This window comes from Eubalaena glacialis, chromosome 2, assembly GCF_028564815.1.
Source record: "Eubalaena glacialis isolate mEubGla1 chromosome 2, mEubGla1.1.hap2.+ XY, whole genome shotgun sequence".
Classification (NCBI taxonomy): domain Eukaryota; kingdom Metazoa; phylum Chordata; class Mammalia; order Artiodactyla; family Balaenidae; genus Eubalaena; species Eubalaena glacialis.
In genome coordinates, this window is record NC_083717.1 from 13,512,609 (window position 1) to 14,589,276 (window position 1,076,668).

At 39.2% G+C, this 1,076,668-nt stretch overlaps 9 protein-coding genes, 1 long non-coding RNA gene and 2 other non-coding genes across 29 annotated transcripts; 7 read left to right on the forward strand and 5 right to left on the reverse strand.

Annotated features, from left to right (window-relative positions):
- Positions 1 to 522: 522 nt before the first annotated feature.
- SPAG6 (sperm associated antigen 6) lies at positions 523 to 72,790 on the reverse strand. The gene is made up of 11 exons (XM_061181593.1): positions 72,766 to 72,790; positions 72,591 to 72,686; positions 55,006 to 55,172; positions 51,158 to 51,341; positions 37,489 to 37,694; positions 36,429 to 36,602; positions 34,884 to 35,036; positions 24,800 to 24,991; positions 17,906 to 18,022; positions 13,880 to 14,025; positions 523 to 592 (listed from the first exon to the last, which is right to left on the reverse strand). Exons 1-11 carry the CDS (start codon positions 72,788 to 72,790, stop codon positions 523 to 525), a joined length of 1,530 nt encoding a protein of 509 aa, XP_061037576.1.
- A 14,144-nt stretch (positions 72,791 to 86,934) lies between these two features.
- Positions 86,935 to 97,129, reverse strand: BMI1 (BMI1 proto-oncogene, polycomb ring finger). Of its 5 annotated transcripts, none has more exons than XM_061178801.1 (10): positions 92,775 to 92,839; positions 91,888 to 92,018; positions 91,446 to 91,542; positions 90,779 to 90,834; positions 90,641 to 90,691; positions 90,374 to 90,482; positions 90,248 to 90,293; positions 89,717 to 89,815; positions 89,264 to 89,344; positions 86,935 to 89,173 (listed from the first exon to the last, which is right to left on the reverse strand). In XM_061178801.1, exons 2-10 carry the CDS (start codon positions 91,997 to 91,999, stop codon positions 88,844 to 88,846), a joined length of 981 nt encoding a protein of 326 aa, XP_061034784.1. In that variant the 5' UTR covers positions 92,000 to 92,018; positions 92,775 to 92,839; the 3' UTR covers positions 86,935 to 88,843. The 5 variants fall into 5 exon arrangements, with proteins under 5 accessions (XP_061034784.1, XP_061034773.1, XP_061034765.1 ...); XM_061178790.1 differs by having other exon boundaries at positions 92,769 to 92,831; XM_061178782.1 differs by lacking the exon at positions 92,775 to 92,839 and adding an exon at positions 92,389 to 92,473.
- A 1,235-nt stretch (positions 97,130 to 98,364) lies between these two features.
- On the reverse strand, positions 98,365 to 102,354 carry COMMD3 (COMM domain containing 3). Its single transcript, XM_061178813.1, has 8 exons — positions 102,172 to 102,354; positions 100,727 to 100,838; positions 100,558 to 100,621; positions 100,430 to 100,464; positions 100,006 to 100,066; positions 99,854 to 99,910; positions 99,702 to 99,761; positions 98,365 to 98,721 (listed from the first exon to the last, which is right to left on the reverse strand). The coding sequence occupies exons 1-8, from the start codon at positions 102,308 to 102,310 to the stop codon at positions 98,662 to 98,664; spliced, it is 588 nt and encodes a 195-aa protein (XP_061034796.1). The 5' UTR covers positions 102,311 to 102,354; the 3' UTR covers positions 98,365 to 98,661.
- Positions 102,355 to 145,085: 42,731 nt separating this feature from the next.
- Positions 145,086 to 145,815, reverse strand: LOC133084828 (chromobox protein homolog 3-like). Its single transcript, XM_061181594.1, has one exon. It carries the CDS (start codon positions 145,715 to 145,717, stop codon positions 145,166 to 145,168), a length of 552 nt encoding a protein of 183 aa, XP_061037577.1. The 5' UTR covers positions 145,718 to 145,815; the 3' UTR covers positions 145,086 to 145,165.
- A 7,718-nt stretch (positions 145,816 to 153,533) lies between these two features.
- LOC133084829 (uncharacterized) lies at positions 153,534 to 168,917 on the forward strand. Of its 4 annotated transcripts, none has more exons than XR_009699473.1 (3): positions 153,534 to 153,617; positions 157,214 to 157,544; positions 168,382 to 168,917. It is a non-coding gene; the product is annotated as an uncharacterized LOC133084829 (long non-coding RNA). The 4 variants fall into 4 exon arrangements; XR_009699472.1 differs by lacking the exon at positions 168,382 to 168,917 and adding an exon at positions 157,628 to 157,902; XR_009699474.1 differs by lacking the exons at positions 153,534 to 153,617; positions 168,382 to 168,917 and adding exons at positions 154,946 to 154,968; positions 157,628 to 157,902.
- A 4,233-nt stretch (positions 168,918 to 173,150) lies between these two features.
- On the forward strand, positions 173,151 to 173,224 carry TRNAN-GUU (transfer RNA asparagine (anticodon GUU)). Its single transcript has one exon. It is a non-coding gene; the product is annotated as a tRNA-Asn (tRNA).
- A 43-nt stretch (positions 173,225 to 173,267) lies between these two features.
- LOC133084566 (uncharacterized) lies at positions 173,268 to 316,057 on the forward strand. Its single transcript, XM_061181403.1, has 4 exons — positions 173,268 to 173,443; positions 173,551 to 173,728; positions 310,912 to 311,053; positions 315,905 to 316,057. Exons 1-4 carry the CDS (start codon positions 173,268 to 173,270, stop codon positions 316,036 to 316,038), a joined length of 630 nt encoding a protein of 209 aa, XP_061037386.1. The 3' UTR covers positions 316,039 to 316,057.
- Positions 316,058 to 327,060: 11,003 nt separating this feature from the next.
- DNAJC1 (DnaJ heat shock protein family (Hsp40) member C1) lies at positions 327,061 to 527,969 on the forward strand. 2 transcript variants are annotated; one of them, XM_061181597.1, is made up of 12 exons: positions 327,061 to 327,532; positions 400,017 to 400,118; positions 400,617 to 400,663; positions 407,253 to 407,418; positions 408,298 to 408,395; positions 409,373 to 409,466; positions 425,633 to 425,723; positions 439,568 to 439,731; positions 497,919 to 498,038; positions 523,163 to 523,211; positions 524,865 to 525,313; positions 527,765 to 527,969. In XM_061181597.1, exons 1-12 carry the CDS (start codon positions 327,335 to 327,337, stop codon positions 527,831 to 527,833), a joined length of 1,647 nt encoding a protein of 548 aa, XP_061037580.1. In that variant the 5' UTR covers positions 327,061 to 327,334; the 3' UTR covers positions 527,834 to 527,969. The 2 variants fall into 2 exon arrangements, with proteins under 2 accessions (XP_061037580.1, XP_061037578.1); XM_061181595.1 differs by having other exon boundaries at positions 527,769 to 527,969.
- A 14,596-nt stretch (positions 527,970 to 542,565) lies between these two features.
- On the reverse strand, positions 542,566 to 789,457 carry MLLT10 (MLLT10 histone lysine methyltransferase DOT1L cofactor). Of its 10 annotated transcripts, XR_009699476.1 has the most exons (24): positions 789,299 to 789,457; positions 788,882 to 789,041; positions 786,266 to 786,345; positions 737,943 to 737,997; positions 698,280 to 698,389; positions 684,403 to 684,506; positions 681,030 to 681,123; positions 679,005 to 679,100; positions 650,412 to 650,507; positions 618,211 to 618,463; positions 614,051 to 614,620; positions 606,761 to 606,805; positions 605,880 to 605,912; positions 570,549 to 570,727; positions 557,638 to 557,755; positions 556,214 to 556,286; positions 553,018 to 553,172; positions 550,897 to 551,085; positions 550,191 to 550,279; positions 549,699 to 550,060; positions 548,550 to 548,646; positions 544,707 to 544,895; positions 543,900 to 544,026; positions 542,566 to 542,965 (listed from the first exon to the last, which is right to left on the reverse strand). XR_009699476.1 is itself a non-coding variant. In XM_061181601.1 (23 exons), exons 2-23 carry the CDS (start codon positions 789,039 to 789,041, stop codon positions 542,921 to 542,923), a joined length of 3,192 nt encoding a protein of 1,063 aa, XP_061037584.1. In that variant the 5' UTR covers positions 789,299 to 789,457; the 3' UTR covers positions 542,566 to 542,920. The 10 variants fall into 10 exon arrangements, 9 of the variants coding, with proteins under 9 accessions (XP_061037584.1, XP_061037581.1, XP_061037582.1 ...); XM_061181601.1 differs by lacking the exon at positions 543,900 to 544,026; XM_061181598.1 differs by lacking the exon at positions 543,900 to 544,026 and having other exon boundaries at positions 544,701 to 544,895.
- Positions 789,458 to 805,868: 16,411 nt separating this feature from the next.
- SKIDA1 (SKI/DACH domain containing 1) lies at positions 805,869 to 808,800 on the forward strand. The gene has a single exon (XM_061181608.1). It carries the CDS (start codon positions 805,884 to 805,886, stop codon positions 808,644 to 808,646), a length of 2,763 nt encoding a protein of 920 aa, XP_061037591.1. The 5' UTR covers positions 805,869 to 805,883; the 3' UTR covers positions 808,647 to 808,800.
- A 24,996-nt stretch (positions 808,801 to 833,796) lies between these two features.
- On the forward strand, positions 833,797 to 833,903 carry LOC133086492 (U6 spliceosomal RNA). Its single transcript, XR_009700246.1, has one exon. It is a non-coding gene; the product is annotated as a U6 spliceosomal RNA (small nuclear RNA).
- Positions 833,904 to 894,642: 60,739 nt separating this feature from the next.
- Positions 894,643 to 895,071, forward strand: LOC133084833 (2-iminobutanoate/2-iminopropanoate deaminase-like). Its single transcript, XM_061181609.1, has one exon. The coding sequence runs from the start codon at positions 894,658 to 894,660 to the stop codon at positions 895,069 to 895,071; it is 414 nt and encodes a 137-aa protein (XP_061037592.1). The 5' UTR covers positions 894,643 to 894,657.
- Positions 895,072 to 1,076,668: the final 181,597 nt, after the last annotated feature.

The following is a 1,076,668-nucleotide window of genomic DNA, read 5'->3' on the forward strand; positions in this document are numbered from 1 at the left end:
TTCCATGTGTTCGGCTAACACATTTATGTAACCAGCATCAGTATGTCTTTCAAATGCCCTGTACTTTGTCATCAGTGTCCTCTTTCAGCTAGTACTTCCCTTGGATAGCCTACTGTGGAATTTGCAAGGCCAGCCTTCCTTGCCTGTGCCTGTGAGGAATTGGCAAAATAATTAAGAGTTTTTGAACACCATCTTTCATCTGTATCTAGTTGGAAGGGTGTGTGTGTGTGTGTGTGTGCGTGTGCGTGTGGTCTTTAATGGAACAATAACTAATGCCTTAGATCCTTTAATGTCTTTTAAAAATTTACCTTTAGAGCATATCCTATGCAAATGAACATGAATAGTTCCTCATACATTCAAGCCACTAATTTTTAAAGTATTCCATAAATTTAGAAAATATTCAAAGGTTTTTCACAGTGAATAAAGCTAGAATGTATTTAGTTCAAATATTTAGAAAGAGCTTTAACAACTGTCATTCATAAATACTCTGCTGTGAATTCCAGTATAAAAATGTAACTTTGCTCAGTTAGTAAGTGGTTGATAGCTGTCCACTCTCTGCAGAAGTATATCTGAATATCCAGGGGAATAATACCTGAAAAAGAAAATTTTCTATTAGATCTTTGTGAAAAGATTCGGCACAGTAGGCAAAAAAGATTTAATATAAGATATTTATCTGAAATAATTCTCTGAGTGAAACCTCTAATACACTGACCAGTTATGCTCCAGGAATGCTTTGTGCACGAGGGTAGAGATGATCAAGGAAGAGAACAACAGCTCACAAGACTGTGCCAGAGAAACAGCAAACATTTAAGGGATATCAATGCAATGGCAAAGAAGGGGTATTTTCAAAGCCAGAAACTTGGATCCAGTAACAGTATTTTATTACAGAGACTTTGTTTTCATTATGTCAAGTGACTGATGTTGCTTTCACGATCACAGCAATGGGTTTTTTTGTAAGTTAGACAACACAGTCTATCATTACTAATCAACTTCCGCATTCTGACTACCCTACAGATTATTCTCAACATATGTTTTTTTTTAAATTAATTAATTTATTTATTTATTTTTGGCTGCGTTGGGTCTTCGTTGCTGCACGTGGACTTTCTCTAGTTGCGGCGAGCGGAGGCTACTCTTCGTTTTGGTGCACGGGCTTCTCATTGCGGAGGCTTCTCTTGTTTCGGACCATGGGCTCTAGGTGCATGGGCTTCAGTAGTTGTGGCACAAGGGCTCAGTAGTTGTGGCTCGCGGGCTCAGTAGTTGTGGCTCGCGGGCTCAGTAGTTGTGGCGCATGGGCTTAGTTGCTCTGCGGCATGTGGGATCTTCCTGGACCAGAGCTCAAACCCAAGTCCCCTGCATTGGCAGACGGATTCTCAACCACTGTGCCATCAGGGAAGCCCTCAACGTATGTTTTAATCAGACCTGGCTACCCATAAAAACAAAAATTTCTGGGAGTATAATTCACATTAAACAGCTATTCAATAAATAGTTTACAAATACTTCATCATACTAACCTAGGAAATAATCCTTTTCGTTGGTTTTGGGCATCTATAGTACTATAAATTTACATTTATAAATTTATCATTTTATAAAATATACAGTATAAAAGTATTATATATATTGATTAATGCATTGTGAGATGCTTCATATACCATGAAAAGAATTTATATGCATATAAAAGTATGTCAAATAAAATTTGGCATTCTAGAATACACTAAATGGATAAAAAAATCTAGTAAGTGTAATTTAAAATTTTCTAAAACATTCAAAATAATTAAACCTCCTAAGGTGTTTTCTCCAAATAAAACCTGATATTCAAGACTTGCTTTATCCTTTGTTAATAATCTTTATCTATCCTCAGATGCTTGACTTAAAAACTCATAATTTATATTACATTAATTTCTTCCACAATTTGTCAAGTTAACGTGGATAAAACTGTGTTTTCTCAACAGTGTGCTTATAGGCAGTCATAGATAAACAGATAGATACATGCATAAATAAAGAGCTACCTTAAAGAATGTATCTCCACCAAAGGCCTCCTATCCTTGAAAAAAATTGTCCCTCAACAGTGAGTCTCTTCAAAGTATTCCTAAACCAAGGAAGTTACAACTGTTTCTCTCTGAGTTAGTCACAAATTTTAAGCAGGCCTCACCTTCCTGGGTCTTATAAATGTGTTAGACACAAGATAGGTACTTTTATAGAAATGGTAGAAAGTGGATTTAGAAAAACCAAAACTTTAAAAATTGTGCTGCTTCATATGGTAGCCACTAGCTACATGTGGTTCTCGAGCCCTAGAAATATGACTGAGGAACTGAATTTTTATATTTAATTTTGATTAAAAATATTAATAACTCATATTCAATTAGTTATTAGAAAAATTTTAGGTGTGCTTGGAACAACTTGTGAATCTACTTTTTTAACTGTAAACTTTATATAATCTAAATACAGATCATGTATTTCCAATGAAATTTAATATCTGAATTGAGATGCACTAGAAGTGATAAAATACACACCAGATTTCAAAAACTTAGTATAAAAAATGTAAAATAGCTGATTGATAATTTTTATACTGATTACAAATTGAAATTATAAAGCTTAGATATATTGGGCTAACAAAAATATATCATTAATATTTATTTACCCTGTTTCATTTTACTTTTTAAAATGTGGCTACTAGAATATTTTAAATGACATATGTGCCTCATATTATATTTCTGTTGGACAGTATTGCTTTAAAATAAATGTCCCCAATAAATAAATTAGGACCTACCTATAATTCTTGAGGTTTTACCTGGCTAATTGCCAAGCTAATTGCCACTGTATACCTGTCTCCCCAGGGACCTCAGCGATGCCACAATCTCCAGGATTCCCCACAGGGAAGGAAATGTGCTCAGGACTTATACTTCTCACCCCCTCAGCAGGGTGTACATTTATCACTACCTAACTTCTCATAAATGCATACAGATCACGTATGTATCTCAGTGTATGGACCCATAAATAAGTACATCAAGTTACCCATTAACTGTCAGAAATCCCATTCCAGCTAGAACCTGTCTGATGCTAAGGAATTCTTTTTTTTTCTTTTTGGCCTATTTTTATTTAAGGAAACTTCATACTGTTTTCCATAGTGGCTCCACCAATTTACATCCCCACCAACAATACACGAGGGTTCCCTTTTCTCTACACCATCTGTAGCATTTATTATCTGTAGACTTTTTTTTTTGATTCTTTGTACATTTGTCTTCAGAATGTACTCCAAAAATGGATTTATATTTAAAATATTGTGTTCTTAAGTCACTTAAGATAATTACTTTTACAAACAATAAGAAATTAGTAAAATTGGCTTCTGTTTCTAAATTCTCAGGAATTGTTGGGATTTTTTTTCTATTTGATTTAATTTTATTTTTAATTTTTAAATTTTATTTTTTTATACAGCAGGTTCTTATTAGTCATCAATTTAATACACATCAGTGTATACATGTCAATCCCAATCACCCAATTCATCACACCACCACCACCACCACCACCACCACCACCACCCTGCCCCACCCCCCTGTTGCTTTCCCCGCTTGGTGTCCATACGTTTGTTCTCTACATCTATGTCTCAATTTCTGCCCTGCAAACTGGTTCACCTATACCATTACTCTAGGTTCCACATATATGCATTAATATACGATAGTTGTTTTTCTCTTTCTGACTTAACTTCACTCTGTATGACAGTCTCTAGATCCATCCACATCTCAACAAATGACACAATTTCATTCCTTTTTATGGCTAAGTAATATTCCACTGTATATATGTACCATATCTTCTTTATCCATTCATCTGTCGATGGGCATTTAGGTTGCTTCCATGACCTGGCTATTGTAAATAGTGCTGCAATGAACATTGGGGTGCATGTGTCTTTTTGAATTATGGTTTTCTCTGGGTATATGGCCAGTAGTGGGATTGCTGGATCATATGGTAATTCTATTTTTAGTTTTTTAAGGAACTTCCAGACTGTTCTCCACAGTGGCCGTATCAATTTACATTCCCACCAACAGTGCAGAAGGGTTCCCTTTTCTCCACACCCTCTCCAGCATTTGTTGTTTGTAGATTTTCTGATGATGCCCATTCTAACTGGTATGAGGTGATACCTCATTGTAGTTTTGATTTGCATTTCTCTAATAATTAGTGATGTTGAGCAGCTTTTCATGTGCTTCTTGGCCATCTGTATGTCTTCTTTGGAGAAATGTCTATTTAGGTCTTCTGCCCATTTTTGGACTGGGTTGTTTGGTTTTTTAATATTGAACTGCATGAGCTGTTTATATATTTTGGAGATTAATCCTCTGTCCGTTGATTCGTTTGCAAATATTTTCTCCCATTCTGAGGGTTGTCTTTTCGTCTTGTTTATGGTTTCCTTTGCTGTGCAAAAGCTTTGAAGTTTCATTAGGTCCCATTTGTTTATTTTTGTGTTTATTTCCATTACTTACTCTAGGAGCTGGATCAAAAAAGATCTTGCTGTGATTTATGTCAAAGAATGTTCTTCCTATGTTTTCCTCTAAGAGTTTTATAGTGTCTGGTCTTACATTTAGGTCTCTAATCCATTTTGACTTTATTTTTGTGTATGGTGTTAGGGAGTGTTCTAATTTCATTCTTTTAAATGTACCTGTCCAGTTTTCCCAGCACCACTTATTGAAGAGACTGTCTTTTCTCCATTGTATATCCTTGTCTCCTTTATCATAGATTAGTTGACCATAGGTGCGTGGGTTTATCTCTGGGCTTTCTATCTTGTTCCATTGATCTATGTTTCTGTTTTTGTGCCAGTACCATATTGTCTTCATTACTGTAGCTTTATAGTATAGTCTGAAGTCAGGGAGTCTGATTCCTCCAGCTCCGTTTTTTTCCCTCAAGACTGCTTTGGCTATTCGGGGTCTTTTCTGTCTCCATATAAATTTTAAGATTTTTTTGTTCTAGTTCCGTAAAAAATGCCATTGGTAATTTGATAGGGATTGCATTGAATCTGTAGATTGCTGTGGGTAGTATAGTCATTTTCACAATATTGATTCTTCCAATCCAAGAACATGGTATATCTCTCCATCTGTTGGTATCATCTTTAATTTCTTTCATCAGTGTCTTATAGTTTTCTGCATACAGGTCTTTTGTCTCCCTAGGTAGGTCTATTCCTAGGTATTTTATTCTTTTTGTTGCAATGGTAAATGGGAGTGTTTCCTTAATTTCTCTTTCAGATTTTTCATCATTAGTGTATAGGAATGCAAGAGATTTCTGTGCATTAATTTTGTATCCTGCAACTTTACCAAATTCATTGATTAGCTCTAGTAGTTTTCTGGTGGCATCTTTCGGATTCTCTATGTATAGTATCATGTCATCTGCAAACAATGACAGTTTTACTTCTTCTTTTCCAATTTGTATTCCTTTTATTTCTTTTTCTTCTCTGATTGCCGTGGCTAGGACTTCCAAAACTATGTTGAATAACAGTGGTGAGAGTGGACATCCTTGTCTTGTTCCTGATCTTAGAGGAAATGCTTTCAGTTTTTCACCATTGAGAATGATGTTTGCTGTGGGTTTGTCATATATGGCCTTTATTATGTTGAGGTAGGTTCCCTCTATGCCCAGTTTCTGGAGAGTTTTTATCATAAATGGGTGTCGAATTTTGTCAAAAGCTTCTTCTGCATCTATTGAGATGATCATATGGTTTTTATTCTTCAATTTGTCAATATGGTGTATCACATTGATTGATTTACATACATTGAAGAATGCTTGCATCCCTGGGATAAATCCCACTTGATCATGGTGTATGATCCTTTTAACGTGCTGTTGGATTCTGTTTGCTAGTATTTTGTTGAGGATTTTTGCATCTATATTCATCAGTGATATTGGTCTGTAATTTTCTTTTTTTGTAGTATCTTTGTCTGGTTTTGGTATCAGGGTGATGGTGGTCTCATAGAATGAGTTTGGGAGTGTTCCTTTCTCTGCAATTTTTTGGAAGAGTTTGAGAAGGATGGGTGTTAGCTCTTCTCTGAATGTTTGATAGAATTCACCTGTGAAGCCATCTGGTCCTGGACTTTTGTTTGTTGGAAGATTTTTAATCACAGTTTCAACTCCATTACTTGTGATTGGTCTGTTCATATTTTCTATTTCCTCCTGGTTCAGTCTTGGAAGGCTATACCTTTCTAAGAATTTGTCCACATCTTCCAGGTTGTCCATTTTATTGGCATAGAGTTGCTTGCAGTAGTCTCTTAGGATGCTTTGTATTTCCACGGTGTCTGTTGTAACTTCTCCTTTTTCATTTCCAATTTTATTGATTTGAGTCCTCTCCCTCTTTTTCTTGATGAGTCTGGCTAATGGTTTATCAATTTTGTTTATCTTCTCAAAGAACAAGCTTTTAGTTTTATTGATCTTTGCTATCATTTTCTTTGTTTCTATTTCATTTATTTCTGCTCTGATCTTTATGATTTCTTTCCTTCTGCTAACTTTGGGTTTTGTTTGTTCTTCTTTCTCTAGTTCCTTTAGGTGTAAGGTGAGATTGTTTATTTGAGATTTTTCTTGTTTCTTGAGGTAGGCTTGTATAGCTATAAACTTCCCTCTTAGAACTGCTTTTGCTGCATCCCATGGGTTTTGGATCATCGTGTTTTCATTGTCATTTGTCTCTAGGTATTTTTTGATTTCCTCTTTGATTTCTTCAGTGATCTCTTGGTTATTTAGTAACGTATTGTTTAGCTTCCATGTGTTTGTTTTTTACGTTTTTTTCCCTGTAATTCATTTCTAATCTCATAGTATCGTGGTCAGAAAAGATGCTTGATATGATTTCAATTTTCTTAAATTTACTGAGGCTTGATTTGTGAACCAAGATGTGATCTATTGTGGAGAATGTTCCGTGCGCACTTGAGAAGAAAGTGTAATCTGCTGTTTTTGGATGGAATGTCCTATAAATATCAATTAAATCTATCTGGTCTATTGTGTCATTTAAAGCTTCTGTTTCCTTATTTATTTTCATTTTGGATGATCTGTCCATTGGTGTAAGTGAGATGTTAAAGTCCCCCACTAGTATTGTGTTACTGTCAATTTCCTCTTTTAGAGCTCTTAGCATTTGCCTTCTGTATTGAGGTGCTCCTATGTTGTGTGCATATATATTTATAATTGTTATATCTTCTTCTCGGATTGATCCCTTGATCATTATATGGTGTCCTTCCTTGTCTCTTGTAACATTCTTTATTTTAAAGTCTATTTTATCTGATGTGAGTATTGCTACTCCAGCTTTCTTTTGATTCCCATTTGCATGGAATATCTTTTTCCATCCCCTCACTTTCAGTCTGAATGTGTCCCTAGGTCTGAAGTGCGTGTCTTGTAGGCAGCATATATATGGGTCTTGTTTTTGTATCCATTCAGCGAGCCTGTGTCTTTTGGTTGGAGCATTTAATCCATTCATGTTTAAGGTAATTATCGATATGTACACGTTCCTATGACCATTTTCTTAATTGTTTTGGGTTTGTTTTTGTAGGTTCTTTTCTTCCCTTGTGTTTCCCACTTAGAGAAGTTCCTTTAGCATTTGTTGTAGAGCTGGTTTGGTGGTGCTGAATTCTCTTAGCTTTTGCTTGTCTGTAAAGCTTTTGATTTCTCCATCAAATCTGAATGAGATCCTTGTCGGGTAGAGTAATCTTGGTTGTAGGTTCTTCCCTTTCGTCACTTTAAGTATATCATGCCACTCCCTTCTGGCTTGTAGAGTTTCTGCTAGAAATCAGCTGTTAACCTTATGGGAGTTCCCTTGTATGTTATTTGTCGTTTTTCCCTTGCTGCTTTCAATAATTTTTCTTTGTCTTTAATTTTTGCCAATTTGATTACTATGTGTCTTGGCGTGTTTCTCCTTGGGTTTATCCTGTATGGGACTCTCTGCACTTCCTGGACTTGGGTGGCTATTTCCTTTCCCATGTTAGGGAAGTTTTCGACTATAGTCTCTTCAAATATTTTCTTGGGTCCTTTCTCTCTCTCTTCTCCTTCTGCGACCCCTGTAATGCGAATGTTGTTGCGTTTAATGTTGTCCCAGAGGTCTCTTAGGCTGTCTTCATTTCTTTTCATTCTTTTTTCTTTATTCTGTTCCGCTGCAGTGAATTCCACCATTCTGTCTTCCAGGTCATTTATCTGTTCTTCTGCCTCAGTTATTCTGCTATTGATTCCTTCTAGTGTAGTTTTCATTTCAGTTATTGTATTGTTCACCTCTGTTTGTTTGTTCTTTAATTCTTCTAGGTCTTTGTTAAACATTTCTTGCATCTTCTCGATCTTTGCCTCCATTCTTTTTCCGAGGTCCTGGATCATCTTCACTATCATTATTCTGAATTCTTTTTCTGGAAGGTTGGCTATCTCCACTTCATTTAGTTGTTTTTCTGGGGTTTTATCTTGTTCCTTCTTCTGGTACATAGCCCTCTGCATTTTCATCTTGTCTATCTTTCTGTGAATGTGGTTTTTGTTCCACAGGCTGCAGGATTGTAGTTCTTCTTGCTTCTGCTGTCTGCCCTCTGGTCGCTAAGGAATTCAAAAGTAGCTTCTCATCAGGAAAGAGTTTGGAATCCCTACCTTAGCAATTAAAAGCAATTTAAATCTAATCAGAACAATCTGTATTTATGTCTTTTATACTTGCAGAAATGAAACAAATATTTGCTTGCTATGCATTTATCATCAAAACAAATAGTGAAAAAATGATAAGTGGCCAAGTGCTGCTACATAAGTTTCTCCAGTATTATTATAATGTTAAATTTGATCTAGCTAATAATGTGACTTAACATGGATAGAAAAAAGAACAAGAATAATATGCCTTGGTGTAGGTCTGTTTGGGACCCTCCTGTACCTGAATATCTGTTTCTTTGGTGTTGGGAAAGCTGGACAGCCACATGTAAATCAATGAAGTTAGAACACTCCCTCACACCATACATAAAAATAAACTGGAAATGGCTCAAAGACTTAAATATAAGACATGGCACCATAAAACTCCTAGAAGAGAACACAGGCAAAACATTTTCTGACATAAATTGTAGCAATGTTTTCTAAGGTCAGTCTCCCAAGGCAATAGAAATAAAAGCAACAATAAACAAATGGGACCTAATCAAACTTACAAGGTTCTGTAAGCAAAGGAAACGGTAAACAAAATGAAAAGTCTATGGACTGGGAGAAAATATTTGAAAATGATGCGACCAACAAGGGCTTAATTTCCAAAATATACAAACAGCTCATATAACTCAATAACAGAAAAACAAAAAACCCAATCAAAAAATGGGTAGAACACCTCAATAGACATTTCTCCAACGATGACACACAGATGTCCAACAGGCACATGAAAAGATGTTCAACATTGCTAATTATTAGAGAAATGCAAATAAAAACTACAATGAGATATCACCTCACACTGGTCAGAATGGCCATCATTAAAAAGTCTACAAATAACAAATGCTGGAGAGAGTGTGGAGAAATAATCCTCCTACATTGTTGATGGGAATGTAAGTTGGTGCAGCCACTGTGGAAAACAGCATGGAGGTTCCTTAAAAACTAAAAATAGAGTTGCCATACGATCCAGCAATAACACTCCTGGGCATATATCCAGACAAAACTATAATTTGAAAAGATACATACACCCCAATATTCACAGAGGCACTATTTACAGTAGCCAAGACATGGAAGCAACCTAAATGTCCATCGACAGATGAATGGATAAAGATTTAGTATACATACATACACATACACACACACGCACACACACACACACAATGGAATACTACTCAACCATATAAAAGAATGAAATGATGGCATTTGCAGCAACATGGATGGACCTAGAGATTATCATAGTAAGTGAAGTAAGCCAGAAAGAGAAAGACAAATACCATATCATATCACTTACATGTGGAATCTAAAATGTGATACAAATGAACTTATTTACAAAACAGAAACAGACTCACAGACATAGAAAACAAACTTATGGTTACCAGAGAGGGCAGGGGATGGGGAAGGGATAAATTCAGAGTTCGAGATTAGCAGATACAAACTACTATATATCAAATAGATAAACAACAAGGTCCTACTGTATAGCACAGGGTACTATATTCAATATCCTGTAATAAACCATAATGGAAAAGAATATGAAAAAGAATATATGAATATATCTGAATATATATATATGAATCACTTTGCTGTACACCAGAAACTAACACAACATTGTAAATCAACAGTATTTCAACTTAAAAAAAAAAGAAAAAGAAAAAAAGAACAAGAAGAGGGGTGCCCACAGAGGACCATAACACAGATATTTACTGAATTGAATTCTTCCTATCTGTAAACCCTGTGGCTAATCCTAATAGCCTCTCACTTAATCCTAATAGCAACTCTGTGAAGTAGGTAATTATTCACATTTTACAGATGAGGAAACTGGCTAAGAGGGTTAAGTAATATCTTCAAAGTCACAGTTAGCAAGTCGTTTGGACTGAGATAGGAACTTAGATCTGTTTGATACCTAAGTCCGAGCTTTTAGCCATACTCCTCATGAAAGAACCAAAACGAACTTCCAAAAAAGAACTGGAAATGCCTTTCCTCTGGCTATCACCCTACTTCTTCCTGGCCTTTAAGAATATAGGGGAGTTAACTCATCCTAGACCCATGTAGAATTTGGGTTACTGTAATAGCTGTTATCACACCAGAAATGTGCTGAATGGAAGACTATATGCATGCCTCGCACCCCAGTTTAGGCAGAGATCCAGAAGACAACAGCTGTGGAGTGGCCCAGGATTAGAACTTAGGTCTTCTAACATCTCATCCTGGGCGCCTTCCCTCTCATACCAACCACCTTTATTAAACATTTTTAAAGATTACTAAAATTAGAAGGCAATGTGAAATAAATGTTTAGGCTAAAAACAGCTGAGAGAATGTATCCACTGATAATCTGTCTTATAAAGAATAATTCTAAAATAGTCACCAAGTCATTTTTGAGAATTATGATAGCAAAAATTAAACAATTTTGATATTATATTTGTCTGCTTTCATAGAAAGGCAAATTTTCAGAGATTTCTATAAAACTCCTCTAAGTTCTATAGAGCCCAATGCTTTAAAAAATATATGTCAGAAACTTGAAAAAGTTAGCCAGCTAACCAAAATTCTTCATGATAATTAGCCAGTTTTTAAAATGAAATCCCAGATCCCAGAATATGAGAAGTGGAAATTTTACAATGGTATTTTGACAAAGAACCAGGTCAAATTCTAACATGACAGAGTTTTTTATTTCCCCTGGTGTCCTGTAAAACAATCCTAGAAATTAGTGGAAAGAAGACTTCTATTCAAGAAAGCATCTTACCATTGGTTAATTCTAATAGGTCAATCCATTTGGGGGACCAGTTAGTTTGCTTTTTCCATTTTTCTATAATTCTGTTTATGTTAGAAAATTGCATAGAAAGTTATTTTAAACTTATATAAAATAGCATTCTTCCTGAAGGGACATACATTCCATGCACAAAAATTAACTTAATTTTCTTCATAAAAGATTTTCATATTTCCTTCATTTAGTGGGTTCACACATATTTATATGTTATACAACCTTTCTGGTATATTATTTTATTTATATATTATACATAGTATATACATACATGTTATGATATACTACTCCTTTGATGTATTTTATATATATTAATATTTTCAAAGCTAATTTATTGGAACTCTTTTGGTCAAGAAGTTCTCATAAACCTCCCCAAAGTGAATGAACTTGTACACCTCTGGAAAGAATTTACTGGCAGAGTATATGTGAATATAAAACAAATTTCAATCTTAAAATTATTTTTGTGCTTTTAAAATCAATGTTACCATATGTATTAAAAACCACTGATATTAAATAGGAAGAATACTCCCAGAGTAATGGAAATAAAAACGAAAATAAACAAATGGGACCTAATTAAACTCAAAAGCTTTTGCACATCAAAGGAAACCATAAACAAAATGAAAAGACAACCCGCAGATTGGGAGAAAATATTTGCAAATGATGTGACTGACAAAGGATTAGTCTCCAAAACTTATAAACAGCTCATGCGGCTTAATATCATCAAAACAAACAACCCCAGTCAAAAAATGGGCAGAAGACCTAAATAGACATTTCTCCAGAGATGACATACAGATGGCCAAGAAGCACATGAAAAGATGTTCAACATCACTAATTATTAGAGAAATGTAAATCAAAACTACAATGAGATATCACCTCACACCAGTCAAAATGGCTATCATCAAAAAATCCACAAACAATAAATGCTGTAGAGGGTGTGGAGAAGAGGGAACCCTCCTACACTGTTGGTGGGAATGTAAATTGGTACAGCCACTATGGAGAACAGTCTGGAAGTTCCTTAAAAAACTAAAAATAGAGCTACCATATGATCCTGCAATCTCACTCCTGACCATATATCCAGAGAAAAACGTGGTCCAAAAGGATATATGCACCCCAGTGTTCACTGCAGCACTGTTTACAATAGCCAAGACATGGAAGCAACCTAAATGTCCATCAACAGAGGAATGGATAAAGAAGATGTGGTACATGTATACAGTGGAATATTACTCAGCCATTAAAAAGAATGAAATAATGCCATTTGCAGCAACATGGACCGACCTAGAGATTGTCATACTGAGTGAAGTTAAGTCAGACAGAGAAAGAGAAATATCGTATGATATCACTTATATGCGGAATCTAAAAAGAAATGATACAAATGAACTTATTTACAAAACAGAAACAGACTCACAGACTTAGAGAATGAACTTATGGTTACCAGGGGGGAAGGGTGAGTGGAAGGGATAGTTAGGGAGTTTGTGACTGACATGTAAACACTGCTGTATTTAAAATGGATAACCAACAAGGACCTACTGTATAGCACAGGGAACTCTGCTTAATATTATGTAACAACCTAAATGGGAAAAGAATTTGAAGAATAGATACATGTATATGTATAACTGAATCACTTTGCTGTACACCTGAAACTATCACAACACTGTTAATCAACTATATGCCAATAAAAAAAAGTTTAAAAAATAAATAAATAAATTGAAGAAAAATAAATAGGAAGAATAGTTTATATAACACATAAATTATAACAAAGTTTAAAAATTGGAATTTGTAATCTCTAATATTAAGAGAAAATAAGAAATGAGTGTAGTATTAGAAAAATATAGTTAAATATAGCCTTTAATTCTGCATGTTTTGTGGACATTTTTCAAGATTCAGTTGCTTAATAATTCTATCTGTACTTGGTAACTTTGCTTTTACTTATTTGGGGTTTAGTGGTATAGTTCTCTTTTAGGTTTACAGGGACTGAGGCTTAGGTTTAATGCTCTGCAAACCAACATCATTAAAAAAATTAATCTTGAAAAAAAGCTTCCTGCTACATTACTATGAAGCATCTGCATTTCATAAAAAACATTATTTATTTAATTTTTTCAAATATAGATAGTAACTTTCTCTTTGCCATTCAACATCTCTTTTTTATTTGTAATACTCTCACTGATATGAATGGAGCTTAAGGTAGAGAAATAATATGCAGGGAACTATGAAAATCAGACTCTTTCTAAATCAGGTTCATATTAAAGATTGTTAATTTACTTTGAACTCTGTATTTGAGCACTCTTTAGTAAAGCATGTATTAAATTAGTACAGAAATATCTCAAATGGCATTCCAGTTTGATGTGGAAATGTATGTGTCAATCAGAACATCATTTAATTTGAGGGATAAAAGAGATCAAGAGAGTAGTAGAAGTATACACTGGTCTTATGTGCTATTTCAAAGTCCACATTTTGACACAGTAGATATAAAATCTAGGTTTGAGAACAGAAAAACTACATTATAACTTTGACCTTCTCAAAGTCCATTTTTCCCACCTTACTATTTCTTCTGGGTAACAGTTGTTAATACTGTTGATGTATTCTTGAAGGAGAGATCCAGGTTCTGCTTTTATTTCTTGAATCTTTTTAAGTCCACCACTTGTTACAAAAAGTCGTCGAGCTTTGCTATCATGTGGCAGCACCTTGAAAAGTGAAGCACATAAAAATGTCAGCTTTTCTTTTCCAAGTTGGATTTTTACTACTGAAAAGCAATAATATATCTGAGGAAATGTATAAGAGAATTTATGTCCAATATACCTGTAACGTAATGAGCCTAAATTTGCTGATCATTGGAAGTAAAATGCAGCCTTTTTAGAAATGTGTTAACTTTTTATGTTGCGGAGATGGAATAAAGGCAATGAACAGGAGTAAAGATAATGGAGAGCCACTCATATACATACAAGGTAAAGCAGTATCTGTTCTTGTCTTATACAAAATGGAGGTCTCTCCAAGCTCCTTAACAAGGCACAGAGGGCCTTCTGTGACTCAGGTCCTAAATACCTCTCCAGCGCCCTTCCCTACCAACCTCTATGCTAAATTTTATTTCAATAATCTCAAAGGATGTGTCCAAACCATTTCTTGCCTTTGCCTGTGCTGTTTCCTCTTCCTAGAATACCTTTCCACCCTCCACACACCTCCCCCATTACTTGGCTCACTCTTTTTTTTTTTTTTTAAAGATTTATTGATTGATTGATTGATTGCTATGTTGGGTCTTCGTTTCTGTGCTAGGGCTTTCTCTAGTTGCGGCGAGCGGGGGCCACTCTTCATCGAGGTGCGCGGGTCTCTCACTGTCGTGGCCTCTCTTGTTACGGAGCACAGGCTCCAGACGCGCAGGCTCAGTAGTTGTGGCTCACGGGCCTAGTTGCTCCGCAGCATGTGGGATCTTCCCAGACCAGGGCTCGAACCCGTGTCCCCTGCATTGGCAGGCAGACTCTCAACCACTGTGCCACCAGGGAAGCCCTTGGCTCACTCTTATCTTTTTTATTTTTTATTTTTTGGCCACGCCACGTGGCATGCAGGATCTTAGTTCCCCAACCAGGGGTCGAATCAGTGCCCCCCTGCAGTGGAAACTGGACCATCAGGAAATTCCCACTCTTGCTTATGTTTTAAGACTCAGCTCAGATGTCACCTCCTTTAAGAAACTTTCTCTGGGATACCCCTATTCTCTTTTCCCAGGATGAGTTGGGTACTTTTCTTCTCTCATGGAATTCTGTTAAACCCCTATCAGTGCACTTGCCACATAATATTTTAATTATTAGTTTATATGTCTGTCACACATAAATGGCATTGAAGGTAGAAACCATTCATTCATTCATTCATTTCTCTAGTGCCTAATAGATGCTCAATAAATGTTTAGGAAATGAAAGAACATACTAAGGAGTAGGCAGAGAAACGAAATTGAGGAGGTTAACGTTAGAGACAGAAGAAAAACCAGGGAAGTAAAGAATCAACAAATGCGAGAGAAGACTTTAAGAAGCGACTAATGAGAACTAAACAAAGTCACTGGGTTTGACAATGGATGTTAGTGTGTTGAAAGGAAAGAGCCAGTGGAGATGAAGAGGTTAATCATGCAAGACAACACGACCACCAGACAAGGAACAGATAAGGAAGGTCCTGGGGGCTGGGGATGCGGTTCCTGCTTTGTTCCTTCCGTGGCCATTGCTACCATTCCCTCTGACAGAAACACCCTTTCTTCCTCCATTCTTCCTCTTTCTTTAAAGACCAGCTTTTTTTTCACTTGTACTTCTTCCGCTGAAGTCCTCCCTGAATATCTCAGGCTGCATTCACTCATTCCTTCTCAATTTTTTTTTTTTTAAAGTTTATCATGAAGTCTAGCATATTGAAGTGTTTTCTGATTGTTCCATCTGGTCCCCCAGCTCGATTATAAAATTCCTTGAAAAAGAACTTGGTCTTATTCATTTTTTGCCTATCCCTTAATGCTTAACAGAGTGCTGGGTACATGTAGGAACTTTAATACTTAAAACTACAAAAGGATCTTGCTAATAGAATGATAATACGCATCAACTGGACAGTAAAAGATGGCACTAGTGTGTATATCTAAAAATGGAAAAGCCTATAGATGTGTCGGTTTTAAATATTTTGTTTGGCCTGGAGGGTTTTTATTACCTCCTATCTGTCTGCAGCCACGTTAAATTCATACCTTTTTACCTTCTGCCTTGCTTTCCCATCTCTCTTCTAGTGCTCTGGATCCTTAGATTAAGAAAATGCAAAATTCTGCCTGAAGAAATATTCCCAAAGGCACATTTATAAGAGTATGTGATATGCAGTATTGTCTTTATTTTACCTTGGCTGTCTAACTTCCACAAATCCCACTGATTTACTTTACAAGGTGACTTATTTTGAACTCAGTTCAAGCTAGTGTTCATTTTCATAAAGTTCAGTAAAGTTCAAGTTCAAGTTCAATAAAACCAGAATATCTCACTTCCTGTAGCCGAAAAGATTAGACGATAAAATGAAGCTTTCAGAGATCATGTCAACTACTCACTTTCAAGAGCTGATGACTGTGAATGATCCACTCATCTCCTTACACCTCCCTCCCTCTTAGCTGATCGAATTAGCTGGTCACTTTCTTACTTAGCACCAAGAAAACAAAGTTCGATTATTTACTTAGAAGGAGGAACACAGAGCATAGGTGTTTGACACACAGAATTGTATCCTGAGGGGCCTTCAGCAACTTACAACCTTCTACCATCCAGTGACTATGGTGCTTGAGGGGCAACCAAGCTGTTGGAGATCATGGAAAGGATTCAGAGAACTGAGGGCTGTTAGCAGACAGTATGATCTTTCAGATGAGTACCTAAAACTAGACCTATTCAGCTGTAGGGCCTAACCTAAACATTACAGCAATATATAGTTTTTGTTCATTATTTGTAGAAATGCAATATACAAACAGTAGTACCTCCTTTATATAGCGTTATAACTGACTATTCAAATGAATTTGGCCCACCACTCATTTTTATTATTTTTTAAAAATCAGCCTTAACCACATCCATGTTTTATTTCTTAAAAACAACTTTCTGGGATTTTGTGGGTTTTTTTTTTTTTTTTTGAGTGCTTAGTATATGCCTGGGATTAAGCTAAACTCTTTATATATAACATCTCATTAACCTTTACAATGACCCTATAAATAGGTTGTTTTATTAAGCCCATTTATGGGTAATCACACTAAGGTTTAGAGAGGTCAAGACTTGCTAAAGGCATTGCTGCTGGTAAATGGGGAATCCAGGCACCCCAGCTCCAGAGCCTGGGCTCACAGCCACAGTGGGATACTAATTCCAAAGACCCTGCTTTCTTAAACCCAACCTCCTGAACACAGTTGTTGATAGCTTAGGGTCCCCCTCCTGGCCATCCACAGCTGTGAGAACGCACTCACTCTCTCTCAGCCTATGCTTTCAGCAGTCAGTCCCACTGGCTGAGCCCCTTCCAGCAGCTTGACCTTTCTACCTTACTACCTTGAAATCTGCAGTGGTCTAAGAAATACGACAGCCACGTTTGTTAAAACTGTTCACAGAATAAGTCAATACACTCCAAGTGACTGTCTCAAAGCATCTCCGGTAAAGTGCATGCATGTTGCAAAAAATATTTCAGTGACTCAGAGACCTTTTTCCTTTCCTTTATAAGATCTTTGCAGTGTTCCCAGATGAGTGAAACTAACAGACACTGGGAAAATTACCAAAAGTTACTTCTCAGTATAAATTATCTGCGCTATGAGGTTTTTATATGTTGACTCTTTACTCTCCAAGAACATAAAAAAGACAGTACAGAGGCTGTGAGGAAAATGTGAGGAAGAAGAAAGTGTGAATTATTTATGTGTGAATTTTAGTAGCTTATGTTAATTTTATTAACCTGTATTACCTTCCGTGTCAATATGATAGGTGAAAGTTAAGTAGCAAAACCCTGCCCCCATCTTACACAAGAAAACATTGACCCAGCAGAAGAAACAAGTTAATACCCCATTTCAATTTTCTTCCCCCACTTCTAGGCTAAGAGAGCATGTCTTACCTTACTGAACTGTCCAACCACATACTTCAGAATATTGGGAGGAGCATCATGAAGAAGTGGCTCGAGAGCTGGTAAATGGGTGCATTTTTGTAGGATATTTTTTATGGCTTTTTTACTCTATTGAAATACAAAGCAAAATACATACCAAAGTAAGTAATCGATGAAAGCTTGACAAGAATTCATGTCTTGTGTTCCTGGAATTTGAAAATGAAGTGAAGAGCTTGTGATGAACTTAACTGCTGTTGGTGACAAGGTCTACCAGCGGGACAGCGGCAATCACATCCACTGTACCATGCAGAGAGCCTTACTCCAATTCTAACAGTTCCAAGTTGGTGATAGACTGCCAACTTATTAATCAAGAACTCTAATGACACTAGAAATCCACTGAGCTTCACTATCCTTCATCAAGAAATATACTTGATTTTTGACTATAAACTTCTAGATCAGGATGTATATCATGATTAATAATCAGTTGTGGCCTTCCCTGGTGGCGCAGTGGTTGAGAATCTGCCTGCTAATGCAGGGGACACGAGTTCGAGCCCTGGTCTGGGAAGATCCCACATGCCGCGGAGCAACTAGGCCCGTGAGCCACAACTACTGAGCCTGCGCGTCTGGAGCCTGTGCTCCGCAACAAGAGAGGCCGCGATAGTGAGAGACCCGCGCATCGCGATGAAGAGTGGCCCTCACTTGCCGCAACTAGAGAAAGCCCTCGCACAGATATGAAGACCCAACACAGCCAAAAATAAATAATAAATAAATAATAAATAAATTAAAAAAAAAATCAGTTGTATTATCCAGCATGAAAGAAATATTAGTATATTAGTTAATTAAGATTCTGTTTACTTGTCAATTTCTGGGTTTAAGACTTTTTTAACAACATTATTGAGATATAATTTACATACCATAAATTCACTCATTTTAAAATCCATGGATTTATAGTAAATTTACAGAGCTGTGCAACCATCACCACAATCTAATTTTAGAACATTTTCATCATCCCCAAAGAAACCTCGTGCCCGTTTATAGTTACATTCTTGTGGGTGTAAAGTAATATCTCATTATGGTTTTGATTTGCATTTCTATAGTCACTAATGATGTTGAACATCTTTTCATGTGCTGATTGATCATTTGTTGGTGAAATGTCTATTCAAATCTTTTGCCCATTTTTTAGTTGGGTTGTCCTCTTATTATTGAGTTGTAAGAGCTCTTTATATATTTTGAATACAAGTCCTTGCTTGAATATATGATTTGCAAGTAATTTTTCCAAGTCTGCGGTTTGCCATTTCATTTTCTCAGTGATGTCTTCTGAAGCATACAAGTTTTTCATTTTGATGAAACCTAATTTACCAATGTTTTCTTTTATTACTTGTGCTTTAAGTGTCATTTCTAAGAAATCAATGCCTAATCCAAGGTTAAAAAGATTTACTTCTATGTTTGCTTCTAAGAGTTTTATAGTCTTAATTCTTATATTTAGACCTATTATCCATTTTTAGTTAATTCTGGCATATGGTATGAGACAAGGGTCCAAATTAATATTTTTGTCTGAGGATATAATAATTATCCTAGTACTGTTTGCTGAAAAGACTATCCTTTTAACATTAAATTGCCTTGGCACCTTTGTGAAAAATCAATTGACCATAAAAGGGTCTATTTCAGATTTTCAATTCAATTACTACATTGATATATATGTCTTTCTGTAAGCAAGTAGCACACTATCTTGATTCCTGTAGCTTTATAATAAATTTTGAAGTTGGGCAGTATAAGGCTTTCTTTTTCAAGATTGTTTTGGTTAGTCTGAGTCCTTTGCATTTCCATATGAATTTTAGGATCAGCTTCTCAAGTTCTGGGGGGAAAAAAGCCAGCTGGGATTTTGACAGGAATTGTATTGAATATGTAGATGGTTTTCACAATATTGAATTGCCATTTTAACAATATTGAATCTTACAATCTGTGAACATGGAATGTCTCTTCATTTATTCAGATCTTCTTTAATTTTTTTCAGCAATGTTTTATAGTTTTCAGTGTACAAGTCTTATACTTCTTTTGTTAAATTTATTCCTAAATATTTTATTCTTTTTGATGCTATTGTGAATGAAACTATTTTCTTAACTTCATATTTGAATTACTCATTACTAAGATATGGAAATACAATTGATGTTTATATTGATCTTATACCTAGTGATTTTGTTGAACTCTTATTAGTTCTAGTATTTGTGTATGTGTGTGTCTGTGTGTATTCCTTAGGATTTTCTACATATAAGATCACATCATATTTTGGATTTAAAATGTATAAGCCTTTAGAAAATGTGCCTTATATTTGGTTATTTATGGCTGTGAGTGAAATAAAATTGTTCCTACAACTTCATTCTGTGAATTGTACATAAATTACATGGGGTCAACAAACCCTTTTATTTACCTAATTCAGGAAATCAAGTAATGTGTTACTTTGAAATAATGAATAAGAGATTATGAATTTTGCTAAATGTCACAGCATTTAGTAGCTAGTGCTTATCCTTAGACATATATAATACATGATGATGTGAGGGAAGGAGTCATGGGCTATCTATTTAGGGCAACTTGAATTTGAGCCTGGTTTTCCTATGAACTAGCATAGCATCTACACTTCTACATTCACTAATTTTTCTGATATTTCTAAGAACTGACTTTAGCCACACTGATCAAAGCTATTGTAAAAACCACAGTAAATGACTAGCATACTATTTTTTTTTTTTTACCTCAACAACACACATAAGCGTAGTAATTAACAAAATAAAATTGTCAATTCTAGGCAAACACTTGGTGCCACTTCACTTGTTTTTCACAGAAAATGAAAGGAGTAACAAAAAATTATTCACTGTTGCTTTCCTTAATGAATGATCTCTAATGAAAACTGCTTAAAATGAAAAATGTTTCTTATTCAAAAGTTAATTTTATTCTGAAAGCATTCTGACCCAAAGAGCTATAGTTATTTAAATGAGGGGGGCACATAGGAGTAAATCTTCATGACCTTGTGTTAGGCAAAGTCTTCTCAGATATAGCTCCAAAAGCACAAGCAGCAAAAGAAGAAAAATAGACTGAACTTCATTAAAACTTTTTTTAAAATGTGCTCTAAACAATACCATCAATAAATTGATAAGACAATCCACAGAATGGGAGAAAATATTTGTAAATCATACATCTCATAAGGATTTGTATCCAGAAATATATAAAGAACCCTTACAACTCAATAATAAAAAGATAAATAGCCCAATTTAAAAATGGGCAAAGGCTCTGATTAGACATTTCTCCAAAGACGATATACAAATGGCCAATAAGCACATGAAAAGATTTTCAGCATCATTAGCCATCAAGGAAATGCAAATCTAAACAAGAATGTGATACCAATTCACACCCACTAGGATGGCTATAATAAAAAACAAAGACAATAACAAGTGATGGCAAAGATGTGGAAAAATTAGAACCCTCATACATTGCTGGTGGGAATGTAAAATGGTACAGTCACATTGGAAAACAGTTCGGCAGTTCCTCAAAATGTCAAAAAGAGTTATCATATGACCTAGCAAATTCCATTCCTAGGTACATACCCAAGAGAAATGAAAACATACCTCCACACAAAACTTGCACAATAATGTTCATAGCAGCATTATTTATAATAGTCAAAGAGTGGAAGCAACCCAATGTCTAAGCAGTGAACAGAAAAATAAAATGTGGTGTATCAATACAATGGAATATTATTTGGCAATTAAAAGGAACAAAATATTGATATATGCTACGACATGGATGAACCTTGAAACTTTAAGTGAGAGAAGCCAGGCACAAAAGGCCACGTATATTGTATAGTTCCATTTAAATGAAATGTCCAGAAGAGGCAAATCCCCAAAGACAGATAGTAAATTAATGGTTGCCTGGGGCTAAACAGGAAGGATATGGAGTGACTGCTAATGGAAGAATGAAAATGTTCTAAAATTAGACTGTGGTGATGTTTGCACCTGTGAAGATACTAAAACCATTGAATTGTATAGTTTAAATGGGTAAATTATATGGTATATGAGTTATATTTCAATAAAGCTGCTAAAAATAAAGGGGAACAACCAAGACAATAAGAATACAATAATTAAATCAAATAATTATCTTAGAAGTAGTTTTATAACTATTTGAACAGTTTTATAACCATTCAAATGCCAAACTAAGATGATACATTTCGATATGATACCTCTGAATCAAAACAAATGTAAATGTAGTTGCCTGAATATTATCAAAATATATGTAGGTAAGCTGATTATATAAAAGATATATATTTTTTTCAGTTTTTATAAGGTATTTGAAATTACATAGGTGTATAGACAGTAAGGCTATGTGAAAATGTGCAAGAAATTCCAAGGGGCTGCTCCTTGGCTCTCTCTCATGGATCAGAACCAATTAGAGAATGCTTACAGAAGCTGACATGCCTTTGGGACAAAATGAACTTCAACATGGCCTTATAATTTGAAAGCTGCTACAGAGTAACAAATGAGAAACACCATTAGACAGTTCCTAAAGCTCTTGGATACATTTTCCCTACTGAGATAGTGTCACATCAAACAGATTTGGACTTTCACTCTAAAGCCTTTAAAACAACAGCTGATAGAATCCAAGAGACCTTGGGGAAGAAAAAAAAAGGAATGATTAAGTCCCTACAATAAGAAAATATCTGGATGGATTTAAAGCCTTGGAAAGATTGTTGACAGGATAATGATTGATAAATCACTTTTAATTTAATACCCACTGTATTTCCTGAAAGTAAATATTATATTAAATAAAGGCAGAAGGAACCTTCTATTAGTAAACCTAAATGTTTTAATAAAACCACCTTTATTAAACTAATACAAGATAAAAGTTATCTGACTTCAAAAAGTAAAGTTATCAAACTTATTTTACTCTGGTGATATTTATACAATATAATATCATAATAACTCATTAAAAACCAAGTTATATAAACTTGGTAGCATGTAAATAGTATATAGTGCTCCCTCAGAGACTATTTGCAAGGGTTTCTCAAACTATAATTACTATTGACTCCACTATTAATTCTTCATGCTCTAGCTGATGTATTCTTTTATCTCCCTGGATTACTAGAGGTAAGTGTGGGAAGAATGAGAAGTGAGGAGGAGGGAGGAGGGAAGAGGAGGAAGTGGGGAAGGGAAGAGGGAAGAGGGAGGAAGAAAGACAATTATGATAATGGGTTAAAGAAATATGCCGCAAAAAGAGAACTACATACATAGGTTAAAATTATATGTAGGGCTTCCGTGGTGGCGCAGTGGTTAAGAATCCACCTGCCAATGCAGGGGACATGGGTTCGAGCCCTGGTCCAGGAAGATCCCACATGCTGCGGAGCAACTAAGCCCGTGGGCCACAAGTACTGAGCCTGTGCTCTAGAGCCCATGAGCCACAACTATTGAGCCCTCATGCCATAACTACTGAAGCCCGTGCACCTAGAGCCCATGCTCCACAACAAAGAGAAGCCACCATAGTGAGAAGCCCACCCACCGCAATGAAGAGTAGCCCCCGCTCACAGCAACTAGAGAAAGCCCGTGCACAGCAACGAAGACCCAATGCAGCCAAAAATAAAATAAATACATTTAAAAAATAAAATAAAATAAAATTATATGTATGTAAATCAGATGTACTTGGACAACTCAAAACTGGAAACGGAGTTGTAGTTTCTCACCAGAAAGTCAAAGAATCACACAATTGTTAAACAGGAAAAGACCTTAGCACATTGTCAATCTTACTCTCTACCAAGCATTGCCAAGGAATGGAGTCAACACTGGAGACAAGTAAGGGAAAAGCCCTAAATCTATTAAATCATTGCTTTGATCTAGAAAGTCTTATAAAAATGGAAAAAGCGTTAATCTTAGAAATCAACTTCCCCCAATGAATCTGTAGAGAAAAAAACATGTAAACATAACCAAATCAACATAAACTCACTTCTATAAAATTTATAAACCAAATAAATGACTCACTACATCGCTTTCAGAGTCTCTCAACTGTAAGTTCGAGCAGACTTCCTGCCTCGTTATACTATCTAAAGTTGTTCCAGCAAATGCGTTTTCCTATTTGTTACTTTAGTGTTTTAATTAAAATTTAAAAGTAATTTAATTTACTGTTATTTTGAATTATTGCCTTTTCTATGTATTTCCCTCAACCCAAGTCAATTCTGAAAGCTGCTTTCAAAAAGTTACATGTTTTCCTAATAGGGAGTATGCTGGAAAACATTTTTCTTTCTTTGAAATTCTAAAATTATTTTACAAACTCATCCTACTTTATATTCATGTTTTATGAATCATTTCAGTAGCTAGTAAGACTTTTTTTTAGAAATCTTGATTTTTTTTTAAAATGCATGATTTAAAAATGTTTAGTGAATCTTACAGTCATTTTTCCTTTAAGGAACAAATATAAGACATAATTAAAAGATCAGGCAGACTTGGAGTTAGGAGAGGTAGCTCATGCTTCAGGAATACTTTGGGAAAGCAGCTTAAATTTCTTTAGACTCAATTTTTTAATGTAAAATGGACTAAGGTACTCTCTGGTCAATTCCACCTCCAAAATCCTATTATTCAATAACCTATCTCATAAGAAAAGTCAATAGAAATGTAAAAGGCAACAACCAGACATTCATTTTACAAACAACTTTGTACCTATAGAAAACTTTCTTTAAAATATATCACTGATTTTTAGAGACAAGCGTAACTCACTTTCAAAGAGTCACCTCACTTCTTCTGATAAATTTATTTCTTGACTCAGAAAAGCGATATTGTCCATGATGAAAATTAAAACATTTTAAATTACGCATTTTAAAGAATGAGTCAAAATCTAACAAATCTTCATTAAAACAGTCAAGAATTAAGCACTTACTTTCACTTGAAGATCCTCAGAACTTTCGGTCGACATGTACAAAGAAAGCAGGACAGGCAAAGTGTTTGTGACCGCGACAGCCCATGCGTGCTCCGGAGTGTGCCTCCCAATCTGCCCCAAGGCCCAGGCAGCAGCAGCCTTAATATGATCTTCTGGCTCTTCTGACAAGCAGACTGACAGCTGGGGCACACCCTGCAGCGTTGATCAGAAGAACAAGAGTTATGAATCCAGAGCAGGATTAAACAGTCTTCCCTGTCTCTCAAACATTAGAAGGAATCATTTTGGTCTTGATCCTTTTCTTAAACGGTTCAATAAATGAGCACCTCACAGGGGCTGTCATTTTTCAAGTCAATAAAATGACTATAACTAATTTACCTTAATTATCTGTAACAATCCAACTAAACTAAATATCTCTGCTAGCGTTTACTCCCCAAACAGAGGCGTTTAACCAAAAAACAGATGCCACAGACTAGTATTTAGGCAAAACCAGATTCCACTGTGACAAATTCAAAATGCGTAGGATTTTAAAACCTTTTGTTTGAGGGGAGGCCGGCTGGGGCCGGTGACTCGGCTGCAGGTGGCGCCCCAGAGTCCAGGGAAGCGGCGCGGGGCGCAGGACTCAATCCGAGGTCGCCCCCGGGGCAAAGGATTTCCAGATCTGATCAGGGAGCTGGACTCCTCTGTGTCACCACTTAGAACACACATCCTTTCTTTGTTATCAACATCACTGATCATCAACCACCCCAGACATCTGCATGTGTGACTTTAAAAAGCCAGTGCAGCAGCATTTTGGTTGAAGGATGAGACCTTCAAGATGGCGGAAGAGTAAGACGTGGAGATCACCTTCCTCCCCACAAATACATCAGAAATACATCTACATGTGGAACAACTCCTACAGAACACCTACTGAATGCTGGCAGAAGACCTCAGACCTCCCAAAAGGCAAGAAACTCCCCACATACCTGGGTAGGGCAAAAGAAAAAAGAAAAAACAGATACAAAAGAATAGGGACGGGACCTGAACCTCGGGGAGGGAGCTGGGAAGGAGGAAAAGTTTCCACACACTAGGAAGCCCCTTCACTGGTGGAGACGAGGGGTGGTGGTGGGGAAGCTTGGGAGCCACGGAGGAGAGCGCAGCAACAGGGGTGCGGAGGGCAAAGCGGAGAGATTCCCGCACAGAGGATCGGTGCCGACCAGCACTCACCAGCCCGAGAGGCTTGTCTGCTCACCCGCCAGGGCGGGCAGGGGCTGGGAGCTGAGGCTCCGGCTTCGGAGGTCAGATCCCAGGGAGAGGACTGGGGTTGGCTGTGTGAACACAGCCTGCAGGGGGCTAGTGCGCCACAGCTAGCCGGGAGGGAGTCCGGGAAAAGGTCTGGAGCTGCCAAAGAGGCAAGAGACCATTGTTTCAGGGTGCATGAGGAGAGGGGATTCAGAGCGCCGCTTAAAGGAGCTCCAGAGATGGGCACGAGCCGCGGCTATCAGCGCGGACCCCAGAGACGGGCATGAGACGCTAAGGCTGCTGTTGCCGCCACCAAGAAGCCTGTGTGCGAGCACAGGTCACTATCCACACCGCCCCTCCCGGGAGCCTGTGCAGCCCACCACTGCCAGGGTCCCGTGATCCAGGGACAACTTCCCCGGGAGAACGCACGGCGCGCCTCAGGCTGGTGCAACGTCCCGCCGGCCTCTGCCGCCGCAGGCTCGCCCCGCCTCCTCCGTACCACTCCCTCCCCCCGGCCTGACTGAGCCAGAGCCCCCGAATCAGCTGCTCCTTTAACCCCGTCCTGTCTGAGCGAAGAACAGGCGCCCTCAGGCGACCTACACACAGAAGGGGGTCCAAATGCAAAGCTGAACCCCGGGAGCTGTGCGAACAAAGAAGAGAAAGGGAAATTTCTCCCAGCAGCCTCAGAAGCAGCGGATTAAATCTCCACAATCAACTCGATGTACCCTGCATCTGTGGAATACCTGAATAGACAACGAATCATCCCACATTGAGGCAGTGGACTTTGGGAGCAATGATATATATATATCTTTCCTTTTTCTCTTTTTGTGAGTGTGTATGTGTATGCTTCTTTGTGTGATTTTGTCTGTATAGCTTTGTTTTTACCATTTGTCCTAGGGTTCTGTCTGTTTTTGTTTCTTTGTTTTTAAGTATAGTTTTTAGCGCTTATCATTGGTGGATTTGTTTTTCCCTTCGGTTGCTCTCTTCTTTCTTTCTTTTTTTTTATTACTTTTTAATTTTTTAATTTTTAATAATTATTTTTTATTTTAATAACTTTATTTTATTCCCTCCCTCCCTCTCTCTCTCTCTTTTTCTTTCTTTCTTTCTTTCTTTCTCCCTTTTCTTCTGAGCCGTGTGGCTGACAGGGTCTTGGTCCTCCGGCCGGGTGTCAGGCCTGTGCCTCTGAGGTGGGAAAGCCGAGTTCAGGACACTGGTCCACCAGAGATCTCCCGGCTCCACATAATATCAAACGGCGAAAGCTCTCCCAGAGATCTCCATCTCAACGCTAAGACCCAGCCCCACTCAATGACCAGCAAGCTACAGTGCTGGATACCCCATGCCAAACAACTAGCAAGACAGGAACACAACCCCACCCATTAGCAGAGAGCCTGCCTAAAATCATAATAAGGTCACAGACACCCCAAAACACACCACCGGACACGGTCCTGCCCACCAGAAAGACAAGATCCAGCCTCATCCACCAGAACACAGGCACTAGTCCCCTCCACCAGGAAGCCTGCACAGCCCACTGAACCAGCCTTAGCCACTGGGGGCAGACGCCAAAAACAATGGGAACTACGAACCTGCAGGCTGTGAAAAGGAGACCTCAAACACAGTAAGTTAAGCAAAATGAGAAGACAGAGAAACACACAGCAGATGAAGGAGCAAGGTAAAAACCCACCAGACCAAACAAATGAAGAGGAAATAGGCAGTCTACCTGAAAAAGGATTCAGAGTACTGATAGTAAAGATGATCCAAAATCTTGGAAATAGAATGGAGAAAATACAAGAAATGTTTAACAAGGACCTAGAAGAACTAAAGAGCAAACAAACAATGATGAACAACACAACAAATGAAATTAAAAATTCTCTAGAAGGAGTCAATAGCAGAATAACTGAAGCAGAACAACGGATAAGTGACCTGGAAGATAAAATAGTGGAAATAACTACTGCAGAGCAGAATAAAGAAAAAAGAATGAAAAGAATTGAGGACAGTCTCAGAGACCTCTGGGACAACATTAAACGCACAAACATTCAAATTATAGGGGTCCCAGAAGAAAAGAAAAAGAAAGGGACTGAGAAAATATTTGAAGAGATTATAGTTGAAAACTTCCCTAATATGGGAAAGGAAATAGTCAATCAAGCCCAGGAAGCGCAGAGAGTCCCATACAGGATAACTCCAAGGAGACACACGCCAAGACACATAGTAATCAAACTATCAAAAATTAAATACAAAGAAAAAATATTAAAAGCAGCAAGGGAAAAGCAACAAATAACATACAAGGGAATTCCCATAAGGTTAACAGCTGATCTTTCAGCAGAAACTCTGCAAGCCAGAAGGGAGTGGCAGGACATATTTAAAGTGATGAAAGGGAAAAACCTACAACCAAGATTACTCTACCCAGCAAGGATCGCATTCAGATTTGACAGAGAAATTAAAAACTTTACAGACAAGCAAAAGCTAAGAGAACTCAGCACCACCAAACCAGCTTTACAACAAATGATAAAGGAACTTCTCTAGGCAGGAAACACAAGAGAAGGAAAAGACCTACAATAACAAACCCAAAACAATTAAGAAAATAGTCATTGGAACATACATATCAATAATTACCTTAAATGTAAATGATTAAATGCTCCAACCAAACGACACAGACTGCCTTAATGGATACAAAAACAAGACCCATATATATGCTGCCTACAAGAGACCCACTTCAGACCTAGGGACACATACAGACTGAAAGTGAGGGGATGGAAAAAGATATTCCATGCAAATGGAAATCAAAAGAAAGCTGGAGTAGCAATTCTCATATCAGACAAAATAGACTTTAAAATAAAGACTATTACAACAGACAAAGAAGGACACTCCCTAATGATCAAAGGACCAATCCAAGAAGAAGATATAACAATTGTAAATATTTGTGCACCCAACATAGAAGCACCTCAATACATACGGCAAATGCTAACCGTCATAAATGGGGAAATCGACAGTAACACAATCATAGTAGGGGACTTTAAGACCCCACTTTCACCAAAGGACATATCATCCAAAATGAAAATAAATAAGGAAACACAAGCTTTAAATGATACATTAAACAAGATGGACTTAATATTTATAGGACATTCCATCCAAAAACAACAGAATACACTTTCTTCTCAAGTGCTCATGGAACATTCTCCAGGATAGATCATATCTTGGGTCACAATCAAGCCTTGGTAAATTTAAGGAAATTTAAATCGTATCAAGTGTCTTTTCTGACCACAACGCTATGAGACTAGATATCAATTACAGGAAAAAGTCTGTAAAAAAGACAAACACATGGAGGCTAAACAATACACTACTAAATAACCAAGAGATCACTGAAGAAACCAAAGAGGAAAAAATACCTAGAAACACATGACAATGAAAACACAACGACCTAAAACCTATGGGATGCAGCAAAAGCAGTTCTAAGAGGGAAGTTTATAGCAATACAATCCTACCTCAAGAAACAAGAAGCATCTCAAATAAACCACCTAATCTTTCACCTAAAGCAATTAGAGAAAGAAGAACAAAAAAACCCCGAAGTTAGCAGAAGGAAAGAAATCATAAAGATCAGATCAGAAATAAATGAAAAAGAAATGAAGGAAACAATAGCAAAAATCAATAAAACTAAAAGCTGGTTCTTTGAGGAGATAAACAAAATTGATAAACCATTAGCCAGACTCATCAAGAAAAAAAGGGAGAAGACTCAAATCAATAGAATTAGAAATGAAAAAGGAGAAGTAACAACTGACACTGCAGAAATACAAAGGATCACAAGAGATTAATACAAGCAACTCTATGCCAATAAAATGGACAACCTGGAAGAAATGGACAAATTCTTAGAAAAGCACAACCTCCCGAGACTGAACCAGGAAGAAATAGAAAATATAAACAGACCAATCACAAGCACTGAAAGTGAGACTGTGATTAAAAATCTTCCAACAAACGAAAGCCCAGGACCAGATGGCTTCACAGGAGAATTCTATCAAACATTTAGAGAAGAGCTAACACCTACCCTTCTCAAACTCTTCCAAAATATAGCAGAGGGAGGAACACTCCCAAACTCATTCTACGAGGCCACCATCACCCTGATACCAAAACCAGACAAAGATGTCACAAAGAAAGAAAACTACAGGCCAACATCACTGATGAACATAGATGCAAAAATCCAACAAAATACTAGCAAACAGAATCCAACAGCACATTAAAAGGTTCATACACCATGATCAAGTGGGGTTTATCCCAGGAATACAAGGATTCTTCAATATATGCAAATCAAACAATGTGATAACGCCATATTAACAAATTGAAGGATAAAAACCATATGATCATCTCAACAGATGCAGAAAAAGCTTTCGACAAAATTCAACACCCATTTATAATAAAAATCCTCCAGAAAGTAGGCATAGAGGGAACTTACCTCAACATAATAAAGGCCATATATGACAAACCCACAGCCAACATCGTTCTCAATGGTGAAAAACCGAAACCATTTCCACTAAGATCAGGAACAAGACAAGGTTGCCCACTCTCACTGCTATTATTCAACACAGTTTTGGAAGTTTTAGCCACAGCACTCAGAGAAGAAAAAGAAATAAAAGGAATCCAAATAGGAAAAGAAGAAGTAAAACTGTCACTGTTTGCAGATGACATGATACTATACATAGAGAATCCTAAAGACTCTACCAGAAAACTGCTAGAGCTAATCAATGAATTTGGCAAAGTAGCAGCATACAATATTAATGCACAGAAATCTCTTGCATTCCTATACACTAATGATGAAAAATCTGAAAGAAATTAAGGAAACACTCCCATTTACCATCGCAACAAAAAGAATAAAATACCTAGGAATAAACCTACCTAAGAAGACAAAAGACCTGTATGCCGAAAACTATAAGACACTGATGAAAGAAATTAAAGATGATACAAAGAGATGGAGAGATAAACCATGTTCCTGGATTGGAGGAATCAACATTGTGAAAATGACTATACTACCCAAAGCAATCTACAGATGCAATGCAATCTCTATCAAACTATCAATGGCATTTTTCACAGAACTAGGACAAAAAATTTCACAATTTGTATGGAAACACAAAAGACCCCGAACAGCCAAAGCAATCTTGAGAAAGAAAAATGGAGCTGGAGGAATCAGGCTCCTGAACTTCAGACTAAACTACAAAGCTACAGTAATCAAGACAGTATGGTACTGGCACAAAAACAGAAATATAGATCAATGGAACAGGATAGAAAGCCAAGAGATAAACCCATGCACATATGGTCACCTTATTTTTGATAAAGGAGGCAAGAATATACAATGGAGAAAAGACAGCCTCTTCAATAACTGGTGCTGGAAAAACTGGCCAGCTACATGTAAAAGAATGAAATTAGAGCACTCCCTAACACCATACACAAAAATAAACTCAAAATGGATTAAAGACCTAAATGTAAGGCCAGACACTATAAAACTCTTAGAGGAAAACATAGGCAGAACACTCTGTGACATAAATCACAGCAAGATCCTTTTTGACCCAGCTCCTAGAGAAGTGGAAATAAAAACAAACAAATGGGACCTAATGAAACTTAAAAGCTTTTGCACAGCAAAGGAAACCATAAACAAGACGAAAAGACAACCCTCAGAATGGGAGAAAATATTTGCAAATGAAGCAACTGACAAAGGATTAACCTCCAAAATTTACAAGCAGCTCATGCAGCTCAATATCAAAAAAACAAACAACCCAATCCAAAAATGGGCAGAAGACCTAAATAGACATTTCTCCAAAGAAGATATACAGATTGCCAACAAACACATGAAAGAATGCTCAAGATCACTAATCATTAGAGAAATGCAAATCAAAACTACAATGAGGTATCACCTCACACCAGTCAGAATGGCCATCACCAAAAAATCTACAAACAATAAATGCTGGAGAGGGTGTGGAGAAAAGGGAACCCTCTTGCACTGTTGGTGGGAATGTAAATTGATACAGCCACTATGGAGAACAGTATGGAGGTTTCTTAAAAAACTAAAAATAGAATTACCATATGACCCAGCAATCCCTCTACTGGGCATATACCCTGAGAAAACCATAATTCAAAAAGAGTCATGTACCACAATGTTCATTGCAGCTCTATTTACAATAGCCAGGACATGGAAGCAACCTAAGTGTCCTTCGACAGATGAATGGATAAAGAAGATGTGGCACATATATACAATGGAATGTTACTCAGCCATAAAAAGAAACAAAATTGAGTTATTTGTAGCGAGGTGGATGGACCAAGAGTTTGTCATACAGAGTGAAGTAAGTCAGAAAGAGAAAAACAAATATCGTATGCTAACACATATATATATGGAAACTAAAAAAAAAAAAAAAAAAGGTTATGAAGAACCTAGGGGCAGGACAGGAATAAAGACGGAGATGTACAGAATGGACTTGAGGACACAGGGAGGGGGAAGGGTAAGCTGGGACGAAGAAAGAGATTGGCATGGACTTATATATACTACCAAATGTAAAACAGATAGCTAGTGGGAAGCAGCCGCATAGCACAGGGAGATCAGCTCAGTGCTTTGTGACCACCTAGAGGGGTGGGATAGGGAGGGTGGGAGGGAGACGCAAGAGGGAGGAGATATGGGGATACATGTATATGTATAGCTGATTCACTTTGTTATAAAGCAGAAACATACCATTGTAAAGCAATTATACTCCAATGAAGATGTTAAAAAAATAAAAATAAAAGCTTTTGCTTTCCATTGTTAAAAAAGTTAATTTAGAATCCTTTTAAAAATTGACTTTTCACCAAGTATAACAGATCTGAGAACAAAATACCTACTATAGATCCAAAATCAAATGAATAATATGAGCAAGAATCCTATTTAAGTAAATTTTAGGTGAAATATATTCACTAAAACCTTTTCTGAAATAGTAAATTTCCATTAATTTTGGTCAACATTTAAATGATAGTTTTGCCCATTTTAACATGATTGAATGTCAAAGTAGGGATGAGTACTTTTGTTACACAGATGGCATATGCTTATATCTTGCACTTCAAACTTCAATTTTATCTAAATAATCAAAACAGAATTAACTAAAGGGCCTCAAATGCATCACAGTTTATATACCCAAGGAAGAGTCAAATAACCAAATCAAATTATAATTCATTCTGTATAGGCATAATTTTCTAACTAACTTGAGACTAGAAGAATTATCACCTTAAATTTAGTACCACAAAAGCCACTATCACATGGGTCATGCTACCACAGCAAAGGCCAAATGATCATATATACTTTTTTTCCCTCCACCTTTGAATTAGGTTTTTAAGACCAATTTCTTAAAGAAGAGATCCGCCATAGTTCTTTGACTTCTTTCTTACGACTAAAAAGGTGTCTGCCCATACAAAAAAAAAAAAAAAGGTCAGAATCTTTCTATCTTCAGAATGAGGCAACTCTCCAGAAAGTCCATACTTCTGAGACATACCAAGACTGAAGAAGCAGGAGGAAAAGAAGACAGCCCCCTTTACCCCATGCCCAACACTCTGACTTACTGGCCTCGGTTGTTTTGAACAGCAAATGAGACAAGGAGCGTTGAGTGTGCTTTGGACATTAGGAAGTACTATTTAGATTGGAGGTGTTGTCAGTCCTGACAGTACCACACGGAATGGGAAAGGATGAGGCAGTGTGGCGTGGTCTGCCTCAAACCGCTGCTGCTCCCACCTTGATCTTCAATTAAATGCAAGACAGACCAGATGGGAGAGGCCAGAAGCAGCCCCAGTCCAAAGGCAGGGAGCACCTCCTGGCTAGTCTGGGGAAGAAACACAGGAAGCAAAAGCAATTGCTGCTTCCTTCCTCATCCTTCCTACAGCAGGCTTTCTGACTATCCACAGAAGCACCGAGAATCAAGAACCCTGATCACATCCCCACGGTGACCCTTCAGGAAGCAGCACTACTGCTCTAGTCACTATCAGAGTCTTTGGTAATAGAAGAACAAAAGGAAAAGTTAGAGATAAAAAGGGAGTGAAGTAAAGAATTATCAAGGAATAGGCAGAAAGTAAAGATCTGAGGCTCATTTTTATTCTGAAGATTAGCAAAGGATAAAAAAAAAAAAAATCCACACTTCTGTTTAACATACAGCAGCAGGTTTTCCATGCTGATAAGAAACCCACATCCTAGAGGGTTGCCAGAGACACTGGGAGCACACAGCCTTTGAAGCATGCTTCAGGAGATCAATATTTATTCATTCAACAAATATTTTTTGAGCACCTACTATGAGCCAGGGCTACGTGATCTGGTGGGTTAATTCCAAGTTGTAAATTGAGATAAGGCCAGATCCCTGGAGCAAGGAGACAGCATGTCAGAAACATGCTATCCAACATGTGCTCTGAATTGCCCATGTCTAAGAAGAGAAATTAGCTCATGGAAGCTGAAGGAGAGAGAGCCATCCATTGTCATCTCCTGCCCAAATGGCAGGAAGGGGGAGAATGTACGGATAATAAAAATGACCACTGAGCATGTCATTTATGATAGCTGTCTTTAATCAAAGTATGCTTAACATATTTGTAAAGCCAATCCTTCAAGATACAAATACATGGTATTTAGATATAGGTGATACTAACACTCAGAGGTGTTGACATTTTATTGATATTAAACACTGAGTAAAACTTTAAACTTCCTGCCAAGTAAACTTTACTTCAAGCACTGCTTTGGGAAACTTACTAATAAGGCTTGAAGAAAGCTGGTAATTCTTTGACTCTGGTCAGCTATATTTTACACTCTGTGGGATAGTATTAATCTGCGGTTCTGTCTTAGAGTATCTCACTGCAATAACTAGAGGAAAAGGAAGCAAGAACAAACCTTGGAAATGATGACCGCCATTGCCAGGTTCTCAGAATGAGCTGCCACGTAGCCAAGCATCATGATGCCCGGCAGCCTTATGTTTCCTTTGCAGGACCCAATGCAATCGATCATGGCAGCAACTCCCCCCGTGTTCACTATCAGCTGAGAAAGCTAAGAGAAAAGAAGGAGAGCTAGATAACCATGGCCCTAAAGTGTAAGATGATCTTTAAATATTACTTTAGCATTGCCAAATTTTAAAATTTAGGACCTAAAAAATATCTGGTAAAATCTGAAATATCATTTAGTGAAATTATTATATTTATCAAAGAAATGTACAAGGGTAACAATCCTGCTATTTCTAACGTACAGAATATGCTCACTGTGAGGAGCCTCTCTGTGGTTCAATTTTTCTTGCACGACTCTATCCTTATCATAATGGATGTCAAAATTCCTCACCTAAACACTAAGCCTAGGGCTAGTTCATAACTAGCTAACTGCTGAAACCCCCCATCACAATGCGTGAGTATGAATTGGATTAATCACGGAATGCTGAAAGGTGAGATCAGACTTGAAATAGTCTAGCCTCATTATCCCTCCTTTGCTAGCAATGATCTCTAGCTGACTGCACTCCAGTCTTGAAAAATCTCAACCAGATAAAGATGTTGGGTGAAATAAAGAATGAGGACTTGGGACTTCCCTGGTGGTCCAGTGGCTAAGACTCCAAGCTCCCAATGCAGGGGGCCCGGGTTCGATCCCTGGTCAGGGAACTAGATCCCACGTGCCGCAACTAAAGATTCCCCACGCCACAACGAAGATCCTGTGTGCTGCAACTAAGACCCGGCGCATCCAAATAAATAAATAAATATTAAAAAAAAAAAAAAAAGAATAAGGACTTAAAAGTTTAGTGAAATGAAACTGATTAGTGAAAATATACACAGAAAAAGACATAACTTCAGAATCTACCCAGGTTCGCTTCGTCTCTATTCCTTTCCCACCTCACACCTCAGAGCAGGAACCACTGTGCAAGAGCAGCTGTTAGAGCGGTTACGCCAGGTCAGGGGGCCTGATGGTCTCTCCCAACCTGGAGGGGCACCATCTCTCACTACGCGCAGCTGACCTAGAGTGACAGGACAACAAAGGTCCACGGTCCCTACAATCTAGAAATGGAAAGCAGAAAATTATTAAAAACTGAGATTTCAGACTCAAACTCCACTGATGTAACCCAGTGGTTCTCAACTGGGGGCACTCTTGTCCCCCTATGAAACATTTAGTAATACGTGGGGACATTTTTGATCGTCACAACTTGGGGGAGGGGTGCTACTGGCATCTAGTGGGCAGAGGCCAGGGATGCTGCTAAACATCCATCCTACAGTGTACAGGACAGCCCCTCACAACAGAGAATGATCTGGTCCAAAATGTCAACCGTGCTGAGGATGAGAAACCCTCAGAACATGTGACACCGCCCCTGAGCCCTGTGAACAAATTGATGTTTTACTTAAAAACTAAAACTAACTGCATACTGTTGTATTTTGAAGCTGTTTTTTTTTTTTTTCCTTGTTTTACCTCAGGTGTATGTTTTGCAATCTCTCTAATTAAAGTGGAAGCATTTTTCTTCACGTATTCATCTTTGTCCTTCAGACAGGTAAGTACAGCTGGAAAAATCTCTGCTTCAACCACCATTTCTGCTAGATCCACAGAATGTTTCGCAATCTGACTGAGAGCTGAAAGGACCTGACGCTGTTGAGCAAAAACCAAACCCAAATGTTACACAGAGTCCACTGTGGAGTTCAGACATAATTTAAACAGCTTCGTACACATTCAAATTCCTTTATAAAGAGGAAAAAACAATCACACATCCAACATAATCTAGGAGTCTCGAGGCATTCACATCCTAGTCTTCTTATACCTAAATACTCAATTTCTTAAATTCCCTAATTTCCAAGTTAAACATCTTAGTTCACACTATTGACTATTTAAATCTCTTATCAATTGAGGCTGGTCAAAGAATATGACCCTGGGATGAATACTATTTCTTAATTATGCAATACTTAAATTGTTAATTTATGATAAACCCAGTAATGTAATACAGTAACAATCAAGCAGAACTAACATTTTGGGATATTGCCAATATCATTTTTAGAAACTTTACATTGCTTAATTAACATTAACAATTTTTAAATCTTATAGAATATGACTACTAGAATATAAAAGTATAATTGGTGACTATTAACTGAAAATTAATTTTAGAAAGCTATAAAAAAGACTAATATAAATATGGCAAATTTTACAGGAAACTTAAATATAACAGTGGGCTAGAAAACCTTTAGGTCCCTTCTAACCCTGAGATTTAATCATTACGTGATTCCTTATTTTAATTATTAGTACTAATTCTGATGCTACTTCTAGTTTTCAGCGTTGCACATACTTTTTCCCAGTCACATCTTTATTGTCTAATCCTTACAGCATAGTTTTCACATATTAAAGGACCAAATACATAATATATTCATATCTGTTTTCCATGATAATTTACTAATTATTTAAAAATGTATAATATTAATGCACACATTTCCATCTTCTTAGATTATCGGAATCCTGGTTTGTTTGTTTCTTTATTTTTAAATACCTTCAACTTAGCATCAGGGTTCAGGATCATCTGGGCTAAGTGAGCAATTGCTCCTGCGTCCACCACTGTCTGTGCTAACTCTGGAGAATGCTTTGCAATATCACTGAGGGCCGAAGCAGCAATCCTTTTCAAAGCAATTTCTGGCTCTTGGATACAGAGCACTAAAAGAGGAATGGCTCCCGCGTCCACCACAGCTTGTGACAGCTCTGTGGGTCCAAGAAAAGTAATTAAGTGAGTATGGGTGACTGACCCTTGTACAAGCCACTTTTCACCCTGACAGATACAGCAAAGGGAAAAGGGGAGGGTGTACTTCACTGTCTCGACATCTGCATTTCAAATCAGGCTTCCTGGTTTCATGAACCATGTGGACCAATACTGAGCTGAAAAGAATACAGGTCATTAGATGGACCTCCATTTACATGAACACATTTGAGGTAGATTAAGCTGAAATGGCTTCCTATTCTTTTTTTTTTTTTTTTTAAGAGAGTAAGCAGATGTCAGCTGTTTAAGCTCTGACAATTCTGCACTTCTCAATAGGCAAGCATTTTATGCACGGTTTACAATAACAGAGAAAATTAAAGTACCAAAAATTTACCAACCACACTAATTAGGCAGTATTTTGTGCTATTTACATGAGTAAACATTAACATGAATCTTGTGCCAATAATGTTGATTTTTAAATTCCTTTCATCGTATTGTACTTTTAAAAGATTTTTTTAAAAACTTCGTACAATATTAAAAGGTGTATTTTCATTGTACATATAAAAACACTTTCAAAAATGAGAACTACAACTGAACAGGCTTTAATATATATAAATGTTAATGTAAGATAAAGAAATAAATTTATCTTAAGCATTTTACATGTCAGAAATAGTATCTTTTGTATATACATGTTGATTCACTTGTGTGCCCAAAAATAACAGCTATAAAAAATAACACATTTTAAAATTATAGAGAACAGGAGACAAGCAGGCAGACCCATATAATATACGTGTAAAAACTGTCTGTTGAGAAGCATAAAACAGTGCATAGTTACAGATTCTACTCTCATTGCACTCATGGCCTTTCTTGCTGAATCACATATACCCATTTCTATAATCTCTTCCTTTCAAATTATGCTCTCATTTTCTCAGATTTATAGCGCCTTGGCAATTTATGTCTTAATAGCCAAGCTATCAATTGAGCATATCTCTTAGTCTTTAAAGAAAATAGTCTTTAATTTTTCAAAAGATTGGTAATATCACATTTTCTAAAAGGAAATAATGTTAGAAAATACAGGTTAGTGTCCAACACTTGTTTTCCTTCACTTATTATAATTATCTTAGAAGTCCCGATATTGCATAAACGATTCATTCATTCTTTCATTAAACAAGTATTAATGGAAGGTTATTATGTGTCAGACTCATTCAACACGGGTGCAGATGACACACTTCTACAAATTAACACTGCACTGATTAGCAAATATGTTTCAATTAAAAAACCCAAGTGTGAAATATGAAATACAACGGGAAGTTCATCTATTTATGTATTTTCACTTTTATACAGTTTCTAAGAGTAAAGGATCTGCAGTAAACAACTGTTTAAAAAACAGTTAATATGGGCTTCCCTGGTGGCACAGTGGTTAAGAATCCACCTGCCAATGCAGGGGACACGGGTTCGAGCCCTGGTCCGGGAAGATCCCACATGCCGCGGAGCAACGAAGCCCATGCGCCACAACTACTGAGCCTGTGCTCTACAGCCTGTGAGCCACAACTACTGAGCCTGTGCTCTAGAGCCTGTGCTCCGCAACAAGAGAAGCCACCAGAATGAGAAGCCCGCGCACGGCAACAAAGAGTAGCCCCCGCTCTCCACAACTAGAGAAAGCCTGCGCACAGCAACGAAGACCCAATGCAGCCAAAAATAAATAAAATAAATAAAATTTTAAAAAAGTTAATAAACTATTAATAAACAGTTAATAATTAATAAAAACAAAGTGTTAATAAAAACAAAGTTCTTTTAAACAAAATTTATCATCTTTGTAATTCCCATACATTTTATTCTATCCTTGAGTAACTGAGTACTGTACCCTCCTTTTCCTGAACTCTATAATGCTAATAATAAAGCAAACTCAGTTCTTCTGACTTGTTACCCATTCCCATCCAAAGCTGTTTTCCACTCTTTCTGGATCAGTGATGCTAAATGAGGGGAAGGCGGGGGAGGGTACCAAAGAAAGGTTTGCCTGAAGGTAATGAAGCTTCCAGGGACCTGGATGGGGCCTAGCAATTTTGTACTTGCAGTTTCATATACCTTACATCTCCAATTTATATGGTCCTACAAAACCCAGCTCTGTTCTTGGGTGGCACACATTGTAATTCATAAATGATACTGTTCTACCACTTTCATTCATATATTGGGTATAAGACAGTGTATATAAAGGTAAGAGTATAATAGGCCTAAATAATGCACACCATACTATATTACACATTCCACAGGCTATTTCATCCTGCCTCTGTCACTACTCTTTTTCCTGTGGTATATCCTTCTCCTCTTCCCTACCGTTGCTTCCTCTGGTATTTCTGTGCCAGTCGCTGTTGACGTCTACCCCATAGCCTTTGTCGGTCAGGGCGTGGGCTTGTGAATCAATCCTGGTGAATGGGACCTGAGTAGAAGTCATCTAGAAGCATCTCTGAGCGGTCTTCCTCTTTAATAAACAGAAATACACAGGAGGAAACACCGCCTCTTCTTTGCTGGACATGGGCACATCTGCCTGCAAATGACATCTGGAACTCCTACAGCCATCTTGCAACTATAACAGAAGAAATTGCCAATATGCTGAGGATGGCCGAGTACAAAAATGAAAAACAGCTGGGTCCTCCAAAACACTGTTCAGCTGCATAACCAACCTTGGAACTGCCCTGACTCTGCACTTTGTGTCATGTGAAATAAAAAAATGTCCTCACTGCTTAAGCCACCTGTAGTTGATATTCTGTAACTTACAGCCCCAAACATATTGATACAATTCTGTCCTCTCTCAGGCTTGGTGTATGTACTTATTTTCCTCTCTTTTCTGGTCATTGAGTGTTCATTACGTGCTTACTATGTGCTAGAAACTTGGCTAGATCTTGGGGAAGCAGAATAGAGTAAAAACATCATTCTGTTCTAGCAGACTCTGCTCAGGGTGAATACGTGAACAGACCACAGCACAGAGTGGAGCTGGGAGTCGGGTGCGTGGAGAGTTTGGGGAAACACACATGGGGTGCCGTTTCAGGCAGTGCTTCCCATCCTCCTTCCTGCTCCCCTTTTCTTCTTCTCTCTACTTTTCTACTCTAAAAAACAGCGGTAGTAACCAAAACACATACAAAAATCTGGTACACTTAAAAGTTACTCCCTATAGGAGAAATCTCAAAGAATTCATTTTTAACTCTAATTTGGAAATGAGTCTGGGTTGTTTAATTAATTATTAAACTTAGGAAATCAAAGATTGATATGTACAGATGCTCATAAAAGGTTTGATCAAGAAAAAAAAAGAGCCAATTAATTTATCTTCAGTGCCAGAAAATATCTTAACCTCATTTTTTTCCTTAACCTCATTTTAAATTTTAAATGAATCTTCAAAAAACAAATTTTTTAAAACCACATCTTCTTTTATGCAAGAACATGTGACATAATTATATACTGTTAGGTAACCATCAAAATTAGAAGTAGTTATGCAAAAAAAAAAAATTCAGAGAAAGAAGGCTTTATGTTATACTAACATACTAACAAGATTTAGATGGGGTTGATGGTACTATAGGTGATATATTTTCTTCTCTATTTGACAAATTTTCTTCAATGTGATTGTTTTTAAAAAATAAAAGAAATATGAACATGTCCTTTGACCATACATATAGCTACTGCTGGGGCTAACTATACTAACATTACTATTCTAAAGAAAAATAAACACTTTAGCTTATTTCTCAATATGGAAGAAAGTTTCTTATTTTTAAAAATGGTGGGAATATATGTCTCCTTAAAACAAAATATTAGGAAAGAATGCATAATTATTCTTTGAAGAATTACTAATATATACTAGAAATATTATCCATTTACTTTTTCACACTTTCCCTCATCTTAATTCATGCCTTTATCACAGTTAAAATATTACATTTTTTAAATGTTAAGGCTTATTCATTTTTAACAGTTTTTTAGGCTTCAAATTGTCAGTAGAAATAAAACTATCCAATAGCACCTTCCTTATTCATAAATAATAATTAAAGCCATTGATTGCATGCATGTAGACAACTGGTATACAGTCCTCAAATCCGATGGTCAGCTGTTTTCAGTAAAGGAATAACTAGTTCTCTTTGGCTTCCTGAATACCTCACTGCTGAGTGAAGGAATTGAGGCAGCCACCTCTATTGGACCATGACAAGCTCAGTACAACTTTAGATTTAATTTTTAAAACAAAAGGAGACACAGATAAAAGGGAGGACATTTAAGATCAACAACATTCATAAAATTACTAGTATCTAAAGCTGGATGAATGGAATATTTAGGGATGACTTTATGTTGACCAGAAGGGAAGAGCACAGAAAGGAAAGTCCGTCAGCGTATAATAGGCACGGCTGTAACACGTAAAACTAGGTGCGTCAGGCAAAAGTGATTTTGCTTTAACAGTGCTCACAATGGCCTTAACCCCCTCCTCTTAATTGTTATGGCTAGTGGTTTGTTTAGGTCAGGAGTGGTAAACACAGGGCCCAGGCAAGTAATTAAAATAAGTGAAGCCAGAAGGTGTAAGAAAAATAACTGAGTGGGAAGCACAGTAAACTGGAAAAGTATATGCACCAGCTACAAGGAGCAGCAACTACCCAGCTTCAGCCCAGCGCTGCCACATAGGAATATAGGCCAACCATTGTCAGATCCTTGGATTTTTCAAGAGAAGCCAGACATCTGATTTTTAATGTGAAATTGCCTGGTTTTTAAGTGTTGGAAACTTAAAAACACACTGTGTAAGACAACATAGTGCAGGCTAAATAAAACACGTCCATCATTTTACAACCCTAGGCTTAAACCTTACACCTTCTAAAACGAGCTGTGGGGATTTTCTGGATGTAGAAAGGTGACGTTCTTTCTACATTTGATTCTTGAAGACACATTCTAGAGTCATAAAGGAAGAACCACTATAGTGGTTACATAAGAAAATTCAGAGGTGAATTCCAAGAAATTGATGAAAACCTAAAAATTGGCCTGCAAAAAAAGGATTAATCTAAACATATATTATGATACTCCACTAATTTTTCTGCTCATAATGGAGATGTAAGAGGGAAGAATGTGAGCAAAATTAAGTGATCCATCATGAGAACTCATAAAAAGGACTCAAAGTGAAGAGGTTCTCTGAAAGGAAAAAAGGAAAGGGAAAAAAAAAAAAAAAATATATATATATATATATATATATTTACCATACTAATTCAAAAATAATTAGGCAAATCAAACACCTCAAAAACTCTAATTCCTTTTAACTTTATTGCTTTTTAATTTCATTTTCCAAACACTGCTTTTAACTCACTGGTTTTAAGCCCTACAAAAATTTATATTCTATTTTTTCATTAAAAATAAAATAAAGTTATGAATCATCATTTCTTTGCATTTAGGTGGCCCTATTTATTAGTTTAAAGATAGGCTGGTTTTGCATCTGGCTGTAAAACACAACTATATCACTTCAAAACCTTTGTGAAATAAAGCGGGTTAAAAAATACATTTAAGATTTGGCTATCACTTATGATGTCAATCTTATGTTATATAATCATCCCATTCAACCAAATTTTTCATGATTTGGTGAAATTACAGTAAAAACAAATATGGAGGTGTAATCGCCAAAACTGGTTATATACTGACCATACGCCAGTATGATTTTAGGAATGTCACTTTTAAAGTGGAAGAAATTTGTCTAGAAATTTGTCTAACTCAGCTGTTTACAACTGGTTTAGTTACCTACTGCTACACCAAACTTAGCTGCTTAAAACAGGAAACGTTTATAATCTTACAGTTTCTGTAGGTCAGGAATCTGGGAGCGGCTCAGCTGGATGGTTCAGGCTGTGACCTCTCACTAGGCTGCAATCAAGCCATCAGCCAGGGCTGCAGTTATCTGAGGCTTGACTGGGATACACTGGGTCTACAGGATCTTCTTCCCAGCATACCCACGGGAGTTGGAAGAAGGCATCAGTTCCTCCCCATTTCTGGGCTCTTTCATAGGCTGCTCATGATGAGACTTCCCCCAGAGTGAGTAATCCAGAGGAGAGAACCCAAGACAAAAGCCATAGTCTTTTATAATCTAACCCCAGAAGTGACATGCCATCACTTCTGCTCTATTTCATTGGTGCAACATGGGCGGAGACTACACAGGGATGTGACTAAGAAGAGGCAGGCATGGAAGCCAGCTACCAAAAAACCTTTATTCTACACCAACACATCTGAGAGAGGCAATATCCTTCTATAGGTAACAATGGCTCACTAGAGCTATAAATCTGAGCTGAGAAACTGATATTTCCAATCGCATGTCGGAGTGAGAAAAGGTGGCGGGAATTTGCATATTATTATGAAAAAATCTAATGTATGATTTTTATTTATCCCTCGCTCCCACAAATGTCATTTTTCCTACCCATTATCTCCATGCCACTTCTTTCCACCCCATCTCCAGAGCCTTCGGTCTAACCCTTACATATGGATTGAGTGTCTGAGAGATTAAGGGTTAACACACATACATACATATGCTTTGAAGGTTAAATAATTCTAGCTTCTTTAAAAAGTCAAGTGAGTCAAATAAGCCATTGATCTGGAGTTAACGGGGCCTTAGTAAGAAATTACAATCAGCTGGATGGGTGGCGCACTTATACAAGGCTCAAGTATAAAAAACAGCTTCAAAATACGGAAAGGAAAAGTCAAGAAGTGGAGACAAGAGAAAGAGAAGGTGGGAAAAGGTAGAGTTGGGTACGGCCTTGGAAGATCATAGGTAGCATAAGATACAAAGCCATTTTTAAAACCCCGATTTTAGCAACTTTTAGTTTTATACTTTACTCAACAGCTGAGACTAAGCTGAATTGGAAAAGGCAAAGTTACAGAGAGGGTCTGGAGTGCTCTTGTAATGAAGAAAACAATAAATTACTTGGAATTAGCTTTTTACAAAATACGCTTTTTGTATCTAGACATGTTTCCATTCATTTCTACTTGCTTTATATAATATTGCAACAATCACTGTAGTTTCGTTCCACCTACAATCCGCACTCTGCTGGGGGAAAAAAAAAAATCCTTAGATGGAAAATGCAGATTTTATTATTCAACCTTTCGAACTTCACTGGCATTTGTTCTTTCTTCCAGCCCAGTTTTAGGCAAGTCCCTGCCTTCGAGGAGCTCAGGCTGACGAAGGAGGCTAAACAGTAAAGGGTTAGCAGTGCCCCAGTGGAATTCTCTACAAGAACACACAAAGGACAGAGGAAACAGAAATGAAACACTGGATGGTTAGAAAGTTTACAGGGTGTTTTCATACAAGTGGTCCCCGGTCAGCAGTTCTTGGGGTGACTGCCTCTGGGTGGTTAATGAAGCTACCTGTGGGCCTCCACTGTCCACTTTTATTCCTGAGGATGAGCCAGCCCAACATTGTTAATAACTGCATGATATCCCACTGAGTAAATATTCCATAATTTACTTAACCTCCCCCCCCCCCACCCCAGCTACTCAGGACACTTAATTGTTTTTTTTGCTTCGGGGCTTTGCCATTCTTAAGTTCAGTACAGTGAACTTCTCTGTGCATTAAGATTACATTTATTTATTAGTTATCCATTGCTACATACAAAATGACCCAAACTCAGCAGCTTAAAGCATCATTCCTTATCTCATATTTTCTGTGGGTCAGGAATCCACGAGCAGCCTAGCTGGGGGGTTCAGGCTTGGAGTTTCTCATGAAGTTGCTGTCACACTGTCTGCAGGGGCTGCAGTCGTCTGAAGGCACAACTGGGGTAGGATCTGCTTCCAAGCTCACTCATGTAGTTCTAGGAAGCTCCGGTTTCTTGCTGGTTGTCTAAGACCTTAGCTCCTCATGACATGGGCCTTTCCACAGGCTGCCTGAGTGTCCTCATGTCACAGCACCTGGCTTCCCTCAGAGCGAGTGATGAGAGAACCCCACCACAGAAGCCTCGATCCTGCAGAGCTGGTCACCTACTCTCAGAAGTGACAGACCATCACTTCTGCAGCATTCTGGTGGTGACACAGACCAATCCTGGTACGATGTGGGAGGGGACTATACAAGGGTGAGAATGCCAGGACATGGGATCTCTGAGGGGCATTTGGGAGGCTGGCTACCACGGGTCCTACATTGATACATATATACTCTACAGGTTAGACAAACACACACATTCACACATATGTGTGTGCATGTATGTGTTTACTTAAGATAGAGGCTCAGAGGTGAAGGTCCTGAGGGGAAGAATGTTGACATTTTTTGAGGTTCTTGATATTTTTAGATTAAACCACATGAAACTGCTGTTTTTGTTAAGTCAAAACCAATCAAATATAGGTAATTTCATAAAGTCAACCTAATATGACTGCAATATTGTTTTCCAAAGGGGATTATCAGTATGTGGCCCCATCAACAATGTGCGAGTCTGGTAGTTTGGCCTCTTATAAAGTACATTTCAGCCCTTACATCAGTAAGTGATTGCTCGAAGTTGACTCATCATTTACTTCTCCTCAAATGGTAAGTTTAGTTCCACATTCCTTAACTTACTACACATATTACTGTTCAGTTATACTGATTAATAAGCATAAATATTAAGTGTGACTTTTTGAGACCACAGCATCACCACTACGTTGCCTTTTAACAACAAAACCCCCCCCCCCACACACAAAACACAGAGTGCAGGCACAGGAACTCTAAGTCAGTGCTGTGAGATGGGAATGTGAGCCACGTATAAAATTTAAAATTTTCTAGGGACTTCCCTGGTGGCGCAGTGGTTAAGAATCCACCTGCCAATGCAGTGGACACGGGTTCAAGCCCTGGTCCGGGAAGATCCCACACGCCGCGGAGCAGCTAAGCCCGTGCGCCACAACTACTGAGCCTCCGCTCTAGCCCGCAAGCCGTAACTACTGAAGCCCGCATGCCCTAGAGCCTACGTGCCACAACTGCTGAGCCTGCGTACTGCAACTACTGACATATGACACAGAAAAGAATCAGGCCAGCCAGCTCTGTCTGGATTCCTTCCTTACATTATCTATTTGGTAAACAGCATGTAATCTACTCGATGTTTCTGTAGTATCAGAATGAGCCAATTCCTGCAAGCACCGCTCATCTGTGGCTGCAGCAATCTCCTCTCCTGACTGCTACTGAGCTGGAAGGGAAATTTCTCATTTGATTTAGGATATAAATGATATCCCTGGGAGAAAGAATAGTCACACATGTAGAAACCAGTCATCAGGGATTAAAAACAGAGGTATCTGGCAAGACTATCAGATACTACAAGGAGCTTAAAATGAAGAATGATGAGCTTTGATACACTTGCCTTTCTCACATTATAAAAAGGAAGACTCTTTGAAGGGTTTTGAGTAATTGCCAAGCAGTTCTGCCATAAATTGCTGTCTGATCAGAATAAATCATTTAACCTCTCTATTTCAGTTTCTTCACCTATAATGTGTTAATATTATATATATATATATAATATAATGTGTTAATAATTAAAATGTTTTAGAACACCTAATCAAACGTATTCCTCTTTGCCAGGACTGAGAACAGCCAAAGTTTATTCTGAGACAGCAAAGGTTTACAGGAGACAAAGTTTACAAGAGACAGAATATTTAGCTAACGCTCCTAAACAAACACTGAAAACTTAAGTTTTCAGCCCAAATGTGGAAGATCATTCCTACAAAACACGTACATGGCTCCTCCTTCCTCAGGCTGCAGCCAGGCCGCTGCTCTCACCTCTGTCCCAAGTACTCTGATGACTGCCATGTGCTGCACACAAGTTGACTGGCGGCGCTCCTCCACGAAGCTGCTGTGCCACCGATGGGCGCGAGGCCAGAGCCAGGCTGCCAGGCGGAGCGAGGAAGGAGGGCCCTGAGCGCGAGGAAGCCCCTGCCTGGGCCCTACCGGTGGGAGCACCGAGGCCGCAGAGCCCACCGCCCCTCCTGCCTCGCCCCCTGTAGCTCCAAAAGCAAGACTAGTCCTTGGAAATAGTGAGAGATTTGACATCGATTAGGTAAATATGTAACCAGAGTAATTCTGCTGAGTGGGAGAATGTAGCAAGACGGAGTTAAGAGGGACAACCAGTCTGAGAAGAATTCTACCTCAACCTTTATTAAGGAGCCCAGAGTAGAAAGAAGTAGCTTATTTATGTTCCGAGTAAGAGGTACGTATTATCAGTTGTATTCCGTACCTGGTGAGTCAATCGTGGAAATTTAATGAGACCATTTGCCCAGGGTTAAAACCACTACCGCCACCATTTCTGGTGGATAGCCCCCAGTTTCCCTTGGTTATCTGTAAAATGCTTTAAAATCTATACATAGAAGTAACTTTTAGAAATTGCATTTTTCAAATAAGGAAAAGTCAGATGATGCCCATAGATTTCCCTCTTCTACTAATTGTATGCTTACTTTATTTTTGTTTCCTATGCACAAAACGTTTTTCTTTAAAGGTTCCTTTCTTATTGCCCTTAAAGGTACATTTCTTTTGCACCTCCTTTAAGGTTTATATTTCTTAAACTATCTAATCAAACAACTTACCATGAACACCCAGAAGAAAACACTGAATGAATCCCTTTAATCTCAATATATTCCATTTTTAAGAGATCATCAAGAAAGAAATCAGGTTATTTGGAGGTAAATCTTCTATTTTCACTGATATTCAGGATGTGAATGATGACTTAACTGCTTACTAGATAACAATTCCCTTTCCTTCTGAGAAATCTATGCAGTAATCTCTTCTGGGAGCTTCTGGGTCCCAAGCCCCTAACTACTGTGAAATATTGAAATTACACTGGGAATTCCATGTGGGAGCCAGATTATAGCAAAAAATTGGAATAGAATCCCGAAAACAGAGCCTATTTATGAACTATAATCATTTAGCCTCAGATTCAACAAAAGGGAGGTATGGAAAGGTTACCTATGGGCACCTGCCTCAGCGTATCTGTATGGTTGTCCTCAAAGCTCTCTCGCACCACTCTTTAAAATACTCATGTTACAATCTGTTTGCCGTAAAGTCTTCTGACATTAAAAAAAAAAAAAAAATTACTAAATATACTCAGGTAGTTTCCCCATGATAACCAGCTTCTAATTTAAAACATTGCTTTAGTTTTCTCAATCAACATGTGTTAAACAATAGTCCTAGGGTGAAGCTACTTGGAAAACCAAAATCCAGATATTAAAGAAATAATTTTCATATACCAATTCTGAATCATTCTAAGCATAACAATAGTTTTCTTTCTCAATTTACTTTTATATCATTTTATTATTTTGTTTCTAATAGTGTCACCATTTAAAAACCAAATTAAACATAACCATGGGACAGCCACTTCCTGTTTCTGTTCTGAGTTTCTTCTTCAAAACTCTTTCAAGGAGTACTTAATGAAACTGTATGGTACAGGGGTTGACATACGGCTTTGGAGTCAAGACAGATTTAGATTCAAATTTTGGTTCCACCATTAACATGACTTCAGGTATCCTAAGTTCCACTTTCTTCCTCTTTTTAACAGGGAGAGTAATACCTGCCCTAAGTGTATCTGTAGCCAAAATGAGATAATATCCTAAAGCATACTGCACAGAGCCAGGCACACGGTAATTACTTGATAAACGGTAGCTATTATTTTATACATGCACACACACTGAAAAATCTGGAAAACAAATTAAAAACATCCTTAATTCTATCACCCTAGTAACACAAACATGTACGTCCTTGTAATTTACATCCACATAAAAATTTATTTTTATATTATTATAATTGTAACACGCAACTTTGTCTTTTTTTCACATTATAATCACTTTTCCATGTTATCATGTAGGATTCATAATTACCTTTTATTTGTTGAGTGAGATTCCATTAAGTAAACTAACCACTAAATTCCTGCCAAATATTTGAGGGGTTTTGGTATTAGAAATAATACTATAATAACATTTGCATGAATGCAGCTTCTTCATTCTGTGGGATTCTTTCCTTAGGATGAATTCCCAAATCAGGCTTTCTAGAGTAACCATGAACTCTTTCATGGCTTAGATTAGTTTTGCCAAATGCCTTTGCACAAGTTTATACAATTTGTAGTGCCTCCATCAGTGGACAGATATATCTTCATGCCCTCTCAAACCTTCAGTATTAATACAGTATTCATACCTTACATTTATTGATTCTTTACCATGTACCAAGCATTGGTCTATCTCATCATCCTCACAACAAATCTCTGAAGCAGTACTTCCTCTCTTGCAGATGAGGAAGTTAAGTTTCAGAAAGTTTAAAAGCCATGTCCAAGGTTACACAGCAACTAAGTAGTAGAACTTGGACTCAAACTCAGATCCTGTCCTAAGGCCACAATGCTCTTAACCACTTGGTTTTATTTCTGCTTTACTCTTTTTTTCCCCCAAATAATAATAGGTAGGAAAAGATACTTTCACTGATGTTTTAATATGCAGTTCTTTGATTATCAGCAAAGTTTACACTTTTACATATGTTTGTTTTAAAACTGTTATTTTCTTGTTGTGCTATTTGTTCATACTATTTAGCAACTTCTGTAAAGTGGTGGGGGCAATTTTGTTCCCTATGTATTTTTTACAGATCAGGTGTGTCAGCACAGCCTTCACACAAGAGACCCAGGCCCCTTCTTGATGGCTTCATTGAGCTCAGTTTATAAGAAAAGGTGCTCCTCTTTCTCCTCCTTCCTGACGATTATGGGCTGAATACAAATATGTTCTAGCAAGTTACCACGTCCATATCTTTTCAACATTGTTCACTCATACAACATGGCTCCTGGCTGGCTTGGAACACCCTACCATAAGTGAGAATGAAGACCCAATGTCCCCTGAGGGGTGACAAACTCAAACAATTTTGTAACGGAACCAATTTACCAAGGTCCTTGAAGCTAATCAATATCTCATTCTCCCCACATCCCCCTGATTCCCCTTCTGACTTCAAATTTTTCTTTTGCTAACTAACATAAAGACTGAAATGGATACGTTTTTTGGTGAATTTGTGATCCAAACAACTTGGCCATCATTCAAAACTTATCTCCCATAATGTATAGAAACATCATTAACACGTCATATCTGGGACTTCCCTGGTGGCACAGTGGTTGGGAATCTGCCTGCCAATGCAGGGGACACGGGTTCGAGCCCTGGTCCGGGAAGATCCCACATGCCGCGGAGCAACTAAGCCCGTGCGCCACAACTACTGAGCCCGTGCTCTAGAGCCCGCGAGCCACAACTACTGATGCCCGCGCGCCTAGAGCCCGTGCCCCGCAACAAGAGAAGCCACCGCGATGAGAAGCCCGTGCACCACAATGAAGAGTAGCTCCCGCTCGCCACAACTACAGAAAGCCCGTGCACCACCACAAAGACCCAATGCAGCCAAAAATTAAAAATTAAAAAAAAAAAGACCTCTCATATCTATGGTTTACTAAGCAAAACCAGATTTACCTAATTAATCTAAACTTTAACAATCCTATTTTATAGTAAGGCCCATTACCTGCATTATGTCTTGCAATATAGCCAAGTGCCCAGGCTGCAGCCTCTTTGACTCCAGGGTCAAAATCTTCCAAGCATATCACCAGCGTATCCAGTGCTCCACAATCCACTATCGCCTGAGCTAGCTGGGGAGAATGTTTACCAACTGCTCGTAACACAAAGGCAGCTGCTTTCTTGTAAAAACGCTACAAGGATAAATAGACAAAACTCAAAGTGAATTGAGCTAAAAGTTAAAATAGACCAAAACCAACATTAAAATGACATTGATATATTAAAAAAAAAAGCTCAAAAAATAATAAAATAAAAAATAAAACTAAGAAAAAAAGCTCAACAGCTATTAAATATAAGAGATGAAAAACATCCTGCAATATCATTTTGATTTTTTGATGTTTCCCCCATTGCTTTTGTTCAGTAACTGAACTGAAAGGATTTAAGTCTTAAAATACATTTCAAATGTTTTACTCTGAAACATGCATTTGGAAATTGTATAAAATGAAATATAAACATTATAGTTCCTACAAATTCATAAAATAATGAGATTTCATGTTTGTGCATTACAGTGAAAGGTATTTGTTTGCCCTATGGGAACTCTTAGATTGTTAGCGCATGCAACTAAACTGTCACCTAACAAATTCGTTTCCTTTACTTGCCCTCAGTCTCTAAGCATGACCTCAACTAACCTTTCTGGTGTCCCACGTTATCCTGAAATAACAACTATGTTCTGAGGCTCACTTAGCAATCATCAGATAAACATAAAGGCAAAATATTCATGATACATTTTAAAACTCCTCCTGGCAAATAAACCAGCCCAACAGTGGGTTATGTTATTTATCCCTTCTTAGAAATGCTTTTTTACAAAGATATAAATGACTTACCATTATGTGAATTTCAAGTAATGCTTCATATTTATAATATGTTCTATATGTAAATATTATCAGATTAAGAAATAAAACTGAAACACAAGACTAACCTGTTTTTCTTCATATTGCTAAAAAAAAAATAGATGTAGAGGAAGTATTCGGCTATAACACTCACTGTTTCATGGTTAGCATAATGACACAGTAATAGTCTCCTAACTCTATCTTTCATTAATAGAGCCCAATTAATGCCCTATTTTAGATTCTAAGTTTCTATTTCTTTACAGTGACTACAAAAAAAAGCGACTAGGTGACTAGAGCATCTGTTTTGAAAGCATTCTATTTATGCAGGCTGAAATATTAAGATTCAATAAAAAATTATGTGAGAGAAAATACATCAAGTATAATTTAACATATTATATCTCCAAAATCAGTATATATTGACAAGATAAGAAATATGCTATGTTAGTAATGATGTTTTGATTTATTTCTTTAGTTTCTTAAACGTCAACATATAGAGGCATTAAGATATTTGTTATAAAGTCTAATTTTACATATCAGTAACCAAAAATCTCCTACTTTATTATAAAAATTAGAATAGTTTTAGAGTAGCTTCCCATAGATTATTTTCTCAAAATTGTGGAAAAATAACGGTGACACATTTCTTGTCATTACCTTAAGCTAATTTGACTTTTTATATTGCAGAATTTTCAAATTCACACTTTACTGGGCATCAATAGTCAGTACTAACTACAGTGCCTAGAATATCACTCTCTGATCTCATTCCAAATCCCTAACTCTCTTCTCTCCCGGAATTCCTCACCAAAAGAATTACCCTTTTAAAAAAAAAAAAAAAGGAAGGAAAAGCAAAACCAGAGGACTTTGTACCTCATAAAGAAGAGATTAAATCTCCTGTGAGAAATGGGCTAAAGGCCTGGTAGGGGAAGGAGACAGAAGCCTGTGAATGATGCTTCACATTGTCACTTTCTCCTCACTTCTGCCCTAGTACTTTTTGTCTCTTTACAGCTAATGGGTACTCATTCACACTTAGAAAACTTCTGTTGAGAACCTTCTATGTGAGACACCAAACACAGACCCTGCCCTCAGAGAAGGAGCTAAGAGTCCAAGCATTTGATGATAGAAGGAATGCCTACAAGAAAAATAAAATTTCTGTAACTCCTCCTAGGGATAAGACAGTTATTAGCAAATTACTCTCCAATCTAAAAAAATAAGGCACATTTTTAAACAATTAGGATTTTTTTTTGGTAAATACACATAACATAAAATTTACTATTTTAATCATGTTAAAGTGTACAATTCAGTGGCATTTAGTGCATTCACAATGTTGTGGAACCATACCTATCTAGTTCTAGAATATTTTCATCACTCCAACAAGAAACCTCCTACATGCTAAGCAGCCACTTCTCACTCCCTCCTCCCCCCAGCCTCTGGTAACCATTCATTTGCTTCCATCTCTATGGATCTGCATATTCTGGATATTTCATATAAATGGAATCATACAATATGTAGCTTTGTCTGGCTTCTTTCTGTTAGCATAAAGTTTTCAAGGTTCACCCATGTTGTAGAATGTATCATGATTTCATCCCTTGTTATGACTGATAATATTCCATTGTATGGATACATAACATTTTGTTTATCTAGTCATTCTTTTGGCTATTGTGGATAATGCTGCTATGAACATTTGTGCACAAGTTTTGTTTGAACACCTGTTTTCAACTCCTTCAGAAACATAACTAGGAGTAGAACTGCTGGGTCATATGGTAATTATGTTTAACTTGCTGAGGAAGTGCCAAACTGTTTTCCATAGCAGCTGCACGATTTTACGTAACTTCTCCACATCTTCACTAACACTTTTATTATTATTTTCCTTTTTTTCTTTCTCTTATTTTTTATGGCCATCCTAGTAGGTAGAGTGCTATCTCATTATGTTTGGTTTTTTTTTTTAAGATTTGATTTTATTTATTTTTGGCTGCATTGGGTCTTCATCGCTGCACGCGGGCTTCCTCTAGTTGTGGCGAGCAGGGGCTACTCTTCGTTGCGGTGCACGGGCTTCTCATTGCAGTGGCTTCTCTTGTTGCAGAGCACGGGCTCTAGGCGCACAGGCTCAGTAGTTGTGGCTCGCGGGCTCTAGAGCGCAGGCTCAGTAGTTGTGGCGCACAGGCTTAGTTGCTCCGTGGCATGTGGGATCTTCCCGGACCAGGGCTCGAACCCGTGTCCCCTGCATTGGCAGGCGGATTCTTAACCACTGCACCACCAGGGAAGTCCCCCCATTTTTTAAATTGTATTTTTTGTCCTTTGGTTACAACAAATAGGAATTTAATCTTAAAGACACGTCAAGAAAGATACATCCCTAGGTTATGATAAACTAGCAGGATGGAATGAACAGTCCAAGACCCTATGTAGAGGAAGATCCTTAACTATTGTTAGAAACATAGAGGGAACCAGACAGGATGAAAAAAACAATGGCGGCACTCTTATATGGCCCTTAAAAGGGCTGACATGCTTGCATACTTGGAAAAAAATGCTTTGTCAAACCTTCCGTTAAATGCATTCTCCTTCCTTTTGGATGCTTCTCTCCCCCTTGCTTCAGAGCTGTCTCTTACGTTGTCCATTAACCAGATTTCACCATTGTATATAACTTATTTGCCCAGGGCTCCATACACCTTTCTAAGACTGATCCTATAACTTGAATAAACCCATGTTGAGAAATACTGCTTTATGTATAATTCCATTAAAAATTGTAATATGTTTTCTCCTTATATTAACAGTAATGGAGAAAAGCTGCCTATCAGCCCCAAAGTAAAATACCCTAAAAGTATTATTACATGCAGTTCAAAGAATTGAAGGTTGTATTAACATCCTAATAATTCTATGCCTACAAACTTGCAACTGTACCCAAACTATCAATTTTTTTAAAAATCCAAAACAAACAAACAAAAAAACATATAACTTAGTTTTTAAAAATTCTTACATTCTGTTCTGCCAATGAATAAACAAGCTGTGGAAGAATGTTGCCCTTCACGACTGCTTCTGCTAGGTCATCATTATAATTAGCCAGTCTCCCCAGAGCCAAAGCAGCAGTCTGTTGAATTGTTGGGACCACATCCAGAAGAAGAGGCCTCAGCAAAGACATTACACCTAAGTTATGAGAAAACAGAAGTCAGCAAATTTTAAATTACAAGGCAAGCATACCATTCAGCATATACGCAGATAGGAAAATTCAGGGGAATATATCAGTAAAACAACAACAACAAAATCATCCACTAAAAACTAATGGGATATTAAGCAGCATCTAACTGGCTAAGGCACAGAATAATACAACCTGTAATTATCAAAGTAGCAGCTTAGCATGGAAATAAGAAAGGCTTTGGAGAACCAGAGTTTAAATCCCTGATTTGGCAAACACTAGCTGCGTGACGTCATGAACGCAGAGAGAGGTTGTAAAGCACAGAGTAGAATGCCTACCTAGCACGTGGCAAGGAGGCAGGTGTTGGGGAGCTGGGTCCCTCCCACACAGCCTTTGCACATCCTATCTTTCAGGGCTCAGTTCAGTCCTTTCCTCTCAATCAAGTCTTCCGATGGTTTTTTCTCTGATTCCAACTGAACTTTACTTCAGGGCTAGGTGAGCTAGGAGGGCCATTTGGCTAGGGCCTCCCATTCATAAAGGGCTGCAAATTCAGATTTCTGACATTATCTCCAAATAAATAAATCACAATACTAGCTCTCATAATGTTCATTCTAGGCTTGAATACATAGTAGGAATACCATCATAACAACAACAATAATAAAAGTAGCTTATATTATATATTATTTTGTGCATGCATTGTTTTAAGAACTTATTTTCCATATTAATTCACTGAACTCTCATAACAAACCTAGGAAGTAAGCCCTATTATCATGTCTATTTTACAGATGTGTAAATGGAGGCTGAGAAAGGTTAGGGAAATCCTCACACAAGGGTGGAGCAAGGTTAGAAATTCAGACATTCTTTATTGATACTTACTAAATAAGTAATATGTATGGAAAATTGAGGAGGTGGGGACAAATGATTGCATTTGGGCCATTTTACTGGATACTTCCAACTCTGTATTAACTTTGCCTTACTATAAAATATGCAAAATAGTCAACTGCTATTTGTGCTTTAATGATGGTGTTTTAGTCTAAGATTACAAAAAAGGTAATGACAGAGAGTTCAAACTAGAACAAGTTTAGAAACTTGACTTTCTAAACTTAATTTACAGCAGGCTATTCAACTTGATGTTATTACATCTTTTCTTTAAAAACATACCCCAGTGACCTATAAAAGCAAATACATATTACCAATATTCTTTTATAATGTTATATCCAGAAACATGTGAAATAGAAATAAAAGGAAAACATTTACAATAACATTTAGGATTAGACCAAAATAAGATAAATAGTACTACCAAATAACATAAGCGGAGAATAATGATGCTTATCACAGAAACATTTAATGATGAGACCTGTGGCTTTTCGCAGTTCCCAATTTCCTTTAGTGATCATTTTTACGTCTAAGTTGGTTTGGTTAGATCATTTTACAGAAGGCCACCGTTGCAAGTCTGCATCCCACTCAGGCTGGTTAACTTTGCAGGCACACACAGTGTGCCTAGGCCCCTCATCAGGCCTAGGCCACAGCTCATGTTAAACAAATCAGCATGTCCATGTGCATAAGTGTTGTTTATATTATTCTCTATACTTTTTTATAGAGATAATTTCTGTAATATATCACAACAAAAAGTTTAATGCACAGAATAAGGTATTAGAATGACTACCAAACATTAACATGGGTTCCTTCTAGAAAGTTGAATCTAAAACAATTTGTTGATCTCTTCTTTGTAGTTGCTTTATTACTCAATTTAAGTTTTTTAACAGTGGTAAAATATACATAACATAAAAATTACCATTTTTACCATTTTGGGGTGTACAATTCAGAGGCATTAAATACATTTACAATGGTGTGCAATCATCACCACTAGCTATGAACCATTAAACTGCTTTCCACAGAGGCTACCTCATTTTACACTCCCACCATCAAAGTACAAGTGTTTAAATTTCTCCCCATCCTCACCAACGTTTGTTATTTTTTTTTAGAATAACCATCCTAATAGGTTTGAAGTGGTATGTCCTTGTGGTTTGATTTTTATTTCCCTATCACTAGTGATGGCGAATGTGCTTATTGGTCATTTTGTACATCTTCTTTGTTGAACTGTCCATTTAAGTCCTTTGCCCATTTTTTAACTGGGTTGGTTTTTTGTTTTTGTTCTTGAGTATAACTTGATATTTTTTATAATGAATATGCACCATTTTAAATAAAACAAGTCAATACTCTAAAAAAGAAAAGCTAAATTTGTTAACATATATTTAAAGTTTCATAATAAATACATTAATGAGGATGCTCAGAATGGTTTTAAGAGAATCACAAATATGTTTCATGTTATTTTTCCCTGATGATTCGGGTATTTCCTTTTCTCCTCACTTGATATAATTATGTGAAGGCAGTGGCTTATTGTCGTTTGAAATATAAATGGAAAATCAATCCATATTGGGTTATTCAACCTAGAATTTTGAATTAGACTGCAAGAACTCTGAACTTTTATGTTATGAATTTGAAGAATTAATTTATCTGTCTGAGTTTATAATATTTCTTATTATATTATTATTTATTATTAGTTACTACATTTAGCTAACACACCACAATTCTCCCAATGTTGGATATTTTCAGTTTGCCGTTTTAGCAATAAGATATTTTACCCCCAAAGATGTATTTCACTTGTCCATATACTCAAAGGAATTTTCTGCTTTGTATATCTTCTCCTCCCTTTTTCTACTGCATCTGGCCCAGGAAAAATAAGGTCAATAAAATGACACACAATTCCTTTCCTTCTACTCCAGTATTCAAAATCAAAGTTAGACTTCTATGCAGATGCTTCTGCTCTATCATATTCCTTTGTTCAGAGTGTAAGAATTTTGAAAAATTTTAAATCTCTGAATCTATACAAGTAAAAGCTAAAGTTTCCGTTTAAAATATCTGTTTAAATAAGGTCATTCTGGGGCTTCCCTGGCGGTCCAGTGGTTAAGACTTTGCCTTCCAATGCAGGGGGTGCAGGATTGATCTCTGGTCGGGGAGCTAAGATCCCACGTGCCTCGCAGCCAAAAACCCAAAACAAAACATAATATTGTAACAAATTCAATAAAGACTTTAAAAATGGTCCACGTCAGCAACTAAGGCTGTGCGCCACAACTACTGAAGCCCGTGCGCCTAGAGCCCGTGCTCTGCAACAAGAGAAGCCACCGCAATGAGAAGCCCGTACACCACAACGAAGAGGAGCCCCTGCTCACTGCAACTAGAGAAAGCCCACACCCAGCAACGAAGACCCAATGCAGCCAAAAATAAATAAATAAATAAATAAATTTATTTCAAAAAATAAACAAAATAAGAATGGTCCACATCAAAAAAAATCTTTAAAAAAAAAAATAATAAGGTCATTCTTACTAGAGAAAATATTGCCCCAAATTTCTAGTTCTTGAATTGCCTCTTAGTGCTTCATAGTCCTCAATCCCCAGGGACATGTTTTTATCTCTTACATAGACTAAGCATACTTTGTTATTCTAATTGCAGGTTTGTCCTAGATATACAGATAATGATGCAAAAGGAACTGAGGAAGGAAGAAAGGAAAGGAGGGAGGGAGGGAGGGAAGGAGGGAAAGAGAAGCATATATAACATAAAAAGAAAATTTTCCTTACTTATCTGTCCATTAGGAATTCATGGTGATTGATCCTTGGTGAGTGAATGCATGAAAATGTAGAGTCCATAAGTTACAACAGTCTGAATTACCGCTACAATATCTGATAGACAAGGTCTCTAGTGAGCAGCTAATGACTCATTAGGGTCTCCACTGAAGGAGCCAACACGTACTAGCTAATATTGGGTTGGCCAAAAAGTTCGTTTGGGTTTTTCCATAACATCTTACAGAAAAACCCAAACAAACTTTTTGGCCAACCCAATATTATGTCTAATAGTAAAAATTATTCCTGTATTATACTCTAATATCTATAAAACAATTCTGTTTTCTCTATATAAATTGATTAAATGGTGTGAAAATGTTTCTGAAATTTAACCTACAGGCTAAATCTTTACAATCTTCCCCACCCCCAACTTTATAGCTTTGAGTTTCTTTTCTGTATTTCTTGTTCCAGTGCCATACTGGAGACACTGCTTCTAATACTTACATTGTAATCCAGTTTTGCAAAAAACAAAAATAAAAACAACCTCGCTAATCCTACCCACCATCATTCATTCAAAAAATAGATCAAGGTTTACCGAGTGGCAAGAAATAGGACCTCATACATGAGTAGAGGCAGTTCATGCTCTCAAAAAACTAATAATCTAGTGGAAGAGATTATAGAATAGCCTCAAAATAATCACAACTCTTTCCCTTAATTCCTTTTAATACAACATAGGCCTAATCACTTTAATTTTGCATGCCAATTGCATATGTAAGTCAGGAAAAAAAGGTCAAACATTTCTAAAGACAAAAAAAAACCCCACTCATTCTCATATTACATGTGTATAATTTATATAGATATTACTTCAATCTGAGGTGTTTTATAAAGATATTTAACATCTCAACTTTGTTCCACTAAAAACAATTCTTTGGGTTCATTTAAGTCATAGTAAAGATTTCTGGTTGCCCTGGTTACTTTTTTGTTTTGTTTTGTTTTGTTTTAATTGTGGTAAAATATACATAGCATTAAATTGATCACTTTAACCATTTAAAGTGTACAATTCAGTGGCATTAAGTACAGTCATAATGTTGTGCAACCATCACTACTGTCATTTCCAGAACTTATTCATCATTCCTAACAGACACTCTATACCAATTAAACAATAACTCCCCATTTCCCCCTACCCCCAGCCTGTGATAGTTTCTATTCTGTTTTCTCTCTATTATTTTGCCTATTTTAGATACTTCATATAAGTGGAATCATACAACATTTATCCTTTTTCATCTGGCTTCTTTCACTTAGCAAAATGTTTTTAAGGGTCATCTGTATTGCAGCATGTATCAAAATTTCATTCCTTTTTAAGACAGAATAATATTCCATTGTATATATATACATTTTGTTTGTCTATTCATGTGTTGATGGACATTTGGGTTGTTTCCACCTTTAGGTTATTGTGAATAATGCTGCTGTGAACAGTGGTGTACACGAATCCATTTGAGTCCCTGCTTTCAATTCTTTTGAGTATATACCTGGGAGTGGAATTGCTGGACTAAATGATAATTCTATGCTTAACTTTTTGAGGAACCACCAAACTGTTTCCACAGTGATGGCACCCTTTTACATTCCCACCAGCAAATTACAAGAGTTCCAATTTCCCCACATCCTCACCAATATTTTGTTGTTGTTTATAACAGCCATCCTGAAGGGGTGTGAAGGGGTATCTCACTATGGTTTGATTTGCATTTTCCAATGACTAGTGATATTGAGCTACTTTTCACGTGTTTATTGTCTATTTGTTTATCTTCTTTGAAGAAATATAATTGATTTAAATCTTCTGCACATCTTTGAAGTGGATATTTCGTTGGTGGTGGTTATAGTTCTTTATATATTCTAAATATTAAGCTCTTATCAAATATATGCTTTGCAAACATTTTCTCCCATTCTGTGAGCTGTCTTTTCACTCTCTTGATAGTGTACTTTGAGGGCCCTCCTTGTTTTTTTAGACTTAAAATGAATATTTTTTACTTTCCAATTTTATTCAAAATTATCACAAACATAAAATATGTTAAATATTTGTTACAAATTTTACAAAGCTTTAAAATTTTAAACTCAAACAATATGTTTTATTTTAATCTAAAACTACTTTCCATGTATCCATTTACTATGAAACTGCTACTACAGTTCATTCAAGTTTTGGAAGAAGTGATTTCTGCATACAGTTAACCAATACTCAGCAAAGGATTCACCCTTAACCATCAACATTACTCAGGCATTCTGTTGGGGCCCAATTAAAATATGAAAGAAACTTCGTGCTTTAGAAATAGAAGGAACCTTGCCCTACTTGGTACATGACTGCCTATGCTGAGAGACAACAGACTGAGGCGGTTAATAGCATGTATCTGGAGGGAGATTGTTTGGGTTCAAATCTGGGCTCTGCCACTTCCTGGCTGTGGGGCCTCAGCAAGATTACTTAACCATCTGTGTCTCAGTTTCCTCATTCGTAAAATGGTGACAAATTCTAGGACCACCTTATAAAGCTGTTGTGAGAATTAAAATGAGCTAAAATTTCTAAAGTGCTAGGAAGATTAGCTAGGACAAAATAAACACCAGTTGGATGCTTGATAAATAAAAGTGCTCTAAAGGAATCAATTCCCTATGTTGACCATATTTTTCATCAACATTTTATTATTATTAACAAAGATGACTCATTAATCAATCAGTACCTTACACTGTAATGGAGAAATATTTAAGGTCGCACGGCCCCACAAATTGAGCCTTTTCTATGATGTATTTTAGAAACACTATGGAATGAATAGCTCATTCACCATTCATTTAAGAAATATTAAGAATCTACAAGGTGTTAAAACACAATTGTCCCTGACCTCAAGGAACTCATAAAGGGGTCATGAGAGATAAACAACACATTATGATGTGTGCAACTAAAGGAGTAGAGGATGCCTTGCAAAAACACAGTAGAGCATCTAACCCAGGCTTTGAGGGACAGAGGGAAGGTGCAAAGGCTAACTGACATCTAAATTGAGATCTGAAGGCTCTCAGGCAGATTGTCTGCTGAAAAAATTGAAGGTGTAGGGACTGGAGAGAACTCCAACCAGAAGAAACTGTATAAATGAAGCTCAGAACCAAAAAGAGTTTGATATGATGACAAAACTGAGAATACAGTTTGACTTTAGTACAAGAGAGGAGAGAGGAGTTGGAGAAAGAAGGCTGAGATTAACAGAGACAAAAGTCCTGAAGGGTCCAATGAACTGTTTTAAGTATTCTAAATTTAATCTGAGCATTAATGTCAGTGCAGTGACAGATCAGATTTGCACTTTGTAAAGAAGGACCACTCTGATTACACTGGGGAGAAAGGATGAAAAGAGAGAAGACCACTTAGGAAGCTATTATAGGAACCTAGGCCAGATGTGAAGATAGCCTGGAGTATAGTAATGGCAAAAGGGAAAGAGAAAAGTGAAAGGTCTAAGGAGATATTTAAAAGACAAACTGATTATTGTGAAGAAGACGGAGGAATCACCGATACTTCCCAGTTTCTGGCTTGGACAAGGGATGCATGATTGTTGCAGACTGTTGAAGAAGCCATGATAAATCTATACTGGTCTGAAATGTAAAGTGGGAGGGGTGACGCGGCAAGGGGTAAAGCTGGAGACGTTGGTTGGGGCCAGATAAATTTAGCTATAGGTTAAATGAAGATTTCTGTGATGTTGTTCTAAGAGAAATGGGAAGCTATGGGGAGCTTTATTGTTTGCACTACTCATTCTCAGGGAAGTAAATAAATGAAAATGAAGACTCTGAATAATTCCCAGGCCCACCATGTATGGCTGGGCTGGCTGCATACTGCACAAATCCAGGGGATGCCATTCACATAGATCATGATATAAATGGCACTCCCGAAGTTGTGCAAAGCACAGTAGCCATCCTTGATATTTACGTGGTTCTCTATTTTATGTGAATAAATATCTTACCTCCTCAGTATAATAATGAACATCTCTAGAGCAGTGCTTATGTTTTACACTTTTCTTCTATTTCTCAAATTACCTAGCACAGTTCTGAACGCACATCTAACTCTTACTGAAACACTTTGTGGTCTTGACTCTAGAGACCACTATCCACTTGGATTTTTACTATTACAAGCACTACCTACTCTCCTATCACAGAGTAATTCCAATTACACTCATCAGCTTTACTCTGATTTTAGTTTTTTTATTTCTATAACAAGTTATTACATTTACATGTCTATATTTTTACTGAAGCAAGTTTTATGACACTGATGAGTTTTAAAGCATGTTCTCGTTTTCCTTCACTGGTCATTTTTCACTTGAAAATATTTGTGTTCCTCCCTTGCTTTTCTTTAGAGAAGAATTTTCAGGCCTTGATTTGATTTCTTTCATCCTCTATGATTATATACCTCTGGCCACTATCCCTTCATTTGATTAAGAATTAGTAAATTTTGGTATCACATATCTATTTGTCTTGCTTTCTGTGAAACACTTTTTCACTGCCATAACTATAAAGTCAATTATGATTTTAGGTGTTATATCCCTTACAACACACAAAGAGCCTTATAATTTATTTAAATGGTCAGAATGAATCACAAAATGTATATATAGTCTTTTTTACATACAATTCAATTGTAATCATAAATGATTCAAGAAACTCTTATGATCAAGAGTAATATATTTTCTCCTTTTAAATTTATTCTCATTAACTGTAGTATCCTCTGAATTTTGTTTGGTGATTCACTGTCAATTCAGTCATTTGTGAGTGAAGGACTACCACACCTGACATGTCACTGTTGAGTGGGGAGGGGTGAGAGGAAGATGAGACAGAGATCACTGACCCTCTCACTGGCAGCCAGCAACTCTTCTAAGAGGGCAAGGAAGCACAGTATGTATTCACTTATTTAACATATACTTCTAGAGCATCACCAGGCACTCCTCTAAAAAAATCTACAAATATTAACCCATTAATCCTCATTACAATCCTAGTAGGTAGATGCTATTTATAGCTCGGGAGTCTATGCCCTCCTATTTCTCCAATGTCAGTCAGCCCATTTACCAATGAAAACTGGCTTCTGTGCTAGGTTTAGAATGCATACCATCTGTTGAATTCACATGATTCTGCCATTAACATTACTGTGTCTCTTCCATGATTACTGTATTAAACCTAAATTCCATTGATTTGTCCAGTGCAACTGTGACTCTTGACTAGGTCACTGCCACCACCGTCTATATGTGAGATTTATACTGAGTGAGGATGTAGAGCATAAAAGTTATGGCAAGTTCAATTTACATGACACTTCAGATAAAAATCATTAGAACTTACGTGTTTATAGTTACGTGAAGAAATATAAAATGGGCTTTTAACATAGTTTTCAAATGAACATGTAAGTTCCACATATCCAAGCCTTTATTTTCATTTCAGATGTCTCTCCTGAGCCCCAGAGCCCTATCTATCCAAACTGCTTACCAGAGTCACTGGCACATAGATCTCCCAGACACACTTCAACCTCAGCACTGTTACAGAGTGAAATCTCCATTTCCCTGTGCTGTTTGTATCCCTTCTCCATTAATGAAGAGTGCTAATTTGCCTAAGTAACCAGAAGCCTTGGCATTATTTTGTTTGTTTCTTTGTTGCTTTCTAAAAGTCATTTTATTGTGAAAGCATGAAGGACTGCCTTTCATCAGGCAATAAGTTTGCCATTCCAAAGCTGTTTCAACATTTATTGAGTGCCTATGTTGTACTGGACCCTCTGCCAGTTGAAGGGCTGTAACAATTTTTAAAAACAATTTTATTGAACTATACTTAATTTATAATGTCGTGTTAGTTTCTAGTATACAGCAAAGTGATTCAGATATGTGTTTGTGTGTGTGTGTGTGTGTGTATCCCCGTGCTATACAGTAGGACCTTGTTGTTTATCTATTTTATATATAGTAGTTTGTATCTGTTAATCCCAAACTCCTAATTTATCCCTCCTCCACCCTCTTTCCTCTTTGGTAACCATAAATTTGTTTCCTATGTCTGTGAGTCTGTTTCTGTTTTGTAGTTTGGTAAATGAGTTCATTTGTATCATATTTTAGATTCCACATATAAGTGGTATCATATGGTATTTGTCTTTCTGTCTGGCTTACTTCACTTAGTATGATAATCTCCAGGTCCATCCATGTTGCTGCAAATGGCATTATTTCATTCTTTTTTTATGCCTGAGTAATATTCCATTGTATATATATACCACATCTTCTTTATCCATTCATCTGTCTATGGACATTTAGGTTGCTTCTATGTGTTGGCTATTGTGAATAATGCTGCTATGAACACTAGGGTACATGTATCTTTTCAAATTAGAGTTTTCCTTGGAGTCATTTTGAACTCCTCTCTCCCCTCACCTGCCCCTGCCAGCCCCCTTCTACTAAGTCACAAGTCCGGCAGATCTCTTATCCAGCATGACTGCTATAGCAAAAATGGATACCTGGTCTTCCCAATCCTGTTTCCATCCCCTCCAATCTATTCTCCACACTGCTGTGAAAATCATCTCCCTAGAACACAAATGAATCCCTCCATCCCTCTAGTTAAAACTTTTCAATGGCTTTCTATCAATTTTAGGATAAATCCAAACTTCAGATGAGGTCCTTCATAATTAGGGCTGTTTTCCTCTCCAGCCACTGACTTGCCTCTCTCTTGTCCTATTAACCCAAGAAGTTCCAGCCATACCTAAACATCTGCCTTTTCTATCAAGTACCATCTTTTCTCTTGCCTATTTGCCTTTACACATAATGTTCCCTCTACCCAAATGCAGTTCTCCTCTCCCATTTCTTCGTCTAGCTAACTCCTAAGAAATTCAGCACAGATAACACCTCCTCCTAAAAGCCTCCCATGACCAGCACCCCTCATTCCTAAAACTTGGTTATGTTACCCTTCATATGTGTTCCATATGTCTATATATCAGACACTTATCAAAAAGTATGTATTTATATATCTCTCCATTAGCAAATAAGCTCCTTAAGGGCAGAGTCTATGCCTTCTATTTTTGCATGATCAGCATCTAAGCATGCATCTGGCACTTGGACACTCAGTAAATGTTTGTTGAATGATGAACGAACAAACTCTGAAAATTAATGTGCAATTTTCTCCTTTTAGGTAAATTTTAGTTAAAATACCAAAATGGATAACATGTGTTCATAGTTCTTTTTTTAGGTACACGCAGGTACATAAGTGTCATTATTATAAATTCATAAAGTTTTAAGGAACTTAAATGGGTAATTTAAACTATCCCCTCACCTAAAACCACCCCACATACATATAATTCTATTTTAATTTAAAGTCTTCTAGAGAGCTGCAAATTTTAAATTAGTTCTGTCTTCTTCTGTCAATGTGTTTTCTCTTTTACAATATATACCTATTACACCCATCCTCCTGGAGAAGATTGGAATGTTTAGGAATGGGGTCAGTATAGAGAATAAAGAGGACAGTTCTAAAAGGACTGTCTGCTCCAAGAGGTTTCATGGGTAATATTTGAAGAAGAAACTTTTGAAAGGCAATCAGCTCAAAAATCTATCTTCAGATGAAATTCTTTGCTTTAATCATACTCTACCTAGTTTACTTTTTTTTGAGATAGTTTACTCTAAAAGATATGGATACAAAGATAATAATTAAGAGCCATGGAGTGGAGACGGGGGCTGGTTATTTTTTAAATCAGAAATATAGTGATAGTTGCTACAGCTGAACTCTGAACATAGCACTGAGTTTTGTGGCAGCAAAAGTAGAACGAGAACCACTTTGTGAAATAAAAGGAAGCAGGAACAAATTTTTTTTTCCTGAAATCATACCTAGGCCTGGCTTGAAACATAATAGTTAATAAAAGATTGGTTGAATAAAAGAGTATATCTTTGTATTAAAAAATTTAGCAGCAAAATGGACATCTTCAATGATAGGTTTTTAAAGTTATGGGAAAGTCTAAGTAACTATTTTTAAATAAGCCCTCAAAAAAAAAAAAAGAGGGACTTTTAGAATTATTAGACTAATTCTACAAAGACATTTTTATAGAAAACTAATGTAATCTAGTTTACTTACATAATATAATAGTGATTCTAACTTGACACAGAGATACAACTTAGAATATATGGAAAAGTGGAGAGAGATCATTTCCTTTGGAGACACATGCACACATACACAAGCACAAATATCATTTGTTTTCACCTAGATTTTTTAACAGAACTTGAATAAACAATAAATTTAAAATTGAGCCACCCTTATAATAGAAAACTGGGGTGTATGGCAAAACCAATACTTCACTTTGAAAATTAGGGAAGTCTGACTTGTGTTCGAATGGGCCATTCCACCCACTACAAGACAAGGCCAATTTGTTTTCTCAAGGTATGGCCCTGGATTTCTCCTAGGGCCAGTAAATCTACTCAGTAGAAATCCCAAAGTTCTGCCCCCAATGAACATGGAAGAAAAGCCCTTCACACCAAGTGTGATTAAATAAAGAACAAAGGGAAGTGTTGAGTATACACTCACATCAACCAACCAACAAATATCAAGGGCCTCCCTCTTCACTGTACTCTACCTCAAATGTTCTCAAAAAACCCAGGAGAGCAGGCAGTCAATCACAGGGCAGCTGGCCTCCCTGGGCCCTGAGGAAGTCTCCTGGGCACTCTTCCTGATAACAGGAGGTCTCAATCCAACAACTCTCTCAAGTACTCTATTGGTTCTCAACTTCCAGTGGATTACACACTTTCCCCAGGTGATTTTAAAGAGCTTCCGGTTTGATAAGACTTTCCTTAGAAGCCAGAGGAAACCAAAAAGTCTTCTAGAGCTCTGAGGCCAGTTTAAGCCCTAAATACAACTTCCACTCCCTCAAACCTCCAGGTATTTACCAATTAAAGTTAGTCCTCTGCATTTGGGCCTCCACTCAAGATCCCATAATGGTCCTCAACGAGACCTCAAAAGCAGTTATGCACAATTACTGGACAGTCATTGGTACCTAAAGGCCTAAATAGATGACTTGTTTTAACAGTTAACACTGAGGTTTATCTGGAACTCCTAGAACATCTAGGAATAGTTTCCTGATACCTCTGAGGTAACACAGAGCACAAGGTCAGACAGCAATTAAGAAAAAGGTCCTAGTCCCAGTTTGGCCACTAACTCACTTTGTGATGAGGGCAATTATCCAATCTTTGGGCTTTAACCACAGTGAAGAAGATACCTACTCTACTTACCTGAGCTGTTATAAGAATCTAATCTTCTAAGAGATGTGAAAACACTTAGAAAAATAATTACTCCTTCCTTCATTCTATTTAAACATGTTGAACATCTGCTCTATGCTAAGCATTATGCTAGGCATGAAATTTACATCTGGTAGAGAAAGCAGAAACTAAACCATTACAGTTGTGATAAGGACTATGAAAGAGAAACATTAGAAGCAGGGAAAGATAAATCAATAAACTCAACCTGCTGGGAGGGCTCAAGGAAGGTTTTCCTGAGGAATCAACATCTAAACAGAGCCATAAAGAATGAGTAGGAATTAATCAGGCAAAGAAGTGTAGGAAAAGGTTCTAGTAGTCAGAGGAGCAAAGGTCTTGAAAAAACATTCAACAAATGTAAAGTGCTTTTAGGAAACACTTAAATAACTTTTCAAAAACATTTAATCTGTGACATTAAAATGTAACCCCACAATCTGCCATTTCAAAAACCCACTCTTACAGGTTTATCTACAGCTTGGATTTTTCTTTTTAGTCATCAAACTTTTCCTAAGAAAACAGTGAGATCCCAGCCCTGGTTGCATTATTTTCTACTTATGTACCAATGCTTAGATAACAAAACAGATAAATGTCCATGTAGGAACAACGATTTGGGACACAGAATAAAATTCTGAAAAATCTTGTTTTTAGGACATATTGGTAGGTGCATAAAAATTCAGAATTTTTATAGTTCCCTGGAACATTTTCCACTTAAGTATATGAAAAAGAAAGAAAGAAAGAAAAAAAAAGCCCTCTATCCCTACCCTATCCTTAAAAAAAAAAGTCAGTGCTTTGAGTTAATTATCGTACATTCAGAACTATAAGACTCCTTTTATATTGGCAAATACATCAAATTTAAAGGGCATAATTGGTTAAGTTTTCTGAAGTTGCTTTACTAATTATCTTTTCAGTTCTAATATCCTTTGGAACAACAGTTTTTGTAGGAGAATCATGGTATTGTACATGTACCTCCCAGGATGTGATTTAAATACATTATAAATGTTTACTACAGGCTTTTCCTTCTCATAGCAAATTGAAGTTCTAGATCATTAATATGAAGATTTTCCCCCTGCCCAAGACACATGCAATTTAAAATCATTTTATGTCAACATATATTACTTATTTTCTTGAATTATGAACCAAATAAATTGCCTCAATTTGCAAATTAGCTTCATACAGGTGCATATTTAAAGAGATAGGCAAACTTTTCTATTCTTACTCTTCTGAAAATGTGCATAACTATGATTTGCCATGTTTACTGTTTGCCTATATATAGGTTACAAGCAAAATATTACAAAGTATTATTTTAAACTTTACCCCCACTTTTCTTATATAAATAGCTGCTTCAGAAGAAGTTTATTTCGTGCAGCTAAGCAGTTTAAAAGTCATGTTCTTCGGGCTTTTATTGGCTTATTTTAAAAGACCTTCTAAACAACCAAAGAGTGGCCTGGTACTCCAATATACCACAAAACACCTTTCTTATATTTTATAATTAAACAACCACCACCAATTGCTGAAATTCCACAATTGGTACAACGATGTATTATCACTACCATTGAAGTCATGTGTTATTATTCAAAGAGGGGAAGTATCCAAATTCATTTTTAAATAGCTGCAAGATGTAATGGCCCAAACATACAGGGTTTGAGGGAGCATAAAGAGATTTTATAACAAACATTAAACTTTTTAATCTTTTCATGTATGTCCTTTTGATTTAGAAGGAACAAAATCTCAATGAGGAAAAAAAAAAACTCTAGGTTATAGACACATTGTACACAGTTCTTTCTAGTAACAATTTTGATTGGAACTCAAACTTATTTTTGTCCAAATACTCTGAAGAAGATATCTTGCAACACTGTTTTATAATTACTTTGGACATATTTAATAGAGCAGATTCTCTCATTAGCACATCAAAAACACAATGAGAAAGATCAGAGATTTTAAATGAAATAAAACTTCATTGATAACTTTTACCTTTAAGATTCCTTTCACACTGAATGAATTTAAAAATTCTAAACCAGTGAACTACTGATTTATCATGATACCTATATGGAAACTTTTTTTCACATTATTTTGGATCCATGATACATATTTATTTAAACAGTTTATTAGGGGAGACAAGTGGGAAAATAAAACAAAACCCTCCCAGGTATGCAGACAGTATGTCAAAGTCAGGAATAAAATGCACTGGTATCTTATGCTACCAAAATGAAGTCACTTGACTGAAAAAAAAAAAAAAAAAAAGCTTGATCAAAATATATACTTTATGTACAAATATTGTGGCTCATTCAAAAGCATTTTTAAATCCATGGTGATGTTTTAAAAATAAATCATTTAAATGGTTGACTATTAAGAGAAGTTTTCATAACAAAGCTTACAGGGTTTTTTTAAATTAAAAGAATAAATATATTGGAATACTCATCTGTCCCTATTTAAAGTTATTAAAGGGGTGCTTAAGTTGAATTTAGATAACGTGAAATACATTAAAATAAGTTCCTCAGGGGAAAGAAAAATCTTACCATTCCATCAAGATATTAGTCAAGTGCAGATAACTTCAAAACATTAAGTTATATTCCTTTTGTATTCCATTCCTTCATAAGCCAGACCGTAAGTGGAAATAGGTTGCTATTTAAGAATGCCGTATCTAAGTCACTTATACTTTGGTGATGACTTAGCCTGTTTGGATTGATTAAATTCCACAATATATTCTACATTGTATACTTATGGGAAGAGATAATCTGTCACTATTACACTAAAACATGATATTCTGTATCTTAAGTTATCTGTACATCCATATTTCAGTATCAAATTTATAAAAGAATGTCAATCATTTTCCCTTTTTAAGAAATCATGTTTTAGTTTAGCTGTATACATACTGTCCAGAAAATTAAATATTTGTAAATAGCAAGTGTCCATTCACGAAGGCCACTGAGTAGGACTGAAAGGGAAAAAAAATCCAAAAATAAGCGCATTCAAAAAATGTAATATGCTCTAATGAAGTTAACATGGTCAGTACATATGAAACACTGTGTGTCCAGCACTGTTCTGGGCACTTCGAGGAGTATATGTGCATGCACACAAGCACACACACACGTGCAGAAGAAAGAAGACGAATTCACATGAAACAACTGTAGAGCAAAAGACTATCAACTTTGAAATTTTCAAAATGGAGAACAGATTAGTGGTTGCCCAGGGTTAGGAACAAGAGGGAGGTAGGTGTGGCTATAAAAAGGCATCACAAGGGATCCTTGTGGTGATGAAAGTAGTATCTTGACAACAGTGGTGATGGATACACACGGTATAAAATTGTATAGAACTAAACACACACATACACTTAAAGTACAAGGAAAACTGAAAAAGAAACTGATGATTTTTATCAATGTCAATATTCTGGTTGTGATATACTACAGTTTTGAGGTACATTAGCTCTCTATATTATTTCTTACCACAGCATGTAAATCTACAATTATCTCAAAATTAAGTTTTTTAAAATGATTACAAAATACACTTTCCCTATTCTAAATACATCCGCCTCCCAAAATAAAAACATGCAATAATAAACACCAGAATCCCTCCCAGTGACAAAAGAAATTGCCAGCTAGGTGCAGTAGTAATTCCCCTCAAAGAAACCCAGAGTAAACATTATGTCTAAACATTCTAGCCCTGAAAATATGTTCTGAATTTTCTTCAAATCCGTGTTAATTTAATGAGTTTTAAAGATCACATCCCATAAATTGAAGATTTCTCATGACACAGCAGCAATAAAATTCTACCTTCAGATGGTGGTGGAATCATCCTTAATCAGAGACAGAGACAGAGACAGAGACAAAGACGGGGGGGGGTGTACCACCATTTTCTTCTCTGTTTATGTTAAAAGATAAGAAGCAAATCACACACACAGGCACACACTCTTCCTCTCCCTGTAGAGTCTACATGAGTTCGGATCGAGACGTGTAATAAGAGCACCATAAGGATTTCTCAAAGCTAGGTCTTTGCCTACTTGGAATCTCTCGGAAAATATTCAAGCATATCTTTGCTCTTTCGCTAATGCAAGACAAGAAATAACGGGTCAACTGCTCTGGAATTCTTTTGGTGTGAGAAAGTCAAGTCGAAGGTGATCAAAGGCAGGGCATCCGGATAAAATGGGTCTGATTAGGGTAGACTCAGACAACCTGACATGTGCTTGGTTGCGATAAAGATGGAAATAGGGACGTCGGGTCCCTCTCACACAAATCTGGAAACCTGACCCGCTGAAGAGACCGAACGCTTCTACAGCCTCCGCGGTGGGTTGGAGGAGTTTAGGGACGCTGTCCTCCCGTCCCCATCCTGCCGCTCCCCAACAGCTCAGCCGGCTGGGGAGCGGGGCGACGGGGACCCGGGGCGAGGCGAAGCCAGGGGACACTGGGCGACGAGGGGCCAGGGATACGGGGTGAGGGGCGAGGCAGGGCCAAGGACCCAGGGAGACTAGGAATGGAGGTGCGGGGCGAAGCCGGGGCAGCAAGGGACGCGGGGCCGGGGCGCGGGGCGACGCGAGTGCGAGGTGAGGGCTCACCCGCGTTTTGCAGCGTCTCGATGTTCTGCGGTCTGGTCGCCAGCTCCGCCACCATCTGCACGAATTGGGTCCGGGCTTTCTGGTACTGCTCGAACACTGCGGGGAGAGACACGCTGGAGCGCGCCGCCCGCGGCCCCCGGGCCCCGCCGTCCCCCGTCGGGGCGCCCGGACCTACCTTGCAGCACCTGCCTCTGACTCATGGCGTCCTCGCCACCAGCTCGGCGGCGCCCGGCTCGTCCGCGCCCGGCCTGCGAGTCCGCGGAGGGGGCGACCGCGGCGACCGCTCGGACTCCGACGGGAGCCAGGTCTCTCTGTGTACCCGCGTCTCCCGGGCAACCGACCGGAACCGGAACGCGGCCCTCTCGCGGCAACGGCGGTCCCGGGCGTGACGTCAGGGCGCGGTGCTCGGGCGCTCCGTGCGCGGTTGGCGTCCACCAGGGAGCTCAGCCTGCGCGACTCCCCCGACGTGCGGAGCTCGCCCGGCGGCCGGGGGAGCCGTGCGCCGTCGAGGGTCACACCCTATGGGCACAGGCGTCCGCCAGGAGGTCAGGGAGTTTCACAGACCGAACCCGGAGGGAGCCCCACGCACCCAGGAACCCGGTCCAAGTGCGGCGAGACAAGCAAAGTGCTGCGATGGAGTCGCCTGGGCTTCGACGGTCGAGAAAAATCTCACATAGGACACTGTGTAATCTGATAAATACATTACTGTCAGTACAACCTTAAAGTCAGATGTTTTCCCCTTTAGTCCAGCTTTTATATACCCGGCATTTCAGGTTTCAGGATTCCTGGAGGGTCAAGACAACTATGTTCATACACTTAATTATACTGTATTGAAAACATTTAATAAGCACTCCTAGAGATTCAGTGAGAAAAGCAGACGAGGAAACAATATGATAAACGTCCTGTCTTCCTTGACTTTCTCCAAATTACTACCAACTTTGCTGTTTCCTCACTTTTATGTGATTTTTAAACATGTTGTCTTTGTCTTTTAAATTTAGGCTTCATTCTGTTGAAGGACATTTCCAAAAGAAACTGAGAGAATCTTTACCTGGAAAGTCTTGATTTAAATTATCTTAACCAGACTTCCCTTGCTGACATAACTTTAATTCTTTACCCGGTTTCATTTGACAAAAGTTCGGTAGTCTATCACTGGTTTCTAGTTTGTCTGAAAACTGTATACCAAATGTTTCAGTGACAGGTGTCAACTTTAAATGTTCCTCCATCAGAAACTACAATTTCGCCAGATGTCAAGTGAGCAGATAGTCACAGCTGCTGCTGAGTAGTGCCAAGACAGGAAACCTCTTGATATCTCTTCTTTAATAGAAGGGATCATGCAAACTTAGCTGGGGTGAGTCCTATATAATAATCTTTCAAATCTCACTCTGACTTGAGCTCTCTGATAAAGTCCTGGTATTTTGTGAAGCCCCAAATAGTTGTGGAATGGACTAGCAATCAGAGAGAGGAGTAAGTATGTTAAATACTTACAGCCGGGTCCCTACCACCCCCAGAACAGGTGCATGTCTTTTGCTCCGGAGTTCAGAAGCCAATGATACCCACAATCCCTTTACTTAACTCTGAGGCATAAAGTTTAACAGTGATCTCCACATTTCCCTAAGGAAACAGGTCCTTTAGAATTAAAGTTTGTGTGTGTACTAATTTAGAGATTGGGGGGGAGGGACAAGTTGAACAAATAATTAAAATGGCAAATACACCTTCACTGTAATTTTATTTTCAGTTCCTTGTTGCATTGTGAAAAAAGAAATCCCCTTAAAACTAAAAGGGTCCATATTTGGTTTCAGTCCTTTAACAATTCAAACTCCGAAGTGACTACAGCTGCCATTTTTAGTAATTCTTTTTACTATGTATTTTCTACTTGAAACGTGTTGAGGTAAGAGCTCAATAGTGAAAAAAAGGCTAAACCTATAAACATAACAGTCTACTTACGGAACCTTGCAAAGTTTGAAAACTTAAGTTCAAGTGGTATATAAATTATTTTTAACTATAGATTCTGAGTATTTGTCATTAACAGTGTCTGTGGGTTAAACTGTATTGTTCCTGATGAAACACAATATAGAATTCCTACTTTATATCTGAAACTGGACATACTAAAGAAACTAGATCTTTGCTCTTTATTCTAGCTTTCTTTTTTAAAATCCTTAAAATTTAATGGAGAACTGTAACAGATTAATTGTAAAACATAAATGAATTGTTAGTAATTCAAATATAAGATATGCCAAAACTGAAAGATTACTTTTACTGACAAAGCCAATCTATATTTTCTGACTCACTTTTCAACTTACTAACTATAAAATAAAATACCATTCTGTTTTACAAAGCTAGTTGAATACCCCAAGATGACGTACACACCTCTAACAGTTAAGCAGTGAGAAAGAAAACTATTCAAAGGGATATGTCAATTAAAAACAAAAAAGGAAGAAAAGGTGCTATTTAAGATTACTCTTCTTAAAGTACCAGCTGACTCTAATAGATATACAGTGTACTTGACACATTAAACTATACATTTGATTGAGAATGAAACTTATTATCTGAGTAACTTGCAAAAATGTTTCCAAGAAAGATTTGTGTGGAAGCCTTTGTCCCCTTTTGTATAAAGCTAATCACATGTAATTTCAAACTCATTTTTGCATTTATCTTTTTATGAAAATGAGACTCAAAAAAGACAACATTATAAAGCCAGTTTAAAAATCCTGTTCTGTTTCTCTTTAAAAATCTGCTCTGGGAATTCAGAAAAACCCATTATCATGGGAATATATTCTGCACATGCCTAAAAGAAATTTTACTAATTTTAACAAACATGTTTTCTTTCCCTTCAGCTTCTAGAAGAATTTTAAAAGTTAAAGCTTTATATGTTCTAAGTAGATATTAATATCCACATTTTAAAACTGCTGTTGAATGAATCAAGTGTATATATATTCCTCTCCCAAGCCAAAAACATTAAATATCAGTGTGTGCCAGACACTACTACAAACAGAATGTGCTTGTCTTCTAGGACATGAAACCTAGTGGGAGATCGACATCTAAAGAAAGTTTAATTCATTAAATAAGCATATACTGCAGCCTGCCCTGTTTTAAGGGCTACTACTGCACTCAGCACTTTAAGTGCCTTGGGAACAAAGAAGAGGGACTTAGGATAACCTAGGGGAAGAGGTGAGAATATCTAAAACATCACTTAACTAATAAAAGGTGTCTTGTTTTTAAGAAAAATTAGCTTTTACCTAGATATGAAATCTCCTTCCCTCCTCCCCCAAAGAATTAAAACATAATGGTAGTATTTAAATATGCATTCATTTGGCAACTGCATGTAATTATGCAAGTCATAAGAATACAGTAATCATTTTGCCAACATCAAATCTAAAATTAATATTTACATAGTTGAATGAAAAATAAAGGTATTACATACCCCATAACCAAGTTAGTGGACTCAAAATATTACCTATAATGATGAAAGCAAACATATGACATCTTAAATGTTGCTCTGCTCCTCTTTTGAGTAAAAGCCTCAGGAGTTTACATTTGGGTTTTAGCAGACCAACCGGTTGTGCCATCAAGTTTGTCAGCAGAGCAGAAAAGACTCGGACACTTCCATCCAGAAAGAGAAGATTAACATTTCTATGCTGATGTTGTGTTTGTGTCTTGTTTCCTATTCTTTGCTTTTCAAGCCTTTTAGAGTCAACTTATATTTTAGACTTTAAAGTTTTTACGTTTCTTTGTGTTAAGGCCAATAAAATGTTTAAATGACAGTGATTTTGCTGGCCCCAAAGTTCTAAAGATACACCTGTACATGGCTTCCTTTTCCAGTAATTCAGTGGATGCATAGATTGAACTCATCCTTTCCACTTCCAAAGACTGATACTAAAAATTGATGATTCTAATGTCTGAAATACAGCATAACATTTTCGAAGGCAATGGGACATGCATAAAGACCAATTTATTGCTGCCTGGTGTGCGTGTGTGTTATGTGAGTATCTTCTTTTTAAAGACTTATGTGAATTTTCCTTTAAGACTGTACCCAAACCCCGCACCACCAGATACCCTCTAGGCACCCTGCCATATAAGTCGGTCAGCCACTCCTCAGCGCTCCCCAGGGCCCCCACCCCTTTAAAATCTTGGCCTTGTTGGACTTCTCTGAGACAAGGTCGGTGCTATTCCTTTCCCACGTTTTTATTACTACAGGACGCAAGAGACAAAAGATGGAAGGTGCCACATAGGAAAAAAAACCCGGAGCCCACCAAGCGCGCATCTAGGCCAAGACCCAGGAGGACGCGGCTCACGCATCCTCCATGTGCGGGTCCCGCCAGGGCTGCGCTGCGACTCCGCCCGCCGCAAGCGGAAGGTTCTGGGCCGACGCCGCGAAGCTAGACGTAGGCGGGTCTCCGCGCGCGCAATGGGCACGGGGTCCCCGCCTCGACGGCGCTGGCCTCGGGCAGGCAACTGCGTTCAATGTGGACGGGGTGTCGGGGCCCCAGGAAAAGGGAAGAACGCGATGCTCCTCCAATGTCCTCGGCTTTTCCTTTAGGCCAGAGTTTCTCAAACTCCAGCGGGCACCTCCGCGGACTCCGCGTAGTTCTCACCGGGGAGGGGGCGCGGGAATCTGTTGGGGTTGGGGTCAGGCCGTCGTTCGAATCAGAAACCCGCGAGGCACCCGCCGTGGGTCACTGGGCTGGGCCGAAAAGGAGGCGCGGGGGCGGCAGCGCCGGCGGGAGGAAGAGGCGGGGGTGCGCGGCCCGAGGGGTAGAGTGCGGAAGCGTGGCGCAGGCTACGCGCGGGCGGCCCCCCTCTAGCGGGGCCTCCGGGGGCGGCCGCGGGCCTGCGGGTGTGAGCGAAGGGGGAGGTCCAGCTTCGGCTTGCTCGTAGCCCTGCGGGTCGCCGGCCTGGGGATCAGGAGGGAAGGGGCCGCAGATGCCGCAAGCCGGCGTCTGCTGGGGGCGGGTTGCAAGATGAAGAAGGCCTCTGTCCTTTCGCTTTGCTTCCCCCGGCCAGGCCTCCAGCAAGCACCGCACCGCCGCGCGGGCTCTAGCGGACGGGTCGCGCCCCGAGCCTCCCCGCGGCGCGGCTGACCCGTGGGCCCGGGAATGGTGTGGCCAACTCGCAGGGGCGAGCCCGGAGCGGGCGGAAGCTGGAACCCCGGGAGCAAAGGCCCCGCAGCGTTGCGCAGCCAGAAAAGCTCGCGGCGGCCGCTCCGTTCGGCCCTGCTTCCCCTGACTTGCTTCTCCCGAGACTTAAAAAAAAGAGAGCCCCGTTGGCAGGGGAGTGGGATCAGACTCTTTTGGTCGGGAGTGGGGTGGGGGAATCCTACACCACCTTACATCACCCAGCTCCCTAGACCCCGGTGGCGCAGGCCGGATCCCAAAAGCTGAGTGAGGAGCCCAAAGCTTACTTTAAAAAAAGGAAAGAAAAAAAAAGCTGCATGTCACTGCGCATGTGCGAGCCTCGTGTTTTTGGTTTGTTTTTTTTTTTTAATTTTTGACGTCATTTCGCTACATCAAATCTCAAGCCAAAACTTCTTGCTCATTGATTACTCTGAAAAATAATTGACTGTATGCTCTGACTCGTAGGAAATACTGCAAAAGTACAGAGAGACGGTGTTCAAGGTTTCTGCTTTCACAAAAATAGCACAGGCTGACTATCCACCCTGCACGTCGGTTCCCCCCACAGATTATCAGAGCCGAGAGAGAGCTCCGCTAAAACGTAGGCTAGACTTGGAAGACTCAGTGGCACAGCTTCCCATTTTTTAAGTGGAGATAACTTGCGCTATGATTTGCATCGTCCTTAGTGCAAGTAAGCTATACAACACAACTCCTGCCTTTTTTTTTTTCTTTTGGTATTTCTGAGGAAACATCTGAATATTGCTAAAGCTGAACTACTTTACGTCCTACTCCAGTGTTACCTCATATTTATTTTTTAAAGCGAAGAATAAAGGCTTTCATATGGACAACATAAGAAAAGATTAATGACTACCAATATGAAGAAAATACTAATGCCTTTCCCATTAATAAGACAGGAAATGAATAGTAAAGAAATGCTTTTTATTCTAGGAGTGCTTTCCCCCCCCCCCCCGGTTAAATAATACGTAATTGCTTATCATTTTGATTATAAGTCAAGGGTAAAGGTCTTGGAAGTTTACAGATAAAATTAGATGTATACAAGTAATGTCAGTATATTTATAGTCAAATCCCAGAGAACCAAACTTACAAACTTTTGGCTTAAAGATTACCTTGCAATACTAAGGACACCAAATGGGGACAATTAAGATAGAGACTTCTGGTAGCACAACTGGATAGAAAAACCTTGATTTTTTTTTTTAATATGATGCTTATGCATAATGCTTTAAACGTATGGCAAACATCTAAGACTGATACCAATTAAGATATCAGTTACCTTTCTTGGAAAGTGTATTCTCAGAACCCATTGCAGACCATGATAATATAATAGACTTGGTTGCACTAAGGTCTGTCTTTAAGTTTAGAGAGCCTATACGAATTGTGTATATTAAGTTCATGAAAAAGGATTTCCTTAAGCCTATTTTAAAGGTTGCTTATATCATTCTGTTGTAAACTTACTTTATTCTAATGAATTTCCTTAGAAGTGGTCTCCAAAGTGATAATTTTAACTGGTGAATAATTTGAGCAGAATGATTATTTAGTAAAAGTGAGTGGAGTCCTTCAGATCTCGTAACCTCTTTCTCATTAGAAAATGATGGCATAGTTTGAAGAGAACCCAAATGAATATATTTTAAGATAATTGTCATGAGGCATATTTAGAAAGAAACAGCTGGTAAACACATTTTCCCAAGCTTACCCTGACTGACTTCTTCAGTTACACTAGAAAACAAACTGTAATATATCATGTTCAAAGGAAAAACACTCTTCTGAGTTAATTACTGGTAACATTAATTTTCTGATTCATGAACGGCTAGATGCTTTCTAAACAGCACTCCATTTTCCCAGTATCATTTATACTCAAGTATTTTGGATGAGTGTTTATTGAACTTAGGAGTTTTGTTCAGAAGGTTGGAAAGGAGTCAAAAATTGCATGGTAAGATTCTATAGAAATGTAACCAATTCCAATAAAAAGTCCTCTGTATGGAAGTACATTATGGAAATGACGTGGTTGTCAGACCTAATTGCTTGGCTTTTGGGTCCTCAGAAGAAATTCTACAGCCTTAGGGGTGTAGACTCAAAAGCAGCAGCATTTCTGGTTTCAGTTTAAATAAAACAATGAAATCCATCATTATTCAAGTCAATAGCGATAATTCACATGAATATGAATGCACTTTGATCTTATCCTTCAATTCATTGAAAGACACAGTCGTAAAGAAAAAGAGAGATAATCTCTTTAACTTGGTCCAAAGCAAGTTGTTGGAGCTTTTCTTTCCTGAAAGACCATAGAAAGGAACTTTTCACTAAAGCCTTGCTTTCGTGTTTTTCAGGTGGAGGTGGGGAGTGTTGGGCAAGCTACAGGTCATTATGTTGCCCCCAGGAACCAAGTAGTGCTAACTTTCTTCTTTGAGGTAAACTGTCTTATTTAATGAACTTGACGTTTTGTGAAGCTTAAAGGTGAACCCCTTTCATAACATCATACCTAAGAAGCATTCTAGGAGGCATGTTGATTTGAGTTTACCATCAGATATGATTAAGACTATTAACTGTTTTCAGTATGTTTTAAAGATTAAATTAAATAGGATATTTCAAGCTGCATTGTCTTAGATTTGCAGTATCCAATAGTAGCTCCTTAAGAATTCCTGTTGAACTGTGAAGACAGTTAACACCTTGCCTGTGCTGTATGAAAGTAACTTTAAAATATCATCTTATGCCTATTTAACCAATTTCCAGACACCTTTGGTGGGAAAACAACAAAGTTACAAGTTCTTATTCTTAGAATTCTGGAAACATCTGTCAGATATTTTTTACTACAGTCACCACATTCGAAATATAATTAGGTAAAAATATGCATGAATGAGGATATCTGATTAGTGCCACTGGCTTGGAAAATCTTTACCTTTTCATTGAGTTCATTAAAGATATCCAAGCTTTATAGTAGTTATTAGTAAGTTTTATTTCTCATAAGGGTTGTTGAACTTCTGGAATCCTCTGGAAATTCAACAAATATTTGTTGAGGGACAACAATATATGTTAAAGGGACTCCGGAGCATACAAAGATAAATAAGACAGGTGCTTGTCCTCAAGGAGCTTTAAACTTAAAAATTTCAGCACATCTGTGATTTACATTAAATGTCAATCTAGGAAGAACACTCCACTAACTTAATAGCTGTTTAAAACCGGGTCATTTGTTAAGAGCGATGAAATTTGGCAATGCATTTATTTCCCAGGGTTATCCTACTAGCTAATCAAAATATTTTGCTGGATACTTTGAAGATTTTTCTTCAATAAAAACTTGTTTAAAACATTAACAAGAGTTCTGTTAAAAATTAAATCAACGTCCTAGAGCCACAGACATTAGAAAAGGCAGAAAGATTCCTAAGGGTTAATGTCAATCATTTTCTTTATGCATCCCCACTGCTGAGGTCTGGTGTGGTTCATCACATGAGATGAGGGAGAAAAAAGTGCTCCATCCACTTATGTATAAGAACAAGTATCTGGAGGTAATGTTTGAGCTACACAAGCAGTTATATTATGAATTTCATGCAAAATATTCGTGGTAGACAAAGAAGAGAGAAGACTGTAGCGTTTGCCTGTGGTTATTACCCAGAGGAAAGCCACCTTTACCAAGGGCAGACACAACCCTAAGCTCTTTGTGTCGATGTTACTAGAGAGGGAGTGGGCATCTTGACTTCCTTCTTTACCACCATCCTTATTGCTGATATCTAGAAAAGCTTTTTAATGGACTGGCCATTGACAAAGAAATTCGGCTCAAGTTGGAGACGAGGGCACCTGGGGCTGGGACGAAGCCGAGCGCCGGGATCTCGGGGGCTCAGGTGCCTGCGCGGCAGCGTGCGCTTGGAGCCTATTTATCTATTGTCTGCCATGGGGGCAGGGCCGAGCCGAGCGAACTAGCTTTTGAGTGGAGCTGAGGGTCTTGGAGGATGAGGACCCGGAGGGGTGGGGGCGAGAGATGTCAACGAGGGCAACCTCTAGAGTTCTAAATGCTAGACACCGAGATGTACGAGGCGGCGGCGGTACCCGCGGCTGCAGCCCTGGCTGCAAATCGCCGTCGTGTGGTTGCTACTGGCAACCGAGCCTTTGCCGAGCGCGCAGCCCCGCAGCCCCTAGAAGGAAGGTGGCGAGGGGAAGCGGCGGCGCCGCGGCCGCCCTGGCTCGGCCGCCCGCAGGGCTCGCGCTCCCGCCCGCGCCCCGCGGTCCCTTCGGGCTGTGACCACTGCTGTGCGGCACGTAGGGCCCCGAAAGGCTCTCGGGTTGGGGGTGTCACTGCCTCGGGAGCGTCAAATTACTGGCGTCCTCCGCGAATGCAACATGGCAGCTCTGGCTCAAAGACTGGGCTCTTTCAGTCCGCCGGGGAGGCGGGGGCTGCGGACTCCGCTGCGCGCCCGCCGCCTCCCTTCCCAGCCGCGAGTCGGCCTTCCTGGCGCCCCCGCCTCCGAGCCGGGCCCAGCCAAGGGCAGCCGCGCGCGCCGACTCGCCTTGCGCTCGCCCCTCGGCCCTTTGTTCTCCACTCGATAGGCAGGCACCTCGCTCTTCGGGGGCTTTTAATGGAGACCGTGGAAGACAGGGTGACCCCGGGTGGGACGCCGACGTCCTGGCACTCCCCAGAGGTGTGTAGCTCCCCGGGTCTCCCGAGGGCTCCGGAGCGAGCTGAAAGCGCGAGTCCGGGATGCTAACTCGACACTACCCGAGAAGCCGCGTCTCGTCGGGTGGGTCCCTTTCTGCCAGGCCTGGCCCGCCTTTCTCTTCCTTGCTTCCAAGAGGTGTGAGGCGGGAGGCCAGGGCTGGCACGCGACCCCCGCAAAAAGACAATGCCCGTCACCGCCCCAAGGAAATGAGATTCTCCGCAGGGGAGAGGAAAGCTGCGGGCTCGCAATCTGGGAAAAAGGGGGAGAAAAACACCCGTTAGTCCTGCGCTGGGCTCCACGCCGCATCACACTAGCCCTTGGGCGCGGGTGGAGCCCGGTGCAGCCCCGAGGTCCCCGCCCCGGGTCGAGGGGGAGCCGAGCCGCGGCGCCCTCCACCGCGAGTGGGGGAGGGGTCGGTGCTCCGGGGAAGGGGGGAGGCCAGGGGGAAATTTGCATTTTTAAAAACGGCGGTTCCGAAACGACCTTGCCACGTAGACAAGCCAGTTGTGACGTTCAGCACAACGTGCTACTGAAATACCGAAATCCGCCACCAAATGGCGGCTCCTGCAGTCTGCCGCGCCGATAAAGAGGACTCGCCGGGCGTCGCCCATTTTAGGCCGCTTTCATTTCTCTGCTGTTACCCCGGTCCCCCTCCCCAAGCCGTCCCTTCCTCTCCCCGTTTTTGGGCGCACGTGGGACTCCTGGGTCAGAGAAGCGTTTCTGCCCCGGGGATCAGGCAGGCGCGGACTCTGCTGGAAACCGCTGCGTCCCGGCGGCTTTTCAGAGGCGATACCCCAACCTCCGACCGCCCGATCCTCTGCCCCGCCGGGGTCTCAATGGCGCCGGAGTGCGAGAGCACCGGACCTTCCAGGTTCGCCCTGCCCGGAGACCCAGGCTTCGCATTTGGGTCCCAAAGTGTGGTCCTTCGCCCAGATCTTAAGATTCCTATCGCGCAGCCACCCCTTCCTCGACACTGTAACCTGGTCAGGTTTTCTTCCCAGGGGATTAGAGCTCGTTCTACCCATTAAACAAGTTCAACTGGAGGACCCTTCGGGAAGGCTGAGGCTCAGCCTTCGGGAACCCTCAAATGGCGGTTTTATATTCTGTTAATAATTTGGCTTACAGTCTTTCCAACAAAACGCTAAACTCCAAGGACACCTTGTTATTGAAGGAGAAAGGGCATAGGGTTTGAAGCAGCCGGAGGGAGGAGGGCAAAGCGAGGCGATAATCTGGAATGGCCCCGCAAGGAATCGCTTCTGAGGGCTTTGCAGGCGACGCCGCCGCCTCCCGGGACGTGGGACACTTTCCTGCCCACGCTGAGCTCGCGGCCCAGGGGCCAGTTGCCGCGCCTCGGTGTCCCGCCCGGTGGAGAGGCCTTCGGCAGGACGGGGGCCGCCTTGTGAGATCACGCGCACCCGGCTGTCGCCGCCGCTCGCCACCGGGTCCGGCCGTGGAGACACGACTTCGTTTTCCCGCCTCCCCAGCCTGCCAGGGCCTGGGAATCTCGCTTTCAAAATTGGCGGGATCCGAGTCCGCCGAGCCGAGGGTGGCGCGCGGCGCACGCGCAAAATGGCCTCCCGGTGCCCCGCGGCCTGGGCTCGAGCGTTGGGCCGGGTCGAACCCCGCGGCGCAATCGGGGGCGGAGGTCTGGGCTGTCGCTCTTTGCGGTTCTCGGAGAGCTGCTAGTTAAAAAATAAAACAGGGAGAAGGGCCGTTTTCTCTGTAACCGGTCCTTTTGGTAAAGGCTCCCTAATCGGGAAGGCAGCGCTGCCGGGAAACGAAGGTCATTTTCTCCAGCCGGGCGTCCTGTGCCCTTTCCACCGGGCACCCGAACATAGGAAGCCTTTCTTTCTCTTTTTTTTTTTTAAGCCGTTGCTCTTTCCACCCTAATTACCCTCGCCCCCGCTTTATCTTGCAAGCAGCGCACTGCGCTCCTGTCTTCGGCTTTCTTTGACTATTTCCACTCGTGGGGGCACTTAGACTTAAGACTGGAGCTCCTGGACAGGCTTCGCTGTCTCCAGTAACTTCTTTATCCATCTCTGTAACGTTCTCATTCCTTCCATCCCAATTTTCGACGCCTTTCCCGAGTACCCTAGTCCGCAGCCTTCCGAGGGTCTGTTGGGTTCTAGCTAACTTAGAAGGACAGAGTTGAAGAGCGCCGAATCCGCACCGAACTTGAAATCACGATCATTTTGAAGCTTGGAGTTGATGACCACCCAACAATCAGAGCAAGAAGTAACTTTTTTTTTTTTTTTTTAACTGAAATGTAGGTGACTCTGAGGGAACATCACTTGCTATTTTGGGAAATTCCCTTCTAATAGCCTCTGGGAGGGATATTTTAAGAAAACAGAAGAATGGGGGTAATTTAACTCATCCATTGGAAGTTTTATTGAGTGCTTACTATTCATTTAGGGGGTTAAATGAGACTTCGGGTGAGTTTTCCACAGGCACTTGAACTTCTTCAGAAAACTCATAAGGATCCTGGAGTAGCCTTTCCAGTGATAAATGACTGTTGATGTCGTCGACTTGATGAAGACAAAAAGTTGATGGTGAAGTCTTCATGTGAGACCTCTAGAAATTGCACATTCAGAAAAAGAAACTGGTGCAAATAAAGGAAATCCGTTTCAAGAACCAAAAGAAGAAAAAACGTTAAAAAAAAATTAAGTGCGGAAACAGGAAACACTAGACTGTGTAAACATTTTCGGAGACTTTCATAATCAAAACTGGGCGATCTTGAGATTTGTAAGGAGATGGACAGGCTTCGCGGTGCTATTTCCCAAGTCTGATCTACTGGGAAGCTCTAATATGTGATACTTTCTCTTCCTTGTAAAGAACCCATCTATCTGAATTCTGTGGACCCAGTTTAATTCAAGGTTTTATTTTGGAGGAATCCGGATTTTTTTTTTAAGCGACCTTAGAAATAATCACCTGTTGTACTGTTCATTTTATACTTGAAGAAACATCCTCAAGCGAAGTGACCTTATCTAACCCAAGAGCCTTATGTTGGAGCTGCGTTCTGTGCTCTTTGAAACTTAGATGTCTTAAAGGTATATATATATATATTTTTAAGGGTCCTTTAAAATGTAATTTCATCAAGACCTTTTGTTTTGGATAAAAGGCGAGTAAAACTGTATGGAAGAAACAATCATTGTATTTCAAAATAACATGAAGCCTCCATTTCATGGAGCACCAAACTGAATCAGAATTTCCAACTGTCATTCCAGGGTAATGTCAGAAGGAAAAGATGTATTTTTAAAACCTTTAAAATATAAAGAGAAATGAACAACAATAACACTTCCTTCACCTCAGGATTCTAAAGGAGACTAGGTTCCATGTGCAAATTGTTTCTAAAATTAAAATCCCATCTTCTCCAAAGACTACCATAAGCTATTTTTCAAAAACCAAACATTTTCATTTCTTCTTGGCCAGTGCAAGTAGGATTTCACATGGATTCCTTTTACATTGCTATTAAGGTTTCGTAACAAAACTTTTTGATAGGCCTATACAACGAGTGTACCGAAAAGACTTCACAAATGAACTGCAACTCCAATATTGGGAAAAGAATAAGAGGAAAGGATGAAGGAAAGCCCCTATCAGCTTACTCTGCCTGTTGCATTGTACCTCCAAAGGTCCTAACATTTGCACATATGGATAAGGAAACAAAGCAATATGGTTGGTAGGTTAAGTCAACTGAAGGGCAACTTTTTTTTTCAACTCAGAGCAATTAACGGCCGGCAATTTTAAAAGCAAAAAGGTACTTGTAAAGTGGTATGCATGTGTAAAGCAAGATAGATCACTATTTATACAACAGGAACCAGCCTCATTCTTTTTTTGCATTTAAGCTAAAATCTGTGAAATCAATTTAGGCATTTTCTGTGGAATATTTTTAGCTCTAACTTTGTGGTACAGAATCCCAGAACTGTTCAGAAGCAAAAGCCAAACCTAAAGCCGACTTTTCACGCGTTCTGCCTTGATTGCTAAGAGTTAAAAAGTTAGCAGCTTTGATATGGGTTTTTGTTAACATTGAAATTTTAAGTGGTAGTTTAGCAAAAGTTTTAAAGCCTAATTGTCAAACCCATGATGGCTGCTTATAGAATACAAAACATTATACTCTCTTCTGTTTTATTAAGAGACAAATTTTAGCTGAAATAGCCTTTAAAGCTTAAGCAATTTTCAAATTGAGTAGGGGGGAAATTCCTCTTTCAAACAAAATAAATGGACATGTTTTCAAGTATGGTGAAATAGTGTTAGGTAAGCCATAAATGCAATATCTGATATTTTACTAAGTAATTTCAAAAATAAGTCCATAAAAAGGTTGAGATGTAAAATCTTTGAGTTCTGTGTTGATCCTATGACTTGGTTTTGTGTAAGTCAAATGACAATCCACTAGCACTTTAAGTTTTTAGCCTTTGAAAAATATTTTTGCATTTTTTATATACACAGTCATATCCAAAGTAAAAACATCACTTGAAACTTAACTTTTTTTTTTGTCTTGGATAACATCATGAACAACTTAAGAAGAAAAGCCTAGAAAAATGAGTTAAATTCACCAAAATTGGCAAACATGGGTAACTTTTACTTCAAAGATTGTAGAGTAAATAAACAGATACATCTTTCAATTGGGCTTTCAAGCAATTATACAACAAAGCATGTACTCTCAGCAACATCACTAAGACAGCAATGGATGTTCTTCAGCTTTTACCTGTTGTAATCCACAATAGGGTTTCCAAAACTTCTGCACATTGTGCTTTTCATATCAAATTTTTATTAAAGTCTTAGCTATTTTCTAAATGAATATCCTTTTTATTGGATTTTTTCCAATTACAAATGAAATTTAATTTTACATCTATCATTAGAAACAACACTTACAATGGGACTGTACAAATTTAGGTCAAAATAAAAATATATGTATTTTGTGGTTTCATAAAACTTCATTTACTGTATCTTTAAAGAAAGCAGAAGTAACAGCAATATATGTAAAAGTAATGATTTAATGACTATAAGCAAGACAGAGCAATAGAATTGTGCTTCTTTTGCAGACGGGGGACAATGAAATGTTTAACTACAATTTCCCCATACAAACATGAAACAATATTCATAGAGAATAAACACCCTCACAAATAACTGATGGGTGATGAACAAGTTCGACCAAAGCAAAACACAAACTGAAAATTGTTGGGGATATTCATACTTTAAATTCAACATGCTCACTCTATTTAAAAACTAATACCTGTAGAAGCTCACGATAAATTGCTTCTATTTCCAGACATTACAGAGAGGGCATATTCCACTGTTTATAACTGTAAAAGCAATTCTTAAATTTGAAATTTCCACTATGCCACATATTAAAATAATTTTAGATAAAATGCCTTCTTCCAGCAATTTGCTGGTTTATTTAAAATACTTGTTTTAGAATTACAGCGATCAATATGCATTTTAAAAACATATTAATTCCATCATAAGCAATGGGAAATGAAGAAAGCATTTCCAATTTCCTTAGTGAAAAGTTTTTCTTTAATGCAACTATTAATTTTAAAAGTAAACAGGTATTACTAGAGAAAAGTCAGTATTACGATATGCCAATCGCTTCCAATGGAACAAAATTTAGAATTAGATATCCGCATTAAAAATATTCTATGGTGATAAGGCTCAAACATAGGTATCTGCAAAGGTCGAACCAGTTGGGAGAATTTTAACAACCATCTCTGAATGCATGAAACACAATATTTTCTTTATAGTATTTATAAATATATCATACAATACTGTTTCCTGTTATGTCGTATACCAATATGGCATTGTACAATAAGCATAATGCCATCTGATTCATACAAAAGCGAATCATTTAAACAAGTCAGTAAAATAAACGGTAGTACCCGCTTTTACGCTTACAGATTGTAAAACTGAAGTTTACTTTCCTTTGATCGGTTTCGCGCAGCAACAGAGAAGTAAAAATCAAACAGGAATCAAAATGGCTAAATATGCAAGAAATTGTTATTCACAGTGACATGGCTACATAGAATGCATTATTCTATGCATATTCTTTCCATTTGTTGAATTTCAAGATAAAAAGCACTTGTTTTCTACAGGTTCACAAAACAGCATAATAACAAGAACAATCAGGGAGGATGTAATGTAGGTGTTAGTTGAGATTAACAAACTATGGCCCAATGTTTATATCCACTGCAGAAGATTTTCAAATCCAAACAATGGTTACAGAAACCATTTCACATCTGTCCTAACACACAGAAAAACATCTTGCCTGCTTTCTCAGAAACCAATTCTTTCGAGAAATAATCTTTCTTTTCAATTAACGTCCATATGAATATCACATCTAGTCCATCTTTTATAGCCAAATTTAACGTCACTACAAAAGAAAGCAAATTGGACGATAGTCACATGTATTAGCATCTATAAAGCTGTAATGGCATGAAGATATCTATATAAATCAGGGGTTTAAAATTTTTTTCCTCAACAGTCTCAGGTATCAACCAGATGAAGTTGCTGACGACCCATTTACTGACGATTTTCGAGGTCTATTGGCAAAGGAAGATTGGTGGTTACCGCTGGGGCTGCTGCTGGTTCCATTCATAGTGCTGGAAATGTGAGGAAACTGAGGATGAGGAGACTGGACTGGAGTGCCGGGGCTGGGCAAACAAGAAGAGGTGGAGGGAATACCTCCTGCTGGGCTGTTGGCCTTGTCACTCCCAGAGTCACTTTCCAGTTCTCCAGCATTTGTCAGTCCATCTCTCTGATGACTGATCTTCATTCTTTTACAAGTAGGTCGAACTCTGTATTTCAAAGGAAGCGGACCATTCTATAAAGTTAAGAGGAAAAAAAAAATCAGTCTTAGATCTTTAAGTACAGTCTATCAAAGTAACCTGCGAGCATCAGGTAGGCTACTTACCCTTCTCCAGGTATAAATGTAGGCAATATCCATTAGTGTATAGTAATCCTTTAAAGGTTCCTCTTCATACATGACATCAATCTGTTGAAAAACAACACTTCAATTATTAAGCATCACAAAGTATGATGGTAAATCTAGATTTTTTTTGCCATCTAAATAGAATCCAAAAATGCTTTAAAAAAACATTTTCTCCAAACATTTGGACAAAGAAAGAATCCCTCTGGAAACTTCAAATGAGGGAAAACATTTCTTGAAATTATTAAGGGATTTGTTTTCATAGCATAAAACAGAATCCATACCAAATATTTTACGAGCTATTTCCAAATAAAGTACTAAATTAAAAAAAAAAAAATTCCATTGCTTTTTTGGGTTTAGAATCCAAGAAGAAAAATGTCATTGAAATTTTTTAAAAAAAGATTTACATAAAATGCATGAAGACTATAAAGTAGATACCTGGAAAGTATTAGGTATGTCCATTTTACTTCTGAGAAACTTTCTTAGGTGCATCACAGTCATTGCTGCTGGGCATCGTAAATATCTTTTATCATTCACCTAAGAGCATATTTAAGAAAAATAATTTTTTAAAATTCCTAACTTTAAGATTTTTTTTAAAAGTCAAAAAAAATAGAGAGATGTCTGAGTATGATAAAAGGTACGAATACCAAAGCTGAGATTTGACTAAGTTCTCAGCTATACTTTGAGTTTGCTATTATTATAAATACTAAATGAACAGATTCCTTCAGTACATCAAAGCATTAAACATTAATTACTGAAAATATTTTGTAAAAATAGTAATCATATATAAGATAAATTCTATCTAGTAACTATCAAATATAGATCACTCTTAAACATCAAACATGATGACTTTCTTCTATTTGATAGCAACATCTGACTCTAGGATATTCTAAAGGGCAACATACACCCTCATAAAATCTAGAATCCAAACAATGCACCTTCTATGTGTTTTTGTATCATGGAACATACCTCCTCCTTAGATTTCTCCTTGTCTTTATTTACTTTCCGATCCAATCTAAGAAACAGATAATTTATTAGGCAAACAATGTATCTAATAAATATATTAGCATAAAACACATTTCCTTAAGAATTTACCTGTTCTGGTCAAAGAATTCAATGGATAAACTTATTATTTCATCATCAGTTATAATTCTCTTATCTTCATCTGCAACTTCTCCTCTATCTTCATTAGAGCCATTGGCAGCTATAAAGACATTTTTAAATTCAATTTTTAAGAATTAAATATTTAATTAAATATTATACATATAGAAAAATGGAATTGGTACTTTAAACTTAATTTTAATAAATTACTGGATAAGTTCTCCCTCCAAATAAAATGTCTTTCCCCCTCTAAAGAGTTACCATCAGCTGAAGGATGAGCTGCATAAAAGTCCCTTCTTCTCTTCATTTCATCTAAAGAGGAGGAAAAAAAAGACTTAAACATAGCAGGTAAAACTGATAAATACTTTTTAAAAATTCATTTTTAAGCAAGTTACTCACTTTTGAAAAGCCCTGGAACTAATTTGTATACAATATCTTGAAGAGTTTTATCTGACCTGAAAAAGAATAAATTAGAAAATAAACTATCAACTAATATGACAAACACTAAAAATGTTCATAAGTTTTTAAACATTCTTTGTTTTCTCTGTTATAGTATATTACTTGATTGTAACACTGTCTATAACTACATCAACATGATAATTATGAGGATAAAATTTCTTTATGTAGTAGCACTGTTTTTAAATTAGAAGAATACTCTATTTTATATTCACTAATAAATTCTTCACATTTCACTAAGTCAAGAAAAGTGTGCCTTCCAAATTACTGAATTAGCTAATATGAAAGAGAACAAAGAGGAGAGAATGGAAGCAGTTTAAACACATGCACTCTTGCCTGTCACAAGGTCAATAAAGCAATGCAAAAATGGAGAACTAATTCCATTTTTAAAAATGATTTTAAAAAATCTTAAAATCCCTTGAATATTGACCTCTGTTTAAAGTTAGTCATCATTAAAATGGCCAAGAAATTAAGGGCTATCCTCCTCCACAAAGTACACGCAGTAGACAGGGACTGAAGGGTAAATTTTGTGTGAAGAAATAAACACTAAATTCAATAATTATGCAATTCCAATAACAATTACAAACAATGTTTTTAAACATTTTCCTACCTTATATTCAGTAGTGGTCTGGTCTTGTGAACTTGGACATCACAGATAGGACAATACTTGCTGGTCTCCAGGTAACGCACAATACACGTTTTACAGACTAGAAATAAAAACAAATTTTTTAAAGTTCAGGAGGTAGATGCTAAGCAATAAAATTAGTGTCATAAATACAGAACTAGTAGTAACAAAATGGTAAATACCAAAAGGTATTTCTAATTAAATAAACAAACTCAGTTAACATCCTGAGAACACTTATACAATTTATATTTATACAAATATTTTTATTAAATATGCATTAACAAAAAGTCACTAAATGCAAGAGCAAAAACCGACTTCTTCATTTTGTACCAACATTCTCAAGGACAGTGGGAATTGTTAGTTTTCAAATTTCAGGACAAGATGTTAAATATACACGACACAAGAAAAGGTCTAAAAGTGTACTTACAGGAATGTAGACATTCTATTATGGTTGTGGCATCAATGAAGTACCCTCCACAAAGCACACACATTAGGTGGGGATTTAGCTCAGTGATCTTGATTCTGGTTGTTCGATGCATTTCTGCTTGATAAAAGATCCTGCAAGACAAAGAAATACTGACCATAATTCACAGAAAGAGAATCGAGATTATCTCCAACTCCCAGTAACTATATGCTCTGAAATGCTGAAGGAGTTCATAAAACTCGTTTAACACTGTGCAGCTGGACTGTCCCAACGTCTTCTACAGAAGGAATTCACTGATCAGACCTCAATTAATTCTACTGAAAAGGTGAAAAAGGATCCAAGAAGAGTAATCTCTGGTCCCTCAGGTCATTCCAGGAGGGAGAAGAAAAGGTCTGGGGTGGGGGCTGGGAGCTGAGAGCATTCGGGTCTCTTTCTTCCATTTGTCCTCCAGCCCAGCAGCCCCACGGCTGCTGCAGACGCTAGACGCTCCCCGCAGATATTTACCAACCGCTAGGGCTTGTTCCAGGACTCCAAATTTAGGGTAAAACTTCCTTATGGATCTTCGATCGAAAATCCAGGAGCATTCCCTGGCTTCCCAGGGGTTCTGGTTGTTTTAAGCGGTTCCGGCAACCAGAACCTGGCACGTTTTGACGCGATACAAAGGGAAAGCAAATTCTGCTCTATCTGCATCCCTGGCATTTCCGGAGCTGGGTGCTGGGGCCGCAGGAGAAGCACCTCGAGTCGGCCTCGGGCTGGGGCCTGAGCGCGCGGACGCCCGGGGGCCGGGGGGCCGGGATGCGGAGGGGCGGATCCGGCGGCGCCCGGGGCTCCGTCTCGCTCCGGATTCGGAACTCGCCTCTGTCGGGGTTTCCATAGCAACTTACACTTACACTTGGCATCCGGCCACCGCTGCAACTTCGCGCGGAGCCGGGCCGAGCCCGTAGCTTCGGCGGGCGTGCGGGGCTGCCGGGCGGCGGCAGCGGCGGGCGCGGGGGAGGGGCCGGCACGGCGCGGGGGCGGGGCCGCGCGGGGGCGGGGTGGGGTGCGGGCGCGCAGCGCGGGGGTGGGGCGGCCCCACGAGGCCCGCGGCGCAGGGGAGCAGGATCCTGGCCCGAGGCGACCCGGCAGACAGCCTGGGGGACCCCGGAGCGTGCAGTGGTAAAGGAAAATGCAAACCGCACTCCGGCCATTTCGGACACTCTCGGGGGCCTCTTTCCACGTCGACTCGGCGCGAAGAGCTTCTTTCAGATCTTTACTCTTTCGGTCTCTCCTGTTAGCAATCACTAGGTCAAAAATTTCATGAAGGGATCTTTTGAGAATTGCCAACTGTGCACTTAGCCCGAAACCGTCAGGGCTCAAATTGCAGAGATGTTTATTGAACTGAAACTCTTTAAAGCTTTCTTCTCTAATAGGAAGTTCTCCTGTAGATTAGGATGAGCGATACAAAGTTTTGGAAAGGCTGAAAACTGAAATCTGTTTCACAGCAGACGAGGAGTGGGCAAAGCCTTGTGTTTTACCTGAACTATGCTGGATAGAGGCAAGAAAAACTACCTGAATCGACGACAGTGACAATAAGTAAAGGACCATGTGACCAGCCCATTCCCAACGCTAAATCAACACCTTGTCAACCCAGAGCACCGATAGCAGAGAAAAACAAATGTCATTTTCTCAGCCTCACCTCCATGCAAACCCCACACAATGAAATGCTATTCCCAACAGATATCATATGTTACAGAAAAGTCACGGTGGGGAACTGGCAGCAACAATACAACAGCGGACAATCAGGGAAGTCAATTACTTCGTGCAGTATGCTTGAAAAATGCATTTCTCACTCCCACTTCATTCATTTCAGAATCTGAAATAAGACTAAGCTTCCAGACTTATCTGAAGCACATTCTCAAAGCTGCCTCGAATAGAAATCTAGGAGCTTGTGAAACTTGAAGATGCATCTGAGGTTTTAATTCTCAGGGAATTTTAATGCAGAAGAGGGAAATACTAATCAACACAGCTCAATGGCTGAAACTAAAAGCTTTAGAGTACTAAAAACACACACACACAAAACAAAAAAAAAAAAAACGGTAAAAACAAAACAAAGCCTCTTTTATGAAAAGTGACCACAGTGGCAACCAGTGACTTCAACAGAAAACGTCATGTGTGACTCCTCAGTTATCTTTGGATGACTTGTTTAGAGGAATATTGTCAACATATTGTTAATATAAATCTAAGTGGGATTTATATATTTATATTAGAGGAGTTGTGGATGGAGCAGTGTCCCTAAAGAGTAGCAATATTTAATTCTATTGTACTTGGTGATTAAAGACAAGCCTTCTTGGTTCTCAAAGAAAACTCTCCTTATGAAACAGCAGGACCTTTACTAGAAAGATAGTTAGCAAGGTGATACTTCTGTCCCCTTGCAAAAACACATCACACTAATGCCACCGATCATGAAGTTCAGGAAGGGGCATCAATAAAAACAGCTGCCTTTATTTCTCCTCTACTTTACATAAAATCAACACCAGACAAACACAAATATTAACACACAGAACAATCAGACCTCAGTGAAAGGTTATCTACTGGTTGGCTTTGAACGTTTAAGTCTCATGTACTTGACCAAAACCCTTTCAAATTCATCTTAAGTGTTAATTCACACAACTCCTCTACTTCAATTCACAAGAATTTGACCACAACCCTATAACCATTTACAATGCTAGTAAATACCACTTTGTTACTTGTATAAGAATCAGTTCTTTATCTTTTTATACCACTTGAAAGTACTGGGAACCTAATGAAGACTTCCAAAACATCTGACATGCTTGATAAGGCTTCAGAAACAATCTCTTGCACCTTAGAAAGGAAAACCTTCTAGGTTCCACCACAGAAACTGCCAGTTAAGCAAGCAAAAATGCATCAAACATACAATGGAAAAAATACTCAATAGTTTAAACTTACCATTACAACATACTCAGTTGGGGCTGTCACTTTAGTTGGAGGCCTAACACCAGTAATGTCAAAATGAAGGAAAACAGAAGCAAGTTCTTATGTTAACAATCAGCTTGACTATTGCAATCTAACAAATGCAGATGAACTCCATAACCCCAGTTGGGGCTCCCAGCCCAATACAAGTATGGGTAAAGTTGGGGTTAACTTGACTTCTAGGGAGAATTTTACCTTTTGGGGCACTTAATGCACACCCAAGAACTTGATGGTAGAACATTAATGGATTTTTCAAGTATAACTAAATGCTCACTTTTCTTACAGAAGTGTGTGTATATGTGTGTGTATACATACACACATGCATACACAGTGACTTATATGGCTTTAAAGATACTAGGTGTAAATTTACACAAGTAGGTTATTTCAAACACCTTTGCACTTTGGGGCAGATGTATGGGAATGAACTCAAATATTTAAAAAAAATATGTGTGCCCACAAAATCAACCTCTAAGGGATTCTACTTAAAATAAAACTCAAATGTTAATACAGTCTCATAAGTTAGCATATGCTGTTAACAATTGGCATCCTTAAGTTTCAAGACTTTAGCGTGGCATATAATATGTTTCCAGAACTTGGGGGTTAAAAGCTTCCTATAAAATATAGGTTGAACTACTCATAACATTCTAGGCATCACCAACCTACACTTGGATTTGAATAAATATGCCCAGAATTTTGCCTACTTTAAGGGAAGGGGTTAATACATGCTTGTATTTCAAATACTGAACCGTGACCACTAAGCCCACTAAATCCTTTTATTGCAATTGGGAATGATCAAAGTCTCTATACTTGTTTACTTCCAATTATTAACTGTAAATCTCTGGGGAAAAGATCATGCTATATGGCTGTCAAACCCAAGACTGCGTAAACATATGCCATCAACTTTTTAGTGCTCGTTTTCCAAAGCATCTCCTCACCACATGACCTAAGCTGACATTTAGCAAAACCTGTAAAACGTTGTGGACTTAAGTCATGGTTCTAAGTGCATCCCATACTAGAGGCTGAGAGAAAAACTGTAGTCTCTGAGAGAGAAAAAAACAAAAAGAGGAAAAAAGAAAGAAAGAGAGGAAACCTCTTGCAAGACTAACGTCCACTCACCATCATCACTCCAAAAAAAGCTCCAAATTTGAAATGCCCACTTCCCAGTGAGCACGTCCCAAGTAATGTTTGAAGAACTTATCCAAGACTCCCAACAAATAACACCTTGAAAACTTTACCATTTTAAACACAAACGCAGGAGACCTTGGAAACAACTGGGAACCGCCATCTTACAAGCCATCCAATTTCTCACAAGTGTCCCTCCAAGTTAAGTTAATAACATTTTTGTTCGGGCTCTCACCAGCCTAACATCCACCTTGGCGGGATCGCTGCCCCCCACGCAACCCGTCCCTATAAAATGGGGGCGTTCTCTGGCTGTTTAAACCCCTCCAAAGCCCTTTCTTCGGGAGAGGAGGGAAGCCACTTGACCCAAGCAGCTCCCGATTTCAGGCACCCGTCCCCGTTTCATCAAAATCTACCTCTCAACAAAAGGCGCCGTGGCCGGGAGAGCCGCAGAAGCTGCAAATAGAAGTGTTCTTCTCGGGGGCCATGTGCGTCGCGAGGGTGTAGAGGGGCGCTCGGGGGAGAAAGGAACTAAAACGTGGGGCCGCGCGCGGCGCGTCCGGGCTGGAGCGGGCGGCGGCTGGAGCGGCGCCGAGGCCGGCTGGCGGCGGCGGCGCGGGCTGCGGGTCGGTCCCGGCGCCGCGGGAGTCGGCGGGCGGCGGCGGGCGCGCGCTCGCGGGCGCGGGCGGGCGCGGGCGGCGCGCGGGGCCGGGCGGCGCGCGGGGCCGGCGGGCGGCGGGCGGCGGCGGCGCGGGGCTCGGCGCCCACGCTGTCAGCGCCCTCCCGGCCGGCGCGGGCGAGGCGCGGGGGGGGCCGCTCCCAGTCCACCAGCGGCCGGCCCGAGCCCGGCGCGACCCCCACCGCCCCCAGGCCCCGTCCCGGAGGCGCCTCGCCTCCTACGTACCCGGAAAAAGCAGCCGGCGAGAAGCGATCGCAGCGGGCGGAAAAGACAATGAAAGTTAAAAGTCGTTCAGTAGAAAATGAATGTGAGCCAAGCGGCCATCTTGAAGCGAGCTGCAGACGCTGCTGTCAATGGGCAACGAGCGCAGCCGAGAGGAGCCGCGGCCGCCGCGCTCGGCTCATGCTGCCTCCCGAGCCCGGCCTCCTCCTCCTCCTCCGCCTCGGCCTCCTCCTCTGCGGCCTCCTCCTCCTCCTCCTCGGCCTCCAACGCCTCCTCCTCCTGGGCCTCCTCCTCCTCCTCCTCGGCCGCCGCCGCCTCCTCCCGCTCCGCACTCGGGGGAGGGAGCGCGCGGAGGGGGCGCGATCAGTATTATTCTGCGGGGCTGGGAGGTGTTTCTAATCCGGATCGGGGCTCCCTCGCCAACATCCCCATTGTCTCGCCCCGATCTCTGCCTTTAATACTACGATTATTATTTCATAGTTGCCGTGGGGGGAGGAGGGGGGTGGGGGGCGCCGTGTGTGTGCGTGCGGAGAGGCGGGGGGAGGGGAGGAAGGCTGAGGAGGGGGGAGGGGAGGGTGGAAAAAAAAAAAAGCACCGCTGAAGGCAGAGTGGAAACTGACACCGGCTCCAAAATGGCTCAGAGTCTGCCCGCCCCCTCCCCCCGCCGCCCCCCCACCGGGTCACGTGCTCCCCTCATTCCTTAAGGGCGGCCTGGGAATTAGTGTCGGTGTAGTCGGGCCCGCGGCCGCCCCCTCCCCTCGGAGCAGCGCGACCCGGCCCCCTCCCCCTCGCTCGGCGCGGCGGCGGCGCTGGCGCGGCTGCAGAGACATTTCTCCACAGCGCCACACGCGCCACCCTGCTCTCGGCGCGGGCATCGCTCCGGCCCCGCAAGCAGTTCAGCCCACCCCACCCCCCGTTATTTCTTTCTTTCCGCCGCCCGCCTCCGCCCGCGGTGCACACGTCCGCGGGCTCCCGCCGAGGAGAACGCCCGGCCGCCGCCCCCCGCTCGGCCCCACGGGCTGCGGCCCAGACTCCGGCGCCGCGGCGCGGAACCTGCGACCGAGTTGGGCTCGCGGAAACAACAGCGCCCGCCCCAGTCTTCCCGCGGCCGCGCCGGCCCCCTTCCCCGCCCGCCAGTGGCCGAGGCGGGGCGCGCGCGGGCAGCCGCTCGCTCCGGGCAGGGGCTCCGCGCGGGGTCGGCCGGGCCGGGCCTCCGGAGCCCAGCGGGCGAGGGTCGGGCTGCGGGCGAGCCCTCAGGCACAGGTAACGGGACGGGCCGGCTCCCGGCGCGGGGCGACCGCGCCCTTTCCCCACGTCCCGAAGCTGCGGTCTTCAGGCAACCCCGAAGATCGCATCCTTTCCCACTACGCTTAACTTTAATCCTGAGAAGAGGCGATCGTTCAAAGTTAACGCCAATCGTGCCTGTGTTTTCAAAGTAATAATTAACAAACTCAAATCCAAACAAACTCTCAGCACTCTTTAGTGGGAACAACTTATTTATTCAGAATATAATACTGTCTGCTTCCTTTTGGAAGACTTGGAAAAGATCAAATATCAGTGTACGGATAATACTAAAGATGATTCAAATACTTAGGCAGACTTTCCCTCTTAACCCTTTCACAAGTGTAAAAAAATAAAGTGTCAAAATTGATGAGTGACAGAAATCCAAAAGAAAAAATTTGTTCTGAAAAGGAAGACATCCAGATCGCAGAAACGATGGTTTGGCGGACGGCAAGGCGTTCCTGGTCTTCCTCTAGACCGGGGCAGATCGTTAACTTCCCAAGTTACAACTGAGTTGCTCTTTCCAGGCTTTTCGAAGCATCTTTAAGTTTCCCTACTAAGTCCTGAAAGACGTATATGATGGATCGTTTTTAGGATAAAACAAGAAAGAAGTATCCAACTTTGAGAAAGATGCAAGAAAAGAGTCAGGGGACACTTTCTAAACAAGTTTAAAATTCACAAAGATTTTAAACCTTTGACAAACCACTATCAAAAGAAGGTTTTCCTCTAAAATATAAAAGATATAAAAAATTAAAGAAGGTCAATAGAAGGTTTTCCTCTAAAATATCTCATCTTCAAATGGGCTGCTTGCCCTCAGATGTGAGATATAGTTTCTAACTGAATCCTCTGAACAGGCAAAGTATATCAAAATTAAATTTCTCAAGTTATCTAACAAAGATTATGCTGTATTCACATCTTCTGAAAGTTTAAAGTTTGATTAATGGTTACATTAAAACGACTCTGCAGGAGATCCCTTTTGAAAAATTCAATCTCATCAAAATTTCAAGCAATGACCTTCATTTTTTTAAGTGGTAAGAAATAAATTCGTTGTCATGTCCATTAATCAATGTAATTTTGAATTTCCCCAGTCTTACACTGGCAATATAAACAGTTTTAGAATTTTTGTATACTTGCTCCTTTATAAAAAGTCATTTACAACTACTGTTTAAAAATCATGTTTTGAGAGTTTAATTCAATTTCTGAAAGCAAAGAAGACATTTTCAAAGCCAAGCTCTTCTTTTTGCTTTGTCCTATTGGCTCACACTTATCACAAATAGAAGGAATTTACACTCAACACTACACAAGTTTATTTTAATTGGAGGGAACAGCAAATGCAGACCAATTCTCTATTAGTAACACTGTAATTTCAAAAGCGAAGCCTATGTTAAAATATTGCTTTTGAAGGCCCCTCACCATTAAATCCTTAACCAACCTTCATTATCTACTGACAGATGGTTAATTTTCTTTTGAACTTTCCATAGGCATAATTCTCAATTAAAAATCTGTAAAAAGATAGGCATATTCACAGATCCTAATACTGTACCTGTAATTGTTCCATGTTGCAACTAAAACTAATCTCTGGGTGGGATCGGGAATCAGTGTTCTAGGGAAGAAAAAAATGCTGTTTATTTAAATCAAGGAAATTTTAAATTTCATTACACATTTAATTTTTAGACAGGGCTTATGTATAAATACCTCTACATTTAAGGTCACCAAATATGCAGGTCTGTACATCTTATCAAGTTGATTGGTCTAAAACAACACAACACATTGATTTCAGTCTTTAACTATTATTTTTTTTAAAAAGTTCCCTAAGTTCCCCTAGAGAACAGTTCGTTAAACTTTACCTTTATCTGATATTCCAAATGCCAAGAAACATCAGTTATATGAGGGAAAGATCTGCCTATACTGAAAGATACAATGATAATTTTGTACATAATAGCTACAGGAAAACTTTCAGTATTTATCTTCACCAACAATGGTGTCTACCACCTCCCCACCACACACACACAATTTTAATCCATTCTGAATTTAAAACATTGTTAAACTTTATTTTCAAGTTCTGAGGAGTAAAAGAGCATTTTAAAAATTATCTCCATAAACTTTATCTTTAAAAACATTAGCTTAACTGCAATTGTTTCACTTGCCCTTTAGCCCCTTTTCTTTTGGTCTAGATCCCGTTTTTTTGTCCTGTTTTGTTTCACACCAACACTCTCCATTCATACCTGCAAGTAAAAAGTGGCTCAGCTTGACACCTTATACAGGACCTACCTTCCCAGTAGGATTTCTAGGGAATTCTTATTATTCTGGGAGGAAAAAAAAGAAAGAAAATACATCTTTGCAAACAGAGTAGAAGAAAAATAGTAATTGTTAATTTTTTAAAAATTTAAGTAAGTAACCTGATATTCCGTGCAAAATAATTCTATTCTCTCGCTATCAAATTTACAGTCTTCTAGATAAGTGCTAAAGAAAAAAAAAAGCCTAAGTTTAGTCTCCATTTTAAAAACTGAAATTGGAATCATAAAGGTACTATTTGAAAACAAATGGATATTTAAATAAATCCTGTACCTTAGAGTTGATTTGTCAGCTCTTTGCTTTCCAGCCTCCAGTATGTAAGTTGCAGCTGCTGCATGACAATGTTTTAAAACCACTGGATCGATATGTTTCAAGTCTGGGTGATCTAAAATAAATTAATTGCCAGTGATGCCTGTGATAAATTCTCTATAGTCCTGTTTCTAAAAAGGAATTTTAATTTGGGTAAAGAACCCTCTTTAACAAAATAACAAGAAGAATTCAACTATAAGGACTGGAAATTATAAGTAAATGAGATGTGCAACATGGTCAATGGCAAAACAATAAAGATCACACATCAATAATTATGCAATTACCTGGTCAAATTACCTTCTTTTACTTTACCTTAATACTCTTATTTATTTTTTAAAAAACATAGTCCTAGAGTAAAATATACACTGGTCACTCTAAAGATGGATGGAGTAAATTCCGAGGAAAATAAGATAAATATTTTATATGGTGTAAATTTAAGAATGAATAAACTTTCCTTCTAAAGATTGATTAATTTTATGCTAACTGGCTCCGTGGACATTAACACATGGAGGTGGGGGAGAGGGAACGAGTTCAGAATATAAAATACAATTTTCAAAATATTTTCAGGTTTCGACAGCCATCCTTTTTTTTTTTTGAGATTAACCAGGTGGTGGTTACTATTTTCGTTTAAAGAACTTCCACTTTCATACTTTTTGTACACGTGTTTAGCTCGTGAAACTACAGGAAAAAAACACAAAAATTTGAATTGTTGAGATATTTATATTTAAGAAAATCATGTAATAGCGATCTGTCTTAAAATATGCCTCCATCCATACTGACACCGCACTCCGCAATCACTGACCCGACCACTTATAAGAGACTCCCCTCCTGATAAACTAGTGCAGAACAAAACATTATGCACCATATTTTAAGGGTCTAGGCGTGGAACCTGTGCAAAACATATTGAACTAGAGTGTTGGAATGATCAGAGGAACTTGAGGTATTCTCTAAGCTGAAAAATGTCAACACTATTTGACGTAGTAATTACTTTGGAAGCAGACCCTTTAAAACCTTCGCCAACCTAGCACTGAAAGCTTGAATTGCAGGGAGCTGCCCTGATGAAGTCCAAGTGTCAAACAGCCTTTGCCCCAGACCAGGCTGAAAACCTTAGATGTTTAGGCCACAAACAAGACTTGAACACCGGCTTTACAAAGAAACAAAGAGCCTGGGAGAGGAAATCAGGCCAGGAACGTGTAGCTGGCTGTGTGCAGGTGCCAACTGGGGAGAGAACAATGCTCGGGGTCCGATGTGGGTTCTGGCAGAGCCACATCCCCACACTCCGTCCGGAGCGAAGGGCAAACCCCGGAGACTTCCTCTTCCCGGGGCTTTCCCCTTCTCGCTCCATCTCGCTCCTCTTCTCCGAGCGCCCCTCCACCCAGGCCGATCCAGCTCAGAGCCGAGCGGCTTACCTAACACGGCCTCGTCCGCCTGGGCGTCCAGCAGGCTCTGGAAAGCCGCCCGGAGGAGAAGCGTGAAGGCGTTGGAGTCGAAGGAGCCGGGATCGGCCAGCATCTGGAAGCCTTTCTGCACATACTCCGAGAGCTCCATTGTGAGCGCGCCGTGACCTTCGACACGCGCACCACGTGACACGCGCCGCGCGCTCAGCTGATGCGGCCGCGCGCGCACGCGGCTGGGGCGGCGGCGGCGGCGGCGGCGGCGCGGCGCGGGCGGCGCGGGCGGCGGCGCGGACTGCGGGCCTCCCAAGCCGTGGGCTCCCCGCCGGCCTCCCGGGCCGCGCCCCGGCCCGCGACCCCGGCCACCCGCCTGCCGCCGCCGCTTCCGTCCAGTCCTTCCTTGTGCGCCCGCCGCTAGGGCCGCCGTGCCTTAGCGCGAGGGGCGGCCCGGGCGCTTTGTGGACGCGCTCGGCGCTTTCTCTGCTCTCGGCGCTCACCTAGGACTGTCACCGGCTCCTGCGGGGCCCGCGGGAGCGCTCCCGAAAGACCCCTCGGGAGGTGGTGACGGTGACGGGATCCCGGCCCCCACCAGCCCCGAGAACTACGCCTTCCCCGCTCCTCGCTCAGCGCGAAAGCCTGCGGGAAGCTCCAGTCGGAGGCAACTGGTTGGTTTTTGGTTGGGGGCTTTTTCTTAACTCAACAGCTTAACCCCCAAGCACTGCCCTTATGTGAATGAGACTGTAGACGTCTAATTATAATTCTTGCTTATTTTTCCTCTTTCATTGTCATTTCTGGAATACGGCAGTTGATTCCTTCCTGCGTGGGGGGGGGTGTGTGTGTGTGTGTATACACATAGTGCGCGCGTGTAGGTGCTGTACTTCGACAATTGAGGGATTAATATCTTATTCATGAACATATTGGACAGAATTATTAAAAATTTTAGATGCAGTTGCAAATAAACACCTTTCAAAAGCAAACTGATACAAATTTTGTGCTACTGTGCTCACAGCATCTATGGGTCCTGTTTTAGTCAAGCTATCCTCATATTTTTATCAAATAGTTATCTTAGTAAAATATAGTTAAGAATGGCAAAATCTTTATCAGAAGTGAATACCCATAATTTTAAAGGTTCAAATATTGTATAAAGTTTAACTTCCCCTTCATAGTTACACGAATTTGGAGAACAAGAGTGATTCTTAAAACAAAACAAAACAAAAACTGCATCAAAGTAGATTATGCATTTTTTGATCAAAAGAATTTAAAAAGGAAAGTCAAAGTGCAAGTTCTTTCCGGGTGGAGGGGAGGAATAAAGAACGAGAAAGATGTTTTAGTCTTTCACATAATGCCTCTTAGGAGGCATTATTTGAAACAGACTCACCATGAAACACTTTTTGAGGCATAATTTAGGTGTTTATTTGAAAAAAAAAGTTTCTAATGAATACAGTCAACATTTAACCTTACACCAATGCATAAAGAGCACCTGATTTCACAACAACAGGACGCAAATGGAATAATTTAGCATCAGTAAAGATTGAGTAACTACTCAGTTCTCCTTTGAAGGCTTTGAAAGACATGTGAACTAGCTCTCCACTTCGGTGAGCATATAGGAGCAGTGAAGGATTTAAAAGTCTCCCTAGAGTCTTTATGAAACAAACACCTATTAATCATGTTCATCTTTTCTTCCCATCTCTCATTTTCTTTCTAAACTCCTTGTGTCTCCTCAGTAGTAAAATGTCAGTTGAAAAATGTCCAGATATCTGATTTGCATAAGGGATATTTTACAGGGCAGAGTTGTGTAAAAGTTAAACAATATTAACAACACCCAAGCTCATTACATTTGTTACATATTTTATGACCTTGCATAACATTGATTGTTAATACTCTTAATAGAATTTGAGTTGATAACTGTAATCATACTCAATTTAGTGTCAAAAAAGAAAGCAATAATGCTTGAGCATAGATTTTTAAATGCTGTTTTAGAAGAGGAAAGTAAATACAATTAAATGTGAGTTTGCGGGCATAAAAGTTAGGAAATTCACAAGAATTGTTTCTGTAATAGCTGTCATGTTACTCTCCTGTACATATGTAAGTCCTTTCTCTTACAAGGCATTTGCCGTCTTCTACCTAAATGTGTTTATGTGTTAGGCCCAAGTGATGGGTATATTTCCAGCTCACACAAAAATTTTCACCATAATGTTTTCTGATACTAGAAAAACTGAATTTTTCTCCTCTAGCTACATTTATTTCAGCTCCCTTTGAAGGAGGCACAGGATTAAGTATTTGTTCAGATGTAGATAATACATGTGTATCTTTGACAAGTAAGCCATTGAAATACATTGAAGTATAATTATTAAAAGGCATGATTACACAGATGTAGACTGTTGCAGCAATAAAATCAATATATTCTATATTATTAGAAAAACTATGTATGAAAACATTCTGAAACTATGGGGGAAAAACTATTTAAAATTTTTGCTTTGATCACTGAAAACAGCATTGGAACTTTCACTAGACTTAAAACAATTCTGCAGCCTTAAAGCCAATCGACTAAATTTGCCCTGAAAGAGCCTTTTAAAATAACAATTATGTGCAGCTGAAAACAGCAAAATAGATGTTCAAAGGTCTTCGTGTTAATGTATTTTTCCTTTTAAACTGCAAATTTAAGATAGATAATGCTGCTAAATTTGTTTTTCTTTTTGAGAATGTACAAATTATTCAAAGAATGAGAAAGTATTTTTAAATGTTTTTACAATGTTTTAAAATATATTGTATCCTTTGAGCTGATTAGTTAATTTTTTTTTTTTTAGAAACCAATTTCATATTGGCCTCTGCACCATGAGTACAATTTAAATGTGCTGGGGCATTTACAGGATCTATGTGGTCAGCTTTTCCCAAAGGCCTCATTGGTACATTTGTTGGTTGCAAAAAACAATTTCTAGTATTTATTTTTTAGACTGTATAAATACTTTTGCTTTTGTGCCGAGGAAGCTGAGGGAAAGTATTCCTTTAGATTGAAGAGTTCCTTGAATATCCATGGGGAGGAAAAAAAAAAGCCAACATGCTTAAATGCCCATGCATCCAAAAGTTTTTACTGGCATACATACTATGTTCTAGCGGGGTTCTATTCTACCCCTGCACATGGAATACCCGCTCATTTTCCATAAAGAAGAAAGTTTAAAATGCTTAAATATTACCTAAACACAAGAAACATCTTCTCTCTGCCCCCTCATACGGATTCTTTGGTGGTTAGTGATCTTAAAGCCTTGAGATAAATATTAATAAAAATAGAATTTATTATTTTAAAGCTACTTTAACCACAAATGGACAGTTGGGAGGAATGCTTAACTGAGTTACATACGGTATTTGAAAGTATAGGTCAAAACTATTTCAGTGAAGTTTATAAAATCTATACACATTCTTTTATTAAATATTTTAACTTGGCAAGGCATAGATTGGGTCTTGGAATTTGAATGGTCAAGTTTTTGCACATTTATGACTACAGAGTTCAGTGGTTTCAAATTGAGTCTTGTGTCACATGTTTTCAAAAGACCACATCAAGCATTCAGAGGGAACAACAAAGGTTTAATTTTCAAATTAAGCATTTAGTCCAATCTCTAATAATTTATAAATGGTCATTGCTACAGTAATTAATATAGGCAAATACAACCTTTTCCCTCCCTTATTCATATAGCCTATCTTGTATATGAGGATTTTTAGATAAAACTCAAATTTATTTCAATGGAGCTAGTGCCTTAATATGTGAGAGAAAGTGAAATGCTAGTCACACTAAAGAAATTGGAACCATAGGAATGAAAATCAGTGATACAATGTTCTCTAAAATACTACAAAATTCGCTTATGGTTTTGCACAAGCGTTTTGAATTTTTCCCCCAAAACTTTTATTCAAAACATTTAGACTAATTAGCACAACTGCTATTTAAGTAATAGTTTCATCATTTAGTACTATTTTTTAAATTTCTTTTTTCAGATAGTTGCATCAGGAAAATATCAAATATAAAACTTCAAAATGTGGTATAATGGTAAATATTTCAAATCTAAGTTGTAACAGGTTAAATTATCACACTACTAAGAAACTGAGTTTCTTAAAAAGATAAATATCAAAGCATTTCCTTTGAAATTAAGAAACTATAATTTTGTCAAACTTTGCAAATAGGAAGTTCTATAGTCAAGATGTTTAAAAAGGAGAATACTCTTGAATTTCTAAAGTGAGATTTGGGAGCTATCATCAAGAGTGTCCTGCCTTGATTTTGTTAGCTACTTGAGTCAGAATGAAATAATTCTGTAATATTAAAAGAATGTACATAAGTATCAAATGATCATTTTTAATATTAAATCTTTGTATCTAACCAGTCTATGGGTTTGAAAGGATTTTCTGCATATTGGAAAAGTCATGTCTGCCCTTCAGGGCTTCCTTTAGGAAGTTTGATCCCTTATTTTGAAGCCAAGCAACTAATGTCACATGGGAATATCTGAGTAGTACTGACTAAAACTGTGAAGTCTTCAGCTAGGAAGAAATGAGGAATTGGTTTCTTAAAAGGAAATGAAATTTTTAAAATGCAGTTTGGCAAGAGATGAAGGCAAATTTTAATTTAAAGGTAAAGAAATTAGAAACAAGGAAGGCAATCATACTCCACAGTATATTTAATGAGAAAAGAACAGGTTGAATTGTGTGTCTTAGAATTTCTCTACATAGACAAATAAAAACTATTTATTTACTTTTAAATTCTTACAACGTACTTATCTTTTGTATGGATTATAAAAAGTAAGTTTACTCCTTAAGTCACCAGTGAAGTGATATGAAAATTAGGAGCTGGCCAACCATCCAATAAAGTCTGTCAAATAGATAATTTAGATAATAAACACAGTTTCCCCCTCAACAACAGGTTGGTTTTATTCTCTACTTCACTTATAAAGATCACCGCTTCGATTTCCTACTTCATTGATCTGGGATCAGCCAGAATGACCCATGGGTTAGCTAGAAGAGAATGAAAGTGAAGCATGGACATGTTGAAACAAGTTTACTTTGATGAATATATCTGACTAATTCTTCCATATGCATGCAGACTGTCCTTTAAATTGTTATTTTACATTTTTAGAGAGAGAGGGAGAGAGAGAGATTGAATATTTTTTGAAGGAAGGAAGGAAAGGAGGGAGGGAGGAAGGAAAATTTTTCCCTTCCAGAGAAGAAGTGTTACAGAAAACTTATTTACTGTTTATTTTCTCTGACACAGTCCATTATACCAAGATTCTCTTAGCTCCACTGAATTTAACTAAGCCTCCCAGTCATGCTCAAAATGGACTAGGAGATCATCTGTCATGTCCAGAACCTAACCAGTTTTAAGATGGCTTACATTTAGACTATAACAACAGAAAATATCTAAGAGATTCCCTTCCTTTTTGGTCCTGGTTTTGGAACCTCTAACACTGTATTTTCTCATACCTTAGAAACTGAAGTTTTGACCAGATCCATGAATTCCAACAACAACAAAAAGGAACAAATGGGCCTAGTCAATGGACTATTATTGTCTAAAGCCAACATTTTTTAAAAGTTTGTATTTTGAGAGCATGCTTTTTATATATTAAAATTTGAAATTTAAGTAATGTATAAGTATTCATATTTATTTTGTTTAAAGGAGTATAATTTTAAAAAAAGAGGAAACAAAATAAATAAAAGGAGTATTTTATAGACTAAACTCAGGTAACAATAATCTATACTTGCTTATAAAATGAAAGATTTGACCATCGTTTATCAAATGAATTATTTCAGAAGAGAAGTTATATATATAAGAATGCGTGATCTGAATTAAATACATTGCAAACACTAAAGAAACTATACAAAATGTGCTTTTAACTCATTTAAAGTAAACATTTAAACCAAAATTAATATATTAAGAGAGATTACTTTGTAAAGAAAGGCTTGGGTGAAAGTTTTAATATTTTGAAACATGATATTTTAAATAATACTGGTTAAGAATTTAACATTTTAATTATGGTTGTTTTGAATGGTATTTTCAAGAGAATACATATTTTTATGTCCCTTGTCAAAATAAAACATAGACTTGAAACAATTTTATGCAAAGTTCAGTCTAACAATACTTTAAAAAAATCCTTAGAATAATTGTGTTCAATTCTCTCACTTATATTTTTTGCATATATAGAACTATTCAGAAAATACTTTATTAATTTATTTTTAATTAAAGTATAATTGACTTACAATATTATATTAGTTTCAGGTGTACAGCATAGTGATTCGATATTTTTATACATTATAAAATGATCACCATGATAACTCTTGTTACCATCTGTCCCCATACAAAGTTATTACAATATTATTGACTATTTTTCCTATGCTATACCTTACATCCTGGTGATTCGTTTATTTTATAACTGGCAGTTTGTATCTCTTAATCTCCCTCACCTATTTCATTCATCCCCCTACAACCCCCTCGCCTCTGGTAAGAAAATAAATGGTTTATACATAACTGATTTTTACACCATGGTAAATGCTCAGAAAGTAATTTTATAGACTGTTGTGAAAACAAGTGCCTATGAAATAGATGAAAATTTCCATTTTTTTCTCCCTAAGTATTTGATTATTTTCATTAAGGTTAAAACATAAATAACCACAGTTCTAACTCTTTCAAGTGTAATTTTCAAAATTACATTCCTTTTTGTAAGCATTCTAATCTGTATTTTATGGAAAGGAATGGGGAGCAAGATTTATAAAATCATTTTAATGTCATAAAATACCAAGAAAATAATGACTGGCAACAGGGTGAAAGGGAGAGTTGTATTAATATGGACAATTTAGTCCATGTTATTAGAAACTTGGACTTGAGTTACTAGTGTCTGGGTAATTACTCAACTTTTTATTTTGTGCTAAAGTAAATAGTCCTGGATCATTTGGAGCAACAGTATTCTAAATCAAAATTAATCAGATAATTGGCAACTTTTATTTGACTTGCAGTGCTCTATAAATTATAGACTGAGAAATGAGGAGAAATTTGGTAAAGAATAATAATGTAGATGGTAATACATGGGCAAATGAGGCCTAAGGAAACTCTGAATTTTCATATGCTTTTCTTAAAATCTGAAGGTGACAGAAGATTTTTAATGAGGCCCAACTACAATATATAGGTGAGTAGTAGACAGAGAGTTAAGAAAACTTGTTTTTGTTAAAAATAGTAATTGAATTAAAATATTTGTGAATTGAAAGGAAGAATTGTTTTATAAGACCAGTGGTATCAATAAAGAGATACATATTTTGTTTTATAAATTTCTATAGAGAATATTCACTCTACAAAGGACTCTTTCTTTCAACAGTATAAAATGGAAATATTGATTTTACATTTACCAATTATAATAGAAGGAAAATAATATTCTACTATGTATGTTATGGTTTTGAAGGTTGCCTTAAATTAATTTTGTAACAAGGTGGACATTAATAAAAATCTAAAGTACAGAGGCTTGTGAGATATTTTAACCAATGATTAATGTGTTTTTAGAAACCTAAAAGCATTTTCAAACTAATACTTTTTAATTCATTTAAATTTCATTTTGCTTTTATTCTGTTTCTAAAAGTTGCTATGATCAATATTTGTCTGTTTGTAGAGACTATGACATTCCATGATGACTAATCTTCAAGTTGAGTCATAATGATAGTCTGTTATATTAAAATCAAGAGTGAGTATAGGAAAATAGTCATTTTGCAAGCAAACATCCTGTCAAGTAATGGCCAGGGTAGCAGGGAGCATATGTCATAAAGTAACAGACTTAAACCTTTAGCTATGCCTTAAGTATCTGTCCATTGACATAAATGACATAAAGACAATCTAATTGTGTTTGTCTTAAGCTTTTTCTCTTAGCTGCCCTTTATTTTATTAAAGTTTTAGAAAATAGTGTAAAGAGAAAGACTTGGTTAGATTTGAACACACTTGACATAATTCCTAAGATGATAAAGGAAAAAAAAAACCTTTCACTGAGATGTTATCAGAATCTCAGACACAGTTTTACATTATGCAAAAAGTTTAAATAATCATTTGATCATTCCAGCTAAATACAATAATTGAAGAGTAGATAATGCTACTTTGTGTATTAGAATAATATTGTGCCATTCTTTGAATGAAAATAGTTGTTACTCTTTTTTTCCTTTAGGATATCTGAATAATTATATGAATAATATTTTGGAAATGTAAGAGTTTAAATGGCAAATTTAGGATTAGAATTTATCTCCAGTTTCAAGTGGAATGTCAATTTTTCAAATAATATACTTGATTAGGATAACAAGATTTATTGAAAAAAATCTTTTGCGGAGTACTTATCCAGAGATATATTCTGGATAAATAGGGAGATTTTCATAACTCTGCTTTAAAAGTTTATTTTTATCTTAATTGTAAAGATCACTATAAAATTATATAAATAAGTTACAATGCCTTCTTAAAGTATACTGAAGCTCATGGAATTTAAACCTTTATGGTTGTTACTTCTTTACTTTTTTATTTTGCTGTCCTTAAAAAGAGTCCTTTTATTAGATGAGTACCGGGTACATAACAGACAGTCAAGAATATTTATTGAATGAATGAAGGCAGTACAGAACATGGAGTCAGAGAAAATCGGGTTCAAATCCCTTTCCTACCTGCTTCTAGTTCTTAACCTTATTTTCTCTGCTCATTTTTCTCAAATGTATGATGGAAGTAATAATGGCATCTCTTTCATATGGCTCTTGAAAAGCGTTCAGAGCCTAAGTATGTGCAAAGCATTCAGAGCCCAGCCTTAGCATGTGCTCCATGCATGCAATTATAACCAAACAATGTGATTATGTAATTTTGAATTTTGTTTTCACTGGCATCGATTTTTTCCATTCAGATTTACAGCTGTTGTGCACATGATACAACCATCTGAGGACCCCAAGCACATAAGCCCCTACTTAGAAAATTAAATAAAAACCTTCTGGGCTGCCTAGCACTTCTTTACAGTGAGTCTGACAGAGCTCTCTTTTAATAGCAACAGTCATAAGATACCCTCACAGACCTTGATGACAATAATTATCTTACCCTTCATCTCTTGGTCCCCCAGGAATCTCAGAATCCAGGCCAGTGTCTGTTATGGTCAGCCATCCTGTAAACACGTCCCTCTTATGAAGGCCTAGTGGGCCATTCCTTCTCTTTCCACTGGTTCTTACCCTAGTTTTTCTTGAACCATTTCCTTTGGTTAGCAACTCGTTAGAAAGTATCCAGGAGCAAAATCAAGACATCTTCACGTTTTCCTCTGGAACATCTCTTAGTTATTTTTATCTTAACTGTAAGGATCATTATAAAGTTATATAAGTTACAATGCCTTCATAAAGTATATCAAAGCTCATGGGATCTAAACCTTTCTGGTTGTTATAGCAACTGTCAGTGAGTTGCTGTCTCATCCTCTAGTTAGAGTAATGCATAACTTGTGGTCCTTTTGGCTCTGCTTGGAACATCTTTGCAATGCCACATGTTTCATAAGGCATTGAGAAGATAAAGTAAATTTAAAACAATAAGGAAGGACTTCCCTGGTGGCACAGTTGTTAAGAATCCGCCTGCCAATGCAGGGGACACTGGTTCTATCCCTGGTCCGGGAAGATCCCACATGCCGCGGAGCAACTAAGCCCGTGAGCCACAACAACTGAGCCTGTGCTCTAGAGCCCGTGAGTCACAACTATTGAAGCCCGCACACCTAGAGCCCGTGCTCTGCAACAAGAGAAGCCACCGCAATGAGAAGCCCGCCCACCGCAACAAAGAGTAGCCCCCTCTCGCCACAACTAGAGAAAGCCCATGAGCAGCAACGAAGACCCAATGCAGCCATAAATAAATAAATATATTAAAAAAGAAAAAAAGAACCCTTACCTACCATGGAATGGAGGACACATGGTTTAGAATATGGAGGTTTAAACTCTACAGTTCCGAAGTGTTGAACAATTCAATGGGTTTTGTCAAATGTATGCAGTCATGTAACCACACCACACTGAAGAAGCAGAGCATTGCCTTGATCCCAAGTTTTCCGTCTTCCCCTTTGCAGTCATTATACTTGCCCCACCCCTGATCCCAGGCAACCATTGATTTACTTTGTCTCACTATAATTTTGTCTTCCTGGAATGTCTCACAAATAGAATCATTCAGTTTGCAGTTTTTGCATCTGTCTTCTCTTACCAAGTATAATATTTTTGGATTCACCTATGTTGATGCATGTATCAGTAGATCATTCCTTCTTATCGTCGAATAGTATTCCATTGTACAGATATACCAGAGTTTGTTTATTCATTCACCAGTTGGTGGACATTCAGATTGTTTCTAGTTTTTGGAGATTATGAATAAAGACATTTTAACAGGTGTGTAGTAGTATATCACTGTGGTTTTAATTTGCATTTCCCTAATGTCTAATGATATTAAGCATCTTATCATGTGCTATCTGCCATCTGTATATCTTTATTAGTGAAGTGTGAATTCAAATCTTTTGCCCATTTTTTATAGGGTTATTTTCTCATTGAGTTTTGAGAGTTCTTTATATATTCTGTATACATGTCCTTGATCAGATATGTTTTTGCAAATATTTCTGTGTATATTTTATGTATTGTCTTTTCATTTTCTTTTTTTTTTTTAATTTATTTTTATTTATTTATTTTTGGCTGCATTGGGTCTTCGTTGCTATGTGCGGGCTTTCTCCAGTTGTGGCGAGCGGGGGTTGCTCAGCAGCTGTGGCGCAGGGGCTTAGCTGCTCCGCAGCATGTGGGATCTTCCCGGGCCAGGGCTTGAACCTGTGTCCCCCGCATTGACAGGCTGATTCTCAACCACTGCGCCACCAGGGAAGTCCCTCATTTTCTTAACAGTGTCTTTCAAAGAGCAGAAGATTTAATTTTTGATTAAGTCCCATTTTTTTCTTTTATGGATTGTACTTTTGGTGTTGTGGCTAAGAAACCTTTCCTTAACCAAGGTCACAAAGATTTTTCACCTAGGTTTTCTTCTAGAAGTTTTACAGTTTTAGATGTCACATTTAGGAGTTTGTGATCCATTTTGAGTCAATTTTTATATATTGTGTGATATATGAATTAAGTTGGGGTATTCTTGCATGTGGATATTCAATTATTTTGTCCTATTTGTTGAAAAATTATCCGGTCTTCGTTGAATTGCCTTTCCACTCTTGTCAAAATTCAGTTGACTATATATATGTGGGTCTATTTCTGTATTTTCTGACACATTGATCTGTATGTCTATCCTTTTGCCAATACTGACACAGTCTTAATTACTGTAGCTTTATGTAAGTCTTAAAATCAGGTAGTGTGAGTCTTCCAACTTCTTTTTTTTTTTCAAAATTGTTTTGGCAGTTCTATTTTGTTTGCTTTCTCCACATAAATTTTAGAATCTGCTTGTTGACTTCTACAAAAAGGACTGCTGGGATTTTGGTTGGGATCACATCGAACGTGTAGATCAATTTAGAGAAGAAATGATAATATTGAGTTTTCCAATCCATGATAATGGTATGTCTCTACTTTTATATATATGTCTTCTTTGATTTCTCTCATCAGTGCTTCATAGTTGAGCATGCAGATTTTGTACATATTTTGTTAGATTAATACCTAAATATTTTATGCTTTTGGTGCTATTTTAAATGATACCTTTTAAAATTTCATTTTCTAAGTATCCATTGCAAGTATATAAAAATACAATTGGTTTTGTATGTTGACCTTATAGCCTATGACCTTGCTAAACTCACTTATTAGTACTAGTAGCTTTTTATAGATTCCATTTGGGATTTTTTTCTGTGTAGACAAGCCTGTCTTCTGTTAATAGAGATAATTTTTTTTCTTCCTTCCCAATCTGTATGTCTTTAATTTATTTTCATGCCTTATGCACTGACTAGGACCTCCAGTATGATGTTGAATAGGAGTGGTGAAAGTGGACATCCTTCCCTTGCTCTTCATCTTTAAGGAAAACCTTTGGTCTTTCATCATTAACTATGATGTTAGTTGTAATTTTTTTATAGATATATTTTCTTAGGTTGAGGAACATAAGAACATCCCTTATAAACCAAGTTTGCTGAGAGTTTTTTTTTTAAATCATGAATAGATGCTGAATTTTTTCAAAGCCTTTTTCTGTGTCTGTTGAGATAACCATACAGTCTTTCTTCTCTAGTCTTAATATGGTAAATTACATTGATTGATTTTTAAGATTTGAAACTAACTTTCATTTGTGGGGTAAAGCCTACTTGGTCTTGTTGTATTATCCCTTTTATATTATTGCTGGGTATGATTTGCTAATATTTTGTTGAGGATTTTGTGTGTATGTTCATGAGACATATTGGTCTTTAGTTTTCTTTTTTTCTAATATCTTAATCTCCTTTTGGTATCAGGGTAATACTGACTTTCATCCTCTTTTATTTCCTGGAAAAGTTTGTGTAGAATTAGTATTATTTTTTCCATAAATATGTAGTAGAATTCACCAGGGAAGCCATCTGGGCCTGCAGTTTTCTTTGTTTTAAGGTCTTTAGCTATACATTTATTTTTTAAGGTGATGTAATACTATTTAGTTTACCTATTTTTTTCTTGAGAGAATTGCCACTTGTCTTTGTATTTTCTTAACATTGTTCTTCAAAGAGCAAAAGATTTTACATTAGTTACAGTACTTAATACAATAGACAAGAGCAAGCAGCTGTAGTTCTTGAGCAGCAGAGAAGAGTGAGACAGCAGCGTTTTAGGAAGATGAGTAGGATTCAGACAGGATCAAAGAAGGAGACTGGGCTTAAGGTGACTATCTAGCAGATGACAGTCAGGGGAGGGGTGGTGGCAGTAAAAAGGAGGAGGAAAGGAGCACTTGGAAGTCACTTTAAAGAAGGAATTGACAGAACTTAGTCATGTCTGGAAGTAGGTAAAGATGGAGAGGGGCACTCAAAAATGAACCCAAGATTCTATCTGAAGAGATGAGAAGAATGTCAAGAGTGCAGACAGACGTGATATGATGGAAAAGGCAGCCCTTTTAGAGGTTAAGGTCTTGCTTCATCTTGGGATATGTTGAGTGTGAAGTGAGTTGCTATGGGAATTGACAGCAAAAATAGTATGAGAAGGTAGGACAGTAGAAGAGATTTTTGGATTAGTGAGATCAGGGTTCCTTAGAAGAATGGAGAATCAGAGAGGGTTGCCATATAAAATATAGGATGCTCAGTTAAATGAGAATTTCTGATGAATAAGGAATTTGTTGTTGTTGTTGTTGTTGTTTTTTGGTATAAGTTTGTCCCAACAGCCTGGTCTTCAACCTATACTAATTGGAATTTATAGATCAGAGAGGATCACAATTATTTTTGGAGGGATCTAAAAATTCTTATCAGTATAGGTGGAAGACCAGGCTGTTGGTGGCTAAATCATATACTTATTTTCAAGTTTGGGGCCATAAATATAAATGTTAACTGCATATGAGTTTTACTCTCAGTAAAATTAAAAATCATTTCTATCCAAAGGAAAATGACATACAATATTGAAATATATTTCAAGAAAATTAAATGTAATTTCTTTTAAAAATAACAAATCATCGTGGCAATTTCATCAAAAGAGGGTAATTTGAAATATAGAGGGAAATACTATAAAACTGGCATTAAGGGCCTTAAAATAATGTTTCATACTATAAATCATTGACTACATACTTGATACTATGAACTATGCCTTGAGATAGGCAGCCTCACAACAACTCTCCCAGGTAAGTTGTTACACTATCCTGAATTATTTCCTTTTCCCAAATGAGGAAACCGAGGCTAAGGTGGTTTTACTTGAGGTAACATAGAATGGTGGCTTGATACTGTGTCAGTTTAGCTAAACTGGAATTAGGTTTCTCCAAATTCCTTGACTTGTACGGTTCCTGTCTAAAGTTGGCCCCAGGAGAAATCTGTGCAACATTTGAAATGTAGGATGAAGCGGCAGCATTACCCTCAAAGCAGGCTGTTGCTGATGTCCTTGTTGGCTCACCTTGTTGGCTTGAGGCAGCAGCTCCCTCAGCACTGGCCCATCTCCTCCTTCAGGTGCTCTGGATCTTGGGCCAGATTAGATGCAGCGAGAGACGTGTATAAAGCCAACACGCTGTGTTACTACAAGCAGGTGTGCTTGTCTCCCACCGCTTTGCATCCAGCTTTCCTTCCCCACAGCCTGCCTTGCCACCCTGCAGGCAGGTGACTTCGGGGCCAGCAGCAGAGGAGTTAGCCTTCAGGAGAGCCCTTGATAGGCTCCCGTTCATGTTCACAGGTTAGTGACTTTATCTATCCTCCACTTACCCCGTCCTTCACAGACCTCTGCTATCACATCTTCTCCCACAGCTGTATAACGTCTAATCCCTGTGACTAACCCCTTAGTCCCTATCACTCCTAGTGGTTCTGCTTCCCCGATTGAACTATTAACTGGTACATAGAGCAAGCAAATCGCCGAGGAGCTTCTCAAGCCCAGGTCTGTTCGGCTCTTTCCTCTCACATTGAAAAAAACAATTAAGACTTTTATTTGGATGACACATTATCAAGCTTGGCTTATTGTTATAGACGGTACGATTGCTTAGTTGTTATCTTGCTGAAATTAGGTTTCACAGAAATTTGAACCCCTTTTATGTCTCCTAACATTTCATTTTGAATTACAGCCGTTGCGTATGTGTCATCTCTAGTACTGAATGATAAAGTTCTTCAAGGACCACACGAAACTTTTCTTTATTCTTCAACAGCTGCTGCCACAGTATTTTGTAAGTAGTAGGTACTCAATAAATGTTTGTGACTTTTAATAGAGTAGCTAAATTCCTCAAAAATATGTGAAATAGTCCTACATCAAAATATAAACTTGCGTTTGGGGACACTAGGTGTATGTTATAAGATGTGGAAGAGATGTTGCCGCTAAATTGGGATGTATAGAAAGATGAACAGTTTTAAATAGGAATTGAACTACTGTTCAAAGGATTGGAATGTTCTTGTTACAAGCTGAGGCTTAGCTTCAGAATGAAAGGCAGAGTCCTGCCTTCCCTTGAACACTGTAGGCTCATGGTAGAGATTTTTGTTACATGCTACTGAAAAGATACTATCCTGTTACAGATAGTGTATTCATCAGTTTTCTTAGTCTCTAGAAACATACTCTGATTTCTTCAGAAAAAGATTTTTTTTAAAGGATAGTAGATTGCTCTCAGAATCTCTGGGAAGATCAGAGAATGAGGCTTTTGGGGAGTGAAACCAGCTCTCTGGGAAAAAACATGTTTTCTTAATTTCTCTGTTATTTACAAGTAATGGTTATAAACATGACACACTTTTGATTTGTATTAACATTTTTCCATCACTAAAATTCTAGACAATCAAATTCTAGACAACAAAATAACAAATCAAGCCTTGATTTCTGGTGTTTGCCAGTTTCCATAGTGTAAATACTCCCAAGATGGCTGATGTCCAAGCTCCCAGTGTGATGTCAGTGAACATGGAATCGGGAAGAAATGTATGATACAGATGCAATAGATGTAAATAAGCTTAAAGTCCATAGATAACAGTAAAATATAGTAAAATAATTAGAAAAGGATGAGTTTTGAGTTTATTATCTTTTTAATATAGAATTTATTTAATTGTAAGTTTATATAATTTAATATTTAATATTACATTTAATGACTGGCTCACAAAATTCCTGAAAATTTAGCAATCACCTTTTACAAGTGGGGAAAGCTGGCTCCAGCACACCACTGCTTGGTGGCCACCCAGCCAGGAAACAGCACCCCAAATCACCCACAGCACTGCTCCATGGAAGATAGCACTGCACACAGGATAGCTGATGGCACACAGGATAGCTGGGTGCAGATCCTGTCACTGACTGGGCACAGGAGGGTCCTGCTGGAACTAGTGCCCTTTGTTGGTTCAGGAAACAGCCACCGTTGGCATCTGTCACCAGAGCGCCATGACCCTTGTGTCTTTTGTGTTGCTGTTTCCCAAGACTTTGAACTGGTAGATGCATCTGACTGATAGCTCTCACTTAGGTGCACAGAATCTGAAAAAAAGAAGTGTTTCACAGTTTCAGCTTAAAAGGTGGTCATAAAGTGAAGGGTTCTACAAATACAGAGTTCAGATATTGAGTAGCAAAAAGGAGTAACAAGCATCTGCCCAGTTGTGTATTTCACCCCTTTGGTTGTGGGAGAATTGGTTGCTGGTTAAGAACATTTGCTGCATCCCATAAGAGAGCACACCAATCTATCAAGAACACGTATCATTATTCCACCATTCCATAAGGCCAGCTACTTCTGAGTGATGCATAAGTGAATCCCATAGATATCAGTTCACTGTCTACTTCTCCAAATTTTTGATTGAATTAAATTTTTGATTATATGCTGTCTTTTTCAAACGTCTATCAGCTTCACTGACTGCACAGGTGACTTAAATGGTGATGTGAAAAGAATCATATCCCTGCATTTGTTAGGTTTGTTATGACGACCTTTACCTCCGTGACCCCTCAGGTATGGGGAATTGCTCTTTGGTGACTTGTTGGTGTAGAGGGACAAACAGGGAATGCTCCAAGGGATCTGAATGTGGCCCTTCCTGCTTGCTATGAAAAGGAGTCACTCTTTCAGTCTTTCAGTTCATCTATTCCTTTATGCACTTAGCAACAGATGAATGAAATCAGGGTCCTACTGGGCTTATGTGAGACAAACACAGATCAAAACTTTATTTCTCATTTTAATTTATTCAATAACTGCATTGTGGGTGTCGATTCTATGCAAGGCATTGTTCTAGCTGCATGGGACACAGTAAGGAACAAAACAGACAAAAATCCTTGCCTTCATGGAGCTTATGTTCTAAAAGGAAGTAACAGACAATAAACTAACTAAATAATATAGTACCTTAGAAGGCAACAAATTCTATGGAGCAAAATATAAGTCAAGGAAGGGGGATAAGGAGTTCTAGATGGGGAGGTGTTTGCACTCTTAAGTAGGGTGGTCAGGGAAGGCTGTATTCCAGCTAAGATTAAAGGAAGTAAGGGAACAATCTCTTTCTATCCTGTAAACCACAGTTTCATTCAGGAATTAGAGTTAGTTCTGAGCCAGTTTCCAATAATCCCCCAAACATCTAGGTATTTGCCTTTACAGTGTACTCTTCCCCTGATCAATGACCCGCAGGTACTTTTGGGAAAGTCCAGGAGGAAGATTCACAGTACATATGTGTGTCGTTGTGGCACGTTTTTCCTCCATGGGTCCTCACTTCCCTTTCAGTGCAGACACTCTGGGTCACTGAACCAACTCAGGTTCAGGAATCAGGTGAGTGGCTCTGAAACCCCACCACCAAGGCTCAGAGCATGTCTCTTACACCAGACTCAGAAGACGTTTGTTACTTAGATCAAATAGGCCCTTCATGGGCTGACTACCTATTTTGGTTCTAGGGACTAGATACTGAAATAGCCACTAACAAAAATCCTTGTAGGGTTCACTCTATTTACCACTCCCATTCTGCTGCCACACACACCTTGCCCTGGTGATACTACACTGGGACCTTGGGACTCTCATTGTGAGTTCATCGGGGAATGAAATCAGGAGCCCATTTCAACCAACACATGCCCAGGCTACATCAAACAGCCAGTACAATGTTCATTCACTTGTTCTTCGATGTTGGTACCCCCCTCACCAAGGTGTATCTCTGGACCCTCTAAGGGGACACAGTTAGGTGTTAGGAGAGCAGCCTCTGCATGATTAATCCACTCCAACATTTTTATCTCTCTGCTATTCATTTTTTTTTTTTTTTTTGCTGTTCATATTTTTCCTTGACATTATATCAAGGAATTTCTGGTATCTCAACTTTACTTAGCCAGGTTTCAGTCAACCAACTGGGCAAACCATTAGACCCATTCCCAGCTGCTGGTGTCAATACACCCAATAAATTCAGTCTGACCTAAAATTCTGTCCCTTAGTCTTAGCCTAACACCCTCAGAATCCATTTCCAAAGTTTACCAATATAAATTAGCATAATCCTACAATTCTTTTGATGTATAGTTGGTATTTCTTTTATTGGATTTTGTTATTATAGCCTATCTCCTCCAAGGCATGATAGGATGTATATAATACATGTTATTACGTACTATATATATTCTATATACTAATATATGTATTTCATATATGACATATATAGTTACTTATGTATATATGTGTATATAATTATATATGTTTACATAACTACATATAGTTACATATGTATATATGTGTGTAGTTATATATGTATGTGTAACTATATATAGTTATATATACACACCCATAAGCACACATACATATATATGTAACCATATAGCTAGATAGACATAGAGACAGACACAATGATGGGTGGAGGAGGTAAGATATGAAGAAAATATTTCTCAAGTCAGGTCTTTTCAGAGTCTTCAAGCAAGGCAAGAAGAGTCATCCACTTTGGTCGGCAAGGGAAGCTCCGTGGGGTTGGAGTTTCAGTTTATTCTGAGTTTTTCTAATCCTCCCATGTATTCATACTTCAGTTCTCAAGTCCTACACTTTCTTACTCAGCACCTTAACTTGAACATGAGGGATCTGGTGAGGCTGGTACTTCACCTGGTACTGAAATTAGACAACTCACAAGATCTAAGTGGATGTTCGATTTTCAGTAGTCTCAGCATTTGTTTTGAGGTCTATCAGCCCTGCTGCACAATAGATAAGAGATTCTTTAAGAAAAATCATAGAAAGTCCCTAGTTGGAGTCCTTGATAAAATCCATTTTCTTTCTTTAAGCTCTCCAATACCATTAGAAGCACCTATTCTGCCCTGCAGTCTTTGAATTCTTCACATCTTTTATGCTGTTTATTGCGAATAGGCCTTGGGTTTCTCAGTGCCTTGTATGAAACAGCACTTTATGCCAGGTGACCATAGTTACCTGCACCATGTAATACCAATGTCTCATCCTTCAAAACTGCTTGGATTTTTACTCCATTCAGCCCCAACCTGGCCAGATAACTGATCCTAGTTTCCCTATCACTCTGGATAGTTTGTCTCCCCCTACCCACCCCCCACCCCCCAAAGCACTGTAGAAACACCAACAAATTCATATATGTCTATCTTTGTTGAAGACTCTGTTCATATCATGGCTCTTCTGTTATAACATTGCACATGCAGATCTGCTGCAAGGAATTAAATCATAGGGATAAGTCATTTTATATCATTTCTATTTTTGATTTATAGTGGTTAAGAGCACTGGCTTTGGAATCAGGAAGATCTGGGTTTCACCCCTAGATCTGTAATATACTTGTTGTATGATCTTGGGCAAAGTACTCAACCTCTTTAAGACTCAATTTCTTCATCTGTAAAAGTGGGGATAATAATATTTACCTCATTGTTGGGTGATGTTATCATGAGAATTAAATAAAATCTGTAAGATACTTAGTGGCACATATTAAGAATTCAGTAAACTCTGAGCTTCTATTTCCTAAGTGAACCTCATGAGGACTTGGAAAGCACCCAGTTTCATCAGGAAGACATTTACAAATGATCATAAAATGCCTCAGCAGGTGTCTGATCTCACCCATTATAAAACTGTCGTGATTAAAAAGCAACACACAGACTGCATCAATTCTATGGAGAGTCTCAGTGCGGAATTCAGAGATCCACTAGAATGCCCCTTAAGTGTAGGTAGTGTCTTGTTTATCAGTGTCTCTCCACACACTACCACACCTCACAGAGGGCATGGCCAAAATCAGGCACTGAACAAATATTAACTGAATACATAATGTTTTCTCTGATCTTCTTCCTAAATTCTAGATGTGTCCTTTCTTTTTCTTCAGCTTCCAAAGCCCTATGAACAGCACACTCCCAATCAAAATCCCAGTTAGCTTTGACTTTTTGCTTTGTAGAAATTGAGAAGCTGATTCTAAAATTAATATGGAAATGCAAAGGGTGAGCAATACCCAAGGCAATCTTAAAGAACAAGGTTAGAGGAGGAACAAGGTTTCACTTTCAAATACTAGGATTTATATTACAAAGCTATAGTAATTAAGACAATGTGGTATTCCTGCATAGATAGACAAACCACCACATAGAACAGAATGAAGAATCCAGAAAAAGACCCATACATGTACGATTACCTAATTTTTGACCAAGGTGGACACTGCAGGCCAGTAGGAAAAGGATTGGTGCTGGGTCAATTGGAGATCTAAATGGAAAAAAAAATATCTTAACCCTTGTCTCAAACCTTACACAAAAATAAGGTACAGGTAGATTGCATGTTAAAGGTAAAATTACAGAGCTTTCAGAAGAAAGCACAGGAGAAATAATCATGACATTGGAGTAGGCAAAGATGGCTTAACCACAACACAAATAGGGCTAACCACAAAAGAAAAAAATGACAAGACTATATTAAAATTAAGAATTTTTTTCACCAAAAGATACCCTTAAGAGAATGAGAAGACAAACTATAGAATGGGAGAAGATATAACAATACACATATTGACAAAGGACTCATCCAGAACATATAAAAACTTCTACAAATCAAGAAAAGGACAGGGACTTCCCTGGTGGCACAGTGGTTAAGAATCCGCCTGCCAGTACAGGGGACACGGGTTCGATCCCTAGTCCAGGAAGATTCCCACATGCCGCGGAGCAACTAAGCCTGTGCACCACAACTACTGAGCCTGCACTCTGGAGCCTACGAGCCACAACTACTGAAGCCTGCATGCCACAGCTACTGAAGCCCACGTGCCTAGAGCCCATGCTCCGCAATGAGAAGCCCGCGCACCACAACGAAGAGTAACCCCCCTCTCGCCTCAACTAGAGAAAGCCCACGTGCAGCAACGAAGACCCAATGCAGCCAAAAATTAATTAATTAATTAATTAATAAAAGAAAAGGACAGAATACCAACAGGAAAATGGACAAAAACCTTGAACAGACTTTCACGAAAGATGATGTAAAAATGGCCAATAAACCTATGAAAAGATGTTCAACATCTTTAAACAATAGGGAAATACAATTAAAACCACATTGGTTCTACCACACATTTAAAGAAGAAATAATACCAATTGTTTTCAAACTCTTCTGAAAAATAGAAGAGGAAACATTTACTAACTCATACACTAAGCAAGTATTACTCTGATACTAAAGCCGGACAAAGATACCACAAAGAAAACTACAGACCAATATTCCTTATAAATATAGATTCAAAAATCCTCAACAAAATACTAGCAAACCAAATCCAACAGCTTATTAAAAGGATTATACACTATGACAATGTGGGAAGTATCCCAATAATGCAAGGGTGGTTCAACATAAGAAAATGAATCAACAAAACATACCACATTAATAAGATGAAGGTGAAACTCTACATGATCATCTCAATTGATACAGAGAAGGCATTTGGCAAAATCTAAAACCCTTTCATGATAAAAATACTCAAAAAACTAGGAACAGAGGGGAACTTCCTCAACATGATAAAGGGCATTTGTGAAGAACCCATTGCTAGCATCGTATTCAATGGTGAAAGACTGAAAACTTTCCCCAGAAGATCAGTAACAAAATGAGGATGACTGGGTTTTTTTTTTAAATAAATTTATTTATTTATTTGAGGATGACTGTTTTAACCACTACTATTCAACAATGTGCTGGAAGTTCTAGCCAGAGCAATTAGGCAAGAAAAAGGAAAAAAAGGCATCCAAGTTGGAAAGGAAGAAGTAAAACTACCTCTATTTACAATGACATGATCCTATATATAAAAAATCTCAAAGACTGTACCAAAAAGAAAAAAAAAAAACTAGAGCCAATAGACAAATTTCAGAAAAGTTGTAAAAGTGTGAGATCAACACACACACACGTGCACACACACACATACGAACACTTGTGTTTCTATACATCAGCAATGAACAACTGGACAAGGAAATTAAGAAAACAGTTCCATTCTCAAGAGCATCCAAAAGGATAAAGTATTTAGAATAAACTTAACTAAGGAGGTGAAAGACTTGTACACTGAAAACTACAGAACATTGCTTAAAGAAGTTAAAGAAGTTGTAAATAAATGGAAAGACAACCTATGTTCATTGAATGGAAGACTTAATATTGTTAAGATGGCAACACTGCCCAAAGTGATCTACAGATTCAATGCAATCTCTATCAACATTCCAATGATAATTTTTGCAGAAATGCGAAAGCTGGTTCTCAAACTCATATGGAATTGCAAGGGGCTGTTAAAAGACAAAAAAATATAGATATATACACATATAAAAGAACAGAGTTGAAGGACTCACACATCCCAATTTCAAAACTTACTACAAAGCTACAGTAACCAAAACAATGTGGTACTGACATAAGGATAGACATATAAACCAATGTAATAAAATTGAGAAATAAACCCATACATCTATGGTCAATTGACTTTTAACAAGGGTGCTAAGACCATTCAATGGGGAAAGGACACTTTCTTCAACAAATGGCATAACTTCAACAAATGGCATATTCTTCTGGCATAACTGGTCCACATGCAAAGAAATAAAGCTGGATCCCTACTTCACATCATATATAAAAATTAATTCAAAATAGATCAATAATATAAATATAGAGCTAAGATCATAAAACTCTTAGAATAAAACATAATGGTAAATCTCTATGGCCTTAGATTTGCAATAGATTCTTAGATATGACATGAAAAGTACAAGCAACAAAAGAAAAAAATAAATTGGACTTCATCAAAATTAAAAGCTTTTGTGCTAATGTCCAAGGACACTGTCAAGAAAGTGAAAAGATAACCTATAGAATTGGAGAAAATTTCACAACTCATATATCTGATAAGGGCCTAATATCCAGAATATATAAAGAACTCTTACAACTCAACAACAAAAAGACAAAAAAATCCAATTAAAATATGGGCAAAGGGCTTGAATAGACACTTCTCCAAAGAAGATGTGTAAATGGCAATGGAGCACATGAAAAGATGCTCAACATCATTAATCATTAGGGAAATGTAAATCAAAACCACAATGAGGTACCACTTTATACCCACTAGGATGGCTATGGCTATAATAATAATTATTTTAAAAATCCAGAAAATAAGAAGTGCTATTTTTCTGCTGAGGATGTGGAAAAATTGGAGCCCTGGTACATTGCTGGTAGGAATCTAAAATGGAAAGTTTGGCAGTCCCCTAATAAGCTAAACAGAATTACCACGTGACACAGAAATTCCACTCCTAGGTATTATATATACCTGTCCAAAGTAACTGAAAAGTGGTATTCAACCAAATATATGTACATACCTATTCATAGCAGCACTATTCACAATTTGGGAAAAAACCCAAATGTCCATCAATGGATGCATGGATAAATTGTGGTATATATATACAATGGAATATTATCACACTATAGAAAGAATGAAGTACTCATACGAACCTTGAAAACATTATGCTAAGTGAAAGAAGCCAGAAGAAAAAGGTCACATATGGTATGACTCAATTTATATGAAGTATTCAGGATATGTAAATCCGTAGAGACAGGATGCAGATTGGTGGTTGTCATGGACGGGTGGGGAGGAATCAGGGAATAAGGAGTGAATATTTAATGGGTACAGAATTTTCTTTTGGGGTAATGAAATGTTTTAGAGCTAGATAGAAATGGTGATTGCAGAACATTGTGAATGTACTAAATGCTAATTAATTGTTCACTTTTAAAAGGTTAATTTTATGTTATGTGAAGTTCACCTTAATTTAAAAAAATGTTAAACACACACACGTTAGTATAACCACCAGAAGAGCAAAACTGAAAAAGACATAAGTGCTAAGTCCTGTCAGGGATGTGGAGCAACAGGAACTCTCATAGAATGGTGGATATATACACTGGTTGCAATTATTTGAGAAAATTGGTGATACCTGCTAGAGCTGAACCATCTGCACACCCTATGACCCAGCAAATCTTCCTTTCAGTATATACCTCAAAGAAATGCATACACATGTTCATTAAAAGACACGCATTCAAATATCCATAGGAATACTATTTGTAATAGCCCAAATCTGGAAACTAGCCAAATGCCTATCAACAGTCATATAGATAAATGGATTACTCTACAGCAGTGAGAATGCACATTCTAAAACTACATGCAGGGACTTCCCTGGTGGCACAGTGGTTAAGAATCCACCTGCCATTGCAGGGGACACGGGTTCGAGCCCTGGTCCGGAAAGATCCCACATGCCACAGAGCAACTAAGCCCGTGCACCACAACTACTGAGCCTGCGCTCTAGAGCCTGCAAGCCACAACTACTGAGCCTGCACGCCACAATTACTGAAGCCCACGCACCTAGGGCCTGTGCTCCGCAACAAGAGAAGCCACTGCAATGAGAAGCCTGCGCACCGCAACCAAGAGTAGCCCCTGCTCGCCACAACTAGAGAAAGCCCATGTGCAGCAACGAAGACCCAACACAGCCAAAAATAAATTAATAAAAAATAAATTTACATAAATAAAACTACCTTCAATAATATGGATGGATCTCATGGACATAATATTGAGTGAAAGAAGCCAGACACAAAAAGAGTGCTGTATGATTCCATTTAAATAAAGTTCAAAAGACAGTCAAAGCTAACCTATGTTGATAGAATTCCTCACAGTGGTTGGGGATGAGGAGGTAGTGACTGGAAGAGAGTGGTGCCTCATGGGCTGTGAGGATGTTCTGTTTCTTGATCTGTGGCTGTTTTCACTGGTGTATTCAGTTCATGACGAAAGTTCATGAACCATACTTTTATGATATGTGGCCTTTTCTGTTACATTATTCCTCAATACAAAATTTTAAAATATTTTTTACAGATATAGGAGTGTAATTTATTAAGAAATGTCCAGTGCATGCCAATCATTCAAACTTAATTTCTTAAGAATTGTTTTAAAAAATTTTTTTTTAATTTTTTTTTTTTTTTTTTTAAATTTTTGGCTGAGTAGTTGTGGTGCACGGGCTTAGTTGCTCCACGGCATGTGGGATCTTTCCGGACTGTGGATTGAACCCGTGTCCCCTGCAATGGCAGGTGGATTCTTAACCACTGTGCCACCAGGGAAGTCCCTAAAATAATTTTAATGGAATGCATAAAGAAAAAAATAGTTTACAAGGTTATGTTTTGTTGAGTTCTTACTAATTGATGACCAGTTGATTCGATAAGTGCTTTGTAACCTACAGCTGGTATTATTTAACACCCTGCTTGCAAACTGTGCCTCACTGAATCAGAGGTGTTTTCAGAGATTCTAAAACCATATAAGTATGCTGTCTCAAACAACAACATTTATTTTTATGGAGAAGTTTTGGATGATCAGGGAAACCTGTTTCTGAGGGTCTTTGAAAGAGTGAGGATGAATCTAGACTTCCTTGCCTCTAAAATGCTTAGAAATCCAGGGCAACTTGTGTTGTGTAGGGAAATCATCGTGCCCTCTTTTTGGGGTCATAACAGCCACGAGGAGAAACTTCTACTCAAAATTTTGATTCCTGTTTTGAAAGAACAGCACCATTTTATTTGTTCCTATTAGAAATACAGAATTTTGTAGCTGGAGAGGACCTGAGAGATGGTCTAGTCCGATTCCCTAATTTTATTACTTAGGAAAAAGCATAGAGAAGTAATACAGGCCACATGTTCCCTTCTCTGCTCATGTGAGCCATCTAAGGGATTCTGACTCTCCTCTCCTCCCATTTATGATTCGAATCATATAATTTTAGGATTTAAGATTTTGAAATTAGTTTTAGAAAGAAAAACTTAAAACACCAAGAAAGTACCCCCTCTGAATGATCTTTCCTATGTCAAAAACAAAGTAGAGTAGATCTCAGGCATTTTTGAGGTTTAACAGATGATTAAATTAGGAAATTCAATTTCATTGATCTGTTAGGATAAATTTCCTAAAGGATTATATGTGACATTGAAATTACAGAGCTGAATGCACTTAAAGAGTTTAATAGTATATGAGAAACTAATGAGCTTCTTCTATAAAAGGGTCCAATTCTATATTTCTTTAAGAGAAACTTTAAAAATCATGAAAACTTCTGGAGAAGTTGAAACGTTTTCTGCTCACAAAATGCCACCAAACCATTTCCGGAAGTATCCAAGTGATTTTTATATTTATATTTTTACAAAAAAATAAAAATAAATGGAAGCTTTCCTCAAAATCTGTCAATTCTCTGGAATTCCAGTCCATTTATATTAAACAAGGCATGAATTGACAAGCTCTTAACCATAAGCTTGGGGCAGGGAGTCATTTTGATCTTCTCAGTTGGAATTCCTGTTCTCAACACCTATACTTGATGCACATACATAGTCCCTTGGCTGTCATCCCTGGGCCCATCTGTTGGCATGGCTCTCTGCCCATTCACAAGTTTGGACTCTCGCCCTAGTGTGTAGGTGCCAGAGAATAACAGTTTACACGAGCAGCCTGTACCACGATGTAAATGTACTCTCTGCCCAATGTTTAGACATGGTGTCCACTAAACGTGGACACTGGGTGTGCCCCCTCCTTTATTGGATCACGTTTTTCATCCTATGTTCTTGATGGAGGTCAGGGAGAAGAGGCTGAGGAAAGTGGCCTTCCTGGTTTTTAATGTTTTAAAACCTGCTGGTTAATTTCACTGGGGCAGCTCCCTCTACGAGGCATGATCATCATAGGAGTGTCAGCAAGGCTGTAGCACAACCAGAGGAAATATCTCCACCCCTTTGGCGAGATCAACCACAGCAGACAAGTGACTCACAAAAGATTGTACTTGCTCCTTTAAATTATCCAAAGGGCCAAAAGGCTAAATTTCTTTTGTTTACTTTTTTCCCCCGAAAGTTTTTGTTTGTGATGCCTCTTCATATCAGGCTTAGAAAAGCAAGAGATTCTCTGGGTGTTTCTAAGCTTTAGAGAAGCTACTTCTTGGTGTGGCTGAAATAGAAAAGATAAAAATCTACAGTATGTGCCAAATTCTTCGAAGGCTGTTGTTCATAGCTCAGTTAGAAACGTGATTATTTTCAAACATAAGGTCTTGAATATAAATATCATACTCTTTCCTATATTTTTATAGTTTGTAGTTTCTATATGCTACCTAGAAAATGTTAGGAGTAGCAATGGAATGTTAAAGCATAAGATTTTAAACTCCTTTGTAAGCCAGTTTAAAGTCAAATCTCTCTGACCCTTCAAATACAGAAGAGGGGCTGGAATAGTATATACAGAAGGAAACACAGATTTTATAAGATCTGATGATTTATTCTTTGGTTCAAAAGAAAATGACTCAGGTCATAAAATCCAAGCAATAATCTTGCAGAACTCCTGGGAGATTGATCAGGTGTCTTCCTGTTAGAAAGACAAATAGTAAATATGAATATCGTTAGAAATCATGGGCCCATTACAATAGCTTTTGTACCTTAGAAAAGTACTAAAACAATTTTTATAAAAGTTAGCAAGATTTGGGGGTTTGTTTACTTTCTGCTAAATGGTATGAATTATCTTTTTTCTATGACAGTTCTGGTAAGTTGGAGCAAAAGAATAAATATATATATTTTTTACCTTAAGCAATTAGTAAATATGGATTAAACACCTATCATATACCTAGCATGTGCTAAACACTAGAAGGGATACAAAACTCACTCATTAAATTCAGTGTTTATCAATAGAAGGTTGTGGTGAAAGCAATCCTGAATTCAGTATCAGGGGATTCAGTTTGCTAGTCCTGGTTACACCAATTGCCAGCTATGAAACCTCAAACAAATCACTTTTTCTCTTTAAATCTTACTTTCCTTATCTCCAAAATGAAGATAATAATGCCTGTCTCGGTTTCTTTTTTAATGTGGCCGTGGTTATAAACAAGTCAGCTATGTAAAAGCTCTTTGAAAATCACATAGTGCTATAAAAATAGGAGGCATTATTTATCATCATACATTTCTGAAAAATTCCTTACCTTGTTCTTTGAAAAAAAATCTTTTTGACTTTCAAGTTAAATCTTGGATACAAATTGTAAGCCTTGAATGCTAGAAGTTTGGATTTTATCATGGAGGTTGTAGTAGTTATTTATGGATTTTTCAGTTGGGGAGTGACATGCTATAATTTGCTTATTTGATCAAATTCATGTAACTTTTTTACATTTAAAAAGCTTAGGTGGTTTTAGCTTATTCGGAATATTCTTATTTCATTATGAGTTTCATAGGACCACCATCACCATCTTCATCTAATGGTTACTATGCTTTAAAAATATTTACTCATTTAATCCCATATATAATTACAGGCATATCTCACTTTACTGTGCTTCACTTTATTGCACTTAGTGAATATTGTGTTTTTCACAAAGTGAAGATTTGTGACAACCCCGTCTCAAGAAAGTCTATTGGCACCATTTTTCCAACAACATTTGCTCACTTCATGTCTCTGTGTCACATTTTGGTAATTCTCACAATATTTCAAACTTTTTCATTATTATTACATTTGTTATGGTGATCTGTCATCAGTGATCTTTGATGTTACTGCTATGACTTGCTTAAGGCTCAGATGATGGTTAGCCTTTTTTAGCCTTAAATTAAGGCTTATAGTTTTAAATTAAGGCATGTACATTTTTTTAGACATAATGCTATTGCACACAATAGATTACAGTATAGTGTAAACATAACTTTTATAGGCACTGGGAAACCAAAAAATTCATGTGACTCACTTTATTTTTTTTTAAGAAAGGTTGTGGTTTTCTTTTTTTTTAATTAATTTATTTTTGGCTGCATTGGGTCTTCGTTGCTGCGCGCAGGCTTTCTCTAGCTGCGGTGAGGGGGGGCTACTCTTCGTTGAGGTGCACGGGCTTCTCACTGCGGTGGCTTCTCTTGTTGCAGAGCATGGGCTCTAGGTGCATGGGTTTCAGTACTTGTGGCACACGGGTTCAGTAGTTGTGGCTCATGGGCTCTAGAGCGCAGGCTCAGTAGTTGTGGTGCATGGGCTTAGTTGCTCTGGGGCATGTGAGATCTTCCCGGACCAGGGATTGAACCCATGTCCCCTGCATTGGCAGGTGGATTCTTAACCACTGTGCCACTAGGGAAGTCCCTCATGTGACTCACTTTATATTTGCTTTATTGCAGTGGTCTGGGACTAAACTTGCAATATCTCTGAGATATGCCTGTACTATTATACTTATTATTCTTATTTTATGAAGATACTAAGCACAGAGAAGTTAAATGCTTTTCCCTTGGTTACAGAGCTGGTAAGTTGAAGAGCTGGGATTTGAACACAGGCAATCCAGCTTCAGCCTGTGCTCTCTAATAAATATTCAGGTAGTATTTATGGAATACCTTTAATATAACAGACACTCTGTAAAGATGCTGGGACCACAAAGAGGGGAAAGGCATGGTGGCCTCTCTTGAGTCTATCCTTCGTGAAAGCATCCTTGTTAATTATGCTTTTGCCCTAGTTAGCCATAAATGCTCAGTGTTTACTTATTTATTCATTCAACTTTTATCTATTGAACACTTACTAGATACTAGGCGTGGGGTACATCAACATTTAGAGCTCAAGGAGGTAAGGAGGAAGCGATGGAGGAGACTGAGAAAAGCATCAGGAGGAAATTCAGTGGAAAATCACTGCCATTGTTTGGAAGAGGCACAAGAAAATCTTATTTTGCTATAAATGAGATTCATGTGTTTCTCAAGACCATATTATACTGGTTTATCAAAACTTTGACAGCAGTGTATAAAGTGGCATTGTTTCTTTTTACAAACAAATAGCCCATTTAGTACCCTGTTTGAGTGCTATTAAATATTTAGAAAATCAGTTGCAAAACGAAATGACTTTTAGGGAAGTCTTTGTAGCCCACTCTAGAAGGTCGAGTGTTTTTTAATAATAATAAATTGTTGCTTGAGAGTATGCAAATTAAACTCTCAACCCAATGAATTAGATGTTAATGTTTTGTTAAGTAAATATGCATAAAGTGAGATTGCTCTGCGGTCTGTTTTAGTGAGAAACCAACTGATATTTGGGGACAGGGAAGGTCTTTACTGAAGGAATAATGTGAATCAAGGGAAATGTCTGTGGTTTGTATCGTTTAAGGGTTGTCTGTTCTCTTTGCGTTGAAGTTTTCCAGCTAGTTGAGTTTGTTACTTGTCACATAAAGGAGATTAAGTATGTCAACACTGCAGCTGGATAATAGGAGGTTTGGAGCAAAAGTATGGCCAAGCCTGAAGTTTGAGTTTTAATTTCTGGGAAAGAAGATATAAAGATAGCAAAGGGAATGAGGAGATGAGGATTATAGCATTCAGGTCTGAATATGAAAAGAGGATGGGTACCCAAAAGGGCAAAGCCAAGAATGGAAAATGTTGGGGTGTGCTCACACAATATGTTCTGCTCTTCTTCAGAAGATAAATTGTTCTTCTCGTCTCTCCCCGTCTTGGTAACCTCATAACTCATCCATCATACTCTCCCACTTGAGCAACTTCTTTAATACGTTAGCCAGAACACTCCTGCTAAGGAATCACGTACTCCAAACCAGTTTGGGCAGCAGGACACACATATATTCTGGGTATTAGCCAGATGTCATCTTCCTGCTACAGTCTCTATACAAACCATGTATTGGCTCCAAAATCCATTCTCCCTGCTTTTCTACAGTAACTCCTGATTTTTAGCAGACACAAGACCACCCAGGAAAAACATTGTCTTTCTGAGCCTCTCTTGCCATTCCTTCTGACAACATACTCATTTTGAGATTTACAACACATGTGGCCTCTTTTCATGAAAGCCACTCTGACTCATGTACCTGACAGGTGAATTCACCCTTCTGTGAACGTTCACGGGATTTATCTGCACCTCTGACTGTTATGACATTTATTAAACTGTCTATGTACATTCCTTAACACTTCTACTATCTTGTAAACTTTTTGGTCACATGAATTGGATCTTACTGATGTTTGGCTGCTTCATATCAAGTATTTTGCAAGTAGGAGGCACTCAATTACTATATCTTTTTTGTGTTAAATTGTGAAAGTAGCTGCTTCCTACTCTCTTCCCACCTGTTTTGGACTCACTCTCCTAATGTTTTCTTTCTAATTTTTATTCTTTCTGGTGGAGTAAAGACAGTATAACTGAACCTCAGCAAATGGAATTTAAGAGGTTCTTGCTTCCTTTCTGTCATCTTTTAACATCATCTTTGCAAAGGAAGAGGCTCATACTGATTTAATTAATTATATTTTGATTTAAGTCATTGATGAAAAGCTTCCTAAAAATATACTCTTATCCCTAGTCTTTTGTTCAGGAACCTGTAGTGGGCTCCTACTTTTTGTGTGTCAAATCTGAATTCCTGACTTGTTTTTCAGTAGATTCCCTCATTTGGATAACCAATGTATCAATAGTTTAACGAAATGTAATTTTCACTGCTCCCAAAATGAGCCTGCACTCCTCCCAGGTTAAACTCTTTAATGCCGGTGAAACAAACCCTGTGAACTTCCACTTCTGTTATTTTGTTTATTCTCTTCCTCCAGCTGAGACCACCTGCTACTCTTAAGTCTCTTGCTGAAATCCTGTTCATCTCCTAACTGGCTGCTTAAAGTTTGCCCTCTCCTTTTAATTTTACTTGAATACACCAGCACCTATTAACTGCTTTCTTTTCTCAACCTCCGTTGCATTTATAATGTACAGTTTTTCTTTTAATTTCATTTAAAATTTTGTCTGCTGTTTAGATCTTATATCCTCAACTGAATTATAAGCTCTTTGAATGCAGGAATACATATATTTAATTATGGTTGGTTATAGTTATATAATCACCAAATAGCAACTAGCCCAGGGCAGGGTACATAGTAGATATTCAATAAGTACTTATTGCTTGATGAATTGATTGAATATAGAATTATATTCTATAACTTTGAATTGAATAGAAACTAATTCTTTCTTATTTAAAAAAAATTTATTTACATATGTCCAGCTATACATCTAATTTTATTTTTGTATCACTTTGAAATGAACTGAATGTATATCTACTTTTATCACTCCATTTTAAAGTGATTTCTGGAGAATGCTCTCTCTGCAATGAAAATAAAAGCATATATTGATAATTCTCTTGAAAATTCAGTTAATATACAAAATTATTTGGAATTAAAGAAACTTTTACAATTTGAGAAACTTTTAATTTTATGCTATTTAGAAAAGCCGAGCAATCCACTTTTGTCTGACATGGAGACTTTTTCAAATTCCAGATTCTATTGTTGGTATATTACATTGAATAATAAAGTACCCTCAAATTTTCAAAAAATAAAACCAAATAAGTGGAATTCATCGTGAGAAAGACTGAATTAGTGGGAAGACAAAATTCAAATGTAAAAAAAAAGCATCTTCACTAAGATAAGTTTCTTTTAGCGCTATGCTAATAACTATTGACGATAGCAATCCTTTAGAGACTGCTATAATGATGCAATAATACTGATTATTAAGTACTCCTGAATAAAATACTTCTAAGGTCCTACAAAGTTTATTATCTTAAGTATGAAAACACTCTCTTGTGGGATCTAATTTACACTTCAGAGACAGTTATAAACCCTTTTAATAAAGCATACGAAGGTAGAAATATGTTGATAATCAAATAAGAGTAACAAACTCAGAATTCACACGATATACATTAATTAGGCTTCACTCTACTGGCTATTAAAAACAGTCAAGGGACTTCCCTGGTGGTTCAGTGGTTAAGAATCCGCCTGCCAGTGCAGTGCAGGGAACACGGGTTTGAGCCCTGGTCCAGGAAGATCCACATGCCGCGGAGCTACTGAGCCTGCGCTCTAGAGCCTGCAAGCCACAACTACTGAGCCCACGTGCCACAACTACTGAAGTCCACACACCTAGAGCCTGTGCTCCACAACAAGAGAAGACACTGCAATGAGAAGCCCACACACCGCAACGAAGAGTAGCCCCCGCTCGTCGCAACTAGAGAAAGCCTGCGTGTAGCAATGAAGACCCAACGCAGACGAAAATAAAAATAAATAACTAAATAAATTTATTTTAAAAAATTCATGTTATCATTATGAAAGAACATTATTATAAAAATGGCAAATTTGTACTATCAGCCTGGAAAAATCTTAGTTCAGGTTTGACCTCTGCAGGTCACAGATCAAGTCTAAAAGGCAATCCACACAGCTACTGCGTTCTAGTTGCTGCCCTGGAGTTGCAAAGTGTATATAACATGTACAGTGCAGTTAAGAATTTCACTGTTGGGAAAAAAAGTATACTAACATATGACACAAATTTTCAGCAACCCGAAGAAGAAGAAAAGAATTATTCTTTGATTTTTGCATTCATGGATCAAACTTACATGTTTGATTAACTGGGAAAAATTCAGAAGCATGTATAATTTTCATCTTATAATAAGTCAAGGGCAAATATCTCATAGTCCTTCATATGACTATACAGCACCATTTATGATTAAGATTCATGCCATTTCAGATCAGAATTTAAGGTTTTTGGTCATGGTCATTAACAATATTGCAGAACAAATGATTACTTACTCTGATAATGACACTGTAAGGTGTTAATTTAAAACAATGTAAAGGTTAAGTTTCCAAGCATGAAAATATGTAACATTCCAAATGGATTTAAAATTTGGAAATATCACCATTTCATTTTAACCATTAGATCTAAAGTGTATATTTCTCTTATCTTTTAAAACAACTGATTTAAAAGATTCTAAAAATAATTAATTGCACTGTATAAAGCAGTAACATACCTTTTCTCAAATTGATCTTAAACATGTGTTCCTCAGCTTTCCCCAAGGAGTCTCCGGTATGATACCTGTCACAGCAATTTCAGAAATTAGTCAGCCATAAAGGGGAGGTAATGGAGACATACAATTGTTTTCAGGAATCAATACTCTACAGTATTTTTAAATGCTCTTTGCTTATTTATGTGGTCTTTTATTCGGGACCCATTATAGCTTGGACCTACATTTGAACTAGGTTAGGAGAGAATGTGATATATGCAAAGAAATTTATTAGCAATTGGATGTAATTGTGAATTAAAGACATTTAGAATTTTACTTCGTCTTTCCAACCTTGTCTTCTAGTGAAAGTGTTTTTTGGTAAGCTGAGATTTGTCATTTGAGTCTAATGATCTAATTTCTTTTCAATTGAATAAAAAGAAAAAGCCCACACTCGCACCTGGAAACCTAGCACTTAGGCATGAAATCAAGATGCCCGTACCTTTGTTGCATATTAAAGCAGGTATGGAATACAGCGTCGGGATGGCTCCCAGTGACCCCCATCTGTGGTTGTCATGTCCTCGTGTAACCCCCTGAGCTTGGCAGAACTCTGGGACTCATTTGTAATGCAGAGAATCCAACAGAAGTGATGGTGTGCCTCTTCCCAGGTTAGGTTATAAGAGACTGCTGCTTTCCTCGTGGCTCACCTGTCTCTGACTCTCTCTTAGACTCTTTGCTCTGAGGAAAGCCAGCTTCTGTGCTGTGAGCTGCCCTGTCGCCAGGTCTGTGTGGTGAGGAACTGTGGGAGGCCTTTAGTCAACAGCCAGGGAGGAACTGGGGCCCTCAGCCCAACATCTTGGGTCCTTCAGCCCCAGTCGAACCTTGAAATGGCTGCAGCCTCATGAAAGACCCTGAGCCAGAACCAGAACTCCTGACTCTCAGAAACTATGAGAGAATAAATGTTTGATGTTTGAACCTGCCCCGGTTGGGGTAATTTGTTATGAAGCAATAGAAAGTTAGCACAGAATGTAACTTCTGACACTTCCATTGGACAGAGCCCAGAAGAACCAGTTTTAAGCCACATTCTACTCCATTACTAGTAACATTACATAATATATGGAGTAGGAGTCCAGCCAGACTCAAAGATAGCATCCTGTATTCCGTAAGGTGAGATTTCATTTTCCAAAGTCAGGAAAGAGCCTCAGCGCCGGTGTCAGACTGCCTGGGCTTCAGTCTCGACTCTACTGGTTATTAGGTGTGTAAATCTGGACCAGCCATTCAACGTACCTAAAACTCACTTCTCCATTTTTAAATGGAGGTAATGATAGTACTGTTGTGAGAACTGAATGAAGGAATTCATTTAAAGGACCTGGCACCCAGTACACATTTAACATGGTAAATTACTATGATTATCATCATCATCATCAGGTCAGAGAAAAGACAGTAGTAGCTTTTATTCCGAATACTTTTTCTTCACAGCTTGAAAAACAGCCACTTACTCTTTATAAAATAAGAACATGACTAGGTTCCTCTTCTTCAGAGGACTATTGCTAATATCTGTTTCAAACTGCCAGCTCTATTTAGAGAGTATTTCCATCCTTAGTATGACCTTGATTAAAATATCTTTTTTAATCCTTAAAATATTTTGATTTATAAATGCCTTGTTTATGCTGTGATGAAGTTTTCATAAGTTTAACATGGGATAAAAAATGCAAGTAATAGAATTATCAGATTGATGACAACACTTTTTTTGAGTACTTATTAGGAAACATCAATGTCGCTACAACACGAATTATGTCCGTAAGATGAGTGATTTTTTTTTTCAAACAGGTGAAACTATCCACTCAGATGAATTGTTTCCTTCAGAATAATAACTTTCATTCATTCCACAAACATGTGTTAGCACCTCCTATGTCCCAGGCACTATTCCAGGTGCTAGGGGTGCAATGGTAAAGCACAGTCTGTGCCTTCAAGGAATTTGCAGTTGGAGACAAAAGAGTTTCAAGCAACTTTGTGTCAGTTTAAGGGGTACAATGAGGTAGGCACTTGCCGTAAAAAATGGGTGTGGGAGAAGGCTCCAGTGGTTGAGGTGAATATTGAGACAGGTCCTGAAAGGTTAGCCAGAGTCATTAGGCAGGGAAAACGGACAAGGAGGGTGGGTTAATGCTCCAGGCTGGGCAGGAGCCTGGAGGTAGGAGAGCATGTGGCATATTTAGGAGGCAATAGGTATTCAGTATGGCTGGATCTTGTCAGGCCACAAGGAGGGGAGTGACAGAGGTGAAGCTGGGGAGGAAAGCAGTGTTTCCATCATGAAGAATCTTGGATGCCATTACAAGGATTTTGGACTTTACTGGGAATGCCTTGGTGAGCCAAGGAATGATTTTAAGAAGGAAGTGTTCCCACGGGTTACACACTTATTCGATAATGCTCCTTTGCTCAAAACTTTATAGAGCGCCTTTTAAATTGCTTTCAGCTCATTCTTTTGAATATGCTCAATGCTGAGAATGCTTTTGAGGGTGGATTGGATTTGGGGGCAGGATGTGGGGTGCGGGATGGGAAAGAAACCAGTGAGAGGAATTGTGCTCCGTCAACAAAGTTGATGACGAAGCAGGTTAATATTATTGGGGGGGTCAAAAATTTGCTCTGATTATAAAGCCATGAGGCTGAATCTTTGCTTCTGATTGCATTTCATGAAAAACACATTTGTACACTTTAGAATGTATTTATTGGATGGCCACTCATGTTTTTAACTGACTTGGCAGCAACAAAATCACCCAGATGCTTTGAAGGAATGTTATCTCCCAGCTTTGGAAATGGCACCCTGTGAAGCTTCCGGTCTGGGTCAGGGATCTGCAGTCAGAGCAGGGCTTCAGGGCAAACTCTCCTCACCATCCATACTTTGCCACCATCTGTGCTGTGGTCCTATTTTAAATCATCTCAGACAACACCACTGGCATTTGTGTATGGGTTTCTCACCTTGCTATACTGTCTATCAGTGTTTAAAACATTTTTATGCACACTTAGCTTCTCTAAAGTGTTGGGGACAAACACTTCCAGCTCAGTTCTATGATGTGTGCAGTCCGTATCACTGTAGTAAGATGTTTAAGGCCGATACTGAGCATCTTTCACATTCATCCTATTCACAAGTTTATGGCATATAGAGGAAAGTCAGCATTTTTTCTAAGGACAGCATATAGAGTATTTTTTCCAAGGAACAAAGCAGAGACTCATATTTGGGACCAATTTGAAATATTCCACTAAAGTCACCTTATAGCTATGAAATGCTTAACCCCAATGTTTACTTTTGATATCTAGTATGTTGATAGCTTTTTGTTTTTTGTTTTTTTGCTGCATCACGTGGTTTGTGGGATCTTAGTTCCCCAACCAGGGATTGAACCCGGGGCCACGGCAGTGAAAGCACTGAGTCCTAACCACTGGACCACCAGGGAAGTCCCTGTAGATAGTATTTCTAATTTGGGAGATCAAATATCTTCATAGTTTTTCTTCTTTAGCAGCCATACTCTTATAACCCAATTTTCAAGAAGATTCTGCCATGAGGAAAAAAGATGCAACAGAATGAAATAACAAAAATAAGTAAGGGAATCAAGAAAAAAGAGTAGGAAAGATAGGATCAGGAGTGTATATATTTAGCACACAAAATATATACAGTGAAGACAGTACTTTCAGGGAGAAGGACACCCATTTGCCTTAAAGCTTTTTAATAGTCAAGAGGGAAAAGTCAACACCACTGGTCACAATTCCCAGGATCCAGATGACTTAGAAAAATCACATCACCATCAAAATCACCACCACCACCAGCAGCCAGTGCCTTTGGAGAAGCCTAGCAATTTGTGGTTGTGAGACCAAAGAAATTTATTATACTCTAAGTACAGCTCTTCAACTGTGAGGAAACCAAACAGGCTATAAAGTGCTTTATTGTGGGTTACCTAACTTGGTAATATTTTGTATTGAAACAGCTGGAGACAAAAACCAAAAAGGGACAAACCCAAGTGGAGTTAATAATGATTTAAATCGTTTTATAAAGAAGGGGCAATCAAGGAAGTTCCTATTTAATCACTCCAGGTCCAAGCTACCTCTGCTAATGGACACCAGCGAAATGGCCAGCTTGTATCTGCCTCTCTTCACTTCACTCCGTTTCCCTAGCTGCAACGGAATCTGGGAAATGTAGTTTTTAGCTTTCCAGTCTCAGCTGTACAGGAAGACACAGTAGAAGGAGGTTAAAAGAGATACTGTGTAAATAAGTCCACAATATCTACCTCAGCAATTTTAATCCTTTGGATACGGATTAGTCTGAGAATAGGTATGGGATCCTCTTCTGGCTGATGAAAGGTGCAACGGCTTCCCTTTCCTTTTTTTCTTTTTCTTTTTAAAATTTTATTGGATTACAGTTGATTTACAATGTTGTGTTAGTTTCAGGTATACAGCCAAGTGATTCAGTTATACATATACATGTATTCATTCTTTTTCAGATTCTTTTCTCATATAGGTTATCACAGAATATTGAGTAACGTTCCCTGTGCTATACAGTAGGTCCTTGTTGATTATCTCTCTTATATATAGTAGTGTGTGTATGTTAATCCCAGCTCCTGATTTATCCCTCCCCTCTGCGTTTCTGCTTTGGTAACCATAAGTTTGTTTTTGATACCTGTAAGTCTGTTTCTGTTTTGTAAACAAGTTCATTTGTATCACTTTTTAAAATTAGATTCCACATATGAGTGATATTATATGATATTTGCCTTTCTCTGTCTGACTTACTTCACTTAGTATGACAATGTCTAGCTCCAAGGGGCTTCCCTTTCTGAATAAAAAGACAAAACTTCTGAAGGAAATCATTCTCCACCCATACCCTTCTTCCTGTCTGGAACAATGCAATGGCTGGCAATGTAGCAGCTATATGGAGAACATGAGGTAACAAGCATGAGAATGAAAGCCAATACACTAAGGATGATAGACAAGAAAGGTAGAGCTGGGTCCTCAATGGCATTGTTGAGCTGTTGCACCAGACCTGGATTGCCTACCCTTGGACTACATTTACGAGAGACAAGTAAAGCTCTCTTTGTCAAAGCTACCATAGTTGAGTTTTCTGTTGTTTACTGCTGAATGCCTTCCTAATACAGAACTTATTACAGTATTTCAGGCAGAGACAAGAGTGGTAGGTGTGAAAGTGGAGAGAAGCAGTCAGACTCAGGATATATTTTGGAAGTAGAACCACCAGGACTTGATGATGGGTTGGCTGGAAACAGGGGGTAAGGGATGGAAGAAATCAAGGATGATTTCTAGATTTTTGTCTAGATATGACGGATGGAAATGTAAGATCTTGTTTTCATTCAGGACATGGGAAAATTCTCCCACCACTACAGAAATAGCTAAGGAAGATAAAAACATCTTTGTGTTGCTCCCTTGACACCTGTATTCCATTGAGCCTAAGGGAAAATTGGGTTAAGCTCATGTTAAATAATGCTGAAAAGGGTTGGAAATTCCTAACATCTATTATGAATACTGTAGCTGGAACATACACATTTTCTCCAAAGCCTTCTCATCATCAAAGCTTTCTTTTCCATTGAGGTCCAGGTACACAAAACTAAACCCTGACATCAACCATTATGTTCTGGTTTTCATTGCTTGCAGGAATAGACTAGCATAATATCAATACCAATACTTCTAAAGAATATATTAATTTTTTGAATCAGTAGGATAATGTTCCACAGCTGAGTCAAATAAACATTCCAAACCAGAGCTTTTTTAAAAGAATGCATTCTTTAAAAACATCTACATCATTATATACATATATTTCAACATCAGGTGAAAAAAAGAAAGATGACTTTGTATGTTTTCTGCCAATTACTTGCATCACGAAGGCTTTTCTTTTGCTGATGAGAGTATCCTAGGAATGCCAAACACATCGCCTGCTGCAACCAGTTGCTTCTAAGGAAGATGGATCACCCCCCACTCCTCCTAAGAGGGCAGATTTGAGGTACACGGATCGCATGACCCCTTCAACTCCCGTTTCAGCCCCAGCTGAAAGGACAGTAAATTCATAGGCGTGACACGGCACGACTAGGCTTGAAAGGGTGAACGGACCATTTAGATTCTCTCCCTGTCAGGAATTTGAAATGAAAAACTTAAAGTGAATAAAGCAATCTGCCCGGGAAGGTGAAACTTAAAAGTTATGAGGTAGAGCAATGCCCTGAGAGCAGACCGGAGGGCCTGAGAGGGAAATTAAGACTCATGTTGCTGGTCTGAGACAAAAAAGCCAGGCCTCGGTCCCTGGAGGTGGAACATTCCTCCAGCCCTCCTCCTTCCCCTGCCCACCCTTTGGAAGCAGCAGGAGGAAAGCTGGCTGCAGCCCTGACAAGACAATGCTCAGTACTGACACCAGAGACACCCAGGAAGTGAGCAAAGCCCTCTAGGTGACCCCAGAGCAGGGCTGCTTGCTGCACACCCTCCACCCACAGGCCCCATACCTCAGTGAGCTGAGGTAACTTGAGTCAGGCTCTGTCTTTTGAAATAGCCCAACTAAACCCGAAACAGTAACCAAAGTCTAATATCTCTTATAGTATACTTAATAATTATTAACAAAAATTAATTATAATGATAGAATTATTGTTGTAAACAAATAATTACACCTTTGTGTTCTCTCCAGGCCCATGCTCCCAGACAGCAAGCATTTGGGAGCATAGAATGCTTTCATACGAATGACCCTGGACAATATTTTAGCCAAGGTGAACCCAAACCCTACAGGAGGCATTTCATTCAAACTGGAACATTTCTGTGAAACAGAGGAGTGATGTCCAGGGAATATATCTGTGCAGGCTTACTCCACAGGCCTGGGCCGGGAGTTGCGTATGCTGGGAGGGAGCAGACGGGGACCTGCCTAACAGCCCTCAGGACAGCGTGGGATTGTGGCCCCCGTGGAGGACCACTTTGTATCAGTTTCCCCAAGGATAGGTGTTGTTTTTCACTGGATCGTGTCCTCGGGCCCACTCCCCATCCGCCTTCTTCTCTCCTCTTCCTTTCCCCCCAGATGTTGGTTTCATCAGCCCAAAGGCAGCCTTTTATAGTGTGAAAGTATTTGCTGACCACAGGAGGAAGCTTGAGAGAATAAGGTAAAGTGGAATTGCAAGAAATCCAGATTGAGATGTACATACTTAATACAGATTGATGAGTGTTTCCACTTATACAGGACACCGTTTCCACCAGGTATCTGCCACCTGGGTCCTGGGGGAAATGGCCCAATACGCAGGAATCCTTACTTCTCTCCCCGCACCCTTCTCTGCCTGCCAGGTACCCGGTTAGTCACAGACTGATTGACTCCTTATTTGCATTTTAAAGGAAAAGGCTGTAGTCCTTCCTCTCCCCAACAATTAATCTAAAACAGGCGATAAGGGAGCTGCTTTATTTAGCTTCCTGGAAGACAGCAACGCAGGTCTTTCAGATGCTGCCATCTCTGTTTGACACTCTTTTTCTGATTCCTCCAGCTTCCTTTTAAACCAAATTTAACCAATTCAAATACCCCCATATATTGTACGTGTGCACGGCCACTAAAGCAAACAAAGATAAAATTTTCTTATGCCTCTTTTGTCTGCCAAGCAAGAGACTCTGAATCATTCCTGACACACGCCAGCCTTCAGGAACCTCGTCCTACAGTGGCCATGGGAAGTTTCTCTCGCGAAGTGATGCTTAAGTGAGAACTTAGGGGTGAGAAGAAACCAACCATGCTGGAACCAGCAAACTAGCAGGGGAAGCGGCATATGCAAAGGCCCTGAGTCAAGGCAAGAGCTTGACATATTTAAGGAATTAATACAAGACCAAATGAGCTGTAGCATATTGAGCAAATGGGAAATGGCAGGACTTGATCTTGGGGAAATACGTAGAGGACAGATTGTGTTGGGACTTGCAGGCCACAGTAATAGGTTTGTATTTTAGTCCAAGTATAAAGGAAGCCTTTGAGGAGTTTAGGCTGTAGTGTCATAATATGTTTTATGTTTCAAACATGTTGATACCGGTTATATAATGTTCAGAAATGAGCAAAACTAATTTATGGCAATAGAAGTCAGGATAGTGGTTACCTTTGAGAGGTAATGACTGGGAAGAATTATGAGGGGAGTTTTGGGGATACTGATAACATTCTATTTCTTTTTTTTTTTTTTTTTTAAAGGAATATAAAACTATTTATTGACCACTGTTCACCAGTATTTACAATAAAGTAAACAATATACAGTTGAATAACATTCTGATTACTACAAAGTTATTGTTTTTCCTGGCTTCTGCTGAACCAGTAACCCAAAATACTGAGAAGATTGAGCCTACATGTAAGGAGCGGGTTGGGGTAAAGTTTGAAAAAACATGCAGGTCAAGTTTAGATTAGAAAACTTTGTTCACTCATTTATTCCTGCAGATCCTAAACTGCCAACATCTCTAACCATCTGATTAGGTTTCCATTAACAAGTCTGAGACATTCCATGTATCACAGTCTTTCAGTAAATACAGCACACGGATTTCAACTTCTTATAAAGAATGGTTTGCCAAAAGGAGGCTTTAAATGTCCACTTAACTAAGTCTTGCTTGGCTAATTAAAACATACCAGAATTTTTCCATTTTTTTCATTTGGGTTGACAGAGATAAAATTTTCCTTCAGGGGGGTTTTACATATAAAACTGCATTTATATGATGGTAGATATGGATGCAGATTCTGATAGGGCTGTTTTAAAAAATTATCCAATTTAAATTGTTTAATTTGTCTCATTAATTACAAAATTATTTAATTTGAAAGGTTAAGACTTAAATTTTCAATTTAAGTTGAAGTGATTTCTTATATTGCTCAAAATGATAGAATCCCAGAAACATGGGCTCATCCATGGTTGTGAAAGGCTGTTTTTGTTTTGGTAAATGTGTTTAAACAATAACCAAAAAACCCCCAAACCATTTACATATGTATTTTATGTATACACATACAGAAAACCCAGAATGGTCCTTAGGCATATATGAGTTAAATGCAAATTCTAAATTCTGATTGAGTAATGACTATGGAGATTTCCCCCAACATTTAGAAAAGCTGTTCTCTAATGCAGAGGAAATAATATACCATAGTATCAAATGTTCTTTTCTGCTAAAGGAAGCAACTACAGAAAGCTTTTATTTGTTCAAAGTAACCAGTGCTACAGATGCAAAAAAAACAAAAACAAAACCCCCAAAAAACCCCCCCAAACCCAACAACTTCCCCAATACTACTTCAAAACGAACATATCAAACGTGATTTTCATTAGAATGTAGTTATTTCTTCACACTAATAAATCAAAAGACCAAGACCCAGATTTTATATATATATATAAATATATATAAAAAGCAATGCAAACAATTATTGAGCTTCATCTTCTGGACAAGAATGCCAAGTTAGTCTCTCTTCATAAAAAGCAATTACAATTTGAGGACACTTCATATTTGCCTCCTTTGCCAGCACCAAGTCCGCCTCATCTGAATCTTTCCATTTCATGAGAAACATTAATTCTCCACTGCTGTCTGTGGCACCAATTATTCGCTCTGGGTCAAGACCTCTGGCAAAACCTCTTGGTTTATCAGCAGCATCTCTTTTCTTCTTTGATTTGCTATCATCAGATTCACTGTCAGATAAAGATTTTCTTTTTGTTCCATCTTTTTCTTTACCAGCTTTTTGAGAATTAAGAAATGCTTCAATTAACTCTGGACAATCTAAATTTTCTTCGGGTTCCCAAGCATTGTCTGCATCTGTAAATCCCTTCCACTTCAGGAAATACTCCACCTTCCCATTCACTACACGTCGGTCCAGTACTTTTTCTACCACAAATTCTTCAGGTTCTGCCTCTTCGACTTTTTTACTCTTTCCATTCTGTTTCTTTCCCATTTTTTGCAATGTAGTTTTATTGGACGCCATTTTTTATTGCAGACTTGAAGAGCTATTATTCACCGCCTCCGAGCTGCTCGGGGTCCCGGGTCTGCAGCGTCTCCGGCCCTGCGCGCCTCAAGCTCCAGCCACATCCGAACAACATTCTATTTCTTGACTCAGGTGTTGGTTATCCAGGTCTGTTCAGGCTGGGAAAATTCGAGTTGAACATTTATGATTTGTGCATTCTTCTGTAAACATTTTACTAAAAAAAGTATATATAAAGGATTACAATGTCTGGATGGAGAACATATTTCAGGGGAAATATGCAGAGGGGAGACCCCATAGGAAGTTATTACAGTAACACAGAGTGTATGGTGGCTTGAGCTGATATGGTGGCCTTCAAGATAGAGAAGAAGAGAAAGACAGGACACATTTTGGAGTGAAATTGATAGAACCTGACGATGAAGTGGATATAGAAATTTTAAGAAAAGAATGACTTCCAGGTCTCTGACTTGAGCAGTTAGGTAAAAGGTGATGCCATTCACTGAGAATGGGGAGGAGCAGATTTGTAGGCAAAAGGTCAAGGATTTAGCTTTAGATGTATTATGTGATTTTAGATACCCATGGAACATCCAAATGGTGATATCAGGTAGGTTGTTAGGTAGATAAATTAGTGCTCAGAGAAGAGGTCTCTGATAGAGGTATAAATGCTGTAATTGCACAGATTACGATAGAGTTATAAGAATGTTTGGGATCATTTAGGGAAAGAGAGTAGAGACAGTAAAGGAGAGGGACAGGACCCTGTCTTAAGGAACTTCATCGCTGAGAGTTAAGGTAAAGAAGGAAGAGCCAGCCAAGGAGATCAGTAAGGTGGGGAAAAGAGCCAGCAATCATCATGTCTACCTAAGAGGGTTGACTGGTGTTATGTGGTTGAAAAAGATGACAAAAAAAGGATCCACTGGATTTGACAGCATGGAAGGCTGTTAGCAACAGTGGTAAGAATCTCCATCACTTTACTAAGTATTCTAAGGCTTCTTTCCTCAGTAAAATGTCATAATAATTGTACCCACTTCTCAGAGCCTTTATGTGTAAAGCACTTCATACACTTATATAAGGTTTGGTTAAATGTGAGTTGTTATATGAGCTAAGAAAATATGCTTGCATTTCTGTAAAATAAGTTTAATAATACTGTCCTCATAAACTTACTATGAGGAATAATGAAATAACATGTTAGAAAAGTAGATTTAAAAAAAACAAAACTACAGGTAGGTTCACAATCCCTATACTTGAGTTAATTATAACTAAGTACATCTGGGAATAAGACGACCAAAGCAACTCTTCAAGGAAGTAAAAGACTCAGTAGTAGGGTTAGACCCTACCATCCATTTGTTTACGTCAGAATCCTAGAGAGTGGTAGTTGGGTGTCAGTAAAAACGGAAAGAGCTGTGTTGCAGAAAACGTGATAAATTAAAGCACCAACATTTATTTCATTTTCTACAAGAACACTATCTGGCTTTGGCTCCCTATGGTTACGTTGCTGGTGTAGATGCTTCGCAGATGTGCTGGGATTTGGCCAAAATTGTCACAGGGCAGAACAAAGGCAACGGCCCAGGATGAGGGGATCCAATACCAGGACAGACAGAGCCATGGTGTTGTCCACAGGCTTTCAGCATGAAGGCCAAGATGAGGCCAGGAACACAAGGCCTTGCTCAAGGCCTTCATATTCTCCATCTTCCATACCTGGAGGTCTAGTTCTAAGAAGACAAGTATCCAGTCACTGCTGGGGCTGGCCCAGCACTGAGCCAATGTGGGTACTGGGGATAGTTCCTTTATTCCTTTTAACTGAAGATGGGCTAATTGGCCAGGTTTTCAGATAAACCTGGTGGAAGGTCATCTTTGGCAACCAACAAACAAAAAATACTACTCACTGATCTAGTTGATAGAAGAAATGGAAAGAAACCCTAGAACAACTCTGGGAGCACACAGTTCCTCATTCCTGGACCATTGGACATCAGGCATAGCTGAGAGGGAAGCCCAGTCCACAGATGACAGGTCCCTCTTCTTTGTGAAGGGCAGGTGGTGGGGTGGTCAGGCTACCAGGACAAAGAGCACTGACTGCTTGCGCAGCCACTGTGTTCGTGTTACCCATTCGCTGGGATGGGTAGGCTGGGATCGGAGAAACAGATCAAGATCTTTTCAAAAACAAACACTAAGAAAGTAGGCTCAAAACACAGTTTACTTGTCAAGTCCAAGTTAGGAATATGGGAGTGAAAAATATTCAGCTTGCAATCACAAAATAGGAAACCAAAATCAAGTCAGGTTGGGGAGGAGACACTCACCGGCTATTCAAATTGGTCTCAGGAAGCAGATAACCAGCTAGGAAAAAAGTCTGGGGTCTGCAATGCCTGCATGTGTCTGAAAGTGTGTCTCCCTTCATCACCAGGGTACAAGCTAAACAATTCCCTCATGAATCAGCACATATCAGCTTCCAATATCAGCAACATGTCTCCAAGTCTCTTGAATTAATATTAAGAAAGGCTGCACCATTGAGAAATGGTTTCCAGTTGTTTAAACTTAAAGAAGAGTTAGTTTGTTGAAACACATCTTTGATCACGGATAAGTTATTGAATTTCAATAGTTTTTGGTGTTGGCTAATTCAGTGATTAGTTGATATTTGTTCAATATTTAAGAACAAGGGATATACATGAATTTCACTTTTATGTCATTAGCATTTTGACCAACAATTCATGTTTTACTTTAAATTAGGAAGCGAAACTTAATTACTGATGATTCGTTAATCTTCATTTGTTTGGAAATTGTCTGAAAACTGCAAAATACTGCTTTTAGGATAGAATCTTGAATGATTGGAACCAGTTTGTTAGGGAAAAAAAAAAAAATCTGAGTCTGGTTTATGTATGAAATAACCAAACCATTACATGATTGTTTGGCTTTCTTAACAATTGATTTTGAATTGTCATATGTTCTAATTTCTACACACTATGGAAATCGTCATTAATATAACCAATACAAAGAAAAAATCTAAAACTTACAAAAATGATTTGAGACTGTATTTTGTCATGATATATATGAATACAGCTCACAGTAAAGCTGAAATTTAGCAATCGTCTAGTTAATTTAGGTGGACAGATAAATTATCTGGTTGTCAAATACATAACCCAACCAATATTTCACTTTCTATTTTATACACGTGACTTTAATGATCTGAGCATTTTACATTCAAGTCGTTTGCACCTGAAGTCGCTAATTAATTCATTTTTCCCCATTATACCTTACACTGATAACTTAATTGCTGAGATATACGGAATGGTATAAAATGGATTCTAGATCATTAATTGCTCATTTTAAATGGGTCTTTATCACGTCAGTTAGTTTTGACCAGGCAAAACTGTGCACAAAAAAGTTTGTCTCTGTTCCTCAACAATTTCCCATCCTTAGCCCTCTCTCTGCCCCTTCCACCTCCTCAAGTTCTTTCCATTCATATTAATTACTCAATGTCATGAAATTTTCTCTTCCTTCCACCAACATTAGCTCTGACACCTATTCAAAGGTATTTATTATCATAAATTACTGATAACAGCTGAGAATGTGAGTTTTCTCTGTAGTACTTGAATTTTACATACGTTCTAACATTTAAGCTAAAAATTTGAAGGCATCAATAAAGGGTAACGGAAGTATTTAGGGAGGATACACTCCTTGCAATTGCCCTTGAAATTGTACCAAGTAGCAAGTTGCCTACTCCACCTGTGATTAAGGCAGGCAGGAATTCTGCACAAACCCCTTCTTCGCATAAAACTCTCCTTTGTTTTACACAACCAGAAACTGTTTATTTTAATCATTTATATATTTGTTTCTATTTTTCCTTCGTTCTTGTAAGGGAGAGCATGGCACAAGGTACACATAACTCTTTTATGCAAAATCACAATCTCTAGATGCCATTTCAAATGATTAATTTTATTTCACAGCGTTCATAAGAATAATACCTTACTTTCGGAGTTTTTTTTCACCAAGTTAGTTAGTTAAAAAAATAATTAGGTAATCACTAGTTCCTCAGTGGAAAATAAATTATGTAAGAGGCAAAATATCATTAGAAAAACAATTGGGTAGCCCCACTCTAAATTGTCTACAGTACAATGTACAGTATGCAAATGTTCATTCATTTGTGAATTTTAGAGGACAGCATTTCATTGGAATAATTGAAAACAGCTCATAGCCTGATCTGTGAAGAAACAAAACATTGTTTGTGTTAGTGTCAAGTAAGTTAATTATGTTTTGTAATCTTCAAATGGAGCATATAATTGATTTATGAAATTCTGTTATCATTGCATTTATCATCGTTAGTAACCAAGAATTCTAGTAGTTTCTTATTATTCCCAATGTATGAAATCAGCTGGGTATTCTATATGTTTAAAAACAATTCTATTCAGAAGACTTGTACTATAATAAAGTGCAGAATTTAAAACAATATATTAAAATGTGTTAAAACCACTGAAAAGATGACTGACTTTTATAAAATATTCCATTTATTGTAGTAATAATTTTTAATTCAGTAACACAACTACACAACTTTTCTGTATTATTTGTAGAATTTTCATTAATACCACTTAAGATCAATGGCTTACATGCAATTTTTATTTGTGGCATGAAAACTATAGCATTTTAGCTGATCAACATTCTTTTACTGTTATTTTTAGGTCTTTATAATTATTTGAGAAATTTTCTGAGGCATCGAACCTATTGCCAAATATTTAGCTGAAAACAAAAATGTTTTCAAACAAATGTAGATTTTAAAAAAGCAGTAAGATTACCTCAATAACTCCCACCACCAGCCCTCCAACCACCACCAGCACTACACACACTTTTCTTAGGATATTCTGTATCATATACAGCCCTCCTAAAGCAAGACATATTAAATAAAAAGAACACTATTCCTAAATTTCCAGTTAATGTAAAGAATTATAACTTTTGAACTTCCTGTATTTCAATATTTATTTTCAACACATTCATTGCTCAGATGACCTTGGACTTCAATAAATTCTGTATATTTGATAAATGAGTGCAAGTGTTTATCTTAATTTTAGGTTTAAAATTGTTAAAATCTTTTAACTGTATCTATTTCTCATAAAACAATTAAGAAACAATATCAGACTTTTAAAAGGGAAATTTTAAAATTTCATTTCATTATCTAAGTGTTTGATCATGCTTGGTATCCAGTAGACATAATCAGAAGAGTAGTTAATAAAGCAATGGATTGGGAAGGGATTGCTAGAGAATATAAACTGTATTACTTTTTAATATTTTAGTACAAAAATAAGGTCTTAGCAAACTTTTAAAAATTCTACTACAAAAATAAGGTCTTAGCAAATAACTTACTTTATGTTTTTAATTGAATGTTCTTAAAATGACAATAGAATTATAGTAAAATGAGGTTATTTGCTTTGCTGCTTCCTGTGATTGTACATGCCTTATTTTAGGCATTCACATTTTTAACCTATTAGAATGAAATACTTGAATGTATTCCACGTGCTAACATATAACAATTCTAGCACTAAAAAAATGTACCTCAAAATGTAAAAATTGCAGATATTTGAAACTTGAGGTATTCATAAAACAAATAAGGAACATTTAAAATACACTTATTTCAGTGGGTTGAAGCACTTATGATGTAACACAGCAGGCAATTCTAAACATAAAGAAGTGCCTTAAAAGTCTTCAATAAATTACCAATATTAAGATTTTGAAAGACAAAGAGATCAATAGGTAATGTTAAAAATAATAATGTAGTTTTGTAAAAATTGTATAAGTTGACTACCATATATTGGACATTTCTGATTTAGTTTTTTGCATTCCTAAGAACTATCTTGCCAAAAATTTGCTCTGAAGGTAATTATCTTTCTAAATGGATTTTGAATCAAACATAAGAGTTCTACTTAAAATTTGCCTCTTCTTTTAATTCTAAGACAGTGATTGTATGCCTTCTTTTACAGGGTAAATCTATCAAACAGAGATGCTTTTCTTTTTGAATTGCATACTGCTTTGCACTATTTAACACATGAAATGCTGGAAGTAGGGTACCTTAACACAGTGATCTTTATTCTACACTGAAAATTAATCAGTTCATGGACTTGGGAAAAGAAACCCAAGTTTCTCTTAAGAGTTTAATAAATGCTTTGCAATGTTAAAAAAAAAAAAAAAAGTAGGCCTTAATACCTAATCATTTGCATTCAGTGGCTAGATTTAAGAGTGGATAGAGTACCTACCAAACAACAACTTCCAACTTTTATTTCTGAAGAAAGTGATCCTTGAGAGATGAGAAAGTTACTTATTTTAAGTTTTATTTGCCCTTGTATTTGTCTGTCATAAAATATCCTTTTCTAAATGGCTTTTGAGTTTGCACTTAAAAAGAGAAAAATTATGATTAAATTAAAAGAAACATGGTGCATTATATGTAAGCTTTCCCACAAAAGAGGGAAGCACAAAAGACTTGAGTAAATCCAAGAAACATAATATAAGCATGAGACTTATGGACAATGCTCAATTTAAATTTCATATATTGTCAAATGACAAATGTCTATACCAGACTGTGAATACTTTAATTTTTTAAATCTCCTGCGGTCCTTTTTATCTGTTTCAGAACGGAAGCTTCAGTGTTATTTATGAACTAGGCCTTACAGCTTGTTAATATTCTTTACTTCTTAATTTTGTGGAATATTCTAAAACCATCATAGATAGCCCTCTGAATTTGAATTTTTGACTTTAGCATCGATCTCCTTGTGTTTCAAAATCACAAAAAACAAGGAGAAGATCACCATAACTAAAGATGTCAAGATTAAAGTTTGAGGTTAGCCATCGAGCTTTCTCTTTGGGAAAAGAGTTTAACCCTGAAGTAATTCGAAATCTGCATTTTAATGCAACTTTTCTAACTGAAGAATACAAGAAACTGGGTGGTTCCCCCCCTCCCCCGTTTGGGAAAGACATGTTTTCCTTGTGGAAATCTGTAATCTGAAGAACTATTTATATAAAGGATCAACTGTTGGAAATAACCTAAATGTTACTTCAAAATTTAAAGGCCAATTAATGTAGTGGTGGCGATAAAAGAGCCGAGTTACGAGATCCAAGGCAGAGCGGCAGGTGGGCCTGCGCGTGCGTGGATGGCGGAGCGAGTGGATTCCAGGACCCCGCCGCCCGCACGGGAAGATTTTCGAAGGCGCCAAGTTTGGGTGGCGCGTCTGATTTACTGCGGGGTCTGAGTTATCCGAGCACTCCAGGGGCCGGTGGCACGCACAGTGCTGTGTTGTTAGAGTTGACCACGAAAGGAGGACGCAGTGAGCCGGGGCGTACAGGAGTGAAGACGTTTCTTTTCTAGGTGCAAAGCCAAGGAAGCGCTGACCGAAACGCCCCGGGACACTGCGGTGATCCCAAGTCCACACCTTTACGGGCTCCGCTGCACCGGCCTTTAGAAGCGCTGGCTTCCAGCCTCAAGCCACCACATCCCTGCACCAGGAAGGAAGGAGGGCCCGGGAAGCAGGAGGCGGCGGTGCTGGCTCGCCGCGCAGCGCGGCGCGGAACCCGACGGCGGGTCTGGCCGCTGTGCCTCCTTGGCCGCGGCCGCCCTTGCACGGGTCCGCGCGGGGAGCTGGGCCGAGACCGGCCGCAGCCCCCTACGCACGGCCTCCTTGCCGGCGTCTCCCCCCGACTCGTCCCTAGAGGCTCGGGGGCGGCGAGTGCCGCGGACCTAGCGGTGGGGTGCGGGCGCCGGGGAGCCGGGGGCTCCTCTAGCGCCGGCGAGGACGTCACTTTGAGCGAAAGACAATGTCAAGTGCAAGTGAAGGAAAAAAGGAGAGGAGTACGAAGTAAATGTACCCAGGGCGCGTTGGACACTCTTACAACGGACACTCAGTCGACGGAAACCATCAGTTGAGGGTCGGGGGTGAGAAAACCTGATTTTCTGTTTCCTGAACCGCCTCCCATTGCTCCAGAATTTAACCCCGAAGGAGCTTCGAGACACCGCCCGCACCGTAAATCCCTGGGACTCGCACCCCGCAGACCGGCGTCCCGTGCCGCCTCCCAGACGGGCGCCCCGAGGCTGGCGCTGGCCCGTCTTTCCCTCCGGGCCCGCCTGAGGTTCCCGGCCGAGCCCGACCTTGGCCGTTCTTCCGGCTGCGCCCGGGAGAGGCCTGGAGGCCTGGGCCCGGCGCCGCTTCGGGCAGCAGGGCTCCGGGTTGGCCGGGGACGCAGCCCGGGCGCGAGCGCGCGAACGAGGCCGCGCCACCCCTGCCGCCGGGCGCAGGTGGAGGTGCTCTGTGGGCCGCTCACCCCGGGGCCGAAGGCGGGCGGGGCCCCCAGTTAGCTGGGAAAGGTCTATTTTCGGGCCCCCCTCCCCCGCCCAGCGTGCGCCCTCCCCTCCTCCCCTCCTCCCCTCCGGTACAGTTTGTCTTTTTCGGTTTCTTTCCTCGACGCTTCTCGATTCCTCCATCCCTTTGCGGCACGCGCCCACCACCAACCCCGCGGGCGAATTGGAGGGCTCTGCGTGGCCCGGGGCCGCCTCCCCTACGGGCCGGGGACCGAGGGGGGAGGCCGCCTTGCCGCCGGGAGCAGCGCGGGCGGGAGATGCGCGGAACGTCCAGGACGGGGAGGGGGCCGCGCCAGCGCCCGGGCCCTGCGTCCCTCCCCATCTGTCGGACCAAAGCTGCTGAAGCTGCAGAATTGCGCTGGCGCCCGTCCACCGGCTGCAAACAAAACCAAACAAAACGCGGCGAAAGGAAAAGCGAAATGGCGCTGCTGAAAATGGAGCCTCGGCCTCTAGGACGTCTTTCTTTCCTCCTCTGTCTCTTACTTCGTCTACTTTGTGTTTCTAGTCCTTCAACGCCCCCCTCCTCGGCTCTCCTCCCCGTAATCTCTACCCCATCGCCTCTTTGCTTTTCTGATTAACAATCTCCTTCCCCCGCTTTTCCTTCTTTTCTTTCCCCTCTCGGTTCCTCCTTCTCCATTTTGTGTCACAGGCGCTTCTCTTCTCAGTTCCCTTTCTGGGCTCGCGCTCCCCCGCCCGTCGCACTTGGTGTTTTCTGCGTGTTGGGGAGCGGGGGTGGTAGGGACGGTGAGGCTAGGTAGCCAGTGGGTTCGGTAGAGACAGGTTTTACTTGGAACCCAAACAGCTCCTTTAATTAGTCGTGCGCTCGCCCTGCGCCCCCGTCCCCCGCGGCTCTGCGCCCGGACTCGCGCGGCGCCGTCCCACCAGCCGGGCGTCACCGCCCAGGAGGAGGCTCAGGGCTTACGCAGAAGTGAATACCTTTTTATATATTTTAAGCTTAGATTATCATTTTTTGCAGTGTTCGTGAGCATGGCATACTTTGGATAGGTGGATCTCATTTTCCCAAGGGACTTCCAAAGACCGTTTTAAGAGAAGCGTGCAGAGAAGACGGCAATATTAATCATTTTTTCTTGTTTTCTTTTGAGCAGAGGGAACCCCAAGCACTAAGATACTTACGTTTTTAAGGCCAGACTTTTTTGAAAATGACTTCTTCTTTTACACTCATAGTTGACTTTGATCCTTTAAAAAAAGAGGGTGAACTCTTTCAAAAGAGACCGATGCTTTTGAATACATAACACCCCCCAATTGTGGTTCTCGGATAGTTTCTCTAGACGCATTATGATTTTGAGGTTCAAGGTCTCTAAGCCCTCTTCAGTGAAACAGTGGGAAATATGTTGCTACGTTAAAGATAAAGCAGAAGGTGATATTTCCTGGTTGTGCTCTATCTTAGTAGTAGAGAGTGTCGGGTTTGTTTTTGCTTTTTTTGGGGGGGGGGTAAGGGGGGGGTTGGGCAGAATTTGCCTTGGTTCTGTTAAAGAACCAGCTGATAGAAGCTATTTCAAGTGAAGAGCTTCAGTCAATACAAATCTGAAAGCAGTGACATCATTTTCTGACCTGAGTGCGTCCTTTAGTCATGGTAGAAAGGTTAGTCTCCGTACAATATTTGAAAATAAAATGATTTTGCTTCCCAGTATATATATTACCAACTACATTTCACTTTATTCCCAAATCTTCTGGCCAGTTTCACCTCCTCTAGTGGTCTGTCAGACCATATCCTCCAGAAAAAAATACAAGTGCTCCTCCCTTACGTGATTCTAATGCTCTTGGAATTATTTGAAAAGATTTCAAAATTTTACAAGGAGAATCTTTTTAAAAATGTCTCAGGGTAGTATTCTTTGAAGGAATCTTAGAATGGTTCTTTTTAAAAATGACCTTCCTTGGTTTTCATTTATTGCTTTGATTAAAGTTAGGCTATGTTCATATCTTACTTTCAGACTATTTCTTTATGAAAGAAAGGAGAAAGGAAGTAGGTCTTGGCAAGAACTAAACCAATGGAGCTAGGCCTTATTAAGAGCCTAAATCTGTGAATTGCTATCCTCATGTTTATCAAATTGAGTTTTGCACGTGTTTTTCTCTGACTCAAATAGTTGATTTTATGTCTTTTAAAAATAAGTTTTAATCCAGGCTCCTGCTTCTTTGTTACGCTTTTCTCCTGGTAGAGGAACAAATAAAATGAGTCTCACTGGAAGGGTAGGTAGATTTTTTTTTTCCAGACAAGATTTCTAAAAATAGGCAAAGTTAGAAAGTTATTATTACCCTTCATTTTAATTGGAATGATTCAGTACTTAATACCAAGTTAATCCTATTAAGATGTTATTTCCTGCTCAAAGGAGATAAATTAAGGCACAACTCAGTTTATTTTAGATGGACAACTTTGTATATAAGCAAGTGGGGCTAGAAAAAAGTATCATATATTTAGATATCTAGATATATAGTACTAGTAATGTTCAAAGCCCATTGAGGCAGTGTATTGGGGAGGAGGGTATAAATCAGACATGGTATCTGATGTTGAAGAGTTTACAGTTTATAAGGAGGGATTAATTCCTTCTTTATTTTTTCTCATTTAAAAACAAACATTCATATGGACAAAAATAAAATTAGATCCCTACCTTACTCTACACATAAATTAAATTTCAGATAGACTAAAAACCTAAATAAGAAAAACAAAACTTTAAAAATATTAGAAGGAAATATAGGAGAATATCTTTATGACCTTGGTGTAGAGAAGGATTTCTTAAAACATTAAAAATGCACAATCCATAGAGGAAAGGATAAATTAAATTATGTTAAAATAAATCATATATATATGACAAAAGACATCATAAAAGGACAAATGGAGACAATATTTCCAAGACATGTACTTGACAAAGGATTAATATTCAGAATGTGTAAATAGCATATAAAGAATTTAATAATTTACATATGAATAATTAAATAAGTAAAGGATACGGGTGAGGATACACACATGTGAAGTAAAAGTATAGTGCTATTACCAGGAAGGATATATATCGACTTCAAAAAAAGTGATTTCCTTTTGGAGAAAAGGAAGGAGGGGAATAGGAAGGAATCCAAAGGGGTTGTCAATTCTTTATAAAAAGATCAGAGCCACCTATGGCAAGATATTAACATTTTTGTTGTTTGTACTTTATCATAAGATTATTATAATTGGACTTCCCTGGTGGCGCAGTGGTTAAGAATCTGCCGGCCAATGCAGGGGACACGGGTTCGAGCCCTGGTCCGGGAAGATCCCACGTGCCGCGGAGCAACTAAGCCGTGTGCCACAACTACTGAGCCTGCGCTCTAGAACTCGCGAGTCACAACTACTGAAGCCCGTGCACCTAGAGCCCGTGCTCTGCAACAAGAGAAGCCACTGCAATGAGAGGCCTGCGCACAGCAATGAAAAGTAGCCCCTGCTCGCTGCAACTAAAACAAACAAAAAAAGAAAGCCCGCGAGGAGCAACAAAGACTCAACGCGGCCAATAATAAGTAAGTAAATAAATAAATGTATTTTAAAAAAAAAGATTGTTATAATTTATTTAAAAATCTCTGGGACTTTCCTGATGGCGCAGTGGTTAAGAATCCGCCTGCCAATGCGGGGGGCACGGGTTCGATCCCTGGTCCAGGAAGGTCCCACATGTTGCAGAGCAACTAAGCCCGTGCGCCACAACTACTGAAGCCCGCGCACCTAGAGCCCGTGTTCCGCAACAAGAGAAGCCACCGCAATGAGAAGCCCGCGCACCACAACGAGGAGTAGCCCCTGCTCGCGCAACTAGAGAAAGCCCGCGCGCAGCAACAAAGACCCAACACAGCCAAAAATAAATAAATGAATTATTTTTTAAAAAATCTCTAACATCAATTCCTAGTGCAAAAAACAAACAATGACACTTTTCTTTTTCTTAGTTAGTAATAATCTTTGTAGGATGGTGTTCACATATATGATGACAAAGTAAACACCATTCCTCAGTATTTTTCCTCTACCGTGTTTGTTGTATGATGTTCACATCACAGAGCTTTCCCTAGTTTGGTGTTTCTCTGTTGTAGGCTTATTTGTTTTCTGAGTACATTCAGTGAGAAGAGAGAAACATGTTTGAAACTATGAATAAGCATAAGAGCATTTATTCTTATATGATGTAATCATTAAAAATGCTTTTAAAAGGAAGTAAATTAAAAACCTTCCACACCATTATAGAAACACTTTTGAAAAATCAGTCTCAGGCCTAGCATGCAAGATGTTATTTTGGCATGTCTAATTTTTTTGGTGCAGATTGAGTATCAGGAATTGGTATTTTGGAAGTATATATGTGGTCTCATGTTCTCATTTTACATGGCAGGAGTTCATACAATGTACATTTCTACCATTGCTACTTTTCATTAACAGAAGTTTTGTTTGCTTGTAACTTTCCCAGGGACTATTCATATCATGGCAGCACTGAAATGATGTAATATTTCATTTGCTTTGAGACTTTATGTTAGTATTAGGCCAACAAGCATGGGGAAGCAACATAGTTATTGTTTCGCTTACTCATGTGGAGCTGAGTGCGGGGTGTTCCCACATTGTATGAACTCCTGCCATATGCATTGGTGGGCGATGCCAATACAGTCATGTCAAATGAAAGTGCCATGAGATGCATTACTCTTTGGGCACATATGGATCCTGCTAATTATGCTAAAGTAACCTTCTGGAAGTTCTAAAACTTTACTCAAAAACCTTTTATGACTCCCTATTGCCAACAGAATTACAGCCCAAATCTCTTCTCTGGCATTAGAGGCCCCTGTACCCTCATTACATTTGCATTTCCAGCCTCATTTCCAAAGACTACTGAAAAAAACTGTCTTTTAGCTGCTAATCTGTATTATTTGTACTATGTTTATTAAAAAGAGGGGTTTATACTCACTTGTCTCTCTTTTCTTTCTTCCTGTATAAATTAGAATGTAATAGAAAACCCAGCTAAAACAGAAGGTTGTTTTTTTTGTTGTTGTTGTTTTTAACGTGACAAGAAGTCCGTAGGTAAAGAGTTGCTAATATTTTCTCAGGGGTTCAGTGATGTCACAGCTCTGAAATTCGCTTGACCTTTACCTCATGGTTGTAGAATGGCTGCTACACTTTAAGTATCACATCTTCACCATGGGTGCAAAGGTGGGAAGGCAGGCAGAAAGTTTATTCTTCATCAGCCTTAGCCTTGTCAAGGAGGTAAAATATTTTCCAAAAACACCCCACCAAAGGATTTCCTCTTACATCTCATCAGTCAGAATTTTGATATAGTTTAGGAACTGGGCCCATTTTTCCACATCAAAGGGAATCTTCTCAACGCCTAAATAAAACTGAAGTTCTGTATAGCGAGGAGGAAATGCGGGAGTGGTTTTTACTTAGTAAGCGCTGCCACATCTCCTAGTTTGCACCTCAGCATGTGCAAACCAGTTTGTCCCTGTAACTCTCCTGAAACATCTTTAACTGCTATCATCAGTGACTTTTGGACTTTTTAGTCTAATGGATACTGTTTATTTTCTAACTTGCTTGAGCTTCTTGTGGGGCTCACCCACACCCTCCTTAAAATTCATTCATCAACTATCCACTCATCACTTACTATGTATCAGGCACTCTGCTAGGTGAGGAGAATACAGAACCAAATCAGGCATAGTCTTGGCCCTCCACAAGTTTATAGTCAAGTGGAGAAGACAGGTGAACAGATAAGTACAAAAATATTAGAGGTGCTGTGATAAAATGAGATAAAGTGGGGCACAGAGAAAAGAGCAGTCATTTATATAACTCAGGTGCTAGGCCTCTTTTCGGGGAAGGAAGGGGTGGTACAGCCATTAACAAAGACAGTCTTACTGTTGCTTTGTTGGTTGCCTCTTTGCCTTTTGCCCTAGAAATACAGACCTCTATAGAGAAGGGGGAGAAGATGAGGACCAGGGGGCTGGTCTCTCCCCTTTCCTTGGCCTGACAAATACATGTGAAATTCCAAAGAATAGTCAACCAATTTTTTTTTTAACTTCAGATTATCCAACTCATACAGAGTCCACCCAGTGTAGGGGTTGTGGAGTGACTTCCTTGGTTTGTTTACTTCATCTTGTGTTCTCTTAAGGGTATCCGGTCTCACCCCTAAACCCTGGGTAGACCATGTCTCTACTCTCTTAGAGCCAGAGTCTAACCACTCAGGATGGCAGAAAGGACATGTCTGGGGAGATGCAAGTTTGTCTGCTGGATTGAGGAGTAGGACTAGGGAAAAAGACAAGGCATGATGAGGAGAGAGATGGGGCTGGAGAGGTGGGTACCAGTTTATGTCATGCTAGAGGGTTTGAAGACATTTGGTAGGTCATAGGTTCCCAAACTTTCTCAGTTCACTGCACCCTTAGTGTCTCTCTAATTTTTTCATGATGCCCTAGGCCAAGAGAAATAACAGTTCCATTCATTAAGTAGTTAGTTCCAAATGCCATAATAGTGGTAGTTTGTGTGGTGTCTGATAGATGTTGCTGAGTTTCCCTCAAAAAAATTAAATAGCCTACAGCAAATCTGAGTTCACTGTGGTGCCCAAGGGTGACTTGTGCATAGTGTGGGAACCGTGGTATAGGTTATTTAAACTTTTTCATTTAGTAAATTAAATGTTCAGTTTTGTGTTTTAGAAAGATCACTCTTTCAGTGAATTGGAGGCATGGATAGAGTAAAGGCGTGATGGGAGGTAGGGAGACCATGAGTTAATGGCAGCAGTTTACGGAAGAAGTGATTAGGATGTAACATGTGGCATACTAATGAGAATGCTATTAGATCTAAAATACCTTATGGAGGTAGAATGGATAGGATTACCTTATCAATTGGTTTTGGGAGAGAGAAAGAGATAGGATGATTCCTAGATTGCAGGTTGGGTTAAAGGGTACATGATAATAGAAATGTAGGAAAAATATGTCTTGGGAGAAAGAGTTCCTTTTCTTGGCATGTTGAATTTGAGAGGTTTCTTAAGGACAAGATGGATATATGGTGTTGGACCTCAGGAGCAGGTCTGGAAGAGAAATGTAAATTGATAAGTTGTTTATATAGAGATTGGGGTTGGCAACATGAGACTAGGGAGGAAGCATGCCAGTGTTTAGACAGTCAACGGAGGAAGAGGATCCTGCAAAGGGGATAGGACCAGGAGAGGGGTCACGAAACTTGTACAAGGCAGTGTGTTTGGATGAAGCCAGGACTCTACTCTTACCATTCTGTTCTATGGACATCTGGGTCTAACTGTTTCCTGTGGTGGGATCCCCTGGGTAGAGCTTCATAGGGGCAGCATCACAAAGAACTCTGATTGATCTTCGTGCTGCAGTGGAGACGGTGGAGTTGGCAGGGTGAGGGGCTTGGGAGAGGTGAATGGCACACATCCAAGGAGGGTTCTCTGCAGCACCAACTCAGCCTTATGTCCAAGGAGCTGCCCATTCTGGACCCCCAGGAGAGGAGCACCATTTTTATGCCCACATTTTAAGAAAAAATAAGGTAATGGTCTGTTTACGGTATCAAATACAATACAGTGATAAAGTAAGAAGGAGTGGTGAAAGTCCATGGAGTCTGACAATTCGGAGGGTCTTGGTGACTTATCGAAATACTTTTCTGCAGTAGAGGGAGGCAGAAACCCAAAGAGCTCGGGGAACAGCAAGGGAGACAGTCGTGTAAACAGATAATAACAATGTAATGTGATAAGATACAAGGTTTCCTATCAGGTAGGGTAGCTTTCTCCTGCCTCTGTCATTCACTAACCACTTCTTATCAGTGCCTGTCACTAGCAGGCTGATCTCTGACGGCTCTGAAACATCTGTTCCCTGGGTTCCGTTCTAGTTCCTCTCTTCTCTGCTTGCTCTTCCCCAGCAATTTCATCCCATCTTAGGACTTTAACCAGCACCACCAGACGCTTGATTTCTCAATCTATATCTCTAATTCCCTGACTTTCTGACCTTGAGTTCTGCATTTCCAAAAACGTGCATGGGACTGGGCATGTGCAAGGTTTTCAGTCAATGTGTACTGATTTAAAATTTGATCCTAAATAAACTGATAATACAGAGGTAGATTTAGATATCAAGCCACTGCATTTTACAGAGTGAGTAGGTAAGGAAATGTTTCCTGCCAGATTTGTCATCAAATTTCAGTAATTAACCGGAAACCAGGTGACAGTTTCAACATGGGAGTTGGGTTAGATCCCGCTTGTCACAGTGAACAGTAGATTAGAATACACAGATTTACAAATCAGAATGCAGGTTCCACTGCTAACTTTGGGCAATTTTGCTAATTCTCTGTGCCTTCATTTCTACACTAGTAAACAATTCAAAGGCACAGTTATGTTTCCTGTTTTTATTTATTTTAATTGAGATATAATTTGCATACCATAAAATTCACTCCTTTAAAGTGTACAATTAAGGGTATTTACAGAGTGTGCAACCATCATCACTATCTAATCCCAGAATATTTTAATCATTCCCCAAAGAAACCCCATGCCCATTAGCAGTCATCCTCCAATGCCCCATTCTCCAGTCCTTGGCTTCTGCTTTCTCTGTAGATTTGCTCATTCTGGACATTTCATACAAATGGAACCATACAATATGTGGTCTTTGAGTCTGGCTTCTTTACCTTTGCATGAAAAAACAAATCAAAACAAAACAAAAAAACAAAAAACAGTATGAAGTTTTCAAGGTTCATTCATCTCATAGCATGTGTCAATACTTTATTCCTTTTTATGGTTAAATCATATTCCATTAATTGGACATAGCACATTTTGCTTGTCAAATCATCAGTTAATGGATTAGGTTGTTTCCATCTTGAGCTATTGTGAGTAATGCTGCTGTGAGCATTATTGTATGAGTTTTTGTGCGGTCCTGTGTTTTCAACTGCTTAGGAGTAAAATTGCTGGGTCATATGGTGACTCTATGTTTAACATTTTGAGGACCCATCAAACTCTTTTCCAAAGTAGCGGTATCACTCTACATTCTCGCCAGCAACGTAGAAGTGTTCCAATTTCTGCACCTCCTGGTCGACGCTTGTTTTTGTCCATCTTTTTTTATTATTGCATCCTTGCAGATGTGAAGTGATATCTCATTGTGGTTTGATTTACATTTCCCTAATGACTAATGATATTGAGCAGTTTTTCATGTGTCTGTTGGCCATTTGTATATCTTCTTCCAAGGTATGTCTACAAATCCTTTGCCCATTTTTAAATTGGGTTAATTTTCTTTTCATTATTTTATGAGTTTTTATATTGTAAAAGAGTTTTTATATTGATATATTCTGGATGTTAGACTCTTATCTGATATATAATTTGCAAATATTTTCTCTCATTCTGTGGGGTTTTTTTTCCCCTCACTTTCTTGACAGGGAACTTTAAAGCACAAAATTTTTCAATTTTGATGACGTCCAATTTATTTTTTTCTTTTTTTACTTGTGCTTGTATTTTTTTTTTAAAAGAAATTGTTGCCCAATCCAAGGTCATGAAAATTAAGGCCTACGGTTTTTTCTAGTAGTTTTATGATTTTAGTTCTTACATCTAGGTCTTTGATCCATTTTGAGTTAAGTTTTGTATATGGCGTGAGTTAGGGATCCAACTTCATTCTTTTGCATGTGGATATGTTGTTTTCCCAGAACCATTTGTTGAAGACTGTTCTTTCCCTGTTGAATTGTCTTGGCACACTTGTTGAGAATCAGTTGGTTACAGATATCTGGGCTTTCAATTCTATTCCATGATCTCTATGTCTATCCTCATGCCAGTACCGCAACTGCAATTCCAGAACTGTAAAGTGAATTACATTGAAGACATTCTTATTCTCAAATTACTTGATAATTCAAGAGACTTGTCAGTTTGGATTTTCTTTCATACCTTATTGAAAAAGAAGCCTTTGCATCAAAGTCTCCCATCTAAAATAACTAAATTATATGCATAAATCTAAATTTAAATGCTCATCTGATGAACCTTTTATATAATTCTACTTTTACGTTGATGATATGGGCTTTGGCAATTTCTCTGTGTATTCTATGAAGCAGTTAAAAAGTCAATTATGAACTGAGACCTTCAATTTCTTGTTAGAATGCTTAATGTTAATTTAGAACCTAGTGTACAACTTCCAGCAAAAGCCTTCAAATTATTAATTTTAAAGAAATATGTATTTGTTATGCCTTGTGAACTTAGGCAAACGATTTTAAATGTCTCTATTCTAAATGTAAGAATTCTCAGAAATGAAAAATCTCTTCACTCGGGCAATAGAATCTCTTGATTCAATTTTAGTCTTTGTATTTCTGTTACTGGCAATCTAAATAGGAAAAAAAAGTTTAAAAAACATTCCCTAGGTAAAAAAATATGGTAGTAAGGTGAAGCTCACATGATGGGGAAAGAATTCTCTTGAACTGCCATAGACAGTTGTATTTGGTTCTTTAGCTCATAAAGAAAGTTGGATTTTTTCCCTCTAAGTAAACAGATCACAAACTCTTTCCTGGTCTTGACAAAGGGGAACCCTTGGCACAATGTTTCTGTTGAGATCCCTTGTTGAATTGTGCATAGATCCCCTATTAACTCTGAAAGGATTTTTGTGATTATTTAGACAGTGCTAAATCTTTGAAAAATCTCTGCTCCCTATGTTTTATTGGTCATGCGTAAGAACTGTGTGATGGTTAATTTTATGTGTCAACTTGACTGGGCTAAAGGATGCCCAAAATGCTGGTAAAACATTATTTCTGGATGTGTCTGTGAGGGTGTTTCTAGAGGAGATTAGCATTTGAATCAGTAGACTGAGTAAAGAAGATCCCCCTCACCAGTGTGGGTGGGCATCATCCAATCCATTGGGGGCCTGACTAAAACAAAAGGCAGAGGAAGGACCTTTCTCTTTGAACTGGGACATCCATCTTCTTCTGCCCTCAGACTTTGGTGCTCCTTTTCTTGGGCGGGACTGGGACTTACATCATTGGTTCCCCTGGTTCTCAGCCCTTTGGGTGTGGACTGGGCCTCCAGCTTCTAGATGGCAGATCGTGGTTCTTCTTAGCTTCCATAACCTCAGGAGGCAACACTTCAGAATAAATCTCTTTCTGTGTATGTATATATGTCCTATTGGTTCTGTGCCCCAACTAATACAAACTGTTTTGTGGCAGCCAATCCAGGACAAGAGGCACAATTGTCCAAACTCTGATAAACCCCAGCAGCTCCCTGTGAGTCTTAGTTCAGTTTCAGAAATTCAAATGTATCTGTTCACCAAGAGGTTAACAGGTGAGGTAGACTTGATTCTTCATAACCAAGTGATAAAGGATTTTATTTTTGAACCACAAAACTCAATGACCGTTCACTGAGAGCTTCATCCCACCCAAAAATCATAGGCAGCGGTTGTTCCCCTTTCTGGTAGCTATTTCTCAGGAGATGAAGTGTCAGGTCAGAGTGATTCAGTGAACATATAACTGAAACAAACAAAGAAGAGGTACAGTTAGGGGATTTTAAAATAAAATTTAAATTATTATTTCAAGAATATTTCTGTTTAAATAGTTGAGACTCTACATATGATGTTGAGGAATCCTGAGAAGTTGTTTCTGCCAAACTCATGATCGACATCACTCATCTCTCTGTGCTTGTTCTAGCCTCATTTTTTTTTTTTTCATTTTACCATTATTTCAGATTGATGTTACAGTATCCAGTTTACTAAATGTGTTAGAGGGAGCAAAAGCACCTAACCTGAATCTAGTTATGAGGAAACACCAGACAACCTGACATTTAAGGACATTTTACAACATAACTGGCCTGTACTCTGCTGAAATGTCCAAGTTATGGTATGTAAGAGACAGAAAGAGACAGACTCAGGAGCTGTTACAGATTAAAGAAAACTGAAAGACAGGACAATGACATGCAAATTACGATCTTGAATTTTCTTTTGCAATAAAGGACCTTATTGGAACAACTGGTGAAATTGGAATAAGATCTACAGATTAAGTCCTAATCCTAATAGTGCTGTGTCAATGTTAACGTCCTGGTTTTGATCATTGTTCTGTGGTTATGTAATAGAATTCCTTAACTTTAGGAAACACACTGAAGTATTTAGGGGCTATGACATCTGCAATTTACTCTTAAACAGATCAGAAAAAATTAAATATTGAGAGAAAGAAAGAGAAAAGGATAAAGTCAGTGTAGTAAGATACTGACACTTGGGAAATTTGGTTGAATTCTTTGTACTATTCTTGCAACTTTTAAGTCTGAAATCTTGTTTAAAAAACCTTTAAGCTAGTGGAAGGTTTTTAAAGTCTCCAAATTATTTTAAAAAATGTCTAATGTACAGTACTCAAGAATTACTGTGCACTTAAAAAAAAAAGAGGCAGGATAGACTAGCGGTTAAGTGAGTTGTCTGGAGAAGGATGTCTGGATTTGAACTCTCCCTGTCACTTACTAGCTGTGTGATTTTGGGTAAGTTACTTAACTTCTTAGTTTCTCTACCTGTAAAACAGGGATGATAATGATGGAACCTACTTCACAAGGTTGTTATAAAATTTGAATGAGTAAATATTTGCAAAGGCCTTGGAACAGTGCCTGAAACAAAGTCTTATATATGTGTTTGTTAAATGAATAAATCTAGAAAAGCACTTCAGCCTTAATGGTACCAAAATCACCTTTAGAAATAGCAGTATTTTAAACTTTAAAAAAATGTTAAAGTCTTTCTAGAAACAGTTGATTTGGATTCTTATTAGTCTCTTCTTTGATCAGCTTGGGATTCCTGTTGCTTCCTTTGATAATCTCTAGTACTAATTTTTTAGTCAGCTTCATATTAGGAACCTGTAAACTCCACTAGTATTTTAGAACAAATATTGAATATAGATAGCTCTTTCACTTTCATTATTATTTCAATTATTCAATACATTTATTTAGCATGACTAAGTCAAGTGCTGTGGGAGGTATAAAGATGGATAACATTTCTGACCTCAAGGAGTATACAGGTTAGAATGGAGATTAAATAGGTGCAAACATGGCCACAATATGATGTGAGGTTTGGCCAAGGAAAAAGTGCTAGATGGTTTACAAGAGGGCAAGATTTTATCTAGTTGGAGGGATCAAGAACGGTTTCATAGGATGAGGCCACTATATGAGCTTGAAGGAGAAATAAGGCTTTAATAGGCAAGATGACGAAGGAAGGATATTCTAAGTACAGGGATGAGTGGGAAAAAAAAAAGGTACAGCAACAAGGAACAGCAGGTGGTACCTTGGGCAAGTTATTTAAAGTTTAAATAGGCTTGGGGTTTAAATTTTAAACTATTATAAGCCTTAGTTTCTTTATCCATAAAATGGGTATAACAATAGTATCCATCTTACAGAATACATGAAAGATAAATATAATGCACGTATCTGACAGTAAATGCTCATTAAATGTTATTATTTTTGGTACACATTTATTGAAGCTTACATTTTATGTAGGGAAATTGGAACATGGAATGTATTGGATTAATATTAAGTAGTGAAGGGACTTCCTTGGTGGCGGAGTGGTTAAGAATACGCCTGCCAATTCAGGGGACACGGGTTCGAGCCTTGGTCCAGGAACATCCCACATGCTGCAGAGCAAATACGCCCGTGCGCCACAACTACTGAGCCTGAGCTCTAGAGCCCACCAGCTACAAATACTGAGCCCGCATGCCACAACTAATGAAGCCTGCACACCTAGAGTCCGTGCTGTGCAACGAGAAGCCGGCGCACCGCAACGAAGAGTAGCCCCCCCCCTCGCCGCAACTAGAGAAAGCCCCTGCACAGCAACGAAGACCCAGCGCAGCCAAAAATAAAAATAAATAAATAAAAAATTTAAAAAGTGTTTAGTGGAAAGGAGGAGACAAAGTCAAAGTTTAGAGATGTTGCAAAGGTAGAATCTATGACTTTGTGACTGACCCAATATAAGAAAAGGTAAGGAACCTGCGATGATGTCAGGATTTCAACTCGGGCTGCTAGAAGAGTGATAGTGTCCTTAAAGGGCCACAGGCAAAAGAAACTAGCTTTTACTCTACATCATAAACACTGGGCACTGGGCTAGTGCTTTATTCGTGATCTCTCATATTTGAAGAACATCCGTTGGTGGGATCATACTTTATACAAGAGCACTTGTTATTTACAATGTTCTAGGATGAATCTTTTTGTAATACTACCAAACCTTTCAAATATGGATTTATTTGAGCTTGCTTTAATTTTTTTTATTAAAAAATTACCTAAGGTAATGTTTATATGCCTTCAAAAATTCTAACGATGCTATGGTTAACTATTCATTGAGTGAACAGTTCATTGACTACCAGCTCTTTACCAGGTACCGTCTTCTCAGTGATTTGGTTGACTTTAATTCAAGGTTTCCTATCCATTTATAGGAAGTAGCTGCAAGGAGGAGGCTATTCCCAGGGCTTTGGCCTGTACGCATCCCCCAGACCTGAAATTTTATTGGAACTGTGGAAATGGAGCAGTGGTTTCACTTTTCACTCTGCCTTCATTGGGACTCCCTGGAAGAAGTGCTGTGCCAGTGACTGGTGTTTCTCCTGAATAAAGCATCTTGGCCTTAATGACCGGAGGTTTGGATCCTCTGGTTTCATCTAAATTATACCCTCTGATTGATTTAAGATGTTATTTTTTCTTTCATTTCTTTTAAACAGAACTACTGATCTTTGAAAAATTTAAATAGCATCTGTACGACAATTTGGAAGCGAAAGAAATATAATGTGTTATTTTCCAATAGGGTCTATGACTAAGGCAGGGCAGATATCATTAATTCTATAGAGGAGGAAACAGAGGAACACGTCCTCCACACCTGGTAATATTTAGTGCCCTTCCCGCTCTATCTGCCGGCTTTGCCGGACTCATCCCACACCGATTTTCTCCTGGTCTCTCTCTCTGAGTCCCTCCACTGACTGACTCTTCCCCCCCCCCCCCCCCCCCCCCCCCCCCCCGGCAATCCACAGCCGAGGAATGGAATCTCCCTTTGCTGTCTGCTCATCTCTTTATTCTTTTGAAGTAAATGGAAAGAGGATATCTGTTGTGACTTTTTTAATGTTAATTTATAATGGGTGAGTTCAGAAAGATAGGCAGGACTGAGAATTTGTCAGTGCCTTCACTGTATAGACGGGATAGCAAAAAACTTGCCTCCAACTGCTCCTGTGAACACGAACACATCATGGAAAATAAAAGGCTGTGGCTACCTCATGGATGGTGGTGTGGTCAAGAGGCGGACTGAGAGGTAGAACCCATCAAAGTTTCTGAGATACCCATAGGGTCCTCCTGGAGCGGTTTTCCCATGCTACTGGAGAACGTGGAAACCTGTGCTGCTCCCCGACCCTCCTCTCCCCACCATTTCTAGCTGGATCAAGGATTCTATTCATCTGGACACAGTTGAAATCATCGATATTGTTAGCGAATCATACTTTTTCACTACTGAGATAAGCAATAATTAATATTTTCATTCTGGATTATTTGGTAAAACCATCGAAAATGATTTCTACCTCCAAAAGAGAGGTTCATGAAGAAAAAACTACATTTTTAAATAATTTTGATTGAACCCATTAGAATAGAATATCAGTATATTATTTCTGCCTCATGTTGCCTTTTCTCGTATACCATGTCTGTTTAATTAAAAATAAAATGGAGATTATTGTCTGAATAATTTCACAAATTTTCCAGCTGACACAATTTTTAAAATGATGGAAAAAAAGATATGATATTCTAATATACCTTTCTCAATTTTCTTATTTTATGTGTAGACCCAATTTAATGGTCAACTATGGGAGAAGTATGCTCTATGAATACTGTTCTGTGTCATGCTGCTACTGGCCTGCTAAATTGATAACTGACCCTTAGTCAACAATTTTGAATGAGAATGATACTTTTAGCGAGTAGGAAATATCATTTAAGCTTGAGCCTGGTTGGAAGGATTTGACTCCCCTTTACTATACATCAGTTTTAAAATGCGACTTCAGTTAGTTTTGAAAATTGGTCTCATAGTTCTTCTCTTGCTCTTAGAGACTCCGGGTTCAGCATTCTCTCTCTTTTTAAAATTAATTAATTAATTAATATTGGCTGCGCCAGGTCTTAGCTGCGGCATGTGGGATCTTAATTGCCGCATGTGGGATCTTTAGTTGCAGCATGTGGACTCTTAGTTGCGGCATGCACACAGGATCTAGTTCCCTGACCAGGGATTGAGCCTGAGTCCCCTGCATTGGGAGTGCGGAATCTTACCCACTGGACCACCAGGGAAGTCCCTAGCATTCTCTTTTAACTGATTTCCTGGTGCCACAATCTTCCATTTATTGAGATGATTTCTCTAACTCACTGATTTCTTTTTACGTTCTAACTAACTGGATTTTTCATTTTTAACAACTCAGTCCTTTTGAAATACAGGAATTGAAAAGAATTAAGGTCATGCACAATTGTGTTAATGGAAATCCTGTGAGTTGCCTCTTCTGCTGGTTTGAAGCTGGAGGCACATCTTCTGAGAGCCTTGGATTCATGCTTCCAGGAAGGTCTATAAATCAGTGTAGTCCATCTTGCCTTGGATGTCAAGACAGGTGGATCCCATTTGCAAGATGTTCTCTCTTTTTTTCCTCTCTAAGAAGGAAATAAAATATACAGGCCCATTAATCTGCAGAGGTCAGCTTCTTTGATAGGGCACATTCTTGGAAAAGTTAAAGTTGCAGTTCATTGTGTATGATATACAAAAAAGGGGCAAGATGCCCAGTCCTTTTCACTTTTAGTAATTATAAAGACCTAAGTATTAATGAAGCCTTAAGAATCATTTGTTGTGGGTTACCCTGAAATTTCAGGAAAAATGATGTATGTTTCTAAAGTTAATCCAGGGCTTCCCTGGTGGCGCGGTGGTTAAGAATCCACCTGCCAATGCAGGGCACACGGGTTCTATCCCTGCTCCAGGAAGATCCTACATGCCGGCGGGGCAACTAAGCTTGTGCACCACAACTACTGAGCCTGCGCTCTAGAGCCCGCGAGCCACAACTACTGAAGCCCGTGTGCCTAGAGCCCGTGCTCCGCAACAAAGAGAAGCCACCATAGTAAGAAGCCTGGGCACCACAACGAAGAGGAGCCCCTGCTTGCTGCAACTAGAGAAAGCCCACAACGAAGACCCAACACAGCCAAAAATAAATAAATAAATAAATATAAATAAAGTTAATCCAGTGGGCTTAATTTGTCTCTAAAAACTGGGCATAGATATTAAGGCCTAAAATGAGACAATCACAAAGATTTAGATGACAACACATGCTTTTATTTTTGTAAATGGGCATTTTGCATAAAAGCTGCATTTGATATACATAATTGGAGTGAAATGTTGATATTCCATTCAATATGTTTAATATTTATATGTTCTTTTGAAGTATTTACAAATGGAGAGACCAAAAGGCAAAGCTAATGAACCGTGGACATAGCAATTTATTTTCTTAAAAATATTAACAACTACAGAACCAGGCTGAATTTTAAACAAACAATGATCCTCACATAGAAAAAAAATTTTAGCATACAATGAGCTAATTATTTCTTTCTGAATTATTTTTTTCTCATCAACTGTTTCTCAACATCTCTCTTTTTTAGAAGTTAAAATGTTAGTATGATGACTGAAGTGAGGAAAAGAGATTGGAGCTTAAGATAGTCACATGAGTAGAACTGTTCCTAATATTCTAAGCGGCAGAGTAAATATTGAATGAAGAGGTGGTGAGGTACTAGCTGCAGTCTGTTCTAACTGAATAGTCACAAGCACAGTAGCAGAGGAGAGAATACTCATTTTGGTATTCAGAGAAGAAAAACCAGTGCCTAATAGTTTTAGCTCACATTAACAGGTACATAAAACATAAAGTATGAAGGTAGCATCATATAATGAAATCAGACTCATTATATATTCTTTATAAGTGCTTCCTGGATTTTTTTTTTTTCAAATTTAAAATTTTCAAGTGCACTTCTGAAAGTTTTTTGAGACCAGAGTGGTACAGCTTGGTATGAATTCACAGCTGTTTGATATCTCAGAGCTTTCAAGGAACTCCACTAATTGGTTCCAAAGCCAATTTAAGTTGTCTTAACAAGCCACAGGAACTCAAAATGTTGACTGGACTAAGGCAGGTCGCATACAACTTCTATAAATCATGATACGAATTCTTAAGGGATTCTGGACAGAGCAATTTAGTAACTGTTAAAAGTTTAAGTACAGAGTTGTCAAGTGGAAACTAGCAGTTTTCTGAGGTGGGAATAGGGGAAAAAAGTGCCTGGAGTTTTGAAGAGTACCTCAAAAGGCATCAGGAAATAGTCACACAAAGGGTAAGATTTTCATGTAGGGTATTTACAGGGATGTAACTTTTGCCCGAGGTGTGTCTGTGTTAGGGATTTTCAGGTGTTAGTCATAAATCATACTTTTTTTCTTCTCTAACTTCTCTCTCCTCAAATTGGGTTATATATATCCCATGAAATGTACGTTTTAAGTGGCATGGTTCAAATGTGGGTGTACAGGCTAATTCCAAGGAGAAATCAAGAGCGGATTTAGCAATGAACTACAGCGTACAGGGATGAAAGAATGTTACTGTAGCTTTTCCCCCAGTGTCCTTTTCCAGTAACAAAATGTTAGTGACAAGTAATTGTACTATAGGTTAGTACACAACAAACAAATAGGAATTGCATATACATATTTAATAATACCTGAAAATAAAAATAAAGAAGGCAAATACAATTCAGATGACCTTGGGAATGCTACACAAGTAAATTATGAAGATGAGTGAGCAAAGTACTGGACAAAGAGTTTGAAATAAAAGGAAAGTTTCTCAACTCATAAGATTAAAATTTTTATTTCCCTATAAAACAAATATAATAAATAGTTATCTCCCAGAAACAAAACGTTCCAAACGGGAGGGGGTGGGAGGTGGGGGAACAGCAGTATTTTAATACACGTTGCAATCTGAAATTCTGCTTGATCTTGCTGTATTTTATAGTTTTCCAATATGCTTTAAAGGTGGAAAATAGAGTTAAAGGGTTAGAAATGTTAAGTGGAAAAATCTGATTTTAATGATAGGCATCAGGGAGCAGAAAAGAAACGACCAGTCACGCGCTGCCTTTATTGTTCTTCAGAAAGGTTATGGCTGGAGAGCGCCGCCCCATTAGAGTCTCTGTGGCGCAATCGGTTAGCGCGTTCGGCTGTTAACCGAAAGGTTGGTGGTTCGAGCCCACCCAGGGACGCTTAGTCCTTTTACAGGCGGTCCCCGGTAGTTTTGCACAAATCATGGAGTTGAGGCCTCCGGGCAACGCAGGCGTGGATTTCGAGGGTCCGGAGAAGAGAAACCGCGGATCTCACTTCGCGGTCCAGCAGGGGGTGGCTCTCCAGCTTCCGGACGCGCTGGGGCCCCTCCTCCAACCCCGGCGGCCAGGTGGGCGCTTCCTGCCGCCCCGAACAGGCGTGTGGGTCCAGCTCCTTAAGGCCCCCGCATCCTTTCGTTTCCACTCCCTCGGTTCCTAAACTCCGGCCCTCTTCCCCCTCGCTCTTTCCCGAAACCCCCGCCTCACAGCTCCCAGCCCCGCCTGGCCGGGCTCCCGCGGGCCCCGGTCGGGCAGCGGCGCCCAGAGCGCGCAGAGGCTGGGCGGCCGCCGCGTTCCGGCCTCGAACCCGCCGCCCCGGCTCCAGGCGCGGCCCGAGCTGGCCTGGTTCTGCTTCAGGACCCCTGCGATGTCAGAGGTCGACTGAATGTATGTATTTAGCGTCAAGTTCAAGCTGTACATTGACTTAAAACGCTCCAGGTTTTTGTTTGTTTGTTTTTGTTTTTTTGTTGTTTTTTAAACTAATGTTGAATCGTGCAGCATTTCGTCTGTTCCCCGTCAGCGTAAACAAATATTCCCATAATTTAACTTAAGACTGACTAACCCTCGCATTGGTAAACTCAGAAATGTTTGTCATAAAGCCTTTGTGTGGACACTATTGTAAGAGCATTTGTATGTTATAGTTTACTTTTTCTACTAAAGTTTTAGAATTTAATAGAGAATAGAGTAAACCTGCAAAATGTCCCATATATTCAGAAAGGGAGAAAACGTTTTTTTACAACTGTATCATTGTTACACTTAAAAAAAACCCAAATTATGAGAAAGATTAAAGTGAAACTGCTAACATATTTTGCTTCGATATTCTATAAGCATATTACCATTTATTTCACAAAGAATGCAAAGCTCTCCAAAATCGTTACCTTGTACTTTGTTCTCTAAATATATGCTGCCTTGGTGACGTAATCAGTTTCACCATAATAATTACTGTCTTGGGCATAGATTAATTTGAAAGACGGTTCTGGAGAAAAGTGGTATGTCTTATTCCTGCAAGTATGTAGTTATGCTCTGCTTTATGTTTTCCCCCACGTTAGCATATTAATAAAGGCTAACATTTTTTGAGTGCTTACTACTTGCCAGGCACGCTTCTAAGTGCTTTCCTGGATGAAAGTGTGAGATCCGTGCAACAACTCTCCCAGGTAGGTCCTATTGTTTCCATTGTACAGGTGAGCCAACTGAGGCTCCGTGCAACTGAGTGATTTGCCTGAAGTCACAGTTAGTGCCTAGCACAGTGCAGATTTAAACTCGAGTTGTCAGGCTTCAGAGCCCATGCTTCTCACTCCTGTACTACCTACCCAGAAGTTCTCTCCTCTAAAATAGAGCTACTTGATTGATTCGTTAATTTAAAACCAAAGGTGATACTTTAATTGGTTTTTCTGAAGTTTCATTAATATTTTGTTCGAAATCTCACGAAGGAAAGAAAAAACCCCACTGAACATTCATGGAATACTAAAGGGCATTAAGTCATGTGCTCATGGTGCTGCTTCATTTTATTGAAATGAAAACTGTGTGGGAACATGAAATCTTCGTGTGAAACATGTCTTTGGAAAACAATTTGATAGCATTTGTGTAGAGAAGACAAGGTTAGAAATAAAGGCAGGTTGGAATAGCCCAGAGAAAATATGGAAGAGGAAGAGAAAGAAGAACAGGTTCAAGCCAAGCAATGGGGGCTAATCTGGTGTCTAGGGATTCTTGGACCCCAGGCTGGTGTTTGGCAGTTGGGGAGCCCAGACAGACCCCTATTTTAGGACACCTTTGTGAGAGAATACCAGGATCTGCACTTGACAGATGCCTAGGTGGTAGTTTTAAACTTGATCCTAAATTTCTAAGTATGTTCTACTTCACCCTATTTGGGAGATTAATGGGATTTAGAGGCCAGAAAATAGAGAGGATTACATGAGAATGGAGGTGGGATGAGGACTGCAAAACCGCCCTCTAATGTAAGTAGTTGATTTTATTGTGTGGGCAGGTACTTAGTGAATTTCTTTGTGCTAGGCTGTTGCATACAGATAAGATAGGTGAGAAACATTGTTTTTTTAATTGCTTAATTATTTATGGATGTGTTGGCTTTGTACAATGTGTATTGGGTATAGATGTTGTAATAAATGCTATTTCTGGGGAGCGTTATTTTGTTCCTAGTTTCTTGGGTCTGTAATACCAACCAAGCCCAGAATATGTTGAGATCATTTAGGACATTAGTTAAAGGCTGAAGAGCATTTAGAAGGCTTTGCTGAGCATCTGAGCATGTAAATATGTTCCTGATAAACAGTTGTATACTTAAACTTCACTGTGGTTTATACAAACTTGTTAGAGAAGGTCATAGTCATGTGATTTAAAATAATTAACAATTTAAAGTTTTTTGTATTGTAGCATTTCTTTAGATAATGGAGGATGGTAGGAGACCACATGGCTAATATGTTTCTGTGTTCATTTGTTAACACCTGTATCTGATGTCATATGATACAAGGTTTAGGGGGAATAAGACGTTAAGCTGCCAGAGAAACACAACTACCTTTTTTCTGCATTCATAATACATCCTAATGAGTAATGCCAACATGAATTTTAATTTTATTTCTCTGAATTTTGGTGGATGTGACGCCTGAAATGTTCAACTTATTGCTACAACCAGCAGAGCAGGGATAAATTGGTGGTAGAAGAAACCATAATGCATTTAACTAGAAAATAGTTTAAGAAGTTGAAACCTTTTAAATAATTAAGAATGTTAATTTTATCAGCTGCAGCACTTCATTTAAAGTGCTTCATGTTGAGCCCCTTTGGTGGTGTCCATGCAGTCTGTTTTTGCATATTGAAAACAACTGTGTGTGTGTTATTTTACATGTATTTGTGGTTTTTTAAATTAATTTTTATTGGAGTATAGTTGATTTAAAATGTGTTTCTGCTGTACAGCAAAGTGAGTCAGTTATACATAACATATATCCACTCTTTTGAAAATAATTGTTGAACTTACAAGAATGATGTGAGAATAAATTATATCTGTAAAATTGTAGTACACAGCTCAGTTTTAAATTGTTTTCAAAGCTTAAATTTTTAAGGGAAGCCACTCGAATTTTCACTGTTCAGTATTTAAACTACAAAATGTAGAGACTCATATCCTTAAGAAAACTCTTAAAATATAATTTTAAAAGAAACTCTTTATTAAGCTTAAATACATACCAAAATGTGCACAAATCAGTAGGAGTACAACTGAAGAAATTTTTACAAAATAAACACACACCTTTGTAATCAATATCTTGGTCAATATGTAAAACAATGTTAGCATCCCAGAAACCTCCTCTTGTGTTTATCCCAGTCACCAAAATGTAACTTTTAAACTGTAAACATATGGATTATTAGGTTGAAATGTGAATTTTAAGTTGTCATAGATCAGGACTCAAAAATAAATTTGCTACCAAACCCTATCAGCTAAGTATTTACACATAAAGATTGGGAAAAATAATGGAAATTAGAAATCAGTTTTCCATGCCTACTCACTTTTGACTTAATCATCTATTATAAACTTGGTAAGAATAAATTTGTGCTGTTAAGCCAGAAAATATGAGAAATTTACTATTTATTTGAAGTGTTTGATTTTGTCTATAAGCAAATAAAATGCGCTTCTACCCCCACCCATTAAAAAACATTAAACAAAAACAACCTTCTAGAAATTTTGGCATTAAAATTAATTTTTTATTTTTGAAAATACATTTTAAATTTATTTATTTATTGGCTGTGTTGGGTCTTCGTTTCTGTGTGAGGGCTTTCTCTAGTTGCGGCAAGCAGGGGCCACTCTTCATCGCGGTGCGCGGGCCTCTCACTATCGCGGCCTCTCTTGTTGCGGAGCACAGGCTCCAGATGCACAGGCTCAGTAGTTGTGGCTCACGGACCCAGTTAATCCGCGGCATGTGGGATCTTCCCCGACCAGGGCTCGAACCCGTGTCCCCTGCATTGGCAGGCAGACTCTCAACCACTGCACCACCAGGGAAGCCCTGAAAATACATTTTAAACTTTAAAACCAAGTTGAGATTTGAGATCAAAACGTACAGTAAGAGATGATGACTCCTTGGTTTCCCAAATAATATATTCTAAAATCTTAAGAATTTTAATCTGGAGTCCACCATTGAAGGAACACAAATATTGGTCCTGTTATTTTGAAAGTATGTATAACTATAAAGGAAAATCTAATCTCTGTGATAAAAAGCTATGTTTAAAGTTGTGGAAAGTCAGTTTTGAATACCACTGAGGAAAGCCATTCTAGAAAGAGTCAGCATATAAGAATCTAGAGCAAAGTTTTACTTTCTTCTAGCAAAATTCTTCATTGTTATTATTAAAGTAATGTATGCCTAAGGTTATAATAATAAGTATCTGTACAAATTTAAATGCAATGATGTTTACTGCAACATTATTTATAATAGTGAGAAATTACAAACGAGATAAAATATGCAACACTAGTGGAAATGATGAAATAAATTATGGTATATTATTTGAACATTGGAATACTATACAGCCATTTACAAAATGTGTTTCAGGAAAAAAAAGCCTTTGGACAATGTTAAAATACTGTATTAGGTATAAGAAGCTAGATTCAAAACTATCAAAAAACATGATCCCAATTTTGTAATGAGACTGAATTACTTACATAGATGATCTACATATATTTCTTGATGGTGAATACCATCAAGAGATATTTATAGATCTATACCAAAATAAGATTACACCAAAATAAGAATACACCAAAATAAGATTATCAGTGATTTTTTTCTTTTTTATACTTTACTTTCTATAAGTAAGTTCTTTATTATCTGTAATGAACATGTATTATTTTTATTTGTTAAGTAATATTTTTTGTAACATAAAAATAATACCTGAACTCATACTGTATATAAAATTTTGAAAATTTTTTCTCTTTTAAAATTAACATTGAGGGAGAATAGGAAACTCAGATACAAGCCTTTGTGGGTATGGTCAATGATTCTCAACGAGTGCCCAGACCATTTAACGTGGAAAAGACAGTCTTTTCAATAAATGCTGTGAGGAAAACTGAATATCCACATGCAAAAGAATGAAGTTGGGCCCTTACTTTATACCACATATAAAAATCAACTCAAAGTAAATCAAATACCTAAGTGTAAGATCTAAAATTATACAACTCTTAGAAGAACACATAGGGGGAAAGCTTCATGACATTGGATTTGGTTATATTTCTTGGATGTGACACCAAAACACAAACAACAAGAATGAAAATAGATAAATTGAACTACATCAGAATTAAAACCTTCTTTGCAAACAAAGGGCACTGTCAGTAGAGTGAAAAGGCAGCCCACAGAGTGGAACAAGATATTTGCAAATAATATATCTGATAAAGATTTAACATCAGATATATATATATATATATATATATATATATATATATATATATATATATATATATATATATATATAAAATATATACAGAACTCCTACGCCTCAACAACTACAAAAAAAAACACCCCAATTTAAAAATGGACAAAAGATTTGAGTAGAAATTTCTCTAAAGAAGATATACAAATAGCCAATAAGTGCATGAGAAAAAGCTCAACATCACTAACCATTTGGGAAATGCAAATCAAAACCACAATAGATATTACCTCATATACATGAGGATGGCTATCCTGAAAGACAACAACAACAACAAGCAGAAAATAACAAGTGTTGGTGAGGATGTGGAGAAATTGGAAGCTTTGTGCATTGCTGGTGGGAACATAAGATGGTACAGCCACTATGGAAAATAGTATGGTGGTTCCTCAAAAAATTAAAAATAGAATTACTATAAAATTCAACAATTCTGCTTCTGGGTACATACCCAAAAGGATTGAAAGCAGGGTGTCAAAGAGATATTTGTACACCCATGTTCATAGTAGAATTATTCACAGTAGCTAAAATGTGGAAGCAACTCAAATGTCCATTGACGGATGAATGGATAAGCAAAACGTGGAACATACATACAATGGAATATTATTTTGCCTTGAAAAGGAAGGCCACTCTGACATACACTACAACATGGATGAACCTCGATGACATTATGTTAAGTGAAATAAGCTTGTCACAAAAATACAAATACTGTATGATGGCACTCATATGGGGTACCTAGAGTAGTCAAATTCAGAAACAGAAAGTAGGATGGATGGTGGCTGCCAGAGGCTGGGGGAAGCAGGGGAATGTAGAACTGTTGTTTAATGGGTATAGAGTTTCGGTTTTGCAAGATGAAAAGAGTTCTGGAGATTGGTTGCACAACAGTCTGAATGTACTTAACACTATGAACTGTACACTTAAAAGGATTAAGATGGTAAAATTTATGTAATGTATATTTTTACCAGAATCTTAGAAATTATATTTAGGGGATTTGTTTCCCCTTGTTATATAAAACCTATTATAAAACATATAAGAAGATAGGATATTGATGCAATTGTTCCCAGTGGCCTACTTATTTAAGAAACATACTTAAGGACATTTAATTTTTTAAGAAGGTAGGCGCTCAGGGAGGGGTGGCGGGGGGAGCGTAACTCCCCACTCTTTAAGTGTGTGCTGTGCATAGTGATTTCCTTCCAAAGAGTACAGTATGGAAAGTTCCCCGGGGGTGGGGGTGAGGAAAGAATAGCATTATAGTGGAGAAACCCAACAAACACTGCCTCAGCCAGGGGAACAAGGACCTCAGTAGTGATAAGTCACATTGATAGTTGGTACCCTTATATAATGGCACTTTACCTCTGTGCTCTTCCTCTTCCAAACCCATAATCCCAGTCTATTCGTGATGAAAACATCAGATCAATGTCAATGGAAGGTCATCCTACAGAATACTTGACCAGTACTCCTTAAAACTGTCAACATCCTCAAAAACGAGAGATGTTTGAGAAATCGTCACAGCCAAGAGGAGTCTAAGGAGACAAGACAAGTAAATGTGATGTGGTATGCTGGATGGGATAAAGACATTAGGCAAAAACTAAGGAAATCTGAATAACCTGTGGACTTTAGTAATAATAATGTGCCGATGTTGGTTTATGAATTGTAACAAATGTACTATATTAATGTAAGGTGTTAATAACGGGATACTGAATGTGGGGTATGTGAGTACTCTGCATTATCTTCTCAGTTTTTTTACAAATATAAAACTGTTCTAAAAAATAAAGTCTATTTAAAAAAATAAGGTATCCCTGTAGAACAGTGGGGAAAGGACTGCATTTTCAATATATGGTATGGGAACAATTGGTTATCTATATGGAAAGAATGAAAATTGGATCCTTACCTCACACCACACAAAAAAAAGTCAATTCCAAGTGAATCACAGACTTAAGTGTGAAAAATGAAACAATAATGCTTTTAGAAGATAATACAGATAAATATCTTCACGACCTCATGATAGGGACTATCTTAAGCAAGATAAAAAAAAGAAAAAAAGTCCCACTCATTACAAAGGTAAAGGTTGATAAATTTGATTATATCAAAATTAAGAGGTTATATTCATCCAAAGACACTCTTAAAGAAATTAAATGGAAAGCCAAGAGTTGTAATTCATAAAACCGACACTGGATCATACATAGATTATTTTTAAAAAGAAGGAGGAAGTGGAGGAAGAAGAGGAGGAGAAAAATACCTAATAGAAAAATGGGCAGTAGATGTGAACAGAAAATCCAAGTGGCCTCTAAGCAAATGAAAAGATGCTAAATTTCATTAGTAATCAGGAGAATGTAAATTATATATGGAATGACTTACCACTACGCAGGCACCAGATTGGCAAAAATTTTAGGCTAACACTTGCAAGAGTTGGGGAAGACCCAAAATAATGTGTACTCTTGAACTTGGCTGGATTTTGGTGGAAAACAAAAACGTGGAATTATCTGGTAGAGATGACTATCTACATTAATACAAACTTGGATTTATTTAGCAAGTTGCAGCAAATCAGGTTCCCAGAGAAACATACTGAGATGCTGAGATTTGGGTACAAGAGGTGAAGTGCTCTAAGGAAAAATGAGACTGGGCTGAGGGAAGAGTTAAAATGAGATTCAGTTACAGCAGAGACCCTAACCAATACCATAGGGAACTCTGGAGCTGAGAAGGCCTTTCAGAGATATCCCAAATCAATACAAAGGCCTCTGTGTCTCCATATCTAGCAGTCACTGGATGTGGACAATCCATGGGGAGGGGTCAGAGCCTTGGGCAAAGCATCTTTCTTTGGCCACGGGCAATTCCTGAAGAGTGATGAAGCTATGAGTTGTCAACAGCCAACACTACCAGCAACAGAAGAAATATGTCCTTGGTCCTGAGGGTCCACTATAGTTGACCCCTTCTACTGATTGGATTCACTTGCTTCGTATAGTAAGTTCATCCCATCTGGGAACATCTTCTCCACGATGCTGGATAGTCTCTTTTTCTGGGAAATTCACAAGAGGAAGGTTAGTGGGATGAATTATGGCTCTGGCCATTACAGCTGGTCTTGAGGCTGTAATTGACCCTCATCATCTCCGTCTTTACCCACTGCTGGCATCTCTTCTGGTCTTGGAAGCTTATCTGATGGATTGATCTTGACTCTCACCCTTGAGGGGTCTGAACTCGTGCTCATCATGCCCTTCATTGGCTGTCAATTCTGCACTTCTCTATTTACCATCAAAATTAGAGAGAGGCGTCCCAAGAAACACCACAGTGAGTCACCGGGCTGTCAGTGTATTCTTTCCTGTCCTCACAGGGAAGGAGCAATCCTTTCACCCCCTGATGAGTACTCTTTACAGATTGATAATTACTTTCCTTGCCTGCTGGTCTCTTGGCAAAAAGAGCCGGAAGTGACTTGGAGGCAGCCATGCTTTAAGCTTATGGACAATCTTGCTGTGTCCCTTGGTGGAAGCATTCTGCCTAGAATTGTGGATATAAATTTCTTAAGTAGGTTACTGGAAGTGATGGTAACATGTTCCATGCCTACATCCAAACCTTGGTTCCCATGTATTCTATGTACTGTTGACACAGTACCATATAATGGTCATTGATTTCGGGTGTATACCATGTCCCAAGGAGCAGCTATCCAGGGTATCACCTCCAAGCTGGCTTTGACTTTGGCTCAGTTATGTTTTTAAGTGGCCGTCTCACTGCTCTATCAGGCCAGCAGCTTCTGAGTGATGCAGTAAGTGAAAGGATAAGTTGATCCCGTGGTCATATGCCCATTGCTGCACCTTCTTTAAAGAAAAGTGACTTGATGTAATGTTATGTGTGGCCCCAAGTCACTGATGAAGCACCAGTCCTTCGATAGTGGTGTAGTTTAGGTTCTATGGGTGCCAAAGGGAAGTCTGTACCTGGAGCATGTATCAGAGTCAGGAGTCACTGCCCCAGTCAGGGTGCAAGGGGTCCATCCTGCCATCAGGTGACCAGATGGTGTCCTTGACCGGTTGCCATATTGAGGGCTGCTTGGTGTTAGTCTCTGTTTTTTGGCAGAATGAACATTCACCAGTGGCAGCAACTGTCTCAGCCTTGGTGAATGGCGGCCCATGCTGTTGGGCCCTTCCATAGCCTCATCCCTAGCACCACAGCTGTTCCATTCAAGAGCTCACTGAATCACCACTGGGATGGTGGATGATAGTTGCTGGCTGATGTGAACTGGCTGAGGTGTTCTGTGAGCGTCTCTTCCTTGGTGGTTGCTCTCTTGTGGGAACTAACATACAGTACAAAGAACTTCACATTTCACGTCCACTACCACTGGCTCATCCACATCCCTCTTCCCCAGGCCTCCTTACCCTGACTGTTTTGTTATCTGTCTCTGCATAACAAACTACCCCCAAACTTAGTTATTATAATTTAGTTATAGCTCATATTTTGTGGTTTGCCTGCGCTCCTCTGGGGGTCTCCTCTACTGGTGCTGTGTGGAATCTTTTGCAGTCAGATGGGGCTGGGCTGGATGTCCAGATGCCTCAGTGCTCCTCCATGTGGCCACTCCATCCAGCAAGATAGCCAGAACTTCTTACATGTTGTCTTAAGGGTCAAAGAGGGAAGAACTGGAAGCTGCTTGGCCTTCTTAATGCTTAGGTTTCAAAGTCCCAGAATATCACCTCCTTGCATTCTGTTAATCAAAGCAGTCACAGGCCCCAACCCAGATCAATGGGACATAAGCTTTGTCTCAGATGGGAGTAGCAGTAGGCACATGCAGGGAGGGGCAGAATTATTCAGGGTTGTCCTTGAACAATAGCTGCCACTGTCCACCCTCTGGCCACAATTCACATTCCTCCCTCACACAAAATGCAACTCGTCCCTTTTCCCAAGACCACAAGTCTCATCCTATAATGGCATCAACTTGAATCTAGGATCTCATCATCTAAATCAGGTGTAGGCATTGATGGATCTTCTCAAGTGTGTTTCCTTGGATGTAGCTCCTTAGTAGGTTCTTCTTGCTCTAAAGAACTGTAAATTAAAGAGAGAAGTTACTTGCTCAACATTCACCCAACAATGATGAGGCAGGAACAGGAAAACTGGAATAGCCACAAGGGGGAAACGGTAGGCGCATTGCAGCCATGAGTCATAGTGCTTCTGAAATCCAGCAGGGCACACGTTCCCAGTCCTTCATTGTAGACCAGTCCTGATCTGTAGGAATAGTTCCCAAGCCTCTTGGCTCTGCCCTGAACCATCCTTCCTTTTCCATAGTAAATGGCCCCTCTTAGAAGCTAAGCAGCTTTCTTAGCCTGCTTACTGCCTGTAGAAGTTTGAGGGTCCCGAGACCTCTTTTCATTATGAACTGACTCTATCCCTTTCAGTCCAAATGGATTCAGTTCATTTAAAACATTGTGCATTTTTTTTTTTTTTTTTGTATCAAATCACAATCAACTCCATTGGGTACAAGCCACAGCTACACTTCTTTCTGAAACTGGCATGTGAAGTTCCTCTGGGACAACTTCCTTAGGATTCATTCTTAGAAGCCCTGTTGTCTGGGTGAGAGGCCGTATGAGGCACGCCCAGAGGATTCTTAGAAGGCTCTTTGTTCAGCTGAAAGGCTTTCTGACGCATCGACTAAAATCTTCCTGAGGTTTCCACAAAGTGTCTCACAGTCCCACCCTTAATCTGAACTTGACACTGAGGCATATTTTACTTTCCATGTCCTAGAGTTGATTTTTTCCCTCCTCTGAGTCCATTTCTTACCTTGAGCATTGCTTTAAAACCCAATATATCCTGGTTGCTTTATATTTTCTCTAAATCTGCTCAAAAACTATATACTTCCTTTTTTTTTTTTTTAAATCTTACTTCCCATGTACTTTTCATAGGCAGCTAAAAACAAAAACAAAACAAAACAAAAACAGTTGGTGCTTTCAACAGTCTGCCTGTAAGTAGCCTAAGCCAGACTCATGAGTTCCTTAGGTACCTTTTCTATTTCCCACCTGACTGCAGGTGACAGTTTCACCACGGTGTGTGTCATGCATGTGTTTGCACAACATGCTGTTATGATGTAACAATACTGAGGTTCCCCTTTCCTTCAGTCTCCAATAGCAATTTCATCGCTGTTTTTCAAGCCTTCACTTTGATCTCTTCAAGGAGCTCCATCTTGGTCCCAAAGCTAATGCCACATGTTTTAGTGTTTCGTCAAGGCAGACACCATTTTCAGGTACTAAGTTCTTGTTTTAGTTCTCTATTGTTGTGTAATAAACCACTCTAAAACTCAGTGGCTTAAAACAGTCCTTTTATTGTCTCTCTTGACTCCATGGACTCAGCTGAGCAATGCCTTGATGTCAGGGTCTCATGTGGTTGCAGTCAGATTGAGAGAGAGGCCCCATGGAGAGGCCCTGAATGATGAGATAACATTTGGAGAAAGAGGCCACGTGGAGGAGCACCGAAGTGCCAGGCATCTGGTCCCAGCCCCACCACATTGGTGAAGTTATAAGGAATCCTGGGGTTGGGAGCATCCCTTCCAAAAGTAATTGGCAAAGTATTGCATCTCACACTTCCCATCACTAAGAAAATAGCCAGTGCCTGCTAGCACTCTTCAGGTTCCACACCCACTGTACTGGAGTAAATGATTATATGTCCCTTTGAGGGAAGGACTGGGAGAATCTTCATCATAAATACCGTGAGTGTCAGGATTCTTCCTCCTGGGACCCAGCCAGTCTTCAATCAGTGGGTTCCCAGCCTGAGGACTGGCTCAGATCCAGGAACTAGGCAGAGTGTGGTGATTCTTCATCGGGGTGACTGCTCTCAGTCCCTGAGGATCTCATCCTTGATGTCTTTTGATTGTGTAGTTTGAGCGCTATGCCTATTGGCTGTGTACCCATCTTGTCTCTAAGGATGTTATGTTCTGTGAAGTACCTCCATATCTCAGTGGGCCAGACACCCACCCTCCCCCACACCTTCAATCTAACCTTGCCAGTGATTACAGTAATTGCCCACAACCTGCCCTCCATCACGCCGAGACTCTACCATCCCGATTGCTATCATGGAGCCCAGTTCTGTAAGAGCATTCCCAATGTCAGCCCAGCCCACAGAAGACAGCCACACTGACCTTGACCTTGATTGTGATATTGGTGCCTCTCATCCCAGTGCTTTCCCTGTTTATTAAGGAGTGTCCCCTGGGTGAGTTTGCTGACCTGACATAGTATATCCTCTCTAGAATGTTCCTCTGAACCTTTGGGAGCTTTATTTTCCTGTCTGCTGTGGCAGTTCTGGCATTCCCTCTTCACTGAGTGCAGACATCTTTCCTACAAGCTTCTCAGAGCCATCCCGGCATGGGTTGACATTATCTTCCAGGATGCTTGTAAGGGTTAAATCCTGTGTCATAGGGTTGTCCATACTGATCACCTTTCCTTTATTCTTTTCCTTTGTCTTCCACTCACTTTGATCCAACACCCTTTGAGCCAAACACTCTCTTGGCTTCTGATGGTACATGCTAGCTTGGTCCTGAGGCTCCTTTGAGGGGCATAATCTCTTCTCTCCCTTAGCAGGCTGGGCTATGTAGGTTAAGTAGACTTAACCCTACTTATTTGTCTGAGGGCCAGAAGGGAGGTGGGGTTGGGTCTGAGGGAAATGCCTTTGTTCTTGCAAGGCAAAGGACTCTGCATCATCTTCAAGCAAGGAGGGAGTGCTGGCCTTTCACAGGGTGAAGTGGGCCACTTCTGCAGGCCCAGGGGCTGGGGAGAATGTGGGAGTCAAGGTGTCCCCATCACATGCCTTAGGGTCAACTCCTTCCTAATGGGCCCTGTTCTTAAGTAGCAGATGGGCCAAGCCTGTGCATTTAGCCTCTTCTGAAGCTTGGCTACTCAATTGAGTCCTGGGCTTGAGCCTCAGCCTTTTCTGGTCTCCACTCATAGGAGATGAGAGTCTCTAAATGGTGCCAAAGAGGCTGTCTAACTTCACACTCACCTCTAATTGATGATTAATTAACCTCAGTCTTTCAGTGACTTTGTCTGGTGCATCCATTGTCCTCAGCAACGGCCTTTTTTTTTTTTGGCCACACCGCTTGAGGGATCTTAGTTCCCTGACCAGGGATCAAACCCGTGCCCCCTGCAGTGGAAGCACGGAGTCCTAACCACTGAACCACCAGGGAATTCCCAGCAACAGCCTTCTAATGACTACTCTCTCGTCTCTCAAACCCCTGAGATACCGCACTCACCAGTGCATTCCCTCTCACCAGTATGCAACCCCCCTTCATGCCATGCACATTTTAATAATTGTACCACCACCTTATGCCAGAGGCTATCCGTGCCCCATCCTCCACCAGTGATGTGTCTTCAGTGCCACCTGGCCAGTGGGTGATCCAGCTCCAGAATCGCATGTTAAAGCCTCCTTCCCAGGACCACTTCCAGCACCAGCTGTTGCCGATTGATCGGATGACCTTAGGAACAGAGACTGTGAGATGTGCATGTAGGAGTTATTGAGGATTCCTCTCAGGAACAACTCCTTTGTGAGGCAAGGGAAATAGCTTTAAGCAGAGGGAGAAGTTGAACTGTGCTTGCAATGGCAGCCTCAGCTGCTTCCACGCAGAGCACTGAGGCTGCAATAGCCTTTCATGGATGTGCCAGATCAAGGCACAGGGCTAGGCATTTGTATCCTTGCGCTGACCAGTCATTGTATGTGGGCCTCCCTTGATGAAGGGACATAACTTATGCGAGGCAACTTCCTTTGGCTGTGGGTAATTCCAGAGGATGGATTCAGCTGTGAGCCGGCAGCAGCCAATATTCTCAGCAATAGCCTTGGATCTGAAGGGGGCCTTGGGAGGAGGGGGCACAACAGCCAGTATGTAAGTCCAGGGTTTCTTGTTTGTTTGTTTTGTTTTTCTAATTTTCCCTTTTATATTTATTATTTCTTATTTCTTATCTTCCTTAAGTCATTTCTGGTTTTGTTCTTTTTCTTTTCTCCTCTTTTAGTTACAGGCTGGTTTGTATATTTTTATTTTTTAAAAAATAATGAAATCAATTAGAGCCATACTTACCAAACAGAGAAGTGTTCTTATTTTCATTATTTTATAGGTAATCTGTAATTATGGTTTGCTTTTTGACTTAAAAGTTATATAGGAGAGGTTACATTTTTTTCAAGTGTTTTTTTTTCCAAAATTAATTTTATTAATTTGTGTTTCTAGTGCTGTAGTCAGAGAATATGGCCAATATAGTGTCTACTTTTGTAATTCATTGCAGTTTTCTTCTTATCCAGTTAAAGGTTTTGTTTCTAAAATTTTCCTCACATACACCAAGGATGATACAAAATAACTAAATGTAATTGAATCTAACAAACACATTTGTGTGTGATGAAATGAAATATACGGTATGCAGTATACACAGACAAAATCAGACTATATACATTTTCTCTCTTTATATTTTCAAAGTTTTTGGCAAACAAGAAATGGATATAAGAATAGGGTGAAATGGTTCTCTTAATCTCGTAGAGTCCTCATATAATGATTAGGGGAAAGCAACCCAGATAATAAATTTTAGTGTTCTTGTTGTTGTTGTTCTCTGAAATGTTGACTGTTTATCAATAGATTTTTAAATGATTTCTAAGTAGATATTTAATGCTTTAAGAATCGAGCAACAGAGTTATTTTGCTAATAAGCATGAGGGTTTCCAAGGCAACATTGGGTTCTGATTGGCTGAGCCAAGGTAGAATAAAGCAGCTCACAAGTTTTGTTTTCTTAAATTTGAAGCTCAAGTGTATTCACTTAGTTTTTGACTTCAATAAAATAAGTAGTCTTGAGGAAAGTTGTACAGCATTTTGATGATATTGATTTTTGTCAGGAAGGAGATGAGTGGATGGAGGAAAGTGGATGGAGGGCAAGAGGTACTTCATAGATAGTATTGATTCCTGATTAAACGTTCAGTGTTTCAAAACTCAAAATTTCTGAAGGCTTGTACTCTGTTTAATTATATTATTACAATTTATAAATTGCAACTTTTTATTAAAATCCTGTCCTCCTTCCTCCTTTACTTTATTATCCATAATCTACCTTTTGGGGGAAGAGTTTTGTGTGCCAAATTACCAATGATGAAAATTATGTGAATGCTTCATTTTCTGTTTCAAAGAAATATTCCAAGTTTCTGAAATTAAATAACATGAAATTACCTACTGTATACAGAATGTTGCCACCTGGATATTCTTTTAAAGAATAAAATGTATTCTATTTTGATTGTGAGTAGTTTTCCTTAAAGATGTTGCCATATTTGATTCTATTTGTGGCAATTTAAAGCAGGTTATATACTATCTTTTCTTTAAAAACGTATTTAACAAATCTAGATTGGAAGTAGTTTGAGTGAATGTTTATTGTAAATATAGTTGTAGAGCAGAGTTAGGACTGAAGGGAAAATAATCATATCTCATAAAATGGATTGAGGTGTACATTATCCCGTATTTATTGGTTTTTGGTTGTACATGCCAGGGCCGAGGGGTCTATAAATGAGTTCATTGAGTGATTTTGTTGAAGAAAAGCCTTGAAACTCAAAGTCACCTGCAGATGAAACATTGAAACGTTGAGTTTGAAACTCTTCTCTGAATTTCTGGTGCTCATTATAGCATCCATAAGCCAAGCATCATGTAGTCCCTTGCATTGTAGTTATTGTTGCTGTTTTATCTTTTCTTTTTGATATTTGTTAAAATTTATAAATATGCTTTATTAAAGATAATTTAAAAATACCAAAAAAGGAGAAAAAGTTTAGCTTAGTTGTAATCATATTGTATATACATTTTTGTGCTGTCACTTTTCTCTTGATGTCATATAATAATAATTTTCCCAGACAAGTATGTGATATATTTTTAGTGGCTGCATAATATTCCATTTAGTGTGTATACCACAAACACTTAACTATTTCACTATTACCGAACATTTAAGATGTTTCATTTCTTCACTGTCATACATAATACAGAAATGTGAATCTTTGTATATAATGATTTCCCCCCTCATATAGAAGATGAATTTTGTAGGTGTTTTTATAATCAACACTGCTAAGGCAGAGTATTACTATATTTGGAGTTCTTGATATATATTGCTAAACTACCTTTAAAAAGAGCTGTGCTGGACTTCCCTGGTGGTGCAGTGGTTAAGACTCCACCTGCCAATGCAGGGGACACGGGTTCGATCCCTGGTCTGGGAAGATCCCACATGCCGCGGAGCAACTAAGCCCATGTGCCACAACTACTGAGCCTGTGCTCTAGAGCCCGCGAGCCACAAGTACTGAGCCCACGTGCTACAACTACTGAAGCCCGCGTGCCTAGAGCCCGTGCTCCGCAACAAGAGAAGCCACCGCAATGAGAAGCCCGCGCACCACAACGAAGAGTAGCCCCCACTCACCGCAACTAGAGAAAGCCCAAACCCGCACACAGCAATGAAGACCCAACACAGCCAAAAATAAATAAATAAATAAAATTTTTAAAAAAGGCTGTGCCACTTTGCACTCTCACTAACAATATATGAGAATATCTCTTTTGCCATCCTTCTGGCAGCAGTGAGAATTATCATTTAAAAACTATCCCCCTATTATTTTTATTGCTAAGAATAGTGTCTCCTTATTGCTTTGATTTGTATTTCTTTGATTACTAGGGATGTTGGTAATTTCCTCATGTTTGTGAACTTGCTCTCTCTTCTGTGATTTGACTGTGCTTGCTTTTAAAAAATAACAGATTGTTATAATAAAGCTATTTGTAATATTGTATATTGCTATAGTATATAGTATAGTGATAGAATATACTATCTATATTGCATATTGAATAAATGTACTGTATATTGATATAATTCACATACCATACAATTAACCTAATTATAGTGTATAGTTCAATGATTTTTAGTATATTCACAGAGCTGTGCAGTCATCACCATAGCTAATTTTAGAGCATTTTCATGACTCCAGCGAGGAACCTGGTACCCATTAGCGGTCACTTCTCACCTCCCCTGAAATCTGCCCCAGGCCTGGGCAACCACTCATCTCTACTTTCTATCTCCCTATGTCTGCTTGTTCTGGATATTTCATAGAATCACATGAACATTTCATAGAATACGGTATTTCATATAATCACACATTGGTCTTTTGTGGCTGGCTTCTTTCTCTTAGCATAAGTTTTCAAACTTCAACCATGTTGCAGCAGGTACTTCATTCTTTCTCATTGCCCAATAATATTCTATCATATGGATTTCACACATTTTATTCCCATTCATCAGTTGATGGTTATTTGGGTTATTTCTACTTTTTGATTGTCATGACTAATGCTTCTTTGAACATTAATGTACAAGTTTTTGTGTGGATATATATTCTCACTCCTCTTGGGCATATACCGAGGCATGCAATTGCCAGGTCATATGGTCACTCCATGTTTGAACTTTTAAGGAACTGCCAGACTGTTTGTGCATGAGTTTTGTATATTTATCTTTTGGGATCTTGGTGCTTTTCTTATAGATTTGTATGAGCTCTTTATATACAGTTGATATTAATCTTGCATACTTGCTGACACTATTTTATCCCCATAGCTTGCTTGCCTTTCATTTGTAATGTTTTGTGTGTGTGTGCAGATTTTTTTTTTTAACATATTTGTTTATTTATTTATGGCTGTGTTGGGTCTTCGTTTCTGTGCGAGGGCTTTCTCTAGTTGTGGCAAGCGGGGGCCACTCTTCATCGCGATGCGCGGGCCTCTCACTGTCGCGGCCTCTCTTGTTGTGGAGCACAGGCTCCAGATGCGCAGGCTCAGTAGTTGTGGCTCACGGGCTCAGTTGCTCCGCGGCATGTGGGATCTTCCCAGACCAGGGCTCAAACCCGTGTCCCCTGCATTGGCAGGCAGATTCTCAACCACTGCGCCACCAGGGAAGCCCCCTAATTTGATCTTTTAAAAAATATTTCATTACTTCATCTATTTAGTTTATCTGAGAGAATGGTATAAGATTAAGATCTAAATGGATTTTCACTCCCAAAGATCTAACCAATTGTACCATCACCATTTTCCTAACACTTCTTCCCTCTCCTATTGAATTTGTGTACCTCTTTTATCATTTATTAATTTTTTAGACGTCCTAACGTTTGTTTTGTTCAGTGTGTACATTTTTTACAGTAGTACCACGTGGTTTAAATTGTTGAGGGTTTATAATATGTTTTGTATCTGGAAAAGCAGTCATTTTCCCCTCAACTCTGCATCTCACATTCAATTGTCTTTTCCAAAAATTTCTTGGTGATTCTTATTTTTTTCCAGATGTTTCCCAGATTTTCCCAAAGTCTTGTTATGCTTTCTAAATGCTGTTGGAATATTTATTGCACTTGCATTAAATGCTCAATTTGATTTTGAGAGACTTGACATTTTAATAGGATTGAGTTCTATCATCCAGGAACCTGTTCTATCTCTCTGGTTACAGTGTTTTGAAATTATCTCAGCCAAGTATCCTACTCACATGGAAATCACATATTGTTTATTCTCTCACTGGGGCAGATCCAGATTTTGTGGGGTCTGCAGTTTATGCGGTTTCAGAGGCTTTTTTTTTTTTTTTTAACATCTTTATTGGAGTATAATCGCTTTACAATGTTGTGTTAGTTTCTGCTGTATAACAAAGTGAATCAGCTATACATATACATATATCCCCATATCTCCTCCCTCTTGCGTCTCCCTCCCATCCTCCCTATCCCACCCCTCTAGGTGGTCAGAAAGCACCGAGCTGATCTCCCTGTGCTATGTGGCTGCTTCCCACTAGCTATCTATTTTACATTTGGTAGTGTATATATGTCAGTGCTACTCTCTCACTTTGTCCCAGCTTACCCTTCCCCCTCCCCATGTCCTCAAGTCCACTAAAGGAGAAGAATACAAAATTACGAATATAAAATTGGTTACTGTATCTTGGAAGGAGCCCACGTAAGTGAAGGGCTCTGAGGCGGCCTTAGTTTCCGAGTCAGATGACCTCTTCTCACAGGTGTGTCTTTGCTGCTCTGTGGATGATGCCTCATTATTTTGTATTTTTAGTATGTTCTGTAATGCCTGAAGGAATGCAAGAAGCCATTTACCGAACTTAGAAAATATTTTAAATACTTTTCTAGTTTTCCATTTTGGAATTTCTGTACAAATGTTCACACTATAGCAATGGCTTTATATCATCTTCTATACTTTTACCCATATCTTAAACTTCTTGAGGGAAAGGACTGTATTTTGAAGATAGTTAATAAATGTTAGTGATGGCTTATAAACAAAGGAGTGTATTCACGGAGGACACAGCAAGATGAATTTGGTACTCACCAAATTTCATGCTTTAGATGAAACATAATTTTGACTATACTGCAGGATGGAGGCTACAGTCCTGTAAATTTGCCTTAAAGACATATATTTTATTGGAGCGTATAATAACATACTTTGTATTGTAGACTGAGTTTTTAATACCATTTTAATGCTCTAAACTCAGAGTATATTTATAGGGAATTTTCAACAGTTTTCATTCCAGAAATTATTCAATAAACTTTGTATTTGGCCTAGATTCTTGTGCCAAAAATAGATTGCCAAAATGGGAAGGAAAGCTTCCTAATGAAATAGTTTTGAGATCATAAATCAATAATAAGGTTAAAAAAGTCTCACTGGGGACTTATTCTGTTTACAAAAAAACACCGGGGGTGGGGATTGGACAGTTTATTTGGTATATCTCTCCCACTGTTACAGCATTTTATAAGATAAGCGATCAGATTTTTATAGGCCATCTGAAAACTTCATGTTTTAGGAATTTCAGAAGGCAAGAGATTTGTAATATCTGCCTTACTCTTTAATGTCTTTGAATTCTAATGTAAGATCTTGTAGGACAACAGGAAAAAATGGACAGTTCAAGTTATTTATTAGTTAATTAAGTTAACTGTCTTCTTTGTGGCTGGAACAAGTTTTGGAAAACTCACAAAATCCTATAGAACCCAAAGGAACCTACAGAGTGATCTACTAGTCTGCAGCATATTATGGTTGATGGCCCTGGGAACACCAACCCTATTCTTAATTTTCCAAATAACCAAGAATACAGGGATGTTTTTTAGTAAAGACTCTCCGTTTTAATAATCTAAGACATCTAGTTACAATTAAGAGTGCTCAGAGTGTTGTGATTATAACTGTTAGTTAAATTAAATGTATGATTAAATGTTTGGGACATGGGGTTAAGAAGTGACGTGGTCAAAAGCATGTACCTTTAAATGGAGTTAAGTAGCCCACCATTAAGGTGGAGGGAAATCTTAGAGGTGCACCTGAAATTGTTTTCACTTACTCTGACTTAATACTTATTAGATTTTGCCATTGCCAAAACAAAACAAAACGAAAACCCTAGAATTTATATGCGCTTTCCTAGTTGATAACCACAGCAAAATCCATAAGTTTTAGGAGCTTTTTTTAATGTGTGGGAGTTTGGGACATTTCTTCGCATAAATCTTATTCTTTTTCCCCTACAAAGGGACTTGGGGAAAGAAAAGTTGATTATGGGCATATGTCGGAGATGTTGTGGGTTTGGTTCTAGACTACTGCCGTAAAGCGAGTCACGTGAAGTTTTTGGTTTCCCAGTGCATATAAAAGTTATGTTTATACTGTAGTCTGTTAAGTGTGCAATAGCATTATGTCTAAAAAAACAATGTACCCACCTTAATTTTAAAATACTTTACTGCTGAAAAATGCTAAAACAAGTATAGTGGTAACATCACAGATCAGTGATCACGGATCACCATAGCAAATATAATAGTAATGAAAAAATCTGAAATATTGTGAGAGTTACCAAAATGTGACACAGAGACACGAAGTGAGCAAATGCTGTTGGAAAAATGACACCGATAGACTTGCTTGATGCAGGGTTGCCACAAACCTTCACTTTGTAAAAAAATGCAGTATATCTGTGAAGCACAGTAAGGCAAAGCACAGTAAAACCAGGTATGCCTACATTGTTGTAAATTAACGCAAAGGAAATAATTTGTTGAGATGCATGACATACTACCAAAATCAAAAAGCCTGAATTTTGGAACAAAATAGTGAAAGACACGACTAAATAAACATAATAACCCTTAATTACCTTATTTGTGGCTAGACGAAAGAGATGAATAACAGTATAGTTGTTATAGGGCTTCCAGTGGAGAGCTTTAAATGGAATACTGTGATTAGTGTGTGGTTGCTTCAGCTTTAAGCTTTTATCATTGTCTAGTTTTTAAAGCAGGACGTGCAATATCATATCTTAAAGGCTCTTGAATTTTTAAAAACCCTAGAGAGCCTTCACGTGTGACTTAATTAAAGTTCAAATCAACCTTAGTTGTGTAACCAAGACAGTTTTCAAAAGATGCTTACATACAGCCTGTTTATTTGTTTCACTCATACTCTGATGCTCATCTCCAGGTTCTCACTCAGGGCAGCCCCTACGCTGTCAGTGGGTTTGGAAACGTGGAGCATTTTGGGTTGACACAATGATTTGATATGTGAGGTACCACTGGCCCTTAGAGGAGGGGGCCGGGTGTGCTTGATGTCCCTCAAAGCTCGATTCAGTTCTGCACAATGAAAAATATTCCTGAGTCCTGCTAGAGTTTAAAAGGATACACTGAACTAAGGAATATGGTCAATGATATTGTAATAACTTAGTGTGGGGATAGATGGTTACTGGACTTCTCCTGATGATCATTTCATAATGTATTGCAAATGTCAAATCAGTATGTAGTACACCTGAAACTAACATAGTATTGTATGTCAACTCTATCTCAAAAAAAAAAAAAAGACACCTGGAGCTATATCCTACTACAAATATGTCAGTAGTACTTTAATACAAGTGTAAATCAGTAGCCCTTCAGTATAAAGTAATACTGAAGAGTTTTATCAGAAGCTACACAAAAAAGACTCATAATTTAGGAAAAGTCATTATGGACAGGGAAGCTTAAATGATTTAAAGATATTGTGTCAGAATTACTGGAAAACTTACTCTGTATATCCTGTCTTTAAAGTTTTGTTACTTTGTTCATCATAGATTTTTTTGGCATTAATTTGATATTTTTTTAATTAATTGTTTTTGGAGTATAGTTGCTTTACAATGTTGTGTTAGTTTCTACTGTACAGCAAAGTGGATCAGCTATACGTATACATATATCCTCTCTTTCTTGGATTTCCTTCCCATTTAGGTCACCACAGAGCATTGAGTAGAGTTCCCTGTTCTATACAGTAGGTTATCATTAGTAATCTATTTTATACATAGTATCAATAGTGTATATATGTCAATCCCAATCTCCCAGTTCATCCCTCCCCCTTCTCCTTGGTATCCATTAATTTTATGTTTTAAAAGATTGCATCAAAATATTGTTGATCTTGATTACTGAGTTTACATTTAAGGAGCCCTTTAAATTTTGTGCCCAAGATGAGTACCTCCCTCCCCTCACCTTAGTCCTGGCTCTGATGTACACAGTTAGTTGAATAGGGTATTAATATAGTCAGTCGTGTAGTTACTGCAACATCAAGGAAATCACTTGTTTCCTGGAGCAAAGGTAGACACTGCAAACCTCTTAAGTCAAGCCCCCCAAAGTTACACAGCATCTTTTTGCTGGATTCTATTGGTCAAACCAGGTCATGGGGTCTGCCCAAATTCAAGGAAAGGGGAAACCATCTCTTGATGTTGGAGTGGTGAGGTTATATTGTCAAAGAACCCATGCGATGAGAGAGATTGTTGTGGCCATCTTTGGAAGCATCATCTATCTTAGATAATGGAACCTAACTACAGGCACAATGTTTTAAAAAATGAAAATAACACCCCAACTATAATTTAACAGAGGAATAAAAGAAAATAATTCACAAAATATGTATTCAATATGTAAATGCTCAGATATGACTACACTAAAAGATCTAATGAAATAGCCAGGTTTTTAGAACCCAGCTGCCATGCTATGAAGAGGCCCCAGCCCTCACTTGGAGGGGCCCACCTGGAAGAGAGGTGTGGCCTTGGCCAATCTGCCCAGCTGAGCTTCCAGCCAGTAGCCAGCACCAACTGCCCGTTGTGTGAGTGAGACCATTTTGACCTCTGAGCTGTCTTGAGCCCCACATGACACCACACCAAGCAGAAGAACTGCCCTGTGAACCCACAGAATCATGAGAAGTAATAAATTGCTGTTTGGACTAGTTTATTTCAGTCATAGATAAAGTAGGCTATGAAGGGGGACATTAAGGATATTCATTATAGAAAAGGGTTGTTAAATCTGATACTGTTGAGAACCACTGTCACAGAGAGTAAATGCTTTACAATTAGGACTTTTAAAAGATTCAACAACTTGCAAAGCTGTATTTTCTAACGGGAGATAATTTGGATTAAAAACGAATCAGTGGGGACTTCTCTGGCTGTCCAGTGGTTAAGACTTCACCTTCCAATGCAGGGGGGTGCAGGTTTGATCCCTGGTCGGGGAGCTAAGATCCCACGTGCCTCTCAGCCAAAAACAAACAAGCAAACAAAAAAACCCAAAACAGAAAACAGAAACAATATTGTAACAAATTCAATAAAGACTTAAAAAATGGTCCACATTAAAAAAAAAAATCTTATTAAAAAAAAAGAAGAATCAATTCCCAGATTTAACAAGAGAACCAATAAGGTAGAAACTTGCCACAGCTATGTCTGAATTTCTCTCATTTCCTCTCATTTTAAGTGAGAAATTAATTATTCTCTGCTGGAAGACAAAAAACACAGGCAGGGTAAGCTGTAGGTCAATGGTTGCCTACTTGTGGGTCAAAAATTACTGAGGCCCCTTGGTCTGTAGGCTCACCAACTCTTGTCTGTGTGCTAATTCTCAAATGTATACAGATGCTGTTATGATTAGGAAAATACAGATGCACTCAAAAGCATTACTAATATTTGTGGGGTTTTTTGGTCATATGTATTTCAGGTGTGGAGGTATTTTGGCATTCAAACAGAGTTTTCATATTTGAAATACTGGGAAAACCACTGGTGGAAGTCCCTGTGTCCAGCTACTAATAGATTTGTAGCTGCTAAGATTCCTTCAGACTAATTAACCACTGTCTGCTGTTCGTTTGGTTTTATGGACCTTGAAATGATTTGACTTCTTCCTGTAAACTGAACAAGTTTAGGAAACTTGCAAAACTGAGCAAGTATAGGAAAATTAATTCCATAGAAAAGTTCAAGAAGAAATTTCAGTGGCCTCCATAAGGTAACAGAGCCCTTAATTATCCATCATAACGAAATTGCTTCATGGAGTCATTTTTAGAAGGCAAAGACTTTTGCATAAAGGCCACTGGGAGAAAATAGAAAAGCTAGTGGGTGTATATAAATGAATGGAAATTTGTAGTAATTTATGGTATTTGACTTGAATGCTGTACATAAATAAGGGCATGTTTCTGGAAGTTCCACAATAGTAAATACTTATTGAATTTGATACCTTTTAATATTTTTATAGTGCTTTGTGTTTTCCAAAGAACTTTCCTGAGTGTTATCTATCTCACGAGAGTGTCTTTGTTTTCTTAATATATTTATTCTGGTTTCTTCCAAATCTGCATATCTAGGAAAAAAGTTATTAAATTATCTCTTGAAATTGGACATTATCACCAATCTTATCTTCTCTGTTAGTCTCTCCTACTTCATTTTCTCTTCCCCTTCTCTCTCATTTTTTACTCAACTCCACTTTTCTCCCAACATATTCCTGTTCCCAGAGAGAGTTTCCAAAATACATCTTGGGAAATTCCAGTGTACCTTAACTTCAATTTAGAATTTTTCATTGTATTAAAATCCTGGGAAGCACTTTTTAATGATGTCAATCATTTACACCCTAGTATGAATAAGTTTGTGTGTTTCTCTCCTGCCCCTAAGGTCAAATTTCTTGTTGAGATAGAGAGAGAGAGAGAGAGAGAAAGGGAAAGAAACATGAAGATAATGGATCTTGGAGAAGGGTGCCATCAAGTGGGGAAAATGGCAAAAGAATGGCAAAAATGTTATAAAAAAAAAAAATCCATCCCAATTAGTTAATCAGACTTACTGGCAGATAACTAGAAGTGGACAAAAGAGAAATGGGTGTGGTTATGTTAAAAAAAAAAAAAACCCATAGAAAATCATGCTTTACAAATAATCACAACAAATCCTTCTGGTTAATCATGGTGGATTGGACAGATGCATTTATTTGTGTTCCCTCTGTAAACCACACTCAAAGGATATTAAACGATTAAAAAGGAACAAACCCGCAAGAACAAAGAGAATGGGAGGAAATGACAACAGACAACAGATATCAACAAAGATTGCATAAGCGGGGGAGTGATACCTGATTTAGCAGTGTGAATAAGGTGGAAACCCAAGACTGTTGGTGGAAAGCCAGCTTCTCTCTGCAGAGCTCCAGAAAGCCACAGGAATTTGTAGGAAGCAGGAGTCTCTGAGAGAAGGGGCCCAGAGTGGCACCGACATTTGCAGAATTATTTGAGAGACATTACTTGGACTCCCAGAGCAGGTCAGCCACCTCTCCCCAACCCTTCAGAAGATTGGCAGTTTGTTCTGGAGAGTGTATGGATGATTCAGAGGCAGATACAGAGAAAACCAAGCAAAGGAAATAGCTGGGGAAAGGTTACACGCTAGAACCTTGTGTGGCTTCGCTTTGTAGATGCATGGTCCTGAAAATGAGTCATAGAAGGTTGACTGATTGTGCTATAACTGCATTGGGAGGAGGGAAGATGGTTTGTTTGTTTGGTGGGGGTGGGTAGGTGTGAAATTCATTTTCCATAGGAAGAAATCAGAGGACAGTATGAACAGCAAACAAAAATCAAGAAATAGCAGAATAAAGGGGTTATTTTGAGATACAGTAATATAAACTAGAAGAAAGCCAGAAAGATGGGAGTGGTATCACTATGGGGTGAGATTCCAGAGTGGGAAGTTTCAACTTTACTCCTTGTAAAGTTTCAACTATAACTTCAATTTTTTAAAATTAAGAATTATTTTTGTGTTTTATTATCTGCTTTTCCATAAAACACATCTTAGTATGAAAGCAAAAAATTAAATTGTTGCTTCAAAAAATAACTGTATTGTTCTAAACTTTGACATAACTGAGGATGAAACTAAGAAAAATATTTCAGGGTGAATCTTCTTTGGAAATGTTAGACTTTATTGTTTTCTTCATCCTTTTCTTGCTTTTATTGGTTCCTTTGACTTTGTTTGTTTTTTACTCTGCTTAGTTCTATTTTCTTCTTCATAATAAGAACAAAAATAGTAACTTTCCCGGTTTTGTGTTTTTTTTAAAAAAATGACATGTGAAAGAAATTTAGAAATCTGAAGTTTATTGTTATTTTTTGATCCTGGAAATTGAAGAAGCGCTGTAGAATAATCATAGTTAAGGCAGAGGTTTTATAACTGCTATTCTTTTCCTTTGAGCTTAGATGGATTCACTGATGTTTTCCATTTAAGCAAGATAAACAGGTTTCAAAGAGAGAGAGCACAAAGAAACAAACGAGAACAAGAAAGATCCTACACTGAAGCTTCTGCTATGGATGGGATAAATTTTGAAGTCAGAGTTTACTCAAAGAAGTAACATGACAATATGTGATAGACTCCTTTACAGAGGGAAGCTGATTGCTGAGACAAACGTTGTAAATCAAAGGAATTCTTTTCATTTACATGTAAAGAAAAAAGAACTGGAGAAGGTACAAATAAAGTTAATAATATTGGCATTTATATTGTCCCAGAATGGCATTCAATTTTATAGCCAGATAGTGAAATTGGAGTTTGAATTTTTATCTTACATCGATAAACTTATCAAATTCCGGGCTAGAAAAAAATCTGTTATCAAAACTCTTTCTCTAAATGTAAATTTACTTTAGGAAAAGGAGGGCAGGTATTTTAGATGCTGGAAGATGAGTGTGGGAATGATTGTCTTAGATAAACATCACAATATTTATTTTAAATTCTTTTGAAGAATAAACTAGGTCATTGGTGAAAAAGACAATTTTGTCCTACAGGTATCCTTTTGGAATCTGAGTCAATAAGTTGACCTAGCACTCAGAATTCTCAGTAAAACAAATGAATATTAAAGTAAGTATTCCCACACAATGTGTATAATTTACATGCTTCAAATATACTTAGTGACTTAGTAGTGTTTACACATAAAAACACTTTTTAACTCTTTGGTAGGAAATATTATTTCAACTACGATACCTAAGTTAGTGTTTTTAGTCTCTATTTGGTTTGTTAGAAACTCAGAGGACTCAGTGTTTTGTGTAAAAGTATCTGTTAAGAAGGAAAGCCTGGATGGTCCTTGGTAGTATGCTATTTAATTGATAAGTGGGAAGCTCTTCGGTGTAGCTGGATATGTACTGGATGCATCTGTGGTGATGGAGATAGTCTGGCATTTGGTCAGGAGACCTCTGCCAGTCCCGTCCTGCGCTGAATTCAGAGTCATAGGCACGCCTCTTAACCATTCTATGCTTTTTACCATGAGTGTCTTGTCTAGATCATTTCACTTTCAGCTCTAAAAGTATCTGGTAATTAATAGGAAAAACCCAGTTATTTAGGAACTAAGACAGGACCTGATTTTTCTGAATTTAAAATATTATTAATACTTATTTGGAAAAAATTTCTGAAAGTCTGCCATGGAAGAGGTGGAACTGTGTTAAGACTGGTTTAGCTTCATGCTTTCTATAGTAGAGGGAGGTTAAAATGTAATTTAGTTTGGGGACGAATGTTGGGTTTGGATTCTGGAATATTTCTGTAATACTAACATTGTCCAATTTTGTGAATAAAATATCCTGAATATAAAGAGTGTGATGGCAAAGATGATGTGGTTCATTTGATGATGCTCTTGATCATGATGACATATACATGCACACTTACTGAGCTCCTACTGTATGCCAGGCACTGTGCTAAGGACTTTATATACGTGGCATCATAGAATCTCCTCAACACTGTGAGAGATACATAGTGGTATCCCTGTTTACTAATGAAGAAATTATACAGTTTGAGTTTAGTTCAATTCTAAATTGCCTTCCCTTTAAGCAGATGTACTCCCTAATTTAGTTGTAGTAGTATACATAGAAAAAAGAGTGTCATTGCCTGTATACCAAGTGAGAACTTTTCCCTAGCTCTATCTCCAGGTCTTTACCAGGAAGAAATTATAATCACAATTATAGTTTTGTGAAGTGTGTTAATAACACTGTAGCTCCTTGTTCTTCCTGGGGAATCCTTGTGACTTTCATAATTGAAAGAATAAGAAATACTACACAACACTGTAAAGCAACTATACTCTAATTAAAAAAAAAAAAAAAAAAAAGAATAGGAAATACCAACTCACTTATTCCTGCATTTCATTCATCAAACTCTTCTCCTAGAATTAATGTGACTATCTTGCTGCCCCTTCAGTCTGCCTTGACCCATCTCCCCGAGGGTGATGGGGAATTCTTTTTTATGTTACATGGTTGATTCATTGTAATATTAATTTCCAGTGGCTCAAAACACTGTGCCTGATATGCTTCCCCATAGAACTGCCTTTGACAGTAGAGCAAGGTCTGCTCTAAGACATGCCTTTCAATTTTTCACGCATAGGTTTAATTAAATTTTGTTTTATTTAATTGACTGTTCACAGCATTTGGAGATCTCTAAAAATGCACCGTGTGGAGCAGAAGAAAGATTAGGCAAAAATCTTCCTACAGGAAATCAGACTGTGCTCAGTGAGGAGGGCATTCAGTACACGCTGGGGAGAGTTTCCAAAGGGCTTCCGCCCCGTGTTAGGAAGTGACATATGTTATATGTTTATAGCATACTTGTAACTTTAAAACTGGCGTATTTGAATATGATTGAGTTAGTTGATATATACATATATATCAGAAGAATTATATATACACTTAATTTTTTTTCTTTCTTTTAATTTACTTTTTCTTTTCCATTATGGTTTATTATAGGATATTGAATATAGTTCCCTGTGCTGTACAATAGGACATTGTTGTTTATCCATTCTATTACACTTAATTTTTATGAATAGATTTATTTTTTAAGGTTTTTTTGTTTGTTTTCATTATTTATTTTATTTTTTTTTGGCTGCGTCGGGTCTTTCTTAGTTGCAGCACGTGGGATCTTTCCTTACGGCACGTGGGCTTCTCTCTAGTTGTGGCGCGTGGGTTTTCTCTTTAGTTGAGGCGCGAAGCCTCATAGTTGTGGTGCGTGGGCTTAGTTGCCCTGTGGCATGTGGGATCTTAGTTCCCTGACCAGGGATAGAACCCACGTCCCCTGCATTGTAAGGTGGATTCTTTACCACTGGACTACCAGGGAAGTCCCCTGAATAGATTTATTTTTAAATGATATGAGAAAATACATTTTTTAAAGCCAAAGGCTATCTTTTTATAATGAGTGATGAATTTTCTACATTTAAAAAAAAATTAGGTATGTTCTATAAAAGGGTCTCCTAAATAAGTGGCAACTATTAATTGTAATACATACCATGTAAGATATAATAAAATATACAAAAGTTTGCAAATGAAAATATAGTACATTTCTTGGATAAATGTCATATTTTTATTTACCATGAAACTTAATTTATACTACTAAAAAAACATTTATGATATGTGTAATCCCATGTAATCCTCAGAATTTTAAATCTACAACATATTTGAAATATGTTGTAAGCTCAACTTTAACAATTTAAATTTATTGCCAAACTCTTGAGTTAGCACTATGCTCTTACATGGCTTCAATTTGTTCCAAATTGAAAGAAATGAATCTGTAAGAGCAGTTTTACCTATTGTTAGTATTTCAGTCAAGAAATCCAGCTCTAAAGACTTCAATTGTTTTCAGTTTTGATTTTGACAGGGTGATGAGGTAAACCTGCTCACCACACTGTCCTGTTACACCAGTGCCTGTAACCATGGAAACAGCATGTATGGTCACCTGACTAATGTTAGTTGGATAATTATTTCATGTATCATAACGTTTAGTCCTGTTGTCCATCTGTTTTCCAACTTTATTATCTGACGATGGCAGTATTTATTTTTCTAAGTATTTGTTTATGTATGTGCTTTGTGGTGTTGGTATCTGGTCCATAAAACTTACTTTGGCCAACTAACACAGAAACATTTACCGGATTCATCATGACTAACTAATAAATTACTGTTGGTGAAAGGAGTACGTAATTAGCTCTAATCTTCACAGTAAGGATCATTAGCATTTAATGAGAATTAATAATTTCATAAGACATGGAAATATATTGCCCCAAGCCAAATAGTTTATAACCATAGTATTGCAAATTGCTATTTAAAATTAATGAGTGACATTTTCACATATTGTTAGATGATCTATAATATTTTTATGTTGTACCTCTAGGTCCAATAGAATGTATACTGGGGTCATGTAATTTTGTTGTAAATTATTACAGTTAACTAGACTTGAGATTCTGTCTTCCTGTGAAATGCTGCCCTTCTTTTCATGGCTAATGTCTACTTCAGTTTAAATACCTCTTCCTTCCAGAATCTTTCTCTGATCACCTACATCCATCCATCCATCCCTTCATTCTCACAGTGCCTGGTTCTTACCCTTTCAGAATACTTACCGCTGTTTCTAAACCTATATTTACTTGTATGTTTTTATAAATTTATTTATCTATTTATGGCTGTGTTGGGTCTTCGTTTCTGTGTGAGGGCTTTCTCTAGTTGCGGCGAGCAGGGGTCATTCTTCATCGCGGTGCGCGGGCCTCTCACTATCGTGGCCTCTCTTGTTGCGGAGCACAGGCTCCAGACGCGCAGGCTCAGTAGTTGTGGCTCATGGGCCTAGTTGCTCCGCGGCATGTGGGATCTTCCCAGACCAGGGCTCGAACCCGTGTGCCCTGCATTGGCAGGCAGACTCTCAACCACTGCGCCACCAGGGAAGCCCTTCTTGTATGTTTTTATGTGGTTAATATTTCTCTCTCTATATGATTACAAGTGCCAGGAAGGGCAAAAGAACAAAGGTGAATGATTTAATGAATGAAGAAACTGCCAGTGTGAAGGACAAAGTCTCATTTCTCTCCATTACCCATAAATATATCAAGGATTAGTTGGACGCATCAGGTCTAATCAATTCGAAAGTTTCAACAGCCAACACTGGAATTCACTTAAAAGCCTTAGGCTGTGTTGCCTGATATTACCTCAGTCTTTGGCCTCAAAAAATACTTACGTAGAACCATAAACCTATCCAATTAACATCATTTACCATTGATTGTGGTATTGAATAAAGATCAGTTTCGATTGTTTTTCTCTCTTAGCTACCATTCTCATGAACAGAGTGGTAACACTTAAAATAAACCCGAATGTCACCTTACTTGTGGATCACACGAGTCTCTGAAGGTTCAAAAGTTGTTATCTGTACTCACTGAAAGCAGCTGACACTGCCCTGTGTGATTCTTCCATGGTGTCCCGTGTTTTAGCAGAGTTATTCCAAAAAGATGCTTTATTTCTGTGAGTAATTTGACCTTTACAAAATATCCTTAGGCTGAAATCCATATTAAGACAGAGAAACTTGCCTCTCTATCCTAGTTTGAGAACATAACCATTTTAAATAGGGCACCGTGACATTGTGAAGTGTGGACACGGACCCTCTATTATAACATATAATCCCTGCATCTTAATTTGATGGAGCCTCATTTCTACTCACCTCCAGGTTGTCCTCCTCTTTCCATCTTACCCAGTGTCACCATGATCACACCATGTCTCCCCCTACCCTCCCCACCCCCGAGCCTTCAGAAGCTCTCCCCTGGCTTCAGAATCAAGTCCAAAGTCCTTAGTGCATGACCTTTGAGGCTGTCACGACCTGACCTGAACCAACATTTCCAATTTTAAAGTCCTCTACTCCCTTCAATAAATCCTGCCCTTGGCTCAAACCAAACACTTGCTTTTATCTACACACAAGCTACATTTTCCCAGCTCCGTGTCATTGCTCCTCTTATTGGTGACAGCCATCTCCTTTATCTCTACATTCCAAAGTCCTGCTATGCTTCAAGGACCAGTTTGGTTGTCTTGTCCTTCATGGAGCTGTCCTAAGCACCTGAGCCTTGTCACCTGTCCCACCCCCCCAAGTCTGGAATAGTATTTTGTATCCCTGTCTTATTACATGACTTTCTACCCTGTCTTATACTTATTAGTATTCATTACTTATGTCTATATCTAATTTCCCTCACTTTGAATAATGATCACTGAGAGTTGGGTTTCTGTTTCATTTTCTCAACTCCCAAAGTGCTTAGTAAATTCGAGTTTGGTAGGATGCTGCAATGCTGAAATAAATGCTATAAACGTAGTAACAAAATAATTTTAGTTTCAGTATGTATCTGTTTTATATTGTGGTATACTTCATACATGTGTGCTAAAATCTTGTTTATGTTGTATTTTACAAAATTTGCTAAGCCAAGAATGGCAAATAAAGAGGGTCAGAACATGCTGCCCCACAGTGTGCTGCTTTGGCATATTGATTATTTTGAGCTGAAGGCAGATAGCAGATGCAGGAAAGGCTCTCTGCCCTCCTCCTTTCTCCCTAAAAGCAAGGCATAAATTTCTTGTGAAAAAGATGCCCTCCCTGTAGCAGAAAGAGGAGAACACTCTTATCACCCAAGACAGGAAATAGATGTTGAGATGAATCTATTAAAAAACCTTACTACATAACCCTTACTGTTCATTACTTTTCCCCATTTACTTCCTAGTCACTTTCCCACAGTTTACCACCCCTAGTCCGAGCCCCCTTTTCCTTTGTCTTATCACATCTCCAGTTTTTCTCACTCTTTGTTAACATGGTATGTAAGCTCTCAGGATTATCCACTTCTTTGGGTCTTCATTTCTTTTATATGAAGCCCTCTGTATACACCTAGAAACATTAACATCAAATAGAATGTGTATGCTTTTCTCCCCTTAACCTATCTTTGTCAGTTTAATTCTCAGGCCCAACCACAGAACCTAAGAGTGTAGGGGAAAAGTCTTTACTCCCTGATATAAGATACATCTTCTTCTTCCCCTAAAGCCTTGAGAACCCTGGAGTGTGCATGTGTGTCTATGTGTGTGTGTGTTTGTGAAGGACTCTGGATGATAAAGCCTCTAAGCATAGTGAGGGAGGGGATTCTACCAGTATCTGTGCAATTATTATAATTTCCTAAGTCACTGAGATCAGGTACTCACCCTTCAGATCTACCTGGTGTCTTTCACAGCCTCAGTGATGGCTACTATCACCTTGGTTAAGTCCTAATGTTAGCTTCCAGAGTATCACTTCTGCATTTCCTATTATATGCTGAAATTTGATGTCCTCTTAATAACTTAAATTCAACATCTTTAGTACCGAATTCATCATTCCCTGTCCCCTACCTTCTAACCTACTCATCTTGACTTATCAAGCTCAGAACACTATTACTCTCTCTAAAGAATGTTACAGTAACTGCCTAACTTATGTCTCCCCATTCTCCTGTCAGATGATCTGCCCTCCAAATCACAAATCACATTACCTTTGTTCAAAAACTTTCTTCTCTACTGATTTGTGTTCAAACTTCCAGCCTGGAATTCAAGGTCCTTGACCAGGAGAGAACCACTATGACATTAGTAGACATGGCCAAGTGTACAGGACTAAAAGGAAACAACTACAGGGTGATTGTTCAGCAATTTCTAGAACATTCAGGACAACTTGGTGAGGCAGGCCAGAGACAACCATCACACTGGCTTTTGTCTCTCTGTGGTTAAGCTGACCATGATCAAAAAAGAAACAAGCGTGCTCTGACTTTTGCAATGTTTGATGATATCGTTTACTGTTAAATATTTAAGTTCCACACTGTGTCAACTCACCGTACTATCAGCAAACTTATTTTTAAGCCTTACATATAGAGAAAAAGAGTAAATGGAAATTTGAGACAAACTTTCCTCAAGAATAAGCCTATGAGGCAGGGGGAGGGTGGGGGAAGAAGGCAGAGAGTGTAAAACAGCTGTTTCTGAGAGTTCTTTTTCCTTGTGTGATTTAGTTTGTCTCTTGGTATTGATCAAATTCACAAAAAATAATTGAGCTTCACTTTACTTTGCCTGAGGAATCACAGCTTTGGTCAGACACTTGACCAACCCTTAGGAGAAAATTGTAAACATGGTCTGAGGGAGAAAAACAAATTCCTATGAGGCTCACACTTAGTTTTTACCTTCGTTTCCACCCATCCCCAACAACATCAATGAAGAGTTAGGGTGAAAATATTGAAATACTTTTTTTTTTTCTAGTGCCTGTAAACCTCACATATCACATGATATATTATTTCAAGGTCCTGTTCATTTGAGATTAATTCAATAAAAGAAGAGACAGGCTTACCTGTTATGGGTCTGACTCATCAAAATGTGACCTAAGATTTAGCTTCTTAATCTGATAGCTCTCCTATGACTAAATTGTGTTAACTATTGATGCCAAAGTTAATTATTCAGCGTTTGCAAATTCTCAGTTAACAATGAAAGGAGCATCTCACTAATTGATAGCTGTTCTTGGTTGATTGATTTTTGTCCCATCAATCTCTTGTATTTAGGAATGGCTACTCTTTAAATTTGTTCTCTATTAAAAAAGAGAGAAATATGCTTATTTATTTTATCTCAAATTCTTCCGTGTGAATCCTTTCTTAGGAAAGGGTGAGGCCCTGACTTTGTGCCTGCCTGAGCGCAGAAGGTTATGTCTCCCTGAACTTTCTTGCTGTTACAGAGCCTGCACCCCAGTGACAACAGCTTTTGTTTTTTTGCAGGAGTGACCTAGAACTCTGGAGTAGGATAAAAAATTTTTGTTCTAGTTCTAGCTCTGCTTCCAATTAAGTGTGCTTGTTTATGTAATTTATTGTTTTCAATTATGTAACAAGCACCCTCAAACTCACTATGCAAAACAAATGTTACAACCTTGACAAATAATCTGAATCTTAACCATATGGCCTCCTCCCCATCTCATCCCCTGACCTTCCCTGACCTCATGTAACCCTTGTCCTGAAGCCTGTGTTAGTGTGTTCTTTTTTCTCCCATTTAATATTGTTTTATGGCATCTATATGTTTTCTTGAAAGAATTTTATGTTTTAGTTGTTTTTAACCTTAAAAGGGCAACCATCTGCCTCCAGACTTATCCATTGTATGACAGTGAGTTATTACTGTTTAAGTCAGTTTGAGGTGGAACTTTCTGGTACCTGCAACACAGTGACTCATAACTGATTCAGTGTCCAGGCTTAACTGGAAATGAAGGGCATGGTCTCCTTCCACATTTGCTTAAAGGAGCCAGAGTGTTTTAGGACGACCTTCAGCAACATCTTTATGCACTCATGCTTCTCATACAGAAATGATGGGCTCTTAGGGCTAGAAGGGGATTCTCCTGCCATGCCCCAGACAGAATTTTAACTAGACCATCTCAGTGTTAACATTGCCTTAATTTATGGACTGTCCTCACCATTCCTAAATTTAAGGGTTAGATTTAAAAACGGTGGAAGAACTAGCAGGCTACCTTAGGGTGGCAGTTTCTGTCTTCTTGCCGACAGTGAACTAATTAATTGATTAATTAATTGAATAAACGTCTGTTGAATATCTACCATGTGACAGAGTCTTAAAAGGTACTCGGAATTTGTTTTCATCAGGTATGGTAAGACACACAGACATGGACAAGATTGTCATGAAGGAAGAAATTTAAACTCACAGATCCCTAGGATCAGGAGGCACTGCGCAATGTGCCAGGCAGGGCCACGTGGGAAGTACCAGAGTTGGTCAAGAGGCAGAGGGAGTGAAGAGAAAACACAGGCAAGAGCTTTGATTGTAGTTTCTGCGGAAGGAACTGAGGAGGTAGGGTAAGCAGGCTTTAGGATTAGCTAGTTTGAATAATTTTAGCAGGCTCTAGGGTAGAGGGACTATCTCTAGTTGTCTGTTACCTGGCCTGGGGGTGATGAGGGCAAGGGAATAGTTGCCTGGAGCCTAAGAACTCTTTGGGAGCTCAATAAAGGATGTGCTTAAGGGTATGGGATTGGGATTGGTTGGTTTGCATGTGAAAAGCATGCTTGCAGATGAGTCCTTTACTATCTCTTGGAATTGACTAGCCCTTGGGAGGGATAGTCTCTCCAGGATCAGGGAGGCCCCAGATCAAAATATCAAAATAAAAAGACATGCTTAATATATGTTAGATGGTGAAAATGAGTAAAATGGGGTCCCTGCCTTCAAGGAATTCACAGTCTGGAAGGAAACAGATATATTTCAATAGAGCAATGCAGTGAGTACAATAATAGAGAGGTACATTGTGTACCAACACCAAAGGTAGGCATCTAGCTCACATGGCAGGTGCTGGAAAAACCAAAAAGGAATTTCTGGAAGAAATGATACTGGAACTGAGTATTGAAGTATGCATTATCTGGACAAGAGAGCTGATGAAGGGCTTCTCTGGTGGCGCAGTGGTTAAGAATCCGCCTGCTAATGCAGGGGACACGGGTTCAAGCCCTGGTCCAGGAAGATCCCACGTGCCTCAGAGCAACTAAGCCCATGTGCCACAACTACTGAGCCTGTGCTCTAGAGCCCACGAGCCACAACTACTGAAGCCCGTACTCCTAGAGTCCGTGCTCCTCAACAAGAGAAGCCACTGCAACGAGAAGCCCGCACACCGCAACGAAGAGTAGCCCCCGCTCGCCACAACTAGAGAAAGCCCACGCGCAGCAATGAAGACCCAACGCAGCCAAAAATAAATAAATAAATAAACTTATTAAAGAAAAAAAAAAAAGAAAGAAAGCTGATGAAGAGAAACTCCTGCTTAGAGGACTTAGAGGACAGCATGAACAAAGAATGCAGGCAAACAGCATGGTTTATATGAAGAACTACAAAAATGTAGTGTTGAAGTTTAAGATGTGAGGCAGGGAGCAGAAAGATTTGAGGTTGGAGTGGTAGGCAGAGATGAAGTCAAAGAGGGTTTTGTATTTCTTGAGGTTTTTGACTCTTGTTCTATAGACCAGAGTCACACTGAACTGTGTTCTGAGAAATGCTGATGTATTGCGAGGTGGTAAGAGTGGGTTTTTTTAAAGGAAGACTTTATTTGAGACTGTTGCAATAGGGGAGAGAGATTGAACTCGACTCCCAGATAACAGTGGATTTTTTTTAAGCTTTATTGAGATATAATTGACAAATAAAATTGTAAGATATTTAAAGCATACAACATATGATTTGATATACATATACATTGTGAAAGGATTCCCCCCATCAAGTTAATTAACACATTCATCACCTCACATATTTACGGTTTTTTTGTTGTGGTTGAGAACATTTAAGTTCTACTCTCCTAGCAAATTTCAATCATGCAATACAGTGTCATCAACTGTAGTCACCATGTAATACGTTAGATCCTCAGGCCTTACCCGTCTCATAACTGAACGTTTGTACACTTTTACCAGCCTCTCCCTATTTCCTCCATCCGTCAACCGCTCGCAGCCACTTCTTTACTCTCTGTTTCTGTGAGTTTGACTTTTTTTTTTTTTTTTCAGGTAATAGTGTTTTAACTCACTCCTTCTTCCCACCTTAAAAAATGTTTGGCTGGTCTAATATATTTGAACATCCCTGCAAATTCCATTGCTCTTAGAAATCCATAATGCCCGTTAGCATATTAAAGGTTATGAAAAGTGAAAACAACACTTTGCTTTAATTCAGTGATTCTTAGACTTACTTGACCACAAAACCCCTTTTATTCCCCTTAAAACACAATACACATCTTGAGAAATACTACCAGTGTTTGATGACCCACTGAACAATTTGACACTAGGGAAGGACACTGAACAAACTTTGAATCTTGTAGATGGCTTTATAGTTGAGTCCAGCTTTCAGAAATAGCAGAAGTGATGGGAATGAAGAGGCAAAGATGAATTTAAGAATTCTTTAAGAGATAAAGCAGTGCTTTACATAGAGATAGTGAAGCCGGATTATGGGAAAGATTATTACATTTTGGGTTTGAGGATCCTGTCTGACCTTCAGGTAGAGATATCCATCAGGAAGTTAGGGTAGAGCTTTTGTTTAAGAGATATATGTTTGAAACTGTAAGACTTTATTTGATTTCACCAGAAAAGTTTGTTGAGAAAACAGCATTGGACAGAGCACAGACCTTAGGGAACCTTAACTCTTAAGCAAGAATAGGAAGAGGAGCCAAGAATGTAACAAGCAAGAAATGATCAAAAAGGTAGGAGGAGTCTCAAAGGCAGCAGTGTTGTGGAATACAGGAGAATGGGAAGTTGAATTAAGAAGGAGTGATCAACAGATTCCCCTGTAACAGAGGGTTCAGCAGGCTTATAATGGCTCACAGAGCTGATATTTTAAATTTTCAGGAGGTTTGCAAGCTAGTTGATGCCAAATTGGTAGCTAAAATCAGCCATGGCAAATGTATTTGCACCACCAAAAGTGGAATACATCACAAATTCAGGCTCTTCAACTCCTGCTCTGAGAAGGTAGTTGTTCAACATTTACTGGCACACCACTGGATAAAGATTAGAAAATGCTCTTTGGATTTATCACATAGGAAGTAATTCCAGAGAGAAGTCTTTTGAGTGGTGGAGTGGAAGCCAGTTTACAGTGGGTTAAGGAGTGGGAAGTATGAACATGGAGATGCGTTAATGAGAAAGGAAGATATAAATTATATAGTAGCCAGAGGATAATATGAAGTCAGGGAAAGGAGAAACAAGCATATTTATAGCTCAAAGGGATATTTCCAATAGAAAGAAAGCAAGGCTGAAGGTACAGGGTGATAGAAGGTGAAGGTCTCAGGGGAAGAAGGAGAGGATGGGATTCAGGGCACAGATGTAGGGGTTCTTGAATATGATAAGGGATGTCTGATCCTCAAAGACTGGGAGAAAGGTGGAATCTCTAAGAAGGAACCAACTTTTGTCATTTGATCTGCATTTAAACTTGTGGGACTCCACATTTCTCTTCAGATAACCTTGACTGCTTCTGACTTTGGAAGCTAAGTTGCTGCCACTTGTTTTCCTTTTGGGCAAAAGCCTGGATCTTTCCCATAGTCACTCAAATTTAACATTATTTTAAATGTACTTGTATTAAGAAATCAAGAGAAAAACAACAAATGTGTGAAAAGGGATATGTGATAAGTATGGAAGTTTTTAGGTCTAAATTCAAACTAATAAATTCCAATCATGGGTATTTTAGCTGTCTTAGCTTCTAGATTTGGATGGGAAATGAATACATCTTGTATTTAGTTTCTTGCCCCAATTTACCCTGCTTCTCCTGCCATTATCAGGTCTAGATTCAGGCTGCTATAATTGCTTCTATTAGTCAATTTCTGAGCTAATAATGTCCTCCCACTAAGGAATATGAAGTCAGTATTATGGATGTCATCTTGCTCCTTATTGCAATTTTTAGTCCTGGTAAGGAAAACAAATCATCGAGACTTCAAGGAAAGATTTGTGAGTGCATTTTCAGAGCCAGAGTTGTGTCTTATTCATCTTTATATACTCATTCATCTGTTTATTCATTCAATAAATATTTATTAAGAGCACACTATTTTCTGGGCAAAATGCCATAAGCTAGGGATGATGGTGTAAACACACAGAGCGTTTAGTATAATGGGAGAGACATATTTTAAGTAGCCATACAAATAAATATATGTAATTACAAAAGGTAGTAAGTGCTTTGAAGGAAAAAATGAAGAGTTAAATGAAATATTAAAAAAGAGAGAGCTGACTGAATTTCTGGAGTTGTGGGAGGGCTTCTCTGGGCGTGTTCTGAGACCTGAAGGATGAATGGGAGTTCTCTAGGCAAAGTGTGAAGCAAATATCATTCCAGGCAGAAGGAACAGCCACTGAGAAAGACTTGAGGCAGAAAGTTTTGTCGTCTTTAGGAAATAAAAGAAAGTACTTTGAGTAAAATCTAGTGAGAAAAGAAGGGCTTGAAGAGGTAGACTAGTAAAGATTTTGGATTTTATTCTAGGTGCAATTATAAACCAATGAAAGGTTTAAGGCAAGGCAAGGCATAATCTAGGTTGTGTTTTCAAAAGATTACTCTGGGTGTTAAGTGCAGAAGGAATGGAGAAGAACAGAATAGAATTGGGAAGTTCATTTTGGAGGCTAGATTAGTAATCAAGTGAAAGATAATGCTGGTTTAGACTGGGGAATTTGCCTTGCAGATTGAGAGAAGGGCAATATTTGGATTAGATTTTCAGAGAAAGTCTGCTAGTACATCATACCTGTTCATTATTTTACTGTATCACCTGGGCAAAACAATAAGATAAGAAAAATAAATTAAGGCCACAAGAATTAGAAAATAAGGAATCTGAAAAAAATTGACATTATTTGCAGGTGACATACATAGAGACCCCAAAGAATGTGTAGAAAAATTAGAAATAATGTGAGAGTTTAGTAAGATGTCTAAATACAATATTTAATTTTAAAGTGAATAGAGGAGGAAGTGAATACAGAAGAGAGGGGATGGCTAGAAGGTGGAGTAATATCAGTTAAAATGATAAAAAGAGAAAGAGAAAGAAAAAAGGGAGGAAGAGAAAAAAAGCAGAGGACAGAAAAAAGGAAGAAAGGAAAGAAAGGGACAAAGCCAAAAATGTATATTCCAACTGGTTGAACTAGAAGGATAGAGAGTTGTGTTTGGAAGGGGGCATAAATGAATTAGGTTATGATATGATGCAGTTCCTGATTGATCTAGGCGTGACTTGGAAGTGGGTTATTGAGGTGGAAGAGGTTAAGTCACCGATGAGGAGGCATTCAAGGAATTGAATGACTAGCTGATGGGTCATTCAAGCTTATGTTGAAATGACTCAGGATGGTGGTAGGTATTGGGATGGAGGAAGCCTGAAGCCAAGCACTTAGTCTTTCCTGAATGAGGGGCAGCAGATGGTTGCTGTGGGGAGGGGGAGAAGGAGGTATAAGCAGATGGTTGATTCTCCAAGGAGCAGGAGTTTTGCAAAAGGAAGAGGAAATAACATGCTGGGAGTGGAAATAAGGAGGAGGGAGGATGTTTAGGTAGGTCTTCCATTTGAGAGGACTGGTATCTCTAAGGGACATCTATGACTTTGGTTATGGCAAGACATCGAAAGGAGAAGGTGATAAAAAAAGAGTTTGCTAATTATAGATCAGAATTTCGGAGAGCACTTGGCCAAGTGTCAGTGCACAGTAGATGCTCAATACATAATTAATAAATCAACCAATTAATCATGAACATGGTAGAGAAGCTGTATTATCTCAAGCCTATAACCCAACCCAATTTGCATGTTACCACCAAACGGGCTATTTGATTCAGAGTGCTTCAGCTTTGCTCTCTTTATTTTAAAACTCCATTCAATATATAAATGTGTTTATACATTCAGTACTCAGTGTATCAAATTAGCATGGTGTACACCTTAAATTTACACAATGTTATGTGTCAAATATATTTCAATTAAAAACAAAACAAAACAGAAACAACTCCATTCAGTCATCAGGAAGATCCTCAACTCTTAGTTGGAGAAAACTTCCTTTTTGGAATTCTTTATTTCTGTTATGGGGGGTTGTAGTCAAAGAGGATATATCTCCTCCCCATTATCTTATAATTATTATCCTAATAATTGGGCTCCAACTGATTCTCATGTTTCTGCCAAACTGGAAGTATTAAATGCCTTTAACAAGCACCTCATCTCATAGCCTCCATACTAATTCTTCTTTTTAATTTCCTCTACTGACGCCCTTAAATGCTCTTTTTAAACACACTTTTAAAGTTATATCTTCATCTTCAGACTTAGCGATATGCTTTGTTTCTCCACATGTCACAGTTTATAGCATTTTTAAAGTCCTCTATGTGGCTATAAATGCTTATAAATCCACCGATGCAGTGTATTTTCCTGAGGGGGAAAAATGACCATCTGTGGTTAATGAATCTTGGCTTTATCTTGGGGTAGCATTTCATTGAACCAAAAGTTAATTTAAAAAAAAGATCTAGGTTTATGTTAAGCCTTAAGTAGAACCTTTGAAATTCCAAATGATTTTTTTGTTTTTACTACATACTGCTTCAACCCTCTATTTCCTCTTTTTTTTTTTTATAAATTTATTTATTTATTTAATTTTTGTCTGCACTGGGTCTTCTTTGCTGCACGCGGGCTTTCTCTAGTTGCGGTGAGCGGGGGCTCCTCTTCATTGCAGTGCATGGGCTTCCTATTGTGGTGGCTTCTCTTGTTGCGGAGCACGGGCTCTAGGTGCGTAGGCTTCAGTAGTTGTGGCACACGGGCTCAGTAGTTGTGGCACATGGGCTTAGTTGCTCCGCAGCATGTGGGATCTTCCCGGACCAGGGGTTGAACCCATGTCCCCTGCATTGGCAGGTGGATTCTTAACCACTGTGCCACCAGGGAAGTCCAACCCTCTATTTCTTAAACCGTGCATTATTTGTAATGAAGGCATTTATCGTTTACAGTTCATTTTAATACGTTTTAACAGCTTTATTGAGGTATAAGTGACATATAATAAATTATAGATATTTAAAGTGTACAGTTTGATATGTAGGAAACTGTCACCACAATCAAGATAATTACCTCCAAAAGTTTCGTTATGTCTCTTTCTGATTTATTCTCTCCTTCATTCCCTCCATTCCTAGGAAATTTGATCTGCTTTTTGTCATGGATTACTTTTGCGTTTTCTAGAATTTTATATAAATAGAACCATACAGCATGTACTTTTCTTTGGCTCCTTTCACTCAGTATAATTATTTCAAGATTCATCCATGTTGTTGGCTATATTAATAGTTCATTTCTTTGTATGCTAGGTAGTACTCCATTGTATGGAGAGACTAATAGTTTATTTATCTACTTATCTGTTGACGGACATTTGGATTGTTTCCAATTTTAGATTATGACAAATAAAATGTCATACATTTATGCATACATGAATGTTGGCATCCCAACATTCATGTGCAAGTCTTTGTATGACCATATTCTTCCATTGATCTTGGGTAAATCAAGGAGAAGTGTTGTGGAATCATATGGTAGACATATGTTTAACTTTTGGGGAGACTTTCAAACTGTTGCCAAAAGTGATTGTAACAGTTCACTTTCCCACCAGTAGTGTATGTGAGTTTCATTTCCTCCATATCCTTGCCAACACTTGATATGATTAGTCTTTTTAATTTTAGCAGTTTGGAGGTGCATAGTGTTCCCTCCTGGGGATTTTATTTTGCATACCCATATTGACTAGTAATGGTGAGTACCTGATTATGTAGTTGTTTGTCATCCACATATCTTCTTTGGTGAGGAGTCTGTTTAAATTGTTTCCATTTTTAATTAGGGTGTCTGTTTTATTACTATTGATTTTGAAAATTCTTTATATATACTGGATGCAAATTGTTCAACAGACATGTAATTTGCAGACATTTTCTCCCACTCTGTGGGTTGTCTTAACAGAATTTTTTGAAGAGAAAAAGTTCTTAATTTTGATGATGCCCAATTTATTAACTTTTTCTTTTATGAATTATGTTTTTGGTGTTATATCTAAGAATCTCTGCCTAACCAAGGTCACAGAAATTTTCTTCTAGAAATTTTTTAGTTTTATGTTTTACATTTAGGTCTATGATCCATTTTGAGTTAATCTTTGTAAAGGTGTAAGGTACAGATCAAAGTTTTTTGTTTGTTTTTGTTTTGGACAAAGATAGCCAAATGTTCCAGCATCATTTATTGAAAAGATTACTTTTTTTTTTTCCAGCCCAGTGCCTTTGCATATTTGTCAAAAGTCAATGTGTATGGATTTATTTCTGGTGACTCTCTTCTGCTCTATTGATCTGCTTGCCTATCTTGATGCCAATAACACAGTGTCTCGATTACTGTAGCCTTATAATGAGTTTTGAAGTCAAGTGGCATAAATCCTCCAACTTTGTCATTCTTTTTCAATGGCATTTTGGCTATTCTAGATCCTTGGCATCTCCATGAACCAGCTTGTCAATTTTTACAAAAAAAAGAAGAAAAAAGCCTTCTGGGATTTTGAGTGTGACTGAATTAATTGGGGAATGATTGACAGCTTAACATATTGACTTCTCTGGACCACAAAATTTCATCTCCCCACTTACTTGGGTTTTATAAAATTTCTCTCAGCAGTGTTTTGTAGTTTTCAATGAACAGGTCTTACACATCTTTTTGTTAGATTTACCCCTAAACCTTTCATATTTTTGATGCTACTCTGCTTTTAAAAATTTCAATCATTTTTCAATCTGGATGATTAATATTTTTGGCAGTGGGTAGAACATAGAAGTCCAGGCAAAGTTGAATGGAAGTGGTGTTAGTGGGCATCATTGTCTTCTTCCTGATCTTAAGAGGAAAACACTCAGTCCTTTACTATTAATTATGATGTTAACTCTAGTTTTTCATAAATGCCTTTTACCAGTTTAAAGAAATTCCCTTTTATTCCTAGTTTGCTGAGAATTTTTATCAAAGTATCAATGCTGGATTTTATCAAATGCTTTTTCTGTATCATTTGAGATGATCATATAGGGTTGTTTTTTTTTTTAGTCTATTAATTTGGTGAATTACATTGTTTGATTTTTGAATTTTAAATCAATCTTACCATCCTGCAGTAAGTCCCACTTGGTCATGATGTGTTTTCCTTTTTAGATATTGCTAGATTTGATTAAAATTTTTTTGAGAATTTTGCATTTATGTTTATGAGGAAATATGTCTATAATTTTATTTTCTTGTAATAGCTTTGGTTATGACTACACAGTAATTCTGACTTCATAGAATGAGTTGGGAAGTATTCCCTTCTATTCAGTCTTTTGGAAGAACTTTTCTAGGATAGTATTTTTGTCCTTGTATATTTGGTAGAATTCACCAATGAAGCCATCTGGGCTTGTAATTTTTTTCTGGGAAGGGTTTTTAGCTAGTGTAAATAGATACAGGGCTGTTTAAAAGAGATAAGGCTGTTCAAGTTAGCTAATTCTTCTTTAGCAAGTTTTGGTTATTTGTGTCTTCCAAGAAATGTGTCTATCTCATCTGTATTCTTACTGGCATGAAGTTGTTCATGATATTCCCTAATAATCCTTTTCACATCTGTAGAATCTATAATGATGTCACTGTCTCATTCTTGATTGGAAATTTGTGTTTTCTCTATGTTTTTCCCCTAATCAGTATGATTAGGATTTTATCAATTTTATAGATATTCTCAAAGATCTATAGAAAAGATCGAACTTTGGTTTTGTGGATTTTTCTCTCTTTTATTTTTTTTTTTCGGTTTTCTGGTTTGTTGATGTCTTCTCTGAATTTTATTTCCTTTCTTCTGCTTGCTTTAGGGTTCCTTGACTCTTCTTCCTCTAGTTTCTTAGCGTGGAAGGTAGGTCATTTTGGACTTTTCTTCTTTTCTAGTATAGGTGTTTTAGTGCAATAAATTTCCCTCTTCATACTGCACTAGTTGTATGTTGTGTTTTCATTTTCATCCAATTCAAAGTGCTTTCTACTTTCCCCTTTGATTTTTTTGATCCATGGATTATTAATGTGTGTTATTTAATTTAAAAATATTTGTGCATTTCTCAGATATAGTTCTATATTATTATTTTTATCAGCTTTGTTGATATATAATTTAAAAACCATAAATTTCACCCATTTAAAATGTAAAATTAAGTGTCCTTGATATACTCACAGAGTTGTGTAACCATCCACATAATCTAATTTTAGAACATTTTCATCACTCCCCAAAGAGACCTTGTACCCATTAGCAGTCACTTCATTTCTTCTCCTCCCCCTTTCTGCCTCTCTAACCTCAGACAACCACTAATCTACTTTCTTTCTCTATAGATTTGCTTATTTGGAGCATTTCATGTAAATGGAATCATATAATACCTGGTCTTTTGTGACAGGCTTTTTTCACATAGCATCATGTTTTTGAAATTCATCCATGGTGTAGAATGTATCAGTATTTCATTTTTTAAACTGACAGATATTATTGTATTTTATGATTATACTGTTTCTGGTTTTTAAATTACTTAGATTGTGGCCAGAAGTCATATTTTGCGTGCCTTGTAAGCTTTTAAACTTATCAAGACTTGTTTTATGACCCAGAATATGAACTATCTTAGTAAGTGTTCTATGTATACTCAATAAGAATTTCTTTTCTTCTCCGCTTAGATAGAGCGTTTTATAAATGTCAGTTAAGTCAGTTTGGTTGGTTGTATTGTTCAAGTCTTCTGTATCTTTCCTGATTTTCTGTTTGCTTGTTCTACCAGTTATAGATAGAGGGGTATTTAAAGCTCCAATTTTAATTTTGGGTTTGTTTATTTCTCCTTGTAATTCTATTGGTTTTTTTTTTGTTTCATGTATTTTGTATTTTTCTATTAGGTGCATGAACATTTAAGATTTTTTGTCCTCTTATTGAGTTGATCCCTTTATTATTAGGATAAAACCTTCTTTATTCCTGGCAATATTCTTTGCTTTAAAATTTCCTCTGCCTGATCTCAATATAGCCAGTTTTAATTAATGTTAGCATGTTATGTCTTCTTCCATCCCTTCACTTTTAACCTACTTGTGTCTTTGTGTTTAAAGTGGGTTTCTTGCAGGTAGTACATAGTTAGGTCTTGCTTTTTAAATCACACCTAACAATCTTTGCCTTTTACTTTGGGTGGTTAGACCATTACATTTATTTATATGATTTGGTCCATCTTGCTATTTTTTTCTTTTTGTCCATCTGTTCTTTGCTCTACTTTTTCTCTTATTCTGCTTTATTTAAAATTATTTGGGTATTTGTATATAATTGGTGTTATGTTTCCTTAAATGTTTGGATAAAATTCTGTTTTATCTCCTTTCTTGGCTTGTTAGCTATAAATTATTATATTATTTTATTTTTTTAAAAAATATTTATTTATTTGGCTGTGCCGGGTCTTAGTTGCAGCACACAGGGTCTTCGTTGCAGCATGTGGGATCTTTAGTTGCAGCACGAAGGACTTTTTTTTAGTTGCAGCATGTGGGCTCTTTTAGTTGCGGCATGAGGGCTCTTAGTTGTGGCATGTGGACTCCTTAGTTGCAGCATGTGGGGCTCTTAGTTGCGGCATGCACGTGGGATCTAGTTCCCTGACCAGGGATCGAACCTGGGTAGGCTGCACTGGGAGCGTGGAGTCTTAACCAGTGGACCACCAGGGAAGTCCCTTGTATTATTTTAGGTGCTGCTTTACAGTTCATAGTATCCATTTTTAACTTATGAGTCTACTGTTAAGTGATATTATGCTACTTCATGTTTAGTATAAAGAACTTTACAGCATTATGTTTCCATTTACCCCTTCAGACCTTTGTGCTATTGTTGTTATACATTTTACTTTGCACATGTTGCATCAGTGTCACAATACATTGTTATTTTTGCTCTAGACAATTCGTTATAAGGAAAAGAGTCTGTTTTATTTACCCATATAGTTACCCTTTCTGGTGCTGTTTCTTCCTTAGTGTAGTTTTCCATCTAATATCATTTTCCCTCTGCCTGAAAAACTTCCTTTAGTATTTCTTATAGTACAAGCCTGCCAGTGATTAATTCTTTCTTTCTTTCTTTTGCTTTCAATTTTGAAAGATGTATTTATTGTCTACAAAATTCTAGTTTGATAATTTGGAGGGGTGGTCTTTAAATATATTGCTCAGCTGCTTCTGACTTGAATTGTTTCCTATGAGAAATTTGTTGTCATCCTTATTATTTGTTCTTCTCTACATAATATGTCTTCTTCTCTGGATGCTTTTAGTAATTGCTCTCTGTAAACAGTCTTGGGAAATTTGATTATGATAAACCTTGGTATAATTCTCCTTGTTTTTCTTGTGTTTGGAGTTCATTGAGTTTCTTTGCTCTGTGGTTTATTTGATCAGATTTGGGGAATTTGGAGCCATTTTTTTTCTTAACTATTTCCCCCATTCTTGCAGACTCCAATTACACATATATTAGGCCACCTGAAATTTTACCATATCTCACTGATGTTCAGTTCAATTTTTTTTTGTCTTTCTCTCTGTTTCTTTCTGGATAATTTCAGTTGCTAAAAATTCAAGTTCAGTAATCTTCTTCTGCAATGTCTAATTTGCCATTAATACCATCCAGTGAATTTTTCATCTCAGACATTGTAGTTTTCATCTCCAGAAGTGTGATTTGGGTCTTTTAAAATATCTTCCATGTCTCCACTTAACATATTCAATCATCTTGTAACTTCTGAACATATATAGTACAGTTACGATAACAGTTTCTTACTAATTCTATCCTTTGTGTCATATATGGGTCTTTTTTAATTGATTGATTTTTCTCTTCATTATGGGTCATATTTATGTGGTTCTTTGCATTCCCAGTAATTTTTTTTTTTTTTAATTAATTAATTAATTTATTTATTTTTGGCCGTGTTGGGTCTTCGTTTCTGTGCGAGGGCTTTCTCTAGTTGCGGCGATCAGGGGCCACTCTTCATCGCAGTGCGCGGGCCTCTCACTATTCGCGGCCTCTCTTGTTGCGGAGCACAGGCTCCAGACGCGCAGGCTCAGTAGTTGTGGCACACGGGCCCAGTAGCTCCGCGGCATGTGGGATCTTCCCAGACCAGGGCTCGAACCCGTGTCCCCTGCATTGGCAGGCAGATTCTCAACCACTGCACCACCAGGGAAGCCCCCCAGTAATTTTTTGTTGGATGCCAAACATTGTGAATTTTATCTTGTTGTATGCTAGATATTTTTGTATCTCTATAAATACTCTTGATCTTTTTTCTGGGACAAGGTTAAGTTTCTTGGAAGCAGTTTCATCCTTTAGGGCTGTATTTTTAAGGTTTGCTAGGCAGGACCAGAGCAGTGTTTAGTCTAGGGCTAATTTTGGCCCACAAATTATGAGGATTCCCTCTCTGGATTGTGGGAACTGGAACTACTTCTGGTCCTGCATGAGTTCTGGGAGTTTTCCCCTCTAACACTCTGGGGTGGTTCTTTTCCTGGCCTTTGGTAATTTCCTCCATGCCTGCACTGATCAGTACTCAAGCTGAACACTCAAGGGGTCCCTCTGTAGATCTCCAGGGTCTTCTCTCTGAAGCTATCTCCTCTCTATTAGTCTGCCCTGAGAATCTAGCTGCCTTTGACTCCCCACATTCCTAGCTTTGTCTCCTCAACTTAGGGGGATTATTGAGCTCCATCTGAGTTCTGCTTCCCTGCACTGGGGCCTGGAAACTCTCCACAGACAGTAATGGAATAATTGTAACTCACTTCATGTGTTTCCTGTCTCTCAGGAATCACCATCCTTTTCTTCCCCCCCGACACCCAGTGTCTTGAAGACTATTGTTTCATATATTTTGTCTGGCTTTGGAGTTTTTTCAGTCAGAAGGTGTGCTATGATAAGAACTACATTTGGTCTTTTCCCCTGGTTCTTGGCACAGAGCTTCTAACATCTTTGGCATTTCCTGAGAGACAGGACTATAGGAGTGTCTTTTGTTATTCACAACACCCGCCCCCCATTCATAAATAATTACAGTTGATCTTTGAACAACATGGGTTTGAGCTGCACAGGTCCACTTATGTGAAGATTTTTTTCCAATAAATATGTTGGAAAAACTTTTTGACACTTGCAACAATTTGAAAAAAACTCACAGATGAACCTTGTAGCCTAGAAATATCAAATAAATAAATAAATAAGAAAAAGTTAGGTATGTCATGAATGCATAAAATATATGTAGATACTAGTTTATCCTTATATAGGCATAAGGTGAGTGATATTTAATATAAAGTTAATAATGTGTTAGTATTCTTACTGAGTTGTAACCTTTATAATGAACCAGGAAATGTAAGTAAAGTGTTCTACTGAGTTTTGTGAGCCATTCTAGCAAATTATGGAGCCTGAGGAGGGGATCATGAGAGCCGCTGGTTTATAGCTTGTTGGTCAGAAGTATTTGTGACTGACATCTGGAGTGGGGGCAGTCCTGTAGGACTAAGCCCTTAGACATGTGGAGTCTGCTGCTAACTCCAAGTAGTTAGTTTCTGAATTGAATTGAATTGCAGGACCCACTTGGCATCAGAAAGAACCTCCAGAGGAGGGTAAATCTGGTCCCTGTGAATCTGTCTTGGCTGGAAGTAAAAATTTCCTTTCTCATAAGTGTAAATAAATAAAATATTAAATAAACATGTCATCAACAAGCCCCCTGAAATGTTAAAAGAATGTACCCACATTACAGAGCAGAAATAGAATTTCTGGATAGATATGCACAACTTAAGTATAAGTCAGGTGAAAAAACAAAAAGATAGTATGGTATTTGACTAAACCTACTAAATCCCCCACCCTCCCAAGTAAAAAGAAAACAAGAAACTTAGCATGCAAGATAGAGATGAAAAATCTATTCTTGGAGAATATATGTAATTAAAAAAAAATTAGTAGCCAAATTTAAAATATTTTTTAACAACATATGAAATTAGCTTTAATATCTTTTAAGTAACCCAATATATCCAAAATATTATTTCAACATATAATCAATATAAAAATTATTAAGGAGATATTTTACATTTATATCTACTAAGACTTTGAATCTGGCATGCATTTTACACTTAGAGCACATCTCAATTAAGATTAGTCGTGTTTCAATGGACTTGAGGATACGGGGAGGGGGAAGGGTAAGCTGGGACAAAGTGAGAGAGTGGCATGGACATATATACACTACCAAATGTAAAATAGATAGCTAGTGGGAAGTAGCCACATAGCACAGGGAGATCAGCTTGGTGCTTTGTGACCACCTAGAAGGGTGTGGGATGGGGAGGATGGGAGGGAGACGCAAGAGGGAGGAGCTATGGGGATATATGTATATGTATAGATGATTCACTTTGTTATAAAGCAGAAACTAACACACCATTGTAAAGCAATTATACTCCAATAAAGATGTTAAAAAAAAAAAGATTAGTCGTGTTTCAATTTTTCATTGGTCACTTACTTGTAAACAGTGGCCACTCGTGTTGGACAGTGAGGCTGCAGAAGTACTTAATGACACTATGAAATTTTTTTAAAAATAGGAAAGATAAAAAATGAGGTGAAGCACCAACATAAAGATGAAAAGAGAGTTTACTGTTAGTATCCTACCCATATCCCTGCAGTCTTGCCCTCAATGTATCTCTTCTCTATAAACCTGTGATTCCTGTGATTACCTGCGATACTCTGCCCCAGGTCATTTTTCTGATCAAAGCAGTATGCCCAGCCCACATAATGCTCCCAAGAACAGCCTATAACCAGTGACAGACAAGAAGCTGTTGGATAAATACCCCAGCTTCTTTGCCTGCCAGTTGGGATAACTCTGAGACGTGTTCTACAGTGTCTCAGAGAGTTTCCTCTAGTAAGTTTTAGCTCCAGCTGCCCACAGCAGTTACTTGCTTGCTAATATTATTGGATTCTTTCCCTTTCATATCTTACTTCTCCACCCCTTTATTAGTGTTTCCTGGAATTACCTCTCAAATAAATTATTTGCACTCATATTCTTGGATCTGCTTCTGGGGAATGCAAACTATGACACATAGTTTAGGAACACATTGGAAGCCAAAACAACTCCACTACAAAGCCATTAAAAAAATTAGAAACAGCAGAGAATAGAACAGACACAATATAAAACCAATTACTAATGTGGGGGAAAGGCTTGACAATCACAGAGTCTGCAGATTTTTTAAAAAGACAACTTAAAGCAATTTAAAGAGAAAGTAAGATATTTGAAGTACAAAGGCTAATTAGAATAAAGGTAATTGAGGTCCTGGAATTGGAGAAGCTAACATAAATAGATCAGAAATTGTACTTAAAAACCAGTAGAAGAGAATTTTCCTGATTAGAGGAAGGAATTAATCTAGAATATGTTGTTCCTAGAAAAAAAACCTGTTATAGGAGCAGCTAAACTGAGATATATCCTAATGATTTTTGCATTTCACTGATTAAGATAAAATTCTTTACATATCCAGACAAATACTAACTATTTACCAGGAAAAAAATCAGGATAGCTTCAGACTTCTCTAAGAATTATCCATTGTCTGAAAAGTGCTAAGGAAAGGAAGGTGAGCTCCAAGAATGTTTTTCTCAGTCAAGCTGACATTCAAAGATAAAGGGAAGAAATAGGCAAGTAGACAATCTCAATCATAAACAAGCCAGGACCCACATGACCTTTTTGAAAAGACAAGAAAAATCAAAGCCAAATAACCAAAAAGTAAAGAGAGAAACCACAATAAAAAGACTGGTGATAAAACCCAATTAATTTAAATATAGAATTAAGAAAGCAATTATGGAAAATGTGGTCACAGAAATGTAAATGTTATAAATTTTGACAAGGTAAAGAAAATGGTAATACAACAATAGAAATCAAGCATGGAGGGGAAGGGAGGGACGTGGGAAGAGATTTACTTGTGATCATTTCTTTCATAGTCCTCTATAACTGGGACTCAACAGATGCAGTCTGAAGTTGCTAATCAAGAAATGGAGAGTTAATAATAGTAAATAAAGTTATAATAATTGCAAAACAATAACAACAATAAGAAAACCCTCAAAGCAGATAATAAACCTTCAGAATTATCTAAAGAAACATACAGACATCTATAAAACTGAATACAGAATAGATAATACATTTAGCAATTGGTAGTACATAACAGAAAACTTAAAATGAAATAATAAATACTAAATCTATCTCTTATACCAATACATATAAATGAAAATAAGTTCACCCATTAGACAAAGTTATGGAATAGATAAAAAAAAAAACCTCACAAAATCAAACCATACATTTAGAAGAATGAAATACAGTTCAATTGCAAAAAAGGGAGATTCTTTGAGGGAGGCATAACAGAAAGACAAACCAAAACCAGATAAACCACTGGCTAGTGTAGTAGTAAAAATAAAAGAAAAAGAAAAAAAGAACAAGTACATTTCTAAAAAATTAGAAATGAAAAAGAGAAAGTAACTATTGTTATAGAGGAAATTAAAAATCCTGAAAAAAATTTGAAAATGTAAGTGAAAAATACTAAATAGCAGCCAGAACAAACAAATCTAAACAGACGAGTAACAACGGAAACAATTGAAAAAGTTATAAAAGAACTTCCTCTTTAAAATCTCCAGGTCATGAAACCATGAAAACATGGTTTCACTGTTAATTCTTCAAATTTTTTTAAGAAACAGGTAAGTTGGATAGAATTTACTGTTGCCAAAAAAGGAAATCCTTCAAATTATACTTATGAAGAAAGTCTTCAAAACCTGACAAGACAGGACCGACTCACTTATCAATATTTAAGTAAAAATACTAATAAAACAATGGCAATTGTAGTTCAGCAGTACTTAAGAAAATATGCCATTACCAAATGAGTTCCTCCCTGGACTGCAAGGGTGGTCAATATTAGGAAAACTATGAATATATCATATCTTACTAATAGCTCAAAGGGGAAAATGTATCTAGTGACTTTAATATATGCAGAAAAAAAATTTGACATACTTCAGCATCCAACACAATTATGAAAATAGAGAATAAATTAAGAATAGATGATTGGGATTAGCAGATGTGAACTATTATATATAGAATGGATAAACAACAACGGCCTACTGTATAGCACAGGGAACTATATTCAATATCCTATGATAAACCATAATGGAAAAAATATGAAAAAGAATATATATATGTATAACTGAATCACTTACTTTACAGCAGAAACTAACACAACCCTATAAACCAACAAAACTTCAATAAAATAAATTTAAAAAAAGAATAGATGACAACAGCAGAATACACATTTTTCTCAAGTGGACGTGGAACAGTCTCCAGGATAACCCATATGTTAGGCCATAAAAGAAGTCTTCATAAATTTAAAAAGATTGAAAGCATACAGAATATCTTTTCTGATAATAATGAAATGAAACTAGAAATCAATAACAAAAGGAAAACTGGAACATTCACAAATATGTGGAAATTAAACAAGACTCTCTTGAGCAACCTATGGGTCAAAGAAGAAATCACAAGGGAAATTAGAAAATACTTTGAGCCAAATGAAAACAAAACTCTGCATACCAAAACTTATGGGATGCAGTGAGAGCAGTGCTAAGAGAGAAATGTATATCTGTAAATGCAAGCATTAAAAATGCCCTTTATCATGTTGAGGAAGTTTCCTTCTATTGCTAGTTTATTGGGTGTTTTTGTCCTAAAGAGTTATGAATTTTATCAAATGCTTTTTCTGCCTCAATTGGGATGCTCATATGAGTTTTCCCCCCTTCATTCTATTAATGTGGCATATGAATTATATTGGTTGATTTTTCATATGTTCAACCATCATTGCATTCCAGGAATAAATCCCACCTGCTCATGGTGTTTAATCCTCTTAAAATGCAGCTGAATTCAATTTGCTAGAATTTTGTTGAGGATTTTTGCAATATCTCATCAGGATATTGGTGCACAGTTTTCCTTGTAGTGTCTTTGTCTTGCTTTGGTATCAGAGTAATGCCGTCCTAATGAGTGTGTTAGAAAGTCTTCTCTCCAGTTTTCTGGAAGAGTTTGAAAAGGATAGGTATTAATTCTTCTTTAAATGTTTGGTAGAATTTACCAGTAAAACCACCTGGTCCAGGGCCTTTTTTTGTTGGGTAGTTTTTGATTACCAATTCAATCTCCTTATTAGTTATAGATCTATTCAGATTTTCTGTTTATTTATGATTCAGTTTTGGTAGATTGTGTGTCTCTAGGAATTTTTCCATTTCATCTCGGTTAACCGATGAGTTAGTAAATAATTGTTCATAATATTTTCTTATAATTCTTTTTATTTTCTTATAAATCTTTCTATATTTTTAGTAATTTGAGTCTTCTCTCTTTTTTTCTTAGTCTAGCTAAAGATTTGTCAACTTTATTGATCTTTTCAAAGACTCAACTTTTGGTTTCATTGATTTTTGCTATTGTTTTTCTATGCTGTATTTTATTTATCTCTCCCCTAATCTTTATTGTTTCTTTTTATCTGCTGGTTTTGGGTTTAGCTTGCCCTTCCTTTTCTAGTTCCATAAGGTATAAAGTTAAGTTACTGATTTGAAATCTTTCTTCTTTTTTAATGTATGCATTTACAACTATAAATTTCTCTCTCAGCACTGCTCTCACTGCATCCCATAAGTTTTGGTATATGGAGTTTTGTTGTCATTTAGCTCAAAGAATTTTCTAATTTCCCTTGTGATTTCTTCTTTGACCCATAGGTTGCTCAAGAGAGTCTTGTTTAATTTCCACATATTTGTGAATGTTCCAGTTTTCCTTTTGTTATTGATTTCTGGTTTCATTTCATTTCATTATTATCAGAAAAGATATGCTTTCAATCTTTTTGAATTTACTAAGACTTGTTATGGCCTAACATATGGTCTGTCCTGGAGTGTTCCATGTCCACTTGAGAAAAATGCATATTCTGCTGCTTTTGGGTAGAGCGCTCTGTGTTTTATATACGTGGAGTGTTTTGGATAGTTATCTATCGATTCATCCAATCTCTCCATCTACCCATCCACCCCCCATCTTTCTATCTATCTTACTATGGGACATTTATACCTGTTAAGTAGCCTGGAAAATTACACCCCTAGATGTTTTCGTGGCTGGTTTCTCCTCATCACTCAGATCTATGCTCAGATATTACCTCAGAGAAAATTTCTCTGACCACAGTGTCTAAAACTGCACCCATCTCACCACATCCCCAGTCACTCTCTATCTTGTTTCCTGGTTTGTTTTCTTCATAGCACTTATCACAATCTGAAATTACATGATTTTTTTTTTTGTTGATCCTTTACTTGTTTGTTCTCTGTCTCTCTCAGTTGAATATAAGCTCAATAAAAGCAGAGACTGTTTTGTTCACCGCAAGAGCTTAATAAATATTTGATGAATATGTACTGGTTAACATTTGTTAAAAGTCACCTGCTCTTCAAAATAGCACACTATTTTTACTTAAATAAATTTGTTTGTATGGTTTTTCGTGCTGGGAGATTTCAGAGGCAATTCTCATATCCTGTGTAGTTTTTCTGTACTTTTTCCTCTGCTGAAGTTACTACTTTTAAATTTCATCAAAACTTTTTTGCCCTTGGTTGTGTTGGGATTAGAAAGCTGGTTATCTAGATCAGTTTACACTATATCCTTTACAATTTTATATGTTCCAATCAAATCCTTACTTTTTTCTTATACTGGTATTTGAGATGTTAGAATAGTTTCTATTCTTTTCTGTATATGTACACTAATTATGTTTTAGTGTAATATGTATTTCCTAGGGTGATTATTCATTAAAGTAAGTAAAATTATTTAGTTTGGCTAATTGAAATGAATACTCTCTCATCAAAATTATGTATTTTATGCCATATTTTAATAACCTATAAAGACAAAATTATTTGCTGTTTTTACTTTGTCTCTTACTACCTTTAATGTTCCTTTTCTTCCTTATATCAGTGTCTCTCTTTATTCAGTCTCCCAGAATTGCTCATATTCTTATGTGATTTGAGCCTCAGATACAACCAAGCATTGCACTTGATCCAATACCTGGCACTTCTTTTCTGTCTCTGTGCCTGTCCCTGACAACCTTACCTGTAAGCAATATTTTAGAATCTATTTTAAAATTAGATTAGTATTTAAGAAGCAAGAAAGTGAGATTGTTTAATACAAATCTGGGGTCAAACCACTACCTTGTTCTTATTTTCTCCTTAGGCATATTGCTTTTGTCGGTAATGGAAAAGTAGTGGCTGTAAGGGGCAGACATGGCTCCCAGGTTCTGGAAAGAATAGAAAGAAAACTGTCTTGCTTAAAAGTGAAATTGTGCTTTGTCCAATTTTCACTGCGTCTTCAAATCCTGTCCCTCTTGAAGCTAGCTTCTTATTCTAGGAGGCCTTCTCTTTTGTCTGGACTCCTTTCAGGAATTGTCATTCATATCACATTCTGGTACATTCTAGTTTTGTAAATGTTTCATGTTGTAGTACTGTTTCCCCCTCTACCCTGAATAATGTAGGGCTTCTTGAAGGCAAGACCATGCTTTAATAGAAAACAAACAAGCAGCTATTTAAATAGTACAGTAACTCTAAATTATATGTCCCATAGGATTCGACTTTAAAATAAATAAATATGTTAATTATCTAGTTTGTGAGAGGGAGTCTAGTCATTTAGATACAATTTCAAAGTCCTGAATTTGAGGTTAGTAAATAGAAAAGGACCATTCTTTACGAGACATCGTCATTTCTTCAGCGTACTTTTTAAGTTCTGTTCCCTCTCCTCACCCATCACTGCCACTCACCTCCATCATAATTAATTGCAGCTATTTTTATAGAGTAGTTAAAAATGTGCCAATATGCTAAACACTCCACATGTTATTTAAAGCTGACAACAGCCCTGCAAAATAAATATTACAATTGTTATTACTATTATTACTATTGTAATTATTATTATTATCGAGATCTCAGTGCACAGAATTGTATTAAAATAATCCTTGGCTCATTCAGGACCTGTGTTTTTTTATTTAGTTATTTAATTATTGATTTTTAATAAGGTCATGAGCACCTATGATCCCACCACCTGAAACAAAATCTAGGACCATAACCTACATCTAATGTCTGCTCTTCATCAACCTGTTGCCCTGCCGCCTCCCACCGTAGGTCATAAAAAAGTAGATATTGTTGTTATCCAGCATTTTACAGATGACGAATCTGAGACTGCTGGAGGTTAAGAGGTTTTTTTTAGATCACCCAGCTAGTAAATGGACTGTCTGGGATCCAGACCTAGGTGTGTCTAACTCTGACACTTCACCCTAAACTGCTCATGTGGCCTCCCAATTGTTTGTCTGCAAGATGGCTGAGAAGTGGTGCTCAGTGAAGTAAAGTAGATACTGGGACCTAAATCTGTGAAGAGACAATAATGACTTAAGAGTGTGCTGGTTCATCTCCAGCCTTGAGCTCTGTTTTGGTTTGCTTGTTTGTTTTCTTTACCCAGCCCTCTGTAGGTCTGTTCATCACTCAGCTGTCTCATGGCTGGGCATATTCCAGTTGGTTCAGGTTTCAAGATCTGAACCAAAAGGAGATTATAATTAAGGGCAGCACTATGTAAATTGCTTAGGCTTGAAAGAGAATTTTTTTTTTCTAAATGACCACTTTGTTGCAAATGGCAGTTTTTAAAATGGTAATTTCAGCATAAAGGCTTTATTTGTACACTGTAGAAAGAACCCTCTTTTGGTCTTCAGTTGATGGGGGCTGATATGCAGTCTGATGTTCTCTAGAGGAATACATATAGATTTATACTTGGTTGTTTCATTCTGCTAGTATATTGCACTACAGATGAGAATACACACACACACACACACACACACACACTTTCCTCCTGTAATTCTATACTATATAGAAATGCATAGTTAAAAACAGAGACTAATTAGTATGGCTTTAAGAAACCCCATAGGACATGTGCCCAGATACCCAGAATATCAATAGAACTGAAAGTACATCTGCTGGACATCACAGGGGTTTGTCTTCAGATAATTATTTCCTTTTTGGATTTAATGGAGAAGAATGTAGAACATGATACTGGAAACTTGTCGATTGACTGATTATTAACAACAGACTTAAACAGAAAGAAAGAGTGAATAACTGGGCATCAAGTGGTGATGAATGAGGAAGTTATTATGACAAAGGGAAGAAAAGGTCTCTGTTAATGCCAAGAGTGTGAAGCACAAAGATCAGGATATTAGGTTATCAAGTCCTTAACTCTTCACAGTGACCACTGAGGAATAAATAAGATTTATGTAAATAATTTATTGAACTATATTTCCAGCTTCATATGAGAAATAATGTTACAAAAATAAAGCATGTCAGCAACTTATGTGAGGTGTTTAACCTAATTCCCAGTTGTAATTAGGTGGAGTTTTTTGTTTGTTTGCACTAATTAACTTAATTACATCCAGTACTTAGAAAATAAGGTAAACTGCTCAAAATTATGGCTCATACTTTTCTACTTGTGTTGTTGTTCACCATACCTAGGCTAGGAAGCAACCACATGGTAGTTTTAGTATCTATTTGGCTGATACAATGTTCTCAAAACTTGAGCACTGATAGATATTATTGTTTCCTTTTTTCAGTGATACAAATCCATATTTTCCCCTTGGATTCCAGTTAGCTGAATTGACTGCCTATGAGGTCCAAATGCCCAGTTTTTTCTAACTTCTTCAGAATATTTTTACCTCAAAATAAAAGAATGCACAAAGTAAGAGTTCCTCTGCCTTGTTCCAATGTGAGTTCCAGTTTGTTTCCAATGGAGAGACTCTCTTTGAGCAGATTATGGATCCCATAGGGCAGCGGTCCCCAACCTTTTTGGCACCAGGGTCCGGTTTCGTGGCAGACAATTTTTCCACGGCCGGGGTGGAGGGGGATGGTTCAGGCGGTGATGTGAGCGATGGGGTGCGGATGGGGAGCGGCAGATGAAGCTTTGCTCGCTGGTCTGCTCGCCAGCCTCTCACCTCCTGCTGTGCAGCCCGGTTCCTACCAGGTACCCCTGCCATAGAGCCCTGAGCAGATTATCAATTGACTCAGCACCTCCTATATATTATACATGATACCAGGCACAAAGCACAAGCCCAGAAGAAACCAGATCTATTTCCTGCCCTCAGGCTTAAGCGGAGTTTAGGGTCTTCTCTATGCCTTTTTCAAGCACCATTTCTTCTCTGAACTATATAGCACATTCTCAACTCTTCCAAGGCTGGTATTTAACTGGTACCATTCTAGATGCTTACAAGAGAAGTTACTTCATTACTTACAACGGAGGTCTTAGGGTATTTGGAACTAATTCTCCCTCTGAACTCGGGTTTAGAAGGACAGGGACTTGGGTAGGAGAGGGGGAGATAAATATTAAATAAATACGTACACAAGTAATAAATTATAATTGTGAAAAGACATTGTGAGAGACTGCTGTAGGTAGACCCTTGGTCAACTCGGTGGTGAGGCAGGGTAACCTTTCATTCAGGCAAGCTGCCTAGTTAAACTCTATATAAGTTTTTAAATTTAATAGCAGTTTTATGACTGTACAAGTAATACTTTTTATTTTAAAAAAACTGAACAAGTTAAAGAATATGAAGAAGAAGAAAGTCACCTTAATCCCATACAGAGAGAGAAAAAAAAACTGTTTTCTATGTGTCTACATACATTGAATTTGTTTGTAGTCAGTTATGTCTGTTTATTCATGGTTTCCTCCTTTGCTTTTATTTTGCGATAGCTTTTCCCTTCTGCTACCTCCCAGATCATGTAAAGAGTATTCAAGTCTTTTCCAAATTCTTTTGTGATTTCATTTTTCTTTTGCTTTTAACTCTTTAATTCAGGCAATTTCATTTTTCTGTGAGTAGCCAGTTGTTCCAACCCCATTTATTGGTCATTTTTTCTCACTGATTTGAAATGCTTTCTTTATATTATAATATTCACTTATATATGTGCATCTGTTCCTGAACACTTTTTTTCCATTTAAAATTTTTTCCAGTATCACAGTTTTTATTAGAATCGCTTTAGACTACATTTTGATAACTGATCACTATGTGCAGCCCGCACTTCAGTATTGTGCTTCACATTCTTGAAAAAAGGAGTGTCTACATAAATTATTTGGAATTCCTCTGCATGGGAGATTTGTCTTTTTCTCCCCATTTATTTACTTATACAATCGTCTGTATCAGTGGGACTGATGAGTGTTTATTTTATATTTCAGGTTATAACCCAATACTAATTTATTTATTTTATTGCTCAAATTATTCCAGCCTTGACCCTTGGGAGCTCTTTCGGTTGGCTCCTGTGTCTTTTTGATATACCCCATCAATTTGGTTTCTGTAGTTTGGTGTGTGTGTGTGTGTAGCACTTTGTTATTTTCTGGCACTACAAGATGCTCCAGGCTCATCTTGTATGTCCCCTTACCCGGCCCTAGAATGAGCCATTGGTCCAAGGATCTCTAGTTCTTCAGTTGGAGAATGGTACTAGGAACAGAGCTTGATCTGGGCACTCATTATCAGTCTTTGACTTTTGATCTTTCTGTGGCCTTATGTTTAGATATATATCTTGTAAACATTATATACCTAAGCTTTTTAAAAATGTAGTCTTGTAATCTTGCTCTTTCAGTTACAGAGTTTAGACTTTTTATGTTTGCTGTGGTTGTTTATATTAGGACTCATTTTTGTAATACTATTGATTTGTCCTATTTCTGTTTTTTGCTGGATTATTGTTTTTTCTTTTTTTCTTCCTCCTTTCCTGTCTTCTTTTGAATTGATTAACTTTGCTTATGTTCCTTCTGTCTCATTCTATTTTTCCCCTCTACTTGTTTGAAAATTATATATTCTGTGTATACTCTTCTAGTGGTTACCTCAGGTATTTTTACCTGCATTTAACGCAATAAAATCTGAAGTTAATCAACATCTTTACCTTGTTCCCAAACAATACAAGGACCTTAAGATGCTTTAAATGTGATTTCTAGCTCTCATATCATAATCTTTTGTTGACCTATATTTCAATTCTAGCATATTTTCCTCACAGAAATGTAAGCACTATATTATGGTTGTGCACATTCAATGTTTACTTAGTTTTGTCCACATATTTGTTTCTCTATATAAACTTTAGAACCAGTTTGTTGATATCTGCAAAATAACTTGCTAGAATTTTTATTAGGATTGCATTGAATCTATAAATCAGGTTGGGAAGAACTGATATTTTGACAATATTGAGTTTTCCTGTTCATGAACATTGAATATATCTCCATTTATTTAGATCTTCTTTGATTTCTTTCATCAGAGTTTTGTAGTTTTCCTCATATGGGTCTTGTGCATATTTTGTTAGATTTATACCTAAGCGTTTTATTTTTTGGTCATGAATGTAAATGGTATTATGTTTTTAATGTCAAGTTCCAGTTGTTCATTGCTGGTGCATAGAAAGCAATTGACATGTGTATATTAACCTTGTATCCTGCAACCTTACTATAATTGCTAACTAGTTCCAAGAGATTTTTGGTTGAGTCTTTCAGATTTTCTACATAGGCAAACATATCATCTGCAAACAAAGACAGTTTTATGTCTTCGTCCCAATCTGAATACCTTTTGTTTCCTTTTCTTGCCTTATTGTGTTAGTAGGACTTCTAGTACAATTTTGAAAAGGAGTGGTGAGAGGAAATATTCTTGCCTTGTTCTTGTTCTTAGTGGGAAACTTTCTACTTCCTCACCATTAAGTATAATGTTGTTAGTTTTTTTGGTTTTTGTGGGGGGTTTTTGTGGCTCTTCTTTATCAAGTCGAGGAAGTTCCCCTCTAGTCTTAGTTTATGAATGGATGTTGGATTTTGTCAAATGCTTTTTCTGCATCTATTGATATGATCATATAAATTTTCTTTTTAGCCTGTTGATGTGATGGCTTACATTCATTGATATTCAAATGTTGAACCAGCTTTGCATAGATGTCATGAATCTCACTTGGTCATGGTGCATAATTCCTTTTATACATGGTTGGTATCAATTTGCTAAAAATTTGTTGAGGATTTTTGTATCTATATTCATGAGAGATATTGGTTTGTGGTCTTCCTTTTCTGTAATGTCTTTATCTGGTTTTGGTATTAGGGTAATGCTGGACTCATAAAATAAGTTAGGGAATATCCCTCTGCTTCTGTTTTCTGGAAGAGATTGTAAAGAATTGGTATAATTTCTTCCTTAAATGTTCGGTAGCATTCACCAGTGAACTCATCTGAGCCTGATACTTTCTGTTTTGGTGGCAGATTATTAGTTATTGATTCAATTTCTTTAATAGATATATGCCTATTCAGATTATCTATTTCTCCTTGTAAGAGTTTTGGTGGATTGCATCATTCAAGATTTTGGTCCCTTTAGCTATGTTATCAAATTTGTGGGCATAGATTTTTTCCTGAGAGTCGTTTATTATTCATTTTATGCCCATAGGATCAGTAGTGATGGCTTTTCTTTCATTTCTGACATTAGTACTTTGTGTCTTCTCTCTTTTTTATTTAGTTAGCCTGGTTAGAAGTGAAAGTGGACTGAAACTTGGTTGATACTGAATTCTCTAAAAAGTTTCATCTAGAAACAGACAACTCTTCCTCTCAGTTCAGCAAAGAAGTTATTTTTAAAAGCTAAGAAAACTCCTTGGGTGGAAGGCTCAGAGAAGGGAGTCATCAGTACAGCCATTTTCTATGACAGAATTCCTGAAGTGTACAAAGGCTGCTGGGCTGCCAGGACATGGAAAACCTGATGAGACTGGAATCATATGTCAAATTTTCCAGCATAATTTCACTGGATACAGAATTCTAGATTGGTGATATTTTTCTTTAAATACTTTAAGTATTTTACTCCACACTTCTTGTATGCATGGTTTCTGAAAAGAAGTTGAATGTAATTCTTATCTTTGGTCTTTCATTGTACGTTTTTTCTCCTCTTTGGCATCTTTCAAAATTTTGTCTTTGCCTTTGATTTTCTGCAGTTTGAATATATGCCAAATTGTAGATTTTTTGGTATTTATCTTGCTTGGTGTTATCTGAGCTTCCTGGATCTGTGGTTTGTTGTCTATCATTAATTTTGGACACTCAAGTCATTTTTGCTTCAAATATTTCTGTTCTCTTCTTTCTTTCTTCTCCTTCTTATTACCATTATGCATACATTACACCTTTTGTAATTGTCCCACAGTTCTTGGATATTCTGCTCTTTTTTTTTAAAAATTGGTTTTCATATTATATTTCAGTCTTGGAAATTTCTACTAACATTTCTTCAAGCTCACTGATTCTTTCCTCAGCTATGTCCAGTCTATTGATGAGTCCATCAAAAGCATTCTTCATTTCTGTTATAGTGTTTTTGATTTCTAGCATTTCCTTTTGATTCATTCTTTGAGTTTCCATCTCTCTGCTTACATTAACCATCTGTTCCTGCATCATGTCCACTTTTTTTCATTAGAGTCCTTAGCATATTAATCATAGTTGTTTTAAATTCCCAGTCTTGTCATTCCAACATCTCTGCCATATCTAAGTTTCGTTCTGATACATGCTCTGTCTCTCTTTTTTTCTAAAGCCAGACATGATGTACTGGATAAAAGGAACTGAGGTAAATAGGCCTTTAGTGTGAGGTTTTATGTTTATCAGGCTAGGGGTTAGGCTGTGTTTACCGCTTGCTGTAGTTGTAGGTGTCAAAGGCAAAAATTGCCCCTGGTGTCCTTGTTTTTATCTCTGCTGCATTCCTTGGCTTTCCCTAGAGACTTCTTCTTAAATAAGATCTGAGTCACACAGTTCTTTCCATTGTATCCCCCCGTTATTATACAAGAGACCTATTGATGAGGTGGTAACGTGTTGGGGGAGGGGAAGCATTCTATAGTCTTATGATTAAGTCTCAGTCTTTTATTTTTTAAATTTTTTTGAGAAGAAATATTATCTTTATTTGAAAATTATATGTTATATGTTATAACCCCTAAATATAAAAAATTCAACATGAAATGATTGGAATTCATAAAATATTTAATAATTAACATTTAATTAAAATAAAATTAGAAAAATACACATACTTAGGAATAAATATAACAGAAAATAAAAGGACCTCTGTGAAGAAAACTGTACTTTTTTATTGAAATATGGAAAACTATGAAATACCATAATAAAATAGGATCTGAGTTAATGTAAAGACAGTTATATTCTGGAGGTAACTCAAAGTCATAAAAATGTCACTTCTTCCTAAATTAATTATGAATGTAATAAAATTCCAGTCATACATCGAGTGATATATGATTTGCTTTTGTAACTAGTAGATTTAGTTCCAAGTTTGTATGAAAGAAAAAAATGGCTGAAAATTACCATGAAAAAAATTACAAAAAAGAATTACCAAAAAACCTGAAAAAGAAGCGTGAGGAGTTCCTTTCTTTCTCCAATATTAAGACATATTTAAGGGAATGTTAAAATTATATGCTTTGTAGGTCTCAGTCTTTTAGTGAGCCTGTGACCCTGGGCTGTGATCTTTACAAGTGCTTCTCAGTTTTGTTTTGTTTTGCTTTGGTTTGTGGAGTTAGGAAGGCTACAGTTGACTGGAGTTGGGTATTTCCCTTTCCCCACGTTGGTTAGACTCTGGTAAAACCCCAGTTAGTTAAGCTTTGGTAAAATAGTTTCTCTTGAGGGCAGGCCTTGTTAGAAGAAGAACAGAATTTTCTGGGCTTTTTTCAAATGGCTCCTTTTTTGCCAGAAGTAGGAGGAGATTTTTCTCCAACTTCCTTGAGAGAGCCTGGTAAGACTTTTGGAGGTAGAACTCACAAAAGTGTTGAGGCCCCCCTAATACTGGATCCCCCTGGAATTTTTAACTCTTGAACTTGTCCACACAGAGCCTCCAGTACTTCATCAGTTACTGATTAGGTTTTCCTATCCTGGTACTAGTTCTTGTGGAAGCTTCTGCTTCTGGGCTTCTGCTTCTGTAAGTTGTATTCTCCGTATCTGCCCATCTGTCTCTCCAGTTTTGGGAAGCAGTGGTTTGTCCTGTGACCTTATTTCTCCGGTGGATCTAAGAAGGGTTGTTGATTTTGTTTGTTCAGCTTTTCTCTTGTTGTGAAGACAGGAGTGATGACTTTCAAGCTCCTTACACGCTGGACTGGAAACTGGAAGTTCTTTGCATTCTTTTTTCTGTGTTTTTTGATTTTTCACTGTGCCTTATTCATATTTTAAAGAGTTTGGGAATGGCCTACAAAACTGATTGTGTGCATGTTATTTAAATGGAAATTAGATATTAAAGCTATGAAAAGAATGAAGCAAGAATGCTGTTCATATTGGTTGTTATAGTTATTGTGCCTGAGTGTTACACTGAGCCAAGAATTTCCTGATAGTGAAATCAAAAGAGAGAAATATTATGGGTTACAGAGTTATCTTTCCCTGCCGAGTGAGCATACCAATTTTTGAGTCAAGACAATATTCTCCTGCTTCAAAATTCTAAAGTAAATCTACCACATGGAATAAACAAGTGGAACATTGAGCAATAAAAATATAACAGAAACAGAAAATGTTTTCATCCATCGTTGGCAGATACATATGTTATTTTATATTGCCCTTTTTCATAGTGACTTCCATTAAAGACCAACATTAATGTTTGACTCCATTAAGGCAGTTCTGAGAGGGTCTATTTTAATATGCTCCTGATGAATATTGATATAAGGTGACTCTAGGCTGGAACGTTTACAACCTTAAGGAGAGAATGGGTGGCGTGGGAATCTGTCTTTATTAAATATAACTTTTCTCACTGGGGCTTTAGTACTTGTGTTAGCTGGGGCCCAATAAAGACACCACTTTTTACAACCACACTCTGAACTAACTGAAAAATAAAATATATCTGTAAGCAGATGGAGGTCACAAACATCACCTTCATTACACATAAGGCTGATTTTGGAAAATGTGGCTTCTACGTGTAGGCAAGGAGACTCCTCACTACTGAACCCCAGAAACAGACTGATGAATCTACAGGGTGTCGGGCAGCGCTGGGCCAGGGAAGGCCCTCACAAAGGGATTGGGAGGGGCAGAGAAACAAATGTGCTCTTTTCCCAAGTGAAAGTGGAGGAGTTAAGCCAGTACATACCCACTTTTGACTTCCAAACTCCCCAGTCAGATTAGCTCACAAGGGCAGAGAGAAGCCAAGACGTTTTGTTACTTGGATTCTTCCCCTAGGAAGGAAGCAAGAGGAGTAGGGAAGAAGCATTCACAAAAGTGTATCTGGATAGGTGATTCAAGGCTCTACTCTCTGGCAAGAGCTTTAAAGCAGTGGCTGCTGATTTGAGACATATTCATAATATCAGTAACACTTGTGGATGTCACATCTGCATTTCTGTTATGAAAGTTGAGAGTTTTAAGCAGCTGGTCGCTCAGATGGAGGATGCCCACCTTGGCTTGAGCTGGTAGACAGGGTAACCTGTGAGCAAGGCCAAAATCCTTTTCAAGAAGCGCTGGCAGGTGTTTGATTGGGACGCCCCACTTGTACACCATGGTGCATGAACGAAGCGATTTTGGCCTAGAAAACAATGCATTATCTGCTTTTAGAGTTGTAACAAAAGGTCAGTCATACCCAGGGAAAGGCCAGAGTCTGAGCAGCATAAGCTCTTGGTATGAACACTGGGCTACATTAGCTGAAAAATGTACCCCCCCCAGGTAACAAACACAGTGACTTCCTGAATCAAGCAAATGGGGAGTTTAGCGTTCTGAAATAAAATTCATTTTGGGGATAGTTGGAGGTTTTGTGGTAAGATACATTTTATTTTAAAGGGAAAGATGAGAAATCGAGATAATAGACATGTGGGGGAAAAGTAGATATCTAGGGTCTCCTTTTTGATTTGCTGCCAAAATATTAACCAAACTGTGTCTTATTAAGCAAGTCAGTAATTTAATGGGTTAGGCTAATTAACCACAAACAGTCAAGTTTTAGTGACATAGCTATACCACAAACCAGCACTGGGACTATGCACAGTTAAGTGGTCTGAGCTGTTACAGAGTTCAGCTGGGTTGTCCAGAGCAGAATTTCCACCTTTTGCAGTTTGCTTTCAAGGGTTCCATTGGGAGCTTAATATGAGCAGCTGAAAAGTGTGCATAACTGTTAGCGCTTCCATTTCTCTCAGCAAAGGGATTTAATTAAACTCAGTTATACACATAATTCACACATCTTTGATTGTTCTTTCTAAGCCCCTTTCAACATTGCTTTGGCTGCTAATTTGCAGCTTGCTTGGAGTGGAGGGGAAAGACTTATGCAGAATAAATATATTCAGTATTGTTTCTTTGTTTAAGAAAGATGGAGCTGATAAACACATCCAGTAATTAGGGGAAACTGTATGTATGCTCTGGAAGAAGGAAATTTGGATAATAATAATTTCATAAAGTTAGTGAGAGTCACTATTATTCTATACTTATTGGCCCACAACAAATTGAATTCCTTTTTCTTCATGTTTGTTGGAGGTGTCATGGGTTACAGTGTTTCAGAATCTGCATTTGATTTAAATTAGACTGAATGCTAAGTTCTTCACTAGGTAAATGCATTATAAAGGAAAGAAGAGAATTGGTGATCTCTGCTGAATTTCAGTTATCCAAAACCAGATTTCAGACCATTCATCTACTTAGAAACCATTGCTAGCTCTCCACTACCCACAGAATAACTCCTATAAAAGCAAATTTGGTGAAATTTGCTTCCATAATTTGGCCTGATTCTAACTCTCCAGAGACTAAACACTCTTATGTCTAGTCGTATTAATCTGTGGCTTTTCTTCAGACCCTGCATGTTTCCCCTTGTCTGCTATTGTCTGCTTAATCAGTTCTTTATGCTGTGTAGCACAGTGGTTACAAGCACAGCCTCTGTGTTTCAGACTTGGCTCTACTGCTTAGTAGTTGAGCAGTCTTGGACAAATTTCTTAATCTATCAGTGCCTCAGTGTAGGTATCAATAAAATGGAGCTAATAATAATATTTATCTCCTAGTGTTGCCATGAGAATGAAGTGGAATATTGCATATAAACTGCTTAAAACAGTGCTTGGCTCATAGTAAGCATGCCATAATTATTAGCTCTGATGCTAATGGCGATGATGATGATGATGGTCATGATGATGAATGGAATGCCCTTCTCCAGCATCTACTTATTAAAAATTTTGCTCATTCTAGGTCAATTCAAATTCCACCTTCTCTAAGAAACCATCCCTCACTTGCCCATATTTCTAGTTTGTATTTATTTAAGTGGACTAAAATACATGTTGAAGAGTGATGGTATATGGGAGAACATAAGTAGGACCAACTAGCTTCATGAAGAAACTGAATTTTGATTGAAATTTTCTAATGCAGTGGTCATTAACGTAAGTTAACAGAGAGAAAAATGGTCAATCTGAGTGAAGAGAAAGATGGGGTGATGTAAGATAGGAAAAAGCAGAGCGTTTATGAGGAAATGTCATGGGTTTTTGTTTGGCTATACATAAAGTTATCCGAGGGAGGATGTGATTCTTATGCTGAGGAAACAGGACAGGGCTAGGGAGATTATCTCTAGCTGTGTTGTGAAATTCCAGTGAACAGACCTTCAGAGATCTTTCACTTTCTTCCATTACCTGTCTATTTTATTTTTATAAATATTTGTGTGCAGCACATTTTTATAATAGTATCTTCTTTATATTCATAACACATTGATGTAGTTAACAGAAGGCAAATAAGATCCCTGTTTTATGGGAAGGTGACTCCAAGAAGTTAATCGAATGGCCCAGGTCTCAGACCCTTAGAAGGGATGCCAGAGTGTCCTTTACGAAGTCATTGATGATCATATGAAATAGTATGGTCCTGATACAGACAGTGTGGTACTCTATTCAGTTCTAGTGTGCTGAATACACCATGCTATGGGCTGCAGTAATGCAGCTATGTTTTTCTTTGGATTACCTGTAGTACCTCATCTGCATGTTCTGCACTCATTATAGTAGGATTCCTGTCGTGTCCCAACACTTTTTCAGGCCTGAGAAGGTAAAGCCTCATTATAGCCAGAATGATTTGGTCCCACTCAACTGTAGGCAATGAGGCTAAGAAAGCTCTTACTGAATTCTCTAGTTAATCCGTGTAAGTCAGACATATTTAATGGATTTACCCATCTGCTGCTAAGATATAGAATTAATCTTCTACAAGGTAACCTATATATGGGCGCTCTGGACACACACAAGCCTATTCTTGCTGTGTTCTTGCTCCCCTCTTGTGTTTCTTATTTGCACAAGGACCTGAGGCTTCCCTGAATCTCGTAGCAGTTGACCAAGGTTCTGGTACTCTGCCTAGCCTTTACCATCACTGTTCTCAGAGATTATGTCCCCCAGGAACTGGCTGAGGTTTTGTTCTTAACTAGATATTCCACTAGTAACCATGGTACCATTGCCATTCTCTGTCTACTGAGTTTGGCCACCAGCACAAGCCACAGGTTAGTCCTGGGGTTACTACACACATTGGACTCTGCCGACTGGGGGTCAATCCAATTCTAGGTTACTTTTCTATAGACAATCTCTGCCCATTGCAGACTAGCCTGCTGGAGAGATCTCACTACGCTTGTAGCTTGTGTTTATACCCAAGACCCTTGAGCTGAATTTACCCCAGACCCTAAGTGTCCCTCTTTAAAAAATATGTGGAAAGAAAATGAGGTATTCCTCTATAGGCTGGTTGAATATTTAGCAGCAGTCTGCCTCACTTTCAAACTTCCCTTATTTTATTTTAACTTTTCTTTAGTAAGGATATATAATAATTTTTAAAGTATTTTAGATGTCATTGTTAGTAGCTTTGAAAAAATAACCTTCTGTTTTCTATATTCCAAGTGTCTTCAGTTTTCCACAACTGTCATTGAAATCTCTTTCTGATGGTCTTTCATTCTTATTGTTGTTGTTGTTGTTTTTAAGTGTGTCCCTTCAGCCATGTGTATTGTACAACCAAGCTTAATAGACAGACTGAAGTTCTAGGCTTTGAGCCCCCAGTTGGCTCAATCAAGACCGAAAGAGCCAACACAAGAGCTGATGTACGTAAGGGATGGATGTCCCCACTGGGAGCATTCCAGTTAGGGACAATGACTTTTTGCTTGAGGAATTGCTGATTCAAATGTGTATGAGTTAGGCAGGGACTTGATTGCACTTGCAATGCAATGCTCAATAAACATTGCCGTTGGAACTTCCCTGGTGGTCCAGTGGTAAAGAATCCACCTTCCAATGCAGGGGACGAGGGTTTGATCCCTGGTTGGGGAACTAAGATCCCACATGCCGCGGGGTAACTAAGCCTGCACGCCACAACTACTGAGCTCGCACGCCTCAATGAGAGAGCCCACGTGCTGCAAACTACAGAGATCATACACTCTAGAGCCCCTGCGCCACAACTAGAGAGAGAAAACCTGCACGCCACAACAAAGAGCCCGCGCTGTAGCAAAAGATCCCGAATGCCTCAACGAAGACCCCGCGTGCCTCAGCTAAGACCCAACGCAGCCAAAAAAATAAAGAAAATAAATAAATAAACAAATATTAAAAAAAAACATGGCCATCACCTTTCCCAGCATTGTTATCATCATCATCGTGAGCTGATATTCTTTAGGAACAAGCTTACACTTTTGTGGATATGCGTTTTAGGAATACATTCTCTGTGCATAAAGTGCTGTAAGATGGGGTGGAATAACTTTGTAAAAGTGAATGAGTTTTCATTTTTAAAAAAATATTTTCTTTTATTTATTTATTTATTTATTGGCTGTGTTGGGTCTTCGTTGTGGTGCGCGGTCTTCTCATTGCGGTAGCTTCTCTTGTTGCGGAACACGGGCTCTAGGTGCGCGGGCTTCAGTAGTTGCAGCACACGGGCTCAGTGACTCACAAGCTCTAGAGCGCAGGCTCAGTAGTTGTGGAGCACAGGCTTAGTTGCTCCGCGGCACGTGGGATCTTCCCAGACCAGGGCTCGAACCCATGTCCCCTGCATTGGTGGGCGGATTCTTAACCCCTGTGCCACCAGGGAAGTCCGAGTTTTAATTTCTTATGTTCAACTTTGGTTCAGAGGATAAGTGAAGCAAACAACATGGTAGAAGGTGTCAGTTCAATATAGCAGAGGTGCAGCACTATGTGCAGAAATGGTAAAGGTCAGGGAAGTCAACTGACGTCAGGGAGGGAGCCAGGAACTCCACTGACTAATCAATCAATTGATTGCTTAGGGCCTTGTACACTTGGTGAGAGGAAAGTGATAGGAAGGAAGCCTTTACATAAGGTTTTTGAGGAAGGGAGTGTCATGACCACACTTTTGTCCTAACAGGCTCCTTCTGTCTGCTGTGAAGAGAGTGGACTGTAAGGGCCAAGAGGGGAAGCCGGGGGGCCCCGTGAGGTCCTGTCGATGTAGCGCAGGGGTGAGATGGCTGTGGCTATGTTTGGAAGGTAGGCGTGGAGATAGTAAAATGTTGTATCAAACAAACACTGAACAATAATTCATACAAATAATTAACTTAGCATAGTGCTAAAAAAGAAAAATCTTAAAATGCTAAAAATTAAACATATTAGGAAAAAGAATTTATGATAATATGGCAAAGAATGAGTAGCCTAATATCAATATGTAAGGAACTCATTACATGATAGGAAAACATAAAGTCTGTAATAAAGTGTCCACTCTGCTTGCCTTTGTGAGCTGATTGATTGATATTTATTCACAAACTTCATAACAGATTCTGGACAAGTATGTTGACTTTAAAAAAATCTTGGGACTTCCCTGGTGGTACAGTGGTTAAGAATCTGCCTGCCAGTGCAGGGGACATGGGTTCGAGCCCTGGTCCGGGAAGATCCCACATGCTGTGGAGCACCTCAGCCCGTGCACCACAACTGCTGAGCCTGCGCTCTAGAGCCCACGAACCACAACTACTAAGCCCATGTGCCACAACTACTGAAGCCCACGCTCCGCAACAAGAGAAGCCACCGCAATGAGAAGCCCACGCACCGCAACAAAGAGTAGCCCCTGCTCGCCGCAACTATAGAAAGCCCGCGTGCAGGAACCAAGACCCAACGCATCCAAAAATAAATAAATAAATAAATTTATTAAAAAATAAATAAATAAAATAAAATAAAAAATCTAGTGACATCCAGAGAGAAAAGAAAAACTTTTTCAAAGTGGATGGAATTCATTCACTGGACCAGAAAGGGTCACTATTTCTGAGAGTCAGAACAGTTCAAAATACTTGAGTTAAAAAACATAAATAATGTGTTTTAATATAATCTAGATGATATAAATTGAAATTTTCATCTAGTTTTTATTGTTGTCATTTAAAAATATTACCAATAGAATGTAAATTGGTGCAGCCACTATTAAAAAGTGTGGAGTTTCCTCAAAAAATTAAAAATAGAACTACCATGTGATTCAGCAATTCCACTTCTGGGTATTTTTCTGAAGAAAACAAAAACACGAATTCAAAAAGATGTATGCACGTCTAGGTTCATTGCAGCATTATATGCAATAGCCAAGATATGGCAGCAACCTAAGTGTCCATCAACAGATGAATGGATAAAGAAGATGTGGTATATGTAAAATACATGCAATGGAATACTCCTCAGCCATAAAAAGGAATGAAATCTTGCCATTTTCCACAACATGGATGGGCCTAGAGACTATTAGGCTGAGTGAAATTAGTCAGACAGAGAAAGACAAATACTGTATCATTTCATTTATGTGTTGAAACAAAACAAATGAACAAACATAAAACAGAAGCAGACTCAACCACTCGAACTGGTGGTTGCCAGAGGGGTGGGAGGGATGAGTGAAACAGGTGAGGGAGACTAAGACATAGGAACTTCCAGTCATAAAATCAACAGGTCACGGGGCTCTAATGAACAGTGTAGGGAATAGAGTCAATAATATTGTAAGAGCTGTATATGGTGACACATAGTAACTAGACCTGCAGGGGTGATCATTTTGTAATGTGTAAAAGCAGTGAGTCACTATGCTGTACACCTGAAACTAATATAAGATTGTAAGTCAACTATACTTCAATAAAAAAAATTCCCAGTGGAATAGTTTATATGTGAAGAATCTAGAAAACTGAGAGGAAAGGCAGACCAGTGTTGCTGGGCCTCAACTAGGGGCAGGACGGCCGGACAGGTGCCGCCCAGTGGACGCGGGCTGGAGTGGGAGACGGGGGGACAGAGAGGAGTGACAGAAGTCACGAGATAGCTGCCCGGACGAGGCTATAAGCTCTGGGGAAACACCCTTAGTTGCTCCCAGAAATTTTCTCAGGAGATTCACTAGAGGGTGTATTGTCTTGTTACCCGAATACATTTCCCACCCAAACAATTATTCTTCTGCAAAGCAGAGTAAAACACCCCTGAAAATAAAGGTCATATTTACAGGAGCTCGAGCCGGAAAACCAACCAAAGTAGATGGCTTGTTCACCTCTACAGACAACTCAAGGGCGTAATGCATACCGACAGCGTCTGAGACTGCCGGGTTACAAAAGGCCTTCTTCACACTTCAGAAGGAGCCAGGAGACGCGCCCAGTTCAGAACCCACTCATGAGTCCACGGGCAGGTAGAAAGCCATCATCAAATCCTCCTCGGCCCCCCCGGCAGCTCCACTTACTAGATGTATGAGCACTGCGGCAACCTTGTTCTCAGCTTTGTATTGTGAATAGTACATTTAAAAATAAATATTTCGTGCTCAGAGCGCTGCTTCAAAAATCTGTATTATAATTAAATTAGCTATTGAGAAAAGAGGTAGCAGCTTGCAGAGTCACTCTAAAAAAAACCCAGTGAAGACTCTATATAGCACACACACACACATGTTATTTATAAGATAGTGCAGGGCTTCACCGGTGGTTCAGTGGTTGAGAATCCGCCTGCCAATGCAGGGGACATGGGTTCGAGCCCTGGTCGGGGAGGATCCCACGTGCCGCGGAGCAACTGGGCCCGTGAGCCACAACTACTGAGCCTGCGCGTCTGGAGCCTGTGCTCTGCAACAGGAGGGGCCGCGATAGTGAGAGGCCCGCACACTGCGATGAAGAGTGGCCCCCGCTTGCCGCAACTGGAGAAAGTCCTCGCACAGAAACGAAGACCCAACACAGCCAAAAATAAATAAATAAATAAATAAATAAATTTATTAAAAAAAAAAAAGATAGTGCAAAAGCTGTATTGGTGAGGGAGTGAGGAGAGATGGAATCATACAGTTTGAGCATTAAGACTGCATCTCTTAAATCCTCCTGCAAATCTGCTCTCATCCTCGTGGGGGAAATCAGAATGAACTATGAACACTGGTGTTTCGCTTTGTGTTCTTTCTTCTGAATGGTGTTTCTGAGTTGGTTTGCCATCAAAAAGAACTGAGGTAGGAACCAAGCTGCCTTTGAAGACACGAGCACAGTGCTGGCGGTAAAGAGGAGACCTGGGCTGAGGCAGGACCATGAAGTCCACCTAGTGTTTATGCCAAGACATGCTGTCTAGGAAGACGCCAGATTTGGACCACTGCCTGGTGCAGCATGCTGCTTCTTTTCCCTGACCTGTGACGCGCAAAAGAAACAGACCCTGGATGATTTTTTCAAAGTGTTGAAATGATACTGCAAAGCCCTTATGACTGCTGGGGATGCTGGGGGGAACTAGCTTTGGGGAATTAGTGGGAACCAGGGATGATGCTGGGAAGAGGCAGGGACCGCTCTGGATACTACCAGGGAACCAGCCTTCGGGGCGGTGGGTGTCCCTGGAGCGCCCCCTCTGTGCCCTCAGCGCCCGGCCAACACTGCCAGGCCCAGGCTGCTGTCCCCCGGTACTGAATGGGCTGCATTGCACTTGATTCATGTCTGGAGCAGCTCCATTGATCTGCGTCCAACTGCAAAGGAGACTGAGAACATGGGAATCCAGACTTTTCAGCCATGTTTTCCCCACGATGCTCACAAGGTAGGGAATTCCTCGCCCAGAGGGATTTGGATGCTGGGCTATAAAAAACAAAAAACACAAAAACAACCTCCCAAAAATGTCACGAGACACCAGGCTTAAGATGCAGAATGCCGTTGATCAGTTAATTGCTGCCAAACTCAAAATGTGGCAGAAGTTCCCATCAAACTGTGTTCAAATTCTGTGATTGCCAGTGAAGAAAAACCCCAATCTCCAGTTAGAGAGGACGAGCCTTTTCCTTAATTCTGCACTGGTGTTCAAGAAGCCGTGTGCCTTCAGGCCAACAAGCGACACTTGAGCTTTTTTTTTTTTCTCGCCACTTCCTTTTGTGAGTGACTCTCTGGATCCAGGGCCACGAACAGCTGTGCCCCCTCGCTGGCTGTTGCCACGAGGGAGGGCGTCCCCTCCGCCACACACCGTGCGAATCAGCCTCTGAGCAAGTTCCACTCGGTTCTTACTGCAAAGGAGAAGCTAATTAAAAAGCCAAACTAAAAGACCATAGATGTTTCCTTCCATCTTCACGTTCTGTAGAACAGACATGTATGTGGATGTTTGCATGATTTGCAAGAGAAAGAAATCCTTCAGCAGAGTGACCAGCTAAGCATTGCCCCAATGTAAACCAACCCACGTACAATGCAGAAGATGAGGACACACTAAATAAATCTGGAGTGTTCCAAACTGCATCTGTGCATATCTCATAAAGATTTAAATGGGAGAAGAAAGGGAAAATAAAGAAAAGAAAAAGTATGACTGTATGACACAGGAGAAAGGTAAACTGTTTAAGCTATCTGGCATTTGATACCGTGGGTGATATCTTGCCAAGGGTATCTGTCAGAGAGATTTTTTTTTTTTCAATGAAAGTGCGTATCTGGCAACCTTCCCATGATTTGTGGAATGCATCTAGAGCACTGTCTCTGCAATGGGTGGTCAGCCGACTCTCCTAAAGTTTCACTTGACAGTTGCTTTTTAACAAACTCTAAGTCCCAGTAAGGCCTCCCAGACCTTTCATGTGTTTTCTCTTTGCGGCTGCTCACAGCTGACTCATGTCAGTGGTCACTTAAAGTCTGTTTTCCTTGTTATTTACCAAAGCGTTGGAGATGTGTCTTGCAGATGGCAGATTGTTTTAATGTTGGCTTATAACAAGTCATGTCAATCTGTTTGCACTTCAGATATCCTGAGTGCCAATTGAGCTAGAGAAGAGTTAACTCTTGGGGTGAGAAGTCTTTATGATATTTTAGAGAAGAAAAAAATAATACATATACATGTGTATATATATATGTAAATACACACACACACACACACACACACACACACACACATATATTGGTCTTAAGAAAACCCATGCATTCAAAAAAGAGGAAGTGTTCTCTTCAGAACCCAGCAGTCGGGAGATAAAACTAGAATAATTCAGTTTAGCTACTTAGGCCTGGGGTTCCTCAACAGACATGATAATAGAATGTAAATATTGATATCCAGCTGTCAGCCCATTGGCCTTCCTCACAGAGGTTAGGAGAACTTGGCTTCCCTTGCTGAGAGCTGGCAAAGGACAGGCGGGAAATTCAGACAAGAATATATTTATCAGATTTTTCCTTCTAAGTTTGAGGCTTTAAAAAAACCACAGAGGAAACGCAGGGCTTCCTCTCCGATGGGTCTTGCTTGCTCCACTCTTACCTTTCCCATCTGTCACAGTTCCAAGGGCCCAAGCGGTTGGATCCTTCTGAGCACTTTTCTAATAGGCTAAATTAGACCTGGATGGGCAGTACCTGACCTGACTTAGCTATAAGGCGTAGAGCTTGGCCTTGAGAGCTGCATGCTTGCCACTAACCTCCTCGCCTCCCACTGGGTCCCCCTGCCTTTGCTTTCACCCCACTTGGGTCTACCTTCCCCTTTTACAGCCTGAGTGAGTCTTCCAAAGAGCCAATTCTATCATGGCAGCCTGTATTTAAAGATCTCCAACTGGGACCCACTGCTTAGTGGAGTCTTTTCTTTTGGTTTGCACTCTGACAATATTCAAGTAAAGAAAACATCAGGTAATGGTAAGTGCTACGATGGAATAAAACACGATAGAGGGAGAAAATGACTGGGGCTACTCTATATAGGGTCAGGAAGAGCCTCGCTAAGAAAGGTGACATTTTCACAGAGATCCGAGTGAAAAGAAGTGGCCAGCCTTGTGCAGATCTGAGAGAAGTCCAGGCAGAAGGAATAGCAAAAACCCCGAAAGCAGCTATTTGGAGAACGTTGGAGCCTGGGGGAAGGAAGAAGGACTGGGGTCTGTCAGGCAGTGGTGGAGCCTTGAAGTCTATGTAGATCTTCTATCATCATGATGGTAGAGTTTTAAATGGGGGTGGGGGAAGTGGGGCTGGTTATATAATCTGGTGTACAGTTTTGAAATATCTCCTTGACTGCTATGTAGAGAATGAATTATGTATGTGTGGGCAGAGGGAGTGGAAGCAATGATCTCAGTGACCAGCCTGTCACAGCAGTCCAGGAAAAAGATGCTTCTGGCTTAGGCTTAGGGAGTATCAGTATAGTAGGGACAATGGATGGATTTGGGATGTGGTTTGGAGGTAGAGCTGACAGACTTTGCTGATGAGTCGGAGGTGAGGGAGAGGACTATGCAGTGATGGAGGGTTTTTTGGCTTGAACAACTGGAGAGATAGCAGTGCCATCTATTAAGGCCAGGAAGATTCGAGAAAGAGCAGATCTGTAGAGGGGGACACAAAGAGTCATGTCCTGATTTGGCCATGGGAGCTGTGGGATGGCTATCAGAAACCAAAGTGGAGGTGTTAGACAGGCAATTAGATGTGCTATCCTAGAGTTTATGTCAGGAATTCCACGTTAGATTGGAACTAGAATGTAAATTTTAAAAGTAAAATGAAAAAGTGCTGAAAGAAAACTAAGATGGCTATTTTTATAATCTTAGAGTATTGTAAAAATACTGTTTCAAATCATAAGACTAACAGATTTGACTATATACAATTTTTTGAGGTATAATTGACATATAACATTAAATTAGTTTCAGGTGTACAGCATAATGATTTGATATTTGTACATATTGCAAAATCACCATCACAATAAGTCTAGTTAACATTCGTCACCTTACATAATCACAAAATTTTTTTTCTTGTGATGAGAACCTTAAGATCTACTCTCTCAGCAACTTCCAAATATGCAATATAGTATTATTAACCATATTCACTATGCTGTACATCCCCATGATTTATTTATTTTATTTTATTTTATTTATTTATTTTTTAAAAATTTATTTATTTATGTATTTTTATTTATATTTTGGCCGTGTTGGGTCTTCGTTGCTGTGCGCAGGCTTTCTGTAGTTGCGGTGAGTGGGGGCTACTCTTTGATGCGGTGCGCGGGCTTCTCATTGTGGTGGCTTCTCTTGTTGTGGAGCACGGGCTCTAGGTGTGCGGGCTTCAGTAGTTGTGGCACGCGGGCTCAGTAGTTGTGGTTCACGGGCTCTAGAGCACAGGCTCAGTAGTTGTGGCGCATGGGCTTAGTTGCTCCGCGGCATGTGGGACCTTCCTGGAGCAGGGCTCGAACCCGTGTCCCCTGCATTGGCCAGCGGATTCTTAACCACTGCGCCACCAGTGAAGTCCCGATTTATTTATATTATAACTGGGAGTTTGTACCTTTTGGCCTCCTTCACCCATTTCACCCTCCCACCAGCCCCCACCCCTGGCAAACACCAGTCTGTTCTCTGTACATATGAGCTTGTTTTTTGTTGTTGTTTTTAAGTGATATATGGTATTTGTCTTTTTCTGACTTATTTCACTTACCATAGTGCCCTCAAGGTCCATCCATGTCACAAATGGCAAGATTTCATTCTTTTACATAGCTGAATAATACTCTACTGTATAATATATACCATATCTATTCATCCATTGGTGAACCTTTAGGTTGCTTCCATATCCTGGCTTTTGTAAATAATGCTGCAATGAACATAGGGGTGCATATATCTTTTCAAGTTAGTTTTTTTTTTTTCTTTGGATAAATATCCAGAAATGGAATTACTGAATCATATGATAGTTTATTTTTAATTTATTGAGGAACCTCCATACTGTTTTCCATAGTGGATGCACGAATTTACATTCCCACAAACAGTGCACAGCATTCCCTTTTCTCCACATCCTCACCAGCACTTGTTATTTCTGCCTTTTAGCCATTCTGACAGGTGTGAGGTGATATCTCATTACAGTCTTGATTTGCATTTCCCTGATGATTAGTGATGTTGAGCCCCTTTTCATGTACCTGTTGGCCATCTGTATGGCTTCTTTGGAAAAATGTGTATTCAGATCCTTTGCCCCTTTTTAATTGGATTGTTTGGGGGTTTTTGGTATTGAGTTATATGCATTCTTTATGTATTTTGGATATTAACTCCTTATCAGACACATGATTTGCAAATATATTCTCTCATCTGGTAGATTTTCTTTTTGTTTTATTGATGGTTTCCTTTGTTATGCCGAAGCTTTTTAGTTTGATGTGGTTCCACTGGTTTATTTTTACTTTTTTGCCTTTGCTTTTGGTGTTAGATCCAAAAAATCATCACCAAGACCAAGGTCAAGGAGCTTACCACCTAGGTTTTCTTCTAGAAGTTTTGTGGTTTCAGGTCTTACATTGTAGTCTTTAATCCATTTTAAGTTGATTTTTGTGTATGGTATAAGATAGTGGTCCAGTTTCATTCTTTTGCATGTGGCTGTCCAATTTTCCCAACACCATTTATTGAAGAGACTGTTCTTTCCCCATTGTATATTCTTGGCTCCTTTGTTGTAAATTAATTGATCATATATGTGTGTGTTTGTTTCTGGGCTGTCTATTCTGTTCCATTGATCTATGTGTCTGTTTTTATGCCAATACTACACTGTTTCGATTACTATAGCTTTGTAATATAGTTTGAAATCTAGGCACATGATGGCTCCAGCTTTGTTTTTTCTCAAGTTTGCTTTGGCTATTCAGGTTCTTTTGTGGTTCCATACAAATTTTTGGACTGTTTGTTCTAGTTCTATGAAAAAAGCCATTGGAATTTTGATAGGGATGGCACTGAATCTGTAGATTGCTTTGGATAGTATGGACATTTAAACAATATTAATTATTTCAATCTCTGAGCATGGGGATTTATTTGTGTCTTCTTCAATTTCTTTCATTAATGTCTTAGAGTTTTCAGTGTACAGGCCTTTTACTATCTTGGTTAAATTTATTCCTAGGTATTTTTTATGTAATTGTAAATGGGATTATTTGTTTAATTTCTCTTTCTGATAGTTCATTATTAGTATATAGAAATGCAACAGATTTTTGTATATTGATTTTATAGCCTGCAAATTTACTGAATTCATTTATTGGTTCCAACAGTTTTTTGGTGGGGTCTTCAGGGCTTTTTATATGCAGTATCATGTCATCTGGAAATAGTGACAGTTTTACTTTTTCCTGTTTAATTTGGATGCCTTTTTCTTCTTTTTCTTGTCTGACTCCTCTGGCTAGAACTTCCAATACTATGTTGAATAAAAGTGGCAAGAGTGGCATCCTTGTTGTGTTCCTGATCTTAGAGGAAATGCTTTCTGTTTTCACCACTGAGTATGATGTTAACTGTGGGCTTGTCATATATGGCCTTTGTTACATTGAGGTATGTTCCCTCTATACTCACTTTGTTGAGAGTTTTTTTTTTTTTTTTCTCATAAATGAATGCTGAATTTTGTCGAATACTTTTTCTACATCTATTGAGATGATCATATGATTTTTATTTTTTGTTCTGTTAATGTGGTATATCACATTGATTGATATCTGAATGTTGAACCATCATTGCATCCCTGGAATAAATCCCACTTGATCATAATGTATGATCCTTTTAATGTATTGTTGAATTCTGTTTGCTAATATTTTGCTGAGGATTTTTTCATCTCTGTTCATCGTGGATATTGGCTTGAAAAAAATTTTTTTTCTGTGACATCTTTGTCTGCTTTTGATATCTGAGTGATGTTGGCCTTGTGAAATGAATGCGGAAGTGTTCCCTCCTCTTCTGTTTTTTTTGGAAGAGTTTGAAAAGGATTGTTATTAATTCTATTTTGAATGTTTGATAAAATTCACCAGTGAAGCCATCTGGTTCTGGACTTTTGTTTGTTGGGAGGCTTTTGATTACTGATTCAATCTCCTTACTAGTAATTGATCTATCCATATTTTCTATTTCTTCATGATTTAGTCTTGGTAGGCTGTATGTTTCTAGGAATTTATTCATTTCTTCTAGGTTGTCTAATTTGTTGGGATATAATTGTTCATAGTAGTCTCTTATGATCTTTTGTATTTCTGTGGTATCAGTTGTGAGGTCTCCTCTTTCATTTTTTATTTTATTTGTTTGAGTCCTCTCTCTCTCTCTCTTTTTTTTTTTTTTTTGGTTAGTCTACTTAAAGGTTTGTCAATTTTATTTATCTTTTCAAAGAACCACCTCTTTCTTTCATTCATCTTTTCTGTTGTTTTTTCAGTCTCTATTTCATTTATTTCCACTTTGATCTTTGTTCTTTCCTTCCTTCTACTAACTTTGGGCTTGGTTTGTTCTTCCTTTTTTAGTTGCTTGACATGTAAATTTAGGTTGTTTATTTGAGATTTTTCTTGTGTCTTAATGTAGGCGTTCATCATTATGAACTTCCCCCTCAAACCTGCTTTTGCTGCATCCCCCAAATTTTGGCATGTTGTATTTCCATTTTCATTTGTCTCAAGGTATTGCTTAATTTCTCTTTTGATTTCTTCTTGACCTGTTGGTTGTATAGTAGCATGTTGTTTAAGCTCCACATATATGTGAATTTTCCAGTTTTATTCTTATAATTGATTTCTAGTATCATACCACTGTTGTCAGAAAAGATGCTTGATATGATTTTAATCTTCTTAAATTTATTAAGACTTGTATTGTGGCCTAACATATGATCTGTCCTGGAGAATGTTACATGTGCCCTTGAGAAGAATATGTATTCTGCTGCTTTTGGATGGAAAGTTCTGTATCTATCTGTTAAGTTCATTGTATCTAATGTGTTGTTTAAGGCTGACATTTCCTTATTGATTTTATGTCTGGATGATCTATCTACTGATCAAAATGGAGTATTAAAGTCCCCTATTACTGTTGTATTGCTGTCTATTTCTCCTTTTAGATCTGTCAGTATTTGCTTTATATATCTAAGTGATCCTATGTTGGGTGCATAAATAGTTACACGTTATATCTTCTTGTTGGATTGACCCCTTAAGATTACATATGTCCTTCTTTGTCTCTTTTTAATCTTTATTTTAATGTCTATTTTGTCTAAATATAGCCATCCCAGCTTTCTTGCATGGCATATTTTTTCCCACCCCTTAACTTTCAGTCTGTATGTGTTCTTACATCTGAAGTGAGTCTCTGTAGGCAGCATATAGATGGGTCTTATTTTTTTAACCCATTCAGCCACTCTATATATCTTCTGATTGGAAATTTTAGTCCACTTGCATTTAAAGTAATTATTGATAGATACATACTTATTGCCATTTTGTTCATTGTTTACTGGTTGTTTTGTAGCTCCTGTCTGTTCTTTTCTTCTTCTCTTGCGCTATTCCTTTGTGGTTTGATGACTTTCTTTAGTGGTATGCTTAGATTCCTTTCTCTTTCTCTTTTGCATATCAACTATAAGTTTTTGCTTTGTGGTTACCATGAGGCTTACATAGAACAACTTATATTTGTAACAGTCTATTTTAAATTATTAACAACTTAAGTTTGAATGCATTCTAAAACTCTATATTTTTACTCCCCTACCCCCATTTTTATGTTTTTGATGTCACATTTTACATCTTTTTATCTAATGTATCCCTTAAGTAATTATTTTTGTCATAATTATTTTACTACTTTTGTCTTTTAACCTTCATACTAGCTTTATAAGTGATTCACCTACCACCTTTACAACATTAGATTTTTCTAAATTTTACTATATATTTACCTTTTCCAGTGAGGTTTATACTTTTCATATGTTTTCCTATTACTAATGAGTACACTTTCTTTTCAGCTTAAAGAAGTCCCTTTATCATTTCTTGTAAGGCTGGTCTAGTGGTGAAGAACCCCATTAGCTTTTGCTTGCCTGGAAATCTCTTTTTCAATACTGAATGGCTGCTGGGTAGAATATTCATGGTTGGAAGTTTTTTTTTTTTCCTTAGCACTTTGAATATATCATGCCACATCCTTCTGGCTTATAAAGTTTTGGCTGAGAAATCTGCTGATAGTCTTATGAGGTTTTCTTTGTACATAAGAAGTTGTTTTTCTTGTGCTGCTTTTAAGATTCTCTCCTTGTCTTTAACTTTTGACATTTTAATTATGTGCCTTGGTGTGGGTCTCTTTGGGTTCATCTTATTTGGAACTCTCTGCATTTCCTTCCCCAGGTTAGGGAATTTTTCAGCCATTATTTCTTCAAATAAGTTTTCTGCTCCTTTCTCTCTTCTCCTTCTGGGAATCCTATAATACAAATGTTGGTCTGCTTGATGTTGTCCCATAAGTCCCTTAAGCAATCTTCACTTTTTTTTCATTTTTTTTCTTTTTGCTGCTCTAATTGGGTGAGTTCCACTGCCCTTTCTTTCTTCTGCTTCATCTAATATGCTGTTGAATCCGTCTAGTATATTTTTCAGTGCAGTTATTGCATTCTTCAGTTCTGTGATTTCTATTTGGTGCTTTCTTGTACTTTTCTATTTCTTTGTTTAAGTTCTTGCTGTGGTCATCCATTCTTCTCATGAGTTTGCTGAGCATTTTTATAACCATTACTTTGAACTCTTTACCAGGTAGATCACTTATCTCCATTTCATTAAGGACTTTTTCTGAAGTTTTATCTTGTTCTTTCATTTGGAGCTTATTCCTCTATCTCTTCATTTTCCTTGACTCTCTGCATTGGCTTTCCATGCATTAGATAAAAGAGCCACCTCTCCCCATCTTTAAGGAGTGGCCTCATGCAGGAAATGAACCTCATCATTCAACACTCTTCTAGCTGTTGGTTGTGTTTCCTTTGTGATTGTCCAAGCAGCCTATTTTATTCTCAGTGGCTCCCAATAATGAAGGATGTGCCAAGACCTGTCAATGTCCCAAAGGGCACAATCTCAGTCAGCACCTAGATTCAGGCTGATTGGAAGTCAGACCCTCAGAAAGCAGCTTTTGAAGTATGTAAATATACATACAGTCCTGTGAGACTTCAAGCATAAGCCCTGCTGGCCACCATAGCCAAGCAAATTAGAGATGTTTCCTGACGACAGCTGCAAAAAATCAGGGCACCAGAGGAGGGTACAAGCTCCTATCCAGGAGATACCAGTGAACTGGAGTGAGGCAGAGGGAGAGCGCAAAGATGGTGACTGCCAACCTCTGTCCCCAGAGAGTTCTCCAGCAGGTCCCTCCCTAGATGTGTGTTAGGTTAGATGCCTGGCACTGAGACCAATGCTTTAAGACAAGCAAATAAGCCCCTTTCACATAAAGTCTAGACACTGGTTCCTGGGGCAGGTGAGTCTGAGTGCAAGAGCCCTTTAAGAGCCTTTCTCATTTCGCTATAGCTTGTGGGTCTTGTGGACGTGAGCCCTGCTGATTTTCAAGCTAGATGATTTGGGGACTCATCTCTCAGGTGCAGGTCTTAAAAGTTGGAGTGCCTGATGTGGGGTTCAAACCCTTTGCTCCTCAGGGAGAAGCTCTGGGATTTGAGTTCCCTCTCAGTTGTGGGTCGCCATGCCAGGGTAGGGTTTATGGCAAGTTGTATCTCAACCTTTCCTACCCACTTTGTTGTGAGGTTTTTTTTTTTTTCTTCATTTGCCTGACATGTAGGAGTTGCTCCACTAGTTTTTAGGTTTTTTGGAGGAAATTGTTCCATATGTTGCTGTAGATTTGGTGTGTCAATGAGTTCAGGATCTTCCTCTGTTGCCATCTTGAACCAGAACCGAGACGATTTCCTCTTGATTTTATAAGAGGGGGTAGCTGGAGGAAGGAGTCAAAGACATCCTTTAAGGTTTCAAGCCTAAGAAACTGAGAAAAGAATGGTGCCAATCAGAGAAATAACAGAAAATCAAGGCATGGGAAAGGATGTTGACCTAAGAAAAGGGATGAGTTTGTTTTTAAACAGGTTGAATTTCAGGTGACAGCATTTATCCAGACGACTTAGGGATCTCAGGCAAGTGGAAGTGTGAATCTGAAGCTTGGCGATGTCAGAGCCAGAGGCATAGATTTGGGACTGGTCCATAAAGAGGCCATCAAAGCCGATGAAACTGCTCAGGGGACCACAGAGAAGAGCTAGATGAGAACAAGGCTGATTCTTGAGCATTGTCCACACTTCTGAGTCTGAAGGAGGCAAGTAAATCACTAAAGAAGAGATAAATATTCAAAAAAGTAGAAGGAGAAACAGGACAGGGTAGCATCACTCACGAGAGGACAGTTTCAATGTGAGGATAAATAACCAAAGTTGACATGTGGCTAGAATAAGCATGATGCTGAGGTCAGAAAGGACTTTTAGGAATCACATAGTTCAAGTCCTCATTTTGTAGGTGAGGCCATTGGGTCTTAAAGAAGTTAATTATCCTACCCAAGATAACAGATACTGAGGTACACCAATGTAATTTTATCTCTGCCTCCTGTTCTTTCAGCTAAACCAAACCCTGCCATCTTGCCATTTTTCTAATTGTCATATTATGTAATCTATAATACACCATATTTAAGCTCTTAGAGGCAGGGACCATATTTTTTTAAAAAACTAGATGAGAAAGACTCAATGCAACCTATTATTGTCCATAAAAAATGGTTCATGATATTATTGTATCAAGTTCAGGATGATCCTATGTCATTAATTGGAGAAGTCTAGCAATGAGATAAACAGATTAATTGGAGAACTCTAGTAATAAGATAAACAGAAAAAGAAAATACATTTTATTTTACAAATATGAATTTATTTTCCTCATTACAAACTGTCAGACATTTATTTTAATAAAAGAAAGAAAATGTAGAAAAGTACATATAAGAAAATAAATATCACTGATAATCCTACCACCCACAGACAATTACTCTTAGTATTTTAGTGATTTTTTTTCTCATGTTGTGTCTATTGATTTATACAGTTGAGGTCATACACAAGAGACAATTTGTTTTCTGTTTTTTCTGTTGATGTTATATTATGAACATTTATTGTGGCTGACACTCATTTTTTGTGATTTCTTTTTTTTCCTTCCAGTTTTATTGAGATATAATTGACATATAGCACTGTGTAAGTTTAAGATGTGCATGATTGACTTACATACAACATAAAATGATCATCACATAAGTTTAGTGAACATCCATCATCTCATATAGATACACAATTAAAGAAATAGAAAAAATTTTTTTCTTGTGATGAGAACTCTTAAGATTTCCTCTCTTAACAGTTTTCATATATAACACACAGCAACGTTAATTAAATTTATCATGTCGTACGGTACATCCCTAGTATTTATTGTGTCTGACACTCTTAAATGCCTCCTTGTACCTACTCTTACTTTCTTCATTACTAACAGAACCATGAATTTGTTTAAGGAGAAATTTAGTTTCTTTTCAACGAGAATATTCACATTCATACAGCCCTTTGCAGCTAGGGTTGATGATGCGATGCAGTTCTAGGCAGTGACACCTAAGGAGAGGTTGCTGGTGGTGGGAGCAGGGGCTTCTGAGAAAGCTTTTAAAAGGAACAGACTCAGCTGGCATGTTACTTGTGGCCTTTTGTCCCTTCCCTCTTCTTCCTGTCTGGTATGCATACATGAAACGCTGAGGGTAAGGGGTACAGCAGCTACCTTTGACTGTGAGGATGAATGCCACACAGGTCGATGGTGGAGATGAAGGACAGAAAGATTTTGAATCCTTGGTTATATCATCAAGCATCCGTATCAGCCCTGGACTGTATTTCTCTATACTTCTTGATGTGTAAGATAAAGACTTTAAACCTCAGTTGTGTCAAGTTCTGTATTACTTCCAGCCAAAAACAATATTGATGAATACATTTAGTGAATAAATTTTAAATGCTCCCCTTTGCATCATAAAATGCTGTTGTGCATTTAATTGTTAACTCACGCCTCATCTTCTTTCAAAAAACGTTCTGAGGTAGCTTATAATAAATGGCACCAGTAGTACAGAACCTTTCAAACCATGGTAACAGAATATGATTGAATTAAGGGGAGAGATAGTTATTCTAGAAAAACTACACGAAGGAGAAATACTGGTGTTAAATCTAAAATTTACCTCCGAGTTTCCGGCACCGAACGCTAGTTATCTAACGGCTGAAACCATACCAATTTATCGATTTCTTCCTAGCACAGAGTTTTAAAAAATGTATCATGTGGATCTAACTATGGAAGTCTTTTAAAGCAGTTTTTAAAAGATGCAGCAATTTTATCATAAATTATCTAATACCAAATCCCAATAAAGGACAGAATTTAAAATATCAATCTATAATCCAGGTTAGCCCCTTCCCCCAAAATGTAACCTTAAATTGTCTGCTGCTATCTTTTGGGGCCTTTTTAAAGTCAAAACAGTTGAGCGAAAGTGTGTGAAATGGAAGAGAGTTTAAAGGACATGCAGGAAACCTCACCCTTATCTTCATAGTGTATATTTTCCTCTACATGAAGCCAGATCAAAAAGAGAGAGCTCTCACACTGGAACACCTTGTCTGGAGCCTCCGCAGTTGCCTTCACCATGCTTGGCCTTATTCACCTGGAATGCACGGAAGGACCTTATATTAATCTCATACTGAATCAGCTGCCACATTCATTGTCCAGGTGTGGTGGGGACATAAGCCACAGCAGTTCTCAGCATTCCCATGCAAAAAAGCAGGCAAAACATGTTTTTAAATACCCAACTATCAGGAAAAGCTTTTTATGTATTTGTTTGTTTTTCTGAAAAACTGGTGATGCTTTCTTCTTTTGGACAATGTAGATGTGTAGCTCATCATATTTCTCGTTTTTCTTTGGTTTCCAGGAAACTTAGATGCAAATCTGCAACCCAGCCTTTTCTTTAGGTCCAACATTTCTGCCTAGTATTTATTTTCACACTCACTTTTATTTATAATTTCAATAAATTATGTAATTTATATTATACATAATATGCATACATTTTTATTATATACATTATATGCATATATATATAATTTATCTCCCATGCTACCTACGTTTCCTCTGGATATTAATTTTTAAAACTTGTATTTCATTATACATGTGTGGCTTCAAATCCTTGTTAGAATAAGGTAGAGTAGAAATAATTAAATACAGGCAGTCAAAATAATTTGTCCAGGTATGTGGTTATCTGGTTATCTAAATAAAAGGTTAGAACTAGAGAACCAAGGCATGATGGATTACCGTATACCTCTCAAATATTAGTAATGAGGCTTTGGGCCAGGTTTAGAGAGCACAAGCGTTGCGAACACTGTCTTTACAAATGCTGGATAACAGAGCAAGGATGATAAGTACTATAAATAGCCAGCTGTGCCTGATGCACTTCTAAATGGTCTCCATGTGTCATCTCATCTGCTCCTCACAGCAGCTCCCACCCCGCCCCCCAGGAGGTCAGTTTCATTGGGGTGGCCAAAAAGTTCGTTCGGGTTTTCCCGTAAGATTGTATCCCGAATGAACTTTTTGGCCAACCCAATATTATTATCATCACTGTTTTACAGTGAGGAACCTGGGTACAGGGAGTCCCTGGGGTTACCTGGAAGAATGGCCGTGGGTTGTTTAGAGACCCGCTAGGTAAATGGCAAGGTTGATTACTGCTATCTCAGGTAATGAGCCTGGGGGTAGTCCTGCCAGCACTCATCCTGGGAAGCATCTTTGATTTTTTGTTTTTTAGTTTTAATTTTCAACTGTACAATATGGTGTCATCAACTGTTGTCACCAGGTTTTACATTAGATCCTTAGACCTTATTCATCTTATAGCTGAAAGCTTGTACCCTTTTGTCAACCTCTCCCTATTTTCCCGACCCCTCCAGCCCCTGGCAACCACTTTTCTATGAATTTGGCTTTTGTTTTTTTAAATTTCACATATAAGTGATACCATGCACTGTCTTTCTCTGACTTATTTCACTTAGCATAACGCCCTCAAGGTCCAACCATGTTGTCACAAATGGCAAGATTTCCTTTCTTCTGGCTGAATAATATTCCATTGTGTATATATACCACATCTTTATCCATTCATCCATTGAGAAACACTTAGATTGTTTCCATTTCTTGGCTGTTGTGAATAATGCTGCAATAAACATGGGGGTGCAGATAGCTCCTTGAGAGAGGGATTTCATCTCCTTTGGATATATACCCAGGAATGGGATTGCTGGATCATATGGTAGTTCTATTTTTAATTTTTTGAGGAAAGTCTGCACTGGTTTCCATAGTGGCTGCACAGTTTGGGGAAGCTTCTTCGACTCTGCTCAGCTGCTGCTCACTGGTACCTGGTTGAAAATGCTGAATTCTGCACCCTAAACCCAGGAGAGATCATCTTGGTCTGAAAGAACTTTCGGGACAAGACGTAAATGATCATCCCCTTCTACTGTAACGGCACCTCTTCCTAATGCCTGTGCAGTGTTTGGCTTTGAGCAGGGCTGTGGCCAGACCAACCCTGATGATTTAGTTCCAAAACCCACCCTTAGAATCAGCATAAAGCAGAAAGGTCACAGGGATTCCAGGAAGTGATCTCATCAACCCTCAGCTACCCGGTATGCGACACTTATGCCATGTCTACCCAGAAAATCCCCAGGTTCCCCAGTGTAAGATTTACATTTAGGGTCTTTGGAAAAATCATATTGTCTCCAATCTGTGAGATGCTGCCACTTTCGTGCAATTTCTGCACGTACACAGTTGCCTCTTTCACGGCTGCACACGCCTGACAGCTCCTGAAAACATTGTCCAGAGTCACCCAGCCAGACAGGCCATGTAGAAAACCTACACATTGTGGGCACAGATTCAAGAAATAAGAGCAGGCCTCCTAAAGTGGAGCCAGGAGCTGTAACTTCAAACAGAAATTATCTTCGTTAGCCAGCGTGGAAAAACAACGAAGATGTTTGCATTTCATGCGCAGCGAGGCCCTCACCATCACCCTGTGCTCCTGGGTCCCCAGCCCCTTTTTCAGGGGCGAGGAAGGTCCCTGGACCTCGCAAACCTCTAGCTTGCAGGCTCCAGCTGCAGCTCCTGCCCTCTGCCCTGTTCTTCCCCCTTAAGGGTATAACTGAGTACATCTCCCTTTTTGTTATTGCGAGACAGATGAGTCCCTTCACTTTCCCAATAAGGAAATAAATAGCCACGAACAAATGATCTGGTCGGACAGGAAATAGTGCCATTTCCCCAGTTCTTTCATGGCCAAGTTCTGTGTTTTAAAATAAATATTATGGTTGTCAACGTGCTAATGAATAGGTGACTATTGCATCAGAGGGCTGGGAGGATAACAGCAGCCAATCTGATGCCCGAGGGTGGAGAGTAGTGGACAACGTTATTTTTCAGGGTCTGGACCTCCTCTGGCCACCACTCCCAAATCTGTAATATAAGACAGACTTGAAACATTTCCTTGGCTCTCTCCCAAATGCATTCGTTAGGCATTGCTGTCCTGAGGAAGCTTCAGGGAACATGTTCAAGTGCATGCTGCGTGGGGGGACAGGGAAAGGAAGAGGGGGCGACCCAGGGCAAACACACGACTGGGGGTCTCAGCCCTCTTCTGATAAGCTGGCCGTCGGAGGTGTGCAGGTTCTCCAGCTTCAGGGATGTTGTTAGGAGGTGGGCAGAGGTGGGGGGTTTGAGGTGGGATTTGTGGGCTTCACCTCAGAGCTTGGCTGCTCCCTCAGAGACACAGAGGGAGTCATCCTGTAGGGGACCAGGGGCCATGAAGGAAATGCTGACATCATGAAAGCTCCAGTTTTGGACACCTGGAGCAGGCCTTTGCCCCAAGTGAAGAGCAAGAAAAAGTAGCATGGCCAGCTACCTGGAAGTGCTTCCAGATGACCTCTTCTGTGCCCAAACCAGGAGTGGTCTGAGCGCAGGGACATGCCACAGCCCAGTAGCCATCACATCCTACTCCCAATATGTGTATTGAGGGGGTGGGAGTTGGGGTGGCATCTGTCCCCAGCCCTGTTCCCTTTCTGTGCTGGAGGACAATGGGATGTGGGAATGGGGTAGGGCTAAGATGCTATCTCAGGCTGCAGCAGGAAGTCAGAGGTTACGTGTTCCAGGAGCAGACGCTGAGACTGGATTTGGAGTGCAAGGTATTTCTTAGGGGGTAACATCTGTGGAGGAGAAGAAAGGGAAGAAGCATTGGGTGGAAGGAGAAGTTTAATGCAAGCTGAAAAAGCCTGGACCAGCCTCAGGACAGCGCTGGGGAGGGACTTGCCCATCAGAGTTGTCCTGAGTCTGGCCATTATCCACCACCACCCCCACAGGACCAGAATCCTTATCGCTTTCTGAGACATCAACATCACCTCGAAGCAAGGCTACCCTGACTTTCACCTGTGGCATCTTGTTTGGTGGAGCTTCGATAAACTGCATAGTGATAGGGATTGTCATCTTTTACTCTGAATTCCACCCTGAGATGGACACATCCCGGGCAGCCTCCCCTGTGACCAACAGACATGGACGTGCAGTGGGAAAGAACCACACAGACGGAGAAAGACTTGCCCCCAGTGTAGCATACCTGAGTTAACAATGAACTTCAAAGCTTCGTATGAATAAAACTACGTGCTAGCCATAAAGTACGCATTGGCTTTATGGCTGTAAATTTCTAAAATCAGATATTTGAACAAGCACAAGTATATGAACGCTTGCTACAATGTATTAATCAGGGTTCATTCTGTTTCTCATCTACAAGGTGAGAAGCACTGTCAAAGCGACAGCCCAGTCAGCCTCTCTCTGGGCTTCACAGCTGAGTCCTACCTCAGCCCACTTTAGGCAAAGGTCTGGCTCGGTTGTCTGTTTCACAACCGCAGGAAACAGTTCAGGGTTCTCCGTGGGATCCCATCGAAGCTGCTCCAAACCCCCACTAAACTTGGCCTTAGAAAGTAACACCTCGACCCCTCCAAGCAAAGAAGTGGATTGGGAACTCGAAGTTCTGCAGCCGCCCTCTCCAAAGAAATTTCTTCAACAATCTCCTGGCAAAATTCTCTCCCGCACTTTAGCCCTTGTTCTCTGAGTGGGTGAGGGAGTTTGAGAGTCATTGGCAAATAACCCCTGTGTCCCCACGGTGAATTCTGCACTTGGTGGCAGATGCCTTGTGTCTCGCTCACATTGGTATTCTGATTTCCACTGTATAGTCCCCTTGGTTGACATCAAGGCCAGAACAGTCTCCTATCCTGTTCCACCTGCATGACCTTGTTTAATCCTACGGTCGTAATGAAGTAGATACCCTTATCCTCGTGTGACGTACAGTGACGCAGACGCGGTTAGAAGCCGCCTTGGTTGTAAAGCTAGACATTGGATTCAGGTCTCTTTGACTCCAGTCTGTGCTCTTAACTGCCAAATCGGCTCCTTAGTTTAAACTTAATGCAAATTGTTCTGAAGTCAAATATAATTAAATTGTTTGGATTTAATTTGAATTATACTAAATGAAAAGAAATACAACTTGAAAGGAGAGCTGAACTGTTTTGTTGTAATGTGAGCTTGTTCACTTGCATACATTGCTGTAAGTCATATTTGCAAACTGCAAGATTCAGGAACTCTGTGGAACAAATGCTGTTCTATAAATGAGCCAAAGATGCCCTCTGTGCGTTGTTGTTTATTTCTTCACCGCAGGCCGAGACTCCTTAGCTCAGTGCCAGATTCAAATTTTTATGCATCCCATTATTTTAAAAGTAATAAGCAGATTCCAGGGTCCACGTCCTTTGCATACCCTCACCCCATATCTGCTGTCATTGGTAAGACAGAGCCTGTGGTTATAAGGCCCCAGGCTGCTACAGCTGGGCCTGTGGAGCTCTCTGACCTGAGACTCCTGCCATGCTGCTGAGCCACGTCACCTAGATGCATCAGCCACTCTGGCCTCCCTCTGCGCTGGGAGTTTTCCTGCCCTCCTTGCCTTCTGGGTACTGGTCCCCCACGCTGGAGCCTCCGGACAGACTCCTTCTGTGAGGGGCGTCCCCACATGCATCGCTGTCCAAGCATCACTCAGTGAAGCTTGTTGTGTGCTACGGCCTCTTGCAGTCGCATCCTTTCCCTTGATCAGCCCCAAATCCCTCGAACCCTGACAGATACGCAGTAAGTGGGACAAGGAATTCAGGAGTAGAAAGCGAGATTACACATTCTACTTTTATTTCTCTTCTCTTATTTCAGGCTCCTTAATCTCACTGATGTTTTCTTTGTTCTAGTTTCTCTAAGTCTGGTGGTGGCTGAAGGCTTGGAACATTTACGTCTGAGCACTTAGCTGTACATTGACCTACCTAAGGCGGATCGCAACTTCCTAGCCTTGCCCTAAGTGTCATTTGCAAAAGCATGGATTTGATGTGTTGGTTCATGTTTCTAACATACATCATAAACTCAAACCTATTTTTAAAATAAATTTATTTATTTATTTATTTTTGGCTGTGTTGGTTCTTCGTTGCGGTGTGCGGGCTTCTCACTGCGGTGGCTTCTCTTGTTGCAGAGCACGGGCTCTAGGTGTGCGGGCTTCAGTAGTTGTGGCTCATGGGCTCTAGAGCACAGGCTCAGTAGTTGTGGCACACGGGCTTAGTTTTCTGCGGCACATGGAATCTTCCTGGACCAGGGCTCAAACCCATGTCCCCTGCATTGGCAGGGCAGATTCTTAACCACTGCGCCGCCAGGGAAGCCCAAAACTATTTTTTAAAAAACCCACGTATGAACTAAAATAATCTTCGTACCATACTTTGGGAAGCACTGGCCAAGTTCTAACTCTTTAGGGCCACTCACACGGCCCTTTCAGGATTTCTCCCTCTCAGTTTTCCCCTGGCACATTTGAGCTCTGGAAATACAGAACTTGCCCAAACTTGCCCTGCCATCACATGGCTCTGCCTTTGTACATGTTATGCTATGTAAAGTGTCCTTCCCCTCTGTCTTTCTGGGATGAGACTGAGCTGGTCCGTGACCCCATGGAGAAGCCTTCATCACTCCCCACCTCCTCAGTGGATCCTCTTCCCACCAACCCTCCTCAGTCAGAGTCCTCTGTCCACCCCCAGGCCTCCCCTGCAATGTGAATTTTACTCTTAACCACATGGCCTATTGTTTGTTTGCCTGTTTCTCCCTTCCTCATCTTCAGACCCGCAGGAAGTTAGGGACTTAGAGGTTCTTGTATTCCTGGTGCCTACACTGAGGAGACACTCAGCAAATGTTTTCTCAATCAATGAAAGAGTGAGAGAGCAAACATCATGAAAATAATGGCTCTTCTGTTTTCCTTTTATTTTAATGGCGTTTGTTGACCTGAAGTTTGCCTGTGGAAGTAGGAGGGGCTGGGAGAGGGAAGGTGAAGGGGAGGAGAAGAACGGGGGAGGAAAAGGGATCTCATGGCGCTCTTTTCATGATGCTGAGTCCTTGAAAAAGTATAGGCTTCCATTTCAAGACAGAGAAGTGAGAGTTCCCATTTACTTCTCCTGTCTCCCAAGGTCTCACTGAAATAGCAGGAATTTTTTATTTTTTAAGAAATGAAAACACAACAGAGAAAACAAGAAGGGAAGTCACCTTAACACAGGACGTTTGAGGAAATCCCTAATGAGGAAAGAGCAGGATAGGAAGCTTAAAGAGAGCAGAGAAAAACACAGCCCAAAGCAGCCCTTCCCAAGACAACCCCAGCACCTGACCCCCCAACAAATAAAAGAGTGGGAGGGAGCTGGCAGCTAAGCCCGGTGGTTAATTGATGAACTATATTTACAACAGCTGGGACAGTGAGATCCCTGCCCCTTGCCCTGCTCTTTCTCCTTCCAGAGCATCCTGGCTTGGCTGGACAGGGGCCTCTAAAGACACTTATTTGCCTCTTGGGGCTCCTAGAATGGGAGGGGCCTCAAAAAAGACAAAGCAGTTTGCAATAACTCTGGACCCTCACAAGGAATAATAGAAGGGACAAAGGGGTGAAGTGGCTTTGTCCCAAATAGACGTCAAGTCCTCCTGTGACCAATTAACAGCTGTCTTTTTGGCATCTGGGGTTGAGATGGGGCAGCCTGCCTCCTTGCTGATACAAACATGCAAACCCAAAGTAAAGCCTGCCAGGGAACACAGCCTGCCCGTGTCCATGGGGCCCTGGTCAGGCCAGAAGCCCAGATGATGTGAACCTGAGGGTTGGGTAGTGTCGGAAGACACTCCTTCACAGGGCTCTTTGTTCCTACACAGCTTGCTGAGTATGCCGAGAATGCAAGGCCCTGGCCACTCTTTAGGGTTGTACTTGCAGCAGGCAACCTTGAGGGATGAGATCATGTCTGCTTCTGGGTTAAGGAGAAGTCTTGCTTACTGGTTGCTATAAAACAGAAGGTTCCCCAAGCTCAGTGTTCTACTCCTGTAACTCAACCCACTGTGTGTGCAGATGTTCGCTGAGGCCCCTCTGCATCGCCCTGTGCAAACCGGGGCTTGGAACTGACACAAACATGCCGACACTCTGGATACTGCTTTTGTTGTAAGTTTAAAAAGCCTTTCATTTTGACCCAAGAGTCTTGTGTCTCCGACAGCATGCAAGAAATGGCAAGCTAACTTGTTACCTTTTGCAAGTAGAGTAAAATCTCAGACGTTTCATAGTTCTTTTTTTTTTAATTGAAGTATGGTTGATTTACAATATTATATTAGTTTCAGGTGTACCTAGTGATTCAATATTTTTATAGATTATACTCCCTTTAAAGTTATTATATTGATTACATTCCCTGTGCTGTGTATTACATCCTTGTACCTTATTTATTTTATGCGTAATAGTTTGTACCTCTTAATCCCCTGCTCCTATTGCCCCTCCACCACCCCTCTCCCCACTGGTAACCACTGGTTTGTTCTCTGCATCTACGAGTCTGTTATGTTTTGTTTGTTTTTTTAAAATATTTATTTATTTGGCTGCATCAGGTCTTAGTTGCGGCATGTGGGATCTTTTGTTGTGGCGGGCGGGCTCTTTGTTGTGGCACTTGGGCTTAGTTGCCCTGCAGCATGTGGGATCCCAGCTCCCTGACCAGGGATCAAACCCGTGTCCCCTGCATTGGAAGGAGGATTCTTAACCACTGGACCACCAGGGAAGTCCCAGGTCTGTTCTGTTTTGTTATAGTCATTCATTTGTTTTATTTTTTAGATTCCACATATAAGTGAGAACATACAGTATTTGTCTTTCTCTGACTTATTTCACTAAGTATAATACCCTCAAGGTCCATCCATGTTGTTACAGATAGCATAATTTTCATTCCTTTTTCTGGCTGACTAATATCTGTGTGTGTGTGTGTGTGTGTGTGTGTGTGTGTGTGTATCACGTCTTCTTTATCCATTCATCTATTGATGGACACTTAGGTTACTTCCATATCTTGTCTACTGTAAATAATGCTGCTATGAACATTGGGGTGCATGTATTTTTTTCCAAATTAAGTGTTTTCGTTTCCTTCAGATATATACCAGGAGTGGGATTGCTGGATCATATGGCAGTTCTATTTTTAGTTTTTTGAGGAATCTCCATACTGTTTTCCATGGTGACTGCACCAATTTACATCCCTCACCAACATTTATTACTTGTTGTCTTTTTTGATGACAGTCATTCTGACAAGTGTGAGGTGATATTTAAATCTCATTGTGGTTTTGATTTGCATTTCCCTGATGATTAGTGATGTCGAACATCTTTTCATGTGCCTGTTGGCCATCTGTATGTTGTCTTTGGAAAAATATCTGTTCAGGTGTTCTGCCCATTTTTAAATCGGGTTGTTTGTTTTTTTTTGATGTTAAGTTGTATGAGCTTTTATATATTTTGGATATTAACCCCTGTCGGTCATATTATTTGCAATTATCTTCTCCCTTTCAGTAGGTTTTCTTTTCATTTTGTTGATGGTTTCCTTCGCTGTACAAAAGCTTTACATTTAATTTTTTCATTTTTGCTTTGGTTTCCTTTGCCTGAGGAGACAGATCCAATTGCTGAGACTTATGGCAAAGTTTCTTCTAGGAGTTTTATGGTTTCCAGGCTTACATTTAGGTCTTTAATCCATTTTGAGTTTATTTTTTGTATATGGTGTGAGAAAATGTTCTAATTTCATTCTTTTACATGTGGCTGTCCCCTTCACAGTTGTTGACATGAGGCTGTCATTTGTAGGTGACATGACAGGTACAGAGAAAGTCCAAAAGAATCTACAAACAAATTATTAGAATAAATAAGAGAATTTAGCAAGGTTTCAGGATACAGGGTCAATTACAGAAAAATCAGTTTTACTTCTAAATACTAGAAAAAATATAGAACATAAAAATTTTAGAAATACAATATAAAATAGCACAAAACCCATCAAAAACCAAGGAACATAACTAACAAAATCTTCACACTGAAGTGCAAAAACATTGCTGAGAGAAATTAAAGACAATATTTTTTAGCAGAATGATAATATCATGTTCACAGATTATTAAGATGTCCTTCTGCCCAAAATGATCTATAAATTCAATTCAATTCCAACCAAAATTCTAGCAGGTTATTTGTGAAAATTGACAAGGTGATTTTAAAATTTATATAGAAATGCAGAGGACCTATAATAGTCAAGGGAATCTTGAAGAACAAAGATGGAAGGCTTTAACTACCAGATATCAATACTTATAAGTTTATAATGATTAAGAGCATGGTAAGGATGTACAAATAATCAAATAGATACATGGAATGCAATTGAGATCCAGATAGAGGTGACAGAGGTGACATTAACTATAACTCAGTGGGAGAAGGGATAGCCTTTTTAATAAACAAGAATGCTAGGTCAAGTAGACATATACTTGAAAGAAAAAAGAATTTTGACCTCTAGTTCATACTGTACACAAAAATTAATTCTAGATAAATCTTAAACCCAAATATGAAAGGTGACACAGCAAGAGACTATTTTTATGACTTTTGGGCAAATAAAGGTTTCTTGTAAGGACAAAAAAAGATTGATAAATTGAACTCCTTGTTATATATCCAAGAGATATGAGTTCTTATGCCCGCAAAATGACATTCAAGAATGGTCATAGCAGTATTATTCATAATAAACAAAAACTGGAAACCACCCAAATGTCCATCAACAATATAACAGATAAATAAATTGTGATATAGTCATATAATGGAATACTACACAGCAATGAAATGTAAACCGTGAATGAATCTCACATACATTATGTTGAATGAAAGAAATCTGATTGAAAAGAGTATATACTATATGATTCCATTTACACAATGTTCAAGGACTTGCAGAACTAATCTATGTTAAAGGAGAAAAGTGTTTGTCTTGGAGGGAACAGTACTGAGTGGGAAGGGGTAAGAGGGAGCCTCATAGGAGCTGAAATGTTCTGTGGCTTGATTCGGGTAACAGCAGTAACGTGGCTGTAGACATACATACAATTTCTTTGAGTCGACTTAAGATTTGTATGCAACTTACTGAATGCAAGTTATACCTAAATTAAATGGAAAAAAAAAAGAATTAACATACTAAGTATATTATCTAAAGGTATAATGTTACTTTTTTTTAAGTTACTTTTTTTTTAAAAAAAAAAAAAGAAGAGCTACTATCAGGATTGATTTGAGAAAGGAGAATTTTACTTTTTATTTTATGCAGTTCTGTGAAATTTGCATTTTGTTTGTTTAACTGTGGCTTTTTGTGGTACACAAATATTTCTTTAATTTTATAAAGTAGACTTTTATTTTATAAATATATGTTATGATTTTTATCACCTTTCATATTATGTTATACTTTAAAAGTATATCTCTCTAGATGAGTGAAGTTATGGATAATATTTTGCTTTTTCTACCTTTCTATATGGTATGATGCTATGTGTAACTTTTAAAAATCAGAGGAAAAAAAATTTCTTCAAAGAAAAAGGAGAACAAACATATAGAGAAATGTTGCCTACTTTTCCAAGTTAAAAAATATATATCTGGACCAATTTTAAAGAAAATCATCCTGAATTTTCAGAATAATTATGGTAGTAAGAAGTGTTTTTATAGGGCAAAGACATTGTCTAATGTGGATTTAATGATAGATTAGTTCACATAGTTAGCACCTATCAAGTCAATAATTTTTTTAGAGTATTTGGATTAAGGGTAACAGTTCAACTTAATTCAGCAACCTTTATTACGAAGTTGAAAGAATTTTGCTTTAAAAAAACTCTATGATTAAAAATTTGTTTCCATTAAATAAGTTTTTTATGAAATTAAACTAGCTCACCTTTGGGGGAGCTAGGAAAGAAAAGTGCTTTCAAATTTGATAACATTATCACTCCCACATATGTATACATGGTGTTTTCCTTATTTATTTATTAAAAAAAATTCTTTTTCTATTTCTTTTTTAAAAAATTTTATTATTACTTATTTATTTTTGGCTGCGTTGGGTCTTTGTTGCTGCGCGTGGGCTTTCTCTAGTTGCGGTGAGCGGGGGCTGCTCTTCATTGCAGTGCGCGGGCTTCTCATTGTGGTGGCTTCCCTTGTTGTGGAGCACGGGCTCCAGGTGCCCTGGCTTCAGGAGTTGTGGCTCATGGGCTCTGGAGCGCAGGCTCAGTAAATGTGGCGCACGGGCTTAGTTGTTCTGCAGCATGTGGGATCTTCCCGGACCAGGGCTTGAACCCATGTCCCCTGCATTGGCAGGCGGATCCTTAACCACTGCGCCACCAAGGAAGCCCCGTGTTCAATTTTTAAGACGAACACTGAGTTGGCCAAACCAAGCCCATCTGCAGGCCACGGGTCAACCATCGTTGTTAGAGGGCCAGGCTCTAGTTCTAGACGGTGAATCTGTTTATTATCTTAAATTGTTGGTTATCAAAGCATATCAACTACTCTTGTGACAGATGGATTTTCCTATTTGTAGATTTGTCATCACTTGGTATTAATTAAGTGCCTCTTAGTAATCTGATGAAAAATCAGAATGCAGAAAGAAAAAATAAAACAGAAAGGAAGAGAGGTAATGGAAGGGAAAAAGACATCAGAGGCAAAGGATAATTTGTTAAAAAAAGAGAAGTGTCAGTACTGATCGAAATCAAATCGGTGCTACAATCTCAGTATTTTCTTGTCTCTTCTAAGGAGAAGTATATGTATATGATGTTTTTATATAGAAATCCAGAGACGACTTGTAAAAACTGAAAATAGTAAGCAGCTAGAAGGGTCCAGATGTTTGTTTAGGCTTCTCTGGTCTCTCCGGAGCCCAGCTCGTATTTCAGCGTGAGAGCACGACGCGTCCTTGGCCTGTGGCCACTGTTTGCATCACACCAAGACAAGCCTGGATCAGAGTTTGGCCTGACAAACATTGTGTTAACTTATAATTTATTTAGAGACATTAATTGAACTGGGGTGATTAAAACCTTTTGAACGAGCAGAGTTTAAGATGGGTAACTCAGCATCTCTGCAGTTTTCTAATGTGTCTAAATGTCTACTGGCGTTCAAACATCTGTTCTATTAAACTTCCACCCTCAGTGTTAGCTTATTGATGGAGTTAGCTAAATTTAAGTAAAAATCATTTGGAAACCAACACACAAGTTCTCTCATGCAGTAACTTTAAACTACAAACTCTAACCTGAATTGTAATCATACTTTCTAATCCCTAAAGGGACATTTAACATATATGTGGTATTTCATGGCAAAGTTCTTCCTTGAAACAAAAAAAAAATGTACTTAGGATTCAATGTATTTTAAAATATAATTTGCTCTCATTATGACTCCAACTAATTATACAGCTCAATTAATTATGTATACTTAACAGCTATACCAACAATCATATGTGATATAACCTTACATTACAACACAGTATGTATATTTAATGTGCCAACATTTCATTCTTGTGCTCTGGGGTGATGATCTAAAAGTTACAGACTTAAAAATCAAACTGAGACAAATTAAAGGGGATTTTGAGCTCAGATTCCTGACTCCCTTCCCTTTTGATTCCAAGGCCACTCAGACAACTGTCCTTTATTGCTGAAGCCTAGAGGAGCACCCAAATACACCTGAGTTCTGGGGCAGAAGTTACAGGTTCAGAACATCACTGTATACAAAGTTAGAGCTCAAAAGTTATAAGAGCCTGTTTCTGCAGGGGGCCAGAGATAAAGACAATAGATCCCATTGCGCTTAGGGTGAGGAGGCACCAGCTGCCTGGAGCAGATGCCGCTCGTCTAACATTGGCCAATAAAACTCATTTCTTCACCTACTGAAGGATTTTATACCTAAAGATATGAATCAGCCAAAAAAGACCAGTAATCGCTTCAAGGAGGCAGGCTACCAAATAATCAAAGCAGTTGGCACCCAAGAGGGCAGACTTAATTGAAGGGTTTTAGATACTGTGCATGCTTTACATGAAGCATTACAGAAGGAGTGGGCAGGGCGATTGGGGTAGAAACGTGTGTGAGATGCACCCTCTTAATACTTAGATACGTTATCATTGTCCATTTAGAGTTAACTAGCGTATCACAAGGTTCAATGCCCCTCCTATTCCTTGTACTCTTTTTATTTTATATTGGAGTATAGTTGATTTACAATGTTGGGTTAGTCTCTGCTGTATAGCAAAGTGAATCAGTTATACATATACATATATCCACTCTTTTTTAGATTCTTTTCCTGTATAGGTCACTAGAGAGTATTGAGTAGAATTCCCTGTGCTATACAGTAGGTCCTTATTAGTAATCTATTTTATATATAGTAGTGTGTATATGTCAATCCCAATCTCCCAATTTATCCCTCCCCCTGCTTCCCCCCCTGGTAACCATAAGTTTGTTTGCTACATCTGTAACTCTATTTCCCTTTTGTAAATAAGTTCATTTGTATCATTTTTTAAGATTCCACATATAAGTGATATCATATGATATTTGTCTTTCTCGGTCTGACTTACTTCACTCAGTATGGCAATCTCTAGGTCCATCTATGTTGCTGCAAATGTACTCGTACTTTTTATTTCTTCCTGTCGAGATCATCAAGTTAAAGCCCAGAGTAATGAAAAAAGTTAGTCATATCATGGCAAAATTTTTATATACCAAGGATGAAGTCTTACAATCTTTCAGTCAAAGAGAATGGTCACTTTATAAGGGAAACAAGTATAACAGTCTTTTCATCTTTAACACTGCGAGTTAGAAAATAGTAAAATCACATTTAGAGGAAGTGAGAGATCCAAGAATCCACTCCACAGCCAAGTGATGGCAAAAGAAAAGGCATTTTCCATGCACAAAGAGCTCAGAGAAATATACAATCATGTTCTCTTTCTGAGGAAGCTACCCAAGAAGAACTGAACAAAAAAAAAAGTTGAAATCAAAGACTATCTCAAGACACATAAAGGCAAACTGGTAATATCAAGCATTTATCCTGCCTTTCCTGTACAAACTTACCTTCATGTATTAGTTTGCTGTGACTGCCATAACAAAGTACCCCAGACTGGGTGGCTTAGATAGCAGAAATCTCTCACAGTTCTGGCGGCTAGAGGTGCAAGATTAAGTTGTCCTCTCTTGAGGCCTCTCTCCTTGTCTTGCAGACAGCCACCTTCTTGCTGTGTCCTCCCGTGGCCTTTCCTCTATGTGCACATCCCTGGTGTGTCTCTGTGTGTCCACCAGTCAGATTGGATTAGAACCCACCTTAACGGTGTCCTTTTAATTTAATCACCTCTTTAGGGACCCTATCTCCATACAGTCATATTCTGAGGTGCTGGGGGTTAGGACTTCACTATATGAATTTTGGGGGAAGCAATTCAGTCCTTAACACTTAAGGTAACCAAACAGTTGTTGAAGAAAAGTATTTCTTTATAGGGAAATTTGAATTAATAAACAAAGAAGGAATGATAGAATTAAATATAACCTTTTTGTAATCTGCAATGGATTAATGCCCTTAAGCAGTGGCTGGTAATGTCACAAGATAGGAAAATACCAGACATTATGTATCTCGTGATGGAATGTTCTTGTCAAAAAAATCAAACCTGAGTGTGAAGCCTCTATCTCTAACTACCAGTTTACACGAACTCTGGGGAATGAGGACAAACATGTTAAACAACACCATGGAGCCTGCAATCAGCAAAATCTATACAATGGGAAGTACAATGGGCCAAACAACTCTGTCACTTCCTATCACATAGACTTCCTATAAGCTTATTTTTCTTCCCATTTTGTTTGCTTGTTTTTTGTCTAACTCACCCACTATATTGTATATGGCTGTATCTCCAGAGCCTAAAGCAGTGTCTGGCATATAGTATGTGCTCAACAAGTGAATCTAGACACAGAACTTACACTCGTCAAAAAATGAACTCAAAATGGATTATAGACCTAAATGCATAATGCAAAAGTATAAAAATCCTAGAAGATAACATAGAAGAAAATCATGATGACTTTGGGAGTGGTGACGCCTTTTTAGATTCTACACCAAAGGCATATATAGCTAACCCTTGAACAATGTGAGTTTTAGAGGTGCCGAACCTCCATGCAGTCAAAAATCTGCATATAACTTAACAGTCAGCCCTCTGTATCTGCCGTTCTGCATCCACAGATTCAACCAACCATGGATCAGGTAGTACTGTAGTATGTATTTAGTGAAAAAATCCATTAGTAAGTGGACCTGTGCAGTTCAAACCCATGTTGTTCAAGCACCAACTATACATGAAAGAAATAATTGATAAGTTGGACTTCATTAAAATTCAAAACTTTTGCTTTGCAAAAGACAGTTTCAAGAAAATAAGAAGACAAGCCACAGACAGGGAGAAAAAATATTTGCAGAAGACACATCTGATAAAGGACTGTTATCCAAAATATACAAAGAACTGTTGACATTAAGAAAACATACAACCCAATTCAATAAATGGGCCAAAGACCTTAACAGACACCTCACCAAAGAAGATTTACAGATGGCAAATAAGCATATGAAAGTTTCTCCACAGCCTATATCATCAGGGAACTGCAAATTAAAATGATGAGATACTACTACACACCTATTAGAATGACCAAAATCCAGGACACTGACAACACCAAATGCTGACAAGGATGTGGAGCCACAGGAAATCTCACTCATTGCTGGTAAGAATGCAAAATAATACTGCTAATTTGGAAGGAAGTTTGGCAATTTCTTACAAAACAAAACATACTCTTATCATATGATTTGGTATGTGATAAGTACTAAATACCTTTGGTATTTATCCAAAGGAGTTGAAAACTTAGGCCCACAAAAATACCTGCACATGGATGTTTATAGCAGCTTTATTCATATTTGCCAAAACCTGGAAGCAACCAAGATGTCCTTCAGTAGGTGAAAGGATAAATAGACTGTGATACACCAGGACAATGGAATACTATTCAGCACTAAAAAGAAATGAGCTGTCGAGCCATGAAAAGACATGGAGGAGTCTTAAATGCATATTACTAAGTCAGGGAAGCCAATCTGAAAAGGTTGCGTACTGTATGATTCCAATGACATGACATTCTGGAAAAGGCAAAACTATGGAGACAATAAAAATATCAGTGGTTGTCAGAGGGGAGAAGGATGAACAGACAGAGCACAGAGAATTTTTAGGGCAGTGAGAATACTCTGTTTGATATTATAATTACAGATATATGTCATTATACATTTGTCTAAGCCCATAGAATGTACATTACCAAGAGTGAACCCTAAGGTAGACTAGAGACTTTGAGTGTTGATATAGGTTTATTCTTGGTAACATGAATAATTACGGAACGTAATGCACCTTTCTGGTGAGTGATGCTGATAATGGGGGAAGATATGCATGTGTGTGTGGGGGGGTAAGGGTTATATGGGAAGTCTCTTTACCTTCCTCTTAGCTTTGTGTGAACCTTAAACTGCTCCAAACAAAAAGTAAGTCTTTTAAAAAGTGAGACTGTGGAGAAATTGGAACCCTTGTGCACTGTTCATGGGAATATAAAATGGTGCAGCCACTATGGAAAACAGTATGGAAGTTTTCCAAAAAGTTAAAAATAGAAATACCATATCATACAGCATTCTCACCTCTGAGTATATATATCCAAAAGAATTGAAAACAGGATCTTGTAGAAATAGTTGCACACCCATGTTCATTGCAGCATTATTCACAATAGCCAAAAGGTGGAAGCAATTTAAATGTCTATGAAGAGATAAATGGATAAATGAAATGTGGAATATCCATGCAATGGAAAATTATTCAACCTTAAAACAGGAAGGAAATCCTGTTACATGCTACAACAGGGATGAATCTTGAGGACATTACGCTGAGATAAACCAGTCACAGAAGGACAAATTCTGCATGATCCCCCTTGTATGAGGAATCTAAAATAGTCAAACTCTTAGAAACAGAAAGTAGAACGGTGGTTTCCAGGGCCTTCGGGGAGGGGGAAAGGGGAATTGTTCAATGGATATAGACTTTCAGTTTTGCAAGATGAAAAAGTTCTAGAGGAGTGTTGTGCAACAGTGTACATATGGATAACACTCGGAGTGTACACTTAAAAGTGATTAAGATGCATTTTTTACCACAATTGAAAAAATCCACCTCAAAGTTATATAATAAATGATTTTATTTACATGGAAATTTATATAATAAATGATTTCATGTACATGACACTCTCAATAGGCAAAACTATAGTAGCAGAGAAAATAAGTGGTTGCCAGAGGTCTGGAGTAGGAGGCAAGCTGCAAAAAGCAGTGTTTGGGAAAGATGGAAGTCTTCTGTCACCTGAGTGTGGTGAGGGTTCCATGAACCTAGACATGTGTTAAGATTCCTTTCCACTGTGAACCCCCCCAAGTCAGTCTTTCTAAATGGTAACTTTTTAATAAAACAAAAATTGAGTACAAAATGCATGATTTGGGGTATATGATTTTATGACTAGCATGAAAATCTTAATGGTTCTGTTTCATATTGGCATTTAGGTCAGCAAATTACATGTACCCTTGATAGAAAACAGAGTCATTTTACAAGAACTCTACATAATAATGATCATTTTAGCTTCTGTACCATGTTACAGATTGCTTTCTGTGGCCTCTTCCAACATTGTTCTTCCTTTACTTGTGTTTTTTTCCTTTGAGTAATTTGACTTGAAATTGTTCCCATAAAAGCTATCATTTTATACTTTTCCTGATTAACGGGGGGGGGGGGCAATTCTCATTCTATCCGTCCACCTTTTCTAGTGTTTTTCCTCATATCATGTTTAACACCTCCCACCTTGAAGTCACTTAAACATGTAATAACGGGTTCTTTTAAATCAGTCTTCTAGATTATTTATGAAGATGTTAAACAAAGCTGGGTTTGACCTTAAACCCTACCAGGTCTGCTAATCTAAACCAAAATCGTTCACTCACATGCTGCTTCGCTTTAAAGTATTCATTGTTTACAGTCTTATCTAAGATACATTTCGTAGTATCAATAACCAAAGGAATTCATCTCCATTTCTCTAATGCATATGCTACCAAATGCTTACCCCAGAGTCCAGATGTTTTACATCCTTTTGTCTATTCATTTGATAATTGTAAGAAAAATGTGATCTCACAGTCCTCTTAGTGGCCACCTACAAAGAAGCAAGGATGTGAATCCCTTAGAATCAGTTTGTTCCTAAGAGTTAGATAATAAGTCAGTAAGTAAACAGAAGAAATGAGCACTACAGACAGATGCCTTATACAGATAAGCAGATCTTCTTCAGGTTGGAGTAACAATATAGAAGAGAGAGAGAGGAAGGAAGGAAGGAAGGAAGGAGGGGTGGGAGGGAGGGAGGGAAGGAGGGAGGGAAGAAAACAGTAAAGCAGAGAAACTTCTTATTATGAAAGGTAACAGTACGTGAGTTCACAGACACAATTAGAATTAAGCAAAGCCTGTGATGAAAAGCAATAGATGACACGTGATGTTTGGATGCAGACACAAAGAAACAACGGAAAAGTAGAATCCAAGCTGCATTCTAATGAGAAATGTGGAAGTTTAAGGCTTTGAGCAAGAGTCATGATACGATGAAAGAAACTAATTGAAAAGAAAAAGCATTTGGACCCATTCAGTTGAGACACAAATAACAGGTCCCCGATAAAATGAGGGGAGCTCAAAAGAAGAGCTTAAAAAGTGAGCAGATGCTTTAAAAACAAAATTTAAATATTACTATTTATAGAGTGTCATAGAAACAGCTCTGGAACACATCTGAATAGGCATAACATTATCAAAGATATCTTCCATCTGTAAAAAAGAATACATGAAATAACATTAAGCCACATTTAAGGTACTGGTGACTCAATTTATGGGAGGAGAATGGTGAACTCAATTGCTAATGGTGATAAGAAAAAGTATGTCTTGTTAAGGTAGTTATAAACTAAAAAAATTACACGGCTCTGATTATGTCATTCCTCTGCCTAAAGTTTTTACATAACCCTGACTGGGTGACCTTCAAGGCCCTTTGCAAAATGGGCTCACCCCCTCTAGCACCTCCTCATCTATATCCATTAATGCGTAGTGATGCGTCTCATTACTACCTCACAACATTCTTGTAGGAAAGTTAATGACACAAAGTACCAAGTATGTGACACATAAGTGCTTCACAAGTGCTAATTTCCTTCCTTTCCGACTGTCTTTCCCAAGAGCCCTATGTTCTCCACACACCAGGTTATGAGAGCATGCTGTGCTCATAACAGTGCCGTGTCTGTTTTTCATATCCACTCTCTGAAATGTCTTGATTGTTTTTAATTTAGCAAAATGCAATTCTTCATAGAGGCCCAGATTTAATGTGTCTTTTTACCCTGCCAGGCAGAAATGATCACTATCTCTTAGCTAACCCCTAGCACTCTGTTCCTATTGCCAGAATTTCACCTATTTCATTGTTTTCATTCCCTCTGACCTCAAGCTCCCTGAGGACAGCAACTGCATATCCAGAGTGTAACAAAGTTGATCATTCATTTATCCCACCACTAAACACTGATTGAGCACCTATTATGTTACTAAGTATCATGGATACAAAGTTAAGAAGAAATAGTCATTGCTTTCAGAGAACTCCAGTCTGTTGTGGAAAAGAGGTACATAAAGAAATATTGTTAATAATGACTTCCAATGGGATGTCAGGGGGTTTGTGATTTCTTCTTAATGCTATTCTGGATTGTTTGCGTGTTTTTAATGAGGATTTTGTTTTTAAAAAATCAATATGCTATTTTCACTTGGAAAAGAAGAATCAATGATAGAATTCTGTAAGGCATAATGGGAGCATCAAGGAGGAAAGCAAAGGGAAGGCAGCTCAAAAGAAGCTTCCTAGGGGATCTCAACAATGGGTTCCATCCATTAGAAGCACTAACGGGTGAGACAACAGATCTCAAGCCCGGCCCTGTTTCCCTACGCAGTGGTCTAAGAAGGCTAAACTATGCTCGCAGGATTATTTTCTGACTTGGCAGTACTTTGGTTTCTTAATTCATATCTTCTTTTTAAGAAAAAAATTTTATTGGAGTATAGTTGATTTACAATGTTGTGTTAGTTTCTGCTGTATAGCAAAGTGAATCAGTTATACATATACATATATCCACTCTTTTTTAGATTCTTTTCCCATATAGGTCACTACAGAGTATTGGGTAGAATTCCCTGTGATATACAGTAGGTCCTTATTAGTTATCTATTTTATGTATAGTAGTGTGTATATGTCAATCCCAATCTCCCGATTTATCCCTCCCCCTACTCTCCCCCCTGGTAACCATAAGTTTGTTTTCTACATCTGTAACTCTATTTCTGTTTTGTAAATAAGTTCATTTGTATCATTTTTTAAGATTTCACATATAAGTGATATCATATGATATTTGTCTTTCTCTGAGTTACTTAACTTAGTATGATAATCTCTAGGTCCATAATTCATATCATTCCAAATTATGTGCTTTATTTTTTATTTATTTATTTTATTATTATTAATTTTTTCTTTTTTTTGGGCCCCTGCAGTGGAAGTGCAGAGTCTTAACCACTGGACAGCCAGGGAAGTCCCTAAATTATGTGCTTTAAAGACCCACATCTCATACCAAATAAATAAAAGTACTCCCAGACCACCCATCTGACTTTCTTGAACAATTCCAAGAGGACTTTCAGATTATCTTGTATCTAATATTCTCTCATTCATTAATTTAAAAATACTTACTGAGTACCACCAATGAGGTGTACTAGTCTGTGATCAACGATGGCTCATTAATTTCAATTATCTATCACTAAATTTTAAAATAACTTGTATTTTTATATTTCAGACACAGTTCCTTGATTTTTTTTTTTTTTTCTATGATTTGCCCACAGAATTGTCTCCTAAACATACTTGCCATTCCTCTTTGGCCCTTGCCACTTCCTATGTGTGACAGGAACATTCGTCTGTTATTAATGACCTAGATTCTGGAGATTAAAGGTGAATGAGACAGAGTCCCTGCCTTCAGAGGACTCACATTCTAGCCAACAGGGGCTTGAGTAGAAGAATAACTTCAGGTCTCCATACGATACAATAGTTTCTTACAGGGCATAATGGCAAAACTCTCTAGGCACCAAAGTTAGAATCAGACACAATCGCATAGTAGACTTTACTAGGCAAAGCATGATTGGGGAGAGCAATTTATTGTTTCTGAAGGAAAATACTTGGTTCTAAGTTCTCCTACCCACTATGATGGTGGAGCCACTTCAGTGGGTTCAGGTGAATGGAATCTGGTAGAAAGAACATTGAGGGGAGGGATTAGGTAAGTGGGTTCTGGTCCTTGCTGCTGGACCCTAACTAACTGTAGGGATTTGGACAAGTTTTATTTATTTATTTGTTTGTTTATTTATTTATTGTACTTTATTTATTTTAAGGAACATGGACAAGTTATTTAACATTATGGGTGCCTCATTTATAAAATACCAGGGTTGCTCCTACACTGTTGGTGGAAATGTAAATTGGTGCAGCCACTATGAAAAACAGTATGAGTTTCCTTAAAAAACTAAAAACAGAGCTACCGTATGATCCAGCAATCCCACTCCTGGACATATATCTGGAAAGGGCGAAAACTCTAATTCAAAAAGATACATGCACCCCAGTGTTCACAGCAGCACTATTCACAATAGCCAAGACATGGACGCAACCTAAGTGTCCATCAACAGATGAATGGATAAAGAAGATGTCGTATGTATACACAATGGAACACTACTCAGCCATAAAAAGGAATGAAATGCTGCCATTTGCAGCAACGTGGATGGACCTAGAGATTATCATGCTAAGTGAAGTAAGTCAGATAAGGAGACACAAATATTATATGATATCACTTACATGTTGAATCTAAAAAATAATAGAAATTAACTTATTTGCACAACAGAAATAGACTCACAGACATAGAAAGCAAACTTCTGGTTACCAAAGGGGAAAGGGGGGGAGGGATAAATCAGGAGTTTGGGATTAACATATACACACTACTATATATAAAATAGGTAAACAAAAAGGATTTACTATATAGCACAGGGAACTGTATTCATTATCTTGTAATAACCTATAATGGAAAAGAATCTGAATATATAACTGAATCACTTTGCTGTACACCTGCAAGTAACACAACATTGTAAATCAACTATAGTTCAATAAAAAATAATAAAATAAAATAAAATACCAGGGTTGGACTACAGTTGTAGTTTTCAAGATGTTTTCCAATAAGTGCCCTCAGGATAGGAGAAAGGGAATATTGACCAGCTGGGTTCCTATCTGCCCACTCCTTCTTCACCCACAGCAGTTCTGCTTTAACTTTGTTTACATGTTGGGTTTCCACTTCCACTTTCTTTCCCTCTCTTTTTGTTTTTTAGATATAATTGACGTATAACATTATATTAGTTCAGGTGTACAACATAATGATTGGATCTTATGCTTTCTTTTGAGGTGAGGTTTGACCTCTCAGATTCTTTTTAGTTTTTTAGTCCTATCATTCTAAGACTCTGTGAGTCTATAGGCCAAGTATTCATGCTCTTCTGTACACTTATATTAATAAGGCCCTTTCAGGTTGGAAGCAAGAGAGAGCAACAGAGTTTATCTCAGATGATGGGGGAACTCAGAAAGACCTAGAAACCATGTCAGCACAGTCTAGTCTCACTGAAGAATTAGACGAAGCTATAGTAACCAAAACAACATGGTACTGCCATAAAAGCAGACACATAGACCAATTGAACAGAGAGCCCCCAAATAAACCTACGCATATAAGGTCAACTAATTTTTGACAAGGGAGCGAAGAATACTCAATGCAGAATTGATAGTCTCTTCAATAAATGGTGTTGGGAAAACTGGACACATGCAAAAGAATGAAACCAGACCACTACTTTACACCATTCGCAAAAATTAACTCAAAATGGATTAAGGACTTAAATGTTAGACCTGAAGCCATAAAACTCCTAGGAGAAATCAAGGGAAAAGCTCCTTGACATCAGTCTTGGCCATGATTATTTTGGATATGACACCAAAAGCACAAACAACAAAAGCAAAAATCAATGAGTAGGACTACATCAACCAAAAAAAGTCTGCACAGTAAAAGAAATCATCAGCAAAATGAAAAGGCAACCTACAGAATGGGAGAAAATATTTACAAATCATATATTTGGTAAGAGATTAATATATATATGTAAAAGAGATTAATATATATAAAGATAAGAGATTAATATATACAACTCAGTAGCAAAAAAAAAAAAAAAAAAGCAAATAATCTAATTAACTCGAATAGAGCTTTTTCCAAAGAAGACATACAAATGGTCAAAAGTATGTGAAAAGATGCTTAACATCACTAATCATCAGGGAAATGCAAATCAAAACCACAATGAGGTGTCACTTCACACCTGTTAAAATGGCTATCATCAAAAAGAAAAGATAAAAAGTGCTGGCGAGAACATGGAGAAAGGAGAACCCTCATTCACTGTTGGGAATGTAAATTGGTACAGCCACTATGGAAACAGTATGGAGGTTCCTAAGAAAATTAAAAATAAAACTACCAGATGATCCAGCAATCCCATTTCTGGGTATTTATCAGAAGGAAATGAAACAACTATATCGTAGACATATTCAACACTTACATCATTCAGTGAAGCATTGTTCACCGTAGCCAAGACATGGAAACAACCTAAGTGTCCATTAATGGATGAATAGGTAAAGAAGATGTGAAAACACACACACACACACACACACACACACAGAGGAATATTATTCAGTCATAAAAAAAAAGGAATTCTGCCATTTATTAAAGCATTGGATGAACCTTGAAGGCATTATGCTAAGTGAAATTAGTCAGACAGAGAAAGACAAATACTGTACGATCTCACTTATACATGGAATCTAAAAGGCTGAACACATAGAAATAGAGAGTGGAATGGTAGTTGCCAGGGGCTGGGGGGGTTGGGGAAATGGGAAGATATTTGTCATAGGGTACAAACCTCCAGTTATAAGAGGAATAAGTTCTGGGAGTCTAAGGTACCGCATGGTGGCCTTAGTCGACAATACTGTCTTGTATTCTTGAAAGTTGCTAAGAGAGTAGATCTTAAATGTTCTCATCCTAACAACAGAAAATTATAATTATGTGAGGGGAAGGATGTGTTAGCTAACCTTACTGTGGTATTCATTTCCCCATATATACACGTATCAACTCATCACGTTGTACACCTTAAACTTACACAATGTTATACCTCAGTAAAGCTGTGGGGTGGGGGGCATGAAGGCCCATCCTATCCCAGTGGTAACTCCTGGTGTTCAGTAGCTCTGGAGACTGGGCACCAAGTGGGTTTCAGTGCCGCCCATTCTGGTGGCTCCGCCATACTCATGACACAGCTTCTGTCCACTGCTTCCTCTCCACACTACATCTAGAGCACAAGTTCCCAGTGAGAGAACGTGACAGAGCTGGTTAGTGTCAATCCGGTATGAAAGGCCTTTTATCGGCTGGCATTTTGCAAATTTCCAAGTTCTAATCAACTGTGGTCAAGGCCCCAGGATCACATGACATGAAGCTTGGCAACTTATGTATAACCACCAGCTAGGGCTGCTTTGTCCCAAGGAGCCTATAAGTATGTCAGCTCCCTAGAGTTTCATGGTCTGTCTAGTTCACTTCTATAGCTGGCTTTCATCCAATGGCTATTGTATTATTTCATATTTTTATAGTAGGAACTACCCAGGGTGCTAGGCTTTGAGTTATTAAGTGTTGAATGGAACGGGTATCATACGTTACAACATTCCAAGGGGAATAAATCTTTAGGATAACTCTGGTGGTAAAGATGGTAATAAAACAAGGTATCAAAATAGAAAGATCAGCCCAGCTACCATGAAACAGAGTGTCCCATTCTAAATCTAGGTTTTTGGGGAAAAGTAAAGGTAATTTACAGCATTAATAGTAAGTGTAAACCCTTTCTTAAGCCTATAACATCTGGAAAGGTGTGAAGGTACTATTCCTTATCAGAGAGAAAAATCTTATTTTTACATAATCATATCACAAATGCACAGAGGCCAAATTAAGTCACAAAACAGACAAGTTTGCTTTTTTTAAAAAATAAATTTATTTATTTTATTTATTTATTTTTGGCTGTGTTGGGTCTTCGTTGCTGCGCACAGGCTTTCTCTAGTTGTGGCGAGCAGGGGCTACTCTTTGTAGCGGTGCGCGGGCTTCTCATTGCGGTAGCTTCTCTTGTTGCGCAGCACGAGCTCTAGGCGCACGGTCTTCAGTAGTTGCAGCACGCTGGCTCAGTAGTTGTGGCACATGGGCCCTAGGGTGCACGGGCTTCAGTAGTTGTGGTGCACGGGCTTAGTTGCTCCGTGGCATGTGGGATCTTCCCGGACCAGGGCTCGAACCCGTGTCCCCTGCATTGGCAGGCGGATTCTTAACCACTGCACCACCAGGGAAGCCCCTGACAAGTTTGCTTTTTGCATCAAGTCCCCTCTCAGTACTTAGAGGCCACATCAGAGAGGTACTTGGTAATCTCTTCTTTCTGTCTTTGTTCCCTCGGTGTTTTTTACCCCTCGCTCAGGCTCTCTCCTCCACCCCAATCCCCGTTAATTGATCGCTTTGATTTTCTTCTCAGTAAAGCTGACCATGCATCATGAGGGAGGGGATTGTAGGTCCTTCTGAGAAGAGAAAACCTCCACCAGACCAACTTTTTTTCCTTCTCTTGCTGATATTGATCACCTTTATAACATAAATACCAAGGGTTGTTTTGCTCTGCTTCTCTTTTCCACTTAAAAAAGATCCCTCCCAGGATGGAGGGTGGGGAGTGAAAAGGGGAATGCTGGAAGGAGAAAAGCTTACCTGCCACCCCATCTTAATGAAAATTAACAGAGACCAGAATCTGTGAAGCCCTGGCATTGCTGTTGCTGCCTCTCTCATTAAATCAGCTTGCTCTCCCTAGTGTAAGTGTAATTTCCATTCAAATTGACTCAGTCCCAAACAGGAAAGAAAGACTAGATTACATTATGTTACATTACGAAAGATACAGGTGCTATTGCAAGTGCATTTGGAATTTTTTGAGTTTAAAAGACAAGACCAGTTGTGAAGTTTCTATGGTTTTATGTATACTGATACCAAGTTAAGTCAAAGTGAATACCTTTGCCTTCATCTGATGGGAGTTGTGTTTAATTAGTGAAATTTGGATTATAGTAGAAGTTTATATTTAAACCAGGAGTTTATATTTTAAAAGGTAAAAATTCACACAAAGCTAAATAGGAAAAGTACAATCCTAAGGTTCTTGATGTTTTCAAAATCTGTCACTGACAAGAAACAAATGTCAGGATATTGATTCTAGTCTTAAATAAAACATTTAGAGAAGAGGAACCTAAGCCAGCCAGTGTGGTAAAGGTAAATTTTCTTTAATAAAAGAGCTGTGGGGCTTCCCTGGTGGCGCAGTGGTTGAGAATCTGCCTGCCAGTGCAGGGGACACGGGTTCGAGCCCTGGTCTGGGAAGATCCCACATGCCGCGGAGCAGCTGGGCCCATGAGCCGCAACTACTGAGCCTGCGCGTCTGGAGCCTGTGCTCCACAACAAGAGAGGCCGCGATAGTGAGAGGCCTGCGCACCGTGATGAAGAGTGGCCCCCGCTTGCCGGAACTAGAGAAAGCCCTCGCACAGAAACGAAGACCCAACACAGCCATAAATAAAAAAAAATTAAAAAAAAAAAAATTAAAAAAAAAAAAAAGAGCTGTGAACTCAAACTATACTATGAGGCCAAAGTCATTTTTACTGGAATACATCTCATGTAGTTATTGAGCTTTCTACTACTAAGATTCATGTGTATTAATTAGACTTAATATGATATCATGGTTTGCTTTCATTGTATAGTTAATTATATTTCATTATTAACACTTTTGACCACAAATCCAATCGAGATTTCTCGTTATCAATCCATCACAGAGTTCTGCGAATTCCAACTGCCAAGTATCTTTATTTCGACCACTACCCCGACCCCATCCTCCCTCACTCAGACTATTGGCATGGCCTTCTAATTGGTCTCCTGCTCCCTTCCGCCCTGGTCCGTCTCCCATCTGTTCTCCACCAGACAGACAGAAGGCATGTTTGCAAATGCATACAGGCGAGAAGAAAGACAAACTCTTTACCGCAACCTACAGGGCCCTTATGATTTGGCCCTTACCTGCTTCCCGCTCTCATCTTGCACAAGCTACTGCTCATTCTTTCAGAGCCTCATATTGGCCTCCAGCCACAGAGCCCTGCACATGCATCTAGGACCCTCTTTCCAGAATCCTCTCCCCTCCCCTCTTTACCTTATTAACTCCAAGCACCTTTCAGGTCTCAACTCAAGGGCCACTTCCTCCAAGAAGCCTGCTCTGATCTCCTTCCCTGACTAGATCCCTCTTAACATCCCTCTTAAGAAGTGTGATTAGTGCTGTGTAACTCTTCTTCCTAGCCCTTGTCACAGTCATGCTGCTTTATTGGTTTGGAGATTATTTGATGAATGTCTCTCTCCTCTACTTGACTAGCAGTTCATTGAGGAGAGGAATCAAGTCTTTTTGCTCACTCCAGGCCTAGAAGGGTACCTCATACATAGTGGCACCCCATAAGTCTATGTTGTACGAATAACATGAAAATAGCCCAAAATAAATATAGGTACATTTATATTTTATGGATTGAAATGTATAGATACAAAATTACTATTATGCCATAAATCCAACTACTTTAACAATTAAGAGAAAAAATAAAACTGAACTTAGGCGTTTATTTATTTGTTTATTGGGAAATAGTAAATCATTCAAAGTGTTGTTTTACTAAAATGGTTAGTTTTTTGTGCCATCCATGAATATTAAATTGTCAAACTATGTATGTCAACCTCAAACTCCCATGACATTCTTTTTACCCTCCAAAGTTAAAAAATTTATTGGCTCATGATTTTGAAATATTAAAGTGCTTTTCAATTTTAGCTTTGATTGAGTTTTACAGCTTTTTTAAAAATAAAGAAAAAACTACCAAAAAATTAAAATGGAAAGTGTTACTGATGTTAAGTATAGTAGGCAGGATGGCAACAATTTAAGAAAACTAAGAGTATTGTGCTCTATTTTCAGGTGGTTTCTCATAATTTATGTTTCTACTTCAATAAATATTGCTGTTTGCGAGTTTTTCCTTGCCTGGACCTCGTACAGGTTTAAATGTGTTTAAAAATTTGGATAGTTAACTTTTATGGTCAGAAACATTTGATTCTAAATTTATAATCCTTGGTGTTTTCAGTGAAGTAGACATGTGTGAACAGTCTGGAAGAAGAAATTCCATTACCACATTGAACAGAAACGGAATTAACTCCTTAATTTTCTGTGTAATCTTCGAGGGGATTTTCATCTAATCGCTTGACTTTTCAAATAGAAATATTTTGCCCAAGTCAGACATTAGCAATTGGATACTTCAGTGATGTAACAAAGTACTCAAAACAAATCATGCTAATGATTTAAGAGTGTTTTTTGTTCAGGGGGATCCATGTCATCTGAAAATAGTGCCTGTTACAGAGTGGACATTTAATATTTGTTGAGTGATAAAATATATATGTAAGTCTAATTTTAAAAGCTTGATTAATCTATAACATAATAAATCTTTCATTTTTGGAAATTAATTCTTAATTCAGCTAATCTTAACAGCTTTGCAATAAGTAGACCTGTGGGTTCTCACGCTTTAGAGAAAATGGAGGCATATTTCATTTGTAAAGAGGGGAAAACCTTTTCAGTGAGTTTTTAATGTCTAAAAGAGGCTGTGGCTGGAATGAAATATTCAGTTACTTGTGGTTTATTTAATACTCAGTTTATTCAAGCCAATAAATTCAACTTACAGATATTGATGTTTTATTTAGAAATCTAATACTTGTATGTTAAAATACAAAATGATGGCTTTCACTTTTTCTTTGAATGATCTCATAAACTTGACAGTTTAATTTCTCCTAGTCTTTTATTTATGTTTTAAATACCAAAGGTACAAAGAATGTTAAAGTACATACTGATGCCTACCACTAGCTTAAGAAATAAAGTATCACAGGTAACTTTTGAAGTTTCCAAACTACTTCTCCTGAAATGTATTTTCTACTCCCACACACTACCACTATTCTGAATTATAGACTATAAATGTTTACTGTAAATAATACAGTATATTGTTCTGTATGCTTTAAAACTGCATAAACAGTATATCACAGGTTGGGCTCTCTAGAAGCAGACACTGACCCTGAGTGGCTTGTGGCTTGTCTGTGGCCTGTCTTTTCATTCTTTTTTAAAACATGGACTCTTTTGCTAAATAGAGGTTTTAATTTTTTACACTTTTATGTGGTCACATTTATCAATCTTTTTCTTCACAGTTTGTATTTTTGGTATCTTATTTTCAAAATCTCTCTTCATCCCAAGGTTGTAAACATATTCTTCTACATGTAGAAGCTCTCTTGCTCCCACTTACATCTTTAACTCTTGTGATGGTTAATTTTTATGTGTTAACTTGGCTGGGCCACAGGTGCCCAGATAGTTGGTCAAACATTATTTTGGATGTTTCTGTGAGGATGTTTTGTTTTGTTTTTTAATTATGTATTTATTTATTTATTTATTTACTTATTTTTGACTGTGTTGGGTCTTCGTTTCTGTGCGAGGGCTTTCTCTAGTTCCGGCAAGCGGGGGCCACTCTTCATCGCGGTGCGCGGGCCTCTCACTATCGCGGCCTCTCTTGTTGCAGAGCACAGGCTCCAGACACGCAGGCTCAGTAGTTGTGGCTCACGGGCCTAGTTGCTCCACGGCATGTGGGATCCTCCCAGACCAGGGCTCGAACCCGCGTCCCCTGCATTGGCAGGCAGATTCTCAACCACTGCGCCACGAGGGAAGCCCTGTGAGGATGTTTTTGATGAGATTAATATTTAAATTGGTGGACTTGAGTAAAGCAGATTGCCTTCCCTAATGTGGGTGGGCCTCATCCAATCAGTTGAAGGCCTAAGTAGAACAAAAAAGCTGACCCTTTCCTGAGTAAGAGAGAATTCTCCAGCTGACTGCCTTCACGTTTCATCTGCAGCATTGACTCTACCTGCCTTATGGCCTTTGAAAGCTGAACATCAGCTTTCCCTGGGTCTCCCCCACAACTGGCCCACCCTGAAGATTTGGGGCTCACCAGTCTCCATAATTGTGTGAGCCCATTCCTTATTATCATATATCTATCTATCTTTCACCTATCTATCTATCTACCTACCTATCTATCTATCATCTATCAACTATCTATCTAACCATCCATCTAGCTAGCTATCCTGCTATTTAATCTATCTGTTTGTCTACTTACCTATCCATCCATCTGTATCTTCTATTGATTCTGTTTCTCTGGACAACTCTGACAAATATAATCCCCCCTCACCCCTGAAATAATTTTTATGTATGTATGGGAGGTAAAGATTCAATATTACATTTTACAAACAGAAAACCAAGCGTTCCATCACCATTCTTTAAACAGTCCATCCTTTACCCACTGATCTACAATGCTGCCTCTGTCATAATCAGTCATACATTGGCATGTCATAATTATTACAGCTTTAAAATGAATCTTGATATCTGGGAGAACACGATCTCTTCTCCCCTTTTCTTCTGGCTATTTGGGGCCCTTTTCTTTCATATAAATTTTACAGCCATCCTATCAAGTCTGCAAAAAGTTATGAGTTTTTATTAGAATTTCATTGCATTTCATTAATTTGGAGAGAATTGACATATTTATATTAATACATTTTTCTATTCTTAAATTTATTTAGGCTACAAAGTTCTTGCACATCTGTTTTTAATATTTATTCATAAGTACCTTTTTTTTTTGGTTCTGAGGTTCCATTTGTTGCTAGTGTATAGAAATACCATTGATTTTTTTTTATAATTGATTTGCTTTTTCTATATCTATTGAGATAAAATTTAATTTTTTCCTTTAGTGTGGTGGAATCCATTAATTGATTTTTCTAATGTCAAACTGACTTTGCATTTCTGGAATTATCCCATGTTGGTCACTGTATGTATTACTTATCTTTTGCTCCATAGCAAGTTACCCCAAAACATGGCAGCTTAAATAACAAATATTTATTATCTCGTACAGTTTCTGTGGGTCCGGAAGCCAGGAATGGCTTAGCTGAGTGATTCTAGCTCAGGGTGTCTTACAAGGTATCAGTCAAGGTGTTGGCAGGGGTTACAGTCACTTGGAGGCTTGATTGGGCTGGAGGAACCACTTCCAAGCTCACTCACATGGCCCTGGGCAGGCTTAACTCCTCACTACGTGGGCCTCTCCCTCTGATGCTTATGGCATGGCTTCTGGCTTCACCCAAAGTGAATGATCTGCAAGGAAGATCAATAGTTAGAAGCCATCACATCTTTAATAAACAAATCTCAGAAGTGACACACCATCACACCTACTGTATTCTGTTGGTCACATACACCGACCTTGATACAGTGGGAACTACCTGGAGGTGGGGACCACTGGGGATCCTGGAGGTTGGCACAGTCATGATGTTTTATACTCTCTGCATATTGCTGGATTCAGTTTGCTAATATTTTACTACAACTTTCGTGTCTATATTGGACTATAATTTTTCTTTCTCATTACCAAGTTTACACTAGCCTTGTAAAATGAGATTAGTAGTGTTCTCTCTTTTTCTATTCTTGAAGGAGTTTGTATATAATATCAGAAGAAAATCTTCAGAATATCAGAATTATTTATTCCTTCACTGTTAGAATTCAATGGGGATCCATCTAGTCCCCATATTTTCCTTGATTCAATTCCTTCAACTGCATTGAAAGATCATTTGGGTTTTAAAACCACTCAGTTTTTCTATTTCTTCTTAAGACAGTTGATGTAAATTGTACTTTAATAAAATTTGTTCGTTTAATCAACATTTTCAGATTCATTGGCATAAAATTGTCCATAATGACTTTTTATTCTGTATTCAGTATTTCTAGCTTTTATAGTAATGTCCTCTTTTTCTGATATTGGTTATTCGTGCTGTCATTTTTTTTTTTATTGGCCTCATCAGATGTTTGTTAAATTTATTAGGTTTTTTGAAAAATCAATCTTTGGCTTTACAGATCCTCTATATTGTGTGTTTGTTCTTTTAATTTTATTGGCTCCTGTTCTTATTTCTATCATGTTCTTTCTTCTACTTTCTTTGGGTTTATTTTGCTTTTCTTCTTCTATTTTCTTGAATTTTATTCTTAGTTTATTAATTCTTAGCTTTTTGCTAGTATGAACATCTTAGACCATAATTTTTCTTATTGCTTTAGCTGAATCTTGTAAGTTTTGATATGTACTATTTTAATTATTTCTCAGTTCAAACTATTTTTTTTAATTCAACAATAATTTCTTCTTTGATCCATGAGTCACTTAGATATGTATCTAATTAATTTCCAAACATAAAAAGATTTTCTTGAGGTCTCTTTTGTTGTTGTTGGTTTCTAACTCATTGTATTATGTTAGGGAAAAAATGTTTGTGTTATTATTTCAATCCGAAAACATTTGTTTAGGTTGCTTTAATATTGAGTATATGGTCAATTTTTGTAAATATTTTGAATGTGCTTATTATATGCAGTATTCAATATATGTTTATTAGGTCAAATTTATTATAATGTTTAAATTATATATATTTTTAAGAATTGTTTTTCCATTTTTCTATCAATTACTGAGTGGTTATGTTAAAATACCATATTATGAATGTGGATTTGTCTATTTCTCTTAACAGTTCTATCAATTTTTAAGGCTAAATGATTAGGTACATAGAAACTTAAAGTTGCTAAACCTACCAGTTGAAATGAACCTTTCATAATTATAAGTTACCCCTGTTTATCCTGAATAATGCAGTTTGTCTTAAAGGCTACTTAGTTTAAAAGCAATTTGGCTTTTTATCTGAGCCTTCTAGTTTTCTAATTATAGTACAGGTGGATTCTCCTGGATTCTCTTCTTGCCTTATCAAGCACCAGTTTGCATCTTCTTTCTATAATAAGCTTCAGCTTATTTCACTGTTCTTTAGTAAAATCATGTTCATCTCTTTCTCCTCTTCTTCAAGTAAAATTGAATCCCACAGGCCTGGTTGTTGCTTTAAGTAATGAATGAAATTCCAGAGTTGGCTCTTAAAAATGCAAGTCTTTGTAATTAACAAAAGGAGCCTAAGAGACATTTAGGAGAGGTGGTTTCTCCACTGCAGCTGCATAAAAGTGACCATCATTGTGTCATAAAACATGTTCGGAGAATCTGATCTGATGTGGTATTGAGACTTGCATGAATGTTTATAAATATATTAACTTGTTCTGTTCTTTGTTATTATAAATTTGTCCTTGGAAGGATAATACAAAGACTCTGGAAATCATTGCTGTGTTCTTCATCTCCAAAATGCTCTATAATTATGATAAATTGTCTTACTTAATAATCTGATGCTCTCTTGATGTCATGTTTGACATTTCCATATTTCTATACAGTATCAATACTTGTAAGATTGTTCTGTGAAATCAGTAGAAGATTACTAGCATTTTTTTTCTTCTCTCCCCTGCATGATGAAAAGAGTAAATGACCATGACTCTACTAGATTTCTTGTTTAACAAAGAGATTGATTGTCTTGTCTCATTTTTATTAACCAGCCTAATGGCTGGGCTTCGATATTTTTGTATTCTGTGTTCTGCATTTTTATTGCCTCAATTAGAAGTTCCCAGACCTGGGCACAGTATCAGTTGATAGGTTTGGTAGACTTTCGTCTTTGCATTCGCATCTATGGTTGTGTTTAAAGAACTGCATCAGAGTTTATTCCTCCTAATCAGGCGTACTTCTATCTGTTCTCATAGTTGGGGCAGGGGCGCTGGTGTGGCGAGGAAGCCTATTGTCCTGATTATGCCTCTAATTTAGGTTGTACCAAGACTTTATACTGTCAGAAACTGTTAGCGCTGAAGGAGTATTCTGCTGTCCACTCTTTATCCACCAGCCACATCCCAAGCCTTTTTCTGACGAAAAGGAGAGGGCAAAATGCAGGGTTTCCTCCAGTTCAAGCTAAGACACTATTTGTGTACACAACAGAGGACTGTTTCACATGGAACTTTCCACGTACCATATATGTCTCTGATGGTTTTTAAGTTTTTTAGTTAAAAAAATTTTTATTGAAGTATAGTTGATTTACTGTTGATTCAGGTGTACATCAAAGTGATTCAGTTATACATATACATATATATTCTTTTTCAGATTCTTTTTCATTATAGGTTATTACAAGATATTGAATATAGTTCCCTGTGCAGTAGTTTTTAATTTGTTTTCTTTTTTTCATTTCAATTTGTCAAGACTTTTTAAATTTGGAGATAGTTTTCCCTTATTATACCCCAGTTTCTCTCCTACCTTGTTCCCAGCAAGAGAAAAATAGACCAGTGTGATTGGCATTACGTCTGGCTTTCACTGATTCACCGCATATCCGTGGTGAGGAGCAGGACTTCCCTTCTAGAGCAACTTTCTGTGTCTTTCCTTATGAGCAAATATCACATGCCTGTCACCATCAGTTCTGCCCAATTCCAAAGTAGATGTATTAGTCATGGATTAGAATTTTGTCTCAGTACCTTCCTCTTGCTTTTTTTTCCTCTCTTACTCTTGCATCTGCAAAATCTGCTTAAGGATTCCCACGACTTCTGTTTCTGAATAATGCTTCTCAAATAACATGGAGAAAATTTTTGCCCCCCTGTAGTTTAATAATGCGTGTGTATGCTGTTTCTATGTCTTATTAATTTATTAAGATTTTAATGGGAGAGAGAAGGAGATTCTGTTGTCCTGCCATTTTTCTCTGGAAATGAGTAAATAAATTATATATGTGTGTAATTTTATTTTAATAAACTCTGTATAAGTCAGAGTTCTCCAAAGAAACAGAACCAATGGGATATAAAAGGAGATTTATTATGAGGAATTGGCTTATACAATTATGGAGGCTATGAAGTCTTGTGGTCTGATATTCCCCAATCCAGTCAAACTGAGAGATAAAATTTACTATCACAAACTCTAGAAGAAAATATGGGTCAAGGGCTTCCCTGGTGGCGCAGTGGTTGAGAACCTGCCTGCCAATGCAGGGGACGTGGGTTCGAGCCCTGGTCCGGGAAGATCCCACATCCCGCAGAGTAGCTGGGCCTGTGTGCCACAGCTGCTGAGCCTGCGCTCTGGAGCCCGTGAGCCGCAACTACTGAGCCTGCATGCTACAACTACTGAAGCCCATGCGTCTAGAGCCCATGCTCCGCAACAAGAGAAGCCAGTGCAATGAGAAGCCCGCGCACCGCAACGAAGAGTAGCCCCCACTCACCGCAACTAGAGAAAGCCCGCGTGCAGCAACAAAGACCCAGTGCAGCCAAAAATAAATAAATAAAATAAATACATTTATTTTAAAAAAAAGAAAATATGGGTCAAAAAGAGAGTTCAGAACTTTTTCTGGAGGGCAGTTTGCCCAATATCTATCAAAATTTTTTGACCTAATAATTTTACAATAGGAATTTATCCAAAAGCTATACTTACACAGGTATACAATGGCAAAGGAGTAGGGTACTTTGCTGCAGTATTATTTGTAACTGCTAAAGATTTTAAAAAATATAAATATCCATGAAAAGGAAACTTCTCAAATAAATCATGGTACTGTATATCCATACAATTGGATAAGCAGCAGTAAAAAAGAAAATGAGAAAGCTCATTGTGGATTGACATGAAAGATCTCCAAGATCTATTGTTAAGTGAAAAAAACAAGTTGCGTAACAGTGTACATAGTATGCTATCATTTCTGAAAACAGAAAAAAGGGGTGGGGAATACATGCATTTGTTTTTATATGCACAAATTCATTCTGGGAGGATTTGGAAAGATACATAAGAAATGTATATTAGTTGCATCTAGGTGGGAGAACTCCATGCCCAGATGACTTGGGTATGTGCTTTTTTTCTTTTGACTCTTGAACCGTATGAATATATTACCTACTCAAAACTAGAAAGAAGGAAGGAAGAACTACACCAAAACATTAAAGTAATTGTCTTTTGGTGATTAGAATCTGAGCAACCTTTATTCTCTTTTTATGTTCTTCATTGTTTTTCCTAACTTTCTACATGGTATGCATTACTTTCACAATTAGGAAAAATATTTTTTGAATAAAAATAATCATTTTTGTCCTTTTATTTATCACATAAGTCTCTCTCACTGTGGTTTAAGCCTAATTCCTTTTGAAGAATAGGACACAAAAAGATAGGCTTTGAAGATACATATTATTCTATTCTTCTTGACATAGTGAATTAAGAACAGAATATTTTGAAGTGCACAATACTGTGTTGTTATTATAGGCACTATATTGTATGGCAGATCTCTAGAATTTATTCATCTAGCATAACTGAAACTTTGAACAATGACTCCCAAACAAAACAACAACAAAAAAACAAAACAAAAACAAAAGAACACAAGGAAATTAGGAGGTGATGGGTATGACTATTACCTTGATTGTGGTGATGGGATCACAGGGGTTTGCATACATCCAGACTCTTCAAATTGCACCCATTAAGTATGTGCAGGTCTTTGTGTACAAATTATACCTCAGTAAAACTGTTTTTTCAAAAAAACTAGAATATTATCTGTATGTTCTCTTCTTCCAGCTAAACAATCCAAACTGTTCTAATATTTTACTTTCCTATTTCTAAAGGTAGGAGGTAGAATTATGTATGTATAAAAGACAATTATGTATGAAAGACAAAACAAAGACACCACTTTTTTGTGTGTCCTTGTTTGCCTCAGAGCTCCACTTCATTTTGACTACGTTCTACATCAAGGAATCTAAACTTATTCACAATTTTTTTTTCTGCAGCTTGAGTCATATGGTGTTATCATTTAAAATTTAAAAATTTTCAGCTTCCGTGAATTTATCACCTAAAAACTGGGCCATTGTGACTGGTTAATGTATTTTAGTTATATTATGGGTAAATTCTCTTTAGGTAATGAAATTTCACCATAAAAAGTTATCGTTCTATGTAATTTAAATTATTTATACAACTACTACATTTGGCATAGGAATTCGTTGAATTCTGGTTTCTGAGGTGACAGAAGGAAACTTCTATGCCCTGAGATCCTGAGTGGGATGAGGTTACAATGCCCAGTACTGACAGAGAATTGCAGGACCTCAACCTGGTTTCATCAATATCAGAATTATTGCCATAAACAGTTGTGTAATTGCTTTTGCTTACTTGGAATGCTGACGTGGCTGGTGGTATAAAGGCAGCGAGCACACAGGTCTATGCTCCTCCCGCCAGGCAGCTGTCTTCCTCACAGCCCGTAGCCCACCAGCCCTCCAGTGTATCTCCACGAAGCACAAGGGAGTCACTGGTTGCTGAGTCCCCCCCATTGGAATGCTGATCTCAAGAATATCTTCTGTACCTTGTTTCTTACTGGGGCAGACCTAAATGAAAGCTTCTGTGAGCTGGGAGAAGTCATAATTCTCATCCATTGTCATTCTAGAACCAGACTCTGTGGTCTGGTCCAGCCCATTCTTTCATTTAGAAACCAGAAACCACACACAGTATGAAGTTAGATCATGACGTCAACCATAAAAGCAGGCAGAGTTTCCTGGTGGCCTAGTGATTAGGATTCTGGGCTTTCACTGCCGTGGCCCGGGTTCGATCCCTGGTCGGGGAACTGAGATCCTGCAACCCGTGCAGTGTGGCCGAAAAAGAAAAACATGTGAACTGATTAACCCTAAAAGCAGGCAGATCTGATTTGAACTCTGTCCCTACCACATACTGTTTTGGTGATCTAGAAGAATGACTTAATTTTTCTGAAACTTAAAGTTCATGTTTATAAAATTGGGACTCCAATGCTTACCTCAGGATGTGGTGGTAAAATTAAATATATTTGTGTAAAGTGGGAGGCCCTTAAGTACTCAGTATTTCATTAGGTACTTTCTCAACTTGTGGTTAAATTGTAGAGCACAGTATAATCTTAGAATTTATATATATTATATAAATTATATCTATATTTGTATATATATTAATTGAAAGTATTTTCCATACTTGAACCTGAATAGTGGTAAAGTTTAGATAACTGCCACCAGTTCTTCTACTTTATTTCAAATTCTGTCTCTTTTTTTCACAAATCATTATTTTAATGTTTGTTGCTTTGTTTTTAAAAGTTACTAAAAGAGAAGGAGAAAGAATACACAAAGAACATTTTTATTTTCTAATATTAGATTACCTTGACCACAAATTTTAAAACTATGAGTTCTCAGTTTTATTTATTTTCACACTTTCCAAAAATACTTTTTCTATTGTGATGTGAAACAAACAAAAAAATCCACCAAAAATTATCTCTTCCTGTAATCAGGTAAATAAAATAGTCCTCTGACTGACGTACAAAAACAGACTAAAATATGAATAGGACTGTTCTTCAAATCTGGGTCTTCAGAAGCTGACTGAGGTCAGTTTCCCTGGGAAAGAGACCCTGAGATGGAGATTTGTGTGTAGTAACTGTTGTCGAGTGTTATGGGGCTCAACCCCTGTGGGGAGGGCGGAGGAAATAGGATTGACTGAGGGAGAAGCTGCAGCGTGGCGCAGTCCTACAGGCAGCTCTGGAGCTGGGAAGGCCCTTCAGGAGGCAAGGGAGCCAGGCAGGATGGCTCCGCGTGGTCCGGGCCTCAGCTGTGGGCTGTTCCAGGAAGGAAGGTCGAGTGGCTCTTTTTAGCTGAGGGCAGTTCCCAGGGAGGATTTAGCTGAGCTGGGGAGTGGGAGGAGGCGTGAGGGGTGACTGAGTCGCTCTCCACAGCATTCACTACCTGCTTAAATCAAAATATATTCAGACTTTCTTCAACTCCTACTTTAGATGTGTATTGCAGACTAATGGCTGCTGAGTAGTTAGCAGCAACCACCAAAGTCCGGACAGGTAACTCTCAAAATCATCTAGAAGAACAAAAATGAAAATAGAATAAAATCCTCATTTGTTTGGAAACAGCCTTTTGTGAGCAACATAATTGTTTAACATGCCAAATATCTTTACAAGCAACAACCACAGCGCAGAACACTTGTTCCAAATATACATGATCCTCTTACTAACCTGTTAGTCTTATTCGTGTATCTCCTGAACATTCAATATTAGGGTTACATTACTCCCCACCTCCTAACGCCCCAGGAGAGAAGCACAGATTTGATATATGTGGCTACAAGTCCTGGGACTATTCATGCAGAATCTCTGACAGTCAAAAGGCATGAGACTTTAGTGACTGCTGGGGTATTCCGGGGTCCGTGAGAGATGACCTTAGGCTAAGCTCTATTGGGGGAATTTATCACTTTCTTGAATCCACACTGAGAAAGAAAAGCAACGGATGAGAGTGGGGAGACAATTGTGGAAGATGAGAGGAAGAGCTCTTTACAATGGAAAAAGACAGAGAACTGGGACAAAGACTAATTCCCCCCCCCCAATATTTATTTGCCCCTTTTCCCCTTACAGAAGTAGAACTGCTGAATTTTAAGTCAGCAAATGACCACTCACTTCATATTTCACCCCTTCCTGCATTGGCTGCAATAATGGGATTAGTTTTATAATGAGAAGTGAGTGAAAATGTTTTGTACAATTTATAGAAAGTGTCCTTAAATAGAGTCTATGTGTATTCTTCCTGCCCCTACCTTCCTCCTGTTGGACCATTCAGACAAGGGCAGCACACTTTAGGAACCACGAGCAACGAAGTAGAGGCAGCCTGGTTATCTGGACAAGTTCACAGAGCATTGCCCTGAACCACCTACCTCCAGACTCTTAGGTAATAAAGAAATTAATTTCTCTCTCGTTAAGCTGCTGTTATTTATATGCAGCCAAATATGTATTCTAAATCAATACAAGAAAAATACTCAAAAAGCTCTCCTTTTGAGACTTCCTTCGTGGTGCAGTGGTTAAGAATTGCCTGCCACTGCAAGGGACACAGGTTCAAGCCCTGGTCCAGGAAGATCCCACGTGCCGCAGAGCAACTAAGCCTGTGCGCCACAACTACTGAGCCTACGTGCCACAACTACTGAAGCCCGTGTACCTAGAGCCCGTGCTCTGCAACAAGAGAAGCCACTGCAATGAGTAGCCCCCACTCGCCGCAACTAGAGAAAGCCTGTGCACAGCAACGAAGACCCAACACAGCCAAAAATAAATAAATAAATAAATTTATTAAAGAAAAAAAGCTCTCATTTTTCAGAATCTTTTAGAGCAGTGAAAGTTTAATAAATACACTTTTATTTATTTAAACTCTAAAAGATTCATAGATAATAAGATAATTTGCTCAACAAATTTGAAACTACTGTGTGCCAGGCGCTGTTCTAGACACTGATGATACAACTGTGAATGGGATATGCAAATTCTGCTTTCATGAGCTTACATTCTAGTGGCGGGAGGCATTCAATCAACAAATAGACATGAAATATGGCAGGAGGTGGTAGTGTGACCACCAAGCAGTATAAGAGAGTTAAGGAGTGTCAGGGAATGCTTTCCTAACAAGATTATATTTGAGCACAGATCTGAAAGAAGTAGTAAAATTTAAAACACTTGGTTATCTGGGAAAAGAACATTCCAGAAAGAAATACCAACAACTATTAAGAGTGAAGTGGGAGCAGGGTTGACATATTTGAAGAATAGCAAGGCTTTATGGTTGGAGCTGAAGAAGCAAGGGGAAGAATGTAGGAGATCCAAGGGTTTAGATGGTAAGGACCTAGATTTTCTCCTGAACGGAATGATTAGAGGCTTTTGAGCAGGAGGAATGAAGTGATCTGAGTTATATTTTAAAAGCATCCCTGTGGAAGATAGAGGGGCCAGGTGGGAGCAGAAAGTCTAGGTGAAAGTTGATGGTGGCGTGGAGCAGGGTGATAGTTATGGGGAAGTGGTCAGATTCTGGGTATATTTTGAGGGTAGAGCAGATATGATCTGCTGATGAATTGAATGTGTGGGGTGAGAGAATAAAGACTCAGGATTGACTCTATGATTTGGCCTGATAGATGCTGTCTTGATAAAAAAACCTGCTATAAATTCCACTTTGGGGGTAGAGACTTGGGGGAAGTGAAGGCTTTGTGGCACTTCTCTAGACGTTCATTATAGTGGTAACTAGACTCACTGTGACCTTGCATGTGCTAAACATACACATCTTACTTCATTTTACTCTCACAACAATCCTATGGAATGTCTATTACCATCCTCATTTTACAGATGAGGGCATGGTTTTAAGTGGGTTGCATAACTTGTCCAAGGTCACACAACTAGTGAGTGGCAGAGTCAAAATTCAAACCCACCTCTGCCTACCCTAAACGTGGGTTCCCAACCACTCTGTTACACAGACTTCAATGTTTCTACTCTTCCGTCCGTTAGAGTAGGGCAGACAAACTAATCCCCACAGGCCAAATCTGGCCCTTCACCTGTTTTTGTCCAGCTCATAAGCCAAGACTCTTTTTGAAAAAAAAAATCAAAAGAAAAATATTTCATGACTGTTGAAAGTTATATGAAATTCAAGTTCAGTGTCCATAAATACAGTTTTGTTAGAACAGAGTCATGCCCATCCACTTACCTAGTGTCTATGGCTATTTTCAGGCTACAGTGGCAGAGTTGAATAGTTGCAACAGAGACCAATTGGCGCACAAAGCCTAAAATATTTACACTCTGTCCCCTTATAGAAGAAGTTCGCCAACCTCTGGTTTAGAGAGTGATCTCTGTCCTAACATTTATGAAATGCCAGACTTGTGAAATATTTCTATTGTAGTTAATTTCTCCAGTGTCAGAGAGGGTACCCCTCTGTGGAAGAGAGTTTGTTCAGCCAGTTAAAGATTAATTACTCATGCAGTTTTGTTCTACATTGAAAGCACAATACACAGTGGAAGTGAACCCAGAGTCAGAACAATGGCAATAACCTTGACGGCTCCCTCTCCTGCTCTCTCTCTCTTTCTCTCTCTTCTCACTCTCTTTCTCTCTCTCTCTCTCTCTCCTCTCTTTCTCAAATAAGGGTTAAATACCACTTAAATAATCTGTACCTTTCAGGACATTGAGAATACCTGTTATTTTAAAATTATTAAAGAATTTACTTTTAGGACTTCTTTTTGAAAGTTTTAAGTTCCCAAATTTCTAGCTTTGAAACTATATCACACACTGGGATATAGACCCAATCAAGTTTCCTTCTACTGAATGCCATGAGTGAATAATCATGATAACATTGATCAAGGGACAGTATTCTATAGACCAACAGTCACTTTATTTCCACCAGAAAAGAAGTATGTGAGGTCTGCAAATATGGCTCTCCCAGCAGAAAGCTTTGTAATGATCTAGTGGGGAGGGAAATAATACAGAAAACAAGATAAGAGCTACATATGAAGGGAGAGTGTTCAATCTCTGTGCCAAGAACAGAAAAGCTCTCAGTCACAGTTTTTATCTGTGAATCTAGAAGCAGCTGATGTTGTGAAGCTCAGCGTGCTTGTGTGTTGCTATCACTGCTGCTGGCTTTCTCTTCCAATAAAAATCTATCTTATCTGAATTGAGCTGAAAACAGCTTGTTTTCATCCATGTCATTTTTGGCTCGGAGAGAGTCGTGAAATCCCATCCTTGGAGTAGACTTGAAAAGAGACCCACGTCAATTGCGTTTGTATGTGAATGGTGATGCTACACACTCCTCGGAGAGCAAGAACGGATTCTCTCCTGTTTGGTCATGCCCAGTTGCCTCTTGTCATGCTCAACTATATCTTACATATAAATTTCTCTGTACTGTAAGTATTATCTATATTTACTACTTCTGGTAACAGGTATTTTCTTTGGGACCAAACTTTTGTTTAAAAATAACAGGACTGACACTTCCCTGGTGGTCCAGTGGGTAAGACTCCACGCTCCCAATGCAGGGGGGCCTGGGTTCGATCCCTGGTCGGGGAACTAGATCCCACATGCATGCCGCAACTAAGAAGTCCTCATGCCATAACTAAAGATCCCCCATGCCACACCTAAAGATGCTACAACATGCCTGCGTACTGCAACTAAGACCCGGTGCAGCCAAAAAAAAAAAAAAAATAGGACCAGTCTTGGTGCAGGGGGAGGGTGGGGGTTGATACTGTATGATTCTATTTATGTAGCATTCTCTTTTTTGACAGCATTATTGATATATAATTCACATGCCATACAATTCACTTACTTAAAATGTACAATTCTCTGGTTCCTAGTATATACAGAGTTGCCCAACCACCACCATGTTCATTCTTAGAACATTTTCATTACCCCCAAAAAGAAACCCTGTACCTTTTAGCCATCACCAACCATTCTCCCCCATCCCACCCAGCCCTAGACCACCACTAATCTACTTTCTGTCTCTCTATATTTGTCTATTCTGGACATTTCCTATAAATGGAATCATCCAGCATGTGATCCTTTGTGGTTGGCATGTTTTCAAGGTACATCCATGTTGTGGTGTCAATACTTTCTTTTCCTTACTGAATAATATTTCATTGTATGATATATCCTATGATACTTTTTAAATGACAAAAATTATAGACATGAAGAATAGATTAGTGGTTGCCAGGTGTTAGGACTGGCAGTTGTGAGGGCAGGGGATGCCATGACTGTGGCTATGAAAGGATAGCATGAGGCATCCTTGTGATGGAACTGTTAGGTATCATGACTGTGGTGTTGGTCACACAAATCTACACATGTGACAAAATTGTATAGAATTAAATACACACACACACACACACACACACACAAGTACATATAAATGGTAAAATCTGAATAAGATCAGTAAATTGTAGCAGTATCATTTTCCTGCATAGGATAGTGTACTCTAGTAATGCAAGATGTTATCTTTGGGAGAAACTGGATGAAAGGTATACAGGATCTTTGTATTATTCCCTACAACCATATGTGACTCCAAAATGATCTCAAAATAATATTCAAAAATAATAAAAATAGGAACATACCTTTCAAGAATGGCAGAGTAAGGACCTCTGAAAATTCACCCCTCTATAAAAGCAAAAAGAACACTAGCAAAAATGGTCAAAATCAACTTTTTCAGAACTCTGGAAATTAACCAAATGCTTGTAACAATTTGAGGAGTGTTTATTCAAGAAAAGCACTGAATCATAGTAAAAACAGTGAGCTTTGTGGCACTTTAACCTGCCCTGTTCTCATCCTCCTCTTCCCAGCTCCAGGGTAGCCTTAAAAACAAACAAACTGGGCTTCCCTGGTGGCGTAGTGGTTGGGAGTCCGCGTGCCAATGCAGGGGACACAGGTTCGAGCTCTGGTCCGGGAGGATCCCACATGCCACGGAGCAACTAGACCTGTGCACCACAACTACTGAGCCTGTGCTCTAGAGCCTGCGAGCCACAACTACTGAGCCCGTGTGCCACAACTACTGAAGCCTGTGTGCCTAGAGCCCATGCTCTGCAACAAGAGAAGCCACCGCAACGAGAAGCCCATGCACTGCAACGAAGAGTAACCGCCGCTCTCCACAACTAGAGAAAGCCCACACGCAGCAACGAAGACCCAACACAGCCAAAAATAAATAAATAAATAAATAAATAAATTAATTAATTAAAAACAAACAAACAAACCTGCAGTCATGGTGAAAACCAATAGCAGCCACTGGAAGGGATAGAATGTTGGAGCGTCCCCAAAGCCCCATTGTCAAATACCTGTCTTTATGTGACCTGTCTGGCAGTTCCCTGGAAAATCCCACTCACAAGGCTTGTCTTTATTTGACCTGACTCAGAGCTCACACATTATGAACAGCATTTTCCCCAGGGGTGTTTGTAGAAAACAACCAATAACAATTGTTTAATATCACTGCTGCCTGAGGTGGTAGTAACAGTTGCAACAATAAACAAGTTCACCAACAAACTTAAAAGGGAAAGCTGGGGCATAAGATGTCAATAATAGGCTTTGAAAAGCTCTGACATATTCCTGGGAATCTAGAAAGCCACACCCATGTGTAGGGCTGTGTGCATGCCCAGGAAAGACCTGAGAAGGCTCTAAACTCTCACCTCTGGTTAACCATGAGGCTCTGTGCAAGCAGGAAGTGAAGGCTAAGGCAGAGTTGTAAACAGCCTACCGGAGTGTTGAAGGCATGTCCCAACATGAATGCAAAGGCTGGCAGACTTATTCGTTCCAAGAACTTAAGGAAATGTATATACAATTGTTAACTGCCCAATAAGAAAACCAAATAGAGACTTCGGTGTCCATACATGAAAAAGAATACAGACTTTACAGAACTAATTCAGGAAATTCACTGGAAAACAAATAGCAGCAGCAAAACAAACAGCGACAACAACAAACCCCTGGGGAGTGGAGGGAAATTTGATTTCCAGATGTTACATTATATGATTTAAAACTTCCCATTTTCAGCAAAAAATTATGAGACATGCAAAGAAACAAGAAAGTATGGCCCATACATGGGATAAAATTAGCAGTCAGTAGAAATTGGCCCTGAGGAAACTCAGGTGCTTGACTAACTAGAAAAAGCCTTTAAATCATCTATTTTTAAACATACTCAAAGAACTAAGGGAAATTATGTCTAAAAAACTTAAGGAAAGTGTGAGAATGATGGCTCACTACATAAAGAATATCAATAAAGAAGTAGAAATTATAAACAAGAACCAAATGAAAATTCTAGAGTTGAAGAGTATAATAACTGAAATGAAAATTCACTTCAGGGGCTCAACAGAAGATTTAGGCTGACAAAGAATCTGTGGGCTTGAAGACAAATCAATTCATTTGATCTAGTTTGAGGAACAGAAAAAAGAAAGAAGAAAAACAAACAGAAACACAAAGACCTGTGGGACACCATTAAGTATATCTGAAAGAAAAGACTGTCAACCAAGAATTCTTTATCCACCAACACTGACCTTCAAAAACAAAAGAGAAACGAAGATATTCTCAGGTACTTAAACATTGAGAGAATGTTCACAGAAGCATTATTTATAATACCAACAAGTAGAAATAATCCAAATGTCTATCAAATGATGAATGAATAAACAAAAAGTGGCATATTCATACGATGGAATATTACTCAACCATCAAAAGGAATATGCTTGATATGCTGCAACATGGATGAATTTTGAGAATATCCTAAGTGAAAGAGCCACTCACAAAGGACCACATATTGTATGGTTTCATTTATATGAAATTTTTAGAATAGTCAGGTGTATAGAGATCAAAAGTAGATTAGTGGTTGCCTACGGCGGCAGGGTTGGGAAAAGTAGGGCATGATAGCTATATGATAGAGGATTTTTTTTCAGAGAGTGATGGAAATGTTCTAAAATTGTGACAATGGTTGCACAACTCTGTGAATGTACTAAATATTATTGAATTGTATGCTTTAAATGGATGAATTGTATGGTATGTGAATTACATTTCATTAAAGCTGTTACCAAAAAAGGGTGGGGGAGGGGTAAAACAATAAAACTCTTAGAAGAAAACATAGGCATAAATGTGCATGAACTTGGATTAGGCAATTGTTTCTTAGATATGACACCAGAAGCAGAGCAACAGAGGAAAAGAAAAGATAAATTATACTTTGTCATAACTAAAAACTTTTGTGCTTCAAAGGGCACCATCAAGAAAGTGAAAAGACAACCCACAGAATGAAGAAAATATTTGTAAATCATTTATCAGATAAGGAAACATATAAGGATCCAGAATTATGAAAGAACTTTTACAACTCAATTAAAAAAAGACAATTAACTCTATTAAAAATGGGCAAAAAATTTGAATATACATTTCTCCAAAGAAGATATGCAAATAGTAAAACACATGAAAAGATGCTCAACATCATCGGTCATTGGGGAAATGCAGCCAAAACCACAAAGAGATGCCACTTCACACCCACTAGGATGGCTATACCTTTAAAGAACAGAAAACAGTAAGTGTTGGTGTGGATATAGAGAAATTGAAATCCTTGTATATTACTGGTAGGAAGGTAGAGTGATACAACCACTTTGGAAAACAGTTTGTCACTTCCTCAAAAATTTAAACGTAGAATTATTAAATGACTGAGACATTTCACTGTTAGTTCTGTGTTGGTTTTAAAATGTACCATGAATCACATTTTGACCAGCCAGAATATAGGGGAGTTTGCTGGTTTGCTATACCATAAGGTCCAGAGGTCACAGTGGAAGAGTTTGGAAAGACAGAAAGGGGTGGGAAGGTAGGTCAGTTAGTAGAAGCACAATTCATTTAATAAAGTTTTTGTTCTTACAATTTTAGAGCTTTCAGGGAACAATATTTAAATCAGTGTTCCCAGGAAGTTATGTGAAGAAACAGTAGTTGGCATTTGGTGGGGGGGGGGGGCAGTCTCATGATGGTAGGAGCAGATCTTTCTGACAGGCAGCTGATCACCTTCCCCAGAGAATATCACATCCTCAGCTGACTATATAGTCAAGTGTATCAGGAGAATAAAAAGCTGGGGTCTGTTAGGGGGAGCCCTTTACCCTCCCCCTTTACCTTTCAAAGAAGGGAGAAAATGCTCACTCAGTAAGAAAGAAAAACACGAGAGGAAATTTCTAGGTTTTTTCTGCCCCCTCATTCACTTCTTCCCAAAGTTGAGAAGTAACTTATACTTGAAGGGGTGGAGGATGTGTGGTCCAGCCTCTTCTGGGTTTTTTGTTTGTTTGTTTTTTGATGCAGCTTGATATTAAGAGACTTACTCCCTGCTCATCTTTCCCTAAACTTTCCAGGGCTGGATGGAGAAAGAGATCTATTAGGGATCCAGATAATGGCCACAGCTCAGATCATGATCTTTAAGCCTAGCAGGAAAAAAGCTGATGTTTTTATTTCGGTCTATCTGATTGCAGCATCTCTTTCTCATTCGGTGGGAGCAGGTCTTCCTGACAGGCAGCTGACCCCCCTGAGCATCCTTTGCTCCCCATGGCAGTCACATATCCTGGAGCAGGAAGCTGAGACTGCCACTTATTCTAGAAGAGTGGTACGGTTGTGGCACTTGATTTAAATGTAAACACTGGGTTCAATTAACTGCCCATCCATTTATTCAATATACCTTTGTTGAGCACACTCCCTGTACTCATTGCTTTGTACAAGGTGATGGAGATGTGAAGGGGAACATGGCAGACGGAGGATATTGGCCCTTACAGACCTTTCATCTCCAATGGAAAGTTCTCTGCCCTTTGGGGGCAGCATTTCACCTCTAGAGTGGAAACTGGTTTTCCCTCTCAAGCCTCATGTACCTGGGACCAGAAGGAGGGGAGAGTCCTTGTTGCCTCCCAAATGCCATCTCAGGCGTTATATCTCCCACCCTCCTTCAAAGTTCATATCATCAAACATCTTGCTGTACTGATCATTCCACCTTAGTCACTGATGACTTTAACACCTGGCTCACTCTCTTCTCTTCCACCTCTACTCCTGTTTTTATTTTTTGACGACTTCATTCAACAGGCTCATGGATAAAATCCATCCGAGACAGGGTGTATCTCTAATTTCCTGTGTGCTTTCTGTGAATTTCTCCCCTTTTTTGCTCTCTCTAGAACGCCGAAGGCTGTTTTTCTTTCCCGAAGCACACAGTGAAGAAGAAACAGACTCAGAGGTGCCTCTGCTGCAGATGTGAGACAGAAAGATCCAGACATGGGCTGCTGAGTATGCCGGGGCTCCAGGGAAAGGAAAGAGCAGGTATGAGGATGGTTCACAGGGAAGAGGAAAGCCTTGGAGGAGCAGAGTTCTTGAAATGGGAAGGGAGAGAAAGACCCTTAGTTGAGAGAACCAGGAAGTGGAGTGGACAGGACTTGGTACTGAGCTACCCTTACTTGGGAAGGAAACTCCCACCCACTGGGGACGGCCTGCTGCTTCCGGGCTTGTACTGCACCCTTGACCAGAAGGTGAGGAACTTGGTCATCTTCTGTGCGGTTAGAGCCACAGAGGGAAAAATCACACCTCCTGACCAACATGGGACAAAAGAGGATCAGATTAGACTTTCCTAACCCCTGCACTGCACTGACACAGCCCCGCTGCCACATGTTTATGCTGTGGTCTCTTAGTTCCTTGACCTCTCACCTCTAGTGATCACTTCCTCAACCCACTTCAGATGCCCACTATCATGATGGTGGTCTTGTCATCAGCCATGACCAAACCCAATCCACACCTTGCAAACCCCATGAACTTCCTGGTCCTCTCTCTCCCTCTGTTGTTCTCTAGCAAAGCCCCAGCCTGGTTAAAACCAACCCTCAGCCTGATCTGTGCCTGTCCCTGAGTGGCTGAGCGGTGCTGGAGAAAAAACACATGGCCACGCTGAAAAAACGGTCTCACTGCAAATCTGTGACCACAAATCGCAAAAGGATACTCAGCACTGCCCAGGGTCCTATTTTACATCCCTGGTGTGTTTGGTTTCCCAGCTCCAAAATGGCAAAAGGTATTTTATACCTTCTTTCCCATCAAATTCCCTATGCACACCCCCTCCCCCACCTCACTTCCTCACACAAGCGTGTTCTCACTGGTGGCGCAGTGGTTAAGAATCCACCTGCCAATGCAGGGGACACGGGTTCGAGCCCTGGTCCGGGAAGATCCCACATGCCGCGGAGCAACTAAGCCTGTGCACCACAACTACTGCGCCTGTGCTCTAGAGCCCGCGAGCCACAACTACTGAAGCCCACACGCCGCAACTAATGAAGCCTGTGCACCTAGGGCCCGTGCTCCGCCACAAGAGAAGCCACCACAATGAGAAACCCGCACACCGCGATGAAGAGTAGCCCGCTTGCTGCAACTAAAGAAAGCCCGTGCACAGCAACGAAGACCCCACGTAGCAAAAAAGAAAAAAAAAAAAGAAAGAAACTTATAAAAAAAAAAAAAGCAGACACCTACACACGCCTCACCCTACCACGCTCCCTGCCAACTCCTCCTCGTGGGCTCCAGATCCCACCCCTTTCTTGTTCTCAAGGACAGGCTCCTACTGTTCCCCCAACTCTTCCAGACTTTTCCTGCCAGCATCCAAACATGCTGTAATCTGTCCTATGAAAAAATAAAATCAAAACACCTCAAATGACCCCATAACACCTTTCAAATTCCCCTCTCATTTCTCTGCTCCCCTTCAAAGCAAAATATTTTGAAGGCAGTGATTATAATCACTAGTGTTTCCACAATCTCTCCTCAACACACACTATGCAGTTTCCTTCCACACCACTCCACCCAGACTGCTCTTGTCAAGGTCTCCCAGGACCTTTGTGTTGCCAAGTCCAGCATCACGTCTCTGCCTTCATCTTACCCAGCACTGGACCCAGCGAACTACTGCTGCTTCCCTCTGCCCTTTGGCAGTCTGAGAAGACAATATTAGAGCTTCTATTTTCACTTATTTTTTTTCTCTAAAACAAGCAAGGAAGAAATTAAGCTGTACTAATAGGTAAAATCCATTTTTATACTGGTGCCCGCACTTGGTTGCTATAGCAGACAATTAAATGTCACATATGCCACACAGGGTGTGCTGAGGGATGCTCCATAATCAGAGGTATGCCACAGTTTATTTGTGCACAGTTGTGTCGGCTTATGGATTACATTATCTTTAAAAAAAAATTAAAAAGTTTTATTGTGGTGAAGTATACATATTGGGTTGGCCAAAAAGTTCGTTCGGGTTTTTGGTGGCGGCCAACAGAAAACCCCGAACGAACTTTTTGGCCAACCCGGTATCATGAAACTGACCATTTCAACCATTTAAAAATGCACCATGTAGTGGCGTTATAAGTACACTCACATTGTTGTGCTACTGGGACTTCCCTGGTGGTCCAGTGGTTAAGACTGTGCCTCCATTGCCGGGGGCACGTGATCGATCCCCGGTCAGGGAACTAAGATCCCGCATGCCGCGAGGTGTGGCCAAAAATAAATAAATAAACAAACAAATAAATAAATAAAAGTAAATAAATCATATTGCTGTGCTACCATCACCACCATCCATCTTCAGAACTTTTTCATCTTCCCCAAGTGTACCCATTAAGCAATAACTGTCCTTGTCCCCCTCCCCACAGCCCTGGGAAACCATCATTCTAATTTCTGTCTTTCTGAATTTGACTACTCTAGGTACCTCAGAAGCAGAATCATACGTTATTTGTACTTTTGTGACTGACTTATTTCACTTAGCATAATGCCTTCATAATGGATAAGCATAATCCATATAATCCAATGGATAAGCATAATGGATAAGATTTACCCATATTGTAGTATTTATCAGAATTTCAATCCTTTTTAAGGCTGAATGATATTCCATTTCATTATATGTATATAGCACATTTTGTTTATCCCCTCATCTGTCAATGAATATTTGGGTTTTTCTCCAGCTTTTGGGTATAGTGAATAATGCTGCAATGAACATGGGTATACAAATATCCGTTTGAGTCCCTGTTTTCAGTTCTTTGTGGTATATACCCAGAAGTGGAATTTCTGGGTCCTATGGTGAGTCTATCTTGAATTTTTTGAAGAAGCACCATACTGTTTTCCACAGCAGCTGCACCATTTTACTGTCCCATTAGCAATGCACAAGGGTTCCAGTGTCTTCACATCCTCACAGACAGTTATTTTCTGTTTTGTTTTATTTTGTTGATAATAGCCATTGTAATGGGTGTGAAGGGGTATCTCACTGAGGTTTTGATTTGCATTTCCCTAATTACTATTGACATTGAGCGTCATTTCACGTACTTGTTGGCCATCTGTATATCTTCTGGGAGAAATGTCTATTCAAATCTTCTGCTCATTTTGGGGGGTTGTTTTTTTGTTTTTAAGCTGTAGGAGTCCTTTATATATTCTGGTTATTAATCCCTTATCAGATGTATGATTTTTTTCCCAGAAAATATATATCAGATATATATTTTCTCCCAAAATGTGGATTGCCTTTTCACTCTGTTAATAGCATCCTTTGATACACAAAAGTTTTTAAGTTTTGATGAAATCTAATTTAACTGGTTTTCCCTTTATTGCCTGTACTTTTTGTGCCATATCCAAGATATGACAAATCCATTGTCATGAAGATTTTCCCCTATGTTTTCTTCTAGGAGTTTTATGGTTTCAGGTATTACGTTTAGGTCTTTAATCCATTTTGAATTAATGTTTTATATGTTGTAAGATAAGGGTCCAATTTCTTTCTTTTTTTTTTTTAATCGATGGTTGTTTAGCAGTTAGTTGTGATTTGGGGTGTGCTTATGAGAGGAGGTGAGCTTTGGGTCCCTCTACCTGCCATCTTGTCTCTCCTGCATTTCCCAACTCTCTTTTGCATGTGGATATTCAGTTTTTACAACCCTATTTGTGAAAAGACTGTCCTTTGGTCTAGTCATCCTTGTCAAAAATCATTTGACCAGGGGCTTCCCTGGTGGCGCAGTGGTTGAGAATCTGCCTGCCAATGCAGGGGACACGGGTTCGAGCCCTGGTCTGGGAAGATCCCACATGCCGCAGAGCAACTAGGCCCGTGAGCCACAATTGCTGAGCCTGCGTGTCCACAACAAGAGAGGCCGCGATAGTGAGAGGCCCGTGCACCACGATGAAGAGTGGCCCCCACGTGCCGCAACTAGAGAAAGCCCTCTCACAGAAACAAAGACCCAACACAGCCATAAATAAATAAATAAATAAATAAATAAATAAATAAAAATTTAAAAATTAAAAAAAAAAAAAAATCATTTGACCATATATGTGAAGGTCCATTTCTGGTCTCTCTATTCTACTCTATTCATCTATATGTCTTTATGCCTGTACCACACTGTTTTAATTACTGTAACTTTGTAGTAAGTTTTGAAATCAGGAAACATGAGATCTCTAACTTTGTTCTTCTTTTTCAAGATTGTTTTGGCTATTTGGAGTCCCTTGAGATTCCATATGAATTTTAGGATGGAGTTTTCTATTTCTGCAAAAAAGAAGTCATTGGGATTTTGATAGGGATTGCATTGAATCTGTAGATCAATGCAATACTTTAGGGAGTATTGACATCTTAACAATATTAAGTTTTTCAATTCATGAAGACAGGATGTCTTTCCATTTATTAGTGTCTTTCATTTCTTTCAGCAATGTTTTGTTGTTTTCAGTGTACAAATCTTTCACCTGCTTGGTTAAGCTTAATCCTAAATATTTTTTCTTTTTGATGCTATTGAAAGTGGAATTGTTTTCTAAATTTCCTTTTCAGATGGTTAGGTGTATAAAAACACAACTGATTTTTGTGTGATGGTTTAAAATCCTGTGACTTTCCTGAATTCATCTATTAGTTCTACCAGGTTTTTGTTGTTGTTGTTTTGTTTTGTTGTAGATTCTCAGGTTTGCACCTGTCTTTGATACTTCCTCTTCTCTCTTGCTCTCTCATTCCTCTACATGCAAATAGCCACCAATTCATTTCAGTTTGTTTTGATTTCACAGTGTTTCTAATCTTTGACACTTTCTTTAGTATCATTATAATCCAATGTGATTGAATGAATATTTCTATCCACAATATCTAGGGCAATGTGTGAAGAAATTAGTTTCTAAAGTAGTCCTTTTATCTCTCTCTCCCACTCAAACCTCTAGGAGCTCCATATAACAGTAGAGGCTCCAGCCTTCTCTCCCATCATCTCAGAAGCAGCACCGAGGCTATGGGCTCAGGAAGACCTAAGGTGGAAGCAGACATGCTGCTTACTAGCTGTGTGACCATAGGCATGTAATGTAGATCCTCCCTGGAAACTGGTGATGATAATAATAATAACTACCTCAAAGGGTTGTTGGGAGGTATAAACCCATTTGGGCTGCTGTAACAAAATACTGCAGATTGAGTGGCTTACAAACAACAGGAATGTACTGCTCACCGTTCTGGAGGCTGGGAAGTCCAAGATGAAGTCACCAGCGTGGTCACATTCTGGTGAGAACACTCCTCCTGGTTCACAGCTGACACCTCCTTTCTGCGTCTTCACGTGGTAGAAGAGACTAAAGATCTCTTTTTTAAGAGCACTAACCCATTCATAAGGACTCCACCCTTAAGACTTAATCACCTCCCAAAGCCCCCCCCCCCCCACCGCCAACACTATCACACTGGGCATTATTATTCCAACATGTGAATTTGCAGGGGTGGGAGGGAGAGGGACACAGACATTCAGACCATAGCAGGAGGCTTCAACAGGACGATGAACATAAAGCACTTCGTAAAACACCCCCTTTCTCCTACTTTCTTTCTCCAAAGACACAGATGGGATTGATCTCCTGAATCCTCTAGTCTTTATTACTCCTTTGGCACTTACCATCTACTGCCTTGTACTATTATCTTTTTATGTTTATCTGTGTTATCTTCCCCACAAAATATATAAATTCTCCAGAGGCTGAGAGTTTGTCTTTTTTTCTTTTTCCCTTCTTTTGTGCTTGTGGCATATTGTAATACAATGCCTTATACATGGTAAATGCTTAGTCAATATTTACTTTTCAGTTGTTTGACATAATGAAATCCTTTATTGCCTGGTTTCCAAAGTCTTCAGAATTGATGTTTCATTTATTTCAAGTAGTTTTTTTCCCCACTTTGATTTTAAAACAGCCTGCAACACTTAAAAATAGCTAACAAGAAAGTAATGAAGACATCACCACTTCCTGGAAGACCATCTGAATGTATTTCAACCTATGTCTCTATCAAAAGTGGAAAAAACAAAGACAGACCAGGGTTGCCAGATAACATACCCAGTTAAATTTGAATGTCAGATAAACAAGAATTAATTTTTGTTAGTATAAGTATGTCCCATGTGATATTTGTTGTTTATCTGACATTCAAATTTAATTAGGTGTCCTGTATTTTTGTTTATTAAGTATGACAACACTACCACGAAGGCTTTAAGTTTAAAAAAAAACTGAACAAGCATTATTCTCTGTTGAAATGAGACTATTCCCATGTGCTTAAAGTGTTTTTGTGTCAAAAGAATACAGCTTGAGACATCATTATGAAACAAGCTTTAACCACAACTATGACCTTACATGGAAAAGACATGTGATGAAAAAGCTAATGAAAGGTAACATTAACTGAAATATCAACACATATTGCTTTGGAATATAAATGAAAACAGTGATGTTTCCCTAAAATGCAATCCTGTACTAAATGAAAGAATTGGTTGGGCTTTAAAATCTTTTATAGTGAGTGTGTAAAATGATCATATTTGCATATCTAAGTCTTCTCAGAAATACTATTGCTCTGCATGTTGAAGACATGACTTAGAACTTACAGGGCAAATCTTGAGAAAAATTAGAATTATCTGTGGCATGTCCTATTGCCACTTGGGAGAACATAAATATAAATTGTACCTGTCAGCTTTATTTATTCAAGATGTCAGTGAGAACTTTTATGTGACTGAAGTACTTTTGGACCTAGTCTTCATTTTGGCACTACATTAGAATCTGATTTGTTTTTAAAAGTAATGACCAGTTTAATATATACTGATCAAAATGACTAAGAATACCTACAGTGTCCCTGGGGAGTCAGTGTTACTTCAGACTTGTTACCCAGCCACATCGTGCAACCAATGATTTGTATCAGTACAGCCTGTAGGTCAATTCATCACATCCTCCACCATGAACCACATGGTTCTACTAGGTAAAACATGGAACTTGTCATGCACATAGCAGCTTACCTTGAGAGATGGCTATTCTCCTATGGCTTGAACTTGGGCAATTCTCCAGTTTACTTGATTGTTTTAGAAGTCTGATCCATAATACAGTAGATTATTACCCTCGGAGAAGGAAAGGTGTTTTTCTTTTTCAATTCAACAATATTTATTGAAAGCCTAATATGGGCTAGGCACCATTTGGAGGAATGAGCAAGATAGACATAGTCCTGCTCTCATTGAGCTTGCATTCTAGTGAGTGGAATCACACAATAAACAAATAATGAATGAACAAGGAAGATAACTGAGAATGGTAAATGCTAGGCAGCGGATTGAATAGGGGGATGATGTGAAAGAGAGCAACTGGGTGCCCTTTTAGGTTAGGGGATTAAGATAAGCCTACCAGAGGTGGTTGAATTTCAATGCAAGTCCAACGGAGGGAAGATGCCAGTCAGGCAAAGATCTGGAAGAGTATTGGAGCAGGAGGGCAAAGTCCCTAAAATGGGATGAGCCTGGTGTGCTCTGAAGGAGAACCAGTGTGGTGAGAGAGAGGATGGTACAAGGTGAGGCTGCAGGTAGACAGGCCAGATTATGGAGGATTTAAAAGAACGGGGATTTATTCTAAGTGTGATGGGAAGCCATGGGATTTTTCAATAAAAAAAATTAAATAAATAAACACACAATATAATCCTTCAAAGTAAAGGTAGTATTTTTACAATGAGGAAAAAGTAAATGCTTTGAAAGAAAACTAAGCAATGGAGAAAAATATTTTTAAGGTTAACCTTAAAATTGACCTAATCATTGTATCATGATGTATTGATTAAACCAAGATTTTCTCCAAAAATGAAGAATATTATCACCATCTATTTTTATTGAGAGAAATCTGGTTTAAAATGATGTGTTAATTTAGAAATCTGGTTGAACATTTTGTGATAAATTAAAGGTCCAATTTTAATTTCAATTTACATAGATGCTTAGTTTGAATGGGTGTCATAGGTGAGAAAGATTCCTCACAAAGAGACATAGATCTAAATGCAAGAAGTGTATGCTTGGCTCTGCTACTAAGACATAGGCTCTTTTTGCATTTCCATTCAGCAATTGTGCAAAGGTTTTTGCTAAAATTTAGCTTAGTAATTTTCCATCCTCCCTTATGTCAAATAATTATTCTTGAAAACAAACTGAAAATGAAGGGTTTTTATATTCTTAACAAAGGGACTTTAAATCCACTGAAAAGCTACATTTGGAAGATTTAAAACAAGTTCTTAAGAGTCCAGGTAGGAGAATTTTTATTAGTGACACATATTTTTGGCAAAAGAAAAAAATCATATTCACCTAATGATGAATTTCCAAACACCCATTTCCCTACTTTCTCTATAGTATGAGATTCTTTCTCAGTCATTTTTAGAATACTGTCTTTACCTTTAAGAGACTCTATGTGGTTTAAAGCTTTTTAGAAAATTGTAGATAGCGTGCTACTGACAACCATTTGCCATTAAAAAAGGAGATCAGAAAACTTGGCCCAAGGCAAGGAGCTTTCGGGGTGCACCTGTAGGAGGCTGACTGAAGCAGCGTGGAATTGGTCAGTGGCCGAGGTTAGTTTACACATGAAGCAGAGCGGACTTGATAAGATGTATCAAGTTATCTAACACAGGCTGTCAAGGTTCAGAATGGAAAGGTTAGCCTTCTCCAGCCTGCTGCCAGTGACTGGGCAACAGCTTGAGGACACACTAGAAAGAAGGATTCCGTCAATTCACACTACAACAAATAGAAAAAAAGCAAATTGACAACAGAAAAAAAAACCCCACTTTGTCTCTACGTTTCCCTTTATCACCAATATATAAGTGGGGGGTCATAGAATGTTCTTTAGTGTGTGCCTCTAAATAAACCCTTAATGCTGACCTTTTGCAACTTCTTTTTCTCCTTAAGTTTGCAGTCAATATTTATTTCAGCATGATTTCATCTGGACAAAAATGTTCTGTAGGTGAACATATGGTGGTATCTGGCCCAATTCTGCACCCCCTGGAGACAGCCCTGGTGCCAGGGGGAGGGAGAGGGAGAGGGGCGGGGACGGCATGGGGGGCTGTGGCTGACAGTGGAGATGCTGACCAGGCTCCAGGGAGCAGTAGAAGGAAAGAACAGTAGCAGAGCTTACCAGATCACTGTGTGTCCATTCTACTTAAGGCCTGATTTGAAATAGTGGCATCCTTATAATCGATTCAGGGAAATGTGGTCTCAGCAGGTACTTAGGAGCAGGAAGAGGGGAAAGAAAATAAGCCAAGGAATAAAATGTGGTTGTTTGCCTACACCACAGATACCTTGATTTAAAAACTCTCAGTTTCACTTCCATTACTGGAACTTTCATCAACGTACAAGTCAGAAATAATCAAATATCCTGAAACTTCAGAATACGGGACTGACACGTGTTAGACCAAATTCTTCACCTCTGAACAATAATTTACTATACTGATAATTCTGTTTATTGTCTATTCATGACTCTGGTACTTTCTCAGTAAATTCAGGGATATCCAGGTCTCAAAAGAGATAACTGGTGAATTGATGTGCTTATCAGTTATTTATATCATTTCTCAATTATAAAATTAACAAATGACAAAGCATTAATTGAGTCAATGAACCCAATTTTAGAAGGAGGTAACGACCTGAGTACATCACTTAATCACATTAAGTTAACAAAAAAGCAAAGCTGAAGTACATGCTTAGGAAACCATTTGTCAAAAAATACCATGAGCTAAAAGCCATTTAAAGACCAGCATAGACAAAGGCTAAATTAATATTTCAAAAGTTCAAATTATGTTTTTCCTCCTCTTGTGCAAACATACAAAAGGAAAGGGAAAAGGGAGGTGGAAAATGTCTTTTTAAGCATCTAAAAATGATAGTGAATGAAAGGACACCTGGTTAATGGTAACTTGTACCATTTTCTCTTTTATAAACATGATTCTTCCTTAAATTTAAAGGTTTAGGTTAGGATCTGTATCTCTTAATTTGAAGCTATTGAAATTCTAACAACAAAAACTATGTTCACACGAGGTAACTCCTTTAGAATGTCAAAAATAATCTTTGCCTGTAAAAATGTTCTTTGCCCCCTGGTGGTGAAAATATTATTATTTAATTTTTTAAAAGTTAAAAGACTTTCATTATGGAGTCTTAGCACTAAAAATCCTTCCATGGTTGCAAAAAATAAGAGGGGATTATATACTGAAGTGGGGAGAAATGAAGCTAGGCCATAGGTGTGGTAAAGGAATTTAAATTTCTCCTATCTTACCATTTAGAATTGTTAATTGCTAATTCAGTATTATTTCAAAATGCCGCCTCCTTTTAATAAATTTAATAGTAAGCATTTATGAGGCATGGAATATCTGTGCATAATCTAATGCCTTAGCTGTGTGGCGTGTTGACCGAGACGATCAGCAACTTTGCACTGTTTCCTTTGTGTTTCAGTTTGGCATCACAAACAACATTAGAGCTCAACGGCACAATGCCAAAGCCAGGCTGTTGAGCCTGGAAGAATATGAAGAGGCCTGTTCAAATTTTCTTTTGCCGACTAATTGGAGCTTTTGTGTATGAGGGAAATACAACGATTGCTGTACTCAGGCTGGATGGAGGAGTCGGGAGAGACTATCCTTGTTGGTTGGTTAAAGGTAAAAGGGGAAAAACTAATTTTCAAATTTAAAAGGTGATTCAGTGAGTTGATGGAAACCTTTGAAAAATGAACGATAATCTTGGAATTGTGTAAGATGTTAGGAGAAAGAAATTTTTACATGGATTCTACTGAGGCACATTAACGTCTATGTAAAGCGGAAGACATCATTATCTGAAAAGACAGAGCTACTTCAGGGTAAGACAATCACCAATGAGTCTTTAATGACTTAATCGGTGAACAAATTTTCCCTTCCTCTTGTTCATGTGGGTCACATGCTTTTAATTAGGTATTTATTAAAGCTGAATTTGGCAGGAAAATCATGAATAATATGTTTTATGGAGTTGGAACAAAAAAAGTAAACTGGCTTTGAGAACCAGTCATTATTTTGTAAAGGTGGTCTTGTCTGCCACCATCTTGGGCAGACAAGTGATTGGATAAATTTCCAGTGAAGTGGGCATTTGCAGCCTAAGTTTAATAACAAATGACTTTAAACACAAAATCTAAACATTTAAGAATAGATAAGCTTTATTTATGGAGCCCTTAATACAAAGTAGATAGAGACCTTCCATAACATATTGGTAACATTTAAATAGCAATTACTATATACTGGGCTCTAATTATCTCACTTAGCTCCTACAACAATTTTGGTAGTATTTTATGGTTTTGGTAGTATTAGTATCCTAATTTTACAGATGAGGTAACTGAAACACAGGGATCACCCAGCTAGTAAGTAATAGAGCCAGAATTCATACTGAATCATCTGGCTGTAGAATCTGTATTCTTTTGCACTATGAGATTATTTGAGTAAACAGTACATTATCCAGAGAAGTAAAAACCATAGTGTCAACATGATAGAAATGTATTTATTATTTATAACATGAAGAACATCTGCATTTATTTATGAGCCCTTCAAAAGATTAAGATTCAGTACTGCAATAAAAAAGGGATTATTTTTCAAGAAGGTGCTTCCCCAAAACAATATTTTTTAACCTTTGTCAACTCAATATGTTTGTGAATGATGTTTGGATAAATAAATTACAAGATAATGTTCCATTAGAGAACAATGATATCTTAGAACTTTAAGTCCATATCTTTGAGAAACCGCCAAAAAGGGGCAAAAGAGAAAATTTCAGAATAATATTCCATTGTATGGATATACCACAGTTTGTTTATTCATTCCTCAGTTGATAGGCATTTAGGTTGTTTCCAACTCTGGTTAGTATGAATAATGTTGCTATGATCATTTGTATACAAGTTTTATGTTTTTACTTTTCTTGTATATATACCTAAGAGTGGAATTCCTGGGTCATATAGTAACTCTATCTTTCGTTTTTTGAGGAACTGCCAAACAGTTTTCCCAAGGGGCTGCATCATTTCACATTCCCACCAGCAATAAATGAGGGTTCCACTTTCTCCACATCTTCACTAACCTCTTTTTTGTCCGTCTTTTAAATTACTGCCATCGTAATGGGTGTAAAGTGGTATCTCGCTGTAGTTTTGATTTGCATTTTCGTAATGACTAATGATGTTGAGAAGCTTTCATCCGTTGAAATCCGTTGCCCATTCAAAAAAAATGTTGAGTTGCAAGAATTCTTTGCATATTCTAGATGTAAGTCCCTTATCAAGTATATGATTTCCAAATATTTTTCTCCTATTATCTTGGTTGTCTTTTCACTTTCTTGATGGTATTGTTTGTGACACAAAAGTTTTAAATGTCTGTGTAGTTCAATTTATTTATTTTTTCCTCTGTCACATGCTTTTGGTGTCATATCTAAGGGACCACTGGCTAACACAAGGTCACTAAAATTTACTCTTATTTTTTTAAATAAGAGTTTTATAGTTTTAGCTTTTACCTTTAGGTCTATCACCTATTTTGAGTTAATTTTTTTTTTTCATCTTTGGTTTCATGTCTTTCATTGGTTTTGTAAAATTCTTGGCCATTGTTTCTATAATTATTGCTTCAGCTTCATTCTCTCTCTCTCCTCTTTTTCTAGGACCCCAGTTATATGTGTGCTAGATTTATTCACTGTGTCCCACATGCATTTTTTTAAACATCTTTATTGGAGTATAATTGCTTTACAATGGTGTGTTAGTTTCTGCTTTATAACAAAGTGAATCAGCTATACATATACATATATCCCCATATCTCCTCCCTCTTGTGTCTCCCTCCCACCCTCCCCATCTCACCCCTCTAGGTGGTCACAAAGCACCGAGCTGATCTCCCTGTGCTACCACATGCATTTAAAGCTCTGTTCTCTTACCATTCTTTTTTCTCTCTGCTTCAGTTTGGGTATTTTTTCTTGACCTATCCTCAAATTCACTAATCCTCTCTTCTGCTGTGTCCAGTCTGCTGTTAAACTCATCCACTGAGTTCTCGATTTCAGATATTACATTTTTAAATTTGAGATTTTCCATTGATTCTTTTTTTAATGGATTCAGTTCTCTGTTGAAATTCTGCATCTTCTAATCCATTTTATCCACTTTTTCTTCTATTTTATAAACTATTGCTCTATTTTATAATAGTTATTTTAAAGTTCTTGTCTGGACTCCAATAGCTGGCTTATCTGTGGGTCTTCTATTATCTATTTTCTTCACTTGATTATTGGTCAAATTTTCCTGTTTTTCTCACATCTCATAATTTTTTTTATTATGTACCAGACTTTTATATTAAAAACAATAGACAGTAGAGATGATGTTATTTTCTCCTAGAGATGAAAATAGACAAATAGGGTGAGGGTCAGGGATTGAGCTGGGTAGGGATTGGGTTGGGGTTTTAGTAAGATTCATTCAACTTCTGGTTTCTCTGTTTCTTAGGTGTGATTCCTCTGAGCCTGCAAGGTTTCTATCTCCTCAACCCAGCATATTCACTTCTGCTTTTCAGAGGTTTTAAACTTAGATCTTTATCCTCCTATTCATATAACTTCAGAAATATTGCATATGTCTTGAGGGAGAAGACTGCCTGTGTATTTGAAGCAGGCTCCTCCTTTTCGGTAGAGTTCATTTTGTATGCACTGGTAGAATGTGAGGAGATTTTACTCGTCCTATCCTTCAGTCTTTCGGCCTCCTGCACAACCCCAGAATTCAGCAAATGTTCTGTGGGAAAGCTGGCTGTAAGTCTGGGCCTCTTCTCTACATTTCCAATCTGTTACACAACTCACAAGACTGTTAAACATTTCACTGGCTTCTCTCTTCCTGTGTACACTGCCTCTGCCCAGGCTAAGCTTCATCAGTCCATGCCCAGAATCATTAAATGTCAACAGATAAGAAAACAGCTGTTCATTGTGAGCTCACTTAGTCCTGGCTTCAGCAAAAGAAGATTTATTCAATTGCATTGTCCTCTGCATGAGACTGAACACGTGAAGATGCCAAATTAGAAGTCTAAATGTAAATAGCACTGTGGTCTTTGCAGAGACCTAGACCAGAACAAGCAAGGACATCACTTCAGAGTGGACTAGTGTTATTGGAACTGAGTAAGAAGAAGCTTCCAGAGCAATACCTTATAGCAGTGAGAAGCAATAGCAGTGCTGTATTGAATAGACTTCAGTTCTGCTTTTCAGCTTGGCCTTGGAAAGAGAACTATTCCCTTTAGATGGAGGAAGTCCTTGGGGTTCTTGGACAACATAAGAATAGAGCTCAAGAGGGAAATACCAGATCGCTAAAATATCAGTGGCAATATGGCACCAGTTTCAAATGTTATATTGCACTTAATTTAATGGTCAAATTAGGAGAAAAGATGAATGTTGGGATATTATGTAAAAGTAGTGCTTAAGATTATTGCTCTCATTTTATTTTGATGTTTTAATCATTGAATAAACAGTAAGCTAACTTAGAGATGTGGTAAAAATACCTCTCACTTTAAGAAAACTGATATATCAAAAAATCAAACTAAAAAACTGTGGGGGAGGCATGGAGGTGGGGAGGTGTTCACAGGATTCCATTCAACTAATTGAATGCTAGCATGTGCTATGCATTGTGCTTGGAACTGGGAATACACAGAAAAGGTGATACCCTTTGCTATGGACTGAATGTTTGTGTCCTCCCCAAATTCATATGTTGAAGCCCTCATTCCCAATGTGATGGTGTTTGGAGGTGCAGCCTTTGGGAGATAATTAGGTTTAAATGAGTTCATGATGGTGGAGCCCACACTGTGGGATTAGTGCCCTTGTAAGAGGAAATGCTAGATCTCTCTCCCCCTTCCCCGCACTCCCACCATGTGAAGGTACAACAAGAAAGCAGCCCTCTGCAACCTGGAAGAGGGCTCTCACCAGAACTCGACCATGCTGACCTTTCCCTGTTACAGACTTCCCAGCCTCCAGAACTGTGAGAAATAAATGTCTGTTGTTTAAGCCACCCAGTCTATGGTATTTTGTTACAGCAGCCCTTGCCGACTGAGACACCCCTGCTCTTGTATCTTTGAAAGTTAAGCCTCATGATGAACTTAAAATGGGATTAATTCAAGCACATATATTATTTTTAAGCAGGATATACTTGCATTCATTTAACTATTTTAAAATATATATATATATTTAACTCTACAATAATGGAATGATTTCTTCGTAAGATTTACTTCCTGGATCCAGGTATTGTTTTTCTAACCTTTGTCAAACATAATGTGTTTTTACTATGAGAGCTTTATCATTATCCTGTTGAGCTTAATTCAGCTGGCTGGATCCAAGATGGGAAAAGCATGAGATCAAACTCTCAAAACTGGTCAAGCAAAAGCTAAGAAGAAAATAAGGTTCACACAAGAGAAAGCAATAGCGGTGAGGGGGAGGGTGGAGTAGGAGGTGAGACACTGGTGGGAAAGAGAGGAGGGTTTTAGCCTAAATGTCATTGAAAATAGACCTCAGTTGGGAAAGGAACACCAACTGGAAATCGACTGAAGCGGATAAACTGCACTTCCCCTAAGACTTTGATTGAGTCACGCTTATTAATTTCTGCCAGGTTGCCTACTTTATGGTATTATGCCTATAAATCTTAATTCATTATTAGAAGTATACGTTTTGTCTTGGTTCAAATTTCATTTCTTCTTCACCTCTCTCAAAAGGATACTTTAGACTACTCACTAGATTTGTCCCTTTCAAGTCCTAGGTTCAATTCCTCCTATATCTTTGGGGATGGAATAATGAAATGTGTGGAACAGAGGCCGTAATCAATAAATCAGTTTTCAAATATACTTTTAGTTTTTAGTATCTGGGGGAGGGTAAGAAGGTAACTGTTTCAGGGATATTTGGGATGTTCCAGGTGGATGCGCGATGTCTATAACTGTCCACGTCTCTTAATCTGTGTCAAAACACGCACAGCTTCGCGGAGCGCGCCAGCGACTGAGAGGCATTTCGCGGAGGCCCAGGTCTGGGGCGCAGGCTTCTCTACTTCCGGCCCCGCCCCCTCCCCCGCGGTTGCTAGGAGACGTGATGTCACCGGAAGCGAGGCCTGGGATAGGCTAAGGCGAAGGGAAGCCTCTCCCACCCGGTGCAACCTCAGCGCCCGGCGCTGGCTCGCCAGCTGTTTGTAGGCCTGGGTGAGGGGTGGGGGTCCGTGGAGGATAGAGCCGCCCGCGGCCCAGCTTGTCCCTCAGGCTAGGACCAGCCGCAGGGCGGGCGACTCCGGGGCGGCTGCCCGTGCTTCCGACTGACAAGCACTGTTCCCATAGCCCGCGCTGCCCGCCACGTCCCTGGTCTCGGCCGCCGGCGCTGCGCGGCGGGTGACCTCTCCGAGCCCCGCGCGATGACGGCGCCCTGCTGCCGGCTGGCCCGGCTTCCTCCGCGCCGCCGGCTCCGGCTCGTGCTGTTCCCGCCGCCGCTGCTGTTGTTGCTGCTGGCGGCCGCGGGGCCGGCGCGCGGCTGGGAGAGCGGAGACCTGGAGTTGTTTGACTTGGTGGAGGAGGTGCAGCTCAACTTCTACCAGTTCCTCGGGGTGCAGCAGGTAAGCGGGGCCGGCCGGCCGGTAGCCCGCCCGCCCGAGGGCTGCGCCTCCGGGGCAGAAAAGTGCGGGTCTGGGCGGAAAGGAGGGGGTGGGGCGGGCTCTGACCCCGTTTCCTCCGAGGGAGCCGGGCACGCGGGGCAAGACTTGGTCATCCTGGGCTCGTCTGCCGTCCTCAGCCCGATCCACCAGGGTCTCCTCGTAACCAGGCTCAGAGGGAATGACCCGCCTTCCCCAATTCCTCACCGCCCGGCTCCCCTTCTCGAGTTCCGGTCTCAGTGACAGCAGTCTCAGTGACAGCCTGGACGGTGCCACCAGCCTGGGGTGGCGATCCCTTCTCTTTCCTCTGCCATTCTGGGGGAGATCCTTGCACCCAGCTGTGCAGGAGGAAGAAGGAAGAGTGGTGTGGGTAGATCTTTTACTCTTACCCTTTCCTTGCCTGCCCCGTGAACGTGGGAAAGAGTAGTCGTGTCTCCCTCCAAATTTTCACCTTCCCAATTACACTTATCCCTATTTTAGCAGCCTCCTTTCCTCTGCCTTTCCGGGAAGATAGGAATACATTTTGGTTGGCGTCTGGGTTGCAGAAGTTTTTCTTGCACTGTACTTTGGAATCTATGTAGCCTTTTCGATTAGGCGTTCGTATCATAGTTTAGAAATCTGGAGGAACTTGAAGCCTCTACAGTGTTGGTCCTGGAAGTCATAGAAGGAGCCATCGAGTTTTCGGGGCAGTAGAGGCACTTGGGGTGCTCCAGGAAGAGAAGTCCAACCAGTAACGCAGGGTCGTTGTCTTTTTCTTTTCCTTTCGTTTCGTTTTCTTTCCTTTTTTAGCTTGAGACTTTAACTTGTAATGTCCGTTTGTTGCTATTTACTTACACCCTGGGAGTGGTAAATGAGGGTAGATATCCCGTCTCTGACGCCATTTTACTGGTTTAAGAATTATGGGGTTAAAGACTTAGAATTTCACAAGCTCTGACTGAGCCCTTCATAGAATGCTTTGAATAGTTATGGGGGCAAAAAAAAAAATGTTTACCAACAATTGTCATTCAAGGCACACTTCCCGTGACTAGATGTGAAGTGTACATTTCACTCCTACAGGTTATCATAAATTTGTGTGAACTGTTGAGCTTAACACTAAATGGAAATTTACTTTTAAATTAAATATATATAATTGAATATAAAATAGCAGTTGCCATGGCACCATGATTTTAACGAATTTCAATTTTGTAAGTTATAAAGTAGTTTAAGAATTTCACACTTCAAATTCTGTGCAAACGCTTATGTGGCAATTGTCTTTAGTCATTGTCTTCACCTGGTGCCACTTCCTGCTTGTAGAGACAAAGTAGACCTCATTTCAAAGTAAATGGTGTCTCAATATGTGTAAAAATCACTAGTGAAATATAACTGAAGACTTTCAAGAATGCCTTTAATATTGAGAATATTTGTTAGAATTTATCATAATTGATTAAATTCTGTAGCTAGAGAGTCTTTTACATAACCTATCCAAAGATTTTGAAGATATTTTCCAGTTATTCAAGGAAAATTAAGCCCCTTTCAGAGAATACAGAAACTTAGTAGCAGTGGTTTAAATTTTAGATTATGTAATCTAGCTTGCATGTGAACTCTCATAGAATTTTCATTTATAAATTCATGCAATTAAATTTGCAGAGTTAATTAGGCAGTGTGAACAACCAGAGCATTTAACTATATGGGCAAAGATGGGAAAATAAAGAAGCATCGGTAATTGAGAAGATTCTGTGTGGAGGTAACATTTTAATAGAAGGATCCAGAAAATTGTTTTCATCTGTGTTTCTCTACCCAGTTGTGTTGAATTGGAAAGAATGCAGAAGAAACTTTATTCTATCTAAGCAGAGAAACTGATCGGAACAAGTTCTTTACATTACATTGAATCTTAACTTTCTTAGGAGACTTTCAGGAGACCAGAAATTTGGTAGAGACAAATGCAGCCTGTCTTATGTCCTTAATGTGTAATTTTCAGGCCAAAGCCGACCAGTCTCTTCTTGACTAGCCAGACATGAGGAACCAGAGCAAAGTAGGTAGGTTACTTAAGAGTGCTGACCTGGCTTTACACACTTAATCAATTTTGTTGTCCATTCAACAGAGATTTAGTTCATACCTACTAAATATTAAACACTGGGAATTGGCCAGTATGTAACACAAAACCCCTAGACTAATGAAACTCACATTTTAGTAGGGGGAAACAATAAACAACCAAACAAGTAAATATAAATGTCAGATGGTCAGAGAAGTCCTCAGAAAGAAGTAAGGGAGTGAGCCATGTTGATAAGTGCATTCAAGGAAGGCAAACGGTTAAGCTCAAAGGCCTTGGAGCTTGCTTAGTATTTGAGGAATGGCAAGGCAGCCAATGTGGCCAGAGCAGGGTGTATGGGGAGGACAGTAGTAGATGAGATCAGAGTCATGGGGGGCGGGGGAAGATCTTGTAGGGCTTCGACGTAAGTCATGAGGACTTTGGCTATTATAAGTAAGTTGGGGATCAAGGGGGGTTTTGAACGGAAGAGGTACATAATTGGACTTAAATTTCAAAACGATCACTTTATTGAGTTGGAGATCAACGATAATGTACGTTATTAATTATTGGATAATTGTGGTGTAGAATGTAGAATGGACCTGGGTGGTGCAAAGTGGTCAGATTCTGGATATAATTGGAACATAGAGCTGACAGCATTTTGCTGATTGTTTGAATGTGGGATGTGGAGGTGGGGAGTGGGGAAGAAAAGTTGAGGATAATTCGAAAGCTTTTTCTAAACCTCAGAAAGTGAATAAATACTTGTCTAATTGCACTTGCCACTTACTGAGATGGAGAAGCCTGGAATAGAAGCAGGTATGGTTGGGGGAAAATCAGTAATTTGGTATTGGTCATGCTAAATGTGAGGTGTCTAATAAACTTTCAAGTTGGTTATCTAAGCCTGGAGTTGTAAGGAGAAGGGTTTGGGCTGTGCATAATAAATTAGGGAGTCCCTGGCACTTCGTAGGTAATTTGAAGCCACAAGACCAGGTAAGTTCACCAGGGGAGTGAATGTAAAAGAGAAAAGAGGGGTCTGGGAGCTGGACCATGGGAGGAACCAGCAAAGGAGAAGAGGAAAGAACAGCCAGCAAAGTAGCAGGCAAACCAACAAAAGATGGTCTCTTTCAAGTCAGGTGAGGAAAGTATTTTAAAGAGGAGGAAGCAGTCAGCTGGGCTAAATGCTGATGATAATTCAAATAAGATGCGTTCTGAGCACTGACTGTTGAATTCAACAGTGTGGAGGTCATTGGCTACTTTAGCGAGAGCTGTTTCAGTGGAGTGGTGAGATCAATAGATTGGTTACGTTGGGTTCAGGAGAGAAGGAAGGGGGCGGAATTGGAGACAATTAATAGAAAAAAACTTTTTTTTGAGATCTCCATACCCCAAACTAGACTCCAGGGATGATTAGTGACTTAATGTGGCATCCATTTTATCCCTTTTTCCGCCAGGTCTAAAGTAGTTCGCTCAGTCACTCCCTAACCTCTTTAATTGGAATAATCAATGACTTTTAGAACTTGAACCAGGCCACTTACTGACTTATGACCTTGTCAAGTTATTACTTCATTTTTAGGACAAATGGTATTTTCTTTCTTTATTTACTTCATAGGAGACACTTAAATATTTATTAAATGAAAAAATATGAACATGATAACTAAAACTAAACAGTAATTCACCGAATGAGTAATTGCTTGACTTTTTATTCAGTAGGTTATATTTATATTGGCCTTTTATTGCTCTCATACAGCAAAGGAATCCCTCTCCTTGTATTCCCAGGTTTCAAATTGGTTCTAAAAGCTTTCAAAGGGATTCCAGAAGTTTTTAGTGGAGGTATGTATACAGGTGACATACCAGAGGCTCACTCTATTTTTAGAATGACTTTGATTGTTCACAGGGCATTCCAATTTGGATATTGCATCTTTTCAGAGGATACAAGGTAGAAGATTAGAAGAATGTTGAAAAAAAAGTGTGTTATTGAAATATCTTTCATTAGTAACTTAAATTCTAGGTCCCCAAACAGTATTTATATTTATTCTAACAGCTCCTGCTCCTTGGATTACCTGTATTTCTTGTGGGATCAATTTTTTTCATTGTCTTTTGGGTCCATGACTTTCTTTATACTTTGTACAGTGTTCTAGCCAACAATAAATACTTCATAGTCATTTAAAAATCTGTGAATTGAAATTGTAACAAGCTAAGTTATCTTAAATTTTGCAGCATTTACTTTCTGATGCACAGAGTAATTTTCTTGGTGCCAGTCATTACAGATTCCTATTCCTATAGAGCTAGAAAATGCGCCTCTTTCTCTTATAAAATTTTTAATAACTGCATCCTTACATTCAAATGAGTGCTAAAACCTGGTGAAAAGAAGAAAACTATTGTTAAGTGACATGTGCTTACAAAATGTTGGATTTTAACTTTTTAATCAGAATTAATAAATCTTTTAAGCTCTTTCAGTCTGTATTTCAGATGCACAGAATGCACAGAGTAGCAGCCTGTATAAGGGAGAGACAATTATGGCACACTCATCCTACATATATCCAAGGAGAGGGACTTCCTTAAAGAAACACTGCTGATCTCTTGACCCATCTCTCACATCTTTCCGTGGATGAGTTACCTGGTTGGAGGGTGATCACCTTTGGTCCGCTTTGCTTGACTGGGGAGAGCGAACTAAGTAAAGAGCTAGAAGTGATGACGCTCATTCTTAACAGACCAGCAAGGCAGTTGTTATCCTGGCCAGACTTCCTCTTGAGTGTACTGTCTCCAAGTCTAGGCTGGGGATGGGAGGGCCAGAATTTCTAGCAAGCCCTCTTGGCTCCTATACGTAATCTCAATTCTCCAGTAGCTTTTCAGCAATAAAGGTGCTATTTGATCTCTATTTGCCTGACTTCTGTGTTCTGTTTTTTTTGGGTGGGAAAAGCACAAAGTCATTAATGGGGCCTTCTCAAACCCCAGCATAGGGGTTTGAGAAATAAAGAGGAAGATCTCTTTCATAAGTGACTGGTGAATCTGTACTGTGAGTATCAGTTCTCTCCAGTGATCCTTGTAGATTCCACTGAGCTTGTGGTGTTAGTTGAATATAGTGCAGTCTTTCTCTAGTGAGTCTATTCCCTTGTAAATCTATGTCATGTAATAATCACTCCCCCATTTTCATTGTAGAATCCAAAATTATTTGTTGATTTGGAGAGAGAGAGATGTACAAAATCTGGAATGGTAGATAACCTTCCAGTCATTTATATTTCTGATGTAAAGCATATCATGTATAGAGTTAGAGCTGAATAAATACTTGTTTAGTTGTATACATATTTGCATCAGCTTGGATTATTGTAAAATTGATTTACTTTTCTTATGTACACGCTGTTTAGTGGAGGTTGCCTGGACATGTTTTACGGGAAAAAAACAAGTTTATTGGGAAACTTTTGCCACATAATCTAGAGCTGATGGAACAGAAATCCTCTTCTAGTTGTAAGTTTCTGTTTTCTTTTTATAGTATTCTTTTTTTTTTAACACTAATTATGAGAACAATCCTAGAATAGTGTGTCTTTTATTATTCATAGATACACCCTAAGCTGAACTGGGAAATGGAATTGTCCTTTGTTATTACAATTATTCTTAGAGATACATTCTAAAATCTTTTTAATAAAAGTCACCATTTTACCCAGTGATTGGTGTAATGTGGTGAATTTCAACATCATACGTTTTATTCAGTGTTGGGAATGATACACAGGGTAGGATGGAGGTGAGGGTAGGTACTTGGCTTGATGATTGCTGAGAGGAGAACCTCCGTGGCAGTTGTAAGTAACACCAGTTGATAAAATGCCTTGTATCTATATTAAACATGTTCTCACTTATTCCAAGACTATATGGTCTTGGGAATCTTTTTCTAAGTCAGGCATTACTGGGTCTATTTGGACAGTAATGACGTCAATTAGTTCTACCCAGAATTAAAAACAAATCCAAAGTCTTTCTTGTATAGAAGTGTGCAGAGATGGAAGGAAAGGAGTGGCAGTGAAAAGAGAGACTTCTGATTGGGTGAAGCAGGACCCTAGACCAATTGATAATGAAGCTATAGTCATATGTATTTTCAAAAACCTTTCTTTATTCTCATCAAAACACCTACTTGTGAAAGATGGGTCCTATACTAATGAATGTAAAAATATGATTATGTTTTAAGTAACATCATGGTATTCCATTTGAAGAGCTAAATTTTTTTTTTTTTTACTTATATTTACTGAAATTTTTGTCTAAGAGTGTCATTGGGACTTAATTAGAAATTTAATCTAGGATTTGTGTCTCATTCTCATCCTCCTTAATACTACATTAAGTAAGGTTAGGACTCATTCACTTACTCAGAAAGTGTTTCTGATTACCATCATCCAGCAACTGGAATCTCACGTGTAATCAGGCATGTTGCAAAAGCAAGGCATGCCGCTGTCTACATTTCTGGTTAGAGAGAATATGTGCATAAAACAGTATGCTTCATTATTAGACAAAATGCCCATTTTAGTGCCAGTGAAGCAGTGGACATAAAGCTATGTGCAGCTACATGGTCAGCTAATAGAATTTGAATTAAATATTAAAGGTAAGAGTTTAAGATCAAGAATTAAATAAAAGGACACATGTCATGGTATAAGCAGCGGTATTAAAATGGAAAAGAAGCAGTATTAAAATGCCACTGAGTGCAAACACTAGAATTCTAAAAGGAAGTAATTAATTAAACAAATTCTGGAATACATACAACTCCTGATCATAGAAGGTACAAGGATTTTAAAAAGCTACATGAGACTGCACTGTGACATGTGTAGTAAGCAGTAGTCAAAATGAGTTAAGACCAGAAAAGTTGTTGTTGTCATTTATTGGGAAGGTCTGAACAGACCATAGAGAAATCCTAGGGTCCATATATGTGCCTGCTAAGGAAAGTAGAGGCTTCATATTTCTAGCCAATACTTAAGGACTTTATACCATTAAAATGGATCAGGTTAAGGAAGCTATCTCATGGCCAATTACCAAGAAGCCTCTGACTTTTTGGAATAAAAAAAAAAATGCAAATCTTATTAGCAGTTATTTTCAATTACCACACTTTTAGTTAACATATAAGAGATTAGTATTTAGGTTCTTCTCTGACTTTAAGTAGTGTTTTGTATTAATATTGGTGATTAAATTTGATTTAAGGAAGTTAATATATGTATGTATAATGTAGGGTGACTGGAACTTGTTGTTCCTTGTACTTAAGTATATTATATAAAGTTCAAATGATTGCCATGCTATGCAGTTCTATAGTAGTTATACAGAATTAGTGTGACTTTTTGTATCACACATTTGCAAGTATGTTTAACTTAGAGTAAATTAGATCTTGAAATTAGTTTTTGTGGAAAGCTTTTCAGGTTTTCAACAATGCTGCCACCTCTCAAAACATTGTTGAAACTTCTTATTTTGCATTGCTTTAAAAGCCTGCAGCATATTTGGCAGATTTACTCATTAATAGTAAACCTTTAAGATGGATTTGATTTTTGCCTATAGCTAATAGTCATTTGGAGCTAAATTTGATGACTAAATTGGGTTAGCAAGCTTGGGTAAGTATGCTTTGGATTGATAAAGAGATCTGAAAATAAATTTCAAGTAAGGCTCATAAACTGGTTTGAGGACTGTTGTCAAAGAAGAATTCCAGGGAAGTTTGGAGGGGGTATCAACATGAAGTAAATCTGTAGCCTTACAAAGCAACAGAATGTATTCCAGTAAATGGCTTTTGGAGTACTTATTACTTTGCGGGTAGCAAATTTCTAAAAGAATTTTTACCTATCAGAGAAAAATATGTAAATAAAAATCATCGTTAATTTTAGAGAGGCGGGAAAATATTGAGCTAGAAGAAAATATTTTAATTATTTGCCTGCTTGCTTTTAAAATTAAAAAGGATCATAAAAGTATTTATTATATAATATTTCTCTAATAATGCTAGTTAAAGCAGAGTGGTGGAGGAACCAGTATAAACGTTAGGGATAGAGACAGTAGCTGAGAATACCACTGAAGGAGAAAGTAGGAAATACACAGAAAGAGGGACATGTACACAGAAAAAAAATACATCAATACAAATACTATAATGGAGTAGTATCTCCATCTTGTGGCCTTCTTTGTATATTGTTGTTAAAAATGTTGAGGGGTTGTATTTTCACAACTGTAGGCATAAGTAAGAATAAAATATAAGTCAGATGAAAATAAAATATGGGTCAGAGATTTTTTTGCAGTGACCTTTGAGCCTGAGCTTCCCAGTTGGTGTGCAGTAAGTCAGTGTGCTGGGACAGTGGTGCCCTCCCTGGAGAGACCTTAAGTTAACTCCAGTGTGTCTTACAAATGTAATTTTCTGTGAAATGCCATGGTATGGAAAAAGTTGGAAGAGCACTGTGAAGGCATGCAGTTATAATGTTTTTCTTCCAGGGAAAATTTTATAAGCCTGTGTATATATGTGTATACATATAAAAATAAAATTGTCCTATGTAATTATTCTTATCAAAATCTTTGCTATACTAAAGATCTTCGTTTAGCTCTCATAGAACCAAGAGCATTAGTTAACATATTGGTGAGTGAATCCGGATATAAAAGGAATCAAGAAATCTGATGAATTAGTGTCCTTCAGTTACTTGATTACTTATTCTGGATGGTGGAATGACCATTATGTAACTATGGGTACTGCATACCCATAGTTTGCAGTAACTCAGAGGAATACTTTAATGGTTTGTAAAAATCTGTGTGAAGAGGATACAAATGTCTTTGGAATGTATAAGTATACCAATTCTGAGTAGCCTAAAGTAATACTTTGTGACAGTAGGAGATCAGGATTTGTAAGTAAAATACCACCTTACTGACATATATTTCAGATTTTTGACAGATGACTTTCTTTTTAAAGCCATTGATCCCTTAGAGCAGCACTGTGCAACAGATACATAATACAAGCCACATACGTAACTAAAAAATTTTTTAAAGCCACATTTTAAAAAGTAAAAAGGAAACAGGTAAAATTAATTTTAAAATATATTTTATTTAATCCCATGTATCAAAAATATTATTTCAACATGTAATCACATTTTTAAAAGTTATTGAGACATTTCACATTTTAGCTTTTTTACTAAGTCATCAAAATCTGGTATATATTTTAAATTTATACTTCTTAGCACACTTCAATTTGAATACTCAATTTTGATTGAAAATACTTAATCTGTGTTGAGATTTCATAGAATGTGCAGCCAACAAGTAGATTCATGTAATCAAATTCTTCCAAACTAACAAGTAGAGTCATGTATTCAGGTTCTTCCAAACATACTTAAAAAGCTTTCCAGTAACTGAATCAAGTATCATTTAAAAAATTTAAATATAAATGACTCAAGTTAAATAAAAAATTTGATTTCTGAGTTGCACTAACACATTTCAAGTGCTCAGATATGGCTAATGGCTACCACATTGGATAGCACAACCTTAGAGAATGAACATTTCTGTGTTGTATAGATATATCTAAATATTTTTGGATAAAATCACTGATTGCTGTTTCCATTTTGTCAGGGACATTGTAGGTTTTGTTTTTGTGTCTTAACTCATTGTGGTTTTTATTGTTTTTTTTTTTAAGGATTGTTCCAATTATGCTATATATCATCTTCCTAGTTAGTTTTCTGTCCGTTTTGTCCATTCTTTTCTTTGGCCTGTAAAGGCTGTTAGTATAGTACATGTTGCTCTTCTAGGGACAATGGGTTCTGAACGTCCATGCGTAAAGATCTGTCTGCTGAGGGTGTTTTCAGTAATCAGCTTAATCCAATTTGGTTGTTTACTTTTGCTGACTAGCCTGTTATATTTTATAATTCTTAAAGTGTTGTTCAGTTAATATATTAGGTCTTTAATGATGCTTTGACCAAGAAATCACCAGTGTTCCTACTTTGTAATTTTAACTTTGAGGTTGCCTGTTCTCCCTAGTTATTCTGAAACTCATCCATCAAATATATTATTAGTTATGAAATATTCACTGTATTCTCTACTGTCATCTATTTTGATTATTATAACATCTTTAATTAAATAATTTTAAAAAGGGATTTCCAGGTGCAGTTCTATTTGTGTGCCAGTCTTTTGGCTCATTATAATATCAATTAGGGATTCCAGAGTCATCCTTTTCCACTAGCCACCTTTGCCATCTCCACACAGATCCTAAAAGTACTGCTTTATTTTGGACTGATTAATTGCTGATCTTTTTGCTTTTGTCTTCTGTAATTTCATAAGCAAGTAAGGAAAAGAAGTAGATCTTAATATTGATCGTTCTTATACCTGGCTATTATTGTTTTAAATAGTCCCGTTACGGAAAGAATTGCAGTGGGTCAGAGATGTTAAAAACTCTATGCTAAGGGAAAAAAACAACAACGAAAATTGAAGAACGGATATAGAATCCTGAAGTTAGAAGAGACCTCACCAATATCTAACCTGTTTCCTCATGTAGGAGTCTCTTCTGTAGCCCTCCCCGAAGATGGTCATCCAGTCTGTTTGATTTATGTCTAACGATGGGGGATTATGAAACAACCTGTTAAGTTTTTGATAAAGTACTTAATGGGAATTTTATTCTTATGTAGAGCCAAAAATCATAATTCTTATACTTACTTTCAACTTTATTTGCAGTCTTCTTTTGGAGTACCACTGAGTATATATTCCCTCTAAATTATGTTTCTGAAATGCCTTAAAATAAAATGCACAAGAGAAGTAATTACTTGTTGATTCTCTCCACAACAGTAGAGTTATTTAAAAACAAACAAACCACAGTTCTTTGTATAGCAGCTATACCTCAATAAAGTTGTTTAAAAAAAAAATACAGGCAAGCTGAGAAGCCTACTTGGTTTCATGGTCTTTAGATATGTATTAAGTCCACCTTAGAGAAGACCCAAGCCACCGTAGTTACAGTTGTCTTGGAAGTACACCAAGCATGATTTGAAGTTACTATAAATAATTCCCTGGGCTCATCAAAGTCAGCAACAGGAAATTTCTGAACATTGAAAGCATAAGATGATTTGGGGTATGTCGGCTTTGATAATACGGACCACAGGGTTGATTTAATTAAAATTGTACCCAAAAGTTGTTACAGACTCTTAAAGCAAGACCCGTGTGTACAGTTGTGCAGGTTGTGTATCTGCTTCAAAACTATCGTGATACAAAGATGTTTTAGACTGAGGTTTTTATGAAGAATTGCACATAGGTAATTAAACTGTGAAGGAAATAATTTCTCTTTCATAATTAAAATGTTATGTTTCTTTAGGTAGAATTTTAGTTTTCAGGTCCATGTTGAGTGGCTGTTTCTCTCTCCTTTTTATTCACCCGTCCTCCCTAGGGGCTTTATAATGGCTTTTACTCCTTTCCCCGAGACACCTAGACAAGCAGTCGGTCTGATATAGGCAGCTTAGGGCTCCCTCCTGAGGTTATATTGAGGCCATTGCAGATCCAGATACCAAGCCTGCAGATTGTTTGGCCTGGTTTCAGCTGTTGGGCTGAAACTATGGCCTCTTAGCATCTCAGATACATAATATTTTATGAGCTTGTAGCCTCAGGCAGCGGACTTCACTTTTTTTCACAGGTGGTGGAGTCCCACTGCAACCCTTGGTTTCCAGCATCGAGTCTGGCTCTGATCCCAGGCCTTTTGTGGAGTACTTTCAGTCCTCATTACTCTGTGGGAGTCATACTTCTCATTTCTCCTGCCTACTACAGGTGTGGAGTCCAGGCTTTTAGCTTAAGCTCTGTTTGTGGCTACACGTTTCCTTTAGTTTTTGTCTACAGAGATACTTAACTAGTTTTGGCCGTGGCTATATGTTTATTATTTTCTCTCTTTAAATTTTGTCATTGGTACATATTTGGAGTAGGGTTTAGGAGGATCAGTGCTACTTTGACTCCAGAGTATTTTTTAAAGCTGCACTTTTTAAATTATTATTTTTAATGCCATTTTCCTATTATCTAAGCACCTTTTACTACTTAACATCCAGAAATATAGTCAGGCCTGTTACTCACAGCAGTGTAAGAGGCTGTTACTTAGGCATTAAAAGGAACAGTAAACCGTTCAGTCCGTGTCGCTATCAGTCCACTATTCCTAGACTTGATCCAAGTCTGGGCGCTAAAACAGGCAAGTAACATTTCTAAAATAATCAGATCCCACAGGTTTTGAATATTGTAATAAGTAGATCCATTACCTCAGAGTGATGTATGTGGCCCTGTTATTGGAGGTGTCCAGAGGAGAGTCCTGAACTCTGTCTTGAATCTAGTTAGAAAACCATGCCAGGTGGGGAAGTACTTACTGAAACTCAAGTACGTGTCAGAAAAACCATTGCTGGAGGAAATGAATGGTCCTGAAGTTAAGATATATGCAGATAATTTCATGTTGATGTTTTGTAAATATATACCAATCACAAACCTTTTAAAAAGACTTTCTTTTTCTGGACCTGAATAGCATTATGTTCTCTTACATATAGTCTTCAAAATTCACAAAACAAAAAATAGGACAGTGAGGGTTAACCTCACTGAAAAACATTTTCAATAATCAACTTGATGGACAATACTAAAATCATAGAGTTTCAGTGGATATTAGCTTCATGGAATTGAGTGATCTTTAATCAAAGCTTCAGGCAGTTTATAGAGTGCACATTTGGAATGTACTTTAAATTATTTTAAGGAAAGAAGTATACAATTCAGACTTACAAGAAAAGATAAAGGGTCTTTTCATATTAGATCCATAGGATTTAAATATAATCAGTTTACATACAATTTGAAGGACATGTTTATCTTATTATTGTATACCTTTAATATTGAGTTGTTAATCTAAGGGAAATCTTTAAAGATACTACCATGGATGAAAACCGTGGTATAATGATCTTTTTAAAAGACATTTCACTTACAGACTGTCATTGTTGCTTTTCTTTAACATGGATAACAATACTCTGTTTCTGCAGCAGTTCTCTGCAATAGTGTTTCTAACCTTTGTTTTTGTGACAAAATAGAATATGCACAGCTATCTAGGTTATGTTATGAAATTCTGATAAAACCTGTTTTTCATATTTATTAATTCATGTGTTCTTTCTACAGCACACTAATAATAGTAGAGAATGGAAACAATCAGATTCTAATAGTAGGAGAATATTTGAGTGAACTATGATATGTTCTTGGTGTGATATGTAATCATTAATAACAATATAAGTGAAAAGTACATAGCAACATGGAAAAATACGTATAAGTGAAAAAAGCTAAATAGCAAGTTTTATTCACATTTGATTATAATTTTGTAGGAATCATCTATATGCACAAGGGTAAGACAGTAACATGGGCTAAAGAGAACAGTTTAAATTGTGGGATTGGTAGAATCATTTTATTTAGGGGTGAATATTTCATTTAGAGTCCTGATAACATTACTAGTATATACCCATGTAAATTCTATTACTTTGGAAAAAAGAATGTTATATAATTAAATCACAATTGGATAAACTAAATTAGCAACATATCTTCATATTTATGAGATAAAGTATATGGATATTTTAAAGTTGCTTTTAACCTATAAGCTATTTAAAATTATGAGTGGGAAATTAAGTAAATCAAATAATTTTAGACTAAAAATCCCATGTATTTATTTTATTTAAAAATATTACCAAATAATTTCTAATAATTATTTCAGTGAATCAAACTGTTTCATCATAAGTCTAATCTTCCAGAAAAGACTATAAAACTCTGTTGTTGAACTTATAACATATAACGATTACTATATATGATAATGATAGCACAAAGAAAGGGGCAAGAGATGGAGCTGTAATGGAGCAATGTTTTTATATTTTTCCAGAATAAAGTTAGTATTTATCTGAAATAAATCTTTTTTTTTTTTTTTTAAATTTATTTGGCTGTGTCAGGTCCTAGTTGCAGCACACGGGATCTTTGTTGCAGTGCACAGGCTCTTCATTGCGGCACGCGGGCTTCTCTCTAGTTGTGGCGCACGGGCTCAGTAGTTGTGGTACACGGGCTTAGTTGCCCCGCGGCATGTGGGATCTTAGTTCCCCAACCAGGGATTGAACCCGCTTCCCCTGCATTGGAAGGCGGATTCTTAACCATTGGACCGCCAGGGAAGTCCCTGAAACAGATCTTGGTAAGATACATATTGTAATCCTTAGAGCAACCACCAAGAACATAACTAAAAAATTTATATAGTAAAAATTCTAACAAAGGAGGTAACATAGATCACTAGGGCATATCTATGTAACTAAAAAGAAGGCAGTAAAGGAGGAGAGGAGGAAAAAGACATGAGGTATATAGAAAACATAGCACAATGGCAGATGTAAATCTGACCATATCAGTAACTAAATTAAATATGACCGGATTAAACATTCCAATAAAAAGGCAGAGAATGTTAGGCTGGATTTAAAAAAAAAAAAAAAAAAGATAAAAGATCCAATGATATGCTTTCTCCAAGAGACATACTTTAGATTCAAAGACACAAATAGGTTGAATGGAAAAGGATGGAAAAAGCTCCCAATTTTTGGAACTTAACACATTTCTAAATAACCCATCAGTCAAAGAAGAAAAGCACCAGAGAAATTAGGAAATGTTTTGAACTGAATGAAAATGAAAACAGAACGTACCACCATTTATGTGATGCAATTAAAGTAGTACTTAGGTGGAATTTATAGCTTCAAATACCTATAATAGCAAAGAAGACAGATTTTATTTTATTTTATTTTTTATTGTTTGTTTATTTTGGCTGCATTGGGTCTTTGTTGCTGCGCACGGGCTTTCTCTAGTTGTGGCGAGTGGGGGCTACTCTTTGTTGTGGTGCGTGGGATTCTCATTGCGGTGGCTTCTTTTGTTGTGGAGCATGGACTCTCGGCACGTGGGCTTCAGCAGTTGTGGCACGTGGGCTCAGTAGTTGTGGCTCATGGGCTCTAGAGCACAGGCTCAGTAGTTGTGGCACATGGGCTCAGTTGCTGCGCGGCATGTGGGATCTTCCCGGACCAGGGCTCGAACCCGTGTCCCCTGCATTGACAGGCGGATTGTTAACCACTGCGCCACCAGGGAAGTCACACAAAGAAGACAAATTTAAAATCAATAACCTTACACTTTTGCCTTACAACACTAGGAGGGGAAAAAGTGCAAACTAAACTCAAAGCAAGAAAAAGGAAGGAATAGTAAAGATTAGAGCAGAAACCAATGAAATATAAAACAGTTAATAGAAAAATCAGTGAAACCAAAAGTTTGCCCTTTGAAAAGAGCAACAAAATTGACAAACTGTTAGCTATACTGATCAAGAAAAAAAAAGAAGACATAAACACGAGCCTCAGGAATGAAAGAGGATGTATCACTGCCAACTCTACAGAAATTAAAAGGATTATAAGAGAGCACTATGAAGAACTTTGCCTACAAATGAGACAACTTAGATGAAATGAACAAAGTCCACTGACCAAAACTACTCTCAATAAAAAATCTGAATAGACTTATAACCAGTAAGTAAATTGAATTAGTATTTTAAAGTCTTCCCATAAAGAAAAGCCAGATGGCTTCATTGGTGAATTCTATCAAATATTTAAAGAAGAAATAATCACAAATTTTCAAAAACTTACAGAAAATAGAAGAGGAGGGGAGGGAATATTTCCCAACTCATTCTGTGAGATAAGTATTACCCTGATAACTAAAGCCAGACAAAGATGTCACAAGAAAAGAAAACTACAGACCAATAACCCTCATGAATAGAGATGTAAAATTTCCAGCAAAAATGCTAGCTAGCTGTATCCAGCAACATATAAAATGGATTAAACTTAATGATTAAGTGGGATTTATCCCAGGAATGCAAGGTTGTTTTAACATCTGAAAATCAATTAATATAATACACTGTATTAATAGAATCAAAGACAAAAACTGCATGATTATCTCAGACACAGAAAAAAAAATTGAAAGAATCTAATACCTATTCATAATAAAAACTCTCAGCAAACCAGGAATAGAAGGTAATTTCATCAACCTAATAAAGAGAATCTAAAAAGCTATCCGTGTAGACATTTCCCCCAAGAAGATATACAAATGGCTAGTAAGTGCATGAAAAGGTACTCAACGGTATTTGTCATTAAAGAAATGCAAATTAAAGCCATAAGGAGATAAAACATTACACCCACTAGGATGCCTATAATCAAAATAGTGGACAGGAAAAATCATTGGTGAGCATGTGGAGAAACTGGTGGTAATGTAAAATGGTACAGCAGCTTTGGAAGACAATGTGGCAGTTTTCTTGTTTTGTTTTTAAAGTTCAAGTAAACTTAGGATATGCCCCAGCAGTTCCTCCTAGATGTCTATAGTGTCTTAAGGCAAAAGTGAAAGTATATGTCCATACAGATTTGTACATGAATGTTCATAGAGCATTATTCATAATAGCCAAAATTGGAAACAATCCAAATGCCCAGCAACCTATAAATGGATAAACAAAATGTGATATATCCATGTAATGGAATACTATTTAATATTTAGTATAAAAAGGAAGAACTTCTGATATAAACTACAACATGGATGAACCTTAAGAACATTATGCTAAGTAAAAGAAGTCTGACTCAAAAACACTGCATGTTACATGATATCATTTATATGAAACGTCCAGAAAAGGTAAGTATATAGTGACAGCAAGTAAGAGTAGTAGTTGTCATAGTCTGGGAATGAGGGTTGACTGAAAATGGCATGAGGGATCTTTTTTAGGGTGATAGAAATGTTCTAAGACAGGATTTTAGTGATGATTGCATGTCTTTGTAAATTTATTAAAATCACTGAATTGTGTACTTACAGTGTGTAAATTTCATGATATGTAAATTATACCTCAACAAAACTGTTAGAAAAAATATATGTTATTTTATGGGAAACGTGAGGGTTCTCTGAATTGAGAGTCTTGTTTGACAGATTACTCTGTAAAGAACCTAAATTGTGACTTCCGACATGTCTGAGCATTTAAAAGTTCTTATGATTTGTCCTCTTCCGTACAGATGCACACACACATACACATACCTATGTTAACTGAATATACAGACTTGTTTCTACCATTGCATCTTTGCTGTCAGGGACTTCCCTGGTGGTGCAGTGGTTAAGAATCCTCCTGCCAATGCAGGGGACATGGGTTCCAGCCCTGGTCTGGGAAGATCCCACATGCTGCGGAGCAACTAAGTCAGTGCACCACAACTACTGAGCCTGTGCTCTAGAGCCTGCGAGCCGCAACTACTGAACCCGCATGCCACAGCTACTGAAGCCTGTGTGCCTAGAGCCCGTGCTCAGCAGCAAGAGAAGCCACCACAATGAGAAGCCCACATACCACAACGAAGAGTAGCCCCCGCTTGCAGCAACTAGAGAAAGCCCTCGCGCAGCAACGAAGACACAATGCAGCCAAAAATAAAATAAATAAATAAAAAGAATTCGATCTCACTATGTTCTGGCTTTGACATTCATTAAAATGTAATTTTTTTTTTTAGTGTAAAATGTCCTAAAGACTTGTTAATGTGTATCTTTTTATTAGATTTTATACTTTTTAGAGGTGACTCCAAATAGTAAAGGTGAAAGCTGAAATTTTAGTTATATGAAAAATGCTTTTTGGGCTTCCCTGGTGGTGCAGTGGTTGAGAATCCGCCTGCCAATGCAGGGGACACGGGTTCGAGCCCTGGTCTGGGAAGATCCCACATGCCTCGGAGCAACTGGGCCCGTGAGCCACAACTACTGAGCCTGCGCGTCTGGAGCCTATGCTCCGCAACAAGAGAGGCCGCGGTAGTGAGAGGCCCGCGCACCGCGATGAAGAGTGGCCCCCGCTCGCCGCAACTAGAGAAAGCCCTCGCGCAGAAACGAAGACCCAACACAGCCAAAAATAAATAAATTAATTAATTTAAAAAAAAAAATGCTTTTAAGTATCCGAGGCAGACTACTAACCATCTATCTATTTTTCTTTTCTTTAGTAGCAGAACCCCTGTATTATTAGATACTGGAGTTAAAAACTAAACAAAACAAAACAAAAAAACCAGCATTTTCCTGTCTTCTTTACAGGTAATGGTGGCCAGTGAACAGAAGACATAGGGTTGGGCTTCTAGTGAAGGAAGCCCTTAAAGGGCAGTACATCATTTTGTCCTTGTTTCTCCCTCCTTTCTGCTCACTGGAATGTATCAATAGATGAGATGTTAATAGCTGCTGCAGCAGACCTCTTGCAAGTAGAGGTGACCTTGAGAAACCAGGAGCAGAGAGATAGTAGGGGCCCGGGTCCTGGTGACTATGGAGCCACCATAACTGCCCTGGATGCCCACTTCTGTACTTGTCTTATGTAAGAGAAAAATAGACCTCTATCATTTAAAAAGCCATTTGGTATATTGAGTTTCTATTACAAGCAGCCTATTTCTAATACACTGTTCTCACCTGTATGAGGGGTTGTTCTTTAAATATTTTTTATTAAATTTTTTTATGTAAAAACAAAGAAAAACAAAATTTTAAAAATCCAAAGAAAACCACTTTTGACATTTTAACCTATATCATTTCAGGATTTTTTTCCTCATATATATGTTTTTTTACCTAGTAACTCTGCTTATACTGTTAACTGTGCCTGAAGTTTCTCCCACCTCCAAAAATAATCTATGTGAGTACTTTTATGTGAGTACAGCATGCTAACTGCTCTTTTTTAAATTGTGGTAAAATACACATAGCATAAAATTTACCATTTTAACCATTTTTAAAGTGTACAATTCATTGTGTATATTAACAGTGTTGTGCAACCATCATCACTATCCATTCCTAGAACTTTTTCATCATCTCAGAAAGAAACTCTGTATCCATTAAAAAAAAAAAAAAAATTGCTCACTATTCCCTCCTCCCCCAGGCCCTGATAACCTCTAATCCATTTTCTGTCTCTTAAGACCTTGCCTATTCCAGGCACCTCATATAAATGGAATCATACAATATTTATCCTTTTGTGTCTGGCTTATTTCACTTAAGTCTTCAAGGTTAATCCATGTTGTGGAATGTCTCCAAATTATATTCCTTTTTATGACTGAATAATATTCCATCGTATGTATACACCACATTTTGTGGAATATATACATTCATCTGTTGATAAACTGGGGTCCACCTCTGGCTATTGTAAATACAGTCGACTCTTGAACAACATGGGTCTAAACTGCACAGGTCCACTTATGCGCGGATTTTTTTCAGTAGTAAATACTGCAGTGTTGCATGATCGGTGATTGGCTGAATCTGCAGATGTGGGGACTGAGTATAAGTTGTATCTAGATTTTCAGCTGCATGGAGGGTCCGTGCCCCTAAACATGCCCCCTCCCATCCCCACCAACATCGTTCAAGGGTCAGCTGTAAAGTTGGTTTAGACACCGGTTAACAAGTATTTGCTGGAGCCCCTGCTTTCAATTCTTTTGGGGATATACCTAGAAGTAGAATTGCTGGATCATATATATGGTGATGATCTTTTCCACAGCGGCTGCATCATTTTACATGCCCACAAGCAATGAACAAGGGTTCTAATTTTCTCCACAGTATCACCAGCATTTTTTTGTTTGTTTTTGTTTTGATAATAGTCTTCATAACGGATAAGAAGTGGTATCCTATTGTGGTTTTGATTTGCATTTCTCTAAAGGATTGGTGACGTTGAACGTCTTTTCATGTGCTTGTTGACCGTCTGTATGTGTTCCTTGCACAAATGTGTATTCAAGTCATTTGCCCATTTCGGGGGGATTGTTTGTTTTTTTTGTTGTTGAGTTATGGGAGTTTTTGATATATCATGGATATTAATCCCTTGTCAGGTATATGATTTGCAAACATGGATTGTCTTTTTACTCTCTTGATAGTGTCCTTTGATGCACAAAAGTTTTTAGTTTTGATGAAGTCCAAACTTATCTCTTTTGTTTCTTTTGTTCCCTGTGTTTTTGGTGTTATGTCCAAGAAGTAATTGCCAAATCCCATGTCATGAAGTTTTTCCCCTATGCTTTCTTCAAACAATTTTATAACTTTAGCTCTTACCTTTAAGCCTTTGATCCCATTTTGAGTTAATTTTTGTACATCGTGTAATATAAGGGTCCAGTTTCATTCTTTGGCATACAGTTTTTCTGGCACCATTTGATGAAAAGGCTAACTGCTTGAGTATATATTATTTAATCTCTAAAACAGTTCTATCAAGTTAGGTATTTTACCAATGAGGAAATGGAATTTCAAAGACTTCCCCAAAACTAATAATTGGCGGAGTTAGGATTTACACTCTTGTTTGTTAGGTTCAAAGATCATAACCATTATTCTGTATTATTTCTTACTATTCAAATGCTGCCTATTCTTAAAGATCTAGCCTAAATTTAATCTCTTTATTAAGATTTTCCCTACCCTTCCAATCAGATATGACCACTTCATGGCAAATTTTTTATATGCTCTTAATTCGTAGTACACTGCAAATGGTATGTATTCAATACACGGCAAGTGAGTGATAGAATTGTAATTCAAAATAATCTAACTGGTACCCTTACCTGTGTAAGATATGAGCAGAAACCAAAAGGGTGGAAATAATCACAGAAAAAGGTAATTCCACATTTTGCTTAAAAAAATCAATTGCACAAGTATAAAATGGGAAGATCTAATTTGACCTTAGTAAAGGTAAACGCTCAAGTTTTAGTTGATCACAAACTGAATTACGCCAACAGTATGATGCATCTGCTTTTAAAAACCAGCCCTAGGTTGCATTAACATACATATAGTGACTTGATTGTATGAAGTGAGAAATATAATGCAATCTGTAACTGATTATGTACATTCCTGGTAACAAATGGAGTGTTTTAAAAGGGGAGCTGTAAGTATAGTAGGGGTTCTGGGAATCTTGTCCAATGCAGAACATATTAAATGTGAAAAAGAAAGGCTAAGGGGGTGTATGATCACTGACTTTGAATATTAAAATTAAGAAATATATTTTTAAACTTTTTACTTACCTTTCATTTTGGAATAATTTCAGATTTAACAAAAAAGTGGCAAAAGTAATGCAAAGAGTTCCTTTATACTCTTCTCCTAGTTTTCCCAAATGTCTTAATAAAATGATCAAAATCAGGAAATTAAGATTGATACAGTACTGTTAACTAACCTACAGATCTTATTCAAATTTTATCAGCTGTCCTACTAGCATCTTTTTTCTAGTCCTGAATCATACATTTAGTTCTTATCTCATTGATGTCCTCTACTCTGGGACAGTTCCTTAGTCTTTGTCATTCTTGACCTTGACACTTTTCAAGAGTATTAGATAGTTATATTTTAGAATGTCCCTCAATTTGAGTTTGTCTCATGTTTTCTCATAATTAAATTCAGGTTATACATGTTTTGCATGAATACCATAGACTTGATGCTGTGCCCTTTTCAGTGTATCGTGTCACCAGGCACATGATATTGATGTATCACATTGCCGCTGAGCTTAACTTTGATTACTTGGTTAAGTGTATGCCAAATTTTTTTATTGTAAAGCAACTGTTTTCCGTTTGTCATTTTTCATGTGGGAAAATACTTTAAGATTATGCAAATATCTTATTTCTTTTTTTTAAATAAATTTTTTATTTATTTATTTTTGGCTACACTGGGTCTTTGTTGCTGCGCACGGGCTTCCTCTAGTTGCGGTGAGTGGGGGCTTCTCATTGCGGTGGCTTCTCTTGTTGCAGAGCACGGGCTCTAGGCTCACGGGCTTCAGTAGTTGTGGCTCGCGGGCTCTAGAGCACAGGCTCAGTAGTTGTGGCGCACGGGCTTAGTTGCTCCGCCGCATGTGGGATCTTCCCGGACCAGGGATTGAACCCATGTCCCCTGTATTGGCAGGCGGATTCTTAACCACTGCGCCACCAGGGGAGCCCGTTTATTTCTCATCATTCTTTTGCCCAGTAATTTGAGCATCTGTTGATGATTCTTGCCTGTAGCCAACGTTACCATGGTACTTACCAAATGGTGATTTTTCTATCTCCATTATTCTTTCTATACTGTAAGGAAGAGATAGCCCTTCTCACTGTTTGGTCAGTTACTTATATCAGTATGAATATTTATTTTAATCTATGGGTTATGCTCCATTACTATCATTATTTTTTTGCTCATATTATACTACATTTGGCCATTAAGAACTCCTTCACATTGGATCCTGTGTCTTTTGTCTTACTCCTGTTGTTTTTCAGGGCACTTATTTTCTGGCACCGCAAGATGTTCCAGACTTATCTTGCACTTTCACTGCCCCAGCGCTGGAATCGGTCATTTCCCCAAGGAGCTCTGGTTCTTTTCATTGAAGAAGAATATTTAGAAACCAAAATGTGGGCACTAAGTGTGCTTGTTGCTTTTGTGGTGCCCTTGCGTCTAGTATTTCTCAATGGACAGAACTAGGAAATATATGTATGCGTATGGTTTGCTCAGTATTTGGATTTTGTGTCTTTTTTTTTTTGTTTACTGCCATCTCGTTAACATTTAGTGCAGTGTTTAGCACTGTGGTCAATAGATATTCGTAACTAACAATATAGAAGGGATTCCTCACTTAGTGAGGTTAGACTATATAACCTAAGGACTTTCCAATCCCATAAATCTGTTGTGTTTTGATTCTGAGAAAGGTAAACTGGGGAATTAGACAAAAAATAAATTCAGAATAACAAAAATAAAAAGCTGTGGGAGAAGAAAGTTTTGATTATTATCAAAAACAGTGAAGGAGTTGGAGGCCTAGGACAAACTTTGCTGAGAGTAGTAGGTAAGCAAGAGAAGATTGATAGTCCTTTTATCCATTATGCCTTAGTCTGGCTGTCTTGAGAAGGTTGTATCAGTAAGCCATGGAGACATCCTCAGAGAAGCAAATGAGGTTATCCCCTTCACTGGAATTCTGTCCTTTTATTTGCTTTCCATTATTTTCTACTTTATCCAGGTGGACCAGATCCAATAACAGTTATTTCTGCTACAATACGATTTTTAGCTCCTTGTTCTGCAAAATCACGCCGTGAAAGTAACAGATTTTTAGGAGAAATAGGGTTGAGTAGAGCCCTCAAAATCTATGGAACTTTATAAACACTAAAAAAACAAAAAATACTTAAGAAACAATCTCCCACCAGCATTTGTACCTAGCGTCATAGTCAGTCAGTTCTTAGAACCCTTCAAACTCTTCTGTTCATGCTCATTTATTTGAGATATAGGTTTTTTAGGTCATTTGAATAAAAATTCAAAATATGATCCAGAGCAGAACACTTTTCACTGATATACAAGTTTAAAAATGGAGGAAATATACTTCTTCAACTATACTCACAGTTTCATCAGATAGCTTTACATAGTAGAAACCATAGATGTTCTCAGAGCCACTAAACCAGGTACTACTTACATTAAAGGAAGGCATTTCTGTGAATTTTTAGCTTTTTAAAATTTTTTAATTTTTTTAAGCTCTTCAGAAAGAGCTAAGGCTTTGTCTTTAATTGCAAGAAAGCTTGTCTCCAATCATTAAAAAAAAAATGAATGAGCTGGGAAAAGATCAAATTGGGCTAACACAACTTCTGCATTATAAGGACATCATACCACTATTTACTAATCACATAATAAGGTAGTTCAAGTTAAAGAAGCACATGCCATAGCAGTAATTAACCTGCAGTAAACTGAGTAATTGATTGCTAATCTGTGTGCACTTCAATGACAGTGTTTAACCAGAGTTGCTATTTGCCTTTTCTTATAGCCTTAGATGTTTCTGATAACATTGTACAAGCATATCACTTGCTGAATTTACAGAGTCTTTGAATAGAAGATGGGCTTGTGTGATGTATGTAGTACTTTAGCCTCTGGATTCTTGGGTTTTGGAGAGGTGCTTTTGGGTAGTGGTTTTGTGTATGTTTCCACAGCCTTTTAAATTCTTTCCCCTTTTTTCCTGTGCCTCTTTCTATGCCTCCATCTATTCTGTTAGTCCCTGGCACTGTGCTAGGTTTTATGGAATCTTTGAAAGAAGAATATAATATAATTCCTGCCCTTTATAGACAGGAGGTAATTTGGTTGCATTGCAAGGCAAAATATAATCAGTTGACGGACTGCTCTGGGATGCCTGTAAACAATAGGCCTGCCTGTGCTCTGGCATTGCCTAGTTTGGCTGAACACATTTCAAGCTTAAGAAGTTGCTGACCCCAGTCTGACCAGGTTCTGAGCCAATCCTTTCACTTGCTAATTGACTTTCCCACTTCACTGAGAGACTTTCTGAATTCTATAAATTACTATATCAGTATGTGAGTACTACAAAATCTTGTTTCGAGAAGTAACAGAGGGACTTCCCTGGCGGTCCAGTGGCTAAGACTCCATGCTTCCACGGCAAGGGGTGTGGGTTCGATCCCTGATTGGGGAACTAAGATCCCACATGCTGCACGGTGCCGACAAAAAAAAAAAAAAAAAGTAATGGAAACTCTTGTAGAGTTTGCCTGTTGTATTTCTCTCCCTGTCTCCCGCCCTCCCTCCCTGTTAAAATTTCCCTCTCTTAGTGGAGATATGCTTCTAGGTGGCTAGTGGCCTTTTATATTGTGTATTCTTTAGTCTTCTTGACTATTGTAGGGTAATCAAGAAAAATCTATATATTTGGTTGGGGAGGAAAGAGAAAGGTGTGGAAAGACTTGAAGTAGAAGAGCTTTAGAAAGAAAACTATTGAAGCTTATCTAGCTTACAAAATAATCTAAATGTTCCTATTTAGAAACTAGACATCCTCATTTTTTTAAAAAAAAGGGCTTTTGTAGTTCTATATTACCTAAATGTTGACTTGACGTACAGAATGTAGAAAAATAACTTGGGCATGGATTTTATTCCCTTGTCACTTTGAAAAGTATTTTCTTCATTTATTTATTACTTTCCTGTTGACTTTTCACAGAATTTTTATATTAGACAATCTTGTCAGCTTTCCAAAACAGAGAAAAGACTGATTATCAACCCTTATTATCCAGGTGGGGAAGTGGAGATCCAGAGTGATACAAGGATCGTATGTAGGGTCAGCACTAGAACAAAAGCTTGACTTAAATGTTCTATTGGATGTATTAAGATGTATTTGTTTTATTTAATGTGAAAAAATCATGGTAACTAACTGTCATCTCCTGGGTATGTGTATTTTGGTCCCCTGCACTGGGAATCAATTCTAAACTCAAGTCTAAAATTGGCTCCAGAGACTACAGTGTTCAGAAGAGAAATAGGAAGAGATATCTGTACTTCTTCAAATCACACAAATAATTGCTTGGATTAAATTAATAATTACTACTTTTGGAAACCATTTCTCATTCTGAATTTTATTTTAATTCATATTATAGTTTGTGTTTATAAAACAAGGGAGTGAATTCCTGAAGAAAACCTGATAATAGTTGCTTTAGAGAAACCGAGCTTTGTAAATTAATTAATTAGACTATCTATATTGCAGCTTTAAGCTAAATAATGTTTACTTGGCATAGTCTATTATTTCATTTTTCTTTTCATTTTTTACATTTGGTAGTTTTCTTTTAAAAAAAATCACTAAGATAAAACCTTGAATCTTGTCTGGCATTGAAGTACTAAGTACTATGACTTGCATTTGTGAGTGTGAGAATATGTCAAGGGAGCAGGAGGCCAGCTGTGTGAGCGTTCACCATATTCTCTTCCTACCTACAAAGAAGCATCATGTGCCCGACTCATTCACGAGACCAGATTTGGAGTCATCACTGCTCCTTTCTTCTGTCCCTTACCATTGGCCCCATTTCCTCCTCACTGATGCTGCTTGTCTTGATGCGTTGCTTTTGCAGTGGCTGTGTTGGTGCTGTTATGGAAGAAAAGAGAAGTAGGGGAACCTGGTGGGTGGCCTGCATTCAAGAAAAGACTTAGAGAAAGGCAAAGGCTGCTAACCTTCTCTTCCTCCACTGATTTTTAACATAGCCATAGAAGTCAGTAAACAGCCTCTGTAGCTAGATGAGGGTTGAATCCTCCAGCTCCTTTGCCTGTTGTTACCCATTGAGAAGAACTGAGAAAAGCCACAACTAGGAAAAGTCCCTTGCTCCCCAAAGCAAGTGTAACCTTTTCAGACAGGTATTGATCTTCGTTGGGTTAAGAAATACAGTGTGTATTCCTTTAAACCCCACTTCAAAACTGTCTGTTGGCATTTTCCCAGTATTCAATTAGCATTTTAAAAATTACTGCTATTAAGACTCTGATAAATAACATGGCTAGGGGAGGATTTGGCATGGAATTTTAGCTGATAGTGGGATGATATTGGTACCTTCAGGAGGTATGGGTAGTAGGGAAAAGAGAGTGTTAAGATTAACGAATAAATATTTATGTAGACTGTCTTAACTTACTATTGAACAACTATATTCTTTTATTATTGGCCCTCTTATCTCATAGGAGCAATGCCTTTCACATATGCCAAACATTTCACAACATTGGTCATTACCAAATATTTGCATGCCTAGTATATGATACTTTTCTAGGTTTTATAGACTGTGTGGAAGGTACGATCCTTGCTCTCAGATATAATTTAAAGACGATACATGGCTGTATTTTGGAATCAGGAAGATGAATACAGTTTCCAGTGATAAACCTATTATTGTCTTTTAAAAAAAATCTTATATAGCCCTTCAAGATACAAAGTTTCCTTTATAGTAGTAAATTATAATTAGATACAATTGCTTATGCAGCAGCTGGTTGATTTACAAACCTCTTCAGTGCATATTAGGATTACATTTTTGCTCACTTAAATATGTTACTCTTTTCCTAATTTCCCCCTAATTTGTCTAGAAGAAATTTGAAGTGAACCTAACCTAAAAAAAAAAAAAAAAATCCTTTAGGCTGAAAAACTTGAGTAGTAGTCAATTCATAGTTTAATAAAGGACATGTGTAGTTTGAATTTCTGGATAACCACTCTTCCTTTGAAAGTGTTCCTTAATTAAATCCAGATGAGAGTAGTGAGGAAGGTATTCAGAATACTAAATAAAATGGATGTGCTTCATGGAATTTGCAGAATTCATCAGTACATGTAACAATGATTTATAATTGCATTTGGTCCTAACACATATCAGTGCAGATCTAACAGAGGCACAGTAAGTAAGGTAGCTAGTATAAAACGCTAAGGTGAAAGGGTTAATTGGCCTTGCACAGTTCAATTTGCCACTCTAGTGGCACTTTCTGTTGTCTGTGTAAACAGAGTTGCTAAGTACTTTCTCACTAAGCTGCCCCCCTTTTATTTATACAGTTGAACCACCAATAAGGAATGGATCAGTTTACCAGTTGTTAGGCCTTTTCTTCCTGCCTTTTCTGCCCACTTCATGCTTCCCTCCCCTCCCCCAAAGCTGTTGCTACATACCTCTCTAATCTTTCCTCAGTCCTTATGCTTTTCGTGGGTTTTATTATTTTTTTTCCAGCTTTTTTCTCTCTCATTCATTGATTTAAGTGTATGGGTATGTACACCTGGTTCTGCTCATCTGTACCTCATTCTTTCTCACCCCAACTCCCAATCATTCATTCTACTCCAATTGCTATCTCAAAACTTGCTGCAACTTTTCTATTTTTTTCCAAATAACATTTAAATATTCTTTAAAAATTTAAACATTATGTATATAGCTAAAGGCCTCTCTAGCCGGACACTTTACCGTCTGAGAACCCCCCACCCGGCTGTGAGTTAATATATTAATATATATACACTTCTAAGCCATTTTAGTAATTTTACATTTTTATGTATACCTATTCATAATCATAATATGATTGCTGGAAATCTGCAGAAATGATAAAATTCTGGAAATATTTTTCTGCTTGTTGGTTTTTTTTCACTCTACATTATATATATATTTTTCATTTATTTATTTATTTATTTTTGGCTGTGTTGGGTCTTCATTGCTGCGCACGGGCTTTCTCTATTTGTGGTGAGCGGGGGCTACTCTTCGTTGCAGTGCGCGGGCTTCTCATTGCGGTGGCTTCTCTTGTTGCGGAGCAAGGGCTCTAGGCGTGTGGGCTTCAGTAGTTGTGGCATGTGGGCTCAGTAGTTGTGGCTCGCGTGCTCTAGAGCACAGGCTCAGGAGTTGTGGCGCACGGGCTTAGTTGCTCCAAGGCATGTGGGATCTTCCCAGACCAGGGCTGGAACCCGTGTCCCCTGCATTGGCAGGTGGATTCTTAACCACTGTGCCACCAGGGAAGTCCCTACATTATATTTTAAAGATATATACATATTACGTAGAGAGATCTAATTTAAACAACTTCTTCATAATATTACATTGTATTTTGTATTTAAATTATGTGGTTGTGTGGATGGATATATAAGTTGTGTCCAGTTTTTTCTCTATTTTAAACAATGCCACAGTGAACACCTTTACAGATGATGTCTTGCACATATTGCTACAGTTTTTTAGGGCAGCGTTTTCCAAACAGCAGGTAGTGAAATCAGTTTAGTAGTTTGGAATCTGCATTTTGAAAAAGAATAGAATGTAATAGAAAGTGTCAGCGTAAAGGGCACTTATTTTTTCATGAGACATGTATCACAACTCAGAACACAATTATATAAAATGTATTCCCTACTGTGGGTCTCAAATATATATTTTGTATGGTGTATCTCAGTCTGTTTTGGATTATATAGCCAGAAGTGGATTAACTGGATCGTGGGCTACATAATATTTTGAATTTTGTTAGACACAGCCAAATTACTTTCCATACTGTCTACATTAATTTACACTCCCTAAACCCTAATCAGTATTTGATAGTATAGTCATATTTTTATATTTTCTATATTCTTCAGGGTGAAAAATTCCATCTTATTTTAATTTTCATTTTAAGTAGTGAAGTTGAGCATAACTTCCTTATTACTAAAAATAAAAGTGTTCGGACCCATCTAGTTGGTAGATTGCTATTCTTGCAAATCATATTTCAAACTAGAGAAACCTTCATCTCCACAATCTTTGCCAGCACTTTTTAAAGTAGTGAACATAAAACTATATGACCTTAGTAAGTAATTGCTACTAAATATAATTTTGTTAACCATGCCACATTGTGTTACATTCAGGTTTATCTCAAATTTGTTTTGAAACACAGTTCTCTTACCCAATGTGAGTAACTTCGGGTAAAACAGCATATTTGAGGAATACTGATATCCCTCAGGGTGTGGATTTAGATTCATTTCAGCAAAATTCTATCATGCCTATTCCTTCTGTTGTAGAAGAAGAGTTCTAGCCAAGTGCTAGGATGTATTTCATCACTTTGTGAGGACCACTGTGGACTGATAATGATCTTAGTATTGAGCAGAACATTAGAAAATAATTTTAGTTTAATTGTTATTACTTATCTACCTTCTGTTTGATTTTCTCTGGTAATAGAGATATTGTCACTTTCTTTCTACACAGTCTTTTTCGTTGTTAGTGTTGGTTATTAAATTTTAACCTGATACCTGTTGGTTTTATTCATTGGTGCCTTCAAGAGTCACATAGGAAAGACTATACTTCTTTCATTAGGACAGTTCAATATTGGAAGCAACATAATTCTTTGTTATGGGAGTTTTGATCTTTAGAGAGTTGAGAGACCAGAACACACAACCAATAACACGACTCAATTTTTAGAGAATTGAGAAATGGGAACACACAGCCATTAACACAAGCAGCAACAACAACACACACTAGTATCATTTCTGGGTTTATTACTTCCTAAGGCTTATTCCAGAAATTGCCAGTTTTTAATATTACTTCACTTAAGTATGTGGTTTGTAAAGCTGTAAACAAAGTTGGAAGCTGATTTGAAAAATGGGGTTATATTTTGAAGAGCCTTTCATCTTTCTTTCTTTTTCTTTTCTTTTTTTTTTTTAAATAAAGACTTTTTACTAGAGTGTATCATGCTATTTAGGTGATCTGGTTCTGTTTTAACCTGAAATTGCCCTACTTCTGTTTTCTTGGTGTGGAGCATGAAATATACCAGCAACTATTCTCAAGTAGTAGAGTCAGGGTAGAAGTAGTTCTGGATTAAAACCAGTCGGTGATCATCAGTCCATTTTATGCTGCCCATGGCAGCAGCGTCCTGAGCACTCATTTAGAGCATTTAGAGTTTTATCCTGGACAAGTGGGAATTGTTTATAGGACTGCTTGGACAACCCAATGTTACTCTTGAGAGAAACAGATTAGATTAATTTAATTTATAGATTCATTTCTTTTCAAGACTTAATATTTTTCCTCATTTAAATTAATTGCACGCTCAAACATCATTCACACTCAGCACTTGGCTTCAAACGTGATAAAGCTGCTGCTTAATTTTTAAGAAAATTATACTCAATGCATTTCTTTTAAATGTGTACCGTTAAACAGCAAGTTTATGGACTACTTAGCACTTAAAGCTTTAGTCACTAATTCCGAATTAATTTCTTGTCGTTACCTTCTTTCTTGTTTCTGAGATAGTGCTACTCAAAGTGTGGCCTGTGGACTGGTGCTGGTTTGTAAATTGTTACTTGTTTGCAATGAGATAAACACAGACACTGAGAGTAAGCATTTAGACATTTTTATAGCAATTTGACAGAAATTTTGTGCCTGTTGAATCTAATAATAACAAAATTTGTGGTTATGTTTTATATATCCTTGTTTTAAAACTTGTTTTTCCAGTAATTAATTTATATTATATTTTAAAAAGTCTCCTTGAAAGCAAAATAAAGATTAGGTCACATTCCACATCAGTAAACAACTACAGTAGAGTGGAGTTCTTAATTATATGCAGATGTATTAATATATTAAATAAGGAAGATAAAGGGAAAAGGGGGAGATGATGAGCTTAAATTATAGTATTCAACTCCTGAAAATTTTTCTAAGAACATTTTATTTTGTGTTTGAAATCTGTTTACATGACATATTTAGTCATGCTGTCTCATCTTTCAGTATGCTCCAGTTACTCTATGCAGCTTATAATACCCTCCAGGTTGCTCTAATATTCTAAAGTTCTGTAAATTATTGAGATTTTTAATGCTGTATATTTATATTTGTGCCATTTGCTCTTTAGTTTTAATGTTTACTTTCAATAAATGTAATTTGAATAATGATGTCAAACGCTCAGTTCAAAATATTTTCCAAGTAAGTTTTAGAGGAGTTTCTGATAAGAACAGAAATCAATTATGACAAGTCTTTAAAAAAAAATGTACAGCATATCTTATGTTTCTCAAAGCAAGAAGCTTTAAAAATGACTCTGTGTTATGTTTCTCTAATATCAATTTTTTCTAAGCCAGTATTTCCTATTTAAAAGTTCACATTCTGTTTCCAGATGTCCTTTTCTTTTGAATTCTCGTAAGCCTTAAAAATTTCTCTTTAATTAGTCCTTATAAATATATAGCAAAGAGAAGGACAAGATATGGCTCTTCAAAATGATTTTAGCTTCTAAAGATGAAATACGTTGTTAAGATAAACAATTCATTGTTTGACGTAACTGATACCCAAATAAATTATTTCACTCCTAGTTATTATTGAGTTGTTGAGCCAAATCTAATGTTTAAAGGAAAACATTCATTAGCAGTCATTTTTTTTCTAAATATCTCTAAACAAATTATAAAATTAAAGGCATTATGCCACATGTATGTTTAGACAGCTATTATATATACTTCTGTGGCCAGAGTCGTGTCAGGATAAACTAAAATACTTACTCTAATTAGTTTGGAATAAAAGTTTAGAAGCTATATTTCAGAACTTTATTGTGATGTAAAATATATATGAGAGATTAGCACTATAGAAAAAAATTAGGGTGTGAGCAGAAAAAAATCTCAAAATATTTAGGATAAGATTCCAAACTCTTAGACTGATAATTTTATCTTTTATTCCTACCATAATCAGTGACCATACTAACTATCCCTGAGAAAATAATTTTAGGAATATTTTTTTGTAGAGGTAGCACAGCAGAAATCAAATCAACTCCAAATTCTGTTGTGGTCCACGTTTAAAAATACATCTATGGTCTGTCAACTTTAGATAGAGATGCCGACACCAGAAGGAGTTTGTCAAGATTTACAAAGGAAAACATTCCATATGGAAGGACAGGAACAAATATTTGAACAGGATTGCAAGTACTTTCTCCCCTCTTGATAAATTTCAAATCCCCCCTCTTGATAAATTTCAAATCCTTCATTTAAAAATGTTTATTAGTGTATCTTATAACTGAGAATTTTCTGCTTCTATTTGCTTTCTGTTTCTAGTCCTGTTTCTGCATTTTTTCCCTTTTTTAAAAAAACTTATATTTTAATACCTATAGAGAAACATGCAATTTTTTGTTTTCTCCTAACCTCCTTTAAACAACTTAGTATAAAAGGAAAAAGAGACTATTAATTTATTAGATAACTTCGCTTTCAGAATAAAAAGTGGAAGGCCACAAAAAAGAGAATTTACCTATTCATAGTGTTCATTCCATTTTTATTTCATAGTACAAAATCACATTAATATAAATTTGAATTGCATTGTTTTTTACTTTGTAATAAATCTGCCCGATCAAGAAAACTTAGAAACATCAAAATGCTGAGTAGAAAAAAAAAAAAAAGAAAAAAGCTAATAGAAATCAATGAGATTGTTAAAAATTTTCATGATAACAAGGATAATTTAAGAAAGTAACTTAAATGCCTAAAATATTTTTAGTTGTTTCCCCAGCCTTGCAAATTATATATAGGTTAACATAAAGAAAACCAGGAATTGTGTAAATTCAAAACTCATCAGAGAACATTATACTTTATGAATCAGAAAAAACTGGGAAAGTGCCAATGCTATATGATCTGGTTTTAACATCAGATTTTAATCCTGCATAATGCATAAGCTCCTGGTCAGAAGATGAGGTTGGGTGGAAGGGGGCATGATTTTATTGATGTTATATCTGAAGCTCAATATTAAGATGTCCTATCGTGAATTACATAGTAAGCACTGGTTTTGCTATCATAGCACGTTGTACCATTATTTTATATACTACTTACAAGGAAAGCATACTGTCAAAGCTTTTTACCACTTAGAATTTTCATGTTTATCAAAAGAACTGTCAGAATTAGTAAGACATAGACTTTATTGTTTATAACTCTTACACATACCTGAAAATGGAAAGTACATGTGAAATAAGTTGGTTAAGGGATTTTTAAAGTTCTTTACATTCAGAATCACTTTTTGACTCAGTCGCTGATGTTCAGTTTTTTCACACGGAGTCTTCCTCTGTGCAGCATTTCTGACAAAGAATCAGGAACCATTGGTGCTGAGCTCTTAAGCCAGCTTTGCACTTATGTGGAGTGAACCTACTTTTGATGTCCACTTTGGAAACGCTGCTAAGTACGTCCGATTTTCCCCACCCCGCCCTCTCCTCACAGTTGCTTGCTTCTTAGGAATTAAAAGGAGTGTTCCAAGATCATTTCTAGGATTTTCTTCCGACTCAAATTCTGCAAGTCTTGGTACTAGTACTTCGGAGGTTTGCATGCACACAGGGAGTGACAGTTGCCGCATTATTGTCACTTAGAATTGCTACAACAGCAACTGTAATACACCAACAATTTTAAGATTCACCCTGAATTTAGAGTTTCAAGTGTGGGGGAAACATTTATTTTAAAGCATAGTGGCTAAGAGCTCAGAGTTGGGTTGCTCTAATACTTAACTAATTGTATGATCTCGGGTAAGTAGCATAAAGTCTCTAAATCTTAGTTTTCTCATCTGTGAGATAAGCAACCCTTACCTTATCAGGTGGTTGTGAGGTTTCAGTATTATGATACATGTAGAATACACTGCTTAATAAATGTTAGCTAATACTTTATCTTATTTTTTTCGAGAATATAATTTTGTTGAGCTCCTTGTATATTCTTTTACTTAACGTATGCTTTTACTTTGAAGGAAGTAATGACTTGTGGAGAAGAAAAGATACTGATAAATTTAGATACTGAGTGAAAATTCTGGAAAAAATTTCTAATGGAACTTAAGTGTTGGTGCAATATAAAACTATTCAAATATGCATTTATAATTAAAGGATGGTATTGTATGTAATGGGTCATTTTGGAAACTTGACACTAAGTTATTTCTATTGTTTTAGAAGGTAATTGATGATTTTAAGTTGTAGATTTTGAAATGCTACATTTTGTAACCATTGTAAGGATAAAAGCTTAAAGCTATTTTGTAACCTTTGTTTTGGTTTTTGATCTGTGATCCTTCAACGAATTATTACCATCTTGCACAGTTTAAAAGAGTAGGCAGTAAATATTGTTTTTAATGTGGTGGAATGATCCTGAATGATCCTCTCAATTGAAACAATTGAAATCCTGAATGAAATGGGAAAACAATCAAATGCATTGCTCAGCTGGCCTGAGTTAGCATGCCTTAGAGGGTCAAAACTTGCCTATCTCAACCTGGTTGCTTGGTAGAGAGGCAAAAACATCTCCCCTGAGATTTTGTAGCCAGGAGTGAGTCTTCATAAGTTGGTGGTCCTAAGTTATGTTACTTATGGAGGACAAAACCTCAAGTGGGGAATTTAATTTGAAGTGGTTCTAATTGGCACAGGGCCTCTTGTGCTAGTTATCCACAAAGATTTCCTAGTTTATAGATGAATATACATGGCTTATAGCTGCCAAGCTGGAAACTATTCACTAACTTCCGTTGAAGGTTGATATGGCTAAGGCTAAGTTTTGGGAACTGATTATGAACAGAAGTCATGTGTGGCCCTTCTATGTCTTGCCTTAGGAAGGAATGCCTGTGCATGACCCCCTGCCTATGTCCCTCTTGTGTACTGATAGTTGACGAAAACTCGAGTCAGCAGAATCTGGACATAGAGATTGTAGTATGTGTGGAGCTGCCCGTCCAGCTATGCACGGCTTATTTCTAGACTATTACATGAGAAGGAAATAACCTTCTATCTTATTTAAGCCACTATATTTTAGAATCTCTTTGTTACAGCAGCTTAGCCTGTATCCTAACTAATGCCCTTTAAAGAATAGCCAAACAGATTTTTAAAAGGACCAATTAGTACTTGTATAAATGGAAAAAAAAAAAAAAAAAGAAAGAAAAACTCACTGATTAAATTAAAAGAACCAGGGCTACATGGAGAAATGGTTGATTCCAGGGCTGGGTCAGGAAAAATAGAAGATGAATCTCGAACACTGTGCTGCAAGAGAATAAGGCAGTGCTTAAAATATGATAAGGTTGGAATACTGCTCAGTTATTTTTTTAAAAAATGAATAACTGATACATGTAATGACATGGATGAACCTCAAAAATGTGCTCAATGAATGAAGCCAGATACGTAAGACTAATGTTGAATTATTCCATTTGTATGAAATTTCTAGAAAAGATAAAACTAAAGAGATAAAGTAAATTCATGTTTGCCTTGGGTTGGAAGTTGGAGTGGGGACTGACTGCAAATGGATTTGAGGGAATGTTTGGGATGATGGAAGTACTCTAAAACTGGATTGTGCTGAAAGTTGCATAACTGGATAAATTTATTAAAAGTCATTGAGTTGTACACTTAAGATGGGTGAATTGTTTGTAAATGATAATGAGAGATATTGTAAAAAAAAAATGATGGGGTGGCAAAAGCTAAATTAAACATAGCAAAAGAAAAAAGTCAGTAATAAAGTAACAGGCCTTTAATTGTAGAACAGACTTTAGAGTAAAATAAGAGCCCTCTCCAATTTTGAGGAAGGTTTAAGAAGTGGCATGTCTTAATAGTTGATCAGTAGTGTTATATTGGTGATCAGAATAATTCACTATTCGTTCACTCAACAGTGATTTATTGACTGCTTACTATGTGCCTGGCACTCTTTTTGGGACACAGCATTGAACAAAATAGACAAAATTCCTGCCCTTATGGTGTTTACATTCTAAAGGAAGAGAATGACAATAAATTTGTGATTTTTATACACACACACACACACACACACACACACCAGATAAAGTGCAGTGGAGGAAAATAAAGTGGAGAAGAGGGATAGGACATGTTGGGGGAGGGGCTGAGTTTTGAACAGGATAGTCAGGGGAGCCCTTACTGAAAGGGTGATATTTGAGCAACGACCTGAAGGTGAGGGGTAAGTCCGTTCCAGACAGAGGGATCGGGACCAGCAAATGTAAAGGTTCTGAGCAGGACTGTGCCCGTGTGTGTTCAAGGAACATCAAGGAGGTGTGAGTGTGGAAAAAGCCAGAGGGAAAGTGGTTGGAGATGAGATCAGAGAGATAATGAGACATCAGGTCCTGGTGACTCTGTAGGCCCTTTAAAGGATTTTGGAGGTTTTAGTGATTGTAAAACCTTTGGCTTTTAACAGAAGTGGTTAGGGAATTCCCTGGTGGTCCAGCGGTTAGTTCTCTGTGCTTCCACTGCAGGGGGCATGGGATCAATCCCTGGTCGGGGAACTAAGATCCTGCAAGCTGCGCAGCACAGCCAAAAAAATAAATTTTAAAAAATATAAAGAAAGGAAGGAAGGAAGGAAGAGTGGTTAAAATATGTAAAACAAAAAGTTTGCTATTTTAACCATTTTTAAGCGTACAATTCAGTGACATTAAGTACATTCAGTGTTGTACATCCCTAACCACCATCTGTTTCCAAAGTTTTTTAATCACCCCAAACTGAGACTCTGTACATATTAAGCAATAACTTCCCGTCCTCCCTCCCCCAGCCCCTGGTAACCTCTAGTCTATTATTTTCTGTCTCTGTGAATTTGCCTATTGCAGGTGCTCACGTAAGTAGAATCATACAATATTTGCCCTTTTGTAACTGGCTTAGCACAGAGTTTTCAAGGTTCATCCATGCTATAGCATATATCAGTACTTCATTGTTTTTATGGCTGAATAATTTTCCATCATATGTATATACTACCTTTTGTAGTATGTGCATTCATCTGTTGATGAACTTGGGTTATTTCCACTATTGTGAATAATGTTGCTGTGGACATTGGTATCCCTGTTGTCAGTTTTTTAGGGTATATACTGAGAAGTGGAGTTGTTGATCGTATTCTAATATGATGTTTAACTTTGTAAGGAACTGTCATACAAACTATTTTCCATAGTAACCACCATTTTACTTTCTCATCAGCAATGTGTAAGGGTTCCAATTTCTCTATATCCTCGTCTACACTTACAATTTTCCATTTTTAAAAATTACAGCCGTCCTAGTAGTTCTGAAGTGGTATCCATTATGTTTTTTTCCTTTTTAAAAATATTTATTTATTTATTTTTTCATTCATTCATTCATTCATTCATTTATTTTGGCTGCACCGGGTCTTCGTTGTGGCAGGCGGGATCTTTTAGTTGCAGCATGTGGACTTCTTAATTGCGGCATGCATGAGGGATCTAGCTCCCCGACCAGGGATCGAACCCAGGCCCCGTGCTTTGGGAGGGCAGAGTCTTAACCACTGTGCCACCAGGGAAGTCCCTCCATTATGGTTTTGATTAACAGTTCCCTAATTATTAGTGATGTTGAGCATGTTTTCATGTACTTTTGGCCATTTGTATATCTTTGGAGAAATGTCTATTCAAGTCGTTTGCCCAATTTTTAACAGGATTGTTTGTCTTCTTGTTGTTGAGTTGCAGGAGTTTTATATGTATTCTGGATATTTACCCCTTATCAGGTATATGATTTGCAAACATTTTCCCTCTTTTGTGGTTGTCTTTTCAGTCTTTTGACAGTGTCCATTGATGTTATTTGATTTCTTTAGCTTATGGGTTTTTGTCCCTCAATTTCTCCATTACTGCCTGGTTTTGTACTTAGCTGATTTTTTGTAGCGCACCATTTTATTCCCTTCTTTCTTTAAAAATTTTTTTAAAAGTTATTTCTTAGTTGTTACATAGGTTGTTAAAAGTTAAACTAGATTGTTGTAAGTTTAAGATGTAATCTTAAATTGTAATCACTAAGGACTTGGACTTTTGATCTGAGTAAAAGGGAAAGCTGTTGGAGGTTTTTCACTGGATCTGTTTTTTGTTTTAGTCTGGCTGCTGTGCTGAAAACAGACTGTTGAAGGAAGGGGCCTGGCAAGGGCTGAAGTCAGGAGTTGTGTTAGAAGTTTTTGTTACGATCCAAGCAAAAAAGGATGGTGGCTTTGGACCATTGTGGTAATGGTGAAGGCATTAGTGTTCAGATCCCGAATATAATTGGATAATAGAACCATCAAGAGTCGCTAATGAATTGGATGCGGACTGTGAGAGAAAGAGGAGTAAGAGTGACGCCAGAATTTTTTGGAGGATGGATTTCTGTTTGGAGATAGAATTCCACTTGGGGATAGAATTCCAAATTTTTAGAGACCTGTATTAAATGGATTTCTCATCAATTTTTAAAAAGTGTATTCCACACTTAGGAGAAACTAAAACATCTCAAGGACACGGTATGTTCATATGTTGGATTTCTGTTTTGTTTTTCTTTTTTTTTTGATAAATTTATTTTATTTATTTTTATATTTGGCTGCGTTGGGTCTTCGTTGCTGCGCGCGGGCTTTCTCTAGTTGTGGCAAGCGGGGGCTACTCTTCATTGCGGTGCGCGGGCTTCTCATTGCGGTGGCTTCTCTTGTTGTGGAGCACGGGCTCTAGGTGCGTGGGCTTCAGTAGTTGTGGCACACGGGCTCAGTAGTTGTGGCTTGTGGGCTCTAGAGCACAGGCTCAGTAGTTGTGGTGCACGGGCTTAGTTGCTCCGTGGCATGTGGGATCTTCCTGGACCAGGGCTCGAACCCGTGTCCCCTGCATTGGCAGGCGGATTCTTAACCACTGCACCACCAGGGAAGTCCCTTGTTTTGTTTTTCATTAAACTATCAGGATATGTATTGGCGTGGATATAGAAAGGCCCATTCCTTATACCTTCCATGTATACTGTATTGAAAACTGTGGTCTATTAACAGTGATGATCACTAAATACTATAAGAGTGAAAATTGGCAAAAAGAAGAAAGGAAGGAAAGGAGGGAGGGAGGGAGGGAAAGAAGGAAAAGAGTTCAGTTATATTTATAACATCCTTACCAAATGAGCAAAGCATGTTAACTTTTAGAAAAGACTTCAGCAAAATCTTTATGCAAAAAGTATTTTTTTTTTGCTACTAAATCTGATATTTAAATATATCAGAAAAATCTCATCCCTTCCATTTATATGAAATGTTCAGAAAAGGCAAATCTATAGAGATGGACATGAGAGATCTTTCTGGGGTGTTGGAGATATTCTAAAACCGGATTGTGATAACCTTGCACAGCTCTTTACATTTACTAAAAAATCATTGTGTACTTAAAACAGGTGACTTTTATGGCTTATGCTTCAATAAAGCTGTTTAAAAAAAAGTACCAGAAAGAGAATAAAACCCTAGTTCCTTGATCATTCTGATTAATATTTTAAAACTTACGGAGAATATTTTTGTTAAACTTTTAAATCCAATTATAGTTTTAGTTTCAGGTCCCTACTTATATATTTTATGTGTTAAAATAGTGTCTGTTTTACTCCATGGTATTTCCAATTAAATGTTTCCAATAATAAGCCAAATCCTTGGTAAAGCTAGTGTTACGTAGCATATCTTGTATGGAAATGAATATTAACATCAAAGCCCAGCAAAGCAATATGTGAATGGACAAAAGCAGACATTAATTATGAGTTCTTTTTTTAATACAAGGAAAGTGCTTTGCTTAATGATGGTATAATATAAAGTGGAAGATTTCTACATGTACACGTATATGAAAGTAAATTAATTAAAAAAAGGAAAAAGATCTAGAAGTGTGTATATGCACCAAACTGATAACCATAATAACTTCTGTTGGGGGAGTGGGCTTTGCCGGGGGGGGATAGTTAAGGGGGATGTTTTACTCTGTGTTATTTAAATTTTTATAAGAAGATGTGTGTATTTATTCATGTATTACTTGTACAGCTAATAGCTAGCAGAAGTATAACGAGGCTAAACAACTGAAAAGAAAAGGAAAAAAAAGATCAGAGCCTAAATAAAGGCAGTGAGGATAGAGAAGAAGGTAAAAATGTGAAAAATATTTAGTTGCCAAGTTGATATAGTAAAAAATCATTGCAGAGATCAACAGAATGGATAAGTAGATTACACTAAATTAAGTGGAACTATGAACATTACTTGAACATAAACATTATAAATATTACTTTATTAAATTTATGAAACAAAATGGAAAATTGATATGTATACTGACTAAGAGAAAAGGATACAATGTAGTATGTACAATTTAGTTTACAGTAGTAAAAACAAGTAGGAAAATGAAGGAAAAGAAATAAAGATGACAGTGAGAGAATTTAAAGTTAAATGAATAGAAGAGTACTTATTACTCTGTGTTTTCTTTAAAGGATTTCTGAATAATCAAAGTAACTGGAAAGAAAACTTGCTATAATTGGGGATTGGCAAAATGTACATGGTTAAAGTTATTGCAGAGAATTCTAGAAAAAATAAGAATTGTTTGAAAATTGTATACCCACTTTTATACACATCTTTAAGCAGCGCCCTTGGAAATATACACCACTAGTAGTCTCTTAATTTGTTATTCAGTTTACTAGTTTTCAAACCCATGGTTAACTATCTAGTTAATATTTTTTGTCTAAGTAAGCATGATTATTTTATCATGAATTTTATTATGAATTTGTTGTATTTCCTCCAATAGTATGTAAGATAGAACATAACGGGGAGAAATATGGGAAAACCAGTGAAAACAGCTCATGGGAAAACATCAGTGAAAAACCTGGAAAAAGATTCTTCCAGGCCCAGCACAGAGCATTATGCCTCTGGAAGAATGGCTGCCTAGGGTGAGAGTGGCGTTTCCCAGGCCATGCGTGGCAACGTGAGCCCTGAAGCAGCCTGGTCTGAGCTGTGGACTGAAGCCCTCGGCTTGGGGTAGACTGATGGGCGGGGATGTGTTCTTTCTCTAGCCTAGATGGACACCGGTTGCCTGGGTCCTTCCTCAGTCTAGCCTCCTTCCCATCCGCAACCCTGTAGTTAATAAGCATAACTGAAATGCTGATGTCAGAAAGAAAAAGTTTTTTCTAAAATTTGGTTTCTAAAAAACTTAGTAAAAATCCAAAATGTTATTTGAAAAAAAGTTAACACAATACCAAAATACATAAAGTGAAAGGTGATATTCCCATACTTTGTCCCTCAGTCCCATTTGCCAGAGGTAACTACTTCTATAAATTTGGATGAAATTTATGTATCTCCTTCATTATTTTCATGTTTGCCTACATAAACCTTGTATGAGGTTTGCCCCTCATATTATGATTTTTAGTTATATGACATGTCATCCCCTAAATGGTAAGACTTAGAGTATTGCTATCCTAAACCATCTGTTTTAGATTTAAAATTTTCTGTATTGTGGTAAATAATTTAAAATGGAGGAAAACTAATTTCAGATTAATTGGTCGTCCTTTGTTTCTGCAGTGTTATAACAGATTAACTAATCTTATATCACTGATTTTTAACTGGGGGCAGTTCCCCACCCACCCTCCCTCCCTCCCTCCCTCCCTCCCCCGTCAGACATTTGGCAATGTTTGGAGACATTTTTGGTTATCATAACTGGGGGTAGGGGGGTGAGGTCATGTTAATGGCATCTGGTGGTAGATGCCAGGGATGCTGCCATGTTTGGCTGTAATACACCAAAGAGCACCCTCCCCCCCAGGTAAAGAATTATCTGGTCAAAATGTCAATAGTGCCAAGATTGAGAAAACCTGCCTTATACCCAGGCAGACTACTTAGGTTCATATCTCATCCCTACACTTAGTGTGTGACTGTGGGTGGTTATTTAACCTCTCTGTGCCTCAGTTTCCTTATCTATATAATATTAATAGTACCTATCTTATAGCTTTGTTGAGAGACTATTTAATACATGTGAAACATCTAGAAAAATGCCTGGCGCATATTAGGAACTCCATGAATGTTGGCTGCTATTGTTAATTTAACATGGTAATTCATACCTATAATCAAAGCTACAAAATTTTCATGTTCTCTGTGATTTGTAAACAAGTGTCTCAGTAAAAACTTAAGTCCAATCAAAAGAATAAAATCAGAGTATTCTGAAATTTTCATGTTACAAATATATAAAACAGAAAGAGTGGTCCATTAATATCTATTTTAGCAATGTTGGAAAATTTCTAAACATGATTATGAGATGAAGTTAACTACATTCCTACATACTATTTTGTATACAGATAATTTTTTAAAATATTTTAAAATTATGTCATGAGTGATGCATCTCACATAGCAGCATTCCTTGAACTGAGACATTATTTCATGGGTCTTTTCCCCTAGGTTCTGTAGTTGTAGTTTTGTTTCTTTGACAGTCCTAACTCCTGTAACATAATTCAGGAAGTATATGTTCATTTAAAAAAAAAAAAAAAAGGAAAGATATTAAATAAATTTGAGTTCACTTTTTGACTTGTTTCCTCATGGTTAAATTTTTTACTTTTTCTTTCCACAGTGTTAAATCATTATTCTGATCCTTCTCCATTCATAGGCTGTGGAAGACATTTTGGGGATATTTTGCTATCACCACATCCTGAGAGTACAATGAGAGTGTTCAATTTATTAAAATCTAGATTATTTGTAGAGGTAATAGAAAATCCTTATTTTAGCCACATCATTTTTTTTTAATAACTGTTGTAATGCACTATAAAATTCATCAATCTTAAGTAATTCTTTGTGTTTCTCACTGCTATCCCTATCAGTGAAGTAATTTATGAACTGTAGTTACATTAAATATATCACTAAACTACATAATGACTTAATTTAAAGTATTTTTATGTACCTTGTAAATGTAAAAATATCCAGAAAAGTTTCCGATTTACAGGAAACGACTATTTTCTAGAAACAGATGGCAAATCAATTTTCTCTATAATCACTAAGATAGTAAATGACACAGGAAAAAAAACAAACTTATTTTTTGAACCAAAAAAAGAGGGTATGTAAGTGGTATAGAGTATATAATTTTTTTTTCTGTTTTTTTTTTTTCTTTTTTCCTTTCTTTCTTCCTTTCTTTTTTTTTCCTTTCAAAGTTCAGTTTTAGCTTTTTACCACTTGATGGCAGTGATGGAGCTAGAGCTACCCTAAGAAGGTTAGGTCAAGAACTCATCATGAATAACAAAAGGGTATATACAAAAGAAATCTCTGACATTTTAATATTATTCACATTTCTAGGTGATATTACTTATATTGCAAGTGACAGTAATAGGGCGAAAAGCCTCTAGATGGAGCTTCAGTACTTTCTAAGGGAGAATGTTTGCTGTATCTTTCCAAATATATGCTTTATATTGTTTTATATAAGATATTGAAGGCAGAATGGATTTTTAAAAAATAATATTTAAGGATGAATATATGTCAGTTTTAACTAGGGAAGCTGATTCAGCAAGTCCACAAATAATTTGAAAAAATGGCTATTTAAGTATCTGTTTCATTGTTATTATTTGTTGAAAAAAGTATGTTAAAATTGTTAGTCAAAGGTTCCTAACTAGTATTAGAATGAGCTTGCATATCTAACAAGTTAGTAAAAGACATTTTATTAGTAGGAAATCAGGTGCTTAAAATCAATATTGCACCATAATTAAACATGACCATCTATATTATTAATTGTTATGCTTACTATCTATCATTCAACATTTGAGTTCTTGAGAGAACGTATTTTTCCAATTCAGTTCCCCGATTTTTAAAAAATTAAATCAATTTAAATGAATCCAAATTTAGGAATTTTTTTGTAAAATATTCTTTTTATGAACACACATGTTCTTTAAGTAGTAAATATTCTTACTCATCAGAAATGGTTTTCTTTCATAGTCAAATAAAGAGTCCATTGTCACTATATGTAGAAGTGTGGTGGTCATTTTTAAAAGGGAAAAAATATGGATGTTAATGTTCTCTGTACACTATTGATTTTAGTGTCTACTTCTTTTAGAATATCAAGAAAACTGGAAAAAAGAATAGTAAGTTTTCTTACCTTCCTACTCATATACCATTACCTGGATTAATTTTGATGTCTTATAAAGCATTTCAATAGGTATGTGCTATTGGTTTACAATTGGTATTTTTAACCCTCAAAATATTAGCAGCAAACCATGAGTAATATTTGGTTTGATATTTACATGAGATAATTGTTTTTTGTTGAAGGAGAATGTATAACTGGAAAATCATATTAGAAGCATGAAAAATGATATACAGTGGTTTTTTTACTTCAGTTTCTTAAATTCTTATTCTCTGTTGAGACAAAAAGCTCACTGAAACAGAGTCATTGCCAATAACTCTTTATAATTACGTTTAATGATAGTGTTAACAACAGTTGATTTTCTTTTCGGCTAAGCAAATATTGTATAAATTCATTTCAGGCTGTGTATAAAGTCAGCTAAATTTGCAGCATAGTTTGCTTGTGACTCACCTCAGTAGTAACAGTCTCCTAGAAAGCCGTGTGTCGCTTTATTTGTTTCTTATCTTATTAAGTTTTGGGACTCTAGTAAGAAAGAAACACGTTTCAAAAGCACCTCGTAATTTTCCAAGCATTTCCTTTTGTTATTAATACCTCCTAAGCCAATATAATTGCATTAAATTAGCTTTCGGTTGTGTAATGACATGAACTTGAAAAGATATGGTCTGTTTATCAGTGATAGGCAAACTCCAAATCAAAAAATTGTTATGCTACTACAAATATCTATAAATGGTAACCTTGTAATAGTAGTTACTAATGAAATAAATTCATTTTAAGTAGTTATGGTTAAGTTTCACCTTAAGTTTTAACTTGAGGAATCTCTCTTGACAAAGGGAAACTGAAACATTCTCCATTTCTCTGAAGCACTTGCCCTATGAAGAAATCAGTTAAACGTATATCAAGTTAATTTTACATGTCAAACCTTTTTTAAAAGGAAAAAGGATAAAGCATGCAGTTGTTATTTGCCCCAGTCAAACAAGTTTAATACTGTCTTTAATTCGGTGGAGGAAAAATTCCTCTGTTTTACATTGAGGTTGCTGAGTTGCTTTTTCTCCTTTTTAACCAGTATGTTGGTGTTAGGTAGTATCATCTCTAACATTTAAAGTTTACTTAGCTTACCTTTTTATCTTGCTGGTAGTAGTGCCGAAAGCTGCAGTGAAGCATTCCTATCGCCCAGTACTTACTGTTAAGAGTATTATACTCACTTTCAGTATTAGTACTATAAACATCATTAACAGTAACTTTTGTCGATAAGACAAAAATAAATTAAGTAGAAAAGGACAAACTTCTCATTTCTTTTTTAAAATAAATTTTCCTGAAATGTAGTCTACTTAACAGGTTTTTATTAAACTGTATGTCGAAAGTATAATAAGCACAAGGAAATCTGTAGTAGTTATTATAGTGGCTAATAAAAATCTTTTGATTTGTCAAAGCATTCTATTAATAAACCAAAAAAAAAGCACTGACACAGCCCCTGCTGTTAATTCAGACTTTAAACAATGCAGATTACATTAGTCAATTCTTAGAATGTGTCTGGACAGCTCTATATCCCATTAATTATATATGTGTTCTAATACTGTCTTCTCACTCTGTGTTGAAGTTTCGATTTTACATTATTATTGCATAGCTTTCAGTACTATCTAAAATATGGTCATACAGCAGCTGAAAAACAATTTGGCTCTCTAGTTGTTATTTTGTTTCAATAAAAATTTAATCTTTTCATATATTTAACATTAAAGATTTCCTGCTTTATTTTGCTTTTGAAAATAAAGTATATGTAGTAAAATAATCTAAGTTTCACTGTATTTTATATCATCAGGCTACCTAAATAGCTATTGAAATACTTTTCAAAGCTCACTTTCTTTTGGAAAAAAATTTTTTTTTATGAAGTTGTACTACACAAATGATGTCTTGGGGTTGTCCCCAGCCCTGGATCCATCCCCTTTCCTTAAATTTTTCATTATTAAGCAGAAGATATATATGATTACTTCTCTAACAACACCATGGATTTTTAAACTAAAAAGCAAAATATGTCAATGAATAAACACTCTGAATTTAGCCATCTCTATCCTTTAAATTTTTATGAAGGTAATTAACACTAAATGAAAGGCCATATTAATTAATATAGGTATAATTTTTAGTAAAGGCATTATTTTACTTTACTTTTAAGTATAAATTTTATGTTAATACCCTTTTAAGTGAAGTAGCCCTGATTTATGAAACAAATTTATATGCATCCAAATACATGTTTGATGGTGTGCAAAATGGTAGTTGTATTTGTATCTCAAATTCATTGATATGCAAAAAAAATTTAGCTGATATCTGTAAAAGAAACTTCAGTATGAATTAGCTTACTAATGAAGGTTAACTAAAAAAGTCATGCCATGTGAGGCAAAGAGTGTATAAAGTATGTAGAGTGGATTATATACTGTATGAATATAATTATAATATGTATGTCATATAATATTTTATGACACATTGAGGATAATGAAATAATTAGTTATCAATAAGAAGTAATAGTGTAAACATCAAAAACTGTGTAGAAAATTATCAAGTTTCTGTTCATCTGTTCTATAAATGTCAGCTAGATAGTTTATTATTTTAATATTTTGATAAGACCTTAAATTAATCTGTGTTGACTTAGTCCTCTTGCTAACATATTAATTGAACTGTAGCATAAAAGTAATAATTAATAGCTCAGTAAATTTATGTAACTGAGGATGACCTGTGAAAAGAAAATTGAATGGGCATTTATTATGTGTACGTAAAGAAACTAATAAAATAACTTTTAGGGTTATTTCATAAAGTTTATTTTCTTATAGGCTAGCATAAATACTGCATTTAAAACTAAATACATTTTATCTTAATGGGTATGATGGTTTGATATGAAAACTATAACTTAAACCCTTTTATACTAAAAAACTTTAACATGTCAAAGTTTATAGTTATATAGTCAAAGTAGTTATAGTTATTAAATACTTCATAACAATACATAAAATGATGAGGCTGCAGAATAATAAGAATTTAAGTGCAGAGTGAAACTTAAATCTTGGCTTGGTATGCTTTTTTGCATTTAGAGTAATCATGACTGTTAAAAGACTTAAGAGCAGAGGATTAAAGAAACTTTCTCATCTGAATTCCTGACTTCTTGATCACAGGTACTTTTCTCTGTGTATACTAGTTCCTCTTTCTGATTCATTATATACAAATGATCATTACAAAAGTATATGATTGTCGAGGTTTTTAAAGGAGAGTGTTTTGTTCTCAGTATAAGTTGTCTTTTAAAAATTAATTTAAAAAAAAAAATTAATTTGGTTTGACTTAAAAAATTTTTATCAAATTATCTTTAGTAGAGTTCCCTGCAAAATCACGTAGCCTCACAGAACTGTGTTTGTTACCCTTAGCAAAGTAAGCCTAAATTATTCTGATAAGGAACTGTTAGTATAATTAATTATCATCATTCATAGTTTTGTTAGCTTATCAGTTAAATTGTTTTCCACATAATTGTGATTTTAATCAATAATAACATCCAAAGGTTTGTTTTATTTTGTTTTAAGTACAATTCTTTTTTCAGAAAAGTTTTTCCAATTTATTTTTTTAAATTAATTTTTATTGGAGTATCATTGCTTTACAGTGTGTGTTAGTTTCTGCTGTACAGCAAAGTGAATCAACTATACGTATACATATATCCCCTCTTTTTTGGATTCCTTCCCATTTAGGTCACCACAGAGTACTGAGTTCCTTGTGCTGTACAGTAGGTTCTCATTAGTTATCTATTTTATACATAGTAGTATATATATGTCAATCCCAATCTCCCAGTTCATCCCACCCACCTTCCCTCCTTGGTATCCATCTGTGTGTCTGTTTCTGCTTTGCAAATAAGTTCATCTGTATCATTTTTCTAGATTCCACATATAAGCAATGTTATACGATATTTGTTTTTCTCTTTCTTACTTCACTCTGATGACAGTCTCTAGGTCCATCCATGTCTCTGCAGATGGCACAGTTTTGTTCCTTTTTATGGCTAATATTCCACTGTATATATGTACCACATCTTCTTTATCCATTCCTCTGTTGATGGACATTTAGGTTGCTTCCATGTCCTGGCTATTGTAAATAGTGCTGCAATGAACATTGGGGTGCATGTGTCTTTTTGAATTATGGTTTTCTCAGGGTATATGCCCAGTAGTGGGATTGCTGGGTCATATGGTAATTCTATTTTTAGTTTTTTAAGGAACCTCCATACTGTTCTCCATAGTGGTTGTATCAATTTACATTCCCACCAACAGTGTAAGAGTGTTCCCTTTTCTCCACACCCTCTCCAGCATTTATTGTTTGTAGATTTTTTTGATGATGGCCATTCTGACCGGTGTGAGGTGATACCTCATTGTAGTTTTGATTTGCATTTCTCTGATAATTAGTGATGTTGAGCATCTTTTCATGTGCCTCTTGGCCATCTGTGTGTCTTCTTTGGAGAAATGTCTATTTAGGTCTTCTGCCCATTTTTTTATTGGGTTGTTTGTTTTTTTGATAGTGAGCTCCATGAGCTATTTGTATATTTTGGAGATTAATCCCTTATCAGTTGCTTCATTTGCAAATATTTTCTTCCATTCTGAGGGTTGTCTTTTCGTCTTGTTTATGGTTTCCTTTGTGCAAAAGCTTTTAAGTTTAACTGGGGTTAGATCTATTCTGGGTTGGGGTGGAAGTGTGTTTAGCTATTGAAGACTAGTTTGATTTCTCAGATATTTCTAATGTTATGATTCAAAGAAATGGGATATAATAAAAGTATTAGTACTAACCAGTCCTTATTTCCTTACCAACTTGTAGTCTTTAATATTCAAGTCTATGAGTCATCTGAAATTCTGCGTATTTACTGCCTTTAAAAATGTCAGAAACCATTGCACAAAGTAATTTTGGGAACAAAATAAATGACAAAATATTGAGTCCAAGGAGCACTTAGATGTAATATCACAACAGTCTCCAAATCATTGCTGGTGGAATCAGTATGGGAATTTAATAATTCCAGGCAGATTGTGTTTGGTGACCTGTAGAGTACATTAGGAATCAAAGGTCAAAAGAAGCTTAGGACAAGTTAAGAGCGAGCACCTCTTCTTTAAAATACTTGTCACTTATTTCAGCTTCATTCTCCACTTCCTCCCAATTGGAGACTTTCTAGGAAAGCAGTGTTACTAAAACACATTTAATTAATTCAGAAGAGTAGCTCAAAGAAATTGTGTCTGTCTTAGTGAGAGGTCAGACTCCACCAGTTACACTGGAGGGAATATATTTTTAAATCTTTTACTCACCTTCGGTAGTTAAAAGTTTTAAAATTTGGATACAGTATATTTGGGTTTTCCTTTTCTATCTTTTCTGTCTACTGCTTAAAAACAAAACAAACAAAAAACAAAAATAAGTAAGGTTCCAGAAAGAGAAGTGAAATATCCCTAACCAGTTTAAGAATGAAGTTTCAAAAAATTTCCCTTATGTTACCCATGTATGAGAACCAGGAATAAATTATTGAAATAATTTCTGGATTAATTTAAGGATAGGGTTTTTTTTCCCCTGTACCTTTAACTGATTTAGTAAATGATTTAAAATCATTTCTGGATTCACAAGGGTTATGTCCTATTCTCTTTTGAAGACCCCATGTTTCAATAAGTGATTGCGTTCTAACCTCCTTTGTAGCCTTCCAAGAGATAGTACTGTCATACTAATATATTATTTATAAATAAATAAGCATATTTTGTTAATTCATGCTCAAAAATGTTTAGTGACCATTTCATTATGTTATCTTTGTAAGGTCTGATATAGTGACTCATGCATTGTTCATTGCAGTAGTCTTTTTTCTTACCTTGTTCTCCTATTACTAAATTCTTTAATCTTGTAGACATTTCTAGCATCTAGTTGTTTTTTACCTTGCTCCCCAGATCACATCAAACTCCCAGGTAAACTCTTCTCTGTCTGCATACCACTGAGGCACTTCCTCCTTGCCTTTCATAGTCACTTTCTACTTCAGCTATTGCCATAATCTCCCCAACCCATTCAGGCCATGTACTAATTTATTGAAACGTAGGTGAGAGAGAATTTAGATTTTAGTAAGCTGTATTTGCCTTGTTTCTTTCTTTTGTGATCTGTGCAAAGGTGGGCTTACAAATTATTATAAATAATTTGACAAAAATTTTGGCCAACAGGTCAAATGTGACAAATATGCTAAAGCAAAATATTTTTTTCAGAGGAAGAACTATCAATAACTTCCTAGAGTATAATGATCATAAAATAATCTATAAGCAGCTATTGCATAATAAAATGCCCCTGAGGAAATCAGAGTCTTCTTAAATTCTTGGCATCAGGAGCTGCTAAAATGCATAGAAAAGATACGTAGTATCAAAGTATATACTCTGACATAGATCTCCTTTTATTAAGTGTTGATTTGCTTCTTAGAAATTTGCTTCATAGAAATTAGACTACCCTGCAAAAAGGGAGAGAAATTATTGCAAATCTTCTCTCTGGTTACAACCCTAAAACTAACCACAGAGCTAAGCAGAAGAATAACTCAGGCCTCTATCATTTCATATAGTTTTATCTTTTGGAAGGCTACAAATGAGGTGTCTTTACTTTTTTTGTTTATTCAAGATAAGGAAAGGGAGGAAGACCACATGCTCCTTGGAATGAAGGTGGTTGGCAGGTAGTTTTTGTTTAATTTCCATGTAATTTTTTTTTTGTAATAACTATTTTTATTTTAAGTTTTTATTGGAGTATAGTTGATTTGCAGTGTTGTGTTAGTTTCAGGTGTACAGCAAAGTGAATCAGTTATACAAATATATATATCCACTTCTTTAGATTCTTTTCCTATATAGACCCCGTGTAATGTTTTTTGTATCTCGTTTCTTTTTCTTTTGGAAGAGAGGTTGCTTACATGTTTAGGTTATATATTTTATTTTCTACTGGATTGTTGCTATTTCTGTAAGGAGCTCATTTGAAGAGTCAAATCTACCAAAGTAGTTTAAGAGATACACAGTTTTCTGAAGTAAAGCTTTTATTGAAATGCACATTCGTACATTCAGAAAGATGCAAAAATCGTAAGTATATAGTTAAATGAATTTTCACAACTGAATCCATCCATGTAATCACCAAGGACAAGAAATAAAATGTTACCAGCACTCCAAAATCCCCTCTTGTGCTCTTTCTCAATTACTCTCCCCTCCAAGGACAACCGTTATCCTGCCTTCTAACATCATAAATTAGTTTTACCTTTTAAAAAAATTTACATTCACATAATCATATGGTATATGCTCTGGTTGCTTGGCTTCTTTTGCTCAACATTATGCTCAGGAAAGTCATCCATATTGTGTCGAACAAAAGTTCACTTGTGTTCATTGCAGTCTGTGTATTCCATTGTATGGATGTATCCCAATTTATTTACCCATCCTACTGTTGGTGGATATTTAGGTTGTTTCCAGTTTGGAGCTGTTATGAACAGTGCTTCTATGAACATTCTTGTACATGTTTTTTGATGAGCATATCTGTGCATTTCTGTTGGGTTCATACCTAGGAACGAACTTGCTGTATCACAGGGTATGTGTCTATTCAGCTTTAGCAGATACTGCCAAACAGTTTTCAGATGGTTGTACTAGTTTATAGTCCCTCTAGCAGTGCATTGATGGTGTAGTTGCTCCATATCCTGTCAACACTCGGTTGTTAATTATCTTTTTTATAAAGAGAAAATCTTTTACAAATTTTCGTTTTACAAAGATAAAAAAATTACCTTCTTTATTTTGGCCATTTTGTTAGGTATGTAGCGGTATCTCAGTGGGGCTTTAATTTGCTTTTCCCCAATGATTAATGAAGTTGAATACTTTTTCATTTGTTTGTTGGCCATTTGGATATGAAATACAGATTTTAAAGTATTATCTCTTTCTATGTAATACTGCTACACAGAGAGAAAAGCTGGGAATTTGAACTTACTGATCATTTCTAGTATATCATTTCTAGTGATTGTCTAGTATAATTTTGATTTTTCACCTGTCACTTCTCAAATTACTAAGTAAACAGTTATTTTGCATAAAATTGGAAATAAGATGAAACAGTAAAGTAGGAGAAAGGGTTAAGGTAAATGTAGAAATAGCCACTATGTACATCAGATCTTCTGTTAACGAATAGCTAGGCAAAGTTGTACAGACTGAATTACTAGTTCTGTCTCTCCTCTGTCTACATGTCCACTTTTTTCCTTAGTATGACCTTCCTACTACCTCTAACGAAGAGTTCAGCCTAAAAGAACTCTCTTACCGTCAGCTTGCATTCTCATTCCTGTTAATTCAAAGAATCCCCCTCAACTTTTATTAGCAATGACATTTATGCATCATTGGGATTTATAACATTTACAGCCAGATACTTCCAGCTTCCCACAATCACCCTACAGACTTCCTCTTACATCTATCCTCTCCTTCTTCCTGAAGGCTAGTTTTTCTCTCATAATTTGGATTCTATCCCCACCTGCTCTGAAACAGTCTGTCAGTAATCCTGTATATCACTTATATTTAAATTCTCCTGTCAGCTGGATCCTTCTTATCAGTGTCAAAAAGGAGAGAAAACCTTTCTCAATCCCACATCTCCTTTTTTTTTTTTAATTCAAATCTGCAAAGTAGAAGCATATTTATTTATTTATTTATTTATTTATTTATGGCTGTGTTGGGTCTTCGTTTCTGTGCGAGGGCTTTCTCTAGTGGCGGCAAGCGGGGGCCACTCTTCATCGCGGTGCGCGGGCCTCTCACTATCGCGGCCTCTCTTGTTGCAGAGCACAGGCTCCAGACGCGCAGGCTCAGTAATTGTGGCTCACGGGCCTAGTTGCTCCGCGGCATGTGGGATCTTCCCAGACCAGGGCTCGAACCCGTGTCCCCTGCATTGGCAGGCAGATTCTCAACCCCTGTGCCACCAGGGAAGCCCCCACATCTCCTTTTAGCAGTCAAATTTCTTGAAAATCTGTCCTCATTTCCTCACTTCCCCCCCATTCCTTATTGCACTCTAGTTTGGCATCTGTACCCATTACTGTATCAAGACAGCTCTTCCTAAGGTCGTTGGTGATCTTCAAAATAGCAGATCCAGTCAGTATGTTTCAGTGCTTATTTTACCTAACAGTAGCAGTATTGATACTGCTGACCATTCTTTTATTCTTGGAATAAAAGAAAACTCTTCTGATTTTCTACCTAAGTTTGGTTCTCTGTCATTTATTTACATTCTTCAGACTCATTTAGGCCTTCATGTCTTACCACTCCATACTTTTTTCTTTAAGCAATCTTATTTGTGCCTGTGTTCGATTTTTGTTCATGTGGCAATAGCTCCTAAATGTATATGTCTAGCACAGACTACTTCTTTGAGCTTCAAACCTGTATATTCAGATGCTTAACTGACAGTTCTACTTGACTACTTCAGAGGTATCTCCTGCTTGGTAAACTCATGATCTTCTCTGCCCTTCTAATCTTACTCTTTCAGTATTCCCTATTTCCACCAATGGCACCAGTATCCTTACTTGTACAAGTCTGACACTACAAGTCACCTGTCATTTACATCCTTCCCCCAATCTAAATTATCAACAGAAGTTCTCTTAATAACATTTCTTAAAGACTTTTTATTCTCTCTCCCCCAAAGATTATCTTAAGATAAACTCATTGCTACTTTTCTACAATACTGAATTCTGTCTCCCCTGTGATTATCCTAGACTTATCCAATATCTCTTACTTGGACCGTACTATGATTGCTACAGTTAGGAAGTTATCGTGATCAGGGAACTGTCATGATCAGTTAGCCACTGCAACTGCTGCACTATACCTGTTCCACCCAAAGGAGTGTCTGGCAGCCATGAAGCTAGTGGTTGAAACAGGACTTCTAATACTATCACAGAAAAACCTATGACCTTGTTTGCCAGCAGAAGTGGTCTTTGCCTCGTTTTTGCATACTAGATCAGAGTGCGTCTAACTTCTTTAGTATGGGAAGATGCTCTAGAAATTCATTGTTGAACATAGTAGCCACTAACCACATGTGGCTATTTAAATTTAACTGAATTAAAATTAAATGAAATTTAAATTCAGTTCTTTAGTCATGCTTCCCACATCTCAAGTGCTCAGTGGCCACATGTGCAGATCTGGAACATTTCTATCATTGTGCAAAATTCTTTTTAGACAGTGCTGGATTAGAAAGAAGGTGGACTGAATATCCACTTTATATACCAGAGGAGCCATGATATTTGAAGCAACATATGCTTTGAACAGAGTCCCGTAGAAGGGCCAAGAATAGGTTGCTTGGACTAGGATGAGGGGAGTGTTTGGACACCTGACAAATTATATAAGGAGGCTGAAGGAACAAAAATAATTGAGGCTTACCGTTAAATTTTTGGCTCTGGCTACTGAGTAGGTAGTGGTGCCATTTACCTAAAAGGAAAAACTGGGAAAGGAGGAAATTTGGGAGAACTGTATTATTTATGCTTTCTAGTGGGAACTTATAAAAACATAAATTGAAAGAATTGGTCTCTGTCTTCAGGGATTTACAATGCATACTATGAATAATTTAGAAATTTGCTCTGACAGTCCTTGAAGAAAAGGAAAAATGTAGTGGACTATTACACGTCCTTATTTGGAGATAAAGGTTTCACCGTAAAAAAAGTGAGTTAATTTCAGAGATCCAAAGAAAAGCATTCATTATCATTCCATTGCATTTCCTGGTTTGCATGTTTATTTTACAAATTTATCAGCTTTCTTAAATGCTGTAAGAACTTATATATTAAAATTAGAGGATGATATGAGAAAACAAACCTTCTATGTGGTAAATACAGTGAATTGGTTTCAACATTTATTCCTTCCTTCTGGTGTGCTTTAATGCACCAAGTGTGGAAAGTTAATAACTATGTTTCTGAGACTCACTTGCAGTTAAGTGTTCTGGATATAATATAGCTTTGACCAATTAGACATACTTTGGTAAATTTTGGAAGGTGGAAATCAGATGGAGGCTGTGCTTCTGCTGCTTTTGCATTTCAGTTAGTAGGCATGGGTGCCTATCTGTTTTTCCTTTGGTGTGGCATGGATTTGAAATCAACACTTTCATTGACTGTAGCCACCTTCTCACTTACCATGTCAGAGTGGAAGCATACCAGTGGGAAAATGGACAAACCATTTAGCAGTAGCAGTCAGCTGACTGTTCTGTAAGAGGTCCTGCTGTGGGCCTTGGGGACTATTCCCTGGGCTGACATTCAGGAGTTGGGGCTTCTGTCTTTGGGAAGAAGACTACCAGGAACAAGACATAGTCTGCAAGAACCACAGCAGAAAAAAGCTCTGTAAGGGGAACTGGTGCTCTGGTATTAAGAACCAATCTGTCTCTGAAAGGGAGTAAATGCAAAACTGATTAGGTGAAGGACAGATTTTGAAAGTTCCCGGTATCATATCTAGAACTTGTCTTGGCTGAGCTTTCAGATGAGATCGTTTGGCTCTGCTATTGGACAGTACAGGAGGCGGGGTCAGCGGAGAGGAAAGTAAAGTTGATATGTGAGAATATTCAAGATACAGAAACTGAGGTTTTAAGTGACTGTCAAGGCACTTTGTGTCTGGTACGTTTTATTCACCTTCCCAAAGAACCAGCTTTTTTTCCTTTTCGGTTTCATTACTTTCACCTTTTATGTTTATTTGTTCTTTCTTCCTATTTTCTTTTGTGTACTTTGTTGTTCTTTTTCTACTTTCTTAGGCTGGGCACTTCATTCATTTTCGGATTGTCTTGTTAACAGAGTATTTAAAGCTACAAGTATTATCCTCTAAGTAGAGCTTTAGCTGTCATAGGTTTTGCTATCAAATATTTTCCTTTTCATTAATTTCTAGGTAATATGTAATTTCAACTTTTATTTCTGCCTTGCTAAATTTTTTTTAAAACATACATTTGGTTCTGTCTCTCAAATCTCTTTAATATAGGACTGTCCATCCTGCTTTGTGCCCCTGCCATTGACCTCCCTTTCAAGATAAATTAGTTACAAAATATAGTCTAAGATAACTAATCTGGTTACCAGAAATGATGATTTTGTTTTGTGAATAGTTGATTTGATGTTCCTGCCAGCTCAGTCCCTCAGTAATTAGCTATCAGAAGCAGCTGTCTCTTGAGGCTGCAGTATTTTGTTTATCTACATTTTGGAGAAGGCTTGCATTTTTAATCTTACAGGGAGGGCAGAGGTGTGTTCAACTTAAATAAGCATGTTATTAATCCAAATTTATTTCGATGCAAGTTAAAAATAAGAGGATAGAATGCATTCCTCTTTTACTGTACTGGAAATTATCTGATTTGTCAACAAATTATTCTTACCAACCTTGACTCTCAAAATATAATAAGATGTATGTTCTATACGAGCATCAATAACCAGGATTTTGATATAAACTAGCCCTTTATTGGTTCCTATATATAGTTTAAGGCTAAGAAAAGTCAACTAAAGCTGTCATCTTACATAAATTTTAGTAGTTTTCTCCAAAGGCAATTGACTTTTAACAGTTATCTCCAGTGGAAGAACCCAAAGCTTCTCCCGGCTTCTTTTGTAGCAGGTCAACCATAGAAGCCCAGACTTAAAATTTATTATGAAGTAAACGACTTTATTATTTATTTATTTTTGCCATGAAAAATCATTTTTTAAAACATTTTCCTTTTTCAGTTTATTTTGATTTTTTTTCCAATTTATTTTGCATTTTCTGTGAACCTGGATAAAATCCCGTAGTCCTGAAGTTATGGTGAGCACAAGTTTCCTGTCTTATCTTCCTGGTCCTTAAATGCCTCCTTAAATGCCTCTATTATTTAGTTCTTCTAGTGGTAAATGCACTTGTATCCAGGCACATAGTTTTTTGTTTATTGTTTGTTGTTGTTGGCTTTTTGGGGGTGTGGAGGGTGGGAGTGGACTATAAATTTAAGTGCAAAGGCCAGAGTAAAGAGGACGATGTCATTATCAAGAGTTCAGCTTGAGCTTCTTACTCAGTAATATCAGATGAGAAAATGACTCAAGGACTTAGAAAGATTGCATGGAATTACTAAGTTTGAGGCAGTTGACCTTGGGTAATAACATTACAGAAATTAAGATACCCAAATGTCAACCAGAGTTTGAAGTTCTTCACCTGTGTGCCTAAATATATAGTTTGGATAAATAGTCTTCCCTTTTTACTGAATCTGATATATGTCCTTCTCTTGGATTTAATATTCTTGAGTTTTTTCAAGGCAATAAGAAGTTTTATTAAGAACAGTTTACTGAAGATTGGTTCAAGATGACGGAGTAGAAGGACGTGCTCTCATTCGCTCTTGCGAGAACACTGGAATCACAACTAACTGCTGACCAATCATCAACAGGAAGACACTGGAACTCACCAAAAAAGATACCCCACATCCAAAGACAAAGGAGAAGCCACAATGAGACGGTAGGAGGGGCGCAATCACAATAAAATCAAATCCCATAATTGCTGGGTGGGTGACCCACAAACTGGAGAACACTTATACCACAGAAGTCCACCCACTGGAGTGAAGGTTCTGAGCCCCACGTCAGGCTTCAGAACCTGGGGGTCTGGCAACGGGAGGAGGAATTCCTGAAGAATCAGACTTTGAAGGCTAGCGGGATTTGATTGCAGGACTTCGACAGGACTGGGGGAAACAGAGACTCCACTCTTGGAGGGCACACACAAAGTAGTGTGTGCATGGGGACCCAGGGAAAGGAGCAGTGACCCCATAGAGACTGAACCAGACCTACCTGGTAGTGTTGGGGGGTCTCCTGCAGAGGCAGGGGGTGGCTGTGTCTCACCGTGAGGACAAGGACACTGGCAGCAGAAGTTCTGGGAAGTACTCCTTAGCGTGAGCCCTCCCAGAGTCTGCCATTAACCCCACCAAAGAGCCCAGGTAGGCTCCAGTGTTGGGTCGCCTCAGGCCAAACAACCAACAGAGGGGGGACACAGCCCTACCCATCAGCAGGCAAGCGGATTAAAGTTTTATTGAGCTCTGCCCACCAGAGCAACAGCCAGCTCTACCCACCACCAGTCCCTCCCATCAGGAAACTTACACAAGCCTCTTAGATAGCCTCATCCACCAGAGGGCAGACAGCAGAAGCAAGAAGAACTACAATCCCTGCAGCCTGTGGAACAAAAACCACATTCATAGAAAGATAGACAAGATGAAAAGGCAGAGGGCTATGTACCAGATGAAGGAACAAGATAAAACCCCAGAAAAACAACTAAATGAAGTGGAGATAGGCAACCTTCCAGAAAAAGAATTCAGAATAATGATAGTGAAGATGATCCAGGACCTCGGAAAAACAATGGAGGCAAAGATCGAGAAGATGCAAGAAATGTTTAACAAAGACCTAGAAGAATTAAACAACAAACAAACAGAGATGAACAATACAATAACTGAAATGAAAAATACACTAGAAGGAATCAATAGCAGAAAAACTGAGGCAGAAGAACGGATAAGTGACCTGGAAGACAGAATGGTGGAATTCACTGCCGCAGAACAGAATAAAGAAAAAAGAATGAAAAGAAATGAAGACAGCCTAAGAGACCTCTGGGACAACATTAAATGCAACAACATTCGCATTATAGGGGTCCCAGAAGGAGAAGAGAGAGAGAAGGGACCCAAGAAAATATTTGAAGAGATTAAAGTCAAAAACTTCCCTAACATGGGAAAGGAAATAGCCATCCAAGTCCAGGAAGCACAGAGAGTGCCATACAGGATAAACCCAAGGAGAAACACGCCGAGACACATAGTAATCAAATTGCAAAAATTAAAGACAAAGAAAAATTATTGAAAGCAGCAAGGGAAAAATGACCAATAACATACAAGGGAACTCCCATAAGGTTAACAGCTGATTTCTCAGCAGAAACTCTACAAGCCAGAAGGGAGTGGCATGATATACTTAGAGTGATGAAAGGGAAAAACCTACAACCAAGATTACTCTACCCAGCAAGGATCTCATTCAGATTCAATGGAGAAATCAAAAGCTTTACAGACAAGCAAAAGCTAAGAGAATTCAACACCACCAAACCAGCTCTACAACAAATGCTAAAGGAACTTCTCTAAGTGGGAAACACAAGAGAAGAAAAGGACCTACAAAAACAAACCCAAAACGATTAAGAAAATGGTAATAAGAATATACATATCGATAATTACCTTAAACGTGAATGGATTAAACGCTCCAACCAAAAGACACAGGCTCGCTGAATGGATACAAAAACAAGACCCATCTATATGCTGTCTACAAGAGACCCACGTCAGACCTAGGGACACGTACAGACTGAAAGTGAGGGGTTGGAAAAAGGTATTCCATTCAAATGGAAATCAAAAGAAAGCTGGAGTAGCAATGCTCATATCAGATAAAATAGACTTTAAAATAAAGAATGTTACAAGAGACAATGAAGGACACTACATAATGATCAAGGGATCAATCCAAGAAGAAGATATAACAATTATAAATATATATGCACCAAACATAGGAGCACCTCAATACATAAGGCTACTGCTAACAGCTATAAAAGAGGAAATCGACAGTGACACACTAATAGTGGGGGACTTTTAACACCTCACTTACACCAATGGACAGATCATCCAAGCAGAAAATTCATAAGGAAACACAAGCTTTAAATGACACAATAGACCAGATAGATGTAGTTGATATTTATAAGACATTCCATCCAAAAACAGCAGATTACACTTTCTTCTCAAGTGCGCATGGAACATTCTCCAGGATAGATCACATCTTGAGTCACAAATCAAGCCTCAGTAAATTTAAGAAAATTGAAATCATATCAAGCATCTTTTCTGACCATAACGCTATGAGATTAGAAATCAGTTACAGGGAAAAAAACGTAAAAAACAGAAACACATGGAGGCTAAACAATACGTTACTAAATAACCAAGCGATCACTGAAGAAATCAAAGAGGAAATCCAAAAATACCTAGAGACAAATGACAATGAGAACACGACGATCCAAAACCTATGGGATGCAGCAAAAGAAGTTCTAAGAGGGAAGTTTATAGCTATACAAGCCTCAAGAAACAAGAAACGTCTCAAATAAACAATCTAACCTTACACCTAAAGGAACTGAGAAAGACGAACAAACAAAACCCAAAGTTAGTAGAAGGAAAGAAATCATAAAGATCAGAGCAGATATAAATGAAATAGAAACAATGAAAACAATAGCAAAGATCAATAAAACTAAAAGCTGGTTCTTTGAGAAGATAAACAAAATTGATAAACCATTAGCCAGACTGATCAAGAAAAAGAGGGAAAGGGCTCAAATCAATAAAATTAGCAATGAAAAAGGAGAAGTTACAACAGACACTGCAGAAATACAAAGCATCCTAAGAGACTACTGCAAGCAACTCTATGCCAATAAAATGGACAACCTGGAAGAAATGGACAAATTCTTAGAAAGCTGTAACCTCCCAAGACTGAACCAGGAAGAAATAGAAAATATGAACAGACCAGTCACAAGTAATGAAATTGAAACTGTGACTAAAATTCTTCCAACAAACAAAAGTCCAGGACCAGATGGCTTCACACGTGAATTCTATCAAACATTTAGAGAAAAGCTAACACCTGTCCTTCTCAAACTCTTGCAAAAAATTGCAGAGGAAGGAACACTCCCAAACTCATTCTGTGAGGCTACCATGACCCTGATACCAAAACCAGACAAAGATACTACAAAAAAAGAAAATTATAGACCAATATCACTGATGAATATAGATGCAAAAATCCTCAACAAAATACTAGCAAACAGAATCCAACAACACATTAAAAGAATCATACACCATGATCAAGTGGGATTTATCCCCGGGATACAAGGATTCTTCAATATATGCAAATCAATCAATGTGATACACCGTATTAACAAATTGAGGAATAAAAACCATATGATCATCTCAATAGATGCAGAAAAAGCTTTTGACAAAATTCAACACCCATTTATGATAAAAACTCTCCAGAAAGTGGTCATAGAGGGAACCTACCTCAACATAATAAAGGCCATGTATGACAAACCCACAGCAAGCATCATTCTCAATGGTGAAAAACTGAAAGCATTTCCTCTAAGATCAGGAACAAGACAAGGATGTCCACTCTCACCACTATTCAACATAGTTTTGGAAGTCCTAGCCACGGCAATCAGAGAAGAAAAAAATAAAAGGACTACAAATTGGAAAAGAAGAAGTAAAACTGTCACTGTTTGCAGATGACATGATACTATACATAGAGAATCCGAAAGATGCCACCAGAAAACTACTAGAGCTAATCAATGAATTTGGTAAAGTTGCAGGATGCAAAATTAATGCACAGAAATCTCTTGCATTCCTATACACTAATGATGAAAAATCTGAAAGTGAAATTAAGAAAACACTTCCATTTACCATTGCAACAAAAAGAATAAAATACCTAGGAATAAACCTACCTAGGGAGACAAAAGACCTGTATGCAGAAAACTATAAGACACTGATGAAAGAAATTAAAGATGATACAAATAGATGGAGAGATATACCATGTTCTTGGATTGGAAGAGTCAACATTGTGAAAATGACTATACTACCCAAAGCAATCTACAGATTCAATGCAATCCCTATCAAACTACCACTGGCATTTTTCACAGAACTAGAATAAAGAATTTCACAATTTGTATGGAAACACAAAAGACCCCAAATAGCCAAAGCAATCTTGAGAAAGAAAAACAGAGCTGGAGGAATCAGGCTCCTGGACTTCAGACTATAAGCTACAGTAATCAAGACAGTATGGTACTGGCACAAAAACAGAACTATAGATCAATGGAACAGGATAGAAAGCCCAGAGATAAACTCACGCACCTATGGTCAACTAATCTATGACAAAGGAGGCAAGGATATACAATGGAGAAAAGACAGTCTCTTCAGTAAGTGGTGCTGGGAAAACTGGACAGCTACATGTAAAAGAATGAAATTAGAACACTCCCTAACACCATACACAGAAATAAACTCAAATTGGATTCGAGACCTAAATGTAAGACCGAACCCTATAAAACTCTTAGAGGAACACATAGGCAGAACACTCTATGACATAAATCACAGCAAGATCTTTTTTGATCCACCTCCTAGAGTAATGGAAATAAAAACAAAAATAAACAAATGGGACCTAATGAAACTTAAAAGCTTTTGCACAGCAAAGGAAACCATAAACAAGACGAAAAGACAACCCTCAGAATGGGAGAAAATATTTGCAAACGAATCAATGGACAAAGGAGTAATCTCCAAAATATATAAACAGCTCATGCAGCTCAATATTAAAGAAACAAACAACCCAATCCAAAAATGGGCAGAAGACCTATGCAGACCTTTCTCCAAAGAAGACATACAGATGGCCAAGAAGCACATGAAAAGCTGCTCAACATCACTAATTATTAGAGAAATGCAAATCAAAACTACAATGAGGTATCACCTCACACCAGTTAGAATGGGCATCATCAGAAAATCTACAAGCAACAAATGCTGGAGAGGGTGTGGAGAAAAGGGAACCCTCTTGCACTGTTGGTGGGAATGTAAATTGATCCAGCCACTATGGAGAACAGTATGGAGGTTCCTTAAAAAACTAAAAATAGAATTACCGTATGACCCAGCAATCCCACTACTGGGCATATACCCAGAGAAAACCATAATTCAAAAAGACACATGCACCCCAATGTTCATTGCAGCACTATTTACAATAGCCAGGTCATGGAAGCAACCTAAATGCCCATTGACAGACGAATGGATAAAGAAGATGTGGTACATATATACAATGGAATATTACTCAGCCATAAAAAGGAATGAAATTGGGTCATTTGTTGAGACGTGGATAGATCTAGAGATTGTCATACAGAGTGAAGTAAGTCAGAAAGAGAAAAACAAATATCGTATATTAACGCATATATGTGGAATCTAGAAAAATGGTACAGATGAACCAGTTTGCAGGGCAGAAATTGAGGCACAGATGTAGAGAACAAACATGGACACTACGCGGGGAAAGCCGCGGGGGGTGTGGGTGGTGGTGTGCTGAATTGGGCGATTGGGATTGACGTGTATACACTGATGTATATAAAATGGATGAATAATAAGAACATGCTGTTTAAAAAAATAAATAAAATTAAATTTTTTTAAAAAGGGAACAGTTTACTTTGGTCAGATTCTGGATAAGGTCTTCTCATTTTTGTTTTGTTAACCACCTGGCAGACCTAAAAAAAGGTGCGTCTCAAATTTACAAAGACACTGTAAATAGAATGAGTTTTAGATTATTGGCACTCCACTGATATAAATCAGGGGTCAACAAACTACACTCCATGGGCCAAAACCAGACACTAACTGTTGTTGAAAATAAAATTTCACTGGATCACCACCACACCCATTTGTTTATGTGTGGTCTGTGGCTGCTTTCTCACTACAGTGGCAGAGCTGAATAATTGCAGCAGAGACTTTTTTGCCTGCAAAGCCTCCAGTATTTTCTATCTGGCCCTTTACAGAAAATGTTTGCCAATCCCTGATATAAAGTAAAATAAGAAACCCCTCTTGGACCACCTAAGACAGAATTTTCAGTGTTCTTACCTTGCAAAGCTTTTATGAGGATAGATTGGGTTTATTTTGTTCACTACTGTGTCCTCAATGGTGGTAAGTAGTAGGTACTCAATAAATATTGTCAAATCAATAAATAAAAACCATACAAATTCATTTTACTCTTCTCAATTCCTTAGTACTCACGGTCTGAAGCACAAATCCAAATAAACTACAAGTCAGGTTTGCTAAGTGTTAAAATGAAAGAGAAATAGTGACTTTCTAGCCTACATATTATAACAGTTTTCATTTACTCAGCACTGCTATGTGCCAGATACTATAATAAGCACATTATGTACATATATGTATGTGTGTATATATATTTACCTATATGTATATATATTTAGGTGTTGTAACATTATTATTTCCATTTTATAGATGAGAACTTGAGACTTAGAGTAGGTAAATTGTCCAAAATCACATAGCTAGTAAGTGGCTTAGTTATTTTCAAGCCCATCTTCATCCTAAGCATCATAGTAAGTGGAAAGGGGCTAACTCTAATATAATCTAGAATACGAGTAAAATTTCTCTGAGATTTGTCCCACATCTAACATCCTTACCAGATCTGTTCAAAAGTAAATTAGATAAGTTTTTCATTTAGATTAATGTATCTACCTCTAGAAGAGTGTTCACTGGGAACAATCCATACATTTTAAACATCTCTGGGTTGAGCTATATCAGATCACTACTAATCCTGCTTTTCAGACTCCCAGAGATAGCTGGCTCCATTTTGATGTATATAGCTTAACTTACATTAGAAGATAATCAAGGAGTGGCCATAGGATATGCAGAAAATAGTCTTTAATTCTAGAAGAGGTAGCATGGGAGGTGAGACTAAATTTCTGTCAGGAAATTTCTGCTACCTAGTATCTATCTAACATTTTGGCAGATCACTAAGCCTTAGTTTAAGCCCCAGTTTCCTCACTAAAATAAAGAATAATTATACCTATCACCAAGGGTTGTAAAAATCAAGGGAATTAACATATATTGTGGCTACAATGGCGCCTAGCACATAGTGTGCAATAAAGATAATTCTGCATTGTTTTCAATTTTTAAAAATTGAGATATTCATGAAACGTAAAATTCACCATTTTAACCATTTTAGGTGTACAATTCCATGATCTCTAGTGTATTCACAATGTTGTTCAGCCATCACCTAATTCCAGGACATTTTCAGCACCCCGAAAAGAAACTCTGTGTGTATTAAGCAGCCACTCCTCATTCCCCTCTCTCCCCAGCCCCTGAGAACTACTGATTTGCTTTCAGCATCAATAGATTTGTCCATAAAGGACAAATGGACAGTTAAAATGGAGTCATGAAATACATGGCTTTCTGTGTCTGCTTTTCTCATTTAGCATCAGGTTTTCAAGATTCATTCATGTTGTAGCATATATCAGTACTTCATTCCTTTTATGTCTGAGTAATATTCATTGTATTGATATACCTATACCACATTTTGTTTATCCATTCATCAGTTAGTGGATGTTGGGTTGTTTCTACTTTTTGGCTATTGTGAATAGTATTGCTGTGGACGTTTGTGTACAAGCTTTTGTTTGAACACCAGTTTTCATTCTCTTCAATAAATACCTAGGAATATAATTAAAAGGTTATATGGTAACTCTGTGTTTATTTTTTTAAGGAACCACCGAACTTGCACAGTGGCTGCAAAGTTTTAAATTCTGATTAAGTACAATTTGTATATTTTTTCTTTTGTTGCCTGTTCTTTTAATATCATAGCTAAGAATCCATTGTAAAAATCCAAGGTTGTATAGATTTACCTCTGTGTTTTCTTCTAAGAGTCTTATAGTTTTACCTCTTATATTTGGGACTTTGATTTATTTCAAGTTAGTTTTTTTATATCGTGTGAGATAAGGGTCCAACTTCTTTCTTTCTTTTTTTTTTTTGCATGTGGATATCCAGTTATCTCAACATCATTTGTTGAAAAGACTGTTCTTTCTCTATTGAATGATGTTGGCACCCTTGTTGAAAATCAATTTGACCATAGATGAATAGGTTTATTTTTGGATTCTGAATTCTTGTATTGAGCTGTATGTCTATCCATATGTCATGACCACACTGTCTTGATGACTATAGCTTTGTAGTAAGTTTTGAAATCAGGACATATGAATCTTCCAACTTTGTTTTCAGGGTATTGTAGCTATTCTGGGTCCCTGGCATTTCCCTATGAATTTTAGGATAAGCGTGTAAATTTCTGCAAAATGCCAGGTGGGATTTTGATAGGGATTGCATTGAATCTGTGGATCAACTTGCGAATTATTGCCATTTTAATATTGTCTTCCAGTCCATGAACATAGATGCCTCTCCGTTTATTAAGACCTTCTTTCATTTCTTTCAGCAATGTTTTATAGTTCATAGTGTACAGATGTTACACTTCTTTTGTTAAACTTATTCCAAAGTATTTTATTCATTTTGATGCTATTGTCAAGGATTTGTTTTCTTAGTTTCATTTTTGGATATTTAATTGCTAGTATGTAGAAATACAGCTGATCTTTATATATTGATCTTGTATCCTACAGCTTAATACATTTACATCTTAGCTCTAATACTTGTTCTGTGATGCTTTAGGATTTACCACATATAGGATCATGTCATCTGTGAATAGAGAGAGTATTAATTCTTCCATTCTAATTTGGATGCCTTTTATTTCTTTTTCTTGACTAATTGCTCAGGCCAGAACAGATATCCCTCTTACTACTGATCTTGGGGAAAAGGTTTCAGACTTCACCATTTAGGTAGGAGGTTACCTGTGGGTTTTTCATAGATGCCCTTTATCAACTTGAGAAAGTTTCCCTCTAGTCCTAGTTTGTTGAGTGTTTTGTTATTAAATGGTGTTGGATATGCTTTTTCTGCATCAGTTGAGATGACTCTGTGGTTTTTTGTTCTTCATTTAATTAATATGATATATTGATTGGTTTTCATGCACTGAAACACCCTTGCATTCATGGGATAAATCTCACTTGGTCATGGTATGTAATCCTTTTTATATGCAGCTGGATTCAGTTTACTAGAAGTTTGGTGAGGAATTTTTGCATCTGTATTCATAAGGAATATTGATCTATAGTTTTCTTTCTTGAGGTGTTCTTCTGGTTTTGGTATCCTTCCTCCTCTGTGTTTTGGAAGAGTTTAAAGAGGATTGTGATTTCTTCAAATGTTTGACAGAATTCAGTAGTGAAAGTCATCTGGTTTTGAGGTTTTGGGCTTTTCTTTTTAGGACTTCGGGTTTTTTTGGTTTTTATTAACTGATCAATCTCTTTACTTGTTATAGGTCTATTCATTTTTTCCGTTTCTTCATGAGTCAGTTTGTGTGTTTCTGGAAATTTGTCTATTTCATCTGGGTTTCCTAATTGGCATACAATTGTTCACAGTATTCTTAGTGTACTATTTGATTTGCTTTTTGTTTCTTTTACAGTAGATCTTTATTTTCTTAGTGTTTGCCATGGAGATTACAATTAACATGTTAATTTATAGAAATCTAGTTTGAATTAATAGCAAGTTAGTTTCAATCATATAAAAAATTTGGCTCCTGTATAGCTCTGTTCCCCTTCCTTATATAGTTATTGTCACAGATTACATCTTTATACATGTATGCACATAGACATAGATCTATATTATCATTTTATTTGAGACATAGACATTTATTATTTAAGACATTTATTATTGCTTTAATAGTTGTCTTTTAAATCATATAAAAAATTGGAGTTACTAACTAGAGATACATGAATATTGACTTTTATATTTATCTATATAGTTATCTTTATCAGTGTTCTTTATTTCTTTGTATGAATTGAGTTACTCCCTGGTATTTTTTTCTTTCAGCCTGAAGGACTCTCTGCAGCACTTTTTGTAGAGCAAGTCTACTAGAAATGAATTCTTATCTTTTGTTTAATTGGAATATCTTAATTTCTCTTTCTTTTTTGAGGAATAGTTTTGCTGGATATAGAATTCTTGCTTAACAGATTTTTTAAAGCACTTTGAATATGTCATTCCATTAACTTCTGGCCACCATGGCTTCTGATGAGAAATTAGCTGTTAATGTTTTTGAGAATTCCTTGTACGTAATGAGTCACTCTGCTGTTCTTAGGACTCTCTGTGTCTTTGAACAGTTTGAGTGGAATGTTTCTAGGTGTGGATTTCTTTGTGTTTACCCTACTTAGGATTTGTTGAGATTTCTTGGATGTGTATATTCATGTCTTTTATCAAATTTTAGAAGTTTTCAGTTTTTTGGGGTTTTTTTGCCCTTTTCTCTATTCTCCCTCTTGGTCTCTTATTAAATGTTTGTTGGTATACTTGGTGGTGTCCCACAGATCTCTTAGGCTCTGTTCATTTTTCTTCATTTTTTTTCTTCTTTTTGCTCCTCTTATTGGAAAATCTCAATTGACCTATCTTCAAGTTCATAGATTTTTTTCTTCTACCTGCTCAAATCTGCTTTTGAGCCCCTCTAGTGATTTTTTAAATTTCAGTTATTGTATTTTTCAAGTCCAGAATTTTTCTTTAGTTCCTTTTAAAATTTTATGTCTCTGTTGATATTCTTAATTTGGTGAGACATCATTCTTGTTCTTTCTTGTTAGTTCTTTTTTTTTTTTTTTTTTTAAACAGTACCGCTATACACAGTGTAACTTTTTTTTTTTTTTTGGCTGTGTTGAGTCTTCGTTTCTGTGCGAGGGCTTTCTCTAGTTGTGGCAAGCGGGGGCCACTCTTCATCGCGGTGCGCGGGCCTCTCATTATCGCAGCCTCTCTTGTTGCGGAGCACAGGCTCCAGACGCGCAGGCTCAGTAGTTGTGGCTCACGGGCCTAGTTGCTCCGCGGCATGTGGGATCTTCCCAGACCAGGGCTCGAACCCGTGTCCCCTGCATTGGCAGGCAGATTCTCAACCACTGCACCACCAGGGAAGCCCTCTATTAGTTCTTTATACATGCTCTTGAGCATATTTAAAACAGTTGATCTAAGTCTTTCTCCAGTAAATCCAGTGTCTGGTCTTCATCAGGGACAATTTCTGTTAATTCCTTTTTTCTGTGTGTGTGGGCCATACTTTCTTGTTTCTTTGCATCCTTTATAATTTTTAATGAGTACTGGACATTTTGAATATATAATGTGGTAATTAGATTATTTTACCTCATCAGGTTTTTGTTTGCTTGTTTGTTTGTTTTTTGCTGCCTGTGGTTGGTGTTGTTTGTCTAGTGATTTTTCTGAACTAATTTATAAAGTGTATATTCTTTGCCACGTGTGGCCACTGACATCTGTTTGATTAGCTTAGGGGTCAGCTAATGATTCAGCAGAGATTTCCTTAAAGGTTTGGGACCAGAAACAAACAAACAAACAAAAAAACCTCAAAATCTTTGGCAGTGGGTCCTGTGTATATGTTGGGGCATGCCTTCAACACTCAGCTAGGCAGTTTACAACTCATCCTTAGACTTCACCTGCTGCTTGTATACAGCCTAAAGCTCAGCCAGAAGTGAGAATTTAGGGCCGTCTCAGGTGTTTCTGAGCAGCTACTCTGCCTTGGGCACACACATGTGGGTTTTCTGGTGGGAGCATTTCAAATCCCATATTCCCCAAAGCATCTCACTTCCCAGTTTTTCCTCCTAAGCTTTTTGATGTGTCTGTTGTTTACCCCAGCTGCCATCCCTTGCCTCATTTGGCACCTGCTGATAAATTTGCTGTTAAATGTTTTTGACAAATGTCCTGAACAGTTGCCTCTCTACTGGGAGAGATCTGAGCTTGGTAAAATAAAGGTAAGCCCTTTACACAGTCTGTCAGGGAACCAAAAGACAGGCCAGAACAAGCAGCCACAGTTCTTGGAGGACAAAGTCCACTTTGCTTACTCTAACACTAGGAACCCATACCAGTAACTCAGATTGGCATCCTCAGGACCCTTACTGCAAATTATCTACCTTTTGCTTGACTAAGTACTTGACTGATTGCTGGAATCCTTTGACTAGTTTGAAGAGTTCAGATAAAGTTGATTCTGACAGGTTTTGCCAGGTTATTTGCTGTTTCTCTTCAGGGACAGGCCCTTGGAGTTCCCTACTCTGCCACTTTCATTGATGTCTCATCACATTTTTTTCAATTTTGACAAACATATTATTTTCATAGGTTGTTGTTGTGTTTTTTTGTTTTTGTTTAATAAAGAATGACCAGGGACTTCCCTGGTGGTCCAGTGGTTAAGACTCTGCACTTCCAATGCAGGGGGCGTGGGTTCGATCCCTGGTCAGGGAACTAAGATCCCACATGCTGTGCGGCACAGCCCCCCCCCCCAAAAAAACAAAAAGAATGACCATATATCTCTTCTTTACAGAGGTCATCCAAGTATTATGATAATTCATGCCCAGCTTGCCAAAAAACCATATCACATTTAGAAGGAAAAGAATTCTGGCAGTTGAACCCTGTAGATCTCCTGATGTCAACAGTGTTAAAGATGGCCAGTTCACCCATAGTCCTATCAAAAATTTTTCTCTGAAAGCCAGAGAGATAAAACATCTAATTCACTGTGTATGTGAGATGAATGTTCTAACATTCAGGTCTCTAGTAGAAATACGATGTAAAATGTGCCGTAAAAGCCAACATATATCAGGATCTTTACCTTTAAAACTGCAGTTGACCATATTCCATTGTAGTTATGTGGATGTTTTCCACATAGTTTATCAGCTCAGTAGGATTGTAGCAGTTGTTCTCACTGCCTTCCCAAAAGCTGTAGCCCTTGTGAAGTGGCTCAGATGAAATCTACTAACTGAATCTAAAGAATCCACATAGAGAGCTATGATTCTGATGCAATATTTTCTGGGTTTGAATTCTGTTTTCCTCTATTTGCCAGTAGTATGAACTTGAGCAAATTACTTCTTTTTGCCTCACTTACCTCATCAGTAAAAATACTTATAGCTTTGTTATGAGGATAAAATAAGATTCATTAAGTAATTAACTAAAATTTAATACATACATAAGCTAGTTTGAGGTGCAACTTGTCTAGAGCATGTCTTTTAGATAGGAAAACCTCTGAGTTTTTCAGTTCTGTCCACTTAGCATGAAACTAATAAGTTCTTTCCACTTATTAGTGAAATAAACCTACTGGGCAGATTCTCAAGAGGAAAATAGTCAGGCAGTATTTCTGTGTAGCCTGAGAGGCCCATTCCTAAGTCAGAAGAGAACTGTCTGTATCTACAGCTGGATGCAAAACAAAAACATAAAGTTGGAGAACAGCATCGTATCGTGTGATGGTTTGGGGGACAAGGAGGATGGACCAGGATAGTGGGATATAAAGCTAAAAAGACTGGAAAAGACAGATGATGAAGGTTCTTGGGCATTACTGAAGGGTTTGAAATAGGAGAGCCATCTGGCCACATTTACCCTTACGGTATATACTGCGGCAGAAAAATGGAGGATTGGGGTCAGCTTGCCAAGACTGGAAGGAGGGAAATGTCTTAGGTGACTGTTAAGTAAGTCATAAATGTTCCATAATGAGCATGTATTAATTTCGTAACATAAGCAAATTCATACACTCTTATTTTGTAAGAAATCTACTTTTGGAATTTCTCTGTGATAGAGTCCCAATTTAATAAAATCTAAGATTAAAGTCCCAATTAGAGAATGAGAATTCATTTCACACTTGACCTCTTTGCTCAACAAAATCTCCATCACAGAGTTTCAGTAAATAATCATCCTTTTCTGCTACATGCTACCTATCATTTAAGTATAAGGAACGCATCAATTCCATTGAGCAAATGAGAATGGAAATTATAACCATATTACCTGAGAAACTTACTCTGCTAATTTTATAGCTCCTCAGCCCTCCACAAGTCAGAAAAATATTCACACCTCAGTTGAAACTTTAAAGTAGAGTGATTGCCTGGAGCAATAAGCCCCAGAAAATTGGTAGTGAAAGTATTGGTTTATAAAAGAGAGCTTGACAGACCAATTGTAGTCTCACTTTGCCTCTTTCCACCTCTGTTTCTTTAACAGCTATTTAGTCCCAGGTACACAGACTTTTGTTATGTTTTGTTTTTTTAGTCATTTGAACTTCTTAGTAAATCAGTTTTAGGAATTAATTGAACAAATACTCAGCTAAAAAACAAGATAAAATTTAATAAGCAACTTTATCCTCATTTTGCCCCACTATGAATGTTAGTTTTTGCAGTAACTTTTAAATATAGTGGAGATCAAGTTTTATACCCAACTTAACAGTGTGTTCTTTGTTATTGTCATGTATTTTTTACTGGCCATGTAAAATGATGTTCTCTGAGTTTACATGTACACACGGGATTACATAAAATTCAATTTTAATATCCACTTAATCCAAAGTACTCTTCCTCAACTATCATGACCTTTTAAAATATATTTAAACTATGTTAGTAATACATAAATAGTGGGCGAATTTATTTCTGCTATGGAAACTGGACAGCATTGAAAATAACTTATAAAGTACTAAAAATAAAAGTTAATGACAATATACATAACTATTTCTAATTATAATTATTTTGGGTAAATGCAAAGTTAACTGCCTTCAAATAGGCATACTTTTTGACATGTGAAATTGAGATTCCATAGGTTGTTGCTTCATGGTAAGTTCAATATAAATAGCAATGAAGGAACCACATATGGTAAGCCTGGGCTTCAGACATTGGCTTTAGGATTCTCAGATAAATAAAGACCTTCCTTGAAGGCACACGGATGTATTAATTTTTAATTTGTTTCTTTTTGATCTCTTAATTACTGAAAAAGATTTATTGGTTAATTTTAGGAAGGCAAGTGTTTGAAAAGTTTTGCCAAATACTGTCTTCTTTAAATGAATGTATGGTAATGAAAAGTTAAGAGGAGAGCCAAATTAGATTGAATAATTGTTCAGTCATGTGGGTCAGGCTAGTTGCATAGCCTGGTTGTTAGACTGATTGCTCAAATTACATTGCCTGGGGTCCTGCACTTGGTTGGCTGTCTTCTCAGATCTTAACAAGGTTCTGGGAATTTCTTTTACTGACAAAGTTTGCTTTGTGTTTTTCCCCTCCCCCCACCCCCCCAGGATGCTTCATCTGCAGACATTAGAAAAGCATATCGTAAGCTTTCACTAACTTTGCATCCAGACAAGAATAAAGATGAAAATGCAGAAACTCAGTTTAGACAAGTAAGTGAAATATGCTGTTATTGTATATGTATTTTTGTGATAATTTATAAATAAATGTTTATGGTAGAAACAGTAACCTACACGTAGAATATTTCCATTTAAAATGAGATTGTAGTTTAGAAATATAATGTGTACGTATTTATTCAGTTTTTTACAAAATATGCTTTTACCAACATTTTTTTATATTAGAATCTCTAAATTCTTGGGGGTCATAATTGTCATAATTTTCTTGTCTAAATTACAGTTTTTGCTTTTAAAAATCACATGTTAAGATAATTATTAGTTTTGCATCTTTCAAAAAGATTTATTTTGGTATCAAGCCTTTTTTAACCTCTTAAGGTGCTACCAAAACCGTAAAATGTTACTTATAATTAAGATTTTATCTGTTCATTGTATATATGAGTGCCTGGGGTTTTTGCATGTGAATTATAGTGTGTTCGTCTCCCTAAGTGATTTCCTATAGTTGAGATTATTTTTAAAGTAATGCTTCTGTTTTAGTTGGTGGCCATTTATGAAGTTTTAAAGGATGATGAACGAAGGCAGAGGTGAGTGTTCATCTGCTTTTGAATTAAGATGTTATACTTTGATGTCTCAGTTTATAAAGGAGAGAATTGTCTCGTTAAACATTTTATTATAAGTTAGTATTTTATTTTCGTTCCTTTCAAGATGTGCATTGTTTTTAAAACGTATGTTTATAGGAGAGTTAATTTCTATTGAAAATATTCACTAGGTTGATTCAGTACTTACAGACTTCAGGATCATGGCTTCATTAGCTAATATTTTTAACGTTGAGTATCTATGCTCTGGGAAATAAAATTCCACTTGACTTCAAACAAATGCCTATTCATTTTTGATATATCAGTAATTGCTCCTATCTGCGCTTGGGGGGCTTTCCCCCCCCCCCCCTATTTCTTAAATGTTTTGCAATTAGGCGATTAGTGATATTCAAGTTATTACCATTTCTTGGTGTTTCCTCATCCTCAAAATAATAAAGCCAATTTGTGAGTGAGAGAACAGACTTGTATAAGTCTGTAGAAGATAGGAGTAGAAGAAAAATATTTGCTTCTTTCTCCTATTTCTTTGGCCTCCATCCCTTCCCTTCCTCTGCTCCAGTGATTCTGTGTTTAGGGTCGAACGTCAGAGAAGAGGCAGCCACCTCACTCTGAGACTTCTCTGGGCCTCTTTCAGCAGAGTAGTAATGTATTTATACAGTGGTTTATATGCTAGTGACTTAAGAGGAGATTGCAGAGAGACCCCCTTCCTCTGCTCTTCCGAATGTGTGGAAGGTAGACACTACTGTGACCGGTTTCAGAGTTTTTTTAAGTCAGACCCACGGTAAGAAATACATTTTGCATCATGCCTCAGGACACACACACACACACACACACACACACACAGACACAACTGAAACAAAAATTTGACAAAACACTTCTTATTGTGTGTGAAACAGACTGATGTTTTCTATTCTAGGCTAGTCTAGACCAGTCTTCTTTCTTTTTAAAAACAATGCTGATTGTGGTCCACTAAGTTGATTTCAGGAGATACTAGTGAGCTACAATCTGTAGTTTGAAAATAGTGCTTTACAGTAAGAGTACCTTTAAAGCAAAAAGTAGGTATTTGAGATTTTAGGCTAAAGCCAGCCTAAATATCTGTATCTCTCTATGGAGGCTAATATATCTTAAAGACAATCCAAAAAAGTATGCAATGTGACCTTCTGAATCTTTCTTCAAATGTATTACCTGGAATTATTCTGTATCCTACAATGTCAGCTACCACTCTTGGTTCTCATCTTAACTCTTTAATTTGAATACCTCGGTTTGTCAGGTTGCAAAGCAAGGACTCAGGATATTCTCTTGAAGAGTTCTTTGCTTTATAATAAGGGGCTGGCATTGGTCCAGATACCATAGCAGACATTCCTCTGGTTTGAGATAATCCATAGTGTTGAAAGAGTCCTACGAGTGTGTTGAAAGAAGTGTTGGTCATTCTGTGCATATTTTCTAGTTGGTTTCTCTCACTGAGCCCCTAGTTTTGTTTCACACATCAAGAACGTGTCTGTAAAGATAGCTTTATTTAGTCTCTCTACATCTTTGGCATCAGATTTTGCCTTTTTGTTTGTTGTTATTTTAAAAGTCAGTAAACTTTGTAACAATTTCTTCCAATTACCGAAATTATTTATATCTTTTCAGAACAAATCACTTCTCATGTAAAAATTGTTTCTTCATTAACATAGACTCATCTAACATTTTCTTTTTAGGATTAGTTCCCTTTGCATTTATTGTAGAGTGTTAGTAGAAAAAAATGGATCTGACAGTTACACAAACAGCTGTAGTATTTATACCCCTTGAGGCACAAGTAACTCTTTGGTAACTGGTTTTCCTTGAGGCAAAAGTCTTAGCTAATCAAGCTGAGAATCATTCCTCTAAAGCTTGCGCCTGAGGCCTGGTGACCTATGAGTATTTAAACATATAGGAGAAATGCACCTCTACAGACAATTATCTAATGTTTATAATTCCTTTAGAAAAAAAGAAAACATAGTTTTATCTTCTGAAAGAAGATTGTCTTATACTGATATTTAAAAATGCTCTTTGGTATCACAATTATTTATTATAAATATTCATTAAATAAGTAATGTGTAACCTTCCATGAATTTGTAATTTGGAAAATTGTTGTAGACATTTTTATCTATTTAGTTCCCTTACAAATAATTGTATTTTCACTGAAATCAGGTGCATTTTAAAAATTTTGGTAGAAAAGGGAATAGCATTGAAATAGATAAAATAACAAACTGGGTAACCTTTTTTTTTTTTTTAAGGAATAGGCAAATTTTATTTTTTTAAATAGCCTTATTTAGGTATAATTTGCATACCATAAACGTTACCTATTTTAAGTGTACAATTCCATGATTTTTAGTAAAAATACCTATTTTAAGTGTACAATTCCATGATTTTCAGTAAAGTTACAGAGTTGTGCAAACCACAACCAGTGTTAGACCATTTCTGTCACCTCAAAACATTCCCTCAAGTCCATTTGCAGGCGTTTCCCATTCTGATCCCAGCCCCAGGCAATCACTGATCTCCTTTATGTGTCTATAAATGTGGTTTTTTCTGGACACTTCATATTAATGAAATCATCTAATATGTAGTCTTTTGCATCTGACTTCTTTCCATTATCAAAATGTTTTTGAGGTACATCCATATTGTAGCATATACCAGTAGTTCATTCTTTTTTATTGCTGAATAGTATTCCACATTCCACTTTTGTTTATCCATCCACCAACTGATAGACATTGAGGTCGTCTCCACTTTTTGGCTATGATGAACAACGCTGCTGTGAATTATCACACACAAGTCTGTGTGAATGGATATTTTTCATTTCTCTCAGGTAGATTCCTAGGAGTATAATTGTGAATAAACTTTTAAGCTTTTTTTTTCCTCCCAAAGGCATAGACTATAGCATGAAAAAAGTTTTCCTGGTTCGTGTAAGGGAGATTAATATAGAAGTCTTCTGAACTCCTTAGGTAACTTGCTTATTTTAGGAAATAGCAGCTCAGCTATGTCTGACATAAATTTCTGTCCAAGTGCCCTGAGTGGTAGCTGGAATAAAGTACTGAGTAGATCCTAATCACTACATATATACACTAGATTGTGCTTTAGTAATATTAGTATATTTACTTTTGTTTAAAATCTATTTTAAAATTTTACCAGTATTCTTTTGCTAACCCTCTTGTGCAACTTAAAATTTTTTTGTCTATTTTATGGTACTATATTTGTAAAAGTTCAATGTATTTTTTTAGTTTACTAAGTAAAGTCACATTTTATTTACAAATCCAATGAAAAGTATAGTTTTCTCAGCTTTAATCTGCGAAACTTTTTCAAATCCATTACCTCCTTATTGTAAATTTGATTACAGGTGTGTTTGAATAAAAATAAACATTAACCTGAGAATAAGAAATCTTTCTTAGTACCTTCCCTAATTAGGAGATATTATAAGACACGTATTATATACAATATATAAAGTGCTGTGTACCACAATTTTTGGCACATATGTACATTTTATAAAGGAGAGTAAGATCAATTAATTTAAGCTTGTTTCCTGTTTATGATCTTTGTACAATTAATTTTTATTCTTAAGTTTCAATATGTGACCTAAATAGATGTTGTTGTTACTCTTTTAAGCTAAAAATTCTAACTTTTTACAATGGGAGATTCACAATTTAGGCAAATGCTAGAATTATTTCAATATTCATTTTCATAATATACATGTTTTCTATTTTAATTTCATAGTTACTATTTTATTCTTCAAAGCATGCTAATAATATTTTTAATTTACATACTTTTTTTTCTTCTGGTAATTTAAACATTTTTAGATTTACTTTCCAATGTTTGTATTAGGCTAAAAATATTTGATGAATTGCAGACTATAGAATGGAACTCACATAATTATGTAACCATTATTATGTTCATCATGTGCATTTTAAGAAAATCAAATGACGTAAACATGTATTAGGCCATATGTAGAATTGATCAATGTTTTAATTTCTAATTAATAGTTCCATATGATTTTTTACATTAGTGATATTTTCATCATAGAGATTTACTTTTGTATTTTCTTATAATATTCATACATGTGTACATTCTTAATCTGATTTTAACAAATTGTTAAGAGCAGTTTGTATGAGCTTAATTATTTTAACAGTGTTATGTGTTAAATATAGAAAAGGCATAACAGTGATGTTTTAAATTTTATGTGTTGTCAACACAACATTTTTTTCTTAAATAATTTATGAATATAATGTCTGTGTATATTTTAAGAAATATCTTTATTTTTTCAGTGTTTCAGGAAAGCAGTGATTTATCTTTTAACAGCATATATTCTAAAAAGTGAACTATAATAGAAGCTATCTTCCCTTAAAATGGCCAGTCGTGTGAGCCATAATGTTCATTGATAGTAAAATCAATAGAGCATTGATTCTAAGCTTAATCCTTGGAGACTGTTGTTTAGAGTGGCAGACGTAGCCTAGTAAATATCTAGTTTTGTTTAATGTGTTCAGTGCATAAGGTTTTGCTATCTTGAATTTAGCTGTGCACTAACAATTTATATGTGGGGTAGAAAATAGTAGCTATTAACAGACACATAGCATTTCAAAGGTGATGGTGATAAAATATTTGATACGAGATTCGCAGCTATGAGCTCAGCTGGGTTTTCTTCCAGTACAGTTTAGATCTAAAACAAATTTAACACTTAGCAATGCTCTTAGGGAATTGTCGCCACTTTCTTAGATGTTCTTTATTAATAGCCACACTTTTTACTTGAAGTTATTTCATGGGAGAGATTAGCTGAAAATAATTATTTTTATATTCTGCCTTTTTTCCTCAACAAATCTGAAGTAGAATGTAGATTCAGAATAAATTCAGGACTTCATTCATTGGACTTCATTCAAATGTTGTAATCTTGCATTATACCACTTGAAACCTTTTTGCCAATCCATTTCTAATCTAAAATGAGTCAGTTTTTACAGAAATAGATTTAAAGATAAATTTTCGAGGACAGGAATGATAACTTTTGATGAAATCGTGTTATTATGTCTTGATATTAGTGTTCAAGAATTGCTATGTAAATATTGAAAAAGAATATTTAACATCAAACTTTGGCCCAGCTACTGCACAACCATATTTTAATTAGCAGATTCTTGTATACTACACAATTTGCCTGCCTTTAAGAGTTTAGTACCACTAATGTCCTTTGCTTTGAACATTGGTTATTCTGATCTGCCATTATTATTAATAATCTAAGTTGATCCTAAAAGTCACGTTTTCTAGATAGCCTGATAAAATATATTTTGAATTTATAACCAATATTTTTTGTACCGAAAAAGGAAGTTGCCTGTAATAAATCCTCTGCTTTATTTTTTTAAGCATATCTCCAAGGTATCAATTTAATAACTATCAAAGTAGCTACTGCAGTTGTTGCATTTAAATTGATTTACATGTCAAGACTGGCAGTTTAGCAGCTGCGCTATTATTCCTAGATCGGTCAATTTACTTGAGAAAAACCTACTACTGAGTTCTACTGACCTGCCTGACAATATAGGCCCTATTTCTATTCCTGTAATTAGGCCTGCGACTAACTCAGAATATTTTTAATTAAAATATTTTGGTCAATGTGTTGCACCAAATTAGGCCTTTCAGTGAAGATTTAATTCTGGAAATAGTGTGATTAGAATATTTAATGAGTTGTGTTGAACTAAGATTAACAGGTTGTGTGTTTTGAACATTGTTTGTGTGTGACCATTTTGAGTTTTACAATCATAAATGTTATTCCTGATTTTTAACCTTAAAAATATTTGCCTCAATAACTGACGGGTAAATTTAAATTCAGTTGAAATTTCATTCTAAAGAAAGCAGATTCAAAATGCATTACTAGGAAAGCTGTTATTTGTTATGTTCTTCCCTTTCAGCAAAGCCAAAAAATGAGGAAATTGCCACTTAAATGTTTACAAATAAACAGTTTTATCAAGAAATTGGTTGTTTCCACATCTCCTAATTTGGGAATTTTTTATTCTCTAAAGGAATGTGACCAACATAAAATTAAAAAGTGCTTATTTTATAGGCTCTTTATGTCATTAAGAAGCTTTGATAAAATGATAAATATTTCAACCTTGAACCCTTGTAAAGGGGTGGAAATAAAAGCACTGACTAGAAAATTTATCCTGATTTTGATTCCATTAATATATAATTCATGGTAGCAAATAGAGCTCTTATCTTGATTTTCTCCCATTGAGAGCCTTCCTCTTGTTGCTGACTTTCATGGCGGGGCCCCTCTGCAGCCTGCAGTGGAGAGGTAGCCTCTATGGCTCCTTCAGCCTAGCTGCCATTACAGGAGTCACATCACTGGGGTTTAAACACACAGGGTCTGGGATCCACAGCAGATCTCTGTGTGCCTTTTTGAAGGCTGTCGGTGATTGGATACAATGTTTTGATTTATAGGCCATTGTAATGCTGATAATCTATATAAATGTTATCTCTTCTGGAGAAATTCTTTTCTCTTTCCTCTTTTTACGTATAAGTACAAATAAAGTTTTTTGTTTTTTTATTTTAAACTCCCTATGAAAAACTGTTATATTTGCTGCTGTAGGTATGATGATATTCTGATCAATGGACTTCCAGATTGGCGACAGCCTGTTTTCTACTACAGGCGGGTGAGAAAAATGAGCAATGCTGAGCTGGCATTACTTTTGTTCATTATTCTCACAGTGGGTCATTATGCTGTGGTTTGGTCAATCTACCTGGAAAAACAACTGGTAAGTATTGGTAATAAATCAAATGATCTAGCCTCCTTAATTTTACATGGAATTTCAGACATTTATTTTTTCAACTGATAAAAATTTCAACTTTTCTGTATATACTCCTTATCCTAATATTTTTTGTACTCAGCATTTAGTATTTGATATGTTTCTATTTCAAGAATCCATGACATAAGAAGAAAATATGTTTCTTTTTAAAAATGTGGCATTTGAGTTTGTTACAAAATTTTGTGAAGGCTCAAATATCTAGCTGAAAATTAGAAGGTAGAGCTATGTTTTCTTAATTGTCACCTTCCAGATATACATATTTTTTATGTAAAATGATTTTAGAAATTTTTGCATCGCAGGCCCTTATATAAAGAATGATTATTTTAAAAGCTTTTAACTCAGTAAAACTTGAAATGAGTATAATTTTATAATTTCAGAGATCAGTTGGTTAAAAAAATATTACATTTTTCTTAGCCTAATATACTACTACATAGTGTATTCTGCTATGGGCTTTTATTTATATGCTAAAGATAAACATATTTATCAGTATTCATGAATTAGCATCTGTTTACTCATTCTTTTTGAAGTGACATTATTAAAGTTGGATGAATGAGAAAAAGTAAGTTGAATGCCTTCTCTTCTTAGAAAACTTTGATTGCTATGGAGATACACATGACTGACAGTGCTGAACTTCATGTGTGTTTAAGGACTGGTTACCATGGCAACAGTTATTGTTAAAGATTGATGATTTTACTTAATCATGTTGGACCCTACATACATTTGCATAAATGTTCTTCTATAATGTTTACCCTTCACAGAAGACTCTTGATAACATTTGAAGAGTACATGTTAATGATAACCTGTAACCATAATTTTTTCCACATTAAGGATGAACTGCTTAGTAGAAAAAAGAGAGAAAAGAAAAAAAAGACAGGCGGGAAGACTGTGGATGGATCAAAACTTGGTGCTTCAGAAAAAAATGAAAGGTGGGAGCATATAAAAACATTTTATAATTCAAAATTGTTTTAAAATATGTCTTTAACGTGATTCAACTTCATATGTATATCTATTTCAGATATGCTAACATTTACATCTGTATTCAGTTTATAAAAGACTAATAATGTGCCATAGTTTATGAAACACATTCTAATCTTAAGCAAAAGTTCTACAGGTTTTTCCCTTTGTAGAGTGTTCATATATATTTAAATAATTAAACCCCTGAATTCTTGTTGTTTGAAAATTTTGTACTGAACTTTAGAAACAGAGTATTACTAGAAGAGTCTATCACTGTAGAGTTTAGCTCAGGAGTGACAGTATGTAGAGAGACAGTGATATGCAGCACACTCAAAGAGATACCACCATTTCTTCTATTGATTCATAGGAAGAAATAAAGGGTTTAAATAGTTCACACAGCAGGGCAGGAACTGGATCAATGTGAGATGGAGATCAGAGACTATTCTGCCTGTCTTCTGTTCTGATGACATCAGTGAGTAATGCTTCAGTGAACTGCAAATGACATTAATTTTTATGTATTGGTTTGTTTATGCTACAGTCTTCATATCTGCTTGTCAGCACTTGGGGACACTCTGATGATGTTTAGTCTTTTACCGCTGAAGTAATCATAAGGTCTAAGAATTCATTTTGCCAAACTGATGAAAAGTCCAGGTTAGAAACAGGGCTTTTGTTTCTTTATCTTTATAACTTGATTACAAGTCCCCTTCCCCAGAATCTTAGCCTAGATTCTCTTACTTATTATACATAATTGCATTTGTTGTACTAATATATTTTATGATAGAATATGTCAGATTAAGTGATAACTGTCATAAATATTTCATTGAAAAACTTCTTCCTTTGTTGAAATAGCCATTCAAAACAGAATTCATGATTATTATAAAAATATTTTGTCTGTCAGCTTTCTTTCTATATTTTGCTTCTATATTTTTGCTTTTTGTTTTCCCTTTAGATTACTGGTGAAACCACAATGGCATGATTTGCTCCCCTGCAAGCTGGGAATTTGGTTTTGCCTTACACTAAAAGCATTGCCTCATCTAATCCAGGTAAAATGTACCTCTTTCTTATAATATTAGATGCTTTCACTTTAATTATTCATGAAATAATTTATGCCTGCTGTCTGAATGCTGAATATACAGTAGATGCTTCCTAATGATGATTGAATGAATAGTATAAGTATAAACCTAATTTAGAATAGTTCTAAAATTTATTTAGGTATCTATTCCTATAACTATCTCTTAAACTGCTTTTATAACACCTTAGAATTCCAAGACACTAAAAAAAGGAAAAAAGCAATACTATCTTTTTTTTTTTTAACATCTTTATTGGAGTATAATTGCTTTACAATGGTGTGTTAGTTTCTGCTGTATAACAAAGTGAATCAGCTATATGTATACATATATCCCCATATCCCCTCCCTCTTGCATCTCCCTCTCACCCTCCCTATTCCAGCCCTCTATGTGGTCACAAAGCATCGAGCTGATCTCCCCGTGGGATGCAGCTGCTTCCCACTAGTTATCTATTTTACATTTGGTAATGTATATATGTCAGTGCTACTCTCTCACTTCGTCCCAGCTTACCCTTCCCCCTCCCCATGGCCTCAAGTCCATTCTCTATGTCTGCATCTTTATTCCTGTCCTGCCCCTAGGTTCATGAGAACCTTTTTTTTTTTTTTTTAGATTCCATATATATGTGTTAGCATACGGTATTTGTTTTTCTCTTTCTGACTTACTTCACTCTGTATGAGAGACTCTAGATCCATCCACCTCACTACAGATAACTCAATTTCATTTCTCTTTATGGCTGAGTAATATTCCATTGTATATATGTGTCAAATCTTCTTTTTGATAAATTATTTTTTTTATGGTTTCAGTTTTATAATTTTTACTTCATTTTTTTTAACATCTTTATTGGAGTATAATTGCTTTCCAATGGTGTGTTAGTTTCTGCTTTATAACAAAGTGAATCAGCTATACATATACACATATCCTCATATCTCCTCCCTCTTGTGTCTTCCTCCCACCCTCCCTATCCCACCCCTCTAGGTGGTCACAAAGCACCGAGCTGATCTCCCTGTGCTACGTGGCTGCAGCAATACTATCTTTAGGACAGATATAAAAGCAATAAAAATTTAATCATTTAAGGCATATCCAGTAAAAAAGAACAGAGCTCAAATAGCTTGTCACCATATTTTAATAGCATTTAATTAAGTACATAGTGTGAAAAAAAAAACACTTTACATAAGCATTGGTATAATTAAGCAAAAATATATATAGCTTTCCATTTTATTTGCAACTTTAAGAGGAGTCAAGATATTTTGTCTTAAACTGGTAATCAAAGTTTCTGTTGCTAGTCAGTCTTCCTCTAACAATAGAATGTACATATCATATTTATGTGGCAATTTCTTATTTTTTTATATTTAGCATACCAACACATATTCTATTATTGCTTTGCTAATTTTAATTGTTGTATCTGGTTAGAAGATTTCCAACACATAAACAGAATATTTGAAAGAACATATAATAGTTTTGGTGTACAAATTTTGAGATTCTTTGAAGTTGTAATTTTGGAGGAAATGTTTCATTTCAGAAAATACAAAGAGCAAGAGAGACAGACAATTTGTTTAATTCTACTCACTTTTTTTCACGTAACAGCTGTTTTTCCTAATTGTTTAAGGAAGTGAATGACTCCAACTTCTGTACTTTATTCCTCTTTTTCCTCTAATAATAAAAATTTTATATTTGAAGGGAAAATGAACTAAAAATTACTAGTGTGTTTCTTTCTAGCCTTTGAGAAATTATTTACCAGTTCTTTTGTCAAAATAGTTTATCTTAACAGTTATTGCTTACAGAATCATATATTTTGTTTATAGTTAATAGAGACAATTGAAGTATTTTGGTAATTTAAAAGCTTTTGTTTTTAAGTTGTTTATTTGAAGTTTTATGTTGTTTATTTGAATAAAAATCCACAATCCTTGTATGCTATGTATGTAAGAGTTAATAAGAGAGAGGGGAAAGTATATTTATCATACTGGTATATTTATGAGAAGATGTGACAGAAAAATATTTTAGGACATGATTTCCTATATTTTTTAAAGAATGATTATTTTTTGCCGGCTTTAGAATCTGTGCAATAGGCAAACCAGAATGTAGATGAATTTAAAAGTATAGTCATGAGGCAGTATAAATAAAATATCACATAAAATGTCAGTCTGAAACACTTCTTTGTAATTTTAATCTAAGTCATTTGAAACAAAGTTTACTTGGTAAAATTAACATATTTCTTGGTTAGCCTGGAGTAATTTGCAAAAACAGAATCAATATATTAAGATGGCTTAGATTTACATGTTATTGTTTTGCCTCATCACAATTTGTAGAAAGCTTACAAAAATAAGGAATTTTATAAAAACGTTTTAGCCTCTTCAGAAACTTTCTTAAACTGTTGAATCAGTTTGAAGTTTAAAGTTTTTCTCATGCTCACTAACAAAATAATGTAATATAGTAGACTCTGATACAAATTGTAATAGTGAAAGTATCTTAGACTGATAAACATATAGCTTATACTTTCATAAGCATCAGCAAAGCAATACTGAATAGTTGCTATTAAGATTAGATTGTCTGCTTTTTTTTTATCTGCTTTGACCTCTGTATTAATTTATCATTCATAAAATCGTGTAATGTGAATACATATGCCTTATCTACAACACTGCAATTTTCATGTGACACTTCTATGAGATCTTCTTAAATAAGGTATTTATGAAATTTAGAGGAAGCCCTTTTTACCCAAAGCAGTCTGGATTAGTAACTGGCACAGTGGTGATAAAAGAGCCCTACTAGAGCCCTCAATATAAAAAAATGATACACATGACCTTCAACATTTTCTTCACCACTCTTGTGATACAGGGCCACTGTTTTATTTTTAAGTAGGAGTCCTTTTTCTTGCGTAAACCATACCTATCATCTTGGTTTCTTTAAGGACAAATTTCCAGTTGATTTCTCTAAAGAAGAGTTAAACCATACTCTTGTGAAGCAATGTAGTTGTGTAAGCCTTAGAGATTTGTATGATATCTGTCACTCAGTCTTTCATCATCGACTTATTTACATCTAGTTAACAGCATTTTTAGCAACTCTTTCATTGAGCTTTCCAAAGCATCCACTTGGTTTTCATAGAAACAACTGTCATTTTCTACTCAGTTTTCATCTTTTTAATATAATATTTAATTGAATCGTATAATTACAATAACATGTATCACTGACACAGATAGGTTTAAGAGCTAATACAACCAGCTCACATAAGCATACAGTTAGTTAAATAGGTATCAGTTAAGGGAGTTTTACTTCCATGTGTGAGTCCCTTGAATTTCATGGAAAGTTCATTAAAACTGAGCTGCAGATATTCTGTGTAAGCAGACAGCTGTTGGATAAGATGGAGTATCCAAGCTAAAAGTGGGAGATTCAGAGACTTCCAGCAAATGGCCTCACACTAGCAGAACTGGTACCCAAATTTTGTCCTTGTCATATCAACAGCTCTTCATCTTCAACTGTTTTCCTCCCACTCTTCCTCTAAATACCCATTCCTTTATTACACTTCACATGCATATATGTTGGTTATCCAGTAGGATTTGAAAAAGTGGCAGTTCTGGTTGAGCTTATGCTCCTGAGTTCACTGTTTATTACTTAGTATCTAAGATCCCTAAGAAAATTTCCTTGTTGCCTACTTATTTTACCTAAATTCTTTTCTATCCCTTTCCCAAAAAAATTACAGATGAGAATAGTTATATCGTAGTTATTTGATGTATAAAACTTCTTCTGGTTATATTTTTAGAAAAACAGTTTAGCAGGTTCAATAAAAATTTATTAAACACAGTATCAGAACAAGAGGCTATAGAGATGAACATGCTTTCTTGGACCTTACAGTCAGGTAGAGGTTATATCACATGAATTAAAATAATTGGGACACAATATGGTATATAAGCTTCATATATGTAGTATAAACAATGACTTCTGTAGATGTTCAGAGAAGTAAGATTGTCTCTATTAAGGATAACCAAGGAAAACTGAAAAGAGGAGCCACTTGAATTGAGTCTTGAAAGATGAATAGACACTTGACAGTGAAGTACCCACTCTGTGTACTAGTTTGTGTACAAAAATAATTTGATAGATACAGTAACTCCCATGTAATCATACGTGTTAGGACTGGAAGAAACCTGAGGAAAACATTGTACAACTGCTTTTTAAAAAAAAAGAAAAAAGAAAATTCCACATAGCCCATTGCTATCATCTAAGACTATATCCCAGGTCTTCAGACTCTGAATATAGCCATTTAGGAATTTATACTCCAATAGATAAATCTGACAAATCTATTAAAGGACATTGAGACAGCAGAGTGTTTCCATCGCACATGTCTGTCAAAGATACGTATACATTGTTAGGAATGAGAAAGTTAAAGTACATAGTGGGCAGAAAATACTCAAAGTGGTTCTGTGATCAAGCAGGGCAGAGGTAGAAGTATTTCTTTGATAGCTCCCCTTGCTTTTTGAGAAGGTCTTTATTACCTCCAGCACTGGGTTTTGTTCCTTTCCTTTGTTCTGAAAAATATATTGAAAGAATTATAAGATTTGGTGGATTAGAAGAATGAGGCCAGTAACTGAAAACGATTATACTTGATATGTGTAAAATATTTGATGTTGTTAATAACAAACATTTCCTAGATTGGAAAATATTGAAGGGAAAGATGTATGGATATTACTATATTTAGCAAAATGTATGTCCCTATATCATTCATGTACCCACATAGGCAGAGAAGTAAAAAGTCAAATGAGAAACCATAGAAGAAGAATGTGGAGAGTGTTTGTAAATTGATGTGTCCATAGAGAGATGAGAGAACTTTAGAGAGGAGTAAAATGCATGACCGTGTGCAGAGAAGCTTGGGAAACTTGAGAAGAATGTGTTTAGACAGCGAAAACGGCAGGTGGAATGATCAACCGAAGACATGGAATGTGAATTAGAATATAACAAGGAACTTGGCCTATATCAGGAGGGGCATAGTGTGCTTTGAGGCTAAAATTTAATTTTAACATTAAAAGTATAGCCCTAGTGACACTTTCATATCTTACCAGTGTTTCTTTTTTCACGATAGTTTGAAGGGAGTACACAATCTCTTGGAATCTGACTAATCCAGTCTTCCATGTTGACTATATTCAGCCTATAACCCCAAGAAATTTTTCTGACCTCCAAAATGCCCTTCTTGGATATTTTTTAATTGACCATGTATGTTCTGAAACATATTCATAGCCATGAGGGTAGCAAACAACTGATGAAATATAACCAATGCTATGTGCATATTTTCATTTTAACTCTTATAACTTATTTTATTTTTGTTACTGCCTGTTTGTGTTGGAGCTTCATTTATTTGGGCCCATGATAATTTAGGTCGTTAACACCACTGATTTCTCATACAAAATCAGTAGGTACCAAATATCCCAAGTGATTACCAACCTAAATCATAGTTCATAGTTCTCTACATTTTCTGAGATGAAAAAGATCTTCAGTATTCAGAATTTATTTGCTCGACAGTTTGTTTGATTTTCTATGAACTCACCATTTAAATTTCTCTCTACCTGCTATGTTACATTTCTCAGTAATGTAATTTATAAAATGTACAACTCCTTTAGGTGTGCATTGCCTAAGGTTGTTAACTTTTCTCATTGTTAAGTCCCAGTCCCATCTTTTCTCACTACCAAGCTGATCTAATATGAACACAGTTAGACTAGAAATTATTGTAGGAAATTTCCAGCATGCATATCTCCACCCTATCAGGATTTATAGGTTGCTGAGGAGCAGTGGCTGAGAAAATAGAGTAATCTTTTCTGTAGTGCTATGACTTTTACCTTAAAAAATTAAAATAAAAGTTGCCTAAGAGAGTAAATGGAATACTGTACTTTATACAACTATTTATAAATGGAGGCATCCTCCCTCCCAAGAACCTTCTTCCATGGAAACTACAACTGTGGACAAGCCTGGAGGTCACCCTCTCTACAGTCAGGGCCCTTCATTTCTAGCCCCTTTGCTTCTGCTTGCTGGGACAGAAACCAAATAAACAAAACATTCACAGCTAATTAGCAGGGAGAAAAGCTTCTAAAAGGCTAGGAGGCATTTGTAGCAAGCTCAGTTGCCTGCCCTTCTACTCAGAGTTAAACACGGATTTTCCAAGGGATGAGGAAGCTTACTTTCAGTACTCACATAACTTTTTGAAAAATTTTGCATACAAACATACTTTACATAGGGAATACGTAAACAAATGAAAAAGGTTGGAAAAACTCGTCTGAATTTTTATAAGGCTGAAACTCTACTGCTACGGAAGGACAAAGGGATACAGGAAAACTGGAAAGGCCTCACAACATAACAAAGATTCCATTCCTTCTACCCTCTGAAAGGAGGCCATAAGATGCAATTATGCGGAGGTCGGAAGGCAGAATATAGAGTTTTGTAGAAAAGATTTTAAAATCACAAAATGTTAGTTAGGTAGGATGTTAGAGATGCATAGTCTCATCAGTTCCATATTTTGTAGATGAAAAATAAGTTTAAGACTCAGATTGGTGAGACAATTTGCCCAAAGTGACACTACTAGTCAATGGTAGAAATGAAACTTAAAGCAGACGAAAATAAATTTAAAATATAAGAAATATAAAAGCTAAGAAAGAATAAATTTTTTCAACAGCTGGATAATAAGCTAGATATGTTATGGTGAGTGAATAAGCTGTCTGATCTTACATTCTCTATACGAATATTGAGGCAGACTGTAATTGTTATAAAGGTTGTAGAAGGATTCTTGCCTTGAGTTGGGGCTGAATAGATGACTTCTGTGGTGTCTTCTGTCTCTTAGCACAAATGGAAAAAGTTGCTTTGGGCCTTCCATCTCTTTGAATACTACTGACTCAGGCAGAGGAAAGCTGAGCTTCTTGTTTTCTTCTTTATTTTTATTACTTCTTGTGAATTTAGTGTTATTATCATTCTGTACAAGAAAATTTACTCTTATTCAGAGTATGAAATTTAAAAGTTTCCCTGTATTCTTCATTGTAATTTTATACATTATATGTAATTACACATTATATCTAATTCTGAGATTATAAGTCAGTTGGAGAACAAAATTTGATATAGAGCAATTGAATTTATGGGCAGATTTTCAGAAATGCACTTAACGATGTTCTCCTGTGTTGAAGGTTATATGTAAGCTTCAAACAAGAGATTTGTGCTGTCACACAGTCAAAGAGAAATGTTCTCTATTCCCATTAGGACAGGTGGTACTATTTCCCTGCTTGTACCACTCTAAATCAATTCCTTTCTTTCCTAAGATTTTTTTGGATTGTTTAATATTTTAAGGTTTATATGGAGAAGTAAAAGAAAACCAAAACATGACGAGCACTGCCAGCTCAGCATGTTATCTTTATCACTTAGATAAACTATGTCAATAGAGTTAAAAAGAACGGTTTATAAGGGATGACTTCCATCTTGTAGCTAACTAACCTTGGGAATACTACATCTTCAAGGCTTAGCTAAATTGTCATCATCATTATGAAACCTTTCTTGATCAGGCCAACTGAAAATTTCCCATTGTATATTCTCTGTACTAACTTCATAGCACTTGCTATTTGTATTAATCAGGATAGACTATGGTACAGATCATCCTGAAATTTCAGTGACTTAAAATTTCTTTTCCAGTGTATGCCACTTATCTATCACTGGTTGGTGGGAAAAGGGACATTCTGCTCTAACTAGCCATTTAGGGACCCAGAATAATGACATCTTCACCATCTTCTAGCTGTTCGCATCTGGAGCATGTGGCTTCCTTACTCCCTGTGGCAAGAGTAGAGAGCTGGAGGATTGCACAAGTTTTTTGATGTTGGGTTTGAAATGACACATGATATTTCTAACCGCAGCCCATCCAGAACTAGTCCCATAACCCCACCTAATTTCAAGAGAATAAGGGAATGTGGGGAAACAAATAGAATGTTGGGAGAGCACCACTCTCTCTTTCAATAATTAATTCAGCAAATATTTTTTTTACTCTATTTTTTTAATTAGTTTTTATCAGATTATGGTTGCTTTACAAAGCAAATATTTACTCAGTGCTTACTATGTGCTAAGTATTCTTTTAGGCTCTGGTAATACAAAAAATTTTCTAAAAAAGACCAAAATTCCTGTTCTCATGTAGTTTATATTCCTTATTTTGGTTGATATTCATAGATATTTTTACATATGCTTTAAGGGCAACTGCTTGTCTTATCATGTAACCCCCATATATCCTAACAAAGTACAACACGTATAATAGTGGTTCGGTAAATAAGTATAAATAAATATTACTTTTTAAACACCTCTTGTGCAGGAGCCCATGCTCTACAATTAGATAAAGAACCACTCATAATATGTAAATTCTTTAAGTCATAGTTCTATAATGTAAAATCAGTCCTCTGCTTGGTGTCTATGCAGACAAGCTTTGAGCCCTCCAAGAAATTTTAAGTATTAAGAGAGTTGATTCTAGAGTAAAAGCTTTTCCTCATGTTCCATCCATAAGGATTATAAGCTCCTCGAGGATAAGAACTCTCTGTTTGCAACAGTGTACACTCTGTAGTTTTAATACAGTATTATGCAGCTAAACCTAGGCAGTCCAGAGCCCTGATTGATTAAGCATTCATTCACTCATTGAATACTTATTAAGCATCTATTATGTGCCAGGCAGTGTCTCCAAAGATGGATGAGAAGTTTATCCACAAGAAATTTATCCTTTCCTGTGCAGGTAAACTGGGGCTTATTCTGGACTCAAAATGAGATTTTGTGTTTATTTTCCCTACTTAACAGTGGTATTCACATGAATTAGCTTCTCTTGAAGAATGGGGGGGGGAAGGTTGCAAACAACTGCTCTTATTCAACCTCTTTTGAATACATGACACCCCAATCCCTACCCCCCACCCCTGTCACCGGCCTGGTCTTTCTTGAATATTACCTGCAAAGCCAGTCTGTTTCATTTTCAGGTGATTTTAATTATCAGCAAGCTCTTTTTTGTATTTATCCAAAATCAAAACTTATCCCGAATCTTCTCATTTCCATTCCCTTTTAAATACAGTTTCAAGCCCAGATTCACAGACACAGAAGACAGACTTACGGTTACCAAAGGGGAAAGGGAGGAGGGGAGGGATAAATTAGGAGTATGAGGTTAACAGATATAAACTACTATACATAAAGTAGATATGCAACAAGGATTTACTATATAGCACAGGGAACTATATTCAATATCTTATAATAACCTATAATAGAAAGTAATTGAGTGTATATATATGTATATAGTTTCAAGGCCTCTCACCATTTGATCACTTTCCTTTTAAAGTCTTTCAGTTTGTCAGTGCATCTTAAAGTATGGGACACCAAACTCTACAGAAGGATGGTTGGAACAAAGAGTTTGTTGAGTACAGTAGAATTATTTGAGATCATAGGTTTATTAAAGAAGTAATGCTTTCTAGAGTGGGCATATTGTAATTATAATTTGCAAGTACAAACAGGATATGAAGGAAAGAAAAAGCATGAGGAACATTTAAATAAATGCTTAGAAATGGGGCAAAAGGGAGATAGGATTCTTTGCCTAGAACAAACAGTGAGTGAGACTAGGGAATGTGTTAAAACTCTTGGAATTAGATGGAGTAGGTTAAGGTGATTGGGTGCATTGCAATCCTCAGATAAGTGTGTTTTTGAATCTAATGTGTATTTCCAAAAGGAATTTTTAGTGGAATTCTGTGCTGCAGCAGAAGGAAGAAACATTGGCAGAGAAATGTTCAGATTTGTTAGGACCACTAGGAAGGGATTGTTCGGCAAAAGGTTTTTGCACTGAGGTGAAGAGGGTTCAGGTAAAGAGAAGTCATGTAAGCGAGAAGATGCAGGATTCTGCAGGAGTTTTGGTTTACTATGAAGCAGAAAAACTCACCCTGTCTTTGTGGTGGAGAATAAGGTTCTTGGCAAAATGATGAAGTAATAATAAAAATAGGTACCATATATAAGGCCTAACTGTGTGCAAGATGTTATTCTAAGTGTTTCCCATATATTAACACATTTAATCTTTCCAACAGCTCTATGAGTTAGGTACTCGTATTATCCCCGTTTGATGGGTGAGAAAATTCGCCCATAGGAAAGTGAAGTAATGCTGAATGTCACATGGCTAGTGAGATGGCAAAGCCAAGATCTTAATCCAGGCAGCCTGACTCTAAAATCTGCCCTCTTCATCACTATATTCTATCTCATTCTATTATACTATGGTGTTTGATTTCAACTCGTCTTCTTTCACACCTCATAAATAACATATCTGTGCCCTTCTTTTCTTACATGGTGCAACCCTTCCTACTTCCCTAAGGAGCCAATGCCTTCCTGACCTTTTCCCTACTATTAAAAATTACTCTCTGGAAAGAAGCTAATAAGCCCATTCATTCATTCATACTGAGGAACAAATGATTGATATGGTTTAATATAAAATAAGACTTTTCCAGGGTTGAGATTTTGGGGGTGCAGGGAGTGTTAAGGGACCATAAATTCTTAACCAAAACTCTGTTGAAATTTAAAGTAAATATGGGTAACCAAGAGATCACTGAAGAAATCAAAGAAGAAATCAAAAAATACCTAGAAACAAGTGACAGTGAAAACACGATGACTCAAAATCTATGGATGCAGCAAAAGCAGTTCTAAGAGGGAAGTTTATAGCAATACAATCCTACCTTAAGAAACAAGAAACATCTCAAATAAACAACCTAACCTTACACCTAAAACAATTAGAGAAAGAAGAACAAAAAACCCCAAAATTAGCAGAAGGAAAGAAATCATAAAGATCAGATCAGAAATAAATGAAAAAGAAATGAAGGAAACGATAGCAAAGTTCAATAAAACTAAAAGCTGGTTCTTTGAGCAGGTAAACAAAATTGATAAACCATTAGCCAGACTCATCAAGAAAAAAAGGGAGAAGACTCAAATCAATAGAATTAGAAATGAAAAAGGGGAAGTAACAACTGACACTGCAGAAATACAAAGGATCATGAGAGATTACTACAAGCAACTATATGCCAATAAAATGGACAACCTGGAAGAAATGGACAAATTCTTAGAAATGTACAACCTTCTGAGACTGAACCAGGAAGAAATAGGAAATATGAACAGACCAATCACAAGCACTGAAATTGAAATTGTGATTAAAAATCTTCCAACAAACAAAAGCCCAGGACCAGAAGGCTTCACAGGCAAATTCTATCAAACATTTAGAGAAGAGCTAACACCTGTCCTCCTCAAACTCTTCCTAAATGTAGCAGAGGGAGGAACACTCCCAAACTCATTCTACGAGGTCACCATCACCCTAATACCAAAACCAGACAAAGATGTCACAAAAAAAGAAAACTGCAGGCCAATATCACTGATGAACATAGATGCAAAAATCCTCAACAAAATACTAGCAAACAGAATCCAACAGCACATTAAAAGGATCATACACCATGATCAAGTGGGGTTTAGCCCAGGAATGCAAGGATTCTTAAATATACGCAAATCAATCAACGTGATACACCATATTAACAAATTGAAGGAGAAAAACCATATGATCATCTCAATAGATGCAGAGAAAGCTTTTGACAAAATTTAACACCCATTTATGATAAAAACCCTCCAGAAAGTAGGCACAGAGAGAAGTTACCTCAATGTAATAAAGGCCATATATGACAAACCCACAGCCAACATCGTCCTCAGTGGTGAAAAACTGAAACCATTTCCACTAAGATCAGGAACAAGACAAGGTTGCCCACTCTCACCACTATTATTCAACATAGTTTTGGAAGTTATAGCCACAGCAATCAGAGAAGAAAAAGAAATAAAAGGAATCCAAATCGGAAAGGAAGAAGTAAAGCTGTCACTGTTTGCAGATGACATGATACTATACATAGAGAATCCTAAAGATGCTACCAGAAAACTACTAGAGCTAATCAATGAATTTGGTAAAGTAGCAGGATACAAAATTAATGCAGAGAAATCTCTTGCATTCCTATACACTAATGATGAAAAATCTGAAAGTGAAATTAAGAAAACACTCCCGTTTACCACTGCAACAAAAAGAATAAAATACCTAGGAATAAACCTACCTAGGGAGACAAAAGACCTGTATGCAGAAAACTATAAGACACTGATGAAAGAAATTAAAGATGATACAAATAGATGGAGAGATATACCATGTTCTTGGATTGGAAGAGTCAACATTGTGAAAATGACTATACTACCCAAAGCAATCTACAGGTTCAGTGCAATCCCTATCAAACTACCACTGGCATTTTTCACAGAACTAGAACAAAGAATTTCACAATTCTTTGTATGGAAACACAAAAGACCCCAAATAGCCAAAGCAATCTTGAGAAAGAAAAACAGAGCTGGAGGAATCAGGCTCCTGGACTTCAGACTATAAGCTACAGTAATCAAGACAGTATTGTACTGGCACAAAAACAGAACTATAGATCAGTGGAACAAGATAGAAAGCCCAGAGATAAACCCATGCACATATGGTCACCTTATCTTTGATAAAGGAGGCAAGAATATACAGTGGAGAAAAGACAGTCTCTTCAATAAGTGGTGCTGGGAAAACTGGACAGCTACATGTAAAAGAATGAAATTAGTACAGTCCCTAACACCATACACAAAAATAAACTCAAAATGGATTAAAGACCTAAATGTAAGGCCAGACACTGTCAAACTCTTAGAGGAAAACATAGGCAGAACACTCTATGACATAAATCACAGCAAGATCCTTTTTGACCCACCTCCTAGAGAAATGGAAATAAAGACAAAAATAAACCAATGGGACCTAATGAAACTTAAAAGCTTTTGCACAGCAAAGGAAACCATAAACAAGATGAAAAGACAACCCTCAGAATGGGAGAAAATATTTGCAAATGAAGCAACTGACAAAGGATTAATAGGGAAAATTTACAAGCAGCTCATGCAGCTCAATATCAAAAAAACAAACAACCCAATCCAAAAATGGGCAGAAGACCTAAACAGACATTTCTCCAAAGAAGATATACAGATTGCCAACAAACACATGAAAGAATGCTCAACATCATTAATCATTAGAGAAATGCAAATCAAAACTACAATGCGATATCACCTCACACCAGTCAGAATGGCCATCATCAAAACATCTACAAACAATAAATGCTGGAGAGGGTGTGGAGAAAAGGGAACCCTCTTGCACTGTTGGTGGGAATGTAAATTGATACAGCCACTATGGAGAACAGTATAGAGGTTCCTTAAAAAACTAAAAATAGACCTACCATACGACCCAGCAATCCCACTACTGGGCGTATACCCTGAGAAAACCATAATTCAAAAAGAGTCATGTACCACAATGTTCATTGCAGCTCTATTTCCAAAGCCAGGACATGGAAGCAACCTAAGTGTCCATGGACAGATGAATGGATAAAGAAGATGTGGCACATATATACAATGGAATATTACTCAGCCATAAAAAGAAACGAAATTGAGTTATTTGTAGTGAGGTGGATGGACCTAGAGACTGTCATACAGAGTGAAGTAAGTCAGAAAGAGAAAAACAAATACCAGATGCTAACACATATATATGGACTGTAAAAAAAAAAGAAATGGTCATGAAGAACCTAGGGGCAAGACGGGAATAAAGATGCAGACCTACTAGAGAATGGACTTGAGGACACAGGGATGGGGAAGGGTAAGCTGGGACAAAGTGAGAGAGTGGCATGGACATATATACACTACCAAATGTAAAATAGATAGCTAGTGGGAAGCAGTCGCATAGCATAGGGAGATTAGCTCGGTGCTTTGTGACCAGCTAGAAGGGTGGGATGAGGAGCGTGGGAGGGAGGGAGATGCAAGAGGGAAGAGATATGGGGGTATATGTATATGTATAACTGATTCACTTTGTTATAAAGCAGAAACTAACACATCATTGTAAAGCAATTATACTCCAATAAAAATGTTTAAAAAATAAAGTAAATATGGGGACTTCCTTGGTGGTCCAGTGGCTAAGACTCTGCGCTCCCAATGTAGGGGGCCCCGGTTCAATCCCTGGTCAGGAGGCTAGATCCCGCATGCCTCAACTAAGAGTTTGCATGCTGCAACTAAATATTGTGGGAACATGCCGCAACTAAAAAAAAATAAATAAATGAAAAATAAAGTAAATATGGGCATGGGAGGATAAGTCAGATGTATGACCTCTGTGCCCTTCAAATTGTGCCATTATTTAGCTGGCCCAGGGCTTGTAGAAATCCTTCTAGAAGAAATGAGGTAGGAACCTAAAAGTGGGAATGGAAGGAATAAGAGGTATATCTTTATTATATTGATTCAGTGATTTTAGAAGTGCCCTGTCATTTCCCTAATTAATTATCAAGTAAAAGAGTTCTATTATAACCCCAAGAGACATAGACCCCAGGAGAAAGCTTAAATTTGAACAGTCATAGCTGAAAAGAGATAATCCCATTCTAGGGTTTAAGTGTTCATGCATTTACATCTGAATTGAGGTAGATCCAAGGATTGATTTTGTTCCTTCATTTCCTGCAGAAATAAAACCCTCTCAGACGGGTCTATGATTTATATGCTCTAGGAGTTGTACAGTCTGGGGATGTTACTCTAGAGTTATCCTTGATATCTTTTTCTTATTCCACACCAGTCAGTCAAGCCCTTTTGCTTCTTTCTTAACAAGGTTTCTCATATATTTCAATCTAGCTCAGTTCAAAGAATGCTTATTGAGTGCCTGTTTGATGCTAGATACTGTGCTCTGAGCATACAAGTAACCCTGTCTCAGATTTCTCATTTTCTAGAAGAGAATACAGCATGATACAAGCAACCATAGAAATGTGTTTAAATACAGAAGCAGTATACAGGAGAGAATTACTCTTCCAGGGAAGGTCAGAAAGACTTGCAAAAGAGGTGATGCTTGAATAGGGTTTTCAAGGATGAGTAGGAGTTCTTCAGAATAATGGTAGGGGAGCAAAATGTTCTAGCTAGAACACAAAGCATACAGAAAGACATGGAAGCATAGCACAGTGTAGCCTGGCAGCTACAAGTAGTATTGCTATAGAATAGATGGAGTTTGAGTCAAGGGGTGGTGGAAGATTATGTGTTTTTGCTTTTTTCAGTGTCAGCATCTTCATATGCCTAGAGCACCAACTTGTTTGTCTCCATGTCTGTGATTAAAGACCTGGTCTTTTTTCGGTACTCTGCTAAAGTCTTACCTATCCTATATGCCACTACTTGAGACTTTAGCCACTGTATCTTGACACCTAAGTATTTGTGTACAGTATGTGTCCTCAGTCCTCAACTCTCAGTGGAGTGACAACTTTCACTTGTATCTGCATGGTCATAGAAGTTTCACAATCAGATTTGCATATAGTAATTTTGAAAATCTTTTGGAGTTAAAGGACTAATATGAAAATAGTGTTAGTACTTTGTTCGTCACAATAATATAATTTACTCTGCTATCAAATAATTCAGTTCAGCAAGTGTGTTTTTCTGCTCTCTGTCTATGCATAATACTGAGAAAATATACAATGGAAGAAAACAGGAAGAGGATACGTTCCTTACGTATCTGAGAGTAAAGGCTTTACTTAAACATATTTATACTCATGTAGTTTCTGGCTTTCATTAATTCTCTAAGATAGAGAAATCATAGAGAACTGCTTATTCAGTTTCTTCTGTTCATCATAAAATTTGAAAACAAACACAGAGGAAGACTACTTATTAAATGAATATACTGCTTTAAATAGTTTCTTTTAATATTTATTTTATTTTTATTTTTTTATTTTCCTTATTTTTTTGGCTGCATCGGGTCTTAGTTGCGGCATACAGGATCTTCCATTATGGCTTCCTTGTGGCATGCAGGTTTCTCTCTAGTTGTGGCGTGCAGATTTTCTCTTCTCTAGGTGTGGTGCACGGGCTCCAGGGTGCATGGGCTCTGTGTTTTGCGGCATGCGGGCTCTCTCGTTGAGGTGTGCAAGCTTAGTAGTTGTGGTGTGCAGGCTTAGTTGCCCCGCAGCATGTGGGATCTTAGTTCCCCAGCCAGGCATTGAACCCGCATCCCTGAATATACTGCTTTAAATTGAAGTTATGTGGAAAATACCATCAAAGCAAACTGACTTTTATGTTAATCTATTTGTTACTTCTTTTTTCAGGATGCTGGGCAGTTTTATGCTAAATATAAAGAAACAAGATTGAAGGAAAAGGAAGATGCATTGACTAGAGCTGAACTTGAAACACTTCAAAGTGAGTTTTAAACATTTTCTTACTGTATTAACTATATTATATAAAACTGATTATTTAAATTTGGATTTTTCCTTAAATTCAACAGTAATTAAATTTTTTGTGCTTTCTTTGCTACTCTCTAAATGGAGTTACTTGTACTTAATATACTATATGTGGAAAATACTATATTAGTAACTTCTGAACCACCCACAGCTCAATATCAGGAGGGATAAAATTAACATGGGGTCATATAGTTCGTTTAATCTGAGAGGCATCCAAAATCTAGAAAGTCCTTAAATACTCCAGTGCTGCAGTTGTCATTGATATTTAGTGCTGAGTCTATCCAATTGATCACCAACTTGCTGTATTACAGTAGTAAACAGGAAGCCTGAAAATGTCAATGATTTTTGTTTTGAAAGCCTTTGTTTCATTTGTATTATTGTTATATAACACGAAAAACCTTGGCTAAAGTGTCAGTATGTTGAAGTCTTCCATTGAACACTAAATACAGCTCTTGCTGATTTTAGGAAAAGTTGAACATACTATTAAAGATGACATTTTCCCAGCCCTGGTCTTTTTGTCTAAGTTTGTATATCTACATCTTTCCCACACAAATACGTTCTGTCCCTTTATGTTGCTTTATCTTTATCCAGAGCATTTAACACTACTTAACTTTAATTTATATATTCATTTTGTTTACTGTCTGGTCCCCCCAATAGAATGTAAGCTTCATGAGGGTAAGGACTTTATCTGTTTTGTTCGCTGTTATGACTATCCAAGGACCTTAAAGAGTCCCTGGCACATAGTAGGTTCTCAGTATGTTGACTGAATTCATGGAGGTGAAGTCTATTTTTTTAAAAATTCCAATATGAGTGTTTTTGGTTCAAACTTCATTTCTGAACGCTGTGCATGGTACCAATCTGGGCACAGAAGACAGTGTAAACACCCTTAATACCTGGTCACTTCACGCCAATAAATGTATATAAATACACAGCATGTGTAGTTTAGAAAACAACTTGTGTGCTTTTAAGGGTATACAGTAAAAGCTTTTCTGCAGCGCATAGAAGTCATTTAGCCAAATCAAACTGGAAAAGAACAACTGTGGTATTAGTATACCACACATTCAGTTCACACTTTCAATATATATAGAAAAATGGTGATGGCTATTTCCCTTCATACACTGAAAGTCTAGCTTTCTGTCTTTACCCTGACACTGACCGTGGTTTGAGAATAGAGGAGAATTATGTTCTCTCCAAACCCAAAGAGTACACTGCTCCTACCTAAATGTGTGACTTTGAGGGTTTTACTTTCCTTATCTGTCAGAAAAACACGTCGGACTAGATGATCCCAGTATTAGTTTTCTATTTTTGCTCTAACAAATGGCCACAAATTTAGTGGCTTAAACACAAATGTATTATCTTATAGTTGTATGGGTCAGAGTCTGACAGTCTCACTGGGCTAAAATCAAGGTTATCAAGCAAGGCTGCATTCCTTCTCCAGCTTCTAGAGGCCTTCCACACTCCTTGGATCTTGGCCCCCTTCCTCTTTCTTCAGATCCAGCAATGTTTCATCTCTCTGACTATTCTGTAGTCACATCTCTGGCTGATCATAACTGGGAAAAGTTCTCTGCTTTTAAGGACTTGTGATTAGATTGCGCCAACTTGGATAATTCAAGATAGTCTCCTATCTCAAGCTTAATCACATCTGCAAAGTCTCTTTTGCCATGTAAGGTAAAATATTCCCAGGTTCTGGGGAGTAGAGCGTGGTCATGGTTAGGGGACCATTTTTTGCCTTATACAACCTTCAGGTGTCTGGGCAGCTTTAGAACAGGGACTTTCGTTTTCATCTTTGTGTCTGCAGCATTGAATATAGTGTCCTGGCACATAGTAAATGTTTAATAAATGGATGAATGACTAAATATATGAATTAATGTAATCCCATGAATATTAATGAGTGTTAGTGAAGAAGAAAACAAACTTACGGTTACCGGAGGGAAAGGGGTGGGGAGGGATAAATTGGGAGATTGGGATTGACATATACACACTGCTCCATATAAAATAGATAATAAGGACCTACTGTATAGCACAGGGAACTAGTCTCAATACTCTGTAATGACCTATATGGGAAAAGAATCTAAAAAAGAGTGGATATATGTATATGTATAGCTGATTCACTTTGCTGTACAGCAGAAACTAACACAACATTTTAAATCAACTATACTCCAATAAAAAATAAAGTTTCAACAGTTACAAACACAAAATAATATTCAGATAAACTATATCATTGTTTAAAGCAGACTTCTGTTTAAGAGGGGAAAGTTTAGGATGTTAGAGAATTACATATTAAGGTTGACTGATGTGTGTTTTGCAGAGTAAGGGTGGACAAATGATTATTATTGTTATATTATTATTGTTATATTATTGGTATATATACCAAAGATTGAAACAGAAGTTGATGTTAGAGCAATTGTTGAAATAGTTTTAATTAAATTGAATAAATCAATGAATAAATGAAACTTTAAATGTAATTTTTATATAATTGTTATTTTTAAGTAAAACTGTTACATAAAAATTTTCTAAGCCTTTTAAGACTAGTCAAAAGGAGAGGGGGAAATCACATTTACAAGAAAAGAGAAAAATATCACACTAAACCAAAATTTACCTGTAGAGGCAGTATGAATACACTAATTTCATTGCTTTCATAGTCATGTTTTCATGACTATTTTTCCAAAATTGTTCAGAGACTTTTGTTCTGCCTAAGAATTTAATAACAGTTCTCAAGCAGATTTGATAATGCTCTTTAAAAATTTTTTTTTTAATTTTTATTTTTAAATTGAAGTAGAGTTGATTTACAATGTTTCAGTTATACAGCAAAGTTATTCAGCTATACATATACATATATATCTATTCTTTTTTAGATTCTTTTCCATTATAGGTTACTGTAAGGTATTTAATATAGTTCCTTGTGCTATACAGTAGGTCCTTGTTGTTTATCTATTTTATATATAGAGGTGTATATCTGTTCATCTCAAAGACCAAATTTATCCCTCCCTCTCTTTCCCCCCGCTAACCGTAAGTTTTTCTATGTCTGGGAGTCTCTTTCTGTTTTATAAATAAGTTCATTTGTATCATTTTCTTTAGATTCCACATATAAGTGATATCATATGATATTTGTTATAATAATTTGTTATTATTGTTTAATAAAAAATATTGTGTAAAGAAGCATTAATTTTAAAATAGGTAAATATCTGAAAACTCTGTATGCCAGCAAAAATGTGTGATAGTCTTCTAAAAAGCTGGAAAATTCATTACTAGCATATGGTTTCTTGAAACTGAAAATGAGGAAATTAAATGCCAGAAACTTTATTAAAAACAATACTCATCCTAGGCTCTGAGTAATAAGACTTTTGTCGCTCATGTTTTGATATCAGTAGTATATTTAGAAAAGGTGATGGTATCAACATTAAGAATGTTAAAGAACAGTCACATTACTGTTAATAACGTCAAAAGCTGTCATGTATTTTTAAGTGTAGTCTCTAATGGTTACATGCAAAGAATCTTTTAATTAATTTTGTTAACTTCATTACAGTGTTCTACATTGTATACTTTAGAACTAATACATAAAGGCCCCAAATCGCCCAGTGTGCATTTCATTTGCCCCCATCCTCCTTAATTTTAAAGACCATCATTGGAATACTGAGTTCATAATAACATTTCCATCTGCTTAATTGAGTAAATGCATCTCATGCAGATTAGCAATAGCTATTTTATGCTGCCTGTTTTTCATGACCTAATTGCTAATCTGCCCTCAAGTCTGTTTGCTTTACTGCTGAGATTGTGCAGAGTCGTCTAAGGGCTACACGAGAACTACAGTGAGTAGGGTGTGGTGGTCTTACTTACTAAAATGGTATTTTAGAGGGGAAATCTGAAAAAGGGTAATTTCTTAAAAATAAATATCATTCTTCTGGGAAGTCTTTATGGAAAAAAATGTGATGATTTATTTGGAAATTTTTGAGCATTTTTCTTTATTATAAACTTTTAATCAATTTTATGTTTTAGGTTTAAATCCAAGTTGAATATTTATAAATATAAGACTTTTTCAGTGTTAATAATATTTCTATACATTCTCTAATTGTATTAGTTTTAATCTAAGTCAACAGATGTGAGTTCCAAGTACTATAATGAAACAGCCCATATTGTGAATGGAAAAAAATGAGTTATTTTATGAAGAAATTGACTGTAAAGGTTAAAATTTGAATAGAGAAAAGAGGGGAGGAAGGGTAGAAGGAAAACTCAATATTTCCCTTTTTTAGTGTGTACTTCATATGAGTTAAGAACAAAAGCAAGATCAAATAATCAAAACCCTACTGTCAAGTACTTCTTTTTTGTCTGCAGGGATAATCATTCCAGACATTATATTTTTCTTCTTGTTGTGTGGTCCCCACTCCATGCCCCAGTGATGGCCTAAGTAGGGGTGCCAAGGGGACAGTAAGAACGTGGTAGACAGAATATATCTCTTTAGGGTGGCAGGATGGGAAAGCATTCACCTTCCCTAAGGTAATGGAAGACTGGTTTTCTAGAAAACTTAGATTCATGAGGAAAGGAGTTGCTAGTGCTGATTTGTAAGCTAATTCAGGGGTTGATGGAGAAGGAGGACAAAGGAGGTAGGGCAGATGTAATCCCAATGGGTTAGAACATTCTTCCTTTGGTGATATAGGGTGCTCATGGATGGGAGATTACTCTCTGAGATAATTTATGAAAAGGCATGTAACACATCACTAGCTCCAGTACATTTGGAAATATGACCAAATAGAAACTCTGTACCTTAACTTATTATATAGTAAAACCTGATAGGAGCCCTAGCCCCAAGAGTTTATATGTAGGCAAAGAATATCTTTAAAATAATATTATCTCCTACGTACTTTGTTCTAATAACAATGGAATGTGAATTTTTAAAATCATATAGCTCAAATACAAATTACAATTGCCTCGATATTTCAAATCATAATGCTGTGATGCTTAAATATAATGCAATCTCAGTTTTCTCACTGAAATGATTCAAAAAAGCATTTATCCAATTTAATATATAAACAATTACGGCTATAGATTAACTGGTCACATTTCAACTAAAATTTTACTTACTAATCTGGAAATGAGTACCTATTTAATGAAACTGTATATAAAATGAGATATCAGTTTATAAGACCCATGCAGGCAGGCATTTTCGTCTCTCTTGTTTATAGTCATAACCCCAGCACCTAGAATAATGCCAGGCATGCGGTAGCTCCTCAGTAACTATTTATTGAATGAATTAATGAATTTAGAAATACTGTATTGCTCTTTTCTACTTCATACTTCTTAAAGCAATTTATTAAAACTCTTCAGTAACATTTTTGACAAGAGGATTCTTGTCATCAGTAAAACTACTTTTTGAGTCATCAACACAGAGTAAATCATCTTTATTTCCATATATAATGAGGTATGATCTTTTTGATTCCATGTATGAGACTGACAGTGAACATTTTATTCCAAGTCACAAGGACCTATTCATCTAATATTAGGATTTTTTCCTTTTATTTTTTTTTATATGATTGTTACAATAAAACCAATGTATTGCTTTATCCCCTCAATAATTTTCATTGTGGTAAAATATACATAACAAAATTTACCATCTTAACCATTTCTAAGTACAGCAGAGTTCAGTGGTATTAAATATATTCATAATGTACAACCATCACCCCCCTTCTTCTCCCATAGCTCTTTTCATCTTGCAAAACTGAAACTGTACCCGTTAAATAATAACTCCCCATTCTCACCTCCACCCACCCTGTGGCAACCACTGTTCTGTGATTTCGACTACTCTTAAGTATCTCATATAAGTCTAATCGTACAGTATTTATCTTTTTGTGATTGGCTGATTTCACTTTGCATAATGTCCTCAAGATTCATCCATGTTGTAGCATATGTCAGAATTTCCTTCCTTTTTAAGGCTGAATAATATTCCATTGTATGTGTATACTACATTTTGTTTATCTGTTCATCTGTCAATGAACACTTGGGTTGCTTCCACTTTTTAGCTGTTGTGCATAATACTGCTATGAACTTGGGTGTACAGATATCTCTTTGAGTCCCTGGTTTCAGTTCTTCTGGATATATATCCAGAAGTGGAATTTCTGGATCATATGATGATTCTATTTTTACTTTTTTTAGGAACCTCCATACTGTTTTCCATAGCACAGTACCGTTTTACATTCTCACCAGCAGTGCACAGAGTTCCAACTTCTCCATATCCTTGCCAATGCTTTTTATTTTCTGGGGGGTTTTGTGTGTGTGTGTGTGTGTGTGTGTGTGTGTGTGTGTGTGTGTTTTCTATAGCCATCCTATTGCGTGTTTCTTTGGAGAAATTCCTATTCAAGTCCTGTACCCAATTTTGAATCAGATTATTTGTTTGTTGTTGAGTTTTAGGAGTTTTCTATATATTCTGTATATTATTCCTTATCAGATACATGATTTGCAAATATTTTCTCCTATTATATTGGTTGCCTTTTTACTCTGTTGATATTGTCTTTTGATGCACAAAATTTTTTAATTTTAATGAAGTCTAATTTGTCTATTTTTTCTTTCATTGCCTGTGCCTTTGGTGTCGTATCAAAGAAATCATTGCCAAATCCAGTGTCATGAAGCTTTTGCCCTATATTTTCTTGGAAGACCTTTAGAGTTTTAGTTCTTAGACTTAGGTCATTGATCCATTTTGAGTTAATTTTTATATATGGTGTTGGGTAAGGGTCCAACTTCTTTATTTTCACATGGTATCTAGCTTTCCCAGCACCATTTGCTGAACTGTTGCTTTTTTTGTTTGTTTTAATTTTTCTTTTTTTAAAATTTCAGCTGTGCTGTGCAGCTTGCAGGATCTCAGTTCCCTGACCAGGGATTGAACCCGGGTCACAGCAGTGAAAGCGCCAAATCCTAACCACTAGACCACCAGGCAACTCCCATGAACTGTTACTTTTCTATTTAACTTTTTACTTTGAAATAATTATAGATTCATAGGAAGTTGCAAAGATAGTACAGGGAGGTCCCATGTACCCTCCTCTCAGTTTCCCCCATTGGTTATCTTATATAACTATAGTATAATATCAAAACTAGGAACTGACACTGATAGAAAATGTATGTATAGTTCTCTGCCATTTTATCACATGCTTATGTTAATGTAGCCACCACCCCAATTATCCACTACTGCTTTATGATCACAACCATCACCTTCTCCCATCCCCCCATTATCCCTAATACCTGGCAATTACTATTTTTCATCTGTCTAACATTGTAATTTTGACTATATGATTTAGAGAATGTGAATTCGAGAACCATATAGTATGTGACCTTTTGAGACTGGCTTTTTTCACTCATTGTATTGCCTTTGGGATTTATCCAAGTTGTTCCATGTGTCAGTAATTCATTTCCTTTTATTAATGAATAATATTCCATGGTATGGATGTACTACCGTTTGTTTAACCATTCACCTATTGTAGGACATTTTGGTTGTTTATGGTTTTTGACCGTTACAAATAAGGCTGCTATGAACAGTCATATGTAAATTTTTGTGTGAACCCAGAAGTGCAGTTGCTGGGTCATATGATAAGTTTATGTTTAGAGTTTTAAGAAATTGCCAAATTATTTTCCAGAGTTCCCATACCATTTTATACTCCTACCAGCAATGTATGAGAGATTTAGTCTCTTTGCAGCCTCACCAGAATTTGATATTCTCACTATTCTGTATTTTAGCTATTCTGATAGGTGTGTAGAGATATCTCACCATGGTCTTAACTTGCATTTTCCTAATGGATAGGGATGTTGAAACATCTTTTCACGTGCTTATTTGCCACGTGTATATCCTCTTCAGTAAAATCTTTCTTCATGCCTTTGGCTTGTTTTCTAATTGGATTTTTTTTTTTTTTACTATTGAGTTTTAAGAGTCCTTTATTTATACGTTCTAGATATGATTCCTCTTTTAGATATGTGGTTTACAAATATGAAATCTTGATTACTGCAGCTCTACAGTAATCTCAGAATCAGGTAGAGTGATTCTTCCCACTTTCTTCTTCTTTTTCAAAATGTTTTAGCTATTCTAGTTCCTTTGCCTTTCCATGTAAATTTTAGGGTAATCTTGTGTGTATCTACAAAAAAAAAAATCTTGCTGGAATTTTGATACGAATTACGTTAAACTTGTATATCAATTTGGGGAGAATTGACCTATTTACTATGTTGAGTATATCTCTTCATTTATTTATATCTTCATTAATTTCTTTAGTGTTTTGTAGTTTTTAGCTTACAAATCATGTATGTATCTTCTTAGATTTACATCTGTTTCTTTTTTTTTTATTTTGAGTGATTAAATGGTATTGGGTTTTTAATTTCAGTCTCCAAATGTTTACTTTAAGTAAAGAAATTCAGTTGAATTTTTTATGTGGATCTTGTATCCTGCACCTTTTTGGATTTACTTATTAGTTCTAGGAATTTTTATGTAGATTCTTTGTATTTTCTATGTAGATAGTCATGTCAATATGACAATAGGGATAATTTTATTTTTTTCCTTTTTAATTTGTATGCATTTTATTTCCTTTTCATGCCATATTTTGCTATCTAGAACTTCCAGAACTATGTTGAACATGAGTGGGGAGACAGGGCATCCTTCCTCTGTTCTAAACCTTAGGGGGGAAGCATTTAGTGTTATACCATTAAGTAGGGTGTTAGCTGTATGTTTTTTATAGATGCCCTATATGAAGTTAAGGAAGTTTCCCTCTATTCCTAGTTTTCTGAGTTTTTAATCATGACTGGGTGTTGAATTTTGTTAAATTTTTTTCATCAATTAATATGATCATGTGATATTTCCTCTTTGGCCTGTTAATGTTGTGGATTACACAGATTGAATTTTGAATATTGAACCACACTTGCACCCCCCCGCAGTAAATACCATGATGGTATATAATTCTATTTATATAGTGCTGAATTCTCTTTGCACATATTTTGTGAAGGATTTTTGCATCTATATTCATGAGAGATACTGGTCTATAGTTTTCTCTTTTTGTACTATCTTTGTATGATTTCAGTATCAGGGTACCCTCATATAATGAATTGGGAAGTCTTCTCTCTTCTATTTTCTGAAAGAAGCTGTGTAGAATTGGTGTTAATTCTTTAAACATTTGGTAGAATTCTCTAGTGAAGCCATCTAAGCCTGGATATTTCTTTTTGGCAGTTTTTAAATTATAAATTAAATTTCCTTTATAATTACAAGGCTATTCAAATATCTATTTCATATATCTATTTAATGATTGAATTAGGGTAGTTTGTATTTTTCAAGCAATTGGTCAACTTCACCCAAATTGTCAAATTTATGTGTTTAGAGTTGTTCACTTATTATCCTTTTGATGTCTGCATGTCCTGTGGTGATTTCTCCTGTTTCAGTGCTAAAATACTGCTAACTTTTGTTTTCTCACTTTTTTGGTCAGTTTTGCCAGATGTTTATCAGTTTTATTGATCTTTTCAAAGATCCAGTTCCTTGTTTCATTGATTTTCTCTATTGCTTTTCTTTTCAATTTCATTGATTTTTGTTCTTATTTTTATTATTTTCTTTCTTCTGCTTGCTTTGGGCATCTTTTGGGTAATTTCCTTTGCTCTGAATTCTATTTACCTGATATTAATTAGCTACTCCTGCTTTCTTTTGATTAATGTTTTGATTAATTTGAAATAAGTTTCTTGTAGATAGCATATACATAGGTCGTGGTTTTTCATCCACTGTACCAATCTTTATCTTTTAATTGGTGTATTTAGACCATTTGCCTGTAATGTAGTTATTGATATATTAGGGCTTAAGTGTGCCATTTTATTTTTTGTTTTCTATGTGTTCTGTTTTCTTCTTTCTGCTTTCTTGTGTAGGTTACTCGAATTTTTTTTTTTTTAGAATTCCATTTGAATTTATCTATAGTGTTTTTTTAGTATATCATTTTGTATAGCGTTTTTAGTGGGTGCTCTAGGTATTATGTTATATATACGTAACTTATTACAATCTACTGGTGTAAACAATTTACAATTTCAAGTGATATATAGAAACATTACCTCACTTTACATCCATTTATGTCTCCCACTTATAACTGTCTTAAATATTTTCTCTACATACATTGAATGTTATAATTTCCATTCAGCTGTCAGATATAACTTAGAAAACTCAAGAGGAGGAGGAAAATCTATTGTGTTTACCCATATTTTTACTCTTACTCTTGTTCTTTCTCCTTCCAGCTATTTTAAGATTTTTTTCTTTTATGATTTCCTTTCTGTTCAGATAACTTCTTTAGCCATTATTATCAGATAGGTCTGCTGGTAACAAATTCTCTTAGTTTTCCTTCGTCTGCAGAGATCTTGGTTTCCCCTTTATTCCTGAAGGATATTTTCACTGGATATGGAATTTTGAGTTGACAGTTCTTTGCATTTTGCACTTGAAAAATGTGCCAAATTCAGTTAGCATACTTTTCAGTTCTGGTATTTCCATTTGGTTCTTCTGTATATCTTCTGTTTCTTTGCTGTTGACTTTTTTATTTCTTCATCTGTTTTAAGAATGTGTATTATTGCTTGTCAAACCATTTTTATATGGCTGCGTTAAAATCCTAGTCACATAATTTGGATATCTCTTTCATCTGTTGGCATCTGTTGATTATCTTTTTCATTCAAATTGAGATATTCTTGGTTCTTGGTATGATGAGTGATTTTTTTTTTAATTAAAACTTGGACATTTCAGGTATTATAAGACTCTGGATCTTATTTAAATCCTCTATTTTACCTGGTGTTCTCTAACAAAGCCTAGCAGTGGAAAGGGGAGGGTTGCTGCCCTGTTACAGTCAGGTACGAGTGGAATTCCAGGTTCCCTTCATGACATGTATTACAGCTGAGGGGGAGGCTGGTTGTGAATCCTTTCAGGGTTGGGTGGGTGTGGGTGCTCCTGCTTGCCAGTAGGTCTCCACTTACCCCAGCCTGGCTGGGATAAGCAAGAATGTCTACTTACTGCTCGCCACCTGGCCTCCCCTGACATTGTGGGGGGTGCCTCAGCTGGACAGTTGTGAAAGCCCTGATTGCCCTCTAGGCTTCCTCTGAAACCACCCTGGCAGGGAGGAGGAGGGACACCTCATTATCCCTGGGTGGATTTGGAAACCCAGACTACCAACTTAGTCTCTGCTGTTTCCACATGGGAGGGGGGATCCCTATCACCTCTCAGCAGACATGAAAGCTTGGCTTCTTACACAGCCTTCTCCCACATCACCCTGAGATTGGGGTGCCTCATTACAGCCTCACTAGGGCAGAAGTCTAGGCTTCCCACTAGCCTTTGCTGGCATGGGGGTGGGGTGTGGCCACAGTTTTTTCTGTGTTGTTTGCCTGAAGTAGATCGGTTATTATCTAAAAGTTTATCTTGATATGCTGCTGCTTTTCTGGTCCTTTTGGCTGGAAGGAGAAAGCTTTTTAAATTTTTTATTATTACCATTATTATTTCTGTGCCTTTCAGTGGTTTTGGGTTGCAAGCTTCTCTGGGACCAAGTCTGGGATATATGAGGCTGTAAGATACCCAGGGAAGTTACCACCTTGGTGCTCACTGGGTCCTGCCATTCCTAGTTGGTCTGTCTTCTCTCCAACATTCAGATTATTCTTCTGTTTGTTTCATATATAACATTTAGAATTTTTAGTTTTTCTTAGTGGGAGGACTATGAAAAAGTACTTCTTCATTTTTCCGGGAGTGGAAGTTTTGTATTATTTTTTTAAAGTGATTTTTTTAAATGCATATTTTAAAAGATTCAAATACTTGCAATTGTGATCAACACCCCAGAAATAAACCAAATTTATTTGCTTCCTTTTTATAACTGATTCTCTATAAGCAACCAAAATTAGTAGCGATGAGATACGTTCTAGTTTATGTGTATTTTCCCTTAGCAATAATTTGTTGCTCAAAATAAAGAAATTGTGAAAAATTGAGTAATATGACCGACTTCATAAGGAATCTTTTTTTTTTTTTTAATTTATCTTTGGCTGCATTGGGTCTTCGTTGCTGCGTGTGGGCTTTCTCTAGTTGCGGCGAGCAGGGCTGTTCTTTGCTGCGGTGCGCGGGCTTCCCATTGTGGTGGCTTCTTTTGTTGCGGAGCACGGGCTCTAGGTGCGCAGGCTTCAGTACTTGTGGTGCATGGGCTTAGTTGCTCCGCGGCATGTGGGATCTTCCTGGACCAGGGCTCAAACCCGTATCCCCTGCATTGGCAGGCGGATTCTTAACCACTGCGCCACCAGGGAAGTCCCCATAAGGAGTCATTTATACGGTTTCTTCCTCTTTTCTGAAAAACAATTTTGAAAAACAAGAAAACCTGGCCTTCTATTTGGGCTCATATTGTACTCTGGTGACACTATGTTTTTATACTTTTAAATTAGACTCATATGTCATTTAGGTTACTAATTTCCTATTTTGATATTAAGGTGTTTTGGTTTTTTTTTAAGTCACCATTTCAAAAGCCTGGATGTATAAAGTTACTGAAGCAGTATAGGATAAGATATGGTATTAGATACCATGTAATTTCTAGAAAGGTAACAGCCTTGTTAAGTAGAACTGTTCCCATAACACTGTATTCTTAATGCACATTATTTTTGGCCATTTTTCTCTATTGGGCTGCCTATCCTCTTGTCAGTTTATAATATCTCTTTATGTATTCTATATATCAGTCTTCTGTTTGTACTCTGAATTGTAGATGACCTTTCCAAATCTGTTATTTCTCTCTTGATTTGTTTATTCTGTCTTTTATCTTTTTTTTTTTTAATAGCATTTGGGTTTTCAGTCTTAGTTAAGATTTTGTCTTCCTTTAAATAGTACAGGTAGTATTTTAGATTTATTTTTGCAAGATTTTTATTGTTTTGGTTTTTAAAGTCAAGTTTCTTATCCAACTGGGATTTATTTTGGTATATATTGTAAGGTTGTGTCCAATTTTCTTTCAAATGGGTATTCATTTGTGACAGCATCATTTAATAAATCCTTTTCCCACTGAACTATTTATGAATTCTCTGTTCTATTCTAGGAATTTGTCTCTTCATATGCCAATATCATATTAATTTTATTATGTTAGCATTATAACACATACACACACACAGGATGGAGAAGATATGGTTATAAGGATGGATGAGTTTGACAGTAGTAATCAAGAGTGAAGTTGCTTCTCAGTGTTAACTCTCTAATCAGAAAGGGATTTAATGGAGAGGCCAATTGATAAATTGATAAGTATCTATTGATAACTACCCTTGATGTTGCCAGATTATATTTTGCATTTGTAAAATATTGAAAAGATGAATGTATACCATTAAGAGCTAATTTTCTGCCAAGTAATATGTTAGGGGATATATAATTCTCCTCACATCAACTTTATGAGGTTAGATATAGCTCCCTTTTACAGAAGAGAAAATGGACACTTGTTCTAAGGGTTAAGTTACTTGCCCAGTATTGTGCAACTATTAGATAGCAAAGGTAGGATTAAAACACTAATGACCAGGCTCTTTTCACTATGCCATAATGAAATGTTGCATGAACAGTACTTTGAACACTAAAGATATATACAAATTGATATGATGGTTATATCATAATCATCTATCATTAGCACCTGTGAGTTTTATTTTAAAACAATGCAGTGGATAGGGCACAATAAAACTTCCAACTAACTATTTATAGCAAAGCAATTCTATTTTGATGAAAGAACAATGTATATTTATGTGTTCTTTCAAGAATGGTCTATGAATAAAATGTTAGAAGCTATTATGTTATTGATTGGTTCTTTTAAACATTTTTTTTTTTTTTAGAGCAGAAGAAAGTTAAAGTAAAAAAACCAAAACCTGAATTTCCTGTATATATGCCTTTAGAAAGTACATATATTCAATCTTATGATCATGGAACTTCTATAGAAGAAATTGAGGAACAAATGGATGATTGGCTGGAAAACAGGAACAGAACACAGAAAAAACAGGTAAATTTTTAAAATTTTGTTTTAATTGAGTAAAATACATACTGAAAAGTACATAAAATATAGATATACAGCTCAGTAAACTATCACATGGTAAATCAAGTTAACCATTGCCAAGATCAAGAAATAGAACATTGCCAGTGTCCAGAAGCCACACTCATGCTTCGTCCTGATCACTACCTTTCTTTTCTTCTACAAAGATAATGATTATCCTGACTTCTAACCATAGATTAGTTTTTCCTGCTGTTTGAAGTTTATAACTGGAATCGTCCTGTCTTAATCCTTTCAGGCTGCTGCAACAAAAATATAATAGACTGGGTGGTTTAAACAACAAACATTTATTTCTCACAGTTCTGAAGATTGGGAAGTTCAAGATCAAGACGCCGGCAGATTCGGTGTCTGGTGAGGGCCCTCTTCCTATTCATAGACAGCAGTCTTCTTGCTGTGTCCTCACATGGTGGAAGAGGTGAGAGAGCTCTCTGGGGTCTCTTTCATAAGGGCACTAATCCCATTCATGAGGGCTCCAACCTCATGACCTAATGAACCCCCAAAGGCCCCACCCTTACTACCATCACATTGGGGGTTAGGATTGCAACATATGGATGGGGGGGTGGACACAGACATTCAGTCCATAACACATTCCATATGTACTATTTTGCATCTGCTTTCCTATTCCTATAGTATTTGTGATAGTTATTCATTATTGTGTGTAGCAGTAATTTGTTCATTTTCATTGCTGTATAATCCATTTAGAAATATAGCACAATTTATTTTTGTTGGAGATTGATGTTGTTTCCAGTTTTTGACTATAATGAGTAAGTTTCCTTTGCACACTATTGTACTTTCAGTACATGTATGTGTAAATTTCTATTTTTGGAGTTAAGTTGCAGGGTCAGCTTTAGTAAATAATTCTGAATAGTTTTTTTTTTTTTTTTTAATGTTTGTATCAATTTGTAGCTCAGCAACAGGATCTGAAAACTTCAATTACTTTACATCCTTGCCAACACTGGGTCAAGTCTTTTATGTTTTTAACCATAGAGTTAGGTGTATAGTTATATTTAATTATGGTTTAATTTGCATAACCTTTGATGAATAAGTTTAAACACTTTTTCTTATGTTTATTGGACACTGATATTCTCCTATGTGAAATGCCTTTTCAAGTCTTTTTTTTTTATTGGGTTGCCTGTGTTTTTTCTTACTGATTTGTAAAGAGGTTTTTAATGTATTTCAGAAGTGAATCTTTGCACATGTTTTCTCCCACTTTGGCTTGCCTTTTCATTCTCTTAATGGTGTCTTTTGATGACCATAGTTATTAATTTTAGTCATCAGTCTTTTCCTTTCCTTTATTTGATGTTTGTGTTGTATTTAAGAAATCTTTTCCCACTTTGCAGTCATAAAGATATTTCCAAATTTTTCTAGAAGCTTTAGTATTCTACTTTTTACATTTAGATTCATAATCCCCTGGACTTTATATTTGTGTTTATTGTAAAGTAATGATCAAGTTTAATATTTTTTCAAAAGTTTTCCAAACCAATTGACCCAATACCAGTTAAAGAAAAGACTGCTTCCTACAGCTCTGCAAATGCCACCTTTATTATAGAACAAGTGTCCATAACCATGTGGTCTGTTTCTAGACTTTCTGCTTTGTTCCATTAATCTATTTCTCTATGCTTGTGCTGATACCACACAATCTTAATTACTATAGCTGTGTACTAGATATCTGGTATAGTAATTTTCCAACTTAGTTTTCCTCCTATAAGATTGCCACTTTACATTCACGTATAAATTTTTAAAGTAACTTGCAATTTTCCACAGATTATTCAGCTGAGATATTCAATTGGGATTACATTGAATATATAGATTAATTTTGGAAGAACTGGCATCCAGACAGTATTGACTCTACAACCCATGAATAAATCCATTCATATAGGTCTTTAAAAAAATTTTTTTAATGTGTCACAGGTTTTTGTGTGTATATACTGCACGTTTAAAAAAAAAATTTATTCCTAGTCATTTAGTGTTTTTAGATGACATTATATATGATACTGTTTTTTTAAACTTCACTTTCCAATTATATTTGCTATATAGAAATACAGTTGATTTTTGTATAATAACCTTGTATCCTGCAACCTTGCTAAATTTATTTTTTAATTTTAACAGTTTCTCTATTACACTTTTATTTTCTTTTGTGCTAAGGATCTCTAGTACATGTAGAATAAAAGTGATATAATAAGTATCTTTGTTTCATTTCCAGTCTCAAAAAAGCTTTCTTTATTAAAAGTTTTATTTCATTATTAAAATTATATATTCTTCTATTGTTTAACTGTTAAATGTGATATATGCTGTAGGCTTTCTATAACATTTTTTACTGAGACACACTTCACATAACATAAAATTCACCATTTAAAAGTGCACACAGTTCAGTGGTTGTAGTCTATTCACTGTGTTGTGCAACCATCACCACTATCTAATTCAAGAAGATTTTCATCACACCAAAAAAATAAATAAATAACCCTCTACTTGTTAGCAGTTAGCTCCAATTCTCCTCTCTCCCCTTCCCTGGCAACTGCTTATCTACTTTCTGTCTATGGATTTGCCTATTCTAGACATTTCACATAATTGGTATCATACAGTATGTGGCCTTTTGTGTTTTGCTTGGCATAAAGTATTCAAGGTTGTGTTATTTAACAGTACTTCATTTCTTCTTACGGCTAAATAATATTCCATCATATGGATATATCACATACTGTTTATCCATTCTTCAGCTAATGGATATTTAGTTTGATTCCACTTTGGGACTATGATAAAAATGCTATGAACATTCACATACAGGTCTTTATTCAGAAATGTATTTTGTGGTTTCTCTAGGGATTACATTAACATCTTAATTTATAACAATCTAGTTAGGATTAATGCCAACTTAGTTTCAGTAGTGTTAAACTTTCCGCCATATAATGTTATTGTCACAGATTAAATCTGCATATATTGTGTGCCTGTTAACTTAGATTTATAACTATTGCTTTATGCAGTTGTCTTTTAGTGAGATTAAAAAAGAAAAAGAATTACAAACAAAAATTATATTTATGCTGTTTTCTATATTTACCTGTGTAAATACAAAAACACCTATCCTGGTGTTTATTTCTTCATACGCCATTGAGTAACTGTCTAATGTCCCTTCATTTCATTCTGAAGGAGTCCCTTTAAGCACTTGTAGGGCCAGACTGCTAGCAACAAACTCTCTCACTTTTTGTTTATCTGGGAATGTCAAAATTTTTCCTTCATTTTTGAAGGATAGTTTTGCCAGATAAATAATTTTGGTTTGACTGTTCTTTTCTTTCAGCACTTTGAGTACATCATCCCACTACCTTCTGGTTTCTGATTAGAAATCAGATGTTAATCTTATTGATGATCGCTTGTATATGATGAGTTACTTGTCCTTTCCTGTTTTGAAGATTCTTTCTTTGTCTTTAGCTTTTGATCAGTTTGATTGTGATGTATGTAGATGTGGATTCCTGTGAGTTTATCCTTTTGGAGTTCATTAAGCTTCAAATTTTAGAAGTTTTGACCATTATTCTTCAAATATTCTCTCTCTTTCTCTCTCACCCCCCTTCCCCTTCCTCCTTTTGCCTTTCTGTTACTCGTATTAAGCATATGTTGATATGTTTAATGGTATCCCACAGGCCTCTGAGGCTTCGCTTATTTTTCTTAATTCTCTTTTCTTTCTGTTCTTCAGAACAGATAATCTCAGTGGGTTTATTTGTCAGTTTGCTGATTCTTTTTCTGCCTGTTCAAATATGCTGTTGAGCCCCTCTAGTGAATTCTTAATTTGTTATTGTACTTTTCACCCTCAGAATTTCTATTTTATTCCTTTTAATAATTTCTACCTATTTATCGATTTATTCTCAACTAGGTGACACATTGTTCTCATACTTTCCTTTAGTTTTTTGGGCGTGGTTTCCTTTAGCTTGTTGAATATTTAAAATAGCTGATTTAAAGCTTTTGCCTAGAAATTCCAATGTCTGGTCTTCCTCAGGCACAGTTTCTATTTATTTTTTCCTTTATTTGGGCCATACTGTATTGTTTCTTTGCAGGTATGGCAATTATCGTTGTTCCTGTTGAAGACTGGGTATTGTGACTGTTATTAGTTGCAACTCTGAAAAAATCAGATTCTCTCCCCTTTCCAGGATTTATTGTTATGTTTGGCTTATTGTAGTTGTTGTTTGTTTGTTTACTGACTTTTCTGTACTAATTCTACAAACTCTGTTTCTTTTGTTTTGTGTAGCCACCGAAGTCTCTATTCAATTAGCTTAGTGATCAGCTAATAATTGGACAGAGGTTTCCTTGAATGCCTGGAGCCAAAATTTCTTTCAGTCTTTGCCATGGGCTCTGTGTATGTGTTGGGGCTCAGCTTCCACACCCAGTCAGGCAGTTGACAATTCTGCCTTAGCTTTTACTTTCTGCTTCCAAAGAGCCTCAAGATCAACAGCAGGTGAGAACTTAAGTCCTTCTCAGGTCTTTTCTGACCATGCTCACAGCCTTGAGCATGCACGGGGCCTAGATTCTCAGAGCATCTTATTCCTCAGCCTTTCTTCTCAAGCTTTTTGGTTAATCTGTTGTTTGCCCAGCTTTTTTCTGTTGCCTCAGGAAGCAGTGGCTAAGATACTAGACAGTAACCATTTTCCCAAAATGCCCCCAGGGAAGAGCTTTTAGCATTAGGCCAGTTTTCAGTTAGGCAAAATAAAGACAAGCCTTTTGATCTGTCTTCCAAGGAGCCACGAAACAAATCAAAACAAATGATTACAGTTCCTTGAAAATTAGTTCATTCTGCTCCCTCCACAATCAAGAATATGGTTGTTATTTTCATAGGTAGTGCTGAGCTGTGGAACAGGGAATAAGACTGGGTTAAGTTAATGTAGCACAAAGGTTGCTGTTCTTATCAAGAATCAGCTGTCTTTCTTTAGTACATGTTACCCATAGTACTGCAAGCCTTTGATTAATTTCCAGAGTTTAGAAAAACTTGATTCTGATAGATACTGACCATTTTTTTGTTGCTTTTATAAAGAGAGTAGATTTGGAGTTCCTTACTCTGCCATTTTTGTTAACGTCACACTGTGAATTTTAAAAATCAAAATTTCTTCCTAGATTTGCTAAGAATTTTTATTTATTAAAAATGAATGTTGTAAAACGTTATCAAATATTTTTGGTGTCAGTTATGATGATTATCGCTTTTTAACCTTTATTTTGTTATTGAGATGAATTATATAGATTGTTTTTCTAATATTAAACCACTGCTTTCTTAAACCCATTTGATTTGATATGATTTGATAGTACACAGAATTCTAATGTACCTTTAACCCAGTTTTCCCTGATAGTTATATCTTATGTAACTACAATACAATTTCAAAACCAAGAAATTGACATTAAGTACAATGGCTGTGTATAGTTGTATGCCATTTTATCACATGTGTAGATTAATGTAACAACCACTGCAATAAAGATATAGAACTAGTCAAGATACAGAACACAAATATATCACTCATGCTTCTTTATATTCACACCCATCACCTTCCCACCATCCTTAACCTCTGACAACCATTAATTTATTCTTTCTCAAGAGTTTTGTCATTTTGAGAACGTTATATAAACAGAATCATTCATTGTGTGACCTCTTGAGGTAGATTTTTTTTATGCCTGTTCACTTTTATTCCTTTCTTTTTTTTAGTGAGGTGTAATTGGCATATAACATATTAGTTTCGTATTTACAACATGATTTGACTTTGTATGTTTTTTTTTTTATAAATTTATTTTTATTTATTTATTTTTGGCTGTGTTGGGTCCTTGTTGCTGTGTGCAGCCTTTCTCTAGTTATGGCAAGTGGGGGCTACTCTTTGTTGTGGTGCGCAGGGTTCTCCTTGCGGTGGCTTCTTTTGTTACGGAGCATGGGCTCTAGGCATGCGGGCTTCAGTAGTTGTGGCACACGGGCTCAGTAGTTGTGGTGTGCGGGCTCTAGAGTGCAGGCTCAGTAGTTGTGGCGCATGGGCTTAGTTGCTCCGCGGCACGTGGGACCAGGGCTCGAACCCATGTCCCCTGAGTTGGCAGGCGGATTCTTAACCACTGTGCCACCAGGGAAGTCCCTCGACTTTGTATGTATTGCAAAGGAATCACCACAGTGAGTATAGTTAACACCCATCACCACACACAGTTACAAAAATTTTTTTTGTGATGAGAACTTTTAAGATCTACTCTCCTAGCAACTTTCAAATATGCAGTACAGTGTTATTAAGTATAGTCACCATGCTGTACATGACATTCCCATGACTTATTTATTCGTACCCTTTCACCCATTTCATCCACCCCTCACTGCCACAGCCACACCTCTTATAAAAACCAGTCTGGGCCTTTCCTGGTGGCGCAGTGGTTAGGAGTCCACCTGCCAATGCAGGGGACAGGGGTTCCAGCCCTAGTCCAGGAAGATCCCACATGCTGCGGAGCAACTAAGCCCATGCACCACAACTACTGAGCCTGTGCTCTAGAGCCCGTGAGCCACAACTACGGAAGCCCGCGTGCCTAGAGCCCGTGCTCCGCAACAAGACAAGCCACTGCAATGAGAAGCCTGCGCACCGCAACAAAGAGTAGCCCCCGCTCACCACAACTAGAGAAAGCCTGTGCGCAGCAACGAAGACCCTACACAGCCAAAAATAAAAACAAATAAATAAGTAAAGTTATAAAAAAAGGAAAAAAAAAGTCTGTTCTCTTTTTTTTGAGCTTAGTTTTTTTGGGTTTTGTTTGTTTTTGTTAAGATTCCTCTAAAAAAGTGAGATCATCTGGTATTTGTCTTTCTCTACCTGATTTATTTTACTTAGCATAATGCCCTCAAGGTCCATCCATGTTGTCGCAAATGGTAAGATTTCCTTCTTTTTATGGCTGAATAATATTCCTGTGTGTGTCTGTGGATGTGTGTGTGTCACATTTTCTATATCCATTCATCCATCAAAGGACACTGAAGTCCTTTCCATATCTTGGCTATTGTAAATAGTCTGCAGCAAACACTGGGGTGCGTATATCTTTTCAAGTTAGTGTTTTCACTTTCTTTGGATAAATACCCAGAAGTGGAACTTCTAGATCATATGGTAGTTTTATTTTTAATTTTTTGAGGAATCTCTGTACTGATTTCCATAGTGGTTGGACCAGTATACATTCCCACCAACAGTGCACAAGAGTTCCCTTTTCTTCATATCCCTGCCACCACTTGTTATTTCTTGTCTTTTTGATAATAGCCATTCTAACAAGTGTGAGATGATATCTCATTATGGTTTTGATTTGCATTTCCCTGTTGATTAGTGATGCTGAGCATCTTTTCATGTGTTTAGTATGATGTTAGCTTTGGGCTTGTCACATACGGCCTTTATTATGTTGTGGTGCATTCCCTCTGTACACACTTTGTTGAGAGTTTTTACCATAAATGAATGTTTTTGTCCAGTTTTGTCAAATGCATCTATTCAGATGATCATATGCTTAATCACCATACATCTGTGAGTTTTGCTTTCTTCTTGTAGTTGATTTCTAATGTCAATACCATTGTGGTAGGAAAAGGTACTTGATATGATTTCAATCTTCTTAAATTTAGGACTTGTTTTGTGGGCTAATTAACATCTCATCTATCCTGGAGATCCATGTGTACCTGAGAAGAATGTGTATTCTGTTGCTTTTGGATGGAATGTCCTGTATATGTTATTAATTCAGTCTGGTCTAACATGTCATTTAAGGCTAGTCTTCCTTATTGATTTTCTGTCTGGATGATCTACCCATTGATACAAGTGGGGTATTAATGTTTCCTACTACTATTGTATTGCTGTCTATTTCTCCCTTTATTCTGTTAATATTTGCTTTATAGATTTAGGTGCTCAGATTGACTTTTTTTTTTACTCATATTATGCCCTTAAGATACCTCCAAGTGTTTGAGTATATCAGTTTGTTTCTTTTTATCACTGAATAATAATCCATAGTGGGTTAGTTTGCATGATCTAACATATTATGTATATAGGAGCATACAGTGCATACTCTGTTTTGAGATTTATTCATGTTTCTATAGTTTTCCCTTTTTAGTGCCGAGTAGTATTCTATTGTATGGGTACACTACAGTTTTTTAAATTTATTAGTTGATAGACATTTGATTTGTTTCTAGTTTCTGGCCATTATAAATGAGTCTTCAATGAAGATTCATTGTACATGTCTTTGTGTGGACTTATGCCTTCATTTCTCTTGGGTAAATACCATGTAGTAAAATGACTGGAAGGTGTGATGTGTGTATATCTAAATATTTTAAAAGTTGCCCAACTGTTTTCCAGAGTGGCTATTAATTTTACATTCCCACCAGCAATGTGTAAGAGTTGCAGTTGCTCCACATCTTGGCCAACCTTTGCTGTTAACACTCTTTTTGCCATTCTAGTGGATGTGTAGGACTATCTCATTGTGATTCTAATTTGCAGTTCTCTAATGATTAATAATGCTGAGCATCTTTTTATCTGTTTATTTTCCATTAGAATATCTTTTTTATTAAGTTTCTCTTCAAATCTATGGCCCATGCTTGTCTTATTATTGAGTTTAAAGTGCTCTACATATTTTGAACACTTTTGTCAGCTATATGTTTTGCAAATATCTTCTCCTTGTTTATAACTTGCTTTTTTTAATATATAAATTATTTATTTATTTATTTATTTTTGGCTGTGTTGGGTCTTCATTGCTGCGCGCGGGCTTTCTCTAGTTGTGGCAAACTGGGGCTACTCTTCGTTGCAGTGCGTGGGCTTCGTATTGTGGTGGCTTTTCTTGCTGCGGAGCATGGGCTCTAGGTGCATGGGCTTCACTAATTGTGGCACATGGGCTCAATAGTTGTGGCGCTTGGGTTTAGTTGCTCCATGGCATGTGGGATCTTCCTGGACCAGGGATCGAACCTGTGTCCCCTGCATTGGCAGGTGGATTCTTAACCACTGCGCCACCAGGGAAGCACCCTAACTTGCTTTTTATTTTAGTAATAGTGTCTTTTGAAGAGCAAAAGTTTTAAATTCAGATGTTCAGTTTATTAAATATTTTCTTTTATATACTAAGTTCTTTTTCTGTCCTAATTAAGAAGTCTTTACCAAGCCCAAAGTTACTGAGAGTTTCTCCCATGTTTCCATTTAGAAGTTTTACAATTTTAGCTCTTAAATTTAGGTCTGTGAGATTTCAAGTTAATTTTTGTATATAGTGGGAGGTAAGCGTTGAGGTGGTTTTTGTTTGTTTGTTTGACATTTAGCTATCCAGTAGCCCCATTTGTTAAAAAGGTTATACTTTTCGCATTCAATTGGCATGGGACCTTTGTTGAAAATAATTGACTGTGTATGTGTTGGTTTATTACTGGGCTCTCTTTTCTGTTTTTTTAATCTGTATGTCTATATTTACACCAATACAATTTGTCTTGATAATAAGCTATATAATAAACCTTGAAATCAGATAGTATAAATCCTCCCACTGTTATCTTCTTTTCAATATTGTATTGGCTATTCTAGTTCTTTACATTTCTTTATAAAATTTAAAATCAAGTTGTCAATTTGTACAAAAGATTCTGCTGGAATTTTTATTGCAGTTGAATTGATCTGTAGATAAATTTGGGGAGATTTCGCATCGTAACAATACTGAGTCTTTTTTTTTTTTTTTTTGGCTGTCTTGGGTCTTTGTTGCTGCACACGGGCTTTCTCTAGTTGCAGCAAGCGGGGGCTACTCTTTGTTGCAGTGCGTGGGCTTCTCGTTGAGGTGGCTTCTCTTGTTGCAGAGCACAGGCTCTAGAGCGCAGGCTCAGTAGTTGTGGTGCACAGGCTTAGTTGCTCCGCAGCATGTGGGATATTCCCGGACCAGGGCTCGAACCCATGTACGCTGCATTGGCAGGCGGATTCTTAACCACTGCGCCACCAGGGAAGTCCCAGTATTGAGTCTTTTGATCCATTAACATGGTATATCTCTTATTTTATTTAAGTCTCCTTTAATTTCTCTTAGGAACATATTTTGTCAAATTTATACCTAAATATTTCATATTTTATACTATTCTGAATTGTATTTTTAATTTCAGTTTCTGATGTAAGTATATCAAAATACAATTAATTTTTGTATATTAGCCTTTTATCCTGTAACTTTGCTATACTCACTTATTAGTCCTAGTAGCTTTCATGAAGGATAGGCCTACAATTTTGTTATATTTTAATGTTTTTGTGTCCTCTTCATATCAGGTAATACTGGCCTCATAGAATGCACTGGGAAGTGTTCCTTCCTCTTCTCTTTTCTACAAGCATTTGTGTGGAATTCCATCTATTTTTTTCTTAAGGTAGCTTTGGCTGTTTTTCTTTTTGAAGGGATTTGACTGTTTTATCCAAGTTGTTGAATATACTGGAATAAGTTGTTTATAATATTCCCTTATTATCATTTTAGTATCTGTAGTGATGTCTCTTTCATTTCTGATATTGGTAATTTGTGTCTTCTGTTTTATTTTTGGTCAGGGTCTCTAGAAGTACATCCATTTTACTGATTTTCTTTAGAAATCAGCTTTTGGTTTCATTGATTTTCCTCTGTTGTTTTTTAGTCTTGTGTTCATTGATTTCCGCTATTAATTTTTTCCTGTCTTCTACTTATTTGGGGTTTAATTTGCTCTTTTTCTAGTTTCTTAAGGTGGATGTTTAGGTCATTGATTTGAGAACTTCCTTCTTTTCTAAGTATTAATGGTGTAAGTTTTTTCTGAACACTGAATTATTTAAATGTAGAGCTTTATATTCGGTATTTTTAATATTTATATATTTGTATTTTAGCTGTATCCCTCACATTTTGATATTATGTATTCATTTTCATTCAGTTCAAAACAGTCTGATTTTCCTTGTGATTTCCTCTTCAACTCATGTTTATTTTCCTAAAAGATAGGTATTTTCCAGATATCTTTCTGTTACTGCCTTCTGTTTGTATATAGTTTTTTTATTATTTAAGTTTACCATTTTAGGAATTTGGGATGAGCATTTAATTCATCTATATTTAGTATAATTAGTGATATTTTGGGGTTCAAATTTGTCATCTTAGTATTTGCTTTCTATTTGTCCCTCTTTATCTGTTTCCTCTCTTGCTTTCTTTTGGATTAATTTTTAATTTCCATTTCTCCCTTCTATAAACTTGATGTCATTATACACTCTTTTAGTCTTCCTTTTGTGGATAATATGTAGTATTCAATATGCCTCTTATTATAGTCTTGCGTGAGTTTCTGTTGCTACTCCCCAGACAATAAAATGACCTTTGACCCTTTACTTCATCTATTTTTTGTGTGTATTTTGTGTGTTATGTGTTGAGCTGTGTCCCCCTAAAATTTATTTGTTAAAGCCCTAACTCCCAGTACCTGAGAAAGTGACATTTGTAAATAAGGTCATTGCATATGTAAGTAGTTCAAATGAAGTCATACATGAGTTTTTTGTGTGTAGAACTGTGTGATGATACAGCATTTCATTTCCTAGATTCCTTTGTTTCAAAGCCTGTATTCTTTTCTCATTAGAATTTTTATCTATGGTTTCTTTGGTTGAACTGACCATAGAAATGTGCACACATTATACTCTCAGTAGATACTTGTTAAATTGATCAAGTGTCCAGAGTAATTTATCATGGTGACTTCTGCTGAGAGACCATAATAATGGGGGGAGTGGGGGACAAAATACTGGATTCTTTTTTTTTTTTTTTTTTCACACACACTGTATTTTATTTTTACAAGAGATAAATAGACTGACACCAAGCATTGTACATGGATGACCACAACAAAAGCAACAATGATTGCAATTACCAAACATGAAACACACTCATACTATGTCATAATATTGACATTCAGTCCAGTAATCCTCCACTGCAACAGCTCCTTTACTTTGCAGTGAAAATTGATTTGTATATTCTTTGCCTCTGAGTTCTTGTGGGATTTTTTCTTTTTTTAAATTCAACCAGAAAGTCACAAAAATTATACTCATCCTCATCAGTTCACTCAGTCCCATGTAATTAATTTTTTTTTTTCATCTTGATCTTTTGTTAGCACTTTTATGAGCTCATCAGTTTTTCATTAGAGTTCTGAAAATGCTTATTCATTCAGTTCAGCAGTACAGTCAGGTACCAGAAACCTGTACTTGTCAGAGTCTTTTCCATGAATTTCCTGAAGATGAAACCCTTTTATAGGAACATATTTACAAAAGCATCAGAGTACACCCAGAACTGTCTGTAAATGACAAAAGACTTAAAAATGACCACGGTTAAAGATTTGATGAAAGTTCATAATAATGCAGTTGACAAGAAAATTAGTTATTTCTGAGATATACATTTTAAAGTAATAACTAGGATTATGACTTATAACATTATACCAGAACATATAAGATTTTTAGAAATTTCATGTAATGTCTGAAACATTTATATTAACATATTTCCATACAAATAACCCAATGAAAGTTTAGTATTAGTTGTTTTGTTTGTTTGTTTATACTGCAGGGTCTTATTAGTCATCAATTTTATACACATCAGTGTATACATGTCAATCCCAATCGCCCAATTCAGCACACCACTATCCCCATCCCACCGCAGTTTTCCCCCCTTGGTGTCCATATGTCTGTTCTCTACATCTGTGTCTCAACTTCTGCCCTGCAAACCGGCTCATCTGTACCATTTTTCTAGGTTCCACATACATGCGTTAATATACAATATTTGTTTTTCTCTTTCTGACTTACTTCACTCTGTATGACAGTCTCTAGATTCATCCACGTCTCAACAAATGACTCAATTTCGTTCCTTTTTATGGCTGAGTAATATTCCATTGTATATATGTACCACAACTTCTTTATCCATTCATCTGTTGATGGGCATTTAGGTTGCTTCCATGACCTGGCTATTGTAAATAGTGCTGCAATGAACATTCGGGTGCATGTGTCTTTTTGAATTACGGTTTTCTCTGGGTATATGCCCAGTAGTGGGATTGCTGGGTCATATGGTAATTCTATTTTTAGTTTTTTAAGGAACCTCCATATTGTTCTCCATAGTGGCTGTATCAATTTACATTCCCACCAACAGTGCAAGAGGGTTCCCTTTTCTCCACACCCTCTCCAGCATTTGTTGTTTGTAGATTTTCTGATGATGCCCATTCTAATTGGTGTGAGGTGATACCTCATTGTAGTTTTGATTTGCATTTCTCTAAGAATTAGTGATGTTGAGCATCTTTTCATGTGCTTCTTGGCCATCTGTATGTCTTCTTTGGAGAAATGTCTATTTAGGTCTTCTGCCCATTTTTGGATTGGGGTGTTTGTTTCTTTAATATTGAGCTGAATGAGCTGTTTATATATTTTGGAGATTAATCCTTTGTCCGTTGATTCGTTTGCAAATATTTTCTCCCATTCTGAGGGTTGTCTTTTCGTCTTGTTTATGGTTTCCTTTGCTGTGCAAAAGCTTTGAAGTTTCATTAGGTCCCATTTGTTTATTTTTGTTTTTATTTCCATTACTCTAGGAGGTGGATCAAAAAAGATCTTGCTGTGATTTATGTCAAAGAGTGTTCTTCCTATGTTTTCCTCTAAGAGTTTTATAGTGTCCAGTCTTACATTTAGGTCTGTAATCCATTTTGAGTTTATTTTTGTGTATGGTGTTAGGGAGTATTCTAATTTCATTCTTTTACATGTAGCTGTCCAGTTTTCCCAGCACCACTTATTGAAGAGACTGTCTTTTCTCCATCGTATATCTTTGCCTCCTTTGTCATAGATTAGTTGACCATAGGTGCGTGGGTTTATCTCTGGGCTTTCTATCTTGTTCCATTGATCTATGTTTCTGTTTTTGTGCCAGTACCATATTGTCTTGATTACTGTAGCTTTGTAGTATAGTCTGAAGTCAGGGAGTCTGATTCCTCCAGCTCCGTTTTTTTCCCTCAAGACTGCTTTGGCTATTCGGGGTCTTTTGTGTCTCCATACAAATTTTAAGATGATTTGTTCTAGCTCCGTAAAAAATGCCATTGGTAACTTGATAGGGATTGCATTGAATCTGTAGATTGCTTTGGGTAGTATAGTCATTTTCACAGTGTTGATTCTTCCAATCCAAGAACATGGTATATCTCTCCATCTGTTGGTATCATCTTTAATTTCTTTCATCAGTGTCTTATAGTTTTCTGCATACAGGTCTTTTGTCTCCCTAGGTAGGTTTATTCCTAGGTATTTTATTCTTTTTGTTGCAATGGTAAATGGGAGTGTTTCCATAATTTCTCTTTCAGATTTTTCATCATTAGTGTATAGGAATGCAAGAGATTTCTGTGCATTAATTTTGTATCCTGCAACTTTACCATATTCATTAATTAGCTCTAGCGGTTTTCTGGTGGCAGTTTTAGGATTCTCTATGTATAGTATCATGTCATCTGCAAACAGTGACAGTTTTACTTCTTCTTTTCCAATTTGTATTCCTTTTATTTCTTTTTCTTCTCTGATTGCCGTGGCTAGGACTTCCAGAACTATGTTGAATAATAGTGGTGAGAGTGGACATCCTTGTCTCGTTCCTGATCTTAGAGGAAATGCTTTCAGTTTTTCACCGTTGAGAATGATGTTTGCTGTGGGTTTGTCATATATGGCCTTTATTATGTTGAGGTAGGTTCCCTCTATGCCTACTTTCTGGAGAGTTTTTATCATAAATGGGTGTTGAATTTTGTCAAAAGCTTTTTCTGCATCTATTGAGATGATCATATGGTTTTTATTCTTCAATTTGTTAATATGGTGTATCACATTGATTGATTTGCGTATATTGAAGAATCCTTGCATCCCTGGGATAAATCCCACTTGATCGTGGTGTATGATCCTTTTAATGTGTTGTTGGATTCTGTTTGCTAGTATTTTGTTGAGGATTTTTGCATCTATATTCATCAGTGATATTGGTCTGTAATTTTCTTTTTTTGTAGTGTCTTTGTCTGGTTTTGGTATCAGGGTGATGGTGGCCTCATAGAATGAGTTTGGGAGTGTTCCTTCCTCTGCAATTTTTTGGAAGAGTTTGAGAAGGATAGGTGTTAGCTCTTCTCTAAATGTTTGATAGAATTCACCTGTGAAGCCATCTGGTCCTGGACTTTTGTTTGTTGGAAGATTTTTAATCACAGTTTCAATTTCATTACTTGTGATTAGTCTGTTCATATTTTCTGCTTCTTCCTGGTTCAGTCTTGGAAGGTTATACCTTTCTAAGAATTTGTCCATTTCTTCCAGGTTGTCCATTTTATTGGCATAAAGTTGCTTGTAGTAGTCTCTTAGGATGCTTTGTATTTCTGCGGTGTCTGTTGTAACTTCTCCTTTTTCATTTCTGATTTTATTGATTTGAGTCCTCTCCCTCTTTTTCTTGATGAGTCTGGCTAATGGCTTATCAATTTTGTTTATCTTCTCAAAGAACCAACTTTTAGTTTTATTGATCTTTGCTATTGTTTTCTTTGTTTCTATTTCATTTATTTCTGCTCTGATCTTTATGATTTCTTTCCTTCTGCTAACTTTGGGTTTTGTTTGTTCTTCTTTCTCTAGTTTCTTTAGGTGTAAGGTTAGATTGTTTACTTGAGATTTTTCTTGTTTCTTTAGGTAGGCTTGTATAGCTATAAACTTCCCTCTTAGAACTGCTTTTGCAGCATCCCATAGGTTTTGGGTTGTCGTGTTTTCATTGTCATTTGTCTCTAGGTATTTTTTAATTTCCTCTTTGATTTCTTCAGTAATCTCTTGGTTATTTAGTAACGTATTGTTTAGCCTCCATGTGTTTGTGTTTTTTATGCTTTTTCCCCTGTAATTCATTTCTAATCTCATAGCGTTGTGGTCAGAAAAGATGCTTGATATGATTTCAATTTTCTTAAATTTACTGAGGCTTGATTTGTGACCCAAGATGTGATCTATCCTGGAGAATGTTCCGTGCGCACTTGAGAAGAACGTGTAATCTGCTGTTTTTGGATGGAATGTCCTATAAATATCAATTAAATCTATCTGGTCTATTGTGTCATTTAAAGCTTCTGTTTCCTTATTTATTTTCATTTTGGATGATCTGTCCATTGGTGTAAGTGAGGTGTTAAAGTCCCCCACTATTATTGTGTTACTATCAATTTCCTCTTTTATAGCTGTTAGCAATTGCCTTATGTATTGAGGTGCTCCTATGTTGGGTGCATATATATTTATAATTGTTATATCTTCTTCTTGGATTGATCCCTTGATCGTTATGTAGTGTCCTTCCTTGTCTCTTGTAACATTCTTTATTTTAAAGTCTATTTTATCTGATATGAGTATAGCTACTCCAGCTTTCTTTTGATTTCCATTTGCATGGAATATCTTTTTCCATCTCCTCACTTTCAGTCTGTATGTGTCCCTAGGTCTAAAGTGGGTCTCTTGTAGACAGCATATATATGGGTCTTGTTTTTGTATCCATTCAGCAAGCCTGTGTCTTTTGGCTGGAGCATTTAATCCATTCACGTTTAAGGTAATTATTGATATGTATGTTCCTATGACCATTTTCTTAATTGTTTTGGGTTTGTTTTTGTAGGTCCTTTTCTTCTCTTGTGTTTCCCACTTAGAGAAGTTCCTTTAGCATTTGTTGTAGAGCTGGTTTGGTGGTGCTGAATTCTCTTAGCTTTTGCTTGTCTGTAAAGCTTTTGATTTCTCCATCAAATCTAAATGAGATCCTTGCCGGGTAGAGTAATCTTGGTTGTAGGTTCTTCCCTTTCATCACTTGAAGTATATCATGCCACTCCCTTCTGGCTTGTAGAGTTTCTGCTGACAAATCAGCTGTTAACCTTATGGGAGTTCCCTTGTATGTTATTTGTCGTTTTTCCCTTGCTGCTTTCAATAATTTTTCTTTGTCTTTAATTTTTGCCACTTTGATTACTATGTGTCTCGGCGTGCTTCTCCTTGGGTTTATCCTGTATGGGACTCTCTGTGCTTCCTGGACTTGGGTGGCTATTTCCTTTCCCATGTTAGGGAAGTTTTCGACTATAATCTCTTCAAATATTTTCTCTGGTCCTTTCTCTCTCTCTTCTCCTTCTGGGACCCCTATAATGCGAATGTTGTTGCGTTTAATGTTGTCCCAGAGGTCTCTTAGGCTGTCTTCATTTCTTTTCATTCTTTTTTCTTTAGTCTGTTCCGCAGCAGTGAATTCCACCATTCTGTCTTCCAGGTCACTTATCCGTTCTTCTGCCTCAGTTATTCTGCTATTGATTCCTTCTAGTGTAGTTTTCATTTCAGTTATTGTATTGGTCATCTCTGTTTGTTTGTTCTTTAGTTCTTCTAGGTCTTTGTTAATCATTTCTTGCATCTTCTCAATCTTTGCCTCCATTCTTATTCCAAGGTCCTGGATCATCTTCACTATCATTATTCTGAATTCTTTTTCTGGAAGGTTGCCTATCTCCACTTCATTTAGTTGTTTTTCTGGGGTTTTTTCTTGTTCCTTCATCTGGTATATAGCCCTCTGCCTTTTCATCTTGTCTATCTTTCTGTAAATGTGGTTTCTGTTCCACAGGCTGCAGGACTGTAGTTTTTCTTGCTTCTGCTGTCTGCCCTCTGGTGGTTGAGGCTATCTAAGAGGCTTGATGGGAGGCTCTGGAGGTGGGTAGAGCTGACTGTTGCTGTGGCGGTCAGAGCTCTGTAAAACTTTAATCCACTTGACTGTTGCTGGGTGGGGCTGGGTTCCCTCCCTGTTGGTTGTTTTGCCTGAGGCAACCCAACACTGGAGCCTACCCGGGCTCTTTGGTGGGGCTAATGGCAGACTCTGGGAGGGCTCACGCCAAGGAGTACTTCCCAGAACCTCCGCTGCCAGTGTCCTTGTCCCCACGGTGAAACAGAGCCAGCCCCCGCCTCTGCAGGAGACCCCCCAACACCAGCAGTTATGTCTGGTTCAGTCTCCCCCAGGGTCACTGCTCCTTCCCCTGGGTCCCGATGCACACACTATTTTGTGTATGCCCTCCAAGAGTGGGGTCTCTGTTTCCCCCAGTCCTGTCGAAGTCCTGCAATCAATTCCCACTAGGCTTCAAAGTCTGATTCTCTATGAATTCCTCCTCCCGTTGCCGGACCCCCAGGTTGGGAAGCCTGACGTGGGGCTCAGAACTTTCACTCCAGTGGGTGGACTTCTGTGGTATAAGTGCTCGCCAGTCTGTGAGTCACCCACCCAGCAGTTATGGGATTTGATTTTACTCTGATTGCGCCCCTCCTACCATCTCACTGTGGCTTCTCCTCTGTCCTTGGACGTGGGGTATCCTCCTTGGTGAAGTCCAGTGTCTTCCTGTCGATGATTGTCCAGCAGCCAGTTGTGATTCTGGTGCTCTCGCAAGAGGGAGTGAGAGCACGTCCTTCTACTCCGCCATCTTGGTTAATCCTCCCAAAATACTGGATTCTTAAGATTTGAAGACCTAAGTTCTAGTTTTAGCATCACTGTTTATTACCTATATGATCCGGGTTTTTGTTTTCTTATTACTTAACACCATACAAAGAGTGTGAAATTATCTGATCTTTTTACCTTAGAGATAAAAGTATGTATGTTAAAACATTTTGTAAACTGAGAAACCCTAAACCAAAATTTTCCTTTTATTCTAGCCTTCTTTGGGATCTTCCTGTCATTTTCAAAGTTTTCATCTACATTAAAATTTTTCTTTTGTCCTTTTATTAGTAGAAACCAAATGAAGAGAAATATATGTCCCAGTTGAGCTCTCTGCTGTTTGTATTAAGAAGTTGACTAACTTTGTTCAAGAGCTTCTCCAATGATCTCCCTAACTAGTTTTTATTTTGTCCAGTATATATTCGGAAAGGTTTTAAGTACCATGTTTGTAAGCTCTCACAAAATATTGCTGTAAAATGATGTAATGGAGAGATGAACTTCTAGGAAAGGTTACCCTGGGCATATGACATGGTGGCAAATGACCGTAGACAGAGGCTATACCTCTGTATAGCTCATATAGACAAATTGCATAAGGAAAATACCATAGCAGAAAGCTAGCTGTTTACTTTACTGATAATTCCATGTCAAATAGGGGAAATACAAATTTTTATCATTATCATCATCATTCTTGACATTTTGTGTCAGATATTGTCCTATGTCCTACTGAACATTGAGTTGCTCATTTAACTCTCACAAGAACCCTGGTAACATTTTTTCCATTTTGCAAGGGGTGTTTGATTATCAGGGGCACTGTACAATATTTAGTTCAGTCATATGCAATTGCTGTTTTTTAGGGTAAAAACATTCAAATATCAGGAATTTTACATGGCTCAACCAGTGTAAGTATATTAGGCATGAATCCATCTATGGAATTTCTTAACCTTCTTAAGCTCTTGAAAGGGTCAAACCCAGGTAATTTCTCCCAGAATTTGCCACAGCTTTCATTAGTGGCAGTGCCTGTAGCACTTTTTTTTAAAGCAATAAGTAAAAGATGACAGATATCCAAATAGTAGGAATATTACATAAAAAGTAAAATATAAAAAGTTATTTCTGATTATAATTGCCCAACATTATAAGTTAAGTTGGTGATAGTCATTTTTTTTTTCAATTTCTGAAACAATGTAGTTTTTTAAGTCCAATGAGCAGATGTCAAACATTTTTTGTGCGAAAACAGTCCATGTATATGATTAATAAAAGTGAGGTTTTAATGAGTCATTGGTAAGTCAAACAAAATAATTTTCTACCATAAATACTATAACAAATAAACTCTTCTAAAATAAAATAGTTTCTTCTTTTTCCCTCTGGTGACCTAGTGGTAATGTTCTGCAGTGTTTTATGTAGGAGACTTGGATTTCATTCCTGTTCTCGTTATCTCTCTCCCTGGGGCTGCAATGAATAAAATAAGAAATAAAATCACTATCCTGCATCCTTATTGCCATAGGCTGTACCCATGTCAGATTTCATAAACTAAGCTAGATGGGGCCTGATTAGTATTGGGATGGAAGACCTCAGAACAAAGTCTGTGGAACATACATCTTCCATACAGCCAGTATTTCATCTTCCTTGAACCCTTGTCTTACAGTCATTATTGCACTTTCCTCTTTACTCTTTGATTGATTTACTTGCTGTAGGAAAAAAGAAAAGAAAAGGTCTTTAAAGTAAATGCATTTCTAGTAATTTAAATCAATGAATTTATTTATTTTCCCTTTTCAAACTTGAAAGACTATTTAGTTTGAAAGGTGTTTGGCTATATTCTTGAAAAGACAGTATTCCAACCAGCAATGTGTTTTATTGTCTAAAAATTTACTATCTCAGGGACTTCTCATTTTATTTATCTCTGTAAAGTGTTCTTTGTTTCTATTTGTTTTGAGAGATAGTGTTGCCCTTGTTTTATTAAAAATACACAACACATGAAATTATTTTTTAAAACACATATAATGTAATTATGTGAAGATTCAAAACTTAGAATTGTTTTCTTGTTCGCTTTAAAACCTAGATTATCTACATACTCTGTAACTTCAAATTTTAATTTAAAAAACCTTGAATACCAGTAATTTAAATCAATTAGATCTTTGTGTAGGTGTATATATAAAATATAATGCATATAATTCAGTTAAAAATGCACTTGTGTTTTAACCATGAATAGACCCAATCTACCTATAGCTGTTCCTCCCAAAACACACAGAAACACACCTTGCATAATTACAGGTGGTACATATGCATGCATATGCAGACACACACTCAAACATTGGTGTACCTAAGTTCTCTAACACACTGGTTTTCTTTTCTTCTCTCTTTCCACCTCCGTCCCTCCCTCCCTCCCTCCCTCCCTCCCTCCCTTCCTTCCTAGTGACATTTTACGCATAACCCCAGTATTTGAAAGACAGCTACAAAAGGCTGAGCTTCTCTGGTTAATGTCAAAATGAGGGAGGCTAGAGTCCCATCCATATGGCCTCTTCCTCACCCCATGAGGCAAGGCATCTTGGAAAAACCCTAAAGTTCTAAGAAACATGGCTGCCCTCCTCAGTTTCACATTATTCCATATACACAAAAACTTAATGTTTTGAAAGAGTTAATGGTGAGTACAGAAAAGTGAGTAAACAAAAACAACAGAAACAAAATCAGATTATTGTCAGAAAAGAGATACTTGAGTAGGTGTGTAAATGTAAACAGGAGAAAGTTATTTAAGTGGAAAAGAAGGGCATGTATCTTCATCAGGAAAACAACTTCCAGAATGCTGTTCCTATTTAAAAATGTTGATGGTAACACTTAGAGCTGTGAGCATGGGCCTGCGAAGTATTCAACAATGACTCTTGGTGGTTTTTTATTCTGCCCTTATGCCACATCCTCTTCATTTCTGTTTAGAATGACTCCAAACCAAAATTAAACCCCCAAAGTCATAGCAGTCAAAGATGGGTGGCATATTTTTCTTTATAAAATAAAAAGTCATTTATTTATATTCTGGAGTATTCCAGGATTGATCTAATTTATATTTTAGTAGCATTTAAGATAATATTCCCTATTTGTCATCAATGATTTTTCAGGAAGTAGTTTTTCAAGTATTTCACAGTGTTACTGCTTTTAAACCAGCCATCCTTATAAATATTTTTAGAATACCCCATGGTACTGGTAGGTTGGTGAATTTTTAAAAATTGATTCTTTGGAGGGAAAAAAGAAGCCTCAATTTGTAGCATTTGCCAATTTTACTGGTAATTTACTCTCATCATGGCTGATTTGAAACTATCAACATGAAGTCACTGAAAGTGGAGTTGGGAAGAGATGTGGAGCACTAGTTTACCATTCTGTAATATTTCCATCTTGTAGATACACTAGATGTGAATATCCTCAAAGGCATACATAATAATAAAATGTAAAATAGGAAGCAATGAGTTTTGATTATTACCTTTTTTCGTATAATTTAATTAAAAGTTTATATAATTTAATTTTTAATAATGGATACGTTTAATAACTGGCTCACCCAGTTCCTGAAACGTTGGCAATTGGCTCTCATGAGCTGGTGTAAGTGGGCTCCAGCACACCACTGTCCTTGGGAAAACTCCATTTCTTTACCTTTTACTGTATGTCTGATTCAGCCATCCTTCATCTGTCTCCAAGATTCACTACAGTTATGCAAATTATTTGACTATTGGTATTTAGGGGATATATAGAGGATATAAATACCAGCCTGTTTTCTGCTTCTTTTTATCAGTTTGTCTCTATTATTAAGGCACCTATTATATTATCCTGAAGTCATTTAATATCTTACCTTCCTGTTACTTGCCTAGCAAGATGACTTTAAACCATTCAAAATGATTATCTTTCCCATGTCTTAACAATAGAACCAAAAGAAGCGAGCCCTAATAAGTACATTGGAGTATTGGTGAGATTTTTTTGTTGCTAGATCATCACCTATCTAAAACTGCCTAGATAGATCTGTTTTATTTGTAAGAACAGGGTTTTCATTTTAAAAGCTTTTTAATGTAATTAGTTTGATAACAGCTGAAGTCTCCGGTGAAAGGTCCCAGTCTGTTACCCAGCAGTTAACTGTTTGTGTTCATCGTTGATAATAGCAGCTTGCCGCTGAATATTTTCATCATTCATTAGTTTACCCTTTAATAAAATTGTTTTACATACATTTTCTAAAGTGTATTATATTTTCAAAATAATTTGGCCATGGCCCTATTAGATCTAGAATACCTGCCTTTTCCAGAAGATAAATTTGAACTTTGCCTGTTAGAAAATCTTATATTTTGCTGAATTGGCCTTTTGTATTAAAGCTGTTTCTCACTTAAGTAAAGCTTCAGGAAGAAAAGGGAAACTCTTTTTAAACATTGTCTCTGACTATTATAGAATGGATAGCAGAAAAGACATCCCAATGAATGATTTACTATATGGTGCTGTTAAAAGTGCATTTCATGGTTTTCTTGATCATCAAGACAGAAAATGGCCAGTAGATTTGAGATCACAAAAAACTGAGATATTTATGTGTCTGGTAGTCTTATTTTGTTAAAATCCTGTTTTAAGTCTACTAAAATCACTTTCAACAAATATTAAACACATATATTTTGTAAGATTCTTTTAGAGGTATAACTTGTTTGATAACACTAGAGTACAAAAGATGTCAAATCTCTCAGTTTTTCCAAAGAAATTTCCGACTTTAAGCCCTTCCCCACCAGGGTCTGTGAGAAGTCCACTGTTAGTCGTTCTTTGGGCCCTGGCCCCTTTCCCAGTTGTCTCTCCAAAAAGAGGTCACTCAGTGTGAGATGACTGCTTTGTTGATTATCTGAGAATGCCCTCTAATTCCTTCTGAAGTGAGTCCCCTTTGCTTGTCCTCCTGCTTTGGCCAGTGTGGTGTCTGTAGTCTCTGATACAGCAAGAGGCCCACTGGCAACTGCTGTCCTCATGCCAAGCTAACCAGGGGCCTCGCCACCGCTCTCAAGCTCGCCTCCAAGTGCAAGTATGTCATTGTATCCTGTTACCAATTTTAGGAACTCTTCTATCCCCCCAGTTGTCTTGCTCTTTTCTTCAACGCTTCCGTTTGCACTCAGATTTTCTTTTCCACACTCATCTCTTCACACACAATTGGAGCCTAATGGCTTCGGTATGCACTGGATAGTTCTGAACTAGGACACATTTCTTTTAAGCAGTAAAAAGTAAACAATACAGCAGGTTTTTATATCCTGCTGTATTAAATTCTTAGTAACTCATCTTGTTATAGAAGTTTTCTCTGAGTGGGAAAAGAGAATGAATATCACAGTCTTCAGTTTTACAGACTAAGATAAAATGAAAGCACAACATAAGAAACTACTTTTGTGTGGACTGAAATATGTACACCAGATTTATATATCAGTTTGTGTATATCACATTCATGCATATATTCAAGTACATACGTGAGTAGACAACAAAGAATACTATGAGAATTAAATGAAACATACGTAAAAGTGGCAGACACATCGTAGCCCTTCAATAAAATTAATCTTAATTAGATAATTTTCTAAAAGAATTAATGGTTTTATGGTTCAGGTGGGTGATTACCAGCATGTGTTATTCTACTAATATTCTCTAACACTGTCTTTAGTTTCATAATGTCTTAAGACTTTTTCCTAGATAGCTGAGAAACTTTTTTTTAAACAGTCATTTATTTTGTGATGGCTATTTGACTTTAACTTTTATTTATAAATTTATTTTCTTCTTAGAAACTTTCTACAGTGGCAACAGTTTACAGTCAGTTTGAAGAATGCTAAGATAATTGATAAGTCTTTAAAGTGGGTCTTTCGTTAAGCCCAGGTACCTGATAATTAATGACTGCTACCATACCACCTGCTCTCTTCTGCCTTGAATCTTATCACATCCACGTTGCTTTGAAATCTGAGAATCCTTTCCACTGACAACTAATATGCTACTAGTTTTAGTCTGACATCATATTACTGATTAGCTGAATACTATTTCCTTGTTTCTTTTTCTGTATCTCTAAATAAACCACTTTTGTCTTAGGATTATGATGTTATAGAAAAAATACTTAAATTAGAATTTTTTTTTTTTGCAGAGGGAAGGAGATCATAGAAAAGATGAATCATAAAAGTAAAATTTTGATAATATTTAAAATATAATTAGGCATACCTATGGAGAGAGAGTTTTTAAAAATCCACATTTGTTTCTCATCTTCCTTTTATAATGTAACGGTTTTTTTCTATATTCTGTAGTATAGGATTTAGTTTTTGTGCCTTGTATTGTTTCCCTTGCATCCAGTCTCATTAATAATATAAGTAGGTATTTTTAGGAATAAGCTGAGATATAATTCTTCTATTATAATCACCTGGTCACTTATGTTGTTCCTCTCCTCCACTATAAACCACCTGATGGTCGTGCTCATACCCTTTTCATTTTATATCCCCTGTAGTGTCTATAGGGCAAATATTAATTGAATTGAATTCACTTGTTGAATTAAACTGATCCCACTAATTTACTTCACTCCATTACTCAATACCATTACATGTTCTTATCCTTTGTGTGTTTATCTTTCAAAAGATAATCTTACTTCCATGAGATTAAAGTTCCTTGGAGTATCTCACTATATTCGCCACTAGGAGTCACAGGGATAGGGCCAATTTATTTTGATACTGGATTAGATTCAAGTTTCTGGACCAGAAAAGCAGTTTTCCAGTGTCGTTCTTTTAAGAAGAGATAACTCTGATACAACAGTATGGTTAGTATTGAGAAAATAATAACTTCCTCTACCTGAATAAAATGCCCACAAGGCCCAGAGTGTGTTCCTGACTGCTAATTTATTCATTTGTTGTGTGGATCAGTCTACTCCCATAAATGTGATCAGTTTATTCTCTCCCATGCTTAATCTATAGGTTAAGCTAAATTACATGTAGAAGACCCTTTATCAATATACCATGAAAATCACTTTCTCATGACTCAGAGAAACTCAAAGTAGAGAGGAGAGTGAATTCTTGGAAGAAAGACATGTTGAGCAAAGACACAAAGGTAAGACATTTCAAAACATGTTCAAGATAAGATGGCAGACCATTGTGTCTGGCTTCCAGAACACAGTGGGAGTAGACTGTGACCTAAGGCTGGAAGGACAGGTAGGTAACAAAATACACAAGTTTTTGAATGCCAGGCTAAGAAGTTTACATTTTATATTTTAGGTAGTAGGGAATCTTTGGATTTTGAGCTGGAAGGAGTGAGGTGGTGATGTGCTCTGAGTTTTCTTTTTTTTTTTCTGGCCATGCCACGTGGCCTGTGGGATCTTAGTTCCCCAACCAGGGATTGAACCAGGGCCCAGCAGTGAAAGCTCCAAGTCCTAACCACTGGACTGCCAGGGAATTCCCAATGTGTTCTGTTTTAGAAAGACAACTCTAGCAGCAGTAGACTGAAACTGTAGAGTGAGAGTAGAAAGAAAAGAAATTCCAGAAATGATACAGAAATAAAGTTCAGATTTGCCTGTAATCATAGCTAACTAGTCAGTAGTGGAGCCAGGGCTTAAATGGTCTGTCTGACTCTAAAACCAATACACTGTGCTCCCCCTACAGTGTAAATGTGGTCACCCCTCAGTATTCCGACGGGACTGATTCCAGGACACCGCTCCCAACCCCAGGACACCCAAATCCACAGATGCTCAAGTCCCTTTATTTGTGTAGTATTTGCATATAACCTATGTGCATCCTTCTGTATACTTTAATCTCTGGATTACTTATAATACCTAATACAATGTAAATGCTATGTAAATAGTTGTAAATACAATGTAAATGCTGTGTAAACAGTTGCTAGCATGCAGCAAATTCAAGTTTTGTCTTTTTGGAACTTTCTAGAATTTTTTTTTTCTGATTATTTTCAATCCGGAGTTGATTGAATCTGCAGATGTGAAACCCACAGATAGAGAGGGCCATCTGTATACTGTTATTATAATTATTTAAATGTCTGTTTATTAGGAGAGAGAACCATGACTTTTCATTTTTATGTCCCAGGGTCTTAGCACAGTGCCTAAAAACAGTGGGAACTTCATTAGTTCAATCAATAAACATTTATTGAGCACCTACTAGGCATTGTGCTAGGGTGTGCATATGATTCAGCTCTAGTAGATTACTGCCAGTTTTCCGAAGTAATTATAACCAATGTATGCATACACACCAATTTATGAGAGTTCCTGTTGTTCCATATCCCTGCCCACAGTTGGTATTTATGTCTTTTTTTCATTTTAGTTCTTCTAGTGGGTGGTATACCAATGTGGGTTTTTTAAACAATTTTTTTTTAATTGAGGAGAAATTTACATAACATAAAATTAGCCTTTTAAAAGTGAACTCTTCAGTAGCATTTACGTTCACATTGTTGTACAACCACCTCTGTCTAGCACCAAAACACTTCATCACCCCAAAAGGAAACTCTGTACCCATTAGGCAGTTGCTCCCTATTCCCTACCCCTGTCCCCACCAGCCTATAGCAACCAGTAATCTTCATTTTGTCTCTGTGGATTTACCTATTTTGAATATTTCTTTCTTTCTTTCTTTAATAAATTTATTTATTTTTTATTTATTTTTATTTTTGGCTGTGTTGGGTCTTCGTTGCTGCGCGCGGGCTCTCTAGTTGTGGCCAGCGGGGGCTACTCTTCGTTGCGGTGCGCGGGCTTCTCATTGTGGTTTCTTGTCTTGTTGCGGAGCATGGGCTCTAGGCACATGGGCTTCAGTAGTTGTGGCATGCGGGCTCAGTAGTTGTGGCTCGCGGGCTCCAGAGCACAGGCTCAGTAGTTGTGGTGCACGGGCTTAGTTGCTCCATGGCATGTGGGATCTTCCCGGACCAGGGCTCGAACCCGTGTCCCCTGCATTGGCAGGTGGATTCTTGACCACTGCGCCACCAGGGAAGTCCCTGAATATTTCTTATAAATAGAATCATACAGTATGTGAACTTTTGTTTCTGGCTTCTTTCACTTAGCACGTTTTGATGTTCATCCACATTGTAGCATGTATCAATCCTTCTTATGGGTGAATAACATTCCATTGTATGTGTATACCACAATTTGTTTATCCATTCTTCAATTGATGGATGTTTGGACTGATTCTACCTTTTGGATGCTGGGAGCAGTGCTGTAATAAACATGTGTGTACATGTATTTGTTTGAGTACCTGTTTTCAAATCCTTTGAGTACATATCTGAGTGGAATTGATGGAGATATATGATAATTCTATATTTAGCTTTTTGAGGAGCCCCTAATCTGTTTTCCGTAGCAGCTGAACTCTTTTACCAGCAGTGTACAAGAATTTCATTTTTTCACATATCCTCATCGACACTTGTTATTTTCTGTTGTTGTTCCTGTTGTTGTTAAGCCATCCTAGGGTGTGAGGTGGTATCTCATAGTGGGTTTGACTTATAATGTTGAGCATCCTGTCATGTGCTTGTTAGCCATAAGTATCTTCTTTAGAGAAATGCTCTTTTTTTGAAGTGGGTTGTCTTTTTGTTATTAAGTTCATTGTATGTTCTGCATATTGGATATGTGATTTGCTTATCAGATATATGATGATGATTCACAAATATTTTCTCCCATTCTGAGGTTTTCTTTTCACTTTCTTAAAAATGTCCTTTCGTGCACAAACTTTTAAAATTTTGATGAAGTCCAATTTATCTTTTTCATTTGTGGCTTTTGGTACTATAGCTATGAATCCACTGTCAAGTTCTAGGTCTTGAATTTTACCCTTTTGCTTTCTTTCATGAATTTTATCATTTTAGTTCTTATATTTAAATTGTTGATCCATTTTGCATTAATTTTTTTGTATACTGTTCAAGTTAAGAGTCCAGCTTCATTCTTTTACATATTATACATAATCTCAGCAGAATTTGTTGAAAAGACTTCCTTTTCCTATTAAATGGTCTTGGCACCCTGTCAAAAATCATTTGACCATATATGTGAGGGTTCATTTCTGGGCTATCTGTTCTATTCCACTGGTCTATATGTCTGTCTTTATGCCAGTACCACACTCTTTTTTTTTTTTTTTTTAATTTTTTTAAATTTAATTTATTTTTTGGCTGCATTGAGTCTTAATTGCTATGCGCAGGCTTTCTCTGGTTGCAGCGAGCGGGGGCTACTCTTCTTGCGGTGCGCGGGCTTCTCATTGCGGTGGCTTCTCTTGTTGCAGAGTACGGGCTCTAGGGCATGCGGGCTTCAGTAGTTGTGGCACGTGGGCTCAGTAGTTGTGGCTCCCAGGCTCTAGAGTGCAGGCTCAGTAGTTGTGGCACACGGGCTTAGTTGCTCCGCGGCATGTGGGATCTTCTCAGACCAGGGATCGAAGCCCTGCAACATGTCCCCTGCATTGGCAGGCAGATTTTTAACCACTGCACCACCAGGGAAGTCCCCACACTCTTTTGATTACTGTAGCTTTGTAGTAAGTTTTGAAATAAGGAAGTGTGAATGCTCTAGCTTCTTTTCCTTTTCAAGATGGCTTTGGCTTTTGGGTTCACTTGAGATTCCATATGAATTTTATGGAAATCAGTTGCGGAGAGCGGGGGCTACTCTTCATTTTGGTGTGCGGGCTTCTCATTGCAGTGGCTTCTCTTGTTTCAGAGCACAGGCTCTAGGCGCGAGGGCTTCAGTAGTTGTGGCTCATGGGCTTCAGTACTTGTGGCTCGCAGGCTTCAGTAGTTGTGGTGCACAGGCTTAGTTGCTCCACAGCATGTGGGATCTTCCCGGACCACGGCTTGAACCCGTGTCCCCTGCATTGGGAGGTAGATTCTTAACCACTGCGCCACCAGGAAAGCCCTTGGTGGAGATTTTTTTGAATCTGTAGATTGCTTTGGGTAAAATTCATATCTAACGATATTGTCTTTTAGTCCATGAACATGGGATGTCTTTCTATTTATTTATGTCTTTAATTTCTTTCAACAATGTTTTGTAGATGTCTTTCACCTCTTTGGTTAATTCCTAAGTATTTTATCCTTTTTGACGCTGTTATAAAAGGAATTGTTTCATAATTTCCTTTTCAGATTGTTCATTATTAGTGTATAGAAATGCAACTGAGTTTGTGTTTTTTGTTGTTTTGTTTGTTTGTTTGTTTTTACTTCTTCCTGTTTTTATAAACCCAGTTTATTCTGGCTTTGTTTTCTCTCTCTGTTTCTATCCCTCCCTTTGAAATCCCTCAGTGCTAACCATCCTAGTCCAGTATCTCATGACCTCATGACTGCTAATAGTTTTTTAACTATTATCCTATCAGTTCATCCTGTTTGCTTCTCTCTGATTAGAACTTTTAAAATACAATTTCACTGGGGAGTCACTCTTTCCTAGAGTATTTTCTTACTCATCTTACTTCCCTTATCTGAATTCTTATAGCACTATTTCTGTACCACTTAATCTTATATTTGAGTGTATAGTGCCTTGAACTACCTAGTATTCTATTGGTTATAATTTTTTCCAATTAAAAAAAAAAACAACTTGCTGACTGCCTGCTATGTGGGAAATAATGTGACTGGGTGATACAATGATAAATAAGACGTACCCAATTTTGTCCTTAATATTAGATAGCATTTATTAAGTGGCTACTATGTGTCTGATACTGTTCTATGAACTTTATATATAACTCAGTCCTCACAGCAACACCATGTGGTCTACAGTATTTTCTTCATTTTACACAGGAGAAAACTGAGGTACAGAGAGGTAAAATAACTTTTTCCAAATTAGGTAGCTAATACGTGACAAAACCATGATTCAGACCTACTTCACTAGCTTGAGAATCCATGCTCTTAGCCACTACCACTTTATTATCCAGTTGAAAAGGTAAGACAGAGACCTAAATAAGCATATTTTGAGGTTTACTATAACAGCTTTGTAAGAAGGTTAAAGAACTTTTACAGTTCAGCAGATGGCAAGATTACTTCCACCTAGGAAAAAAACAAAGGCATTATGAAGGATTTGGAAGTGGGGTGGGGAGAAACATTCCACAGACAGGAACTTGTGTGATATAAAGCACTCTTGAGAGGAGACTCTTCAGAGCATATTACCAGGCACAGTGAGTAATGTAGTTTAACTGCAAAGGATGCTTGAAATGGTAAAGGGAAATAAGTTTATAAAAGTGGGTTGCAGCCAAGTCATAGTTCTTGAATGTGAGGTTAAGATGTTTAAGTCACATTTTGTAAGTAGTGCAGTGATATTTTTAAGTCTGTATCATAGAAATGTTTCACTATAATTATGCGAAAGGTCAAAGAGAGGAGAAGGACTAACTAGAAAGTTATTGCCATAGACTAAGTAAGAGATAATGAAGCCCTGAATTAGGTAGCTAGCAGGGAAAGTAGAGACTGGAGGAGAGACTATGTGAATCTTCTTGAATGTTCAAGATTTATCAACTGATGGGCTATACAGCAAGGGTGGGGCTGGGAGACTAAAAATGACTAGTGGGTGGTTGGAAGAGGCACATGCCATTAACAGAGATAACAAAGAGCACAGTTAGGACATGACAGTTTGGGAGAAAGGAAGATATATAATCAGTTTGAGACATGCCAAGTTTATGATGCCGGTGGAAGGAAACATTCAGCGATAACATAAAAAAAATTTTTTTTTTTTTGGCTGCATTGGGTCTTTGTTGCGGCATGCGGCCTTTTCGTTGCTGTGTGCGGCCTCTTTGTGGCACGCGGCCTCTTTGTGGCACGCGGTCTCTTCGTTGCGGTGCTCGGGCTCCCCTCTAGATGTGGCTCGCGGTTTTCTCTCTAGTTGTGGCGTGCGAGTTTTCTCTCTCTAGTTGTGGCACGCAGGCTCCAGAGTGCGTGGGCTCTGAAGTTTGTGGCACGCGGGCTCTCTCGTTGAGGCGCACAAGCTCAGTAGTTGTCGCACACGGGCTTAGTTGCCCCTCGGCATGTGGGATCTTAGTTTCCCGACCGGGGATTGAACCCAAGTCCCCTGCATTGTAAGGCGGATTCTTTACCACCGGATCACCAGGGAAGTCCGATAATATATAATTTAAGAGATGAAAATTAGAGATGTAACTATTAGAGACCTTGGTGTACATTTGATACCTAAATCCAGGGAAGCATGTAGAGGAAAAACATCTAGGGGACATATGGAAAAATTAAAACCACCAAAGGAATATTCCCAGGGTAAGGAGAACCGGAAGATTACGGTGGATTAAAATAGGAAGTGAGAGAGTGGAATGTTTCAGAGAGGTAAAACAAACGTGGCAAAACATCAGCATTTATGAAATCTAGGTTGTGAGAACATGAGTTTTTGTGCTTATACATGCTATTTCATATTGTTTTTCCCTTAGATCTTTGTTTTTCTTTGCTTCTATAATTGGCTGTTCTACTTCAAATCATTTTCTAGTTGTTATATCTTACAAGTGAATTCTAGATTCCTTCATAGTACTCAGAAATCATAGACTAACTGTGGTATCTACAAATGTTATATAGACACAGATAAAGTGAATATTAGGTTATTAGACTTAAGAGTAAATGTAGATTAGCCCTCAATAAGGCTCCCTTGGCAGATTTCTAGCAGCATAAAAGACACAGCTGATATGAATGAGCCCTGCCCTTCCAATATAAGATTAAGTATTACGAACAAAAAAAATAATCATAGCCTTGATTAAAGGAATAAAAGGGAAATCCAGTTTTGTTTTAATGCCAGCAACAGCTCAAAACCATAGTCAAAAGCAGGAAATGACACCACAGAATATAAGCCTTGGTGCCTGGGGTTTTAATACTTACTTGAAGCAAAAATTGTTCCTTTGGGTCCACAGGCAGCTGGAATTGAGCCCCCTGCATAAAGCCTAGTCTCAAAGGGCTACCGTTTTGTGAAAGAATGAGAAAAATTCAGTGGTCCAGAGCTATTAAAACCCTTAGGATCCTGACAGAAGCCAATGCCAAAACTGTTCTCTACCACAAAACTTAGGGCTTTGGGAGCTCCTGTTAAGGAAGTATTTTTTAAAAAATCAAAGACCTCAGTGAAGATGTGCTCACAATATAAATATAAACTGTGAGGATAGTCAACAGATGTAACAAAGAAGAAAATTGTCCTTCTAAGAACAGGAGATAAGAAACCTAATCTGAAAGATACCATAAAACTAATCATTTTAAAATAAACAATTAAAGAGACAAAAGAAGGAATAAAACCTTAATGAAAGAACATGACAGGATAAGAGAAAAAAAAAGAACTATAAATGAAATGTTCATTGATTTTTTTTTTTTTTCCTTTAACGGTTGGATTAAACTGCTGAAATGAGAATTAGTGAATTGGAAGATGATCTGGTCAAATCACCCAGAATACAGAACCAAGAGATACGGAAGGAAAATATAAGAATGCTTAGGAGACATGGGAGATAGAATGAGAAAGTACAGCATATATCTATCTAATGACAGTTTAGAAGAAGCGAATGGGAGATGCAATATTACCATAAAATAATGGTTGAGATTTTCCAGAATTGACAAGAAAGACAAGTCCTCATATTTAAGAAGTACACAGTATCCTGAACAGGATAAATAAAAACAATCCACATTTAAACAAACCATAGAGAAACTGTTCAACATTAAAGCAAATAGAAAATTTTAAACCAATTGTAGAGCAAAAACTAAAGAACACCAGTTATACTAACAATTACCTTCTCATCTGAAACAAAAGATATCAGAAAAAGATAGAAAAATATCTTCAAATTGCTTAGAGAAAATAATTGTCAACTTAGCATTTTATACCTTGTTAAAGTATTAGTTGAGAATAAAATAAAGACATTTTCAGAAAAATTAAGACTTATCAATTTGCCATTCACAGACCCTTACTTTGAAGGCAAATAAAGGGTATACCTCAGCAAGAAGAAAATTGAATACAGAAGGAAGGAGAGGGCAGCAAGAAAAAGTTCTAACTCAAAAAAAAGTAAACATGTTGATAAATCTTAAGCACTGACTGTAAAAGAAATTATTGTAATGATGATGACTAACTTGGAGGGGGTTAAAAACAGTATGACAGCAAAACTTAGAAGATGGGAGAAGGAAATCAGAAACATTTTAGCATCCTTAGCATCCTTGTATTGAGTGGGAGGAGGATAGAGATACTAATTAGACTTTGTCAATGATTATTTTTTAAATATAGGGGTAAAACTAGAGTATGTACAATTTTCAAACCAATAGGTGGAGAAAAACACAGTAAGAAAAATAGAATATAGGAAAAGAAAGAATAAAAGATACATAAAAGAAGATACAAAAGCATAAGTTAAGATAAAGAATAAATCCAAATATTTCAGTAATCACAATACATGAAAGTAGTATTTTCAAATTGAAAAACTAATACAAAATGTGGCCACATGTTATTTATAAGAGAAACATCTAAAACACAGTGTCACTGAAAGATTGTAAGTAAAGGGATAGAAAAAAAATCAGAATTCTGACCCTTATAATCTTTATGCATCTAACAACATAACCCAAATTTACATGGCAAAAAAATACACAAATACCACACCTTCAAGGACCAGATAACCTCTATCTTATATAGATATTCTAATATTTGTAGAGGAAAAACTCCCAAAGTTCTTTTATGAGGCTAATGTAAATCTTAATTTCAAAATTAAATATGTATTATGAAAGGAAGAGATCGTTGTTACATATGAACGTAGATACAAAAATTTCCTAAAAATGTTAGATATTGAGTTTTAAAATGTCATTTTCTAATACCTGAGGTTTGCTTTAAAAGTTTCTGCTCTGTTAAATGAGTACGATAGTAATACCAACTTTGAAACATGTAATATAGGCAATCCACCTGGGCTAGCCCAGCCTAGATCAGCCATCTCTGAGTGTCCCACAGACTCATGTGATAAATAAATGCCTGTTGTTTTATATACTGAGATTTTCAGTTGTTTGTTTTGTAATAACAAGCTAATACATCTGGCAAAGTTAAAGTTTAGATGTTGCCAACTATGTGGAGGAAAAATGGGAAGTTTCCATTGCTTTTTAAAAAATATTTATTTTATTTGCTTCTTGGCTGCGTTGGGTCTTAGTTGCGGCACATGGGATCTTCGTTGAGGCATTAGGGATCTTTTGTTGTGGCGCGCGGTCTCTTCATTTCGGCGCTGGGGTTTCTCTCTAGTTGTGGCATGCGGGTTTTCTCTCTCTAGTTGTGGTGTGCAGACTCCAGGGCGCGTGGGATCTGTAGTTTGTGGCATGCGGGTTCTCTAGTTGTTGGGCGCGAGCTCAATAGTTGTGGCGTGTGGGCTTAGTTGCCGTCAGCATGTGGGATCTTAGTTCCCTGATGGGGGATTGAACCCGTGTCCCCTGAGTTGGAAGGCAGATTCTTTACCACTGGACCACCAGGGAAGTCCCAAATCTCCATTGCTTTTGATGGGAAAGTGAATTAATACAATTACTTTGGAGAAAAGTTTGGTGATATCTAATTGCAAATTTGAAGATACCCATATACTATTGTCAGGAATCAGTAAACACACAAGTAGGTAAAGAGTCATTTAAAGGCTATTCATTGGCGGGAGGAGCGGCAGCGGCCAGGCAGCCCAGCTTCGCGAAGGCTCTCGGCGCGGCCCGCAGGCACCCGGCAGGCGCCAGCCCCGCCGCCACGACGCCCAAGAGGAAGGTCAGCTCGAAGGAGGGGGCGGCGAAGGAGGAGCCCAAGAGGAGATCGGCGAGGTTGTCAGCTACACCGGCTCCTGCAAGAGTGGAAACAAAGCCAAAAAAGGCGGCAGGAAAGGATAAATCTTCAGACAAAAAAGTGCAAATAAAAGGGAAAACAGGCTGAAGTGGCTAACCAAGAGACTAAAGAAGACTTACCTGCAGAAAACGGAGAAACTAAAAACGAGGAGAGCCCAGCTTCTGATGAAGCAGGAGAGAAAGAAGCCAAGTCTGATGAATATCACACACCTGGTCCTATCAGTGGTCCCTGTCTCCCTTCTTGTACAATCCAGAGGAATATTTTTGTCAACTATTTTGTAAATGCAAGTTTTTTAGTAGTTCTAGAAACATTTTTAAAAAGGAGGGAATCCCACCTCATCCCATTTTTTAAGTGTAAATGCTTTTTTTTAAGAGGTGATATCATTTGCTGGTTGTTTATTTTTTGGTACAACCAGAAAATAGTGGGATATTGAATATGGGAGGCTTTGATTGTCTTGGGTGTCAGCTGAACATTCCACAGATGGGGGGTAGCTTTTATATCCTGTAATACAAAGCATACTAAATGGCAGTTTGGAGTCAGTTGTGCATTTAATGTCAAACACTTTAAATTACTACTCTTCCCATGTTGTTTTGGTAGAATTGTTTCCTAAAGCAAACCACTCACCCCTTGATCTTGGCTCTCCTGGTCAGGATTTTGTGTGCTCTGTAACATCTTTGGTGGTGGTAGTCCAGTTCTTCTAGTAACTGTTAATGTGCTGTGAACGATTGACAATTTGAGTATGTAGTGTATATGATATTAAATTGCAAATTAGTGGGACTTACGATGTAACAGCATATCAATATTTGAAGATATTGGTACTTGATATCCTGTGAAGGAAAATTTGCCTCCAAATTTTAAGCTGGAAAGTCACTGGAATAACTGTTCAGAAAAGAATCACAACTACATGATTTTTTAGATTTTTGGTACGTATGTTGAGAATTGTGTACAAATTGAAATGTCTGTGTACTGATCCTCAAAGCAACCAATAAAATCTCAATTATGAAAGAAAAAAAAAGATATTCATTGCAGCATTCTAATAGTGAAAAATTGGAAATAACCTAAATGTCCATCAACAAGGGGAATGAATAGATAAATGAATTACATATTATAGTCAAATAATGTATAGTGAATAGTGCCCTCCCAAAAAGGGCACTATTCATGTCTACCCAGAACTTCAGGATATGATCTTATTCAGGAATAGGGTCTTAGTTAATATGAGGTCATGCTGGATTAAGACAGGCCCTGAATCCAATAACTGCTGTCCTTATAAAAGGTGAAGATACACAGAAACACACAGGAGAGATTGGAGTGATACAGGTACAAGCCAAGGAACACAAAGATTACTGGCAACCACCAGAAGCTAGAGAGAGGTGTGGAACAGGTTCTCCCACAGAACCTCCAAAAAGAACCAACCTTACCAACACCTTGACTTTGGACTTCTAGCCTCCTGAACTATGAGGGAATAAATGTTTAAGCCACCCAGTTTGTAGTGTAATGTTTTATGGCAGCCCTAGGAACTAATACTACATAGCAGTTTAAACGAATGAACTAGAACTATATGTATCAATATGGGTAAATCTTGAAAACTTAGTGTCAAATGGGAAAAAGTATATCCCATTACAATTTATGTAAACCCAAGGCAGACGGTGGGGGAGGGAGGAGACTGTGACCTCCAGTAAGCAAGTGATACTGACTGGACAGAGTGGCTTTGAGCTTCATTTTAAAGATGAATGAAGTACGCTGAAAACTACAAATCACTGGTGAAAGAAACTAAAGAAAAATAAATGGAGAGGCATCTTGTGTTCATGGATTGGAAGACTTACTACTGTTAGACGTGAATACTACTCAATCTACAGGTTCAGTGCATCCCCATCAGAATGGAATCTCAAGGGACTCCAAATAGCCAAAACAATCTTGAAAATAAGAACTAAATTGGAGGACTCATATTTCCTGATTTCAAAACTTACTACAAAACTATAGTAATCAAAACAGTGTGGGACTGCCATAAAGACAGACATATATATCAATGGAATAGAATAGAGTAAAAAAATATCCCTTGCATATATGTCAAATGATTTTCAACAAGAGTGCCAGGACTGTCCAATGGAGAAAGGACAGTCTTTTCCACAAATGGTGTTGGGAAAACTGGATATCCACATTGAAAAGAATGAAGTTGGACCCTTGTTTTACACCGTATAGAAAAACTAACTCAAAATGGATCAAAGACATAAATGCAAGAGCTAAAACTATGAAACTCTTAGAAGAAAACATGGGGAAAGCTTCATGATATTGAATTTGGCAAGATTTCTTGGATGTGACACCAAAAGCACAACAACAAAAGAAAGTATAGATAAATTGGACTTCATCAAAATTAGAAACTTCTGTATATCAAAGGACACTATCAAGAGTGAAGATGGAACAGAATGGGAGAAAATATTTGCAAATCATATATCTGATAAGAGATTAATACACAGAATATATAAAGGACTCCTACAACTCAGCAACAACAAAAAACAGCCCAATTCAAAGATGGGCAGAGGAGATATACTGATGGCCAATAAGCATGTGAAACGATGCTCAACATCATTAATCATTAGTGAAATGCAAATCAAAATCACAGTCAGATACCACTCACACCCTGTAAGCATGGCCATATGAAAAAGGAAAATAACAAATGTTGGCAAGGATATGGAGAAAATGAAATCCTCATAAATTACTGGAAAGTATGTAAAATGGTTCAGCTGCTGTGCAAAACAGGTTGGTGGGTCCTCAAAAAGTTAAGCATAGAGTTACCATATGATCCAGCCCTTCCATTCATAGGTATATACTCAAGGGAATTGAAAACAAGAACTCAAACAAATACATGCATGTGCATGTTCATAGCAACACCATTCACAATAGCCAAAAGGTGGAAACAGCCCAAATGTCCATCAATTAATGAATAAACAAATGTGGTCTAAACGTACAATGGAATATTACTCAGCCATAAAAAGGACTGACACATGTCACAACGTGGATGAACACTGAAACATTATAATAAGCCAGAAACTAAAGGCCACATATTGTATGATTCCATTTATATAAAATATCCAAAGTAAGCAAATCCACAGAGACATAACATATGTTATGTATATTTTACCACAATAAAAACCATGAGTAAGGGCAGGTTTGTGACAGTCCTGGGAGCTGGGTGGGAAGCAGAAGCCGGAGGGGACCAGCATGATGGCCCAGGCTGGTAGGAAGCAGACAGCAGACTTCCCTCACCCCCACCTCCCTCTGGAGGGCTATTTGGAAATTCAGTAACCCACGGCTAACATTTATTAAATATTATTGGCCTTAATGTATGTCCTTAATGTATGTCCTTAACTTACAGCCTCACTTCAAATGATGGTAACTTTATCTAATTTACCATCGTGTGGTGCCAGATCTTTCCTGAAAGATTTGAATAATCTCTTACTCAGGTAGTGTTACGGACCTATAATGTTTGTGGAACTGGAACACTTAGCTGCGCTGAGCAGTGAGAACAAAGCCTCCGAAGCCCTCGCCCAGCTGTTGCTCCTCCCATTCTCTTCTCCCCTAGCCTAGTTTTTGGTGTAGGGCTGTACCAACGGCTCTTGGTATTACTGTCTTTTGAACAGAAGCTTGACTCTTCCCTCCCTTAGCGAAGCGAGTCTAGTCTGCTTGGTTACGTGCAAGAACTGTTCAGTGCCAAATTCCAGCCACTGTCAAAATGGCCAGAATCTTTATTTCCGTCATTCACTCAGCTAGTCAGTCAGCCATTCATTCAACATAATTATTATAAGCCTGCTATGTGTCAGGCACAGTGATATGTATGCTCAGATAACCAAGGAGTTTTCCATACCTTTTCATTTGTTGGTACATTTATTATATCTGATTTTTATTCTCAAGTATTGAAACACATGAAGGAGTAACAGAGTACTTGATGTATTATTATTGTTCAAACTAAAAAAACTATTGACTGGTATTGTTTATATGTAAGTGGAAAGCATATCAGAAGCCATAAATTTTTAAGACTGAATAAGGAATGAAGAAAATATGACAGTTGAATAGCTTTCTCTTGAGAGTAAGGAAAATATACATCAGTGAGAGAAAAATCACAACTGTTAAGAAAAAATGGGAAAAGAATCTAAAAAGAATATATTTGTACATACGTGCGTATATATGTATGTGTATATATATAACTGAATCACTGTGCTGTGTACCTGAAACTAACACAACATTGTAAATCAATGATACTTCAATAAAAAATTCTAATTAAAACTACCCCATCTAAAAGTGCAATTAAATATATGGTGGCACACATACGGGTATGAAGGTATCATTTTATGACTTGATCCTGGTGTGAGATTGGTTTTTATACTTTTCACATCCATTTCCCTTATCCTGGGAACCATCTTACAGACATATACCACTGGTCATAAGGAAATCTGGATAAAACACAAAAATTTAAAGCCTTCACAAAGAAGCAGCTCTTCAGTGCACACTTCATCTAAGTTTTTATTTTCACTTAAAAAGCTTCTAATAGGTTTGTTTGTGGTTTTCTAGATGTCAGTTCAAGTCTCCTTGAATTTGCAGAGATGAGTAAAGACCTAAATAACACATATTTTTAAAAATTATTATGATTTTATAAACTATTCCTCTTTATTATATTTTTTCTAGCTATATTCTTGTCTGTATCCCTTTTCTGCAAATTACGTAGGCCTTCCCTTGTTAGTGGTTAATACTTGAGACTATCATATGGTATTCTTTCAGTCAATTTAACAAGTGTTTTCTGAGTACTTAGTATGTGTCTAGTGTCAACCAAAAAATAATGCAGGAGGCTGCAAATAAGAAAAGTGTTTATTTGGGGTCTTAAGGATCACAAATCAAGAGACACAGATTCTGGTAACTCTGAAAGAATGTTCCGAGGAAGAGAAAGAGTCAGGGGCTTATTAAAACAAAAAGCCAGAGGCTGTTAAAAGTTGCCTGGTGAGAATTATGATTGACTCTGACCTGAGTCAGACAGTATTTGTCCTTAAGGGATCACAAGTTTGTTCTTATTTATTTTTTTATTTTATTTTATTTTTTTGGCTGCGTTGGGTCTTCATTGCTGCGCCCGGGCTTTCTCTAGTTGCGGCGAGCGGGGGCTACTCTTGCTTGCGGTGCATGGGCTCGTCATTGTGGTTGCTTCTCTTGTTGCGGAGCATGGGCTCTAGGAGTGCAAGCTTCAGTAGTTGTGGCACGAGGGCTCAGTAGTTGTGGTGCACGGGCTTAGTTGCTCTGCAACATGTGGGATCTTCCCGGACCAGGGATTGAACCCATGTCCCCTGCATTGACAGGCAGATTCTTAACCACTGCACCACCAGGGAAGTCCCGGGATCACAAGTTGTTTTAGGGTAGGGGTCTGATAAGTAGACAGACTGTCACAAGTTATTTTAGGGTAAGGGTCCTATAAGTATCTTGAGTTTCTGGCAGGTGTTCTGGATGACTTCATCAGGTCCAAAGGTCAGATTCCATCCAGGCTGAGACTTGCATAAGTCATACTTCCTTAATGGCCTCCCAGCTCCATTTAAGAGAGCTATCTGAGCAATGCTGACTCTATTTTTATTTTCCTTTCACACTAGGACTTTGCTATCAGATGACATAAAACTGGAAAGGAAATTATGACATTTATACTAATTTACAGAATTTGCAAGTATTGTCCTGACTATGATGCTGTCTAAAATTATGATCCTACCTTAATTTTGTAGAAATATTTAAAAGGTATCCCACTTTCAACAGTTTGGCTAAATATGTTTTTATGATATTGCATGATACAATAATATATGCTCACTGTCAGTGATAACACTTTTACTTGTAATTTTAAAAACTCAGAATGGATTACTGGGCTAAAATTGGGAAACCTGAGATCTTATCTCGACTCCATCACTGATTGCCCAGTGAACCTGAAGAAGCTTTTTCAGCTTCTGTAGGCTTCAGTTTCTTCTATCTTAAAAAGAGGGTGTTGGGCTAGGTTGTCTCTGTGACCCCCTGTAATTCTAAAATATAATTAAATATTACAGCATATAGATAAACCATTGAAATGAGGCTGTTTTAAGGGAATATTACTACTAAAAGTGTTACCCTTTAAGAAAGCTAGTTAGATTCCAGTGTACATACATGATTCCAGTTACTAAACTAAGAATCAGGTGTCATTCTGTTGAATAATATGACCTTTGACAAATACTGGATGCATTATAGTTGAACAACATGGAAAGAGTACTACAAATTTCCAGCTTCCCCCGTACTATTTACCAATACATCCTTTTATCATACGTCCTGATTTTTTTAAAATCCCTTTGGTTTCTTTTGTTTCAGTTATTTTTTCTCAAATAGGATAATGCAGAAAAATTTCTGCCTGTAGACAGAATAGTTGGTCCTTGAGGTCACATTTAATGTTAATAGCTATAAATCTATAAATTAAAATGTCCCTTAAGACATGAAAATGTCTCTGGTGGAATTCTAACTTTACTAAGCAAGAGATCTACATTTTGAGTATCACTAATCCTAGAGAAATATGTAATTATTGTCATTTTCCACTCTATGCGTTATCCACTTCTAATAATACATATAGAATTTATTGTCCTACCTCCAAAGGGGCCTGGTATGCTTCCCATCTATTTTTCCTTTGGGTTTTTCAACTTTTTCCCAAAATACTCACTCAGTAATTATTCACTGAACTTATAATGTGCTCCAGGCATGGAGAATATATGCATGAAAGGCATAGTCCCTAAGCCTTAGGAGATTATAATCCATACAAAGAAACAGTTATATAAAGAGGCCATCACAATATAATGCAATAATTTTTATAAAAGTATATATAGTTATGGAGGAAGCATAGCAGAGGGAGTACTTCAGTATCCTGGGAGTTAGAAAGGCTTCACAGAGGAAACTTATTCTTAATGTAGGAGTAGTTATTAGATAGAAAATGCAGAATAGTGTATTCTAGGCATAGGGAAAATATTCAAAAAGGCACAGTGATATGAAACATCCTCCATGTTCAGCCAGTAGTTTCAGATGTCTGAAGCATTAGGATAGGAGGCAGAGATTAAGATGAAATAAAAGTGGAGAGGTACGCAGGGGCCAGATACCCAGCCTTTAAATGCCTTGCATAGGAACTTGGATTTCTTCCTAAAGGAAACGAGAAAAATTGGTGGATTTTTAATAGTGGATCAAATCTGGGATGTCAAGGAGCTTACTGCCTATGTTGTCTTCCAGGAGTTTTATGGTTTCAGGTCTTACATTCAAGTCTTTAATCTGTTTTGGGTTAAGTTTTATGTATGGTGTAAGATAGTGGTCCAGTTTCATTCTTTTGCGTATGCCTGTCCAGTTTTCTCAGCACCATTTATTGAAGAGACTGTCCTTTCCCCATTGTATATTCTTGGCTCCTTTGTCATAAATCAATTGACCGTATATGAATGAGTTTATTTCTGGGATCTCTATTCTCTTCCATTGATCATATATATCTGACTTTATGCCAATACCATACTGTTTGGCGGGGGGGGGGGGGGGTGTCCATTTATTTTTTATTTTTCATACAATTTTTCATTCGTTTTTTTCCATTTATGGTTACTACACAATATTGGCTGGGTTCCCCATGTTGTGTAGTACATCCTCGAGCCTGTCTTGCCCCCAGTAGTTTGTGCCTCCCTCTCCCCCACCCTTTTATTGCCATCTGCCCGCCCCCCCACTGGTAACCAATAGTTTGTTCTCCATATCTGCGAGTCTGCTGCTTTTTTGTTTTATTCACTAGTTTGGTGTGTTTTTTAGATTCCACATATAAGTGATATCATATAGTATTTGTCTGACTTAGTTCATTTAGCATAATATCCTTCAAATCCATCCATGTTGCTGCAAATGGCAAAATTTCTTTCTTTTTTTATGGCTGAGTAGTATTTCATGGTATAGATATACCACATCTTTATTCATCTGTTGATGGGCACTTAAGTTTGTTTCCATATCTTGGCAATTGTAAATAATGCTGCTCTGAACATTTAGGTGCATGTAGCTTTCGAATTAGTGTTTTTGTTTTTTTCAGATGTATACCCAGAAGTGGAATTGCTGGGTCATAATGGTAGTTCTATTTTTAGTTTTTTGAAAAACCCCCATACTGCTTTCCACAGTGGCTGCATCAATTTACATTCCCACCAGCACTGTATGTGGGTTCCCTTTTCTCCACATACTCAACAACATTTGTTATTTGTGTTCTTTTTGATGATAGCCATTCTGACAGGTGTTAGGTGATATCTCATTGTGGTTTTCATTTGCATTTCCCTGATGATTAGTGATGTTGATCATCTTTTCATATGCCTCTTGGCCTGCATATGAAAAATCTGCATTTCCTCTGGAAAAATGTCTGTTCAGTTCTTCTGCCCCATTTTTTAATCGGGTTGTTTTTTTGATGTTGAGTTTTATGAGCTATTTATATGTATTGGATATTAATCTCTTATCAGTAATATCATTTGCAAATATTTTCTCCCATTCAGTAGGTTGTCTCATACTATACTGTTTTGATTACTGTAGGTGTGTAATATAATTTGAAATCAGGGAGCACGATGCCTCCAGTTTTGTACTTCTTTCTCAAGATTGCTTTGGCTATTGGGGGTCCTTTGTGGTTCCATTCTAATTTTAGGATTGTTTTTTTATTTCTGTGAAAAATGCCATTGGACTGTATTGAATCTGTAGATTGCTTTGGGTAGTATGGACATTTTAACATATTCTTCCAATCCATGAGCACAGACTGTCTTTCCATTTATTTGCGTCTTCTTGAATTTCTTTCATTAATGTCTTACGGTTTTCAGTATACAGATCTTTCACCTCCTTGGTTAAATTTATTCCTAGGTATTTTATTTTTTTGTAAATGGGATTGTTTTCTTAATTTCTTTTTCTGAGAGTTCATTACTAGTGTATAAAAACACAACAGATTGTTTTAATTGATTTTGTTTCCTGAAACTTTACTGAATTTACTAGTGCTAACAGTCTTTTGGTGAAGTCTTTAGGGTTTTCTGTATATCATATATCATCTGCAAAAAGTGACAGTTTTACATGTTTGCATGCATTTTCCAGTTTGCATGCATTTTATTTCTTGTCTACTTGCTTTGGCTAGGACTTTCCATACTATGTTGAATAAAAGTGGTAAGACTTGGCATCCCTGTCTTGTTCTTGATCTTAAAGGAAAAGCTTTCAGCTTTCCACCATTGAGTATAATGTTAGCTATGGGCTTGTCATATGTGGCCTTTATTATGTTGAAGTACATTCCCTCTGTACCCACTTTCTTGAGAGTTTTTATCATAAATGGATATTTATGGATTCTGTCAAATTCTTTTTCTGCATCTACTGAGATGATTATATGATTTTTATCCTTCATTTTGTTAATGTTAACAAACCAATGTTGTTAATGTTGGTGTATCACATTGATTTGCACATGTTGAACCATTGTTGCATCCCTGGAATAAATTCCACTTGATTGTGGTGTATGATACTTTTACTGTATTAATGAATTTGGTTTGCTAATATTTTCTTGAGGATTTTAAAATGCATCTGTGTTCATCTGGGACATTGGCCTGTAATTTTCTCTTCTTATGGCTTCCTTGTCTGGTTTTGGTATCAGGGTAATGCTGGCCTTGTAAAATGAGCTTGAAAGTGTTCTCTATTTTTTGGAAGAGTTAGAGAAGGATTGGTATTACAGTTGACCCTTGAACAACATGGGGATTAGGGGCGCCAACCCTTCACACAGTGAAAAATTTGCATGTAACTTTATAGTCAGGCCTCCGTATCCCCAGTTCCACATCTGTGGATTCAACCAACTGTGTTTCATGTAGTACTGTAGTACATATTTATTGGAAAAAATCTGCATGTAAGTGGACCCATGCAGTTCAAACCCATGTTGTACAAGGGTCAACTATAATTCTTTAAATTATAGTTTTGGAGGACATGCATTAGCCCATCAATATACTGACTACAAGAGACTGACTTCAGATATAAGTACACACATAAACTGAAAGTGAAGGGATGGGAAAAGATACTCTATACAAATGGAAACCAAAAGAAAGCTGGGGTAACTATACTTATATCAGACAAAGTAAACTTTAAAACAAAGCTTATCATAAGAGACAGAGAAAGGGTATTACATAATGATAAGGGGGTCAGTCCAACAAGAGGATATAATTTTAATTATGTCAGTGGTAAATCAATACTTTTTTTTTTCTTAAAGATTTAATTTAATTTTATTTTTGGCTGCGTTGGGTCTTCGTTGCTGCTCACAGGCTTTCTCTAGTTGCGGTGAGTGGGGGCTACTCTTTGTGGCGGTGCGCAGGCTTCTCTTTGCGGTGGCTTCTCTTGTTGTGGAGCACGGGCTCTAGGCGCGCGGGCTCTGTAGTTGTGGCTTGCAGGCTCTAGAGCGCAGGCTCAGTAGTTGTGGTGCATGGGCTTAGTTGCTCCGTGGCATGTGGGATCCTCCCAGACCAGGGATTGAACCCGTGTCCCCTGCATTGGCAGGCAGATTCTTAACCACTGTGCCACCAGGGAAGTCCCCAATACATTTTTTAAGCTTGAATTTCAAAGCGTGACTGACAAGCTGGTGGGCTAATGCATGTCCTCCAAAACTAAAAAAAACTAATTTGTACTGCTTTTTCATGAGGTCTTAAATCAAGGCCAGTGTCATGTTCTAAAATTTTTCTATTAACATCATGTTAGTCTTTTTTTTTTTTTTTTAATGAAGCAGAGGTGTAGTTTCTTTTTTTTTTTTAATTATTAGCACCTTTAATTATTATTTATTTATTTATTTGGCTGTGTTGGGTCTTCGTTTCTGTGCGAGGGCTTCCTCTAGCTGCGGCAAGCGGGGGCCACTCTTCATCGCGGTGCGCGGGCCTCACTATCGTGGCCTCTCTTGTTGCGGAGCACAGTCTCCAGACGCGCAGGCTCAGTAGTTGTGGCTCACGGACCTAGTTGCTCCGCGGCATGTGGGATCTTCCCAGACCAGGGCTCGAACCCGTGTCCCCTGCATTAGCAGGCACATTCTCAACCACTGCGCCACCAGGGAAGCCCCATGTTAGTCTTAAATATGATATAACTTTATCCTAAGTAGTCTAATAGTATATATATCTAACTTTGATTTTCTACGCTTTACTATTCATTTTTCTCAAAACGATAAAGTTTTAGGCAGTAAATAGTAATGTAACTCTTTATAAAGCTTTTCCTACTTTTCAACATTTAAAAAAAACAATAGAAAACATGTAATAATGATGGCACAAAGATTTTCTAACATAAATTTACCAATGCTCATTTTCAAGGAGTCTTTCTTTTGAATAATATAGTAAATGCACACTCACACATATCTTTTATATAATCTTAGTAAATAATATAGTAAATGTTGGGTCTTAATCCTTTATAATTATATCCAGAATACTTTTTTTTTCTTTAAGAACTTTGAATCTTTGGCTTCTTGTATTGACTTTCTAGGTGGCCTTAAGAAAATTATTACATCTTTTTCCCAATTCCCTAACCTTATAGGTGATGATAGTGTTATTATTTCAGGAAGAGTAAGACAGGATATAAGTTTTGTAGAGCATTAGAAAGGTGTAGCTAAAAAAGACAACAAAGACCCCAGGTCCTGATTTAGGCCCTTTTGCACACTATATAGCATTATTCCACAAGCAGGGATAAAGATTTAAATAGATGGAATATTTATTTGTAATTTAAAATAATTTTAATTCCCCCCCCCAAAAAAAAAAAAAAGTTGTGATGTGCTACATCTTTAAAAAAATTAGCACAACACTACAATTTCCTTATCTTATAATGGAAATTATATGGCATCCAATAGATAAATAGATCAATGTAACATTAAAAGAGCCCTGAAATAGACACATACATACAGTCAATTGATTTTTTTTTAAGAATTTAAAATGTTTATATTTGCCTTTAGTGATTACATTCCTTTTCTTCTTGACTTCTCTTTGTTTCTCTTCTTTGTCTTTTTTTTTTTTTAATTTTTATTGGAGTATGGTTGCCTTACACTGTTGTGTTTGCCTGCACTGCACAACATAATGAATCAGCCATACACATACAGATATCCCCTCCCTTTTGGACTTCCCTCCCATTTAGGTCACCCCAGTGCATTAGGTAGAGTTCCCTGTGCTATACAGTATGTTCCCATCAGTTGTCTATTTTATACATAGTATCAATAGTGTATAGTGTCAATCCCAGTCTCCCAACCCCTCCCACCCCTTTCCCCCTTGGTATCCATACATTTGTTCTCTACAGTCTGTCAATTGATTTTTGACAGTGATATCAAGGCAATTCAGAAGGGGAAAGAATATAGTCTTTTCAACAAATGGTACTGGAGCAACTGTGAAATAGGAAATGAACCTTGACCCCTACCTTACCCTTGAGATTGGTAAAGCCTTTAGAGACAGGACACTCAAGTCACTAACCATAAAAGAAAACATTGATAAATTGGACTTCATGAAAATTAAAAACTCTGTCATTCAAGAGGTACCATTAAGAAAATGAAAAGGTACATACTGTCAACAACTGTGAAGGGTCTACAATTTCACACTATTTGTAGACTAACAAGTTAGCCTGCCACAGTTTCATGAATGGTGACAGAAGAATAAGACTCCTGGTCAGAGATAAAGGACAGTTTCTTACTCACAGCAACGGCAGTAGCCAGAATATCAGCATTTTTAAGCCAGTTCCCCAAGCCTCTGGTATAGCAGGATGCTTTAGCAAGCTTCCACCCTGGCCCACAGGAGAAATCTGTGGCAGTTGGGTCACCAGTAACAACCCTGGCCAGAAAGTTGAGGCTGATCTGAGTGTCTTCCACCACCATGGTAGGTAGTGTAATTGGTCAATTCCAATAATCAGGAACAAATTTCATAGCACCTTTTAAAATTAGATGATTCCCATTGTAGGGATACCTTCCTCAATGAGCACGCGAACTACAAGTCAGTTACCCCTCCTTTCGGAGGGCTCTTCTCAGTCATCTGAGGGCTACATGACCTGCTGGTGGTGTTTCCTTAAACGCTTGAACGTCTCTTATGACTACTCCCAGGGTGCAAGTCATTGTATTTTCAGGAATAAAGGAAAAAAAGATGCCTTACTTCTGCACCAAAGTGTAGTCCTGAGGTGCATGCACATGATGACCCTGTAAAGAAAGTTTATTTACAATTATTAGGGCAGTGGTAGTATATCACATATGAGACTTTTATGAGTCAGGGGGAGGAACAAGTTGACCCTGCTTCCTACACTCCTCTCAGCTGGGCCAGTTCACTTTTAATAATGGAGTCTAGTCCTTGTTTTGTTGAGCAACTACCTGAAGTCGTCAGCCCAACCTGTCATGTTGGTCAGTGCCGCCAGCCGAGTCACATTTTTCTTCCCCACAGAATGATTGAGTGATGGCCATGGGGATGAGGATAGAGCTGACACTCAAAGGTGCTGATGGATGTTTAGCATGGGATATATAGGATCTGGGCCATCTGCTGATTTTAATGGCATTGTCAGAAATATTTAAGGCAATAATGATCAAATTGTGGTACAGCCAGCTAAATTTAAGGCGCTTGGAACAGTTTGAGAGAGTAGCACCAGGGTGTTTTCCTTCATGAGGAAGGTTCCAGGGCCTATTCTGAAAGACAAAATTATTAACACTCCTCCCTTCCCCATATCTCTCAGGATCTAAGCTGTTCCCTTTCCAGATTTTGAGATTGTTGTTGCTGTCCCAAAGGCAGCAAGGCAGAAGCTGCAGTGTCTTTTATAAACTATCCTTGGAAGTCACACACTGCCATTTCTACAATATCTTGTTAGTTACACAGGTCAGCTCTAGGCACTGTGGAAGGGGACTGAACAAGGAGGTAGAAATCACTGAGGACCATCTTGGAGGCTTGTAACCACAGTGGTTACATAAGCTATTAGCATCGTAGTTAGCTAGATAAAGAGTATATGGGAATTAGGTAAGTCTTCAACTGTTTCAAAATAAAAGTTGAAGAATTTTAAATGAAAATGTAAGTTACAGACTGGAAGAAAATATTCACAAAACATATATCTGACAAAGATCTTGTGTCCACAAAATATAAAGAATTCTTACAACTGACTGATAAAAAGACAACCCAGTTAACAAATGAACATACTTCACAAAAGTAGCTATTCAGTTGGTCATTAAACACATGTAAAGATACTCAAGATCATTAGTTATCTGGGAAATGCAAATTATTACCACAATAAGATACATTTCATTCCCACCAGAACAGTCAAAATAACTGGAGACTTACCTGGAGGTCCAGTGGTTAAGACTCTGTCCTTCCAATGCAGGGGGCACCGGTTCGACCCCTGGTCGGGGAACTAAGATCCCACATGCTGCATGGCATGGCCAAAAAATAAAATAAAATTAATAAATAAATTCCTGATTATTCTTTTAAAATAAATAAATAAATAAAATAACTGGTAATATCAAGTGTGGGTGAGGATCTGGAGCAACAAGAACCCTCATTTATTGCTGGTTAGAGTATAAAACAATACTTGGGAAAAATACTTATCTAGTTTCTTATAAAGTGACATGTATACTTTCTCTTTGACCTAGCAATTCCACCAGTAGGTATTTATCCAAGAGAAATTAAGACACATGACCACTAAGAGAGTTATACACAAATATCCATAGCATCTGTATTCATAATACATAATAACCCAGAGCCGGCAGCTACCCAAATGTTTATCAGTAGGAGAATGGATAAACAAATTGTGATACAAATCTTGTTTTCTGATATGTGTTGTGAATATTTGCTCCTGGTTTGTGGCTTTCTTTTTCATTTTTTAAGCAGTTTCTTTAAAAGACCAAAAGTTTAATTTTAACAGTCCAAATATTTATGGTTTTAACATTTTAAAGTGATTAGTTGTATACAACTGGTATCCTAACTCAGAGAGAAGGTTGCCAAAACCTCTACAGTGAAGGAGTCTCTGGGGGGCACTAACAGGAGTGTCTGTTATTTTGCAATTGGGACAGATTCTAGAGCCCTTTGTTAGAGGGGGCCCCATTCAAAGTGAGCTAATTTGCAAGTAACAGCATAAATGGGCTTAAGTACAAGTTGTAAATGAGAAATATGTTTCCTTCAGAACACAAAAAAAAGCCTAAAAGAAGTTGTGGGTGCTGAGAGTCAACAGCTGTTTCTTGACAGTGTCACAGAGAGTGCAGCCTTCAGTTTCCCAAATAATTTTCAGGTATCTCACCGAGGTGGCAGGGGGGCCTTACCCTGTGTGTGAGGCAGTGGCCCATCCCCTTTTTGTGAGCACCTTGTATTTGTATGTCCTGAACGAGTGTGTCAAAGAGGAAATCATCAGGGTAATGTCATACCTGTGTCCCTAGAGAAAGAAGGATGTAGTTAAGGTCTTGCCCTCAGAGGTTGCGTGCAATGACAGGGCTGTGAGCTGCCCGCCGTGGGAGCTGGGTGAAGTATGTCATAGCCCTTTGGAGGGGAAGGCAAACTGCAGTCAAGAGGCTGTTGAAATAGGCACTGAACAAAAGATATTCAACAAATTCTATAACAGCAAAATATTTACCATTTGCTGATTGGATGAATTTGGTAAATTCAGTAGTACTGGCTACAGGGACCTTAATGAGGCCCACAGCAATCCAGGCTCATGGGTAATCCACTGTGAGGCACATTCATTCTTCCCAAGTTTCAGAGCAGGGTGAACTGGGCTGTTGAATGGCAAAGCAGTGGGGATACTCACCACTTCTCTAAATACATCTTGTCTAAAGGGTTTCAATCATTAAAGACTCTGTTTTAATTTACATTGGGCCATATTAACTATTTTAATGGGGGAAGAAGAGGTTCATGGGGTTCCATTTTATCAAGATAATTTGTGACAAATATTTATTACTTGTTGAGTCAGAGTCCATGAGCACTGGCACATTTTAGGACAATGGGTACTGTGATCATGAGAAATTTAGGCAAGACAGTACTTCCTGTGGTTAAGGTAAGGCATACCTGTTTGTCCTCTTTATCATGTTTAGTAACTGCCCGAAGATGATAGGGGGTACCTTATTTAAATTTAGTGGGATGCCCAGTGTAACTGTAATTTGAGCCCCATTATTGATTAAGGCCATGAAGGTATCCAACTGCTGTGTTTCAGCAAATGTTAAACTAATTCAGAACCAATGTTACAGAGGTACGAAAGCCAATCTGCCCTTTTAATCTTTTTGTTGTAAGAAATTCTTTCAGTAAAATTTCAGTTACCAATTGGGCCAAATTACGGACTTCCATTTCAGTTTTTGTTTGTTTCCTCCTTGTTACTGACTGAATTGTGTCCCAACTTCATATGCAGAAGTTCTAACCCTCACGTGACTGTACTTGGAGATTGGGGCCTTTAAGGAGGTGATTAATTAAGGTTAAGTGAGGTCATACGGGCAGGGCCCTAATCTGATAGGACTGGTGTCCTTATCAGAAGAGGAAGAGAGGCCAGGGATCTTCCCTCCCTTTGCGTGGGCACACATAGAGCAAAGGCCATGTGCAAGCCAGAAAGAGGTCTTATCAGAAATCAACCCTGATGACACCTTGATCTCCTACTTCTAATCTCCAGAACTGTGAAGAAATAGACTTCTGTTGTTTAAGCAACTCAGTTACGGCAGCCCTAGCAGACCAGTGTGCTCACCCTGTAGGTTTTTTTTGTTTTGGTTTGGGGTTTTTTTGGTGGTGGTAGTTACTGGGTATACTTCAGGGAGGTCTTCTCTGCACTGCTCATATTTATAAATTTCTTCCTCCAGAGAGCCTCCTATCAGTATCGTCAGGGTTAGCGTCCTTCGCCGTGACAGCGGTTGAATTTACACCTTGGCTGTGCCACAGGGATGCCAGGGGTGTTCTTCTCTATAACCCTGAGGATCAAGATCTTTTTTGCAACAGAGACATAGGCAGCAGAAGCAGCAAAAGCATCTTAGAGGGTCCTAGTGAGCCATCTGCCTTTAGGAGTATGAATCTCAGTAATTCAACTGCTCTTCAAATAGGGACTGCTGTTCCTCCATACAGGTGACTACCCAGTGGGCCTGAACAAGCTCTCTTTCCCCCGAGCCCTCTTTAAAACAGGGCCAACACCACCTACTTGAGACACACAAGCAGCATCTCACAAGTTAAGAGTCTTTCTCCTGAGTCCATCGATCAAGACACACAACTCAATCTAAGACACAGATGAGTCTGGGCTGAGACACACAACCCAAGGCTACTTAAAGGAGGTCCCTGATCCCATACTCTTCTCTGTGAACACCAATCATCGACGCTTCCAACTTAGGTGGGTTAAATCTATGACAGAGGCTTGGTAGGACTCAGCAAATGCAGCACCAGGCAGCAGATCCAGTCAGCAAACCAAAGCAAGAGAAGATAACCCCGGGTGGTGGTCGCCCGCCTCTAGACATCCTGCTCCCAATGTCAACTGCTGTGGCCACCTTGCAGGGACAGCATTACCACCTCCATACCCAAAATTTGGTTCCAGTGTCAGGACTGATAATGTCACACACACACACACACACACACACACACAACCCCCCCCCCCCAAGATTATACCAAAAGGTTGATTATATAACGAGGCTTTCTGGGGAAAACAGGGCAGGCTTTCCATGTTGGCCCAAAAATTACCTGAGAAAGAAAAGGAGGCTGGTTTGGGATTTTTTTATTGCGGTTGGGGTGGGGCTGGGATGAGGGTTCTCGCACACACGGAGGGACAGAGGGACGGAGGGATGTGCGAGGTTTCAGCCTCCCAGGCTTCCTTCAGGCCTTACCCAGATGTGGGGCACAGGGGGGAGGGGAGAAGGGAGGCTTCAAAGCTATCGGCAGTCAAACATCGTACGATGGTGTCAGCTCTTTATTTCAATATTAAATTACCATGAATAGATGATTCTAGTACGTACTTTTTAGGTTAGAATTTGAATAATGTATATCATAGTTTTAAATAAGACTTCACAAAACGTTCCATGTAAAATCATATTCTTCTGGATAAATATATCCCCTTGATCACATTTATTTATCATTACTCCTTTCTGAATCCCCACAGAAGGAGAGTAAAGGAATAAAAAAGGCAGAGATTAGTACTGTCATTAAAGACTTCAGAGATTCTTATCACACCCTGATATTATTCCTTATCATCAACTGTTGGGCCTGTGCAGTAAATTATCACAAACCTAATTAGCTGTGGTTCTGGATGTGGTCATCTCAGGCCAACTGCTGCCCTGCACCTGATTTCACTCTCACAGCGTAAGCAGGCTGACTCTGTGGGCGTCTTGCAGGTTTGAGCTGTCAGGACAGTCAGTGCACTAGCTCTTGTGGCTCCCCTCCACTCACACCTTTGTAAATAGCCCCTTTTGTAAATAAGCTCTCCACCAACTGAAGGGAAAAAAGCCTCTCCAATAGCTTTGTGTCAGGCAGAGTAAATGAGCCAGAGTCCTTGTGATGGCCTCTGAGCCCTTCTGTGATTTTACCTCCTTGCCCCTCTGACCTCACCTCCTCCCCCTGCCTGCTTTGCTCCGGCCACCCTGGTCATCTTGGCTGTTCCTCAAACATTCTAGACGTGCTCCCACTTCAAGGCCTCTGCAATTTGCTGTTCCCTGTACCTGGTGTAACCTTCTACTACATGCCAAGTCCCCCCCAACACTTAGTGGCATAAAATATTTTGCAAAGGAATGGATCAAACATCTTTGTGTCCATTTCTCAAGAGCTCCAAGTAGTTACTGTTGCTCCTAAAAAAAAAAAGGAGGTAAGAAGGAATTTGAACTATTTGCATTGTCTTGAGCAGTGTTTCTCAAATTATCTATAGTGAAGGACCAGGTTTTAAAAATTATTTCCGGCTACTGCTGACCAAGCTGTAGTCCTGTTGTGCCGAACAAGATTGCAGCTCGCACTTCATGTGACGCACCATGCTAGTTTGACAACTAACCCAACTGGCTTATAGTCTCTAAAGGAAGAGCCTGCTGATTGCTCTTGGTTGTGGTGGCAGCGGTCAACTGCTGTAAGTGTCTGAACTTTGTCACAGGTGGGTAACAGACTCGTTTGCCGGTTGGCGCCAGACCACATTTTAGGATCACTGGTCCAGAGGGGATCTCTCTTTTGGCAAGGTAGCTAAATCATAGATGGGAAGACCTTTCTGGTCACAACGACTGCTGCTAAAAGGATCACAACACTATAATACTAGCTTAGGATGAGCTGCAAGTTTTCTTCAAAGAAGAGTTTCTCCTCCTAAGAGTGAAAAGACATTAGAGGTGATTTGTTTTTAATTTTGTTGTTTGGGTTTTTTAATATACCATTTATCCACATATATAGTCAAGGTCAATTAACTGCTCAATTTTCAAACTGGAAATGAAAATTGTATAGCTGAAAGCCAAATGCACATTCTAGAACACAATGTCAGTACAGAATGTAGAATGAGAGGGTAGCAGGTTATTCGATCATTAGGTATACCATCCACATTATTAGATGCATATGTGATATTTTAACTGGGTGATGCTATGTAAGGATATTATTTCCTAGGTAAAATTTGAGAATTCATGAATTGAGCTGAATCTATTAAAAATTGTTGAATCCAAAATTGTAAGGTCTGTAATTACATAAATAAGGATCATTAATAAGTCATTTCAACATAAATATTCTTCATTAGGGAGTTTCAATAAAGTATGAAAATGCAATAAATAAGTACATTTAAAATTTTTCTTTTAATTGGGTCATAAGTTTTCAGTACCAAATAAATTGCCTGAGTTTGTAATTAACATTTTACGGTCTAACTCTGTGAGGGAAAAGGTATGTATAGGTTACTTTAAAGGTACAGTGTGGGGCTTCCCTGGTGGCGCAGTGGTTGAGAATCTGCCTGCCAATGCAGGGGACATGGGTTCGAGCCCTGGTCTGGGAAGATCCCACATGCCGCGGAGCAACTAAGCCCGTGAGCCACAATTACTGAGCCTGCGCGTCTGAAGCCTGTGCTCCGTAACAAGAGAGGCCGCGATAGTGAGATGCCCGCGCACCACGATGAAGAGTGGCCCCCACTTGCCACAACTAGAGAAAGCCCTCGCACAGAAATGGAGACCCAACACAGCCATAAATAAATAAATGACTTTCTCTCTATTTCACTGTCTTTATAAAAAAAAAAAAAAAAAGGTACAGTGTGCTTTCCCCTACAGCCTCCAACTCCTATCCCCCAAGAATATTAAGGATTTTCAAAGGCACTGAATCTTTGAACATTAGCTCGTTTTATGACAAAAATCTATCCCAAAGGGGTAGAGAGAATACAATTTAAATGTTATATCAGCTCTTACTTTAGCAGATATATTTTGGGGTCATTACATAAATGTATTAAATAATTTGAAAACTTTTTATTTTTTATTCAGTATGGAGATTTATTCCCAGAGCGGGGCTTTTCTGATGCAAAATTGGAATGCTTGTGTAGTCACAACAGCTGTCCCCACCCCATGGGGTGTCTTCCATTACTTTACTGTAGAGATGAATTTCTGGCCCAGTGTCTCAGTAATATTGGACACACGTGGTTTTAAGTGGCAAAGCGGTATGCATATGCATTCATTTGACTTTCAGAGCTACAGTTGGCTCCAGATTAGAGCAAGGAGAATACATTCACACCAAGGCCACCCTCATGGCTGCTGCAGTAGCTGGATCACAGTAGGCTCTGTTGCTTCTAAAGACACAACCAACTATTGCTGAGGAATTACACATTCACCAAAGTGCCGTACAGCTGGAAGAGAGAGAATAATGAACTGCTAAAAGGATTCTTTCAAAGATTTCAGATTATGGTCCCAGTTATTACTGATCTAGTTTTTTAATATTAATAATAAAATCATGGCTGTGAAATAACAGTGAAACTAAAAGGAAAGATTTTCAAGGAAGTAGATGATTTTTCAGGTTATTCATCCAAATATTTGATTTAAATCTTTTCCTTTCCAGAAAAAAGTGGCACTATCCTTTTAGACTCATTAACAAGGAATTAAAATTAGATTGATTCTTAATGCCCATTGTTGATATATGCAACATATTTGGAAGGCCAATCTATTAAAAATAGATTATTTTAAAGAATTAGTTTACTCCTCTGTGAAAAAATGGCTTATATATTATTGACATTTTAGACAATTTTGTTTGCTACAAAAATGTGTTATAATTAATGCAGAAATAAGATCTGATTTAGTGTGAAATTGCATTGATATACTATATGGTTGGAATACTCTGTCTCTGTGCAGTGTCAACTTAATGCCGTTTATGTATGACTTTGTACTATAAGCTTATATTTAAATGCTTCATAACTTTTGCATTTTGAAGCCAATTGGTATAGTTATTCAAGTTGCAGCTTTTTAGCAAAAGTGATTTCCTAGAAAATCCAATTATGTCCGTCTAAATAATATCTCAATAATGCTTTTTCCCCTAAGTAAAAACAAACAAGCAAAAAGAAAGTAAAAAACCTTCAGTGTAAATTTTTAAATTATCTGATATGGAGAATTAGATTTCTGATATTCATTAAATATCAAGGAAATTCCGACCATACTCAGTGCAGGCTACCTTTTTATAGAAGGGAATTTATGCATGTTTCATAAGGGTTGTACTGATGAATATGTTTGAGGCTTTCAGCTTTTAGTGGATACAAAATAGAATGATTGATAAAATCCTCCCTACTATTGGCTATTATTTACTGACTCTTAAGTGGCAGGTTGTATTTATGCCAATTTATCTGCTTCAGGGAACATTCTTGATAGCAGAACAAAGTGAATAAAAGTAGTTTGCTTTGCAAATGAATGCAAATGGGAGAGCCTTTCGGAAAGCCCTTTAACAGGGGCAGTGCACTTTGATTATGAGTGAAGCTGCCATTTGGACATGGTGAAAAGAGCACGCTTGAACCATTGATTGGGGGAGACAGTAAAAAGTCAGGAAGGGCCCCGTTAAGCTTGCGGTGAGGCAGGCGGATGTCAGTGTGGTTAGAGCACAGTGGGAGAATGACAGGGAGGATTAGTGTCAGGGAGAAGCTTTGCTGTAGCTGTGGAGATAGTCCCTGGGGTCACTCACCTCTGACTGTTGTCTGTGCTGATGGTCCTGTAATGCATACGGCCTGATGTGTGCCTGTTCATTATCGGAAACGGTGATTAGAAAAGGTATTTGTCTCAGAGGTTTCCTTCCTTCTTTCTTTTTTTCTTTCTTTTTAATTAAAGGAAAATAAGGTGGCTTCCTCCATCTCTCAGCTGACTCCTAGAGTCTTGTGTTATACCATTGTGGCTACTGCCTCCGGTAGGAAATAGTTTAGTGCTGTAACGTAAAATAATTGTAACGTGGTTATCTGTTATTTGATGATGGTTTCTTTTGCTTTGCTCAACTTTGGGTTTCACCAAGTGGTAATGCTGAATAAAATGCAGAGAATATGCTTGCTCTGAGAATTTTGGCTTTTGCAAAAAAAAATTTTTATAATCTTTAAGGTATTTTATTATTCAATTTAATAATTTGATCTTTTAGAAGCTATTTACCTTCTCAAAAAGGAAGTGTTGCTTTGCATGGACCCGGTGGTTTAAGTCTTGGCTGCAGGAGTTTCTAATTTCTGTTCTCAAGTTTTACAAAATGCTAGCACTTGATAAATTAACTTCTTGAAGATACATGATTTTTAGAATTAAATATCGTTACGTAGAATGGACAAAAAATATATCTTTGTCTCGGTTCTGATTCTGAATCAGTCCATTTACTTGTTCACATTTTCATTTACACTTATGAAGTTTTTTGCTTTTTTAATCATTTTTCTTAAAAACTTCAAGACCTGTGGTAAGCTCACATGAGGCATTTGTGAGCATTAGTGACACAATGCACTTCAAAACAACTGTCTTTCTTTTTTTAATGTCTTTAAGAGCCTGGGTTCACAGTATTTCTTCTTTATTATTTGGTGTACGTTGGAGCATTTAAAAGGCTGCAGGAGCTTTGCATTCTAATGTTAAATATGCAACTCAGACCTTCACCTAAACTAGTAGATACATTTTAACATTGTTATTTTTGCAGAAAGCATAATGCCAATACTTGGTTTCACAGGTTTATTAAATGTTTTAGCGAACATTCTCTGAATTACTTTTTTTTTCTTTAATGTTTTGCAGGCACCTGAATGGACAGAAGAGGACCTCAGCCAGCTGACAAGAAGTATGGTTAAGTTCCCAGGAGGAACCCCAGGTCGATGGGAAAAGATTGCCCACGAATTGGGTCGATCGGTGACAGATGTGAGTTCACTCAGATTTGCATTGTATGGAGAGTGACAAACCAGAATAAGCCAACTATGTAGAAGGCAGACATAGATGCATCCAACATTATCTTTGGAGAAAGCCTACAATCTTTTTAAGGACCTGGAAGTGAACCGTTAACGAAAGAAGCAAGAAGCAGATGTCAGCCAGTCCCCTGGTCTACAATTAACAGCTGTGTGAGGCATTCTGGTGTTTAGAGACTTAAGCTACTGTAACTTAATCACAGAAAAACAATGCTAGTTTTTGTGTTTCAAGTGACCCCTTTAGCTGTGGGAAAAAAATAGTTCTCTGATTAGAATTAGAGAAGTTACATTTCAGCTGGATCTTTTTAACACTGAAGTACAGATTGCTATAGGTAGTTGACAGGTGGTTTGCATTAATTAAATGAGCAATATTGCTATGTTTTTATTTCAAGGATGATACCTACCATTCATTTTGACAAGTTGTTTAACCAAAAAAATTTTCTATGCATATAGCTTTATAATTATATATAATATAAAGTGTATAACTATAGATTTATATATATACTATGAACAATATATATTTAAACTATATATAATTATGTGACTAGTCATACCTACCATTTAAAAGACAGTGTTTACTGGGAAAGTTTTCGATTTAACACTTTCGAAATATAGGGCAGAGAATCTTATAAAAGCACCTACTAGAGCACCTGATATGTACTAAATATTCAGTAAATGTTTAATTGAAATGGAGGTCTTTATTTTCATCAATATGATCCTTATTTTCATAAATGATAGTAAATATTCTTTACTGAATTTACTTTAAAATAAATCCTATAGCTCTAAAATATCTAAGGATACTGAAAGCAAAGATTCAGATTTCTTATGTTCTCAATTGTATTAGTATACTTTGGGTCTTTTTTGATAATGAACTATTTCAAAACCCTGCAAAATAATTAGTAAGCACAACTACCAAAAAAATAACCTTTTAATTTAGAAACAATACGGATTACTGTCAATTTTTTTTCTTGGGGTTTTTTTTTGTTTGTTTTTTTTTTTTTCTGTTTCAGATAGAAGCTGCTTTGAGAATTTTAAATTATATATGAATGTTTTTACTACCATATGGTAGGACTTTTTAAAATCACATTTTAAAGACATAAAAATTTTTGTAAGATGTTTTACATTATTTCGACTTAAAAGTTAGTCTGATCATGTGTAAAGTTAGCCCTTGTATCTTATAACTTTTTTTGGCTATTTCATGATGAGACCAGTTATCTTAGGTTACTGGAGGAAAACCATAAGGATACCTTTTCCTCTGCTAAGAATATTACTGGGATGTGCATTTTATCTTGTTGTAAGGTTGTTTGTAAAAGATAAGTTAATAATGCCTTATCAGTAAATATCTGACCAGGTTAAAGATGTTCCATGGTTACTGATATTTTAAGTACTATGATCCTCTAAGTATATAATTACTGTTAATATAATGATTAACAAAAATTACTGAAATACTTTTTAGAAAGTTATAAAACAGGCATTGGTTTAAAAGGGCCTCAAAACTTTTAGTTCAGTTGGCTGATGAGAGAGAATAGTTCACTAACTTAGTGTCTCCGTTGAAGATAGCACTGCCTTTAACTTTTTTTTTAATAAATTTTATTTATTTATTTATTTATGGCTGCACTGAGTCTTCGTTGCAGGCTTTCTCTAGTTTGCGGCGAGCAGGGGCTACTCTTTGTTGCGGTGCACAGGCTTCTCATTGCGGTGGCTTCTCTTGTTGCGGAGCACAAGAGCTCTAGAGCACGGGCTCTAGGTGCACAGGCTTCAGTAGTTGTGGCGCACGGGCTTAGTTGCTCCGCGGCATGTGAGATCTTCCCGGACCAGGGCTCGAACCCGTGTCCCCTGCATTGGCAGGCGGATTCTTAACCACTGCACCATCAGGGAAGTCCCAACACTGCCTTTAACTTTTTAAATAATATTTCTATGAGACCTCACAGTTAATAATGCCAAAGGCAGATAAGAAATTGAATAGAGCAATATTTTACTTTTTGTTGTTGTCATTAAAATCTGGTTAAATTTTTAATCTATATATATATATTTTTTTTAAATATATTTATTTATTTTTGGCTGCGTTGGATCTTCCTTGCTGCGCGCGGGCTTTCTCTGTTGCGTCGAGCGGGGGCTACTCTTTTGTTGCGGTGCGCGGACTTCTCATTGCTGTGGCTTCTCTTGTTGCGGAGCACGGGCTCTAGGCACGTGGGCTTCAGTAGTTGTGGCTCACAGGCTCTAGACCACAGGCTCAGTCGTTGTGGCGCACGGGCTTAGTTGCTCCGCGGCATGTGGGATCTTCCCGGACCAGGGCTCGAACCCGCGTCCCCTGCATTGGCAGGCGGATTCTTAACCACTGCGCCACCAGGGAAGCCCCAATCTATATTTTTAAGAGGAGAGAGATGAAAGGTTTTTTTTTGGTTTTTTTTTTTTATTAATTTATTTTTGGCTGTGTTGGGTCTTCGTTTCTGTGCAAGGGCTTTCTCTAGTTGCGGCAAGCAGGGGCCACTCTTAATCGCGGTGCGCGGGCCTCTCACTATCGCAGCCTCTCTCGTTGCGGAGCACAGGCTCCAGACGCGCAGGCTCAGTAGTTGTGGCTCACGGGCTTAGTTGCTCCGCGGCATGTGGGATCTTCCCAGACCAGGGCTCAAACCCGTGTCCCCTGCATTGGCAGGCAGATTCTCAACCACTGCGCCACCAGGGAAGCCCGAGAGATGAAAGTTTAAATGCTGATATACATGATGTAACCAACAGAGCCTTGGGATGGCTGTTTAGTATCATAGATCTAGAAAATCGACGTAACTTACAAGAGCAGTCTTAGTGCAGCCTTGGTGTAGGTAAAGGCATCTTTTCACACTTTTGCAAATTCATCCCATAGTTTTTTCTTCTTCTTCTTCTTCTTCTTCTAGACTTACCCAAGGGAGACTGATTCCATGTAATAGATATTTTTTCCTTTTATCATGGAAGTAGCAAACATGACTTTTTGCGATTTTTTTTTCCCCCTCCAAGTACTAGTTCTATTTTCATAATACCAAAAGTACCTTGGAAATACTTAGTAAACCTAAAATTTTGGGCACCAAAAGTGCCACTGTAACTTTTCTTCTATATCAGTATATACACATATATAGACTCACACTGTATTTTCATCCTGTGAGCATCATCTCCATAGCTAGACTGTACATTTCATTTCAGTAACTACATTTCAGTAACACACACACAAACACAAACTGTAAAGCACTCTCTCTCTCTAAAAGAGAACAAGTGTCTGAAGACAATACTCATTTTACCGAACACACAGTGAGTTACATTGAAGCAGCTGAGATGGGTTTGGCTAATACAGTTCCTTTAGTAGAATGTTAAGTGAAAGCTAACCACACTTTAGAAGATCACTTATACTTCTTTTTTGGCTATGGTGTTAATTAGATTTGTTTTCATTAAGTGTTCGACTATGAAAAAAGAAACCAAGTTGAGTTTGCTGTTATTGGAACCTCTGCATACTGACCGGATCACCTGTACCAATTCTCCCCAGCTCTGCACACCTGTTCTTTGACCCGTTTTCCTTGCTAAATGTGTAGCTTCAGGCTGAGTTCTCTTTCCTTCGAGAAACAGTTGACCTTTTTGGGAGGGGTAAGAGTGTGCCGTGGTGGAATCTATATGTTCTTTATTTGGGTTGACAGATTACAGTGAAAAACCCATTTTGTTCCTCAATTAAGAAAGGAGTTTTCAGTGTATTAATTGTCGTAATTCACTAGTTAAATTGCTGAATACTACTCTGGATAAATACAAGGAATGTTACTAGCTTTGTAAAAAAAAAAAATCAATGCAAAGTATATTTTAACTCAGATATACCTAAACTGTAAGACTTACTTTATTATAGATGAAATATTTTAAATGTTTATATATGCCTTTTAGCAAATAATTTTGGTAACCACAAAGGACACTCAAATTGTAAAAACAGGAAACAAAAACTGGCATGTAAAACCAACTTTAGTGTGATTATTAACTGCAGGTTTTCTAAATTAAGGTCAGGGAGCCTCACATTTCTTGCTTGTGCAGTAATATCATTCTCTTGCCTGTAAGGATGTAAACTGATTCTGCCTCTCTCCATAGTCACTAATCTCCTGCATCCTAGTTGTGATAACAGACTGATTGGAGATGTTCTGCCTGCTTGGAAAAGGCCCAGGTAGGTAGCAAAACAAAAGATACGTGGATAGATTTAAACAGACTTTTGTAATTAGCTTAGTGCCACTGTGAGATGTGTAGTTAGATAAGCATTTCATATGCAGGTGAAAAGGAGGGAGAATAATAAAATTCCCAGTTTTATTTTATATAGCCACAACTAGAGAGGAGATAGAGGAGATACCTGTTGGGGGAATATTTATATGTTATTATGGCAGTTGTTTCAAAAAATGTAAGCAGATTATTCAATAGAAAATAAACTTTTGTCAGTGAACTAAATATATAGTATATATAATGCTGAAAGGCATACATTAACATTTAAAATACTTCATCTATAATAAAGTAGGTGTTACAGTTTAGGTATATCTCAGTTAAAATAGACTTTGCATTAACTTTTTAACAAAGCTAATAACATTCCTTGTGTTTATCCAGAGTAGAATTTAGCAATTTAACTCGTATATATTTTGGCAAATGTATTATTGCTATTACTTTTAGAGTCAGACTAGTCCTACACAGGTTGTAAAGGTGCATCGGGCTTCCTGCCATAGCAGTTCTCTTGACCAGCCTGATCTCTGCTCCTCTCGCTCCCTCACCTACTCAACCCCACGACCTTCAAAGATATGTAAATTTTAAAAAGGAAGGGGTCCTTTATACCATTCTTCTTGCTAGATGAGTCACTAAAATCTAATAATCAGTTTTCAATCTGATATTAATAGATGATAATAATTTAATGTGTTATCAAATCTCTCTCTCACGCACACACACTTTGTTGTATGTCTTTCCAGACTTTAGTCTTCTTATATAGGCATGTGACTACATAATTTTAACAGTATTAATCTGTATCCTGCCCTTTTCACTTTGCTATGAGCTTCTTTCCGCGACAACAAAGATCCACATCATTTTTCTAAACACCTATACAATACTCCATGTTGTCTGGATATAATTAAGGAGCACCCAAGTGATTGTCACTTAAATTGCTTCCCTTTTTTTCTTCATTCATCTTTCCATTTATATCTGTTTCCTTAGCTTGTATGCCTAGGAGTAGAGATGCTTGATTCAAGACTATGGATGTTTTTAGAACCTTTGGTGACTGTAAAATTGGCCTCCAGAGAGGTTATAATATTATATACAATGCCCCTGGTGGTAATGAGAGGACACTTCCTCATAGTCTCATAAACACAGAACGTTTGTTTTTCATCATTGCTCATCAAGTAAGTGAAAAGTGGTATGGCACTGATTTTTATAACTTGCCTCCTTACTTACTGGTCTTATTTCGAATAGAGTTTGTGTTAATTCATTATAATTTGAGGATAGACAGGCCTACCGTTTTTTGTTGTTGTTCTTTTGGCTGTGTTGGGTCTTTGTTGCAGTGCGCGGGCTTCTCCGTGAGGTGGCTTCTCTTGTTGCAGAGCGTGGGCTCTAGGCGCACAGGCTTCAGTAGTTGTGGCTCACAGGCTCTAGAGCACAGGCTCAGTCGTTGCAGCGCATGGGCTTAGCTGCTCCGTGGCATGTGGGATCTTCCCGGACCAGGGATTGAACCCGTGTCCCCTGCAATGGCAAGCATATTCTTAACCACTGCGCCACCAAGGAAGTCCGACAGTCCTACCTTCTGCAAATAATACTTTGCCATTTTCTTTATATCTTTTGTTATCTTATTTGAGTGTATTAGCTAACAATTCCAGAGAAATGTTATGTTACAGTAATAGTGATTCATGTAGACTTTTTGCTCAACATTTTAATAAGAAAACCTAATGTTTGGTCATTAATTTTAATATTAGTCATTGATATGAGAAATCCATTATTATGCTAGGGAAATTTTCTTCACTTTAATTTTTCTAATTCTAATTTATTACAGTTGTGTTCAGGAATAGATGTGAAATTTTAACAGTGGTTTCTTCAACATCCCTTGACACGATCATATGACCTAATAAGGATGAATATATTACCAAGGTCCCCCTTTGTATTTCTAAGATAAAGTTTACTTGGTCATATAATATTATTCTTTCAATAAACAGCTGGATTTGATTTGTTAATTTATTTAGGATTCTTGCATTTATATATCTTAAAGTAAAAATATTCTAGAATTCTTGGTGTTTTGTTAATTGGATATCTTTAGGTAGGGTTATACCAGCCTTCTAGAATTTGTTCATTATACCTGCCTTCTAACATCTAGAGCAGCGGTCCCCAACCTTTTTGGCACCAGGGACCCGTTTCGTGGAAGACAGTTTTTCCACACATGGGGCCGGGGGGGATGGTTCAGGCGGTAATGTGAGCGATGGGGGGCAGCAGATGAAGTGAGATGCTTCGCTCACTCGCCCGCTGCTCACCTCCTGCTGTGCGGCCCGGTTCCTAATCAGGGGTTGGGGACCCCTGATCTAGAGAGTCAAGAAAATATTGAATTCATAAAACAAAGAAAAAAGTGTGCTATGGAAAAAAATCAGAACAAACCTAAGTATCCAAATAAATGAAGTAGAATGGTTGAAAATTATCATCTGGAAAATCTCCTAGAGAGCAGAACAAAAAGACAAGAAATACAGGGAATCAGTCCAAAAGGTCAAAATCGGATTAAAAGGAGTTCCAGTTAGACAAAGAAAACAGACATGAGAGCATTTTTGAATGAATGATACAATGAAGTTTTCCAGGATGAAGAAACACCTGAGACCAACAACGCATGAACACTGAGACTACACAGAAGATCTTTAAAGCTCCTAGGGAGAAGCAGCCTCCAAAGTAAGGCAGGTCAGAGTGACAGCAGATTGCTTAGCAGCACTAGATGCCGGGAGACAAGAGAGCACTGGCCTCACAGTTCAAGGGGGAATGGCTCTGAATCTAGAACAGACCAACCAGCTATGATGGTAAATACGTGGGGCGAGGACTCATTCTTCAGACAGTTTCCCGAGAGTGCACTCCAGCAAATGAGGGATAAGTCACCAAAGAGGAAGACACAGAATCCTCGAAATAGTGGACTGAGCCCAGTGAATGGAAATCCTGAGACCCCACAGCGATACAGCAGGCGAAGAGCGCAGAAAGTCCACGCTGGAGCAGGAGAACAAAAGACTGTGAGAGAGCAACCACGTGAACAAAAGGCAACTAGAAACTCCACCAACGGAAAACCATACAAAAAAGGCATGGTCCAGATTTAAGTTCAGCCATACCTCAGGTTCAGTTCCAGACCACCGAAATAAAGCAAATATCACAATAAAGTGACCCACATGAATTTTTTGGTTTCCCAATGCATATAAAAGTTATGTTTACACTATATTGTAGTCTGTTAAGTGTGCAATAGCATTATGTCCAAAAAATATACATACCTTAATTAAAGATAGTTTATTGCTTAAAAAAATGCTAACTATCATCTGAGCCTTCAGTGAGTCATAATCTTTTTGCAGTAGTAACATCAAAGATCACAGATCACCATAACAAATATAATAATAATGAAAAAGTTTGAAATATTGTGAGAATTACCAAAATGTGACACACAGAGACACAAAATGAGCAGATGCTACTGGGAGAATGGTGCCCACAGACTTTCTCGACAGAGTTGCCACAGACCTTCAACTTATAGAAACCGCAATCTGCCTGTGCAGTAAAAAGTGGAACGATAGAAACAGCAAAGGAATTTGATACTGAGAACAATCTCCTTTAAGTGACACAAGAAGTGCGATCACAGTGCGGTACTTATCTCTACAGTGAGTAATGTTTACCATATCACAGTTATGTAAGATCTTACGTAATGGCTTTTCATATTTTAAACATTTTATATACTTTCAGATGGTTTTTCAATTCTTAAAATCAACAAATTGTGGAAGACTATGGCAAGTTGTCCATCAAAATATGTTATCCCCTTTTCTAGTAATAGAGAAGGCAGGCACATATTTGCCCAGAAACACTGCACTCCCAAGCCCTCCAAGCTCTGCTATGGCTAGGTTACTAATTTCTTCTCAGAGGAACATAATTGAAGTAATGTGTGTCCCTAGGAGCTCTTGCTCACTTTTCCCTTCCACTGAACTGGAATACCAGTTTGCCTGCAGCTCAGCTGCGACCATGCAGGCAAAGACAATTGCCCTAAAGAATGGCAGGGAAGCACAATGGAAAGAACACGAACATATGGAGTAAAATAAAAATTGTAAACAGTGACAAGCTCCATGAAGAAAAATAAAGCAGAGTAAGAGGTTAGAGACCTAACCTAGGGAGTGCAATTTCAAGTGGGATTCTGAGGAAAGTCCTCTCTAAGAGGTAACGTTTGAGCAGAGACACAAAGCAACTGAGGGAGCGAGGTTGTCTGAGAAAGCGTTCCAGGTGGAGGAAACAGCAGTTGCAAAGGCTTTGAGGCAAGAGCCTGCTTGGGGTGCACAGAGTCCAGCAAAGAGGTCAATATGGCTGACCAGGAGTGAGCAGGGGGGATTAGAGAAGATGAGGCCAAGAGATAGTGGAGGACCAGACCACCTAGGACCTCCTTGGTTAAGGTAAAGATTTTGGATTTTACTCTGAGTGAGACAGGAAAGCACCAGAAGATTTTGAGCAAAGGAGTGCAAGATCTAAAAGGGTCATTCTGACTTCTCTGTGGAGAAGATGCTGTGGCAGGGCAAGTGTGGGAGCAGGAAGCAGGCCAAGTAAGAGGCTATTTCAGTTGTCCCTGCAAAAGACAGTGGTGGTTTGGACCAGGGCTTATTGGTAGAGGTGGGAAAAAGAGGCTGAATTCAGGATATAATATACCAAAAGCCTGTTAGTTAATTATGTGTACTTGTAAGCATCAGAAGAACTGTGAACATACAGATGGCCAACAGGCACATGAAAAGACCTCAGTATCACTAATTATTAGAGAAATGCAAATCAAAACTACAATGAGGTATCACCTCACACTGGTCAGAATGGCCATCATTAAAAACTCTACAAATAGTAAATGCTGGAGAGAGTGTGGAGAAAAGGGAACCCTCCTACACTGCTGGTGGGAATGTAAATTGGTGCAGCCACTATGGAGAACAGTATGGAGGTTCCTTAAAAAACTAAAAATAGAGCTACCATACGATCCAGCAATCCCACTCCTGGGCATATGTCCAGAACAGACAAAAACTCTAATTCGAAAAGATACATGCACCCCAGTGTTCATAGCAGCACTGTTCACAATAGCCAAGACATGGAAGCAACCTAAGTGTCCACTGACAGATGAATAGATAAAGATGTGGTATATGAACACAATGGAATATTACCAGCCATGAAAAAGAATGAAATAATGCCATTTGGAGCAACATGGATGAACCTAAAGATTATCATACTAGTGAAGTAAGTCAGAGAAAGACAAATATATCGTATGTCACTTATATGTGGAATCTTAAAAAATTGTATAAATGAAGTTATTTACAAAACAGAAATAGACTCACAGACATAGATAACAAACTCATGGTTACCAAAGGAAATGGTAGGGGGGAGATAAATTAGGAGCTTGGGATTAACATATACACACTACTATATATAAAATAAACAACAAGGACCTACTGTATAGCACAGAGAACTATATTCAGTATCCTGTAATAACCTATAATGGAAAAGAATCTGAAAAAAATGTGTGTGTGTGTAACCAGGTCACTTTGCTGTACACCCGAAACCAACACAACATTGTAAATTTATTATACTTCAGTTTTTTTAAAATGGTTAAAAAAAACAATGCTCAGAAAAAATATTTTAAATTTTCAAAAAAAAGACTTTGAACAGAAATGCATGCTTCTGGGTATAGGGTACATGGCTTTTCATCAGAAGCCCTTGTTGTAAACTGATTTTTTTTTTTTTTTAAGCTGTGTGCATGTATTACCTTGGTTTTTAAAACTACTTTTAAAAATGTAAAGAAAAAATATTTTATATCTTTCCATGTCAGTATATATAGGCCTACCTCATTCTTTTTAATCTTTTTTTATTATAAAAGCTTTATTGGTTTACAGAAATAGAAAAAAAATCCTAAAATTTGTATGGAACCACAACGGACCCCAAATAGCCAGAACAATCTTGAGAGAGAACAAAGCTTGGAGGCATCACATGTCCTGTTTTCAAAATATGTTATAAAGCTATGGTAATCAAAACAGTAAGGTACTTGACAGCTGACACCTAGGCCGGGAGGGCAGTAGGAACATTCAACCTCTACTGAAACACTTGCCAGACCATCCCCTCACCGAAAACAGCTTTACTAGTGGAATTCTAGAGCCATCTATTAATATTTTTGTCTGTCTATATTCCCCCATCAAAGGGCCTTGAGGGCTAATTTGAATGTTCTAGCAAAGTAATAACAACTACTTGCAGACCCTTTCCAGAGACTGTCCTTCTTTTATCTGGTTCAGTTGTCTTCTTCCACAGAGGACACAGCTTAAGGAGGAGCAAACAGAATAGTGGAGAGAGAGGAACAAGATATCCACCCAGCCTGTTTATACATCAGTAGGGTGACAGGTATCACCAACAGATCTCTGTGACACACACTGGGGAAATCAAAGTACAAAGGGCTTGAATCTTTACTAAATTCACCTAGTTGGTGATTGGCAGTAACTCGGGTAAAGCAGTACAGAATTGGCCTTCATGAGAGGTGAGGCCAGACTCCCAAACTGTCAATACACAAGCCTGTTTTGGATTGCTCTTTCCTTACTTTAGCCAACATTGATTTAGAAGTAAAAAACTTTTAAAGCAATAAACAATGATTTTCTTTCTTATAAGCACAGTCCTAATTAATTGGAAATCTGTTGAATGAGTATGCAAAGGAATAACCACATTGGAAGCTCCTTGAGGTAGATAAGACTAGATCTTATACATACACCACTGTTCTCAGTATACTGATATGCTAAGTCAATACTTAATATATATATTAAGTATTAATATATATTATACTTAATAAATCTTTTAATTCACCTAAATTGAAAGATAGTTCATTAATAATATCACATCTAGGGAATTCCCTGGCGGTCCAGTGGTTAGAACTCCGTGCTCTCACTGCAGAGGGCCCAGGTTCAATCCCTGGTTGGCGAAATAAGATTCCACATGCCACGTGGTGCAGCCAAAAAAATAATAATACTAAAATAATGTCACATCTAGTGAATCACAGAATATTTGATTTAAAAAGAAATCATTAATGCAATCTTTTGTTTTATGGATAAAGAAGTAAAGTGGAAAGAGAACAGAATTTAAAAGAAAACCTGGCTTTGGTGTCCTATGCTACTATTTATGGGCTGTGTGATTTTGTAGGTCCCCATATCACTCTGAGCTTCAGTTTCTTCACCTGTGATATGAATTTCACGGGGTAGCTGGCGGGTGAAATGTGATAGCATCATGAAAATACTTTGTTATTAGGAACCATTACACAATTGTAAATCACTATAATAATCACTTATTACAGATGTGAGTTCTAGAAAGAGATAAAAGTTCAAGGCCACAGAGCTAGTTAATGGCAGCCTGGGACTAGAACCCAGATTGTTTGACTCTTATTTAAGCCACACTGTCCTCTTAGTTCAGCAAAGACTTGATTTTTACACCCTAACCCTGTGTGTAGGACAGCACTATTCTTTGTCAGCCATGCCTAGATCAAATATCATCTTCAAAGTGAAATCTCTTGGTTTTCTGAGGTTCTGGGCCAAAGGAGGATAAATTTGAGAGCAAGGTATTTCATGCCCCAAGACACTGGCCAGTCCATGGGGCTGTAACTCCAGAGAACTCCAAAAACAGTTGCTTTCCTTTGAACATTTGAACCACAGAAATATTCAGCATCTCGTTAAGCTCTAACTGAACACTTGTTCATCTTCCTCAGTGATTCATTCAAGCAAAGCATACTTGCATGAAAATTTTTCTATATCTCCCATTTGCCATTTTTATATGTTTTCTCCTGGATCTTATTTAGTGTCCTATATTACTAATATATTGAGTTCGTAATTTGTACTCACTCATCAGAACCCTGTATCTTACCAAGAGGATAGTATCCACTTTAAAGTCTAGACCTAATTTACTAGTTACAATGATATTCACTTTGAATACCATGGATGTTTTATGCATGAAGGAACTGGTTTCTCACAGTATAATCTATGGTCTGGGGATAGCATCATACTTTATGGTGGGATTTATTTTATTACCCTGAATTATTTGCTTAACTCTGTCTTATGTATAGCTTAGAGATGCAGCAAGTCAATAGACGGTGACCCTTGAGCAGATGCTAATGTGTTAATGCAATGTAAAATTGCTTCCTTGTGCTAAAAATTTGGGTAACCCATTTAAAAAAGAGGAAAGTGGGTGAATGTATGTTGGCTTGTTGCAATATCTTGCTGATAGACTAAAAATATTTGCAAAACTACACTATTGTCTGTTGGCATAAGTATTTTCTCCCAGTAATGGCCATCTACATTACTTATAGAGGTGATCAGGAAGTTAATGGAAGGCCCTCTTTGTCAATGATTAAGATGTACACTATTATTATTTCTTGTATTTTCTATCCAGACAGAGGATCCAGAGAAAAATTTAAAGACATTGGAGAAATAATAAGAATGAACAGCACTGCTCTCTACCAGCTGGAAACATTTTTCAGGTGGTTTATTTAATGTTCAGGTAACAGAGTGCCATTTTTATTTGAAAACTACAGTAGCTCCTGGTTATAACGAGTGCTAGATTCAGCAGAAAGTTGGCCAAAATTTAATACAACTGAATGAAAATACAGTTGATCCCTGAACAACATGACAATTAGGGGCACCAGTCCCCTGCACAGTTGAAAATCCACATATAACTTTACAGTCAGCCCTGTGTATCCATAGTTCTGCCTCCTCAGATCCAACCAACAGTGGATCGTGTAGTAGTTTAGTACATATTTATTGAAAAAAAAACACGTAAGTGGATCTGCTCAGTTCAAACCTATGTTACTCGAGGTCCAACTGTAATGAACTTCACAGTTACATAATTTTTATTATTAGAATACTTAAAATTTCATTAAGTCAGCCAGAATTTGAAAAATATGACTTGAGGTTATCACTAATAGCCAACATTTATTTTCTGAGTTATCTGAGGATGCCAGAAATATGAGTATACACTTTATATAGCTCAGAAACATGGAAAACTCTTCTGTATGTTGAGTAGAAATGTGCCACTATGTAACTATCCACTGATCCTAACTGTACCCTATGGAATATAGTTTTCATTTTGTTAATTAATTTTCTGTTACTTTCATCAGTGTTCTCACTGGAAGGAATGAAACCTATTTTAGGTTTTTTTCATTCACTCCACCCTAACCTGTATATCCCAGATTTGATCATAGAGCCCCCGTTTCATAAGAATTTTAAAGATAGCTTTAGGCATAACTACATTAAGAAGAAGGATTATAAAGTATTTTCTGTTTGGAATCAGAACATGATGAAACAAATTTCCCTACAATTCTACAATCCATGTAACTGTTAATACACATGTGGGTAGTGTTATCCAAAAGCCCACCTAAGCCAGTAGCCCACAGTATTATTTGTTCACATACTGAGGAAGAAGAGAAGTCTTGTCTGTATGGACCTATAGGTCTTCTCCCAAAAGGAGGTGAGAAAAAAGTCATAAATCTCCATTAAGTCAGACAGAGACCATACCGTCTACAATTGCACGATATAAAAGCAGAATGAGTAACTGAAAAATTCATTATAGAATAGGTGAGAGAAGTAATACTAAACATTCATGACTAAATTGGCACCCGTGTTATTATCCAAGTCATCTAGATCTATCAGAGAGAAATAAATTTGGTGATGACTATGTCACCTCCAATGTCATCTCTATTTGCAGATGACATGATATTACATATAGAGAACCCTAAAGACTCCACCAAAACTGTTAGAATTAATAAACTATTTCAGTAAAATAGTAAGCTACAAAATCAGTATACAGAAATCATCTGTAACTCTGTACACCAACAACAAACTATCAAAAAGAGAAATTAATTCTATTTACAATAGCATCAAAAAGAATAAAGTGCTAGTTTTAAATTTAACCAAGAGGATGAACGATCTATACACTGAAAACTCTTAAGACACTGACGAAACAAATTGAATGAGACACAAATAAATGGAAAGATATTTTGTGTTCATGACTGGAAGAATTTAATATTGTTAAAATGTCCATACCACCCAAAGCAATCTACAGATCCAGTGTAAACCCTCTCAAAATTCAAATGGCATTTTTCACTGAAATAAACAGTCCGAAAATTTGTATGGAACCACAAAAGATCCCAAATAGCCAAAGCAATCTTGAGAAGGAAGAACAACCTGGAGGGATCACATTTCTGATTTCAACTTTTAAAGTGATAGTAATCAAAACAGTATGGTACTGGCATTAAAAACAGAATAGAGAGGCCAGAAATAAATCCACTGGTTTATTTTACTAGTACAGGCAACTAATTTTTGACAAAGCCAAGAATATACAATGAGAAAAGGATAGTCTCTTCAATAAATGGTGTTGGGAAAACTGGACAGCCACATGTAAAAGAATAAAACCAGGCTTCTATCTTATACTGTACACAAAAACTAACTCAAAATGGATTAAAGACTTGAACATGAGACCTGAAACCATAAAACTAGCAGAAAATATAGGGAGTAAGCCCCTTGACATTAGTCTTGGTGTTGATTTTTTTGGATTTGACACCAAAAGCAAAGGTAACAAAAGCAAAAATAAAACAAGTGGTACTACATCAAACTAAAAAGCTTCTGCACAGCGAGGGAACCATCAACAAAATGAAAACCTATGGAATGGGAGAAAACACTTGCAAGCCACATATCCAATAAGGGGTTAATATCCAAAATATACAAGGATCTCACACAACACAATACCAAAAAAAAAAAAAAATTCAATTTTAAAATGGGCAAAAGAGCTAAATAGACATTTTTTCCAAAGAAGACCTATAAATGGCCAAGTATATGAAAAGATGCGCAACATCACTAATCATCAAGGAAATGCAAATCAAAACCACAATGAGATATCACCTCAAACCTGTTAGGATATCTATTATGAAAAAGACAAGAGATAACATGCTGGTGAGGATGTGGAAAAAAGAAAACCCTTGTAGACTTTTGGTGGGAATGTAAACTTGTACAGCCACTATGGAAAACAGTATGAAGGTTCCTCAAGAAATTAAAAATAGTACTACTATATGATCCAGTAATCCCACTTCTGGGTATATATCCAAAGGCAACAAAATCATTATCTCAAAGAGATATCTGCACTCCCAATTTCATAGCAACAATATTCACAACAGCCAGCCAGTGTATGGAAACAACTTAAGTGTCCATCAACTGATGAATGTATACAGAAAATGTGTTTATACACACAGACACACACACACACACACACACACACACACAAAATGGAGTATTATTCAGCCAAAAAAAAGTCAAGCTTCATAGAAAAACTGTAGAAAAGCAGTTGCCAGGACTAGGAGATGGGGGAAATAGGGAGAGGTTGGTAAAAAGGTACAAACTTTCAGTTATAAGTTGAATAAGGTTTGAGGATCTAATGTATAACATAGTGACTACAGTTGATAACACTGTATTATAGAATTGAAATTTGGTAAAAGTGTAGAACTGAAATGTTCTCAACAACAAAAGTGAATATATGAGGTGATCGATATGTTAATTAATAGGGGGAATCCTTTTAAATGTATACATATATCAAATCATCATGTAGTTCACTTTAAATATCTTACAATCTTATTTGTCAATTATACCTTTAAAAAAAAAAAAGCAAACTGACACCCATGTAATTGAAGTTATCTAGATCTATAGGAAAGAAATAGAATGCTGGGCAGTGGCAGCAGCTGCAGCTCCCGGTCAGCCAAGTGATTATGAGGGTGAACAACTGATATACTTACAACCATTCTTTTTTCCACTTTCAGTACAGTATTCAATAAGTTACATGAGATATTCAATACTTTATTATAAAATAGGCTTTGTGTTACATGACTTTGTCCAGTTTTAGGCTAATGTAAGTGTTCTGAGCATGTTTAAGGTAGGCTAGGCTAAAAGCTATGATGTTCAGTAGGTTAGGTGTATTGTAAGCATTTTCAACTTATTGAAACTTGTTGAAACTTTATTGGGCTGTAACTCCATTATAAGCCAAGGAAGACATGTATTGTATTCAGAATTCTCTGTCAGTACAAGGAATAACTAACCATGTATTCTCAAACCAACTCATGGATAATAACTCCTTCTCTAGGAGGAGTCCTCCAGGAGTCAGAATAAATATCAAACATTGCCTTCAGAAACCACTCCTTCAAAGGAGCCACAATTTGATTTGATCGTAGAGCAATTTATGCCCTGGGGCATTTTGTAAACAATAAAGCATCAGCCAGCAGTTAATGTAGTTTATTAATGGGTGTGGTCAGGTAAAGAGAGGAAGAGAGTCCTACAAATACCACTAGCATCCCAAGATGACTGGGGATACCCATACCTGCAGTACCTGAGGAGCGACATCAGAGGCTTAATGCTGTAGGGGGCAGAGGGGCATAGGCCTCGATAAATCCAGCCATCCATTAAATAAACATGCAAATAACGACAGACCTTAACTTGGGGAAGGGTGTGGCGAGAGAAAAATCACTAACCAGAATTGCTGTAATATATTATCTAAATGTTCAGTTTTGAACAAAAATAATGAGCCATGAAAAGAAACAGGAAAATATGACCTGTACATTAGAAAAACAGAAGGCAACAGAAGCTGCCCTATAAGAGTGACCAAATGTCAGATTTCACAGAAAAAGACTTCAAAGTAACCCTTGTGAATATGTTCACAGAACTGAAGGAAACAATGATGAAAGAAACAAGAGAAGATATTATGACAGTGTTGCATCAGACAAATAATATCAATAAAGAGATAGAAATTATTTTAAAAGAAATAAAAGAACCAAGTGGAAATTCTGGAGTTAAAAAGTACAATAATTGAAATTTTAAAAATTCACTAGAGGACTTCCCTGGTGGCACAGTGGTTAAGAATCTGCCTGCCATTGCAGGGGACACGGATTTGAGCCCTGGTCCGGGAAGATCCCACATGACGCAGAGCAACTAAGCCCGTGTGCCACAACTACTGAGCCTGCGGTCTACAGCCTGCGTGCCACAACTACTGAAGCCCGCATGCCTAGAGCCCGTGCTCTGCAACGAGAGAAGCCACCACAATGAGAAGCCTGCACACCGCAACGAAGAGTAGCCCCTGCTCACCACAACCAGAGAAAGCCCACACACAGCAACAAAGACCCAACACAGCCAAAGATAAATAAATAAATTCACTAGAGACGCTCCACAGAGAGTATTCAAGCTGAAGAACAGAGAGAAAAACAAAAGAAGAAAAGTGAACAGAGCCTCAGAGAAAAATGAGACACCATTAAGCACACCAACATATGCATAATGGGAGTAAGGAGAGGAGAGAGAGAAAGGAGGGGAAAAAAAGTCCAAAGAATGGTGGGTGAAAATTTCCCAAATATATTGAAAAAAGCTAACCTATATACATCAGGAAACTTACTGAATTCTGAGTCGGATAAGCTCAAAGATATCCACAAAGGATGCATCATAATAAAAATGCTGAAAGTCAAAAATAAGGAGAAAACCTTGAAGGCAGCAAGAGAGAAATGACTTGTGACTAACAAGGGAACCCCCACACACACACCAATAAGATTAACAGCTTACTTCTCAGCATAAACCACGTAGGCCAGGACAGTGGAATAACATATTCAGAGTACTCAAAGAAAAACTTGCCAACCAGAAATCCTACATCCAGCAAAGCTATTTATCAAAATGAATGCAAAATAAAAAATTTTCAAGATAACAAAAACTGAAGTTCTTCAATCTGAAAGCAAGTGACCCCAGATTGTAATTTGAATCCACATGAAAAAGAACACCAGTAAAGGTAATAAGGTAATTATGAAAGACAGTATTAATAAATGTTTTCTTCTTTTCTTAACTGATTTAGAAAGCAATTGTATCAAATAATAGATATATGTTACTGTCAGACCTGTAACATATAGAAAGGTAGTATTTATCTAATATATTTGCCAATAACAGCACAAAGGAGGTGGGTGGGAGCAAAGCTGTATGGGGCTGAGTAAACCATTACAGATGGTAAAGTAGTAATTATAAGAATATTACTGGGTTTGTAACATGAATAGATACAATATGTATAATGGCCATACTACAGTATGGGGGTAAAGGGAATAGAGCTAGGGAATTCCCTGGCAGTCCAGTGGTTAGGACTCCATGCTTTCACTTCCGAGGGCCTGGGTTCAATCCCTGGTCAGGGACCTAAGATCCCACAAGACACGCAGCATGGCCAAAAAATGGGGGGGGGGGGGGGCCGAGGGATAGAGCTATATTGAAGTAATATTTCTGTATATCACTGGAATTAAGGTAGTATAAATCTGAAGCTGACTGTCTTAAGATGTATATGGTAAACCCTAGAGCAACCTCTTAAGAAAAACAAAACTCAATAAAGTATAGTAAAAAAAAAAAATCATTAATTAAAATGCTACATTAGAAAATATTCACTTATGCAAAAGAAAACAATAATAGAGGAACAAAAAAGACATTAAAAGTTAAAAGAAATCAAATTCAACTATATCAACAACAACACTAAATGTGAATGGATTAAACAATCCAATCAAAAGAGAGATTATCCAACACGATAAAAAAAATCATGATTCATCTCTATGTGGTCTACGGGAGACACATTTTAAATTCACAGATAGAAATAAAATAAAAGTAAAAGGATAGAAAAAAGATATCATGCAAATAGCAATCGTAAGAAAGCTGGAGTGGCTATACTAGTATTAGATTAAGTAGACTTTAAAACAAAAAAATTACTACAGATAAAGAGGAACATTTTATAATTATTAAAAGGCCAGTCCAGGAAAATATAAGTTAAAAGCATGTGCATCTAATAACAGAGCACCAAAATACATTTAGTAAAAACTGAGATGGATGAAAAGAGAAATAGATGATTCAACAATAAGAGTTGGAAACTTCAATGCCTCCACTTTCAATAATGGATAAAACAACTAGACAGAAGATTAACAAGGAAAAATTGAATGATAATAAACCAGCTAGACCTAACAGACATTTCTATAACACCTCATCCAACAACAACAGAATATACATTCTTCAAGTAAACATGAGATATATTCCAAGATAGACCATATGCTAGGCCATCAAACAACCTCAATAAGTTTAAAAGGATAGAAATAATATAAAGTATATTCTCTGATCCCACAGAAATGAGATTAGAAATCAGTGGCAGGGAAGAAATTGGGAAAATCAACAAATATGTCTAAATTAAACCGCAGACTCCTAAACAACAAATGAATCAAAGAAGAAATTCCAAGGGGAATCGAAATTCTTAAAGACAAATGAAAAATGAAGACACAACACACCAAAATTTAAGAAATGCAGCTAATGTAATTCATAGAGGGAAATTTATAGCTGTAAATGCCTTTATTAAGAAAGAAGGTCTCAAACCAATAATTCAATCTTCCACATTAAGGCAATGGGAAAATGACAACCTAAACTTGAAGGAGAATAAAGGAAATAATAAAAAGTAGAGCAGAAATTAATGAAATAAGACTAGAAAAGAAATAGAGAAAAGTCAATGAATCCAAAAGCTGATTCTTTGAAAATATCAATAAAATTGACAAACATTTAACTAGTTTGACAAAAAAAGAAAAAGGACTCAATACAGTCAGAAATGAAAAAAGAGACATCACTACCAACCTTACAGAAATAAAAAGGACTGTAAAGGAATACTGTGAACAAATGTATGCCAAGAAGTTAGATACCTGTTTTTCTAATAGATATAAATGAAATGAACAAATTCCTAGAAAGACATAAACAAATAAAACTGAATCAAGTTTAGAAGAAATAGACGATCAAAATAGGCCTATAACAAGTGAAGAGATTGAATTAGTAACTAAAAAAAAAACAAAAAAAACTATTCAAAAAGAAAAGCCCAGGCTCAGATGGCTTCACTGCTGAACTCTACCAAACATTTAAAGAAGAATGAATACCAAAACTTCACAAATCTTCCCCAAAATAGAAGAGGATGAATACTTCCCAACACATTTTGTGAAGCCAGTATTACTCTAATACCAAACCAAAGACATGAGAAGAAAACTACAGACTAATAGTTCATATGAATATGGATGCAAAAATTCTCAACAAAATACAGCAAACCAAATCCAGCAACTTATAAAAATAATTATATACCCTAATCAAGTGGGATTTATCCCAAGAATGCAAAGTTGATTCAATATCTGAAAATCAATTAATGTAAATTAATCATATCACTAGAGTTAAAAAACAAGATCATCTCAATAGAAGCATTTAACAAATTCAACATCCTTGCATGATAAAAACACTCAACAAATTAGGAGTAAGAGGGAAGTGCCTCAACCTGATAAAGAACATCTACTAAAAACCCATAGTTAATATCATGCTTATTGGTGAAAGAGGGGATGTTTTCCTGCTAAGATAAAGAACAAGACAAGGATGTCTGCTCTCACCACTTCTATTCAACATTATATGAGGTTCTAGCCAGGGCAGTTAGCTGAGAAAAAGAAATAAGATTGACAAGGAAGAAGTAAACTGTCCCTATTTGCTAATGACATGATTTTATGTATACAAAATACTAAGTAATTAACTAAAAAACTATTGGAACTAATAAAATGAGTTCATCAAGATTGCAGTAAACATAAATATACAAAAATGTTTTATTTTTATATACCTACAGTGAACAACCTGAAAATGAAATAAAGAGAATAATTGCACTCACAATAGCATCAAAAAGAATAAAATACTTGGGAATAAATTTAACAAAAAATACAAACTTTAAAAACTACAAAACATTGTTGAAAGAAATTGAAGAAGATCAAAATAAGTGGAAAAATATCTCCTGTTCATGGATCAGAGGATTTAACATTGTTAAGACTGAAATATTCCCCTAAATGTAAGAGCTAAAACTATAAAACTCTTAGAAGAAAACAGAAGGGTAAATCTTCATGACCTTGGATTTGGCAAAAGCATTCTTAGATAGGACACCAAAAGTCCAAGCAACTTAAAAAAAAAAGAAAAAGAAAAAGAAAAAAATGTGGATGTCATCAAAATTTATAACTTTTGTGCTTCACAGGACACCACTAAGAGCAGGAAAAGACAACCCACAGAATGGGAGAAAATATTTGCAAATCATTTATTTGATGAAGGACTTGTATCCAGAATATATAAAGAGCCCTTACAACTCAATAATAAAGACAAATCACCCAAATAAAAAATGAGCAAAGGATCTGAATATACACCTATCCAAAGAAGATATACAAATAGCCAATAAACATGAAAAAAAAAAATGTTCAGTATCACTAGTCATTTGGGAAATGCAAATTAAAACCACAAGATACCACTTCACATCCACTAGGATGTGGGATAATACAAAAAGTTGAATAATAACAAGTTTTAGGAAAGATGTAAAGAAATCAGAAGACTCATATACTGCTGATGTGAATGTAAAATGGTGCAGCCATATTGGAAAACAGTACAACAGTTCCTCAAAAAGTTAAACACAGTTACCATATAACTCCGCAATTCCACTCCTAGGTATATACCCAAGAGAAATGAAAACATATGCCCACACAAAAACTTATACACGAATGTTTATAGCTACAGCAGCATTATTTATAATAGCCAAAAGATGGAAGCAACACAGATGTTTATCACCTGATAAATGGATAAACAAAATGTGTATATCCATACAATGGAATATTATTCCGCAATAAAAAGGAATAAAGTACTGATATATGCTACAACTTGGATGAACCTGGAAACCGTTACCCTAAGTGAAAAAAGCCAGCCACAAAAATCCACATATTATATGATTCCATTCATATGGAAGTCCAGAATAGAGAAATCTGTAGAGACAGAGATTTGTAGTTGCTTATTGCTTGATGAGGGATGGGGTGGGATGAGGAGGATGGAGAATGATAGCTAAAGGATATGGGGGTTCTTTTCAAAGTGATGAAAATGTTCTCAAGTTGGCCACGATGATGGCTGCACATATCTGAATTTAGTAAAAACCACTGAATTATACACTTTAAGTGGATGAATTGTATAGTATGTGAATTATATCTCAGTTAAGCTGTTTTTTAAGAAACAGAACAAGGGAGGTCTTTGTGTACTATTCTGGAATAATCTCCAAAATATTTTGTTAAATAAGAAAACAAGATGCAGGAGAAAAAAAAGAATTATTCCATATCCTATATGTAGGTTGTGTATCCTCTAGTTACATGAATCTATAAATGTGTTAAAATTCATAGTGCAACAAAAGAGGAAAAGGTAATTTGATTGTATTATGATGTAAAAATATAGAATCTTTAAAAATACAGTAGAAATTGAGAGAGGAGAGGTACTGTCACCAGACTTGGTAGTTCTGGTGGTGGACATCTGGGAAGTCTTCAAGGAGAAAGTCACACTTGCAAGTATCTTGAAGGATGATTTGGCTCTGGACGGATAGATATTTAAGGAGAGGTTTGATGAAGAAAAGAAAATCATTTAAGGCAAATGTTAACAATGGCCAAGAGTACAGAGTAGAGAATTTCTGACCATCTGGGGAGCATTAATTGTTTAGTTCGCTGAAAGGAAGGATGCACACAGGAAAGAAAATAGATCAGATTGTGGATTTCCTTGCGCGTCAGGTTAAGAATTGAACACTTTGTTGTATGGTCATTGATGAGCCATGAAAGGTATTTGATCAGAACTCTGCCTTGGGGATATTATTCCATGGGAACTGCTAATAAATAAGTTGTAGACCAGTTAGAAGGCTGTTATATTAATTTAGTCAGAGAATGAAGGACTAATACAGGTGGTGGAGATCTGAGAGAGACGGGAACACATGGGATCAGTATTGTGAAGAATGCGGCAGCTGGTTGGGGAGGGAGAAAAAAGTCCAAAAATTGGCTCTTTGGTTTTGCGCCTACGTGACTGGGATGATAGTACTTGTTAGGAAAAGGAAGGGAAAGCAGAGAAGTTGATGAGTTTAGGTTGGGAGTTGTTTAGTTTCAGGAGCTAGGAGACGTCTAAATAAGACACTTAATGGCAGTTACAGAGGGAAGCCCCACGGTATGGTCGGCACCACACCTGCAGATTCAACCAACCTCAGATGGAAAATATTTGGTGGGGGGGGGGGGAATCCAGAAAGTTGTAAAAAGCGAAACACAAATTTGCTTCACAGTGGCAACTATTTACATAGCATTTAGATTGTATCAGGTATTGTAAGTAATGCAGAGATGATTCAAAATATACAAGAGGATATGTGTAGGTTATATAAAATGTGGGAAAGATATACGGTGGTGCAATCAGAAATTTGAGTTGGGAAAGTTGGAAGTCAGGGAAGCTCATGTTGGATAACTTCAAGTTTTTTCCCATAAAATATGAAGCAAGGTCATCCACAGAGAGGGAATAAAATTGAAGAGTGTTTCTAAGGAGCTTTAAATATTTTCTCTAATTCTGCCCTTTTGCATGAATGGAAAACAAATGATCCACATCAATTATAATAGGTAATTATACGCCTTTAACATTTGCTAGGTATCATGCTAAGAGCTTATTTCAAACTTAAAACATCCCTACCAGACAAAAGGTATTAGCAGTTTTATCCACATATTACAGAGGGTAATACATGAGAGAGAGGGAGAGGATTGGAAATAGCTCAAGGTTACCCAGCTAATCAGAGGGGGAACCAAAACTGAATATGAGCTCTAACTCCGAGCTCTGAGGATGTTAGAGCATGCTTTCTGAGGTTTTCCTTTCAAATTTCATTAAAGCAGCAAAATGTTGGTTCAAGAATTTACACGGATTAAGGGGATAGAATACAAAGTATGTATTCCATGTATACAATGAAATGCAATTTTAATTTTAATAAAGTTAACCTTTTAAATAAATGGAGAAGGGATGGCTTGTTTAATAAGTGCATTGGGGCAGTTAACTATCCAACTTTAATTTTTGTTAATTAATTTTGATCTCCTGTTTAAAATATATATAATAGAAATCAGAACAGTGGTTGTCTATGGCAGGGTAGAGATGGATTTAGGGGCACAGGGAACTTTCCAGGGTAACAGGAATTTTCTATAATTTGATTAGAATGTTGGTTGCATGGGGGTTTTTTTGTCAAAACTCATTGAAATGTACATTTAAAACTCTGTACATTCCACTCTATGCAAATTTTATCTCAGTTTTAAAAAGGGAAATCTATCTATAGACCTCCAAGACATCATTAAATTTAAAAAAGCAAGCTAAAGGGTGAGACGTATAATATAATACCATTTGTAGAGAAGAAAGAAAACATTATTTCTGTGGATCCACACTTGTGTATGTAAATGTCTCATGGTTCTTGGGTCCATCTACTACTCCACCAAGAGGTCCTTCCGCTAGTGTCAATCTTGGTGCTCTTAGGGTTTCTTTCTGGGATGCGAAGAAAAGAAAGACTTTTATGTTATAACATCGTTAGCTTAAGAGTAAATTTCCCCATTGTTCATAATACCCCTCGGTATCATATTCTCCAGTGAAGAAAGATACTCTTTCAGGAAATCCTAACTAAAAAACATGACGTGTTTGTATAGTGATTCTGGAAACTAGTACATCTTCACAGACAGCCTTGCATAATGGGGCTGTAATCAGGTGAGCTGAATTCTTGTTCTGAGTCTGCCACTTGATTAGATGGATATTTTGGAGTAATTCGTCTAATCTCTCTGGGCTTCAATTTCCATGTTGGTTAAAAAAATGGACTGAACTGATGACTGAGGGTCCATCCAGGCCTAAGATTCAGTAAACCCTGTTCCTTCACATGGACCTTCTATGAAAGAGGTCACTTGACCTACAGTAGACATATGGAAAGTCAGATTTTCTCTGCTTTTATATTTTGAAACAGGTGACAACCAAAGCCAAGCAACTGAAGGATTCAGTTTCCTGCTCCCCAGGTGAGTCAGCTCCCACTCCATCCCATTAATCTAAAGCCGTGCCTTCAAAATAAATCCCTTTCTATAATAACTTGTTTTGCCCAATGGACTCTACTGGTCATCTCTGTGAAAGGGATCGAATTACAAGCACCACAAGCCAATGCAGCCCTGCACACACAGTGGTGCTAAGATGTACTTAATAAGTTTGAAGAACTGTAAAAACCTTGTTCTTCTCTAGTATTGGGGGGGAGGGGGGCACGCAGGGGAAAGCCAGTCTGCGCCATTTCCCCACACTGTCCACCATTGCCACCACACACACAACGCGTCCTTCAGGACAGACCAAGCAGCTTCTCCAAGAATCTATGTTTCTCAAAATCCATTTCCTCCAGGGACTTCCCTGGTGGTGCAGCAGTTAAGAATCTGCCTGCCAATACAGGGGACACGAGTTCGAGCCCTGGTCCGGGAAGATCCCACGTGCCATGGAGCAACTAAGCCCGTGCACCACAACTACTGAGCCCACGTGCCACAACTACTGAAGCCCATGCTCCGCAACAAGAGAAGCCACCGCAATGAGAAGCCCGCACACCACAACGAAGAGTAGCCCCTGCTCTCCGCAACTAGAGAAAGCCCGCGCACAGCAACGAAGTCCCAACGCAGCCAAAAATAAAATAAATTTATTTTTTTAAAAAAAATCCATTTCCTCCAAGACTAAGTGGAATTTTGTTCAAGTCCCCATACTTTTTGCTTGGAACCAAGAAGAAAATGCCTCCTAAACCTTCCAACTCCACGTAAATACAGGTCCCTGTACTCGATGTAACCTACTAGGGACCAGCAAACCCTGAGATCTCGAAACGTCTCCCCTGGAGAGGGCTGGACGTGCGGTTCTGCGGGCTCCAGCGAGGAGGGCATTTCCCGACTGCTCTCCTACCAGCGCGGCTGTTGGTCTGCGTGTGGAGGCCCAAGCGCGCAACGTGTTTCTGTGAAAGACGCTCCCCTCCGACACAGTCTCCAGAAACCTGCTCCTGAAAAGGCGGGGTGGTGGGGGGTGGGGGGTGGGGGGTGGGGGGGCGGGCGCGGACAGATCTTCCTGGAGCACCGGAGGGGTCGGGACTGTGTGAGCAGGGCGGGAAACGCGTGGCTGAACACCCCTGTGGGTGGCAGGGGGCGTGTGCTTTTCTGTCAAGCGAGGCATCGTGGTGGCACAGGAAGCAGCTTGGCTCGGGGGGGCGGGTCCCCCGTGCAGGCAGTGAACCCAGCGGGAGGTCTGACGGATTCACTGTACTTGCGCTCGTGGAATTAATAACCACCCTAGATTCTGAAGAACATCTTTCCGTACCTCGAGACTAGCCGCTTATCCCCTCTCAAAGAGACCTTCTCATTCTCTGATCGCAACCTGGCCCTGGGAGGCCCCCGAAGTCCTCAGAGTGGTGGAAGGACAAAGGCTTGGAATCAGGCAGAAGGGGGTTCAGATCCCACCTCTGCTGCTTCTGAGACTGACTTCCCTCCTCTGTGCAGTTGGGGTCACGATGGCTGTCTTTATAGAATAGTGTGAACATTAAGCATATAATACATGCAAAATGCCCAGCGCACTGTCTGCTGTGGTGAAGGCAGCTGTCCTGACTCTTGTCACCGGAACTGACCTTGCCCTTCCCCTCCGTGTGTCCTTTCTCACAGGGATGGTCAGACTCTCCGAACTCAGATCCACAGCCCAGAATTCCAGGCCCCCCAAGGCCGCCGCGACCTTGCCGGACGACATCATCACCCAGCGGGAGGAGGCCAAGCAGTCCGGAGAGCGGGAGGAGGAGGAGGAGGAGGAGGACGGCGAGGAGGAGGCCGAGCCGGAGGCCGTGGAGGAGAGCCGGCCTCGGAGGCGGAGGCCAGCCCGGCCGCCCGAGCCGGAGGAGAAGGTCCGGGGAAAGAGGCAGAAGGACTTCGACATGTCGGAACAGCACGAGTCCAGCGACGACGAGAGCCAGAAGAGAGAGCGAGAGCGAGCGCGAGCCGCGGAGGAGCCCTGGACTCAGAACCAACAGAAACTTCTGGAGCTAGCATTACAGCAGTACCCAAAGGGATCCTCTGACCGCTGGGACAAAATAGCCAAGTGTGTCCCGTCCAAGAGTAAGGTGGGTGACGCCGGGAAGGAAGGCCTCCGAGCGGGTCTAGATCACACGGACGCGGCCACAGCGGGTCCACCGACTTTCCCTCCTCCTACGCGTCTTTCTATCCACCTCATCTCTTACCTGCCAGTTACCTTCCACTAGATGTCTCCCGAGAGCCTGGGAATCTGCACTCGACTGCTTAGTGTAAATGAGGTCAAGATTCCAAGTTGAATCGTTATACAGACCAGTTATGTTTTCTCAGTGAAAACCCCACGCATAGATCATAACCTTCCCCCACAGCAATCCCGCCAACCTTCTGGAGCGTTCGCTCGGCGGGGGCGGGGCGGGGCAGGGACGGCCGGGCAGCGTCCTTGTCGCCGTGAGGGCCGCGCAGGGCCAGGGCTCCCTCGCAGGCGGAGGCTCTCTTCGGCCAGCAAGGAGAAGGTTTCCCACAGAATCACGAGCCCTCCAGCGCTTCACAGCTCTTTAACCCGGGGAACACGTGTGGCGGCCGGCGTCGCCATGGTCACCAGTTCTGCCGTGTAAGTTGTCTGGACTCAGCGGTAGCACCTGTGGACCAAAGGCTGGAAGCAGTGTTGGGGGCGGGGTCAGGGAGAGGTTGCCCTCAGGATCAGGATCCAGCTTGTCCTCTGTAGCCCTTTCCTCCCTGTGTACAGCTTTTAGTGTCTATTTAAACACATCTGCAGAGAGTTCCCAAATGCCAACTCAGATAGGAGGGAAGAGGGGCAGCCCCTGTGGGAAGTCAGGCCCCGTCCGGCCTCTGTCTTCTGCTCCGACAGTTGGGAGCTGCAGAGCCTCCGGTGTGATCTTTTCAACTCCAGCCTTTCCTGACACAGCCTCCTGGGCGTCTTTCCTTGTAGCCATACCCTTCGTCTGAGGCACCAGGAACACCGAGAAATCAAAAGAACCAGTCTCCTTTGCCTTCTGTGCCCATCACTCAGTAGCCTGTGGGCACACTGATGTTCATTTACATTTTTTTTTTTTAAATTGAAATTCGATGTCGGAAAATCTAGCTCGTGGCCATACAGGTCTAGTTATCTATCACCTACTTTAAAATGAGGAAGTTGAGAATTCCCGGGGAGAAAAATAAACCATTAGCAGTTGATCTATTTGAGAAACACAGATCCTCCCAGCCCCTCCAACTGGTTTGCCAGAAGTAATTATTTTCCCTGAATTTCTTTAGCATCTGTCGGGACACAGGCATTTACATGTGTGATGAATTGACACTGGCTTAAAATGAAGGAGCTGGAACCGTGGATTCCTGCGGATAGCACACTCAGAAACTCATTGCCGTGGGGTTTGGAAACCTTCCTGGTTCAGGGAGGAATGAGCAGCACTGTTTATTATCCTGCAGGTGTTCCCCTTAAGCCTCCACGTCAGAACCAGGTCCAGCGGAGGTTGCCTGCTGGCTCGCCCGCTGCTACAGGGCGACTCCCTGGAAGTGGCCCGCAAGCCGCTGGGGGCCCTGGGCCTGAAGGAGGAGCCTCTGCCTGAGGCCCACACGGGGCTGGGCTGGGCCCCCCACCCTGGCAGGCCTGCTGCTCAGAGCCCAGGGTCCCTGCATCCCCCCCCCAGAGCGCTGGGCCGGCCGGGCGGCTCGGCTGTTAGGGAAAGGGTGACACTTCAGGCAGGTGGCCCTGGGGGCTGCAGAAGAGGCACTTATTAGAAGATTCTCTCAGAACACTACTAAGCCAAAACCCCAGGAAGAGAATGAACACCCATTCTCTGTCCAGGGCCGCTGATAAAGTCGTCTGCTGCGGAGCACAAACCAGTTCTCGTGCGACCTTAAGTTAGTGAAGGCGAACAGTGCCCTTGGGGTGTTTTTGAACAGAAACAGAAATGGATTCTGGAAAGTACCATGTGATAAACAAGAGAGCAGTGAGGCCCTTCCCCTGCTTCATCAGGGGTCCTCACCCCAAGGGCTGACAGCGACAGGCAGCTGGCGTCTGAAGCTGCTGGTTCTGGAGCCTGAGTGGAAGGCTGGAAGACCTCGGCGGGGCTGGCACGAGCCGGAGGAAGAGCGGGGCACACTCCCCGCAGTAGCCCGTGGGGCTGGGCCGACGTGGCCCTACTGCAGGAAGGTCCCAGGGGCCCCCAGGGAGAGGCAAACCATAATGAGAATGATGTTGTGGAGGCCAGGCCTCAAGGTTTTTCGTTTCTCTGAAGTAATGTGTTGTGACGAAACGGTGAAGTGTTAAAATGTTAAGTACCACTGGTGAGTCGAAAGTCACCATCACAGTAACCAAAGTCTCCGTCCCACAGACGGAAGCCACCGGCCCCTCCCCCAGGGTGCACATCGCACCTCCCGCCCGGGCACCCAGGGAATTCCAGGTGGACAGGACAGCCCTTGGTCAGCGCTGGGCACGGCAGGCTCACCCCACGAGGGTCCCTCTGATTGTAACTGTCAACTCTCTGTCTCTCTCTCTCTCTCTCTCTCTCTCTCTCTCTCTCCAGGAAGACTGTATCGCTAGATACAAGCTGCTGGTTGAACTGGTCCAAAAGAAGAAACAAGCTAAAAGCTGAATCTTCTGGAAGATGATGTTTACCTTATTTTCCAAAAGGATTATTTTAAAAATCTTATGCAGAAATTTGCATTTTGTACCTCACTATTTCTATACGTCACGTGCCTTAGTAAAAAAAATTAAAAATGTAAAATAAATGTTGTGCTACATTGTTTAAACAAATACTGTGTTAAAGGAGAAAAAATCAGATTTGGGTATTTTATAGATTATTTTCTCTCTCATCACTTCAAAGTTTAATTTCCTGGGGAACAAACTGAATAGTGCTTTCTAACAGTCAGGCAAATGTATGATTTTGAAGGAACACATGAGTGAACTAATGTGTAAGAATGAAAACTTAATGTGTTTCTTTGACCAAAGATCACACCAGCTAACGAGTAGCAGGATGCCAGTATTTGGGAGAAAAAACCAGCTTTGTATTGAGCTAGCTGGCTGGGAGTAGTGTGGGGTTATCTTAACTGTATGTATATGCATATGTTATATGTATGTAGAAAAAAATAAGTCTAAATGCACAAGGACATAAGTAATAAACTCTAAGTTTGGATGGTTTGGTAGAAATGCATACGCAACAGATAGAATTTCCAGACAACACATAGGCAAGGTTTTTCGGATCTGATGACACTGGGTCCCACTTTTCAATACCTAAGTTAAAAATCACTATTTTGTGCTGTTACTTTTGACTGAACCATCACCATCAGCTGAGTGCTCCTTTTTAAATCTGTCATTTGCTCAGGGCTGAAAGCAGTTTGCTGAAGTACAAATTGCCTAAACTTGAAAACCATTAAGATCACCAGAACAGTGCTTCCCTGGTGCCGCAGTGGTTGAGAATCCGCCTGCCAATGCAGGGGACACGGGTTCGAGCCCTGGTCCGGGAAGATCCCAGATGCCGCAGAGCGACTAAGCCCACGAGCCACAACTACTGAGCCTGCGCTCTAGAGCCCGCGAGCCACAACTACTGAAGCCCGCGCACCTAGAGCCCGTGCTCCACAACAAGAGAAGCCACTGCACTGAGAAGCCCACGCACCGCAATGGAGTAGCCCCCGCTCGCCACAACTAGAGAAAGCCCGCGCGCAGCAACGAAGACCCAATGCAGCCAAAAATAAATAAATAAAAAATAAATTTTAAAAAAAGATCACCAGAACACATTTCAGGGAGGTGATCTGATAAAATAGCTATAAAGACATCGTTTTTCTCTAAGGAGTGAAATGAGGTTAGATTCCCAGAGAAGGTTTGGGTGGCAGCGGCCACACTGGCTCTGTAACCTTTCAGCCTGAGCAGGACACATGTGGCTCCAGGTAGGCCCGCCTCTGATGCTGTGGAGGACCTGCCACCTCTGCAACGTCAAAAAGAGCAGTGGAGAAACTGCTCTAAGTCATTGTTTTCATGAACTGAGTCCTCGGGCAGCAGCTCCCCTGAGCCTCATCCTGGTCGGGAAGGGGAGGCAGCTGGGGAGGGAGAGGCTGCCTGGCCTGCATGTCAGGAGGCCTCTTTCTAAGAACAAACAAGAGCCGGTCACGGGCGGCACCAGAGCCAACAGCTTCTGCCCCAGAACTTTCTCCTGGAGCCAATGGGGCCATGAGGTTATTACTGTGCATTCGCTTTGGGCCAAGGCCCACTCCCCATTGATGTGGGACGTCTCAGAGGAAGAAGCTGGTGCATGGAGGGAATCAGGAAGGGATTGTTCTGGGTGCTTTCCAGGCCTTGGGTCCATCCTGTCTCCGAGTCCAGGGTCAGGCTTGTCACACAGCTTGGTTGTCCAGCCTGTGACATTCTGTGAGCATCCTTCCATGAAATCACCCTTTTCACTTATGGTACTTTGAAATGGGTTTCTGTTGCATGCACCCCCAAATCCCATGACCAGATTTCTGGGCTTCCAGTGTGGGGAGAGCCCCACAGGGATCCCAAGATGCCTTAAGAGGTACAATTTAGGATGAAATGCCCTAATTTGCCTACCAACCTCGTCTTTTGCACACTCACTAAGGAGGAGTCTTCTAGCATGGTTTTCTACTGATGACTGTCCCTGCCACCAGCCCCTTTCTGCGTGGCCTCCCCTATTTGGGGGACCTGGAGCTGCTGAGTTTTGTTGAAGTAGGACCAGTGGGCCGGGTGGGGCAGGGCTCAGGAGCTCAGCTGCACACAGGAGACCCGTGGGGTTCGGTCTGAGCGAGGTCACGGTCGGGAAAGCAATGGCACCTCCAAAAGGGGTTCCCAACACAGGTCACATGGGGACCAGGCACGGCCCCCCTCTCCTTCCTGATGCCCCAGGGAAGTGCTCCCTAAACCCACTCCTCAGCCCCGCCTTGTGACCTTATCTATCTATTCACACCTCCAAGCTGTGTGACATCAGTGCCTTGTCTTACCTCTTTGTCTCGATTCCTTATCTGGAAAAATAGGGAATAATGGTGGCTGCTGCATAGGTTGTTACGATGATAATCTGGCTTGTTGAACACAATAAATGTTCTTTTTCTATCTGACCATCCAGGCTTCCCGTTACCATCATTTTCAGTGGCCGCAGACGCAGGTAGCAGGGCTGACAGGCCACCAGCCACGCTCATTTGGTCCCTCGCAGGCGGGAATCCCTAGCCTGGGCCCCGGGAGTCCTGGGCACTGTATAGACCCCGGTGGTCTGGGAACCCTGCCAAAGGTACGCAAAGTCTGTATTCTTTTGGACGTGTGGTTTTCTGGAGAGAGGGTACACATCTTTCACCAGTTGCCCCAAAGGTTCCTTACCCAAAAAGGTTAACTCAGGCCTCTGCTCAAGTGTTTACTCTGACTGCAGCCCACCAGGGGCCCACGTGGTACAAGGAGAATCCTCAGACTTGGCCTCTGACAAAAAGAGGCCCAGAATTCGACCTCAGAGTCCCCACCCCACTCAGACCCTGGCAGAGGGAACAGCAGGAGGTGTCTCTTCGTGCGGGGCTTGGAAAGCGCTGGCCTGGCCCCAGCACGCGCCGCCCACCTGCGCCCCCCGGCCCCGCACAGCTTGGGGTATCTGCCCTCATCTTCCCAGAGAACCGGGCCCTTTGTCCTGTAGTGACTGACATTTACTTTCTCCACTGGGGCAAAAGCTTACAGCTCCGTTCTTCACACCACCGACGGCACCGGTTTTCAAGCCCATTCACACGTTCCCTCCTGTGTCCTCACGAAGCCCCTGACTGTTCTAGCAGGTTCCCGCCAGCAGCCAACGCTGCTTCAAGGCCAGGTGCTGTCACCCGCTGCCCAGGGCCCGGCGGGGCTGGCAGGCCTGTGTTCTTTCCCGGCTGTGCCTCACGATGCTTTGTTACTAAGAACTGAGGTTCCCAGTGGACGACCTGGTGCTTCCGTGACATTTGCTTAGGAACCACCTAGAAGTCTTGCGCTCTTATCTCCTTGACTGACCCATGTGTGCCTGGCAAACATCCCGTCCCACAAGACGGGATCAGTTTCGACTGGAATATTGACCCCGTGGGCCAAGTCTCCTCCTGGGTTCCTATCTCAGTTTTAGAATAAATCATAAGTAGCTTTCCCCAGTCGATGTTCCGGACGCCTTAAAAAGGCCTCTTGCCTCTTGGTATGTGCCAGCCCTGCCCTCACACCAAGTCCACCCACCCCTTTTGAAAGTTGATAACTCATCCCTTTAAAATACTAACTACCACAGCCCTTCCACCTGTAGGGTAGTTGTTAGGTTTTTTTCCTCACACTTAAACGGCACAGTTTAAGTTGTGATGTTCTATACACACAGGGTGACCACAGGTCCCAAGTGGCCCAGGACAGTCTCAGTTTATACCTGTCTCCGTGCACCCAGTCTGGACTGCACGTTACATGGTCACCCGTCTGTGAGGGGCTGCTGGAGGATGGCTGGTCCCAGAGGTCCCTGGCGGGGGCGGGGGGGACGACTCTGAACCACACCCCCATCCCCGATGGCTCGGAGGCGTCCGCGTTCGTTTTGCTCGCTTGTGGCCGAGAAAGCGCGAGGACGGAGCGACTGTGCTGACCCTGAGCCCTGGTGCCCCCGGGGGCACGGGGACCCACCTGAGTCGGGCCCATCCCGACCAGGGGGCTCCTGCCAGCGTCAGGCAGGCTCCCTGTGCGCTCCCGCGGCTGCCCGGGCCGCGGCCCCCTTTAGCGCTTTGCCGCACGGCCTCCCCTCCCGCCGCCCCCGCCACCCCCGCAGCTCCACCTGTAGCTGGGATCACGGCGGGGGCCGGCCTGGAAGTCACCCCACTGTCTTGGCAGGAGTCCCAGCCTCCTGTTTGAATAAACTGCTTGGCCCTCAGCCTTCAACTTGATTCACCGGAGAGCTAAATTAACACGCTGTAAAACTGAACGGCTGCAATTATTTTCCCCTCTGGTCTGGGGAGAAAAAGAATGGCTTCATGTAAGACAGAAAAAGGGAAACCACGTTAGCAATCGGATCCCCAGGGGGAAGCTACCAGTGTGTCCAGAGAGAGCCAGGGGCCAGTCCCGGGGCCGTCGCCTCCCCTGGTGGGAAGTGGGGGAGCAGGGCAGCCCCTCCTCCCGCTCCCCCGACTGAGCACCTGGCCTGGCTGCTCTGAGACCCTCCAGCCTCAGCAGGGACCCGCGGGTCCAGCTCCCTTCCTCACGCCCTCCGTGTCCTCCCACTTCAGGAACTGCTACAGGAATGAACAAAAGGACACCGATTTCTTCTGCAGGGAAAGTTGACTGCTCACCTCTTGCCTTCACCACCTGTCATAAGCCAGGAGCCTGAGGGTCAGTATGCCCTGGATTATTACAGGCGTTCAACTCAATTAAGCCCATCTTTGGTTAGTAGAGTTTAAAAAGAAATCCTACTTTTACAAAATGAAATGGACAAAGATTTGAGTGGCAATGAGGGGGTCGTCTTTTTTAACGAAGTATAGCTGACTTACAATGCTGTGTTAGTTTCTGATGGACAGCAAAGTGATTCAGTTATACATATACATATATATATATTCTTTTTCATATTCTTTTCCATTATGGTTTATTACAGGATATTGAATACAGTTCCTATCCTATACAGTAGGACCTTGTTATCTACTTTATATACAGTCGTAACTGCTAATCCCAAACTCCTAATTTATCCCTCCCCACCCACCCCCTTTCCCCTTTGGTAACCAGAAGTTTGTTTTCTAGTCTGAGTCATTTTTTAATTTTGTATGTCCTAAATTACAAAGGAACACGAACAATCTCTGCCATGCTTTCTTTTCTGTTGTAACTCAAAAAGAAATATTTTGTAAAATTTAAGATAAAATATCAAATTGTTTATCCCAAATTATCTTGGTTCCAATCTGTCTCACAAAGGACGATGTTCCCGCAGTGACAACTAGATGCCTCCAGACGTCTGACCCAAGCTGGTCTCCTGTTTCAAGAGGCCTGGCATAGGAAACCCCCTTGGAACTCTCCTCTGGCTAAACTGAGATCTATCCTGTTATGTTAAAACTGGAACCAAAGCATTGGATGCGGACGTTTTTGCCTGGGGCTGTGTTTCCATAACAGGAGAGAGGACGATTCTGGCCTGGGGTGGGTGACGAGGAACCCAAACTTGCTTTAATCCTGGGACCGGTCGGCTCCAAATACCACCCCCCACCCCGCCCCGCCACTCAGCACCAGCTCCTGGCAGCAGCGAAAGCAGCTGTTTGCAGCCAGCTGAGCGGCCGGAGGGGCCACTTCCTCCGGGAGCAAAGCCTGGGGTGAGGCAGGGCCGCTTGGTACCTCCTTCCGGGTCTTGGCTTGGACATTAACTCCAAACCAGAACAAGGGCTGCAGTCATGGAGAAAGACTGTTCCGAGGGAGGAGTTAAACATGGGTCATAAATCAGAAGAAAGTAAAGAAGCTTCCAAGGACCTGAGAAGCCCGAAGCTGTGAGAGCTGCGGGCAGGGAGGGCCGACGTTTACGAGGTCACGGGCCTGCCCACTGCGATGCTGAAGGCCACAGAGCTACCCTCGGCCCCCAGTAAAACCCAAGACCGAGCACTGACGCCTGCGGTTGAAGTGTCAAAGGCTCACATCGGGGTGAACAACAAGGCCACCTGATCCGCAGCTGGGAGAGGCCAGTTCTTGAAACAGCCGCAAGGCCCACGATGGGCAGCTGCGAGGCTTCGCCCAGAGCCTGGGAAGGAGGGGGGCGTCAGGGGTGGGGCGGGGCAGAGGGCCCGGGAAGGGCAGGGAGAGCAGCCTGACGGCCCAGCAGTTTCTCACCGGAGCCCCCAGACACCCAGGGCGGGGCCCCAGTCCACACTCCGCCTTCACAGGCGGCTGGAGGGAGGAGAACCACTGCACCAGGCCAAGAGTTTGCAAAGAAACTCTGCACCTTATTTTGTTCACAGACTGCCCGCACACGAAGGGTTCAGCTGCGGAAACACCTGTCCATACTTGCTCCGGGAGGAGGGGGAGAACCAGCGAGATCGCTGCGGCAGGAGCAGCGGCGATGCCAAAAATGTAAAATCTCCTAATTAATCCGTCTGCTTGTTCAGTGAGCCAAGTGAAAAACAGCAGATGCATCAATCAGAATTTGAGGGAAACCAAATTAACTCCATCAGCAAAAAAGTGAACGTCTTGCTTCAAACTTCAGAAGGACCAGCACAGCCAGAACGCTGTGCATTCACAGCCGCCAATCGCGAGGTGCCTCCTTTCCTCGCTTGGCCTGGCTGTGCGACCCACCCTCCCTGTCACCTGACCCCTGGCGCTCACGCCACCCAAACCGCTCCTGGTCTCGTCACTTTCTAAGCACTGGATCCAGGAGGCGTTTTCAGGTTGGATCTTCAGTCCTGATGAGCAGGGGGCGGCGTCACCTTTCAACTTTTCTGCAGCCTCAAGTTTTTCGGGAATGAAGTGCGTGTAATTCAAGAAAACAGGGAGCCCTCCCGGCCCGTCCTCAGATCCCTGTGCAGGCGCTTCATCTCCCACCTGCCTTCTAAACCTCAGGGTCCCCGAGGGCCAGCCTCCAGCACGCCCTCCTAGCGGCCGTTGCCTGTGCCGCCTGCACTGGCCTGATGGGGACCAGCCTCCCCGTGCCCGAGCCAACCATCGTCCTCTCTGCGGAGGAAGCCTGGGGCCTCCCTCACGTCCAGCACCGCAGCACAGCCTGGGAAGTCTGCCCCTCTGGGTCCCCTCCCTGGGAAGCAGAGGTTGGAAGCCCTCCCACAGAACCGAGAAGCAAGACAACGCATCTCCAGCCCAGAGCCAGCGATGGAGCCTGTTCATTCCTTGCCCCAAAAGCCTTCGCTTGGTCGAAACACCCCTGCGGTTTCCGGATCCTACTCGGGGGTCACTTCCCCCACGGGACCCAAACGTGCCTTTCTTCCCCACCCTCCATGTGATCTCATCTGAACCTTCAAACCAGTTCAGTTCAGTTCGTCTGTTCCCCAGTCCTAGATCTGTGCGGGATGCCGGGCCCAAAGCAGCCAGAGGTCTGGGGGCCAGAGAGTGGCCACAGCTGCAAGGATGTCACAGCACCACCCGGGCTCTGCCCCTGAGGACAGACTCACCAGGCCCGAACTGTGACCAAAGGCAGCTCACAGTTCACAGAAGTCTTCACTGAATTTACGGGATTGTAAACATTCAGTTAACGGTATGAAAGAGACATTTCCTTTGTTGCCAATACCAAGGTGAGGGGTGGGACTGTAAGTGGAACAACGGTTGGCGTGAATTCTTAACAAGGTAAAATTATCTGAAAAAATCTAACGGCTTCCCAATGTTTACAAAAGTTCACAACTATTTCATTTGGAAAGGCCTAGTGTGATGTATACCAAAAGTGGTTTTCATCAATGTGTGTTTTGTTTCCAGTAAGTGAAGTTAAGATTAATGGTACGTGTCTCACTGAGAGTTGTCAAATTGGAAACAAAAGTCCATCCCCTACTTTTAAAAGCAACGTTACATTCCGTCGTGAGGCACCTCTTGCCGACAATGCCAGGGCCTCCGCTGTCTGCCTTGGGGAGTGTCCAGGGGCAGTGGTCATCCTGTCCTCTGCTTGGTTGACAGAGCGCTTAAGAAAGCCACCTGGCGACCTGCGTTCTCAGCACTCCCGCCCATCGCGTGCTCTTGACCCCACGACCCAGCACTTCCACAGCACTTCTGCAAAGAAGTCCAGACGGAAACCAGCCCGTGGCATCCCGAGTGGCATGCAGAGCACCCCTGCCCGAGGGTCTGTGCTGGGCAATGAGCAGCAGCTGCTCAGAAACTTCCCAGAGCAAAACTCAGCAGGGAAGCAGGGAGCCAGGAGCCCAGGTGCGTTTCCTGAGGCGGGGGGATGAGGCCGCCCAGCACCTCAGGCCAGTTCCCAAAGCGGCTTAGGCATGTGGAGCCACACCAAGACACAGGCACAAGCCCACAGCCCAGACAAGTGACACAGGTTTCAGAACTGAAAAGGTGCACCGCCGGGTAATGTTCTGTCGAGGACTGGGAGAGTGAAAGCTGAGGAGGCGGCTAATGATGATGAGTCACCGGCCTTCTGGAGGAAGGCTGGTCCTCAGCCCTGGGGGAGACAAGACTTTGCAGAATCAGATCATCATTTTCCCATTCGTGTATCAAAAAGGAAGTCTTCCCAGGAACCTAAAACGCGCTCCTTAATAAAGTTAAAAGCCTAAACCAGTTTTCTCTGTTTATTCAACTCTTAATTACGAGGACCCAGTTACACAGATCAGGTATATTCTGGTTCAATTAAGTCTGAACCTTTGCAAGGCCCACAGGTGATTCTGATGCACACTGAGAGCCGGGAACCACGTGGGTTTCTCTTTTATTTAAATGCCTCTGGTTAAAGCTAACTGTGTAAACAAGAATTTACTCTTTACCAAGTATGAATACAGCTTTATTGATGTGCTGTAATTCTCATCTGAAATTTACCTTCCTTTCACCTTCACTGTGATTATTTCCTTCCTCTTTCCGCTGCGGCAGTTTGCAGGGCTCTCTCTGTCTCACCTAATGATGTCTAAGAGTCGGACACAAGGACACGGTGTGCTCGGCCGCTGCGCAGCGTCTACTCCCGAGCGAGCTTAAATAACCTCAAGATGGAACCACCCTGCTGCCGAAGCACAAAGCGCCCAGAGGCTCCTGGAGCGAATCGACGCGAGGCACCAACGGCCTCAGGAGCGTCATCTTCTCCAAACAAGAACGGATGTCACCAAGCTGGCGACACAGGTCCTTCCTGACCTCACTGCCCTCACAAGCACAACGAACAACTGTTCATGGACAAGACACACCTAAGAAAATCCTAGACTACGGGCGTGAGGCTGAAGCACCGCCGGCACCACAGAGACCACGACGCGCCTCACCTGGCAGAGTCAGAGGAGCCGCCCCAAGCCCGCACAGCACCGCCCAGCAGGGCCCCTGAGCCCACCGCTCCTCCGGCGGACATCTAGCGCCCTCGCCCCAGCACTGTGGGCTGCTTCACGGGAGCCCCTACTCCAGTTCCACCCCGCCGCGTCACCGGGGGAGCTGCGGGGCTCGACCCCTGGGCATCTGTGGTGAAGACGGTGGGGCTTCCGACAACCGGCACGCGGCCGACCGAGCACCTACCTGCTGAGCCCAGGCGGCGGTCCCTGCCAGCGGCTCTGCCCGCCTGCGGCAGCACGTCCGACCAGGGAACCCGGCAGGGCGCAGGGTGCGGGCCTGGGGGCCCGGAGCCGGCTGTTGCCCCCGCGCGGGCCGCAGTTTACTCGGAGCCCCGCCCACCGGAGAGGCAGCTGGGACGCGGGCACGTGGGCGCCGCGCGGAAGATCTCTCACAGCCCCGCCCGCCGCCGAGTGGAGCTCCGCGGCCCCCTGCCCAGGAAGGCGGCCGCAACGCCGGCAGAGCCGCACCGCCCAGCCCTGCTGGAGCCCTGGAGCCGAGTCCAGCAGGGGCAGAGCTCTGCCGAGCAGATCCAGCGGCCCTGTTCAGCCAGGAAACTTGAGACACCGGTCGGCTAGAGTCGAGACCACGAAGCGCCTTACCTGTCTTGGAGCCAGTTCTCCCACTCCACCTGGGCAGGGGAACTAATTTGTAGCCCCACCCACTGCTGAATACAGCTGCCCGCCCTCTCGCCCAGGAAGCCTGACCAGAGCACACAGCAAGCTGTGTAGCCCATCCGAGAGCCGTGCTTACAGTGGCACTTAAACAGTGCACAGCCTGTGCTTCCCTGTCTGCAGAGCAACACCGGCGGCCCTGTCTGACCAGGGAATTCAGCGCACAGTTTGGCCTAATTAGGGCCCCCAAACAATGCTGCCCCGCCAGGGAGGGCAGCTAAGTCAGAGCCCTGCTTAATACTGGGTATAGTACCCCATCCCGACAGTCTGATGAGCCTGACCAGAGACCCCAGGCAACAGCAAAGCCCATCCTACAGCCTTACTAGGGCAGGGAAACAAGCCAGCTTTCCTATCCAAGTGCTCTCAGCAGCACCACCACCCCTGCCCCCCACCTCAGGGTTCTGGGCAGTGGCCTTGCCCCAAAGTAGACCCTGATATAGCAGGCCCCCCCGCTGCCCACAAACATTACCAGCAGACACATCCAGAAACCCCAACAGGGCTGACTGGTGAAAAACTGTCTCTGCCAAAATGAACCTGTAAAATCTGGAAGAGGAGCCCACTTACTCAAATGCTCAGATACCAACATAAGGAATCAAGGATCACAAAAATCCATGTAAGCATGACACCACCAAAGTAGACTCTAGTAACTGATGCTAAAGAAATGGAGATCTATGAACTATCAGACAAAGAATTCAGAATAATCCTCTTGAACTTTAGTGAACTACAAGGACACACAGCTAAACGAAATTAGGAAAACAATATGTGAACAAAATGAGAAGTTCAACAAAGAAATAGAAACCATTAAAAGCAAACAAAAATCCTAGAGCTGAAAAATACAATGACTGAACTGAAGCATTCAACAGAGAGCTTCAAAATCAGACGACCATGCAGGAGAAACAATCAATGACCTAGAAGACAGGACATTTGAAATCACCCAGTCAGAGGAGCAAAAGGAAAAAAAAAGAAAAAGAGTGAAGAAAGCCTTATGGGGCACAATCAAAAGAACCAATATCTGCATTATGGGAATTTCAGGAGAAGAGAAAGCGAAAGGGACAGAAAGTATGTTCAAAGCAATAATGTGAAAAAGCTTCCCAAACCTGGGGAGAGAAATTAACAGATCCATGAGGCCCAATAGACCCCAAACAGGTTGAGCCTAAACAGGGCTACACTGAAACACATTAAAAATATCAAAAGTCAAAGACAAATAATTTTGAAAGCAACAAGAGACAAGAGAGAAGTTACATACAAGGGAAACCCCATAAGACTATCAGCAGATTTCTCAAAAGAAACTTCAGGCCAGGAGAGATGGGATGATACATTCGAAATACTGAAAGTAAAAAACTGTCAACCAAGAAGCCTGTATCAGGCAAAACTGCCCTTCAGAAATGAAGAAGGGGTAAAGATTTTCCTGAACAAGCAGAAGCTGAGGGAGCTCATCACCAGGAGACCTGCTTTATAAGAAATCCTAAAGGGAGTTGAGTGGAAGTAAAAGGATGCTGATTAACATTATAAAATATAAGAAGGTACCATAAAATTCAATGATCATGGTAAATATACATTCAAAATTAGATTCTGTAATATGGTAATGGTGGTGCATAATTCACTTACAACTCTAAAAGTTAAAAAACAAACAGTAAAAAGAATCATAACTATAAAAATCTGTTATTGGATACACAATATAAAAAATATGTAAACTGTAATATCAGTAACAAAATGTGAGGGGAGGAGAAGTAAAAGTGTGAAGCTTAGGACAGCTATCTAAGTTGTTGTCATTTTAAAATAGGGTGTATTATAATTTTAAGATATTTTATGTAAGACTCATGAAACCACATGGGAAAAATCTGTAGTAATTACACAAAAAGAACATGATAGAGAAGTCAAAGCATACTGATACCCAAAGACATCAAAACACAGAAAGACAGCAGGATAAGGAACAAGGAACAATGGGTCTACAAAACAGCCAGAAAACAATGAACAAAATGGCAACAGCAAGTCCATACCTGTCAATAATTACTTTAAACAAAAACAGATTAAATTCTCCAATAAAAATAAAAAGAATGGCTGAATGGATAAAAACACAAGATCCAACAACATGCTGCTGCCTACAAGAGACTTGCTTTACCCTTTAAGACAATTAACTGAGAGTGAAGTGATGGAAAAAGACATCTCAAGCAAAACTAACCAAAAAGAAGCAGGGAGAGGTAGCTGTACTTACATATATCAGACAAAAATAGATTTTAAACTAAAAATGATAAAAAGAGACAAAGAAGGTCATTATATAATGATAAAGGGGTCAATCCATCAAGAAGATATAACAACAAACTGAAAAAGACAACCTATAGAATGGGAAAAAATATTTGCAAATCATGTATCTGATAAGGGATTAATATCCAAAATACATAAAGAACTCAGACAACTCAACAGAAAAAAACAAAAATAAACCAAATAATCCAATCTTAAAATGGGCAAAGGACCTCAACAGACATTTTCCAAAGAAGACATACAGATGGCCAACAGATACATGAAAAGTCACTTGAAAAGTTCCTCAACATCACTAATCATCAGGGAAATGCATATCAAAACCACAATGAGATATCACCTCATGCCTGTTAGAATGGCTATTATCAAACTACCATCTGATCCAGCAACCTCACTTCTGGGAACATACCCAAAGGAAACAAAACCACTTATGTTGAAGAGATATCTATACCCCTATATGTTCATAGCAGCATTACTCACAATAGCCAAGATATGGAAATAACCTAAATGTCCACTGATGGATGAAGTTGTGGTATATGAGTCTGTATGTATTTGTGTGTGTTTATATATGTATGTGTCTATACACACACATATACATACATACGATGTATGATGGAATATTATTCAGCCATAAAAAAGGAAGGAAACCCTGCTATTGTGACAACATGGATGACCTTGAAGGCACTGTGCTAAGGGAATTAAGTCAAACAGAGAAAGACAAATACTGTATGATCTCATATGTGGAATCTTATTAAAAGAACAAAATTTAACTCATAGAAAAGAGGTGGGGGTTGAGGGAGAGGGAACTGGACAAAGGTGGTCAAACAGTTCAGATTTCCAGTTATAAGATAAATAAGTACTAGGACTGTAAAAGTACAACATGATGACTGTCGTTAAGTCTGCTGTACATGATATACAGGAAAGTGGTTAAAGAGAGTAAATTCTAAGAGTTCTCATCACAAGGAAAACACTCTTTTTGTCATTCTCTTTTTTTAGTATCTGTATGAGATGATGGATGTTAACTACACTTACTGTGGTCATCATTTCACACTATATGTAAGTCAAATTATTATGCTGTCCACCTTAAACTTCTACTGTGCTGTATGTCAAGTATATCTTAATAAAACTGGAAAAAAAGGCAGAGTTATAAAATTATTAAATTTTATTAACAAAAACTTTGTACATTTTAATACATGTAGAATTTTACATCTAAGTAAAATAACAACACATTCAAAATTTACCATTTATACAAATTGTTACAGAATAACAACCAGTGGGTTAAATAAGTAAAATAAACCACACCGATTTTTTTTAATTATCTACAAAAGATTTGACTTTCTTTAAAATTCCCCTGAACATATAAAAATAAATTAATTTTACTTTTCAATTAAATCTACCAATTAGAAATATTACAAATCAAAATATCAATGTTATCTTATGAATCTTTCACAATACAAAACAGATTCACAAAACCTTATTTACAGAAATGAGGTAAGAACTGTGCAATGTTTAACCAAGAGACATATTGCAGAATTAACATGTTCTTCCAGCTAAGTACACAGTGGAGGTCTAATTACAGCTGGGTCTTTTCCACTAATAATTCACACATTTAAGAATAGTTCAATGGTTACATCCCCAATTGTTTAATTTATACTCTGCTATACTGTCACACCAGGAGTGGGGCTACCCAACGTGGAAGGGCTGTAATACAGATTTCACCTGTTTCAGGAACTGCAGTGGTAGGTTTTTTGTCTTGTTTTGTTTGTTTCAAATCATTGTCAATAATGGGAAGTTGTCTAACTTAAGAAAAAAAGAAAATTCTTACCAAATCCACTCACTTTTCTTGTGTCTCATTAGTGGATAAATACCCAGGTAATAGTTTTGCCTGAGCTAGCTACAGTGGCATAGAAAGTTCTTAATAAAGGCAGAACCATGGGGAAGGCTGCTGGTGCAACGCCGACTGTCCCTACTACTCCCAAGGACTGAGAGCGCAGGCTCAGCTGTCCAGAGCCACTTCAGCACAAGGCAGGTACTAACAGGCACTTGATTCAGGCCAAACCCTACCAGCAGTTTCAGAGTGGCCCCTCTTTCACTTTGAATTGAGCTGGTTCCCTCAGCAGCCTTAGAAATCACTGAACTCAAGCTTTCTTTAAAATATGAGTAGGTCTTAACACTAAAGAAAAAGCATTTAGCAAAAGAAAATTACCTTTAGCAGAAGCAGACATTTACCATCCTAACTTGATTACCAAAATTGGCCAAATCCCATTAGAAAGGAAATTTTTATAATAAAGATTGCCAAGTCCAAGTGGATGACCTATTTATTTGTAATATTTAACCAATAAAACTCCAGTAGAAGAAATTAGACAGTTCCTTGAAATTTGTTTTGACTCACAGAGCAAGCATACTGTAACTCAAACAAAAGATCATATTTCATGTTCCAACTTTTACATTAAAATCAAATGGTTTAAAAATGGAACAAGTCTTTAGTTTTGCTATTCATCTCTCCAATTTATAACAAAATTAGTTGTATACCAACTATATTAAATTTCCCTTAGGCTGATAAACTCATTGCATGTAAATTATTTCAATGACAAAAGTTAGCTATTAAATTTTCTTTCAAAATTCAAAAAATGTGGGTGAGGGGTGGGGGATATGGGAATTCCATTTCAGTGCAACAAAGCAACAAGAAAATCAATCAAAGCCTTACAAGAATGCTCTTGGGGCAATTAATCCTTTGTCGTGCAGCTGGTTTCTTGTTGCATTTCTTCATAGGTGTAGTAAGGGGACTGCAACAGCAGCCAGATGAAGTGCTAGAGCAGCAGGATAGTCCATTTCTAGATGTTTCTCAAGTGTCAACTTTTTTCTTGAGCAACAGGCCCAGTTTTATCACTAAGTCTCTGCAGTTACAACAAACAAAATAAGATGCATTAGCTAAATGAATTTTTGGCCCCCACTTGAGATAATATCCTCTTACTTGAAATTATAACTGAGATAAAAGGTCATGTATACGGTTATTCCTTTTTTTCAACAAGTCAGCATGGCTACTTTTCAGCATAATATAAAGACATGAATTTACTGGTAAACATTCAGTTGCTTTATATTAAATTCAGCAGTATACAAAGACAGAAGTGCCCCTCTGAGGGAGGATTCATAAGGAATGAATGTAGAAACCATCCCCTCAGATTGACTTTTCCACAGAAGTAGTAACACAGTAGTGTGGAAAATGAACTAAGAAAGTCATGGGTTCTGATCCCACATGTGCTATGTGTCCTTTGAGCTTTAACCTCTTTGAATCTCCCTATTTAAAAAATGGGGTTACAGCCTATTAATATTTTTAAGATTGGAACCACGTATACTATTGTAGCTAACAAAGATGCCTGCCACATAGCAGGATACTCATAAATATTATTTCCCAGCCTTGCTTTTCTACATTAGATAATATTGTTTATTTTACAGTGTTTACTATTGTGATTTTCCATTAAAAATACATTTCATACTGTATAACTTTTTTTAACACAAGAAAAAACTTAGGAAAAAACGGTCAAAAAAATTCTAAATTAACACAGAATCAATGAAATTTTCCACGTCTGCAAAACTAGGTTTGTGATAATGACAGTATTCACAGTCAGGAAGTCAGAGGAACAGTGGGGCAAACAAAAAGCATTGAAGAGTTAATGAAAACCAATAATTCTATATTTTGAACCAATTCTTGTTACTAAATACAAACTAAAGTTTCTGAAAACTAAAAGCACAGTAAAGAGCAAACTTTCAAAGTAATGGGAAAGAGCAAACATTGTGACTTTTAACACCATTTTTTGCCAAGTCTCCCACCTCATTCTTTCCCTTCTTCCTTTTCCTGATGTCCAGTCTCCATTCTATATCCCAATATCCTTCCTCTAACAGGGTTCTGCCCTGAACTGGAATTTAGGGGAAACATTTATACTCCAGTAAAGTAGACCTGATTGAAGGGGAGAATTAATAGAAAGAAACAGCCTTAAAATGTGTGCTACTATATGTATAGTATACTGTTCCTGCACCCATTTTTATTTATCTTAACTTGTACATTGAAAGGGTAAGATGCTATCACTTACATGAGAGTAATAATTTAAATTTCATTACAAATGTGATTATGATTTACTTTCTATCAGGTAGAATAACTGGATTGCCCTAAAGTTTATGTATTAATTTTATTATAAATATAATTCAATTTTAGCATGTCTGAGCAAAATAATAAAAATATTCTTAAATTATCTAGACTATTTCTATAATTAAACAAATTAGTTAAACAAAGATTCTCAAAACACCAACTACTATATTCTGATTGGACTGTCCAATACCACTTACCATACTAAAACACATTTTCATTTTGAAAAATTGCTGTATTATAAAACAGTCTTCCAACCTTACGTGCAAATTCAAACTGATATACTTAGAGGATATATAAATTGGCTTAGGTCCTTTGTGTTTACAATATCCAGGTGCTGAAACAACTGGTTTTAAGAAGAAATTATCAGGGGGATAATATATTTTAAGGGGGGTGGGGAGGAAGAGAGGGGCTGGACAGTCATCTCTGATTAATCAATAAAATTCGTTTTGGTATTTCACTAGCTGTAACAAAGCACAGACACTTACTGTTACCTTTTGACTTGCATTATCGCCATGGATGGTGAGGAACGGGTTGGTGGTGGCTGGATGAAGCGGAGGCGCCTGCGTGCCTGCGAGCAGGTTGTTGATGGGCATCTGCGTGGGTGCCGGGATCTGCAGCTGCTGGAGATCAGGCTGGTGGTGCTGCTGCACCAGCTGATACAGAAGGGCCTGGTGCTGCTCCTTAGGTAAGAACATGCAGGAGAGGGTGAGTCCCAGTGCAGACCCGGCAGTCAGGACAGCCTGCTTTCTCTCTTCTTTGCTCTGATATTAGGTATTTAAGTGACAGCAAAGTCATACTACTAAGAAAGACAACAAGAGTCTCATCTGGAAGAACACACTGCACGAGATAATAACCATCTACTGTAAAATGTCAATATCATCAGGGAATGGCTTTATTTTCAAAATGGGCAAACAAACGTAGGAGACCCCTATTCATATGAGGTTGCCCATGATAAGCAAGGAGAACGGCAACTTAGAGCAGCCACGTGACCTGCGTTTGGCTTTAGAATGCACTGCATGGTGAAATCCCTCCCATAATTCTGGGAACTTAAAATAACTTTTAAAGTTCTCATTCATGCCAACAGAAAGAGTGCTTTCTTGATGCGGTTATGAGACCATGCCTTCCAGCGAGCACTCCTGAGCACTTACTATGATGTGCCAGGCACTGTTCTGGGGTGAAGAAATGTTAGGAAATGATTACTGTCCAGGGTCGGGGGGAACAGGAATGTGAGAGAGAGGACAGCAGGGGCGGGGTGGGGGTCAGGGCGGTTCTCACTTGGACACAGACACGAGGAGACGAGGGAATTCTCTATGTGGATATGGGGGGGCGGAGGGGGGGTTCCAGGCAGAGAGAATGCTAGCCAGTGCTGAGGGGCCCCGTGGCACACCCAGCATGACCCAGGACGAGCAAGGAGACTGGGGCCGGAGTGCAGTGAGCAGGAAGGAGGCCAGAGAAGGATGAGGGCCTGTAGTGTCGGCCGAGAGCTCTGGTTTTTCTCAAAGTAATGCAGGAAGGCAAAGCAAGGTTTTGAACAGAGGAGTGACACAACCTGACCTAGGATTCTTGATGGATTCAATGTGAGGTGTCAGAAAAAGAGAGGGGTGAAGGAATAACTGCTTGAGCAGCTGGAAGGATGGAGGTGCATCAGCTGAGGTGGGGCAGCCATGTGGAGGGTCAGCAGTTCAGTTTGGACACATTATGCCTGCACCATCTATAAAGAAAGCCAAGTGGTGGCAACTAAGTAAGCAGTGGATATGGGAGTTTGAAATTCCAGAGAGAGGCCCGGGCTGGAGACGTCGGTATCAGCACAGACAGTATTTAAAGCTTTGCGGCTGGAGGAGATCCTGAATTCTAGGATGCTCTGAAATGAGTGGGGCTGAGGAGAAGAAGAGGACCCAGAAAAGGAAGCTAAAAAGGAAGAACCAGTTAGGTAGGAAGAAAACCAAGATAATGTGGTATCCTGGGAGCTAAGGGAAGAAAGTGTTTCCAGTGGGCAGAAACCGTTACCAGGTCAGGGAAGATGCCAGGCAGAAATGGACAGGGCTGCGCATGGGGCAGCAGCTGGTCGGGAGGAGGGTCAGGAGGAGGGTCGAGCAAGTTTTTCTTAAGGTGGGAGGAGGGAGGTGCCTCACAGTACCATTCCTGACTACGTGAAGTTTGATGCTTGTAAATAAACAAACCTCACGCCACAACCTTGGCTGCAAAGGAAACGTCAAGTCTAATCCACTCAGTCTTCACGGTCTCCGGGTAATAATTTGTGCTAAAAATTCCTTGATCAACCACGTTCCAGAAATGAGACACCTATATGTGCTGTTATTAGAGTAAAATCTTGATTAACAGGAAGAACCCCAAATAAATTGAATTCCAGAACTTCACATTAAGATGAGGCAAGAGATAAGAAAACAAGATTACATTTTAGTGTAAGAATTTATGTAGACTCTGTCCTCATACCACTGTAAGAACAGTGACAGTGACAATGATCCAGAATTGTAAAACAGACATTTTCAATACATTTTTGATGAAAGCAAGAAAGTAGGTAGATGTATTTTAGAAAGAAGTTACAAACAAAGGCTGAAACCCCAAAGTTAATTAAATGGGTGTTCTCCTAGCAGTGAGGTGTGCTAGACACACCCTCCCACATCTGCCTTAGCTCTCTCCCCTCCTCCAAGATATCTGTTCCACACCTTCTTTCTCTCCTCTAACCACAATATCCCTATCTCCCTCAGCTGATGACTTTACTTATAACTCCCATTTAAAAACTAAAAACATTAGAAGTGGGTTTCCTCAACCTCCTGTCATAAAACCCACCAACAGCCTCTCTGCCTCCCTCTTATCACAGGGGAAGCTGCTCCCTCCTGAAGAGCTCTGCTGCCCTGGCATTATCCTTCCTCTCTCTGCACCAGAAAATTCCCCATCAACATACACATATGCTGTCATTTTCAAAATGATTAGAAACTACCCCCTTAGACCACGTCCTTCTAATGCTAGCTGCCGATTCATTTCTCTGCTCTTTACAGTAAAACATCTTGAGTTGCCTGCACCCCATCTTCGCTTCCTCTCCTATTTTCTTTCCAACCACTCAATGAAGCTTTTCACTTCTCACCAAAACCACGTTCTCAGAAAGCTCTAGACACCCAAATCCAACGGGCAGTTCTTACCTGTCTCACCAGAAGCATTCTACGCAGCTGAGTCCTCCCTTTCTTGAAATGTTTCTTCACATGGAACTAGGCCACCACTCTCTGTGCTAACTCACTGGCCACTTTTTCCCTAGACCCTTGGCTAGAGTACTCTCCTCCTCCAGGGTGCCCAGGGCTCAGTCCTGAGACATGAGATTTCATTCCCTACTGACTTCAGAGAATCCCGTAAATCTAAACATCACTGTATGTCATGTCACTGTTGTGTTCAAAGCCCTACAATTACAGGACTTCCTTGGCAGTCCAGTGGTTAAGACTTCGAGCTTCCACTGCGGGGGGCGCGGGTTCGATCCCTGGTCAGGGAACTAAGATCCTGCATGCCATGCTATGCGGCCAAAACAAATAACAAACAAACAAACAAAAACCCTACAATTAATTCTTTAAAATTCTGAAAGGAAAAATGAGGATATACGAAAAAAGAGTTTTTTAACTGGGATAATTATTAAAGCTAGGCAATCGGTATACCATACTCTCTACTTCTGGTACACTCGAATGTTTATTTCCACAAAGTAAGGTTTTTTTAAAAAAATCACCAATGGCTTTCCATCACACTTAAGGTAAATCTAAATTCCACGCCATGGAGAGCCAAACAAGGCAGCCCACAACCTTGCAGCCCACGCCCACCCGTCTGACTGCTCTCCTCCACACCAGCCCAGTGACACAGCACACAGGCCCTGGTCCCGCCACCTTGAGTGCATGTTCTCTTCCACCCCCCCATGTCAGAAAGTCATGCTCCTTCAACTTTTATTCAGGTGTGTGCTCAAAAGTCACCTACTCAGAGGCTGGACCATCCTAAGATGGCTCCCATCCGACTATTATCTATCCCCTTATCCTGCTTCATTTTCCTTCCCAGTACTCATCACTACCAAAAAGTGTGTATATATTTATCATCCATCACCCCTATCAGAATGAAGCTCCATGAAAATACAAGTCTCCATGAAAATACAGAGTCTACCAGAGCTGCATAGACCACGTTCTAGTATTTGTCGATGAATCAATATAATGTCACTGCAGGTATCACAGACTACACCACAATGTCATTTCACAAAGTGGGCAATCTATACCTATGCTGAATAGTTATTATAGCTTGGATCACTTGCTCCTCATAAAGATCAAGTATTATCAAAAGGAAGAACTTACTGGTGTGAGCTGCTGCGAATTTAACAACTGCTGGAATTGCTGTTGATGAAGAAATATTTGTCTTTGCTGGTCAGAAAGTAATCCTAGTCCTGAGGCACTGAAAAACGATGAAAATTCTTACTTTCTACTGTACACCTTTTAACGTTTTTTTTAATGTAAAATGAACAACTGTTTCAATTTGATGTTTAATAACTTAACAAGTTTCTAACCATAACACTTTTTGAAAACAATGTACAAATTTCTTTTCTCTCTCTTTCTCTCTCTCTCTGCATATATACAACAGGTAAACAAGAATTCACATTGTCAGTAAATGTTTTGTTTCCCTTTATATTGTAAACCAAGCAGGCACTCAGTTGTTTTATGGAATAAAAATTTACATGTGTTTATAACATGCACATGTAATACTTTATTTTTAATCATTCAAGGATAATTTAACCCACACTAAGTGACACATATTTAAAACAAAGAAAGAATCCAAACATACTACTAATTGATTTGACCTAAACTTTTTTTACAGTCCCAATGGTCGGTAAAATTAAGCACCAATGAAAAGAGAGCCAGAAGAAATAGTTTACTACTATCCATTGCCAATCCATTTAAAATGATTTATTCCTCAAAAGTATGTGCAATAACAACATGGCTTTGCCATTCAAATGAAATTCCACTACAATGAAACAGCGAGTCTCACTCCCTGGAAATTCAAGATAAATATTTGACCTTCATCTTGTATCAAAATCTTTGACTACAAAGCTAACAAAATTACATAGCTGAAATTTAAGAAACCAACATTCATATGTGATCTTCATTATAATATTACTTTTCTTCAGGATTTATGACACATGAAGGCAATATACATGGGGATAAGAAAAATTAGCATTTAAAACACACATCACAGATCAAAACTGAAATTTTCAGTACAGAACAAACCTAATGCTTTGTTGCGAAAGGTGACTTAATTTTGTTTTAACCTGAATTACTTAAGTGTCAAAAATAAATGGCTCTTGGTATAATATATTAAGTTTGGTGGTTTTTAATTTTTTTAGAGTACATCTAACAAGCAACACATTCAAAATCCCAATCTAAAGTATGGACAGCACTGGTACCATGTTGCACTAAAAAACCCAAAAGGTATTTAAGTAAGTTTCTTACCTGTTAGTCAGTGTAGTTGGCATTGGATGTGCTGCATTAGGTGGTACAGTTGTGTGGGTGAGGGGGGTAGGGTTCTGAGATATTGTGACAGGGGTCTGAATAACCCCATTTAAAGCTCCTACAATGCCATTAATTGCCAGTTGGTTACCTGGCAAAGCTCCAATTATTCCACCCACTCCAGGCACGGCAGGAATGGTGGATGTCACAGTCTGCATTCCACTGGCCAGTGCCCCCACTGTCACACCATTGACCTGCTGAACTCCACTAAGGCCTGAGCCCTGCTGGGCTGGACTCTGCCCCGCAGGAGGGGGAGTAGAGAGAGCCGAGGAGCTGCTGGTGCTCTGTCCACTGGAGGTTAAGTCCTAAGAAAGAGCAGAAGCTAAGTTGTAAACAACACAGAAAAACTGTTTGAAATAAGTTTAAACCATTCAATGTGATGTACTACTGTTCACAAGTGAAACACACAAATGAAACTAACCACACCCAAATTACCTGATTTAATACAGGAAGAGAATTATCAGGTAGAAAGCTGTTTCCTAGATGAGGGCTCTTACTGCTGTTCAAGGAATCAGTAGTAGGAGCTAGATTAAAAAAGACAAAGAAAAAGAAACCTATTTACCTGTTAAATTACATTATGTGTAAGATTAAAGGCTTGTCTAAAAAAGCTTACCCTGAAGCCCGCATTAAAAACACTTAAATATTAAGCCTTGTTATTCTTAAGACCAATTTGAATGAAAAAAATCTTTATCTCTACTGAATATCATGGCTTTAAATCAATAAAGAGATCATTACATATTTAAATTTTACCATTAAATTCTGTACTAAAGAAGTTAGAGCAAATTCAAATTGAACACTGAACAGGATTCTTTTTTTTTTTGAATTTTTGAATTTTATTTTTTATTTTTTTATACAGCAGCTTCTTATTAGTTATCTATTTTATACATATTAGTGTATATACGTCAATCCCAATCTCCCAAGTCATCCTACCACCACCACCAGCCCCCCACCACTTTCCCCCCCTTGGTGTCCATACGCTTGTTCTCTACATGAACAGGATTCTTTATGCTCCTAGAAAATAATTTATCATTCCTTTTCTACAACTGCATATAACTGGTGACTAGTTATTATTCAGTTATTATGAAAAAGATAATGGAAGTCCATCCTACTTTCCTTAGATCCACAATAAATTCATACTTACCATTCTGTGCTGAAAATGCATGCATTTGATGAGATGGGCTGGGATTTGTTGTTATTGTTGGAAAAGGCACTGAGAGCTGTGCATTCAATAATTGAAGGCGTTCTTTTTTGGCAGTCAAGTTTTTAATCTGTTCCTCTAATCTTCGATTTTCTACTTGAAGTTGGTGTAATGACTTCAGCATTCCTAAAACTAGCAGACATTTGAATGGTTTTTAATAAAGAATTTCATACACAGGACTAGGTATTTTATGGACTTAAGTGTCAATAACTTTAGAAATAAATTAAAATAGAAAAGTAGAAATTCTATAAAGCATTTCTAAGTGACTAGGTTCTACTCCTAAATTTATATGTAGATATAAATATACCATAATATATTTGTACCTATGTAAGCATAAAGGGATACTGTTCCTAGATATACCATGTGGAAACTTTGTTGCCACATACCAAAAAAACCCCACCTAGTTCAGGTAATTTCCATTCTCAAAGAAAAATCATTAGAACACTTTATTTTCATCAAAATAAAAACCTAATTAAAAATTCAAAGTGCTCGCCATGATTTTTCATTAAAATCATATTTCAAAGGGCAAAGAATCACACCAATATCCTTCGCCACAAATAAAGAGCACAAGTATTTGTTTGCTGCTTGGTTGAGTTAAGCAAGCCACCTGACACAGGACTAGGAAGCCCAGCCGCTAGGCCTGTGGATCCACACTCGCCCAGCAGAGAGCAGTGTGTGTGCACCGCAGCCCCGCTCCCGGCTCCGAGGGAAGGCGCGTCATCTGCACACAGGCTCAGCTTCTGTCCTGCCTCACCACCTCAAATACCGTTTCCGTTCCTGCCACAGCTCTCAGACCTCTCGACACAGCAGAGAGAGAGGGCTGTGTGATGCTGCGGTGATGGACACTTTAAAAGTTCTATGTATTAAAAAGTTGTATTTGTTTAACATGCCCTCAGGGCCTTGAAAACACACAATTCTACTGGTACAGACACATACGGTCATTTCCCAAGGATTTAACTTTTATCCCTCCTCTTCAGGATCCCACAAATAAACCCTTAGTATACCCAAATGAGATGCAGTAAGACTAAGCTAAACCTGTCCTCCAGCTATCATGTTCAAAGGATTATCCCGGCATGAATTTCCTCACAATTAGCATTTTTTGTCAGAGCACCATTCATAAAAATACCAATTTATGGCACCTGTGTAACAATAAGCAAAATATTTTATTTTGTTTTAAAAAAATAAAGCAGCAAAAGCTTATACCTCCCACCCCCGAAATGATTAAAAACCAAACCAGAACAAAACACCTATTATTTCCCCCAGATATATATATCCTTAACATTAGGCCACTTCTCTAGCTAACAGTATCTGTAGTAACAGTTTTTGTTTTTGGCATTTTTCACCCATGGCTCTCCTTAATACTTAAAATTGTAAAGATACTAAATACGTATATGTAATATGTATTACATAATTTAGCAAGTAAATGATATAGATAATATATATAAGTTATATATATAATTTAGTAATTATTCTTTCTCACCCAAATTGTAAAATCAAGAGAGTTGGCCATACTTGACTATACACATTTTTTAAAATAAATTCTCCAAAGGTGAGCAACTTTGATTCAAACAACTAAGCTAAAAGAAGCTATAACTCATATTTTAGTAAATCTTAAAAATTGATTAGAACAAAGTACAATGGAGAAACAATGTACCAATATTTTAATAATTATAAAAAGTAACAAAAACCAGTGAATTCTATGAGCCAGGCAACGTTCTTTATATATTCTATGTCATTTAACCCTCAAAACAATACTATGATATAGGTACATTATTATTCCCATTCTACAAATGGAAATCTAAAAGCACAATGACATTAAGAAACTTGCCTAAGATCACGCTGTTAATAACAGGTAAAAACAAAATTCAAGTCCAAGCAGTAAACCTGTAGCATTTGTTCTATTGAGCCACTACATTACACTTTCTCACCATATTATGTAAGACATATCATAATTTCAATGCTATTCTTGATGAAGTGTGACTTCAACATCTATCCACCTATCTGTTCATCCATCCATCCATCCATCTATTGACCTTTCTCTAAAGACAAGAAGAGAATACTTACTGTCACTAGGAGTGCCCTGTTCTAATAAAAACTGCTGTCCTTCACTCCACTGCCTCTCCAGAAGCTGCTCTATGCTGGCTGCTACTGGGGGCAGGTTTTCCAAACTGCTGTTGCCTGGTTGATCATAGCGGATCTGTAAGCTACTTACAGGGGACCTGTTGGAAACATTAATCCTCAGGTTAAACAGAAGAAGGACCCTTTGAAGGAAGCACATTCACATTTCTCACCTTATGCTGAGCCTTCTCCTGTACAAGTTTTCTAACACCGGGCTGCCTATGTTAAAACGATAAAACCATAATCTACCCTAAAATTTAGTAATTACCATCCTTCCTCCCCAAATGGTAAAAATCAAGGGAATAGCTGGCCATGCTCGATAAATAAAAACCACTAGAAAATATAAACACATCACTAATAATCTCTGAAATAGGCTGTAAAAGAACTTGATGCAACTTTATAAGACAAGATGGAGAAAGACAGGACTAGAAAGACTTACACTGTACAATTATAATAAAGTAGAGAGCATTTTAATTCATAACCACAAAATCTCAAATATCAGTAAAAAGAATTTTTAAACAATTTTGAAGGAGTATTTTGTTATAAATTCAAAAATACTTAGTTTCAAGTATTTTCAGAATTAGGGAACATTATCAAGACCAAAGCAATTTTTATTTGAGCCCTTTATACAAATTTTTTCTAAAATGCCTTAGATCTGTACTTCAAATGATAACAACTTAATCACCTCTTCCAAAACAGGTATCACTTATATTAAGATGAACATGTTATGTTCTCTCATCCACTTTTTGTTCTAAGTAAGTAAATGTGGCCATTTCTGGTCTCCAGCCTCCATAAAAATATAATAAATTAGTAAAGGGCTTTAGAGTTTCTGAAGTGTTTCCACCTAGTTAACTTCACAACAACCTAGTGAGAAGTCAAAACCTGCCTTACTGGCTCCATTTCTATCTGAGGAAACAAGATGGGGCTTTAGTGACTTGTCCAAAGACACGCTGCTAGTAAGTGACAGAGCTGGGCTACAGCTCAGGTCTTCCAACCGCCTGAGAGTGCTCTGCCGCATCCCTGATATGCATCTCTACAAAAATCTCTTTAAATTAGAAGTTAAACAAATGAGGCTTTTTATTCCACATGTAAACATCACATGCTACATACAGCTGCCCATCCCTTTCCAAATAGTATATTATTGCCAGGATAATTTAGGCCATTATATTTCAGGCTGATTTTTAAAGAATAATATACAGTTGGAAATATGTGCTAAAGTAATTTAGTGCCATTTTTTTGTGTTAAATACCATTTAGCTAATGAAACACGAAGAACTGCACAATGCAAAATTGCAGTAAGGAATCCTGAATAATTTCTAGGTAGCTTGCATGATATTTTAAGTTTAAAAGGAGAACACAGGGACTTCTCTGGTGGCGCAGTGGTTAAGAATTCGCCTGCCAAATGCAGGGGACATGGGTTTGAGCCCTGGTCCGGGAAGATCCCACATACCACGGAGCAACTGAGCCCATGCGCTGCAACTACTGAAGCCCACGTGCCTAGAGCCCGTGCTCCGCAACAAGAGAAGCCACCACAATGAGAAGCCCATGCACTGCAAAGAAGAGTAGCCCCCGCTCACCACAACGAGAGAAAGCCCACGCGCAGCAACGAAGACCCAACGCAGCCAAAAATAAATTAATTAAAAAAAAAAAAAAGAACACAGAGATGCTTCCTCCACTAAACATATGAGCAAAAAAATCCATTAACTTTCTTCTTTGAAAAAAAAAGAATAAAACAGTACAGAAGTAACACAGCATAAATTACAGATTGGTCAGATGATGTTATAATTGTACTTCAGACTCCTAGTTACAAAAGAAGAATATTTAATCTTCTGCAGCGTTCAATTAGGAAAAACAATACTACCTTTAGTTCACTCAGGGATTAGAAAAAAGGCACGACTGATGCAGCACTAGAAAACAGCAAAATTAGGGGTTATTGGACTAATCTCTCTAACGTTAAAGATGCTCCTTAACAGACATTCCCATATATATTAGCAACACAACAACAGTGATATTCACGGTAGCCATGGCAGAAAAAATTTTATTTTTAATGGAATTTTAAAATGTCCACAGTTGAAAAAGATTCTTGAATGGGCTTCTTCCTCCTTCTGCTCCACTCTCACCCAATCTAATCCTCTGCTTGCAGCAGTTTACAAAAGTAGAGAGCAGAGAGAGAACAAACTAGAAAAAGGTGTAGGAGTTGAGAGTGGAATAAAGTTAATAAAAAGGTAGCCTAATGTGCTATTAGCAGGAATAACCTTATATATTATATATTAATAAATGGTACCTGAATTCTTTCATATAATATCTAAGATAATTTCACAGAACAATGTAACATATTTGCTATACTTTGCTTCAGACAATTTTAAGAACTAGAGGGATTTTAGAGATGAGCCACAAGAACTTCATTTACTGAATTAGGAATGAGAGACTAAAGGGTTAAGTGCATTGCCCACAACAGAGCTAAAACTGGAACCCAAAGTTGAAAGCCTGGAGTCCGCAGCTTTAAGAGACTTTTTTTGTTTGTTTTTGTTTGTTTTGTTTTTATTTTTGGCTGTGTTGGGTCTTTGTTGCTGCGTGTGGGCTTTCTCTAGTTGCGGCGAGCGGGGGCTACTCTTCTTTGCGGTGCACGGGCTGCTCATTGTCGTGGCTTCTCTTGTTGTAGAGCACGGGCTCTAGGCGCAGGGGTTTCAGTAGTTGTGGCTCACGGGCTCAGTTGCTCCGCGGCATGTGGGATCTTCCCAGGCCAGGGATCAAACCCGTGTCCCCCCTGCACTGGCAGGCAGATTCTAAGCACTGCGCCACCAGGGAAGCCCTAAGAGACTTTTAAGACTATTTTATAACCAAAAAGAATTACCCAAATTAATACATTAATAGTACCAGGAGCTAAATATACAAGAGAGCTGAAATTGATTAGAAATCCAAGAAAAGGTATATCTTTTACAAAGCTTACAAATCTAACCATGTGTTTAAATTAATATTCAAGTCAATTTAGAATCATTTTTCTTGACTGTCCAGACATGCTTCTTATCTACAGAATGCTTTTATAGCCTCACAAATGTATGCTCTGCTGATATGAGTTAAAGAAGTTTCCAAACCGCGAAATGTTTCCTTTGCCGATACTTTGCAGTGCAAATAAGGCTTACCTTGGTGAGAGACTCCCTCTAGGTGAGCTTCCTCTGCCACCAAGGCTGCGGCTATTGTCTCCGAGTTCTTGATCTGCAGTGTAAATATTTCACAGCTGATAAAGTGACTCTCACTAGATAACAGGTTTTAAGCTCTGGCCCTGATTTTTTCTAAAACATACATAAAACCTTTACCACTATCTTTGCAGTTACTATGAAAGTAGAAGATCTAGTATGTTGCTAGTTTAGAATTGCTGAACTGTGGCATGTAAGGCGTTGTCCCTACACGTTTTTTGTGGGTGGAGAAGGCCATGGATTATGTTCGTTCTTTCATTCCTTTCAATTTTACAGCACAGAAGCGTGGTTTCCATTTGCAGTACCCTCCCCTCAGCCACTTTTAATTTCTACGGTTAAAGTAATGAATCACAGCTGTGGACAGCTAATCTGTATGCTTATCACAGCAAATCCTTATGCTTTGTATATTTTAACACTTTGCATTCCAAGACATGTCATAAAATACATATGTATTACATAGAGCTACACACCAAAACTAGAAGTGCATCTATTACATGGATCATTTCACACAACACTAAATATCCAAATGGGCAATAACAAGTAGGAACACAGAATTCTGTATTTAAAAGGAAAAAGAAATTAATTTCTTCAGAATATTCCTTAGGTAACACCGAATATCTCTGCTTGAAAAATAACTTGTATTTCCCCTACAGTTAGTTCCTTATAAAATCATCCTATCTGGCCTCTTTAAGGTTGTCCTCCCCTTACTCTGAGTCAGGTAACCTCTGACCCTTAAAGGGTAAAGACATGACTGATCCATTCTTGGTGAACTGCTAAACCCATTCCCTTCCCCCAAACAGGCATGACTACTTGGACATGTCAACAAATCCTTAAGGATGGAATGAGACAAAGCAAATCCAGTGGCTCATTAAAACAGTACAAGAGGCAAATGCTACAAAATGTCAACTGGTAAAAATTCACAGGATTACTAAACACTGTAGAAATTCTCTAACAGGATTTTTTTACCAAGTTTGTGTAATGCAATTTCATGAATTATGCAAATAAAGATTGAGGCTATTCACAGAAAAGCCCAGTGTTATGCTACTTTCATTGCACAGAACTGAGCACTGAACACATCAATCACAAAAGTCACAGGAGACACTAGCATTCCTGCCTGCTGATGGCTCTGCTTAAACATTTACATTTCAGACAGTAAAAAAGCACATCACTATTTTGCAGCACAGCATACTATTTACTTCCAACTGTGATTCTTTTGATTTAAAAAGGGAGGGGCACAATCCTCCCCCCCTTTAGATTTTACTTATTAACCACACCTTTAGATCTTTCAAATGAAATGACCTGAAGGGGGTAAAAATTACATTGGGGGAAGGGAACAGAATTTCAGAGTTTAAAAATTCTTGAAATCTTACCTGTTTGATTATTTTCAGACTGAGCTATAAGAGCTGCCATTGATGAATTTGGATTTAATCTATTGCCATATATATGAGATGATGCCTGACTAAGAGAAGATCCAGCTAGAGTATTTGCCTAAATGAAAAGAATTACAAAGACAAATGAATTATACTTAAAAATATCTTAATACTTTTCCTCCTAATAGACCTAGTAACAACTATTTTCTCCAACCTTATAAGCAAAAATTTCTGACTTTCTGAAGAGCAAATTTCATTCTTGTTTTACCATTCCAATACTCCAGTTTCTGAAAAGTTACATAACTCTAAATTAAAAAAAAAAAAAAAGTGAGAGAGAGAAAGAAAAAGAATTGGCACAAAGTTAACTATTCATGCTTTAATTTCAAAGTACCTATTCGATACCAAAACCAGTGGCATGGTAACCATGTGAACATATGACTAGTTATTTAATCTTATTAAACCATTTACAAAATAAGGGCAGGGAGACAACAGATGTCTAACAAATGTTTCAATCTCTTACCTCACAGGCTGGCTGAGGAGGTCAAAAGGTCCAACTTCTACCTTTAGTATTTTAACTACACAGAGCCATATTTCTATTGCTTAACTCTGTCATTAGTAAAACCTGCACACTATTTTGTTACTTCCTATTCTGATAGACTTGGAAGCCTGCTGCTTTTTCTGTTTTGTTTTGTTTTTATTTTAAAAGAAAGCAAACAGGCATCACAAGTATGTTTTCTATACAATGCAGGGCTCAACGAATCACAGCTTTGCCCTGACCCCATATAAGGCACTGTCTTTTTGGCAGTAAGCCAGCTCTACGAACTGAAGAGCTGGTCCACAGTTTGTGATTCATTCATGTTGCTAACCACAATTCTGAAGGCCTCCCCTGGGACTTGTGCCAAACAAGCGAAAATGAACCCTTAAACAGATGAAGCTAAGGAGGCTGGCCAAACTCTTGCGTAATCCAAAGTAATAAAAATGCCTTCTTTGATGTGAATACTTTCTCCCACTTTCCAAGAATATTATAACCTTAAAAATGTGGCATTTTAGAAGCAAATCTCTTGTACACAAAACACTGTTAACTCACAGAAGGCTATTACTAGCCTGAAATACTTTTCAGACTTAACAGAACCACGAATTTCAAAGTAGATTTCTTTTTCTTTTTCATGAATGAAATCAAACTTAACCTTTCATAAAAACAAGATCATTGTGTAGTTATTGCAAAACAAAATTCTGGAAAACAATTTAAAAGAACTGAGGTGTTTTTAATATAAAGCAGCTGAATAACAGCAGAACAAAAGATGTGGGACATTTTGACATGTTTAACTGCACAAAAGAGACCAAGACGACACAATAATGACAACAAGCAAAATATAAACAAGAGAATAAACTGTGTTTCTGGAAAGACTCAGACCCTGATATTAATATTCGGCCTCTAGCCAACTTACTAAGCATAAAAGTTGGACTTTACAATTCACAGCAACAGTCCCCGTGATGTAGAATCCTGTCCTTGCTTTCCATTGTTTCAAAGGGTGTATTTCATAGTTCATACTGTAATGTCTAAGTTCAACTGGTCAATTTCTGGGCTTCATTTTTCCTCTTATTAAAGATATGTATACAAAGTCAGTAGTTTGGATTACATAGTACTGTTTAACAATCAATTAGCCCTCAGCAAAAGCTAAGTCAGCACTTTAACCTAAAGATCACACTAGACACTTACCATGTAGAGAATACATAAAATATGAGTCAAAAATGGAAATATAGGAAGACTTTTTTTTTAACCTCTCCAGAAGTTAACTACTTGGGAATCTTGGATACTCATAAAATAACTTAGAACAAGAAAAATCCAAAGAGACACACAGAAAGATCAGATGTTACCAGTAACCCAGTTTAAAATCTTGGGCACCTCACACTTAAAAATGCTCTTTGCAGAGCCAATTTACTTACTCTAGACACAATTCTAAAAAGATCAACTAAGCATATAACAGATTAGAAGTGGAAAATTAATTAGAAAGAGGAAGAAAAAGTAATATCTTGAGACATTTTGTTGGCAGCAAGAAGTAACAGCTGACAGCAAGAGAGGAGAGAGAAAAATACGAGCAAGAATGAGTGCATTCCCGACTGCTGGTGGGGCTGTGCTCTGAGTACATGGACAGGAGGGGCCTCTGCACCTGCACCCTATCCTTTGACTCTCGTGTTTGTGCACTCATCCACTGGCTGAATCAAAACTATTATCATACCAGTTGAACTGCTTTTCTAGTTCCAATTATCAGTTTTATGAGCTGCCTTAGTCTCTTGACAAGAATCAAAGATCCTATTCTCTTTCAGGAAGGGTTCCTTCTGTCAAGAGCTTTATATTTATCCTTGTTAGCTTCAAATTTCTTGATGTAGTCTCCAAATCATCTTACTTTGCAAATCACACACTACGCCCACTACACTAACGGATCAAAATGCAAAGCAGCACAGCATAACTGATTTCCATAATGACTATCAACAGGAATAGAATCAATCATCGTTAGCATAATTCCAAAGCAGAAAAGATGTATTTTATAAAGATGGCAGGAAAAGGTAAAATTAATAATAAAATAATAAAATAAATTAGAAATACATTCTTCATTATCTTGAATGATAAATTTCCCAAATTTTCTGAATGTTTAAAAATTATCTGGTAGTTTTGTCTTTTAAAAATTATTGTATTTATCTAAACAAGAAATTTTCAAGAGACTGAAAATAAATTACTAATTTTACCATGTAGGGTTTTGTGGTATATGAAAACATCTAAACCACTCCACGTTAAAATTCAAGTCATTACCACCATTTTAAGCAGGTAACATGAGCTACCAAAGATTCCACAAATGTCTGACACTGCTTGGCCAACACTTCTGAAATGATATTTACAATGGTTACTGCTGGAAACTCTTGATAACTCTGTAGGCACCTTAGGGCCAAGAAACTCCCAACATTTTAGTGAAAAGATTCTTCAACTTGGTAGCAATAAAGAAGGGTAAGTGAGAGAGCAGAGAAGAGACACACAACTTATGAGGAGAGTACACACATAATGACTGGCATTTTGTAGACTCAAAAACCTTCGTTATTAATAAGTGAAAGCACTAAGATTCATGGAAGTCCATGAGAACCTAAAGAAGCTAGTTATGAAGCACAAAGGGCACTGAAAGCTTTTATATAAAAGGAATCTGGAACAAGGAATAAAGGAAACAATATATACACAGTTCTCCAAAGCACACTTTGGACATGGATTTTTAAAGTGCACTAAAAGCAAATTACTAATGTACCATAGGTCTGCTTCAGAAGACCTGGTATAAAAACTGGCAGCTGGGGGCTTCCCTGGTGGTGCAGTGGTTGAGAATCCGCCTGCCAATGCAGGGGACACGGGTTCGAGCCCTGGGAAGATCCCACATGCCGCGGAGCAACTGGGCCCGTGAGCCACAACTACTGAGCCTGCGCATCTGGAGCCTGTGCTCCGCAACAAGAGAGGCCGCGATAGTGAGAGGCTCGCGCACCGCGATGAAGAGTGGCCCCCGCTTGCCGCAACTAGAGAAAGCCCTTGCACAGAAACGAAGACCCATCACGGCCAAAAATAAATAAATAAATAAATAAATAAATTTTAAAAAGAAAAGGTGACTGCTATCTTTAAAAAAAAACAAAACAAAAAAACCTGGCAGTTGTTGTTGCTGGAGATGGTGTGGAGAAAAAGGAACCCTCCCCTACACTGCTGGTGGGAATGTAAATTGGTGCAGCCACTACGGAGAACAGTATGGAGGATCCTTAAAAAACTAAAAACAGAGCTACCATATGATCCAGCAATCCCACTCCTGGGCATATATCCAGAGAAAACCATAATTCGAAAAGATACATGCACCGCAATGTTCATAGCAGCACTATTCACAATAGCCAAGACATGGAAACAACCTAAATATCCATTGACAGATGAATGGATAAAGGAGATGTGGTACATATATACAATGGACTACTACTAAGCCATAAAAAAGAGTGAAATAATGCCATTTGCAGCAACATGGAGGGATTATCATACTAAGTGAAGTAAGCCAAAGAAAAAATCATATCATATAGCTCACATGTGGAATTAAAAAAAAAAAAAAAAAAAGAGAGAGATACAGATGAACTTATATACAAAACAGAAGTATACCCACAGACATGGAAAACAAGCTTATGGTTACCAAAGAGGAAAGGGGAAGGGGCAGAGGGATAACTTAGGAGTTTGGGATTAACATATACACACAACTATATATAAAATAGATAACCAACAAAGACATACTGTATGGCACAGGGAACTATACTCAGTATTTTGTAATAAACTATAAGGGAAAAGAATCTGAAAAAAAAAAAAAAGAAATATATGTATGTATAACTGAATCACTTTGCTGTATACCTGAAATTAACACAACATTGTAAATCGACTAGATTTCAATTAAAAAAAAAAACAAAAAAACTGGCAATTGTGTTTGGAAGGAAGTACATACCTTATTTCAATTCTATCTTCCCTGGGAAAGAGAATGTCTACTGTGGGCAAATATGTTCTCAGGCCTATTGGCACTACAAAGAGTATGAGTTGTTAAACACTGGGGAGGCTGAGTGAAGGCATCCACAATACACATAAACTCTGTACTGGTTTTGCAACTTTTCTATACACCCAAAAATTATTTCAAAGTAAGAAGCTAAAACAAAAAAGAATATGTAAGTGTCCATCAACAGATGAATGCATAAAGAAGATGTGGCACATATATGCAGTGGAATATTACTCAGCCATAAAAAGAAATGAAATTATCTGTAGTGAGGTGGATGGACCTAGAGTCTGTCATACAGAGTGAAGTGGATCAGAAGGAGAAAAACAAATACCGTCCGCTAACACATCTATGTGAATCTAAAAAAAAAATGGTTCTGATGAACCTAGGGGCAGGACAGGTATAAAGACACAGACATAGAGAATGGACTTGAGGACACGGGGAGGGGGAAGGGTAAGCTGGGATGAAGTAAGAGTAGCATTGACATATATACACTACCAAATGTAAAAATAGATAGCTAGTGGGAAGCAGCTGCATGGCACAGGGAGATCAGCTCGGTGCTTTGTGACCACCCAGAGGGGTGGGGTAGGGAGGGTGGGAGGGAGACACAAGAGGGAGGGGATATAGGGGTATATGTATGCATACAGCTGATTCACTCTGTTATACAGCAGAAACTAACACACCACTGTAAAGCAATTATACTCTAATAAAGATGTTTAAAAAAAAAAAAAGAATATGACTGCCAAAAAACTGGTTACTTGGCTTTATAGTGTCCTGATGAAATGAAGTCATCTACTCAAAATGTAAAAACAGGTTTTAGATCAAGATAAAAATATTTTATGAAATTATAAGTTCATATTGCCTTAATAAACTTCTGCTTTCACTTCCAAATATATGATACCTTAGACAGGTTCTTTTTTCCCTCCCTAAGACTAATAATTGAAGGAACCACTTCCACGCAAGATGTTATATCTATTCTAATACCGTAGTAAAAGTCTCATTAAGTGTAATAATTATTTTACAAGATGGACCCAAAGCCAAGTAAAGTAAAAATAAACTGAATAATTACTGAGGTAAATCTAAGTCACGTTGAAGCAAAATATGCTTAGTACCTGAGTCAAAGAATACCCTTAGCAAATTTAGAATAACTTACTATGTTAAGCATCTAGAAAGATATGCAAGCCCCTACACCAAGGGAGTAGTGCAACTCAAAATAAATCAGAGAAATTTAGTGTTTCCTAAGTAGACTGACATACCCTATTAAAATATTAACAAGATTAAAATTATATTTCAGCTTGAATTTTCCCATTAATAGTTCACCTCTTACATTTCAAATGTCTCCTTATGACCACAGAGAAGTTTTGAAAGAGTTCTAGCTGTAGAGTGAAGTAAGTCTACCAAATTCCTAGGCACTTGGCTAAAGGAGTTAGTAGTAGAGAGGAAAAAAATCAGGCTAAATCTACTCAATTATCTGAGTATCAGACTTAAAAGTGGGTATTGTTTTGGTAATTTTTTTTCCCTCCCTAATGTTGGTAAAGGAAGAAAAAGTATAAAGAAGAAAAATTAGGTTTGAAAGAACAGTACCTATCAAAATTTCACCTTTGGAAAGTATCATTGCAATGCATCATTTAGAGGTGAGTATGAAACTTCATGCTTCAATCATACAGGAAGAGGTCATAGCAAGCATTTTTTAAATGCACAATTAACCTGTCAATAAACATTAAAGTCAAATGATTCAAACAAGCTCTAAAACACAGTAGCTTCTTCTTCAAACTTTCCAACCCTGACACATGACTTAAAAATGCATTCTTCTGAAATACTGTCAGCTCACTAAATAGTATTATTTTTAAAAATTCCTACTTCATCCATACTCTTACAAGAAAAAACTTTTTGTTATCACTATACCGGCCATAAGACAAACTATCTCACCTTGGGTGAGGCACTAAAGCTCTCTGTCTTCACTTTCCATCTGTAAAAATGGAGATAGAAATAGTACCTTCCTCATAAGAATACTGTGAGACTTGAGTTACTGCACGTAAGGGCTGAGAAGAATGCGTGGCAGATGGCAAGCACTCAAACTTTACCTTGTTATTTAAAACTTTTTTTCATAAGCTATTATGGTTTCCATCTTTTCCATTAACTTCATTAGAGAACATAATTTGACAATTATATTCTGATATTAACATGGTTATATTTCAGAGTAAAACATTTCCCTAAGAAAAATTAGATGGTATTGTCTCATTATGCAATGATATTTTAATCTATATATTCTATAATAACATAGCAATACAGCAAATATAATGTAAGGATTCAAATATTTTAATGACAATTTATACACAATTTGTTTGACTAGAAAAGTTTCCAGGAAAAACTGGAGAACAATAGAAAGTTTCATATATTCTCCAACTCAATCCGAACTTTGTACTCTAAAATGTATCCTGATAACAGACCCATTTCTGTGTCAGCTACCACCATCGGGCTTTAATACTCAGCGTGTGATGAGAGAAGAAACCATGTGTGAACAACTTTCAGGTCCCATGAGTAGGCTGACTGTTAAAGCTGTCAGGTTCAATTGCATCATTCCACTTTATTCAATGCCCCAAACTGCTCCCTAATTGTTAGGAGCTTAACGTATTCAAAACCATTGTTTAGGCTAATGCTGAAATGCCCCACAATTGAGTTTATAAAGTAGTGGGAGGGATTAAATTGTAGTTAAACCATCAACGAACACTCACGATTGAACAACAGGACTGTGCAGAATAACCACCAATTCTAAGCAGGTTTCTTAATTGGTCAATATCTAATCAATATATCACCTACCTTTTGGGGTGGAAATTAAGTCCCTAGGACTAAAGAGGCTATTGAAATAATTTAAGAATGGAAAAGACCTTAGTCAACAGCTGTATGTGAAATGACTAAATGGGTGTAATAACCATTAATTCCAAAGTACTTCATGGTCTGCAAAGTACTTATTCTAGCTTGAACTTCAGAATATACCTGTACTGCAGGTAGAACAGGTATTTAAAGTATTCCATTTCACATATGAAAAAAAAATCAACATCCACAAATGTAAAAGACCTACCCACAGACACACTAGTGAGCAGCAATGCTCCAGGAATCTAGGATTTCGGACCCAAATTTCTGCTATTTTGCATTGTGCCACACAGACACAGTAAAATTCCTAAGAATGTTTTTTCAAAGAGATACCCCTCAACACAGGCTCATGATCTATGTCACTTAACCTCTTCATCATCCAAAAGTAAGTAACGTTAGAAAGCACTTACAAAAACTTATTCTGCTCAGAATGTGAACTTCCTTAAAATTACAAGTCATTATGTAACTATTTAAAACAGGGACTTCCCTGGTGGTGCAGCGGTTAAGAATCCGTCTGCCAATGCAGAGGACACGGGTTCGAGCCCTGGTCCGGGAAGATCTCACATGCTGCGGAGCAACTAAGCCCGTGTGCCACAACTACTGAGCCTGCGCTCTAGAGCCCGCAAGCCACAACTACTGAGCCCGCGTACCGCAACTATTGAAGCCCACGTGCCTAGAGCCCGTGCTCCGCAACAAGAGAAGCCACCGCAATGAGAAGCCCGCGCACCGCAACGAAGAGTAGCCCCCGCTCGCCGCAACTAGAGAAAGCCTGCATGCAGCAAGACCCAATGCAGCCCTAAAAATAAATAAATAAATAAATAAATAAATAAAAAAGCAGGATACAACAATAAAATAAAGTAAAATAAAATAAAATAGATGAAACTTTCGTTCTGACCAATCAAGTCAGAGCTCCTCCAAAGACAGGTGAATCGGCCTGGGAAACTGAACCATTTTCCCAAACAGAATCAAAGTGCCCTATCAGACATCATCTGAAAGGAAATCAGGATTATATCTAAGACAACTCCCCAACACACACACCAAAGTTAAGATACTTGAAGTAAAAGTCTCACAGAAATCTGCAAAACATTAGTCACTAAATTATACCTTTAAAATAATTAAATTTATCTGCATTTACTAAATATCACATAAATAAACCTTAGAAGTTCCTTCAATTAAATTACTTTTAAACCTATATCATTTTTATAATAGTAACACAGAGTAAACAAGGAACCATGATTATCTACATGAAGACTGTATCCAAAAGCAAAACTCAGAATGCAAGACATATTAGAATACAATTATTTTCATTACATTCTGTCTTAAACTCTATTAAAGCAATCATCCTTCAAACAAAAGCACCAGAATTCCTCCAAAGACAAAACAGAACGAATGCAGAACTAAGAAACAGTGGAATTTGAAAGGCAAAATGAAAAATTAATGGCACACCTACAGAAACTAATTTATACCTCTACCCATGATACAACAGCAGAGCACCCACCATTAAAACATCACAAGGACAGCAGTTCTATCTCTCAATAATGTTAAGGAACTATAATTGTAACTATATTGCTGATATCTGTGAAGGAATAATTAGCCTAAAAACAATTTTATCAAATAAAACAAAAGGATTTGACATCAAACAATATAAAACTAGGTTATCAAGCATTTTTAAAGGTTTTTTTTCAAATTAGGGCTGCTAAGCATCAGACTTTGTCTCCCCACATTTTAAAAAGTGTCTCCTTTTTGCCCCATTAAAGGCACAAATCTAGTTTCAGTTTTTAATTTCTATTAGCTCTTCCTGATCTTACTTCCCTGACCACTTGCCTGGGAACAATCCCTAAGACAGCAAATAAACCAAAGAAGAGGCCTGTCTATCTTACTTAAAACCAAGGCCAGAAAGATCAAGAATGACCTACGGATTTTTATCCTGCTGGCACCAAGCCCATCACTAAAAATTACTACTTTCATTAAGTTTTTGGGAGGGAAAGGAGGAAAGTCAACACATCGTTCAAATTTAACACTTCTATTCTCTGATTTATATTTTTTAAAACATTTGCTTGCTGGTGTGATGGTTTTCTCAATAATTGTAACAAGGCTTCTATAATTATATTTTAAATATTGATAGTTTTAATTTACACACTTATAGCACTACTCTCTTCATTTTTAAATAAACTACCTATAAAGAAACTCTAAATAAAAGGCTAGGATGTGATTATCTAAACACACTGAATTGCATGATCTGAAAACATACAAGGCCTATATGAAAGTTAAACAAATAAACTTTTGTCATTTTGGAAAGAAGATTAAATTACCAAGTGCATCACAATTTTAGGAGTTCTATCTAAACATTCGATTTATTCTAAATATTTCTCTATCCTTTCCTTTGCACATTGCCTAGAAAATTCACACTTTGCACATTCAACACCAATACTATTGTCTAAGGCAGCTAAACTGAAGTAGCTCTGCACTCAGTTCAACTCAGAGGTCAACCTGCCTCAGTTGCCTGGAGACTGATGGTTGCTACAGCAGCACCAGATAAGCCAGGCTAAATAAGCTCTGGCTTGAAGGCAGAAAGTGTTTACTGCTGGACAGAAACACAGATGCAGCTGTCTCGGCATGCAGCATGTGAGTCTCACTGGATGATCATATTTATAAGAGACCCATCTTACTGAAACAGGGAAGAGGATAAACAGTGAAGATTTTAATTGGACTGAATCCTGGATTACTTGCAACTATGATTTCTTTGTTCTTCAGCTGAGTCATATGTTAAGTGGAATTTTCCCTCTAGCTATAAATTTCTCTTCACTACCACTTCCCCCACCCACCTCCCTAAAGCCAACCCCCAAAACCACAAACATAATGAATGGGAAGAAATGAGACTTTTGCTTAATTCAGCCTGGAATTAACCAGAGGGTAATTAAAACAGACTTTTAGAAAGAAAGGAAAGAAAAATACACACTGAAAATGTTCATGTGACTCTTTCCAAGGATATAAAGCTATCAAACAGCATATGGTTACACTTAATTAAAAGAGATAAAACTATTAGTAAGAGCCATTTTCTCATTTATCCTTTCGCCCTCTCTAACCCCAAACCCCTATCATTATGCCTATACCTCACCAAGGCTAGTGAAATGAGCTAGAGAAGAACTCTCCTAAACTAGTCAAACTCCCCTTCAGATTGAGAAGTTCACCAAATTGTTAACTTTCATTTTCAAAGACAATACCACTAACCATGCCATTGTTTTTCTGTGCTGAACTGTTGTTTATTCTAATTCTTCATCTAATTATAATAGTGATCATTTGCACTACACCATTACATACTTTAAAAATAACTTAATGCTGTGCTTTGAATGTACAACTTACAGAAAATGCTGGAAAAGTGTACATATATTCTAAGGCCCGTACAATAGAAATTATGAACACATACATAAAGCATAAGTTTACAGCAACTTACAAACAACTACTTAACTAGTTGTTTATAATTAGACATTTGTCTTTGTCATAATTTTCTTAAAACTCTGAGACTATTAGAGGCATTGCGTAAAATGAAAATAATAAAATTATAAAGAATTCCAAATAAAGAAAAAATATATATACTTTAGGAATTTTAAATTATTACCTTTGAGGAAACGTGGGGGTTGCGGATGGGGAGTGAGGGTGTGTGCTTGTGTGTGTGTGTGTGTGTCTGTGCGTGTGTGCACATGTGTGCGCGTGTGTGTGCATGTTTGCGCACGTGTGTGTGTGCGCGTGCACGCACAGCTGTGCCCATTTACTATCCTATTTATATAATTATGATTTCTCTGGTTTGACTCTGGCTCTTAGAGCATTCCTGTAGACTAGGTCACCTATCAAGTTCCAGATCTAAAATGAAGGAAAAGGATAAATAAATGCAAAACCACCAACATAGTCACCATTATTTATAATACTATAAATATTCCTTCTTTCTCATAAGAAAGAACACCATATAAGTATTTAAAGGAATCATTCACTCTTAATCCTATATTCTCCTTCACTGGTTTTTAAAAATTTACACTGCAGATATTCATATATTATTTCTGTGATTTTAAAATTATGAAAGGAATTTTTAAAACCACAGAAGTCCAAAAGTGGTTCATACTTTGTAAGTCCTACTTTTAAAAGAGGGAATAAAAGCTCCCCCCAAATTACTATTTTACATCATTAGGACAAAATCAGAAACTCAGAAATTGAAAAGAATCAGTTGGTGCCAACATATTCTTTTGTGCTCTCCTATGAATATCATGTAAAAATGTGTATTATTTCCACTCGTGTCAATACAGGTTGAGATATTTCATAAATTCCTATAGGAAGCCCTATTTCATTTATCTCGCCTATAATCTAACTTACTTTCATTTGCAAACGAAGCAACTGACAAAGGATTAATCTCCAAAATATACAAGCAGCTCATGCAGCTCAATATCAAGAAAACAAACAACCCAATCCAAAAATGGGCAGAAGACCTAAATAGATATTTCCCCAAAGAAGATATACAGATTGCTAACAAACACATGAAAAGATGCTCAACATCATTAATCATCAGAGAAATGCAAATCAAAACTACAATGAGGTATCACCTCACACCGGTCAGAATGACCATCATCAAAAAATCTACAAACAATAAATGCTGGAGAGGGTGTGGAGAAAAGGGAACCCTCTTGCACTGTTGGTGGGAATGTAAACTGATATAGCCACTATGGAGAACAGTATAGAGGTTCCTTAAAAAACTAAAAATAGAACTACCATACGACCCAGCAATCCCACTACTGGGCATATACCCTGAGAAAACCATAATTCAAAGAGACATGTACCACAATGTTCATCACAGCTCTATTTACAATAGCCAGGACATGGAAGCTACCTAAGTGTCCATCGACAGATGAATGGGTAAAGAAGATGTGGCACATATATACAATGGAATATTACTCAGCCATAAAAAGAAACGAAATTGAGTTATTTGTAGTGAGGTGGATGGACCTAGAGTCTGTCATACAGAGTGAAGTAAGTCAGAAAGACAAAAACAAATGCTGTATGCTAACACATATATATGGAATCTAAAAAAACAAAAAAAAATGGTTCTGAAGAACCTAGGGGCAGGACAGGAATAAAGACGCAGACGTAGAGAATGGACTTGAGGACACGGGGAGGGGGAAGGGTAAACTGGGACAAAGTGAGAGAGTGGCATGAACATATATACACTACCAAATGTAAATAGATAGCTAGTGGGAAGCAGCCGCATAGCACAGGGAGATCAGCTTGGTGCTTTGTGACCACCTAGAGGGGTGGGATAGGGAGGGTGGGAGGGAGACGCAAGAGGGAGGAGATATGGGGATACATGAATATGTATAGCTGATTCACTTTGTTATACAGCAGAAACTAACACACCATTGTAAAGCAATTATACTCCAATAAAGATGTTTAAAAAAAAAAAAAGACAAACGGATGTACATGTTACTTTGTAACACTGTAATAATTTACCTGAGTTGTAGCAACAGCAGAGGGTGCAGATGACCCAGCAGACGGGGAGAGCGCTCCCACTTGCTGTAAATGCCCAGAAGGTTGCTGAGGTAAATGAGAACTGGAGACAGGAGTACTCGATCCTGAGCCAGATGCTACATTTGGAAATGATACTGCTACATCACTGCTGCTATAAATACCTACAAGAAAAAAATCTTATTTAAATATTTTATAATTTAGCAGTCAAATCTGTCACAGACACACAACATTAATCGATATGTTAGAATACCCACCTTTCCTCCTGATCCCTCCCACAATGATAAATTTTATTGATGTCAAAAAAAAACAGTAACTAAATGTATAAATACTGACTTTTCATAAAGCACTTGTCTTAAAGAAACTAAGACATTTTTTATACGTCAAAGATGATTTGTTAAGAGACACAGATCACATCAGGAAGTGCTTTGTAAAAATAATAATAAGGGTTTTAGGAATTCCTAAGAGCAGTGACATGTTTCTGAAATAGGAGAATGAAGAAATTAGAGTTGTATAAAAATCACTTGGTAAGCCTTTCAAAAATGCAGATACTAGAGCCCCAGCACTCATGATTGAAAAGGTCTGAAATGGGAAGAGACTTTGTTTTAGAAAGGTCATCCACGTTACAGAGCAGAAAATAAAATGGAACAGGACTAGACTTGATATTCCGAGAACAACAAAGAGCCTGACGCCACTGGCGGGACACAGCAGTGAGAATAGAGAATACAGGTGGGTTCTATAGATACTCAGGAGGTAGAATAAACAGGGCTTTATGACTGACCGAATGGGGCATCTAAGTAGCAGTCGGGGTGGCCAGGGAACAGAGGATTAAGAGATGATGGTGACGTGGAAAGCTAGGTGGTGGTAGCATTCACTTCAGAGAACACAGGGAAAGAGGAAAGAGATTTGAAAGCATTTTCAGTAGCACCACAGGGGTAAAAAGCCAGAAAGAAAGAGTAGAAGCAATTCACTCTAGAAAAGTGGATGGACAGAGGACAGAAAGAGAAAATGAGCAAAAGTTAAGAAGAAACAAGGAGTTACTTTAAAAAGTGTTTGGTGGGTTTTTTTTTTTTTTTTTTCCAAGATGGGAGATCATGCTCTTATGCTGATAACAAAGAGTCCACAGAGAAGGAAAGGCTCTTTGAGGATCAAGGTTAAGAGACAGGAATCTCTATAAACCAGTGGGGTTCTGAACCAGGGGTGATCCTGCTTCACAGGAGACACCTGACAATGTCTGGACACATTTTTGGTTGTCAAAACTAGGAGGTGCTCCTGGCGTCTAGTAGGTAATGGCCAGGGATGCTGCTCAACACCGTACAGCGCACAAGACAGCTCCTCACGACTAAGAAGTATCTGGCCCACAGAGTCAACAGCAATGCAAGCTGAGAAATCTTACAATAAACCAGGGCTCTGGGGAGGGTGGGAGCGAATAAGATCTTAAGAACTTGACACTATGAACAAGAGGAAAGCAGAAAAAAAGAACCTAAGTAGGCTACAGTCAAAAAAAATTTTTTGAGAACACACAGTGCTTGAAGGCAACAATTAGTTATTTATATCAACAGTAAAATTTACTTTGTTCTAAAGAATATAAATATTATTGATTCATAATAAATAAAAGTACCTATAATCTTCAAACAAGGGGAATACAAAAATTGGGACATTTTTAAAGGCCTTACAACTATAATTGAGGCTCCTAAGATCCTTTTTATATCTACAATTTCTCCAGAATAAAGATAATTTATCCACTTAACAAATACATTCATTCCACAAACATCTGAGAGCTCACTGTTTGCCAGACATTATTCTAAGCCCTAGAGATACAAAGCCATTCAAGATATGTGGTCTCCGCCTTCAAGAAGCTTAGTGGAAAAAAGAGACAATTACAAAAGACCATGAAGATTACTATGATAGAGATATCCTTGGGAGGCTATGAGTGCATAAAGAGGGGTATCTAACCCAGACCTGGAGTGAGAGAGGATGGGGTCAAAAAGCGAACTGGGGGCTTCCCTGGTGGCGCAGTGGTTGAGAATCTGCCTGCTAATGCAGGGGACACGGGTTCGAGCCCTGGTCTGGGAAGATCCCACATGCCGCGGAGCAGCTGGGCCCGTGAGCCACAACCACTGAGCCTGTGCGTCTGGAGCCTGTGCCCCGCAACGGGAGGGGCCGCGATAGTGAGAGACCCGCGCACCGCGATGAAGAGTGGCCCCTGCTTGCAGCAACTAGAGAAAGCCCTCGCACGAAACGAAGACCCAACACAGCTAAAAATAAATAAATAAATAAATAAATAGAGTAGCTATTAAAAAAAAAAAAAAAAGGCGAACTGGGAGAGATGGGTGCCTTTAAAGCTAATTTCTAAACGAGCTGCAGGACAGAGGTGAAGGGCATTCTGAGGAAGAAACATGTGCCACAGAGCCAGGTAGATTCTAAGAACTTATAAGTGCCATCCGTGTAGCTTAAGCAGGAAATGAGGCTAAAAAATAAGCAGGAATCAAATCAAGCAGAACATTAAAAGTTAAAATGTTAAAAGTTAAAAACTTAGAGACAATAGGAAGCCACCAAAGTACTGTAAGCAGAAGTTTGGTGTGATCAGATTGGTGTTTCAGCAAAACATAAATAAATCACTGGCACAAGGCTGAGAACAGATTGGGGAGGGGATTTAAACAGAGACTGAGAAAGCTGTTAAGGGCTCCTACAATGATACTGATGAGCAAAAATAATATTTTAAAAAAACAAACCTAAGGTAACAGCAGTAATGAGACATTAGAAAGATAACATTCATAGGACTGGTAACTAATTAGATCTGAAGAAAAAAAAGAGGGAAGAGTCAAAAATGACTCTTAAACACCAGTAAGTGATTGTGAGAGTGGTAACATTCACTGAAGTAGAAACAGCAACTGAGAGTATCCAGCACTTGTTACTATGTGTAGGTCACTGTGCTAGGACAACAGACCAATGAAGTAAATATTACTCCCATTTTACATAAGAGAAAACAGAAGTTTGAAGAAATAAACTAATTTCTTTAGTGACCTAGTAGATGGTAGAACCAAGAGTCAAACTCATAGCCATGTGACTTTACAACCGAAACCACTTCCTAATTACATGTTTGAGGTTGAGGTTGATCATCACAGTCTTTGAGATGCCTGTGGGACACAAAACTCCTAGATCATCTAAAACAGAATGGGATGAGCCTGAAGCTCAGCAGAAAAACCAGGTCTGGAGATACAAATCAGGAGTCAGAAGGATGACAAAGATAGAATAAGTAAATGTGAAAACTCAAAAAGGCTTATTGTTGGCTTGCTAACTAGTTCATACTTAGAAACATGGAAATTTCATATTAAAAAGTCTAGATTTCTAATTTCTCCTGAAAAACCTGAAGCTCTGTCAACACTGGATACTATATTCCGAAATAGCAACAATCCGCTGGAGCCCTGGACAGGGCATTGATTCTTTAATCCACCAGAGTCCCACCATTCCTTATGCTTCACCTCTTCGTCACTCATTTATGTTACCTACCTAGCTCCTGTAAGTATTTGATTAAAAACCTGTGATATGGAAGCTGGTCAAAGGCAAGGCAAGGAAAATTGAGATCAACCAGGGAAGTTCTCGGTGTGCTCAAGAGAAGAGGGCTAAAGACAGGACCTAGGGAACATTACCATTTAAAGGGTAGACAAAGAAAGACGGACCACAAAGAACAAAATAAGGAAACAAAGAGAGAGAATCTTAGAAACCACCTAAGAGAATTTCAAAGGAAAAGGTCAAATGATTCTATTGGTCATTTAAGGTAAAGCCAGAAAAAGGAGTCATGAAAAGTAACAAGAAATTTTGGCAAGATAACTCTTTTAAGAAGTTTGGCTGTGGAGGACAGAAAAGAGCACATAAATGCAGTGAATATTTATAAACCTACATTCCAAAGGACAGGCACATTGGTGAGAAAAAAAAATTGTTTTAAGTTGTTTACCCCATAGTTCTTTCAACAAATACTTACTGAGGTTCTAATAGTAAATTTTAAAAAGGCAATGAAGATAGCAAAGAACAGAAAGGAATTCATCCTTCAAAGAATTTATAGTCTCACAGCAGAGCTAATAAGTACTCCCAAGCTACTATGATACAGGAGGGAAATGCTAAATACCATAAGAAGGACATATGATACAAAAAAAGACTTAAGTTCAGAGGAAGAGACTGGGGTGGAAGAGTTCCAGAGAGAAGTACTTGAACTCAGCTTTTTCAAAGTACCTTAAAAGGTAGAGTGCTGATTTTTTTTAATGTCGAAAAGCATACTATACGTGGAATCTCCAATTCCCAAAACTAAAAGACAAAAGTGAGCTGGAGGCAGTAGGCTGAAATCACAACAGGACATCACAACGGGACAAGTTTTTGACTGAGACAAACGTCCTGGCTCTCCCAACCTTGCGATCTTAAACTTTGTGAGCCTCCATACTGTTCTTTTCTAAAAACCAAGATAATAGCTACCTTAAAGGTTTTTGAGAATACCCATGTAAAGGCTCTAACAGTGCCTAATACACAGTAAGTTGCCATAAATGGTAGCTATAGCTATTTTAGAGTTAGTGCTCTAGTTAAAATTTATCTTTAAGTCAGGGAAGTACAGTATTTTAATTGTCAGGTCCTCTAATGTCCGTACTACACTTTGAAAACTGCAAATACCATTACCACATGCAATAATATATCATGAAAGTATAATACTGAGAAGCAAAACTGTGGTGTGTTTGAGGATCTTCAATCTCTAAACTTAAGTCTGTTTTTATACTGCATTAGCTTGATCTTAAATGGGAAACTGCACAGCTAAAAACGCAGCAATCACACTTTGAAACTGGTACTCAGGTTACTGTAATAAAATAGAAGAAATCAAAATTTTCCTTTCCTATCAAGTCAGGAAAGCATGGAATTCTAAATCTTTTTCTGCAAATGAGGATCACTGGCTCACCTCAACTCCCTCATACCTCAGGTATGATGGTACAGCATTAACCGTTCACTAAGACCTCTAGATCCTTTTCCACAAGGCAAATAATCCTCCTTAGATTGTTCTGTACCTGCTTTCTATTTAACTTCACTCTATTTTCATCTTTTACAAGTTATATGCTATTTTAATCTAAATCAGGTGACATTCATCTAATTAAATAGAACTGAATCCTGCAATGCACAAGCTCAAGGAAAATACCCTCAAATTCACCTGTTTAGGATACAGTATTGTGCACCTGCCGTTCAGGGTAGTTGTACTGGTTTACACTCTCCACCAACAGAGACCAAGTGCCTGTTTTCTACCTCACACTCGATTTTATCTAGTCTTTACATCTTTGTTAATCCAATGGGCAAACAAAGGTGCATGACCACATTTTTACCTGTGTGTAAGCAAGCGTGGGAGGACATGTGGAATGAGCAGTGTCGGGAGGAGCGCTCCTCGTGTGGAATGAATTCTGGCAAATGGAACTGGAGAAAGAGGAGGCCCCGGCTTAGGACCAGCCAGGGTCAGCCGTCACGTGTGGTGACGGTGAGGCCGGAGACCTGCTCACCCACCCACAGGCACCCGAGGGAGAGAAGCAGCGCAGGTATAACGTGCAGCTGTCCTGAAAAAGGCTCCCCTTCTGGGGTTCTTAGCATCAGGGTATGCCAGACAGACCGTGCTTGCGTCTCCTCCTCTGTCCGAAGTTTCCTTGGGTTCCTCACAGATGCCTTTGTACCCTTCAGGTCTCGGCTCAAATGGCACCTTCTCAGAGAGACCTTCCTTGACCACCCTATTGAGTACTGCAACCCCCTCACTGCCCCCATCTACTCCCCTGCTTTATTTTTCTCCATACTCATTATCACATTTATCATCCTGCATGTTTTCCTTATTCCTTTTTTTCACTGTCTTTCCCATGTCCCTCTGCAATGTACTCTCCATGAGGATGGGAGTCCACTTTGTTCACTGCCTTATTCCCAGTGTTGTACTTAGAGCAGTGCCAGGCATACTAGATTTGCAATACATATTTATTATTATCATTCAGTATTCAGTGAGTGAAATTCTATTTGGCAAGGCAGTATAGCTTAGTAATTAAACTTGCAGGGTTGGGCTCATTTGGACCTGAGATCAGCTGCGTGACTTTGGTCAAGCAACTTAACTTCCCTAAGCTTCTTTCCTTAAAGGTGAAGTGGGGGGCTTCCCTGGTGGCACAGCGGTTAAGAATCCGCCTGCCAATGCAGGGGACACGGATTCGAGCCCTGGTCCGGGAGGATCCCACACGCCAGGGAGCAACTAGGCCCATGTGCCACAACTACTGAGCCTGCGCTCTAGAGCCCGCGAGCCACAACTACTGAAGCCTGCGTGCCTACAGCCCATGCTCCGCAACAGGAGAAGCCACCACAATGAGAAGCCCGCGCACCGCAACAAAGAGTAGCCCCCGCTCTCTGCAACTAGAGAAAAGCCCATGCACAGCAACAAAGACCCAACGCAGCCAAAAATAAATAAATAAATATTTTTTAAAAAGATCAATGGGAAGACAATAAAGACGAATAGTGAGAACTGGATTTTTAAAATATCATCCCTCTAACTGCTATGTAGCAAATGAATAGAAAGGAGGAAGAGTGGAAACAGAAAGATCATTTAAGAGGCTATTCCATAAACTAGATGAAAGATTATGATCCTCTGAAAATGGTAGTAGAACTGACCATGAAGAAAGATGTGTCTGAAGTGCATCTAGAAGTTAGAATCACCTAAACTTGATAAGCTATATTTGGTAGACAGAGTAAAGTATTTTGCATCAATCCCAATTTTGTTCATTACATGTTGTTTCTTTTGAATTTACCCGTAAAAACAACACATACTCATTATTAAGAATTTTAAGTAGATGGGAAAGTAGGAAAAAAAAATCAACCACAAAGACTGTTAATATTTTTATATATTTTCAAACTTTTTGGTGCAGAGTTTATGGTTTTGCTCTACATAGTTGCCTATATACTGGACAAAGAATTTTTAATACTCTTACACTTACCATACATATTTTCTGATTTCATTTTAAAATATTTTAAAATGTTTTGAATATCATTTTGATATCAATTGAATACTGCACAGTTGACCTGATTTTACAATATTCTACAAATATTTATGCACCTAATATGCCCAGATACAATACTTGCTGCTAAAGATGCTACAAAGAAGAAAACAGATACCATCCTTGCACTCGTGGAGCTTAAAGTGAAGGAGTCACACGTTAAATAATCACGCAAATATTAGTGCTATGATGAAAAAGTAGAATGTGCTATGACAGAATATGAGGGGTAACTTAAGATTAGCAGTACCAAAAAAAAAAACAAAGAAAAGAAAAAGAAAAGAAAAATTTGCAGTAAAGGGTAGGCCTTTGTAAAGTGACACATAAACTAAAAGGAAGTCCTTAGGGGAAGTTCTAATTTTACTTGCCTAGACCTCTTTCCCATTTCTTTTCCAAATAGCACCCTATTTTCTATTAGGGAAGTACCCCTCCTCCACTTCATGCACTCCTGGCCCAGGGATGAACATGTAACCCAATCTGAGGCGAACCGTCTCTGCTGGGAACTTACACCTTGAATGCATGCTCATAGGGCAGAGAATGATCAGACCTAAGTTAGTCTAATGGTAATAATATTAGTAGTCTATTAGTTCTTGTTCACCTTGCCCTTTAAACTACCCTTATTTCTCTCCTCCAAAAGTTTTAGAATAAGGTTTTTCTATTAATTCTCTAAAATAACTGTATATATCCAATAAATTACTTTTTGCTTACATTTGACAGAACCTACTTCTGTGGCTTATGTACAATGGACCCTAATGGACACAGCCACTGTGGTATAATAAACAAAGAAACAAGATGCTCATAATGAAGCTAGGGACTTCTCCCGGTGGTCCAGTGGTTAGGACCGTTGTAGGGGGATTAGGACCCACTCCAAGCTTCCACTGCAGGAGGTGCCGGTTTGATCCCTGGTTGGGGAACTAAAAAAAAAAAGAAGCTAGAATCCAGCCCAAGAGTCAGCTCAGGTAAAACCTTGCAGGCCATAAAGGACTTTCCAATTTTGTAGTAATGGAAAGCTATTAAAGCGTCTTAACCAAGAGAGTGACATGATCAGAATAATATTTTTAAGAGATCACTTTGAATACAAAGTGAACAATGCCTTAAAAGACAACAGAAGAGTAGAATCAGGGAGATAAGTTAGGTAGTTATTGCAATACTTTACACAAAAGATTTTAAGTAACTTAAATTTGGTGAGAATTATGGAGTGAGCAAAGCAGAGGCTCAGGAGTGAGCCCCAAGGAATTTCAACACCAAATCAGGATAAAGGAGAAGTCACAAAAAACTAAAAAGAAATGGTCAAAACAGTAGGACAACCAAGTTAGGGGAAGTGGAAAAAGAAGAGAAGGGGAAGTGATGTAAGATGGTCATGTGAGAAGAAAACTGAAAAATACTCACTGGACTTGACAATGTGAAAGTTATTCCTGACCCAAGTGGAGTAGTAGTTGCAGAAGCCAATATGAAGTGGTTTAAAAAAATCAATCAATCAATCAATGGGGGAATTTCTGTTTCTGGCAACAAGGCAGACTCGACAACCTAAAAACCTTCCTAATTAAAAGTACCTAGATGTGAATAGCTAAACCCACACAAAAAAAATTAGGGGTCCAAATAAAGAGGAAAGGCTTTAACAGCTGCCCTAAAGCAGCCAGCCTATGTCAGGAACCTAGGAGCTTTGGCTTTAATGCCCACCACAAGGAAAAGAGATAAAACCTTGGGTCTCCAATGGAGGGAAAGCTGAAATTGATGAGACCTTGTTTATATAGTTTAGACTTTCCCATGGCTACACTTTTAGGGGAAAACTAACCCATCCCTTCTCCACTCCACCCCCAAAGACCCCCACAAAACACAAAACCCCAAAATCACGGCATACACAGGGAGAAAAATAAAATAAGGAAGTTTGTCCAATTTGACCTGAGCTTTGGATAGAGGATGGAAGATCTGCCTTGACAATTTACAGCCACAGCCTTGCCTTCAAATAGGTTTTGGGTCTGAACTTACACCATCTGCCTGGTCTGGTAAATCCCAAGTACTGAATCAACATAAGAAGGGGTCAGGCAGTACTGTCACTTGAATATATAGCAGAAGCAAACGCAAAACCTCTTTGAAGGGATATATCCTCAACCCAGGCTAGAAAATGAGTTTGCAATCCAAAATTAGAAAACATGGAAAGAACAATCCCCATGATCACAAGTTAGCGGACATTAAGATTTGACTATCTTCTAAGAACCTTAGAAAATAGAAACAGCAAATAAAGATTATGAGATAAAGATTTTAAATGATTAAGAACCTAAGAGAAGAAATCAAAAATATGAGAAAGGACGACATTCTATATAAAAAAGAAGAACTTGGGATATCCTTCTCTGGTAAGCAGAATTCCCCACGTTTCCCATCTCCTGGTTATTCAATCAAACACTAATCTAGGTACTGCTCTGAAGGCACTTGGCAGATTGAATTAAGGTACTAATCAGCTGACCTTAAAATAGGTGGATTATTCTGAATATGAGGGTGGGCCTAGTGTAATTGAATGAGCCCTTAAAAACCAAAGAAGGGCAGAAGAGTCAGTGGGAGATGCAGAAGAGAAAGCAAGAGAAATGCGGCAGAAGGGGACGTCAAGAGAGAGTCTAGGTGTGAAAAGGATTCAAACCATCACCTTTTCTGGCTCTAAGATATAGGGACACATGTGCAAGGATGGGAGAGAAGCCTCTAGGAGCTAAGGGAGGCCCTTAACTGACCGGAAATGGTGACCTTGGTTCTACCACTCCAAGGAAAGAACTGGATTCCACCAACAACCTGAATGAGCTTGGAAGTGGGTTGTTCCCAGAGTCTCCTGACAGTAAGAGCTGGCCAACACCGTGATTTCAGCCTTGTGAGAATCTAAGCAGAGAAACCAGCTTGCCCAACCCAGACTTCTGACTGTGCACTAAGAAATTTGTCTGTTTTTAAGCTGCTAAAATTTGTGGTAATTTGGTACAGCAGCAAGAGAAAACTAATATACTTGCAGTGTCAGAAAGTAAGGAAGCATTAAAAGAATAGTGGGGACATATCAAAAGGACATGGAGTCAGCTTAAAGGGCTCCCAATGGCTAATTGTGAACAATCTGAGCATCACAACGAATCGATTATAACCCATACAAATCCGTAAGTCCATACTGAAATAAACTGAAAGTTTGATGAGGAATGGAATATTTACATAGTCTCACAGTTTATTCCACAAAATACTAACTATAAGGGGGAAAGAAAACCTTTTCATTGGAAAAGTCTCATTACATGCAATGTGACAAAATGCAATGGAAAGATCACTTCTAAAATATATAACCCTGGGTCTTCCCTGGTGGTCCAGTGGTTAAGAATCCACGCTTCCACCGCAGGGGGCACGGGTTGGATCCCTGGTCGGGAACTAAGATCCCTGCGTGCCACGTGGTGCGGCCAAAAAAATAAATAAATAAATAAAATAAAACTAATAGCCTGAACCTAGTAACTTAAAAAAAAACAAATCCAAAATAACTGGCCTATAATCCTCAAAAATTAAGGCAGCTGTCAAAACTCAGATGGTGTCTAAAGACTAGATGCTAGTAATATGGTGATATTAATTTCCTGTTCTTGATAGCTGTACAATGATTTTGTAGGAGAATATCCTTGTTTGTAAGAAATACTTAGGTATTCAGGGCTGATGGGGCACTATGACTGTGACTTACTCTCAAATGGTTGAGGAAAATAAAGTTCTCTATATCTGCAATTTTTCTATAAGTTTGACACTGTTTCAAAATAAAAATATTTTTAGATGTGAGGAAAGTGCTGAACACTCTTAAAAAACAAGAAAGAAAAACAAAACCAGACCAGGTCCATTAAAAAAAAACAACAAAGAATTCCTAAAATTTAAAAACACATTCACTAAATAGAAACAATTAATTAATAGAGCTAAAGAAATGATGAGTGAACAAAAAAAAGAGCTAAAGAAATTACACAGATATAGCACAGAGATATTAAGAAGTGGAAATTATAAAAGAGAGGGTAAGGGACATGAAAGACAGATGAAAATCTTAAAAAAATTCCTCAAGAATAGAAAGAATAAGAAGAGTAATAATTTAAGATATAACGGCTACAATTGTGTCCAGAATTGATAACAGACATGAATTCTCTCAATGAGGAAGTACGAGAAGATCTTAAACAAGGGAGTGTGGGGAAAACAGTCTGAGGTTTAGGCACACAAACAGGAATGTGGGATTAAAGAGTTTGGGTTTTTTGGTGTTTTTTTCAAGAGGAAAAGACTAGAGCATGTTTAGATGTAGATGGGCAAAGATAAGTGATAGTGAAAGAGACGGTAAGGAAACTAAAATGGCAAGGTCTCTGAGAGGGCAAAAAAGGATAGATGAGATCCAGACCACAAGTAAGGATTAGCCTTTGATTGTAGGCAGGATTAGAGAGAAGGAAAAGAAGATGGACACAAATCAAGTAGGTTGCAGAACAGAGTTATGAGAAGATCAAGGTTTTTCTGGGAGTAAGAGGCAAAGACACCTAATATACTGGGGATGGGGAAAGGGGAGGAAGAGTTAAAAAAATGAACAATCATGGCAAAAATTAAGAGCTTCCTAGAGATGTGTACTAGCATTGCGAAGCAATTTAAATATCACTCAAGGCTAATATCATGAACCTACAATGGCAGGAATATGTACATGGTGTAATTTTGTCTATAGAAACACTTAGCTAAGATGAAGTATAAAAATATAGATGGGAGGAGGAACCAAGATGGCGGAGTAGAAGGACGTGCTCTCACTCCCTCTTGCGAGAACACCAGAATCACAACTAGCTGCTCTACAGTCACTGACAGGAAGACACTGGAACTCACCAAAAAAGATAAGCCACATCCAAAGACAAAGGAGAAGCCACAATGAGACGGTAGGAGGGGCACAACCACAGTAAAATCAAATCCCATAACTGGTGGGTGGGTGACTCACAAACTGGCAAACACTTATACCACAGAAGTCCACCCAGTGGAGTGAAGGTTCTGAGCCCCACTTCAGGCTTCCGAACCTGGGGGTCCGGCAACGGGAGGAGGAATTCCTAGAGAATCAGATTTTGAAGCCTAGTGGGAATTGATTGCAGGACTTTGGCAGGACTGGGGTAAACAGAGACTCCACTCTTAGAGGGCACACACGAAGTAGTGTGCGCATCGGGACCCAGGGGAAGGAGCAGTGACCCCAGGGGAGACTGAACCAGACCTACCTGCTAGTGTTGGAGGGTCTCCTGCAGAGGCGAGGGGTGGCTCTGTTTCACCGTGGGGACAAGGACACTGGCAGCAGAAGTTCTGGGAAGTACTCCTTGGCGTGAGCCCTCCCAGACTCTGTCATTAGCCCCACCAAAGAGCCCAGGTAGGCTCCAGTGTTGGGTTGCCTCAGGCCAAACAACCAACAGGGAGGGAACCCAGCCCCATCAACAGTCAAGTGGATTAAAGTTTTACTGAGCTCTGCCCACCAGAGCAACAGTCAGCTCTACCCACCACCAGTCCCTCCCATCAAGCCTCTCAGATAGCCTCATCCACCAGAGGGCAGACAGCAGAAGCAACAAGAACTACAATCCTGCAGCCTGTGGAACAAAAGCCACATTCACAGAAAGATAGACAAGATGAAAAGGCAGACAGCTATATACCAGATGAAGGAACAAGATAAAACCCCAGAAAAACAACTAAATGAAGGGGAGATAGGCAACGTTCCAGAAAAAGAATTCAGAATAATGATAGTGAAGATGATCCAGGACCTCGGAAAAAGAATGGAGGCAAAGATCGAGAAGATGCAAGAAATGTTTAACAAAGACCTAGAAGAATTAAACAACAAACAGAGATGAACAATACAATAACTGAAATGAAGACTAAACTAGAAGGAATCAATAGCAGAATAACTGAGGCAGAAGAACGGATAAGTGACCTGGAAGACAGAATGGTGGAATTCACTGCTGCGGAACAGACTAAAGAAAAAAGAATGAAAAGAAATGAAGACAGCCTAAGAGACCTCTGGGACAACATTAAACACAACAACATTCGCATTATAGGGGTCCCAGAAGGAGAAGAGAGAGAGAAAGGACCAGAGAAAATATTTGAAGAGATTAAAGTCAAAAACTTCCCTAACATGGGAAAGGAAAGAGCCACAAAAGTCCAAGAAGCGCAGCGAGTCCCATACAGGATAAACCCAAGGAGAAACACGACGAGACACATAGTAATCAAATTGGCAAAAATTAAAGAAAAAGAAAAATTATTGAAAGCAGCAAGGAAAAACAACAAATAACATACAAGGGAACTCTCATGAGGTTAACAGCTGATTTCTCAGCAGAAACTCTACAAGCCAGAAGGGAGTGGCATGATATTCTTAAAGTGATGAAAGGGAAGAACCTACAACCAAGATTACTCTACCCGGCAAGGATCTCATTCAGATTCGATGGAGAAATCAAAAGCTTTACAGACAAGCAAAAGCTAAGAGATTTCAGCACCACCGAACCAGCTCTACGACAAATGCTAAAGGAACTTCTCTAAGTGGGAAACACAAGAGAAAAAAACGACCTACAAAAACAAACCCAAAACAATTAAGAAAATGGTCATAGGAACATACATATTGATAATTACCTTAAACGTGAATGGATTAAATGCTCCAACCAAAAGACACAGGCTTGCTGAATGGATACAAACACAAGACCCATCTATATGCTGTCTACAAGAGACCCACTTCAGACCTAGGGACACATACAGACTGAAAGTGAGGGGATGGAAAAAGATATTCCATGCAAATGGAAATCAAAAGAAAGCTGGAGTAGCTATACTCATATCAGATAAAACAGACTTTAAAATAAAGAATGTTACAAGAGACAAGGAAGGACACTACATAGTGATCAAGGGATCAATCCAAGAAGAAGATATAGCAATTATAAATATATATGCACCCAACATAGGAGCACCTCAGTACATAAGGCAACTGCTAAAAGCTATAAAAGAGGAAATCGACAGTAACACAATAATAGTGGGGGACTTTAACACCTCACTTACACCAATGGACAGATCATCCAAAATGAAAATAAATAAGGAAACAGAAGCTTTAAATGATACAATAGACCAGATAGATTTAATTGATATTTATAGGACATTCCATCCAAACACAGCAGATTACACTTTCTTCTCAACTGCGCAAGGAACATTCTCCAGGATAGGTCACATCTTGGGTCACAAATCAAGCCTTAGTAAATTTAAGAAAATTGAAATCATATCAAGCATCTTTTCTGACCACAATGCTATGAGATTAGAAATGAATTACATGGGAAAAAACGTAAAAAACACAAACACATGGAGGCTAAAAAATACGTTACTAAATAACCAAGAGATCACTGAAGAAATCAAAGAGGAAATCAAAAAATTCCTAGAGACAAATGACAATGAAAACACGACGATCCAAAACCTATGGGATGCAGCAAAAGCAGTTCTAAGAGGGAAGTTTATAGCTATACAAGCCTACCTCAAGAAACAAGAAAAATCTCAAGTAAACAATCTAACCTTATACCTAAAGGAACAAGAGAAAGAAGAACAAACAAAACCCAAAGTTAGCAGAAGGAAAGAGATCATAAAGATCAGAGCAGAAATAAATGAAATAGAAACAAAGAAAACAATAGCAAAGATCAATAAAACTAAAAGCTGGTTCTTTGAGAAGATAAACAAAATTGATAAACCATTAGCAAGACTCATTAAGAAAAAGAGGGAGAGGACTCAAATCAATAAAATTAGAAATGAAAAAGGAGAAGTTACAACAGACACCGCAGAAATACAAAGCATCCTAAGAGACTACTACAAGCAACTCTATGCCGATAAAATGGACAACCTGGAAGAAATGGACAAATTCTTAAAAAGGTATAACCTTCCAAGTCTGAACCAGGAAGAAACAGAAAATATGAACAGACCAATCACAAGTAATGAAATTGAAACTGTGATTAAAAACCTTCCAACAGGGCTTCCCTGGTGGTGCAGCAGTTGAGAATCTGCCTGCCAATGCAGGGGACGCGGGTTCGAGCCCTGGTCTGGGAAGATCCCACATGCCACGGAGCGGCTGGGCCCGTGAGCCACAATTACTGAGCCTGCGCGTCTGGAGCCTGTGCTCCGCGGCAGGAGAGGCCGCGATAGTGAGAGGCCCGCGCACCGCGATGAAGAGAGGCCCCCACTTGCCACAACTAGAGAAAGCCCTCGCACAGAAATGAAGACCCAACACAGCAAAAATAAATTAAAAAAAAAAAAAAAATCTTCCAACAAACAAAAGTCCTGGACCAGATGGCTTCACAGGTGAATTCTATCAAACATTTAGAGAAGAGCTAACACCTATCCTTCTCAAACTCTTCCAAAAAACTGCAGAGGAAGGAACATTCCCAAACTCATTCTATGAGGCCACCATCACCCTGATACCAAAACCAGACAAAGATACTACAAAAAAAGAAAACTACAGATCAATATCACTGATGAATATACATGCAAAAATCCTCAACAAAATACTGGCAAACAGAATCCAACAACACATTAAAAGGATCATACACCACGATCAAGTGGGATTTATCCCAGGGATGCAAGGATTCTTCAATGTAAACAAATCAATGTGATACACCATATTAACAAATTGAAGAATAAAAACCATATGATCATCTCAATAGATGCAGAAAAAGCTTTTGACAAAATTCAACACCCATTTATGATAAAAACTCTCCAGAAAGTAGGCATAGAGGGAACCTACCTCAACATAATAAAGGCCATATATGACAAACCCACAGCAAACATCATTCTCAACAGTGAAAAACTGAAAGCATTTCCTCTAAGATCAGGAACAAGACAAGGATGTCCACTCTCACCACTAATATTCAACATAGTTTTGGAAGTCCTAGCCACAGCAATCAGAGAAGAAAAAGAAATAAAAGGAATACAAATTGGAAAAGAAGAAGTAAAACTGTCACTGTTTGCAGATGACATGATACTATACATAGAGAATCGTAAAAATGCCACCAGAAAACTACTAGAGCTAATCAATCCATTTGGTAAAGTTGCAGGATACAAAATTAATGCACAGAAATCTCTTGCATTCCTATACACTAACGATGAAAAATCTGAAAGAGAAATTAAGGAAACACTCCCATTTACCACTGCAACAAAAAGAATAAAATACCTAGGAATAAACCTACCTAGGGAGTCAAAAGACCTGTATGCAGAAAACTATAAGACACTGATAAAGAAATTAAAGATGATACCAACAGATGGAGAGATATACCATGTTCTTGGATTGGAAGAATCAATATTGTGAAAATGACTATACTACCCAAAGCAATCTACAGATTCAATGCAATCCCTATCAAATTACCAATGGCATTTTTTACGGAACTAGAACAAATCATCTTAAAATTTGTATGGAGACACAAAAGACCCCAAATAGCCAAAGCAGTCTTGAGGGAAAAAAACGGAGCTGGAGGAATCAGACTCCCTGACTTCCGACTATACTGCAAAGCTACAGTAATCAAGACAATATGGTACTGGCACAAAAAAAGAAACATAGATCAATGGAACAAGATAGAAAGCCCAGAGATAAACCCACGCACCTATGGTCAACTAATCTATGACAAAGGAGGCAAAGATATACAATGGAGAAAAGACAGTCTCTTCAATAAGTGGTGCTAGGAAAACTGGACAGCTACATGTAAAAGAATGAAATTAGAACACTCCCTAACATCATACACAAAAATAAACTCAAAATGGATTAGAGACCTAAATGTAAGACTGGACACTATAAAACTCTTAGAGGAAAACATAGGAAGAACACTCTTTGACATGAATCACAGCAAGATCTTTTTTGATCCACCTTCTAGAGTAATGGAAATAAAAACAAAAATAAACAAATGGGTCCTAATGAAACTTAAAAGCTTTTGCACAGCAAAGGAAACCATAAACAAGACGAAAAGACAACCCTAAGAATGGGAGAAAATATTTGCAAATGAATCAACGGACAAAGGATTAATCTCCAAAATATATAAACAGCTCATGCAGCTCAATATTAAAAAAACAAACAACCCAATCCAAAAATGGGCAGAAGACCTAAATAGACATTTCTCCAAAGAAGACATACAGATGGCCAAGAAGCACATGAAAAGCTGCTCAACATCACTAATTATTAGAGAAATGCAAATCAAAACTACAATGCGATATCACCTCACACCGGTCAGAATGGGCATCATCAGAAAATCTACCAACAACAAATGCTGGAGAGGGTGTGGAGAAAAGGGAACCCTCTTGCACGGTTGGTGGGAATGTAAATTGATACAGCCACTATGGAGAACAGTATGGAGGTTCCTTAAAAAACTGAAAATAGAATTACCATATGATCCAGCAATCCCACTACTGGGCATATACCCAGAGAAAACCATAATTCAAAAAGACACATGCACCCCAGTGTTCACTGCAGCACTATTTACAATAGCCAGGTCATGGAAGCAACCTAAATGCCCATCGACAGACAAATGGATAAAGAAGTTGTGGTACATATATACAATGGAATATTACTCAGCTATAAAAAGGAACGAAATTGAGTCATTTGTTGAGACGTGGATAGATCTAGAGACTGTCATACAGAATGAAGTAAGTCAGAAAGAGAAAAACAAATATCGTATATTAACTCATGTATGTGGAACCTAGAAAAATGGTACAGATGAACCGGTTTGCATGGCAGAAGTTGAGACACAGATGTAGAGAACAAACGTATGGACACCAAGGGGGGAAAACCACGGTGGGGTGGGGATGGTGGTGTGCTGAATTGGGAGATTGGGATTGACATGTATACACTGATGTGTATAAAATTGATGACTAATAGGAACCTGCAGTATATAAAAACAAACAAACAAAAAAAACAACTAATACTAAACTTTCTTTTGGGTATTTGTATGGAAATATGTTAATATAAATGTTTCAGACATTACATGAAATTTCTAAAAATCTTATATGTTCTGGTATAATGTTATAAGTCAGAATTCTAGTTATTACTTTAAAATGTATATCTCAGAAATAACTAATTTTCCTTGTCAATTGCATTATTATGCACTTTCATCAAATCTTTAACTGTGGTCATTTTTAAGTCTTTTGTCATTTACAGACAGTTCTGGGTGTACTCTGATGCTTTTGCAAATATGTTCCTATAAAAGGGTTTCATCTTCAAGGAATTCATGGAAAAGACTCTGACAAGTACAGGTTTCTGGTAACTGATTATATCGCTAAACTGAATAAATAAGCATTTTCAGAACTCTAATGGAAAACTGATGAATTCATAAAAGTGCTAACAAAAGATCAAGATGAAAAAAAAATTAATTACATGGGACTGAGTGAACTGATGAGGATGATTATAATTTTTGTGACTTTGTTTGAACAACAACAAAAAAAATCCCACGAGGACTCAGAGGCAAAAAATGTACAAATCAATTTTCACTGCAAAGTAAAGGAGCTGTTACAGTGGAGGGTTACTGGACTGAATGTCAATATTATGACATAGTATGAGTATGTTTCGTGTTTGGTAATTGCAATCATTGTTGCTTTTGTTGTGGTCATCCACTTAAAAAAAAATATATATATATAGGTGGTCAGTTTAATGAAGGAGAGTACTTCACTAAGAAGAGATAAGACACACATATATTAGTATCAATCATAAACCTAGATGAGAAACATGAAGTTCATTACACAGTGATTTTTTTGTTCTGTTTCTTTAGCTTAAGGAAATTAAAAGGAAGGTTTAATAGGAAAAGAAAAATTGCCAATTAAATGAAGAACATAATCTTATTAGATGTGGCAGCTATTAAAACAATTTGCCATTCTTCATTAAAATTTTTTGTGATTTAATTGAAAACATAGGGACTTCCCTGGTGGTCCAATGGGTAAGACTCTGTGCTCCCAATTCAGGGGGCCCAGATTCTATCCCTGGTCGGGGAACTAGATCCCACATGCATACCGCAACTAAAGAGTTCGCATGCTGCAAGTAAAGTCCACACCGCAAGTAAGAAGTCCGCATGCTGCAACGAAGACCCCGCATGCAGCAACTACGACCCGGCATGGAATGAATGAATGTAATGACCACATTCAATTTTAGAAAATGAAAACAAGGAAAAAACTACTCTCAAATCTATAACATAAATCTTTAACATATCTACTATGATAATTTTGTCTAACATTTTATTCTGTAATTACTCATTTACATTTCTGACTCTTCCAACTAGAATCTGAGCACCAAGAAAACAAGAATCATATTATAAGGAATCGACAGTCCTTTACCCTATAGTTATTATTTATGCATAATAATATACAATTTGTTGTTCTGGGTTTGGTGTCTGGGAAAATATATCCTGGATATATTTTCAAGTTACTTAGGTAAACTTCCTAAATAAAACTTGATAATCAAATCCAGGAGATACTACAAGAAATAGGAGTATAATTTTCACATTCCCAGTACTTCCACTTTTTTGTTATGATAAATCTATCTGTAAGTCTAGCTTTTTCATATGTTGTACCATTTCCTTGGAATAGTAATCACTTCTATTTAGTCCTTTTAAATCTCCCCAAGAAGCACTTCATAATAATAGTCCATGTATTTCTTTGATATGTCTAAATTTCCCAATAATGTGTCCAGATGATGATTGTTTGTTTGTTTATTTATGGCTGCGTTGGGTCTTCGTTGCTGTGCACAGGCTTTCTCTAGTTGCGGTGTGCGGGCTTCTCATTGAGGTGGCTTCTCTTGTTGCAGAGCACAGGCTCTAGGAGCACAGGCTCAATAGTTGTGGCACACTGGCTCAGTAGTTGTGGCTCACGGGCTCTAGAGCGCAGGCTCGGTAGTTGTGGCACACTGGGCTTAGTTGCTCCGTGCCATGTGGGATCTTCCCGGACCAGTGCTCGAACCTGTGTCCCCTGCGTTGGCAGGCAGTTTCTTAACCACTGTGCCACCAGGGAAGCCCTCCTTCACTCTTTTCTTTGACACTTCATGGGCTGTTTCAATCTAAGACCTCATTTTTTTTTTTTTTTAAAGGAAGTTTACCTCCATTATTTCTTCAGGTTATTTCCTCTTCTCCATCTTTCTCTCTCCACCTTTCTGGGGCTCCTGTTATCTGGATTCTACTTCTATTCTCCATGTGATATAGTTTTTATTTTTTATATATAGATCCTCTCTGCCTTTCTAGGGATTTCCTTAATCTGAACTTTCCATTAATTATTTTCTTCCTTGGATATATTTATCCCATATATTGCATTCTTTACTTCAACCATTAAAATAGCCTTCCATACCTAAAATTTCTACTTCTTTCTTTTTATAATATTTTCTTTGTTTCAAATTATTTTCCCTTAAGTCTTTATATGTTTATTACACTGATTTGTTTCCTCCCCAACGTTGCTTTAAGGACTGATCTGGGTAGAAGATCAGATTTTTAGTCTCCTAAATCTTGACACACCCAGAAACAACTTTCAATATAAGTTTCCTAATACACTTTTGAATAAAAATATTAGTTGCTCCTAATATTACAAGCATCCTGGAGAAAAATCTGAGAAACATAATTCCAAATACTTAGTTGTTATTATATAAATATACTATACTGTCAGAAATAGGTACATACATAAATCCAGATATCCTGAAATAAAATGACCCTATGAATGTGAAACAAGTAATATCGGCCATCTATAGAAACAGCTCACCATAAGACATGGTCTATAACTCCAGGTTTAATCAAGGTGATTGGGACAGATTTTCAGAAAACACATGACCTGACATTAATGTAAAAGGAAGCTGCAAAGCAATGAACTGCATTATAAAGAGAGAAAAAAGAATGTTATCAAGATGGTGACAGTCTTTAAACATAATCTAACTCCTTATTCTGGTAGCAGATTCACTAAGCAAGTAACTTCCCAATTATGATGTGTTTCCCAAGATTATTTTAAGGAAGAATAAGACAAGCAACATTTGGCATTCTTGACAGTTTATGTTTTTATCATTAATGATTAAATGACATTCTTTCCTACCTTCATTTCTGAGATACTGTCTTGGGTCAGCCCACCTGACCAACTCTAGGTATACTGACAAAACCAAAAGGAGTCTAGTATATTACAATAATCTGTGAAAGAGGTAAGTAAGGATCTGAACCAACCCATAGCCATGAGGAAGAAGATGGAGTTTGAAAATAATAAAGAAATCAGATATAAAAGTCATATCTAGGAAGCTTCAAATTAATTAATTAGAAAAAATACTTAGAAGGGTACCACTTGGTGACTGATTCAGTTAGGTGAAGGCAGAGAATACAATGAGAGACAGACAGACAAATTCTTGACAAAACGAGAGGAGGTAACTTTCAGGAGACACTGAGTATTACAAAAGAAAATACTGTAGCTCAGAACCATAATCTTTACATATATAGTTATCATTATTTATTACTCATATAATCATTAAAACATTATTCTGAAGTACACTAAAAGGATACCACTTTTGTAGTAAACACATTCAAGTTACTACACATACCTGGAAAATAACAATCATTTCTTTTGGAGGGAAAAGGCTACTTTTAAAATTTCTAATAATTTAAACATGCATTAATCCAAAAATTATGAATACTGTGGGGTTTTTTATATTGAATGCTCCTACTTGTTTTCTACTTGCTCACTTGATCTCTTCCCATCTGTCCACACTCTTTGGTCCATCAAATATTCTTCTCTTATGTCTTGATCCTTGATCTTTCTAGAGTCTTCCTTTCCACCCTGACTTTCCTATCTTAAAATAAACCTGATCCAACCTTTCTTCTTCTTCTCTATCAATATTTCTCAGCCTTGACCAATCTTGGAGTTTTAGTTATTTACCCCTATGTGGAGGACTACTATCAATACTCCTTCATGCCCAAACTCTAATCTCATCTATCCATTTGCATGCTAAACGTCTCTACCTAAATACCTTGTTAGTAAATGAATACCCATCCTTCCCAAGCTCCTGCCATTCAGTTCATTGACAATTACTACCAGTTCCTTCCTGGGTAATATATGTCCCACCAGTTTGACTTCATTATTCTCATTCAGGCACTCAATACATTTGGCTATGTTATATTAAAAATCCAATTGGTTTCTCTGTTCCAGCATTAGCTCCTTTTAATCTTCTTATATGCTACAGCCAGATGAACCTTCCTAAACAACAGGTTTTATCTTTTTATTCCCAACTCAAACACTAACTACTCTCAACCCTTTGGCCTAGTATCTAAGGGTGTTATTTTTCTTAATTCACATCAAATAGCAGTATCACCATCACTTTACACAGCCTGTGTCTTCTCATTTATGTGCCACTGCTTGTGCTGTTTTGTATTCCTGGGATTAGGAGTCTAGCCCCGATCCCTATTCTCCATATAGCTAAATTCTACATGCTCTTTAAGCATCAGGTAAAATGTTACATTCTCTGGACATCTCCTTCCCTCAGTTGAAAGTAATTTCCTCTGACCCTGAACTCTTATTATACTGTAGATCATTAAAGAAGTTAAAACTACATATCTTGAAATTATTTATAAACACATTTCTTTTCCTTTTAGATGTTATGTTTCCTAAAGGCAGGATCCATTTACAGTATATACTTATTTCTGCCAAAGCAACTAACCAGGATCTTAGAGATAGAAAGAACTTAATATATACTTGTCAAATGAAAAATAGTTTCAACACTCTTGAGAAGGAATGTTTCATATTGCAGATACTCACAGCCTGCAAGATTCCTTTTATTAATATGCAAAACTAAGGGTTTAAGGAGAGAGAAAGGGGTGGAGTAGATGCATACATTAATTGGTTAAGAGTAGTGGATTCAGAATACACATGCTCACTCTCAAACTATTCCAGAAGTATCAGAGAGAGACATTACAGAATTAAAGAATTATTATAAATCATAGCATACGGTTCAGATTCTTCTTTCTCTCAGTGAGAGAGAAGGGTCACAGATGTTCTTAAAAAATCCAAGACTTAAGGCGTCTAGACCCTGACAGGTAAATAGTTTAAGGAATCCTAAAACCCACGGTACCATGTCTTAATATAACAAATCCAAACAAGTACAACAATAAGAACATGATAAAATTCTTCATCCCACCAACCATCTAAAATTACGGAGAATTCCTTTCAGCTATCATTTCTGTGACTACAGATCTCTAATACTGCTTTATATGTGAAGGCTTCCAAGGTACATTAGGATTAATTTAACACTATTACCTTTAGAACCACGCTTGAGTTTGCTACATACCTATGAATTTAAGTTCCTGCTTTGTTAGTGTAGAACTGTCAACTCTGTCTAAAGAAAGAACACACTTTAATTTTGAGTTTTTAATAACCAGTTCCTAAAAACTACCATGATAGACAAGTTGAGGAACTTAAGACATTATGAGGAGGAAAAATCAGTAGGGTTAAAGTCAAAAAGGGGGGAAGGGGAATTTTCAGTCATTATAAATTTATTTTTCACTAAAATAAAGAGGTAGCACCCTAAATATATTATCAATGGCAGTACCATTTAATTAATTTAAAAGTAATTCTTATAAATTCATTTCCATTTACACTAATTCCTTCACTCAACAAGAACTTTTCAGGTTCTTCTTCTCTTGCAGTTTCAATGAGATGCTTATAAATTCATTTCACTTTATAAGTAGTTAACATGCATACTGAAAATGACTTTATCTGCCCAGTGGCTGATTCACCATCCAAATGTTAATATCCTTCTCTGTTTATCACTTAAGAGTCTCTGAAGGCTACCTTTCAGGAACTTAAAGAGATCCAAGAGACAAAGTAGCTTGGATGCTTTGAAACGGGAAAAGTCTTACTGTCTTATCTATAGTATATGTCTTATACTACTTAGCAGGGCTATATAGTAATCAATCAAATTCCTTCCTATACAGGAACAAACATTGAAACAAACAGCAGCATTTGCTGTATCCTGGGATGTTAACAATTTATTGTATAAAAATAACACACCAACTAATTGGGTAAGAAGGAAAAACAAGTCTATTGTGATTAAAAAGAAATTAGATCTAGAATAATCTAGATCCACTGTTCTCAATCTCCACACTGTTCACAGAGACAGCTTCTCCCATCAGTAATGCCTCATTACACATAGTGAATCTTTTTTTTTTTTGGCGGCGCCGTGCGGCATGTGGGATCCTAGTTCCCCAACCAGGGATGGAACCTGCGTCCCCAGCACTGGAAGCATGGAGTCCTAACCACTGGACCGCCGGGGAAGCCCCCATACAGTGACTCTCAAATGATTCACAGATGTACTACGGAACTGTTCTGTCTGAGAACTACTCATCTTTGTGCTTAAATCCCTACTCCTCAATGCTTCCCTGAAATGAAAAGGGGACACATATGAAGAATAAAAATCTAGTTTCCTACAAACTATGCTGAAAAAACCTGGATAGGATCCCATATTTGAGGGAGAATGTTCACCCCCAAAATCAATTAGCATCCCTTTTACTCTCAATCCTATAGGAGATATCTATGAATAACTGGTTGGCATTACTTTGCCGCCTCCATCAAGTGAGATGTGCTTGAGGAGCGTGGCTGTGACAAATTCTGGGCACCATAATTAAAGGGGATTCAACAGTGTAGGAAACGGGCACAGAAATCAATTAGCAATGTTACTGTGGTGAAAACAGATCCAAGCTCTCTAGCTACTTTAATCTTCTATTTCAAAGTTATATTAAAAGTGAGAACTGCCAAGACAAACAAATGAAGCAACTCCATTACTGCAGCCAAGGACCAAGTTCCTACTCTGATAGAAACAAGACTGCCTAATGCAAAGTTTAATTCCCGAAGAAAATGAACACATTACAGAGAATATATAAAACCTATTCAAGGGCTGTGTAGTAACTGACAACAATTTATTCATTTAACATTAATGGAAAGTCTATTAGATGATGAACTAAATACCAATGAAATAAAGAAAAAACCCAATTTCTATGCTAAACAGCTTTATACTCTAGTGAGGAAGAAAAACTATGAACAAATAAATTATTAAACCACCTAGAAAGCACTAGAGCAAAATCATACCTGAAATAGGATGATGAAAACCAGGCTGATGACGTGCTAGTTTTTAACTGGACTATGAAACTAAACTGTAATCCCTATATACATAGTACTTGTTTCATCATTATAAGCATTTTAAATACACCTACCAAATGAAACAGAAGTTAAACTTAGAGTTTAGTAATATCATGAAATCTAAATTCTCTTACTCAAGCTGGCTAGTTCCAAGGTACCACCATAAAACAAAATGTTATGAAATACAAGGCACATCAGTTCATGGACATCTATTCAAAGTTTACCGCCCCCATACATTGTTTTCTAAAATAGTCAAATGACTATTTTGCCTTTCCAAATTGCCTTAAAAGTTTCAAAAATTTACTAAAAGATTTTTACATTATATCTTTCTCCTATCTGTTCAGTTTTCTTTTTCCTCTGTTAGTACAATAATTTTATTTCTTCAACTCTTAAGTTTCCTAAATTTCTCTGATCACATAAAATTCATCTCACTGTGCCTATTTTTTACAAATATATTGGTGAAGTGTTTTCCTGAAAGTATTTTTCATTGTATTGATGATATTCTTATTTCCTTATTGAGAAACACCAATTTCAACGTACAGCTGATTCATGTTGCTGTACAACAGAAACTAACACAACATTGTAAAGCAACTATACTCCAATAAAAAAAATAAAAATACACACAATAAAGGAAAAAATTTATATGCATAAAAAAAAGTTTATGGAATATTTTACACACATTCAAAACAACCGCCACCATTAAGTCCTAAGATCCTCTATGAGAAACACCAAGTCAAGATATATGCTTAAAATTCAACATCTATGACTATTAAACATACAATATTTCCTTGGTTCTTATAGTTTTCAAAACAAGTCTCAGTGAAATAGTAAATTTTAATTTTATAAAGTTCTATATAATAAAACATTTTGAGATGTATCAGATACTAGAGAGTAAATAATGAAAGTAATCCAGTCTTCAACTTTTCAGAATTTCAACTTTCTAACGGAAGAGTTTATGGGTTTGTCTTTTTTTTTTTAAGTTTCACAAATGTGAGACAAGTATGACTGAGACATAGATCACAGAAACAAAAACAATTGTCTGGAGGAGCAGCAGAAATAGAATGAAGAAAATATTAGATCGCTATGTACAAGAACCCAGAAGTGGTTTTTTTTGTTTGTTTTTTAGTTAATAATTCTATCACAAGACTTTGGAAAAAACTCTGTAGGAGATAAATCTATGCTTAGTTTTAAATTCTACTTTCATTAGTAAGGAAAGGAGGAAGGCCATACCAGCAGCAGACACAACCAAAGTCTGTATCATAGATTTTGCAGAGAACAGTCTATCAGGAAACTATGAGTAGATTATACTGATGCAGCAAGAAGTGGGAGAGAAGAAATGAGACTGGAGAGGCAGGTCAGTGCCAGAAAAACTCCTTATGCCTTGCTAAACAATATGAATTTATCCCATTAATACCAGAAAATCCTTAAAGGATTTAAGTAAGACAGTGACACGGTCTGATCTGCATCTTTATTTATTAAAAAGATTTTTTTAATATTTATTTATTCATTCATTCATTTACTTTGGCTGCACCAGGTCTTAGTTGCGGCATGTGGGATCTTTAGTTGTGGCATGCGGACCTCTTAGTTGCGGCATGCACGTGGGATCTAGTTCCCCGACCAGGGATGGAACCCGGGCCCCCTGCTTTGGGAGCCTGGAGTCTTACCCACTGGACCACCAGGGAAGTCCCTGATCTGCATCTTTACATAGACCCTAATAGATTCTGGTAACACCTAGAGAAGGAGCTGGATAACAGAATGAAGGTTAAGAGGTTGCTGAAAGAGTTCATATGACAAATTACGTAGAATTGCCAAAGCAGGAGCAGTGGAAACATAAAGGAAAAGACAAGTTAAAGTGATGAATAACAGGAAAAACCTTTAAAAAAACAAATGGTGACAAACTAAACGCTTCCCTCTCATTTCTTTAAGTCCCTAGCATAACTCTGGTTTAGAACTTTTAATTCTTTTAATCTATCATATAGAGATAAGGAACACCAGAGAAGAAGCAGGCTTAGAGTGGGAATGTAAGAAGAACTGAGGTTTATTACGCTGTTGGGAATGAGTCTGAAAATCAAGATAAAATTCTACACTGGAGGCAGAGATTTGGCAATCTAACGAATATAGATGACTGCTCAATCTGTAGGTATGAATAAGATAGCTTCCAACGGAATAGGCATGGAATGAGAAGTGAATAAGTAGAGGAGAGGATACTAGGAATAAAACAAGAGGTACACAAAGAAATCGTAAAAGATACTGTCAATACTCTCAGGAAGACATTGCTATAAAGACCTACTTTCAAAAAAAAGATCTGAAATAAATAATCTAACCTCCTATCTTAAGGAATCAGAAAAAGAAGAGCAAATGAAACTCAAAGCAAGCAGAAGGAAGAAAAAAAATAAATAGCAGAAATACAATAAAGAACAGGAAAACTATTTTTTAAAAAAGAATGAAATCACAAGTTGGTTTAAAAGAACAAAATGGCATATAAAGCAATTATACTCCAATTAAAAGAAAAGAACAAAATTGCTAAACTTCAGCTAAACTGACAAAGGAAAAAGGAAAAAGGACTCAAATATACTATAATCAGGAATAAAAGGGGATATTACTACCCACATTACCAAAAAAAATTTTTAAAGGTTTATGAAGAGAATACTATGAATAACTGTATGCCAACAAATTTAAAAATCTAGATGAAATGGGCAAATTCTTAGAAACATCCAAACTACAAAAATTGATACAAGAAGATATAAATAGATTTTTCTCAAAAGAAAATATACAAATGGCCAAAAGAACATGAAAAGATGCTAATTCATTAGTCATAAGATAAATGCAAATTGAAACCACAATGAGATACCATTTCACACTCACTTGGATGGCTAGGAAAAAAAAAATAGAAAATAACAAGTCTTGGTGAGGATGTGGTGAAGTTAGAACCCTCATATACTACTAATGGAAATGTAAAGTAGTACAGCTGCTGTGGGAAACAGTTTGGCAGTTCCTCAAAAAGTTAAACAGGAGTTACCATAATGACCCAGCAGTTCTATCCTAAGTATATACACAAGACAAATTAAAAAAATATGTTCACGCAAAAACTTGTGTGAAAGTTCACAGCAGTATCATTCATACCAGTCAAGAAGTGGAAACAACCCAAGTGTTCATCAACTGATGACTGGATAAACCAAATGTGGTATATATCCATATAATGTGTATCATCAAGCCATAGAAAAAAGAATGAAGTGCTGATATGTGCTACAACATAGACAAAACTTATGCTTAAATATGGAAAACATTATGCCAAGTAAAAGGAACCAGACACGAATTCCCTCTACATGTAGTGTCAACAAAAGGCAAATCCATAGAGACCGAAAGTATATTACTGATTGCCAGGGTATGGAGGGGGAGGGGAATATATTGGGATGTATGTGATTTATTTCCGGATTGATAAAAATGTTCTGGCATTAGGCTTCCCTGGTGGCACAGTGGTTAAGAATCCACCCGCCAATGCAGGGGACACGGGTTCGAGCCCTGGTCCGGGAAGATCCCACATGCCGCGGAGCAACTAAGCCCGTGTGCCACAACTACTGAGCCTGCGCTCTACAGCCCACGAGCCACAACTACTGAAGCCCGTGTGCCACCACTACTGAAGCCCGCGCTCCGCAACAAGAGAAGCCACAGCAACGAGAAGCCCGCACACTGCAACAAAGAGTAGCCCCGCTCTCAGCAACTAGAGAAAACCCTCGTGCAGCAGCGATGACCCAATGCAGCCAAAAATTAAATAAATGAATAAAATAAAATAAATTTTTAAAAAAATGTTCTGGCATTAGATAGTGGTTACAGTTGCACCATATTATGAATACAGTTGACCCTTTACCAATATGGATTTGAACTGCATGAGTCCACTTACATGTGAATTTTTTTCAACAGTAAGTACTGCATTACTACATGATCCTCGGTTGGTTGAATCCATGGATGCGAAACTGACAATAGGGATGAAAGCTGTATACAAAGGGCCAACTATAAATTTTATGCAAATTTTTTTACATGTGAGGAGCGTCAGGGCCCCTAACCCCTGAGTTATTCAAGGGCCAACTGTATACCAAAAACCTTTGAATTATATACTTTTAAAATGGTTAAAATTGTAACTTTTATATTACATAAATTTTACTTCATTAAAAACTTTGGGTGGGGGCTTCCCTGGTGGCGCAGTGGTTGAGAATCTGCCTGCCAATGCAGGGGAAACGGGTTCGAGCCCTGGTCTGGGAGGATCCCACATGCTGCGGAGCAACTGGGCCCGTGAGCCACAACTACTGAGCCTGTGCGTCTGGAGCCTGTGCTCTGCAACAAGAGAGGCCACGATAGCGAGAGGCCCGCGCACCGCAATGAAGAGTGGCCCCTGTTTGCCACAACTAGAGAAAGCCCTTGCACAGAAACGAACACCCAACACAGCCAAAAATAAAAATAAAAATAAATTAATTTTAAAAAACCTTTAAAAAAAAAAAAAACTTTGGGGGGAAAAGATAAGATACTGGAGAAGTAGAACAAGAACCATTTACTCTGAAAAAGGATGAGAGAAGTATGAAAAAGAAATAAGGGGTGTAATTTTATACATACATGCAAAACAATTAATTAAAGCAAAGGTATGATAAACAAAATTCAGGATAGTCATTAACCTTGGGGAATGCAATGGTGAAAAGCATGCACTATATTCAACAGTGCTGGTAACATTCTATTTCTTAAATCGGTAGTAGATTCCTGAGTGCTCATTTTATTAGTGTGGCCACATAACTTATACATATTGCTTTCAATGTATCAAATATTTCAGAATAAAAGTTGAAAAAGGATCTATGAAAATATGTCAAAATATTAACACAGGTGTTATATCTGTAATAAATTCATAATCTCTGTACCTTTCTATAACTTTGAAGTATTTTATAATTTATAAAAAAGATAGAGGAGAATGCTATAATGGAATACAGAAAGCTTCAAAAGAGAATGGCCAACAATTTCTCTGAAATGAAATCAAGTAAGATAAAAACCTGTCTCCTGGAACTGGCAACCAGAACTGGTCACTAGTAATTTATGGGGAAAAAGCTAACAAAAAAGGTGCTAAAACCAAAACTATTCAATAAATACATGTACTAATAAAACCTAACCCTGGAAATGATTTAAGTAACATCTTAAAGTATGGCAGTTAGAATAATTGTGAGCAGACATGGTATGCAGAATAATGCCCCCCCACCTGTCCCCAAGGTGTCCATGCCTTAATGTCCAGAACCCGTGAATACGTTACCTTAAATAGCAAAAGGGACTACACAAATTTATCTAAGTTAAGGACCCAGAGATGCAGAGCTTATCCTGAATTGTCTGGGTGGGCCCAATCTAATCATAAGAGTTCTCATAAAGTGTATCTGAAAACCAGACAGACTGAAGCATTAGAGGGACTTCCCCATAATTGATGGCTCTGAAGATGGAGGATGGGGGCCACAAGGCAAGGAGAGCAGGCAGCCTCCCAAAGCTGGAAAATATAAGGAAAGAGATCTTCCTCTAGAGATTTTGAAAAGGTTCAAAGCCTGCCAACACCTTAATTTTAACCCAGTGAGGTCCATGTCAGACTTCTACAGAACTGTAATAAATTTGTATTGCTTTAAGTTTGTGATAATTTGTTAGAGCAACCATAAAAAACAAATACAGAAGAATAAGATGGAATGTAAATTCTTCTTTATCTTTCCTCCCCCAGAGACAAGTCTCAAGGTTTTTATTGCTTGATGCTCAATATAATGAAGAAGAAAAAAAATTTTAAGCTAACATTTGACACCTCACACCCATTAGGATGGTTACTATCAAAAAAAAAAAAAATTAAGTGCTGGCAAGGATATTGAAAAATTGGAATCCTTGTACACTGTTGGTGGGAATATAAAATGGTACAGCCACCATGGAAAACAGTATAATACTTCCTCAAAAATTAAAAATATAACTGTATAAAATAAATAAGCTACAAAGATCTACTGTACAGCACAGGGATGTATAATAGCCAATAATGTATAATAACTTTAAATGGAGTATAATCTATAAACATTTTGAATCACTATGTTGTACACCTGAAACTAATATGATATTGTAAATCAACTATACCTCAATTTTAAAAAATTTTAAATGTAACTACCATATGATCCAGCAATTGCACTTCTGGGTAAAATGGAGATTCGAAAAGATATCTGAACATCCATGTTCAAAGCAGCTTATTTACAATAGCCAAAAGGTGAATGCAACCCAAGTGTCCCTTAACAGATAAATGGTAAGATGTGGTATATGATACAATGCAGTATTAATATTATTCAGCATTAAAAAGGAAGGAAATTCTGACACATGCTATAACATGGATGCACCTTGAGGACATTATGCTAAGTGAAGTAAGTCAGTCACAAAAAGACAAATACTACATGATTCTAACTCACATGAGGTATCTAGGAGCTGCTGTTTAATGACTATAGTTTCAGTTTTTGTAAGATTAAAAAATTCTGGAGATTGGGTGTACAACAATGCGAATGTATTTAACACTACTTAACTGTACACTTAAAATGGTTAAAATGGCAAATTTTATATTATGTGTATTTTACCACAATTAAAACAAAAAAATGGAATACACTTGAAAAAAGAGAAAACACAAACATATGGATTTTTCCAACTAAGTCCAAGCAACTCTCCTTCAATCCTCCACAGGCTAAATATTACCTCACTAGGTGCCAATTCTACACTTGTCTTCGTAATTGAAAATATAAGTCCAGAGCAATTAGGTGAGAAAACAAAATAAAAGACATCAAATTGGAAGGGAAGAAGTAAAACCGTCACTATTTGCAGATGACATGATACTATATATAGAAAACCCTACAGACTCCACAAAAGAAAATGTTAAACAAATAAACAAATTCAGTAAAGTTGCAGAATATAAAATCAATATACAAAATCAGTTGCATTTCTATACACTAATAACAAACTATCAGAAAGAGAAATTAATAAAACAATCCCACTAACAACTGCATCATAAAGAATAATACATAGGAATTAATTTAACCAAGGAGGTGAAAGATCTCTACACTGAAAACTAAATGACATTAATGAAAGAAATTGAAGGCACAAATAATGGAAAGATATTCCTTAGTCACGGGTTGGAAGAATTAATATTGTTAAAATGTCCACACTACCCAAAGGAAGCCACAGATTCAGTGTAATCCATATGAAGATTCCAACAGCACTTTTCCGAGAAATAGAAAAAACAATCCTAAAATTTGTATGGAACCACAAAAGGCCCCAAATAGCCAAAGCAATCGTGAGAAAGAACAACAAACCTGGAGGCATCATGCGCCCTAATTTCAACTATATTACAAAGCTACAGTAGTCAAAACAGTATGGTATTGGCATAAAAGCAGACACATAGATCAATGGAACAGAATAGGGAGCCCAGAAATACACCCAAGCATATACGGTCAATTTGCGGCAAAAGAGACAAGAATATACAATGGGGACAGGACAGTCGCTGCAATAAATTGTGCTGGGAAAGCTGGACAGCCATATGCAAAAGGATGACACTGGACCACTGACTTATACTATACACAAAGATCAACTCAAAATGGATTAAAGACTTGAATGTAAGACCTGAAACCATAAAACTCCTATAAGAAAACATAGGCAGTAAGCTCCTTGACATTGCTCTTGGTGATGATTTTTTGGACTTGATACCAAAAACAAAAATAAACAAGTGGTAATACATCAAAAATAAACAAGTGGTAAAAAGCTACCACAAAGCCAAGGAAACCATCAACAAAATGAAAAGGCAACCTACCAAAAGGGAGAAAATATCTGCAAATCATACACAGCTGACCCTTGAATATGGGTTTGAACTGCGCAAGTACACTTAATGTTTTTTTTTCAATAAACATAGTACCTGTATTTTAATTTTACAAATCTTTAAGTGTGGGGGAAAGTTTGTGTTCGCTTCAAAATCATAATACGTGGAATCAAATGAACCAGGGTTTAAATTTTGCTTCTATCTAAACTGTTTCTGCTTCCTGCTTTGGGTGAGTCATTTGTCATTTCCTTTGTTTCTAAGGCAGAGATAGCAGTACTTGATTTTCAACTGCTCAGGGGTCAGCACCCCTAACCCCTAGTTGTTTCAACTGTTGAAGAGTCAATTGTATCTGATAAGAAGTTGATATCCAAAATATATAAAGAACTCCTATAATTCAAGAGGGAAAAAAATCCGATTAAAAACTGAGCAGAGGATCTGAAGAGACATTTTTTCAAAGAAGATACACAGATGGCCAACAGACATATGAAAAGATGCTTAACATCGCTAATCATCAGGGAAATGCAAATCAGAGTCACGAGATATCGCCTCACATCTGTTAGAATGGCTATTATCAAAAATACAAGAAATAAGTATTGGTGAGAATGTGGAGAAAAGGGAACCCTTGTTGGTGAGAATGTAAATTGGTGCAGCCACTATTGGGAAACTGTTTGGAGGTTCCTTTAAAAAACAAAACAAGTCCTACCACATGGATCCACTTCTGGGTATTTATTTGAAAAAGACAAAAACACTAATTCAAAAAGATATATGCACCCCCATGTTCGCTACAGCATTATTTACAATAGCCAAGACACGGAAACAACCTAAATGTCCATCAATGGATGGGATGGAATGGGTGATGGGGGTCAAATTTCCAGTTACAAAATAACCCAAGATTTTAAAGAAAACCTGTGTTCATTATATTAATCCCATGACATTAACTTCATTCACCCATGCAAAGAAACATGACAATTGGCCTGTTAAATTAATACAACCCAGTACTATGTCAGTTAATAATGGCAAAGGATTTCGGTGGCTCCCAATAGTATCTACTTTCTTTTTTACCCCAAATATACTCTTTTCAAACTTTCAGCATGCCTCCAAATTCTAATATTCCAAAATTAAAGAGCAAGTCTAAATTTACCTATGCAAACTGAAAATGTTTTATACTTTCCTATCAAAGAATGGTAACATATTTGGTTTATTTTTAAGAATGCTTCTAATCTCTTTTCCTCTAGATACCTAATATTCAAGAGTTCCTTTTTATCTGGAGTATTTATTCTAAGAGTCTGCAGTTCCAGGTTACACAGGGAAGCAAGAGTTATTTTAAAAATGTACCCATTAAAATGCTCATTATGGGTTTCCCATCCCAACCACACTAGCCCTCAAATCAACACAGTGTCTGTGCCTGTTCATCATGCCATTAGTCTCTTGCTAGCTATAGGTTTGTAAACACCTGACAATTTAATCCAAATACGATGCAAAACGACTGCAAATTAAACTACATTAGCAAAATACGCAAGATTTCAGAAAGTTAATGAAAATGTGTTGGGAAAACTGCTTGGAATCATTTAAATAGTCTTGAACAAATAAGAGTTATGTCAGCTAATGACTAAAAAAGATAATCAACAAAGATGATACTAGATTCAAGAATTTTCTTTGAACAGCAAAGAATTAAGGAAGGTTCTTGGAACTGAAGACACTCTCTATCACTTTTGCAAAAATAAACTCCATTATAATTATATCTTAACAGTTAAAAAAATGGTAGCACTTGCCTTATATTCTGATTTCAGAACCCAATCCTGCAAAAGATGCAAGTCCCCTGTAAAAACCTGGCCTCAAATTAGACATAAATCTAAAAAGCTATCTTATGTTTATTCACTAAATGGAACAGAGAGATAGAATAATAAAACTATTATTATTATTTTAATCCTAAAAATAAAATTCACATTCCCAGTTGTGGAAGAAGCAGCAAATTCCTGATGTAGGTACCAATCACCAACTACACTGGCAAGCCAGAGCTCAAAAGAACTAGAAAAAACTATCTGCAAAAATAGAAAAATGACTTTCATAAAGGTAGAACAACACTATCACCATTTTGCCTTACAAAGAGACAATAAAAGCCAAACTGATGAACTAAGTTGACCTATTATCCTCCTGTAGGCAATCCACAAAAAGTTTTCACTAAGGTGCTGAACAATTGATTCAGAGCTAGGTTTCATTTCATCAATAGAACATGCAAGCTTTCAACTGCGATTCTCTACAAAAGGCAACCTTTGTAATAAATGAACCACCAGAGAAGATTCTAATAAAACTTACCATTGTGTATTGCATTCAGCAACTCTGAGAAAGCTTTTAAGTAAGGAAAAAAGGACTTCAGGTTAAGATCATTCTCAAACACACAAAAGAAACACATAGGCATAGGTTGCATCAGTATAATAAAATCTCAGTAAGTCTACCTTGGATCTTTGCTTAAATCATTAAAACTACAAGCTTGGCTCAGTCTTCACATGGTATAAATTTCTAGATATCGCATTTCACTTGCCAATATATTACCTACTAAATTTAAATAATATGTCAGATATACTGTCATAATGATGACAAATCTCCTTAGTAATAAATAAAGCTACTTTTAAAAAGATGTTTAGTAGTCTAACTATGTAATGTCTTTCTGGCTGAAAGTCAGTATCTATAAGATGCAATTCTATATAGGTAAATCCACCTTTGGTCACACTTAGTAGTATTTATTATAACAAAAAACCTCATTTTATCATCTAACCTGATTAAACATTCTCAATTCCTAGACTTTAGTATAATAGGCTCAAGATATGCAGAGGCCTAAGCAAAAAAGATATCTAATGCCAATATACAAATATTAACATTAAGATTAGTGAAAACCAAAAAATTGAAAATATTACTTCATTGGGGAACAGAAGTCACAATTCTACAATGGAAGCACCATATTAAAAGGCCAGCAATCAACAAAATTTGGTCACAATTTGACTATAATATGGATCCTGAACACAGGACAAAGCAGCAAGTTAAGCTACCTTTGTAGGAGAAAGAAATCTATTCAATTAAGAACCAACTGCATTTTAGAAAATTAAAATTTAAAGGTTCAGAAGTGGCATAATATACTAGAAAAAGCACTAGAGTAGGAGTCAAAAAGTCTGGGTTATCAACCCAGTTAGACAACTTACTAGTTGTTGGACAAGCTCCATCATGCCGATACTGCATGGAAATTTCTGTTGGGAGGGAGGAGAAAGGAAATCAGCAAAGAAGTTGCCAGTGAGTTAAGGGCAGAAAAGAAACAGGCCAGAAAAACAGGAAAACATTCACCTAAAAGTCTAGCTGAGCAGGGCAAACAAATGCAAGAACAAAAATTATGAGCCAGTAATTGGGACATAAGGGGTAGGAGGACCAACCAAACATGATGGCATTCTCACAAATCTTAACAGGACAGTGTAGAAATGTGTGTGCATGTATATGTGTGCAACGAATGAGGAAAAGACAGAAGGGTTTACAAATGAATCTGTATAACAAGCATTTAAGAATAAATGGATTCACTTCTATGAGGAAGTACAGTTAGGCAATGAGATAAACTAATGTGCTTTATATAATTCATTAGATGAGAACAGTGTATCAAACACATCTGAATCCTATGTTCAATTAGAAATTACAATTTAAGTATGAAAATTATTTAGTTTATATCTGAGCAGAAATCCATTATGACTTACATAACAATATAAAACTCATTAAACTACACTCTGCTTACTTTCTTGTACCTTCCATTTTTGATGATGGTAATGAATGAAAAGCCATTACTCTTATTCTTTTACTCCACCCAAATGAGGAGAACGAGCAGAGGGTGACGTGAAGCAATAAAACACTGCTAAAAGCAAAATCTGCTCAGAAATGGGAAATAAATTTCCATATGACACTCCAAAGGAAAAGTAATCGATAAAACCAGTGCTAAGGCTGTGACTCAAAAGTCCTGGCCTGGGAACTCCCTGGCAGTCCAGTGGTTAAGACTGCACTTCCACTGCAGGAGGCAAGAGTTCGATCCCTGGTTGGGGAACTAAGATCCCACAAGCCACCACAGGAATTCTCTGGCTATTACTTAACCAAAAACATGACCTCTAGGAACCATGTGTACAGCAGAGCCTTCCAGGCAACCATCACTCACACATCTACCTCAGAACTCAAGTCTAATCATGGGCCCACTCTGAATAACTTGAAATTAAGAAGAAAGACAAAGCAAGGTAGAGGAAGCCAGCACTCACTTTCAATCACTGTAATGTTAAAAGAACTTGACATTAGATACTGTTAAAAAATCAAACACTTAGGCCAGTTTAGTGTAAGTCCTTTTCCAGATGACCCTCGAAAATGAGCCATGGTGGGAGAATTTGCCACCTTAATGCTTCATTAACAAATGCAATACAAGTGAGATTTTAAAAGGCTATTAAAGAGATAGACATGTTACATTATAGAGAAATGGTAGTTGTTTGGAATGGTGCTAAAAAAATAATCAAAGGACACTCATGCAGAAGGATTTTCTCAGTGGGGACAAAAAACTGGAATATGGCTATTCTGGCCTTTGATCTAGTACTTTTATAGAAAGACAGCCATGACATAGGGCCAGCAAATTTTCAGATCATCAAAGGCCAAAACAAAATCAGGGGATTTTCTAAGAAAGCAAATTCCAAGGTATATCCTGGTCTTAGCAACATCCAATATCCTTTATGATTTTCATTTATAATCCAATATAATCAATGTATGTAAGATCATGAACCTGAGTCATTTAGATGTGAATTATGTTCACTAACTGTAACTACTCCTTCATCTACAGTACTGTATTAGTAACTCTACTCTCATGAGTTTATTAGATTAATATTTTATCTATATGATTCCCTTACCTGTTTACAGAATCAGTCTATTTCTAATTAAAATATTTTATCAAAAAAAGACTTCTCAGTTTCACTTTACCAACATAAGTAGATATGACATAAATGGGGATACATTTAACAAGTTCCCTTTCATAGTTACACAGGCTCAAGTTAAACTTTCATAACCTTCATATTTCAGTAGATGCCAGAAGAAACTTCTATTGAGGCAATATACTCATAGTAATAACTTGTCTTTGTGAAATCAGCAACAATTTAAGATTAAGCACATGGTCTCACAACCAAAGGACTGCCTTTCCAGAATCTCCTTTTATAGCATGTATCACCACTAAAGAATTCCATCACTGAAATAGATTTCAGGTATCTTAACTGAGAAAGGTATAGCAGCATTCTATTAAAGAATTAGAGACTGAGTTTTTAAAAAAAAAAAAAAAAAAAGCAGGGAACCGTATATTTTGAAAGGACAGAGCATGCCCAAAGAAAAGAAATTAATGTTAAACCACCATCATTTAAAAAATACCAAACTTTTCTCAGAGAAAATAAGATGTTGATTTTTGTGAAGAAAAAATGCTAACTTTCACTTTACTAAATCATAAACTCTCCTAATGTGGTTGAGATAAAAAGGAAAACGGGGACCTCCCTGGTGGTTCAGTGGTTAAGAATCCGCCTGCCAATGCAGGGGACACGGGTTTGAGCCCTGGTCCGGGAAGATCCCACATGCCGCGGAGCAACTAAGCCCATGCGCCACGACTACTGAGCCTACGCTCTAGAGACAGGGAGCCACAACTACAGAAGCCCATGCACCTAGAGCCCGCACACCACAACGAAGAGTAGCCCCCGCTTGCAGCAACTAGAGAAAGCCCGCGCGTAGCAACGAAGACCCAACGCGGGCAAAAACAAACAAATAAATTTTAAAAAAAAGGAAAACAGAAAAGGACAAATACAGCATGTCAACTCTTCCAAAATATTCAATGTTTTCAACATCTTAATTTTCAATGTTTGAAAAGACCAGGTGCCTGTTAAGAGCTCAAAAGAACATATGTAGGAAAGAATTCAATCAAAAGTTTAATATAATCTGTAAGCCAAAACTTACAACCTTTAGTAGCCGCTTAAAACATTTTGTACAAGTCAGTATAAAACAGTAGGTCATTTATCAGGATGTACTGCGATTTAATAAAAATCTTACAATACAAACCCTTGATCAGACAAGTTTAGAGGTGTTTTCTGGGTTTCTATTCTGACTAGATCTAGGCCTCCTAGAATAAATATCTTGCTACATATGCTCTACTATAATTTGAACATGTCATGAGAGAATTTTGATTACTATAAAATTCTTTTAATAGTAAGTTGCCAGAATTAAGTCCAGAATGCTAATTCTAGGAGAAAGACCACTAGCCTCAAAGTCTGATTTCTTCAGCCTGGCATTCAACTCTCCATAAACTCATCCTGCTCTATTTAATCAACATTACTTCTAACTATCCCACAAACACAAGCTTCTTGTTTCTATGAAGTTTACCCTTCAAATATACCTTTACTATCTTTTCTGTTAATAATGTTGCCCTTCTTTTTCTGCCTACTCCAAAGTACAATTCAAATTTCATCTTGTCCATGGTCTTTTCCAACTAATTATATATCCTAAAACTGGTCTGTAATACTATTGATACGTGAAAAGCTTTACAATAAATAATTTCACTTGCAATCTGGCAAAAACACTTGAAAGACAAGTACAAAATCACACAGGATACTACTAAACACATAACATTCTCAGTGATTACTAATAGTATTCATTCTTTTTTTTTGTTTTTTAATGTTTAGCATTTATTATGGTCAAAGCACTGTGCTGGCAGTGAGGAGACAGTCATGAACATGACAAACACAGCCCCTAACCTCCTGGAGCTAGGATTATAGTGCTTGTTATAGTCTAACCTTATAACTAACAGGTGTTTACAAGGTCACCTGCATTGTTACTTGCACATGAATCTTTAAAAGGGCATCATGAAAAACAATTCTTGATAACACAGTACACATTTTCTCCTTCTGACTTATTTATACAGGAGCGAGTTTTCTGCTTTTACAATTACTAAGTGCTTTCTCAATCTAAAATTAGTCCAAAGGAAAAATTAACATTTTGATACTAGAGGAGGTACTATTGTTGCAAGTTAAATTATTGGCTCAAACTCTCTTGTTGATCCCATTGCTTAAAGCATGACTGACAGTATACTAGCAAGGTTTTACACCCTCATCAGCAAACATCCCTTGAATTTTATAATTGTCTCTGGAATCAAGGAAAATGCATAGCTCCACCACTTAGAGCTGTGAGAATTCTGTCTCTGTTTCCTCTTCTATATAATGAGCGATAATACTTGATGCCTGTCAAGTGCTTAAGATAGTGTGCAGCACATGCTAAGTTTCAACAGCAGTTAGCAATTCTTAACTTATGGTAAGACGGCGTAATTCCTAAATACTCATGGCATTTAGCCAGCTTCTAGATAAGAATAGACTTTTTAGTACTACGCTTATCAGTGAGACAGTGCTCTGATCTAGTCATAAAACTTTTAGTAAAATGTGTAAGATTAAATAATATACTACCTCAAATAGTTTTCAACAACTAATCTTATTCCGTAATTATGGCTTTAACAAGATATATACACTCTTCAGAGTGATTTTAAAACTCAAGTTTAAGAAAAAAAAAAATCCTGACAAGTCTAAATTTAAATTTAAGTCATTTATTTTGGTGAAATAACATTTATGGGAATTTCTCCCTAAATTTCTGTCTACCTACTGGTGAGGTAAAAGGGATACAAATTCATATTTTTCTGCCACAGATGTACCACAAACATTGCCCTCACAAAGTAATCAGTGTGTAAAAAACATGATTTCCCACACCTAAAATTTCCCTAAATCAATAACAGCTAGGAAAATCTTTTAAGAATGTAAATCAATAGTTTAAGTCCATTAAATTGAGGATGTGTGTTTCAAATGGCATCAAATGCAATTTCTGAAATTCAGTAATTTTCAGACTATGCCCCTATGGACAGTATATTGGTGAGGATCTCTTTTCATTAGAGCAAATTTAGGCCTAATTTTCTCAATATGTTACTCACCTGATTCCTGTGCCTCTTGCTAAAAATAAATATGAACTAAAATTTTTTCTGAGGAAATGTCTAAATTTATTTCTTGTGACTAGGGGCTATGGCTAACTGCTAAGCTCTTCTGATCTCAAAGGAAACATACTATATAAATAAAACGTATATTTAAGTGTGCAACATATTAAAATCTTTTCAATGAACTTATTTCTCACTGCAATTTATTATTTTTCCCCTCTAAAACAGTGGTTCTCAACCAAGGGCAATCCCCCCCCCTCCCCAACCTGAACATTTTTTGACTGTCACTATGGGCGGGGGAGTCTTGGGTGCTATTGGCATTTAGTGGGTAAGGTTTTGGAATCCTGATAAACATCCTACAAGGCACAGGACAGCAATGTACAACAGAGAATTATCCCAACCAGAATGTCAATAGTGCTAAGACTGGGGAATCTTGCTCTCAACCATCTTTAACGCTACTAATGAAACAATCCTTCCATAGTTTCCACTCGTTTCTCCAAAAAATTTGTCAAACAGGTCCACCACAGGCACAGCAGCTAGCTATGAGAAATAAAAAGAGAAAGAAATCTCTGGCTGTGTTATCTTGGGCAACTTATTTTGTCTGTCTAAGCCTCAGTTTTATCAGCTGTGAAACAGGGGTATTAATAGCCCTTACTTCATAAAACTGCTCTGAAGATTAAACAAGTTAATAAGTGTAAAGCACTTAACAGATGCTGGCACAAAACAAATGGTAGTTAATAGTTACTACTTCTCATATCTGACCTTTAAACGTGCTCTTTTCTCCCTTATAATGGTTTTTCTTATGTTTACTTACTGAAATTAATGTCTGTACAACTATAAAAACAATCCAAAATTCTATATTTATATAATATACGTGAACAACCTTCATTTAAATTCTATTTATTATTTTTCCATGCCATTTTCTACCTATCCTCTCCATCAACTAACAGAACTGGTAAAACCCATAATGGTTTTTTTTTAGCCAAAATTTCATCATTTCTACAATCAGAAATCTAAAATCAAAACATGGCTAAGATTTACAATCAACACTTATTTAAAATCATTTATCTCAAATTGAAGATGCAATTTAAAAGATAAATGTTGACATTTAGCTAATATACACACTGTTAAGTTTCTAAAAACACGAATCTTAAAATTTTTTTAAATTGAAAATAATATTCACATTACAAACTATAGGTTAAAAAAGCATCCCAATGTGGTAAATAAGAACATATATAAATTCATTCATACTACAGTAAAGATAATGGTAAAAAACTGGTAAACACAGTTGAAAACAAAAATGATATTAAGTCATTTCAGATATCTCCTGAAATAAAATGTGATTTTTAAAGTCCATAAATTTAAATCATTTATCACTGATTAAAAAATACTCCAGATGGAGTTAATTCAAGTAGAATTTGTGTGAGGAATTGTTGAGAAAATGAAGACTAACTGAAGTGTAGGGAAAGGAAGCCCCAAAACAAATACCAATCAAAAACAGTGCAAAAACTCTCACATCTTAAATGTGAATTCTGAGTTGATTTTTAAAATACTATGCAAGTGAAGCAAAAACAAAAATGGGAAATTAATTCTAGGTGTTTCGTAAGAAATGAATGACCGGGGCTTCCCTCCTGGTCCAGTGGGTAAGACTCCGTGCTCCCAATGCAGGGGGCTGGAGTTCAATCCCTGGTCGAGCAACTAAGATCCCACATACCACAACTAAGCCCATGTGCCGCAACTACTAAGTCCGTGCGCTCTAGAGCCCAAGTGCCACAACTAGAGAAGCCTACGAGCTGCAATGAAGACCCAGCGCAGCCTTAATTTTTAAAAATAAATAAATATTCCTTAAAAAAAAGAAATGAATAACCAACAACTATTTAGCCTATATTAAGTAAAACTGGATTAGTGCCAAATGTCCTTTCCAAAGACCAAACTGTCCTCCTAAGATCATAACACTTTTCATTAAGATAATTAAATGTCACTTAGCAACTCACAGTATTATCATAATGATAGTTTAAAATGAATTTGCGGGGACTTCCCTGGTGGCACAGTGGTTAGGAATCCACCTGCCAATGCAGGGGACACAGGTTCGAGCCCTGGTCCAGGAAGATCCCACATGCCGTGGAGCAACTAAGCCCGTGCGCCACAACTACTGAAGCCCACGCGCCTAGAGCCCGTGCTCCGCAACAAGAGAAGCCACCGCAACAAGAAGCCCACACACTGCAACGAAGAGTAGCTCCCGCTCGCCACAACTAGAGAAAGCCCGTGCGCAGCAACGAAGACCCAATGCAGCCAAAAATAAATAAATAAACAAAATTTTTAAAAAATAAGATAAAATAAATTTTGCTTGGTGGTGCTGGCAGTGGCAGTGGCAGTGGCAGTGGCAGTGGCAGTGGCGGTGGGTGGGTGGGAGGGAGAGTGGGAGGGAGGGAGGGAGAGTGGGAGGGAGGGAGGGAGGGAGAAAACAAGTGGCCAGGCCTACCTGAACCAAGTGGAGAGGAGCCCACACTAAGACTCTGCACACTCCCATTCCTGAGCGGCGTGGGGGATTTCTGGAGACTAGAGCTGGTTACACTTCCTGCAGCTGACGCTACAGATGACGTTGGTGAAGCAGAAGAAACTGAGAGATGAGAAACATTCTCTTGACTTTTGTTGCCTTTGGGTCTACCAGGCCCATGCTTACTTTGCTTATTTCCTTTTCTTTTCTTTTCCTTTACAGTTTCTTCTTCTATGCCAGAAGTTTGAGCCCGCTTATATCCTGCTGTAGGAAGGCTGGAATTACCCAAATCTCCAGGTGAATTTTCAAAGCTTTTAGGCTGCGGAATAACAGCTGAGGTTGAAGGGAGACCAATTATGGAACTAAAACTATTTACCCCCCCTTCCTGGCTTCCAGACTCTCCTTTATGTACATCTTTGGTTGATGATGACTGTTGGGAGTGAGTGTAACTGTCATTACGCAGATCTGAGTCTGTAAAGCTCAAGAAATCCTGGGGAGACTGTACTGAACTTCCCGAAGATGATTTTACACTGCCTGGAGTTCCTGAAAAACTGCCTGTAGTGGGGGAAAAAAAAAAATGGGGTAGGAAAAGAAAAAATTGGATGCAAAAGTTCCCATGAGCAGTAGAAATGACACAATCATCAAAAAGAGAGGATGAAAAAAACTATAAAACTTAGGACATCAGTATGTAACAAAGCTAGATTTTTTTTAAGGATTATTACTGAAATCAAGTTTATCTATAAAATTATGTTCTAAAAATACTTATTTTATAGTTATTAAATTGAATATTAACTCTTGAATTATAAGCTATTACTTGTACAATTACCAAGATATAAGATGTGCTTTATTTAACCTACCTTTTACCATGGCAGCATTCCTCTACTCTCCCCCAAATGCCTTGTGTATGCTTGAGCAAGGACCGAAGAAAAGCAAAGTCTCAAGGAGACTCTGAAATGACTATGATTGAACTCTGAATGGCTTTGGGAACTTCCTTTCTTGCAATTATTGAAGGTATGATTATAAATGTTCCCAACATACAATAAGATCCAAAAGATGTTGCTCAGGTCATAAGTTCTGAGTTTTAACTTCAAGATAATGTTGGTGAATGTTATCATTCAGTTATATCTACCCCACCAAAACAAGGATTTGATCTAATAATGATCATATGGAACCTAATCTATATAACTCACATTCTCCCAGTCCACCTCCCATGGAGATGCATAAAGAAAAGAAACCAGCCACTTATATTCTGCTATTGCTTTTATGAAAGTAAAATCATAGGAGGGGCACCTCTCATGAATCTCTCACAACTGCTTATTTTTTCCCCACTCTTTAGTTAAAGAATATTAGTAAGCCCACTGTGTCATTATGAGATATAAAAACCTCAAGGTTTTTATTTACCAGGTTAAAACTAATGGCTGGGATGAAACAAATTCGATCCACCATCCCACTTCATCAAACACTCTCGCCACGCTTGCCAAATGAAGTAACAAGTGTTTAGACTCAGTTTTGACCAACATCTATTGTGTTTCATAAAACTAAACTATGTCATGTTTTAACTAATGTCTTTAAGAAACAAAAGCTCAAAATAACGTGTTCTGTTGGCAGTGGAAAGGAAATTCCAAGCTAAGTGTTAAATTGTACTGCAGAGCACATTCGTAAGTAATCACACATAAATCCACCTAAATATTTACAAAGATATTTTTTCCCTACACGTAAGAAATAATTTCTTTTTAACTAAAGTCTCAAGGTTTTGGTTTTTAAATTTTAAGCTCTTCTAAAATGGCTCATTAAAAAAAATTAATAGTTCTAAAATTTAACTCCTTCAAGAGAATATCTGCCTTATTACTTTACAAAATTACTTGTACCTATGTGACCATTTTCAGGCCATTTCTGTGTAAAAAAAATATATACATACTAAGAAGCCATTTACATTACATCAATCATTTAAGGATAACTGCAATTTGCCACTTAATTAGCAGCTATAAAGAAGTTCTTTATTATCCATTCTGATCTGTCACCATCTGTTTTTTTTCTGCACATTTTTGTTTTTACAGCTGGTGTTAAAAGCTCACGACAGCACAGCAAATACTTTAAAACACTTAGTATACACAATATTTTAAATGTGTATTTTCTAAAATTCACATACTACCTGCAATTAAAAAAAAAAAAAACAACCAATTACCTTAAATGCCCTACCTTTAAATTTCAACTTTTAAAACTTTTTAGGATATTACTTCAGATATAAAAACATAACACGTTCTCTACCATATCTTAACAGAAGCAGGGAAAGACTCTCCAACATTGTGAAGTTTAAGAAAATGAGAGCTCTCTTTTCTAAATGAATTAGTACTTCAAAGATAACATTAAAAACTCAAAAATGCAATTTTAGAAGTACAAAATAAGGTCTTAATTATAGAGAAGAGATGATTGAATTCTGCTAATCACATTCAAAATGTGAATGAAGTTACATAAAAATTAGTTTTACAGGAATTCCCTGGTGGTCCAGTGGTTAGGACTCGGCACTTTCACCGCCGTGGCCCAGGTTTGATCCCTGGTCAGGGAACTAAGATCCCGAAAGCCATGCGACAAAAACAAACAAACAAACTAAAAAACCAAAAACTACAGTTTTACTATTTGTTTTCCAAAGTATCATAAAAATAATATACAGTAAATTTATTAAACATAAAACAGCAAATTTAGCATTTCATTTCTTTTCTACTTGTCTAATTTTTTGTTATAGGAGGCAAAAAGAAAAAAGAAAAAAAAGTCTAGGACTAGAAAATCTTGAAGCCCAAAATAACTTAGTTTAAAAATATATGGGGCTTCCCTGGTGGCGCAGTGGTTGGGAGTCTGCCTGCCAATGCAGGGGACACGGGTTCGAGCCCTGGTTTGGGAAGATCCCACATGCCACGGAGCAACTGGGCCCTTGAGCCACACCTACTGAGCCTGTGTGTCTGGAGCCTGTGCTCTGCAACAAGAGAGGCCCGCACACCGCGATGAAGAGTGGCCCTCACTCGCCACATCTAGAGAAAGCCCTTGCACAGAAACGAAGACCCAACACAGCCAAAAATAAATAAATAAATAAATATTAAAAAATATATATATATATATGAATATACTTTTTAATGAAGAGGTCAGCAGACTAAGCATCTCTCTACATATTCAAATTATGTTCTGGTAGATTCTGGGTATAATTTTTATTGTCAGCAAAAGCTTTAACAGGGTAAAGAAAAGGACAACTTTTTCCCTCATTTACTCCTAAGGGACAAAAGGCGGGGGTGGGGGCGAGGGAGAGGAGGCCTTTATTTTACTAAATATATTTGTCTCAAACAGTTCTAGCACTTACATTTCTCAACATATTTATTTCAAAATAAAAACCTAGAATCTAAGGTTTAGCTGAGTTATTTTGTTCTCCATAAAACAGACTTGTCATATAAAACACAGAATGCCTAGTTAATTCTGAATATCAGTTAAACAACAAATTATTTTTCAGTATAAGTATGTCCCAAATAAATGCATGGGACACACACTGAAAAATATAATTTGTTGTTTAACTAAAACTCAAAACTAACTGGGCATCCTGTACATACAGCAGCCATAATTACCAAAATATATGTAGGCTGAGCAAAATTCTACTTTCATCTTCAAGCTTTATAATAAATGCATTAATAATCAGCAAGTATTATTTACCAAGAACTATTTAGCTCCCCTAAAAATTACTCAGTACTTATTCACTTACTGAAAATGTATACCTTAACAGTTTTAGTGTTCAACTGGGAAAGACAAATAAAAATAATTTATAAATTAGAATGACTTTTCTGTTGAGCAGAAAGGAAAGGAAAACTCCAGCTTTTATTGTTTTTCTCCTCAGACTTAAACTTTATTCCACATCTATTTAAACATTAAAAAAATTACAGTTCAACTTTAGAAGCACAGGTCGTAACACAAAAAGAAAGCAAAGTTCCCAGAAACATTTGAAGAAGGAATACTAGTCTTTGAAGTAATCTTACTATAGCATCTAATCATAAAATAATCTCTAATTATCCAATAGTTATAAGTAAAAAGTAAATTCTTTTATAAAACTTAACTACTATTGATCATCACAAGAACAAGTATTTCAACTAAAATATCATAATTAATACCTTGCTGGAAAGGACTAGCTGCTGATACAGTCGTTCCTGGATTTCTTCCACCAGGCTTTCTTCCCCTTTGACCTGAGCTGTGAGCTGAAGATTTCTTCCCTTTGCCCTCTGACCCTCTAGCCTCTGAAACATCTTTTGCACTAGTAGTGTGCGCAGAGACTTCCTGGAAATTTGCATTTGTAAATCGTGCTGCAGTATCTTCCAAACGCTTCAATGATCCAGATATAGAGTTGCTGCTAGTGCTTGTATAAGTCTAACATTTTGATTGAGAAAGGAAGTAAAAGGAAAAAGAACTGATTAAAATTTGGCTACAGGGGGAAAAAAAGATGGCACATTAATAATAAATAATTATTGCACTTGAAAGATAAACATATGAAAGTTTCAGTTATAAAAACAAGTCAGTCTGCCTAAGAAAATCATGTAAAAACAATTTAGAGTCTGGTACAAATATTTCTTTTAAAAATGTAGATAATTTATAATATGACTGAGCATCAAATTGCAGCAATTAGTAAAAGTACGTATTAGTTGTATTTATTAAGTGACACACAGTAAGCAATACAGAAGATACTTGTTTCTCAAGCAACATAATTTTCAACAAGAACAATCTACTTCTTAGACATGAAATTAAAATCAGCTTTAGTGTTCATCACTGAAAGGCAACAACTAGAGAGAAGTAAGGTACTACAATTTCACTACTGGACTATATCCATGATATTATACAGATCTAGCACAGGTCAGAGCAAGAATTTTTTAAATTCAGGTGAAGGCTGCTTTTCAAAAGAGAAATATTTAAAACCTTGAAACAGAAAAGATTTCTTCCCAGTATTAAGTTGAGGAACCAGTTACATTTTGCAGTTAAGATTTCTAAAAAAATTACAAGTACAATTATACCATAAAATTGATTCACAATCACCCCCTATAATTAGTTATGGTAGGGAAACAAAGCAAGATAAAGACAAATTTAAACAGTTTCCATTTTTAATAATCATTTTAATATAAGGTGCATGCAAATAATGACAAATTAAATGACTATGAAAGTGTGATGCCAGATGTAAATTAATCAACATGCTTTGAAATTAAAGATTTATATGGTCCAAAGGGTCAGGGATTTTTGTTGCCATTGTTAAATTGGTGCCTGAACTATAACTAGCCTTAAATTTCTGTTGAATAAATAAATAATTTTCTAATACTTCTACCTGAAATCTCCAATGTAACACAAGTGAAAAATCTGAAAATATGCAAAACTGAAATCTTCCACATATTAACAACCACTCAGTACAAAACATCAGATAAATTTTAAAAACGAGAAAGTGACGATAAAAATCAGGTTTGTTAGCAAATCATTTTTAGCAAATCAGTGTTCAGAAAAAAGGAGTAAGAGGAAACTTCAACTGTTTTGAAAACCAAATCTTTACTACTACTTTTCTGCTACTTGCCCCGTGTTGCTGCTGCACCCTACAGCATCTCACTGCCAAGAACAGATTTTCACCATCAAGTACAAGAGACGTTTTATGATCTCATAAAAAACTAATCACTATTGTAATAAACTATAATCCACAAATAAGAAAAAAGTTTTCAAACTAAATTTCAGGAGAAAACACACTCCCATTTAACAAAACAATCATATTTAAGCTGATTAAATTTCATGGATGACTACCTTTCCCATCCAGACAGGTCACTTTCGAAATCACCTGACACTACACTTTTCCAATATTTTTTTCCAATAATTCAAGTTGATCCTGAGATTTTCCAACCCACTCATTTGACCCTAGTGAAGTTTAAAAGTCATCTAAAGAAAACACGAGGTTTTTCATGCAAGCACTCTTATGTGTCAAATAAGGAAAAGTAGAGAAAACTGGGTAGAATACCAACAACAGAAATAAGCTGTTTCCACATAATCTAAATTAGGGTTGGTCAATTTTCCCAGTCATTTAATAGAATATACTTGCTTACCCCTGAAGTATAAATATGTCCATAAATCCAATGAAAACATGATATTTGGAAGAGAAGGTATTACAAAGAAAGCATTTAATGAAAATTAAACAAATTTCAGTGACCAAAGTCATATTAAATAAAACCATAACATTTTATTTTTTACAAACCTCAACACCTTGTAATTTAAAAAAAAAAAAAAAAAAAACTACAGGGACTTCCCTGGTGGCACAGTGGTTAAGAATCCGTCTGCCAATGCAGGGGACACGGGTTCAAGCCCTGGTCCCGAAGATCCCACATTCCGCGGAGCAACTAAGCCCATGCACCACAACTACTGAGCCTGCGCTCTAGAGCCCACACGCCACAACTACTGAAGCTCGCATGCCTAGAGCTCATGCTCCGCAACAAGAGAAGCCACCGCAATGAGAAGCCCACACACCACAATGAAGAGTAGCCCTCACTCACTGCAACTAGAGAAAGCCCGCCTGCAGCAACAAAGACCCAACACAGCCATAAATAAATAAATACACATAAATTTTTTTAAAAAGATACCACAGGTTTCTTAGTAAGAAAAAAAAACATAACAAAAAAAAACTTTAGCTGAAGATTCTAACAGTTAAAAAAAATTTTATACATGCCCCCAACATCACAAACCTGTTTCCTCAGTCAGTTTCACAACCTAAGTAACTCTCACAGCATTAGTATCTCATTGCTCTGAGAGCCACTATAGTGCTTAAAAATACATATTCATGTAAATTGACCATAAAATACAAACTAACTACATCAATTGGTACTCAACTAAGTAAAATACAGCCTTCCTTTTTCTTCTTTTCCACTAGAGAGAAAACTGGATATCTGGCTATATTGACAGTCTTTAGAGAAGTGCATAAACACTTTGTGATTTACAGGCAACTTAATGAATCTTTTAAAATAGACATCTACAATGTGTTTGATTTTTGTTTCATGGCCAACTACAATTATTAGTCCTCAGATGAGATGCAAAGCCAATATACCTACTAAATAGCATTAATTAGGAACAGAAAATATTTCTAACTTCAAACAGAAATTTTTAGACTCATAATTAATCAAAGGCTATCAGAGGTAACCAAAGAAATAGCAGTTATTATATTTTAAAGGTATGCTTGCCTTAGGTTTTATTCTACAAGGCTCTGTAATCCATGTTTGGAAGAAGGAGGCAGAGGGAAGGAAAACAACCAGTAGCTGTGCCTTTCACCAACATGGTGAAACAGAATAATGCTTGTTAAAAATTTTTTTTAAATTATATACTATCCGGGCTTCCCTGGTGGCGCAGTGGTTCAGAATCTGCCTGCTAATGCAGGGGACACGGGTTTGAGCCCTGGTCTGGGAAGATCCCACATGCCGTGGAGCAACTAGGCCCATGAGCCACAACTACTGAGCCTGCGCGTCTGGAGCCTGTGCCCCGCAACAAGAGAGGCACGATAGTGAAAAGGCCCACGCACCGCGATGAAGAGTGGCCCCCGCACCGCAATGAAGAGTGGCCTCCACTTGCCGCAACTAGAGAAAGCCCTCACACGAAACAAAGACCCAACAGAGCCAAAAATAAATAAATAAATAAATAAAATTATATACTATTCAAGTCTCTCATAAAAGTCACACATTTTTCACTAGCCCAATTCTTAGGATACAGCACAGAAACTATCAAACATGAAGCACAAAATGAATGAACTTTTTAAGGGGGGGAGGGGTGCCAGTAAGCTATGGGACAACATTAAGAAGCCTAATGTACATGCTACTGCAGTACCCAAAAAAGAGCAGGGGGGGAGGGAGGGAGAGGGACTTAAAAATAATAATAGCAGGGGGAAAAAAGAAAAAATAAAGAAATAATAGAAAAACTATGAAATTTGATGAAAACTATAAACCTACAGATCAACTAACCCCAAGTATAAGAAACATAAAGAAAATGCCATGAATGCACATCATAATCATATGGCTTCTCACTAAAAACCAACAATAAACAGAAAATGATAAAAGCAGCTGGGGGGGGGGCGGTTAAATATGCCTATGTGCTAAGAAACAAGGATAAGGATGAAAACAGATTTCTCATGAAAAAGATGCAAGCTAGAAAAGAGAAGAGTAAAATCTTCAATGTACTAAAAGAAACAAACTATCATTAACCTAGAATTCTATACCAAGCTAAAATACCTTTCAAAAACACAGGCAAAATAATTGTTTTTCAGATAATAAAGCTGAAAGAGCTAATCACCAGCGGTTAACACTATAGTAAATGCTAAAGGTTGTCTTTCAGGCAGGAGGAAAACAACAAAGGAAATGTGGATGTACACAAAGTAATTAAGAGCACTAGAAACAGTAATTACATGGATAAATATAGAAGACTTTTTAATTATTTAAGTCTCTTTATAAGGTAATTGATCTAGAGCAAAAATAATAAGAATGAACTGTGAGGTTTATAAAATATGTAAAAATTTTAAAACATGACAAAAACAGGCCCAAAGCCAAAAGGGTAGCAATGGAAGTATATAGTTGTAAGGTTCTTATATAATACATGAAATGGTATACTATCACTTGAAGGCAGACTGTGACAAGCTAAAGATATAGAAACCCTAAAGCAACTAATAAAATAATACAATTATTACTAATTAGCCAAAATGCAATCATACAAAATATTCAATGAGGAAAAAAAAGAAAATAGGAAGATGAGAAATAATGGGCAAATTAAAAAGGACTAACAAAGGATAGATTTAAATACAACCATATCAATAATCACATTATATGTAAATTACCTAAACATCCCCATTGAAAGACAGAGATTGTAACAGTGAAAAAAGAAACTCAAGACTTTATGTTGTCTACAAGACACCCATTTAAAACATAAATACAGAAAGATATTAAAAGTATGGGGAAAACATATCAATCTAACACTAATCCAAAGAAAGCTGAATTCACAACATTAATATCAGACAAAGTACACTTCAGAACAAGAATTATTACCAGGATAAAGAGGTCTATTCATCAAGAGGATATAAAAATCCTAAATGTTTCTGCAAATTATAAGAGACCTTCAAAATAAATGAAGCAAAAACTGAATAGAGAAAATAAAGAAACAGCAAAATGTATAGTTATAGTAAGAGAGGTTCATATCTTTTTCTCAATAATTGACTGAACAAATAGACCCAAAAAAATGAGGATATAAAGAACTTAAACAATATAAGTCAACTTGACCTAATATTTATAGAAAAACTTCATACAATAAGAGCAGAATGAATATACATCCTTTTGAAAGCACACAGAAAAACAAAATAATCCATGTTCTGTGTCATTAAGAAAACCTCAAAAAAATTTAAAAGAAATTATAACACAAAGATATTAAATGAGAAATCAACAATAAGATATGTGAAAAACCCCTAAATATTTCAAAAGTAAATAAAATGCTTCTAAGTAACCTATGGTCAAAGAAGAAATCAAAAAGAAACCATAAGGTATTTGTTCAACTAAGTAAAAATGAAAATACAAGATATCATAATTTGTAAGTGGGGCTTAGAACAAAGTTTTTAGCATTAAATGTCCATATTAGCACTTTCTGGTCAGCATGTAATAAGGAACTTTGAAGTCTTCATTCCATCCTAACAAGTAAAAAGCCTAACAAACTGAAAAGTCAATAACTCTTCTTAGATCCATCAGAGAAGCGAGGTCACAGGGCAAACCACTGCCACCAAAATTAGACAGACAGACAGACAGATAAAGAGAATCAGAGCATACCCAGACAGAAATCTCCATGGCAACCAGTATCAGGGTAGGAAAACCTCAAGTGTAATTGACAAATTGTTGAAGGCTCAGTGTGGACAAGTCTGAGAGATTAAAAACTCCAGGAGGGGCTTCCCTGGTGGTGCAGAGGTGAAGAATCTGCCTGCCAATGCAAGGGACATGGGTTTGAGCCCTGATCAGGGAAGATCCCACATGCTGTGGAGCAACTAAGCCCGTGCGCCACAACTACTGAGCCCGAGCTCTAGAGCCTGGGAGCCACAACTACTGAGCCCGTGTGCCACAACTACTGAAGCCCACGTGCCTAGAGCCCGTGCTCCGCAACAAGAGAAGCCACTGCAATGAGACACCCACACACCGCAATGAAGAGTAGCCCTCGCTCTCCGCAACTAGAGAAAACATGCACACAGCAACAGACCCAACACAGCCAAAAATAAATAAATAAAATACATAAATTTATTTTTAAAAAAAGACAAAGGTAAGGCAGAGATAGATCTCATTAAAAAAAAAAAAAACCAAAAAAAAACAACTCCAGGAGGACCCTCACACTTTTCAAGTTTTACCTCCAGGAGCTCTACCAAGACTTGACAGTGAATACCAGAAGAAAAATATACACTCATGCTTCCAGCAGGGGAGGCAGAAAGGAACTATTCTAATATGCCAAGGTATTCTGTTCTTCTTAATAAGGCCTGTTATCAGGAGAATCTATTTTACCAGAGCATAATCTGCTGGGGTTGTATCAGAGCCTCAAGTACATGAAGGAAGGGAAATACCCAACTACAATCCCCACCAGTATCCTGTCCCAGCAAAGCAGGGTAGGGGGTGAGAATCACTTGTGGGGTTCACAGTCCAGGGGCACAGGCTCACCAGAAGACTGAGAACTAACCACAGGACTATAGAATGCTTCCTGTCCCTCTTACCATCACATTATTAAAGGCCTATTTACCACAGTTCCTTATATCCAGTAAATCATATACATCTTTTAACAAAAAACTACAAGGCACACTAAGAGGCAAATACACCGTGTGAAGAGAACGAACAAACATCAGAACCAAAGACAGAGATGGCAGGACTGTGGGAATTACCAACCCAGAAATTTTTTAAACTATGATTAGTATGCTAAGGGTTTTAACGTAAAAAATAGACAGCACGCAACAACAGATGGATATTGTAAGCAGAAAGAAATTCTAAGAAAAAATTAAAAAGGACTCTTTGAGATAAAAAAACCCATAACAAAAATGAAGAATTCCTTTGATGAGCTCATTAGTAGACTGGGCATGGCTATGGAAAGCATCTCAGAGCGTGAGGATATGAAAACAGAAACTTCCAAAAATGAAAAGCAAAGAGAAAAAGAAACTATGAAACAGAGAACAATATCCAAGAACCACAGGACAACTACAAAAGGTGTAACATAGGTGTAATGGGAATACCAGAAGGAAAAGAAAGGAACAGATGCAATATTTGAAGCAATAATGACTAAGAATTTAACCAAATTAATGTCAGAAACCAAATGACAGATCTAGGAAGCTCTGAGAATACCAAGCAAGATAAATGCCAAAAAGCAAACAAGCAAACAAAAACAACACCTAGGCATATCATATTCAAAATGCAGAAAATCAGAGATAAAAGAAAAAACACTCAAAGAAGCCAGAAGGGGGGAAAGCCTTAACTACAAAGGAGCAAAGATAAGAATTACATCTGACTTCTCTTCAGAAACAATGCAAACAAGGGAGTGATGTGAAATATTTAAAGTGTTGCGAGAAAAAAAAAACAACCTAGAATTCTGCACACTGCAAAATTATCCTGTAAGAGTGAAAGACAAAGACTTTCTCAGACAAACAAAAATTGAGGGAATTTGTTGCCAGTAGGACTGCCTCGCAAGAAATGTGAAAAGTTCTTCAGAGAGAAGGAAAATGAAACAGGTCAGAAACACGGATTTACATAAAAAAGAGCAGCAGAGAATGAATCAGTGAAGGTAAAATTAAACTTTGATTTTTTAAATTCTTAATTGACCTTAACAGATAGCTTGCTCAATGATTGTATCTGATTATATAGTTTTATGCATTCATATGCTTATGTATGTTCATGTATAAGTGAAATGAATGACAGCATTGACAGAAAAGATGGGAAGGAGAAATTAGAAATATTTTTTTATTATAAGGTACTTGTGCTACCATGAAGCAGTATAGTGTTACTGAAAGACGCCGTATATACGCTGTAAAGATATATTGCAAGCATGAGGGCAACCATGAAGGAAAACAAGTATAATTGATATATTAAGAAATGAAAAGAAAATGGAATCGTATAAAATGCTCAGTTAAAACCACAAAAGGTAGAAAACATGTGGAAGACAAAAACAGGAACAAAGACCAAGAACAACAAATAAAAAACAGTAACAAGTTTTGTAGATACTAACCTAACTGTATCAACAATCATCCTAAACATAAATGGTCTAAATAAGCCAATTAAAAGACAGATATTGTCAGAGTGGATCAAAAAACAAGACTCAGGTACAGTAAATATAGAGACACATTGTGATTTAAAAAAAAAAAAATCAATGGATGGAAAAAGGTCTAACATGCTATCACTAATCTAAACAAGGTAAGAATAGCTGTATTTCAGACAGAGTAGACTTCACAGCAAGGAAAGTTAACAGGGATAAACAGTGACATTATATAACAACAAGGGTATGAAGACTACAAGATGACACAACAATCCTTCATGTGTATGTGCCTAAAAACAAAACATTAAATACATGAGGCAGGGACTTCCCTGGTGGCACAGTAGTTCAGAAACGAAAGACGGAACATTAACTACAGATCTCATGGACATTAAGGGATAATCAAGGAATTTTACACACAAAAAGAAACAGACAATCTGAACAGGCCTGTATCTATTAAAGAAACTTAATTAATAATTAAGCATCCCCACCAAAACACACAAAGCACCAAGACCAGATGGGTTCCCTGGTAAATTCTACCATATTCTTAAGGAAAAAAATTATACCAGTTCTCTACAACCTCTTCCAGAAAACAGAAGCAGAAGAAATAATTCCTAACTCATTCTATGAGGACAGCAATACTATACCAAAACAGACAAAGACATTAGAAGAAAGAAAACACAGAATAATATCACTCATGAAATAGATGCAAAAATTCTCTACAAAGTATTGGCAAATCAAACCCAACAATGTATAAAAAGAATTATAGAGACCTTCAAGATGGCAGAGGAGTAAGATGTGGAGATCACCTTCCTCCCCACAAATACATCAGAAATACATCTACATGTGGAACAACTCCTACAGAACACCTACTGAATGCTGGCAGAAGACCTCAGACCTCCCAAAAGGCAAGAAACTCCCCACGTACCTGGGTAGGGAAAATAAAAAACAAAAAACAGAGACAAAAGAATAGGGACTGGACCTGCACCACTGGGAGGGAGCTGTGAAGGAGGAAAAGTTTCCACACACTAGGAAGCCCCTTCACTGTTGGAGACGGGGGCTGCTGGGGGGGAAGCTTCAGAGCCAAAGATGGGAGCGCAGCAACAGGGCTGCAGAGGGCAAAGTGGAGAGGCTGCCACACAGAGGATCGGTGCCGACCAGCACTCACCAGCCCAAGAGGCTTGTCTGCTCACCGACTGGGGCGGATAGCGCTGGGAGCTGAGGCTCGGGCTTCGGAGGTCAGATTCCAGGGAGACGACTGGGGTTGGCTGCGTGAAAACAGCCTGAAGGGGGCTAGTGCGCCACGGCTAGCCGGGAGGGAGTCCAGGAAAAAGTCTGGACCTGCCTAAGAGGCAAGAGACCATTGTTACGGGGTGCACGAGGAGAGGGGATTCAGAGCACCGCCTAAACGAGCTCCAGAGATGGGCACAAGCCGCGGCTATCAGCGCAGACACCAGAGACGGGCATGAGACACTAAGGCTGCTGGTGCAGCCACCAAGAAGCCTGTGTGCAAGCACAGATCACTCACTACCCACACCTCCCCTCCCGGGAGCCTGTGCAGCCCACCACTGCCAGGGTCCCGTGATCCAGGGACAACTTCCCTGGGAGAACACACAGCGTGCCTCAGGCTGGTGCAACGCCACGCTGGCCTCTGCCGCCACAGGCTTGCCCCGCATTCCATACCCCTCCCACCTCCCAGCCTGAGTGAGCCAGAGCCCCCTAATCAGCTGCTCCATTAACCCTGTCCTGTCTGGATGGGGAACACATGCCCTCAGGTGACCTACACACAGAGGCAGGGTGTAGGTCAAAAAAATCCAAAGCTGAACCCCGGGAGCTGTGCGAACGAAGAAGAGCAAGGGAAATCTCTCCCAGCAGCCTCAGGAGCAGCGGATTAAATCTCCACAATCAACTTAATGTACCTGCATCTGTGGAATACCTGAATAGACAACGAATCATCCCAAATTGATGTGGTGGACTTTGGGAGCAACTGTAGACTTGGAGTTTGCTCTCTGCATCTTATTTCTTTATGATTTTATGTTTATCTTAGTTTAATATTTAGACTTTATCATCACTGGTAGATTTGTTTATTGACTTGGTTGCTCTCTTCCTTTTTTTTTTTTTAATATAGAGATACATATTTTTTTCCTTTTTCTCTTTTAGTGAGCGTGTAGGTGTATGCTTCTTTGTGTGATTCTGTCTGTATAGCTTTGCTTTTACCATTTGTCCTAGGGTTCTGTCTGTTTTTCTTTTTTTTTCTTTAAGTATAGTTTTTAGCGCTTGTTATCATTGGTGGATTTGTTTATTGGTTTGGTTGCTCTCTTCTTTCTTTTTTTTATGATTTTTAAATTTTTTTATTTTTAATAATTTTATCTTAATAACTTTATTTTATTATTTTTTTCTTTCTTTCTTTTCCTCCCTTTTCTTCTGGGCGTGTGGCTGAAAGGGTCTTGGTGCTCCGGCCAGGTGTCAGGTTGATGCCTCTGAGGTGGGAGAGCCAAGTTCAGGACACTGGTCCACCAAAGACCTCCTGGCTCAACATAATATCAAACAGCGAAAACTCTCCCAGAGACCTCCATCTCAATGCTAAGACCCAGCCCCACTCAACGACCAGCAAGCTACAGTGCTAGACACCCTATGCCAAACAACTAGCAAGACAGGAACACAGCCCCACCCATTAGCAGAGAGGCTGCCTAAAATCATAATAAGGTCACAGACAACCCAAAACACACCACCTGATGCGGTCCTGCCCACCAGAAAGACAAGATCCAGCCACATCCACCATAACACAGGCACCAGTCCCCTCCACCAGGAAGCCTACACAACCCACTGAACCAACCTTAGCCACTGGGGGCAGATACCAAAAACAACAGGAATTACAAACCTGCAGCCTGCGAAAAGGAGACCCCAAACACAGTAAGTTAAGCAAAATGAGAAGACAGAGAAACACACAGCAGATGAAGGAGCAAGGTAAAACCCACCAGACCAAAGAAATGAAGAAGAAATAGGCAGTCTACCTGAAAAAGAATTCAGAGTAATGAAAGTAAAGATGACCCAAAATCTTGGAAACAGAATGGAGAAAATACAAGAAACGTTTAACAAGGACCTAGAAGAACAAAAGAGCAAACAAACAATGATGAACAACACCATAAATGAGATTAAAAATTCTCTAGAAGGAAACAATAGCAGAATAACTGAGGCAGAAGAACGGATAAGTGACCTGGAAGATAAAATAGTGGAAATAACTACCACAGAGCCGAATAAAGAAAAAAGAATGAACAGAATTGAGGACAGTCTCAGAGACCTCTGGGACAACATTAAACACACCAACATTCGAATTACAGGGGTCCCAGAAGAAGAAGAGAAAAAGAAAGGGACTGAGAAAATATTTGAAGAGATTACAGTTGAAAACTTCCCTAATATGGAAAAGGTAATAGCCAATCAAGTCCAGGTAGCACAGAGAGTCCTATACAGGATAAATCCAAGGAAAAACATGCCAAGACACATATTAATCAAACTATCAAAAATAAATACAAAGAAAAAACATTAAAAGCAGCAAGGGAAAAAAACAAATAACATACAAGGGAATCCCCATAAGGTTAACAGCTGATCTTTCAGCAGAAACTCTGCAAGCCAGAGGGGAGTGGCAGGACATATTGAAAGTGATGAAAGGGAAAAACCTACAACCAAGATTACTCTACCCAGCAAAGATCTCGTTCAGATTTGATGGAGAAATTAAAACCTTTACAGACAAGCAAAAGCTAAGAGAATTCAGCACCACCAAACCAGCTTTACAACAAATGCAAAACGAACTTCTCTAGACAGGAAACAAGAGAAGGAAAAGACCTACAAAAACAAACCCAAAACAATTAAGAAAATGGTCATAGGAACATACATACCCATAGCTACCTTAAATGTAAATGGATTAAATGCTCCAACAAAAAGACATAGACTGGCTGAATGGATACAAAAACAAGACCTGTATATATGCTGTCTACATGAGACCCACTTCAGACGTAGGGACACATACAGACTGAAAGTGAGGGGATGGAAAAAGATATTCCGTGCAAATGGAAATCAAAAGAAAGCTGGAGTAGCAATTCTCATATCAGACAAAATAGACTAAAATAAAGACTATTACAAGCGACAAAGAAGGACACTACATAATGATCAAGGGATCAATCCAAGAAGAAAATATAACAATTGTAAATATTTATGCACCCAACATAGGAGCACCTCAATACATAAGGCAAATGCTAACAGTCATAAAAGGGGAAATTGACAGTAACAGGATAATAAGAGGGGAATTTAACACCCCACTTTCACCAATGAACAGATCATCCAAAATGAAAATAAATAAGGAAACACAAGCTTTAAATGATACGTTACACAAGATGGACTTAACTGATATTTATAGGACATTCCATCTAAAAACAACAGAATACACTTTCTTCTCAAGAGCTCATGGAACATTCTGCAGGCTAGATCATATCTTGGGTCACAAATCAAGACAACTGAAATCGTATCAAGTATCTATTCCAACCACAATGCTATGAGACTAGATATCAATTACAGGAAAAAAATCTGTAAAAAATACAAACACATGGAGGCTAATCAATATACTACTAAATAACCAAGAGATCACTGAAGACATCAAAGAGGAAATCAAAAAATACCTAGAAACAAATGACAATGAAAACACGATGACACAAAACCTATGGGATGCAGCAAAAGCAGTTTTAAGAGGGAAGTTTACAGCAATAAAATCCTACACCTCAGGAAACAAGAAACATCTCAAATAAACAACCTAAACTTACACCTAAAGCAACTAGAGAAAGAAGAACAAAAAAACCCAAAAGTTAGCAGAAGGAAAGAAATCAAAGATTAGATCAGAAATAAATGAAAAAGAAATGAAGGAAATGATAGCAAAGATGAATAAAACTAAAAGCTGGTTCTTTGAGAAGATAAACAAAATTGATAAACCATTAGCCAAACTCATCAAGAAAAAACAGGAAAAGACTCAAATCAATAGAATTAGAAATGAAAAAGGAGAAGTAACAACTGACTCTGCAGAAATAAAAACGATCATGAGAGATTACTACAAGCAACTATATGCCAATAAAATGGACAACCTGGAAGAAATGGACAAATTCTTAGAAAAGCACAATCTTCTAAGACTGAACCAGGAAGAAATAGAAAATATAAAAAGACCAATCACAAGCACTGAAATTGAAACTGTGATTAAAAATCTTCCAGGAAACAAAGGCCAGGACCAGATGGCTTCACAGGAGAATTCTATCAGACAGTTAGAGAAGAGCTAACACCTATCCTTCTCAAACTCTTCCAAAATATAGCAGAGGGAGGAACACTCCCAAACTCATTCTACGAGGCCACCATCACCCTGATACCAAAAGCAGACAAATATGTCACAAAGAAGGAAAACTACAGGTCAATGTCACTGATGAACATAGATGAAACAATCCTCAACAAAATACTAGCAAACAGAATCCAACAGCACATGAAAAGGATCATACACCATGAACAAGTCAGTTTATCCCAGCAATGCAAGGATTCTTTAACATACACAAATCAATCAATGTGATACACCATATTAACAAACTGAAGGAGAAAAAGCATATGATGATCTCAATAGATGCAGAAAAAGCTTCTGACAAAATTCAAAACCCATTTATGGTAAAAAACCCTCCAGAAAGAAGGCATAGAGGGAACTTACCTCAACATAATAAAGGACATATATGACAAACCCACAGCCAACATCGTTCTCAATGGTGAAAAACTGAAACCATTTTCTCTACGATCAGGAACAAGACAAGGTTGTCCACTCTCACCATTATTCAACATAGTTTTGGAAGTTTTAGCCACAGCAATCAGAGAAGAAAAAGAAATAAAAGGAATCCAAATCGGAAAAGAAGTAAAGCTATCACTGTTTGCAGATGACATGATACTATACATAGAGAATCCTAAAGATGCTACCAGAAAACTACTAGAGCTAATCAATGAATTTGGTAAAGTAGCAGGATACAAAATTAATGCACAGAAATCTCTTGCATTCCTATACACTAATGATGAAAAATCTGAAAGTGAAATTAAGAAAACACTCCCATTTACCACTGCAACAAAAAAGAATAAAATACCTAGGAATAAACCTACCTATGGAGACAAAAGACCTGTATGCAGAAAACTATGACACTGATGAAAGAAATTAAAGATGATACAAACAGATGGAGAGATATACCATGTTCCTGGATTGGCAGAATCAACATTGTGCAAATGACTATACTACCCAAAGCAATCTACAGATTCAATGCAATCCCTATCAAACTACCAATGGCATTTTTCACAGAACTAGAACAAAAAATTTCACAATTTGTATGGAGACACAAAAGACCCCAAATAGCCAAAGCAATCTTGAGAAAGAAAAACGGAGCTGGAGGAATCAGGCTCCCGGACTTCAGACTATAAGCTACAGTAATCAAGACAGTATGGTACTGGCACAAAAACAGAACTATAGATCAATGGAACAGGATAGAAAGCCCAGAGATAAACCCACGCACATATGGTCACCTTATCTTTGATAAAGGAGGCAAGCATATACAGTGGAGAAAAGACAGCCTCTTCAATAAGTGGTGCTGGGAAAATTGGACAGGTACATGTAAAAGTATGAAATTAGAACACTCCCTGACACCATACACAAAAATAAACTCAAAATGGATTAAAGACCTAAGTGTAAGGCCAGACACTATCAAACTCTTAGAGGAAAACATAGGCAGAACACTCTATGACATAAATCACAGCAAGATCCTTTTTGACCCAGCTCCTAGAGAAATGGAAATAAAAACACAAATAAACAAATGGGACCTAATGAAACTTAAAAGCTTTTGCACAGCAAAGGAAACCACAAGCAAGGTGAACAGACAACCCTCAGAATGGGAGAAAATATTTGCAAATGAAGCAACTGACAAAGGATTAATCTCCAAGATTTACAAGCAGCTCATGCAGCTCAATAACAAAAAAACAAACAACCCAATCCAAAACTGGGCAGAAGACCTAAACAGACATTTCTCCAAAGAAGATATACAGAGGGCCAACAGACACATGAAAGAATGCTCAACATCATTAATCATTAGAGAAATGCAAATCCAAACTACAATGAGGTATCATCTCACACCGGTCAGAATGGCCATCATCAAAAAATCTAGAAACAATAAATGCTGGAGAGGGTGTGGAGAAAAGGGAACACTCTTGCACTGTTGGTGGGAATGTAAATTGATACAGCCACTATGGAGAACAGTATGGAGGTTCCTTAAAAAACTAAAAATAGAACTACCATACGACCCAGCAATCCCACTACTGGGCATATACCCTGAGAAAACCATAATTCAGAAAGAGTCATGTACCAAAATATTCATTGCAGCTCTGTTTACAATAGCCAGGACATGGAAGCAACCTAGGTGTCCATCATCGGATGAATGGATAAAGAAGATGTGGCACATATATACAATGGAATATTACTCAGCCATAAAAAGAAATGAAATGGAGGTGTTTGTAATCAGGTGGATGGAGATAGAGTCTGTCATACAGAGTGAAGTAAGTCAGAAAGAGAAAAAGAAATACAGTATGCTAACACATATATATGGAATCTAAGGAAAAAAAAAAAGGTCATGAAGAACCTAGTGGCAAGATGGGAATAAAGACACAGACCTACTAGAGAATGGACTTGAGGATACGGGGAGGGGGAGGGGTGAGATGTGACAGGGTGAGAGAGTGTCATGGACATATATACACTACCAAATGTAAAATAGATAGCTAGTGGGAAGCAGCCGCATAGCACAGGGAGATCAGCTCGGTGCTTTGTGACCACCTAGAGGGGTGGGATAGGGAGGGTGGGAGGGAGGGAGATGCAAGAGGGAAGAGATATGGGAACATATGTATATGTATAACTGATTCACTTTGTTATAAAGCAGAAGCTAACACACCATTGTAAAGCAATTATACTTCAATAAAGATGTTTAAAAAAAAAAAAAAAAAAGAGTCATGTACCAAAATGTTCATTGCAGCTCTATTTACAATAGCCAGGACATGGAAGCAACCTAAGTGTCCATCATCGGATGAATGGATAAGGAAGATGTGGCACATATATACAATGGAATATTACTCAGCCATAAAAAGAAATGAAATGGAGGTATTTGTAGTGAGGTGGATGGAGTTAGAGTCTGTCATACAGAGTGAAGTAAGTCAGCAAGAGAAAAACAAATACAGTATGTTAACACATATATATGGAATCTAAGGGGAAAAAAAAAGGTCATGAAGAACCTAGTGGCAAGACGGGAATAAAGACACAGACCTACTAGAGAATGGACTTGAGGATACGGGGAGGGGGAGGGGTGAGATGTGACAGGGTGAGAGAGTGGCAGGGACATATATACACTACCAAATGTAAAATAGATAGCTAGTGGGAAGCAACCGTATAGCACAGGGAGATCAGCTCTGTGTTTTGTGACCACCTAGAGGGATGGGATAGGGAGGGAGGGAGGGAGATGCAAGAGGGAAGAGATATGGGAACATATGTATATGTATAACTGATTCACTGTGTTATAAAGCAGAAACTAACACACCATTGTAAATCAATTATACTTCAATAAAGATGTTTAAAAAAAAAAAAGAAAGAAAGAAAAACAGAGCTGGAGGAATCAGGCTCCTGGACTTCAGACTATATTACAAAGCTACAGTAATCAAGACAGTATGGTACTGGCACAAAAACAGAAATACAGATCCATGCAACAGGACAGAAAGCCCAGAAATAAACCCACGCACCTATGGTCACCTTACCTTTGATAAAGGAGGCAAGAACATACAATGGAGAAAAGACAGTCCCTTCAATAAGTGGTGCTGGGAAAACTGGACAGCTACATGTAAAAGAATGAAATTAGAACACTCCCTAACACCATATACAAAAATAAACTCAAAATGGATTACAGACCTAAGTGTAAGGCCAGACACTATCAAACTCTTAGAGGAAAACATAGGCAGAACACTCTATGACATAAATCACAGCAAGATCCTTTTTGACCCACCTCCTAGAGAGATGGAAATAAAAACACAAATAAACAAATGGGACCTAATGAAACGTAAAAGCTTTTGCACAGCAAAGGAAACCATAAACAAGACCAAAAGACAACCCTCAGAATGGGAGAAAATATTTGCAAATGAAGCAACTGACAAAGGATTAATCTCCAAAATATACAAGCAGCTCATCCAGCTCAATATCAAAAAAACCAAACAACCCAGTCCAAAACTGGGCAGAAGACCTAAACAGACATTTCTCCAAAGAAGACATACAGATGGCCAAGAAGCACATGAAAAGCTGCTCAATATCACTAATTATTAGAGAAATGCAATTCAAAACTACAATGAGGTATCACCTCATACCAGTTAGAATGGGCATCATCAGAAAATCTACAAACAACAAATGCTGGAGAGGGTGTGGAGAAAAGGGAACCCTTCTGCACTGTTGGTGGGAATGTAAATTGATACAGCCACTGTGGAGAACAGTATGGAGGTTCCTTAAAAAACTAAAAATAGAATTACCATATGATCCAGCAATCCCACTACTGGTTATATACCCAGAGAAAACCATAATTCAAAAAGAGTCATGTACCACAATGTTCATCGCAGGTCTACTAACAATAGCCAGGACATGGAAGCAACCTAAGTGTCCATCGACAGATGAATGGATAAAGAAGATGTGGCACATATATACAATGGAATATTACTCTGCCATAAAAAGAAACGAAATTGAGTTATTTGTAGTGAGGTGGATAGACCTAAAATCTGTCATACAGAGTGAAGTAAGTCAGAAAGAGAAAAACAAATACTGTATGCTAACACATATACATGGAATCTTAAAAAAAAAAAAAAAAAAAAAAAGTGGTTCTGAAGAACATAGGGGCAGGACAGGAATAAAGACTCAGACGTAGGGAATGGACTTGAGGGCACGGGGAGGGGGAAGGGTAAGCTGGGACGAAGTGAGAGAGTGGCATGGACATATATACTCTGCAAAATGTAAAATAGATAGCTAGTGGGAAGCAGCCACATAGCACAGGGAGATCAGCTTGGTGCTTTGTGACCCCCTAGAGGGGCGAGATAGGGAGGGTGGGAGGGAGACACAAGAGGGAGGAGATATGGGGATATACGTATATGTATAGCTGATTCACTTTGTTATAAAGCAGAAACTAACACACCATTGTAAAGCAATTATACTCCAATAAAGATGTTAAAAGAACAAAAAAAGAATTATATACCACACCAAGTGGGATTCATCCCAGGAATGAAAGGCTGAGTCAACATTCAAAAATCAATTAATATAATCCATCATAGCATAAAGAAGAAAAGTCACATATCATATCAACAGATGAGGAAAAAGCATTTGACAAAGTCCAACATGCTCTATAATAAAAACCCTCAGGAAAAGAAGGAGAGTTTCCTCAACTTGATAAAAAATATGTACAAAAAATTTACAGCTAACATCATACTTAATGGTGAGAAGGTTTCCCACTAATATGAAGAACAAGGCAAGGATTCTACCTCTCACTACTCTATTTCAACATCATACTGGAAGTCCCAGTTTATGTAATAAGACAAGAAAAGAAAGTAAAATGTATACTGATTAGGAAGAATGAAATTAAACTACCTTTTTTTTCAAAGATAACATAATTGTCTATGCAGAAAATCCAAAATTATTGACCAAAAATATTCCTGGAACTAATAAGTGATTAATGTACCCCATCTTCCTTATCCATTCATCTGTTGATGGACATTTAGGTTGTTTCCATGTCTTGACTATTGTAATCAGTGCTGCAATAAACACTGGGGTGCATATATACTTTCGAACCAAGTTTTTCTCCAGATATATGCCCAGGAGTGGGATTGCTGGGTCATATGGTAGCTCTATTTTTAGTTTTTTAAGGAACCTCCATACCGTTCCAGGAGCCTGTATTCTCGCCTGTTTCCCCACAGGCCAGCCTCATTCCTCTAACCCCTGTTACCACAGAGATGCATTTTAAGATACGGCATCTACCGAGATCCTCTCACTTGCTAGCAGTCCCCCCCGCAAGGAACAATTAACTATATGGGAGTTTGGGACTGACATATACACATTGCTGTATTTAAAACGGATAACCAGGGGCTTCCCTGATGGTGCAGTGGTTAAGAATCTTCCTGCCAATGCAGGGGGGACAGGGGTTCGAGCCCTGTGCCAGGAAAATCCCACATGCCATGGAGCAACTAAGCCTGTGTGCCATAACTACCAAGCCTGCACTCTAGAGCCCGTGAGCCACAACTACTGAGCTGGCAAACCACAACTACTGAGCCCTCGCACCTAGAGCCCGTGCTCTGCAACAAAAGAAGCCACTGCAATGAGAAGCCTGCACACAGCAACGAAGAGTAGCCCCTGCGCAGCAACGAAGACACAACACAGCCAAAAATAAAAATAAATAAATTTATTTTAAAAAAACAGATAACCAACAAGGACCTACTGTATAGTACAGGGAACTCCGCTCAATATTCTGTAATAACCTAAATGGGAAAAGAACTTGAAAAAGAATGGGGAAAAAAAGATAATACTGTATTTAATGAAATCTAAGAAGCATTAATTACATGATGTACCATTATGTCATGAGACACCGAGGAAGGAAAAATGCTACCTGTTCAACCATAACCCATTTTTTTAACTTTGATGTATAATTTTACTTAATGTAAAATAAAATGAAAGCATCAAGCCTTGAAAAAAAAAAAAAGTGATTATAGCAAGGTTGCAGAATACAAAGTTAATATAAAAAAGAAAATTGGTTTCCTATATACCAGTAAGGAACAAATTGAATTTGAAATTAAAAATACAATACCATATACAATAGGTAAATTAAATACTTAGGTTAAATCTAACAGAATATGTATAAGGCCTATATGAGGATACAACAAAACTTTGATGAAAAAAATTAAAGAAGAACTAAATAAATGGAGAGTTATTCCAACTTCATAGATAAGCTGCCAATGTCATCATCAAAATGTCAGTTCCTCGCAACTTCATCTACAGATTCAATACAATCTCAATCAAAATTCCAGCAATTTTTTTTTGGTGTGTGGATATTGACACAATGATACTATACGTGAAGAAGCAGAAGACCCAAACAGCCAACACAATATTGAAAGACAATTTGGAGTACTGACATTACTCAATTTCAGACTCACTATAAAGCTACAGTAATTAAGGCATCATAGTATTGATGAAAGAACAGACAACTAGATCATGGAACAGACACAGGGCCCAGAAACAGACCCACATGAATACTGTCAACTGATCTTTGACAAAAGTGCAAAAGCAATACAGTGAAGCAAAACAGGCTTTTCAACAAATGGTGCTAGAACATTAGATATCCACATGCAACAAAAATGAATCTAGACACAGAACTTATAGCCCCTCACAAAAATGAACCCAAAATGGATCACAAACCTAAATGTACAACAGAAAACTATAAAACTCCTAAAAAATAACATAAGAGAAAACAGGATAACCCTGGGTTTGGTGATAGCTTTTTAGCTACAACACCAAAGGCACGATCCATGAAAGAAAGAACTGGTAAGCTGGATTTCATTAAAATGGAAAACTTCTACTCTGCAAAAGTCACTGTCAAGAAAATGAAAAGATAAGCCACAGACTAGTAAAAACATTTGCAAAAGACATAGCAGATAAAAAAGACCGTTATCGGGCTTCCCTGGTGGCTCAGTGGTTAAGAATCTACCTGCCAATGCAGCAGACATGAGTTCGAGCCCTGGTCCGGGAAGATCCCACATGCCACGGAGCAATTAAGCCCGTGCGCCACGACTACTGAGCCTGTGCTCTAGAGCCCACAAGCCACAACTACTGAGCCTGCGCTCTAGAGCCCACGAGGCACAACTACTGAAGCCCGCGCACCTAGAGCCCGTGCTCCGCAACAAGAGAAGTCACCACAGTGAGAAGCCCGCGCACCACAAAGAAGAGTAGACCCCGCTCGCCGCAACTAGAGAAACCCCAGGCACAGCAACGAAGACCCAACGCTGCCAAAAATAAATAAATACATAAATAAATTTATAAAAAAATAAAGACCGTTATTCAAAATACATAAAGAACTCTTAAAAGTCAACAGTAAGAAAACCACCAGTCTGATTTTCAAAAGGGCCAAAACCTTGATAGACACCTCACCAAAGAAGATACGCAAATGACAAATAAGCATAAGAAAAGATGCTACACATCCTATGTCAGCAGAGAAATGCAAATTTTTAAAATAAATTATTTATTTTTGGCTGTGTTGGGTCTTCATTGCTGTGTGCAGGCTTTCCCTAGTTTTGGCGAGCAGTGGTTACTCTTTGTTGTGGTGCATGGGCTTCTCACTGCGGTGGCTTCTCTTGTTGCGGAGCACAACTCTAGCTGTACGGGCTTCAGTAGTTGTGGCATGCAGGCTCAGTAGTTGTGGCTTGCAGGCTCTAGAGCGCAGGCGCAGTAGTTGTGGCACACAGGCTTAGGTGCTCCACGGCATGTGGGATCTTCCCGGACCAGGGATCGAACCTGTGTCCCCTGCATTGGCAGGTGGATTCTTAACCACTGTGCCACCAGGGAAGTCCGAAAAATGCAAATTTAAACAATGTTAACAACACTAATAACTGGTAAGGATGTAGAGAAAAATAAACTCTATTCATTGTTGGCAGGGATGCAAAATTATTCAGCCATTTTGGAAAACAGTTCGGCAGTCTCTTATAAAACTAAACATATGAGGGAATTCCCTGGCGGTCCAGTGGTTAGGTCAGGGAACTAACATCCCACAAGCCGTGTGGTGCGGCCAAAAAAAAAACCAAAAACCAAACAAACAAAAAAACAAAACTAAACCTATGATCCAGCAATTACACTCCTTGATTTTTAACCAAAGGAGGTGAAAAATTGTGTCCACACAAAAATCTACACGTGGATGTTCATGGCAGCTTTATTCATAACTGCCAAAACTTGGAAGCAACCAAGATGTCCTTTTATATGTAGATGAATGGATAAATAAACTGTGGTACATCCAGACAATGGAATATTATTCAGTTGTAGGAAAAAATCAGCTATCAAGCCTTGAAAAGACAGACGAATTTTTTTCTGATTTATTTTTAAATTTATTTATTTATTATTTTTGGCTGTGTTGGGTCTTTTTTGCTATGTGTGGGCTTTCTCTAGTTGGGGCAAGCGGGGGCTACTCTTTGTTGTGGCGTGCAGGTTTCTCACTGCGGCAGCTTCTCTTTGTGGCGGAGCACGGGCTCTAGGCGCACGAGCTTCAGTAGTTGTGGCTCACAGGCTCTACAGCACAGGCTCGGTAGTTGTGGTGCACGGGCTTAGGTGCTCCACAGCATGTGGAATCCTCCTGGCCCAGGGCTAGAACCTGTGTCCCCTGCATTGGCAGGCGGATTCTTAACCTCTGCACCTCCAGGGAAGCCCAAGACAGATGAATCTTGAATGGATATTACTAAGTGAAAAAATCTAGTCTGAAAAGGCTACATATTATATGATTCCAACTATATGACATTCTGAAACAGGCAAAATTATGAAGACAGTAAAAATTTTTGTGGTTGTCAGGACTTGGGAAAAAGGAGGAATCAATAGGTAGAAGACAGGATTTCCAGGGTAGTGAAACTCTTCTGCAGGATACTATAATGGCAGATACATGTTATTATACATTTGTTAAAAACCACAGAATAGAATGTACAACATCAAAACTGAACCCTAATGCCAACTGTGGATTTTAAGCCTTAATGATGTGTCAGTGGAAGTTCACAGATTGTAACAAATGTACCACTCTGGTGTGGGATGCTGACAGTGGGGGAAAGTGTCAGGAGTTACATGGAAATCTCTATACTTTCCAGTCAATTTTTCTCTGAATCTAAAACCACTCTAAAAAATAAAGTTTTTTTAAGCTGCCTATTTTAGAGAAAAGAAAGGTCTTGAATAAATTCATATTAACCTTAATAAATTAGAAAATGAAGAGTAAAAGAAACCCAAAGCAAGCAGTAAAAAGGAAAAAATAAAATTAGAAGAGAAATCACTAAAATATAAAACATAAAAACAACAGAGAAAAATCACTGGAACCAAAAGCTAATAATTTAAGATCATAAAAATTCATAGCCAGCCTGGTTAGAAAAAAGAGAAAAGACTGTCAAAGCTCACTCAAGAAGAAATAGATAACCTGAATATAGCCCTATATCTATTTTTTTTTAATGAAATTACAGTTGAAAACGTTCCCCTAAAGAAAACTCTAGGCCCAGATGGCCTTAAAAGTGAATACTAGCGGGAGTTCCCTGGCGGTCCAGTGGTCAGGACTCCACACTCTTACTGCCAAGGACCCAGGTTCAATCCCTTGTCAGGGAACTAAGATCCCACAAGCTGTGCAGTGCAGCAAAAAGAAAAAAAAAAAAAAAAGTGAATACTATCAAACATTAAGAAATATTACCAAATTTACATAAACTCTTCCAGAAAACAAGAGTGAATACGTGCAATGCATTCTATAAGGCCAGCATTCCTTTTGAAACCAAAACCAAAGACATTGTAAGAAAATATGGGTCAATATCCCTCATGAATACAGAGGCAAAAATTCCTGTACAATTTCTAAAAGTAGAATCAAACAGTATATAAAAATGGTAATACATCAAGACCAAGTGGGATTTCCCCAGGAATGCAAGGTTTTTTCAACACTGGAAAAATCAACCCTTGAAAAATCAACGTACTTCATCATATTAACAGATTAAAAAAGGAAAAAAATTAATCAATATATCTATTAAAAATATATAAACAGTCTCTTCAGCAAGAGGTGCTGGGAAACCCTCATGTCAATCAATGAAATCAGAACACTCTGACACCATATACAAAAATAAACTCAAAATGGCTTTAAGACCTAAATGTAAGACATGACACTATAAAACTCCTAGAAGAGAACATAGGCAAAACATTCTGTGACATAAATCATAACAATATTTTCTTAGATCAGTCTCCCAAGGCAAAAGAAATAAAAGCAAAAATAAACAAATGGGGCCTAATCAAACTTAAAAGCTTTTGCACAGTGAAGGAAACCATCAACAAAACCAAAAAGAACCTACAGACTGGGAGAAAATGTTTGCAGACGATGCAACCAACAAGGGCTTAATTTCCAAAATATACAAACAGTTCATACAACTCAATGTCAGAAAAACAAACAACATAATCAAAAAATGGGCAGAAGACCTAAACAGATTGCTCCAAAGAAGACATACAGATGGCCAAAAGGCACATGAAAAGATGCTCAACACTGCTAATTATTAGAGAAATGCAAATCAAAACCACAACAAGGTATCACCTCACACCAGTCAGAATGGCTATTAAAGAGTCTACAAATAATAAATGCTGGAGAGGGCGTGGAGAAAAGGGAACCCTCCTACACTGTCAGTGGGAATGTAACTTGGTGCAACCACTACGGAAAACAGTACGGAGGTTCCTTAAAAAACTAAAAATAGAACTACCATATGATCCAGCAATCCCACTTCGGGGCATATATCTGGAGAAAAATTTGGTTCAAAAGTATACATGCACACCAATGTTCACTGCAGCACTGTTTACAATAGCCAAGACATGGAAACAACCTAAATGTGCACTGGCAGATGAATGGATAAAGAAGATGTTGTGTACACACACACACACACACACGTTCACAGATTAGAAGACTCAATATTCTTGAGGTATCAATTCTCCCCCAAAACGATGTGAAGATTCATTACAGTTCAAGTCAAAATACCAGCAGTTTTATTTCTACAAAATGACAATTCTAAAATTCATATAAAAATGCAGAGAACCTAGAATAGATCAAACAACTGAAAGAGAACAAAGTTGGAAGTGGACCCTATCTGACCTCAAGGGTCATTATAAAGCCACAGTAATCAAGATTGTGTGGTATGGAACAGAACAGAGTCCAGAAAGAGACCCATACATATATGGTCAACTGGTTTTATACAAATGGGAATAAAGGTAATTCAGTGGAGAAAGGACAGTCTGTTCCACAAATGGCTCAGGAAAAACTGAATATCAGTATTCAAATAAGTGGACTTTGATGTGTAACTCACATCATATGCAAAAATTAGCTCAAAAGGGATCATCGACCTAAATGTAAAACATAAAAATATAAAACTTCTAAAAGAAAACATATAACATATCTGATAAAGGATTTGCATCAGAACATATAATGTCTCACAAAACTCAGTAATAAGAAAACAAAACAAACCAATAAAAAGGAAAAAATAAATAAATGGCAAATATTCACATGAAAAGATGTTTAACATAATTTAGTCCATTAAGGAAATGCAAATCAAAACCACAAGGAGAAACTGATACATACCCACTAGAATGGCTAAAATCAAAACGACTGATTATACCAAGTGTTGCAGAGAATGTAGAGGAACAAGAACTCTCATACACTGATGGTAGAATTGTTAAATGGTATAACCACTTTGGAATTTTGCCTTAAGGTGTAAGAAATGACAAATGCAAGGTTCAAAAATGTACAATCGAAACTGGCTATAGAGTACAGGTATTTAAAAACTGCAATAGTAAATTAAACTTCCCAGTGACTCAATTTAAATGTGCTCTACAAATTTTAATCATGGGGTCTAAAAGGAGCCTTGAAGATCAGAATATAACTCAGCCATACATTCCTTGATGTAGCCCTATGTTTCCATCAATAGAAGGTAATAAAAAGTGTGGTGAACCAACAGTAAAGGAACACTGTCCTCCTAAAAGGAAATCTATGGCTCAAATCCTCTACCATCCATCCACTGGGTCAAGAAGGAGCCCAGGGCTTCCCTGGTGGCGCAGTGGTTGAGAATCTGCCTGCCAATGCAGGGGACACGGGTTCGAGCCCTGGTCTGGGAAGATCCCACATGCCGCGGAGCAACTAGGCCCGTGAGCCACAACTACTGAGCCTGCGCGTCTGGAGCTTGTGCTACGCAACAAGAGAGGCCGCGACAGTGAGAGGCCCGCGCACCGTGATGAAGAGCGGCCCCCGCTCGCCGCAACTAGAGAAAGCCTTTGCACAGAAATGAAGACACAACACAGCAAAAAATAAATAAATAAATAAATAAAAATTTAAAAAAAAAAAAAAAGGAGCCCACACTACCTGCCCCTTTCAAATACTCAAGGCCTGGGCTTCCCTGGAGGCGCAGTGGTTAAGAATCCACCTGCCAATGCAGGGGACACGGGTTCGATCCCTGGTCCGGGAAGATCCCACATGCCGCAGAGCAACTAAGCCCGTGAGCCACAACTACTGAGCCCATGTGCTGCAACTACTGAAGCCCATGTGCCTAGAGCCCATGCTCTGCAACAAGAGAAGCCACCGCAATGAGAAGCCCGCACACCACAATGAAGACCCAACACAGCCAAAAATAAATAAATTAATTTAAAAATTTATAAAATACTCAAGGCCTCACCAGATTATCTGCCTTAAATCTCCAAGGGTTAATCTGATTATGACTTTACCAAAAGACAGACTCCAGGTCAATCCTCACCTGCCTCTTTGCCACTCACTAACAGAAAGCCCAGAATCCAGTTTAATCCTCACCTGCGTCTTTCTCACTCAGCCATGAACATTTTGTCCACACACCCCCGCCGCTCCCTCCTCAACAGCTGAAACCCTTCCACTATTCTCTCTGGAACTCAGAATGATCAGGAAAAGCTGCTATATTAAACTCAACCTTGGGACTGCCATGGTGGTCCAGTGGTTAAGACTCCACACTTCCAATGCCGGGGGCCCAGGTTCGATCCCTGGTCAGGGAACTAGATTCCCACCTGCTGCAACTAAGACATGGCACAGCCAAATAAATAAATAAATATTAAAAAATAAATAAGCTCAACCTTTTCTCAGAATATTCCCTGCAGATTCGTGCTCTAACAAAACCAGGGGTCGCCCTGAACATCCTGTTTACCTCACAGTTACTTCAAGTAATGGATACTCTACTCCAGCTACTCTACTCTGGTTTCACTGGCTATGCAGGTGGGCTGGGTTCTCTTGCTCTTCAATGCTGATTCTAAACCCCTCTCTCAGGCTTCCCTGGTGGTGCAGTGGTTGAGAATCCGCCTGGCAATGCAGGGGACACAGGTTCGAGCCCTGGTCTGGGAAGATCCCACATGCCGCGGAGCAACTGGGCCCGTGAGCCACAACTACTGAGCCTGCGCGTCTGGAGCCTGTGCTCCGCAACAAGAGAGGCCGCGACAGTGAGAGGCCCGCGCACTGTGATGAGGAGTGGCCCCCGCTTGCCGCAACTAGAGAAAGCCCTGCACAGAAATGAAGACCCGACACAGCCAAAAATAAATAAATTAAATTAAAAAAAAATAAAAATAAAAATAAACCCCTCTCTCTCTCTAAATCCCTCCAGGTATAAAACCTCAAAACATCAGACCTTATCACTCACTAGGTCTCACTGTTACAGTTATTATCAATCCCTTAGAGCAGAATTTGGAAAAGTACAAGTTTAGTTGTATTTTGGGTCTTATTTAAGGCACATGGGATCTTTGTTGCCGAGTGCGGAATCTTCATTGCAGTGTGTGCGATCTTTAGTTGCAGCATGTGGGGTACAGTTGCCTGACCAGGGATCAAAGCCAGGGCCCCTGCATTGGCAGCATGGTGTCTTAACCACTGGACCACCAGGGAAGTCCCAGGCTTTTTTTGTTGTTGTTGAATTGTATGAGCTGTTTGTATATTTTGGAAATTAAGCCCTTGTCGGTCGCATCATTTGCAAATATATTCTCCAAGTCCGTAGGCTGTCTTTTTGTTTTGTTTATGGTCTCCTTTGCTGTGCAAAAGCTTGTAAGTTTGATTAGGTCCCATTTGTTTATTTTTGCTTTTTTTCTATTGTCTTGGGAGACTGACCTAAAAAAACACTGGTACGATTTATTTCAGAGAATGTTTTGCCTGTGTCCTCTTCTAGGAGTTTTATGGTGTCCTGTCTTATATTTAAGTCTTTAAGCATTTTGAGTTTATTTTTGTGTATGGTGTGAGGGTGTGCTCTAACTTCACTGACATGCAGCTGTCCAACTTTCCCAACACACTTCCTGAAGGGACTGTCTTTTACCATTGTATATTCTTGCGTCCTTTGTCAAAGACTGTCCATAGGTGTGTGGGTTTATTTCTGGGCTCTTTATTCTGTTCCACTGACTTGTATGTCTGTTTTTGTGCCAATACCACACTGTTTTGATTACTGTAGCTTTGTAGTATTGTCTGAAGTCTGGGAGGGTCATAACTCCTGCCTTGTCCTTTTTCCTCAGGATTGCTTTGGCGATTCTGGGTTTTTTATAAAGTTTCCATATAAATTTTATAATTATTTGTTCTAGTTCTGTGAAAAATGTCATGGGTAATTTGATAGGGATCACATTAAATCTATAGATTGCTTTGGGTAGTATGGCCATTTTAACAATATTAATTCTTCCAATCCAAGAGCAGGGGATATCTTTCCATTACTTTGAATCATCTTCAGTTTCCTTTATTAAGGTTTTGTAGTTCTCAGCATATAAGTCTTTTACCTCCTTGGTGAGGTTCACTCCTAAGTTTCTTTTTCTTTTTTGAAGCAATTTTAAAAGGGATTGTTTGTTTGCATTCTCGTTCTGTTATTTCATTGTTACTGTAAAGGAATGCAACTGATTCCTGTATGTTAATCTTGTATACTGTTACCTTGCTAAATTCATTTATCAGTTTTTGTGTGGAGTCTTCAGGGTTTTCTACATATAGTATCATATCATTTGTGTATAATGACAGCTTTACCTCTTCCCTACCAGTTTGAATACCTTTATTTCTTTTTCTTGTCTGATTGCTGTGGCTAAAACTTCCAATACTATGCTGAAGAGAAGTGGTGAGAGTGGGCATCCTCGTCTTGTTCCAGATTTGAGCAGGAATGCTTTCAGCTTTTCAACGTTGAGTATTACATTCACTGTGGGTCTGCTGTAAATAGCTTTTATTATGTTGAGATATGTTCCCTCTAGAACCACTTTTGCAAGATGCTCATCATCACTAATTATTAGAGAAATGCAAATCAAAACCACAATGAGGTACCACACTTCACACCAGTCAGAGTGGCCATCATTAAAAAGTCTACAAATAACAAATGCTGGAGAGGGTGTGAAGAAAAGGGAACACTCTTATACTGCTGGTGGGAATGTCAATTGGTGCAGCCACTATGGAAAACAGTATGGAGGTTCCTCAAAAACTAGAGTTGCCATATGATCCAGCAATCCCACTCCTGGGCATATACCCAGACAAAACTATAATTCGAAAAGCTACATGGCACCCTTATGTTCACAGCAGCACTATTTACAATAGCCAAGATGTGGAAGCAACCTAAATGTCCATCAACAGACAAATGAATAAAAAACATGTGGTATATACTGGGTTGGCCAAAAAGTTTGTTCCGGTTTTTCCATAAGATTTTACAGGAAAACCCAAACGAACTTTTTGGACAACCCTAACACACACAAACACATACATACACACACACACTGGAATATTGCCCAGCCATTAAAAAGAATGAAATAATGCCATTTGCAGCAGCATGGATGGACCTAGAGATTATCATACTAAGCAAAGTAAGTCAGAAAGAGAAAGACAAATATCAGATGATATCACTTATATGTGGAATCTAAAATACGACACAAATGAACATATCTATGAAACAGAAACAGACTCACAGACATAGAGAACAGACTTGTGGTTGCCATGGGGGAGGGATGTGGAGGAGGACAGAATTGGAAGTTTGGAGATTAGTAGATGCAACCCATTATATATAGGATGGATAAATAACAAGGTCCTACTGTACAGCACAAGGAACTATATTCAGTATCCTGTGATAAGCCATAATGGAAAAGAATATGAAAAAGAATATGTATATATGTATGGCTCTGTCACTTCGCCATACAGAAAAAATTAACACAACACTGTAAATCAACTATACTTCAATTTAAAAAAATTTTAAAAAGAACACAAATACCATACCCAAAACTGAATTCCTCTTCTTCCCCTAAACCTACCAAACCCACAGTCTTTCACATCTTTGTCAACAGCAGTTCCATTCCTTCTAGTTATGTGGGCTAACATCTTTGGAATCATCTTTGGATCCTCTTTCTCTTACACCTCTTATCTATAAGAAAGTTACATGGGTTCTACTTTTGAATGTATTCATAACCAGATCACCTTTCACCACCCTCCAGTGTCACCACCATCCCTTTCTGGATTATTGCAATAACCTCCTAATGGCCTCCCTCCTTTCATTCTTGACTCTCTATAGTCCATTTACAACAAAGCAGCCACAGGTTCTTACAAAACCTAAGTAACACCATGTTACATCTCAGATCAGAACTCTTTAATGGAGGGGTTCCCAACCCCCGGGCCGGTACCAGTCCGTGGCCTGTTAGGAACCGGGCTGCACAGCAGGAGGTGAGTGGCAGGCGAGCAAGCGATGCTTCATCTATATTTACAGCCACTCCCCACTGCTCGCATTACTGTCTGAGCTCCGCCTCCTGTCAGATCAGCAGTGGCATTAGATTCTCATAGGAGCGCAAACCCTACTGTGAACTGCACATGCGAGGGATCTAGCTTGCGTGCTCCTTATGAGAATCTAACGCCTGATGATCTGAGGTGGAGCTGAGGCGGTGATGCTAGCACTGGGGAGCGGCTGCAAATACAGATTATCATTACCAGAAAGGTTTGACTACAGACACCATAATAAATCAATAGCTTGCAGACTCATATCAAAACCCTATCAGTTAGTGGCAAGTGAAAACTAGCTCAGGGCTCGCACTGATTCTGCATTATGGTGAGTTGTATAATTACTTCACTATATATTACAATGTAATAATAATAGTAATAAAGTACACAATAAACTTAATGCACTTGAATCATGCCGAAACCACCCCCCACCACCCCCCATCTGTGGAAAAATTATCTTCCACAAAACCAGTCCCTGGGGCTTCCCTGGTGGCGCAGTGTTTGAGAATCCGCCTGCCAATGCAGGGGACACGGGTTCGAGCCCTGGTCTGGGAAGATCCCACATGCCGCGGAGCAACTAGGCCCGTGAGCCACAACTACTGAGCCTGCGCGTCTGGAGCCTGTGCTCTGCAACAAGAGAGGCCGCGACAGTGAGAGGCCCGCGCACCGCGATGAAGAGTGGTCCCCGCTCGCCGCAACTAGAGAAAGCCCTCCCACAGAAATGAAGACCCTACACAGCCAAAAATAAAAATATAAATACATACATACATACATACATACATACCAGTCCCTGGTGCCAAAAAGGTTGGGGACCACTGCTCTAACGGCTATCTTTTCACTCAGACTAAAAACTACGTCCTTCCACTGGCTTACACAGCCCTATGTGACTGGCCTCTCATCCTGGCCTCTTCTCCTACTGCACCCCTCCCACCTCCCTTTCTTACTCTGTCCCAGCTGCCCAACACCATCCCCACTTGTTTTCTTGTTAACCACATGATTATAATCTTAATAATATTTAACATTTACTAAGTAATACTTACTATGAACCAGACATTGTTCTAACTGCTTTATATGCATTACCTCATTCAATTCCAACAATTATCTCCCCCACTTTAACGAATGATGAAGCTGAGTTACAAAGAGGTTAATTAACCTAAGAGCTTGGTCTGTAAGTGGTGAAGCCAAAATTCAAAATCACAGGTGGACAAAGCCCACTGCACAGCCCAAAGTTTACATCTCAATGATGCCCCCCCCCCGCTTGTTATCCTCACTTAACATTCTTCAGAAATAAGCACAGAATAAACAGAAGATAGAATAAAGGACTAAGAATGGAAAACCTAAAGCACTTGATGTAGGGTTAGAGAGGTGGAAATGCTTAGAAGAAACCAGGGCACTTCCTCAAGTATTTTCAAAATTCAGCACATAACTAGTTAAACAGTAAAAGTCAGCACATAACTAGTTATTATGTAGAACAAAATATGACACTTAAAACTTACTTTTTCTGTAGTAACAGTCAAGGAAGGAACCAATGCAGGTGATGGTTCTGGTTGCTTCTTGTGTTTTTGTTTGTGTTTGTCCTTTTCTTTATATTTCTAAAAGTGAATAGAAGTAAAATCCAATTTAAATTTAAATCATAACCCACATATATACAATAAAGATGAGATTTCTATATAATTTGTGTTTAAGTAATTTACAGTGTTAACAAATATTTGTCAAAAATAACAAAATCACTTCTAACCATGATCATATTATTTTAAATATAAACAATACTAGTAATATACTTATGGTATTACTATATATATTACTACATATTAAAATATATAGTAATACTAGTATAACTTATTTTAAGGTGACTTCAGTTCCCTTATCCTTGACCAACGTAGAACAATATATAAACAATTGAAGTCTACAATTATTTGCTACTTTTATATCTGACAAACTTTTTCTTCTGTTAAAAACACCAACTACTGTTGCATATATTTCATAAATAGCACTTTAAAATTTACATAGCCCTTTGACATGCACTATCACATCATAATGATGTCGGATTCTCCATCACCATGCTTTAAATTCTATGGCCCACAAACTACAAAACAGGGCATAGAAACTCAGGCAAAAAATTCTTTCTGAGGTTTACTCTGAAAATAGATGAATTAGTTATCTCTGCTAAAACTGATGAATTGAAATATAACAAAGGAATTCAATTAATAAGAAATTAATTACATATTAGGAGCCCAACCTTATTTAACATCAAAAACTTTTAACCAAATCATTCTCAGATGTTTGAATCAGTAGGTAAGAGTCAGTATTTGGTGTGAAGTTTACTACTATTTAGTTAATTCAACTTATTTGTCATAGTTCATAAATTTAAACATTCGGAGCACTTAATCTATTCAAGGCATGAAAGAATAATATCACTGGCCCTGCCCTAAAACAGATTACATACCAGCAAAACAAAAAGCACAAAAATTAAGGATAGATGTTTTACTATAATACCCAAGAGTACTGCCACTCTTTGCTTTTAACTCCTGATTTAATAAGTACATTAGATACCTCTTGACTGCAATGTTAATACTTTAGTAAAAGAAAATGTAAAATAACACAATAATAGTTTTTATTCAGATTTTTTAGGAAATTTTCTTACTATGAAGATATTTTAACTGTGACAGATCATAAGATCATAAGGACTCATGCCTCCAATTCTTTGTAATAGGATGTCATGTACAAGTTCTGGAGCCAAGAAGAGCCTTGAGAAGTCTTCTATGTCTTTCACCTTTGCCCCCTTAGATCCCAGTCATCATGTAAAGAGTCTGAATAAGAACAAGATAGACAATCTCTACAATCTTGGAAAGCACACGAGAGTAATAAGTAAAGTATGCATGTGTAAATCTATGAAAATGTGAATGTATAGAAGTCATCATGAAATAACACAGAACTTTGGTCCTCTGTAATACGCCAAGAAATACATCCTGAGATGAGGATTGCAAATGCTCAGTGGAAGAGACTATGAATAGATTATATTCATAATGTTGGCCGGTAAAATATGAATCAACACAGTCTAATGACTTTCACACTAAAAAGATAGGCTGATTTTAATAGAACAAAAGGAAATTCCAGGAAAATATTCAATTAATATAAATATTTAGCGTATGACAAAGACGGGATTCCAAATCAGCAAGGAAAGACTGAAATTATTTAATAATGGTACTACAATAACTGGTTAATAATTTAGGGGAAAGTATCTTATACAAAGTAAGACAAAATCCAAATGGATTACTTTAAAGAGTTAAATAAAAATTAAAATAATCTAAGAGGTTAAAGAAAATATTTTTTAAAACTTTAAAGAAAGAAAGACTTTTTCTAAGAGTAAAAAACTCACTAAAAAATTAGAAATGGATACTGTATGCTAACTCACATATATGGAATCTAAAAACACGGTACTGATGAACCTAGTGGTGGGTCAGAAATAAAGACACAGACATAGAGAACGGACTTGAGGACACAGCGGGGGAAGGGGAAGCTGGGACGAAGTGCGAGAGTAGCATTGATATATATACACTACCAAATGTAAAATAGATAGCTAGTGGGAAGCTGCTGCATAGCACAGGGAGATCAGCTCAGTGCTTTGTGACCACCTAGAGGGGTGGGATAAAGAGGGTGGGAGGGAGGCTCAAGAGGGAGGGGATATGGTTCACTTTGATTCACTTTGTTGGACAGCAGAAACTAACAAAACATTGTAAAGCAACTATACCCCAATAAGATTAAAAAGAAAATCAGAAATGGAAAAGGCAGTTTTAGCTATTCAAATTCAAAATACTTCTACATCAATTTAAAAACCATTAAAAAGCTAAAAACAAACTGAGAAGTGAGTTAATATGTTCCGTATTTCAGTGCTGTTTAAATTTTTTATATATCAGTAAGAACAAATATATATGCCATAAAGCAATGTACAAAGGGCAATTTATAAAAGAAACAGTGTCACTAAGCAACAATAACAAAGAATGTGCAACCCAACTACTAGAGAACTTAATGGTAATATTTTTCTATTACCTAGTGATCAAAATTGTTGGGTTTTTGTTTATAATAAGACCCAATGTCGCCCAAGTTACAATGAAATGAGTACTTGCATACATTACTTGAGAGAATGTAAAAATGCAAAGGACCATTTTAAAGGTAAGAGTTAGAAACCATGAATACATTATCTGATCTAGTAACTTCACCTCTAGGAAGTGAACAAAGATTTAAATACAGTTTATTATGCTACTATTTGTGATGAGAAAAAACCTGAAAACAATCTGAATGTCCAACGACACAGATGTGGTTGAAAAAATTATTATACAACCATGTAATGGCCACTTAAAAAGCATGTTCTGAAGGAATATTTAAAGATTTGGGAAAATGGTTAATATGATACGAATTTTGCTTTAAAATTTTATGCAAGGAGCCAAAGAAATATGAGAAAGAAGAACAAAGCTGGAGGCACCACAGGCCCTGATTTCAAACTATACTGCAAAACTATGGTAATCAAAATACTATGGTACTAGCACAAAAACAGACACACAGATCAATGGGACAGAACAGAGAGTCCAGAAATAAACCCATGCTTACATGGTCAGTTAATCTATAACAAAGGAGGCAAGAATATGCAGTGAGGAAAAGACAGCCTCTTCAATAAATGATGTTGTGAAAACTGGACAGCTACATGCAAAAGAGTCAAACTAGACTACTTTCTTACACCATATACAAAAATAAACTCAAAATGACTTAAAAACAAGACCTGAAACCATAAAACCAGAAGAAAACATGGGCAGCATGGTTTTTGAAACTGGTCTTAGCAGAATCTTTCCAGATATGTCTCCTGAGGCAAGGGAAGCAAAAGCAAAAATAAACAAAAGGGACTACATCAAATTGAGAATGAAAAGCTTTTGCACAGCGAAGGAAACCAGCAACAAAATGAAAAGGCCACCTACTGAATGGGACAAGATACTTGCAAACAACATATCTGATAAGGGATTAATATCCAAAATACACAAAGAACTCATACAAATCAACATCCAAAAACCAACAACCCAATTAAAAAATAAGCAGAGGACCTGAATAGACATTTTTCCAAAGAAGACATACAGATGGCCAACAGACACATGAGAAGATGCTCAACATCACTAATCGTCAGGGAAATGCAAATCAAAACCACAATGAGATACCACCTCACATCTGTCACAATGGCTATCATCAAGAAGACAACAAATAATAAGTGTTGGCAAGGATGCAGAGAAAAGAGAACCCTTGTGAACTGTCAGTGGGATTGGAAATTAGTGCAGCCACTATGGAAAACAATGTGAAGACTCCTCAAAAAATTAAAAATAGAATTGCCATATGATCCAGCAATTTCATTTCTGGGTATTTACCCAAAGAAAACAAAAACACTAATTCAAAAAGACATATGCACAATGTTCATTGCAGCATTATTTGCAATAGCCAAGATATGGAAGCAACCTAAGTGGCCATCAGTAGATAAATGGATAAAGAAGACAGTGTGTGTGTGTCATATTACTCATCCATTAAAAAAATAAAATCTTGCCATTTTACATGAATGGATTTAGACAGTATTACACTAAGTTAAATAAGTCAGACTAAGAAAGACAAATACCACATGACCTTACTTTTATGTGGAATCTAAAAAACAAAACAAACAAACCGAACGAAAACAGACTCAGATGCAGAGAACAAACTGAGCGGGGTGGGGGAGAAAACTTCCAGCTATAAAATAAGTGAGCAAAGGGGCTATAATACACACCATAAAGAATATGGTCAATAACATTGTTAAGAACTTTGTACGGGGACAGATGGTTACTAGACTTATCATGGCGATCATTTCATAATGTACGTAAATATCAAATCACTACATAGTACACCTAAAACTAATATAATACTGTACATCAACTATGTTATTTCCATAAAAAATAAATTTAATAAATAAGTGAATAAAATTTTATGCAAAAAGAGAGTACCAACCAGAAGGAAATAAACAAATACTGAATATTTTTATGTAAAACCATAGGTAAGGACAACCAGCGTCACTCCTAAATATATTAGTGTGTATAATTAACAATAAAAATAATCAGAATTGTAGCAATTTGTAATTTACAAATATATATATTATCTCATTTAATCCTTAAAACAGCCCTGCAAGGATCTATTTTTACAGATCACAAAGGAATGGCTTAAACAAGCACAAAATAGACTTTAACCTACACCTCCCAAAAAAGTTAACTGAAACCTTTAAAAAAAAAAAAAAAAAGATTTTTTTTTTTAAATTTAAAGAAAAATATAGGTAAGCTACCCATGATGACGAATTATAAAATGGAAATTTGGACTTCCCTGGTGGCGCAGTGGTTAAGAATCCACTTGCCAATGCAGGGGGCATGGGTTCAATCCCTGGTCTGGGAAGATCCCACATGCTGCGGAGCAACTAAGCCCATGCGCCACAACTACTGAGTCTGCGCTCTAGAGCCCACGGGCAGCAACTACTGAGCCCACACGCCACAACTACTGAAGCCCGCACACCTAGAGCCCGTGTTCCGCAACAAGAGAAGCCACCACAATGAGAAGCCCACGCACCGCAACGAAGAGTAGCCCCTGCTCGCCACAACTAGAGAAAGCCCCCACACAGCAACAAAGACCCAACACAGCCAAAAAACAAAAAACAAAAAAAAGGAAATTTGAAAGAGTAGGGGAAAGAAGAAAGATATAAAAGAAGGGAGAGAAAATGTTTCCATTTTAAAGTAGCTTTAGCTCCAGAATGAACGATTTTCCATGTAGAAGCTAGGGACAATACAGGAATTTTTAACCTAAGTTTAGAGCAAGATAAACAACTAAAAGACATCCAATGTTACCAGTGTTCAAACTGGAATGGGTAAAGAAATTAACTGCTAAAGGAAAACTAAAGTACAATGCAGTAGAGATAACACTTGAAATAAGTTCATGTCTTCAGACACAGAGAAATCAGATATCTCAGAGTTTGAAAAGCACACATGCAATCACTGAACAACTGGTAGAAATATTGGGGGTAAATTAGAAAGTGAATTCTAAAAGGAATGCAATATTGGGCTTGAGTTTATTACTTCCCCAGAAAAATTCTAAGTTATCAACAAAGATTTGCTCATCTGTAGGAAAGAATTTCATCATCACTAAGTGTAAAGAAGAGTTCATCAGGAAGCCCAATATTAGAAATTAAATTTCTAGTAAGGAGAGTGTGTCTAGATTCAATAACTCCTAACGCTTAAAAAATGGTGATTTGAAATCACATCAAATTTTTCCAATGCTAACGATTCAAAATCAAACAAACAAAAACCAGTGAAAACAACAAACCAAATAGCAACCAAAACTGGGGGAGAGGCAGAGGCAGATAATAATGCATTAAACAAAAACTGGCAAGCAAGCAGTGAAATAGAAGACTTCAGAAATAGAGGAGAAAATGCCTTGGACTGTACTATAGAATTCAGCTATTAATAATCCTGCTTCCAAAATTAGCTAAAATTCTGAGAATATCACAAAAAACCCTCAATCTGCAGAGAAGCAATCTTTTCTTTTTGTTTTCCTGCCTACTTAATTTGTTCTTTCTCTGCCTAAAGAGTAGTGCAAGCTTCAGGGCAGAAACAGGAAAAACTAGAGGAAGGGAGAGTACTGACTCTTTGGAAGTAAAGGATCTAGGTTAGGAGTGAATTATATAAAATCAGAGGGTATTCTTAACTGTATGAGATACCCCCACACAGTTAAGAGATTAAAACCTAGTATAAGACATTTCATCAAAAATTAGAAAAGAGAGCTGAGCCTGAGGTTTTACCAAAAACTGCATACTGCCCCAGCTGAGCTTTTACACTGCATCCTTGCCATTCCCTCTGGCGTCAGAAAAAGGCAAAATACTTAGCCCTCAAACCCTAGTCTCAAAAATGGTGAGAAGAGATTCAAGAAATTACCTAAACTACAGTGGAGCAAATATCTACAAAGAGCCTCACAAACGTGAGCAAGAGGGAAAAAAGTTGCATGGCAAAGAAAGCACAGCCAAAAAAGAAACAATATAAAGAGCACAACGTGCATAAGAGAACCAAAAATCTTACCCTACAAATAAATATAACTCAGCATAAAGATATTTCTCAGAATTCCCTGGTGGCACAGTGGTTAAGAAACCGCCTGCCAATGCAGGGGACATGGGTTCGAGCCCTGGTCCGGGAAGATCCCACATGCTGCGGAGCAACTAAGCCCGTGCGCCACAACTACTGAGCCTATGCTCTAGAGCTCACAAGCTGCAACTACTGAAGCCCGCGCGCCTAGAGCCTGTGCTCCGCAACAAGAGAAGGCTCCGCAACAAGAGAAGGCACCGCAACGAGAAGCCCATGCACTGCAACGAAGAGTAGCCCCCGCTCGCCACAACTAGAGGAAGCCCACGCGCAGCAACGAAGACCCAATGCAGCCATAAATAAATAAATATTTTTTTTTAAAAAAATGCAATTTGAAGATGTTTCTCAAAACTATTTCATGCTAAATAAAACTTCAAACAAAGCACAAGAATGAGATAATGAAACAAAAAAAGGTTAAAAAAAAAGTAATTTAAATTAAAGTAATTTAATTACCAAAGTAATTTAAAAACTAAAACAGAATTAGTAAATAAAATAGAATCAGCAAGGAAAAAAATATACATTCTTGAGAATAAAAGTACTGCTTAAAAAGGGGCATGACACAATCCTAGTAATGCAAATGAAAAATCAGCAGATATTAAAGTGGTTATGTCCAAAAGGGAGGGGATATCTATCTATATGTGGATGGCTGATTCATTTTGTTGTGTAGTGGAGGCTAACACAACATTGTAAAGCAACCATACTCCAATAAAAATTAAAAAAAAAAAAGAAAGTGGTTAGAGGGAATTCTCTGACAGTCCAATGGTTAGGACTGGGCACTTTCACTGCTGTGGCCTGGGTTCGATCCCTGGTCAGGGAACTAAGATCCCACAAGCCGCGCGGCGTGGCCAAGAAAAAAAAGGGGGCAGGGGGTTAGAGAGGAACTAATAGCTACATAAAACAAGATAATCAAACATAAGTATAACCTGTGTCCCTAAAGTAGAAAATCCAATGAATGGAGAACAGAAGATGTATTTAAACATAAAAGCACACAAAATAAAAATTGGAAAAAACGCATTCTGAAAAACTCAGTTACAGAATGTTCAACGGCAAGACTTACTGTAGTTAAACTCAGTAGACTGCAAGGGGGTCAGGGGGGTGGGACTGTCCCTGGTCCTCCCCACAGCAATACTCTCCAGGTCCACTGCTTGAATTCTTAAAAGGAAAGAAAGTGTGACCTAATGATATTATATACAGCCAAGATACAATTCAAAAATTAGGACAAGAAGGAAATACTTTCCATTATGAACAAACTCAGAGAATACAGGTCTGCAGAACTTATTCTTGAAAAAAGATACTGAACAATAAAGTTCTGCCATTTAAGACATGATATAAAGAACTCACTGGAGAAGCTGTGGTGAAAGGACTGGTAGTGACCATCCTACAAATTTAAATTAAATACAGAACAAATGGGACTTCTCTGGTGGTCCAGTGGGTAAGACTCCATGCTCCCAATGCAGGGGCCCGGGTTCCATCCCTGGTTGGGGAACTAAATCCCACACACATGCGCAACTAAGAGTTTGCATGCCGCAACTAAGAGTCTGTATGCCACAACTAAGAGCCCACATGCCACAACTAAAAAAAAAAGATCCCACGTGCCACAACTAAGAAGTCCGTGTGCCGCAACTAAGACCCGTCAGAGCGGGACTTCCCTGGTGGTCCAGCGGTTAAGAATCCATCTTGCAATGCCGGGTACACCGGTTCAATCCCTGGTCGGGGAACTAAGATCCCACATGCCGTGGGGCAACTAAGCCCGCACACTGCAAATACTGAGCCCGCATGCCACAACTAATGACCCTGCGCGCCGCAACTAAGACCCAACACAGGAAAAAAAAAAAGACCCGCCACAGCCAAATAAATAAATAAATATTTTTTAAAAATACAGAACAAATCCCTAAAACAACTCTGAGGATTGTGTTTACAGAAGAGAATGTCCCAGACCTGAAAAATATAACATAAAGATCTTTGAAAAACAAACAAACAAACTGGAGGGCACAGGAAATGAGAAGAGCATGGGGATGCTGTTAGCCTTTCAAGGCAGGAGCTCAATATAGATTTTGAAGCATGTAGTTAAAACAAAATAGCCTGCCACCAAATAGTAATTACACATAAATCCCCTCCTTGTAGACAAAGTCTGGTTTTCTTTGGCTAATCACCCTCTCACATCCTCAAACTCCAGCCCAGAGGTGAACATGGTATATCTAAGTCAATTTCGATAAATCTACCCTCCCTACCCACTGACTGCCTTAGGTCTGGGATAGATTTAGGTCAGGATAATAAAACAGAAGGGTAAATTTTCTGTGAGATGGCTGGGAATGTTCTCTCTCTTAAAAACGTACTCCCTTCCTGCCTTCAGATGCCCAAGTGTTAGGCCATGACCCTTGGAACAACTGTAATGACCTGACAACTATGCCTAGAAAAGCCAAGAGAACCACAAGAAAGACAACAATGCCCTGCCACCGTTGAACTGGCTATTGTTAAATTAAGCAATCTTAGAAAAGCCTCTGAACATCTTATGCAAAACAATAAATTTCCTACTGCTTTAGCAATATTCTGTTACAGCTAAAAGCATCTGAACTGGAAAGACAATCTTACCTCTCAATGTTTTCTGTTTGTTTTTGTAATCTCTATTATTAAGCTTCAAGGTATAAATTTAAGGAAATAATATCTCTTGTGGTAAGGAAATTTTATATGAAGTTCAATGTTATCTATTTTGCTTCACTTTCTTTTTCTTCTATATAGCCAAGTAAATCTAACTTTAATATTAAAAAAATTAATGTATTATATCATTTTAATATTTTTTATTGCTCCATCCTTTTTTAAATCTATTTTCCATCTATATATAAAAATCTGGATTATATAGCTATCTATATATAAAAATTTACTTAGTAGTAATAATGGCTATTTCTGGATGGTGGATTCTGGAGTGGGTCTTTTTTTTTTTTTAATTAACTTGCATTTTTTAAAATGCTTTACCGTGTTTGAATTTTTTTTAATAATTACATATGGCTTAACAAAAAGAATGGGCTAAAATGAGGTAGAGACAGCTAGCTATTCACCAAACCCATTTCCTTTTCTTATTCAGAGTATAACTAGACATTTCCCAGTTTCCTTTTGCAGTTCAATGTGGCATTTAACTGGGTTGAAGTCAAACGCAATCTGAATGAAAAATGACGTGTGCTGCCTCTAGGCCTGGTCCTTCATAGCCCCAAGTACTGAGTGTCCATGCTCCTTCCTCTTCCAGAGATTAATGCAAGTGAACACGGCAGCCACGAAGGAACAATGAAAAGAAGGCCGAGTCACAAGGTGGAAGGAACTTAAATTCCTGATTCATGCCTTATAAGAAAGAAAGCTGTCTGCAACACCCATTCTGGACTTAGCTGTGAATGAAAAATAAACATTGTATTAATCCTCATAATCTGAAGATTGTCATGTGTTAGGAGAAAGTTCTTACATGAGTCTCTACTGTTTCTGTATGTCTTGAGAATGAGACAATGACTTGCCCATCATTCTGAACTATCTTTTCATGGTTGTTCGTATAATGATCAGACTTAGAAGACAGAATGTGTACCTTAGGAGCAAAGGGCAGCCACACTTACTGTCTATTACAAAAGATTCAGGTGCCCTAAGATCAGAGTTCCTCTACTACAATGCAAAAGACTGCATGAGCAGATGTCATCTGGTCCTCTTTGCATTGCCCTACGGAAACTGGATCCTGGGGGAGCAGTGCAAAAACACTGATACTCTGGCTACTTCTACTGCTTTAAGTAATAAACTATACTTCATCTCTGACCCAGAATTCTCTTGTCTCCTAACTAGTTACCTTGTAAGTAGAGTAAAATCACAGACCTCTTTCAAAGTTCTTGACAGTTTGGTAATAGGAATGTGATGCTGTTAGAGACATGGCTTTCTGGAAGAGGAAGAATAAGGGCCTCAAGGGCCAGTTAATGGGATTTGAAGGAAGTCTGTGGGAATGACTAACAAACATATTGAGCAAATCGTATGGTCAATCAAGTGGTAAACGGTCCTTCATTTTACTGCCTGACAATGAGGAAGAACTGAGGAGGTGGCTGTTGAAACCTCCTCCAGGTTACAAGGATATACTGTACAACACAGGGAATACAGGCAAGATTTTATAACTATAAATAGAGTATAAACTTTAAAAACTGTAAATCACTATATGTACACCTGCAACATATATAATTTTGTACATCAACTATACTTCAAATAAAACAAAAAACAAAAAATCTTCAGGTAGGATGATTTCCTCACCAATCTGGCAGTTGGCTTCAGTTCCATCCTACCATAATAATAACTAGAGAACAGAAGGTTCTAACCCTTTTCAGATAACAGTTACAGAGCCACTCACCTATACTGGGCATGAAAGGAGGGAAACTGGCAAGCAATCACTATGGGCAGAAACAAGGTGAATCATAGGAACCCTGGTTCGCTTGAAAAATGCAGGTAGAGGCGCCTTAATGTATGTTAAGGAAGAATGGCAATAGCTGGGTTGCCTCACAGCTCAATACCACCTGCGCTCTATCGAGCCAACTTTAAATTCAATTAGAGATGACAATAAAGGACTTCAGATATTTTTGCCGTGGTTCCTGGTTGCTATAAGGCAGCTTTGGTCAGGAAATCTCAGGGAGATTTCCCAGAGACAGAACAACACCCATGAGAAATTACAGTTGAGACTTAGAGTAGTATTCAGGCTCTTGATGCCCCAGGTTGGATTTACAATATTAATAAAGCATTTACAGTATAATAAAGATGACCCACTGGAGAATGAGAAATCTAGATAAATTTTTCCAATCACCACTGCCACCCTGAAAAACTCTCCCAGTCTTTATGAAACTAGCACCTTATTGAAACTAGGTGAAAACCTGAGAGTTTAACTTTGTATGGGGTAGCAGATACCCCAGACTGAGGAGAGCTCTCCAGAACGGGTTCCTACTGTGTGAGCCAAAATCAAGTTGACCAGAGAGTGCAAACTGGCTGCTGAATCACGGGGTCCCCTGGGCTGAAATAAATGGTGTCACCCATGAGGACGTCACAATATAGAGCACTGTGAATGCTGAAAACACGGGAAATTTGTTTGCTTAACCCACCAGCAGCCGTCATGCCCTTGGAAATTGAAAATAAACCCAAAGGTGAATTTAACAGTGTGGAGCCATCTCTACCCCCGCAGTCTCTCACTCTTCCTCAACCTCCTCAGACTTTAAGGTGATCACAGTTGCTTTAAGAAGAAAAATGATTAGAGATGAGGATAAGGTTTCCCAGTCCCCAAAGAGAAATCAACTAATGGCCACAGGCGCCCATCCAAGTATGCTGGAGAATTTGGAGACAGCAGAGACACAAATTTTTATGGTTCTGTCACACAGAGTTACCCAGATTACTATCTTACCGGGACCTATGGAAGAAAAAGGCACCAGCATCAGTGGAAAGATTCACAGTGGGAAGAAGGAAGCTAATACTCTCTACCTTCAGCGCCCCACAATCCTCATTATTCACTTGAGCTACAAATTTTGTGACTGATGATTTTGCTCATTTGAGACTCTGGCAAAAAGCCTCTACCCAGAGGCTCCCATTGGGGTTCTAGATTTGCTGCCTCCCTGACACAGCTATCAGGGGCACCCCTTTTTGAAAAGTAGCTATTAGCTTGCCAGTGGGCTCTTGTCAAAACTAGACCCACGGAACAATGTGACTCTCCAGCCTATGATGTCTAATATTAAGTCAGACTTAATGACTAACAATGTGGCAAGGGCCCAAAATTCCTCACTTGTCAAATGGAAATGGTATATTCAAGAACACAACTGCCCTGGTCCCATCAGCATCTCAGCTTTGTATTTAAAATGTGACAGCTACCTCTGTTCTGTCACCTGATGCAAAGCTGTTGGCTTAACGTGGACCTCAATTCATAGAGCTTCCCTTCAACACTGAGCTTGGTTCACTGATTGGTTCAACTAAACTGAAACCAAATGGTATGTGGTATGCACTGGGCTGCAGCAGCTATTCAGCCTCAGTACTTGCTAAACTGATCCAAAAATACATGCCATCACTACACTAGGAGGCAGAATTCAAGCCATTCTCACAGCACCAGACAATACTTCTGTGGAAGGTAAAATAATGGTACTGAAAGATGTCTAAACCCTAACCCTCAGAATCTGTAAATATGTTACCTTACATGGCAAAAGGCACTTTGCAAATATAAGTATATTTACTTATCCTGGAGTATCCAGCAGGCCCAATGCAATCACAGGGATCCTTAAAGTGAAAAAAGGAGGGCTTCCCTGGTGGCGCAGTGGTTGAGAATCTGCCTGCCAATGCAGGGGACACGGGTTCGAGCCCTGGTCTGGGAAGATCTCACATGCCGCGGAGCAACTGGGCCCGTGAGCCACAACTGCTGAGCCTGCGCTCCGCAACAAGAGAGGCCGCGATAGTGAGAGGCCCGCGCACCGCGATGAAGAGTGGCCCCCACTCGCCGCAACTAGAGAAAGCCCTCGCACAGAAACGACCCAACACAGCCAAAATAAATAAATTAATTAATTAATTAAGAATGCAAATGACCCCAAGGATCAGGTGTTAAAAAAAAAACAAAACAAAAAACAAAAAAACTTGGCTACTGAAATGATCCTAAAAAAAAAAAAAGAAAAGAAAAGAAAAAAGGAGGCAAAAGAAGAGAGTCAATGGAAGATATGACTACGGAAGACTGATCAGAGAGCTGCAACGTTGCTGGCTTTAAAGAGACGAAGTGGGCCATGAAGCAAGGGATGTGGGCATACTCTAGAGGCTGAAAAAGTTAAGGAAACAAACTATGTAAACACACAAAGGAATGAATAATAAATGATTTAATGCTCACTTTAACTTCTCTCTGCCTGCTTAACAAGTGTATCCGTTTTACAACATTTAATACTAAATCGTTTTCTTCTTCCATGGATAAAAGTCCATCCCTTCTCAACGTCTCATCAGAGATTATCCCTTTCCATGACCTCAGCAGACCCCTCCTACTCCATTAACATCCTGTGCTCCAGTTTCATATTCCTATAAATGTATATGTAACTACTACATTATAGTCAATGCAACTAAAACTATAAATCCTCCTAAATCAGTTCTTAATTACTCAAAAGTTGTCAATAATACTACCTTTATTTCATTACCCTCATACTTAAAATTCTGGGTTTGTTTAAAAAGCAAGCATTTCACATGGTTTCACTGTGTTCAAGAAACCATATTAGGCACTGTGGAAAAAACAGTAAAGTACAAAAGATACGGATCAGTTTTGAAACACAATGTAGGGAATTCCCTGGTGGTCCAGTGGTTAGGACTCCGAGCTTCCACTGCAAGGGGAATGGGCTTGATCCCTGGTCAGGGAACTATGATCCCGAATGCCACACAGCACGGCCAAAAACAAAAAACAAAACAAAACACAATATAGCCTGGCAGTTAGACATATACTAATGACAACTAGTAGTAAAAAAGTGAAATGAAAAAATAAGAAAATTGTGTAAAAGATATCCAAAGCAAGAGATACAGCATGAGTCACACAAGACAAAGTCTAGCTTCATGAGAAAGCCAGAACTAAGTGCTGGACTTGAACTGAGATGGAAGAAAGAAAAGAGGAAAATGAAAACTGAAGAGCATCATTAGACAAAAAAAGAATAATTGGAGCACACAGAATAATGTTTAAAAAAAAAAAACCCAAAGCTTGTTTGGAGGCAATGGGTACAATATGATTCAAACAAATTGTTTTTCCCTTCTGTTACGTGTAATGTGCCAATACCTCAGTCCAAGCAAAGCCTCATCACTTAAGTCTTTCTGACAACTCTTCGTTTTTACTATCAAATCAATCTCCTTATTTTACAATATTAATTATAATTTACAACTCTTAAAATAGTAATAATTTCACTTATTTGAATCAAATATACATCTAGCCTAACCCATCTCAAACTCCAGTTTCACACTTCTGCCTTTAAAATGTTTCCCATTCCACCATACCTAATGTGACTAAAATCAGAATTATCAGTTCCTCCTTTTTATAATGTTTACTCATTATAATGAGTAATTATAATGTTTACTTTTTCCTCAAGGCCCTACTTGTACTTATGGTGGTAGTGTGTCCGCTAGTGAAGACAGCCTGTAACCATCCATCACTTACAATGCACTCTTCCCCTTGCCCTACCACTACCAATCAGATCCCGGGCCTTACAGATTTTATTGCTTCAGTGCCTTGAATATCATTTCCCATATCTTTCCATTCATATAGCTATTAAACTCAGTTTAGACTTCATTACTTTTAATCTGATTCAGGCTAACGTGCTTAAGCAACATAATATAGTGGTTAAAGAGCATGGACTCAGGAGCCAGACTATGTGGGTTCACATTTGGCTCTATCTTATTCACTATTAGCTTGTGCACACTGTTAAACTTCTATGGCATAGTTTTCATATCTGTAAACAATAATAATAATTGTACTTATCGCACAAGTTTGTTGTTGGGGATTCTATGAGTTAATAATACATGTAAAGTACCTAGAACAATGTCTAACATACAGTAAATGTTAGTTATTGCTGCTTGGTTCTCATTGTGGTTGTCATCATCATCATTCTACAAACTGGTCTCCTTATTTCAATTACTTATTAAGTAAAATTATTTATTCAGTACACAAATGCTGATAATACAAACGTAAATAGGACAAAAATTTATGGAGAAATTCCATTGTTTCAATGGGGAAGACAAATACATAAAACTTAGATAAATGTTATAAACAGAACTATCAGTCATCATAGTAGTTCACAAATTCTGTCCCCTCATACAAAACTGGGTGAATAATCTTCCTCGTACCACTATTAAATGCAATCTCCTCTTACTGAGATTGCCATAAATGGCCCCTACCTATATTTTCATGCTTATCATTCTTATTCCCTTACCCCATGTTTTCAACAAACTGAACCTTCTCCATGTTCAAAATACTGTGAAGCTTCTAGCTTTTGTACTCTAAAGATATTGTTCATGCAATTGAGAGCACTGTCCTCTCCTATCTCCTTAGGAAAAATCAATGACAACATTCAAAACGTTTCTAAAATAACACTACTTTCACTTAGCATTTCCTACTGCCTCACAGGAAACTTCTGCCAAATTTCCACAAGGACTTTATTTTCTTCTCACTGGACCAATCTCACTCTGACTCACGTGTATATTTATTTTAACCATTCAGCCTAACCTAAGCTAGCAGTACTCAATTTCAGAAACCACTACCACTTCACATTTCTTTTAAAAAAATTCAGCTGTGGGGGCTTCCCTGGTGGCGCAATGGTTGAGAATCTGCCTGCCAATGCAGGGGACACGGGTTCGAGCCCTGGTCTGGGAAGATCTCACATGCCGCGGAGCAACTGGGCCCGTGAGCCACAACTGCTGAGCCTGCGCTCCGCAACAAGAGAGGCCGCGATAGTGAGAGGCCCGCGCACCGCGATGAAGAGTGGCCCCCACTTGCCGCAACTAGAGAAAGCCCTCGCACAGAAACGAAGACCCAACACAGCCATAAATAAATAAATAAATTTTTAAAAAATCAGCTGTGGTTATATAGGACAAGGTTTGAAAAAAAATAGGCCTACACAACAATTTATTCAGTAAAAACGTCAATTGAGTGATTGATTTTACCACACAGAATCATAATAGGTAACTATCCTCTAAGCAGAGTCACCTAATAATTCATCAATTAAGAATAAATTATTATTGGGGACTTCCTTGGTGGTCCAGTGGTTAAGAATCCGCCTTCCAGTGCAGAGGATGCAGGGTGGATCCCTGGTCGGGGAACTAAGATCCCACATGCTACAGGGCAGCTAAGCCCAGGCGATGCAACTACTGAGCCCGTGCCCTCTAGAGCCCACGTGCCGCAACTAAAACCCAACACAGCCAAATAAATAAATATTTTAAAAAAGAATAAATTATTATTATCCCCATAATTTTTTTATCACAAAAACTTTCCAGTCTACTGGTTACCTGGAAGACTTAGTACAAAGTAATTCCTTACCTATTAGTGGTTGAACCTAAAACTTTTTAGTGCCCATGTGATTCCCATATTTACTTCATGATGAAGTAAACAAGAAACTGAATAAAAACACTTCATAATTTAAACAAAGTAACACTAATATTTGTCCAGAAACCATAAACATGAACAACCAGGCTCTCATTATTTTCTAAAGCTGTGCTTTCCATATGGTATCTACCTGCCACACGTGGCTATTTAACTTATTTAACTGTGGTCTAGTCTAGAACTTCACAATAAATCAATAAAAATTTACATTTGAATGTACTCCTCTCACTTTTCCTCTAATGTAGCTATGAGACAAAGTTTATTTAACAATAATCAGCCCCAAGAAAATAAACAAAGAGCTGAAGACCAAATAACTTATCATAATGAAGGAACAAAACTACTACTGAGAAAAGCAAAAACAAAAAATAAGTGTTGGCAAGGATGTGGAGAAACTGGAAACCCTGCTGGTAGAAATGTAAAATGGTACAGCTGCTATGGAAAATAGTATAGCGGCTCCTCAAAAAATTAAACACAGAATCACCATGTGATCCAGCAATTCCACTTCTGGGTATATACCCAAAAGAGCTGAAAGCAGAGGCTTGAAGAGATATTGTATACCCACCCATGTTCACAGCAGCATTATTCATTCGCAACAGCTAGAATGTGGAAGCAACCCAAGTCTCCATCAACAAATAAATGAATAAGCAAAATGTGGCATGTACATATAACAGAATATTCCACTTATAAGAGGAATCTAGAGTAGTCAAATTCCTAAAAACACAAAGTAGAATAGTGGCTGCCAGGGGCTTGGCGGGGGGGAGTGGGGGGGGGAGTTACTGCTTACTGGTTGCAGAGTTTCCGTTCTGCAAGATGAAAAGAGTTCTGCAGATGGATGGTGGTGATGGGTGCACAGCAATATAAATGTATTTAATGCCACTGAACTGCACATTTTAAAACGGTTTAAACAGTAAATCTTATGTATATTCTACCACTTTAAAAATTAGGGATGATAACTACTACAGAGAGAGAGAAACCTAGGGCCCTTGTCATTACCACTATCATAAAAGAATTGAAACAAGCTCACACAGAGAAGTTTAAGTAGTTGGAGAGCTGCCCCAAACTGCTTATATAATACATTCTGTCTATGCACTGTTTACTTTTTCTTCATCCATTCCCCCCACTTAATTGAAATGCTACAACTAAGACTGAGGTGGTTTTTTCAGTTTAAAAATAGGGAATAGCAGGGGCTTCCCTGGTGGCGCAGTGGTTAAGAATCCGACTGCCAATGCAGGAGACACGGGTTCGAGCCCTGGTCCAGGAAGATCCCACATGCCGCGGAGCAACTAAGCCCGTGTGCCACAACTGAGCCCGCGTGCCACAACTACTGAAGCCTGCACGCCTAGACCCCGCACTCCGCAATAAGAGAAGCCACTGCAATGAGAAGCCCACGCAAGGGAGAGTAGCCCCCGCTCGCCACAACTAGAGAAAGCCTGCGCACAGCAACAAAGACCCAATGCAGCCAAAAATAAATAAATAAACTGAATAAATTTATTAAAAAAAAAAAAAATAGGGAATAGCAGAAACAAACCAAACAAGACAAAATCACTTGCTTTTAAAATACAACTGTTATGTCACAAAGTATTCGGTAAAACAGTACTGTAAAAGTACTTTGTACTACTACTACCTCAAACAATAAGGTAACTGATATGATTAACATATAAAAGTCAATAGTCTTTATAAACAGACAATAAAAGAAGATACAATAATAGTGAAACCCCTTTTAAAATAACAAGAAAGAAATTAACAAAGGGAAGATGGTGGCAACAGAGTAGTTTCTCAATCTCTCTGAATCCCCATATAAAAACAGACAATTTAGGAAAACCAAAAATCCACGGAATAACATTTTACAACAAAACCAAGTGTCAAAGTACTTCCATCAACCCCAAAATACAAACAGAGTGGAACAAAGAACTACAAGATCTGCATGGTAACAGCATTTGTGAGGGGAGAAGGAAGCCACAAGAAAACCACAAAATCACCAACGGTATCCACTGCAAAGCACTAAGGGCTAATTTGAGGACAGCAGCTGAAACAAGAAAGGGTTTTGCAATGGCCAATACCAGATAAATGCAAGCAGCCTCCTGTAAGAAGGGCTGAAGTGGAGTCTCAAATTAACCTTCCAGGCAAGGGTCTATTCTAGGACAGGGACTTACTCCAAAGAAAAATGGTTTCTAAATACCATCCCCACTGAAAGAATATGATACGATAGCAAAAAAAAAAAGGTTATGATGCACTGTGAACAATACACCACTTATGTGGTATTTCTATCAAGTATGCTTAACATAAATCTAATCAAAAGCAAATGAAAAAGACAAATCCCAGTTGAGGGACATGCTGCAAAACAACTAGCACAGAACCTTCAAAAATGTCAACATTGCGAAAGGTAGAAAAGCCTGAGGACTAAAGAGATGTAACTAAATGCAATGTTTGATACTTAACTGAATCCTGGATCAATTTCTTTTAAGTCAGCTGTAAAGAACATTATTGGGACAACAGGAAATATTTGGATATGGACTATATAAAGTAGATGCTACATAAACATTTATTAAATTCAATTAAACATTAATGTCCCTATTCTTCATCCATGGAAAAGGAAATTAAACTAGATAGTGTAACATAGGAAATAAGTATATTAACACATTTTTACTATTAATGGAAAAAATTTGTTACAGTCACCATAATTCTAAGATTTTAGACAGTTGGAATTCAACTCTAAACACCTAAATGAATTTAAGTCTTCACATTATGTGTAATCTCAACCTTATAAAAGATAGTAACTCTACTGAATAAAGAAATTAGTCCCTCAGCCAATTCAATTAGTCATAAAATTCCATTTCATGGGCATGGTATTTAATTGATGCAAACTGTATTAATGTTTATCTTTAATATCTTAACTCAAGCAAAATTTCAAAAAGGCTATTCACATCTACTTGAAACTTGTCTGTTTATCCTCTTTTGACAAGGAATCTTTCCCTCCTAAGTTACAAGCTCTTTATAAGTCTCTTCTCCCAAACACTAGTCTAAGTAAGAACTTCCTGGAACAAAGCAGAGGATTCACGAGAGATTCTTTGTATCAGCATTCTTTTTAGAACACATGAAAACTGCACCATTTGTACTAAGACCAAAAAAAGTTCAATTTGTAATACATCTGATTTATCTAACTTTTAAAGAAATGTGATTATTAAACCTCCAAGTAAAAGGCAGAAAGACTTGTGAAAAAAAGATCCACAGGGGCTTCCCTGGTGGCGCAGTGGTTGGGAGTCCGCCTGCCAATGCAGGGGACATGGGTTTGAGCCCTGGTCCGGGAGGATCCCACATGCCGCGGAGCAACTAACCCCATGCGCCACAACTACTGAGCCTGCGCTCTAGAGCCCGTGGGCCACAGCTGCTGGGGCCCACGCGCCTAGACCCCGTGCTCAGCAGCAAAGGGAGGCCACCACAGTGAGAAGCTCGCGCACTGCGGCGGGGAGTGGTCCCCGCTCGCCACAACTGGAGAGAGCCCGCGTGCAGCAATGAAGAGCCAACGCAGCCAAAAATAAATAAATAAATTTTTTTAAAAAAGAAAAAAGATTCACAGACTTTGGAGTCAGGCATGCTTGGCCTTAAATCCTTGCTCCACCATTTATTAATAGATATCTCCTGTTTTTGTCTGCCCATTATTTTTCTTTAGGTAACTCTTCCCTACTCCTTGTGACCTTGCTAAGACCTTCAACCACAGTAACCCAATACTCCGGACCACAAGAGTGGGTGTGGTAAACAGATAAGGCCAATCCTATGTGGACAACCCTCAGGGTCCCCAAACATTCTCAGTTCCAATGGCTTTCACTTAGATTCTCCTTTGGTATGCCTATAATCACATCTTGTGCCCCAAAACTTGAAGGGTCTAAGATCTTACCATACTTGCAAGCTAACAGTTAGCCCACCAGTTTCATGAGTGCTGGAAGAAGACACAAGACTCCTGGGTTGGACACAGAGGGCTCTATTACTCATAGCAATAGCAGTAGCCAGAGCGTCAGCATTTGCATCGTTCCCCAACCCCCAATTCTGACAGGATAACCCGAAGGAGGCCAGATGACACTTGCACACAGAGTGGGTTGCATTTAAGGAGAGCAATCTTGGGCTTAGGGAACCCAATTCTGAACAGTAAGCATGCTTGCCAATTACCCCAGAAAGAGGTATTATCTCTGTATCTCCCAAGACTATATGCAACTCTGCCCTTGCTCTGGATGGTGCCTCCATTTTCCAAGGCTATTCATTACATAAAAACTTCGAAAAGATAAACAAAGGCAGTTGAGGCCACTGCTCACAAGACGTGTACAAATGTCAGAGTCCCAGGGAGAACTGTCTCCCAACAACTGATGCCAAAACAGACCAATGAAATATTCAACCACTATGATCTATTCTTTCTTCACAACCTTGCAGTTAACTCACTCTCTTACTTGTTCTTGGGACCTCACTGAGTTCTTCCAGGCCCTTGCTCCAACACTTCCTCCAAATCTATATGCCCCCATTCCCTAGTTTCACTTTAAACACTTTTGAAAATAACTTGTCTCCTTATCCTAATACCCAACCTGCTTAGCAATATCTCCCCTAGGATTCTGCCCTCGTCTACCTTCTCTGCTCCATTATCCAGGTGACGAAGTTGTAAGCAGATCGGGTAGGGGGTCTCGGAGAAAGAGAACCAGGCATGGCTTTCTTGACATAAGAGAAGCCATTTCTGGCCTAAGCCATTTTGTGATCTAAGCCTGGCCGCAATGCTTGCCCTTGAACAGGTCTCCATAATTATTGATCTTACAGGAAATGAGGGAAATGCAGGAACAAAGGAAAATTAACAGGGAAGAGCTAAATCAGACTGCATATTCGATCTGTTTGATTTTATTAACCTTTGCTTTTTGTTGCTTTTGTTATTTTAATCATACATAATGGCCTGCCTCAGGGAACCCTGCCCCTCTGCCTGAATGTTAAACTAAAGTGCCTCTGTTCAGCTCACCGGGAGAAAATCTGACCCTGTCCACCTGTGGATGGCTGCAAGAAAGAAGAAATTAACACACTCCCTCACAGAGGCTGGCCATTCCAGGGGATATGTGCAAAACTTACGGCCTTTTTACTTTACTTCCTCATCTCCCCCTCTCAGTGTTAAAAAGAAACTGGCACCCAAACCCTGATAATATGGTTTTTCGGAGACACCAGTCTGCCACCTTCTCGGTCTGCCAACTTTCCGAATAAAGTTGTATTCCTTGCCTCAACACCTCGTCTGCGATTCACTGGCCTGTCTTGATGCAAGCAGAGCGAGCTTGGACTCGGTAACAGAAATGCAGTCAAGAAACAATAATTCAAGACTTCCCTGGTGGCGCAGTGGTTAAGAATCTGCCTGCCAATGCAGGGGACACGGGTTCGAGCCCTGGTCTGGGAAGATCCCACATGCCGCGGAGCAACTAGGCCCATGAGCCACGATTACTGAGCCTGCGCGTCTGGAGCCTGTGCTCCGCAACAAGAGAGGCTGCGATAGTGAGAGGCCCGCGCACCGCGATGAAGAGTGGCCCCCACTTGCTGCAACTGGAGAAAGCCCTCGCACAGAAACGAAGACCCAACACAGCCATAAATAAATAAATAAACAAATGAATAAATAATTAAAAAAAAAAAAGGCATAGTGTTTGCATATGGCCTACACATCCTCTCATATATTTTAAATCATGTCTTGATTATTTATAATACCTAATACAATGTAAATGCTACATAAACAGCTGCCTGAGGCTGGCACATTCAAATTTTTCCTTTTGGAACTTTCTGGAATTTCTTCCACAGTTGGCTGGATCTGCAGATACGTAACCCATGGATACGGAGGGCCAGCAGTATATTTATTATTATTATACTACTTGATCTTTCATATGCAATGACCCTCCTTCTTGAACTATTCACTTCCCTAGATTCCAAAATACCAGTCTTTCCTACTTTTCCTCCTATACCTATACCACCTCTTCATTTCCGCCACAGACTTCTCCCTTCCCCATTACTGCTGAAGTAAGAAAGGGAGGGAGAGACTAATTTACAACAGAATACCAACTAACGGATGTAGAATGAATATGTAGAATGAATGATGGGATTAGAAAATCACCTCTTGTCAAACACTTGTGGCATCGTCAATGGATGCTAAAACTTGTGGGTGAAAATTTGTAAGAATCAGGACATCTGCGTAATTCTCAGGGTGTGGTAGCCACCCTCCAAGACAGTTCCCAATGATCTTTGTCCCTAGGCAGTATCCACCCACACTGAACAGACTGCCCTATGTATCCATTAGAATATTGCAAAAATGATGGTGTGCCTTTAAAGTGGTTAAAATAGTAAATGATACTTTATATATATTTTACCACCAAAATATGGTTTAGAAAAACAGGCATCTAACTGGGGGGACAGGGACGGACACACACACACACACACACCATGTGACATCTGAGGCCAGGTCACAAAAAATACTGCAGCTTTCACCTTGCTCTCTCTTACTCTGGGCAAAGGTCACTCACTTTAGGAAAAGCTAGGTGCCATGTCATGAGGACACTCAAGCAGCCCTATGGAAAGGTCCATGAGGCAAGAAACTGAGGTTCCTGCTCAGCCAGCACCAACTTAGTGGCCATGTAAATAAGCCATCTTGTAAGCATACCTATCAGCCTCAGTCAAGCCTTCAAATGACTGTACTCCTGCCAACATCTTGACTGTAATCCGATGAGGGACCCTGAGCAAGAAACACCCAGCTAAGTCTAAATTCCTGACCCACAGAAACTATGACACAATAAATGTTTATTATACTTTTAAGTCACTAAATTTCAGGGTAATTTGTTATGCCGCAATTGGTAATTTATACACGTTTTTGTTACAAGGCATGGGATGCTACCATAAGAGAAAACCTAAAAATGTGGGAGTCACTAGGAATTAGACAGTGGGCAGGAGCTGGAAGGACTCTTAGGAGATGATGCGTGAAAGCCTAACGAGCATGGAAGAGACTATACCTAGCCTTTCAGGAGGCTGCTAAGGAGGGCTTAAAAGAGAAAAAAATGTACTTGAAAATTAGAGGAAAGGGGGTTCTTGTTATGTAGTAACAACATTTAGCAACATTATGCCCATGGTAACATAGAAAACAGAAAGTGTACTCAATGTATTGTATGATTTAACAAGGAGATTTTCTAGGTAATATGTTGAAACTGCAGTCTTTTTGCTATTTATAGTAAAAAAGCAGTATAGAGATAAACTAAACTAGGAAAACCACTGACAAAGAAGGAACCAAGACCTGCTGGTTTTATAAGTTGCCAGTCTTTCCAGACAGCAAACAATGCTAAAGTAAGGACTAGCTTCCAGAAAAACATAAAATCTAGGCTACTGTCAGAAAACCACTATATGAGAGGAAAGCAAGGGTGTGGCTGTAAAATCCACTGTTAAGATTTAGTGAGCCTCAGAGAACCTGAAACAATGTCAGGTGTCAGGGTCAGGAAAGACAAAGAAAGAATGAGGAAATATTCCAGACTGGGAAAAACTAAGAGACAGGACAACTGACTGCAATGTGTGATCCTGGATTGTATTCTGGAGCAGAAAAAAAAGTCTCCCTCTTTTAGTATGGAGGACATTAGTGGGTGGAATTCAAATAGGATCTATAGATCTAATAGTTCTGCAACAATGTTAATTTACTGCCTTTGATCACTGTACTGTAATCATGTAGGAAATTTCCCCTTTTATTAAAACTACACATTAAAGTACTTACGCTAATAGGGCATTATATTTATAATTTACTGTCTCAAGTTCAGAAAAAAAGATTATACATAGAAAAGTGAGCGAAACAGGGCAAAGGCGGGAGAGGAAGGGAGGGCATGAAAAAGCTAACAGGATGAAATGCTAACATCTTGGGAGTCCAGGTGAATGGTGCAGAGAAATAATGTGTAGTATTTTTGCAACTTTTCCCAAAAGTCTAAAATTACTGCAAAATCAAAAGTTAAAAAAAAAAATGTTAATCCTTCTGGCTGGCTGCCCAACACCCCAGGATGAAGGATAAAACTAGCATTACTTATAAAACTATTCATGAAATGACACCTTTTTATTTTTAATTGGGGTATAGTTGTTTTACAGTGTTGTGTTAGTTTCTACTGTACAGCAAAGTGGAGTTCCCTGTGCTATACAGCAGGTTTTCGTTAGTTATCTATTTTATACATATTAGTGTATATATGTCAATCCCAACCTCCCAGTTTATCCCACCCACCCCCTTGCCCCCTGTGGTGTCCATACATTTGTTCTCTACATCTGTGGAAATGACCTTCTTAATTAAATAGTCTCATCTCCCGTCACTCTTCGGCCCCACCAAACACACACTCCAAACATTCTAAATTACTGTTCCTGCAAAGCCCTGCCCTCTCCCCTCTCTTAACTCTTTGCACACGTAGAAGCTTAAAGCTTTAACCTGAGTGGAAGATTTCCAAAGGGAAGTACAGAAAGGGTGTGTGTGTGTGTGTGTGTGTGCGCGCACGTGTAACGGGTGACTCTCAAAACTGAAAACTTAAAAAAAAAAAAAAATACAGAGAAGTAATGACAGCTCTGTGATTGAGAGTTTTATTCCTCCAAGGACCACAGAGTAGCCCAGTTCTCTTCGAAGAGATGAACAGTCCTAAACAAAAGGGAAGTCCAGTCAATTCCCTGAGGTTCACAAAACACTAACCAAAAAGCCTATCTCCCCCAACCTCCCAAAGCACCCTAACAGTATTTATACTAGCAATAACTCCTTTATCTGTTGCCAGTTATTAATAACAGAATGGAACCAAGGGCAAGTAAGGGGGTAGAGTACAGGATGGGAGATAAATCCCTCTAATTGTAGTAGGGGACAGATGGATTTCTGTCATACCTATTTGGAACTGAGTATATTTCCACAAGATGCACTGCCACTAATGTTAATGTGGTTGTAAAGTATTGTAAGTCTAGTATAGCATAATACTATACTACTGATATAATATAAGTTAACATTGATGAGTGGAAAGAGGATAAAGTGAGGATCAAATGAACTGGTACAGATTATCTCAATGCAATAAATAACCACTGATTTCTAAATGATGACCTCCAACTTAGCCTCTAGAAAAAAAAATCCTTTCTGAAGCTCGCAGCCTCACAAAACAATCGCATGCCTTCAAGTCTGATATGCATCTCCATTTCCTAACTCTTGCCCACATCTCACTCTGACAGTGCTTCTGTAAACACAAAAACACTAGGCTTAAAAAAAAAATTCTATTTTACAATGAGCATTAATTGACATTAATAGTCTTAGAAGATATTCTTCTTAAACAGTAATTCATGATCCAAACTATTTCATGATTGAATTAAGCCCCTCCTATAATATGCATAGCTTTTCATTCATTTCAAACATGTACTTTGATTCTTTTAAAAATAATATGCCAATTTTTAGAGAAACTGTCTCTCATTCAAAGGTATATCTCACCATTAACTTTTCCTCTCTCCTTGCTGGCATTTCACAGTTAATATCTAACCAGTAATAATATATCTTGGGCCACACAGAAATTCTCTGAAAAGCAAAGGCTAAGTATTGGGTTGGCCAAAAAGTTCGTTTGGGTTTTTGTATCCTATGGAAAACCCAAACGAACTTTTTGGCCAGTCCAATATTTTTTTAATCTTCTTATAGTTATATATAAAAAGTTAACTTATAAATTGATTTCATTTAAAAATAAGTGAGTTGGATAATACAATATTTAGTATTAAATATTCTTTATCATCACTTACTTATAACTTAATAAACATGTGACAGAATGAACACAGATAAAAGAATTCACAGGGAACATGATTCTAACGTATCTTATGAACAATATCACCAAAATTTAGTTCATAATATATAATATTTTAAATTAGTAAAATCCAAATAGATTATAAGTACTACTTGTCAAAACATTTTATAACACGATATGCATATTTTCAAGACAACCCTATTAGATGTTAAAATCTTAAAAGTAAGGAGGGATGAAGAGAAAGAAAGTCTATAACACCCAATCTTTACAGCTACGTTATCACTTAACATCATACCATAATAAAAAAAGTCCCTCCCCAAATATTCCTAAGGCAAGCAAACAAGTCTAACAATAATAATAAATTTATAGTATGTTTATCTCACAGCCTTTATAGAGTATCAGAAAATCTTAATTATTAGAAAATAAAACACACAAACTGATTTTAAGTCTGACAACAAAATCAAGTTGTACTAAACTTATACGTGTTAAAAGCAAAATTCAAATAGTATTTACATACTAATGAAAATACCAACTGCTAGAAGTTAAAGCTAAACAAGTTTGACTAACTTCATACATTGTTTTTTAATACAGTATTCAACAACTGCAAAAACTCATAAAATGAAAACTTCAATTCATTCCTAGAGGGAAAAAAAGATTAATAAATAAATATAGTCACCAGTACCGTATTTATTAAACACTGTACTACATTTAATAATTGTCCATTAAAAATAACATGACAGGGCATAGATTAAGATAAATATGGTCATACAGCAAATACTTCTTTAAACAAGATAATGCTCATGAAATGGCAGAATATAAGAACATCACTGGTATGACTTCACTTTTCACAATTTATAATAAGCCCTACCTAAGACTTCCTCAATCATGATTAATAAGCTTAAATAAAATCTCACAATGCTTGTTACAAAAATTGCTAATTAAACCAAATCTGCCATTTTTCCATGAGCAATGCAAGCAACAATAAACAGCAAAACCAAACCCTACTATTGTCACTATCACAAAACCACCTCGTTAAAGAACTCAAAATGAATATGTGTACTTGTTGCCTAAGATCTACCAAAAATATATAAACCTAACAAATGTTCGGAAGGAGAATATAAAGTTATAATTCTTATTCACTAATAATTGGAAAATTAATCTCAAAACAAAAAATTTAAGCTTTCAAAATGTTTACCTTGAAAAAAGAAACAAATTCTAACCAAATTCCTAAGTATTTACAAACATGAAAATGTTAAGTGATTTAGTTTTTCACACAATCTGTAGAAATATCTTCCAAACTAGTTTATACCAACTGTTTAAAAGTAATATTCTTTCCTAACTGAAGAAGTCCTTTGTATCTTCACTTTGTTGAAAACAATCCATAGCGGTATCCTTTTCCTATGTGGGCAATATGTCCTATGAATGATTCTACAGTACTTATCATTAGTTTACTAAAAATTACTCATATCCTTTACAATAAGTAAAAATGTAAGCAGAAAACAGGTAAGTCAGAAGAAGACAGATTAGTATTAGGCAAGCTTTTAGTGTTTTAATTAAAAGAATATTCTCAAACAAATGGTATGACATTTGGTCATTAAAAAAATAATAAACCATTAGCACCACTGGGGAAAAAATAACAGTCAAGAATATATAGAACTTCAAAATTGTTCTATATTATAAAGGGAAAAGGCTGATGAGATTTTTACTTACATGTGAAATAACCAGTTAATAATATCTAGCAACAAACCATTATTGCTAAAGTTACCCAAAGATTTCAAAAGATGACCAGAGTAACACATGCAAGAAATCCCTCACATGCCTTCAATCAAGTTTTCAATATTTCAAATTTTCAGTTGAAATGGGTACAACCATATTCACAAATATGGCATATTATTTTAAACCTACTCTTTGACTTAATACTCTGTATTAGCCAAAATTTTTCAGTATTTCAATGTTTTCATTCAGCTATCAAGAACTTAATTTTATCTAAAAAAGGGAAAAAAATCTATTAAGTAGATGTGCTACATATTTAGCAACAACAAATCCACTTACTTTTTTCTCTTTCTCATGATGTTTATCCTGAGAGTGAGAGGAAGAATCACTTAAACTTTGATCATATGACCTATTACATCCCCGTTTGCTCTTTTTCTAAAAAAGAAAATATGTATACATATAGGTATATGTATATAAAATTTGAAATCTTTTTTGTTAGGTTTAAACCAATTCAAGTGTGAAGTACTGTAAAATGTCTACTGAAGGAAAAAAAAAGTCTATTTCAAACTATATACTCCAGACACCATCCATATATTATATATTGCATTATAAAGGAAAATCTAACCCTAAATCTAACATTAATGCCATGTTTTTGTACGTTTATTAAAAAGTGTGAAAACAGACTATATTTTCAAACAAGCAGTAGCTTATTTGTCATTTTATTAGAAAACCACCTCATTAAAGAGATCAACTATAGTTTTCAATGTCTGGTTTAAAAAACTAAAGATGTTTCAACCAAAAATAGAGAATGCCATATTGAAAAAGGATGCCAAGACCAGAAGAAAAGAAAAGAAAATATCTGAAGAGTTACTCTATGCCACTAGGAAAAGCAAGAAGCCTTTTAATCTTATACGTTCAGTATTAAGGCATACAATTTTCTAAAAATTTGTCTCTGCAGTTCATATAGAAAAAAAAATGAAAGGAAATGTCAGCATTAGACCCATGCATTTTTCAAAGCATTACTAAAACTATTACACATTTCTATTTAAAATACTTACACAGATTCATAATAAAGTACGACAGAGTTACTGGAGGTGTTAAAATTTGGTGGTACCATAACTAATTAGTTTAAACTAGATAAAAGTGACTATAAAAGATGATCAAATTCCATGCAAACATAGATCTTATACAATCTTATTAAATTATTAAACAGACTTTTTTCCCCAACCACCAAATGGGATAACAGCATATTAATAAGTAACAATGAAAAAATTCTATTTACGCAAAGTTCAAAATCCACTTTCATTATTTCTATATTTTATCTATACCATCTCTGATTTAGAAAATGAACATTCCAATGTGGTTTTAACATCCTAAAGCAAATTTTCAATTTTACTATCTCAAGATTTCTCTTAGAACACTTCAGTGTTCTTTGACAGTCATTAAAATAAATCAAAGTCTTCAATATTAAACAATATATATGTACAATCTTAAATATTTTATATGCATGAACCAGAATACTGGAGTCATGAGCTGCTCATTTCTTAAGAAAGGGGACCCTAATGATATTATTTATTTTTAAAAAAGAAAGAAATAGCCCTATTCACAGGGGAGAGATAACAATAAAAAATAACAGTGAGACACTAAAGAAAAACAAAGAAGCCTTAAATTTTCAGTATACAAATCCGATACCACTAAAGACTGAGAAATAGACAATGGGGCATTAAGGAAATATTGATCTGTCAAAGGAACATGGACACAAAATACGTAATGGTTAATCAAATAATACTAACTCATCCATGCTACTATGTGACAGTAAAGAGTGATCAAATCTAATATTTCCAAAGTTGCATTTAAATATATTTTTCTCAAGATCTTTAACCAAGAAGTTACAAAAGAGCCTTGTTTCAGGTTTACTATCTCCAAGTAAATAAAAATGAAAATAAATAATAAAATGGGTAATAGTAATAAAGCAAAAAGATGAGAAGTGATAGAGAATCACAAAATACATAATCAAACTTAAAAAATTAAATTAACTGAAAACGGTGGTAAATTACAAAGAGTTCTTTACACATTTGTATTTTCTACTAAATGTATACCAACATTTACTATTAACTATTAATATATATTCTAAAGTAGAATATTTTAGAATATTCACCTTTATAAATGAACCCAAGCAAAACAAAATCTTTTAAAATTACTAGAGCTTTTAATTCCCAACAAAGAACACGCTAAGCAAATTTAATCTGAAGCACAAACAACCAAAAAAAGTAATGGCTATTATGCCTTTTCTATAAAAGACTCAACTCCATTGTCAAAACTAATTATTATCATTTTAAAATTAAATTCAAGACAAATTCTTACCAGCTTACTGAAATGGTATTTACAGTAGCCACAGTATTGGACGTTATCTGCACCATTACCTTCTTCTTCACAAAGTAGTCCTGCAAACTGAGCACTGAAAAAAAAAAGCCAAGTATATCAACAAAATTTCAAACCATGGTGTGTGTATATATATATCTCTATATATTATATATAGAGATATATATAAAACTTAAAATTCACTTCCAAGCATGTAGGGTTTATAAGAAAACCCTACATCTCCTAAGAAAAAAAGGGAAAATAAAAGGCTTTATTCTAGCTGAGACCAAGAACATTTCATCCCATCCTATGACTGATATATTCTTAAAGTTATAAACATGGTTTAAAATAAGCTTTTCATCCATCTCTAACAAGGATGAAGATTTATTCACGTTTTATGTCACCAAGTAGACATTAAATTTCTTTTAAGATATCCCCACACCCCAAACTTAACACTTCATTTTACTTTTTCAATCTCTATCACAGGTACAATTGGAAAGGCCAGGCGTGTAAAGGGCTGACATGACATATGATGGTATTCACTCATGGATGTAGATTACATACTGTTAGAAGGAAAATGCTTCAAGTCATACCATAGTACAGTAGGTAAGAGAAATGTAAGCTGTGTTTTTCTAGTCAAAAACAATGGAAGAAATGGAACTGAAACCTAAAGCTATGATATTCATATTTTTAAAAAACACTAAGTGCTAAAGTTTAGAATCATCATCTTGTCAATTTGACCTTCCACTTTTAACATTCCAAAATTAAAGTACTAGTATGTATCTCATACCCAAAAAAGGTCTTTCATCTTTGGAAATTTAAATACAATATTAAGAGAATTCTTTTTATTTTTTATTTAGGTATAGCTGAATTACAATGTTAATTACTGAGGTACTACAGCAAAGTGACTCAGTTATACATATATGTACATTCTTTTCCACTATGGTTTATCACAGGATACTGAATATAGTTCCCTGTGCTATACAGTACGACCTTGTTGTTTATCCATTCCATATATACCAGCTTGCATCTGCTAATCCCAAACTCCCAATCCATCCCCCTCCCCCTTGGAAACCACCAGTCTATTATCTATGTCCCTGATTCTGTTTCTGTTTCATTGATAGGTTCATTTGTGTCATGTTTTAGATTCTACATATAAGTGATATCATATGGTATTTGTCTTTCTCTTTCTGAATTACTTTGCTTAGTATGATAATCTCTAGTTGCATCCATGTTGCTGCAAATGGCATTCTTTCGTTCCTTTTTATGGCTGAGTAGTATTCCACTGTGTGTGTGTGTGTGTGTGTGTGTGTGCGCGCGCGTGCGTGTGTGTATATGTGTATATATATGTGTGTGTATATATATATACCACATCTTCTTTATCCATTCATCTGTCAATGGACATTTAGGGTGTTTCCATATCTTGGCTATTGTGACTAGTGCTGCTATGAACATAGGGGTGCATGTATATTTTTGAATTATACAGTTCTGTCTGGATATATTCTCAGGAGTGGGAATGCTGGATCATATGGTAATTCTAGTTTTAGTTTTCTGAGGAACCTCTATACTGTTTTCCACAGTGGCTGTATCAACTTACATTCCCACCAACATTGTAGGAGGGTTCCCTTTTCTCTACACTCTCACCAGCATTTGTTATTTGTAGACTTTTTAATGATGGTTATTCTGACTGGTGTGAGGTGGTACCTCACTGTAGTTTTGATTTGCAGTTCTCTAAAAATCAGTGATTTGAGCATCTTTTCACGTACCTAGTGGCCACCTGTATTTCTTCTTTGAAGAAATGTCTCTTTAGATCTTCTGCCCATTTTTCAATTAAGAGAATTTAAAAGAAACAAAAATCTTTTCCATGGGACTTCTCTGGTGGTCCAGTGGCTAAGACTCCATGCTTCCAACGCAGGGGGCCCAGGTTCAATCCCTGGTCAGGGATTTACATCCCACATGCCACAACTAAAGGTCCCGCATACCGCAACTAAAAGATCCCACATGCCGCAACTAAAGATCCAGCAGGCTGCAATGAAGATCCCGTATACCACAACTAAGACACAGCGCAGCCAAAAGAATAAATATTAAAAAATATATATTTTCCATTCCCCAAAAGTAATCTAAAATGGACTTCATAAATCCACATACTAAAAGCTCAGGAAATAAAGCCTGTTCCTATACTGGCTGCTAAATATAGACTGGTTTTTAAAATTAATAACTACATGAGTTATTCCCAAACTTTTATTTTTTATTTTATTTATATTTTTTTGACCGCACAGCATGTGGGATCTTAATTCCCCCACCAGGGATCGAATCCGTGCCCCCTGCAGTGGAAGTGTGGAGTCTTAACCACTGGACTACCAGGGAAGTCTCGCCAAACTTTTATTTTTAATTGTTGTCTATTATGTTGAATGTTTTGTTCTAGGATAATTTATGCTTTTGAAATTTTATGCTCAAAAAAACATATAAGTACAAGTTTTAGTATCAATTTACACTGCCTCCAAAAATTTAGTAACACGTGTCAAGAACAATAATAATGTTCACAATTTTTGCCCTGAAATCCGACTCCATGGAACTGTGCCCACTTCATAGTAAATACTCAATACATAATAGCTATTAATTATCATTAGTTACTATTCTAAGGAAATTACATTTATGTTTGTTGAATGCACAAAATGTTCTTTACAGCACCACATATTATAAAACAATTTGGAAACAATGTGTCTGAAATTGGTGAAACATTAAATAAAATACTAACATTTGATAGGATATAATACAGCCATTTCAATGTTGCTAGTGGACTATATCATCTTACCAAAATTTTTGGTGAAAAAATTATCAAAAAACGTTACATTTAAACTATGATTTAAAAAAATTATGCAACAAATAGGTACATGGATAAAAACTGAAAAGAAACATGAACAAAATAAAAATAGAATATGTTATTTAAAAAAACATTTAAGTAACTCCTTAAGAAACAGCCACTATAATACTGAGAATGATGGCGACTGCTTTTTTTTCCCCTCTTGAAACACAGACAGTGAAAAAATGCTATCATTCATTAAATCCTTACTAGTATTTCAGGCACTGCACTAAATTTATCTAATCAGCTCTTTTAATCCTAATGACAAATCCAAGGGTAGGTAACCAACAGAAGTATTTTAAACAAAATGTAACTGAATAAGACACTAGAACCAGGGTCCACCTACTGGACTCTGGTAAATACACTAAATTATTAGAATTATCTTTATTACAATAAATATAAACATAGACACTATCCCAACAAAAGTTACTTTAATAATATTTGGGTACCTAAGTTTTTAACTTACAAGGTATTCTCAATTTCACTTCTGTACAATGACAGAAACATACTTACCATGTCACATGGAAAGCCTGTCGACATCCATGTTTATTACATGTCATGCAAGCACCAGTGGCTGCTTTGCTTTCTCTTCCTTGTTCATCACAAATGTAGCAAGTCTTAGGGTAAAGAAACAAAACAAAATTGAAATGAAAACAAAAACTTTATGAGTGCTTCACACAAATATGGATTTTATAGTTATCTTCAGAAGTCAAGATCAGGTTTACTATCTAACCTACTCCAAATCATGAATTCATTTTTTTTTCTGACTGTAATCTAATTTTTACAAACAATACAAACACGAAAACATCAATACAGACATAAACAGTCCTAGTACGATTTCACAAGGCAGTGTGTTTCCTTAGACTCAAAAACCCCACAAGATAGGAAGAATCTTCACAGGAACTGAGGCCAGGGGGCAGGACACAGCCTACCCCACCTCAGTATTAATATACTCCTCCTCACCAATATTTAACTGATTCCTGTAAAAAGGTGTAAAAAGAGATTTGTCTTTCTTTTCTGCTGGAAGTAAGCATAAATAAAGGAGGTTGATACAGGGAGTTGGGACTTAGAGGTGAAGGACAGTCCTAAATGAGTGAGCAAGGTTTAGGTCATTCCAACTGTCCACAAGAATCCCACATGACCTATCATTCAGCCCTGCCAAGCTGACATAATAGGCCTGGGAGGAAGACACTTTAGGAGATCAGAGATGTCCCCAAGAGGTACTGGCCAATGAACACTCCCAGCAACTTTGACATCTATCTGGTCCTTCTCCCAGTTGAAAATAGCTGATAGACAGTACCACTTTTTCATGAAAGACTAAATTATAAAAATGATCATCTACAAGTGTATAATGAATAAAATTATCAACTGACTGTAAGTTGAGTATACAAAAATTAATGCCTAACTACATATACTCAGATGATACAATTCTAAAAAGAAACCAATTTCTGAACAGTAACAAAGTATAACCTAGCAAACTTCAATAGGACCACATGTATTTTTAAACTTGGAGAAGTTTCCCCCACTGTGCATTGTAGTGCCAAATAACACCATTCAACAATATTGATAAGAACACAGTTTCCAAAAAAGCCTAATATATAGTAAAGTCAGGTAAATGAATTTCAACTCCTCTGCTGAAAGACATGGATTCAGACTGAACTGAATTACAAAAATTATTTTATATCTTTAAAAAGTAAAATCCTTAGTTACAACAAAACTAACCTAGACACACTGAATAAGAGCATCTCTAGAGACCTCCCTGGTGGTCCAGTGGCTGAGAATCCACCTTCCAATGCAGGGGACGTGAGTTCGATCCCTGGTTGGGGAACTAAAATCCCACGTGCCACAGCTACTGAGCCTGCGCGCTCTACAGCCCGTGCCATAACTAGAGAGAAGCCTGCACGCCACAACTAGAGAGAAGCCCAAACACTGCAACGAAGAGCCCACGTGCTGCAACAAAACTAAGCCCGCATGCTGCAACTACTGAGCCCGCGCACTCTAGAGTCCATGTGCCACAACTAGAGAGAAGCCCACTCGCCACAACAAAAGATCCCACATGCCGCAACTTAGACCTGATGCAGCCAAATTAATTCATTCATTAATTAATTTTTTAAAAGAGCATCTCTAACTGTTCAAATTACCAGAAGGCAGTATCAAACAATTACAATGGAAGCATTTAACATACATCTTTTAGCCTATAAATGATCAATAAAATTTTAAAAAGAAAAGTACAGAAAAGATTGAAACAGTAACTTTTTTTAAATTTATTTAATTTATTTTTAGCTGCATTGGGTCTTCGGTGCTGCGCGCGGACTTTGTCTAGTTGCGGTGAGCGAGGGTTACTCTTCATTGTGGTGCACAGGTTTCTCATTGCAGTGGCTTCTCTTGTTGAGGAGCACGGGCTCTAGGCGCATGGGCTTCAGCAGTTGTGGCACACAGGCTCAGCAGTTGTGGCTCATGGGCTCTAGAGCGCAGGCTCAGTAGTTGTGGCACATGAGCTTAGCTGCTCCGTGGCATGTGGGATCTTCCCGGACCAGGGCTCGAACCCGTGTCCCCTGCATTGGCAGGCAGACTCCCAACCACTGCACCATCAGAGAAGTCCCGAACAGTAACATTTTAAATGGCAAAATTCAGGGAAAATATGCAAATAGGCCTCAAAGAATATCTCAGTAACTTCCAACAGAGCTGACAGTGAAAAGACACCATCATTTGACCACTCAATAAAACTAAAATTATGACAGATTTTTTTTTTAAAGAAGTTAGGCCTTCCAGACTTCTGAAATAGCAGAGTGAAGAGGTCCACGGATCCCCTCCTCAGTAAATTAACCATTTCATAGGTGAAAAAGAACCATTTAAAGTCTCTGTATAGAATAAGCTACAAGGATATATGGTACAACACAGGGAATATAGCAAATATTTTATAATAACTATAAATGGAATATAACCTTTAAGAATTATGAGTTACTATATTGTAAATCTGTAACTTATATGGTACTGTTTATCAATTACACTTCAATAAAGTAAAATAAAAATAATAAAGTCTCTGAAAATTGTCCTAAAGACATGCAGAAAACAGAATATTTTACCCAAGACAATCTACTAAATCTCAGTAAGAACAGTGAAAGCCAGTGGCATTTGAGCCATGATCTGCCCCCATCACCACCACCACCCCCACATACTGCTTCCTGTGATGGAAGTTCCTTTCTGGGTGGCGCTGTCAAGAAGATGAGGGCTCCCTCTCTCCACAGATCCTAGTCTAAGGCTACAATTTTACCCGAGCAGGGCCAAGTCTCCAGTTACTCTCATACTACTACTCATCCTGGTAGCTCCCACTCTAAAAACAGGCCAAGATTCCTGCGGCCCTATCAGTCCTTCCCCAGCTTGCTAGCAGAATGGAAGTTCCATGCTAGGAGGGATAAGCTGGGCTACTATACCCTTCCCTCCTTCCAGCACCCTGTCAGAGTACACGTGCCTCTTCAGGAGAAGCAGAGTGTTGTCACCATCCCCAGCTCCAGAGCACTAGTGCAGAGGTTCTGTCTCTACAAGGAGAAGGAAGACTCATTCTCTAGAGTGGCTATAGTATCTAAAATGTCTAATTTTTAGGGACTTCCCTGGTGGTCCAGTGGTAAAGAAACCGCCTTCCAATGCAGGGGATGTGCGTTAGATCCCTGGTGGAAGAACTAAGACCCCACATGCCGCAGGGCAATTAAGCCCACATGCCACAACTATTGAGCTCACGTGCCTCAACGAGAGAGCCCACGTGCCGCAAACTACAGAGCACACGCATCACAACTGGAGAGAAAGAAAAAAAAAAAACCCGGCACACCACAATTAGAGACAAGCCTGCGCGCCGCAACTAGTAAGAAACCTGAGCAGACCACGTGCCTTAATGAAAAAGATCCCACGTGCCTCCACAAAGATCCCGTGTGCCGCAACTAAGGCCCGACACAGCCAAAAAAATAAATAAAATAAAATAAAATGTCTAATTTTCAACAAAAAATGATAAGACATGCAAAGAAAGAGAAAAGTATGACCCATTCATAAGAAAAAACAAAGCAGGCATCGATAACTGTCTTTGCAGGGAATCAAGATGTTGGACTTAGGAGACCAAAACCAACCAAATAGAAATTCTCGAGTTTAAAACTCACTAAAAGGGCTCAACAGTAGATTTGAGTTGGCAGTAGGGAAAGAATCAACTTTAAAAATAGATCAATAGAGATCATACAATCTAAGGAACAGATTTTTTAGATTATACTACCTAAAGAACAGTTTCAGAGAAACGTGGTATGCCGTTAACTGCATTAACAGATGTATAATGAGAAAATCAGGAGAGGAAAGAAAAGGATAGAAACTGTACCTGAAGAAATAATGGCTGAAAACTTCCCAAATGTGATGAAAAACAATAACCTACACATCCAAAAAGCTCAACAAACTCCATACAGGATAAACACAAAGAGATGCACACTCAAAATGATGAAAGGCAAAATAAAGAGAAAATCTCGAAAGCGAAATGGGGAAAATGGATCATCACATACAAGTAAACCTGAGGTTTCATTAGAAATAAAATAGGGGACAGAAAGTAGTGGAATAACATTCAAAATGCTGAAAGAACAAAACTATCAGCCAAGAATCCTATATTCAGAAGAGCTATATTGCAGAAATAATGGCAAAATAACAACATTCTCAGACGCAAAAAAACTGAGATATTTTGTTGCTCCAAACCTCACTAACAAGAACTACAAAAAGAAATTCCTCAGGCTAAAATTAAGTGACGCTAGACAGTAATTGCAATCCACACAAAAAAAACAAAGAGTTCCCATCACTTATACCTCAATAAAGCTGAAATTTTAAAAAATAAACATATAGACCAATTAAAAAACAAAGAGGGGCTTCCCTGGTGGCGCAGTGGTTGAGAATCTGCCTACCAATGCAGGGGACACGGGTTCGAGCCCTGGTCTGGGAGGATCCCACATGCCGCGGAGCAACTAGGCCCGTGAGCCACAATTGCTGAGCCTGCGCATCTGGAGCCTGTGCTCTGCAACAAGAGAGGCCGCGATAGTGAGAGGCCCATGCACCGCGATGAAGAGTGGCCCCCACTTGCTGCAACTAGAGAAAGCCCTCGCACAGAAACGAAGACCCAACACAGCCATAAATAAATAAATAAATAAATAAATAAAATTTAAAAAAAAAAACAAAGAAAGAGTTCTGACAAAGGTAATTATGTAGGAAATGATAAAAGATAGTATGATGAGATATTTCTTTCTCATTCTCTTAATTTAAAAAGCAATCACATAAAACAATGTCCATAAATTGTATTGTTGGGACTATAACATATGTAATGTATGTGACAATGACAACACAATGAAAGAGAGTGGGAATAAAGTTATTTTGGAGTAAGGAAATAACACAAGATGGTAACTGGAACCCACCGGAAGAAATGAAGAGAAATAAAAATGGTAAACAGGAAAACACACACTCTATAAATATATCTGTGGTCTTCATCTCTTAGCTTCTTTAAAAAACATAAGATTATATAAAGCAATAATTTTAACTATTTTGGGGCTTGTAGTATATATAGAGACATGATATCTATAATAATAATAGCACAAAGGTGGGGAGGAAAGAAATAAAATGAATGCTATAAATTTTCTATATCTTACTGGAGTTAAGTAGATTCTGGTAAGTTAAGATGAATATTGTAAGCCCTAGAGCAACCACTAAGAAAATAACCCAAGAAAATATAATTTAAAAATCATGAAAGGAATGAAAACGGTACACCAGAAAACATCCACTTATAAACATAAAAGAAGGTAGTGTACAAAGAGAAAAACAAAGTAGTCACAAGACTAAGAAAACAAAGTAAGGGACGTCCCTGGTGGCGCAGTGGTTGAGAATCTGACTGCCAATGCAGGGGACACGGGTTCAATCCCTGGTCTGGGAAGATCCCACATGCCGCAGAGCAACTAAGCCTGTGCGCCACAACTACTGAGTCTGCACTCTAAAGCCCGTGAGCCACAACTACTGAAGCTCATGCACCTATAGCCTGTGCTCTGCAACAAGAGAAGCCACCGCAATGAGAAACTCACGCACCGCAACAAACAGTAGCCCCTGTTGGCCACAACTATAGAAAGCCCACGCACAACAACGAAGACCCAGCACAGCCGAAAAAACAAAAACAAAAAATTGCTATTAAAAAAAAAAAGTAAGAAAGAAAACAAAGTAAAACGGCAGATGTAAACCCAACCACATTAATAGCACTGAATATGAAAATAATCCAATCAAAAGGCAGAGACTGATTAACTGAATTAAAAACAAAAGTTCCATATGCCATCTATAGGATGCATACTTTAGATCTGAAGACACAAGTAAGTTAAAAGTAAAACGATGAAAAAAGATATACCATGCAAAAGGCAAGCAAACACAAGGCAATGCATACTTAAGATTTGAAGACACAAGTAAGTTAAAAGTAAAAGGATGAAAAAAGATATACCATGCAAAAGGCAAGCAAACACAAGTGGCTTATTATCAGACAAAAAAATAGACTGTTGAGAGAGATTTTATAATAATAAAACGGCTATAACAATTATAAATAAGCATATATACATGCAACCAACAAGAGCTTCCAAGACACATGAATCAAAGGAGGAAAAAAGTGATTTGCAAATTTTAAATTTCGCAATAGCTATTGGATCGAGAAGAAAAATTATAAACTAACTTGAGGTTTATTGAGAAAATGATCCCAAACAACAAAATCGCATCTAAATAAAACGTCAAGTATGTGAATAAAGCTATACTCAGATGCAAATTTATAGCCTGAAAGCTTTCATTTTAAGGGGGAAAAAAGTCATAGTTTGACCTAATATTTTGAATAAAAGAAACAGTGTTCATATCAAAAGGATTCAGGGGCCAAATTCCAACTCTACCTAAAAAGTAGAGAGCTGAAAGAACATCACCCCAAACCTATCAAGAAAAAGCCATTTAAACTATAAAACCCACAACTTTTCTTGAAACTATGAAAGCTTTGCACTTGCAAAGGCAACCAAATAGTTTGAAATCCAAGGGCAGACACACTCTCTCCTTCAGCTGCCTAAAAACCACAAGACACTCAGACTATCCACTAACGACAGAGCAAGGGAAGAAAATATGGAGGAAGACATGCAGATAAGAAACCAGCTAAAATGTAAACAAATTGCTGAAGGCTGATTGTGGGCTACTGCAACAGTACAGAACCACTGGAACCAGAGACCGGAGTTCACACTCACTCACAGGCTCTACTCCATGAAGACTTACAAGGAGCTCTTGAGGAAGACTGGAAGCAAGGAGACAAAACAACCAGAAAGAATCTCCCTTGGTGGTGCAGGCATGAAGGAGAGGATCAGGTGCCACTGAGGCAAAGATATGAAATCCCACCTCTTGCCCAGACACTACTCTCAAAAGCCCTGAGTGTCTGGGGGATTGGCAGCAAATCCTGTCACACCCAGGGCATGAGTAAAGACCCATGATGGCTAGGAGGACAAAGGAGAAAATCTTTTACCCCTAAACAAGGGGCAGGAAAAATTCCTGACCCCAGGATTTGTTAATCTATCGGAGATCTTCTAGCACTTGGGGAGAGTCAGGAAGCTGTCTCCCTCCCAAGTCCTTCCACAGATGTAGACAAAGTCTGCCAAAGGGAGGAGGCAATGAATTGGTGAAACCCTGAGGCCCAGATATACAGAGCCCACCAAGGACTGAGGCTGCACCAAAACAACCAAGAAATCAAAAGCCCAAAACATCAAATAATAAACGACAGCAGTCTAGCACTAACAGGTGGGACAAACGTGGTAAAAGGAAGAGCACAGAAAGAAACCAACCTCTGTGGCACCAAATCACCCAATATTCCAGCCCTCAACCTAAACATAAGGTATCATTAGAGGAGGATGAAGGGGCAGGGCCACCCCAATGGGCTCAGGAAACAGATCATCAAGCCACAGAGAGGTCACACAACGTTACTTCCACTGCACTTTATTAGCCAAAGCAAGTTACAGAGCAGCCTAGACACAAGAGATGAGGTATTTACTTTTGGTGCGAATGTAAACTGGTGCAGCCACTATGGAGAACAGTATGGAGGTTCCTTAAAAAACTAAAAATAGAGTTAACATATGACCCAGCAATCCCACTCCTGGGCATATATCCAGAGAAAACTATAACTCAAAAAGACACATGCACCCCACTGTTCATATTTACAATAGCCAAGCAGCACTATTTACAATAGCCAAGACATGGAAGCAACCTAAATGTCCATCGACATATAAATGGATAAAGAACATGTGGGGGGTGTGTGTGTGTATACACACACACACACACACACACACCACATGGGGGATAAATTTGGAATTGGGGATTAACATATACACACTACTATATATAAAATAGGTAAACAACAAGGACCTACTGTATAGCACAGGGAACTATATTCAATATCTTGTAATAACCTATAATGGAAAAGAATCTGAAAAAGCATATATATGTATGTATGTGTATATAGACATAGATATAACTGAATCACTTTACTATACACCTGAAACCAACACAACTTTGTAAATCAACTATACTTCAAGAAAAAAAAAAATTCTTAAAGCTTTCCACATCTATTCCTTTAGAAAAAAGATAAAGGGAAGTTGGGCTAGCAATTTCTAAGTTTTCCTCTACCATTATCCTCTTATAATTATATAATTATGACAATTATAATTGTCATTATAATTATAATGACACCATGTTTTATAGTATTTTTGGTTTGTTTGGTTGGTCTGTTATGATCCTTCCTATACTTACACATACTCGTTCCTTCATGACCATTCAGTAAATAAAAGCTATTCAAAAAGATAAATCCAGGATATACCCATCATCTGCCAACTACTCTCTATGGAAATTGCAGCCTTCTAAACTAAATGCTTCCTTGACTCTAAAGAACACAAGACCACCCAAAAAGTTCCCAAATATCTATGTTGCCCCAATCTTCCCATTTCTTAAAAATTATTGAAACGCAATTAAAGGTAACATATGCCACTCACATTTATTAACAAAATGTATATGTTAGTGAAATAAGAAATTGATACAAGAAAATGTGAGAGGTCAAAAAATAAAAACAAGAATCTGATGACAAATGGTACAGAAACTGGCCACTATATACGTAATGACTTGGAAAATTTAACAACATAAGTCAACACAGTGAATTCTCTGCAACTGGATATACTATACAAATAGTCTAGAAATTTTCCTTTTTTTCTTCTAAATCCTACAGTGTTCCAGCCACACAGGATTATTTATTATTCTCTGAACTGCCTAGCACCTTCCCTTTGCACCTATTACCCTAATTTATGCTATTTTCTCTGTCTAGAATTATTATTTGATTCTTTCTTCCACAGGTCAAATTTCTTATTATCATGCACAGCCCTTATATCTTTGTGTGCCTTATTCAATTCCTTAGACAAAAATAATCCCTCCTTTCATTATGTTCCATAATACTCCATTCAGATTTTTTATTATTTATAATCTCTTATTATTTTCATACATTGTAGTTACATATTTACTTGATTGTCTAAGTGTCACATGGAGATAAACCCTGTATTTTACGCAACTCTGAACTCTTAGCGTCTAGCACAATGCAAAGCAGGTCCATTTTAAGTGCCCAATACATTTATTAATAATCTCCACATTATCCTTTACTACCACTCATTAAGGACTGATGTATTCCAGGGGAGCTCCCTGGCAGTCCAGTGGTTAGGACTTGGCGCTTTCACTGCCATGATCCAGGTTCAATCCCTGGTCAGGGAACTAAGATCCCGCAAGCCGCATGGCGTGCCCCCACACCCCCCCAAAAAAAAAAAGATTGATGTCTTCCAAAATGCAACAATCCATTTTCCAATTGTTCCTATCATTTCAGAATTACATGTCCCCTATTAACCATACTGAATATTCATGAACAGAATATTATTCTTTTTAAGGTTAACTATACAAACCAACAACCATAAGAATCCAAGAAACATATAAGGAAAAAAATTTGACAGAGAGATACACCATGTTTCTGGAAGGGGAGATTCAATATTCCAAAAAGATCAATTCTTCCCCAAAATAATATTTCACTGTAGCACCAGTAAAATTAAAATTGTATTGTTACTCCTAATGTTCATCTAAAAAAAGAAATACATGACAATATTTGTTCTACCATGTACCAAGATGTATTTAAACCCATAATTTAAAACAGTGTGGTACTAGAATAAGAATAGAAAGACACATCAATGGAACAGAAAAAATGTCAAGAATACCCAAGAATTTAATAATGATTCAAACAGTATTTCAAATCACTGTGCAAAACATAGATTATTCAATAATAGTGTTGAAAAGAATGACTAAACCACGTGGGAGGGGAAAAATTACACACACATCTTACCATATTCTAAAATTAACTCTAACTGGATAGGAGATTTATATCTAAATTAATTCATTCTTCCTCTATACTCCCTCCCTTACTTCTTGAGTACTTTAGTCTTAAAGCCATGAGCTGGGGCCAAGCATGCCAGCACCTATCCTGGGAAGGAAGGGGCAGGCCAACTCAAGTATCAGAGCCCCAGTAGTGCTGGCGCTCATGAGAGGGTTGGGGGTTGGGGTGGAGGTGGTGTCCAAGTGAGTTGTAAGAACCTGAGCAAAGTGAGCAAAGTGAGGGGAGAAGGGGTAGTTCTGGACTGAAGCTGGGTGTCAAACCCCCAAAATGGTTTAAAAAGAAAAAGGCAGACATGCAGGGAAGCAGCAGCAACCCAGAGTGAGGTCTGAGCCTGAACATGGTTAGGCTGGCCTCTGTATTATGGGATGGCAGCAACAGAAGATTTGTTAATATAAGAGAGAATGATCAAATAAATATATTGAGGATAATGGGAGTCAGGTTTCTCATTGTCTGGCATGAGAGTCATAACACAAAAAGAAAAAAACATTAGAATGAACCCTGTGCTGTTGGATTAGGTTTAGGGAAATTACTAAGAAATTCCTAGGAGTTTATGGTTCGATAAATAAATAGATACATAGACAGATACAGAAATACATACAGATATGTTTGTATTTAATACATAAATCCATATACTAAATCAGAAGTATCTGTGTGACCTCACCAACTTCAAAATATAAAGAAGACATAGATGTGAATGTGTGTGTATCTCTGCATCTATACACACTGAGAGCGCCTGGAAGTAGCAACATCCTAATAACAATGAGCACACCTAGTGTCCACTTTGGTTTCTAAATACCATTCTCACCTAAAACAAATCAAGGCTCCCTGGAGAAATGTTACTCTAGGGCTAAGACAGGAATGGTTCAAGATGTGCCTAGAACATACTGTCATGTCAGAAGTAAAGAAATGCTCAAACAATGATGGAACCATGTCAAAAGACACAGGAACCAACATGAAGAGGTCCCACTGGCCAAACCTGAGACAATATGAACATCACAATAAGTGACAGTAATGGGGAATGACCCATTAAAATAAAATATTAACATGTAAGTCAATATTAGTCCATACTAATATAAATAACTGGGGAGTGGAGAAAGCTTTTCCTTAAAATGGAATGCCACCTGATGAATGTAAAAGATGGAATTAGAAAACCACCACTTGCCATCAATCTAATAGATTAATTAAGCAAAGAAACAACAATGAATGCTAAAATTAGTGAGTAAAAGGCACAAGGAACAAGATATTTACATAAAAAATACTTCCCCACAAAATGCTTACTGATTATAAAGGGAATAAAGATTAAACTCCCAGTGGAGAAATCTTGTAGACACTGCCTTAACCAAGTGATGAAGGTAAAATCACCAGTAATGGGAAAAGCTGAAATCATGTACCACCTGACAGGATGCATTGAGAAGAACATAGCATCGTTTCTGTGATATTCCTGCCAAAAACACATAATCTGAATTTAATCATGTGGAAACATTATAAAAATCCATTCTACAAATAACTGGCCTATACTCTTCAGAAGTATCAAAGTTATGAGAGTCAGAGAAAGACTGAGTTACTATTCAGGAGACTTAAGAGACAAAAAGCAATCTGTGATCTTTTTGCTATGAAAGGGAAAAAAGAAAACATGAATGAAAGTTAGGCAAATAATGATGGGGTCTCTGGATTAGACAGTAATAATGCATAAGTGTTAATTTCCTGATTTTGGCTGTATTCTGGTCATGCAGAAGAAAGTCCTTCTTTATAGGAAATACAAACTAAAGCATTCAGAGGTGTCGGTGTTATATGATAAATTACTCTCAGATGGTTTAGGAGAGGAAGAAGTCTTTGTACTATTAATGCAACCTTAAATTAAGTTTGAAATTATTTCAAAATTGAAAGGAAAAAAACAAGTATTTTTAGAAATGAATTTTGAAAGTACTAAAAAAATAGTTAGACGTTAGTGTAGAGAAAGATTTTCTTTGCATGGCAACAAAGGCAGAAACAATAAAGAGTAGTTGTGTAAATTACATAAAAATTTTAAACTTCAAACTAGAAGAAATTAACCTGCTAGAATACCGACAACAATAAAAACCATCAAGACATAATGAAAATTAAAAAGAAAATGTTAAGTTATGGGCAAAAGCATTCACAGCAAGTATATAAGAATAAAGAATAACATCTCCAATATAAAAAACATTTTGTAAGAAAAAATTAAAACATTACAATATTAAATTGAACGAAGAGCTATTCAAGATCAATTAACAAACATGAATAACCTTTTTAAAAAACTTTAAAATATTTAACCTTACTAATATTCAAAGAAAATCATTCAAACACTGTAATATTTTTCACTAAAAAGAATAGCAAAAAAAAAAAAAAAAAAAAAAAAGAATAGCAAAGACTGTTTTAATGGTAATATACAGTGCATTTAACAGGATATAAGATTATGTGCAATCTCACATATAACTAGTGTGATTATTAAATGAGACACTGCATGCTAGAACAACTTCACACAATATATTTACTGAAGCTTCCAAAATGTTCATACTCTTTTACACAGAGATTCAGCTGGTATGTACATGCCAAACACCAAGTGAGGCTCTTCAACAAGAAGGCGTTCCTAAGGCGTTCCTAATAAATTATATTTTATCGAAACTAATAATACTTTGTATTAGATGCTAAATATCCACTAGAAATAATGGCAAAATATAATTTATTAACACAAAATGATGTTCAGGGTTATTAAGTTTCAAAAACAGAACAGTATAAGCACTATGATCCAAACTTTTTACAGTTATATAGTATATGTAAAAATGCACACAAAAAAGATTTTAGATGATTTCTGTCTCGCATTTTCCTATTTATTTCTCCATATTTTCCATTTTTAAAAAATAAATACTAACGATCTACATTACAAAATGTTTAGTATTTTGAAACCTTAGAACTGGCTGCAGTGACACTTTCTTCACCAATGGAATAAATCAACAGGTACCTTCAGTTAAAAATGGTAACACTATATTTAAAGACACAGTGGCTAATAAAAAAAAATCATCCAATAATATGCAAAAGAGAATGAAACAATAATATAAATTAAGAAGAAGATACAGGAAAAAAGTGAACATTAACTAAGGTTTTTAAAAAAGGCAACAATAAAAATTCTGTCTCGGGGGAACAAAATATTGTGGAGAGGAGAGATGAGCAAATAATATTCTGTGATAGGATTATTTTTAAGACAGGATGTGTAGCATCATACGAATATTATACCAAATAATGATTAATTCAAATTTAATAGATCCTCAATGTCTGAAAGAACATAAAAGTAATTCTTAAAGAACAAATCTAAGGACTTCCCTGGTGGTCCAATGGGTAAGACTCTGCGCTCCCAATGCAGGGGGCTCGGGTTTGATCCCTGGTCGGGGAACCAGGGATGCATGCATGCTGCAACTAAGAGTTCACATGCCACAACAAAGAAGTCTGCATGCTGCAACTAAGAAGTCCACATGCCGCAACTAGAAGATCCCGCATGCTGCAACTAAAGATCCTGTATGCTGCAACGAAGATCCCAAGTGCCACAACTAAGACCTGGTGCAGCCAAAATAATAAATAAATAAATATTTTTTTAAAAAAAAAGAACAAATCTATACAGATTAAAATGTTAGAAGCTTAAATACCTAGGTTAATATAAAAGGTAATAAAGTTTTGTTTGTGTGTGTTTGTTTTGTACTCCTGTGACCTTAGTAACATATTTTAATACTTGTAGTTTACCACAGTAATTACACTTTTTCCAAATCAATGGAGGCATTTAATTTAAATTTTTTAATGAAGGGCTGTAATAAAACAAAATTTAAAAATTCCTTTACACTTCCCAGTTTTAAAACAAAAAAATTATATTCAAACATCAATAAAATAATATCTACTATACCTTATTATAACGATCATGTGGCACAGACTGTAAAACAATTGGTTCCATTGTAGAAACATTGGCAAACTGTACCTCTGGAATATACAGGGCACAAACCACATGAGCCCAACCTAAAAATAAATAAACAAAAATAATGTCATTTTTCCATTTTTCAATAAAGCTTTTTCAAAGATAAATTAAATTATTAACTTTATGAACAGATCCCTTAAATGTCCATTTTAGGAAATGCACAACAAAAACATTAACAAATTATCACTACTGACTGATCGTCAAACCACTACTGATAAGACGCTTAGTCATTTCTCCAGTTAATACACACAGTAACACAAATAAAGGGAAACTTTTTTTTTTTTTTTGGCTGTGCCGCAAGGCTTGCTGGATGGATCTCAGTTCCCCGACCAGGGACTGAACCCGGGCCACAGCAGTGAAAGCCCAGAATCCTAACCACTGGGCCACCAGGGAACTCCCCAAGGGAAATTTCTAACTCAGATGCTGGCACTGACACTTTTCATAAGAGTAAACTGAATAATTCAGATCAATAATTCCTCTGAGAACCACTATAAAAGTATGAAGTTTTGGGACTTCCCTGGCGGTGCAGTGGTTAAGAATCCGCCTGCCAATGCAGGGGACATGGGTTCGAGCCCTGGTCTGGGAAGATCCCATATGCCGCGGAGCAACTAAGCCCATGTGCCACAATTACTGAGCCTGCACTCTAGAGCCCACAAGCCACAACTACTGAGCCCGTGTGCCACAACTACTGAAGCCCGGTGCGTAGAGCCCATGCTCCGCAACAAGAAGCTCACACACCGCAACGAAGAGTAGCCCCCGCTGGCCGCAACTAGAGAAAGCCTGCACACAGCAACAAAGACCCAACACAGCCAAAAATAAATTAATTAATTAATTTTAAAAGTATGAAGTTTTATAGCTGAAAACCTATAATAAAAACTTTAATACTTTAAATCTTAAATGTCAATATTAAATTTTTAACTGTTATACAAATGTTGACATTTTCAACACTAATACTAACATTCATTGTTCTACTATTTTAATACTTCACTTAAAATATATTAACAATTTATCAATTTAAATATTAATATTAAATGCTGTTTCTTTTAATTTTCAAAATGTGACTAAAGGTATCAAAGAGCTGATGTCATAGTAAGAAATTGCTGGGGCCAAAACCTGAAAAGGATGGAAGTCAAGGGAGTTAAGTACAACTTTTGACCACTTTGCCGCCCAGGGGACATTTGCCTATTTCAAAGAAAGCAGCTGAGAGAGTGGAAGGTACTTCTGACAAACTCAGAGGGCTGAAAGTACAAGGATCTACGTCCATAGACAACTAAGGGAAAAGAAGAACACTAGTAAATCCCTTCCCTCTTTCAGCTGCAACACTGAGGGGCTGCAAGCCAGGAATGACAATAAACTAAAAGTACATAGGCCCGCCCAGAGACTGCAGCTGGGCTTTGATCATCTCAAACTCTGAAATTTGACTCACATAACCCTAAATTACAAGTGCCCCCAGACACCAGACAGAAGCTAATATACATCCTCTTTAGAGGAAAACAATGTCATTTTGGCTACAAATAATTTCTAATACTAGTTCATTACCATTTTCGGCACAATGAAAAATACTAAACACATGAGAGTCAAGACAACATGAATGAAAACCAGCAGAAACATGAAGATCAAAACATATTTGTATTTTGGAGTTTCAGATACGGACGTTTATAAAAAGTATGCTTATTATGTTCAAGTACACACAACACAAAATTTAAAATTTCTTCAAAGAACTGAAAACTCGAAATCAAAAATTACAGAAAAACAAAAATTATAAAAATAAATGGGATTAACAATGGCTTAGACATAGCCGAAAACAGAATTAGAACAACAACAAAATATGTCAGAAGAAAATATTCAGAACATGAGCACAAAAGTATGAAAAATACAAAAAGACAGGAAACAAAAACAACATGATGGGCAGGCCTAACACACATGTAATTAGAGTCCCAGAGAAATATGAGAGAAAAAAAAGTGGTACAAAAGCAATATTTAAAATGATAATAACTGGTACTTCCCTGGGGGTCCAGTGGTAAAGAATCTGCCTTACAGTGCAGGGGACGCGGGTTCGATCCCTGGTCAGGGAACTAAGATCCCACATGCCGTGGGGCAACTAAGCCCACGCGCCACAACTATTGAGTTCACGCGCCTCAACTAGAAAGCCTGTGTGCTGCAAACTACAGAGCCCACACGCTCTGGAGCCCATGCATCACAACTACAGAGCTCACATGCCCTGAAGCCTGTGTGCCACAACTAGAGAGAAGCCCGCACGCCACAACAAAGAGCCCAAGCAACGCCACCAAAGATCCCGCATGCCTCAACGAAGATCCTGCATGCCTCAATGAAGATCCCGCGTGCCGCAACTAAGACCCAACGCAGCCAAAAATAAACACATAAATAGATATAGATAGATAAATAAATAATAAATCTTTTAAAAAATGATAATAACTAAAAACTTTCTAAAACAGAAGAAAGATGGCAAGTCATAGACTGAAGAACCACAATAAATCCCAGGGTAAATAAATATAAATACACATACAGGCAACATTAATAAAACTACAGAAAACCAAAAACAGAAATAAAAATCTTAATATAACCCAAAGGCAAGTTATCACTAAAAGAACTGGATAAACAACAAAGCCAAAAAATATCTCTAAACGAATTTCTATTAAAGGGAATACCAAAAAACTTTCCTCGGGCAGAAAACAATGACCCAAGAAGCTCCAAGATGAAGGGGAAAATGAAGCATGATAAACATGCAGGTACTTTTGATAGATTATTGGCTGATAAAGCAATCATAATACCTCCTTTCACTTAAAATACATATGACTGCTTACATCAAAAGTTAAAATGCTGTCTTGGAAAGTTTTCAATGTGTGTAAAACTATAACAAAGATTGGGGAAGGAGCAGGTAAAAGAGATTTACACAGTTTCGAGGTTTCTACATTTTGTGTGAAGTGGTACACATAGTAGACTGAACTTATTTGTATGAAATTTGTAATCCCTAGAGCAACCACTACACAGATAAATATTAATACTTGTATATATAGAAAGAGATACGGCCCAAAAGGTAATTTAATTTACAAGTAAATTTAAATGCAATATTAAATAACTGCATTATTAAACTGATTAAAATGCAATGTTAAAAATATTCATTATAATCACAAATAAGGAAGAAAAGAGGGAACAGAAGAATAATAAAATACGAGAAAATATCAACGCTAAGAAGAAATAGTAGGAAATTGGTCAAGATGGAATAACAAGGACCAAATTTATCCTCCTGCATGAAACAATGCATACCCCACACTCTCAAAAAAAAAAAAAAAATGGACAAAATAATTCAGACAGTGGTTCTCAAGATACCTGTGTATCAGGTACAGAAGGACAACAATCTCAAAGAAGTAAGAGACAAATGAGGTGAGCCCTCCGTTTGCCCCCTCTTAATGTCTTGAGAGTTCTTCCAGGCCAAGACTCAGGGAGAGAAACTGAGGCCAAGCCCAGGATACTCTCAAAGTATAGGAGATGGGTGAGACCAAGAAAGCTAAAATTGGCAAAGCAAAGTACCAGAAATGAAAGCCCTTCAGAGAGAGAACACTCAAAGACAGAGAAAGAGAAACAGCACTACATGAGTATTAAACAGAGAACATGTGAGTAGAGAAATTACCTGAGGCTGGAAAAAGAACTAGCCAAAAAGATTAGAGGGAACAGTATCCAGCTGGCACAAAGGGCTAGGAACAGTGCCTGTTCCCTGAGCCAGACTGGAAAAACTCCTAACTCACAGGGCTTTCACTGGGTAAAAGACTCATAAAGGTCTTGCCTCAGTAGTGGGAATAAGTACCCCTAGACTGAGCACTGCTCTGGACCCACTGAATAAATCACAGGAGCAGGACCTGAAAAGATCAAACTGTTTCCAAGGAACATAACTGTATTTCAGAACAAAACTCAAGGAGACTTACAGGGATGCAAAAATATCCAGATTTATGTTAGCAAAAATGGGGGAGAAGGCCGCTCCAAGGGCACATTCCACCACAGAAACATCAAGAAGTCAAGCAGAAACTATCAGAACCAATTTTGTCAGGACTCTGGGAAAGAGAGTGAAAGGTTTGCAGCAACCAAGCAAACGCTAAGTCAGAAAAAAGCAACTTAAAAATGGCAGGAAAGTGGGAGTTCCCTTGCGGTCCAGTGGTAAGGACTCAAGTGCTCTCACTGCTGTGGGCCCAAGTTCAATCCTTGGTCAGGGAAGTAAGATCCCGCAATCCACGCAGCGCAGCCCAAAAAAAAAAAAAAGGCAGGAAAGCTTTGGGAATTTTTACTTTCCCTTGACCCATGGATTCAGCAGAGGTCTTGAAGATAGCACCTTGTATTCCCAGTGAAGAACCCCAGCTTCTGGTTTCAGAAGGAGCAGAGCAGACTTTATTTGCAAAGAATTGTGTTTCTCTATTTTAAAGCGTCTGTGGGCTACTGAAGAACTGACACAACATGCTTATTCTTTTGACAAGCTCAGAACTCACTCAGGGCAGAAAAGTGGTGGGTATTCCTCAAATCACTGTAAGGCAGATAAAATACCCACAGGTCCCTGGGGCAAAAGATCATGGTTCAAGCAAATAACCTAGTGCCAAGAGCCTAAGAGGAAAAGCTGGGGACAGTTTCTCTTCGAAATTGGGGCACTGAAAAGTGTCTGTTCATTCTAGGGAATTTAGACAGCACCACATGCCCAGGGCAGGATGCATATTCCTAAAAGACCTGATAAGACACTAAACTTTCATCTCTGGTCTATCTCCTGGTACAGGGCAAGCAGGAAGTGAAGGCTAAGTAAGGGAGAGTGGTAAGAAGACTGGCTAGCCACTGAAGGAACAGTCCTAGCACAGAGCCAATCTGCAAAGACTGGAAGAGGTGTTGCTTTTTTCCTTTTTTTTTTCTTTTTGATTCTCCCTCTCTCTCGCTATTTTGGCACCTGGTATTCAAGCACATCTCTGTCAAAAAACTAGCTGAACACAAACTACAGAAACAGACTTTAGAGATCAAAGTGACAAAGAATGTACACTTTTTAAAAAATTGTATAGAAGACCACTAAAAAGGCAAATAACTGCAGCATACAGCAAGCAACAAAATTAAACCGTGAGTAAAGAACCCACTTTCCAGAGTTACCATATCATAATATTCAGTACACCCAGTTTTCAAGAGAGTTACAAAGCATGCAAAGAAAAAGAAAGTATAGCCCATTCACAGGAGAACTGAACAGAATCTGTCCCTGTAGAAGCACAGACATTTAGTGCAGACTTTAAATCAACTGTCTTAGATCTGCTCAAAGATAAAGGAGAGCAAGGTCAAGGAGCTAAAAGGAAACCAGGACAATGATGTCTCAACAGAGAATCAACAGTCATTTCAAAAAGGAACCAAACAGAAACACTGACATTGAAAATTATAATAACCAGAATGAAAAATACACTAGAGGGTCTCAACAACAGATCTGAGTAGGTAAAGAAAAAAACTCAGTAAACTTAAAGGTAGACCAATTGAAATTATCCAGTTTCAGGAGCATTTAAAAAAGGGGAGCAGAGGAGTTCCTACGAAACCTGTAGGACACAATCACGCCTACTAACATACAAACAATGGGAATTCCAGAAGAAAAGGAAAAAGAGGAACAGGCAGAGAAAATATTTTAAGAAATATTGGCCAAAAACTTCCCAATTAGATAATTACGTGAATCTACAACATTCAAGAGGCTCAAGAAACCACGAGAACAATAAACACAAAGAGATCTGCACTGAGATAAAATAATAATCACTGCTAAAAGCCAAGGAAAAAGATAATCTTTAAAGGATTAACAGAAAAGCAACTTGTCACATACAAAGAATCCTCAGTAAGATTAAACAACAAATTTCTCATCGAATTCAATAGGCGCCATTAGGGTGTGTAAAATGACATTTTTAAATTTCTGAAAGAAAAAAACCTGTCACCCAAGAATTCTAAATCAAGCAAAGCTATCCTTCAAATATGGAAAAAGACAGACATTCCCAACGAAACAGAAGGTGAGGGAATCTGTTGCTAAGAGACCTGCCCTACAAGAAATTGGAAAGGGGGTCCTTCTGGCTAAACGAAAGAACACTAGATAGTAACTTAAAAGCCGTACCAAAAAAAAAAAAAATTTTTAACACCAGTAAAAGTTAAATATAGGTAAAAATTAAAGCCAGCATTATGATAGTTTTGATTTGTAACTCCTCTTTATATTTCCTACATGGTTTAAAAGACAAATGCATGAAAAAAATAACTATATGTCTATGTTAATGGGCACATGATATGTATAAAGACACAAATTTTGAAAAAACAAGAGAAAGGTGGGGGAATGTGAGCAGAATTTTTTGTATGCTACTGAAGCTAAGTTGGTGTCAATTCAAACAAAGTGGGACTTCCCTGGTGGCGCAGTGGTTAAGAATCCGCCTGCCAATGCAGCGGACACGGGTTCAATCCCTGGTCTGGGAAGATCCCGCGTGTCACGGAGCAACTAAGCCCGTGAGCCACAACTACTGAGCCCATGCTCTAGAGCCCACAACCCACAACTAGTGAGCCCACACACCACAACTATTTAAGCCTGCATGTCCTAGAGCCCACGCATCACAACTACTGAAGTCCATGCGCTCTAAGGCCTGCATGCCACAACTACTGAAGTCCACATGCCGCAATTACTGAAGCCCACACGCCTAGAGCCCATGCTCTGCAACAAGAGAAGCCAGCACAATGAGAAGCCCGTGCACTGCAACGAAGAGTAGCCCCCACTCACCACAACTAGAGAAAGCCCACACACAGCAAAGAAGACCCAACGCAGCCAAAAATAAATTTTAAAAAAAAATTCAAAGTTATTACAAATTTAGGATGTTAATTGTAATCCTCATGGAAACCAGCAAGGAAATGAAGTTGGCCCTTGAAAAACACAGGTTTGAACTGTGCAGGTCCACTTACTCACAATTTGTCCATAGTAAATACTACAGTACTACACGATCCAGAATTTGTTGAATCCGTGGATGTGGAACCTTGGATATGGAGGAAGCACATATATATGGAGGACCAACTGTACATTATACTTGGATTTTTGACTACACAGTGGGTCAGTGCCCCTATCTCCCATGTTGTTCAAAGGTCAACTGTGCCTTAAAAATATACACAAAAGAAAAGGAAGGTGGGGGACTTCCCTGGTGGTCCAGTGGTAAAGAATCCACCTTGCAATGCAGGGGACGTGGGTTCAATCCCTGGTCAGGGAACTAAGATCCCACATACTGTGGGGCAACTAAGCCCACGCACCACAACTACTGAGCTTGCACATCTCAACTTAGAGCCCGCGTGCCACAAACTACAGAGCCTACGTGCTCTGGAACCTGCACGACACAACGACAGAGCCCACGCGCCCTGGAGCCTGCGAGCCCCAACTAGAGAAGAGAAAACCCGCACGCCACAACTAGAGAGAAGCCCACACACCACAACGAAGAGCCCTCACGCCGCAACGAAATCCCGTGTGCCTCAACAAAGATCCCACATGCTACAACTAAGACCCAACGCAGCCTAAAATAAATAAATAAAAAATAAATCTTTTAAAAAAAAAAAAGAGAAGAAAAGAAAAGGAAGGCAGGACTTCCCTGGTGGTCCAGTGGTTAAGACTCCACGCTTCCACTTCAGGGGACACGGGTTCAATCCCTGGTCAGGGAACTAAGATCCCGCATGCCTCAGGGGGGAAAAGAAAAAAAAGAAATGAAAAGAAAAGAAAAGAAAAAAAAAAAAAAAAAAAGGAAGGCAATAAAAAGGGCACAAAGCCAAAAAAATCAATTTAAGAAAAAAGGCAATATTGGAGAAATAGAAGAACAAAGGGGGGCATAAAACGTACAGGAAAAATAGTAAAATGGCATAAATTATCAGTAACTACTTTAAATGGAAACGGGTTAAACTATCCAGTCAAAAACAAGAGAGAGAGATTGGCTAAGTGAATTAAGAATATGTTCCAACTATACAGGCATACCTCATTTTACTGCTCTTCACAGATGTTGCGTTTTTTATAAATTGAAGGTTTGTGGCCATTCTGCATCAAGCAAGTCTACTGGCACCATTTTTCCAACATTTGCTTGCTTCATGTCTCTTTGTCACATTTTGGTAATTCTCGCAATATCTCAGCTTTTTCATTATTATTATATTCGTCATAGTATCCATGATCAGTGATGTTTGACCTTACTATTTAATTGTTTTGGGGTGCCACACCCATGCACGACAGCAAATTTAATTCAACAAATGTTGTATGTTCTGACTGCTCCACTGACCAGCTGCTGTTCCCCCATCTCTCTCCCTCTCCACAGACCTCGCTATTCCGAGACACAACAATATTGAAATTGTGTTCAATTCAAGTAGTGTTTAAGCGAAAAGAAGAATTGCACATCTCTCACTTTAAATCAAAAGCTAAAACTGATTAAGCTCAGTGAGGAAGGCATGTCAAAAGCCAAGGGAGGCTGAAAGCTAGGCCTCTTGCACCAAAGAGCCAGCTATGTTGTAAATGCAAAGGAAAAGTTCCTAAAGAAAATTAAAAGTGACACTACTGTGAACACACAAATGATAAGAAAGTAAAACACCCTTATTGTTGATATGGAGAAAGTTTCAGGAGTCTGGATAGAAGATCAAGCCAGCCACAACAAAGCCAAATCCAGAGCAAGGCCTTAACTCTCTTCAATTCTAAGAAGACTGAGAGAGATGAGGAAGCTGCAGAAGAAATGTATGAAGCTAGCAGAGGTTGTTTCATGAGGTTTAAGGAATGAAGCCACCTCCATAACATCGAAGTGCAAGGTGAAGCAGCAAGTGCTGATACAGAAGCTACAGCAAGTTATCCAGAAGAGCTAGCGAAGATAATTAATGAAGGTTGCTACCCTAAACAACAGATTTTCAATGTAGATGAAACAGCCTTCAACTGGAAGATGACATCTGGGAGTTTCATAGCTAGAGAAGTCAATGCCTGGCTTCAACGTTTCAAAGGCCCTGACAACACCCCTGACTATCTTACTAGGGGCTAATGCAGCTGGTGACTTGAAGTTGAAGCCAATGCTCATTTAGTACTTTAAAACTCCTAGAATCCTTAAGAATTATGCTAAATCTACTCTTCTTATGCTCTAAAAATGGAACAACAAATCCTGGACAACAGTACATCTGTTTACAACATGGTTTACTGAATATTTTAAGCCCACAGTTGAGATCTCCTGCTCAGAAAAAAGATTCCTTCCAATGTAATACTGCTCAATGACAATGTACCTCATCACCCAAGAACTCTAATGGAAATGTACAATGAGTTTTATGTCGCTTTCAGGCCTGCTAACGTATTTTCCATTCTGCAGCCTATGGATCAAAGAATAATTTCAACTTTAAAGTTTTAAAAATTAAGAAATACATTTTGGAAGGTTAGAGGGAGGAGTCAAGATGACGGTGTGGGAAGACGCAGAGTGCGCATCTCCCCACAACTGGGGCACCTGCCAGACACCAGCGGGGGACCCTGATGCCCAAGGAGACGGGAAGAACCCCCAAGAAAACCGGTGGGATGTGGGGGGACTGAGGGGGGAGGAGAAGTGGAGGCCGGACAGGACCGGCGCCCCTGAGGGGTGGCTGAGGAGGGGAGGGGTATCCACGCCTGGAGGGACCTTCAGGGGCTCGGATCGGGGGCAGCGGGCCCAGCGTTTCCCCTGCCCAATTAGCAGGGGATGTTTGCCTGTCTCAGGCTAGGCCGGGTCCTATGCCCTCAAAGGTCCCCTCTGGGCTGGGTTGGTCCTGGGGGCGCAGAAGGGAGGGTGGAGAGAACAGGAGAGGCAGGCGGGAGGGGCCCTCCAGGACCAGAGGAGCGGGAAAGGAGCAGAGCCTGCTGAGCTCCCAGGCAGGTCCCCTGCCCTAAAAAGCCCCCTCCCAGCTGTGTTGGCCCTGGGGGCATAGGAGGGAGGCTGCGGAGATGTGGAGAGGCAGGCGCGAGGGGCCCTCCATGACTGTAGAGGCAGGAGAGGAGGGCTTTTGCCCCATCCACTCGAGCCCAGAAAGCCTTCTGCGCTCCCAGGTGGGGTCCCCCACACTCTGAGACCAGAGGCAGGAGGCATGCCTGGGCCCCTTCTGTTCTGTGGAGCCTAAGCCGCCCCAACACAAGCCCCAACGTCCCCCGCCCCCACCCCGACCTGGGATTTTTCCAGCCCTGTGGGTACTAAGCATAGGCCCCACCCACCACCCAAACCTCACCCCTGCTTAGGCCTCGCCCTCCACAGCCAAGGCCTTTTCCACCTTTTCTTACTTTTTTTTTTTCCCTCCTCCTCTTTTTTACTATTGTGGTTCTCTTTTACCTTTTGGTTGTTCTTTCACCTTTATTTTTATTTCTGTATTTTTTCTAGCATAGCTGTTAGTTCCCTAGTCTAATTTTATTTTTTACTTTGTTATTGTTCTCCTTTCCCCACCCCCCCACACACACCCCCAACCCCCCGCCAGCACAACTTGCGGGATCTGATTTCTCAGCAGAAACTCTACAAGCCAGAAGGGAGTGGCATGATATACTTAGTGATGAAAGGGAAAAACCTACAACCAAGATTACTCTACCCAGCAAGGATCTCATTCAGATTCGATGGAGAAATCAAAAGCTTTACAGACAAGCAAAAGCTAAGAGAATTCAGCACCACCAAACCAGCTCTACAACAAATGCTAAAGGAACTTCTCTAAGTGGGAAACACAAGAGAAGAAAAGGACCTACAAAAACAAACCCAAAACGATTAAAAAAATGGTCACAGGAACATACATATTGATGATTACCTTAAACGTGAATGGATTAAATGCTCCAACCAAAAGACACAGGCTCGCTGAATGGATACAAAAACAAGACCCATCTATATGCTGTCTACAAGAGACCCACTTCAGACCTAGGGACACATACAGACTGAAAGTGATGGGATGAAAAAAGATATTCCATGCAAATGGAAATCAAAAAAAAGCTGGAGTAGCAACACTCATATCAGATAAAATAGACTTTAAAATAAAGAATGTTACAAGAGACAAGGAAGGACACTACATAATGATCAAGGGATCAACCCAAGAAAAAGATATAACAATTATAAATATATATGCACCCAACATAGGAGCACCTCAATACATAAGGCAACTGCTAACAGCTATAAAAGAGAAAATCGACAGTGACACAATAATAGTGGGAGACTTTAACACTTCACTTACACCAATGGACAGATCCAAACAGAAAATTAATAAGGAAACACAAGCTTTAAATGACACAATAGACCAGATAGACTTAATTGATATTTATAGGACATTCCATCCAAAAACAGCAGATTACACTTTCTTCTCAAGTGTGCACGCAACATTCTCCAGGATAGATCACATCTTGGGTCACAAATCAAGCCTCAGTAAATTTAAGAAAATTGAAATCCTATCAAGCATCTTTCTTGACCACAACGCTATGAGATTAGAAATCAATTACAAGGGAAAAAACGTAAAAACACAAACACATGGAAGCAAAACAATACGTTACTAAATAACCAAGCGAACACTGAAGAAATCAAAGAGGAAATAAAAAAATACCTACAGACAAATGACAATGAAAACATGACGATCCAAAACCTATGGGATGCAGCAAAAGAAGTTCTAAGAGGTAAGTTTATAGCAATAAAATCCTACCTCAAGAAACAAGAAAAATCTCAAATAAACAACCTAACCTTACACCTAAGCAACTAGAGAAAGAAGAACAAACAAAATCCAAAGTTAGTAGAAAGAAAGAAATCATGAAGATCAGAGCAGAGATAAATGAAATAGAAACAAAGAAAACAATAGCAAAGATCAATAAAACTAAAAGCTGGTTCTTTGAGAAGATAAACAAAATTGATAAACCATTAGCCAGACTCACCAAGAAAAAGACGGAGAGGACTCAAATCAATAAAATTAGAAATGAAAAAGGAGAAGTTACAACAGACACCGCAGAAATACAAAGCATCCTAAGAGACTACTACAAGCAGCTCTATGCCAATAAAATGGACAACCTGGAAGAAATGGACAAATTCTTAGAAAGGTGTAACCTCCCACGACTGAACCAGGAAGAAACAGAAAATATTCCAGCCCTGTGGGTACTAAGCATAGGCCCTCCACAAGTAATGAAACTGAAACTGTGATTAAAAATCTTCCAACAAACAAAAGTCCAGGACCAGATGGCTTCACAGGTGAATTCTATCAAACATTTAGAGAAGAGCTAACACCCATCCTTCTCAAACTCTTCCAAAAAATTGCAGAGGAAGGAACATTCCCAAACTCATTCTATGAGGCCACCATCACCCTGATACCAAAACCAGACAAAGATACTACACAAAAAGAAAATTACAGACCAATATCACTGATGAATATAGATGCAAAAATCCTCAACAAAATACTAGCAAACAGAATCCAACAACACATTAAAAGGATCATACACCATGATCAAGTGGGATTTATCCCAGGGATGCAAGGATTCTTCAATATACGCAAATCAATCTATGTGATACACCATATTAACAAATTGAAGAATAAAAACCACATGATCATCTCAAGAGATGCAGAAAATGCTTTTGACAAAATTCAACACCCACTTATGATAAAAACTCCCCAGAAAGTGGGCATAGAGGGAACCTACCCTCAACATAATAAAGGCCACATACGACAAACCCACAGCAAACATTCTCAATGGTGAAAAAACTGAAAGCATTTCCTCTAAGATCAGGAACAAGACAAGGATGTCCACTCTCACCACTATTACTCAACATAGTTTTGGAAGTCCTAGCCACAGCAATCAGAGAAGAAAAAGAAATAAAAGGAATACAAATTGGAAAAGAAGAAGTAAAACTGTCACTGTTTGCAGATGACATACTATACATAGAGAATCGGAAAGATGCCACCAGAAAACTACTAGAGCTAATCAATGACTCTGGTAAAGTTGCAGGATACATAATTAATGCACAGAAATCTCTTGCATTCCTATACACTAATGATGAAAAATCTGAAAGAGAAATTAAGGAAACACTCCCATTTACCATTGCAACAAAAAGAATAAAATACCTAGGAATAAACCTACCTAGGGGGACAAAAGACCTGTATGCAGAAAACTATAAGACACTGATGAAAGAAATTAAAGACGATACCAACAGATGGAGAGATATACCATGTTCTTGGATTGGAAGAATCAATATTGTGAAAATGACTACACTACCCAAAGCAATCTACAGATTCAATGCAATCCCTATCAAATTACCAATGGCATTTTTTACCAATGGAACTAGAACAAAAAACCTCAAAATTTGTATGGAGACACAAAAGACCCCAAATAGCCAAAGCAGTCTTGAGGGAAAAAAACGGAGCTGGAGGAATCAGACTCCCTGACTTCAGACTATACTACAAAGCTACAGTAATCAAGACAATATGGTACTGGCACAAAAACAGAAACATAGATCAATGGAACAAGATAGAAAGCCCAGAGATAAACCCACGCACCTATGGTCAACTAATCTATGACAAAGGAGGCAAGGATATACAATGGAGAAAAGACAGCCCCTTCAATAAGTGGTGCTGGGAAAACTGGACAGCTACATGTAAAAGAATGAAATTAGAACACTCCCTAACACCATACACAAAAATAAACTCAAAATGGATTAAAGACCTAAATGTAAGGCCAGACACTATCAAACTCTTAGAGGAAAACATAGGCAGAACACTCTATGACATAAATCACAGCAAGATCCTTTTTGACCCAGCTCCTAGAGTAATGGAAATAAAAACAAAAATAAACAAATGGGACCTAATGAAACTTAAAAGCTTTTGCACAGCAAAGGAAACCATAAACAAGATGAAAAGACAACCCTCAGAATGGGAGAAAATATTTGCAAACAAATCAACGGACAAAGGAGTAATCTCCAAAATATATAAACAGCTCATGCAGCTCAGTATTAAAGAAACAAACAACCCAATCCAAAAATGGGCAGAAGACCTAAATAGACATTTCTCCAAAGAAGATATACAGATGGCCAAGAAGCACATGAAAAGCTGCTCAATATCACTAATTATTAGAGAAATGCAAATCAAAACTACAATGAGGTATCACCTCACACCAGTCAGAATGGGCATCATCAGAAAATTTACAAGCAACAAATGCTGGAGAGGGTGTGGAGAAAAGGGAACCCTCTTGCACTGTTGGTGGGAATGTAAATTGATACAGCCACTATGGAGAACAGTATGGAGGTTCCTTAAAAAACTAAAACTAGAATTACCATATGACCTAGCAATCCCACTACTGGGCATATACCCAGAGAAAATCATAATTCAAAAAGACACATGCACCCCAATGTTCACTGCAGCACTATTTACAATAGCCAGGTCATGGAAGCAACCTAAATGCCCATCGACAGACGAATGGATAAAGAAGTTGTGGTACATATATACAATGGAATATTACTCAGCCATAAAAAGGAACGAAATTGGGTCATTTGTAGAGACATGGATGGATCTAGAGACTGTCATACAGAGTGAAGTGAGTCAGAAAGAGAAAAACAAATATCGTATATTAACGCATATATGTGGAACCTAGAAACATGGTACAGATGAACCGGTTTGCAGGACAGAAATTGAGACACAGATGTAGAGAACAAACGTATGGTCACCAAGGGGGGAAAGCGGCAGGGGGTGTGGGGGTGGTGGTGTGATGAACTGGGAGATTGGGATTGACATGTATACAGTGATGTGTATAAAACTGATGACTAATCATAAGACTAATAAAATTGATGACTATACTGCTATATAAAAAAATAAATTAAATTCAAAAAAAACCTTAAATTACATGCTTATACTGAATTCATCTCACAAATATAATGCTGAGCAAAAGAAGCCAGACACACAAAAAGTATTTACTAAATGAGTCCAATTATTAAATTTCAAAGATACATAGAACTCACCTATGGTTCTGTAAGAAGTCAGGATACTGGTTACCCTTGATTAGAAGGGGGACATGAGGGCTTCTGGGGTAATGGTCTGTTTCTTGATCTAGTGCTGACTAGATAAATGTGCTCACTTTGTGAACATTTATTGACTTATACATTTATAATTTATGTACTTTTCTGTATTAGTATTATGTTTCAATAAAGCCTGTGTTAAAAAGACAAAAAAAAAAAGGCTCAGATGATGGCTATCATTTTCTGGCAATAAAGTATTTTTTAGTTAAGACACGTACATTTTTTTTTTTTAGCCATAATGCTACTGTATGCTTAATAAAGTATAGTATAAATGTAACTTTTATATGCAGAAAGAAACCAAAAAATTCATGTGATTCACTTTACTGCAGTGATTGGAACCAAAATCAAAGTATCTCCAAGCTTTGCCTGAATACTGTCTACAAGAAACTCACTTTGGATACAGAGGCACAAACATTAAAAGTAAAGGGATGGAAAAAGATATTCCATGCAAATAGTAACCAAACCAGACCTTGATGGCTACAGTAATACCACACAAAAAGACCTTAGTTCAAAAGCTGTTGAGAGAGAGAGAGAGGAAGGGAGGGAGGGAAAGAGAGGAGGGAGGGAGACTAAGAAGGACATTATATGTTAATTTAAAAGTCAATTCATCAGTGTTAAAATTATAAAAACACACACACCAAACAACAGAGCCCCAAATTACATGAAGCAAAAATGGACAGAATTGATAGACAGTTCTAATATTTAGAGACTTCCACACCCCACCTTCAATAATGGATATAACATCTAGACTGAAGATAAACAAGGAAAAAAAAGACCTGAACAACACTATAAACCAGCTAAACCTAAAAGAACAATCAACCCAACAACAGCAGAATACACATTCTTCTCAAGTGCACATGAAACATTCTCCACAACAGACTCTATGTCAGAACATAAATCTCAATAAATTTAAAAAGAATTAAAGCATACAATGTATCTTCTCCAACTCCAGTGGAATGAAGCTAGAAATCATTAAAAGGAGGAAATGAAAAAATTAGAAATATTTAGAAATTAAATAACACAGTCTTAAACGACCAATGAGTTAGACAAGAAATGAGAGTAATAGGAAGCAAATGTTTAAAGGGTAGAGGGTTCCCTTTTGAGGTGATAAAAATGTTTTACAATTACGTACAGGTGGTGGTTGTACAACATCATGAATGTTCTAAATGCCAATGAATTGTTCACTTTAAAATAGTTAATTTTGTTATGTTAATGTTATCTGTTTTTAAAATTGCATACACACACCAAGCCAGCACCCAAAATAGTATAATTCACAACGTCTGGAATCCAATCAAAGATTACCATGCATGCAAAGAAGCAGGAAAACACAACCCACAACGAGAATAATCAATCAAGAACTGATATAAATGATAAAATTAACAGAAAAAGCAACAAAACAGTTACTATAACTTTACTCCATATATTTAAAAAGTTAAGTAGAGTCATGGAAGAGTCTAACAAACAATTATTTAAACAAAAATAATAATTCATTGTGGGGTTTATAACAAAGATAAATACATGACAACAACTGCATAAAGGCCAAATAAAGAGAAATGGAACTGTATTATTTTGAGGGTCTTATACTATAGGTGACGTAGAATAATAACATCATTTGATGGTAGACTGTACCGAGGAAAAGATTTATTATATTTTAAACTCAAGGCAATGAGTAACACAACACAACAAAATATATAGCTAGTAACACAACAAAGAAGATAAAACAGAATCATAAAAATCAAAAGCCAAAAAAGAATACGAGAGAGCAAAAGACAGATGGAGCAAATGAAAACAAGTATCAAGATGACAGATTTAAATCTAACCACATCATTAATCACACTAAAAGTAAATGCACTAAACACCCCAATTAAAAGGCACAGATTGTCAGAACACACATAAATAAGTGGTCAATAAGCACATGAAAAAATGTTCAACATCATCACTCATTCAATAAATACAAATCAAAAAATGAAATACCACTTCACATCTATCAGGATGGCTAAAATAAAAAAGACAAACATTAAAAAGCGTTGACAAGGATCTGGAGAAATAGGACATCTAACGCACCAGTAGTAGGAATGTAAAATGGTACACCAACTTTGGGAAATAGACTGGCAATTTTTCAAAAGGGTAAGAGTTTTAACATATGACCCAGGAATTCCACTCCTAAGAATAACCTGAAGGGAAATTAAAACATATTTACACACACACCAAAAAAACAAAAGTGGAAACAACCCCAAATATCCCTCAACTATTGAATGGATAAACAAAATTTGGCATATCCATACACTGGAATATCACTTGGCAATTAAAACAAATGAAGTACTGATACATGCTACAACATGAATAAAGCTCAAAAATAGGAAACCAGTCACAAAGGACCACATACTGTAGATTCCATTTATACGATATGTCCAGAATAGGCAAATGGACAGAGACTGGGCTAAATAGCTGCCTAGGTTGGAGGTGTTGAGGGCAAGTGAGAAGTGAATGCTAATGATTAGTGTATATTTTTGGCTGGATGAAAGTATTAATTGTGATGATGGTTGCACAAGTCTTTGAATACTGTAAAAAACACTGAATTACATGCTTTAAATGGTTCAATTGATTGTATAATACATGAATAAAACTGTTATATTTTAAAAATCAACAACAGAGAACTGATTTTTTTAAAAGGGCAAAAGATTTGAACACACACATCACCAAAGAAGATGTGAGAATGGCAAGTAAGCACATGAAAAGGAGCTCAAACTTATTTACTCATTAAGGAAATTCAAATTAAAACTACAAAGATACCACAGACATAGAAAACAAACTTATGGTTACCAAAGGGGGAGGGGGGGAGATAAATTAGAAGTATGGGATTGATACCCACTACTACATAAAACAGATAAGCAAAAGTGATTTACTGTATAACACAGGAAGCTATATTTAATATCTTGTAATAACCGATGATAGAAAATCATCTCAAAGATGTACATATACACATACCTGGGAAAAAAAAAAACCCACAAGGATACCAACTATACACTTCTTTTTTTTTTTTTTTTTTTTAATTTATTTATTTACTTATTTTTGGCTGTGTTGGGTCTTCGTTGCTGCACGCGGGCTTTCTCTAGTTGCAGCGAGCGGGGGCTACTCTTCATTGTGGTGCGGTGGCTTCTCTTGTTGCGGAGCATGGGCTCCAGGCACACAGGCTTCAGCAATTGTAGCGTGTGGGCTCAGTAGTTGTGGCTCACGGGCCCTAGAGAACAGGCTCAGTAGTTGTGGCACACGGGCTTAGTTGCTCCGTGGCATGTGGGATCTTCCCGGACCAGGGCTCGAACCCGTGTCCCCTGCATTGGCAGGCGGATTCTTAACCATCGCGCCACCAGGGAAGCCCTACACTTCTTTTAAGGCAACTTAAAAAGAAAAAAAAAAAAAAAAGCCTGACTATATACTAAGTGTTGAACAGGATGCAGAGCAAGTGGAACTCTCACATGCTCCTGATAGGAATGTAAAATGTTACAACCACTTTAGAAAATAGTTTGTCAGTTCCTTAAACAATTAAGCATGGACTTACTATAAACTAGCCATTTCATTCCTATTTACCCATGGAGTGTGTGTCTATTATATATTTGTGTGTCTAGACACACACATAAACACACGTATAGATTCCATTTATATAAAACTCTAGAAAATGCAAATGAATCTATGGTAATAGAAAACAGACCACTGGTTACCTGGGACAAGGCTGAAAGGAGGAACAGGTGGTTCAGATATAGTACAAAGAAATCAGAGGAAAGTTTTAGGAATGATGGATATGTTTACTGACTTGATTGTGTGGATGGTTTCATGTACATACATTAGTCAGAACTTTTCAAATTGTTCACTTTAAATATATGTCGTATACTGAAAGTCAATCATATCTGAATAAAGCTATTTTTAAAAGAAAAATCTTAAAATATATCTCAATCCAAACTTTAATTTACATTAAATGTTAAATCATTTATACACAACAGTTGATGGGACAAGGTAAGATTAAAGAGAGACTGAAAGGGACAGAGTAGATTTATTTTTAAATGACCAAATTATATGCTGCCTATAAGAGAAACACTTTTAATAAACATAAAGACTCTGATAAGTTTAAAGAAAATAAGGCAAATGGATGGGAAATGATATACCCTGCTAACAGTAAGAATATAAAGGCTGGAGTGACTATTTTGATATCAGATATACACGATAAAACAAACACTCCACAGAAAGGGACATAACAATAAAGGGATAATTCAACAGAAAGACATAACAATTAGAAAAGTATATGCACCTAAAAATAAAGCCTTAAAATACATGAAGCAACACTTGACAGGATTAAAGGAAGAAACTGACAATGTTCCAATCATAACAGATTTTTAGCACACCATTTTCAGCAAATGACAGGTGTACTAGACCAAAAAAATTAAAAAATCGGGCTTCCCTGGTGGCGCAGTAGTTAAGAACCTGCCTGCCAACACAGGGGACACAGGTTTGAGCCCTGGTCCGGGAAGATCCCACATGTTGCAAAGCAACTAAGCCCATGCGCCACAACTACTGAGCCTGTGCTCTAGGGCCCACGAGCCACAACTACTGAAGCCCGCGCACCTACAGCCTACGCTCCGCAAAAAGAGAAGCCACTGCAATGAGAAGCCTGTGCACTGCAACGAAGACCCAACACAGCCAAAAATAAATAAATAAATTTATTTTTCAAAAAAAGAATGAAAAAACTCAATAAATACATAAAAGAGCTTACCTATAACAAGCATCTTGATCTAACTAACTAGAACACTATATTCAACAGTAGAGGGACTTCCCTGGTGGCGCAGTGGTTAAGAATCCACCTGCCAATGCACCCTGGTCCGGGAAGATCCCACATGCCGTGGAGCAACTAAGCCCATGTGCCACAACTACTGAGCCTGCGCTCTAGAGCCCACGAGCCACAACTACTGAGCCTGCATGCCACAACTACTGAAGCCCGCGCGCCTAGAGCCCGTGCTCCACAACAAGAGAATCCACTGCAATGAGAAGCCCGAGCACCACAACGAAGAGTAGCCCCCGCTCGCCGCAACTAGAGAAAGCCCGAGTGCAGCAATGAAGACCCAACAGAGCCAAAAATAAATAAATAAATAAATATTTTTTTTTAAAAAAACCCAGTAGAATACAGATTCCTTTTCAAATACATATGGTACATTCACCAACGCAGACCATATGCTGGGCCCTAAAATAAGTCTTAGTGAATTTTAAAGGACTAAAATCATCTAGAGTGTAATCACTAACCACAATGAAATTAAATTAGCAACCAATAATAATTAGCTATCTAGCAAAACCACTAATATATGGCAAATAAATAATAGACTTCTAAATAATTTATGGGTCAAAGAGAAAAATCACAAGGCACATTTGGAAAACATTTTGAACTGAATGGCAACAAATATACAACACATCAAATCCTGTGAAATGCAGCAAAAGTGTTAGGAGGGAAACTTGCAGCTTTAAATACTTTTACTAGAAAAGAAGATCTAAAATCAAAGACCTAAAGTGCGGGCTTCCCTGGTGGTGCAGTGGCTAAGAATCCACCTGCCAATGCAGGGGACACGGGTTCGAGCCCTGGTCCGGGAAGATCCCACATGCCGCGGAGCAACTGAGCCCGTGCGTCACAACTACTGAGCCTGTGCACCACAATTACTGAAGCCTGCGCGCCTAGAGCCCATGCTCCACAACAAGAGAAGCCACCGCAATGAGAAGCCTGCACACCGCAACGAAGAATAGCCCCCACTCACCACAGCTAGAGAAAAAGCCCGCGCACAGCAACAAAGACCCAACACAGCCAAAAATAAATTAATTAATTAATTAAAAAAAAAAAAAAGACCTAAAGTGCCCCATGAAGAAGTTAAAAAATTAGAGCTAAATATATACAAAATAAGTAGAAAGAAGGAAATCATAAAGATTAATCAGTAAAACAGAAAACAGGCAGATGACTTTAAAAATTAAAGCCAAACACTATTTCTTTAAAAAGGTGAACAAAACTGACAAATTCCAGGTACAGAGGTTAAAGAAAAACCGAACACCAAACTCCAAAACCCAAACCAAGACAACAACAAAAACAAAATAAAGCAAAACAAAAAGCTGAGACCACAAATTACCAATATTAAGAATAAAAATAGGGTTATGACTACTGACACACTACTGATCCAACAAACATTAACAGGCTAATAAAAAAATACTATATATACTTACTCTTCAAAAATTAATTTTTTATCAAATATCTTCCCAAGAAAAGTTTCACTCTAACACTAAAAGGTTTCGCTGGTAAATTCTGCCAAACCATTCAAGTAGAAAGTAACACCTATTACACAAACTTTTTCATTTCAAAGGACTATTATAGCCCTTGCATAAAAAAATCTGACAAAAATATTACAATTTTTAAAGAAATAGAAAATTAAAGTACATAACAATAAGATTTATGTCAGGAGTTTAATAAATGAATTTCAAATTCATAGGGTTCAGAAAGAGGGTAAAAGCAAATATAAATATTAAATTTTATCAAGCTAACAGAAGGGGTAGAACAGAATAAGAAGTAATCCAATAGAAACCTCTGCACACCTATTAACATGGCCAAAATCCAGAACACTGACAACACCAACTATTGGCAAGGGTGAAGGGTAACAAGAACTCTCATTCCCTGATGGTGAGAATGCAAAACAGTACAATACTTTGGAAAATACTTCGGCTATTTATTACAAAAACTAAACATACCTTACCCATACAATCAAGCTTATGCTCCTTAGTATTTACAAAAATAGTTGAAAACTTATGTACACACAAAAACTTGCACATGGATGTTTACAGCAGCTTTATTCATAATTTCCAAAACTTAAGAGGCAACCAAGAGGTCCTTCCACAGGTGAATGGATAAACTGTGGTACCTCCAGACAAACAATAAATCCGCACTAACAATAAGTGAGCTGTCAAGCCATAAAGAGACATGGAGGAAACTTGAAAGCATATTACTAAGAGAAAGAAGTCAATCTGTAAAGGCTACATAACTATACGATTACAAGTATATTACATTCTAGAAAACACAAAACTATGAAAACCATAAAAAGATCAGTGGTTTTCAGGGTTTAGGAGGTAGTGAGGGATGAATAGGCAGAGCACAAAGGGTTATTCAGGGCCATGAAAATACTCTGTGTGATATTATAATGCTGGACATATGTCATTATAAATTTGTCCAGACACAGAGAATGTACAATACCAAGAGAGACCCCTACTGTAAATAACAAACTTTGGATGATAATTATGTGTCATTATAGGTTCATCAATAGTAACAAATGTCCCAATCTGGTGGGGGATGTTGATAATGAGAGAGGCTATGCATCTGTGGGGACAAAGGACATATGGGAAATGTCTGTACCTTCTGTTCAATACTGTTGGGAACATTCAACTCCTCTAAAAAATAAGGTCTATTTTTTAAACATGTAATTCAAAAAAAGACAAGAATGAAAACGAACATAAAGCAAGAAAAACAAATAGAAAACATTTAGTAAAATGGAAAGTGTAAATTCAAATACAAATACACACACATGCACACAAACACACAAAAACCCACATGCATACATTAAACGTAAACAAACTAAAATTTACTTAAAATACCAAAACTGTTCGACTAGGGGAAAAGGCGACTATTTGCTGTTAACAAGAGCCAAATCTAAAGCATTCAAATACAGAAAAATTAAAACTAAAAAGAAGATATACCATTTGAAAACAAAAACTGATAGAAAGCTGAGGTAGTTATGTTAATATAAGTTGAAATATACATACTTTGAGGTAAAAAATAGCACCAGAGAAAAAGAGTATTCCACAATGAAAAAAAATTCAATTCTTAAGAAAGAGAAAGAGTAATAGTAAATATGCATGCATTTAATAACATCATCAAAACATATAAGGCAAAAACTGAGACTACACAATTACAATAAGAAATATTAGCATACCTTTCTCGGTAAATGATAGACCACATTCAACAAATCAGAAAGGATACGGAAAATGTTAACAACCCAAATATCAAATCCAACAAGCCAAATATCAAATTTTATGTAAATGCAGATTTATATAAAATACTACATTCCAAAACCACAGAACTTTTTAAAAGCACATAGAGAACTTCTTTAAAAACTGACCATATCCTATCCATAAACCAAGTCTCATAACACATTCCATAGGATTAAAATCAAAGAGTATGTTTTCTGACAATGGTGAAATTAAACTAGAAATCGATAATAAAGATAAAAATACTCATGTATTTGGAAATTAAGAAATAAACATCTTAATTATCAATAGGTCAAAGTAGTAATTAGAAAGGAAATTATAAAAGTTTTAACTTATGATAAAAATATCTAAGTTGTAGGATAAACTAAATTTCTCCCTAGAAATAGTTTTTAAAGCAGTATTAGAAAGACTGGAACTTAATGAGCTAAATAAATTTGCATCTTAAAATTTTAAAAAATAGCTAAATAAACCCCAAAAAAGTAGAAGAAAATAAAAATATTTGCAAGTATTAACAGCTTCTTGTAAATAAAGACATAGGGGTAAACCCATTGCTAGACTAACTTAGGAAAAAATAGATGGCACTAATAACCAAGGACATTTTAACTCTGCAGATATTTAATAGAGTAAGAAGGTAATGAAGAACTTTTGCCAGTAATTTTAAAATTTAGATGTGAAACTGATGAATTCCCCAAAAGTATAACTTATCAAAACTAACCACAATAAAAAATAGAAATTTTAAACAGTTCTTTAATCACTAAAGAAAATAAATACATAATTCTAATTGTGGAAAACTCAAGACACAGACAGGTTTGCCAGAGAATCCTATCAAACACTAAGGATAAAATAGTGCCAACCTTATACAAATGCTTCTAGAATATAAAAAAAGAGAATACTTCTTAACCTGTTATGACATCCTCATAACGTTAAAATCAATATCTGACAAGGCCATAGTAAGAAAAAAAAATTACATACTAATGTCCCTCGTAAACACGGGTGCCAAAATTATAAAGAAAATAGCCAATTGAATCCCAGAATAACAATTTGAGCTTACTCTAGGAAAACAAGGTATATTTAACATTCAAAACTGAATCAATTTAATTCCTAACAGAATAAGGTAGAACAATTATATCATCTCAGTAGAGACCAAAATATCTCCTCTCTTTTTTTTTTAATTGAAGTACAATTGATTTACAATGTTAGTGTTAGTTTCAGGTGTACAGCAAAGTGATTCAGATATATTATATATATATGTTATATTCTTTTTTCAGATTCTTTTCCATCATCGGTTATTACAAGATATTAAATATAGTTCCCTGTGTTATAAAATAGATCCTTGTTTATCTATTTCATATATAGTAGTATCTATTCTTGATTAAAAAAAAAAACAAACTCTTATCAGGGTAGGAATAGTTACCCAAAAACTAAACAAAAGCCAAGAAAAAAACCAAAACAGGGAATTCCCTAGTGGTCCAGTGGTTAGGACTCAGCACATTCACTGCCATGGCCCAATCCCTGGTCAGGGAACTAAGATCCTGCAAGCTCTGTGGCATGGCCAAAAAACAACAACAACAACAAAAAAACAAAATATACACATATCAACATAATTAATGGTGAAATGCTCAACACAATGTCTTTGAAATGGAGAAAAAGAATGCTTGCTATCACCACTTCTATTCAATGTTGCGCTGTAAGTCCTGGCCAAAGTATTAAGGCAAAAAATAAATAAGATGATAAAGATTTACTTTTACTGTAATTTTTTAAAGCACATAACCAAATTCAGTACATTAACCATGTTTTAAGTGTACAGTTCAGTAATGTTAAGTATATTCACGTTGTTGTGATACAGATCTCCAGAACTTTTTTATCTTGCAAATCAATATCCAATAAACACCCGTTCCCTTTCTACCCCTCCCTCCAACCCCTAGTAACCACCATTACACTTTCTGTCTCTATGAATTTGACTAAGCACCTTATATTGTGGAATCATACAGTATTTGTCCTTTGTGACCAGCTTATTTCACTTAACAATAATGATCTTAAGGTTCAACCATGTTGTGGCACACTGCAGAATTTCCCTCCTTTTTAAGACTGAATAACATCCCATTTTATGTATACACCACATTTTGCTTATCCATTAATCCACTGACAGACATTTGAGTTGCTTATACTTCTTGGCTATTGCGAATAGTGCTGCTATGAACATGAGCGTACAAATCTCTTAAGAGACTCTGCTTTCAGATATATACTTGGAAGTAGAATTGCTGGATCATTCTTTTTTATGATAGTTCTTTTTAAATTTTTTGAAGGAACTCCATACTGTTTTCCATAGCGGTTACAACATTTTACAATCCCACCAAGAGTGTACAAGGGTTGCAATTTCTCCACAGCCTCACTAACACTGGGTTTGCTTTTTTTTTTTAAATAGTAGCCATTCTAATGGGTGTGCTGTCACCTCACTGTGGTAATGTCGAGTATCTTTTTCATATCAGTGATGTCATATGGATATCTGTACCCCGGATAAGATATGTTAAGAAGAGGACTTAACTTTTGTGGTATTCTTTCCCCAAACCCATAAATCCAATCTAATCATGAGAGAAACATCAGACAAATGGAGATTAGGGGACATTCAACAGGTACCTGGCCAGTATTCCTCAAGACTGTCAAGGTCATGAAAAACAAGAAAAGACTGAGAAATCGCTATAGACCAGAGGAGATCAGGAGACATGGCAACTAAATGCAAAAGAACATTAATGACAAAAATTGATGAGAACCGTTTTAAAGTGTAGCATTCAGTTAATAGTAATATATCATTGTCAGTTTCTTAGTTTTCACAGATATACCACGGTAATGTAAAAAGTTAATAATGGGAGAAACTGGGTAAAGGGTATACAGGAACTGGAACTTCCCTGGTAGTCCAGTGGTTAAGAATCCGCCTTCCAATGCAGGGGATGCAGGTTCGATCCCTGGTTGGGGAACTAAGATCTCACATGCCACAGGGCCATTAAGCCCATGCACCGCAACTATGGAGCCCGCAAGCCACAACTAGAGAGCCCGTGTGCCACAACTACAGAGCCCACACGCTCTGGAGCCCAAGCGCCACAACTAGAGAGACGCCCATGCACCACAACTAGAGAGAAGCCCACGTGCCACAACTAGAGAAAGCCCACACACAGCAACGGAAGACCCAATGCAGCCAAAATATAAATTAATTAAATAAATCTGTTTAAAAAAATTTTTTTTAATTACTCCAAAACAAAAAATTAATTAAAACAAATTAAACAAACTGATTAAAAAGTTTCCTAAAGAAAAATTAAACGAGTAGAGCCAAAAACCCCATTAGTAGTTTTTAAAAATTAAAAAAAATTTTTAAAGACAAGAAAATGTGGGAGAGGAGAAGAAAAAAGAAGGGAGGAGGAGGAAGACAGTAATGAGGAAGGGCTATATCTGCAAGATATAAAACTAAAATAATTAAAACAGTGTGGTGCTAGCCCATAAAAAGACACATCACTGAATACAATGAAAGTCCAGAAATAAAGCCAAATCACATGTGAACTTTGTATTTTAAAAAGTGTCATTTGGAATCAACAAGGGAAAACAGATAATTCAAAATAGGTATTTGGAACAAATGGATACTCATCTAGGTGAAAAATAAATAGCTCCATACCTCACAGCTTACATTACAACAAATTCTGGATGGATAAACAATCTAAATTTTTTTCAAACCACCTACTAGAAAAAACCGTACAAAAAGTTTAAAATAGGGGCTTCCCTGGTGGCGCAGTGGTTGAGAATCTGCCTGCCAATGCAGGGGACACGGGTTCGAGCCCTGGTCTGGGAAGATCCCACATGCCGCGGAGCAACTAGGCCCGTGAGCCACAACTACTGAGCCTGCGCATCTGGAGCTTGTGCTCCGCAACAAGAGAGGCCGTGACAGTGAGAGACCCACGCACCGCGATGAAGAGTGGCCCCCGCTCACCACAACTAGAGAAAGCCCTCGCACAGAAACGAAGACCCAACACAGCCAAAAATTAATTAATTAATTTTTTTTTAAAAAGTTTAAAATAATCTTGGTGTAGAAAACAGTCCTTCTAGTATGCTACAAAATTAAGAAAATATTTGTTAATAATAATAATAAACATGATTATAAACTTAAATTTCTGTATGGCCAAAAGCAAAATCAAAACACAAACCACCACCTAGGAGGAAAAAATTCTGCAATACCCTAGACAAAGGACTAATTTCCATAATACACTAAGAGTTCTTACACAACAATCAACAAATCTGCCAGGACTTCCCTGTGGTCCAGTGGGTAAGACTCTGCAGTCCCAAGGCAGGAGGCCTAGGTTCGATTCCTGGTGGGGGAACTAGATCCCACATGCATGCCACAACTAAGAGTCTGCGTGCCGCAACTAAGAAGCCCACGTGCCACAACTAAGAAGTCCACATGCTGCAACTAAAAGATCCCACATACCACAACTAAGACCCGGCACAGCCAAAATAAATTTTTAAAAAATAAATAAATATTAAAAAACAAACAAAAAAAACCACATGTGCCATGAGGAATGTACCAAGAGGAAAATGAGCTAACAATATGGATGAATACTTCACATAAAGAAAATACAAATAGCTTTTAAGCATATGAAAAGTTGCTCAACTTCTCTCATAAGAGAAATACAGATTAAGGCTAGGTTTACATAATTCTTACCTACCAGAATGGCAAATATAAAAAGATTGTTAATACTGACAGATGGAAAGAGTTAAAATCTGTATTCTGAATCTCTCTTTCAGGCTCTTGAGGAAAATATCTTCACAGTTCTTGCAAGATCAGCCCTGAAGATAGATGAGGGTCCTATAGTGTCTGCCATGTACTAATAATTTATCCAAGAATGCTCTTTAGCCTGCTGTACTTGGCTGTCAGGAATGTATATTGCATAACTTATAATTTATAGTCTACACTACATTAAAATAGAAGAGCTAGCCACTTACAAACACAGAGGCTATATGGCTAGTAGGCATATTTAAACTGAGGGTCCCCAAACCTGGAGGCTTCCCTCTGCTAATGGGACCTGCACTCGCATTAGCTTCTTGTCAACCTTACAATCAAAATGCTGGAAACATCAAAACCTGCATCAGAGTTTGGAGGCCTCTGTATCGCAACGGTGTATGCTTTTCCTTTATAGGTATATTTGGTGCTGGATAAGCCGATTGTGACTTGTGAGTCTGATCAACAATCCAGAACCGAAACTGACTCGGGTGGTCATGCAACTGTGCTGAGGAAAATATGATGAAAACAGGCTCTTCACGTGTATTGTGAATATACTGTGAATTAGTACATCTCAATAGCGGGGAATTAGGCAAAATCCACTGAAATTTCTGATGCACATACCCTCTGACCCAGCAATCCCACTTCTAGGAATTTTTGCCTATAGCTAATCACCCACCTATCCATGATTACATTGTACATGGCCATTCACTACAGTACTGTTTAAAAATAATAATAATAATAATAACTAAATGTGCATCAAGAGAATGGTTAAATAAATTACGGTTCATTTTTACAATTAAGTATCTTGCAAATGTATATGAGAGAGTTTTTTATTACTTATGTGCAATGATCTCCAAGGTATATTATGAAATGAAGAAGCAATTCATAAAACACTATATCCTACATTTGTGTAAAAAGTGTTTATGTATGCAGAAAATTGCTCCGGACAGATATCAAGAATGCGGTAACCTCCCCAGGAAGGAAACTACATGGTAAGGAAGCACGAACAGTAAGAGCTAAAAGCTGGTAATTATATCCAATTTCCTACTGACATATACATTTTTCAGCAATCTCACCATCACCTTAAACTCAACACATGATAAGTATAGCTCAACATTGATCTTTACTCCCAAAACAACCCTCTGCCCAACACTCTCTACCTCAGTTAAGACCATCAACATTCAGCTGTCCACAGAGAAATCTGAGCAGCTCCCTTCCCTCATCTCAACCCACATCCATTAAGTCATATAATACTACTGTAGATAGCCATGATTTAAGCTTATTCACAGGCTTCTGTGGTGGCACCGTGGTTAAGAATCCGCCTGCCAATGCAGGGGACACGGGTTCGAGCCCTGGTCCGGGAAGATCCCACATGCCGCGGAGCAACTAAGCCTGTGCACCACAACTACTGAGCCTGCGCTCTAGAGCCCGCACACTGCAACTACTGAAGCCCGTGTGCCTAGAGCCCGTGCTCCGCAACAAGAGAAGCCACCACAATGAGAAGCCCGTGCACCGCAACAAAGAGTAGCCCCCGCTGGCTGCAACTAGAGAAAGCCCGGCGCAGCAACGAAGACCCAACACAGCCAAAAATAAATAAATTAAATAAATAAATTTTTTTTAAAAAACTGCTTATTCAGTATCCATTCCCTCTTCTTGCTAGAATACCATGCTTCAGGAGATTCTATTCATTTCTGGTTCCAGTCACTCCAAAATGCAAACACTTGAGCACTCAATTTTTCCTTAAGTCTGTGAGTTATACCTTTTCATATATTCTTTTTGCTTCAGTTATCCAGAATCTATTTCTGTTACTGGCAACCAAATAATATACTTATCCCTTGAAAACTGGTAAATAAGGTTTAAAAATGAAGCATTTGGACCTATGGCATCTCCAAGAGCTTGTGCTGTCACAGAAACACCAGAAAATGGAGCATTAAATGTCGTAATCAACTTTGTCAGAACTCTGGAAGATAGTCAAAAGTTTATGCACCCAAGTAAACAATAAAGAAAGAGGCAACTTGGGACTTCCCTAGTGGTCCAGACTCTGCACTTCCACTGCAGAGGGCATGGGTTCAATCCCTGGTCGGGGAACTAAGATCCTACATGCCACGCTGCGCGGCCAAAACCAAACAAAAAAAAAAAAAAAAAAAAAGAAAGAAAGAAAGAAAGAGGCAACTTAAAAACAGTAAGAGTTTTGCGTCATTTTTACTTGCCCTGGCTCTACCCCTCATTGGCTTGACAATGGTCTTGAAGACAGCACCCCATGTTCCTAGTGCCAAACTCTGGTCCCTGGTTCCAGAAGGGGTTGAGCAGAGCTTGTTCTCAAAGAACTGTGATTTTAAGTTTTGACCTAACTGTGGGAGGGGGAGAGAAAGAACCCAAAGGACTGACTCAAGGCATTTGCCTTTGTATCCCCTAACCTGGCTGTTTCTCAGGGTGTTGTTAAGTTTAAGAAGTTAATTGCAATCCCCAGGATAGCTACTAAAAATATATATATGGAAAATGAAATAAAAATTAAAATCTGTTACAAGGAACAGAGAAGAACATTATATATTGAAAAACAGGTCAAAACACCAAGAAGAGGGACTTCCCTGGTGGCGCAGTGGTTAAGAATCCGCCTGCCAATGCAGGGGACACAGGTTCGATCCCTGGTCCAGGAAGATCCCACATGCCACGGAGCAACTAAGCCTGCGAGCCACAGATACTGAGCCCACGTGCTGCAACTACTGAAACCTGCACGCCTAGAGCCCGTGCTCCGCAACAAGAGAAGCCACCGCAATGAGAAGTCCACACACCGCAAAGAAGAGTAGCCCCCACTTGCCGCAACTAGAGAAAGCCCACGCGCAGCAATGAAGACCCAACACAGCCAAAAATAAATAAATAAATTTATTTTTTAAAAGACACCAAGGGGCTCCCCTGGTGGTGCAGTGGTTAAAAATCCTCCTGCCAATGCAGGGGACATGGGTTCGAGCCCTGGTCGGGGAAGATCCCACCTGCCGTGGAACAACTAAGCCCGTGCGCCACAACTACTGAGCCTGCACTCTAGAGTCCATGAGCCATAACTATTGAGCCTGTGCTCCACAACAAGAGAAGCCACCACAATGAGAAGCCCATGCACCGCAACGAAGAGTAGCCCCCGCTCGCTGCAACTAAAGAAAGCCCGTGCACAGCAATGAGGACCCAATGCAGCCAAAAATTTAAAAAAAAACGCCAAGATAAAACAATTATAAATATATATGCATATATGCACCAAACATCAGAGCTCCAAAATACATGAAACAAAACTGAAGGGAGAAACAGACCGTTCTTTAGTAATAGCTGGAAACTTCAGTACCCAAGTTTCAATAATGGACAGAACTTATTAGAAAATCAGTAAATAAATCAAAGAATTGAATAACACTACAATACATCTCGGCCCAATATACATATACAGAACACTACACTAAAAACAGCAAAATACACATTCTTCTCAAATACCCGTGAACATTCTCCAAGATCACAATTCAGGTCACAAAACAAGTGTCAATAAATTTTAAAAGATCTGAAATCAGATCTTATCAATCTACAGTGGAATGAAAATAGAAATCAACAACAGAAGGAAAACTGGAAAATTCACAAATACATGGAAATTAAACAACATTCTCTTAAATAACCAATGAGTCAAAGAAGAAATCACAATGGAAACTAGAAAATACCCTAAGACAAATGAAAAACACAATATACAAAACCTCATGTGATACATAGAAAGCAGCACTCAGAGTTAAATTCATACCTGTAAATATCTATGTTGGAAAGAAGATGCTTGAGGGGGGTGAAATGGGGGAGGGTGGACAGATAAGGGAGTGATAGTTTAAAAATACAGGGTTTCTTTTGGTTTTTTAATTGAAGGATAGCTGATTTACAATGTTGTCTTAGTTTCTGGTGTACAGCAAAGTGATTCAGTTTTATATACATATATATTGTTTTTCAGATTCTTTTCCATTATAGTTTATTACAAGATATTGAATACAGTTCCCTGTCCTATACAAAAAAAAACAAAACAAAACAGGGTTTCTTTTTGAAGTGATGAAAATGTTCTAAAATTGACTGTGGTGTGTTGCACATAACTGTAAATACTTAAAAAAAAAAAATCAGTTGCACACTTCGAATGAGTGAAACACATGCTATAAACCATCTCCCAAAAAAGCTGTTTAAAAAAAAGCAAAGATGATCTCAAATTCATAAACTAATTATATACCTACGCTAAGGAGCTAGAAAAAGAGCAAACCAAACCCAAAGCCAGCAGAAGGAAGAAAGGTGTAAAAATTAGAGATAAAATGAGAATAGAAAAATAACAGGGACAATCAACAAAACCAAAAGTTCTTTGAAAAGATCAACAAAACTGACAAACTTTTAGATTGACTAAGAAAAAAAAGGACTCAAATTACTAAATTCAGAAATAAGAGTGGGAACATTATTGCTGACCTTAACAAAAAGAAAAAGAATTACAAGAGAATACCATGAGCAAATACAGACCAACAAATTAGATAACCTATAGGAAATGGACAAATTCCTAGAAACACAAACTAACAAAGCTGAGTCAAGAAAGAGAAAATCTGAACAGACCTATAACAAGAGATGGAATCAACCAACAAGCAAAAACCTCCCGACAAAGAAAAGCCCTGGACCAGATGCCTTCATAAGTGAATTCTACCAAACATTTAAAGAAATATTAACAAAAATCCTTCTCAAACTCTTCCAAAAATCTTGAAGAGGGAACACTTCCTAGCTCATTCTATGAGGCCAGTATGATAGCAAATGCCCCCAAGGTCAGACAAACATAAGAAAACAAAATAAGAGCCCAATACCCCTTATGAATATAAATGCAAATATTCTCAAAACAAGTGTATCAGTGTCCTAGAATAGCCATAAAAAATGTCAACAAATTTGGTAGCTTAAGAAAACAGAAATACATTCTCTCACAGTTCTGGAAGCCAGAAGTCCAAAATCAACATGCTTCTCTCCTACCTTCTCGTGGCTCTCACAATCCTTGACATTTCTTGGTTTATAGCTACATTACTCCAATGTCCACCTTACTCTTTTTTTTTTTCAACCTTAGTCTTCACATGGCCATCTCCCCTATGTCTCTGTCTCCACATACTTTTACAAGGACATCTGTCATTGGATTGAGTGTCCACACTAGGCCAGGATGATCTCATTCAAGATTTTTACACTGAAAACTACAAAACATTGCTGAAAGAACTTAAAGACCTAAATAAATGGAAAGACATCCTGTGTTCATATTATGGAAGACTTAATATTGTTAAGACAGCAATACTATCCAAAGCAATCTACAGATGCAATGCAACCCTTATCAAAATTCCAATGGCCTTTTTCACAATCCTTGAATTCATATGGAATTTCCATAGAACGCAAAGAGCCAAAGCAATATTGAAAAAAAAAAGAGTAAAACTGGAACAGTCAAACTTCCCAACTTCAAAACTTATTACCAAAGCTACAGTCATCACAACAGTGTGCATTGGCATAAGAATAGATAAAAAGAGCAATAGGATATACTAGAGTCCACGAATAAACCCATGCATATATAGCCAACTGATTTTTAACAAGGATACCAAGACCATTCAATGGGGGAAAGAATAGTCTCTTCAACAAACGGTGCTGGGACATCTGGATACCCACAAGAAAAAAAAATGAAGTTGGACCCCTAACTCACATCATATACAAAAATTAACTCAAAAGGGTCTTCACTGGTGGCACAGTGGTTAAGAATCCGCCTGCCAATGCAGGGGACACAGGTTCGATCCCTGGTCCAGGAAGATCCTACATGTCGTGGAGCAACTAAGCCCGTGCGCCACAACTGCTGAGCCTGCACTCTAGAGCACATGTTCCACAACAAGAGAAGCCATTGCAATGAGAAAAGCCTGTGCAGTGCAACGAAGAGTAGCCCCTGCTCGCCACAACTAGAGAAAGCCCGCAGGCAGCAACAAAGACCCAACGCAGCCAAAAGAACAAAACAAAACAAAACAAAAACTCAAAATGGATCAACAGGGGAATTCCCTGGCTGTCCAGTGGTTAGGACTCCGTGCTTCCACTGCAGGGGGCACAGGTTCGATCTCTGGTTGGGGAACTAGGATCCTGCATGCTGCACAGCACAGCCAAAAGAAAAAAGAAAAAAAGACCCTATCTCTGAATGTAGTCACATTCTGAGCAGCTGGGGATTAGGACTTCAACCATGAAGTGTGTCAACTTCCTTGTCAAAATAAAGAAAAAAAAATTTTTTTAATGGATCAACAACCTAAAAAGAGCTAAAAACATAAAACTCTAAGGAAGGAAATCGGTGTAAAATCTTTATAAATTCGGGTAGTAATGGATTCTTAGGACACTAAAAGCATAAGCAACAAAAGAAAAATTAGATAAATTGGACTTCATCAAATTAAAAACTATTGTGAATCAACGGACAATATAAAGAAAATGAAAAAACAACCCCCAGAGTGGGAGAAAAGATTTGTAAATTATGTATCTCTGATAGGTGTCTAGAATCCAGAAGATATAAAGAACTCTTACAGCTCAACAAAAAAAAGACAAACAACCCAATTACAAAATGGACAAAGAATATGAACAGGGGGACTTCCCTGGCAGTCCAGTGGTTAAGACCACACTTCCACTGCAGGACGGCACAGGTTCGATCCCTGGTTGGGGAACGCCCGGCACAGCCAAAAAAAAAAAGAATATGAATAGGTATTCTTCCAAAGAAGATTTACAAATGGCCAACAAGCACATGAAAAAGTGCTCAACATCATTCATGATTAGAGAAATGCAAATCAAAACCACAATGAGGTACCACTTCATATCCACTAGGATAGCTATAATTCTAAAAATTCAGAAAATATTAAGTGTTGGTGATAATGCGAAGGAAATGGATCCCTCATACACTGCTTGTGGGAATGTAAAAATGGTGCAGCCACTATGAAAAACAGTTTGGTGGTTCCTTGAAAAGTTAAATATAGAAGCACCATATGACCCATCAACGCCACTAGTAGTATATACCCCCCAAAATACCAATGTTCTAACATCTATACCAGTGTTCACAGCAGCACTATTCACAACAGCAAAGAGATAGAAACAACCCAAATGTCTTTCAACGAATGAAAGGATAGATAAAATGTGGCCTGTATATATACAATGGGATATCAGTCAGCCATAAAGAGGAATGAAGTACTAATACAGACTGCAACGTTGCTGAACCTGAAAATGGATCTAGACACTGATCAACAGCTGTTAACACACACACACACACACACACACACACACACACAAAAAAAACAAATATCATACGCCTCCTGAAGGAAATATACAACACTATCTATGAAGTATTCTTGACCCCACAATAAACTGATTATGATCAAGTCTCTGAATATATCTAACTACTAATGTACAGAAAATACACGGAACAAAGTGACATGTTAAAACACACACACACACACACACACACACACACCATCTAAGATTAATCAACAAAGTCTGCTGTGTACAAACTCTACAGGACAAATGACCCAGATTTTTTCCATAAGTAAACTGACCAAGGGGGAAAGAAGACAAAGGAGATTACAGAGAGACCTAAGAGACATACCAAGCTACTGCAATGTATGCACCTTATTTGGATCCAGCTTATGGACCTTATGGGATCCTGATTCAACAACTATAAAAGAAAACAGGAGACAATCAGGAAATTCTGAACAATGACTAGATATTTGATGGGTTTAGGAAATCCTTGTCAATTATTTTAGGTGTGATAATATATTGTGCATTTTTAAAATATACACGTAAACTAGAAATGCTCACAGAATTCAAAATAATCAGAAGACTGGGGTAGGGAAGGGTATAGAAGAAACAGCTGGCCATGACTTGGTCACTGTTAAAGCTAGGTACCAAGGTGGGGATTCTCTCTACTTGTATGTATGCTTGAAATTTTTCAATAATAAAATTATTTTTTTAATATACCTGTAAAAATTTACCACTTTAGTATCTCTGATGTCCATTCCCTCATTTTTATCCCTCCTCCTACTTCTGTCTCAAACAGTTCCTCAGTATCTCTCCCTTGGACTTGCTACAATAAAGCAGAGTCTTATCTCTGTGGAGTGTAGATTCTAACATCAGAGTATAAAACCCAAAAAAGTATGTATAATCAAAACTATCCTTGAAGAACCCCTTAAAATCCCAATAGAGAAAGTGCATGACACTGTACATCATTTTGAATACACAACCCTGCTTTATTCAAGTTCTTCTAACTGTGCTGTCAGATAGTATCTATCAATGATCCTCAACTCATTTTAAAACTTCCTCTTCAAGAATATAAGTAAGCCGACATCACCTCTTGCCTGGCCCCCTCAATAATAGTATACTTCATGTCTTTGTCAGCGATGGTTGGGAAAGCTTTACAATAATTCACAAGGGATTTCCATATAGGTTTGCCTAGAGCTCAGTGAGTAAAATGGCAGACTGAATTACCTCCATAATTTATTTTTTTTCTATCTCCCCCCACCCGCTAGGCCATATAGCTGGTTTTAAGTATGTTAAATGCACTCATCATCCAGCTTCGCCTTTCTTTTTTATAGTTGGTCTGGTCTCATATCCTTCCAATCCATTTACCACAATGCTGTCAGAGTGATCTTTCTAAAACAGAAAACTCATATGTTATACCTCAGTTTCAGGGGCTCCCCATAATCAACAGGATCAAGTCCTTAGTATGAAAGGGTGGAGCAGGGGTGGAGAAGAAAGAAGGAGGGGGAAGGTGGGGAAGGAGGGAGGGAAGGCAAGCCAAGGCAAGGGGAGGGGAGGAAGGAAGGAAAAGGATGAGCAGGGGAAAGGGAAAAGAAAGAAAATCTTGCCTATACCATCAGCTCCACCTCTCAGAAGGGCTACTATTCAAACTTTACAATGCAAATCCCTGATATACCTGTGTCTTTTATCATTTACTTCTCACTTTGCCTATAATAACCCACTTTTCACACATCAGTCTATGTTAAAACACTTACCTTCAACAACTGAGAACTATGGAGTGATTGACATTGAAGAAAAGTAACAGTTAAATTGAAAAATTCCTAATCCTGATCACCAGAAAAACTAAAATTTGGAACATATTTTCTGGTATGAAAAATGGGTACTAGATATTAAAGAACAGCATCATTGATACTATATACATCAGGTACATTGTGAGGTTTTGTTAACCAGTCTGGAAATACAATTGGCATTTCTATAATAAAATGCATACCAGGTTCCAAAATAATTTTGGAACACAATTTAGTCAGAATTTTTAAAATACACATCAAATTTAGAGTATAAGAAAGATGGCATTGCAAATCAATATGAAAAAATGAACTGTTCAATAAATGGAGATGGGACAAATGGTAGCATTTTATCATCTAGGAAAAAATTAAGCTGGAACCATACCTCACATTGTATTAGCTGGATACATTCCAAATGTATCAAAGATTAAACTGTTAAAAAAAAAAAAAAGAAAAGAAAAGAAAGAAACTATGAAAATACTAAAGGAGGGAGGGGCTTCCCTGGTGACACAGTGGTTAAGAATCCACCTGCCAATGCAGGGGACACAGGTTCGAGCCCTGGTCCAAGAAGATCCCACGTGCCGTAGAGCAACTAGGCCCATGCGCCGCAACTACTGAGCCTGCGCTCTAGAGCCTGCGAGCCACAACTACTGAGCCTCTGTGCCACAACTACTGAAGCCCGCGCTCCTAGAGTCCCTGCTCAGCAACAAGAGAAGCCACCACAACGAGAAGCACGCGCACCGCAACAAAGAGTAGACCCTGCTCGCCGCAACTAGAGAAAGCCCGCGTGCAGCAACGAAGACCCAACATAGCCAAAAATAAATAAATAAAATAAAATAAATAAATTTACTGAAAAAAAAGAAATACTAGAGGAGGGAGTTCCCTGGTGGTCCAGTGGTTAGGACTCTGCGTTTCCACTGCAGGGGGCACAGGTTCACTCGCTGGTCGGGGAACAATCCTACATGCAATGCGTTGCGGCCAAGAAAAAAAAAAAAGCTAAAGGAAAACCATGAAAGAATTCCTTTATAACTTTGAAGCAGGGAAAGCCTTAACTAATGGTTCAAAACACAGAAACCAAGAAAGACAAGATTAAGAAATTCACCTAAATAAAAATCAAAATTTTCTGCATGAGAAAAAGCCACATGAGCAAGATCAACAACAGGGCCAAAACTAGTCCAACTCATCACAAAAGCCTAATATATGAGGTACTCCTATGAAAGCTTCAACAAATCAAAAAGGAAAAAATCAACAACCAAACAGAAAAAGAACAGATCACAGATGGGACAATACCAGTTGAACTGCTCTTAAAAACATGAAAAGATACTCAGATTCACTCATAATAAGAGAAACGCAAAATGCATGGTTTGAGACACCAACTTTCATCTACTGGATTACGAAAGATGTGTGCTGCTGGGAACACAAATTGGTACCACCACTAAAGAGAATAATTTGGGAATATCTACCAAAATTAATTGTAAAATCTCTTTGACCTAACAGTTCCACTGTTGGGAATTAATAAAATCCTACAGATGTCTTTGCATAGAAGCAAAATGACATATATACAAGCATTAGTCATAAAAGCAAAAGATTAGAAACAGGCAGCTGATTACATAACATATGATAATAAAGAAAGCTCTATACTGATAATAGATCAACTGTTCAGGGAAAAACTTAAGATGCAAGAGAGTATATATAATATTCATCCATTTGTATAAAACTGCAGAGAATTTTTGTTTCCTCATATTTATTTGTGTATCCAAAAAAGTAGTAACAGCAACTATGTTGGTGGCAGAAACTGTACTGAGAAACTGTGCAGATAATGGTGAACAGGAGTGGGAGCGAGGATTTTTAATATTTAAAATTTTGGATAATGTGACTTATAGTCTAAACATTAGATTTAAATATTTATATATATGTATATAGTGCTAGCCAAAAACACTGTATTTTCCCCTTTTTTTTTACTCATGCCATGAAACTATTCTATGCCAAAAATACTTTAGAGCTGGCTTCCCAAAACGTAAGTATATACTAATAGTACTAGTTTTATCTCTACTATTTTGAGTTTCTTCATCAGTTACTTAATTTTCATAAAATGCCACAGTTTAATAAATTGATGTCTACACATTTAAGAATGGTACTGAGCTATAAAGAAACATGGATTTCTCTAAGAAAGGTAACTAAAAATGGAAATGAAAATTAGAAATACAAAAGGGGTCTTATGAAAGCACACCAAAATTTAACAGAAGTCAGAATTTGTTTATATTCAAGCAACAAGGATCCACAGGGTGTTAAAATTAACATGCATTAGAAACATCATTTGTCTAGCAATACACAAAACAGGAGAAAAAGAATCTAAAACAGATTTTTATCTCTAACAAAGAAAAAAAAGAAAGTGGCTTTTCCCAACAGTAATATAAGAAACTGTATCCATTTAAAAAAAAAAAAATCAAGATTTTAATTAGAAGTATGTGGATCATTCTGCACCAAAACAAAACAAAACTTAAGTTTGTCCAGAAAGTAGAAAAGTTGTTTCAATTTTTAAAAATTCATAAATTACATCCAGTACTGTTAAAAATATTTGAGCAGCAAACACTTTGATATAATATGAATTACCAGATATTTTAAAATACATCTGCACTCCAGTGTTCAAGAAAATTTTCAAGAGAAAATGTTCAAGAGAATTCTCTGCACTTACCGCCATTATCTGTTCTTTTTAAAGCTCCATCCTTATGAGGACACAGTTCACATCTCTATTAAAGGGGGGGGGGGGGGGGGACAAAGAGATTTTTCAGATTACCAAAGTATAACATCTTCCCTGTAACTTCAAAACTATTAAAAATATGGTAGTGGCATTTGCACTAGTTGCCACCAAGAGTGTATCAGAAAGATCCTCACAAAGTAATTCTCCTTGACATTTGATCTTACTCAGAGTACCACACAACAACTTTTAAAAAGTAATTTTACTTAACATTTAAATTCCTGCCACAATTTTTTTTCTAATGTTACATTAATAAAAATAAAAAGATTCTCTCAACATAGGATTGGGGCACAGTTTTTAACCTTTGCCTCTACTCCTTTGCTTTCTGAGTAGAATCAACCAGGATTATTACATACTCAGTTGGATCTGGTTTCTCCTGAAATAAAGAGCCAAACTCAAATTCAGAATTTTGATTCAAGTAGGAAGGCATGATCTCACATGTGCTGACCTGCCTTTGGAAGGAAAGAACTGCTCTAATTATTCTAGTTACTCTTTTCATTCACAGCACAATGATACTCAGAATTATTATGGATCCCTCTCTACCATTCCCACAATTTAAAACCAGAAATAAACACCAAGCCAGTATTGCCATTTCTTTTCACTACTGACAAGAAGACTGAAATAATTGTAAAAATAATAAAGAGTTTCAGTGGCACTGTCTTACTATGAAGACTACACTCCTAGAAATCATATATGACTACTTATTATTTGTACCCTACCTTACTCTCCAAAGAGGTTTGAAGCATATAATATAGCAATATAAATGAGTTACAAAGGAAAATACGAGCAGGAAATTAAAATAAAATAGTGAATAAGCACGCAATAAGCTGGTAGGGAGGTTAAAGGACAAAAGTAGTAAAAATCATCTACATCCACAATAAGCAGTTAAGGGATACACAAAACAATTAGATGTAAACTATGATATCAAAAACAGTAATCATGGGCTTCCTTGGCGGCGCAGTGGCTAAGAATCCACCTGCCAATGCAGGGGACACGGGTTCGAGCCCTGGTCCGGGAAGATCCCACATGCCGCAGAGCAACTAAACCCGTGCACCACAACTACTGACTCTGCACTCCAGAGCCCGCGAGCCACAACTACTGAAGCCCGCGTGCCTAGAGCCCATGCTCTGCAACAAGAGGAGCCACCGCAATGAGAAGCCCGCGCACTGCAACGAAGAGTATCTCCCACTCGCCACAACTAGAGAGAAAGCCTGCATGCAGCAATGAAGACCCAATGCAGCCAACGATAAATTAATTAATTTAAAAAAAAAAAACAGTAATCATGAGGGGAGGAGAATACAGATGCAGGGTTTTTTAAATGCATTTGAAATTAAGAGATCAGCAACTTAAAACAATCCCATATATATATATAGACTGCTATACCAAATCCTCATGGTAACTGCAAGCCAAAAATCTATGATAGATATACACATAAAAAAGAAAAAGAAATCCAACCATAACCCAAAAGATAGTCATCAAATCACGAGAAGAAAACAAGAGAAGAAGAAGAATGGGAAAAAAAGACCTACAAAAACAAATCCAAAACAACAAAATGGCAATAAGAACATACATATCGATAATTACCTTAAATGTAAATGGACTAAATGCTCCAACCAAAAGACATGGCCTGGCTGAATAGATACAGAAACAAGACCCACATATACGCTGCCTACAACAGACTCACTTCAGATCTAGAGACACACACATACTCAAAGTGAGGGGGTAGAAAAGGTATTCCATGCAAACGGAAAAATCAAAAGAAAGCTGGAGCAGCAATACCAGTATCAGACAAAACAGACTTTAAAATAAAGACTGTTACGAGAGACAAAGAACACTACATAATGATCATGGGATCAGTCCAAAAAGAGGATATAACAATTATAAACGTATACGTACCCAACATACGAACACCTAAATATACAATTCAAACACTAATGAACATAAAATGAGAAACTGACAGGAATACAATAATGGTAAGGGATTTTCAACTCCCCACTTACATCAACGGCCAGATCATCCAGACAGAAAAACACTAAGTAAACACTGGCCTAAAATGACACATTACAGCAGATGCACCTAACTGATACACAGAGAGAGAGATGTATATTTATATATATGAGCACTCCATCTGAAAGCAGCAGAATACATTCTTTTCAAGCGCACATGCAACATTCTCCAGGATAGATCACGTACATACTAGGCCACAAAACGAGCCTCAGTAAATTTTAAGAAAACTGAAATCATAAAATCATATCAAGCATTTTTTACAACACTATGAGATTGGAAATCAACTACAAGAAAAAAACTATGAAAAACACAAACATGTGGAGGCTAAACAATACGCTACTAAACAACCAATGGATCACTAGCGAAATCAAAAGAGAAAATTAAAAAATACCAAGAGACATGGGACTTCCCTGGTGGCGCAGTGGTTAAGAATCCACCTGCCAATGCAGGGGACATGGGTTCGAGCCCTGGTCCAGGAAGATCCCACATGCCGCGGAGCAATTAAGTCCATGCGCCACAACTACTGAGCTTGCGCTCTAGAGCCCGCAGGCCACAACTACTGAGCCCGCAGGCCACAACTACTGAGCCTGTGTGCCACAACTACAGAAGCCCGCGTGCCACAACTACAGAAGCCTGCGTGCCTAGAGCCCGTGTTCCGCAACAAAGAGAAGCCACCCCAAGAGAAGCCCACGCACCGCAACGAAGAGTAGCCCCCACTCGCCACAACTAGAGAAAGCCCGCGCGCAGCAATGAAGACCCAACACAGCCACAAAAATAAATAAATAAATAAGTAAATAAATAAATAAAGTGCAAATTTAAAAAAAAAATACCAAGAGACAAATGAAAACAAAAACATGATGATCCAGAGAGTTCCCTGGTGGCCTAGTGGTTAGGATTCCAGGCTTTCACTGCATGGTCCAGGTTCAATCCATGGACAAGGAACTGAGATCCCACAAGCCACGTGATGTGGTCAAAAAAGAAAAAAAAAAAAAACACAGGATGATCCAAAACGTATGGGATACAGCAAAAGCAGTTGCAAAAAAGGGAAGTTTATAGCAATACAAGCTTGTACCTCAGGAAACAAAAAAATCTCAAATAAACAACCTAACTTTACATCTAAAGCAACTAGAGAAAGAAGAACAAACAAAACCCAACATTAGTAGAAGGAAAGAAATCATAAGGATCAGAGCAAAAATAAATGAAATAGAAATGGAGAAAATAGAAAAGATCAATAAAATTAAGCTGGTTCTTTGAAAAGATAAACAAAAGTGATAAACCTTTAGCCAAACTCATCAAGAAAAAAAGGGAGGACTTCCCTGGTGGTCCAGTGGTTAAGATCTCCACTGCAGGAGGCAGAGGTTCAATCCCTGTTCAGGGAAGCTCCACATGCCGTGGCGTGTGGCCAAAAAAATTCAAAAAGAAAAAAGAAAAAAGGGAGAGGGCTCAAATCAATAAAATGAGAAATGAAAAAAGTTACAACTGACAGGACAGAAATACAAAGAATCATAAACTACTACTACTACTAGCAACTATACACAACTAAAATGGAAAACCTAGAAGAGATGGACAAATTCTTAGAAAGGTACAGTCTCCCAAGACTGAAGCAGGAAGAAGTAGAAAATATGAACAGACCAAGTACTGAAATTGAATCAGTAACTTAAAAACTCCCAACAAGAAATTCCCTGGCGGTCCAGTGGTTAGGACTCTGCACTTTCACTGCTGAGGGCCCGGGTTCGATCCCTGGTCAGGGAACTAAGATCCCGCAAGCTATGCAGTGCAGCCAAAACAAAAAAAAAAGTTAAAATACATAAAAAATAAAAGCTCCCAACAAACAAAAGTCTAGGACCAGATGGCTTCACAGGTGAATTCTACCAAACATTCAAATATTTAAAGAAGAGTTAACACCTATCCTTCTTAAACTATTCCAAAAAACAGCAGAGGAAGGAACACTTCCAAAGTCATTCTATGAGGCCACCATCACCCTGATACCAAAACCAAAGATATCACAAAAAAAAAATTGCAGGCCATTATCACTGATGAACATAGATACAAAAATCCTCAACAAAATAGTAGCAAACCATATCTAACAATACAAAAGAATTATACACCATGATCAAGTGGGATTTATCCAAGGGATGCAAGGGTTTTTCAATATCCACAAATTAATCAATGTGTTATATAACACATTAACAAATTGAAGAATAAAAATCATACCATCATCTCAATATATGGAGAAAAAGCTTTTGATAAAGTTCAACGTCCATTTATGCTCCCCAGAAAGTGAGCAGAAAGGAAACCTACCTCAACATAATAAAGGCCATATATGAAAAACCCACTGCTAACATCATACTCAATGATGAAAAGCTGAAAACATTTCCTCTAAGATCAGGAATAAAAGAAGGATTCCCAATTTCGCTATTCAACATTGTTTTCTAAGTTCTAACCACAGCAGTCAAAGAAAAAAACAAAAAAAGAAAGAAAAGGAATGCAAATTAGAAAAGAAGTAAAAATGTCACTGTTTGAAGATGGCATGATACTCCACATAGAAAATCCTGAAGGGCTTCCCTGGTGGCGCAGTGGTTAAGAATCCACCTGGCGATGCAGGGGACACGGGTTGGAGCCCTGGTCCGGGAAGATCCCACATGACGCGGAACAACTAGGCCCGTGAGCCACAACTACTGAGCCTGTGCTCTAGAGCCCACGAGCCATAACTACTGAGCCCGCATGCCACAACTACTGGATCCCGCACGCCTAGTGCCCGTGCTCCACAAGAGAAGCCACCGAAACAACAAAGAGTAGCCCACGCTCGCCGCAACTATAGAAAGCCTGTGCACAGCAATGAAGACCCAACACTGCCAAAAATAAATAAATTAAATAAATTAATTTTTTAAAAAAAGAAAATCCTGAAGACGTTACCAGAAAACTACTAGAGCTCATCAATGAAATTCAGGAAAGTTGCAGGGAACAAAACTAATATACAGGACTTGCCTGGTAGCGTAGTGGTTAAGACTCCACCTGCCAATGCAGGGGACAAGGGTTTGAATCCTGGTCCGGGAAGATCCCACATGCTGCAGAGCAACTAAGCCCATGTGCCACAACTACTGAGCCTGTATGCCACAACTACTGAGCCTGTGCCCTAGAGCCCGTGAGCTACAACTACTGAAGCCTGCGCACCTAGAGCCTGTGCTCTGCAACAAGAGAAGCCACCGCAATGAGAAGCCTGCTCACCACAACAAAGAGTAGCCCCTACTAGCCGTAACTAGAGAAAGCCCATGCACAGCAATAAAGACCCAATGCAGCCAAAAAAAAACCTAATATACAGAAATCTGCTACATTTCTATACACTAACAACAAACTATCAAAAAGAGAAATTAAGGAAACAATTCCATTTACCACTGCATCAAAAAGAATAAAATACCTAGGAGGTAAAAGACCTGTACTCAGAAAACTATAAGACACTGATGAAAGAAACTGAAGATGACACAAACAGATGGAAAGATGTTCTTGGATTGGAAGAATTAATATTGTTAAAATGACCATACTACCCAAGGCAATCTACAGGCTCAATGAAATCCCTACCAAATGAGTAATGGCATTTTTCACAGAACTAGAACAGATGATTTTTTAATTTCTATGGAAACATAAAAGACCCCAAATAGACAAAACAATCTTGAGAAAGAAGAACAGAGCTGGAGGAATCCCACTCCCTGACTTCAGACTGTACTACGAAGCTACAAACAGTATGGTACTGGCAAAAAAAAAAAAAAAACAGACACATAGGTCAATGGAACAGAATAGAGAGCCCAGAAATAAACCCACATACCTATAGTCAATCTATGACAAAGGAGGCAAGAATACACAATGGAGAAAAGACAGTCTCTTCAATAAAAGGTGTTGGTAACACGGGACAGCTACATATAAAAGAAGAAAATTAGAACATTCTCTAACACCATATACAAAAATAAACTCAAAATGGATTAAAGACCTATATTTAAGGCAAGATACTATAAAATTCCTAGAGTAAAACAGGCAGAACATTCTTTGACATAAATCACACCAATTTTTTTTAATCTGTGTTCTAAAACAAAGGAAACAAAAGCAAAAATAAACAAATAAGACCTAATTAAACTTAAAAGCTTTTGCACATCAAAGGAAACCATAGACAAAACAAAAGACAACCTGCTGAATGGGAGAAATATTTGCAAACGATGTGACTGATAAGGGGTTAATACCCAACATATATAAACAGCTCATGCAACTCAACATCAAAAAACCACCCAATTGAAAAATGGGCAGAAGGGGACTTCCCTGGTGGCACAGTGGATAGGAATCTGCCTGCCAATGCAGGGGACACGGGTTCGAGCCCTGGTCCCAGAAGATCCCACATGCCGCAGAGCAACTAAGCCCGTGAGCCACAACTACTAAGCCTGCGCTCTAGAGCCCGTGAACCACAACTACCGAGCCCTCATGCCACAACTACTGAAACCCATGTGCCTACAGCCTGTGCTCCACAACAGAAGAAGCCACCACAATGAGAAGCCCGCACACCGCAATGAAGAGTCACTCCCGCTCGCCACAACTAGAAAAAGCTCGCACACAGCAACAAAGACCCAATGCAGCCAAAAATAAATGAATTTAAAAAAAAAAAAAAAGGAGGCAGAAGAACTGAACATTTTTCCAAAGAGGAAATGCAGATGGCCAACAGGCACATGAAAAGATGCTCAATATCACTAATTATTAGAGAAATGCAAATCAAAACTACAATGAGATATCACCTCACACTGGTCAGAATGGCCATCATTAAAAAGTCTACAAATAGGAGTTCCCTGGTGGTCCAGTGGTTAAGAATCCGCCTTCCAATGCAGAGGACGCGGGTTCGATCCCTGGGCAAGGAACTAAGATCCCACATGCCACAGGGCAACTAAGCCCATGCGCCACAACTACCAAGCCCCGCGCACTCTGTAGCTTACACACCACAACTAGAAAGAAGCCTGCACGCCAAAACTAGAGAGAAGCCCGCGCACCACAACAAAGATCTTGCGTGCCACAACTAAGACCCAATGCAGCCAAATAAATAAATTTAAAAAAAAATTTTTTTAAATCAATGAAAGCATTCTGTGAGAATCAATGCACTATATGAAATTTACAATAAAGACAACAGTATCATTCATTATAAAAAAAGAAAAAGGAAAAATACTGATTCAATTACTTCACTTCTAGAGAACCAAAGGAAATATGATAGAAATGGCAATTATTAAGTACTATGTATTATCTTTATATCACTTACACTTTAATTTCAAGACATGAAAAGATGTGTACAGAAATATTTCATATCACTGTTTATGACTATAAAGTTTTTATTATAAGTCCAACTGTATAACAATGAGGGAACTAATGCTATATTCACAAAGATTTTAAATGAGTTATAAAATGCAGAGAAGAAAATTCTAAAAGAAAACTACATGCTAATAAGTAAAATACTATTACTATGTCTTTACCTTTAGTCTTTTACTAAAGGTAAAAATAGATATATAGAAGACTTGAGAGAAAGAAATAATTACAGAAAAAGAAGGTTAAGTTGTAATTAGAGGCTATACCCTAAGCTCAGGAAAAAAGAATCAGGTTCTGGACAACAGAGATTCCAGACCCTACAGTAAACTAATCCAACCTGAAAAGTTTCACAGGGCAGGCTTGCAGCTATACATGTTACTATTAAAATTCCACAGATGCATTCTTATTTAATAAGTGAGAGGTACTGTTAAAATGCACATGTAAATCCTGTAAGAGGGTACACAGATTATAAGGAGACCAAAAAAAAAAAAAAAGCACACATTAAAGATCTTTTTTTTTTTTCTATTTTATACATAGTAGTTTGTATCTCTTAATCCCCTGCCTTGCCCCTCCCCCGCTCCTCCCTTCCCCACTGGTAAACACTTGTTTGTTCTTGGCATCTGTGAGTCTGTTTCTGTTTTGTTTGTTTCTATATTATTTTACTATTTATTTATTTATTTGGCTGCGTCGGGTCTTAGTTGTGGCACGCAAGATCTTTGTTGCGGTGCGCGGGCTTCTTCAGGACCTTCATTGAGGCGTGCGGGATCTTAGTTGTGGCATGTGACTTCTAATTCCCTGACTAGGGATTGAACCAGGCCCCGTGCATTGGGAGTGCAGAGTCTTAGCCATTGGACTACCAGGGAAGTCCCTCTGTTTTGTTATATACATTCATTTGATTTATTTTTTGGATTCCAAGATCTCACATTTTAACAAAGGGGGGGGGGGGAAACGTTTTAACTGAAACGGTCCAAACAAGCGGAAGTTATTTAAGGCAGTTCCTTCTTTTTTACATCATGTAGTATAGTAAGCAAGCATGCAACTACTTTCCATCTTTATAACGCAGGCATCAATTTCCAAATACTTTTTCTACTGTTTCTTTTCCAAAGTATAAAACTCAGTATACTTCACTAAATCAAGTTCACCCAAAATACTGACTTTTAGGAGGCTGTGGCTATTAACAAGCCATTCAGCTATACTGGTTTACTCAGACTTCGAACACCATTGTATTACAGAAAGCAGCAAGATAATAATTATTTTTTTTTAAAAAGTATAGGCTAAATAAGAATAAATTCAAGCTTTAAGTTTGATCTTCCTCATATAAAAGATGTAATTGTGGCATAAAGAAGTATGTGTAGGATAAAACATTTACCATCATTACTTCTTCTTTTAGGCAAAAAATAAAAATACATATTAATTAACCTATTTTTTCTTGTGTTTTAGAAAGACTCATGACTACCAGAGTAGAAATAAGCACCCAGAGCACCCAGGCTGGGGTCTCCGAACAGCATTTCCCAAAGGAACCAGAACTACTGAAAGAAGTGGATGATTCTAGGTCTAGGTCAAGTATGCCCTGAATACCTTGTTCTATCAAATAGCAAGAAAGCTATAAAAGACTGCTTTAGTCATGTCAAAAGGACCTATGGTCCAACCTAAAGAGGCTCCTGCTGGCCAAAGATGAAATCACTTAATGCTAACAGAGATAAAAACTGCAATAAACTGAAAACTACCAAATATTTTAAAATCCATCATAAAATGAATTTCTACTTCAAAAATTGCTGAGTGGACTGCCCTGGTGGCACAGTGGTTAAGAATCTGCCTGCCAATGCAGGAGACACTGGTTTGAGCCCTGGGCCGGGAAGATCCCACATGCTGTGGAGCAACTGGGCTAGTGCACCACAACTACTGAGCCTGCGCTCTAGAGCCCATGAGCCACAACTACTGAGCCCACGTGCCACAGCTACTGAAGCTCACGCACCTAGAGTCCGTGCTCTGCAACAAGAGAAGCCACCGCAATGAGAAGCCCACGCACCACAACGAAGAGCAGCCCCCGCTCGCAGCAACTAGAGAAAGCCTGCATGCAGCAACGAAGACCCAACGCAGCAATCAATCAATAAATAAATATTAAAACAAAAAGAAAAGAACTAAATAGGGAATTCCCTGGTGGTCCAGTATTAAAGAATCCGCCTTCCAATGCAGGGGATGCGGGTTCGATCCCTGGTCAGGGAACTAAGATCCCACATGCCGCGGGGCAACTTAGCCCGCACACCATAACTACTGAGCTCGCACGCCTCAACTAGAGTCCGCGTGCCGCAAACTACAGAGCCCATGTGCTCTGGAACCCACTCATGACAACTAGAGAGCCCCCATGCCCTGGAACTTGCGTGCCACAACTAGAGAAGAGAAAACCCACACGCCACAACTAGAGAGAAGCCCACGCGCTGCAACAGAAGATCCCACATGCCTCAACAAAGATCCTGCGTGCTGCAAATAAGACCCGATGCAGCCAAAAATAAAGAAAATAAATAATAAATAAATCTTTAAAAAAAAAAAGAACTAAATAAAAATTCTTAAACTTAAAAATATACATGAAGTGAAAAAATTCATTGGATGGGCTTAACAACAGAATCAAGATGACAAAGGAAAGAGTCAGTGAGCTTGAAGCTACATCAATAGATAGGATCTACCTGAAAAAGAGAAAACGGTGAAAAAAATGAACAGAGCTTTAGGGACCTATTGAACAGTATCAAGAAGCCACCATGTATAATTGAAGGCCTGGAAGAGGAGGAGGACGTGAGGGAGAGAATATTAATATGAGAATATGGCAGTAAAGAAAATTTTGAAAAAATAATGGATGAAAATTTCCTCTATTTGAAGACAAATTTATGGATTCCAGAAGCACAGTGAATCCCAAACAAGCAAAACTGCTTCATGAAAAGCAAACAAAAGTCTTCAAGAGGCAGCCAAAAGAAAATGACACACCAAAGACAGGGAAACAGTGATTGAATTAACAGCTGATCTCTCATCATAAACTATGGAAGTCAAAACAGTAAAACAAACATCTCTAAAGTGCTTGAAGAAAAAGAACTGTCAATCCAGAATTCTGTATCTAACTAATATATCCTTCAAAATGAAGGTGAAACAAACGTTTTTAGGTAAGAAAGAGCACACAGAATTCATCACCAGAAGATATGGACTACAATAAAGGCTAAAAGAAATTCTTTGGAATAAAGGGAAATGGTACTAGATGAAAAACACAAACCTTCAGGAGGCAAAGAAGAACACCATAAATGGTAAATATCTGGGTAAATATTGGGTTGGCCAAAAAGTTCGTTTGGGTTTTTTCGTAAGAGCTTATGGAAAAACCCGAACAAACTTTTTGGCCAACCCAATATAAAAGACTTTTAGTTCTTAAATTCTTAAAAATACATATGATTACTGAAAGCAAAAATTGCAATACTGTCTTCTGGGGTTTATAATATATGTAGCTCTAATACATATGACAATAGACAACAGCATAAGTAACAATGGACAGAGGTGATGTGATGTAAAAGAATCTCTACAGTACAAGATTTCTACACTTTACAAGAAGTGATACAATATTAACTGTAAGTGGGTACGCTAAATAGACTGTAAAAAAGGTAAGGAAATATACTGAAATTGCTAGAGAAACACTAAGAAACTAATGCAAACAGAAATAGCTCTACAAACTGATGCATTAAAAATTCTCTACATGCAAAAAATTAAGTTGGACCCCTTATTCATATGATATATAAAAAAACTCAAAATGGATCATATACTTAAATGTAAGAGCTAACACTATAAAACTCTTAGAATGAAACTGGAGTAAATTCTTCATGACTCAGGGTTGGATAATGGTTTCTTAGATACAACACCAAAAGCAGAGGCAACAAGAGAAATAATAGATAAATTGGAATTTTCCGAACCTAAAACCTTTTGTTCTGCAAATGATACCATCAAGTAAAAAACCCCATAGAATAAAACACTTACAAGATATATATCTGATAAGGGACTTACACCCAGAACATATAAAGAGCTCTATAACTCAATAATAAAAAGATATATAGGGACTTCCCTGGTGGTCCAGTGGTTAAGACCCCATGCTTCCACTGCAGGGGGCTCGGGTTTGATCCCTGGTTAGGGAACTAAGATCCCACATGCTGCAAGGCATGGCCAAAATAAATAAATAAAACCTTAAAAAAAAAAAAAAGATAAATATCCTAATTAAAAACTGGGGCAAGGATATGAATAGCCATTTCTCCAAAGAAAACACATAAATGACCAAAACAAGCCCGTGAAAAGACGTCTAACATTCATTAAAGAAATACAAATCAGGCTTCCCTGGTGGTGCAGTGGTTAACAATCCACCTGCCAATGCAGGGGACACGGGTTCGAGCCCTGGTCCGGGAAGATCCCACATGCTTCGGAGCAACTAGGCCCGTGCACCACAACTGCTGAGCCTGCGCTCTAGAGCCCATGAACCACAACTGCTGAGTCCACGTGCCACAACTACTGAAGCCCGCGTGCCTAGAGCCCGTGCTCCACAACAAGAGAAGCCACTGCAATGAGAAGCCCGTGCACTGCAACCAAGAGTAGCCCCCACTCGCCACAACTAGAGAAAGCCCATGAGCAGCAACGAAGACCCAATGCAGCCAAAAGGAAATAATTAAAATAAATAAATTTAATTAAAAAAAAAAAAAGGAAATACAAATCAACACCACAATGAGATACCACGAGGATGGCTAAAATCAAAAGATAAACAATAACAGATAAACAAATCCTGTTGGCAAGAATGTGGAGAAATCAGAACCCTCGTATATCGCTGATGAGAGTTTAAAATGGTGTGGCTGCTTCGGCAGTTCCTCAAAAAGTTAAACACAGTTACCACATGGGTCAAAAATTCCACACCCAAAAGAAATGAAACCATACATCTACACAAAAACACGTATGGAAATGTTCAAAACAGCATTATTCAGAATAGCTAAAATATAGATAAAATCTAAATGCCGGTCAACTAATGAGTGAACAAATAAAATGTGCCAGATCCGTACAATGGAATGTTATTCAACAAAAAAAAGGAATAAAGTTCTAATACATGCTAAAACATGAGTGAACCTTAAAAACATTTTGCTAAAAGAAAAAAGCCACTCACACAAAGTCACCACCTAGTGTATGAGTCCATCTATATGAAATGTCCAGAACAGAGACAGAGATTAGATTACTGGTTGCCAGGAGTTGGAGAAGTTTGATAATGAGGAGTGGCTGCTAATGAACAAAGAAGCTTCTTTTTGAAGTGATAAAAATGTTCTAAAATTGATAATGGCAATAGCTGCACAATTCTGTCAATATAGTGAAAACTACTGAATTGTACACTTTAAATGGCTGAACTGTATGATATGTGAATTTTATATCATTAAAACCATTTTTTTAAAAGTAACTTTGGGGGACTTCCCTGGTGGCTCAGTGGTTAAGAAGAATCTGCCTGCCAATGCAGGGGACACAGGTTCAAGCCCTGGTGTGGGAAGATTCCACATGCCGTGTAGCAACTAAGCCCATGCGCCACAACTACTGAGCCTGCTCTCTAGAGCCCGCAAGCCACAACTACTGAGCCCATGCACCTAGAGCCCGTGCTCCACAACAAGAGAAGCCACCGCAATGAGAAGTCCATGCACTGCAATGAAGAGTAGCCCCCGCTCACCACAACTAGAGAAAGCCTGCGTGCAGCAACAAAGATCCAACGCAGCCCCCCCAAAAAAATTAATTAATTTTAAAAAAAGTAACTTTCAAATATATTAAAAAGAAAAAAAAATGAGACAAACAGAAAATAACTTCATAAAATGGTAGATGTAAACCCAATCACATATTTACATTAAATGTGAAGAGACTAAACTTAAGAGACTAGTTAAAAGGCAGAGTGTGTTGGCACAGATACAAAAGTGAAACCCAATTATACAATATATCATCTATAAGAGACATGCTCTAAATGAGACACAAACAGGTCTAAAGTAAATGGATAAAAAAAGATATACCATACAAATCGAAAGTATAAGATGGTGAGTAGCTATACTTAACATCACAAACAAAAGAGATTTCAAGACCTAGAAAATTAGTGATGATAAATGGGGACATTTCATAATGATAAATGTCAAACAATGAGCCATAATAACTATAAATGTGCACTTAATAACAATGCTTCAAAATATACATATAGCAAAAACCAACACAAGTACACAATTCCACAAACACAGTAAGATATTTTAACACTTCTGTCTCAGTAACTGACAAAATTAGACACCCACCCCCCAACAAAAATCAATAATCTGAGCAATACTAAAACCACAGTACACATTCCTTTCAGGTGACTACGGTACATTCACCACAACATAAGACACAATGAATTAAAAGGAATGAAATCATACGAAGGCAACTTCCCTGGTGGCGCAGTGGTTAAGAATCCACCTGCAATGCAGGGGCCATGGGTTCCAGCCCTAGTCTGGGAAGATCCCACATGCCATGGAGCAACTGAGCCCGTGCGCCACAACTACTGAGCCTGCGCTCTAGAGCCTACGAGCCACAAATACTGAGCCCACATGCTGCAACTACTGAAACCGACGGGCCTAGAGCCCGTGCTCCGCAACAAGAGAAGCCACTGCAATGAGAAGCCCGCGCACCTCAACGAAGCCCGCGAGCAGCAGCCAAGACCTAACGCAGCCAAAAATAAAATTAAAAAATAAAGAAAGAAAGAAATCTTACAAAGTATGTTCCCTGACCATGCTAGGGGAAAAAGCTATAAAATTAATTAATAACCTAAGATTTCACCTGAAGAATCTACAAAGGTGCAAACTAAACCCAAAGTGAGCAGAAGAAAGTAAATAGTAAAGAGCAGAAAAAAATGAGATAGAAACACTAAAGAAAATTTAAAATCAAAGATTGTCCTTTGGAAAGATAAACAAAGTTGATAAACTTCTAGCTAAACTAATTTAAAACATATACAAAAATTACCAATATCAGGAATAAAGAAGGAATTATCATTATAGAACCCACAGATACTAAAAAACCAAAGATTAACTTTACACTAACCAATTCAACAACTTAGATGAAATGGAAAAATGCCTTGAAAAATACAATTTACCAAAATTGACAACATGAAACAAAATCTGAAGAGCCCTTAAGTTGAATCCATCATCAAAATCCTTCCCCAAAATACAACTCTAGGCTCAGATTTTTTCACTGGTAAATTCCATCAAACACCAAGGAGAAAACAGAATCAATCTCACACAAACACTTCTAGAAAATAGACTACTTCTGAAATCATTTTCTAAGTTCAGCACCAAAAGTACTAATGAATATACCAATACTACCAAAACCTAAAAAGAAACTACAAAAAAAATTACAGACTAACATCTCTGAAGTACACAGATGCAAAAATATTTAATAAAAATACTAGCAATTTAAATCCTGCAATATAAAAAAAAAAAAATACACCATGACCAAGCAGAGTTTATCCCAGGAATACAAGGTTGATATAACATATGAAAATAAAACAATGAAATTCATATTAATTCTGCAAAAACATCACATAATCATCTCGACAGATGCAGAAAAGGCATTTGGCAAAACATCCATTCATGTCATAAACCGTCGCAAAACTAGGAAGAGAAGAGATCCTACTCAACCTGTTAATCATACCTTTTCATTCTGTATTTTTGATACTTTGAGGCCTTGCTGACCCTGGAGGGCTGTCCCTCCCAAGGCTAACTAATTCCTGGAGATAGCAAACAACTCCCCAGCTTGCTTTCATATGCAAACCAACCAACTAAAAGCTCATACCCCCAACCATCTCTATTTTACACTGGCTACTATATTCCCCTGCCCTAATCACCCCAGGGCCAGGTACCAGACAACTAGGGGCAGGCCCCATACCCCAAAGCCCTTGATATTATTCAAACTAGACAATCCTAAACCTGATTACAAGTCCTTGACTATTTCTTCCCACAGAAACCAAAATAAAGACTCTTGCCTTTACTTTTTCCCCCCGTTCACACCTGCTGCATCCTAATTAGGGTGCTTCCCCATGTGTCTTCCTAGGCTGTGGTATACCCGCCCTCCTCTGGGGAATCTGTGAGTATAACAAATTATCTTTTCAATGGCAATCATCTCCTGATCTGTTAGCCTTCCCTGCTGTACTTAAGCAATAATAAAACCAGTATTTTAAAACAACCTGATAATGATCATCAATAAAAGTCTACAGCTCACGTAATTAATGGCATAAAACTGAATGCTTTCCCCAGAGAATGGGACCAAGACCTAAGTGCATGCGATAAGAGAAGAAAATAAAAATACAAATTGGAAAGAGGTAAAAAGCTTTATAATGTGATCACTATTAGAAAAATCGAATTAAGTTGTCTAGAAAAAAACTCGTAGAACTAACGTGAGTTAAGGTTGTTAAGACACAAATCAATAAACATAAGTCAATTCTATTTCCATATACTAAGAATAACTAAAAATTGAATTCTTTAAAATACTCCCTCCAATAATATCAAATAACATGAAATATTTCAAAATAAAAATAACTTTAAAAACAAAAGACATGCAAAACCAAAGGCTGAAAACTACAAAACACTGCTCAGGAAAACACAAAGATGACCTAAATAAATGGAGAGATATGCCATGCTAATGAACAGGAATATCTAACATTGTCAACATGTCAATTCTCCTCAAACTGATCTACAGATTCAAAGCAACTGCAATCATAATCCCATCAGCCTTTCAGAGAAATGCAAAAGCAAATATCAAACTTTTTATGGAAGTGCTAAGGACTTAGCAAAGCAATCTTGAAAAAGATGAAAAAGATTGAAGGACTTGCAAATCTGATTTCAAGACCTTCTATAAAGTTACAAATAATCAAAAGTTTGGTAATGGGTGGGAGGGAGGGAGACGCAAGAGGGAAGAGATATGGGAACATATGTATATGTATAACTGATTCACTTTGTTATAAAGCAGTAACTAACACATCTTTGTAAAGCAATTATACTCCAATAAAGATGTTAAAAAAAAAAAAAGTTTGGTAATGATATTAAGGACAGACAAACAGATCAGTGTAACAGAATAAAGATTTCTGAAATAGAACCCACTTCTGCAGCCATGTAATGTTTCACCAAAGCAACCCAGTGAGGAAAGGAAACTCTTCTCAATAAAATAGTGCAGGGCTTCCCCGGTGGCACAGTAGTTAACAATCCGCCTGCCAATCAATGCAGGAGTCATGGGTTCGAGCCCTGGTCCGGGAAGATCCCACATGCCGCAGAGCAACTAAGCCCATGCACCACAACTACTGAGCCCACATGACACAACTACTGAAGCCCGCGCACCTAGAGCCCGTGCTCTGCAACAAGAGAAGCCCTCACTCACTGCAACTAGAGAAAAGCCCACGTGCAGCAATGAAGACCCAATGCAGCCAAAAAAATAAAATAAATTTTTTTTAAAAGTTACATTTTAATAAAATGGTACAGAAACAATTATGCAAAAAACAAAACCTATAAAACTTAATTTGAGATGCATCACAGACCTAAATATAAATTAGCAAAAACAAAAAGTTTTAGAGGAAACAAAGGAAATTACCTTCATGACTTCAGGGTTAGGCAAAAGTGTCTTAGCTCACAGTAAGCAATAACTATAAAAGAAAAAACTGATAAATTAGACTTCATCAGACTTAGACATTTCTGCTCATCAAAAGGCACAGTTAAGAAAATAAATAGGAAACAGACTTGGAGAAAGTACTTACAAAACACTTATCTAACAGAGGACTGGTATCCAAAACATATAAGGACCTCTGCAATGCAAAAAAAAAAAAGAAAGAAAGAAAAAAACAGACAAAGAAAAAAATAAGGAGAGAAAGAAGGAAAAAGGCTAAAGCTTTGAACAAACTCTTCACAAGAGAAACACATGAATGGTCAATAAGCAAATTAAAATGTGCTCAATATCACTAGTCAATATGAAAATACAAAATAAAACCACAATAATACCACTTCCAGTCAAGATGGAATGAAAGAGACCAGATTTAGCCTTCTGCATGAAATAATAAAAACCTAACAAAATGTATGAAACAATAATACTGAAGATTTTAGACAAGTTAACAAAAGACAGTGATCCCTGGGAGACAAGAAACAAACAACACAAGCATACATTTGCCCAGCTTACTGCCTTGAGAGTCTCCAGGCCGTGGAAGGAACCCAGGCAGAACCTGTGGGCTCCCCAAGTTGAGGAAATGGAGCTGGGAGTCCAAGGAAGCCAAGGTGGCTAGAGCTCACAAGGGAGACCAGCACTGAGTAGAAAGCTGGAGAGAGAGAGAAAAATGAAGAGATCTACAGAGGCTCACCCTACAATATGTTGAGTAACTAATCAGCACTTGCTTGTGAGAGAACTATTCAAGGCCAGAAGAAACCACGAAACATTTAGAAGTGACAGCACCCACACCTCACACAAGGATACAAATAATGGCTGTTCTCAAAAGCCAGAATAGAAAACCAACTAATTCATACTGCATCAGAGTACTAAGAAGCATAATGCCTCAGAAGGAGGGGAAAAATTAACCTAGACCAAACCTAGCTCTGGTCCATTCAAACAAAACATAAAAGCAAGACCCAAAAGCAACAAACTGTTTTCCAGTAACTTAACCATGTCATAGAACGAAGTCCAAAAATATTTTTAGGCATACTTTATAAAACAGAGAATCTAACAAGATAAAATTCACGGCCTTTCTCACCTTCTGAGATGGCCCACACTCTGCCTGTGGAGTGTGTTTCTCTCTAAATAAATCCACTTCTTACCTATCACTTTGTCTCTCACTGAATTCTTTCTGCGATGAGACATCAAGAACCTGAGCTTCATTAAGTCCTGAGACCAGTTGTTCTACAGGAACTGAGACCCCCACACTCAGGTGGAGGACGGCAACCACCTGCTGAGCACAAGCACTAGACCCCAGACTGTTCGGACCAGCAAGCTGATGATTAAGATTCCTAAAACACCACACTGTTACTTCACAACACATCAATGAGAAGAAAGTCATGAATCCTACAGCCTTCACCCCCAAATGTTGCCTTTAAAACTGCTCCCCTGAAAGCCACTGGGGAGTTTGGGTCTTTTGAGCATGAGCTCCTTGCTTGGCCCTGAAATAAACCTTTCTCTGCTCCAAAAGAAAAAAAAAAAAGATAAAATTCACAACAGCTAAAAGACATATACAGAAGCAGGAAATTATACCCCATAATAAAACAAAAACCAGTCAAACCTTGAAATGTCAATCTTGAAATGACAAGAAGAATTAGTATACAAGTCCTTTCAAACAATTAGTATGAATACAGTTCATATGTTCAAGGAGACAGGGGAAATATTAAACTTGTTAAGTAGAAACATCAAATAAAATAAAGTGAACTTCTAGAGATGAAAATCATAAGGTCTAAGAGGAAAAACATTATGAGATTTACAGCACATGAAACCAATAGTTACTAACCAAAATGAAACAGAAAAAAAGTACTTTTAAAAAATGAACAGAGCATAGATTAGCTTTGAGACAACTTCAAGAAGCCAAGTACACTTATAAATGGAGCCACAAAGGAGATAATACAGAAAAATATACTTGAAGAAATAACATCAACCATTTTCCAAATTTGATGAAAACTATAAACAGCTAGAACAAAGCACTCTTTAAATAAACACCAAGCAATAGAAACATGAAGAAATGTAAACCAAAACATATTATGATCAAATCGCCTACAACCAGAAATAAAGATCTTTAAAGCAGCCAGAGAAAAAGGACATATTACATACTGCAAAATCAAAGAAAGTTGAAATGGTTACATTAATTTCATATAAAGTAGAATTAATAAAAATCAACAATATTGGGACTTCCCTGGTGGCACAGTGGTTAAGAATCCGCCTGCCAGTGCAGAGGACACAGGTTCGAGCCCTGGTCCGGGAAGATCCCACATGCCGCGGAGCAACTGGGCCAGTGCGCCACAACTACTGAGCCTGCTCTCTAGAGCCTGCAAGCCACAACTACTGAGCATGTGCCACAACTACTGAAGCCTGGGTACCTAGAGCCTGCGCTCCGCAACAAGAGAAGCCACCGCAATGAGAAGCCTGCGCACCGCAACAAAGAGTAGCCCCCACTCGCCGCAACTAGAGAAAGCCTGTGCGTAGCAATGAAGACCCAAGGCAGCCAAGAATTTAAAAAAATAAAATTTTTAAATTTTAAAATTTTAAATCAATAATATCATAAAAGAGGATCATTTCTCAAAGATAAAGGGTACAGCTCATTAAGAAAATACGAAAAATCCAAAACATTTATTCACCTAATAACAGCTTCAAAAAACATAAAGTAAAAATAGTCCTAACCACTGGACCGCCAGGAGAGTCCAAGATGTTTGTAATTTTAACATCTGACATGGATGCTAGAATCATCTAATGAAGATTTTAAAGCAGCCCTGATAAAAATTATTCAACACACAATTATGAACATAAAAATGAAAACTAGAAAACTTTAGCAAAAAATTGAAGATATAAGGAAGAACAAAATGGAAATTTTAGAACTGAGAAGTACAGTAAGAAAGAGCTCACTGGATGACCTCAAGAGCAGAAAGAGAGGAAAAGAATCAGTGAACGAGAAGATATTACAGTGAAAATTGCTCAATGTAAACAACAGAGAGAAAACAGACTGAAAAAAAAAAATGAAAAGAGCCTTGTGATTTCCCCAGTGGTCCAGTGGGTAAGACTACATGCTCCCAATGCAGGGGGCACAGGTTCGATCCCTGGTCAGGGTGCTAAGATCCCACATGCCACACAGCTGAAAAATGCTAATCACCTGCGTCTTCGGCAAGTCGTAAGAGTAACATCAAAGATCACTGATGACAAATCACCATAACAAATATAATAATGAGAAAGTTTGAAACATTGCAAGAATTACCAAAATGTGATACAGAAACATGAAGTGAGCAAATGCTGTTAGAAAAATGGTGCAGACAGGCTTGCTCGATGAAGAGTTGCCACAAACCTTCAATTTGTTAAAAAAAGAAAATAAGTGCATCTGTGAGGTGCAATAAAGTGAAGTGCAATAAAACGAGGTATGCCTATGTAGGGAAAACATAATTTAAAAGAGAGCAGCTTTCTCATCAGAAACCACAGAGGCCAGAAAGACATGGCACAACAATAAAAGAGGAAGCCTCAAGGAAAATGAAAAACATATATTAAACTGAATGAAGGGACTTCCCCAGTGGCTCAGTGGTTAAAAATCTGCCTGCCAATGCAGGGGACACGGGTTCGATCCCTGGTCCAGGAAGATCCCACATGCCGCAGAGCAACTAAACCCATGCACCACAACTACTGAGCCCGCAAGCCACAACTCCTGAGCCCACACGCCACAACCACTGAAGCCCGTGCGCTCTAGGGCACACGTGCCGCAACTACCAAGCCTGCATGCTGCAACTACTGAAGCCTGCATGCCTACAGTCTGTGCTCTGCAACAAAGAGAAGCCATCGCAATGAGAAGCCCGTGCACCGCAACAAAGAGTAGCCCCCACTCACCACAACTAGAGAAAGCCCACACGCAGCAACAAGGACCCAACACAGCCAAAAATAAATAAACTTTTTTTAAAAACTGAATGAAAATGAAAATATAACATACCAATCCTTGGGGGACATAGCCAAACCAGTGGAAAGAGGGAAGTCTGTAACAATGCAAAGAAAAGTGGAAAAGTCTCAAATCAATACAGTAGTCTTAAGATTCCACCTCAGGAAACAAAAAAATAAGTAAACCCAAGGCAAGCAGAAGGAAGTAAAAAAATATACAGCAGAAATCACTGAAATTTAAAATAGAGAAAAAATGACTTCCCTGGTGGCACAGTGGTTTAAGAATCCACCAATGCAGGGGACACGGGCTCGAGCCCTGGTCCAGGAAGATCCCACACACTGCGGACCTACTGAGCCCACATGCCACAGCTACTGAGCCCGCGTGCCACAGCTACTGAAGCCCACACGCCTAGAGCCCGTGCTCCGCAACAAGAGAAGCCACCGCAATGGGAAGCCCCCGCAATGAGAAGCCCGCGTGCTGCAACGAAGAGTAGCCCCCACTTGCCGCAACTAGAGAAAGCCCATGTGCAGCAACGAAGACGCAGTGCAGCCAAAAATAAATAAATAAAATAAATTTTAAAAATAAATAAATAAAATAGAAAAAAAAAGAAAATCAACAAAACTAGGAGCTGGTCCTTTGAAAAGATAATAAAATTCCTAAACCTCCATCAACACCTGACAAATAACAGGAATGAGACAGGGGCTATCAGTACAAATCCTGCAGACATCAAAAGGATAAGGGAATGCTACCAACAACTTCACACACATAAATATCACAGCTCAGACCAAATGGATCCCTTCCTGGAAAAATACAAACTACTCCAACTCACCAATCATGAAACTGACAATTTGAATAGCTCTATATTTAAAATGTTTAATTTGTACTTTAAAAACTACCAAAAAAAATACGAAGGTCCAGATAGTTTAAAAGGAGAACTGTACCAAATGTTTAAAGAAGAATTAACACCAATTCTATGAAATCTCTTCCAGAAAACAGAAAATGAAGGAGCATTTCCCAACTCATTTTATGAAAGTAGTATTACTCCAATACCCAAACCAAAGAGTATGAAAAGAAAAAACTATAGATAATATGTATCATGAATAGAGACACAAAAATCCTTAACAAAATAAGCACAGAATCCCATAACATATAAAAGGAATTATATGCCATGATCAAGTGGGGCTTACTCCAAGACTGGTTAAATATGCAAAATCAGTGAATGTAATCTACCATATTAACAGGCTAAAGGAAAAAAATTACATGCATCAATTGATGCAGAATAATTAACAAAATTCAGCACCCATACATGACTTTCAAAAAGCTGAGAATAATAGGAAAATAGGTAAATTTCCTCAACTTCATATAGAACATCTACAAAAAAACCTACTTAGTGACATCCTACTTAGTGGTTTTGCATCACTGAGTGAATGCCTTCCCCCTAAGGTCAGAAAAAAGTATGTCCACTCTCAACAATCTTAATGAACATGGTGCTGAAATTTCTAGTCAAAACAATTAGGCAAGCATAAAAGGGCATACAAATTGAGAAGGAAGAAATAAAAATAACCCTATTTGCAGATGACACAATAATCACAAAACAAAACTCCCAGAATAAGTGAATTCAACAAGGTCATAGGATGCAAGATACATATAAAAATCAGTTGTTATTTCAAAACACTACCAATAAATGCATGGACACCAAAATTAAACATACAACATTATATACAATTGTTTCCCCCAAAATTAAATACTTAGAAATCCACAAAACACGCACAGGACTTATAGGCTGAAAACTATGCCAAACTGAACAACAACAACAACAAAAAAAACAAGGGGGCTTCCCTGGTGGCACAGTGGTTGAGAATCTGCCTGCCAATGCAGGGGACACGGGTTCGAGCCCTGGTCTGGGAAGATCCCACATGCCGCGGAGCAACTGGGCCCGTGAGCCACAACTACTGAGCCTGCGCGTCTGGAGCTTGTGCTCCGCAACAAGAGAGGCCGCGACGGTGAGAGGCCCGCGCACCGCGATGAAGAGTGGCCCCCGCTCGCTGCAACTAGAGAAAGCCCTCGCGCAGAAACGAAGACCTAACACAGCCAAAAATAAATAAATAAATAAATAAATTTTTTTTAAAAATACAAGGAAGACCTAAATAAATGGAAAAACACAGAACGTTCATGGATTAGAAGACTCAACAGAGTAAAGATGTCAGTTCTCCACAAATTGTTATTCAGTTTAATGGTATCCTATCAAAATTCTAGCAAGATTTTTGGACAGATAAAGACAGGTTATGCTAAAATATACTCTCTTTTTTTTGGGCTGCTTTGGGTCTTCATTGCTGCGTGCAGGCCTCCTCTAGTTGCGGCAAGCAGGGGCTAGTCTTCGTTGAGGTGGCTTCTCTTGTTGCGGAGCACGGGCTCTAGGCGCACAGGCTAGCGGGCTCAGTAGTTGTGGCTCATGGGCTCTAGAGTGCAAGCTCAGCAGTTGTGGCCCACGGGCTTAAATGCTCCACAGTATGTGGGATCTTCCTGGACCAGGGCTCAAATCCGTGTCCCCTGCATTGGCAGGCGGATTTTTAACCACTGCGCCACCAGGGAAGTTCTTATACATGTTTGTAAAAAACCAACAATGCGGACTTTCCTGGTGGCGCAGTGGTTGGGGATCCGCCTGCCGATGCAGGGGACACGGGTTCGGGCCCTGGTCTGGGAGGATGCCACGTGCTGCGGAGCGGCTGAGCCCCTGCGCCACAGCTGCTGGGCCTGCACTCTGGAGCCCGCGTGTCATGGCTACTGGGTTTGCATGCTGCAGCTGCTGAGGCCTGCGCACCTGGAGCCCGTGCTCCGCGGCCGGGGAGGCCACCGCAGTAAAAGGCCCGCGCACCGCGGCGGGGAGTGGCCCCCCGCTCATCACAGCTGGAGGGGGCCCACACATGGCGGTGAGGACCCAACGCAGCCAAAAATAAAATTAAAAATAAATAAGGACTTCCCTGGTGGTGCAGTGGTTAAGAATCCGCCTGCCACTGCAGGGATGGAACACGGTTTCGATCTCCGGTCCGGGAAGATCCCACATGCCACGGAGCAACTAAGCCCGCGTGTCACAACTACTGAAGCCCGCGCGCCTAGAGCCCAGGCTCTGCAACAAGAGAAGCCACTGCAATGAGAAACCCGCACACAGCAACAAAAGAATAGCCCCTGCTCGCCACAACTACATGAAGCCTGCGCACAGCAACGAAGCCTCAACGCAGCCAAAAATAAATTTAAAAATTAAAAAAAAAGAAAAAGAAAAGAACACAAACAACAAATGTTGGTGAGGATGTGGAGAAAAGGGAACCCTTATGCATCATTAGTGGGAAGGTACATTGGTGCAGCCACTGTGGAAAACAGTATGGCGGTTTTTCAAAAAACTAAAAATAAAACTACCATATGACCCAGCAATTCTACTCCTAGATATACACCTGAAAAAAATAAGAACACTAATTCGAAAAGATATTTGCACCCCAATGTTCACAGCAGCATTATTTACAATTGCCAAGATACAGAAACAACCTAAGTGTCCATCAACAGATGAATGGATAAAGAAGATGTGACACACACATTACACACACACACATATACATGTATATACATATACCATGCAACACTACTCAGCCATAAAAAAGAATGAAATTTTGCCATTTGCAACAACATGGATGGACCTGGAGGGTATTATGCTAGTGAAATAAGTCAGAAAGAGACAAATACTGTATGTTTTCACTTATATGTGGAATCTAAAAAATAAAACAAATTAATGAATATAACAAAACAGAACAGACTCAGATGCAGAGAAAAAACTAGCAGTTACCAGTGGGGAGGGGCAAGACAGGGGTAGGGAATTAAGAGCTACAAACTACTATGTATAAAATAAATAAGCTACAAGGATATATTGCACAACATAGAAAATATAGCCAATTTTTTAGAATAACTATAAATGGAGTATAACCTTTAAAAACTGTGAATCACTATGTTATACACCTGTAACTCACATAATATTGTATATCAACTATACCTCAACAAAAAACAATAATTAAAAATATATATATATTAGTAGTTACAAGGGACTAAGCCTGGGGGCAGAAAGGAAACAGGTGTAGCTGTAAAAAGAGTACCATGAGGGATCCTTGTGGTAATGGATATATTCTGTTTGTTAACTGCATCAATTTCAATATCCTGGTGGGGATACCATCCTACAGTTCTTCAAGATGTTATTAGCATTGGGGAAAATGGATAAATGGAAATTGGGTAAATAGTAATTATTTCTTATAACTGTATGTGACTCTACATTTGACACAAAAGGCTTTAATTAAAAAATAATTGTAGGGACTTCCCTGGTGGCGCAGTGCTTAAGAATCCGCCTGCCAATGCAGGGGACACGGGTTCGAGCCCTGGTCCAGGAAGATCCCACAGGCCGTGGAGCAACTAAGCCTGTGCGCCACAACGACTGAGCCTGTGCTGTAGAGCCCATGAGCCACAACTGCTGAGCGCACGTGCTGCAACTACTGAAGCCTGCATGCCTAGAGCCCGTGCTCTGCAACGAAAGAAGCCACTGCAATAAGAAGCCCACACACCACAACAAAGAGTAGCCTCTGCTTGATGCAACCAGAGAAAACCCACACGCAGCAACAAGGACCCAATGCAGCCATAAATAAATTAATAAATTTATTAAAAAATAATAATAATAATTGTAGGGGACTTCCCTGTTGGCACAGTGGTTGAGAATCCGCCTGCCAATGCAGGGGACACGGGTTCGAGCCCTGGTCCAGGAAGATTCCACATGCCGCGGAGCAACTAAGCCCATGCACTACAATTACTGAGCCTGTGCTCTAGAGCCCGTGAGTCACAACTACTGAGCCTGCATGCTGCAACTACTGAAGCACGCATGCCTAGAGCCCGTGCTCCGTAACAAAAGCCACTGCAATGAGAAGCCTGCGCACTGCAATAAAGAGTAGCCCCCGCTCGCCACAACTAGAGAAACCCCACGCAGCAACGAAGACCCAGTGCAGCCAAAAATAAAATAAATAAATAAAAAGAGATTTTTTTAAAAATTGATTTAAAAAAAAAATTGTAGGGACTTCCCTCGTGGTCCAGTGTTAAAGAATCCGCCTTCCAATGCAGGGGACGTGGGTTCAATTCCTGGTCGGGGAACTAAGATCCCACATGCCACAGGGCAACTAAGCCCGCACACCACAACTACTGAGCCCTCACGCCTCAACTAGAGAGCCCACACGCTGCAAACTACAGAGCCCACATGCTCTGGAGACCGCGTGCCACAACTAGAAAGAGAAAACACACCACAACTAGAGAGAAGCCCACACGCTGCAACGAAGATCCCGCATACCACAACTAAGACCCGATGCAGCCAAAAAATAATAAATAAAATAAATAAATAAAAAATAATTGTAGGGCTTCCCTGGTGACACAGTGGTTAAGAATCTGCCTGCTAATGCAGGGGACACAGGTTCAAGCCCTGGTCTGGGAAGATCCCACATGCCGTGGAGCAACTGGGCCCGTGAGCCACAACTACTGAGCCTGCGCATCTGGAGCTTGTGCTCCGCAACAAGAGAGGCCGCGATAGTGAGAGGCCCGCGCACCGCGATGAAGAGTGGTCCCCGCTTGCCACAACTAGAGAAAGCCCTCGCACAGAAACGAAGACCCAACACAGCCATAAATAAATAAATAAATTTTAAAAAAATAATAGTAATAATAATAATTGTAAATGAACAATCCGAAAAGGAAATTAAGAAAACAATTAACTGCATTTACAAGACCATCAAAAAAGAAAGAAAACCTTGGGAATAAACCTATCCAGAGGCAAAAAACTTGTACACTGAAAACTACATAATGTTCCTGAAAAAAATTAAAGGTGGCACAAATAAATGTAAGTTCACAGACTGAAAGAATGTTAAGACGTCATCACTATCCAAAGTGACCTACAGATTCAATGCAATTGATACCAAAATCCCAAGAACATTTTACGCAGAAATAGAAAAATTATTCTTAAAATTCGTTGGGAATCTCAAGGAACCCTGAATAGACACTAAAATCATGAAAATGAAGAACAAAGTCAGAGGACTCACACTTCCTGATTTCAAAACTTACTGCAAAGCTACAGTAACCAAAGTGGTCTGTACAGGCATAAAGGCAGACATACAGAAGAGAACAGAGAGCCCAGAAATAAATCCTTGCATGTACTACGGTCAAATGACTTTTGACAAGGACGCCAAACCATTCAATGGGGGAAAATCACCTTTTCAATAAATGATGCTAGGAAAACTGGATATCCACATGCAAAACAATAAAGTTGGACTCTTACCTTACACCATATACAAAAATTAACCCAAAATGGATCAAAGAGCTAAATAAATGTTAAGGGCTAAAACTTAAAAAACACTTAAAAGAGAAAATGTTTAAAAAAAAAAAAAAAAAGAGAGAAAATGTAAGGGAAATCTTCATGACACTGGATATGGCAATTATTTCTTGGACATGACACCAAAAGCACAGGCATCAAAAAACAAAAATAGATAAATTGAACGTCATCAAAATTAAAACTTTTGTGCATCAAAGAACATCAGCATAAGAATGAAAAAACCCACAGAATAGGAGAAAATATTTGTAAATCGTATATCTGATAAGGGTCTAGATCCAAAACTAGATAAAGAATTCTTACAATTCAACAACAAAAAGACAAACAACCCAAATACAAAATGGGCAAAGAACTGAATAGGCATTTCCCCAAAGATTTACAAATGGCCAAAAAGCACATGAAAAGACGCTCAGCATCACTAACCATTAGGGAGATACAAATCAAAACCATAAGAAGGTAACACCACTTCATACCATTAACATGGCTGTTATCAAAAAAATGAGCTGGAGGGGATGTGGAGAAATTGGAACCCTCATGCATTGCCAATAGGAACGTAAAACAGTGCAGCCATGGTGAAAAACATTTTGGCAGTTCCTCAGAAAGTTGAACATAGAATTACCATATGATCCAGCAATTTCACTCCTAGTATATACCCAAAAAAACTGAAAAGAGGGACTCAAGTCGATACCTGTACACCAATGTTCATAGTAGCATTATTCACAATAGTTAAAAGGTAGAAACAATCCAAGAGTCCATCAAAACATGAATGTATAAACAAAATGTGATACATACATACAATGGACTATTATTCAGCCATAAAAAGTAAATTCTGACACGTCTACAACATGGATGAACATTAAATGCTTTAATAACTAAGTGAAATAAAGGACAAATATTGCATGATCCCACTTAAATGAGGCATCTATAGCAGACAAATTTCATAAAATAGAAACTAGGATACTAGAAGTTACCAGGGGCTGAGGAGAGGGTGGTAGGGGGATTTCTTTAATGGGTACAGAGTGTCTGTTTGGGATGATGAAAAAGTTCCGGAAATAGATACTGGTGATGGTTATACAACATTATGAATGTGCTTAATGCCACTGAACTGAATTGCATACTCAAAAATAGTTAAAATGGTAAACTTTATGTTGTATACATTTTACCAGACTTAAAAAAGAAAACCTAACAACCAGACATTACTATGTTCATAGATTGGAAGATTCAAAACTGTAAATAGATGTCTCAAATTGATTTACAGAATCAATGCAAAGCTAATCAAAACACTAAATGGATTTTTCATGGAACAGTAAGATTCTAAATGGTTATCAAATGCAAAGAGCAAGAGGCAAAATATTAAAAAAGAAGAAAAAGACAAGAGGGAAATACTAATTTTATCTGACATATGTCCAGACTTTAAAAAGCTAGAGTAAAAAAGAAAAATAGAAGCTAGAGTAATTTTAAAACTGGTATCGGCATAAAGAACAGAACAGCAAGTCCAGAAACAAATCTACACATATATGAACTGCTGATTCATGACACAGTGGCACAGTACAGCAAAAGTGAAGAGAATGGTGTTAAAGTAACTGGATGTTCCTTTTTAACATAGTATGTAATATATATTATGTGTACAATATGTATAAAATATATAAATATATAATGTACGTAAAATAGATATTTTTCCCCCATTTCATTCTATACATGAAATCAAATCCAGATGAGTTGGTTATAGACCTAAATGTAAAAAGCAGTTAAAAAAAATAATTCTTTTATAGGAAAATCATTTCATGACCTCAAGTTAGGAAAAGATTTAACAGGTTGCAAAAAACACTAAGCACCAAAAAAAAAAAAAAACCCTAAGAACAAAAAAAAACCCACCTGAAAATTTTGACTACAGTGAAATTGAGAACTCTGCATTAAAAGGATAAAAAATGAACCAGTAACACAGAGAAGCCATCTGCAAGTCACAAGTGAGAAAATCTTAATGGCCTATAAATATACAAAAAGGGTTTCACCATCATTAGTAATCAGGGAATTGCAAAGTAAAAACCACAATGAGACTACCAAAATGACTAAACTTAAAAAGACTGACATACTAAGCATTGGGTAAGGATGTAGAGCAAAAAAGCCATTCACTGGTGGGAAAGTAAAGTGAAATAACCACTTCTAAAAAAGGAGTGGCCTCCCTGGCAACCTAACAACTCCACCTCTTAGCACATACCCTAGAGTAACATTTCTCAAGCTTTTTTGACCATGAACCACTCTAAGAAATATGTTTTATACGGCAACCCCATATATATATACACAGAATACTAAAACTGCACTGTCAATTTTTTTCTGTTCTAGTTCATTTTTTAATGCTGGTTGCTCCCCACTAAATTGATTTTATGACCCTTTTTGGAGCAACCCCAGCAGTTTGATTAGTAGTGAGCTGAATTCCTGCAAGTGTACAAGAATATTCACAAAAGTGTTCATAAATTGCAAAACACTGACAAAAATCTACATGTCCATCAACAGGAGAATGGACACTGGTGTAATTCAAATGCTGAAATCATGGAACAAAGGAAATTAATAAACTACAGCTACATGCATCAAATAGATGAATCTCAAAAACAAAATGTAAATCAAAAAAATCAATACAGCATTACTCCATTCACATGAAGTTCAAAACAGCCACAACTAAATAAAATACTGTTTAGAAGTAAAGGAAGAAGAATTAACACAAAATTCAGTAGTTTCTCCTTCAGGTGAAGAGAGGAATGTGCTCAAAGGGAGGCACACAAGAGTCAAAGGTATGGGCAAAATGCTCTCCTTATTAAGCTTGGTCGCTAAATATATGGATACTCACTTTATTATTTTAAGTGTCCATATACTGGGTACACCCTCTTTTCTTTGCATCACAGATCTTACAATTAAAATTAAGTGATGGGGCTTCCCTGGTGGCGCAGTGGTTGAGAATCTGCCTGCCGATGCAGGGGACACGGGTTCGAGCCCTGGGCCGGGAGGATCCCACATGCCGCGGAGCAACTAGGCCCGTGAGCCACAACTACTGAGCCTGCGCGTCTGGAGCCTGTGCTCCACAACAAGAGAGGCCGCGATAGTGAGAGGCCCGCGCACCGCGATGAAGAGTGGCCCCCGCTTGCCGCAACTAGAGAAAGCCCTCGCACAGAAACGAAGACCCAACACAGCCATAAATAACTAAATAAATAAATAAAAAATTTAAAAAAAAAAATAATAAGTGATGAGGGGCTTCCCTGGTGGCACAGTGGTTAAGAATCTGCCTGCAAGGCACGGGACACGGGTTTGAGCCCTGGTCTGGGAAGATCCCACATGCCGTGGAGCAACTAAGCCCGGACGCCACAACTACTGAGCCTGCGCTCTATAGCCCGCGAGCCACAACTACTGAAGCCCGTGCGCCTAGATCCCATGCTCCGCAACAAGAGAAGCCACTGCAATGAAGGGTAGCCCCCCGCTCGCCGCAACTAGAGAAAGCCCGCGCACAGCAACGAAGACCCAACACAGCCAAAAATAATCTTTTAAAAATAATAATAGGTGATGAAAATTCTACACATAAACACACACAAGTGAGAAAAGTAAATTAAAATGCACAGGGTGGGTCCAAAGAAATTAGGAGTCTTTGTTTGAATATGAGTAAAATATCAATACTCTTACGGCTTATAATGCACAGTTATTTGTACAAAGGACAAAAGAAATATATTTTGACATACATTATCCATATATCAAAGAAACACAAAGGATGGAGTGTGTTTGGCAGAGAAAACTAGCACTTCCCCCCAAAAGTTAGTCGCCAAAAGCACTCAAACATCCGTAAATATTAATCATATGTTGCCAAAGAAGTGAAGAGAAAAAAAGCTTCTGGAAAGTCCTTTTTTTTTTTAAATTTATTTATTAATTTTTGCCTGCTTTGGGTCTTCGTTGCTGCGTGCAGGCTTTCTCTAGTTGCAGCGAGCAGGAGCTACCCTTTACCGCGGTGTGCGGGCTTCTCATTGCGGTGGCTTCTCATTGCGGTGGCTTCTCATCTTGCGGAGCACGGGCTCTAGATGTGGGGGCTTCACTCGTTGTGGCACGTGGGCTCAAGTAGTTGTGGCACACGGGCTTAGCTGCTCCGGGGCATGTGGGATCTTCCCAGACCAGGGCTCGAACCCGTGTCCCCTGCGTTGGCAGGCGGATTCTTAACCACCGCACCACCAGGGAAGCCCTGGAAAGTCTTAAGTGAAATGAAACTTTCATGTACAGAGATACAGCTCATCTAAACTACCCCATCCTAATTTGTTTTTTTTTGGCCACACAGCACAGCATGCGGAACTTGCCCAAGCAGGAATCAAACCCTGTGCCCCCTGCAGTGGAAGCGTGGAGTCTTAACCACTGGACAACCAGGGAAGTCCACTCCATCCTAATTTTAAAGACAAAAGGAATCAGGTAGGAACTACGGGGGTTAAAACATACACATACAATAGCAGAAACTAATGAACCTCAGAAAAGATCCAAACATGAGGGAATAGTGTCCTTATTATTGATAATATACTTCCTAATCCTACCACATTGATGCTATTTCACTTTCTCCTATTGTAAAATAACATCAAGGACTTCCTTGATGGCACAGTGGTTAAGAATCCGCCTGCCAATGCAGGGGACAGGGGTTCGAGCCCTGGTCTGGGAAGATTCCACATGCCACGGAGCAACTAAGCCCGCACACAACTACTGAGTCTGCGCACTCTGGAGCCCACGTGTCACAACTAGAGAGAAGCCCACGTGCCAAAACCAGAGAAGCCCGTGCACCGCATCGAAAGATCCCACATGCCCCAATGAAGATCCTGCATGCCGCAACTAAGACCCGATGCAGCTAAATAAATAAATAAATAAATAACATCATCTCTGGAGAGCCCAGGGTTCAAAACCTGGCTTACCCACTTTTATGTGACCCTGAACAAATCATTAAACCTCTCTTTGCCTCAAGTTGCCTCCTCATTAAAAAAATTTATATTAAAATAGTACCTCTATTTCATTGTCCTGTTGAGAGGGTGAAATGATGTATTCCTCTGTATTAAGCACCTGACACTACTTGGCACGTTATTAGAGCTCCATGACATTTTGCACATGAGGAAACTGAGGCTTATGAGATAAAATTGCACAGGCATAAATCTAGTCCGTCTGACTCCAAAGCCCATGATCTTAACACTACTACCATACTACTTGGATATCTCTGCATGAGATTATGGATTATGGATTTTTTTCTTTCCACTTATCTTTCTTTCTTTCCCTAATTATCAAAAATGAGCAGGCCTGCACTATACTAAAATCAGAGCAAAATTTTTTTAAGACAGAAGATAACAAATACTCTGGGCTTTGGGAGTCAGAGAACAGAAAAGCACTTGCAGCATCTGAGAATAAAATGCTGAAGTAATCTTTTGGGGTTATCTGTCTATTCACGGCTATGTGGAGGATACAGTGCAGAAAGTGAAAATAGGAGGGGTAGGGACAAGATAGATGGAAAAAGAAAAATTTACATCATGTTAGGGCAGCTATAATTTCTACTTGTCCCTAGAGCAATACCACCATAAATTTCTGACCCTACTATGTAACTACAGAACTAAATTTTTTATTGTTGGGGCCGGGGTTGGGGGGGGGGGGTGGTTACCCAGCCACACTCTGTGCAGAAATTACATGTGTGAGAGTGGAAATACTGCGGACCTGACAAAAGAATTTTCCCTGCACCAACAGGGTAACTAAGGAACTAAGATCCCGCATGCCACTATAGGAAGATTGGGAAATAACAAATCATATTTGCTTTATAGGAGATAATCTTGAAATGTTGGGGAGGGGGACAGTACTGAAAGGAGAGAGGTAAAAAGACAAGGGAGAAAAGTTCATTCAAAAAATGTGTAACATGCTACCTTTTTGTAGAAAAGAAAGAAAAACAAGAGTCTATATATGTAGAAATATATACATACATGAATAAACTAGAAAAATGAATTAAAAACTAGTAACAACAGAGAAAGATGGAAAGCTAAACTGGGCAAATAAGAGGCTGGTTTAGCAGGAAGAATTTTCACTGTGTATCTTTTTATATTTTCTGAACCATGTCAATATATCATCTAACCAAAAGTTACATAATTTAAGCTGTTGAAATAATCTAGACAGAAAAATAATCTAGATTATGTCAGTGACTACAGAAGTAGAGAAATTAAATTTAAGATGCCTAGGATATCTAAATAGAGATATCCAGAAGCCAACTGCAAATATGGATCTAAAGGCTAGAAAATTTTTCAGGTGATAGTGATGCCTCAAGGCATCCATAAGCATGCCTAAGTTTATCTAGGGTGAGGTAATCAAACAGGCCAGAAAAGTAATCATCTAACATAAATTTTAAACAAGTAAATAAGTAATGCCAAATAGGAATCCAAAAGGCAATGTTTAAAGAGGTACAAGTAGAAAACAGTTTATCAGAAGTCATGAGAAAAGAGAGTTGCAAGAAAGATGAGTGATCACAGTTTTAAATGCTGAAAGTAGATCAAGTATAATGAAAAGTGAAAAAAAATTTTTGAATTTGGCCGTGTGAAGTTAATAGCAAAATCAACAGAGTGGTAGACTTAAGAGTCAAATGTAACAATGTGAAGAACGAATGAACAGGAATTTGTGATATTTTATTTACTTATTTATACCTAAAATTTTTTTCAGAAAAGGATTAGAGGCAGACTACAAATAAAGGACCTGTATTATAATAAAAAAACAGAAAAATGAACAGTGAAAGCCAGTATGAGGGACATCCCCTGATTTAGGGAAACTGCTCTTACCCCTGACTCCAACTATGTAGTTCTAGTGAGGGTTGTCATTCATAGTACCCTCCCCACTCCAGCCACAGGGATGGTGGGTACATGATCCAAGACAGGCCAATCAGAGTCCTTCCCAGGATTCTTCAAGACAGCCCCTTCTTCTGGTAGAAGGGGCTAGGAAGATGAGAGCCAAGAGCTGCCAGCAGTCATGGTTCCAGCCTCATGAAGTAGAGAGTCTGTAGTATGAGAGAATGAAATCAACACGCAGAGAAACAGAGATAAGAGGTGAAGTCCTAAACCCCACAGGACGAGGAGGAGAAAACAAATATACTAATAATCAGATTAACATAGCTGATGTAACTAAAGACCAGATTTGGTTCTGGGCTGCCTGATAGCCAGAACAAAAAGAAAAACGGAATACGTATCATAGAGCTATCAAAAAAGGAGGAAATATACCAGATTCTAAAGGGAGACAATTTTCCTTATGCTAAATTATTAAAAGAATTTCTTGTACATGGATTTTTATATAAGGGTCACTGAAAGACAAAACAGACAGTGTCCATAATGAGAGTGGTACAGCAAATGCTGATTTCATATGCTACTGCTTAAAATGACAATTAAGGGACTTCTCTAGCAGCCCAGTGGTTAAGACTCCTTGCTTCCACTGCAGGGGGCACGGGTTCAATGCCTGGTCGGGGAACTAAGATCCCGCATGCCACGCAGTGTGACCAAAAAAAAACAAACAAAAAAAAAACAAGACGATTAAGTTACACCTTAATCATTAAGCACAACTGAAAGGCTAGACCACAGTAGGCAGTTGAAGAAGCAGAGATATCAACTAATGGTTTTATTCTTCCAGGAAGCCTGCGAGTAAAAGGTGAAAAATGTAAAGGGAAAGTAAAATCCATGGGAAGATTCAAAAATGACTGTGAGGGCTTCCCTGGTGGCGCAGTGGTTGAGAATCTGCCTGCCAATGCAGGGGACACGGGTTCGAGCCCTGGTCTGGGAAGATCCCACATGCCACAGAGCAACTGGGCCCGTGAGCCACAATCACTGAGCCTGCGCGTCTGGAGCCTGTGCTCCGCAACAAGAGAGGCCGCGATAATGAGAGGCCCACGCACCGCGTTGAAGAATGGCCCCCACTTGCCGCAACTAGAGAAAGCCCTCGCACGGAAACGAAGACCCAACACAGCCATAAATAAATAAATAATAAATAAATAAACCCAAAAGTTAAAAAAAAAAAAAAAAAAATGACTGTGAGCTGCGTGGGAACAAATCAAGTAAAAAGGACAGACTAAAAGGTAAAACAAGACCCTGGAAGAAGTGGGAAAAGACTACATCATGAGAACAGGCAGTTAATTCCACTTGAAAACTACCTCCTCTCCTTCCAAAAACTCCACTGAATGACATAAAAAGGGCAAAATCACAAATCACAAAAGGGAAACAAACATAAAGGAAGACAACAGTTCTAAAACTTTGGAAGCTAGGAAGGAAAAGAGTAGCAAATGACGTAGCGCATGAGAAAAGGCTGCTGCAGTAAGGCAAGTCCAAAAGCAACGCGTCTCGGGCCACACGGCGCCCCAGCTGAGGGACCTCAGGCGCCACATCATAGCGGTGGTGCACGCCCCTGAGAGGGACGGGTTCAAGTAGGGCTCAAAACAGGATGAGGGATAAGATAAAACCTGAAAGATAATCAACGCCCCCCCCAAATCCCTTCTCTACACACTACCAGGTAACTCTCTCTCCCACAGCCGAGAAAACTGCACAAAGGGTAAACAAAAGGAAATTCGGACCTGGAGACATCAGACACATCTGAGCAAAGGCGTACTGAAATATCTAGTTCTAGATCGTGAAATTCCAGCAACCAATGGCTCAAAGAATACTGGTAACCAGGTTTGTGAATCCCAAACAGATGACTGGAGGATTTTTCTCTGAATAAACTAACCAGTTGGTGGCATCCCAATAAAAGAACCCAGCTAGACACCTACAATGAAGCCAATCTGCCAACAATTTCTGCCACACACACAGAACTTCCAGTCACCTCATTAGGAGCTTGTCTTAAATTCAAATGGACGGCTACCAGTCACTAGATTTGTAAGCAAAGTCCCTAACAAGACAGGCCAAAACAAATGGTACAAAGGAACTCTGAGGAAAAGAGTCCCAGGAGCAGAAGAAAACTTCAGAACACTGAAACAAAACAAAAACAACCATCTGGTTAACATCCTCACAGAATTAAGAGAAAATATTGCACTTAAGAAACAAAAGCAGAGGATAAAAAATAAACATTCAGAAAGCATAAAAGAGCCTCTGGAAATTAAAAGTATAATAGAATTTAGAAATTTAAGTGAAAGAATGGAAAATAAAGTAAGAAACTGCCTCAGAAAGTAAAACAGAAATAGATTAACTTAAATGCAAGATCAGTTCAAAAGGTCCAACATCCAAATAAAGAAAAATACAGAAAAAGTAAACAATGATAACAGAACTGAGGAACTGTCAAAAATAATTCCAAAAAATTCTCCCTTAACTAAACTCATGTTCCCTAACATGATTTACCAAATTGAAAGGGCCACTGTGTGCCCAGTACAATGACTGAGGGACAGCACACTAACTACCATGAGAAATAGCAGGTAAACTAGCTACAGAAAACACACTAAATCCAGAGAGAACAATCACATACAAAGGATTAGAAATCAGAACTTCATTGGTCTTCTTAAAAGAAACACTGACAGCTAAAAAGTAATGGAGAAATATCTTCAAAATTTTGAAGGAAACTTATTTCCAACCAAGAAAGAATTCCATATTCAGGCAAACTATCCATCAAGTAAGATGGTAAAACTTTTTTCCTTTTTGGAATTTTAGAACGTATAGAAAATTGAATTTATAGACTACCTCATTCATTAAAGTGGAAAATTACATGAAGAAATGACTAGAAAGTATGCAAAGATTTAGCCTTAAATAAAGAACACAAGGAAAATGAAAATACAAGACAATTATTAATCCCAGGAAAAAAGAAAAAAAAATTAAGAACGAAAACAATCTTAGTATGCTTTTGGCTCAGAAATAAACAAAATATTTAAATAGTCATAATAACATAAAATTTTCTGTTTAACACTCCTGACTTAACCAAAATTTGTGATATACTGAAAGACAACGTCTAAAACTGATATGTCAAGAATAGCTGCTTCAGGCTTCCCTGGTGGCACAGTGATTAAGAATCCACCTGCCAATGCAGGGGACACGGGTTCAAGCCCTGGTCCGGGAAGATCCCACATGCCACGGAACAACTAAGCCCGTGCACCACAACTACTGAGCCTGCATGCTGCAACTACTGAAGCCCGTGTGCCTAGAGCCTGTGCTCCACAACAAGACACCGCAATGAGAAGCCCGCACATCGCAACAAAGAGTAGCCCCTGCTCGCCACAACTAGAGAAAGCCCGTGCACAGCAATGAAGACCCAGTGCCACCAAAAATAAATAAATAAAAATAAATAAATAAATTTATTTTTTTAAAAAAAGAATAGCTGCTTCTACATTCCTTGTCAAGAGTCAAGCAGCATGGTACTGTTTTACTGTGTGTGCAAAAGAATCTTTTGGTACTACTGACTGTGCATTTTTCACTTTGATAAACATAAAAATTAAATCTAAACAAAAAATGGAATAAATAGGTACAATGGGCAATGTATCAATGTACCCAATGTTTTCATTTCTCTTACTAGTTATGTAGGCAGGTTAGAAAAGGATACAAGTATTAAATGCCTACTTCATGTCAGCTGTTATGCTAAGTTTTTCTCACAATAAAAGAAAGGAATTCAAGAAGTGAGACAATGGAAATTGGCTACTTGCTATTTTATGTATGGTGGTAAGCACTAAATCTGTTAACTTTTTAAAATCACCTCTTTCAAAGCTATAGGAACTCAGGATGCTACACCGAATTTAAAAGCAAAGAGTAGACATGAATCATCAGTAAGTGAAAAAAACGTTAGCAAATGTTAAACTTTGAAGGCATTCTATTTAAAGTATATAGGCTGGGACTTCCCTGGCAGTCCAGTGGTTAAGATTTCGCCTTACAATGCAAGGGGGTGCAAGTTCGATCCCTGGTCAGGGAGATAAGATCCCACATGCCTCACGACCAAAAAACCAAAACATAAAACTGAAGCAATACTGTAACAAATTCAATAAAGACTTTAAAAGTGGTCCACATTAAAAACAAAACTTTAAATAAATAAAGCATACAGGCTAAAAAGCTCATACAGGAATAAAACAAAAAAGTTATATATAATTTTTTTTTTTAATTTTTGGCTGTATGGGGTCTTCGTTGCTGCATGCAGGCTTTTCTCTGGTTGCGGCAAGCGGGGGCTACTCTTCACCGCGGTATGCAGGCTTCTCATCGCAGTGGCTTCTCTTGTTGCAGAGCACGGGCTCTAGGCGCACGGGCTTCAGTAGTTGTGGCACACGGGCTCAGTATTTGTGGCTTGCAGGCTCTAGAGCACAGGCTCAGTAGTTGTGGTACACAGGCTTAGTTGCTCCTCGGCATGTGGGATCTTCCAGGGCCAGGGCTCAAACCCGTGTCCCTACATTAACCACTGCGCCACCAGGGAACCCCCTACAATATCTTTTTCAAACTGCCACTGAAGACGCCCCATCCTGGCTTCTTGTACTCATAAGTCAGAGGTATATAAGATAAATAAATCTGAGAACAAATTTTTAATTGCGTAGATAAAGGTAAATCTTCTTGTGGTACAAATAAAAAAGAACTTAAAAGCTAAAAGAATCAACATTAGTTCAAGCTGAGAAAGTCAATGAAGATACCTGATCTAATATATACCTTAGAAGCTGGGGTTGACTATGACACCAGCACAGACCCTAGATGTGCTGTGTAAGGACAGGAAATGGTAAGGGCCAATCCTACCGAAGGAGAATCTATCTCAAAAAAACATGGACTGGACCACTAAGACTAGAGAAAATTCATTTAAGAGGATAACTCAGCTGGGAGGAGAACCACTTTCAACCTTCCCCTCCCTTCTTTCTGCCTGGAACATCTCTCTGCAGTCACAATGACTGCCATGCTGTGACCGTAGAACAATGCTGAAAATGAAAACTATCTGCTAAGGTTGGTATGGTAGAAAAACAGAGAAAGTCTGATCCCTAAAGATTTCACAGAGGGACTTCCCTGGTGGTCCAGTGGTTAGGACTCCGCGCTTCCACTACAGGGGGAACGGGTTCAATCCCTGGTCAGGGAACTAAGATCCCGCATGCCACGTGGTGCAGACTAAATAAATACAGATCTCACAGAGCTGTCATAAAAGCTTAAAATGCATTTCTCACCTCCTTTCAAATAAGAAATTAGTAAATTTGTAAATTGCTGATCTGTAGAAGCCACTGTAATCTGGTCTTTGTTACTAGCAGCCAAAAGCAATTCTTAACAGATACAGAGCAAATGCAAAAACTTCCCTCAGTGACACCTCCACAAACCCAGGTTAGAGGACCAGGAATCCCAAGAAAGAAAACAACTCTTAAAGATTAGCTCGCAGTCAAAAATTACAAAGTATGTGAAGACATCTACCACCACAGTTAAAAAACAAAACAAATGAAAGAATTGCAGAATCTCTGAGAAATTTTAAAGTAAGTATGTTTTGGGGACTTCCCTGGTGGCGCAGTGGTTAAGAATCTGCCTGCCAATGCAGGGGACACGGGTTCGAGCCCTGGTCCGGGAAGATTCCACATGCCACAGAGCAACTAAGCCCAGACGCCACAACTACTGAGCCTGCGCTCTAGAGCCCACAAGCCACAACTACTGAGCCCATGTGCTGCAACTACTGAAGCCCGTATGCCTAGAGCCCGTGCTCTGCCAACAAGAGAAGCCACTGCAATGAGAAGCACGTGCACCACAGCAAAGAGCAGCCCCCACTTGCCTAAACTAGAGAAAGCCCACGCACAGCAACGAAGACCCAATGCAGCCATAAATAAATAAATAAATTTATTTTTATAAAAAGTATGTTTTTGCCACAACTAAGAAGCCCGCATGCCGCAACGAAGATCCCACATGCCACAACTAAGACTTGGCGCAGCCAAAATAAATAAATAATAAATATTTCTTTCTTAATAGAGTTTTTTGTTTGGTTTTTTTTAAGTGAAAGGTTTATTCAGGCAGAAACCCACTCCATAGACAGAGCGTGGGCTGTCTCGGAAGGCAAGAGGCCAAAATAAGTTATGTTTTAAATATTCAAATAAGTAAATAAATATACTCTTTAAGACTATAATAGGGACTTCCCTGGTGGCACAGTGGTTAAAGATACACCTGTCAATGCAGGGAACATGCATTCGATCCCTGGTCTGGGAAGATCCCACATGCCACGGAGCAACTAAGCCTGTGCACCATAACTACTGAGACTGCACTCTAGAGGCCGTGAGCCACAACTACTGAAGCCCGCGCGCCTAGAACCCATGCTCCGCAACAAGAAGCCACCACAATGAGAAGCCCGTGCATCGCAACTAAGAGTAGCCCCCACTCGCCACAACTACAGAAAGCCCACGTTCAACAACGAAGACCCAAAGCAACCAAAAATAAATAACTAAATAAAATTGATTCTTTAAAAAAAAATAAGGTGGAATTAAAATGTAAACAACAATAAAACTGATTTTGCAAGGTAAAGAGAGTGAACACAAGGTGTCCTAAGGTCCTTGGTTTTGTTCAAAAGGAGTACAAAGATTAATCTTAGGGCTTCCCTGGTGGCGCAGCGGTTAAGAATCTGCCTGCCAATGCAGGGAACACGGGTTCAAGCCCTGGCCTGGGAAGATCTCACATGCCCCGGAGCAACTAAGCCCGTGCGCCACAACTACTGAGACTGCGCTCTAGAGCCCGCGAGCCACAACTACTGACCCCGCATGCCACAACTACTGAAGCCCGCGTGCCTAGAGCCTGTGCTCTGCACGCAACAAGAGAAGCCACTGCAATGAGAAGCCCGCGCAACGCCACGAAGAGTAGCCCCCACTCACCGCAACTAGAGAAAGCCCCGCGCATAGCAACAAAGACCCAATGCAGCCAAAATAAATAAATTAATTTAAAAAAAAAAAAAGAAAAGATTAATCTTAGACTCACAGAAAAAATATAAAGCATGTACATTAAAATATTAAGGGCAATCACTAGAAGAAAAGAAATGGAACATATAACCTCCAAATCAGACCAGATTTTTTAAAAAAAGAATAAAGAACAATCACTCCAACTGAAGAAAAAAAAAAGAGGAAAAAATATAAGCATGGTAAATATATAACACAAAATAAAAATTTAAGAAGTAAGCCCAAATGTATCAGTCGTTACTATAAATGTAAACAAATAATCTGTAATGCATGTTAATACAGATTCTTAGACTATGTTTTTTTTAAAAACCAAGCTTCACTATATTTACAAGGATGTTCACTGCAGCACTATTTGTGATTATGAAAAATTGGAAACCTAAATGACAATCAATAAAGGAATTAAATAAATTACAGTACATTCTGTGACAGAATACTAAAAAGCAGATAAAAAGAACGAACTAGATCAATATATATCAGTGTAGTGATGTCACAAGTAGCTATGTCACAAATCACAGAACACATATATAGAATTTACCATTCCTGTAAAATAATACACTACTTGGTGGTGTGTATGGATATATGCGTGTAGTAACAAAAATTAAAACATAGATGGTAATATATATATATACAATGGACTATTAGTCTTAAAAACAAGGAAATTCTGCCATCTGTGACAACATAGATGGACCCTGAAGGCATTATGCTAAATGAAACAAGTCAGACAGAGAAAACAAATACTATATGATCCCACTCATATATGGAACCTTAAAAAAACCAAACTCAGAAACAGAGAACAGATTGGTGGTTGCCAGAGGCAGTGGGTAGTGGGTTGGGGGAAATGGTGAACGTGGTCAAAAGGCACAAACTTCCAGTTATAAAATAAGTGAGCTCTGGGGATGTAATGTACAGCATGGTGACTGTAGTTAACAACACTGTATTGTGTATTTGAAAGCTGCTAAGAATAAATCTTAAAAGTTCTCATCAAAAGAAAAAACAATTTGCAACTAGGTGAGGTGATGGATGTTAACTAAACCCTCTGTGGTGCTCATTTTGCAATATATACATATATCAAATCATTATGTTGTACACCTTACACATTCTGGTGTTACATATCAATTATAGCTCAATAAAACTGGCAAGAAAAAAATACAGAGAAACTGGCCCCACAGACATTAACAGGGTAATGGCTGACCCAGACTGGGGAGAATACAAATAGTACTTCAACTTAATTTTTTAATTTATTGTTCTTTTTAAGCAGAAGGGAAGATTTGAAGCAAATATGAAGAATGGACATTTGTTCAATCTGGGTAGGGAACACACAGATAGTCATTTTATGTTTTATACTGCTCAGAACTACTTGGGATAATCAAATGCATATTAATATAATTTTAATTTGTAGAATTAAATCTAAATATATAATTAGTGTGATTAAGTGTTTTGCATATGGTTTTACAGATTTACAGTAATTTATTTGCATTATGTATGCTCAATAAGAAAAAATTTAAAAATAAAATAGTGCATCCCTAGATCAATCCCTAAAGCCCTGGTTTTGAGTCCATCCAGTGGTTCCTCCCTAACAATGCAAAAAGCCAGGAAGAACTGCAATAAAAAGAGGCAGAGCAATAGAAGAAAGTTACAGCTCACCTCCTGGAGGAAAGGAATCATCTTTCATTTAGAGCAAGAAGAGCAAGACCTAAACAATGCAAATTCTTAATGGGCTTTTGGCCATTTTATTTTTTACACAATCCACTGTCAACACATTTTCCAAGTAGAATAATTAAATATCTAAAATATCCTCTCTCTGTATCTCATTAAAATTGTATAAGTAGGTAAAATTTCTAATAAATCTCTTCAGCCTGTGGTAGTTACGAACAGATACACAGTAAACACAAAAACAGTCATCAGAACTTCCCTGGTGGCACAGTGGTTAAGAATCCACCTGCCAATGCAGGGGACATGGGTTTGATCCCTGATCCAGGAAGATCCCACATGCCGTGGAGCAACTAAGCCCGGGTGCCACAACTACTGAAGCCTGTGCGCCTAGAGCCTGTGCTCCGTAACAAGAGAAGCCACTGCAATGAGATGCCCATGTGACGCAACAAAGAGTAGCCCCCGCTCGCCGCAACTAGAGAAAGCCCGCACGCAGCAATGAAGACCCAACGCAGCCAAAAATAAATAAAATAAATAAATTTACTTTTAAAAAATGTTAATTAAAAAAAAAAAGAACACATACACATTAAATACAAAAACAGTCATCAGAATTTCCCTGGTGGCACAGTGATTAAGAATCCACCTGCCAATGCAGGGAACATGGGTTTGATCCCTGACCCAGGAAGATCCCACATGCCACGGAACAACTAAGCCCATGTGCCACAACTACTGAGTCTGCGCTCTAGAGCCAGCGAGCCACAACTACGGAGCCCGCGCACCACAACTACTGAAGCCTGCGCGCCTAGAACCCACACTCCGCAACAAGAGAAGCCACCACAATAAGAAGCCTGCGCATCGCAACAAAGAGTAGCCCCTCTTGCCGCAACTAGAGAAAACCCACGCACAGCAACAAAGACCCAACGCAGCCAAAAATAAATAAATAAATTTATTAAAGGAAAAAAAAACAGTCATCAATGAGTGTTTTAACCTCTAACCACGGGACTTCCCTGGTGGTGCAGTGGTTAAGAATCCACCTGCCAATGCAGGGGACACGGGTTCGAGCCCTGGTCCAGGAAGATCCCACATGCCGCAGAGCAACTAAGCCCGTGTGCCACAACTACTGAGCCTGTGCTCTAGAGCCCGCGAGCTGCAACTACTGCAGCCCGCGTGCCTAGAGCCCATGCTCCGCAACAAGAGAAGCCACCACAATGAGAAGCCTGCGCACCGCAAGGAAGAGTAGCTCCCGCTCACCGCAACTTGGGGAAAGCCCACCACAGCAACAAAGACCCAATGCAGACAAAAATAAAATAAATAAATTTATTTAAAAAAAAAAAAAACTCTAACCACTGTGACAGCAGTTAGTAAACAATGAAGTCTAATGAAAATATTTCAATAAAAATTCTTGGGCTTCCCTGGTGGCACAGTGGTTGGGAATCCACCTGCCAATGCAGGGGACACGGGTTCGATCCCTGGTCCCAGAAGATCCCACATGCCATGGAGCAACTAAGCCCGTGTGCCACAATTACTGAGCCTGTGCTCTAGAGCCCACGCGCCACAACTACTGAAGCCTGCGCGCCCTAGAGCCCGTGCTCCGCAACAAGAGAAGCCACCCAGTGAGAAGCCTTTGCACAACGAACAGTAGCCCCCACTCGCTGCAACTAGAGAAAGCCTGCACACAGCAACGAAGACCCAACGCAGCCAAAAATAAATTAATTAATTTTTTTAAAAATTATTCACTTGAGGTGAATAAAGCAATTCGAGTGTTTTTTCTGAACAGTGAATGCCTAACAAAGAGCTTCCCTTAAAAACCAACCAGGGTGAGAGAGTGTCATGGACATATATACACTACCAAATGTAAAATAGATAACTAGTGGGAAGCAGCCGCATAGCACAGGGAGATCAGCTCGGTGCTTTGTGACCACCTAGAGGGGTGGGATAGGGAGGGTGGGAGGGAGGGAGATGCAAGAGGGAAGAGATATGGCAACATATGTATATGTGTAACTGATTCACTTTGTTGTAAAGCAGAAGCTAGCACACCATTGTAAAGCAATTATACTTCAATAAAGATGTTTAAAAAAAAAAAAAAAAAACCAACCAAACTTTCCCTCAATTCCCCATCTATTTTTATTTCTCTCTTTCCTTATTTTCAACATTCAATCTAACCCTGCAATCCTTACTCTTTTCGATGCCCTATCATGAGGGTTCTGCCCAAACCAGAGAACTACAACTGCTGTCTCAAGCACTTGTCTTAGTCCTTCAGCATCCTTGGCAGCAATGTCACTATCAAAAACTCTTTCTTAAAAAAAAAAAATTGTGGACTTCCCTGGTGGCGCAGCAGCTAAGAATCCACCTGCCAATGCAGGGGACACGGGTTCGAGCCCTGGTCCGGGAAGATCCCACGTGCCGCAGAGCGACTAAGCCCGTGTGCCACAACTACTGAGCCTGTGCTCTACAGCCTGCACGCCACAACTACTGAAGCCCGTGCGCCTAGAGCCCGTGCTCCACAACAAGAAAAGCCACCGGAATGAGAAGACGGTGCACCACAACAAAGAGTAGCCCCTGCTCGCCATATAAACTAGAGAAAGCCCGCGCGCAGCAACGAAGACCCAACGCAGTCAAAAATAAATTAATTAAAAAAACAAATTAAAAATAAAATGGGTATAGAATGTTAATATTTTAAAAAAAACAAAAAACAAAAACTGTCTTTGTTGCTACTGGACCCTGCAGGTTCTCCTTTCCTGACAGTTCATTATCCATCCTTGGAAACTCGTTCTTACTCTCCCAAATGTGAACATTCACCATAGTTCTGTCTTCACTCTTCTTTTCTTTAACAAAAAACGTCACTTGTTTCCCAATCTTCCTTCTACGCAGCTCCAAGTCTAACTTGTCTTCATTACTTTAACCCTAAATTTCCAATGAAAAATCCTAGCGGCATCAAAACCAACATGCCCAAAACAGAACTTTCCTTACTCTTCAAATTTGCTCTCCTTCCTTTGTTACTGTTAATGGTATCACCATTCCAGAGTGCTCAACCTTGACATCTCAGAATCATCTCTGATTATTCACTTTCCTTCACCCCACACCCATTTCTGTCATTTCCTCCTTCAAAATGCTCCCTCTCTTCCTTTCTACTCCCTCCCTTTCTACTCTCACATTTTTATAGTAACAGCATCCTAAGACTTTCAGTTTCTAACCTCCCCTTTCAAAGCCATTCTATATACAACCAAACTTCTTGTCTAAAAATACTGCTTTATTGTTCTGGATTTTTACTCCTCAGTATCTGTCAAGGTACCACCAGTTCATAATTCCCCCTCTTCTGAAAAGTGAGCTATCCCAAACCCACAGAGATCTCCCTGTGTCTGAGCAACTCAACCCTATTGTCTAGCCATGGCTAGCTAACTGGTCCAGAACTAGACAAGCCAAGACAGTTTTTTTTCCCCCAAAAGGAACATGAGATTCGCACTGCAATTTAGCCTCTTGAGACAGGAGACAGAAAATATTAAGAGCTGAAGTATGGCCATCTTTCACCACAGGAGGCAATATACAACACCTTGGTTGAGAGCTTCATCACAGCCCAGACTCCAACTAGATATGTATTTCTCTTAACTACGCTATCTTTATCTATGAAATGAAAGTAACAGAATATCTACCTCATATATTTGATAGGTAAAGAAAATAATTGGTATAGAACATTCAGCACAGTATCTGACAAATGGTAAACAATCAAAAAAGTTAACTATTGATTTTCGGAGTAAGTAGCAGAGAAAATCTGCAGAAAGGAAAAGAATGAAGCAGACACACAGAGAAAAGCAGAAATAATATTAAAACTAATTCCATTCCCGTTCTAATTCATGGGTACATTTTCAGGTTAGGTTTCTTGGCTACTACGTCCTTATAACAAAATGCCCTTTCTTTGCTTATTTAAGCTTGGAATGAGTTTTTGTTTTTTACAAACAACCCTACCTTGTATAATTGTACACTACAGGAATTTAGAAGATGCTGTACCTCTTCTTTAATTAACGACCCCCACCATCCTACCAAATAAAGCTAAAATAAAATGGGTCCTCCAATATACCTTTATATACCTTTTAAGATAAATACCTTATTCACCTGAATATCCTGACCATGACTTCAGAGAGGAAAAATAGAAACAGGCAACAAGTGGCATTTGAGGCAAATAACACTGCCATTTTACCACTCCCCATTCACCTCTTTATCCTCCCTCTCTTGATACCCACTTTCCTATTTTCTAATATTTCTCTGGCCATGAATCTACTGTGACATCCCCTGGAAGAGCCTCACCTTACTGTCAGTGTTTACTAACAAATTAAAGCATAACTTCCTTTGCTTGGTGACCCATCAACCCCAAACCATAACATGCTACAAAGAGGAAAAAAGAGTAAACCTATACATACTTTAACTCCTAAAATTTTCATGATTAATTTCACCCTCCACTTGCCAGTTCCCGTTTCTGTAATGCTAGAATAGCTGAAACTCTGGTACAGTGCATTCCCACACACAAAGAAAACACATCAACAGAATATTGCTCTGAGCTTCACAATCCTATAGAAGCTACTCAGCCATTATTTCTGATCAAAAATTGCCCAGACAAAAATAAAAGCTTCTGTTCTTACTATCCATGTAGGTAAAGAAGTTGAAATATTTGTTTTCTACCTTCTGTCACATTCTCTAGTCAAAAACAAAAGGAAGAAACTATCACACTGCAAATAGTAATACTTTCATGTGATTAATGAAGATTAAATCTTTTTTTCCCCTCATATTTCTAGAAGTTCAACTGGAAAAATGATTTTGGCCACAAAGAATAAACATTCCTCCCTCATTCTTACAGAAGGTTTACAGAAGTGTTCAGAAAGAAGGTTAGCCAGCCAAGTCAAAAAAAAGGAAGATTTTTATGTTGCTTTGCCAAAAGGACTGAATGTCTGAAAATACTGAGCAAAGTTAAACTGTACATGTATAGGTATAGTAAAAAGAAATGTGAATCATTAAACACTTTTTTTTTTAACTCAGTAAACAGAACCTAGCAAAATTATCTCAATATAACTTACTTATGTCCTACTGTCATTATAGTCCAACTATGATTAGCCAATTTAACCCCCAAACCAGTAGGCAGGGCTAAGAAAACCCAAATACAACTTTATATTTTACCTGTTCTAAGCATCCATCAGTATATACTTAAGTGATTCAATTTGTTTTTCAGATCTTATAAAACCAGTTTAAAACTGTAAGTCAATACTTGACCCAAATTCAATATTTGAACAAAAGACTGAAAACCCTTCAAACTGAAACATGAGTGTGTAGTATCCTAAGCTACTCACTGAAGTATTTTAATGTTTTTGATAAACAGTCCTTACCACTCTGGCTGCTCTCTCCTGAGATTCACATTTCCTGCAAAACCATGGTCCAGTGGGTACTTGAACAATGCCATAGCAAGCTGTTGGGAAATAAATGTTTTAAAGTAAGTTAAGATTTGAATAATTATGGAAATTCAAATACCCTTTCAAAGCCCTATTAAAGTAATTACCTCTGAAACTATTCATATAAACCACCTGCTTTGTAAAGAACTAAAACATGCTATATTTATGTTTATAATTTATCACCTAGCTAAAATTGACATTTTAACTAAATATTAGAAAAATAATATTTTTCTATTTCAATTAAAAAGTATAAACATCACAAAATTTATTCTTTTATAACAGAAAAATATTAGATAAAATTTAACACTTTTCTTTACATGGAGTAACTCTAATTAATTAATTCATTCCTATATCCTGAAGTTTAAATAGCAAGCATTTTAGATACATGAAAGTGAAAATTATTTCCGAATCACCTTTCAAAACAAACAAGACATTACAAGAAAGAAAATGAAATGTAATGTTAAAAGTAAAATGCTTCTATTTAAATAAAGTGTCCAAAATAGACATTTGTCTGTCTATAAAGACAGAAGGTACATTAGTGGTTGTCTAGGACTGGGGGAGTTAGGAAGAAATGGGGAATAACTGTTAACAGGTCCAAGGTTTCTTATCAGGGTGATGAAAATGTTCTAAAATTGACTGTACTAACACATCCAAAACTGTGAATACTAAAAACCAGTGAATTGTACACTTTAAGTGGGTTAATTATATGGTATGTGAGTTACATCTCAATAAACCCGTCAGAAAAAAAAAAGAAACTACACGTTTATTTCTAATACATAATGTTAATGTTCCAACAAGTGATCTGTATATCACACATCCAAATCACAGTCTAGTTGCATACAAAATTGTTTTTATATTAACATTTACCTAACTCAAAATTTAACATTTTCCAAAAACCTAAAAACACTAATATCCAACTGACATTCTCTTGAATGATCTTGCTCAGAGATAACTTGAAAATACATCAAATATTGGAAAGCACTTAAAGAATATAAAATCAGCACAAATTTTTAAAACTCCAAAAGCTTAACTTCTAATCCCTTTTAAAATGTATCGAAGTAAAAATATTCTATCAGCCAAGACATACAGCATCAGAGCCCAAAAACTTATATTTTAATTCAGAAATACTTCTAGAAAGAAAATTTTAACACTTAAATGAACACTTTCTAAATTGGGAGATGAGACTACTTCGCATCATATCATCCAATTCATAAGAAATACCTCTACAAGCGCCAATGAACACTATAACGGAAATACACTATACCAGTTCTGAGACCTTACGATCAGTACCTAGTTTGAATACACATGGTTTTCACTCCTTAGAAGAGTAAGGTGTGCAACTCTGCCCTTCTTTAAAAGAACTGGGGATACGTGCATGCTCAGGTTCGGTTATTCACTATCTCCTAAGTCCCCCTTGCCGGTTCTGAGATTCCGTTCTATAAAGAATACAGTTTAGTCCCTTACGCTCAGGCTTTCTCTCGTTTAGTAGCGCCCGATCCACTACTGAACCTCTGCCTCACTCAACGCCAGATTCAGAAACGGGAAGGGGGGGCGGGTTGGTGCACAACAAGGGGAGTACAGGAGCTACCAAAAAAGTGACCTGTTTTTCGGCCCCAAAATTTTCAGCCTCAATTCCTTACCACGTGAAATGGAAAAAGTCAGAACCTTCAAACGGCCAAAAAACTACCTTAACTAGTGTCCTCGGCTTTTCTGTGTATCCCCAAAACTCACCTAATGGAAACACCCAGAAATAAACTAAGATGCTCCCCGAGTCACCGGCGGCGCCACCACCTCCTCTTCTGTCCAGTCACTGACGCTGAGGAAGGGGCCCGAGGCGGCCACTCAACAGCCTCATCCACCACCCCGAGCAGCTCAGCCCAGCCGCGCCCGCAGCGGCGCGACTGCGGCGACGGCCTTCCGCCTCTTCTCCGCGGGAAGCTCCAGTCCGCAGGAGCGGCAGCAAGGTCTCGGCCAGAAAGCTTGGGGTGCGGCAGCCGGCGCCCTCCCCCCCACCAAATCTAAAGCGGCAGGGCAGACCCCCGAGCTCCCGATCCGCCCCGGCGCCGCGCGCCGCGCTCCCGAGCCCGACTCCATGGTACAGGAAGTCTCCAGACACTGCGGCAGACGGCGCGGCGGGAGGGGGAGGGGGCTCCCCACTCCCCAACCCGAACCCACAGCCGCGGGGCCACGGCCGAGGTGCGCGCGCCCGGGCCCCGACACCCACTCGCCGCCGACCCCCGCCTCCGAGAGTCCGCAGACCCGCGGCTCCGGGCGCAGGCGGCGGCCGAATGACACTTGAGAGAGTGAGCGCAGCATCACATGACAGTCCAGGCCACACACACTTTCTCCCACATGCGCAGCCCACACCTCTTCCGCCCCGCCGCCGACCCTCCGAGTCAATCCCCGGCCGCGGAACGGGGCGGGGGCGGGGGCGGGGGCGGGGGCGGGGCGGGGGGAGGGGCGGGAGGGGAACTGGCAGTTGCTGCCAAGGTGGGGGAAGCGGTGATGGTTGGGAGAGGCCGGGTTCGGCCCGGCGGGCGGTTGGGTGTTTACCTTGATGCACCGCGACGCTGCAGCCGTGCCCGTCGCAATAAACCAGCGGGTTCTCGGCCCAGCCTCTCTCGTCTGAGCAAACGCAACAGCCTCCAATCATCTCCTTCATACTATGGGAGACCTCGTCCTCCAGTGACACGGGCCGGTCGCTAGAGACCATCTAAGAGGGAGTTGGGGGGGACCATTAAAAAACACAAGCAAGCCAATGAGTGCTTCCCCCCGCCCAGTTCCCCGCGCCCCCGCTCCCTTCCCGGCGCCCCGGCCCCCGCCCGCCGCTCGGCCGCTCGCTCACTCGGGCTTTGCCGCTCAGTCACTCACGTTCCGCACAGGAGTCAGGAGCCATGTCCTTGCTGACTCCCCCCACCTCCCCTCCACCGCCTCCTCCGCCTCCTCCTCCTCGTCTTCTTCCCTCCCCACCTCCACCCGGCGGCTAACGCTGGAGCCCAGAGAGGGCACACATAATCAAGTAGGCCTCCGCACAGGCGCACTGGGGGGGCTCCCGCTGGGCCAGGGGCAGCGAGGGAGGGGAAGGGGGTTGCGCTTCCTCCTCCGAGCGTCACTCGGCGTGCGCGCCCGCCCGGCGGCCGGCGTGAGGGAAAAGGCCCGGGAGAGGCGAGGCCTGCGTGCGCGCCGCCGCGTCCGGCCGGCAGCCCGGGCCTGCCTCCCGGCCCCTTCCCCTCCCCCGCGCCGCTCGCAGCCGCCGAGGTGTGCTGGGGGAGCGGGGGCTAGGGGAGCCCGCGGCGCGCCGAGGCCGGAACTAGCCAACTGGAGGGCGCGGGGGCGCGCACGCGGGGGCGGGGACGTTGGGGCTGCCTTCTGCAGCGCCGGCCGCGCGGGCTGCGTGTGCACGTCGCGAAGAGGCCTCGGCGGGAGGGAGGGTGGGAAGGGAGGATTCCGAGGGCCGGGAGGGAGGACGGGTTTTGTCTGAGTAGCTGGAGGGGACTCCCTGCGGGCATCTGAGAACCTACCTGCAGGCCTTTTCCTCAAGAACTGGCCCGTGGGTAACAAGGGTTGGGCAAGTCGGCTAACTTCCATGAAGGGTGCAGTGAAGCATGGCTTCCTGCAGTTGGCCGCGCGAATTTCACTGTAGTGCCGAAGCCTTTCCACCCATTAAGTTCACATCCTGGACTCTACCCAAAGTTCACCCAGTGGAAGTGCCACCAAGTCGGCTGCCCGTTTACACACCACACTGGGCCCAGTGACAACTGAAACTGCATCACAGACAGGGTCAAAAGCCTAAGTTGGGTTGTACTCGAAGAGGGAACAACACCTATGCTACCCGCAACTTGCTGTGTAGGAGTACAAATGGTTGTTAATCAGGAATTAGCAATATAATGTGAGGATCAGGAAATCGCAGTTTGAGGGAACCCAAGTTCTAGTAAGTCACCAAATGATATTTAACACCATGTGACAGTGGAGTCCTTTCAATTGAGGATTTCTCTGATCTGGCTCTGTACTCCAAATTTACTCTTGAAAATTTGTCAATTTTTTACTAAGGCCACTTAAGTGGCAGAAAGATGGGAGCTCACTCACAAATAGAAAATGGATCAGGCCTATCTGAATAATTAGCTGGATATTGAGCAGTTTTGAGCTGTGAAATCTTCCACTGTTGCCCTACCCCCTATGTATCCTTTTTAGTCCAATATTGATTTTAGGCCAGAAAAGTGTCTCATTATAAAAGTTTAGCATGAAATAGGAATATAGATAGTTTAAATGACAAGCATAGTTACAAGGCGAATTCATGACTTTGATAAATACCTTACAGGTACAAAATGACTGTTTATCAGGAATTATCAATATAATGTGGGGATCTGGGAAATGCAGTTATATAAAATGCTAAAAGATGAAGGAACCCAAGTTCTCCTAGTCAGTCACCAAACGGTAATGGTTTAAGTTCTAAAAGCATTCCAAGTGTTCTCATAAAGAAAAAAAAAAAAAATTTGGTGGCATGACTGCTTTTTCTATTGCAAATTAATTGCTAGAAATCTATTTAAGAATTATAATAGATATAATACAACGCAAGCATATATTAGCAAATATATTCAAACATTCTAAAAGCGAAGTGAGATGGCTACAGTAATGCAAATCTAGAAGTGTAAGATAGGGGAAAAATGTACACTAAAGAGACCAAAAAATGAGAATTCGCTTTTAGTTATATTAGTGCATTTTAAAAAGGTGACTACAAGATTACATACTTATAAAATGCAACTTCTTTTGGAGGGTATGGTAATAATAAATTTCCAAACATATAATAATGATGTTCTTAAAATATCATCGATATTTTTAAAACTAAAACCGTGTTCAAACAAATCTATATTGTTTTGTGTATCTCTACTGTATATCTTATCTTTACCCCTTTACAAGGGATACCAGTTCAACATCCAATTCCTGATCAGGTTCAGACTCTTAATGAAGAGTAATTTTTAGTTAAAACTAATGTGAAATTTCCCTTGCTAAACACTGCAGTCGAACCTTAATGAAATAAATTATTTGAAAATACATTCATTTTATTTTTAATGCATTGGAGCTTAGTTCTTGTGATGGAATTAATTTATATGTAAAGAAAGATGGGTACTTTACCCTATTCTGTAACACTTAATAGAAGAAATGTAGGTAAATGCTTGCTGTTTCCAAAACAAAACAAAAAAGTTCATCATTTGTAATACATTTTTGAAATTTAGAAAAATAGAGAAAATACACTATTTCTTAAGAACAGGCCTATATATAAATAATAGCATCTGAAGAAGAAATTTTATTAAAGATGTACATATAAATGTTGACAAAATATAAGTCAAATTATTTAAAACTGATATTTAACATATTAAATGTTATGAAAACTGTAAGAAAAAACATAATGAGCTAAATAGGTCATTCTAATTTTAACTCATGTACCAGATATAGAACTTTTTCTTATGCTATATATCAGAAGTATAATATTTAATATATTTCTAAAAAATATTAGGTGATAAGAATAACAGACATTACAAAATAGTTCAGAGATACAGTTAATTATTCATTCAGTAAATATTTATGGAACATTTACTGTGAGCCAGGGAACATTTACTAGATACAGGAAATATAGCAGTGAGCAAGTTATATTTGTCCTTTGTGCGATATATATGTGTATGATTGGCTGAATATGCTAATTCTCATAACTCAGAATGGATAAAACTTATAGTTAAATTGCCTGAATTGTTAAAGTTCGAGCAAGTTTTTCACAACACATGGTAATGTTAAAAAAAAAAAAAGTTCATGGGATTTATAGAATAACTTCATAGAAAAGTACAATTTCAATCTTAAAATAATGTTATCCTTTAAATCTGATTCCACATTCTCAAAATATTCTTTGAAAAAGTACACCTAGTACCTGTAGAATAAAACAAAAGCCTGTGGTCCCAGTATACTTCTTCACATAACAACAGCAGCTAACTCAGTACTGGCTCATCTGTTTCTCTGAACTAATCATCTGAGGCAAACCACAAAAAACTCAAGTAAAGTATTTTATGATGTAACCTCTAACCCTACTATAATGGGAAACTATATTTTCTTCCTGTATGGGTAATATATCTTCTTATAATTTTCTTTATTCCTCATCCTGGGCACCAAATTTTTGGATTTGCTTTTCCATAATCATTTACATTAGTAGATACTTATGAATGAAATATTTAAAGCCAAATTTGGTTCCTAGGTTAGTATTGCTTATATTTATCTCCTTTTTAAATTGAAGTTTTATTTGCCTTCTGTTATTTGCCTCATGTTATGTTTAGTCTATTATACCCATTGTTGAAGTATATTTCTTTAATGAGGTATAGAAATTGAGGTATATTTCTGTAATGTTAAGACTAGACGCACTTTCCTTAACTCAGATTCTTAACTTCCATAAAGTGTTTAAAATTCTGTATTGGCTCTGATACCTAGGTTTTTAAACAAAAAGCAATTATCAGAATTCATTCATCTACTAAACCTCATCAGAAACTACAATTTTCTTTCTAAATAAATTAGTTGGAAAAAGCAATAAGGCAATTCCTTATGATCTGCACAAACTTTAAGATATGCCCTCTTTTAAAGGAATCTCTGAATAAAATTTTGTTTTGCTCATTTGGTATGCAAGGTTTCTTACCTTTTACATGAAAAGTTTATGAGCCATATATTTATACTAGTATGATTAAAATATTGAGGTATTTCTGATACTAGTTTTGTTATTTATCTCACAATAAGTGAGTATTGTGTCTTTATAGGTACAAACCCGCGCATGGCACCTATATCATGGAGCATTATCAGAAATTTCATTAAAAGGTATTCATTTCAATTATATTTTCAGTTGATATTCCGTTAATGGCTTTTGGAAAATTCCATTTAATGAAGCATATTAATCTTACTAGGTGATTTTTTTAAACTCACCATACCGCCCAGCAAGTGTCCTGCACGTAGTAGGCCCACAATAAATATTCATTTAATGTACAGTATTGTTGTTTAAAAGCTAATTGCTGTCTGAGCTTTATTCTTCAGAGTAAAGCAAGGCTTTATTTTGTATGTACACCTGAACTAAAATTTCTAAGTAATGATTAGGAAATTTTCAGATAAATTAGCTTTAAAGATTTTCAATAGTTTAAATTAATATAGGTGAAGAGTTTTTATTTACCGGGCAATTTAGAATTGTCTGTATTTAAATAGCCCTCAAATGTTAACCACCTCTCCATGTAAAAGTCATTTTCTTACAAAACAGACTCTAACTTAGAATCAATCATAATTAATATTATTGTTACATACACTTAATTGTTAAAAAGTTTAGTTAGGTAATTCCGAAATTTAAATTGTATGTAATTTAAATTTTAAAATCTTTTTAAGAATCAAGGCCTAATATTTACTTTAAAGGGTTTAGTTTGGTTAATCCTGTGTTTGGCTTCAGAGCCACTCCTTTTGGTATAAAATTGATATGCACTGGTTATATTTACATTTTTGGGTAAAACACCGTGTAATTACCAACAGAAAAATAATATCTAAAAGATGCCTTTAGATCCTCTAGGCGTTACACAAACCTCAATAACATTTCAGAGCTGGGCTATTTTTTTCCATGATGCAATAATACTTAAAGGTGTCACACTTTAGACTTTTCAGAGTATCATCAATATAATGTAAGGGCAGGAGTGTAAGGTCCATGTTCCCATTTTTTTACTGACACTGAAGATTTGCATTTCTGTTATAATTAAAGTGTGATTAAAGTGACATATTTAAGTGTCTGTTTATAGGATACAATAAGGTTATCCAAGTGAAAAGATTCTGGACATGGAAAAGAGGAAAATCAGTTTTTGAAATGGAAGAGAACCTTGCAAGAAATGAAACATATCTTGGACTGAAAAAAAAGAAGAATCAGAAATTAAACTGAATTGCTAAATACTATGTGGACCAAAGAAGATTACTTTTTAAGATTTAAATGTTTTCCTCTCTGAAAGGGGCCACTGCTTACCAAATCCAGAAACAAGCCCTAGAATATGTTAATTAACTGCATTGTGTCCCAGAAAGAATGAGGTTGACAAATTCATTTTTTTATTCCTTCAATCAATAAACTGTTTGCCTAGTACATCTTAGATTTTTTAAATCTATAACGTGTATATTTACCTCTTGGAATTGTACAGTAACAGTGCCAAATACCACCATGGCCCCATAGGGTGCATCTTATGAAGCTTAACATTCCTGGCGAATTAAACACACAAGCCTCCGATCACTTTTTGTCAGTCTTTACTGTGGCGCGTAAGAGCCAAACTGTAGGTAATTTTTATATGGTGGCAATTTACCCCAATTTAAAAAGCAATGATCTTCGATGCAAGCAGAAGTGGAAAATATAATGACAGAAAACTAAAGAAAGGTATTACAAAGACTGACCTGGAACGCTTCTTGTCCCTCTCCATCCCCACCCCCATTCATGCCCTTTTTTCCGCCCATTTGTTGTTTTTCTCACAAGTATATCATGACTTGCAACATATTTTTTTAAATTTAAATAAAACCCCCAAATGCCTGAAACACTAAAAGATGTAAAAAGATTCACCTTCTGCAATCAACTACATAGCAGATAAACTTATAAAGCTATTCTAAACATCCAAAGACTTATAAATAAAAAATGTAAATTGAATCCAAGTAGTTGGGGAGGGGGACCATGGGAGGATGAGTGTGGAAGGAATGAACAGATTGAGAGTATCTAATTTCAACACCAATTTTTTTTCCGTTCAAACCTTTACATAGTTACACCTCAAATGATTTCTTATATAAGAATTTCTCCCTATATTTCGAAATAACTGAATGATTTCCGTGAGGAAATGCAAGTTGAAGATCCGCAAAATGAAAGTGTTAAAATGCAAACCACTTCTATAGCATTTCAAATGCAAAATCACAACCACCACTACCTTTAACTGACTCTTAAGGGTTCTTTTCAAACAGATGCTGTTTATGAACATCATCTGTTAACTTCTTTCTGGTAATTCAAAACTCTTGTCAAATGATGTTTTCAAGATGACGTGTAAATATAATATTCCATTAGAGATCAATTCTAATTGGTTTTTAAAAATCCACCTTGGGAAACCAGTGCTGTATAATACACAGACTAGTAATGAGCATTTTAGAAGGAATTTCCGCAAAGTCTATTATCAATCTAAGTCGAAATTACTGTCTTGCCCTAGTAAGGTTTGGGCAAAAGGACTGAAATTATTTCTTCATGAGTTTTCACGAACGATGACTTTGGTCTTGTCTTCAAGATTCGCGAGCACTTGTTGGAAATCTTCATTTTTTAAAACTGTGATGCTTGCCAGAAATATTTTTTCCACATGCCTCACAAAGGAAAACAGAGTTTCGTAGGTTGCTTACAATTATTTCTTTCTAAAACGTGGTATAAAAGCTAATGACACGTTTTTCCCTTTTGAATTTCACTGTTACTTTGAAAATGCATTTCACGTTAAGAAACCAAGCCTGTTTTTGTTAGGGGTAGCTCAACCCAGCCTTTTAAAATTAGACTCCTTGTATACAACAAAGAGCTGAATAATAACAAATAGAGACAGCGAAACGTGCTTTTCCGAACTCCTTTGAATCCCGACATTCATTTTCGAATCCATACATTTAAAGAGACTTAAAATAGGATATGATGGGCTCTAACTTTCCAGATCCAGAAAAAAAAATCGCCCACATTTGTCTCTATCTACTTATCACTTTGCAAACATATCTATGCTGCTTTCCCTCTTCTTTTCGTGTGTGAGTCGCAGCCTTGCCCAGCTTCCTCCAATTTAGCAGCACGTTGTAAAGCCTTCTTCCTACGCGGTCTGGAGTTGGGAACCCCTCGCGGGCCGACACTGATCATAAAACTTGCCGCGCCGACCCGACCCGGCCCAAGCGTTGCAGTTCGGGGAGGTGGGGGTGGGGGCCGAGTCGGGCCGGGGGACCCCTCCCTCGGGAAGGACGCACTCGGCGAACTGCCGCACGAGGGCCGAACAATGGGAGCGTCCGGGCGAGCGGGACCCGGCTCCCTCTTCCTCGGCGGCGCCGGCCGCGCGCCCGGCCGCCCCCGCCCACCGCGGCCCTCCCCGCCCGCGGTTTCGCGCTCTCACTGCCGGCCTCAGCCTTCCTCCCGAGCGCCGCGGCCCGGCCCGCCGCTCGCCCCGCCACCGCGCGCCTCCTTCCCGTCCCCGGGCTGGCCCTCCTTTCTCCGACTGCGACACCGAGGCGCTGCCTTCGGCGACTCCAGCTTTCGCTGCGGCCGCCTTCTCGCTATTTCCTTAATATATTTTCTAAATTTCTCCTTTATTTTCGGAAGTGGTTGAGATGTCTCACTTCCACCTTAATTTCCATTTCCCTCTGGAAAAGATTCCCCCAGGAAATCCAAAACCTAGAAGGAACTACGGCAAATCCCATAAAACCTTTAACTCTAAATACGTCTTTTTCTTTTTAATTTTAACGCATTTATGTCGTCTAACCTGGCAAAAGAACTCTCTTCTTTTTATTTCCTCCTTTAAATACTGTTATTTTAAACTCTCCATCAAGTGCATTTTGATGAGAGGACAGAGAATGTGTCCGGCAGCACGCAGCAAATCAGAGGTTTTATCTTACGCCTCCTGGGATGGTAAAAAAGTGGAACGTGGACGAGTAAGCTTCTAGGGAAGAAAAGCAACACAATTCGCTGGAGACGAAGCCGGGCCAGGCGGGGGGAGGCGCAGCGGGGGCGTCGAGGGCCCTCGGGCTCCGCGCAGGGGAGCTAGTCTGAGAAAGAGAGAAGGTTTTAAATAGCGGGGGCCGGGAGGGCGGCGGGCCCGCGCATGACGGTACTTTATGAGAAAGGATGGCGCAGCGGATGAGATTACTTTGCTTTCTCATCCCCTAAGAAAAAACTAAAGTTGGAGGGAGGCGGAGAGAACAGCCATCCTTGTTTCCTCCCCACGTTTCCGCAGAAGGACCGGGGCTGCGGCGGGCAGGGAGAGGGCGCAGAACGAGGTGGACCAATAGCAGTCAACAGGTCCAGGCCGCCGCAGGGCAGCGGGGCCGGGCCGCCGGGCCCCCTCCTCTCAGATCCCCTCCCCCCTTCCCCTTCTCCTTCCCTCCCCTCCCCCGCAGCCCCGGCCCGGCAGGGGAGGCCGGCTCTGCACTCCCCGCCCCACCCGGTTTGACTGCGGCCGCCTAGGCCTGGGCTCTCGGGGTGGGGGTTGGGGCGGGGGTTCCCTGCCGGAGAATCCTCCCCCGGGGCTGGCGGCGGGAGGGGGAGGGGATGGAAATCGGGGAATGGAGGATTAAGAAGGACTCGAGCTCGGCACGAGCGCGGCCCGCGCGAGGGATCCTGGGTAAAAAGTGGCCGCGCGGCACCGGGAGAGCGCGGAGAGGAGCCGGGGTCAGAGGTCAGGGCCCTGGAGCCCGGCGTGCAGATCCCCCCCACGTGAACGCAGCGAGCAGGAGGAACCTTTTTGTTTTCGACCGCGCCAGCATGCTCCCCTATTGACCGCGCTGCTTTTCCCGGGCCGCTGGAGCAGAGGAGCTCCATCCCGTATCTCCTAACCCCACCCCCCTTCCACCACCAACACACTACCCAACTCTACCCTTCCTCTCAACTCACTTCCCAGCCCCCCGTACCGGGCTTGCAATAACGCAGTAAATTTGCTTTAACAACAAGTGGGGGTGGTTGCATTTACTCCTCCCTCTCTTCTCTCCTCCCCCTTCTCTTGCTGCGGCTCTTGACACTACTACAAACCAGGACTATAAACATAAACATGTGTCACTGTAACTGGGCAGGTAATATACGGATTTGGGGGTGGGGTGGAGGGGGGCTTGGTCGCCGCTTGGGGGGCAGTAAAAAAATGTGTGTTTCACGTGCTCGTCGGCTTTGGGGGCTCCCCCCACACACCGATCCATTTATATAATGCCGACTGCACTCGGTTACTTACTCATTCAGCCACACAGACCCACAAAGGCAGACTTGCCGATAACCACCGTACCCAAAAGCAAATACATTTAAATACGACTCTCTCCTTTCCCAGCCACCGCTGCTGCCATTTCTTCTATCAGCAAACAGTAGCGTCAATTCTTGAATCCCCTTTCCTTTAGAAAAATTCTTTTCCACATAGCAATAGAGAACATTTTTCGACCTAAACAGTATGCCACTCTTTTTTCCCATAGACAGTAACTACATATTTTGTGCGCAGAAGTCATTTCAAAAAGCAAGTAAGGCTATTTAAGTGACTGAGTTTGAAATCTGTAAAGGTTCTTCCTTGGGCTTTCCCTTCCTGCATTTAGCAACTTCTGCTCTAAGTTGCTGCGACTGGAGCTGTGGAGATTAGCCACAGCAAGCCTTTATTATTATTATTTAGTCCATATTTACACTGCCGATCAACTTCTTTCTCTTTCTTAGTTCAGCAAGCCTAGCAACAACTGCTTACGGTAGAGTAAAGCGAATCCTCTCGCTTTCTGGCTTGAAACGGAGGGAGATTCAGAAAATGTTCAGATGGAGAAGTGGTTCCCTTTGTTCTTTCATTGTTTCTCTACGAACTGGTGGATACAAGGACAAACACTTACCTTCTCTTCTTTTTGCTCCCAAAACCAGACGTTCCCATCAGCCTTAAAATACACAATCCACCTTGAAAGTAACTACGAATGTCGGGAGAGTTTGTATTCCATTCTTTTTCGTTCTCTGCCCTCTTTTAGCGTAGGATTAAGTTGCCGAGCACGTTGCTGCAAGCTGTAGCCCCCCGCCTTAGTGAATCGGTCACGTTTAGGACCCTCTAAGTCCATCCTAATTCTGCCAGTAGAACTGAGGGTATTGGAGCTCTAAACTTTCAAAAGGAAAGGGGCCCGCAAGTATCCAGAAAACTTACGTATCCCTTGAAATTTTTTACCAGTGTATTTTTGTACCACATCACCAAATAGAATTTGCCAAGAAATATTAGATATTTCTTCGAGGAAAGAGTGTGTGTGTGTGTGTGTGTGTGTGTGTGTGTGTGTTTAAGTTTCTTCTTAGCAATGTGCTGCTTAGACAGATGGAGTAACAAGGCAGGTTTGTATGGACATTTAACGGAACGAGTGGGTTTTCCATAACGTTTGTTATGCCATGTGTTTTTTCAAAACACTACTGGAACTGAGAAAGGAAGCAAAGAGAAATTTGAATTATAACGTTGCGGAATGACTTAAAGAGAGGCGCTTGCTTGAAATGAATTAGTGTAAAAGTTGGCCTCAAAAGCAAAAAGTGAGATTTTTAAAGTTGAAAGACAATTTTAACTCTATGATTCCAAAATTTAGCAAGTGACTTTTCTGGTTAGCGTGTGATATGTGTCAGTATTTAGTGTCCAGCCTGGTGGGCATTACTGCCCAAACCTTGTTTAAATCTGATTATGATGTGATTTGTTGAAGTCATGAATACGAAATGATCCTTGTGTATCCATAAATGTGAACTTGGGGTTTTTTGATCTCCCGCTTTTTTGTGTGCGCCCAGTAGCTGCAGCAGTGGAAGACAGTGATTGGCTCCAGTGCTCCTAGAAGGATTTGGGCTGAAGCCAGGGGAACAGAACCAGAGGATTCCCTTTCCAGAGACCATCAGGCCCCACATGCCTTATCTTTCCCTTCTCCCCTCATGGGTGCTCAGCATTTCAGTATGGCTTCAGCAGCCCATAGGTAGGCCTCAACACTGAGTGTCATCACTTCGGTTTCTACACGTTTGGCCCTGATGGGAAATAAACAAAAATTGGGGTAATCCAAATAAATTGTGGGTCTTGAGGTTTGTGTATTATTTGATACACCAACACTGAACACTACTTTCTCTGATTTTTTTTTCTACATTCAGGATCAATTGTGAGAGGCCCTGGTGTCTCATAGGAAAATATCGCAACAAAACAAGATAATTGGGGGAAAGGCAGTTGCAGTAGGAAAAGTGGCTTTTCTTTGATGGCATTTAATTGGAATTAAAAGATTCTTGAGCTGTAAACATTATTTATTCAGCACACATAAGCAGGCATTGTTTTATCACCATCATAATTATGGTGTCCTTTAAACTGGCTGATAGCAGGAAAGATAAGGGAATGTGCCTGTAGATTCAGATCAGGTCCTGCTCCTTTCTTTTTTTCCCTGCCACCCTCCCTCCCCTCTCTCTTTACTACCCTCCCCCCCCAATTCCTTCCATGGTCACTAGGGTCCCCCACAGCCCTTGAGATGAGGAGAGCAGGAAGATTGTGGCCTAACCATTTCTTACATCGTGAAAGTGATTTGTACCACACTTTAATTTGACACAATCTGTAACCTTCTTGTCTCCCATGTTTATAACTGCTTTTTAGCTTGCAATATGTGTTATCTGAAGAGTTGCCTATTGCTCACCTGTATAAAATCTTGTCCACTAGGGTTTGTTGCTTTACCTTTGTCTAATTTAGAAAGCACACTCTTAGGGCTTTTTCAGAACAAAGCCTCACAAAACCCCTTTTACCTCCAAGGATTTGCAAATTTATAAAGGCTGCATTGAATTCAAGATGGGTCAGGGGGCAAAAAAGGGTAGAAGGTCACTGCTTTTTGATTATGGGTCAGTAGACAACATGGCATATACTCTGTGTCCCAAACTTCTGTTAAAAACAGGATTTTTAAATGCCTGAGAAGGATGGGCCCTTTTGGAGACTTGCCCTGATTTGTTTGGATGAGACAAAAAAGAAAAATATTAAAGAAAATGTACTAAGTTATAATTTAAGTTGTTCCTTAATTTAGCCATTTCCTCCTCCTCCATTCTCATTTTCCCCTCCCCAAAAGCAGAGAACATGTGATATGACATAAATTTAGGTAAGGAACTGTTGACTCTCACACAAGATTTTATTGTCCTATATCCTCAATTAATTCAGCCATATAAGACTTTAAATTATTATTATTTTAGACTTTGTTATGTTGTAAGTATTATAGTTACTTTTGGCTAACAGTACAAGGGACTTCTTTTATTCTTCTAACCAGTATACTTACATTGTTGAGGCCTTTGTGATGTTCCTTAGTCTTTTCTGTCTGAATTCATTTTGAACAAAATGTGCCAGCAATCACTAAAACAAATGTATATGGTGAAGAGTTAGGTGATGGTGGTGGGATTGGGAGGGGGGTGATCCTCATTTAAATTATGTATGTATGGGTGAAGGCTGGGAAGGGAAAGGATTATTTTAATGCTCTTCAGTACTTTAATTATATGACATTGTAGTGTAGAAATGCAAAAGTACTCTTAGGTTTTCCTTCAGGTTTTCAAAAGAACTTTCCCCATTAGTAAACTACTTCTGCAAATTGCTATTGCATTTCCCAGCTAACCATTTAAAAGACTGTAAATGCCGTGTGCATTACTTCGCTCCAGAGGAAAGAGGTCAGACTGAATTGCAATGGTATTTAAACATAAAATACAGTGAAAATAAATCAAAATAGAACATTTGAAGATAAATGTAGCACATCAACACAGGATAAGTAAAGACAAATATGTTCATATCTTCATATCCCATCACTTTAAAAACTGAAAGTGCTGATTTTTTACAATAAATGCAGAAGTAAGTGGACATTTATGTATTTCTGTCTGTATTTGCCACAGAGGATTTTCCTCTAGCAAGCAGCTTTGTTTTCAAAGCTAAAATACTTTTTATGAAAGTGTGTAGGTTATGCATTCCTCACTGACTAAATAATCGCATTTAATTAACAAACTCAATGCATATCATATATATGCCTGAATTCTCAGTTAAGTAATCCCCTGGACCCTCAGAGATGGATATACACATAAATGTTAATTTGGGCGTATCCACCCACATATGTATATGTGTTTGAGAAACATAGAAGTTGATATATCTTTTCTTAAAAAAGAATTTGAATACAGTCCATCATCTGAATTGGGTTCATCTTTGATTGTAGAGGCGGCTGACATGGTCAACATATTTATCAAAGAAACCCCCTGGCTTTTGAAGAATAGTACTTTATACATCTGGATCTGCACATCCAGGCAAAGTAAGTAAATTATTGCATAAGTTTAAGCATAATTGATAACAGACACCTTTAATTTTTCATCCCCATTCTTTTGGCCAGCTTTCACATTAATAATCTAAGCCATAAATGTTGGTAGCTATTGATCGAAATCCCCTGTGTGCATGCAAATCCATCTTAAAGTCCCCTGCCTTTCATGTGTGAGCGCTCAGGGGCCTCTGCTAGATCTTTTTATCGGGATCGACCCCCAATGTGCCTGGAGAAGACCCCGGATATACATGTCCTGATGGCCACAAGAAAGCTGTCTGTCACATTCTGTGTGTGTGTGTGTGTGCGCGCGCGCGCGCTCACGCCTTCTCACACACACACACACACACACACACACCCCGATGGGGAAGTTAAAGGAACAAAAGAATGTATTAGACAAGAAGAAAGATGTGTAATAGGAGTATTAAAAATGTATAAGTGTGAAGGTACCTGAGTGCACATACAAAGATATTCGCATAAATTGTATACATAGACCCAGTTCCCAAATCTTTTGGCCTTTATTTTTCTCCATTTGACCCAACAGATTGTAACTTTAGTTTAAAAAATACTATTCTGTTAGTTTTAAAAACCACCCATATTGCCAGTATTTTAAAGGTGGAAGGGGAGGAAGGAGAGGAAAAGGTGATTTTGAAATGGTTACTAAGTCATGTTGCCTTGTGCAGGAGGAATAGGAGTGTGAGTTTGTGTGTGTGTGTGTGTAAATCTAAATAGGAATCGAGAACAACTAGAACTACCTGGCCAAAAAAAAAAAAAAAAAAGAATGCTCTAGCCAACCTTTTGTAATGTCTTCTCAGAGGCTTTTTTTGAGTTTACTATTTCTTGGCTGTTTGACTCTTTGGTAGAAATCTTAAAGCTGGGGGAGGGGAATTGGACGGGGTGGGGTGGGAGGGAGAGGGCTGGCAGTATATAAGTGCATCAGGAGGAATTTTAAAACGACCTTATTGTCGCTGGCAGTAGACTCTGGTCATTATACTTTAAAAAAAACACCAGCATCTGCTTTTCCTGGAAACTTTGCTTTCTGCTTAAACCTTTAGCATTTTGCCTCCTGCGAAAGTGAAAGAGAAAAACGCGGTGTGATAGATCCAGATGCAAAAGAAAGCCAACTCGGTGGATGGTATTAGCTGTGACGAGGCATTGTTCATTGCTGCCTCTCGGTTACGTTTAAAGCCTGAAATATCACGAGATCCATTCAATGATCCTTCTCTCATTCAAGGGACAAAAATGTAATTTGCTGTAGCTCTGATTTCTTGGATGGAAATGCTAGCCTTAGATTTCAAAGGCAAGAACTAGACATCGCGGTTTGTACACACATTGATTAAGTTGAAGAGCGGCGATTACATCTGTGCTGAGTGCAACAGTAGTCCAGGGCTGACTTTTCAAATCTCAACCTCTGAGTTACAGACTCTCTTAAATAGGCTTCCTTAATTTCCGGATGCACTTCTTGAAATTCCCAATTCTCTTCAAAATTCCTGGGAAATTACAAGGAAGATGAGGGTGGGGGTGGGGAACTATGGCCGAGATTTCATTTCATGCAAACTACCTTTTTGTATGTCTGATTCCTCGGTTTTTAATCTCGCTCTCTCTCTCTCTCTCTCTTTGAGCCATACCTGCTTGTGCTAGCCAGACCAGAGCAGGGGAAGCTGGAACTTTTGAATGTGAAGGAAGAAATTATTGTACATTTTTTTTCTTGCAGGCTCAGAAATATCCGTTTATTCTTTTAACCACACGGATGTGTCTATTTTTGGAAGAACAAGGAAACATATAAATGCCTGAGTTGCATTTATGCTGTAGTTCCAAACACCGAACAGTTAAGAAGATTTTGCTGAATTTTGCAAAGCAGCCAACAAACCGCCTTGGGATCGTGGTAATGCGACTGGGAAGACCTTTGCTCTCATTTGGCAATATTTTGGATATCCTTTAAAATGACACCAAAATATACTTTAATTTGACTAAGAAGAGGTTAAACAATATTGATATTCATCCAAAGTGATTTTTTTTTAAGCAGATGCTTGGCTTTCATGGGAAAAAAAATGGGAGTTGTGGAAGATTCATTTAAACTACCAACCAAGAGCATAACAGACCACTGAAATAGTCTGCATCGTACTTTCAACACTTTCTTTTCATCGTTATTACCTAAAACCTATGGAAGCACCTTCGGCGTTTTACATTTTCTTTTCTTTGCTACAGAAGCAATGTGCTCCATGGAATTCTGACCTGTCGTGAACAGGACCCTGGCTAAGGCTGTGCTGGGGACTCTAGGACCATCCCGCCTCCAATCCAGCCTGGTTAATTGTGAAAAGTGTACACATTTCTGGCTTATCTATGCTTTGTTATGGGTCTGACGTGAAACTACCTCCTCCCCACCCCACCCCCCAGCAGAGAACCAAAATCCAGTTGAATTGTTACAGTGTTTCGGAGCTGGAGCCTTGAACTGCTTCCTTGGTCAAATAACTTTGTTTCTGGTTGTAAAAAGGCATTTTAGGGGGGAAAAAAAAAACAAGGAAAATCGAGAGAAATTCAAAACGTAAGTCTGTACTGGGGTGGTTCACCGCGCGGATTTAACTTTGGAGCTCCCAGCCGGGCTCCTTTCCCCACTCCCATAAGGGAAATACCAGGCTATTCTGCACGTTTTCACTTAAGCTCCATTTTCCAAAGGACAAGGGGGTGGGGTATATGTATTTAGGCTTGATAATGTTTTAAAAATGCTTTTCTTTGAAATGATAATAGCTATAGCAGTAAAATGCAAATAAAGCAAAAATAGGCAATATTCCTTTAAAGGCGAATATACAGGGCTTTTTTTTTTTTTTTTTAAGCGTACACACACTGCTTCTGATGAAGTCTGTGAGTCAGCCTGTTTCTGAGCTCCGATAGTTTAATGGAAAGATTTATATACCGACTGTATTATTTACTTTGGGAGGGGAGGTGGCAGTATAAGGGTATGCTAATTAGTGGGAGATTTTGGGGGGAAGGGGTGGAATATCAATTTTTATTGCATCACCTGTCAGGAGTGTCCAATCAGCGCTGGCTTTAGGGGAATTAATTGATGAAGGTGTCTCCGGACGAGCTCACTTCACTCTGTCATTTTATTTGTAGCTAAAGCAGCGGCGGGAATAGCAGCTGCATTTCTTTTCTCTTTCTCCCTTCACATTCCATTATCATAGTGCTCCAATGGAGAAGGAAGGAATAGAGGGGCCCAGGTACTGATCTGCATCGGGGACTTAGACCAACACACTGGCAGATCAGAAACCGGATGGTTTTTTCCCTCTTTTTAAAAAAAACGAAAACCAAAAAAAAAGCAAGAATCAAGTCAGTGTAATTTCATAGTTTTTTTTCCCCCCCCAATAATTTCGCCTAGAGTTTGGCACTCCCTTCGCCGGGAATAACAGTCTTTGTTATTTTATTAGCAGGATGCCTTGAGACACACGCAGCATCTGGTGGAGGATTAACATACATACATGTGTATGTATGCGTCACGTATATATTTACTGCAAATGGTGGGGATCGTTTAGTGCCCGAGATGGGAGACCTGAAGTCAGGTTTTGAAGAGGTGGATGGCGTGAGGCTCGGCTACCTCATCATTAAAGGAAAGCAAATGTTTGCCCTCTCCCAAGTCTTCACGGATCTGCTGAAAAACATCCCGAGGACGACCGTGCACAAGCGCATGGATCATCTGAAAGTGAAAAAGCACCACTGCGATCTGGAGGAGTTGCGGAAACTCAAGGCAATCAACAGCATCGCCTTCCACGCCGCCAAATGCACTCTCATCTCCCGGGAAGACGTGGAAGCGCTCTACACCTCCTGCAAAACCGAGCGCGTCCTCAAGACCAAGCGCAGGAGGGTCGGCCGGGCCCTGGCCACAAAGGCGCCGCCGCCAGAACGCGCCGCCGCCGCCGCCGCCGCCGCCAGCCCCCGCCCGGGTTTTTGGAAGGACAAGCACCAACTTTGGCGGGGCCTGAGCGGAGCCGCGCGGCCCCTGCCAATCAGCGCGCAGTCCCCGCGCCCGGGCGCCGCCGTCGTGCGCCCAGCCGCCCATCTACCTCAGATTTTTAGCAAATACCCGGGCTCGCACTACCCGGAAATCGTGCGCTCGCCTTGCAAACCCCCTCTAAACTATGAAACTGCCCCGCTCCAGGGAAACTACGTCGCCTTCCACTCGGACCCTGCTTATTTTCGGAGCCTGCTGTGCAGCAAGCACCCGGCTGCCGCCGCCGCCGCCGCCGCCGCCGCCGCCGCAGCCGCCGCGGCCGCCGCCGCCGCCGCCGCCGCCGCCTACTACCAGGCGTCGTCGGCCGGGCCCCAACCCAAGGCGGCGGCGAGCGCCGGAGGCCCCGTGAGCCTGACCTACCGGTGCAAGCGCAAGCGCGGGGGCGCCAAGGACTGCCTGCTGGAGCCCCACGCCGGCGCCCGCCGCCTGCTTCTGCTGCCCAGGTCCTACAAAGCCAAGGCGGCGGCCGCGGCGGCGGCGGCGGCGGCGGCGGCGGCGGCCGCCGGGGCCACTTGCCTGGAGAGGTTTCATCTGGTTAACAGCTTCTGCCCGCCTCCCCACCACCACCATCACCACCACCACCATCACCACCACCACCATCACCACCACCACCACAGGGCCCAGCAGCCGCAGCCGAATCACCACCCCCCTCATCACCACCGGCCGCAGCCCCATCTGGGCAGCTTTCCCGAGAGTTGCAGCAGCGACTCCGAGTCCAGCTCCTACTCGGACCATGCAGCCAACGACTCAGATTTTGGCTCCAGTTTGTCTAGCTCCAGCAACTCTGTGTCCTCGGAGGAAGAGGAGGAGGAGGGAGAGGAGGAGGAGGAGGAAGAGGAGGAGGACGAGGAGGAGGGGGGCAGTGGGGCCTCGGATTCCAGTGAAGTCAGCTCGGAGGAGGAGGACTCGTCCACGGAGTCGGACTCCAGCTCCGGCTCCAGCCAAGTGTCAGTGCAGAGCATCCGTTTCAGGCGCACCAGCTTCTGCAAGCCTCCCAGCGTGCAGGCGCAGGCCAACTTCTTGTACCATCTGGCCTCCGCCGCCGCTGCAACCAAACCCGCTGCTTTCGAGGATGCCGGCAGACTTCCCGACCTCAAGAGTAGTGTCAAAGCGGAGTCGCCCGAGGAGTGGAATCTGCAGAGCTGGGCCCCCAAAGCGTCTCCGGTGTACTGCCCGGCCAGCCTGGGGAGTTGTTTCACAGAGATAAGGAACGATAGGGTATCTGAGATTACATTCCCACACTCTGAAATTTCCAGTACTGTAAAGAGAACTGAGCTGACAATTAACTGCCTGGCGGAGGGGGCCTCTTCACCTAGCCCAAAGACAAACAATGCATTTCCACAACAAAGAATACTCCGAGAGGCTAGGAAATGCCTACAAGCAACTCCTACTACATACTGTGCAGATAACAACACAATAGCTGCTAGGTTCTTAAGTAATGATTCTTCAGGAGTGGCAGCAAATTCAGAAAAAGATTCCAAAATCCCTCATTGCACTGAATTTGCTACGGATTTGCCCTCTTCGCCAACTGATCCCGAGGTGGATGCAGCAGCAGCAGCAACTAAAGCCGAGAATCCCTGCACTGACACAGGCGACAAGACATTGCCATTTCTGCAGAATATTAAAATCAAAGTAGAAGACAGTAGTGCTAATGAAGAATATGAACCTGACCTTATTACAAATAAGCTAAAGTGCGAGTGCAATGATACAAAGGGTGAGTTTTACAGTGTGACTGAAAGTAAAGAGGAGGACGCCTTGTTAACCACAGCCAAGGAAGGTTTTGCATGCCCTGAAAAAGAAACTCCTTCCTTAAATCCACTGGCTCAGAGTCAGGGCCTTTCATGCACTTTAGGTTCTCCAAAACCTGAGGATGGGGAATATAAATTTGGTGCCAGGGTGAGAAAAAATTACCGGACACTAGTACTGGGAAAGCGACCTGTACTTCAGACACCTCCAGTCAAACCAAATCTGAAATCAGCTAGAAGTCCTCGTCCTACAGGTAAAACTGAGACACATGAAGGAACACTGGATGATTTTACAGTTATAAACAGACGCAAAAAGGTAGCCAGCAATGTAGCATCAGCAGTGAAAAGGCCATTTAATTTCATGGCAAATTTTCCTTGTCCACCATCACTCATTATTGGGAAGGATGGGGATTTGTGGCCAGCGTATTCCTTAAACACCACTAAGGATTCCCAACCTCCTCACAAGGCCCATCCTATATGGAAATGGCAGCTGGGCGGTTCTGCAATACCTCTTCCACCTAGTCACAAATTCAGGAAATTTAATTCATAAAAGCGTTTTGGAAGATATTTTCTTGAACCATATTCCCTTCCTTTTGTTGTAAACTGCACAGGATGCTTTGTACAAGTCCATTAATGTGTTACACCCCTTTTGGAGTCCTGGTTTATCGCATTTTGAAGACAGAAATCGGATTACTTTTTTTTCCATTGCGGGTTTTTTTTTTTTTTTTTTTGGAGTAGGGTGGGGGCGGGGTGGGAGAAGGGTTGGTTTACATTCCACAGACTATACTTCAGGCTAAAGACTCAAGTAAAACTCAGTTATTACGGTAGAGCTGGAACACTTTACTGTTTCAATGCTAATAATGCACCTGGTACCTCAATTCAACTGCTACAAATAAATGTCAAAAGGTTGAATAATAAATATTACAATGAGCCATTAAGTTTATGCACTAGATTTCAGACCTGAAAGTGTAACTGTTAATTCAGTGAAAGTTTGTTAGGTTACATGGTTACACAGTGAGGTAGCAAGAAAGCCCAAAGTGTTCTCTACTGGAGGTCTTGTTTGTGGGGTATCTTTTTCTCCCCTCATTTCCTCTCCAAGAGTCGTTGCACTTATTATTATTTTTTTTTTGAGTGGAAATATTGGGGAGTCCTGATTGAATGCTGGTAAAAGCTGCCTCATATATACTGAGTAAAGTAAATATAATATTGTCTTTTTTTTTCTTTTCTTTTTTTTTTTGTAAAGGGTGTGATTTTACTTTTACGGGCACTCCTTGCGATTGGAAAAGTCCTTTTTTGTGTTCTCACCCCAAATTTTAAATTAGGTGACTCTTACTACTGTCCTGCTTACCTTGTGGTCTGAACATGACTCCTCAAACTTGCAAAACAATGAAAATATTTCTCTTAATAGCAGAATATGTTATGGTCTGACTCTTTATAGTGACAAAGCAGTAAAAGCGACCGAGAAAAGTAAAATGGGTCAGAAGTATAAGAATACCCCAAATGAAAAATAACAGTTAGTTCAGTGCTTTTTGGTACCAGAACTCAGGCACTTGGATTTTATTACCTTTTACTTTCTCTGCATCTCTCTAAACTTCTATTTTCAGACCATCCTGTGTATGGAGCAGGAGAGTTTCTACTGCAAGTGACAATCAGAGGTGACTATCTATATTTGCACTTAAAATCAAAGTAGTTCAACATGCAAATGGTTAGGGTCTAGCCCTTGGTAAGGGCCATGCTGGTGTACTATGTTGTGATGATGAAAGCAGTAAATCAAAATTATGGAAATTTGCACTGTTGAAAAGCATGCTTTAGCTTTATTTTCAATTAAAAACACTGTTTAAAATTCCTGGTTCCATACATTTCTACTTATTCCAGATTGGAGAACAGTTAACAGGAATGAATGGTTTTGTTGACATTTTCACTTGTAATGTTTTTGCCTGAAAGAAATGCATTTATTGGGTGTAATGTTTTGTTGTAACACCATGTGATGAGGCCAGTCAGGTTCTGTGCAAAACACTGGTGGATTTCTTCCTAAATAACAACAAAACTTTACACACTTGTTACAAATCAAGTGCAAAAAGTTTCAGGTTTAAGAAAGTGAAGCAGAGATCACTTGCTATTTTGATGAAAGTTAAACCTAATAATTTTGGGTCCACCTCCCCTAGTCTGACAAATTATATATCTCAGATCTTTGCCATCTTAAACCTAAGAAGTTGCATATATAGATCATAAATCAGAAAACAAAACAAAACATCAATGAAATGTTTACTGTGTGAATTTAAGTCACTAGTTCTCATGGAAATTAAGTTTTTTTTTCTTAACCTTTTAATTCCTATTCCCTTTGAAATTTTCCTTTTGTCTATAAATGTTTCAGATAGATCTGGATGGTCTCAGCCCTAATTGCTGTATATGCTCTGTGGTTTTACTCTTATTGTAAAGGACAGAGTCTGAGAGTACCTGCATCCAAATACATTTGGATGGAGTAAACAGATGCTTTGAACTGCCTCCCTCCCTTCCTTTCCTTCTTGAATGTTGCCAGATGTAGGTTCAATGGATCTTTTTTTTTATTGGGATGATAGATATGGTCAAAGCAAAAATTGGGGGATGTTATCCTTGAATTCATGTTTGTGTAGTTTCAAAGACCAGTACAAGTTACAGTTAAAGCTCCAGAAAGCTGAACCATTGGCTTCTCAGTCAGTTCTTTCCTCTTTGGAAGGCAATACAGAATTTGGGTGCAGTGAGTTGTCCTGTAAAATCAATCTGTAAAAAGTGTGACATACACACACTGGAATTCTGTAATTTCTACTCTTTAATTACTGCTAAGTCAAGAAAGTTCAAAGTATGACTACTACATTTAGACTAGTACTTTTCTTGTTGGCTATGGAATCATTGTGCCTAAATTATAAATTGAGAATATATTTGAAGCTTACAGATCTTGGGTGTGGGAGGACTGCGAGATGGAATAAGCACAATTTAAAACAAATATACCCTATGGAATTTCTGACATAAAATATTGGCCTCCAGCTTTGACACTTGGTCTCCAGCCCTCAGAGAATCAATAGTTTCAGTTTATAGCAACTGGAGAATGAGCAGCATGGAGGCCGAGGCATTCCAGAGTGATACCATCAAAAGGAAAGAAATGAAATAGTCAACACAAATTTCACCCCACAGTATTACCACAAGCCAGCCAACCACAGCAAAACCTGAGTTGGGGCTTCTGTTAGGAAAGTGTACCAAACGATATACAGTAACTTGTAAATTCAAGGTATTCTTTCAATTTCTGGGAGCCCCTTAGCTGTTTTCCCATTCTGCTGTATTCTTAGTACAGTTTACTTCATTTTGGTTCGTTTATGATTAATGACAGTATCTAGATTTTCTAAGATGCTATAAATGTCCCATTTGTTCAAAAAGTTAAGCCTTATTGAGAGAAAAACAAGTTACCTCCATTGATAGATTGCATTTTTACATTTAAATGTTTTCAGGTGAGAGAATTTTTTTTAAAAAGGCACTATATGGTTCCAGGGTCACCGATTCCTGTGTCTAAAGCTCAACACTTATAGGTGTAAGAAAAATGCAGGAAAGGGCTCTTTTTCTGACTTTTTTGTGGAAACAAGTTATTTTTGGTCTCCTGTAAAAGTAGTTTCCTGATAAGACTGTGAAATGAAGATTTAATTATTTTTTTAAGAGATGTGTGTACTCTGTCTTCCACAGTCAGGTTATCTGCCTTTTTTAGCAAATGCAGCATGCTCTTTCTCAACTATTTACTTTTTAAAGTGGGTATTCTTTTGTACTGGCTTACTTGATTACAGTGGAGTATACTCAATAATGGTTGTTTATTTTAAAATCAACAACAAGGAGCCACCACTAAACAGCAATAACATAAACTAAATGGGCTGGTGTTTGGACTTTTATCTTATCCATGTCTGGGTGACGTTCAATGGTCTAGAAATTCCTCAAAGTTCCAGTCACTAGAATTGGAAGTTTCTGCTGATATGAGAATGCTAGTTTTGTGTGCATGCAGGGAGAGATGTAGACTAATTCCTCAAAAGCATTTTTTTTTCTTTCAAAGAAAACAAAAATCCTCTATGGTAAAACAAAAACAAAAACACAACCATTAAAAAAATAATAAAGTATTAGCATCTACAAAAGACAGAAAATGTGGTGAGTTTTGCTTCACCTTGAAAATACTTCCTGCTGAAAAGAATGTGAAAAAGGGAGCTCTCCTAGAGCCAAACTGGCGTGGCGGGGGGAGCGGGGATTTAAAGCCTCCCCCATCAACTAACCTCAGGAAACTGGCAAGGAGGAACAGGGCTTCCACCTTAGGGAGTCCTCCGGGTCACCCGGACCTTCGCCACGATTTTCCCCTTCCCTGTAAGGAAGCGCTATTTTTAATGCTAGCTTTGGTTTTGGTTTGCTCCCGAGGCCAGAGGGCATTTTGCAAACTAGCCTGGGGGGTGGGGACGTAGGGCAGATCTAGGAGGTGGGGGAGGGCTGCATCTTACCTGTTTGGCCCTCTTTTGCTGGAAAAAAAAGGAGGGGGGCCCAGCTATCATTCTTTGCCCATGCCCTAGGCCCCCTCTCCTCTCTCGCTCCTTTTCAAACTGTGGCGGCCTCACAAGCTCCTACTTTAAAAGGCCTGAGATGTTTTGCATGAAGCCCTCACAATAGGGGTTGAGGGAATTGACAGTTTCAAAAACAAGGCGTTCAGTCCTTTCCAGCTGCCGAGCCCGCTCTCTCGCACCAACTCCTCGTCCCTCTCTGCTGGGGGCGTCCTCGGGAGCGGGCCGCCTCCCCCGCCCCGCCAGCCCGCGTTCCGGCCGCCCCACCCCGCCCCCAGGCTGTGTTTGTAAACAGGGGTCAGTGTCCAGGGGCTGCTGGCGCGGGGTTGGGGACTGGCAGGCTTTGGGGGGGGAAGGCAGGGGACAGCCGAGCGGGCTGAAGGCCGGCCCGGGAGCCGAGGGGGCGTCAGGGTCCCTTTCTCCCCTGCCTGCTCCGGCCACCGCGCTGACCCGGGGCAGCTCCCGGCTCTCTGGCCTGGGCCACTGCCACCACCAGAAAGATGTGCAAATGCCGCCATTTTGCACGGTGGCAAACAAATTTCTTTGTGACTTTTTTTCCCGCCCAGCTCTTGCTCTCCTCGGAGTAAACCAACCCGCTCCCCGGGCGGAAAGGCCCGTACCCCCGTGCGCACGGCCCCCAGCGCCTTTCGTGCGGCCTCACTGCCCGGCGACCTCGTGGCCGGGCCTACCCGGAGCAGGGCAGGGGCGCCGGGGCGCGCGGCCTGCCTGGCCTTCTCCCCGGGGCCGGCCCTCGGGGGCTGGACCGCCTTCCGTCCCTTGGCGCTCCTTTTGTGTGGCCCGGAGTCATCTCCCACCCCCCGCGCACGCACACGCCGCCTGGCCATTTCTCACCTTCTCGCCCAGGCCTGAGCTCTCTTCCCCAGGCAAATGGGGCCCAGCTTTTCGCCTTGGGCGGAGGGCTGGCCAATGCCTCCAACTGCGTGTGCGGAACGCAAGTGGCAAAGGGATGGGGCTTCACTCTGGGGCTGCCGGCGGGGCTGCGAACGCCCCCTGGGAAGTGGCCCAAGAGCCCAGACCGGGAGTCGGGGGAGGGCGCGGGCGCGCCGGCGAGGCCCGGCGGAACCCCCCAAGTCGGGGAAACGCGATGCGGCCAGGCCTACTTCCTTTGGCGCCGTGGTTCCTGTCCCTTGGAACCGCTCAGTGCATCTGAAAGTGGAATGATGACCTGGAAACGGGAAACGTGAGACAGTGACCTGGAAAGCCAGCCTGGGTTGGGGAGGTTGGAGCGCAGCAATGCAAACAAAGCTGCTTCGAGAGGAAGAGGGGAAACAGAGGTGCACCGCAGACAGGTCACAGGAAAGTGCAACAAGCTTGTTTTCCCGGGTGTTTAAAATGCAGTCCCAGTTGTAAAGTGTGTGAAATTACGCACTGGTCTCTAAAGAGTGCCTAATTTATAGTAAATAGCAAGGTCTTTGTAAATGGCTTTATTATGTTGTTTCTTGTTAATTGTTGAGAAAATCCCCATTGTTGAGTGTGAAAGGCTTTATGAGCTAACCTGGTCCTGGCGCAATCAGAGGGCAGTAAATGGCCGCTCGGCCTCCGAGGCCCAGGGCGGAAGCTGACTCCGGCCGGGAGCGCCACGGCGACCCCTGGAGACGCTGCGGGACCTGGGAAGAAAGTGGCGAGGGGGTCCGGGCTTTCGTGGATGAGAAGGCGTGTTTTGAACTCGCGAGCCCACGAGAGCAGCTTGCTGAGTGCTGCGAGGAGAACCGGGCGGGCCAGGGCGACCCAGGCGGCGAGGCCGCGGACGGGTGCAGGAGACCCGGCGCCCCTCTCCGGTCACAGCCTGGACCGCAGGCCGCCGGCCCCGGACGCGGGCTCGAGCCGCGCTGCGTGGGGGGGGGGGGGGGAGTGGAACTGGTTCTTGGGCTTTGTCTCCAGTTCTCCGGCCGCGTGGAGCGCGGGATCGGGCCGGTTCGGCCACGCCTGCTGAACGTCCAAAAATGCAGGGCCGGGGACTGGAGAGGCTACAGGCAGAGAGGTCCCTGAAGGAGGGCTCCAGACCCCTGCCTGCGCCTGCTCGTCTTTTGTTTAAAGCTTTCTTTCTCCTCTTCTCTGTCCCTCTTTCTCCCTTTCTCTGTCACGCGCGATCTCTCTCTCTCCTTTTCTCCCTCTCCGTCTCCTTTAGGAACCTGAAATGGACACAGAAGACAAGGGAAATAAGAGGAACCGTTTTTGGTTTTGTGTGTGTGTGTTTTTAAACAAGGGAAAGGATTTCTTCTTTATTCTAAGATAAGATATTCCCATCTCCTTTTCCCATCTCCTCCAGTTCTCTTTCCAGCCAGTTGGGACCCGGGAAGGGTATGGGCTACCCTATAAGGCGCTGGGTTCATTTGATTAACTTGGAGGGGAAGACCCCGCCGGGCCCTGCAGGCCTGGAGTGGGCGGGCGGAGAGCGCCTCCCTGGGCTCGGCCCCGCGGCCTTTCCAGGACTTAAGACCCGGTGGGTCGGGGGGAAAAGCAGCAGCAGCCTCTCCGCAGCCTCTGAGCTCTGACCGTGCAGCTCGAGGGGAGGCAATTTCTTCGAGAGAGCCGGCACTGGGGGTTGGAAAACCCTGGGTTAGGTGGACGTAACGGCTTGGACATTAGCGAATGCAAATCACAAGGAAATGTTAATTCCAGTCAGAAAAACCTATATTCAGCTATCTTCCTTCCCTTCTAAGATGGCCCTCTGCTTGCGCACTCTCGCTCTCTCACCAAATTAGCTATTACGCGAAATCCCCTTGGGTTTAAAGCACTTGTTTCGCGGATTCGCGTACAACCCATATTAACTATGCACTTTCTGCTATTCCTCTTGTGACTGTCCCTGCCTCTTCCTTCTTTGCGGAGAGTATGATGAATTTTATTTTAGCCCAATCGATGCGTGCAAATACTGGGATAACACAGCCCATACTCCTGCGATGGAGGCTGTTTTCAAAATTGAGTTTAGGGATCAATATTAAGTCGAAATGCTCCAAATTGCACGAATTCACCAAATTCAAGCCTTGGGCTCCCAAGCCCCTTTCCTGATTAACGCACTCGTGGGCAGTTAACTGCGGTTCCACCGTTCCTGCTTCTCAAAACAGTTTGTTTTCATCATGTGTCTTTGGCTTTCCCTAAAGATCACTCCAGTTTGTTTAGAAAAACAGGATCCCAAAACGTGTGGAGTTAAACCTCCGTCAATGGCTTCCATGGGGGAACTGCTGACTGCCATTCCTTTTCTTTCTCTACCTAGAACCTAACAGCAGCACCTAAGATTGCCAGAGTGGGTGCTCACAAAACGTTTGCCAGGTTGAATAAATGTTTCACTGGTCAGGGAGCAGCCCTGTCCTGGGCCACTACTTGACTCCCACGACTTCTTCCCCCAGAGCCGAGCTATTGGGTGTAGCACAGCAAGCTCCCCATTCTTTGGTGGCTGCAGCCAAGGCTTCAGGACAGACTGGTGCCTAACTGGGGGAAGGGCACTGGTTGTCCCCTTGCAGGAGACGTTAAGGCCAGAGAGGTGGAGGGAGAGAGGTTTCAAAAGGGAATTAGGAGAGCCTGCTGCCTGCAGATGTGTGTGTGTGTGTGTGTGTGTGTGTGTGTGTGTGTGTCCATGTAGTCTGAAAAGAACAGCTACAAGGGAAACAGGCCAAGTACCTGAGATGCTAGGGTATTCCCGATTCCTTAGCTCCTGCTACCTGGATCTTCAGTTGAGAGGACTGGAGCAAGACAGGAAGAGGTGGAAAGAAAGTGGCAGGCAGCCTAGAGGCTGTCCAGTAAGATCCAGTTATTCATCGAATCAGTGCCATCAGTATGTTTGTGTTTGACCCTCTTGGATGGAAGAGGCTTAGCAGTCAATACACTTAGACCCTAAAATGTCGCCAGTCTAGTGCAGAACAACTGCTCATGGGTCTGCAAGGCCCTCCTCAGCCAGGATGCTCAGAAGGAAGGGAGGGAAACAGAGGGGAAACCATCTGAGTGGCTGCCTGCCCTCTTCCCCAAGCCATCAACACAAACAGACAAACAAACTCAATTTTCCTGGAGTCTGGGCTGTTGGGCAAGCACATGTGGGGCATGGAAGGGTTGGAATATAATTCCCATTGTTAGTGCTTGCCCTCTTTAAGATCAGTTTAAGTTAGCTCCGGGAACAACACAATACTTATGATAAGTGATGAGCAGTAGCAAGGAAAAGCAGTAGGGAAGAGAGAGACTGCACCAAGCTTAGGCAGAAGCCCTCCCTCCTTCCTGTGAAAGTTAGACATGACACAAATATGTAAGAGATCTTGAGGCTACAACTTGGTCAGGAGGCAAGAGTTTCAGTCTGAAATGACTGGAAAGGACCTAAATTCTTGGATCTCCCAGGAATAAAGGCGCATTTTACGTTCATTCTCCCTTGCGTTTCTCTAGATTTCTCTTTTTCCCTCCCTTTCAAAATGAATACCCTCATTGTCAGTGGTGCAAATGTGCAAGATTAGTTTTCTTCCTCTACATTGAATCCAAATGTGCAAACCAGGGGATGGTTAAGCTTTCAAATGCCTGGTTATTAGATCCACTCAAAGTAAAAACCTGCATGCTATAGTAGAAATTGCCATAGCCAGTTTTTTTTTTCTTTTTCCTTTATCATCACTTTTTTATCTTCTACCTTCTTAGCTTGTCCTCTTCTTCCCCTCCCCCTACCTAACCCTGCACCCAAGAGAAGACTTCATGGGGGAATACCAACAGTTAGCAACATTTTCTCCAGAGGTGGAAAGAGTAAAATCTGGACTTAAAGCAATGCTGAGAGAGGCGGCGTGGGAGCCTGCGGTGACCCTGAGCTTCCTTGCTGGGGTGAGGGGCCAGAGCTTCCCAGCCTCTTGTCCTGCATGTGCTGAGCTATTCCGGTTAGGCTATAAAAAACAGCGTGGAGGAGGGTTCAACTCCATAAACACCCAGCTATGGTTCTAACATGGAGTATATTGCCAGATGCAAATGCAAAGAGATACTTTTAATTTTGTTCCAAGTGTTATACATCATGTGGCAAAGTGGTCTTCAGAAAGCCAAATTTGATTTTTATCTGTTATAATAAAGACTTCTAAAAAGCGACCTTAAAAATATATGATTGAGAATTAAAAGGGTGTATGTCACTAATACCAGAGTGTTTCTCATCTGAGTTTAAAAAGAGAGGTGAAAAAAAATAGAGAGGTGGTACTTTTCCACCCCTCCTAAATAAGGAAAAATTTTAAGTAGAAGAGCTTGGTTAACATGTGAATTGTTCAATTGCTTTGCTGCTCATACAATTTCAGGAAAATAAAAATATTTTAATCCTTGTTTTTTAAAATCTTTTTACATCTTATGTTTTGTAAATTCAAAAGTAAATTAGGGAATCAGTCATACACGCCTGCCATCTTCTTTAGAAAAATGACCTAAGAAACATCTGCTTTCCCTGAAATATCAACATTTCCTATTATATTATACATTTTGGTCTGTGGTTTGTAGTTTACCAGTACCATTGAATAGGAGAAAAACAACTTACTTTGTATAATTTAAATGGGAGGAAAAGATACCTTATTATATAGACTTAGGGAGGTTGCCAAGGGCTTCTAAAATCTTTTTCTTTGTATCAATCTCTAGCTGATTTATCTGAATAGGCTCCAATCCTACATAACATGTGGGCTACATATAATATTCTGACACAATAGAAGGATTTCTAGAGGAATTGGAAGCATCCCGATGGTGGATTTCCTATCTCTTCCTGTTTTGAAACATTACTTTAGTGTATACTCCAAGGTTGATTTTAAATATGATCTTCTTCAAAGAAAAAAAAGTGCAAAAATGATTATTAAGAGAAAGGAAAGCAGGAAATCTTTTATAAATACTGTTAGGACCATTGATCCCAGTTACCTGCTATAATGTGAATGGAATCATTATGGCTGTTCCATTGACACTGTTTCTTCATTCAGGATCCTGGCCAAAGGAATAGCATGTCGATGTGTAAAATTCTAGCCAAAGATAAGCCATTACAATGGAAATCGCGATGTGCAAAGTCTCATTGAAGCCTATGAAATTGAGTGTAATATCCATACCGCATTCTCATCTGCTTGCCCCAGGATTTAGTATGCGGCTCTGCATTGAAATGAGATTATGCATATAAAATGCCAATATAGAATACAATGCCCAATAAAACATTGGAAAAGCAACTTACAGCCCACATACATGGGCTTTACTTAAATTGGAACTTCATGTGCAAAGTAAACCATAGCGCCATCAGAACACTAAATCTACACAATGTCCTCACTCTGGTTTTTCCTGCTGCTTTCTGCATGATTCCCCCCGACCCCCTCCTATCCAAACACAATTCTTTTAAGGGCACTCTTCAAATCATCTAACAATTCCCAAAGGATATTCCAGGAGTCTCTTAAAGTGTCTTTCTAAATTAAAAGGCCCCGAACAATTTAAGTGCATTTTTGAACCAAAAATATCAGAAAGTATTTGGACTTGCAAACCTATGGGGGTGTGTGTAAAAAAGAAGAAAGGGGCCAAAGAGAAACCGGCCCCACAGTGGAGATTACAAGGTTATGGGACAGGTCACTAGGAAAGGGAAATAAAACCGAACGTTAGGTTGGGCTTGTAAATTATGCACCTTTCAGGGAAAGCGGTTTTAAGGTCTCTTCACTCAAGGGTTTTTTTTCCCATCCATTTTGCTATTAATTCTTAACTCTTGGTAGGCAGCTCTTTAATGAGGTTGTTTGTGGCAGGTTAATTTTCTCCAAACTACTGAGCTCCTCATTTTCCCTTTTAAGTGCAGTGCTGCCTAGAGCTTTCAGTATTTTCCATACCAGAAAACAAAATAAACGTGAAGTTGTCGGCGGCGCTGGGCTGAGAATTAAAGGCTTTATGTGGACAGAAAAACAGAGGGCCTGGACAGATGGGAGTGGGAGGGTAGAAATCAGGCTGAGTTGAGGGCATGAGGGAGAGAGAATTCGGTCTTAGGAGAGCGATGACCCAGGGAGTGTAATATATTAAATATTGCAGCGATCGATTTCAATATCCCAAGTGGACACGGGAATAAAAATTCACCAACAAGCTGAAGTGATTAGGAATGCTTTGTTGCGAGGGAAAAAATGTGATTTTCTTCAGATCCTTTTTGTTCAGGTTAGAAGAAGCATAGACAATCCACGTCTAAGCTTTGGACTCCCAGTTTGGGATATAACTCTAAAGGTTAGTCCTATGTCAACGGTGCTTCTGCGTCGTGAAAAGATGAGCCTTTGTACTAAGGAGGATTAAATATCAACCACAATTACAGGCTGGTGCCTCTAGGAGCTTTCCTCCCAAATCAGAGAAGGGTACATTTTGGAAAGGCTACTCCTTTCCTGTGTATTAGTCTTTGTTTCAGTGGCTCTGGGACAAAGCGGTTGCGTTTGCACAGTTCTTTCACTAAAATCCAGGGGAAAATGCACAATATAGTTTAGAGAGGGTTGCTTCACAATAGCAGGACATAAAAACAGCAGTTGGTGCTATGTAGGGAAGAAATATTTTTGAAATGTCATTCCGGGGCCGAAAGTATGAAACCCGTCATATATCCAGGCACAAATACTCACTGCTGCATGTGATTGTGTTAGTGACTTCAGAATTGGGTGGGATTTTCTGTTCCTTTTTCTACCAAATCCAGCTCTTAGACATTCATGCTATGAACTGTGTTTCTCTCAGTCCAGGAATCTGTTTAGGGATTTGGGGTCATCACTGAGGAGGCTGCTTGGGGTGGGGGATTGTTTCCAGTCACAGCCTAACGGGCAGGGCCTGGGCTCTTCACACTGGGGACACCGAGTCTGCTGTTAGGGACACACTGCTGGACGTCTGCACGCGGCGGCCACCACAGCTGCCTCCTCCTTCAGTGTGTCTGCCACAAATCTGGGAAAGAAATGCAGCATCATACGAAGGATTTCTTTAATGAGGATGAGTTCCTCAGAGTGACTGGGGGCTATGGCTGCTGCTCAGGCCTCTCCTTCCCTCTGCCAGATCCCATTATATCCTTCCTTATACACCAGCCTGAGGTTGGAAAAGCACACCCTCACGCCCCCGCCGCCGCTCCCTGACCCAGAAACTGATCTCAATTTTACCCTGGTAGCTGAGTGAGGATGAACTGGAAGGTCTGAGTAGGCTGGAATCCCTGAGTAGGGCAAAACAAAATATACCTATCTCTAGCTATCTATCCTCTATCTTACCCCTCCCTTCTCTGCCATCAGTCTTCCAGTCTTCTAATCATCTTCCATCCTAGTTAGGATGACTAGCTCCCACTTGGAGCATGGTCCTAGGGACTAGCCATATTTCCATATGAAGCTCTTCTTCACAGCAGTAGAAGGCAGTAGAAGGAACCCTAAATCTCCCATTTCCTTTGCCCCTAAGTTGAGCCGATCCAAGTTGAGCCAGGTTAAGGCCGAGGTTGGTTGTGCAACCGAGCACTTAGGCTCCTGCAGCTGGAAACTACCAGACTCTCTGTGGAATGATGACCGCCTAAAGGGAGGCTGATTCTGCCCTATAAAGCTGTTTACTTCCCTAAAGCTACATAGGTCCTTCCTCTCTTGAGGTTGGGGAGAGTGAGTAGGTTGGGTCCATTCAGGTCCAGGAGCAAACTGTCACTCAAAAAAGTTACTTTGAGAAGCTAGGGTTCATGAAACCAGTTCTCTCTCTTCCTGAGTGTGGGAAAGACTGAGTTAGGGGCAATTTGGATAAGAAAGGAATCTCTGTTTTGCTATGGTCCCCCTTTGGCCTTCTTTTAGTTTGCATTTCTTTTTCTTCTCCTTCTCCTTCTTCTTCTTCATCATCATCAATGTCACATCAGGAAGAACAGCGGGTTGAAGGCACCAGCGGACTTGCAGTGTGAGGGCCTGCTGAAGCTGACTTGAGGCCTGGCTGTGTCTGGACAGGTGGCTCAGAGCGCAGAGATCCCTGTTCTTGTGTGAGGAGAGGAAAGCTGGAGAGAAGGAATCTCCTGGGTAGGGACTCTCCGTCCCAAGTTACCTAGGAGCAGGTTCTGCATCCAGGCCCTAAACGCTGGGATCCTGAAAAACCTGCTCTGCTCTGCTGTAAGGTACCTGTTGCTTAAAGCTGCTTGGGGAGCCCTTGGGCCCCTGCCCTATTGTAAGTCTTGGGGGTTAGGTCTGGCTTCCCCTGGGGCTGCTGGATTCACCTGTCATTACGCTCACTGCCCAGGGACCCTGACAAACCTCCACAATGTGGGTTTGAAAAAGGGCGCTTAAGGTTCACTGATCTGTGTGTAGAACTTTGCAAAACTGCAAATAAGCGAGAAAATTTGTCTATTCTTGGGAAGGGAAATACAAGTTTGCACTTCACATGGAAGCATGAGAAAAAGTGTGTGTGTGTGTGGGGACTTCTGGCCAAAAGCCCCACTGTAATCTCCAGAACAATTTCATTTCCTCTGCGGCACCCTGGCTACCCTAGCCGAGGCCTGCGAGAGGTCAGGGAGGAGAAGAAGCTTAAAAGCGGGGATGGGGAAGAGGAGAGGTGGCGAGGCCCTTAGCAAGGTCTCAGGTGAGGGCCAGGCCGGCTGCTGAGGAGGGGACCGACAGGATGGAAGGCCGCAGGACGGGGGAAGGGACAGAGCCACGTCTCTTGGAAGGTTTTGGTGTTTTCGAGAGGGGTTTTTCGCAGGAATTCGCACGGCCTGCCTCCGGGGCAGCCCGCTGGCGCTCTCCCCCGCCCCTTCTCGCAGAGCAGGTCGCAGGGAGCTCGGGTTTCCGCGGAGGCCCCGCGCCCTCGCCGCCCGCGCTGCGCCCGCCTCGGCGCGCAGGCCTTTCCCGCTTGCTGAGAAAGGGAAAAGCGCGCGCCCCGGCTCGTGCGGGCTGGAGCGTGTCCGTGCCGAGGGAGAGCCGGTGCTCCGGGGGGAGCCAAACTGCCCCGGCAGGCCCTATAAATCCGGCCGGCCGCGCAGGCGGGAGAGGGGACTCCTGTCGGGGCGGCCGACATCCCAGGCTGTCGCGCGGCTTCTGGGAACCCGCGGGCTGCTGAGAGAAGCAGGCCCCGGGAAGCTCGTTCTCTCTCCCTCCAAAGGGTGGTTGGAACTTTTGAACCCTTTACTTTAAAGTGATTGATCGTGTCCCACCAGAGAGCGGCTCCACCCCCGTCCCCATCTCCACCGCCTTCCCTTGTCACCTCGGCTCTAAGTGTGCGCGGAGACACGCGGGCGCGAGGGTTGGCGCGTTTGGAGATGCGAGCCGCAAACGCGAGCATTTGTGTATGAATGCGTGTCAAACAGGCAGGGCCAGAGCGGCTGTCGCGATTTTGGATGAATCCTGGTGTAAGAACCCATTACGAGAGGGTAGGAATCGCGTCTCTGCGCCCAAAGCCCTCTAAGAGAAAGACGCAAGCGACAGCTATTCCCAGGAAACCGTCCCAGCACTCCTGCCTCCCGCCATGGAAGTCCTCGCAGAAGCCGGGCTCCGCACTGGGAGCCTTCAGGGAAGTCAGGATGAAGGCTCACAGCCTCTACGTGAAGTTGGTCATTAATTTGGGCTGCTCGGAGCCAGTAACACACTCAACGCCTCTGGCTTTGGGAATTGTCTCGGAGCTGGGACCCAGGCCTAGGCGACCCAGGGCTGCGGATGGGAAATGCGAGTGTTGGAGGCTCTGGGATGTGTCTGAGTGGGCTGGGTAGAGCTCGCGGGGCAAAGGTTGGCTCTTCCTCGCCCCAGATAAATTCTTGGTTAACTAGTGTAGACTAAACACATGAATGTTATTAAATGGGGTAAAATAGAAGGGGTTGAAAGTGGGGGGCATGCCAACTGGACCCAGACCCGGTCATACTTCTCTTCCGGTGACAAGTCAGGATGCTTCCAACACGAAAATAGAAATGTCACATTCAACTGGACGAATTAATTTTTGACGGATTTACGGTATGATTTTCTTTCAAGCGGTATTCATCGGTTCTTTCGATCAGTAGTGCGGTCCAAAGGCAGAAATATAAACAAGCACTTTCTGCTTTGCGGAAACCCCTTAACAGTATCTCCCAAAGAAAGACCAAGACACTTTGTGAATTTTCCCCAGATAATGCCTCATATTCCGAATGACTGATCAGAGAACTCCGGTATTGTTAAATAAAATGAGAGGAAGGCGAGTGACGTGGGAGTCGAACAATGGCATTTCTGAATCAGTTTGCTTGATTGACATTTGGGAGCTTCATGACCCCAGGGAATAGGAGTCTTTACGGTGAATACACCAAAACATCAACCAAGATTAGAACTCTAGATCCTGTTTTAATCCCATTTCAGTCTAAATTACAGTGGGAAAATATAAAATCTAAGAGGAGAGAATTACTCCATCATATATTGACCTAAAGTTTTAATTGCTCCAAGGGGGAAATAAAAGTGGAAAACCAATATTCTTTTCATCACTTTAGGAATAGCACTGACAAGTAAAGTGTTAGTGTTTGGGAGGGTAGGTACTAAGAATATTTAAGTGGTGTAAAATATTTTATATTTATTTCGGGAGACATACTGGAGAAATGTATAGGGAGATTTTATGCATATGTGAGAGAAAAAAATATAGTCCCCCTCTATTGGATAAAAAGTGAGGCTCATCAGCAAACTGATGCTAAGAAATAATTAGATACCTTTAAGGTGGAGTCTAAATTTCCATTATTATTTGGAAGGCTTCTCTATTTCGTGGGAGGGGAAATTTTTTTAATGCCAAAAGTTGTGTTAAATGTAAATTTAACCCAGGAAATTGTTGAGAGCCAATCTTCAAGTTGGAAAAACGGAATGTGTTTGAGCAAAGTCTATTTTTAACCACAGAAAAGTGTGAGATAGTGTGGGCTCTGTGTTAGGTGGGAGTAGAGTCTATGGCAACTTCCCTTTACAAAAAACATTGATTCTTCAATGGAACTTATCCTCAAACCTCAGAAACTTGAAAAATAGGAAGTTTTAAGTATTATATATTAAACTGAACCGATGGAACACAGAAAGACGAAGTTGTAGTAAAAGATGTTAGTTATATTCTCCCAATTTTTAGCACATAAACTACAGCAAAGGGGACTGTAACAGGAAGACATAAAAATAGACCAAATATGTTATAAATAATGGAATAGAAAGGGTTGTTGCACAATATAGGTTCACAATCTTATATTTTGAGGGGTAGATTTTAATGAGAAGCCTCTCTGTTGCATGGGAACTGGGAATCATAAGAATTATTTACGCAGCAAGAAGGAACAAAAATTAATTATTAGGAGCTCAGTAATCACCAAATAAACTCTGAGCTTTGAGGTTAAAAATAGACGACTATCTTCATGTTCAATTATACAGTATCAATTACTAATACAACTGATGTTTCAGCGTCTCAGCGAGACCAGATACCATCTTCTATGGAGATATCTTGGTTATTAATTAATGACTGCTTTATTCTCATTATTCACAAGGAAAAATAGGGGTCGTGTCACATTAAAATTAAGATTATCTTAGTTTATCTGGGCCCTTAAACAAAGATCATTCAAAGTAATTATATTTTGAATTAACAGAGGTAGGCAATTTATCTCATTATTTTTGTTGTTATTGTTCAAAGACAGAAAATAAAAATCAGAAATAAGCAAAGTTTCATTTTTGAAGATAGAAAGAACCAAACAAACATGTCTTGACTTCTGCAATATTTCCCTTGCTAAAGGGGGAATGAGGGAACTGTATAAGACGTGACTTTGCAAAGTCAAGTCCTTTTTAAAAGACTCGGATCGAAATTCTTGCTATGCAACAAGGATTCAGGTTTGATTAATTTTCTGCAAGCGACGTGACAGCGGTGTTTTAAAAGATTAATTAAAATTGAAGTGATAGGGAGCAGGAATTCAACCTGCAGAGGCGTCCCAGGCGCCTTGGGGGGCTTTGCAAGCGAGTCCCAAGCTCAAACTACGGGCTTTCCCGAGCCTGGGACGCAACTCCCCGTCTCCTGGAGAGGAACGCGGAATTTGGCAAGGCGCCCGCCTGGCCGCCTGGCATCCCGAGCTGGCCGCCAGCTCTCGGGGGTGGGGACGGGGTGTGTCCCGGGGAACCCGCTGCCGAGAGGACTGCTGGCGCGGCTCTCGACGAGCCAGTGAGGTCCAGGGTCACGCTGAGAGGCCGGAGGGGACTCCAGAAAGCCTCGAGCTGATAGCACCGGGCCTCCCAATCTCCGGGGGTAGGGGGACACCTACTTTGTACCCGGGCTCGTGCGGAGCCCCCTCTACAGTCGCGAGCGTGCGGGCGCGTGGAAGGTGAAGGCGCATCCCCAGAGCCGAGGACGTGAAGGGCTCGGCCGCTGGGCTGCGGCTGCCGGGCCGGGGCGCAGGCCTGCACCGGCACTCCTGCCTCGTCGGCGGAGACTCGGGACTCTGGGAGGCCCTTCACTGCCCGACTCCCCTTACCTCTCCGCTCACTCCCGCCCCGGGTTCTCCCCTCCCCCCCGCAACCCTGTCCCCTCGCTCCACTACGCGACGCCTTCGCCGGAGTAAGAAATTAGTTGCTTGCAACTGTAACTGTACTGAAGGAGATACAATCGCGGGAGCCCTCGGGGTCGCGCGCCCCAGAGGGTAGGTAAGGGGAAGCCGGGGGCGTTTGTTTGCACTTCGCCTCCCCGGGGCGCCAACTACAGTGTCGCCTTTTCTCGACCTGGGGGGCTCAGGTCCTGACCTTGAGGCCGCGCCGCGCGGGGCTCTCTCCCGGCTGCAAGGGCGGGCTGGGTTGCGCGCCAGCGGGTCCCCGGGCCGCCCGGCGGGGGCGCTGGCCGGGCGGCTTCCCGGCTGGGGCGGGCCCTCCGCCCTGCGGCGGCGCCGGGAAACCCCTGCCTCTGCAGCGGGTCCCCGGGGACGCAGCCTGAAAGTGTCCCCGGGGATTCTCCGTGCCGCGGTGGCAACGTGGTTTCTCCTCCTCCTCGCTTCTGCCTCTCCCACCCTCTTCCCGGAGACCTCGGAGCGGCGGCGAAGTGGGAAGGGAGGCGGGTAAACACACGGCGAAGGCCTGGGAGCGGGAGCTGGGGGACTCCGGGTCGAAAAGGAGGCACTGGGATGCGGAGAGGGGGCCGGGGGCCAGGGGGACTCGGCTGGGGAAGGCTGGGGCGGGGGGCGAGGCGAGAGTCCCCTCCCTTCCGAGTGGCGCAGGGGGACCTCTTCCCCGGGGAACCCCCACCCAGCAGCTCCCAACCTCGAGAACAAAGGGTCTGGGAAGCACGGCCGGGGTCGCGGAGCGGAGATGCAGGGAGGCAGGAAGGCAGGCGGTGGGGGCAGGGGAGGACGCCTCGCCACATTTCCTCTCCCGGCCGAATGACGGAAAAGCTCCCTCCAGCCAACGCCTCACTGAGGCCGCTTCAGAATCCGGGAGGGTTCGGGTTCCTTACCTAACGGCTGCACTCGCTCCCTTCCTCCCCCAGCGTCCCCACCCCCTCCGGGGACTGCGGCCCGGGAGCCGCAAGGCAGGCGGCGCGCCGCGGCGCGGGCGGAACCGCGGGGCAGCAGCGCCCCCTGCAGGTGCCGGGCGCCTCTGCAGCCGCCGCGCCGACTCTTTAAGGTGGAACCGGCCTCGTTCCCCACCCGCGCGTTCGGCTCTCCCGCAACCGTGCTTCCACCCGCGGAGTCTCCCTCGAGAAGCGGGCCTGGCAGTCCAGAACGGTCGGAGGCTGCTGGCTCCTACTGCTATTTCCTTGACCCCTTGGCCCCACTACCTGAAGGTCCTCGTCCGCGGATGCCCCGGTATCGATTTCGACAATCACCATTGATAATTCCCTGCTGGTATAAAAAGAGGCTAAGTCACGCGTCAGGGCTGAAAGACGAAAACGGCGTTTCTTTAACTTGAAAGCAAACTTTTATTTTCGTTTATTAAAAGCAGAAGGCCACCAGGAAAGGGTCGCCGGGGGTTGGTGACCTGTCCATGGGTCTTTCAGATGCAAGTTTTCAGGATGAGCCTGGCCGGTCCCGGAATCGCATTCAGCGCCCACACCCCGCAAACTCCTGGGCAGGTGCCGGTGCAGGAGGCCGGGGAGGAGCGGCGGGCCCACAGGAAACCTCTCCTTGTGCACCTCCGGCGCCCCTGGCTTCAGCTCACTCTCGCCCGGATGCTTTGTTGATTTGGTGAAAGCAAGGAACGTGGAGAGGATCGAAAAGCAGTTTTTCTTTCTTTCCTTTTTCCCTTTTAACTAAAGAGTGTGCGTGTGAACTCATCGTTTCTTGGGTATAAGTGACCTCAGCGAACTCGAGATTCTTGGGGAAAACCTACGAGCATCGAGCAGGGCACGAACAAGCCAACTCCGGTTCCGGTGCCATCTGCAGTAAATTCCTTTTCTTTGCTCTTCCCTCCTCCGCGTCTTGGAGAGGGGTCCCCCAGGGGCTGTCACAGGATTTCCGCACACCCAGGATCCGGACTCTCAGAGGAAAGCTCAGGTCCCGGCGCCGGGAGGACGCGGGGGAGGGGAGGCAGTGCTGGCCCGGGGCATGAAGTTTACCTGCTCGGAGGGAACCGACCTTCTCCCTCCCACCACCCCCTCCCCACCCCCTCCCCACCCCCCCTCCCCACCCCCTCCCCACCCCCCCGGCGCGCAGCCTCGGCTCCGCCCTGCCGGGCCCCGCCCCAGGGAAGCGGAGGCCGCAGGTCGGGCCGCAGCGGGAGGAGCTCGCCGCGGCAGGTGCCGCAGGGTCACGCCTTCCCCGGGGGTTGCAAACCGCAAGCGAAAGTCGAGAAGGGCTGGAGCTTTCCCTCTAATCCGTTTTACACTGTGAAAACCGCAAAGCTGTCGCCTAGCCGGCCACTTTTTAATTGGGAGGCAAACAGACGAAAAACCAAAACAAGCGCGCGAGCTGACTTTCCCTGTGTTTTTCCTTCTCAACGAAAAGCCCGCTCTCTGGTGAAGCGGGAAACGGCTCCGCGCTCACATTTGCTCCCTTTGAGGTCTGTACTGGCGGCGCCCCCAGCGCGGGGGGCAGCCTGGACTGGGCCCTCTCACCACCCTCTTCCCCCAACTCTTGGGTCTCCACGCGCATCTCGTCCCTCCACGGGTCACGCCGAGGCCATACGAGCCGTGCAAGCTCCATCCTGCGCTTTCTCGCTCGGGCTGAAGGGCAGATGTGGGTGTTTGGGTGTTGGGGGCTCCGAGGGCTTTGAATTATCCCCAGACCCAGGTTCCCCCGACGCCAGGCGCGGGAGGAGGAGGGCTTTGGGTCTCCAGTCCGGGGGCTCGGAGACCCCAGGCCGACCACAAGAAGCACTTGCCGACGCGCTTCGAGTCTCGCAGTTTTCCCTGGGGGAAAGCAGAAGTTGGTGGCCACACGGCGCGGCGCCAGAGCAAGCTCTCAACTTGCCGCGAGCCCTGCCGGGGGTGCTCAGCCCCCGGGGGAGGCGCCGGAGAAGCAGGAGAGCAGAGGGCGGGGTACGGGGGAGACCGCCCGGGTCAGGTGGGCCGAGTCCCAAGATAGTGGGTGTCCACTTATCACGTTGATGCGTTAAGAAAGGTCTTATGTGTTAAGAAGGGTCCTTCGTGGAAAATCCTTTTTAGTCAAATTAGTGGTCGTGGAGGTACAAGGAGGGAAGGAAGGCAAAAGAAAGGAGACGGACCTTATTTAAAAAGAAAAACTGGGGAAAATGGAGTGGTCAAATTGTGGAGAGGAAGGGAGGGAAGGAAGGATGGAGGAGGCTTTCCTTCTTTGTTCTTTAAAAGCCCGAGCACTTTCTTTCTAAATCAAAATACAGAGAGCCAGTCTTTTTTGGAGCATGGTTAGGTAACTAAGAGATACTGCTCATTAGTTCCCTTTTAAAGCGTTTGCTGGGTTGAGCAAAATTTTTAGAAGGTTCTTTCTCACCAGCCCCAGACTGAGCTCAACTCATTTTAATTTAAAGCAGATTTGAAATAAAAATTTCAGAAGAGAAAATGTGTGTATGTATCTGTACACGTATGCACATGCAACAGAGTTTGTATTTCCTCTAGTCTATTTCTAAGACAAACAATTCTATAGTAAATTACATATGATGCCTGATTTTTTCCCTAGTATTTATTGTCACCAGAGAGAAGAGTCCTGGGTTATCTTTCTCTCCATTCCCCATTAATAAATCTAAGAGAGAGAACCATTATACGATTGTGGCTCTTTTCCCCTCTCTTTCTGTCTTTCGTTCCCACACACACAGAATATACATTATGTGCTTCCCTAGTCAGCCTGTAATGTATCATCTATAAATCCATGCCCATGTCTTGTTTCCATTGAAATTTGGAACATGTTGAGGACCTAACTTGTTCTTGGTGGTGTGTGCATTTCATCAGGGATCTTTGGTAAACCAATAAACCAATTATCTTTGCTTTGAATTTATTTCTTTGTGATTAATGGAAAATAGCATTAATGAGTGGTTTAAACAGTATTTTTATATCAAATATCAACAAATAATTTTTAAAAAACTATAGTTTCCAAATGTTCAGAATAATGGCTTCCCATTTACAGTTATATTTTGGCAAAACTACTTCATATTAATTGAAAATGACTAAAACATGCATTCTGTTTAGAGAGGCTTATTCACTGAGATTGAACTCCAACAACTTAAACTATCTGGATCAAATTACTTAAGTCATTCCTACTGAAGGAGGGGTTGGAAAATTAGAAACTGTGGAATACTTTTTAGCCTTTTCATAAAGCTTTAATTAAATCTGACTTTTGTGAAAAATAAAACTAAAATACAATTATCCGTTAAGTGGTCTTGTAGAATATATGTTAAAAAAAAAAGAGTGCCCAAAGTATATTTTAATGAAACTAGATGAATACAAATATAACTGTTGTTTTCCCAGTGATTTTTCTCTCTCAAACGTAAGACATGTAGGACTTCAGAACATGCTCTTTTATGTGTTCTGATAATAAGAAAACCATTGCTGCTTTTCTCAGAGGAGCACAGTTATCTAGGGGCAATGCCAAAATCATTAGATAAGCCTCATCTTTCCTATCACATTATTGTCTACATGAAATTCCATCTTAGGAAATATGCAAGAATATTACATTTTCCCAAAGCTTGAAAATACAATAAAATTTGAAGTGTTGAAAATATGATTCTTAGTTGACAGTATCTTAGAAGTTGCAGAAGTATCTATCTCTTTTTGAGATGGCTTTAATAATGACCGACTTTAATAATGTTGGAAAGTAAGGAAAGATTTCAGTAGCAGGCAAGATGTGATGAATGGACACAAGGAACAATGAAGCTATTGACAAAACATGCTAAGTTTTTAGAATTCTATCTAAATTATTATTTTTTCCTTCCAGTGGCAGAGGAAGAAACCCAAGTGCATCAATGTTCATCAGATGTAGGGTAATAAAAATGTGGGCGGGTGACAGTCAATGAGCTGTGACTGTAATATGGTTGTTAGTGTAGGTGAGTGAGTGCACTGAAACATTTGTTCCTGTTTTAAAAAGGTCTCTGGTCCTCAGTGGAAATAGGGGAATTTTGTAGAAACTTGAGGCCAAGAGGGAAAGAAGACTAAAAAAAGAATAAAGGAAATTCAGTAATTAAAAAACTATTTGTTTTCTATTTTAGATTTGATTTTAGATTCGATTTTAGTCAATTGTTCCTGCGAGCTATTTAGATGAAATAAATGGAATGTCCCTTAATAGGCAGATGCTCTGATACATTTTCTTCTTCAAGGATCTGGTTCCTGGCATTCAAAGAAAACTAGGATTCAAGTTAGTATTAGAACTTGAACTTGTTCTGCCAGAGTGAAAATTGGTTCCATTAGGCGTCAGTCACAGAACTCTTACAGACCTGGCTAGAGCTGTGGTTATGATGTATCCAACTAGCTGAAATAATAAAGTCGTAAGTAATGCTGGATGTGCTTTGGGAAGCCATCCAGGGGGTTTAATTTTTTTTAATGAAAGTTTCCTAATTTTACAGTCCTCATAAATCTGAAACAAATCTGATTATGGTCATCAGGGTAAATTAAAACTTAATGCCTGACCCTTTGGAAATAACATAATAAGAATAACTTAAAATGCAAAATATTCAGTTGTGTGCAATCTTTAGCACGGATTCATTCCTGGACGTTTTTCTTACTCGCTTGCCCATACTTCTCATTGCAGATTTATAGTGCTCTGGGGGAAGTGCTCGTACGAAGTGATATATTAGACAGATCTAACCAAAACTTAAAAGTTAGTGTCTGACTATATAAATAAAAATCTAAACAAAAACAGCCACTAAAAGGAAAATTAACTGTACCTTAAGTGAACAATTGTACCCAATGTGGTAAGAGGAATGGGACAAATATGCATGTTTTTCAAAAGTTCATAATTTATTAAATATAGGAGAATTTTAAATAAATCCAATTCATAATACACATGTGGATTTATGTATATAAATATAATGATCATTCCTAAATTAAATAAAATTGATTGGAACCCTGGGGTGTTCCTTATATGAAAATATGTGATAGCTTTCATTAAATAATGAATTGCATATTATAAAAATTTTAAAAATACTAATAAGAAATAGAATATTAGACTCAATAGAAAAATTAAAATAAATTTAAATTCTCCTAATTTATTATAGAAATCTGTTTTCTCTTACTTTTCCTTTTGAGCAGAAAATTTGTCAACTTGTTATTTTGGCATCAATTTCTCCTTCTATTATTTTATTTACTTGTGAACAAATGTTATTAGCTAAGTTTTAGTACCAAATACCATAATCATAAAATCTCAGAGATCATGTTTTGATGTGAATATTAATTCAAATTTAGAAGTATTTATGGATAACTCAGAAAGCTTACTTACTTTATTTTCTTATTACTTATAGCCACCAGATTTTTAACTTCTTTTGTCCATAACGGCCGATTTTTAAGACATGTTAAAAACAAACACTGGGACTTCCCTGGTGGCGCAGTGGTTAAGAATCCGCCTGCCAATGCAGGGGACACGGGTACGAGCCCTAGTCTGGGAAGATCCCACATGCCACGGAGCAAATAAGCCCGTGCGCCGCAACTACTGAAGCCCGCGCTCCTAGAGCCCGTGCTCCGCAACAAGAGAAGCCACCGCAGTGAGAAGCCCCGCACCACAAGGAAGAGCAGCCCCTGCTCACGGCAACTAGAGAAAGCCCACACAGCCAGAAATAAATTAAAAAAAAATGCTATCTTCAACAATTTTTGTAATTTGGGACTTGAACTGAACCTGCCTAAATTTTTAAACAAATGGTTAAAAGTAGATAAAGGGAGTAGTTTGAATTTTTTTTTTTTTTTGCCAATTAAGGAAAAAAATTGAGGAATATTCCTCTCAGTAAATTTAGATATATTTTTAGTTCTTACAAAATATCTGTTGGCTCTAAAAATCACTGAACAACTAAAAAGGCCGCATTGACAGTTAATGGTCACCCAGCTATTAAAAAGTAGCTCTGTAGACTTTACCAGAAGCTGAATGTCAGAGTTCGCTCTTCCTGTTTTTTTTCCCTTCCAGATTCAGAGGAGATTGCTTTGCCCTATGGGGAGACTTGCTCTTCCTAAGTGTGGAAAAAAATGTGATAGGCAGTTCCAGGAATGTTGCCTTTGACAGCTTGTCTCAGAGGACTTAATATTCTAGGTGGCAATTGGCCAAAATAAGTAGGAAGCTTAGGTAACTGCCAAGCTACAATACCGATGAAAATTCTGCCATAGCTAATTAGAAAGCGGAAGGAAAGTTTTTACATTAAAAAAGAACTAGGAGGGACTTCCCTGGTGGTGCAGTGGTTAAGAATCCGCCTGCCAATGCAGGGGACACGGGTTCGACCCTTAGTCTGGGAAGATCCCACATGCCACGGAGCAGCTAAGCCCGTGCGCCACAACTACTGAGCCTGCGCTCCAGAGCCCGCGAACCACAACTACTGAGCCCGTGTGCCACAACTACTGAAGCCCACGTGCCTAGAGTCCATGCTCCACAACAAGAGAAGCCACTGCAGTGAGAAGCCCACGCACCGCAACGAAGAGTAGCCCCCACTCGACGCAACTAGAGAAAGCCTGCGCACAGCAACAAAGACCCAACGCAGCCCCAAAAAAAGAGAAAAATTTTATTAATTATAAAAACAAAAAAGAACTTGGAATTAAATGGCTAGTGGTGAGGGACAACTATTCCTGGTGTGTGTGTATTTGTAGGGAAAGGATAAGCATTTGTTGATTTTTATAATAATCTTATTAAAAAAGCTATTTGACAATTGATTTAAAAATATTATAACAGTGCTCACTTTGGCAGCACATATACTAAAATTGGAATGATACAGAGAAGATTAGCATGGGCCCTGCGCAAGGATGACATGCAAATTCATGAAGCGTTCCATATTTTTAAAAAGAAAAACTATATTATAACAGAGCTATCTGAGAATAGCTTTACTTGAACGTTGGTTTCAGAAATCAGAAGCACATCATTCACAATACTTGCCTTTGTCTGAGCTATGAAAATAAGATAATGCGGAATCACGAAAATTCTTTTAATGGTTGCAAGTTTGTCCCATTCCAGAATGCACAGCCCTTTGCAATGTGAGTTTGCTGCTCACATCCAGAAGTGGACTCTATCCTCCACTCCCTGGAATATGGGCTGGGCTTGTGACTTTGACTAATTGGATAGAGTGGAGATAATGTTATACAAGTTTTGGAATTAAGGCCTGAAGAGATCTAGCAATCCCACTCCTGGGCATATATCCAGACAAAACTCGAAAAGATACATGCACCCCTATGTTCACAGCAGCACTATTTACAACAGCCAAGACATGGAAACAACCTAAATGTCCATCGACAGATGAATGGATAAGGAAGATGTGGTATATATATATATACAGTGGAATATTATTCCGCCATCAAAAAGAATGAAATAATGCCATTTGCAGCAACATGGATGGACCAAGAGATTATCATACTAAGAGAAGTAAGTCAGAAAGAGAAAGACAAATACCATATGATATCACTTATATGTGGACTCTAAAACATAACAAAAATTAACATACCTACAAAGCAGAAACAGACTCAAAGATGTAGAGAACAGACTTGTGGTTGCCAAGCGGGAGAGGGTGGGAGTGGGGGAAAGAATGGGGGTTTGGGGTTAGCAGAGGCAAACAATTGTATATAGGATAGATAAACAAGGTGTTATTGTATAGTATGGGAACTATATTCAATATCCAGTGACAAACCATAATGGAAAAAGAATATGTATATATGTATGGCTGAGTCACTTTGCTGTACCGAAGAAATTAACACAACATTGTACATCAGCTAGACTTCAATAAAATTAAAAAAAAAAAAAAAAAAGCCTGGAGAAACTTTGCACCTTCCATCTTCATCCTCTTGGAACACCATGCCACAAAGAAGACTGGGATGAAAGATCGTGAGGAGAGAGAGGGGCCCAGCTGTTTATCAGTTGCTCCCGTTGAGCCCAGCGCCTAGCATATCCACCAGCTGAATACCACTACATGAATGAACCCAGGCAGAGGAACCACACAGCCAACAGAATCATGAAAAATAATAAATCTTCTTGTTTTAAGCCACTAAGCTTTGAGGTGATTGGTTATACAGCAATAGACAACCACACTTGTCTTGTTAGCTGCAGTTATTACAATCATATAAAGTGGAGAAGGAATTTGTTGATATAGCAAGTGTCCAAATCATGATCAAATTAAAGAGCTCTCCATATTTTTAAGAGCCAGAGTTAGCACCACAGGCTCAAGGTTACTATCTGTGATTGTTATCATGATAATTAATTTTCATCCCTGAGGCTGGTGAGATTTAAGGAAGTCACATTATTTTATATCATTTGCACAGCAACTCAGTGAAGCAGGCAGGGTGGTTATTATCTACATTTTAAAGATGAATAAACAGGCTCAGGGAAGTGACAGAAGTATTGAGACCAACATGTGACTTGAGAAGGGATATCCCCAGGGAAATGTCGATGACCTCATTTTTCTTAGTTGGAAAATGAAAGGATTGGATTAGAGGATCTCTGAAGTTCCTTTAGTCATGTCAGAGGTCTCAGGCTGGGTCACATTAATCAGAGCCAGTGGAGAGGAGAAGGAATCTGGGACCATCAGGAATAGAAGCTGAGAGACCCCAGCCTGCATGAGGATTTGATGGAAAGCCATTCATTCACTTCATTCATTCAACAATAATTTTCTGAGTGCTTTTTACATGCCCAGCACTGCTCTAGGCATTGGAGACGTAGTGGTGAATAAATCCCACAAAATCTCTGCTTCTGTGGGACTTACATTCTGGTAGGGGGCTTATGACAACAAGTAAACAAACATACTGATTTCAAATAGAGATAGGTGCTATGAAAAAAATAAACGAGTAACCTAATAAAGAGTGATGGTGGTGGGTGTGGAAGGCACCTTGGAATAGGTGGTCAGGGAAGACCTCTCTGAGATGACGTTTGACAGCCATGGGTTCAAGTCCTGGTGATGCTACTTACTAACTATGTGAAATGAGACAACCAAGTTACCTCTCTAGCCCCTTTTCTGTTAAGTGGGGCTAATCATAGATAGTTGTTGCGTAGAATCAATGAAGTAACGCATGTAAAATGTCTGGTACAGATAACCCACTTAATAAATACTAACTTCCTTAAACTCTCTTCCAATCAGGGTGGCAAGCTTGGTTGTGGTGTTCTTTGGTGGGGACCCTACTGGAGGTTGGGTGGAATAATTCTTCATTGTGCAGGACTGCACGAGTGCATTGCTGGACATTTAGCCCACCTGGCCCCTACCAACTAAATGCCAATAGAATTCCCCTAGTCATTTTGACAATCTAAAACCATTGTGTACCTGTTAGCTTTTCCTGAGTAACAAATCATTCAAAACTCAGTGGCTTAAAGCACACACAAAATATTTTTCTCATGATTCACTGGGTTGGGGTGTGGAACATATACGCTGAGTCAAATCGACTGAGGTTGAATGGTCTAGAATGGCTTCCCTCACGTGTCTGGAGCTGGGGTGTCTGGTCCTCTCTCCGTGGGGGCTCTCATCTTCTAAGAGGTTAACCTGGGCTTCTTTACAAGGGGCTTGCAGTGTTCCCAGCAGCAAGAGAAGGCAAGCCCCCAAACATGAACATTTTTCAACTCTCTGCTTACACGACCTGTGCTAATATCTTGTTGACCAACAGAAGTCCTAAGGTTAAACTCAGATGCAAAGAGTGGACTCCGACTCTTGACGGGCAGGGAGCTGCCAAGTCACCCAGCAGAGAAACACACACACAGTGAGGAAACTCTGTGGCCATTTCTTCAGTTTACCGAAGTCCATGCTCTGGCTATAAATTATTCACGTTCCTCCCAGCTGTGAAATATACCTATCCACATCCTAAGACCCTCAAAACTCTCATGCCAAGTGTTGTGTCAGACTTGAAGTAGTGAACTTTTTAAAAAAAATAAATTTATTTATTTATTTTATCTTTGGCTGCGTTGGGTCTTTTTTGCTGTGCGCGGGCTTTCTCTAGTTGTGGCAAGTGGGGCTACTCTTCATTGTGGTGTGTGGGCTTCTCACTGCGGTGGCTTCTCTTGTTGTAGAGCATGGACTGTATGCACGTGGGCTTCAGTAGTTGTGGCACGTGGGCTTCAGTAGTTGTGGCTCGTGGGCCCTAGAGCACAGGCTCAGTAGTTGTGGCACATGGGCTTAGTTGCTCTGCGGCATGTGGGATCTTCCCGGCCCAGGGATCAAACCTGTGTCCCCTTCATTGGCAGGTGGATTCTTTTTTTTTTTTTTCATTTTTCCAGCTTTATTGAGATATTATTGACGTATAACATACGTAAGTTTAAGTATACAACATGATGATTTGATACGTGTATATACTGCAGAATGATTACTGCAATGGTGATAGTTCACACCTCCATCCCCTCACATAATTACCTTTTTTTGTGTGTGTGTGGTTGATAGTAACATTTAAGATTTACTCTCTTAATAATTTTCAAGTGTACAATACAGTAGTATTAACTATAATCACCATGCTGTACACTAGATTCCCCAGAACTTATTCATCTTAAAGATGAAAGTTTGTACCTTTGACTAACATCTCCCCATATCCCCCTCTCATAACCTGGCATCCATCATTCTACTCTCTATGTGTATGAATTCAGCTTTTTATTTATTTATTAACATCTTTTTTTTTTTAAGATTTTATTTTATTTTATTTTTATTTTTGTGTGCATTGGGTCTTCGTTGCTGCGCGTGGGCTTTTCTCTAGTTGCGGAGGGCTACTCTTCATTGCGGTGCGCGGGCTTCTCATTGTGGTGGCTTCTCTTGTTGCGGAGCACAAGCCCTAGGCGCGCGGGCTTCAGTAGTTGCGGCACATGGGCTCAGTAGTTGTGGCTCACGGGCTCTAGAGCGCAGGCTCAGTAGTTGTGGTGCATGGTCTTAGTTGTTCCGTGGCATGTGGGATCTTCCCGGACCAGGGCTCAAACCCGTGTCCCCTGCATTGGCAGGCGGATTCTTAACCACTGCGCCACCAGGGAAGCCCATATTTTTTAACATCTTTATTGGAGTATAATTGCTTTACAATGGTGTGTTAGTTTCTGCTTTATAACAAAGTGAATCAGCTATACATATACATATATCCCCATATCTCCTCCCTCTTGCGTCTCCCTCCCACCCTCCCTATCCCACCCCTCTAGGTGGTCACAAAGCACCGAGCTTATCTCCCTGTGCTATGCAGCTGCTTCTCACTAGCTATCTATTTTACATTTGGTAGTGTATATATGAACATGGCAGATGGATTCTTAACCACTGTGCCACTAGGGAAGTCCCAAGTAGTGAACTTTTGATCTTTATCAGATATCAATGTGGCTAAGGCTCTTTGGGTATGGCTATTTTTTTTCTTTTAAAAATTGCAATAAAATACACATTACATAAAAAATTTACCATTTAACCATTAAAAAAAATTGAGGTATAGTTGATTTACAGCATTATATAAGTTTCAGGTTTCACATAGTGGTTCACTTTTTTTTAAAGGTTATCCTCCATTTATAGTTATTATAAAATATTGGTTATATTCCCTGTGCCGTACATTACATCCTTGTATCTTATTTATTTTATACATAGTACTTTGCATCTATTAATCCCCTACCCCTATCTTGCCGCTCCCCGCTTCTTCTCCCCACTAGTACCATTTAACCATTTTTAAGTGTACAGTTCAGTGGTATTAAGTACATTCACATTGTTGTACAACTGTCACTACCATCTATCTCCAGACCTTTTTTCATCTTGCAAAACTAAAACTCTGTACATATTAAACAACAACTGCCTATTCCTCCCCTCCTCACAGCCCCTGACAATCACCATTCTACTTTCTGTCTCTATATATTTGACTACTATAAGTACATCATATGCGTGGAATCATACAGTATTTGTCTTAGATTATTTCACTTCGCATAATGCCTTCAAGGTTCATCCATGATGAAGCATGTACCAGAAGTTTCTTTCTTTTTCAGGACTTCCCTGTGGGTCCAGTGGTTAAGAATCCCCTTTCCAATTCAGGGGACACAGCTTCGATCCCTGGTCAGGGAACTAGGGTCCCACATGCTTCGGGGTGGCTGGGCCTGAGCGCCGCAACTGCCGAGCCTGCGCACTTCAGAGCCCATGTGCCACGACTAGAGAGAAGCCCGCACACCACTATGAAGAGCCCATGTGCCACAACGAAGAATCCTGTGTGCTGCAACAAAGATCCCAGGTGCCACAACTAAGACCTGATGCAGCCAAATAAATAAATAATAAAAAATAAAAACAATAAAATCTATCAAGAAAATTAAAAAAATAAAAGAAGTTTCTTCCTTTTTAAGGCTGAAAAATATTTCATTGCCTGCATAGACCACATTTTGTTTATTCAACTGTGTACATAGCAATCATTGGTTCATAGCAATTCTGAAATTCAACTGGGCACGTGTAGCCAAATCCCCCTACTCTGGGGAGAGGGAACGTTCCTAGATTAGGGCCTGGTTCTGCCCTGTGGAGCGGCTTCTTAGTCCACTGCTCTTTGAGGTTCTTAGTTCTACCCTTGGGGATCTTGACTTTGCTTTCTGAGATATCCTGTTTTCCATAAAAAATGGCCTCTGTTTGTAACTGAGTAGTTTTCTCACCTGCTTCCTAGCCATAGAAACTTGGGGGACAAGAGGTCTACTTGCAATTTGGACAACCTCAGTCTTTTTTAGTCTGAGCTGATACAAGTCCCTTAAAAAACTTTGTGGGCTTGGGTATTCCCTGGTGGCACAGTGGTTAAGACTCCGCCCTCCCAATGCAGGGGCCGCAGGTTTGATCCCTGGTCAGGGAACTAGATCCCACATGCATGCCACAACCAAGGTGTGGGCCTGCCACAACTAAGACCCGGCACAACCAAATAATAAATAAATTTAAAGAAAAAGAAGTTAAAAAAAAACTTTGTGGGCTTTCTATGCATCAGATTTATAGTCTACTCCATTAGATAAAATCATATCCACAATTCTTTTTGAGACAGGCCCACCCTTTAGACTTCTTCATAGCTATTTTAGGATTAGGCTTCTTTGGGACCATGTTCTTAAGATTCCTAGAAGCCCTTTTGTCTAACTGAGAGTATCTACTAGGCACCACCTTTAATGTTTCTGAAGTTTTGGCAAAGGGTCTTATAGCCAAATCCTTGATTTGATCTTTACCTGAGGCTATTTCTTCCTCAGAGAATCTTTTGCTGCCTGTATCAGCTGGAGATGTGACACAGTTTTGTTTTCCAACATAAACAAGTCCTGGATTTTTTGTTTCTTCTAAATTCTACTTGCAAACTAGAGTTCCTTCTTTTCCCTCCTGCCCTCCCTCTCTTGTGATACTTTATTAAATGCAGCTAGGAGTAACCAACTGGTTACTCCTCATTTCTGTACTGATGACTATCACATCTTTCATCTCCACTTCAAACATTCTGCTTGGAAATAAACTTAACTAGATCCAAAAATTCATTAGGTACATTGTCTTTCTAGTTACCACAGGAGACAGCGTTGCCAATTGTTTTACTGCTATGTAACACAAATCACCCTTTCAATCTGCAAAAACAGGTTTTCACCACCTTTCCAACCTCTACTAATGATCCTTTCACCATTTTTCCAGCCTTTGCTAACAGTTCCGTGCTGCTTTTCCAGCCTCTGCGCATTGCCCCATCCCCAAACCAAAGCCACATACTGTAGGTTTTGTTCTGGCTGCACTTCACTCCCAGTATCAATATTTGGGTCAATGAGAATTCAATCAGAGAAACAGAGCCATCAATAGCATTGTGGGGAGAAGGGATTAGAAATCAGAGACTTTACACAAATGTAAGAGAAACTAAGGAAGTAAGGAAGTGGAAGTCTGGGAGGAGACTTGAAGGATCAAAAGAAGAGTCATTACTCAGTTTGCCTGTAGCACTGAAGTGGGTAGACAAGTTGGAACTGCAGAGAAATTTGAGAGATCATGCACTGTCCAGACCCTGAAGTGGGACCACAAAGGGAGAGCTCATGGACAGGTTTCTGGGAGACTCTTTCCTCTGTGGGTCTGTATCCACACATCTGGTGGTTTACCTGGGGCTGCTGTTGGTCTTAGGGCCAACAGTTGGGATGATGATCTGAATGCAGAGTGAAGGAAGATGATGACCAGCTGAGGTCTGCCAAACACTTCTGAGTCTGTCCTTCACCATATCTGACTAAAGACCTCCTGAAGATAATGGTTGCTATTTCACTTCTGCCTCCAATTTCACTCAAGTTCCTGTTCCGGGCAGTTCCAACTTGGAACACACAGGGAAGGGGATTCTGGGAATTGTAGTTAACCAAGTTGACAACAGCACAATCCAGCACGTACCCTATACATTTTTCCATGCTTCCTGGGGAAATGGTACCACTTTACTTGGGGTCCATTGCGAGAAACATAGAAGTACATAAATCTAGGCATTTATGTGTGTGGGGAGTGGAATGGGAGTGAGGGATAGTGTCATTATGGTTTTGAATGATTGGTCCATCTCTATTTTCTGTTGGAAAATAGAATCCAGCCTGATTATTCTTGGTGTCCAAGAATTATCTCAGTTGTAGTTTCCAAGCCTTGATTTCACATTAACCTCTAGGCCCACTGTCACCTGCCTCCATTAAAACTGATCTTGCCAAGGATACTAAAGACCTCCTGATGCTAAATCCAATGGACACATTTTAGTGTTTATTGTATTTGATTTTTTTTGGTGTGTGTGTGTGAGTTGTCGACCATTTCTTCCTTCACATTCTTTCTTTCTGTGGACTGTAGGATGGTTTCTTCTTTTGAGATTTCTTTTGTTCTGCGCATTCCTTAAATATTCATGTTAGGGTTATTTGCAGGCCGTCTGCTATTCAGTGGTGTGCTGGAGCCAGCTCCCAGCAGCTCTCTAGAACCAACTGAGTGCATCTCTTCAGAACTCCACATTCGGACTTCCCTGGTGATGCAGTGGTTGAGAATCCGCCTGCCAATGCAGGGGGACACGGGTTCGAGCCCTGGTCTGGGAAGATCCCACATGCAGCGGAGCGACTAAGCCCGTGCGCCACAACTACTGAAGCCTGTGAGCCACAACTACTGAAGCCCGCGCGCCTAGAGCCCGTGCTCCGCAACAAGAGAAGCCCCGGGAAAGAGAAGCCCGCGCACCTCAATGAAGAGTAGCCCCTGCTCGCTGCAACTAGAGAAAGCCCTCGAGCAGCAACAAAGAACCAACACAGCCAAAAAAAAAAAGAACTCCACATTCAGTGATGACAACTTAGTAGTCTGAAATTGACTGCAGTGGGAGTAGTTACACCACAGACATTAGCAAATGCTACAAATCAGGGCTTCTTTTGCTGGACAGCTGATCCTTAAACACTTAACAGCACATCACTGCTTCCATTTTGGCTCTTGACACCCCCCTGGATAATCCACAGTTATAGTTTTAAGCACCATCTCTATATTGATGACTATCACATCTTTCATCTCCAGTTAAGATCTGTCTTTAGGCCCAGCTTTTCAAATATCTTCTGGCTTCCCTTGGCTGTTCTACAAGTATATCATATTTCCCCTTAAAATAGCTCTTTTTGTTTTGTTTTGTTTTTTAAAATTGTCTGTCTCAGTGAAAGGCACCGTCCTGGCTCTCTTTCTCACCCCTCAACTCCCCACTCCTTGTCCAGACAATCATCAAGTATGCTCAGTTACTACACCACGTCTGCCTGAAGTCTACCTGCTCTTCTTCATGCCCATTGCCACAACCCCAGATCAGATCAGAGCTTCTCTTCTAGAACACTGCAACAACCTCCTGACTTCCTGCTTAGGGTCTTACCTCCTTCCAGCTGGCTCCCTACACTGTGGCCAGGATGAGCTTCCAGAAGCACGAATATGGTCATGTCACTCCGTTGTTCAAAATGCTTCAAAGGCTTTCCGTCACTCTCAGGATAAAAGTCCACTTTAATTTACACGGTGCCCAGACCCTTTATGATAAGGCCCTGCTTACCTTTTTAGCCTCATGTCTTATCACAACTTCCCCTGACATTTTTTATTCCAGTCATTCTACACCAAGATCTTTCACCTCTGGGATTTTTCCTCCGCAGGGCCCTCTATCTGAAATGCTCTGTCTCTTCCTTCTCACCTTCTCCGTTCACCTTCCTCACCCTTTCACTTAGAAACTGCCTGTGCCGTGTGGCAGAGATAATGCTATGTGGCCACCACGTCGTTTAATTTTCTTCCTGGAGCCCAGGAAACCCACATGACCCATTTCTTTTGCATCTAGGTGGGGCCACGTGGCCAGTCCTGATTGATGGAATGTAAATGAAAGTTATGTGTGTTACTTGCAGGCCCAAGTTGTTGAGAATCTGATGTGCCTTTCCCTCACACACCATCATCCCCAACCCCACCTGTGCCCTATATGCCAGCTGGATGATGCAGGGGTAGCCTTGAAGCGATAAGCTGGTGTGGGCACAACGTAGAAGCTGTCCTTGGGACACCTTTGGAGGAGAATACCAGGAAATGTGCCTGAGCTGAACAAAACATAAATATTGTGCTAAAACACTGACATTTAGAGGTTGTTTGTCCTCCCAGCTGGCAATTAATGTCCTGATTAATGCAGTTTGGGAATCTGTTCCTACATCCCTTTTTTTTTTTTTTTTAAAGGACTTTTAAAAGGTTTTATTTATTTATTTTATTTATTTTTATATTTATTTTTGGCTGTGTTGGATCTTCGTTTCTGTGCGAGGGCTTTCTCTAGTTGTGTCAAGCGGGGGCCACTCTTCATCGCGGTGTGCAGGCCTCTCACTATTGCGGCCTCTCCTGTTGCGGAGCACAGGCTCCAGACGCGCAGGCTCAGTAGCTGTGGCTCACGGGCCTAGTTGCTCCGCGGCATGTGGGATCCTCCCAGACCAGGGCTCGAACCCGCAACCCCTGCACCGGCAGGCAGATTCTCAACCACTGCGCCACCAGGGAAGCCCCCCTACATCCCTTTTGAGACTTGGTTGAGTACTTCTCTCTCTGTCCCCATAGCACTCTGTACTTATTCCTAATATAGAACTTCTTTCTATGGAACACAAATGCCTATTTTATTTATTTATTTTTAAAAATAAACTTATTTATTTATGGCTGCGTTAGGTCTTCGTTGCTGCGCGCGGGCTTTCTCTAGGTGCGGTGAGCGGGGGCGACTCTTCGTTGCGGTGTGCGGGCTTCTCTTGTTGCGGACCACGGGCTCTAGGTGCGTGGGCTTCAGTAGTTGTGGCATGTGGGTTCAGTAGTTGTGGCTCTCGGGCTCTAGAGCACAGGCTCACTAGTTGTGGCACACGGGCTTAGTTGCTCCGCAGCATGTGGGATCTTCCCGGACCAGGGCTTGAACCCGTGTCCCCTGCATTGGCAGGTGGATTCTTAACCACTGCGCCACCAGGGAAGCCCCCACAAATGCCTATTTTCTGGTTTCTTTCTGCAGCTGTAAGCAGTTTGAGGCCAGGGATTGTATCTTGTTCATGGCTGCCCAGCACAGCATCCAGCACAACTGTAACTGGCTTGTCGGCATGCTATGCTAATACAAACACCTTTTTTAATCCTTTCTTTCTTTCTTTTTTTAAGTTTTAATTTTTTGGCTGCGAGGCGCAGCATGTGGGATCCTAGTTCCCCGACCGGGGATGGAACCCTCGCCCCCTGCATTGGAATCGTGGAGTCTTAACCACTGGACCACCAGGGAAGTCCCTATCATTTCTATTAATCAGTTGAAGTCTCACATGTGCATGATGTCCAGAATCTCTCCTTTGAAGCTGACTTCTCCCCGCCAGTCTTCCCAGGATAGTAGGGGCTTATTCAGTCCAAAGGGATAAGTTCTGTTTTCAAACATCAGGCAGAGAGAGTGAAGAGAATTGAATCAGTTTGTCAGTGGGCTCTGGGTTAAGGCTGCTGCTCCTTTCCTCACAGGTCTGTGATCTCACTGCACAAGAGTGGTTCAACCCAGGCCTGGCCCCCATTGCTGGAAGAATGGCCCTACTAGTCCAGAGGCCCACATGTGGGCTCCCAGGGAACAGCTCTTCTGGTTCACATTCATTCCAATCATTATTCCTGAGGCTGAACCAAGGGGACAAGGTAGCTGGATCCAAAGAGGTACAAAGTATGTGGATCCACCCTCAGGTTCACACTCAGTGGGAACTCTTCCTCTTTGTGGCCTTCTAGGTGCTGCTATGGGACCGGGGTTACCTGTGCAGAATTCTCCATCACAATGAGCTCCTCTCTGAAGACTTTGATGGTCTTCGATCCCACCAGTTCTCATGCCTTCACAGCGCTTGGTTGCAAGGACACTGACTCCCACAAGGAAGGGGTCAGGGTTGGATCACTTTCCTCCCAGGATGCATCTTGGTCCCCATGCAAATGTGCACACAGTGACCACATCTGTATACTAAGCTTTGAGAGACAGCCTTTTTCAGGCCAGAAAAGGTCCTCTTACCCTTTCCCCCAGAGCAGCAGGTGCCTGTTCATTGCGTATTTCATAACTAATAAAGGCCACTCATGGATTTTTCCTGAGCAAAAAGCAGGTACATTCTAAAGTGATTTTCTGTGTTCAGTTAAACCAGCAGTTCTCAAACTTTTTGGTCTCCAGACCCCTTTTCACTCTTAAAAATGACTGAACTTTTATTTCAGAGTTCTGTTTATTTATATTTACTATATTAGAAATTAAAAGAGAGAAACTTTAAAATATATATATATTCATTAATTCATTTAAAAGTAATAATAAACCCTATACATGTTAATTCAAATATGTTTTATGAAAACAGCTATGTTTTCCAAAATAAAAAGGATTTAGTGAGAAGAGTCACGTTGCTTTACATTTTTGTAAATCTCTTTATTATCTGGCCTAATAGAGGGGACTAGATTCTCATATTTGCTTCGGCATTCAATCCATTGCAATATATTGTTTTGGGTGAAGTAGTTGGAAAATGGATGAGTATTTTAGTAGCCTTTTCAGATAATCATAGATATTATTCTTTGATATCACACCGAAACTTGATGAGTGGTAGTTTCTTAAAATTTAGTTGCAATGTAGAGTCTAAAATCATATCAAACCCAATGAACTACTTTGCACTTTGCGTTTTTTTTAGATTAATTAATTAATTAATTAGGTTGTGCCAGGTCTTAGTTGCAGCAGGTGGGCTCCTTAGTTGTGGCACTTGGGCTCTTTAGTTGTGGCATGTGAACTCTCAGTTGCGGCTTGCATGTGGGATCTAGTTCCCTGACCAGGGATCGAACCTGGGCCCCCTACATTGGGGGCGTGGAGTCCTAACCACTGCACCACCAGGGAAGTCCCTACTTTGCACTTTGAATGGATATTTTACCCACACATAATTTTGTCACATCATGCGTTGGTCACATGCAAAATATTGGTCCACCTAATTGTGCAGATCTTCCAAATTTTGACACACCTCCTTAAACAATATTAAAAGATTCGAATTGTCACTGTCACCACTGGTCTCAACAGAAAACCCTTAAGTATTGGGAAACTGTTAAGCTCAGAGTAGCTGCTAGAAGTTTTCCAAAATTCTAATTTTCACTTAAAAGCTCAAATTTTATCACTGGCAACCAACACTGTCAGTTGTTTTCCTTGAAGTGACAGGCTCACTTCATTTATGTTTGAGAAAATGTGCCAAATACCCAAGTCAAAATAATCATAGAAGTCTGTCAGTTCTCTCAAGTAAAAACAGTGTTCCATGAAAAAACCGCTAGTTCAACTCAGACCACATACAATCACACAAGTGCTTTCCCTTGGGGCAACCATCCCACTTGGGTATGAAGCAGAAGTGTTTTATTTCCATTTCATCACATAGGATATTAAAAAGATGTATAAATAGGTTTGAGGTTTGATATAATTAATGATTAAAAGCAGCTTTGTTTTTATCCATTGTCTTTTTTTTTAACTTTTTATTGTGAAATAATTATAGACTAAGAAGAAGTTGCAAAAATAGTAGAGTTCCATTTACCCTCACTCAGCTTCCTCCAATGGTGACATGTCATATAACTGCAGTACAATACCAAAACCGAGAAATTGACATTGTCTAACACCGTTAAGTAGCTTATAGGTTACAAGAGGTCTTACTCAATCTTCACCATTTTTTACGTGCATTCGTGTGTGTTTGTGTGTATGTGTAGTTCTATGCAATTTTATCCCTTCTATAGATTCATGTAACCACAGCAATCAAGGCATAGAACTCTTTCATCACTACAAAGAACTCCCTCCTGCTACCCTTTTATATATGAACCCCTTCCACCCTTGCCCTGTCCCATGGCAACCACCAATCTGTTTCCATCTCTGTAGTTTTGTCATTTCAAGAGTGTTATATAGAATCATCCAGTATGTAACCTTTTGATGTTTACTTTTTTCACTAAGCATAGCGCATTTGAGACCCAGTTTTTTGCCTCACCAATAGTTTAGTCCTTTTTATTGCTGAGTAGTATTCCATTGTATGAATATTCCAGAGTTTCATCCCTTGAAAGACATGTGGGTTGTCTCTTTTTTTTTTTCTCTCTTGCTATTACAACTAAGGTTGCTATGGACATTTATGTACAGATTTTTCTGTGAACATAAATTTTCATTTTTCTGGGATAAATGTCCTGGAGTATAGTTGCTGGGCTGTATGATAGACACATATTTAGTTTTATAAGTAACTGACAAACTCTCTTCCAGAGTGACTATACCATTTTACATTCACACCAGTAATGTACGAGAGATCCAGTTTCTCTGCATCCTCCCCAGCAATTGGTATTATTCCTCTTTTTTTTTTTAACATCTTTATTGGAGTATAATTGCTTTACAGTGTTCTGTTAGTTTCTGCTGTATAACAAAATGAATCAGCTATATGCATACATATATACCCATCTCCCCTCCCTCTTGCATCTCCCTCCCACCCTCCTTATCCCACCCCTCTAGGTGGTCACAAAGCATCGAGCTGATCTCCCTGTGCCATGCAGCTGCTTCCCACTAGCTATCCATTTTACATTTGGTAGTGTATATATGTCAATGCTACTCTCTCATTTCGTCCCAGCTTACCCTTCCAGCTCCCTGTGTCCTCAAATCCATTCTCTACCTCTGTGTCTTTACTCCTGTCCTGCCCCTAGGTTCATCAGAACCTTTTTTTTTTTTTTTAGATTCCATATATATGTGTTAGCATACGATATTTGTTTTTCTCCTTCTGACTTACTTCACTCTGTACGACAGACTCTAGGTCCATCCACCTCACTACAAATAACTCAATTTCATTTCTTTTTATGGCTGAGTAATATTCCATTGTATATATGTGCCACATCTTCTTTATCCATTCATCTGTTGATGGACACTTAGGTTGCTTCCATGTCCTGGCTATTGTAAATAGTGCTGCAATGAACATTGTGGTACATGACTCTTTGAATTATGGTTTTCTCAGGGTATATGCCCAGTAGCAGGATTGCTGGATCACATGGTAGTTCTATTTTTAGTTTTTTAAGGAACCTCCATACTGTTCTCCATAGTGGTTGTACCAATTTACATTCCCACCAACAGTGCAAGAGTGTTCCCTTTTCTCCACACCCTCTCCAGCATTTATTGTTTCTAGATTTTTTGATGATGGCCATTCTGACTGGTGTGAGGTGATACCTCATTGTAGTTTTGATTTGCATTTCTCTAATGATTAGTGATCTTGAGCATCTTTTCATGTGTTTGTTGGCAATCTGTATATCTTCTTTGGAGAAATGTCTATTTAGGTCTTCTGCCCATTTTTGGATTGGGTTGTTTGTTTTTTTGATATTGAGCTGCATGAGCTGCTTGCATATTTTGGAGATTAATCCTTTGTTGGTTGCTTTGTTTGCAAATATTTTCTCCCATTCTGAGGGTTGTCTGTTCACCTTGCTTGTGGTTTCCTTTGCTGTGCAAAAGCTTTTAAGTTTCATTAGGTCCCATTTGTTTATTTTTGTTTTTATTTCCATTTCTCTAAGACATGGGTCAAAAAGGATCTTGCTGCGATTTATGTCAGAGTGTTCTACCTATGTTTTCCTCTAAGAGTTTTATAGTGTCTGGCCTTACATTTAGGTCTTTAATCCATTTTGAGTTTATTTTTGTGAATGGTGTTAGGGAGTGTTCTAATTTCATTCTTTTACATATAGCTGTCCAGTTTTCCCAGCACCACTTATTGAAGAGGCTGTCTTTTCTCCATTGTATATTCTCGCCTCCTTTATCAAAGATAAGGTGACCATAGGTGTGTGGGTTTATCTCTGGGCTTTCTATCCTGTTGCATTGATCTATATTTCTGTTTCTGTGCCAGTAGCATACTATCTTGATTACTGTAGCCTTGTAGTATAGTCTGAAGTCCGGGAGCCTGATTCCTCCAGCTCTGTTTTTCTTTCTCAAGATTGTTTTGGCTATTCGGGGTCTTTTGTGTTTCCATACAAACTGTGCAATTTTTTGTTCTAGTTCTGTGAAAAATGCCAGTGGTAGTTTGATAGTGATTGCATTGAATCTGTAGATTGCTCTGGGTAGTATAGTCATTTTCATAATGTTGAGTCTTCCTATCTAAGAACATAGTGTATCTCTCCATTTGTTTGTATCATCTTTAATTTCTTTCATCAGTGTCATATAATTTTCTGCATACAGGTCTTTTGTCTCCTTAGGTAGGTTTATTCTTAGGTATTTTATTCTTTTTGTTGTAATGGTAAATGGGAGTGTTTCCTTAATTTCTCTTTCAGATTTTTCATCATTAGTGTATAGGAATGCAAGAGATTTCTGTGCATTAATTTTGTATCCTGCTACTCTACCAAATTCATTGATTAGCTCAAGTAGTTTTCTGGTAGCATCTTTAGGGTTCACTATGTATAGTATCATGTCATCTGCAAACAGTGACAGTTTTACTTCTTTTCCAATTTGGATTCCTTTTATTTCTTTTTCTTCTCTGATTGCTGTGGCTAAAACTTCCAAAACTATGTTGAATAATAGTGGTGAGAGTGGGCAACCTTGTCTTGTTCCTGGTCTTAGAGGAAATGGTTTCAGTTTTTCACTATTGAGAATGATGTTGGCTGTGGGTTTGTCATATATGGCCTTTATTATGTTGAGGTAGGTTTCCTGTTTGCCTACTTTCTGGAGAGTTTTTATCATAACTGGCTGTTGAATTTTCTCAAAAGCTTTTTTCTGCATCTATTGAGATGATCATATGGTTTTTATCCTTCAATTTGTTAATATGGTGTATCACATTGATTGATTTGTGTATACTGAAGAATCCTTGCATCCCTGGGATAAATCCCACTTGACCATGGTGTATGATCCTTTTAATGTGCTGTTGGATTCTGTTTGCTAGTATTTTGTTGAGGATTTTTGCATCTGTGTTCATCAGTGATATTGCCCTGTAGTTTTCCTTTTTTGTGACATCTTTGTCTGGTTTTGGTATCAGGGTGATGGTGGCCTTGTAGAATGAGTTTGGGAGTGTTCCTTCCTCTGATATATTTTGGAAGAGTTTGAAAAGGATAGGTGTTAGCTCTTCTCTAAATGTTTGATAGAATTCACCTGTGAAGCCATCTGGTCCTGGGCTTTTGTTTGTTGGAAGATTTTTAATCGTAGTCTCAATTTCAGTGCTTGTGATTGGTCTGTTCATATTTTCTATTACTTCCTGGTTCAGTCTCAGAACGTTGTTCTTTTCTAAGAATTTGTCCATTTCTTCCAGGTTGTCCATTTTACTGGCATATAGTTGGTTGTAGTAATCTCTCATGATCCTTTGCATTTCTGCAGTGTCAGTTGTTACTTCTCCTTTTTCATTTCTAATTCTGTTGATTTGAGTCTTCTCCCTTTTTTTCTTGATGAGTCTGGCTAATGGTTTATCAATTTTGTTTATCTTCTCAAAGAACCAGTTTTTAGTTTTATTGATCTTTGCTATTGTTTCCTTCCTTTCTTTTTCATTTATTTCTGATCTGATCTTTATGATTTCTTTCCTTCTACTAACTTTGGGGTTTTTTTATTCTTCTTTCTCTAATTGCTTGAGGTGTAAGGTTAGGATGTTTATTTGAGATGTTTCTTGTTTCTTGAGGTAGGACTGTATTGCTATAAACTTCCCTCTTAGAACTGCTTTTGCTGCATCCCATACGTTTTGGGTCATCGTGTTTTCATTGTCATTTGCTTCTAGGTATTTTTTGATTTCTTCAGTGATCTCTTGGTTATTTAGTAGTGTATTGTTTAGCATCCATGTGTTTGTATTTTTTACAATTTTTTTCCTGTAATTGATATCTAGTCTCATAGCATTGTGGTCGGAAAAGATACTTGATACGATTTCAATTTTCTTAAATTTACCAAGGCTTGATTTGTGACCCCAGATATGATCTATCCTGGAAAATGTTCCATGAGCACTTGAGAAGAAAGTGTATTCTGTTGTTTTTGGATGGAATGTCGTATAAATATCAATTAAGTCCATCTTTTGTAATGTGTCATTTAAAGCTTGTGTTTCCTTATTTATTTTCATTTTGGATGATCTGTCCATCGGTGAAAGTGGAGTGTTAAAGTCCCCTACTATTATTGTGTTACTGTCGATTTCCCCTTTTATGGTTGTTAGCATTTGCCTTATGTATTGAGGTGCTCCTATGCTGGGCGCATAAATATTTACAATTGTTATATCTTCTTCTTGGATTGAGCCCTTGACCATTATGTAGTGTCCTTCTTTGTCTCTTGTAATAGTCTTTATTTTATTTGTTAAAATTTATTTATTTTATTTATTTTTGGCTGCGTTGCGTCTTCGTCGCTGCATGCAGGCTTTCTCTAGTTGTGGTGAGCGGGGGCTACTCTTTGTTGTGGTGCACAGGTTTCTTATTACAGTGGTTTCTCTTGTTGCGGAGCACAGGCGCTAGGTGCACGGGCTTCAGTAGTTGCAGCACGCAGGCTCAGTAGTTGTGGCTCGTGGGCTTAGTTGCTCTGCGGCACGTGGGATCTTCCCAGACCAGGGCTCGATCCCATGTCCCCTGCCCCCTGCATTGGCAGGCGGATTCTTAACCATTGCGCCACCAGGGAAGTCTCAATAGTCTTTATTTTAAAGTCTATTTTGTCTGATATGAGAATTGCTACTCCAGCTTTCTTTTGATTTCCATTTGCATGGAATATCTTTTTCCATCCCCTCACTTTCAGTCTGTATGTGTCCCTAGGTATGAAGTGGGTCTCTTGTAGACAGCATATATACAGGTCTTGTTTTTGTATCCATTCAGCCAGTCTGTGTCTTTTGGGTGGAGCATTTAATCCATTTACATTTAAGGTAATTATCGATATGTATATTCCTATTACCATTTTCTTAATTGTTTTGGGTTTGTTTTTGTCTACCCTTGTGTTTCCTGCCTAGAGGAGTTCCTTTAGCATTTGTTGTAGAGCTGGTTTGGTGGTGCTGAATTCTCTTAACTTTTGCTTATCTGTAAAGGTTTTAATTTCTCCATTGAATCTGAATGAGATCCTTGCTGGGTAGAATAATCTTGGTTGTAGGTTTTTCCCTTTCATCACTTTAAATATGTCCTGCCACTCCCTTCTGGCTTACAGAGTTTCTGGTGAAAAATCAGCTGTTAACCTTATGGGGATTCCCTTATATGCTATTTGTTGCTTTTCCCTTGCTGCTTTTAATATTTTTCCTTTGTATTTAATTTTTGATAGTTTGATTTATATGTCTCGGCGTGTTTCTCTTTGGGTTTATCCTGTATGGTACTCTTTGTGCTTCCTGGACTTGATTGACTATTTCCTTTCCCATGTTAGGGTAGTTTTCGACTATAATCTCTTCAAATATTTTCTCAGACCCTTTCTTTTTCTCTTCTTCTTCTGGGACCCCTATAATTCGAATGTTGGTGCATTTAATGTTGTCCCAGAGGTCTCTGAGACTGTCCTCAATTCTTTCATTCTTTTTTCTTTATTTTGCTCCCTGGCAGTTACTTCCACCATTTTATCTTCTAGCTCACTTATCTGTTCTTCTGTCTCAGTTATTCTGTTATTGATTCCTTCTAGAGTATTTTTAATTTCAGTAATTGTGTTGTTCATCACTGTTTGCTCTTTAGTTCTTCTAGATCCTTGTTAAATGTTTCTTGTATTTTCTCCATTCTGTTTCTGAGATTTTGGATCATCTTTACTATCATTACTCTGAAATATTATTATTATTTTTTTAAATAAATTTATTTATTCATTTATTTTTGGCTGCGTTGGGTCTTTGTTGTTGGGTCTTCGTTGCTGCGCATGGGCTATCTCTAGTTGTGGCGAGCGGGGCCTTCTCCTCGTTGTGGTGCATGGGCTTCTCATTGCGGTAGCTTCTCTTGTTTCAGAGCTCGAGCTCTAGGTGCGCGGGCTTCAGCAGTTGCAGCACATGGGCTCAGTAGTTGTAGCACACAGGCCCAGCTGCTCTGCGGCATGTGGGATCTTCCCGGACCAGGGCTCGAACCTGTGTCTCCTGCATTGGCAGGCGGATTCTTAACCACTGCACCACCAGGGAAGTCCACTCTGAATTCTTTTTTAGGTAGGTTGCCTATTTTGTCTTCATTTATTTGGTCTTGTCGGTTTTTACCTTGCTCCTTCGTCTGTAACATATTTTTTGTTGTTTCTTTTTTTTTTGATGGGTGGTGCTGTATTCCTGTCTTACTGATTGCTTGGCCTGAGATGTCCAGCACTGGAGTTTGCAGACAGTTGGACAGAGCTGGGTCTTGGTACTGAGATGAGGACCTCGGGGAGGCCTCACTCTGATTGATATTCCCTGGGGTCTGAGGTTCTCTGTTAGTCCATCAGTTTGGACTCGGAGCTCCCACCACAGGAGCTTGGGCCCGACCTCTGGCTTGGGAACCAAGATCCCACAAGCTTCATGGCATGGTAAAAAAAAAAAAAAAGAAAAAGAAAGAGAAAAAGGAAGGAGCAGTGCAATATCAAAGAAAAAAATAAAATAAAATTAGAAAGATAAAAAATATATTAGGAAAAATAAAACTATAATTGAAACAACTGCAAAGAGGGAAAATAAAACCACAACAGAAAGAAGAAAAAAAAAAAAGGTGCGGGGAACAAGCCAAAAGGAGAGATCACTAACAAAGTATGAAGAATAAAATAAAATTAGAAAAATAAAAGATTTATTAGGAAAAATAAAAATATAAAAGAATCAATAACAATGAATCAACAGGTAAAACAGAACCCCAATCTAAAAGAGGAAAAAAGAAAAGAAAAGAAAAAAAAAGCCTTGGCTATTGGGGTGTTTAGGTTGGGGTGGAACTTAGGCAGGGATGCAGTTTAGGGTGGGGCGGGACCTAGGCGGGTGCGGGGGCTATGTTCAAGTATGGGGCGGGGCCTCTGCTTAGGACCTGCAAGGGAGGGGAGAGGTAGCCTGTCCAAAGGAGGGTCTCTGGAGTGTGGAGTTCCGCAGTTCGGAGGTAAGACCCTGAGTGAGGGTGTGTGGGTGGGGTTTAGTCCCAGTTAGTTGGAAGGGGTCTCTGAGTGTAGAGGTGGGGCCCTGGGTGGGGGTGTAGGGGCGGGACTTGGATTCTGCGTGGCAGGAGGGAGGCTCTGAGGGCAGAGGTTTAGGCCAGGGAGCCCAACAGGCTTCCTGGTGCCTAAGTGGACAGGGAAAGCACTGGCCGCATTCCCTTCTGTTCCTTCATGCCCCTCCCCTACTGTCTCCCCCAGGGTCTCTCCCATCGCTGCTGGACCCCTAACTGTGGGTGGGTCCCCCTCAGTGTAGGAACTCCTTCCCTTGCCCAGCCACTCCTCAGAGGTGCTGGTCCCGGAGGTCCGCCTTTACTTTTGCTCCCCCTTCCCCCCCTCACACTCCCTCAGGACCTGCAGGGCTGGAGGCGGCCTAGGTGGGCAGAGGATCAGGCCCGGGATCTCAGCAGGTTCCTGGGGGCCCAAGTTGTCAGGGGAAACCTGGCCACGCTCCCTTTTGATCCTCTGCCCTCCCAACGGTTCCCCAATTTCCCCCTTCTGGCATGGGATCCCTTCCCCTCCCCCAGCCACCCCTCAGGGCGTCAGTCCTGTCCCGCCTCCACTTCTCCTCCTCCTTCACTCCCCCCATACCCCACTTCCTACCTGGTTACTGGGGGTACCTCCCATCCCCTTAGATGTCTGTGGTCCCCCACCGGTGCCTGGTAGGTGCCCTAGTTGCGAGAAGATGCAAATTCTGCGTCCTCCTAGTATGCCATCTTGACTCTGCCCCCATCTATCTTTTTTTGTTTTGTTCGTTTTCTGTTTTTGCTGTGAGTGCATAATAATAAAGAACACAGGGAATTCCCTGGTGGTCCAGTGGTTAGGACTTCGTGCTCTCACTGCTGTGGGCCTGGGTCCAGGTTCAATCCCTGGTTGGGGAACTAAGATCCTGCAAGCTTCATGGGCACGGTCAAAAAAAAAAAAAAAGAACCCAGTGACTACCAGTACTGGTTGGTGCTAAGTGGCCAGCATTTTTACCCACCTTTGCTTTTGTAATATCACTGTAAATGTAAGTAGTGGAAAAAAGGCAAATAATATTTTGGTAATATTATAAAAATAGTTTTGACCTTGCAGATCCCCTGGGAGGAACTTGGGGTCCCCCAAGATTTTCAGATTATACTTTAAGAACTATTGAGTTATATAGTTATTTTCCTGTTCCTTCCTCCTAATTAAAAAAACTTTATTGAGGTATAACTGACATACAATAAACTGCACATATGCTATTGGCTTCTTTACCCAGGGAAAGTCTTGAATTCTACTTTATCAGGCACACAGCATATAGTAGCACTTATTCCAGCCTTACCATGTATTCCCTGCCTCAGACTTGGAGTTAGCTATTTCTCCAAGGAGGCTTGCTCCCATTTAGAGGACGGTGGTATTTAGAACACAAAATTTGGTTACTAGGCACGCTCATTGCCACTGGTTTAAGATTGCTTCTAGGTCCTTTGAGTGACTAGTTAGGAGATAGATAGACAGGTAGTATGGGGGAGGAAAAATAATTTTTCCTGCTACCCTCTGTGTCTTGGCTGAGACCCCTGTAATAAAAGACAGATTAAAAAGAGAAAAAGAAACAGAAATTTGTCAACGTGTATACTTCATGTACACATGGGAAATACCTGGGGAAAAATGAGTAACTCTCAGAGGTGAATTAGAACTCCAGCTTAAATACCATCTTCAGCTAAAGACAAAAGAAATAAAGGTGTGGGGGGGTTACACACCAGTTATGGGGAGGTTACAAGGAAAAGCATGGTAAACAGGAGTACAATTTGTTATTCAGATTTAAGTTGGTGCCTTCTCCATTGATAAGGGTCTAAAGTTGCCTCCAGGATCAACCTTTGTCCTTCTTGATAGAGAAGAGAGGAGGGCTCCCTTTGTAAATTTATGTCCTGTCTTAGAGGGAGGGTAGGGAGCTTTTCTTGTATCTGCTTTTCAGTTGCTTTCAGCTCAAAATAATGCTCATTTTAAAGTGGCATATTTGGGGGTGACATATTCTGCTACCCTTCAATAGACAGATAGATAGGTTTAAAAATCAAGTTCATGTTGATATTTCCAATTAAAATTTAACAAGTTCAGGATATTTATTTCTTCTTTTATTTTATGCTCCTATCTTTTTTTTTTCTCATGCTGAAAATCTTGGTACCAAACAACAGTAATGTAACTATTTATTTTCTTGATCCTATGATATACCTGAAATAGTTTGTGAACACTCTTTATTTTTTTTTTGCCTTCATTTGTGTTTTATTTTTATTTATATATTAAAATTTTTAAAAATTTTATATTGCAGTATAGTTGATTTACAACGTTGTGTTAGTTTCAGGTGTACAGCAAAGTGATTGTTATATATATACATATATCTATTCTTTTTCAGATTCTTTTACCATTTAGGATATTACAGAGTATTGAGTAGAGTTCCCTGTGCTCTACAGTAGGTCCTTGTTGATTATCTATTTTATATATAGTAGTGTGTACATATTAATCCCAACCTCCTAATTTATCCTCCCCCACATTCCTTCTTTTTTTAAATTGAAGTATAGTTGACCTAAAACACTATGTTAGGGAAGCAAAGGAGTCTAAAGTAGTCCTTTTTTTTTTTTTTGGTCCCACTGTGCGGCTTGTGGGATCTTAGTTCCCTGACCACGGACTGAACCCGGGCCCTCGGCAGTGAAAGCGCTAAGTCCTAACCACTGGACCGCCAGGGAATTCCCTAGAGTAGTCCTTTTCAAGAACGGGTAAGGGAATTTGCTAGGAGGTATAGTAGGATGGTCTGGCAGTGTTAATTCTGTACCTGGGATTTGTAGTCATTAATTTAATGTGGCAACAATCAGCATGATTCTGAAGCTGCTCACATGCAGTCACGGGATATAGACGTAGGAGTCTAGTCAGGGCTGGGGTTTTCCAGGCAAATGCAGAGAAGAAAGAGAGGTGCAAAGGGGTTAAGTGTATTTTCAGGGGAGTAGTGCTGGATCATGATATCTAAGATGAATAAGGAGGGAAGTGAGAACACGTAGGCAGTTATGGAAGTGAAAAAAGTTATACCTATGGATTAAAGAGCCCCGTGAGGTCAAAAATAGCTAGAGCAGGGGATCTAAAGTTAGCAAGTTTGAAGGATAAGAATAAGAGGGAGTGGTCAAAGGGTGGGATGCTTTGAAAACACGATTTTGAGGGGGAAAAATCTTCACAGGATGACATGTGAGAATCCAGCAGAAGTAGGGCATTGGAACAAGAGATGAGGAGAAATATGTTTTTCTCAAGAATCCCCAGAGATACTGGAGGCGAGACCCTAGATGTCCAAACCATACACAGGATGGTACTTGAGTCATCTGAATTTAAATATCATGGTACGGAGTAAACCCTGCAGCCTGGAGGACTGGGAGACACCCAGCTGACTGACTTCTGGGTTACATTTTGGGAGCCTGTCTAGAGCAGTTTTGACCTCTGGTGCAGTACCAGATGCATGTTGGATTCAGTCATCGCTCTAGACTTAAGCCAGGAATACATCTTTGCTAGGACTACCACACGTAACCAACTCCTGGTGATAAATTAACCTGCACAAGATATGTTGATTCTTGAACAAGACTTCAAAGTCAGAGAACTTATTGAAACTACTTGAGATGGTCCTTGAAGCTATACTTCAAGAAGAAAAGTTTTAGGGGGAAGAGAGCATTGTGTATGCAGGATTGTGTGCATTTCCTAGAGGGGTTAAGGCCAAGAAATTCCAGAAATAGCTAGTGAGAGAGGATCTGGGAAAATAGTGTGTAGATAGTGTGTAGGCCACAGAATTCCTGAAGGGGAAAAGGTCTTTGACAGGTGTGTTTTGATTGATCCAATGTTCTTACCCTGCAGCATTTGCTGGGAGAGGATCCCTGACAGGCTGGGCTTATACTGTAGGGCAGGCAGCTAGACAATCAGCAGAGGACCTGGAGGAGGCCATATGCGGCCAGAGACTGTGGATATTGGATCAGGACAAGAGTCGAGGACTTCGATTTGTGACTTGGCCACACCTCAGAGATACTCAGTAGTGGCAGGTCTCTGGGAAACGGTAGTGAAGGACAAGGACAGGATGCTGATACTGCTGGTACCACTGGGATGGAGGCAGCTGGGACTCATACATCAAAGTGTTTGATTGTGCACTAACCAGAAGTAGAAACTAACCTACTTGAAATGCACTAACCTCTGCATTTGTGTTACTTTTTAAAAAAATATTTTTCTTACATGATTAATAATTTTTTTAGTTTTTATTTTATTTTTGGCTGTGTTGGGTCTTCATTACTGCTCATGGGCTTTCTCTAGTTGTGGCGAGTGGGGGCTACTCTTCCTTGCAGTGTGTGGGCTTCTCATTGCGGTGACTTCTCTTGCTGCGGAGCCCGGGCTCTAGGCTCAGGGGCTTCAGTAGTTGTGGCTCGCGGGCTCTAGAGTGCAGGCTCAGTAGTTGTGGCACACGGGCTTAGTTGCTCCGCAGCATGTGGGATCTTCCCGGCCCAGGGATCGAACCTGTGTCCCTGCATTGGCAGGCGGATTCTTAACCACTGCACCACTAGGGAAGTCTCTATGTTACTATTAAAGAGAGTTTTGAAAAGAGCTCTGAGACTAGGACAGGGAGCTTTTAAGGAAAAAACAGGCTGAATTAGAGCCAGCAACTGCCGCTACTGTTCACAGTGATGTGTAGCATATGTAGAAGGCCAGACTCAAAGTTGAGTCTAAGAAGCCAGAGAAATCAAGATTCCAGAAGAGGAGGTGACTGGGAGAGATGTCAATCCCTGTTTCCCTCCAAGAATTCTTGTAGTTATTGGGAGGGACACTAGATTTCCCCCTGTATATAGGAGGGGACAGTGAGACATTTTTATAAAAATATTTTTCTTCATCTCATTTGTAAATGTTTTCTTGCTTTAAAAAAATCTTAGTGATTGCTTATTCTTTAACTTTATTTTTTGAACAGATATTACATACACATGGTATAAAATTAAAAAAGCAAAAAGAGGTATACAGTGAAAAGTAAGCATCCTTCTCTCCTCAGTTTCCTAGCTATTCAGGCCTCCATTGTTATCAACTTCTTGAGTATCTTTCAAGAGATATCGCAAGCATTTTTATAAACATGTGAATTTATACATTATTTTTTCCTTACACATATGGTAGCATACTTTACATAATCTTCTTCACATCTTTTTTTTCACTTAATGGTATGTCTTGGGTATATCTTTTAATATCTCCACATAGAGTTTTGTTTTGTTTTTAAAAATTTTGGCTGCATAGTATTTCATGGTCAGAAGTACCATCACTTCTAATTATGATACCCTTCTTTCACTTTGGGTGTGTAGAACTTGCTTCAGTCCACAAAACAAGGTACTACATTACTAAACTAGTTAGAAATGATAACCAGATATGATTGTAACTGATATTTCATACTTAAGATCTATATAATAATAGCTATTCTCAAAAAGAAAAAAAGAATGAGATCCAGCTATATGTATTATGAGTCTTCTACCTTACAGGCTACTTTGAAGAGACAAACTGTTAAGACTATGAATAGGAGTTGGGGGAGGGACTGGAGGGGAGGAGCACACACACAACGGCACATGTTGCCACAGAGATTATCCCCAGGCTTGGAATGTTCTTTACTACCGTTCTTAAAATGTTCATTCTGCTGCAGCTAACTAGCCATCTTCTACACCAAATACTATTCCATGCCATGGAGGCGCCATGCAATAACTCCCAGCTAGCACCTTATACTGCTTTCGAGGCTTTAAGTCTCTGATCTGAAGGTATCACAGTAAAGAAATGTAAACATGTAGGAAAAGAAAAACGTTAATTATCTGAAGAAGTCATCTATGTCTATGGAATGGGCTTGCTTGTCACTAAAACCTGTGCTGGTTAGAATTTGCTGAATTTTATCTGCTATGCTGAAATCTTCTGGTATTATCTATCAATATAAGATTCAGAATAAATGACCAACAAATCTTTAAAAAAGAAAGTAGTACCATCACTTCTTTAATCCTTTTTTAAAGTAAACTTAGGGACTTCTCTGGTGGCACAGTGGTTAAGAATCCGACTGCCAGTGCAGGGGACACGGGTTTGATCCCTGGGCCGGGAAGATCCCACATGCTGCGGAGTAACTAAGCCTGTGTGCCACAACTACTGAGCCTGCGCTCTAGAGCCGGTGTGCCACAACTACTGAAGCCCTCGCACCCTAGAGCCCGTGCTCAGCAACAAGAGAAGACACCGCAATGAGAAGCCCAGGTACCGCAACAAAGAGTAGCCCCTGCTCGCCACAACTAGAGAAAACCCGCATGCAGCAACGAAGACCCAACGCAGCCAAAAATAAATAACTAAATAAAATAAAGGAAATTTAGATTTTCTAATATTTTGCTTATAAATAAAGCTATAATATACTTATGTAGTTTTGCAAATGTGCTGTTTTTTAAATTAAAAATGTATTAATTGGGACTTCCCTGGTGGCGCAGTGGTTAAGAATCCGCCTGCCAATGCAGGGGACACGGGTTCGAACCCTGGTCCGGGAAGATCCCACATGCCGCAGAGCAACTAAGCCTGTGTGCCACAGCTACTGAGCCTGCACTCTAGAGCTCACGTGCCACAACTACTGAGCCTGAGTGCCACGACTACTGAAGCCCGCATGCCTAGAGCCAGTGCTCCGCAACAAGAGAAGCTATCTTAATGAGAAGCCCGTGCACTGCAACAAAGAGTAGCCCCCGCTTGCCACAACTAGAGAAAGCCCGCGTGCAGCAACGAAGACCCAATGCAGCCTAAGTAAATAAATAAATTTTTAAAAAAAGTATTAATTAATTTTTATTGAGACACAGTTAACTTACAATATTTTTAAAATTAAAAAAAAATTTTTTTGGTGTTAATATGTTTATAGGATAAATCCTTGAGTGGAATTGCTAGGTCAACATAGGTGTGCTTAAAATCTTTTTTTAAAAAATTAATTTATTTTTATCTTATTTTTTGGATGTACTGGGCAGCTTGTGGGATCTTAGTTCCCCGTCCAGGGATCGAACCGGGCCCTCGGCAATGAAAGCACAGAGTCCTAACTACTGGACAGTCAGGGAATTAATTCCCTTAAAATCTTAATAGCCATTGTCAAGTTACCTTCTAGACCGGTTGTACCAATGTGCACTTCCACAGACTAAATTTTTTTTTTCCATGCAGCACAAGCTTTATTCAGTGGCCAAAGAACACAGCTTAATTTTAATCTTGAAGTACATATTGACCCTAGATGACTGAAGCATTTAGGGTCAGCCGGGCAGCTGAATTTTGGGTTACATACAAGTAATCTGTCTGTTAGTTATATCTTTGGGAACTTTCATACCTGTGGCTACTCTTGTGGATCACACCAGGTGGGCATCAGATATCTTGTTATGTTCTTCATTAGTTTCTTTTGCTGGTTTCCTATCCTCTGTCCACCCTTTAAGCTTCTTTCCTTCTTGCTTGTATGTTTCCCTGGGTGATTTTCTATGGCTTCATGCCTCATGGATGCCTTCGAGATCTGTACCTTCAGATGCAAACCCATGGACTCTTTGTTCCCCTTTGTATGCTGTTGTGTGCACACTAGGAAAGTCCAGGATGCAGACAGGATTAAATTTTGATGCTTTTGAAGGAAAGTGAAAGGGATGTTCTATCCTACATGAGGATGGAGTGGTGTATAAGCTTCAAGAGAAGCCAATGACTGATCAAGATAGAGCAACAGGGCTTCCCTGGTGGCGCAGTGGTTAAGAATCCACCTGCCAATGCAGGGGACACGTGTTCCAGCCCTGGTCCAGGAAGATCCCACATGCCGCGGAGCAACTAAGCCCGTGCGCCACAACTACTGAGCCTGCGCTCTAGAGCCCGCGAGCCACAACTACTGAGCCTGCGTGCCACAACTACTGAAGCCTGCGCGCCTAGAGCCCGAGCTCTGCAACAAGAGAAGCTACTGCAATGAGAAGCCCACGCACCACAACGAACAGTAGCCCCCGCTCGCCACAACTAGAGAAAGCCCACGTGCAGCAACAAAGACCCAACAACGAACACCCAATGCAGCCAAAAATAAATAAATAAATAAACTTATTAAAAAAAAAAAAAAAGATTGAGCTACACCAGTAAGTTGTCCCAGTTTGATATCTCAGCTTTACATAGGAGGGTCAAAAATCATAACCCCAAGGCCGTAGCTGGAAAAGGAAAATAAAAGTAGTGACTTGACTACTACCAGAGTTTTGTGATGGGTCTCCCAGCCTCCAGTTTCTTCTTTATAGTCCATCCTCCAGCCCACTGTGGAGCTTTCTAAAATACAAGTCCTATCCCTAGCTTGAATGTCTGGCCTTTGTGGCTTCCAGAATGAAATGTATGTGATTTAGCACAAGGTCATTAGACATCTGGAGTCCTGCCTGCCCTCCAAGCTGCATGTTTTTTCTATTCTTTCCTCCCATCCAACCCAGATGCCCTCATCCTGAGTGCAGCAGTGACACTGAACTTCTTACTGTTTGACACCTCCTTTTCCTTCCTGGTTCACCTAGTGAATGGAGATCAGGTTAAATGGTAACCTCTTATGAATTCTCTTTTACTCTTCTCATAAAGAATCCTCGAGACAGAGCTCATCACTCTCTGTACTTCCAGGGAAGTGAGTGCACACTGTATTATTGAGTCATCACACTACTCCACAGCCATCCAACTAGGTCTGTTACCACGCTTGACATGCACTCCCACGAGGCCAGCATCCACCTGCCCTCATCATCCTCGTGGTCCCCCAAACGCACAGCGCCTGCCACATATTAGGCACTAAATGCACCTTTGTGGACTCCATGATTGAGACCCCCAGTCTAGAGGAGCATATGTCATTTGGGGCAAATCCTTTATTCTCACATGGAATCAGTATTCTTTATCTGTAAAAATAGTCCCTGCCTTTCTTTTTTAAAAATTTATTTATTTATTTATTTATTTTGGCTGTGCTGGGTCTTAGTTGCAGCACGCAGGATATTTCAGTTGTGGAATGCTGACCTTAGTTGTGGCATGCGGACCTTAGTTGCGGCATGCATGTGGGATCTATTTCCCCCACCAGGTATCGAACCCGGGCTCCCTGCATTGGGAGCGCGGAGTCTTACCCACTGGACCACCAGGGAAGTCCCGCCCCTTCCTTTCTTAACATTTTGTAATGCTAGGATGATAGTTAGGTCTCAACTCTTGAAATTAAAAATTAGGAAGTATTCCTTTTCCGCCTTAAGTGACTATATTCACACTTCTTTAATATGAAATCTGATAGGTGGCCTCAGTTCTTTTCTTATACTGACTGGCCATTTCTGGTTTGCTGTTTTGCTGAGCATGAGATATGATATATCCAAACCATAATCAAAGAGCTTGATGCAATTGCATTATTTATTCAAGGCAATACCAGAACTCCTTCAACGTATGTGAACATTTTTCTCATATTTTTCTGGTATTTTCCCTCTTGAATTTTTTCCCCGGCTTTATTAAAGTATGATTGACAAACAAAACCTATCTATACATATGTATGCATATACACATACAAATATATGTATGTGTATATATATATACACATATATATGTTGTACAACATGGTGTTTTTGAAAATTTTTATTGTGGTAAAATATGCCTAACATAAAATTTACCATTTTAACCATTTTTAAGTGTTCCCCCTTAAATTTTATTGGTAAATAATTTCAAGGACATCACTCCGATTCCCTTCCCCCACCAACATTCAATAATATATTGACTATCTATTTATATCGATGTATAGATTTCCTTATGGCCAGTGGAAATCTGCATATTGTCTGAGAAATCCATCGCTAGGGATGGACAAGGATGCCATATTTTGGACCATTTTGTTTATGAGAATGCAATGACAATACACAGCTAATCTTTATATAGGCTTGAGTGCTTTAGAGGGAGGCTGCTACCCGAAGCCAAGATAAATATTTTGGTGAGGAATGAAAGATTAATTTTAAAATGTGTGAGAAAAGTTTGAACTTTAATTGGGTTTTAGAAATAGTCTTTCAGCTTCTTTCTTTAAATTTTACTCCAGTTTCTGTGTATACACATATAGACTGGTAGGAAAAGTAAATGTAATAATTAAATCATGATGTTTTGAGTTTCTGTTTTCTCTCTTACCTGATATAACCCAAACTTTAGAGAAAATATTTTCTTAAATCAGTTTTGTTTATCACGAGAAGTCACATTCTTCAGAGTGAAAACAGCTTTAAAAGATAACGGTCAAAGATCAAATCTGAGAACGCATTCCAATGTAAAGATGTTCTTGCTCTCTTTCTGAAGCGTTGCCCTACTGTTCAGGCTTAAGCAAGGCAGGTTTCTTCCCATTTGACAGCTGGGGGATGTTAGAGTAAAGCTGTCCAGCTACTTTTGTATAAAATGATTTAAAAAAATCCTGGTGAATGGATGTCCCTGGTGGCACAGTGGTTAAGAATCTGCCTGCCAATGCAGGAGACACAGGTTCAAGCCCTGGTTCGGGAAGATCCCACATGCCGTGGAGCAACTAAGCCCGCGAGCCACAACTACTGAAGCCCGTGCGCCTAGAGCCCGTGCTCCGCAACAAGAGGCGCCACCACAATGAGAAGCCTGTGCACCAAAAGGAAGAGTAGACCCCGCTCGCCGCAACCAGAGAAAAGCCTGCATGCAGCAACAACGACCCAATGCAGCCAAAAATAAATAAATAAATAAATATATAAATAAATTTATAAAAAAAAAAAAAATCCTGGTGACCTTTTTCTGCCCTCAAATAACTTTAAGAACAGTTGGACATAAAAACTTCAAACTTTACATATTCATGGCTCTCTGAGGAATACAATCACTGTTAGCTTGAGAAAAAGCTGAGTGTTTTTTTTAGTTGGAAAGCTCTAATATTACATGTTTGCACATGCTTGGTACGTTACTCTTAGTCTGCTGATGAAAACTGATATGAGAATTTTATAGCATATGTGTAGATGCTGGTTTTTTACTTTATTTACCATGTCTTAGAACTTACAAAGGCATATGGAATTTATGCTGTAACCTTTACATTGAAGTTCAAACTTTACATCTGTTCAGCAATATAAAAACAGAGATCCTACCACGACATTGCAGAAGTCACATACAAAATCTTACAAAGGTGACTCCAAGAACTGATTTCAGTTATGTTCATACCCCACCAAAGTAGGCCTGAATGTTCTGGCGCTCCATGGGAAAGGGTTTTTTTTGGAAGGCTTCATAAGAGATTTACACACACATTCCGGATAGAGTCCTACAAAGACTGTTGATTGCTAGTGTGGTCAGGCTTCTGACACTTGGAGTTTAAAAATAACTTTCATCAGAGTTCTATTTAAAACATGGAAGGTAGTTAATTCTTCACTGCCTCATATATAACCCCCTGAATGTTTGGCCACCGCCCAAAATGCAAGCCTTCTGTATCGTCTTCTCCTCTGGTTTGAGGTCCATAATATTACACATTCTCTTTTCCCCATTCATCTTCCAAATGTTGTACTCTGGTCTCTGGAATCTCTTCCATCATAAGCAAACCCTCCTGTACCCTAAGCCTCTTTCCAGAAGTCTTCCTCTATTTACTCAGAGATGCTACTCTTTCTTACTACATCCCTTACGGTTGCTGGCAGTGTTATTTTCCTGGTACTCTCCATCCCTGTAAAAATCTTCGTAATACCAAAGTAATAAAAGAAAATAAAAGTAAAAACTATCCTTAACCCCCAACCACGAGATAAACATGGTTGCATTTTTGAGTATATCCTTCAGAACATGGGTAGTGATAATATTATGTGCATTTTTTCGCCATATAACAATATACTGTAAGCTTCTTTTAAGATTTTTACTGTGAATTATTTCAAATATATAGAGAAAAACATAAGGAACTCTTGCATATCCACTAGCTGGTTTTATGAGTTTTAATAGACAATCTACTAGTTATCTTCTGCTTATCAATCCAGGTTCATTCTTTACCTTTATGCAACCCTGCAGAGGGCCCCAGGAGGCTGGCCAGTCTGGACTGATCCACTGCCTTGTTCTCTGGCTTCCACCTGGTTTGGCTCATGGGAGGAACCTGCAGGGGGAGATGGAAGTGTGGGAGGTGGGTGAGGTCAGGGCATTTGTTCCCTCCACTCTCCAGCTCTATCCCGGCTGCTTGTTGGCTGAATCCTTTTACTGAAAGCCCTGGTTCCTATATGACAGTCATCTCCACCTAGCTCCTCTCTCTCTGGGTTCTGATAATCTCTTCACACCTAGGGTTGAAACAGCTTTCTGCTGTGATTAGTCCCAGGATACTGTGCTATCCCTTGGCGGCTTCCTCAAATGCTGTGTACACAGCTGTTATGGGTTCAGTGATGTTCTTCCAAAATTCTTATGTTGAACTCCTAACCCCGAGGGCCTCAGAATGTGATCTTATTTGGAGATTGGATCTTTACAGAGAGAATCAAATTAAAGTGAGGTCATCAGGGTGGGCCCTGATCCAATATGACTGGTGTCCTTGTAAAAAGGAGAAATTTGGACACAGAGACAGACACACAGAGGGAAGAAGATGTGAAGACACAGGGAGTAGAGGGCCATCGACAAGTCAAGGAGACAGGTCTGTGTGGAACAGACCCTCCCCTCACAGTCCTCAGAGGAAATCAACCTTGCCGACACCTTGATTTTGGACTTCCAGCCTCCAGAACTGTGTAACAATAAAATTCTGTTGTTCAAGCCATCCTGTCTGTGGTACTTTGTAACAGCGGCCCTAGCAAACAAATACAGCACCTTTATAAATAGTCCTTTCATTAACATTTAATTATCCAGTTTGAGAGTGATATCTATTTCCTGTTAGAATTGGACTGATCTAGAGCTATAATCTATCAATCTATGCTTTATTTGCTTCAGATTTTTTTTTTCTTCCGTTAAGGAATTGAACAGTGGGGATTCACGAACTGCTTTCACGTCAATACACGTTAGCACAACACTCTGAACATATTTAGGGAGCCTGATCTGGAGTACTCCTCTTACATTGGCCCACGTCTAGACTATTTCCACCCACATGGAGGTAGGACGCCTCTGGAGCTGTCTGTCCCTCCAGGGTGCTGTGATTCATTGGCTCCTTTGACCAAAATCACCTGTGGAATCACCTGTGGAATCACTTGGTAACAATGCTGTTTCTGTGCATTATGAATGTTTGAATCACCCCCAAAATTAGACCAGTAAGCAATTGTTGGCTTACTGACAACCAGCACATCTGTTTGTGGAAGTCTCTTTCATTATAAAGAGGCAATATATTTGTCTTAGCATTTCACCTCAGGCCTTTTAATTTCCAAATTGTTATTTCCTTATTTGTCTCCAGTAACTCATTAAATCCATTAAAAAAAAAAATTTTTTTTAAAGAACACCACTAAAGAAGAGGAAACTTTTGGTGTTCCTGATTTTTAAAAAGGGAACAAAAACGCAAAAAGCTTGGGACTTCCCTGGTGGTGCAGTGGTTAAGAATCCGCCTTCCAATGCAGGGGACACGGGTTGGATCCCTGGTCAGAGAACTAGATCCCACATGCATGCCACAACTAAGAGTTTGCATGCCACAACAAAGGAGCCTGTGAGCCGCAACTAAGGAGCACACGTGCCACAACTAAGTAGCACGTGTGCTGCAACTAAAGGAGCTGGCGAGCCGCAACTAAGGAGCCTGCCTGCTGCAACTAAGACCAAAATAAATAAATAAAATAAATTTTAAAAAATGCAAAGTGCTTTTCACTGGAAATAACGTATTAAAACAAATAAAACTCTTCTCTGCCAAATTAAATTTTAACACTGTCGTAGGTAGTGAAATCAAGTTTCATGCTCACTTGCCTACCTTAGGTAATTAGCAAAGCAGTTCTTTTGAACAGAACTAACTGAAGAAAAATGAGCAGTTCAGGAAAAAAGAAATTTAACAGCCTTGGGGAAAATATAACTGGAAATTGAAAATTCAGTCCACATTACATTTTGAGCTACTGAATGTGATTTGACTATATGGAAGAGTGGCCTGGTAAATCCCTCCAACCACCGTCCATCTTAAAACATGGCACTGAAAGCAATGCTTGCCACTTAGGTTAGTATTTCACTGTGGCTTTCAAGATAATATGCTGTCCATTTTTAAATAACATTTAACATGTTCATCTCCCTTTGACTGAGCACTTACAGCAAAATTATTAGTGCTTATATGGCTTGCTGCAGACAGTAGTTATGCTGTTTCTAGAAGCCACTTTTATCTGTTGGGAAAAAAAAAAATCCCACCGCAGGATTTCCAACCTTTTAGGCTAACGTCTGACTCTATTAGCTCCTGAAGAGAAGAACCATAAATAATCTTCCCATTTTACATTCTATGCTTTTAGCTCAAGCATTAATCACAGAGGTTTTTTTCCTTTGCCTCATGAGAAAAACCAGTCTTACAGTTTGAAAATTTGGTTTACAAAATATGGTTTGTAGGGTAGGCAGGAGCAGGGGTTGGACATAGAAAGAAGGGGTCTTTGCTGGGCTTTATGAGGAAAAAAAACCTTGGGACAAATGGGCCTTTTTCCTTCCAGCACCAAATAATATCTCAGAGAGCTCCCTAGTAATACATTTGGGGGAGGGGAATCATATTAACTCTTTCAGGTCAGAAGGGTGTTATTTATTCATCACAGTAACAATGTGGTCAAGTCACCCTGGGGCCCTGAGCAGCTTGTGGCTCTGGAAGAGCTTAGTGTTTAAACCTGCCGCACAGGGTAACATTAGAACAAGATTAAGGCTGGTTAACCTTGTTTCTCTAAAATTCACATGCATACAATTTAATTATTATTATTGTTGTTCTTCTTGTCATTGAAATGACAGGTGTTCTTAGATAATATTTTATTCAGTAAACAGGCAGTTCCTTTTTCTTACAAGGTGATCGTGGGAGAGCAGTTTTTAACACAATTCTATATTTTTCTTTTTTTTTTTTTTCCCCAAAAGACACTACATCATCCTTAGGAGTTAGCCTGGCAGGGCTCGATGGTGCTAGTTCTGGTTCAGCCATTAATTCCCTACATCATTTGCTCTTGAACTAGGTTTATGCTAGGTCCGTAACATTTCTGAGCCTTGAAAATTGCTTGCTTGATTTGATTTTACCTACTGACAAAATTTGCCTTTTGATTTTGTTAATGCTTCCATATTATTTCTGATATGACTTAGGTTAGCTCAGACTTTTAAGGAACAATTTCAATTGACTTGGATTAATAGCAGTAATAATTTACTAAATGGCAGTGTTATTCATCCTTAAATATATATCTGTTCTTAAAGTCTCCAATTTCTGTAACAGCTGTAAGTGGGAATAAAATGACTAAACTACCACATACAAATTTTTCCTATGCTTCTCAAAATTGCTTTAACAAACAACACACCGTATTTTTTTTTTCTACTTTTCATGAATCTGGAAGAACTTTATCACAGTTTTAACTTCAGTATCTTTTTTATCTCATTCTGTACACCACTAAGCAGCTAGTCTCTCATAATTTAAATATTTTTGTCCCCAAGAGACTCAACTTAATTGATAAGTAAAACATTCTTTCCATTAAGGAATAGTGTTATTTTTTCTTTTCTGATAGCATGAACTATGGACTCCCACATTTCCTCCTTGCCTTGGCTACTTGGGTGCTTAGAACAAAAGGCTGTTCTCAATTCTTAGAAACATTTTTTCTTTTTATTTCCCTCTCATGATTCTGATTTTCTTTCTTTGTGTTTTAAAGCTTAAGTATAGATATCTTTGTTATTCCAATCATTTTAAGAATGTGGTGCGCTACAGATAAAAACACTTTCTAGGTGTTTTTCATAAATCAGTAGATCAACAAGTATTTATTGAGCAAAGGGAATGTTGTAAAATCTGTATCAAATGATCTGAGGAATGACTTGCTTTTCTAGTGCTTTGGTAGAAAGTTCCCTGGCATTTTGACATGATAGGGAAGGGGATGGGAAATCTGCAAAAGTTAACATTCCTTGTCAGACTAATGGAATGAGGACTCAAAATTGCCTGAGACTGTAGATTAAGATTGGTGCTCACTGCATACAGAATCCAATAGAGCCGGCTCTGCATATTCACGCGGGGATAGGTTCCAGGACTCCCTCAGATACCAAACTCTGAATTCAAAAGTTCCTTATATAAAATGGCCTAGTACAGTTGGCCCTCTAAATCCTTGGGTTCCACATCCCGGATTCCACCAGCCTTGCACTGATTTTGTTCTAAATTGATCTGTGGTTGGTGGAATCCGCGGATGCGGAACCTACGGGTGGAAGGCGGGGTTGGGCAACTGTAATGTTGGTGCTGAAAGAGGGGACCGTAAAGGTCAGAGAGTCCCATTTCCTCATTTTGTACTGATTCCCAGTGACAGTGTTCAAAACATGCTACCCTAAAAAAATGGCACCTTGGCATATGGAATATTTTAAGCTGAAGAAATTTGAGAAACAGAAGATGCAGGAAGAATTCTCTGACCTCTCCATCTCCCCTGAAGCGGGTTTTGAGATCCTCATGTGAGAGATGTCGTCCCCATTCCCAGAGGAAAGGACCATCCTTATCTCCCAAGACGGAGGGGCTGTGAGAGGAATTTGAAGATCAAGCCTTGCTGTTTCCCCAATTTTCTACCTTTAGCTTGTATCCTTTTGTCCTATCAATTTTTCTACAAGGTTACACTCTTCATCAAACTTAGTTATAAAAAGGCTCAGGTTTAACCACTTCTTTGGATTTCCATTTCCTTATGAAGGCTCCTGTGTCATGTAAATCTTACAGTAAATAAATTTGTATGCTTTGCTCTTGTGAGTCTGTCTTTTGTCCCTCCAATTTACAGGGCCCCAGCTGGAGAACCTTTTATGGGTGGAGGAAGAGATTTTTCTACCCCTACACTATCTCCCCAGACATTTTTAACATACTTACTTTAAACTCTCTTCCTAATAGTTTTACTAAAATCAGTTCTTGGGTATAAAGGATCACCTTTGTCCTGTCTGCTGACTTTTCCTCAGTGGTTTATTTTCTGGTGTGGTTTCTGATTTTTACTGTGAAGTTATTTCAGCAGGGGTTGCTCTGTTTTCTATGAAAGTCTCTTGAGTGTTAGGTTGTTGGAGTATTCCTACAGAACGGTTTTGCTTTTCCCCCTGACTGGGGACCTGTGGGTTCCATAGTGTCAAACCAGTTTATACATTAATTTTTCAGCCTTGAGGTCCCAGTATCATGCAAAGAGTGTGAATTCCGACCTCATTTCTGCACACGGCAAAGGCCTGGGTTTCGGATTTCTCTCCAGTGACTGTTTTTCTATTCATGGTAACAGCAAGTTTCCTTGCTCCTTCCTCAAATGGGTGGGCCAAGTTTTTCTAGGCTCCATTTCACAAGGGCCAGCCCTGTGTGAGTCCTGGCTTGACCTAGAGTCCTATACTCCTGTCCTCACATAGGTGTTAATGTCACAAACTCCAGCTGTTAAGGCTTATATTCAACTCTGATTCCCCTGTGAGCATTTTGACTTAGTTACCATCCTAAATTTTGCTGCATTCCTAAGAGTTTCACTTCTTGATTTCAAGCTCATTTATGTCTTATCATAATAAAATATTAATCCAGCATTCCTATGAGGTTGAAGTGGAAGGATTTCTTACATTGGCTCAGTCGTCGAGTTGACTAGAAAAGCAAATTTATTAATGAGGAAAATAAGGCCTAAAAAGATAGAAATATCTTGCAGGTGAGGAATGTAGTGTTACGAAGCTAAGGTATACATCATGCCATGAATGCTAACATTCTACTTTCTTCAAAACCTAAAATACCTAGATTTTTGCCTTGTATCCTCGGACCAAAAAACAAACAAACAAATAAAAACAAAACTCCCCAAAACAAAAAAACCCAAAAAACACTATATCTTCCTTTTTTATTGGTTTTACTTTCAAAATGTCATATGTCATTACTTTGAGTATTGTATTTGAATTGAATGATAGAGGTGGTAGGAACACAGTGATGCCTTGGGAAATTACTTGCTGATACTATTTAATTGGGATCTTGGATGAGTTGGAGGAGAATTTGGAATAGGTGGCATGATAGGGAATTTTAATGGTCAAAAATTTCTCATAATAAGAAGAAAGAAAGATGCAGCAACATCAAACTGACCCAGAGGTTTGAGAGGAAAGCCTAAAAGATCAGAACAGAACTTGGTGAGATGTTCACACAACCCGTTAAGTGATAAGGAGAAAACAAAATTTAAGCTCTCTGGGTATGGACATGGGAAGTTCCAGCTGATTGGTGGGGGCAGGAAATCCCCACCAACATGGTAGGCAAGCAGGCACCTGGCCTGATAAACCTGGCTCAAGTTAGGATCATCCAAAGCACCAGCAGGTCCCAAGATCTGGCCAGAGATTCTGGAATTCAGCTGCAGAACTAGCTGTCTCAAATGGTGACTCTGCCCCACTCCACGTATAAGTAGAGGAATAATCGGAGAATAAACTCAGTCTCATTGTAAGGAAAAATCAAGGGTGCTCCATACTGAAAATTCTTGGCCATGTGTTTTAGGAAGAGCAGAGAATAATGGACTTTTGGAATTGGAAATGGGACTTATCTGAAACAGCTCTTTTTACTGGAAAGAACATATAATTTGGAATTAATCAGGATTTGGTTCTGACTTCAGGTTTTCCACTTCTGGTTCTATATATTTGGGCTAATCGTTTGACCTTCTTGAAACTCATGTATTCCATAGGTGTTTCATTAGCAAAATGGGGATGATGCAAAATTGTTTCTGTGAGAATTAAATAAGGTACCCGGCACCAGCAGACTCTCAATAAATGGTACTTATTATTATTTGGATAAATACTTCATAAGAGGTGAGTGCCAATACGGAGCAGAGTTAAGAATGTGATGTCCTTAAAGAGATCATGATTGACCCTCAATCTAAATTAGTCCCCCTCTTACATTCTCTCATAAAGCTCTGTATTTTCCCTTTATAGCATTCGCTGCTATTGGTAACTGTGCATTTATTATTTCTGTGACTGTTAACATAGCAGTTGCAAACAGTGCTGAGTGAGGGAGACTGTGTGAGGGCTGGGAAGAACTCCATGTGTCCAACCAGGGCAGTTCCCGCTTGGATCTGCTAGTTGTTCTTTTGAGGGAGCAAGGGGCTCAATGAGACTGGATTTTCCAATTTTTCATATAACCCAGAACTCTGACTTTTTGTGGGAAATGTCCCGGCCTTAAAATGTAGGTAAATAATTCAATTGAAAAAAGACATGGTGTGGGCCAAACAAAATTCATTTGTGGGTCATGATACATCTGAAAGCTGCCAGTTTACAATCTCTGGTTTATATCTGTCTCCATGACCAGAGCTATGACTATGTTATGTTCACTACTGTTTGTGTAGTGCCTGGTTCAGGGGGGGCACATAGTGGGCACTAAATGTTAATTGAAAAGAAGAGAAAGGAGAAAGAAAGGAAGGAAGGGGGGCTTCCCTGGTGGTGCAGCGGTTGAGAATCTGCCTGCCAATGCAGGGGACACGGGTTCGAGCCCTGGTCCGGGAAGATCCCACATGCCGTGGAGCAACTGGGCCTGTGAGCCACAATTACTGAGCCTGAGCGTCTGGAGCCTGTGCTCTGCAACGGGAGAGGCCGCGACAGTGAGAGGCCCGCGCACCGCAATGAAGAATGGCCCCCGCTTGCCGCAACTGGAGAAAGCCCTCGCACAGAAACGAAGACCCAACACAGCCATAAGTAAATAAATAAATAAATAAAATTAAAAAAAAAAAAAAAAGGGAGGAAAGGAGGAATGGAGAAAGAAAGAAAGAGAAAGAGAGAAAGAAAGAAAAGATTACAACTGGATTTTTTTTTCCTTTCTGTAAAGAATTATGTTGGAAAAATTGCCAATATTGAGAATATTATTAGAGTCTGGGCAAGTTGATAGATTTCATATTTAGGAGTTCTAAGTTAGTTAATATAAACTATAAGAAAGAAAAACCACTCACTACCTCTCTGTATTATTTTCAGGCAAAAAATAGAATTGTGAATTTTGTTGCTTTTATAACCAAATATTAATAAAAATGAAAATGTTTTGACTACTTCAGAAGCAAAATTTTCCATATATATTATATTGAACAAACTGTTGGTTTGCATATTGTCAAACCAATTTTTGTCTACTGGGAAATAGACTTTTATCTCTGACATCAAGTTTTATTGTGTAATGAGCTCACCAAATATGCTGAACTGCGGATTTCCATGGTAGTATGATATGTGTACTGATCTGAACTCTGGAAGTCATTGTAGCTGTCATTTGGTGTAAAATAGGAAAAAAAAGGGGGCTTTGGGGAGCTTAGATTTCTAGAGCCAATGGAAGGTGGGGAAAACCTCAAATGCTAGATTATTTAGAGACTGTCTAAATTGAAGTGGCTATCTTTGACATATTTGTAAATTTAAGGATTCCTAGAGATTTGTCTATGGGGACAGAAAATATGCATTGATAACTAGAGTGGTCTGCTGACCAGATTACTGAATTGCAAAATTGAAGATCAACAAATGTTCCTAATAGACACTTATTGTGAATCCTGCACTACATTAGGCACCATAGCCCAAAAAGAAAGTACTAGGTGTGGTAGTGGAGGGGCCATCTCTATACTCAAGGAGTTTATAGCTTAGTTGAGGTGCCAAGACACGTAACTGAGGAAGGATACAAGACTCTATGATTAAAGGCTAAGCCATGTGTTAGACTGTAAGTGTAACAGGAAATCACAGAGTAAAAATCACAGCCAGCTTCATAGATTAGGCAAGACATCAGCTAGCGCTTCAAGAAAGTATCGTTATGATTTAGAGAAGGAAAGAATATGTATCGTCATCTTGAGCCTCTCTGCTTTTGAAAGTATGCTAATTTCTCTCTTGGGCTTTTCTTTAAAAAAAAAAAAAAGTTGTTTCTTTGTCTACTATCAATTTACATATTTAAAATATTTTTTCTCTGTCACATTTAACCATCAACAAGTCCTAGGGTTTCTTTATTCAAATTGGGTTTCTTACCAATAATACCCTAGTTGAGGACTTTTCAACGTCATACATAGATTTTGATTTGTCTAAGTTCACTCAGCAAATGGGAAAGCCAGGAGTAGAACCCGAGTCCTGGGCTTTGTCTCTGACCTGGTATGGTATGGCCCACCTTCCACAATCTTAAAACATGTTCTACTGATGGGTTAAACAAACCACAGGACGTCCTTCTGATAGAGTACCATGCAGCCATCACAAATTATGATTTATACTTATATTTACTGTTGTGGAAGTTGTTCACAGTGTACTGTTAAATAAAGAAAGCAATTAGTAAATATGATACCATCTTTGTAAATATATATCTTTATGTATATGTTTGCATGGGAAAGATCTGGCGATTTTATTTATATCATTAACAGTAGTTGCTCTTTGTACTGGGATTTTACATAATTTAGATTTTTTTCTTTGTAATTTCTCATTTTTTGACATTGATTATTTATTATTTGTGTAACTAATAAATAATATGTTAACATCCTCTCCTTCAGAAACCACGAAGAGCTCCTTATTGCTTACACCAGTAATTAGAAAGATTAAAAACCCTGGTTGCATATTTTAATCACCTGGGTTATTTAAAAAAAACAACAGGGCTCAGGTACTTCAAGCTGATTACATTAGGATCTCTAAAGGGTAGGGCCCTGGCTTTGGCTTTTTGAAAAGTTTTTCAGGTGGTTCTAATGTGCAACCAGCATGACCTAGGAACACATTAGAACTGTAACATCTCAGGTCCTACCCCAGATCTACTGAGACAGAAACTCTGGGACTCGGGTCCAGTAAGGTGTGTAGAAAGTCTGCCAAAGTTTGAGGACCATAGCGTATAGGCTGGGCTTGACCCTCACGCTTCTTCATCCAGCCTCGACCTCTCCAAACTTACTCTACTGCTTTCCAACCCACAACTTGCACTCCAACCAGGCGAGCTTACTGTATGTCTCCTGAGCTTATGCAGCCAGGTCCATCTCTTCTCCCATGCTCTTCACTCTTCCTGGCATGTCTGCTTGCTCTCCCTTTGAGCCACCCAAATTTTAGCCATTCTTCAAGGCCCAGCTCAGGTCTTCCAACCTCCGTGAAGCCTTTCTGCAGCTCTCTAGTCCTCCCACTACCATGTCTCCCTCTTCTCTAACATTGATTTCTTCAGTAAGTGTTTATTTTGTTCCCATTATTTGTTTTGTTGTTGTTGTTGTTTTTTGCCTGTACTGCATGTCTTGCGGGATCTTAGTTCCCTGACCAGGGATTGGACCGTGGCCCCCAGCAGTGAAAGTGCTGGACCACCAAGGAATTCCCTCATTCCTATTATTTGTGAAGCATTGAGTGAAATTCAGAAGAACTATGTCAGGGTCCCTTTAAAGGTCTTTAACTTGTTTATATATGGGATTAAAGGAAGGAAATCAGATGCTGAAGGAGATGACAGCTGATAGGATGAGAAGTTAGGACATGTGAGAAAGGTGGTTAGAAGAGCTATGAGGCAGGGGCGTTGGCAACCCGAACGTGGGTCACTTGCTCCAGATGACAGCTGAAGAGAGGAAAGGAATAAGCTCTCCCAAGTACCATGTCTTTTAAAGGAACACTTTTTTACTCCTATTTACAAAAGCAAGGGGCTTAGCGTAGGAAATTTGGAAAATATAGAAAAACAAACAAACAAATCACTTGCGTTCCTACTATCTGAAGATAAACACTGATGTTAATTCTTTGCTCTATATCCTTTGTCTTTAAAAAATGACTCAATGTGAATAGCCATTGATAAAATATATTTTATAATAATATCATATTTAACATACTATCTTGTAACCTGAAATTTTTACTTAAATTTTTAAGTAAATACAATTTCACATATTTTCATGTCAATTTTTAATGATCATAATATTTTTCAGTGGTCATGGACTACTTCACAATTTAGCCAATCCTTCTGTTGTTGGATTTTCTCCCCCATTTGATCATTTTTCTACTTGTGGGTTCCATTTGTTCTCTTAAAATTCTCCTTTAAAATGCTCAAGCAAATGTTTGTGTATCACAAAATATTTCTTTAGCATACTTTTAGCAAACAATTGTATAATTGCTTGGGAATCCACCTCTTTCTCTTCTATCACCCTTCTATAGATTTTGTTCATCTTTCTGAGAAATTTCCTCAATGTTAGTTTTCAACTCTTCCATTGAATTTTTAGTTTCTGATAACATATTTACAACTTCTAAAAACTTTCTTTTTCCTGATATTTCATCTTTTTAGAATATTCTATTCTTGTTTTGTGCTACAATATCTTATCTCTCTGAGGGTTTTTATTTGTTTTGTTTTTTTAAAACTTTCTTCCTACATAGTTTCTTTTTCCTCCAAGTTTCCATTTTCTGTTTGTTGCTTTGGTGTCTGTGAAGTTAGAGGGAATAGTACACAAGACCACCCTCACTTCTGATACCAATTGTAAATTCAAGGGTTCCTGAGGCCACCCTTAGGTCTGATAACTCACTAAAAGGACTCATACAACTGAAAGCTGTGGTTTGGGACGAGGAAGGATGAGAGGGTGTGGGATGATGAACCTTTGATTCCTGGATGGCTACAGGGTCATCCATGGTATGGAACTGCAATTCTACTGCCATCAGTTACTGGAGGTAAAAGTTAACAATGGAATTTAGAAATGATGAATCCAACTCCAAGGAGCTGGCTCACTGGATGCACATAGAAACGCAAAATAACAAGAAATAAGCTAACTATACAATCCCTTGGTTATTATTCTCTGAAACAACTAAAATGAAGTTAAAGGATAATGTTAGGGCAGATCCTGACACAGGACCAAGCTTGGACTCTGAGCTACAGCTGCTAGCCTCTGGGTCATTACCAAAGCGAAAAGTTATGTTGAAATAACAGATAGTGAAGAAGGTTAGAGTGATACATAAGAGAATGGGGAAAGAGAGAAGGGAGAGTTAAAGAACTCATCCCCGGGGACTTCCCTGGTGGTCCAGTGGCTAAGACTCCACGCTCCCAGTGCAGGGGGCCCGGGTTCAATCTCTGGTCAGAGAACTAGAGCCCACATGCATGCTGCAACTCAGAGTTTACAGGCCACAACTAAAGATCCCGCACGCAGCACCAAAGATCCTGCGTGCCACCACTAAGACCCGGCACAGCCAAATAAATAAATACTAAAAAAAAAAAAAAAAAAAAAAAAAAACTTACCCCAGCAGGATAGAACTCTTTAAATGGTGATTAAGAAATGGGATGAATAGGGACTTCCCTGGTGGTGCAGTGGTTAAGAATCCGCCTGCCAATGCAGGGGACACGGGTTCGAGCCTGGGTCCAGGAAGATCACACATGCCATGGAGCAACTAAGTGCATGCGCCACAACTACTGAGCCTGCACTCTAGAGCCTGCGAGCCACAACTACTGAGCCCATGTGCCACAAGTACTGAAGCCCGCGTGCCTAGAGCCCGTGCTCTGCAACAAGAGAAGCCACTGCAATGAGAAAAGCCCGTGTACCGCAATGAAGAGGAGCCCCTGCTCGCTACAACTAGAGAAAGCCCGTGCACAGCAATGAAGACCCCACACAGCCAAAAATAAATTAATTAACAACAACAACAACAAAAAGAAATGGGATGAATAAAGTGGAATTGATATGGTCAAAACAAAGGTCTTACTGCAGCACTCTTGGAACTTGGGTGGGTTGATGAGAACCCCTGAAGGTCCCCCAACTCTGAAGGGTTCTAAACAAGTCTGCTCTATATATCCTAGTTTTGAGATGTTTAAAACGCCAGAAGACAAAGATGACAAACAGAAATCTGATCTCCAAACCCCCACGTTGATAATCAAGATAAGGACTGACAGGGGAGCCTGGGTCTCTTGGCCTGACCCCTGTCTGAAGACTCAAAGCCATGTGCATGTGAGTGGGTAGAATGGTCAGAGGGTGGAGAAGAGACTTTCCTAGGATTCCTGGACATGGGAGCCCAATGCACTGTGATTCCAAAATCTGTCGGTAAAGTCCTAACAGGGCTACACTGAAATTGGGAGGATGTGGGAATGCAGTGGTTGATAGGATCAAGGTAAAAATTTGGATGAAAATTGGAATGATTGAACAGAGTTTCCAGAAAATTGGAATGTTTGTGTCTCCTTTACCTGAATGTACTATGGGGATAAATACTGTGTCTGGCTGAGGAACATGTCTCCTATTTAGTATTGTAAAACAAGTCATGTAAATCTGCCCTTCAGCCAGATTTGACATGCTCAGTGGAAACCAACAAGATTGCCCAAGCCCACACAGTTTGTTAATTTGAAACAATATAGAATATCTGGTGGACAAAAAGTTTATTACTTTAATTAATGCCCTGTTAGAAGCTTGAGTGCTGGCTCAGACAAATTCTCTACACAATAGCACTGTGTGAAGCGCAGACTGGGGCTTATGGTAAAAGCCAGTGATCACCACCCAGCAGTGACCACTGGGAGTTTGGACCATAAAATTCCCATTTGAGAGATTACTAGCTTACTCTCAGACTTTAATTGAAACTGCCTCTATGACCGCAGGATGTAAAATAATCTTGAAACCTGAAATACCCCAAATGTCTTGGGTGATGTTGAAGAAACATTCTGGGTTTAACCCTGGCTGTCCAGTGGTTAAGACTCCACACTTCCACTGCAGGGTGCACGGGTTCGATCCCTGGTTGGGGAACTGAGATCCCGCATGCTGCGTGACGAAAAAATTAAAAAAAACAAAAACAAAACAAAACAAAAAAACATTCTAATGGGGGAGGGCCATGACCAGAAGAATTTCATAATAGAATGGAAAGGGTCTGTACAGGGACATGTTATCATGGGAATGCTAGGTACTCATTGTTTTGCTGTAAAAAAAAGCCTTGGCAAAAAAACCAAGGAGTGGCCTGTATAGTAAAGAATTTAATTTTGCCCTAAAAAAGTTCTGGCCTTTGCCTTAGGCTTCTGGGAGGTAATCTCTTAGCTCTTGGAATGTCAGGCTGATAGGATTGTTTTTGTTTGCCTGGGGGCTTTGAGCCACACCAACAGCATGATTTAGAGTGGGTGCTTTGGGTCATGTCAAAACTCTGGACCGACAGGGTGAGCTTCCCTGGTTGGCAATAGTCTGCTCATTGCCACACATCATTCCTGGATGCCATGGGGAGAGGACAATTAGAAAACTCTGTGTTTGGATTCTGCCCTATGCACTTCCTCTCTTGGCTGATTTTAATCTGTATCCTTTAGCTGCAGTAGACCATAACTGTGCATATAACAGCTTTCAGCATGTTCTGAGTCCTTCTAGCCAATTAAAAAAAGCCTAAGGGTGGTCTTGGGGACCTCCAAATTTACAGTTGGTGTCAGAAGTGAGGGTGGGGCTCCCCTGGTGGCGCAGTGGTTAAGAATCCGTCTGCCAATGCAGGGGACATGGGTTCAAGCCCTGGTCCGGGAAGATCCCACATGCCGCGGAGCAACTAAGCCTGTGTGCCACAACTACTGAGCCTGCACTCTAGAGCCCACAAGCCACAACTACTGAAGCCCACGCACCTAGAGCCTGTGCTCTGTAACAAGAGAAGCCACCGCAATGAGAAGCATGTGCACAGCAACAAAGAGTAGCCCCCGCTCGCCGCAACTAAAGAAAGCCCACGCAGCAACAAAGACCCAATGCAGCCAAAAATAAAAAATAATAATTAAATTAATAAATTTATAAAAAAAAAAAGAAGTGAGGGTGGTCCTCTGGACCGTTCCCTCTAACTGTGCACTGTCTTTCATATTAGAGCGTTTCCTTGGATACCTGTTGATACTTGAGTGTCAGCTCCCACTTAAGCATGGATGGTTAAAAATCTGTGTGTGGTACCTACACATGGACTGCACTTCACATTAGGCTGGCTGTTCAGTGGGAAACCTCCACGTAGGTGTTTGCTCTTGGACTGGTCACATTCTATAGAGAAGACTGTCAAATACTGCTTGAGGGAGGTGCTGATTGTCAATGTTCTGCAAGCCCAGGAGAAAGAAAGGTGGCATCTCAGCATCCAGTTTGCATATGCTAATGAATCCCTCCATTTTCCTTTGCTTTCAATCATTCCTTGGTGCCCCCCAGTCCCAAGCCCCTTGCCTTTTCCCCGTTTGTGGGGATGAGGCAGTAGCTTGATTGTTTATAGCTGGCAAGGGAAATGAAGCTCTAATTGCTTCTCAGACTTTCAAGTCTCTCTTTTATTCTCCTTCCCTGTCTCACCCCTGCCTCCATTTCAGCTCCATTTCTAGCAGTGTCTGATGCCACCAATTCCCAAGCCTTTTGGGGCTTCTCTGCTGTAAATCCAGTTGTTTCTTGACTTTCTTCACTGTCAGTTTAGGATTTACTTTTTCAGGGTGCTAAATCATTTGTCACTTAATAATCTGCTTTCCGGCTTTCACAGGTTTCATGCTTTGTTTTCTCTCCTATTCTTTCTTTTTTGGGGGGTTGGTTTATTTATTTAAACCCTTTGGGTGAACTGGGTCACATCTACTGGTTCAGTAGGTTCTGAGATTAGGATTTCATTTGATTTTGCCTAAGATTTTTAGCACTGCGACCAGAAGCAAACACTCTCAAAACTGGAAGGGATGTGGGAGATCATATATGGGACTTGCCCCCTCCTTTCCCACAAGCTGAAGTCGTGGCCTTGAGAGGGGAAAAGACTAGCTTAATACCTCACAGCCAGAGAGGGGCAGGGCTGGGACTGGCTTCCAGATCTGGTGACTCCTAGGCTACCAGTTCTTGCTACTATGTCCACCGTCTTCCTAGGGACAAGAAGGAAGCCCCAAAACAGAGCTCAGCCCGAGGTTTTCAAACGAAGGTCCATAGAGATGTGTTGGGGTTCTGGATACGTTTGGCTTAAATTTCATTTTAAAGTAGATTTAAAGCACTAATGTTTATATTTTGCCCTTTTTTACCAATAAAACACAACTTTTATTGGATTAAAAATCCCTATACTGTCATTTTAGCATGATTTTAGGAGAGAATAGACATAAATGCAAAGGTTCAATTCTTCCATCTTTGCCCAGAAGTCAGGACTTTGTTTTCTGTATCTTTCTTGGCTTCCAGGATGATGCAAGGTGACAGCAAGGACACAGAGGACAACACACATAATGGTGTTGTTGACTAACTTCTCAGGAAGTAAAATAAAGGCAGTCTAGTAAAACAATTCCTTATTTTTTAGTTAGGTGGGTGATAGGGTTTTACATTTTATCCTTGGTAATGTGTTTATGCTGCTTGATCACTCCTAACATAATGGAAAATGGGGGAAAAAAGTATGGGGGAAGAAATAACAGAAGGATGAAAGGCTACAAAAACAATGAAGAGAAAACAGAAGTGAGAAGATGCCCTTCCTCTGGCTTTCAGCTCCAGCCCGACCCCACCCCCCTTTTCTTTCTCTTTTTGCGCTTGAGGAGCATAATCCAATTAAGAATTCATTTCAATGCTTAGTAATAAAAAGAGAAAAAGAATCACCTGCTTTTAAACTTCATAATAGGTCTTTAAGGAGAATTAAGGTCTTATATTATTGATTAAAAAGACTTAAGAGATAGCTCATGCCTCAAGTACATTGTTATGTCTTAAGCAATACAACAATTACGTAGAAGGTGTAGACCTTGTTTGGACCCTGGTTTGAGCAAACCAACTACAAAATGCCATTTTTGAGCCAAATCAGGATATTTGATTTTGGTCTGGGTATTAGATGACAGTAATTTTGTTTGTATAGCTGATAATATTGTGGTTATGCATATACAGAAATGTCCTAATTTATACATGTGCATGAAGACATGCTATATGAGAATTACTTGAAAATATTAAGATATTACTGCAAGTGGACTTCCCTGGTGGCACAGTGGTTAAGAATCCGCCTGCCTTGGGCTTCTCTGGTGGCGCAGTGGTTGAGAATCTGCCTGCTAATGCAGGGGACACGGGTTCGAGCCCTGGTCTGGGGGGATCCTGCAGGCCGCGGAGCAACTAGGCCCGTGAGCCATAGCTACTGAGCCTGCACGTCTGGAGCCTGTGCTCCACAGCAAGAGAGGCCACAATGGTGAGAGGCCCGCGCACCGCGATGAAGAGTGGCCCCCGCTTGCTGCAACTAGAGAAAGCCCTAGCACAGAAACGAAGACCCAACATAGCACTCAATCAATCAATAAATCTTTAAAAAAAAAAAAAAAAGAAAACCCCCCCAGAGTTGTGGGTTTATTAAAAAAAAAGAATCCACCTGCCAATGCAGGGGACACGGGTTCGAGCCCTGGTTCGGGAAGATCCCACGTGCTGCGTGAGCCTGTGCTCTAGAGCCCATGCTTGGCAACAAGAGAAGCCACCGCAATGAGAAGCCGGCGCACCACAACAAAGAGTAGCTCCCGCTTGCCACAACTAGATAAAGCCTGCATCCAGCAACGAAGACCCAATGCAGCCAAAAAATATATATATATACATCTTTAAGACAGTGATTTAGCTCTAATTCATTATTAAAAAATAAAAAGATATTACTGCAAGCAAAATCAAGGAAAAGAATGCAAAAAGGTGTAGGTGAAACAAGTAGGCAAAATGGCACTTCAAGTATGGCACGTGGATTGGGGGAGGAGCTTATTATGTTACTCTGTAGGCAACCCTTCATAACAAAAAGTTTAAAATGACATTTAGAATTTCATAAGTTAACTATGGCTGCTACCCCTGAAAAGATTTGACTGTGCATGCCGTTAATCAAAACACAAAAGGGGGACTTCCCTGGTGGCGCAATGGCTAAGAATCCGCCTGCCGATGCAGGGGACACAGGTTTGAGCCCTGGTCTGGGAAGATCCCACATGCAGCGGAGCAACTAAGCCCGTGAGCCACAACTACTGAGCCCGCGAGCCACAACTACTGAAGCCTGCGCGCCTAGAGCCCGTGCTCCGCAAGAGGAGCCACCGCAATGAGAAGCCCGTGCAGCGCAACGAAGAGTAGCCGCCTCTCGCTGCAACTAGAGAAAGCCCGCGCGCAGCAATGAAGACCCAACGCAGCCAAAAATAAACAAATAAATAAATAAATAAATAAATTTATTAAAAAAAAAACGCAAAAGGGTAAAAAAAGAGGGAATGAAAATGTTTAGGCAAAACAGCAAATGAGGTCATGGAGGCTGACTCCATTTGGGAAAGGGAGCTCTGGAACACATGGAAAATGTGTAGAAACAAAATGAGACTAATAATACTAACAGTAAAAATAGTAGCTAAGACTCATAATAAATAGGCTTAACTATCCTGCTGCTATTATCAATAATATAGAATAACTGCAAGATCTTACTTCTCCTTAAAGAGCAATTGTGAAGTTTTTTAAAAGGTGATTTTTAAAAAATTTATACTTGCTGCTCTATATCAGGCACTATATTTATCTCACTTATATGACCCCAACAAGCATGTGAGTTAGACACTGTTAATGTCACCTTTTTACATATGCGGAAACTGAGGTACAGAAATCTTAAGTGACTTGCCCAAGGCCCCATGCCTGGGAAATGGCAAGCGAGATTCTCGTCCCGCCTGGAGACCATACCATTTACCTTTAAAATCCTGACCAAGAGAAAAAGAAATTATTTTTGGAAGGCACAAAACCATGGCTATTTTGACCAAGGAGATTTCTGTTCAATGTTTTATAGATATAATTTATGGTACATTGAAAAAGTAAAAATGCACCTGCAGCCCAACTGCTGTGCACGTAGTTTCTGGAAATTTGTAGGATAACTGTATTCAGAGTCACCTCTAGCAGTTGTGATTTGATTTCTCCCAGGTGGAAAATATGTCCTTTCCCACACAGTAGTGACTGCCAGGTAAACTCAGTGTCCCTTTGCTGCCCAAAGGGGACTCCTGGGAGAAGAGGAGAGGTTGGCTGCAACTACAACATTCGACACCAGCTGGCTCCCCTAAACATAGGGCTTCTGCTACATTTTAACACTTTTTTTTAGTCCATGGCAATAGAACCATTACAGAAATTAGCTGCTTTAGAGTAAGACAGCAGTGGATGAGACAATTGGAAAATGAAATCTATTTGGGAAAGTAGAAGCAGCCTATAAATGAGCTTTTCTGTTCATCCTGAAGTGTTCTGTCCATTGCACTTATGTGGGCCTATAGTTAACGAAGCTCTTTTCGCATAAAAAAGCAGCAAATGCTCTTTTGAAAAAAAAAAAAAAAAGAAACATTAGTGATTTTTTAAAATGCTGAATCCTAGGTGTAGAGGGCTTAAAAATGACTCAGGTATGTACTTCATGCCTGTGTTTTCAACTCTGACTTTTGCATGAGCAGGAAGAGAAAGAACCAATCTTGTTGATATAAAAGATGTCCTCACCCACGGTGCATGTCATAGGCTTCACTAGGCGGCATTTGAATTGTGAATATTGCAGTTGTAGAAAGAAGAATGAAAATAAAAAAAGGAATGAAGAAGATGGAGGAAGATTATAGGTTGTGCCCATGCAGTTTATGGCAAAGGAAAGCAGTGGCGTCTGGCTCAGGACAGGGGTACGTGCAGGGGATAGCTGCAGGTAGTAATTGAAATTTATATAGACTTTGGCTAAACTGTGACCACCACCCACATTATCCCCATAGTCTCCCAGGTCAGACATCATACCATTAAGTGTGATACAATCGCTCTCACAACAGGGGCTACTAGTTAGAGAGAACTCCAAGATGGTTACTGAAATGCCTGATGAAAACAAAGGACAAAAAGAACACCTCGATGCTCAGAAAGAAAAAACAGAATTGGTTTGCTGCAGGGCCTCTGGACATACCATGTGACAATGTAAGGGGCGTTTCCCCCTCACAGACCCTCCAGGTCAGGATCCACATGGTGCAGAATAGAGAGAGCATTGATGAGAATACGTGTCAGTGACTATATTTATCATGATATAGATTTTCTTTCTTTTGCAGAGACATAGGTACATTCTCTACCGCTACTAGTGTAATAATAATCAATAAAAATGATCATTTACTGAGTGATTACTATGAGCTGACACATGACTTGGGGAAGACGTGAATCCCCAAAGGTATGGATGCTGCTCAGACCAAAATAACAGAGGCCCACTATAACATTACCATTCTCATTCAATAGAAAAAGAATCTGAGGCTCAAGGGGTTAAGTAACTTACCCAAGGTCACACAGCTGGTAGGTGAGGAAGCCCTGTCTTGACACCTCATACTCTGTCGACTGTTGAGTGGACATATCCAGGTGGCACAATTCTGGGAACCATGTCCTTTGAACGCATTTGTGTAGGATATAATAATTTTAATACAGTTAAATATGAACATAACAAAGGGACTCTGAAACTTTGTTTCCGCTGCTCCTATCAGGGTGTTTCTGGGTTCCCAGGCTCTGGTGCATTTTTCATTGCAGTTATTGTATTCCTCATCTCTGTTTGGTTGTCCTTTATATTTTCTAACTCTTTGTTAAAAACTTTTAACCTCTCACTCTTTGCATCCATTCTTCTCCGGAGTTCTTTGATCACCTTTGCGGTCACTACCTGAACTCTTTCTCAGGTAGATTACCTATCCCCACTTCACTTAGTTCTTCTTGCTGGGTTTTATCTTGTTCCTTCATCTGCAAGGTGTTCCTCTGTTGCCTCATTTTGCCTAAATTGCTGTTTGTATTTTTTTTTTAACTTTTTTTTTTTTTGGCCGCACTGCGCAGCTTGCAGGATCTTCGTTCCCCGACCAGGGATCGAACCAGGGCCCTCAGCAGTGAAAGCATGGTGTCCCAACCACTGGACCGCCAGGGAGCTCCCAACTCTGTATTTTTATGTATGTGGTAGGTTAGGTACGTTTCCCGACCTTGGAGAAGCGGCCTTTGGTAGCAGACGTCCCATGTTTCCCCACAGCGCACTCCCCTCTTGTCACCTGACTCACATGCTCTAGGGGTCCCCCTAAGAGGGCTGCATGGGTCCTTCTTTGCGGCGGGCTGACTATGAGGGCGGTCTGGTAGGCTTGGTTGGCCCCGGGTCTGGTTAGTTCCCGGGCCCTGCCTTGCGAGGAGGCTGCTGGCCGCTGCTCGGCGGGCCCAGGGCACGAAGCGGCTAACGGCGGACCCCAGGGGGCCTCAGGGCTAGTGCGGCCTCACTGGTGGGTCTGGGCTTTTGGGTGAAGCCAGGTCCTGGGGTTAGTACCGGCTTACTGGAGGGCAGAGCCGGGTCGTGGAATCTGGTTGCAGGGCCCAGGGCTCCCGCAGCTGGTGTCGGATTGCTGGGTGGGTGGGGCGAGCAGCCGGTTCCTGACCCAGTCGCGTACGAAGTTCAGGCTGTCCCGAAGCTTGTGTGGCCTGTTGGTGGTGAGTCAGGGTCTGACCTTGCTGGTGGGCAGGCTGGGTCCGCAGGCTGTGGCTTTACCACCTCTGGCGTCTGCCCGAGGGCGGGGGAGGTTGGTGGGAGGCTAGAGCGGGCTCCCTGGGGAGGGGCCGAGCGCAGGGGATTCTGGGACTGGTCCTCACTGCGGGCGGGCGGAGCCGGTCCTGCGCCCTCTGGTGGGCAGGGCTCTGTGCTCTGGGCGTCTTAAAGCAGCCTGACAGCTGAGGAGTGGGCCCGCGTCCTATCCTGAGCCGCTGCTTGGCCTGAGGCGTCCAGGCACCGGCGCCTGTAGGCTGTTGGGCCTGAGCTAATAAGCTAGAGGGAGGATTCCACAACGGCAGGCTTGCCAGCACTGGGGGCCTAGAAGGCCGCCGCCGGTGTCTGTGTCCCTAGCGTCAGCTGCTGTTGCCTTCTGCCGAACCGGGAGACTCCAAGACCAGCAGGTAGGTCTGACCCAGGCTCCTGTCAAATTACTGCTTCTCTCCTGGGTCCCAGAACGTGTGAGATTTTATATGCGCCGTTTAAGAGTGGAGCCTCTCTTTCCCACAGCCCTCTGAGTCTGCCCAAAAGTAAGCCCCGCTGGCCTTCAAGGCCAGATGCTCTGGGGTCTCATCGCTCCTGGTGCAGGACCCCCAGGCTTGGAAGCCCAGCATGTGATTCAGAACTCTCACTCCTATGGGAGAACCTCTGCAACGTTATTATTCTCCAGTGTGTAGGTCGCCCACCTGGGAGTATGGGACTTGAATATATTGTGAGTCTTCCCCCTCCTACTGTTACCAAATTGGTTGCCGGGACTCGCCCAGGGGTTCTAGCCTGGGCTAAGACCCCTGGTCTTGGCCAGGGTGGTTCTTTTTCTTCTTTTTTAAAAATTTTTTGGCTGTGCTGTGCGGCCTGTGGGATCTTAGTTCCCTAACCAGGGATCGAACCTGTGTCCCCTGCAGTGGAAGCGTGGAGCCTTAACCACTGGACCGCCAGGGAAGGCCCCGGTTCTTTTTCTTTTTGAATTTGCACAGCCAGTAACACAACTGATGCTGAGACTGGAACAGCACAAGATTTATTCAATGGCCAAAGACTGGAGAAGTGGGAACTTAGTTTCCAAATCAATTTCTCAACCTGACTCGGGTGGAGACACCATATATATGGGAGAGTCGAGGTAAAAGAGAGGGAATTGAGTAGAGGGAGGGAGGAATATTCATGACATATCTGAGAACAGGGTTGTGGAATCTGACTCCGTCTCTGGGTAGATAATGTCAGAATTGAGTTGAATTATAGGACACCCAGCTGGTGTCTGAGAATTCCTTGTTGGTGTGGGGAACTTCCCCGCCGTACACGTCAGCACTGGGTTTAGAACACATTGAAGATCCTCTCAACATGCCCTGTAACAGGAGTGATAACTCAGCTAGTATCAAAATATGTGATTTCTAACCAGCTTTGTGTCCATGGCCAAGTTACTTTGTCTTCCTTGAATATTTATATTCTTATCTTCAAATAGGCAATAAACACATCTGTCCCTTAAAGATTGTCATATTGACTAAATAAGAAAATATTTGTGAATAAAAAGCATCTTGCAGAAATGTATGGTACATTGAAAAAAAATTTAGATTTTCATTCTTTTGAAATAAGTGCTGATTAGGCAGAAAATAGCAAAGTAACACTTCATGTGTTTGGTATCATCGGAAGATTCATAAAAGTGAATTTTCTGGGTTGGCTAACCCCTTGAAATGTCAATGTAAGAAAATTATACTCTGTATAACTGACCATACACTAAGTGAATATGTCCCAAATGATCATGGGGTCACTTTATCCCTCTCCTCCTATCCCTTGGAGCCAATTACCAATTAAGTTATATTCAAATTTGTAATTTTGCATTATTGTGAGGTTTTACTATACATGGTCTTCTGTGTTCTTTACTTGAATATGCTGAAAATAATATAAATGTCTGGGGTCTTGGTTATCATAAATTCAGTTGGGATATGATACAGGAGGTTCTGTCCCTACAGGTTGTTAAGATTTGTTGAATTATTGAATTTGCTTTTTATAGGTTTTCTGACTCTTCCTTTCTGCCAGGCTTTCTATGGTCAGTTTAGCTTTTGTCAGAGAACTGAGAACCAGTAGTTGTTTTGCTTGCCTTCTAGATGCTCCTTTTAATCTGCTATGGGTGGGTTAGAAAGCCAGTAAATCAAACTTATTAGAATTCCATGTGCTTCCCAGGCCATGAGCCAAGGGGAAAAGAAGATTATTTTATTTTATTTATTTATTTTAAAAAAATTTTCTGCCATGCCACACGGCATGTGGGATCTCAGTTCCCCCACCAGGGATGGAACCCGTGGCCCCTGCATTGGCAGCGTGGAGTTTTAACCACTGGACCACCAGCAAAGTCCCGAGAAGGTTATTCTAAAAGGTTATAAAACAAATAAAAAAGAAAATAGAAACAACCTAATAACAAGATAATATTTTGATGTCTCCATCCTCACCTGTGTAGTTGTGGGAATCCCAGCTTCATTCAAATCCTTCCCTTTGAACTCAAAAAGCAAAGAAATTTTCGGTTACCATCCACACTTCCTTCTTTATTCACCAGGCCATGAGCTCTTGCCTTGCATGTGGCTGATGCCGTGCCCTGGCCATTGTGGAAGTCCTCTTGCGTGCCCCACTCCCTTTACAATGTCACTTTGCTACTCCCTTCCTCAAGATTACCGTCTACTACCCACCCCCTTTTTTTTTTTTTTTGGTTGCATTGCACAGCATATGGGATCTTAGTTCCCTCACCAGGGATCAAACCCGCCCACACCCCCTGCATTGGAAACGCAGTCTTAACCATTAGACCACCAGGGAAGTCCCTCTCTCTTTTTTTTAAAATTGAAGTATAGTTGATTTACAATATTGTGTTAGTTTCAGGTGTACAGCCAAGTGAGTCAGTTATATATGTGTATATATTTTCAGATTATTTTCCCTTATAGGTTATTACAAGATATTGAATATTGTTCCCTGCATTATATAGTAAATCCTTGTTGTTTACCTATTTTATATATTGGTGTGTATCTGTTAATCTCCTACTCCTAATTTATCCCTCCCCCATCTCCCTTTCCCCTTTGGTAACATAAGTTTCTTTTCTATGTCTGTGAGTCTGTTTTGTATATAAATTTATTTGTATTATTTTTTAGATTCCACATATAAGTGATACCATATAATATTTGCCTCTCTCTGTCTGACTTACTTCACTCAGTATGATATTCTCTAGGTCCATCCATGTTGCTGCAAATGGCAGTATTTCATTCTTTTTTACAGCTGAGTAATATTGCATTGTATATATACCACATCTACTTTATCCATTCATCTATCCATGGACACTTAGGTTGCTTCCATGTCTTGGGTATTGTAAATAGTGCTGCTGTGAACATTGGGGTGCATGTATCTTTTTGAATTAGAATTTTCATCTTTTTCAGATATATGCCCAGGAGTGGGATTGCAGGATCATATGGAAGCTCTATTTTTAGCTTTTTTCTCTTTTTTTTTTTTTTAAACTACTATTTATTTATTTATTTATTTATTTATTTGCTGTGCTGCTCGGCTTGTGGGATCTTAGTTCCCCGACCAGGGATCGAGCTCCGGCCCTCAGCAGTCAAAGCGCAGAGTTGTAACAACTGGGCCTCCAGGGAATTCCCCATTTTTAGTTTGTAAAGGAATCTCCATACTGTTTTCCACACTGGCTATACCAATTTACATTCCCACCAACAGCTACTACCCCATCTCTTGTATCCAGGCTGCTTTGTGACTTGCTTTGACTAGCAAAATGTGGGGTGGAAGTGATGTTGTGTGACCTCTGAGGCTAGACGTTATGGGGTCTTGCAGCTTTGCTTTTCCTCTCTTGAAACACTGTTGCCTTGTGAACAAACATGGGCTGGCCTCTTTGAGGACAAGAGACTACACAGGGAGAGAGGCACAGCTGTCTCAGCTGAAGCCTCAGACACATGAGTGAGAACATCCGGGACCAGCCAGTGCCAGCCAGCCATCCACTAAGGCATCAGCTGACTGCAGCTTCACCAGTCACACTACCCAAGACCAGGAGATAAACTGCCCAGCTGATCCCAGCCGAAATTACAGAATTGTGAGCAAATAAACTGTGTGTTGTTTGAAGTCACTACGTTTTGGGATGATTTGTTATGGAGCAAAGGATAACTCAAAGAGGAAGATAAGAAAATACTTCATTCCCATCAGCCTCCAGGGATGTGTTTGTGTTACATCCCAGAGCGCTGCCTGGAGTCGTCTTCGTTTCACACAGAATAAGTGGTAAAGATTTTGTTTCACTTGCTCTTCTGTTTTACTCTGTTGTCCCTAGGGCACTGGCTCTTCTTATCAGGAGTGCCACTTGCTGCCACCCAGCCCTCATGCTCATCAGAGCCTCCACCTGACCCTTCCCCACCTGAGCTGTAACTGGAGTGCTAACGGGGCTCCTGGTCCCCTGTAGCTGCGGGGTCTTACTCTGATGGCTGCGGATAGATCTCAGCAGATCCTTAGGAACATGGGGGACCAGAGTAGCCCCCTCAAAATACCCTCCCAGACACTGGTTCATTAGTCAAATAGACCCAGTTTCCTTCTGTACTCTGGGACTCTGTTCCATTTACCGAAAGCAAGAAAAAGTTGACAAAGGGTAAAGCCCAAGTGGTTCTATTTTGAGCAAGATGTTTTATCGTCTCTCTTTTTGGACTGTTCAGAGGCCTTTTTGGATTGTCAAGATACTTGGCTATACTCTGATGAGCTGAGGTTCCTTGATAAGTGATGACTTCCAGATAAATAGTTTTCTGTGTAAGAAGGGTCTATTTTTTAAAAATTACTTAAGTTATTTATTTATTTTTGGCTGCGTTGGGTCTTCGTTGCTGCGTGCGGGCTTTCTCTAGTTGCAACGAGTGGGGGCTACTCTTTGTTGCGGTGTGCGGGCTTCTCATTGCGGTGGCTTCTCTTGTTGCCGAGCACCGGCTCTAGGCGCACGGGCTTCAGTAGTTGTGGCACGGGGGCTCAGTAGTTGTGGCTCACGGGCTCTAGGGCGCAGGCTCAGTAGTTGTGGCATGGGGGCTTAGTTGCTCTGCGGCATGTGGGATCTTCCCGGACCAGGGCTCGAACCCGTGTCCCCGGCATCGGCAGGTGGATTCTTAATCACTGCACCACCAGGGAAGTCCCAGAAGGGTCTATTTTAAAACTAGAATTTTCTGTGTTCTTGCCACTCCACGATGGAGAGTTTAGCTGAATGAGATTTTATCACTAGCATAACTGTATAGAAAATGGATTCCTCAGAGAAACCTTGTATGCCCTGGTTTCAAAGTGGGAATAAAAATGATATGAATTTTAATCTCTTATTCACTGTCCTAACTGTAAATTTGCCACCAAAATATTAGTCAAGGAATGACATAATTTCAGCTTATAATAAAACAAAATTATTTTTCTTTTATTATTGAGATGGTAATAAAAAATTATAAAGAACATTTTGAAAAAACAAATAGTAAGCAATTTAAGAAAGGAAATCACTTAATCTTACTTCCAGAGATAGTCATTGTTCATGTTCTTTACTGTGTCCTTCTAGACTTTTTGAGTGTACACACTCACTGATGAGTGTCCTCAAAAGATAGACTGCAAGTTTTTTTGCTCCCTTCAACTTGTATTTTACTCCAATCATTCCGTTAAAAAGTCACCAAAGCTGGAACTGTCTATTTCACTTTAGACAATTAGGTAATTTTTATGGTGGTTGACTTACCATGCTTTGGGGAGGAGGGTAAAATATGACCTGTAAGACCAGGAATTTAGCTGTCTGAGCTCCATCATTCTGCGATGATGCCTGCACACCAAGAAAACACATGTCCATTCATGGAAGCCAGGGGGACACAAAAGGACAGGCCTGTTGGTCAAGTCAGCAAACAGCCTGTCAGTTGACTATGCTTTCCCTCTTCTAACTGTAGACCATGTGGATATTGGGTGTGTTTCCAAAGAGGTGGCGATTACTCCCAGAGACCTATGTTTACTCCGCCTGGGTCGAGTATGCTTCAAGGCATTCACAATTTATTGGAATCTGAAATGAAATGAAGAAAGCAAGTGAGCTGCTGTAACAAACAGGTGGCTTTCATTAAATATAACCATTAATCTTGTCCCGATTATTTACCAGACTGTGTTAGATTTCAATGTTTCCTTAATCTGTTGATGGGCTATCACCACAAAATATGTCACTGAAGTAAAATAATGGCTGATGTGTTAATGAAAACCATCGGGGAGACCAGAAGCCTCCCCTCCATAGAATGAGGACAATGAAGAATCTATTTAGGAAGAAAGAAGGAATTACTGATATTAATCAGATTGAACTACCTCTTTGGAGCTGTGTTTAAGATAGTGGACCAAAAGCACAAAGCTGTGTAAAGACCTGTTGAATTATAGGAGCACTTCTAATTAAGCACTTCACAATGAAAATCTGAGTTTTACAAAAGCAATTTTAAAGGGATGATTCTTTATTTTACAAATGATTCACAATATAGTTAACAATACTGTATTGTATGCTTAAAAACTGGCTACGACGATAGATCTTATGTTAAGTGTTCTTATCACTAATAACAGTACTAAAAATAATGATAAATAAGAGGGCAGGAGAAAACTTCCAGAGGTGATGGATAGGTTTATGACATTGATTATGATGATGGTTTCATGAGTGTATACTTATCTCCAAACTCATCAAGTTGTGCACATTAAGTATGTATAGCTTTTTATATATGAATCATACCTCAATAAAGTGGTTTAAAAATAATAAAATTTAAGAACAACACACACAAAAAGATTCACAATAGAATTTTTAAAAAGATTAATCATCCAGTAAATTTAACATAGCATTTTCATTTTAAAATTCTGTCTGTAGAGACCCGTGGACGCGAGTAGGAGCAGCGTACGGGGTAGTTGTCTCCGAGGGGCGGCAAGGGAAAAGGATTAGCCATGTCCTCTTTGATAAGAAAGGTGATCAGCACCGAGAAAGCCCCAGCGGCCATTGGTCCCTACAATCAGGCTGTGTTAGTCAACAGGACCATTTACATTTCAGGACAGCTAGGCATGGATCCTGCAAGTGGACAGCTTGTGGCAGGAGGGGTGGCAGAAGAGGCTAAACAAGCTCTTACAAACATGGGTGAAATTCTGAAAGCAGCAGGCTGTGACTTCACGAATGTGGTAAAAACAACTGTTTTGCTGGCTGACATAAACGACTTCAATACTGTCAATGACATCTACAAACAATATTTCCAGAGTAGTTTTCCTGCAAGAGCTGCTTACCAGGTTGCTGCTTTGCCCAAAGGAGGCTGTGTTGAGATTGAAGCAGTAGCTGTCCAAGGACCTCTCGTGACAGTATCACTCTAAGTGGGCCCAGTGTTATTTAGTCTGGAATTTTAATAATGTTTTTAAATTAACGTCTTAATTTTTACTGTATTTGTTGGAAAGTGTAAGGTTGACTGAAATATCTGAAGTTATTATGGAAATACCATATAATAAGGGGAATTGAACATGAGTTGAAGATTAATGATGAATCTAGTTACTGATGTTATAAATTACACTTCTATAACACTCATATTACTGGATGTGGGAAAAGAGACACACATTACATAGTTACTCAGAAAAATAAAAGTAAAGGGAAATAGCATATAGGAAAGATGAGTTACTATTCCTGAGAAATAATAAAGAGCACACCTAATTCAGTTAAACTCTATTAATTTAATGATGTGAACTATTTAGTTCTCATGTCAGATACATGATTCTGCTTTTACTTGAGTAAAATTAAAGCATTTAAGTTTGAATGGTAGAGGTAAAGGAGAAGAAACTGGACCAAATTTTATATAGATAATATTCTTCTAATGGAAATAAAATAACATGCAGATTTAAAAAATAAAAATTAAAAAAAAAAATTCTGTCTGTAGCATACTGGGAACATACCTAAAGTATAAAATAAAAAAATATGATACACGAAGTTTACAATGGAGGAAACAGGTGGGGGTGTGAAGCCCTTCAGTTTTTTTTTTTTTTAATCTTTGGTCATTTGTCTTTGATTGATTGATTGATTGATTTTTGGCTGTGTTGGGTCTTCGTTTCTGTGCGAGGGCTTTCTCTAGTTGCGGCGAGCGGGGGCCACTCTTCATCGCGGTGCGCGGGCCTCTCACTGTCGCGGCCTCTCCCGTTGCGGAGCACAGGCTCCAGACGCGCAGGCTCAGTAGCTGTGGCTCACGGGCCCAGCTGCTCCGCGGCATGTGGGATCTTCCCAGACCGGGGCTCGAACCCATGTCCCCTGCATTGGCAGGCAGATTCTCAACCGCTGCGCCACCAGGGAAGCCCTGCCCTTCAGTTTTATCTGTTGGGTTCAGAGCAACTTTTACACACTGATTAACAAAGGAGAAATCACACTTCAGCTCTATTTCTTCTCTAATTTCCATAATGTATATGGAATTTGAAGGGACTTAGTGAAACCTTTTTACTAAGTAATCAAGGAAACTGAACCCAGAGAAACTAAGAGATTGCCTAAATCAGTCAACCAGTGAACGGCAGGTTCTCATAATGGTCAGAAACGCAAGTTCTGGCATTTGACTGCCAAGTTCAAGTCCTGGCTTCTCAGGAAGCTACGTATCCTTGGGCAACTTGTTTCATTTCTCTGGATTTAGGTTTTTTTATCAGTAAAGTACAAGCTAAGCTTATCTACTGCAGAGGGTGGCTGTGAGAATTGATTCTCCGTGTGGCACACTTGGCGTTTTTTGAAGTAAGCATTCAGTTAAGTGTTAGCCACGATGGCTGCAGTATTCTCAATAATAAAAACCAGGACGAGAACTCAACTTTCCTGACCCCCATCCAGGGTCTTTTCCTTTACACAAGTAATCACAGATGATATTAAAATGTTTATCACGACCTGGGTACCAACTGGTCAGAATGAACCCATACCACCAAGATGGCAGCCTTTGTGTTCCCTTCCCGGCAGGAAATCTCACAGGAACACAGGACAATGGATGGCTCTACAGTTCTTGGAATGGATGTGTGGATGCCCTTCGTATTATTTTATGGAGGCATTAATGACTGTAGAATAAGAATCACTTGTAATGGGGCTGTCACAGACTGTGACACCTCAAATAAACCACACAACCTCTCTGTAGCTCACACTTAATACTCAAACACTGTGCAAAGTTGTTATGGGGATCAACAAGAATCAGAAATGTAAAAGCCTTTTGAAAAAGGGTAAACCATTACACAAATGCAGGAGATTTGTGAAATACCTAAACCTTCAAGAAAACAGGTTCCAGGGGGAAATCAGCTAAGATCTATATACCTCTTCCACTTTGTAACAGTTTACACTAAACCTGTCTATGAGATTTAAAATGTCACATTCTATTTCTTCATTTTTACATTGGCCAAGGCAATCAAAATGAAAGGTTTTCTGTACTTCTCTTCAGAAAGTGGATTTCTTCCTATTAACCAGGAACGATAAATTGGTAATCATTTCTCTGAAATTTTGCTTTTTTCTGTAATGTAATGCACTATTTTATAATAGCTTAGGTTAATGAAAATATCACAAGTTACATCTATTAACTAGGAACTCTATGTTCTTTATTAAGTTTTTTCTTATGCTTGACCTAAACTTCTTTCACATGTGAGTGATGAATGTCTAAACCCATTTAAGGTTGGTAAACACTGCTTTAAACCATATTATGGAGTTGGTAATTTTTAAATGCCACAGCAGTGTGACAAAAGTTATAACCAGTGCTAAACATCTATTTTAAATTTATGACATTTGTGCCTCTTCAGTAACACTTTGGCCTTTTTCCTCTTCGGACTTAACTTCCTTTCTGTTTCTTATTCTCTTTATAGATTGTTTCAATCTGTCTCACTTCTGAGCCAACATTTCTGAGATTAGGACACCATTTGGGACCCTTTATTTACCCACGTCTTGTGTACAAATGCTTCTACAGACGTTTACACGAACACACAATCACACAGAGCTAATCACATGAGGACTCAGCTCCAGCCTCTAATCACACGTGTGCTCACAAATATACAAACCGTCACTGGAAATAGTGAGACAGTTTTCTTTTTTCTTTTTTTTAAATTTATTTATTTTATTTATTTTTTATTTTTGGCTGTGTTGTGTCTTCGTTGCTACACGCGGGCTTTTCTCTGGATGCGGCGAGCAGGGGCTACTCTTCATTGTGGTGCACAGGCTTCTCATTGCAGTGGCTTCTCTTGTTGCAGAGCACGGGCTCTAGCCGCGTGGGCTTCAGTAGTTGTGGCACACAGGCTCAGTAGTTGTGGCTCACGGGCTCTAGAGCACAGGCTCAGTAGTTGTGGCGCACGGGCTTAGTTGCTCCGCGGCATGTGGGATCTTCCCAGACCAGGGCTCGAACCCGTGTCTCCTGCATTGGTGGGCGGATTCTTAACCACTGCGCCACCAGGGAAGCCCGACAGTTTTCAAAGTTGCTCACAACAGTCTTTCTTTACTCTATGGCGACATCTCATGCGTTCCTCGGCATGCTCTTTATTTAGGTTCCCAGAGGTGCAAAAATTGTTTCTGTGAGTGTGTGTAGGGTTAGAGTGGTAGAGGTCCTGACCCTGCAGAGACGATGACATCGCACATATATGAAGACAATAAAATAAGAATAATTTAATTTTCACAGTGAAGCCCCAACTTTGAGATTCTCTCTCCTCTTTAGTGCCACTGCTTTGCTGGTCCTGAGGTGCATACTTGGTCCTCCGCTGGAGTCATCAAATTTCATTCATGCACCTGTAACCACACAGGTGCAATGGCTCATATCAACCCTCCCCCAGGTGTCAGGCCTCAGACCTTTCTAATGGTCTTTATTAGTTTTGGGGAGGTGTCTACTCTGTTGCACTTTCTACTCTTCTTTTTTTGTTTTTCTTCTCATTACTCAGAGGAGCCTCTTAGCTCAATTACTTCTTCATATTGTGGTTCCCATCTCCTTGTTATTAGGGGTTTGGCTGATGGGGTAAAACACATGCTACCTCACAATATGGCACCTTGACATATTGAATATTTTAGGTTGAAGGAATTTGGGATATAGCAGGTGCAGAAAGGATTCTCTCATCTCCCCTCTTCCCCAAAGTGGGTCATGAGATCCTCATGAGAGATGTGCCCTCCTTATCTTCACAGATGGAGTGATGCCAAGAGGAATCCGAATGATCAGGCCTTGCTAAGTTTCCCCCAGTTTACTAACTTTATGTCATATCCTTTTGTCCTATCACATTTTACCACGGCTTTCCAGTCTTCATCAAACCTAGGGTAAAAATACTTGGGCTTAACTGCTTCTTCTGGTCTTCATTCCTTATGAATTCTCCTGTGTCACATAAAACTTATACTAAATAAATTTTTATGTTTTTCTCTTGTTAATTTGTCTTTTGTGAGTCCAGTGTACAGGGCCCCAGCCTGAGAATGTAAGATGAGTAGAGGAAGAGATTTTTTTCCTCCCCGACAAGGCCGTCAGATTCGTGCAGGAGGTAACGATTCTGTACTAGTGTACAGTAAGGAGAGAGACACTTGAGGGCTGTCATTTCATCTGTGCTGCTTACCCCTGCCCTCTGAGAGTGGAGTGGGCTGAAGGTTCACTCATGCATTTGTTTGTTCATTCATATTTGTCTTATCCATCATTCAATTAATGCAGTTTTTGAGTGAAGACAATACCCCAGGTACTGTGCTATTATCAAAGGAAACCAGGGCCAGACTGTAGCTAAAGCTGTAAAAACAGATTTTATTCAGGAACTATTGCAACTGGGAAAAAGAGACCCCGGCATAGATTTGACCTTGATTCTGAATCAACAAGAAAAAGTGGGGATTTACAGCCAAGGAGCAGGGAGGGGGTTAGTGGAAGGAAATTACTAAGAGGAAACATCAGGGGTAGGGGGGATTCTGGTTAAACAAACTGAACAGGTTTGTAGCTGAGGGCAGGCAACAGTGATCAGATATCACCCAGAGGATGATGCGGGTTGAGAAATTTGATCAGATATTAAGGGTGGGGTTCTCTGTAAACTGAGCTTAACAAGATTCTTGCTAAAACTGGGCAGTGCAGGCCTAACATGGATAGACACAAGTCCAGGTTGAGGTCTAGTTGAAAAAGGACTTAGCACAGGGACTTCCCTGGCGGTCCAGTGGGTAAGACTCCACGCTCCCAATGCAGGGGGCCCAGGTTCGTTCCCTGGTCAGGGAACTAGATCCCACATGCTGCAATGAAAGATCCCGCATGCCACAACTAAGACCCAGCACAGCCAAATAAATAAATAAATATTAAAAAAAAAAAAAAAAAAGGACTTAGCACAGATTTAGAAAACAAACTTATGGTTACCAGGGGGGAAAGCGGGAGTTGGGGGGTGGAGGGAGGGATAAACTGGGAGACTGGGATTGACATATACTGTGTATAAAACAGATAACTCATGAGGACCTACTGTATAGCACAGGGAACTCTTCTCAGTACTCTGTATTGACTTACGTGGTAAAAGAATCTAAAAAAGAGTGGTTATATGTATATGTATAAATGATACACTTTGCTGTACAGCAGAAACTAACACAACATTGTAAATCAACTATAATCTAATAAAAATTAAAACAAAGAAAAGAAAAAGGACTTAGAGGAGCCTGCCTAGAGTCTGGTCAAGGAGAGAGCTGTGGTCACTAGGTGCTGGGGAACGAGCGAGGGGGAAAGGAGTCCGTGACACTGTCCCTTCCCCCAAGGAACGAACAGATAAACAAAAAATTGCATCCTAAGATGTGGGTGGTGTGAGTGGGGGATGCCCAGTGAAGAAGGCAAATAACCTTGCTTAGAAAACTGGGTACATTTGATACCCAAAAACTGAGTTCATCTTGATGCTGAGCAGGGCCCTGTGGGGCTCCCAGGTACGGAGGCCTTTTTGTCCTGCATTTCTTGTAGGCAAGACTCCAGCCTCCATGACCTTCCCTGAGTTCCAAAGGGTAGATTCAGACAGTTGCTAATCAAGGGAGGAGCAGCCAGGAAACCACCTGAGGCGAGATTAAAGGGACCAGAGAAGCTCATCCAGATTAGAAGACCACCTGAGACCCTCCACACACCCTAATCTTGTCAGCAACCCCACCCTTCTGAAACTTTGCAGAAGAAAGAAGAATGCAAGACTGTTACTGCCTTGATCCTTATCACATGGTCCTTATCATCACCAGGAGTCCTGACTCTATAACCTGTCCCTCTTCCCCAGGGAGGGGGGCACAGTTCTTGAGGTGCTAGCCTACTGTGTTTCCTCTTTGCCTGGCAAAGAAATAAAGCCATTCTGGGCTTCCCTGGTGGTGCAGTGGTTAAGAATCCGCCTGCCAATGCAGGGGACACGGGTTCGAGCCCTGGGCCGGGAAGATCCCACATGCCAGGAGCAGCTAAGCCCGTGTGCCACAACTACCGAGCCTGCGCTCTAGAGCCCATGAGCCACAACTACTGAGCCCATGTGCCACAACTACTGAAGCCCGCTCGCCTAAAGCCCGTGCTCCACAACAAGAGAAGCCACTGCAATGAGATACCTGCGCACTGCAACGAAGAGTAGACCCTGCTCGCCGCAACTAGAGAAAAGCCGCGTGCAGCAACGAAGACCCAATGCAGCCAAAAATAAATAAATAAAATAAATAAGTTAAAAAAAAAAAAGAAATAAAGCCATTCTTTCTTTCTCCTCCATAACTCCGTCTCCGTATTTCTGTTCGGCATCGGTACACAGAGAGCCAAGATTTTGGCAACAATCTGTTGGTGGGTTTTGAGCCAGTAGACACAACCAAGCCAAAGATCAGGAGAAGGAAGGATTTATTACTTGCAGCAAGTAAGGAGAACACTGGGGGTCTCTCCCAAAGCAGTGTCTCCCAGAAAAGCAAAATTGGGGAAGTTACAAGCTAAGGGTACGTGCATATTCATGAAGGGGCTTGAGCAGAGGAGAATTCAGCATAGAATTGGGGCAAAGTTTGACAGAGTCCAAACTTTAGTTGATGGAAGTCAGGAGGGTCAACATCATCATTCCATCCTCCACCTGGGTGGGGGCCTTAGTTCCTGCCCAACTCAAAGATATATTATTATGTATATCCCTTGAGGAACCAGGACCCTGCCCCAAGCCTGCACTGTTGATTCTTGACTGCTCCTGCATTCCCTTCCTTAAGATCATTAATTATGGAGACCTGTTCAAGGGCAAGCATTGTAGCCAGGCTTAGATCACAAAATGGCTTAGGCTAAAAGGGGTCCTCTTATGTCAAGAAAGTGAAGCCTGATTCTCCTTCTCCAGGGACCCTCTAACCGATCTGCTTACACCATCTTTTCCTTCATCCAAGAGGAGCAGTTTTAAAGACTGATCCCTGGACCCCTGAGTTCTTAATCTGTTAGAGGAGCTGCAGAAACATGGGGAGACCTCTCAAGAAACAAAGCCAGGGTTAGCTGAGTTGCTTTGAAGTAAGTATAAATCCAGATCTTTCTGGCCAGTTGAATTCCAACTGTTTGAAGTTCTTAAAACAGGAAGATTTTCAGATGTGAAAAATGGTTTGCTCGTTCTTACCTTCTCCCCTTTAATGGACGTTTTTCCTTCAAATGTTATGCAGATGACTGAAGTATTCCCACTGTGAGAGTCCATTGGAAAGTCACGTCACAGTTCTAGACATGTTTGATGTTGAGGCTTGCTTTTGGATACTCGGCCTCGTGAGCTTATATATCTAGGGCCTTCTAAATCAGAAACTGATCCTTAACACAGAAAAGGCATAACTCCCCAGGTTGAGAGGAAGAAGTGTAGGAGTTCTGCTTGGCTTCCTTTATTGTTCTATGGGTGCCCTGAAAAGATTTTCTATTAAAAAAAAAAAAATTGGGGAACTAGAATAAGATATCCTGTTCCTGTTACCTCTGGTCAGAAAAATAGATTCTTTTAAAAAAGGATCTATTTCAACATTGATCAGATTTGCACTGCATGTTTTGGCATGTCTTATGTGGACCAAATAAATGGTCTGTGAGGAACTAGGTGAAAATAGTCTCTAGTGCCACTTCCTCTGTTATACCTCTGGGATGGAGAGTTAGAAAATGAAGCTGGATAGAAAAAAATAAAAGCAGACTTTAGGGTTTATAGATGTTTGTGGGGTGTTCATTTGCATATATACAGACCCCCTAGTGGAGTCAGAGTGCTCCATCCTCTGTTAATTAGTAAAGAACATTTCTTTATGATTCTTTTTTTTTTTTTTTTTAATTTGGCTGCACCAGGTCTTAGGTGCAGCATGTGGGATCTTTCTTTTAGTTGTGGCATGCAAACTCTTAGTTGCGGCATGTGGGATCTAGTTCCCTGACCAGGGATCAAACCTGGGCCCCTACATTGGGAGTGGGCAGAGTCTTAGCCACTGGACCACCAGGGAAGTCCCCTGATTCTTTTTAAAAATTTTTTATTGGCGTATAGTTGAATTACAATGTTGTGTTAGTTTCAGGTGTACAGCAAAGTGAATCAGTTTTACAGATACATATATGCTCTCTTTTTTTAGATTCTTTTCCCATATAGGTCGTTACAGAGTATTGAGTAGAGTTCTCTGTGCTATACAATAGGTCCTTATTAATTATCTATTTTATATATAGTGGTGGTGTTGGGCTATGCCCCACAGGCCTACAAGGCCTGTGCTTGCCCAGCTTCAAGATTGAAGAAAGAGCCCGGAGTCAGCAATCAGAGACATCAAGGGTTTAATGGATGGGGGAGCTTACACGTCTGAAGCAAGGTCCTGGAGCGATATCCCACCATGTGCGGCAGACAGCGGGCAGGACATGGTGGCTGTCTTCTCTCCCAGGGGGAAGGAGTAGATTACCAGTTATAAGGAAATCGACATCAGGTGGGCTCATTAGTTACCAGGGAAACCAGCAAAGGGGCATGACCCTCATTGCCCTTTTGATAAACTATCATTAGCTGGGGCCTGGGGCAAGAGGAAGTTCAGTCATGTGAGTATGGTGTAGGTGAAGCAGGCCCTGGTCGGGCAGGGGATGTACAGAGAGCAAGAGAAGAGCCATCGTGAGTGGCCTGACCATACAAGTGTGTATATGTCAATCCCAATCTCCCAATTGATCCCTCCCCCACCCCCTTTCCCCCGCTGGTAACCATAAGTTTGTTTTCTACATCTGTGATTCTATATTTTTGTTTTGTAAATAAGTTCATTTGAACCATGTTTTTAGTTTCCACATATAAGTGGTGTCATATATTTGTCTTTCTCTGTCTGACTTACTTCGTTTAGTATGATAATGTCTAGGTCCATCCATGTTGCTGTAAATGGCATTATTTCATTCTTTTTTTATGCTGAGTAATATTCCATTGTATATATGTACCACACCTTCTTTATCCACTCCTCTGTCAATGAACATTTAGGTTGCTTCCATGTCTTGGCTGTTGTAAATAGTGCTGCAGTGAGCATTGAGGTGCACGTATCGTTTGGAATTATGGTTTTCTCCAGATATATGCCCAGGAGTGGTATTGCTGGATCATATGGTAGCCCTATTTTTAGTTTTTTAAGGAACCTCCATACTGTTCTCCATAGTAGCTGCACCAATTTACATTCCCACCAACAGTATAAGGAAAAGTTATCTCTAGTAGTGGCATGTGGGTTTTCTCTCTCTAATTGTGGTGTGTGGGTTCCAGGGCATGTGGGCTCTGTAGCTTGTGGCACGCGGGCTCTCTAGTTGAGGTGCGTGAGCTCAGTAGTTGTGGTGAGTGGGCTTAGTTGCCCTGCGGCATGTGGGATCTTAGTTCCCCAACCAGGGATCGAACTCGCATCCCCTGCATTGGAAGGCGGATTCTTAACCACTGGACCACCAGGGAAGTCCCTGATGATGGCCATTCTGAACTGTGTGAAGTGATACCTCATTGTAGTTTTGATTTGCATTTCTTTAATAATTAGTGATGTTGAGCATCTTTTCATGTGCTCTTTGGTCATCTGTATGTCTTTCTGATTATAATGAACCATTTGGCAGAGTATTTGGAAGTGCTAATGGCCTTTGACTTACTCTGGCAAGATGGATCCTTCGGTCCAGTTAGAATTATCCCTTTTCCACCAGGTGATGGGGCCCAGTGGAGCTGCTCTGTCCACCTGGAAGTCATTACTGGAGAAGAATCTCTGTCTCTCTCTCTGTAAAATTCAGGGTCAATAACATAATGTGTTGTTTTTACAGTGACGACATAGTCTCAGTTGGGAAAAAAATATGTAAAAGAATGCTCTAAAAACAGTGCCCAACTGGAGACTATTTTTTTCGAAGATACATGTAGAATCATGTCTTCTTTATAGTAAGGGGAAGAGTTAGTATAACTCAGTTTTATTCCTCATTGTGCCATTGAGAATCTAACTTAGAAAAGTCCCTTTCTTTTAGTATTTACCAACCCTCTACGTGAGAAAACTAACCCTGAAAACAGGGTCAAATAATTCCTAGTAGCTATTCTGATTTTGTTGGGTTAAAGCTTGAGGAAAATACCTTATAATTAGAGCTAAGTGAACATACACACTTTCTCTGTAGAAGAGTCCCACAAAAATCAGCCAAAGACAGTCTAGAAAAGATGACCTATTACATGGAATTTCTTGTAGGTTTACCATTTTTACCTTTCTTCTCCCTTTTTTGGGGTTTGCTTTCAGGCTAAATGACAGATCTGTATCATATGTAACCATCAAGTGCCTATTTTCTTGGGTGCAATTCCATCACCTGAAATGGGCTTTGTATACATACATATTACTCTTCTTTAATAGAAACCTGATGAACTTCAGAATTTATTTGAAATATGTACTCAATATAAACCACTCTTCATTTTTTACAAAAGTAGAGCAGCATAGCAGCCTTCATTTATTCTCAAAAAAATTTTTTTCTATTCTCTCATCTCATTCCTCACAACAGCCTTAATGGAAATATTGATAAACATGAAAAATGCTCAACTTCCGTAATAATCAAAGAAATGCATATTAAAATGAGATAGTATTGTTTCTCCTATCATTGGGACAGAAATGAAGGATATTAATCATACCATTGTGGTGAGGGAGAGGGGCAAAGAGAACTCAGAACCCTGCTCCCCCCCCCCCCCCACCGTGGTCCAGCTCCGGCCCTTTCTCAGGCCCCTGCTCTGTTCCTTCGTGCCCCAGGGGTCTGTAAACCACCCCCTGTTCTTGCAATAAATCCCTTCTCTCTCTCTTTTTTTTTTTTGCTTTTGTTTTTACCTTTTTTTTTTTTTTTTGGTGCAAGGAAAGTCTTAATTAATATAATGAATATTTTTGCCTTCATTTCAAGCTGTTTTCTCTTTATGGTATTTATTACTTTTACAATTTATCACATGCATCTTCTTGCCTTCATTGTATAAAGGATACTAAACCATTTCCTAATTTCTTTCCTGGATCCTGCATAGGATCATTTTTCAGTTGTAAGCTTTTCCTGTGAGCTCTCTGGGCATTTTTCCTTTTTCCTATGTCTAAATGTGATTTCACAGACCTCAAGTTTTCCACCAACTCCCTCCTTTTTCTGAGCTTCAAACAAGAGAGAGAGATCTATTCACACTTGATATTTGCTCTCAGACCTTTAATTGCTGTTGATTGTCCTTGGCTCTACCTACTCACTATATGTACTTCCCCTTCTTAGATTCAGAGCTGGAGGCAGATTGATACGCTCAGCCCTCTGCCTATGTCCCCAAAGAAATTAATCTAGTGGGGCTCTTGAGGTACTCAGGAATGAGGCCTTCCTAAACCCTCTTGATTTGTTCTTTGATTCTTTGACCCATTGGAACACAGGGACAACTGTAATCCCCAGGGTGGACCACACCCTCCAGGGTAGATTGCAATCGCCATGAACTGCCACCCAGATCCTTCTCTTAATCTATAGAATTTTACTTGTGGGGTTTTACCTTCCAGGATGCAATGCACTGCTGCTATCAACTCTTCTCTCTTGCCCTGAGTTTTCTGGCAGAGAGACAGGGTGCACAGAGGCATCTTATCCTGCCTGCCTTACAGCTCATTATTTGGTTTTTTGGTAGCCACAGACACTCAGTCTCTGAGACAGGAAGTAGAATCCCAGGGAGGTATAGCATGTCTTATTGCTTTTTTCAGTCTGGCTCTGGTTAGATTTTTCTCAACCCAGCTCCATTGGCAGTAACAGTGGATGGAAATTTCTAACAGGTTTTGGCATTAGATTGTCTCTCAGTGTGAGTTTTCACTAGAGAGGAAGGAAGCTGATGAGGAATCCAGTTATCCTTTGCATGGGACTCAACAATATCTTCTTACTGCCCTCCACGTGAAATTTACCCCACTCCCCCTGGGTTTCAATAGTCTGTACAATCTGGCCTAATCCTGTAATCCATAACCTCTGCTCCAAGCAGCTGGCCTGCTTCATCTGTGTATTCAAGTCTCTTTTCTTCCTGGCAGGGTCCCTTTTTCTGTTCAGTTAAATCCTTCCATGTAATGCCGAGATCAAGTTTTATCTCCTTCTTGAAGCCTTTTGATGATCCCAGCCTGCATCGAAGTCCTATATTTTCCTTCCTTCCTTCCTTCCTTCCTTCATTCACTGAACAAATATTTGTTACATGCATGTGCTATGCCCATCACCATGCTTTAAGTGGGAATTCCACAGTAAATAAGGCAGATTTGTTTCCCGCCTTCATGGGACTGAAAGTTTAGGTATTATACACACAAAAATCACACAATAATAGAGCCTTTCAGTCCTCTTTATAATCCTTATTAATCAGGGTTTTTTTTTTGTTTTTGTTTTTTTGCAATCAGCAAGACCTAGTTCTGGAATATAGACCCAAACATGGATTTCTTGGGAACATCCTGGGGTACCTCACAGAACTGAAGGAGAGCTTAAACCCTGGCTTCTGGGGGCAGGAAGAGAGAATCTCCAGGGATCTCAGCAGTGGAAATATTTACACTTTGCAGGGCAGTGCCTCGGCTTCCAGAACTGCTCCTTCAGGCATGGATGCAGAGTTTCAAGTCGCAGGAGAAGCTGGCATGTTTAAGTTCAACTCAGGTGATTTAGATCTTGCAGCCAGGTGGAGGTGGGTGAGGAAACTGGGGCCACGGGGGCCTTCCCTTTGAGGGGAGACTTTTCCCAGAGCAGGGGAATTTGTTGTGACCTGGAGCCACCATCCCATGGATGCTGTGCTGCCCAGATGGCCCCTTCAAGGTTGAAGAGCCTATTCCTCAGCTGCTGGGAGTGTGCAGGCCAGGCGGGGAGCCCCCAGCTGTCAGCCCACCCTGGGAAAGGCCACCTTGCTCTCCGTCAAGCTTCCCACCTGGGCATCCCACACCCAGCAACTGGTGGGAATGTGTGGGGCTGTCTGAAGGCCCAACGTGGACCATTCTGAAGGGACATCTCAGCTTCAGAGCTTCCCACAGATGGCCTGCGCCACAGCCCTGCTTCTCCGTCTGCCAGGCTGAGTCCTTCCGTTCCCCCACAGGTGTGGCCCCCGAGAGCACTCCCCAAGATCTTCCTGTGACCTAATCTCTACCTCGGTCTGCTTTCTGAGGCGGCTGATCTGCAACACACCCGATGGAATACACAACACTGATGACAGTCGCACCCTTCCACACCTTTTTATATATTGTCTGGCTTAGTTTGTTAATTATTTCACATCTTACTTACGCCTTCCAAACTAGATTACAGACTTCCTGTGAGTAGAAACCTTAACTTCCCTGACATCCAGCCCTCCATCCCAGTTACTACATGAGGCACATAAGGATCTCTCAAAATGATTGTTCCCAGTTGAGGGACAAAGTCACACGAAGTCTCACATGTCACAAAGTTTGCTGTTTTAGATGGACCAGAGATTTAACATGTCAAAAAGAGCTCTTTTAAAAGAGTTTCAAGCTGTAGTCAAAAGGTTTTGTCTTGTTTTTTTTTTTTTTTTTTATTGTTTTCATTTGATTAGTGACCAACGCATTGATTTTCAAGAGCAGAAAATTCTGATTAGGGAGAATAAATCCCTCTGTGATAACATCTTTTTTTCTCTCTGCTTTCTGGGTTTTCCTTGTCTTTCATCTCTGGGGGATGCAGCCACATAACCTTACCAAACATGCTTAAGTATATGAATTTAAGAGCTGTTTCATTTCTTTATGAGTGTGTGTGTGTGTGTGTGTGTGTGTGTGTGTGTGTGTGTTGGGGGGAGCGGGGAGAGGAAAGAGCCTCCTAGACTGTGATGTCATATGTCCCAATGACTGGATTTGGGAGCTGGCTGGGTGCACAACAGCCATGTGCCTAGAAGAACAAACGAAAAGTTGGTGAGGGCTCCCAGGCTTGGAGCTTTAAATAAGTATTTTTTCAAGAAGAGGGGATTTAGGAATAAGCCATCTCCACAAACACTTTGTAATCATCCCAGTTCCAAGACCAATAAAGCGAGATTCCTTTTACCTAGAGAATGTTCAGTTTTTAAAATGGAATAAAAACATGATTTTCTGGTCCTTTTTCCAGTCTCTTAAACACTCCTACTCCTACCTGTGTCCAGAGGTAACACTTGCAAAGGGAAGTTATTACCTCCTGCCCATCAGTCCCTGTCTGACTCTGACAATGTAAGAATATTTCATAGAGCTACCCCATGCTGCTGCATTTCCTACACTCAGTACACACGTGTAGTTTCCCTTCATTTTAGAAGAATTGTGCCATGAGCACAGTAAGGAGTCCTATGTTTTTTCTCGTAAGAATTGTGCTTTTGTGATATATTTTTTAATTGATTAAAAGGTGAGGGTAATAAATGAACATCTGGTCCAAGTTTCAGCAAAGGACTCTTTATTGAGGTACAGGCTCTAAAAAGTTATTTTAGGCAAGTTCCCAGAGGCAGTTTTTAAAACCGTAAGGCTGGATGAGGAGACTGTGATTCTAATGAATTCTGCCACTCCTTAGAAATAAGAGTTTCCTTCCAAGCGGAGTGGCTAGTGAGCTGAGAGGTAATATTTTAAAATTGTTGAGTCCAAACATAACCTGGATTTGCATTTCTTAAAGCCTATAGTTTGCTTTTCACATTTTCTCTCTTCCCCAGTGACTCTGGCATTGTATGGTCCAAGTTGCTTTCTTTCAGAGGAAACTTGGGCTCATTTTATGAGGTGTGGAATAGAGAGCCAGCCTGGTGCTTTGACTGGCTGAACTTTCCATACTGCCTTAAACAACCTGGGAAAAGTCAATGTGATTTATGACAGTAGTTACTGCTACCCTTTTACTTAGCCAGAAATACTCTCAGCTATCAAAAAAAACCCCAAACCTCGCAAACCCCCCAAACTGGCACATTTTGAGCCACTGTCATTTCTACATCTTGACTAGTCATCTGAGTGATTCATTAATTAAGTTTATCCAGCTAAGGAGCCTTCCTTGTAAGTGAGGGTACAGTGAAAATTGGTAAAGAGATCTTCTAGCTACATCCAGTATAATCTTAAAGACAGGGAGGGTCTACTGAACATATATGGTATGAGACTGCTTGGTTATTTTCATGAATTATTCCCATGTGTTGGGCATAAAAGCCCAAGATCATGCAGCAGGTGCTGGCTTCTATAACATTCACTGGGGTCTTTTTGTGCTAGTGTTCTAGGTTATGTGAATCTATGCAGTAGAGATGAAAATTAGACAGAGAAACAGACACAGACACAGACAGACACACACATACACATGCCCCACACACCCCTCTACCACTCAAAAAGCATTTTCCCCCCACCAATATTTCTGAAAGATCAGGATGCCAGGCACATGTTTACAAAGTCAGAGATGATCATCAGACTAATATCTTTAAAATTGTGTGGTGCATTTTCCTTGCAGTAGCTTAAAGACCTTCCTTTATATCTACTACATGTTTGGAAATGAAAAACTCCCCTTTCGCATAGAGGTTAAAGCCACACGCATACAGGGGTTCCCAAGCTTTTTATGGCAGCGACACATATGAGAACAATGTTCACCATCAGGCATCTGTCATTGGACATTTGGGTTGCTTCTGTGTTGTAGCTATTGTGAATAATGTTGCAATGAACGTAGATGTACGAATATCTCTTTGAGATGCTGCTTTCAGTTCTTTTAGTTATGTACCCAGAAGTGGGATTGCTGGATCAGATGGTCGTTCTATTTTTAACTTTTTGAGGAACTGCCATACTCTTTTTCAAAGCAGCTTTATAATTCATCAATCCCTCCAACAGTTCACAAGAGTTCCAGTGTCTCCACATCCTCACCAACACTTATTTATTTATTTATTTAGGATAGTAGCCATCCTAATGGATATGAGGTGGTATCTCATAATTTTGATTTTCATTTCTTCAATGATTAGTGATGTTGAGCGTCTTTTCATGTGCTTTTTGGCTTTGTATATATTTCCTTTGGAAAATGTCTATTCAAGTCCTTGGCACATTTTTTGAATAAGCTTTTAAATTTTTTTGTTGTTAAGTTATAGGAGTTTTTTATATATTCTGGATATTAATCCATTATCAGATATATGATTTGCAAATATTTTCTCCCATTCTGTGGGTTGCCATTTTACTTGTTGATACTGTATTTTGATGCACAAATTTTAAAAAATTTTATGAAGTTCAGTTTGTTTCCTGTGCCTTTAGCGTCATATCCAAGAAATCATTGCCAAATCCAATGTCATGAAGATTTTACCCTATGTTTTCTTCTATAAGTTTTGTAGTTTTTGGTCTTACATTTAGGCCTTTGATCCATTTTGAGTTAATTTTTGTATATGGTGTTAGGTAACGGTCCAACTTCATTCTTTTGCATATGGATATCCAGTTTTCCCAGTACCATCATTGTAACGACTGTCCTTTCCCCATTGAATGGTCTTGGCCCCCTTGTCAAAAATCATTTGACTATATATGAGAAGTTATTTTTGGGCTCTCTATTCTATTCTATTGGTCCTTACTTCGGTCTTTATGCCATTACCACACTATTTTGATTACTGTAGCTTTAGAATAAGCTTTGAAATTAGGAGGTGTGAGTCTTCCAGCACCGTTCTCTTTTTCAGGATTGTTTTGGCTATTTGGGGTCCCTTGAGATTCCATATGAATTTTTTTTTCCTATTTTTTTGGCTGCGTAGTGCAGCTTGCAGGATCCTAGCTCCCCAATCAGGGATCGAACCTGGGCCCTTGGCAGTGAGAATGCAGAGTCCTAACCACCGGACTGCCAGGGAATTCCTCCATATGAATTTTAAGATGGGTTTTTCTCTTTGTGCAAATACATCATTGGGATTTTGATAGGCATTGCATTGAATCTGTAGGTTGCTTAGGGTATAGTTTCTATCCTAACAGTATTAAGTCTTCCGTTCAAGTATTTTGTTCTTTCTGATGCTATTGTAAATGGAATTGTTTCTGTAATTTCCTTTCTGGATTGTTCATGGTTAGTGTGTAGAAATGCAACTGATTTTTGTGTGTTGAGTTTGTATCCTACTATTTTGCTGAATTCATTTATTAGCTCTAACAGTTTTTGTGTGTGGAATCTTTAGGGTTGTCTACATGTAAGATCATATCATCTACAAACAGAGATAATTGAAATTTTTCCTTTCCAATTTAGGTGACTTTTATTTATTTCTTCTTCTTCTTCTTCTTTTTTTTTTTGTCTAATTTCTCTGGCTAGCACTTCCAATACCAGGTTGAATATAAGTAATGAAAGTAAGCATCCTTGTCTTGTTCCTGATATTAGAGGAAAAGCTTTCGGTATTTCACCATTGAGTATGATGTTTGCTGTGGGTTTTCCATATATGGTTTTATTATCTTGAGGGTGTTTCCTTCTATTCCTAGTTCGTTGGGTATTTTTATCTTGAAAAGATTTTAAATTTTGTCAAACACTTTTTCTGCTTCAATTGAAATGATCATGTGTTTTTTTCCCCTTCATTAGATTAGTATGATGTATCACATTGACACTGACTGATTTTTTTGTATGTTGAACCACCCTTGCATTCCAGGAATAAATCCCATTTGGTTATCATATATGATCCCTTTAATATACTGCGGAATTCAGTTTGATAGTATTTTGTTGAGGATTTTTGCATCAATGTTCATAAGGGATATTGGTCTGTAGTTTTCTCTTCTTGTAGACTCTTTGTATGGCTCTGGTGTCAGGATAATACTGGCCTCAAGGAATGAGTTAGGAAGTGTTCCCTCCTCTTCAATTTTTTGGAAAAGTTTGAGAAGGATTGGTATTTGTTCTTTGAAAGTTTGGTAGAATTCACCAGTGGAGCCATTTAGGTCCAGGGCATTTATTTTGGGGAGGTTTTTGATTACTCTTTTCAATTTTCTTACTAGTTGTAGGTCTATTCAGATCTTCTATTTCTTCATGACTTAGTCTTGGTAGGTTTTGCATCTATGAATTTGTCCATTTCATCTAGGTTATCCAGTTTGTGGGTGTACAGTTGTTCAAAGTATTCTCTCATAATCTTTTTTCTTTCTGTAGCATCAGTAGTAATGTCTCCAGTTTTATTTCTGATTTTAGTATTTGTGAGTTCTCTCTTTTTTTACATTGTCCTTCTAGCTAAAGGTTTGTCAATATTTTTTTATCTTTTCAAAAACAAACTTTTGGTTTCATTGATTATCTCTATTGTTTTTCTGTTCTCTGTTTCATTTATCTGTACTTTAAACTTTATTATTTCCTTCCTTCTGCTAGCTTTAGGTTTAGTTTTTTCTTATTTTTCTTGTTCCTTAAGTCATAGAGTTAGGCTGTTGATTTGAGATCTTGGTTTTTCTTTTTAAGTCTTTATTGAATTTGTTACAATATTGCTTCTGTTTTCTTTTTTTTTTAATGTTTTGGTTTTTGGCCACGAGACATGTGGAATCTTAGCTCCCCAACCAGGGTTCGAACCCGCATCCCCTGCATTGGAAGGCGAAGTCTTAACCACTGGACCACCAGGGAAGTCCCTCTTGTTTTTTAATGTAAGCATTTATAGCTGTAAATATTACCCTTAGCACCATTTTTGCTCTATCCCATGAGTTTTGGTATGTTGTGTTTTCGTTTTCATTCATTTCTAAGCGTTTTCTTTCTTTTTAAAAAAATTTATTTATTTTTGGCTGCGTTGGATCTTCATTGCTGCGTGCAGGTTTTCTCTAGTTGCGGCGAGCGGGGGCTACCCTTTGTTGCAGTGCGCAGGCTTCTCACTGCTGTGGCTTCTCTTGTTGTGGAGCACGGGCTCTATGCGCACGGGCCTCAGTTGTGGCACACAGGCTCAGTAGTTGTGGCACACGGGCTTAGTTGCTCCGAGGCATGTGGGATCTTCCTGGACCAGGGCTCGAATCCTTGTCCCCCTGTATTGGCAGGCGGATTCTTAACCACTGCGCCACCAGGGAAGTCCCTAATCTTTTTTTTTTTGGAGACAGAAGTCCAGAAGTCCAGAAGCACCATAACCAAACGATCCTATCTCCCATCTGTTCTCTTAAGATCTCATTTATCTTTCAAGAAGTCATTTGTGTTTTCATAAATGCCTTTTCTGCCCCCCTTCTAAGAAGTTTTTTATTCTCCAAGAAATGGCCCCTCTACTCTTCTCCAGCCCCACTCCAACAGCTCTATTTTTAAAAAATATTTTATTCATTTATTTATTTATTATTTTTGGTCGCATCGGGTCTTAGTTGCGGCACGTGGGCTCTTCCTTGCGGCATGCATGTTTCTCTCTAGTTGTGGTGTGCAGGGTTTCTCTCTCTAGTTGCAGTGTGCAGGCTCCAGGGCATGTGGGCTCTGTAGTTTGCGGCACACGGGCTCTCTAGTTGAGGTGCGCGAGCTCAGTAGTTGTGGTGTGCGGGCTTAGTTGCCCCCCTCATGTGGGATCTTAGTTCCCCCACCAGGGATCAAAACTGCGTCCCCTGCATTGGAAGGTGGATTCCTTACCACTGGACCACGAGGGAAGTCCCTAACCAGCTCCTTGAGTCACATTTTTCTGTGAACTCCTGTGTACATACGTAAATAAAAACCTGTCATTTTTCTTGCTAATCTGTCTTTTGTCATCTTAATTTGTAGGCCCCTCATCGCAACATAAGAGGATAGAGAAAACATTTTTTTTCTTCTTGACATAACTGTCTTGTTGGGAAAAGAGGAGATAGTACATGTAGCACTAAATATTTGGACAGAGTTGAGTATTTTTAAATTCTTGCATTGCTATCTATCTTAAGTAAATTACTCAACCTGTCTGAACTTCCTTTTACTTCATCTGTAAAATGGGATAGTGACTTTACCTACTTCTCAGGTTTGCTGTGAAGGTAAAATCAGATAATGTATGTAAAGTGCTTAGCATAGCGTCTGGCACATAGCAAGTATTCATTAAATGTTAGCTTTGGCTACCATTGTTCATCATGATGTTTGTAGCCGTCATAGCAAAGTTTTTATATGTTATGACTTTGATGACTATTGAATTAGTTTGGATTGAAGGTGGCATTTTTGGGCCTGCAGGGGAGGAAAAATAATTTTCCCTCTATGTTTCTGAGTCCTTGGCAGAGACCCCTGTAATGAAAGACAGATTAACAAGAGCAAAAGAGCAGTTTATTTGCTTATTTATTTTTAAAATTTATTTTATTCGAGTTGATTTACAATGTTGTGTTAATTTCTGCTGTACAGCAAAGCGATTCAGCTATACATATATATATATATATACACATTCTTTTTCATATTGTTTTCTATTATGGTTTATCACAGGACATTGAATATAGTTCCTTGCGCTATACAGTAGGACCTTGTCTGTCCATCCTATATATAATAGTTTGCATCTGCTACTTCCAAACTGCCAATCCTTCCCTCCCCTACTCCCCCACCCCCATCCCCCCTTGGCAATCACAAGTCTGTTCTCTATGTCTGTCAGTTGAAACAGCAGTTTATTAACAGGTATACCTCATGTATACATGGGAGATACCCAGGCAAAGATGAGGAACTCCCCGAGGTGGCTTAGAATTCAGACTTAAATGCCATCTTAATAGGGAAAGAGGAGAGGAGATGTAGGTCTCTTAGGGGAGCATAAATAATTTTTAGAAAAGATGAATGGACCCTTAGAAGAATTGATGGGAAGTATGACAGTTTGTGGCAAAGTTTGTCTCATCTTCTCTCCTGTGATGAGTCAATTTTGGGACTTCCCTGGTGGTGCAGTGGTAAGAATCCGCCTGCCAGTGCAGGGGACACAGGTTCGAGCCCTGGTCAGGGAAGATCCCACATGCCGCGGAGCAACTAAGCCCCTGCGCCACAACTACTGAGCCTGTGCTCTAGAGCTTGCGAGCCACAACTACTGAGGCCTGCGTGCCTATAGCCCATGCTCCGCAACAAGAGAAGCCACTGCAATGAGAAGCCCACGCACCGCAATGAGTAGCCCCCACTGGCCACAACTAGAGAAAGCCCAAGCACAGCAACAAAGACCCAACGCAGCCAAATATAAATAAATAAATAAATAAATTTATAAAAAACAAACAAACAAAAAAGATTATTAAAAAAAAAAAAAAGAGTCAATCTTCCCTGGTTGATGAAACTGCCTAGCAGGGGATTTATGACAATTCAGTTCCTTTTGGAGGATCTGTCTTTAGGTAGATAAGGGGAGTTCAGGGAAAGCCTCTCCCTGCATCCGCTGTTTTTCAAGTGTGTACAGCTCAAAATAATCAGTGTATTAAAGTGGCATATTTTGGGGTGTCCTGAACTCCTACAGTCATATTTTGGGATTCTGTTACAGGCCTTTATGTAGCCAATCAAAAAGAATTTAAAAAGCAACTACAGGAAAGTTTTAGTTCTTTCCCTCCCTTGAACTCCTGTGGCCCTTTAAGCACTCACATGTTAAAAAATGTTTTTGTTTTATCTCCTCTGCTTGATCCTAAGTTTCTTGAGCATAAAGACTATCTGTGTGTATTTCCTGTAGGGTATAAAGTAGATAATTAATAACTATTTATTTAACAAATGAATGATTCTCTTGCTGTCTTTTGCCCTGAATTTACTAAACTCACCAAATCATTTATTTTGTGTCGGAGAGATCTAGCTTGGTTTCTTAAAAAAAGATTCCTACCATCAGAGAGGCATCATGGTATTTCCTGAGGGTAAAAATCTGCCCTTGAAAAAAATCATTATTAGAGCCAGAAAGGGAACTCAGGAGTCCAGGCCAGCACTTATAAACATTTAATCTCACTTTTTATGGTTGTGAATTGCTGGGGGCATTGAAAACAAACTGCAGAATGGTCAGGCTGCAGCACTAAGGGGAACACATTGGGATCAGATCAGGAATTTGTGATGGAAAAGGTAGGAAAGTCATTTAGCTTCTACCCTTTTCGGTGCAACTGCAGGGCCTGAGGGTGGGGGTGGGGTGTTCTTTTTATGTTTCAAAATAGGAAAGGAATGAGAAAGCTGAGGACTTACAGGGTGAATTTGCATGAGAATAGGGGATTGGAGAGCTGAGTAAGGTCAGGGAAATTTGTATGTACTCTAAAGGCCACTGGGGTGTCTGAGAAGTATCAGGTTAAGCAGAAACAGAGGAAGCACAAAGAGAAGACAAAAGTAATTTTAAGTCTAAGATATCCTTTTTTTTTCTTATCTAGAAAGTGACATATTCCCCCTGAACAGTTGGCTGCACTGAAAACCTTTGATTTGATCCATCTTCTTTTTCTTCTAGAGTAGGAGCTGAAAGGTATTTCTAATTGACACACTGCACACTCAAGTAGCTTATTTTCCAGTTTTTTGTTTTGTTTTGTTTTTTTTAATTTTGGCTGCACCACGCGGCATGTGGGATCTTATTCCCCAACCAGGAATCGAACCTGCGCCCCCAGCATTGGAAGCCTGGAGTCTTAACCACTGGACTGCCAGGGAAGTCTCAGGTAGCTTATTGAGGCAGCATCTGTAGGGTAAGGGACCTTGCTTACCTGGTCCACCCCTTTGAGGTACCGGGATCTGGACCATCATTGTCAGTTAGGGGTTTTCTCTGAATGTGGCTGTAACAATACCTGGAGGGTTCATCAGCATGGAATTTCACAGAGCTAATAAAGGCATTAATTAAGAATGCTAAAACGCTCACGTGGAAGGAGACCTAGATCCAATTTACTCTGGGCTGAATGTAAGCACCATTTTCTATATAACAACTACAGATATCTTACAGTGTGGTTCTGCTATTAATTTATAATCCTTCGCTGCTGGAGACTTGGGGAAACCTTTAGCTGTGTGTGCCTAAAGGAAGGGGCTCCGCTGTGTCTATTCTCCTCTTTTGTCAGTCAGGTTCTGTGTTTTGTCTGCTGACCTTTTTAGAATGTCCCATGCTACTCTTATCTGGCACTAGTTTGCACTGGAATGGTTGCTTCGTCCAATAGGGGGCCTTTCCTTTTGCTACTACTAACTGAAAGTCTCATACAGCAAAAATGCTCCGTTTAGAGCTCGAATAACAGAGTCCTTGTTAGGGGTAAAGGCTGTTAGGCAGCACCAGTGGGTGTGGCTAAGTGTTTGCTGTCTACTTTATGCCGGGGAAAGTCTTTTCTCATGTTAAAAAAGAGACAGCAGACCCCAAATGGAGTCACTTGTGCTAAATCCACATCAGCAAACCAAGACTTAATACCTGACCGAATTGCAGTTTCAGCCTCTCCTAGGGATGTGATCTTTAGCCAGTCCATCTGGAATTGCCTGCTCCGCACTCGTGAGGTTATCAGCTCGAGGGACCCCTTCCGTCCCCATAGGAAGGTGACCTTGCCTGAAACATTCCACTCTTTGCTAGAAACTTCCTTTTCCGGCCCCCTTATGACTATAAACACCTTCTATTTTGTATAGCTCCTTAGGGTTCCTTTCTTCTGCTAGATGGGGTGCTGCCCGATTCATGAATCATTAAGTAAAGCCAATTAGATCTTTATATTTTCTCAGCTGAATTTTGCTTTTAATACTCTGTATCTTTTAACTTTCAGAAATGATGGGAGAGCTCTAAGTTCTAAGCAGATGCCATTTCCCACCTCTTGGTATTGTTTTTTGGTTGTTCATGTGCTCTTCAATTCTGCCCCACACCCTACAAAATGCTCTCAGAGCTCAGCTTCTACTGTAATTAACTAATTTATTGTGTGGCTAGTTGTCAACGCATTGTCTCCCACGCTAAGTGCCAGGAGGGCAGGCACCAGTCTCCTGTTCACTGTTGTATCTGCAGCATCTAGACCAACATCTCTCCCACAGAGGGTCTCCCATCAATGGTTGTTGAATGAATGTCTCTTTCCCACTGGGGCAGAAGGAAGAAGCCTATATACTTGCTTATTTTGGTGGAAAAAGAAACTTCCAGACTGAGTTGGACTTAAAAAGATTTCCCAGATTCCTGGATGCCGTGATAAATTGATGTAGCTTTAACTGCAGTCACTTAAGAGTTTTTCTGTTTAATCATTTCATGCTCATTATCTTTATAGTTTTTATTACAAATTTTGAAAGGGAAGAGGCATTTCACAAGACCAAGTGAAATAAAGAATTTGGGAAATTATCCAGCTAATTCAGGAAAAAAATCATATATGTGTTCAAATATAAGGCAACATTGAATGTAATACTATTTCCTTTTTTTTACAATGAGAATATTTATTTTTATCAACTTGAATATACAAAGTTCTGTGGATATAGAGGAAATAGTCCAATGTCTACTCATTATACTTAATTATTAATTTAATTACGTATTTAAAATTTGATATTTAAAGTCACATATAAAACGCATTACTTTAAAAGTAGGGATGGAAAAATTTTAACTTATGCTATTACAGACATCTTTGGCATCTATTTTCTTTCATCATTACCAGAGTCACAGTTTTTCAGAGCACTTTGTCTGTATTTCTATCTAAATTGTTTGAGACAGAGCACTTTTTGAATCCATGAATGATGAGGGTCACTGGAAATTTCAACCCAAGTCACAAGTAGCCATTCATATAATGTTATAGCCAGTGGGTTTTTTATTTCTCCTATTGGCTTCCTGACTCATCTATGCTGGCCACAGTCTAAACTACTTCTGTATTGCTTTAGGTGATTTTTGAAAGGCTTGATTATAATGACATCCAATACTTGTAATTTTCATACCTCCGTATAACAATATGCCCTTTAAAAAATCAGTTTCATTTGTTTATACCTATAAACATCCAAAATAGTATTAATTAAAGTTAGGCTAATATGTGTTCCTCAAACCATACTTTGTAGTTCAAAATAGAGTAATGGAAAGAGTACTTTACAATATGAAAGACTTCATAGGGACTCAAATACAAAACTTTTCCACTTTTTCTGATGGTTAATTTTGGGAACACGTTGGCTTGCATTTAAACACATGAAACATTTCCTACTGGCTATTTTGGGGGTGTTCCCTGAGATCTAGACTGGTCTGTCCGTTGATTAATTCATTGGATCATTCTTTAGTTTTCAATGTCACCTTAAGCAATTATTAACCAGAAAATATTTAATGTGCAATATTTAGGGAGTGATTTTTTTAAAAAGTAATTTGTAGCCTGACTTACTAAAGATGAATTTTGAAACTAGAGATTATTTGCATTCTTTAATTGTTGCCTCCCTGACCCATTCTTCTTGTCTTCCCCCACCACTCCTAACAGAGATGTTACAAAGGATACAACCAGAGAAATATGGGACTTAGCTCCTCAATATGGCTTCTGCACTAAGTCTCATTTCATTGATTCCAACACTTACTATACTCCCTCCACCTCATTTTTAACATCTCTGAAATCAAGATGCATCTTACAACTGAAGGCATCTACAATTATTATCTTCCAAGTCACACTTGTGATATGGTTGCAGGAATCTGGTCATAGCTATTCATATTGTTGTCACTGTAGTTGAGTTATATGCATTTAGTTGCCATTTACAGTGTCTTCAAAATAATCTCACTGTGATTTGGCATTGAAACAAAAAGTTATTATATTTACCAAAATGTGTGGAAAAGAGCAGTGTGATATATAATGAAAATCTATGACTAAATAAGTCTAAAATGAAATATGGTAGTATTTGCTTTGGATTGAAAAGTTGAATCTCATGTCCTTTTCTTGGTAAATTTCTTGTCCTGATGTGCTTAATGTACTCCTCCTTTCTAAGATCACATGTAAAGGAAATTGTCTGTGGTCTGTTTACTAAGAACTTTGCTCAAGTTCAACTGCAGTTTTTCAATTAGACTGTACTTCAAAGCATTACAAAGGGGAGTGAAAAATCTGGTGAACATGTTTCAATGACAGGATGTATTAAAACCCATAAAGGTGAATGAGGATTTGAGATTATAGGAGTATCACAGCTAAATAAGTTACATAGTGCACTGTTTTCTCTCTCTTTTTTTTTTTAATTAATTTATTTTATTTATTTATTTATGGCTGTGTTGGGTCTCCGTTCCTGTGCGAGGGCCTTCCCCAGCTGTGGCAAGTGGGGGCCACTCTTCATCGCGGCGCGCGGGCCCCTCAGCATCGCGGCCTCTCCCGCTGCGGAGCACAGGCTCCAGACGCGCGGGCCCAGCAATTATGGCCCACGGGCCCAGCCGCTCTGCGGCACGCGGGATCCTGCCAGACCAGGGCTCGAACCCGTGTCCCCTGCATCAGCAGGCAGACTCTCAACCACTGCGCCACCAGGGAAGCCCCTCTCTCTTTTTTTTAAAAAATCATTTTGGACAGCTAATTAAAAAAAAAAAATTTATTTAATTTATTTATTTTTGGCTGTGCTGGGTCTTCGTTGCTGCCTGCGGGCTTTCTCTAGTGCAGTGAGCGGGGTCTACTCTTTGTTGCGGTGCGCGGGCTTCTCATTGCTGTGGCTTCTCTTGTTGCGGAGCACGGGCTCTAGGTGCGCGGGCTTCAGTAGTTGTGGCACGTGGGCTCAGTAGTTGTGGCTCGTGGGCTCTAGAGCACAGGCTCAGTAGTTGTGGCTCACGGGCTTAGTTGCTCGGCGGCATGTGGGATATTCCCAGACCAGGGCTCAAAACTGTGTCCCCTGTGTTGGCTGGTGGATTCCTAACCACTGTGCCACCAGGGAAGCCCTGGACAGCTAATTTAAAAAAAAAAAAAAATATTTATTTGACTGTGTCGGGTCTTAGTTGTGATGCACAGGCTTTTCATTGCGGCACGTTGGTTTCTCTCTAGTTGTGGCGTGTGGGCTCTCTAGTGACACGCAGGCTCCAGAGCATCCGAGCTTAGTTGCCCTGCGGCATGTGGGATCTTAGTTCCCCCATCAGGGATTGAACCCGTGTCCCCTGCATTGGAAGGCAGATTCTTTACCACTGGACCACCAGGCAAGTACTGTAATTTTTTCTCTTAAAAAAAATTTCTTATGGCTTCAGAAGGAATTGTTTGAAGCCATTATAAACAAGGTTGGGGCCATTCGAGTAATCATCAGACACACATTTGTTGAGAAACTACTATATGTACGACTCAGTGTTCATTTGTGTGTGATATTTAGTGTGCCTGCTCTGTGCTAAGTATTGTGCTGGGCTCCAACAATAAATAGTAAAACGGAGGGTCACAGCCCCCTTGGAGCTTATTTTTTTATTGAAGAAGGCAGGTCAGTGTTAGGAGGAAGCATTTCTAAGTTTTGTAGATATTTCACTCTGATGAACCTGAAAGTCATCTTTGGCCACTGCCCTGCAGGGTGGACCATGAATGACGAGAATCAGTCAAGGTTCCAGCAGGAAACACATAGCACACTCCAAGTGGGGACTTTGCAGAGTGGTGTTTTTTTTTTTTGGGCCACGTTGCATGGGCTTGCGGGATGTTAGTTCCCAGACCAGGGATTGAACCGCAGCTGAGAAAGTGCTGAGTCCTAACCAATGGAGTGCTAGGGAACTCCCTGCAGAGTGCTTATAAAAGGGATTATTGACAAAGTTGTGGGCAGGATATAGGAAAACCACAAGGATAATTTAGTACTTGAGGAGCCAGTAATAGTCATGGAGGGAGGCTGGAGGGTGGGGTAGAGTGGAGGGTGAGGGGGTGAGATCCCCACCTTCAGGCCTGAAGAGACCTGAACTTCAGCAGAAACAGAGGAAAATCACAGACTCCAAGGAAAGAAAGTTTTTCAAGTGTTTAGAGAGGTACTTTGATGTGATTAAGAAAGATGGTTCTGGATACAAACAGGCCAGGATTTCAGTGTAGCTCTTTTCGTAGAAGTTGGTCTTCTGAGACTGTTAACTTCTCCCAGCATCCACTTTCTCTTCTTCCTTTTAGTGAAAGCATGTCTTAGAGTTTTCACTGGCCACATGGTTTCTCAGCTACAGGCTCTATTGCCCACCTAACTCTGGACATGTGACTAAATTTGGACCAGTGGGAGGTGGGCAGAGGTGATGCATGCAACTTCTGGATCATCTTCTTAATGATGCTTGGTTCTAACTCTCTCCCCCCATTTCTGTTGGGTGGGCATCGGCAATAATTGGAGCATGTTTGGAAGCTATGTGTTGAAAGCAGATCCATCTCTCACCTCTGTCATGTGAGAGAGAAATAAATTTCTGTTTTATTTAAGCTGCTGTATACTTAGCTCTTTTTGTTACAGCAGCATAGCTAATCCCTTAACTAATATATTGTGTGACTTTGGCATAAATTATATCATTTTGCTAAGGCTTAGTTTCTTTATCATAAAAGTAATTTCATCTTCATAGGGTTTTTGTGAGGATGAAATGAGATAATGTATGTCAAGTGTTTAGCATAGTGCTTGGTACGCATTCATTGAAACCAAGCATGGTTGAACACTGGGTGTTGTACAAAATGAGGCAGCTAGTGAGAGACCTGCCGTGGGTGTATGTGAAATAACAAGAAATATATATACTGGTCTTGACCCCCAGTTCCTGCTCATATCTGGACTTTGACTCTGGTTTCTGGCAGAAGTCCTAAAACACTTGTAATTTCCTGAGTGGTAGGAGTGTCTGATAGAGAGCTCCTAAATCCCTTGGAATTTCCCAGATAATAGGAGAATATTTTGTCTGATGAGGCTACTCTTGGTAGGTTCCTGAATGGGTGCCGATCACCAGAAAGACCAAGTCATGATTAGAAGCATAGAATTTTCAGTCCTACCTGCTATTCTCTGGAGAGGGGAGGGGGGCTAGAAATTGAGTTAAAATTCAGTCATGCCTACATGATGATGCCTCTGTAAAAATCCTTGAACAATGGGGTTCAGAGAGCTTCTGGATTGGTGAACACATCTATGTGCTGGGAAGGAGGTGCACCCCAATTCCAGAGGGACAGAAACTCCTGTGCTTGGGATGCTTCTGAACCTTGCCTATGTATCTTTTCATCTGGCCGTTCATCTGTATCCTTTATCATATCCCTGAGTTCTATGAGCCATCTTTGTAAATTGTTGAACCTGAGGAGAGGGTAGGGGAACTCTGATTTTTTTTTTTTTTTTTTTTTTTTTGGCTGCACCACTCGGTTTGTGGGATCTTAGTTCCCCGACCAGGGATTTAACCCCGGGCCCTCGGCGGTGAAAGCAGAGTCCTAACCGCTGGACCACCAGGGAATTCCCTCCTGGGAATTTGAAGAAACCTTGGGGGGGTGGACATGAGGGTGCTTTGGTTCTCTATGTGGCTTTTATCTGGTCTTACATGGATCCCAAGAAACTAGGAGTCTCTAGCTGACATCACGGTGACACAGTGACTATCCTAGCTTAATATTCTTGGACACATGTGCAACGTAACTGTGGTAACTTTCCAAGAGTGGAGTCAAAAAATAGTTGTTTCTAATGGTTTTGATTGCTATTGGGTTGGTTGGTTTTAAGTTGATAGACAGGCTCTGACAGCCTCACCTGTATACCTGGTTTATCTCCTGCTTTTCTGCATCTTCTCAGGGTTCTGCTTTTTATCTGCCTTGGAACCTTCTGGGGGCCTTGGTTGTATCCACATCCTGAGAAGGACCATAGTCCCATCTGGATAGGTAGCTTTTAGTCATGCAGGCCCTGGGTTGTGGCTGGGCCAGCCTGTGAGTGTGTGGGGACACCTGAGTGGGGGACTCAAGGTATAAACATTCATATGATTTAGATACTGTGCTTGGAAAGCTTTAGTGGCACAATGAGCTAAATGGCTGTGATGTCACGATACAGCCATGGAGGTGGTAGCGTTTGTGCCTCATATATGTTTTGTCAGAATGGTGCGTGACATGATGATGTGCCACAGATAGCTGTCAATAGTAATTTCAAGGATTATCAGAGATGCTGGCTAGCACCTGGATTTAATGGAAAGGACATTATCTCCTCCTGTGGAATGCTTCCTGTAACCAGAGTCTTTATGGGGTGTTGTGAGAGGTAATCCAACATTTCTCTATTTGCCTCAATAAAAGGCAAATTCTTTCTTGAAGCCTCTGGCTTTGTGGCTGTGTAATCTACACCCTTGGGTCACTAGTGCTGATTTCTAGCAGGCAGTATGAAATCTGTTTTTGTCTTAGGATCATGGTTAACCAACCTCCTTATTAAGGTAATTTAAAACTGGTTTACTCATTCCCTGCCCACCTCACCTATCGGACTCTATCTGCCTACGGCTACCAGGACTCAATCACCCCTCCCTGCATTTGACCCCAACACCCCCACTACCCACCTTCTTGAACTTACCCCTTGCCTTCCTAAGACTTAAAAATCTATTGGGTATCCTCCCACTTGGCTGAACTCCTGGCCTCAACCCACGTGAGGCACCTCTGTCTTATTAACAATCAGGCCCCGGCGGGACCTGTTGTTTTCCAGAGGTTCTCTTAGGTCGGGTTTCTGGGAAACAGACTCCGAGATGGAGATTCGCGTGCAGAAGTCGTGTTGAGGGGTGCGCTGGGTATCAACAGCTCCAGGAGCGAAGGAAACAGGACCGAGCAGAGGGAATGGTTGAGCTACAAGGCAATAACGAGGGCCTCAGCCAACCTCAGGGGGAGCTCAGAGCTGGGATGGCTCTGTGGAGTTGTCCCGGATTGAGTGTCTTTGTACCAGGACACTTCCCAGTCATTGGTTGTGGTCTTCCTCTAGGGAGAGGGAAGAGATTCAACTGTGACCGTTAGCAGCCAACACTCCCGGCAGCTGGAGGAGTGATGTCTGTACTCTGCTGCCCTGCTGCCACCCACCCTGCCCCACCCCACAGGAGGGAATCTGGGTGGTGTATCCCAATGGGCACCGCAGGGCTAGAACATTATCCTCACGCCTTCTTGGAGCAGGATCTGATCCACCTGGTGAGAGAAGACCTCCTCCCCTTTGAAGTCCATAGTCATATTTTTTGTTCTGGGAAATTTTCTCTTCTGATCACAGCATCTTGGCTTTTCAAATTTTTATTTATTAAATTATATGGGAGTTATATGTGAGGTTCTGGTCTAGGCCTGGAGAGGGATGGAAATGTGAGTTACACTAGGTCGTTTTCCTCAAAGGGATTCACAAGCTGGGAAATGGAATGGAGCCAGTGGAGAGGGTCATAGAAAGTGGGACAAGAGGGATGGGCTTTGTGCAGGCAAATTGAATGAGTCTTCAGCATTGAAGGCTAAATCCGACCCTTGTCTCATGTAAATTTTGCCTGGGCAGCATGAGTGGACACAGCCAGTCCTCCCAGGTGTGGCCTTGGAGGGCAGATTTGGGGGAGGGCCATTGCCTTTTTAACTTAAAAGACCATGCATAAGCAAGGACTGGAAGGTGGATTAAAATGAATGTCTGTGATAAACATCCCTATTTATATTATTGAAAACCTAGAACATGCAGAAAGTAGAAAGGGAAAAACCCATGAACTCCCCACCCAGAGAAAACCATTGTTAATCTTCTGATGCATTTTCCCCTCTCTGTCCCCCTCTCCCCTTTTGAAAATGTGGGAGAGACGATCACTTTCTATAATTTTGCATCCTATATTTTTGGTTTAACACTGGTAAAGTGCAGGCAGTCTCTGGAGTATCACTGCCTAGGTTCAAATGCCAGCTTTCTCAATATCTGTGTGACTTTGGACAAGTTAGTAATCTTTCTACAGATTACTTTCTCGTTTCTAAAATGGGAGCAATGAAAGGAGTTTTTCCAATAGGATTCTTATGAAGATGGAATGAGCTAGTATGTGTGAAGCCTGTCGTGGTCTGAGCGCGGGTTGGAAAAGAATTTCCAGACACAAGGCAGAGTGTAAGGAAAATAGAGTTTATTAAAGAGAAGGGTGGGTTGCTTGTCTGTTTTCATAGCCACGGAAACTGCAAGTCATCTGCTGACTGGGCAGAGTATGTATACTTTCAGTGTGCTGAGCGGGAGAAAAACGGAGCAAATGTCTTTCCTTATATGGGATGGGAAAGGGACAGGGCACGCTGCTTGGGAGGGCTCTGGGACATTGCAATGGTCACATTGTGACAGAATGATAGGAGTCCTGTAACTCTTTGTTCTGGCAATATTGGCCCTTTGAGTTTATCTTGTTCTTTGTCCTTGGAGCACAACAGAAAGCCCTTAACACCATTCCTGGCTTTCAGAAAGTACTCAATAAATGTTAGCAATGATTACTTTCCCCATATTATTACATCTTTCTATATCTCATATATGTCTACGTAATAGTCTGTCCCGTGGTTGAACTCTGGTTTACTTTTGTTGGACGCCTAGGCAGAATCTATTCTTTTATTGTTATAAAAAATGTTACAATGAACGTTTTTGTGCATAAACAATTCAGGAATCTTGTATTTCTTTAGGCTAAAATCCCAGGAATAGAATTATTAGGTCAAAGGGTAGGCTCTTGACTCTGTATGTATGTGTTTTACTGTAGAACACATTTTCTGCAATTAAAATTTTGTTTATTTAATTGTGGTAAAGCCTGTGACATATTATTAGTTGCTTTATTACATATGTTTCTAAAGCATTTAATAAAACATATAACTTAATGTGTTAAGAAAGGGTTTAAAGAGTATGGAATCTATTCTACAAATTTATTTCCTTTTTCATACACAGTCATAAACCGAAGATAGAATCCAGGCTGTTGCTTACCTGATACCAGTTTTGTTTTGGACATACTACTTAGGAAGGGTCTAGAATCTCTGAATTTTAGTTCCTAAACTCAGATTTCTTAGACATTTCTCTACATTTTGCATGGAATTTCTTAACATTGATTTCTACATATATATCTGTTTATTCACTTGCATGTTAGTTAAATCTACAGGTACTTGGATAAAAATATCTGGAACAAAAATATTCATATAGTTGATTGCCTTGTACTGCAATGGAATTTTTAGATGATAGTATCTGACAAATTTGTAAAGTTTATTCATCCAGGAACCTTCCCAACAGTTCAAACTCAACTGACTCAAAACCCAGGAGCACTGGAAATTCCTTGGTGGTCCAGTGGTTAGGACTTGGTGCTCACACTGCTGGGGCCCCAGGTTTGATCCCTGGTTGGGGAACTAAGATCCTGCAAGCCATGTGGCTTGACCAAAAAAACCAAACCAAAACGAACAAACAGCAAGAAGAAAAAACCCAGGAGCACTGAACTGACAGAATGAGATTTTTATGGATTCTTCATGACTTCTATGTTCATAATTATTTCATCTGTGTTGAAAGATGGTTTTAATTTCTTCTTTCCAATCTGTATGTCTTTTATTTATTTTTCTTGTCTTATTTCAATAACTAAGAACTTGAATAAAATGTTGAATGGAAGTGGCAAGAGTAGACAAAACACTCAGCATTTCATCATTAAATATAATGTTAACTGTAGGGTTTTTTTTGTAGATATTCTGTGACCTATTTCCCTGTGCATTTATTTTTATTATATATGGTTGTTGAATTTTGTCAAATTCTTTTTCTGCCATCTATTGAAATTACCAAATGATTTTTCTCCTTACTTCTCTTACTGTGATGAATTATACTGATTAAAAAATTTTTTTTAATAAATTTATTTATTTTTGGCTGCGTTGGGTCTTTGTTGCTGTGCACAGGCTATTTCTCTAGTTGTGGCAAGCGGGGGCTACTCTTTGTTGCGGTGCATGGGCTTCTCATTGCGGTGGCTTCTCTTGTTACGGAGCACAGGCTCTAGGCGCACAGGCTTAAGTAGTTGGTGGCACGCGGGCTTCAGTAGTTGTGGCTCGAGGGCTCTAGACCGCAGGCTCAGTAGTTGTGGTGCATGGGCTTAGTTGCTATGTGGCATGTGGTATCTTCCCGGACCAGGGCTCAAACCCGTTTCCTCTGCATTGGCAGGCAGATTCCTAACCACTGCACCACCAGGGAAGCCCCAAAATATTTTTGAACTTACATTTTCATTTCTTCTTTGAACCAAAAGTTATTTTATAGTATGTTTCTTAATATTAAAATAATTGGATATTTCATATATTTCTTTTTGTTATAAATTTCTGATATAATTATGTTATAGTTGGCAAATACACTCGGTATGATTTCAGTCCTCTTAAATTTTTTGAAACTTATTTTGTATCCTAGCATATGGTCTTTACTGATGAATATTCCATGCCACTTTTAAAAAAGTATATTCTATGGTTATTAGTTGTAGCTTCCATAAATGTCAACTGAGTCAATTTGATTGATTTCGATAGTAAGGTTTTATATATTCTTACTGATTTTCTGACACTTGTTCTGTCAGTTAGTGAATAAAGAGTGTTGAAATCTTCTATGGCAAATGTGGATTTGTCTATTTATCCCTTTGGTTCCGTCAGTTTTTGCCTCATGTATTTTAAAGCCCTGGTTTTAGGTGCACACATTTATAATCACTATGTCTTTGTGATGAATTGACCTTTTGTCAATATGAAATGTCTCTCTTTTTCTCTGATGATATGGCTTGACCTAAAATCTCCTTGGCTGATATTAATATGGTCATTCCAGCTTTCTTGTCACTAGTGCTTGCATACCATGTCTCTTTCTGTTGTTTTATTTTAAACTAAACTATATCTTAATATTAAAGTGGGTTTCTTGGGACTTCCCTGGTGGTCCAGCGGTTAAGACGCCATGCTTCCACTGCAGCGGGCGTGGGCTCGATCCCTAGTGGGGGAACTAAGATCCCCGCATGCTGTGCTCTGTGGCCAAAAAAATAAAAATAATAAAAATAAATAAATAAATATTCCAAGGCTATTAAAAAAAATAAAGTGGGTTTCTTGTAGTCTGCATACAGGTGGGCTTAATTACAATAAGCCTGAGGGATTTTAGTTTTATTCAATCTATTAAAAATACTGAGCGAATGCTATGTTGCTTTATTTAAATAACTTTCAGTAAACTTATTATTTTAAATAAATAGTTGAATACTATTTGACATGAAAAATATAGCACCCATATTTGAAAAATCAGCATACTTCACTTTTTTTTTGTTTGTTTATGCCCTTCATTTCCCTCCTCCCCATATCACGGTGGTTAAGAGTGCAGACTCTGGGACTTCCCTGGCAGTCCAGTGGTTAAAGACTTTGCCTTCAAATGCAGGGAGTACAGGTTGAATCCCTGGTTGGGGAGCTAAGATCCCACATGCCTTGTGGCCAAAAAACCAAAACATAAAACGGAAGCAATGTTGTAATAAATTCAACAAAGACTTTAAAAATAGTCCACATTAAAAAAAAAAATCTTTAAAAAAAAAAGGAAAGAATGCAGGCTCTGGGGCTTCCCTGGTGGCGCAGTGGTTAAGAATCCGCCTGCTAATGCAGGGGACACGGGTTCAGGCTCTGCTCCGGGAAGAGCCCACATGCCACGGAGCAATTAAACCCGTGTGCCACAACTACTGAGCCTGCGCTCTAGAGCCCACGAGCCACAACTACTGAGCCCGCGTGCCACAACTACTGAAGCCCATGCGCCTAGAGCCCGTGCTCTGCAACAAGACAAGCCACCGCAATGAGAAGCCTGCACACCGCAACGAAGAGTAGCCCCCGCTCACCACAACTAGAGAAAGCCTGTGCACAGCAACAAAGACTCAATGCAGCCAAAAATAAATAAATAAAATAAATTAAAAAAAAAAAAAAAAGAATGCAGGCTCTGCGGTTCACATCAGTAGGATTCTAATCTTGGCCCAACCCCTCTTTAGCCATGTGTTTGGGAGAGTTTCTTAACCTCTCCATACCTCAGTTTTCTTATCTGTATAATGGGAATATACAGATAGGAAATATACACTACCTTTCTAAGTGTTATCTTGAAGAATGAACGAGATAATTTATGTAAAGCACTTAACCCAATGCTTGGCATATAATAGATGCTCAATAATTGTTAGCTGTATTATTATTGTTATTGGTACTACTACTAAACTTAACGATTTATAGGAAAACAGAGATCTGCTTTCTACAGCAACTCTATTAACCTTTACTTTATTTGGATTCGAATAATCTACTATTATTTATCCCATGTAAATGGTACATGGGATGTACTGTAGTTGTATAATCAAGTCATTAAATGTCAAAAAGGGAGCTTTCTTCAAGCGAGTGGCTGCACTGGACTATTCTTGGTGGCAGGGACTTGCCTCATGTCTCAGAGGGATAGAAAAGCTCATGAATGAAACCTGGGATCATAAAATGTCAAAAATGGAAGGTTTGTTCTTTTGCAGAAAACTGAGCCTCAGATCCACATTAGCCTTGCTGAAGCCTGTCACGCCCCAACTCCTCTGACAGAGCAGGAGACCCTTCCAAGGTCAGAATACAAATAGTTAAGTTAGGAAAAACTTCCATCTGCAAGTGGAAATTAGGTGGTACGAATTTTGAATGTTTACCGGAAAGTCTTAGAGGCTGGTTGGCCAGAAATAGAGAAAGGGCTTCTGCTCTGAGTGAGAGTTTAGATGAAATTGTGCTGCTCAAATGAGCTCTGGTGCAGAATTATTATTTTTACTTCCCAGTGCATTTTGCAGTAAAACTTTATAAAATACAGTAAAAATGAGTTATTAGAAAAATACATCTAAAAAGCAAAGACGTACAGAATACAAGTCTAACTTTTTCTTTATCGTTAATTCAACAGACAAGCATAATTGTTATAAAAGTTACTACATGCTTATTCTCAGTTTCTTGCCCTATTTTGCTGTGGATCAGTAACAAATAGTTTGCAGACTGGCCCTGGATTTAGGGGACCTCATTTTTTTTTTTTTTTTTTTGGCCATGCTGCGCAGCTTGCAGGATCTTAGTTCCCCAGCCAGGGATAGAACCCGCTCCCTCAGCAGTGAAAGCACGGAGTCCTGCCCACTGGACTGCCAGGAAATTCCCTAGGAGACCTCTTATAGTCTGACGTTCTGTACTGTTATTTGAAACCCAAATAGCTGTGTCTTGAATCTAAGGGGAACTCCTCCCTTACACATCAATTAATTTAAAAAAAGTATTAATGAATTGTAAAATGTTTGTTTAAAACCTATCATGGATGGGTTAAACACATGCTATATATGAAAGTAAATGAGAAATGATCCCCTTTCTCAGTAACTATGGGCTAGTGGAGAAGCGAACATCCCTGTCCGTGATATGGAAGGGAAGCCGGCACATCTAGGAGAGCGCTGTGGGTGTGTTGCCAGGGGATCCAGAGTAAGGAGCATCCCTGATAGCAGTGGAGGAGTCAGGAGAGCTCTGGAAGACATGGCCTTGAAGGCTTGGAAGGCTGCAGGTGGGAAGATGCAGGGCCAGGTATGCTGGAGGAATGAGTAACTCTCAGAAACCTTGGCATACTTCTTTTCATGTTTAAAACATCTCTGTGAGGTTGAGAGGTATTAAGAACCTCCACATAGACAGAAACTGAAGCACAGACATGCCGTTGTTGTAAAGACAGAAACTGAAGCACAGACATGCCGTTGTTGTAAAGCCCATAGGTAGCATTGAGCAGTTTGTCATGGACTGAATGTACCCCCTCAAAATTCATATAGTATTACAACCCTGCCTCCCAATGTGATGATACTAGGAGGTGGGGCCTTTGGGAGGTGATTAGGTTTAGATGAGGGCATGAGGGTGGAGCCCTCAGAATAGGATTAGTGCCTTTTAAGAGTCATGAGAGAGCTTGCTTCTTTTCTCTCTTTCTGCTTTCTGTGAGGATACACCCAGAAGGCAGTCTGCAACCTGGAAGAGGGTTCTCACCAGGACTTAATCATGCTGCCACTCTGATCTTGGACTTCCAGCCTCCAGAATTTGAGAAGTAAATATCTGTTATTTATAAGCCTTCCCAGTCTATGGTACTTTGTTATAGCAACCTGAACTAAGACACAGGTCCTCTGGATTATTTAAATCTTCGGTTTTCAACTGTAAAATGAGCCTAATAACATTAGCCTTGTTCACAGGGTGAGAGATAATGCACAGACATTATATTCCTTTATAAATGTACACATAGTTACATTACAGAGTACTGGCACATTATCTGATATGTAGTAAGAGTGCAACAAAGTGTGACAATTATTATGTTATTATTAAACAGCTGGCCCAGGACCATGTGTCAGGTGAGAACTAGGGCTGTGGTGGAGGTCATTTTTGGGGATGGAAGGATTCTTCTCAGCATTCCTTTCCCCATTCTTTTGGTAACCTTCCCTTGGGGAACTGTCAATCCCTCACTTCATGCAGTTCTCATGGGTCTGCTTATTCACTGGCCACAGGGACCACATGTGATCCAGATCTGGCCAATTGTATTTCCCCATTCCTTTAGCCACAGTGATTGACTGAAGGATGGGCACTGAGTTGCAATCTGGACCAATCAGAATCTTTCACTGAGGTTTGTATATATGCATGTTGAGAGAAAAAAATTACCTTCTCTTTCAGGCTGTCTAAGCTGGGCTGAAAAGAACTGGGTCTGTCACAAGTAGCAAAGCCTTAGAGATGGAGAAAGGGGAGGGGGAGAGGGAAATGAAAATACCATCAGGTCTCTGAATTTACACCTCAACTTTCCAGTTATTTGAATCGCTACGTTCCAATTGTCTGTCACTTGCACCCCTGACTAATGCAAGGACTAGCTCAGGTTTCCAGATTCTTGTCTCAACAGGTTATTCTTTAGGTCACGGCTTTTCAAGAGACATCTCCATGATGTACTAATTAGTCAAAATTATTTAGGACAGATTCTGGGGTGAAGTTGAGTCAAGAGAATAACAAACCAGGAATTCCCTGGCGGTCCTGTGGTTAGGACTCGGCGCTTTCACTGCCGAGGGCCCAGGTTCAATCCCTGGTCGGGGAACTGAGATCCGCAAGCTGCACAGCATAGTAACCCCCCCCCCCACACCAAATAATAATGGTAATAAAAAGAGAATAACAAACCAATGTGTGCCCTACTATGTGAGAGCCTTAAACCCCACCAGGGATGCAAAACACTAAAAAGTTAACCAAGAAAATAAACCGAGCTACAACAAGTGCCAACTGACTTGAAGTGCTATGAGAATCCAGAGAAGGGAGAGAGGCTCATGATATTTGGGGTCTATTGGGAAGCTTTAGAGGAGGATGCAGGGATTTGAGCTGGGTATGGAAGGACAGTTAAGAAAAGTGCTTTAGGAGAGAATTTCAAGATAGTGTTGTCATGGGTGTGGAACCCTGGAAATGGTAGGCTACCTAGTGTGGAGAGTTTCTGTTGCAGGGCAATAGGAAGTAAGAGTGGAAAGATAAAATGGTGCCTTATGTACTTTTTGAAAATTCTGTTATGGAAACTTCAAACATATTCAAACGTAGAATAGTATAACGAATCACCTGCCGACATCAGCCAGCTGCAACAATAATCAATATTTTATCCTTCTTATTTTATCTTCCTACCTTACTCTTCATCATCTTCCTCCCCCCCATTCCCCCCACTGGAATATTTTAAAGCAAATCCCAGACATCATATCATTTCACCCTTAAGTGCTTCATTATTATCTTGAAAAGGTAAGGGCCTCTTTCTGCAATATAAGCACAACATTATCATACCTTAAAAAATAAAAAACAATTTCTTAATATATTATCTAATTTTCAGTCCATGTTCGAGTTTTGTCTCAAAATTGTCTTTTGTAAGACAAATTGTCTCAAAAATGTCTTTGTACTGATGGTTTGTTTGAATCAGGATCTGAAAAAGGTCCGCACATATATTTGGTTGTGTCTCTCTTTTTTTTAAATTAATTAATCTTTGGCTGCTTTGGGTCTTCGCTGCTGCGTGCAGGCTTTCTCTAGGTGCGGTGAGCTGGGGCTCCTCCTCAGTTGCAGTGCGTGGGTTTCTCATTACAGTGGCTTCTCTTGTTGTGGAGCATGGGTTCTAGGCGTGCGGGCATCCGTAGTTGTGGCATGCGGGCTTCAGTAGTTGTGGCTTGTGGGCTCTAGAGTGAAGGCTCAGTAGTTGTGGCGCCCTGGCTTAGTTGCTCCGCGGTATGTGGGATCTTCCCCGCCCAGGGCTCGAACCCGTGTCCCCTGCGTTGGCAGGCGGATTCTTATCCACTGCGCCACCAGGGAAGCCCTGGTTGTGTCTCTTGAGTCTCTTGTCATCAACAATAATTCCCACTTACTCCTTTTAAAAACTATGTATTTGTTGAAGGAAGTTGGTCATTCTTCCCGTGGAATTTTCCACATACTCGATTTGGCTGATTGTATCATCATGGTGTAGTTCAAAATGCTTCTCTGTTGCCTGAATTTCCTGGAAATTGGTAATAATGAGGTCCAGAGGCTTGATCTGATTCTGCTTCAGTTACTGTTATTATTATTTTGAGGGTGAGAATACTTTATAGGTGGTGCAGAGCAGTTCCTAATACCTGTCATTAAGAGACACAGAATATCGGACTATTCCCTTTCAGTGATGTTACAGTTGATCAGCAAATTTTAGTTAAAAACGCTGTTGTAGTTTTTTCTGTCCCTCTCTGGGATTCTGACCTGAGACCATGGGGGCTGGGCTGCTGGACAAATCTAATTCACAGACCAGGCTGCACTCAGAATCACCCTTCCTCTGGGACCAGGGAGGCATTGTTCCCGGGCCAAGCTTACGCCTGACCTTTGCAAGCTTCCCTTGGGTGGTGGAATTCCCAGGAAGCTATTCAGGCCCGCAGGCAAATAAGGTTCCTGCTGGCCTGCCTACCAGTCTGTCAGACACTTCTGAATCTTTGAATGAAGTGAGGGAAGTCCAAAGAGATTTGTCAGGATGTGTGATATTAGATTTCTTTAGCAAGAATGCTTGTCACTTTGCCACTTCCCAGTGAAAAAATTCCCACTGATTGTGTCTAAAAATGCAAAATAAAATGAAGAATCAAGGCAATTTCACACGAAAATATGAAGCCATGGAAACTTACGGAGTAATACAGGGGGGCTTTTCTTTTCCTTTATGGTCTTGAATTAAACAGCTTGCCCTTTGAACTGGATAATTTGATTATGTAGTCGAATCCCGTGGGCAATTTAGGTTTGCCCCCTAGATTATTATGACTCCCCTGCCCTCCATATATGAAGATAATTGTGTCAGCTTCAGACTTTTTAAACCTATAGTAGAATTTGGATTATGGTAGGCTCTAAATATAGGAAAATTGTTTTATGTAGATTGGTGAACGTGATAATTTAGTTTTTTAATTCATTTGACTCAGCTGCTAAAGAGACTTCAGCTTTAGAAATTAAGAAACTCTATACATGCTTTTCTTTTATAGGATTTTGAGATCCTTTGCAAACACGAGGTAATAGAAAGCAAATGCATCTGCTCTGCCTTCTTGTTCCCTCATAATATCTTGTGTTTTGGGATGTTTCATTTCTGTGTCTGCCCTGGGGGCTTGTTCTGTGTCAGGTGATACGCTGACCTTCTGGATTAATTTCCACATTCAGGAAGGTTTTCTTTTTTCATAAAACATTAGTTTTGTTCATAGACAGTATTAAAATGTTTGGAGAGGTGTTATGAAGTATTTCACATGTTTTTCTGCATCTTTTAATAAAGAGGGCTTCTCAAATTTATTTATTCCATCTTAGGCTTTCTTTCTTTTTCTCTTTCTTTCACTGAAAACTGAACTAGATGAAGTCCCTAGAGGAACTTTATCTTATACATCATTGTTTCCCCAGTTCTGAGCACGGGTGCCTGGCCCATGGCAGGTGTCCAGTGAATATTTACGGAATGAGTTAATGAGTGAAAACGAACTTTGGGAATTTTCTTTCCTCTTTCCAACCTTAAATTCCCCAACTAGGGCACCCATGTTTATTCTGATTTTTATGAAACTCTAAATATCAGTTATAACCCACTCCTTTTCCTAGAGAGATTTATTTTTCTTAGATAAATGCTCAGCTAAATTCAAGTTGCTAACTCCAATTTCTAGGTAATACTAGAATCAGGCTGGAACATTTTGACCAAGGGCTGTGGTTATGAAAAAACTTCCAAGACTGAAGTCAAAGATAATGGCACTGTATTAATTTCCTGCCGTAAAGTTACCGAGGTGGCTCAAAACAACAGGAAATTTATTCTCTCACAGTTCTGGAGGCCAGAAGTCTGCAATCAGTATCACTGGGCTGAAACCAAGGTGATGGCAGAGACTCCCTCCCTTGAGAGGCTCTTGGGGAGAATCCGTTCCTTGTCTCTTCCAGCAAGGAAATGGTGCTGGCGGCTGCTGCACCTGAAATATTTATCAATTATATTTTGAAAGTGGGTGGACAGAAAAGAATGCAAAATTTCAAGATAGAAATATGCCATTAAAAATTACTCTTTGCAGCAGAAATTGCAACTATTTTGCTAGCCTCCAGTGCCCCCTTTTCTTTTAGCTCTGAACACCCTTCTCCCAGAACTTTAGCAGGTAGAGATGATGGTGACCAGCCTTTTTTGTAGCAGGTGGGGCTATATGATCTAGTTCTCACTGCTGGGTGTGAGTTGAAGTGATGTGGGCAACTTCCACATCACTTTCTTGAAGAGAAATTGCTTGCCTTCTCCTTCCTCTTCTTCCTCTTCCTTTGGGAAGAGATGCAGATGTGAAGGTCTGATCACACAGGTGAGAGTACCACCCTCCTGCCTGGTAGAACAATGAGATAGATTGTGTCCTAGAGCACAGCTGCTTTACCACCCCATACCACCCACTTCCCTCTGGGACTACAGGAGAGGGAAATAAACTGTATTGTTTGAGTCATCATTTCGGAGTCTCTTTGTTACAGCAGCTTAGCTCACACATGAACTAATACACAGAAAAGATTAGGAATGAAGCTCATTTCTTGGTTTCCACTACTGCTGTTTGTCTATTTGCTAAGACATGCTGGATGACAGATATTAATATTGCTTTGCATTGCTATATAATTTCTAAAAGACAGTTCTTCATACTTCAAAAGAAACTAGTTATCACAAGCTGTGTCTGGGTAAGCTGATTATTTTGTCTCTTCTACACTGGGTTCACTTATGCCTGCTTAGAAAGTCCTGTTTTACTCTGAATTGCTAGAGTGGACTTCTCATTAGTTAGTATGAATCTATCACCACGATATGTCTTTCCTGCAACAGCCTTCTGGGGACTCTTTAAAAGCCTTCATAAGAAATACAGTGTCTCCTAAATGTGTTTAAATTCACAAAAATAACCTCTGGGACATTGGCTAAAGAGAATCTCTCCTAAACTTTATTGAAAACAAATCACTTCTTTTTTCTTTTGTAAAAGAAAAAGATCAAGAAAAAATTTTTTTTCAAAGGCAATTCATTTCAATTATTAACAAATTTAAAAATCGAGTGAATACAAAAAAAAATTTTTTTTAAATAGAATGAAAAGAAAACACAAAAGTTTCATAATCTTACTATCCAGTTAGCAACTTGGTATAAATTCTTTCAGTGCTTCTTCTATAAACATATGTATATTTACTAAAATCAGACGATATCTTGTAGTTTTATAATTTCTTCCTTAGAAGAAAAACCAAATATTTTTGGTAAATATGTCACTTTGACTAAGATGACTACCTTGGTAGCTGCAGAAGCCAGACTGGGCTCTCACAGAGGGAAGGTGGATCTCCTACTGAGTGAATTTGGGTTTAGTATGTAACATGTGCTTTATCTGTCTGCAGGTGGTATGAGGTAGGGGAGAAGGAGCTGCACCGACCTATCTGTCATCTGTAGAAACTTTGCTCATGATTTAGAAGCATGAGAATCTGCTAAGCCTATTGATTCAGCTCTGAATTGCAGGCTATTTATTTTTTCTTTCTCTTTCATTGTAGTGATGAGAGAGAGTTGTTTGCCTAGTTCATTCAAAATAAGAATCCAATACTGTTCCTATGCTTCTTGCCGATTTTCCTTTTGAAAAAGCAAGAGGACTGGAAGGTAGCTGATGTTCTGAGCATTTACCAGGTGCCAAGCTCTGGTTAAGCACAGCACACAATAATGTTTCCACCTCACAAAACCCTAGGTACTGTTAGTCCCTTAGTCCAATTTTTCATGTTGGAAAATGGAGACTCAGAGAGGTTAAGCAACTTTTGCACGTTCTTAGAGCTAGTAAGTGTCAGAGCTGAAATTTAAACCCAGTCTGTGATTTCTAAGCTCACCTTTTAATCACGGTGCTTATTGTCTCCCAGAGTGAAACTAATTTACTTTTGCATCTTATTCTTCAAATACCCCAATTCCCTCAAATCTGTGACACATCATTATTTCACATTCCAATAACAAAGAAAAGTGCTGCTAACTATAATTGTAAGATGCATTTCAATTTCTGAGAAGTAATAATGTGAAAATATGTCTTAGAATCGACGAAATATGATAAAATCGTAGAACTACTTTTTATAGAAATAAGAGGCTAATGCTGTGTCACCCACTTGCATGGGTGGTGCTGACAATGTGACTTCTTGGCGGGTCTAGTATATTCTCAGGGTGAGTTCTTGCAGGCAGGACCATACATAATTTTCAACTCACTTGCAGAAATGAGGGTTGTGTGGTTGGATTTGTTGCCACAGTTGGATAAGTCATTATTATTCTTGCCAATGGTCCCAGAAGCTTGGAAGCACCAAGCTGCCTAGAGCTACTTGAAAATAATAATAGAAAAAGAGAATCAGGGCATAATGGATGAGGTATCCATTTGTATTTGTGATTCTGGATATAGGATAGGTACCTCTAGCAGTTCTTTCCCTGCAATGATGTATTGAACAACTACAATAGCAATGTTTTGTGGTTTCCAGGAAATATCAGCCAAAAAATTACAACTGAAGAAGGAAATGAAATCAGTCTGGCAGAATTATTCCAGGAGTGTAGAATGAGACCAACAGAGGAGTGAACACTGAGCCTTGAGAAATGCCTGCAGAAGGGGGTGAGAGAGAGAAGAAAAGGAGAAAAGTGGGGGAGAGGAGGGAGAAAGAGAGAGGGAGGAGGGGAAAAAAAACCCACAAAAGGGCTAAATCACAGAGGCCAAAGAAGGGCAGAGTTTCTTGAGGCAGAGGTGGTCATTGGGGGTCTGATGCTACAGAAGGGTTCATTGACAAATGACTGTTTGCTGTTCAAGGAGTTTAATGGGCTGATAAGAGAACAGAAGGCAATTGGAAAGCAGAGAAGACTCCTTTCCCCTTTATAATTTTATCAGAAATGTTACAAAGGTAAGGGTGGGAGAATCTCCACACAGTGGCTGGACAGGACCTCGTGATACGAGTGTTTATTCTGTGGGTCTTCTAACACCAGGGCTCACCTTCCTCCGCCTCCTTAAACCCTGCCCTCACTTGAGACCAGGACACCTCACTCTCCGGATTACTTCCTGCCTCTTGGGCTGAACTTTGTCCATCACCTTGACAGGATTTTTCTCCCTCTTCCTGCACCTTCAGTGTGGACTCTCCCCCTATTTTTATCCTTGGCCCTGTTCTCTCCCCTCTCGTCTACATGCTCTCTTTGGAAAATCTCATTTATATACCTGGCTTCAATCACCATTTATTTGTTCATGATGCCTAAAACATACCTCTAGCCCAACCTCTCACCTCAATTCCTGACTCAGCCTCCTTCCCTTCTTCCCTCCCTTCTGTTCTTCTATTTGATAAATTTTGCAGCAAGGTGTATATGGCCCAAGAGAATGTACTTTAGGTACTAATTTTGCCCTTAGCCTGATCTTATGTTTTCTGCTTTCATTTTTCCTCTCCCTCTCCACGCTCTCTTACCTGGACTTCAATCATTTTCCTGTCTTTCATCTTGGTTCGCTTTCGTTCTCCAAGTGTGAACTCTGTAACAGGAAAATTGGATCAAATCGGATGGAAATTCTTTAATGTCTCACCACTGCCTACAGGTTAAAACAACCGCCTTTCCCAGCGACACAAGTCCCTTCATGATCTGGCCTCTGTCTATTTCTCTGACTTTATCTGTACCTGTTTCCCACTCAAGTTTTGACTCAGGAATGCTGAATTACTGGTAGCTGTGGCTGTCACGTTTCTTTGCTTCTGCTTGAACTGTACCCCCTTCCCCACTTAATCTGCTGGACAAACTCGTGGTCGCCCTCAGTTTTCTGACTCCCAGTGTGGATGCCCCGTTACTCAAGTTCCAACCGTACTTTTGCTTATCTCTGTTACAGCCAGTACTGCCTCGTAACTGTCTGCTCTCCCCTGCTAGACTATAGGGGTTACAAGAGCAAGGACCCCCTTTTCATCATTGTACCTTTGTGCCTAGTACACTCCTGGTGTTAAACAAGAGATTTTTGGTGTCGCTGAGGATAGTTTTGTCCACAAAGAAGTGCATTCGGGGGTTTACTCTGGTTTTAGAAACTGTCGTTCATTTAGGCAACATCAAAAATTCAAGTTCCTTCTCTTAAGGTCAACTTAGAAATTTATTTTATTTATAAATCTAGCAGATCTCAACACTTTAAGCAAAGGTTTTAATATTTGGCCCCATTTACAAATCCAAACTTTTACATATTTGAAACTGTATTGATGGCCAATAAATATGTTGATTCCTTTTTTAAGTACTTCAGATGTCTGGCTGTTAAACCTTCCTAAATGTTTAATTCCTATAAACCCAATAATTAAACATGTGACCATAAGTCACATGTAAATCGTTAATTGTTTTCTGGGGTTCAACCTAAGCTAGTGGAATTCCCTTGCTCCCTGTCTGCCTCAGCTCCAGCATCCGTGGCTGGGAGCCCTTCCTGATCTTTAGGCAGGTATCTTGGCTCCTTCTCTGGAATCTGGCCTAGACTGTTCCCTAGGTACTGTCATCATCCGTCTATATAATTATCTCCCTCACTGAACTGCACCCCAGGCACCTAGCATAGTGTATCAGAGAATTCAATTCAATAAACTGTGAAGTGAGTTCGTGGAGAGTTAAGGTATAGAGTATTTATCTTGTTAACTGCAATGATAACATTGTGGGTTAGGGAGCACCTGTCCTGTCCTCAAACTCCACCCCCACCCCCACCCCCACCCCCCCACCCCCGCCCCAAGAGTTGGCTCTGGCGCCTCCCAGCATTGTGGTGAGCTTGGGATAAGACACAGCTTGGTTAACTTGCCGGAGTTCTCCTAACAGAGACCACGTCACGTCTGGGTGTGTACGATGCTTGCTTCATTGACCTGTAAATTGCAAATATCTCTTTTCATAATGAGGTTTCTGAAATATTCCTTGTTTTTCAAAAACTCAAGCAATTAGCTAAGTTGGAACTGGCAATCACCAGTGAAAGGACCAGATATTTCCTGTGCTATTGTTTCTAATTATGACAGGGGTGGCACGGATTACTGGGGGAAGGAAGATTGAAATGTCAGTCTACATTTTACTCCCTTGTGTGTGACTTGGCAGGATCCTGACATTGTGATCTCCTTGAAGGTCATCTTGAACCTTATATGTGCCCTGAACTTTCCTTTCAACTAGACAACTACAGCACAGCTTCTTGGCTATATCTTATTTATTTATATTTATATCTTATTTGCTTTTAGCAACAGCAAGCCACGAGCTATCCCAGCCCAGAACAACTGAGATGTGTTTTGTTTCTTTGGCAACTGTTATATCACTCTTGGCTTTTTTTATTTGATGAGAAGGTAGTGGAGAAAAAAATGATAATGATTATCTCACACAGTATTATGTAGGTAGTTTTTCAAAGCAATCTTACACTTGAAAATAATTTTAGAATATGTTAGAAAAATATAAAAGAAAAATATAAGGAAAAGGGAAGAATCAAATTACTGTAAGAAAAGGTAAAATATCATAATTGCCTTAAGAAAAAAATCTACAGTGTAATTAAAGGAGTCATTTTCAAAGTGTTTTTCATAACTTAAAAAATTGTCTTATGTACACTAGCAATGAAAATAGTGGGAATCTAATAAATGAAATGTAATCCTTTTCTATATTGCTCTCTTATATATTGTTGTACCTGCTTACTACTATTTTGTTTCTCACACTCACATACACACTTAGAGAATTAAGTACGATCCTAAAACAGAATAAAATCAAAGATGTATCAAGTATGTGCACTGCCTATTAATGTCTACTTATTTCAATATTAACATGGTATCAACAAATTCAGAAAACAGATTATACACTTACAGGGTAATGGTAATTTTTATCATATAAGGTAAGTACTTAAGCAATTCTTATATCTTAATCACAATTTGGAATAAACACTAATCTAGACAAGTAATAAGCTAGGCACTTTGTTTTGCAAAAAAAAAAAAAGAAAAGAAAAAGGAGTCAGGCATCACTAGGTGAAGAAAAACAGTGGTGGAGACTCCTAGCTGTCTACCAAACTCTGTTCTCCCGTTCTTCCTTAGTATTAGAATGGTACTGGGGATCTTGGCTGCACTTCCAGGGACTGAATTTCTTGCTCCCCTCCCGACTTTACAGCAGCGGTCCCCAGCCTTTTTGGCACCAGGGACCGGTTTCATGGAAGACAATTTTTCCATGGACTTGGGGGGGGGGGTGACGGTTTTGGGATGATTCAAGCGCATGACATTTATTGTGCACTTTATTTCTATTATTATTCCATTGTAATATATAATGAAATAATTATACAACTCACCATAATGCAGAATCAGTGGGAGCCCTGAACTTGTTTTCCTGCAACTAGATGGTCCCATCGGGGGGTGATGGGAGACAGTGACACCCGAAGTGTGTTGCTTATGTCCAGTCTGCTCCATAAGATGCAGCTTAATTGTCACTTGCCACTCACTGTTAGGGCTTTGATATAAGTCTGCAAGCAATTGATTTATTATGGTCTCTGTACAGTCAAACCTCTCTGCTACTGATCATCTGTATTTGCAGCCACTCCCCTCAGATCATCAGGCATTAGATTCTCATAAGGAGCGGGCAACCTAGATCTCTCACACGCACAGTTCACAGTAGGGTTCGGGCTCCTATGAGAATCTAATGCCGCCGCTGATCTGCCAGGAGGTGGAGCTCAGGCGGTAATGCAAGCGATGGGCAGCAGCTGTAAATACAGATAAAGCTTCGCTCGCTCACCTGCCACTCACCTGCTGCTGTGCGGCCTGGTTCCTAACAGGCCATGGACTGCTACCGGTCTGGCCCCGGGGGTTGGGGACCCCTGCTTTACAGCAAAGGGTGGCTGTGTGACTCAGCTCTCACTAGTGGAATGTGTGCAGGAGTATTGGGAGCAACTTCTGATTCACTTACTTGAGGGAATCTCTGGTCCTGGACTCAGCTCTTTCCCCCTTTCTTGCAGTCTGGCTTGGCCACAGCTTGGAAAACCTGGGAAGCCCTGTGTTGAAGAACTGCCATCTGCCGGCCTGGAACAGGGGTAAACCCACCTGCAAGTCCCAAACTGTTAGATGAGCAAGATTTGAAGACACTGAGTCAGTCCTGGAGCCCCATTTTTCCTCTTCTAAATATGTTGCTTCTCAGTCTCTTTCTCTGTACAGTCCCTTCTAACACCTGAGGTTAGAAGGTTGGGACCGCCTCATCTTTTCATCCAGACTCTTGTTACGGGCTCCAATCTCATCCCACCTCTTTGGGGCACCTTCTCATCAAGCCCACCCTCTGCTCGGCAGCTGAATGAATTGCCTGAAACGACAGCCTGAAGTGGTCTCTTCCAAGCTAAGGACCATGGCATTCACTCAGCCTGTAGGCATGCCTCCTCTCCTCCAGCCTGGCCAGCTCTCCTCTGTGGAAGCTTTTCTAGGTAAGGAATGAATTTTCCTGATCACTCTTAACATGTATTTTTACAGCTGGTTTTTTCAAATTAGCATCCAAACAAGATCCCCACACTGTATTTGATTTTCCCCTATTTTCAGTGATTTGTTGGTAAAACCAGGTCATTTGTCCTAGCTAATGAATACACCCTGGATGTGTCAGATTTCTTTGTTGTGGGGTCATTTAAAGTATTCTTCTGTGTCAGGTCTTTTAGCAGACATTTTAGTTTGGCCAAGAGAACAAGTTAGGAGTTCTGGTTACTGATCTTATTACTTTGGACAAGCCTCTCTCTCTCTCTTTTTTTAAAAATTAATTTGTTTTTGGCTGCGTTGGGTCTTAGTTGCTGCGCATGGGCTTTCTCTAGTTGCGGAGAGAGGGGGCTGCTCAGTAGTTGTGGCGCACAGGCTTAGTTGCTCTGTGACATGTGGGATCTTCCCGGACCAGGGCTTGAACCCGTGTCCCCTGCATTGGCAGGCGGATTCTTAACCACTGCACCACCAGGGAAGTCCCCTGGACAAGTCTCTTATGTTCTCTGTATGTTAATCCCCTACCCTTCCCCCGCCAACTCCTTGATGCATGTCTTTGTTTTTCTATCTGAAAACCAGGGATGATAATAATGTATTCTACCTTTAGAATGGCATGAGAGTGAAATGAGGTGCTCTATGGGGTAAGTATTAAGGTTCTTAGGAAGAAAGCACTATATAACAATGAATAGAAAAACTTTTCTTAGGCTGCTGGGAATACGGTGAATTTAGCAATACAAAAGCTTTCGTGCCACATGGGAGAAGGCATGAATTCATTGGATACAGAGATTGATACCATTCCTTTCCTCTCTGCATAAATATCAAGGTGTCTAGCCCTAAATGGTAAAGGAGGGTGCAAAAAAAGCAATACAATTAGAAGTGTCACATCACATTAAGTTTATTCTGTTTGTCTTCTTCATTACTGCTTGTAATAACTGTGAGTACCATGTAGGGATCTAGCTGTTTCTTTACTCTTGATGGTGTGATAACAGCAATATAGGATGAAAAGAACATTGTGATGTGGAAAACTGCACTGCATAGGGCAATGATAGGATGTCTGGAGAGGTGACAGGAGACCTCTCAGCTTGCATCGTTAGACCCCAAAATTTCAAGTCAGGGATTGCCATCCAAGGTACTAATGCTGCTCTGTCGTCCTCGTTGCCACCCACCTGCTCATCACACTGTTCTCTTTACAAACCAGGATTCTTGAGCATAGTCTGCTGCAGGATCCCCTCTCCTGTTCCTCTTAAGGCCTTAACTGTCAGCATCTCCTGCCCTAAGTGAGCATGGAAACTCTTGGTTACAAAAAGGTTGGTTGTGGGAGTTCCCTGTTGGAATTTGACACCATAGCCAAATATAAAAGCTCAGGGTAGGGACTTCCCTGGTGGCGTGGTGGTTAAGAATCCGCCTGCCAACGCAGGGGACACGGGTTCAATCCCTGGGCCGGGAAGATCCTACATGCCGTGGAGCAACTAAGCCCGTGAGCCACAACTACTGAGCCCACGTGCCACAACTACTGAAGCCCACACGCCTAGAGTCCGTGCTCCGAAACAAGAAGAGCCACCGCAATGAGAAGCCCACACACCGCCCGGAAGAGTAGCCCCTGCTCGCCGCAACTAGAGAAAGCACGTGCACAGCAACAAAGACCCAACGCAGCCAAAGATAAATAAATAAATTTATATATATAAAAAAAAAGCTCAGGGCAGTCTTTTACGTTTGAGAGACTGAAAAATAATTTCAATATTTAGAAGATAAGGAAAAGCACTTCTGGGAATTCCGTGGCGGTCCTGTGGCTAGGACTCGGCGCTTTCACTGCCAGGGCCTGGGCTCAGTCTCTGGTCAGGGAACTGAGATCCCGAAAGCCACAAGTTGCGGCCAAAAGGAGAAAAAAGAAAAAAAAGAAAAGCACTTCTGCTTTGGAGTTTGCCCTGTGTCCCGGCAAGACTGCTTGCGGTCCTTGGCTTCCCTTCCTAGCATCACTCACCACGTAGCATCCTTTAAGCGAGAAACCCCGGGTTACTCAGTCAACATTTGCTAAGGGCCTGTATGAATGGAACATGATATTGGGCAGGAAGCTTTTTACTTGGTATAGCAGGCTGCATGGTGTCCCCCGAAAAGATATGTTTACCTGGAACCTCAGAATGTGATCTTAATTGGAATAACAGCCTTGACAGATGTAATTAAGGTAAGAATCCGGGGATGAGATCACCCTGGGTTTAGATGGGCTCTGAATCCAATGACGAGTCTCCTTAAATGAGGCAGAAAAGGGGAATACATAAAGGCACAGGCGGAGAAGGTCATGTGAAGACAGAGGCAGAGATTAGGGTGATGCTCCCATAAGCCATGGGACACCTGGAATCACCGGAAGCTGGAAGAAGCCGGACGAAATCTCCCCTCGAGCTTTTGGAGGAGTGTGATCCTGCCAACACCCTGATTTCAGGCTTCTTGCCTCCAAACTGTCCACTGTTTTAAGCTACCAAGGCTGTGGTGATTTGCTGCAGCTGCTCTAGGGGACTAAGACACCTGGCCTATGTGAGGACTTCACCCTTTACCTGCCCCATAGTCACTTACAAGGAATTTGGGTTTGAAAAATTATTTCCCTGTTCAGATAAACTCCAAACCATACTTTTGCATGGGCAGAAGCTGACAGTTCTTGGAACAGCTGAAATTTTAGAGAGAAGTGGTGGAGAGATAGTGGAGGTTGGCCCATCTGGCCAGTTAGAAGAGTTCTCACAGGTTTGCAGTGTTCTGGTGTGATGACCATGGTCCAAAGCTATGTCCTCAGGTTTACAAATTTAGAAACATTTATCTTTTTTTTTTTTTTTTTTGGCCGTACTGCGAGGCTTGTGGGATCTTAGTTCCCTGACCAGGGATTGAACCTGGGCCCTCAGCAGTGAAAGCACAGAGTCCTAAACACTGGACCACCAGGGAATTCCCAGAAACATTTATCTTTTTATATAGAGATGAATAAGTTCTTAGGGGGTAATTTGCAATAAAAGTAAAGTCATGATAGAATTATAAGCTAAAAAGATGATGTATTAATTGAAGTTAGGAGACATAGCTCCCTGGTGATGGAAATGCTCATATACATCATTCAAGGCTCCCCCTTTCTAGATTTGGATTCCAGACAAACCAAATTAATCACTGGAAAATTGCTTGATGCTCACCCACGACCGTGTCCTCCTTCTGGGCATGGGGCCACACGAGGAGTTCTTTCTACTGGAATGTGAGCAAAAGTGAGGTTTACCTCTGGGCCAAGAATCTGAAGAGTAGGTGTACTTTCTCTACCCTCTCCCTCCACATCCACCCACTCCAAGGACTCAGGTGATGGTGGAGCCATAATATTAAATGGTCCTGAGTCCCTGAAGGACTGTGTGGAGCTTACCGGTGCCCCAACTGTCACTGGATGTGACATGCCAGACACAGAAATTTTATTGCTTTAAGCCAATGTGATTTCAGGGTTATTCACTCCAGCAGCCAGTAATACATGTGGTGAGCATGAAATTAGAGCAAAGGGATTTGGGTAGCCGTGAAGAATGTTCCATCCAGATGTGATAAATCTGGTGAACTGCTCCTTCCCCACAGTGGAGTCCAGTTCTCCAGGAACCAGCATATTTATGTTCTCATAACTAGTGGCTCTCTACCCGGACAGGACTGGGTAAACACTAAGAATTCTTCCTCCTTGGGGCTCTGGTTCTTCTGGTCTCCATGCTGAGTATCCTTCTTCTGCTAAAACATCCCCATCAAAGGGGTATAAGCTGCAGGCTTCTTGGGTTAGACTCACATGGGTCATGCACCCTATGCCCTGGTCAGTTGGATTAGATTTGGAGATTCTCAGATTTCCTCTTTTGAGCTATCTTTTCAGATGAGTGATCTTAATATTTATATATTATCTAGTATATAACTTCCTTTTCACTTCTTTTTAATTATAAAATTGATACATGACATGGTAAAACATAAAAGATAAAACAGAAAAGGTAGAAGTCTCCTTTCCTTCCTCCCCACCCATCCCCAGAGGTAAATTCTGGTAATAGTCTCTTGTTTATCCTTCCAAAAATTTTGGATGCATATATTTAAAACCACAAATAAATGGTATTTCTGTGTCTATATTTTTTACCTTGCATTTTGCACTTTTCATTCAATAATATATCTTGGGTATTCTTGAAATATCAGAGATGAATAAACATATCTCCTGCCTCTGGAAGTATGGCAGGGGGCATATAAATCGGGACTATAAATGAACTAAAAAGGAGCATACAGTTGACCACTGAACAGTTGGGGGGGTGTTGTAGGGGCACCAACACACCCTTTTATCCTTGGAGGATTGGTTCCAGGACCCGATGTGGGTAACAAAACCCACGGATGCTCAGGTCCCATTGTCGGCCCTCAGTCTCCACGGTTTTGCATCTGCAGATTCAACTAATCATGTACAACTGTCCTCCTAAGTCTTGGAAGAACAGAAACCTAATTTATCAATCCGTGAATTGTGGAGAGCGGAATGTTTCTCAGGGGTGGAGTCCCATGAACCAAACTCAAAGAGTGATGGAAAAGCCAAAGTAACTGCCAATTTCCTATGACTCAAAGGGCCAAGGGGACCGAATACTAGCAGTCTTTTGGCCAACGGCGAAGGCAGGTTACATGGGAAGTCAAATTCTGTAAGAGGAAGTTGCTTAGTGACCACAGAAATTGGAACAAGGGGAGTTCGTTTCATAATTCAGATGTGTAATGATGCCAGGCTAAGATGATCTGATCCATTCATCCCCACAGAGGGAGATACCTGCTGTCCTGCCCAGGCAGGGAGAGCCAATGGGTTAGACCATGTCTCTCTCCCCTTGGCGCAGGGTCAAGTGCTATTCAAAGAGCTTTGACAGAACTGCTAATCATTGGCTACACGAAGTTTATCCCAACAGAAATCTTGGTTGTAGGAGCTGAGCTCAGAAAATGTTATGCTCATTTTAACATTGTAAATCAACTATACTCCAATAAAAATTTAAAAAAAAAAGGCTAAAGTGGTTAAAAAAAAAAAAGAAAATAGTATGCTCATTTTGATGAGGGTAAATGAATTCTGCTGCTTGCCTAGAAAGGAGAGACCATCTGTTTCCGACGGTTCTCTGGTCCTCCCTGACTTTTCACGGACACCAGATCTTCTCCTTGACCCCCAGGAGGGCCCTAACCTCCCATCATCTCTTCTCCTCCTGTTTATCCACTGATCCAGGCACTCAAGGGTTACACTTATTTTACTGACAGTGGCTGCTGTTTCAGCTGCAGCCAAGTGAAGAAACAATTGCAGTTCCAGCACTCAGATCTATTAATCACAGGTGTGCAACCTGGCACCCCAGCCCGCAGCCTTTTTGAACAGGAGACCTTGAATTAACATCAGAACGAAACCAAGTTGCCTCAGTAATGATGATTCGTACAGAACTTCTGCCTGTTACTCACGAGAAATGCAAACCCCAGAACATTCTTAAGGCTTTATTTTTGACCTCTTAAGACAGTAATGTAATTTGAGAAGGGAGGGAGAAGCATGAGAATTAAGTGTCTGGTCAAATAATGTGGGACACTGCAACTGACTGCCTCTGAGAAAGAAAAGAAACCGCAAAAAATAATGCTGACTTGGTGTACTTCACAGTAAATGGAGTACTGTTTTTATACTGAATTTTGTACAGAATTTGCAGTATCAATTCCCTTTAGAGTGAGTTTTCAAATGCCGATTCTAAGTGTGTTACCTATCTGTTAGGCTAAACTAGTCTACATTCTTAAAGCCTATGGCTGTATTATGAATGGACACTCTATGTGTACTTGGGGAAGGAATTTAGACACTGTTGTTTTTCTGGAACATTCCCTTGCTTGATGCCAAACTTCCTATTGCCAATCCCTTATCTGGATCTCTCTCCTGGGGAGTCTTGCCTAACCCCAAACCTGTAGATCTTCTGGGCAAAGAATGTTGGCTGACAAAACACTAGGTTTTGATGTTTTAAAGTGACACAGCAGTTTTTGTTCCTATCTTCCAGCAAGCTGCAAAAAGATTTTTATCAGTTTGATTTATCACTGTGAAAGTGATCTCATGGTAGATTGAATTTCCTCTGAATTTTTAAAGTGGTAAATGAATAAACTGATCCTTTTTTTTTAATATGGGAGAAATGTTGCCACAGTTATTTCTTGATTTACCGCATGTAGCTTGAGTACATTGTGAGCTTATTCGTGGCAATTCAATTTCTTACTATACCTTGGGGGTAGTGATACCCTCCTGATTTTGTTTTGTTTAAGACAGCATTACATTTATTTTTAAAGCATGTTTTGGAGATTAACATTTGTAAGGCTGCATTCCCACATCATTTTCTCTCTTTCATTGTGATTCTGCACATTTGCCTCCATTTCCTGGGATCATCTTCCAACCTAAATCTTCGGAGCTACATTTTTCCTTTTATTGTTCCCTCAAAGAAAGACTCTTCACTGATAATTAGGGAAATGCAAATTAAGCCCGCAAGAAAATACCACCTTATACCCATTAAGATGACTATTATTTTAAAAAAACAAACAAACCAGGAAATAACAAATAATGATGAGAATGTGGAGAAATTGGAACCCTTGTGCACTGCTGGAGGGAATGCCAAATAGTACAGCTGCTGTGGAAAACAGTATGGCAGTTCCTCAAAAACTTAGGCATAGAATTACCATGTGATCCAGCAATTCCACTTCTGGGTATACACCCAAAAGAATTAGAAGCAGAGACTTGAACAGATATTTGTACATCCATGCTCACAGCAGCATTATTCACAATAGCCAAAAGGTAGAAGCAACCTGAGTGTCCATTGTCAGATGAATGAATAAACAAAATGTATGCATACGATGGGATATTCAGCCTTAAAGAGGAAGGAAATTCCAACACGTGCTATAACATGCATGAACCTTGAAGACATTATGCTAAATGAAATAAGTCAATCACAGAAGGACAAATATTGTATGATCCCACTTATATGAGGTACCTTGAGTAGTCAAATTCATAGAAACAGAAAGCAGAATGCAGAATGGTGGTTGCCAGGGACTGCGGCAGGGGGAATGGGAAGCTAGTGTTTAGTGGGTACAGAGCTTCCTTTGGGAAAGATGAAAAAGTTCTGGGTATGATGGGGTCCAAACAGTCCAGCCTGCCAGATCAAGGAAAAGAGGCTGGATGGAGAGAAAGTCAACTCACACTTTAGACATTGCAGAGCAGGTCAGTGTTTCACAAACTTGCCTGGTCATCAGAATCACCCTGGACTATTCCCAGCTCCACCTTCTGCAATCAGAACATCACAGGCAGGGGACTTCCCTGGTGGTTCAGTGGCTAAGACTCCACACTCCCAATGCAAGGGGCCTGGGTTCGATCCCTGGTCAGGGAACTAGATCCCACATGCCGCAACTAAAGATCCTGCGTGCCGCAACGAAGACCCAATGTAGCCAAATAAATAAATATTAAACAAAACAAAACAAAACTATCTCGGGCAGGCACTGGGAATCTGGTTTTGTTTGGGTTTGTCTTAAGTGTTTTAGGGGATTCCTAACGATCAGAAAAGTTTGGGGTTACGGACTGAATGTTTGTATCCTCACAAAATTCATATGTTGAAGCCCTAATGCCCACGGAGTATTTGGAGATGGGGGCCTTTGTATGTATAGGATCAGATGAAGTCATAAGAGTGGGGCCCTGATCTGATAGGACTAGTGTCCTTATAAGAAGACAGAGGTTTCACTCTCTCTGCGTGTGCACGCACACACAGCCCCCTACACACACACACACACACACACACACACACACACACACACACACACACACACAGGGAGGAAAGGCCATGTGAGGACACAGTGAGCAGACAGCCGCCTGCAAGCCAGGAAGAGGGCCCTCACCAGGAACTGAGTCAGCTTGTACCTTGATCTTGGATTTCCAGCCTCCAGAACTTGAGAAATAAAATTCTGTTGTTTAAGCTGCCCACTCTGTGGTATTTTGTTATGGCAGCTCAAGCTGACTAAGACATTTGGGAAATACTGGTGAGCGGTGAGAGTATGGTCTTGATTACCTTATAAAAGAAGCAAAAACCTGGAAAGCTTGAGGCTTCTTCTTTTCAGATGTGGGTTCTGTTGCTGCCACACAGAGTCCCTGTTGGAAAGCAGGAGTTGAGTCCCCCAAAACGTGAGGGGTAGCTTGTTCTGGTGAGCTTAGAGGCAAATCTGTATTCTGGAAGATGGCTCTTTGGAGGGGCTGTTTATGCCTAGGATCTTCCCTGATCCACAAGCACTAAAGGTACATGAGTTAGTTGAAGAAATATGGTTTTGGTTAACACCTGTAATATAAAAAGTATGGTGCCAGGTATTGGAAAGTCCTGAGTTAAAAACTAAATGAACTTCCTGTTCTCCAGAAAGTTAAAAATAGCAATTCTCATCTTACTTTTAAACTTGCAGAATTAATGTCTTATATTATGCTATTTATAGGATATATTTTATACTTATTAAAGTAATTATGCACAAATTGCAAGCTTCTAAAGTTCCAAGAACTAGCAGCTAGTTTGTCTCTGGAAATTGAGAGAATGAGAATGAACGAAAATTAAAATTTTATTTTTCTACTTCAGCTAAGCCTCAGACTTCTAGTGTCTTTGCTCAGAGACTCTAGATTTTTTCAGGTTTTCTGGATTTTCTTATATTCAGATCTCACTGGTCCTGTTTGAGCTGAATATTTGAGTTTATACTTGTTCTATTTTTTTAATCTGATTTTTTCCTATTTTCAATTGTTTTCCATCAAAGACTTGGATAAGTCATTCAAGCTAAACCAAATTTGCCTTTGGAAAATGTCCTATTCAAAGTAGATTTTTTTCTCTCACTTGCTATTTACATCTTCTCACTTATTAAAGACATGATTTTTTTTTTTTTGTCTGAAAGATCAGGTGAATAAATGAACACATTCATTACGATAAAAAAAGTTTGCTTCTAGGGGTATTTGTAACCAGGGAGATCAGATTTGTACCTGAACGTGCATTTTAAAAAGAATAATAAAACGCTCTTCCTGTCTCAAAAGGCAGTAAAATAACATCCCTCAAAAAAACTAGGAATCTCATAGGATGGTCCTTGAGTGTTTTCCTTATGAACTGATACACATTAAAAATAAACGTGTTTGGGGGGGATTCTTTTGGGCAAATGAGGCAAAATTTTATAAATTTTCATTTTTGTATTCAATTTATAGAGCTACTTACCACTAACTTAGTGAATAATTAAGAATAGTTACATTGAATATTAAATCTATTTCATACCAGCATTTACTGATAATACTACATCAGTATTTTAAGATGTTGGTGGCCATGCTAATAATGTTGGTAACACAGGTACTTAAGGAATTCTTGCAACCTGGGGAAGGGATGCCTCATATCACTTGTCTAGCTGGTTGTGATTTCAAATGGCTTCTAGTCATGCTTTTAAATAATAAATTCTTGTTAGTTTGAGTAATGTTTGGTGATGGTGATAGGGTTCACGGTGCATATTTTAATTTTAATTTTCTTATTTTTAATCTTTTAATTGAAGTAGAGTTGATTTACAATATTGTGTTAGTTTCAGGAGTACAGCAAAGTGATTCAGTTTTATATATATATATATATATATATATATATATTTTTTTTTTTTTCCATTATAGATTCTTTTCCATTATAGGTTACTACAAGATACTGAATATAGTTCCCTGTGCTATCTATAAAATAGGTCCTTGTTGTTTATGCATTTTATAGATAATAATATGTATCTGCTAATCCCAAATTCCTATCCCTCCCCTGCTTCCCCTTTGGTAACCATAAATTTGTTTTCTACCTCTATGAGTCTGTTTCTGTTTTGTAAATAAGTTCATTTGTATCATTTTTTTTTGATTCCACATACAAGTGATATGATATGATATTTGTCTTTCTCTGTCTGACTTACTTCACCTAGTATGATAATCTCTGGGTCCACCCGGGTTGCTGCAAATGTCAATATTTCATTCTTTTTTTATGGCTGAGTAATATTCCATTATATCTATATATATCTATCTATATCTATATCTATATAGATATAGATAGATATATATATATCTCACATTTTCTTTATCCATGCATCTGTCAATGGACATTTAGGTTGCTTCCATGTCTTGGCTATTGTAAATAGTGCTGCTATGAACATTGGGGTGCATATATCTTTTCAAATTAGAGTTTTTATCTTTTCTGGATATATACCCAAGAGTAGGATTGCAGGATCATATGGTAGTTCTATTTTTAGTTTTTTAAGGAATCTCCATACTGTTTTCCATAGTGGCTGCACCAATTTACATTCTCACCAACAGTGTATCTCACCTTTTCCTTACAATCTCTCCAGCATTTATTATTTGTAGATTTTTTGATGATAGCGAAATGGAGAAGGACCCTGTGGGTGCCTCCCAGGCACAAATCCTTTCCATGTCCCCCATTTCTTGTTTGTAGGAAATAGGCTTCATTCAACCTCCCTGACCTTCCCTGAGTTCCAAAGCGCAGATTCAAACAGTAGCTTATCAAGGAAGGGAGGGAATGCAGAAACTAAGGGGGAGCCATCAAGAAACAGTAGTGCAGCAAGGGGCAAGGCGCAGGTTCTTCCACAAGAAATATACAGAACAATATTTTTGAGTTCTTCTGTAAGAACTAAGGCCCCCACCCAGGTAGAGGATGGTAACTTCAGGCTGAGTATAAGATTCCTGGAGCACTGCCCTGTTACCTCACCACCAATCAATCAGAAGAAAGTCTACACACAGTGGAAGATCACAAAGACTCTGACCCCCTCCCCAAATGATTCTCCCTGTAAAAACTTTCACAGTTGAGCAGAATCTTCTGAGTTGGTCTTTGGACATGAGTCTGCCTTCTCCCCAGGTTGGCAGTCTCCTGAATAAAGCAAACTTTCCTTTCCAACCAACACTTGTCTCTCAAGTATTGGCTTTTGAGTGGCGAGCAGCTCAGCTGGAACTGAGCAGGGCCCTGTGGGGCTCCCAGGCATGGAGGCCTTTTTGTCCCCCATTTCTTGTAGGCAAGACTCCAGCCTCCATGACCTTCCCTGAGTTCCAAAGGGCAGAATTGAACAGTTGCTCATCAAGGGAGGAGCAGCCAACAAAACCAACTGAGGCAAGATTCAAGGGACCGGAGAAGCTCATCAAGATTAGAAGACCAACCACCTGAGAGGAGATCAAGGGAGGGCAGGCCCTGCTCACACCCTAATCTTGTCAGAGACACCCCCCCTCTCCACGAACCACTGTTATAAACCCTTGTCAAATCCTCCCAGGATGGGGGGCCACATAGTTTTATGAGACAGGAGCCCACTGTGCCCCCCTTTGCCTGACGAAGTAATAAAGCTATCGTTTTCTACTTCACTCCAAACTGTCTCCGAGATTTGATTCAGCACTGGTGTACGGAGAGGCTGAGCTTCCAGTAACACAGCCAAACCTGAGTTTGGTAACAATAGCCATTCTGGCTGGGTGCATTTTTTTTTTTTTAATTTTGATTTATTTATTTTTTTATACAACAGGTTCTTATTACTTACCTATTTTATACATATTAGTGTATATATGTGAATCCCAATCTCCCAATTCATCCCCCCCTCCGCTTTCCCCCCGTAGTGTCCATATGTTTGTTCTATATATATGTTTCTCTATTTCTGCCTTGCAAACCGGTTCATCTGTACCATTTTTCTAGATTCCACATATATGTGTTAATATATGATACTTGTTTTTCTCTTATTGATTTAACTTCAGTCTCTACGACAGTCTCTAGGTCCATCCACGTCTCTACAGACGACCCAGTTTTGTTCCTTTTTATGGCTGAGTAATATTCCATTGTATATATGTACCACATCTTCTTTATCCATTCGTCTGTCGATGGGCATTTAGGTTGCTTCCATGACCTGGCTATTGTAAATATTGCTGCAGTGAACATTGGGGTGCATGTGTTGTTTTGAATTATGGTTTTCTCTGGGTATATGCCCAGTAGTGGGATTGCTGGGTCATATGGTAACTCTATTTTTAGTTTTTGAAGGACCCTCCATACTGTTCTCCATAGTGGCTGTATCAATTTACATTCCCACCAATAGTGCAAGAGGGTTCCCTTTTCTCCATACCCTCTCCAGCATTTATTGTTTGTAGATTTTTTGATTATGGCCATTCTGACCGGTGTGAGGTGATACCTCATTGTAGTTATGATTTGCATTTCTCTAATAATTAGTGATATTGAGCAGCTTTTCATGTGCCTCTTGGCCATCTGTATGTCTCCTTTGGAGAAGTGTCTATTTAGGTCTTCTGCCCATTTTTTGATTGGGTTGTTTGTTTTTTTGATATTGAGCTACATGAGCTGTTTATATATTTTGGAGATTAATCCTTTGTCCGTTGATTCGTTTGCAAATATTTTCTCGCATTCTGGAGGTTGTCTTTTTGTCTTATTTATAGTTTCCTTTGCTATGCAGAAGCTTTTAAGTTTCATTAGGTCCCATGTGTTTACTTTTGTTTTTATTTCCATTACTCTAGGAAGTGGATCAAAAAATATCTTGCTGTGATTTACGTCAAAGAGTGTTCTTCCTATGTTTTCCTCTAAGAGTTTTATAGTGTCTGGTCTTACATTTAGGTCTTTAATCCATTTTGACTTTATTTTTGTGTATGGTGTTAGGGAGTGTTCTAATTTCATTCTTTTACATGTAGCTGTCCAGTTTTCCCAGCACCACTTATTGAAGAGACTGTCTTTTCTCCAGTGTATATCCTTGCCTCTTTTGTCATAGGTTAGTTGACCATAGGTGTGTGGGTTTATCTCTGGGCTTTGTATCCTGTTCCATTGATCTATATTTCTGTTTTTGTGCCAGTACCATATTGTCTTGATTACTGTAGCTTTGTAGTATAGTCTGAAGTCAGGGAGTCTGATTCCTCCAGCTCCGTTTTTTTCCCTCAAGACTGCTTTGGCTGTTCAGGGTATTTTGTGTCTCTATACAAATTTTAAGATTTTTTGTTCTAGTTCTGTAAAAAATGCCATTGGTAATTTGATAGGGATTGCATTGAATCTGTAGATTGCTTTGGGTAGTGTAGTCATTTTCACAATATAGATTCTTCCAATCCAAGAACATGGTATATCTCTCCATCTGTTTGTGTCATCTTTGATTTTTCATCATTGTCTTACAGTTTTCTGAGTACATGTCTTTGACCTCCTTAGGTAGGTTTATTCCTAGGTATTTTATTCTTTTTGTTGCAGTGGTGAATGGGATTGTTTCCTTAATTTCTCTTTCGGATCTTTCGTTGTTAGTGTGTAGGAATGCAAGAGATTTCTGTGCATTCATTTTGTATCCTGCAACTTTACCAGATTCATTGATTAGCTCTAGTAGTTTTCTGGTGGCATCTTTAGGATTCTCTATGTATAGTATCATGTCATCTGCAAACAGTGACAGTTTTGCTTCTTCTTTTCCAATTTTGATTCCTTTTATTTCTTTTTCTTCTCTGATTGCTGTGGCTAGGACTTCCAAAACTATGTTGAATAATAATGGCGAGAGTGGACACCCTTTTCTTGTTCCTGATCTTAGAGGAAATGCTTTCCGTTTTTCACCATTGACAATGATGTTTGCTGTGGGTTTCTCGTATATGGCCTTTATTATGTTGAGGTACGTTCCCTCTCTGCCCACTTTCTGGAGAGTTTTTATCATAAATGGGTGTTGAATTTTGTCAAAAGCTTTTTCTGCATCTATTGAGATGATCATATGGTTTTTATTCTTCAATTTGGTAATATGGTGTATCACATTGATTGATTTGCTTATACTGAAAAATCCTTGCATCCCTGTGATAAATCCCACTTGATCATGGTGTATGATCCTTTTAATATGTTGTTGGATCCTGTTTGCTAGTATTTTTTTGAGGATTTTTGCATCTATATTCATCAGTGATATTGGTCTGTAATTTTCTTTTTTTGTAGTATCTTTGTCTGGTTTTGGTATCAGGGTGATGGTGGCCTCATAGAATGAGTTTGGGAGTGTTCCTTCCTCTGCAATTTTTTGGAAGAGTATGAGAAGGATGGGTGTTAGCTGTTCTCTAAATGTTTGATAGAATTCATCTGTGAAGCCAACTGGTCCTGGACTTTTGTTTGTTGGAAGGTTTTTAATCACAGTTTTAATGTCATTACTTGTGATTGGTCTGTTCATATTTTCTATTTCTTCCTGGTTCAGTCTTGGAAGGTTATACCTTTTTAAGAATTTGTCCATTTCTTCCAGGTTGTCCATTTTATTGGCATAGAGTTGCTTGTAGTAGTCTCTTAGGATGCTTTGTATTTCTGTGGTGTCTGTTGTAACTTCTTTTTCATTTCTAATTTTATTGATTTGAGTCCTCTCCCTCTTTTTCTTGATGAGTCTAGCTAAAGGTTTATCAGTTTTGTTTATCTTCTCACAGAACCAGCTTTTTTTTTTTTTTTTTAAGATTTATTTATTTATTGATTGATTGATTGCTATGTTGGGTCTTCGTTTCTGTGCTAGGGCTTTCTCTAGTTGCGGCAAGCGGGGGCCACTCTTCATCGCAGTGCGCGGGCCTCTCACTATCGTGGCCTCTCTTGTTGCGGAGCACAGCCTCCAGACGCGCAGGCTCAGTAGTTGTGGCTCACGGGCCTAGTCGCTCCACGGCATGTGAGATCCTCCCAGACCAGGGCTCGAACCCGTGTCCCCTGCATTAGCAGGCAGACTCTCAACCACTGCGCCACCAGGGAAGTCCCAGAACCAGCTTTTAATTTTATTGATCTTTGCTATTGTTTTCTTTGTTGCTATTTCATTTATTTCTGCTCTGATCTTTATGATTTCTTTCTTTCTACTAACTTTGGGTTTTGTTTGTTCTTCTTTCTCTAGTTGCTTTAGGTGTAAGGTTAGATTGTTTATTTGAGATTTTTCTTGTTTCTTGAGGTAGGATTTTGTTGCTATAAACTTCCCTCTTAGAATGGCTTTTGCTGCCTCCCATAGGTTTTGGATCGTCATGTTCTCGTTGTCATTTGTCTCTTGGTATTTTTTGATTTCCTCTTTGATTTCTTCAGTGATCTCTTGGTTATTTAGTAACGTATTGTTTAGCCTCCATGTGTTTGTGTTTTTTACATTTTTTCCCCTGTATTTGATTTCTAATCTCATAGAATTGTGGTCAGAAAAGATGCTTGATGTGATTTCAGTTTTCTTAAATTTACTGAGGCTGGATTTGTGACCCAAGATTGATCTATCCTGAGAATGTTCCATGTGCACTTGAGAAGAAAGTGTAATCTGCTGTTTTCGGAGGGAATGTCCTATAAATCTCAATCAAATCTATCTGGTCTATTGTGTCATTTAAAGCTTGTGTTTCCTCATTAATTTTCTGTCTGGATGATCTGTCCATTGGTGTAAGTGAGGTGTTAAAGTCCCCCAGTATTTTTGTGTTACTGTCGATTTCCTCTTTTATAGCTGTTAGCATTTGCCTTATGTACTGAGGTACTCCTATGTTGGGTTCATATATATTTATAATTGTTATATCTTCTTCTTGGATTGATCCCTTGATCATTATGTAGTGTCCTAACTCATCTCTTGTAACATTCTTTGTGTTAAAGTCTATTTTATCTGATATGAGTATTGCTACTCCAGCTTTCTTTTGATTTCCATTTGCATGGACTATCTTTTTCCATCCCCTCACTTTCAGTCTGTGTGTGTCCCTAGGTCTGAAGTGGGTCTCTTGTAGACAGCATATATATGGGTCTTGTTTTTGTATCCATTCCGCGAGCCTGTGTCTTTGGTTGGAGCATTAATCCATTCACATTTAAGGTAATTATCGATATGTATGTTCCTATTACCATTTTCGTAATTGTTTTGGGTTTGTTTGTTTCTTCCCTTGTGTTTCCCACTTAGAGAAGTTCCTTTAGCATTTGTTGTAGAGTTGGTTTGTCGGTGCTGAATTGTCTTAGCTTTTGCTTGTCTGTAAAGCTTTTGATTTCTCCGTCGAATCTTAATGCGATCCTTGCCGGGTAGATTAATCTTGGTTGTAGGTTCTTCCCTTTCATCACTTTAAATATACTGTGCCACTCCCTTCTGGCTTGTAGAGTTTCTGCTGAGAAATCAGCTGTTAACCTTATGGGAGTTCCCTTGTATATTATTTGTTGTTTTTCCCTTGTTGCTTTTTTTAATAAATTTATTTATTTATGTATTTATTTTTGGCTGCGTTGGGTCTTCGTTTCTGTGCGAGGAATTTCTGTAGTTGTGGCAAGCGGGGGCCACTCTTCATCGTGGTGCGCGGGCCTCTCACTATCGCGGCCTCTCCCGTTGCGGAGCACAGGCTCCAGATGTGCAGGCTCAGTAGTTGTGGCTCACGGGCCTAGCCGCTCTGCGGCATGTGGGATCTTCCCGGACCGGGGCACGAACCCGTGTCCCCTGCATTGGCAGGCAGATTCCTAACCACTGCGCCACCAGGGAAGCCCTCCCTTGTTGCTTTTAATAATTTTTTTTTGTCTTTAATTTTTGTCAGTTTGATTACCATGTGTCTTGCCATGTTTCTCCTTGGGTTTATTCTGCCTGAGACTCTCTGCACTTCCTGGACTTGGGTGGCTATTTCCTTTCCCATGTTAGGGAAGTTTTCAACTATAATTTCTTCAAATATTTTCTTGGGTCCTTTCTCTTTCTCCTCTCCTTCTGGGACCCCTATAATGCGAATGTTGGTGCATTTAATGTTGTCCCAGAGGTCTCTTAGGCTGTCTTCATTTCTTTTCATTCTTTTTTCTTTATTCTGTTCTGTGGCAATGAATTGCACCATTCTGTCTTCCAGGTCACTTATCCGTTCTTCTGCCTTGGTTATTCTGCTATTGATTTCTTCTAGTGTATTTTTCATTTCGGTTATTGTTTTGTTCATCTCTGTTTGTTTGTTCTCTAATTCTTCTAGGTCTTTGTTAAACATTTCTTGCATCTTCTCTATCTTTGTCTCCATTCTTTTTCCGTGGTCCTGGATTATCTTCACTATCACTATTCTGAATTCTTTTTCTGGAAGGTTGCCTATCTCCACTTAATTTAATTGTTTTTCTGGGGTTTTATCTTGTTCCTTCATCTGGTACATAGTCCTCTGCCTTTTCATTTTGTCTATCTTTCTGTGAATGTGGTGTTCCTTCCACAGGCTACAGGACTGTAGTCCTTCTTGCTTCTGCTGTCTGCCCTCTCGTGGATGAGGCTATCTAAGAGGCTTGTGCAAGCTTCCTAATGGGAGGGACTGGTGGTGGGTAGAGCTGGGTGTTGCTCTGCTGGGCAGAGCTCAGTAAAACTTTAATCTGCTTGTCTGCTGATGGGTGGCACTGAGTTCCCTCCCTTTTGGTTGTTTGGCCTGAGCCGACCTAGCACTGGAGTGTACAGGCTCTTTGGTGGGGCTAATGAGGGACTCTGAGAGGGCTCACACCAAGGAGTACTTCCCAGAACTTCTGCTGCCAGTGTCCTTGTCCCCATGGTGAGTCACAGCCACCCCCCACCTCTGCAGGAGACCCTCCAACACTAGCAGGTAGGTCTGGTTTGGTCTCCTATGGGGTCACTGCTCCTTCCCCCTGGGTCCTGATGTGCACACTACTTTGTGTGTGCCCTCCAAGAGTGGAGTCTCTGTTTCCCCCAGTCCTGTCGAAGTCCTGCAGTCAAATCTTGCTAGCCTTCAAAGTCTGATTCTCTGGGAATTCTTCCTCCTGTTGCCGGACCCCCAGGTTGGGAAGCCTGATGTGAGGCTCAGAACCTTCACGCCAGTGGGTGGACTTCTGTGGTATAATTGTTCTCCACTTTGTGTGTCACCCACCCAGCGGTTATGCGATTTGATTTTATTGTGAGTGTGCCCCTCCTACCGTCTCATTGCGGCTTCTCCTTTGTCTTTGGATGTGGAGTATCTTTTTTGGTGAGTTCTAGTGTATTCCTGTCAATCATTATTCAGCAGTTAGTTGTCATTCTGGTGCTCTCGCAAGAAGGAGTGAACACACGTCCTTCTACTCTGCCATCTTGAACCAATCCCTAGGTGCATATTTTTATAGATGGTATTTTGGGCCTATTATTTCCCAGTAACTAGTCCCTAATACATGTATTCATCTATATGCTTATTGCTGAAGTGAATGATTATATAACCCCCCCTAACATTTCCTTCTTCAGGCACATATCATTGGTGATATGCTACCAATGAATTTGTGTTTTTTGAATAATAACTTGTGTTCTTTAAATAATGGATAAAACACTAGCAAATTAGAAGATTTCTGGGTTACCTTTAAGGTACCTGTAGCATTGGTTTAGATGTAAAATCACGGATTTGTTGCCTTTCAATTCTTTATCACAGAGTTCTTTTCTAGTGGTAATTGGGAGTGGGTGGGGTAGGGCGGTATTTAAGATCTTTTGCCTTGCTTCAGATGGATTTGGTTAGGAACCACTGCTGTAAATCAAGACTCCCAGGAATTGACTATTTGAATATACATTTATCATGAATGATTTTCCTATAAATCAGTGACTCTCAAGCCTTTCTGCACATCAGCCTGTCCTGGGAAGTATGTTTAAAATATTGATGCAGAGCCCAACTAAAGGTCGATTGAATGGAAACACCTGAAGGTGGAGGCCAGGCATTGTGTTGTTAAAAAGTATCCCAGGTAATTAAGAGGCTTAGTGAAGGCTGAGAATTCCTATAAATGCACATTCTCTAGCTCTTTAGGTGTATAAAAGAAGCAGCAACCACCATTATTACCACGGAACAGAAATCTTAGAGAGATGAAAACATTTAAAGGGCATTTTTATTTTAAAGACATTGTTTTGGGAGAACTCACTGGTTAAAGGGCAACTAATTGCATGGCAGTCATAGTAAATAAGGAAAACAGTGTCATTTATACATGAAATCCTCTAAGTGTGTGCTTTCCACTTATGATTCATATCATCAGATGCTCCCATTAGAGATAGAATAAGGGGAGGGGTGGGGGCAGGGAGAATGACAGATGAAGGGAACAGTAGGAGATGAAGCGGGCAGAGTATGAAACCAGGAGATGGGGTGACAGAGGGGAGTGACATTTCTGAGGTCACGTGACCAGGGTCATGGAGCGCCAGCAAGAGGCAAGAGGAAGGGCTGTGACAAGTGGGGAGAAATGTGACCAAGGGCATTGGCAGCAGTCGTGTAGAGGCTGTGAGGCACAGGGAGTAGGATTCAGAGGCCGGAGAGGCGACAAGAGAAGCCAGGAAGGAACCGGAGTCGGGGGCAGGTGTCACATGGTGCCTCAGCCAGAAGGAGGTGGAGCCTCCGATCCTCAGGCTGGAGCTTAAACACAGGGCTCCGTCCCATGAAATCATCCGGGAGCCCAGCTCCAGGTGATAAGCACTGGAGGGGGCCAGAGCCTGCTGAGTGGTGAAATAAGAAAGATAACCCCAGAAATCTCTAAAGGTGCCCTCACCTGGGACATGCTTGGGACCAGAGCCTGCAGGTGCAGTGAAAGGAGACCTACTTCTCCGATTCTGACTGAGCAGAATCCCCCCAGTCCCAACAAAGATTGTTTCCACCCGGGGAACCTCTGCTTCCATTAGCATCTCTTCCTGCTCAGACGTTTACGTGTCTAGCTTCCCTCCGCGTGACCCTCAGCTCCTGAGATTAAGGAATGTGGTAACACACCTTTGCTACCCCTTTCCAAGACAGAGAGGGTGTTAGGGTTTCCTGAATTGAATAAACAACTGTTTGCACTTGCCTTTCATCTCCTAATTCATAACAGAGGAAGAGTCAAACTCACCTCAGTTACTCAGTGGAGATTCTGGCTTAGGGATGTCCACTCACATGTGATCTAGAGGAGCACAGCCAGACTCATTCTGGAAATGACAGGAAAGCCTCAGTGATGCTGACAGTCTACTGGTGCAACTTGAGGAGATAAATTCCCTCCCAAAGGGAAAAAGAGTTGTAGGGAGAGAATGTAGGTCAATCAGCCAGTAGGGCAGTTATTCAAACTGGGTTGGACATCAGAATCACAGCGTTTCAAAAAAACACAGATTATGGGACCTACCCTCTGCGATTCTGACACAGTTGGTAGATCTGAGCCTGGGTGCAATGGAGCTGCTTTTAAAAAGCTCCCAGGTGGTTCTGGGCACACACAGCCAGGTTTGGGAGCTGGCACTGCTGCTAGCCAGATGCCTTTACCCTGTGTCTCACCTCAGCACAGCCTCTGGCAGCACAGCCCACTTCCTCTGGCATGGGCTTGCTGGCAGCCCCGGGTTGGGGTGATGACAGGGCTTCCTGGGGCCCCCGAGTGCCACCCTTTTGCTTCCTACACCTTGTGAGGGCTCGCTCTGTGTTCACTCTACTTGGACAGGGCTATGTGAGTGCGAGTTCCTGGGCAGAATCTGTTCTTGGCCGATGCGTGAAACTCTATCTCAACTGGCTCTGCTCCAGCTGGCTGTTTCTTGGCGTCAACTCAAGAATTCAGGCACGATGGAGGAGAATCCTTTCTTCTCTGCAACTGGAGATGAGTGGCGCACTGCCCAGCAAGGGAGGGGCTGGTGCAAGAGGGTCTGAGGGAAGGTCAGCTTCAGGCCTAGAGTCCTAGAGGGGGAGAGAGAGAGAGAGAGAGAAATTCATTAGTACCCATTAACATCTTAGTGTGGACTTGGGGACTTCCCTGGTGGTCCAGCGGTTGGGACTCTGTGCTTCCACTGTAGGGGGCACGGGTTCGATCCCTGGTCAGGGAACTAAGATCCCACATGCCGCGAGGTGCGGCCAGAAAAAAAAGGAAAAGGAAAAGAAAAGGATTGTGACAAGCCTGAGAAAGGCCTCATGCTGAACTTTGTCTGGAATGAGGGGTAGGGATGGATGGTCTCCAAGGCCTCTTCCTACCCTGGCATCTGTGAGTTCAGTCACCGAATATCAATATTGATGCTCCCTTCCGTGTACCAGGCACTGTTCTAGGCACCGGGGACACACCCAGTGAACAGGACAGAGAAGGCTCAGCTCTGGTGGGGCTCACAGCCTGGTACCTGCCATTGCAGCTGCCTGAGGAAGGTGGTCCTTCGGGTGGCCACTCCAGGGGCGGACCATCGGACACTGGCTGAGACTCAGAGACAAGTGTTCCTTCCTTCCAGTCATCCTCAGGGCCTGCTCTGAGTGGGGGCAGATGCCAGGAACAGATGATGTCACGCTCTGCACTGTGAGGGCCGCTCCCGGCCGGCTCCTGGAGCCCTGCGTCCGTGGAGAGATGGGGAGTGTTTCTGGGTACTTCAGCCCCGTGGGCATGGCTGTCCCTGGATGCCCATCAGGTTCAGAGACACTGGCTCTGGGGACGTAGGAGTCAGCCTTCAGTGTTGGACTTAATGAAAAGGGCTGAAGGCTGGAGAGACACTCAAAGGTCTTAAGGAATTAAAAATAAGAAAAATATCTAGGAATTTGGTGCCAGGTTTGAGTTTAAATAGATGGGTCATGTCATACCAAAGATTCTGGCTTTGGATTTGTAAAGTGTTGGATTCAATAGCAAGAATCTGTCTTTGGCTTTTACTGTGCAGGAAACTGAAACAGGCTAATATTGAAGGTATAAAGGGACCATACAAATGGATGTCAGGAAACCTGGAAAGAAAGGAAAAGAATGGCCAATTAGTGTATTTATATAGAAGCTAATTTTCATACGAAAAAGTAAGAGATTCTTACTTGAGAAATTGACAGTTACTAAGGGCTCGCTTTGGTTATTTGCAGTTTCTCCTTCCTTCTCCCACGGAAAAATGATAGTTTCTCTTCCTTTTTCTCATTCCTCACATGCCTTCCCTTTTACCTCTCCCCTGACTCAATTCTGCAAATACCAGAGTCCAAAAAACTATTATGCTGCTGCACAAAAGCGCCAGCTATTTGTAAAAGTCATAGGCTCACGTGGCTGGTGAGACTGGACGTTGGTCCCCTTCCCCTCCTCTGCCTGCCAACAGAATTGCACCCCATCTGCCCAGGAAAATGGGCTCCTCCGTGTTTTGAAGAACTCCAGAGGAGGAGCGGCCCTGATCTCCCTTGATAACTTATCCCAAGCCTGATATCCTCATTGGCAGAGATTATTTTCTAGCTTAAGTCACTCCTGTGGAAGCTGAAGCTCATTTCCTTTTGTTCTGTCCTCACTAGAGACTGTGAACAGCTGGTCTCCATCCTCTGAGGAATATCCCTTTAAACCTTGCAGGCCGTTGTGAAATGGCCTCTAGACTTTCTCGTTCTCAGACTAAGAATCATAGCTTCTTTTCCCCATCCCTCGTGGGTCCTATTTTCCAGCCCCTTTCACATCTTTGTTCTTTGAATGCTCTCAGATTTTTCTAAGCTATTCCCCTTTGGAAGTTATTTGAAGGAAAACAACAGAAGGGTCTTTAGATGTACTCAGTACTGGCCGCCCGCTCACCTTACCACCAACCTTCTTGCTCCCAATGGCTGGGTGGCTTCTGGGTCCTTGACCCCCAGGCCAGGCTGTGCCTGAGGGCTGAACAGCCCTGTCAAGAGACCAGCAGGCTCACTGGCTGGACCACAGGCCAAGAGCATGAGCCCCAGCTCAGCATTGGGCTCACCTGAACTGAGAACAGTGCCTGTTGTTCGTCAGGCTCTCAAGGACTTGCTAAATGAACTCTTGTCCCTAAACTGTCCCATCTGGACTTCTCTTGGACAGAATGGGTAATCTAAGCCCTGACTGCTAATGTGAAAAATCCCTTTGTTTAAGAAAAGAAAGAAAAAATTAAGTTCAGAAAAGTCTAATGGTGGAATTTCCTGGCAGTCCAGTGGTTGGAACTCTGAGCTCTCACTGCTGAGGGCCCAGGTTCAATCCCTGGTCGGGGAACTAAGATCCAGCAAGCTGCGCTGCACAGCCAAAAAAAAGAAAAAGAAAAAGAATAGAAAAGTCTAATGATTATGTTGAGAACAATGATGCCTTGGGCACCTTGCCTTGTTAGTGGGGGGTGGGGTGGAGGTGGAAGTGACCAGTAAGTGGAGTTAGGGGGCTCGGGTGCCCTAGGATGTGAGATTGAGGCCCCAGGGGGATGACTGGGGATGGATGAGGGTGGAGGCCTGTAGGGTAGTTAGAGGGACAGATGCTCAAACAGAAACTAAGGACTCTGCTCGCCGGGCTTCGGGACAGAGTCTGGTGAAGGAGGCAGTAGGGAAAGTCTTGGGAAGTGACAGGTGTAAATGGGGACTGGGTAGCTTGAGGGAATCAAAAGTGGAAAGAGGGAGGGAGGGGGAGAGAGAGAGAGAGAGATGAAGTCTAAGGTGAGGTCTGACATCTCAGGATATAACCAGCAAGGAAATTAATAAACTCCTTAGAATATTGTTGGCCTGGAGTGAGGGTAAGGAAAAATCATTCAGAAAGAGCTTCACTTCGTCAGAGACCAAAGGGTTTAAAATGAGCTTTATTTAGAGGAATCTGTAGAAGTGAGCTAGGAAGTCAAACTGGAGATAACCAAGACCCTCAGCCAAGTTAGTTCAAGTAATTGGATGCTGTGTATCTGTGACTTAACCTAATGAGTGCAAGAGCCATGCCTATGATGCAGTATAATCTCCAAAAAACAAAGCATAAACAGTTGTTACATAGTTGTTATCACCTTTAAAGTAGTCACCTGGGGCCATTTGTTCAAACAATGTGAAGATTTCCACACCCCTCTCTTGGTTTTTTTTTTTTTCTTTTTTTTTTTGGCCACGCACTCGGCTTGCTGGATCTTAGTTCCCTGACCAGGGATTGAACCCGTGGCCCCTACAGTGGAAGCTCAGAGTCCCTAACCACTGGACCACCAGGGAATTCCCTGGTTTTATTTTCTAAGCCTACAACATTGACAGACTTTCATATACCTTTCTTTATTGGTGGGGAATCTTCATCTTCTGAGAGTGTATTTCATTTTGAGGAACAGTTAGATGTAATTGGAGCCAAGACTGCGGAAAAGATGAGTGATCAGGTTGGCAAGTGTTAAAGAAAACTAGAGCCAGACAGAAGTTAGAGCTGTGAAAGTAGATTTTATTCAGGAATGATTGTAATAGGGGTAGAGAGACCTCAGTACAGAACTGGGCTCCATTCTGAATGGACAAGTGGGGATTTCTAGCCAAGGAGCAGGGTGGGGGTCAGTGGATGGAAAATTACTAAAATTATATCTGGGTAAAGGGGGATTCTGGCTAAACAGACTTAGGATTTTTGCTGAAGGCAGGCCAGGGTGATGTGATACCAAGCAGAGGAGGTGAGAAATTTGATCCAATATGGAGGGTGACCGGATATTGAGGGTGAGGATCCTAGCTAAACTGATTTAGCAGGAATTTTGCTAAAATTGGGCAAAGTAAAGACTGTCCTAACATCCAAAGGTTGAGGCCAAGCTGATAAGAAGGTTCAGAGGAGCCTGACTAAAGTTTGGTCAAAGAGGGCGTCTTGTCAGGTTTTTTCTTTTTTTTTTTTAATGTCAAAAGTACTTTACAGGGAATTCCCTGGCGGTCCAATGGTTAGGACTCTGAGCTCCCACTGCAGGGGTTCCATCCCTAGTCTGGGAACTAAGATCCCGCATACCGCTCGGTGCCGCCAAAATAAATAAGTAAAAAGAAAAAGAAAAAATTTTTAAAAAAGTACTTTGCAGAGGCTTAGTTTGAGTTGGAGCCTTGAACTAGAATTTCCTCCTTCTGCCATGCTGAGAATCTATCAGAGGCTTTGGAATTTCTTCATAAGTTCGATGGACTGTTTGACCTTAAGGAATGAATTCTGCATGAACAATGCCCCTGACGTCAAAGAAACCAATCCACTCTGTCATCCGTTGTGATTTTGCTACATCAGCGTTATGGGTCCTCCCAGGGGTTGGAAAGCCCCACTGTTGACGCTGACACTCATTTTCCAGGTCATATTGGAAAACACATGGTTCATCACCACTTACTCTATTCCTGAAGAATGTACCATTTGTTCAGCTGTCCTTAAAAGATAAGGACAAAAGAGGCATACATCTCTTCCATTTCTGTCTATCACTCAAAAATGTGTGGTGCAATCTCTATGTTCAAGTTGTCTCTAAGGAAGAGTTTGTTTCTTTATCAAATTTAACTCTTTAGCCTTCTTTCTCCCAGTCAGTCACCCATGTGAATTAGCCAAATTGCTGACTGCCTAAACATTTTTATTGATCTTATGGACTACTGCTTATGCATCAAGGATGCCTTTGCTACCTTTTAAGCTGTTTGTTTCTGTTTAAAATGATTGTTCTATAACAAACTCCTTCTTTTTTCCAAATGCATCCTTTGCAGAGTAATTTCATTTGGTATTTAGTATTCTTTGCACTCAATGATTCTTATATATAGTTTAAATAGAAGTAAAATGTATTTTACTTTGTGATCATAATTTCTTAATACTGATTGACCTGCCTTGAGGGAGTAAGGTAGGAAGTGGAGAGTAGAGCCAGCTCTTGTTGAATTGTTACTAGAAGCCAGGAACAAATTATTGTCTCATTAAAACTTTACAGAAACCTAGGAGGTAGATATTATTATTCGCTTTTGGCAGAAGAGAATAACTGAAACTTGGAGAGATTAATTGCTCACCTAAAGTCACACAGCGAGTTAGTGGTAGGGTCAGGGATCTAACTCAGGGGTTCTAAATTCTAGGAAAAACAATCTAGATGTTTTAGACACCAATAATCCAGTTCTCAGTGTACTATATTGTCATAAAAAAGGAAGCTGTTTCCTCTGTCTTCCACAGACCCAGCCTTCCCTAAAATGGCATCTAATGGTCATTCTAGAGGCAGGCATTTGGTCATCTGTTAGTCCTGTCTTCCTTCCAATCATTATAGCTTTCTCCTCAGGACTGATTTTTCATGCTTTTGATAATCCATGGTACACTTTTTTGGAATCTCCCTAATACATTCACAATTGCTTTAAAAAAAACCCCAAACATCAGGGGCCGCAACAGAGTGAACTATTCTTATAAAGATCAGGTTAACACAGAGGACAGTAGTGTGGTTACTTACTGCATGAGGGTGTCATGCTCCTGTTAGAACGTTGATTTTATGTAGACACTGCCTCCAATCCTACTAGCGTTGTACTGCTGACTTATATACAAATATGCAAGTGCGTGTATGTGTGCACTGGCACACACAAACATACTTATCTACTGTGTGTGTGTGTGTGTGTGTTTGTCAGCTTTGGCCCCTGTATCTTTTTCTGCTCTTCCTGCTCTTACAACACATGAAGGAAGAATAGAAGCCAGCCAGAGGCAGGGTGTTTTCGTGAAGGAAAATGCATGTGGGAAGGCTTTGAGGAAAGGAAAAGAGGGTTATATTAGATATTTGTTAGCTGGGGGAGAGTGGCTGACGATAGTGTTGAAGAGGCAGCCAGGCACCAGAGCTAGTCTAAGTATTTTACCTCAGTCGACTCACTTGATCCTTACAACAATCCTATAAAGCAGGTACTCTTAGTATCTGCTGTTTACTAATGTGGAAACTGAGACCCAAAATGTTAAATAACTTTCCCAAGCTAGCTTACTTAATAAACATTTGTTGAATGAAATAAAAAGCACTAACTTCATGGTGTTGATTTGAACTTGGGGAAATTTTTATTCCTCGGCATGCAATTGGGTTGATTTCTGCATTCTGCTTTAAATGCCTTAAAGTACCTTCAAATACCTTAAGGTATAAAAATTAACTCTTAGATTCTGGAAATAGCAATGCCTTAATTTCCTAAGCCACAATGTCTCAATTCATACCTAGTTCTGTCTTCAGCAGTAAATCCTGGCTGCGCCATCACTTTGGGCCATTTACTTAAACACTCAGTGCATTAAAGAACCAATCAGGTCAGATAAGCAAGACCCTAGGGTAAGGGATGCTCTATAAGCTGTCAGAACCTGTTGGAACACTCCACAGATTCCAAGTCTGAGAACTCCACTATGGTACAAAGAGAGAGCCTGATACAACTTGCTTTGGGGGACATTAGTCATGATTTTACATACATTTAAGTACTTTAAGTGAATATCTTTAAAGTACAAAATATTCCTTTAAAAAGGACACCTTGACGTCTTCCTCTTCATTTCATTTCCAATCCATCATTCACTCCTATTGGTTTTACTTCCTGTTTCTGGAATCCTCCTGTTTCTCTCCCTCTCTGTCTCACCACTCTCGTCTTGGCTCTCATTATTTCTTTTTATTCTTTCTTTCTGGTTTTTTTTTTTTTTGGCTGGGCCATGTGGCTTGTGGAATCTTGGTTCCCCGACCAGGGATCAAACCCATGGCCTCTGCAGTGGAAGCACAAAGCCCTAACCACTGGGCCGCCAGGGAAGGCACCTTGGCTCTCATTATTTCTCACATGAATTGCTTCAACAGCATTGGACTCGTTACCTTTCCCCACTCTGATTCCTTCCCTCTCATAATCCCACAATGTGGTATTTGACGATGTCCATCTCATCATGATCCTCCCCTTCAGTGGCTTCCTGTTACCCTGATGCTAAGGACTCAGGTCCGGAAGCCATCCTACAAATCCCTGCACGTGGGCCCCCCTCCCCCTCCAGCCTCATCCTGCCCCTGCCTCATGCTTCTTGTGCCCTGTGCTCCCCGGCATTGGCCTTCTCAGGGGCCCTTTACCATCCATGCGCTCCTTGCAATATTGTTTCCTTCTCTCCTCTCCTGATGCCTCAGTCCTCCACATCTCAGCTCAGGGGTCACTCCCTCAGGAAGCTCTCCTTGACTAAGTCAGCATCCTATACCTTTCGAAGTTGCAACTTTGTGTGATTGCAGATTAATGTGTATCTTGTCCATTAGAATTTAAGGGGACCATGCCTTCTGTTTGTTTGCTCTCGACGGTACCCATAGTGCCTAGCCAGAGGGTGGCACAGTGTAGGGGCTTAAAAAATATTTGTTGAATAAAGTGTGCAAAGTCTTAAAAGTAACTATGCATTTTGTGCAATTTCATTAGAGTGAAACGTGGCTCATTTTAAGTGCTTTTGAGACACTCCCCCATCACAGCAGCATGCTCTGGTGGGTAGGCTGCTGCACCAGCAGCTAGAAGCCCTGGTAAAACCGGACCGTCTCCAGCTTCCTTGCCTGCCTTGAAGGCCTGGTGAGGAAGTGTACTACGTGAAGCGCTTCCTAAGCTGGAAAGTTCTTTAGGAATGCAAGATATTATAAGTCAGATTCAAGAGCTGAATCACTCCAGCTGACTTGAAGACATTCTCGTGGACGATACTGAAAATTAGAATCTATATTGTCTTGAGTGAGCAGAAAAACACGGTAAGATCTGTGGACCAATGTCTCTTTTTCGTAAGTGAAAGCCAGAAATAGAACAAGTTACCAATGTTGGAGCCACACAAAAAGCCATTATTTCCCCGTGATAACTGTTGTACCTTGAAATGCAGTGTGCTTCTTTCAAGTGTGTCTTCTCCCAGGAGTAACCCCTTGTCTATGCTCTGTCTGGGGACAGGATGCAAAGGGGCCCAATTCCAGCAGCCATTCTGTGGGGCTCAGGACCCCACTTACAGGGTTGTGACCCCTGAGACTGGGCCACGGGGGCAACAGGGACCATGGAAGGCTGTTTCTGCAAAAAGAGAGAGCAGCTGTGCCAGCTTTGGAGAAGCTAGAGATCAATCCTTGTATGGGTTGGAGGAACAACGGGAGGGGAAAGAAGGAAGCAACAGAAAGACAAGACAGGCCCAGGTAAAGGTTTGATTCTCTGACTGTTGCATTTAATAACACTGACATTTTAAGGGCCAGGGAGAGGGTGGGGGGCTTGAGTGGGTGACTCAGTTCTTGGGTTTCCTGCTGCCATTGTGGGGTTCTGGGCTATTTTCTGCAAGGCTGCATGAATACAAGCCTTCCCCTGAGAGGATGTCAGAAACTTAAAGTAACAAGAAATAAAGCTTTTATAGGCAAAGGGGTGGAGGTGGAAAAAAATCCTATTTCTTGCACCTACGATGCCCACCCATTTCTGAGTTGGTTAGGGAGGACTTTTCCTGGGACACTTGTCTTCCTCATATTTGTGTTGCTGTCTGGGTTCTTTGGAACGTAGGGAGACCAGACCCTAGTTTCTGGCCACTGGACTTTAAATCTAGGCAAGTCAGATATAATTAAGACATCAAAGGGCCTGGTAGATAATAAATAGTGTGAAGACTATGACCAAGAGAGTGTGCAGTTTTACTTGACAAAGTTACACAGATACTAAGAACAGTACTTAGACCAAGATGAAGTGTCTGCAGCTGATGGGAACCAGGCTCACTGAATTGCGTTTATGATCCCTTTCCGTGTCAGCGGCTGACCTTCTGAGTATCTCAGTCAAGTATTTAACTTCCCTGAGTTTCCACCCATCTAGTTTCCCAAAGGAGACAATGCAGTGTGTCTCAGAAAAAAATGTTTCAGTATCCTCTTAGGAGAATGTAAGCATTATTACAAGGATTGTTCCTGGCGCGGACGGTGATAGTGATGACGTGTTGATTCAGGACTAAAGAACATTCTACCCAGTGGCTATTCATCTGAAGGAGGAAAAAAATCCATCCTAGACCACTCCACTGGCCCACTGACCTTGGGTCATTTATCTCTGGGCTCTCCCTTTGCCCTCCTTCCCCCAAATTCTATAACCAGCAGGGGCCCGGTTTCCCTGTCTTTGAGAAAGAGGAGCAGACAGAGAGGGTGAAATTCCACAGTTCTGAGGTTAGAACCCAGGTAGGCCCCTTGAAGAACTCTCCGTCTATAAGATTAGTTGAGAAGGAGATGTCACAGATTGTTAGTAGCAGGGCTTCTTTTCTGATTTTGTTTTGTTTTGTTTTTGGCCTTGCCACTTGGCTTGTGGGATCTTAGTTCCCTGACTGGGGATCGAACCTGAGCCCCTGCCAGTGGAAGCTCGGAGTCCTAACCACTGGACCGCCAGGGGGGAATTCCCAGTACCAGGCCTTCTTAATAAACTTTTGAAATAAAAAAAAATATGTTTACATATTTGTTGTTTTTAGGAGGGAATTTATATACTTTAACATATCATTTCACAAATTCTGAGAATAAACCTGTTTTCATGTATTCAGTCTAAATATGAATGGGTCATTGGTGGAACAGAAGTGTCAGGGAGAAAAACCTTTTTCTCTATCCCGTTTAGTGTTTTTCTTGGGGGCCTGCAAATTAAATCGACAAAAGACAAGTTAGCAAGAGAAGAAAACAGATTTAATTACCTACTTAGGCAGGGGAGTTCACAAGGAAATGTGACTCAAGGAGGTGGTTAGATTTTAGGGCTTCTACACCATAATCATAGGGGATGGGGAGGGGCAAAGGGGCACTTCTGGGAGAACAGATGACTTTTTTGTAAGATACATGGGCTCATAGGAGAAGAGATAGGAAATATGGTAGTTTTGTGACACTGTCTGTTTGGGTGAGGTGCTTCTGTCTCTAGAATAGATTAGAGTTGCTCTCTGGAAAGGGATTTATGACAAACAAGTTCTTCGGGAAGGCAATGCTTTTAGGCAGATAAGGGATTTCAAGAACGCAAATGTCTTCAGCTCAAAATAATTCTTATGCCAAAGTGGCATATTTTCAGGTGGCAGGTCCTGTTCCCCTTCATTTATGTCCCGAATTCTAATACTACAAATTCTCTGTTCAAGACTCTTCAACAGCTTCTCATTTGACTTAGCATAAAACCCGAGTCTTTACCACGGCCCCCCTCCTCCACCCTCACCCCCACCCAATGCTGCTCTTCACAAGGGATGGAGTGGGGAGCGGGTCCGGACTCCGGACCACATCAGTCCTCTTGCCACTGGGAAGGCTCCTCCCCAGGGCTTCCCAGACCTCCAGGGAAGGCCAGGCCTGGAGGATCCCATTCTTGTCTTTCCACTTTCTTCTTAGCACCTCTCACATCTGATGTATATTTACCTGTTTAGTTCATGGGAAGGCAAGGTCCCTGAGAAAAAGGGCTTTGTTTTGTTCACTTCTGTGCCCACACTGCCTCACCGCCCCCTGGCACATAGTAGGCACTCAAAAAATTGTGAGCAGGGCAGACTCTACCGCTGTCCCTCAATAGCTTACTGTTTAGAGGGAGAGTCAACAGGAAAAGGGTACCTAATCTCTGGTGCAGTGCGTGCCGGGGTGGGGTGGGGGGGCAGCAGCTCTGGAGCAGGTGCCTGGCTTGCCCAGCGTGAGGCTTCATGAGATTGCAGTGAGGGGTGGGGGGGCTGGGTAGAAGGAGCATATCTTCGTTCTTCCCACCTCTCCAGGTTTGTAGAATTAGGCTGAGTGGAGGCACTGAAATACTGTTCCCTATGCAAGACCACTTGTTATGAATCTTTTGTCTGCTTTGATTTAATTCCCGGAAGATTCAAGTATCATTTTGTCAGTGTAAAAAAGAAGTTCTTGTTTGTGTGCTATCTGTATGAGCTCCCGGGGCGGTTTATATGAATGAGGAGGATGATGTTATCAGTCGGGGGTGTGGTGGATTGTAACCACCTGCGCTGACATCTCTCTACTTTCTAGGTAGCGTTCTTTCTCCTTCAGCAAACTGCTCCGTTACTCCATGGGGTGCACAAGCTAATAAATTATTCTTAAGCCAGCCTCAATTGGGAATCTGTCCCTTGCAAATGACAGACTAGTACAGGGACTATATTATGTTGACAGTGGGTTCATAAATGGATTGAATGAAGATAGCTTTTTCTGACATTTGTCTGTTCTCCTTAATATTTAGTATGGCATTTAACAGAGTAGGTGCTCAAAAAATTAGATGACTTGATATCCTTAACACACAAACACATACATACAAAGAGAATAGAAAAGTATATTTTGACCAAAGCTGCAGTCTTGGACGAGTATTGATTAGGAGTGTTTTGTTTTCTAGTGTGGTATTGCTATCAAAATCCAGTGATGGCAGAATATGTACTCCTAGAAGAATCGTTTCTCATTTTATATTGGCTAAGACTATCCTTCATTTGCTTGCAAATGACCATCTTACAAAAAAGACCAGAAGATATAACCTCAAAATGAATTCCCAGAGGGGAGGAGATGCAGTTTGATGGGTATAATAATAACAGTAACAATAATTACAGCACAACATTGACAATGCAAAGGGGTTTAAATGCTTTACATAATCCTTTCACTGAGTCTTCACAGTTATCTGTTCTGTAGAAATTCTCATTCCCATTTTACCGAAGAGGAAACAGAGGCTTATAGAGATTGATTTAAATGAAAATTGGAGCTAGAGCCTAGAGAATAGCCTGGAATTCCTGCTGGGCTCCCTTGGGAGTTGTCCCTATTGCTGGGGGAAGATCATTGACCTCTCAGGGCCTTCTCTGAAGATTTGGGATTGTTTTGCCATCTCAAAGGCTTAAGGAGATTTATCATTGTTTTTAAACTTTCTAAGCTCAAGGTGCCTGTGCAAAAAGTCTGGAGGCCCTGATCCTTTCCAACTCCAAATGGCAGGAACAGCTTTCCAAACCCAAATCCAAAACACTTTACACGTTGGGTGACTTGTGTTACAGGGCAAATGCCCTGATAAATGAGATTCATCAGAAAATTCATCAAGTTTCCTTTTCTCCAGCTTATAACTTCAAAGGTCCTCATAGAAATGAATCCATAAATGCCATGTAGACTTTCAATAACATTCTGCCACCAGAAATTGCCCAGTGAGATGTGACGGTCCTTGGACACTTCTTGCGCCTTCTTGATTTCTCCAAGTACTTCTTTTTCTAAAATTGGCTCACTTACTTTCCTTCCAGACCAAGTTGGGGGTGTGGAGGGTGGGGAGGAGTTATATTATCTGAAATCCCGAATCAAGCACCAGGATAGGCAAATTTCACTTTTCTTTCCTTCAACTTTGAAATTGGCTCTCATCGGTGTTATCAGGCTGTGATAAGCCAACCTGATTTGTTGGTGGATTGGTATTGGGATGAACCAGGTTAACTTAATCTCCTTTTTAGTAACCGAGAGTTTTGGGAATATTGACTGTGAACATTCAGACAATGTTATTGTAAAGACACTTTCTTCATGTCCTGCTAGGAAACACGGAGCCCTCACCTTCCGAGGTGGAGTTAGGAAGATTACGGGACCCATATGCACGGTTATGATCAAGAATTCGAGCGTATCGGCCCATCTACCGCACCAAAAAAATCCGGATTCTTAACTGGGGTTTTACGGGTGTGCGGAATGTGTGGGAGACTTGGGTGTCAGGCACCGTTAATGGGCCATGAACGATGGGAACGTTTCTGCCTCTTTCATCTTCACCCTGAAGGTCCCCCCCACCCCGCCCCAATGAAAATGTGCTAGGAGGAGAAGGAGTTGGGATAATAATTTCCTTTCTTTCCCTCCTGTTGGCTTCTGCTGGCAAGTTGTCCTTTAATAAAAAGCATGATGGGCAAGTGTGAGAGCGTCTAGCTTGAAGCTGGAGACAAAACCCCATCGGGGAATGCCAGACGGTCCACCGGGGGAAACTGAACACCGACTCCCTTCCCCACCCAAGGCAGCCTCCTCCCTACCGCCACTCACCGGCTGCACTGGCTCTTCTAAACCCAGACCCTCGAAGCTGAAGATTTTCAAAGAAGGAGGGTGAGTCGCTGCAGCTGCTGCAGCAAACAAAAGCAAACAGATTAAATTAATTTAGGCTTCAAAATCAGTCCCATTCTCTAATTCATAAAATACCTCAAACACGGAGAGAAATGTCATCTCCCAGATGATTGAGGCTAATCCACTTTATCTCTTTTTTTCTCTCGCATCTGAATGCAAACCATCAAGACATACCTCACCAGTCAAAATAAACTCTTCATTCCAAACGCTTCCGTCAGCTTTTAATAAGTCTTCTCGGCTCCGTACACAAAACAAACTCCTGTTTCGACCACACTCAACCGGCTGTGTGCAAAAAAAAGAGGGACGATGTACTCATTACAGTCTGTTAAATTGCCAGCACTCGGCAATTAAAAGGTATGGCCCGTGGAAACACTGCAAAACAGCAGTTAGTGTCATTGTCTTCTCATTAACAAGATTGTTATTTTAGCTCTCCAGGTACCAGGCTTCAGAAACAAAACATTCTTGGCTCCTGGGGTACTCCAGGAAAACAGGGAGTTGTTGACAGCTAGGACTTGTGGAAATGACCGTTTATACTATAAATAAATTTGCACATCCTTGTGGTTGCAATAAATACACTTCCACACCCATTCTATTGGACTAGATGCAGAAACCATTTACAGGGAAGTCAAAAAGTCTTGCCCACAGCAAACAACACTTGTCCTACTTATGAGGTCAAAGCGGGTGCTGCTGAGTAATGAATGCCTCCCCTCGGGACACAGAAATTTGGATTTTTTCCCTGCAAACAGGCTCTGTGGTCGACGCCACAGGCGCAGGGCTGGAAGGGATCGTGGAGGCTGTTACTTGTGCTCGGCCTGAGCTCCTCACTGCTTGGCAATCATTTAAAAAATGAAGACCCAAATCTTTGCCTTTTGCCAAGTGTGAGTACTTTGTGGCGAAGAGGAATGCAGCTCTTTGATTCCTGCATTCCTCCTGGTTTCCCTGTGTGGGTGGAAAAAAAGGCCAAGAATGTGAGTGATACAAAATCTCTTATGTTCTAAAGAAACCAAAGGAAGCAATGTATCTTTCCTATTCCGCCAAGATACAATTTTAAGTTTGATGCCCATGTGGTTTTTCTTTCATGTGATTGAGACCTTCATGGTTTTCCTTATGACATCACCAGAAAATGTAAAACACTGATTTTCTTTTTAAGTGAGTGGGGTGGGGGGAAAGTCCCTTTTAAGAGAATAGGCACAAGAGATGTTTTTCTAATTATAAAGAGAGTATTTACTGTAAGATTAAAAGTATAATTGCAGTTGCTTAAGGCTTGAACAGTTTTCAGGGAAAAAGTCCCTGAAGTTACTTTCTCAGTAAATTTCTCAGGGGCCTATTGTTTATTTTACCCCGAGCCATAAATTTCCTCTTAAATGCAGTCTTTTGCATTGACATTAGGTGGTGAGAGACCAAGATCATCTTGCAGTTTTAATGATATGTTGGTTTACACTTTAATGGCCAACTTCCATTTTTCAGGATTTTGCTAGATAAGACCATACAATGCTTTGTTAATTAAACTTGATCTTAGGAAACGTGTGCATTTTATACAAAATAAACACATGCTCTGAAATTGGTTGTTTTTGATGAAAGGCTCTCCCTAGAAATATCCTGTGTGGAGAGAAAAAACCACTTTCAGCTAGAGAGAACCAAACACCAAATACCTTGAAAATCAGATGTTTTGCTCCTTATTAAGTCAGATTTAAGAGCATTACTAAGTTATATAGCCTGACTGATATTTTCACTTTTTTGGAAGAGGGACAAGTCTGGGCATTAAAAGCCTAACAGCAATTATTATCTGCATGTGGATTTAATTAGGAAAGAAGTCAGGTTTTTATTTTTCGTAATTGTCATGGTCATGACCCAGTCTCCATGTCAAGCTTGGTGCTGAGCGGAAAGGCTCACAGGGCCTCCAGCCCTCCCAGGCTTATTGCCTCAGTGCACTCCTGTCTCCTTGCCCAATATTTCTTCTTTTAGCTTCTAGTGGGACCTTCTGAAAACTGATTATTTGGAGGAACTTAGTAAGGCTCTTAGGGAGAAGAACAGCTTTAATGAGTTCTAGGAGATACGAATCCTCAAGACCCAGGACTGAAATCCAGTCTGGGGAAATGTGATGATTCCTTTTGCTCTGACTATAGCTCCGTGCATCAGGGTAGAATATCTATGCAAACACCAGGGAGGGTTGTTCCAATTTCCTGTAGTCTCGTGTGTGTGTGTGTGTGTGTGTGTGTGTGTGTGTGTGTGAAGAACTATAGTGAATCCGATGGCCCTCTTTGCCTCTCTTTAATGTTAGATTGTTTAGAACTTGCTTTCTTCCAAAATGGATTTGAGGCAGCTTCCAAAACACACAACCAGGTAAAAATCAAGAAAACAAGATGGGAAGAAAATAAGTCTAGAGCAAGATTTGGGGCTTTTGTGGGCCCTCCCTGGCGGTCCAATTGTTAAGGTCCAGTTGTTAACACTCCGTGCTGCCAATGCAGGGGGCCTGGGTTCGATCCCTGGTGGGGGAACTAAGATCCCGCATGCCACACAGCGTGGCCAAAAAATTAAAAAAACAAAAAGAAACAAAAAACTGAATCACTTTGCTGTACACCTGAAACTAACACAACATCATTAAAAAGAAAAAAAAAAAAAGATTTGGGGCTTTTTGGCCCACACAGTTTCTGCTACAAGTATCAACTCTGCTGTTGTGTTGCCACAGCAGCTGTAGAAAACAGTCAAGGGGTCTATTGTGTTCACTGGAACCATAAACAGGCAGCAGGCGGGATTTGCCCGCAAACTGCTGTTTTCCGACCCCTGGTCTAGACTCAGAATGTTAAAATTAAGTAACTGGGGTCTAAATTCAGCTGTGAGTTTCCTAAAGGTCAAAGCAAAGAGGAACGCTGGCCTTACGTTTATTTTTTTTTTTAATTTATTTATTTTATTTATTTATTTTTGGCTGCATTGGGTCTTCGTTGCTGCGCACGGGCTTTCTCTAGTTGCGGTGAGCGGGGGCTACTCTTTGTTGCGGTGCGCGGGCTTCTCATTGCGGTGGCTTCTCTTGTTGCGGAGCACGGGCTCTAGGTGCGCGGGCTTCAGTAGTTGTAGCACGTGGGCTCAGTAGTTGTGGCGCACGGGCTTAGTTGCTCCGTGGCATGTGGGATCTTCCCGGACCAGGGCTCGAACCCATGTCCCCTGCATTGGCAGGCGGACTCTTAACCACTGCGCCACCAGGGAAGTCCCAGCCTTACGTTTAAAAATCTCACTTTCCACAAGATGAAAGCACACCAGTTACTCTGGAGGAATTCTGGCCTTGTGGTTTTGATCATTTCCTAAAGACCCGAGAAAGGGGCGTTATGTGGTATAAGGCAGGGGTCCCCAACCCCCGAGCCGCAGACTGGTACCGGTCCACGGCCTGTTAGGAACCAGGCCGCACGGCAGGAGGTGAGCAGAGGGGGACCAAGCGGAGCTTCTTCTGCCGCTCCCCATCGCTCACATTACTGCCTGAGCCATCCCCTCCCCCATCCGTGGAAAAACTGTCTTCCACGAAACGGGTCCCTGGTGCCAAAATGGTTGGGGACTGCTGGTATACGGGACAAAGTCCACAGCATCGTATTTTCAACAGCCAGGTTCATGGAGCTGCTGTTAAGCATCCCTCCAAGTGAACCAAGGGCATGATTCCAAAGCACGGTCCAGAAAATGCAAATCTGAGGACATGAGACACTTTACTTGGATTGCCGGTGGTCTGGGCTGGAATCAAAGTAAAATGGAGACCATTTAGCTAAAGGAACGAGTTGCATGCTTGTCACCCAGACAGTCCCCCTTGAATACTGAGCCGTTGAGCTCCCACCCAGCTTCAGGCTGGTGTCAGGATTCCCCTGTGGCCACAAGGTGCTCATTCAACCAGGGCAATTATGTTCCCACTCATTCTTTCAGGTTCAGGACCAATCAGGCTTAGGTCCCCATTCCTGCTCTATCATAAAACATAAAAGAAGGCAGATGGCAATTATTTTCATGTCTTGTTATTACTTCATCCCCTTGATGACTGGTGCCATATTGATCACCATTTATTCAGTGGTTTCTAGATGCCAGGGACTTGGCTAAGCACTCTCTGTGCGTGATCTCATTTTCATCCTCACAGCCCCATGGGGATACAGGCTACTGTTCGTATTCCTTTTCTTTCAGATGAGAAGATTGAGGCTCAGAGAGATAGTAGCTTACCTGGCATCACTCATGAAGTATTTGGATATGAACATAGGCTTTATCTGGTTCTTTTAGTTTTTTAGACTTTTTTTGAAATTGAAGTATAGTTGATGTATAATAGTATATAAGTTATAGGTGTACAATATAGTGATCCACAATTTTTTAAAAGGTTATGCACTATTTATAGTTATTATAAAATATTGGCTAGATTCCCTGGTTGTACTATATATCCTTGTCGCTTATTTATTTTATACAGAGTATTTTGTACCTCTTAAGCCCTTACCCATAATTTGCCCTTCCCCCCTTCCCTCTCCCCACTGGTAACCACTAGTTCTCTATATCTGTGAGTCAGCTTCTTTTTTGTTATATTCACTAGTTTGTTGTTGTTGTTTTCTTTTTTTTTGGCCACGCTCTGTGGCATGTGGGATCTTAGTTCCCCCACCAGGGATCGAACCCATGCCCCCTGCAGTGGAAGTGTGGAGTCCTAACCACTGGACCACCAGGGAATTCCCATTTGTTGTATTTTTTACATTCCACATATAAGCATCTATCTGACTCTTAACCAAGGCCCTTCACGACCATCTCTCTCAATGTTCTTATGACTTCCTGGTTTCCTGACCTTGACTTGCCTCTGCTGACTTCCCCGTGGTCTTCAGATTTCCTGGATGCTGAGGCTTGCTTGTCTGTTACTGGTTACTTTTGGGAGTGGCTCTTCTAGAACCCTTACCAGGCCTTGGTGTCTCATCATAGAGTCCTGTTCAGGTTTTCACCTTAATCACTTGGTTCTTGACCCTTTACCTGGTTTCTCCTTCCAGAATGGCCTCACTGCCTCCCTACCACCTTTTCTTGGTCATACTTGTCATTACTACTACTGCCATTCCAGTGTGAACAAAGATGGACTTTTCAGTTCTTGTGCAATTCCTACAATCTTCACAGCTGTGGTCTACATCTGGTTTTCTAATGACCAAAAATAGTAGAGGCATAGTCAACCTCTCAGTGACACATGTGAGATAACACATGGAATACCAGAATGTCCTTCTTTTTTTTTTTTAATTTATTTATATTATTTATTTATTTATTTATTTTTGGCTGCGTTGGATCTTCGTTGCTGTGCACGGGCTTTCTCTAGCTGCAGTGAGCGGGGTCTACTCTTCGTTGGTGCGCAGGCTTCTCATTGCAGTGGCTTCTCTTGTTGTGGAGCATGGACTCTAGGCACACGGGCTTTGGTAGTTGTGGCACGTGGGCTCAGTAGTTGTGGCTCGCGGGCTCTAGAGCGCAGGCTCAGTAGTTGTGGCGCACGGGCTTAGTTGCTCCGCGGCATGTAGTATCTTCCCGGACCAGGGCTCGAACCTGTGTCCCCTGCATTGGCAGGTGGATTCTTAACCACTGTGCCACCAGGGAAGTCCAGAATGTCTTTCTTAATGTGGCAGTTGTCTTCAGATATTAACAGAGAATTCATAATAATATTGGTAACTTTTCATTGGCCTGGCCGTGCCCCACAAATGGAGAATGTTAGTAATTTTCCATTACCAGCTCTGGGCTACAGAGAATGTTATTAAATAAACCATTAAAGATAGAAAGATTCCTGAAATGGCCAGCATTTTCTGTTCCCAGCGATGAAAACCAAATATGCTATTCACATTGCAGACATGTATAACTTATTGGACTGTTTCAGGGACACAGTGGGATGGAATCAGTGACTAAGAGAGAAAAGAAAATAAAATCCATTCATTCATCCTTTCATAGACTGGCTGAGAGAAAGCCAAGGTCGTAGCTAGGAAGATAATCTGAGGGCCAAGTCTAAAGAGAGGGGCAAACCAGAAATGGAAGAATGAACAATGATGTCAAAAGCCAGAAGACATGAGAGCTGCATGGAATGTGGCCTGAGGAATGGGTCAGGGTGAGAAGTTCAAAATTAAGACTCTGGACAGCGGGAGCATAAACCCTACGTGGCATGGGGGCCGCCTTGGCTGCATAGGGACCAAGTGTGGTGACTCAGTGGCCCCTGAATAGGGTGATTCACAAGTTGTAAGAGTTACTCCTTTGCTCTCAACTGATGCTTTACTCAATTCTCACAAGGTCTGAAATCTCATTAAAATAATAACTTTAGACACTTCCTGGAGAAGTGGAATAGCTTATCTTGAAAAATTTCAGTGGAGCTTTGCAAGTTGTACCAATTATCTACTGGTTAATGGCACATTTCTGTAATGGCGAATCTGTTCTTCAAAAAGCAGAAAATGAAAACAGTCCTCTTCACATTGCAAACTTAAACTTTATGTAATGGCATAGTGACCCAGTTAGAATACCGCTTCTTAATGCAAAATGCTCAACCGGTTCACAAAAGCGAGACAAAAAATGTCATGACCTCCCGTGAGTTGTGTTACTTTTACACAAAACTCAGTAAAATTTGAAGGCCTTGGTGTTGGTGGACCAGTCAGTGAGATGTTGGCTTGTGTGTGATGGGTGTTTCTCTCTATTTGCCCAGCTTTGAGGAAGTTGTGTTAGGGAGAGAGAGAGAGAGAGAGAGAGAGACTTCCCTAAGCCCCCAGGGGAGAACTTCTTCAGAGCAGAACCAAGTTTGGCAAGTCTCTGAGGTCTGGAGTGAAATACAATAAAATTTGCATTTATATAGCACTCCTTATGCTCTTGCTTTATATGTGCCATCCATATTAAATAAAAACACAATTAAGAGTTAGTTCTAAAATACCGGGTCAAACATATCAAACAAAATCAGGAATGGCAATTAGTGCTAGAATACCAGAACAAACGGATGGCTGTTGAGTTTGGATTTAAGAAGAGAAATAGGATGTGCCAGCTGCATATCAATAGAGAAGTAGTTCTGGAGCTTGGGCAGACGGGCTGGAGGTTGGGCCACAGAAAGAGCCAAGATGCGACAGTGATCAGGGCTGTGCAGAGGCCTTATTAGAGGTCATGAAAATTCAGTGCAGCCAAAATTTTGGGGCATGTCCTATGGGTCAGGTGCTATGCCCTGAGCTGAGGACCCGAAGACAATCAGACTTGAATCCTGTCTTCAAGCCACTGAGGGTCCAGTTAAAAGGAAGAACACATGCGTGAAACCCCTTGAGGGAGCTTCACTATTTGTGGAGGTAAAAGACTTTATTCCAGATATTAAATAAGCCTGTGATGCTCGACCTAAAAGCTGAAAAGAAATTCAGCTCAGATCCCTTACTTGGCTCTTATCTGCTCTGAAACCCCAAAAGCTCTGAAAACAAAAAAGATTTTCTTAAGATGAAGCTCAAACTTTATGATCTTAATCTATCCGACTTGGTGTGAATATTCTTATGATTCACTGCAGAAACACTGATGTGTTTGATTAGGGGGGCTTATCCCCGACTCTGCTGGGTGTGTTATATCTAATCTAACATGGTGGTGTGCACTGTATTACCTTTCTAAAATCCAAAAAGGTCTGAATTCTGAAATATTTGCATCCGACTCCAAAGGTTTTAGATAAAGGGTTATGACCCGTCGTAAAATGTTTTCTTTCCTGACCTCCATTTCTTCACGATGCATTCCCTATTCATTCAATATCTGGCTTTGTTCCCCAGGATCCAGCTGAAATTGCTCTCACCATGGCCTCTTTTTGCCAGAGTCCCCAGTTTTTTGTTTGTCTTAATTCTCCTAGATCCAGTGGCAAAGGGGTGACATTCCCTTTTGTACAGACTCTTTCCTTGGTTTCCTTCCAGGATGCTGTAGTATTTACACTTCCCTGCAGCCTCCTGCTCAAACCTCTGTTTTGTCTGTACCTTTCCTTATGTCAGTGCTCACCACAGGGCCTCACTCATAGTAGGTTCTAAGAAATACTTGCAGTGAAGGAACTCCCCAGGCCTGGATCTCTAGTTTGTGCTCACTGCTGTCCCGGGAGAGTTCATCCCTTCTCAGCTGCCCCGCTGGGCTGGGGTCCTGAATCTACATATGCAGGTCTGACCTTTCACCAGAATTCCTTTTCCATTGTTGTGGATGTTTACGGATCTCTTTTCCTAATCATCTTGCTAGCACCTCATTTTCAACATCTCCCCTCAAAAGTCACACACACACACACACACACACACACACACGTGTGTGTGTGTGTGTGTGTGTGAACTCGTAGGAAGGGAACTGGGTGAGTGAGTGGTGGCTGCTGGACAGAAGGAGAGAGACTTTTTTTTAAACTGTATCTTTTGAATGTTGTACCTCTGCAGGTATTACTTAAAAATAAAGTCACTTATTTTTCAAAAAGAAAAAGGTTTATGACATACTGGAAAAGGCAAAACCATGAAGATGGTAAAAAGTTCAGTAGATAGCAGGGGGTTGGGGGGAGGGAGGACCAAAGGGAGCACAGGGGATTTTGAGGGCAGTGAAATGATACTGTCTGATACTGTAAATGGGGGATATGTGTCGTTATACAATCGTCAAAGCCCACAAAATGTACAACAGCCAGAGTGAACCCTAATGTAAACCGTGGACTTTAGAGGAGGCTTATGTGGTGTCAATGCAGGTTCATGGATTAGAACGAATATACCACTTGTAGGGGATGTCGATAGTAGGGCAGGTGTATGTGTGCAGGGACGGGGGGTATGTAGGAACTTTCTGTACTTTCTGCTCAATTTTGCTACGAACTTAAAGCTGCTCTAAAAAATAAAGTCTATTAATTGAAAAAAGAAAAGAAAAGGAAAGAGCTTGTACGAAGCTTGAGTGCTGGGACTTTGCCTGGGAGGCTTACCATATTTATACTAATTGTAGTCAGTGTGGACAAACTGAAGATTCCTAGGAGGAGGAAACAGTCTGCTTCTACCAACATCCCGTCTCTGTCCACTCACCCAGGCTGGGTCCGAGGGAGGCCCTGTTAACTCGGCTGGGCCCTCCAGGTCTAGTGAATCTGGGCCTTCCTTTGGGAGGGCCTTTGCACTTGGCTTTGTGTGTGAGCTTGGGGCCACCTCTGTGGGTCAGGCTCCCTTGAGCTCCCCCCTGGCATACTCCAACAGTTTCCTGAATTAGACATTTCTCCTGGACTTTCTGCTACTTTCTCTACAATCCTATACAACATTGCTGGATTAAAATGCATTTCCCTGCTTTCTTCATATCACTTCTCTCCTCAAAGAAACCCATAATTCCTCTTACATCGCGTCTGGGCTCCTTCTTGACTCAGGGGGACCCCCGTTTGCCATCCATACCTTCTTGCCACCCGTCTTTCTAACCTGTCCCAATTCATCCCCCACAAGCCTATCTGCCTCGCGCGCTTCTGCGGGCTGGAAATCCTCGAATCTTCCTCCCCACTCACTCTCTATCCCAAGTCCAGCTCCTGTATGGACTTGGAATTATTTTTTTCTTCTAGAGCCTAGGGCCATGCTGGAAGGACAGCGCTGAACTCTGATCTTCTGGGTTTGGTGTTCATGGGAGTGTGTGGGTGAGCACTCATACGTAGAAATGAAATCTACACACCTGGAAGGGACAGTTGTGTGACTTCTGCCCGTGTGTCCTGTACCCCAGGCCGCTGCCAGTTTGCTGAGGGGGCATCGCTGGGGTTTCTGCTTGTGGAACAAATCCTGAAAAAGACCTTGGTGACCATCAACTCAGATTCTAGGCAGCCTCTAGCAGAAGGTTATTTCAAAACTGTCTCCTTCTAGGGTCTCTAGGGGACCCTGTAGATTCTCCAGAGAGGCAGAGGCTTCTCAGAGACAGGGCTATGGTATAAGATTAACCTCTCTGAGTTGTGGTCCATATATGTTTGTAGGAGGTGCGTTTTATACTTGCCCTGCAACTTTTCATAACTCTTACAAAGCTCAGGAGCGACAAGAATATGAACAAATCATGTGAACTACGGGCAGAATTCAGCCTGCTGCCTGTTTTTGTATCGCCTGCAAGCTAAGAATGGTTTTTACATTTTTTAAGTGTTGAAGAAAATGAAAAGAGTACCTTATAACACATGAACAGCAGAAGAAATTCAAATTTCAGTGTCCATAAAAAAAGTTTTTTTTGGAACACAGTCACCATGGATTCCTTCGCTTACTGTCTGCAGCTGCTTTGTGCTATCACAGCAGACGTGAGAGAGGGCAACAGACAGAATGGCCTGCGAAAGCCAAATATTAACTGTCCTGTAAGTTGCTGATCTCTAATTTGAACATTAATGCACATAAGACATTCTGATCATGGCCGTGATCTTTCTGAAGGGAACTGGGGCTTTGAGCTTTCTAATTGCCAGGCCCTGGAGTTACAGGACCCCAGGGAGGCACCATTCGCGTAAAATATGATGGGAAAACTAAGACCCCACGCAACCAAATAAATAAATAAAATAAATTAAAAAAAAAATACAATGGGCAGAGTGCCCCCTGGAGGAGGCCCCAGATCTGCCGCAGCCCAGGCAGGGGGTCGGGGAGGAAAGGCCTGATTCTGATCATGGCCCAGCTAAGAGCTCCCTGGCTGTGCAGCTCGGGGCAGATGGCCTAACTGCTCTGGGCATCAGACCCTCCCATCTGCACGAGGAGAGGGTTGTACTCTCCGTGGCTCTCAAACGTCCTCCCTCCCTCTCTGCTCCTTCTTAGCAGAATCTTTACTCAAATGAATTCTCACACAGACCCCCTAACACATTAAACAGCTAACAGTGGAGCAACCCTGTTAGAAGCAGTGCCGGCCTGAGTCCCTCAGTGGAGGACGGCCCCGGAGAAATTTGAAAGCTCCTCCCAGGCCTATCAGGTATGGGTTCTATGGGTCTAGGTCCTCCTCACAGAGCAGCCCAAACCCACAGCTGGATTAGACTGGTTCTCTTCAGAGAGCCTGTTGGGACCAGCTGAGCAGTGCCACATGCTCTGAGGCCATGTAATCTGGCCATGTATTCTGGCCCCATCAACCAGAATTTTCCCTGGTGCTGGCTCTTCCCCTCAGGGAGTCAATCATCATTCAGATGCTGTTAATAACAACAGCTAGAGAGTATTATGCTTAGTGAAATAAGACAGACAGAGAAAGACAAATACCATATGATACCATTTACTTGTGGAATCTAAAAAAATAATACAAGTGAGTCTATATACAAAACAGAAACAGACTCACAGACATAGAAAAAAACTTACGGTTACCAAAGGGGAAAGGGGGGGGAGATAAATTAGGAGTACGGGGTTAACAGATACAAACTACTACACATAAAAATAGATAAGCAACAAGGATTTACTCTATAGCACAGGGAATTAACCTATAATGGAATGTAATCTGCAAAAAACACCCAAATCACTATCAGTACACCTGAAACTAATGCAATATTGTAAATCCACTATACTTCAAAGATGAAAAAAAAAAAACCTAAAAATTCCTGAGCACTTACTATTTGCCCTCAATGATGCACCTTTTGTCATTTAATACACACAACAACCTAGCGAAGTAGGTACTAGAATTACTCCCATTTTACAAACGAGACACACACAGAGGACACAGTCGTAGAGAGTGTCCTGCACGAGGACATGCCACTGTGAGATGTGGAAGCTGGGCACAGACCCAGGCAGTGTGACATCAAAGCCCATTCCTTTACAGGGAGTGTGGATGCCTCATTCCTCTTGGGCTACTTTTAGTCAACAGGTATGAGGATTTATTTATAGCTCTCACTTGCTGTGTGACTTTGGGGGCAGACTTAACCTTTCTAAGCTTCCGTTTCCTCATTGGTCAAATGGGAATAATGATAGGATCAATAATATTATTGTGTGGATTAGTGGGATAAAACATTAGTGGGTGAGAGTTAGTGCCTGGCATTCCTCAGCGCTCAATAACCATTACCTTCTATTATTATCCCCGATCGTCATCCCCTGCCTCTCGCCTTTTCTGTTCCTCTGAACATGCGGCTCGGAGCCTTTCCATATAAACGTAGTCTGCCTGGACCATCTTTAATGTCACGTCCACTGACTTCTTTTTGTTGTTGTTGATTTACAATATTAGTTTCAGGGGTACAACAAAGTGATTCAAAAATTTTATAGATTACACTCTGTTTCAAGTTATTATAAAATATGGGCTATATTCCCTGTGCTGTACAATATATCCTGTGGCTTATTATTTTATACATAGTAATTGGCACCTCTTAATCCCCTATCCCTATCTTGTCCCTCCCCTCTTCATGTCCACTGATTTTATGGAAGTCGTTTTTAAAGACCCAGTTCCAGCCTGCTTTCTTTAGGGGAGTCTAACTCTTTTCTTTTGCCCTAATGGCCAAGGTAGCATCTTGTTTTATTGAACCTCTATCAATGATCTTATGTTCATTGATTGTTCTCTGTGCTTGTCTTACCTTTCATCACCACCACTGTGCTGGGACAGATATTGGCTACATAGGACAGTAGAAAAAACATGGGCTTTTTTTTTTTTTTTTTTAAAACATCTTTATTGAAGTATAATTGCTTTACAGTGGTGTGTTAGTTTCTGCTTTATAACAAAGTGTATCAGTTATACATATACATATGTTCCCATATCTCTTCCCTCTTGCATCTCCCTCCCTCCCACCCTCCCTATCCCACCCCTCTAGGTGGTCACAAAGCACCGAGCTGATCTCCCTGTGCTAAAGCATGGGCTTTTTAATCTGAGGGTTTAAATTCTGAATCTACCCTTGACTAATGGGGTTCTTGGGTATGTTTTCTAAACTCACCAAGCCTCAGTTAGTTCATCTGTAAAATGGAAATATTAGTTCTTTTCTTACAAGTTACTGTGAGAACTAAATGTAATGACGCTGTGAAAACTCCCCTGGCCCTTTTTTGCACCCATGATGGGGTTGTACACTCGGTAGTTGCTCTTTAAAAACCATTTGATCGACTGGTAGCTAATGCTGTAAGAAGCAAGGTCAGTTTAAATATTTCTTCAGTTTCCCAACAAACAGCGCAGTCTGTCCCAAGGCGGCTGGACTCAGCTCATGCTCATATCCTTGAGGGGTTTCATCTGTAAGGGGCCGTGAGGTCTCTAAAGATAGAGGCAGGTCCTGCCCTCGAGGAGCTGAACATCTAATAGAAGACAGGAGACAGGATTGTGTGTAGGGTCTGCTGGGATCTCAGGCCAGTGCTCTGGAAGTTCCGAGAGGAGGAACAATCCTGCCTGGTTCTTGCCCCACAGATGCTCACAGCCTAGCAGGGCCATGAACAGCCAGGTGCAGGAAGGAGGAACAATCTGAGGGAGGAGGGGGTTTGGTGCCAAATGAGGCTCAGAGGTAGGAAGCAAATGCCTTAGAGTTTAGGAGAGGGACACATCTCTGAGGCATTCTCTAGCTGGGGGTCAGAGATTAGTGTGTGCAAGTGGAATATTCAGGAATAGAGAGTTCGGTTGTGGAGAGTGTCTAGAATAGACAATTCAGATATAAGTGCTCAGGGGTGCCACCTGGGCACTGGAATCTTTTAAATTCCCCAACAGAACTTTCTGTGGTCATGGAAATGTCCAACATTGTAGCCACCAGCTCCATGTGGCTATTGAGTCATTGAAATGTGGCCAGTCAAAGTGAGGGACTGATTTTTTTCTTTGTTGCACTGAAAAAGTCTTTCATTATCCCTCTCCATCCAAACCAGAGGTCATTTCCCCTCTTCAGCCCACTTACAAGGAACTGAATTTTAATTCATTTCAATTTAAATGTCAAATAGCCACATGGAGCTAGTGGCTTCTGCCTTGGACTGCAGAGGCCTAGAGCGGTTAGGGTGGAGATTGCTAGTGAGCTAAGCTCACTCTTTGCATAACTTAAATGATTTCGTTGAACGCTGAGAACAGCCCTGTTTCCTGGATGAAGAAGACGAGGCTCAGAGGTCAGGGAACATGCCCAGGGTTTCACAGCCAGGAAATGGCTCTTATCACTAGAGGTGAAGCTGTGCACAGGCAAGGTCAGTTAAGGGCTTTGGACATCAGAGGGCTGCCAGTTGTTCTGTGAGCAAGAAAAGAACCATAGACCCCCGCCAAGGGAACAGAAATGCTGGGAAGCACTTACCTAGCCCCACCTAGGAATCACGGAGCTGACAGGCCCCTGATGGCTGAATTCTAGCAACACAACCTCAAATGGGGAGGAAGAGGTTGGGCCACACAACACCAAATGGCTCAACAATGAATTTTGGCAAGGTAGAATGTTCTAGAACAAAACCAAAACACTGTGTTTTGGAAGGCACAGTTGGGGAGCTCACTGAAGGAGAATTTGGAGCTTTGGAGACATCACTGGCCTCGGGTTTGCCTGGCCTCACTGATTGCTCAGCCTGCAATAGGGCTCCGTCTACTGAGGTTTCAATAACATACTCACCGTTTTTAGAGACATAAACCATCTTATTTGCATTTGAAATCTTTCCTGGAGAAATCAGGACAATGAAAAGGTCCTGCAGAGCCTGTGGAAATCCTTTAGAGCTAAACCCAGAATGGAGATGGTGGGTCTGAGTTTCCCAGAAGAAAGGCACCCATCCAGTGAAGCTGCCTTTAAGGGAGGCTGCTGAGGACGAGACATTTGGTGACGACCAGAATGCCCTCCCACTTGCCAGTGGGGAAACATGATCATAGCTTCAAGGTCAAGTAGGAAGAGAATGAGAGTAGCTGAGAATCCTGCACCCAGGGAAGCCCAGAGGACTTGTTAGCACTACAAATAAGTATCTGAGGCCAATTTGTCAACAAGGGACACTGTTGCAGAAATAGGCAAGGAGAGGGAAACAGACAGGACCTGACATTTTAATGGTTTTTAAGAATATGCAAGTTGATGGCAAGGGCTTTCACCCCCTCAAGCCCCACCCCCAAGACTTTGAGATGCCAGTAGGAAGCTTATGAGATATAAAGGACCCACTCAGAGATGTTGCTTGGTGCCTAGAGTTGAGGTCCTCCATGATGCCTGGGGAACACACGCTTAATCAAATTAATAAACGAGTGAATGAATGAAGAGCAGAACTAGAAGCAAAATGAATAAAGAGTGGGGCTTATTCTGCTTAGTGCAGGCAGAACTGCTTTGAACAAAGATTTTCATGAAATATTAGGCACATTGGCCCCAGGCCATGTACCTATAGGACATGGGCAGTAAGGTTTGACTGACATACTGCCAAGTTCTCCTTGCAGCTCAGTTTTGGTGACAAGAAGCTTCCCTGAGGAAGAAATGGAAGATTTATGGGAAGTGATGTCTGGTCTTGGGGCAAAGACTTGAAAGGCTGCTCCAGAGTCTCTCTGGGGAATGGGGGTGGGGAAGTGGAGGGTTGTGGTGGGATGAAGACTTTTTGCCAAGGATGTGGATCAACCTCATAAAAGTAGTGCTCTGACACTTAGGGAAGAGATTCTAGGTTTTCATAAGCCCAGTAAGATGGTAAGGTGATGGGTCTATGTTGGTTTAGGTTCTAATTTAAAGCAGACAAGCATATGGGACAGACAAGTAGTTTTGTCAGAGGTGATCTCAGTAAACACAATGAAAGAGTGGGGAAGTGAGAAAGGGAAGGGAGGAGAGCTAGTAAAGGGTATGTTAAGGACTGATTACCTCTCTGAGCAACTGGGGTTCAATCTGCTAGGAACATTCTGAGATACTGCATATTTGGAATCATCCCATTGAAGATCAGGAAGCTGGGGAAACTTATCCAACTCCAATGGCTGAGGGATGCTCCTGCAGTGTTATTGGCTGGGGCCAAGCATACTTCTAAGGCCAGAGAATGTCCTCGGGCAGAAAGATGCAGAGAGCCTGTGCATTCATTGAAACCCTAAAATGGCTTAAAATAACACACATTTATTATCTCTAATACCTGTGGGTCAGGAATCTGGGCATGGTTTCATTTGAGGACCCTCTACTTCAGAGTCTGTCATGAGACTGCAAGAGAAGTGTTGACCAGGATGGGGGTCTCATCTGAAGGCTCAACTGGGGAAGGATCTACTTCTAAACTCACGGACGTGGCTGTGGGCAGGATTCATATCTTCAAGGGCTGTTGGCTGAGAGTCTTGGCTCTCTGATTGCTGGCTGGATTCTGCCCAGTTTCTTGCTACGTGGGTCTCTCTAACCTGACAGCTTGCTTTTAAGGACAGCAGGAGAGTCTCCTAACAAAATGGAAGTTAGAATGTTTTGTAACCTCAGTGTGGAAATAGCATCCCCTCAACGTTGCAATATTCTGTTGATTAGAAGCAAGTTACTCAAGGGGAGAGAATTACAAAGGCTGTGAATATTGGGAGGCGGGGCTCATTGGAGCCAATGTGAACAAAACTGACAGCATCAGCTGGGAGTGGGTAAGCAAATTCTGGCAAGGGGAAGGGTGATGGTGAGGAAGGTGAAAGGGTAAGTCACACATGGGGATAGGCTGAGAACCCCAGGAAGCCTTCAGTCTCAGGAGGGGGAGCCCCTTTGGACGGGCAGAGCAGCACTTAGCAGCACCCTGGCTCCTGGGTCTTAGCCCCCAAAGGCATGACTAGAGTTTGCATTCTGAGGGGTGCTCTGCTCTCTGCCTGGTGGTCTTTCTTGTGTTTCCCTTCAGAAGTGTTACAGCTGGACCACAGAGCAATGCTTGGTAGAGGTTGTAGGGCATAGGGAGAGGCTGTCCCCTCCTCAAAGTCAACAGAGATGGAATATGGAATGGAACCCTAGCATCTCAAAGTGGGTCACAACCGAAAGGCTTTGCGAGTTCTACCAGCCCTGTGATGAACCCCTCAGCTCAGCTCAAGGAGAGGGTGTCCCCCAGGCTGGGAATTTTCTCCATCCCACTCCTTTCAGGACTATTAGACAGTTTATTCTTACACAGAAATGAAACCTATTTCCCTGAAGCTCCCTTTCATCTTTATCATCCTTCAGAGAAAGTTAATTCCCTCTTTCACAGGACTGGCCCTCAAAGGGAGAGTCCTGCTTCTTTAGGTGCTCTGTCCTGGTTAAGTGTTAGAGATTGGTGCTCAGAGCTGCATATTGTGTCCTGGATGTGGTCTCTTCAGAGTGGATCTGGGAAGTGGGGGAGCTCCCATCTCCACACAAACCACTCTTCTATTAACCTTGTCCAAGGGCCCGAGAGCCCACTGGTTCCCCCCTCCCAACCCCCGCTGGCTGGTTGTCAAATTCCATTATTTGAAACCTCCAGTCAGTGAATGAATGACCCAAGTTGCCTTCAGTGAGCGGATGCTGAGTCAGATCTCCTCTCTCTCTGGTACCTGGGCGTCTGTTTGTTTGTTCTTGTTGGGGGGAGTGTAAAAAGGAGATTTGTCCATTCTGCATCTCCAAGGAGAGAGATAGCCAGAGTGGTCCTGGGCTTAAAGGGAGAATTTATCTTGCAATTTAATGGTAGGATGACCGTAATGGATATAATAACAATAACTTAAAGCAAAAGTGCAAATGAAACTGCTCAGGGAAGATGGATATAAAGGACACTAACAGCAACTAACAAGGACTTAACAGTTTACACTGCCTTTCACTCTGATGATCTCATTCATTCTTCAAAATAATGCTGTGAGTAGACTGTTAATATACCCAATTTACAGATCCAGAAACCACCTTTTAGAGATGACCCCGTGCCACATAGCCATCAAATGGAAAATCTGGAGCAAGAACCCGGTATTGTTTTCAAATTCTGTACACTTTGTACTGCAGAGTTCTGCTCGCCTTAATATAGATACTTATGTAAATTATTCAGTCCTTAGCAAGCCCTTATCAGAACCCACTAAGATAGTAGGAAGCATACGGTATATAAGAGAGTTAAAAGACTTGCCCTCAAGGAGCCCATGACCTTTTTTTTTTTTTTTTTAAATATTTATTTATTTGGCTGCGCGGGTCTTAGTTGCAGCATGCGGACTCTTGGTTGAGGCATATATGTGGGAGCTAGTTCCCTGACCAGGGACTGAACCCGTGCCCCCTGCATTGGGAGAATGGAGTCTTAACCACTGGACCACCAGGGAAGTCCCCATGACCTTTTGAGGTGAAATAAGATCTATGCACCAAACCGTTAGAAAAGTATGGAAAACAGGCTCAGACTCTATCAGATTATAAGCTTGAACAATGGTCTGTCAGTGCTACACTAATTTGGAGACGTGCCACTTAACTGAAGATGTGCATAGAGGAAACTTCAGTAGCTTACAGCAATTCTTGAGCAATTTCACACAATTAAGAAATTAATATTTTTCACAGAAGGATGGCAAAAATGTGTAGAGGAGTTGCAGTATCACTTATGTCCACCAGATGATGCCACTATTCAGTGGAATTCCAGAGAGTTTTGCTTTGCGGATACAAGTACAGTTGTGGTAAGTTTGAGATAACGGCTAGAAAGATAGTTGAACCTGTTTCAGATGTTAATCATTTTCTTACTGTAATTTTTCATGGAGTTCATGCACATTAGCAATAGAGAATCTGATAACAAACAAAGAACTCCTCAACTTTCTCGTAAGTTCTGTACGTTGTCTCATTAGCCTAGCTGGGTCTTACCACCTTTTTAGTATTTGCTCTGTGCAAATCAAGTTACCATGAGATTTAACAGAAGGCAGCAGAGAGCTGATCCAGAGACCAAGGCTGGGAGGGAGGGCCACCACCTAGGAGGTAAACTTTTTACTCTATTATGCATTGGCGCTCACTATGTATGCAAATATATTCCCTACAGCAAATCTTGATAAACTACAGATTCAGCCCAGTGGAAAAGCCAGTATGGACAGCCTGATGCAATTATATTCAGCATTCATGAGCTGTGGGCTCCATCCTAATGTGTTGATATTTTGTAATATTTGATAATGAAAGAGAATAGAGGCTTTGAAGTCAAAATGTTCTGGTGTTGCTGGATATTTTAAACCATGAACATTTATTATTTTGTTTGACAAATTGGCCTGCTTAGGAATATTAAACACCGAGTCTTTAGGGGGTGAAGGAGATGAAAGCAACTACATCTACTGTGCTCACTGAGAGTGTTTCCCAAGAAGCCCAAAGCTCCTGCAAGGTTTTATCTGGGAGATCCCATCCCTGTGAACCCAGCCCTTTCTTTCTGGAGGTGGCTGTGAGAATTCACATTCTCTCGTGGGGGCCCGTTTGCTTGAGCCCGGCCTGCCTGAGACAGCTGTTGGGGCTTCGCACGCAGCCAGTCCCGCTCTGAGGACTCAGGCTATGACACTCTTGGGGATGCCCTCATGCAAAGCCAACTGGGGAGGACAGGTGACAAGTGTCCTCTATCTCTCTGTTGTTCTCAGCAGGAACTTGGGAACCCCTGTGGTGTTTCTTCGCCTTCTTGTGAGAAGCTCAGCTTTGGCAGTGGCCAAAACACAATTTAGATGTAACTATTAATCAATAATGATTATGACAGCTGAAGTCCATTAAATAATTATTATATTCTAGGCATCATACAAACTGCTTTGGATCTATTATTTTATTTAACTCTTACAATGAACGATGAGTTGTATTCAGACCCCCAATTCACCCACTCCTTTGCTGGTATGGTCTTAATTCTATAATTTCCACTCTCTTCTGAGTGGCCATGCACTGTGGGAGGGGTGCCTTTCGAACACCAGGGCTGAGTCATGATTGGCCGAAGGCTGAGCCAATCAATCCTTGGGTGGGTCTTGTCTCCCTTGCCAGTGATTGGTTTAGGAATGAGCATGTGGTCTGGGCTGCCCTACCTGGTCTTGAGCACAACACAAAGACACCACATCTAAAGAGGCACCATTCACATCGTAGACATATATTAACTGATCAGAGTGTTCAAGCATGAAGACTCTGGCTGAATCATAGAGCAGCTCTGTCCCCCAGACCTTTCTGTGATGACAAACATGTTTTGCGTGTACCAATACAGTAGCCACTAGCCACGTGTAGCTACTGAGTGCTTGAAATGTGCCTAGTGTGACTGAGGAATTGAATTTTAACTTTTATTTAATTTTAATTAATCTAAGATTAAAAAGCACTGTGTGACTGATGGTTGCTGTATTGGACAGTGCGGTTCTAGAGCATAAATCCACGTCAGTACCCTCCACTGAGAAAGCATTTAGGAGAGCAGGCATGTACACAGTCACTGCCCAGAGCAAGCAGCTGGGTGCCCTCCCGAAGCCACACCTTGTTTGAAGAAGAGGTGACTTTCTCCAATTTGCATAAAGGTGGGGTGTAGGCCAACAGCAGCTCTGAATGTGATCCATGTCTGGACAATAGAAGGGAGAAGAGGGCTGCTGGGAGCTTCTGGGAAAACTTTCTTTTTCTCAATTCAAAGAAACAGCTCCCCATTTTTTTCCCCCCTCTGGTTGTTGCTATTATCTAGATAAAGTGTCTGGAATTGCAGCAGCCATGGTGCTACTAGCCTGAAGATGAAGCCAACACGCAGAGAAGTTGAACCAGGGCCCTGATGGGCTGGGCTTAGAGGCTGCTCTGATTTTGGATTTCTGGTCGTGTGAGATTAAAAAAAAAAATCTGCTTATTGGTTAAGCCATTGACTTAGGAGTCTTCATTATTTGCAGCTGAAAGCAATTTAATAGACAGGAGTTTATTATATTGACCTCATCTTACAGATGAGGTCACTGAGGTTGAGAGATTTTATAAGTTTGTTCAAGGTCATCACGCTAGCTATTGCACATTTGGGTGCAAGTCAAATCCAGGTCCGTCTGACTCTAAAATCCACGCTCTTAATTAACGTGCTGTATTATCTTCTGAATGGATTGCAAATTCCCCCCATTTCAAAAGCAATGCAGAGCCTTTTGCTCTAGTTCCTATGAAGAGTACCAGTTCCTGCCTCTCTCCTTCCAGCGGTGGGTGGCCTTGGACCTGGACCTGCCCTGTCTCCTGAGTTCTGTTTAGCTGTGTGTGGCCGGGACCCAGTTGCAGAGGTGCCCTCTCCTTCTTCCTGGCCCCTGAAGGCAGGTCCAGGGGAAGTGGGGCTAGAGAGCACCAGCTAATGCTCCTAATTCCCTGCAAGCTACCTGCAGACGTGATTCTCATTTGAAGGTTGTAATTTAAAATTCTCAGAGTCTAGAAAGTGTTAGACCCGCATGGAGACCCCCTCCTTCCGGTGTCTGTGGAGGGGGAGAAGGAGGAGGTGTGGCAGCAGATCTAAGGACGAGGACAGGTTCAGTGATCCTGGACAGTGCAGGCCAGTGGCTGGACGTGGAGTGGGAGAGGGTGGCAACTGACCAGACCCTGGGACCTTCTCCTCTCCCCTGCCCCGGGGATGGCAGTCGTCTTGGAGCTTCAGGGTCCCTGTGGGCAGAGGACTCCCATATCCTCATCTCCTCTGGGCCCAGCTCTTGGGTGTTTAAAGGCACTTCAAACTCCAAAGGTTGAAAACCAAGCTCAGGATTTCTCTTTCGTTGAGTTTGAGTGATCTTAACCATAGTGCTTTCCCTAAAGGTTTGGGATTATTTGAGAAAAGACACAGGCATCCAGAAAGGAAGCACAGTTCGGCTTAAACTCCCGCTCACGTCTTGTAAGAACCCACACAGCTAATGTTTTGAGTGAATGGGAAGAAGAGCCGAGGATAGTGCCTGTAGGAGGGGGTCGGCTTGCTCCGTTCAGCCCTCTGCTCCTGCTGGGGCGGTCGAGGCGGGGGCAATGGCCCAGGCCTCTCTTGGGACCGAGGTCCAGCAAATGCCTCTTCTCCAGCCCCTCACACGGTGGCCACATGCTGCCCGAAAGGCCTCTGAGATGGCCCAGCGCTGTCCCAGGACACATCCCGGGGCCGATGGAGGTGTCCTTTGTGTCTCCCCTGTGCCTTTCCAGCCCACTCCTGCTCCCAGGCTGTGTCCCTACAGGGCCACCTCAGCGAGGACACAGGGTAAAGTGGATGTGCGTCCAACACCAGCCAGCGTCTAAGCTTCTGAGTGCACGACTGGGAACAGTCTCTTCAAATGCAGAATCCAGAACATAGAGTAAATATGGGGATTAAAATGGGCTAATACATGTGAAAGTACTTAGGATAATGCCTAGAACATAGTGAAGTGTTAAGCTGCTGTTGTTATTATTATTATCTTGCCATTATTATTATTATGAGAGCACAAAATACAGAACTACATCTGTGCATCCACTAAAGACTCAAAGTGAATAACAAATTTGCACCTCCTTAACCCCCCCACCCCCCAGGGACTGTGGGAACTGTTTTCAGACGGCCTTTTCTGCCCCCGATGCTGGTAGTTATTGCCTTTGTGTAATCTCCTGTCTGGGTAATTGTCTCCAACATGCTATTAGAATGTCTACACTGTGCATTTAGAGAGCGCCTTGTAATCATGCTGTACTGGAAATCACTACACTCGCCAGCAATTATCATGGAATCACAGGCTGGAAGGAAGGACAGATGTCATTAAGTCCAGCCCTCAGCCCCCATCCCCCAGCTCAGACACAAGCCAGGCCTTATCTCACAAATGAGGCTTTTCTGGGGAAATTTCTTTTAAAAAATATGCCCTTGATCCGATCACCTCCTGAGAGAGCATCCAGCTCTGTACTTAACTGCCCACAGCTTTGAATTAGTTAAAGGCCCAGGTTCGTTTCCTATCCCAGATGAGTTTTGCTTCCCCTGGTTTCACCCTGTTTCCAGCTCTGGTGCCATAGGCCCTGCAAGGCCGACACTCTTCAGAGGCCCCGTGGGCCACAGGCCCGGAGCCAGCTGTGCCCTGCAGGCAGCAGAGACTCTCGCAGCTGGGGCACCCCCCAGCCCAGGGGAGAGAGGGCACCATTATTTCTAAATCCTGTGCCCTGGGGGCAACCATCTTGTGTTGACTTCAGGATGCAAAGGCATTTGTTCCATCACTTAAACCTCCTCCCCGGCACAGCTTTAGCGGATGGCAGATTCCAGGCAACATCCATCCTCCTCCGACATTTTCCCCAGACCGAGGTCCTTCATTCTCGGGGTTCATTTGAGCTGTTTCCATAGTGACAGCGACTTGTTGAGTTTCCAACCTCCCATCGAGGTCCTTGCAATTTGCCAGCTAAGCCACTGATCAGCAGGCGTGCCAGGTTAGTAAGACAAAGTCCGTTTTATTTCATCTTTGCCTTTTTTGTCTGCCTTCAGTTGGGGGCAGCCTCACAAAAGCGAGGGCCTTTCGGCTTTCAGAATTCTTCGGCCTCTGCTCATTATCCCAGGCGCTAGTTTGGACTGAACCCGTGCGGGCAGTTTCCTTGCTTTCTCCGGCCACACTGCCCCAGCCCTGGTGGCAGTCTGGGGGCCTGCTTCTGGCTCGGAGGAGGCCACAGGGAACTTCTTTTTGTTTGCACGTGGGCATGTGTTGGAGCTGACACTCCCTGCTCTTTAGGTTAAAGGCGGGGTGCTCAGGATGAAAACATTTTCATCGTGTGGCTCAGGGTCCATTCTTAAATTTTATTTATTTATTATTATTATTATTATTATTATTATTATTATTATTTTGGCTGTGTTGGGTCTTCGTTTCTGTGCAAGGGCTTTCTCTAGTTGCGGCGAGCGGGGGCCACTCTTCATCGCGGTGCACGGCCTCTCTTGTGGCGGAGCACAGGCTCCAGATGCGCAGGCTCAGTAGTTGTGGCTCACGGGCCCAGTTGCTCTGCGGCATGTGGGATCTTCCCAGACCAGGGCTCGAACCTGTGTCCCCTGCATTGGCAGGCAGATTCTCAACCACTGCGCCACCAGGGAAGCCCCACAGGGTCCATTCTTGAAGTTTGGAATCACAATAATTTTGCTCCCTTTTTAGAGAATCCTCTGTCACCCTCCATGCAGAGAAGCATAAGCAGGGAGGCCTGGAGTCTCGTGAGCCCCACTTCTCTGATGCTTCTTACGTGTACAGACTGACGACACCCACCATTTCCCCGGGGTGTGTTTAGCCTAATCACTAATACTTTTTGCAGGTCAGCCAAGACCTGCAAAAAGTATTACTGATTCAAACAAACGCGTATCCTCACAAGCAGAACAACCAAAGAAAGCCAGCTGATAAGAGGATCAACGGATCAAAGCGCCATTGCCATCAACTCTCCCTTCTTAGTGACTTAAATGGAAAAGCGTCTTGTCCTCGTGGCTACAGCTGCACTTCTACACACCTCCGTGGGATTTTTAAACATGGGGAGAGCTTGTTTCTTCCAGTGTTTTGAATGTTATCTTGAAAGATTTTATTGTTTGTTGCTCCGAGCTTTTAGAAGAATCTCTGAAGAAAATTCCTGCAGTCTGAATGATTTGCTGTTTTGTGCGTGGCTGCTTTAGTGAAGGGCACGCAGAAGGGCAACATTCTTGGCTCTTAGGAGCCACTAGGTACAAGCACCGGCTGCCCGGGGTGCCGAAGAGGAGGGCTCGACCTTCAGAAAAATGCCTGAAAGCCCTGCCTGTCTGGTTTCATCATGGGTTTTAACTGAGTACTTGAAAAGGGAAAACAGAGGAACATAATGATCCAGAGCCTAAGGCTTCTTGGCTGCAAACCTACCAAATACTTGAACAAATGAACACGAAAATCAAGGGCAGTTTGTAAAGCGGCATTTCAGTACAGATCTATTTTAAAGGAAGGCAAAAGAAAAAGGGGGAAATTATCTAAATTAAAAGGAAATGTTTCTAATTGCACACAAGAAAATGGAAAATGCAATGATAGAAGAAAGAAGCCCGTCAGACTGTGTCTGGAGCCAGCAGGTCCTGTTGACTGTTTTGGCACGCTGTGGGCCTGGGCTCTTCCAGAGCCTTCTGCGCCTTTGGGAGAGATGGAGCTGGATGACCCACTCCTGTCTGGAGATGTCCTCAAAGGGCCAGAGGCTGCAGAAGTCTGGACTAGATTCTCTGATGGATTGTTAAGTTCTGGGGCTTCCTGGGGACCTCAATCATGAAGGAATCCTTTCGTTTCCACCTAACCCAATTCAGACTGGTTCAGGCAATGAAGAACCATACTGCTTTGCCGAATGGGAGGGCCCAGACCTCAGGCAGGGCTAGGCTGGTTGGATCCAGTCATTCAATGATATCACCAAGGACGGGGTTTCTTTCTCTCTTCCTGCTTTGCCCCCAGTGGTATCGGATTTATTCCGAGGCTGGCCTCTGTCCTGGTGAAGGTGGTTGCCCGCTGCCTTTGGCCATGTGCCTCCGTATTTGTGTTCAGAGAGAGCTAGTGAGAGGCTCTCTCTCCTTCAAACAACAGACCCAAGTCTCGCGTCTCCCCAGTCTACCTGGGGTCATCCCCGACTTGCAGGGGTGCACTTGCGATCCTCGTGGCCACAGAAATGCCAGGGCTGATTGGTTTAGGCCTGGATTACTACCCATCCCTGCAGCCTTCACTGTGGCACGGGGGGTGGGGGGGGGTGGGGGGTGGAATGCTGCTGACTGGCTTAGGCCAATCAGGGCCTCCCCTGGAGCTGGGTGTACAGGCGGGGCAATCCCACCCCAAGCACAGGGCTTTGCCACCAGGAAGATTGGAGTTCCCTTGAAGGAAAATGCGGGTGCTGTTAGCAAGAGGGAAGCATGGGAGGGGTTGGATGCTGGTGAAGCAATGACCATAGGTCCCCTCCAGACCCTGATCTTCGGGGTAGGGAAAGGCTGGAGGGAGGGGTGGGCAAGAGCAGAGGGGAGAGTTACATCTGAACCCTAGGAGGGAAGGGTGGGGATGAACTAGGAGCCTGTTTGGATCAGTTGGTTTTTTTTGGCTGCGCCATACTGCTTGCAGGATCTTAAGTTCCCCGACCAGGGATCGAAGCTGCGCCCCCTGCAGTAGAAGCGTGGCATCTTAACCACTGGACCGCCAGGGAAGTCCCGGATCAGTTTTAGAGCTGAACCCTCACTCTTCTTCCATCCATGTGCTTTCCTCCTTACCTTCCCCGGAGAACGACCAGCACAGACTGGTGATTAAGAGTGTGTGTCCCGGGCTTCCCTGGTGGCGCAGTGGTTGAGAGTCTGCCTGCCAATGCAGGGGACACGGTTTCGAGCCCTGGTCTGGGAGGATCCCACATGCCGCGGAGCAACTAGGCCCGTGCACCACAACTACTGAGCCTGCGCGTCTGGAGCCTGTGCTCCGCAACAAGAGAGGCCGCGATAGTGAGAGGCCTGCGCACCGCGATGAAGAGTGGCCCCCACTTGCCGCAACTAGAGAAAGCCCTTGCACAGAAACGGAGACCCAACACAGCCAAAAATAAATAAATAAATAAAATTAAAAAAAAAAAAAAAAAAAAAAAGAGTGTGTGTCCCAATTCAGGCACTGTCACCTGCCTACCAGCTGTACCACTTTGGGCAAGTTACTTAACATCTCTGGCCTTCGATTTCCTTATCCAGAAAATGGGGACATACTACTACCCCTCTCACAGGATTGCTGTGAGGAGTAAAGGAGTTCAAACACTTAAAGCATATAGAACAGTGCCAGACCCAAAGTAGGTCCTCAGTAAATATTACCTATTATTATTCCGTGGGAAAAAAATCTATTTCCTTGTCATCTCCAGCAATAGACAAGGCAGCCTTCTGACTTCTTTTTCTTTTTTTTTTTAATGAATTTATTTATTTTATTTTTGGCTGCATTGGGTCTTCGTTGCTGTGCACAGGTTCTCTCTAGTTGCGGCGAGCGGGGGCTACTCTTCGTTGCGGTGCGCGGGCTTCTCACTGCGGTGGCTTCTCTTGTTGCGGAGCACGGGCTCTAGGCATGCGGGCTTCAGTAGTTGAGGCTCACAGGCTCCAGAGCGCAGGCTCAGTAGTTGTGGCGCACGGGCTTAGTTGCTCCGCGGCATGTGGGATCTTCCCGGACCAGGGCTCGAACCCGTGTCCCCTGCATTGGCAGGCGGATTCTTAACGACTGTGCCACCAGGGAAGTCCCTGACTTATTTTTCTTTGCACGTTCAGCCCCCAGCACAGTGCCTGCCGCATAAAAGGCTCCACGCATGTGTGCGGAATGAATCGACACCTGAATGCATGGTAGCTGGCCAGTGCTGTAGGAGACCCTAAATGTGGGCAGAGAGTGGTTGAGCTGTAAGGCTGGCCCTGCCTAAGTGCTCTCTGGCATAAGTCAGGTAGCTTCGTTTCTCTGTTGCAATTGACGTGTCATGGAGGTGGGGTGGCACCTGGCCCCTGCCTACCCAGCTCTCATTTCCCGCGTGTTCCTTTGGCAAGGCTCTCTCTGCCCTCACTGTCCTTTGCTGGGCTCGCCCCCACCTCGTAGTCTTTGATCATATTATTTCTTTGCTTTGAATGTCCTCTGACTTCTTTCCACACAAATTCCACCATCTTGCACGACCTGGATCAGGCCCAGCTACCCTCAGGAGTTTTCCCAGCCAATACGATCCCTCTCTTTTCTGAACGGCTCTCGTGCACAGGAGTCTCACCTTGTGCCACACCCCTTGGTGTCCCCTCACTTCAGCCTCGGCCTCAGAGGTAAGTTCCGTGCAAGCTTTGGCTCAAGTCAGCGTCCCATGTCTCCTGCACGCCTGTATCACTCTGTTTTCTGCCCCAGGAAGCACAGCCTGCAGGTTCAGGGGAGTTAAAACCCAAGGGGCCAGTTGATCAGCACAGCTTACACTCTGGGAAATACTTCTTAGCGGGTCTTTATTATGAAATCGCACGGCAGCTCCTGAGCATGCATCTCCTGCTTCTGGCTGTCTTAGCCTCTCTGCTTTTATCTCTTCCAGCTTTCAGCTTGGTTCCCAGCTCCACTAGTCTTTTTTTCCATCCCTAACGGACATACTCAGCTGAGTCTCATATCTGGCCTTTGGACTTGATGTTCTCTCTCTAGTTCCCGTAAGTGCCTCTCATGGGCTATAAGGAAGTGCCCGTGAGCTATTGCTCTCTTCAACCTGTAAGGTAGCCTGGCAGGGCCTGGTGTGGCTGGAGCTCCTGGGAGAATCACCCTCAGACTCCAGTTGATTTGTTTGGGGCCCCTGAGAGGGAGCAGAGTCTGATGACTGTCCCATGGGTCCCTAGGCTGAGGGCTCCAGTGACACCTTCTTTCCAGGACCCACCACAGTGCACCCTGTGGCTAAGGAGATAGTCCGCCAGCAGGACTGACCTCAGCAGCCAGCCACAGAGCGGGGTCCCTGCTGTTCTGGACCAGCTGCCCGGGTGCATCCAGTTCATGTTCCAGGTCCCTGGGATGTAAGACACCTGCCCAATGGCTGGGCAGTCAAGTGGTATGGAGTGGAGTCCAGGGGCTCCTAGTGGGTGCAGCTCGCAGGGTGGTTCTAAATCTTCCTCTGTACATAGTTCAGATACTTCTGTCCATTTGTGGATGGTAGGTCCTTGAAGCGGTGTCCAAGCTAGCCACCCATGGATTGCCTTAACAATACATGTACACTCTGCAAATTAAGAATATGTCAGTATATTGAAATTCTCTTTATAGAGGTCTGATTAAATTAGAAATCCATCCATATTATCGTAAGGCATTTAAATGTCACATTTATCAATAAAGAATAGGCAATTTTTTTATAGTAGAGATTTTTTTTTTTTTTTTGGCTGCGCAACTTGCAGAATTTTCCCTGACCAGGGATAGAACCTGTGCCCCCTGCAATGGAAGTGTGGACCACTGGACCACCAGGTTTTCCCAGGAATCACTAATAGAGGCTTTAAATATAATTTCAACTGCTGTACATTTTTGATAGTTGTAAAAATAGGTTTAAGTTCTTCAGCACATATTTGTGCAAAGTTTCTCACTGATGATGTTGTTCAAGAATTTGAAGATATGATCCTTAAAAAATTGGCATTTTTGCCATTGTTGGCATAACTTAGTGTAAAAACGTTATATTCTTGCAAGTAAGCTCAAGTTTCTCATTTAAATACATCAGAAAGGTTTATTTGGAATTCATGAAAATTTATATTTAATAAATTCCCTAATAATTGACATTTTTTCTCCTTATCATTATGTAAGGTTAAAAAGTAAAAATTTTCTCCTCTTAGTACTATGTAAGTGGCCACCTCCCTCAATCTCCTCTAGTTCATTCCAGCATGCCAAGCCAATATTTCTTTCTCCGTGTGCCCTGACCTGAAAACTGTGGGCAGCAGTGCCCAGATTATCTTCCCGCCGTCCACTCTGCCTCCCTAAAGCTGCCTCTGCTTGTGACTCATGCCCTCCCTGCTCTGGACACCCCACAGCCAGCGGTCTCCGGTCTCTGGTTTCTCTCTTGCTTTGGTAGGCAGGGCATACTACCCGTATGTGCTTTAAGGCAGCCTTCACGTGGCTCTCTTATTGTTCTGTACATTCATATATTTTCTTCCCCGTGAAGTTGTACATCCTTTATGTGTAGTATCTACGGACATATACTGTTGGATAATTCAGTTCCTTAAAAACTCCCAACAAGAATTACAAGATCCAAAATGAATTCACCTAAAATTAAAGAGTGGAATTTATTTTCTTTCTATCTCCCTGTAAGGAGGCTAATATAAAATATCTATCTATGTATCTATCTGGGTTTCTCCCTTTCTTTCTTTCTCTTTCTTTCTTTCTTTCTTTCCTTCCTTCCTTCTTCCTTTCTTTCTTTCTTTCTTTCCTTCTTTCTTTCTTTCTTCTCTCTCTCTTTCTCCCTCCCTCCCTCTCTCTCTCTTTCTATCATCTATATATCTGTATCTATCTATCATCTATTTATCTACCAACAACTTTTGGCTTTTCTTGTATGCCTTCAGTGCTTGTGTGAATTTCCACCTATTCTGCCAGGGGCATTTACTTGCCTTGGGGAGGATTAGGATTATTACACAGAAATGCAAAAAGAAAGACCGAATCAATGTTAAGTGTTTGATATCCAAAAGAGGATGTTTGAGTCCACAGCAAGACTATTGAAAACCAGACTTTGAAATAGAGAAAGTGTTTTCTAAGTTTCTTAAGCTCCTTTTAATGCATCGAAAGCTGGGGGACTTGAACGTTAGGCTTTTCTATAAGCCAAGGCTATGATATGCGTGGGAAGTGGTAGAAGCTGGCGCCTTTCAGTCCCGAGGATGTAGCATGAAGAGGCACAGGAAGAGGAAGCCAGTGGCAGACACATGAGTCCTGACTACCGTCCTTGGATCAACATCCCGGGATGTGCGGCTGGCTTTAGATGGGGAGAGAGGGAAGCTGAAAGCTGAGGAGGATTTCTCTACCCTGTTCCCCATTTTGAGAACTCTTGGAAAAGAAGACATAAGATTACATTCACAGGTTCCAAGTGGACATGACTTTTGGAGGGGAAACTATTCAACCTACTACACAGGTAGAGGAAAAATTAAACACTGAACATTCACCCAAAAGAGATTGATCTAACTGAAATGGACTATTTCAACCTGATGAGGCTGAGATACCACAAACTGGCAGTTTAAATAGCCTTCCCCAACCCTGGCTACTACCCAAAAGGATGGGGGCTCATGAGGAAGAGTAAACAGTTGTAGAAAATGAACAAGTTACATTTTCTATTTGTATCTGAGTAGCCTTGAGGTTAAAATTGCCACATCACTGTATATCTCTCTAGCTACTACTTGAAAAGGAAATAAAAGAAACAGATACTACCAAATCACTACAATCAAGGTAGAAGATCACAAGCAAAGATAGTGTATTTTATGGGAGCATAAAGTGAGGGGGGGGTGGGGAGAGGAGAAAATAATTATAACTAGAAAACTTAAGTTTAAGAGGAACAATTACAATTCATCAGAAAGTACTTCTTAGCCCTGGGTTTCTGGGCAACCAAGAAAAGAAGGGAAAGATGAAAGATTATAAGGACCTTATTATTAGTACAAGGAAGCATACCTTAATGCCAAAAGATGAAAAAATTGCTTTAAAATTACTGGATATGAGAGGACTCTGTCATGAAGGGCATTTATAGAGGGAACAGAGACTACCATGAAATATGATTTCTTTAATAGGAATTCTGTAGGAAATTCAAGGACATTTTTCTTTTGGCATTTCTTATATCTAACCTTAAACTAAGGGTATAATATCAGTGTGAGGTACTGAAGGCTTTTGTGTGAAAAGCTAGAATAATACAAAAAGCTGAGTATATAACTTTCTGGGGGAAAAACTTAAGAGAATCTAGACATTGTACTATATGTAGACATTGTACAATATGGTAGGCACTAGCCACACAAGGGTATTTAAATTTGAATTAATTAAAATTAAATACAATTAAAAGTCAAATTCCTCTGTTACCCTTGCCATATTTTAAGTACTCAATGGCTACATGTGGCTAGTGGCTATTGTATTGGACTGTGTAAAGAAATTTCCTTCATTATAGAAAATTCTATTGGACAGATCCTAGAGGAATGTCTGGATGTACCTTGTGGGTAAGAATTGTTTTGTGAACAACTCAGTATTGAGACTGTAAGAAGTATGTTAAGATACAAGGTTTTAGATGAACTCAGGAACTATTTTGAGGGGCTTGTAAAGATAAATTTAATATTTGAATAATTGTTTTAAATGATACTAAATAAAAATTAAAATGTTTAAATAAGATCTTCCCTCTACCTAATACATATACAAAAATTAACTCAAATGGATCAAAGACCTAAGTATAAGACCTAAAATTATAAAATTCTTGTAAGAAAACATAGGGCAAAGACCTTATGATATTGGGTTTGGCAGTGATTTCTTGGGTATGACATCAAAAGCACAGGCAACAAAAGACTAGGCAAATTGGACTTCATCAAAATTTAAAACTTTTGTGCATGAAAGGATACTGTCAGCAGAGTAAAAAGCCAACCCACAGAATGGGAGAAAATATTTACAAATCATATATCTGATACAGGATTAATATACAGAATATATAAAGAACTAAGAATCCACAACAACAAAACAAACAATCTAATTCAACCTGGGCAAAGGACTTAAATAGATTTTTCTCCAAAGACTGTCTACAAATGGCCAAAAAGCCTATGAAAAGATGCTCAACATCATTTACCATTAGGAAACGCAAATCAAAACCACAATGAGAGGCACAGGAAGAGGAAGCTTCACACCTATTAGGATGACTGTTATTAAAATAGCAGAAAACAACAAGTGTTAGTGATGGTGTAGAGAAATTGGTACCTCTTCTGCATTGCTAGTGGAAATATAAAATGGTGCAGTCACTTTGGAAAACAGTATGGCAGTTTCTCAAAAAATTAAACATAGAATTATCATTCGATCCAGCAATTTAACTTCTGCACAAAAAGAATTGAAAGAGGAGACTCAAACAGATATCTGAGCACCAATCTTCACAGTAGCATTATTCATAATTGTCAAAATGTATTAAAAAAAAAATGTATAAACAACCCAAATGTCAATTGATGGGTGAATGAATAAACAAAATGTAGTATATACATACAATGGAATATTATTCAGCTTTAAAAAGGAATGAAATTCTGATACAGGCTACAACGTGGATAAACTTTGCAAACATTATGCTAAGTAATAAGCCAGACACAAAAGGGCAGATGCAATCATGATTCCTCTTACGTGAGGTACCTAGAATAGCCATTCATAGAGATAGAACGTAGAACCGTGGTTCCCAGGCTCTGGTGGGAGGGGGAAATAGGGAATTATTATATAGTGAGTACAGAGTTTCAGTATGAGATGATGAGGAAGTTCTGGAGATGGGTGGTGGTGATGGTTGCACAACAATGTGAATGCACTTAATGCCAATGAACTGTATAGTTAAAAATGGTTAAAATAGGAAATTTTATATTATGTGTATTCTACCACAATAAAAAAAATCTTGAAAAAGAAGAATCACAAAGAAAGGAACAGTCTCTCTTCTACTGGCTATGGTGCCACCTGAATGAGCTGCATGAACTACAGTTATCTGGCAACCAGGAGCAGTCCTAGCCTTCGGACAAGCCAACTTGCTGCTGCTGCTGAGGCAGAAAAATGGAAAAAGCCCATGTCGCTGGTGGTGTCAGTGAGTCCCCAAACCAATTCTGGAACTACCCTACCTCCATACTTCCTGTTATCTAAAGTTTCTTTATGCTTAAAAAAAAAAAAAATTCACATATTTCTAAGTGACTTTTAAATAGTTCACTTATATTCAACAAACCTAAAACAACTGTCATACATAAAATGGTCTTTTTTTTCCTTTTGCTGTACAGCTCTGTGAATTTAAACACAGGTATAGATTCGTGTCACCACCACCACACTGGCAGACAGAGTAGTTCCAGCACCCTCCCAAATTCCCTTGTGCTGTACCTTTATATTCACATCCTCCCCCCCACCTCACCCCAGCAACTACTGATCTTTTCCCCATCACTATGGTTTTGTCTTCTCAAGAGTGTCAAGGAAAGGGAATCATATAGTATGTAACCTTTAGAGGCTGGTTTCACTTAGCCTAATGTTTTTGAGATTCATCCTAGTTGTTAAATGTATCAATAGCTAGTTCCTTTTTATTGCTGAATAGTATTCCATTGTATGGATATACCACAATTTAAAAATCCATTAAACAGTTGAAGGACATTTGAGTTGTTTCCAGATTTTGGTAAATATAAATAGAATTGCTATAAACATTTGTATACAGGTTTTTGTGAAAACATGAGTAAAAACATACAAGGATAAACCACTACTTTCTTACGAGGACAAACTGCTTGTAGTCAACAATTGATTTGATAAATATTATTAAGCTTGTACAGTCTATTCAGTAGGATATTCAAAATAGAATAAGGTACACAATAGTTTGACATGTGTCTAGTCTAAATTGATAAATTCTCTGATATTTTTCGTAGGTATGGGCCAAATTCACTGTCTCCACTTGTGTTTAAGCTTTCTGCTCTCTTGGGTTCAGTATTATCTCTTTCTCCCCAAATGTTTTCTTTCAGGATGTAGACCTTTATAAATGCCGACTTTTTTTTTTTTTTTTTTTTTTAAGGTAGAGTTGTGGATTTCCTTCTTGGAATGAGGCAGGTGAGGTGCCTCCTTTCACCACTAGAGTTAAACCCAGTGACTTCTTCCCAACACGAGGAGGCACTGAGATAGCACCTCTCTTGCTCCTGTGCTTGTAGTAAACTGATGGCTTTATAGCAGCCATCAATGGCTGATTGTAACTTGATGGTCACCAGCCAGAGGCCAGGTTCTGTGTTTGCTGTCTTCCTTTCTGGAGGCTTATTCCTCACAACTAGGTTTATACTGAGAGTTTTCCTTAAGAAATTGGTAACTTTTTATAGTAGTAATGGGGCTATTCAGATTCAGGTACTGTATCAGAAACAGGTTTTTCTGAATGTCTGTGGCTCTTCTCAACCAAAACCTAAACTCTAAACAGGGTGGATAAATCACTCTTTTTTTCTTCTTCAGACTTAATGAATGGCTCAGTCAGGGGCCTTTGGAGAATGACATGAGGTCAGGGGCTGGGCAGTGTCTCCTGTACTCTTTTCCCATCAGGATGGGAGGTCCCTGACCAGTCCTTAGGAATTCCTATTCGATTAGGCCAGTGGTTCTCAGAGTGTCCTGGACAAGGAGCATCAGTGTCGTTTAACCTGTGAGCTGATAGGAAATGCAAATTCTCTGGCTCATCCCAACTTACTGAACTGGAATACTGTCTGGGAGTGGGGCCCTGGAAACTGTGTTTTAACAAGCTCTCCTGGTGATTCTTACGCATATTAAAGTTTGACAACCACTGGTTTAAAGGTATGTGGATTCTACAGATGGGATTGACCTCTTGGAAAATTGTAGTCTGTGTGTTGGCTTTTTTTTTTTTTTTTTTTAATATTTATTTATTTATTTTGGCTGCGCCGGGTCTTTGCTGCATGTGGGATCTTTTAGTTGCGGCATGTGGACTCTTAGTTGTGGCATGCTTGTGGGATCTAGTTCCCCGACCAGGGATCTAACCCGGGCCCCCTGCATTGGGAGCACGGAGTCTTACCCATTGGACCACCAGGGAAGTCCTGTGTGTTGGCTTTATCTCCAAGGGAAAAACAGCATTTAAGAACAGAGGCCCTCAAGGGAACAGTCTTGAGTTTTAATGCTAGATATACCACTTAACAGCTGTGTGAATTTAGGCAAGGTATTTATTCTCTCTAATCCCCAATTTTTAAAATCTCTAAAATAGGTAGAGTGGATATAAAATTTCAGACCACAAACCCAGGCATGCCAAAAATAACTTTCTTTTTTGATAGCTGATCTTTATTGCTATCTTGAGACAGGCACTCTACCAGGTGGGGAAAAACCCCACAATTTTAGTCTACTAATTAATTATTCAAGAAAGGAAATGTAATCATAGTACACTACTTGGCCATGAAGTGAAACAGTATTCCCACAATCAAAATAGTATACATGTAAATAACTGATTTAACTAAAACTTACGATATAATTATTTTGGGAGATTGGAGGGTGGGAAAGTGGAGGTGGTGGTGTGGAAGTTCATCTACCATAACAGAAAGTCAATAGAAAATATTTAATATTGAGAAATCACTCTACAGCAGTATAAGTACATAATTCGGGAATAAGAAAATAAACATAAGAATAAGTTTAAAGAGTTGAAAGTTGTGACTCCCAAGGTTTAGGCTAGGGGAGAGTGGGAAGGGGTAGGATGGAGGATTGCTAGTTTTTGTTATAATTCTTTTAGGTAAAAAATTAAAAATAAATTACATCTTCATAAATGCACCCTTTTCTCTCAAGTTATTTTCTTTGAGTTCCATAAGCGCATTTGGTAACTGAGAATAGACTTTTTCTTTTTATATTTCTACTGGAACATCCTTACACTGAGGGGGTGAGTGTAGCATGCTCATTGCTGCTCTATGGGGGCAGGATGGAGAAAGGAGCACAGGTTGATGTTTGCATATGTTCTACCATGGGGGGTAGGGCCGTGGTCCCTGCCTCATACAGTAGCTGGCAATATTTAAGGGGATAATGCTTGTAAAGTGGTTGGCATGGTTCCTGGCATGTTGTAAAGACCCAATACCTGTTGTTAGTTAATAGTAATATTAATATGATAAATCCCCCAGGAGCACCTACCTACGAAGCGGCTAGATTATGCTTGGTCCTGCAGGTTGACAGACTGGCTATTTCTTTTTTCACCAGGGATTTGGACATCTTGAATGGAGGTCTACAGTGATTTCTTTTTTTTTTTTTTCTTTTTTTGGCCGCGCGGCTTGTGGGATCTTAGTTTCCCAACCAGGGTCGAACCCGTGCCCCTTGCAGTGAAAGCGCGAAGTCCTAAGCATTTGACTACCAGGGAATTCCCTCTACAGTGAGTTTAAACCACACTCATTAGATACTTCCCACTCCTGGAGCAGGGGAGCTGTAACAGATTCCAACTGGAGACTCACCAGAGTGTAGCAATCAGCTTTGTTAATCGGTCCCCTGATCATTCATTCCTTCAGGTGTGCATGGCTGAGAGAGCAAAGGCCAAAGCATTTTGAGACCCTCGTGAGATGAGACATACTCGAGACCTCAAACCTGGCTATGAGAAGGAGCCTGCTGGATTTCCAAGGCAGCAATATGCTCGGGGTTAACCGCTGCTTTTTTCTTTCTGGCCCTCCCTCCCTAGCCCTTGAGAACATTACATATGTCACTTTGCCTGTGACTTGGTTTACAACTCCCTTAGATAGAGGTATTTGAACAAACGAGTCCTTTCTCCAGTCCCGGCTTGAAGAACAACAGTCAATTTTTTAGCCATTTGATATGTTGACATGCTCTAAATACTTTGCAAATACAAACTACCTATAGATTGTTAGTAAAATGCCTCCTTTCTTCTATTTGCCCAGGTAAGTTGTGTGTCCCTCAGCCAGTACGACAGGACATTTCTTAGGGGAAATATGGGTCAATTCAAGAACCAAGATGTACTGAGACAGATGTGGGATACCAGATCCTGGTCTGATTTTACAAAACATCACAGGCTTAGTCTTTTAATTCTTCTTTATTGCTGGGTAGGGTTGTCACCCCCTTGCTGGCCACACTGGACTCAGATGTCCCTGTGTCCTGATTTCCCGGTAGGACCTGAACCTCCTTTCCTGATCTCCTGGTGTGGAGAAAAATCTCGCAGGCCAGTCTCTCTTTCCAGCCTCTAGCAAATGACTTCTTATGACAATTAAACATCACCCATAAAACATTTGGCAAGAGTATACACTAAGGACATTTTTCTAGCACAGAGGCAGAGATGTCAGCCATGATTGTGTTAGTACTGTGTTGACTGCTTTGCAAAACATCCGTCACTCGTGGGGCTCCGTGTAGGAGAGATGTTTCCAGATGCAGGAGGCAGAACAGCCTCAAATGTGTCACCTGGGAATAGAATCTGGGAGCTGAAGGAGTTCGGTCCATGGGCAGCTTGGTGGCCTGGTTCAGGCCGGCCTGGCCTCTTGCTTTTCTTTTTTTTTTGCAGGCATCAGAGTTTTCTAGCTTCTGACTTTGTGAAGGAGGAGTTCATTGCATGTTAGAGAGATACTAACATAAAATCAGGACAGAAGCTTGAATATATGCCCAGGAATAAACATGTGAAAGGATAGGGAAACATGGTTCAATCTGGGAGGAAATCCCCTTTTCACAAATCTGTGAAGTTCATAAAAATAAAGCAACAGAAGAGGCAGGAAATATAAGTATGAAAACCCAGAAAACGGGGCTCAATAGAAAATGCTCCACATGCCAAAAGTTGTAGACAGTTTGGGAGAAGTTCTGATACTGTTTTTTTTTTGCCCTGTTCTGTTTCTGAAAATGAGTTCCCTCTGCTTGTTCTGGGGGGACATCATAGAAGACACTAAATCCAGGAAATAGAACTTTGTTAATGATGTTTTCTTCTAATCTTAAGATTTTTCTTACTTATCATAAGCTAGCCAAAACTAAGAGATGATATTTTAAATTCTGAGCTTGTAACTCTGTTTGTTATAAATTTTAAAAACATGGAAAAATAAATCCAATAATAACTTGTAAGGATATTAAATGTTACTTTTATATTTAATACATTATAATGACTGCTTTTCTTTTTCCTTTTTTTTTTTTTTTTTTAGCAAAACAAGTGATTGATTTTCTCCAGGCTATATTTATATGCAATGAATCTTTATGATCTTAAACTAACAAAGGGATTTCCAATATGTAAAGTACATTGAAAAACTGTAAATATGGGCAGAATCCAACTGAATATTAAGTTTCAAGAGTTTGTAACTTAACTGGTTTGAACTTAGAAAATGTTCCTGATAGAAAGAGTGCTCTCAGGCATGGAAGGGTAGTTAGGCCAGTCTATAAAATTCAGTTTAGCTCATATTTTATGGTACCAACGGAATACAGATATTAACTCTCACTTATAATACTTAAAAAAAAATTGAAGTATGGTTGATTTGTAATATTATATTCGTTTCAGGTGTATAGCATAGTGATTTGACATTTTTGTAGATTATACTCCATTTAAAGTTATTATAAAATATTGGTTATATTCCCTGTGCTGTACATTACATCCTTGTATCTTATTTATTTAACACATAGTGGTTTGCACCTCTTAATCCCCTTTCCATATCTTGCCCCTTCCCCCAACCCTCTCCCTACCGGTGACCACTAGCTTGTTCTCTGTATCTGTGAGTCTGTTTCTGTTTGGTTATATTCATTCGTTTGTTTTATTTTTTAGGTTCCACATATAAGTGAAAACATACAATATCTGTTTTTCTCTGTCTGACTTACTTCACTAAACATAATACCCTCCAGGTTCATCCATGTTTTTGCAAATGGCAAAATTTCATTCTTTTTTTCATGGTTGAGTAATATTCCATTATATACATATATACAACTCAAAACAGTTTTTAATGGGAAAGTCTATCCTGAGTTTTCACCAGGTTGGCCAAGATCATACTCCAGCAATTCAAGGGAGAGGGGTTGAGGTCCCACAGGCTCTGGCAGATGGGGGTGATGGGTGGGTAGGGTCCCAAAGAGTGGAACCCCAGAGCTTCTAGAGGAGTAGCACTCCAGAGATCCTAGGTTTGGAAGTCTTGAAAATAGGTCCTTTCCCTGAGCCTGCAAAGGGCTGAGGCAGGAGTGAGAGGGTAGCTGAGACTAGGGCTGCAAGGTCGGGGCAGGAGTTTCAAAGGTGTCTGTTTCCCTTGGTATCAGCAGCCACTGACTAGATCCCCGAGGAAATAATTTGATCTCATCAAATTACAATTTCTAGGAAGTTTTCTTTTTAATGAAGAGTGAAATACTTAGCATCCGAACATTAGGCCAAAGCTCATTGTAATGTGCTTGTAAAAAAAAGTAAATTGTGCTATGCCATCTCACTGGGTAAATTGGAACAGCATTGGGACTCTTCTTCAGACACTTTGGGCAGTAGAGATAACAACCAAGGCAGCTCAAGATAGGAGAGTGGGTGTCTCAGAGTTATTAAAGCTGTGTAACTTTATCCATGAAACAAAACATGTATTTACCGGAAAACACATTTCTGATGCACTTTTACTCTATCGCAGAAACAAGAGTTGCGGGCGTGTAGTTCTGATAAAATGGTTTTGAATCCATGAAGGCTTTGAAAGGGAGTTTAGTCAAACGTGCTGTAGCCCTGGGTTTCCTGTGTTGTCAAGGTAACCAGAGCCTTCGTTTTCTTGGTAACCTGAACCTGCCAAACCAACATCAGAGACACCTCGTGCTTTAGCTAGTCAGCCACCTGCCACTCAGTTACACGGTTTTTTTTTTTTTTTGATGGGGGCTGAGTTTCCTAGAAGAAGAAGTCCAGCTTCTTCTCTTCTCCCCCCGCCCTCCATCCTTCATTTTATTTATTTATCCTTCAGTTTTATTGAGATTTAATTGACATACAGCACTGTATAAGTTTAAGGTGTACAACATAGGGATCTGACTTACATATTGATACATCATGAAATGGTTACCACAATAAGTTTAGTGAACATCTATCAGCTCATATAGATACAAAATTAAATAAATAGAAAAAATTTTTTCCTTGTGATGAGAACTCAGGATTTACTCTCTTAATAACTTTTCATATATAACCTACAGCAGTGTTAATTATATTTATCATGTTGTACGTTACATCCCTAGTACTTATTTATCTTATAACTGAAAGTTTGTCCCTTTTGATTACCTTCATCCAATCCCCCCTCCCCACATTCTTCTTTATTTTAGAGGAAAAGCTATATTCACTTTCATGAAATTGCAAAATTGGATTATGTCTTAAGCTCTTAGGAAAAAGTGCAACTATTTAGGACATTTGCCTAGCTGACATGGCAAGTGCCAATCCACACAATTATCCTTTTCCCTGAAATGACTTTATGGAAAATGGGGGAATACTTATTTGGCTTTCTCTCAACAGTGCTGAGGTTGACATAATACAAGGCCAGGACACATGATACCACACCTGTAAGTTGAGACTAGTTTTTGTTTTGCACCCTGGGAAAATTTAGACTGAAACAAAGCAGAAAGTTCATTAGCTGAACACATTTATCCAGAGCCTTCAGTGTTGTAGGGACTCTGCTAGCTGCTGCCTGGGATGCAGGGATGAAGACGATTTAGTCCCTGTACTCCACGGTTTACAGGCTACTGAAGGGTCTAAGACAAAAAACCCAACAATAGATAAAGGTAGAATGTAATTAGGGTCATCAAGGAGATATGAAAACATGAAGAAAATGCTGCATAAGCTCCAAGGAAGATTAGATGTTAATTTGATGAGAGTAGCCAACAAGTCCTCATGGAAGACGTGGCATGTGAAATGGGCTTTGACAGAATGGATTTTTTTTCAAGGAGTGTATTGAAGATGCAGGGTAGAGAAGGACCCACAAAATCATCAAGTTCAAGGATGTAAGTGGTGAAGTGTTTAGACTCAGGCTCCAGGCTGCCTGGATTTAGATCCCAGCTCTACTGCATTCTACTGTGACCTTAGATAAGTCACTAACCTCTTTGGGCCTCAGTTCTCTATCTATAAAGAGGTGGGATAATAATAGTACCTCACTGGCTAGTTGTGAGGATTAAATTCTTTTTTTTTTTTAAATATTTTATTTATTTATTATTTATTTTTGGCTGTGTTGGGTCTTCGTTTCTGTGCGAGGGCTTTCTCTAGTTGCGGCGAGCGGGGGCCACTCTTCATCGCGGTGTGCGGGCCTCTCACTGTCGCGGCCTCTCTTGTTGCGGAGCACAGGCTCCAGACGCGCAGGCTCAGTAGTTGTGGCTCACGGGCCTAGTTGCTCCGCGGCATGTGGGATCCTCCCAGACCAGGGCTCGAACCCGTGTCCCCTGCATTGGCAGACAGATTCTCAACCACTGCACCACCAGGGAAGCCCTAAATTCTTTAAGACGTGTGAAACTCTTGGACCTGCTCCTGATTTATAGTAAATGCTTGAAAAGTGTTAGCTATTATTATTGCTGCTGCTGCTGTTGTTATTGTTGTTAGTGAAGTTTAGAAGGAGGTGCGGTGCTTATGAGACTGCAGAGAGTTTTGGGTTCATTTTGTGGCCTAAAATATATCAGATTTAAGTTTATACTTAATTTGATAGGCAATGGGGGAATCTTCAGAGTTTTTAAATTATTTTTCTTATTATTAAAAAAACTTTTAAAGTAGGTAAGTAAATAGCACCAGAACAACAAAACATTTGGAAGCAACAACAGTGTAAAATTCAGTTGTTAAACGTTTGGTGTAGTCTTTTTTGGTTATATTTCCAGCCATTGCCCCAAACTGCTAACCATGGTAACTTTTCCGTTCGGTGATTGAGACCGTGAGAAGCATTGGGAATTGATTTGATACAAAACACCTGTAGAAAGAATTACTGAACACTAATCTTGTACAGGTGAAGAGAAAATCAATTTGGAGAGGAACAACTTCTACTTTATCATATAAATAAAAACTATGGGGGCTATGAATGTCAAAGCCAGTGGCCTTGAACCCTTCTCTACCATAAAGGGCTACAAGACGGTGCAATATATCATTTTAAAAAAAAAGTCATTTCTTTTCCATTTCGTAATATGTTCTGGGAGATTTGACTGATGACCTATATTTCAGGAAGCATGAATGATCTCCACATCTCAGATGAGGTAGGTGTGTCATAAATCAATACATGATGTAAAATGCCTTTTCTGCCTTGACGCAGCCTTGATCCCTAATTATGTGTGCGAACAAGGTAAACATCTTTTTTTAACAGCTGCAATCTGTAAGAGTTTTAGTGACCCCAAATGTTTTTATTTGCTGTTCTCAGTTCAGAGATGCTAGTTAATCTACTGCCGTGAATGACGAATGCCACCTTACACTCACTTTTTGGAGAACAATTGTTGAGTTCTAAAAACATCCATGCTTCCGGTCCTTCTGACCTCTGGCTGTATTTGTGTGACCTTTTCAAGGCCCTTGTTCTTTGATCTCTATAGGTCTGCTCCTTTCTCTCTGTGAAAGAGGCTTTGGGTGTTGGTTATACCTCACAGCCAAGCCTTGTTTTGGCCTCTTCTGGAGGAAGCCAGCTGTTCCATGTCTCTTCCCTCCGGACAGATTGATGGCTTTCAAGCTTTCTGAAACGTTAAGGGAGAGTCATGCTGAGTGACAGGTCACTGGAGGGGGCTCCTGTGAGTTCAGTTGGCTTCTCTGGATCTATTAAAGCTGATTTGGCCTTTTCCAGTCCCATGGTTTTAGTGACTCAGGAATGCTGGTGAATCTCAACTTTATTTCCAACCCAGACTCCTTCCTTGAGCTTCAGATTTATATATCCCACTGCCTACTCAGCACCTCCTGGATGTCAAATACGCATCTCCTACTTAATATCTAAAATAGAATTATTGACTTTCTCCCCTAAACCTACTTGCCCCCCAGTGTTCTAGCTCTCGGCAAATGGCACCTCATTTCGCACAGTTGCTCAGGCCTAAAATCTAGGAGTTGCCCTTCATTCCTGTTTCTCCTTCACGTCCCGTGTTCAATTGTTCAGCAAGTACTATTTGCTCCATCTTCGAAATATTCCCCCAATATGACCAATTTTCACTTCCTCTACCACTACCATTCCAATCTGAGCTGTAATCACCGCTCCCCTCAGCTGCTGCAACTTCCTAATAGGTCCCCGGCCTCCCACCCTGGCTCTTTTGTGGTCCACTTTCATATAGAAACTTAAGTGATTGTTTAAAACTCTAAGTCAGACCAAGTCACTCTCCTGCTCAAAACCCTCTAAAGTCTTCCTAGAACACCTAACCTCAAATCCCAGTTCAGCAGCATGGGTCAGAGACCTACATGATCTGGTTGCTGCTTTGTTTTCTAACCTCATTTTCTACCATTCTTCTCCTTACCCACTTCTGCTGGTCACACTGGCTGGCTTTCTGTTCCTTGGACTTGGCAAATGTTTTCTGCTGCAAGGCTTTTTACTGTCTCTTCCAGGGAGGCTCTTTCTCCAGGTCATCCATCACTAGCTTGCTCGTTTGCGTCACTGAGCTGACTGCACCTCCTCCCGTGTTCTCTCCCGCTTGCGACTGATACTGCTGGCTCCCCCAGCATCACTCTTCTTATCCTCTCTTATTTTTCTTTAAAGCAGATACCTCTGTAATAAATAATACATTTTATTATCTATGCATTTGCTTGTCTCCTCCATTAGAATATGAGTTCCATGAAGGCAGCTGCTTTGTCTTACTCATCACTGCATGTACCCAGAAGTGCTGCCGCAGAGTTCTCAATAAAAATGAGTAAATGGGCTTGTGTCCTACTGTTACTGAAAGTGGGGTCTGGCTGCTGGCTGCTCAAAAGCCAATAAAGAGGCAAGGTTGGTGGAAAGGACAGTTTGCTTTATTTTGGAGGCCGGCAGGGCAACTGGGGGGTGCAGGGCGGACGCCTGTCCAAAGGCCAACTCCCCCCACTGACAATCAGTGGGCAAGAGCTTTTATAGGTCCAAGGGAGGGGGCTACATGCAGAAACAGCACAGTCAGCTCTGACAGTCATCTTGACGTTGGTCATCGGTGGTCTGATCAGCGTCATCTTGATTGTTTTAGGTACAGTTAATCTTCAGTTCCAGGGTCGGTTTGTTTCCATTTCTTTGAGGCCAATTTTTGGAATTGTGGCAGCTTATGTCATGGCGACAGCCTGGTCATCATGTAGTTAACTTCTTCCACCTGGTGAGGGTTTCAGTATCTATAAGACAGCTCACGGGATATGGCTCAGAATATGATCTATAGCCCTTGAGAAGGAACTAAAGGTCTTTAACTATGCTTAATGACTAAACTACTATTATTTGGTCTCTTTTGACTGTTTTCCTTTGTTTCTGCATTTTCTCATTTCTCTGATTAAACTTATTCTTTGGCTAAAGTTTTTCCATAGATGAAAGGCAGCCTGATGACATGGTGGGGGGCAAGGACCATAGGGTCCTTCTCCGTTTCACTCTTGTTTTCAGCAGTGCGTTATAGTGAATCAACTGATTTTCCTTTGTTCAATGGATGCTGCTTCATTTGGACTGAAAACATAAAATAGAGCAGAATTGTAATAGTTTTCAGCTTAATTGAGTGATTAAGAAGAAATCAGCTTGCCTGGATGTTTGCTTTCATTTCTTAACACTAGTGACTGTTGGTTTCCAGTTTGTGGACGATCTTAAGTTTAAAATCCAAATGGTGTTGAAGTGACCTCTCTCAATACAAAAGGGAATAGCAGGGGCTCTGAGAAAGTGAGATTGTTGACACCTTCAGTCTTGAAATCACCACTCTCTTCACAGGAACTTAAATTTTAGTAAACCATGTCAAAAACTCAGAAACACAACATGGAAGGAAACTTTTTTTTTTTTTTTTTTGTCTTTTTTTAAGTGAGCAGTTACTGTATCCCAGGTAATGTGCTTTATTCAGCATGCATGTTCAGTTCACTTTTATGACCATGCTCTAGGATGAGTATTATTACCCCTTACAGAGAAATTGAAATGGAGAATTAGAGAATTATGTGCTTGCCGTAGGTCGTAGTCAAAGGCAGAACTGAGATTCAACCCCTGCCCTGACTCATTCCCAAACCCATGTTCTTAATATCTCCCAACACTGCTTCCCACGGGGGAAACTGGAGTGAGACTCTTATAGGTATACTTGAATTATTTTTATGGGTTATCGAAATTCCAATTTAAAAATGAAATTGAATGTGTGCATCTAAAAATGCCACAGCAGGAATCTCCAACCCAAAAGATGGAATTAGCTGATGAACCATGAACTGGAGGAAGAAGAAGAGTTGATTCATTTTGAAACACGTTGTCTGCCAACTCCATTTGCAGACTAGCCACCCCGGGCAGAACAATGCAAAGTGAGTTGAATGTAAAAGGGAAAGCTCTTGCTCTGGACAATTTCTGACAATGTCAGGCCATTATCTGAGGTTGACTATGTGCCAGTCAGGTTTACCGCCCACCAGGTTCTGTGCTGGCAGGTATTATCCCCATTTTTTTTTTTAATGCACGGAGGGGCATGACATGCTCAGGGTTACCAGCTGGTGTGTTATAGAGATGTGACCAAAAGCCAGGTCCATCTGCCTTTGCCTACACTGTTATCCATTTGGCTATATCCCCTCCTACCTACTTAATAGACACAGACTAGAAAGGAAACAACTGGGAATAAAACCATTTAAAATAACATCACTTACTCTCCACAGATAGGACAGCTGAGAGAGTTCCAGTAAATGGTGGAATCAGGGGGTGGGTGAATATCACAGCAGATTGTTGTCAGAAGTAACATCTTTTCTTAAAATTTATGTAATTCAGAGGAATTACTAATTCAGTCCAGTTTATTTTTTAACATTATTTTAAATTGGTGAAATATTATTATATTATCTCATTACATGGAACTTGTAGCAGTCAGGATAGGTTAGGTTACTCTGTGGTAACAAACAGTCCCAAATCTTAGTGGTCTAAAACAACAAGCATTTTTATTTTTTTCTCTTTGAGAAAAAGTTATGAGTTGGTGGGGGGCTCTGCTTCCTTTTGTCATTGTCTTCACTCAGGGATGCAGCTGTGACAGAGGGAAAAAAAGAGGGTCTCACACTTCCCTCCATGGGCCATTACTAACTCTCTGGGCCTCTGTCTTCTCCTTAGTCAGATGAGGTCATGGGCACATAGGCCTATGGGAGTGTTGGGGGACAGACTGGGGTGACATTTGTAAACACCGGGTGCAACTTCCGACACGTGTTGGTGCTAAGTAGATGCTGACGGAGCCAGAAGCCAGATGAAGCTTCTGGAAGGGGCTGCTGCTTATTCAACACGCGAGCCCAGGCCCGTTTGCTGTGCAAGTCTCAAGGCATTTTGTGTTTCGCTGGGGCCTGACAGGCAGGTGATCAATAAGTGCTTGTTTAGTGCTGACGGCCGGTCTTGAAGGGGAAGGGGATTTAAGGGGCTTCCGGGCAGGAGGTGCTGGCGGGGAAGGTGCAGGGCCGGAGAAGAGCCTGGGGGTGGAAGTCAGCAGAGCGGTGGGGCTCGGCGGGGTGGGGCTAGGGTGACACTGGTGGAGCCGGAGGGCCGAGAGCTGGCCCTGGGCACGCTCCCTGCTCCCCTCTCTGCAGCTGGCGGGGCCGCCGAGGACGGCGAGGGTACACGGCATACCGGCTGCACTGTGCCCTCGCCCAGGCCTTCTGGAAGCCGCCCGCCAGGTCCTTAGCCTCTCTGGGCTTCAGTTTCTTCACGTGCTTTAGGAACGTAAAGAGCAGGTCAAAATGCAGCTTTACGATTCCGTGAAGGAACCTTTCTGTGAAACGGGAGATTCATGCCTGGAGGGTAAGGTTCAGACAGTACCACAGAGATCCATGGAGTCTCCCTCCTGGCTCCGGGTCTGCACCAGCTTCCCTCCTGGGGCTCGCAGGGCGGGACGGGGACCCCGCGCCCGCACCGCAGGAAGGGCCGGCTCTGCACGGTGCTGCACTGGAGTCCCCTCTCCTTTTACCCAAAAGAGACCTTGGTGATGCTTCCTGGTCAGGACAGAGCGCTTTCACAATCCTTCCCTAGGCTCTTTGTTTAAATGGTCATCTGGATGGCCATGGACGGGTGGACAGGGCAGCCTCGGCCCCTCCGGATGATGCTGGGCAGGCGCTCTGTCTGCAGGGGCTGGCGTGGGGAAGACAGTTGCCAACAAGGTGGAATCCCACTACCCTCGTCCGGCCGGCACGTTATGGGGTAAGTGATGGGCCGTTCCAGCGTCTGGGTGCTGGACATTCAGGTCGGAAGAGCGTGTCCTCTGACCACCACTCTGCTCGGCCCCAGAGTGGCCACGGCCCCGGGTCACGGGATTTCTGCCACAAAATGCAGGTGAAGAGGAGCCGAAAACGTGAGACCCTGTGCAGGGCCTGAGCGAGACAACAGGATGCTGAGGGGCCAGAGCTGACGTCGCTTCCAGTGGAGACCCGGATGTCCACATCCCACTACCCTGGATGCCGTGTCCGAGGAGCCGCCCTTCCTACGGCCATGGCCGCGCCTAAGCCCCGAGTAGGCTGCCAATGGCCTGATCCATGAAGGCCGTGACCCGCCCCCGTCCCCTGCATCGACTGTGCCTACCTGACCCTGCGGAGCCCATGGTGAGGGCGGGGGGGCGGTGAGCGCGGGAGCCCAGGCAGGGCCCTGCATCCCTCTGCCTGGAGTCACCTCGGAAGGTCAGCCCATCCAAGGCAAGTTTGGCCGAGTCTTCGTTTACTGCTTCTCCCAGTATTTAGTTTTAGTTGACTATTTTTCAGATTGTAAGTGCAAGTTAAGGAATTTCTGCTTGTTTGTGTCCCAGCAACCTGCTCCTGAAGCTGGAGATGGTGCAGCTGTGAGAGGGAGGCAGAGAGCTGGGGGTAAAAGTGATTTTCAAAAGTCATTTTGTTTTTCATTCAATTCTAATTTAAAAAAGTGTACCAAGGGCTATACTTGTCTGTAGAGATTCATGCACATGGAAAATAGGGCTGCAAATCAGCAAGACGGCCTGATTGTCTTTGGCCAAAACATCCATTAATAATCTGAAGTCAGATTATTAGCTCTGACTTCAAGTAAGCAGAGTGAAACAAAATACCCTCTGCAGAGGAGAACACTATCATCCTCTGCTTTCTTAATTCTGATTCTCAAAATCTGAGCATTTCAGAACCACCTTTACAAATTTTAAGTATTACTTTAAAAATCAGTGCTTATTCCAAGATTGTGAACCTTAACATTTGTATTTTTACCATACTTCTGTCTCTCTCTCAAGGCGTCCTGATAAAGCAAGTGCTCTTGAATGACCCTTACAGATATTTGAGGACAGTGCAATGTTTCTTGACAAAGTAAAATGCAATTTGGAAGAGCTGATAGCTTTTCTCTGACCTGGGGGAGATGGTTTATAGCCAGAGGGGGTGGAAAGTCAAACACCTCCAAGGAAATGTATCTCTGTGCTTGGAGACCACTTCTGATGATCCCAAGGAGAATCAACATTTTGGATACAAAATTAACATTCATCTTCTTTAAATTAGATAAGTGCCATATGACTTTTTTTTTCTTTTTTTAAAGGAGGAGGTATATAAATAAGTAATGAGCTAGTGCTAAAGCTCCTAAAAGTTTTGGGAGTTCTTGCAATAGACAAACAAGACCCCTAATATATGGAAATAGCTGAGTGGAGGAGGTCCTGAAAGGTCTCCCGCGGGGGAGGCTGCAGTGAGATGAAGGAACTGTCCCGTAAATGGGTTTTTAAGTTCACAGATCAGAAAATTTCCAGTTGGAAAAAAAAAAAAAAGAATTGTGCTTAAGTCTAGCCACCCAGTGACAGCAAAAAATTGTCACTGATTTGAGATTTCAACTGTTTGGCAGGGAAATGTATCAAGAATTAAACTGGGTGAGATCTTATATGTGAGATCCTGGGTTGGGGGGGATGTAATATTTTAATAAAATAGTAGTGATTTGGCAGGATTAGAAATTTTAGGTTTAGCAGCAATAAGGTATTAGTAGAAAAAAAATTAATGCTATCAACCAGTAATAACAGCAATTAAACTGTAGATTTTATAGGAGAAAATGAGACTTGAAAAACAAACGAAACAATGCAAAATCTGTAGTTCGAATGAATTATTCTCTAGGATTTAAACTTTTCAAAAGTCTCTTGTAATGGTGGATATTCCACAACTTGAAAATAGAAACTTCAAAAGAAGATAATAGTCTAAAACCCATTGAAGTGACCCTGGCAGTGTTCATTGCAGCCCAAATGGCTCCGCATTCGGTTCTTAGGGGCAGCGTGAAGAAAAGGCTTCCTACTTCCTTCCACGGGCCTCACCCTTCACCGCAAAGAGTTTGCAACCACGAAAAGTTCCTGGGTCTTAATAAGAGAGGACAGAACCCAGGAAATCCATAGCGTTTTGAAATGTAAACACTCAATTCTCTAATAACACTTGCTGAAAAGTTTTTGAAAAAGTAAAAAAAAAAGGGCTTCCCTGGTGGCGCAGTGGTTGAGAATCTGCCTGCCAATGCAGGGGACACGGGTTCGAGCCCTGGTCTGGGAAGATCCCACGTGCCGCGGAGCAGCTGGGCCCGTGAGCCACAATTACTGAGCCTGCGCGTCTGGAGCCTGTGCTGCGCAACAAGAGAGGCCGCAATAGTGAGAGGCCCGCGCACCGCGATGAAGAGTGGCCCCCGCTTGCCACAATTAGAGAAAGCCCTCGCACAGAAAGGAAGACCCAACGAAGACCCAAATAAATAAATAAACAAATACTTTAAAAAAAAAAAAAAAAGTAAAAAAAAAAATCGCACATCTGTTCTCCCTGTGAACTAGTCAGGACTTGAAGGAAAGCACTGCTAAGTTAGAGAGAAATGAGGGCTGACGGGCGTCTTTCATTGAATGGTGGTTTGGTGTGCTGTAGCTGTGTGGGGCTGAGTTCCCAGTGGGTAGGCAAACACATTTATATCAATTATTTTTTATTTTTTTATTGAAGTACAGTTGATTTAGAATATGTATCAGTTATTTTTTAAATGCCAAAATGAGCATATTTGAGGGAAAAATAAAACGATAATAGAGTCTAAGAGTTCACATAAGCTTCCATACTTTAATGCTCTTGAATCTCAAGGGTTTTAACCGCCAAGATACGTATTTTAGTAGCAGAAGGTCTAGTCTTTATTTTTTTTTTAATTTTTATTGGACTATAGTTGATTTACAATGTTGTGTTAGTTTCAGGTGTACAGCAAAGTGAATCTGTTATACATATACATACATCTACTCTTTTTAAGATTCTTTCCCCATATAGGCCATCACAGAGTATTGAGTAGAATTCCTTGTGCTATACAGTAGATCCTTATTAGTTATCTGTTTTACATATAGTAGTGTGTATATGTTAATCCCAATCTCCCAATTTACCCCCCCCCCCAAAGGTTAGTCTTTAAATCAGTCCTGACTACTTTGGAATTTATATAGCCTTCAGTTATAAAAAATAAAACTTTGTTACTTGTAATTAATACCTTCTCTTTCACTCCACTCCCACTCTCCCCAGATATACACCCCCAACTCACATCCTTAGAAAGGTTTTATTTTTAACAAACCAGACTGATCAATATGTAGCTTGACCACATACTCTCAATTTTCATTTGGGATTTTAATCTCAAATTAACAAGCAAGCACTTATTTTTTTGTGTAACAGGCAAGGTCACCAAACATGGCAAAGTAAATGGGAAAGGCAGCTTTCTAATAATGGCAACTATTGGCTGAAAATTTCATTTGTGGGCTAATTGTCACAAATATCATGAAGCCTCAATAAACCTAGAGTAGGTATTATTACATCCATTTTATGCGTTAGGAAACTGAGGTTTTGAGCAGCTAAGTACCTTATCTGGGGTCATATAGCCAGTAACTCGCAGAGGCTGGAGTTGTGAGATGCCCCGAAGCTACATTTTTCCAACAGCAAGGTTCTATCAAGATTAAGGGTTTCAGATTATTGGAAGATGATTTGTGTTTAGAACTTGCTGGCCTCCCTGGCAGTATCCGGGAGAGCTCTCCACCACACTTAAATAAATAAACAGCTGTTGCTCCTCATCGGAGCGAACCGTATAGAGTTACTCCTGTGAAGAGCAGTTTCTTTGCAAATCCGTGCTATAACGAGGAGGGTGTCCCTTGTGACTTTTCTCTGGGGCTCATGTTTGGTTTGTTTTCTCTTTCTCGAGCTTCGGCTGGCCTCTCACCTCCCTGTTTGGGAGAACCTTCTAGAACTCCTCTCCAGGACCTCTCAAGTTCATTTTGTATACATACCTAATTTGGTGACCACCCCCTCACCAGTTTTAGCTTCTCTGGGGATGCCAGCTTCTGGGATGCTGGACAAAGTACTCCTCAGCAATGGGAGTACACCATGGGGTGGATGTGGATTTACCTGGAAGCTAATGAGGCTAAACAGGCCCCCCAGGGCATGACCCTTCCCAGAGGCACTGTGTTCCTAATTTTGAAGTTAGCGAAAGTAAGATATTTCCATTGCAGTTGGTTGGGACTGTTGTGACTTTCTCTTCTGACTTCTGGTCATACTTCCCCTCAAGTTGGGTGGCCTTGAAAGTGGCCACAGGCCTTTTTGGGATCTGGCTAATGGAAGTTGTGTTGGGGATACATTTAGGGGGGTTTAGCAGGTTATATTTGTGTGGTTCAAAGTTAGGCTGCAGACAGTTGCTGGCTGTCTAGTGCAGGAATGGGTTTCCAAATGCCCTCCCACCCACTGTGCCAACTCGTCTGGTATTGTGAAATGAAGCTGTAGGGCCAGAGGCCAAGTTGTGATAGGAACCTGTCCTCTGGTACTGGCACTTCACGGAGGCAAGGAGTGGAGGAGAAGCAAGTAGAGCCAGAAGCTAGTCTGTGGAAAAATATCATAGTGATAGATCAACCAGTACATAAACAGATTATATCGTTTTTCTGGATTTTGTTATAGTTGTGGTGTTTGTCAGGTTTTAAAGATCTGTTATTAGCTGGGAATTCTTTTCTCATTCTAAATAAATATTTATTTTCATGCTACATTTTGCATTCATGATTTTGTATTATTTTTCTTAAAGAAATCACCTCTCTAAATTGTTTAGACTTCAGGCCCCATAAAAATTAAGTTCTGTCCCTTAAATTGGGTGGAAATTCTTTTCCAGAGGCAGTTGCTCCAGAGAGTCTCCCGAAGTGAATTTCACGAACACCACAAAATGCCTATATTAAGACAATTCAATATATACATTCTTTTAAAATTTATTTTTATTTATTTACTTATTTAACGTACAATATTATATAAGTTAATATATACCTTCTTTTTTCTTTTTTTTGGAGCAGAGAAAGGTTTATTACAGGGCCAAGCAAGGAGAACGTGTGGCTTGTGCAGCTCCCTGGTTTTCAGGGAGAAGTCCATCTATACACTGATATTCTCTAGGTCCATCTATGTTACTGCAAATGGCATATTTGCAGCAAATATACACATTCTTAATTTGTACAGATCTAACCAAATTTTATGTGAAGGAAGAACAGAGAAACCAAAACTTCATTTTAATTATTTAGATCTGAACTTCTTCCCGTTTTTGGGCATTAGGACTTTGGCCAAGTGGCAGCTGATGTCTGTTCGTGGGGTTAGAGGTTTTTTTTAAAAAATTTATTTATTTATTTATGGCTGAGTTGGGTCTTCGTTTCTGTGCGAGGGCTTTCTCCAGTTGCGGCAAGTGGGGGCCACTCTTCATGGCGGTGCGCGGGCCTCTCACTATCGCGGCCTCTCTTGTTGCGGAGCACAGGCTCCAGACGCGCAGGCTCAGCAATTGTGGCTCACGGGCCTAGTCGCTCCGCGGCATGTGGGATCTTCTCAGAACAGGACTTGAACCCGTGTCCCCTGCATTGGCAGGCGGATTCTCAACCACTGCGCCACCAGGGAAGCCCCAGGTTAGAGGTTTTAGGGTAGGGTGGGGTGAGGCAGCCTGGAGTGGGTGTGGGTATCACACTATATTGCCACTCACGGGCAGGTAAGGGAACTAGGTCTGAGGAGATGGGCCAGGGAGGCAGTAGGATTCCTCCTTTAATTTTTTTTTTTTAAATTAATTAATTAATTAATTTATTTTTGGCCGTGTTGGGTCTTAGTTTCTGTGCGAGGGCTTTCTCTAGTTGCGGCGAGTGGGGGCCACTCTTCATTGCGGTGCGCAGGCCTCTTCACTATCGCGGCCTCTCTTGTTGCAGAGCACGGGCTCCAGACGCGCAGGCTCAGTAGTTGTGGCTCACGGGCCCAGTTGCTCCGCGGCATGTGGGATCTTCCCAGACCAGGGCTCGAACCCGTGTCCCCTGCATTGGCAGGCGGATTCTCAACCACTGCACCACCAGGGAAGCCCCTCCTTTAATTTATTATTATTAGTTTTTTAAAGAACACAGGATGTTCTCTTAAAAGAATCTAATGCTAAGGGTCAACCTAAAAATATCAACAGTGGTTAATTCTGGGAGATTGAATTAGAAGTGATTTTTATTTTTTTCCCTTTTTAGAATAGTTTTTGCTCTTTCTGTCAATATTGAGAATGTATTAGCAATAAGAAAAAGAAGCGTTCGAAGACCCTTTCCCCATGGCACCCACAGTCCTGTGGGTGTGTGTGCGTACGCGTGCGTGTGTGTGATTTTACTACAGCCATTTTCCTTCCTTCCCTTCTTCGTTCCTTCCCTCTTTTGTTCCTTCCTCCCACTCTTCCTTCCTCCCCTTTTTTCCTTAGAATAAATCCATAAAGGCTTACTAGCATCTTAGTAACTCTTCGGGAACTTCAAAGAATGCTTTATTTCATACCTTTTAAAACTGTGCGAGATACAGATTTTTTAATTTGAGAAAAACATAAGATAGGAAGCAATTTCCTTTGACTCTGACTTTTTGGTGCGTGACTGTGAGATACAAGCAGAGCAGAGATTCATGAGTAAATTACCAATTAGTTGTTGAGAACTGCAGAACGTTGGAGCAGAAATTAGGATCTAATTATCTGTCTCTGTGATTGTCATTCAAGACACGAATCTGCCGAGTTTTATAATTGTGGGGAAAATCTATTCCACCTGCAACAATTCCCTTACTGCATCAATATTTTTATGGAAGTCCAGGAGGTGGATTGGTTGCTTTTAAGGACGTGCGCTTCCTTTACTTCAGAAATGATTAGGGCGGCTCAGGCCAGTGCCAGCCCGGGGTTGGACTTCCTCTGGGCACGGAACATCGAGGACAAGCAGGGATATAAGGTATAGATATTTCACTAGTTCTTTTAAAGACAGAAATTTTTCGAGGAAAAATAGAATAATTCATTTAAAATGTAAACTCCATTTATATTACAGGTAACAGCTGCTATAGGACTGTTTCTAGGGGTTTCTTTATTTACTCTCTGCTCTCCAGGCTGCCCCAGGCCTTCTTCTGCCCTGACTCTGCGCCTCAGGACATTCTCATTGAGAGGTCCTTAGAGCCTTTGCTAAATGGCTCGTTAACACTCCTGAGCTACTCGTTAGTGTCTCCTCCTGTTTCCTTAAACCCCCTCCGTTAGCCCTGTACCTGCACACAGTAGGCATTCAGACGGGTTGTTTTGCGTATGTATTTCACAGATACTGTCCTTAGGTTTGAGCACATGCCTCTCTCCAGTCCCCCCAGGGCCTCCCCTCTCCCTTCCCTCCACATCTGTGTCTAATACCCTCTGAAGTCCACTCTCCCTGGGTGCTTGATGGTTGGAGGCTGAGGGCTCTGCATCCCGGTTTGTTAAAGGAGCCATATCAGTTTGCAACAAAACCAAACACAGGTTCAAGAAAATTAAACCATTAAGTGAAACTTGACTGGGAAGCCTATTTTTCTTCCTGCATTCTTTGAGTATTAGTGTGTAAAGAGGAACTCCACAATAAACTATCATTTTCAGTCCAACTCTGGGTGATAGCATGAAGGGTTTGGATTATTGTGTGATTAAATGAGCTAAAATGTGGATGAATTCTAACATGGTGCCTGGCACGTAGTTGGCACCCCAATAGTAACTCATTTCCTTCCTTTTGTCACGGTGGTCCGGTTACATTTGTAGCTCTGTTATAGTGTGTAGCTCTGCTCCGTAAAGAATCACTAAGAACTTAATGAGCTGTATTTCCTCCAATGCCATGGGCTGTGTCAACACAATGTAAACATTGTGACAATTTTTGACTGAATTGAGTTAACTGACTGAATGTTTTGAAGTATTGACACAGCAGCTAAAAGAGTGAGAAATGTAGTCAAGCCAGCTATTCCGTAGGATAAAAACGGCAACTATTTCAAAACTAGCATAGAAACGTGTGAAGCCAGTGGAAGTTCAGTAGCCACAGGGCCATTGGAAAGCCCTTGGAAATGGAGGCAGACACAGGAACGAAAATCTGAAGATTGTCCCCAGATCACCCAACAAGCAAAGCAAAGCTGAAGGGCTATGTAATTTTACCCCCTTATCCAAAGCTTCTTTAATTTACTCCAAAGGAACAGAAGTAGAAAATGGAAGGTGTCACAGAATCTTGAGAAATGATGGTGAGGGTTCATTCTTTCTGTCCTTTCAGCCATTATCTGCCTTTAGTTCCTTCCTGTGATGACTCTGAGGATGGGTAGAAGGCTGTCCAGAGCTGGGTGCCCAAAAATGTGCTGGCTGTTGGAAATCTTTGCAAGGAACACTGGGACAAGGATTGCCCTAGTTGGGAGATATTTGTTCTTCAGTTTATTCAATGAATCTTCTTAAAGATTAAAAAATTTTGTTTTACAAAATGTTATTTTACAGGTATATGTAAATCTATAAGTTGTTATATATGCATATTGTATACAATATATAGTAAATAATATATTCAGTATTCTCTCTGTATTATACATATAATATATACAGTATCGTACAGACAGTAAATATACAGTATTATCTTTCAGATATATGAGAATAATACTATATTATTATATATATACTGATTTATATATAATGTATAATAATATATGTATAATAATTATAATAGCAATAAATGTATAGCATAATATATAGGGTTGGCGGAGGGAGAGAGAAGGAAAGAGAATTGAGTAATTTTAGCCCTGAAATGTATTTACTAGCTTGGATAACCTTACATAAGAGAAAGTACAGTTGATGGTAACTTGGTGGGTCATTTCTGAAAGGCTTCTGACCCAAGCGTCATTGAGAAATTCTGTGTTTCCTCAACTACCTTGCGGGGATGAATGAAGCCACACCTATAGATCAGTTTCCATCCTCACAATAGCTGCTAGCTGGAGGATCCCTCTCTAGCAAAAAGATGTCCCTTGGTAATGTCCAACTTAGTTGACATAGGGAACTTTTTAAAAAAAAATTATTTATTTATTTATTTATTTATTTATGGCTGTGTTGGGTCTTTGTTTCTGTGCGAGGGCTTTCTCTAGTTGCGGCAAGTGGGGGCCACTCTTCATCGCGGTGCGCGGGCCTCTCATTATCGCGGCCTCTCTTGTTGCGGATAACAAGCTCCAGACACGCAGGCTCAGTAATTGTGGCTCACGGGCCTAGTTGCTCCGCGGCATGTGGGATCTTCCCAGACCAGGGCTCGAACCTGTGTCCCCTGCATTGGCAGGCAGATTCTCAACCACTGCGCCACCAGGGAAGCCCCATAGGGAATTTGTGACACAGCAAAATTTTACCTGGACTCGGACAGGTTAGGTTTTTGGAGTTGCTGTAACTGGGTTTGGCGTCGCTGTGTGAGGGGAGAGCACAGCTAGTTGGTTTTCTTCATCAGGGATGCGAGACTGTTAAGGGAGCCAGTCTGGGTCAGATGGGGTCAAGGGTTTTGACTGCGTGTATCAGTCAACTCAGTGAAATAACTGTTGATATTTTGACTTTTTTCATTACCGGATTTTCCCTCCCTACATGGCATTGATAAGAATGATCAAATCACTTGGTGCAGACATAGACTTGAGACTTCATCCCCCACTTCCTCTCATGGCCTTTATTCCCACTCAATCTGTTACACAGAGCTCCAGTCACAGAAAACCTGATGGAGGATGTGGGTCATGGTTTTGGGGTTTTTTGCCACAATATTTTACATTGTTTCCAAAGAACCTAGAGGGCATACTTGAAACAATAAGTGCAACCCAGCTGAAATGAGCTCCTGCTGGCGAGGATAGCTCTAAATGTCAAGCTGCAGGATTTTAAAGACTCTCAGTAGCTCATACATAGCTTGTACATTTATAAGCATTATTGAGTTGGAAGATAATGACAGTCACATGTTGAGAATAGAGTATGACATGTTAACGTATGCTCTTCCTCTCTGGAAGTCTCCAGAGTCCAATTACTGAAACTTAAAAATGCAGCCCTTCAGTGCATGACTACAGAACCAGTGGGAATAATTAATACTAAAAATTTTAATCTATTTACAGGCCTTACAAAACACATAGAGTGATAAGGAAAAAACATGCTTGACAAAGACATTTAATTGTACAATTTTTACTTTGAACTTTGGAAAAATGTGTGTATTCCTACTTTCAAATGCGTGCCATGTTATATGACCTCATGTTGATTTTATTTCTGTGTCTTGGTGTAATGAGATAAATGTCAAATCCATTAGAAGTGTACGTATTGTGCTGAGGAATCTGGTTTTATCAGTTAGGATGTTCTTCCTCCAAGGAAAAGAAAGTCCAACTCAGATGATCTTAAACAATAAAGACATTTATTTGTTGGCTCATGTAACTAGAGGAATGGTGGATTTTAGGGTCAGCTCAGCCTGGTGGGTCTGGCTTTGTTTGGGGCAAATTCCATCAGCTGTACCGTCTTTGGGGTCTTTGTGTAATTCTCAGGCTGCTTCTCTTGTTCTGACAAAGAGGCACAGCAGCACTCTTGGCTCCACATCCATAATCCGGGAAGGAGAGATGTACCAGCCAGGAATGTGTTCTGCTGAAGAAAAGGAAAGAAACAGAGGAAGGGGATAGGAGAGGGAGAAAGAAGCAAAGAATGAACCACATAGTAGCAACGGCTTAGATGGCAGTATATCATTGGTCTTAAGTCTGGGGCAGTGCAACCATCCCTTCTGGACCCAGGTTCTTTGCATCTTTTTACTCCCCCAGCCTCAATTTATAGGCCTCTGTCCTCATGTTTGCTACCTCATGGTCTCAACATGGCTGCTGGGCTTATAAGACTCAGGTCCATGGTTCAGAAAAAAGTCAAGTCTGCCTACTTATATCAGGAGAAGGACAAAACTCTCCTGAAAGCTGTACCCAATAGACTCTACTTTTGTGTTACTGGCAAGTACTGGGTCACATGGTTACTGAGGCATAGATTTCCAGTTGCCTACCCAATGTCCATTTCTTCCTCTTCCTTATCAACAGAACCTGGACTTTTTTCAAAGATGCAATATGGCCCTTAAAAAATACACATCTTCACAGGCTAGACTTGCTAGATCTAGCAAAAACAAATAAAAACAGGATGCCCAGCATGAGACATCCATACTTATACAAAACATGATTTGTTGTTTGTCTGAAATTTGAGTTTAACTGAATGTCCTATATTTTACCTGGCAACATTACCCCAGGCTTCCTTGAAGGTAGCATGGCCATGAAGGAGACAGTCTGCTAGATGGGGCTTCCAGAAAAGCTTTTGAAGAAAGGGACCAAACTTGCCAGACACATTCCTTTCATCCTTTGCACTTTGTCCTTCTCCCTTCCTCCTGCCTGGACTTCTGACAGACTTATCTAAAGCCATCTTGCAACCAGGAGAATGTAAGTCTTTTAAGGATTGCAGAGAAATAAGGAGGAGAAGCCTGGTTCCTTGAGCAGCTCTGAATTGCCTACCCCTAGATTCCTTGTTACATAAAAACAAACAAAGGCCTTATTTGGTTAAGTCATTGTAGTTCAGTTTCTGGCCTCATGCTGCCAAATGCAATCGTAACTGATACAGCTACCCTTCGCTGGAAGGGTGAAGTAGAGGCTGACTAATGGTTCACCAAACTTTTGTTTTCGTCCTTGCCACACAGCTAGACTACACTTCCCAGTCCCCTGCAGTTAGGTGGGGGCCATATGAGTGAGTTCTGGCCAATGGAATGTGAGTGGGGCTCATGTATGTGACTTTCAGGCCTGAGTCCATGCTCCGGCTCTTCCCATGTCTGCAGCAAGAACAAGGGGCCCTAAGGAATAGTGGAGACATCAGATGACAGCGACCTGAGCCCTTGATGACTTTGTGAAGTAGACCCTCCCCACCTCGCGCTGATCTTCATTATACTATAATGTGAACAAGAAATAGACTTCTCTTGAGTTAAGCCACTGAGCTGTTGGGTTCCTTGGGGTCAACTAAGTCAACATTGCCTGTTGTAAGAGAGGCTGCTTCAGGCCTAGAGTTCCAAGCAAGAATCCTGAGACTCACTCTCACTGGATCACACATCTTGGGTCCACTCTTTAATCAATAGAATGGACTTTGCTGATGGCTTAAACAAACCATTCCTGGAGCTGGGGCTGGGGCACGTGATCTGTCAAGGTCCCAGCAGGAAACAAGAGTAATTTGAGGAGAGTTTAATAAAGTGACTACCTACAAAGATGGGAGAGCGTGTAGGGAATCCACATGAGTGCAGTACCCCGTGGTTAGTAAGAGCAGAGCCTTGGCACCCCTAGCCCGGAGGGTGGGTTGTGTTGGTGAAAGGTTTCCAGAACCTAGAGACAAATGTACCACAGGAACAGATAGGCTGTGGGGAGAGGGCTGTGTTTCCCATCCTATGACCTTAGGTGAGGGAAGCAGCCAGTCTGCATGGAGGGGGCCAGAGGGAACAATACCTTAGCCTTATTCTTCTCCTGCCCTCTGATCTCCTGCAGGGGCTCCCCATTGTCCAAACCCAACTGGAAGCCTAAGGTCATGAGCGCCCATGATGTAGTCCATGCAGCTCAGTCTCCCAGGTCAAAGTGCTAGAGAAGGGAGGAGAGCAGATCTGGAGGGGACATCCAGCACAGGCTGTGTGTGCAAGTCCATTACCCAAACCAAATCTGGCTTCTGTCAGGATGGCAGAGGGGATAAGGAATAGTGGGGAGCAATCCACAGTTCTACCTCGCTGGTGACCTCTCAGGCCCTAGGGGCTAACTCCATGACTATAACTTATTTATTTATTTATTTTTTAAATTTTTATTTATTTATTTATTTTTGGCTGCATGGGGTCTTCGTTGCTGCGCGCGGGCTTTCTCTAGTTGTGGTGAGCAGGGGGTTACTCTCTTCATTGCAGTGCGCGGGCCTCTCATTAACGTGGCTTCTGTTGCGGAGCATGGGCTCTAGGCGCACAGGCTTCAGTAGTTGTGGCTCGTGGGCTCTAGAGCGCAGGCTCAGCAGTTGTGGCGCACGGGCTCAGCTGCCCCACGGCATGTGGAATCTTCCCAGACCAGGGATCGAACCCGCGTCCCCCGCATTGGCAGGCGGACTCTCAACCACTGCGCCACCAGGGAAGTCCTATAACTTATTTTTGAGAGAGAAATTTTTTGGCCATATTACAAGTACATAGAAGGAATAGCTTCTGAATTTTCACTAACACATGATAAATTCCAAGTTCTGTAAGATGTTGAATAACTTATTTATTAAAGCATTAGAGTTGCCAGGACAACAGAATTTAATTTAGTAGTGTTCGATTTACACATTTGCTTTAATTCTTCTGCCAGAGCTCCTTGTTTAATTCTGTCTCCTTAGGTTTTATAAGTGTTCCTGCTCGGAGTAATTATGATATCAGTAATATCCACTGTTTCAGTATTTTTACATAATCCAATGCCTGTTTTATTGGCCAGTACCTTTTGATCTCTTGTAATTGGTTTTATTCCAGGACATCTTGTTGCAACTGATGCTGAAGACAATCTTAGGTTTGTACGTTTAGTACTGAATGAATTCCCGTATTGATTCACACTTTACAGCTAATTGTTCGTGCATAATCTTAGCATTATTTTTGTGCCTATTGTTATTAATCATAGCAACCCTAGTAATGCATTGTTAAATTATATGTTAAATTGTTTTGAAGATTGTCATTTATCTTCCGCTATGAAAGCTTTCCTTAACTGCATGTTTATGAAATTTTTAGTGACAATCACGCTTTTTTATACTATAATATTTTTGTGAGTTAGAGCAGGTATTGTTTATTATATTAAAATTTGGTAAGCAGTTAATGCTTAGTACAGAACAATCATAAATATATCTAACTATAAGGTGAAAATAAAAATCATCTTTTTCTCTACCACCTCACTATAACTTTGATTAATATATTGGTATATATCTTTTCAGAATTTTCTCCAAGATTTATGTATATTTCTTCTTTTAAAAATCTCACTGAAAGGGAGTCCTACTACACTGTTGGTTGGAATGTAAATTGGTGCAGCCACTATGGAAAACAGTATAGAGGTTCCTTAAAAAATTAAAAATAGAGTTACCATATGATCCAGCAATCTCACTCCTAGGTATGTATCTGGAAAAAATGAAAACTCTAATTAGAAAAGATACATGCACCCCAATGTTCATAGCAGCACTATTTATAATAGCCAAGAATTGGAAGCAACCTAAAGGTTCAACAGACGAATGGATATCAACAGATGAATGGATATCAACAGATGAATGGATAAAGAAGATGTGATGTGAGATATATATATATATATATAATGGAATATTACTCAGCCATCAAAAAGAATGAAATAATGCCATTTGCAGCAACATGGATGAACCTAGAGATTGTCATACTAAGGGAAATAAGTCAGAGAAAGACAAATATGTGATATCACTTATATGTGGAATCTAAAATATGATACAAATGAACTTATTTACAAAACAGAAACAGACTCATAGACATAGAAAGCAAACTTATGGTTAACAAAGGGGAAAGGGGGTGGGGGAGGAATAAATTAGGAGTTTGGGATTAGCAGATACAAACTACTATATATAAAGTAGATAATCAACAAAGTCCTACTCTATAGCACAGGGAACTATATTTAATATCTTATAATAACCTATAATGAAAAAGAATATGAAAAGAATATATATATGTATAACTGAATCACTTTATACTAGAAACTAACACATTGTAAACAAACTATACTTCAATAAAAAAAGAGATCTCACTGAATATACTGTTCTCTAACTTGTTTTTTACCTACATCATGAATTTTCTTTTTTATATTAAAAAACATACTTCTGTAATGTTACTCTTAGTAGCTGTGAAGTACTCCACTATAGATGTATTATAATTTATTTAAATACTACCTTGATTTTGATTTGTTTCTAATTTTTTGCTATTATATACAATGCCTTGAAAAAAATTATTGTGTATTCATCTTTGAACTCTTGTTTCCTTAGAACAGTTAGCTAGAAATAGATATGTTGGGCCACATGGTAAACAAAATGTTAAGGCTTTTGATACATATTTGGGGCAAATATTATAATTTTATTTTGCAAAAAGTATCCTTCAAGGTCGTCTACTAATTTGCCTTAATTCAGTCATGAATTAGATAGCTTTGCTTTTGTAATTTTGGATAGTAAGACGCAGATGACACTGATAAATTCTTGTTTTCATGACTAAATTTAACTTGGAGTATACAGTTAGTGCTCTTAGTTGCAAGCAGCAGAAATGGAACTAGCTGATTTAAGCAGAAAAGTAGTTTATTAAATAAAGGCAGCCCTCTGAATCCTTAGGAGAGTAGGAGACCCTGGTGCAAAGCTAAGCAGCCAGGAAAAATGATTGAAAACGATGGAGCAGAGCTGATCTGGTTAAAAAAAACCCCACTTTCCGGACTTCCCTGGTGGTCCAGTGATTAAGACTCTGCTCTTCCACTGCATGGGCGTGGGTTTGACCCCTGGTTGGGGAACTAAGATTCCCACATGCCACAAGGCCAAAAACAAAACAAAACAAAACAAACCCACTTCTGCTGCCACTAAACACTAAATGTCATAGTTTCATGGCTGCCACTGCAGCAGACTCTGTCAATGCCCCGTCCATAACCCCTGGGCACCCACTGCTCCTTCCGTGATCATGGTTGCTGCAAGTACCTGTGATTCTCCATGGGAAGGCTGCCTCTGGTGGTGCTCTGCCCATCCCAGGAGGGAGGGCTGGATGTCACTGGAGTGTTAATGACCTCAGGACAAGTGACAATTGAAGGATGTATTAGTCAGCCTGGGCTGCCATAACAAAATACCACAGACTGGATAGCTTAAATAACAGAAATGAATTTTCTCAAAGTTCTGGAGGCTGGGATGTCCAAGATCAAGGTTTTGGCCGATTCTGTTTTTGGTGAAGGTCCTCTTCCTGGCTTGAAGACAGCCACCTTCTTGCTGGGTACTCACATGGCCTTTCCTCTGAGTGTGCATAGGGAGAGAGAGAGAGCTCTCAGGTGTCTCTTCTGTTTTAAATTTATTTTTTATTGAGGTAACTGGTTTATAACTATATAGGTTTCATGTGTACATTGTATTTCTACTTCTGTATACCCTACAGCATGTTCATCACCAAAAATTTAGTTTCCATCCCTTGCCATACAGTTGATCACTTTTATCCATTTTGCCCTCCCCCTCCCCCCCTTCCCCTCTGGTAATCACTGCTCTGTTCTCTGTATCTACATGTTTGTTTTGGTTTGGTTTTGTTTGTTCCACAAACGACCCTGAATAGCCAAAGCAATCCTGAGAAAAAAGAACAAAGCTGGAGGTATCACACGCCCTGATTTCAAACTATATTACAAAGCCACAGTGATCAAAACAGCATGGTATTGGCAGAAAAACACATAGGTCAATGGAACAGAATTGAGAGTCCAGAAGTAAACCCATGCATAAATGGACAATTAATTTAAAACAAAGGAGCAAAGAACATACATGGAGAAAGGACAATCTCTTCAATAGATGGTGTTGGGAAAACTGGACAGCCACATGCAAAAGAATGAAACTGGACCACTATCACACACCATACACAAAACTTAACTCATAATGGGTTAAAGACGAATGTAAGACCTGAAACCATAAAACTCCTAGAAGAAAACATAGACAGTTTGCTGTTTGACATCAGTCTTAGCAATATCTTTCTGGATATGTTTCCTCAGGCAAGGGAAACAAAAGCAAAAATCAACATATGGGACTGCAGATGTCTCTTCTTATAAGGACTCTAATCCTCTTGGCTCAGAACCCCACCCTTATGACCTCATTTATCCCTAATTACTTCCTTATTCCAAATACTGCCACACTGGGGCTTAGGGCTCCAACATATGAATTTTGAGAGGCACATACATTCAGTCCATAAATGAGGATAAATACTCCAGTAGCGAAATGCTGAGACGTGTTCTGCTTTGTCTCCTAGAGGTCTCAGCAGGACTGAACCTTCAGCATTCACAAGAGTAACCTGTTCACCAAGGTACGCTTGCTGTTTGGCTTTCTTCTGTTCTCTAACTTCCCGACCAGTGCTTCCAGAGATCACGGCCCCTACTTGTCTTCAGATCCTTATCTGGGGGAATCTGACTTGATAGATTATTTGGGCCAATGGGCTTATTTTGGAAACAAAGCTGCCGCTGACACTGCAGAAAGAGCATGCTGCACTCTTCCTGCTTCTTGTGCTCTGGGTCAGCATCTGGGAGGGAAGCCAATTTACCTGCCAGCATACTGGCTGCGAGGGAGCCTGGAAATGCAAGTATCTGGCAGTCAGCGGAGTTTTCAGGCTGTCAGACTCAGGGTGGAGGTTCAAATACTGGGCAGTTCAAAAGAACAATAAATGTCCTTTTGGAGGGGTCGTTGTGTATTTTTGCTGGGTTACTCTCTTTTTCCAATACGGAAACAGGTTGTATTCAGACCTGTTGGAAAGCCATTGTTAGTACAGAAAATACTGATGTTATTTTCTCATTCTTTATTCTTTATCATTCAGCCCCACTCTTCTGTTTCAATTACCGAGGGAGTAATAAGGCGTTTGCTGCAGTTCTGCAAAAATAGAAAATTATCTACTGACCACTCCTAGGCTAAAAGAGAAATGAAGTGAGAAATTCTTCTCCCCAGATAAACACCCACGGGATTTCAGTCCACAAGTTGGAGAACTTTTTTATAAAAGCAATTTCTCAGTCCTTTTTACACTAAGTTATATAGATGACTGTGGATCCTCTGGGGAAAATACTTAGCTCAGGATTTCTGAGAAGTTCTGATGTGGGAGCTTTTGGCCATCTGGGCCTGGCTAATGACTGTACACAGAACGTCTTGGGAGAGAGAGACAATTTGTTGGTAATGAGGAAACAGCACAGTAGCATTCTTCTTCCTCATCGAGCATGCTTATTGCAAGAGAACAAGCCGCATATTAATCAGTGCAGATTTTTTTCAAAAGACCTACAGTAATGACTTGATTCAGGAATCTCCAAGAGCATAGGAATTCGATTCCCAAGAACCTTACTCCCAATCTTGCAGTGTTAATTTTTAAAATGAATATGCAAATATGCTCCCAGTAAATGCATTACCAAACCTACCAATCCTAATACGCCGTTCCTCGTCTGTAGGGAGTTTTCTGTGGTCTGAGCAGAAATTCTTTGGAAGCAAGATAAACTGCCCTAGATATACATTTGCCAACAATACCATTACTTATTAAAGAAAACATTTTCAATATTTTAATATATACTTTACAAACTGAAAGAAAAAAAGGTGAATCAACTATTCTGTCCAAGCTTAAGCCAGTTGTTTTGTTATATGTGTTTCTAGAATGTGGGTGGATGGATAAGAGATCACAAAACATGCGACAGGAATTCCCAGCGCATCCTATTTACCTCACAAAAATAATAACTGTTAAAAGTAGCTACCAGTTATATGATACTTTATGAACACAATAAAATTAGCTACCATTTATAAAGTGCTGCTCACATTTATTCACATTTAGTCCTTATGTTACAAAAAACAAAACGACTTTGTGAGGTACACAGTGCAGGTGTTATTCTCTATGACCTTCACAGACTTTCTCTGGCTGCCAACATTGTTGATTATCCTGGTGTCATGAAATAAACATGCAGGGGTAGATGTTGATTCATGGGAGGAAACTGGAGGACAGTGTAAGGTACTAGAAAAATGTAGATAGGGGAACAAGTTTGGTATTCATGGAGCCACAACCTACTCTGTAGAATATTCTTTCAAATCTATATGAAAAAAAATCTGATAGTTTATTTTCTTATATTGACAACAGTCCTAAAGTTTTACCTGACATTACCAATAGAAATTTGTGAAGTTGAATGAGACTTTTCTCAACCATCAATAGTAAAACACAAATTCTGGTGGTGCTGTGGGGAAGAACATCAGTGTCAAAGCTGTAGCCAGTGGGGTGGGTGGCACAGAAAAGGGGCAGCATGCATACAGGCAAAACCAGGAAAGCAGAGGGGGGAATCCGGAGGAAGTAGGAACTTGGGGACTGCTATGGACTGAATATTTGAGTCCCCCCTGAATTCATAGGTTGAAGCTTAATCCCCAATGTGATGGGGTTTGGAGGCGGGGGTTTGGGAGGTGATTAGATTGTGAGGGTGGAGCCCTCATGAATGGAATTAGTGCCTTTATAGAAGAGACCCCAGAGAGATCCCTCACCCCTTCCACCATATGAGGACACAGTGAGAAGATGGCTGTCTGTGAACAAGGAAGTGGGTTCTCACCAGACACTGACTCTACCAGTGCCTTGATCTTGGACTTCTCAGCTTCCAAAACTGAGAAATAAATGTTTGTTGTTAAGCCACCCAGTCTAAGGTATTTTTGTGATAGCAGCCCGAATGGATGTAAAGACCATAGAGACTAGGAAATATGCAAGGTTCTACCACTTCTCTTCCCCCTCCCAATAAATCCCAAAGATCTGGGAAAGGTCTCTGAGTTTTTCCTTGTTAAAGAAATGGTTTTAAGTCAGTTTTATTAAGATCTCAGAGAAGGAGGGGATCCCAGCAGGCTGAAGGACATGGGGACATCCAGACAGCAGACAGCTGTGTAACATGGGAGAAACTTGTGTTCAGAGGGGGTCAGCAAAGGGTGTGGTAACCAGGATGTAAGACTCTGCAGTGGGTCAAGGCTGTACCCCTTGTTTTCTGTTTTTTACTTACAGATCCCCTGCTCCATTTGAGTCATTACATAAAAATATAAGTCAATATTGAATTACTGCTTTCAAAACTTAGGAATTACTTCATCTTTATACTCCATTCCCTAAGAAGAAAAGCTTTTAGTCATATTGTAGAACAGCAGTTCTCAGTGCTGGCTGCCCATCAAAATTACCTGTGGAGCTTTTAAATATACAAATGCTAGCTACAGATTCAGAATTTCTGGCAGCAGGGCCTTGGGCATCTGTATGTTTAAACAACCTCACAGGGATTCTGATGCACAGCCAGGGCTGGGCGCCACGACTGTAGAAAACCACTTGATAAAATTCACCAGAAGAGAAATAATCATTTTTCACAAGTTGAAGATCAAAATTAAATATGTCATTATTTTTAGTGGAATCTATGCCAATGTAGCCTCGTCATGCTTTTAGTTGGTAAGTATGAGATCCATCATAACTGCTAACTGAAAATGTGAGAAAATGAAATAACGTCCTAGAAAATTGCACTTTATGGAAAATTCTGTTGTACATTTCCTTAGCAGCAGAGCTGAAGCATGTATTAAAGAAAAAAGATAGGATTATAAACAAAAAATTTAGAACAAGATCCTGAGTTTTTTAAAGAATGCTCAATTATGTGACTTATAGAATGCTCACTTATGAGACTGGGTCCAAGTGACACCAATGAGTAGTCTGAAAAAAAATTTATTTTTCAAATCAGTTGTTAAGCAGAGTCCTGGTGCAGGACAGAAGCCGAACAGTCCTTGAAGCCAGTGGAGTAGCGAGATCCAAAAATAAAGAACTATTGCCAGCATCAATAGTGTCAAAATAAAGTTAATGAAACAAACTCTTTAGAGGGTTTGTATAGGTATAATTTCAATTGATTGCTTAAAATTTGGCTGTATAGCACAAGATATAGCCCTTGTGAAATAAATTTTAACATCCTTACCAGAATCCTTATAATTGCTATCAAACAGCACCAATATTTCCATTTGGTTATAGCATATTTTGGTAACATTGATTTACTTAGAGCTAATAGAATAATAACGTGTTTATTTTAAACTCTAGGGATAGTGGGAGGGAGGTGTGTGGTTACATGATGTAAAAGCAGTGAAGATGCGTTTGTTTTTCAACTCTGGGAATTAGAGTTATGCAATTAAATGGCTGACATCCAGTATTTAGCTAGTCATTGAAAGCACCTGTCTCATGTTTGAAGTGCCCTGGCAGGTTCATGGGTGGAATAGATTCAGAGAATAAAAGTCCTTTCTGGTGACAGATAGTTGATTTAATTACTAGAATACGTTGTATATTTGGATATGTTGTGATTTTTATGCTGAGCATCACCCTGACAACTTGGAGATTTATGTTTTTTTAAAAAAACCTCCTAAGTAGGGTTAATTTTATGGCTGTCACTCAAGTTGAGCCAGGTGTATTTCCTCATTTGTTATCATCTGCTTTTCTTCCTTGTGGTTTAATCTTGCTGAGTGATGTCTCTCCAAAAAATTTGAGGATATCCCTATCACAAGGATGGCTGTAGCTACTTGACACTTTGCGGGTGACTGTTTGGAGTAATTTGACAATAATACCAAGAGGAAAAAAGAGAGTGAGTCAGGTGTGGGACATTTCTAATTTTATCAGTTAATAATTTACGAAATTCTAAGGGGCGCATAGAAGTGGGAGTCAGTTTAGATTATCTTCTCCCTCCTCTCGTACGTCCCATTTGTCCCCCCAGGTCCCATCGATCCAGTCTGGCTGTTGACCACCTGTTGAGTGCATCCCAATCGTGGGGCCTCCTGCGACAAACCCCATTCTTTTTCTTAAACTATGCCATTAGCTTCCTATCTGATTTCCTTGAAGTGGATCTTGTGGGTCTGAGCATGTTGCTCTGTAACAGTTAGGATCCTTTTGGTAGCCAGTGATTGAAAATGAAAATTGAAAACCAAAGTAGCTGATGGAAAAAAAAAAAAAAGGAATTTATTGTCTCATATAACTGAATTGTGCAGGGGTAGATCTCAGGAGAGGCTTGACATGGCCTCAAAAAATGGACATAGTTTCCATTCCTGGCTTCTCTCCCACGGTTGCTGCTGCCCTCCTAGAATGGCCTTATGAGACTTTGGAAACGGTGCTCTTCCCTGAAATAAGCATCTAAGTTATTACACTTTATTTCTCTGATTAGAACAATGATTACAAAGTTTTTCTGTGAAGTTATACAAATTATTCTACCTGAAATCATAAAAATTAGTAATTAGCTCCAAGTTATTGATGAGAAAACTGAAGTCTGTACAATTTGATAATTTGTTGTAAAATAGTTACACTTCTTGCCTTTGGTATGAATGCTTATTTGCTTCAATAACTTGTTTTCTATTAAAAAATGGTTGCTAGATTTGACAGTATTTCTTGTAACTTTGTAGAATTTAAATATTTTAAAATATAGTTTACTGTTGAGAAGCTACATTCTTCAATGGGGAGAAATATAATAGCTTGGCATTTCATCTTTGAATCTGGAACATTTAAAAGTAACATACATGTAAAAAGCTGCTAAATTTTAACAGCGGTTAATTTTCGTGCTGAAGAAATCTCTTCGACAACAAATAAACAGTGCTATGGTATAAGTGACAGCCCACGTGGAATTCCTTACAGGATCGTTTAAAGATTTAAGGGCATAATGCAGAGAAAGCGTAGGATACTGTGCCTAAGCCCTCAATCAATATTGGCTATAATTATTATCAATCATTACTCAGACTTAGGTCTTGGAATCCACAGCTTTTTCTCCTTTTGTCCTTCTGGTTCTCAGTGGTTGCTCTAGAATTCTATAGAGAAGAGCTTTGGACAAGCAATCTGGTTGGAAAGAGCTCTGTAGGACTTGGCTTGAAGCAGTGTTTGCACAGGAAGCTCATCCCTTCTTCACACTGGGATTTCGTGCTTGGGTATCGGGGTGGCGGGGTGGGGGGGCTAAGGGAGATGACAGTGGGAATGGGCACTGAAGTTTTCCCACTACATTACTGGGTATGTCCCTGCTGGTCTAAGTTCATCTTGGGCTCCTGGCTCTGGCTTTCTGAATTGTTTGCAGTCATCAGTAATCAGCTTTCTGTTCACTTCCACCTGCTGGTTCCGTTTACTCAGATCTCTGACTTCCTTGAATCCCTAGGCTGCGGCCCCTTCCAGGTCTCTAGGAGCTGACCCACCCCATCCCCTCATATTTCTGGCCCGGCTCCTCTTTCCCCGTTCACTCTTCCCTCCCATTGGGGTGACTGGCTCTCCGATTCCTGAGAGCATGGGCATCTCAGGGTATTTGCACACATTCTTCCCTCTGTCTGGAATGCCCTGTTCCTTCTTGACTGCCCAGCAAACTTCTCATGCTTTGAACACTCAACTCTGAGTCAAGAACGCCTTCAGCTAAAACCAATAATATAATAATAATATAATATATAATAATAATAATAATAACCTATTGTCCAAGGCTTTGGGTGTATGGTCAAATAATTACATAATGGGATTACAAAAGCCAGTAGCAGACGCTGGGTTCATACTTTTCTTGCTGAACAGGCCTCTCCTACATATGCCAAAATAACAACAAAAGTTGCTATCAGCAAACTCAGGTGTTGTCCTGGTCATAGGATGGGACATCCCAAAGATGAAACCTTTCATGGATGGGGAAGATCTTGGGCCTGACTTCCTAACCTGGTATCCAGCTATTATAAAGAAATTTCAGCTCATTTCAACATTGAACAGTGGATAAGAATTCAAACTCCAACATCAGAAGGCTTGAGTTTGAGTTCAGGTTCTTACATTGATCAGTTGTATAGTTTTGGGCAAGTTGCTTACTGTCCACATGCCTCATTTTGCTCCTCTGTAAAATGGGTCTAATCATAATACTGCTAGTGTAGTAAGTTATCAGGAGAGGAGTAAGTTAACCAATATACGTGACATGGTTAGATGAGTGCCTGGCATATCATAAACATTCTAGAAGTGTTAACTAATGCTATGCCAGATTCAGGAATGCTTGGGGTGGGGCCCCTGGTGGGAAATCCGTAAATTGTGTAAGAACACCCGTGTATACTCCTGAACCAATACTGGATATCTTCAAAACTGCATCCCTCTATTGTAAGTAGTTTTTAAGTTTCCTCTGCCAACAGAAGATACTTAAAAGGCATTATCAGTTATAAGGCAGGGCGGGGTGGGGGGGGGAATAATTACAAAGGAAGAAACTTATTAGAGAGCAGTGCCCAGTTCCTTTCCGGAAATGTACCTATTCTCAGTCCTCAGAAAGAGGGGAAAGTTGAATTCTGAGACAGTAATTTGGAAGCATTCAGATATCACGTCCCTCAAACACTAAAATATAGCTGGTTAGTAGAAAGGACACACCTATTCTATAGTTTTATTTACTTGCTAATAAAATCAGCATTTTATTTCATTCTATAAGCATCATAATAGTTATTGTATGTTCTATGAATACATTTCTATATCAGTAACAGTTTGGACTCCTAGATTTTTTGTTCTTAATGAATATCTTCTTAATTATCCTTTAAATGTTTAGTATAAGCAGATTATGACACTCAACTTGCATTAAGAGATAAATTACATGGTACAATCCACTTCTAATAATCAACAGATGGATCATTTGTGGTTTAAATTAGCCTTGAATAATTCTGCTTTGCAAATTCTTATCAACTAATCTGAGAGGGTACCAGATCCAGGATCTTTTGTTATCTTTTCAATCAATTAATCACCAAATATTGAGTGCCTATAATGGGCCAAGCCTTGTGCTGGGGTAGTAAGATGAATTATCCACACTATCCCATCACTCAAAGAGTTTATAATTTAGTAGAGGACATTGCTTCATTTTAGCCCTGAAGCAGAAAGACCTTTTAATCCAAAACATCTCAATTCTGGGATGATGTCTGGAATTTTGAAAAATTTCAAAGGGTAACTTGATTTATGCTGTTATTTTGCATCAGCCACAGGTGAGAAGCTGTGATGTAGGGAAGAATTCTGAGCAGAGGAGCAGAATGAGAAAAACGGACCATTTAGAAAACCCTTCTAAACTGTTGGATTAGTTTCCTAGGGCTGCCTAAACAAATTACCCCAAAAGTGATTGCTTAAAATAGCAGAAATTCGTTCTGTCACTGTTTTGGAGGGCAGATATCTGAAATCAAGGTGTCAAGGGAGCCATACTCATTCTGGAGGCTCCAGGGGAGAATCCGTTCTTTGCTTCCTCCAGTTTCTGGTGGCTGTCAGCATTCCTTGGCTTGTGGCTGCATCACACCAATCTCTCCCTCCCTGTGTCTCCTTCTCTGTGTCTTCTCCTTCTCTGCCTTTCTCTTATTAGGATACTTGTCATTTGATTTAGGGCCCACCCAGATAACCCAGGAGGATTTCCTCATCTCATGATCTTTAATTACACTGGCAAAGACGCTTTTTCTAAAATAAGGTAACATTTTTAGGTATTAGGGACTAGGATGTGGATGTATCTTTTTTGGGGGGCCACCATTCAACCCACTACAGTTGTCTTTACAGTATATTTTCAACATTTTTATGACTGTTCTAAATCTTCGGAAAAATCTCATTTACCCTGCTAAAATACAGATGCCAGAATATCTCCTCTAAAATAGTAATTTTGAGCTTCTCTGTTATTTCTCCACTTGTATGAATAATTAAAAATTCATTACGTATCCACCAAACATGTTTTAATTTCATCAATATTTTGCAGCTATTACATTTTACATGCATTGCTATTACAACATATATTAAACTTGGAGAAGAAATAAATCAGATTTATAAATCATATAAGGAACGCAAATTCCCAAACTGTGACACGTCTTAGCTAGAAATGACAACTATTTTTATACCACACTTGTGACAATGATACTGAGGCACTGGGATTTTCTTAGAGTTTCAGATCACATATGTGCTATCTGGTCATGGAGAAGGACGGGAGAAAGCCGTGGAAAGTCCTACATGACAACTTCCAGTTTCCAGTTGGGCATGTAAGGAGCTAGAATGTCATCACTCCTGTCCACACAACAAGAAGAAAGCCGAACAAACTAAAATCGACAGCTCTTCTTAGATCCATCAGAGAACTGACGTCACAGGGCAAACCACTGTTCCCGAAGTTGGAGAGACAAACAGGCAGATACAGATAATTACAGCTTACCAGAGCAGATGCTCGTGAACAGAAACTGTAATTGATGAACCGTTGGGGGCTCAGTGGGGACATGGCTGAGAGTTAAAAACTTCAGGAGGACCTTGTCTTAGGAGGGCCCCAGACTTTTGTGAGTTTTACCTCCAGGAACCCTACCAGGTTCTCACAGTGAAGATCAGAGAAAAATCTCCTTCTGCTTCTTCTCCCCTTCTGGTAGGGGAGGGGAAAAGGGGCCATTTTGGAATAAGCCAGAGCATTCTGTTCTTCTTAATAAGACCTGACCTCAAGAGAAACTGCTTTACCAGAGCCTCATTACCCCGAGGAAGGGAAAAACTCAACTTCAGCTTACTCTAGATGTCTTATGTGACATCTAAGAAATATAAGGGGAGGTAGGGGAATATGAGAAATACTTGGGATGGTCACAGCCAAGGGGCAGAAGCTCACTAAAAGACTGAGACCTAATCATAGGACTAGAGCATGCTTCCCCTCCCCCATACCTTACCATCACATCAATAGGACTTCTATAATAACAGGGAAATGCTACTGAAAGAAGTGTACCTCTCAGACCTTATTTAAGAAGTCTCTAGGGAAACCCAAAGACAACAGGGGAGACAAAACAAGGACATCAGGGAAAGTTTCAACCTCTGACACCTATGGCTGAAGAAAGAATCAGTGAGTTTGAAGAAATGTTGATAGAATCTTCTAAAACAGAAGTTCAAAGAGAAAAAAAATGAAATAGACAAAACAAAATATCCAAGAACTCTGGGACAACTACAAAACACATAACATATGTGTAATGGGAGTACCAGCAGGAAAAGAAAAAGAATGAAACAGAAGCAATATTTGAAGCAATAATTACTGAGAATTTCCCCAAATAGTGTCAGATGGCAAACCACAGACCCAGGAAGCTCAGAGAACACCAAGCAGGTTAAATAGCAAAAATCCCCATACCTAGGCATATTATATTCAAACTGCAGAAAGTTGAAGACAAAGAGAAATCTTGAAAGAAGCCAGAGGAGAAAAACACCTTACCTATAGAGGAAAAAAAATAAGAGTCACATTGGAACTCTCTTCAGAAACCATGCAAACAGAAAAGAGAGTGGAGTGAAACATTTAAACTGTCAGAAGAAAACCCCAGCAACCTAGGATTCTGTATCCAGTGAAATTATCCTTCAAAAGCGAAGGAGAAGGACTTTTTCAGACAGTCAGAGATTGAGGAAATTTGTTGCCAGTGGACCTGACTTGCAAAAAATATTAAAAGAAGTTCTGTAGAAAGAAGGAAACCGATATATATGTCAGAAACTCAGGTCTAAATAAAAAAGGAAGTGTTAGAGAAGGAATAAAGGAAACTAAAATAAAACATTATTTTTCTTGTTCTCAATTGATCTAACACATAACAGTTTGTTCAAAATAATAACAGCAACATTGTATTCAGTGAGTTTAATTTATGGATAAGTAAAATGACTGACAGCAATGTTATAAAGGGTAGAGGGGAAGAACTGGGAATTCTCTGTTGTAAGTTGTTTGCACTACCCGAGAAGTGGTATAATGTTATTTGAAAGAGGATCTGGGTTAGTTGTAAATGTATGATGCAAACTCAAGGGCAACCACTAAAAAATGTTTTTAGAAAGTATAACTGATACGCTAGGAGAGGAGAAAAAAATGGAATCATATGAAATGCTCAAAAGAGAAAAGAGTGAAAGACAAAAAAAGGAACTCTGAACAAAGGCAAGGAATAGCAAACAGTTACAGATACGGTGGTTATTAATCCAAATATATCGAAAGTCTTTTTTTGATTTTTATAATCAAAAACACTTGATTTTTATAATCAAAGCCACTCCCTAGTGGGGTGATTAAAAGCAAGGGCTGCAGCCAGACTGTCTAGTGTTCTGGGACTTTCTCTTATTTCTTTTTTTTTTGGCTGCATTGGGTCTTCGTTGCTGTGCGCAGGCTTTCTCTAGTTGCGGCGAGCAGGGGGCTACTCTTCGTTGTGGTGCGTGGGCTTCTCATTGCAGTGGCTTTTCTTGTTGCGGAGCACGGGCTCTAGGCGCGCGGGCTTCAGTAGTTGCAGCACGCAGGCTCAGTAGTTGAGGTACGTGGGCTTAGTTGCTCTGCAGCATGTGGGATCTTCCCGGACCAGGGATTGAACCTGTGTCCCCTGCATTGGCAGGCAGATTCTTAACCACTGTGCCACCAGGGAAGTCCCTCTCCTATTTCTTAAACTCTCTCTGTCTTAATCATCATTTAAAAGGGTAGAATAATAGTACCAACCTCATAGTGTTGTTGTAGGGTTTAAATGAGATAATATATAAAAAACCTTTAGTACAGTGCCTGGCACAGATAAATACTCAGTGAATGCTACCTATGATTATTTTCTGACAGAATTAGAAAAAAATGTTTAAGTACCTACTATGTGTAGACATAATATAGGTGATAAGCTGATACAATTTGAACTGTGTTTATTTCATTAAGTAAAAATACTACATGACATATGCATATAGAAAATTGAACATACATCAAATATGTGTGTGTGAGAGAGAGATAAAGGGAAGAAAAAAGTCTACCATTCAGCAACAGCCATTGTCAATACCTTGATAAACACCCTTTCAGATTCTTTTAATGCATATAGACATATAAACAATTTTTAAAGGGAATTATTAAGCATGTTCTGTTTCGTCTGCTTTTACATTTTACATTCAATATATCTCTAACGTCTTTTTATGCATAAAGACACATTTTTAAGTTTTAAAAGTGTGCACTAATTTTATCAGAAGTATTAAGATTTTAAAGTCACTTTTGCTTCACTGTTTCATTAAATAATGGGAATTTAGAGAGATGCAAATGGGAATTACAAAACAACAGTTCACTCACCAGAAACAGAAGCCACCGTACACCAAATCTCTGATGCCTCTAGTGAGTTTCCCTGTGAATTGAAGCAGCATCAGAAATATAATTGAATTTTCCATTTTCAGCTGAAATGTTGAAAAGTTAAAAAAAAAAAAAAAGACAAAATGAAAGGTTTACACAGGCCAGACATGAGAATTTTCCAAATAGCAAAATCTATTGCATATACTGCTGGAATTTTTATGAAAGCCACTTATGTGTTGTAGGGTCTGAGGACAATGGAGCAGAAAGAGAAGTTGAAATTCTGTATGCTTAGGTTGGTGGTGAACTTTGAGGAGACCCACCCTCCTTTATTCCCTGACCACCGCGAGTTTCAGGGACCTGTATTTCTCCCCCATCAGCTTTTGACCCCGGGGTTTTAGCAGTCTCTCTGGGAGCTGGTGACCTCTCCACACCCTTGGGCTCTTGTTAACAGCTGGAACAGGGGCTGTGGGATGAGAAGCTCGGGTGTTACCAGACACATTCTTTAAAATGTGAACGAAACAAAAGCCCACACCCTAAAATCTGTCCTGAAAACTGGTCATTACTTGCTCTTGGTTCCACCTTTCTCTCTAATGGAGCACATGAGGGCCCGTTTGAGTGACAAGTGGAGCTGCCAGTTTGAACCGGTGGGGTGGAGCCGGGGGAGCCGGAATAATGTTAGGCAGCGGCCTCAAAAACAAAGCACCTTTGTGCTTTATGGAAGAGTTTTCTTGTTAAAATAATATTTATTGTAGAAAATGTGTACAATATTTGCAAAATATAGATAGAAAGGAAAATGTAAACCAACTATAATCCCACTGCTGTGGACATTTTAGTATACACCAGTCCAGCATTTTCTGTGCACATTTACCTATATAAAATTAACAAAAATGAGATCCTAGTGAACATATGTTTTTATAATCCGCTTTTTTTGCTTAACAAAATATCAGAAACATCTTTTTGTGCCATTAAACACTCTTTAACATGTTTTACCTTTTCACTTTAATTTTTACGAGGTACTCCGTTACAGCGTTAAGTCTCTGTTTGGTTTTGTTTTGTTTGAGCTTTAATACCTGTTTTTATTGGACGAAGCTGCTGTAGCAGCAGCAGGAGGGGCTCAGGTTTCGTTGCTATATAAGGAAGGCGCTTTCCTTCTGCCATCTCCATGTCGTCAGTTCCATTCATTTCATTTCGTTTATATCACTCACGCTGAAGAGCACTTACTTGCTCTGGTACCTACTGCTAATGGTCACGGTCTGTACCTTGCATGTTTGTAAAAATGGTTAAGAGCAGACGCCAAACTTATTTATTTGGTGAGTCATTGTAAATGAAAGGGGAAACCACCTTCCCGAACTTTCCCTGAGATCTCAGCACCTTTGCATCAGCGTGGGTTGCTTCTGATGTAGTTTTGCCACAAGACATCTTTTGCTGCAGTGTTTCCAACAGGAAAAGCTATACTGATGAACTTGAACCTGTAGTCCACTGAAAAATCATGATGACCAAGTAAAAATGAAAGAAAAAAGTGTTGATCGCTTGAACTGCTAGCTCAGTTTCCATTAGAAGAGGTCTTTATTTCTTCCCTCATGAAAATCCTGCCCAGCAATTATTTTCTCCTTATGCGAAGCCTTCCCATGGAGCTCATTACCAGGAGCTCAAGTACATTAATCAACGGAATTGATTTGTTCATGTAAAGCAAAACATATTCTGCTTTTGTCAACTACGTAAATGGCATTTGCCTTTGATGCCTCTCTGTTGATTTTTCCAGGCATTTGATTTTTATGAACTGCGTTTCTGGGCCTGGTGACTTCAGCCCCATTGTGGTTCAGAGCAGCACGCAGGCCTCCCGGAGTTTCGCGGGCCCTTTTTTCTTTGTTTGCGTCTGTTATCCCGGTTGGGCTCGCTCGGAAGTTCCTGCTGAGAAGCTCCCTCCCACGCATCACGGTGCCCTTCCCGATGCTGGTCAAGCTCCCTCGTGCACTGTGGTTGCTACACGATCCTCTTCCATCGCGGTTTACTTTCCCATCTTTCCTTCCTTCCCTTGCACTTTATTTCTTCCTTCTCCATCTTCTGTGCTCTTCTTACCTTCCTCTCACTCACCTGCACCTGCCCTCGCTGCCTTTTCCAGGCTGCTTCGCCCCAGGTTGACGTCAGCAGAGGGTGGTGCTATCCCGGGTTTAATCACTCCCGCGGGGAGCCCTTAAGAGCAAGTAAGCACTCACCCCTGCCCCATTCTTTGACCTGACCCTTTTCGTGCTACCTGCTTTCTGTCTTAGGTTGAACAAGTATTATGCTCTCCAAGTGGCCACCAGTGGCTATTAAGCATGTGAAATGTGGCTGGTCCACAGCAAGAGGTGCCGTAGGTGTAAAACACACTGGATTTCGAGGTCTTCGTATGAAAAGGAAGAATTAATTTAAAAAAATATCATTAATTAAAAAAATACCGATCACGTGTTGAAGTAATAATATTTTGGATAAATTAGGTTAAATAAAATAAATTACTAAAATATCTTCCACTTGTTCCTTATTACTTTTTAAAATGTAGCTACTAGATAACTTGAAATTGCACATGTGGATCACATCTGTGGCTCTCGCTCTATTTCTCTTGGGCAGCACATGTACAAGTCTTTGAATGGTTGCTCAGAACTTACCATATTCCAAATGCTAAGGGCTCAGAGCTTTCTTTTGACGCCATTATGACTTCTTTGTTCTTATTTACTTTTGCTCCTTAGAAATGGGAATAGTATGTCTTAAAGACAAGAATATATATACATATATTATATATATATATATATACTTTTGCTAATTTATTTTAAATTTAATTTAAAAGGGAGAAAAATCCCTGTAGCCACATCTTATCCGTGGTTAGATTTTGGTCTATAATGATATCCAGATTTAAAAAATGAGCCTAGCCCTTCTCTCATTTTTGTTCTTGAGCTTCCCTTAGTATTCTTGATGGGTCAGGCTACCAAATGCCTACCAGGTCCCACGTGATCTTGTCTAAGCCCCCTCCCCACTTCCTCCAGAGCTGCTTGGACCTGACTCTGGGTCAACCAACAGGGGGACCAATGACCCAGAGATATGAAACCATGAGCTGGGCCCATCAGCATGTTTTTCTGATCTGGAATTAGGAAAGAATAAGGTTGTTATTTGTAGGAGATGAAGATGAAAAGATGCTAAGAGAAGCAATCGAGGCCATGTGTGGCCATGGCCAGCCAAATTTATAAGGAAAACAGTATGAGTAAACAGGATTTGTGAGCAGGGAAACCTATCTATGGAGACGCATGTAAGATAGACAAGATAAGAGTGACAATAAGCAAGTTGGTAATGACAGGGAGAAGCAGACCTGTGGAGATCAGCTGAATTATCCCAACGACAGGTGTCTTAGTCTGATCCAGCTGCTATAACTGAAATACCACAGACTGGATAGCTTACAGAACATCATTATGAGTTTCCCCTCATTGAGACTCTTTGAGTAGCTCTCTTTTTCATGTAACCAGAATCTAAAGGAAACACCACCTTCATTTTTCATAATTTTTAGAGTTAATGTCTCTTTTCCCCACTAAAATAGCTTTGAGCTTCAGATACTTTCCAGCCCCTTCCCACTCCCACTTTTCTGTTAAGTCCACACAGAATTTTAACCAACCTACTCTAACCCTAGTCTTTTTTTTTTTTTTTAAATAGTTTTTCCCTTTCTTAATTTATTTTTATTTATTTATTTTTGGCTGTGTTGGGTCTTCGTTTCTGTGCGAGGGCTTTCTCTAGCTGCGGCAAGCGGGGGCCACTCTTCATCACGGTGCGCGGGCCTCTCACTATCGTGGTCTCTCTTGTTGCGGAGCACAGGCTCCAGACGCGCAGGCTCAGTTGTGGCTCACGGGCCCAGTTGCTCCGCGGCATGTGGGATCTTCCCAGACCAGGGCTCGAACCCGTGTCCCCTGCATTAGCAGGCAGACTCTCAACCACTGTGCCACCAGGGAAGCCCCCCCTAGTCTTTTTTAATACTTAAAATGACCCTTCATCAATTGCCCCTAAACCAAATAATTTGATATAACTTTAAGATTGTTAAATTTTATTTGCTTTTGTATATATTAAGAGGAGGATGATCTCTTAATTTTGCCACTGAACATACTTGCAATTCTTTCCAAGCAGGTTAGAATTCTGCTTTCCTTTGAAGTTCACAATTGGTGCTAATTAGTGAGTCAGAGCCTTGGTGTAAAAAGTAAAAGAACTTACTATAAGGTGTCAAATAAAAATTGTCTCTTGCCATCTGCCTCTACAAGGATTAGGTCACTATCCACTGCATTTGCTGACTTTCAACACACCCTGAAAAGAGTTCAGGGTGGAGATCAGGAATGAGGCACTCTGTGCTCTGGGAAAAACTGGCAGAACAGGTCTTCAGACAGTTAGATATTTTCAAGAGAAGATTTTATGAGCCCAAATTCTTGCATCTTCTATCTAGAAAAGTGCTAAAATCATTAATGGAGGCATCTGCTCCTTGTGACTAGCAGCTAGCCTCTGCCAGAATGCGTGCTTGACTGCACGTACCCCCATCACTAAAGTCAAATATAATACTGACTTTCCCCCCTACCTCTTCGGAGCAGTTCCTCAGAGCTATCTGAGAGGCTGTATCCCAGGCTACAGTCCTCATTTTGCCCTGAATAAAACTTAACTCACAACTCTCACGTTGTCCATTTTTTTCCCGTTGATGGTTTTGACACCAACAAAGGGACCCAGGGCAGACTTCTCTGCTTTGCCTGAACTCTACGAAGAACCAGAGCCTTGGCACCAGCAGAAGCCCTTGGGCCCATCCACCTCCGCAGAGAATCCAGATGAATTTGGGTGAGTCTCTCCTGGTTCTCAGATCTCCTGTATTGGTTGTTGATCCTGAGTTTTATTTGGTGGTGTATAATAAGTACCTGGTCCCTCAGTTGAAGGATACAGGGGTGGGGGGTGGTTTGAAAGACACCCGGCAAATGTCCATCCAATTGAAAGATGCCTGACGGGGGTGCTGGTTGAGACAGTGGGGAAATACCCACACACTTGAAAGATTCTGGGGGCAGGGGCTGGTTGAACGACACTGGGGTTTGCTGAGTTGAAAGACACTGAGTGGTCTGGGCTGAGTGGTTAGGTAAGAGGCTGATCTGATGCCTTTCCTCAATTTGGCTGCCTTAACAAGATTTGTTGGAATAAAAGTGAAGGTATTACGTGAAAACTTTGCTCTGAAGAAGAGGGACAAGACTCCTTCTGGTCGATTACCAATTACGGCTTTCTCAGGCAACTGAGAAATTTATGGGAACAGTGAAGGCAGAGTCCTCATTCTGTGCAGTGGTCCCATAGGGAAACCCGCTCATTAATTAAAAGACTTGCTCAACCAGAGGCCATGCATAAGAACTGGCCATTCAGTGATCTGAGCACCCACTGTGGTCTTAGACCAACGAAGGGAGAACTGAGCCCCAAAAGAGGGCTGAAATGACTCTAGAGTGATGCTTAGAGGAGTTAAGCTCATAAGCAGTACGCTGGCCCACCACACAATTTCATCTTTAAATTCAGCTTTAAAATGGGAAAGAGAGACCTCAAACAGGGAAGCGAGGGGTGTCAGAAAGCTAGCCTCTGACTAACACCCCAGCCAGGTTTATGTATGTACAAAACTTATACTTACAAGTACTCACTTAATTGGGAATTAAAGGAAAATTTTGCCCTGAAAATGGACAAAATGGGCTATTTTATTAAATTTGCAGTTGTTAGAGAAAACGGGCTTGAAAATAATTTTTTTTCTCCAGAATTCTGACCTTGAGGGAACAAGTCCTTCTAGAAGAACTTGCTTTTCTCTCCCTGCGCCTTGAGACCAGGGTTCTCAGGAACACTTATCTAGATCATCTCTAATTCCTGAGACTGAAGGGGAAAAAGGGGGAAAAGGCCTTTTAAAATTTAACTTATTCCAACTGTTATAAACTAGTGAGTTTTATATTGTAATACTTGATCCTTGCCTAAGTTTAGAAAATGAAGCCATGACATCTTTGGTTCTATCTGTCTATATGTGTGCATTATGTATATGTCTTTACCTTTGGATGGTATTATCAAAATTAATTTGTAATTGAGTTCTACTTAATTGGCTTAAGGAAAATTAAGCGCTGATATAAATTCTCAGAAATATAAAAGGAAACTGACCAGAATGAATTTCAGGTTCACGTGAACAGGGAAATATTCAGTATTAAATTAATACCAGATAGTAAAGTTAAAGTTTGTTGATTTAATAGGCATGTCTTTAAAATCATCAACATTAAGTATGCTACCTTTATTTTACCTAGGTTTAATAGAAGTCAGATGGGATCTTATTATATGTCTTGCAAATTTGTCAGCAAGAAAAATAACTTGATACAATGAAATTTTTTATAAGTAAATTAAATGTAAATGAGATAAGAAATCTTTAGGAATAGTTATATTTTAGGAATGTCTACTTAAAAATATTCCGTCCACGGACTTCCCTGGTGGTCCAGTGGTTAAGACTTCATGCTTCCACTGCAGGGGGCGCGGGTTCAACCCCTGGTAGGGGAACTAGGATCCTGCACGCCATGAGTCATGGCCAAAAAAAAATCCCTCCAGATATTTGATAACTTGAAATTTTAGAGTTCTGCTAAATTAAGTTAAATGATAGAAATTTATTGAATAGCTAGGTCATTCTCAAATAAAATAAGATATTAAAACATTAATTACTGAACATTGGCTTCCTTTTACAGAGAAACTAATGATATTTAGGGTTATTATATCAATAAATACGTTTGGTGCCACACTGAGATTTTTTCTATTAGAAAGCACATGTTTTTAGAAATTATTATTGGTATTTATGTTTGCCAGTCTACAAAATGCTAATGTAAGACATAGTTCATAATTGCTTACTTCTTAGTTTTCACTAGAAAGTAAGGTTTTTAGGAGTTGAAGATTCTAATTTAAATATATAATTAAAGCTACTAGAAATAATAAAGGAAACATTTTGGTATACAGTAGCAAAGTAGGATGTGTGCTTTTAATCAAAGAAGGTATGAGGAATGGAATTGCATTTTGTTAAGGGAAAAGAAAGAGTTTTGTCCTAGAGCTGGTTGTTTCTGGATGGAAAAAAATAAGGAACAAATTAACATGAATACAGAAAGTGATGGAAGGTTTGTGGAAAGGGAACCCTTAGAAAAGAGTTTTGTGCATGGTCAGGATTGGCTAAGTTTAGAATAAATTTAATTGAGTAAATGAATTTTTATAGTAAGCTGGTGCAAAACCTGAATTTGGTTTTGGTTTTTCTCTCTGTTAAGAGGACAAAGTTTTCTTAGGCTATGAATCTGCTTTTGATAACAGATTGTAAAGTTTCTTTTACCTTAAATTGTAATCTGTTATAACTTGCCATATTTGCCTTTGAAATCTTTTATTGTCACCTTGGTTAAGGGAATAAGTATTGTTTCATAGTGACCTATGATCCTATTTGACCAAGTGTTTTAAACCTTTTTGATATTTTGACAAACTCCCCAAATCAAATTCTAATCAAGTCCCTTTGACCTCTAGCTAACATTGGGATGCTTCAAAAGGCCCCTGAAACATCCCAAAGAGAGATATTAAATTAATTGGGTTCATTTGGTACATTAAATTACATGGGAAGTGTTGTCAAATGAGTAATAAATCTTAGGTTATATTGTATGGTAAATGTTATTAATATAGATAGTCTAGAAATTATATGGAATTCCTAAAAATCTGGTACGTCCTGGTAAAATGTTATCAGTCATAATTCTAGTTATTGTTTTAAAATGTCTGTCACAGCAGTAACCAAGTTGGTCTGTCAATTGCATTGTAATCAAATTTTTAACCATGCCTCCTTAAGTCTTTTGTCATTCATAGACAGTTATGGTCTTACTCTGATGCCTTTGCAAAATTCTTCCTATTCAAGAAGATTTATGAATTTCTGACAAGTTCAGGTTTCTGATTACTTTCAGATCATACTGCTGAACTGGGTAAGAAATTACCCAGAATTGAAGAATTCTAATGGGAAACCTGATGGCTTCATAAAACTGTTAACAAAAAGGATTAGTTACATAGGACTGAGTGAACTGGTGAATATGGTTATAACTTTTATGGTTTCTGTCTGAAATATTACTGGCTTTTAATCTGTGTTTTCCAGATATAAGAAAACCCTTCCCCTCAAGGTAATTGTGACTTACAGCAGTTTGGTAAATTATACCTTTGTAAGAGGAGTTGAAGCATTTATCTTCTCTCTCTACCTGATTTCCCCAGAGATTGGAAACTCTTAAATTCACAGCAGCTTTATCAGATAAATTAGGAGGGCCACCTCCTAACAGGTGCAGGAATCTCAAGTAATTTTGGGGACTTGGAAAGGGGAGGAATTCACCTAAATCTGTGACAAGCTCTTGGTATGGCTTTCCTGGCCCACTTAAAAGTTCAGTCTGAGATTCCTTATAAAAAGTTCCAGCAAAGCCAATTTAAAAAAAGCCTGTATGGAGAGGGCAGACAGCAGAAACAAGAACTACAGTCCTGCAGCCTGTGGAACAAAAACCACATTCACAGAAAGATAGACAAAATGAAAAGGCAGAGGACTATGTACCAGATGAAGGAACAAGATAAAACCCCAGAAAAACAATTAAATGAAGTGGAGATAGGCAACCTTCCAGAAAAAGAATTCAGAATGATAGTGAAGATGATCCAGGACCTCGGAAAAAGAATAGAGGCAAAGATCGAGAAGATGCAAGAAATGTTTAACAAAGACCTAGAAGAATTAAAGAACAAACAAACAGAGATGAACAATACAGTAACTGAAATGAAAAATACACTAGAAGGAATCAATAGCAGAATAACTATGGCAAAAGAATGGATAAGTGACCTGGAAGACAGAATGGTGGAATTCACTGCTGCAGAACAGAATAAAGAAAAAAGAATGAAAAGAAATGAAGACAGCCTAAGAGACCTCTGGGACAACATTTAAATTCACCAACATTCGTATTATAGGGGTCCCAGAAGGAGAAGAGAGAGAGAAAGGACCCGAGAAAATATTTGAAGAAATTATAGTCAAAAACTTCCATAACATGGGAAAGGAAATAGCCACCAAAGTCCAGGAAGCGCAGAGAGTCCCGGGCAGGATAAACCCACCAAGGAGAAACAAGGAGAAACACGCCAAGGCACACAGTAATCAAACTGACAAAAATTAAAGACAAAGAAAAATTATTAAAAGCAACAAGGAGAAAATGACAAATAACATACAAGGGAATTTCCATAAGGTTAACAGCTGATTTCTCAGCAGAAACTCTACAAGCCAGAAGGGAGTGGCATGGTATATTTAAAGTGATGAAAGGGAAGAACCTACAACCAAGATTACTCTATCCGGCAAGGATCTCTTTCAGATTCGATGGAGAAATCAAAAGCTTTACAGATGTGCAAAAGCTAACAGAATTCAGCACCACCAAACCAGCTCTACAACAAATGCTAAAGGAACTGCTCTAAGTGGAAACACAAGAGAAGAAAAGGACCTACAAGAAAAAACTCAAAACAATTAAAAAAATGGTAACAGGAACATACATATTGATAATTACCTTAAATGTGAATGGATTAAATGCTCCAACCAAAAGACACAGGCTCGCTGAATGGATACAAAAACAAGACCCATATATATGCTGTCTACAAGAGAGTCATTTCAGACCTACGGACACATACAGACTGAAGGTGAGGGTATGGAAAAAGATATTCCATGCAAATGGAAATCAAAAGAAAGCTGGAGTAGCAATACTCGTATCAGATAAAGTAGGCTTTAACACAAAGAATGTTACAAGAGACAAGGAAGGACACTACATAATGATCAAGGGATCAATCCAAGAAGAAGATATAACAATTATAAATATATATGCACCCAACATAGGAGCACCTCAATACATAAGGCAAATGTTAACAGCTATAAAAGAGGAAATTGACAGTAACACAATAATAGCGGGAGACTTTAACACCTCACTTACACTGATGGACAGATCATCCAGATAGAAAATTAATAAGGAAACACAAGCGTTAATTGACACAATAGACCAGATAGATCTGATTGAGATTTATAGGACATTCCATCCAAAAATAGCAGATTACACTTTCTTCTCAAGTGCTCACAGAACATTCTCCAGGATAGACCACATCTTGGGTCACAAATCAAGCCTCACTAAATTTAAGAAAATTGAAATCATATCAAGTATCTTTTCTGACCACAACACTATGAGATTAGAAATCAATTACAGGGAAAAAAACGTAAAAATCACCAACACATGGAGGCTAAACAATACTAAATAACCAAGAGATCACTGAAGAAATCAAAGAGGAAATCAAAAAATACCTAGAGATAAATGACAATGAAAACACAACGATCCAAAACCTATGGGATGCAGCAAAAGCAGTTCTAAGAGGGAAGTTTATAGCAATACAATCCTACCTCAAGAAACAAGAAAAATCTCAAACAATCTAACCTTACATCTAAAGCAACTAGAGAAAGAAGAGCAAACAAAATCAGAAGTTAGTAGAAGGAAAGAAATCATGAAGATTAGAGCAGAAATAAATGAAATAGAAACAAAGAAAACAATAGCAAAGATCAATAAAACTAAAAGCTGGTTCTTTGAGAAGATAAACAAAATTGATAAACTGTTAGCCAGACTCATCAAGAAAAAGAGGGGACTCAAGTCAATAAAATTAGAAATGAAAAAGGAGAAGTTACAACAAACACTGCAGAAATACAAAGCATCACAGGAGACTACTACAAGCAACTCTGTGCCAATAAAATGGACAACCTGGAAGAAATGGACAAATTCTTAGAAAGGTATAACCATCCAAGACTGAACAGGAAGAAATAGAAAATATGAACAGACCAATCATAAGTAAAGAAATTGAAACTGTGACTAAAAATCTTCCAACAAACAAAAGTCTAGGACCAGATGGCTTCACAGGTGAATTCTATCAAACATTTAGAGAACAGCTAACATCCATCCTTCTCAAACTCTTCCAAAAATTGCAGAGGAAGGGACACTCTCAAACTCATTCTACAAGACCACCATCACCCTGATACCAAAACCAGACAAAGATACTACAAAGAAAGAAAATTACAGACCAGTATCACTGATGAATATACATGCAAAAATCCTCAACAAAACACTAGCAAACAGAATGCAACAGCACATTAAAAGGATCATACACCATGATCAAGTGGGATTTATCCCAGGGATGCAAGAATTCTTCAATATATGCAAATCAATCAATGTGGTACACCACATTAACAAACTGAAGAATAAAAACCATATTATCATCTCAATAGATGCAGAAAAAGCTTCTGACAAAATTTAACACCCATTTATGATAAAAACTCTCCAGAAAGTGGGCATAGAAGGAACCCACCTCAATATAATACAGGCCATATGCAACAAACCCACAGCAAACATCATTCTCAGTGGTGAAAAACTGAAAACATTTCCTCTAAGATCAGGAACAAAACAAGGATGTCCACTCCCACCACTATTATTCAACATAGTTTTGGAAGTCCTAGCCACGGCAATCAGAGAAGAAAAAGAAATAAAAAGAATCCAAACTGGAAAAGAGGAAAGTAAAACTGTCACGGTTTGCAGATGACATGATACTATACATAGATAATCTTAAAGATGCCACCAGAAAACTACTAGAGCTAATCAATGAATTTGGTAAAGTTGCAGGGTACAAAATGAATGCACAGAAATCTCTTGCACTCCTATACACTAACAACAAAAGATCAGAAAGAGAAATTAAGGAAACAATCCCATTCACCATTGCAACAAAAAGAATAAAATACCTAGGAATAAACCTACCTAAGGAGGTCAAAGACATGTACTCAGAAACCTATAAGACACTGATGAAAGAAATCAAAGATGACACAAACAGATTGAGAGATATAACATGTTCTTGGATTGGAAGAATCAATATTGTGAAAATGACTACACTACCCAAAGCAATCTACGGATTCAATGCAACCCCTATCAAATTACCAATGGCATTTTTTACAGAAGTAGAACAAAAAATCTTAAAATTTGTATGGAGACACAAAAGACCCCGAATAGCCAAAGCAATCTTGAGGGAAAAAAACGGAGGTGGAGGTATCAGACTCCCTGACTTCACACTATACTACAAAGCTACAGTAATCAAGGCAATATGGTACTGGCACAAAAACAGACATATAGATCAATGGAACAGGATAGAAAGCCCAAAGATAAACCCACACACCTAGTGGTCAACTAATCTATGACAAAGGAGGCAAGGATATACACTGGAGAAAAGACAGTCTCTTCAATTAGTGGTGCTGGGAAGACTGGACAGCTACATGTAAAAGTATGAAATTAGGACACTTCCTAACACCATACACAAAAATAAACTCAAAATGGATTAAAGACCTAAATGTAAGACTGGACACTATGAAACTCTTAGAGGATAACATAGGAAGAAACTCTTTGACGTAAATCACAGCAAGATCTTTTTTGACCCACCTCCTAGAGAAATGGAAATAAAAACAAAAACAAACAAATGGGACCTAATGAAACTTAAAAGCTTTTGCACAGCGAAGGAAACTATAAATAAGATGAAAGGACAACCCCCAGAAAGGGAGAAATTATTTGCAAATGAATCAACGGACAAAGGGTTAATCTCTAATATATATAAACAGCTGCTCATGCAGCTCAATATTAAAAAAATAAACAACCCAATTAATAAGTGGGCAGAATAGACATTTCTCCAAAGAAGACATACGGATGGCCAAGAGGCACATGAAAAGCTGCTCAACATCACTAGTTATTAGAGAAATGCAAGTCAAAACTACAATGAGGTATCACCTCACACCGGTTAGAATGGGCATCATCAGAAGATCTACAAACAACAAATGCTGGGGAGGGTGTGGAGAAACGGGAACCCTCTTGCACCGTTGGTGGGAATGTAAATTGATATAGCCACTATGGAGAACCGTATGGAGTGTCCTTCAGAAAATAAAAGAATTACCATATGACCCAGCAATCCCACTACTGGGCATATACCCAGAGAAAACCATAATTCAAAAGACACATGCACCCCAATGTTCATTGCAGCACTATTTGCAATAGCCAGGTCATGGAAGCAACCTAAATGCCCATCGACAGATGAATGGATAAAGAAGATGTGGCACATATATACAATGGAATATTACTCAGCCATAAAAAGAACGAAATTGGGTCATTCGTAGAGATGTGGATGGACCTAAAGACTGTCATACAGAGTGAAGTAAGTCAGAAAGAGAAAAACAAATATCGTATATTAACACATATATGTGGAATCTAGAAAAATGGTACAGATGAACTGGTTTGCAAGGCAGAAATAGAGACAGAGATGTAGAGAACAAATGTATGGACACCAAAGGGGGAAAAGCTAGGGGGGGGTTCTTGGTGGTGGTGGTGGGATGAATTGGGAGATTGGGGTTGACCTGTATACACTAATATGTATAAAATAGATAACTAATAAGAACCTGCTGTATAAAAAGTAAATAAAATAAAATTACAAAAAAAGCCTATATGATCAATTATACTTATATGAATCATCAGGCCAGGTTTATTGAAACCAGACTTATTTTGCAAACAAATTAGTCTTAATTTGGCTGTATTTGGTAGAAATGAGGGTAATTTTAGAGAGAAAAAGGTTATGTTTTAGTGAATGTTAAATTCTAGTTCTGTTAATTGAGGTCTGTATTTACTAATTCTCACTTCACATGTAGTTCCTTGCTGTTGTGTTATATTATTGTAAAATTCAGTTGAATTATTAAAAGGACACTCTAACATACACATGGCCAACAGGTACATGAAAAGATGCTCAACATAGCTAATTATGAGAGAAATGTAAATCAAAACTACAATGACCTCACACCAGTCAGAATGTCCATCATTAAGAAGTCTACAAATAACAAATGCTAGAAAGGGTGTGGGGAAAAGGGAACCCTGCTACTTTGTTGGTGGGAATGTAAGTTGGTGCAGCCACTGTGGAAAACAGTATGGAGGTTCCTCAAAAAACTAAAAATAGATTTGCCATATGATCTAGCAATCCCACTCATGGGCATATATCCTGACAAAACTATAATTCAAAAAGATACATGCACCCCTATGTTCATAGCAGCACAATTCACAGTAGCCAAGACATGAAACAACCTAAATGTACATCAGCAGATGAATGGATATGGAAGATATGGTACTTATATACAATGGAATACTACTCAGCCATAAAAAAGAACAAAATAATGCAATCTGCAGCAATACGTATGCAACTAGAGATTATCATACTAAGTGAAGTAAGTCAGAAAGAGAAAAATACTATATGATATTACTTATATGTGGAATCTAAAATATGACACAAGTGAACTTTTACGAAACAGAAACAGACTCACAGACACAGAAAACAGACTTCTGGTTACCAAGGGGGAGGGGAAGTGGGAGAGGGATGGAGTGGAAGTTTAGGGATAGCAGATGCAAACTATTATATATAGAATGGATAACAACAAAGTTCTACTGTATAGCACATGGAACTATTTTCTGTGATAAATCATAATGGGAAAGAATATTAAAAAAAGAATGTATATGTATATGTATTGAATATAACTGAATCACTTTGCTGTACAGCAGAAATTAACACAACGTTTAAATCAACTATACTTTAATAAACAAAAAAAGGACACTCTAAGTTTGTTTCTGAAGCTTATCTCAGTAATCTCTTTGGATGAAGATCAGATGCCCCATGACCTGCAACCAGGTAATTATGCATGCTGGAAAAGTCATCATTTAAAGGACTATCTCCAACCTAGATGGAGGGACTCTTATCAGTTACTCTTAACTAGCTCATACACAATGAAACTTAAGGGAATTGACTCTTGAATTAATTTCCATTTACAAAGGGCCCCTGCACTGGACTGGGCTATAGAGAGGACTGATGACCTCAAAATCACCATTAGACAATGCTCAAATAGAGGAGAAACTACCAGACCAGGATGAGAAGACGACGTCTGAAGTAGACAGCTGACCCAAGATGGTGGACCAAGACTTTATACCAATTACTTTGATAATTGCTCACATCTTTGCTTACGAACCAAATATATTTCTTTCTTGGGCACAATCTTATGCAGAGTTTAAAATTAATCCAGTTGTTGGGTTTGTGTTCAGTTACCTATATCCAGTACTTGTGGGTTACCTTGGTGGATTTCTTCACCCCGAGGCTCTTATTGGATGGCCCTTAGGAAATTTATTCTAGAAGAAAGAAATTATAGTTCTGTTCAGGCCACTATTGGTATTACTAGGTGGGATCCCCTCACTTGGTCAATTAATAATACCTGCTCTGACCCTGGCCATAAATATGAACTTTCTTTTGGGGTCACTCAAGCTCATTATGTTGGGAACGATTAAACCATACTAAGGATAACCAGTCTAGTAACACTAGGAAATTGGGCTGGGTGCCTTATGAACAAGGCCAATATATAATTTCCCTTAAAGGTAAGGACTGGTATAGAACAGACTAAGTCAGATGACCTGGGAATACACTGAGCTGCACCTAATGGAAGTTCTTGGCTTAAATTCTTCCTCATGACCTTACTAACACTGCTGGATATACTGTTTGTATTTTGTCTGTTTTACAAAATTGTTGCTTTTTGCATTACCAAATGTGTGACTGAGCCTTTGATAAAATGATGACCAGGTGACTTGAGCCAGTTGACCAGATATTTAGTTCTATATGAGATCAATGACTGTAATAGTGTAACTTTAGATATCGGAAGAAGCAACAAGAGGGAATTTTTTTTCCTGGACCATAACAGACTAGTAAGACAGGTGGTCCAGAGACTTTTGGCTGCTGTTAACAGGGCCTAGTCCAGTGATAGCACATTGAGTAGCCCATCAATGAAATCCTCGCCTGACCTAGGAATGAGCATTCCAGCACCATGGGATGAAATGGTCATCAAATGCCTTCCAAGCCATGGTCGAATTTAAGACCATGAGGGTGCCTTGCCAAATAAAAATTGTCACTTGTCATCTGCCTCTACAAGGATTAGGTCACTAGCCACTGCAGTTGTTGACCTTCAACACACCCTGAAAGGAGTTCAGGGTGGAGATCAGGAATGAGGCACTCTGTGCTCTGGGAAAAACTGGCAGAACAGGCCTTCAGATAGTTAGATATTTTCAGAAGATTTTATGAGCCCCAATTCTTGCATCTTCTCATATCTATAAAAACACTAAAATCATTAACAGAGACATCTCCTTGTGACTAGCAGCAAGCCTCTGCCAAAATGCATGTATGTGCCCCCATCACTAAAATCATATACAATACTGACCTCTTCGGAGCAGTTCTTCAGAGCTATCTTAGAGGCTGTCTCCCGGGCTATAGTCCTCATTTTTGCCCCAAATAAAACTTAACTCACAACTCTCACATTGTGCCTTTTTTTCAGTCGACAAAGGAATTTAAAAAATCACTTTTTTTTTCTATCACTATTTTTATTGGGCCAGAAGAACATTTGTGTTGATCTAATTTGCAATTAATTAATTATTTCACTGGCAGAAAGCAACCTTTTTTTAAAAAAATTTATTTATTTATTTTTTATTTTTGGCTGTGTTGGGTCTTCGTTTCTGTGCGAGGGCTTTCTCTAGTTGTGGCAAGCGGGGGCCACTCTTCATTGCGGTGCGCGGGCCTCTCACTATCGCGGCCTCTCTTGTTGCGGAGCACAGGCTCCAGACGCGCAGGCTCAGTAGTTGTGGCTCACGGGCCTAGTTGCTCCGCGGCATGTGGGATCTTCCCAGACCAGGGCTCGAACCCGTGTCCCCTGCATTGGCAGGCAGATTCTCAACCACTGCACCACGAGGTAAGCCCAGAAAGCAACCTTTTAATTTTATTTTATTGAGCTATAATTGACCTATTAGTTTCAGGTGTATAGCACAATGATTCAACATTTGTATATATTGTGAAATGATCAACACAGTAAGACTAGTTAACATTTGGCACCGTACATAGTTACAAAATTTTTTTTATTGTGATTAGATCTATTAAGATCTACTCTCTTAGAAACTTTTTAATGTGCAATACAGCATTATTAACTATAGTCAGAATGCTGTACATGACATCCTCATGACTTATTTATTTTATACTGGAAGTTTGTACCTTCTGACTACCTTCAACCATTTTGCCCGTCTCCTGAGAACTTGATCTAGTTCTTAATTGACTATAAGTCATGCTGAAGTAATATATTAGTTATCTCGGGGTGCCATAACAAAATACCATACAGTGGGTGGCTTAAACAATAGAAATTAATTTTCTCACAGTTCATGGAGTCCTTCCATGACTTGTATGATGATAAGACTTCTTAGAAGGTTGTTATAGAACCGTCCAAGGTGGATATGATAAATTGCTAAGCTAAGGCAGTGGCAGTGAGGATGGTAACAGATCCATAAACTCTTTTGGAGATAAAGTTGACAGGATTGGGTAGCTGGACAGGGTTGCTTAGGAAGAGAGAAAGGAATTTGGGTTGATTTTTAGGGTTCTGGCTGGGAAGATGAAGATGTTACTCATCGAGTTACTCTAAAGAGGAGGAGAGGAAGATGGAGAGAAATATGTTGACTTTTTGAGCAACCCAGAATATTTGTATCTACATGTGAGAAATTAAATGGAGAAGTGAGGCAATTATCTGAAGACTTCCAGTAAAATAAGTCTTTTAATTAGGATGGGGGAGAGAGAATGAAGGCATGTTGTGCTCTTAACTACTTTGCTTTAGGATCTTTCCATTGGAGACAACAATGATGAAGAATCACAGCCATCTTGACTTCCAACTGCTTCTTTTAGCAGTCCTGGAACTCAATGTGGTCCTAAAGACAAAATAGAATTCACACATAGAGGGTATATTAGTTTCTTATTGCTGCAGTAACAACATAAATTTATTGGCTAAAAGCAACATAAATTTATTGGCTAAAAGCAACATAAATTTATTGCTTTAGGGTTATGAAGGTCAGAAGTCCTAAAATCAATATGTCGACAGGGCTGTGTTCCTTCTGGGGGAGAGAATCTGCTTCCTTGCCTTTTCCAGCTTCTATAGGCTACCTACATTCTTTGCCTTGTGGTCCCTTCCTCTATCTTCCAGGCCTGCAGCATCTTCAAATCTCTCTCTGTCTGACATCTGCTTCCATTGTCACATCTCCTTTTCTGACTCAGACCTACCTGCCTTCCTCTTATAAAGATGCTTGTGATTACATTGGCCCACTGGGATAATCTAGGATTATCTCTCCATCTTAAGATCCTTACCTCAATCACATCTGCAAAGTTCCTGTTGCCATGTAAGGTGATATATTCACAGGTTCTGCGTATTAGGACGAGGACATTGTCTTCGGAGGGCCATTGTTTTGCGTACCACAGAGGGTCTGTCTTGTCCTTCGTCTGGGGGAGGCTCGGTTCTGTGAGGACCAGAACAAGATGTTGCTGCTCCTCCAGCTTTTCTTTTCCCTCTTTCCAGATCTTAAAATGTTTTGCGGCAAACTTACAATTATGAGTTGATATCTACAAATGTTTTTGTTAAATTGGAGATTTGGTGGGCCTTATTTTGAAGAGATGTGTCATCTATCAAGAAATAATTCCACAATATATGTAAGTCAAGTCATTATGTGGTACACCCTAAACTGTCTGTCAATTATTATCTCTCAATAATACTGGAAAAAAAGAGAAAAAAAATCATCGTTATTTGAAGTTTGTTGCTATGCTATGTTAGGAGGGGATATTAAAGTGATATAAAAATTTCAGCATGAGTGTAAAGGCATAATAATCCCATCCCTGAAACAGGAACAAATAGGCTAATTACCCTAAACCCCTCATTTTAGGGGTGCTTATATTCTTGGGGGAGTGGCAGTAGCTGGTTACTACTCCTGGTAAGAAGCATAGTGTGCACTTCCTTTAGGTAGCATTTTCTGACTTCCCAGCTGAATTACAAGTTCCTCCTCTGTTCTGCCACAGTGTCTGGGGGCAGGGTTTTACTTTAGAGCATTTATCACATTGTATTGTAATTCATTGCTTACTTATCTGTCCCACTAGATTTTATTATAAGCAGAGATCATGCCTTATTCTCCATTGCATCCCCTTGTACCTAACATCTTGCCTACCAATACTTTTATATTGAATGGATGAATGAAAATTAGTAATTGTTTCTATAACAGCTTCTGAATCTTAAATTTCCATTAATGTTTTTATTTTACATTTCTCATTGACTTGTGGTGGTACTGTAATGGTAAATGAGGTAATTTCTCTAAAGTGCATGAGGTCTTTGGAGAGATGTGTCATTAGGCTAAGGCTCATATACAGCTATCAAATGAAATTGTGAGCTAAAATTTACCATTTTCTTTTAGTTTCACCTACCAAATTGTTGGCTGGGAAAAGTTGCCTCTGTGGTGAATTTGAGCCAGCTGGAAAAATGTACACAATTTTACACAATGTCTGACAAATACAAGGCACATAATAAAACTTTGTGTAATGAGAGAATGAATCATTTATTAATTAGTAATGAGACAGATGCTTTACTACACTTCTACCATGTATTATAGAAAAAAAAAATAGCCCATACTGAATCTTGTATGGAAATCCATTAGTTTATTTTTGGTGTGATGAAGTGGAAAGCATTTCTCTTCAGTTCCTATCATTGGTGTATCAGTCGGCTTTTGCTGCAGTAATGAACAACCCCCCAAATTTCAGTGGCTCACAGAAACAATTATTTCTTACTTCCATTATGTGAGGGTTGTGGACTTGCTGTGGCTCTGCTGGGCATGACTGGGCTTACTGAATTCATTTTGGCTCTACTGGCTAGACAGGTCTTTAAATTCCTGGACAAAAATCAAAGAAGCAGCCACTCCCTGGGTTATGCTCTTCTTACAGCCAGGTGCCAAGGCTCAAGGAGGTGGGAGAACAGAGGCAAACCACGCAAATGTTGTAAAGCTTCTGCTCTAAGTCATGCCCTCTGGAATTCCATTGGCTAAGGGAAGTCACATGACCAAGCTCAGCGTTAACTGCGGTGGGGAAATATACTCTGCTTACAGCAAGTGTTACCAGGCTGGAAAGGAACAAAAAATTGTGAACCAATAATACAATCCACCACACTCTGCATCCTCTGTTTGTCAAAGCCACTATTTGGCCTTTTGTAATATTAATTACTCTTTAAGGATTTTAATTTGGAGTTCCTTTTATGCAGCTTAAATAATAAGGGTAATTATAGGGACTTCAATAGGTTCTATGTAAATAGGTCCCAGAGGTAAAAGTAAATAGATTTTGGAATTTTAACAAAAGAAAAATTTTAATTTTTTAAGTATTATAAATGTTTTCATAAGAGTCATGATGGTAAGTTTTTCTTTATATCTGTGGATGTCCAAGCCAGCAGAAAAGGATTTAATTAGAGATATTGGGGTATAGTAACTGTAAGGACTGATTTCTTGACTAGTCACGTGAAAAAGACGTGAAAGGGGCAAAAGGTCTCCCCAGTGGATAATTAAATCATTCATCTGCTTGAAAGAGGAAGGCTGGACCAGATGACAGTTTCTGCCAATTCTCTGTTTATAGTTCTTTTATTTATTTATTTATTTATTATTTATTTTTGGCTGTGTTGGGTCTTCGTTTCTGTGCGAGGGCTTTCTCTAGTTGCGGCAAGCGGGGGCCACTCTTCATTGCGATGCGCGGGCCTCTCACTATCGCGGTCTCTCTTGTTGCGGAGCACAGGCTCCAGACGCGCAGGCTCAGTAGTTGTGGCTCACGGGCCTAGTTGCTCCGCGGCATGTGGGATCTTCCCAGACCAGGGCTCGAACCCGTGTCCCCTGCATTGGCAGGCAGATTCTCAACCACTGCGCCACCAGGGAAGCCCCGTTAATTCCAATTTTAATACATTCGTCTTATTCATACTTTCTTTCAAAAAACATTTGATAAGTATGTACTATGTGTCGGGCATTGTGATAGGTGCTGGTTGGCTAGGAAGTTATATAATTCCTAGTTAAAATATCTGATAAATCAGCTATAAATGTCACATATCACCATCATGCCTCCTTAGAACTTTTTGCTTACCATTTAAAAAGGACAATAGGAGTTTTAGACTATCTTTTATGAGCTACACTTATGAAGATCTAAGTGCTAAAAAAAATTACTGTCTTCCAGGTGATCACATACTTTTTTCCTCAGCCATTTCTTTCTTTTTTTTAAAGAAATATTCAATGTAGGTCCTTCCCCTTCCTCAGTTTTACTGAGGTATAATTGACAAATAAAATTGTAAGATATTTAAAGTGTACAATGTAATGATTTGATGTACATATGTATTGTGAAAGGAACCCCCCTATGGAGTTAACACATCCATCACTGCGCATATTTTCCCTTTTTTTGAATGAGAACATGTAAGTTCTCTCTTAGCAAATTTCAATTATACAATACCATGTTAACTATAGTCACCATGTTATATATAAGATCCTCAGACCTTATTCATCTTATAACTGAATGTTTGTACCCATTTACCAACCTCTCCCTATTTCACTGCGCAGCCCCTGGCAACCACTTTTTACTCTATGTTCCACTTTTCCCCTTTTTTTTCCCTTTAAGATTCCACGTGTAAGTGACATCATGCAGTATTTGCCTGGCTTGTTTCACTTAGCATAAAATCCTCCACTTTCACCCATGGTCTTAAGCATTTCTAATTAGCTCTGGGGTGTTTTTAAACAACTGATCATCTCTGACAGCAAATTATTGTTTTATTTGCTTTTGGGGTGGGCTTGTGAGCCAGGCAAAGAGTGGTTCAAAGGCTGCTGCATTGGTGGATGGATCTCTTTTAAGAAATGATCTCTTTGGAAAAGTCAAACAGCACAGCCTCATTATGAATGTTATTTCATCAGTGCAGCCTGGCTGAGGAGCTCAGAAATCAGTAGTTTTCTTTTTTCATGAAAGGCTGCAGCTATGATTTTTTAAAAAAACGACTAATATTTGTTACAGTAGTTGCTATGTGGCATTACTGAGTCTTAATCTGTGTGCTAGCAACGTAATGTGTTTGCTTATTTGTTACAACCGGCCAATGATAATCCTCGCTGACACTTCCGCAGCGTTTAACAAGAGCCAGGCAGGTTGAAACACTTCAGAACTGCTGACTCATATAATCCTCACATAGGACAGCAGGAGCTGTTTTGTAGCGCTATGTTATCCCCATTTTGCAGATGTGAAAATTGAGGCATAGAGAGGCTATGCACGAAGTATGTCATGTGCACAAAGTCACATGACAGTAAGGGCAGGGTTGGGCTTTGAACTCAGGCCGCGTAGCTCCATTTTGCTGCTTTTACAAAGCAAGTCCAGTAACCTCATTAAAACCAAAAACCGATTCCTACTCCGTTTGGTATCCTACCCTCAGCCTTCAGCTTGATTTTCTGGCCCTTCCGGTTAGGACCATGAGTTTGTAATTCCCTTCATGGAGGTGAAGAACTTTTCCTAGACCCTGTGGTGTTTAACTGCAAAAATTTACAGTGTATACCCACACACACAGCAAAACGAATGATCGTTTAGTAAATCAGGAAAGGCTTGATTCGGGCCTAAAATGACCAGTTGTTCTTAAAGAACAGATATAAAAAGTGCAGCGGTGAGGAGCCAGTGAGAGACGTCTCTTCCCATTCAGGATCCGAGGACTTCGCGCAGGCACACAGGGGATGCTTTCTCTGGGAGGAGGCCCGTGGGAGCGGCGCGGCACAGCCGGGGGCGCCGCGGGGACGTGAGTCTCCGGGTTCCCCGCGTGTCTCCAGGCTCCCAGGCCCCAGTGCGTCGCTGCGCGCGCCCGGACCAGCCTCCGCCCGGGGACGGGGCGCTGCGCGGGCGTTGGTGCGCCGCTGCCTGCGACCCGGGGCCCGGGAGGAGGAGGGCGGGCGCACCCCCGCCCCGCGCTCCCCGCGCGACCTTTGGGTACTGGGAACGTCAGTCTGCCTGGGAGTGGGGCTGCACCGGCCGGGGCAGGAGACAGGAGGAAGGGGGGCAGTGAGTGCGCGGGTTTGAGCCCTCCCAGCCCCGCGTCCTCTCACCCCCACCGCTCCCTCCCCCCGCCGCCGCCGCCCACCTGGCCGCCCCCGCTGCGG

Bases quoted from the DNA above. Each gene is read 5' to 3' on its own strand.
- SPAG6 (XM_061181593.1), bottom strand. From the start codon at position 72,790: ATGAGTCAGAGGCAGGTGCTGCAAG. The intron at 36,603-37,488 runs GTATTTAAAAAT...TTTGCTCAACAG, and splicing joins ACCCTGATGCTAAGTTGAAG to CGTCAGGTCCTTTCAGCTCT. The intron at 24,992-34,883 runs GTTTGTTCTTGC...TCAACGCTGCAG, and splicing joins TGGCGGTCATCATTTCCAAG to GGTGTGCCCCAGCTGTCAGT.
- BMI1 (XM_061178801.1), bottom strand. From the start codon at position 91,999: ATGCATCGAACAACCAGAATCAAGATCACTGAGCTAAATCCCCACCTA. The intron at 89,816-90,247 runs GTATGTTCCATG...ATATGCTCTTAG, and splicing joins AGGAGAAATCTAAGGAGGAG to GTGAATGATAAAAGATATTT. The intron at 89,174-89,263 runs GTAAGTAGCCTA...TTAACTTTATAG, and splicing joins ACATTTATACCTGGAGAAGG to AATGGTCCGCTTCCTTTGAA.
- COMMD3 (XM_061178813.1), bottom strand. From the start codon at position 102,310: ATGGAGCTCTCGGAGTATGTGCAGAAAGGCTTCCAGATGCTGGCCGAT. The intron at 100,839-102,171 runs GTAAGCCGCTCG...AATTTATTTTAG, and splicing joins GGCGGACGAGGCCGTGTTAG to ATCACCCAGACTTGAAACAT. The intron at 99,762-99,853 runs GTATTTATACAT...TTTCTTCCCTAG, and splicing joins TGGTGACCTTAAATGTAGAG to AACACTGATTCCCGATCCCA.
- LOC133084828 (XM_061181594.1), bottom strand. From the start codon at position 145,717: ATGGCGTCCAATAAAACTACATTGCAAAAAATGGGAAAGAAACAGAAT.
- LOC133084566 (XM_061181403.1), top strand. From the start codon at position 173,268: ATGGAGTTGAGGCCTCCGGGCAACGCAGGCGTGGATTTCGAGGGTCCG. The intron at 173,729-310,911 runs GTATGTATTTAG...TGCTCTCTCTAG, and splicing joins ATGTCAGAGGTCGACTGAAT to AACGCCGAAGGCTGTTTTTC. The intron at 311,054-315,904 runs GTATGAGGATGG...TCAAACCTCTAG, and splicing joins CCAGGGAAAGGAAAGAGCAG to GAGCTCCATATAACAGTAGA.
- DNAJC1 (XM_061181595.1), top strand. From the start codon at position 327,335: ATGACGGCGCCCTGCTGCCGGCTGGCCCGGCTTCCTCCGCGCCGCCGG. The intron at 327,533-400,016 runs GTAAGCGGGGCC...CCACCCCCCCAG, and splicing joins AGTTCCTCGGGGTGCAGCAG to GATGCTTCATCTGCAGACAT. The intron at 498,039-523,162 runs GTGAGTTCACTC...ATTTTGAAACAG, and splicing joins TGGGTCGATCGGTGACAGAT to GTGACAACCAAAGCCAAGCA.
- MLLT10 (XM_061181598.1), bottom strand. From the start codon at position 789,041: ATGGTCTCTAGCGACCGGCCCGTGTCACTGGAGGACGAGGTCTCCCAT. The intron at 605,913-606,760 runs GTAAGTTGTCTA...CTTACTTAAAAG, and splicing joins TGGAGCTTGTCCAACAACTA to CTTTCTCAGAGTTGCTGAAT. The intron at 553,173-556,213 runs GTAAGCCTTATT...TGTTTCCAACAG, and splicing joins AGAGGGAGTCTCTCACCAAG to GTCCCCTGTAAGTAGCTTAC.
- SKIDA1 (XM_061181608.1), top strand. From the start codon at position 805,884: ATGGGAGACCTGAAGTCAGGTTTTGAAGAGGTGGATGGCGTGAGGCTC.
- LOC133084833 (XM_061181609.1), top strand. From the start codon at position 894,658: ATGTCCTCTTTGATAAGAAAGGTGATCAGCACCGAGAAAGCCCCAGCG.